The sequence below is a fragment of the Poecilia mexicana genome, unplaced genomic scaffold, assembly GCF_051168715.1.
Source record: "Poecilia mexicana isolate PSO_F unplaced genomic scaffold, ASM5116871v1 scaffold_10, whole genome shotgun sequence".
Classification (NCBI taxonomy): Eukaryota; Metazoa; Chordata; class Actinopteri; order Cyprinodontiformes; family Poeciliidae; genus Poecilia; species Poecilia mexicana.
In genome coordinates, this window is record NW_028263379.1 from 12,783,946 (window position 1) to 13,786,494 (window position 1,002,549).

The 1,002,549-nt window shown below is 38.6% G+C and overlaps 11 protein-coding genes, 3 long non-coding RNA genes and 1 other non-coding gene across 31 annotated transcripts; 8 read left to right on the forward strand and 7 right to left on the reverse strand.

The window, feature by feature from the left end:
• Positions 1-10,243: 10,243 nt before the first annotated feature.
• On the forward strand, positions 10,244-90,118 carry pcdh19 (protocadherin 19). 2 transcript variants are annotated; one of them, XM_014982370.2, is made up of 5 exons: positions 10,244-13,732; positions 19,219-19,564; positions 51,616-51,674; positions 56,791-56,963; positions 87,461-90,118. In XM_014982370.2, exons 1-5 carry the CDS (start codon positions 11,601-11,603, stop codon positions 88,018-88,020), a joined length of 3,270 nt encoding a protein of 1,089 aa, XP_014837856.2. In that variant the 5' UTR covers positions 10,244-11,600; the 3' UTR covers positions 88,021-90,118. The 2 variants fall into 2 exon arrangements, with proteins under 2 accessions (XP_014837856.2, XP_014837859.2); XM_014982373.2 differs by having other exon boundaries at positions 19,237-19,564.
• Positions 90,119-118,175: 28,057 nt separating this feature from the next.
• On the forward strand, positions 118,176-270,735 carry LOC106915056 (uncharacterized). Of its 2 annotated transcripts, none has more exons than XR_015764464.1 (4): positions 118,176-118,534; positions 264,197-264,303; positions 270,476-270,561; positions 270,647-270,735. It is a non-coding gene; the product is annotated as an uncharacterized LOC106915056 (long non-coding RNA). The 2 variants fall into 2 exon arrangements; XR_015764465.1 differs by having other exon boundaries at positions 270,476-270,555; positions 270,647-270,733.
• diaph2 (diaphanous-related formin 2) lies at positions 266,173-707,018 on the reverse strand. 6 transcript variants are annotated; one of them, XM_088009430.1, is made up of 31 exons: positions 706,931-707,018; positions 705,999-706,369; positions 688,377-688,409; positions 686,425-686,601; positions 674,583-674,687; positions 668,127-668,147; positions 585,345-585,484; positions 572,901-572,975; positions 572,729-572,798; positions 571,526-571,662; positions 565,941-566,049; positions 561,521-561,631; positions 559,738-559,850; positions 555,942-556,058; positions 549,577-549,695; positions 546,260-546,324; positions 544,411-544,515; positions 536,101-536,460; positions 528,465-528,579; positions 465,841-465,942; positions 462,315-462,409; positions 440,413-440,514; positions 437,582-437,821; positions 430,867-430,996; positions 400,872-400,996; positions 361,046-361,210; positions 353,136-353,271; positions 332,593-332,685; positions 330,900-330,965; positions 275,427-275,448; positions 266,173-271,265 (listed from the first exon to the last, which is right to left on the reverse strand). In XM_088009430.1, exons 2-31 carry the CDS (start codon positions 706,080-706,082, stop codon positions 271,148-271,150), a joined length of 3,450 nt encoding a protein of 1,149 aa, XP_087865556.1. In that variant the 5' UTR covers positions 706,083-706,369; positions 706,931-707,018; the 3' UTR covers positions 266,173-271,147. The 6 variants fall into 6 exon arrangements, with proteins under 6 accessions (XP_087865556.1, XP_087865552.1, XP_087865551.1 ...); XM_088009426.1 differs by lacking the exon at positions 275,427-275,448 and having other exon boundaries at positions 330,915-330,965; XM_088009425.1 differs by lacking the exon at positions 275,427-275,448.
• An 87,050-nt stretch (positions 707,019-794,068) lies between these two features.
• Positions 794,069-847,081, forward strand: glra4a (glycine receptor, alpha 4a). The gene is made up of 10 exons (XM_014990794.2): positions 794,069-794,139; positions 825,450-825,580; positions 827,726-827,793; positions 829,632-829,855; positions 833,008-833,090; positions 838,116-838,253; positions 838,498-838,712; positions 840,031-840,180; positions 842,238-842,348; positions 846,151-847,081. Exons 1-10 carry the CDS (start codon positions 794,072-794,074, stop codon positions 846,439-846,441), a joined length of 1,479 nt encoding a protein of 492 aa, XP_014846280.2. The 5' UTR covers positions 794,069-794,071; the 3' UTR covers positions 846,442-847,081.
• Positions 847,082-857,256: 10,175 nt separating this feature from the next.
• LOC148156929 (uncharacterized) lies at positions 857,257-858,674 on the reverse strand. Its single transcript, XR_015764466.1, has 2 exons — positions 857,883-858,674; positions 857,257-857,659 (listed from the first exon to the last, which is right to left on the reverse strand). It is a non-coding gene; the product is annotated as an uncharacterized LOC148156929 (long non-coding RNA).
• A 150-nt stretch (positions 858,675-858,824) lies between these two features.
• Positions 858,825-859,735, reverse strand: LOC148156930 (uncharacterized). Its single transcript, XR_015764467.1, has 2 exons — positions 859,451-859,735; positions 858,825-859,227 (listed from the first exon to the last, which is right to left on the reverse strand). It is a non-coding gene; the product is annotated as an uncharacterized LOC148156930 (long non-coding RNA).
• Positions 859,736-880,237: 20,502 nt separating this feature from the next.
• Positions 880,238-885,879, forward strand: gla (galactosidase, alpha). The gene is made up of 7 exons (XM_014990796.2): positions 880,238-880,492; positions 882,971-883,145; positions 883,842-884,016; positions 884,170-884,261; positions 884,332-884,493; positions 884,867-885,064; positions 885,153-885,879. Exons 1-7 carry the CDS (start codon positions 880,332-880,334, stop codon positions 885,447-885,449), a joined length of 1,260 nt encoding a protein of 419 aa, XP_014846282.1. The 5' UTR covers positions 880,238-880,331; the 3' UTR covers positions 885,450-885,879.
• Positions 885,880-886,048: 169 nt separating this feature from the next.
• Positions 886,049-888,691, reverse strand: rpl36a (ribosomal protein L36A). The gene is made up of 5 exons (XM_014990798.2): positions 888,592-888,691; positions 887,932-888,037; positions 887,043-887,110; positions 886,830-886,952; positions 886,049-886,129 (listed from the first exon to the last, which is right to left on the reverse strand). Exons 1-5 carry the CDS (start codon positions 888,592-888,594, stop codon positions 886,109-886,111), a joined length of 321 nt encoding a protein of 106 aa, XP_014846284.1. The 5' UTR covers positions 888,595-888,691; the 3' UTR covers positions 886,049-886,108.
• Positions 888,692-890,555: 1,864 nt separating this feature from the next.
• Positions 890,556-903,238, forward strand: btk (Bruton tyrosine kinase). Of its 2 annotated transcripts, none has more exons than XM_014990800.2 (18): positions 890,556-890,635; positions 894,102-894,260; positions 894,361-894,465; positions 896,416-896,497; positions 896,657-896,788; positions 896,883-896,944; positions 897,021-897,208; positions 897,475-897,537; positions 897,693-897,747; positions 897,838-897,917; positions 898,229-898,356; positions 899,669-899,740; positions 901,241-901,412; positions 901,510-901,729; positions 901,883-901,947; positions 902,040-902,158; positions 902,537-902,694; positions 902,784-903,238. In XM_014990800.2, the coding sequence occupies exons 2-18, from the start codon at positions 894,120-894,122 to the stop codon at positions 902,853-902,855; spliced, it is 1,914 nt and encodes a 637-aa protein (XP_014846286.2). In that variant the 5' UTR covers positions 890,556-890,635; positions 894,102-894,119; the 3' UTR covers positions 902,856-903,238. The 2 variants fall into 2 exon arrangements, with proteins under 2 accessions (XP_014846286.2, XP_014846285.2); XM_014990799.2 differs by having other exon boundaries at positions 890,590-890,679.
• A 1,289-nt stretch (positions 903,239-904,527) lies between these two features.
• On the forward strand, positions 904,528-908,361 carry timm8a (translocase of inner mitochondrial membrane 8 homolog A (yeast)). Its single transcript, XM_014990807.2, has 2 exons — positions 904,528-904,749; positions 907,730-908,361. Exons 1-2 carry the CDS (start codon positions 904,639-904,641, stop codon positions 907,889-907,891), a joined length of 273 nt encoding a protein of 90 aa, XP_014846293.1. The 5' UTR covers positions 904,528-904,638; the 3' UTR covers positions 907,892-908,361.
• A 614-nt stretch (positions 908,362-908,975) lies between these two features.
• LOC106920038 (magnesium transporter NIPA2) lies at positions 908,976-913,394 on the reverse strand. 2 transcript variants are annotated; one of them, XM_014990805.2, is made up of 6 exons: positions 913,284-913,394; positions 912,900-913,032; positions 912,109-912,165; positions 911,787-911,877; positions 910,992-911,152; positions 908,976-910,266 (listed from the first exon to the last, which is right to left on the reverse strand). In XM_014990805.2, the coding sequence occupies exons 2-6, from the start codon at positions 913,030-913,032 to the stop codon at positions 909,665-909,667; spliced, it is 1,044 nt and encodes a 347-aa protein (XP_014846291.2). In that variant the 5' UTR covers positions 913,284-913,394; the 3' UTR covers positions 908,976-909,664. The 2 variants fall into 2 exon arrangements, with proteins under 2 accessions (XP_014846291.2, XP_087865557.1); XM_088009431.1 differs by having other exon boundaries at positions 913,222-913,323.
• A 499-nt stretch (positions 913,395-913,893) lies between these two features.
• Positions 913,894-917,044, forward strand: mars2 (methionyl-tRNA synthetase 2, mitochondrial). Of its 2 annotated transcripts, XM_088009432.1 has the most exons (4): positions 913,903-913,993; positions 914,072-914,430; positions 915,111-915,445; positions 915,757-917,044. In XM_088009432.1, exons 2-4 carry the CDS (start codon positions 914,154-914,156, stop codon positions 916,927-916,929), a joined length of 1,785 nt encoding a protein of 594 aa, XP_087865558.1. In that variant the 5' UTR covers positions 913,903-913,993; positions 914,072-914,153; the 3' UTR covers positions 916,930-917,044. The 2 variants fall into 2 exon arrangements, with proteins under 2 accessions (XP_014846290.2, XP_087865558.1); XM_014990804.2 differs by having other exon boundaries at positions 913,894-914,430.
• A 2,373-nt stretch (positions 917,045-919,417) lies between these two features.
• On the reverse strand, positions 919,418-948,185 carry med12 (mediator complex subunit 12). 7 transcript variants are annotated; one of them, XM_088009438.1, is made up of 43 exons: positions 948,021-948,185; positions 944,202-944,306; positions 943,922-944,113; positions 942,538-942,697; positions 942,241-942,416; positions 941,995-942,105; positions 941,044-941,316; positions 940,785-940,931; positions 940,032-940,131; positions 939,793-939,929; positions 939,430-939,561; positions 938,399-938,525; positions 937,946-938,175; positions 937,809-937,868; positions 937,551-937,724; positions 936,341-936,485; positions 935,533-935,651; positions 934,429-934,572; positions 934,168-934,331; positions 932,461-932,592; positions 932,111-932,335; positions 931,878-932,022; positions 931,674-931,794; positions 930,886-930,996; positions 930,688-930,801; positions 930,137-930,273; positions 929,789-929,968; positions 929,485-929,556; positions 929,222-929,385; positions 928,383-928,544; positions 928,092-928,293; positions 927,809-927,918; positions 927,589-927,724; positions 927,175-927,324; positions 926,461-926,820; positions 926,232-926,373; positions 925,937-926,106; positions 923,035-923,112; positions 922,729-922,943; positions 921,741-921,921; positions 921,371-921,616; positions 920,427-920,508; positions 919,418-919,793 (listed from the first exon to the last, which is right to left on the reverse strand). In XM_088009438.1, the coding sequence occupies exons 1-43, from the start codon at positions 948,120-948,122 to the stop codon at positions 919,756-919,758; spliced, it is 6,471 nt and encodes a 2,156-aa protein (XP_087865564.1). In that variant the 5' UTR covers positions 948,123-948,185; the 3' UTR covers positions 919,418-919,755. The 7 variants fall into 7 exon arrangements, with proteins under 7 accessions (XP_087865564.1, XP_087865565.1, XP_087865562.1 ...); XM_088009439.1 differs by having other exon boundaries at positions 921,371-921,610; positions 926,202-926,373; XM_088009436.1 differs by having other exon boundaries at positions 926,202-926,373.
• Positions 948,186-954,397: 6,212 nt separating this feature from the next.
• LOC106920040 (ATP-binding cassette sub-family C member 5) lies at positions 954,398-991,981 on the reverse strand. Its single transcript, XM_088009440.1, has 29 exons — positions 991,665-991,981; positions 988,459-988,650; positions 986,298-986,453; positions 978,513-978,660; positions 976,306-976,539; positions 975,953-976,126; positions 974,906-975,053; positions 972,912-973,060; positions 972,601-972,708; positions 970,820-971,170; positions 970,666-970,737; positions 970,434-970,558; positions 970,273-970,345; positions 969,984-970,187; positions 968,843-968,968; positions 968,421-968,532; positions 968,147-968,331; positions 967,024-967,170; positions 966,094-966,223; positions 964,480-964,633; positions 961,965-962,093; positions 961,564-961,750; positions 960,334-960,423; positions 959,096-959,288; positions 958,816-958,975; positions 957,035-957,113; positions 956,842-956,955; positions 956,425-956,589; positions 954,398-955,422 (listed from the first exon to the last, which is right to left on the reverse strand). The coding sequence occupies exons 2-29, from the start codon at positions 988,638-988,640 to the stop codon at positions 955,327-955,329; spliced, it is 4,191 nt and encodes a 1,396-aa protein (XP_087865566.1). The 5' UTR covers positions 988,641-988,650; positions 991,665-991,981; the 3' UTR covers positions 954,398-955,326.
• On the forward strand, positions 984,591-984,663 carry trnav-uac (transfer RNA valine (anticodon UAC)). The gene has a single exon. It is a non-coding gene; the product is annotated as a tRNA-Val (tRNA).
• Positions 991,982-1,002,549: the final 10,568 nt, after the last annotated feature.

The following is a 1,002,549-nucleotide window of genomic DNA, read 5'->3' on the forward strand; positions in this document are numbered from 1 at the left end:
AACAGCTGTAAACACCCCCATGGGGGCCGACGAGATAAGTGCCATTTTGTTCAGATGGTATCAGTTGGCAACAATGTCCCACCCAGACACCAAACTGCGTTTTCAGGTGTCCCATTCACCATGTAGCGCCTATAAATCAGAGCTGACACTGAATAAACACAACTGCACAAAGCTAATTGACCAGACTCCAGGAAAACAGAAACGTGTGTGTTTATAGATCCATTGTATTGTCTGTTCAGTCTTGAGTTTGTTTTTTTTTTTCTCTCTTTCTTTGCATTTTTGGGCTTTTCTGTCTGTCTTCCGCTTCTTTCTCTCTTTGGAACAGGCGCAAGGCGCCTAACAAAGACACCTGATTTTGCACACTAGTGTAATCAGATCAAAATGAAATTGTGAGCACAGCTTTGTGCCTTTGATTACATGCATTGTGCTGCATGCTATAGAAATGTGTAAATGATGTTAAATATCACCAATTTGGCAGTCAAGCATTCAAAAGCATGCAGCTAAAACATTTGCAGTCAACGTATCAAACTTGTTCTAAATTGGGCTGGTTTTATTTTGTTTTTACTTCACCACTGTAACAAGTTTAATTTCCAGTTTGATGGTCGGAAAGTCTTAGGAAGTAATTTGTTTTTAATTCAATAATCTTCAACAGGCCAGAAGAAGAAATATTGCAGAAGTATTTAAACTCTTTCAGGCACAAATATAACTGTATTTTATTGGGATTTTACCTGGAAGACGAACACAAAGCAGCACATAGTTGCTAAGTGGAAGTTGCTTTCAAAATGTAATAAAAATGTAAAAAGCTGGGTTTGCATTTGTGTTCATCCCCTCTACTCTGACACATTTAAATGAAATTCAACAGCCTTCAGAAGACAGAGAGCTGTGACTGATTTAATCTGACTATAAATCCAGCTGTTCTGTGAATGTTTGTTTTTAGAGAACATTAGGGAACAAACAGCATCATGAAGACCAGGTAACATATGAGACATGAACACAGCAGGGTTAAAGCTCTGGAGACATTAAAATTGGTTTTAGGTTGTAAAACAAGCTTTAAGAATTAAACCAACCAAAATATACCCATCCACTGACATCTACTATCAATGCAAGGACACTTTATAATCTAAGCATAATATTAGACCTATGCACTGCAGAACTAGTATCCTGCAGCCGTCAGGTTGACTCAGGTGTGTTGAGTCAACACACCTGAGTCAAATGAATGACTTGTTACCAGACCTCTGCAGAACTGAATGTTTGTTAGGAAATGTAGGCGTGTTGGCAGAGACACGCATCTAAGATTTGCTGAACTTGGACACAAACAATACTACTGTGTTAGAATGGTCTAGTCAAAGTATTAGAAATGAATCCAGTTAAGAATCTTTAGCAAAAGTTGCACTTTTTTCACCCAGTCGGACTGAACTGAAGGAATTATTTACTATCCTGTAACATCCTATCACCACACATTAATGTTTGCATAAATTCAGAGACAAAATGTAGAAAAGCTCAAAAGGTTTGAATACTTGTGCAAGACACTGTTTACAAATGTCCAGCAGGGAAATACAAAATGTTAAAGAAATAAAATGCCATCTTTGTAAAATGTCTTCCAGACATTGTTAATTTCCTGACATTTTGCTGAAGTTAGGTTTGTATTTTATAAATGAAAAGCAATTATTCAACAATTGCTGCTCTTTTTAACCAATAATTAAAAAACAATACAGCGTAAAAGAAAGAAACTCAGACTAATAGGCATTTTGAGCCAATTTATATGAATTCGATGTGAAACTCTTGGCTTTTTTGGCTGTAAATATGAAAGGACTGTACACAAAGTCTGCTAATTGCCACCTAACAACATAAAATGCTAAATCAATTATGCATGAGTAGAACAAGCTTCTCTTAAATATATTTCATTTCAGAAGCAAATGGGTCATTGGGTTACAAATTATTAATTGTTTAAAAATCAACAAACTGCATAATAAATTAGTTCTGCTTTTGATGATCAGCATCCTCACCACCCAGGCAACTTCAAACAGCCACATTCAACAGTTCCTTCATTTGCATCTGTAAGCCACAACGACCACAGCCATTGTGAAAACACGACCGTCTCCAGCCACTTTCTGCCGGAGACGGTCCGGGTAGAAATAAACGGCCAGGCGTGTCGTTTCCCTAAACCTGAGCGAGGCGAATGGAGAAAACGGTTGACATTTCACCAGAAAACATCAGATCAGATATGAGAAAATGAACAGCAGCTCTTGAGGACTGTGGAAACCCACGCATGTGTGATCAGGAGTTATCAGAGACGTTTTGTTCCACGCTGACACTTGAAGCTGCCTGGATGTGTTTATTTTGTGATCTCTGATTGAAATTACTCTGCCTGTGTTTTAATAAAAAAAAAAAAAAAAAAAAAACTAGACTCCTTCATTTGTGCGTTAGTCTTATGTTCGTCTTTGTTTGGTCGCGTTTAATGGACCTCAATCATTTTGTTGCAGCTATACAGAGTACAAGTAAACTTCCGTCAAGTAAAATTTGAGAAAATGTGAAAATATGAGGAAAAAACAAGGATAAAAATACAAATTATGTATTATTTATTCACCTGACGTCACCAGGTTTGTGCATATATATATATATATATATATATGTATATATATATATATATATATATATATATATATATATATATATATATAGATAGATAGATAGATAGATATGTGTGGTGAAGAGAGTCAAAACTCCCAGTTTACCTCTGGGTCGAAGTTCGTATCTCATCTGTGGTCATGGGTTCTGACCAAAAGAACAAAAATATACGAGAAAATGAGTCTCCTCATTTTCATGTGCCAAACTCAAGGTCTGGGGGCCAAATCTGGCCCGCCGTAGCTTTTTATGTGGCCCTCTAGACTCCAGATTACATTAGTGTCACTCGGGTTTTTTTCACAAATCTGCAAAATTCACACAAAATCAGCAGATCCCCACATTTTTTCTGATTTCACTCACATTTTTTCTTACAATTGTCCAAAAACATTCGGCTTAAGTGATTGCTGCCCCAGCCTTACTTGAGGTCTAGTTATAGTCTGTTATAGTCCAATACAGCAATTAATAAAAAGTCACATAAAACATCATAATTTAGCACAAATATCTTAAGAAGTCCTTTTAAATGTTTCTAAATCAGCATTACAAAATCTGTGATTTTTGATAACAAAAACCCCCACAAGAACAATCACAAAATCCTGGATGGACTGATCGGAGTGAAAAGAAGATAAATATTATTTAATTTTAAGAAAAACTTTCAATGATGGAACAAATAGATATTTATTGATATTTTAGCAATTTAATGGGCTTTATCATTACATTCTGGTGCAACCGGCCAGAACATTTAGATTTTTGCTAAAAATGAAAATGAGTTTGACGCTCCTGCTCTACAAGGTGAAGATAACGGATGGATCTCCAATCGCTGATAAATTATATATTTAGTGAATTTTACTGGCTTTACAGAAAAGCCAGACTTGTGGCTCTGAAACACCAGAGGAACTGAATTTTAGAAAACTGTTTTGCAGGATATGGTGTGCAGGCTTCCTCTTAAAAACATAATTTTTTGTTGTTGGAAGCTGTGCTGGGTGTCACCAAAACAAAACAGAGTCTGCAACAATAGGATGGTTTAGTTTTGTGGCTATCTCAAGCAGAAGAGAGGAAAGTGCAGTGATGGTGAGCAGCAGGAACGGTACCGACTCGTAACAATAGAAAGCCGAGCTGTACTCTTCCTTCCTCAGTTCACCCATGGGTCCTGGGCAACTGCTTGGGGAAATTAGGAATAAAAACAGGATTAAATTAAAAGTCACCGGAACCCAAGAAAACAATTGTTGAAAATCACAAAAAGAAACTGTTTTGCGTCTAAATTGCTCCTTTTGCCATTTTGTTGATCCCAACAGACTCTGGATCCTTGCATGGACATTAGGAGCTGATGCTAATTGATGTCTTATGAAATAGCAACATGTAGAAAAGAGCGGAGGACGTATTGTCATTGGCCAGCGCCCCGTAGATTAAGCCTGTCAGTTTCTTTTCCTACGCCTCTGGCAAGGGAGGCTCAGGAGGAATCAATTTTTTAAGAAGAAGAGCTGTACGCGCTAGGACCATAATAATGACATCATCTTCAGCTGCAGCCAAAATAACCATGACCATCTTGCCCATTTAGAATCAGTGCGCCTCAGTCTCTGCTGTTTTACACCAGCTCCTCTAAGTCTGTGTCTTTTGCACGGGCCGAGATCCAGAGCAGCGCAGTAGTCAGAGGTGATAACGCCAGCATCCGTCGGAGGAGCTTGGATATTCCTTTCCAAGTGAGCAGCAGGGACAGACTACAGACGTGTGCCATTCCTTGGCAGAAGAGAGAAAGAGAGCGAGAGGAGAGAAAAAAAGGACTGATATGAAACAGAATCAGTCATTCTCTGTGTACTTTCAGCAGCACTGGTTCAAGCTTCCCACCACAAACGCTTCAAATATGCTCAAAACTGATGTGAAGGTTTTGAAATTCCCATGGACTTCAATAACGCAACTCTGCCTTCTGTCTTCAGGTTTTACAATAAAACCTCTGCAAAGCTCTAAATCACTCTCGCTGCTGTTCTGGACAAACATATGGGGGATATCTTTCATTTTCAATTTTAAAAAATACCCCACAGCACTTGATAGCTTTTAATTTAAACCCAAACACACTGATGAAGAATAGATAGTGACAAGCGATGAAAACGATTGGGTATTTTCTCGGTTTTTAATTTACTGCGCATCACATAAGCGATGTGTGTATTAATAAAAAAACAAAGCTTAACTGAGATTGCAGTTCTTTTCTTTTTCCATTAATTTGACAGGATAGTTTTGTATGTTTGATGCACATTAGTGACAAGTGTGTAATTTGCATTAATTATCACTTTGAAGCTTCAATCAGCACACAGTCATGTTTATAGATTTGTGTTTCTCACATTTGTCACTGAAATATGTTTTCAGTGAAGGAGAACGTTCTGTTTTTGAAAAACAGAAACGAGACAAGTACATATTATGTCCGGCTAAAAGCTTCAGAGCTCTACTGACAGTTTAATGAAATATCCAAACGGCGCCGCTGAGTTGTCAATGACCCATCACTCACTGGGTAAAGTTTAAAGATTTTAACATAGATGCAAAAATCAATAAAGGACACAAAGGAATGCCAGCAGCAGTAAATATATGAGGTGGGTTGTAGCTTAAGAGAAATACAGCGCTTCTGTGAAGGAAAAAAAGTGAAAACATTGAGGCAAAATTACTGCTGTAGTTTATGATGGACCCTGCTGCCCGGGGCAGAGCTGGGGTAAAGAAAACCTGACACATTTTCTAACCCTCCTGGTCCTCCTCATGCACTCTGGCTCTCCAATTTAGAGGCTTAATGGTTAATTTCACAAATATATATTTAAAAAATACACTAACCCAACCCTATATATGCATTTCTAGTCAACAGTTGCGCTTCAGTGCATCTTTTTCCTTCCAAATAGTAAGTCTCTGCAGCATAATTTCAAGCTGAGGGAAACACAAAGTGCGCTATACACATGGCCACCAGAAAGCCCCAAGGAAGGGAAACGTCCCCCGCCGCTGCCTACGGTTGTTTAACTCACCGACATTAAGAATTTATGAGCTTAAAGATTCAACCGGCGCTCTCCATGTGCGACTTGCAACATATCTTGGAAAGTGTTGCAGCAGAGCAAACAAGTTGCTTTGTTGATGCAGGTTTGTCCAGATATGGCTGCGTAATGCAGCGGAAGAATAGACTCGCTTCAAACTATATTTCAATATCTTTGTGAGTAATGTTTGACGGGTTTTGATGAGTTTTGAAAAACTATTCATTGTACTTTTTCCTCATTTTGATTCATTACAACTAAAACTTTCAGTTAATTTTACTGGGATGTTATGTGTTAGACAGAAAAGTATTTCTTTTGTGATACACGGTCCTCCGTTTGTATTCAAACTATTTACTCTGATCTCCCTAAACAAATCCACATGCAGCCAGTTTCCATCAGAAGTCTCTAGTAAGGAGAGTTGAACTGTGAGTGATTTAGTAAATCCAGATGTTTTGTGAAAGCCTCACAGTAAACATGCGTAAACAAACATCACGGTGTTGTTTATCATTTATCGTGATAAATTCCTTGTTATGATAAGTATTCTGATTTATCGTGTTGTCGATAAACTCTTACGAATGATGTTTAAATCTGTCCGTATTGTTAGTTTTACTATTTTCCCCACTGTTTCTTCAATGAGAGAATTAATAAATACTGATATATTCCAAAATATGATTAAATGCAGTTACTGTGTGCCGTTCAGTGATATAAATCACAGTTCTGTATGCGGTTTGAACTGTGGCATATTTCAAATGGTTTTCAAGAGCGGTATTTGTGTCGCGTTATGATTGCTGTGCCATGCTGTCATGGCCAAACAGCTACTCATTAAATAAGTAGTTAATAGCTCTTGATGTGATGTTTTTAAGATGTGAACTGCCTTATTGCTGAAATGTACCATACAAATGAACTTGACTTGCCTTCTTAGTCATACTTTTTTATTGGTACCACAGTAAAACTTTAAGTCCATATCGCTCACGCTCATCGTGATGATGATGATGATGAGGGAACGCAGCTGACAGGTCAGGGATAAAGTAGGTTTAGGTTTGGAGCTGCACAGATCCACAGCTCAGGTGGGATAATATGTTGACAGGAAAGTAGTACAAGTGTTTCTGAAAAGGAGGGGCGAAGGAAAGCTTCTGTTGAAAGAAATAAAAAGACACAGAAAATGTGTAAGCTAACTGCTCTGATCAGACTAGACTAAAACTGACCTGTTGGTTATGGGTGCAGGAAAACTAACCATGAAAAAACCACCTCCACTGTGAAGAGACGACTTTCCTATGTGAAGAAATCTGGTCAAAGTGGATGGGAAAATATGTGGAGCTAAATGCATTAAGGCTGTGTGAGGTTGCACTCGACGTTTAGATCGGAGCAGAGATTTACCTCCCAGAGCAACACCCAGAGCTACAATGTGTTCCCGCCACAAAACTACGGACTTATGGAGAATGTTGGGAATACCTGATGTGTGCAGAGATGGTAGAAGGAAATCCCCATTTCTGCAGTTGCAATTGCAGCAAAAGGTGATTCCACAAATGCATGCCACACATTTCAGATTCATACACAGATATTGCTTCTGCTGTCACTTCAGTGATCTACAATACAGTAAATAAAATAGATTGTGGTGCAGATAGTTTTTAATAAAGATCCATATATTTTAGTAGTGATAAATACTCTCACATTTTTAATGCACTGACTCAATTTAAGCTTCTAAAAATAAAAGAAGTTAAAAACAAACACCTCCATTTTTCCCGAAAAATGATATAATCTTCTTTTAGAGCCCAATCACGATTGATTAGCGATGATTGGATGTGGCTCAGAGCCTAAATTGTCGTCATGGCCGGAATATGAATTCGGGTCTAAATGAAGACTTCTGCTTCACTAGAGGAAGGAGGCTGATGTGCTTCATTATCATTCTCGGGGAGCGCTTTTGTTTTTCTTTGGGGTGAAGGAGTCTGGGGGGCAAAATGGACTAACGGAACCGAGCGGCGGCTGCGGACGCTAGGTGTCACCCTTGTGACTTTGAAATCGGCCTGCCTCCGAACAGGATCGAGCCGGGTGGGTGCGGGGAAAGAGGGAGAGAAAGTGTGTGTGTGTGCGTGTGTGTGTGTGTGCGTGTGTGTGCGTGCGTGGGTTTGTGTGCGCGACAGAGAGAAAGAAGCCAGCTGTTAGCGAGTGTATCTAAAGAGGAGAAGTGAGATTTCAAGGAAAGAGGACGGACTATGTGCAGAACTTCATTTTCAGTTTCTTTTTTTTCTCTCATTGCCTTTGCGGGTTTTTTTCGTGAATGGTCTGGCGTGTGGAGCGCTTGGTGGTTGTTCACATCACAAGGAGCCGCAGCTATAACGTCGGCCTGAATTACACGGAGATAAGAGAGAAGGGTCGCTTTGAATAATGGCCTAATTGATGTGTTGTTCCTTTTATTATGATGATGAGCTGCAGACTGCAGGTCAGCGCTCTCCTCTTTATTAACTTAATAACAAGCGTTTTCGTATACTGACTGAAGCATATTTATTTTTATATGAGAGAAGCTAATTATAGCTTTAATGAAGCAGGTTGTAGGTTGACTGTATATTATCCTAAAGCAGCAAACTATTTGGAGCGGAGCTCAAATGCCTTATTGATTGGAAAATCTTTCAAAATGTAATTTTAAAACCCGCTTTATTGATTTGTCAATATTTCTTTCCAACATGGAAACTCAAGCCATATCTATTATTCAGTCATTATATTGGTAGTTGTCTCATTATTGCAGCTTAAGTTGGGCTGTACATTAAACAACAAGTAACCATATCAGCGTGTAAATGGTGTAAAATGATATAGATGCAGTTGCAATCAACAGGCTTGACTTTGACATTCAGAAGGTCACAGGAAGTTCATTCTGCACTGTCTTTTTCAATCGTGTTTAACTGGAAAAGCCGACGTCAAACACCCTGAGGCCTCAGGCATCCTCAATCAAACATGCAATGAAAAACGTTTGATGAGAGGTGACAAGTCTTTCCCATCAAAGCCAGCATGGCAAACTATTCAGCTGCTTTAGTCCTCCAGACCAGCAGGGGTCCCCCAATTCTGCTTTATCCAGAATATACACATTTACGCTTTCAAATGTGTGGTTATGTTTAAGGAAGAGCCTCCTTCTAAAGGATAATCAGCTAAAGTTTGTAAATAGCCAAATTAAAAAGAATTAATTTGTACAACTTAAAAGAATTTTTTTTAAAAATCTTTGGATAAAAAGGAACCCAAGCCAGAAATATGGAAAATAAATCGACCTTCACGGACTCCCTGCCAGCAGGGGGCGATACCAAACACACGAATTCTCACAGGTTATACATTTCAGAAATTCATAATTGTATTTAATGAACCTGCTTTTGAAGTGTTGTGAAAAGCAAAATTTTATTATATACAATACTTTAAAAATTATTTTATCATAAAATGTAAAAACTAAGAAGTGTAGTAGGTGTAAAATCACAGAGAAAAAATTGTACTTTTTTTATTACCATGTGATGTCACAAACGATAATTGTCTGCTGTGAAAAGTCTTTGAGAACCTAAAAAAAGTTCTGGTGCATTTAATATCCCTGCAGATCCAGCCCAAAGCATAAGCAAACTAAGCTGCTGCTCCAGATGCCAGATGAGGGGCCACAAAATATTCACCTTGCACACCTTAACTTTTATCAGTGAAGAAATAGTGATTTTCTGTAAATTCATCCACTTTAACTGGGATCCTGTTCCTGACACATGACTGCTAAACCACACTTTGCTATAATAAATAATGCAAAGTGTTTAATGTGAGGGCTAAGCAACACACATAACGGGACATGGTGATTTAATTTTTATTTTACTATAAAATTTAGTGCTAATAAGGATTGCATGGGGTTTGGATCATTTAAAATAAACATTTTTGATGCTGCTTCCTGAACTTTAAAGCGTTATTATATGTGTGTTGGATAGGGATTTACTAGAAGTGTCACTAGAAATCTTATTCTATTAAACACTTACTAAAATTTCAGCATGTAAAACATTTGATAGAAATGTAATACTACATAAAAATCAGTAAAATAGTGCTCCCTCTAGCTCCAGTTGAAATATTGCTTTTTAACAATGTACTTTTTCTGTCAGACATTTACTCTTACCAGAAATATTTAACATTTACCGCTTGCTTCCCTCAGGTCAATAGTGCTGCACTGCCTCCAGCGTTTATTTCCAGTGTTAATAATCATTAGTTTCTTGGTAAATATCCATGTGATGCAAACATGACACTGGTGTAAAGCTTCATTATTTTGTTGGAGCTCCATAGTTAGAAGAATAGTTTGGTCTTGTGTTTCTGTCAGCTTTTCCACCTCCAGGTCTAATCTCTGGTTCGGCAAATACCACCAGCTCTACTCAGAGGTCCACAACTTAAAATAAATAAACAAACAAAAGACTAAAACAATGGGCAAACGAAGCTTTAGGGTGAAAAATCTGGCTAGAAGTAGATTCATGGCGCTTGTTGCAGAAGAGAAAACGAGCAACATTCTGGAAAGTTACCCCTCGTAACCTCTCCTCTGCGCCTCTGCTGCATTAAAAACACGATTCCTCTTTTTTTTTCTCTCTACTGTGGGCCCCCGTGAAATCCCTCTCAGAGATCCACTCCCACGGTGATTCCCCCCCTCTCCACGTCCCCACAGAACCATACTTGTGGAAGCAGCCCTAACGACCATCTAATTTCGTGTTTAACGTGTACACCATAATTGCCTGTAGAGTCTTCCATCTGCAGGAGAACAGGTAGTTGGCCGCGTTTCATTGCTCTACTTCGCCCCACCCACCAGCAGCTCCGGCCCTCCTGAGTAACCCCTGATTGGCTGAGGGGATTGCGGGTCCTGAGACTGAGCGCTCAGCTCGGAGCTGCGCGTCTGCCAGTGTGCACCAGCGAAGCGAGAGGAGCGCTTGTTGGAGTCAACTAGACAGCCTACTGGCAACGAGTTGTGATTTCTTTCTCTTTTTTTTCCATCCCTCTCTGCCTCAGTCAGGCTGGATATAGGCTACTGTGCTTCAGTTTCTCTGCAGCCACACATAAGATGCGTTTTGAACGTACAGTAAGCTCTGGCATCGCCTCATCCCAACTGGCTGCATTTTCAGCGGATTTTTTTTGTTTTCTTTTTGTGCGCCTGGACTATTGACTGGGATCTGTTTTAGCCTTTCCAAGCGAGATGCGAGGGAATTAATTAGGAAGTGAAAGCTTGAAGACTTGAGGAGGGGGTTGGAGGAAGGACTAAATCTGCTGGAAATGAAAAGGTAATCGGGAGTTTGAGTGATGTGATGAGACATTCCTTCAACTGCACCCCTTTTACGCAAAAAAGATATCCGGACTGTTGAACATTTCCCTGCTTGAAGATCTTCTTTTTTTTTTTTCATGAGATGCGATTTTCAAGAGGATTTTTTAAAAATTGCTGCTTCTAATTAAAAAGAGTGATTATTTTATCCAAAAAAAGGACGACCTGAATATCGACCCCCTGTCAGGTCGGGGCGGTGAAATTCACACAGACTTTTCAGCCACATCACTCCATCTGCGTGAAAGATAAAGATTTCTGCGGACTTGAGTCTCTGCAGCATTTTTTTCTCCTCCCTTTTGCTCTCTTAAAAAAAATGGACACTTTAACAGATGAATCGTGCGTAAGATCAGTTCTCTGCTCTTTGGGAGCTGCGCGGATTTCCACGGCTAAATCCCAACTGTAAGAAGATTCAGCATGTTTTTACTATTCTGTCGCGCTCAGTGTTTCTCCCGCTGCAGCAGACCGGAAGATGTGCTCTGCCTGAGAAGAATCAAATAGGCACTTGTTAGAATTAGAGCTCATTGACTGCATATAGAAGAGACTTTCAATCAAACTTATTTTTTTTGTTTTTGTTAAAGAGATGATTTATCTGCGCGTTTTTTTCTCCTATTTTTGACGCGCATCCTTGTGCGTAATTCTTCAGAAAAACTCAACAGGTTCAACAGCAAGCCCTGGAGATGGAATTAATACAACTAGCCTCCGTTTTCCTTTTATTCTGGGTCGGAACTGAGGCTGTTATCAACCTGAAATATGGAATAAACGAGGAGATGAAGCCCGGGTCGGTGATTGGGAACGTTACGAGGGACGCGCTCAAGCAGGGATTTCAGATTGCGCCGCAGCCTCCTTACTTGAGGGTTATTTCTAATTCAGAACCGCGATGGGTGGAACTCAGTCCGGCCGGGATTCTTACAACCCAGATGAAGATAGATCGGGATGTAGTTTGCAGACAAAACCCGAAGTGCATTATTTCCCTAGAAGTGATGTCAAACTCCATGGAGATCTGCGTAATCAAAGTTGAAATCGAGGATTTGAACGACAACGCGCCCCGGTTCCCGACGAGCCACATTGACATAGAAATTTCCGAGAACGCATCCCCTGGTACCAGGTTTCCCCTAGAGGGTGCGAGCGATCCGGACTCGGGGATCTTTGGAGTGCAGTCCTATTCCATCACCCCAAACGAGCTTTTCGGTCTAGAAATAAAAACTAGAGGGGACGGATCCAAGATCGCAGAGCTTGTCGTGCAGAAATCTTTAGACAGAGAGACCCAGTCCCACTATACGTATGAAATCAGCGCAGAGGACGGAGGAGACCCTCCGAAGATAGGCGCGGTCCAGTTAAACATTAAAGTGATAGATTCTAATGACAACAACCCCGTTTTTGACGAGCCGGTTTACACGGTGAATGTGATGGAGAACTCCCCCGTCAACACATTAGTCATAGACCTGAACGCCACGGATCCTGACGAGGGCACTAATGGGGAGGTTGTGTACTCGTTCAACAGTTACGTCACCGAGAAAACGAGGGAGGCTTTCAAAATTGACCCCAGGACGGGGATCATCACTGTCAACAGCGTGTTGGATTACGAGACCACGAAGATCTATGAGATCGACGTCCAGGCCAAAGATCTGGGTCCCAACTCCATCCCGGCTCACTGCAAAGTCACAGTGAACGTGATGGACACGAACGACAACCCACCTGTGATCAGCCTGCTCTCGCTGAACACGGAGATGGTGGAAGTGAGTGAGAACGCGCAGCGTGGGTATGTGATTGCGCTGGTGAGGGTGTCAGATAAGGACTCGGGGGCCAACGGGAAAGTGAAGTGCACCCTGCAGGGCAATGTTCCCTTCAGGCTGCAAGAGTATGAGAGCTTCTCCACCATTCTGGTCGATGGGAAACTGGACAGAGAGCAGAAGGACACCTTCAACCTGACCATCCAGGCAGAGGACAGCGGCATCCCTCAGCTACACGCCACCAAATCTCTGGTGGTCAAAGTCACAGATGAGAATGACAATCCGCCACACTTCCTGAAGCCACACTATCAAGAGATGGTAATGGAGAACAACCTCCCAGGTTCCTGTCTGCTGGCTGTGTCAGCAGAGGACCCAGACCTGGGCATGAACGGCACAGTCTCCTACTCCATAGTCCCTGGTGAGATTAAGCACATGGATGTAAACACATACGTGAGCATAAACCCATCAGGCCGCATTTACTCCATGAGGTCATTCGATCATGAATACACCAGGACTTTTGACTTCAAAGTTCTGGCAAGAGACAACGGCAACCCGTCCTTGTCCAGCAACGCCACAGTTCGCATCGTGGTGCTGGACGTCAACGACAACACGCCTGTGATGACAAACCCTCCGCTGGTCAACGGCACAGCGGAGGTCTCCATCCCGAGGAACGCCGTGGTGGGGTACAGGGTGACCCAGGTGAAAGCTGATGACTATGATGAAGGGGAGAACGGGCGGCTGACCTACACCATCTCAGAGGGCGATAGGGCCTTCTTTGAGATCGACCAGGTGAATGGAGAGGTTCGCTCCACCAGGATGTTTGGGGAGAACGCCAAGTCCACCTATGAGATCACAGTGGTGGCCAGGGACCATGGCAAACCCTCCCTCTCTGCCTCGGCCTACATCGTGGTGTACCTCTCTCCGGATCTGAACGCCCAAGAGACCATCGGACCCGTCAACCTGTCTCTCATATTCATCATCGCCCTGGGCTCCATTGCGGCCATCCTCTTCATCACCATGATCTTTGTGGCGGTCAAATGCAAGAGGGACAACAAGGAGATCCGGACATACAACTGCAGGTACTGAATGAACACAGGACATGTGAATGTCAGGGTTCCTACAAATGTTCAGATTTTTTTCTAGACTCAAATTTATAAATAGTTCAGCCAGTGGCGGTTCTGATATGAAAGGGGGCCTGGGCAACTGAGTCCCTTGGGCCCAATATTTATGTTCCTCTCAAACTACATAAGCATTACAAAAGCACTTTTTGTGTGTGTTTTCACAAGTACGACAAAGTTTTTTTTTTAAAATCAGTTTTTAAGAAAATAGTATTTCAGATTTCAGATTTGATTGATCTATTTTATATTTTCAGCTTGTTATAGAAAATAAAATAAATTTACCTTAAAAACTTTAGCTAAGCACAGACTTATCAGAACCTGTGGTCAGATATAAACTTTAGAGTCAATTTGACTCTGATACTGGTTACTATGTATTCGAAAACAGGTGAAGGAAAATGGAAATAGCAATTAAACATATGTTCAGGAAACAAATGGCATAAATATATAAATATAATTTTGATGAATCACTCGTGCCGCCCCTGACAGAAGAACATCCTGGGTGGTGAGCCATATATAAAAGAAACTACAAGTGGTTTCAACAATTCCTGTAACATAAATATGTGGATATTTTGAGTACAAAATGTTCCTCCACATTCCAGAATAACAACCCAATTCACAAACAGAAGATCCAGGTAAAACTGAGACAGAAAAAATTTGGTCAAATGGCTGCTACGAACGTAAAAAGCCCTTTATTTTTCAGAAATTAAGAAAATTTTAGATAATGAAACCAGGGATCTGTTCCTCTCCAAACTTTGTCAATTTTAAAATCAGATTCCAGATTTTTACAGAGTCTGGGAGTTTATCACAACATCTTGTATTTTTGAGCCTAATTGGCTTTTATTTTCTGTAAAATAATACTTCTGAGGGCTGTTTTAGTTTTAATTTTGGCAGATAGACACTTCAAAATGCCAGTACAACTTGTCAAATATGCTCAATATGTTGTCCTTCATTAACTACAGACACTTTAAATCACAGCTGGTGATGTGGACTATCTTTTTGTTAAGAAAAGGTTTCCACACCCATTTAACAAAGATTCAGTATCCAACCCTTATCTAAGAGGCTGTAGTACAAAAAAAGAAGAAAAGAAAAAGAAAGAAAGGCGAAATGTAACAATTTGTCTTAATTTGTAATGAGTGTGCATTAAAAGATGCCCTCTACGAATTAATCAATGAAAAAACTCATCTTTCTTTTATGTTTTTTCTGAAATTGCATTTTTTAAATATTTAGATAAATCAAAATCCTGACTTTTTCCAGACTGCGTAGGAACCCTGGAATGTGTGTGAATGTGATTGTGCCAGTTGACAGTGCATTGCTTTTTTATCATGCAGCATGTAGAGGCCCTGTATGTGAGGACTGCAGATCGTTTCTCGCCCCCTCCTCTCCCTTTTCTCTCTCTCCCTTCTCGGCTCCACATCTGAAGTAGACCTAAATGAACCCGACTGCTTTAAATCAGACACATTCTGCTGAGGCCCACTGTTCTGCATTAAGGCAAACGGTGATTGATGGATTTAATCCTTCCATTGTAACCAATTGACTCATAAATACGACGGTTCGACTGTCATGTTCAATTTGCGGATGTGTTGCCGGACAATTAACGTCCTGCTGCCTCAATGGCAGTCCGGGACATTTATTATTTAACGTCCACCGTGGCTGATTGGCTGTTATCAGCTTTAATCTGCTGTGATTATGGACAGTCCTCCAGGATCACTCCGATTCCCCTCTGTTTTCATCAAGGCACATCAGAAGGAGCTACTCTAAAATAAATGTAGGAGATTAGGCTTGTGCTTTAGAAGATATTATCAGTTACATCAGTGTCATGAACTGTTAGGAGGCAGGTTTATGGGTAAAAGCAGCTGATTATTCCCCCCTCCTTTGATGCATTTCTGCGAACTCTGTTTTCTTCATCAATCTGAGCATCAGCTCTGGCTTTGATTTCCCTGCATGTGCCACATTACGACTGTAAAATTTACATATAGATTGGATTTGAGAATTTAACCTGAAGCTATAGTCGTATTTTGTTCCTGACATAATTTTGTTGATTTGAGGTTCACCTCATTATTTTTAAAAGGAGAAGAAATGCAGAAAAATGAGCATAATAGTGATCAGATTTTTATTTCTACTGTACTGATTTAAAGTTTTCTTTTTTCCCAAATGTTTTCAGCTGACAAGATTAGATATGGAAATTAAGTGTTTCTTGACGGAAAGCATCAGAAATGATTGCTGCTCCACATTTGAGAGTTGACCCGGAGAAGTCATCTTTCCTGTCTGACTAAAAATACTTTTCCAGATGTAATTTTGAATTAGCTTTGATTGAAAATAGAGGGAAAAAATAAATCTGTGAAGTTACAGCTTGATTAAAAACATTTGCTCTTATTTAAATGTCACTCATACATTTTGCGCAGCGAAGACACGGTGACAGACAAACAACAAATTCGAAATTCAAAACTGCTCCCAGTACTTTCCTCTCTCCCATTGTGAGCCCGTCTCCCCGCTGGGAGCTTTAATCAGCGCTGATGTGCTCTGCTTCTCAGTCACCACCTCGAATATGAGGAGCAGTTATCTCCAATTTATTGCTTGTCCTCTGTCAGTCTGTCTCGCTCTGAAGTTCTCTCCTCCAAGATTTCGATTTGGGCATAAGGCGGAGAGAACATGTGAATACGAAGGATGGGGAAAAAAAGAGGAGAGATGTTGTATTTTCTACTAAGTTCTTCCCTCTGCATCACGAAGGAGCTGATTGAGGTTGCGTGCTTGCAACAAGACGCAAATGAAAAGACAAACAAAAAAAAAGCGATAGCCCTGGTGCTGCACTGGGGTGAATACCAAAGACCAGTGTGGCTGAGTAGAGCAGAGAAATTTCAGAAAGTGACAGGAACAGAGATTGCAATTTCACAGATCTCTCTATACTTGTTATGGATCTAATAAAGGACATAAGCCACAGGGATTATCTTATCGAGTTAGATTCTACCTTTCAGAGTTTGACTCAGTAGAGATTGTAAAGTAAAATTTGCAAAAAAAAACAAAAACACCAGACATGATGGTAAATATGTCCTGTGAGGGCTGTAGTCATCACTGGACTACTTAACATCTGTTATTCTGTGGAAAAAAAACTGCAAGGCTCTGCAAAGAGTAGACATTTCCCCCAATGTGAGCATCCTTTGATAAAGCATAGCTCTGCTGCTCATTTGCTCTTATTAAAGTCAAAATGCTCAGCTTCAGTTTGCAGAAGTCACAGAGAGCCGTCGAACAAATTTGAATCTGCAGTTCTCTTGCTTTTCTATATTGCTTGTGGGCCTGCTTGCTAATGAAAGAAAAAACTGGAATCAGTGAGTGTTCTGTGCTTTGAATATGATTGCATATACCGGTGGTGCTTCTCAGGTTCAGTGTGTTCCTTTTTGTCTTGCTTCTGTGGTTTTGGCATGTTTGCATTTTCAGCCTGTTTGTGACATGTTGATTGTTGAGCATGCAAATGCAAACAAACATTTACGACGGCTCCACTGCAGGCCGGGTGTGGTGGGTCACCTCTGTGCGCCGTTCCACACTCGTACAGGGGCTTTGAACAGGGCCGGATTTCAGGAGGAAGTGGGCCAGAGCCAGCCTTGGTGTCCCATCCACACAGGTTGCTTTCACTTCATGATTGGTGCAACAGAGTAATAGGTACACATCGTTTTGGAGGTGCTTAGGGAGTACTAGTAATTTTTCTGCATTGCCATTTTGTGCCTTTGCAGCTTTGCTCATTTTGTACCCGACTACTTCGGGAAAGAAATGGAGCCATCTGCCAACCGCACATAAATTTGTGCCTTCCAGAATGACATTTCTGGCCTATTTTGACAACCAACAATTTAAAGTAATACTGGTGGTCTAGAGTAAGGAAATGAGGTTATATGACTGCAATAAATTATACATGTCAGCAGGAGGTCACTCAGTAACTGGGGTCTGATCAGGCTCAAAATGTGTCATATTTTGTAACTCAAAAAGGAGATCAGAACCAAAGTAAGTAGAAATACAGTAGAAATTCAGAACATCATATTAAATTATGTGAGAGGTTTGAGTGTTTTAATGACCATTTATCTCCAAAACATATAAAGGTTCTAAAACAAAACAAAAAGCTTTACAGGCCCTGGTTTATAAATATTTAACTGTATAGAAGTTGGAGAAAAACAAAAGTCTTCATGCATATTTATGAAGCAGACATACAACGTTACAAAGGTGCACATTGACTTTCTAGGCCTTGTCCACATCTTTGCACTTGTCTCTTCTAAAAGGTTTCTGATAAAGACGGCACATTTTGTAGGATGTCTTCTTCCATGCAAAAACGAACCCAAACTGGTAAAGTATCGAAGCGAGTATCAGTAACTCGGTCCTTAAAGACACCAAAACAAAAGAAGGCGTGCAATGAAAAAGAAATCCAACAAAATTGAAACATTGTCACAGTTCTAATATTGTGCAGCCCTGGAGTATGTATATATTTCTGTGGCTGTGTGGTTTTGGACTTTTGCCTCAGTTTACTTGTACCATCTCAAGTGCCCCTATCATGCTTTTGCAATTCAAGAGCAAAGAAAACACAATGCCTTCGGTAAACAATGCTTCAGCATCAACTTACAAGATATTTAACACTGTAGTGTACATAATTTATTAGATAAAACAAGCTACCATGACACAGTATGCCACAGCCACTCCTCAAAGATTGTAGCATCAAAAAAAAAACAAAAAAATTTTTAATCTTATATAAAGTTGTGCAAACGCTCTGTCTGTGCTGATGAAAATATACCAGCATGGGAAGCTTGACAGTTAAACTGAATCTGATGCTTTGCTATTTATGTTTTCTGATTAATTTGGAAATAAAGTATCTGACTGTCTAGGGATACTCAAAGAGCATTGATTGTATATTCCAAAATAATCAATTCACTGCACTACAAAAACACAAAATCTTATGAAATATTTTCAATCCAGCTTCTAAGGTAAATATCTAAAGACAAAACTAATTTACAAGTAAGTTTTCTGCAAGATGTAGGAGCTTCTTTGAAATCAATAATATAAGCTATTACTTATTAAGCTGTACTTTTTCTATATTGATGAAAAACTACGAGTTCCTTATAATGTGAGAAAAATATCTTGTTTTGCAAGAAAAAGATGAGTATGTAACGCTACAGCTAAAGTAACACACCTGGTCCTGATGCAGCGCCACAGTGAGTTACTCACCCTTGATCCCAATACATGTACACCAATATGGTGGCTCTAAATGACTGTATGCTACACAGAATCTGCTTCATTTCCTCATGTCTACATACACCAACAACAAGCCACGATAGAAAACAGCAGCAGCTTTAAGTCCGGCCCTGGCTATGAGCTTTCATCTGGCACCCCACCCAGCATGACGGGGCCGAGGCTCTTTGACTGTGTGGGCTTGGTTGGGGAAGACAGAGCACTGCTTTATTGAGTCTGTTCAGTTTCTTCTACTTGCGCAGGGTGGCGGAGTACTCCTACGGCAACCAGAAAAAATCCAGCAAGAAGAAGAAGCTGAGCAAGAACGACATCCGCCTGGTGCCGCGAGACGTCGAGGAGACAGACAAGATGAATGTGGTGAGTTGCTCATCTCTCACCTCCTCGCTCAACTACTTCGACTACCACCAGCAGAGCCTGCCACTGGGCTGCAGGCGCTCCGAGAGCACCTTCCTCAACGTGGAGAACCAGAACTCACGCAATGCGGCCCCCAACCACGGCTATCAGCACTCGTTCACAGGGCAGGGTCACCAGCAGCCAGACCTCATCATCAACGGCATGCCACTGCCAGAGGTGAGATACAATCCAATGTGCTATGTCCTTGATCTTTGGCTGGACTGCCTTTGCCTGTCGGGGGAAGGAGAAAATTGATTTAGCGCAATGTAGCGGCAAGAAAATAACTTTGAACGTTTAGTTTTTCATCAAGTGTAATGAGAAGGTCTCCTAGGTCAAACTAGACTCTAAGAAAGCAAACCTCTCTCTCAACTCAGCCTATTGTCTAGACGTATTTGGAGTTCAGTTGCATCAAAGCACATTGTGTCAGGGAAATATTTGTTGCTGATGGAAAAGCTGAGCTATTCAAAATGGCAGTGTGTCAGTGGAGTGGAATCCTTCTAGGCATTTCAAGGTGCCTAAAGGCTGGAGCTGACCTGCGATCAGAACGCTTTGCTAAGCACAATCTGGAGGCCTGACAAAGTGGAATATTTGGCCTCTCTAACTGCACTTGTTTACCTTTTCTGTCTTCTTTTCCTGTCTTTGTTCCTTTGTTTGTCCCTTCTTTCTTTCTCTCTGCCTTTCTCCCTTTCTCTTGCTCTCCATGCTCGGGTGTGTGCTGAGCCTCTGCAAAACGAACAAGAGTTTGTGCACCTGCCAGATGTATTGACTCGGCTAATCAGCTCCTCCACACATCATTTCAGGGGCTAACAGAAAGAGTAATCATTGCTTGAATCTGTATGTCGTCCGATTGGCTGCAGCGTTTGCCGCATGGCCGCTCGAATTGCCCTGACGTACCACAAGCTGCTCCGGCAGAGCAGTGAAAGTCTGGCTATTCAAGCTGACAGGTGTACGCCGAGCTGCTGATCTTTAGTTTATGGATTTTTGCATGTATGAACTCGTCTACTGGATCCTTTTGGCAATCTCCCCCCTTTCTGTTCTTGACCCACTTCTCTCATAGGGGATTGGGACATTTATGTGTGTCTGAGAGAGAGGGAAAGTGCATTAGGCCATGTGTTTTTATGAGTTTATGTGCCATGCTTCCTCATAGAAAAAGCTCCACCGCTCACACACACACACACACACACACACACACACACACACACACACACACACACACACACGTACACATCTTCCTGAAATTGATGAGTCCAATCTCCGCTTGACATTCAGTGTGGGGAGAGTGGGGCGTGTTGGCTTGGGAGTGGGGGTCTTAAAACAAGAAACAGGATGGATATTGATATATTGAGCGGATGATCCAGAGAGATCCAGGCGCTATTGGACACTGAGGGGTCAATGAGACCTACTTACAGGCATGCTGATTTACTGGGCCTGTCGGAGCCACTCTGGGTGAGCGAGTGGGCTGGAATAACACAGGTGGAAGGGATAAGATGCTGTTTTTGGGGTGTTACTTTGTGGTGGTCAGTGGATGTTTTATTCAAACGGTGGGTCAGGGTATCCCACAGTGTCAGAATTGCTTTACAAAAGGAGGGAAATTCCCACCTGTTGTCCAGTTGGCTGTATTGAATAATGGAGAATGTATCTGCCCCAGGAAGCAAATTGGTCAACTATTAAGAGGCAAACAGTGTAGAAAAATAAAAGAGGTAGAGCGGAATAGGCTTTGTTCATCCTACTTAGGTGTTCGTACAATTGTATATCAATTTAGTTTTCTTCTTAAATTAGTTTTTTCTCTTGTCATAAAGCGGTAAAATCTCTCATAACTTTATTCAATCGTGTACTACTTTCAGAAAATGCCCATTTAACCCAGGGCTGAATGATATTGCTGAAAAAAAACTATCATGATATAAGCGTTTCATTTCAGTCTATATCGATAATTGTCGATATCGATAATTATTGGTTCGTTTTTGGTTTTAACCTTCGACAGTTTTCACTCCACGCAGTTGTTTTTTAGTTTTAAACAGATTTGAGGCACAGAAGCAAAACCTTAAACTGCTGCTCTGCAAGTCACTCATCAGGTTGTTGCTAGGTAACCAAAGAGTGAGTTGCTAGGTAACCGAAGAGAGAGTGAGTTAGTTGATTCCACTATCCTAATTTAGCTCCTGTTAAGAAGATAAAGCCCTTTCTCTGCCTATATCTCCCATTGAATATTGAATATTCTATCAGATGAATTATCTGTTGATATTGATCACATGTCTGTCCTGATATATATTATTGATTTACTGTCCAGCCATAATTTCACCACATATCCACTCATTTTGGTTCCAGTTCCTAGTTGAGTCAGCTGACTTGCATAAAATAAGGCAAACTGGGATCTCCTGATCAAACCTTATTAGCTCCTGCTGGTAAATGTTTTATGTGGGGGCAAAATTAACACATTTCCTCACAGTAAACTATCAAAGCAGGAACAAAACGCTTCCCTTTTCCTTCAAAAAGTTGTGTCTGAGACGTACAAAACAACAAAGGAGGAGAAAGTGAGGGGATGCAATGACCAGCACTGAAGTAAACAACAAACAAATCCTAAAGTATTACATCCTGTGTACCTTTTGCAGATCATTTCCACCATTTCACAGCCAACTAACTAAATATTTGATACCAGTGCTCAGAGATAGAAAAAACTGCTTGCAATGTTGCACGTCTGTAGCTGAAGTATCCAATAAAACTGCGTTAGACTCAGGATTAGGACTCCCGTTATTTGTGTCGGGTAATGAAAAAGAGAAGAGGAAGACAAATAGGAGAGGAGATTGATTTTGATGATTCATTATGCAAAGCTTGGAGTTGTCTTGATGGAGCGGCGTGAGGGCAGATAGACAGATAAGGAGGGTGAAGCTGGAGTCTTAGTGCCAGGTGTCCACGTTTTCTCATTTTCTAAGGGCCAGTTGATTGGCTTGATAGAGGCAGGAGCTGCTTAGCATGCAGCCGCCACCTCGCTCCTTCTTACACTTGATGTTGACAAACATCTCTTTGACCCAGTCTGTGCACATTTTATCTGGCCTGAGAAAAGCAGCTATGTGTGTGGGAGATGTGCAGAGTGGCAGCAGGAGCACGCCTCAGCCTCCAGCAGAGCCACCCCGCTCTGCCACTGTTTCCCCTCCTCCCCACTGTGACATTTGCGAGACACAGAAGCATCCGGTATGTACAGATGTGGCTCTTGAATAAAAAATGTGCTTAGTTTAATTACAATACCATTTGTAAACAAACAGCAGCAGCATCAGCGGTGGAAAGGCTGATAATGGTTTTGTTGTTTGGGTTTGAAACCACTTGACCTCACAGGTTCCCGACCCAAATCCCTCTGACTGGTTAGGCCACAAGTGACTATCTGGTTGTGATTAGGCTGCATCCTTTGTACCTCTAAAAGTATAAATTCAACCTGAGGGCAACCTTAAAAATACACATGACTTATTTTTTTAACTACTTTTAACTCATTTTTTATTATAGTTTTCTGAATTGCAGTGCAAATACAACAAGTACAACTAGAGATCCACTTCAGACATCAAGCTGATGAAAACATAATCATAATAAACTGTATTTATGCTATTAATATTAACCCTTTAGGCATGAGTTATGATCCTTTATGTCAGATTTTTTTTCAAATGTTTTTTAATTTTTAAGGCATAAAAAAGTGTGTGGGGGGGAAATTTGTTAAAAAAATTCTAGAATTTTTTTTTCTAGGTGATCAATTGTAATTTTCTCCAAACACAAAGTTATTATTTGTAAAATACAAATAATCTTTAGGGGTTACTTGATATTATTTTTACCTGCAAGGGGATGGATATTCCTGAGTTGCTTTTTTGTCTGTCTGCCATATTGGATTTAACAAAAATATTTTCTTGTACTTGCAGTGGATGGCCAGTAGTTGGCAGTGCATTGTATGATGTACTAATGTCCACTTCAGTGGTCTGTATGCATTTATAACATAAAAATCCACAAGAAAGTGGCTTTTAGATGTCTGTCCCCTGCAGTGACCTCTATGCATGAAACAGTTAAAAGACAGATAAATGTAAGTAATTGACGATTTTACTCCTTGCTGTACATGTGCATGTGCATGTCTTGACATGTAAAAAAAAGGTGCAGTTTCCTTTTAAATTGCTTCTAATATTCAGGTTTTGGAGCAATGCTTCTTCATGCTATCTCTGATCAGGTTCTCTCAGTGAGAGCATCCACACTTTAACTGCATTAACTGGCCTGATTTCTTTAGTATTTGATTTCACTTTGATTATTGTTCCTTTCTTCTCTTGTTCTCTTTTTTAAAAATTAGAGCTTCCCTTCAGCCAATCAGGGTTTATAAAACTGAAAATCAACCATTTCTGGTCACCAACCATATTTTCTGGTTTGCAGGGGCGGTTGTGATTATTCTCATGTAAATAAGGATACAGCTTTTTGTTTATTTTTAATTTATGTGTGTGATTAATTCAGAGTTGTGCTCTGTTGTTAGCTTATGTGGGCCAGCGAGCATCCTGCTTATTTCTGAGCAGCTGGAGTCTGGCTTTTCCTCTTAAAGACACGCAGACGCGGCAGAGTCGGCCAAGATAACAGTGACAGGTCTCCCTGAAGGCTTCCTACCTGCAGCTACATTGTGTGTATTGCATTGTCCCTTGTGACAATGTAAGCCTGTAGATACCTCCTTGAACATGACTATCCATTGTCTTTTAAAGCGTCAGCTGAGATGTTTGTGAGACCCGCCTGTGGTAGCACTAATATGAAAGCTCACAGGAGAATAAAGCTGTCTTCCATGGCTTAATTATAGTGAATCACTTGTTGGGGTGGAAGACAATTATACAGTAAAGGAATGGCCTTTGGCTAGAATCTGTTTTTGAATTTGTAATTCGCAGTAAGGCTTCTCACACCTGTGAATCCTGATGGTGAGCAGAGCAGGAAAATGAGCGATTTTACTATATCAATTAACATAATTCAGGTAAGAGAGTCATGATTTTTCCTTTAGAGGGATGATAAATCAATCTGAAAAAGATGTCAGGTGAATTTATAAAAACGTTGGCTGGAGATCGCCCTGCATGGTGCAGGATGTTCAGTATTCATCTGAGACCGAGTCTCACGAGTAAAAGTTATCTGACAACTGGAGCGTTCTTCCTCCAGATGCTCACTGTGCTGCTCACTTTGGGACCATTTCATGAGTTTTAACGGTTTTTAATCATAATTTTAACTTCAAACAGAAATCAGTAACATATACTACTAAAACCTAAAACCAGTCAAAACCAACTGGAATAGAAAAAAAAACGTGAAACAAATCTGTCAACATGGCAGCGCTCATCGTGTTTTTTTTTTTTTTTGTCTGTGTGAGTATAAGGATGTTTTTGGTGTTTATGTGGGAGGAACAACAGGGAGTGGTTCCGCCGAGGCTGTTGCTTCACATCGGGACAATATGCATACGGGCATTCAAACGTGTCATATTGAGCATGCAAAATAGATGTCATGCTGTCAGTGCATGCTACACATCTGTTAAAGTGCCAATCTCCCCCTACTCACTCACTCATGAATTCACTTATTGCTTTTGTACGCGGATATTTATATGAATAAAGGACGTCAGTGTTTTGCATTAATAAACATGAGCGAAAGCAGGAGAAAAGGTTTCAATATTAATCAAACTTTAGCGCTAATTTTCTTTCTTTTGTTTTTAATGTTTTGTTTTTGTTTCAGCTGTTGCAGAAGGATTCAGACACTTTGAACTTTTTCCACACTTTTCCTGACAGAAGAAAGTCAAAAATGTAGCTTTTCAGCAGAAAAATCAATTCTGTCTATCACAAGGTGGTGGCAGCATCATGCTGAGGGGAAAAGGGTGAGAGCTAAACAGAAGGCAACAGTGAAAAGAAAAACATTTATAGGCTGAAAAAACGTACAGCCAGAATGAACGTTGATATTTATTATTTAGAATGGCCTAGTCAAAGTTCCGATCAATTTCCATTTTGTAGAAAAAGTGTCATTTCATCCTTCCACTTACTGTTACGCACTGCTTTGTGTTGGTGTGTCACAAAAATCCCAATAAAACAGTCAAGTTTGTAATTGTGACACGACAGAGTGTAAAAACACTGAAGAGGAATGAATATTTTATATTCTTATCTCAGCAGATGTTCGATTTTAAAACAAACAAAAAAAAATCATATTAGCTTTGTGAATCTTCTGAGTAGTCGGGATAAGTTATTCCGGCTTCTCTCTCATTTCGTCTATGCAGATTGATTCTTGCAAAATGCTTTAGCTTTGTTTGTTTGTTGTCTTCAGCAAGCTGTGATTGACATAAAGTGGAGGACATCACTGCTGGCTGAAAGTGTAACTGGGAGAAAAACAACACAGATAGCAGAGGAGCAGAAATTGAAAGCAGAGCTTCCTCTTTCTCTCATCTTGTCGCGTCTGTCTTGTTGCGGGTGAATGCTTGCACAGACATCCTTTAAAAATGTATACGTTTATCAGCTTTATATATATATATATATATATATATAAAATACACAAGTCCGTATAAGCCTCTTATCGCTCAACAGTTTGTCAGAGACTAATCATGACAGATATTTTGCAATAAAGGAAGAGCTATAGAAGTCTTTGATCTTCTACGGCGTGTTTTTAATATATATTTTAGCATCTGGAAACCTCGGGAGGTGTATATCGCAGCCTTTAAAGTCTCCTCCTTCTCGAAGCAGTTGGCAAATAATCTTTCATCACCAGCAGCTTCAGATGAGCGCCGATTTAGCGGCAGACGAACCTGTTAATTATTTAGGGAGGTCATTTGTAAGGCAGCGATTTAGGGAAAAAAACGCTCCGCTTTTTAAGTGTCACTGTTTATAAGGTGAAATAAAGCTGTCTGCCACGAGCAAATTAGCCGCGTGACAGTGATGGACTTGGCATCATCCACCGCTGGCTCCTCCTTTCACGTTGAAGGCGAAGTGAGGGTGTGGCCGAGGGTGACTGAGTGACATTACTCAACGAGATGGTTTTCAGCTCCCTGGCAAGCAGTGACGGTTTAACACTTGGTTAGGTTTTTATAGCCCTGACCCCAACCCGCCAACACCCCCCACAATGCCGCATGTCACCCCCGATGTCGCGGAGGTACAACAAGCTGACATAACATCCGCAGGCAGCCAGTCAGGAGCAGCCGGGCCTGCTGGGTTGCCACCCTCTTGTTAGGATCAGAGCATCCAGCCAGAAGAGCTTAACAGTCAAAACACATGAGTGACAGCGCCTGACGTACGCATGTCACCGCGAGTGTCCTTAACTGCATTCGACTCGTACAGATTGTACGGCGGGAGAGCGCGGCAAGGAAAACGCCAAGTCCTGGCAAATTGCAGGGAGAGAAACGTGGAAGACGAGGAGTGGGGAGCGAGATCTATTTATAGAACGGCAATGATTTTTCTCAACCTGTGTTCCTGCTGCCTGAAACGTGTTATTTCTCTCTGCAAAATGCAGTGTTCGGATGAGGGCGAGATCTTTTTCCACAAATCATGGTGACCTTTACGGAAAGCAATCATGTCTTTTCTTTTCGGTTGCATGTGTTGGGTGTTCATTTGTAGTGGCCAAAATTATTCATACATCTGGGAGAATTAGGTTAAAAGTAATATTAAATATACCTATATGTTTTTTCTTATCACTTAAAGTAATATTAAGGTTTCGGAGTGGCCACTGAATCTAATTGAAAACCTGCGGAGGGATTTTAAGATTAGGGCGATGGCTCAGAGACCCTCCTAATTAATCACAAGTGCAGCAGAAACATACAGGAAGCTGGTTGGCAACGATTAGCACAACATATAGACACAAAATCATGCATACACTAGAAACACTAGAGAGACCAGCTAACCTAATGGTCGTATTTTTGCAGTGTGGGAGGAAACCAGAGCACCCAGAGAGAAAACATGTGTGCACCAGGAGAACAGACTCTATCGCTGCAAAAACACAAAATCATACCAAATATTTTCGTCTAGTTTCTAGAGCAAATCTCTTAGTAGACTTGAAATAAAACAAAACTAACCTACAAGTAACTTTTCAGCAAGAAAGGAGATTGTTTTAAGTCAATAATTCCTTAACATTGATTTTAAAAAAGTACTTGTTCCACTGGGAGATTATTTCACTCATAACATGAGAAAAATGTCTTGTTATAAGTGAAATAATGTGCAAGTGGAGCTAGTACTTTAAAAAAAATAAAAATAAGGAACTGTGTACTGAAAACAAACTCCTATATCTTGCTGAAATGTTATTTCTAAGTAAGTTTTGTCTTTTTATAAGTGTAATAAGATATCTGCACTAGAAACAACCAAAAATATTTAATAAGATTTTGTGTTTTTGCAGGGATGAGGAAAGACCCCAGGCTGGGATTCCAACCCAGGACTTTCTTTCTGCAAATTAATTTTTTTGTTCAGAATTTAATTTAGGGTCTAAAAGCATATGCATGCCACACTTTGCATATTTGTATTAATTTTGAATTCCATATACGTATTTTCTTCTGTTTCAGAATAATGTTGTGTTCCTCTGCCTTTTACGTTCCCTCCCTCCATAGAAAATAGAAAGAGGTTTGATTTTGTAACGTGATAAACACTAAATGTACGTCTCCATCTTGACTGTTCTTCCTTAAGGAATTTGAAGTCAGGGACAAAAAAAAACCATCAACTGTTTAAAATTCCTGCAACAGAATCATCAGGAGGCATGTTTTCAGAAAAGTTAAATCCGATCAGCTTTAATCGTCCTCCTTCCTCTTGAGATCATTTTACTTGATTTAAGAAACAACTTTTCAACAAAATGGGGGGAAACACACTTTAAATTACTTCTAAAAGCTCTATCAAAAAGGCAGAATTAGCTTTCTTGTAAACCCATTAAACGTCAAATGAAGGGGGATTTTTGCGCAGCTAAAAATAGCAGCATAATGGCTGCAGCCATCGAGCAATTTATGTTTGCAGGGTCTTTATTGGACGAGAATCTAAATGCAAGAAGGGGTGTAATGGCATTGGGCTTATAGGTTGATGGGTCCACCCGCAAATGAGAAAAGGCTAAATGGAGTGAAGGAAATGGACGAAGTGATGATGTTTATCGCTGGGGAAGGGGGACATCATTACGTACCTTGTTAAGCCCTGCAAGCAATGCTGCGTGGATGTAATTACCCATTTAAATTAGTTTCTCGCAGCGTTGTTTTTTTTTTTTATGTTATTGTTTTTTTTTATTTCTCAAATTAAACTCTCCAACACAAACACACCGCATTTGCTCCTCTTTAATGGAGATACCTCGGTGTTCAAGTCCCAACGCAGAGGAGGGGAAATGCATCATCAACACAGATTTATTGAGGTGTGCCGAAGTGCTCATAAGCAGCTTCTCACACGTTTAGCGGCGACATTTGTCAGTAGTGAACCACAGAGCCAAGGTGGGGGTTAGAACCTGTTTCTGTTGGGATTCTCAGGAAAACCTTTGACAGTGGAGGACTTCAGGAGGACAAAAAACAACATACCCCCATCTTTCACTCATGCAAATGTGGCTGGCTGTGGTGGAAATGCCTGTATTTACATTATTGGAGCATAGAAAAGGTCAGCTTATACATACAGAAACACAAACTTCAAGTCATAACCTGGAGGAGAATCTCATTTCAGCATGAGCTCGGCGCAGCAGCTGCAGTTTTTTTTTTTACCTTTTTACATGAAACGATACAAAATTCGGACTCCTTCATTTATTTTATCCTGAACGTGCATAAAAATATTTTTAAAAAATCCCTCACATTTCATCCTTTGGCTGAAACAAAACATCCAAACTTGAAAAAGAAAGTAAACAAAGTCAGTGGAAAGTAATTACAGTTCACTCGTAATGACAATTACGTTTGCCCAAAACTAATTTTCTCCAAATGTGCAGGGAGAAAAGGTATTAATTAGAATCCATGGATATCAGAATTATAATTGTGTTTCTGTGTCCTGTCTTGCAGCCACATTATTGTTGGGAGATTTCCCAGGGCTTTGTCCCGAGGGCCGCGGCTCTGGCTGTTTGAATGGCAGGGGAAAACGGGGGAGGGAGGCAGTTTAGCTTAACAATACCCCGATACTCGCTGTGAACAGAAACTTTTCCCTTTGCTCCGACACCAGGGAAGAGTGACCTTTCCAAGTGTCCTGTTTTTCTTTTTTGTTGTTGCTTGCTTTGCTTAAAACAAAGCAGAAGCAGGAGCATGTTCGTTAGCATTTCTCCCATCAGATTAAATGTCAACTTCCGCATGCATAATTGCAGAAAAGCAGGATGGGAGATTTAAAGGGAGCTGATGCTGCTGGTGGATAGATGACTCCACATCTCAGGCATTTTTAGCTTTTGCATTAGGAACTGTGTGTTTTTGCTTTGGGTTTCTGTGCCACACGTATCATATCAGACAGAAACATTAACATGAAGACAAATTTGATGAAATGCTTCACCACTCAACCACATGCCGCCTCTGTATGTTTTGGTTCAACTTAATACAATGCAATTTGATTTAATGGGATGTAATTCAATGAATTTAAATGAGCCACATGAAGGAACTGAATTAGAATAAATATTATTTTAAAAACATTTCTTTTATATTACCATCAAAACACAACAGGCCTGTGCAACTGATTTTTTTTTCCATCTATCACTCAGAATCTGAATAGTGACTAGAAAAATGTAGGAATCTCAATCTGTGATCAGCAAGTGGAGTATTATACAACCTGAATGTGAAATCACAATTTATTTAATGCATTAAAACAAAAATCCCCTCCATTTTTTTGTGTATTGACACATTAACCAACTTCAGAGTATTTTGATCACATTAAAAAATGTATAAACAAAAGTCAGGAAAATTATAACTTGATGCTTAAAGAGGATAAAATAATTTCTTCATTTTCTGTTTTATTCAAACCTACACAAGTGATTTCCCTATAGTTGTTAGGAAACACAGTCTACGTTTTACACTTCAAAGAAAAACAGAAATATTAAAAATAAAAAAGTCCACAATAATTGTGTTTCCAAGAAGATTTTTTGTTTTTCACTTTGTGACAATCTAGGCATTTCAGAAAAACAAACAAACAAACAAACAAACAAACAAACAAACAAACAAACAAACAAAAAGACAGTTGTCTGGTCAGATCTCAAATAAAACTAAAAATCAGCTCTGGTCAGCACTAATTGTTGCATCTTCTATAGTTCTGCATATTTTTCTTTAAATGTATGCATGGTAGTCCTTAGAAACTAAGATCTGGACTGATGAAATCCTACAAACTCTTCATGTTGCTTACTTGCTGTAGTTCTCCTCCTAACCAGTAGTGGTCGCCACTGAGAAACTAATAAAGCTCAAACAGAGAGTGACAACAGAAGAAGAGTCTTACAGACGTTCACCGCTGCTGACATCGAGACTTTGTCACAATATTTAGCCACTTTTCAGGTCCCTGAAGTGACTTTTTGTTTTTTCTATATTTGAGTATTTCAGTTAGCTATTTTTGTCATAGATAATTAAATTACTTTCTAACTTTCATTTGTAGTTCTAAATGTATTGAGAGTGCATTGTACTCATTTTTGGTCTCACCAAGTTGATATTTCTCTCTCCTACTGTAGTCTGGATCAGATGACCAAATATGCAAATTAGGTGATGACATCATCTAGTAACTTCTCGCTCCGGAGTTGGAGTACTGCAACGGTTCACACACAGATGAAAGCTTCATCTTTCATTAGAAGGGATCAGATTTTAGGGAAACATCTAGAAACTGGTACATCTGACATTAACTAACCTCGGAGGCTCTACCGATTCACACGCTTTGTATGTTTGGGCTGCTCCTCCGCTTGCAGTAATTATAACACCGGGGGAAGTAAATCCAGCGGGGAAAACAAAAGAATTGTCTCTTTGTCACATGTCTACCTTTTTGAGGAACTTAAGGAGGACAAAGCAGACAAAAGGAGCAAACATCATTGTGTTGCTCTCACAAATGCTGCATTATACCTTTGTTGTGTTCTCTCCAGCGGCACGGCCGTCTCTCCTGTTTCTCCTCTCCTTTCACTGGAGCAAATTCATACAGTTCCTTTGTTTCTTGACATAAACCTGGATTTGCATTAGGGAGTGCATGTATGGGCTGTTTGAAGAGCGGCGGAGGCTCTTGGCAGGCCGACCCGCCGGCCGGCCGGCCGCTGTAGCTGCAACGTCAGGCGCCTCAGAGGCATGCAGCAGTATGGCTCGAGGAGCAGCAGGGTAGCGTAATTGTGCATTGTTCATCCACAGAACTGAGGCAGAGCATGTAATGAGCTGTAGCATTTTCACCCAGGCTGCCTAATGGGCTATGACCGAGTGAAGGCCTCTCAGAGCCCCCTCGCTCCCTCTGCCCTGTGTGGCCAGTGTGTCGGGGCCTCCGCCTTTCTTTTCGCCCATTCTCCCATTCTTCTCCTGCCCGATCAGCGTGAGCCATTCCTTCACCCCTGTTATCCCGCTCCTTTATCTCTGCTCCGTCTCCATTGTCCCCACTGTCTCTGGAGATGGTGGGACCCCTAATGTGTTCAGTGTGTGGCTCCTTTTCTCATTCATGATGTCTGCAAACCTCTCAGCACTAAGTCTGATTCAGCCTGACATAAATCAGAATAGCTCATTGATGGAGCCCCGAATGCGGCGTGATTACATTAAAAACCCAAACACTGAATACAAATAAAAGTTCAGGGGAGAATTTGCTGATGTTAGTTGTAGGGGATTTGTTGCTGGAACTCGACTCATTTTTCCATCAAAGGCTGCTTTGCATTTTGATTATCTAGTTTTCCTGAAAGCAATTCAGGTGGGCCTGATTCACTCAGGTTTGTTTTCTTGGGATTAGGGCTTTTACAAAGTGCCGAGGCGTATTATTTACACCCATATCTAGTTTCCACAGAGGCGGGGAACCAATTCTTTGCTTAAGTAATACCGGGTCGAGTTGCAAAGACAAGAATGTGGGCTAGGCAATAGATTGCATATACTCCAGAGTGGGTGTAGAAGTAGAAAACACTACAAATGATATTAGTGATGATTGCCCTGCGGAGGGATTGATAACAGCCTTACCAGCGTCTTTGTCTTCTTTGTAATCACAAAACAATTTGGGGTCTTTGGTCGTCCAAGGGACACCACTTCCTTACTTTCCTCTTTCATCCGTGTTTTGACATACAAACACAGCCAAGAAAACCAGTGAACTCGGCTTTTGAGTGTGTTTAATGTGTACAAAGGGCATGGCATTCCCCAGAAACCCCCAGATTAGCTGAACCCAGTTCAGACTGGCTGGTAACAGCATGTCTGTACGTGTTTCAGAGAAGATTGCTCAAAATGTCTGCTTTAGTAACGCAGGCTGGCTCCTCCTTTGCAGAAAGGTCTCTAACGAGCAAAGTCCATGATGCTTTCATCTCCATCAGGGGCATCGGAGGAGGCTGGGATGCTCCGACATGTTTGATGCATTCATGAACCTTCAACACGACAACACACACTCTATGAGCCTCATGCTACAGAAAACACACTTATCATTTCAGAGCTGATCAGATCATCGTCAGTCTGCTGCTGTAACTTTGGCCACTTTCCCCGTCAACGCTAAGAAAGCCTCCCCACACCGTGACGCTGCCATCATCTGTAACCGCCTCCCCTTTGATTACATAAACTAATTCTCTCATCTTCCCACAGTTTCACTAATGCCAGTGTTGTGAAGTACTTGGTCGCTGTAAAAACACAAAATCTTACCAAATATTGTTGGTCTTCTAGTGCAAATATCTTAGTACACTTGAAATAACTTAAAAGTAACTTTTTAGTAAGATGTAGAGGCTTGTTTAAAGTAAATTATTCCTTAATATTGATGGAAAAGTTCTAGTTCCACTGACAGATTATTTAATTTATAACAAGACAAGTACTTTTTCATCAATGTTAAGAAGTTATTGACTTTAAACAAGCCTCTATATTTTACTGAAACGTTACTTTTAAGTCGGTTTGCATTATTTTAAGCACTGTAATAAGATATTTGCACTAGAAACTAGACCAAAAAGTACTAATAGTAATACTGTTAACAGATTATCCTATTGCTTCACATATTGTGTGGAATAATGTTATTTCATTTTTAGTTCTCATGTCGCCCTCCAAACTTTATTGCCCTGGGCGTGGAGCCATGACAAGCCTCCACAGACAAAGACTTTGTTTCCTTTGCCATAAAATTGGAATCACGAAAATCAATTTAATGGAAACACCTCAATTAAAAAAAAAAACGTCATGTTTTTAAATGACTTATTGCATTTTATTTTAATTTAGTTTTAATTTTAATGGAAACAGCAATTGCAAAATAGTCAGTATTCCACTAATGTTGAAAAAACACACAGTTTTGCACATAAAGAGACATAAACAATCTTCTGTGTACAGAGGTCAGCATTTAACTTCATAAAATCTAAATTAAAATCTAAACTATAACACTGAATGTTTTCTCTTCAGGTGAGCATTTCCTCGAGGAATGAGGTTCTGAAGTTTTACCAACACAGTTTTTTTATTTAAACAATTAAAGTCTCACCAATAACATTCCTGTCACTTTGTCTCTGCAAAGATGGGATTTATTCTTTATTTAGTTTTCCTTATCCCTGTACTAGCAGCTTTAAATTGAAAACATTTAATATGAAAGTGGGATCAATCTTCTTATTTTTCCAAAATGTCAAACGGTTTCTTTATATTCTAAGTACATATTTTCCTCTTTATGTATTTATTCCAGACGGAGATAATCCTTTTCTAGCTTTATTTTCTATCCGTCTCGAGCCAAAACTCTGTTAATTCTGTTTAAATGTTAATATATGGCTTCCCTCTTTTTGTTTGTCTGAGATAGGACAGCAGGCAAAATACCAGTGGTGCTGGGGGGCTGGTGGGGGCATGGGAGTAGTGTTCTGACTTTTCATTTGTTCACTACCCAGTAATGATTATTTTAGCCTCTAAGCCCCAGATTTGGCCTTGTTTTGCTGTGGGAAGCAGCATCAGCAGGGACAGAGCAGCCTTGCTCTCGCTGAGAAGCTTGTCTGCGGCTAAGCCGGTTGGCAACGGGAGTCAGGTACACAACATGGAGGACAGCAGTCACAGGAGGTCAGCAGGAGACTGGCGGGGTTAGAGAGCGACGGTATGCGCGTGTGTGAGGGAGAGACAGGACGGATCCGGGTTTAGCTACAGTTCCTTTGTGAAATCATGTGGCGGCTGAGTTTGAAGACGTTCTAATTATAGAGCTTCATCGCTCGCCTCGTATGTAGGGCTGGTAACAAGCCAGTTGCCAGCTTGCATGAGCAACTGCAGAAAGCTGACTTTTGGTTTAATTTGGAGGACTAGCTATAATCCAGACTAAATCCCCTAAAGATGAAGGCCCCCCCTCCCCTCCCGTCCCTCTGCCTGCCCCTCCTCCCACCGCGGTTGGATTATGGGAGTGTCTTTAAAAGGATAAGGACATGCTTATCGCTGCTTCCCTCAACACTTGTCCGGGTCCTCAGATGTGGGCCGGACGGGCCATCATCGCCCTGTGTGACCAGGGTGGTTATGAGTCAGAGAGATTAGGCGTCTGACAACTGCAGATCAATGATAATCACAGTTTATGGTTCTTTAAACCCGAACAGTCGCAAAAACATACGGATGGTAGCATATGCCTCAGCTCCCATCCAGTAAATTTTATCAGCAGGCTTCATCTTGTGAACAAAAACACATAAATTAGATGTTAGACGGCTCTCACTGAGTTCGGTTTATGTAAGGTTTAATGATTTTCTGCTTTTTTTATTATTCTTTGATAAAAATGTGAATTTGATGCTGCTCTCATATAAGCAAACCTCTTAGGCAAACAGACAAAACAGCCCCGAAAACTATTTAACTATAATATTATTACTTTACTGTCAAAATACTATGGCTTTATTGTTGTCGTACAAAACAGATGTTCCTCCTCTAAAGGAAATGTCTGGTTTTTCTACAAGTGGTGCAGATGTATGTTCAAGAGTTTTAGAACCGGCCCAAGGCATAAGCAAACACAGTTGCTTGTCTAAGGCCTCCACACCAGCAGGGGGCTCCATGAGTGCTGGACTTGCTACAGAAATTAGGTTTAAGAGTGTCCAGATTTCTTTTTCTATTTTGGTATAATACATTGTTTTTTTTTTTGTTTTTTTGGTGAATTGATGTAATGGACTGTTTTTTTTTTTAATATTCTTTTCTTCCTTTTTTAAACTAAATGATGTCAGAACTGTAAAGTATAAACATCAAAACATGGATGATAATCAGCTGCATCTCAGTAAAGTAGAATATCATAGAAAAGTTTAATTTATTTCAGTATTTCATTTTAAAACTCTCATAATGTTGTTTGTGCAGTTTTTCCATTCACTGAACTTTACATTAATTTGCTTGTTTAATAATTTTCTTTTTAACATTATTTTAGATACTGCAATGAGTTGTGGTAATTGGACAGAACCAATAAAATAGTTAAAGTATTATTATATCTACTAGACCATGGCTGATGGTTTTGAATGATTTTTTTTTTCTGAATTTATTTCCCACACATTAATAGTTTTAGAAATTTGGGCATATTTATTGGCTTTCCACGCAACCCAGATATATGTAGGGACGCTTTAGCTCTTACGGCCAGATCTTGGTCCAAGAAAATATCTGGCACATGCTTCTCCTGAAAACTTGCTCATTTTACACGTTTGTTTGTGCCAAACAGAGAAGAAATATCACATAATTAACTACTTTTATAGTCTCTTATATTCCAGACGGCTGATCTTTTACTCTCTGGTGTCCCCCTCAGCAGCTGATAGCAAGAGATGGCCTTTGTAGCAGGCAAAAATATGTTGAAAAATCCAAAAGCACCGTCATTTTGTCGAGGTAGAGTGAAATCAGCTGGCAGGCTTTGAGCTGTCAAGCTGCTTATGTGGCAGACAGATCAGTTTATATCATTCGGCGCTAAAGAAGTGTTGTTGGGAGTGCTGGGAGTTTGGGCAGGGCTGTTGTGTTGCAGCGCGGAGACCGATCGAGCTCACATATGTGTTGTTTGAGATGCTATATTTAAGTGTGAGGTTGTTGCTTATCTCATCGGGGCGTGATGGTGGGGAGACGGGGGAGCAGAGCGAGCCCCTGGTGGACTCCAGGCTGCGAACCCGGAGCTCCCTGTGCACCAGCTATCTGGGAGCAGCAAGGAGAGGAGGAGAGCGCGAAGCCACATGGGAGACGGATAGAAATAGAAGCACCTCGACGTGCGCGCTTGTTTACCTTCATGTCAACGTTTTTGACTCAGCTCATTAACCCATGCACCTGGGTGGATCAGAGCATCTACCGCTTTCTGTCCCCCCCCCTCAGCCTTCCCCTCCCACCTTTTCTCCCCGTCTTTCAAAATTAATTGCAATGACGAAAGGTAGCCATAAACGCTTTTACATCAGGCTAACAGATGCAACATAAGGAAGGGTGGGCTATCGCACCTCAAAAGCGGCGAATCGATTTTAGCTGATACCAGTTAGCACATAAACCCTGTAGCACTTTCCTCAAATCTAATCACGGATCCATTTAAACTGTGTTAGCTGGGAGTCTGCTTGCCGCTCAGATGGGTTCTCACTTTCTAATATTTTTGAGAGCATTGGTTGAAAACGCGAGGCGAGTGCAGCAGAGGTAAAGCGGCTCTGAATAGGAAGGGGCCGCCTCCCATTACCCATGCAGCCCGCATCCTCGCTAAATTGTTTTGCATGACCTTTGCTACAGTAGCTCTAATTATTACCATCACACAGGCCCTGTAAGGCACACAGCTAATTATACCGGATTTATCTGAAGGGACGTCGCTGCCATTCTTCATAGGCATGTCTTGGCTACCGTCATTCCGGGTGATCTAAACCAGGAATAAGGTTAATTTGGATAATACAGTAATTGTAATTAGAGTCACAATAATTACAAGCGTACTTTAATAGCAGCGAAGACAAGTCCATTAGTAACAGGGATCCTAATGGACTTGTTGCACGTATGCGATACCTTATGTAATTGAGAAGAATGGTTTTGCCAAAAAGCAGCGAGGTTGAGCAACAACGCTGCGCAGCGCGCCTGATGGCCTTGTTACGGAGCCACGTTGTTTCCGTTTCCTCACCGTCGGTGCTTGACATCAGCAACTGCAAGATGTTCAAAGGCACCGACGGATTATCGTTAATGTAGGTAGCAGGACCTTTTCGCCGCCACGTCTCCTAAAAAGTTGCAACTAGAGGAAGCATTTTTTTTTTTCAAAGCTGCCACATGAATGGAGAGGGGCAGTTGGAGCCGTCTTTTGGCTGGCGGGCAACTCGTGTAATGAGCCTAAGAGGGTTCCAATTATTCCACTTGCGATCAAAACGGAAACAGAGATTACTTCTCTTGCCTCTTTTCTTCTTCTGTCTTTGACATTTTACACACTAACATCTTTTGATGGAGGCTGGGGGGAGGAAGAGGAGAGGGAGCGACTGCCAGTGAGAGCCTGATTGTCTTCAACAGGCTCCAGCAGCGCAGACCTTTCTGGAAGTGACAAGGCGATGCTTTTGCTCACATTTTGTCTTAATTTTTTTTTCTAATCAAACTACTTTTTTCCAGTCCATACAGGGTTTACTCAAGGTTTTAAAAAGTCTTAAAAGTAATCCTCTTAGTTTTAAGTCTGAAAAAATCTTGACAATGTCCAAGTTTTCTATAATGGGTCTTAACTTTCATTTTGTTACGACTTAACTCTGTTCATCCACTGATTTTTTTTTCTGCTTTTACATGTTTTTTTGGAATAAATCACTGGCATTGTGTTGAAGCAGAGCCTAGGGAAATCATATGCTGCCACTTTGCAGCAGCAAACACCAGGAGGATTTTATCACTCAGAGCCGTTTCTCCCAAATCTGGTAAAGAAATCTGCTCGCGAAACTGGATTTTCCTTGTTTGTTTGGATAATTAAAATGTTCTTACAACCTCATTGTCCTCCAGCTCCTTGTGAGTGAGGGTATTTTTAATGAGGTCTGGCTTTAAATGCTTGCATTACATTAGCAGGTTGCCACCTGTTGTCAATAATCATTGCAATGCCCACTTAGGAGGTAAAGGATGTTAAAGTTAGATAACTGATATGTAAAAGCAACTGGTTTACCTTCCAGATAAAAAAAAACAAACATACAATGGCTTAAAGAAGTTGTTTCATCTGACAGGAGAGTTAATAGGACAGATATTATTCCTGCGCGCCACAAATCTGGTGTTTTTTGAGAAATAATGAGAAAGAAATCTCTCATTTAAAGTTTGTCACAAGAGTTGTTGAGGTTAGAAAAAAAAAACATCTGACAGGTGCTCTGATTAAATGAGACAGATGGCGCTAAATGCAGAACAATACTGGAAGAAAATGTTTTTGATACTGCAAAAGACTTGAGACTGGAGCAGAGGCACAGAGCCACAAAAAAATGGTTGAGATCAATACATATTCATGTGTTAGAATGGCCTAGTCAAAGCCACTCCAAAGTCCTGCAACCTGAAAATTGATGCTTACCATCTGACTGAGCCTGAACTGTTTTGCAGAGGACAGTTGTCAACTGTTGTCATAGTCTAAACTGAAATGCAACAAATTTATATTTTTCCTTCCACTTTACAATTATTCAATATTTGTGTCGGTTTTCACATGAAATCCCCATAAATTACATTCAAATGTGGGGCTGAAACTTGACAGAATATGGAAAAGCTCAAAGGTTTTGGACACTTTGCATGTTGCCAAAGTTACATCTAGTTTGTTAAAGTTACTAATTAAAACATAAGTTACTCAACATAAGCAACAAAGACTCTGAAATAGTTTTAAAAGTCTTAAATTTTACCAACTGGAACCTGAAGAAAGCAGAGAAACAGGAACACATAGAGGATGTGTTGGTTTCTTACTCACTAACAGCTTAAATTATGTTCTTTAAAGCAACTAAAGGAAGGTTAAATAATCAATTGTTAGTATTTCTTCTTTTTTTCCCTGTGCCTTTACCAGATTACAAGTAGCAGCAGCACGTTTGATGCCTTGGGGTAACTAAAAGGATTTTTCCATTGTAAGACATCAAACTGTATCAGACTTAAATGATGAAAAAGCAGAAGACAAATAATATGTAGCACAGCTCTGAGACAAAGAAAACACCAGCAATCTGCATCTGCGCAGATAAACATCCACCCCCAAGATATGTTCTTGGTAGATAACAGCTTAGTCTGAGTGTTTGCAGCAGACTAGTACACAAAGGCTGTGATAAGCACCAGAAATTACTACATGTTGTTTACGGAGGCAGAACAAAAGGATTCCGGGTTTTCATTTCAAGAAATCAAGCCACGGATAGGTGGATGCCGGATCTAAAATGCATGTCAATTGGATGGATTTGACTCGATAATATAGTCGTAATTAGGCAGAAGCAGGATATCGGCTCGCCTGTTTGTTTGTGTGTAAGTGAGAAGCGACGTGGCCAGGATTTGAGCGCGTCGTGCGTCGCTTTCCCCCGTGGATCCACTGCAGGGGTGCGAGTTAGAGAGCCGCCGTCTGTTGCTGTTTTCCGTGACCCCGTGCATTTCCCCCTGCAGTGAAAAACGGTGTTTGCCCCCAAAGACAACCCTGATACAAATTAAATTAAATGAAGTCTGTGCATAATCCCTGTGTGTTTCAGCTGCTGAATACCCCCCACCCTCTCTCACGAACGTGTGCATCTGGACCCCTATCCGCTGGCCGAGCTCTCAAGCTGCCAGACTCTCAGCCCCTGATGGAGCCAGCAGCCGGCTCCCCCTCAGACTCATGGCCCTGCTGCGACTTTATGCGTGTTTGTGAATGTGAATGAGTGTTTCACTGTAAACTCGACTCACTGAACTTCTTCCCTTTCATTTTCTCCGGCTGCGCGCAAATGCATTTCTTCAAAAATAGTTTTATTTTTGTCTACGTAAGGCTATGATGTCAGAGTGTTTGTTTTAATGTTTTTATTTTTTTGCAGTATACTACACGTTTAGATCTCTCACCGGAAACAAGACACTGATGAATCAAAAAGCGTCAGCTGTCGTTTTGCTCTAACTGTGGCCTTAATGCAGTCTGTCGCCGTCCTGCTAATAAGCCGGATTTACAGATGCGGCAGAGATCTGCGCGCAGCTAATGCTCCGCTGTCAATCCCCACGCTGACAGCAGCCTAAAAGGACCATCCTAAATATCACAACCAGATGTGCTCAAACATGAAGCTCCAACAAACAAACAACAAAAGAAAGGAGAGAGGAGGCAGAAGGAGAATGGGTGGAGGAAAGAAATGCCTTGTGAAAGTGCTGACATGTTTTTTTAATTTGATTGACTAACATGGGGATTTTCTAGCAGCTTTACATTTGTTGCAAAACAGCCGAGGCTTGGTCATTTGGTTTTCCAGTTCTGACATAGATTCTCAGTTGGATTTAGGGTTCTGAACTTTGACTGGGCCATTCTAATGCATATACATGCTTTAGTTCATTCAAACAGTGGAACTGCCTCCTTCATTTTATTCAGGAAAACATGTACAACATGCCAGATTTGACCCCAGAGGACCTACGTTTCATTGCAGCTCTGGCTGTCAGTTTTGGGTTGTTTTGATGAAAGTCTGATGCAGTTTTTGACAGGATTTGTTTCATGGTTGTCCTTTATTTAGCTCCATCAATCTTCCCATCAACTCTCACCAGCTTAACTTTCCCAGCTGGAGAAAAGCATCACCATAGCACCATACGTCCACCGCCATGTTTCAGCAGAGATATTCAGGGTGATAGGGTTCAATGATAGTAATCTTCAACTCATTTTATTTTGCATGTAAATGTTAAATGCTCTTCCATGTTGCATATTGAGACTACATCTGTTTTGTAATTAACCAATTGTTTCCACTGGGTTTGAATTCTGTTTAGTGAATGCATAAGCAAACATGTAAACCATGTTTTACATTCATAATATATGCTATTCTGTGTTGGCTTATCACATAAATCCCAGTAAAATACATTGCAGCTTGTTGTCGTAACGGGGCAAAACTTCAAATTGATAGCAGCTGTTTCCACATGCGTCGTGCTTCGGGGCAAGCATCGAAGGAATCCCTCGCTATGAGTCGAAGTTTGTATGTTAGTGTGGTCACAGTTTGTGTGTGTGAGAGATCCGAGCACCTGCACACATGCCCTTTGAAAAGCTCCATCACCCCCCCATCCAGCCAACATGCAGTGTAAACACGGTTTGTTTGAGCGAGTGGCCTGGGGTTGCTAGATTAATGAGCGCTGATGAAGTTCCACTCGTATCCTAGGTGCTGCCTCCCTGTTTGCCGGAGTGGCTGTGATGTGGTAGTGTGTCTGGAGGCGGTGACTCATTCCCTTTACCCAGTGTCAGATTAAGGCATGTCAATAAACAGACCCACTCAATCCATCTCCGAGTGACTGCATCCGCTCACAGAGCCTCCCAGTCTGTAATGAGCTGCTGCAAATCTCCATCAAACTAAAATGTCTGGAAAGATGCCTTGTCACAGTGAGCGAGAGAAAGAAAAGACAGGGAGGGAGGGCAGGGGAGACAGGGAGACTACAGCTGCGCCGACGTGAGTGGCAGCCACCTTTAAGCTGCCGAGAGAAATTCCTGCACTCCTTTCTCCTCGCCGCAGAAGACGAGTCGATTCGGGTTTCTAGTTTCTGTCGTCCTCGCCGGGTTTATTAAAAATGTGCTCTTTTGCTTACTGATTTCCAAAGTGAGTGAAAGAAGTGCTGTTGATTCAGCCGCTGCTCTCGCGTAAGCGTTTAAGAGAAATGTGTTTACATAATCTGCAGTGTTTCTGAGTGTTTATTTTTAAGGCCCGGCCCAGGGGAGGCGGGAGGAACCTTTGGGAATATTTCTAATTTAACATCCCCTTCAACGCTGTGGCTGATGTAGGCCACAACGCAAAGCAGAAATCGCTATCTAGTGATTCTTTGAGGAAAGAAAGAAATTAAATGACTGCTAAGAAAAGAATATGTTTGTAATGCCTATTCCTGGGGGGGAACGGAAACCACAAATCTACCTGGATTAGACTGGCTCCTTAGTGTTTCCGAAGTCTGTTCAAAAAAATTACCACCTAGCTCTCTTGTGGCGCCATATATGCACATTAACGGATTTTAGGATGAGAGGAGTGTGCAAACTTTTGAGTCTGACATCCAAATTAAAGAAAATCCCTCAAGACTTGCCTGGAGGGGAAGTTCCCTGCTATTTGAATTTGATTGGGCTCCCCAGGCTTTTAGAAAAGTAAGCCGATTTCTTTTAGAAACCAGCGCAGATAGTCGCTTTCCTCCCTCCCTGCTTTTCTCCCTGTTGAACCATGAATTATAATGATGCGGCGGAGCAGAAGTTTTCTGGGTCTGACAGCGAATGCAGCCCTGACCACTGAACAGGTGTTAAGTGAAACTCTATCCTCCCAGATTGAAGCGGTACACCCCTATTCACTCTAATGGACACTGTAACTCCATCTAAACGGCTTAAAAGCACCAGCCTTGTGTCGACACAAAAAGGCAAAACAAAACACCCGTATTATGTGAATTGGAAGGAGGAAGTGGGGCTTTTTCCGTCAAATGAAATCTTGGAACCCAACAACAACCAGATTTGGGTGTAAAACATTCATATCGTGTTTGGCTGCATAAATAACTTAGAAGAATCTAATGGTTCAATTTCAGACGCCTTAAATTATCTCTGAACCTGATCTTTCTTAAATTTCCACCTCTTCCAAACAAACGTCTCCACCGATACACCACAGTCTGCTGATCCGAAGTAAGTCACTGAAGAAAATTTTAGGATTTAATCACTCTGAGCTTCTTTATTGCATTCATTTTTAAATATATTTTTTCATATTCATGCATTTTGCCCTGCGTTGTGACATGTTGAAAGCCACATTTTGAGGAAATGAAGACTTTGCAAGCATGTGACATTCACAGAATTCTGCTGCATCAGAACAGCTTGCATTACTTTAATAAATTAAGGATAAACTGACCACCTTTCAATTTAAGTTCTCTATGAATTACTCTAAGATGTAGTCAGGTAATTATTAAGTGACATCTTTGGTTTCATTTGGTGTGTGGTTTTTATTGCATGTGAGAAAAACTCAAAATAACCTGTAACGTCCTGACTTCTCTGGTGATAACATTTGTGCTGCATTACAAAAGATGTGCAATAAGGCATTGCACCTTCCATACAAAAGACAGTTATTTGTTACTAATTGAGCAAAAACATTTTTCTGCTCATTTACGCATTCCCAGAAACACAGCAGATCGATTAACTAGTTGGATCGTTTCTTTATTTCCAGGAAAACAACAGAGCTGCAGTAAATGTTAGGTAGAAACATCAGCTGATGTGTTGTTGTGCAGGTCTGATTTGGTTGTTCATGGTGTAATTTTCTGACTAGAAAACCTTTGGATTTGATTTCTTGAAATCTTAAAAAAAAAAAAAAAAAGTTTACTGAGACACAATTGTTTTCAAGGTTTGCCAACTCAAAATCGACCCACCCTGCCTGGGAATGTGTAATTCGCACCCTGAACGCCACCAACAGTTTGAAACACGTCGGGGGCCCAAGCGGTGATTCCCTGCTGAGACAGCAGCTCCAACTTTAAGCCTTTTCAGCGTCAGGCGTCTCCGCTGGAATGCAGACGTCTGCAAACGGGTGCTATTATTTAAAATCTTTTCATCATTCTGAGAGGGAGGGAAATAGCTTTGACGTTGAGAAGCTCATGAATAATGAATGCTGTTTCTATCAATGTATGTATAATTAATCACATCTCCTACTAACTGGACTTCTGTGGAGCCTGTGGTCCTGAGAGATGTGGAGACTGGTCTGCACTTTTTGTCTGTGCGCCGCGGTTGAAAGGCAGCCGAGTGATATGCAGATTTGAATGTGGGTGGCTGGTGCACAGGTGGTGCAAAAAAACAACGGCGTCGTGGAACAGCGGCTGATTGTTTTTGGTCTGAATGGGAAAATATTTCCTCCGTTTTCACGGGCGAAGGCGTGAAAAGCGAGGAGGAAACGCAAGCAGGAAGTGCCGTTGTGTTTCAAGCCTCATTGTTTTGCTGAAAGCCTGTTATTTAGCGCGACCACACAATGCCGAGCACTGGTGGTCAGGGCCGAGTGTGACCTCTCGGCCGCTTTTTTGTCATTAACTCGCAAAGAGTGCGGCACAAGCGACGGCGGAGCGACAAAATGTTTTTAAAACCTCTCCACAGAATCACTCACTTCCGTGGCGTGATTGATTTCCCAATGAGCGACGGGGTTTGGGGTGAACTTATGTGTGATGAAGTGAAATGATGCAGAGAATGTGGCAGGTTATTCGTCACACGTGTACCCTTCTGTCACAATTGATTGTGTATAATTTGAGTTTGCAGGGAAGGCAGTTGATATTAAATGGTAACAACTCTCTGTATTCATCATGCTGGGCCTCTTTGAGGAGGCAGAAATAGAAAATGTAATCCCATCCACAGCCATAGCTGCGCCTCAGGCACTCTTTCACCCTTTTTACCACTGATCCTCCCTCTGGGGCTCTGCCCTCTCTAAAGGAAGAGGGGAATCTATAATCTAGCAGATGGCAGAGGTCTATGAGAAATCTTATAATCAAGTTGAAGGTGTTGATGTTGGTCACAGAGGGGGAGGGAGCAAAAGGTCTGCGATAGCCGAGGAGCATTCCTCCTCTCTCGGAAGGTGAGCAAAGCGCAGGTCCGCCGCAAACAGGTGCATTCATCATCTGCGTCTTGTCCGTGGGTGTCACGCCGCCTGAATCGGAGCCGCTTAGAGGCACGGCTGGATGCAGACCCAGAGGCGGGGACGTCAGGCGCCAGCACAGACTTGTGAGTCAGGGATTGTTGGAGTGGTGCTTTTGTTCCAAATAGGAAACGGAGAGCGCGTGTGTGTGTGTGTGTGTGTGTGTGTGTGTGTGTGTGTGTGTGTGTGTGTGTGTGTGTGGAGGAACGCTGACGTGCAGGAGGCTCAAAGTGAAGCATTTCTTTTCACAGACACTGTGTAGGGAATCAAAAAGTTGCCTGCTAGTCCAAGCGCTCACAATGCAGCCTCGATCTGCGCTGCAGAACTACATGAAAAGAGCAAATGCTCGTATGAAATATTCCCGTCTTGCACTCGGCGTGAGCTGCTGGGAGGTTCTCACAGCTTCATAACCTTGAGTTAAAGCAGCTTTAGCAAAACAGGAAATATTCCAGATATCAGAAATAAAATGCAAATTTTGGTTTTGATTAAAGAAAATAAAACCAAAAAGCTCACTGAGCAGCTAACCACTTTTCTCCCTATTTTGGTGCATAGAGTTAAGCAAAAAGTCAATTTGTATGAAACTTTAACTGGTTATTATGACTGTTTTCCCATGCGCCGACTTCTTTTTATTTTTTTTTTACTTTGCACGTGGATAAAGGGCAACACATGTAATATTTCCTTCCTGGGCAGAGAGGAGGCTGAGACACAGCCTGGTGCTGCTTAAATACAAACCGTAGCAGACAAATTTCATCCGACAGTCTTAATAGGTTCAGTCTCATCTGTTGTTCTGTATGTTTAAAGCCTGCGTTTCAGCGAGAACATTAGTTTTTCCACAAACAGCATGGCTGGATGTTCTCTGTCAGCTAAATGGATGACATTAAAGAGTTGCATCCATGGCAGACAGACATGAGGGAATCAGTTTTTCTTCCATATGTGCTCAGTGTTGCTGCCCCTCTATTCCCGCCGCCCTCGATCTATTAAATGCAATTTGTCTCAAATGTTAACTTTAAAGGATTTATTGTTTGCTTTGCGGTTGTGGCGGGGTCAGAACTCTGTAAACAGATAAATGTCAATCCGTTTGGTGTTTTGTTTCCATTTTTAAAACGGAGAAGAAAAAGTGTTTCGCAGCTTGCTTTCCGGTTTAAATCTGGCTTTCAATCAGCTTTGATGGTACAGAGAGTCAACCAGCTGTGTCACATTTTTTCCCCTCCCTTCCCTCTCCTATCGGTGTGACATCTGCTGAACTTGTCGGGTGTTTACTGGTGTAACAACTGGTGCCTTCACCCCTCCTGGCGCCCTCCCTCTTCACACTGATGCTCCCGCCCGAGCCCCCATACAATGAATACACTTGCATCCAGACTGCCGAAGCAATTGTCACGCTGAGAGGAAGGCAAATCAAATCTTATGGCAGCAACTAGGCGAGGAGATTGCTTTTCCTCTCAGTCGCAGGGAAGCGAGTCCAGCGCTCCCTCTGGTTTTGATGGAGGGAAAGAAGAGACGGCTGAAAAGTGGGAAGCTGCCGGGTTGCGCCGACGCTCCTGTTGGGCAGGTTGCACCCATTCACCCTCCTCCCCTCCAATCTCTTTCCACTTCTTCCTTCCGCTCGCCCTGACACTACCCATCAGTCTGCCTCCAGTTGTTTGGATGAAACGGAACAATAATTAGAGGGATAGAGTGACTCTGGCCGCTGAACTGGGGCCGCTCAGAACACAACAACACATTGTCCAACCTGATTAGGCGGCCATTTGTGGCATCCACGCTGTAGTTAAGCAGTCCGCGATCGTCTTGCGTGAAACTTGACCTCCCTGCAAGACGTATTGACGTGTCCTCCAGAGTGAGGTGGGTCTGAAACGTGGGGGAGGACATTGCATTTCTTTACAGGAAGCCCTGACTGAAGCATCTGATTCCTCCCCAGAATAGGCCCTCTTGACTGGCTCATCGGTGCCCAAGGTTATGCCCCCCATGATGATTTATTGTTTATTTCCCTTTGACAATTTAATAAACAGAGGAAAATGGGCCACATTCCTTGATTAATGGGGAACTGGAGTTTGGAGGAATAGCTGAAGTGGAAGTAATGGAGCTTCCTCAATGCACCGGTTGTCAGGGTTCAGACGCCAGGCGGGATTAGTATTGACTTTATGCGTTTTCCAGGTCTGGATAAGTATGACAAAGAAAATAGAAAAATATTTTTCCACTCTTCATTATCTAATCTATTACATACATTTATCTTTCTATGCTTTTTTCTTTCCCTCTTATTTTTAATTTGTTTCTCTTCTCTTTTTTGTTGTGCCCTCTTTCCTTTGCCTCTTTCTGTTTTTCTTCCTTGTTTTATATCTTCATTTTGTCCTTCATCTTTCCTCTTTCCATTCTTTCTTTGCTTCCTACTTTCTTTCCATCTTTCTTTTTTAGTCTTTTATTTCTCTATCTGTCCTTTGTTTCATTACATCCTTTCTTCTGCAGTTCCCCTTTCCTGTCCTTCACCCATCCGTCCTTATTGTCTTTCTATTTGGTCATTTATTGTTCATATTCTTCCATCCTGGCTGTCTTGTTTCCTTCTTCTTTTCTCTTTGTCCTTTATCTTTTTTCTATTTTGCAACTTTCATGTCTTTCTCCTCTTTTTTGCTGTTCTTCCTTTTCTTATTTCTATCCTTTTTGCTATTCCTTCATTCTTGCTGTTGCTTTCGTCTTTCCATACTTTTTTCTTTTTGGTGTTTCATTCTATCCTTCCTTTCTTCTTTCCTTCTTTCTTTTGTTCTTACTTTCTTTCTTTATTACTTTCTTTCCTTCGTTCCTTCTTTATTTCTTTCTTTGTTCTTACTCTCTTTTCCCTCATGGCTGTTTTGTTTCCCTTTCTTTCTCCTTCCCTTCTTTCCTTTCTTCTGTATTGTTATTTCTTCTTTTCTTTCTTTTGATCCAGTTTCCTTTAGCCTTTCATTTTATACTTTCTTCACTCCCTTGCTTCAGTCTTTCTCTGTTTCCTTCCTCTCTTTTGTCCTTCTTTCCCTGAAAACTGTTGATTTGAGTCGGTTCAGGACTTGAACCGGTGAAAAATAACCATTGACCACCCATTTCAGGACAGGGACAGGTTGTGAGAGTGGGGGGTTGGGTGGGTGTTGAGTGGGGGGTTGCCGCCGTCCTCTGCGGGCCGTTCTCACCCAAAACATGCCAACCAAACCAATTACAGGCTGCCACTGAGTGACATTCACAAGATATTTTCTATCTGGTCTTTTAAATGAAGTTTTCCTCTTGTTACTCATGCCTTGCATTTTCATTAGTCTCTCAGTGGATGTGCAGCCACTGTGGCAGATGAGGCAGTTTAATTTTTGTGTGCTGGGATCAAAGCGCCGTGCAAGTGCAACACAAAACATTATGCATAAACTACACAGTGCATAATTTCTGCATTATACAAACTTTAGTCCTCGTGTACTGTGATCCCCATTCATGGCTCTGCCATGGGACACATCTCTGATAAACCTACCCATACAGGTGCATTTGAAAAATTTACCCCTGTTTATGAATTAATTAAAGAATTTGACTTGCATTATTCTGCCACTACTGTTAACTTTGATATTTAATGGAGTCAAGCCGAATGGGAGCAGGAGGAGTCAGGGGTAATACAAATGAACAAACACTGCGTGCCCTAGATTATTTGATACTACTAAAATGTTAATTACATTCCTTCTCATGATTTATCCTCTACAGTAATGACTTAAAGTTTAATTAGGGGTAAATGGTAAAAGGAATTTCAATATGATGCATTGTTATTAAGTAAACATCCTGTGCCTGTGTTAGCTCGTCTCGTGATTTATCAAAGTTTGGTGGACTTTGAAAGATGGACACACCTCAGAAACTCAAGTTTTCCAAAAAGGCCCAAATCCAAATCAGCCAATCGCATGGCAGCAACTCACATTTAGGCTTAGATGTGGTGAAGGCAGCTTGCTGATGTTCCAAACAAGCATCAGAACAGGAAATAAAGGAGATTTAGCGGGCTTTAAATATGGCATGGCTGTTGATGCCATACGGACTGGTCTGAGTATTTCGGAAACCGCTGATCTAAAGGGATTTTCACACAAAACCGTCTCTTGGGTTTGCAGAGAAATGTTTGAAAAAGAGAAAAGAGCCACAAAGCGGCAAGTGTGTGGACAAAATGCTTTGTTAGAGGAGAATGGACAGACTGAATGATATGAAGGGTTGAAGCCACACCAGGTCTGTGAAGATCAGGAAACTGAAGCTACAGTTGATTTTACTTCACCAAAATTAGATGATTATAGATCAAAAAACTTTTCCTGGTCCAATTAGTCTCTTTAGCTGGTAGGGTCAGAATCTGCTGTAAACAACATGAAAGCATGGATCCGTCCTGACTTATGTCGTGCTGTAATAAGTGTTGCTGTAGTTTCCTGGCTTACTTTCTCTCCGCTAGTAGCAACTTAGCATTGCTTAAATATCAGTGTTGTTATCCTCTGATGGATACTTCCTGCAGGGAAATGCACCATGCCACAAAGTTCAAATCATCTCAAACTAATTTCTTGAACATGGGCATGATTTTTCAGTTGTCCAGTAGCTCAGATGTCACCAGATCTCAAGCCATTAAATCACCTCTGTGATGAAATGGATCAGGACTTTTGACTCCTTGACAAATCTGCAGGAACTCTGTGATGCTGTCTTGTTGACGTAGACCAAAATCTCCTGTTGACCTTGTTGAATTTAAGCCATCTAGGCAGTTCTCAAGGCTGAACGGTTCCAACTTCCTCAATTAGTTTGTGCCAAGATGAGTTTAGACATCCTAGTGTGGCACTGGCTTACAAAATGTGTGAAGCACTAGCAATTTATGACGCACTTCCAAACAATGGTGGCTGATGGTGACACCAAATACCACAGTTTATAGTTATTATCTGTCTGATGGTTATCACAGGGTAAAAGTAAAAGATTATTAAAAAAATAAGAGCTTTGTCTTATTTTTTAAGCATTGGGATGTTTTAAAATGATTCGTTTCTAACTTTCGGGAACAGCTAGCTTCAGTGCTAATCCTAGCTTTCACCTAAACAAATAACAAAAAGTGAGATCTTTGTGCGCAGTTGTGCTACTTCTACCAACAGTTTTGGTAGTAAATGTACTAAAGAAACAATATGGCTTTGGAGTGCTGATTGGATAAGTTTAGCTAGCCACCACATATCAGGCTAATGCTAATAGCCAACCAGAATCGGCGTTCTTATTGTTGAAAAGGTAACAAATGACTAGATTTGGCATGAATTGGTCAAAATCTGACCTCACCTGTTAATGATTAGCTTTCTGCTTGTGCTTTTATTTTTTCCTTAAATGACATTTATCTTGGCTGGAACCTAGTAGCAATCCAAATAGTCAAAGTGTTGAAGCCAGTTACCTTCTAACGAGGTCAGCATTTGCACAGTCATACTCCATTTCAGTCCAAATGTGTTTTGTCAATGTGTATGACAGCTGCGCAGGCCCACTGCTGCCTCAACAGCAGGCCTGCGTCAAATAGTTGGTCCACTTGATGATCAGCAACTGTGCTCCAGAGCCGCATTAACCTCTCTTAACATTAGGAAAGAGGGTTTTCTTCTTTCAGCAAGGCTTTGATGCCGGTACGCTACACTTTCCTCGGAAATCAGCCGTTGACTCTGGCTTTATCAGGATACAGTGTCTCCTCTGTGGAATTTTAAGTGAAGACTGTTTTCTTTCTGCAGAAACTCCTGCTTCGTGTCCGACTTTGTCTGAGGAGTCATATCTTGGCCTGGTGCAGAACGGGGAAATTCCTCGGAGAGGTCTTTGATTTGCCACTGCTCTCTGACGTCTCACCTAGAGTCAGTAGATGTTTGGCAGATGTGGAGGGGCTACCTGCACAAAAGTACTCTCATTCCTTTTGTCATAGATTCTACTAACTGAATAAATGTGGGAAAAATTGACCAAAGGATCCATTTTAACTGTTCTTTAATATGGGTCAGAGATCTATTGAATGCATATTCTGAAAGCCTTTTCATCGTGCAATCGCGGAGTTAAGATTCCCCCGGTACTCTCTTAATTTCATCTACTGCTCTTACAGTTATTTATTTATTTAATATTTCAACATTAATGTCTTCTCCAACATGGGAAAAGCAGGGAGTTCAGAGAGAGAGAGTGAGGGAGAAAAGGAGAACCTTTCTGCTTCTTCTCCTATCTGCATGATAGTCTGTCCTCCCTAATGACTCCATTTTAAAGACAGTGGGCTGACCGGCAGGGTGGGGAGGGAGCATGGGATCGAGAGCGGGGAGGGCAACGAGGAGAAGAGCGGCTGCGCTCGCTGCAGCACTCTCCTCTGCTGCTCTCAGCTCTCAGTCAGCCTCTCTACGTGTGTGCTTTGAAAGAGAATAGGAATCAGCCCTTTGAAAGCCGAGGCTGCTCACCAGGGCCTTTGTGTAAAATAACATTTCTACTGAAAGCCAATTACTGCTAACATTATTTTGGTTGCTTCCATTATTAAAAGTACCTCTCTGTGTTGCCCCCATCATCCCTCCCTCCTTCCCTCCCTCTTCATCACTCTCTTGCAGACGGAGAATTATTCCATTGATTCCAGTTATGTGAACAGCAGAGCCCACCTCATTAAAAGGTATGTCTTGATTAGGAATTGTTACCAGCACCTCATTACCATTGTTATCTGTAATTGTTTTATCTTAATGAGAGCACCACTTGGTGCAGCTTGCATGTGTACCTGCATGCTTTTTTTGGTTTTTTACTCAGTGTAATTGAAAAGGGGAGGATGAGATTTTGGGATAAATAATGTTACTCTGTGAAGCAATTAGTGGAAACAAATGTTTAAAAAGGATGTTCAGATTGTTCACTATGAGAAAGATGGTTTCATGTTTTAGAATAAACTTATTCCAGCTCTCTGATTTTACTTATCAGCAGGACATATGGCTTACTGCAGGAAAGTCTGCTCTTATTATCAAAAATTCACAAGATGTGAGAAATTAACTCACTTTACTACATTCGTTTCCGGCTTGCAAGCACAAGAAATGGCACTTTATCCCTAAGTTCAACATTTAATATTTAAGATAAAGTTGATCAACTTAATTACTTCTTATTCCTCAATAGATAAAAAGCATTTGAACACAATGTTACAGAAATACAAATGAAAGCATTTGAGGTAAAACCGGAACTGTCAGGGTTTCCATGCAGCCTGGAAAACCAGGGTACTTGGTTTCAATGTTTTCCAGGTCTGGATAAATATGAACAAGTAAAAAAAAAAAAAAAAAAACAGGTTAAAAATTATTTTTCTGCCTTTCCCTTTGAGCGCACGCTCTTTTTCTACATCGTCAAATTAGAGGATTCCTTTTAAATTGCTCATTATTAGCTCTGACTTTAACTGCATTGTTACATCTTCAATAGCAGGTTTTTTTTGCATAAAAGCATCTGCCAAATGCAGAAATGCAGAAATATAAACATGCTGTGTTCTTTCTTATTTCTGAATCTTCCTTCTGTTTTTATTTCAATTCTTTCTTTTTGTCCCTCGTTTATGTTCTCTCTCCATTTCTTATTTGTGTTCCTCTTTCCATTTTTCTTTATTTTGTTCTACCTTGATTTTGTCTGTCCTTCCTACATTGTGTCCTTTCTCCTTTCCTTGTTTCTGCCCTGGTTTTGGTCCCTTCTTCTCTTGCACCGTTCCTTGTGATCTGCCTCCATTTTTTCTTTCTTATATTTTTTATTCTCCAGTTTTTTACATTCTGTCTTTTCTTTCTTTTTTTTGCCCATATGCAAACCCTGCCCACTGTACACACATCTGCCATAAATTCATCGTGAAGGTTTTAGTTGTATTTATTATTTAAAATGACTACAGAGGACTGGAAAGTTGAGTCTGGAGTAATGTTTAATTTTAGCATGAAAAAATTGCAGGAACCCTGCAGAGTCTGCCTTCAATAAGCTGCCTAATCCCAGAGGCATAGGAAACCCATTTTATTTATTTCCAACTAATTAAAATGAAAATTTCCTCCCCAAAATTCAGCTTAGTTAACACGTTCTATAAGCTTAGAAAAATCATCTATTTATGGTTTTAACGTGTACAATTTCAACAGTTCAAATGAGAAATAACCTACATTTAATGAGATTAATTAGGTTTTTTTATGCTATGTGCACTGAAGTGATATTTCACACTACATTTCATCATTATTATATGGCTAATAATGTTGTTGTTTTTGCTCTAACTCAATATTCTCTGGAGTTTCTGGCCAGTCTTCCTGTATTTTACAAATCTGCTGTAAAGTTTTTCACCTCAAGCTTTGATTTATTTCTGAAAGCACGTCTGATTTGGCACATATCGTTTCCAAAACTCTCTTGTAAATTCACATCTTGCTCTGCTGATGATCTTGACTGGGAGATGCAGGCCAGCGTTAGCCCTCTCTACACCTTGGAGATAATTTGGCTCTGAACATGATCTCTTTGCAGCTTCCACTAATTACGTGGACAAAAAAAAAAAAAAAAATCAAAGTAAGGCTTGTTCTGCTGTTTGATAATTTAAGTACTTTGAGCGTCGTAATTATTAATGATTAGTGCTGCCCTCAGGTCTCTCCCAGATGGAGGGAGAGCTGGGTCTCGACCGAGCGGGCCGCATCGCACAGAGGGAGACAGGCAGAGGCACCGACCCGATTACAGTTCCTGCTTTTCTCCTTCATGTTCAGATTGCAGACTTTTCCAGACTCAACTTTCCAGAGGGTCTCGGTTCTTAACATTGATATTTAAAATGTAAAATAGTAATAGTAAATTCACCATGAATATTTGATAGACATTTCCACAGTGAGCAGGCTGTAAGGATTCAAAAAATCAGAAGGAAAGAGAAAAGATGGGATACAAACAAATAAGGATTGTAGGAAGACAGAAATTAAGGAAATAAGGGTACATGGAAGGAAACTAAGAGGATACAAGTAAGGAAAGAAGGAAAGAAAGAAGGAAGGAAAAAATGGGATAAGTGTAAGAAAAGAAGGAATGGAAAGAAGAGGATACAAGTAAGGAAAGAAGGAAAGGAAGGGAGGAAACAAAGGGGATGGGAGCAAGGAAAGAGAGAACGGAAACAAAAAGGATACAAGCAACAAAAGGAAGTACAGCAAGGAAGGACAGAAGGAAAAAAATAGAAAAGGAATGAAGGAAGGAGAGAAGAGAGGATGACAAAGAAGGAAACAAGGCACTAAAGCCTTCTGTGTTTTGTATTGTGTAGGAAACTTGTTTATGAGACACTTTGTAAAAAACAAAACAAAACTAAGATTTATTAGATTAAATCCACAAAGTACTAAATTCTTCCACATTCTAAGTTTTCCAGAGTTCAGACTTTCACACGGACTAAAGCAGCTCCTCAACGCTATTTAAAGGTTTTCTCTGGAGGTGTTCAAGGCAACACTTTCATGAATAATACACACTTGAGGTCTCCTTGTGTGAAGAATCAAAGAATAAATGTTTTCTTTGTGCATTGTTGCTCAGCCCACTTGATGCGGGACACTTGATAGGGCTGCAGGAATTCAGCGTCACGGTTTTGAAGGGGGTCAAAGTGAAATTCCTTGCAGCCTCCGGAGGGTTTCTAACTGTTCCTGCTGCAGCTCTTGGATTTTTACCTGCGGTAAAACAATCAAGCCTTTCTTTTGTTTGAGGCCGTGCCGCCCTTTTGAAAACCCATTAAGGTAATTCCCCCTCCATACTTCATCCCTCCCGCTTTCAAAAAAAAAAAAAAAAAAAAAAAGATTCCTTGCATTAATATAAACAAAGAGCATTCAAGTGTGGGCCTCTGCAGGATACTACAAAGAAATCCCCCCAGGAGCCGGGGAGCCTATGGTCTGGGACAGGTGCAATTACAGTGATAACATCAGAGCCGGCATTACCTCCGCTGCGGTCCTCTCTCCCAGCTTGGGCCGAGGAATGCAGCTCTACCTTGTACTGTCCTTCACTTCCTCCTGTTCCACCTTTTACTTTACCGTACCTTTTTGTTTACGCCGATTTCTTTCCCCCCCCCTTCCTCACAAACCAACCCTTCTTATTTTCTCTCCCATGCAAGAAACGTGTTCATTCCAGTTTAGTGTTGTTTGTAAAGTAGGATTTGTTCCAGTGGGAAGGGAATCAAACGAGGGGAAATCACGCTGTTACTGTGCAGCTGTTGATTGTGGCCCCCACACCCCACCATCTTTATTGACTGTGAGCCCCAAACAAGACAGATGTCCGTTTGTATGCTTCCAGCGCCTTTCTTCATCCGTCTCCCTTCCAGGAATTCCTGATTACTGCAGTATTTGTTTGATTGTAGTGAGCGAGTGCCTCCTGTTTGTTCGTTGAAATGTCCTTGAAGGCGGCGCATCCATCCACAATGTCCCCGTCTGAATCACCACATACTTGCTTTGTGAGGTTCAGAAATATGTGCTTAATCCATAAAAGCTCTCAAAAGATTTGCACCTCCTTCTTATCTTGTGGAAACTGCAAACAGAAGCCAGACATAGACTTTTCTTTTCACGGCTTAATGGTAACTTATTCTAAAATAAATTACTACTATTCAGGTTTGAATCCCTGGAAATGTTACGTGTTTATGGACACAGCAATCAGAGATTTGTAGGCAAATGCTTCCCTCCAGTAACTATGATACTTTGAACTGATGATAGATTTAAACAGATTAATATTTCTCTTTAAAAAGGTTCAAAATACTTATTTCTAGCTTTCAGGAAAGAAATCACTAGTTATTTTTTTTTATCAGTGGAAGAATTGGTGAATTATTGTAAAACAAGGTTTTACAAAATTTTTTTATTTATTTTTTTTAGAAAAGATAAACGAGTTTTAAATTGTCTTTAGTATTCGATGTTAGTGATTACTCCAGCTCAGATTTTCCTTTGTCACTTTATGACTCCATTTCATATCTGTGCCTTGATATTTCATTCTTTCCTGCTTCCATGCACTTAGATATTAGTTTCATGCTCTTTGTGGTAACATATTTTAGAGATAAATAGCAACAAATTACCCAAATCTTACAAATAACTTAATTCTTTATCATATTAAAATGACAGTAGGTTTGAGTCAATTATAAAAAATTACTTAAATGAAATCTTCTCTTTGAGGTCTCAAACTGGTTGACACAAAATATCCTGCAGCAGATGAATAAAAACTGCAAAAACACAAAATGATGTATCAAAATAACCGTCAACCCATTACTGATTAGTCCAATATCCTCAGGATTTTCTCTGCGTTTCCTAATGAATAGAATCAATTACCTTAAGCTAGAAATTTCCACAATTTTAAATCCTGTATGTTATAAATATACAGGAAACCTTTTTCAACAACAGCCTCAAAATCCAAGAGTGTCTCCAGCCCAGAACATGTTAAAACGTTCTGTTTTCTGCTAAAATCAGCTCTGGGTCCATTTCATTTGGTATTAATTGCTCAAAACATAAGAACCTGAAAAAGTCAGGCTTGACACAACCAAAACTCAAAAACATTGAGTCGTCTTCCTGCAGTAACAACTTCCATACCAAAGAGAGTTTAAATATGGTGTGTTCACTGGTTATAAAAAGATTGGAGAGTGGAGTTTCCAAAAATAGGCCAGCCAGTTTCTCTATGTTCTGTTTGTGGGGGGGGGGGGGGGAGATTAAAAGACAGGCAGCTAGTCAAAATCCATCAGGGACCAAGCGACAATGAGCACCGTGTTAGAAAAGGTGATGTGACAGTTAATCAACATTTCCCTTTTCTCCCTCCTGGCCCCCATGTAGCACATCAACGTTCAAGGACCTGGAGGGCAACAGCCTGAAGGACAGCGGCCACGAGGAGAGCGACCAGACCGACAGCGAACATGACGTCCAGAGAGGACACTATGTTGACACGGCTGTCAATGACATGCTGAACATGACCGTCCCCCCCAATGTTTGCCAGCTGCCAGACCAAGGTAAGGAAGTACTCGCCTGTTGTTATGTGTGCAGGCTGAGCGCGTTAAGAGGTTTGGAGGACGCTGCTTCCACTTTCAAAATAGGGCCCAATATGGATTTGTGTGTTTTTGTGTGTGCTTGAGTCCGTTTTTACTCAACCAGGACATCTTTTAAGATCCATTATGTCCACTGCAGGTATCAGATGTGCATAAATAACATCCCCCCCCCTTTTTTGTCTTTGATGTCCTGCTCTCAGCTAATGTGAGGGATCCCTGACAGATAAGGCCACCCTTTGATTCCAGCTTAGGCAACTTCATTGACTGATAGCAGCCAAGCCGGCTCTCGAAGCGAGGGCGACTTCAGACGTGTTTGAATGGCAGCAATTAGAGCAGAAGGTGGAAATCTACATATCTTCGCTTGTGTCCTCATCCATTATTCAGTGGGAGCGTTTAGCAGGGAATTAATGTTGATGTTTCATTTCTGATCGGCTGTTTTAAAAAAGAAACATTTACTCCTCCGGCAGGGGTCAGGTGACAAGGTCGTGTTGGTTCAGAGAGCGGGGGTCAGCGAGAGGAGAATAGCAGGATGAAACTGTTTCAGGATGCTGCTGGGGGTATTTATGAGCTCAAAGGGAACTGCACACACAGGTGCTGCGGCTCGCCAACACGTGTGAAAATGGTCCAACAATTTGAGATGATCTGAAAATTAGCAGTTTAGCTCGTAATTAGAGTTTGAATGAAAAGCGTTTGTGGAGGAATTCCTTTGCTTGCCCGCATGTCACATTTGCTCCAGTTCCTTCAGCGTGCGCAAGGTTTCTCTTCCTGTTTGACATCAAAACAATTTTGGCTCATTTCACACCAAAAATGCCCCAGAAAACACCGTCTAGTCACTCACTAATTCATTTTCTTGCTTCTTTAGTTCACGTAAGGCAGGAGGTTTGAATGAGCCAAAGACAGGCGGGAAGGAATCCTGCTTTAAAAATATGCATCATGTTCAAGAATGAACACGATGTGATTTATCTGAATTATTTAGCCATCTATTTTTACCAGTAGCCTGTTAAGTTTGTGGGTGTGGCCTGAAATGCAGCAAAAGATGTCTGCAGGCTCATCTTGGCGTATTTACCCAACCAGATGCTTCACTTGGAGCAGTTTTGCCGTTTATGTCGTTTGACGGGGGAACAATAACATCATGCAACCTTCATTTTATGTTCATCGAGAATTGAGCGATACAAATGCATCTGTCTTTCTGGCCGGCAGCTCTCGTTTTTTTATTGTTGATGCTTTTTTTTTGGCTGAGAGATGCAGATGCAGGTGTGCGGGGTCAGAGCGAATGGTGACCATTAGAACCGAATTGTCCCGGGTGTTCGCCCGGCAGCGTCGGCCTTTAATAGGCGCAGAAAAGTGAATTGACTGTCTAGTGGTTGCCAGCTGTAATTACTTCACAACCTGCGAAAAATAAATAAAAAAAATCTTCATGCCTCCAAAGAATGCACACTGACAGGTCTTCTGGTAGTGGGATCTCATTATTGGAGACAATTAGAAATAATGTACATGAAGAATATTACAAGGGGGAGAGCTCTCTGAGGCAGTGCGTTTTTCATTAACACCACCGATGATTGTATCTGTTTCAGCAAAATGGAAGCGTGTCTCCTGAATGTCTAATGCAGCACAACACTGCCGGTAAACAGAACAAGAGGCTATTTCACAGAGCTGTCCATTCTTTTGACCAGAGTAAAATAGATGATAACAGAGTATCTGTGTGGAATTACAATGTGTTTGCTTCTTATTGGCTTTTTCTTTTCTTCCTCTTTCATCTCCACTCGCCGCAGAGTCACTTTTCCCCCAGCGTTTCCCTTTGGTAAAGACGAGGTTCCTCCACGCTGCGGAAAATTATGGAAAAATGTGGAATTAGATTTATTTTTTCTGGCATAGATAAGGCTGGAAAAATTTATTCTTTAATTCCTGGACCCATTGTTCAAAGGTTGTATCCATCTATCTGTCCATCCAAGAGGATCTCTTTTAATCAGTTTAACAATTATTTCATCCGTCCAGTCGTCCTTCCAACTGTCTGTCCATCCATTCATCCGTCTATCCGCCTGTTTGTCTTTCTTTCAAAGCTGGTTAGGGAGATTTTTTTGGTGACACATCAAACTTTACAAAAGAAAAACATGCTCTACTATCTGTCCATCCATCTCTCTTTTATCAATCTTCTCACCATCTGTCTGTCCATCCATTCTCCAGTATTCACCCATTGATGAATCCACCTTTCACTCTGTCCATTCCTTCATTCTCTTGTTTTTGCTGGATCTTAATGGATTGACTGGGAATTATGGAAATGTAAGCCAAGAAATGTCTAAAGCTGCGATACCAGAGACAGAGGAGCTCTGTAAAGACTGTCGGGAAGCTAATGGCTGACTCGGATCTTTCTTTTCCCCATTGTTTTGGATGTCAGTCTGCTACAGTGGTCACACCAGAGGGGCTGTTCATAGTTGTTAAATGATTTGCCCAAAGATGACATGCAGAAATGTAATGACATGGTGGATGAAATTGTCCCCTGTTTCCATCTCACTGGTCTAATTACACAGTTAAAGGGCAGAGAAGGCTGACAGTGATGGGCACATGATGCACAGTTGAATCCGTCTCTCCCGGTCTATGCGAGTTTCACATGATCAGAATATCTCCGGAGCGCCTCGGGAGAACGCCGCGGCTCTGTCGTTTCCCTGCTGCTTGTTTTACCCCTCCGTAGGAACCGACTTGAGCATGAAGGCGGAAAAACAACCTTTGAGGTTTATGGAAGATGAGAGGTACAGTGGTTACACATTATGTGCTGATGCGCATTTTACTTTGAGATCGTCTGTTTTAATTGACAAAAAAAAACAAAAACGGACACTTTTCTGTTGTGTGAATAGGGGGGGATTTTTAGAAAACAAAGCGGCATCTCAGCTAAACGCCCCGCTGTTAAGATGTCTTCTGGGAGTAAATCTGCTGTGTAGTGTGCTGTGCGTCTCCTGCCAGCTAAAGGAGAAAACAAGTTGAGAGACTGCGATTGCCAAAGGACTACAGCAGCACGCTAGCTAAGGATAGCAGCACCTACTTTTTGTGTGTCTGTATTTGACTTTTATTGTTCTTTTCTCTTGTGTTGATAAAAGGAAGTTGTAAGAGGAAAGGGAGGAAGGGTTAAACTCTGGGGCTTTTCACCATGCAAATGTTTACCATTCCCAGTGCCATGCAAAGGCTTTGTTTGCCCAGGAGACAAGCCGCTACCTTTAGACAAAGACCCGGCCTTCCCTTCATTCTGTTAACCTTCATGTGGGAATCTGATTGTGTGACAGCATTGAGCCGCTAACTAGCCACAACACAATGGATTTTTCCCTCCTCTCTGATCAGGAATTAAGGGCGTCTCCAGGAAATGTTTTAAGAGGTGTCCAGATGGGGGCCGCTAATGATATTGGGGTGAGCACAACAAAACCAGAAGCCTAGTGGAGTTCAGGGATTTTAATAAAAAAAAGCATGAACTTAAAAACAGTAGATAAACCAGGATTTAGCCAGTTAGCATATCCTATTCATACTCCACCTTAAAAATTGGTGTCTATGATTTTACACTGCTGTATCTCTCCTAAACTTTGACCTATTTGTGATCTTTCTACTACTTGACAAACATTCAGACACTTGCATCATGAAGGAAAATCAAAAGCTGGTTAATATAAATAAATAGATAAAATAGAGTGAACTAAATTGCTGAATTTGTCACTTTTAAAGCCTCTTTGCTCTTTTGTGCCACTGGTTGGATTTTGTGATTTAGAAAAAAAATGAGCAACTTTGGGCGTTAATGTCTCAAAATAGTAATGAAAAAAAAAAACTTTTCATGCTTTTCATGCACAGCTACTTCCTTATTTTTGGGAGATCGGTGATTGGCCGATTTTTACATGGTCATGTCTGGTGGGCCGGACATGACCACCAGCAACTTTCTTGGTATATTGATCAATATTTCAGACAAAAAGCTTTGGTATCAGCAAAAATTGGAATCGGCAGGATAGGTTTTTAAAAGATCGGTAATCGGCCAGAAAACTGCAATCGGTGCACCCATAATTTTGTCTCAGATGCTGAAGAGGAAGTCTAAGCTACTATGTATAAGATTTCTAAAATCATCACTTCTGATTGGCCTATTTGTTCCTCATGACAGGTCCTCCCCTGGAAGCATTGTCTGCCCAGAAGACATGCTGTGTTAGACAAAGACAGAGGAACCTCAAATTTTTAAAGGTGTCCGTCAACCCCACTTGGTGATCCCAGTGAGGGACAGTCCAGTAACGGTGTTGCGTCCCTGGTGGGTTGGACTTTCCTCTAGCCATTATTTCTCCCCCGGCTTACCGAGGTGACGTTCAGTGAAGTGCTTGTGAAGAGATTTTCGACTTACATCTGAGTGAATAACTCCTTGTTGAATCCCTGCCTAAAGAGGAGTGTGTGCTCCTTTCAGCGAGCTGACCTTAAACATCCCTCAACCCTGTGGATCAGATTTGGAAAGCATCTGAGGACCAAATTATTTTAAATCTCTTAAAATCTATAAACGGAAGGGTATCTTCCGTTTATAGAAGATACCAGTTGAATAAAAGGACGAAGTCGCTGTAGCTGTAAACTGAGGAGAAGAACTACATGTAATGAATTCCTCTTTATCTTTACAGGCATGTCTGTGAAGTTAGGGGGGATTTTGTTGAAATAGGGGACCTGCTAGCTTCGGCTCTGTGGAACCATTAGTGTCAGGGGAGCCGGCTCTGAGGAGGCTGCTGACAAAGGGAGCTTAATCTATTTTTTCCGACTTTCTTTGATTGTTGTAGCTCACATTGTAATTCCTCTTGGATGTGGATGAGCTATGGTTTTCAAGGATTAAGATTCATGTATTGTTAAATCGCTCAACTTACCTCAGCAGGAGTGGAAAAGACGGGGGCGCCGCGTCGTTTGCGGCGTTGCCATTTTCTGGTTTTAGAGGGTTTGCAGCAGGTTTCGGTATTGTTTCCAGGTCACTATATAAGTGCTCATCAAGTAGATTGAGTCCTGCCTGGGCTGCTAGTCTCAAATGGGATGCAGGACTGCTCAATTAGCCAGAGCAGGGAAACGGGCGCCTTTATTTCTGACATATTCCTCGGCCTCCACCTCTGGAGAATATCTCTCATCTATCTGTTAGCTCCCTGTGGGTGTGTGCCTGAAGCTGAAGCCCAGGAATGGAAGCCCCCTTTGTGGGCTGCACATTTCCTCATATTCCCTTTTTCCATCAGTAGATCCGCAGGGTTTCACTGTTCCTAATTGATTTAAGCCCCTCCTCCCCCTCCTTCCACCTTTCTTCTCTCTCTCTCTCTCTCTCTCTTTCTCTCTACTTTCTTCAGACTGCAAACACCTCCAACCCACATCTCCCAAACTTTGTGCCAGTCAAGCACTTCCCTTTCCCCCTGTTGAATTAGAGGAAGAGTAAAGGCACCTCACATGTTTCTGCCACGAACTTGCCCTAAATTCGGCACGGGAACATTTCTAGTTTGCAGTTCTCTGATCTACTAACGAAAAATGCTGACAGGTGTCAGAATCAGGAAGGCAACAGGAACGGGGCTGTGCTGACAACACTACAGGAGGCGGAGAGAGTCTGTGTGCAAGGGAGACGGAGATTGAGAGATGAGCTGAGAGTCTACTAAGCAGTCTTAGTGAGGGAAAATAAAAAGGGAAGAAGAAACAAAATCCCTGACAGGCAGGAGGGATTTTTTTCTCCATTCCTCTTGCTATGAGGTAAATGGGAATTTGCCAGAGGATGTGACTGATTCCCAAACAACATCTGATTGAATTAGGCATCAAAACTGCTGTACAAGACACATGTTGCATTGTGATTCTTTATGATTAGATTAACAAGTGAACTCCACTCTGAGACCATCCATTTTGATTTGGATTTGCCTAATTTAATGTGGGAACCGGTGGAGGTAAAATGGCTGACAGTGACAAAGAGCTGGGTGCAACATTAAGGTAGATAGAGTGCAAACACACTCCATGCTTGCTAGCAGGTGTAGTGGAGTCTGTAATGAACAAGCCGACATGCAGATTTTTGCCTCCGAGTTGTGGAGACGTGAGGATAAAAAAGAGAAGGAAATAAAATGTCATTCCAAGCCGTGTCCATCTGGGCTTATCTTTTTTATGGTGCTTATCAGTGAATGAAATTCTGTTACACTGTGAGGTGCCTGGCTGTGTCATATTGAAATTACACCTAATATAATAAAACAGAGCAGACTGATATTGATTTTGCACCTTGTAAAAAACGACTCATGTGACTAGAGGGAAAGATGTGATTTTTTTTGCTCTTTTTCCTTCCCACTGAGCGATTTGGAAAAGAAAAAAATGTTTCTGTTCAAACGCAGCTTTCATTTCTCCTTTAAGTTTTTTTTTCTTTCTAAATTGCTCACAACCTCCAGGTTAGTTTTTGCCATATTTTCAAAAGCATACTGACAATTTTTTTTTCCAAGAATCGTTTGAAAATGTACTCTTCCTTTTTTCATGACGTTATTGGAGACAAGTGAAAACAAATGTGGCACATTTTGGCTGCCTGACGTCTTTTTGCAAACATCCCCTGTGGCTGCTCTTCTTTAAAGCTGCATCCCGGACTTTTCTGTAACTCACTTCACATGCAGTCCATCAACTATAAAACAACATGCCATGATCAGGTTTTCTGTTCATCTTCCTAGTTTGATGATACTTGTTTAAATATCAATAAACCTCAGAAACTAATTTCCACCCTCTCATGGATGTGGTGGCGTCACCTGAGGCATAAGCTGAGTTATTATGAGGCGACTGCAATTGATTTCTCCTCATTTTTACATATTTTAAATCAAATTACTCATTCAAAAGTTTTTATTTGTTTTCTGATTGACTCCAGCAAAAAGTTTGAGTTGTGTTTTATGAGCCCTGCATGAGTTTTAGGATAATCAGAGATGGAGCAGTTTGCAAGAAGATGTTTGCAGCTGCAGGTTAATTCACTCCTTCGCCAGTCCGTGCCAATACTTCTCCGTCAATACTGTCATTTCTGTTTCATAAAGAAACCATTTTGTACCTCTGGATTTAATAGAAATATTCTTTATTTTCCCCAAAGAGGGGACATTTAGGAAATTAAATCATAGAGTGTGTGTTTGTTGCTTTTGTAATCAAGTTTTTCCATTAATTAGAGATAAATTCCCATTAAATGTTCAAATCTCACATGTAATTTAATTCAGTTAAATATTATTGTATTTTGGAGTAAACTTTTATGAATTAAGACAGCTGAATTTTATGAATTGTGAGAGATTATGTGCCCTGATTATACTAGAATAACTCTAATTCAGTTTACTGGAGTCCCATTGCAACATTTTCCTACAGTAGACTATAATTAGATTAAAAGATTAAAAGAAAGCACTTCTAAGTCCTTAGTTGTCAAAACAGTTAAAAAACATTCTCTGGTAGGTACGAGTTGAGACATGTTGGGCATTAAACCTCCCATCTTACAGAAGAAAGCAACATTTCATAAGCCTGTCTTTATTTTATTTAACTTTTATGTTACCAGTTTAGTCCCACTGAGATCAGAGATCTACAAGGGAGACCTGGCAAAGACAGCAGCAGCATAATTACAGTAAAAACTAACGACACACTCAGAAAACACGCTCATATATACATATATATATATATATATATATATATATATATATATATATATATATATATATATATATATATATATATATATATATATACACCGTATATTTCAGACTATAAGCCGCTACTTTTTTCCCATGCCTTAGAACTGGTGCGGCTTTTCTGTGGATTTTTCTTCAACCACCAGGGGGCTCTTTAACAGGAAGTGAATCATTGGAAGTCAAAATTGGAAATCAAAGAAGAATGCACCAATTTTCATTTAGAACAAGCACATGCTAGCAGCAGGCACAGCGGAGAGATGTTTTCAAACTCAAACCCTCATCATGAAAACCACATGAAGAAGTTCATATGATGCCACTTTTAAGTTGAAGGCCATCGATCTGGTGGTAGAGGAGGGATATAGAGCCGCTGCGTGAACGAATCCATGGTTCGGCTTTGGAGAGGCAGGGCTGCTTAAAAACCGAGAGCGGTGGAGATACCAGCGGCTTATATATGTAAGTTTCCAGTTTAAAAGAATCAAACAAACACACAAAAAAACTTTGTAGATGCGGCTTATAGTAAGGTTCGCTCTATAGTCTGGAAAATACGGTAATCTGCAACAATATCAACATATTTTTAAACTTCTTTAATTTAAAAAGGGGTTGGCGTTATTTTCATTTCTGTCATTTTATGAGCTGGTTAAAAATAGTGAAAATACTAATCCATGTATGTCAAAATCAGTGTAAAGTCGCCACTTTGGTGTTTACCAGCTAATGCAAGTTGATCACCTTCATTCTGGGGTCTTTTATGGTGTCAACAACCTAAACGCATACAGAAATGATCTGTTTTTTTTGTTTTTTTTCCTCTTTGAAATCCTGCAGTGGAAAACCAGACATTATTAACCAGCTCTGTTTTTATTGTCTGTATACATTTGCTGCCACCGGGTAGCGTCTGTAACGGAGCACAGAGACAAGCCGCACACAAAAGGTCTTCATTTCCAGTCGAGACGGAAAACATATAGTAACGTTATAATACCATAATGACTTCGGCTGAACCCGCGTGCTGTCAAAGCTCTTCTGAATGTACTCAGTGTATTTAATCAGCTCAAGAGGGGACTGCTTATCTCTTTGCACTTGTCATGGATAGCGTATTGAACATATCAGAGAGAGAAATGGGAATAGTTCATTATTTTCTAGAGCTCACAATGAGCCTGATGTATCTCGTTGCAGGCCCTCCACTGACAGCTCATTTTTTAGACAATCCTGGCATTCAGTTCACAACGAGACGGGGCAAAGAAAAAAAAGAGAGAGAGGGAGGGAGAGTGAGAGACAGAGACTTGGAGAGAGGGAGGAAACACAGAGGCAGACAGAAAATAGGTCTCCGGATCTCCATTGCTTATTCATGACGCTGTGCCATGCTAGGTGTGTTAATAATCTCCGCAGAAACCAAGAGAATCGCGGTTGTTTGTTGAACACCTTGCCAAGCTGGGTCCCAATCAGCAGCAGATGGGAAAACAGGGGGATCAGGGTGATCCCAGACAGAGGGAAGGAGATTAAGAGCAGGTAATGCGCAGAAGTTGATGGGGGCCGAGTGTGTATTAAAGAGAGAAGGGGAGAGTACCTGAATCTTAAATCCATCTGAGAGTGTGCGTACACAACACACTGAGGAGCCTCTGTGTGCATGCAGGTGTGCGTCTATAAAGGTTAATCAGAAATGGAGTGGAAAAGAGAGAGGCACAGGGAGAAAGATGAATAAAGAAATGCTGCGGGTAGGAAGGGAGGAGAAGAGTGAAATTCAAGAAGCGGCGCTACAGCGTTGTCTCCAGTTTGCTTGCCTTTTGTGGCCCTGATTGATCCTGTTCTCGTCTGAGGAACTAAGGCAGCAGCCATTTTTCTAACCGCACTGCATTGTGTTTAATTCTTTGAGGTCGCAGCGTGGACACAAGCCGCTTCCCACTGTAATTCAAAGCAAGGAGCAACCATGACTGTGGGGTAAAACAAAGCAGTGAGGACTGCAGTAACATTAGTACTGAAATCACAAATGCCTCGTGGGTTTGGCTTGTGTCACTTTCAAATGTACCTTGTTACATTAAAGCAATGCCTACAGAGAAAGACACCTGTTGGTGTGCATTTGCATTTTCCAAACAGGGAACATGCCCTGCACAATTCTACCACACATTATTTATATCGTCCAGAGGCCATGCAACCTTTTGTGTATTTACTATTGAATGCAGCGTATCCTTCTGCACAAGCTGAAGCAATAAAGGTCTCCCTTTCAAAGCTTCCTGCCAGCAGGGATTTAAAACACACATTTTGTAACATGTCAGAAATCCATCCCTGCTTTATTATAAAAATATTTCTTTCATATAAAAAAAAACTCTGTTCCAGGTTATTTCTCAACAAACTGTGTCAGAAAGATGAGCTGCCAACAATGCGAATGTTAGCAAACAGCTATTTCATAGTTTTTTCTTGTGTCCAGACTGCATTTAATTATCTGTGATAAAATATGAAATAACCTACTGTAGAGCAAGTCCTAGAAAAATCTTCTGTCCAGTTAAGTTGTTTATCTAGCAGCATTGCTGAAACAATGCTGGTGGCTAAATGTTAGCGACATGTTAGAGCTTCACAAGCTGAACTAATAAGGATTTATTTAACAGACTGGCTTTAGTCAAGTCTTGCTCAAAATTTGAAATGCTTACATACTGAATCAACCTTTTCTAGAATAAGTTGATTCAGAACATGCCAAACTTCTTACAGTTTCGACTACAATCATCTCGAGTTAAAATCTGAAATACTTCAGAACCAAGAAGACTTTTTTAAAACACAGTTTGAGATGAAGAATTTTTTTATCTGGATTTGTGATTAAACAAAAAGGGAGGATTTATTATTTTTGTTGTTAGGAATAACACAGCAATTAAAACCACAGTAGATAGACAATTGAAACATGAACTGGAATATCTAACAACATTTTTTAAACCGCTTCAAATGTTTAGTACATGAAACCAGACTAGCAGGAATCTTCATTTTTCCGATCTGTCCTTTTTCTTGTGGAAGAACAGTGTTGCGTATCTCAGAAATGGGACGTGTTGCTACTATAAAAATATCAAACACTATTTGCAAGCATGCAGAAAATTGTAAATTCTTCAGAAAATAATATACATGTATATAACAACAAAATATATTCCTAATTTATAATCATATATCTACCTTAAGGTAAATTCAATTTACTTGAAGGTTCTTTCAATTACTGCTTCCATGCTGTTGCATCTTTGCCACCAGACTAAAATGGGCATTCTGCCATTGACAGGCGATCGTAATCTGAACCCAATTTACCCCCCAGAGCGGCTATCTTATCATCATGTGCTGTAAATTTAATACAACGGTGCGTTAACAAAGGATCCTCTCAGAACTGCCATTCTTCATTTACAAACACACCGCAGGTTCATGTAGGCTGCTGCACAAATGCCTGTCATAACAGCAAAAAACGCAAGTTTCTTCAAAGGAACTGCTGTAAGTTGTTATTCACTGTGGCTTTTTTCCTGTGTGTTGAAATTTCACATTTCTCGAGGCATCTATAGAGACGCTCTCCCAAGGACAATGATAACATCAGTCGCACCAAGTGGATGGATGTTGTTTCAGCAAATGCCACTTACATTTAGGTGAATAAGCCCTCCTGTCTCCATGGTAATTTAGCATTGACAAAGAAGCAAGAAAAGTGATGTACTGGGGAAACACAGGGAAAAAGGCAATTAGTTTAGACACATGCAGGTTAAAAACATGCTTAATTTTATATCCCCCAAAGCAGCTCTATATATAAATGGCAGTGACTATTTTATGACCCAAACATGACGTCTTGCTCTGGATATGAATCATTTTAAGGATTAAAACTGGTGTTTATGCCAAGAGTTGTAAAACTTCAGGTTCAAAGGTCATAATTTGACTTCAGTTTAAGATTAAAGGTCTAAAACTACCACTGATGAGCAAATACTATCCATCTGTTCATTCGCTTTCCATGTGGGAGGTTGATGTTCATCTGGACAGACCAGTAAATCAAAGATCTGAGAAAATTCCTTAGGTTAAAACTTTCTTAAATTATTTAAGAAGTGAAAATACATTGTAACAACTAGAGTAAATGTCACACGTACCCCCAGACACAGAGGTATTTAGTATAATATCTTTAATTGTCTATGTTCAATAAGCTGCCCAGGACTAAGGCCATGAGATATATGGTTAACTTTTGTTTCCAAATTTCTGTTTGTTTTCAGAGTTACATATTTTAAAAAATAAGATTCTTTCACCAAAAATGTATCTATTTATATGGTAGGAGTCTAATATTTTTTGCAAAGCTATTAATAAAGACAGTAGCGTAGATCTTTCATACAGAAAGAAAGTAAAGAACTAATCTATTTTCACATGTTTTTCTGATGTCCTGTTTGTAAGATCTGATATTCTCTGTTTGGACAACACTTTATTTAAAACACACGTAGATAAATCGTTTATCATTTATTTAACACAATTACAAAACGGTTACGTCTTGCATATATTAGTATTTGGATCGGGGTAATTTCAGTTTGCTTCCTCTCTGTTTCGATATGACTCGTTGATCATTTGGACCTTAACGTGTTTTCTTTGCGGTTCCAGGATGATTGTGTTCAAGCGAAACCTTCAGGAAGATATTCTGATCATAAATGAAGCGCTGCTGCGTAAAGCAGCGTGCTGCGCGGTGTTCGGATCTGTCCCACTTGGCTCGATGAGCCTCAGGTGTTATTGGTTGAACTGCCATTCAGCTGACTGGAAAAATTACAGCACAACAGGGGAGAATGTATCACCGCCTGATAACCTAAGAAAAACATTGTTGTTTTTTTTTATGTCAGCAATGCAATCTGTGTACATAATTTTTTATTGACCTATTAAAACCACTTCCAGGTCCCAATTCTCTATTATCACTCTGAGCCAATAACATTCCCTTACCAAAGAATCCCCTTCTCCAGCCTTGTTGATGAAAAGGTAGGACTGTAGACTAATACAATGTGGAGTAAACAACTTGATGAGGACATCCTAGACCCATAGACTTCCTCCAAGGAACCTCTGTGTGCGGCTTGAAGTGGGCAAGGTAGTTGCAGAGTGACTGCCAAGGCAAGGCTTGTATTACAGGGATCCCAGGATATCAGACACCAGGCGGCCTGAGCTCCCTCCAGGCAGGACAGAGTCTGGCAGCTGGCCCACAGCCCAGATAGCTATAATCAGCTCCATTACCTGTAGCACTGACGCCTGTTTAGGGGCCGTCATAGTGGAACTGTGGCTGCACAGCGGGGATTAAGGACGCAGCAAAATTTGGGGAAAAGTACAAATAGTATGCAGTTACACCAGTCAATGCTACACCTGCGGGAGCGCATTCATAGCTGCACACAAACAGGCAGTGAATGGGGGGAGATTTTCTGGGCATTATGCGTCTTGGCACAGGGCATTTGTTTTATCGTCTCCTGCTCTATTCCTATGAAAGGAAAGATTAAAAATACTCTGTTTAAATGGGGTGGGGGGAGAATCAGCTGTCTTTTGACAAGTACATTGTAGCCTGCAGTTCTCTGTCCAGAATACAAAGAGACATTTATCACTGCAGCTGTGGTAAGGAAGGAAGAAAGAGAGGGGGGGAGGGCCTCCAGTGCTGCGGCATATAGTGTATCTGTCTTTTTTTTTAACCCTTATTACTTCCTTTCTCTGGGAAAAATACTTTACCTCCCTCGTCTTATATCCATTTGGGATTTCCTTTTGCTTGTTTTTTTTCTTCTTTCATTTCCACCGTCTACCCTAATTCCTTTGTCTTCTCCGTTTTCCTTTTTTCTATCGCAGCTCTCTTCACCTTGCATCTGCTGACAACATTATTACTCAAATGGATTATGAAGCAGAAATATGTAAAGTTATGTCGTCCTCCTCAGTTGTGGCAACAAAAGGTTACTACCTCAGGCATAGAGATGTAATATTTCCATATTTTCCTCTCCTCATGTATATTCAGAGGGAGTGATTTATCCCACCACGTTTTACGGCCGTTTAAATCCCGCGTCTCTTCCTTAGACATACTGTAAATCTAAAGCATGGCAGAATGTGCTTGTTGGATTTGTAGTCTGCAGAAGTTAAACAGAGGTTAAAGAGAAGTCATCCAAACCACCTCTATCATTACTATCTTTCATTCACCAATTAGTGTCAGTGTTCGCCGCTCTGTCCCCCACATGACCTTGCAGAGATGAGCTCAGTGTGCCGTAATTCTGCATTTTGAGTCGGCCTCAGGAGTGGGAGGCACCTTATGGCTGCCAGTGACCCACATTATAAACTATTGATGAGCGATGGAGGGTGCAGTAACAGAGAGAAAAGACCTTCTGGGGTATGTCAGGATCCAGATCCTCCCCGCCCCCCGGTGCCCTTTTCCATCTCCCTCCTCAGCAGTTTACCCTAAAACCTCGTCTGCATTTCGTCTCTCAGCAGACCTTCTCTGTGAAGACCTGGATTTTTTTCCGTCGTCACTCACCTCTTAAAGTAACTCACTAATACAGACTAAATGTGGACCAGTTGCTCTTATCAAGATATATGGAGGTTTAAAAAGGTTTCAGTGTTAAAACCACAAATGTTTGCTGTCATGTTGTAACTTTCTGTAAATGTAACTTTCTGAACTTAGAAGTGTGTTTTTAGCTCTGATGCATCATTTTGGTTCATGAGGACAAATCGGTTTCCCAACGTCGCTGACTTTGTTCAGTGTAGAGCAGGAGTCTCCAGGATTTCGGTTTTTAAGCACAACCTTTCTCCAACATAGCTGAATCAAATGAGCAACTCATTTCCAAACTCTATGGCATCTAGAAGAAGTAATTCAACCATTTCATTCAGGTTTGTTGGAGCAGGGATGCATCTAAAGGTTGCAGGAGAGTAGCTCTTAAAGACTGTAGTTAGAGTAACCCTCACTACAGTTGTTCACTTTTATTTAACTATTAAAATCTTGATTTTCTAGTGAAACATCTTAAAATATTAATTTAATAATGGATAAGGCCTGGTTCCTTTGGATAAATCAAAATTCCTATTTATGCAATTGAGGAAAGAAAACGGAGCGCCAACATAAAAAGCAAAAATTTATTGCATGGCATTTAATTAAATTAGTCAAACTTACTTCATTTACATTTGTGTTAATATGACAACTTAATATATTTACTTGGATAAACTTAATTTGATTACTTTTAATAAATATATATATATATATATATATATATATATATATATTTTTTTTTTTTTTTTTTTTTTTTTTAAGTGGGATCACCTATTTCTTTTTGTACCTGAGTAGATAGTTAATAAGTAACTATCTAGTGGCAGCCTTTCAGTGTTACAACAATCTGTAATTACAGAGAAAAGACTCTGAGAACCTGAAGTTGTTGTGCCTGTGTTTCGTTTAATTCAGTACTGCCCCTCCCCCTCCTGTTGCTGCACACTGGAAGAAAGAAAGCTGCCACACTTTCCCTTCAGTTGCTTATAAATATGACTGGCTAAAAAAAAAAAAAAGACAATTGTGTCGTGGAAACCAACTCTATTAAGATAATGTTTTACATTTGACAAACTACAAGCAGCAGGTTTATTAGGCAGCCAAATGCAGAGCGGCTATTTGAGGAAATAGCCTGACTAATCAGCTAACATGGTGTTAGATTTGTTAGTCCGAGAGAAGTGTAATAATCAGTGCAATAAAGTTAAGTAGAAATGTTAGAGAAGAAGGAATAGCAATTAGATCAGGTTACACGTTTTTGTTTTAAATTTCCCCATAAGCACCAACACCTTTAAGTACCCTGGTAGTTTTACTCAACATTATCATACCATGGGAATCTCACACTGGCCCACGTCTAATGCAGATTAAACAAACACTAATTGCTGCTGAGCTCAGCTGTGTCTTCTTGGTGAATAAAGATCAGGACTGTAATGTGCACAGCCTGAACGCCACAAGTCGGCCTAAATTACCGTGCCGCGGACACGCTGTAATCTGCCTGCTTTGACTCGGTTCATTTCAGAGAAAGGTCAAGAGCAGAACAGGATCTGGAGGGGTGTTTCTCTACGTTGTTGCATAGCTGCCGGTGGTTGATAATCAAATTAGAGAAAATTCATTGCCATTAAATAGAGACGTCCTCAAAGGCCTCTGTTTGTCTGTGGTGCTGCTAATCTGTTTCCTTTAGGCTACCACATATCTGTCTGGGCATTAACCCAATTATTATATCAAATTAGTGTAATATGTAAAAACAGTTTAGCGTTAAACATGTAAATACAGCACTAGCTGCAGCAGCAACTTCTATATTTAGAAATGCCTTCAGGTTTGATTGCATGAGCGACAGAATCCATCATTGTGGGGCTGATGCAACTTTCAAAATCGGAGTTACCCCTTTTTTATAGGGAGGATGAAAGGTAATGAGAGAGGAAGGTTGTTAAGTTTAATGGCAGACAGGAAAACCTCAGAATGGCTCTTCTTAATGATGTGCCTCTTCTCATGCAGCTCTCGTTAAAAGACGAGGCCAGAACGCTCGGAGAGGACAGGGAGGGGACTGTGTCCGTGCGGACTCCGCACATCCCCCCCATCATCTCCAAGATCTGCAGCACGACTCTCACAATCCTCTCCTGAGTTCCCTCTGTGTTCAGCTCCCATTAAAATCAGAATATACTGTAAATAAACCAGGCAATCAGGGGCCGTGACCCCTTATATCCATGGCACGTGCAGACTCCCCTTCCTCTGCCTCCCCTGCTGCACTCTACATAACTTTAACTTGCCGGGATTTGCAACTGAATGTCAAGCGTGGTGTTTGGCTTTAGTGTGGGGCAGGTTGTTCCGCGGCTGTCTCCCGAGAAAAGGAACTGGAGGATCGAGAAGAGCAAGGGAATTGGATCTTTGACACCTGTCACTTCCACTCTGCTGCACCTTGCTCCCTCGCCACACATAAGGACTTTTCATGTCACAGCTCAGCATGTTATCATGAGTGGGCACAGGGCCTGAGAAATCCAATTACTACCTCTGTGTCAGACCCCAGCCACCAACCTTATGTATGCTGTAGTCATGTTCCTCAAATCAGAAAAGATGTGCCTATTAGTTCCTTCTTCTTTTCTTCAGACCACTCTCCCACCTGCGATTTAATCTGAGTGTCTTACCGAACCGGCTGCAGCGTTTTCTCCTGACAAGCGTCTATATATTGTGGTGGCGGCTGGTGGGTGGCTAATGCTGCGGACATAGGTTCTGACTGCGTTATACTAAGTGGCATCATGGTGCCGACCTTGCTGTTGTGGATAATGGAGAAACCTGGGAGAGAATCAGCAAGCCTCCAAAGATGCCAAACAGATCATCCTTCGTGACAGGGAAGCAGGATGTGTGCTGGAGAAAGAGTTAGACCCAGTAGGTGTAAATCTAATGTATCTAGATGCAATGGGGGTGTCTCGCTGTGGCTCTTTATTTCTTTTATCTGCCTCTTATCCCTAAGTGACGCCGTCTGTGTTGTTCAGTGGGAAACAATGGGGCTGTTTGTTCAAGCCATGATCGTTTCCCAAGGTGGCCCACTTCCTCTGTGCAGAACTTTTACCTGCCTGTCCCACTCCGTACCCTCAACGCCGCCGTGTTACAGTGTCCTACTTCCAAGGATCGCTTTATAACGAGACAAGTGCAATTTTTTGAAGAGGGAAAAGAGAACATGAGAGAAAGTAGACACCATGCTTTTGCTGCTTTGATGAGATAAAAAGGAATATAAAACACACAGTCCTGGCGAACGCAAAGTGAATGCGACTCAATGAGAAGCCACATTATATTACTTATGTAAGGTCCCTTTTTTGAAGCAAAACATTGGCTCACAGCAGGAGAGGAAATCCTTAGATATTAGCTTATCAGTGCTGTCATGCCTAGTCGGACACAGTAACAAGTTCTGAAGAAATGAAGTTATTTTAGAAAGCTACATGAACGTTTAAAGTAGAAAAAACTGATGTTGGTCACTTTGCCTTTTCACCGTTTCGGACAGTATTACTTTTAGTTACTTTGTAGCCCAGTTTTTGAGGAACAGAAAGATCCTGATTGCTACAGGATGCTACATTCAACAATTTATAGCCACTGTGGGACGTCTTTGTCTTGCTTTAACAATTGAGGATTTAATAATTATTTTTGTCTGACTCCAGCGAATGTCATCTATCAGCTCGAGTCTGTGTAGAGTTTGATCAGGATGTCGTATTTCCCAAGAACTGGACCAAACAAACATTGAGAAGTTTGTACCTAAATCAGGGGAAATCATGTGTGGGAACAATTTTTTCCATAATTAAAGAAAAACTACAAAGGGTATGTAATAGTTGACTTTGGCAAGGCATGGTACAAAATGGGCGGATGCATAAATTGACTTTAATGCAATAATGTCTCGTGTTATAATAGTTCAAAACTCACAGAATGTGTGTGTTACAAGAACGGAAACTTTTATATTTTTAACTGCAGTTGATCATATGCCATCCCTAAAGTCTCTTAAATAGCCCAATAGTTTAGCACTGATGGGAAGTTTCAAAGCAGATGCTTAAAGTAGCGTCGTTATCGGCTAAGCCAGTGTAGCCAGTTGTGTTATATTTGTCTGCTTCTGGTTTTGGTACACATCTCCAGCTGTTGCTTAAGGATATCCAAGTGCCAAAATTAACCTAGAAGCGAGAAAAGTGATCTGAGTTTTGTCCACATAGGTTTCTCCGAATCTTAAGGAAACTTCAGTGGCGTAAGCGGCTAATGGTTAGCCAGCCACGGTATTCTCACAGTGCGAATGATGTTCAAATATTGTCTGTTTCATTTTTCCCTGTCATTGACCTGAGATACTTTCAGGTTAACAGCTGAGAATTGGTTGTGGCTTATTTAGTGTTTGTATGATCAACTGTCTCTTTGTAGGCTTTGCAAACACAAGAAGAAGAAAAAGTTCCTTCCATCCATTTTTTCCATCTTCGACCCATCTCGTCTATTCTCTTTTTCCATCGCCACTCGTATATCTTTCGTCTTCCCCCCTCAGCCCCATTCATGGATGTAATTTAAATGTCTGTTTCTGCCCCCTCGCTCCTCCCATACTCAAGGGTTTAGGAGCAAATTAGCTCGCCAGCTCGGTCAAGCTTAAACACAGAAATACTGCATTTGTTCCAGTGTATTTAAAGTTGTCCTTTGTCGATGCTTTGCAGAAAGAATGAGCCAGGCAGACAGAAGCAGGCGGTCTGGCTGGCTTGCTTAGCAGAGTGGGCAGGTCTGCCATAGAGATGCTAGCAGGACGCAGGCCTGCATTTTAGGAGCAGACTGTTAACACTCTGTTTTGCATTATTGTTCTTTCAAAACTGAAGGTTGTGAAGGTCAAGACGATAGGAAAACTCAAGGTGTTTCCAAAAATTATCTCCAATTTTCACAGAAAATATATTTTCCAGAACCATATGTTAGCATTTCGTTTAAAGGCAATTTGTCTGGAAATTCACCACAACCAATTATGCCACGCTAGAGCAAACACCTCCTATCAAACAAACCTGTAGTATAATCTAATTTTTCCTCTGATATTTTTAATAGATTCTACCCTGCAAGATATCTCTCCACAAAATCCTATTTTAACTGGAAACAGATCAAATTATGCGAACAAGGTGAGCTGGAGTTTCGGTTTAATTTGAACTATAATTGCATTCTTCCTCTTCCTCCATCTTTCACAAGTTAAAATAATTGTCTCTTTAAAACACTCCAGCCGAAAAGATGAATTTTATCCAATAAAATTCATCACTGAATTACACCAGTGAATAGTTTTTTTTCCACAGCAGTTATATAGACTAACAATATAATTCGGTTTACAAGCATAAACCTGCTGAGCTGATTTCTTGTTTCAGTAAAATCACCTGTATAAAAGGAAAAGTAGATCAAAGCAACTCCAACAATTTGCAGTTAATTACCTTTTCTCTCATTATCATCACATATTTGAAAGAGATTAACACTCATCTTAAGTTTGCTACAGTTTAAAGACTTTTATTGGGATGAATGAAATGTTTTTTTTCAAACTGTATGGACACAGAAAGCTTCCTAAAAAAAAAAGAGTTTTCTGTTGGTTACAAGAAAAACTAATTCAGCTGAAATGAGCACAAATGTATGACGGTTCCCATAGCAACCAGCTAATATCAACTTGTCAAAATAGCACATAGGTTAAATACTCTGAGCCATAAGAACTTTTAAAACTATTAAGAAGATTAGTGGGTGTTTATTCTGTGCTTTTCCTAATGTCTAGCAATTTTATATTATTTTAGCAGTAGGAATAATTGCTCCTTTTCGGAGCCATGAGAATCTCGTACTTTGCCTAACATATGGTTTTCCATTTTGCTAAAAAAAAAAAAAAAATTGTGGTTTGCGTTTGTTTTCATTCCCCTTTTACTCTGATATTCTAAATAAAGTCCTGAACCAGCAATTGCCTTAAGTGGTACAGATTTTCCACAAAGACATTTGAAAGACTTATTCATCTACTTATTGTCGTTTTGTAAAAAAAATGAAATAAAATAACCAGAAAGGTTGTTCTGGTAGTCTATTTAGATTATTTAAACATATAATAATGTCCTAAAGCTTCCTGAAATAAGAAGATATCAGGAAAGCGTCATGTTGATATTCACAACCAGAGAAACAAACACCAACATCTCGATACCTGGACGGCCCAGTGCTGCTGTTGGACCGCCGTGATCCAGTATTTCTGTGCCCAGTAATGGATTCGTGCTGGAAGTGTGTCACTTTCTCTACGATATCTCTGCATGTTGTTGAATTGGCAGCACGGTCGAACAGTTGGGCTCTTTTCAGGTTGAGATGAAACCAGCCATCCCCACAGGCTTTCTGGTGTTCGGTGGCCACATACGGGCATTGTGTCGCTGCCGTAGCCTGTGTTGAGAAAACCTCTCTGCTTCCTCTTTAACACAGTTTAGCCTTGTGCATCCATGCTTATCTGTTTACGCCTTCCTGCCTGGGTTGAATCCAGTTCAGAGTGCCCGTTGAGAGAGTTAAATGGTCACTGGCTCATGTAATGTAGGGAAAAAGGGCATGAATTATAATATTGGCTGGTCTGCACAACAACGGATCACATCAAAGCCAACCTTTCTCCTCCAAGAGTTTTGTAAGCCATGATATGAGTCAAGGGTGAATCTTTTTCAGGCTTAGAAAGTATGACTGGGGCACTGTGACCCTTAGGAGCCAGTAATCATTGCAGAAGGGCATAATAGGGTGAGAGAATCCTCTCAGCAAAATGCTATTTGTTGCCAGGCCACCGAAACCAGCCCACCCACGTATGTCATCATGACAACCCGCTCGCATTGTTTCCACTACATCAAGCAGTCCATTGGCCAGTGGTCCTGCTCCTGAACAGAGCAGTGCTCTACGATGACATAGTGATTTATAAACAGCGGAGCGATTGCTTTTTTTTTTTTTTTTTTCCTTCTTCCCGCTGCTGTTACACAGCTGTTAAGCAGATGCTGTTTGTACCAATTTAGAAGCTAGTGCATTGTTTGTCAACACCAGTTTGGAAATTCATTCTTTATACCAGGAGGCTGTTACACAATGCCCTGGCTCTGCTGTATGGATGAGCAGCAGCAGGAGGGAGGAGCATGCATTGGAAGAAAATATTTTCATAATTTGGCTTGAACTGTTCCTGGCCTGTAATTCTTATTGATATACTAGAAGAAGAAGAAGAAAAAAAATGTTTCTTCAAGATCCTGGATATCCTGAGAATTTGTTTTTGACTCTCTGACTGTTGCTGAGGTCCAGGAATAGAAATAAAAGACGGACCTTACCAGCAAAGCTCACATAACTGGAGATCCACCGATTAGAGATTTTGTGGCCGAATTATAATTTTTTTTTACTTTCTAGAGAAATTGAAAACGTAACTGTTTTCACAAAATGTTTAATATAAAATAAATCAACAAAAACAGGATCAAGTGACAGAACGATACCTCTCTGTAAACCACAGGAAATTTAATAATGCTCTACAGAATGAAGGTTATGGGACGTATTTGTACGAATACAACTCAAATCATATTTATGTCAATATAACTCACAAACGTGTTTTGCACGTCAAAATCACGTTTTTCTGCACGATAGATTAAAAATCAATACTAGTGTTGTCCAGTAATTTACTGTCAGATGTCTCCAGTTATTTATTTTTTATTTATTCCAACCACAAAGGAGTGTGAAGCAGCCTTTTGATGATCAATTTATAATAATCTATAGAACACGGGGGATGTCAAATCCTGTGTGTTAGAGGACAGTTCTGCAGTTAAACAGGATTTCACTGACAGAGATGCACAACGTGATCACTTTCCCTGTGATCAGCTCCAATCAAAATCAACAGGTACACATATTTTCCCCTAACCATCAAGATAGCTTCCAGCATTTCTTGCCAACAAAACAATATACCATAGCGTGTACTTCAACACATTTATTCAGTTAACTAAAACATGCATTTAAAGCTACTGGTACACAAAAAGTGTTCCAAAATGTAAAGGGTCCAGGTTAACAACAGATGTCTTCACAGAAATGAAGCTTCCCTTCTAGTTTTTGTGCTTAGTGATGATACATTCACTTATGGGAAAAAAGTCAGATTTTGACAGCTGATCGCTGTCATCAAGCATTCGATTAGCTGATCACTGTGTGATTTGTCTGCATGTCTGGACCTGACATGATTCTATTACTGATATTGAAAATATCCGAGTCTTCTCTCAGCATCAACTTCCACATCAAAGAGTCTCATCAGCACGACTTGTTGGCTCTGAGGCATAGTTGATCCCATATTTACCAATCAAATTTTGGCTGATCTGGTTCAGGGTGTGATGAGCATAAAATCGTCCCTTTCCAGTCACCAGCTGATACATCGGTGACTCTCTCGATCGCTTCCTGTGTCTGTTATTCTCAGCATTTACTATTTGACTTAAAAAAAAAATAAATGTAAGGAATTCTGGTCAGGTAGGAAAAAAAGCAGAGAGAGTGATTTTCTTTTTATGTGAGGGGTTCATTTAATTACCTCAATATACGTGATCTGGCAGTACTGGTTAGATGGGAGAGGAGGACAGAAGGAGGAGAGGCATAAAAGATGGCCTTGTGCAGGGAGCGGTGAGGGATGAATCTGGGGGTATTTGAGGGGGGCGAGCTTGATGTGGCTGAGCCAGATGCTGTAGGGAGAAGGAAAGGACTCGACGCTGTGCAGAGAATGATGGCTTACGTGGCGCAGTAAGGGTGCCCCTCTACTGTTTGTAAAAACAAGACCATCACACTCCATCTTGCTGCTCCCGAAGGAGCCAAGCCTCCAGGCTGATTTATGGCCTGCAGACTGAATTGGCTGGCTGGGATGACAGCAGAGCTTGGACTCTCCCTCGTGAGTAGTGTAGGAGGCTGCTTGGCCGAGCTTCAGCCTCAGCTGGCCGTAGAACTGTCCTCAGACAGGACAGGCTGGATGTTGAGCTCCGTTCGCGGTGTAAAGATCAGACGGGACCCAGCCTGTTACGTCTCGAGCGCAAACCAGCCACAGAGAGAGTCGCCCTCTGAGCTGCCGTCGCCGCCGCCGCCGCCGCCACCGCCGCCGCCGCCGCCGCCACTGCCGCCGCCGCCGCCGCCGCTGCCGCCGCCACTGCCGCCGCCACTGCCGCCGCCACTGCCGCCGCTGCTATATTATCAGATTTTTCTCCTCCACTCTGAGACTTTCATCAGCATCTGCATCACAGGCTCCATCAAGACACTGTAGCAACAATTTAGATTTAATCAATCTTTGCCATGTGACTGCTAGGATGGAAAATTAATATGGAGAGCAATTAGAAAACAGTCATCTCGGTGTCAGAGACGCTCACGAATACGGTGATGAGAGCAGAAAAGCAGGGAAAGTCTCTGCGGGAAATGGAAACTTATAAACAGCATCGTCAGAGCTTCTACTTTGCTTTTCCTAAGGTGTAACTCTTTTGCATTTAAAATATGCCACATGCTACTATGATGAAAAAAAAAAGGCCAGAGAGCATTGACAGAGTCGCTGTTTGCTCTTTTAGTCAGCAGAGCTTAATAACTGTCTTCCTTGACTATACAGGCTCTGTGTGATGGCTTTGTCACAGCATTTTAATGGGGTTCACTTTCAAAGACAATGTGCAAACAACAGGAAATCAAAGAGAATGTGTAAAGTCTGTGTAGGCCACAGGAATCGTGTATCTGCTTTAAAGTGCTCTAAATTATTTCCTTTTGTAACATCTGCATCACAAGGAGAAACATACTAAAATGTCTGGCTGTCTGTGCACGGATATCTGTTTTCATGACTAACAGAATTGGGACATTTGTTGCTTCAGCATAAATGTCAGCATAAAGAGACAATGCGAAAAAGTAGCGAAGGACAAAAGTTGCTGATATTCTTTGTCAAATAATTTATCATACCAGATAGCTGCTCCACATTCTTTTTGGAGTTCATCGGCTTTAAAGCCGAACTGACTGAATTGTGTCACGCTGCACATACTTGTGGGCTTGTGGTTCATCTAAAATTAAGATTTTGCCACTCGAATCTGACTCCAGGAGAATTCAGTCCTGCCTCCCGTCCTCCACTACTCTTAATTACTCACGGCTACATACTGAGGTGTAGCGAAGCATCCAGCTCCTGATATGATACATAAGATCGAGCTCACAAGACAAGAAAAAATTATAAACCACTTTTTTTGTTTTTATAAGTGGATTTTTAAGGAGTTTATAATAAATGCAGAATAATTCAATCCAAGTTTGACGAGTCAGTCTGCTACAATTTTTATCTTATCTAAGTCTAAGAGGATCCTAATACCAAAAAAGCACAAAAAATAAACCATTTATTGTGTGTTACTGCAAAGAATAGTAAATATTTCATAAATCTCAAACTGGGCTTTGAAGAACCGCTGCTCGGTGTTAAGCAACCAGGTTTAGGTTTACCTCTATAAATATTTTAGACGTTGAAGCTACAGCTACAGTTCAGGTGCCTTTGCTGCCAGTTGTTATTGGCTAAGAGTTAGCCAGCTGCAGCGTTCTTGAAATGCTTTAAAATCATTTGCAATCTATCTTGTATGTTTGTTTTGTTTTTTTTTTACGCTAGAGTACCCAGAATAACAAACTTCATTTTAAAGAATCTGTTACTCATGTAGATTCCTGTCAGGTTTTTATGAATCTGCTTTTTGTAGTTTTTATGCTTGGTCTGAAAAATTTCCTAAAAAGTTTAAAATTTTTCCTTTTTTGTTTTGACTGCTAGAATAAGGTTTTTATGAATTCCAGTTTAAAAATATCTATCTGGACTAAATTACAAGCTGGTTTTTGAAAGCTAGTGCCAGCTGGCTAATGGCTAGCTAGTCATTTGTATTTTTTACAAGTTGTTTATGTTGTCTGTCAACCTGCCACCATTTATTTTACACTTTTACCTTCAGTGTCTAGGTAAATGTGCACTCTTCATCAGACAAGTGTACAAGTCTAGAATTGTATTCTGCCTTCCTTTAAAATAATATTAAACAGGGAATCCAGCTTAAAATGAGTAATTTCAACACTTTGCAACTTTATATCTATAGAATGTAGTTTTGGTCATTTTTTACAAAGCTATTGTAAAATGGTTGGTATCAAACACTTTGTAATTCATACTCACTTTGAGTAGTAAAGTGAAATGAAGGCATTATGACTCCAATGAATAGTATTTAACAGTATAAAGTAGGTAACCATAATTAGGCTTCAAAACTGCAGTCAAAGGACCTTGGTGCACATAAAATTATTCTAAATTATACACATGAATGAATTAAGCATTTTTTATAATTTTAAAAAATTATTTGTGTAATATATAAAAATACTTAACTTCAAAGAAAAATGCACTACTACTACACAATGGGCAAGTTATCTTTAATTGTAAAATGAAAACAAGGAAGGTAAGAAATGACATCAATTGGATAAAAAAAAGGGACAAAATCATCTAGAGCACATTCTTTCAAATCTGGGGCTTGTAATAACGGCCTGGACTAAAGTAGCAACTACACAGTGCTTCACAAGGCACATTGTGATGTTTTAATATTACGAGGTGCTACATACAGGTGGAAGCTGCAACACTTACTTTTGGAGCGATAAGCGCCTGTGTTTTCCAAGAGAGGCTCCATGTGTGAGCCAAAAAGGACGAAAAATAGCTGGCGAAAGATGGAGGAGTTTTACACGGAGCACATCTCTTTGCTTTTGTGTCAGAGGGTTTAAGTTTTTGCTGATTCCTCGTTTTTTGCTACATTAGCAACAAAAAATAGTGCCTGCAGGCATATAATATGAAGGGATCATTATATCTAGTACACCAGAGTAAAGTGAGCAATGAGCTAGTCAGGTTGTGGGATTCCCACAGTGAAGCTAAAGATCTGTAACTTGAAGTTCAGATGCCTTTAACTGATCAAGAGAATGAGTCAGGGCTGAATCTGCCGTCGCAGGCTGCAAATTTAAGATAAAATGACTCAGAATGTGTAGATTTTCTCCCCGTGGTGATGCAAAGGGATGTTTTTCCAGGTAACTGCAAACAGAAAAACAAGGACAGCAGCGCTGCCGGGGGATTTGTCTTGGGCATTTGAAGTGGCATTATTTATTAGATTCCCATGCTGTGGAAGTTCTCCCACGAGCGCAGCGGCCCTTTGACCTGAAATCTGTATTAAAGCATAGTATGCCTGAGTCAAAGGCAGCGGTGAACAGACAAGGATCTTTTTAGGCTGCATTTCCAGTAGAATGCATTGTAGTTTAAGTGCTTCAATCGTGTCAAACAAAAGACAAGCAACCTCCGCCCTTCAGTGAAAGTCACTTAGTAATTAATAGGTATTAAATCTGCAAACGGAAATGTTCCCAACAACATCCTGCTTTGTGCGTCTGCTTTAAATCTGCTCCTTGCACTGATTGGCAACCCTATTTCCTGACTTTTCCTGATGCCTTTGAATACACATTCTCAGCAGGAGGTGCCTTCTCTGCCTCCTATTCTGTACTCGTGCTGCTGTAAGAGCCCCTAATTCATCTCTTTCCATTACAGTCGCCTCGTTTTATTTCAAATAGGAAGAGATTATGCTTTGTCAGAGGTCGATGGCCTGTCACTTTTTTTTTTATTTAAATTTTCTCTCAGTTTTTTGTGGATCTTTCAGAGCAACATCTGCGTTTTATGAAGCTCTGAGCACAGGCAGGATGTGTGAGTGTTAATAGCACTTGGCTTCCATAACAATGTCATTTACAACCCAGTTGCTCTCTGATAGACCCTAAAGGAAAGAGAGAAAATGGCTTTCACTGCATATGCAAGCGCGGCTAAGTAGCAACCATGCAACTTGTGTATATTTCTTTGTGCCTTAAGGCTTTTCATGCCCCAGAGGATGCTTTGGGCTATAGAAATAAGCCAAAGTGTTTAGAGGAAATTGCATTCATTACCAGGATGCTTGTAAATTTTTAATCAGTGGAGAAAAAGATCTGCTTTATCAAACACGTCAAACAAGATTTTACAGGAATTTTCACATTCCTACATGTGTAAAATCGAATTACGTACACGAGTGAGCACCGAAATGGTAACTATATGTTAGTGTAATGATCAAAAATGTGACTTCTTATTGTTCCTCTATTGTCTGTGGATGCATTCAAAAACCTGTCGCTCAGAAAGCCGTAACGAAAGACCTGCAGAAAGCAGAGGGAGTTGAAAATTGCTTAAAAAGGGGCTGTTTTTCTGTACCATATAGCCTTAAGCGATGTGTTTATTTTTCAGTCATCACCATTCATTATGTTTGTGGTACCTTGTAAAGACTTTTTCCTGTGATTGCATTGTTACATACTGATTGCATATCTTATAAAAGAAAGAAAAAAAAAGAAATCCCCGGTTTAATAGCTTTTGTCTGCTTGATTGCTGCCTTTGCAGTTTGTCAGTTCAATCAGTGAGGATTTATAGGAACTTATACACCGGCTATAAAACCAGGAAGAGAAAAATACTCTTTCCTCTTTTGTTATGTTTTGCCGCATAAAATTATTTCCTGTGCTTCCCACAGGTCCTTATGGCAGTATATTAATTAAAGTTAATATTTTCTTCAAACATTTTAAAGTTATCAGTAGATGACGACATTAGGAAAACCAGCATACATTTATGGTATAACGAGTATGATCTAACTGCATTTGTTTAAAAAAACAAAAGGAAAGCAACAATTATTCATTTCTCCTGACAAAGTACTGAAACAGACTTATTATTTATGCTGTAATAATGTTATTTCAACAATATTACTGCAGATTATATGCGGTAATAATACATATAACATCTCATATTTTATCAAATATGACAACCTCAGTCAACATCACAATGTTTTTGCTATAAGATTCTTTTCCTCTAACATGTAAGCAACAGGAAGTTAAAGGAGCCTTCTTTCAGCAAGCTGGTTGTTGGTGCACAGAAACAGGTAGGGGAGGGGCAACTCTAGACTGTGCTCCATAAAGCTGTAAAATGTTTCAGTCAGCCCAGAATATTCTCTGGTGTGTCATTAAAATCTACTTTTTAATGTTAGGAATGGTCAACGGGGGGAAAAACGTCATACAGTTACACAGCTTCACATAGCAACAGGTTGGGGAGGGGCAACGCAGCATTATCAAATGCCACGGAATGATGGAGGAAACTCGAGTCACTTCTGCACTTCATCTGAAACCATTGAAACCAGTCAGTGGATTACATGTTCACCTGAGGGTTTTTTTTCAAAGCCATTAAATGCTCATAAATGATTCCCATTGTCCAAATTTAGGCTAAAATCATCAAAGAAATGTCGTGCCGTTGTATCAGTCACTCGTGACCTGCATTCTTGGTGCCTGTGCTCTTATTTTCGGCCCATAATTCAACTCCCACATATTTGGGCTCAGATAGCCTTTGATCCCTTTACTCACTTCATTCAGGCATTTAGTTTCCGTGTTATCTGTCAGCGCCATCAGATTATACTTTATGAGAGACAGCGCTGACATATCTGCCCCTGAAAAGCCTGTCTCCGATCTTTAAATATCGATCCCCAGGGCCTTAGCAGAGGTGCCTCTCACGAGTGCGGAAAAGAAGGGGGGGTGGAAAAACAGATCATTAGTGATTTTAATTAGGTGATCTTTCAAGCTGGGATTGCCAGATGTAAGCATATGCATTTGGGTCGATCCCAGTCCCTCTCTCACAATTCCTTTTTTTTTTTTTTTTGTCATTTCGTGCTTCTGGAACGGTGGATGGCTGCTGCTTGGAGTGAAACAAGCAGTAGGGAGCACAGAAATATCTCCCGTGTGCTCGTGCAGCAGGTTCATTTTTAGACTTTGAGCTGGAGGAGAAACATGCTACAGCTGCAACGACACATTTTAAAAATTAACTCTAATACTTTAAGTCAAACATTATGAAGCGCTTTTTGATGCTCTGCTTACCTCATGTCAAATATGTTTTTATTTAGATTCTATCAGACAAATTGTTCACTGGTTTTGAGGAAAAACAGCATTTAAATTTAAATGAGTGATCATAGCGTCTTTTTGTCATCACCAATGATGCCAAAATGTTCTTGAAAGTTCTCCCACCAACAACAAAGTGCAGCACAGCCATACAGAGTCAGACTAATCTGCTTTTTTTCCCCCTGCTCCATCGTTAAACATCATTACATATTTATAACTCGGCGCCAGATGACAGAGACAGAGAGGGAGGAAGAGATATGAACCAGGCAGCAACGCCGCAACTCGTCTGGTGTCTTTCTCTGGGATATCTGATTGCACTGTTTAAACCTGCCTTTTATCTATCGTTTGGTAGTGAAAACCCAATTACGCAACAGCTCCAAATGGACTTTTGATTTAACAATACATGATTTAATTGGTACATTAGATGTGCCTCAAACATCTAGCTTATGATTGGGAGGAGTGTGAGAGAGACTGCATCTTGAAGTTGATGTACATGGTCGGAAATTAACAGCCTAAAATCACTGTGGTTATCAATCTTGTTCTTGTATTAAAATATGTTGGGGAAAAAAAAAACATGTTCCAAGCTAAAGTTGAACACAAACAGTGCAGTTAACATTCATGCTGTTGTGTAGTTATGAGCAGAAAGGATGTGTGTCTGTTTTCATCAGCTTTTGCAATGTGCTTTTTAAAAATTATAGCGCCTTATTTTATTGTGAAAGTCTACAGGAAGTTGCATCCCAGTTAAATTGCTTCACTTAAATTAAAAAGCTAGTGGAAATGGCTGAAAGTCTTGTAATAATGTTTTGCCGTTCCTACTGAAAACAAGAAGACTCTTGGCTAGAACATAAAGACCTGAGAGGCTGGTAACCAGTTACACAGATACACAAAACCATTCTGGAGACAGTACATATCCAGTTAAAAGTTAACTTGCCTTAGATTAGCCAGTGGTTGTTGGGAGAGATAGGGGACTAATGTTGTGTCCTGCTGAATGAAGCCAAATCATCTTCAAAAACTCTTCCTATCCTGTTCTTCGCTTTTTCTTTAAGTTGTTTTATGGCTGATTTGACACGAACAATTTGACATCTCCTTTCATTTCACTCGTTTGTTTTTTTTTCCAACTGGTTGTTGCTAGGTAACCAAAGAGTGAGTTGCTAGGTAACCAAAGAGTGAGTTGCTAGGTAACTGAAGAGTGAGTGAGTTAGTTGATGCCACCGACCTTGCTTAGCTGGCCGTGAGAGATTGAGCGGCTAAAGCTTTTCATCGGCCTACATTTCCCAGAATGCTGTTTGGTTATTGATTGGAGTTCAGTGAAATTATTGAATATAGTTGTATTATCTACTGATATTGATCAAGTGTTTATTGCGATGCATGTTGTTGCTGATTTATTTCCCAGCCCAAATGATCACAAATAAAATTTGTGGTTTAAATTTAGACTGATCTAGGAAACTTTTTTTCTTTGTCTGCAGATCCCGGAGAGGGCTTCCACTGCCAGGACGAGTGCCGCATACTGGGCCACTCTGACCGCTGCTGGATGCCTCGGGTTTCGGTCCCAGCACGCGCCAAGTCACCCGAGCACGCTCGCAACGTCATCGCTTTGTCCATCGAGGCCACCACGGTGGACGTGCCGCACTACGAGGACGGCACGATCAAGAGGACTTTTGCCACCTTTGGCAAGGATGGGCCAGAGGATGTTGAACGGGGAGAGTTGAAGGGAAAGCGGACTCAGGAGTCTCAGGTGTGCAGCCCCAAGGCCAACGGAGGGGCAGTTCGCGAAGCTGGCAATGGGCGTGAGGCCGCCAGCCCCATCACCTCCCCCGTGCACCTGAAGAGCCCAATGTCCAAGGCGTCATCTTCCTACAATACACTGAAATGTCGTGACGCAGAGCGGATCGCAAACCACAGCCTGCTGCGGCAGCCTGAGGGGAAGGACAGCGAGCCGGCCGTCAGGGAGATCAACACGCTCCTGCATGACGGCCGAGACAAGGAGTCCCCCAGCAGCAAGCGCCTGAAGGACATTGTACTTTAGCAAGCTTCTTGGCCACACTCCAACATGCACACACATATACAGTGTAAACTCACATATATATATTTACCCCACGGTAGCTGTGTATACACAGCCAGGCTGTGGAAGTGTAGAGACACACCCATTTGCAGAATCCAAAACTCCAGAACCAGCTTGGGCTGCTGATGATGAACTGTAGTCTGCTGCAGCTAGTTGTGTGCTCAAGCCCAGGTAGTGGATGTGGCTTTGTTGTAGTCGCAGTACTTTTTCCTCGTTTGCTTTTGTTCGGTTTTTCTTTCAGTCTGCATTAAGTAAACAGGCAGGTTACTGTTGACTGCATGGACGCGGCCAGTGGAGCTCCTCCAGCCCTCGAGCCAAAGCAGGACACTACATGTTGGGACGCATGAGGTGCCAATTCCTACGTACAGTTATGCCTTTTGAACTACTTTTGTATGACTAAAATGACATTTGCCTTCTTTGGTTTTGCAGTGTGTTTTAGCTGCTAAAATCGCTCCTTGTTCCTTTGTATAGTGAGCTCTGACACTGTAATAAACAACCACAGACACACGCGCAGGATTCACCCAAACACATGTTGCTCATTGGCTCCTTCGTGGTGCATTCAGGAGCAGGATCAAGAGTCCTCTCAGTCTCGTTTGTCTTCTGCCTGGCTGATAAGAGAAAACTTCTGCTTTTATCCCTGAGGACAACCTGGTATCATCAGACTGTGAGGTCTTTAAAGTATTTATATTTTATCACGGAAGGAGCAAAATGAACTCCTGCTATCTGCCAAGCCTCTCTGAACGCTGGAAGTGGGACAGACCGATCTTTGTGTTCAGAACAAGTTGTATGAACAAATTTAAGACTTTAATGCTTTTGAAATCTCCTGTGCCCAACCTTGATTGTAGCCAGTGGAGCACAAATTAGAGCTTTGTGCTTTTGGTCTTGTACTTTTTTTGACTTTTGACTATGGGGCTAGGATAGAAGGGATCGTCACTCATGTCTTGCTATGTGGAACTCTGTATAGGGTTTACTATTATCATTTTTAATAACCTGTTGTTATGTGACAATCCCTTTAATGTTTTGTTTCAAAAGGAAAAAAAAAATCGAATAAACATTGGTGTTCAACTGAAGCTACGGTAGCGTTTGTTACACAAACACGAAAATAACATAAAAAAACATATATGCCAAAATATATTTTATAAATAATTTAAAATGTATAATGAGAATATTTAATGCTGTGTAGTTATTTTATGAGTAAGTTATACTTGAAATTAACTTGCTTTTTGTTCATTTGTCTTTTGCTTTTATATGGATCTTGATTTTTTTTTCTTTTTTATGAAATTTGATTTTTTTTTTGTTTTGTTTTGTTTTGCTTAATGTGTGATCCCTGGCAACCGTTGACTTGCAGTCTACCTTGTTGTAAAGAGTTTCTTATTGGTCAGTTCTTGTGCCATCCAGTTTCTGTGTGGGCTACTAGAAAATGTGGAAAAAAAGACAAAAATAAGAAGAAAAAAAAGCAATCTCAGCACCAACATTAGTGTGTCCGTTCGACGAGCTTAGAGTGAGATAGCAAAAGAAACCAAAAAAAAAAAAAAAAAAAGATGTAAACCCAACTGTGCTGACTGCAGGATGTTGCTTATCCTTAGCATCTCAGGAGGAGAAAGCTGTTGCAGTTTCCCACCTTTAGCTCCAGCTTGTAAGGCTGGACTTGACTTCAAATGAGCTCCTGACATGCAGACTTGCTTTACTCAGCACTGCTGTCACCATGTGCCATCTGTGTTCAGCTGATCTCCAAGATGAGGTAGAGACGGCAGCGAGTGGTAGACACAGGGCTCTTCCCTCCTATGAGCACCACACAACAGACTGGGTGGAATCATGTCTGAACCAGCAAAGGTCCTGGAAGACCCACGCTGCACGCCAGCAGTGTGGCTTTAATGTTTCTTTGCAGTGCACAGTAGTATGTACAATGTGGAAGTCGATGAATGGAAATGGACAGATTGCATACAACACACTAGATCCTGTGGCTGAATGTTTTGCTGGTCTCACCCATGCTTCTGGCAACATAAAAATCGGAATAATCACTGAATGTATACAGCAGCTTATAATTAAACTATTAAATGTGCTCTGCATTGTTTTCTTGTCTTTACTTGACCTGATGAAATGATGCTAGTTAAACTAAAATCATGCATCAAGGTACATGTCAATAAAATTTGAACCTCAAAAAATTGTAGTTTAGTTCAACTTATGTGAAACTTGTATATCAGATTCGTTTCAAACACAGCAGCACATCTGGTCGTCCAGTTTTGTATTTAAATTCAAGCAGTTCAACATGCCCTACGTTGTTTGCGCTGGTTTGGAGCTGGCTTTAATCTCATTGTACATATGTACAGTGACACACAATAAATTCAAATTAGAAGCAGAACGCACTCATTGGTGTGTTGCAAAAGTTCCCACTTGATCGGTGTTTTGCTTCAACTTGTCTTGTCAGTTCATCCCAGTCAGCTCAATGGAGGTAATATTAAGAGATGTTGCTGGTCACACCACGGTGTCAAACTTTTTCTTAAGGAAGCACAAACGTAAGCCATTGGTAATGATCTCAACGTAAAATTAATCTACTGACTAACCAGTTGCATGTCAGGGGTTAACACACCTGATTCAAATGAATGCAGCTCAGCAGAAAGCTTGTTAATTATCCATCAAATGAAATCAGGTGTGTTGAAGCAGGAAAACACTTAAAACATGCGAGGCCTTGAGGACTATTTTTGTAAAAAGTCCTAATCTTTGACAAACTAAAAATTTAAATAATTGAGTCTAAGAGCCATAACACCGTCTTTCCATCGTCAGTAACCCATTGGGTCATGTTTCAGGGTCCAGGAAATCCTTACTGGCTGTAGTAAGTTATGCTTGAAGCTTTTGTCCCATGAGACGCCTTTTTCATAAGTTCTTGGCTCTTCAGGCATCTTCCTGTCAGAGATTCTCTGAGTTTCTGAGTCCCAGTTGTTAAGGAAGGGAACTGTTCTCACTGACACTCTGACTTTCTTCACAATTTCTCTGTCAGAAAAGTCTATTTTTAATTATTATCACACTCTTCCTTTTTTTAGTTATCTTTTTCATCACAGTTTATTGCAGCACTATGTCTTTTGGAGTGCAATACTGCTAAAATAATGCTTTTAGAGGGTGTCCTACAATGGTGTTGTTCCATTCTTTCAGCAGATGTTTCCTGTGAACAAGAGGAAGCTGTCAATAATCAAGATAACATGGGAACCTGTAGGAACAGCTTTTCAAATTTGGATCAACCTAGGTTGTTGTAGAAATGTTTAAACTTGTTCATTTCTAGTTCCTTGAAAAAGAAAATTTTTATCATTCTGAAATGTGCATTATTTATCAGTAAATATGCATTTTCTAAACTCTGGTAGTTCTATATTTACATTAATGGAATAAAAATGGAAAATTGGGAGGTTCTAAAATCTTTGAACAATAGTGAATTTGAAACACAGGAAAGAAAGAAAAGGAAAAGCACAATACTGAATCAGATCAATTTTTAGAAAAGGGTTTTTATTACCAAAATCCCATTTTAGGGGGGTGGACTGTTAACTTGGCAATCTTCCCAATATGTGTAGATGTCATAGCATTGCATTTCTGTATTAAACATATATTTTTCATTGCTCTTATGCAAAATATTTTAATTTCCTAAGAAAATAATTGTTTAGAATTTTGGGTTTTCAAAATATGAAAGCCACTTTCATTTAAACTAAAAAAAAAGTGAGCATTTAAAACACACCAATCTCTGCATAATGAATAAAAAAAGTATGTTCACTCTAAGTTTCACTGCAGCCGAGTTTATGATGATCTACCTACAGTGAAAGATTATTCATATGAAAAAAGTTCATTTTTAGGACAGATTACTGCTTCACAAACAACAAATCGGAGGACACAGTCAAAAAAGAGAATAAACAAAATTACATTTACTTGTTCAACTTGATTTTTATACATTTAAACAAACGAGGAAAATCAAAACCTACAAGGACCCAACAGGATCAACATTTGTGTGTATTGTTTACTGAAACTGAAGATATTTATCTTGAGAAATCAATAAAATAAATGTGGGATGCGAGTATGAGTGTGTCCAGATTATATATAGACTGGAAGCGATATTTTGTACAGTCTAAAATATGAGGTGGGAATTAATGTTTTAAAAAAAAAAAACAGGATGGTAGCTTATTTATTGCTGTCATAAAGAAAAATAAAATAAAAAGGTTCTGCTGAAGCGGCTTCAAGCCGGCCATGAATTTTTCCCTTGGAGAGAGTTTTCTCTCACAGTTTGCTTGGAGTGGGCTGATTGTGGTATTTCCACCGAGGAAGAGGAATGATTAATATCTGAGGCGAACAAAGAGAAAAACTACAGCTTCAACATAATGCTCGTCTTAAAAGCTTACTCACCCTGTAAAACAAAACTGCTAATAAACATATCAAGCCTTTTGTTTTTATCTCTGACATAATTGTTTAAAATGTGATCACACACAATCTTGAGAATAGATGATTAGGAAAGAAAAAAAGATGTTTTATCAGTTTGATGCTCTTTGTGGTTGTAATATGACACAATGCTAAAAATTCAATGTGCTTTATTTAAATTTTATGTATTCAACTAAAAATGTGATGTTCATATAATGCCTCTTTTACTCTGATGCAGAAAATGTTGGTTAAAAAAAAAAGTTGAAAACCACAAAACTGAGATTTTGAGAAAAAACAAAACATTGCAGTTGTTTTTTTTTTCACATGCTAGCCGATTCTATATGCTCCAAATTCAGAATTATGCAATTTTTCTAAGTTAATTCATTCACATGTGGCAGATTTGACTTGGTTTTTCCATTATTAAACTTTGATTGTATGGTAAAAAATGGTAATTAAAAAGACGCCATGGTTATGTTATAGCCTCCAACTCACATGACATAACTTTTGAAGCATTTCTGTTGGTTGAAGAAATTATTTCAAAATACTAATTTAATTTAATGATGAACAATTACTTTTCCACTAAGAAAATGTCACATTTGGGCCAAAACATTTTGCCACAATGCTAAAATTTAATACAAACTCATCAACATGACAGTTTTAGAGCTAAAACCTGAACTAATTAATTAATTTACTTACTGTAAAGATTTATTATAAAGAGTTGATGGACATTTCACATAATTTCTCCACTTTTAAATTCGCATTTTCCGAAACAACAGCATCCTGTTAGAGTTCCCTGATCATCATTAAGATGTATTCAAAAAATAAAACATTGTTTTGAGCCTTGAGTCAAAATGTGGGCAGCTGCTGTTGGCCTAAACCTACACACCGTCCACTGTTTCTCTAATCAAGCACCATAAGGGAAAGAAAAGAGACAGAGAGGGTGGATGAGCAGAAAGCGCCAAGGCAGAGGCAGTTCTCAGGACAATATGAATGACTTCACACCTTCTACTGCACCTTGGGTTCCTGGCAGTAAAACCTACCGAGTGTGAGGATGAACTGTCAAACACTCACAGGAAGATGCTTCTTCCTGCAAGGCTTCAAACAAGAATCTGGCTTTTTAAGCTTTTTTTCTTTTTTTTTTAGTAATTATGAATTGATTTGTAATGTGTTCAGATGATTCGGACACTGATTTATGATTTCTGCATTCTGAATCTTATTGAGCCTCTGCAATCCAAGTCAAAAACTCCTCAAAGTATACAATTGGATTGTATGCGACCAATACAAAGTAATGCCTTATTAAAATGTACCATAAAGGCAAAAAGTGTCACATGCATGACATGGGTCCATCCTAAAACTAAATTTTTCTGCTTTACACATCTAGAAAGAATTATTTTTTTTACCCTTATTCTTTGGGACTCACTTAAATTGGACAAAGAGGGTACTTGAACATCCACAATTAAGCTGATAACAAAATTCTCAATTAAATTTCAGCATTGACCATTCAAACACACATGCCTTGATATAATCATTGTAGCTCTGGCTTTATGTTCAAGGTTTTTGTCCTGTGGGAAGGTGAATCTCCACCCCATTCTCGGGTCATTTGCAGACTTTAATAGGTTTTCTCTCATCCATCCTTTTTACTTTTAGTTTTTTAATTTTTAAATTTTCCTTATCATCAAGGACACTACTAAAATTTCATTATGTTCCAGCAACATAATGACATTTGAAAATCTTTTATGTCTAGGATTGGTCTAGAGACTTCCTGTCCCACTGAAGAAAAGTTTATGCTACCATCATCATGTTTAGCATTAGTGTGTGTGAGCTGCAGGTTGTGGAGGTGGTGTGACGGTATGGGGTCGTGACCCTTTTCACGTGACGTCACCCTCTCCAGAACTCATTCCAGTCCGCCGCGACAGACGACAAACAATCAATGCGCTCCCTTAAAGCAAGCCTAAAACCAAACATCTGTAGCCTAATATCGCTTCTATTTAGTTGATTTCACTTTAAAAATGGCCATAGGTTGCTGCGCGGTCAGTTGCACAAACAGAGAGGGATGCAAACCAGACCTGTCATTTAATTTTATAACCTTTAATAAGGAAAGACATAGCGCCGATGGATAGCAGCCATGCAAATCGCGGATTTGCAGCGAACTCTTTTTACAAGGTAAGAAGACGTTAGTCTTACCTCATATACTTTATAAGTAAGTATTATTACAAAGATATAAAATATCGCATTATAGAGAATGTTTGCTTCTATCAATTGGTAACCATAGGAACAATGCCGCTGACGCAACACCGTCATGTAGCCTAGCATGTATGCATAAGACTGGTTAGCATCTCGGTTTTTTTGTACGTTTTTAATGCTGCTCTGTTTTAAGGGGAAATACCATTTATGACATAGTGATATAAATCATGTCGTTTGAATTCAGGCAAAGACGGTAAGTTGATCAACATCTCAGGAGGGAGGAGGTTTATGTCGGTTTCTAAGCTAGCTACCGCCGTCCATGAGCCCCTGTTCTGTCAGACCATAGACATAATATAAGCATAGACGCCTCATTGACCGCTCCGGCGCAGGAAATACGGCGGCCATCTTGGAGCGGAAAACCCTCCTACTTTGCTCAATCAAAACAGCAGAAGATGCCTCAGCACTGAGGGATATTGTTGTTCGGATCGATGGATTATTGATGTGAGGGCTCCACAGACAACATTTCACAAGTAAGATGGACATATTATTGTGTATATATTGTGATTAGAATATTACTTTACTGTATTTATGTCCACCGGCGAGATACCAGCTAATATTAGCTACAGTGCTTGGTGTAATACGGGTTCAGCCCCGCTATGAAGGCTAACTGAGATTCCGTACATCTAAAAAAATTAATTATTCTCTAACATTGACTTAGATTATCTGACACAAGGGCCTATATTAGAAATGAAACAATATAACACATATTATAAAATATTATATTATGTGTTATAACATTCACCGGCAAAGTTTACACAGGTGGTCAAGACTATTATTTATATTCTTTCACTCTGTCAAAAGTAAGATACATCCTAAATCTTCCGTTTTTGTTTTGAAAATTTCCTAAAGACACGATGTGAGGAAGAAGAGGGAGAAATCTATAAAGAGAGACGGATTCACTGCAGCACGGATGAATCTCGCATCGGATTTTGGACTCGTCGGCTGAAAAACATATATATACACACATATTTACATATATATATATATATATATATATATATATATATATATATATATATATATATATATATATATAATTCAGTATTAATCATTATTTATTTGTGCCATTATTAATCATTATTTATTAGTGTTTGTATAGTTATATAAATATTGCTATTGATATTACTAAATAATTTATTAAATAAATTATGAACGGGTGTGTGCTTTGTAATATGCTCTTCATACATCAATATCAGAATATTCCATTCCTATTCTATTGTTATAGCCACTAAGCATATTTAAATATGATGAACTATGTATTAAAAACATACTTAAAAAATACAATTGTTTATAAATGTTGCTTTGATAGATGTTTGAATATGGTTTACAGTAACAAAAAAGTGTGTTATGATCGATTAAATGCGCTGATACGTCATTGTGCCTGCTAAACACATAATGCTGAGTGGAGGGGTGTACCGCTCCAAGATGGCCGCCCTAAATCTCGTCAGCGACAATAGGCGAGAGCGGTCCATGAGGAGTCTATCCTTATATTATGTCTATGTGTCAGACAGCCATACCCTGTCAGGACAGCATACATGCAGCTAGTACGCATGCCCGCGCATGCGCATTAAGAAGTCCGACCGTCAGTGGAGTTGTCAGTTCAGCATACGCAACAAGTTATGACGAAAATAAGTAATTAAATTGTTTATAATATCATATAATATAACTAGATAAATATACATGCCTTGTCGTGGTTTCAAAGTGTATTTAAAGCAGGTCTGGCTGCAGCTGCAGTCAACTACAACACACGCCCGTGTAACACTCATTAACCTACTTAACCGCTAAGTCAGGATACCATACAGCTGTTAATAACAAAGTGTATGATGATCTACGTCATGATTCTATGTTGCTAATTAAATAAAATCATATGGTAATGACTGCGTATACATGTCTGTCTGAGCTTAGCGTATGACTATCTGACAACACCCCAACCAGATGTGTAAAGTTCACAGACAAATTAGCTTGACTTGAACAAGTAGAAGCCATGGATAAACTGGCAAAAACAACTTTGGCATTAGGCTCCTCGATGCCTAATGAATATCATTTAAATATGGGTCCATACCATGTAAATGCCTGTATTAGCCCTCTGTCTAACGAGGCCTACTTCCAGCAGAGGAAGCTCATCTCACCTTAAACTGAGTTGTTTAACATAACATGACTTGCTCTGGGATGTGCTGGAACAGGAGATCATCCTGGATGTCCTGCTGACAAATCTGCATCAACTTTATGACGCTTTAATGTCAATGTGGGTGAAATTCTCTGAAGAAAGTTTGGAATAACTTTTTGAATCTATGCCATGAAGTTCTGATTTCAATATGCGAAAAAAATAAGAGGGAAATCCAAAGGATTACCCTGGAGGATGGATGTCAAATTCACAATATGATGTAATGCCAACTGGTTAAATATTATCTATGTAAAGAAGCCAATCCAAACACCTATTTTAAGACATATAGCATAATCTTGTATTAGTGAAAGTCAGCCTCCAATATCCAAACTTAATTAGTTTTCATTACAGTGCCACAGGAGAAACGTGTGAATGTTCCTACAAGTGAGCCGACTGTGCACTAGAGTTGTTTTCTGATATAATACTACTTTTATTTGCTGCAGCATGTTAGACCTGCCATATTTCAGACGTCTCTCAAAGTGCCATAATGCTGCTGCTGATCAGAGCCATGTAGCCTGTCACTGAGGCTCTTCATGCACTAGCAGTGATTTGCTTTCACAGTTACCAGTATGATGTCATTAAAACACCAGATTCTACTTGAAGTATTGATTCATCAGTCAACTGTTTTTTTTCATGGAAAGGTCCTACAGCCATGAGACAAGTGGAAAAGCAAGATTTTTTTTCTCAGCGAGCCTATGACACTTTCAGCGATACTTTCACTCGATAAAAGCTCCACTTTTCACCTCCCCCGCAGCCAGCAGGTATCTCTCTTAAGTAAGTTAGTATGGATTGATAAAGAGCAGCAGAGAAACGACACAGAACAGGACGCGTTCTGGCGCTGGAAAGAGAAGGGAGTATACAAGTGGAAGAAAACACACAGCTGCCCTCTATGATAAGAAAAAAAAAACAGGCTGGCTTCATTTCTATAATTAATTTGCCATTCCCTCTATACCCCCTGGTGGAGCCAACATGAAAGCTGGTCTGAAAGCTTACTTGCTAACACATCCATTAGTCTATAAGGAAGATCTTGTTTCCTCCAGCTATGTTTTCTTCTCATGGGCAATACCACTGTTCTGGCCCTGCCCCACTCATATGAATTACTCATGCCCTTTCAGCACTGTTTAGACCCCTGGGTTTCCATAACAAACTACACCAAAGGTACAGTCCTGCCTCCATCTGAAGGGCAAAGTAGGCAGTTTAAACTTCAGATAGAAAACCTAGTTTGATTGTCATTAACCTCAATGCAACATTGCAGGTGTTGTTCATTATACATACATGTGTAACCTCTAGACCTCGTTTTTAATGCAGGAAATTCCCAAACTGCTTCTTGTGCACACATATTTAATTACCCCATATTCTTAGTGGTCACAGAGAGTCTTCGACATCATGCTGAGGTTTATAGCAAAGGTTACCGGGACATACAGCCCATTAAGATCCTATTAATGTTTTAATTATCACGTTGTAAAATGGTGACCGGGGTAAACATGGAACAATTACAGTGATTCATTTCAGTGTATTTGTGCATTGACAAAGAGCAGGAGGAGGGCTTGCAGCTTGACATTCCTTCAATACGAAATAGTTTGTCGTCTGTTCTTTTGAGTGGGATCCACGCTCAGCCAACCCCCCAATCAGACACACTGATAGCTCTTGCTCCAGTGACCTCATTCTATCAAAAGGGCTTGCAGCTGCTGCTGCCTCATTATGACCAACAACTCCATTCACTAACCTCTGGTGGAAGTTCAGGATTGGATTAGGTTGACGGCCAATGTGTTTGACGCTCTGAAGCAGCTCAGACTCAAAACCATAACATTGTACTGGTTTCATCTTAAACGGTAACATTTATGAGCATTTTGAAAGATAAACGTTTTAATTTAAGACATAGAAGAAGGAATTCATTCAATGACAAAAACCTTCAAGACGAAGAAACTGATGTTAGGCAATATGTTTGTGATTTTTTTTTTCCTGGTCTAGATCTCTGATAAATCAGCATTTATTCCTCTCTTACTATTTGTTAAAATTTCTCAGATAACTATTGTGCAATGCATGCTGATTAATTCAGTTTAGAGATTGTGCGGCTGCAGTTCATAACTTAAATATTGGCTTATTCTGACAGTTATTAGTTTAATACAGAAACATGGTTATAATTGAGTAATTTTTTTAAATAGATTTTTAAATTTTGTGGCTTACAATAAAAAAAAAAATCAAAATATTACTCAAACTAAACATTTAGTCTTGGTCTTGGAAGAACTGGGCTTGACTCCATGCCTGGGGAATTCCCAGAGTGTAAATTTCCCATCATATTACTGCTAGTTCAGTGCTTCTCTGTTTTTCTGTCATATCAATCCTGTTAAAGGGGAGTTTTTACCTCCTACAGTTGCCACAAGCATGTTTAGGAAGACTGATTTCTCTTAAGTTAGTGACTCAGTGCAATTAGATTGGCTTCTTAACATAGATAATATTCAACCAGTTGGCATTACATCATATTGTGAATTTGACTGTATTGTAATATAACTGAATCGGTTGGACTGAGATTGGGGGCTGTTGAGGTCATTTCCGTACAGTAAGCTCAGTGTCGTGCTCCAAAAATTACCCTCGCATGTTTTGTGATGCCCATTGTCGCTTCTGCAATAGATAAACAATGGCAACAAGAAAAAGTCTAGATTATGTGAATTTTGTGACATGGTGCATCATAATTGCTACATTATCACTAAAGGATTGGCGTGGTGGAGGATAAGAAATGGAATCGAACACTGTGTGGATTTCCAGTTTGGTTCTTCTGTGCCAATGCTTTCACACTGTGGGGCACACTATGCCTTTTGGAAAAAGACACTTTCCAACACATCCTCTAACTTTAAAAAGTTCAAACTGACATTTCTTCTCTCATTTCCATCACTGAAAAGCAGGTGGGGCGGTCAGGAATCCAGAATCTGAGTCGAGAAGTTGGGTATGGTACAAAAATATATTATATACTTTGACATCTAATCTTTATCACTCACACTCATAATAGACATTTTCAAACTATAAATTATTTTCTCAAGAGATGTGCTATCATTTCATCAGTCTTTGGGCAATTTCCTTTATCGTGTATTTTTACATCTTTTATTGGGTGGAAATTGAATCGGGACAGAGTGTGTATCCCTAAGAAACACCTGCAGAGCTGTCAGTCTGGACCTGGAAGGAGATTTGAGTCCTTGGTGGATTCAGGGGTTTCACTCCGCTTGGGATGACATGTTCAGACTTTGCCACCTTCAAGCTTTTGCTGCAGTCACAGTCATTTGAAAGTTGCGAGTTCCAAGAATAGGATATTAGCTTGGAGACTGGTGTGAGGTCTGAAAAAAAGTTTTTCAGAGAATATTGAAAGTTAAAAGAATGTATTTCTCCTTGCTGAAATGCTCGGCAATCTGAACAAGAATAAGTCTTTTGTTATAGCTTGATATTGTATTGCAGAGGTTAGTCTTTGTCACAGTGGTCATTGCTATCGGTAAGAAGACTGATTACCCTCTCTATCTCCCCACCATGGCTACATATCTAATAGGCCTGGCCAGTATCCACTTCCCTTTGTGGGAGCCACAATAGAACTTTGATCGTCATTGAAATGAGTGGCTCAAACAATAGTCCTCACAGTGAGACGAGCAGCAGTGTCTGCCACATTCCCCAACAAGCTTTAATTGGAAGTGATGCTAGACAGATCATATCATAACCATTAGTGATGCCCCGATAAAGACTGACCTGGGAGCTGCTCTGTGAAGCCTCTTTGTCTGGGAAGGGTCCGATGAGCCTCGGGACTCGTCAGTCAGCCATCTCCAGCAGCAATCACAGCCTGACCTCTGTCACCTCTCCCAGCCCTTAATGCCCAGAATGCTGGCTCTAGGGCTGTGGAACAGGGGTAGTTGACCCTCCCCTTCTCCAGAGGATAAAAACGCTGATGGCAGGGACTAGAAATTAAAGACTGTGGCCTTTGAAAGCCTCCATTATTGTCAGAAGGAGTGCTGCAATGAATCTCACCAGCCCAATCCATGGACATGGATTATCAAAGGGGTGATTATTTGACCCAAAGTCTGTGCTTGTCAACGATTTATATTACCCTTGGCACAGGGACATTTTCTGACCTCGCCGACCTCCAGGAGGAGAAAAACTACAAGGTTTCATTGAATTTTAGCTTCATAAGTGATATAAATATTTTAGAAATTCTTTTAGATGCCTGAAAACTGGCTTCTAGTGTTAGTGAGATCAATACAAAAGAAAAAAAGTACTACTTTAGATGTCACCGCACATGACTGAAACTGCTATCTCGTCTTGCTTCTAGAAGACAAGAGACGCTTCCTCGAATGTGGCACATATTGAAAAAACATTTAAAACAGTTCAAGCTCTTTGTTTTCTCAAGTGTTACTAAACGTTCTGCTTCTCGAGATAATTTGACAATTAAGTTTCTCTTACACAAAATATAATCAGTGCCAGTGTGTTTTCAAGCTTCGTACCATTTGATTTGCATCCGTTTATTATGGTTCAAGTTGTTTTCTTCTTACTGTGTCAAATCCTTTTTTTCCACGAGCAAAATAATTTACACGTTTTCTATGAATAACTGTATAGCCAGTGAACATACACGACTGTATTTGTTTCATATGCTGTAATCAGCAACTAGCTTAGATGAAAGTGTAAAAAAATTTAAAAAGAATTACAGATGCTTTAATTTGGTGGCTACTGCAACCAAAATATGACTTCATATTTTGTATAATATAAGATCCAGTTGTTGAGTCTTTTGTAGCTTGGACATGAACTCTTATTTTAAAGTATTGCTAATGTCATCAGTAAAGTATTTTCCAGCCTTCCTGCTATGAACATTGAGCAATAATCTTAATTAGGAGCAGATGCAATGTCACACTTCTTTTCTGTGTGTGAGTAGTCAATGTAAAATGAGGCTAGACTTTCCTTAGTGTCTTATTGTAGCAATTAGCATGGCTAGCATTACTAAAACAGCTAAATGAGGGAACTTTCTACACGCTATAAATAATGTCAAACTGAAGGCCCACGGGCCAAATCCCACCCAGTTAGAGAAACGTCTGTGGCAATCTGAGGTATGAAAGGCCACAGAAATTGAATTTCCAGATGGTACTACTGTGTTTAAATATCATTTTATCAGCCAAAAGAACTTTTATTTGTATACGGCCAAAATATATGAATGTTAAATTGTATTTAATCTAAAGAAGTACAAGTCAAATGTAGAGAAAGCTATAATATTTTAACTGTTTGTAGTTGATACATTCTGCTACAATTGGCCCCTTTGAGGATATCCACGATCAAACTGGATTGATTAAAATCATTGGATGTAGTTAAACAATGTAATAGAAAGAGCACAGAGAATAAAGTGCTGTAAATGCTAGTTAAATCATACAAACCACTTTATTCTTCAAATACGAACAAAAGTGTGACTTGGAAATCTTTCTTAATGAAAAATATATGCTGTATGCTCATACTGGCAGGGCAATCAGAGCGTGATGAACATATTAGTGAGAAAAGATTAATATAATATATTTACCTGTTTTGTTCTGCGTGTCTTCTAATAAATTTTCCTCTGTGTGTGAAGGATTTTTTTCTCTGCGTTCAAAATGTTGCAAAGCAAGCTTGATACGCAAGTTGCCTCCACTTCATTCTAAAGATTGTTCTTCAGTCTGACCACCTGAATGTGGCCAGGTGTCAATTAGAACTATTGTGTATGGTTCAGTTTATAATTCAAACAGGACATCTTCTACTTATATAAAGCAAATCATAAGGAACTTATGCTGAGTCTAAGATGATTAGGTGGTACATAGTCCTTCTGTTTACATTGGAGTTCTGAATAAATACCATTGGGGATATTTGGCGAGTCAATGACAAGAAAAGGTTGAATGGATTTCAGCTCTCCGCAGAGAAGAATGAGAGATTACTCGGAGCTGAAATTGGAACAGTTTGCAGAGAGCACGCTGCTTACTGTTCCCTGCGTTATTTAAATCTCCGAACAAAAGCTATCAGAGAGCCTGGAGCTTTTGTCTACAGGTGTGTGCAGCTTAAAGTGGTACAGGCAGAGGAAATTGGACACGTTTTTATGTTGGGCCAAACTTGTATAAATTGTTCAAAACAATTTTCTCCTCAGCACAAAGGGACAACATTAAATACTGGCTCAAAAAAAGGGTGCGAGGAAAAAGAAAGTACTCAAGTAGCTGCATCATTACAATGCATCTTCACAGATTTCTTGTGGGTGGTTTATGTAATTTGTTACTCGACACCAGGATAATCAGCCTAGTGTATAAGTCTCCATGCTGTGGTATTGTATTTGCCAGTACTGCATACAAAAGCTGAAGATTTACCAACACTTGTGGCCTTGCCACTGACTTACTATTCCTGGATAACATCCATATCCGTAATATTCTACTGGACATACTTTTGTTGTCAAACACTGAGCTTGCTGCTCCTCAAAGCCTTATTTAAATTTCCAAGCTTTAGTGTTCCTTGTTAAAATTGATTATGGCCCCCTTTTTGTCCTTAGAAAGCTGTATTCTGCCTCCTGTAGCCAAAGCAACTTTGGTCTAACAATGCCAGGCTTTTAGGAGGCAGAGAAAAACCTGCAGAGTTGGTCCCCCGTGGGGAGTAAGGGTCTTTGTATAATGTGACCTCATGAAGAATAAGTTGCCTGGTGTGAGGTTGTCTCCCCCCAAAAACACTCAAACAATGGAAGACCTGGGTTATACCACCATTACAGCTCGAGAGGGAGAGAGGGGGAAAGCTGCAAGGGATTCACTAAAGAAAGTTGTCGGTTTTGGATGTTTGAATCCCCTATCTCTGGGGTTTCTTATGTTGTTCTTCAGCAACTCACATGGGAACCTAATCTCAAATTCAACAGACTGCTTTCTAACCACAATGCTTCTATGTTTCTGAAATAAACCTAGTTATTTTTTTTTAATGCACAACTATTATGAGGGATTCAGAGAATGCTACATTAAAGCTTTAGTGTTGCTCTTAATCCAATCCCTGGACCTGCTGAATATATCCATTTCTGCAGAGCAGAAACTATTCTTGACAATTAAATTAGACTTACAGCTCTTGTGAAACGTTTACTTGATAATGATAAAACATGCTGCGCGTTTTTTGAAACAAAAATTGGGTGCACTAGTACATATTTCCTGTTAATTTTCTCTAAACTACACTAGTTTGAATACATATAAACACCCATGGATATAAATGGATTAAAGAAAGTAAAGGAATCCAATCTACAAAGTTGCTGTTATACTGTTTCCTATCTTTCCATCCACACACTATTTTGGAAAAATATGCTTTACTTGAGTGTGAATGCAATGTAATTAATAGAATTTTATGCAACATAAAGTCCTGCCATATTTTTTAAGTATGTGTGTTTGTGCTTTATAAGTATGCACTTTTAAAAGGCACCTTGAATAGTAAGTGAGCCTTGGAATTAAGTCCGTCGAAATCACAGTTCTGGATCCAGACTGCAGCATAATATAAATATATAAAAGGAAAGTAAAAAAATGTTTTTTGTAAATATGTATATTTATATGTGCATATTCACTTTCTTTCAGATTAATCAGAAAGAAAGTGACTCCCACAGTTTCACCTTCAGTTTCAAGCATCAAGCATCCTGAGGGGAGTGAAGTGTCTGCATAGCATCAAGGTTAGGTGAAGTAACCTTATTATTGGGTCATTGCTACAATCTCTGAATCACAGTTGAACTGTTTACGGTGCTGTGGCACTCATGGTGGAATTTCTTTCAACAAGTCTAAAAAAAATTCAGTGGCAGTCCTGATTATACGGTGATCTAATTGGATATGTCGCAGTGTGTAGCATGCCATTGAAATGAAACTGTTTTGTCCAAGAGCAGGTCAGGGGTATGAAGCAAAACATGGATCATTAAAGAGATGAACATGAGAACCAACAGCAGAAGAGCTTGAGCTGTGAATATAAGGAAAAGGAAGAGAAGAAACATATATACTCTGAGCAGTGATAAAAGCAAATCAAAGAGCAGGTGAGTCTACATAACTGAATAAAGAGTAGTTCCGGCAGAGCATGAACTGTGGATATGAGAGAAAATGACTAGAAATGAGGAAGGGAATATATAACAACTACAAAGAAATACTGGAGAAGATAACAGAACAACTTAAGTATCACAGGAAAAACACGGGGATGAGAGAAATAATCCCTAAACTACACCTGAATAAACACAAGCATAAAAAAATGTCTCAGAACTAAAATCTGCTTGCCCTAATGGGACATATTGAGGTGTCCCATCAGGACCAAGGAAACATTAAAGGGAATCTCTGATGCAAAAAATCACATTTTAACACGTTTGTGTTTCCATTTGGGTTTCTACTACTTCCAAAAACAACCTAAGCACTTGAAAAAAAAACATCCAGCTGTTTTTTTGGCAGTAAGTAAAAGTTTTCAGTGTCTGGAAAATTAATCGTTTAAAAATCCTTCAGAATGTAATGTCACAAATTAACCAGCACTGTCCCTCACCTAGCAGCCCAAGTGGAGCTCCAGTACATGTGGTCAGCTGGTTTTCCGCTGTACAATGGCTGCTGGAAAAGAGAAGTGTTTTGTCATTGACTTACCATCCAGAAACCACTTGCTATATTCTTGTTAGTTATGCAGGAGGCTCGACTTCTGCTTTTCAGAGATGTACAGTTGTCGAATTACTGTTTGCAGCCATGTTCACGTGCAAGTGAAAACAAAAATTAAGAACTTTAATACGGTCACCGTCAGCATAAACGAGACCTTATTGGACTTTCTGAGCCATTCTTTCCAACATGACATGGTCAAATTTATAGGAACTATTTCTAAGGCTGTCCCCAACATCAACAAAATACAACACTTGAGCAGGATAAAAGCCTTTTCTGGTTTGTAGGGCAACAATTTGTCAGTGTGTCTGAAATAGGCGGTTAGAACTGGGAGCCTCAAGAATAAGCAACAAACCGATCATCACACCTGCTGCATAACAAGCACAGAACAATGCGGTTTTACCCAGAAGATTGAGTGCACAAATAAATTACACGGGAGATAAAAGGTCAAGCATAATTTGAGGCAATATTTTTCCTTTATCACACTTCCACAATATATTTCTCACAAACAGACGATGGGCCTTAACAGGACCACTTTGTTCTTTAGACATTGCGAATCAGTGTATATTGCTAAGACCCCTGCTACCGCATAATGCCACCGTAGAAATATGATTATTCTCATGATAGTAAATCAAACAGAGACCACTGTCCTTGTGCTGCAATCATTTAAATGATTGTCTGGATGGGGGAAAAAAACACACAAGAAAAGAATAACATGTCACTCTGAGGATGTTATTTTTCTGTTCCCGTTTTTCTGGGAGCTGGTGGTGTGACAAAGCGATTTGTGTGATCCAGATAGTTTCATTAAAACAAAAAACCCTGCTGTAACAATGCTTCAAATTCATCACAGCCACTCCTCGCTTCCACAGAGGAAAACTATGGATGCAGAATGATTAATTTATCAAGATGTCACACACTGGTTTATAGACAAGTCTGAGAATAAATGTGCTAAATTTCTCTTTACAGCCTCAAGACGGAGCAGAAATGACAGCTGCGCTTTTGCACATGTAATTCCTGCTTTTGTAAGCATACATAGGGGCTTGCAAATGTATCCTGAATCGTTGAGCTTTTTCACATTTTGCCATGTAATAATAACCACAAAAATCGTTGTATTTTATCTGGATTTTCTGTGATAGACAGAAAGTGGTGCCAATCTGTAAAGCGGGATTGAAAGAACATATTGATTTCACAAAACAAGAGTCTGGAAAGTTTGCCATGGATTTTTCTTTTATCCTGTCTGACTTAACACTTTGTAGCACTACTTTTTTGCTACACTTTCAACTGATAGTATTTTGTGCTGGCTCACTTAGAGACTGAAACATTTGTCAAATCTTCTGGAAAATTCCTCAACCTCAGTCAGAGAACATGTCATAGGTCTTGTCACTTCTGAAGCCCTCAGGATTTTCCTGTAGTTAGCATCTTTCTGTCAAATGAACAGCTTCCCTGCTTAAGGAAACGCTCCTACAGCAGGATGCTGCCACCACTATGTTTCACGATGCTGACTGTGGTTTAGGAGTGATTTGCAGGTGCCACATAAAAAAGCAGCTAATTTTAAAAAAAAAATAAAATTTTACTTTATCTTCTTGCATGTTGAATTTTCTTCATAGATGTTTCCAGATGTAAAGGAATCTATTAAGATTTTTCATCTTGCCTCTCCTACATAAAAAGCAGATTTGTGAGTAAAGTAAAGCCTAATTACATACAAGCACAGGGTTTTATTTAGGGGCATCGGGGTAAAGGGAGCTTAGTGCAAAAAGTGTTTCATTCTTTTTTCTTTGTTTTTTCATTTCCTTTTTGGTTTACAGCTAAGCGTTATTTTGTTTGTTGTTCATTTGTTATTATAATGTGACAAAAAATGAAAAAAAAAAATCAAATCAAATAAACAAGGGTATTAATTCTTTGGCAAGCCACTACCCCCATAATAAAGCAGAGTGGGCTGTGTCAGCGCCCCACTATCATTTCACCATGACTGCAGTTAGCTCAGTAAAAGCTTGCTTATGACCATGAAGTACTTCTACATCTTTACCGTAGTAAAAGAATCTCCCTCTCCAGTTTTGCTGTAGCAACAAAGGCTTTTTTTTTTTGCCCGGAAACAAAGAGTGCTGCTGGGTGTATGTGGGCATTCATTAAAAGTGGGATTTGGCATGATTAATGACACTCACAATTTGCAGCCGAGTCTACGGGCTCTGTCGAGGCTCAGGCAGGAAAATTGGATCGCACTGGGTAAAGGGGTGGGTGGTCCTAACTCCTCTCTCTGTGGAGTCCCACTTGCTCCGTCATGTTGTGCTGTGCTGCATCGCCTCAGAGGGATCAACTCTCTGGAACACAATGACTTGATTTCCTTCAACGAGTAGTCTCTTTGTTTATTTATTTATTTTTGGGTTTTTTTTTTTTTCCCTGGCATGATCATCATTTCCTCATTTTGCATTCGTTTCATCAGAGTTAATTTATCTCTGCCTGCTTTAATGAAGTGATAATTCCATGATAATTAACGTAATCCTGCACCAAAGCAAATTTGCCTAATGACTGTTGTTTTGATAGTCGGGAGTTGGTGCACGGGAAAATGTCCACACTGGGAGGAATCGGGGCTCTGTGCCAGGCAGCGGAAACAAGAGACAGCACAACCAGGAGCCCAAAGACGGAGAAAAACCACCTGAAAATTTAACTTTGTGACCTTAATTCTCTGCAATGGGTGCGAAGGATCCTTGCACTTTTCATTCAGCAGTCCAAATAACAAGGTGCTAATGGGTCAGCACAATGAAAGAAAGCCTATTTGGTCTGTCAGATTATGTTCAACTACAAATATGGCTCCTTGGAGGTGATGAGCCAGGTGAGGAAGGGATTTGGGCTCAGGTTTTGTCCCTGAGCTTTCATTTGTGCAGGGGTACCAACTCTGACATTTAGTTTGTTTGATATTTGTCCGACTCAGACTCCAGAAAAGTTTAACCTTTTCAGATCCTGAATTAAGTAGCTAGAAATATCTCGGACGAATCGCAAATTATTATTATTAGATCAACATGAAGGCCGCAAAATATTTGGCAAATACATTGTAAAACGGACTTGCAAACGTGGCTCCAGAAAAATGAAGCACGTGGACTGAACATTTTAAAGTATTAAAAGCCTCAAAAAAGATGTTGCTAAAATGGAAGCTATGCTACCAAGATTATCAATAAATCCAGTTCATCATAACTAACGTGTCAGTATAAATATTGTTTTACCGAAAACTCATGTTTAATGTAACTTTCAAAACTGACATTTTTGCTTTTGGCTACGCAGTTCAGTGCGTAGAGTATCTGTTTTAGTATAACTTTATTTGTAGCTGTTAGCATGACTTCTGTTCCATTGTGGCTTTTGCATTTTGTTGATGCTTCTGGGACTCTGATACAGGAACTAGGCGAGACTTAAATCAGAAAGAGCTTAAACACTAAAGAGTTTTGTTGAGAGTTGACATGGTAATAATTATGTATGGTGTGTCACCTTCTAGGAAAAATGCCGAGTTATCAAGCAGTTCTCACCAGCCAGTTTCTCTGTGCGCTTTTTTTTCTCAGAAAGCTGAGGTGTTAAATTAATGTACTCAAGAGATTTGCATTTGGTTTCTTTTGTTATTTCTTATATTGCGCTTGTTTCGTGTGAGAAGAATCATGTACAATGAACAGCTGATTCACAATAATATTACACAATGCACCTCATTAAAATGTTTACAGGAATAGAACAACCCTGTGTGGGTTCCATTTGATTTTGTCTGAAAGAGAAAATCACTGCTAGAGAATGAAAGCGATTGGGGATTTTTATTTTTTTTTTTTCCTATCACCATTATTGTTTTCTGTCAAACTAACTACAAAACAAAAGCGCATAGACAGGCATGGATTAATGACTTTCAAGTTAAAATGGAGGCGTGAAAATCCAGCTGGCTTGATCTATCAAATGGCTCGCTCTGAATGCGGGTGAGACTGGCAGCCAACAAATCACCGCCATGTTTGTGTGTTTTACATGATTAAGCATATGGAGCGAGCATTAAATCACCGTTTCCCTACTGACACCTATGAGTTTCACCACACCTGTCCGTACGCTCGCCGCAAAGAGAAGGCTTCAGTTTGGAAACGAGATTAATCGTCCTAAACATAAAAAATGACAATCTGCAATGATGATAATGAATTAGCATCTACTTTTAGTGTAGTCCCCTGTTGATTTCTAAATAATACCAAACACACTTAGCTGTTTGCTTTCAGCGGTGGAAAATAATTTGAAATCATGCTGTTAGCTCATTTTTGTCTTTTCGGGTCACGAGCAATTTCTAAGTGCCATATTTTATGTGAGAATATTCCAGGTGAAGTTTTGGATCTTTCAGCAGGCCGACTTTCCTGGCGCTGCCGACATCCCTTATTCAAATGAGACATTTTCACTTCATCCGTGAGGTGAAGTTGATATTTATTGTGTGCAAATTTACACAGAGACACATGTAAATAGACAAATACATGCTCTATTCTGAGCAAGGAAATTAAAAAAGAAGCTGGCATTTTAATGCGGGTTAATATGAGGAGCTCACAAGCTGCTCTGCGCTCAAGTAGAGAAGACTATATTCAACTAATTCTGCTTTGGGAGAATTTATTCAGTGCCCTCCACAATTACTGCCATTCCTGGTGAAGATGAGTAAAAAGCTTTAAAATCAATTATTATTATTGTATTATATTCATTATAGTAGCAAAACCTTTATTTTGAGAACATTTATTAACCAGGGAATAAAATATTATGAATATTTTTAACAGAGTCCCTGGTTTATCATCGCCCGTATCTTTATCCCCGTCTCCTTGGAGGGTCATTGTGGGCGTCGAACCTCAGTCCTTCTTGTTACAAGGCAGCAGTGATACCAAATGCATCGCAGTGCAGCCTCCCTTAGCAATTTCTAGAAAGTTTATGAAATGTATTCCCTTCTTTGTGAGTTTATCTCAAGTTTTGATCCATGAATGAAAGGCTCCCTGCAGCAGTCAGTGGGGAATGTTTGTTCAGGGTGATATTCAGTTTTATGTTTAGCTCACCTGACCAGAGCATGTTCCCACGTTTGCAGTGCCAAACTTGGCTTTTGACATGTGACGTCTGTCAGCTTTTCTTAGACAATAGACATCTTCTAACATGTAGTCCGGATTTCTCTGTTAATTTTAATTGGTTTCCAACCTAAGCTGTGGATCTCTGCAGCTCCTCCATAGTTACAATTAATGTTTTGACAGCTTTATTTTATTTTAGTGCTATCGAAATAAAAGTAGGCTAAATACGAATCCACAACAAATAGTTTCACTTTAACATGATCCATTATTTTGTGTTTGCCTATCAGAAAATACCCCCATAAAATACTTTAAAGTTTGTGGTTTTGACATGACCTCATGTTGAAAACTTCAGGGGTGTGAAGAGTTTAGCAAGCTACTGTATGTTGTTATATAGAAGCCATTTTCCCTCAGGAAGTCTTGGTAATAAAAAAGACAAGAACATTCCAGTAAGCCAGTTGTTAAGATGTGCTTTGATTTTTAATAAATATATGGATAATCTGATTATTGTCTACAGGTGCAGCAGGTGAATAGGGGGAGAAATGAATACTTTCTTCTCTGAACTGAGCAGCACAACAGAAATCCTCTTGATGTTTATTTATGTATTTGTTTATGTCCTTGGGACTGTCCATTGTCAGTTTAATCAGAAACCTTTGACCTGAAGCAAACATCAAATCTCAGAGCCATTAAAATGTCCAATATAAAAATGCTTTCATTTTTGTAGGAAATGTCCGACTCATAACCGCGGTCGAAACTCTCAGCGCAACATGCAGCCTGCAGCTTGGCTTGGATGTAATATTTCTGAGCGATTGTCTCTTTAAAAGAAAGGGTGCCAATTATGTTGTTATGTTATTACCTGCACACCATGGAGCTAACAAATGGCAATTGGCTCATTGTTGTTCCCTGGCCAGAGCTGCCTTAAGTCCTTCCAATGTTTTGCGGTTAGCCTTGGAAGGGAGACAGGGAGTAGGATTACAGAGCAATTTCTTAGGCAAGCATAAGTCACTCATATGTTAATGGTAAGATAAATATTTCACTCGCCCCATTTTGGCTTCTGCACAAGAACCCACTTGCACGCGGGGGACAGCTTTTTCAGAATTGCATGTGATTCTTGATGCAAAAATTTGAAATAAAATGTATTCAAAAATTGCTTGGGTTAATGAATATTTAACTTAACAGAATGCTGCGTGTTTTGATTAGCGGCGTTACACTGGTGCCATTTTGTTGCATGTTTACATCAACGCAGATGTGCTAGAATTCACAAATTCGAACCTGTTTTGATTAATCCGTTTAAATCCGCTGCGCAGACAGTGCAATCAATAACCAACTCTTTTTCCCTTCATAATTAACCTGAATTAAGACCATTTGGTAAAACTGTGCTGGAGACTAACCACGCAAATGATGTGTGACAAGAAGCATCAGCAAAATGGTAATTGGGAAACGATGTCGGACACAAAGAAAATCTTTTACAGTGATTCATCCTATTTACTGAGGCAGCATAATGAATACTCCACCTGCTCCTGAAATCCAGCTGTGGATAGCTGAGCTGCAAACAATGCTACGGAAAACAGGGTGGTCGCTCGTTATAAAGCCTCCAGTTTGCTGAGGGGAGGATGACAATGCGCCCAAAAGGCCTCCACGGCGCTGCTGATCAGCGCACCCTTTCACAGCAGCGAGAGCGTTTGTGTGAGGGCGTATCAATTAAGGAGGCTCGCTGGGTTCCTCTCTTCAAAGCACCTAAATAATTTAACCATCAGGGGTCAGAATCTATTAAGCAGTGTGACATCGGCTCTATAATGTGGCAGTGTTTATAGAGCTACAAATTATCGGGGAGGCTAAACAGAAACAGTGTGACACTGCATGATGCTACATTGCACACTCTGACAGGGAAAGCATGTCACTGTTATAACTACCAGTACCCAATACTCTCACTCTGACTACTTGGAGGGATAGTATAAATTGGATCTGCTGATTGTTTAACTGCTTCCATCACAGTAGATTAGGAAGGTTAGGCAGATGATGGACCCCTGATGGTTAATTGAAGTTTCATTAATTCTGCCGAAATTCAGCTGGAAAAGAAGCCAGTATGACCGCAGGGCTAGTGTGGAGCCAGTGTTCAAACCAATTATAAGTATTTTTCAGTGTCTTTATTCTTACATAGTCGGCAAAGAAACCTATTTTATCTGACCTTGACTGTCCCTGTGTGGGTTTCTGTTCGGAGGATACAGAGCAGCTCCCCAGTGAGGCTTCTATGTATTCTGTGATTAATTATTCATCCGCTCATCACAGACAGATAGCAGTCCAGTGGAGAGACTGACATATTAGTAGTTTGCTCCAGTCTATTCACTCACCCTAAATGAAGTGTTTCTAGTTGATTATGTAACCGATGACAGATTTTGATGTGGGTGATATGGCTGACTGCCCAGGGTGGCATGGTCTGGTGGAGGGATACGAACATAAACAAACTCATCCCTCAACTCCATCAGACGTGTAAAGCTTATCTGGGTGTCTTTGAGCTCTGGTGCTTTGTTGAGAGTGGAAACTACTGAACAAACAAGATGATGTTTAAACCCTTTACACCCTTTTTAGATGTACAATGAGAAATCAGTTTTAAAGTTAAAAACTGAAAGTGGATGTTATTGTTGTCAGGTATCTGTCTCTTTGCTGAATCATTGACCTCAACTGAGGCATGTGAGGCCTGGAGGAGTTTAAATATTGACATGAGTTATTTTCGTGACCTTAGTGACCTCCTGGATGAGTCATTGATGCACTTTGTCAGGGAAAGTTTTGCAACTGTCCCAGATTTTAATTTCTTTACACCTCTCTTACCCCTTAACACGGTTCTCTGTAGTCACAAATCCTTTAAAATTACTTTGTTAGCCTTGCAATGCTTTCAAATGAGAAGATGTCAATGAATTTTTTTGGTCATTTGTTCTTGAATTTATGTAGATTGAGGCATGATATGTTACTTTATTAGATCCTTTAGCCTACTAATGTGGCCAAACAGGCTCTGTTGAAGTGATTTTTGATCCTGCAGGTCTGTGGTGTGGTGGATTTAGCAAGTGAAATTAAAGTTTCCAAAAACTGTGTTTACTCGTAGTTTAACAATTGGGTATTAATGTTTTCACATAGGACCAGGAACATGTTTGATAGACTGAAACATTTAAATGTCACGTTTAATGCACCCTGCACATTTTCAAGGCGTTTGGAGACTCTGCAAACCAGTATATAAAATGTAAGCTATACACCAATGAACCATCCCATCCTGGAAGTTTAGCCCATATCACAAAGGCTCCATTAGAGCCATCCAGACATCAGGGTTAAAGGCCTTTCAGACTTCTGACGCCAATCTATTAGTGCGACTCAGAGACTGTGCTACATTAATATTCATATTCTTGGTTTTAACGAAGCGGGCAAAAACGCATGGGGTTTCCCGCGAGCTCTACATTTAGCATCAATGAAGATCCAGTCAAACATCCAAACACAGAGGGAAGAAGCTGGTTGTCTCCTTCCCCAGGGCCACATATTAATGAGACAATTCCACATTGCAGCCAATTACAGCCACTCCCACACAGATGCCTTTGGTATAAGACAACCTCCCACTGAAGATTCAACTTACCTCCCCCAAAGTCACCATTACTTTACATGAGCCATACATCATTCCCCCTGATAAAAATCCATTCAGAACTTAGATTATGAATGCTTTGCAGATTAATTTGCCAATGACGGCAAAGGAAAAGCTGTAAATATTTGAATAAACATTAAAAGTTTTTGCTAAAATCAGATTCTGTCTTGTACAAAAACTAATTATTCATCCGCCTGCCTGTTACAGTGTTCAGGGTCGTTGAAGACAGGGTGTTCAAACTACAACAAAAGGTTTTGCACGGCATATGTGGGTCACCCATTTCTGATATGAAGATGGATAACCACTCACAGTTGCACCTACAGACATTTGTTACAGTTTCAGTATATTCTCGCCCACCATCTGGAGTCTTTGAGAATTACTGCGAAGCTCAGACGAACAAGGAGAGAACGTACGAGTTTGAAACACAGACGAATAAAAACCTTCCTGACAGCTCTGGGTTTTAAACCATGACCTGCATGCTGTGAGATGACGGCAATCAGTTGTCAATTATATATTCATCAAAACCTTCCCAACAGAGCACCCTATGAAATTTGGATTATGACTTTGTATAAAACTGACAAAGAAACGGCTTCAAACTAAAAAGTATAACATTTCATCCTGCAGGAGGCCAGTCTGCCAGAACAAATAAGACTCTAAATAATGCTCTTGAAAATGTCTCAGAGTTTAAAAGACCTCGTCTAACCTGTGTGAGACGGCTCATTAATTGTGCATTACAAAAAGTGAGGTGGTGGAAATTAGACTACCTGCCTGGCATCACAGCATCCGTTATTGTTGATGGAGCTACTTACACGGCCCTTTGAATAGGGAGAGTCAGTGGTAACAGCAATCTGCAGCACAACGGCAGCGAGGAGCAGATGCTGTTTCCTTATTCATCTATGAGCTGAAACTGGGAGCAGCCCATATTGGCCAAGTACTTTAAGAATTCGACCTGATATCCTGGTGGCAACACATTTGTGCTCAAATGGAAAGTTGAAAACTTTGTGGAAGATTCTATTATTTACAGTGCCTAGCAGTGACCCTTTTTCACGTTTTGTCACATGAAAACCCTATAGATCCATGTACTTGATCTGGATTTTAATACAAGCATGCACTCAATAGAGTAGGTACACAGGATTTGTACACTAATAAATCATTTAACTTCAAAATTAAAGTTGAAAAGCTGAATTAAAACAGTGAGTAAAGTCAGTTTTTAAATGTGAGGTAAAAGAATGTTGACGAGCTGAAAAAAAAACAGGACAAAATTAAATGGCTGTGATATAGACACTTTAAAACTACTAAACTTACATTCTGTATGAAAAACTCACTCAACCGGCATTTAGAAAGAAATAAGTGCATTTAACTTAATAGCGCTGTCAGTTTTTACACTATATGTGCTGGAAAACTAAAACTGTACTGTGTACACAGTCAAACATGGTGGTGGCAACATAATGCTAAGGGACTGCTTTTTGGTTTAAAACAACAAGCAGTAATTTACTTTCACTTTCTCACTTCCCAATTATGTACTTTTCACATGAAATCCCCAAAACCACATTGAAGTTTGTGGTTGTAATGTGATAAAATGTGAAAAACCACACTTTTTTACTGCACTGTACACAATACTGTCAACAAGGCAAACATTTCCAATCTTGTCCAAGACAATGTGAAGCTGTTATATAAGCAAAGACAGCCTCTTTGCTATGACATCATGTCTGAATATGGTAATAAAGGAGGACCGAATCTGCCACAACTTTGACCATTTTGGGACCAGGAGCAGACAGATACCTGTCTGGGGACCGGAAAATCTTTGGGCTTGGCTGATAGTCAGGGTGAATCAAGGCCAGCGGTACAATGCTTAGACCCGATACAACTCAGGGGAGGAGGGGAGGCTGTGGTGGTGGTGTGACTGGAATAAATTTGCTGTGATTGAGGCAATTGCCAAGGTTACTGCAGCGAATCAAACAGTGGAATGTCATTGGAAGTATTGTTTTCAGAGGTACTGGTCACAGCTCATACCAAGAAGATGCTAATGATTGCTTTATCTTGTATCTCTTTGAAAAACATACATAAAGCTTGTCCCCCGAGGCAAAATTCTTTCTGAGGTAAGGACGATCAGATTCTTGCATTCAAAACAGATTTATTCTAATGAGCAGTCTCACATATTTTACATAGCATTTCTTGCCATGGTGAGAAATATCAAAGGCAAGTCACACTAGTTTGAAACTAGCTTGGAAGCCAAACTTTTGGGATAATTTAATTGCTTATTTGTAAAAATTTACAGTTATGGGCAACATTTTTCACATTCCTGCCAGATGTAGGCTTAATAAATTGTTTAAATGAAACTGGGCTTTATTATATTTTATGAAATGCCTCTCTTGTTTCTTATTAGAAACACATCGTGGGTTGAATACATAATTTTAAATGTTTATCTGCACGGGTGTGAATAACTTTGTTCTTACCTGTACTTGTACTTGTTTTCTTTTCTATTTTGAATGTTATATTTCCAAAAGTATTTGTTTACTTCTCCAGATCATTGAATTCAGGTCTTCTAATTATTTTCATGCTACATAAAATCCAGAACTCAACAAACATTTGTGAAACAATTGGTTGCTCTCAGGAGCTCCACGTATTCCAGCATGATACCATGATAGGTTGCCAAGGTTGTTTTCAAGAGACATGGCAACTTTACTTTTTTTTTTCAGCTTTTTATGTTTACACTGTAGTAGCATTTTGAGTTTAAAATACAATCATGTGATATAGAATCTGTTCTTAATTGTTTTTGTGACTTTATCCCTGTGGGGTCCCTGGGATCCAATTAGGTTACTTTAGTCACTTTTAAATTTTTCTCATTTCCCCTCAACAGTGTAAAAAATTACACTTACACTGCACACATAGCAACCTCGGTCCAAATTGGTCCCCATTGACATCCATTTAAACAACATTCTTTTATACATGCTTCAAATTTGGCTTCATATACTTTCAAGCTGAGCCTCTGGGTTGAAATAATTTTTTCCACCTATTATGAAAATATACATTTAATCACTCAGTATAAAAATCTAAATCTAATTTTGGTGCCTCTTTGTTTTGTGTGTGTGTGTATATATATATATATATATATATATATATATATATATATATATATATATATATATATATATATAGCAGTGATATTTTATATATATATATATATATATATATATATATATATATATATATATATATATATAATATATATATAAAATTCCCTCCTCACCCTCCGCGGGTGGTCTCTTTCATCCTCTGAGCTCGGGTCCTCTACCAGAGGCCTGGGAGCTTGAGGGTCCTCCAGTATCTTGGCTGTGCCTTGAACTGCACATTTCTGGACTGAGATGTCTGATGTTGTTCCTGGGATCTGTTTGAGCCACTGCTCCAGTTTGGGGGTGACTGCCCCGAGGGCCCCGATGACCACAGGCACCACTGTGGTCTTCACCTTCCAGGCCTTCTCCAGTTCCTCTCTGAGGCCCTGGTATTTCTCCAGTTTCTCATGCTCCTTTTTCCTGATGTTGTGGTCACTTGGTATTGCTACATCCACCACAACGGCTTTCCTCTGTTCTTTATCCACCACCACAATGTCCGGTTGGTTCGCCATTACCATCTTGTCTGTCTGGATCTGGAAGTCCCACAGGATCTTAGCTCGGTCATTCTCCACCACCTTTGGGGGTGTTTCCCACTTTGACCTCGGGGCTTCCAGTCCATATTCTGCACAGATGTTCCTGTACACTATGCCTGCCACTTGGTTATGTCGTTCCATGTATGCTTATATATCTCACACCGAGCTCGTTGTTTGCCAATAAACATTAAAGAACAAGAAAATTACTTCTTTTCTATTTTTGTGAACTCCGTTATTATTCATGTTTACATTTAAGAAATCTGTCTTAAACTGTGTATTATTCCGAAATATTCTGAATCCCCCTATTTTCTGTCAGGCTAGTTAAAAGGGTTAATAGCTGCATAAATAGACAGTTTGTCTTTACGTTGATCGCTTGATCGTTACACGGGAACATTTATGTTATTATTTTTTCGTCTTGTTTTTTTACGCTGCTGCGGTTGAATGAAGACCAAACCTCAGCTTTTTTTTTTTTTGTGGAAACATAGAAAGCGCATATAGAAGCGACCTGTGAAATTGCCGCAGGTGTTTTCAATCATTTAGCAAGTCTAGAGCGTCACGACTATTGTGCAAAGAATGAGAAGGTGGCTCTGTTCATTAGCATCTGGGAGGAAACTGAACAACAGTTTGAGGAATGAGCTTCTACTTTTTAATTCAAACATCTTCAACTCTCATGAGTTCAGAAGTGGCTTTAATCGTTGCTGAGGAGTTCAACATGAAACGGATCCTTTGAAAACTAAACCTGTGGAGAAACTTTTTCTTAAGGTAAGAGCTTTACTCCATTTACTCTCTGCTTTGTGACGCAGCGTCTTGCTTATGTTGTCGGTGCAGTGCTAAGAGCTTGGGTCTTTTTATGATTGCGCTGTCTGTCATGACTGGCTTTTTTTCTGGTTTGCTTGAGTTGCTTGTGACTGAACATCAGTTCATCTCCATTTGACATTATTCTCACAAGGCTGTCACATTAGCGCGTTGTTGTGCTCAGTGGCTTGTGTGATTGCTCTTTGACACTCTGTTACCTTTGTTGGAGTGAGTGGAGTAGCACTACTTGCCTCTGAAGTGATGGTGGACTGCAGCAGTCACTCAGACGTTTAAATCAGGCAGCAATTACTGTACTTAACGCATGCTCTTCCTCTTTTTGACATTCACTGGTCTGTTGACATTGTGCCCTGGGCTTTGACTATGATATAATTTAAATGTTCAGATTAGACCAAGGCTGTCTACTTTGACAAAATATCTCAAGAATAGTTTCTTACTGTGGATTTGATCTGTATTCTGAAATATCATTAATGCTTAATTTCCTTAATTTTGGGAGATCGGTGATCGGCTGATACTTGCATATGAAGCCGATCTTACCCCAAAGATCTAAAAATCAATCAGTGCTCTTTTGCTCTGTGGTGTTAGACGTATTACTGTTTTACTGACCCACCAGGTCACGTTTGCAGTTAATCCCACTATTGCCAAATCAGTGAGTTCCTTGCTATATTTAGCAATGTTTCAGACAAAAAGAAATAGAATCTGAATTTTTAATTTGAAGATGTTCTTCCCTGGAACAGTTAAAGCTCATTGTTTTTAAGTCTTTTCACTAGAGTTGTATAGGAAGGAAAAATACTATTTAGTGAATGAGGGCCCTGTCAACAAGCTTCCTCCCCTGCTTGTATGTCTACCTGTATACGGTTGTATAAGCTTCTCTCACACTTTTCTGCTATACTCATACTGCGAAGATCAAATAGCAATAAACTGTAGATCATGGCTCCCTTCTCACAGGAAAAACACCATCTGCTAGAACTGACTTCACTTTCACTGAGATGCCTGCAGAGCTGCCCTGGTCTTACTGAGCTGTAAAGCTGCTTGATTATCTGGCTGAGAAATGAGTTAAACTATTTTGGTGAAATTTGAAAATATTACTCGGCGTGTTTGGCAAGCCAGGCCATTTGTTTTATTTTTGGTGTAATTTTAACAGTGTAATGTGGCAAAAAAATATTAACCCTTTCTTTTTTCGTCATTTGTTAGCTGCCAAAAATCTGAATACAAGTTTGATCGATTGCACACTTCTACTAAGCCGCGCATGATAAGAAAGTCACTGTGGTTCTTTTGAGTGTTAACCCTCCTCCCACTAAAGCAGTGAGACACAGAGGCTCTTTTTTAAAGATGGTAGAAAAATTATTAGTTTGAATTGATTATTGCGTTTTATCTTGGTGGCAAGCGAGTACATTTCATTTTGTGGCATCACTGCTATAAAATATCCTGTTGGCTCTGCCATCTTCAAAATAAAAGCCTAACAGAACAAGTTGCTTCCAACTGAATGTCTCTCCAACTGTAGCTCTTCATGTTTTATTTCTTCCTCACTGTTACAGAAAATTAGCTGTCAACTTAATTTCCTCCAGTCATAATTTAAAACCTGCATACTGTACTTTATTTTTTATTTATTTCGAGCCTGTAAATTGTTCTCTGCGGAGTACTTTAGACGCCAGATAAGAAATTTGCAGCTGACGAGAGTAAACTCATTTTTTGGCTTTGAAACTAAAATAATTTGTTTGTTTTGGGGCCAGTCAATGCATCGTAAATAGCAACAGTCTTCAATGTGGATGCTGTTACTGAGTGGTTAGCCATTTTAAGCTGAGGTGTTTAACACTACAGTCAGAGGAAGCACAGAGATCCAAGCTACTTAACGTGAAATAGTTTTTTTTCTACAGCTTGCTAAGACTTGTCTTCAGGCCATTCTGACTTCAAGAGAGGACTGTCTCATCGGATCAAGAAGCACCTCATCAGATTTTTTTATTTATTTATTTTTTTTTTAAGCAAAAGTTAAGTTACAGTGGACCAAGAGAAGCGGCTTTGTTGTCCATCACTGTTTGTGGATGTTGCTTGTGCTTCAGATGTACCTGAAACAGTTTAGGACTTTCATGGGGAGGGAGGAGTAAAGTTGTTATAGTCTACATAATTAATCAAACTTTATGTGTGACTGACCAAATAATTGAGCAACTAATCAATAATTGACAATTCTGACCAGTGCATCTCTAGCTTGATTATCTGCTGAGTCGGTTAAGTTACTGAACAAGAAGATGCATAATGAGCAAAAACTGTTTAAACTCACTCGACTCGCCCCCCCCTCCACTTTAAGTTTCCTCTAAGTTTGTCTTGTTACAACTAAAACAAAATGCCTGCCCTAGCACTAAATGAGTTTATATTTGAATTATGTTCAGTATTTTTCGGAACACTTAGTTGCAAGCTAAAGTGTTTGATGGGCTTTATTAAGATCATTTTCACGTCCAGCCTTTGTAAATTTGCACTTGCTCTACTTGGATACAATTACAGTAGTAGAACTGGGATTTAGTGGTGCTGAGAATATGCTTACAGTGCATTTTGTCATAGGAGAGTAGTGGAACGTTGCCCTCCCTAAGAAATTAATTTGTTTAAGCAAAACGTACAGAGGAGAGATTAGAAATCTGGCACCGAGTGATCAAGGCAACCCCAGGAGGTCTCGGATCTGCATATTTTTCTTATTGTGTCACATAGCTGCTGCAGTAGAGCATACTCTGCAAACAGCAACACACACCATGCTTAGCCATTGTGTTTTAATGTATACTGTGCAGCAGGATTTCAGATGAGGTTTGTGATTAATTTTCTGGACACCAGCCTCCACTGTAGAGCTCCTTTGTACGAGAAATGTGTTCTTATTTGCTATTTTCAACCTGGCACGCATTAATGCATTTTAGCTGCGCAACAATTTAACAGTAATATTTAAAGTGTACAGATGGTAACTTAAAAATGCTGGCAAAAAGACAGTATTTGTGTTTAATATTACTGGAATCAAAGTAGTGGCGGTCACAAACAAGCTATTTAAAAGATCTATGACAGATTAGTATTATAAACCTTTTGGCTTCTGAGTCACAGTGATGAAATTTAATGTTTAATTTTGATTTCTTTTGTGACTACTTTTGTTCCAGCAGAAAGCAAAATAATTCATAGGAGAATACAGACAAGCTAACAGAAACCGTCCTAATATATTCAGAGACGTTGTTCATGATGTGTCCCAAAAATAACATACAGTATAGCCAGGACCCTCCTGTTGGCCATTTTCACACCTTTTATTCACTGAAGGCTGAAAAACAGCTGACATGTTTTCTGCCTGCAGACCATAAAGAGCAGTACTACTGGAATCAACTCAAAACTCCCCATTGGCAATGACTGTCCAACCTTGAAGTGGTCACTTTCGCCTCAGTCCCTGAAACATCTCTTTGCCACTGAGGTGTGTTCCATTGTGACAATTTGCTGTTAGGTCTCAGTAATGCAATGCGGGCAGACAGGGGTGACCTTTGCCCCTCCTTTAGTGCTTCCCACAAGGCAAAGAGAGGCTCCTGTCTTGTCTAGGTCAACTTCCCCTTTCAAGCAGACAGCTCTTCAAACTGCAGGGACTTCGGTAACCTCTGAACCATCAAGGTGCTGCGGAGAGAGGCTCGGTCCTTTTACTTCTTGCAATTACTGCCGGGAACACAACACTGCTGATTCAACTGCAGGAGCAGAGAGGAGAGCAGAAAAGTGAAAACAAAGAGGTGGTGTAGATGTACCATTGACACTTTTAGCCAATTACTCATGTCTGTGGTCTGCAAATGGCCGTCCAGAAGTGGGGAAAATTGGCGTGAAGTGAAACATCGCTGGGTGTCGGTATAATTTTGTTTCACTTTCCGCTCCAAACATTCAATGCCAGGAGAAATATTTAGAAATTTGTTTGAAATAGCTTGGTATTCAGAATTAATATATTCATAAATGTAATATTGTCAAACGTTGCACTGTGGGTAGAGTAGTCGTCTTGTGACCGGAAGGTCGTAGGTTCAATGTTCCCCTGGGCGCTTAACCTCGAGTGCCTGTGATTAAATGTGAGTTTGAGTGTGAATGGGTGACTCTGGTGTAAAACGCTTTTCCAGCCAAAATTATTATAAAAGCGCTATATAACTTCAGTCCATTTACCATTTTAAATTAAGCGGTATGCTTGTATCTGTTGAAGCATGCAAGTTATGTTATTAGAAACTAAAGATTTAGATGCAGTATTATAGTCTTTTGGATAATCTCATATAAAATGTTATTTGTTTTAGTAAATAGAAACTAAGTCTGTGTAGATTAATTAAAGTAAAAATGGATCCTCTTTGGTCTTAATTTAATGATTATCTCTCAAATATAATAACCCATAATTCAGATTGTATCACCTTCTGGAATAAATTGAGACACCATACAAGACCTTGTCCTTTTTCTGACATATTTGGACAGATGGATATTTAAAAAAAATCAAATATTAAAATGAAAAGGTTTTAAAAAAGTTTTTTGTAAAACTTAATATAAAAAAACACTAGCTATTCCTGTTTAGTGTTGCAAAAGTCACAGTTGTATTTCATCAGGTTAACCTTATTACAGCATTGTTGCATGTTTAGGACCCATATGTAAAACTCTGACATTTCTAACTGAAGTAATTACGTTCATTATATATGTTTATAACCAAGTCCATACTGAGTACAGACAGTTGGAAAGACTATTAGACGTTCCCAAGAAAAGCTAAAAAGGGAAGAAACGGTTCCCTAAGAAAAACTTAAAGAACAGTCTGAAATGTGTGTTTTCCCCAGAGAACTTGCTGAGCCTGGTGTTGGGGCCGACAGGCGGCAAAGTGAAGCACCTGAAAATGTTTGTCATGTCTCTCAGCAGACATTATACTTGAGTAGTTCCCATTGCTTTGTATCAAAATGAGCAAAGTTTCCTCATTTGACCTGTTCATGAATACACCAAACCGGGGGCGTCAAACCCATCTTCATTTTGGGCCATATCAAAAATCTGAATGTTCTTAAAGGGCCGGTTGTGCCGGAATATATTGAGAAAACTAATTAAGCTGTTAAAATATCAATAAATATAAATACCCAGGATTTTGATTTAGTGGTTTTTTGCCATGAAAATTACAGATTTTGTGGTGTCAATCTAGAAATGTTTGTAAGGATTTTTTTCAATATTTGCCCTAATGTATGATAAATGATTATTACTCATTTTATCAGTTACTTACTATATAATCAAGTAAGGCTAAGGCAGCAGTCACTTAAACTCAATGTTTTTGACCAATTTTGAGAAATCTGCAGTAAAATCAGAAAAAAAAAAAGTTTTTTGATTTTGTGTGAATTTTGCAAATTTGTGAAAAACTGGAAGGACTTACTGATGTAATTTGGAGTCTAGAGGGCCACATAAAAAGCTACGGTGGAACAGATTTGGCCCCCGGGCCTTGAGTTTGACACCTGTGCACTAAACTGTCTGAATGGAAGAGCAGACTTACCCTTATTGCACTTTTTTATCTCCCTCAGTTTAGATGAAAATTGATCTAAAATAAGAGAAGCTTAAAGTGATCAAAAATATTTGTATTGACGGACTTTTCTTTTATTTTTGTGCTACCTCTATAAATCTGTATATATATATATATATATATATATATATATATATATATATATGAGAGAAACTTCAAATGAATGGCAAAGTAGACTGCAGAAACAAGAAGTAGCCAAAGCAAGAAAACTCATTACTGCTTCTCTTGGCCGTTTCCACCGTACCCCCTATGTTCTTTTGAATTAACTTTCAAGGGCACAGAGTTTCAGCAAATATTTCATTTCCCAAGATGGCCATCACTCAAGCTATCACTTGAACAACTCCAATCCGTCTTTTGTGAAAGAAGGGGAAAGATGGAGGGTATATAGAAAGTGGAAGATGACTGAGATTACTTTGTGCTATTTTTAAGTGTCAATATCTGGAGAAAGAAGTTGGGGAAGTGGAGACGGGTCCCTTCTGAGATTTCTGTGATGTCGATGGACATTTTTAAATACTTTTATGGTATAAAAAGAAAATGGTTTAAAATGCATGTTTGTTTAATTTCAAATTATATTTATGCCTTATTAGTGTAAAAATTTGTTTTACAAAATACTATAAATATATCCATGTTTTAATTAGCAGTCAATCTTGATCATTTCGTCCCTAAATGATTTGACGGTGCTACATGGCAGATATTCTGCCGTGCCAGGGGCCTTCAGAGAGATTTATTTTTAAAATCAGAGAGCCAGCTGTTGTTCAGCTTGATTTATGTACACCGGGCTCGATCAGAAATATTAAAGAACAAACAGCAGCACATAAAATCAATGGACTCCATTTCCTCTGCACATGCTGGATTCTTAGTGCTCAAATGTAACATCATGATGGGCTTTCATCCTGGAGCTTTGAAGAGAAAAGGTACTTCCATAATGGGTATCAGAGGACTAATGAGGGTCTATCTTTTTAGCTGAATGAGATGACAGCCAGACGAATTTAAAACAATGCCTTGAATGCAGTCGGGATGAATCGCAAGCTAGTTTTAATGGATGCCATGATATAATTTCCAACGGTTAGTGTTATCGTTTTACAATGAAATTGCCTTGAAAACTGTGCTTTATTATTGCGCTATTCAGTTTTTTGTACATATCGCTCACCTCTGCTTCTCACTGCCTTTCCATGACAGAAGAGGGAAGAGAATGAAAATAAGGATCATTTCAACCATCATTGACCAGCAGTAGAGAAATGCATATGCATTTTGAACTTTTTACCTATGGAAAGATATTTCAAAACCTTTTTCTTTCCCTCACCAGCCATCTGTGTTGATGCTTTTGGGTGACTGAGTAATAGTACTAGACTTTAGGGAGTTTGAGTTTCTACATTTTCAAAGGGGCAAGTGCAGCAGATAAACTGAGACGTGACCTCAAGCATAAAAGCTACAGCCTTAAGCATAAATGCAGCGCTCAACTACAAACTACACGCATAAAAGCAGCTTGGAGAATACTTTCCATCTCCTTGTGGAAAAGATATTAAATCTTTGAGAAAATATGTCTGAAAACTGGATGCATTCGTTTGTAATGTTAGATGGCAGTCTTTTTTTAAATAACTAAATCTTAATGCTAGGTGCATTGTGACTAATTCTCTGCAGATAGAAATGAGGCTTAGATTCTTATTCGTGTTTAACTTCCTGTAAAGTTCTTCAAACGCAACATGTGAAAAGCTTACATGAACACTTACAAAATCTCAAACTTCTTAAGCACCATTGCAGCTCTGGAAAAAATAAAAGTCCACTTAAAATGATCAGTTTCTCTGATTTTACTTTTTATAGGTATATGTTTGAGTAAAATGAACATATTTCTTTTACTCTATGAGCTATTGACATGTCTCTGAAATTCAAAGCTAAAAATCTCATTTATTTGCAGAAAATAAGAAACGGTCAAAATAACGAAAAAGATGCAGATCTTTCAGATCTCAAATAATGCAAATAAAACAAGTTCACATTCATTTAGAAACAATACTAATATTTTAACTCAGGATGAGTTCAGAAATCAATATTTGGTGGAACAACCATGAAGTTTTCTTTGGGGTTCAGTGCAGTGGACTCTTAATATTTTCCAGAGCTGTATATTTTGTACTTATCCAGGTTGTTTTGCAGAGATCTTGTCTCATTCAGAAGATGTATTATCAGTTAAAAAAGGTTAACAGTACATTAAGATGATTTTTTTTTTTGTGCAAGGTGAATGTCTCATATTTTTAATATACTTCTAAAATGTAAATGTGGAATAATTTTATACTTTTATCATGTTTCGTAAATAATTATGGAACAGTCATAACATTTAGTGATTACTGTTATGTACACACAAATGTTCAAAAATAAACTAATTAAAAAATATTAAAATGAAAAGTGTTAAATATAAATTTTATGACTAGAAATATTTGCAAACTTTTTGTTTTCTTTGTGTTTTTTTAATTTAATTTTTTAAAATCCTACTAGGAGCCATGCTAATCAGCAGTGCGCAGCCACAGGTGGGGGAGTAGTGAAGCTGCTTTTTTATGCTCTAAACACCAGAAGAAGTCTGGCACTTTCTAAATGCACTTCAAAACACAGGGTAGAAAATTGCCGTTTTAAAACCTTGGGTATGTACTGGCCCATGTTTGAGTTGCATATCTAGACTGCATTCTCTATGAATACGTTTCTAGACTTTCAGGAAGTCAAAGTTTTGTGTGCATCTGCTTAAGTCCATGTATTGATTGAGTGGGGGTCTGACCATGGAGGACAAAGGTCCAGAGGTCATTGTCTTACTAGTGATGCTTTCACCATGTTGAAACAAGTGGCAGAAGGTCGGGTTATCCTCAGCTGGGTATGACGAGAGAGAAACGGAGCATTAGCTGCCATTGTTCCTTTAGACTTCTCCCTCTGCTGTTATATTGTTTCCAAAGCCTCAATGGTCACAGGCCTTCTAAGGGTGGGGGATGTTTTCCAAAGGTTGGCGTCTTAGTCTGCCATACCCCTAAGCTATCAATGGCAAACAACTGTTGCTTCTCTATCGCAATACAGGGATATTAAAGCTATTTGTCTAACCGCCTGTCCTCTGCCGAGACAACTCGGAGGAGCTCTGATGCATGTTTAATACACTAATCACACATTCTCTCTTGGACCCCTATTGGCTGCACTAATCGCTTTCCTTCACCGTTTCTCTCCCTTTCCTCATAACTCCGATAACCCATTCCATGCAAACACTAATTGACAAGTAGTCCACTCAGAAAGCCACTGACATCTGGAACACGAATGCAGCAGTGTGTGTGTGTGTGTGTTGTCTTCTACTGTCTTTTAAACAATAACACACTTAGATGAAGCTGACAGTGGTGTGCCCTGAGGGGACTTGTTTTTCTGAGATGCAGACAGCTTCCTATTTTGGTCATGGTCTCATCTTTGCACACTTTTTCAACACATCCTTCTGCGGCTCACGTATCAAATCATAGCCAAGTGTGTGCATGCGGTACAACGGCTGCTAGAGTAATGAGCATAATGCTACGACCCAGGCCTGGGTATATTCAGGCTGTTTTCACTAAAGCTCGCTATTGATGGGGCTCAAACAACAATTATTCTCATTATTGACAAATCTGCTCAATTTATTTTTTACTCTTCTCTTGAATAACTATTTGTTTACTCAATAAAGACTTCCTCCATTAGTGCTTTCTGAAGCCCTGTGGGAAATTAGACATTTTAGTTGAACACCAAACCTGAGAGCAGCGAGACAATACTAGATGTTTGGGGTTTAAAAAATAAAACAATAATTTAACAAATTACTACTATAATTGTAAATAAAGTCTTAATGAGCTAGTGTTTCATTAGTGATTACAATTTTAATATTCAGTTGCCTTTGTTTTACCTAGTAAAAGACCAGTTACTTTTAAACAAACTCTAGACAAAACTGAAACCAAGCATAGCATTTTCTTTTTAAATTATAACCTTTAAATGCCCGCCTAATGTTTAAAAGCAATCGTATCCAGCTTTGAAAATTGGTCCCCCTGTTTTGTGTCCATGTTTTGCCGTTTTTCCTTTCATGCCACCCTTTTGCAGCTCCAGTAAAGCATAAATGAAGCTGCTTAGAAACCCAGGTGGGACAAGGCTGCCCTGGAACAACTCGACTGATGCCTTAACAGTACGTTTTTTATTTTAACCGTTTCAGTCCTATTTGTAACATGAGATATGTGAAGGTTTATTTTAAATCCTAGTGATTAACCTTTTTTTTTTTTAGTCAAGTCAGAAAAGCCATGTGAGATCATAGCTTGTCCCATGTTTGTAATTGTTGGAACTATTTCTATTGGGTAAAATCCCAGTTTTAACCAGAAGAGCTGCTTGAATGCATGTTGACACATAAAACACAGTTGAGTGATAGTAATGGCATGTCAGGATGCACTGTAAAAATCAATACCTTTAATCATCTCTTGATTGAACTGGATTGTATTGATGTAGCAAATGACATGTTGATGGATCAATTCCTGTGATGGCTTTCATTTAAAGCCGTTCAAAGCAGAGATTACATATCGATAACTTTTAACAGCTGAAGTCTTGTTAGGGGAGGAGCTATCTGCACTTTCTGTAGTTAGGGTTGGTTTTGGTGATTCTGACAGTTTTTTTTTTCTTTCTATGAAAGCTGTTTTTGAACTATTGCTCAATGCACTTTCAATTTGCAACCACATGAAGCTAGAAGGTAAATGCGCAGTTCTGATGTCTTCAAAAAGCAGTTATGGATTTTTGCTTCCATGTTTAAATTGAAGCTTTCCGTATTTTGCCACTTTCATACCTCAAGCTTCAGTTTTTATGACTTTTCTCCTGCCAGTAAAATGTAGAAAGATGGGTTCTAATGACTAAATCACGGGACTAGTTGTGAATGACTACACTGACAATATGAAGTATAGTGGACTGTAATACATACAGTAAGAACCGTTAACATTGGTACTTTTTGGAGGCCTCTAAAGTACTTCACGTCTCACATGCGTTTCCATCCTTCTTTCTCTGTAATTTATTATACTTTAATTTAATTTTTTTTGTTTTTTTTTTAGTCATGCATAAAATCATACTGTTTTACACGTGAATGATTTTCCACCGTTTAGATTTTAAAGTACTGCTTCTGGTGGTTTGGTCATGCGTGCAAAGCGGTGCTTCAGTTTTTGGTCAATATCTTGGCTACCTGAAATGCTTTCCAACACATGGAGTGAAAAACCAATATTTTGGTGAGGTTTTAATGAATTTGAAGGAACAGTTAGCTGCTGTTCCTTCAGCTAACTGTTCTAGGTTCTGTTTAAAGACTCCTTTACTTCATTAGTGTTGGCATGGGCCTAGATGCTCGCAGGACCATATAGATTATGATGTAATTAACCAGGCCAAGAATTGTTCTCTCAAAATAAATGGCTATATTGTAGTAATAATAACCTAACATTATTTTAGTAATTATAAATAGAATTTAGCAAAAGTATGAAACAAAAAGCCATTAAATGATGAAAATGTTCAATCACAGATGTCGGAGAGACACTAGTGTCAAAAAATAAAAGCTGCGATTTTCCCCCCCACTTCCTTTTTTTACTCCCTTCTGTCTAACCAGCTGGATTAAATGACTGATTCAATGTCACTCCAATATTTGTGGAAAGGTCTCATTGTAATAACTTTTAAACACATTTGTGGATGAATGGAAAAGGTAACGACAGAAGAGGAAAGTAGAGCGCTCCAATCAGGATTAAAACAACTTCTGCTCTAAAATAGGCCTAAAAATGACTTTTTAAAGTCAGAGCTGGTTTAGAGTGCTGGGATTGCTTTAGTTTCTGTGTAAAAAGAAAATCTCCAAGAAACATTATATAACTTTTTAAAAAATCAATTTGATTCAATAAGGTTAGGGGATTTCTACCTGTGGATTTGAATGTAAACTCTGTAAAACATTGATCATCAGAAATAAATGGCTGAGTTATGCTGAAGAAAAATTACTCCTGTCTCCTGACTGACTTATCCTAACCTACCGGAAAGTTTAACTTAAGACTGGGATATTACTATAACATAATGTTACAAATAAATTCAACCAGTCGGAAATATTAATCCCCATTAAGTCATAACGTAGGCTCCATCCAGAAAGTACTTACTCCTTCCCAGGCCCATTTTCCAAGTTGAATTTTTATCCAACGACTGTGATTTGGTCCTGGTTCATAAAATGCAAATGATGGAAGGTTTTAAAAGAATAATCCCAGAAAACTACTTGTTCTTGAAAAAGTTTACTGGCGTTGAAACAAATCTAAAGTCACACTGTTGGCTGGTTATTCCATTCTGTTTATGTTGCATTAATCCACAGAGATGGATTGCATTTATATTTATGAGAAGATTTCAGCCATTTAAATTGTCAAGTCTACATTCTTTTTTACAGAATAACTCTGGACAGTATGTCCACTTCTGGATTTTGGGGATGTTGCTTGGCCTGTCTCGATCCTTACCCAGCAAATAAACATTTTACTGTGTGCATCTTAAAAGTAAATGAATACGCTTATATTGCCCTTTAACTGCTGACACTGGTGCTGTTGGTGTGTTTGACAGTCTGAGTGTGCAGTGTACCTTTTTATTGACAACATTTCTGCTTGCTACAGTGCTTCCATAAAAGTGTTTTTTTTTAAAATTACATAAGAGCCTAAAGCTGACTCGGGCAGCTCTTCCAACGTTTCTCTGCTATTCACTTTTTAAGCCCTTCTCTTGGCTTTCATGAACACGAATGCTTCTTAGACTAGTGTAATTATTTAGGTCGTTTTATTGAAAAACTTAACATGCAAAGATTTCTTTGACCCTTTAGGTGACAAAGCCGAAAAAAGTAGGGCTCCTCTGGTACCGTGGCCTTACAAATCTAAAAATGCTACACTTTTTAAGATGATACAGATCAACTGCAAAGGCTATTTAAAATGTAATACTTGGTGCTTCAAGAGGGTTTGAATACAACAGAAATACACAGAATCCATTGCATACATGGGATACCCATTAATGTTTGGTTACATACGCCTTAGCAAGGTGCATCTCGATCAGTTTTCGCAGCCATTGAAAAGTTAATAATTGTTTGAACACACATATATTTCTCAAAATTTATTTAGTGTTTGGTTTCTGGGCAAAGATTTTAATTTTTGTACTTTAAAATGTTTCAGTAGATTAGAGTTTGGCATCTTTTGAATTGCTTTACCTGTTCTAAAACTGGCACTTGGAAACAGAAGCAGTAATGATGTTATCTAAAACACATTGCTACAGCATATCATCGCCTTCCTACAATGATTTAGGCTGTTATTTAGGAAGGTAATGATACAAAATGTGGGTATGGACAACAAAATATATGCAAGATACAATTATATTCTTGGTCACTAAGATAACATCCGCTTAAGAGAGTTGACCCTCTAAGGTTCTTAAAATGTGAATTTCCATTGTTGTGGGAAAGATAATTAATTTGTACCACATGTATTTCCAGTTGTGTAGCTGTCTTTGCCTTAAGTGGACTACTTACTATTAGTTGTATGCTTTAAAGCAATGAGATCACTTGTTTTTTTTTCTATCTGTAATAGTGTGAGAAATGGTAGTAATGAAACAAAGCTACCTTAATTAGCCAAACGGATACCAAAAACAAAAATCCAAGCATTAGGGAGAAAACTTGGAGTGCACAATCCCTCTGCAGCTGACTTTGCAACACAATGTCAAAAACCTGTAAGGCTTATGCTTAAATGTTTCTCTCTTTTTTTTTTTTTTTTGGTAAGGGAGGGGTGTTATGCACCACTAGAGAGAGTAACAACAGCATGCCATAAGAAATTGATACAACACAAAAGAAACTGCCTCCAAGAAATGTTCCCTCTGGCTCTTTATGTTGAGGAAATGGCTCTTTTCAAAACACCACTGGGCAAAACGCTTCCAGAATTATTTTACCTCTCTGCTGTTGGAGCCAGCAAATCTGTCAGACATGGCCGATTTCTGCAGGCGGCCACACCTTACGACATGCAGGGGTCATATGTGGAGGTCGGTTCTGATGAAGAGTGATTAGTGTAAACGTACTTGAATGGTTTTAAGCTAATTATATGACACATTTATAACATCTTGACCCTATTTATAATCCAAGTGCATTAAATTTATTATAAGTAAATAAATAACACAACAGCACAACCACATGATCCAGGATATAGCTTTGCAAAATAAAACATAATTTGTAATAAGTACAACCACTAGATGGAATAAAAGTGCGTCCAATGTAATCCTTGGTATGTATTGAGTATGCATCACCAGGTATTGGTGGTATGCATATGCCACATTATCTATGTAGTTATTGCATATTTTTCCAACTAACACATTTATATGATATGCTACATTGGATCTTGAGAAAGTTTAGGAATTATTTTCAGTTTATTGTTAAGATACCGACTGTATGACGATTAGGTAGTTTTGTAATTGACGTCTATTGATCCACTATAAATAAGCAGTTGGTTTGGTTGACATGGCAATTAGATTTGTGAAATACAAGCTTCCCTCTACCAGGTAATGATTAGCTGTACTTGAACATATGCTTTTTGTACAGTGTGTCCCACAAACTGCTGTGCTTTCAGCAAATCTGTGAACTCACCCATTTACTGCGGCACCACAAAGTGATTGCTTGGAGTCTGAACAAAAAATGGTGCAAAGCTGAAATCCTGTCTGCCTACAGCGGTGTTCTTAAATTGGGAACTGCAACACTAGATTTAATAACTTCTTAGACATTGTTGGTGACTGTATCTCTTGAAAGCTGACAGTGACATATTTTTAAGGGAATCTGCTAAAATAAGTTTTGGTTTCTGCCTTCTTAAAGAGCCTCTTAAAGCAGTTCTCAGCCAGTTGCCTGCCAAAAACACGTCTCCAATATAGCCATTAAAAAGCAGCCTGGCTCTTGATCTAAATCTTTTAAACTTACCAATATAACAACTATGGTAAACTCAGAAATAAGTCATGTTTTTAGTGTTATTTGGAAAAATGTGGGTCAGTTTTATTCCATTTCCAGTTGCTGAGTTGTACTTTGAGAAATAAAATCTACATTTAGGACACGGCTCTGTGCTTCTGGTAGATGTTTAATGATGGATACTAAAAATATCCACAGCTCATCCAATGCACTGTTTGAAGTGGAGACAAATTATCTGTAGCTTCTAAGTTGTCAGTAAAGAGCACCAACATGAAAATATTTCATGGATATAGTCATGCGTTACGATGATTTAGAGTGGGCCGTTAATCCCACATGCATGTTTTTGGACTGCAGCCGGAAGGCGGGGTACCTGCAGGACCACACAGCTCTCTTCCATTCTGATGCAACATGTGTGCGCGCCATTCAGCAAAGACTGAGTAAAAGAGGAGTATATCTGCTGTACCACTCCCAGTTTGACAGTCTGGGAGAAGACTTTACAATTTTATATCGCCTAAAAAAATGTTCTGGAGTATTTGAATGGGCTGTCAAATATTTATCGGCTGTCTGCCAAATATTAACATTGTTTTCAGTTTTCTGAGTTCACATCTTTTCCTTTATCACTGATGTGTTATAAATATTTTTCAGTTGTAGTTTGAAATTGGTTTGCTCTCAGTTTGACCCTCCCGTCCGGTTTACTTGGTTCTTTTCCACATTTTCTGGGTTCATCCCTCTGGCAGCTCAAATGCTTCACATCAGTAAATCCATGTGTATGTTTTGTTTTTACAGTACTGGCTAAAATTGTAGAGACATTAGGTAGCGTAATGAGACCCATTTGTCATATTAAAAGTACCTCTTTTGGAAATATTTAAGTTGGCATTAACTACACTTTTCATTAAGATAATATGAATTGAATTTAAAACTACCTTTTCCAGTTAAACCCCTGATCGTCATTAGTGTCTGGATTGAAGGATGTTAATGTTTTTGAGTGTTGCAAACAGATGCCTGACTTTAATTTTGAAGAGAAATTTTGAAATGAGTTAAAGATGAGGGTGATGGCAAAGAGGCCTTCTAACCAGAAAATCTTACAACTCACCATCAACGATATATTTTCAAAAATACCGGCAGAAATATGGCAAAATCTGGTCAGGAATCACAGGAAGAGTATGGAAGCTGTAAAGATTTCTCCAAATGAAAATGGTCGAAGATTTCCACTTGATATTTATGCACATAAACACACAGAGATGGATTTTTTTTGTAAAACACACACTCCTTTTCCATTATTTTGTCTTATCACAGATACCGGTTTCATTGTTTGGAAAACAAACTTCCGAGTTAAAATTATTTGAATCTAGTTTTGCCAGGGGGGGTGAATAGTTTTCAAGTTTGATTTAAATGCAAAAATATCTCTCAAACTGAGACATACCGATGTACGTCGAGTATGACTTTGAATACAAGATGTCTACTGAATGTTTTATAGTATTTATGTGCTATTAGGATTAAACATTTCCAGCCATTGAAGGAAGTAGCAATAATTACGTTTTTGCACTCTGCCTCTTTATATTTTCTTCTGCTCCTTCCTAATGCAAAATGATTTAAGTAACAGTTTAAAACAATATGACATTCCCTTTTCATTTTCTGTTTTTGCTACTCTTGTGGTAATTTTATGAGATCAGTCTGCTGTTCAAACTCTGGAAACTGGGATAATTGTATTTCACTTTGAATTAGTTGCATATTAAAACCACATTTAGTGATTTTACAAAAGTAGCACACAGCCACAAACTAAGCTGAAAGTATTATATACTTATTGATTATTATGCTGCAAATTGTTGAATTGAGAGTTTATAACCTTAATGATTATACTGCTATGAGTTCACTAGACGGATAGTACCAGTCAGTTTTTAAGACCCAAATCCCATCAAGGAACCATTAAGTTTTATGATGACTGGAGGATCATTAAGTGAATGTCTAATTAACTTATTATAAAGCATTTTTGTACTGGTTATCAAATCCTTCCTCTAGGCACCAATGTATCCATCTGACCTGATTTGATTGCACAGTCACATTAATGAGCTCCGTGATGTCCCACATACCGTCTCACACCTTGCTTCCCAGCTGATGCCAACAGAAAACGGGTGTTTGGGGCGGGGGGTTGATTGTGTGTGAGAGGCGGGGAAAAAAGCCATAGATCTTCTAAGCACTCCTAGAACAAAGTGCATGAAGCACTTGAATGCCCCTACCAGTTTTCAAAGGTTAATTTGTTTGTTTTCTGTGATTAAAAGCTTCTCCAATTACGTTTTGCGTCGGCGTTTAGAGAATGTTTGATAAGCCGGCTAATGTTGAATCCTGTCAAGAATGCACGAGTGTTAACCTGCATGGTGCTTTGTGGCATTAAATGGTAAGAAGGAAGAAAAACAGAATCTGGGAATCTCCTGGTAAAAAAATAAAATGAAAAGCTCCTCTGATGGCTCACAGCAGGATTATACTGTGGGATCAAAGCCCATTTCCAGTCCCTGGGTGTCATGTGTCTGTTCTTGTGGGTTGGAAGGGAGGAAAGGGAGAATTTAGTTTCATGCAAAATGAAATAATTTGCATAACATGCGTGAAATTCATTTGCAAGACTCCCCCCAAACTTTGCATTGAAACATAGAAAACAAACGCACAAAAATATTGGAATGAACCTTAAACTGAAACATTGGAATTTTAAACATTACACAGCGCCTTGCAAAAGCATTCCTTCGTCTTCAGTTCTTCCCCATCCTGTCACAGTACGGCACATTTCAATGTATTCCATTTAGATTTATGTGATAGCTGAGGATAAATTTGCACATAATGCAGTGAAATGAAAACGTTTTTTTGGTTTTGAAGATGTTTTGCAACAAAAGATGGGCCCCATTTACACTGACGCCCCCTGAATAAAATCTAGTGCCACCAGTGACGATTCACAGCAAACGCTCTTTGCAAAAGACCATTATGCAGTCACTCCAATAAGATGGGTTCAAAGTTCATACATTCAAATTTGATCCTAGTATGAATTAAACAATGCTGTGAAGTTTGTCATTCAAATTGGTTTTCTGTTCCCGGGACAGAAAAATCATATTTGCCTCCCCGGTTTAGTGACTTCTGAATATGGCTTGTTGCATAGGATATTTTCAAGTTATTGGAGTAAAAAAGGGATGAAAACAAATTCAATTAGCAAAAAAATAAAAATTTTGCTACTTTGTGTTGGTGTATCATTAAAACCAAAATAAAATGCATAAAATTTGTGCTTTTATGATGAGATGTAAGAAGGTCAAAGGCATCTGGATTTTTGCAAAGATCTGTGACTCCACTAGACAACTTTCTGTTAAACTTTTTGATCTGTTGGTTACCTTGCTTGTTTCACACACATCTTACAATAAATAGTATGGGTGTCCAAAAGTCTAACCAAAGGTCACCTACATAAATAGTCTGTAAGAGATGGTGGAATGGAGTTTTATTAGGATTACTGACTCTGTCTGCTTAAGCTCTGGGTTTAAACTTTTGCTTTATCCATCTATTCTCCAAATGAATTCCTCAGCTGGCTGAAGTCTGAGAGGTTTGCAGCACTGCCCCCTCTTACAGGGAAGCAACTATGAATATAAATGGGCGAGTTCCTCAAGGTATTACAACTCATCCACGCTTCGCCGCTGGGTGAGAATGTCAATACCTGCATTATACAGGAAGTGTAATTTCATTCAATTTGTAAAGGTCGTAACGGCTGAAATTTCCAGGTTTGGTTTGAAATACGATCCCACGGTTACCTGCCCTAACAAAGGGATGGGACATAGTTAACCAGCGGTCTAATATATGCGGTAATGCTACTTGCAAATCATGTTAAGATGTTTAGTAATGTATGTATTGTTAGGTATTTATCAGATTTTGAAAAAATATTCTGCTCATCTATATTCATTGCATTAGTTTCATAATAAGCAGGAATTGCAATACATTAAAACACAACGTGCTTTTGCCTCCAAGTAAACCACAAATCTATTTTAGTCTTAACATATAGGGGTTTTTTTTGTCTTTCAAGATTGTGGAAATGGCATAAGAAATTACTCTTATTTTAACATCTGAAAAGTGTTTAGAAAGCATAAAATGAATAAGCTAATGACTAAATACAAAGGGCAATATCAAGCAGCAAACAAAAGGGTGGAAAAAGACAATGTTAAAAATTTAGCAGAATAGACTTATGATTCAGTTTGAGTCATAGCAGTCTGCAGTTGTGGGGGGGGGGAAGAGCAAAGCAGAGTAACACACAGAGCCTGATGCTGGGACTATGTGACTCAATCCTCCCTGGAATTCAAAAATGTTGCTCTTTCCTGTGATCAGTCAGCCTGGGGCAAAGCTGGCACCGCTGGACTGTGCCTGAGCGAGGGAGAAACGGCAGAGAGAGAGAGAGAGAGAGGAGGAGAAGGTGTAGAGGAGAGAGGGAGAGTTGCCGGTGTGTGTGTGTGTGTGTGTGTGTGTGTGTGTGTTGGGCTCCAGGCTATGATACCAAACTTCCTTTGAAGCGAGCAGCTGTGGGCTGCAACACTGATATAATATTTAATGAAATAATTACATATACAGCAGGGAAAAACTGCACCAGTTAGACGGTGTAACTTTTTATGCTGGGGATCTGGAAAAATGCAGCAGCGATGTGCTGGATTTGGCTTGTTGCCTCCTCTCTCCCCGTATAATGCGTCACGCAGCTCGTCTCTATTAAAATTTCTGCATAATGTTAGAATTTTAAAGGTTGATAATGTAAGACTGCATTCATTTTATTTGTTTCTGCAGAGAAGTTTCGTTGTCAGCAGTCCTACAGCAACATCATTAAATTCTGTTTGCGTCTCCCATCTGCTCAGTGGGAGATGCAACAAGATGAGCTTTAAAAGACGGTGCTATAAAGCTGAGAGCAATGCACTTTGTTTTCAAGGTGGAATGACCTTTGAACTCTAATCTCACTTATCATGCTTTTTTTCGCCTGACTAGCTACATTTCATTATTTTTTAGGTGAAATGGACATAATTCAGCCAAACGTTACTTTCCTTCAAACTGTTGAACCTGCAGATACTATTAATTGTAGTAATGCATTAATAAACATTGTAAGAGTCTGTGATGAACAGTCAGAATCTGGAGTAGGTAATTGCCTTTTTACTGCATTTTACATAAGATACCCTTAATGTGCATCACAGCTCTTAGCAGACGGTGTTTGAGTTGCATTCTGAAACATTTCTCTAACATTTCTTTTTCTTTCTGGTTGGATAAGACGATGCAGCTCTCATGTCGCCTGGATGTTTGCTCTGGTTTGTTGACCAGTCCAGCTGACGTGGTCCAGGCAGGAGGGAAAATCCTGCTGCTAAAGTGGTTTTCAGTACAGAAATCCCAGAAATCTTTTGTCAACCAACCCGTTCCTGACTGAGTCAACCAGGTTCTGACACCCTGATGGACTTCAGCTGAGATAATTATTTATTATACAGAAAGTTATCCTTCTGATGTGTACTTATGTCTTAAGGTACGTTTTTTTTCTCTCTAATGCAAACACTTGAATCTCAAAGAACTGCATGGGTGCATTTGGTTGGGTACAGTATTTCAAGTGCCATCCTTTCAAACTGCTTCCTGTTAATATCCTTAGTCAGTTAAGGAGGTCACAGGCCTTTACAGTTGATCCAGATGTTTTAGCTCAGATACTGAATCTCAAGGCGAGTGGTGAGGCCGTAAAAACAAAAAGTAAGAAAAACAGAATATTAAATGACAATATAATCATGGCAGTATTTAACAATATAACAAGTTCATGTTGTTTTTCTTAATTTTGCAGCCCCAAATTTTTTCCAATACTGATTTGATGTTTTGTGTGGCTTATGGTCCAATATGCAAATGCAAGATGTCCAGATGAAAACAACAATGGTAAATTTACACAGTTGAGATTGTGCTGAATAAAGTCACATAAGGCAAAATTGATGTTTATTATTAAATATAAAGGGTAAAATAAAAAATAGCCTAGAATGACCGTGTATAGACCAAAGAGGGTTAAAATGGACTGTTTTATCATCAAAATGTTTAATAGGAATATAATAGAGAACAGTGATCACACCAGAGAGTTTGCTTCTAAAAGAGATGTACTGAAAAATACATAAAATGCATTTCTAAAATGTATGCAATAGCCTTCTTTCCATTGAGTTGGATTTTTTTTTGAAATAATGGAGATAAGGCAGCTATTTAATTTGGAATAGATCCTCTGGGCTGTTACAACTTTCTGTGTGATCTATAACCTGTCAATGCTCTCATCATTTCTGCTTACGCCGCATCCCCTGCCAAGTGGTGCATACATCAAATCCTAACAGAAGCCCATAGCTCATCTTTCCTTGAGCAAACTACAACACACTACACATTCTTACCTGGTGTTTCATATAAGATTAATATCCTAACCCAGGACTGTCAGATAACTTAGAAAGTGCTGATAAATGTGTGTTCTCCTAAAATCTGCTGTTTTTCCATAGTTTTATTTTGTTAGGCCTTTTTTTTTTAATAAAAAAGGAAATATTTTAGTGAATTTCTTAAAGTACAGATTAAAACTCTTTTTCCTCACACAACTGTTTCACCTAATCTGAAGTGCACAGATTACCAGTGATTTATACATATAGGCTAATAGCCATACCAGCAAGACTTGCTCAATAACAGATAGATGGTGTTGCCTAGCAACTGCTGAGTCCCATAACAGTGACTTGTACCTGCTCCTGGAGGCAGACTCCATCTTGTAGGTTTCTCTGTCTTCTAATTGGTCATTTGGGTAAACACGGATACCTCACTCCTCCATCCTCCAATTTTCATCCGTGGTCTTAAGTGACAGATAGCAGCAGCTTCATGCTAGCCCCTCGAACTGCAAGCAGTCGCAGGACAAATGCGCTGCCACTGGCATCGGTTGAGTTCAAGTGAAAAATGGAAGGTGTTTACTTGCCAGCTGAAAAGCTTGTAAATTGAATGCCTAACAGTATGCAATATTTCAGCGACGCTTCACTGTGTGATATCTCTCACTTCCAGACAATTAGAAATCATCCAGGAGCTAAATTGCAAGGAATCAGTCAGTGGCACTTTAACTGCCAATGAGACAACAGGTTGGAGGAATGGGTTGCTAATTATAGACAAAGAAAACAGATTCTATTGATGCGTGCCGTATTGTGGGTTGTACAGGTTGTAGTTTTCAAAGATGGACATTATTTATTCTCACAGGTTATGCATTCATCTAATTTACGCCGGATACTTTTATATAACTGCATCAAAGCAAAAAAAAGGTACTTCAGCATAAGAGCTGCACAATATATCAAATCACAGTTGTCACCGGGATACCAATATGTGGAATATTCTAATCACATTTTCCCACTTGGATGGAATATTTGCTAAGATATTGCATCATATTTTTCACTTGTCCGAGACTTTCTCCTCCCCCGATACCCATACGTGACATAAATTATTTGTGGACATTCTCACAGTGGCCTGGACGTTCTGATAAAGAAATATAAAACTGGGCGGACGTGGGTCAATTATAGTTGATAACGAGCAATAGCTTGGTAATTATATTTTTCAGTTGTAGTGCAGCTCTAGTGAACAGGTAGCGGAAAGTTCTGGCACAAGACTTTCCAAAGGAAGGCCTCAAATGAAAGTCGCTCTCCAGTTGCCGTCAATGTTTTGAACTCTTATTTTGAAGAAAGGAAGGAAATAGACTTGACTAATATTGGTAGTCTCAGTGGAGGTAATTTGGACACTAATTAATGAGACTTGTCTTGTGACTATTTTAAAAAAATCAATTGATAAATGCATCGCTTTCTCTTGTGGTGTTGGACATTTGGAGACTGATGTGAAAACTTTTATATTCATCACACTTACCGAGCAGCGAGTGCTTCTGCTCTTAAAGCAGTTTCCCCAGTTCTCAGCAGCAGATCCTCCACTTTACCAAAAATCAAAAAAGACCTTATGCAACTCTTTTAGATTCCCTTTTCCATCTCATTTGTCAAACTTATTTTCCCCCCAAGACCATATGAATGAACATGATTGCAGTCATTACATTTAAACCCCCCAAAAAATTGACTTAAAAAGTTGATTAGTAAAATTAAACAAGTTTTATTAATTTTTTTTACACTTTTGTCTCAACCATGTTTTTGCTCTTTTCTACAACCTCCATTGAGATTAGATGCATATGGACACTTTTGCCAATTCACATATACGTATTATCTTGCAAGGTTAAGGAGAGCCAATAACTCTCCTTTAGACTGAGCACAGAAAATATGGAGTTTATTGTCATGTCTTCCTGAGCCGAAGTAGACATCTGCCTCAGATTTATATCAGTACATGTCATTCTTTAGGTTACAGCAGGCAAATCCGACCCAAATCAGATTGTTTTTTTCCTCTCATGTGATCATATCCAACTTCTTCATGGCAGTCTAAACGTCCCATTACGATTTTTCACCCTAAAGAAAATCTGATTTGTGCAACTTCCATACGTGTTGCTACATGGGACATGCATTGAATTGCTTTCAAAGTGTCTACTGTATATCACATTTTATCCGACTGTTACGTTATCCAATCCGATTATGCATCCAAACTGACTTCTCTACAGAAATTGGAGTCAATTCTCCACAAAATGCCATTGTTGTTAGTTGTGCTTTAATATTTCAGCCTTTTTTCGTGATATGTTCTTGTGGTAATATCGTCTGTTCTCGTTACGCTAGAACTTTTTAAAATCAATCTGTAGATGGCAGCGTCCATTATTAAGTCAGTAAACGGTGCATTTATTGCTGTGATATCTACGTTCTTCTTCTGCGCATGCGGCTCGGTTTGGGGTCGTAAACTCTTCTCACAGAAGTCTCTGCAATTAATTATGGATGACGACGCAAAAAGAGTAAAAAACAAACAAAAAAAAGATCTGCTGTAGACTTCGATTGCCTCGAACTACTTGTTTTTTTCTTAAGGTGGATTTATGACACATTTTTATTATTTTTGTGTAAAACATTACATTATACTCTTATGCTATTCCCTAGCAATAGCACTTTGTATTACTACAATATTGATTAATGTCCTGCTTGCACTGCTTCCTGGACAGCCGGCTCTTTTGGCATTAAGCTCCTCTTAAATAAATTCATAGCTGGAACATAAAACTGAAATGACATGAGATATATTTAACAAGCTGGAATCGGGACAATGATTTTTCTGAAGAAATGACGAGGTCGGACCCGCTTGAGATGCTCTTTTGATGTTTCCAGCTGCTGGCTTGAAAAGGTGCGTCGTCTTTCATGCTTATCAATACTCACATCAGTGCCTAATTAGCCTCGATTAAGTTTGGACTGAGATACAAACAGGAGGGTCAAAATAGAACACTTAATTATCTTCAAGCTGTTTTCAGCCCTGTAAGGAAAATGCTAATTAGCTGCTCCCTGAAACGGCCTGCATTTTGAAATACCTGGCACCAGAATGAGATGCTGCGCTTCCATCGTCCAAACCAAGACTTGTTTTCAGAGTGTGAGGTTTAGTTTCACCATTTACCGTCTGTGAAGTCTGAGGCCGTGTTCCACCTTCAGCTGGAACCTCCACTACAACTTATTAATGATTTAAAGGATTCACGGAGGAGAGCACGAGTCCCACGCTGAGATGTTCAGTTACTTATTGGTTAAAATTATCATTCGAAAAGTTTACAGGTTTTGCCAAAATGCATATAGATGAGACTGCATTTATAATTGGAATCTAATGAGCGCATTCCCCTCATAAACTTCTATCAGGATTGTATATTAATGTGCAGATGGCTTCAGCATTTTAATGTTTATCTTTGTTTTTTTGTAGATGTGCATACATATATGCAGAGGTGTAATATTTCTTGCTTTGGTATTCTAGATGTATAATCCAGCAAAATGACCCGACTGTAGACTTTGCCGTGATTTAACAACATGTTTGTCCTATGGCAAATACATGACATTTACTGCTAATTAGTATTCCCTCATATCTCTAGCACATGCTGTAATTCAGTCACGTTTCAGGATTTGTCATTGGGCCCCCACGGCATGTATTAGTGCAAGTGAGAAGGACCAAAATAGCGACGTGTCCCTACACAGACAACAAGAGTGGGGTGTGCATCTCAGGAGAGTCTGAGTGTTTAAATTCATTTGCTCGGGTGCAGATAAGGCTGGTCATTTGTACACGCAGTCAGGACCGGCTGGCTCCAGGAGAGCAAAGAGTGAAATATGGGCAGAGTAGGAATACAGCAAACCTTCTTACTTAGATGTGAGCCAAAAAGAAAAAAGCCACAGTTGCTGATAAAAGAGCCATTCAGCTGACATCAAGGACCTAATCACCAAAAACAGCCTTGATATAGAGCCAAATCCCACAGGAGTGCAGAATGGAGAGATGGGGTTTCTGCAGCCCCCTCATTAATAATGTCTATTTACACCCTGCATGAGGTATACCAATAGATTTTTAGATTCAAGTTGTTATAACTAAATTGGGGGAGGAGGGGAAAAAACAAAAAATAAATAAATGGGAGTTTGTGTGAAAGGCGAGGAAAATGGAAAGTCAAAGGAGGACGGAGGGAGAAAGAAAAACCACTTGAGTTGAATATATTCGGGATTACAAAATGCCCCGAGACATGTCATGAGTTGCACAATTCCTGCAATTTCTCTGGTGCAACAAAGTGTGTTTACATTTTAAATCAAATCCAGATGGAAATGGAAGTTTTAGCCCTTGGTGCTTTTAGCCACTTTGAGCGGCTTTTACTCTTCACATTTGACTGCCTCCTGGGCAGCAATATAGAAAAAGCCTTTTACATGTCTTTTACACCTAGCAGGAAATTGCCATTGTGTTGTAGTTGTAGTTGCCGTATATCATTCTCTCGTTTCCATCTCTGTGCACCTTTATTTTGTTGGATCCCACCTGCTTGACATCGACACACACAAACCGTTTTTGGCTCAAAAAAGCAAATAAGGGACTGACTAGAGGTATTTTTACTGGTTATTAATACTTTATTTTTACTGTATGTTTGGTCTTTTATGAGATGGCAAAGCTGCATCTTATCTTACAATTTCGATTGTGTCTTATTGCATTGACGCAGTCTCTCATAAGTCTTTAATTTAATGTTAGAAGTAGGAGTTTTCTCGAAGACGGCACTGACCCAGCTGGACAACACGGTTCTGGTTCTAGCCTTAACGGCTGGATACATGTTATGTATCCAGATAAATTCAGCAATGGGAGCATCATGGTTACTAAAACCAACTCCTTAATGACAGAACGCTAACAAGAAATATCTAATAACTTTAAATATTGTGTAATGAAATGGAGCCTAAAATCTGACTTTGGCAGGAAGTCTACATCATGTCATTGGATTAATCTAAAATATTTATCACGTTATGCCACAGATGAAGGATGTCAAAATGTGTTTTTTTTTTATGAACAAATATGATCGAGAAATGGCTTAGTGAAAACATGCCGTAGTACTTGAAGTGAATCATCTCTCTGCTTGTTTAGAACTCTGTAAGCTTTGGAAATGATTAATTATCTGTTATAGCTTGTCAGATAAACTTTAAATGCATTCCTTTTGCTGTTTAATCCTTCTCAAGCTGTGCGCAGAGAAGGAAAATACAACCGTGTCAAACATATTTGCACGTATCATACGTTCAAATAAAAAAAATAAAAAAAACAGCAAAATTATTATATTGCCAATCAATTTTGGCAATATAAATTAAAGTAATAGGAATGAATGGACGTGCCTATGCTGTCATTTGACACTGGTTTGAAGAAAATAATGTAGTTGTAGAGTGAAGTATTGGGGCCAAAGGAAAATTGACCACAGAGTAAATTTATGCCAAAATACTAAATGGTTAAGAAACTTGCATATTCTCTCGGTTGTAAAGTTGCAAAAAAAAAAAAAAAAGTAAAAATGGTCATAAAGGCATAAATCTAATATATTAACACATTTTTTGACAGCCTTTTTTGTAAAAAGTGGAGATCGTAAAGTCAGACTTATTTGGCAAAAAGCAAAAGAAATCTAAGGTGTAAGAGATAAATTTAGGAGATGGACACTTGGGTGTTTTCCAAAGGGTGAGAGTTGGATCCGTTTTTCTTTTCTTTTTCCTGTATCAGAATGACATGTCCTTTGTACAGACCCGCCTTGAACGGGATCCAGAAAACACGGTGAGGAAAAAAACTGCAGCAGGGCTGCATTGAATCTGGACCTTAGAGATGTTCTGATTAAGAAAAAGGGTTTACATTCAACACTTTCTGGAAAATATCCAGATGAGCATCATCTACATTTACCAAAGTGTGAGAGTCGGATCTTCTGGCTTTTTTTGTTGCAAACGTTGGACTTGATATTGTCACATCTTACGCTGGTTTTAATAATGTAAATGTAGGTCTTTAATCATGAAAAAACATTTTTTTCTTCCAACGTAGACATTCCAACATCAGAAAATAGATATTTTTTTACTTGTAAATATGTTAAATTAATCTCTAAAATATGAGTTTTTTGGGGGAAAGGGGCGATTCTGCCTGTCCGCTTGGTACCCCGCCTCTTGCCCGATGGCCCCTGAAGAGGAGCATCAATCCCCCCTCGCAACCCTGCAAGGATAAGCTTGTTTAAATTACGGGTGGATGGATGTTTACTCCTGCAGATCAATTTTTTAAATATATTTATCAGCAATGGCCTTAGTACTTCTGTCGTAAAACACTGTGCTGTTAAAATCTTGAAATTTATAGAGCAAGTAGTTTATTTACCATTCTGTCTATAACTACAGTAATTTACCACAACGATGAACACACATGATGAGTAGAGGGCATGCCTATTATGGGCTTAAAATCCAATAAATGAAGCTCACAAAATACAAACAGTGGAGGGTATAATGACTGGTGGAGGGCGTGGAAACATGTTGACACTCCCCAATAACATCAACACCTGTTCTGCCACATGGAGCTGGAGCCAACATCTGCAGCAGCATTAAAATCAAACCACGCACACAGATGCACCAACATGAACCATGCACTAATACAAATCAGCATCTTGCTGCAGATAGCATGAGCAACATGGTGCAGAGGGCAAATGGCCGCGTGCAGTAACACACCTGCAGAGTCACATCCACCACTGCGCTCCTTTGCAGGGGGCAGCATAAAATTCACACCTAGTGCTGCAAATAAACAAACGGACCAGCAGAGGATGCAAATGTCTGACTGCACTTTTAAACTTCCTGCTCTCATGGACAGTTTTAGTTGTCAGTGAAGGCACAAGGAGAACTTTGACCAATTTTCTGACATTTTACCTGACACGGATAAGAGTTGGCTTTAATATACTGACTGAACATATTTTATCTTGTAACATGAGTTACTTTTATAATGTAGCGTTTATAAAAAAAAATCCAGTCTCTGCCGATTGTGACTTCCTGACATTATGTTGCATATATTCTGATTGGGCGATTCCAACACATGACTATGCCGTCATCTGACTCCTTTAATTGTAGCATTGATTGGGTTTTTACGGTTTGAGTTTTACAAAACTCCAGTAAAATGTGTGGGAGATTGTGATTGCAATATGACTAGATATGAAAAAAATATTTAATTTTATCTTTATCAAGATAAAGATAAAAGCTCTTTCAAGGAAGTCTTGGCCAAGAGGCAGAAAAGGTTATAAAACAATTTCAATTGAAATGACATAAGTTCAGTTAATTTGTAGTCTTTTTGCAACTTGTTCTGAGTACACGAAGGCCTTTTTCCCCCCCAATTCTCTGAGGGGAAACGGGACAGTTTAAGAAGTATGAATGATTTTCCAAGCCGCTACATCAAACTGTGAAAATAACAACCGTCAAAGTCGATCTCTGGGCAAAACTTCTGATCAACATTTCCTCCTTTGACAGTTTGAAGCAGTGTGTGCCGTTTCTCTTAGTTGAGGTGTGGATGGCGACGCGCAGCTCTGGCTCGGTTCCTGTCCTCTGAGCGCTGCGATGCCGTGAGGGACAGAGGAAGATGAGGGACCAGGTACAATGCTGACAGATCTGGTAACTTCTGTTGCCAGAATTAAGTTGTAAAGAAACCAGGCACACATACTAAATGCGTCTCATAATCCAGTGAACCAGCAGAACAACTGATTATTATTCATTAATTCAGATTTGATGCTGCTGGGATTTTTGTTTTTTTTGTTTTTTTGAAGGCCCATGATTGGGTGAGGTGGAGCCCACCCTTGGCTATTTTTCTCTTGCATTAGTAAAGTTGTGAAAGGTGTGTGTGTGAGTGTGAGATATGTTTGTGAGAGTAACCAATCAGGACTTGTCAAAACAAGCAACCTGGCTTTTCTTTGTTTTATGTTGGTGTCTTAGAAAATTATCACCAAAACCTCAGCCATACAAAATAAATTACTTTTAGTTTATTAGTTTAATGTTTTGTGTCAGTCTTTTAATTATCTTTTAATTATTGTTGAATTTGACATTTAAAGCTCATATCTTCAAACGGTAGAACTGGATTTAATCTCTAATGATTCTGTTTGTCAGAGTTCAAGTAACGGGACATGTGAACTAGTTAAATCGCGTTCTCAGATTTTTGTGCTGAGGTAATTGGTAATGCCTTTGCTTCAGTTTGCTCTTTGACAGTGCTGGGAGTGAGGGAATCCTGTTAGCGTCTTCACTGTCGGCCGCTAACATCATCAGACTCTTCATCAAGTCAAATTTTATGGATTCTTCTCCTCTCAGGTCAGAGATAAAAATTAAACTATTCTCTTCGTTTCATATTGATTTTTTTTTTCTTCCAACTGTCCTTTTTAGCCTTTACAAAGACAATAATAAGATGCAGTTAAACAATATGAGGGATTTGTCTGGATGTGTTTACCAGAGCAATGCTGATTAGTTTTATTATTGATTTATTCTGAGGTTTTTTTTTAGTAACTGGAAAAAATATGTAGTTAAGATTTATTTGAGACACTTTATTAGGTGTTGGTAAAAGCAGAAAGCTTCCTTTCAACACAATGACAATCATGAGTCATTGTGTTGTCAGGTTAATAAGATGATATTTTTAAGAAAATACAGTTGAGCATAACATTTATCCTGGCAGGTTTAATTAAAACTATTTTTATTTAAGTAGTGTGTATTTTCTGAAATGAGTACATAACAATGTACATGAGTTTCTGTTCTTGGGGGGAAAATGTCACAACATAACTTAAAAATGATGCAGACTTCTCTAATGCCCTTTTTTTTTATCCAAATTAGGTGATACTGACAACAATTAGATATTTGGTGTAAAAACCCTGACAGTCCTTCAGATGAGGGAATGGTCTTTCGCATCCACGTATTACATCGTCCTCTATGTGAAAAGATACAGTTGTGTCAACATTTAAAATTGCTGGTAACAAAATTTCAGCATTTAATTTAATATCATGTTACATTCTAACCACCCAAATGGTCCAGCAAACTGTGTTGGTAATACAATACACTTTCAAAAGCGTCATCAGTTGATTGCAAAATTTTCACGACGTTTTAGCCAAAGACGCTGTAATGCACCAAACCTTTGCAAATGTCTAATATTTGAGGTAATTTAGGTTCATTTTAATCCTAAACATAGTTTTTGTTTCCACTTCTCTCATACAGTCATCGTTTAACGTGCAGCAGATGGTGCAACCTTCAGCGGACACTTGTATGTTGCATCTTTTGTCTTGATTAAATGAATGCGGTGTCCTTCAGTTTACATGGCGCTGCCCACAGTTTCGCTTGGCCTTCGCTGTGAAATTTGTGTTTTTAGCTCTGTGGAACAGAGGCATGAATTGTCTCAGGCCTCCGTCTCTCTGGGCTGCGAATGATTTATTTGACTCCCAAATGCCTGCACCATGACAACTTGTCAATTAAAGTCAGGATCATGGCTAGTGACACATGACACTTTTCATTTCGTTCACTGCCATGCTTCCCCTCGCCTTTATTTAATCACACTGGGCTATAAGAACCTTGACTTTTTTTTTATTTCTAGTGCTGTGCTGCTATATAGGGCTGTTTTGTATATCCGTTCAATCATCCTGTGTTAAAGCCCCAGATTGACTGAGTGGTGTGTCCTTCACATTAAACTTTATCTGAATTAGATTGTAGCCGAATCTTCCTGGCCCTTGTACAAAAAGATGTCCTGTTGACTGGAACCGATTGATCAATCAGCTGCTCATAACTCCAGCAGAACGCTTGGGCTGCGGTTTAGACACAACTCCCAAACTGCTTACTCATTTTGAGCGTCGATGTGTAGTTAAGGGAATGATAATGCATCTAGTTTCTGAGAGGACTCTGCACAATATCAAAGCTGGTCTGAGATATAAACGAGAGATGCACATAAATCCCATATAAATATCTGCTAAACACTAAACCATTTTCAATTTTCAGCAATAGTTGTGCAGCCCTGGTTTGCACAAATAGAATAAAGATTTTATAGACTTATTAAAAACCTAAATTACACTTTAGGAAGCCTAGGAAGCCGTGAAGCAAATGTTAACGGTAGCATCATGTTCTCTGTTCGTCACTGTTTTCTACCACGTATCCGATATTTACACTGATTTTAAATGGTAAAGACTTCTTCAGTGCTTTGGCAGCAGTCTAATAACCCAACTCACTCAACACAGTAGAGAAAGTTCTCAAACTACTTACTTTTATACTTTAAAATAAGAGCCTAAAGAATTACAACCATATAGCAATCGTCTTCATCTGTGTTTCATAACGGGCATATTTAGCCAGTCGTGCTCTCGTAGAGAGTTAGATTCTTCATTTTGATGAAACGGTGTGGCCTTTTTATACCCCTGGTTGTCCTTAAATGCCATTGGATGCAGTGAGAAGAGAAGTGGAATTAATGGATGAAATGATTTATCAATTCATTTAGTCGGTTAAAACTGTCCAACTGTCTCCACAAACCAGTAAAAACCGCTACTGTCCCAGTTGACCCACCCAGTTAACACTGTGGCAAAGTTAGTCATTAAGGTTAACTTCTGACCACTGCACCTACATGCATTTTACTGGAAGATGCCCAGGGATCGTTATTCGACATCTGCAGTGCCACCCGAGTTCTGGCAGAATTATAGCCTGCAGTAGTGTGTGATTGGCACCTAATGAGCAAATGTGAGTGACGTTGAGCTTTAGCCGAGGGGCGACAACAGCATGGAGCTGTGCTAGGTCATGAATCTGGAATAATGAAACGGTAAACGGCCTCGATCAGCCATATTGATTTTTCTTAGCTGTAGTCTATGTTTTATGTCCACGACGGTCTAATCTTAACCGCTCGCACACAAAGAAAGCACTCAAAGCCACTACGGATGTCACAGGAAAGCAGCAGCACACTCGGATGGTGATCTATTCTTCTGTGATGGACCCTTTTAGCGCATATTTCATATTAGGCTTAACAGACTTTATTAAATTATGGTTATTTTATGTCTCGCCCCGTCTTTATGCGAGCTAAGGCTTACAAAGTCCTGATAGAGGTCCTCTGTCATCACTTTTGAACAGAGAGGAAAGGATAGGTTCACAGAAATTATGCCCTAGCGGAGGGGTTGCACTTGACTTCTGCTCTGTTGTCTTATCAAGTCTTTCATTAGCATGCTGGTGCTGAAGTGCCTCATAAATGTAGCTGGTGATTCGCAGGAGGCCTTCTCTGCCTGGTCTGCAGCCATTATGCAATTCCTCATGGTTGTCTGACTCTTCTCCACACCCACCTGCTTGCTGGTCTGCTTCTTTTCCTTTCTGCCACTCACATTTTTATCTCCAACCACCCCCTCACCCCGCTGCCACACAGTTTTTGTTTTTTTTGGTTTCATGTCTCCATTTGTCGCCGACTCCAAGCACAAGGATGGATATCAAATGGAACTGGCAAATTTACGCTTTCTGTTTTCTGTTAATTGCATTTCCTTGAGTGCTGGTATCAGAATGACATCATGTCCCAAACGCATGCATTTTATTGAAAATTTAAAAGTTAGTTTCGACATGTTGAGTCATCTGCGTGAAAAACGTTCTGAGAGAGATGGCAGATGGGCCGGTGCAAATTAAAGAAAGCAAGTTTCCAACTGCAGTTATTCCTCGCTGCTCTCATGTAGTGTTAAAAGGAGGAGCACCAAATATCCAGACTTGAGTTAATCGGAGTCAGATTTTGATTTGGAAAAAAACATACATCCTTTCTCATTCACCTCAATATTATGTACTCATTTTTGGTTTTTATGAAGCAAAATTGCATTTCAGTTGGTTTATTTTAATATGGCAATATTAAATTAAAGGGGATATGAATACTTCACTTGGTTATTTAACCAACTGAAAATCACAATGGGGTCCATACACGGCTCTGGAAAAAATTAAGAAACCACTTAAAATGATCCGATTTTACTTTTTATAGGTATGTTTGAGTAGAATGAACATCGGTCTTTTATTCTATGAACTATTGACATTCCTCTGAAATTCCAAGCAAAAATTTAGTATTTATTTGCAGAAAATGAAATGAAAAAGATGCAGTGGTTTCAGACCTAAAATAACGCCAAGAAAACAAGTCCATATTAATTTAGAAACAACAATGCTAATGTTTTAACTCAGAGTTCAGAGATCAGTATTTGGTGGAATAACCATGATGTTTTCAATGGGGTTCAGTGCAGTGGGCTCTTCATTTTTTCCTGAGTTGTGTCTGTGGAAAACGCATTTTAAAAACATTTGTCATACAGAAATGCTGCTGGAGATTCAAGAAAATTAACGACTGAGAAGGCCTTACAGATGATGTGAGGTTAGGATTCGGTGTCTATCGCAGGTTTAATTTGTTTATCTTCTTTCTCATTACTGCTCTTCAGGCTGTCATTAACTCTGCTGATTTTAATTTTCAGCCGTTATTAAAAAATTTAATCTGAGTAGATGCAACATTTATTGGTAATTCAAGGAGGAGCATCTCTAAAACATTACCTTTCACTCCTGTCAACGTGCTTTAATGTCATGCCTTTCTTCATCTTAATGAATTTCCTCAACATTTTGAGTGGTTTGTTATCCAAGAGGGATAAATATTTGGTGTTGGGCCTGAGATGTCTGCGCATTGCAGCGGCGCTTGAATTCCAGAATCAAATCAATTCAGTACAAGCCGCACAGTCGAATGTCGTTTCTGATAACCTGCTGTGTGCTTCAAAACAAAACACATCCTGCTCATACAGAAAATGCTTAACACTAATAGGTTAGTGTGTGTAGCTCGGATCTGTTATTGAAAGCGATTCGGCTGACCAACCAACTGAAAGGCCTCAGTGCCTTTCCTGGAGTCGCAGTTCGAAATAAGACCAAGCTAATTTCTCTGAAAGTTCCTTTATCCGTTTTCCCAGAGCTCGTGGAACAGGGTTTCTCTGCATGACTGCAGCAAAATTAATTCAGGATGAATGAGACCAACCGAACATTGAGTTACAACTCCCACTTTTGATTTGATCAGAATATGCCTTTCCCCAGTATGCTTTTCAGCTGGAACTATGTTTCTCATTCCTCTCTTTGCTATGATTTCCTGGAGTTCGCTGGCGAGTGTAATCACTTGTGCACTCAGTGGAGATAAGCATCCAAGACACCAAATGACTTTCTGTGATTTCACAGTTTTTAATTGGATCCTATGGATAAAACAATTTGTTATTTTAGTTTCGGAGGTGTTTGTGACTCTGGGCAAAAACTGTGAGATCTGACTTGAATAACGGGAGCAGTGAGTTGAGACATTTACCAGTGGATTGCAAAGGATTTATGGTTCAATACACACTACCTCCATTCTCAATGGGAATGAGGATAATAACTGGAGCTAAAACTAATTTGTAGACCAAGAAGACCTGGTCTGTAAAGCATATGAGTGGAAACTGGGGAGAAAAATATATTTTCAGTGTTGAAGAAAACATCTTGATTTCTACGTTGGATTGTTTCACATTGTTTCTCTAATTGATCAAAACTTTCCATGTACTTTATTTGGAGATTTTAATGTGTGCATTTAGGTCTCTATGGGATCGCAAACTGTTCACTCAGAACAGTTTGATTCTGGTCAAATTTAACTTGTAGTTTGAATGACGATACAAAAATAATTAGATTTCAGCAAAAAAAAAAAATCTAAATTAAGCATCAAGACCTGCTGTGCGAACGTCGCCTTACTCGCCACAAAAAGAAAGAACTTCTGTTTTAAGTTTGCTTTGTGTCAGGTCAGGGATGCATTAAACATGCAAAAAAGGGTAATTTGATACCAAAATTAAATTTGATTAGACGTCTTTGAAATAGTTTTTTTTTTTTTTGGAAAGCAAACATCAACATGGAGCTAAGTACAGGGCAGTCCTCTAGGAAGGCCTATTAGAGGCTGTAAAGACTGACAAATGACAACAAACTCCAAACATAGAGCCACAGCTGCTGCAGGAGGGTTTACATCAAAGCTTATTCAAAGCTTATTCAAGCTTTGATGCAGTGCTAAAAAGTGGAGCTTTAACTGGGTTCGAATGACCCGGTTAAAGTTCAGACTTAAATTTTAAACACATAGAAATCAATACTGATGGGGAGACTGGATGGAGAGCATCCGTGCAGCTTACCTATTTTGAGAATGGACAAAAAAAATCTTAACTTTTTCTGTTTCACCACAAACGTTTTGCATTTAAAGGCTGTTCTACAGAGGATTGAATACCAGTCCCCCATTTCTCAGATTTTTATCAGTAAAACATTATTATTCCTTCCCAATTATACAGCTCTTTGTTTTGGTCATTTAGGTTTACGGTCACATATGTGACAAGGTTCAACTAGCATCACTTATGCAATTTAAAATGATTCTTATTGAAAAAGCTTTAAAAAAGCTTTAAAAGCTCTTATTGTATATAAAGTTTGGTGTTTTTAAAGCTTCTCATGGAGCTAAATTTCTATTTTTGTCTTTCAGCCGTCGTCCTCTCGCCACCCTCACAACAAGCTCATTACAAACTGTTCACCAACATTAATCGTTGACTTGGGAGTCTTTATGGCAGATGTTCAATGTTTATGGGATAGCTCAGGGGTACGAGTTGTCACTGCTGAAGGTCTTTCTCTTAATGTGTAAGAAATCTACAGATAGACTTCATCTGAGCTAAAAACAAAACCCTTTGAAATGGCTTATTGATCTTTTACTCCCCCTCTCTTAGTGTTGATGTGGTGTAACCAGATAGTACTCACTTTCTTTTGGTTGGGCAGAGGAGAGTCCCTTCTGCTTGTACACACAAACAGCGATGCAAAAACCTGCTCCTGTTCATATATGGGCCCAAGGAATTGGATCTGAATGCAGCGGGCTGTGAGGACGGGTAATGGAGGACAGTATGTGTCCTGGGATCACGCGTATGGATCCTCCATTGCGAGGGCGATGAGACCTGAAGGGCGACAGGGAGATGGAGGCATTGAGGGGGAGAGCTGCCGTTGCCCAACGCTCTGTTAGGCGCCTAATGGAGAGACAGCAGAAAAGCAGCGAACTCTACAGGGCCCGCTGCTCACAAGGAGCCCTGGAACGCAAACTCACTGGGAGGAGAGAAAAGTCAGGCAGTGGAGGCTGGTGCAAGGCTGGTGCAAGGCTGGAGCCCTCCATGACTTTCTACTGAAGGTTCTGTGTTGGTCCAGCAGCATGGAATTAGGGGTGGACTTAAAGTTTTATAGTTTTAATTACTATTATAAATAGTAATTGTTGGTACTATTATGATAATAAGTGACAATAAGACCTACGGGATTTGTGATTTTCTTAGGACACAAGTCACTTACAGAAACTGCACACATATTTTGAAATGTATTAATATTTATTGATACATTGAACAACCAGCGGAGAGAATACAATAAGGACAGTTCTGGATTTTATTATTTTTTTAATATACATGAACATCATGAATTTGAATTTATTATGACAACAAATCAAAACTCTTATAAGAAATTGAATACAATGAATGAAAAACAATACAATACATTCCCAACCCTAGCTGAATTGAGCTTCTCATCTACAGCACAAAAAAACAGTTTAAGAAATGGTAAAGTTGTTATATATTTGACATATAAAGTAATGAAATGGGTAGCAATTAGATTTTTAGAAGGGGTGTCAAGTGTTTGTGGACTTTAGCTCTTTGCACCATGTCGTTAGGCCACTTAACCTAGCAACATTTAAATATCTGCAGATCTTCTCTGACCCAGAAACCTTTGATTTAAGCATTTAGTGTTGATGGCTTCACACACGGGAGGCGACGTCCATTCACTTCCTAGACGACAATCACTTGTCCACCTCCAGCCAAGCGACTGGTGAAATTTCGACTTCACGAACATGGGCATGTCAGTCACCGTTCATGTTCGCGTTGAATTCTCACAAATTTTAAATGTCTCTTGTAATTTTTGTGACACTGCTATGTCTATGCAATTTAGCTTTTGTTTCAGCCTAAATTTGTAGAGTAAAATAAGTTAAAATGCAGCAACTCAGGACTGTGGAGTCTGAGCCAGTGGACGGATGGATTTCAAGTTCATTAAGTAGGAAGAGATTAATCTTATCTGAACCAAAGTGTTAAAAGATCCAAATCTACCATTTAGCTGTTTTTGAGAGAGAGAATAATTTTTGGGCAAGAAATGTTGGATTTATTTTATTCATGTGACAGCTTTTTACTTTAATGTGCAAAGCAAGTGGTTCCCTTATCACAGTATTTATGTTTATAACATGGAGCATGGGCAGGGATGTATTCAGCCATTGTCACTGCATGCAAATTTGCATTTATTTTGTAGTCTGGGAAATATTCAGATGTTGGGACTTATTTTTAATTTTCTCCAATGAGGACAAATAAAATATTTAGATTTACCCCAACGCTAAATTTGATCAGCCTTTTATTGCAACAAGACTTGCAATCGCTCTGCCAGCAGTGAGACCATTGTAATAATCCTTCTTAAGTCTTTCCTACCTTATCTACATCTTTGCTGTTTACTCTTTACTGGAAAAGCCAAATTTGTTTATCTGTGAAATATAAACATGCACAGGCTGTAGTGATAACACACAAGCATATGTTTATCTGCAAGCTTTTTATTATTTAAGATCACCACTCAACTAAACTCTCATGAGAACCTATACACCTTAGCAAACATTTAAAATCTGTGCCAGAGTCACGAGCATTCATTTTTTAAGACCTTAGCTGTGCTGAACAAGTTACAGGGGAACAATTGACATGAATTATGAAAATAGAAGTACTGCACTCAAACGAGTGGAATATAGCCTACCGGTTATGTAAAGGTCGGTGAGTAGGTTGTTAAAGAGTGAGAAACACAGAAAAGTACCTTTTTCACTATATAGCTACAAAATGTGCACAGATTGGACACTGTAGCTTCACATCATTGATATCTGCACACTTGCTGCCCTGTGAGCTGCATATTTAGCATAACTCTACCTGATGGTTGTTGGAAACTGAAAAGCTCACAAAGCAACAGAATCAAAGCAAGACAGAACAGCTGTCTTTGTTTTACAGTTTGGTAGTTATGCAAATTGTGAAACTACAATCATATTAACACTCATTGTTTCCCAGATGGGGCTGCTGTCATTGATCAGAGGTCTAGTGAAGACAGAAAGCAAACCCATAGTGCAAAATTCCCTTTTTGGACATTTTGGAACTTCCATACGGTCTCTGTTGTGTCTAGAAACAGTCCAAGCATTTAAAAAACCTCCCAGCCGTTTTCTGTTAGTAAGTTGATGTATTTTGGTGCCTGGAAAACTAGCAGTTTGAAAAACCTCCTGATATATATATATATATATATATATATATATATATATATATATATATATATATATATATATATATATATATATATATATGCTCCAACATCCGCAAACGGCAACTGCTATCACAACTTGAGATTGACGAGGTACAACACAAATGCTACGGCATAAGGGAGGAGCCCAAAGGTAAGGTCAGGGGGGAGTTAACTACTCCCCACCCCGAGACTGGGTATGCAGCCCCAGTAATGAACGAACTATCAAAGCTGAACGAGACAGCAACTGACCTGAGAGAGAGAATCGTGGCCCGAATGAACACCAGGCAACCCCGACGCCAATTACAACGGCTGAGTGAAGTACCATCAGAAAGTCTCATTGAAGATGTGAATGCAGCATTGAGAACAATCCCTACCAACACCATAACAGAAACCAATGAGCTGATATACAACTCAGCATCAGTGATCCTTGAAATGCTCGGCTATAAGAGCAACCATGAGACCCAATATCCATCATGGAAAAGACGGTTAGAGGCTAAGATCAAGATAACAAGGAGGGAAGTGAGCCAGCTGTCAGAGCTCCTAAGGGGTGCAATGAAAAGATCAGTACCCAAGAAGTACAGCCAGATGCCCATACCTGAAGCACTCGAAACTGCCAAACAAAGGCTCCAAGCCTTGGCCAGCCGCCTAAAGAGATACACAAGAGAGAATGAAGCCAGGAGGATCAACCGGCTCTTCTCCACCCAACCAGCTAAAGTGTACTCTCAATGGCAGGGTACTAACAACAGAGCAGACCCACCAAGGCTGGAGACTGAACAATACTGGAAAGGCATATGGGAAAGGGAGGCGTCCCACAACAGCAAGGCACAGTGGCTAACCTCTCTACGAGAGGACCACAGCAACCTCCCTGAACAAGCCCCGGTAACCATCACTGTGGCAGATGTCCAAGAAAGAGTCTCGGGTATGAAAAACTGGACAGCACCAGGGCCTGACATGATCCATGCCTACTGGCTAAAGAAACTCACTGCCCTCCATGAGCGACTGGCAGCTCAACTGAACCAGCTGCTACAAAATGGGACTCACCCTGAATGGTTAACTGAAGGGCGCACAATCCTGATCCAGAAGGATCCCTCAAAGGGTTCAGTCCCATCCAACTATCGGCCAATAACCTGTCTCTCTACAACATGGAAGCTCATGTCAGGCATCATAGCGGCTAAGATAAGCGGACACATGGATAAATACATGAGCACAGCACAGAAGGGCATCGGCATAAATAGTAGAGGAGCCAAACACCAACTCCTTGTAGACCACACAGTCGCCCGAGACTGCAAAACCCGACACACCAACCTGTGCACCGCTTGGATTGATTACAAGAAAGCCTATGACTCAATGCCACACACCTGGATCATTGAATGCTTAGAGATGTACAACATCAATAGGACTCTAAGAGCCTTCATTGCAAACTCGATGGGGCTGTGGAAAACCACCCTTGAAGCCAACTGCAAACCACTTGCACAAGTGTCCATCAAATGTGGCATATACCAAGGAGATGCTCTGTCCCCACTGCTGTTCTGCATAGGCCTGAACCCCCTCAGCCAAATCATCAACAAGACTGGCTACGGATACCGACTTAAGAATGGGGCCACAATCAGTCACCTCCTCTACATGGATGACATCAAGCTGTACGCCAAGAGCGAGCGAGACATCGACTCACTGATCCACACCACCAGGATCTACAGCACTGACATTGGGATGTCATTCGGACTAGAGAAGTGTGGCCGGATGGTTACAAAGAGAGGGAAGGTCGTCCGCACAGAAGGGGTCTCACTCCCAGAGGGAACGATAGCAGACATAGAGCACAGCTACAAGTACCTGGGAATACCACAAGCAAATGGCAACCTCGATGAGGTCACAAGGAAAGGAGCCACAGCCAAATACCTCCAACGAATAAGGCAAGTCCTGAGAAGCCAGCTCAATGGCAAGAACAAGATCCGTGCAATAAACAGCTATGCCTTACCAGTAATCAGATACCCTGCTGGAATAATTAGCTGGCCAATGGAAGAGATGAAGGCCACGGATGTTAAGACTCGGAAGCTACTAACCATGCATGGAGGGTTCCACCCCAAATCCAGCACCCTGAGACTGTACACGAGCCGTAAGGAAGGAGGCAGAGGACTAGTGAGTGTGAGAGCCACTGTCCAGGATGAAACATCTAAGATCCATAAATACATCAAGGACAAAGCCTCAACGGACGATGTGCTCAGCGAATGTCTCAGGCAATGGGGAACAGAGGACGAGGTGCTGGAGGAACCATCATGGGAAGACAAGCCCCTACATGGGATGTACCACCGACAAATAACTGAAGTGGCTGATATCAGGAAATCCTACCAATGGCTGGAGAAAGCTGGACTCAAGGACAGCACGGAGGCCCTCATCCTGGCCGCCCAGGAACAGGCCCTAAACACCAGAGCAATAGAAGCTCAGATCTACCACACCAGACAAGACCCAAGGTGTAGGTTGTGCAAGGAGGCCTCTGAGACAGTCCAGCACATAACAGCAGGGTGCAAGATGCTGGCAGGGAAAGCGTACATGGAACGACATAACCAAGTGGCGGGCATAGTGTACAGGAACATCTGTGCAGAATATGGACTGGAAGCCCCGAGGTCAAAATGGGGGACACCCCCAAAGGTGGTGGAGAATGACCGAGCTAAGATCCTGTGGGACTTCCAGATCCAGACAGACAAGATGGTAATGTCGAACCAACCGGACATTGTGGTGGTGGATAAAGAACAGAGGAAAGCCGTTGTGGTGGATGTAGCAATACCAAGTGACCACAACATCAGGAAAAAGGAGCATGAGAAACTGGAGAAATACCAGGGCCTCAGAGAGGAACTGGAGAAGGCCTGGAAGGTGAAGACCACAGTGGTGCCTGTGGTCATCGGGGCCCTTGGGGCAGTCACCCCCAAACTGGAGCAGTGGCTCAAACAGATCCCAGGAACAACATCAGACATCTCAGTCCAGAAATGTGCAGTTCTAGGCACAGCCAAGATACTGCGCAGAACCCTCAAGCTCCCATGCCTCTGGTAGAGGACCCGAGCTCAGAGGATGAAAGAGACCACCCACGGAGGGTGAGAGGGGAATTTTTTTTTTTTATATATATATATATATATTTTTTTTTTTTTTTTTTTTTTACTAATTTACAATCGGAGGGCTGAAGTGGAGTTCCAGGACGTTTGGTTAGTTGGTTTTACCACTTTATTTTACTTTTCATTAGTCCAAAAAGGAAATTAAGTGATGTAATTCATACTGTTTTCTTTAAGGATTTGTTTTTAGACTGTGAAAGGCAGAAAAGGATCTGCAGTAGCTGTCTCTTTTACAGCTACTCTAAAGAAGCTTCTGCCTGAACACATGCTGTAAAGTGGAGGACCAGGTTTGTCTGTAATATCTTGGTTTTATGAAGAATCGTTCCCTTATCAGTCAGAGGTGTACAGAACGAAAAGCAATAGTGAGAGTACTGTCCCCTGTGGTGCTCCTGTTTTGCTGACCACCTGCTGAAACACAATCCTTCAGCTGCACAAACTCTGGTCCGTCAGGTAGTCATTGATCCAGACGGTTGTCTCGGCCTCCAATTGTGTCTTCTGGAGTTTCTGACAAAGCAAATCAAGCTGAATTGTGTTAAATGCACTGGAGAAATCAAAGAACATGATCCCCACAGTGAAGCCAGATGTTTATCAGTGTAGGAAATCACTTTCAATACATCTGTTAAAAATCCTGCAGCTTTAAACTGTAATATTACTTCACTCACAGATCCTGCTGTTCATGTTTTTTTTTTTTCTTCCCACGTCTTATCCAGCTTCTTTTTCTTCATATATGTTTAATTATGCTTTTCCATTTCTTACCGTCTCATTATACGTCATTGTGTTATTTGTCTTGTTTATGTACTCTGAGTCTGCTAATAAACTCAGCAGACTCAATTGAATTGCAGTCTAAACATATTTCTGGTTAGCTATGCAAACCTAGCAAACAAAACAAAGAAACCAACCAACCAGTCTCAGCAGCAGACAGTTTTGATCTCGTAAAATGATGGACATATAGCATTTATATCCATTTGTGATGGGAAAAGCAGGAAGTCACCAGAGCACAAACAGAAAAAAAGAAAAAACATAAATTTCTAAAAAAGTTATTATTTTATTGTATTTTTTCCAGGGGTGAAAGTAAGGGGGTACGGCAGGGTACTGCGTACCCCTAAAAGATTTAGCAGGGGTACGCAGTACCTGCAAGAGAGGGGAGCGGCTGTCTGCTGTAAAAAATCAATGGGTTCACTGGAGCCGTTAGAGCAGCCACTAATCAGCCGTGACCGATTAGTTTTTCAAGAACAATCTAAAAACGACTTAATCAGCTAATAAGTAGCTTTTTTCCCATTTCATGTTGTTTCTGAACTGTTCGTGCTTGGCTAGAGCAGCGGTGCAACAACACGTCGATCGCTGAGACCAGCACGTCCTCCTCTGGCTCCTTATCAAAACGTTTGTACCTTTATTAAAGAACAACAAAACAATCAACAAAACGTGTTCAAATTAATGACCCAACAACAATAATGATCTCAGTGATTATTGTTTCTACAAGGTGTTGCGCAATTCTGTGCGTTTCGGTTCCATTACCAACTAGCAGAGCAGGAGTTTAAAATTAACTAATCAACCACGGCTGTGTTCATGAGAGGCTTATTAATGATCGCAAAATGAATATCAAGCCTGAAAACCTGATATCGTTACAGACCGAATGTTGTTTTTAACGTAATCTCTGGTCGGCTTGTGAAGCGCAGGATGTTGCCATGGCAACGGGTGTGCTTAAACGACAAAGAGAGAGATGGGGAGTAAAAAGGTGCGAGTGGTTTAGAGTTGATCACCTGTTCGGTTTATTTTATCTTTGTTTACCTTTGCTGTGGCTCATTACAGCCGCTGAACGACAAATAAACGACAAACTTGGACTAATTTCCTCGTTCTTTGTGACTATACGTCATTTTCAACAAACATCAAACACGGTAAATATGTTTCATTAAGTATTTAACAAACAAATGGCTTCTACCGCGATAATTATGTGAAATTAAATTGTCTAATATAAAAAATAGTTTGGTGCTGTCGGGCTCAGAGTCTGAGAGGCTTTTCCTTTATCAAACAATTTTTTTTGCCTCTTATTTAGTGGAAATATTGATGTTGATTAGATTTTCTCCAAAATAATATCCTTTTTTCAACCTTAATAGCTCCACTGTTGAAAATGAGGCTGTAACATTCACAAATGACAGTGAAATAAAATCCAGTCCAACATCTGGTTTGAGGTGATTCCTCTGGAACCTGTTGGAGGAAAAATATCCCAACTTCAGAAGATGAGCTTTTAACTTAACAGAGCTCTGTGGTTCCTCCTATCAGTGTGAGAGTCAGGGTGAGGAGGCGCCATGTTAGGAAGAGAAGTGGAAGCTGCAGGATCTTCAGAACAAACAGGTCATGATGCTGAGCTACTGATTATCCCTCTGTCTGGACACAGGATCATTAGAACCAGTTTAAAAGCTAAAATGAATGGTTATATGCCAGACATGGAAAACTGGGATGCACTCTATGCCATGATGTTCAGGATTTAGGTCTCATGGCATCTAAAGGTGTCAACATTGCAGCCAGTGGGCTGAGGGAAATACGGCTTTATTTTGTAGCAATGCAAGAGCTGCCAGCTTTTATCGCTTCGCAAAAAATTAATCAGCACAGAAACTCCAAAGTACACAAAGAAGCAGTTTTATTTATTTATATATATATATATATATTTTTTTTTTTTTTTTTGTCATAGTACCCCCAGGAATTTAAGATTCTGATTTTTTCTTGGGAAAACATACTAGTTATTTATCAGGTTCGGAGGTTTTAAAATGGTAAACTTTGTGTTTGAGTTCAGCTTGTTTACAGAGTCGTTTGAGCCGGCGGCACATTTGACTTTCGGGATGGAGTTACACACAGCTGATTAGCAACCTGGCTGCTGAAATCGCAGGTGCAGTGCCGCTTTCCCTGCTGTCCTCCTGCTGAAAGACGGTTGTTTACCTTTTGTGACACCCTCAACTTTAAAATGTACATCCTAATTTCCTTTGTTTTCCTTTGTCTTTCATTTATTGTTTTTGAGCCGTGGTGATTACTTCCTAAATGGTGCTCATATCGAGCCTCTTCTTCTGGTACTTAAAATAGTCTCCCTGTTCTCATCTGCAAGCAGAGTGTGCCAGCTCTCCATTGGCTGCACATGCTTGAAAGCAATAGAAAACTTAAGGAGCAAGTGATAAAAGTTGTATGGATTTTTTTTTTTAACTTGTGCTTGTGGACTTCTCCTCTCCCTACTTCCACCCTGGGCAACCGCCCAAAACACGCATATCAAAAAGTGACATTTTTTTTTTTTGTTTCAGTCAAAATAGATTTATTTTTTGTTTTATTATAAACACAGCAAAGTTAGTTGAAGAAACTGGATGCCTAAAAAAAGTTTAATTAGTAGTTAATTTGTGTGAATATTTAGATTCACCAATCCTTTTGTTTTAGTTTGTAAAACATCTCACATTTGGAAAAATTGGGTTTATTCATATTATTGTCTGAGGGACTGAATATCAGACTTAATTAATATCTTCCATCATTGGCATTTCTTCTGCTCCTGCGTCGGGAGCACATGTACTTTCAAGAGGGAGTCGGTTCATTGAAAAGACAGGACAGAGTGATGTTAGTGAGCAGAAACCCCAGATGGACTCCACTACACTCCACTCAATAAGAAAAGCCCTAAACGGATTTCAGTGAGGGAATTGCTCAGGGAGAACCGAACAGATTGATGGATACACGTTCTGCATGCTATTGCCGGTGGAACAGCAACACCAAAAGCATCTCATCGACAATTACAGCAGAGGGAGCGGCGAGAAAGCGAGAGAGAGGGTGAGATACAGCCAGGGGAGGCCATGAATTTCTGGGAGATATTAGGTTTGGGGAAGGAAGAAAAAAATGTATCTGCGCAGCCTCATTCAGTCGGTTTCCAGCTCACTGTGACAAGAATCCTTGGCAGCACTTCACAAGTCTATGCAATTCAAATCCTATCATTGTATTTCTGCAGATTCAGTATGTTTCAAGGTCACTTGTAGTCACCTGTAATTGATTATTACAAGCGCACAGCACCAGACTGATAAGCTCATTTCGCAATCTTAACACTGGGCCTATTTGACAAAGCCTGTATTCATTACCACTGTTGGTTGCAGACAAAGCAGGTGTAGTTTATTAATAGCCGAGACCGAAGAATCGTTGCCAGCAGGCTTAAGTTAGATATTAAAAAAAAAAGCTCAGCGATTGTGTAGGCATGTTTGAACTCAGTATGTTAAATTCAGAATTGTATATCATGGAATAGGAGTGATTGTTATGCCAGAGAAAAACTGAATAAAGGACATGCCAGATCAGAAGCTCTTCTGCAATTGTATAAAAACCAGGAGGAAGAAAACTGTTCTATTTTCTTAGCTGTTAATCTGTGTAATCTAACAGTGTAGGACTCAATCTCTGGAGGAGAATAGGTGCGAGACGATCCACCTTCCAATTCAAAAGGACATGAGGCCTCAGCAACACATCACAGGTACTATTCAATGCATGTGGTGCAAAATGGCATCAGCTTCTGGGGGGCTTTGATAAGATATCTCCCTCTTCTTTCTCCTCTTTGCCACTGCTGCCTCACACACAGCGGGGGAAGCGTGTGGCTTGGCACAACTTTTGAAGTCTCACTTGGACGCAGCAAAGAAAAAAGGGTTGCAGGTGTTGATTAGACGTCAGCTTCACTTTAGGAGATAAGTTGCTCCGTGGATAGGCTATTCTTGATTTTTTTTTTTTTTTCAAGGACACGAAATGCGTTTGAGAGACTTCCAAAGGTTTGTATTCATGCTATTGTTAGCGATGAAAACAAGGAGATTTATAAAGCAACATTACTCTTTCTTTCATCGTTTTTTTTCTACTAATGTACAGTCTGCGTAAATGAAGTGAAAATCAAGCATTAAATTAGATGTGCTCATCAAATTAAATGCTTATCATCAGACTAATCCATCTTAATCTTTTAGCGCATATTAATCAATAGCGCTTAAGAGCAGGATGACAAATGGGTGTATAAGCAGAGCAAAAATGTAAGCATTGGTTAAAAAACAACAGGAAACTGGAAAATGAATTTAAAGTCTTATAAAAGTATGTGTACCTCTGGACCCATCTTTTCACAAATCTATAATATTACATTTTGTGTAACTGACCAACACAAAATATTGGATAATTGTGAAGTGGAAGGAAAATAACCACAGTGAAAGGATGAAGTCAGGGGATATTCTTGCTTACAGATATCTCACAAAGCACCGTCTCCTCACAGCAGCCATTAATAAAACAATCTGTGTGGGACAAATCAAAGCTACCAAAACATGGCCGCCCTCCTCCTAAACTGACAAACTGGACCAACAGTTTTTTAGTTGGTCCAAAATGTTAAAACTAAGGTATCAAAGTTCCCACACTGATTAAATGAACTTCCTTCCAGCCAAGGAAACCCTACTTCTTATTTGACAAATAAAAAACTTTAAAAAATTACGTGTAGAAATCCCCAAGAAAAGTTAAATTTTGTGGCCTTCGAGCAAGAATGTAACCTGCAGGAAACTTTTATACTCGGGTGGAGGGTGTCCTCAAAACCAGGAAAACGATCTGAAACACACTGCCACAGCTTGAATTGACTGGTTTAAATCAGTCTAAGAACAGTGTTAAATAAATGTCCTTCATCCAATTTGAGCTTGAGCTTTTTTTTTTTTTTTTGAGGAAGAAAAACGAACACAGATTCTCAAGAAAGGGTTTCTACAAATTTTTGTCTCAGACAGAATAGAAACATATGTGACATTTTTCAGATAAATAAATAAAATAAGATTTCATCATTTTAATTCCACCACCCAATTATTCTCTCGCATAAATTCCAGATCAAACCAGTTTGAGGCTTGAACATGAGGGGGCTGATTACTTTTTAAAAGATGTATACACACATTCATTTAGCTTAATGGCATGAGAAAAAAAAAATTATTTAGCTGCATTTTGTTTCCTATTTACAGCTTTGAAGGTTGTTGCACACACAAAAAAAACAACTTTCACATTCTGGAGGTGCTGTGGGACTCGAGCCAAGAAGTCTGACATTCACCATGTAAAAACAATGCAGGTACTGATGATTCGGTCGCTAGGCAACACTAACTACTTTATTTACTGTAAAAATAAGCATGTTTGTGTATATAGTAGGGAGTCAATTATGAATAAATATGATAGATTTTTTTCATATTCTTTCTCAAGAGGAGGAAGGCCATGCAATAACAGTCTTCCTCCAACATAAAGCACAAGATAGCTGGTAGAGCTCAAGGCCAAAGGAAAGTTGTGACTAAGCTCATGTATTTATCTGTATAGCTGTTAGTCAGTCCCATTCGCTGTGTGGGTGGGTGTCTGTACGATTTAGTTTATCCTCTTTGCAAATAATGTATATAATTAGGTAAAACAATCTTATTTCTGATAAGCCCCTCTTAAATGGTAGCGAAATCTTTCAAAGTGGCATTAATGTTGTTGCAGTTGACCCGAGCAAACTGATAAGAGCCTTTTAATTGTTTTTCTCTCCCATAGCTGCGGTAAATTAGTGCTGACTGAATCCTGCTGCTTTCGTTTCGGAGCGGCAGCATCGCCCATGTTCCGAGTCCGCCGCGCTGCATCCACCTCCGGAGAAATGTAGGTCATGATATAAAAACCCACCTCCAACCCCCTACAGCTCAAATTCAACTGACATCTTTGAGGCAGACGAAGTCTCGGGCTGCACACTAATCCTTCCGGTCACACCGAGTTTCAAATTCAATCTTGGGGTTTTCTCATTATTGGTTTCGCAGATGCTGAGACCTCATATCGGCCAATAGGTAGTTCAGCTAATCTGATAAGATACTGTAGTGAGGCCAGTAGAAACTAATGATTTCTGGATCTGTAGGTTAGATATTTTTAACGGCACACGGGAGGCGGTGAGGAGAGAAAAGACGGGCGGCTGACACCAAGCTTGGAGGCTGAAAACTGAGGGTCATAGTCACCAACTTTGTGAACATACAACCAAGAAAGTGCTGGTACGTAGCTGAACAACGCTACCCTTCATCTAGCTGTTGCTACAAACGCCCATTCAACTGGGTTAAAAACGGTTTGCACATTTCCCTCATTTACATAAAAGCGAATTCAGCTTTTTGTCTTTCAGCAAGCGAAGTATTTCCAGAGTTGTATGGAAAGTAATGCTTTTAAAACTACAGATGGTGGAAGTGCAGAGGCTGTAGTCTTTATAATGGTTATCCTGGGTTTGATTCCCGGTGTCAACAAAGGCCACTAGTGCCACTAATTTATTATTTTAGTCTCCTGCTCATCTCTGTTCCAGCTGCAAACTCATGTAGAGATTCCCAGTCAGTAAAAACACACAAAAAAAATTGTTTAATTCATTAATTTTAAAGGTTAACGGGTGAACCTTCAGTTTATATACAGATATCAGATGAAGACATTGAAGTCAAGTTTAAAGCTGTGAGAGAGTTATAAATCATCGGTTTGGGGTCACCAGGTTCAGGTGTGTTCACACACCTGAACACCTGCATGGTTCAGGTGTGTGTGCAACACCTGAACCATGCAGGTGGTGTGTGTGCACACACAGTACACTTGCAAAAAAGTACAAGTATTCATATGAAACCTTTCCGTACAGGTCCCACATGTGCCTGAACTAAAGTTCTAAAGTATTTTACCATGAAAGTCGAAAAGTGACACCAAACCAAACTACATTTCTTTAAAAGATTCCCTTTTCTCCCTTAGCTGCTTAATGATGATGGAGAAACAAAGGTGGCTCGAATAACAATTAAGTGTTGAACTTACTCACCTGAACTGACTTCAAGTCAAAAATTATTCATCACCGGTAAAGAGAAAACTTGCTAAAGTCCAAATCCAGCTGCTTGTATCCCTCGGCCTGCCCCAGATTACATGAGTCTTCACAGCAGCAGATGTAACCACCTGTCTGTCCGATATGAGGGGTTTCCCCAACTAACATTCAAGAACAATTTATCCACAGTTGGTCTCTATGTCAGACTATATTTTTACTGTTCCAAGTGGTTTTATTGTTGTAAAATTCACCTATCAAAATCAAATTATTCTCAGAAAATTGTAACTTTTTGTTTCATGACAAACAGAAATATTTCTGCATCTTTATGTCTTCATTGAAATGTCCTATGAATATAAATGAGTTTGATTTTTGTGTACTGTTGCACCCCTAATGCACACAGTCACCAGTCTCTCTGTGCAGGTAAATTATTGCATCTGTTTTTAATAAAGATAGAGCATGTTATACATTTTTGTTGCAAATGTTTGAGTCAATATTTTAAGTATTTCCCCTCAAGGTTATTAAATCATGAGTCTACCGCGGCCTAGTCGAGGACAGTAACTATAACTGACCTACTTTCAGATTATTATTTTTTTTTAAATAGACTTATTTTCTTTAGTGGTTAAAAATAATAAATGCACATGTTGCATCCTATTCATAACCTTTCTGCTGTTGTCAGCTCTTTGTCAATCTGATTATGTTCTATTCTTTTTTTTTTTTTTTTAAATCCTGTTTCCTCTTGGATGATATAAGTGTCACATTTTCCCCCTCTTAAAGGTTAAGGCAAAAGTTGCAGTAATTGTGTGTCTGTGTGACAAGACTCTGATTCCATCTCATAATAAACTAAAATCCCCCTCATTGGGGTGAGCAGAAAGATCAATACTGTTGACATGGTAGGAAATGGGCCGCGATGTCTCTGAGCCACAGCAGCAACATATCCAGTTCATACCGCTGTCTTCTGGGAAAATACAGCTGTGGCAGGAAAATGGGCCAGTAATGGTGTTTGGACAAAACTCCAGTATAAAAGAACAAAAAAAAAAAAAAAACAGAGTATAAGGTAGAGCACAAACATCTACCTGCAAAACCTGGGAATATGCTAATTATCTGGTTCGTTTGCAGTATTTTTAAGAGTATTTTTCAGGCAGTGCTTGAGGTTTTCATGCTAAAATTATGTTCTTAGATGAACCTTTTCTCATCTGTGACATGTGTGCACATGTGGGAGTAGTTGAATGCAAACAGAGTGGTGGGAAAGTAATCTTGGAGAAGTGTTTGGTAGTTTTTGTTGCACAACAGCGTTGCAGTCGTATATCATGTCGCAATCGCTCGAACTCACTTGTTTCTGGACTTGGAGAAGATTTGCTTTGGTTGGAATAGCATATGTTTTTAATATTCCACGAGACTATTAGATTGTTGCCAGAATAAATGAAGCACTTCTTCTCAGCCTTCAAGCTGTTGCAACTTCATCTCAAGGGTTGTGACCCATTTTGTAGTGTTTACGCAAGTCAAATTTGAGGGTAGACATGGTGTGCATCAGCAGGATGCGAAGCAAAGGATGACAGGTTGTATTCCACCCAAAACTGAATGATACAGATAAGATGTAGGGTTTTTATAAAGCTCAACTTATCTCCCAAACTGTAAGTAGAGACTTGGGCAGCACAGCTGGCAATGTGGTGCTGCACTAGACCTGAGGACCTGTGTGGGGAGATGTGCTGCTTCGATTTGGCTGAGGGCTCATATTGGTAATCCAGCCTGCAGGGTGGAGATTGAAAATGGAAGCAGATCACAGATCTCCCCCTGAGTAGATTATGGAGATATTGGAGCCCTAGATGCCATGTGATGGCACAGTGAAGTGATCAGATACTGAAAATGAAAATTGAGTTGGAGAATGCCGTTCCTATTTTAGTCGTAGATTTTTGCAGGGATGGATGCTTAAGGACCATTTGATACAGACTGACCATTAAATGTTTCAGTATTTTTATATTAACTTTAATTTTAAGGAACTACTAAACATGGCATTAACCATCTACAAACTGCCACAAAATAAGAGTACAGGCATTCTTTCTGACATTTTTAGATAATTTAGTACAAAGTAGGAAAGCACAACATATTGCCCGTTTGTTGATGCTATATATCTAAAAAAGATGCGTTCATATGTTCATCGGCCAGCTAGAAATTGTGACAGGCAACAAAAAAGAAAACAACCTCTTTTAATTGATGACACATTTACTGGCAAATAATAAGGGCCACATGGCAAAGAAGAAATGTGCCAAGCTTATATGTAATATAATTACCCAACCAAACAGATGTCAGATCAGCTGTCCAATGCGAAGTGCCACGACATGCAATTATTTATAAGCAGAGTCACCCTGTAGATTGGATTTAACTGCACACTTTGCACTGAGTTTATCTCCCTATATGTGATCTCTAAAACTTGAAACATAGGCTAACAGACATCGGGGTAAATAAATGTCTAATATACACAGTTGAATTTTCCAGGTTTACAAAGAATGGAGAGTTCTGTAGGTATCGACTCATCTCAACTGTGAGACAGAATCTGAAAAAGAAATCCAGAAAATCACTTTTTGAAATAATTAAGTATTTGATCACCTACAAAACCAGCATGAACTCTGCCTCTCACGGAGCCGTTAGCTCGCCTTTAGAAGCCCTCCTGTATTAATTGCACCAGTTTGAACTCATTACCTGTATAAAACACACCTGTTCGCACACTTGATCAAACTCTAACTTCTCCACCAAAGATCTAAGGACATCGGGGATGTGATTGTAGATCAGTATAAAGCTGGGATGGGCTGCAGGACAAAAAGCGAATAGTTTGGTGAGAAGGCAACAATGGTTCATGTAATTATTAGAACATGTAAGAAACTTGAGATGGTGTCAATCTCCACAGGAGATTCAACGGAAATGCCACCCTATACCACCAACAGCTGTTTTGCATTTTTCACTGTTTTCTTGGTCACAACTAACTTAACCACATCCTTAAAAGCATTTTCCTCATGAATGTATCACCAGTTAAAGGGAAACCAGCAGGATTTTTAATGGTATTAAACCTATTGCCCACAAGCTGTTTTACAAGCAAAAGTAATTGACTGAACATTAATGTTGTTCTTTTGATGAGTTTTATTTGACCTTGCATCTGTTTAGAGGCCCTTCAGTTTCACTTTGAAATTTTTCAAAATCTTCAGGGAGTGGGGTTATGCTTTCAAAAGGGGGGCTGGTTACACTTTAAAGATTTGCACAGCATTTGTATGACATCCCTGTGAAGTGTATTAGCAGCTAACAGGGTTTCTCTAAATAGTTTGTAATGTCATGCAGGGTACTTTTCCTTTAATGCCGAGCAGCTGGTGTCTAAGCTGACTAGGCCCTTTTCTCTTCCCGTATTTGCTGCAGAGTGAACGTCATAAATAGCTCAGGTTTGGGAAGCCATTGTTCTCTTTATTTCATTGACTTGCAATCGTTCAGGATGATAAAAGCACACAGTGGCAGAGGGGACGTAGCTCTAAGTCATTGTTTAAGGCCAGGTTTCTTCTCTTGAAACAGTAATTTTTGATTATTTTACAATTGGATTAACCAAACTTGTCTTAGTTTGTAAACTTAAAGACACAGATTTACCTTTTTGTTGACATCATCCAAGTCATCATGCAGGAGGCTTGACCTGTTTGTGTGGTTCTAAGGGATGTTAATGTTATCAAAGCCAACTTATCTCCACAAGGATGCATTGCTGATTAAAGGTGACTTTTAAGGGAATCCTATGCTGACATTCACCTTTGCTGAGGGCTAATCCTGCTTATAAGCTGCCGAACTTGACAGCTGGACTTCCTACAGAGGGATGGAGTTTAAAAACCTGGACAAAAACACAGAGATGCAGTATGTATCCGTACTGAGTGTTGGACATTGGGAATAACTCTGCCAGCTTACCACACTTTGCTCAGCAATGGATTAGCGGTTAGCCCAGCAGCAACACCTTGATTATGTGCTTTATGGTGACAACTTGAGCAAGGCTCCATTATAATTGACCCCCATGTTAAACCAAGCAAGCTCGAGCTTTTTCTCATAACTTTGCTGGTGAATAAATCTTTAGGTTCTGGACCCGATGCATGGCCAAGCCGCATGGCATTTCGTTTCGCAATTACCTGACAGAGGCAGACCTCCTGCTCTCCAGACTTTATTATCACTACATGCACTTTGGGTCTCCCAAATGGCAATTACCTCACCATGCTCACAGGTGATTCAGCATGACTTCCATTAGTCTCGTGGTGAAATGTTGCTACGTTAGTTCACGGCTTCTTGTCTCTTGTTAGTTTCCGAGGCACAGTAATGACAAATTGGAGCGCAATTACAGTTGCATAAAAGAAGAAACATTGTGATTTTTATTGGGTTAAAACAGAATGCAAAGTGTCACATCTTTGTGAGATATTGACTAATTGATTTTGAAAACGGGTTGACAAAAGATCAAATAGAACCTAAGTTTTCTCTGTAAAAACGATTTTAACATCACTTTTATCCAAATGGATCTCTGTGTAATTTATATGTTAGATTGAATTAGGAGATGAGACTGACACTTTCTTTGCTATTTACTATAATCAATCAATCAAATTGTATTTGTATAGCACATTTCAGCAGCAAGGCATTTCAAAGTGCTTTACATAATTAAAATAAAAAGAGAATGTTAACTTTAAACACTTTACATTATGGTAAAAATGTCCTCCCATTTACTGGAAACGCTAAAACTAGAACCATCATCACAAATGTAATTTGTTCAGTAAATCAGTTTATTTTTTTGTCCATTTTGGCGATTATGGCTGACAGCTAATTAAAACCCCAAATCCAGTTTCTCAAAAAATTAGGATATTAATTATGAGCATCAGATTACATGTCAACCCAAATCATCACTAACTGTGGAAACTTCACACTGGACAGTCATGCAACCGGGCCTCTCCACTCTTCCACCAGACTCTGACACTTTAACAATTTTTGCTTGACAAAAATAATACCATAATTGTAGCCCAAGTCCTGAAAATGTCTGTGTGATTGTTACTGAAACATCAACTCCAGCTAGAGCCAAACTGTTGAATAGTTTTTGCTCCATTCTTCTTAAAAGCAACATGTATTCCCTGTTTGTGCATTTTTTTTTCCTAACCAAACTTCTTCCTTCCACTCAACATTCCTCTTAGGATTAACAGCCCCTTTTTCATCACTAACTTTACTTGCAGACAATGTCAATATCTTAAGTCTGTATATATAACATTTTAATATCAGAAGTCCGTGTTGTGTACTTGGTATTGTGTTGTCTTTTTGAGTTAAATCCCTAAAACTGTTTTTTATTTAATCAAATTTTAACTCCTTGAGATGCATCTTTATTTGCTGAAATCTGTGTCAGAGGAGCTTGGATCTCCGGGCATCATTGGTGGGAGTTTTCTGTAACGGGTGTTGCTCCTCTTCTCTGTGATTGATGATCGAGCCTTGCTCTCTGTGGTCTCTGACAGGGCCTCAGTGGACTAGTCCAATAGCAACTACTCAAATGTGACAAGTTGGCAGACAGTGGCCAAGGTGAGAGGAGGACAGATGGGGAAACCTCCCTCCAGAGTATCTTCCACAAAGCAGAACCAAACAAACGGCTTTAAGATTCACTTTAGATTGCCTCCATTTCCATCCTGCAGACTTGGGCCTCTTCTGGCTCGTCCAACAGGCTTTTTTCATAACTTTTTTGACACAGGTGTTCTTCACGCTCACTTGCTGCATTGAGCTCCAGGCCTTCAAAGGTAATCAGTTTGGTGCTTGTTTATGCCAGGGTGCATCTGTAATCTTATGGAATTGGCCATATAACATGGCGAATGTTATAGGGGGGAGCAGGTACACAGCCTTGCTTAGTAATAAACTCTGTTAACCTGTAATGGCTTTGAGCAGATGAGCAGACGCGGCTCTCCTGTGATTTGCTGTCAAACTTTCGAAAACATAGCAGGGAGCGAGTGGAAGTCATGTGAGTCACCTGAGGGGGACAGCAGTGTTCACACCTCCAGAAAAACAGGCCCCGCTCCTCCTCTTCACGCCTGAACGGCATCCTAAACATGGCTGCGCTGACCTTGCAAGCAGCCATTAAACACCTGGAGGAATTTACTCGATTTAATTGCATTTGCCATTGCTAGCCCTTCAGCAAAAACAGGGGCCGCTTTCCTGAGGCAGGAAAAAAAAATAAAAAAATCTAACGACTAATTAAGTGGTATTTGCAATTCCGACTTATTGGCTGCGATAAATTGTTGAAATTTCTACTTTTTTCTATTTATTTTAATAACGTTTGTCCTCTACTGCACATTTTGTGCCAAAATTTATAAAATGGACTGTAAAGTTTAAGTTTTTCATCTAATCCAAGTTTAATAAGAAAAACCTTGGTAAACAAAATGGTCAAATTACTAATGTGGTGATTATTTTAATCTTATTGATGCATAGAGATAAAATTAAAAATAACGTTTGAAGTAATCAGTGGTTTTTCATCTTCGTTTGGGTTTTTGTTAATCATGCAGTGATGCAGTCTGAGTTTTAAAGTAATGTATTTGTTCCCCAAATGCATATTTTTTGCATACATATATCATATTTTATGGATAACCCTGAGCATCTTCATGAGTCTGTCTTGAAAAAACAGTCTCTTCGTTCAGAGGCGTCTTCAGATTCACGCATACAGACTGCTACAGGAGGTCTTTCCTGCCAACAGTCATCTCCGTCTTCAGTAACTCTTCAAAGAATCTGAATTAATGAGCTGCAACAACATTTAACTTCCCTTTGGGATTAATAAAGTTGATCTGGTATTTTGTATTTTTATCTTTTTATTATCTTTTTATTATCTTTTATGTTCTTTGATAATCATTATTCTTTTTATTATCTTTTTATTATCTTTTAACTTGTTCTTTGCTTTATAATTTGATATAAAACTTATTCTGCTCAGATTATTGTGCTCATACGGATCACGTGAACAGGGCGTGCTTGGCTCTGGTTGACTTGGGTTGGGCTCTGATTGGTCCGCTGGTTCGCGCTCTCGGCCCATGATTGGCTCATGGTCGGAGAGCGGCTACCTCTGATTGGATGGCTCGCCTGCAAGGATGGAGATGGCCACTCCCCCTTTGCACGCACGCAGACATCCCTTTGTTTAAGAGATAAAATATGAAAAAGCCCGCGGTTTGAGTCAGAGTCTGCTGTGGATCGCGTTCGAATGCCCAGCTACGTTGATGCTACTGCTTGTCTCTAGGCCGAAGGCTCTCCGGCCAAGTTTCACGAGGTAAGCGCTGGTAACTTGAATGAATCGAGCATCACGTGTTTAGTCATAGAGTGTTTTGTACTGTATTCTGTGGGGAATAAATCGAGCATATTTGTTCTAGCAGTAACAGTGTTTGATGCATGTTATTTTGCTGTATTCTGTGGGGAAATAAATCGAGCACATTTAATTCTAGCAGAAACAGCGTTTTGGTTTCGTTATTGCCGCCGATCTCCTTCGACCCTGATTTAAAATTTCATAAAACAAAAGTATTTCTGAATTTGAATAATTTCAGGGTTAAAATTTTTTCTCCAACTAGATTTTTTTCCATTTTGCAGGTCAGTGTAGACCAGACTGGGAAAAGCCAGACTGAGGCCTACAGGAATGCATGTATTGCTTCACAGGCAAACACACGGACTGCACTGTGGATCTTCTCAAATACACAAAGGTTCAATATTCAACATACTGACTTAAATTTATACATCTCTTCAGTTAATTGTACCTCAAATGTGTATTTTGTAGCCATTAACCAGCTTCTGTTATAATCCTGGCTGAATATTTTACCTCTCTGTAAAATCCTCTAAATTTCTCACATTCCTGTTGTAATTGTGGCCAAACAGCCTTGTCACAGTTTCCTCTGACTAAATGACTTTTCAGTGCATTTTGTTCTTGCTTGGCAGCTTCTCAGTCCATGTTTATGCTAAACTGGCTCCATTATGGATGCTGGCACTGGTGTTGCATCATCTGTTTGATGGCTCAAGTTTCGGTGGTTCCAGGGTTTCTGCTGTACAACCTGATCGACTTCTGTCAGAGAGTGATGGATCAGGTGATTGACTTTTCATTTTGGACACAATTGGATGCTCCGAATCAACAGACAATCCCAAATGCACCTCAAAGAACCAGAATTGTGCTGGGATCTTGTTGATTGCTTGAAATAAATGTGTGATTGAAGTGCAACTCTCTAAGGGAAATTCATGCAAATGTTAGTGGAGGTGTATGGATATTTTTGTCTCTATGCTGTAGGTGTCATTTGGAAATCAGCAAATTAAACTTTGGGCTTGCGGTTTTTTCCTCTTTTCTAATGCGTCATTCGTCCAGCTACAGAAAAGACGGTTTAAATGCAGCCACAGATGAATAAAATGATTGTGACATTCATGTTCGTGAGTAAATCTAAATATCTGACAACCTCCTGCATATGTACTGATGGGCACAATCTGTTTCAGAAAATTAAAGTCATTTTTGCTGACAGATTATTTTCCGCAGATGCAGAAACAAAGCTGTTTTACAAGAATGGACTCATCTTTTCCTAAAAGACGCAGTCTCTCTTTTTGGTTCTTTTCGTGGCTTTCTTTGCAAAACAAACTAAAAAAAAAAAAAAAACGAGTCACAAATTAGACAGTCGGTGAACCCACCTGATTGTGTTCTCAGCAGTATGTCTGCAGAACAACATGCAAATAAAATGGCTGTCATAGCAGGTAACATTGGTTTATCTATCAAAATAAAGATTGAAACCAAAGCTCTGCACACCGGCTTCATCTGTGTGCATCTTGTTGAGATGTGCCCTCAGGTTGCTGGGATGCCAGGTTTGCTGTTGATTACAAAGCTTCCAAACAGCTTCATCTCGAGTTTTCACAATTTTGCCATCTGCTGATTAAATTTTGTTTTCTTCTCTCCAAGTAGGGCTTTTTAATTTGCGTGGAGTGCAAATCAGTCTCTCTGGCTGATTGTTGCTGAATTATTTTCTTTGCTCAGCTTAACCTACATTTAAGTTCTGTTTGAAAGCGACTCCAGTCCATGCTGCGGTGAAATCAGCGCCTCGTGAGAGCTGCTAGAGCAGCTTTTTATTGTTATCAAACGTCGACAAATTGGTGGTGTTGAAGTATCTACAAGAGAGTACATCTAAATGAATCCATACCACATTAAACTCAGTTAAATTTGAGATTACTTTGTTTATCCTGGCGGAAAATTAAATGATGTTGCAACTCATGTCGTCCAAGTATCTTCAAAGTGTTGTCGTGGATGGTGATGCTGTTGGGTGAAAAGATTTCAGTGTTGCAACAAATGTATAGAAGCCTCTGAGCTGTTGCTGCATTAGCCTTGTTACAGTCATGATATGCTAACAGCTCCATTTCTGACCAGCAGAGATGATATTCAACCCTGACTCGTCAATAATGACACCATCAGTTTATGACTAATCCATCTCCGTTGCTTTTAGTTGCTCTTTTTTTTCAAATCTGTGTTTGGTTGCATGTTTAGAAAGCCAGGCAGAGAGATGTTGGAGTCGGGGTTGTGATCCCTTCCCATCATGATCGATGGAGGTGGTTTGAACTTCCTCCTCCTCTGTCTGCTGTTTGATGCTGCTCTGCATCCATGAAGCTTCATTTCAACTCCTCTGGGATTCGGGGTCGTAGTTCAGATATGATTTGAGGTTTAGAAATGTTAATCAGCTGCTCCCAGTTGTAAAATGATAACTTGTTGCCACAGCTGCGAGTCATAAGTCTACGAAAGTTAAAAAAAAACCCCATCAAATTTAATGTTTAAATGTTCCAGAAAAAATGTGTATTAAGGTGATATTAATGGCAGTTTTAGGCACATTTAGAGAAACTAAGATTGACAGTTTAGCAGGTATGTTAGCAAACCTTTATAATTAAATACCAAGAAGGGAAATCTGTACAGAAATGATCTCAAAATAATCTTGATGACGCGGTTAAATCTCATTTGTCTAATCAACCTTGTGAAACTTTTATACCAATAAAATGTTTGATTTTGAAGGTGAAAGAAATTGTTAGATTTTAATGTTTAACGCAGAGAAGAGAAAACATTGAATCATTTTTTTTCTGGCCAGTTAGATAAGAAATTTTATTTATAAAATTGATATGAAGCCAGGAATTTGCCAACTGATCCTGGTACTTTAAAGGCGACTTAATGATTGATTTTTATTTTCCACCTATAATTAGATTGACTTTGTTGTTGAGGTACCAGAATGCTGCCCGTTCTAACGGCAACAAATCTCAGCAGCACAGGACAAAGCTTTTTGTCCTACAGTACAATCTTGAGATGCAGTATATCACACTTCATCAAACAAGAAAGATAGCAGGAGTGTACCTTTTCAGTGTCGTCCTTTGTTGACACGTTCTTTGCACTCATCTTTCATCTGGCTGCAAATAGAGACCGGTGTCATATTTTCAGCCTGAAGAATAGTTTTTGCTAGAAAACTTGTTTTCTATCAGGCTGATGTTTTAGATTTGAATCTTGCAGGGTTTCTGCTGTTTGCAGATGTCCACAACATTCCTAATATAGATGGGCATTCATTTTAAATAATGGGCTATTATATAAAATTTACTTTTTTGAGCTTTGCATCATGTTGTAATGGTCCTTCCTTCATCAAAAACGTACCTGGAGTGAGCTTTCAAACTTTCATGCATTTTGAGGAATCCTTTCATCTCCCATGGCAACCATTCAGGGTGCCGAGGCACTTGCTCTCACGATGCGGATCTTCCTCGGAGATCAGTGTCCAGCCGAGCTTCTGCCTCCCACCCCTGTGACTTCTCCCACTCAGTTCCCCCAGACTAGCAGCAGCAGATGGCAAACACCTGGTGGAGCTGCGAGTCTGCTGAGCGTATCTTACAATCTGCTTCTAAGACAATCTTAAAGGCTAAAAGGAGGAGCAGGAGCGTCTTATTTATATGCCTACATATGTGGATGGGAGGATGGTTTACAAGTTGCCCGACAGATTGATTGACTTGTCAACAAGTTGAACAGAAGAGGATTGGAGGATGAACAAACGGTGGACATACAAAGAAACGACAAACTGAAACTCTTTTAAATGGAAGACTAAAATGGATGGATGGACAAGTCAACACACAAATGGACAAAATTGATCGGCTAATCCACAGACAGAAAAACAGATGAATCCATTAACAATTCGATGAACGGGCCAACAAATGGACAGAAAAACAAGCTGGCTGACAAATGATGGATGGACAAACAGTAACTCAACGAACGGACATATAGATGAAAGGACAATTACTTTTAAGCGGCTGCTTAAGCAGAGAGATGGAGAAATTATACACCGACATATTGACAGATGAACACAGTCAGCCTAATGAACAGATGGACAGAAAAATGACAAAGGGACAGACGTACGATGCAAAAACAACTGGATAAATAGACAAATAAGAGTGACTTGACGGTTAAACTGATTGAGTGGCCAGACGGACAAATGAATGGATGGGTAGACAAACGACGCACAAGTGTATGGATGGACAAACCAAAAACACGGCGAGGCGGATGGAGATGCTGATGAACAAACAATGGACAGATGGATGGACAGATAAACAGAGAAATAGACAAGATGGATGTTGATTGAGAATAGTCTGAAAATTCAAACATTTTCTACAGCTTTGCCTTTTTCCATTTTGATCGAAGCCTGAAAAATATCTGTAAAACAGATGGGAACTCTGACCCGAATGAAGCCAACACGCAAAGCTAAATGTCACTGAAGTCAAGTTGGCCAGCTTTGTATGTAGTAATTTAGATGTAGTCTGGTTACAACTCAAGAATACTTACTCTTATGGATGTATAATATATCACCAATGACATCAGTTTTATCAGTAAATATTGGTTATTGGTCAAAACAGCTATGTAAATATCGGCATCGTCTCAAATGTTCAGACCTATGAATCTGTAAATTCCATCTTGTTTAGGGAAAAATGTAATAAAGTCCCAAAGCTACCGTTTCTAATAAATGAGAACAATACATATTTATATTTTATGTTTAACTTTTAACATTTGATTTAATACTGGATTTGAGACTATAAAAAGCTGGAGGCTCACCATCAGCTAAACCTAGCTGTACAAAAAAAAAAAAAAAAAATCCTCCCTGCTTTTACAGATGAGGCAAGTTATTTATATGAACCAAATCAAACGTGATGCTGTTTTGAAAATTGATGCTCATCTAGCCACACTCAATATGTGTCTCTTTGATTACACACCTAAAAAAAGAGGACTTTGTTCATGTGGAACCACGCTGAAAAGATCTGCGGTAGGTCTGACAGTGGTGGAACAATTCCAAATAGGCCTCATGGTTGAGTGAACAAAAGGCGTCGGTAATGGCCCTTCATTGCAGATAGACAAGATGCTGAGAGGAATGATCGGGTTGCATTTTGAGATCCTTCAAAAGCTCAGCCATGATTTCTCATAGCAATTACTATACTGTCATTTTTTTTTGTTATATTGAGATTGGCAAAAAGAAAGCAATTACTCCTAGCCTGATGGGAATGCAAACACTTCTTGTTGGTAATGTAAATTTTGACCTCCGCCTGATGGATTCTTGCGTCCTGTTTCCTAAATGCTCAACAAACCTTTCAGGGTTAAAGTTGTGCTGACAATTATTTCTTAGAAGATGGAATTTGCAGAACATTTCACGCCCTTTGCGCGAATTTAGGGTTTTTGAAACCAAAATAAAGTCAGTTAATTTCATGAAGAGCTCTCTTAAAGAGGTGCACCACAGATCCAAAGTCTAATTCGTTGAACTGGAGTTGTACTTGGGTTGCTTGTTTTTAGCTGAAGCAGAAACTCTGTGGATAGAGTTGCTGCATTATGAGCTGCTAAAAATTCATGGGCACACATAGCAAAAATTTAACATAAATACAAAATATTGGATCTTCCCAATGAAATAACCCTCCCAATAATCAACTGTGTTATGTGGTTTTCATGTTACAAGCACTGTTTTCAATGCATTTCACTGGGATTTTATTTGGCAGACGAACACAGTGTCTAATTTTGAAGTGGAAAGAAAACAATGTATTGTTCAAAGCTCTGAAAAGTCTTTTTATTAGTTCTGTACTTTGTGGAGTCTTCTTTCATTTGAATTACAGATGCCCTTTTGGGGGATGTTTCCAAAGCTTTGCACACCTATGAAATGTTTGCTTATTTTTCTTAATAATAGAAGTTATATTAAGTTATGGAGTTAGGTTGCATGGAGCCATATACATATTAACATCTGTATGGAGGTCAGCTCCTGCCAGAACTGGTAGTAAAAATAGGGTTAAATACACAGCTTGATAAAGTGCCAAATATTTAATAATACATTTAATATGAAATAAATTGTTTAATTTTCAACTTTATTAATTTCCCACTGTCACAATTATTTAACTTTGTTTTATTTCCAATCTTATTGTTTTTGGTTTTCATTACTTTTCACACTTAATTTTTTTTTTAATGGTTTTTACTGTCGCATTGTATTTTTTTCCCCAAGTTTTCATATTTTTTCCTTTTTAATTATTTTTATCGTGCAATTTCTGTTTAGCACACAGAACTTGGATCTTTCTGCTGTCCAATAACAGAGAAGCAGATTTTGTATTAATGCAGAAATCTGTCAGATGATTTCTGACCTACACAGCCTTCACTAATACCAGCTGATCACATCAAACCTTTCTGCCTGCTATCAAGCCTCCTTCATTGTTTGGCTTAGTGTGACGATACTCATTAAAAACAAACAGGATTTTCTCTGGGTGCTCTTTACAAACTTCTCTAGTGGAAATCCATATTTCAAAACGCATGAAGTGCAGCTAAGTGTGCTTTACTCTGGTCAAAAGTTACACACCAGCAAGCTGCACTGCCTCCTAATTAGTCCAACATGCTTATCACAGAATACAGTATGTCCTCTGCCACACTATGCTTTGCTATTTACTGATGGCTCCTAATTTAAAGCACGTTAGCTCAATGTTTTCCTTGAATCCAAAACTGTTGCAGCTTTAACCCAGGCAGTAATGCAATTACAATATTGTATAAGGGGAAAGGAAAATGTCAGTAACAACAATAAATACGGCACATGTGGCCTATCAGCCGCTTTAGGGGTTACCGTTATTTTGGCAAAAGAGGTTCAAGCTGGAGTGAAAACTGGATTTTTTGTTTTTGTTTTTGCTTGTACTGAAACACATTTGCTCTCTGAAGTGATAAATTGGTTATGTACATTTGTATATTTGAGAAAACTTTACTTTGTAATTCATACTAACCGATATTTACGAGATTTAAAAAAAAAAAATCTTTATAGCTTTTAAAAATGTAATCTGTTTTTAAATCAAATCCGAGCAAAAGGCACAGATTCTCTGGGTTAAAATGTGGAGCATCATAAACAGGTTTTCTTTTCTGGTCTTTAAAATGGGTGAGCAGCTGCTCTGTTGTGTAGCAGTTGTTTGTTTCTACTGTCACTGCGTGCTTGCTCAGGGTGAGGTATTGTGAAAAATCAATTAGGAAATGCAGAATTAAGATTAAATTGGACTGAGTTGGGTTGATATAAAATGATTTTGGACCATTTTTTTTATTTTTTTTATTATTTTGTACAGTATCAAAGTAAACTAACTGAATTAATCTCTTTGGTTAAAACGTATAAGCCCAGTTCACAGGCATTGTGCAGTTACTGATGCATTTTCTTAATCATCTCATCATTTTTTCATGAGGCTTTCATCATCCCTCTGTCTGAACAGAGTTAGTTTAATACATGAAGAAGACCTATGCACTTGCTTGTTTTCCTATTATCTCTGCAGTGAGACAATAACTATGGGCTTAGGCTGCTGCAGGACAAACCAACCACTTCTTTCTCTGGTACATTTTTTGCTTCTCTCCATTTCTGTAGCCTTTAAAATTGACTCAGAGCTTCTCTGTTTAGCCGTTTCTCTTTCTCTCCTAGATAAAGCCATTACAGGACCTACGGCTGCCATTAAATCTGTAGTTCTCTCAAACATAGAAAGTACTCCAGGATCAATCATTTTGTTTCCTTTTTTTATGTAAGCTCTGCCTTCTCGAACTCCCCAGACAGTCATGGTAAAGTCACTTGTATTGAGCATGGTTCTGGTTCTGCTGGAGGTTTCTTCCTGTTAAAAGGGAGTTTTTCCTCTCCACTGCCACTTCAGAATGAGGACTTGATGCAATCTGTTGGATTTCCTTAGACATAAAATTTAACCAATTTGAACAATAAAATGAGCCTGATGCACTGATTGAATTATGCTTTTTTTTTGTATATAAATCAACTGAATTGAATTATGACCATTCTTCTGTCGCTGCACCATGTTTTTACTCCAGCTGCCACTCAGCATCATGCTAGGTTATATGCTAGTATGTCAATATAATTGCTGACCCAACAGAACACATCCGTCTAAGCAAACAATATATATGAGAACACTGTTTCCAGTAGTTGCCTAGACAGCTCATACCTCTGATTATTGTCAGATTGTGGTTTGTTGTGCTTGGCTCCTGATAGCGCTAAGAAGATGATACAAGCTTCTCAAGTTCTGTGGATGTAAACACTTCACCGGTTGACATGAGCCGAGTCCTGTGGGATCAAAGTTCAGCTTACAGAGGCTGCCTTCCTGCCAAGCTGCACCACTTTATAGTCTTTCAGCTGGACAAGCTCTCTGATCCTTGAGCTGGCTCCAGAGTTACCCAACTTGTACTGTGTTCTCAAGAAAACAAGGTTGCTCTTTAATTGCTGTCATGATTGTAATCAGTGCACATCTTGACAGCTCGTTGTTTGAGATAAATGTTTGAAGTTAACTGCATGAACAGTGAAGGTTAATTGATCTAAATGAGTGCTAATCTATCAGTAATTAATGCTGCATATATGAGTAAGCTCTAAAATGGATGTTGGTAAAAATTTCTTTTAAAACCTTCAGATTTTCACGGAGCTTGTGAGCAGGAGATACCAGAAGTTTGTGTTTGTTCATTCACTCAAAATCTTGACCTTAATTGAGAATATTGTGATGTGCTGATGGCAACCATGTCCAAATGTGACCTTGGTTTTAGTACATTTTTGCCTTGAAAGCTCAGATTGTTTTGAAAGTCACACGTTTACCTCATGGGGATAGATAGAACAGTTATTAGGAATCTAATCACAGCAAGAAATGATTAGTAGTTTTATGAGGTCCAGTTTCTTGAATTCAGCTTCTTTTTGAAAGCCAAGGCTGATTGCCCTTCCAGGTGCCATAAAGGCTGAATGGACCAGTGGCTTTGTGCAATGACATGGTGGTTATTTCATGGCACTCCCCAATGGTCAATGACTCTGCTTCATCATTGTTCCACGCCATTGTGCAGCTTTTTACGAGTGCAGCTGCCACCTGTCCTCCAAGCAGTGTTATCCTGCATGGGAATGGCATATTTATACCACAAGAAAGGGAAGTGACAAGCATTTGACACGCTGTTTGAAACCCCAGACTCACCCCAGAGCAGATGGACTTGAGTTGGACTCTGTGTGGTGGTAGCAGTTTCGGTGCGTCACATTAGGGGCATGTCTTAAAGAAGTATGACGATAAGAGATTTCAGATTTCTTAGTGTTAATCCCCCGTTATTGCTGACGGCTGGCTTTTAATTTATTGCTGGACAAGCTGGAGTCCTCATGAATGTCTCTGTACAGGCAGATTGTTCATGCATATTAAATGCTTAGTCAAAGCAGACATTTACAGAAAAGGGCAAGACATTTGTGTTAATCACTAATTGACATCGCATTAGCTTTGTGCAGAATATAGCATCCAGACTGTCAATCACATCCCTGCCAGTAGGATCAGAACGGAATGTTTGTTTCAAATACAATTCTTGACTAGTTGGTGTTTTTAAAAATATTGAAATTGATCCATTCATCAACTGGTCTGTGGGATACCAGGTACAGGGAGGAAAACCCAGATCTGTCGGATCCAAAGGCATTCCCATCCCAAAGATGAATTACAGTATGCAGTCCCTGCAGCAGGTTCAATGCCCATTCTAGGATGTTCTTCTAGTGATGTAACTGAAGAACCTGAGGCATCCTGATCAAAACCACTCAAAACTGCACAGTAGTAGCCCTACTCTTAAATCCGTCCACATGACTGAGGTCTTACACTGTCTCTAGGACACAGTCTACAAAGGAAGCTCATTTCAGCCATTTTTATCCAGGGTCTTGTTCTTGTGGTCATTATCAATGTCTCGTGACCTTAGCCAGGACCATTAGGACCAGTTAGCTTAGAGCTTGGCTTTTTGGCTCAGTGCTTTAATCATCATGATGAGCTGGAGAAGTTCTTGCATTTAGGCAGTCAATCCATCTCCTACTCCATCACTCATAAACAAGAAATCATGATGCCTGAACTCCTTTTTCATGAGTAGTAGACTGACCCCTGCCCAGAGGAAACGATCCACCTTTTCCTTTCGAGAACCATTTCTTCAGATCTAAATGAGCCGTTCCTGTCTCTTCAAACTGGAGGTCAGCCAAAGCCACCTGGAAAATCCATGCTGGTCCTCTGTTTTCAAACCCAGACATCTTTTTCTTCACTCTTATATCTTCAGATTCTGATAAGCAGGATTAGTGACTATGTGGTTGAACTGTGTAGACAGGTCTTAATTTTGTTGTACAAAGGCCCAACGGCGTCCCTAGCCTCCCCTACTCTTGCAGGATCTTCCATAATTCTCTTCTTGGTACACAGTCATAAAGTCTCTTCTGGACAAACGATCTCCCATGACCCCATTCTACAATCTCTTGAAGATAAAGCTCTACTCTATTACTCCAAGGCACGGACAGAATCCATGCAGCTCCTCCTAAATCTAAGGTTCGACAGTCTATTCAAAACCCCGTTCCAACACCCTGTAGTACCGTCCCATAGCTTCAGTCATCCAGCTGCAGTGACGAGATGCTTGCAGTGACTCCCTGAATGATTCTGATGCCATCATACTAGCTTTAATACAAACCAATTGCTTTTCCACTCTGACTATTTTGTTGCTGTCAACAGACGATTATATTGAATTCAGTGGTTTTGTTGCTTACTTGAACCTCATTTAGCAGCTGACTGGAAACATGTTACTTTCTGCCTTGATCTTTCCAAAGAGAAATTTACAAGCCAACCTTCACCCAATAAAATTCTTTGTAGTATTAACTTCTTTAAAAAAGATTTTTCTGGTGTTCTTATGGGTTTAATTGGTGTTTTACTTTTATCCTGATGTTGCAGCCCAAACAATACTTTTTCCTGTAAAAGTTGAGGAATTACTAATGGCTCAGAAGGCATGGATGGACCCACCATTCTTTTAATGTAGCATAATTAGCGGAAGCTATTGTCCAACTATGTGGAAACCATTGTAGCATGACCGCAGAAGCTAACATCTTCTGCTTTTTGGGAGTTCAGCCAATCATCATTTGTTCACCGCAATGTCCTGAATGTTCAGAACTGCCTGTCTTTGGTGGTAAAATATTTAAAATGTTGTGTTGAAATGTTATAAAAACTGTCCAGTTCTTATCACAACACTGTGTATTCTCTGTTTTCACTCTGAATGTCAGAAGAGTGCATGGTCAACCACAAGAGGTAGAAACATGCTCTTAAAAGTGGATAAAAAAATAGAGTGCAATCTTCAGCTTGAGTCAGGTTGACATTTCATGCTGCAGCAGTGCAGAGCTCGGTAGGGCTGTTTGCTTGTTTAGAAGACTGGTCCAGTGAAATGACCCAAATTAAGCTGTTGGAAGAATAGCTTTCATGTGCCAAAGTGCCCCCAGTGGGTATGCATGAACAATGTGCGTGCACTGCTTTCAATCTGGGCACGGGAAAGTTTTCCAATAATTCATCTGGTCTGTTAGACATGCTAGAGGCTCAGAAAGGCCTTCATTTCATTGTTGTGTTGCAATGAAGTGTGTGCTGGCATATACTGTGAAACAAGAATATTTAAGCAGGCTGTTTACAGTGTAGACTATTTGTTTAGGAAACCTCCAATCACTGATGGCGACAATGAAGCAAAACTGTCAATTCCACATCTGTTCAATAAAAATCTAAGCAAAATTCCGATATTTTTCAACTATATGTGCTATAACTGCATATCCATAAAAGTATGAGAGGAAAATGAAGTAAAATAGCTTCTGGATTCCATGCAGAGATGTGGTGTTGATATTGTCAGAAACAACACGAGTGTATTTTGACAAATATCCTGGTTCTCCTTTGGTGACCTTTGGATGAAGTTAATTGTGATTTTAAAAAAATCATCATCATTGTTTAAGGTTTAGCAGAAGATTGAAGGTTTGTACTGTGATTATCATCTATTTTGGCTAAAATTTGATGTTGTCTGGTCGCTATCTTGAATTGCTGGTCTGTGATTAGTCAGAATGCAGATTTAAAAATCCCACAACCAATATTTGCAAGTGTCAAGCACTTCTGATGAATTGATCCGATTGTGCTGCACCAACTGTCAAGGATCTTTTGCAGCATACCAGCAGTTACTGTCATGCTGCACTGGCGGTGTAAGTTTTAAATCCTGAAATTCTACAATTGCGTCCAAAGTCGGTCCTTAAGGGTTTAAGTTCTTTACTTGGTTCGACACGGCTGAATCAAATGATGGTTCATTAGCAGACCTCTGCAGCGCATTGGTATGCTGAGAAGGTAGGCGGACAATTTGAATTGGCCGTTTTGAGCAGAGAAACGTCTAAACCTGGCAGGACCCTTGAGGACAGGAGCTGGACATCCATGCTCGTCAGCCTCCAACGTTAATCCTTGAGGCTCAGTGTCCTGCAACTTTTAGATGCATCGCTAGTCCAACATACCTGAACCAAATGGTTGAATTACCTTCTCTGTATGCAGTCATGTCCTCCAGAGTCTTGCTAATAACGTCATCATTTAACTCAAGTGTGTAAAAGCAGAAACGCATCTAAAGGTTGAAGGACTGGAGTTGCAGCCCCCTGTCTGAGATGCCGTGTTTCAGTTAGCTCACCAACAATGCACAATTAATGGTGTGCATTAATGAAAAACTCAATCTGATTTGACAATCGATCCAAGAGAAAACCGAGTCAGATTATGTATGCAGCAATCAGAACAAGTTAGAAGTTGATGCGACCTTGCAGACTGCTGGCGAGGTCGCATCAACTCTCTAGCTCAGATGAGAATGCCATAAGTGAGAGAGTAAAACACATTTGTTTTCAGGGAAAATAAAACCTGAAGCATTTTACTTGCAAACAAAGCACCTTACTTACCCATGGAGTTCAGAAGTACAGAAAAAATTTAAAGGGTAAAATGGCAGCGATTGCAACTTTGAGTTTACTGCCAGACCATCTTGTTGGCAGGATTTCCTGCAGGATTTCACGTTAGTACTTGATCTTGCAAGTCCAATGGTCTGTAGAGGGACAAATGAGTCAGAGCCTTTATGTCAGGAAAAGCATCAGATTGGAGAATGAAGAGCTGGACGCAGGTGGTGTGTCTTGGCACTTAACAGGTGGGAGAGGGACAGTGCTGCGACATATCATGCTCTTAAAGACTAGAGAAAACTCTGGTAACCCTGGTTATGTTGATACTTTGGGGAATTTCATTAAAAAATGTACTTCACTTTGTAGAACCTGCGCATATTTTAAAAGCTTACCATGCTATCCTTTGTTAGCAGTAACTCTTACATAATTTGCTCATTTACTCAAACCCTGCATGTCTGGATGAGAGCCATAAATTATATCTAGAGCTTTCAAAATATATTACCTTTAATTTGGATTAAGACGCCATAAAATCCAACAGGAGTAAGAAACTCTTTCTTTAGCAACAAAACTGACGGCGCATGAATTGTTTACAGCTGCTGTAATTGCATGTGTTGTAAGAATTGTTTTATTCAGAGTGAAATGCTTGTCAGTCATGTCCGCTGTAAAATTATGTTTCTGTAATTTGAAGTAACTTGGTGCTCTGTACATGGTTTGGTGGAGTAATAAGCTTCAAATGCTGACAGTGCATCAGCAGCGGAGCAACCTGGCCCCTCAGAGAGCCATCAAGCAGAAAATGATAATTAATTAATCATGGAGTGTGAGGCAAACTCAGTTCAATTAGACCATTAGTTATTCCTTCCCCTCGGCCTCCACTCTAGCCAAAGAGAGCATGCCTCTCTAATAAGGCTGGTTTTCCTCTGCAGCACTTGGTCACCGCGCTGCTGGCTGGTTGGATTCCTATAATTGGGGGTGGGAATCCTTAGTCGGATAACGATTCGATTCGATTACGATGCGGAGGGCTACGATGCAGTCATATCCTCCGGCAAGACATTTCTCTTCAAAAAACAAATTACCTCCCTTGGACCAAGTTTTATAAATGACAGAATACATAAAAGTAATAAAAACCGTACCACTAGCTCTTAAATACGACAATAAGCTAAAGGTTTCACTTCGTGTTGCTCTGGTCCAAGTGACGTTTGCCGTGATGCAGGTTATGTTTTGTTTTGGCATGAAAAACATATTTTCTCCCACACCTCCTGATCATTGGTAATAGGGATATTTACTCTTGAGCAACTTTTTCTCCTAAAACAAGTCTAATAAGGATTTGTCCATCGGTTCGATAAATAGCTGCCTGCTTTGTGACGTGGTTTCCACCAACTTTTCAGTGATATAATGGAGGATTTGCTTCAGGGTGAAAAAATCCTATAAAGTCCTTGCTTTCATTTTTGTCCTTTCTTCAGGCTATCTTGTGAACACTGTTTATTTATCATCTTCCTCATAATTTGGCTCGGATGTATATAATATAATGGGGAGTGGTAGCTATGTTTTTGTTTGACCTTAATAATTGGCTGTATTATTAAAGATCAACTAACTTTAAAGTTTATATTTACAAGCCACTTGATTAGTTAAAAGTTGATTCTGAGCTTCAACCACGTTCCCAGAAGACTGAGCTTTTTCTAATTTGCCACAGACCGTCTCTCATCCATGCAGGTATGTATATATGGGTATTTTATAGGCTTGCGGTCTGGCAAGGACAGAGGAATTAGCCTTATCCACATTCATTAACCTCATTTTTATTCTCCGGAGCTACAACGCTGTAGAACTATCTGTCACCACAGCACAAAATGATGAATTGGTAATCAGTTGAAAAGCTGTCAGGAAAGCCTCAGGAATGCAAACTTGATGCCCTTGAATTAACCGTTAGTAATCAGATCAGCATTTATTGTTGGTTCAGTTAGGCGTGTTTTATGATCCAATGTTGTCACATATATAAGCACGGAGACATCAGTGACGGTCCTTATTAGAGACGACTCTAACCCCTTCTACCCCCAAAGCTTATGGTGTGTGTTGGTTGTGATTAATTTTTAATCATCCCTTTCAATAATTCATGCTTTCCTTATTGATAATGGAGTGCATACAGCTAATCAATATGTGTAGCTGCTGTGCACATTTTTTAGAAAACTGCAAGATGTGGAAAAATGTTGTAAAGTTTCTCCCCCTTTTTTTTTTGTTGTAGGATTTCCGTTACAGTTGAACTGAAATGTGCAACTTCAACATAAACAAATAAAGTAGCAACTTTTTTTTTTTTTTTTTGCTTCAATGCCCAAGTTGACCGCTGTGTGAAACAAAAGAATCCTGAGGAGAAATCAATACAATGACAGCTGAGCTCCAGAAATTCCAGACTGTACCCTAATTACCGGGTCAGTGTGCACCAGGACTTTCTCTCCCTCACCTAACTGTGCTTTAAAGTTCAGAGACGGTGAGCGGTTGGATAGCAGAGTGCTTGGGAGGCCAGCCGATGGGTAATCTACCAACCTGTTGTTAATGGCTCATGTTTTAAACGTTAATGAGAGCCGGAGTTAAAAGCAGCATTAGCTAAACTCTAGGTGGACTCCAGCTATGTGGATTAACTTTTCATTACCTCCTCATTATGTGAACCTGGGGATTAGAGAGACCTCTGTATGAAATGTAGCATGAAAATATCCAAATGGGTCTGCATAAAGCCAGTTTGCAGATGAGCAAAGTAAGTGATTGAGCTTTTAGCCTCTCGTTCTCATCGCTGAAGATCCCTCCGCAGTTTAGCTGACATCATTTGCTCCCTATTAGCCAATAAGACGACTTGCAGGAGCAGGGAGGCTACCGATTCCTGAGGAGATGACTTTGAAAACTAAAATAGGTCATTAAAAGTAGAGTAGGAAGGCCATTATAATTCTAACACTGAAGTTGCCATTTATTTGCATTACGAAGTCCCTGGTGTAGTAGTTAAATGTCACTTGCCAACTTTAATGAGAGTTAAGTTGTGGGAGTAAGCCCAGAGCTGATTAGTGTTTTTTGCAGCAGTTCCATTCGGTGGTTTAACCAAAGGAATCGGCTCCGCACATTGATCGACCTGTGGATGGTAAAAGTGTCCAGCCTCGACCCCCTGGGGTCAAGCCCTGAGCTGTACCTCCAACTTTTATTTCTTTTGAATGCTAAAACAAAGGTACACCATTATGTAAAGGTATTTAAATTTACTCTGAGTGATCTGCATTGCATCCTGGCAGCTAAAGATGCAATTAAAAAGGATGTGGAGGAGAAAGTTAGCCTGGACAACCTTTACCATCCGCCATGTATGTATTAGTCAAATGGTCGGACAGGAAAATACTCAGCAAGTCTTTACGTTTCACTAAATGTGAGGATTACAGGACTTGTTGAGCGTATGCGGATCAAAAAAATAAAGAAATATTACAATAGTGGCTTTAAAATGCTGGTTCTGCTAATAAAGGTTTTGCTTTGTTTTCTAAAGCTCATTCTGATGAAACAGTTTAAAATTAAAACTGTTTTTAAATTAAAATACCCTTTTGAACTTTTTCCCTTTTTTCATATTGCATGCATCACCTTTTGTGTGCTTTTAGGACATGTGACAGACCAGCAAAAAGTAGTGCATAGCTGAAAGGAAAATGATGATTTTAAATATTTTTTGAGCAAATAAAAAAAGTGATATGTGTTGGTATTCAACTGATATCCCTGAGTCTCTGAAATCCCCTAAAGAAGAGTCACAATAACCACTGATGGAAAGAAGCTGGCCTGATGACATGAGACCAAAGCTTAACTATTTAATCCAAATCAGAAAGTATGTCTGGTGAAGCTAAAGGGCTGTTAATGCCGTCCTTTAGGCATGTAAACCGGTCTAGTTGTTTCTAGGTTTAGGTTAAAGTAAATGATCTTAATTCTGAGTTCGCTTCCAAACTCAGAAACAAGATTCAACAGAAAGCATGTTGACGATGGAGGAAGTCCTGTTCATTTTACATTCTCAGTATAAGAGAGAGATGGTGTGTGGGAAAACGCAGCATGGATGATGATAATGTTCCACAATTTCTGTCATGGTTTTCACTCCTTTCACTAATACTACACTATGCCACACTGCCCATGATTATCGGTGGTGTTGCTCACTCTCTCCCTGATAAGGGACTAAAAAACTAAGTCTGTCACAATAAGCAATAAATCAATTGATTGCATGTTAATTTAAAACGAGCTCTAATATCCATTTGCATGATTGTTTGTCTCGTCTTTCTCTTTTTTGTCAGACTGAATGACAAAACTCTTCAGTCTCAACTGGCCCCTTTTTTGGAGGGCCGTTTTGTTTACTTCAGTATCCAATTTATTTGTTATTTTGGTTGTTTAGTTTATTTAATTTGTTCCATTGCTGAATCTTTGTTAGAAATTAAAGTTTATTGATCTTTGAGAGGGTGTCCTGGCATCGTTTCATTATATTAAAGCATAGTGGTGAAAGTGTGATGCTGTTGGAGATGACGTTGGTTAAATACAGAGCAAATTGAGGATGCAAAACACTCAAGACATGCAGTCAGAGCTAAATTACAATGGTTGCATTAAGTGGTGGAACGGCCCAGTTAAAGTCCAGATCCCACTGGGAATTCGTAGCAAGGTTTTATAAGTTCTGTTGCTGATGTAATAAAATCTGGCCGTGATTGAGTTTTTTTTTGCAAAAAGGAAAATACGCTGGTAGAGACATGTGACATAGAAGGTGGTTTGAAAAATGTACACCACATTTTTCAGACGTTTATATAACGCTTAAATATACATGCATATGTTAGTTTATGCTTGCAGCATGGAAAAAAACGTTATAAAAAAAAGTAATAAAGAAACAAAGCCTTTCACAAGATGTTGCACATGTAGGTGACTTTTGTTTGCTGGTGAGCCATGTGTTGCAGGACATCTTCGGTCCAGCTGGTTATGTGCAGTTGAGATTTGACCCATTTGGATCCACGGGGGCTAGAACTCGTTCTGAACCCGGTCTAATTGCATCAGGCCTAGTTTTATTTCAACATGTCACAGCTCTATGTGTCAACATGTTTATTCCCCCAGTAAATCCCAATGGATGCATACTTAGAACAAACACACAAAACACAGCAGTGCTCCGCGGATGCGCCGCACTCCGAGTCTGTTTCTTATTATGCAAAGGGAAGGATGTTTGATTGTCGGTGAACCAAACGATGGCGGTGTTTAAGACTATATCCGTTTCCACTGGTACATCAATTACTCTAGGATCTTGTTTAATGACCTACCATTTGTTATCGAGCATCATTTCATTTTAATTCGTTCACCATATGGCTGCTGCATTTGTTTTCCTGCTGAAGATGTCAAAATTATGAATTGTTGAGAAACTGGAAATGGAGAACCAACATTGTCTGGAAATATTTTTAATTTGATGCAGATGATCCGTTACAAATGGTACCAGGGAAATGCAACAAATCTTGTGTATCCATTTTATTTTATTTTATTTTATTTGCCTGAACAGGGCTGCAGTTTTTTTTTTTTTTTTTTTTTTTTTTAATCAGTAATGATTGTGTAAGAGAAATAACTAAAGTCTTTTTCCCAGAACTATGCTTAACTCCTGGGTAATTTGACATGCTCTCCTGCAGAGAGCTTCTTTGTCCATTCTCTTGACCTATGAGAAGAAAATGGAAGGCGTGAAAACATCTCGGAGAGGTGTGAATATAATCTGAATTAATGAGGGCACATCTTACGAGGGGAACAGTCTGCAGTGACTGTGGGTGAACTCGTATAATTTGGATAATTAAAGCAACTTACTTTGACATTTACCACACGTTTGTGTGATTCACGCCGAACGATAAGTGACACCGACGATGGCCTCTCTGATTATGGTTGGGATCAAATGATTGTCCTCGTTTGCATCTGCTCTGATACTCTGTTATTGACTAGAAGAGAGAGGCACTAGTGTCATAAGGAGCATTTAAATCACCCATTATACTCAGCTGCTTGTTTCATTATATCCTCGTAGCTTAGGCTGTATTAATTAGACATTAGGCATAGTAATGTGAGCTATTATTTCACCTTCTCTCAGACTACCACTCATTTAACAACACTCAAGTAAAAAAAAAAAAAAAGTTGCTTTGCCAATGTTGGCCCCTGACAAGTTCCTCTAACCATTCGCTCATTGCGATAGCACACTTTCACCGTGACACCATTTTCCTTGATTTCCCTTGCTGGCCAATTAAGGAGCTGAACAAAGTAAGTTAGTTGTTGTCATCCCCCTGTTTTCTTTCCCACAGCAGAGTGAAACGAACACTGCTGAAGTTATGACACAAAATGACCGCATTTTTAAAAGCAGTGCATGTCTGGGACGTTACGAAGCCACCAGCATCCCAATAAATAAAATGCTTTCCACTGCTTAACCAGCATAGAGTGTGGAGCACCAGGCTTTTATGTACAATGATGAAAACGGCAGATTCATAATTGAGTCCATTTTTTTTTTCGTTTTTTTTTTGTGGGTGGGGTGGATTACATATGCAAAGGAAGGTGTACTGGTGGTCTTGGAGCTGATATACCAAACTACCAATTATTGATCCTTCTGAATGTGGATGTTTATTACACTTGCAAATGCCCCCTGGGTAATTAAATGAAATTGCCATGCTTATGATGGCCATTATCAGTTTCTTTGCCACAACGGTCAATCATTCTATTAAAAGCCTTGCAGGAACTCTGCATGCTACAGAGCCGGTGGCAGTAGAGCGCCTCAGGCCAGCAGAACTAATTAGAAAGTTGCCCAGTGGAATTCCTTCACCACCATGTCCAATCCGTCCAGCAGGTTTCCGCTTTTCATCCCAACATTCAACTTAATTTCAACATGCTGTATGTCTCTGTTTCTCTTAATTCCCCTACCTGCCTCTCCAGGGCCATCAATCACGTTTAACTGATGCATACGCTTAGAAAAGGAAAACACACTTACCTATAAATTAACTGGAAGCAAGTTAGGACACATTTTAAAAACACTAAAGATTCCTTGTTCCTCCCTTCTGTTAAAAATAACTGAAATTGCGTGTGAAGTTTGACACTGCAGATTTATTAGCAACACTATTTGGTATTCTGTATCACATTGTATTAGATAGAATAAATTAAATATCTTTATTGTTCCACAAAAAGGAGGAAAATTTCTGTGCAACAGCAGCAAAATGACTCGCATAAGGAAAAACGATTAAAAATATATACAAAAACAGGTTAAAGCATAATGCTGTACAGTAAGGGTAAATTTTCAACATAAATACTGCGTAGTTATAGCTGCAGTAAAATGGGAACTTTAATGTTTTGCCTTAATGTCACTTTTTGTCCTGTTGCTTTCATGGACAGAACTGACTGATGGATGTTGAAGCCGGTACTCTTCAGCATGCAGATTTAATCAGAACAGGGCTATTAAGAGGAAAAAAATACAGAAATGATTTAAAAACACAAAAAGGAGTGAAAATAAATACTATATTTAGATGGTGTGACATGAGTTGTTTCCGTCAGTGTCAAGACATCAGGCATCCTCTGGGGTTTGAGGATGGTTCTATATGCTGCCAAAGATGGATAATTGGCTATTTTGAGTAATTTTTATGAACAAAGCTCAGCTGCTGCAGCTCAACCTCAAGTAAACAACATACCTTGGGAATAGCCTCTGCTCAGGCAGCTTGCGTTTGTACGTTTCTGTCTGGATGCATGTTGTCGTCTGCCAGATGTAAGGAGTAGGCCTAACCCTGTTAGTTCAGATGGAGCTATTTTGATTTCATCTGATCTGAGCAACATAAAAATGCAGATTAGTGGTACAACGATGACATGCATTTTAGGAGATAAGTATTCATAATTTTTAAAGCACCTTCAGATCCTTAGATTTCTCTGTAGGTATGATTACAAGAATTTCTTTGATTGCATAGATCTTATAATATTTTTAAAAGCTGCTGTTAAACACTTAAATCACAATGTTTGATTTAAGTGTGCATTTTCTTTTTGAAAAAATATTTATTGGTATATTTATCTAACCAGCATCTATTTCTTTTAAGGATTGTAACCTTGTATGTATGACAGAAAATAAGAAAAGCAAATCTCTAGAAGTTAAATAATAGCCACATGTGGTTCTAATCAGATGAAACCCGTTTGTCGGGAGTCAAACTTTCATTAGGTTTTCCAAATGATTTCTGTTGGTGACCCAGAGAATGTGTAGCTGCTTTCCTCACAAGTAGGTTTACCCTTAAAAGTTGTGTCTTGGGTCGAAAGTTTAAATGTTTGACGATATGCTCGGTGTCATGGCCAGTTTGGCAGACCTAAGCTTTAACTTAATGCTGAGTGTCTTAATATGTCTGGTGTCATTTTTCTTTTTTTTTGTGAAGTGCACCAGTCCCTCCTGCAGCATCTCACCCTCAATGGCTCACTCTGGCTTGCAGCTTTTTCTTCCTTCCCTCTTTTAATATATGTTCACCTCTGAATTTGAAAATAATAAACAATACAATGAAAAATATCCAGTTATTCTAACATTTAAGAAATGCGTATAATTTTAATTGTAGCTAACACGGAAGAGGTAATGTTTAAATTGGTTTAATTTGAGAAGTTGAACAATGAAAGAAATGTAAGATGGCCTTGAAGTCCTTCATTTACGTAATGATTTTCTCACCATTCAAAAAGTTTTTTCTCGTCTCTTTGAGCCTTGGAAAGTAAAGTGCAAAATGCAGCACACAGTCATTACAGTCGATGGACGAGGCCTTTGTGATTGTTGCATAAGCTAATTATTATTTCAATGAGTAATTAATGAATAATTAAGCTGATTGAATTGATGAAAGTGCAAGAGACAACACTGATTTTGAAGAACAGGCCACGATGATGGAGTAATTATCCTCACATACGAGCAGATTCCCCTCGGTGTTCTTGTTCTGCAACAGCCCTGCATGCGAAACAGAAACCACATGAACATCTGTTATCACAGCTGCTTTAATCATCGAGATCTTTGTATGATATGATCCACACAGGATCGGGGTCTAAAGGGTTGCCTTGTTCTCTGATCTCGCCTTTCCAAAGTTTCCTTCCTGTGAAACCATTATCTCCAGCAATCACAGCCACGATTGTAGTCCTAACAATGATCTCTTTATTTTGTGAAACTGTGGGAAGTGGCAAATATGTAAATCAAGTAATGATAAAACAGCAGAGCCATCAAAAGGCACTCTCTTAGACATAAGAAACAGTTGGTTTGCTCTGGTTTAATGAGATTTTTTTTTTGCGTCTGTGTGGGTTCGTCCCAGTCTTTTAGTGTTTCATTTTAGACATTTAGATGCTTTAATACTTTCTCTTCTCTTTTTGAGTACTTTGACTAACAGAAAATTACTTGAGCAAACTGACATTTAATTTAGACATCTGATAGTTTCAGTTTTATACACAACCACCAGCTTACTAAGCTTTATAATTGGTATCATTTTGACATGAGGCATATGTTATTTCCAAAATCAGGACATTAATCTTCTTTTTAAGCAGCTTATTCCTAACAACACATGTAGGACATTATAACTGATTTATTTCTATGACGCTTCCTTAGGATTTAAGAAAACCTTGACATAGTACTTCTGCTCTTGGGAGGATAAATTAGATGGTTGAAAGCTACGTGAAGAAATCTGGTGGACAATTAAGTTAGATGATGTTTACCTTGGACCTGACCTATGACACCAAAACATAGACAACAAAGTGAGTTTCATAAGGCCATGTGAGTTTGGACCAATCGGCGTCAGAGAATGCTACTGGACCAAACCAGATATTGCTTTTTTACCTTTCAGAAATGTTTCCCAAAGTAAAACTGAATGATGGGCATTTGAGAGAAAGTTATACACAATTTGACTCTTTTTGAACACTTGCACCATCTCCGACTGACATTTCACCTCTTACTCATCGAGACCAACGACCAAATTCTGACATGTTTTCTATGTTGAACTGCTGCTCTAAGTCGCGCTGTACCTGAGCCGTAAGATTTCAAACTGTTTTCCGACCATCTCTATAAGATATGTCACAACATATGTGGCCCTGAACGTCTTTTAGTCTGGTTTTGTTTGGTTGGATGCCATAATGTTTGGTTTCATCCTGTTTGGGCAGAGAGAATGGGATTTGGTCTCAGTTTATCAGGACGGTCTGGATTCTGGTCTCTTGGTTGGGTCTGACTGCGTTGGGTGTTATAATGTTTGGCTGGTTGTTCTGCAGTTTGGTTTAAATTTGTTTGGTCTGATCTTGTAAGTTTTTGCTAAGAACCTAAATTTGAATAGTGAACAGAGTTACCATTAATGGTGTAAAATTAGCTTTTTATGAGGACTCGTTTTCAATATATCGACCTCAAAATCCCTTCCTTTGTTGCAGCGCTGAAACAATGAATTGAATTAATCATGATTAATCAGTTATACAAGTAATAAACTATTTAATTAATCCATTAACTGTTACCTGGAACATATGGCCATTTGCTGGAAGAACAACACTGTACAAAATGTATGTTTTGCTTTGAAGACAAAAAAAAGTCTTTGTCTGTAAATATGTTTTCCCAGAAATCCTCAAATTCTCAAAAAACAATAAAACAAAAAAAATAAAATAAATAAAATGCATTTTTTGTTAAGCACCCATTTATTATTACAAAAAATAAACAAATTTGTACTGTGTGTGTGTGTGTGTGTGTTTTATCTGCAGATGTATCCTTTGGCATAAATTATCAGACAGACACTAAATGAATGAATGAATGAATTAATAAATACTTTATTAATCCAAGAGGGAAATTCACATTTCAAGCAACCAACATTACTGAATGTTATTGAATTTCAAGCAATACATTTTTTATTTTCTTATTAAAAAAGTAATTCATTTATTTGCATATTTTAAAGTATTTCTAATATCGTGTAAAAAAAAAAAAAGAGGCTTATATGATAAACCTCCATGTGCCAGTTTTCCAGTTTTTGTTTTTTTATCTGATCAATTGTTGGAATAATCAATAGAATAATCTGTTACTAAAACAATGTTTGGTTGCAGCCCTACTTTTTGCACACATTCTTGTCCTCACTGACCACAAATTCCTCCATCTCTTATTTTTGGGAAAAATCTGTGTGTCTGTGGCTGGAACTGCTCCAAGGGGAGGCATCCAGGGAAAAACTGCACCAGGTGCTGGAGTCGCTTCTCATTTAGGCTTTTATTGACGTGAGGGAAAAGCTCACTTCGATTTGAATCAAGGGGCATTCTGACTGGTTAGAGATGTCTATTTTCTAAGTTCAGCCAAAAGCTCCTGCAGATGACCATCAAATTCTTCATTTTTTTACATTTGGGTAATAAACTCCTGACTTCAGTGGAGGTTCAGGTCAGAGACTGTTCTGTCACATAAAAATGTTGCTCCATTCCTCGCAGACGGGAGCCGACCAGATCAGTATGTTGATTCTGAGAGAAAACAGAGAACAACAAATTAATTAAAACCAAACATATGACGCACTGCACCATCACAAGGGAATGACGAGTTCCAGGTTTGCGGCTGACTTAATGAAATTTGGGAAAATAAAAACGAGTGCAATTAAAATCATTGGACGTCTGCGTGCGAGTCAGATGGCATGTAAAAATTTAATTATGGAATATTTTTCATTGATTACTATTTTTACATAGTACCGCCATTTCCCTAAATGTAAATTAAAATTGTTCTTTTCCTTCCTCTGCAAGCCTTTCAAGGTGATGCCATTATGCTAATTACAACTGTTAAAATATAAATGGGAATAAGACAATTAAAGACGAAGACAATCAAGCAGCAAAGGAGACAATTTGTCTCAGCCTTCTGACATCATTATATAGGTTATTGTCGCAGTAAAGCGCGACCCTCTCATTAGGCGTCTGTACTGCATTTTATGTCATGAGAAATTAATCCGAGTGTTATTAGTCTAATATGTACCAATTTATGCCTACAGTCCCACATATTCATTTTAATGCTGTAAGTTAATGTGTAAAATATTTAGTGTTTCCAGTAAAATTGACAATAAGACATGAACGTAATTTAAAATTACTAGTAAAGAGAACATAGCCCAGAGGATTAATTCATAAAAATATATTTTAGATGGCAACACAAAAAATATTTTCCACCCCTGATGAGTGCACACATTTCAGAGCCTTTCACAAAGATGAAACATTACCTCTCATTTTCCACCAGGGGAGGAAATCACAGTTCGGTATGTGTTCATTAAGAATGTAATGAAGCTAAACCAGCTTATTGCTTATGGACAGTGTATAATGCAAGGTAAATATTTTGTTATGTACTTTTTTTTCTTTCCCTGCCATATAGGATTGGGTGAGAAACCATATTATTTATGTACAACAGGCTTAAACCATCATATACAGTGCTCAAACACATTATTTTCTATTGTACATATAAGAAACAATTGCCTATTGTTTCTTATATGTACAAAACAATGCAAGACATGACAAACGGCATGGAGGATGAGATTTTAGCATTTTCCTCTATTTTTATTACATATTTTATTATTATAATAAATTCCCACAGAAAAAAGTATTAAAGAAATCTAAGAGTAGAATTATTTACTACTGATTCATGTCATACATTGTCATTTTTATGCTGGGCTTATTTAATGTGCTCATTTTAGCATTTAAATTCACCACTTTTTTTGTTTTTATGAATAAAACTTCATAATTCTCAAACTGCATTCAAGAGCAGATCAGTGTAATGTCGTCAAAACAATCAATTTGTAAACTAATGCTAGCTTTAGCATCGTAGCGGCCATCACTTTTCCAGTTGAGATCTCATCTGTGCTAAAAATCATTCCTAATTGATATTTCGGTTTCATTCTTGTTGCGGCGCTCGTACAGTTTTAGGATGTGTCCGAATTCAGGGGCTGCATCCCGCATCCTTTGAAGGGCCAGGCCTGCCCACCTTTCTCATACCTGTAGCGATGAGTTAGCGATGCTAGCCGAATGGCTGCCTCCATTCTAAGACATGGAGAAAGAAAGCTGCACATTAACGATGAGCATTGATTAATGATCATTGTGTGAGTGACGTCAGATCATTTTAATTAGCTAAATTGTTATTAATAGTTAGATGTTGTTATTGAGCGGTAAAGACAGGCATCCTCAGAATAAGAGCACTTGGGGCATCGAGGATGAAAGGGACTGGTGCTCAAGCCCCCTCCTCCTCCTCCGCTTCTGTCCTTTCGCCAACTGGAAATCTGGCAAGCATAAATGCTGGGAGGGGAGGTAAGGTTACTTGAGATGAAATGTTTTATAAAGCATTGGGTAAACAATTACCCAAAGGAATTAGCATTGTAAATAAAAGCCAATTAAGTTGCCAAAAATATTAGTCATTTTCTTCTAAGATATTTTTAAATCCGTCAGGTCTTCGTGAATCGGTGCAGTTTTCTCCAGCAGTTTTGTCTCGACACTCTGACTGAAGGTCATCGAAGCACCTGGACTCTTTTTCTGTTCTTCTGTTGAAGATTTTCAGTGTTTATAAGAGCGTTTTATTTTTGCTCTTAAAAAGCAAAAGTTGACCCAGTTTGGGTCAATGCTGTTTCACTGATGTCCCTTCATGTGGTTCTGACATCAGGACTGGCTCAAAAAGTTCAAAGTGCCCAGGTCCTGCAGGGGCAGAACAGGTTCATAAGACCTTGTGCTCCTTGCAGTTGCTGAGTCTCGCCTTGAACTTCTCTGTTCGCCAAAGTATCTTTGTGACAATTATGAAACTGTCCATGATTTTTGGTTGATGCAGAGCGAAGCAAAGGAACATCTCCATCTCTTCATCTATTTGGTGCAAGAAATGCCTTTTTTCAGTGCAAATTTCAACTAACGTTTTGAGATTTCACTCGAGTTGCCCACAAACCTCAACCTGGAGGGTGTACAGTTTTTTAACCAGGACTGAAATGCAGAGTTTGACTGAAAATTGTAATTCCTGCTGCTGCTATGCTTAGCATGGGCTGCAGCTGCAGAAGGTGCTACTGGCACTGAGACATGACATGTATGATAGATTGTGTGTCCTTCGAACTCTGACCTTTTTGCCCTCTCCTCCTCCACTTAGGAAGGATACAGCCAGTACCAGTTGCACAGGAGTCCATAAAGAAAACAGCTGAAATATCCTAGAAACCAGCCTCACCCATTTTCTTTATTGTCCTGCGTCAAGGGAAGCAGCTTTTCTGGAACTCCTCTCGGCCATATTATGACAGCTAATTAAGAGGATGACGAGTGCTACTTTGCTCTGATGTGATTTTAAAAGATTAAAGATGAGAGATGAGATTACGTTTCTATTAATATAATTTTATTTGCACATGTTCCACACCTCACTCGTTTCATGCCTGAGACTTTCTGAAAGAAGGAGGCCAGCCACGAATCTGGGCTAAGGGGTAGCTGGTTCTCCTTCAGAAAAAACTGAATAACCTAGGATAATTATTTCATCTTCACATGCAAAGAAATCAAATTACAATATTTTTTCCTCCCTATAAAATATGACTTTTTAAGTAAAAAGACACGACTTACAAATGTATAGCATGTAATTTTTACTATGTGCATTTTTTTCTGATTAATTGATCTGTAATAACTTAATATGGCACAGTTTCACACACATGGGCTAAATAAGCAGCAACGTGAAGGTAAGAAATAAAATAGATTGATTGTATAATCTGAGAAAGTCCTGCATTCTGCGCAGCTAAAGAGTCCAAATTTAACTGACGTTTAAGCTTGTAACATGTAGGTTTTAACATTATTTCAATCATTAAATTCCAAAACTGAAACTTGTATATGTACTCAGTATATTTAAAGTGTTTTATTTGTTTCTGACAATAGGAAAATTAAACTTATGAGGCTGTCTTTGGTTCAGAAATGTGACGCCTGTAAACCTGTATTATGAGGCTCCTGAAGTCACATTTTAATCAGTTTAATTCAGTCCTTCTACATTAAATGTCTGTACATTTTGACAGCAGATTATCAGTAGAGATGGCTTAAAATAAAATAAAATTGTTTGACACACAAAGCAGTAGGTGATGAAAGATTGAGTGTAAATTTAGAAAATTGTGTTTTTAAAGGTTATTGAGAAAAAAAACAATAAATTGACTGCAGGGTAAAGTAGTGAATGTTGACAAATTGAAAAATTTATATCATTAAGAAGCAGTGTAATCCATATTTAAAAAATTAAACTTGATTTAAGCTGTATTAAGAACAGATTTTATAGCATTCCATGTAGCTTATTTTTGCTTGTTTCCATGAAGCAATGATTGGTTCCTCTGTGTTTTTAAAAAGCCCTTCACAGGTCTGCGGCATAAATATGAGCTAAACCTCGAAATATTCACATTATATTGGCACACATCTCCATGGAAGAAAGAACATTAGTGTTTAAGGAGAATCATATGAAAAACAAATCAAGTTAACATGAAACACAGCCTCTGTTTAGCTCCGTGATGAGGTGGAAATATGTTCTTGTATGAGTTTATATGAGCATTATTTGTTTCTACACGGCGTATTGATGTGTGGGAAGTCAAAACTTGTATATAAAACACTTTGTAATTGTGAGAAATTTTCTTTCATGATTACGTAGCACCTGGAGCGTTGTTCTAAATCTTGTATACTTTTATTATTTTTCTTTTTCAATGAGTTTTTACTTCATAACTCGAATAAAAAAAAGTTTACACAGGTTTATAAAGTTCATTTTTGAATTAGTTGGTGCAGCATGATGGAGATTTCTATTCATGTTTGCCTTCATATTGTATTTCTAATTTTAGGCTTAATATAAAAGGTATTTGCCATTTTTACCTCAACTACTGTGGAAACATGTTAAACCCTCAGGAGCCTCTGTTCTCCAACTTTTTGTTTAAAAATGAACTTCATAAATAAATTACCTGTCAGAAAAATGGAACATATGTTTATATTTGAAGTAACTAATTATATTCCTGCTGGTAATTAATTACTCTAATAATAAATGCATCTGTTTCCAGTTTAGCTTCTGCTATCTTTTCTGTTGTTGTCAAAATAACATTTAATAGTTTGATATTAAATAATAGAGTATTATTTGCTGCCATGTTGCAGGATTGATGGATTGACTGAAAATGTGTTGCATTGTCCAGAATATTGAGGCAGATTTTCTTACAATGAAATTCTGACTTTAAAGTTTTGGTCAAAAATTAAGATAACTATTGTCATTTTAGTTTAATAAGGCCATAAGTTGAACATTTGAGATGTTTTATAAAAGTGTGATTCATACGATGTACATCACTCAGGAACTGTGAAGTCAAACTTCCCTGTGCTGCTGCTGATGCGTGACAATATTTACTATGCACATTCTGCTTTGCAAGATGCTTGTATATAATAGTGTAGATGTTTATTTTATTGCTCACTATGAATAGTTTAACCTGTAGCTACATAATCCTCCATTTATGCAGGGAAAAAATCTCTTGAGACTCCATTGTCTCATTTTTAAGAGAGATTTGTTACATTTAATAAAAACAGTGAAACAGTCGCTGTCTCAGGCCTGTTCGCTTCCTTAAAGTTGTTTCACACTTTAGGGCAAATGAAATAAATATTTTAAATATATAACTTTTTAAAATTTCAAAAAGTTGTTTGTATGGTTGAGCACAGTGTCAAAGTTCTGAACATATTATGAAACATTTTATTTGAGCTCAAAATAAGTGCATATTGGTAAAGTGGTTTATCGTTTTCAATTGTTTATTACAAATCTGAAAACTGTGGCATCCGTTTGTATTCAGAGCACTTAATTGAATATCCCCAATGAAATTCAAGGAAGCCAGCTGCCTCAAAAGACGTACTTATGCATTAGAATGGTCTAGTCAAAGTCCAGAGCAAAGAAGTTGATCACTTATGTTCCCAGTCTAGCAGAGTTGGTGCATTATGAAAAGAAAAGGAGATTTTTAGTTTTAACATCAGACCATTAATCAGTTTCCTTTATCTTCATAATTATGAATGTCTTTCAGCTGGTTTCCCACAGAAATAAATTCCTTATTAAACAGTTACATTAGAAGAGCATGAATACTTCTGAAAGGTGCTATATGACTTTTGTTTTTGTGTCCTTTGTTTGGTCCAGTTTGTCACGGCTTTTTTCTCTTCCACATGTCAAACAAACTCTCTCATAGTCATAAACTCAGATGTGGAGAACACACACATAGGCCAGACTGCCTATGTTTCCTTCACTCAATGGTCTGGGTATGCATTTCTTTTTTTAACATCAACAGTTATTTACTTGGTGTGATTTTTTTTTTTTTTTTTTTTTTTTTTACAAGGTGCACCGACAAACGTAAACAGCAAAATAACCGCCTCAGTTACTGTGTACATCAGGATTTGGGTCTGAGGTAAACTTTGAAAGTCACTTTGAGCGAAGGCTACCTCCAAATGTTATTTGAGGCTTGGCAGCAGAGTTCCCTGACAGGTTGTGCCCCCGCTGCCCTAGTTGCTGCTTGGCCCTCTTTGCTCTGTATGTGGAAAGCGGCGCTCGGTACTGGCATGCCTGCAGAGAGGTGGTGTGAGGCGTATCGGATGGCGTTTGTGGTTCTCCATGTTGCAGGTTGGGCCGACTTGGCAAACAACCCAGTAGATGACACTGAGGATTTACTAAGACAGTTTCCTTCATCCTTGATGTCAGAAATTCATTCCGAGGGAAAGGATGCAACTTTGTTTTTTTTTCATTTTTCTGACTAAGTTGTTGCAAACATAGATTTTCAACCCTTGATGGACATTTGTTACCATTCAAACCTTTTAACCTTGAAGGACATTGTGTTGTAATATAGCAAAGTCTCATTTTCAAGCAAAAGGACGAGTACAAATGTTGACTCTCCTATTTTTTTTAACCAGACTTGGATACTGAACTCTATTTTTCACTCTTATAGTATTGGATAGAAAATGTGCATATAAGTTGATCATTAACAGTGTGTAGTTTTTGTGCAAAATCTTTTACATAATATACAAATTTCATAAACCTTAAAAAAATATACAAATTATGCCTACAAAACTATGTTTCATGTTGTTCTGTGTTTGGGTCTCGGAGGATAAAACCAGGTCCTAAGACATAAACACCTTGATATCATCATACATCATTTCCTGTTCCTTTTGAACCCATTCTGCAGCTTTCTAGCCAACTGAGCTACAAGTATATAAGCCTGAAACTTTGTTGTTTGCTTGAATTAAAGAGCTGTCACTTCAGGGGGCGGGCGGCGGGCGGGGGGTGCAGCTTTATAGTCCTCTTCTGACACATAAAATTCCCACCTATGTGTTTGTCATGTGTGGGCGCTTGTTGACAGGTGAGCATGGAAGGCAGCGGGATGCAGGAGACAATGACGCATGTTTTTCTTATCCTTACATTTACTCTGCAGCCGAGATATATTTAAAGAAAAAAAACTTTTGTATTTGTTTTCAATAGGCTGCGTATAACTTTGGAACATTGCACTGTACTTATTGTTTAAACAGCGAGTCTCTGGAGTAAAACGTATTAAAGTATTAAAGATTAATAAGTCTCAGCTTTATGTAGTGAGAATGTTGACTTAAGACTGGAAAGACTCAAAGTTCACTTTTCAACATTTATGTACATATCACACCAGGTTGATAAACATTTCCATATTCACAACCTGATGTGATTTTTTTATTGGGGTTTTGTGGTAAACTGACACAAAGTAGCATTCAATTGTGAAACAGAAAACGATGCAAAGTTCCCACAAATAAACATGTAAAAAAATATGCCATCTGTTTTTATTTAGCCGACCTGAGTGAGTGTTTTGTTTTAACATTTTTCTGTTTTTATTTGCTAAATGGCTCGAGCTCAGTCAGACTGGATGAAGAATATCTGCGAATATCTGCTTTCTAAACTCGCCATGTGTTCTCAGTTGGCTGGAATTTGACTAGGCCACGTCGAAGCTCAGGTTGTGTGTTTTGGTTTGGTTGTTGTGTTGTCACCAGTATTTCCTCAAACTACTTTCCTTGAGGGCCCATGTCCTGCAGACACACCTGAATCAAATACTTCAGGGATGCTTCATGGGCTCTTATGGGAATTGGAAAATCCATTAACTCACTCCCTTACTATGAAACCATGTGCTAAAACTAAAATAGCAGTTCACCCCCCTGTTTCAGTTCTGTTGTACCAGAGATGCTTTCACACCTGATAGTTCAGTAGACTCGGTTTGATTGGGGACCAAAGTTGCAACATTCGTTGCATTTTCACAATCAATACAGAAACTAATTTTAAATCTGGTGAATTTATTAATTCGGCGACTTCAGAAAGCAGTTTAGTTGTTCTGCATTTTACATTGGTTTTCCTTTCATTTCCCAATTATGTTACTTTCTGGTGTTCATGCACATAAATCCCTAAATTAGTTTCTGTTGGATAAACCAACCTGAACAAAAATCCATATTACTGACATCTAGTTCTGGCTGATAAATCGATGCATACTTTAAAAAGACTCTGACTCCTTCTCCCTGAGGAGTGAGCACCTGCTGGGCCTGTCTCTGGGTCTGGATGTGACCCCCGTCAAGAGTCTGAGGAGATTAATTTTCTCTGCCTGTTTTCTTAGATAAAATGTTCGACAGAATTAGAAACGGAAGACACCGGGAGCGAATCTTAAAATGATATACAATCCAAAGGGATTAAATAAATCAGCACATTTCTCACTTCCTTTATATGCCCTTTGTTTCAAGCTGATATCTTTTTAAAGAAAATGGACTGTCCGCCTTGTTAGAATGTATGAAGTCGTTCGCAAGATTATCCAGTGAACACTTCTGATGGAAAATGAAGCTGGGGACTTTATGCAATGGTAATCAGGCCCCCCAAAAAAGCCCTCCGAGTAATTTATCCTCCCAAGTAATTTCAGTATTTATGGGATTCACCTTCAAAATGTAATGTGGCATGCAGGTAGAAAAAACATAGGAAATGAGAAACCCGCTGAGGATGACAGTAAGGGAACGGCAGAGAGAGAGAGAAAGGAGGAAGTGGGAGTCATAAAGTAAGTCATTTCTGCAGCCTGCCACCCAGACAGGTCTCCCATGACCTCCAGCACCACTGCCCTTCACATCTGACATAGTCGGGAGGACAAGCTGGAAATATGAGGCTGCCTCGGCGTCTCCCATATTTGAATGCACTTATTATGTCTCTGTCTGGATAAGAGCATCTGTTAAATGACTGAATAGTAAATTGTGTGCTGAGGACAGCGGAGAAGCAGGGCAGATAAAGGAGCTTTGTCTTAGTTACATTTCAGCAGGTAGCAGCATGGCTTAGACTGCCAACAGGTTTTGCTACTGTGCAGGCCTAATGGTGGATGACTGAGGGGAGGAGAGGGAGTCGCTGGGAGAGGAGATGTGATTTTCCACTTGTCCAAGCAGTTTTCTGTGAAATCACATGAGTTGCCTCCCACTTTTTACCTTGTTTTTATTTATTCATTTTTACTTTTTTCAGGAAGTGTGGTGCCTCCAGTCTGAAATTAGCATCATCTGTCAAATGACAGAAAATAATCAGATGAGAGAAACTGCATGTTTTTGACAGTAAAGGATACAGTCATGCATTGTTTCTGAATTTAAATTTTTATTCAGTTATCAGCTGACATGGACTGGAATGGATGGGTTTGTTGACTTTATAGGAAGCTGAAAACAGAACATGGGTTAAATGTTTGAAAATTCCTTCTGTAGTTGGGGAAAGAAACGGTTTTCAAAAGTACCTGGAGGAAGGAAGTGCAAACATGCCAGATGTGAAGGTAGATTTACAAAATGGTAAATATCAGGGCTGTTTTGCCCTCCATCCAGGACTGGCACAAGTTTTGGGCCAGGAAAAGTGCAGCTAACATTTCTGCAGACCCCACACATCCTGGACACAAACTGTTTTAGCTAAAGAGAGCATCCTGCTACAGCTAGCTGCCACAGAAGAAATTTCTTTTTCCAAACTGTTAATCTGATGCACTCCTAACCGTCAGGTAGCTCAGATCTGATAAATATTTGCACAAATTTAAGGGTCCTCTTTTATGTATATATCTCCATATTTAAAGAGAAAAAAAATATTTTTGTATTCTTTAAACATCTTTGTCAAATTCATTGTTTTTGTCCACAAACTTAAGGCTGATTCTGATTCTAAAATACATATTTCTTTCATACTTAAACTGTTTACCTCAGTTTTTACTCAATTTCTGTTTTTTTTAAGGTTAGGATTCAACAATAGTTTGAATCGCCACATTCAACTTTTTAAAACCTTACCAATTTACTAGGAAATATCTGTGATTTAGTTCAGAGTATTTCATTTTCATTTCATTAGCTGTATTGCTGACGGACTTTAGGAAAACACGACATTGTGATATTTATAATGAACATTGTGATTATTCCTTATTTTTCTCAAATTAACATGCTCACAACTCGCCTTGCAGCTTCATGGTCTCGGCTTCTGCGATGTACAGGTGTGGACGTGAAGTGGAAATCCATCCAACTCAATCAAGTTTGTGTAGCACATTTCAACAACAAGGCAGCTCAAAGAGCGTTACATCATAAAAACACAAAAATACAAGGTCATAAAAGACACCATACGGTCAGTTGATGAGTACCATCACCATGAATATGCTGGTCAGCTCACCAAATATATTATCGGCATGCCAAACTTTAATACATGGTACCTGCAGTATTATGGTCGACCAAATATTGCATCCAAACAATATTTGCAATCATAGCATTGTACACATTGACAATGTGATGCGACATTTAGATGCAAAGCATGATTTTGCATAAGTATTAATGTGTGAATCTTTGTTACCGTGCACCTGCAGATCTAGATAAAGTCTAGTAGGTGAGATACTTCCACATTTGTACCGAGGAGGAAAGTTCTTCCTGTTTTTTTTGGCGGGGGGTTTGTACTTGCGATTGTGTCTTAGTGCTTGAAAACCATCCAGAGCCGTTTTCTTGCAGCTGATCAGAATTCTTGGCTTGACTTTCTCTTCCTTCAAATCTTCTATTTAAGGATTGCACCCCCTCCGAGCTATTGTACCAGTGCCACTGCGCTAATCAATCACAGGCCGCGCTGCGTGCGGCACAGAGCGTGTGTGTGCATGCATCCATGCACATTCTTAAAGGGGTGTTTAGCTAATGCTATTCAAATGATTATGAGTCCTTAAACATCAAGCCTATTGCCAAATTGCCCTTGACACAGAAATATGTTGTTAGCTAAGATAATGTGGTGCCCATTATTTTAGGCTGTAGTGCTCTGCCAGAATGCAGGATTATTTGTTGCTTGCAGGGCGGCGGCAGCTGCACACTCAGAGATACACAGAACAAGGAACAGAGAGCATCTCCACCATTATGCTTCCAGTTATGGCGACAAGAGGGGAAATTGTAGGCTATACCTTTGACCGAATGAAAATGCCTCTTTGCCTCCTAGCATAGGTGGTGTTTAGAAAAGCACCATTTTTACGCTATAAAACAGTATCTTCTGGTAATTCTTACTAAATAAATCTGTGAAATTATTACATTACATTTTAGCTATTATATAAAAATTAGTTTGTCCTGTGCTTTCATCCATTTTATCTGATAGCCTTTCTATCAGATAAATTTATGCTCTATCCAGAGTCCCTGGTTAGTTAAAAATTTGTGAACTAATGCTAACTTTAGCACCATTAGCGGCTAGCAGGTATTTTTTATATTTTCATAATGTACTTGGAAAGCTTTTCTTTGGTTCTTGTGTTGAAAATTTCCCACTGAATTATAGTATTTTTATTTCTTTAAACACACAGCAATCTATTTTATTCAAATATTTTTGGTGGCATCAGCTATCAGAGGCTGTGCTGCGTTCTGATTGTTTTAAGGCTGGAATTTAATTCGTCACATTTAACATTTTGTTCCTAAACGGCTTTGAATCGACGCAGGACTTTAGCACAGGATAGGATATAATCATGGACTGATGACAAAAAAGTGACGCCTGGAAAGCTGCTGGTGGTTGTATCAATTAAACGGGTTTGTGTTTTGTGGGGAAACTACAAATGAGTGTCCAATAGATGACAATAAATAAATGGGAACACAGCAGCTGAGACCGTTTCTGCATCGGAGGCTTTGCACTGGGTGGCAAACCAACTACGAAAAAATGGAAATTGTACAGCACCTGGTTGATGCATTTCACTGAATACAACATTTAATCACTGACCCTTTTGGCTTTAAGAGGGAGAGAGCGGGACGGGGAGAGAGGCCGGGACAGAAATGAATGTCTCAGAATGAATCTATAAGATGTCATGTGAAGCTTTAATTTTAGAATCCTCATGAAGCAAAATGACCAAATGCATTTTGAGCCCCGGCCTAATCCTTTTTAAATAAATCCCTACATTTTCTGCTTAGTCTTGCTGAGAGAGGCCGCGTGTCGCTGCTGGATCCTTACTCTCTTTATTGTTTCCTGAAAAAACATCAAGTGCTACGCTGGGAGAGAGACACAATCTCATCCATCATGATCCATGTCTCCCAGTGACTATCATATCATTTGAAAGCAGAACCCTATTCACCTTATCTGTGCCTCCCAGTGAAGCAGAAAATAAGGGCAAAACTGAGTCTGAACATTACTGAATATAAAAGCGCATTGGAAAGCCAAGTAAAACAATAAACATCAAGTAAATAGACAGTGCATGTAATGGACTGTGCACTACATCCCTTCGGATAATGTCATTCACTCCCTCAGACAGACAGCTTACTGGCTGAAGTGAATTTCTGGTCAAATCTCATTGCTTGTGTATCTATAATCCCATTATACCTCCTCAAACTACCAAAGGTTGATCACGTTTGAGTAAGGCATGGCTTATGGGAGGAACTGGCAAGGAAGACAAAACTAAGATTACCAAAAAAAAACATAAGGAATGGCAGCTAAAAACTCCAATCCTTTATTATGAAATGTTGAATTCAGAGTAAAATTCTCTGGCAGGAAGTTGTGGATAGCTGGAGTCTGAAGAGGATTACTTTAGCTGACAGCTGGCTTGTGAGAATACTTAGCTGGTTAAGCTACTTCTAGGAAGAATAATACGTGGCTCTGTATGTGGCTGTCATGAACATTCATGACTGCATGGAGGGAACTTGAGCTTGGTTTCTTTTAATGTGTTAATTTAGTAGAAAGTTTGACTCCTTGAAATAAGTGAACATTTTCAGTAAGTCGATTATGGAGCAGAAATTTACAACAAATCATCTGATTTCTGTTCAGAAGGGAAACCGGGCCAGTTCATTCCCAGTTCAACCCACTTCAGGTCAGGTAGAATCATATAAAAGTCATGCTAAGAGCTCAGCTACATCCAGTCAAATTCAATAATGGATTCAATACAATACAGTCCAGGTTTAATGATTAACGCTAGTCGGTAAAAAGTGCCTATAAAAAACTTTTCAGATATTTTACCCTTTTGTTGCTTCTACAAATCAATTATGACCAAAAACTGTTGACATTTTTGACAAAAGTTACAAATGTAGACTTTTAATATCAAAGCAAAAGCTGATTTCTTCAAAAATGACGTCTATATAAAAACATGGAACAAAATGAATGAACAATTAAATAAATCAATATTTCACTTAAATTAAATACAATTAAGTAATTGCATATGAGTTTTTCATTAAGCCTATATTTTTGTAAGAACTTTTTTTCTGAGACTTGATAATCTTATAAAAAATTTATTTTTTAACTGTAAACAGATTAAATAATAAAGGTTTAAAGGCATCAGTTTGTGATCTGTGTGTAAATAATGTACAAGCATTATTTACACACATCATTTTTCTTAGTTTTAATTTGAGATGCACCTGTTTTTATGCGACAGTAAAAAGGCTCAAATCTGCTTTAAATTATACAAAAAACATATTTATAATAATACTTTGTTCTGCTTTTATGCTACTTATTCTTTTATGTGCAATATCTACCAGACCCACCAAATCTTACCTTTCTTAATTAAGTATTACAATAAATGTCCATTATTGGAGCATACAAAAAGCAAATACTAGTTTAAGGAGCAGATAAATACTAAAATTATGAAAGATGTTTTTGCCATAATTTCAAAAAGAGGGAATTGGTGCCACACCAAAACTGTGGACTGAACCACAGCAGAACAAAGTGAACTGTTCATATGAGGCCTGACAAAACAATAGTGAATCACACAATAGATTCATATCAAGCTGTGTAGATGGTAGTAATGTTGAGCTTTTACTACTTGGTTTCTATTAGGCAGCCATGTTTAATAAGCAGCTTTCATAATCAGCTTCACATTGAAATATAATATAATTACTTCCGGATGTGTAGTATAAATAACTGATTATATGCAACATGCACTGACAAGTTTGCACTACATTTTTAATATTAATTAGATTATGTTGACTACTGTTGCCAGTTTTCATTGCTGAAGATATCTTTTTGCAAGAAGATAGCTGCTGTATATTTGAGATATTGCAAAGGCAACACCAGGTAAATCTGGAAAATGTTGATTTAAACTCAGTTTAAACAGCCAATTTCTTTGCCTTTTAAAATACCTGAAACCTTATGATGAATCCAGTAATATTGTAAGTTTTATGCATAATCGGTACCATAGTTTGCAGTGAGATGTGAGCTTTTATAATCTTGAGAAGCATTCGGAAAGTTAGAGTCCAATCCAGGGAAAGCCCATGTGGCCCTAAAAGGCCAAAAAGATAAAAGATTGCATCTTTAATCTCACATTTTGGCTCATAATCTCACCATCAGCTGGGTGTGGCGTCTGAATCCTTTCTCCTCTTTTATATTTATATATTTTTCTGTTCCCCGTCGTAGCTGTTAGTCAAATGAGGCCACTGCAATCAGCCCTGACAGATTTGGAGCATGTTACAAGCCCTGTTTGTCACAGGCTGTACCTGCCACTCAAATAGCAACAGAGAGAAAGAGAAGAGAGAACAGGCAAAGTAAAAAAAAAAAAAATAGAAAGCGTTGTCATTTACCTTTTTGATATCCTGAGGTAACCTGAACAGAGGTAATTTTTAGCCCCCCCTCTGGGGCTTAGCAGCATGCCTTGATTATGCTGAAAAGAGCTTCAACCCAAAAACACGGCACTAATTCTATACGTTCCACTAATTGCTGCTCGTAGTTGAAACTACACCAACAGCAGTTCGTGATTGAAATCTCAGTGACGCTGGTGCTGACTGAGTGCAGCAGGTACAGTCAGAGTGTCTGATTATTGTGAGATTTTTTCTGTTCTCTGTGAGTACAGTAGTTGTATCTTCAGGGGGAAAATGTCCTTGGAACGGCTGAATAAAACGGCAGTCAGCTTGGACAATGAGATGCTCGTTTTTCCAAGATAAACGTTGGAAATCTATCTAAATTTAAAGGGGTTTTTTCTGTACTTTAGAAACTGTATTCACATTTAGTTTTCAGCTATTTTAACACAAAGTGATTCAGGCTTTCTTAAGCAACTTGTGTGAAAAAGTAATTGTCCTCTAAACTTTATTCCAGCTTGTGTCAGCCTGGCCAGAAACAATTGCTCTCTAGCCTGTACCTGATGTGTCTTTTGCATCACAGAAATTTTAGCAAAATCGTTTCAGTTCTACTACAGTTGTTGGCTTGTATAAGATCTTGCTAATGCATTTTAATACGATTCAAGTCTTTGGCTAATTCACATTGAACTTTAGGTCTTTCCGATTTAATTATATTTATTTATTTTTGCCAATATGCGACCAGTATTTGACTCTTTCATGGCAATTCTGATCTTTTCACACTTAAAAAACAAGAACACTGATTTCTGTCACTTCCATAAAAAGTACTAACATATCCAGTTTCTTAACGGTCATGTTTCATTTTATCTAACTTTTACATTGTCCAACTATTCGCCACTTCTGATCTTGTGGTGATATTCTCAGCTCCCGTTGCTGAATAACTTTAAAATTGAACCTTTGATGACAGGATCAATTCTTGCTTCCATAAGCCATGAACTTCTCATTCATTCACGCAGAATCTAGATGTGGTCGCATTTAATTAGTAATATGAGTAACCATGTAAAAAAAAACAAAAAAACAAAGTTTTATCTTTTTTATACTAAAAATCACACCTGGATGAAAATAGGGAAGCTTAACCAAATATTGTTGTTAATCAAGGAGGGACACTGGGTAAGATCAGGTAGTTTTAGTGAATTATATTAACACAGTTTATTGCTTTCTGACATTAAACTCGTTTGATCTGAAATATAAAATTCAAACTAATTAGATTGATTTTTATTTGACATGATCCACATATTTTATATTTATTTTTAAAATAATGCTCTTTTCCAGACACAAGTATGTTGCATTTTGAGTGGCTGTTTCACATATTGATAAAAAATAATTCTTTACAGCCAAAGAAAAAAAAAGAATCATGATTGTATTTTCATTTAAAATGTAGATCTGTTTCAGTCATAATTAAAGACATGATCCTCTGAGATTTATTTTTTGCCCAAATCTGCAGCATTTGCAACTTGCAGGGACCCTCTGGTTGCTGTGCTTGCAACTCTTAGCTAGCCTGCTTACTACATGCTAGCTAAGCTCAGTCATTTACAAACCACAGAAATGCAATTTTGAAGCCCACAATCAGCAAATGATGACGGTGCACGAACCAAAAGGCATGACGAACAACTTCTGTCATGTGGAGACGGTGTGTGTAGCTGCATTAGCCATTAATCTGGCTCCGTTTGTTTTATTTGCATAAATGCAGACCGATTTTTACTAAGTATTAAATTCCAACTGAACGCTTGTAGTTTGGCCAAGATTAAGAAGGAAAGAGGGAAATGATTTCTAAATGGGTAGTAAGGGGGAAAAATGCTGCAACAAAAGATTAAGGCATGGCATGGTCTTTTGGTTGGAGACTTGGCGTACCTGGTCCAAATACCAGGGAAGGCCAGCTGGGGCTTTTGGCAAACATATTTAGCACCAAGTGGCAGACCCCGAGCCCCCGAGCTAATCCTGTTGCAGGTGATTATGTGGAGCGAATTTCAGAAATAGGCAGAGGAGTACATCCCCCTGCTCTCCTCTTCCAGACTGCCTGCATGCGCGTGTGGACGCAGCGTTTGAACAAACACGTCTAACTGGCCTCCGTTTAAAGAGAAGCTGGCTTAACGGGGAGGGCTCGACTAAACTTTATATGATTATGGAAAATAATTAAAACTTTAAAACTGCCTGTCCATCAAAGAAAACATAACTTGAGTTTTTTTGGGGTTTTTTTTGACAGACTTGAATTAGTTTTCAGTTTTACTTGTTGACCTTTAATAAGTAGAGTAAAATTACGCTCAATCTGTGAATGTTTAGGGAACAGAAAAAGAATAATTTTAAAAATGTCACCTAACAAAGAGCCTCTTGCTACACAAAACGTGGTTAAAAATATGTCAGAGTGGGTTTGGTAGATGGTCAACTTGTTCTTAGTGAGCTACCCTGTAATCAAAGCGAGCACTGTGCTTCTGTAATCACTTAACGACATTTAAAATGTAAAATCTCAGAATCATGTCCAATATTAGCCAGACGGGTGAGAATAAGAATAAATAAACATTGGTAAAAATCAAACCAGGTTTAAATTTGGGTCCTTGGTGTTGAAGTTCAGCAGTCAGACGGACATATGTTGATCAATGTTAGGTCAAGTGTGAAAGATTAGGATTCACTCACCTTGCAGTCCTATAAATCTGTCTTTGCTCGTTTGGTGTGAAGAAACGTGAGCGTCCTGCTGCTGCTTATCCCTTCCCCGCCTGGCTGCCGCGCTCGTCCGTGGAGGAGGACGCAGGTGGGGACCTGGAACAGTGTCCTCACGAGCGCTCGCTCAGAAACGAAGCCGCTTGGCCCAGGCACCGAGAGCTGGATTTAGGCACGGCGGGAAATGCCGGCCAAATGCCTTTTTGCACCTCTCGCTTCCATACTCTTGTCTCATAACAATATCAGGGGCCTTTCGGTGGGCAGAGTGAAGACTAATATTGAACAGGGAGGCCAGACAAATAAGAGCAGTGTGTACATAGCCACCTGTGAACCAGCTGGAAAGGAGATGGCCATAAGATGGCTTTGGGTCCTGAGAGATTCAGTCTGATGAGCAAAATGAATGAAAACAACAGAAGTGCTCAACCTGCTGCCACACAGAAAATTATACAGAGCCTTTATCAGAATTACAAATGACTGCCACGGAGCGGCCAGGCATCTGTGGCCTGATGAGATGTTGATGAGGATCTATTGGTCAAAATAAACCTGATTAACTCATCCACAACATGCAGCCCGAATAGTGACAGTTACTTCATAATTCGCTAAGGTGGGGCAGCAGGGGAGCTTCTACATCGATCAGCGTTCTTACTCAAGCTAATTGTATTGCTCCGCTTTTTAAGCTCATGTGCTGGCAAATTATTGATAAAGAAATCGGTATCAATAACCAAAGAGTGATGAATTAGAGAACGGTTTTTGGGGAGAAACAACCTGCCTTACATTTTAAATTTCAGCCCTCGGGCGTAGTTTGAATAAAAGAAAATAATTGTTCACAAAGGACAATTAGAGGGATTTGCTGGGTTAAATAGTGGTGAAGTGCAAAGACACTCACGTGAAGGAAAGAACAAATGGGAAGATAAAACAATAAACCTCAACCCAGTTCTGCTATGCATACCAATGGAATGCTATCAATAGCACAAGTGTCATTTTTAAATGGCGTATTCCACCTCTGCTCTAAAGGTTGTTAAATTATCATTAATAATACAAAAACAGTAATTTTGGAAAAAGTGTATTACAACAAAAATGGCACAAGAATATTTGGTCTTTTTATTGCAGTGATTTGGACACTGAGGTTATTTGAAACACAAGTACATTTGTGAGGTATAAAAAAAAACAGCACAGAAAAATACAGAAACCAGAACATCACACTCGCCTGCGCTGGGTGAAACACAGCAGACACTTTTGAAGAAAAAGTACTGGGAATATTACGATTTGAAGAATAGGACCATTTACGAAAACCTCCCACTCTCATCAGACATTATTTTGCAAGTGCAGAGAAGGATCATAGAACAAGACGGGTCTTTCTGAAAGGCTCGAGCGAGCTTTCTGGTCCTTTTTTAGCTCCATGAAGCAGAGTGTGGAGTGCAGTGGTTTCAGAGATTAAGTGCTTGTTCTGTGATCATTAGCTAAGGATGGACAATTCTTTCTTTTCAGTGGGCTGAGCTCCTTATGGCATAGGTGATAATCACCCACTCCATAATGCTCCTAAATCTGAGACGAAGGGGCATAAAATTAACCAGTATCCACACTGTTCAATTTTTCTGATTGCTGGTGTGAGGCTATGAACGTTCTGGGAGCGTGCTGGAGACTTGGAAGGATTGCTGCAGAGCGGCAACGTGGTAAAACACCAGAGGTTGCAGTTAATAATTCAGGGTTGGTAGAGATTTTGAATCGTTTGGTTTTATTTATTTCTTTATGAAATGATAAATCATTTAAATCCGCTAAGATGCTCAATGTAAAATTAAGTCGGAACATGTGTAGATGTTTTGTCTCTTTAATAATATTTTGCAAATGATTTCATCTCAGATGGTGGATTCACATTAAGTCACCATGTTCAATTATCTGATATACAGCGACTCCAGTCTGCCCTGTGCTCGGTATTAGCACTGATCAGTATTAATCTAATCAATTATACAATCATTTGACAAGCCAAAGGCTACACAAATCTGAGACTAACTGAGCTCTTTATGACGCGTCTTGCATAGCAATGAGAGTTCTTGAAAATATCCTTCAGCTGCAGCCGTCCGTGTGACAGCCTGACTAGATTATTTCAAATACTGAGAACCACCAAGGCGTTGTTGCTAATTATACATGTGTGAAAGCATGTGGTTCGGTTGTGCTCCCCAGTGGGCCGACTTTCTCCAGGTCTGATCCGCACACACTCGGAAACGCCATATTCCTTGGTAATGCTGAGCTGTGATTGCATCCTGCCTGGTACTCTGCAGTTCATTAACCTATAGCTAAAAAAGTCCCCAGACAGTTGATCTAATGGAGAGGACAGTGCTCTATCCCCTCCGCTCCAATAACTAAAGAGTAAAGATAATTAGGGCCCAGTTAACAAGAGGAGAAGCTGATTCTCCTTTCCATGATATAGTTCAATTATAATTTTCTCCCTGCGGACTTAATGTTCCTGGGAATCGCCAGCATCTACACCCAAGGGTCACCCATATACATTTCTGTGAGCTTTTATTGCATTGCATTTCCACGGCGACACAGAGGTAAGGCGTAATCCTTTGGTTATTTCACGTCAATAACCACAACTCCTTCATTTAACTCACACCTAGAGCAGCAGCAGGGAAAGTTGGCCCTTCTAATAAGAGGGAGGAGGGAATAAAAAGGAGTATAACAATGCCAATGCATAATGGATTAGCCCAGACTTGCAGGCTGAATACCAAGCAGCTCCTCCAGTACAACACAGGCCACCTGAGCTATGCTACAACAGAGCTGTTAAGGTGTGAATAAGCCACTGGGTGAACGCCCACCATGACACTCACTCCGACACACGATTTAGATAAATGAAGCATGCTTATGAGCTTTCCAGGGGCTTTCCAGGAATGAGAAGGAGTAATCTGCTGGGTCTCGAATTAATTTTTGTCTGAAAGCAGAGTGGGCAGAAAATGCTTCGACAATAAACAAGCCTCAATGTTTCCTTGAGAAATGGGGTCATGGCCGTGTGCGCTGCCTCGCAAATCTACTCGGAACCTTTCAGCTTTATTTTTTTTAATGTTTTGTCACATTATAGCCACAGTCATTAATTTTGTTAGGTTTCTTATGAGACGGTAACACAAAGTACAGCATAAATGTGAAACAGGTGAGAAAGGATAGTTGATTTTAGTGCTGGACAATAAATCGATAACCAATATTGAGATAGAAGTGTGATCAATACGAATAGATGATACCATTCAGAACCGCACAGCATTCTGGGGGATGTAGCCAGATGAAAAAGCTTCAGCCGCTTAAACCTTTCACAGCCAGCTGAGTAAGTTTGGTAACATCAACTAACTCACTCACTCTCTTTGGTAACCTAGCAACTCGCTCACTCTTTGGTTACCTAGCAACAACCTGTTAAGTAGCTTGCACAGCAGCAGTTTTAATGTTACGGCGTTATGCCTCATAGCTGCTTAAAAATAAACAACGGCATGGAGTAAAAACTGGATACAACAGGAAAGGTTGTCACTTGGTTGGCAGAATTTCAAATATTTAAAACGATAATAAAAAACAATAAAAAAACGAATCAGTTATTCAGATCAACTGATATGAAACGCTTTTATAGTCCAGCTCTATGTGATTTTAAGTATTTAACGAACAAATGGCAGTTTGCACTTCAAATGTCTAATTATAACCAGCCGCCTCTACTAGGGCCAGGTGATGAGGCTGAAACACATATCAGCATTTCACATTAGTCAGTATTGCTGGTTATTGATTAGCTTTTTGTTTTAAACATCTGAAATACTGGTTGTCCTGTTTTATCCCAAATTACACATTTTTCTTTAATCCAAAAAAAGGTCCAAATCAAAGTCATCAATTTAAATTAAAATCGGTAAAAAGAACCAAAGGTTGATGTTTTAAGGGTCTCCAGCCAGTCTGATGGCGTTTAAGCTTTTTTCAAAGAAGTCTGAGGAGAGAAAAAGTGCAAAGCTGGAGGAGATGTACCGTATCAGCCTTCCCCGGTGTCACAGCGGCAAAACATGGTTCTGCTAAGTATTAAATCTCAGAGGCTTATTACTAATGCACTCCACGTTTTCAGATTTTATTTCCACTTCACAATTGCGCTCAAGTTTGTGACTGTTAATCATATAAAATTCCAATAAAATAGTAATTTGGTGTTAAGGGATATGAAAATTTAATATTGTTGGATTTTCTTTTTTCTTTTTTTTTTGCGGGTGGAATTAGTCAAACAAAAGTAGGTCTGTGCGGTTGAAGTGGAAAGACGGAATTAGACGGTGTCACAACATTGGTACTCTCGGTGACTGCCGCCAAGATGTTCCCATAAATACACAGATGTTGAATGGGTGGGGGATGTCAGAGTGAAAAGTTGCTGCAGCTGGTGCCAAGGTACACAGTGTTTGGAAAGAGACACAGGTACGCATACCCGGCGCTGCATCCAGGCACTGGCACATGTTGAAGTGGACTTGGCACTCAGGTTTGCGAACAGATGTTAATCCAGGACAGATGATTACATCAGTGAGCGAGCAGACATTTTTCCACTTAATTTCCGTCTTTTAGAAGTGTGACTACTCCCCAGAGAGGGACTCGCTATACAGAGGTGCCTCTGGTAGGGTAGCTGGGAAGACGCCTAAAGCGCCCCACTGAGAGGTCTGATCACCGAGCCTCGGTGTGACCTCGTCCTCAGTGGGAAGCCTGTCAGTGTCTGTGCCACGTTCCACAGATGTGTTGAAGTGTGTGTGTGTGTGTGTGCGTGTGTGTGTGTGTGTGAGATGAGTTAAATCGTCAGCCTATCGCATGTCTTTTGTCATTTATAAATAGCTTCAAAATGCTTGAGCTAATTATGAACTACAAAGCCTTTTACATTGCTGTTGAGCACAAATCTTATTTTTATTGTCAGTTTTATTATTTGGCAGAAACCCATTTACAAATACAAATATTTCAGAAGTGGTCTGAGCAAAAGGCAATTAATTTTGACCTTGATTGCTTTTGCCTCCTTTGTTTTATAGCGAATTGAGGGTTCAACTGCAGCTTCCCACCTCTGTTTCCAAGTGTTTCAACATGTTCCATATTCATATCCATTTTAACAGAACCACTGTGAGCCTGTGGTGTGTTTTGCATACAAGTTGGGCTTGATGGCGTGATAGCAAATGACTTCAGTGTGCTCCACTTCAGCATCAAATGATTCTTCATTATTGTCTATCTGGAAAGCAGTAAGTAGGTTAGATGAGCACAGGGCAATTTATCAGCGACTTTAGTTGTAATTTAGCAACCCAGATCCACCGTGGCACCGAGTTGAGCTGCGGGACAATGGCTCTCCGTTGCCCAGGCCTCAATAAACCTCACTTCAAATTAAGTTAGCATGTTCTGCTACATTGCGTAATGAGCCGCTCTAGTAAACAATATTGTGCTGCTCTCCCTGATTGATTGGCGACAACAGCTTTACTGCTTTCACAAAGGCCTACGAAAGGACACGAGGGGTTCTTGTGGCTGACGCTTTTATCACGTCTGTCTTGCAAACGCATACTGGCGTCGTTTTTGCTCAGCTCCCAATGAAATCTATGAAGTATTCCCTCAAAGGGCAATCTCTGTCATGTTCTGACTCTCTACATAGGGTGAACAAGTTTGATTCTTTTTTTTTTTTACTGTTGCGTGTGCAAATGCATATGTTTGTTGGGTGAGTGTGAAGAAAGGGCGCAGAAGTGCATTAGAGAAATTTATAGCCCATAAGACATTAGGTAATTTATGGTGTGAAACCATGCAATAAATAAAAGCACAAGTGAGGGTAAATAGTCTGCAGCAATGAGCGTCATACATGGAAAAGACCTTCCAAAGACCTTCTTGCCTTTGACAGAGGAAGTGAACGCCAATAAGCCCGCCTGACTGCTTCTTGGCAGAAACACAGAAATAAACCACAAACACTTTCCTCATTCCTCATTTAAAACAGAGAATTTTTTTAACAGGGTTTTTCAAAGTTTCAGGAGGGTAAATCTTGTCTCTTTATATTTCTTTTAACATTTACTTTCAGCTGAAGGTATAAAAAAATTCCACACAGTAATTTGCTGCATTTCTTTTTTTTTTTTTTATCTCGAGGTGACCTTTGTGGACCAATTTAGTCTGGCATCCTCTCAAACGCCAGGGTCATAGCGCTAGCATAGCTATCATATGACATCTTTTGGCATTCCCTTTTTTCCTGTCTGGTTACCTTACATGGAAAATATTGCTGAACATCACTGTTGTTGCCCTTGGTGACTAAAGATTGTTTCTTGTTCTGGATGTACTCGCCATGTTAGCGTTTGAAACTTCCAGCTGCTGATTGTTTTGGTCAGGTGAGGCTGAGGGGAGGAGCTAAGTGTCTGCTAATGCAGCGCTGCTGCCGAAAGAAATGCAGTGAAATGTAATAAAAAAAAATTAATTTTTTCATATTCATTATATTGAAGGTCTCCTTGTTTTGACAACTGTGAAACTGCATGTAATTTAAGATCAACTGTTAAAAATATCTACATAGTTAAGATAATTTTAGGACCTAAAATGGAGATTATGAAACATAAGACTTTTCTAGCTTTTTAAGCTACTTAAAAATATACTTTAGAAATGTTTGAGTTGGCAACGCTACATGTTTAAACTTTGACTTAAAGTTTTTTAAGACCCTCTCAGTCATTGCTTTCTTTCATCTCAGGTAATCGACACATCCACTTTCCTGGTGATGTCTTGTCTTCTTTCCATCGACAGATACTTTTCGTTCCTCTACAGTGTTGCAATTAAACCTGTTCCACAAGGTATAATTAAATGTAGGAGCCTGTTTGGTGTGGGAAATTAAGTGTGTGGTATTGAGCAATGTTGATATCCAAAAAGCCCTTTCCCATCGATTCTGAGGAGAACTTAGTTTAATGTCCTTGGAAAGTGCGGCAGGTAATCTATTGAGTTATTAAAGTGTGAAGGACCGGAGTGAGCTGAGAGAAATTGTGATTCCTTTGGGAGTTATTTTGCACAAAGCGTTTGACACAACCAAACTCCTCTCAATCTATTTTTTTTTTTTTTTTTTTTTTTTGGTTGCTAGATTATTAAGCCATTTCCCTCCTGCATTCAAATATTTAAGTTAGAGAAATGGCTTAGCATCCTGAGGGACTTAATTTGCTGCAGCTCTCCATTGACAGCAGTACATGGCAGAGGGACAAACCACACTGCGAAAACATGGTTAACACATCCAGTCGTCTATGGTGGGAAAAGGAAGTCACCAGGATAACACTTGAGGAGAAACATAATATATATCTTTGCTTGAGGGCTTATCTTCCTGTCACAAAAACAAGCAACAGCTCATGCAGCTCACACAGAATTCAAATTGGACCACATTTGACACATCCGCTCCGATAAAGTTGGGATCGGTGAACTTGAGTGGAGGTAGCACTCAGCTGGGCAGCTTTGGAGCCTGAAGTATGTGACAAATTCATTTTTATGAGCGACTCAGGTGGACTGAGCCGACATCCTCAGACTAGCTGACAGGGTCTCAGTGGGAATGCCAATATGCCCCAGAATGTTTTAATCACTGATCAAGGAGCCAGATCTGACACGTTTTAGTTAGCCGAGACTGTCTCTCTCTGTGCCGCCCAGAAGAACATGAAGTTTATTATTATTGAACAAAGAAAAGAAGAAATTGATAGCTCAGAAAATCAAATATGAAATCAAATTATTTCAGCAATTGAATTTAACAAGACTCATTCGTCACACCCAGCATGTACTTCAGGCAAGTTTTGATTAATATAGCTTATAGCTACTAAAAATACTAAATGTCCTCTGTCTGAAAGGTATAATATCAAGCAAGACAAAATAATTTAACACAAAACTATGTGGTCATTTTATGGCCTTCACAATTATAGGACGAACTTTTGACTTCATAGTCGCTGAAAAGTCATTGCTAGAAAAAACTGGTTGTCTGCTTTGCTGTGCCCAAGCATATCAATAGAAAATTAAATAAAAGGAAAAACAACATAAGCACCCATAAGCATAGACTTACATGGTCGTCACTTTATTTTTGTTAAATCAAGTCGTATTTTCAAATGAACAAGCATATTGCATTTTATTGGTGAATTGGAGAAAATGTGGAGAGGAACTGAATGCAGCTTGGTTAAAGTCCAGTGTAAAGTTTTTTTTTTTTTTATTTGAGGATTTGGGGAGTGATGCTGCTGTTCAACCCTCAAGTGCAAAAGTAGTACTGTGATCAAACGTGATATTTTAGATCACTTTACATTTCTTTTCTTATAAGAGGCTTTGTTGGAGATACCATACCATACCATACCAACTTTATTTATAAAGCACTTTAAAACAACCACAGTTGATACAAAGTGCTGTACAATTTAAAGACACAACATAAATAAAAAAGTAATTTAAAAACAGTTTAAAAACAAAAACATACAATTTAAAACTAGATCCCACTGGTGTTGAAAGCCAAGTAAAATAGATGGGTTTTAAGACGAACTTTAAAAGTGGACAGAGAAGGGGCCTCTCTGACCTGCAAAGGTAAGTCATTCCATAATTTGGGGCCCATAACAGAGAAAGCCCTGTCCCCTCTGAGCTTCCTTTTTGTTCTCGGTACCTCCAAGAGCAGCTGATTTGCTGACCTGAGAGACCGATGAGGTACGTAGGGATGAAGAAGCTCAGAGAGGTAAGCCGGGGCAAGATTATGCAATGATTTAAAAACAAACATAAGAATTTTAAAATGAATCCTAAAATATACAGGCAGCCAGTGAAGTGAGGCCAGGACAGGGGATGCTGATTTTGGCTCCTGCCTACACTGCTGAAAGAACCAATATGGATGTATTTACCATAATATCACTATGCTTGATTGGCTAAAAATGCAGGATTCTCTACGTGGAATATATATATATATATATATATATATATATATATATATATATATATATATGCAGAATATGGACTGGAAGCCCCGAGGTCAAAATGGGGGACACCCCCAAAGGTGGTGGAGAATGACCGAGCTAAGATCCTGTGGGACTTCCAGATCCAGACAGACAAGATGGTAATGTCGAACCAACCGGACATTGTGGTGGTGGATAAAGAACAGAGGAAAGCCGTTGTGGTGGATGTAGCAATACCAAGTGACCACAACATCAGGAAAAAGGAGCATGAGAAACTGGAGAAATACCAGGGCCTCAGAGAGGAACTGGAGAAGGCCTGGAAGGTGAAGACCACAGTGGTGCCTGTGGTCATCGGGGCCCTCGGGGCAGTCACCCCCAAACTGGAGCAGTGGCTCAAACAGATCCCAGGAACAACATCAGACATCTCAGTCCAGAAATGTGCAGTTCTAGGCACAGCCAAGATACTGCGCAGAACCCTCAAGCTCCCAGGCCTCTGGTAGAGGACCCGAGCTCAGAGGATGAAAGAGACCACCCACGGAGGGTGAGAGGGGAATTTTTTTATATATATATATATATATATATATATATATATATATATATATATATATATATATGTGTGTGTGTGTGTACAAATTAATCTTGGAGTCCAAATGTGTATAAGTGTTTAAGTTGGAAAAATCAAATTAATGCAATAGTTTCCAATCTCTTCTTCACCTTCTAAAATACTCTAATTGTGTCCCTATGCACCTCCTATCAGGCTACAAGTGTTGGTCATGTGGCTACATGTGGCTCTTAACGAATTGTTTTAAGGGTGTGCTAATATTTCACATAACTCCCAAACCCCCCATTTGGGACTTTCTTGTGTACAACACTGAGATTTCTTAGTACTAGTAATATGCCTTAGTTATAGGGAACCAATGCTCCCATTATTCTGCAGTAAAATGTAAAGAGGAATAAAAAAATATGTCGTATCTGAGCTCTGGGTGACGAGCAACGATCTGCAGAGCTGGAAGACTACATGGGTGGCTTGGGGTTAAGCCACTGAGCTCATGTTTGAGGACAGGAAACTATCCTCAGGATTGTGTTTACGGTCATTTTGAAGGAAGACACCCAACATGAGTGCTCTCAGGGAAAAAATGATTGAGGAAACATTTCAGTCGTATCTTTGAGTGGCTGAGGAGGTATAGCTGTAATTTTATAGCCCTAGCTGCTTAGATGTTTGGAAATGTACATAAAAGAAAAACACCCACTGAGGCATCATTCAACCTAAATACACACAGGTGCACTTTTAGTACAATAACCCCAACAAATCAGTAGGCTGTTTTTATTGTCGTAAAACACATGTAACATTGCCGACCATATCCAAACTATTTCTTGCAGATAAATGTCACGCGGACCAAACATGTCCCTTAACAGAGAATTGCACCTCCAGATAAGGACGCAATGTAAATTAAACCTGGTGCTGCACAGCACCATAACAGGGCCTGTCATATCCAAGAATTAAATGCAAATCATGCATTATCGCCAAACACACTCCCTATCCAGGAGAGTGATGCCTTTTGTGCAGAAGCAGAAGGTGCTCTGCTTTCTAGGGGGAAAAAAAGACAGAAGAAAAACAGGCCTTTGACAGAAAACTGCACTCATGACTGAAAGGGACTTGTCAATCGCACAAACAATACCCGTCTCTCACCCTGTAATTATGGGTTTCATTACACAACCATGCACCTCTCTCATGCTGTCACTACACCTCTGTATCTTTGTGTACGTATGCATACACCACCGCAGTCTGCCGCACAGAGACGGGCTGCAAACCGAATATATGGCAACGTTTAGCTTTTTTCCCCCCTTCCTTTCGGTAATCCTCTTAGAGAAATGTACAGATGTAAACAACATGTAGAATACCCTCACTTGTCTTTTTAGCTGTTGAAGAAAAATCAACATTTCAGGCTAGAGCAACGCAAAAAAACAAGGATTAATCAAAGAGACCATTAATGCTTGAAACCTGATTGCTATAAGTATAGGTTAAAGCAGAGGCGTGGGAAGCCATCTGGATGAAAATAAAAAACAAAACATGAACACTGTATGCGCTGGGTTTTTACCTTAGAATGGCCAACTCTCTGTTATTCCTATGTCAATTTGATACAGTAGAGGCTTCCACACTTCCCATATTTGTGTCCTCTGTCACTTTTATCAGCAGTTAAAACTGTTTAATCCGTTGTTAACATGTTGTAACCCGTTTTTCGAGCCGCCTTTAAACGCAACATGAGCGCTACGACGCTCGCGCTGGGTTTACACCTGTGAAGGAGACCTGCTGCTGCTGTGCGGAGCTACGTAGGTTTGTGTTAGGATCACGGCAGCAAACCAGCAAAACGCAAAGAACTTTTCAGTTTTTCCCTCCAAACTAACCGACTGAGTTGAGTAAAGCTGTTGGATGCAGGTAATGTTAGCTAAAGATGACTAGCTAATATCAATACAGAACCTTAAGCTTAACAAGTAGCCTGTAGGCTACCGATGTTGGTGTCTATTTTCAGCTACCTATATTCATTTTGCCCCCCAAAAAATCGATCAAACCCAGAAAAGCTCCGTCTACAACCGTACCCTCACCAGATGGTGAAGCCTATTTAATAAAGCAGTAAATCAATAATGAGGAGGGATACCTGCTTAAGTATAAACCTTTAACTAGTTTCATTTTCCTATTTGACCAATAAGATAATTGTGAATAAAGTGTTTTCCCACATTTCAGGAGAACTGACTGACGTCGTGTTGTGATGAAAGAGGAATAAAGTGTTTTGCTGCTAAAACCTCACAGTAATAAAAACAGATGTTTTGGTAAACCATGTATACTAAGGCGGAAAAATTTGTCAATCAAATGCCTAATGGAAATTGTGCAACACTGTGAAAAACCCTTGTTTGGTGTTGCAGATATAAAAGTGTCAGTAAGGCCAGGTGGATGTGCAACGGCGGCGATTGTGGAGGTTTTAATCAAAATGCTATAATGATCTGAAATCACACAAACGGTCGTCTTTTGATAAGACCTCAGCATTTTTACAACCTCCTTCATAAATCATAATAGATGTTAGTGGCATTAGGGCAGTCTATACAGTCTTTCATTCACTCCTTTGTTCTCATATGTATGCGCCATAATGCTTTGGTGAAGGCTATTCAGAGCTAATGAATGAACATAATTGAGAGGCCAGAGTATTACACAATTGAAGTCTTTCACGGGTTTTATGGATCTGGGGCTAATTAATGAAAAATAGAGGCCGCATTGTCTCCCATCAAATCCAATCCTTAATTCACCAGAGTCCCAATCACCCCTTCACTGGAGCCTAACATTTTAATCATCCTACCTCTAGAGCACAAGGCCAGTCCCCTAGTCGATTATTGCAATTCAATTTAGCATATTAATTATAGCCACTGCCACAGGATATGTACTTTCTCCCATCTGGAGGTGGACCTGGCTCATGTTTTCCCACTTTAAACGAGTTTGCTTATCTCTGGCCTTGTTGAGGGTGTGTATATATCACTACTGGAGTATAGTATGGTAATTTCCTCCCGTGCACCCTCACCTATCGGTGTGAGCGAGCAACTCTTCGGTGGAACTCCCATTGTTAATCCTTCAGTAAAGGATAATAAAATCAATAACGCCACCCATGGGAGGTTATTGAGTTCAGAGTGTACTTGATGGTGCTGCAGATGGCCTTGAACTTTCTGAAAAAAGTCTATTGTATGGGTTGGAGAGAAGAAGTGCGCTGGCGGCAATCTGAGGTCGGTCGTTTTGTCCTATGTAGACCGAGAGCCTCAAGTGGAGAGGCTGTGATTGAACGAGAGGATGTTCCAGAATAAAGATGGACTGATTTTGTGACCAATTTCATTTGTCTTGTTTTTGTAAAGCTTCGACCCACTGGTAGATTTTCAAACATTTTTTGATTTTTCTTTAAGAAATATAGTTAAATGTTCAGTTGGTATTCGTCTATCCTTCTTTTATTTATACTAATTGAATGGAAGCAAACATCAGACCCAAATTACAGAAAAATATATTTATAATAAACTGATTTTAACATCTATTAGCGATCAGCAATTTTAGTGCAACTTGAATTGCAAAACAAAAAAAAAATTGTTTATTCTGGAATATGATGACACATAGCTCTTATTTCCAAAATGTTTATATTTTCTAATTTTGAAAGCTCAAAAGAATAAAGAACTGCTATACTATATTTAGCTTTCCTGCTGTTGAGTAAAAGATGTGCTCTCTCTCGCTCTCTCACAGTCTGAATGGACCCTGCACAGATATCAACATGTCATAGAAAATAGTTACCTTTCAAATGACCAAATATAGATTTTTGTTTGTCCTAATGTCAAAACAACATTGACATTTTTTTATGTCTTTCCACCATTTTAGGAATAGGTTTCAAGTTTATTTAATAGTACAACATCTTCCTCTAGTTTAGACTGATCTAGTTTAGGTCTAACAAGTAAAAAGTGTTTTGAATTTACCTGAAAGCTACGAATCTGATGCCGAATTCAGGGTCATTAGCAAATGCAATACAATAGACCAGAGACCTGCAGCAAGTGGCTCTTAATAATTTGGTGAAGAGAATGTAACAATTTTATCAAAGACATGAATATAAAAACAGAAAATCAGAATCTAGCCGTTTTTGTACAGAATAAATCCTGCATTAGATTTCCACAGCAGAATGAGACGGGCATCAGCAGTACTTTTTTCTCAACTTTGGAAACTTTTGTTGTTTAAATGATTTTCCAGAAACATCAACAACCCATTGATGAAAATGTATCAACTCCCGTTTTGTAAATGTTTTATGTTTTTCTAAAAACAGAAATAAAATGGTTAAACATTTGCGGCTCCGACCAGGCATGCACCAATCAGGGCAGCGACGCTACTGCTCTCTGATCTTTGAATAATCTGTAGATAAAATATGAAAATCTTGTCCATTATGAGGTACTGTAAAAAAAATATATATATATCCCTCCAAATTCAGAGCCTAAAATAATTCCATTAGCCTTAAGCTGATGAGTTAAGAAAACACAGTTAAAGCTGTTCTCTGTTAGTAGTTGATAGCCTGATTTGTATACACTGCAGCAAGACGAACATGCCTAAAGGCGAGCCGACACCATCCACATTGTGATGCTGCGGAGTCTGCATGATGTGAGGAGATGATAAAGTAAGTCCCCTCACTGTGGGCCTCTCCTTGCTTGTTGCAGAGGACTGCCTCCCCCCTCCTGACACCCTTGCCTCATCTTTGCCCGGCTCTCCCTCGGCTCCTGGCATTCCATCCCAGACCCCTGTCAAATCCCTGAGAAGAGGCAGATGGGCCTGTTTTTTCTATGTACTAATCAAGGAGGAATTTGCTCCCTCGCAGACACGTCACCTCTGACCCGTGTGTCTCGTCACATTCATTATTCATTCTCACTGAGGTGAGCTTATGCGCAGGGTGGAGAGCAGAGTGGAGGATGTGCAGGCTGAGTTGAAGTGGATGCAGGGTGGGGTGAGGAGAGCTTGTTGTGCTCTGCCCCCGCCGCCACCTTATCCCCATATTCAAGTGTCCCTTAGTCCTTCATGCCAGACAGAGGACCTCGTGGGACATTTCAATCAAAACATTGGAGTTATTTTTGTGCCTTTCCTGTTTGTACTCGCACGCTCGACACCTTCCTCATGTCCTGTTTTCTTGGGTTGCAGCAAGGGACTAACCTGGGAAAGATCAGAAGGATTAGGAAGATTTATTTTGAAAACAAAGACTACCTTTATTGCTTTTTTCTTACTTTAAATCTTTTTGGTCCCCTGTTCAGTTCGCAGGGGTTTTATTTCCAACCCTAACTGGGGTCAACTGAGTTTTTTTTATTATTTTAGTTGGTGTAAACTCTTTAAATCTGTTGTTAACTGAGTGTTGAGGTTTTATAGCCTTTTTATTATATTACTTGACGTTTTGAATGAAGCGCTGACCTGCTATTGTTGCTCTACTTTGTGCTGGTCTACAACAGTCCTCACAAAATACTTTGAAGTTTGAGGTTTGAGGTGCTAAAATGTTCAAATTTAAAGGGGGTATGACCATATTTACAAGGCAATATAACCATCTAATTGTGCGTATACAGTGTATGAGCAGGAAATTGTAATAATTTTAATTAAACGCCACCGTAGACCAGCAGAGGATTTTTGCTATCGTTCACCCACAGTGGAAATACGTGTTTTAATGGAAAAAGCAGGAAATGTATGAGACAATAGTGTGACCTGCAGTAAACGGAGTAACTCTCACTGATGGATGGCTGCTAAAGCCAAACGGGATGAATGCATAAAGGAAGTAATTGGTATTTAAATAAAATAAAATAATAGAAATAGATGGCTGTGTTTAGATAGTGGGCTAATGGGATCTCAAAAGCAGACAGGAAAACAAAAATACAGTAATTATAATAAAATTATTTCATTATAAGACAGGAAATAACCGTGGCATTAATAAAAACAAGCAGAAACCACAGGTCAAGACATTTTAATTGAGTCGACACATTTAAAGTAAAACGATGCTGCAATTCTTACTCCCACTATTAATGTTTAATGAAATTAAAGTTTAACTCAAACTCTTTTAAAACGGCACTATAATAAAGTAAAACATTTTACATAAAAGTACATTGTAGGTTAAGGAACAACCATAACCTAAATAATAATACAAGATCATTCCTGAGTTTTTTTTCTATAGTTTCCTCTAACTTTTTATTTCACAGTGACGTTGGCAGGATTACATATTTGATTCGGTTGTTTTGATTCGATTTCACCGTTGGCATCGCAGAAACTACACAAAGCTAACGCACTGATTAAGTCTGTTTTATTCAGCTCTATATTTGGATTTAAACAAGTTATGCCAACTCTAGAACATTAAGCATGTTATCATATTTAATGTAATGCACTGATTTAATTACGTTGATTCGAAACTACTTATGTCGGTTAATTAATGTGTAAATTTCATCACTGCTTGGTTATAAACGGCACCTACATGTGTGTACAACAATATTTTTAAAACTTCACACACATCTCAAATTATTTCCGCTGTCGGTTTTGCCTTTCTAAGACTGAGTTCTTTAAGAAAATAACCTTCACATTTACACCAGCCACAGAGGCACCTTACACCTTCTAATGTTTTGTTTGCACCACTTTCAGATTATGTTAGATTTGAGGTTTAAGCGCCTGTAAGAACATCAATGTGTTTTTTAATCATCGCAGCGAAGGGGAAGATGAAATAGGCGTGGAGTATGCATACAGTAAAAATCAATAACTGGAATGCAATAAGGGCAGCCAAGTACTAGGGGGAAAAATGTGATCACACTTCTCAAAGGCTAATTCCATATTACATTCATGTTACCACACTAATCAATTTAGATTCACCCATCAAGCTCAGTCAGATCATTAGGAAGCAATTTTCATTTTGCCCGAGACTCCATTAGTTGCTCGAGTAACATTGGACTCTAAATTGGTGCACTCAGAATGCATCTGCACTGATTTCTGAACAATAACAGGCACGCAGAATTGCATGCAAATGCATCATTAGATCTAAAAACACATTGCCAGTCGCAGCCACGAGTGACGAAGACACATCAAGCAAACATCTTCACATTAGCACCAAGTTTGCTCGTCGTCCCAATTGCTTCCTTTATTGATGTGTTTATGCCGGGTTTGAGCCTCCTTTGCTCCTTCACATCTTAATAGATGGAAATAGCAGCGTGTACGCTCCACTGAGCATTACAGGAAGTGACTTTCAGCTACCTTACACAAGGTGGGCAAATCAGTGGGGAGCAAGCCATTATGGCAATGTTGTGGTTCATTTGAGTGCCATGCACTGTGCAAGAAAACATGATCTTTCAAAATGGCCAGGGGATTCTGCACAGCAGGGTCGCTGGGGAGGAGTTGCCCCGTAAATTACAACTAATTACAGCTTCGATTGAGCTGAAATCCAGCCTGCTCATGCCCACATTTCCACCAAGACACAGGAGCGATTTCATGCTTTTCCACTTAAAACTCAGTTTCCATGGGCAGCAGCGAGACACTCTGCAGCATTCAAATGAGCCTTCCAACATGTTTTTAAATGTGCTGTGTTGCACATGAGGGGGCTTATTTGCAGAAAAAGATGTTAAAATATACTCCATGAAATTACAGTTGGACTATTACTATTCATCTCAATGTCCCATTTCTTTTTATATGAACTTCACCCTTAGGTTTTCACTGATGGAAATCGTATAAGTTGGTGTTGAACGGGCCCCGACCAAGCTATTTTGCACTTCGTATTTTACCATCTCAATTAAAAGATACTTGCACAGCTTGCCAGTTTTTTGTCATATTATGGACACAAGAACCACCAAAGTGAATAAAAACATCGAAGGAGCCCTGAGTGGCTCAGATGGTAGGACACACCATGTGCAGAGGCTGCAGTCGTCGACACGCTTGTCCTGGGTTTGATATCCAGAAGGGTACATGTCTTCCCCTTCTCTCCTCCCTTTGTCATGTACTTTTACTGTTAAATACAGGCTGCTAGAGCCGTAAACATCAACATAAAACCAATAAAAAATCTGGTAAAACTCACAAATAACAGTTCAGTAACAGTAAGAAGGCACTACATAAATGACTTACTGGGATTCAAACTGAACTTGAATTAAGTAAAAAAAAAACTGACTTTTAAACACGAACAAAAACCCTTAAAGATTTCCATGCTTCAGCATAGCAACTTTCAAATCCAGGCTTCAACGGCCGCTGTCCTGCAAACTTTTGATGTGTCCCTGGTCCAACGCACCTGAGTCACATCACTGAATTACCTCCTCAGGATGCAGTCAGAGTTTCCTGCTGATGACCTGATTACTTGACTTATTGGAAGCAGAAACGGATCTAAAAGTGCAGGACATGCCCCGTACAGTAAACTCTGCTCCAGGGTTTACCATTGCAAAAACCTGATCTCTTCTGTGCTTCAGTTCTGGCTGCATTAGAGCATCTGGCTTCAGTGCTCTGTTGGCATTACACAGGTGGAACAATCAGGTTATAAAACTGAGGGCCAATCCATTTAAAACTTTAAACATGTGCAAAATAACCTTTTTGAAAGGTTTATGAAAACAGCAAATGCAAATCTGTAAAATCTCGAGAGTTTCTACAGTCATTCCTGTCTTATTTTCATTCATTGTTAGAAAGTTCTGCGTTAACTAACCCCTCCTTAGCATCGTGTAGTCAGTAAAGCAAATGCTACAGTACAGAAGGGAACATTAAGTTTAAAAAGAAAATAAATTTAGACGTCAACGTAACAATGAAAGGACATTAGACATTTCTTGAATATTGGACCCTAAGTCATTAATAACAGAGGAGGAACTGAAATGGAGCCAAGAAATGGGGGGTGATAAAGACCGTTCCTCCATGGATCCAGAATATGACCTCAGAGTGAAAGTGATTTAAACCATAATAAAACTACATGTTCAAGTCTTGACAAAAGAATTTTATGATCAACTATATTCAACACAGAACGCACACCCAAGCAGCGTGAATTAACTGTTAAAAGACGATCGTTAAAAACTTGCAAGTGCTCTTATCATTTAAGTGTACTGCATTAAACTTTGACAATTTGATGTTTGAAAAACATACATTTAATAAATGTCAGCTTTCCTTTGGCAATTGTTGTCTCCGTTTCAAAAGTGACTTCTTATATCGTTCAGTTTTTCCAATGAAGTTCTTTTACTTTGCAAGAAAACGATGCATGATAAACACGACGCAAGCTGTGACCCACAGGATGTTAGCATTGTGTGTTGTGTTTATAAGGGTCTTCTAGTAATAAAAAAAAGCCCAGAAGCAATAAACACTTGGAGAGATAAAAATAGATGGGTTTTAGTTGAAAACGACACGATAAAAGATCTGCAGTATTTCGGTTGAGAGGCTAATAAAAGACAATTTGCAATTATCACAAGATGCTCTTGCTTTTTTTTTTTTTAAGTGGAAAGAATGTATTATAACTTCAGATGAAAATGAAGATTATATGTTTGTCTTATTTTAAAGCCCCTAATCAAAACCTCACCGGCGCCATCGGTGACCATAAATCCGCCCAGCCCACCTCTGCTTTGTTAGGGATGATCTCCAAGGAATCATGCATTTCACTTTTACTATGGGCACAAGAACAAATCTCTTCCCTCCCTTTTTGTCGCATGTTTTTGCTCTTGTCTCTTCTCTTTTTTACTTGCCAAACTACTATTATTAAAAACAACAAAACAAAAGAAACAACAAAAAAAAAAAAAAAACAGCAAATTGCATAGCACCACACTCACTCGACATGACAAAGGAATGATTTTCACTCGCTTCCTCTGCCGCGCCTGTCACTGCTATGAGGATATTGCTCTCACATCACCTGAAAAGTGGTTTGGCGTGCTTGGAGGTGGGAACTTTTGTGCCAGCTGCTGGGTTTTTAAAAGTGATTGAGGTGTTCAGGTTTCTCAGTGAGGGTGGCAGACAGAGTGCACATTAACACCTGCGACACTGGTAAGCCACAGCTTTGGCAACGCTTCTTTGCACATGGTCTGTTTCATCCATTTTATATTGCTCTGGCAGAGCCGCAGTTTCACTCTGTAGACCCTTGGTGATAAAATTCTGTTAATGTCTTGTCCCTGGTTGGTCTTAATGTTAGCCCTATTTTAGGATTGTGTGGTATAACGCTGTTGAATCGTGAAGAATTTGAATGTTTTTACGGTCAAAGTGATGAGATTGTTTTTGGGTTTTTTTGGGGTTTCTTCTATGCTCAGCAGTTCTGTGATCTTCCTCGGATTCATCGGTTTAATTTTCTCTTTTTTTCCTTCAGCTTGACAAATAAATATGAAACGGTCACTGCTTCTATTGAGTACCCTGGTAAAATCTCATGAGTGTTTTTAAAAACTGCAAGTTATTTATTTTTATTTTTCCAAATCTCTAGCTGAGCAGAATGCACTGCAAGTTCATTAGAAATTTTACCACCAAAGAGCAACAAATGTGTAACTCTGCAACAAAGGATTCTGTGGACGTTTTTGCCCTCACAACGTGCAAAAGAAACTGACTCGACTTTTTCACTTTCAGCCTTCACTGGCTGCCTAGCAGCTAAAGCTAACTCGAGTCAAGTTTATTTGCGTAGCACATTTCAGTAACGAGATATATCAGAGCAGAACCAGAAAAGCTGAGGAGTCAGGAAGCTTGATATAACATGTCTTTACTATGTTTTGGTGCTAAGACATTCAGTAATTTATAGACTAGCAACAGCATTTTATAGTCTGTTCCCTACAGGTGGAAGCACTTTAGAACTGGGCTGATGTATTTTCCTAGTTTTAGATTTAACGTGAACAGCAGCGTTTTGGATCAACTGTAGTTGTCTGATTGACCTGTGAAGATACTGTTGCAGTAATCAATGCAATAAGGATCTCTCACTCAGCACATTAAAATCAAAACGTTTAAAAAAAATTAATAATTTCCCGTCACTAAAGACTTGAGGAGTCAAGGTTATAACCTTGGTTCCTTCTCTTTTATTGTATTAACTTCTGTCAAACTTTCCCTTCTACTGACTTACGATTCATCTTTTTTCACCTGAGAATACATTTTGGTTTACCCAAAGCTTCCTCAAAGCAAATTGTGATTAAAAGTAAGGTTGTTCTGATCTAGACACAGTCTATCGCTCAAATATTTTTTTTTTCTCAAGTAGAAGGTAGCTGGAAAATCGGAAGAAGCTCTTAAGCCGTAGCTTAACAACTTCTCTGGGGTCTTCCTCTTTTCCTCCTCAATATCCAGCATCTTCTTTCCAATATATCTAACATTTTCTCTCAGAACAGAACATGCCCAAACCATCTCAACTTTGCCTCTCTGAATTTATCTTCACAGTTTAATGCTGTCTATTCTGGGCACTGCTGTCTTTTTGACAGTGGCATTGTCTTCACACCATATATCATCGCAGGGCTCGTTGCTGTTTCATAAACGTCCATTTTGAATCTCTGAGCTGCCTTCTGTCACACATCACTCCTGACTCTTGTCTCCATCCACTCCACCCTTCCTCACTCTTCCTCATCCTGGTCCACTGAGGACTGGCATTTTTGAAAAGGTCCACAGCCAGAGGACAGAGGTGAATATTGGATGAAAGGGAACACGAGTAAGCAACTGGCAGAGACGGTTTGAAATATTTTGAGGAGATTGTGTCAGCAGAGGAGGATGGATCGGAGCGACTTTAACACCAGCTACAACTTCATGTAGTCTTTGGATCGGGTCAAAGCGTGAGATCCCTCCCCTTGATACTGGTGTATCAAGGAGTAAAGGCAGGTTGTAATTATTCCTGCTCATCTTGGGATAAAGGGATCAGAAAAAAAAATCATCTTAATTTTCTGCTCAGTGTTTTGCTGCAACATCAACCAATATATCCTGGAAGATCCTTCAGCTACTGGCAAATCTAATCTGCCTGCCAAACCCCTGAGGCTTGGCATGGCAGCTCTTCACTGACTGTCATGTTAATATGGAAAACTTTCTCCTCTGGACACATGTACTGATGTGGCACAAAATATGGGATCATGGAGAAAGTGAAATTTTTATATCGTCAAACTTTGCAACTTTTCTGGATGACTTTTATCCAAGTGGTGTCTGAACAATATATTCATGTAATTAAATTTTAATTTCTTTTTCAGATTTGCCCAGTAGGGTACAGAATGCATGAAGCAGGAAACCGTTCCTGGAGAGCATTAATGTGAATTACATTAATATTGTATTTTTCCTTTATGTATCTTTTGGTTGACATTAATCACTGGCTTCTTTGCTGTGCTGTGCCAAGCATGTCAGACATGCATGTAATGGTGCATTAATTTTAATGAGGTTCTCAAATAAACATCAATAACAAATGTCTGTAAGTTGTTAAATTCCCATCTTTTTCTTTCCTGCTCCACCAGCAGCATTTTGTTAAAACAATAAGACAGAGGTTCATTCTGCACAAGCCCACTTGTTTTGTTTTTAGGGATTTTTTTCTACAAACCTAAGGGGACTCTAGGCAAATATCACCAATTATGTTTAGCTTGTTAGCTGAAAATGATTGTAGAAACTGCAATGCAGGGTAACAAAACAATACAGAAGCATGTGTGAGAGAGAGAGCAGTGAAATGAAAGTTGCCAAAAGGTTTGACGTTGCATAATACGATGCACATCTGAGAGGAAAGCAGCAATAGGAAAATCTACAGCTCAAATGTGAGTTCAAACAGTTTAAAAGGTCTCAGTTGGGAGACCTATTTCACCACAGTGACAAGAAACATTTATTATAAATACCAAATTTTTGGTAGCGTACAAGTAAGCAATGCAATTTCCAGCGTGGCTTCAACTAGTCTTGTCACTCTGATGTCTGACAGAAAACCCAAAAATAACTTCAGATAATAAATGAAATAATTTTTCTTCTTCTGGAAACATTATGAACCGTGTTGTTTCTCCCTAAATTTAAAATTCCAGTACAGCTAATTACTCACCATCCTACTAAACAACCAGATATGAAGCAACAGAATCATCATTCATTAACCATAATTGTGCCTTCCTGTTTTAGAGGGTTGGCTTAAACGCCCCACTTTCTTGTAATAAAATGGTCTGTTTTAGGGGGGAAAAACAAATCCTGAATGGTGTTTACTTTGCACTTTCAAGAGTTTTCAGTTATCTTTTTCGGTGATATATATTGCACAATATATTGTGCAATATATTTGCACAATATATTGTGCAAATAAATGCACAATATATTTTGTGCATATTTTGTCATGCACAAAATATTGTGTGTGTGTGTTTTTTTTTCAATGTAAATAATGTTGGGGTAAAAAAAAGATTGTCTGAAAAATTGTATTTTGTTTCTGACAGATCATCAGTGGAATACAAATTAGATAACATTTTGGCATCAAGAAATGTGTTTATGCTGTGTTGTCTGACCTGCAGGTTTAAAATATGGCTGATTAATACATATGAAACTTTTTTTTTTTTAACCTTGAAAGTGCGTTTTATACTTACTCTTTGTCACTTTAAGTACTTTGGCTTGACATAAAGCTGAGCGTTGTCACCGCTGTTCTGACAGCGCCCCAAATATATGGGGGTGGAGAAACGGTTGCAAGGAAGTGAAGGGAGACACTGAGAGGACAGATAAAAGATGATGGGGGGAGTACGGTGGGCACATCTGTGTTGTAGGATGCTTCAACATGGAGACACACAAATAGTCTGCTGTGATAGGCTCCTAGCTTAATCTACATCCCTGTAGTGTGGTTGCAAGTAGGTGTGGAGGCTAAAAAATGATCATTACAATCGTTAAATCATTCTGACAGGTGACAGCAGTCAGGTAGGTGCTGAATTCTGTCCAGTGTCTGTGGGATTAAGGTGCGACGCGGATTCTCTGTCGGTAATTCTTCAAGACAAATAGCAGGGCTCCCCAGACGCCGCCCCCTTCAAGGCAGCAGGCAGCCTGCACTAATTAGCAAGGGAGGTGTGAAGGAGAAATCATTACTTTATCTACACACTGTGCCCTACATACTCTCTCTTCCCCCACAGACGCTGTTCTGGCCACCTCCCATCCATCGTCTCTCCACCATCTGTACCAAGGTGTAATGCATGTGCTTGTTCAGGTGCTCACACGGATTCAGGAGGAAAAAGTTTGCGCCCGGCAACAGTGATCGCATGACGTGACTTCGAAATGAAGGGCAAAGTGATGGACACATGCAAAAAGAAATTACATTTGGTTGAATTGTTAACAAGTAAAAATCTGAAAAGTAGTCAGCCTCCTTTACTCTGACACCCCTACATATTATCTTGTTTAAAGAATCACTTTCAAGTGACTAAATTAGTATGTATTAGTACAAATATTTCTAAATTGCTTCCACAAATCAGTGTTTTTTATTGGAGATGTTCAATATTATTTAATTCCAAGAAGTGCTTATGGAATACAGGTAGTTATTAATTCTTTAACAGTTTATTGGGTTTTATCAATATATTCTGGCACGACTGGCTCTTCGAGAACATTCATGATCTTGACATGGCCCAGAATGGGAATGAGTTTAATAAACCTGTTCTAATGGGACAAAATGTGGAAAAGTTGCAGGGAGAGTACGGATGCTTTTGGAAAAGTGTGGCCAAGGCACAAGTGGAAGAACAGGAAAATGGTTGTAGATTTAGGAGGGAACAGAAATGACGTCAGATGGAGGGAAAAACTTGAGCAATGGAAAGAAGTGCCATCTGCTGCAAGGTGTGGACAGCTCAGTGCTATGACTCCATGGGTGTAATTACAGTAGAATGTTCTCTGATTGATTGTTTGAGCCGGCAGGACCTTTACTGCACCTCTGGTCCCTGTATGAGGCCTTTGTAGCAACGCTCAGCCGCCCCCCTCCTGTGGACCTTCGCTGGGCTCCGATTCCCAGCAGCATGATTCATGAGCACTTGAGCTCTTGTCTGACCCAGGCGCGCTTGCAGTCCAAACCATCAGGTAGCACACAAAACAGTTGCCCTCTGCACAATTAATTAGCCTGTAAAGCCAGAGGTCAATCATCACTGGCACAACCTGTGCTCTTTCACTCTCCAATTTCAAAGCATACATTCAGAGCTCAGAAGAAGTTCAGCAAGAAGGAGGGGCACACTCTGTAGGTTGATCCTACTAAAAGCTGTGGTGTGTGTATATATATTTATATATACATGTACACAAACAAAATCCGCCACAGGCTTAACAGGACAAGTGCATTGACGAACCAGCCTGATTTAAGGCTAGACGCCACAAGTAAAGTGCTGCACTTAGTACACCCTGGCCACTATCTCTTCAAGAACATCCTGAATATTTAACGACGACTCAATTTTACATACAAGCTTTTAAAAGATGTGATATTTATTTCATGGGGACAGAATGCATAAAAGCGGCAAAAAAATTTGAAACCTGTTACTTCTTCCCCATCCTTTCAGAAATCCACTTTTATCGAGCAGGGGTTAGGCGCTCGCTCCAAAAAAAACAAAAAAATAACGGGAACGTATTGGTAAAGGGAGGGAAGTGGGGACAGCAGATTGTCGACGAAGGCCGTCAATTCGACAAAGGTTTTCTTTATTTTTGAAATACAGGTTTACATGCGCAGAAGAGGAGGTAAAGAAATCTGTTCAAGCACTTCTCTAAAATGCAGCCATTACAGCTAGCATCTCTAAAAAGGAAGGGCAAAGAATAAATAAAACAGTGCTCGAAAGTGGTGCACAGAAATCTAACATTCATGGGTGGCTTGCAAGAGCATCTAAGGCAAATGATAGCATTCCACATAAATCCCCCTGAAGAACCCTCCCACTCAGTCCCCACCCATGAAAAGGGGGTGAAAAAAAAACGTCCTTTCAGCACATATTCATAAAGGTTCTTTAATGGCTTCCAGAGGGACGTGGGGGCCTTCTCCTCAGACGGAGACATTTCACAGGCCCACAGGCAGAGTCGAGAAGAGCCTAGAGAAAAATATCAAGTCTGAGGGAGAGAGAGAGAGAAACACGGTGAGAGGGGAAGTTGGGGGGGGAGTCAAAGCAAGAGAAAGGGAGGGGATGTCTTCATCATGAGTGGAATAGGAATGATGCCCCACTGGGGTCTATTAGTGAGTCTTTACATACAATGGCAGCCTCACCAATTTACAAGTGAGGCAACAATGCAAAGCCACCAGTTAACCGAGGTAAATATACAAAAATGAGCCAAAACCAGTCAAAATGCCCTCACCTTAAAGTGGACAAATGCTTCCTTTTCAAATTTAAATCAGTCTTTAAACCAAGGCTGCCTCCAGGTAGCAGACCATTCTACTCCACCCTGCTCTGCTGTCATCTGTTCCCCAACATAAATAATGCTAAGCTGTCTATACTTTCAGTAGGGTTATTTCTTCGGGAAGCTAAAAGCTAGCACACAGTGAACATAAGCAGAAGGCATCGTGCTACTGCTACCAAAACTATGGTCAGGACGTCATGTCAGCACACAAAGAATTGATGTTTAAAAAAAAGAAGTTAGTCATTTTAACGTTATTTGCAGCTTTCCATTTTCTGTGTCCATCGTATCCATTGACAGAAGAAACTGATGGATCAATCAGATGAAGCCTTTCTACAAATCTTTCTAGAAACGGCACTGGTTGCTGAAGCAGAGGGACTTTCTCCTCAGATGTGGAAACCAAATTTAAGCAGGCACTTCGAAAAGATTCTGATCCTGAGGGACGGAATAATTAACTGTAAGGGTTAATTCACCCAACAGCCAAACAGTTTGACTTATCCGCTTGTAGCTTCATCTTCCTTGAACTCTGACTACAAAGTCACTGCGAAAAATAAAAATGGTAGATTTACAGAATGGGTTAGCCAGAAGTCCGTGACATTGTTTAGCAGTTCTGCTGCAAATACTGTGGTGATATTGTTCAAAAAAACTTTAAAAGTAAAAGAGAAAACTGAACGTATTGAAAAATATGACCCAAACAAAATACGAAGAGATAGGGAAAGATTAAATTAAACATTTCTGCACTTTTACAGGGTCAAAGTACACAATAAAATGTATTTAAGAGGTGGAAAAGTGGATTTTGCATGATATATCCCCTTTAACATGAGCGCTGCCCCTTTTGGTTTCAGATAGTATAGTCATGCAAGACATTTTGAAGCAATACAATTTAAAATGAGATTACTCCTCAGTAAGATTACTGAGTATTTAAAAAGACTTGAAAGACTTGTTATAAATTGAGTGGTTAACAACCAAAGATGTGTTTCCCATACAGTTTTAGGAGGAGGACTGCAGGGATTTTAGTTCTGTCCTGCTCTTTGAGACAAAACTGATCCAAACAAGTTCACATTAGCTGGTTAATTACCCAGACAATTGGCTCAGCTAGCTAACCCATACTCTGCTGCTTAACACATCTGCTGCTCCAGCCTCTTCACATGCCGAGCGCATTTTCTTAAAAAGCAGCGAAGCTCCTTTAGTTTTCACACCAGGACTTTTCAAACTACTGACTTACAAATGAGAGAAACCCACAGAGAACTAGCAATGTGCTGAAACACAAGAGGGGCAGCAGTAAGAGGAAGCTCCACGTTCTCTTATTAAACTTTTTAACCCACAGGGATTTTTATGACAGAACATCTTAGTGGTTTTAAAACCTAAACTTTTAAAGTCGTAGCGTAACAACCCATGCTAAGTACATTCTAGTGTGTACACAAAAATTGGAAACACGCAACAACAAGGACTCAGAAATTAGATGTTATTGTGTAAACAAGATTTGTAATGTAGCAGAAGTTGGTTTGTTTAGTGAAAGGATAGTTTTATGTAGAAAAGGTAGCACTGAAAGATTTCTGTTGCGATCTGAAGCCTTTTCTTCTTTTGTTTTGCTACATCACTACTTGAGTTTTTATCACCCAATATTTTGATTCACTGAAAATCCAGACAAGTACAAACTCATTGAAAAAATGAAATAAAGAGTGGTTTAGCTCATTTTTAGGTCTCTAAGGTTGTTTTCACACCTGAGGTGTTTAGTCCACTTCATGCTACTCTGGTTCATGCAACGTTGAGGACATCTCAGAACCATTCGATATACATTATATTCTGTTTTCTACTTTCTGTATTTACGTTTGGTTCTCCTGCCCTGGACGCATCCATCCAATTGGATTTAACATTCTCACCTGGTTTGTTAAGACAGATTCAGGTTTCTGTGTTTTTAAATCAAAGATAATTCATTATTTTTGGTATTTTTAAGTGGTGATTTTTTGTTGTAGGGCTAACAGTGTGATCAGTGAGGGAAAAACGCTGATGTCGTACAGGAACAAGTCGCCGACGATGAAGGACATTACTTGCTATTCTTGGAAAGGAGTAAGGTGGGCAACACAAACAACTTGGATGCTGATTTTAAAATTTGCGGTTTTATGATCTGCAAGTTTCTTAAAACTTGCACATCTTTAAGAAACTTGATCTTGTAGCTCTTGGTGTACAGAGCCACATTAAGTTGTGTAGCTCTGTAATTCTCCTTACGTCTTCATTGAAGTCAGCAGAGTTTCCTCTAGTATTGGTCAACCAAGCAGTATCAATCATAAGTTTACAGGCATCTGCAGACCGTCTCCCATTATACTGAAAATATTCTGTGTCTGTTTCATTTATTGATGAATTGCTGAAGGAAATTCTCCTGATGAAAGTGCAGAAGTTGGACGCGCCGTTGCCAAAAAGTTTGACTGACATTGAGAGATGATAATTAATCCTGGTTCAACTATGAACCCAATTATGCTGAGCCTTTGGTTCAAGTGCGTTTACCAATTTCCTTCCTCAGTACTGGGAATCTGAAGCAGCCCATTAACAATTCTTCATGAACAGGGTCCTGTTCTCAACATGGAGCTCATTAAAATTGCATTGGGAAGGTGCCATTTTCACTTATTAGCTTAATTGTCAGGTCATGTAGATTGGAAGATGACAGTGAAGGTGTCTGTGCCAAAGGACATGCTAGTTTCATTCAGCCACTGCTGCTGCAGAGTATAGGTCATTAATTGTTGAATGTGCCACATATATGGGCCACATTAAGCCACAGACAAATTAAACAAGCCTGCTCATAAATTATGAGACAGAGACTGGGGCGCTCCATATATCACAGCCATAATAATCATCTATCATTGCGAGGCTGGAACTCCTTCACTTCAGCTCTTCTGGGTAAACGTGAGGCTTATTCTCTCAGCCGCTCTTCCATTGTCCCTTCATCGTGTGATGAAAGTGAGACATCACAGTTGATTTGACTACTTACCTCTGCCTTAACATCCTCAGACTTGCTTCATTATCCACCTAATTTATGGTAATGTGTTTGAACTAAGTGTTTGGTTCCAATAAGCCTGTTAGTAGAGGGAGTAATAAAATATTTTAAAGAGCAAAGCATGAACCACAATGACCTTGAGAGCTTCTGCAGAGGAAGAAAAGAAACAAAACCCTTGTATATCTTTGGATTTTTCAACAGGTATCATTTCTTTGTGTCTCTATAAACTAATATTCTCATTCATGGGCGTCAACTTGTGTCTGAGGCATAGCAAGGATACGGTTTTCAAGACGCAGTCTGCAGCTCCACTCCTCCAAGGCTGGTGTCCAGCAATTTTTAGATGAATCTCTGCTTCAACACTTCATGATGAGGCTTTTGGAAAATGTCAGTCTTTTCAGATGTTCCTGCCAGGTGTATTTTTTTCAGTTTAAATATGAAAATGTTTGTCATTCCAGAAATTACAATAGCTTATATTGTTTTTAAAGACTAGACCAGGACAGTCAGAATAATGAGACATCAGAGCCGAATGCCCCAACCTTCTCCAAAGAAGGGCTAAAATGCACAGGGGTGATGTGGTGAATATTAAAGGGGATATGTTTTGCAATTTTCTTTCTTTTCTTTTCTACTTTTTGTGCTTCCAGTTGAGTAGTCAGTGCTTAAAAACCACCCAGTTAGTTTTTGGCTACAAGTTAAAGACACGCTTATTGTATTGAGACATTTGAGAGAAAATCAGACAAATATGTTAAAAGGTATTTTTAATCATTTACACCGGTATCTGAAGCCATGCACAGCAATCACATAAAAAAAAAAATACAGAACTTATACTGTATTAGTAAATTTAGATCTTTTTTTGTTTCGAGAAGTATAAATAACAAAAGACTCAACGTAAGAAAGTAGGAAGCCAACTTTGTGGCTCTGGCAGGAACAACAAAGCGGTTACAGGTGTTGTACTGCATGCTCTCTTAAACCCTCCACTATGGCTCTCCAGCAAAATATGAAAGAAAGGAAGTGAGAGGGCTGTGCACCATGCTGCTCAGGTGAACAGCTGGACTGTGGAATATTTGGCGGGCAGAAAGTATGAGGCACAGCTGGCTTTTAAGAGGAAGAGCTCCCCAGGAGCCTCTGGGAGGTCACAGCCTGCTAGGCCGTGAAGCGCTGCTCGGCAGGAGCCGTGTGTAAAGGCAGAAGGCCTGTGCCACTGCGTGCAGATGTTCCTCCCGCTCTGCTGGCTGCCTCAAAACACACACACACCCACGCGCGCACACACACTGCACACAATGCACAACCCTTGGTGCGAGGATGATTTAACACATAGAGCCGACGCTATACAACAGCACCAAGACACATTCAGACATGTGCGCACTGTCTGCACCACCACGTCACTTTCTTAAGCCCTCCATAGCAACAACCACCACCTCTCTACTTGTGAGTGCTATTGCTGAGAAGCAGTAAAAAGGGACTAAATGAGCTCTCCAAGGTCTAAAACATGCAACCAAATAGGAAGGTGCCCCTCAAGTGCTTCATAACAGAGAAGCCTCTATTCATTACCCAGAGGAAAAGAAGCGTTACAGGACAAAGTAAAGATAAAAAAACAGAGAGGAGGGGAAAAAAAAACTCAAGGCTGCAACCTTCACATCCCTCAGTATTATACCTTGTTATGCATGTCTCTCACACTGTGCCACATTTGAATAGCACAAACAATCAATAGAGGGGGGGAAAAAAAGTCTTTAATTCCTAAGCTGTTTGCTTTTATCGACCTGAGCGCTCCTCAGGGATAAATCCGCAAGGGATGAACAATGCAGTTGGTGGAAAACATATCCAATGCCTGCGGTATCATTACAAAATACCTCATCGAATCATGTCAGTCAAAGCCGTGGAAGATTGAGGGCTATTCATTTCAGGTGGGGCTTGTAGCCGGGGAGATGTTGCCACTGGGACAGGTATAGTCATCAGCGGCCCTCCTGGCGGTGATGAATAGAGAAAAAGACAGAATGACTGGCAGGACTCAGTGAAGGACAACACTTCGCCGCGCAATCTCCTCTGTCTGTCCACCCCGACAAACCCTTTCTAACCCGGGAGACAAATCCTCCCGCTGACACCTATGGACAAGCACATCTGGCAACTAAGGTGCACCGAGGTCCACATTGACAGCCCCAATCAGCCACTTGGTATTCACCGTGCTGTCTCCCCCTATTCTCTGGCTCTGACACCGGAGCTGGAGAGGAGGAGAGCGAGAAGCTGGGGGTGTGTGGGGTTTTTAAAGAGGAAATCAAATATTAATCAGCTCAATCACAGGCACATCACCACAACTGCAGTCTGACATTGATGTTCAATCAATCAAAGGGTCTAATTATGGAGATCACAATGAGGACAACAGAAGAATAGAAAGTTTGGAGTGAAGGATGACAACAGGGTCGTAAATATTGAAGCCTCATAGCAGAGCTAATAACTTCTGCATGAATCTTGTCTAAAGGAGCACATTACTGAGCCCTTCGTTAAGAGATTACTGTGTTTTTTTTGTTTTGCGGTTTTAAACCCTCCACAGATTGTATATGGTTTCAGCAGCGGTTGTTTTATATGTATTGTTGGTTCTTTTGGGCCAACGTTAATTATGCACTACAAACTGGCCACAGGCTATATTACTGTCTACAGTGAAAATTAAATATTGATAAAGCTCCAGCTTTCACCCCAGATTTCATTGTGTTAACAAATATGTTTTGTTTGCGAAACAATTTGAATTTAATAATTCATCAAAAAAAAAATTGGTGGAGGCCATTATGATTCAGCGTGAGCGCCGCGCGGGCTGCAGATGTCAGGGATCATGTCTTCGCACTGACAATACATGGAAAGCCGGCGCCCTCTTTTATGCATTATTTAAAGCGGTTCTGGAGGTGGGTGTGGGCGGGGCGGGGGGGTGACATGGGCAGGGGGACTGATACCCAACATGTATAGAGGTGACCTGAGGCGGTCTGTCAAGAAAACCCACCGTGACGGAAATACAAAGAGGTATTTACACCCAAGTTATGTCCGGTTATTGTACTCGATGCTGGTTCAGGCACTCACCGGCCACTTTAATAGGTACACCAAGCTAGTAGTGGTTGATTCAGAACTGCCCTAATTGTTCATGGCACAGAATCACTGAGATGAATTGAGATTCTGGTCCATTTTGACATAATATCGTGACGCAATGACTTCAGATATGGCAGACGGACATGCATGACGCAAGCGTGTCGTCCCACCACATCCCAAAGGTGGATGGAGATCTATTGGAGCGCAGCAGACTTTGATGTATTTTAAACTGATGTCTGACTCTACCATCTGAATGACACAGCCGACATCAGATGCAGCGTTTGTGGGGAAAAATTAATGATTAAAAATGCAAATTACCGTGGCTATTAGCACATAGCTGTATGATTTAATGATACAAAAATCCCTAAATCCTTGTATCCATGTGTTGTCTGTACCTGCTTATCCTTGCTGGAGCACATGGGGGCTGGCTCCTTTCTCCAGCAGTGATTGGCTGAGAGGCGGAGTTCTTCCTGGGTAGGTCGGCATGTCGACAGAATCAACAACGATGCAACAACTTACTCATACCAACTAAAGGCTTCCACATACTTCGGCATGCTCTGTGAACCGGGCAGTTTGTACACACTGTCTGCGGACAGTTAGAGTTTTCCTAGTGGAGCATACCGATTCCCTACATTTCTCTTGACAAATTCCTTTATTTTCCTGTATTTGATGAGCTAGTTGCACCACTAGCCTCGCTGTGTCTCCACCAGGACAGTTTGTTTGAACCAGGGAGCTTCTGGCTGTAAGGCAACAGGGCTACCAACTTTGTCTCTGTGCAGCCCAATCGCTAAATCATACAATCTTTGTAACATGAGGGGGAGATGAGCAGAGTTTAAGCACTGTGTGAACCCCACAGTCTGAAGTGGAAAGTGTCACTGCATTACTCGAGACAGTGCACATTTAACATGCATGTGATGCGATGGGCTCTACTTATCTCATCGCTAAAAGATGAACAGGAACACAGGAAACTACTGGTTGAGAAGTTTTTGTAATAAATGTGAGAAAGTGTTTACTAAACCACACAGTTGGAAATGTTTGGCTTTTAAAGAGGCTTTGTTAGAACGACTCTTTGGTCTTGGCCAGCCACTTTTAGCAGCTACCTGATCAAATTTTGTCCTTCTCATTTTTTTTTTTTTTTGTTGTTGTTCTTTTTGCAGTGCTTTAACTTTTCCTGCTTTGTTTGCATGTGAAAATTCTGGCCTTGGCTTCCTTTTCTTAGGTGCTATGCCATCACTGATTCAATGTCTGATGTGCATTCATGACACTATACATCATAATGAGGGTCTGACTGTTGAAGCTCAGCTCAATTTTCCCAGACAACAATGCATTTTTGTGCAATTGAAGAGGGGTACCTAATAAAGCGGTCAGTGCGTGCTTTGGCCTTTTCTGCAAACGGCTGTCCTTTGTAACCCTGAGCTATTTAATGTATGTGGGGGGGGAAATGGTTTTCTAAGTGCATTTTGCTTCTTTTTAAGGCTTAAACTTATAGATCCCAAATTAATTCAACATGAATACTGGCAGTTTAAAGGTTAAAACCCACAGGGCCACAAATCCAGGCTACAGAGAGATCATGACATCCCAGCGGGCTGGAACATTAGTCACCAGCTTCATGCTGGTCATAAATCTAACGTGGCTGAATCCTTTCTTGGCCTCGTACCATAAATGTATTCCACAAAACTGAAATTATTCGTTATTTGTCATCGCTCCGGTGAAAAGCGGGTGTAAACACTGGAGAATAAAAGGCAAACTCGGAGCATCAAAACCTTGTTGACCCGACTGTTGACTTCTGGAGGAAAGTCTTGGCTTGGCATTCCGGTAGCAGCTGCGTTGGGGTTTCTGAATAGACGGGAAGCAGCGGCTGATGAGCGTGACGGCAAAGAGAGAGAGAGGGAGAGAGACAAGGGGAGCCGGTTGTGTTACACTTCCACAGGTCAGCCGTTCTAACTGGACTCCATTAATACGCCAGTCCACCTTGTGGCACACTTTACGCTTCAGTGCTCCGACCGCTTTGGGGACAACTTCACTGCCACTTAAGTCTGGAAAAGTGTAGGAAGGGCAGGAAGCCTAGGGCCCAAGAAGGAGATTTGTTCTTAAAATAGAAGAGAGGTAACATAAAAGTCACAAAGTTTTCAGGCTTTTCGTGCTTTTGTTTAAATCTCTTTAGATGCTCCATGTTTATTTATATATATATATATATATATATATATATATATAATTTTTTTTTAATAATGGAGAACAAAAAAAAACAAAATACACAGAAGTCGGAGCACTATTTTGTAGTTTAGTGATATTAAAAAAAACACAGTATTACAAAGTGTTACATATAATTATGCCATACATACAGCAGTACAGCCAGCTGACCAAATGCCCTGGAATTGGGTTGCTAGGTGATAGGCTGGATTTTCCCTCGGTTGCTAGGTAACAAGCTGAGCTTCTGATTAGTGACGTTACATTCTGAAGGTTTTTTTCAAACGGCTCCTTTTCAGACATCAAAAACCAACTTATTCCTGTTTTTTGAATAAGTTCATGTTCAAAAAACATGAACTTGTTGCCAAAGCCTGGCTTGGTGTTTTTAGAAGCAGTATAAAGTACAAAAACATAACTTACCATATTGGATCTCCTTTAATATACGACGTGTTTCTGCATCCCCTAATGTAGTTCAGGCGCTTTGAGTCTTATTTTGTGAAGTTTGTAATATTTTCTGACTCGTGCTCCTGATGCATCAGGATGCTCCCTCTTTTTGGGCCCGTGTCCTGAAGCGGGCTTTAGGGACCGGCAGGGGCATCATGGTGTAAATGCGTTTTATGGCCAGGCAGCTGCCGGGGGCAGGCTGTTTTTATCCTTTCTGGCAAAGTAGAACACGGCCACCTGCTTGGCGTTAAAAACCCTCAATGCTATGCTGGGCTTTATGGGCGCTCGCTCCATTCAAACAAAGATATACAAGGACGTGTGCGAGCGGGGCTGCCTGCTGCATATGGTGTGCACTTAAGCCATTCACTGGTGCCACAAGCATCGTTGGGAGCAAATCCTCGGCATCCTCCAGAGCTCCATGGGAACTGGAGGATGCTGCTTGGTCCGTGAACCCACTGATGAATTATTTTTCCTCCTCAAGTCCGTGTTTCCCTCAGGCATGGCTGTATGTGTCACTCCTCTGACAACTCTGTTTGCCTAAGCTGGAGAAATCCCGCTGATTATCACGAGACACTGGATGGAAGCAGTGCGACCTGCTGGGGATTCACAGACGATCACCTCCAGGATTCGCAGAAGTGAATGTGTTTTTGGGGCTGTGGAGGAGAGGGTAAGTAGCACTCAACCACCTGGCCCTCTGATAAACAAGTTCATGTATGAGGAAGAGCCAAACTGATTATTACAGGTATTTCTGAGAGCTTTCTGTCCCTCTCTCCCACTATCTCGCTCTCGCTGCGAGCAGCCGAACAAAATTACTCCCCACCAGTGAATAATAAGGAAGTTTATGAAACGTGACGAATGCGACGGGGCTTTACATGAAATACCAATGAGGGAGGCGCCACAGCGTAACAAATGCTACATCCTAATATCAACAGTCACCTTGTGTTACTCCCTCTGCTCCTCGGAAGGACACATCACAGACGGGGGATGAACACACAGCATGATGTGGTGACACTGACGATCGCAGTGTTGGCATGCAGGCGTAGGCAGGTGAGCAGGCACATGCAGCCAACATGCGCAGGATGGCGGTGGGCGGGCGATACGCGGCGGCGGTGGGCTGGGGAGGCTGTTGTCAGTGTCACCTGAGGGCCGACACGCTGTGTGCATATTTAGTCACAGAAGGGGGGCAGAGGACGTGTGCAAACTACTCAGACACAGTTTGTGATTGTGTGTCAACTTTGACACCAACAGGCTGATGCCTGTTACAGTTGCTGGGGATAATTCAGAATCATCAGCAAGGTTCTGTTGATTAGTTACTGCAGAAAACACAAAATCTTAGCAGGTGTTTTTGGTCCGGTTTCTTTGTGTGTTTGAAATGAGACTAAAATAACTTAGATGTAACTTTTCAGCAAGACATAACATCTTAGTTTAAGTAAATAATTCCCCAATATTGATGAAAAAGTATTGGTTCTATTGGCAGATTATTTCAATTGCAACATGGGAAAAATGTCGTATAATAAGTGAAATAATCTGCCAGTAGAACTGCTGCTTTTTCATCAATATTAAGAAATAGTTGACTCAAAACAGGCTCCTATATCTTTCTGAAAAGTTACAGTTAAGTTAGTTTTCTTCTTTCAAGTGGACTAAGGTATTCACACTATAAACTAAACCAAAAATACTTGATAACATTTTGTATTTTTGTAGTATATGAGAAGTTTGTCTCACCTGCAGTAGATAACACCCTCCTTATCTAGCATCTCTATAAACATAATTGTAAAAAAAAAAAAAGTTATTGCACCATTTCAGTTTTATGAGTAATATTCACTACACAGAGTGTTTATCTCTGTTAAATTTAATTATTTTAAGCTTTTCTGTCCGTCTCTGTTACGGATTATGGCTCTGCACACTAAACACACGAAACTGCTGCCAAATTCTTTGTTTGTGCTCACAATAACCTTTACCATTACAAATATGTGCAAAACTTTGTCAATAGTCCGTTACTGTCGAGAAAATAAAATTTCCATTAAAATGACACATAAATACGTTTGTTCGCACCAAATCATTAAAAAACGTGTTGTGCCATCATCCTCTTATCTCTTCCTGTCATCGTCTTTGTCGATTCCACCAGTAGTAACATCTGATTGTTGATCACATGACTTGATGTGAAAAAAGTGTTTCCATTGCAGTAGGAGGATCTTAAAGAGACAGAGGACAATTTCAAGGTTTGACGTCGCATCTATGATGCGACATCAAACTAAAGTTTTAGTACAACTAAAGGTAACATAGTTACTTAATTGCGCCATTAAATTTTACTATGTACCTTTTATAGTACATAATACTCCCCGTTTAAGAAGAATCAAGTCTGCTCTGGTACGACCTGGACTAGCCATTAGCTTTAGGCTCCGGGTTCAATTAGTCAGGATTCATGCTAAATAAAGACACCAAGAGTTCAGAACCTTTTAGACCATTTCTCACTAAATGTCAGATTCACTGTGAAGTATATTTAGTAAAGAAACTTCTTATGGCTGATTCAAGATGGTTATGAAATATAAAGAAGCCCACATTTTCTTTTTTCCGTTACCTCAGCAGCGTAATAGCAGTGCAAACTGAATTCCTCTGAGTGGTGCTCAGCATTAATTACATTCTTCTGCTGCAATCATTGTGTAACCAGGGTTTAAACTGGGACAGGGCTGTCTGGGGCTCAGCCCACTGTCCAGTGTAGTTGGGATTCAGCCATCATCAGAAGACGTATCTCTGGATCTAAAGATATTGCGACAATCTGTGACTCAGTCATGGTAGGGAGCTGCGGAGCTGTTTGACTCTGAGAAGCCAGCAGGCTCCGTCATGCAGGACATATGGAAATATTTAGAGTAGTTTTCTCATCACGAAGCAGTCACATAAAGCTAACAGGCGTCCTGGTTTCAGTTCGACAGGGGCACTTAATATTGTCGATACATTAACAGACAGAAAATAGGCTCCCTCTGTAACTCCAATTAATTGCATTTGATGGTGAACATAACTGCTTGGCTTGGAATGTAGAGATTGCCATATTTTTAATAATTTAGCCAACTTGTCCTGATCAAAAGCCAAGAATATCCCTCAGTGATTTATGATTTGACTGCTTCTCAGACTAAGCTACAGACGCCCTGCAACCACAAACTTCAACGTATTTTGAGTTTCAAAGTGATAAACAGAAAGTTGTGCGTAATAGTGAGGAGGAAAGACGGTAATGTAGCGTTTTCTTTTTCATATGAATCAAAATCATAATAGTGTGGTGTGCCTTTGTAGTAAGCTGCATTGTTTTGTAGAACCACCTTTTGCTGCCAATTACTGCTGCAAGTCTTCGTCATGTTGTTGAAACATGAAAATGATCTAAACCCGTCAGTGTTTTAGCTCCTCCTCTATGGTTGGAGGTAAATTAGTTTTCTTTCAGGATTTCACTGCATTCATCTGATCTATCTTCACAGCTTGCCTGATCAGCTTTCATGTGTCCACAGTATGATGCTGCCACCTCCGTGTTTAGTGTATGGATGGTGCAATGTTAGATTTCTGCAGCAAATAACATTGGGCACAAATGCCTTAATCTTCATTTATCTGTTGGTTTTAGAAGACAGCAGAAACATAGTCTTGACTAAACAATCGATGGAAAAATTTAATGGGTGGGAATTTTTTTCAAGGCATTGCATGTTATTGGGTTACATCCATCAGGAAATCTTCTGGGCTGTCCCTAAGTTGTTGCAGTGTAGCTGCAGTCAGGGCGGGGCGGCTTTGGTTCATTGAAGAGCTGAAAACATGGTGCAGAAAAACCCAACCCTGCAAACGGTTTGTCGGTAACATGCTGTTTAACAAGATGGAAGCTTTTTAGAGGAAAATGTGTTTCATAAGGCAGCTGACCGTCTTCATTTGAACCGTCAATCTGGTTGGAGTAAAATGTCAGAGCAGCTGGTGAAACTTTTTATCATTTCCTAACCAGCCACCGCGCATTGCTGAAACATCTGCTGTTTTTGTCTCTTTACCTAAACAAGCAGGTATGACCATTAATTATTTTTAATGGGTAGAAATGAATAAGTCTCCGTTTTTCTTGTTTGTATGTTTAGTGAATTTCTCCAAAATTTTAATCCTCAAAAGCTTAGCTTCAAATGAAACATTCAATATATATATATATATATATATATATATATATAAAAACAATTTTTAACTGGAAGAGTAACAAACTGCACACATTAATATTATTCAATTGATTTAGTTGACTTTGAAATAAAATTTTAAATTCAAGCTAATGTCTTTATATATGTAACACAGTTGTTTTTTTTTAAACCTGGATAAAAACCTCATGTTTCCTCGGCAGAACAAGATGGAAAAACAAGACAATTTCAACATTTAGATGTTTTAAATCATATAAAACTTCTACAACCAAACATCGCTGCCTCCTTGTTCTATAGGCCTTTAAAACGGTTTTAAAATCTGATAGAGAAATAAAATAAAAAGTAATTGGTCCAAATATTGTATTGCTTTAGCTCTATTTGTAAAATAATAGATGTAGATTTTTTCTTTCCTAAAGTCTAGAGAAAAAAAAAAGCACGTAATGTTGGGGATATTTCTTATTAGGCAAAGTTTTCATCTACATTGATGGAAAATGAAAGTAGTTTCTATGTAACGCAGTCATCTATAATGTTGTATTTATATTTATTTGAAGTCCTAAATCAGCATTTTTAAAAAGGGCAATATAAATAAGCTCATTTATTTGTAAAATAAAACTTATTTGCCAAATATCCATGGACTGGGCACCAGTGTCTTCAACACCAATTTTTCAAAAAATTACTTTTAATATTGCAAAAAATATTTATTTTTGTGGTTTAAAGCCTTTTAACTAAGACAGCATAGCCCATGTAAGCCCCTCCTCCACCTGTTGCTACAAACTCTCTACAAACTGAAAGAATGAGAGCAATTTTACAAGAAAGAAAAATCAGGTTGTTTTTATTTAACTATTTCCGGTTGGGATAAAATCAATCCTGTATTATTTTCTACACATATGAATATGTCTAGAAAAGTATCGTTTGTGTTTTTTAAACAAGAGCAGCCAGACATTTCAGAAATCCAACTTTTGCACATTGAAAACCATGAAACTGCTTTTATTTTACCTGTGGTCATCATGCAGTGAGAGCATCAGATTGGCCGTAGTTTTCTGTGTTATACAATAGTGAGTTTTTCCTTCTGGGGCTGTTTATGTAGCTGAGCAGGTTTCTCTCTGTGGGTTACAGAACCTCGTGCTCATCCTGTTCCCTCTCACTCTCCTGAACAGCTGAGTGACAAAAGCCTCCGCTGAGCAAAGTCATGTGTTCCCCTCTCTTCTTTATCTCCGGCCGCCAGTCCTTCCGCATGCTGCTCGTTATTTGCTGCTGCGTCCAACACAGATGAAAAACCCTCATATTTTTCTGCTAACTTGCACATTCTAAACCTCTCGGTATAAGAAAGCAGTTGTGTTTCAACCGGGGCATTATAACGATCTCGGGGTAAGACGGAGAGCTGGAAACAGGAAGTCCGAGGCCTGCATGGAGCACCCTCCATTTTTTATGAGTGTTTTTTGTTTTTTTTTGTTGCTGTGTCGTGTGTGTTGGTGCGCGCGCCTTGTGTTTGTGAGGTCGCCCCTTTTATCCTCGTCTTTCAGGATGGAGGAGAGTGAGAGTGTTTGTTTGTTTTTTCCGCATTCTCCGCAGGGACTATTTCAGCTGAGGGCAAAGAACACAGAGAAACTTTGAAAGAGCTTTTATGTACTTTTGAGTGAAATGATCCTAAGAAAGGCTTTTTATATATATAAAAAAAGAAATACTTTTTATTCAAGCTTCCACATCCAGAAGGGCACTTATTCAATTACCAAGCTCCCTTCCTCGCTTTTTACATCCATCAATCCGGCCTCTATTCTTAGGCCGGCTTCTGTAGTGTGTGTGTGCGTGTGTGTGTGTGTGTAGGAAATGCTGTGGGCAAAGAGCATGAGCTTAGTTGTAAGCAATGTAGGGCATGTCAGTGAGTATGCAGTGAGTCAGTGATTTGTAACCACTTTTTGGCCATATTGTAGCTTCAAATGATCGCCCAGCCAGAATAAAAGAAAACATGCAGTCTTACTAATCTTACTCATGTTGAAAGTTTCTTTAAAAAAAAAAAAGAAAGAAAAGTTTTCCACCTTGTTCTTTTTCCTTCTTTTTTCTTGCTTTTTAAACCCTTATGTCTCATTTTGTCACGTTACAACCACAGATCTTGATGTAGTTTTAGGAGATTTTCACAGAATCTAGTGCGTTGCTGTGAAGTGGAAGGAAAGTGATACATTATCAGCTCTCCAGAGTCAAAACACCTTCCTCTGCAATTCTTCTGAGTTTTGTTTCTGCCAGTTTTATGCAGTCACAGACTTGCATTACTGCCCAATCTTCTTTGCAGAATACCTCAAGAGTGTGTCTTTGAAGAGCAGTTTTCAACTCTTGCCACAGATTCTCAATTTAGATGGAAGTCTTGACTTGGACTAGGCCGTTCTGAGTCTCTGCTTGGCTGTTTAGGTTTGTTCTACTGGGATCTTCTAAATGTTTTTTTTTTTTTTTTTTCAGGATTATTCAGTTCATTTTTTCTTTTGTAATAGAAGATGCTCCATCTATTCTTAAACAATTAGTTTGACAGCATTGTGAGTTTCCAATAGGAATGATGAATGGCAACAGCGTGACAGGCACAATCAGTACGCGCTGCACGTTGTTCAGACGCTAAAGGAAGCAGAAAGCGTCGCCGTAGCAATCGCTGAACGCACGTCTAGGACTACGTTAAGCTACATCACAATCACAGCGCTCCCTGTCAATAGCAACTGGGAAATGGAAAATGTTTTTCTGAAGATGCTGTAAAAGACAAAAGCTTGTGGTAAAATTAGTAAAAAATCAGCATTTTTTTGAGGCATAAATATAATATTTTAACTTTTCTATTTAGTAATATTTAAATCTCATTCTCATGAACTCATCATGTCTCATATTCTGACTTTCAGGTATGGCTGCTCTAGAAAATCATTCTCATTTCTAATGCGTTTCTTTAAGACACCAGTCAAAGAAGCTAAACTGGACATAGCAGCTGCAGTCATATTTTCACATTTATTGATACTTTCATTGAACAGAGAAGACAGTAAAGCAAACATCCTCACAACACTGTTTTAAACATCATTAATTGGAATGTATCAACAATGATAAATCAGAATGAACGATACAATACGATAAACGATACAATAAATACCATGAGATGCCTGGAATATTTTACAACCTAACCAGCTTTAAATTTCCTCTGACCCGTCTGCTGTTTGTTCTCTCTCTCCAGCGAACAGCTGGATTTATGCTGAAATATTGCACACAGATGGATTCTTATTAAAAATGCAGGTGGTTGCACATGACTTCATTTCCAGGTGTCGGAGTGAAAGAGACCTGAATACAGATCCATGCCACACTATTTAGATTTTTACTTGTAAGAACGTGCTTAGATAAAACCCTCAACAGTCCCATTGAGGTTTTCTGACGGAGTCGTCAAAATGTGAGAGCCACTTGGTATTAATGTCCTGCATGAGACTGCAGCAAAGTAAAAACAAACTCGTTCTGTCGCCCTCACTTTGGCTTCTCGACTCGCTTTTAACTGCTGCCTCGTCACTCAGTAGCCCAAGAAGCGAAAGGCTCCCACAGGTTTGACAGATAAAAGTCTCTGTGCTTCATTTCTGTTTGACATTTTAGCTCCCAGAGAAAAAAAAAAGTTTCCTCCCTTTCTTTCCCTCCTTCGATCTCATAAACACACACATTCGGCGCTCCTGTTGATGCGGGTCCATCTTCTCTCCTCCTGTCCATCTTCCAGGCAAAATGGGGCCTCAGACAAAGGAGAAGGAGGCTAACTCAGTGATCTGAATCAAATGGCAAGAAGAGGAGGGTAGCGGAGGAAGAGAGGAGTGATGGGTGCCAAGGAGGGAGCACGGGGGAGGCATGAGGGGCTAGATGTGTATTTTTTCTGACAGGTTGAAGCCTCCTCTGAGCTGACCCTCTCCCTGCTGGGAGACATGTCTCCTGGATGTGGGTGGGGTGAAGCAGAATGGAGAATAGGAAGAAACTATGAAAAGGAGCAATGAACTGTTATGATGGGGGGGGAAGCCTGGCTGAACGCGGCAGTAATAATCGGTGAGCCGGCGCGTGTATTCATCTTGCTGACACGCAAACTCTTCCTCCTGCGTATCTTTTATTTTCTCCTTTTTGATTAAACGTCTCGGGTTAGATTAAAACCAAGTAGTTAGTGCACAAATGTTGAGGTGAAGTGACACAGAAGACTCGACTGCTGTCTGGATCATTTTAAAACTTCATGTTCTGCAAAAGAAAGTATTGATTTGTTAGCAGAAACACTCCAGTCAGGCAGACTGGACAAATACGGTGTCGAGTGACTTCCAGTGACCGCTTGGATGAGAAGAACAAACATGGTTACAAAAAAAAAAAAAGAAGAAGCTAGATCACTGCTTTGAGGCGCCAAGGGAGTCTTTAAATGTGCAGCAGAGGAGTAAAAAAAAAATGGTAGATATCCTCAAAAGGTTCTTGGAGGAGTTCAGAACCGATTCGTTATTCATACCGGGGAGAAGATCAGTGGACTCTCGAGTACAGAGAGTTAATTATCTCATCTTTCTGTGCAAAATAAATCTGGTTTTAAAAAGACACATTTTCCTCTTCCCACCCTCCCAATTATAACCAGAAACTAACTAAACTCATAGGCCACTTTATTAGGCACACCTTGTTCTCTTGCTGCTTTAATTCTTCAGGGCGTTGACTGAACAAGATGTCTGAAACATTCCTGAGATTTTGACACAGAAGCTTCATATAGTACAGCGAAGTCATGATGACAAAACCAGTTGGAGATTGTTGTGAAATGATGCATCAGATGATGGGTCATCTTCACAGTTTGGCCGGTGCAGAGTTTTATTTTTATGACTGACACTGTCGTCAAAGTCTCCAATACAGGAAAGGTCGCTAGATTTGTTGCTTTCCTTTTTTAAAAAGAATAAATGTCTGAAAAGTTGTTAAATATAGTGACAAATTGATTAGGTTGGCAACAGCGGGGTGACTACTGTTAACCTGTGACCTGGTGGTCGAGTCGGTCAGTTTGTCCTCTCACTTCGGAGCAAAAGGGGACGGTGGTTGATTTTCGGGTCTTTGCAGAAGCAGATGAGATCGGTGGATAAGACCGGTTTCACATGTAAGAATCGGTTGATCACCAGTTATCCAAAACTCAGGAAATTGGGGCAGATTGAGTTTTAAAACCACTTTAGCATCTCACATGCTAAACCGGTTTTAAAATCATCTTTCTGTATTTAATATATGTGCTAAAATGTAATCTGATGATAAAATAATGATGTTAAACAAACAGCCTTTTCATGTCAGATGTATATGATCAGATCATCAGTTAATGTTTACGGTAAGAGGCTGTAAGCATGCATTATGATTGTCCAGTCATTTATAAAAGAACCAGAGGCGACGTCACATGGTGTGAGAGAACATTCTACTACTCAGCTCTGCAGTTTAATGCATTTTGTGAAAAGTTCAATCAGTGATCAATAATTACTACTGGAGATGCATTGTAATTGTTTTTGTTGGGTTTTATTTGGATTACTGTATTTTCAGCAAGGCAGAGAGATGCAGCTCTATAAACTAGTCCTGTTCTGTTACTTTTAATTATTGTTGACATGATAAAATGTGTCTGTTTTGAATTATTTAAGAAATCTGATCTATTGAAGATTGGTATTGGCGGCTCAGATCCTCTTTGCATCACCTTTTAATTAAGTTGAAGTCATTTTTATCGACACGAGTTTTAAAATGTCTTTTAGATTTTCCTCCTGTTGCCTGACAGTGTTTGGATTCATGTAGTTTGGTGTTTGGCGGCATGTCTGGACGTGTTCAAGGGAAACAATCTGGGATTAGCTTCCTTTAAGAGGGAAGCTTAGCAAACTTTAACTTCACAGATGTTTGGCTCACTTGTGAATAATGTTAGCCTGAGCGCAGTGAGAGATGGATGACTTCCTGTTGGTGGGTCTTCTTGGAGATAAAATGTTTATTGATCAAATGGATCAATTGTGATGCTCATTTTGTGTTCTTCGTAATCAAAGAAACAAATCTTTATGTAGCTGTTACCACGTTTTAATGAGGTTGTGTGACAGGAAATCTTTTTGTGAAGAATGTTGTTTTGGTGTGCATCACGCAGAAGCAGTCAAAAGTTTGACCATAATAAAAAATAAATCGCCTCTGTGTTTTATTTCTCCCTCAGATCTTCAGAACCAGAAATACAGTTTCAAGCAGGAAGAAAACATAAAAGTGCTTCTGATTCCATGAAATGATGCAGATAAAGTCTGAGTGCATCATGGACGTCGGGTGATGGGATGTAAATGCCGTCTTGATGGTTAAAATTAAATTTCAATGAGTGCTGGATGATAGCACCACTAGAGATAAGTAGGGTAATGAATAAGTAACAGAGTCGACATGTATCTAGGTTATATTTAGGTCGTATATTTAGCCTTTAGATTAGCTACAGTAAGAAGTTTTTCTGCTGCCTCATCCCAGGAGTCTGTGCTGGCCTCAAAGTTTTCTTTCATTTAGAAAAGATTTTCTTTGTTTTTATTGCAGACTGAAATGTTCACATTGCACTGAAGCTCTCCTATAAGAGTCATTTTAAACAAAAGCTCTATCTCGTTAAAAATATATATATTTTTCCTCACTGTTTGACATCAAATCAGCGGAAACTTCCTGTTTTAACTCTGTCAGGGTTACCAGTGGCTTTGGTTTGATAAAAGCCAGAAGAATTGATTTTTTTTTCCTTGGCTTTTCTTCCTCAGACTACTCACAATGGTGGATTTTGTTTTACTTTTAGCTTTATTTTTATGGTCCAAAGTATATTGTTCAACTTCCTTGGTGATGTTTTGAAATGAAGCTTCAATATTTCCTCCTGATGCCAAATATTTTGGGAAGTGCACCAGTCCCTCCTGCAGCAAAACACCAACATAACATGATGCACCCCGCCACTGTACTTCACAGTTTGGATAAATCCATTGTTTAGAGAGCCAGAATGCCTGCTGGAGTAGCTTTGCTTCATGTTATAGTTTATTGCTATATTAAATTTGCTCTTATCTACACAGAGTTTTTATGGTGGTAAACCACCGTAATCTTAACAGCCTCTTATCCTACAGGTAATTACGAGGGGAGAAGTGTAATCTTATAAAACAGAGATTGCACAGTTTGACCCGGTTGTGTGCTGACATGTAACTTTTGCACATAAACATTAGACCCAAATGAACTGGCCAAGATACAAATTCACCACATTCATCAAACTGTTGTGTTTAAGAGCAAAGGGCCGACCGAATGTGATTTCTCCTCCGACTGAATTAGCTCAGGTGGAGAGGGAATCGTTATTATCTTCTTTGTCTCATCTCCATAATGTTTGCGTATTTCATTAGGGGGGATGCAGAATGAAACATAATTATGTTGTACCCCAGCTGACAACTGCTCTGTCACTGGGTGCATTAAAAACATGGCCGTGAAGAAAGACCACGCAGCGCCGGCTCATCTCTCACAGTTTGACAAGGCTACTTACTCTGAGTTCGTGAAAGAAGCTAATGCTTGCCTCGTACACACAACCGTAACCTTAAGCTCATTAGAGGAACAAACTTTCTCATTTCGAGCTCCTCCATCCCAGCAAAGACTGAAGAGCAATTAAACCAGAGCAGACAAATAAACTGAGGGGGAATAATCTTTCTGAATCACCTGGAAAGTCAAGTAGATAAAAAAACAAACAAAAAAACTGGGTTTCTCTATAAGGTGCAGTCGGAAAGTCTTGTAAGAAACTAGGTTGGCCTATTTCTGCATGTTTACTTGCAGCCAAGTACAAATTAACCTCCCAAGATCAACAATAAACCTAATTAGAGTCGTGTTCGGCTGCACACATCTCTAAACACAGATCACAGCTTGTTGGGAGATGAATCTCCATCTGTCTGGCTGAACAGTGGGAGGAGGAGAGTCTGAGAAGATCCGTCCCAGGATTCCTCTAGTGGAGCGCGCCGTGTGTGTGTGTGTGAGAGGGGCCAGGGGGTTGCTTCCCCCATGTCAGCTCGTGTTTTATGATGTCACGCTGCAGAGGGGAAGTGGGACATGGCACGTACAGGGAGAACACGCCGCTGGATTTGAGGATGTTATGTGAAGTTGGGGGGAGGGGGAGTCCTGTCACGCTAAGGGGCTCAGACAGGAGCAGCTCTGCCCTGCTACCCGACACTCACCACTGTAGCTCAGGCTGCCAGACGCTCGAGGAACACAAAAGTGTGGGATTGATATTTTGCTATGTTACGGACACAAGCATGATTGGATTTTATATGATGTTCCAACCCTTGATTGTTGATAGTAGATCAAATCTGTTTATGATGGTTTTCCAGGCACGTAGCGCCATTTTACCACACAAAGAACTAAGTTACCTCTAGTTGTTTTAAAAAGGCCATGTAACTTAAGACATTTGATTTTTTTAATTTATTGCCTTGAAGTTGGTCCTCTGTCTTGTCAAACTCCTGCCCTTTCTGAAGCCCCTCCTTCAGGAAGTCATCACAACATGGCTCCTCTATTAACCCTTTAAAAACGCGTTGCACTGAGAAGTAGTTTCACCAGGTGTTTGCTAATTGCTACTGGCTAGTCTAAAGGAGCTAAGAGAATCGCGGGGGAGTTCGACTTTATGAAATGAAAGCTCAGAAGATTATTTCATGCTTATTTGGGAAATGCTTTAATCTCCCATGACAACCATTCAGGGGTGACTAAACATTTGCTCTCTCCGATCGCTGCCTTTTCGACAAAGCTCCTCCTTGGAGCTGCAGTCTCCAGCCGGGTTTCTACTTCACAGAACACCCCTCCCCACATGTTCCCCACTCCGCTCCTCCAGACTAGCAACAGCAGCTATTAGCAAACACCTGGTGGAACTGTGTGTCTGCTGAGCTCGTCATATGAGCTACTTCTCAGTCCGACATTTGCCGAAACTGTTATAAACGTCTTTCCAGAGAAATGTTGTGATGACTTTCTGAAGGTGGAGTGTTGGAAAGAGTAGGAGCTTCTTAAAGAGACAGAAGCCTAATTTGAAGTTACAAAGTAATTTAAAAAAAAGTCTAATTCATGTTTGAGATATAGAGTTTTTTTTAATAACTGAAAGTATCTTGTGCTATGAAATAGCACTATGTGCATGGAAAATGCATAATACTTCTCCTTTAGTCTCCTAGACTTTGACTAAGCCATTTAAATTCTTAAAAATGCCTTGACCCAAACCAGTCTGTTGTCGTCCTGATAGAAGGTGAGGCTCCATCCCAGTCTCAAGTGTTTTTTTCTTTGTTTTCCCAGGATCAATCTGCCTCCACCTGGTTTTTCTTCTTGCCTCTTTGTGGACTAATCATTGTTGGTGGGTAAAGATATTCTCTGACTTGAGCTCTGGATCGCTGCAGGTCTCGGTAAGTTTGCAGTTCAAAAGATACAATAAAAAAGGTTGGGAACTTGTTTTCAAGCCCAACTCTTCTTTAAACCTTTCCATAACTTTCTCTCTTACCTGTCTGCTGTGCTCCTTCATGCTCGTGATGCCGTTTGTTCACTAATATTCTCCAACAAACCTCTGCGGGTTTCACAGAACAGCTGCATTTCGTCTATTGAGTGAGCCATTTCTGCAGGCAGTTGGTTGCACTGCATTTTATTAAAAATGACGAATCATGAAAGCAGTGATATGCTTCTTTTTCTGAGCAATGTGTTTACTTCATTTTTCTCCAAATCCAGCACAGGTTGGTCATTTTTTCCCCCCCACCAAAGACACACAAAACTTGGATCCATTTCATTAATTCATCCGGTATAAAATATTAAACAAGTTATCGATTTCTCCTCTCTGCTTCTTGCTGCTCTTTAGTAAAGGAAGAGAAATTTGAGTCATAAATGTTGAATGATTTTGAAAAAGTCCCCCCTTTTTTTTTCTGGAGGTGTATTTTATTCTTTAAGCCCCTGATTATTTTCCTGAGATGCCACTAGAGCCGTGACAGCGTTTTCACTTTGCCGTTGACACTGGGTAAGATAAAGCAGTGGGAACACCGAGGTCCAAATATGTTGCTTTTATAGGGAGGAGCTGTCCCATTCATCATGTGCTGTAACACCCAGAGCTCTAGGGAAGCCCTGTCCATAAGTCAGCACAGGGCAGGTAGTGTCTGCTCTGCCAGATAATAAAGTGAAGATGGAACCTTTGACTGAAATAAATTGAAAAACAGGTAAAAATAATCAGTCGAAATGGGAAAATGTTGGTTTTTCCCCACTATTTGTTAACTCTGGCTGTAGTTTTGTATTTGAAATTGTTTTCATGATTGGTTTTCTTTGTTCCTCTGTGGAGGTCAAACTGATCAGTTTCACACCTGGGCTTTTTTTTTACTACACAGCTGTGTTGTGGTAATAGATGAGCACTTTGGTTTAAATAGTCTTACAAACAAGCAAGGCAATTCTCTGATGAAGACATCTAAACGATGTGGTGTGTTTGCTGCTGAAGCCATGCAGCTTTTTAAATGTGGAAGAATGAGGAACACATTATGCCTGTGTGAGTTTTGACAATTAGAGGATGCAGCTTGATTTTTATTGATCAAACCAGATGTCAGATTTGAGCATCATTTTTGTCTCCAGCCCAGAGAAAACTGCAGATTGTTTTCATTGTTTATATTTTTCTTAGCATTTGTAACCGGGCTCTTGGCTGCTATTGTGTAAAAACACGTTGGTTTTAAATGGCAAAATATAACAAAAATGAACATCATCCAAATAATGTTTAAACACAAAAGTAAATGTTCAGCTGTAGAAATAACCAACATACCTGTAGCATGGAACAGAAACCCTGTATTTCCACAACAGGAACATAAATTCAGTCAATCTATTCACCTACAATTATTTAACTACCACTGCTAAGAAGCAAAATACAAAAACAAGGATAATTTAAAAGGTTCAGCATATCTTTTATTTGAATTAGTGCTAATTTAGTTTAGACACTAATTTAGTGTCGAGATTGTTCAACCAGCTGAAATTGGATCCGCTAGACCAGACGGCTTCTATAAACACGGTTTCCTGTCACTTGGATGAAACAGAGAAGATACTGACTATTAGAAGCAACTCCAGAGAACCACTCAGAAAAATTCAGAATTTCCCTTTAATCTTAGATTTTTCTCAGGATTTTTTAAATAATTATTACATTTCATTTTTCTTTAATAGGGAAGAATTGTGGTTACATATTTTTCATGCAACCACAAAAAAAAAAAAAAAAAAAATTCTGTTGATAATCTGGATTAAAAAAAATAGAGACACAATTTTAGTTTTCAGAAATCAGTTTTAATAACAAAGTGGTTATTAATTTGTACCATTCTCCATTACATATTCCATGGAAGGACAGTCTTCATAACCATTTTGTTTTTCCCCAAGTTCTAAGCATACAAATAACCTCAAAATGTTAAAAATATAAATGTTTCTTAAGACAATAAAACATACTCGGTGACAAACAAAAGGAAGGTAGGCAGGGATACGGCAGCTTACGCATCGCGGTCAGACAGGGTTAGTCAACAAAAATAAGCTTTGCTTGTTGATTCAGCCGCAGACGAACTTCATCAAATCACCAGCGAAGTCTATCAAAGTGGGAAGAAGTGGATAGAAGTGGATATGTGGCAGCTGGTAACTGTTTACCAGAAGACATGCTTAGCAAATAGTTCACTCTGTTAGCGGCAATGTTGCCTTTACAAATCTTGGAACAAATCTTTCCTTTGTCTGCGCAGAGTATCTTGTAAAGTGCTCGGTCAGTGAGTGACTAGGAGCCTTAGAGTTGACCTTTGCACTTCATACCCCTGCCTCCTCACTTGTATGAGAACCATCAGCATTCAGTGGCGTGTAAAACTGTTCATTCCCCTTGAATTTATTCACAATTCATCACATTAAAACCACAAACTTTCTTGCATTTAATTTGGATTTTATGCGACAGGCCAACATAACATGCTACTGTGTATTTATGAAAGTGGATATTTGGATTTAAACTGGAGTTTCAGCTCTTTTGTGGCTTCTCATGTATTTTCCTTAGAAGAAAAGCATCCCCACAGCATGATGCTGCCACCTATTTGGTGCGTTATATATTAATTGGGTGACTTCTGAAGGCAATTTTTTTTTGCAATGAATTGTATTTAAGAGTGTTTCTGTAAATGCAACACCAATTAGCGTTATTACAGATAACGCCATTACAGATCCGCTTCCAAAAACACGGCATCCTTAAAAAGTCTTAAATTCAAGGTCTTAAAATGTTGTAAATAAATATTTTAAAAAGGCAAGTTTACTTTAAATATGTTAATTGTTAATTATGTTAATTATAGGTCCACATTATGACAGGACTACTTAATTGTATATTGTTTTTTCAAGCGGTACTTTTTTCTGTCAGGCTAAAGTTTGAGTCATGAACATCTTCATTGTGTTTTGACACTCGAGGTAGTTGAAGCTAATGCTAACTAGCTCTGCTAGTTAGCTAACTGGCTATCAAGGTTATTTATGAATTTATCATCTTTTTGAACATTTCTGTTGTGATTTAATTCATGATGGTCTTTAAAAAGTTCTAAAGTTGAGATGGTATAACCTGAGGAAACATCCCTTCTGGTATTTGTAGTTTTATCTTCATTTAGCCAATTGTAAATATTCCTTAGAATCTTTGAATCGGATTATTTTTGGTAACATTTTATTTTTAAATTTTGTCCTTACTGTATCGGTTTTTTTTAAAGTAACAATTCTAATGAAATGCTCTGAAGTTTGTGGTTTTAAATGTGAAACATCTCTGGTGCCATAAATACCCAAAGGTTATCATCATCAGCTGAGGTTTGTTAGTAACGAGCACAAAGATGAAGGTATGATTGACTGCTGTTCATACGACTATAATGGATCAGTTCAGGCTCGTCAACCTGAAAGGCTCCAGCTCTTACTTTCTATTAAAACACGATGGGATGAGGAGACGACAATCACAGCTACGATGAGGGATGTTTTCTTCTAGGAATCTCTTAATTTGACGTTTAGCAAAGTTTTTCTGTCCTGCATGTTGTCAAATTTCTTCAGCTTTCGGTTTGTGAAGCTGTTTTTGGTTGCAGGAACCTATTACAATAACTATTATTTACTCTACTTGTTTAAAAATGTTTTTTTTTTTTAGATGATAAATACATAACTTAAAATCACAACAAATCTACTTTAAAAACTGGTCATCAATATTGACCAAAATGAGACTTTTTATGATGTCTGTACAGCTTAAAGTCTAATTGAAAAGAACTTTCAGGGTTAAATAAGTTTTTTGAGCCAAACTGAATAATCAAAATGCAAAAAAACCTGCGTGGTTTTGCAGATAAACATCCAATATCATGGCAGATCTGTGTTGCTGGAGAACTGATCTAAAAAAAAAAAACAAAACCAGGTCTTATTCGAAGCTTAAAATTGCCCAGGTGTGGTGTTGCGAGGAACAAAGGGTGAGAAGTGATTACAGAGAGGAAATCACTTCTTTTGACAGCGCATCTCTATCACTGCTGTGTACAACACGTCCTCAAAACTGCCGCCACCGCAGAGTCCCTTATCCAGAAAACTCATTCTCAACGCTTTCGCTCTGTGACGGCTCCAACCTGATATTCAGCTCAGAGTTATTGTCTTCTTAAATATGCAGACTGCGCGGAGCGTTGTGGGCGCACCTCGAGCCGAGATGATGTGTAAAATTGCATTTTTTAGATGCGCGCGGGCAGACGGAGGGGAGGCTCCGTGAAACAGACGCCGGCAGATTGTTTAAATGAAAAACCTCCATCTATCCAGCCCAGGAGTCGAGACCACTGCATCCCATTTTCCCTGGGTTCCTGTTCGGATTACTGGGGCGGCATGAGGCGCGCAGGCACACGAAGCCCAAAGCAAAGTTATGCTAAAGTAACTTGTGTCATGGTAAAAGGGTCACTTATGTCATTAGTGCTCAGGAACCGGAAGGCGTTTGGAGACTCGCTCGCTAAGACAAGCATCATCCGGCCTGCTGTGGCCCTCCGTCTGTAATTCTGGTCATGCCCCGTCTCCGTGTGGATTTAATGGTTGTTTTTAGTAGCATCCGCTTACAGTCTAGTGAAGTGAGGGGGACAGAGCCGCCCTTAGCGTGAATATATGAATAAATAGTTTACATTGAAATGTGAAAGTGGGTCCTTGCAAAGAAGTGAACCCACAGACTTTCTGCAAGAGGAGAGCTCAGACGGTGTCGGAGATCCAGCAGAAGTATCCGCGCACCGATTGATTTCTGGAAACCTGTCGATTCTTGTTTCTGTCAGAGACAGAAATGAAACTGTCTTAACATTAAACTATTTCTCAGAAACATCCCTAGTGTTTAAAAAAACAAAGCAGGGAAATTCTCCAGTGTGGCTATTATTTTATAAGAAATAAATCCACTGTTAAATAGCTGCAATAAATGATTATGGAAGACGTTGGTCCCTGTGTTGGAGCACAATTTGATGCCCTACACACAGAAATGTTTTCTATACTTAAGAAATTACAAAAAAAAAAGTTATATTATGCGTTTTGAAAATACAAGTTACCCAGGATATTACTGTAATTATAACAGGCCTGTGATGTATTTGGTGAAAACAAAAGGCGGTGGTGTGAACTCAGGGTTGAGTTTGGTCATGACATCGTTGTTTTTACATCATACAAAATTAGAAAATAAATGCACAAAGTCAAATGTAAAATAATATGATTGTAGATTAACAATAAAGGCTCCCACATACTTGGGTGCACTTCCTGTCGCACAGAGTTCACATCGAACCGTTTCAAATGTGACGGTGAGCCGATAAGGTTGAAAGCCGATGCCAACTTGGGGACAAAATGGAGTCAGAATTTGAAGAGTGTCTGACATAAGAGATAAGAAATATAGTATGCTGCATTAATGAGGGAATATGAAGGAAAGAGTTGCACGTGATGTTTGCCGACAGTACGGCCGAGTATGTGGGAGCCTCAACTCTAGAGGGCCGGTTCTGTTGTGACCACTTGGCGTGGACGATGGTGGTGGCAGGAGTTCGCCCCACAATCTGCATTCGATCCCTGGCAGCCCTCAGCTTGTGGGCAGATGTGGCTACTCTCCAGTAGCTTGCCGCCATCGGTGTGTGTGTGAATGGGTGAATGACTGACTGTAGTGTGAAGCGATTTGGGCCTCTAGACTCGATACAAGGACAAGCCATTTATTATTTGAAATGTTACACACACACAAAAAATAAAAATAAAATGTAGTTCTTTTTAAGTTTCTTCCATGTTCATTTTAAAACACCTCAGAGTTAGTGAAACTGGCTGATTTCAGTAACAACTTCCCGTGTGAAGAGTGTTGTTCTGGTGCGCTCAGAAGATTAGAAGTAGATTCTGCAGGATTATAATTTAGTATCTAAGGGAGCAGTCATAGTTTTCGCACAGCTCAATTTTCAAAACTTAACCCTCCCCCACCCCATAATCCAGCTGTTTCTTTTTAGCCTTGTTGTTGAAAAAGTGCCATAAACACGTAATACATTTTGAACATTGAGGTGTGCCTTGTTGAAACCCTGTGTGACCTAAAGAGAGGTCTGAGTGTTCATGTTTTGTCCCCGACAGAGACCTGGATGCATTTAAAAATGTCAGCCTCTAATGGTAACAGCAAAACTAACCTCAGGACACAAATCGGCACCTGCAGGGTAAAAGTGAGATCACACAACACAACATTAAATCAACTAAAATGTCTTGCAGTTTGAATGTCAGTGAGTCACGTGCTCTGTGTTGGTGCAGGCAGCCGCCAGATCCTGTGGCTTTGTCGGAGTGCGAAGACACGGTTATTTCTGAACAAAGGACCTTAAATGTGATAATATTACCCTGTCCTCTCTTCCTTTAAGACTTGTAGTTTCCCTTTAAAGGACAGCTGTCCGTGTTCCTCCACACAAGCATGCAGTTTTCAGAAGTCCATCTTGGCTGAATGTCTCTCTGCAGCATACTGTTATGTTTCTCCTGTCAAAGCTGTGAGTTAATTGAAGCGTTTGGATTAAAATGTAGGTTCAAACCTGGAAAATTAACAGCTTTTTAAACATGTTTCAGTTCCAAAAAGCAAAATAAATCTTTAAGCAATAAAAAAAAGCATACAATAAATATGTAGAGTGTCCAATAAAGACTATAAATGTCTGGTTATTCCGTTCTGTAGGCAGTTTTCCATACTTGGTGCTGGGTAAGCCACAGTGAGGGAGGTGGTCTATCCCTCCTGATGTCTTCTTCATCATCTTCTCCTCCTCCTCCTCATCATCGCAGGCCTCTTTGGCACTTATCTAGGGTCTTGTAGTAGACGCGGGTAATCATCGAGCTTGGTGATTTGGGTTGTGGCGTGAGCGAGACCTTTCGATGACTGCACGGCGGTTGTCTGTTCAAGAAGAGATGGGGGGGGGGACAAACAGGTGAGACTGGAAAAGAAGAAGGAAGGGCTACACTGATTCATGATTGACAGAGGAGCCGAATTACATGAAAAAACTGTACAGAGAAACTAAAAGAGGGGAGTGGAGAAAAAAGGCTGATTGAGAGCAAAGCAGCAGGGGAGGACGGAGAAGCGAGGAGCTGCAGGAGCGGAGGGTGCTTGTGTCTGGTACCGTAGTAACTCCCTTCATCTCCTGATCCTGGCTTCTTCTTAAGAGACCCTCAGTTGTCCTCGCATCAGATGTGACATATGCACAGCAAATGAAGGAAATGCAGGGAAACATACAAACAAAAGAGCAGGGACAAAGAGGATGACACACGAAGGGTGTTTTTCTGTTAGCATCAGCTTGTTACTGCCAGTGTGGATCCTCTCATCTGACCTAAGACAATGTTGATTTTGCAGTTTTATGGGGCGTTAGAAAAACTTTGGCACCTCAGCTCACTTTCGAAGCTAATTTCTCTCCAGCTGTGAGCACTTTAACAATTGCTTTACAATTGAACTTCACATTTTGTCACATTAAAACCACTGACATCACTCATATGAAAGATCAAAACAAGGCTGTGTGCAACTACAGTGGATGGGAAACAAAGTTGTTGCAAGTCTTTTGGAGTAAATAGCCTGCTTTTCACATCTAGAGACTAAAGTTTCTGTCCTTTCTTCTATGAAGATAGGAGAGAAAATGGAGATGCTTCTATCTAATCAAAGGGTCTGCAGCTCCAGTCGTCCGTTGCCGGTAGCCGTGCTTCCAATATTTTTTCTTGTATCACATTTGAAAACTTTGATGGAAATGGTTAAAATTCAAAACAACTTCCTCAATTTTCCAAAAAAAGTTTTTATGCTCACTTGAGGTGGTTTTAGGCTTTTGTGGAAAAAAAAAGAAGAGAGATGGAAACATATTTGCTAAACAAGTTCTGATGCTGCAAACCTTCCCAGCCACTGGTGGTTCTGCTTCACTGGAGGCAGGAAACTCTGAGAAATATCTAAAGCCAAACCTCCAGCTTTGCGATGTGTGGTCCATGTTAGTTTGCAACCTCTACGTCTTGTTAATTACACCCACTCTCTGTGGAGCCTGTTTGATTTGCTCCAAACCAGTAGATGGAAACACACCTAATTAGTATTTTCCTTCTTTTTTGCAACATTTAAAAGGTTTGCTTAAGATTCACATAATAGAAACACATCCATTTTCTTTCGGATACATCCCTGCTCCCACACACTTGAATCAAAAGGCTGAATTTTCTCCTTAGCAACTTTTGGAAAGTTCATGTAATTCCAGTGTGTTGGAGCAGGGAGACCTTCAAAGGTTGCAGGGCAACGGCACTGGAGGACCGGAGTTGCAGACCCTGATCTAAACCTTTTCCAACCATGAAGGTCAAACAGGTTTTCTAAAGGGGTTTGATGATATTTTTATGTAAGTAAAAAAAAACCCATCAATCTGTCTCATCTGAGAGGGGAACAGATTCAGGATTTCTATTTCTAAACATTAAAGCCTTCGTGTTGATCTAAAACACAAAATCCTGATTTGGAAAAAAAAAAAATCATTGCAATCTGTGGTTGTGCGGAAAATGTTTAAAAGTTAAAGCGTAACAGTTTTGCAGGCACTATAAGCAGCGACAAACATTTTCCTTGGGGTGAGAAATAAGCGACAGTTGCACTCTGGGGATTTTGTGTTGCCAGGTTCATGACAAAGTCATACAAATATTTCCTCCTCTGCTATCCAACCGCGGCTGCCCAGAAATGCCCAGGACATCCTTCGGGCAGCCAGGTGGCAGGTGGGGCTGGACGGAACCAAGAAGCCGAGCCACAAAGACGACCGCAGGCACACCCACGCAGGACTCCTGGTATTTCCAAGCGTGCCGCTGCCAACGCGCCCATTACTCAGTGCTCTGCTGTGAGGTGCCAGGCGTCCGAGGCTGGGCGTTGGTTAATGGCGCTCGTTCCATCCATCATGTCAGGTAATGAGCTGAGAGCGAAAGCGATGGCTGGGAGACGTACACAAACAAGATCCCGCATTCACAGCGGCGAACAGAAAGCAGTCCCTTCTTCAGGGTTGGATACAAAGCATCATGCAGATGGTGCACAGGAGGAGAGAGGAGGAGGGAGGGAGCAGACGGAGGAACAGGAAGACAGTTCAAGATGTAAGAAAATGAATCGAGGTTCGGTTGTCTCTCTGCTTCTTCCAGCCAAACGCACGTTTACGCCGCTGTATGCTAGCGTGAGAGCTAACGTGTTCTGGCAGTGTGTCCAAACACATCACAACTACTTATCCATGCACTCATTTCGTTCTGTCCACAGGTTACGCTTCACTCTGTGAGCACGACTTATGAAACCTTCCTCCATTCAAAACAAGCTTTCACAGCACACAAAAAAGGAGAATTGATGGGGGGGAAAAAATTGGGACAGTTTTAAAGAAAAATAAATAAAAGTAGATCATCCACAATTTATTCCTGCCAATCATTTACGAGTCCAGCTGCTGTAGCCTCATTTCTGGGCGAGCAGTCGCCTTTAACCTCTCAGAGGAGCTCGGAAAACAGAGCCTCGGTCTTTGGAGGCGTTCATCTTGAACTACATTTAATCCAGTAAACAGGATGATGGGAGGGTAGAAAGACCAACTGGGACTTCACAGAGCAGGACAAGTAAAGACAAACTGGATCAATCTGGAATTAAAAATACTAAAGTGGGATTTTGATTATTTTCCCTCTTCATTTCATACCTTGGATGTTTTTTTTTTTTGTTTTTTTTTTTGAAGATTTATGAATTAGTCAAACTAGATGTTGCATATTCTGGGGTTGATCTGGGTCAATAATGTGCCATGTCTTAAATAGAGTTGGCCTCAATGGGGATAAGAACCATAATTCATGGAAATAGGGTGACAAAGAACTCCAGCATCTTAGCATTTGAGACTTTTTGTTTTGTTTTGTCCCACAAACTGAGATGATGACCAGCGTTCTGGACTTCACAAAAATAGATGGCATCATTTTTGGAAAGAATGTTAGATGGGAGTATTACAATTTGGGAGTATAATACTGTTTTAACAGACCTAGAAATGAATTATGCTGGGAGGTATAGGCCAAAATGCCAGCAAACTATTGTGAAAGGTTTGGGGCAGGCAACCCAAAATGCTTGACCCACCGCAGACAGTTTAAAAATAATCCCTAATTTTTTTGCCCTGATAAAAATACATCTGACATTTAACAGAAAAAGTCATTGAATGTCAGATAAAGTCACAAAAATTGGTATTTGTCTTTTTCCTCCAGCGTTTCTAACTCAACTGTTAGCAGTCATTATTATTAAGGGTTGATTCTTTTTAAATAAATGTTTATTACATTTAAGACTTCACCTTGCTGTGGTGGATTTGGCCGCTGCTAGTGTAAAACAAACTCTTTAGAAGGTGACATTAAGCTAAACGTGATTTCAGATTGTTTTTTGTCACCATTTATCTCCACAATTATCTACAAAAAGGAGGCAAAACATCTGCGTGTGGCAACAAACTGACCCACAACTTTCCACGCAACGAATAATTTGTGTCTGGGCTTGGTTGTTTTAGAAGGCGGCCATTTTGCATGCTGTGTAAGCTGAAAACCATTGACCATTAGAGTGACCACTTGCTGAAACCCTTCAGAAGCACTCCCTTACTGTAAGCAGTGGTTGACAAGTGCCCTTTTGGGGTTTTGAAGTCTCTTGCCTAACTGCCTAAATATACTGGAAAGCTTTTGTCAAAGACTTTGCTAAAAGGGAGAAAAACCTTCAGCAAAATGCATCTCCATCAGAGGATTCTTGAATAGCGAGCTTTTAGCTTCTCATAAAGACTTTTCTGTTCCTATCTCCAGGTGCACACAAGCCCATCTTTTCTCACCCCACATCAATCTATCACAACAACTGAACAAACAGCAACCATTTCTACTGGGAGCGAAACATTACTGCTAGCCTCTACTGAATTGAAAGCTTCAAGCACAGACACACATATAAGTACACACGAACTGGTGCAGAGGGAAACAAAGTGAGGCAGGGGAAAAGGAGGACAGATCCACACAAAAGAAAAAAAAAACCTATTTTTTTTTGTGCACTGATTGCAACTCTCTCTACTCGCGTTGGTTTTGATGGCTTCTTTACCTGCGTCTCCCAGAGGCGACATCTTTTCGAGTTACAGCAGAAGCGACACAGAGGAGCACGAGAACAGGAGAAGAAATTGACAAAAGAGGATCAGGTATTCCGTGTTACAGCAGGGGGATGTTGTCATCCCAGCACTTAATTAAGTGCTGGCTTGGCACCGTTTCACAAAATGTAGCTAAACGCACCGTGGAAATCAGCAGGGGTGGGTGGAGGGAGGGCAGAGTCACTGACACGCAGACATGCACAAATGCATACTATCTCTTTCACTGTCACACACTTGAGGAAATGAATTGTTCCTTAAATTAACTTCAGTGTTAAATCTCTCTCTGTGCGTTGCTTTGAGGAATTCACACTCTGCTTCTAAAAGAGGAGAATCTCTGCATGTACATCATGACGACCCAGACCACACGGGAGAAATATAAAAGACCTTGAAGTCAACCTTTTCCTCACAATTGCCTCCAGTAAGTCTCCGTCTTGTGCTATGATAGATGTTATGAGATTCCTCAACAGATTATGTGTCTTTATGTCCTTTGTGTTCCTGCCATCTTTTGCTAATTGCACTGAATTACATCATGATGGTGTTCAGCGGCGTGCAAAAGGAGGAAATCCAGCCACTCATCTATCAGACGCGTTCAGCTTGAGGTGCTGGAAGGAATTACCTCTCCTTGGTCAGAGCAAACAGGAAGACTTCAGAGGGATTACACCGGGGTGGTTAAATACTGCATGGGCAGCAGGCTCTGGGCTAACATCTAAATACGGCTCACTTATTGATCAAGGTCAAATAATCAAAAGGCTGAAGCAGCTTCAGACGGGAGAGGCTGAGCCGCACGCTGCAGCTGCCGCACAGCTTCCGAGCACTCCGCCGTCTTTTGTGTTAAACAAGTGAGCAGTGACTTCTCTGACAGCATCGCTGTCTTTGTGTGATTTCTCAGAGTCGCTTCATGCTTCACTTTGTGACAAGTTGAAACATAATAAAGGTGATTAAATCTCAGCATGCAGTGTTTGCTCCCTGGCTAAGAAGAAAAGCATCTGTAGCAGTAGCAACAGGAACAGTCACAACCTTCTGTCGTCCCCTTCCTCATCTCCCCCGCCCCTCCCCTCCTGACAAGCAGCCTCTGAGCTACAGAGTAATGCAGTGCCCCTCGCTGGAACAAGATATGTTGGATAAATGGGATGCACATGGAGCGCTGCTACTTCTTCCTTCTAAAACGTATAGACACGGTGTTTTAAAACTTTATCTTGGCAAACACAGCCTGTTGAGTGGTGAGAGGTGTCAGTGAGGCTTTTCTATTTTATGGTACAGGCCAGCCGTAGATTTATCACACAGCACACAGAGCAGCTATGCAGTGGGATTAAGGCTGTGTCCATGGCAAGATTTTATGGTGATGTTTATGTCCTTTCCAACAATCTTAAGGACGCCCCAATTATCAGGATGGGTCTTAAGTTAATCTCATGAGATGTTCATATTTCATGTGTTAATAGTGATCTGGAAAGGTGTTGGGACTGCTCGGATCTAAAATCAGGAACATTAAACACGTTGGATTGTCTTGGCTTGAGCAAGGTGTGTGAATGTGACAGCCAATCAGAGGCTGGGTGACAGAAACACAGAGGGGAGTCTAAGGGAGCGTTCACACTAGCCCCGTTTAGTTTGTTTCAATCAAACTTTACTTTGTTTGCCTAAAAAAAAAAATCCAGTTCGTTTCGGGAAGTGTGAATGCAGAATCAAACTCCGACACGGGCCAAAAAAGTGAACTCTGGCTCGCCTGAAAACATAGTTTGGTGAATGAACCAGTTATTTTAAAAAAAAGATGCTAATTCACAGAAAAATGTCTAAATTGGATATGCAACTCCTCGGTTGCATTTGTCCTAAAATTTCTAAGTAGTACACAGAGTCACCTTCAGTGGTTTTCTTCCATTTGTCACACCAACTTAGGTCATTTGTTGCCACATGAGGTAGTCTCATGTACAGATAAGCTATTTATGTTTTGCTGTAGTATTTGATGTTTGTAAATCCCAAAAGCAGAACAATTGGACGTGTAAATATTGCTGTTTCAATTGTTTTTTTTTTTGGTTTTTTTTACAGTCTGTGTTATGAGAGATTCAATAAATATAAATCAGTTTGAAAATCTGACTAAATCTTATTGTGCTGCTTTACTCTGTCACGTGTCATGAAAATGTGTTTTTTCAGTACCAGAATATTAGTATTCAAGTTATAACGGCTCCTAAAAATACTGTCCAGGACGGTGTTTCCACAGCCCAATCAAATAATTTCTGGAGACGTGTTCAGTCTGACTTTCTGCACCTCAAAGTTGTTTCCTGACGTCTGCGAAGAGAGATGGTCTTCCATTGTTTGCTGCGAGCAAAGGCTGTCATGCGTCTTGTAAAGTGAAAAGTGAATTTGGCTTTTTTGCCGTTTGTCCATAATAAAACAAAGTGAACAAACAAATAGTCAACCTTTGTAGCAGCTGCATTACAGAAACCAATTTTACAAATCTGATTTTTCTCATAAATACTTGAAAAACTCGTGTCGAATCCTTTTCTGTGTTACCAGGCACCAAATTGCATCACTTATCAGCACATCAGGGCTGCTTTCAGAAAGAAGCCTTCTCTCATCCAGCCACAGCAGCCATCACCCCCTACACACACACACACACACACACACACAAAAACAAACAAACAAATGGAGCCACAGCTGAAGTGTTGGCGTTCAATAAATGTGATAGTATGCAAAAAGGCCAAGCCTCTGTCATTAGAATGGATACCACACTTTAATTCAAAATTTACTGAATTCATCAGTAGAGCATTAATTCAGTTTGGTAAAACAGAGTGGGGGAAAAAAGAATAATCTGACAGTCATGTTGGCAGAGACCAAGCTCTCCTAATAATTAGCTACCATATGCCTATAACATTCACTGAAACACTGGGTGGTGAAAATCTAAAAGCTTTATAAAAACACTTGTGATCTTGTTTCAACAAATCCATAAGCTCCTCTCTTCAGCCATCCAGCACTCTGGAAATTGAAATAATTGATAGATACAGAGCAGGAAAAGCAGCAAGAAGACTGCAAAGTTTATTTTCGGCAGCTGTTTCCTCACTTTCTCATGTAAACAAGTTCTTTCTGTTGAACTTCATCTTCTCCGTCTGAAGATGAAGTTCAGACGGAGAAGAAAAATCATAGAATTAGAAGGCAACATAAGCATCCTTATATTCGACTCTAGAGCGGGGGTACCTGCAGCCGCCGTGCAACCAAACCTGCACAGATATTGCTATGATGGAGGGATTATCATTAGTAAATGTTTTCCTGCGTCCACAGGGGCAGATTGATCAAGCTGCCTCATGTTGCAGTCAGTGAAATGAGGAGAGTTTCCCTGTTAAGGAACATAATACATCCAATAAAACGCCAGCACACAGAGCAAAATCTGTTAATAGCTGACAAAACAACAGTGGCTCCTGCAACACCATTACGATCTCAAAACACACACCGACAACATCTTAAGAAATTCATTTTGCCTTCACTCGAGCATGCTTTCAACAACACAGAAAATCTGCCCGTACAGTTTAGGGACTGGAGTACAATCTGACATTTCAATAGAGCTTGAACTCTTATTCTCGGCTAGTAATTTTAGGGCTTTTAGAAGCTGTACTCTACAGTGGTATTTTTCTTTCTGTCAGTTTCAGACTGTAACAAAAGAAATAAAATGGCAATCTTGCTTTAAATAGTGACAAAATTTGCTTCGCCTTTTGGAGCTAACTTTCTTTGCTGTAGTGGCAAACCATCAAGGTCGTGAAGGCACTCAGAGGAGACCCTCGGTGGGTCAAGGTCAGAAACAAGAAACCGACCTAAAGGGAGGCTGCGTTATAATTTCCATCTACAAGATATCTGAAACCAGTTTGAAAAGATACAAGGTCCAAAACAGAAACCCTGACATCCTTCTCCCAAGTGAGACACCAACTCGTTCTGGTCTTCTCGTCTATTCACTGTGAATAAAAGTAGCTTTTAAGCTAGAAGTAAAATTAGCCAACAAACAACTTGTTATATTTGTTGTTTTGCTTATCTTTTTGGGGTATTTAAAATGTCTTCCAGTTCCAATGCACATGTTCGTTAGAAATTAAAGTTTATTGTTCTTTGAGAGAGTGAACTTGCATTTTTATGACATATTATTTGAAAATGGTCTCGAAGCAACAACATAACTTCAGGGAAAATGTATTGTTCAGCAGAATTTGTTATTGTGACAAGCCTACTCTTGTGTACAAATGTTGTTTCTCCTACAATTTTGGCGTATTCTGCATCCTTGTGTCCAACCTTGGCCAGCTGAAATTAATGATGGTGCAACTTCAGACAGATAAATCTGATCTCCCGATCGTATGTAGTGTTTTAGTACCTGGATGTCTCTCCATGTTTTCACAGACTGAGACCTTCAATGATTCTGAAAATGGCAGCAGATTTTTATCCAGTTTAGGAAATTGGGACAAGAACAAGGCAGCCATTGTAAAAAAAAAAAAAACCCTCCAATATATGGAGCTCTTTTGAAGTTGGATTTGTGCAAAAACTGACTTTGGCTAAAGAGAGGGGCTGCTCAAATTGGAGAAATAACAGTTTGGACCGAGAAGGCTGCAGGAATTGGACAGACTTTGACACTCTTAGCTGTTTATCTAAAAATGCATGAAAACACTAAAACACAGGAGTTTATATAAGTACCAATTATTGACAAATTCGTCCAAATGGACAGACGGATAGATTTTGTTTTCAAGTGCCATCTGTGATGAGTAAAACAGTTTATATTCTGGCTGCAGTGGTTTTACAAGCGGGTTCTTCCCACTCTGTTCCCATACACACGTACACTTGTTGCATTATAGTTGAAGGGTTCTCATCAGACTCGTCTGGATGTCCACATTATCCGTTTTATGAGCTGCCGGCACGGAAACAACACCAGGCTGCGATTCTGGGCTGTGACACATAAAGGGTTAAATTGAGAGGATAGTGGGGCGTTGTGCCACTGCAGACAAACTCCAACCAGTCATACATGGTGGAAAACATTGGCCTTCTCTCCACACAAATTTCGTCTTCTTTATAAAACTCCCTGTCTTAGTTTCTCTTTGAGTCCTTTTCGGTTAAATGTGCGATATACCTGTAGCCAGTGATATTTTTAAAGCTGTGTAATTTACATGAGTGGGCTGCAGAATTTCATGGGATCTGAAAGCGAGGAGGCTGCAATCTGTGTTTTTCTATGCAGAATGTCATAGCAGGCAGGGGTGATCAGGCTGAAAGAGGAAAATGTTTAAGACAGGTCTGGATAAACATGCTTAGGCAAGGTACAGAAATTCTCCCACTTGCCATGTTTCTCTCCCCTTCTTCTCTTTTTTAATCCCTCTTATTACTGACATTTCCTCCAGTGTTTACAGCAAAAAAAAAAAAAAAAAAAGAAAAAGCTGTCCGCTTGTGATTTCTACGCTCATGAAGCACAGGAACCATGCAGAATTTCAGCTGAAAACGGACACTACATCCTGTAGCATTATACCATTCAGCGGTTGTGTTTACGAGCTCACATTCAAGTTTGACAGTCTGTATACAGCATTTGGAGGAAAAATATGTTTAAGTGGCAGCATTTTGAGATAAATGGTAACAAGGAGAGTTTAGCAGCGAGCAGGGTGGCCATAACACATGGAATTGGCTTTGACAGCTCAAAGGATTTGCCTCCATCACCACTTTATCTGCTTGAGTTCTGGGATGGTGCATACTTGGCTATAGTGCTGAACCACTCATTATGAATGGAGGTATTCAGGTGAGGTTTACTCTTGTGCATCACAGTCAAAATGTTTATTTGAGCCTAAGATAAACAAAAGGATGAGATGCCAAACTGTTTCATTACAGTGGGCCTCCGGTATTTATGAAGGTCAGGGACCACAGCTGCCTGCAACATATATAACCTACAAATACTTGGGATCCCCTGTAAAATGCTTATAGGTGCCTATTTTTATAGTTCAAACACCACATATACCTTAATATGCATTAATATGCACAGCAAAAGCTGCCTTTGCTCTTCGGGATCCAGCCAATCAGCGCCAAGGAAAATAAATGGAACTCCTGGATTGGTTGCCAGCCAATAGCGCGTCAACTAGCAACTAGTTATCAGTTTTAGAGTACGTTTACTGAAAAAGCTTGAATTTCTCAGTTAATGATGAGCCCGACTTGCCACGTTGATCTGTGTCACTGATCTGTGAATGACACTCTAGTAGAAAAGCTCTGAATGGTCAGTGTGGCTTGAACACGCTATAGAAACCCCTTTATTGGTCACCAGTCAATGTCTAGGCACGTCTCAATGAAGGACTGCTTCGTACTTGAGAGAAAAAGAGGATATTGATCATTTTGCCTTCCACAGGAATAAGTAGTAATCATGCACTGCTAATAAAAAGCATTTGGTTTTAGCAGCCTTTTGATCCAGAGCTTTCAGAATTGTATAAAATTAAACAAAGATAGCAGAAAACCACATTTAATCCAATGGGAAGCAAAGAAAAGCTGACTTTGGATTTACCCAGTTATGGTGGGTAAAGAGTAGGATATTAAATTTTGGATAGCTACATCTGAAGGTAACAACATGAAACATCTGGAAACTGAAAAAGGATGTTGGTATTTTTTATCATCAAAGTTCCAGGCAACCCATGTACAAAATATGACCCACTTTCACCGATTAAAAAAAAGTTGCGGGCCTCAGATTTTTTCTTTTCCATTTCACCAGCAACGCTTAGCTTCTCTTACCTTTTTATTACCTCAACCCTGCATGGAGTGCTCCTATTGTCAGACATACTGTGCATTAATGCAGTCCTTTCACTGACACGCTTTCATATGCACACACACACACACACAGCATTTAATGCACACTCCGTGGCTTACAATACCCCACACTGTTCCTTTCACACCTAGTGGAACGAGCTCGGTCTGAGAGTAATGCTTCCTGACTGCTCGACACTAAATATGTTTCGGCAGAGGGCAAAATCGCTGCACATGTTCCTACACAAATGCTTATTTTTTTTTTCCAGCGGGATGAAAAGTACTACTTTGCCTACTCAGTGGTGACTCTTTGACAGGTCTCACTGGGGACAACACAGCAAGACCCGAAACGTGTCTGCACCACATGCACTTATCCACTGTGTGACAGTCGCAGGAAAGAAAGAAAGAAAATAAAAATCATTTCTCTTGAAGCTTAGCTAACTTTTGTTAGAGTTTTGATGGAAAACAATGAGCCTGACAGTCTATGGGTACAGGAGGCTTCTTTTTTGGCGTCCCTGGCTCAAAAATCTCCTTAAAATATCGCTGCTAGACTTGATTCCTCAGTCACGGAACAATGCCTTTTGGCATTCAGGGATGCAGCGGAGGCACACACAGCCCAAATGAACAGTTATATGAAAACGCTTTTGCAATCGATCAGTGCCTGAGGCAGAACTCTCATTCATGATTGTCCTCTCAGCAGTCGAGTTTCAGGAGGCAGGCTTCAACCCAGGAATAACCATGAAAGACAACCAATATCCTCAGGAGTAAATTCTTTGAACTACTAAGCATTGCCCACCTGTTTCCCAACTGTTTGAATTTAGTTAACACTTTGACATTATCTCTCTGCTTGGGCTCAAACACTGGATCATACACTTTGCAATTCTAGTGATAGTAGGAAATGCAGAGCGTTATGCAAGAGCCGAGTGCTGCTGCAGGGAAACATTATTCTTGGAACAGCTAATACAGGGCCTGTACGTATAACAATGAACCTCAATATGTTCCCAAGGGATTTTATATTATAGAGCAACAATTATAACAATATTAAAGAATTGTGTTGTTAAACATTTGAACTCATTGGGTCTTAACTTGATTGGTGCCAAAGAGTCTTGGTTGTCCTTAAACCGGAGCATTAAGCTTATCAACCATATTGACACCTGCTCATAACAACTTGTGAGGACATGCTGCAGAAGGAGCATGAAAGAAGGTTTTTAAAGAGATAGAGACTAATTTCACAGTGTCATATATGGCTATGATGGAAAGTCACATTTCCCTTAAATTGTTTTTGTTCAACAACTATTTTCATAACAACTGAGGGTAACACAGTGTCATTTCATAGCACAATCAAGTAATTATGTGCCTGGAAAATACACAACCTCCCTTTAAAGATGGCTTTCTTTTTGCTCCCCTCCAATAAAGGTCGGTTTTTCTGAATCCCTTCAACTAGCAGTTGTCCTGCCAACAAACTGTTCCATCTGAGCTGTGCATCTCTGCAGCTCTTTCAGAGTCAGCATTAACCTTTTGGTTTCTCCTCATTAAGTTTAGGTGGAGAGTTATGATGTTTTTGGATGATGGCTTGTTTGTTCACTGATATTCTCTAAGAAACTTGAGGCCTTTTCACAGCTGTGTCTGTACTGAAGTTCTGCCTTTGTTTTCTCAATAAGAAAATGTTACTCATTAGAGTATGTCTGAGTGAAACCTGACATCCCAGGATTTCAAAATCATCAACAATTACTCAATACTTTCAAATAATCTATTTAACAATTATTTAGTGGCCAGTCCCATAATTTACCGAATTCTCTTTAGAGGCAAACATTGTTGTCAAATATACACATTGGATTAAAGCTCTTGACTTTGGCCTTGACCAGCAGCCTGAGACCATGACCACAGGGTGTGCAGGAGCCATGGAGAGCACAGATGGGGCCTGTGGCTCAGCCCTGAGTTTCACAGGCCTATGCCAGGAGAGAGAGAAGTAATCCATCAGTCCAAGGCATTCTGGTGCCTAGGGGTGTCAGTCACTGATCCTGTAAGACTGATTAGGCCTCTGCGGGAGGCCAGGCCCCCCGACAGCATGGACATCAGTGCCCGGCTTGCTCCACAGAGGCTTGATCTGAACCGGTCGGAGCCAAGGCAGTGACCTGCTTCCATTTGGATTGAGCAGAGGCAGCTATGTAGATCAAAGATGTCTATGTAGAGCTAAAGTGATGTGGGGAAAGTACTTTTCAAACTTTGATCTTTTGCAGCAAAATGAGGAAAAAAGGCATTTTAGATATAAACGATGAATGTCCGTATAAACCTGTTCATTGGCTACGGCATAAACCTGTGGCTTGTATCACGAGGTGCAGCATAAAACCCGAGATGAAGTGATAAGAAGTTAATTACATTATCCGGCTGTCTGATGAGCAGCTGAGGTCAGAGATGGCATCAGTCAAACAAGCAGCTGGAACCAGCAGCAACCAAGGCAAGCTGCGTGATTGACAGGTGAACGAGCAGACGGAGAGAGATAGTTAGACAAATGGAAGCTAAGATATAGTTTGACAGACAGATGGGAGCGTAAATGGATGGTTTGGCAGCATGATAAGGTAAATAGGCTGATGGATCACCAAACAAATGCAGGAGGAGGAAGGAAGAAAATAAAAAGAGAGAAGAAGAGAAAAGAATGCCTGCCTGCAGACAACAAAAGATAGGAAGGCAGATAGCCTGATAAACACAGATGGATTGTGTTGATACACAGGGAGGTGGGGCAAGATCGATAGATTGTTTTATTCTATTTGCTTGGCAAACTGGAGATTTGATGTGGCTGCTATCAAGCCGATCTGTTTCCGGCGACGCCAGCCGTGACTGTTACAGATGGTGAGATAGCGACACATCTCAATCTTTGGCTAGCCTCGCTGACGTCTATCTTGGCTGTCCTGGCAGCATCAGTTTCAGGAATGTCATCACTTCTGTGTTATTAACAAAAATATCAGGGTCTCTAAGGGATTACGTTAGGGTCGGTGAGTGGATTACAAAATTGCAGATGAGAATACAGAAAAGGATTCCTCTGCTTGGTTCCGAGCAAAACAAAATGGACGCCCTGGTAACCTCGATGCCTCATTACTGTTGCTTACGTTTATCATGTCAAAATAAGAAGACAAGGGTGTCCAAAGTTTACAGGGAAGGGTTCTCCTAGTTAGAAAGGTGGCTTCTGTGTGCGGCTGTTTGAGGGACATGGGGGTGCACTGCAACAGCGTTGATGAGTGATTCCAGGGCTTATAATAGACAGGAAAGGCCTAGAAAGTATGCCCTTTAGAGGTGCAGCATCTCTCACTGTCTGACAGCTTACAGGGTCTAGGCTTCACAATGACACCTTCACGGCACGCTCAAGATGACACACAAAAACACATGCTCACAGGTGCAGAAAAGTCTCGACAACACAAACAAGTTTGGCAGCACGGACCCACAATTACACAGGCGTGCACCTGCGCACACACCAACACACCTGTGACGCTGTGATATTAGGTGACAAGTGGCATCTCAGCATCATGGTGACGGTATTAAAACGTATAAAACAAAACCAGGCTTGGAAAAGAGCAGCCAGGAATGGGCCTCTGGGAACATACATCTGTTTGTGCCATGTTGTGGAAGGAGTGCAACTCTCTGTGAATAATCACAGGGCTAAAGCCTCCAAGGTGAGGTACTGCGGGTTCGGTGCCGATTCTTTCAGAACCGAGCAGAAGGTGAAGCAGGCATGTAACCAGATGTGCTCTCTTTTTACTAGAGACCGGAAATCTACTGGTTAATTTTGCCAGCTGAATATTTCAAGGAGTTTGGTTAAACTGATTGTTTTAAATATCTGTTTCCACTAAATTCATAATTTTAGTTGGGGGCTAAATTGATTTGTAAAACGACGGCGAGGATTTTGGCCTAAAAATATGTATTTTTAACATTTATTTTTGTTCACATTTATTTGTACAGCACCAATTCCCTACAAGCCGCTGTCATCTCGGCATGTTTTCATTTTATGCCCAATTAGAAAAAATCTGTTTGTCCAAATGTAATTCAAATTAATACAATTCAAATCCAAAAGCACACAAGGCATGACAAAAGTATCCATGAGCCTTATCTTTTCTTTTACAACTGATCTGAATGAAATGAGTGGTTCATGACTTTGCCTCTGTAGAACATGATGACATGCAGAAGACATGAGGTCATTTAAAACATGCAGGGCAACCATCATAACATACTGAAGTGCTAGAATGGCCCAGTCAAAGTTCAGACTCAGTCATTCTCCATCTAATCTGACTGAGAATTAAATATTTTGCAACGACAGAACAAAAATATACATAGATGTGAAAAGCTGGAAAAGGCAAACCACAACGGATTTGTAGCAAAAGGTGACTATAAAGTATTAATTAAAGGCAGCTGAATATGCCTGGCCACATTTTTAAAAAATTGAAATTGTACAATAGAACAGCCTGGAAAGAATTAGCCCTCTTCATTCCTATTCACAACAATGGGCAAGTTGCAACATGAGGAAGCAGCAATCCCTCCCTCACTCTTTGCGTTTCAGACGCTCAAACCTTTTCACAGAGGAGGTGCAACTGAGTACTGTAATGTTATTACCTCATGGATTTCCCTGACGAATGCAGTGACACACGTTACGTAGCCTGCTTGGCTTGGGTTTTCTCTACATTTGGTCGAACAGCTCAGGCAGATTAGCACAAACCTACGTTTCAGTCCTTGATTGTTTTACACGCAAACATGGAGAAGCAACTGGTCTGACAGCTGCTGAGTTTTCCCAACAACTTGAACTTCTATCGAATCCTAGGATTCTTCAGCACTGTTGTCTAACCCAGCTTAATAAAACATAACCCAGCTTAATAAAACATGGTGTTGGGTGTTATTTATTTATTATTCCTCCTTTTGATGTGTCCCAGCACACACAGTCAGAGTGAGTGATGGAGATCACAGAAGGCTTCGCCATGCTCTTTCCTCCCCGCGATCACCGTCGGACCCATTTGGCCATGTGAAGATGCTCCCCTCTGTTCACATGGGGGATGCAGGTTGGTGTGCTTCCAGAAACACTTTTCACTTCCTCTTTCAATATAAATGATTCATGGCGAGAGATGGTCCCTCATGTACACAAAACACCACAACCCCTCCTGCGATGGGGTGCACTTTGCTACCTTCATGTTCTTGCTCGTGCATCGCCTGCGTCGATGTCAGTTCAAGTTTTTTGTATAAAAAAACCCCTCCAAAGTAGAGGTGGCAGATGAAAAACAGACAAACTGGTTTGCAAATGATGCAACGTCTTCACAGCCATCAGACTAATTATTTTAGATTACTTTTCCTTGTCTTGATCTTTCTAGGAACTGTTATGTGAAGTGAGAATTTAAATCTACCTGCATCAGATAAATATTCTATGTAACTTGAATAGATGTACACACCCTATAAAAACTTCACATTTTATAACTTTAAATCGACAAACTTCCATGGATTTTTTTTTTTTTTTTTAAACAGATTGTCACAAAATAGCAAATAACGTAAAAGATTTAGAAGCATCTTTGGGTGAAATTACGCCTGCGGATATTTTCAGGTTTGTCTCCATCAGCTTTGAACATCTAAAAACAGATTTTTTTCCTTCTTTTTACCCATTTCTTTAGGCAAAAAAAAAAAGGACAAGTTCAGTCACACTGGAATGGAGCGCATCTGTGAATATGCAATTTTAGGTTTTGCTATAAATTCTCAATTGGACTTTGACTAGTCCATCTTCCCACTGCATCTATGTTTATTGTCGTTCATGAATGTAAAACTCCCCTGAAGAATTTTGCAGCTTCTAACAGATTTTCCTTCCTGTTGCATCCATCTTCCAATTAACTCCAATAACTTTCTCAGTCCTTGCTGAAGAAAAGCATCCCCACAGCATGACACTGCCACACAACATTTTGCAAGTTGGCCATTAAGTTCAAATTTGATCTCATTTGATCAGAACGCATTTCTCCATCCAATTACAACATTTCCTCACCTAAAACAAATGTGAAAAAAATTTAAGAGGTATGAATACTTTTGCAAGTCACTGCATTGCACGCACACTTCACTCATCCCATGTGTGCAGCTGCAGGTCCAGAACACATACTCTAACGCCAGACATCTCGCCAACAAGGGATTCAGTGTGGATGAAAAATTCATCCATTCCTTCACTTATTTATCAAGAAGGAAGATATTTCTGCAGGGATGCCCTCCAGAGATGCGATGCTCACATGCCAGGCGGCCTGCCGCCACTTTACCCACAAGGTTTTCAATAAAACAAGCAAACAACACAATTCCAACGCCTATAAATAAGTGATTGTTCCTGAATAAAGTGCTGTACACAAACCCCCCTCGCTGAGGCCACTCATCACACTTTAATGGGAACCCAGCGCCGGTCAAAGTTATGCCTCTCCCCTTCTTTTAGTTTTTACCTTTGAACAAAGTGAGAGACTGAAAATCTGTGGAGGCAAAGCAGAGGCAGCGATGCATTCACGTCATCTCTGTGCCATCACCTGCTGGTTAAGGTGCAGCGCCATCTCTGTTTTATGATTGATTAAGCTATCAAAAGGTGTTGCCCCTTCTCCTCCTAGATCATTTCTTCCACACTCAAACTCTGGGTTACTTCCCCAGTTATCTCTCTTTCTGAAGGCAGGTTGTTCACAGCGGTTTGAACGTTCAGCGCTGGTTCGCCAGATGCTTGGGCGTCTGTCAACACGCTGTGATTGTTAGTTAGTTTTTGATGAGATTTACATGGCAGGAAAGTCATCAAATAAGACGTACCACTGAGAATATGAGGGGGGGGGATCACGTCTAATCCGTGCACCTGCATGCTGGCAGCGCAAAGCCCCTGTTCCAGCCAGACCAACGTATGCACAGGAAACACAAGCAGATACCTGGAGCCTCCCACACACCCAACCAGGACTGTAAACTTGCGCAGCGGCTCGACTCTGATTTAGGTGCAGGTTTTCCTGGGGCTCAAAGGATCATAATTACCACACTTGTTCAAAAAACTCAACACACACATCCTAAATAAGGATTTGGAAAGAGATGGGAACATTTAAGTAAGTTTTTCTCAGACAAGCATTTTAAAAACATGACTAAATACTTTCAGGAATTCATGCTGTTTATTTTCATCTTGTGAACAGACGCTGTTTTCAGTACTTTAAGTTTTGTAGAAGCATTTGCTTGTTAACTTTATTGCATTTTACTTGGGTTTTATGGGATAGATGAGCTCAATGTAGTGCAAAACTAACAGATTATTACAAATAAAAATCAGACAGACCCTAACAAAATCCACTGCAAACATCGACCTGAAAAATCACCTACTTAGTAAAATGAGTCGACCTTTGGGTGATTTAATCTTTTTGTAGATACAGATCTCTTGTGAAAAACATCAAGGTTTGTTGGGGAACATTGCTAATATCAGTAACAACCCATAAAAGATCACAGCAGACAGGTCAGACATGAGGTTTTTGAGGTGCTTGAACATCTCATAGAGCCCTGTTTTTACACATTTTTATTAACAGTTCTGCTGTTATTGCACATCTATTTTTATGCACATAAATACTGTATTGTAAATAGTCTGCTGTGTTTTTTTAGGTTCAATACTCCTGCTCATTATGCCTATTTAAAAAAAAAAGTCATCCCACTCAGTTACACATCCCTTGGATATTGAGTACATTATCTATATTCTAATAACTAGCCAGTGTCCTTGTGTTGTAATCTTGTACCGTATATTATTGTAACTAATATTATAGCTATGTTCTTTTTAATATGCTTTTTAAACACTTTTGGAACTTTTTTGTGTGAACCTGTATGCTGCTGTTGCACCTGAATCCCCCCTCTGTGGGACAATAAAGGCTATTTATATTCTATTTTATTCCATATCAACATGAAATCCAGACAAGAAATGACCATCAACATAAACTGAACAGTCCAGGCAAGAAGAGTGGTAGCATTATACTGTGGGGACGTTTTTCTTCAGCAGGAAAGTTGATCAGAGTTGATTAGGAAATTGCCGTGCAGGATAATTCTGTAAAAAAAAGTCTAGACTAAACATGCAGCCTGTACATTATTGGCTAAGAGTGGCTAAAAAAATATGCATGCTACACTTTTCATACCCATTCATAAATAAAAGTTTAAATCAGTGAATTATTTTCCTTCAGCTTTGCAATAACTTTACATTGTGTTGGTCTGCCACATAAAATCCCTTAAAAACACTGGCGGTTGTGGTTGTAATGCGAAAAAGCAGAGGAGTATTAGTAGTTTTTAAAAGTTTCACTCTGGCCATGTGTGTGCTGAATTAACTTTACAAGGTTTAGTTTCCAGAGCTTGTACTTTCTGGGATTATGTGGTCTATTACACATTTTTCTCCTCTAACACAGTGATGTGTGCGCGGACACACAAACACAAACTGAGCACATCAAACCTGCGCTGATTAAAAAAGAACTGGGTCACGAGTGTCCTGGCTGGTGGCACTGTCTGCTCTGGCTCAATAAGCCCCACAGTTACCCAGAATCCCTTGGCATCCGTGTCAGAGCCAGGCCCTGAGGCAACACACCTGTGTCCACACTTCTTCTCTGGGATCAATTAGCATTAAAGTTTCAGAGCTGTTCTCCCGCAGTGTGGACATAGTGTACACTGGAGGGGTACAGCCTGAGAGCAGCCGCAGAAACAGACCGAGCCGCGGAGTAAGAAATAGATTTGTAGACACAATAGAACAACTGACAGAAAAAACCCCCCAAAAACTCCAGTTTGTTCACCCTGCTACGCCTCTCTGAGTACAATTCATTCCAACTCAGTGTCTCACATTTAATCAGCTGCAAAAATGGGTTTCACATGTGTTGACTATGTTTGACCAGGTCATCATTGCTTTAATATATCAGCAACTATCTAACTAGATTGCTCTGAGCGTATAAATACTAATTCAGGCTTAGTATTTCTGCAGAAACCCAAACTAATTTGTGATTCACAGTAACTTATTCGATGTGACTGAAAACTGTCTGTTTTTGTATCATTTTGCCATCCAATTTTAATAAGTTTTAGCAAACTGATGGGGAAACAACCAGCATCTGTCGATAGAGGATGAATCCAACTGGAAGTGGAATTTGTTCACCAGCTCGACCAGCACAAACCTGGCAACGAAGCCTTTGACAGCAGTTCGCTGACCTTTATCAACTGATCACCAGTTAAATTAGGTCAAGACAACTGACTTAGCTGAAAGAAAACAACTATATGGTTTGCAGAAATTAAGCATAATACAGATATTTTCTTTTAAATTTCTGCTTTCCTCACACAAAAAAAATGATTAAAAATTCAAGTTGGGTCAGGTCTTAATGTGACAATCTGGGCAGTCTTTGCCCTCCTGTTGAACTAACATGCAAACTTGAGATCAGAAAATTAGAAGCAGCACAAAAACCAGATACTGCTCTCCCACAAATACATCAACCAAGATGCACCAATTACAAATTTGTAACCAATTTCTGATCTGTGTAAATTTTTGATTGTACATTTTACTTTTTATTTATAAAGCAAGAGATATTAACTGCATCAGTGCAACTTGATAACTTGTACTCACCGATTGAAAAAAATCAGATTTTTGACCATCTAGTCACTAGTTTCATAAAAAAACTATCACTTCTATGACCTGTTATGCTAATATCAACAGGTATGTTTTTTGGTTTAGAAAGAAAACATGTCAAATAGTAGAAGGGGTTCTGATCTCTGGACTCCGTATTGATATAAATCTAACTTTCATTTGGCCTGAAATTGAACCTGAAAGGAGCACAAGTGATCAGCACTACGGACATTACTTGACATGGACACCAAGACGTGCCAGATCAGAAAGATGGGAAGGCGAGAGAGGCACAAAGCGTGTGCTGCGGCTGCATTTCAGTTCTAACAGAGGACCGTATTTGATCCGCTTTCTGTCACACGCTGTTCAAAGTAAACGTACTGAAGCAAGCTGCAGGGTGTCTGCTGCTTTGACTGAAGACAGTTTCACCATGGTTAGTGCAGACGCAGGTGACTGTTAAAGCAACACTAAAGAGTTTGACTATTTTCACCCTCCACAGGGCTCTTCATATCTACATCTAATTGTTTTGTGTCCATTATGCTGAAAGTGCCTTTTTCCTTTCAACTTCATCTAAACAACTTTAAAAGCAAACAACAAAGCATGAAAGTTTTATATATATATATATATATTTTTTTTTTTTTTTTTTTTTTTTTTTTTTTCCCCTAAACCTTGCTGTTTCCAAGGTACTGTAAAACAAAACAGGGTATTGGTGAGATGTTATAGAGCCGAGAAAGAAAGTTATGAAGTGCAGTTTCTCAGTCCCTTGGGGGCTTCTGGGCAGTCTCGGCCTTAGAATGTGCATAATGAATGTCAGTGTGCCATTAAAATGAGTCACAAGCACAAAGTGTTAAGGTCACACACTTGCTAGATTGCAGCAATAAATTATAGTCAGGAACTTTACTTTCTTGCTGTTGTAGTGCAGCAATGTCTGAACTTTTATCATTCGAATTTGTAAGATTTGAGTAACTTGGAACAGAAATAGGTTCATGTGGCCATTATGTGTAGTGTGTGTCAACAGGACTCAATTTAATAGCTGCAATATACCCTTTTAGAGCTGTGAGCTCAATTATAGTGATGGTAATCATGGCTTTTATGACACTTATGCCCTTTTATGGCATAAAAAACTATTGTAAAACTATGGCATAAATGCCATAAAAGGACCAAGAAAACAAAAGTATTTTTAAAACTTATTAGAAATATAATTTCCTTATATTCTTAGTTAGTTCATTCCTGCACACATCCCTATACGCCCTGATGTTTTACATGCTGACCACTGTATGTTGTAACAGAGCTTACAATCAAATTCTTAGTATGTGTTGAATACACATCAACAGGCATCTTGGCTGCATTAAGAGTGGAAGCAGCTTCAACAATGGCCTAAAAGCAGTTAAATTGATCCAACAGCTGTACAGCAGGACATACTTCAAGAAATGACATGGTATGTAATACTATGAGACCATTACACCCCTAATGGACCTGAGTTTTGTGCCAGGCTCCTTTTATACCAACAAACATAATCATAGGCTTTTCCTAGTTAGTATTAATTGATCACTTAATTGGCCATCTTGGTCAACATTCAAGAGTTTTCCACCCACTTCTTCCAAGATCAGCATGTGGTGATGCACATGTTCTGAACTAGCCCCTCTAAGCCACACTCTGCCATCGCCGCCCATCCTTCCACCAAGGCGAAGCGTCACGGAGCTCATCCCAAGCAAACAGTCAGTCAACAAGTAGGCGTTGGTGTTTGTTTTGAAGAGACTCCACAATCCTGGAGCGCTCACCTCAGGGGGTTTTCCCACCGACGTGCGTCATTTTACAGAGAACATGGATGTGTTTGCCTGTATTCTCATCTGCGTGTGTGTGTATGTGTGGTTGCCACAGACGAAAGGGAGCACCGAGGGCAGCTGTACCTGCGCTGCCTCGTGGTTGTCTCTTGACAGTGCCCTTCACATCACAGCATGGGCCTGGATATGGGATCTGACAGAAGTGACCTCCATGCCACATCAACCTTACAAGACACACAACTAGACCAGTATGCAGCACAGACGGATCAGCACACACACGCACACACGCCTCATAACAAGCTGGCATGTATGGAGATTTAGGGCCATAAATTCTAAATCAAAAAGCATTTTGACACGCATGACAGAAAATATGTCTGAAGATGAAAAATAAAGGTTGCTTCCTCCTCCATTCCAGATCTCTGCAGCCACAAACTGCACACTATGCTACCCCCCCTGGGCTAGTTAGCCACCCAGGCCCCCTGTCAGACAGCTATCAATAGGGATTCCAGCAGAGCGTCTGCTAGACAGCATGGGTAAACAAAGAAGGGATGGAAAAAAAGCCTGAATCAAAGGGAGAGTAGAGACCCTGTTATTCTCTGTGAACAGGAAATCATTTGCTGGCAAATTGTGACTCATTTCAAAGCATTTTGTGTGTGTGTGTCATGTATGCAGAGATGAGTTGCTCAAGACCTGAATTGTGTTAAAACTATTACTTTTATGAATGCAATCTGTCAATAAGTGTGTTCCTTCATTGTGTTCCTTCTTCTTTGTGAACATTGTGACCTGATCATAATTTAGAGCACGTGTTAGTCACGAGGCTCCAATTGATCCGAGTCGGTGGCAGCACAATTCAGTGTGATTGATAGAGAGGTGAGGAAGTGTCGACTTCTTTTTCTCTCTCCACTTCAAGTTATAAACAATTTCCACTTACAGACCACTTTATTAGGTATACCAGTTTGATTTCTTAACACAAATAATAAATCAGCCAATCACGTATTGGAAAGGCATTTATGCATCCAGATGTGGTAAAGATTACTTGCTAAAGTTCAAACTCTTCATTACATGTGAAGAGCTTGAATGGTCCATGATGGCTCAAATTGATAGAAAGGTGATTTAATAGAAATCCTCTACCACCAAAGTGTGCAGAATACCAACTATGAATATACAACATGTCAAATCCTGAAGCAGGTGGACTACACCAGCAGAACGCCACGCCAGATGCTACTCGTGCCACCAAAGACCAGGAAACCAAGAACACAGTTTGTACAAGCTCACAAATTTGGACAGTTTCAGGATGGAAAAACAATGCCTGGCCTAATGAGTCTCGATTTTCAGCTGTAACAGTAAGATGGTAGAGTCAGATTTGATGTGAATAACACAAAAGCTATGATCGATCCAACCTTAGATCAATGATTTCAGACTGCTAGTTGTGGTGTAATGGTGTGAAGGCCATCTTCTTGACACTTTGGGACCTTGTTAATTCATTTATGGACATAGTTTACCCAAGTAGCAGGATAATAATGCACCATGTCACAAAGCTCAGATCTTCTCAAACTGTACAGTGAACCACCGGTATTCATGGGGGTTAGAAACCACAATAACTCACAAATAGCTGAAGTCCACAAATACTTGATATTCCCTCTAAAATGCCTATAACTGCCTATTTTAATACTTCAAACACCAAATGTGCACTTTTGGGATGAATCGGAATGACAGATCCTCTTCACGGGTATATACTCAACAAATATGTCAGAAGTTTGATGTATTGTGTCTATATATAAAGCCATAAGCTCTGAGGAACCTCCCTGAACCCTTCCTGAATGTATGGCACAGAGCTTTCAGGTAGTTCTTAAGGATTTCCAACTGGGTACCTAATAAAGTGGCCAGCCACTGTACATCCACAGATGTGTTTCCTGTTTTTCCGAGCAAAAGTTACCTCCACTGCCAGCTTGTTTATAGAATAGTCTCATCTCAATCCCTATAAACATGCCATCATTGCAAGTAAAGCCCTTCCCTCACCACCCGCTTTCTGCAGTGACATATGTTACGAGTCTCCCCAAGGCCTAATTGAAATTAAGTTAGGTGACCTTTGGGGTGTCTATAGGGACCAGATTGTTCCACCAGGCCCCTTCTATATTTCATTTGCTCAAACCTCATAAATCAGCCTGTTGAACTTGACCGGGATGATGTTCCCGACCTTTCTTATGACATTTCCAAATGGCCACATCCTCTACCTAGGATCATAGCACCATGAAAGCCATCCAACCATAATATATGAAGATGAGAATGAGTCCACTGCAATGAGAGCGCTGGAAAAATAAAAAATAGCAAAGCCATTGGAATATGGCATTGATTGCTACAAGTGGTGTTCTGTGTGCACAGTTTCACTGAAAACGTTCGTCATTGACATGTCTCAGATATTTTGAGTGTCTGGGGAAAGCTTTTGACGTTGACAATAGACAGATGAATTGTTGATAGATACTCGAATTTTTGAAGAAATGTTTCACCAAGGAAAGAAGGCCTTGTCATTCAAGCCAGGTTGTTTTATGTTCCTTACCCGAGCTGTGTCTGATGAAGGTCTTCCATGTAATCTGTCTATTCAACTCTTCAGAGGCACCAGCATGCAGGTTTTTTTTTTTTTTTTAGCAGGAACTGGACTGTATTATGAATAGTCTATTGAGGAAAAGGTGTGTATTTTTTGTGTGTTCTGCAGGGAGAGAACTAAAGGTCCACTTGTGACAAGCCTAGAGGGAATAGGAACATCTGGTGGACCGGCTGGTCCTCTGGTTAACATGCTCCTCCTCAGTGGCCCCCATCGACACACACACACACACACGCACACGCACACACACACACACACACACACACACACACACACACACACACACACACACACACACACACACACACACACACACACACACAGGTAACCATGTGTGCGCAAAAACATACAATTTTATATACACACTCATGGAAATATAAAATTAAGTCTATGCACATGCATATGGATAAGTGCATTCCAAAATCATTTAAAATTAATTTACTTCAGTAAATTCAACTCAAAATGTGAACCTATAAATTCAAACCATGAGACGTATGTAAAATGTTTATTTCTGTAAATTTTGTCTTACAGCTGATGGTTTTTAAGTATCACCTGAGCTCAATTTAAATTAAATGGTCGACACAATCATGACTCGACAGTTGGCAGTCCAGCAGATTGCACTGAGACCAAAATGGTAATTGCTAAAGATGCTGCTTGTTTAGAGAGTGCTGTATGCACATACTGGAAAGGTAAGTGGAAGGAAAAGTGTGGTAGAAAACAATTTGAAATTCAGTGACGATTTGTGGAGTTTTGTCATCTGCTGCTGTGTCATTGTGTTTCATCAATTTCAACATCTCGGCAGATAGCATCTGCCAGGATATTTTAAAGCGGTTCACACTTTTTTCCCCTGACGGTGATGCTGATTTCATTTTTAGTAAATCTTGACAAAGTGCAGCAAGTACCAATGTCTGGTTTAATGACTACAGTCTTATTTTGTTAACAGCAATCTCACCTGAACTAAAGTCCACAGGGAATCTGTGCTGTGTCGTTATGAGGAAGATAAAGATTAAATTAACCTGGGCTTCCTAAACAACTACAGCTTCAATGCAAAGACACATTGATGGAATTATTAATGGAAAATGAATAACAGCTCATGGAGTATTAATTTGGCTAATATTTCAGCATTAACTACCATACTTTTTCCTTCCACTCAACTTTCCACTCACATTCTTAAATACAGAACAGACGTTTTGTAGATTCTGAATCTAATAATCAAATTAACAGAAATACTTAAAAAAATATGTCCCGTTTTTATAATAAAATGAGCTAATATCTTTAAACAGCTTCCTTTATTAGATTTCACTGCTACATACTTATCACAGTAAATTCACATTTAAATAATGGTTCTTTACTGTAACAGATTTAAAGCCAGCAGTATAAATAATAGCAGTATAAATAGAAAGCCTGTCGTTCACGCAGTGATACTGAAGAGCAACTATGTCCAATTTGCACCAGATGCTCCTCAGAGCCGAATTAAGCCTGCATTATCGCTTGTGGAAAATGTCATGTTATTGGCAAGGTGAAGCCTCTCTGCTCCAGCCCCTGCTCTTCTTGTTGCTATGCCTGGATATGCGCTGGCTCGCCTCCCATGTTCACCCCGTAATCGACTAAATGCAGAGCAGTGCCTTTTTTTAAAAAAAACATAAAAAAATCTTCCTCAGACCATCGTTTATAGATATACGTGTTGTTTTCAGGTCTGTGCTCACACCTCTGATCTCACATATGCCAGCTGAGTTTCCCTACATGTGTTAAGTTTGTAACTTTAGATGCAGAGGTTGTTTTTCCGTCTGGTGTATGGTTCTGTAACAAATGGCAACGGGAAGAATGGGTTACTAGTCCCCCATGAAAGGTTCAGTCACTTGATAGAAGTGGCAGCAGTCTGACTAGAATGATTGCTCACTGCCCCCGGGGCTGGCATTTGGCGCCCTAGGCAAGATATTGGACTAATAACTCCTCACTCCCTCCCTCCTCCTCCGTCTGCCACACACTGTGGAGTCGGTAACCATAAATACACACCCTAAAATTTGCTTCATTTGAGGGTTTCAGGGGTGTCTTGACACCTTGCCCCAAGTCCACTGATTGGCGAGTGGTTTGTATTTTATTTTCTGGCCTCTACTGTCATCATGAGGGTTTTGTGCCCTCCCAGTAATAGTGAGAGAACATGAGCTCACACATTCAAGTCTCCAATCTTCAGGTTTTTCTTTAGGCTTCAGCCAGGTCGTTCTGCAGAAATGCACTTTCTGAACCTCGCTGCCAAACCTGAGCAACACTGAGCTGGTCTCCTGCCAGCGTCTCAGCATCCCTCCTTCACCAATCTATGTAATGGACGTGCTAATGATGGTAAAGCAGCCTGTACCTCAGAGAACAGTAATTTAAACACGGCTAACGCTGTTGCCACTGCAGTTACTCCATTGCGCTGCTATAGGCTCCTGATATCAGTCTCTGCAGAGCCGTGAGTTTTTTTTTTCCTGTTCCAATGTGACAAAAGGTGGATAATTAAACAAACATCATATGGGAACACATCCACTAACTTCTACTGGATCTGTACGGCAAGTTCCTCTCTCGCCTGGTTGTAAATGTTTGCTTTCTCAGCTGCTCCTCGCTGCTGAAAAGGGGGTATTGATTTTCCTTTTTAGAAAAATAAGGCTGAAGAAACCAACATAAACAAAGGCAAGGAAACAAAACAATGTCATGGAGAAGAAGAAGAAGAAGATGAGTTGAAGGTGCAGAGGAAGATGCCGTAAAACACGAAAAGGCTTTTTTAGGTGTCGGTAAAGAGTACAGAGTCAAAACTGAACAAGGAGTTATTTTTACACCCCTACTAAATGTGTTGAGTGATGAAACTGTTGGGTATGCATTGATTTTGCAAATATTGACCAACACACCTACTATCTAAGTATCATGAGCAGCGGCCTCCTGCTGATGACATCACAAACACCCAGTTTCCAAATTGATGAATCGCACCAGGTGTCAGGTGTGTTTATCCGCCTGCCATCATTCATTTCCATCTGCTAATGGTTGGGTTTGGGTATGAACACAGTTTTGCATGTACAGCTCTCCAATCAGGGATTTAAAGAGCAAATATATCATTTATTTCTGTGTGTGTTTGTCAAACAGGAACAAGATAGAGTTTTATTCTCCAGTTTGTCTAAACATAAAATGGCTTTATAGGTAAAAGTTCACTTTTTGTGTGTTTCTGGTCAGTGCAGAATCAGCAGGTTCAGGTTTGACTGCTATAAAAATTGTACATTTTGAACAACAGACAAGAAATATTGACGATTTATTCTTGCAGGATCTTGCGCCTGCAATACGATCCTGCAGGCAACATCTTATCCCGGGATCTCATAACACCGCTAATGTTTAAGGCTAAGATGACACATTTATGACTCTGTTCAGTCTTGAGCTTGAAAGCACCGTCTTGGGCTGGGTGTGAGCAGTGTGCACACAAAGTGATTCACAGCGCTAAGACCTTCCTTTTGGCTTTGATTGGTTGTTTCTGACCAGGAGCGGTGTATTTCTGCAGATGGCAGCAGGACCACAAGGACAATGCTGAGGAGTTTATTTTTTTCCCCCTCCAACAGATTATCTGTCTCATATTATACCGTTAGGTCATAGTGACAGTTTTAACAAGTATGTAAAAAATATGTATATTTTTTTAAAAGTTGCCTATGGCAGCTTTAATCTCTCTGTTCATAAATAAACAAACCCCGTTCTTCACAATCTATGTAATAGCTGTTGTTTTACAATCTGGACCAACACATTATTTTAATTATTAAACATTAGTTTTATTTACAACTGCTGGCATTCAGTATTGAATTAGTTTTTTTTTTTGTTTTTTTTTTACCAAATTGTTGTTATTGCTGCTCTCTGAGGTCCATTTGTACAGAATAAACACGAAAAGCAAACAGAGGTGAGTGCAGAAGAGCCTTGAGGTAAAAGGGTTTAAAATAAAAGTCACATTCCAGTCTATAAATTGCTTTGCAGTTTGTTAAACTTGCCTGAAAATTCAGCCGTTTCGTGTTGCCCTCATCAACAACCTATTCAGTAAAGTCTTTGTCAGCAGCACTGAGGCTGATGCAGTCATCAAAGCTGTATTATGTCTGTGATAAGTGGCCGTTGTATAACATTAGTCCCAATCATGACCTCGGAGATGTCCTGATCCAAAAAATAAAATAAAAATAATAATGAAGTTGGTGGAGAAAATTTAATTACACAGTTTGAAAATCATGACCTCAATCAGACGATTCACTCTATAGGAAGAAATCTCTTTTTTTCTTATCTCTTTTTAATCAAATCATGTTTACTTGGAAGAGATTGGGTCTTTTCATTCAAATACACAGGGACCCTACACATTTTTATGACAAAATCTCTCACTTTTCCAGAAAGATGAGAGGAAAGACGGAAGACTGATTTGCTAACAAAGAAAAATGACAGAATAGAAATAAGGTATATTTTCCATGCTTGTCTTAAACCAGAAAATACTTGAAACAAATTCAAGTCTTTTCTTGTCTTATTAATGCAGAAGATCCCTGACAAATTCTAACAATCTTCACTGATTGAAGGTGCAACTATGGCTGCTGCCAGTGTTCACGCTGAAGTAAAACCAAAGTTGTTCGAGTAGCTTCTCCTAATTTGATTGGGATACATTTTGACAGAAAATCAACATTTAATGAGGAGAAGCGAGGTGGGAGAAATTAGCCATTACCCTACAGAGCAGGCATTAAATGTTCATAAAAGACAAAGATGTTGGCACCGACTGTTTTCAAAGTTCGGAGCTTGGGGAACGTTGCGACGCTCAGACACTCAGTTCACGTCATTTGGGAAGGTACAGAGCGAGAAAAGGAAAGAGGGGAGGACGAGAGACTGCGGTGGTGCGTTGGAGAAAGAGAGACGGTGAGCGACAGGGCGAGAGAGTTTAAAAGGCACGATGTCTGCTGCTTGGCAGGATGGACGGAGGGAGCGAGGGAGGCATGCGACAGCAGAGCGCAGCAAGTACGGCAGAACAAACCGGTGGTGACTCATGGGCTCCTTCATTCACCGCTGTGATCAGATCCAGGAGGACAGCCCACCATATGGGATGGCACAACTTATTCATCCAATCACTTGGACTACACGCAGCAACAGAAGAGGGAAGGAATGGTGCGTGTCAACGTGTGTGTGCACGTGGAGGACAGGTTCTCTGAATATGACAGTAAATGTAAGAACAAAGGGCGTAATTAAATGCCTCGATGCTCTGGGTAAAGACATATATATATATTCCATATTGGATGGAAAGCATCTTTGAAAATCAGTTGGACTAGCATTGAGCGTATTTCAAAGAAAAATAAGATATTTTTTTATTCCATTATATACAGCTTTCTTTACAATCAAACCAAACAACTTTTTTCCTGCTGATTTTCTACAATTAAATGGGGGATTTCTAGTAGCTCTTGTTTGTTTATACTCTGATTTATTTTGGTATCCCTTTTGGGGGGCGGGGGGGAGAACCCTTCACTTATCATCCAGATGGCACGGTGTAGAAATCAAGTACAATTAGAAAATGTATTAATGAATTATTCCAAGCATATGACATTGTGACAATAACTCCTGTCTTTTCTAGGCCTCTGTTAAAAGCAGATTAAAGCTAAGCTCTGAGAGGTGAGGGGCCTGGCAAATTGAGCCCCCAGCACACCAAACGCAGGAATAGAAACAGACATAATCTAACCAAAGCCAGATATTTTTGAGAAGAAAAGAATGTTTCTACCCGGCTGGCAAGAAGCATCATAAACCCTTTTATAAGGTACCTAAACTAGACTGCGCTTCAGAGAAAGCAGAACCAATTTGCTTAACTTCGCAACATGCAGGAGCCCGGCGATAAAAGCGTCTGGCCTATGCTGAGGCTGGCAAACATATTGTTATCCACTTTATTCCTGTGCCACCTTGCCAGCTTACACAAGACAGATAGCAATCGTTTTGGGGGTAATTTAGGGATTAGACTGGAGGTGTGCTGCAATCACAACCTTTTGTTGGAAGCTAGACAATATTTTAGTCTATAGCATAGCATAAGCAGCCAAGTTGTCTCTCTTGTTTCTCGTCCAAAAAAAGACTTCTAAGAAATCTTCCAGCCAGCAGCCAGATTAAGAATTTGTTTTTTTATAGTAGCAGCATGAAAATTAAGGTTTTTTTTTTCTTCCTGAGATAGGTGCAGCATTACTTGAATTTATGTGGCTGTGTTTTTATTTTCTGCATCACTTTGAACTGTCTTTACATTTAGATGATGACTCCAGACAAAATGTAGATTTAGAGTCATCACAGGGTCATGTAATTCATAAAGACTGGTCACGGTTATGATCATTGCTTACAAATGATGAAAAGAAGAAATAATTTAAGACAAATAGAAAGATAACTTTTAACATTACAGAAATGTCACCTTACACGGTAGTGGTAGCATCATGCTGCGGGGAGGAGGAAACAGCAAGCATCAGAAAGAAGTTCATCCATATACTGTGTGGTATATCTACCAAATTTTTAATTTGGGCTTCTTTAGCATAATTACTAGTCTCTTTTAATAGTGTCTCCATTTTTGTGTCTCGGTGAGGCACAAGCTGAAGCTTGTTACTGACTGCAGTAGGTTTACATTAGACTACAAAAAACTTGAGCTTCTCCTTCTTCAGACTTTAATTGGCCCTTTGAATAAAAAATAAATACATAAAACTTTATCTGGAAAGTGTGCCACTGATCAACTGCTCGGTCCTTTTTCTCTTCACACCAGGTAAGATGATTATGATGTTGTGTTTGCTTGATGAGAGGTTTAACACAAAGAATGCAATAATTGTCCACCACTTTCCCATTCTTGGACCTTTTTTCCTTGTCACATTTTTTCCTTCCACTAAACCTTCAGTTAACATGCCTAGAGGTAACACTTTTAGTGGTCTATCTTCTTTGTGGAGATTGTCAGTGACACTCTGGACTGTGGTCATGTCGGTCATAACAGTCCATGATTAGCACACACAAAAAAATACTTTTAATATATCAGTGTAATTAAGCTTTACTTCTTTGAATTAAAATATTGATATAAACTAACTTTTTATTTCCCATTTCTGATATATTGAAACATATCTCTATTTGTTGTATTGATTTCGACTTTATTATTAACTCACAGAAACTACCTTAAGTTGAATCTGGTGTAAGGCATCTTTTATTAATGTTTTTTTTGTGTACATTTTCCCTGTTGAATAAACTAAAACTAACTATTTCACTCTCAATTGTTAGCCTTTACAATGAAACATGGTTTTTCTTGTATAACACTCAGATCTGAAGTCTGCAGACGAGGCTCACAAAAAGCAGTAGCTAAGGTAAAGGAACACATTACACATCCCCAGAGGTTAGTCGCAGCATTATCACTGACAATCAGTCTTATTCACAGACAATCCTCCTGGCTTTTTGTTCCCTTTGCCCTCTGCCACAAGCTCTCTTTCTGTTCTCAGATCCCACTCTTCAAATGATCTACTTTTACCTTTTTGTGCCCACATTACAGACAGTTTAAGGGTAATTCAGCTTGGCAGGTACAACACTGCACATCAAAAAGTGTGCCGTCTGGATGTCTGAATACAATGACATGTTGTATCTTGTCATTATTCTCTGCTGTCAGAGCTGAGTGAAATACATAAAGGTACCCTTTAAACTATCTACTAAAGAGGCTTTGTGTGTCTTTATATGAAATTAGGTCCAGAAATACAGCATTTTGATGCTTAATTTTAATTTTAGATCTTCACTAAAATATATTCAGTTTCCAATAATAAGATGAATATGGGCTTAAAGCGTACAGTGTCATCTTTAATTTGTGGGTTTTCATCTAAACTGGATGAAAGTGCTCAGGATTTTCAGCTCTTAAATATCTTTGAAGCCTCTTTTGCCTGGAACTCTTAAGTAATTGGGCACTTGGTTTAAAGCTGATTTATTAAAACATGTTGGATATTTTTTATTCCTTCTTCATCAAACAAGAATCTCCAGAGTTGATTTCTGTGTTCTGCATAGACTAAGATCTCATGAAGCCACAGCTTGTACTGAAAGCTCTTAAAAGGGATGCGTTTTGTACGTTTTCGTACTTCCATTTGGGTCTATACTGCTTCTAAAAACATCCTAAGTGCTTAAAAAAAGAACCTCCAGCCATTTTTTAAATTATTTTATTTTATTTTTTGGCAATAAGTTCATGTTTTTTGGTGTCAGCTCACTCACAAAGCAACCCCAGCAAAGCTCAGCCCGTTACCTAGCAACCCAAACTGAGCTCAAGCACATTTGGTCAGCTGGTTTTATGCTGTATATACAGTGGTTGTTGGAAAAGACAAGTGTTTTGTTGTTGACTTAACATTCAGCTGCATTCTTGTTGCGCAGGAGGATCTACTTCTGCTTTTCAAAGATGCATGTTTGTAAAACTGCTCATCTGTTTGCACCTATTTTCAGATACGAGTTTAAATGCTGAGTTGGGGGGCGTGGCCAGCAGCAACTTATGATTTAAAGTGACAAGAGGCACTAAAACATCTCATTCTGAAATAAAATCAACAGAATAGAAGAATATTTTTTTGCATTAAATGTAAGGAACATGTTTTGTATAGCCCATAGATTTGTCCTAACCAGTTCAAGAAAGTAAAATAGGTCACCTTTAATGCCTGTGAGACAGGCCTTAGGGTGTGGAAAATATTACAAATTCATCAGAGAGCAAACACTGAGTTCACCACAAAGTTAAGGTGTACAGCAATACAGTACAGCAATTAATTACTTAACAGTATCACAAATGGGAAGGTTACATGAGGTTTAGGGGACCAAGGCTGGAGTAGCACTCTTTAAATCTGCATAAACAAAGTTCAACCTGTAGCGCAGTGTCAGGAAGAAGAATAAATACAGAGAGGACTTAGAATGGCTCACGGTCTGAAGCACAGCCGGCGTCATCTGGACGACAAGGAGCCAGCGCGATGGCATGGCCATGCATGAATCCAGTGGCTTTAGGCTACTGGTGTTTATTGATGTGACAGAAGACAGACACAGACACAAATTCAGATCCATCTGGTCAAATTCTGCCAAATGTATCAGAGCTGATCAGTGGTGTCTCGCAGCACAGATGGACAAACTCCTCAAACATACAAAAGAAACTCATTTTGCAATGACCGGTTCAGTCAGCTCGGAGAGCTTTCAAATTGCACTGCATGTGTGGCACTTAAACTCTACAGAGAGAGGAGGGGGACATGGTGTAGCTTTCAAGATGGCACATTTCAGAGCATATGTTGCTGAGTGACACACTGCGCTTAATTTCTGTTTGAGCCCTCGGAGCTTCTGAAGCTGTGACCCTCGACTCCTCGACAAACTATTGAAGCTGCTCCAAAATCATCAAGTTCATGTAGAAATCAACAACCTTAATCCTAAAAGGTCTAAAATATTCACGCTTTATAGTATTATAGTCTCTATATATGGGAGCTAAATAGTTGGTGTCAGGTAGATGCTTTTGCATTTTGCACAAAGTGCCACCAGGACACCAAAAACATCTATTTTTTTTCCTCCTGTGTTCATTGAATGCATCAAAACTAAGAAATCCCTACATTTCCAGTCTATCAACAAACTTTATGTTGATGCTGTTTTTGAGTTTAATAAACATGAGATAAGGGGGAGAGACCTTAATACATTATTAATTCTCAAAGTTATTTTGGATTCACAATATGTATCTTAAAAGTTAGGGCACAATTTATTTTCCGTCATGTGTCAGGTTCTTAAAAAAAATAAAATAAAACCTGATCGATGCATCGTTGCTTATTATTCTCTCCTGTTCTGTTCCTAAAATGCATCTTTAGTCCACATGAATTTCTTAATGTCATGCTGTAATAATGAGGCGAGGTTCGAAAGATTTGTTGAGACACATTTTTAGAATAGATAAGTGTAATTTAAAGTATATCTGTTTAAGATCAGTCTGCTGATCAGACCACATCCTCATTTCCCAGCGAACATTTCTCCAGCCTCTCGTCTCTTCTGCTTCTCTATTTTTAGTCAAAACTAAGATTACAGAAGTTCACCAACGCTGACTGAGGCCAACTGTATTAAAATACTCAATCAAAAAAAATCAGCTAATAAATTATAACTGTTTGGATGTTCATAGATTCCAGGTTTCTAGTTGCAATCAAATCTAAATAGTTTAGATTTTTCTTCCATCCAATGTGTTGTGTGTATTTTGCTGATTTTAGTCATTAATTTGTAAATAATAGACTGCATATACAAATTCTTTTTCCCCATGTACGCTGGTGTAGATTGTTAGGCATGCATTTTGCAAAAAACATAATGAAAATGAAGAAACAAGAAGTCAAAGAGCTAGAACGTCCGTCACCTTTTAAATAAAGACATTATTTATATCCTTATTGCTTTCTGATTCTTTGTGTTGACTTGCAGATTTAATCAAGTCATATTATTCCACTCTTAAGATAATTATAGAGCAGCTTATAGAAGGAAAACTGGAGTCATCGTCATCATGTGACGATCTGCATCTGAAGGCAAACTGAAGGCTTACAGTTGTATCTGACCTCTGCCTGAAGGCTTTCACTCCACACATTCTGACTGTTGCCCTATCTGGGGCAGCTATATTTGATGAGAGATGACAGTAGTAAAAGACTGTCTGCAGAAAAAGAAAATGCTCACATTCTGACTCTAGATAATAGACGTTGCCATTCTAAGGCGATAATAGTGTCTATAATAAAATCAGTGGAGCAGAAAAAAGCCACTATTTCATTTCCTTATGTGGGGCCATGAGTTTGGTACACCCCATTATTCATCAAGTCCTGGCTGCTGATAACTTTTCTATTTGCATCTGAATAAAGAGTGCCTTACAACCTCTCTGAAAAACCTCCAGCCTTATGCAAATTAAGTGACCTAAAAAAAGTAAGTACTTTAGTTATTTGTAAGCAACTATTGCGTTCTATCACTGTAAAAATAGAGGAACGTATCTGACAACTAGATGTGGAGTAGTCACTTCGAAGAAGGTTTAATTTATTGTTTTGCTGCTGAGCTTGGATGGTTCTTTCACAGGATGTTTATTCAGCATCTTATGATGCCCTTTTCCTCTTGGCATGACCTACTTTGATTAACAAAAGACAGGACAAGCGTACGCTGTAGAAAAGGCGTAGCGTCGTCTCCCAGAGAACGGCTGATTTACTCCAGCAAGGAGCTCTGCAGTTCAAAGGTAAAACACTTCCTATTTTAAAATCTCTGCTGAGAGTCAGGAGCATACTGTGTGATATTTGTGATCAATCATGTCTGCAGAAAAAGATTGCCCTGGCTGAAAATAATAAAAAAGATGCTATCCATAGAGTGGCGATCTTTTGAGGGATGAACTCCTCAGAGGAAAGTCTGGCCGCGCCAGACAGACTGTTCAAAATCTCAGTCGACGGACAGATTAATGAGCTGTGCCTTCACATACAGTACAGCAAACCCAAGATAGATCTGGGTGCAGTCCTCAGCCGTTTCTGCTGCTTTGTAACAGCACATACTGAAACACATGTTGTGTGCCGTGTTGCTATGTAGTGCCTCAAAAATTATTTATAACACTTAAGCTTTTACACTTTTTTATTTGGGGTTTATGTGATAGATAAACACATATTAGGACACATAGTTTTATGCATTTGTATCAAGACACATTCACTGTGATACCAAAAATAAAAACCCTCCTTCTGACAGGACTGGGAGAGAAAAAAAAAAAACATTGCAATTCTGAAGGACCTGAAGATGTTTCAGGTTAGACAATTTGACAACACAACTACTAATTGTGCACTCCACAAATTTGGCCTTTATTGGAAGAGCAGCAAGTAGAACGCCATTATAGAGAGAAACCTGTTTGCAGTTTGACCAGTCTCATCTGACAGGAGGCAAAATGGAAAACCGTTACAGTTTCCCTAACACACCACTGCCACAGTCTACCTATTAAGTTGAAGTTGATATGCGGCTTGTAAAAAAATGTTTGACATTTATCTGTAACATGTCCTTTCCAACTGGTATAAAGAACCTGCTGTTCTGATTTTGAAAAGCTGTAGTGATTGCATAAACTTGTTCGGCTTATACTTTGTGGCCCTGTTACTGACGGGAATCAAAATACTGCTGATGATTTATTTCAGTCTAAATTGTACGTGTTCTTGATTTGTGAATGGAAAGATTAAAAGTGACCAAAAGGGAAGACTAAAATCCTAATATCATACATTAAAGTTAGTGTGCGTAAAGTGACAGAATTTGAAAAAGTTCAAGAGGTGTGCATATTTATGCAAAGAAAGGTAAACCTGATTGCATAAAAGAATTGTCCCTACATATACAGACTCAAAAATAAACTTTTACACACACTATAGTGAACCCCCCCCCTCAACTGTTTCACACATGTAAACAACCAAACACCTCAAAAAGCCAGAGGGCAAATGGATAAAAAAAAAGAGGGTTCCGGGGTCTGGTGTGCACCCTGAGTTCAGGTCTTGGCCATTAAATAAGCTGGCACTGCAGATGTGAGCTGCATTGACAATGATGTATGGGGGAAACACAATTCAGCAGCGTTATGAATTGGTTGGCTCCGGTGTGGACAATGCTCGCTAAAACACACAGATGCACACAAAAAGACAAGTCGTCCTCAGACACACACTCTCACAATCGTGACGCAGGGCTACAGCCAATAATATCCTCCTCTTTTTCCAGACAAATTCAATTTTTATCCAAGACATATGTAAGCTGATTAAAAGAGCCAACAAAGGCTGGAGAAATATGTCACATCCTTCAGGGCTGGACACAATATTGAGTGCTGCTTTACCGATGCCTTGCCTTTCGTTCTCTGTCCTTCCTCGCTTCTGACCTCTCTGCATCACCTGATGGCATCACACATCCATTTCAGCCTTCTCTTTATCTTTTCCTTTCTTTACCACGTGACTTTCCTTCCATGTGTCCTTGGAAAGGCAAACACATTATTCATGATGGGCTATGAAAAGCCTTTTATGACTTCATTCATGTTTTCCCTTTACTATCCATACTTACTGATTGAAACTGTGCATTAGTAATGTCTCCATGATGAAAAGCTGGCAGAGAGCTTTCTGCTCTCACCCTGTTGAGTTTCTCAAATCTTTATCATGAGCTGAGTTTCTCTATATACATGTGAAGTGGTTGCACACACCATTTTCAGCATATATGTTGGTGCATCTAAGGTGAATGTTTTTTGAAGCTTCTTATTTTTACTTGTCTTTGTCAAACAGGTAGGTACATAACTGTTGGGGGGTAAAGGAAAATTTGCATAAACCAGTTTGCAAGATTATCCATATTTTTATTTAATTAAAATAATTTAAAAAAAGAAACAAAGAATAATTGCCAGATATTTTTGTATTAGCGGAATATAAAGCTTCAGCGATTGAACACTGAACCAGATTATCCTGGCACTTTCAATAGTACAAAGACAAACTGTCCTAAACTCGTGCCTGACTACTTAAAATACGCTCGACTAAGACACATTCAAGTTTTGCAAAACAAAGAAGTCAGACAGCAGCTGTTTCCCACTTTGCACTTGTGGCTTTGGTGGAACTTTGCCAATCAAATGTGTGTCACAGAAGAACACACACATACGCACGCATGCACGCACGCACGCACGCACGCACGCACGCACGCACGCACGCACGCACGCACGCACGCACGCACGCACGCACGCACGCACGCACTCACTCACTCACTTTCTTTCTTCCTTGCACTCGGGCCTCAACACTGTCTGTTTAGCCACTGCAGTAATGTCATACCATCAGAAGATGTGTGAATAACACATTTGAATTATGAATGGGGAGAGGTTAATTATGGATGAAACGAGGGCAGCAATAATGCCATAGACATTTCTCTGAAACACATGGCTGGATAAATGGCTATAGACCCAGTGTGCATTTGTTGGCAAGCATTAAGTCAGGAAGAGACTCTTTATTTGGCTAGTTGGTGCTGATATATGTTGGTCCTTGTTGGCGTGATCCATTCAGCATTTTCATCTTCAAGTAGTTGCTTTTAATTAGCACATTGGATGCCTATGCTAACTCACGTTGACAGGCTAAAGTGTTCCATTATTGACAATAAAACTATAATTGTTATATGAAAGGCAATTATTCATCCGTATCAAAGTAGGAAGAGTCGGAAGGAGATGAAAGTAAATTGAAAGGATGTTTGATGCCAACTTTTGTCAAAATATCATTTTAATCCATTATAATGCATCCATTTGACTTTAAATATGTTGACAAGCAAATTTCTTTTTATAAATTAAATTTAGAGATAAGAAAAAAAACATTAATCAGCTGCTATTTTCTCTGCTAATGATTCCTTGAGAGAGAGTTGCACCTGCAGCTCTAAAAGATTGCAGCAGGCTGTCATCCATGAACAAAAGCAGTGGCCTTTTACAAAGAAGGTCAGAGATTTGTTGCGATAGTATGAAACCGGGGTATGCAGACTGGGTTGGTGGCATGGCTTAAAGAGATGCAAAAGGATCAGAGTGGAACTAATACGGAGCGTGCAAATGGCTGGATGAGAAAAAAAGACAATACTATTGAGGAAGAATGATGTTCCTGACCCAAGTGGAGCCCTGGTTTAGGAGCTTGTGACCTCTAAAGTTTTTGTAATGGTATTGTGGGATTAGTAAAATGGCTTCTCCGCTTTAGTTTTTCAATTTTGCATCGTTGCCCTTTGTAATGTGTGGTCATGACTGGATTGTTACGAAAAAAACTAGCAGATTTTTCCTTAAGAGTTCAAGATCAATATACATTTATGTATTCTTTACAAAACTAAGCAGTAACAACATGCAGTGAACGGAACACACTGGATCTGACCTTTCACACACATTTAACTGCTCTTACAAAGACGCTTTAAAATGTCACTTTCTGGTCTCAGATTTAGATTCAATAGTCTCTTATGTTGAAGAGATAAGAGACTGTTATCTCTCATCAGTCTCAACAAAACAGCTTGTTTTGTGTGTGCTCGTTTGTGTTCCAAAACACAGAAAAGCTCATCAAGACACAGTGGCTTTCTTCAAGAACTTTTTTTATTCCGTCTTCATTTGGGTTTTCAGTGATCTAAGGTGAGAAACCATCCAGGTACACAGTATAGTTGCCTGGCCCAGACAAGTCTGTGACAGTGATTTTCAAACTGGTTTAAACTGCATCTATTGTGGGATTTTTTTTACTCGTCAGTCAATATGGGAGTAAAAATCCAGGAACCGGTGATCCAGGCCGGATCACTGAGAGGTGACAAATCAAACTCCGGGCCACGGCAAGGAATTCTGCATCTCCTCTGGTTTTGTCCCCTTCATAATAACATCATCTATGAAAATATATGAAACAATTTCTTTAAACTCTGATTTTGGATAATGTCCCGAATGTTAATTATTCACCCATCAATCACCACCCACCCCTTCTTAGCAGTTGTAGTAGTCTGGATGTTCAGTGGTAACAATTTAATTTGTTTTTCCTTAATTATTTATTAATACCGTCATTCATTTATGTGTAATTCTTCTGAAGAAATACAAAATCTCCTTGCTTCTTTAAATATGTTGGGGCATCGATGGATAGCTAAAGAATGAGTTCAGGTAACTGTAGGTGAATGTCAAACTCCAAAAAATTTAAGTCAGTCGTAATTCAGAATGTCTTTAATATTTAAAAGTGTACTTCTTTGCTGGTTCCAAGGAATTTTGCAACCATCACCTCTGTTGTTTTACAGATCAAACTAAGAGTGTGAAAATTTCTAGTAATGGATGTTTGTTATACGGAGACACTACTGTGCCTGAGAAGTTGAGACATAATTAAAGAACAAAAAAAGCTCTTTCATCAGGTGTCTGCACTTTCCTCAGACTGGCAGCTGGAGCATGGGAACAGCTTCAGCAGTAAAAAGTGACTAACAAGAGGGAACAAAGGCTAATATTTCTGTTCAGTTCAAGGTTTAGGAACATAATATGGGAAGAGACAGAAAATGACTTTGCTCGAGCATCGTGAGGGTCAGAAGACACAAAGCGGTGAGGCAAAGGCCCTGTATGATGTCTCCTTGTTGAAATCCTGAGGACTAGGGGCCTTGGGACATCCACCCGGCCCTACTAAAACATTAAAAGCTTTGGCTCCAAAGAGCAAAACTTTTGTTCTTTCACAAAAGGTCTGACCAGAGGTTCTCCCAAAGAAGGGAGCCCCGTATAAAATCAGATTATTTCCACTGAAATCCCCCTTTCTCCACCTGCCAGTTAACTATGTCACTGCCATTGTGTCCTCTGTGATAAAGCTCTCCGGAGTGGCATAATGGAGGCTGGATGTGCATTATTGCTTTTACTGCCATTTATTCAATGAGGAGAGTGGCACAACCCTCCCCACTCGCTCCTTCCTTTTCGCCTTGTATTTTTTTTCTTTTTTTTTTTTCTTTTAGGAGAAATCTGGGCCACATGCCCAGAGGAACGCAAAGTGCTTTAATTCATTCGCACCTTTTCTCTCTGGCTGCCATGTCCAAGGCCTCTCTTTATGCCCAGAAGTGATTTGCTCAGGCTGGACCATCAAAGCAATTATGGCAGTGGCCTGCTTCCCTATTATGAAGAGAGATGACTGACAACAGGGAGACTGCGCGGGGGTGGAGGGCACTTTGCTTCAATTTATTTGATCTGAAAACATTTTTTTTAAACCCACTTGACTAACAAAACACAGGGGAACTCCTCAGATTACCTCTTTGAAATTTTTGACCAAAAACATTTTATCCTGTTTTCTGTGCAACATTTTTCGATTACCTCGCTCACCTTTTGGGAGCAAAGAGACTATTTGGTCGTAAGTTAGGTGAGGCAGCAGAGGATGCGCACAATGTAACAAAATACCAGGAGGCACGGCAGGGCCTGATGTGTAGCAATTAATGTAATGGACATGAGAAAGCACAATCTTCTGACTAATGAGAATGTCTTATATTACAGCACAAATGCACGGGGTCGCCAAGACTCCTATCATTACTATGGCTCGCTACAAAAAGGGATGCTCCATAAATGGATAATGCGGGCGGAGAGAGCCGGGTACGGCGCCACTGAGCCGATCGTCCATCCAACAGTAATAATTACGCCTGGAGTTACGTGGACTCATTGGGATGAATTGGGACAGGATGCAAGGGGAAATTAGGTATTTTAAGAAAACAGGGCAGTTATGTCCAAGAGTGGAGTAGCAGAGAATGGGCTGAAGTGAGGGAGTAGAAAAGGAGTAGGGAAAAACAAACAAAAATGAATCATGAGAGAAGAGGAATAAGGGAGAGGGCGAGAAACAGACGAGAGAGCAAAGCGTACAAAGCGGCGAAGTGACACATTGGCTAATCAGTCTGCTGTCATTCTCTTTTTAAAGCCGTCATCTTGGCCATCAAAGCATCAAGACCTTGTTCTTCTCCGTCTCTCATTGACTGATTCTCCTGTTCAATTATTCAAGGTTTATAAGCACAGGCCATCAATTCAGCAACCAGCAGAGCCAGTAAAATAATGACAGGGTTGCTTCTTCAGCCACACTGACTGCCATAAAAGTTTTACAGTTGGAAAAAGCAAAAATCGATTTCTTAGACTTCTTGCACTGCCATAAACATATTAATGACGGGATTATAAGTGAAGACAAAGCCCCTACCTTTAATATTGTAGCTTGTAGGTAAGATTTGTGCACTTTGCTATTAATTATTATACATGGCAGTTGAATATTTAAAATGATGAAATGCTATTTTTAGCCATCACAAAATATTTATGCATGTGGTTGCTGTAAACGTGGATTTGCATGTATGTTCCACTACTGCTAGAACATCTGTGGTGTGTGTTTGTGTGCGTGTGTGTGTGTTAAGTGTCACTTTTGCGGTTTTTGGTCTGCTTGTTCTTAAAAAGCCCAACCTGTGTGAGTCACACTGCGAAACTGAAAATCAGGTCAACTGCAGCCCTGCAAGCGAATGCCAGGCCTAACTACACGTAACCACACGCATGCAATCAAACAGGAACTAGCTAGAAAAGCACAGCCTTCCTGAACACGCAACGAACAAACGTATATGAACACATACAGGAACACACTCTGCCTACTTGTTGGAAATCTCAAGTAGCATCCCAGCTCCCATCTGCTGTAATCTGCCCTGGGGCAACAGTGACCTGAGCCAGAGACAGAAACTCGTCTAGAGTAGAAAGAAAAATAATAATAGCAGAGGTAATGCAGTGTGCAGCTTCATCCTTTACTTAGCTGGCGATGCCCTCAGGGCCGGAGATGTTACAAACTCAGAAACCTTATCTGGCTTCAAACCGAAAGTATGGCTCCCGTACTCTTCAGTCACTTGCACATTTTTATGTTAGAGGCCGATGATACAAATCAGACCAGTTTAGACACAGAGAAATCACATTTCCATAGGTAAAACTTTCCATGCACATGCTGTCATCAAATAATAAAATCACCTGTGGCGCAAATAGGTACCTCTGCTGTTAATACTTTGCTGGAACAACTTTTGCCCACAGGATGCCACCTACGTATGCTGCCTCCTTTCCTCTTACTGAGGTTTTTATTCAAACTGTATTTATTACAGGTCTGTACTCTTAGAGGGGTTCCAAAACATTTAAAGGAGAAACAGTTCAACAGCATTATGCATCCTAAATCATATATATGCACTAAAGTTACATTTATTTCAAAAGGGATATTAGGACTAAAAGACAACTGGAAAGTAAATCAATGGTGATTTACTTTAAAATCAATAAAAATCTACATTTTGCTCCACATTTAAGGGTCAGAGATCAGAGGGTTTTTTTTGTATTCATCTCCTTTACTGTCCTTCTAAATATAGGCTCCTCTTACAGCCTTGTGGCCAGTGGCTAAAAGAAATTGACATCTGCTTCATGTTATATTTACTCTACAGGAAAACTAATTCATCGGTTGTTAATTACTCTCATCATCCAGTAAAGCTGCTGCTGGGAACAATTATTTCTCCCCCCACCTGACTGAATGTAGACAAATGGATGGATTTCTTTACATTTCCAATGTGGAATTAGGGTGCAGCAAGGAAAGGGAATTTTTTACACCTCTTTAATAAGGGTGCCAACTAATTTTTCTGTTTTTTACACCCTGATTTAAAGGAACAGTTTCATGCAGGAATACCTACATATGATAAAAACGAGCTCAGACGAACAACAAACGGTTCTTGAGAAATTACAAAAAGGTTACCTAACCAAAGGCAAGCTAAGCTACAGAAACAGTGTGATAGAATAAGAAAGGCTGAATGCAATGTTCACTTTAATCATTTGTTCTAATGTATGCAACTGTTAAAATGGTCACTAACTAGAAAGGCTGTAGGTGTGATCCTAGTGAAGCTTTTTCTGTTCTTCATCCATTCAGAAATACCGTTTCCAATCATTTCAGAGTCCATCTGACAGAGAAAAATATTCACAAGTTCACCATGGAATATGAGACGCAATATTCAGACTTATCTGAAAAAGACAAGAAACATAAACAGTTTGTTCATGTAATGTTTACTTTTAAGCTTTATTGGGTTATTTTGTTCGCATCAAGACAGAGAAATCTTACTCTAAGGAGGAGTACTTACTTTATCCAAACCGCTTTCTTAAAATCCAAATAATAAATCATACTATTTCTGTAAATGTTTACTCAGTCCTAATCCACTGGAAGTGGGGAGCCCATACTGTGGCAAACTGTCTATTTTTAAGGTTCACATATTAGTCATCTCTTTGGGGGGCCTAACATTGTAATTTATGGAATTCATGAATACTAAATACTGTGCTGTGCTCCCTTCTTGTTTACCCCCACCACACCCTCAACCCCACTGCGCCTCCCCTGGTGCTTCTGAGCACAACAATAACTGTTTTGTATGAATCCAGATAAACTCAAAGTGGCTGATGTCAATCCGCTCCAGCTGAGTGTTGTGGAGGTGCTGCGTGGTTACGCATTCCTTCTCGCACCACTTGAGGTGTGTGGTAAAATATTTTAGGATTTTTAAGACACAGTAGAAGGAGATGCGTGTTGGTACAGAGACCAAAAAACAACTGGATTTTTCTCTCTCTCTCCCCCAACAGTGCCTTCCAGGAACATTTGCAACCCAAAACTACAAAAACCTTTGTATTTTGATGGGATTGTATGAGAATAACTAACACAAAGTAGCATACACACAAGTTTTTGAGCTTTTTTTCCAAAAAAAAAAAAAAAAGTAAAGTTTTTTTTTATTCATATCCCTTGAGTCGACACATTGTAGAACCAGTTACAGCTCCAAGTCTTTTGGGATAAACTTTAACCAGCTTTGCAGATCTAGAAATAAAAAGTTTTGCCCATTTTTTTTATTTTTTTTTATCTGCTGAATAATTGATGCAGGTTTTCAGCTTTAGTTCTCAAGGCCTCAAATTTGTCTCCCTTCCAAAACAGCTGATTCAAATGGTCAAACACTTCCCCTACACGTCAAAGTTCTGCAGAAGCCTTGTAATGAATCATAAGTTGATTCAGCTATGTTCAAGCAGTAGATGGAGAACAGTTTTCAAAAGTTCTCCAATGGAGTCTCCATTAAATGTAGGCCCAGACTTGGTGACTGGGGTTCAAAACTCTGCTTGAGCCTCAAAAGAATAATGCCAAATATTTTTTTTCCTGGATGATAAGAATGATTTCTAAGTAAATCTGTTTGATTATGGTAACACATCTTTGAGATTTTATATAAAAATTATTTTACTAAATATATTAAATTTTGACCATCTTTGTATTTCAGAAGCACCTCTGTGCAGAGACGACACCTTGCAACAGCAATGATCTCAAACAGCTCATGAGTTGGTAATTATTACTGCTATTCACTCTACAGATAACAACAACAAATATGTCACTATGTAAATAAACAATTATAGTCATTATGCACTCATTGCGCTATAATTGCATCATCAGAATCACAACTGAGAGGGCATTTTCTACCAGCATGCAGCTATGACAAAACATAAGGCCACGATCCAAAACAATCAAATGATTGAAAATAGCAGGTATTGTGAACAGCGCTTTAAAAGAGAAGATGTCCAACTGAACTGCAGGACAAGGACAGAGGCAATGTGCTGCATGAACCTAATAGGGCTGGGAGTGCTGCTAAAGCTTAGAGAAAGGTAATTTGAACCAACTCAAATTCCTCCATCAAACGCTAACCAAATAGAAGCCTAAAGAGTGAAAAATAGGGAGAAGGAGCTAAACCGCTGGGATTAGCACAAAGTAACTCAATAGGTACGGCAAATTTTCCATTACTTGAACAGCAATAGCGATTTCAGCTGCTGGGATCTAAATAAAAAGCCAAACTCCGTCCTTCCTGTCTTTTGTTCACTCACGTGTGCAGCCTTTCTCTTCCCTAACTGCCCTACATGGACAAATGGATATTTGCCATCTCACAGCATCCTTGAGGCACATCAATAAATAAAGTTGACACAAATAAACAGATAAATAAATAAATATGAGGAGCCTAGCAAATGGGCATCAGTCAGCATTAGTGATGGAAGCATGTCAAGCGAAATCATGCTCGACTGGAGGCAGGCCTGCCTGAGTGTAGGCAGCATTCTTGCTGATTGCACACTCAGTATGGGAACGCATTTGTTTTTGTGCAACAATAAAGGTACATCAGTGTTTCTTTTTTTTTTTTTTTTAGAACATTGTACTTTATTTAACCCTGATGTTCTCTTTTGCTTTCTTTACTGGTATCACTACTTATACATCTCTCCATGAGAACACTATATACACACTCCATTTTACTGATGTCTTTCTATTTTCCACTCCCGCTCTCATGTCTATATTTTCCACATACAAAGAGAGCAGATTTACTTTAAGTCACAGTTTCAAGTACTGCCCCTGCTTCAATCATATTTCTTTTCATCTTTTTTTTTTTTTTTTTTTTTTTGTGGGCCGATAAAGCAAATTGATAACAGGAATACTCACACACCCATTGAAATGTTAGGGAAGTGAAAATGTGCACATAATACTAAGATTCTGGGCTGATTTTTTAAATGTCAACAACATTTTTAAGTATCTACCTCATACATGAGCATAAAGATTGAGATGTCTTTCTCGCCACTTGTGAAATTGCTTAATCTTTTATGGCAGCAGCTTAATCTTCCTTTCAAATAAATATAAAGTAATTTCTAATTCATGCCTCACTTTTTTTCAAGTTGGACAGTTTCTAGCAACTTTTAACTATTAATATTTTAATTATAAAAGTTGGTGGAATTTGACATCAATTTTAAAATAACTCATAAATGGGTCAAATCAGTATAACTGAGGTTCACCAGACACCAAACCAACATCCATCAATGGCGTTTTGGACTCATACCTACATTTTTCTGCCTCGGCTCATGGAAATGAAATACTTTGGGGAACCTAAATGGTTTTTTTTTTTTGGAAACATAGACAGACTTATTCAACTTTACATTTAAAATTGACATATTGAGTGAAATTGGGTTGCTAGACTCCATTAATAATAAATAAATAAATAATAAATTGGTTCCAGAGTGAAAATGTTGTCCTTGTGTCTTCATGTGGACATCAAAAGCGTTTGAAATACTTGCTTAACCTCTAACCTGACCTCTAACCCCAAATGTGTCATAGATATTAACAATGTCAGATTACACGTTCGTTCATATTGAAGCTGATGCAAATAGTTCTACAAAAGACTCCACTCAGCCTTTGTTGTTCACCAATCTTGTTTTCTTGTTGTGTTTATCACTAAACTGGCGAAGAGGCATTACACGTATGTTCCACACTCCATGTTTAGCACCACTTACAGGTGTGGGGCAGTAAAAATGGTGTTTTGGGTTGTTTCCATGTGGATGAAAACATTTCTGGGAACAATCCTGCGTCGACGCAGATGTTTTAGAAACTAATGACTAGTTTTAGACAAAACTCTCTCGTGGACAGGGCCTAAATCAGGCAGAAAGAACTCAGCGGTGAGTTTATAAGAGAGAAAGAATAGTTAAAGTTCTCTTTCTCTGTAAGCTCCAACCTTATGAAATGTTTTGAACGACTAAGTGCTGTCCTGTTAGTAAGAGGGGTAAAAGTGTTGACAGATGGGGCACCAACAACTCTGATCCAGGAGTGTTGCAAAAAGTCTTTTCCCTGTTTATAAATGGGTAAAAAAAAGACTGAATTTCTTCTTTTTTTTCATTGAGAGGTCTGCTACTTTTAATATGCAATTTATTTTAAGTTTTTTTTTTTTTTACACATATTCACTAAAAGGGCCAATAGCTAACACTGTAAATATTGCTACAATAAACAATTTTAAGATTGAAAAACCTCTTATCCTAATTCTGCTAAAAGCTGAACACAAATAAAGAAAGTGACATAATTATAGAGCTCAGAGCAAAGAACAGACACAAGTGATAATTTTATCCACAGTAATTATTAATTTCTTACTTTGGTCGAATATTATTGTAATGGTTAAGGTTCAGAGAGCCTCAGTAAAACCATAAAATCACTTCAACTTTGCAATCTTAACTTTCATGCACTCTGGAAAGTACAGGGGATTTAATAAACCTGCAGTTAAATATGTTTAATTTATTGTGACTGCTTTAAAAAAAAGGAGGCTGTGTGTCACGGTATCCAGCTATTTAAAAGCGAGTGAGTCACATTTACTGAGATTCCTTCTGCTCTAATATATGTTTGACTAATACTACCAGCTGAATAGAACATTAAATAATGTTTCTGCATATCTTGTCTTTGTATTTAAGGGAATTACCTTTATCAGTCACTGCCAGGTACATAGTCCTGTTATGCCTCAATATTACAAATCATCACATCAAGGCTGCCAAGAAAAGAAGTGAAAAAATTAATTCTGTTACTTTCCGTCTGACAGATCGTAAGATTATAGCTGGCACTTCAAATGCAAACATCAGCCCAGACATTATAACTTATATTTTAATAATAGTCACATCATGTTAAGGGAGGGGAGAGATGTAACAGGAGAGAAAAAGGGATTTGATTCTGGCACCGTGTCTTATTGTTGGAGGAATGCATAACCATGCAGGGTGGCATCCTATTCCACTGCACATTATTTTCCCTCTGATCATCAGTTGGCTCCGCTCTATGCCTAATGAGCGATAAATAAGGTTTAATTCAACCGACACAAGTTGCCCATCCTTCAGCACTAAGCATGATAGTTCGGGCGAGATTCCATTGAAATTATATGAGGGTAATTTTTCAGCCGGTGGGACGGTCCTATCGCCTCGCCTATATTTGGCTTTCGCAGGCATTCCTTTGTCTTTAAGCTCTGCAAGTTTATAGGTCTATTAGGGATTCATCAAACAATGAATGGCATCAATCTTATTGTGGGAATGTGCCCTGGGTAAAAATAAGATAAAACCCTCCATTATGGGTCCCTCCAAAGCGCATTTGCCCTCTAAAATGGATCCAGTATTGACAATTTACACTTGGGGTGACCTCTCTTAACTGCCCACATACTTGAAAGCCAATATTGTTTGGAGAGCGAGTAATACGAACTCACAACTCAGTGCTAATGCGGTGAAGTTAGTGAATAGGATGAGGTAGTAAACAGATTTGCTTGGAGGTGGGATGTTCAGTATTGGTCCGCCAGGCGGGCGCTAACCACTTTTTACACCAGTGCAGCTCTGCACCAAGAGAGTGGGAAAATATTGCTCAAATATATGTAAGGAACCTTGAGCTGAATGTTTTATGAAGCCAAGTGTTCATCTCCTCTCTCCCATCAGGCTTGCTCAGGTGGAGGGATTGCTGCAACCTCAATTGATAACTTCTGATCAACTGGTACAATAATTTGAATTAAAATGTCATTAACTGTACGTAGGATCGGGTTGGGCTTTGTGTCATTGAATGTAATCAGTCTTCATGGTTAGATTCTAATGGCCAGTATGGAGTCACATTCCTGCCAACAATCCATAGGAGTTTATTAAGCAATCACAACAGCACTTTTGTTAACTGAGTAAATGCATAGCTCAGATTGTGGGCATTTCAGTTCATGAGAGGGCTCATGAATGCAGCACAGTGACAGTTTTCCCTCTCTGCATTTAGTGGGCGTGTTTGTCAGATGGTGGTGCTAACTTTTCTGATTGATCTGATTGACTGATTTTTTTTTTTGCTGGGATCTGGTGACAGCCTGTACAGGCCCTGGATGTAGAAGAAGAGGATGTAGAGGAGAACAAAGAAGAATAAGAAGATAAGGAAAAAGAAAGACAAAAATAAATAATTTAGAAAAAAAAATCAACAAACTCTCCTTGTTATCTTATTCTTCTTTGTCCTCTTCCACCTCACATTCTTCTGCTATTAGGCAAAGTCCCAAGCTGATTGTCACTTGATTTTAGTTGAAAATCTGGCGACTGGAATATGTTATCGCCCCAGATAAAAACTACACCAACCAAATGCAGAAAGCAAGCGCAGTTCTCCTGTAAGAGCGAACAGATGAGTGAAAAAGGCGTGTTTTACTGCTCACTGTGATGCTTTCATGGACCTTACCTGGTGCTATGTGCTCTATCAATTAATATATACCCTATATTGTGATTACTTTTTGAAATCAATGTGACATCATAGAATAAATGTGATTTCTGTATATTTGTAATCAGGCCTAAAGTGTCTTTGGCTAGACATGACATTTATTACATACTTGCACCATATGAATAAACTGGACTGTATTCAAACTCTTTCTCATCTGCCTTTCTCTTTGGTTGTTGATAAATATCCTTATCTGTAAGAAACAGGTGATAGATTTCCAGCAACACGTCTCTACAGAACGGTTTTCTCATCTACCCTATTGATATCTCGCATCTGCTAAGCCATCTGAGCTGTAGCATGAAACCCTACGGGTCTCTTTGCCCCAAATCACGTTAGCTCCTCTTCCTGTAGGAGCGCCGCGAGGGCAGCCCCAATGAATAACATCTATCAACACCCAGCAGCAGAGGCCAAAAGTTGAGGAGGCAAAGCCTTCGACTCGGAGACACCCTGCAGCAGCAGTATATCTGATATGTGACATCAGCTGGAGTGTGTGTATGAGAACAACTGCCAGGGAGGCTGACAGACAACACGGTAAGATAAAACGATAGGTACAACATATGTGTGAGCAAATTAATTGCTGAGGGAATTACGATCACTATCGCTTCCTGGTATTTAATTTAAGAGACAAAATGCCTGATTTTTCTTGTGATCAAGAGGAAGATGACTAAATAGCTGCCAAGCCGAACGTAGCGTGGTTCATCAGATCAAGGTGAAGCTGATAGCAGAGAGACATAATGAGAATAGGTGTTAAAGACATCACAATTCAGTTGGCATGGGGAAAACACTGGCATATTCCTTATCTCCAGAAGCATATCTTAAAAGACAAATTCTCTACAATAAACTTGAGGCATTTGTCTTGAATTAACTGTTGTTTATTCAAGCAATTAGGCAAGAAAAAAAACTTGAACTTGACGAGCATTATCATTTGTGTAATGTCAGATATGTCCTAAAGCAGCCTGCTATAGTCATTAACATCATGACTGTTTATTAGCCCTTTATGGTGAACTTCTCCCTGAAACTGACAAGGCAGCGCTCACTCTTTAAGATCTTCCTCTCGCAAAAGTCAACGTCCTGCTGCTTTGTTATCTTTTCCAGAAGCGCGAAGAAAGGCTGTAGGCCAACAGGAGTTTTCACTGCTGACTCGATGTGGTTTCCTCTTATTTTATGGCATTGTGTTAGTTTATTCTAATGCAAGGAGAAGTGAAGAGCATCTCTGCCAAGAAAACACGAGCTGTTTCAGTGTGTTGTGCCTGGAGCGATGACTATATTAGGAAATTTGATGCCAGATTGTTAATACGTATAACATGAGTTTTTATTATATTACGGGATACATTTAAATACATTTGCCCCAGTATTTGCAAATGTTTCCACAATTACCATACAGATCAGGTATTGTACAAAACAAAACAAAACAAAACAAAAAAAAAAAAAAACATGCATAAAGTTCGGGGGTCCCCTAATGGGCTCTCTTCGGCTTTGGGAACTTTTGATGGACTGGCTTGTGAAGGTGAAGCAGGATAACACTGGTAACTGGTGCAGAAAGGGAAGGGAAGTGGGACCCTGCTTTGGGATTGTAATGACAATGAAAAGACAGTAAATAAATAAGATTGGCTTGGCTCTCTTTGAAATCTGATTGATGTGTCTTTTGGGATGCCCCCCACCCCCAGTATGAAAGACCTAGTGAGTCTGTGGCTTTCATCCCTGACCGAAAATCAATGAGCCAGGATGTATGAGAGGCGCCTGCTCTCTACCCACCAATCTCCTGCCAGATTCCCAGGTAACTGTCTCACAAGAAAGGGAATAGGAGATAAAATATTGAGGTATCTCACTCACTTAAAAAAAAAAAAAAAAAAAAAAAATCCTGTTTATACGGTTTATTTTTTACAGATAAAAATAAAAACAGCCCCTGTTTTAGCCCCTTGGATTCTAATACCCCTAAATAAAATTTAGAACACACAACTGCTGTTGGAAGTGAACAAATCAGTAAAGTCCACCACTGTGTAATTTAATCAGAGTATAAATTCAACATCCTCAGAGGCTTGTTAGTGAATAGGCAGATTCACAAAGAGCAAAGAACACACCTAAATTACATGTGAAAAAACCTAGCAGAGGCTCCAAAAGATCCGAAACTAGAACAGACATGGTCAGACTATGACTTTAGCCATGTAGATCTAAGCATATTCATCTATTATGATGGGCTAGTCAAAATCCAGGCATAAATCCAATTATGAATTGGTGGAAGGCAACTTGAAAGAGGTTGAGGTATTTGGCAAAGAATGGGGAAAAATGATGAGGAAATATGAATTTCAGATTTATAAACTACACATTCTTGTCTCCCTCTTTCATAACAAAGCAACACTTTGACTTAGTTTATCACATTAAATCAAAATAAAATATATTGAGGTTTGTGGTTGCATCTTGACAAAGTTCAGTAAGTATGAATACTTTTTGAGGGCACTGCAGGCAGTATTTACCAGTATTCAAGATGAAATCATTAGAAAGTATTAACAAAAGACCAAACAGGTATGTGGTTCAGATTTATAGATGTCCCCCAAACTCATTGTCATAATACTATGTACCCATTTCCCAACTAATTTAAGTGAACTGTGTAGCAGTTTCACTGCAGCCCCTGGTCTGAAGAGTTAAGGAGACGCCGTCACCTTCATCCTCCTCACCCCAAAGTCTACTAAGATGGAGGAGAGCAAAGCAAATATCTGATGAGACTTTCTCAGCCAGGGATCAGGGTTGTAGAAAACCCAGATTATGCCTTAGAGCCATATTATAAGCTTCCATCAGAAAGTTTAATTTAGAGAAATGCCTACACCTGGAGTCCACAGCCAAACTAAAACCCAGGTGAAAAGTAAAGTTTGTGGACTTCACTGAAATTCATGCTGCCAAAATATGAAACTTTTTCTTCTATACGTTAAAAAAAATTTCATTTCACGAGTCTGTAAATAAATAAATGAGTATTTAAATGTCAAATTGTTATAAAAACAAAGAGATAATCCACAAATAATCACATTGGAATGAGAATGAACCCACTGCAGAAACACAGCTTTGCTGGTTTCCATCAATCTACCCAAGTTCTGTGTGTTGAATTAGGAATGGCTGGTGTAATTGCATAACACATGACTGGGGCCCTTGGGGTTAGATTTTCCATCTTACACAAAGTGGAGACAAGGAAATGGGAAATGCTTTTGGAATTGGGTGTAATTGTGACTGGCGGGGCCTGGGATTGTGCTCAGCCTGACACTCGAGGTAGACTGGTGAAGTGCAGTATGGCCTAAAGGATGAAGGAGAATGGCATGCTGGCTTTAAATTAGCTCCTTTTTTGACGTTCGCGAAGACTCTTGTTGCGTCTCTTACAGGCTCTCTCTGGTACACGCTGCTCGTTTAAAGATGACAGGAGGTTAATCAAGCTTTAAATGAATGAGATTACAACAGACATGACAGGCGGGATTGAATAGATTTGGCACACTGACTGTTAAAACTGCTACGAGAGTCTTCTTTTTACTAGTAGAAAACATGACATAAAAATGCTGTCAATCCCAGCAGATCAGGGAGGAAACACAAAAATGCTAAATGAAAGTGTATTAATGGCAACCAACACAAAAGCTGGAGCATCTTTCCTTAGATTTCAGTCAAGACCAACCCATCAAAAGCAACTTTAAGTGACATGTTTAGTCATGTAACCATGAATCATGAATGAGTGTCACCACACTTAAAAATCTGCCCTCTAAAGTTTAAAATATGTGGAAATATATCTGCACCCCTTCTCGTAATGAAAAATAACTTACTTATTGTACCTTTAGAAAAGGCAGATGCCAGAAGGATTTTCTCCTCTCATCACTTCAGAGGAGAGCGTTCATGCAGCCCGATATCAGTAAACAGTGATCTTCAGATGCTTAGTACATGCGGGTGGCTTTAAAATTGTTGTTCACGAGGAGGAAACAAAGTTTCCTGGGAAGAATCTGATGCAGTCCCCAACAGGAAATAAAACCACCAAATCTTGTTTGTTGTCTCAAAGAAAAAAACTGGGAAATGGGTCAAAGGAATGCAGAGGTTTAGATAAAATGTCTGCTTCGACTCTGAAGCAAAGACAGGGTAGGCTTGACTTCCTGTATAGCTCATATAGCCAGAGCAGAGGTGCTACACATCTGTCATATATAGATATATTAGTCACATTTAAAGATTTTCAGGGCACAGTAGTCACTAATTCAAGCTGTCGGACATTTCCCAGGTTTCTGCAAAGCACAGTAAATTGCATTAAGGACTTATGATTTAAATAAAAAAAATAGCTATGAACTAACCTAACTATAGTACTTTTAAATCAAAGTTACCTAACTTAAACATCAATCCTGAAAAATATATATATGAAAAAACTCCTTAGCACAAACTATGCTAATTATACAATTTCCCATGAGGAAACAGGTTCCAGTTGATAAGGTTAGAAGAACAGGTTTAATTTAAACATCTGAACAAAGTATAATGAGGCATATTTACAAGCCAGATTCTTTTGCAAAGCTCATTCGAGAAACTAATTATCTGGGAATAAGTTTCTTCCAATAGTTCTGTTTGCTGCATCGTGCAGCTTTATCACAAATTAGCAACACTCAAATTTCTAAGGCAGCGTTACAACACACACAATGAATGAACAAACGTGGAATAATTTTAAGATATGGAAAAAGGTCATTTTGGAGAGCATAAATAAAACCTGAACCTTTTGAGTCATATAAATCAGATGGTTCAGCTTCAAATCATTAAACATTTTTAAAGAGACCCCAATTTCAAAAGGGAAGGGAAAATTCTGGGGGAAAAAATTCAATGATTAAATAAGCTTAAAATTAGTGCAATAAAGATGGCTGTAGTTATTGATGCATGTTTAACCTGTTTGTCGCGAGAGGACCCAAATTTGGGTCCTCTGCGCTTGCCGCAACAAGATCGATTGAAAAAACATGCTATACATTTATCAATATAGGCATATTGCATATCCACAGATCGGGAAAAAGCTCTTCTAAATGATACAAACAATATTTTCTACATCAACAACACCCAGCCTGAACACGAAGTAGCTTGGTAAAACGAAACGTAATTAAATGCTAACGAGGCTAACGAGGCATACGCGGTAAAAAATGCAACAGTGAAAGAGCAACTATTCCCAAAGCCCACAAACTATCAATCAGAGTAAAGCCGAAGCTCTGCCGTTTCCAACAATACCAGAATCACCACGCTACGTGCAAAACTCACTGAACCAGCAGCTGAAGAAGAAAAAAAGAAATAGCTAATTTCACGAAGCGAAAAACATAAATTCAGTCCTACCTTTGCTGTTTCGTGGTCATAATCCTTATTAGACTAAATATTTCCACTTGGTTCGATAATCCATTTTCCCTAAGTCCATCTCATACTGTTTTCGGCTCTGCCCAGAGCCTCTTCCGCCTCCTGGGCTTCCATATAAAAATGTAGAGGCGAACTCCGTCAATGCACGTCACATGCGTTTCCCGTCCTCTAATTGGTGAATGGCTTTAGTTTCCGTATTAATGTCAACGCCCTCGGATTCTATTGGCTCTGACGGTTCGAAAGACGTGTCAATCATCAAAATTGGCCAATGGGATCCCGAGAAACCGCCCCGCGTAAGTTTGCATATCTGTATTGAGAACTGCATGGTTTTACTTGCAGAGCGCAGAGCGCAGACTAGAGACTCCAGGAGGAATTTTTTTTTCAAAGGAACCCCCAAAAACAATTGTTATTAGATGTAATTACTTATCTATGACAAGTAATCATTTATTCTATAAGAATAAATAATTGAAACAGAACCTACAGAAAAAAAACTGAGAAAGTTCAAATGGCACAAATTGTGCCAAAATGGCTAATTTGGAAGGTCCGCCTAGATTTTTATCAAGTAGTACCTCTCTAAAACTCATGTGATTCACTTTCTTTCCATGAAACTTGGCACAGTAAAAGGTCAGATTGTGTACTGTTGTTTACTACATCCAAAACATGTAGTAAACATGCTTTGAAAGGAATCTTCATATATTGAACTGGTTTTTTTTTTGGCGGAAATAGATATTTTGCTTAATTTCTGCTGTGTATCATATTAATTCACTTTCCTCAGTAACAGGCAGGGTGGGTTTTAGAGCTGTAACATATTCTCTAGAGTCTTGCCTTTATTTTGATACCAAAACAATTAAAATAAACTCTGTAGTTCTTGAGATACATTCAATTCATTTTGGGCATGTATTTTCAACCATATTTCTCAAAAAGAGGCCTAGAGATGAAGAGGTTCATGAAAACTTATCTCTTGGACAAATACAGTAGTTACTTTTCTGGCATTTAGATTGGAAAACTAGAGTTTTATAAACTGGTTAAAGTTAATGGGAAGATGAATGCACAGTACCAAAGAGCAGAGAGAGAAAGAGGGAAGTTAAAACCATCTGTTCTGTCAATCGTCATTGGCAAAGGTCAAATTCGTAACTCTGCAATCTCTCTGCCCGGTTTTATTAATCATAAGAACAGACAAGGATTTAAAGAGGAGCAGCAAAACCAAAAGAGGTGGATTAGCAGAGTTTGCCATCAACTAAAGTGGTCATCCTGGACGGTATTTACTTTAGATTTTTTTAATATAGGATATTAAGAAACACTTGTTCTGAGTGTCATGATTCAGACATTAAGCCTTTCCACAGAACCTGCAAAAACTTTCCCTTCTGAATTGGCTTGATGCTTTTAGTCTTTTAGGAAATTAAAATAAAGTTGTTGATAGAAAGGAACATGTCTGCTCCTTTTTCATATATAATATATCTTAAACATAACTGGCTCTGGATGCCATCTTTTCTCAGGAAGCACAAAATTGAAAATGGCACCAAATTTTCCATTAAATTTTGTGGAAACGTCCAAGCTAACTAAAAAAATAACGAACCTAGCCCAAGCCCGACTTTCCCTTTGCGTCAGTTTTACGACTCCTTCTCACGGTGAAACTCTTGAGTTTGAGGATGTTCCCTCTGTAGGAGTCATTTAATCTGCCAAAGATGTCGTCATTTAAAGCCAGGGCATGCCTCATACAACCGCCATAGCCTCTGACAGCCTGAATTGGTTGTGGAACACAGGATGTAACAGCTTTTGTCTGGGGATTTATGAGCAACCACAACACTTTTCACTCAGTATTTCCAATGTAGACAGCTGAGGAATACGTTTTATGACTCCAGTCTAGCTCTTAGAGTTATTTCTCGAAGAAAGAATCCCGCCGCCCCACCAGAGTGCCAATACTTCACATGTTTTAAAGACTTTTTACAGCACAAGGTGTTGTCTTATCAAAGTCCACTTGTTGCTCATTAAATGCATCTGTAAAAGCGTTCCAATTAACATAATCTCTTAATCTGATTAACATCATTTAAAAGTTGCCATAAACTTATCAGAGTCTCATTTTTTTCAGTTTCTTCAACATCACGCTCCTGCCACACACATCTTGTCATGCAGTTGTCAAAGCAGTAAAAACATACATATGGCAATCGAACAGCCAGTAAAGCATAAAAGTTTGCAAGTCTTGAGAAAGCAAACTATCTAGAGTGCTGGTGCATAACATCTACAACAAAAATACGTGGCAAGTCTACTCAAACACATAAAAAACAAACATTTCAAGTGATCTAAACACTACAGCAGAAAAGAAAATGTCCTAAAACTGCTACAAGACAGGAAGTCATATCATTCAGTAACCATGCAGCCCAACAGGACAGACAGTAAAACCATCTGACTACTGGAGCTGATCCACAATGCAGAAAAATGTGCTGAGTGCTTTGACTGCTTTAAGGCTCATGGTAATTTTTGGGATTCACTTTTAACTATGAAAAAGGATTCATAAAATCTCAAAATATACAACATTACTTCAACATTTCTATATGAATTTAACTGAAGATATTGATTAATTCAGCCTTTATTCTCAGTTGATTGTAGTGTTTGTCAGAGAACAGCTGGCGTTTCATGTTGTTTGGGCTTCATTTTTAATGAATATATAAACCTGGTTTATGTTGAGGACTACAATAAATTTTGTGTCTAAAAACATTTGTGCTGGATCAAGGATTTAGGTTTGTTTCCAGCTTTAGTGAGGTTAGCGACTGAGCTAATGCTAATGCATGAGGGGAGTCGCACCCAGTGAAAGACTCATATTATCTGTGGTTGTTGGGGAAAACTTTAGCTGTTTGACCTTGAGAGAGGTCAAAGAGGGAGTCAACAGCCACACCTCAGATGTGACTGCAGCTGTTGTTTATGACCATAAGATGTTTTCTCTTAGTATTTCTTTTTTTTTTTTAACCTTTTTCCCATTTTCTGACAGAAGAAAATGTTTGCCTCTAGATTGGGTTAAATCAATAACCAGGCTCTCCAGACAACCTTTCTAAATGTTTGCCAAAATAAGTAGCCTCAGCTCGTCTGAGTTGTATGAAGGAGAGTTTCACTGCAGCTGCATTTTTCTCTCTTGAAGTTTTAAGAAATTTTGAATTTTGAACATGAAAATTAATGTAAATATTGTGCTCAAGCCGTCTTAATAGAGACGTTAAATTGATCTAACAGGTTAAATTTATCTAATTTCTGTCGTTATTAAACTACTTTTAAGACTTTTCTTAAAATACATTCAAAATAAAATGTTTGCAAATCTTTCAACTAGTTAAACAGTTCGTTTTATCAGAGTGATATCAAAGTGTTTGCCTCCACTGACTGCCATAATGCTATTTATGTGTTATAAAAATTTACTGGGCTTGATATTTGATCTAATCTCTTCACCTAATATACACATAACACCAGCTTGAATGTGATTCTCTGTTTTTTAATCTATTAGGCAAAATAGCTTCCAGGCTAAGATAATAGAGGCGAAACATCAAGTTACACAAAGTTTTCCCCTTTGTCTAGATGGATATTTAATATCTATAAATTTAGGGCCTTTTTAATGATAAAAGAGGACAGTTATCATAAGTGAGTCTAATTTCATATGTTAATTTGTGTTATCCATGTTGCATTTTGATAAATTGAACTTTAAAAAAGCAAAACACATCTCGCACTCCCCAAAATGTCATTTCCGAGTAAAAAAAAAAAAAGTTAGCAACTCAGCACAGGACTCTGCTTTTTCATAGACCAGCTGAAATTACATGTTCTGACAGGAAGGACGTGTGAGTTACGCAGCCAGGAGCAGTGCAGTGTAGGACCAACAATCGTGCTGGGTCTGGGTTAAGAAAGGCAGTGAAATAAAGACACACCTAGAGTTCTGTTACCATAGTTAGCACCCGGCCACCGAGAGGCTGGACTGGAAGGGCTTTGATCACCTGTAACAACGTGGGCAGTCAAAGAAAAAAGGAAAGGAAAAAGGAAGGTGAAAAAGGAAGAGAGAAAAATCCATCAGAGGTGACACATTTGAGGTAGAACAAGTCCCAAAGAAAGAGAAAAAAGAAGAAAAAAATACCCCACATAAATGTCTGACAGAAAGAGACGAATAAGACAAAACAATAAGAGGACAATTTTTTAAGATAACATTAAACATTAGAGTAAATCTAATCTAGTCTTTGGTTTAATTTCAAGTATCAGGTTTTGGCCTCAATAAAAAGTAAAACATTTGATACTCACCAGCACCACAATTTTTTTTTATTATTATTTTGAAAAAGAAATCTGATGCTATTTTACCCCAACATACACTAAAAGTTACTTTAGATGTAAAACTATTGGTTTCTGTTCTATTATATCTGATATGCACATGGAGGGGGAGTTAATATTATTTTAGACAAAAATTGAGTTTTTGTAGCTCATTTAATAGTGTGATGAAGAACAATAATCAGGAACAATATGCACATATATTTGATGGAGCCACTTCTATAAAAACAGCTACTTACTCTCTATTCTCGCTTCATCCCAGTCTTATCTTGTATAATAATTATATCTTAGGCAGTTTCTCCTCCATCAAGGAAATTAATTTAACATCCAGACAGCATCTCTGTGTCATAGTTTGAACTGCATTACTTTTGTTTTTTTATGCTTTGCAATTGTTAAATGTAAATGTTCACAGGACAGGACTAAAAACAGTAGAAAAAATGTCAATCAGAATGTTTTGTCCCCCTCCAAAAGCAAGAATAATCTTACAGACCAATGGAGATGAACAATTAGGACAGGGACATATTTGGGTCTGTTCTTTATAAGCTATAAGGTTAAAGTACTGAATTACAATAAGTCAACCTGCCTAGAAAAGTCAAGTAATAATATTCAGGTTCAAAAGCAAAAAAATGTCTCTAGGTATTAATATTTTGACTGGTATTATTTGAAAAATGTGTCAATCTCTTCTCCTTGGAGAGAGCAAGCTACATGCCCACATATAAATTTTATAAACTGCTCTACGAAATAACTAAAACAGTAGTTTAACATTACGGTGTTTTTAAATGAGATATAAACCTAAAAATTTAAAACCCAAATCCTCCTCTCCATCTCATCGCCCCCATTGGTGTTTATATTCCCTTCCAATACCTTCTGTCATTATTGGCGGTATGGAGATGGCAGCACCTGTGGCTCAGCTGCAGAAATCTCGACTTGCATTTCATTTGACCCTCATGCTGCTGAAAGGTAGGACTCCCCTGAGCACGGCCCATTCGTCGAGGCAGAGAGGAATAACACCGGATTAAACCAAACTGGCTTTGGTCGTGTTTCTGGGAGATTTATGAATACGAAGAGGATCATGGTTCTTCTGTCATTCCCTAGGACACTGATTGTTTATGAACCATTGTTTATGGACTTTGTACTCATGTGGTTAAAAACACCCTTGAAGCAGGCGAAGAATTTGAGATGGTCCAATATTTGCATAGATGCGTAAAGTCAAAAGCCAATCACTTTGCAAGTATAACGTTGAGCTGGACAGGAAACTGAGACTGACAGACAAGAGGAGATCCCACAGAGGATCTACTTTCCTACCATTTCGTGGTGTTCGTTTTCGCCGATCACGGAAAGCTGCTCCAGACTGCAGGGCTTCCATCAGACTGTCCATCACGCCAGTTTCATCCCCTTCTGCAAGAGAACAGAACAAGAGACAAAAAAACATGTTTGTAGTGAAAAACATAATGGAGTCTTTACACATGCAGATAATCACAAATACACTTGTATGACTTGTTTATATGACTCAGATTTAACTTTTTGGCCTAAAAGTAACAAACTATTTGTCTCAGAGAACTAACAGCCTGAATACATTATAGGTCATTATAAAAACATGGTGGTGGCAGCATCATTCTGCGGGGATCCTTAGCAGGAGAGCTGGTCAAAAATGGATGGAGCCAATTACATGGCAAATTCTGGAGGAATACTTGTTACAAACAAAAATGTTTAGCTTGGCAAAACGGGCCTCTAGTGGTCAACCAACTTGGGGGTAAAATGTGACCTAATTTTGACCTAATAGTGACACTATAAAGAACAGACATCTGTGCAACCAAACATTTGAGGAAAAAAAGTCTCAGACACTAAAAACCTCCTTATAGTTCAACAATATAAGCATTATTTAGGTCTAAACCAATCAAAAATTGTGAAAGGCAGCTGTTCCTATAATGCAAACACTTTGCATTTATTTTATTTTTGAGCTGTGAATTTAAACGTTTTAAATCAAAGCATATTACTGTGTTAGAATAGTTTAGATTTTACTCTGTTTTTCTAAGATTTACAAACTGATGTTCTCAGATTCCCTCATCTAATCTGACCGAGTTTGAGTGGAGAAGAACATTTTGCTGCAGCTAGAGCTACAACAAAATGTGGAAATACACACTACACTTTTCAGATTTTTATCTTTAAACCAGTGTTGTGGTCAAGACCACCTAACCCGAGACCAAGACAAGACCAAGACCAGAGCGTATCGAGACCGAGACAAGACCAAGACTTAGGGTCCGAGACCAAGTCGAGACCAAGACCGAGGGAAGTCGAGACCGAGTCAAGACCAAGACCAGCACCCTGCGCTACAGTACACGATAAAATGGTGAAATATGATCAAAATTGCTTCTCAAATTGATCTCAAAGATCCATATTCCCATAAAAACACTTAGATATTAAATATTTAACAAATTTGACTAATATTAAAAGGAGGACAAACTTTGTTCTGCTTTGCTTCCATCTTTGTGCTACAATCCGCGGTGGTCTCGTGCCATCCCTAAAAAGATAATGCCTTGAATGTTTGCCCATATTGCTCATGTCAGAAACCATCACTATCTGCACCATTAAACACAGCAATTGAGGCAATGCCCTGACGGTAAATAATGCTCCACTATGAACACTGACCAAGGAGCAACAAGCAAGAAGTATCCAAGCACAAGGCATTCACGGTGACTGTTTTCACCCTCTCTCCTGCTACATGAAGCCATGTAGTCCAACACCATGGCACACATTACAGCTGCCACTTTGAACGAAAACAATCATAGAGCAATGTGCATCCTCTGTGTGCTCTTTCATTCTTGTGTTTTATTTATTTGTTAATTAAAAAATATCAATGTACATAATTACATAAAATAATGATAGCTACTGCAGTGTACGCAGAGCATTACAAGAACAAAGAACGGCTCTCAGTGACACTCCAGTCCTATTTTCTAAGTAAAGAGCCGTTCAGAAGAATTGGACTATTCCTGAATGCCACATCACAATATTGCGGACTTTTGGACACAGCGTTGTCCCATATATGCGACAAGTCAGTCAACACCTCTCTCCAGGGAGGGAGGAGTAATAGAAACACGGTTATTGCTTGGATTTTAATCGGTGCGTTTTGGATCCAGTGAAAACAAAGATGTTAACAAATAAACTGGACAGTATGCTGTACGTTTAGTAATATTTTCACAGTTGCGGTCTCAACTGATCTTGAAATAAAATACCGAGTCCTCATCGCTTGAGACCGAGACAAGACCGAGACCATCAAAAAATGGTCTCGAGACCAAGACCGATCTCGAGTACTACAACACTGCTTTAAACCATGTATCATTTTTCTTCTGTAATATATGGAATCTATCATAAAACACCCATTACAGTCTAAACCTAGACAGAATGTGAACATTTCAAGGACTGTAAATAATTTTGCAAGACACAGCAACTATTTTCAGAGCGGCTACTCTTGAGTCTTGATGGACAGGCCCGTCACTCACTTTGGTTTGTCTTTTTTTCTTTTCTTTTTTAGTAAACAGTTGTGGTGGAGTAAAACACACTTAGCTTAGGTTAGAGTTTAGCAGAGAGGAGCCTCAGGATGAAAGCATCCAGTGATGGTCATTGACAGATATTCTTTCTGTGGCTAACGCAGGGGGAGCTAAGTGCTCTTTACAAAGATTTAGTGTGGAGCCGCTCAATACCGAGGCTTTCTATCATTGTTCAGTCAATGACACTGGGACTGGGCTCCGAAAAACACTCCCCCTGCCCACCATTTCATCTGCCCTGTGGATCCATGCAACCAGAGAAGTGAAGGCAGTCAGCATTGGAGCATTTAAAGAGCTGCAAGGCCAACGGCAGGATGAGATGTGGCCATACTGCGCGCATGAAGCTCCGCTCAGCAGTTCAAAAATAAGCTTAGGCTTCATATCTGGGTCATCTGTCTTTGTGCCCACATACTAATGAGTTAGAGGGGCAACCTTTTCATCATTCTGGTCTAGAATAGACATTATTTTAAAACTAGGATCATTAGGGTGAGTTATTGTGGACCTGGAGACTTGGCAATCAATTCTTTTGCATGTATGAGTAAACTGGCTCTTCCTGCAGGGTTTTACCGTCGTTTCTTGCAACCCGTTTATTGCTGGAGGGAAAATTTTGTGGAGAAAAATTCTACATTCAGACTCAGCACTTTTACAGGAGTAATCAACTTTTTTCATTTGTGTGTGTGCTCAGTGATACAAGAGTCAGCCAATAGTAGTCAATTAAAACATAGGTATTTCCCAGTGGTGCATCTTTTTTTTTTTTTTTACACTATATATATTGGCAATAAAAACACAACTAGGTAAAGTATGCACTTCCACTGCAAGACACAGCAATGAAAACAAAAATTCAATTAGTCAGAAAATGAGCCAATTACATAACACCAATAAAGGATTTTTTTTAAAAACAGAAGAACAGTTTTGTTTGTTCTTCTGTTTGATCGTAAAAGCAGGTCCTGATACTTTTGACACTCTGGGCATTTCCACAGCCCTGCAGGAAAGTGAAATAAGCACCGATTGGGACACTGATTTCCAAATAAAAACCAAAACTTTCATCCCAAATAAAGACTGTGGACCACTGAGCAACAGGTCAGTCCTCTGTCTCCTTACTGAAGGAACAATCCAAAATGTGGCTTTTCATTAGGTTTTCAGCAGGTGTAACTCCAAATCATCAGAATTAACAGAAATATAAGCATAAAATATATTGCTCTGTTTTTAATAAATATGTATCATTTTATTTATTTTTTTATTTAAATTTGTGATAATAACCAATTGCATATGCTTATTTACAAATTATCCTTAGACTCACATATGGGTAAAATGTTTTACAGCAGCTGTACAGCTCCTTAAAAGAGGAATTTAATTAAAAATATGTGCACATTTTGTGATGTCATCATAAATGTGCATGTGGAAGTTCAGAAGGATTTGATTTAATCTTAAATAAATGCAAATTTACAACAAAATAGCAAAACAAATAGAATGACTTGATCTAAGGGCGACAAACTGTATCTAATATGATTTTATAAATGGTAGCTGGTCGCTTTAATGAAATGACACATTTTTCTATTACTGCTGAAAGTAGCGTCTGCAGATGTTGCTTCTTTCTCCAGCTACAAACCACCCAACCTGCAATCACTCACACAAGTAAGAAAAGACAGTACAACTAAGAATAGAAACATGTCTTATGCAAATTTTAAAAAAGCAACTCTTAAGATGCCCTCACTAATTTTACTCTCTATCTCATTTCCTCCCTTTCTTCCTCAAGTCCCTCCCAAGGGCTACTTTGAAATCAAAGAAGCTGTGTGCTGTGCTTAAAAGCAATCCCGATTAAATCAAGCTTAATTAGACCAGCTTTATCTGAACAAAACCAGAGCCGAGTAAAGTAGTGCTTATCTCAAATTGCAGCACTACACCTCAGATAGCTAGCTCGTTGGTTTAAAAAAAAAAAAAAAACCAGGAGAGCACGGGGTTCGTCTCCTGTGGACTTGAGGAACAATACGGCGAACAGTTTGCACTTCTAGAACTATATCAGCTCCCAAGATCTTCAGTAGGTCGTCCGTATGTAGGCTAGCAACGACAGATTGCATGTTTGACAGAAGGCGGAACCTGTTAAAGCCAGGTAAACATTCATCTGCAACAACTGTGCTACAAGAAACTTCTTGACAGCTCCTTCTTCACGTAGACCCGAACATCACAGGGGGCGCCTGACACTTTGATCAATTTGTCCTACTTCCAGCTTAACTTCAGCACAATTCATCATTCGTAATGGCCGGGACTGTGGAGCCCTGCTAGACTGAGGTTCAGGGGGGAGAAAGTCTGCCGACAAGAAGAGCCAAAATGACTAAAATTGGAAGCTCACTCCCTGGTTACATGTCTGATCTCAATTAACTATTCCCCCAAGTTGTCCAAAGCTTAAACTCAAGAAACTCACAAACGAGCTTCCAGAAGGTAAGAGCACACTCTGACACAGTAGTGTCTTTACAGATTATTCGTGAAATCTATAAAGACAGAATTTACTCAGTGTTTATGGAAATAAAACTCAGTATTATTTGAGTACACTTACTGTGGTAATCCTCAACTCAAGCTTTCCTAATTGCTTATTGTACCGTGCCCACTTCAGCTGACATTTCTGCTTTGTTCAAGCAATTCGCTCGTCTTATTTTGAGCTGGTAAACCTAAGGCAAACAGTCGTCTCCCTCTTATTATCGGCTGTGCTACATTGCGAGATGAGGAATTACAGAAAAGCTAACCTTTTATACCTAGAGATCTTTCTCAAGAGGAGAGATCCCTCTCTGCTCACAGGAAATTGCTTTCTAAATGGGTTAAGATGGGCTAAGACCCAGGACATTGACAAACCCTTCCGGTGATGAAACACCTCGGCGGGGACCCGACGCCAGCAGGCCCGAGGTCCTATAATGATCTTAATAAAGCTTGTGGAAATGTGGAAGATAGTTAATTTCTTAAACACTTAAACCTTCAATAGGAGAAATAAAACTCTGGGAAGCTTTACTGCCCTCAACGGTTCCGTATCTTTCCCCGATGATCCTTTCACTTCCTTCCCATCCCGTACCTGGATGTCTGGTACCTTGACCAAAATCCTGCGTCGAAAGCAACTGTGAGCCCGAGAGATTGGCTCACCGCAGCATATTTACAAGCAGTACCATCACATTTTCTAATTAGGAGCTGTAACAAGAGCAATGTGCTCTCAGCTGGATTGCCATAAAAACTTCACACATCAGATTAGTTTTTCTGAAGTAAAAAAAAAAAAAAAAAAAAAAGCGAGCTGTAAACTAAAACAGAAAAAAAAAAAAGAAAGCAACTGTGATGTACCACCATTCCCAGGAGCGGAGCACTAAGTCAAACCTCGACAGCAGCAAAGGAGGGGAAAGGAAGGGATATGAAAAGAATAAGCACAAGCGCTTTAAGTGTCACCGTCAGGGAGGAAAACTGTAAAGAAGAAAATGAGGCAGGAGGAAGAATGCAGGGGGAGGTTGGCACACGCAGGGCAGAACGGGGAGGAAAGAGCGTTTGCTGGAATGGGTTATTGGGAGGGAATAGCGAGGCAAGACAAGGCACAAGGTCGTAAAACATCTTCCTGCATACTTGAAGGCCCCAGCTCTGTGACATTTAATTATTTCTAAAACATACTCTGCAGCGTGCGATCCACAGACACACATACCTAGAGCTGGAGTTAGACCTGCCATGTATTAAAAGTAATACCAGCCCATGTTATATATTGAAAGAGTGCTGGATCCACTTTATAAACTAAATGTTACAGAGCGGATTTCTCGGCTGACATTTTCACACCGAGTAGATAGATACCTAACGGAGGGGGAGATGAGAACGTATAACACCTCGCAATATTTGAACCTTTTCCACTTTTTGTCACGATGCAATCACTGGGATCTATGCGATACGTGCATACATATTCTGAGTCAATACTTGGTAGAATCACGCTGTGCTACAATTAGAGCTGCCAGTCTTTGGGGAACGTCTCTGCCACCCTATGCAGATCAAGACACTGAAATGTTGCCTGTTTTTCTTGGCAAAATAGCTCAAACTGAATGGAGAGCATCTGTGCACAGCAATTTTTCCTAATCTTGCCAACAAACAACAATTCAGGTTGGGACTTTGGTTGCAATCACCATGTTTCAGAGTGGAGACTGTTTGTTTGGGGTGACTGGAAGTGATAATGATTTTGAACTCATCTGATCAGAGTGGCTTTTTTCCCCATGTTTGCCGACATCCCCTGCATGTTTTATGAAATAAAAAAGCACTTTTATAGCTTCCTCACCAAAGGCTTCCTCATAAAGGCTCCATTTGTTGAGTCCAAAACTAATAGTTGTCATTTCAATAGATTCTCCCACCTGAGCTGTGGAACTCTGCAGCTCCTCCTTGGTTACTTATCTCCTTATAACTGTCCAAGTCTGTCCTGTGAGGTCAGGTGAACGGCCATGTTTTAGTAGGTTTGAACTTAATCCACACTCTATTCTGTTAAGCAGATGATGGATTGAACACTTTTCATGGGATCAGAATAAAAGAAGTTGAGTGTATTTTTGTGTTTGCTTTTTTTTTTTTTTTACATAAAGTACCAATAAAATACAAAGCACAATTCAAGCTTTTTTCTTTTGCCATGATAGATTGTCTATTTAAAAAATAGCCAATCATTCAAAATTGTCATTAAAAAAATCCCCTCTACAAAACTTCCATGTTAGAAAATGAAATGCAAAAACTGCAGCTCTAAAAATACTTAAAAACATAAATAAACTCTGGGAATGCTGCCCACTCTTAAACACCAGAAACCGTTCCTTTGATTAAGTGTCAACAAAGCCTGTTCATAACTTCAATTTGCTGTCCGGAACATCCTGCTTTGTTTTGCTGTGGAAAAACATTTGATCGATAAATGAGAGCTCAATTTCTGATGGTTCACATTCAGCCGTCGTGGTTCACAAAGGAAAAAAAGACAAACTCTCATAAAAAAGCTGCAGCTTTCTAAAACAACAGCAAACTCTCATCCTGCAGCTTAGGCCAATTACATCAGTGAAAACTTTCAAGGATTTAGTCCAAAAGCATTAAAACCACTTGAATTTTGTTGCTTTAGAACAAACTTTTTGTGCTGGAACACAAAGTGGTGCAAAAGTCAAGATCAAGACAAATGGTGTTCCTGCAATTTGTTTTACCAGTAAAAATCATACAAAACATGCTATGTACAGAAAACCTAGGAGTTTAGTGCATAAACAGGATCATCATGGCCAAGGAAGAAAGCATTTACTCCTCTAATTTAGCACATTTAGTCAGAAGATTGTTACATTTTTAAAATAAAGACAAAACACATTCTCTGCAGTTTTCCCACAAGCCATGCAAGTGAAGATGCAACGGTCGGATGAGATTTAAGATTTTATTTTAGGCCAACATGCAGAGTGAAGAAAACCAATGCAACATGGAAGTGGCAGCATCATGCTGTGGGAATGCCTTCCTTGAGCAATAATGGGGAGTTGGCAGGAAGCTGGAAGGAGCAAGAATAACAAGGTTGAGGCTCAACTTCCCGAAACATAAAGCCACAGCTAAAACAGTTTAAGTCAGGAATCTGCAACCTTTGCAATCCAGAGAGCAAAATAACTTACAATAATAATTTTGATGAACATCTACTGCAAGACATGTACTGTTATTCTTGAAAAAACACTATTTTATTTACATTTTTTGGGGTTTTAAGATACAGAAAAGCATAAAAACTTTCACAAAAAGAGGATGAATAAATTTTTTGAGTGGAAGAAAATATATTAAAGACGCAGATTTCAACCTTATGACAAGAAATCAATTACAATCAAGTTACTGGTACTTTTAGTGACATTCTGTTGTGGAAATTTAATGCATTTATTCCCTGAGCAATACTGCTAAAACCTCTGTTTGCTATGATATTTATATGTACAAATATTAGTTGGTTCATTATTTTTTACCCATGTTATAAAGAGCCATTGTGGAAGCTCCACAGAGCCTCTTGCTGCTCTGGAGCCACAGGTTGCAAAGCATATTGGTGCATTAAAATCCAAATAAAGTACAGTGAAGTTGATGGTTGTAAAGTGAAGAATGCAAATAGACATTTACAGGCTATAAATGGTAACCGTAAAAACGCTTTTTGAGACAGCTGCAGTTTCCTCCTAGCGAATGAAGTCGTTGCGTTTTCCTCCTAATCCAAATCAAAACCCAACATATGAGCAGATTACACACTACTTTCCACAAGCAAATTCTGGAGTCTAATTTGCTCTGTAATGAGATCTAATGAAAGCTTACTGGCCTTGCGCTTGATAAATTAAAGACAGTGTGAGAGAGTAACACAGTGAGATCTTAACCTCACCCCACTCCAGCTTTACGACTCCAGTGGAGAGGATGAGGAAGAAAGGGAGCGACGGAGAGGAGAGGAATAAGAGTTGTTTTTTTCTTCTTCTCCTTCTTCTTGCTGCAGATTGTTTTTGAACACATTTGAGCCCATCTGTTCCCCCACAGACAGTCACCTGTGCAATTAACCTGGACCATTAGCCGTGAAACAAAGGCCTCGGCGGAAGGAGGGGGTAGTTGCTTTATGGCCAGGTGGAGAGGCAGGCATCTACACTTTCTTTTAATCTCAGTCCCTTTCCCCACTCTCGCTCCCATGCACCTGGCTCTGTGTTATTTCCACACCTGAATTCAGCCACCTAGATGTGCACACAGCCACCTGCATTACTTTACAGCCTCCGCTCTGCTTCCTGTTCTCTAACTGTCGAGCTTTGAGCGCCGACATCCTCCACTCGCCCTCCTCCCGTGCTGTCCCAGCAGCTCCAAAGAGCAGGGCAAAAAGACACCATTACTGCCACAGAGAGCACAGACAACACAAGCTCCCCAAGAACAGCAGTCATGCACCTGTTAGATATCCTTCCCTTGTTTTTCCCTTTCCATCTTCTTTCACAATCTCCCCGCTGTCCAACCAACCGATCTCAGCAAAAGCTTTGACATGATGACCTGAGAAACTTCGGCAAGGCTTCAGGCTGTAATTTGAAGGAGTTTGTGTATATGGGAGTGCACAGGCAGCGGCTCGTGTCAAATAAAGCAGCAGGGGAAGGGTAGGATGGCAAATAAAAATGGCGAACTTGATGAGCAAACCCACTCATGTCCTCCCTAACTCGATTATGAATGCTCGCGCTGCACTCCATCCTGGGAGGAATGGCAGCGCGGTTACTACTTTATTCCCTGTTTGGCGCCAGGGTCAGGGGGAGAAAAAAGATAAGGGAGATGTGGTGAGTGGAAAGAATGTCATGAAATTGCCAAAGGTGCCTGGGAGGCAGGAAGGGATCTACAGGAGGGCAAGGGGGGGTAACTGCCCCCCCTGCAGTGGAGCTTTGCCACACCTCTCCCCTCCCACAAACGTTATATTATAATCAGACTTATAAAAACTAAACTTTGTTTGTCCAGAAGCCTCCTATAGCCTTCAAATTAAATATTAATTCAGCAAAAAATACATAATTATTGTTATAATTAGAATTCCAAACACAGTGGGTGCAATGAACCTCCAGGGTCAAACTGACAGAGGTGGGAAGATAGCCCAAAAAATGAACTTGAGTAAAAGTAGCAAGACTTTGACATATTTTTACTCAAGTAAAAATTAGCCGTCCAAGAAGCTAGATGTTGGAATGTTAAAAAGAAATTCCTCAAATAACGAGTAATTGTTCAATCATAACACCTGACTCAATATTTAGAAATGATGTCAGACTGAAAAAAGTAGAAATTTACATAAATTTACATAAATTTTGGTATAATTAAAATTTGAAAAATCATTTGAATAAATATATGCATATGTAAGACTTCTAAGAGACTGAGGTTCAATAATTTGTTCTTTTTTTGTTGGTATTATGTTTGTTTTAGTGACGGTGCTTAGAGCTCTTACCACTCCCTTGCTCCTCCCATAATGTAAAAGTTTCTAGATCTGCCACTGCTTGTAGGTAAAAAAAAGTGCAATTTCAGGACATTTTACCTCCTGAAATAAAGGGGAGGGCTGAAACTGGGTGGGTCCGGTCATCTCACAGAAGAAAGGCGAAATGTCCTGACTTTGGAGAGACTGGAGGAAAAAAATAAAACAAAAAAAAACGTGCAGCCAAGTTGGATGTCGACGAGGGAGAGATGAAAGTGGATTAGCCGCGGCGGCGATTTGCATTCTGTGGTGGAGCAAAAGCCCCAGCGATGCCCCGAATAGCTGGATGCATGAATAAGTAAACAAACAAAAACAAAAATAAACCCTCCATCTGGATGGATGCTGCCAGGCCCCAAGTGTGAAACAGTAGGGAGGGAAGAGTGGGAGACGGGAAGAGGAGGGGAAAGAAAGATACTTGCAACACAGTCGTCGTCGTCACGCTCTTCCCTCCGCTATCATTTACAGCTCCTGCCTTAAGGTCTGTGCAGCTACCATACTGCGATCACCATCCATCCACAGCTCTGGGCTAGTTTGCCCAGTAACAGTACCGGCACACAAGGGAGAGCTCCAACCCAGCACTGACAGATGTTAAGTTGACACACTTTCCCAACGCCACATGGGGTCACAATGCCGGGGTGCCAGGAGGGTCACAGGAAGCCGTCATCGCAGCAGAGAGGGTCACTAGTACCTCTTTTCTATAGGCAAAGTACAGCTAGATTTAGCTCCAATATGGAGGGCCCTGACCTATATTCATTTTCTCTGACCCAGCAGGACCTTCGCTTTAATGGTGTCTCTTTTTATCCAAGCTTTTGCAAAGTGATTGAGCTCTTACGTTCTCGTCAGGGCCGAAGCAGAAAGCAGCGTTTTTAAAAGGACTCTGTGTTCAGCTTTTAGCAGCACTCAAATATGTGCGTTTCAGATACAGTTTTGTTTTTTATTAATTTCGATAACTTCTAGAGGTGTTAGTTTTTGACCTTTTCTTTATTATGCCATGAGATACTGACTAAATGCATCTTCCTTAATTCACATTGAAATAATGTACTGTACATTTGGAGCCATCAGAGGGGCTTATGTTTTACCGTAACACTGATATCTGCTGCAGCGTCTCTCCCTAATGCAACCGCAGGGAGCTCCTTAATCCCACACCTTTAATTGCTCTAATGTAATCCTCATCCTTCCTCCTGCTGCTTTGCATTAAATGCTAATAAATGCAAACTACTAAATGATTTTTATGGCAGAAAAAAAAACTACAGCAAAGGCAGCCCAGGTTTGTGGTTGAGCCACACATTTTTCATATGTTAGTTGCAGGTAGGGTAGGATCTGTATACAGATGTAGATTACATGAAGTCCTCACTGTCATGAAGGTTTAATTGGGTTTTATTTGAGCTAATCTTTTTATTTTAAATCATTTTTACAAACAAGTACTTGTCCATTCATGGTCAAAATGATAAATAGCTGCTTACATATATGCATATATCCCCAGTAAGAGCTGGATAAATGTCGATTTGGAAGTTGCACCTTGACTGCAAGCCTTTGATAATATTCACTGAGCTTCTACTTGTTGCGAGATAGTTGCTTCTCTCCTTGGCAGTATTGGTATTTGTTTGGTTTTCAGGCAACGCTTCTGTGTTGTTTTCCATGTTGACGCTAATTAACCGTTTTTTTGTCATCAGGTTTCAACCCAGCTGATGATATGACGAAACTGAAGCATTTGAAGGTTTACCTTCTAATGCATCCTCACCGCTGGCAGCAAAACAACCCACAGCATGATGCCACTGCCACCATACTTGAAAGTTAGCACATTAGATCTGAGCCTCATCTTGACTCTTTCAGAAATTTGTTTCATTACTGTTAACAGCTGTCTTTGTCCATTTGATCTGTGTCAGAGGACTTAATAGTGAAGTTCACATTGTGATCTGGGATGGCTAACAAATAATTTCAGCGAATTAAAAAAATAAAAAAATCCCAAGCAATCTATCCTGGCTCTCATAGAGCTCCGTTTTTAAACAGTGGCACGTAGCGGATACATAGTTTTGTAATGCAGATCAAGATCGCATCTGAACCAAACCCCACATGGGCTGTTTGCCTCAGCGTAAGGCGGCCCTGTCTGGGGAAGCTAAATGGATTTGACAATGGGATTTGATGGTCTTTGTAGTGAGGGTAATTAGGTTTGATTGACTGTAAAGTGACTGGTGGGGTCCAGATCTGGGAGGGGAAATGATCAGACACTTGAACCACCCACAAATTAATGAGATTCAACTGTGCCTGCGCTTACTGCGCTGAGGAAGAAAAGAGCAGTCGACAGAGTGATGAGAGAGAGGAAGGGATGAGGAAGCATGAGAGTGTGGTGTGAAATAAAGAGATCTATGGAGGAAGAGACAAAATAAAGGGAGCAGAGACATCTGAAACCTGTCTCACTACCTGAACTTAGAAGGGTGAAACTTTAAGATGCTAAGTATTATGTTTTTAATGCAAGACATTCTTGAAGAAAAGGTTGCTTCACACGTCGACAGTAGTTTGCTGAGAATAATACATGTCTGGACAGCAGTGGATGACTTTTTTTTTTTTTTTTTACTCTGCCAATTTTTGTTTTAGAGAGCACACAGAATATTTACTCCGTTTGTGGAACTTGTTTTTGAATAAATCTAATTTTCTACATGTCTCAGTTCACGCTGCCTGGTCTTGTGGGACTAAGCTGAGATGCAGCCGCCTAGAAGCTCTGTGCCGTCATTGCCTTCGGGCAGATACCGATTCTTTCTGGAGATAGAGCACAATCTAATATGCTGTTATTTATTACGACGAGTGCATGACGGCAGATAATCCTGGCGCCCTTGTTCCCGTCTTTTAAGGTAATTATGGAGTTCAACAATCCATACGAAGCAGTTGCAAAGAATAGCTTGTACTGCTTGCACTCCAAATTGAGGGCAAAGAAAAAGTGGCTTGCTAAAAGTTTGGTGCCACACTGAAGTGACATCAATATGCACATGAAGTAAAAGATGCTTGTTCTTGTGTGCAACGTGTGTAATAAACTACTGTACCTTGTAAAGTTATTCATGCACATTGAACTTTGAGCTTTAATGTAACAGGCCGACACAAAATTGAGCATGATTGAAATGATTATGCGCAACTCATTTGATAAAAAATGATTAATGCCCCTTTTATTACTTCACCTCTAAATAAAACAATACAACCAACTGCCTTAAAAGTCACTTTATTAGTAAATATAGTCAATACTTGTACTAAGAAATCCTTGCCTCAAGTCTTTTTATTCGATTATTTTTATATCTTCTCAGTTCCCACTGATGGAAAGTTTTCCCCCATGATCATAATAACATAACCACTTTTAACCACAGGAATTATTTATTCAGTGGGTTAAGTTTTTGACCATTTAGGCCAAAAAGTTCAATTTTGATCTCATCTGGTGAAACATTTCCACGTGTCACTTGATGCAGACTTGACTTGTATTCGATACTGCAGTCGTTTTGAATTTTATCCAAATTTTGCATCACTGATCTGAGACATGTATCATAATAAGCCAAACAGTAAGTCTAGAGGTAAATCAGAAATCTGATTGAGGTTGCATTTAATTATCAAAAAAAAAAAAGATCAAATTTCAGCAAAAAATTCAGAATTAACCATCACCTGCTGTTTGAATAGAGCCTAATTAGGTGATTTTAGGAGGCAACTGTTGCACTGGATTTTTTATTTTTTTTTGTTTGTTTATTGTTTATTTGAATGGGGACAAAAATTTAGTACGCACAACACTAAACTAATACTTAGCTAATTTGCAATGCATATTCCCAGATGGACTTTTAACCACATAGATATGAGTAAAGAAGGATTGTAGAATAACAAACCAAAAAAAAAAAAAAAAAAAATTAAGAGTTTACTTTTCCAAGACAGTGCATATAATGAATGCATGGAAGATCGCAACTCCTGGAAGCAGAAATTACACATGGGGGAATAAACATGCAGCAAATAGAGGAGCACTGAAACATATATCACAGTTACATTGTTGAAAGGCCTGCCCTTGTTTTTTACGTTCCGTCTCAAACACGAAGGTCGGCTTCGGCTATAATATCCGCTTTCAAGCTAAGCTGAGGCAAAGCGAGAAGCTCAACATTGTTTTTATCTGCTTGTGTCTCTGACCTTCACGTCTCTAAAGCTATCTACCCCGGTAATATTATTTGCAACGTCTGCCGAGCTGTGGGGACACTATGCAAACTTGGAGAGGCAACCTGTCCACCCCGCCGCGGCATGTCAGCTCTCGTCTATGATCACCTGGCTGGCATGGCTGCTACGCAGGTATGTGCTGGCCTACTGGCAGCTGTCAGTGTCACACAGAGCCATCAATCTGCAGCTCCAGCACCGTCAGGCCTGACAGGGCTCTGCCAGCCACAAGCAGTCAGCCGGCTGCACATAAATATGTCACTTTAGTTTAGCATGCCACAATAATGGAAACATAAATTAAAAAAATGTTTTCTGTGTTTAAAAATACACAAGAAGGGGAAGAAAAAGAAGCTGCAGCCAACTTTGAGAGAAAACGCGCAGATGTGGACGGGCTATCAGGTACAGAGTCAAAACGTGAACTGAATGTCAACATGTAGCGGTTTCTGAACACCTTCAGGTTTTTTTTTTGGTTTTTTTTCTATGAGGTCTGAAAAATTATACAATGTTTGGAATTTATTCAGGTTTGGATGCATGTGGGAAAAAAAAACAGAATATGGAAAATATTCATCCTCAGGACCTTTGAGCACATTTTATATGCATTTTTCAATTTATTTTCAACTCTATCAGTCCATACATCCATCTGTTTATCCAACTTACCATCCATCCACCCAACAAAAAGTAATCCAAAGCTAATTAAAAGTATTAACTTTTGAAGTAAGAGTGTTTTCCAACATGACTGACATTAAAGAGTCACAAATTCAACTCTTCCCTCTTTGACACCCGGCTTGTGTAGTTGGATGTAAACTTCTACGGAAATAAAAAAACATAGGGAATGCAAACCGTGCAGTCTGCTGTCAAGGCCTAACCTAACTAACCTCACCGACTTATTTTTCCCTCGTATTTATAAAATATACGCCTCTCCCAGAGAAGCCCACTTTTTTTTATTTGTGTAAACATACACCATTTGATCCACAGCGAGTGAAAGTTTGACAAGAAGGATGCATAAATAGAAGCTGCAGGCCCATCATTGTCAACATGCCAACTGCTCTCTGCAGAGAATCATACAGACACGGAGACCTCATTTTAGCAGGCCTGGCTGAGAGGGAAGAATGCCTAAAAAACTTAGCAGCTCAAAAAAAAAAAAAAAAAAAAAGACACACACACTGAGCTTTGGAAGAGGAAAGGAGGACACACATTTCTGCGATAAAAATCAACTGTGGCGACACCATCTTGAGCTGAACTCCATGTCCGTTATTACCAGCACATTAATTCACTCACCTTTAAGCTTTATGATTTGTAAGTGCAAATATAGATTTTAAGTTGTTTTTATCCAGCTACCAGATGCTGAATGAACAAAGATAACAGTATAAAAGATGATTATATTGTCCGTTCAGTGGCTATGTTGGAACATATGTCTCCTGCCAAAACACATTTATCAAACTGTATTCTGTTAAAGCAAACCAATGTATGGATTTGCATTTTTCTCGTGTCTGCAAGCTGTTGCAGTGGTTTGAGGCAGCTGGGTGGCCATCCATTCAGCAAAAAAAAAAAAAAATGATGCAATGAAGACAGAATAAAAAAGATAAGTGCATGTTTAGAGCTTTTGTATGTTTAAGGTTTTAGTGAAACAGCTGACTATATTCAGGGGGTTAAAAACGTCAGCTGTGTAATGTCTTCCTTTCCGAAAGTCTTTTTTTTTTTTTTCTTTTACACTTTGTCACATGACCACCGCAGAAATCCATGTATTTTATAGGAACATAACACAAGAAATGACTCGTAGTAAATATTTATCAAAAATCAAAGTTGTCTTTTTCAGTACATCATCTGATATTTGAGGCTCGGTTACAGACCTCTGGTTTAGATCACAGCATATTTATGAATAAGAAAGGCCCAATCAAAGTTCAGCTCTGTTTGTAATTGGAAACTGGAAACAAGACTTAGAAACTGGTGCTTACAGACACACTGCATGGCTCAGCTTTAGCTATTTCACAACTGAGCTACAAGCCGACTAGCTGTTCAAAACTGTTAGAGGCAGCAAAACATTAATCTACAGGATATAATTTGTAAAGAAATGCAAAGCAATGCTTAAATTTTTATCTCTAATAATAAACTATGTACCATTTTTTTCAGTTTTTCATTTGTCTAATACACAAAATAACAATAAAATCTGCATTTTTTGTGCCTACATTTCTCAGAAAAAGGTCTTCCTGGTACCTGGCTGAAACATAACGGTCTACTGGCATCTACTTATTTGCTGTGTTTTTTTTTGTTCATATGTGCTTCATGCCAAACCACATCGTGCTCAAAAAGCGAACAGGCTTTCCGGGTCTTTTGAGAGCTTAGTGAATTTGACTGGGAATACGCAGATGACATGCGGGTTCAGACACTCGCCCCAGACGGGGGGGCTGACCCCGGTGATGCCAGCGACCAGAGGGGCCCTGCTTCTCCTCACTCTGATGCCTTTAGCGAAGGAAAGTTCAAGTCCTCCACCACGCTGCAGCTCTGTGCAGAGCCCAGCTTTCTGCTGCTGACATTGTTTCATTTCCTTGCAGTAAAAATATCCTGCTCTTAGCCTGTAATAGACACAGGCATTAGCTTGAGTTCATATTCTGCAGAGCTCAACAGTCACTTGCACTGATCTAAAGTGGTTCTGTAAATGTTGAACAGCTGGTCAGTTCAAGAGAATCCACTTAGAGCAAATTAAAACAAATTGAGTGACTGGGTAATGATTTTATAAGATATTTCATACATTAAGATTTCAAATACTTAACTGAGAGGAGTGTTTAGTGATACACTTCTCTTATCTGTCTGTCACTTTGTTGGAAAAGTGATACAAAGAGAGGACATCATTTCAAGGGGTTATTTTGTTTTTTTTATATTACCACTTTCCTAAAAGCGTTTATCTGCTCTCCCTCTCCTCTTTCCTCCATCCTGGTGCCATCATGGCAAAAAGCTAAATGAATTAAACTCTCATTAAAAATGCATTTCATTGTTAATCATTTGCGAGCAAAGAGGATTAGGTTGCAATTTGTGAAATGACATAAAATCTATCCCTCCTCAAAAATAGACTCTTGAAATTGCGTTAAACAAAATACTATTATCCATCAAGCAGTCCTTTAAGCCACAAAATGAGCAAACCAGTAAATCCCTAAAATAGATAAGACACTGACCTGTGCTTAATTCTCATAGCACAATAGGCATATGTTTACCCCATCTGCTCAGCTTATGCATCCAAATACACAGAAAACATAGCTGGCTCTACTCAATTTCTATCAGTCTGATCTCTAAGAGCAGGTGTCTGAACTATCTATTTCAGGATTTCATTTAGCCTTTTAACCCCCAGAATTTAAAATTAATGTCAAAAATGCTCAGCCATCATTAATTAATGGCGAGAGGAATTACACGAGTCTCTTTGTGTTGCCCACTTCTGTGTTTTCCCAAGCCACCGCAGAAAACAAGAGTGATGCTCCGCATGAAATATTGATAGGAAAATCACCTCAAATAACCAACTCTTCGAATATGTGAAGCACATGTAGAATTTTAGAGCAGGCAGGGAGACAAGAGCCGAGAGTCTCAAGCCAAGGCTGTCAAACAGGGAGGAGAGGAGGCGCAGAGAAGAAAGATGCGCAACAAGAAAACACTGAATTTCCTGCTATATATTTTCCAACCAAACAGCTTAAAAGGAAACCGAGACGCGGGGCGCGAGCGCAAACCACCGAGCTGCTTTACCCTCCACCCTTCTTCTGGCTGGAGCTTACATTCCCATTCATCAGACGCATTAACGGAGCCCTGCATGCGTTTGTCCTTCCTTAGATTGCTTTCCGCAAAGAAAAACAACTGAAGGAGCAGAAAAAAATGTCAAGGTTAAAAAAATATATAATAATGCTGGTAACGACCTTGACAGGAAAAGCTGGCAGCGCTGAGCACCTCCTGCATTAGGAAAGTGGATATTCCACATTTTCAAGTCCACCGTCATTAAGACCGGCCAGTACTCTGTGTCGGTGCACAACGCAATCCCTGAAATTGTCTGAGGCTGCAGGCAAGGTAGAATTTAGATCTTTGGCCCGCGCAGGGTCGGGCTGAAATTATTTGCTTGATGATCGGGTCTGTTTGGACTTCTGTGGCTCATTTAGTAAGCCTACAATACATTCAGCGCAGAGAAGGCCAAACAAGACTCCACAATATAAAGATATATCTACATCAAGGCATAAATAGCTTAGCTTGTTTAGTAAGATAGAAAAAGTTAATTAAACTGCCACAAGCGCTACGCACAACTAAATGTGTACACGGCCCCGCCCTGACGCACTCCTATCAATCACACGTCCCGGATGACTTGCACTTTACTCAACCTGTGGTAAAAAACAAGATGCAGGGTGAGAGTATCCAAAAACTTACGCTGATAATAAGTCATCGTATATCTCAACCCAGAATTAGTCCAAAGATGCAGTTCCTTCACAACCAGGTCGCTGCACCTCATTTCAGTTTTTTATATCTCCCCCCCCTCCTCACAGATATTTTGGTATTTCAGTTTCAAGGCAAAGGATATGTGATAAATTAACATTGGAAAAAGCTCATTTTTCCTCCTTGTTGCGTTGTTATTGCATCTCATAAACCTGGCCTCATAAATCTGGTCTTTCTACAGGGGTGTGTACACCTAGGAGAGCCACTGTTTACATCTTCCAAACAAAAAGGAAACCGAGGGCGTGAGGACAAACAAATAAGTTGAACACACTCCCACCCGTTTCTGGTTGGAGCTTAAATTCCTACTCCTTTTGTTAGATTGCTTTCCGCATAGAAACAAGTAAAAATACATGAAATTATTCTAGGTTTAATGAAAACAATATGCAGGTAAGAACCTTGACAGCAGAAAAGCTTTTCATGCCAAGTGCATCTTGGATTAAGAAAGCGAGTTTTCCATAATTTTCCAAGGTCACCGTCATCGAGACAGTCCAGTAATCTAGGTGTCGGTGCGCAGCACAATCCCCCACTATCTCGGAGGCTGCAGGCAACGCTGCCCATGTCATCCTCATGTTTTATTCATTCTGAATGTCATATTATGGCATTCAGAAACCAAGATCAAAATCTGCTCTGGCAGAAATATTTAATATCGCACCACTTCTCCATCCTTCTCCATCTGGTTTGCCAGACACAGAGGGAGAGGGGGTAGACAGCCTCCTTCAGCTCAGCCATGTTGGATTATTGAAAGTAGAGCTTTCAGAGAGGTCTCTGCTCGGGGAACAAAAAAAAAAAAAAGAAAAGAGCGAGAGAAGAACTGTTGCATGCATCAATTATCTTGGAGAGTCTGTGGCGTGCTGGAGACTGTCTTGTCATATTTCCCAATGAGGCTGGGCGATGGAGAGGTCCTTGGCAAGTTCTGACATTTAGAAACTGGTGTGGAAATCCCAGTCTGTTAGTCAAAAAATATGAATAAATAATGGACAAAAGAGTGCACTGACTGCCTGTAAGGCCTCCCAGGCTTGAAATTCCTTCAGTGTCATTGTCATAACTAGACACAAGCATCAGCCTCTGTCACTGTGTTTTTTCCTCCACGTGCGAAACAATGGCAGCTCACACTGATCAATACACGACTGGCTGCCGTTGCTGCAGGACAGAGGAGTCATTACAGCGGTTCTGGAAACTGTTATACTATTGTTTTTCCTTGCATTGCTTCCATGTAATGAATGCTAAACTACCAGAGCCATAATGATCATGTTGAGATTGCCATCTACACAGCAATCTCCGGTTTAGTCGATAAAGCGGGCCTTAATTTCCTATCTTTACATGCAGCCCGTATTTTCCAGCATGCGTCTCTGTAAGCAAACAAAATATTTGAGTTTATTTGTGACTACTTTCCAATAACTGGAAGCATGACTGAATAAAATGTGTTCAATTTTTAGATGCAGCAGGGGGAGAATGTTTTTTGTCTACAGAATGTGGATAAGTAGAAAATACCAATTCTAGCATAACCTCTCTTTTGTCTGGAAGCACTGACTGAGCTATGGAAGCACTGTAAACATGAGAGTTGAAAATAAACTAAAATAAAGGACTCCCTCCCCCTGCTTCTCTGCATTAGTATCAGCGGCTGAGTTCAAATCCGTGTGCAGCAAATTTCCATGAAACCCTCTCTCCACCCTTGTGCTTCTTGTCCCCATGAACTCCCCGTCTCCGTCTCGGCAGCGGCATGGGGAGAAGCAGCGTACCTTTGTTCATGTCAATCAGCTGCTTCTTCTTCTGCTGACGCTCCTGCTTCTCTCGCTCAGCTTTCTCCTTCGCCAGCTTGGCTCTCTTGATCTTCTCCTCCATCTCCCTCTTCTTGTGGTTCTCCTTCACGGCTTCCTGATGAGGCGGGCGCACGCGCGCACACACACACACACACACACACACACGCACACACACAAACAGATAAAATCAGAATGTTGCTCTGCCACCTTCACTCTTTTATCACCTTCTACACTGTATAGTGCACAAGAGCAGCAGAATACCATCAGCAAAGTCTTATTCAGCAACTGGCTTGATAGAGATAAGCGTCTGGAATAAACAATGTATCTGTTGCTGTGTATAGGCCTGTTTTTATTATAAGCCCATCTATCAGTGAGGTTTCTGTACATGATTTCAGTCCCACAGCTGATTTAATGCCAAACCTACATGAATGAGGACATTCACACATAATCAGTGCTTTCAAAAATAGTTCATAGCCTTTGACTTTTACACATTTTATCACATAAAAAAAAACTCCAAAGTATTTCATAGATATCTTATGTGATATTAAAAATAAGTAAATTTTAAAAAAAATTCAATATTTCCATGTCAAGTTTTCATGAAAGAATGTTGCTCGTCTTATCTGCTATTTTAGCAGGATAGCTTGGTTATTTAATACATTTACCAGCAAAAGTTCTACAGCTTTTCTTGTAAGAATTGTAAAAAGTGTCACTATACAGACACAGAGCATCAAAAACCTTGGTACTCACAATAATTAACTAACATTTAAGCATAGTGCATAAAGTGGCCCAGAAGACCCCCGCCTGTTCACAGCAGATTCTTCGGCTGAATATGGATAATTCACCTATTCAAGGATTTTTTTGTAAAGAATATCTAACATGTTATAAAGAAAATGCAGCTTTGGAAGCTAAAACACCAGGCGCCATGCTACTCGCCGTGCTATTGGCACCATTCTCATTTTTCTCGACGCCAATAGGCTGCACCCCAAAACCAGAGATAAAAACAAAAAAACAGGTATTAACTTGATAATTATGCTCACTCAGTTGGTCAATAACATAAAATCCAATTAAAATACATTGAATTGTGTGGCTCTAATGAGACAAAACGTGAAAAGGTTCAAATTGGACGCTTTTGAAAATCTCTGCACGACATAATGCAGGGCATAATTCTTCAGACAACACTGGAAAGACATTTAATTGAGAAAGCAACATGTGGCAGTCGTGTAGCGAGCCCAGCATTCAGAAAGCATCCGTCTCCTCCGCGGTCACCAGCTGAAATGCCAGACAGGAACCCGGGATAGAGAGATAATAAACCGTATGTCTTCAGCACTGTACAAATCTGTCAGTTTGTTCTGCTGCAAGGAGAGAATAAGATGCAACTGTGTGACCTTTGGAGACAACAAAATGCTGTTGCATGCTACGCCTGTGGTGCAGCAGAGGTTCCACGTGTGGGAGGTCATACTTCATGTTAGTAAATCCATACGATTATGTGCGCCAAGGTTGGAGTCCATTTACATCTTTATGCTTCAGCTCATCTGCGGTGTTCCCTCTCCCGTATGCATCCATGTGGGCAGCTTTAAGCGAAGGCATAACCCTCTCTGAGCGGTGATATAATATGTGGCGACAGCAGGCCCCCCATCCACCGCCCCTGTGGTCCTGATGAGTGCGCCGTGTTGGCAGGTAAGACAGAGGGATTATGGGGATTGCGGGAAAGGAACAAGGAAAGAGCGGCTCATCATGCCAGTCAATAGCAGGGCTTTTCTACATGTCCAAGGACACGGGCCCTCGTTGTCACCGCCTCCTTGATGGATGACAAGGGCAGCGATGGCGGCAGAGACAGAGAGAGAAGAGCGAGGTGGAGTAATTGTGATAAAAAAAAATATCAAGTTTAAATCGTGGAAATAAACAAAATGATAGTGAAGAAAGAGCAAGTATTAATATTGTGTGTGTTGTGAAATTGTGATTACTTGTCTCAAACTACTGCAAGTCAGCGACGTCTCTCATACCAACCTGTATTTAATCACCACATCAAGGCTGTGTAAATTAGACCACTGCCCCCTGCACAGGATATTGATTGCATCCACTCTACTGCTGCTTTCAACAGGATGAGAGCTGTGCCTTGTATTGGCAACAAAACGTTTACCTCCCATATTTTCTCCAAATGATGAGCAGCTCTGACAGCCAACCACCAGCAGGGTTCAGCTCATTTCCAAATGAACGTTGCTGAAGTGCTTCAGGATAAAATCGGGGTAGAAATTATGTAGATTGCGTACATAAGTCCTGTCGGCGAAACTTATTCTAAACAAACAATTAATTCTGACTGTAAACATGATTACGATACATAATTTAGCGGCTCTAATCAAACAACACCTCTAATTATCAAAGCCCTGCATCTGTGGTTTATTTTGTGTCCCTCTCCCAGTTCTCTGCGACAGGCTGAAATTTCCTTCGGGCGAAGATCGATTGTATCGCGCTCAGTTTCCCTGACAGCTCCGTTTATTGTGGGAGGACGTCCAAGATTAAAATATTCTAATGAAATGTGACTTGATAAATAAACTGGTTGATTTGACATCTTGCTCAGATATTTCTCAATGGACTCTATTAATGTCCAGTTAGTTCTCTAATGCATTCTGGACTAAACCAAACCATGCGATGTGATTTTAAGAGAAAACATGAAAGGTTTTTCTCTTTGGTATTTGTATTTTGTTGTTTGTCCCTCTAAGAATCTGTTGTGCCAAAGAAAACAGGATGCATGCAGAAAATGGTTCCTCTGGTGAGATCAGGAAAAAATATTGAACTCTGGTTGAGATGCAGAGCTTTGTTGGTGCAAATAAAAAAAAGTTAAGATCAAGAGCTACAATAAGCATGTTAGAACGACCCAGTCAAAGTCCAGATTGAAATTCAATTGAGAATCTGTGGTAGTACTTGACAACTTATGTTCCCAAATTCTTTCCATCCAATCATTATCAACTATTTTGCAAAGACGATTAGGCAAATATCTTTCTATAGATGTATCTTTTTGGAGTACGTAGAAACATTAGATATTTTCAGACAGTCAGGAAGTCCATTTAGAGTTTGAGGTGGTTTGGGCTTTGGGTCAGGATGTCTCTTTGTTCCCTCCCTTTTTTCCAGCCGTAGTCCATTTTAGCGTATGCAGAACTTTCTATGCACACCTTGTGACCTGGAAACCTGGATTTGTGTGAGTGAACGCTACAAAACGTATGACTGCATCCGGCAAAAATGTATTTCCAAGTCCTTCTGGTTATTAGAAAAATGTGTTTATGCCTGCGTCACGATCAAATATTGGCTATGCAAATTTTAACAAATGAGAAATTTAAAATTTTGTAAGAACAAAATGTGTTCCATTTGGCATTCAGCTGTCAGTAATGCTGTCCAAATACTAATATGGCAGTTCTTTACTAAGGCCATGATACCCAGTCTGGCTCTGTTGTCTTTATAATTTCTAAAATGTGTGTATTGTTCCTCCTTGACCTGTGCAACACAACACATCTCCCACAGCATGGTTCCCTTCCCATGCAAATGAGTTTGCCGGTCCAGTGAGGGCGTAATAAGTATTTCCAACTGCTCGGTTGCACCAATGATCTCACACAGAGAGGGTGCCATCGCTATATCTCATTTGAATTTTACAAACACTACAACGCCTGGGCTTTAAGTAGCAAATGTGTTTATTAGCCATCTGCTGCACCGTGTGCCAGGATGTGGGGTGAAATGGCTTCAAGAAGTTATAGGTTACAGACTGAGAGGCTTCTGCTGCTGTATACATGTACTCACATATTGATGGGTGACCTCCAAAGTCGCTGTACAGTAAGTAAATATATTGCATAAACATGATGATGAATCAGCCGAGTCTAAAAGCAGCGATCACTTTTTATATTTTGAAGGAATAAATGAGGATTATATCAAATAAGGTGAATAATGGCACCTACAAATATTAAAAACCTTCTCAGAAACGTTCTATCCTGTTACTCTATGGACCCGCTGAGTGATTTGGTCACATTAGAAAGTCACTCCATTAACAAGGAAAACTGTTGGCTCATCCCAGCCCATCTGCTGTGCTTTGATAACTCATTAATGAAAAAGAAGAACTCCCCATCCTCATGCTCCTGGTCAGGATTACATATAACACTCCCTGCTATTGCATTTCACCCATACTCTATTTCAAAGTATGGCAGTAGCATTAAATTAACAAATTGTTGAACTCCTCAAATCCTGGCTCAAATGATATTTTATTGGGCTCAAAAAAAAAAAAAAAAAGAAAAAAACGAGGTGAGGGTGAGGGAGAGACGGAGAATGAAACAGAAGGAAAATAGAGTTAATGGATTCTCTTATCAGTTACATTCAGTTCTGTGAGAACTGTCTGTCAATGCGTTTGCTCAAATGCCTTATGTCGGTCGGGTGCATTAAGCTTCCGCTTTTTAGTAAAAGCAATTTAGGGTGACTGTACTGCAAGGGAATTCTTTAATACAGCAGATGCTTTGTGCTGTGAATGCGTTACAAAGGGCGGCGCGACAGAGAAGGAACTTGGCGAGGATGTTTTGTCCGAGTCAAACAACTTCATATCTCCGCATTTTAAAAAGAATAATAAACAAATGTCAGCGGCGCACCAGGCGTTCCAAGAGGCTAAATCCAGCTAGCATGTTCACTGACAACAAGTCATCACGTTTATTTGATTTGCCATTTGTCACAATCAAGAAGGAGTCGACGCGAGTCAAAGATGAATAAAGCATAAGACCTTTTTTTGGAGGAAGAAATGAGTTAGCCTAGTTGTTTCACAGGGTAAGAAAAATAAAAACAACATTCAAATAGGAACAACCATTGATTCCTTGTGCTCTGGAAGCAGATGGGATTAGCCTTTCTGTCAGTAAAGCTGAAGCGCCAAAAACTATAAATAATATCTGAGGAATGTGGTGATTAAAGGATTGTTTTTGTATGAATATATTAACTACACTATATCCCACTTACTTCTATCCCCTTAACCATAGCAGGAAATCGGTAATAAAATATTCATATCCAGCTATTTGCTTGAGAGAATAATTTATTTTCTTGGGTGGATGCCTCTTTTACAGATATGCAACTCTGGAATCCTTCAGGGAGTGCTGCGCTGCGCGCTCGTGCACTTTGATCAGAGAGAATGGGAAGCGGGTTTCACACGAGGATCAGAGTCAGAAAACGAGAGGGATTCAGACAAGGGGACCCTTCCATTTACATTAACGGGCTGCGAAGAGGAAAAGAGAACACCGTCTGGACAGGATGTCATCATCCTGTCACCTGGAGCTTTAGGGGAGGTGCCAGGTGGGAAAGAGAGATGGCAGAGAGGCAAAGACAGGTAAATACATGTTTAGAAGACTGCTGAGAAAAACAGGGGATTTTTGCTTTACTTTTCATATGGCTTCTATCATTACTGATTCAATTTGCACCTGGTTGATGCGTCAACGAACTATTAATTTTTCTCCATGTTCAAATGAATGCATCTGAATGAACTTGTTTAAAGCCAATTTTAACAAAATGTCTAATGTTGAGCAAAGGAACATATAACATGCAATAATGCACCACTGACACCTCCAGTTATAACTTTTAGCAAATGAACAAATATCAACTTAACTTTCATGCGATTTTGGGATAATTATCCAGTTTAAACGGCTGGTTTTGTCCAAGTTTCATTTCAGGAACAACCCAAGAATCACCATCGCTGATTGAACACAAATATCACTGTCCACAGCGAAGAAACTTCAACATGAACTTGAACTGAGAAAGTGCTGAAAGGAGTTAAATAAATATTCTTGTGCCCGTTTTTTTTTATTATCAGCTCAAAAATAAACTGCATGTGCAAGATTTTATTCAGATGAATGAAACAGACATTTTTAGAAGGAGATTGTAGATCAAAAGCATGTCAAGGGTCTTTTATGAGTGTGTTATTAAAAGACAGGCAAAGCATTTTCTATTTTTTGGGGGTTATTGTGGGATGGCTTTTTAATCGTTTTTAGTCTAAGTTCAAGAACAACAGTGGGATTTGGGTCATTCTGTCTTCTGAAGTACTTGCTGGATGACTCAAAGGGGGCAGCCGAGTTGTTTGATGTTTGTGGTTCAATTTAAATTGAGATTAACACAGAAAGCAGTTTAATAAATGAGGAATATTTTCTGGTGCACCTAACTTTTTGTTATTTTAACTCTGTCGAAAATCTCGCCGTAAAAGATTTTTTAAAAAGTATCTACCTGCATCAGCCAGAGAAAGGCCAGATTTGTTTTGTTGCAGAACTGTTGTCGAGGGCAGCAGAAAATCATTCACAGGGCCGGAAGTGGCCCCAAGACCGCACTCTGGTCAACATCAGAGTCTGTCTGGAATGCTTCACTTCTAGAGTAAATGTGTTCTTAATTCAAATTTTAAGCGAATTTGAAACAATTATAAAGCTTTTTCCCAGCCATAAAAGCAGTTTTTTTTTCCTTGATATCAGGAAAATCATTAAATTTAACATTAGCTTAAATGTTTTAATATAACAAATCTGTGCTAGAGCCAACAACAGCAAACGCTTCTCCAATTGGTTAGCTTTGCGTACATCTCTGAATCCATTGTGAACATTAATAAAATCTTAAACAAATTCAAAGTCTTTAGAATTTTTGCTATTTAAAAGATCAGCACATAAAATAATCTTTGAAATGTTCGGGACACTTCTGTGAGAGAAGAATAGATTAATGAAAAATGACCCAATTTGACTGAATCAAAAGTATATAAAATGCAAAAGAAAAAAAACACAAAAAGACTGAAGTTGCTTTTGTGTCCGCCGGCACCTGAACATTAGTCGGCTTTTACAAGAAACAGAAAAGTGACACTATTCAAAACCTCACAGTCTGTTATAGCACTGGAAAACTATCTGCAAACAAAAAGGTATCTGATACAGGAAAAATGGCATATGGAAGGAAATGACAGCAGGTGGGCCTTGTTACATTCTTCCTGAGCACATTCAGAGAACTTACAAGAACCATATTGGAAATATAAAGTCTGAATACAAAGTGTGGCACTGTTTTGGACTGAAAACCTTCCTGTATTTTGAAGTTGGCAAGCTGAAATGATTGTTTCTCAAGTGAAAGAAAAAAAACAAACAAACAAACATTGATGACTTCTGGAATTGCAGTGGGACAAAATCACCTTCAACGCTCTATTTCAGACTTAAGTTATGGTCTGTCAAGTATGACAAAAATAACAAAGGAGATGAAATGTTGATGCCTTAAAGTAATCTTAATTCGTAAGAAAAGGTCTTAGTTATTACACCAGGGTCAGGACATTTTGAGATGGAAGGCTTTACTACAAACGAGAGGTGAACACTACTGACAAAAAAAGTGAAATCTTCAATCTGTCTTAGCTATGCCATTTGTTTTCAGCATTTCCTTAATAAAAATCATAAAAAGAGGCCATAATATGAGAACGAATGCTAATTTATTTCAGTAGTTTAGTTCAGAAGAAGATTCCCTACACATGCAGTGACACTTCAAGTTTTTATTTCTGCAGTTCACACCCTTCAGTCTGGGATTTATATATCAGAGTGTGTTTATGAGAGTCACATCCTGAAATGAATTAGAGACAAAAAAATTAAGCTCTCCATCCTATTCTAATTTACTGGGATGCTCCTCTAATTGTAATCCCAATTTAACATTCAGTTTCAATGAGAACATTGTAATTTTTCACCATCTGTGGGGTCCTGCTGCAAAGTTTGATGAAAATGTGAGCATGTGCAACCAGCTCTCATTTCACTAACACCCAATGTGTGCAAGCAAGCGAGTGCAAAGGCATGTGCATGTGTGGGTGGTGGCCGCTGCTAGGCGCCGTGTGTCTGCTTTCTAGGAACAGAGTACATGTGCCGTCGTTTTAAACTCACCATGAAGAGGAAGCGGAAGTTGGCCAGCTCTCCGAAGAAATCCTCCACGCTGACTGAGTGGGGGTCGAATGCGAAGTAGCTGCCGATGCTCTCGTACAGCTTCTGCATGTTCTTGTGCATGGTGGACAGCTTCTCGTACTGCTCCCGAGAATGTTTGGAGAAGCCGTGAAAAAAGGGGGAGTCAAGGAAAACGGAAAACGCAGCGCCTCAAACACAGACATTAAAATGCTACGGTAACCAGCAATAGCAGGGAAATGTCACACATATGTTGCCGTACAGTATTTTTAAGACCCACCTAAGTCAAGGTCAGCAGAAGAAAGAAAAAAAAAATGGATAAAGGAGGGTCTTCATCTCACTTTGGAGTCAATGACAAGGAGAGCTAATAGCAGCAGCCCTGAAGTAATGGAAAGGTGTTTTGTAGGCAGCAGCATGACACAGATGGTTGCTGGAAAAGCTGATTGCAGTCATTGTTCTATTGTTTCGCACAACAACAGTGGGGTCAGGTTGTTTTGAACCTCACAGCTCACGTTGCACTGTGTAATTTACTGAACAGGCGGAGGACTTTTCTCCCGGTGAATGAGTATTGACAGCCGGCATCAGTTAAACATTATCACAGCAGCCATTGACCTCATGGAGACTGCACTGGGGCACTACAAGACTCCCACCCTGAGCGGGATGAGAGCGATGCGGTGCAGATTTACGTGAACACACATGTAGAGGACACAAACGTGGAAAAAAGGAGACCTTGAGCAGGAATTTCATTAACACACTCTGGTCATCTTGAAATTACAGCTTTTTACTCATTTTAGGCCGATAGTTGTTATTGGTGCTGGCTATATTTGTCGTGAAGGATGAATATGAAACTCACGCACACGCAAGGACGGAAAAAAAAAAAAAAAGACAGCATAACTTCATAAACAACCACTTGCATCAAGAGCAAAACTCATCCTGCCTCCACAATCATCAAACCTAAGTGAGGTGAACAGCTAAGAGCACTTATAACCATAGAGTGCACACGTACAGTAGCACAGTGCAGCTCAGCTGGTGGACAGTCTGCAGGCACACGATGCTAAAGACAGCAAAGTGTGATGATAAAATATTTTTATTTCTTTTTTGCTGACACATAGATCAGTACGATATTCAGGTGTTTTATAAAAACACGACCGATAGACCAGGGGACGAAATAAGAACGTGGGGAGCAACACGGGATATTTATGGCACCTTTGTTCTCCCACAAAGAAACTCATCTACCAGCCATGTATCGCTACGATGAGCTGAGCCACTCGTTTGTTCAGACCGGGATGATATTAAATTTATTGTGCGGTTCTTCCGTAAAGCTACACTTATACTGTAACCATCAACTACTCCGCCGCCCGCCGTGTTCAGTCTATCTGCTCACCTGTATAAATACTCCTGCAGCGCTTCCAACCAGCAGCTCCTGGAGGAGAAAGGCTGCCGTACTCCAGGCATCGCGCCAGTCATTTTAAGGATCCTTATTGGTCCCCCAAAAACGATGAAAACCTGGGCATCATCATCAATCAATAACATCCCCACGGGCCGAACTTGAAAATTGGACGTTATGTCCGTGCAACGCAAATAATCTTCCGGCTGGAAGTGTGTGTTACCGTGAGTCAAACAATGACTGGGGCAGCCTACTATATAATATACTCGGGAAACACTTCTTTATTATTACATATTTGTAGAATACGGAACAAATCGCGTCCCGTATTGGTTCAGTATGGGACGGCTGGCAACCCTCAGTTACAGGTTATTTCTAAGGCTTCTCTGAAACGATTTAGCTGTGAAAGTTGTTATCCACAGAATAAGAAGACAATATTAGAGTGGTGAACTAACAGGATTAACCAATCAACCAAAATTACTCCAACTCTTCAATATCAGATGAGAATTTGAGAAAAGTGAAGTTTATGAATGAGATGTAATCCATACGATTTTAAAGTGTATTTTTAGTATTACATTACTGGTGGAGTATTTTTCCTCTCAGTTGTCTCGTTTTTTTCCTTAAAACAGAAAAAAAAAAACATGTAATTTATATCAAAGCGATAAGAAGCTTTTGGTTCTGCTTACAATTTCAATCTATTATGTGTGTAACTACTGAATTTAATTTATACTAATTTAAATTGTCCTATACATTGGAATACAGATGGAAAATATCTATAAGGCAAAACAAGGTTTCAATTGGGGCAGGTAAAGTGCAATACCTGCAGCGCCACCTGATGACAGGAAGTACAAAATCAGTCTCTGTATTTGTCTATTTGGAGTGTTAGTGTTCATGCCAGAGGAATTGCTGGATGCACATGCAAAATAAAAGACTGCAAAGTAAAGAGCAACAATGGAAATTAAAGATTAATAATACAAAATTCATCTAATTAAATGTGTTTGTCTTTCTTATGTGTTTCCCACTGCAATCCACTCTAAATTGATGCTGTTGCAGTCAACCGATTATTAAAGGCCATCATTTGACAACACTTCACTGCTTGCTTGTGTTACTCCTACGAAGGTCCCAGCATCTGAGTCTGGGTGCAGTTATAGGCAATTAGTGTTCTTTTACAGTCGCCTTGGCAACATCCATGGTCAGGTGGGACAGCATGTGGCCTGCGATTACCAGGGCCAAACAGTTATCAAGACATTGTTCTTTTTGAACAGTCTGCTATTATTGTGTGGAGGCCACGCAGCTTTCCAACATGTCCTGCTTTGCTAGTTTATAATCAATGCTGTATTTGGGATTTTTCTGTTTCCCCAGCTAAAAACTCACCAATGATGTCATGAGCAAAGCATATTACATTGATCCAAAACCACACAATTGCAGGGGTGTTTTTTGGAGTTTTGCGCATGTGGAGGAGGAGGAGGTGTAGATTTGTTGAATTTTTTTTTGTAAGGTCACACTGGGACAGTCAGAACATTGGGCAGCGAATGGACTTATTCTTCCGTCTCTCTGTATCCATGTCTGCCTGGACGCGATTTACCCCCATTGCTCCTGTCAGACCTCTGTTATCTCTTCCTTTGTACACCTCCCTCAATCTCCCCTTCTTTTCTAGAGAGCCCCAGCGGATGGATGTGAAAGTAAAACTTTGCCAAAGTAACATATCTTTTCAACATCAAAAGGACTCTTGAGTTTTGCAGTACTGGAGTTGTGATTTTTTTTATGGGTAAGTGGAAAAATAACTTTTTAGAATCTAAAATGCAGCTAGCACATCATAGAAATATACGGCTTTTTAAAAAAAAAACTTTGCTAAATTAGGTTAGAATGAAAAAAATAAATACGAATTGTTTAAAATCATATGAAAAAGGGGGTGCAGAAAATGATCATCATAATCATGTCAAGGAATCAAAGGAATAAAAAAAGCACACCACTATAATGTTTCCATTACATGTTTACAATATGTTTATCACTCCTTTAGTTCTGGGGGCGGGGGGAGTAAATGTAAAAAAAAAAAAATCACTTCGAGAACTTACAATTTATCAAACGGACGCTATTCTGTAGTCACAAGTCACAAGTCACAAATCACAAGTAATACTCCACTCCACTACGGTGAACCTCAAGGTTCTGCATAAGAGCCCCTGTTGTTTCTGTGTATGGTGTACAACCCCACACTGCTTATGGTAGTAATAATAGACGCAGCCATCTGTGAATTGAAATAACAATTCAAGACTATCATAATCATTTCTGATTTAGTACCACATATGATTATGGCACAAATCAGATTTTTTTTTTTTGTTTTTTTAATTTTTTGGTGAAAATATTGGAAATGGGTCAGTCAGACTGTTATGAAAAAGTCAGATATCCACATCAGCAAACAAAGAAGAAGAAAAAAAAACGGATCTGAGTCACATGTCTGTGCTCCTTGAACATAAAACCTACATCCTGGTTCCAAGTCACAGGGCTCTGCATCGTCACCGAGGTCCTGTGATCAATAGCCTTTAGCATTGCCACATACAAGGCTTCAGGATTTTATGATTGCAATCTTGTATTGTGTGTGTTTTTTTTTTTCAGGGAATGTGCTATCAAACTTAAATTTTACTTAATTACTTGCGGTGCCTGATGTAGCTTGTGGCTCTCTGGATGTTTTATTTTCCCCGATTTACTCCCCTTCCCATCTCACTCCCTGAAATGCCCACGTATGCACTGTGGTAGATGTGTCCCGCTGGGGACTGGACTGAAGCTGGCTGGGCTTTTGCTCTTCATATTTCCACATCAAAGACATGTCATATTGATGGAGCCTGACGCACACTATCCTGCAGCAACACAACCTGCACGCTGGAGCCGCCATCCAGCATGCATACAAAAACAGAATGAGAAGGCAAACATACTCACACACATTTTATATATATATATATATATATATATATATATATATATATATATATACTGAAAATGTACGGTCTTACTGTCATGCTACCATTCTTTCACTGTCCAGCTGTCAATTACACTTTTCTTTCTTTTCACTGTAGGACACTTTGTTTTCTTTCTGTTTCTTTTACTTCCCTGTTTTTACACCCTGTCTCAGTCAAAGGAAAAAAACTCATTATAATTCTCTTTCTACACCCTCACTTGATATTCTCTCCATTCAATTCTCGCTCTCAGACAACAAATCCCCTCTTTCCTGCTCAGAGTGGACTTTCACAAGTATTCTGTCTGAACCAGGTCTCGTATTCACACCACTTGGGCTTGGAGTGGGCACGCCGGGTCACAAGGTAAGGCATTAGGCAGTCTTTGGTTGCTCCCCAACTCTGTCAGTCTTCGCTCTTCTCTTCAGGCTGTCCTCACAGGAGGACAGCTTGCCCTGCATTAAACCCTACCAAGGCAGAGAAGGACAACAGCCCTGAGGCTGAAGGGGCTCCATACAGCAAACACTGACGAGGATTTAAAGCTGCGACTCTGCTTTAAAAACATTTCCATTTTCTATTGTATGTAACAGACGGAAAGTAGCACTTAGCTGTGAAACGGAAAATGATGCATGGTTCAAAAATTAAAATGATATAATGTGTGACAAGCATTTTGCATTCAAACCCCCTTTACTCTGATTCCTCTATATAAAATCCAGCTCAATCAAATTACCTACAGAAGTCAAAGAGGAGGTGACTCTGGAGAGTCTGCAGTCTGCAGAGACCCACAGCTCAAGTGACTTTGTTAAAGTTTTTGCCAACCACAAATTTGATCTTTACAAAGAGTTGACAAAAAACAAAAACAAAAAAAAATAAAAAAAAAAACATTGCCAAAAGAGAAGTGGTAAGAATTATAGTTTGAAGTAAGGCAGCAGTTCTCAAAGAGGGATGGGAGCCCAACTGTTGCAATAAGTCAACACGGTTGGGGTCCTAAGATCCTCTTTAGAAATTAAACAAAAACAATTATGAAAAGTTATTTTTATTCTTATTATTTTAAACATTTCAAAATCCTTGAAAAAAAATGTCACTTCCCATTTATGTTCTACTTTATGTTGATCTGTCTAATTAAATTCCCAAGAAATCCCAAAGAAATGCATTAATAAGAGCATTGAGCAATCTGAATGAGAAATAGTCAGGAAATAAAATATTTTTTCAGATTCTGGGCTCTGCTCTGCCTTTCTTCCTACTCGCTATAAACTGCAGTTACTTTCTGTCCTTGTAAAATCCAGATTTAGGTTTTTGTCCTGCCCCAGAGTCCTCATTACTGCAATTTAATCAGTCACTATTTATCTTTTTGACATGCCAGAAAAGGGTATGTTGAAATTACTAAGCTGCGATTAGGCACACTCATTTTTAACATCACAAACTGACATCAAAACTGGATCCAAATCAGATTTGTAGTCTCCTTTTTGGAGCCACACGCTATTCATTCACATGATGAAACACAGAGAAGAATCAATTTATGGACCACAGCAAAGTAAAAACTGTGTTCACATTGGCCACCTATGAGGATGGCAATAAATTACCTGGTTTGTTTACCTGTGTGCATGAGAGAGTTATTAAAGTGCGACATAAAACCCTACAGTGGGGGCCCAAAAAGCCTTCCTAATAAGTCTCCTGTAACCTAGTTCCATTAATGTTTATTTAATGCTTTTCCTATGTGCTCATTGGCCACTGCATCCAAGGCCCCACACTAAGCCTGCTTTTCTCCAAACCCCACTATGCCTGCTCCCTTTATCCCCCCACCTACTGCCAGCAGCCCCTCTGGGCCAAATTACACCAAGACTGCCCACTGACTGGACACAAGCCATCATGCTGACTAAGAAGAGGATGAAGGAATGGAGTACAGAGTCATGACAGAGACTTAGCACTGCATGTCTGATGGAACATATCATTTTACTGAAGTTCATTGCTTGTCTTAAAATAAACACAAGAGAGCTTGAAATAGATACCAAACTCTTTTGTTTTGGTGTTCTTCTGGTGTTTTCGGTGTTCTAGCGAATGAAAGTCAAAAGTGAGCGTAGGGAAGGAATCACACTGAGAAATGACCTCACGTAATGGATTAAAGTGACGGCGATTATTAATACAAATTCATTGATCTGAATCAATGAATTTGCTGTGAATGTTTCGACCAAGCAAGCTTGCTTTGCAAGAAAACAAATAACTTCAGCTTTAAATTAATTCAGGAGTCATAAAAAACAAAGCAATCATCCTGCAATTTAATACGCGCTAAACCAACATTTACACAGAAAATTAGAGCTAGCCTGAGGCTAAATTTCTGGCAAGGAAATGGAAGACGTTTTCTCCTACAACTGAAAATCTTCCCCTTTCTCTCCTGCTGTTGGTCCGTATAATGTCACAAGAGCAGAAAAATCACAACAATTCAATCCGTGGGAAAACTCGGCGTATGAACTCAATACCACTACAATGCATCCAATATTTTACAAAGTATTGCACTTTGAGCCAGAGCTTGATGCACTGAACAACCGAGGAAGATTGTTCCTTAAGGCAGAAACGATAGTGGACATTACAATAGAAGACTCTGCAGCCTTGGAGTAACAATGATTTAGGCAGAAATTTAACAAAAACTTCAGAAGTCCTTTTCTCTTTTTTTTTTTTTTTACATAACAATGCAAGCTACGCCCACAATTTCATGTTGGATCTAAATCAAACAGTTTTGCTAATTAATTTCCCAATGGAGAATGTTTCTGCTGATCGTTGTAAGATACTCATGTTGCCTGGTGTCACAGAAAAGACACAGATCAGAAGGAATTTTTTCTATCATAATTTCAGCATTTCAAATGCTTAGTATTCTTGTATAATCCTACAGTTGGATTGAGAACTTCATTCGACAACTACTTTCGATATTGAAGTGCAGCTTAGTGAAGGAAATACACCACTGCCCATTGCTTCAATGCAATGTCAATGTAAATTAGCATTAGAGAGGATATATATATATATATATATATATATATATATATATATATATATATATATATATATATATATATATATATATATATATACACACACACATTGGGGGAAATAAGTATTTGATAAACTGCCAATTTGTTGAGTTTTACTCAGATTAAACTGAATTGAGACGTATGAAAATATAATTACAACAATACAATGACAGACATAAACTAAGAAAAATCCAGAAAATCATGTTTTATGCTTTTTACATGATACGTAATTTGGATTTTATCACAATAAATAGTAACCCAATAGATTTTCACATCCACTGCTGCATCATGTGAAAACCTGATCAACGACTATTTCTGTTGTATCCAATACTTATTTCTTTCTAATTAACTATTTAAAATAACACAATGTTATTTCCCATTTGAGGTGTACATACGGTGAAAATTACAGAACTCCCCAATTTTTGTATGTCGCAAAGCCTGGAAAATCAGCCCTGTATCAAAAACTTATTTTCCCCACAGTAAAAACAACTTGGTTCTAACAGTTAATCTTCATAATTTTGAAAATATCCTCAGGTAAAAAAAACAACAACTTCTAAGCCAAAATGCATCCAATCTGGATCAACTTGTCATCCTCCGTTGATGTGTGGTTCATTGTTAAAATTCAGTCATGGGAGAAGGTTATAGACAGGTGGTTTATCCGATAACCTGCCAAGCACTCTTTGAAAGTACCTGTCCTTTACCGCTTTCCTCAAACGACTTCCCAGATGGCTCTGCGCAACAAACCATATGGCACTTCAGGTTAGGTATATGCACGGTGTTACAGTCGTGGTGACAGTACGCCTTACTGATGTTGTTCAATGTTTGGAAGCCTAAACTTTAGGAAACACAGCAGAAGAACCTGCAGAGCTGTGTGCAAATAAAATTAAGAACATATTTTCCACACCTGACAGGTTCAGCAAGTTATATTTCCTGCTTTGACAGAGGAGCTTAGATTTTTATCCCCTCGTAAGTCCTCATCATCTTCTCACCTACAGCCTCTACCTCTTCTTTCTCTGGAAATTAGAAGGGAGATTTAATGTCAATTTTACTGTCAATTTATTCTGCCCATCTGTCCCTGAAATATTTATACGTGCAGAGAGGAAGGTTGCTTCTGCTTAGGCATTCAAAGCTCTTCACTAAAGCACCCAGCTGGTGTTTTAACAACTCAGTGAGGGGGAAACTGGTGGATGTAATGACTACATCTCATAAAGGAAAAGACAGTATATAAATTAGGAATGAGAGGATTAGGACCGTGGGGATGACCTGTTGAATCATGGATAGGCTGTTTAAAATAGGCAGTCAGGAAAATTATTTTCTGTCAGTTCTGACATGATATTGTGAAGCGCGTGCACACACACATGCACGTTTTTCTTGATAACCATTTATGATTACTTCCTTTTCTTGAGCTTGGAACAAAGTGATCTAATGCCACAACAATAAGCTTGTGCCTGTTTTATAATTTCCGCACAGCAGCTTCAGGACGGGGCAAATCCTCTGTGTTTACAACATTCACACTTGTCAAATTTTAAAAGGTCAAGTCTCTTGTTCCCCTTGATGTGATCGGTAAACATCAATTCCTACCTAACATTACAATGACTTCCAAGAGATGGTGTTTTATGGACAGCTTGTAGACAGTTTTTTTTTTGTTTTTTTACAGATTTTCAACATGCCTATTTGAAGCAGCATGCACATATGTCAGTTTTAATGTGTATATAAAACATCCATAAGTAGTTTTTATGTTTTCCAATAAATACCTCTATCAGCCTTGTTGAATACGGTGGGAGAATGAGTGGAATCCTATAATAAAGAAAACAAATAGTTCTACATATGGCTTTAAATGATATATTATGTCTAATTTGACCTGGGTCTTCCTCTTCTCATGGTTAACAGTAAGGCAAACAGGTTGTTCTTTGCAGCCCCATCAATTTAAAATACTTGTTCTGTCATGTTGCTCAGGGATTATATAGATATTTCTTTGAGTATTGCATATGGTATTTACTTCTTTTCTGGCACATCCCAGCGCCTGTGTAGCTGGATGCAACAGTGACGGAGATGAATCACAGTGACTGGCCTGCATTTTTTTTTTGTTTTTTGTCTTTCCTGCTTTGTTTCTGAATATTTGTGCTTCATTGTTCAAAATGTCTGAATTTAAATTTAACAAGCCTTCATCAAACCTTTGCAAGCAGCTGACTGCAGCTAAAGCGGACATCTCACAACCATGATGATCTATGGATTAGTCACTATTTAGAGGTTTACTCTCGTTATTTACCATTGGCTGTAATTACAGTTTGCAAAGAGGAACAACAAATAATCTCAAAATGTTCTAAAAATGAAGCGGCTGACACGTTTTGATATTATTTTGGATTGTTTTCTACATACATGGCAAACATTATAATTAGAGGCTCAAACATATACAAATGCTCTATGAATATTTAGCCAAACACAGCTAAAATATTAAACTGATTGCTATATGATTATTTTACTCTGAACATTAATAGTTCAAACACAGCATTAAAAGAATTTGACATTAATTGCCATTCTGAGTATTTACAAGCTTTTCATCAAGTTATACATCTGTAAAAGCACATGAGCAAAGGTCAAACTATAAAAGCCTATAAATAAGCTTTTCAAATCACATTAGTAAAGAAGGCTTGCAACAAAATAACACATTTAAATTAATGTATTGCAGTGTATCTAACCTTAAAAATGAAGTCAAGTGGATAAAGCCGCCTTTGATAAGAACATAAAAACTCCAGCCTTCTCGCTCGTCTGATTCAACCTTGTGATCAAAACACGAACCATTGTTGAATATCTTCATTTAATGTAAATTATATTTTTAGATTTTAAATACTGTGACCCGGCAATAAAATGAAGAGATTGCATGTGGGAATGAGAGCAAAGGCCAGATGCTACAGATGCATAAAATTAATTCACAAAACATAAAGACTGATGAATCCAAGTCACTTGTTGGTGAAAAGAGGAGGCATTTGACATCTACCGAGGCCTGTGTCGGTACTTTGTGCATAAATTGGTAAGATGAGATAAAATTCCATATTGATTTATTTATTTGTTCCATAACATCTCTTCTTATAACCAAGGCAAAAGGAACCAGATTGTTCTCACTGACTGATAATAATGACCTAAACTTTATCTCCAAGTACAACTAGTTAATTATAGGATAAGACCTTTTTTACCCCCCCAGCTTGTGAACAGAGAAAGGATTGCACCAGGAGTGATAAAAGATGGCCTGCAAACGAAACAAAGGAGAAAGAGGGAGAGAAGCAATATTGATCAGATTCCTTCAGTCAGACCACTGCCCCAGCAGCTACCGTGACAGAGTACAGCTCCATTCAATAGCCTTATCATTACCACAGCACAAACCCATTCAGCAGGTCAGCCTGTTTGGCCCCCGGTTCCCTCTGCGTGTGTGTGTGTGTGTGTGTGCGCGTGCGTGCCTCTGCAGAGGGGGGGCGGTGAGGAGGAGGGGGTAAATTTCGATTCTTTAAGCCAATGAATCCCATTATAAGACCACTTACAGCACATTTCTTTGTTCACAACACTGTCAGCCTAATGAAGTGTCCTGAGAGTAAAGGAGGGGGAGGTAAAAAGATTTCTTTCACTCCAGAATATCACAACAAACATGCCGAGTCAGTAATGTGCTCTAACTGAAATATGGAAACAAGCGCGGCTAAAAGGAGGATCGGCAAGCGACAATGACTGTTATTAAGCAGTTAGATTCTGGGGTACAAAAATGTCTGGAAAATTTATTTCCATTATTGACACTAAGATATTAACACAAATTGACCATTAATTTCTTTTGACATTTTAATATGCCCTCTGTAGGTATCTAATGAGGTCAGTATATGTAATATTAGTGTTATAAGCTCTGAGAGATCTAGGCTTTACACCCTGAATGTTCAGGACTCTTATTTTGAAGTACAAAAGGAAGTAGAGTTTGAGCAGCCATCTTGCATTAACAGAGTGAGCTAAACACTAAAAATAGGATTTGATTTGGAGTGTCCTCTTTGTTTTCTTAAGGACTCTAACCTGAATTTGATCATTTCTAGTTCAAAAACACATAATGATAAAACCTGAAACTGGTAATTCTATACTACAGTAGGCTAAATTAAAAACTGTTTAACAATGAAATATTTATACTGTTAACTGTCATGTAAAGGTGGTTATTCTTTGTTTTTGCAAAAACGTCACTTACTTCCTGTTTTATGAAACCTCTTCTCATGACAACGCATCATTTTACGTCTACTGACAACGTATTAGGATGTTAAATCCAGTGCATTATAAACAGTAGTGGCCTAACAGGGTTGACCAGGAATATTTGTGCCACATTTCTCAATACCAGACAAATATGCGAATAAATAAAGGTTTTTAATATATGATTTCATATATTAAGGAGGGAAAAGTCTACAACGCAGCTTTGTGTGAAAAGTATAATTGCCCTCTTGCTGAATTATGAACTAACCGACATTTACAGCCTTTTTGGGACGAATGAGTTAAGTTTCTGTAGTCATACCCAGGCTGATTACTGCCAGACCTGTACAAAAAAGTAGCTGCTTTAATAGAACCCAGCAGGAAGTTGCTGAGAGGGTCAGAATCCACTATTTAATAGGCGCCAACTGGCCTAAAAACGGATCAGAACCGAAACCAATGAATATAAGTAATAAAAAAAGAACAGTGGACCCTTGGTATTTGTGGGGTTTAGGGATCACAACCACCTGCGAATAGCTGAAATCAGCAAATACATGAGACACCCTCTAAAAACACTCATAACTGCCTATTTTAATATACCTTAATGTGCTTTAATACGCACTGTGGAAACCGTCTAGAGACTGCTGTCAGCTTCCCAAGCTGCATTTTTCTTAGAATATTTTCAATATGCTCTACGGGGAAAAAAAAGAAAAGTGAATTTGCAAATTTTCTTCGAATAATTTGGAGTCACAGAAAAATCCAAGGATAGTGAGCCACAAATTGTCCACTGAAAAATCTGTGGATGGAGAACCTGAGGTGGTTGTTGGAAACTAAAATGCAATTCAGTACATCATCGCTGTCCCTCAGTGACAGGGTGCAACTGCATCCAATTCCCAGGTGAAGCCATGGTGGAGATAACAATGATAATGTCACACAATCTGAGCATGGCCTCTCAAAAAAACCGCTTCCCATTTAAATACAATTGAACAACCCTGTTCTTTATTAGATTACAGTCTGACACGAGTTGCATGAGTAGCTGTCAAAGTCTCGGAGTGAAGAACGGAGAGATGCAGACTGGGGAGAAAGGAATAATGGAGCCGTCTCCACTGGCAGCACAGAGGCACAGAGACTATTTTTAGCAAATTAATTTAAGGCTCTAAATAATTAACTGATAATTATCTGGCAATCAAGAGTAAGATAAAATGATCTTCCCAAGAGGTTTTTTTTTTGTGTCATGTGGCTCAGCGGGTGGACAGAGGAGCTTTGAGGAAGTCACCATTCAAAAAAAAAAAGAAAAAGAAAGAGAAACCGGAACATGATGCAGAAAGAGAGAAATATAATTGACAGGGAATACAGTGCGACGCGCTCGCTAGAAGGCAAGTAGATTTGCCAATGATTAGTGCCTAATGAGTGACAGAACACAGACACCGAAAATGCATTCCTGTCGGGAATAATGGATGCTTGCGCCAGCTGTCTTCCATGTGTTTCTCACACATGTTTTTACAAGCAAACATTCATTAATATGAATATGTCCCCTGACCAAATGATGGTAAAATTCAGACGTTTCCTGGAATTAACACCACAAAGATCGAGACTGTAAATCTTGGCAACTGTGTTTAAGGATGCATAGACATTCACACCTGAGCCACGGAGAAGACGGATTCAGAAAGCAGACTGCTGGTGACACACTTTTTCCTGCGATGTGAGAATTAAATTAACTCCATCACCAGTTCATCTCCCTGCTACGTCTTTCTTCTTCTTTCCTTTAGTAATCCCTCAAAGCTTCACTTCTTCAGTCTTCCAGTTTTACAAAAAAAAAAAAAAAAATTACACATGGGTTCCATTTGTAAAAACTGTCACAGCACAGAGATCTTCCTCCAAGGTACATAAATTTAGCATGGCGCTTTCTTCACTTGAACCTTTTGCGGTGTGCTTTAATTTATCCAAATATTCTCAAGGATGTTAGAAAGAGAGACGTATCTGAGTGAAACACGATTGCTGCCTTCCTGCCGTTCAAATCTTGAAAAGTTAAAACGTGATCAGGAAAATATTTAATGAACATGGAAAAACGGTTATTCCCAGTGAAATCTCATTTTCTTGTGAGGAAAAAGAAAAGAAAAGACAGACGCAGTTAAAGGTGAAGATGCTACAGCATATCCCTGCATATTGTCTTTTTTTTTTTTTTCCAGGGATTTGGGATTACAAAAAGGTGCAATTAGTTTGACGGTGTGACGCGCTTTGGTGAAACTTAAATCTGACAGGGCTACCAAGCCCCCCCACTGTGCAACCTTTTATAAAATCAATGCCACCACTAAACACAACTCTCCCCTGTGGAGCTGGTCCCTGTTACAGTCTCCTTCCCCTTCTTGTGTCGGGGAGGAAAACACAGACAAACAGATAAATTAGCGACTCCCCTGCTGCCCTTCTCTCATCCTCTAGTCTGTCAACTATTGTGAAGTGACAACAGCTCCGCCAATATTATTCACAAAGAAAAAGCAATGAAAAAGAAATTCTGCATTTGAAACGGGAACACCTGCATTTTAAACTTCCCCATCTTCAGACAAAATCCATTTTATTTTAACCGTACAGAAACACGGCTGTGTTTGCGAGAAATCATCGGTTCCGACATAACTTGCCGTCGGAAAACGGTTTTCGTGTTTCGGTGCGCGTTCAGCGGGATCTCAGAGGTGACTGGGTGGCTAAAGGAGATATTTGCTCACATCATTTCTTCCAACAAATGGAAATTACCGTCCTTGAAGAAATGCTACAAGGTGAGGAAAAGCAAGAAAATATAAACAAAGACGGTGTTGTTTTTGTCCCGCAATCTCTTGGAAGGAGCCTTGACAATCTCTTATCCAAGTCCATGGCAACATTTTGACAGGTGAATCCCCGCTGCTGAATAACTTCAACACTTTGAAAGATAAGAAGGCAAATTCATACCTCAGTTTCATATCATGAAGGCAATGTGGCTTAATGCGCAGGGTGCATAAACTATAGGTGTGACATGCCATTAGAGATATTTTATGTTGCTTTTGTTTCCCATCAACAAAGACTTTGGAGAGCTGACTCAGTGTCAGATTTTTCGCTGTCTTTAGGATTTTGGACTATATGTGATCATTTTAGGTGGAAATCTAAAAAGAATTATGACTGGTCAAATCACTAATGAACCAATTTTTTAAAAGAAACAAATTGATCTGTTAACATGTTCTGACAGTCATGAGAATGTCATACATGTTTTGCTAGAAACTTTGTATCACAAGCTATTTTAAAAAAATTTTCTCTCCAATTTGTACGAGGCAACTTCAAAAAATCTTCAGCTTTTGATGCCTGATTGAACCAAAACAACTGGAAATATCTTTCAACTAGCAGATAAATTAATAAATATTTAGTCAATGCCCCAATAACAAGGTACACAAAGTTTTAGTGGCTTTCTAAACTACTAAACTAATATTTCAAATCAGAACAAAAAGTGCCGTAGCGAACAAATACAGCGTTACCACTCCAGAGCCGTTAGCTATATGATTCTAATTAGCAGCTTTAAAGGTAAACATTTTTGCTGTTGCTTTTCTCTGCAGGAAAGACAAAAACGTAAGGATCGTCACACAAAAGACAACTTATTATCTTGCCAGTTGACGAAAGAAATTACAGCCCTTATTTGTTTCAACCTGTGATCTAAAGTAAATCTGTTGATAACACACACAATTTGTGTAAATTGGAAATAAACATAGAAAGAACAAGTGAATGGAAAGCCTGTTTAAATTGGTAATATCCTTTGGTTCAAATGTACAACAAGTATGTAGTTGGTTAGGAAACACATTAAAATGATGATATGAAACACTGATTCCTATGTGATAAAACAACAAATCTAGCTTTTTTGTTTAGTTAAAAAAGGACAGCAGATGAAGTTAAACGGTAACAATACAGCAGTACTACACAAAAATCAACACACACTTTTCCAGCCATGGTGCTTTTATGCACGTTTTCATCTCTGAAACTCTAAATTCTTGCTAGAAAACCCAACAAGCATCATTTAAGATCAATGTGATCAGTGCTTCCTCAAAACAAATAAAAAAAAAAAAAACAACAACATACATTCTGGAGATAAAATACCCCCCGCCCCACAAAACAGTGGTGCTCTACAGTAGGTACAGTAGGTTGGCCGAGTTACCTGCTTCAGCAGCTCCATGGCAGAGCCACTGCAGTCACTTGGCAGTCTGTTGCTCTAATTTGCATCAGATTACATGCCCACAGAGGCAAAGTCTCCTTAATGAGAAGCATCATCCTCTGCAGGTGGCAGGGAAGAAAACATGAGTTGGGGACACTGAAATGATCTGCCTCCTCAAACTATCACTTGTCATCGGCAGACTGCTGTTCTGATGACATCCATTTGGGTTCTGAGATATTTTCAACTGCTCGGTGTCTCTGCATTAACATCACCCCACCGTTGCAAAATGCGAATAAATTAACCCAGTTATTAAGCTAATTATGGTATTAGGACTGTCAGCAGAGCTGATAGGCCATGATACTGGTACTTCAAAATAAATCAGCCCTCTATGATTCTGGGTACCACATCTGCATTCTAATTGTCACCTACTGTAGTTTCTATGAGGTTGTGTCACGTTGTAGGAGGTTTAAACTCGACTGGAAGCAGCCCACCTCTAATCAAAGTGGCTCGGGGCGGGCTGCGGGTAGCTGGCGGTATTGAGCTGGAGAACAATCTATATCAGTCATTAAAATGCAAATGTGTTTACCAAGTCTGGCTTTGATGCTGCAATAATAACAAGCAGTGTGGAACAATCGTGAATCAAACTTGTGTAGCGCCCTATTGAACACACGCCGACGCCATGTAATGAAACAAGAGCTGAGGTAAGAGCAGTTTCGGCAGTCAATGCGAAATCCTGTCATTATCTGAGAAGGTGAAACAGAGAATTAAGCAGCGCAAGATGAAGCTGGCAAAACTCCAAAAGCTGCATTTCAAAGCAGAGTCAGATTCTGTGCCCGAAATTAGAGACTGTTGCAAGTGAGAGGGATCGGCGAGGCTTCAGTGCTTCATAAACAGACGGGGGTAGAAGAAGTGCACCTGTTAGAAACTGCAATCCAGTGCAGCTGGGAAAACTCACAGGAACATCACATCAATATTTTTTCACAATAATTCGATTTGAAAGAAAGGATCAAGGTATTTTTGTCAACCAATATCAATTAGAGTCATTTTAGATCAAGTATTTTCTGCTACGGACGTCTCCATTTGACATCTTCATTTTTTTTAAGCGCAGACGGAAAACGCAGCAACTAGATCACCATGACAAGAACACTGTTTAGTGTGAATACTTGTGTTAATCATGATGAATTAATAAAAAGGACAGAGAAACATTTACCTCTGAAAGTCAGAAAATAAGTTTTAAATGGTACTATATTATAATTACTAAAGACGAAGATGGAATCAAAACTCGACTACAAACGTAAACCAGAACGCAAGTTCTGGTTTACGTTCAACTGTAATAACTAACTAATTATTAATTTAAAAATTTCTGGGGGGAAAAAAAAATCACCATTTGATTGAATAATTTAATTTAAGGGAAACACAATTTCTGAGTGCTAAGTTAATTTCCTTGACCCAGAACCCGACATGCAGAATCAAGAAGTCTTTGAAACAGAACCTGTCTGACAACACAGAGTAGGCTACAATATCTTAAAATGCATCACATCACGGCAGACCAGAAACAAAGTCTATCGTACATCAATCGGTCTGGAAAAGGGTACAAAGTCTCCAACAAACAACAGTGAGAGCAGTTATGAACACATGGACAGAAAGAACAGTTTTGGACCTCCAGAAAACTGGTTGACCCTCTAAAATCACTGCAGGATTGAATCCACAACTCATCCAGGAAGTCACAAAACAACCCAGAACATCTGCAGCGCTGCAGGCCTCACATCAGGTCAGTGTTCACAATTCAACAGTGAGAGGGAGAGCTGGCAAAAAATGGCCCCCAGGAAAAACTTCCAAAATGAAAACCACTGTTTAACAAAAAGAACACCAAGGTCTGTTTCATGTTCGCCAAAATAAAATAAAATAATAATAATAATAAAAAAAAAAACATTTTGATGATTCATAAGATCTTTAGGGAAAAAGTCTTTGGACTTTTTGAGACAAACAAATGTCGTGCTTTACTACTCTGGGAATTGGACAACTTGCTGTAATTGAATATTACTCAAAAGAAAGGAAAAAAAAAAAAAGCTGAATTAAAAGTATCGAACTGGGCTGGTTTAGGAGCAATTGCTGTTTCACAGTGGACAAGGCCGATTTGAATCACTTGTTTTTCTCGTAAAGTAAAATAACTTGAAAACTCTCTGATAAAACACTGATCAAACCTAGAAGCTAAAAGGTCAGAACATTTTAATTGTGTTTTTACCACTGTTCAACTGTAACACCAAGTAACATCTCGTAAAAAGCTTCAAGGGAATCTCCTTCAAAAAAGAAAATTACTTCAATTCCTGAGAGGTACCCCATTAAGCAACTAATTGAGCATGACATCACATCTCTCATAGTGACTTTATGGAAGGGTATGGCTGTTGAGAAGCACATCCACGCTAAATTAAATGAACCCGAAAGAATGATGAGTGCAACAGAAGAACACACAGCGCGTCATTCTCGCACACCAATTAGATGAACAGGAGTTTTGATTAAAAAGCAGACATCATAAAAACAAAAGAAGTACTGAGAAATATTCAAGCAGTAGACGAAGAGTTCTCATTTCTTAATCTTTGTCTGGATATATAACAATTTTAGGAGAGGATGTAAAACTCATTGATAATACAGGGACATTTTATATTGCATAAAGTAAAGTTTTATAAAGGAAGGCAAGGCTCTGGTCAATAATGCACATCTCTCAAAAAGATTGAAGTTATTCATTTAAGTCTTTAGGGTTAGGGGGGAAAACTTCAAATAAATGGCCGCCTTTTCTTTCCTTCATTGTCAATAAGTATGACGGATAATAGCATTACAACTCGGTTAAAACTCATTGGAGGAATTTCACTCTGACTAATGTTACGGAAAATAATAGGCTCCCAAAACCATGTGTGTGGGGGCAACAAAAACCCGCAGGGGGATTTCTCCAAAATATCTGTTCATTCCTACAATCCCCTGGAATCCTGGAAGAGTTTAGGAACCGTTTTTAGAGCTTACTCATCCCGAGTGGAGGGGATAAAGAGAAGAAAAGAGATGGATAACATGAAGGAGTGAGCACAAGAAAGTGATGGATGAGTGAGGGAGACTAACTGATGAGGAGGGTGGGGGGAGCTAGTGGAGAGGACTCATCTTTTGAAAATCATCTAATCTCTGTGAAAGCAGACAACGATAGAGATGAGCATTAGTACTAATCTCTGATCTGCACCTTGAAAAGATGTCAGACTTTCATTTGCTACTTACAAGCTCTTTTGTGATCACTCTGAATGACAAAAGCGCCATTCGGCAAACAGATTACAGTGTATTTACTGTCTTACCGTATTGTAAGAAATCTACTAGCCTGATTGAAATTAACTTAATTCCAGATATGTAATTATCCATCTTAAAAAAAAAAAAAAAAAGAAATAATGAAATTTCTTACATTAAGTCATGGCAATCAGTAGACCGTTAAATTAAAACTAATCTCAGAAAGGATTATTATCTCTGATCAGTCTTGCGTCGGGACAAATACTTGATACTGCACTGTTTGAGATCAAATCTAATAAGCTTAAAGGTAAGCATAAGGCTTAGTATTCATTTGTGGATAGAAAAGCCCATTCTGAACATAGTTCACTTGTAATATGATAAGAAGATATTGTTAGCGGATTAGGATTTCTCTCCGGAGATCTATTAGTGGATAAGTCCTACTGACTTTCTCATGAACCATTACCTTACTAGTTACAATCTTATCAGCACGTTCTCTAACGATGTCCATGGATATGGAGCCTGGATGCAAAACAGATGCTGCATCGGCTGTATGAGATTCACTAAAGGCTAAAAAGTCACTGAGCACAACAGGAGAAAATCGTTATCACAGGGAACTCAATAGCCATGTGTTGGACTCAGTAGCTTTAACAGAGATTTTTGTCCATTTCAACATCTTAGCAACACATGGATATATTGGCAACAGGTCAATAAAGTAAATATGCAGTTCCCAAAGATGCTTGCTGAGAGGTGCAGTGAACTCGGTTTCAGATTTAGCAAATCACTTTGAGATGATTTGAGCTCCTGTTCAAGGTCTTCATGAAAAGATGGATACTTTGGTCATAAAAGAATGGATGCGGTTAGCAGCAACTCTTAGGTGGGCCGTGGAGTTAAAATGAAGCTCAGGTGACACTACAGGGCCCAAAGTGTAACAAGAAAATATTCCCCCTCTCATTATACGACCACAGCCAGTTCACCATTGGTAAAAGGCAGGAAGGATCTTTGTTCTTCCTGTCAAGTTTTGACCCTCTGACCTGAAGGGCAAAGCTGAAATCGAGACTCAGAGGACCAGACACACAACACACAGATGAACAGGTTCGCCTGAAAAGTAGCTTGAATGTCTTTATAATATGGTACTTTTAAAACATTCCTTCCAAATGATTAAAGTTAAAATCCAATAACTAACAATGTTGTTTTCCAAAATGACAATGTATGTCAATCTATGTTAAATGACCATTCATGTAAAAAGGAAAGAGGAAAGTGTTTCAATTGGCTGCCATATTTTTTCTTACTCTCCCTTTTCCTGTCTTATATCAATCAGAAATATTGCAAATGAAAATGCTTTCTTTAAATGATCATTTATTAAGGGAAAGTATTTTATCCAAAATCAAGCAACCAGCTTTGTGAAAAGGTAAAAGGCCAAAGTCTAATACCTTTTTGTTTACATTACATTAAACCCCTTAACCCCCCCCCCCCCCGCCCCCCCGGAAAATACAATGGGAAAATTGCACACGGCCGTTCTGCTGCATCATGTTCAGGGGTTTTAACAGTAAAGGAGACTTTTACATCTGCATCAAAGAATTTCCATCCCATTATTTTTGTAGAGTTGTTTTAATTAAGCCAGACTGCATGACTTTCTATCATATATCATAAATAACCTGCTTAAAGTCACACCACAGCATCTGAACCTGAAGTTTCAAATTATCACACTTCCACCACCGTGTTTGATGTTGTCATGTTTTCTTTCTTTTTTCTGATCTTAGCTTTTAGTTTCAATCTAAGTGCTTTCTTAATTTGATCAAATTGGCATCAATCAAGCCTGGATGTAGCTGCAGAAATCAATCAAACCTTTACGAGTAGTAGATCTAGTCACAGTCCTTCACCTTGTCACAGGAATATATTTTAAAAACTGCCCTTTGTATTGATTCAGGACATCTGTCTGTTATTAAAATTGGTTTAATGATCTGAAATGTCTGCAAAAAGCTAGAACAATCTTCAAGGGGCAAATACAAGGCAATACTTGACTTTATATATATATACACATGTATATATATTATCTCTTGCTATACAATGTGCCACAGAAATGACAACGGTTTCTCCCAAGGAGTTAAAAAAAATCCGCTGACAAAGTGAACAGTGTTCCTGCTCAGAGCCGACACAGAGAGAGGGGTGAAATTCAATCCTCCTCTTTTTTGCCAACTGTTAGAAATCTATTAGAGGCCAATAAGGATTTTGAGCGAAGGAGTTTCAAGACATTTCGGGTCAGCCTTTGAGGTTAATTGTGGCGTCGTCTGCCTGGTCAGTGAGGGGATCACTGTGCGAAACCAATCCTAAAGGCAGGGGATGGACAGTGAGTGTGGATGGCATTCACAAGATTACAACAGCTGATGGAAAGGGCAAGGAGAATCAAAGCGGAGAGCAGAGCGGGGATACTGGAGCCCACAGACCTCAAATCAACACTTTCACAAAGCTGCCGATGTTAAGTGGATTTAGGAATACACAAAATGTGCTTAAGAGTGGTTGTGTTTAGCCAACAAGCCCACTGTGACTGAGTCTGCTTGGATTTAAAGTACACAGTGTGGTTTAACCTTTGCACGGAGAAGAAAGAACAAAAATGTTAGTATAAAAATACCTCCCCTGCCCGCCCATTTGATAGCACAAGGTGAAACGACTAAAACACACACAGGACAATCACCGTCAGCCAGCCTCTCCCCTCGCTGAAGTAATTAAAGAGAATCTGCTGAACACAGGAGACACAGTGATTAAAGTCCAGCTTAATCACATCCACAGAAAGGTGAAAAACTTCAACTCAACTAATGTCCCTTCTTTTTTTTTCTTTACAAAACAGAAAATAAAGCAAAACAGACACTCAGGGGACCATTTATTTTCCTCTGATGAAGGTTAAATTAAAAGACAGGACGAGGGCGGGGGCGGGGCGGCAGAAAGACGGCGTCCTCCTGTGGGCATCGCTCCACATCTCTCCGGCCGCGTCCATGCCAGGCCCAGTTCACAGCTTGCTCTATATATGTGACAACACTCACACTCTCTGCTACATATACATAAATTCATGGCGGCACGTTCCCCTCACACACACACACACATATACACACACACACACACACCCAGTGTCCCTCATCACCTTGCTCAAAGATGAATGAGTTTGCCGCTGTCCTCAATCATTTTAATCACTTCAGTGGAAAATGCCTCATTCCCAGCGATCATCCTGCATAGCCTGGCAGCTATCTCATGAGTACACATTCCTGCTCTGCCCTGAACGAACACACAGGAACACCACGCGCTTCACTCCCCGATACCACAGGCCCCTATGATACTAGAGATTCTTGTTTATCAGCAATAACAAGATGCCTCTAGATAATTGCCACTGGCGCTCTAAAAATATTTACCCATCGACCTTTTGTGTAATCACGCACATAAATACTAAAACATACTGTACTGCGAAGGTTTTAGACGGCCAAATTAAATCCTCCAAATCTTCTACAGGATTTGCTCCAATATTCAACTGGCAGGTTCATTTATCCGAATCAAACAAAGCACCTGCTAAGGTGAGTTTTGCCTTTCTACCACTCAGAAGAACCAAAACCTTAAAAATCTGTTTTATTAATCCTATTGAATTGTACTGTATACATTTTAATTAACCCTAGTACTAAATAAAGATGAACTATACCGTACCTTGCCAAAGTATCTATTGTGTGATTTCCCCACCGCCATCAGAATCAAACTTTAAACAGCAAAGCAAAGTCATGTGAAATGAAACCTCTTATTTGGTTTACAAAACTTTAAAAAGTACCGAAATGCATACATCAACAGCAACAAGATGGAAATAAACATTGTTTTTTATTATTAGCCTAGTTTTGCTTATGTCTACCAATATGCTGAAAATTAACATTGACCAATATAATAGCTAAATACAAGGTAATCAAGGAAGAAACCACAGTAGACCCTAAACATATAACCCTGACCAGTGTAGATGCCACAATGGCCCATTTAAGTTCAAGGTAAAAAAAAAAAAGTTTCAATTTGGCAAAGCGGATAAAGTTTTCTGGTCAAAAATGGTAATAAAATTATGTTTGAATATGTTAATGGAGGATTCAAACTCAAACATTTTCCCTTCTTTTTCTTTTTTTTGTACTTATCAAAACTTGGAGCAGGGTACAGTTAAATGTCTTTAATTGTTTCACAAATTGTGGCATTTATCTGAACCAAAGACCTGAGTAGCTAAAGGTCAGTGTTTGATTTTTAGAGAGTGCATTTAAAATTAGATTTTTAAAATAGAAGAAGTCATGTGCTGGTAGTACTGTTAATTGTACTGAATTTCGACTTGATTATTTCAAATGTCATGAGATGTATACTTTTCAATCTAATTCCCATCCTCAAAACAGAAGGAAGTTCAATCGATTGTTGTTTGGAGACGCTGTGTTTTAAAAGGAGATTTACTGCCTTTGTTTTCCAGTAAATGAAGTGAATCTACCGGGATTCCCTGTGATGATAGCAGGAAGAGGCTGGATGCTTTGACCAATGTAAAGGAGAAAGGTTTGTTCTGATTATCAACACCAGATGGCACAATCAGGGTAAAGGGGACTGTGTGTAGCTGGAACATCGACCTGCTGGTGGTTGGTCTCTGATCACATTACAAGCCTGAGGAGTTTTCCCACGCCTGTGTTGTTTGTGTTTATGTCCTTTCGAGAGTGCAAGCTGTGGCCATGTCGAAATCTTCAAAAACCGAGGCTTCAAAAACAACACCCAGGAGAAGAGGATTTTGAACAGGTAACATCCGTCTGCACGGAACCACACTGTCAAAAGTTTGTAGCGTCTCCAAATCAGAGGTCAGCCAGCATCTTGGGGGAACGATTGTTTGAAAATCAGCCGTACTATAAGCATGGAAGCTTGTTCTGTTTGTAAATTTTGCACATTGACACTGATATACCTTAGAGCCAGCAGCTATTTCACATGTTATTTACAACTAAATGCTTTATGATGATAAATCAGGACTTCACGTGAACAACACAAAGCAATTAAACATTGGGAAGTGGAAGAAAAATTATACTGAGTATTTTTTTTACATTTTAAAGATGAGTAAAAAATTAACTTTTGGGAGTAGCTTTAATTGAGTGCCGTTTGCCCGTTTCTCCAATTAACGCTCCTATTGCCCCTTTTGTCAGTTTAGGTAGGTAGGCATGATGTGTTAATCTCAGATAGGGAATAATGATGAGCTGTAGAGGATGTCTGTTTTCCTCAAAAACAAACAAAAAGAAAAACTAACTTCTAACTACCTTAAAACTGCTTTAGTGCACTGCTTACATTTAAAATCTGTTCCGTTTTCTCCAAAACAAGTACGGATTACCAGTAATACATGGGGACATAATAATGGCAGAGAAACTGCTTCAAGAAAGGTGACTGTGAAGGTATGAAGTGCATGCATGAGGAAATTCAATGTCTGTCTTAGAGAGGCCAGGCAGGAGCACAAAAGGGAAAGGAAACATAAGCTGCAGAACAACAAGATAAGGGAGGTCTGGGCTGATATGAAAACTATCTCAGGGTGATATAAGACAACCGCACAAAGGAGAGGGAGCCTGTGAAAGCACAACAGCTCAACCCTTTTTGATTAGCAGGTTTGACAGGTGAGCTATATCAGTTCGTGATTGCCAAACCAGCACCACATTCGAGAACTACTCAACACCCCCTCCAGAGCAGCACACACCATCGCCGAAGACCCAGGTGAGCTGAATGCCTAAAGAGGCTTTGACAAAGAGATGCAGGCAGACTGGTCAGGGTTTGTCCAAGGATACTAGAGCCCTGCTAGATGGGGAAGTAAACGAAGCACATACAAAGCTGTGGCACAGAGGAAGGCCCTGAATAGACTGCCGGATATTCTGAACAATACTCAAAAATCAACTGCACAACATGGCCACCAGGCAAAGAAGTGTTTTTGTTTGATTTTTTTTTTCTTTGTAGCGTTTTTTTTTTTTTTTAACCAATCTTGCAACACAAAGAGACTAAGAAACTTTTCTCACTGTGGTCATAAGGCTCTATAACTCATCTCTGCTATATCAGAAGGGAACAAATCAACAGACAAGTAATCTCTGCTCATATTGCATTTCTTTGTTTGCAAGAATTTCTTCTTTTCAATATGAGAGTTTGCTCTACTTGAACAAATACGACATGTTCTTTTCAGTGAAATGTAGTGTTTACATCTTGTTTAAACACTTGCTTTTGATGACAAGTTTAACATTTTTTCTTTCTCTGTTGGAAGGTCTCTATCGTAGTGCTCGCTAAGTGTTGCTACACTGCTGCTGGACCCTTAGCCTGGGAATTAAATACCAAAATTTACAAAGTACTCATGCACTTACTATAAAAGGCCACTTGACGCAATTTTACTGATGTATTCTGGGTTTATAGATAATTGGATGAATATAGTTGGACCTAAGTAATACTGAATATCCTCTTAAAAGTTATTTCAGGAATTAAGCTCTAAATTATACATAAAATAAAAATAAAAAAAATCATGTTTGATTTTAGAGTTTAGCTAATGGAATTTAGATAATAAAAATGAAAAAAAAAAAAAAGGATTTTGTTTCATTTCATGACCTAAACAAACAGGGAAGACTGCTGACTTGACAGTTGTGCAGCAGCAGATGTTGCACAAGTGTCAGCATCAGATGGTCAATGAAATGAGCCATAAATGTTTGTTGCTGGGAAAAAAACTGGCTGCTCAGATTGCTGTTTGCAAGCATATTACTGGAAAGTTAGTGAAAGAAAAAAAGTGTGATTAAAAAATATACAAAAAAGATGATTCCAGCCACAGTCCACATTCCCTAAACTCTTCAATCAGTGGCACACGCAGATTGACATATTCCTTGAGTTGACCCAGTGACAACATCAGTTGCCTTGTTGTCCAAAGTACTGTTTTAGGCAAGCAAATTTTATATTTCATTTGGAAATCAAGGTGCCGGAGTCTAAAGAAAGAAGAGAGGACCACAGTAATCCAAGTGGTTTGAGGTCTTGTGTCAAGTTTGTAAAGTCGGTGATGATTTGGGGAGTTACGCCAGCAGCTGGCATAACTCTTTCTAATAAATGTCATTAGCTTTAAACCATGAACTAAAATAACTGAAATGTGTCACTGCATCTAACAAATCAACAGAGTTTACCTGATTTACTGAAATAAATTACATTCAATGATAAACAAATTGACATGAGTTTCCCTTGTGAAGAAATGGAGTGCACAGGAACAAAGGTGTCCAAGGCGACCTTGCTCTCAGAGGTTTAGGAGTACAGTCACGACAGAAGCCTCATGCATCTTACCCTTGATGTATGATCCACTAAAAATGAGCCTCAAGACCACATTCAGTCCACAAAGTGTGTGAGAACTGCAGTCAGTCATTCAAATTTCCCCATTATTCTCCATTTTTTGACACTGTGTTACAACTTGCCCCGAGAAACAATATGAAAACCTTTCCAACCAGCGTTCAGTCACAATTATGGGTGCCATGATTTGCTCCACTGAACTGGAGAGTTTCTCCCACCATGTTTCCAACACAAAAAAGGTACATATCCAGGGGGCTGATGGTTTGATAATGGCAAATGCACAATGCACTAAAGTGCAGTGCAAAAAAACACCCTGTCACCATTAAACTGTGCAGACAAGAACCAACACATCCTACTAGTTCACTCCCATTTGTACCTGCACCCCTATCGCTTTAACCATCGCTCTTTCTACATGTCAAGTGCCTTGCAAAAGTACTCATTCTTAAATTATTAACTTTTTTTCATATTTTGACCATTTACAAAAAATAAAGCTGGTTCCATTTGAGTGAGACATTATTTTTTAAGACTTTTCACAAAGAAAAATCTGAAAGTGGGACATGAATTTGTTTTTTTCAGCTCTGCTTAATCGATACTTTGTAGAAGCACCTTTTACTCAATTACAGCTACAAATGTTTTGTGGGTATATCCCCAACTTGTTTTACACATAGAGGTATCATTTTGTACATATTCTTTGCAAGGTACTCCATGCTCAAGCAGATCAGATGGAGATCATCTTTAAACCCTATCAGATTTTTCTACAGATTATGATCTTTATATAATCGAGTAGTCTTCCTGCACGTGATTCCAAATGGAACATCACTAAAATGCAATGCAATATTCCCATTACTGTTTTCAGTATTGTGGTTGATGGCAGGTATTTACCATCTCAGCAAGAGTTAAAACAGCAGGTATGAATAATAATTTTTGAAAATATAGAAACAGCTCAGTAAAAAAAGACAACAACCAATTTGGCTCTGTATTCAATTAAAAATATAGGCAAACACTGACAAATGTTCAACATCTCTATGTTGGGCAAAGGGTAAAAAACAAGACACATCATAAAAAGCAAAAAAAGAAACTTTAATGAGAAAAACGAGCAGTATTTTCTGTCAAATGAAATCGCTTAACCAAACAAAGATAACTGTACCAAGTAGAGGGAATGAGGCAGTTCTTGCATTTGGTTTAATTAGATTTCACATACTTAAGTTTGTACTTGGCCCAAGTGACATGCCAAGGTATAAAAATAAAAACTCCCTGTGTTGAAAGTATCTTTGTAAGACAAAATGTTCGGACAAAAGAAGGATCAAGCATTTTTAAACCTCTGTGAATAACCTTGAAGTCCATAAAAAAATAAGGTTGAAAAAAATGTTCTCACACCAAAAAAAAAAAAAAAAAAAAAAAAGGAGACACATGCACTCAGTTTCTTTTCCATGCACTTTAGTTAGAAGGGAAAGCTACTAGATATCAAAGCAAAAAGCCCACAGATCAACCATAAGTCTCTATCAGAGAAAATGAATTCAAGGTCGGTTGCTGGTTCAGGTAGCGCATGTGACGCGCCACGGCAAAAGCAGAACAAGTCACCACAGCACAGAGGAAAGAAAAAACCACCTGAAAACATCAATTTCTGAGAAAATTCTGATTATTGTTTTAGTAGTTTAAAAATAGTAAACGTTCCGTTTGAAATTAGCTTTCTGACTGACTAATTTGATCCGGAAGTGCATTTAAGTGTTAAGGTGGGGAACACCCTCACTGCTGCTGCTGTTGGTTTCAGCCAATAAAACATGGCGATCAAAGCAGATACTTCCTGGTTCGGTTTCTGTTATTCAACACAGATAGACTAAGCTGAATTCTTTACTCATAAACTGAACTATGGCTGCTATAGCATGTTGCTATGATAACTGCAGCCTTAAGGAGGTTGTGAAGGATTGATCATTCAAGGTTCAGAAGGAGAAAGTTAGTGTTTTAAAAAGTAACCAGTGAAAGTTTTATCCAAACCAGGAGTAACAACTGTTGCATACCTTGTGTTAAACCGTTAGAACTGTCCTTATCTGAGCTGTAAAAAGGGACTCTGTTTTTTTTTTTTGTTTTTTTTTTTCAATGGCCGAGAGTCCTTAGATGAAATAAATGTTAAATTTGGAAATGAAAGTGCAACAGTCAGGAGGAGGAGAGCAGAGGAACAGAATCCATGTTGCTTGAAGTCTGTTGGGAAGTTTCCAGAGTGATTTGGGGAGCCATGTTACCTGCCGGTGCTGACCCACTGAATTTATTGAGTCTACCAGGACACTGTAAAGCAATTCATGTTTCAATTCTTTTTTTTTTTCTTTAGTCTAATATTTAGAGAAAATTAACCAAATACTTCAAATATCAGGTGCATATTAAATGTATACAAGTTGAGTTAAATTTTTGGAGCTGAAATTAAGAAAATAAATGACCTACGATTTTATTTTATCCAATGCTCCTGAACGTTGCACTTACTGCAAGAAACTTAAAAGCTTTCATCAGCCATGTGATGCCTGCCTGCATCCTACAAAAAAGGCATCATCAATGCAACCAGCTTCATATCTTGAGGTCACCCTGTCTATCCATGCTGCTAATTAGAGGTTAATATAAACTCACAAAACCCTGTCTTTTGTTTTGACTTGCAGTACATTAGCTCCGCTGATAAGAGCCATAAAGACAGTTGTGAATACTCCATTTTCTGTGACGTGCCTGACATATTACTGATTTAATGCGGTGGAGAGAGGTAATGAGGAAATCAACATGCAATTCCAGCACACATTAGATAAGAGAATAGCCTCGGTGGCAAGTCGGTAATGGCAGCCTGTGCCTTCCCTCCCCCGACCCCCAAAAAAGAAAAAAAAGAGACAAAGTAAGATGTAAAGATGAAGCAGAGATGCAGCACAAAGTAATGGCGACTGAAAATCTCAGCTTGCATGTAACCACACTAGACCACACAAGTGGAATGAAGACAGAGAACAGCTCATTGATTGGTTCAATTGATGAAACAGTCAATCGTTCATTGACCTGTCCGCAAAGAAGGAGGCAGTGCTTCCCGACATGTGTTTGGCCAGCTCAAACATCACACACTACTCACAACAGAAGACGAGGATTTTATCTGTCTTTGTTAGTTCATACTGCAAGTAATAATGTCGATGCTTAACGGTGAGTAAAACAATCAAATATCTAAACTAATTGAGTTTTAACATTTCAAAATGCCAAAAAAAAAAAAAAAAAGATATTTATAAATTAAATTATTGACGTTTCCTGTAGAGAAAACAAACACCACCGGTGCTTCGATGCCAAGAAGCAGTATGGAGTTACAAGCCACTCAGCACATGTCATCAGCGGAGAATATCCTCTAAAAGCTGGAATTCAACAGTGTGTTTTGACAATTCTGTCTCAGCCTTGACTGGCAGAGAATGGCAGCCAATCCCCATTTCAAATGTGACAAGCAAAAACAAAGCCTGTCAGAATGAGTTGGAGAGATGTCTACTGAGAGCCACATGTGGAGAGAAACAGAGTCGGGGGGGGGAACATGGCGGAGGGAGAGGAGGCGGTTTGGAGGAGAAACCGTTACTCCTCCGCACGACTGTCCCTGAGAAGCACGTCATGCTGCTCCCCCCTCAGTGGGGGTCTCTGACAGGATACTGTCTGTGCAGCACTCCCCCCTCCCTGTGTGATTGATGAGTCTCATTTTGCCAATTAATGGAGAATCCCCTGTTGACTACCATCAGATTGTCGTTTGTAACTGTTAGTGTTTCTGACTGTCACTGATTCCTTTTAATTAGTGATCTCTTACTCTTCTGACTTTTCTATAGTTTCTAGGACTTTCAAAGCAAAGTGCACAGTGAAATGCTGGGGCTGTGGTGCTGTAGCCATCGTCCTCATGAATGGACAGAAACCTTTGCACAGCCCAAACAACAGTGGACTTTTTCTGTGAAGAAACAGTGGTAACATAAAAGTTACTCTGTTTATCCTGCCATGCATGTTGGGATATGTCCAAAAAAGCCTTTTATACAAGCACTAAGAAAAAGAAATGAAAATTTTGTGAAACATCAACTCCTGTAAAGCAGGTTAAAAGTTTACTACTAGATATATATAGAGAGGGTAAGGTTTTCTTGCTACTTAAGCCTTCAGCATGCTGAGGTGAGGTCAACATTGCAGACAAACAGTCTACATAGGGTAGCATTAAATTAATTGATTGCCTGGACGTTTGTCAGGACTCAAGTTCAACCCGGAGGCAGGCATGATCACTGCTCAGTTGTCTGAATATGAAATAATAAAGTAGCTTACAGAAACGTCAAAGGTAAGAAGTTCAAAGGGAAAGAAAACTTCCCAAATCAATAAAGAACTGGGGAGAAAAACCACAATTAAAATACAAAAGGAGAGGAACTGACAAGGAGCAAACAAATGCAGGTTCCCCAAATGCTGGGGTGGTGATTACTGGCCGATAAACAGGCAAGTCTCATTAATACCAGCCTGTGTCTGTGGGGACATAAGAGACAAACTATGGTGAATGGCTTGTAAACAGAAAGGGAAAATGACAACAATCTCCAGTATCATGACAGAGATATGTAAAAAGGTTAGAGTGGGATATTATTTTTTAAAAAGTACATCATAAACCCATAGATAGCAACAGTGTGCCAAATGGAGCTTACAATCAGTTAAAAAAAAAAAATCTAACAGTTTACTTGGATAATAAATCACTATGTAATCTAATATTTTAGAAGATATAAAACATGGATAATCAGAGTTAAAAAAACAAAAAAAAACAAGCAAGGTTATACATAAAACAGAAATGTAATCTGAGGAGTTTAAAGAATATTTTGGAAGGTTAAAACAAACAATAAAAATATGAACTAAAATTCAATGACAGAAGCAAGAAGAGCTTTTAACCACCACGTCAGCTGATGATGATGACCTTTCTTTGTAGGAAAAGATCCAACAATTTCTGCAGAAAATCCTACTGGTCTAAAACTAGAAATACAAGTACACAATTTCACAGTATGACCTCTTACTACATTGATGATTATTACTAATATTCTTCTGTGGTTTACAAGAAAAGCTGAATAAAATGATGTATTATTTCTGATTTTCGGGAGCATGATGTTTCCATCTTCAGTGAAATTTCACTCCGACTGTCTTCTATTGTGGATTCACACACAAAATACTGTAAAGCCTTTCAAGGTCTTATTTACTTGACAAATAACTGATCACGTTCCTCCTCCACTTGCATTTGATAGAATAATTTGCCATCAATGGGGCACACCATTCACCTGAGTCTCAGGGATTTCATTAAAACATCAAATGAAAGTGAAATCATGAGCCATGACGGAGGAGAGCCAGTATGGCTAAGCAGAGAAGCATGGCCGGTGTCTACTGCAGGATTAGAGCTCGGCAACAAGTGCTCATGGGGGGCTTTGCATCAAACCCAGGAGCCCATGACAAATGAGGGTGGTTGGGCCTCTGTCTATTACCCTGCACTAAGCCCGGGCCTTTTGGGGAAGTAATGAGGTGCAGATTGGAGCCTCTGCCGCTGGGTTCTTAGCCTGAGTTTCAGTAGAGCAGAAATAATCAGCAGAGACCCGTGTCAAAAGTAGGAAAGCTACACAACTGCTGAGCAACACACAAAAAGACTAAAATAAAGTAAATCAACTAAACAAATCATTCCCAAGACTTATCACATGTTGCCTCCTTGCCACTTAACCTCCCATCCTATGTTTTTGACCTCAGACCAAAGAAGCCATGACACTGAAAGTGTGTCAGACTGTGTTTTATACAGCAGGTTAGCTGGCCTGAACACCTACAGGACATGACACGTCCCAGAGGACTCCCTCCAGGACTGGCAGGGCATGGAGGCTTTATCAGAGGAATGTGACACTTGTTCTGTCTGGAGCCAAAGGTTCAGAGTACATCAAGGGAGCATCTTCTGTGCTCCAGGCCACACCCCCTCTCAGCTCCAGAGAGCAGCAATCTCACTCTACTGGTAAACAGAGCTGCCTCATGGGGCCAAGTGTCACAGTCTAACAAGACACTGATTGGCAAACGGTAAGGAAATTCTCTCTCATGGCATGAGGGCTAAGAAAGCCACTGTCTGGAAGTGACAAAAGTGAGTAGAAGCAAAATATTCTGGACACATTTTGCTCCAAAAAAAAGTTTAATTGTTTTATAGAGATTACCACCCTGATACTTGATGATGCAGTAAAGCATTTTTAATTAGGTGATGAAATAAAACTGAACAGTAGGACATTTAAATGCGTTGTTCCTAAAACCCATGTTTCCTGGATTTTTATTAATGTTCCTGCATCTGACATGAATTATAGCTTTCAATGATTTGTGAGCTACAGTTGAACATTTTTATACGTTAAACATTCTTTTACTGGCTTTTAAAGATTTAAATGTTCTTGATCTAAAGGCAGGTCTTTAATTAATCCCGAGAGTTGGGGGGGCTGGGGGGGAACCCTGCAGGGAAGCATCTTTTACTTATTATGGCTCATGACTGTAGAACAGACTCCCTGAGGACCTGAGGGCAACTTGGAGGGTTCACAGTTTTACAGGAAAAGGCAAGACAGAGGTAAATTCAAAATTATTCATATCCCTGAAAGATTTTAATAAACCTTTTAATTATACCAACATGTCATCTGTCTGGAAAATTTTTTTTTATGTTAGTTCTATTCCATATGGCTACATTTTTCACTTTTCTGTCAGCTTTTTCCCTAATTATGACAAAAAGAAAACAAGATCCAAACATCAAAGGTTTCATGTGACTTTCAAACAGAGCTGCACTCTTCTTCTGCAGACTGTGAAACTGCAGAAACCACACACTAAACTGTGCCACCTATCTGCGTTGTATATTGACGTTATTTGTTTATTTATAACTTTATTATTATTAGTTTCCCAAAGGAACAATACCTGCATTTTTGCAATATTGCTTTGTATGTTGGATTTAATTTTCCCTTTGGAATTCCCTATTTGTAATAAAACAACATCAAGTAAATAATAAATAACAACGTCCTTATTGGAGTTTTATTGAATTTACTTTTTAAAAATGTGCACAGCTGCAAAGTGATGAAATTATAGCCTGTATTGGCATCTTGAAGTTTGTTACATTAGGCCCTTAAGCCATGCTAAGCTTGTAAAGCGCCATGTTGCTGATTAGATAATTTCTCGGTGGCAGCCGCGACTCAGTTAATGTAATAACCGACGTATTCTCGGTGCAGAACGCAGAATATATAAGAGCTAATGCTGCCAAGCACACCTAAAAACACAGCGTCAGTGTTTCTTTTATGAAAACTGTTCTGTCACACATGAATGTTTCTGCTATTACAGTAATGGAAATCAGTTTGATCACATAAGATGACACATTTATGAAAGTACATGTTATAAAATAGTTCTGTTACTTTGTGAGAGGAGCGCGCAAGAGTCATCAGATCCCAAACTTGATTTTAAAAGTGTTCCTCCAGACAACACGTATTAAGAAGTGTTAATTTTCTTCGTTTCAACATTGCATTATTCATTATGAAGCATCGCTAATTATTTCAAGGAGTGCAATATTCTGTGGCTTCATCCTTTGTCTTTACTTGATTTGAATCGTTGAGGTGACAGACGTATTCGCAGAACTCAGGAATGAGATAGGACCGTTTCCAGGCACCTTTACTTATTTAAAGTCATTTCCACAGATTTTTTCTCGTTGTAATTAAAAGCCGACGTGGTTCGGCTGTGCTCTGCTTAATTGGCCAAGCAGTTTACAGTGCATTTCATTAGCGGCGGAAAACACACAGGGTGAATAAAGGGGAGGTTAAAAGAAGGTGGTGATTAGGAGGGAGTGCTAACACACTGCAAAGGATTTAGGAATGAAGGTTGAGCATTTTTTTTTTATTTAATTATATAAATTATTAGGCCTTACCAAAAGTCCCTCTAGTATTAGTTGACCCACTTTTTCAGATACTAAACAGACAAAATAAACCAAATAAATCGGGAACATTAGTGCTTGTTCAAACGCACGAAATGAAATGAAAAAAGTCACTTCTGTGAATTCAAATCTTAAGATGTTGTTGATCACAGTAAAACCGTGATCTACCAACGGTGGAAATGAAATCCTTATGCAATATAAAACAAGCAAGTCTGACACAAGAAGAAAGAAGAAAAAATATATACCAGTGAAAGTGGTTTTCACAGAAATGCAACTTAACGGTCATGTTTACCTGCAAAACAAATGTAGGTGTCTTTCTTCTTACAATCAGCCAGCTGCTAAATAGAGCAACTGGCAGCCTTTTATTTGACAATAAGTGTCTCTTGCAGCACTTCTACACAAACCAACCTCGAAGCCAACAGCATGTCTTAGACAAGAGCCATCAGCAAACATATTTTAGTGAAGCTCTCACTTTGAAGACCGAGCTAAAACAGGGTGAAGACTGCAAGAGAAACATGGAACCTGTGTAAATTTCTCTGTCAATTTTTAAACCATAGCGAAAGTATTACAGGCTTGCCTCAGGGCTGGTAAAAAGTGCATCTGCTCTGACCCCGTGTGGGTGGACTAAGCTGGTTTCAGGAAAGGACTCTTTGAGGATGGCGGGCCCAAATCCAAGGACTACGGGCTTCAGTTCCACCAGTAGGTATCAGTTACAAATGGAGATTTGTACTGTTGCTCAAAGAGCCCTGTCCTGGTATGCAAACAGAGTAAGTAAAGCAATAAGCTGGATTCTCTAAACTATTTTCCTTACATTCAGTATTAGAGCTTCAGGGTAAGTAAACACGAGTCTAGAAATCCAAACTAACTGTGTAAACTCTTGGATATAGAACAGTTCTTTACTAAAGGAAAACCTGAACAACATGTTACCGCTCTGATCTGATCATGACTAATCGGAGGACAAATTGTTAAATGACTGGACAGAGAAACAAGGACTCAACAAGCACAATTACAACAAACTGCTTGACATAGCCCTTAGGGAAACCCAACTGCAGTGTCGCTCATTTCCACAAGCACAAAGTCTAACCAAAGTAATGCAGCTTAATGACACCTTCCTCCTTGTCACTCAGTGTGGAGATAACAAAATACTCTGAGTGTGGTATTCAGGGAAATAAAAGGTTAAGCTGAATATCAATACATTGGGTTAAGTCATTAAGCGCGACACAGTGAGATGTATTAGACATGTCCAAGCATTCATCAGGCTTCTGCTTGGTTTCTCATAGCGCCCCATCGAGCCACCTCACTACATCAATATTCTAGTATGCAGAGTCCCACTCTACTCTGCTGTGTAACAACCAGCAGCAAACACACATTTCTACATCTGTGTGTGTGTGTGTGTGTGTGTGTGTGTGTGCGTGTGTTTGTGTGTGTGATGGTGCATGTGAAAGCAATAGCCTCTGCAGTGAAATAAGGCTCTCTGGGGTCTTGTGCCTCAACTGTAGAGCCTTTCTGGGCCCCCATTACTTCTGACAGATAGAGATCACTAAACTGCTGAACAAACACCCCATTCAGTAATTTGCATACATTACAGTAATGAAAAGAGAAAAATGTATCAATAAAGCCAAATGGAGTGCTTCTGGTACGTCTTTCTCTTTTTCTTTCTTTCATTATTTTCCTTTGCCATCATTTCAGGCAACAACTTTTAACTAAAAGGTAAGAAAGTGATTCGATAACATTCGTATTGACTTTTTACTTGACGATGATCTAATTTCTTAGCCTTAAACAAATTGAAATCAGAAGAAAGGAGAGTAAGCAAACAAAAATGAGATAGATTGCTTTTAAAACATGGTTTATCTCTAGAAAATTATCACTCGCATTAAAAAGTGGCTCCTCTACTTCTAATGAATACAAATACTGACTGCCTCATTCATCACAGCCCACATCAGGCAAGACAACAGAGCTTCGCTGAACTTTTTCAGGGCTACTCAAGCATCAAATGCATGACTTTTAGCTGGTGTTGTTCCTCCATCTCTCATGCTTCAAGGAGCCAACATCCCTTTTTTCCCATCGCCGGATAAAGTTAATGGAAGCATCTTTAATTATTCTACTTCATGTGTATCGATGAAACTGGGGAAAAAAACAATCTTAAATAAACAGAGGTCCTGTTCCAAGAGTCATTGTTTCAACAGTGCATCATTCAAACCTTCTACAAATAAGCAGGTTTTTCGTTGTGGTTTACGTATTTTAGTTTCAATCCACTGATTTGTTTGAAATTATGAAAAACAACCAAACCTGCTGGAGATTCTAAGGCTCTGCGTTCTCATAAATACTCACAAAAATTAAAACTTAGCAATTATCATGTCTTTGCTTAGAAAAGGTAAAAATATTTTACAGCTCCTGCAGCAACACGCAACTCAATGGTGTTATTTTACGTCCTTATGTTACAGTTATAAAAGAAAAGCTGGACTCAGCTAAAACAGGTAGGTTAAAACTTTTAAAGAACCACAGCTGCCATCCTTTCCAGACTTACTGCAAATATACTTACTGCTTGTGTTTTTCTAAGGGAATAAAGGACCAAATAGAAATCACTATCACCAGTAAATGTAAAAATTCCCCAATCAAGATTGTGTCTGTGCTTTTCTCTTAAATGCATTCATTAAAATACTACATTATAACTGGTAAAAAAAAATCAACTTAATCTAGAGCATAATAATTTTGTTGCATTTCTTCCAATAGTAGAGGCAGTAAAAACAGGAAATTACGTTATCTATGTGAAATACCATGAGGGAAGATACATGGTCATGTTAAAGCAGAGAAATATTCATAGGCTAACATTCTGGAGATTACAATTTCAATCTGTTTCATCTCTGCTCAGCTATATTCTCAGTTGGCTGAACCACCAATAAAGATATATAAAGCCAGTGCTTGACAGAAGTACCTGTCTGACTTCAGAGAGTTATCACCAAACAGAGAGGAAATGATGAGAGGTATTTCTGTCAGTTAAACTTGTTTTGAAATTAACCTGCAATCATGTTTTTTTTTTTTTTTTCTCCACTGAAATGGACACAAAACTGCTAAAGATGGCAGATGTAGCCCACTTTAATTAGCTAAAATTATGTCTAAGAGACACTGGAGCGTAATGAGTTTTGGAATCGTGCCAACAGTCGCAGAGAGGCAAAAATTAAACCTTTTACTTTTCCACAGCAGAAGCAGAAGCAGCATCTAAAAAAAGCTACATATTAAGCTACGTTTCATCCAGAAGAGCATGGTTACATCTAATCAACTTATAAAACTAGGTATTTCTATCCATTGTTAGTGATTTAAAAAATGAAATATCATTTATGATACAGTATACACCTTAATTTTCAATGCATTAGAATAAACGTCCCAATGAGTCTCGTCTGTAAGAATAAAAGCACCTTTTGAAAATAACTTTTTTTTTTTAAGTCCCCATTTCTGTTTGTAAAAGCTTTTTTGGTCTGAGGCAATATTCTAATTTTAAATGACATGTTTTCAAGAGATGTAAGTGAAAAATCATCATAATTAACAGCAAAATGGCTTTCAAACATCCATCTGTGTGCAATTAATCTATATAATGTGTTTCACTTGGTGATAACGTTCCATAAATAAATGGGGTTTTCAATAATATTCTAAATTATTGAATGGGTCTGAATACGTTATGAAAATCACGTTTCTTTTGCTTATTCAGATATTAACTGATATGAAAAAACAAAATTAAGTAGTTCTGAAAAAAAGTATTTTGTTGCTTCCTCATTGTCATACTCATTCTCAACTTTTGTCATTCAGCATACTTACAGCAATTAAAAGTAAGCAAGGAAAAGAATAAAGTAAATGTCAAAAATGCGCTGTAAAACATCCCGTTCAAAGCTTTCCTCAAGCTTCGTAAGAGTCCCAGTAAATGCGGAAAAAAGGTGATCAGATTACAGCAAAACAACATTAAACATTTGGCTAACACATTTTGAAAAACTAAGTAGACTAACGGCAGTACCATGCTATGGACGTCTTTATCTTCTGCAGAAATTTGAGGGAATTGAGCTAAACTGAAGATAATTCTGAAAAAAACAGGTTTCAAAAGTCTTGAGACTGGGTCAGAACTGCACTTGAGTGGTTTAGATCACCGTATATTTATGTGTTACCGTGGCCTAGTCCAAGTAGAGGCTGAAATGCGAATTAGACTCCTGTTTACAAAAGCTCTCCATCATGTCTGACAGTTCAATCAGTGCCTTTTCCAAAGAAGAATGGCCAAAAATTAAGCAGATTTAAGTTTGCGGCTGCATTGTGCCCAAGTAATAATAAATAAGGGCTTTTTTCGACCCATAATTATGACACTAGAATCTGTGATAGTCTTTGTTTAAGAAAAGAAAGAGTAAGGAAAAGACAAGAACCAAAAATATCAGAGACTTTTAAAGTTTTCTTAGCTTTTAACACCGAAACATTCAGGTGAGATTGGGAGAAGAAGGGGAGCGAGGTTTTCTCAGGTCATGGCCAGTCGGCTTCTCACTGCTAACCTCCAGGGAGGAGCTCCAGACAGTGAAAGAGAGCCATACTGCAGTAAATCTACACTTCCCCATTTCCTCTCGCTCTAGCCCTCCAGTTCTCCAAGGATTCAGGGAATCAATACTGGCATCAGGGGGCAGAGCAGCTTTCCTGCCTGCTAGCTCCTGAAGCCACGTGAAAGCCTCGGGTTTGCTCATTCATTTTAATTTCATCACGTTAAGCGCTTTTTGGGGATTTAAAGCAGGTTATTTGTGATCTTAGACTATCACTCTCATAGCACTCAGTATCTAAATAAATGCCAGATTAAAGGCAGAAAGTATCGGGTTATGTGTTACCACACCAGACAATTTTTCAACTACTCAAGAGGTTGCTTTTTTTTTTTTTTATCATTTTTTATTATGTTAGAAGCCACAAAACGGATCCTGGAGAGTGTTTTAATGTTTTTACTCTTTCTAATGTAAGGGAATCTAACCTCGGGGTGTTGACATGAGATTTGATTTTCACCACTGATCAAACTTGCAGGTTGAGGACCTTTTTTCTCAGAGAGGTTGCTGAAAAAAAAAAAAAAAAAAAAAAAAAAAAGCCAGGGACAAGGCTAATTTAATTTTTGGGGGGAGCAGAGATGCTCAGGTTAGAGTGAAGCACTCTGTTATCGAAACGGGAGCGGTGCCACGAGGAAAGTTGGTTCTGTGGAGAGGCTTGTGTGGCCCGGTCAAGAGATGAAATCAGGGATAGGCGATAAGATGGTGTGAGGGGGCTAGAAGCCCCTATTAGAGGCCCTCAGGGGACAGGCAGCAGTGGCAGAGTGCAGTAAAAATAGCTATGGGCACGACTTCACTCTTGGGACACAGGGAGGAATGAAGAGGGAGATCTGATCAACATTTCGGAGCAAGGCAGTCGGATCCATTCCCACCACACTCCCCTGGGTGTCACCTATCAAACCAAGTGACTTAAACTGCTCGCCGCTGCCGGGCAGAACACAAACACGCACGTTTACGAGCAACACCGACAGTATTCAGTGTGGAGGAAAACAAGCATGCAGGGGTGTGAGAATCACCAGACTAAAAAGGATATGGACATCTTTTCCACAAACTTATCTTGGGGGTCGTCGGTTTTGGGGAAGTTCTCGATATCGTTCTCCAGTCGCTCAATCTGCTTCTCCATTGTGGTCAGACTGCCCTTCAGGATTTCAGCAGACACTAAAAAAAAACCCCAGAAAAGATAACAATAGATCATTATCAACATTTGGATTTACTGGAAATGATAATGATAATATAAAAAAGTCCTTCCTCCTCCTAACAAAATCAACACAAACGTCGCATTCAAAGAAAAACCAGCTGCGACCGAGGCAGACTGTGTGTTGCGACAAACTGACTACAGTAAACTCAATTTGTGTGTGGCCTAGAAAGCCTGCATGCGTGTGTGTGTGTGTGTGTGTGTGTGTGCGTGTGTGTGTGTGTGCGTGCGGGCGTGTGCGTGCGTGTGTGTGTGTGTACAGTGTGTAGTTGTGTCTGCTCTGGCTCATTAATCAGTCTGTAATCACTGTTTGCAGAGTAGCTGTGAAATCCACAGTATTCAGATTAGGCCTTTCAAGTAGAAACTTCAAACAGCAAGCAGCGTCTAATGGGATCAGACGGGACAGGAGCATGGATGCAGTCCCAAGTTTAGGTTGCACTTTTAGTTTTATTGATGCACGCAGAAGCAATATAAATAACTTTAGAGGCTTTGTCAATGAATTGCGGTTCCGGCTAAATTTGGCTCACAGAGTAGTGGATCGAAAACCTTTTGGTTGATTTTTTATAGCCGTGAAAGCAAAATAAACTCCTAAATGGATTCATATGTTAGATGAGTAGTTAACAAGAAGCTTGGGCTGATGATGAGAGTGTACGTGAACGATGAAAACACTGATAAAACTCAGTCTTCAGTCAAACAAAACTGGTTGAAGGGAATGGTTAGGGTTTCCCAGAATACACGGGTTTGTGTTTTTTCTTAAAAAAAAACAAGAAAAAAAAAAGACCAACATTTTTCTGAAGCTCAGGGTCTGGAACCTAAATAAGGGCAAGAGTTCAGAAGTTTTACAAAATGGTTCACATGAAACGCAAAATGCAGTTTTTCCATTTGTATTTCAGAAAAAAACTGACAGCCTCATTCCAAGAATATAATTCGGATAAGCCTAAAACCAACAAATGTGCCCGATTGTGTCAAAGAATATTAGAAAATGTGACTAAATTTAAAAAATGCTGTGCTACTCTCCTTGACCTTCTTTACACTTTATCAAGATATAACCCCTAAAGCACTGTTTGTGTTAGATTAACGCAATAATTTATGAACAACAAAAATAGCACATGGTTTAGACATATGGAGATTATTTTCTTTATTATAAATTAGTGAGAAAAATTAAGAATTTTTAATTTTTTTAAAGCAAAGATAAATCTGCGAAATGCCAGTTGATATGAAAAAAAGCTTGTCAGCCATTATAAAGGACTTTGTTATGCCAAATAAGATTTTTTCCATTTTAATACTGTTCTTTGTTTCATCATCTTTTGACAAATGACTTACTCACAAAGGGGAGTGGATAATTTTGAGATGAACTGGATGTAAAATGATCAAATGCACTTAGATGTAAATGCAGTGGTATTGAGATAAGGGTAAAGAGCCCATCAGACCATTCCTTATTTTATTTATCTATTTTTCTTTATCTAGGTTTCAAAGTTCAGATTTAGTCTCAGTTTGTTTTCAGACAGTTAGCTGACAACTGGATCTCAAACCACCTCCAACCAGTCAACTAAACTTCATCCACACACACATTTCTACCAGATCCACATACAGTTCAGCTGTAATTCAGCGTGAGTGAAGCCTGAGCTCTCTGTCATTATTTGGACCTTACAGCGAGCTGCCTGGATAGACAGACTGGGAGATTCCCAGCCCCTCCTCCCCAATTCCCGTAGACTCCACTCCTGGGAATGACACTGAGCAAAACACAGTATCACATCGCTCGTTTCTCCACTGATGGGGCCTCTGAGATCCCTACGCTTTGCCACTGTGATCTTAGCTTCACTAATGGTGAAAAGGGGGAAGCGAACGAGCAAGAGAGGTGGGCTGATGATGCAAGAAAAGAGACAATTGCGTTCACACTGAGCTGCTGGGAGGTCTTTGTCAGGCACTGTGCCTTCTGATAGTAGTATTATAGTAGCTTGAGGCCTGACTGATAGTACTGAGTAATGGTTTGGCTGAAATACTGATTATAGTAACTACTGTAGCCAAGAAATAGTGGCTGAAGCAAAGTACGCCGGGGTTTCAGGGGAGCTGTTAACAGGATCAGAGCACAGCCATGGGACTTCTGCACAGACTATTGTTTACATGGGAGCTGCCCGCCGCTGAGACACACTGACACAAATATAGAACATGAACTGCTTACCCTGAACAAATCTGTTTCTTATACACCACAATGTATATGCTCATGGGCTAGTTAATGTTCTTTTTAGAGCTACACGCAGCACGTAGTATCGGTTCATTGTTGAGATAATCACTTGTTTACAAAATCTAGCACCAATTCCTTTAGGATATAATTAGTAAATCTGCAAAAAAAGAAAATCCTACTCCAATATCCAAGGAGAAAAATAAAATACATAGCAACACCAGAGTCCCGTGAATGCATATGAGGTGGATCAGAGGAGAAACGGAGGACGGGAGGGGTTGGACATTCTGGTAATGGCTGTGAGGAAGAGCAGCACGGGTCTTTTAACAGGCACACTTTACGGAAATAACCGCCAGGCTGCATGATGTATGGGGGACAAGAAAGAGAGCAGGGAAGACAAAAGGCAATTTGAAAGACAAGATTCTAACTTAACATATTTATTGATATGAGGTCTGTAACACTAGCTGTTGGCACATTCCTCCTTCCTACAGGGGAGAGGGAAAAAGGGAAAAACGAGATAAAGACAGAGCACATTATGTTTGCCGTGTACCGCTCAAATAAAGTGTCAGAGAAACACACTGCGCAGCTCACAATACCAAATCAACCACAATAATGTGAACATGTCAACGTTCGGTTCTGTAATTTGTGAAAGGGGCAATTTTCTTGTTATTTATAGACAAATAGTCCAAGTTTGCCAAGGAAAGTTCTCTTTCAGTGCTTCTTTAGGTTACAAAGAAAAATTAAGACTTTTTTTTTTTTTTTTTTACACATGTAGACAAAGTCAAATGCTACAAAACTGAAGGTCTTTCATAAGTGCATCTAGAACCTTGGAGAAGTGAACACATGAGGTAAGTTTGAGTCGCTATTTGCATAAAAATATACCAACATTTCTAAAAGCTACTACTTCAAGATAAGTAGTCGGGGTATCCAGAGTGCGGTCCGGGGGCTATTTGTGGCCCTCAGAATGATTCTGTGTGATACTTTGGATATCTCATATCTTGGTCCCGGTAACGATTCAAGTTTATTTTAATTATACAGGAAGTTGAACCTCAAACATCAGCAGACTTTTACTCCAAAATGCACTCAGATCGACGAATCATTATCTTTCTCCTTTACAAGCATTTTCAAACAAAAGAATAATCCATATCATGATCTTAATGCTCAGAGTTTGCTGAAAAAAGTGTCTTTACTTGCAAAACAGAAGGTGGTTCACTCAATAAAGGTTAAAAATTGTACACTTTTCTTTTAATATTGCAAACATGATGGATCCCGTGTTTGTTTCACATTCACAATGATTGTGGGGGGGGAGGGCATTTATTTGAAATAAATATGGCACAATTTGTCAATTTGCAAGTAGTAAAAAATTTTTTTTTTAAATCTGAATTTCACAAATCTATTTCATTTCAACTAAATTTTTCCCAGTACACACAATTTGTTGACACCATTGCCTTCTAGATTTACATGTTCATCATAAGAGCAGCATTAAAGTTATCATACTGAAACAATCTGACACCAGCTCTACCTAAAGTGAATGCACTTCTATTGAATAATCTTCTAACTTATTTGATTTGTGGGAAAAATCATGGAACTAAAAGTGAAAAACTGCACAAGTAATTCACTTCAGCACTTTGACAACATGGTGGATCTTGGTGGAGCTGTTGCACATGAACTCTATTAAGGACAGCTGTGTTGCGCTCTAACTACACAGTGGGCACCGGAGGTGATAGCACCCACTCAAGACAGTGTTTGTGATTCCACCAGATGTACAACAGCAGGTTTCAGAGATGTCCCGTTAAAAAAAAAAAAAAAAAGAAAAAAGACTGGTATATCTTTTTTTTTTTCTGAAAGCGATGTCAACCTCACGGTGGAGGAAGAAACGGTGCAGGGGCTGTAAGAAAACTTTGTCGCAGATGAAACGCTACAGATCTGTGGCCCGGCGGAAACCCCGGGGTTGGAAGCAATCTCGGCCCAGCGTGACGCCTCCCTCCTTAAGCCTCTCACGGCCCTATTCGCATATGCAACACAGCAAAGCGAGGAAGCAACCTGGGAGACTTTTTAGGGTCTGTGCATCAAATGACGTAAAATTGTTGAGACAAATTTTAGCTCACAGGAATACCAGTTTCAGTTCTGTTTCTTTTTTTTCTTTCTTTCTTTCTTTCTTGGTGGCATCTAAAAAATGAACTGGAGATGAAGTGGAAAGCGGATTACTTGGCAGGAGAGGTGGAAAACATGAAGAAAAACAAAAATCTGTGCTCCTCTTCCCCCTCAGCCTCTCAAGTTGCAGCAGCCAGAGTGATATTGTTGCTGTGGCACAGCAGTCACATTGTTCTTTCTGATTATCTCGGATCATGTGACGTTACAAACAGCAGGCAGGAGAAAGTGGCAAATTAGAAAATTTAATGGACAGCATAAACAAAGAGATGGGGGGAGTGCCAGTGTAATCTATAAACATTACGGTTCAGTGTTCAGATATCAGACGACTGGCGTCTTCCTGCTCCGTTATAAATAAGTAAATAGTTTCAGTTATTCATCAAATTCTAAATATTTATGTTACGTTGAATTATTTATTATTACACAGATATTTAAGAGATAGCTATTGCATCTTGATAGAAAATAAACAATTTGCATAAGCACAGCTGCAATCACTGTGAATGTGTTGATAGTTGCGTGAAAGTAACAGTAAATCTTTTATTATTTTTGCTCTATTTTCTTCTTTCATTTATCAAGCTGGACTCTTTAATGTACCACAAATATGAACATCTAGACAGATTTGTGAGTCTGATTAAACTAGTGATAACTCCCCATCCATCCAACAGAGGCCCCAAAGTAGCGATTCATGTAAATCATATGATCTAATGTCAGGACATAAATAATAAAACAAATTTAAAATGATATCTCTTACTGTTAAGTATTTTTCCATGATTGTGTACAACATACTTATTAAGATACATGTAAATGAGGCGGTGCATGGTGTCACAGTACCGTAATTTCCAATTACTTTGTGTTGGGTCTACCTAATAAAATCCAAATAAATCAAACTTTGCAGGTACATCCTGACTCAGTGTGAAAAATATTAATACTTTTGCAAGGGACTCGATTCGAACCCTGTAAAACTAAACAAATTACTTCAGTACCAACTTGATGAGAATAAAACCTGGCATCATTTTGAAATTATATCATGTGAATGGATGTATGGGGAAAACCAAAAGAAAAAGCAAGAAATGAGGGGAAAAAAAAGGTTCCTGTACCTCACCCTCTAGAGGGAGGACTTGTTTACAATGGGGGTCATGTCTGTGAGACTTTATTGCTTTTGGCAGCCATCAAAGCTACACCCCAGTGCCAGATCTCTGGAGGAATTACAAATGGAGTCAATTACAATATATTTTGATGCATGGGAAAGTTTAGACATTGACCTGGGGTGATGACAATTCCCCAGAAAGTGCTGAGGAAATCAGTCAGGATGATGTGCTGGTGCCCAATGCGAGTCTCTGCCCTCTGCAATAAAAAAAAGGGAGCGAGGGACCCACAGAGGTGCGATGGTTTACTTCCTCTCTACTGACAGCCATCCACCCAAAAACCTGTTGTACTCCTGGGCATCGTCATTTCTCTTTGTTAACGCTTCAGCTGTGATATGTTTACATCAAGCGTCACGTAAGAAACAAAATGCAGCTCGAGTTTGGAGTGCGGACTCCTAAAATATCAGGCGTGATAAAGACATTTTTGCAGTAACACTCACACCCCTTTGGATTTTCTTTGCCACATTTTGTCATGTTATAAACATAATCATCCGAGTATTTTATAAGGATTTGTAATTAAATTAAAAAATAAATCATCACAAAGGGAAATGCATGCTTCTGTAACTCATGTAATCATAGTATTTTTTGAGGGTCTTTGTGGATGGTGGACTCTGGTAGCAGTCAGTCTTGTAATGCATCTGAAGAGGCCTCTGACTGAAGACTGTTGCTGTATGATCTCATGACTGTCATGACATGCCAAGATCTCAATTTCTGGGCAGCACATTGATTCCAGACTAATACCGTGCTTAATCTGGATAATAAAATCCCAATAAAATACACAGATTCTTGTGTTTGAAATATAAAAAAAAATGGTAAATATGACTCCCAAACTTACTAGGAAGGTGCAAAGAGTTTCTTTTTAAAAGAACTAAGCTACTGTTAATGTACCTTGAAATTAATCATTCAGAGTCAATATGTTCATCACCAAAAACATTGAATGGTTTCAACATGAATGAAGATGGAAGATGACTGGCTCCTCAGACAGTGGTAACCCGGAAGCACTCTAAATAAAAGACGATGTAAATTCTTCAAGGATTTCTCCACTCAGGAGATCACAGCAGCAGATGAAAACTTGTTTGAGCGTAGCCGACCAGAACGGTTTGTGTGTGAGGGGTGTGGCAGTCGTAATAGACCTCAGTGGTTAACTCCAGCCACTTACTTCATTCGCAGCTTCAAAGTCGTGCCTTATCGCATACGTTTGAGACAATTTCACCTCACGCTTTTATGTTTCACTTGACATTTCTATATCCAACAAGTCCAAAACCTCACTTGGCTTATCGACTCGTCTGACATCTGCAAAGTACCTGGTAAGAAAAAAAAAAAAAAAAGCCTAACAGACGCGCTTTTTACACAGCTACATTCTTTGATTAGGTCTCAGTGTGCTTGAGCTGAAGGCGTCTCTGAAAATTGCCTTATGATTTACCATTATACAAATCCAGCGCGGATCTAACACATTTAACATTTTAAGTATGACAGAACTTCAATTAATATGCGGTACAAGCACGCGGCAGCAATTACCCGGGTGTAAGCCCATGGGTGCTCACACAAAGATGAACGCCCACAATGAGATATCCAAAGTATCACACAAAGAAGTTTTTCCTCATTGTAGGACATGCTCAATTTAATCTGACACACATGAGATTTCCATGTTGGGTATGCATATGAGTTTTATTGATCCCAAAGGTTTCTACCTTAACGTCTCCCTTATCATTAACGTGATGATATATATTTATAGAAACACAAAAAAATGGTGAGCATAAGTAAAAACCACATGAGAAAATGAAGAGGGAGGAACAGCTTTTACATAAAGGGAAAATACTAATTTTTGCATGAAAAGATGAGAAAAAATCTGCAGAATTTTTGTAATTATGGAATATGCAATACAAATGACAAGATGATAAAATTGAGTCTGATTGAAGGGAAAAAGGAGAAGCACTTCAATTTCAGATGTTTACTTGATAAGAGTATGATTTGCACTTTTATACAGTGCTCCCCACACATATTAGCAATAAAATAAATGTATCCAGTAATGAAGTATAATTTCACACTGAAAGTTGTAGAAAAATCCAACTTTTAATTTGAGAAAATACATATCTCAAGGTCAGTTTAACTAAGTGCATTCAATAAAAAAAAGAAAAAAAAAACTCTTTGAAACTCAAATAATGTCCCTTACAGAGCTGTTGTGGATGCTAATCACTGTGGGTAAAAAGGATATCCTGTAGCAGTCTGTACTGCGGCAGTTCTGATTAAGCCTCTGAGACACGCTGTCGTTACATAAATGTCTCAAAGAAAATGCTGTAGCTTTAATTTATATAAAATATAAATACGACTTATATATAACTCAAATTCTATATATCAATTTCAGAGTGAGGAAGTATGGTACTACAATACCAATACCAAGGCATTTCGTAAACATTTACAAGAAGTTCCAATAGGTGTGGAGCAACCTGTAGATTTAATTACATGCTATGTAATTAGGAGGACTATAAAATTAGAGCAGCATTGTTTGTTGCACAATCTTACAATAGCATAGCGTTAGCTAACTATAACAGACACCTTCTATCAAATAAAGTCCTCTGATACTAAACATCTGATGCACCTATTTGCAAGAATGCAAAATAAATGTGTAAATAAGTTATACTCACAAGATTATTATGATTGTATTATTTACTAAATTTGGCACATAGCTGGAAAAATATCTCTGAAGTCTCCTTTATGATTAACAACATGAATTACTAGATTGTAAATAAAGCAAAATGCACTCAGTGATATAGAAACATACATAATAGTGTATACTGTTTTATGTAATGCAATTAAAAACCATTATATAAAACTTTAAAAACTTTTCTTTGAGTATGTGACGTGGATTATTTGTTACATTTTTATTCTGAAAAGATAAAAGTCTAATCTTCAATCAACCTCAAAACCAAGGCCACCTGATTCAGAGCAGGAGAAGAAAAGTGAGTCCTTAAACGTCTCCAAAAGTCTCTGTTTTTGAAATTAGCTCTTTTTAAACAAAGCGACTGCTTTAGATTTCTTTCCTGGTCCTTCATTTTTTGGCTTTCAGGTCCTTTTCACTCAACATTCTTCCTCCTCTTCCTGTCATCTGGCTCTCTCTGTTCCCATTTGCAGCGCAAGAGCTCCCTCTGTAAGTGATTCTACATATCTGTATATTTAAGGGAACCATATTGAAATGCATGCAGCTGTTAAAAGAAACAAACAAACAAAAAAAATCCTGGTCTGAGATTTTTCTGAACGAAAAAAAAAAAATGCTATGGAGTAACGCATCATTGCTCACGTATCAGGTCAACTTTAATTAAAAGCTTGCGTGTCATTCATGATTCACAGACGAATATCAGTGCAGGATATTCTGCGGCTGATAGATCTGCTGACTAAAGACTTACAAATATCCCTGTTGAAATTCTCACATTGCATACTTCAGAAACGGGGCTCTGATGCTCACCGTCTGCACATGTGGTGCTGTATGATTCATAAGGAGAGTGAGAGGGTGGCTGATGACTCACAGACGGTGTTTGTCTCCCTCTTTTCCTTTTCCAGATGAAGCAGCGTGGGGGATTTTTCTTCCATGAATGACCACATGAGGTTCAATTAAAATCAACACTACCTAATACAACATGCTTCTGTGCTAAGAAGCAGTTTGTGGGTTTTATTCTGCATTTGTAATGGAGGCATCTGGGTGAAAGTGTTGCTTTTCCAGTGCAAAAAAAGAGAGAGAACAAACTGCTTAAAGATGTTTATTGTTGTCAAGACAAACAGAGGTTTTGTCAAGCTTGCAGCCTGAAAACGAGGAGCCAAGTTTGAAGCAAAAAAATATCACTTTAAAGGAAGAGACTAAAATCTGACAAGATTCAATGGTCTGAAATAAATGTGGCAATTCCACAAAGCCAAATGAAGTACTGAGATAAAAAATTATGATCAGATATTAAACCAAAGGAAAAAAATCCTTCATAAAATATATTTTTATGAATATTTTCTGTAATATTGCTTCCAGAGATCAAGCTAAGTTCAACACAGAAAGTGTATCAAAACAAACATCATTTTCAAACATGTTGTACTAAATTCAATTCTGTTTACTTAGAGCCAATATAACAGAAGTATCTTCATCAGTTTCTTACAGTAAAACTTTAGTATATCTAAGGATTACCTATTTTTAGATGCCTGTGCAAGTGCAGAAAATACTCTGTGCACATTTCATGTTTGCCATCCACGCACATTTGTAGAGCAAGGTAGCTTATAATAAAGAAAAAAGTCCTTATGCAGTCAAAGTGTTCTCACAGCAGCATCTCATATCACCATAGCAGTTCTTATAAGTGCACCAAGCGTGCAGAGGTTGTGTAGAGGGAGTAGATGAATGCAGCTGAAGATATCAATTTTCTGCAAGTTTAAGCTTATTGAGCAGTCAGTGTTATACTCCTGAGGATTTAATTGCACTTCTGGAACACGGCTGTTTCTTTGAGGAAAATGTAATAGTTTCCTCACCTGAGGAAACCTTTGACACATTGTCACCGTGTGTTTTCCACAAGACGAACTGCATCACATTTTTAACAATTATTTCCGTACTTACATGGCCACATCGTGTTTGCCATTTGGCTAGAAAGATACGTTTTAACCTGAATCAAATGTTGTCATGTGGAAAGAAGTAAATGTAGTTATATATAACCAATTATTGGTTGATCACTTAGCTCAGACACCGATAAAAGAAAAATGCTAATTGTTCTACATGACATAAAAGACCAAATTTGTTTTATTTATGACAAAATTTCTCAAATTTTGCAAAGAATTTGATATACCTTATTATATAAATATACGGTTTTGGCACTGTACCTTATAAAAACATACCAAGCAGATAATAAGGTGAACATAATTTTTCCTTTAAACAAACAAAATGTTCTTGTATAGTTTGGGCATTAATAAAACTGCTGCATTTCACTCATTCAACTTATTATGTCTTGCTACAAATGTCTAAGAAAGGTTATATGTTAAAATATGTAAATCATGTACGAACTAATTAAATACACGAGAATGAAATGAAAGCACTTGTGCTCAGAAATCGCGTTGAGGGCTTCAGCAGTGAGGAATGAGCTACCATACCAATAGTTTCAACCAGTACGAGGCGGCAACGTTTTAAATTCTCAAACTGTTGCTCAGCCCATTTGCTGCCACCACCGTCTCTGATTATTGATGACTTTTTAATGGAAATCACACAGTCCCTGGGGGAGGAAAGACAGCCAGGCTCTTTTTGATTGGTTTCAAGATGAACATTCATACTGAAGTGGCATCTGTCAAACAGTAGGTCATATCCATTTGGCATTCTGGTTTTATCTTTTAGTGTTGATGAGAGTTGTTACCCAACAACGGAGGCAGACAAGAGGATAGCTGAGGTGAAAAATACAGTAACTGGCTGAAGGAGGGGAAGATGGGAACAACGTACTTGGCAACAAGAATACATTTTGAATTATTCAGTTAAGAGTACAGTCCTTAATCAAAATTCAAAGATGTCTGAAGGACGGATTTTCACTTGAACTTAGAAAGCATTCAAGAGGACAGAGTCACTAAACTTTTGGGTCGGACATGTTGGTGCATTAATGAACTCATATTGCTGCACCTTGTTCATAATGTATATTTTTTTTGCTACTGTTTCAGAGGTGATTTCTCGAGTTGTGTTTCTCTTCTAGATGAAGTAATTAGCTACTGCTGCTGCTGCTAATTCTCTCCTTATTGACTAGTGTTTCTGTGCATTTGTGTGTTTGCTCTGTCATCCAATCCATCATGTTCAGACAAAACCTGGCAGAAGAGAGTTGTTTTTTTCCCACTGTTGCAAAATACTTGCTCAGTACAAGAGACTGTAGTAAACTCAGTGACTTGATGCAAAAGGCTGGGGATAATTAAGTAGAAAACGTTTTCTACTAATCAAACTAAGTTTGATGTCATTGTAATGCAATTAGGATAAAGTTGTATGTATGGAGTTTTATGTCAATCTGCCCATATTATCAGATAAATTTGATTTTATATTTATGTATATGAACTGGATCTATCTCTGTAATGTAAACCGCTAAAGCAAAGTAACCGCATTGTATCTCTTAAAGATACAATACAGGGGCAAATAATTGTAGCTATTATTGACACAGATGATGAAAGCAGATATTAATTATAGATTTCCTCTGCAGGATTACACATGACACGGGTTTGAAAAAGTATGGTGAAATAAGCCTGCCAACTCAGCTTTGTAGGTATTTGAGTCAATGACATGATTATGACATGTTGTTATAAACTACATCTAAAGTGATTTTATACAAATAAAAAACAAAAGTTGCTTCTTTTAGTCGACAACATCCAGCAAACTGCAGTTCATCGCTAAGTTTACAAGGAATAATTATCACACAAGTTGGCAGCAGGTACTTAATTGTAAGTTAGTATCCAACCGTTGAGGTCTGTTTTTAGTTTTCTTTAACTAGATAATCCCTTATTTTCATATTTAGTCACGGAAAAAGTCTCAGCAGCAGTCCACTCCGAAAACAATTCATAAAAATGATCTTTCACACATAAAACATGGTTACTTCTTTGCAGTGCTGTCCTCCACTCTTTACTATTGTCACACTTGTTCTATTGCTGCAAGCTGCCATGCATTGACCCACATGCAACCACCCAAATTAAAAAAATCACGTGGCCCTATATCACACTAATATAGTAGATATGAAAAGATTCATATCCCTCGTGTGATGGGAAAGGTCAGATCAATTCCTCCACCAGCCACATATGTCTTCATTTAGCTGCCAGCACACAAAGAGGACATCCCATCCGTTTAGCAGATTAAGCTTAAATAAGTGAACGATCATGAAGTAAGCAGGGATGTGCTCAGTATTCATTTGGCTGGAGCACTGACACATCTTTTGTTTTCCACATAAGATGAGACGCGTGATTGCCAAGCCATAAACACAGCCCCCTTCCACTCCAAGCATCCCTTAAACTCATCAGAGGCGTAATGAGACTTTTGAGCTCGGAGATGAATTAGCTGGCTGATTTTCTTGTTTTGATATCCCTCCCCTAACAGAGCATCTGAATACAACACTGAAAGCAATCCAGGACTGTGATGTATATGCGGACAGACTGAGACACATTTAGAAAAAAAAAACCTGACTGGCATTAGATGAAGCCTGATGAAATAATCAGACTCTGATGTTGGGGACAAACAGTCACATGAAGTCACCGCAGCATCGAACATTTTAATTTAAAGTCTGAAATTGTATATAGAAATGAATAACTGGCAGCGGTGGGCATCGCTAACTAAAACGTGAGTTGCGTTAACTCTAAAGCAATAATTATAAACATTAGTTCAGCAAACGCTAAAGCTTTCCGCAGATGCTAATGCTAAAATGCCAACTTTAATTGAATTTATATCTTCCTCCAACCATTTTTGTTTATATTCTGTCCTCTGCTGCCCATGTTTTATTTTGTGCCTGTATGTTTCTCGTTTGAAATAAAGTTATTTGGGAAAAAGAGAGATGATGAGAGGAAATAGAACTACAGCACAGCTATGACCCCCTTCAAAATAAAAGCATGGATATAAACATCTAAATACTTGAAGAATTTGTAACAGCTGACAAGTAAAGCTTTGAACATAGATGTTGAACTTTATCCAGATGAAAGTTTATCAATAGAGCTAAGTATATTAACACTTTATAATTTATCTAGAAAAAAAGGGATGCTATGAGAGCTAAATGTTTTCAAATTCAGCAAAAGTGCTACAGACTTGCACTATTTGGAACATTTCCATATTAGCAGATTAGTGGATGTTTGCCGAGCCCTGATAACTGGGATGAAAAATATAAAATTAAAATGTAAACAATGGGCAAAATTACTAATCTAGGACATCTCAAGCTGCCTTGTGTTGTGCTGTGGGTGGGAAGTTATAAAGATTATGTTTTCCTTGAAAAAAGACAAAACAACAACAAAAAAACCTCTAATAAGTGACCTTGAAGATTTCAAATATTGGGGTTTTTGAGTGATGAACTTGCAAAAAGCCTGCAAAGTGAGACAACCCCCCCCCCCCAAAACCAAAAACAAAAACAAAAAAAACAAACAAATTTAAAGCATTTGATATCAATTTCTGTCCTGCAGAAAGTATTTTTTTTGTGTTGAATAGAACAGATCTATGCTTCTTCAAACTGAAACATGTGCATGATAAACCTCAAATAAGTACAAAGTTAATATTGTTTCATGGTACATGCCTGAGGTTACATACACAAAACACACAAAAAGTTTTATCAAACGTAACACAACACCAGCACTGAACCGTGCCCCTGTGCTTTCACACCTTTCATGACAATAGCAACAATATCACCTGGTACTCTCTTTTAAATTTGTTGTTTATGACTACCTCAGAAAAAATAATAATAAAAAAGCAGTATTAAGACAAACTTCCAATAGCAGCATGAAAACACACAGTGCAAGGGGTTTTTGTGCTATTACTATGTAGCCTAAGGCAGCTGCATTGTGCACTCCCATTTTCCCTATTACTTGTGGGGGTTTAGCTCCCAGCTAGCTGATGTACTGCAATAACAACCTGCTTCAGGCTTTGCTAAAATCTGCGCTCGGTGTACAGTTCTTGTCCGTGACTATGAGCCACTTATTCTAACACTCAAAGTAGCAGGAATACATTTGCGGTACACGTCCAAAACCAGTCTAAGATGATGGCTGTAACTTCTTTGTGCTTCATTTAGCATGTTTCTAAATGAACTGCTTTGATTTAAAGAGCAGATCAAAGTTGAAATGAGACTATAAGTGCTAATGTTGAAAATGTATATGCAGAAATCCTCGTCTTTCATCCTATTCTAGCAGCCACAGGACATTCAAGTAAGGCTGGTAACCGACTACTTCTCCTCCCTTCATGCACATAAAATGGTAAGCTATGATAAAGGTAGATAAATGGAGTTGTAGGTGCCACTGTATGGTGAGCTTTAAAAGAATTTCAGTGTGAACAAAAGGAGGATATCATTACCTTTACAGAGGATGGAATGAGGTGCGACCAGTACACCCTTTTGAATCCACTGTGAAGAGCAAATGACCTAAAAAGACTGCGTCTGTCTGCATTTTTCATCCACAGAGACTCCACTAATGCAAGGACAATTTTACCAACATCATAAGGAAATGGTGCTTTTCATGATTAACTAAAATGGCTCTGTTCTAAAAGTATATAAGAAGGATGATGAACAGTGAGAACAGAGGATTCCTAGTCTGGCTGCGGCATAACATTATTAGAGGCTCCAGGCTTTTCATGAGGGAACATGGATGGAAGGGAACATAAGTCTTTGTAACCGTTTATAGGGTTCTTTAAGTTGCACTCACATATGTGCCATTTACTGTTGACCGCAGGTACTCCAGTCCTCAAGGAAAAGTAGAGGAAATCGTAAAACACGAAAGTTAACCAGTAGCCAAGGGGGTCTGCAACTCCATTCCGCCCTGCAACTTTTGGATGCATCCCTGCTCCAAAAAAATCTAAATTCAAAGGTTAAATTAGCTCTTTGGGATGGCAGTAGGTTATACAAAGTTAATGTCGTTACACATTAATTTGATTCAGGTGATGCAGGGATGCATCCAAAGGTTACAGGACAGTGGCACTCAAGGACTGTCCAGTACCTTTTGTCTTATAATGCACTTATAAGACACTTGAGTATATATGAAGAAGAGTTCTATAGTTAAAACTACTGCGTTAACTACAGAGCGTTAACTACAGGGGAAAGTTAGCGAGGAGTAGGTTGAAAATGATGCAAGAACTGGTAAAGGGGTCAAATAATCCAGAGCTGTTTTCAGATTAAATAACTAGATAAAAAACATGAAAGGAACATAAGCGCATTTAAGAGAAGAAACCTTTCCATTGGAGAAGACAAGTAAAACAGATCGACAACATCTGAATGTTGAGGAGCAGAGTACTACAAACATCCAACATACAAAGAAAAATGAATCAAGACAAAAAAAAAAAGAATAAAATGCATCAAAAGAAAAAAAAAAAAAACAAGAGGCAGAAGACTCTCCAGGTTGAAAAAAGGTATACGGGCGAAGCTGGAAACAATAATGGGCTGACATGAAACATAATCCCCTCTGTCTGCTATTTTATTGGCAGCCCCTCCAAAGAATGGTGGCTTCCCTATTATGACTTAACACATCAAAATCCCAGCATAGCACACACAGAAAAGGCCACCTGATGATAAACACAGCAGACAGCGTCAGAGCCTTTATCTTGTGGCAGCCTGCAGCTCGACACACGTTCAATTTGGCCTGCAACAATCGATTCTGTCCCTCCTTACCGCTGCTTCAGCTGGTGGAATAAAAACAGACCTTTCGGTAAAGAGCAGGTCTCAGCTGGTATGCCATGTCAAGGCAGAGGCGAGGAAAACCAGCGATAGCAAGACACTTAGCTTGTCTTTGACTATCAAATCCCCTTGCATTTTCTGACAGCAGTATGAATATTATGAAAAAAATATAAGATATATCATTACCTTCACACAGTCAAGCTATAAAACTATTTTTTCTCACTGGCATAAAATTACACTGATCTTTTCCTTCTTTAGGTCAATTATTTATTTTTGCTAAATGCCATATCAGTGAAAGAGGGGGGGTCGTTTTGACTGAACAATTTAGGAAAGTATACAAAATTTTACCAGGAAGAAGCCATATCTTAAGAAGCACCATAAAAAGCCAAATTACAGCTTGCAAATGCACTCAGATTCAAAGAGCATCTATACATTTGGAGGGAAAGTTTCTAAGTTTGAGAAAATGCTCCCAAATGTGAAATATGGAGTTGGCAGCTTTATGGTATGGTTTTTCTGTTCTCTGTGGAAATTAATGGTGCAGTTCGTAAAATATGAGCAAAAAAGTTATTTTTAAAATATTCAAGAAACTGCTCAAGATTTCCAGAGAGTTATAGCTTCAACACAAATTGGTCTTTTCAATAAACAAAGTGATAAAATACACTGACATATTAATTAAAAGACGGCTTCAGAGAGGCTATCAGAAAGCCTTTAATTCAATACCCAGTGGATTTGTAAGCAGCTATAAAATTAGTCAATGTTTCCACAAAACCTTTAGGTTTTCTGCTTAGAAAACTGGAAGATAAAGAAAACGTCATCTTTAGCATGGCTACTCACAGCAGGTGCTGCTTTTACATGATTCTATTTTACAGGTTTTGAGCATTTTTTAAAGAAAAAAACTTGCAAAGATGCACCATATTGACAGAGTCCTACCCAAATAGCCCCCCTAAAACACATGCCTGAAAAGAAGTGCTCATGCAACCATATTATTTTTAGGTTTGTTTTAAAAAAAACAACAACAAAAAAAACACCTTTCAGTTAATTTTTCAATTGATGAGAAGAGGTTAAAGTTACAAAACGATTCATCTTAGTTTCACTTTCTTACATCACAAAGACCTGGCGATTTAAAAGTGGTCTGCAGATCTTTTTTTTTTTAATCCACTATCATGAAAAGCACCAGCAGAGAATGTGACTGTTCCCTAATTCACTTTGCAGCATGACACCAACAACATACAGTCAGAGAAATTTCTTTGGTGACATGAGGTCGTGCAACAGATGGCGCGAACCCCGCAGAGTTTCAGCCTCAAGGTCATGGAGAGAAGCTGGGATTACACGAAGCGACAGGATAACTGACAGCTTCGACACACGGAGGGAAGCATGAGGAGTTGGAAAGATTTTTCAAATATTAAACCACAAATTACTTTTACCAACAATGCAATTCATGAAGTTTTTCCATCTTACTTTTAAAAGCATACATTCTGAAATAATTCGACAGCTCGAATATGTCACAGATAGGCTTTTAAGTGCTCTTCAAGGAGCTGCTCTGAAAGAGTTTGAACTTTATTTTTTTTATTTTCCGAACGCCGCGCTAATTTCCACAAACATCATATTGATTCAATGCGATGTTTGGGTGAAAAAAGGTTTGCTTGAAACTATGCTGGTGTTTGTCCTTCTTCGGGTAATTTACTCCTTAAAATGCAACACCGTGGCTGAATCCTTCTGTTTGAAGAGCGTAATCATTTCTTGAGTTGAAAGCAAAGAGCTTGAGAAATATATGGGCTTCATTACATGGGAGGAAAACACTCCGTCATGGTGGCGCGCAATATAGAACACTCCTTCCATGAAGATTATTAATACCCTGTCCCATTTATTTGCTATATCAAGCCTCCTTCCAATGAAGGTTGTCCCTCTGATCAGTATGCAGGCGACCCGGCTTCAAATCCTCAATTTTTCATGCAAATGTGGCGCTGATTTAAATATCATTTGAATATGGATCACACAGTGTGACTCCATATCAGAGCTATAAAAAACAAAGAGGGTGGAAAATGCAAATCATCAACATGTAAGAGAAAGGTCATAGTCAGGACCTGTTAGATTTGTTTTGGAAATAGAGGGCTGGCTGCTAAATTAAACTTGTTCCACGAAGCCCGGGGACAGAATTAGAGGAGACCAAGCAAATTTACATCATAAAGGCAAACAAACACAATATGGCGTGTACAACACAGGACAGACACATTCAGGTATGAAGGTGGGTAATCAAAGAGACCCGTTTTCCTCCTACATTTCAAGATGCATGGAGCTGGCAACAGAGACGCTTCTGTTTTTCAGCCACGGTAAATACTTGACACTGCAGTACGCAGGTGAAATCATTTGTGCTAGTTTACAACAATATGTCTGAAATAAAATTGCAAGAAAAAGAGTGTGGCATTTTAGCAGGCTTCCAAACAAAAACAACAACCGGAAAATGACAGACACAGCTGAGCGTGGTCTTGGCAGATCCTGCAAAAAGTCTTACAGCAACAAATAAATGTTACAATGCAGTCACTGAAAGCCTATGTGCTGCTATATCTTTGCTCCTATCTGGGATATAAATCATGAGTGATGGTTGAGTCTTCACACATAGTGGCATGCATTAACTGAAACAGGCCCAGGGGAACCAATTTCCCCAGGCCCGCTAAAACTCCCGATGAGCAGCTCTGCCATGTGAGCTGCAGGCCATGCTTTTAAATCAGGTATTGATGACAGCCCATGATAAAAATTACTCAATATAGTATCCAAAATCAATTCCCACCCCCGCAGACACACAGGGAGTCAGTCCGATTCTTATGACAGCATTTCATCCACAGACACGTTTTCTCAAGCCGTGGTCAATAGAGGCAGAGAGTGTGGGAAGGAATAAGAGAAAAACACAGGCACTTAACCGCAATGACCACCTAGTCAGAAAATGATCTGTTGCTTTTCTGGGTAAATAGCAAGCCTGTTGTGATTGGTATTTTTCAAGTCGTGGCATTTGTGTGTATTGAGCGGTAAAGATTAACAGAACTTGGAACTAAAGACTTCAAGTCTTTACAGTCGATTTCAAAAATGCCACAGGCCGAATATTAACTTCTGTTTTGGCAGCCATGGAGAAAATAAATGGAGGTTTGGGGCTTATCTCAATATATACAATTTAAATATTTAACTTTTTAAAGAATTCAGTGGTTTTCCTTGCAGATCAGTCTATAGCTGAAGCTACAAACATCTTTTTTTGTTGCTCCTTTGTTTATGCAGGTTGGTTTAGGACTGAATATCTCAAAAGTGGAAAAAAAAAAAGTTTATTGATTCCTTTTGCTTAATGCGAATTTGCAAATCACATCTGTGCAACAGACGTAAAATAGGCCTATCGATGACCTTAATGCAGGTCTGCCCAAGCAATGCTGATACAAGAGCATGAAGTCTGCGAGGATTTATACAGACACAGAAGTGATTTAACTATTTAACTTTTCACTCACTCCATTCTGTAGACTGAACTTTTTTCAACATTATTAATCAATATTTCTAGGAGTGAGAATTGTTAGTTGTTTGTGATCTGATCATGTTTATGAAACTTAAGCCAAGAAGAGTTTTGTAAAATGCAAGTCTGCTACTGCAGTTGATAACTAGAGATGCACCGATGTGATAATTTAAATTTGTATATTGGTGTTATGGCTGACAACTGTTATTTAGTACTGGAGATTTCAATACCAGTATTGACAATATTATTAGAAAATGACTAACACTGGTTGAAACTAATGTTGATGCCGACATATTGTGCTTCACTTAAAAATATCTATCAGATGTATTTTAAGAGTAAGACTAATTGGTTTAAGAATATTGAAATAATTTAACACAACAAATAGTACAATTAAAAAATAATCAGATATCTGAGATGATTTTTGATTTTGCCTTATTTTATTACTTTTCAATTTTCATATATTGTGTTATGAAATAACTTTCATGTTGAACTGATGCCAATCATTTCATTAAAAGCCTCAACAGCAATTTTTGAATACAAAAGGAAGTGGAATTTAAAAACACTAACTTGACAGAATTTACAAAATCATGTTTGTTTAATAGTGACTATTTTCGAATCTAGCTTAATCGGAAATTTTAATAAAATGAAGAATAAGCAAAATTTTGACAGCAAATTACAGTAATCAAATTAAACCTATAGGGTTTTTAAATAATTGGTTGAGTTGATGCAAAAGTATCTAACAATACCATATAATTCAACCAACGTGTCCTTTTGAATATGAATTCTTGTCGATCATTGACTGTGAAGAGGTTGGCTGTATTCTGATGTTCATGTCAGGGAGGCACCGAAGCCTTGTGAGGTCTCAACGGTGCCTTATCTGGAGGGTGCAGGAATCACTTCAGAGAAACCTCAGTTTCCTGCTCATTTGCTCAGCAGCGATCATAGCCATTATCATACGGATCAGAAGAGCCGGACAGATACAAATATATCAGGTCTCCCCTGTGACAACAACTTCAAGGTTCCTCGGTATTGGATGAGTCGTCCTCTTACTGATTTCTAAGTTCAGCTCTTCAGCCATCGTTGTGACAAGTTTTATTTGGCTCATCCCACTTTATCTGTGCGTAACACGAATCAGAATGTTTGATAACGTTTTGAGAGGGAAAATTTGAAAATCAGCTCTGGAGGGGTTTTAAAATGTTCAATTAGGCTGTTTATGCCAACATAAACATGGATTTTTGTACCTGAAAGGTTTCATATAATTTGATGTCCAAGACTTTCAGATGTAAATATTCATACCAAGACAGAAGTTGTTTTTTAAGTAAAATTTCTGGTCATAAGCAGTGTGTTTATCTCAATCATATTTCCTTCTATCTAAATATTGGAAGAAGGTTTTCCATAAGGCTCTATATTTGGACCAGTACTTTTTATTTGCATTCATGTTGTGGATGTTCTAGAGTGTTTGTGATACATCTCTTCATTATGCAGATGACAAAGTTATTTATTTATTCTTCTTCAAATTGAATAACGATTAACTTATTTTTCAGGTTATAAGTTGAACTTAAACCTCTAAGTTCCATATTGAACATCTGTTTAATAAGTCAAATTAAAACTAGGGTTTATTCGTTTATAGAAAATAATCTGATTTTTTCATTCAAGATGAGAAAATGATCTGAATGTCCACTATTGTTCTTTGTATCCTACGGTTACGTGGTCTTCGTTATCTCCATATAACTTTGAACCGGAAAATTTCCATTTGTAAATCAACATTTGGTTACCTGTCTCTGTAAAGCCTTTTTGAAAAGAACTGCGGCCTCCACTTAGACTTGCATTGAATTTGGTTGTTCCATCAGTACATACAGAACTTGGGAAAACAGCTATTTCCTCCAATGCTCCTTTTGTCCGATAAACATCAAGAAGCTTGGAAGCTTTTTTCACCTTAACAAGTTGAAGCACGTTTTAATGTAATGTCTTAAAACTACAATGTCTTACTTTTCTTTGAACTTTTTCAGTTCATTTATTGTGTACATTGTTTTTTATTGTTGCTTAAAGACGCCAATTTTGAAAGTGAGACTCTTTCTCAAAAAGGGTGTCTCATTATTATAACGATGCTTTTAAAATATCAATATTTTTATTGGGGCTTGATGGGAAATAATTGTCCCCCAAAATGTAATATTGTGGGTCCCAGATTGATCAGTATTGTGGTCTTGACCGCCCAATGATTGTTATTTTATCCAGGTTGTGCAACAACATGGCTTCCTTAAAAAAAGTGTGAAAAAAATATGGGAAGGCAGAGCTGGGCAACAGCCACTGTAAAGCACTTCTTTGTGTGTGAAGTGATGCTGCGAGTGCTGTTGTGAATAAAAAATACATTGTAAAGTACTTTTATTGAATCCTGAGAAGGTTAAAAAGAGCTACAAGTGAAAACCATTCAGAAATCACGCAAACATCCATCCATGATGAATGTGTAAATGAATGAACGATATTTCCAAGAAAAAGTTTTCAGCAAAAAAAAAAAAAAAAAGTTTTTGATCCGATGAAAATACTTTCTTCTCCCCTTCAAGGGCAAAAAAAGTCATTCTTAGAAGTTTACTGTAGAAAAAAAGAGCCACATTTAAAATGGCACTTCCTTCAACACCTCGGTTCATGGAACTCTCTCAGCATGGAAAATGGTCTTCTGTGACAGGCTGAATTTCTAGGCTGGCAAAAAGCATTATTCTCACTCCTGGTCCCATTGTCAACCCTCATTGAAATCCGCTGTCACCGACCGGAGCCTGATGCTAAGCAGCGCTGCTGGCCTCCCTGCATGTGTCTATCTCTGTCTACATTTATATAGGCTCGCTAAAGCGGTGGTGTAGGAAATGAGAGGGGGAGGGAAAGTGAGATGGACAGAAAGAACAAAAAGCGGGAGAAAAAAGGTGGAAAAAAAGGAAGAGAGTAGTTGTTATGCTCTCACAATGAACTACTCATCCACCGTGAAGCAAGCGGAGGGGAAAAAAGTGAAATAGAAAGAAAAACCTCTCCAGAGCTCATCACTCACTCAGCGCTGGTGGAGCTGGACAGGTCTGTTTCCTGTTTCTAATATCCTTCATGTCACACTGTCCATTTACACCACTGGGCCTGCCGATCCTGTACTACTACCTCACCCTATTACACCGCTGTATAAATAAATAGTTTTTTATTGACTGGAACTAAACAATATTTGATTAATGCAGAGAGGAAATTACTTCATACATATTTCCTAGCTCTCCTCTGGTTCCCGACACAGACTTAGAATGGCTAAGCTCACCTCATCCATCAGAACTCGGTTCAGAGTCGGTTGTATTTGGGTAGAAACAATAGTTTAGGGTGAGCAATTTGAGTGTCTATATTGTGTATATTTATCGTGTTTCTGCAGTTTTTGATTTATCCCTTTATTGGCCACTAAGCTAAATAAAATAGCCCGTTTTCTTAAAGCTAACGGCAGCTAAGCTAAATGTGGCTTGTTCCTGCTCATGCAGTTGGCCGGCGCAAACTGCTGATGCTCCTAAATAAAATATTGTTATTCACTGGAGTTAAGAAAAATTAGATTATTTGTGATCATTAATGAATTATGTGGCAATTGATAAATAGTATAAGAATCAATTCTCTACAGATTATATTTTTGTAATTCTGTCAAAACTAATAAAAGTTTCGTCTTTAGATTGTGACGTGGTATTTGGAAATACACACCAAGTGTTAATATTTTCAAAATACTAATCTAGCTTTGAGTCCTAGCTGAAAGTTTGTGACTTTCACTTTAGTTTCTCCTAAGATTTGAATCAAAACTTTAACCAACTTTGAGTGGATCAGTCACGTTATAGTCAAAAATCAAAGTTCACTGATCATTTCCCATAACCGTACAGTTTTCTGTTGTTTGAGGTGCATTCTGTCTTGTTAAAATGTCATCACAGATTACGTGGGTAAGAAAAAGAAAACTTCCTTACTTTCATCTGCTTGCTATTTCTCCTCTAATAAATTGCCATTAAGCTGAAACGATACACTTCCTCAGGCTTCACACGAATAAAAAGCAAATGGATCACTCCCACTGAGATTAATAATAACCACCTGAGTCAGACTGCCATTCAAATACTTCAAAAGGAGAAATACCTTTAGTATGACAAATCTAAGTGACTGCTAAGTGTGGCATTCATCATATTTCTGTCCTGTGTGTAAAAAGAGAAGCGTGTTGGTATTACTGGCTAAGAAATTCTTGGCTATTCCACAGCAAAAATGTTTGTTTTTCAAAATGATGAGATAAAGTGAGGCTGGGTTGTTCTATAGCAGTAAGTTAATACTTTGCACACGATCATCAAATATGAAAAAATAAATAAATTTATAAAAAATCAGTGGTGTAGAGATTGCTTTAGCTTTGTTCATCTACCACTTCAGTCATGACGTGGCATTACTTTACCACACATTTCATGCATACTAATAAGTACTATGCATGTTTAATAAAGAACTGCAAACTAAATCTGCTAACAAAACGACATGTTGTAGCTTTTATACACTTGGAAACCTGTCAGTAGTACAGGGGTATCATTTAGGTACCATGAAGATGACAGCAAAAGAAAAAAATAAACATTAACGGATATCAGTGAAACCCGAGAGCTAGTCCACTGAGATTAAATGTAACAATGTAGATTTTATGGCACTAGTAACAGGAAAAAAAAAGGTAAAGAGAGACAAATACATTTCCCAGGGTTGGGCATTTTACAATAAAGTAAACTTATGAGTGTGACCTGTCCCCATAAAAGAAAAATAAAAGACTATGCAAATAAAACATTAAGCAAGGCGGTTGTAATCCTGGATAAAACATGATTAATCCACTAGATGTGTTTATTATTATTATTATTATTATTATTATTATTATTATTATTATTATTGAAGTCATTTTGCTTTAAATGATTTTGTGATGCAGTAGATTTGCTCAAATCATATAAAAAAGTTAATATTTTCTTAAACCTACGTCTCACCTTGTGTATCCACCTTTTTCATCTTTTTTTAAAAATAATTTGAAATGTTCAAAAACAAAAAATACACCTCAGCAACACCAGCAAAAACCAAACTGCATATTATGATGGTTTTGAGCACATTACCTGTAAAAAAAAAAAAAAAACATGTTTTAGTTTCAGTCATAAGCTGCTTGCTGAGGACTTTTTCTAACAAAAGCAATAGAATAGCTCGACTGATTTTTAAATAAAATAATGTGACTTTTTATTAAAGTTCTACATTCATACAAGAGGCAAGTACTTTCCTTGCATCTTTAGTCTAAGACAGCAAGGTTAAAATAAACAATGCCCAGTGGTACATGCAACAATATTACAACACTGTCCAGGCAGACAATAATATTCATCCCACTGTATAATTTTTTCAAGAAGGTTTAAAAGAATAGATGCAACCCAATCCTACACTTAAGTGCACATGTTTTGACTGCCAAGAAAAAAAGGATGCTTACGCTTGCTGAAAAAAAAAAAAAAAAAAGAGGAAGAAAAGTCAGAGTCATTTTGAAATGAGATGTACAAAATGTAAAAACACAAGCTAGCACCAATAAACTGAAGATTTGGAGTCACATACTATTATGTTCACTGAAAACTCTGTAACACCATGAAGATATGCACTGCTATTCAGGCTAATATCAATGGACAACTTAGATTTTATTCAGCTTAAATGTGAAAACAAGAACATGGAAAATAATGTTAAAGATGGCATTTCATCACTGTTACACGAAAGACAGATTTAAAGGAAAAGGCACACAGAGTAAATTCCCCCTATATTTCATTTAATATTTATAAATCAAGCGACAAAGTTAGTGGTTCAGTTATAAACTTAATAAAGTAACTGAAGAAATATTGTTATAAATAAAATAAATATAATTTTAGAACATTTATTTTTAAATAATTAACTCCATCAACACAAAATGAAATGGTGCTTCTTAACCACCGTGGTATTTATGTGTTTAGTTTTAATAATTCAGAGGGATTCTCAAGCGGCTGCTCCTGATTTCAGTGAAATACTCGCTACCCTCTGCCTGCATGAGGGAATATCTTCTGAACCCCACAGCTCCTTGCAATTCCACGGAGACCAAAAGACAAATGATCCTTTCTGTGTCCCACCCCATCCAGAAAGCCATTTTGTCTACGTAATGCAGAGCCAAGTACTGCTTCAGAGTTTAAATGGGAAATGGGTACTGCTTTATTATGCTGCAGTGCCTTGAAATGAATGTGGATAATAGATATATTCACAGTGGTATTAATATCCTCAGAGTTCATCTTTTTTTTTTTTTTCTCCTCTTTGCTCATTCTCCATTTTCTCTCTCACAAGCTCCAAAGTACTTTGCCCTTGGCTATGCCTTATACTAAATGGATTTATGAGAACATTCGTGTCATATTTCCTTTTTTCCCGGATTGTCAAGACGGATCGTCACTGAGCCACTGATTGAGTGGAATCACCACACAGACTTAGTACCCATTGTCAGTCCCCACATGCTCATCTCTGGGGGAAATTTAACAAGGCAAACTGGCCGATGACACCTCTCTGAAGGCTCAGGGGTTACTATGAAGATGAGGTCAGGGGTATGGAAAGGGAACAGTAGATCCTGTGTTGGTATGAAGCCCATGCCACACAGTTACTGTATATGCAAATTGAATGCATCATACACAAAATTAGCAAGAGCTGTGAACAGCATTCACAGACACAGTACCGCAAAAAACAAGAACAGAATGTTCCTCTTTATTTATGAGCCAATCGGGAAAAAAAAAAATTCCCAAATAAATGTTGACAACCACAACTTGTACTTTCATCAATACAAGCAGCTTTCATACATGGATGGAAGGATATCAAAGAAGCTGCATTTCTGACTGCCAATCTTTAATCAGCACCACTTCACTGGGCAGTAGGTGGGTGTCCCAAGGTCAGCCTGCTTTCTACCACTGATAAATCAACAAGAAATCTTCAAAATCCAAGAAAAAAAAAAAAAACGGCAGCTCCCTGTCTCTTTAGTCTGCTGCACTCACTTTTCATGGCTGACTAGCAGTGTTTTTTAGTCTGTTTCTTTATGCCTCTGCTGAGGAGCTTGGACAGCCCATCTGGAAATACTTGTCTGCAGCACGATTTCTGCCAGGGAGAGAGATAGAGAGAAAGCAGGAGAGAGGGAGAGAGAGAAAGAGACCTTGCTAATGCGGGATGACTGCCTTGTGACTTGTTATGCAAAAATCTGGTCACAGTGCTAGGTTCTCAGAGGAAGCCGTCGCTTCTTTCAGCAACCTCATTTTCCTAATTCTTTTTTTTTTTTAACTGCTCTTTTACTTCATTTCACGAGTTCCTGCTGCAGATAAACTGTACATACACTAAAAGCGCGTCTGCCCTGAGAGTTTAATCACAGGAAGCAACAGCAAAACTAGACTGGAAACTCATCTTCCTATTTACACACAGATGGAGAAGGAAAGTAAACATCACAGACATCCAAAGCACCTAAAACCTTTTGCAAAGGGCTCTACAGTATATGTTTGAAACCGGCAAACGCAGTGGCGTCTGAGCATGAATGGAATACATCATTTTGGGAATGAAAGGGAAGAAAATAAGTGTTTTAAATGTGGGGAATCAAGTCTGCATATGCTGTGAAGTCCCTAATTCTGCAGGTGCATCACAGCAATTGAGAATGTCATCAAATGTTATTTCATGAAATAAAAATAAAAAACTGAAACTCTCAGATTCATTGCACAGAGCTACATATTTTAAGCATTTTATTTCTGTTCAATTTGATGATTACAGCTAATGAAACCTCAAGAGAAAGTTATATCATCCAAGTCCTATAAATAAAGGGTTTCTAATGTACCAGCATGATGATAAACACAGCTAACCCGATAGCTGACCAGCATATAGTGAGTTAAACCCCCACTATATGTTGTCATTCATCAACAATGACAACAAAATGTTATTGCCGAAGAATCCGGGTGAAGTTAAGAACATTGAGGGAAAGTTCAGTGGAAGGAAACAGAGATGGTAAGTGAAAATGAAAACCTCCAACCTTGAGAAAGTTGCAAAGCAAAGCCTTGTAATATTGGTTCATCAGCTGCAAACCATCAAAATGAACAAAAATAATGTATATTCTGTTTTTAACTGACTTACTGAAATTAACTTTTCAATAATATAGTAATTCACTGAGGCACACATAAAAAATATTTACAAATTAGAAACATATTAGTTCTGCTAACCTTTCTAAAGGAATTTGTCCAACTTAACAAATTACATAATTGCTTAAAACAACTGAACTAATTATCCTTGACTCCGTCAGAACTCCACACACCTTAAATCCTGTCATGAGGACGTGATTATTTTATAAAAACTGCCCTTCATACAGGCAGAGCTGAGAGGAGCAGAATCCAGAGAGGAAATGAGTTGTCAAAGGGAACATCTAGAAATGCAGGACTTGCTTCCTTGTTAGACTCCAACTTGCAATCGGACAAGGATGTTCCTCAGTGCAGACAACTCTTGGAGAATGCTGATTTTTGATGGAATAACTAAACAAAAAGCTGATATCCAAAGCTATTTCTTTAGAAAAACTAAAAAGTGGGGGAGCCGTCTGGAGCAATCAATCAAGTTGGACGAAGTACAATTTTCTAAATTATCCCGGGCTGATTGCACATTTAAATCACATGCATTAATTGTTTAATATTTGCGAGGGAAGATGACGCTTTGATTAAATCTGACCGCGACCTTCATAGAAATCGTCCTTTAGATGGAGTTCTCCCACACCAGCTTTTCAGAATCAACAATCACAAAAACAAAACAATAAATGAATCAGACGAGTGGGTGACAGGCTCAACAAAGGTTTATTCAAGGTACAACAATTTCCTTTTTATTGTTTAATCATCCTCTGCTTGTCTGCTTGCCCCATATTACATGTGCAAAGTGGATGCTTTATTGTTTTATAATATTCATGTTGTTAAATGGCGAAAAGAACAATTATAATTACAATGCCATTTTCTTCTAATCAGACTATTTTATCAGCCACCAGTTGTCCAAATAAACAGCAGCTGTGTTTCACAGAATAGATGGATATATTAATGAATAAATGTGAGTTTTTTTGGGGGGGGGTTTGTCAGTTCTAAATAAAAATTGTGTGACAAAGTCAGATGCAACTCACCAGAAATATGTAGTTAAGAAAAGTCACTTAAAATACCAATTAACCTGAAATTGAGAGAGTACAGAGTACTGAATGTATTGAGGGTGAAAATACATCTTATATTGGGGACTCATGAGATTTATCCAAACCTCAGGCGATTCGGAGGCTTGGATAAATAAGTAAAAACATACACAAGCAATCTATAGCAACATTAAAATCTATCAATAGCAATATTCAGACATGACGCGTCTTCTGATCACTGCTGTCATCTGCTCCAAAGTAAATCCAGGAAAATAGATTGTTAAATCATTAAGCTCCAATATTTATCAAAGCTGCTGACAGAAAAAAGATTAAACGGTACTTTTGTAAAACACCTAATTAGACTGAATACTATTGGTCCAGTCAAGGTCATGTAAAGCTGCTGAAGGCATCTCACTGAAAAGCTATATGTGGTCATCGAGACAGAACTTCTTCAAATTTTGTCACATTGCAAACACTTACCGAAACTAATTTTATTTGGATTTTATGTGACGGATCAACACAAAGTAGTACATAGTTCTGAAGAGGAAAGAAAACAACTTGAATTCAGGTTCATTCTTCATTGTAAAACAGCTCCAGCTCAGTCAGGTTGCAAGAAATAGCTTTGGTTTTGAATCTTGCCACCAATTCTCCACTAGATTTAAGCTTGGACTTTAACTGGACCAAGTTAAGACATGATTAGATTTATCAAAGTAACCTAAAACGGCTTTAAACGTGGATGTAGCATGACAAAAAGTACAAAGGTTAAAAAGATGTGAATATTTTTGAATGCAACTGCATGTGTTGTGTGTGCAAGACACTTCCCGTCTCTTTAAATATCTGCCGAGTTGAGGTATTTATTTTCTGGGCTCAGTCAATTAACAGGTTTCTTATCGGACGCCTATATGATTCCAAATGCGATCATACAGACATCCTTCTGCCCAAAATGCTTGAAGACTATTTCATTTGACTAGCACAATGGCTGGCAGCCTCAGTCAAGTGCATAATTAGTTGAATTAGATTAAATGACCAATTAAGAGACTAACAAAGTAAATAAGCCTGAGGGGATTCCTCCGAACGCTGGAGAAAGGAATTAAAGTGGAATTAGATTATTGACGGGGAGAATGACAGCACGGTCCAACTAAACAGCTCTATTTCTGTCACAAACAGAGACGCCTAGCTGTAGTCGAGGGAAATGTGCACGTGGAAGGCCTTAATGTGCTAAAAATATAGTGCAAGAAGAAAATAATGGAAAAAGTGAACTCGCATCTGTATTTTGTTCAGTTTCTGCACAGTGAAGACGTTTTCCTATCCCAGACAGACATGTAGTACCCTGTGGAACACAACTTAGCTCATATAAACAGAGAAGCCTACCTTTGCTGGCACTCTCCACATGCTCCAGTTCATCTGGAAACTTCAAAATCTCTGGGTGATTCTCTTCGCACTTCTCAGCCAGGAAATGGAGAAGTGTTGTGTTGTGACTGATGGATTTAGTGTCTCGTAGCTGGGAGAAAAAAAAAAAAAAAAAGAATATACGTTCAATTGCAGTATTTGCAGGTAAAAAAAAAACCCTAAAAACATTTCATTGATGAATAAATGGAGGAAAATCTATTTCAGTAAAATCCCCCCACTTCACAGTCTGACACATTTCACTTCTACTGTACAAATACTGATTCATGTGACAGAGGGAACATGTTTTAGGCTCCAAGTGATCAGTAATGTGCTTGTAGTCTGCTTTCACAAAAAGAAAAAAAAAATCATCCTGGCGCAAGATGAGTGGGGTGAAGCAGTGGTCAGTGGTAATAATTGTAGGGCTCAATGATGTAATTTAGCACAGCCAGTAGTTGTATATAACATCTCAAACCTGTGAGGAAGTGAAAAGTACACCATCGTATCAGCAGAGCACCTGTTAGTGTGATTCTTCACATCAGCACGTAGAAAACTTGTTCCATATTCATTCCCCACTGTGGCTGCAATGCAGTTCGAATGGCATGCTGGGAAAGCTAATTAGCACAACACACCTCGGCGTTCTTGCACTGATGATATCTGTGCGGTAAACAAGGTGCAGTTGGAGATGCCCACGCATGTGCACACAATGGATGTGCTAATTAACACACATTTCGGTAATACTGAAACAATTACAGGATACACATACTGCAACAGTGAGAGGATCTGACAATTTGTCCTGTCTGATAGCAGTTATTGAGAGAGCCACGAGTTACTTTCATGATAATGAATTTTGGGTTTGTTCATCTTCCGACAGAAACATTGCTTCTCTCGCACGTCTCATAACTATCAGAAGCCATTTGATTTATAAACATTCACAAACACAGCGCTTACTGAAAAGGTAGCGAAGGATGGAGTGTGTAAACAGGTTTTATTGCCCCAAGCTTCACTGATAAAATGTGAATGCGTGAGCTCAGCTGGTGCTCACACCATACTGCGGTTTCATTAAGAGCAGTGGGCGCCCGTGCCCTGGTGTTTTAGGTAATATGGGTTAATTAAAATTAATCAGTGAAACTTAATAAATATAATTAATGTGAGGTGAGTTGGTTCCTAGCAAAAGATTCGAATAATCAAATAAAACATTTGGAAAATGATTGTTTTCTTTTGTTTTCATGGTATTTAGAAACTTTGAAAACAACAACAAAAAATAAGGTTTGATGTTTTAACGTCAATGAAATCGCTCTCATTTCGAAAGGGAAATATTATGATCTGTGCCGATAAATGCTTTATGGTTCACATGATTTGCATGACGACCGAGCCATCTGATAGTCAGAACACTTTAAATAAAAATACATTCAATATTTTGATTATTTGTTTAATAATTTACATCAGTTTCACTGTACAATCTACACAGGGCCTAAAAAGAGTAGCAAATTAAGATAAAGCCAAATAGGCTGATGCTACTGGATGTTCACAGAGCAAGTTGTAGGAATCAAATGTTTTTTTGTTTTTTTTTTGCAAAGACATTCATACTACTGATTAAATGTGATCAGACTTCTTTGTGAACAGTTTAAGACCCCAAAGCAACTCGCATGCGCAGAAGAGGAACGCTGAAGTCACACAGCAGAGCGCTGTTTAGGTAATGACGGATCCCGCCATCTGTAGCTCGATTTTAAAGTTGTAGAGCAATGGGAGACGACAGTAATGCCATAAGATCATAACTATACGAAGAAAGCTAAGAAGAGAAAAGGAAGTTAAACGTCGGCACTGCTTGCCGCAGCCATGGTTTATCTTCAGATTCACCCCGTCTGGCTTCTTCTTCTGGTGCAGAATTATGACGCATGTCTCACATCAATGACTAGAAAGTCAGACAAAATGCCACATGACCGTTCTGACTGCAGACACTTTGAAACGCTTGGATTTAGTTCGCATTTAGTTCCACATATGAAAGTGGCACAAATAAAAATAAAAAAAAATCGGATTTGGGTTGTTCAGACTGCCATGAAAAAGTCAGGTATGGGTTGAATATGAGCAAAAAGAAAATTAGATTTGGGTCAATTTCTCCTGCTAAGTTCACATCTAAAACTATTCACACAGGTCTGGTCTTTGAATAGGCCATTCCAACACCTGAATTTGATTTAATATGAATAAATTTAGTGCAGGTCTGGCTTTATGTTTAGGGTTTTTGTTCTGCCGTAACAAGTTTTCTTTTAAACTATTCCCACTGTTAACTTTGCTGATGTCCCCAATAACTCTCACCAGCATGATTCTGCCATCGCCGTGCTTCATGGCGGATTACATGCGTTGAGGGGAATGGTCAGTGCTCCATTACACAAAGTGTTCATTTTGTTGTCATCTGTCTGCCTGTTGTGTTCTGCACATTTGGCAAAGAATCCATGATTTTTCTTCAACTTTATGATTATGTACTACTTTGTTTTCTTTTGTCAATCACTTAAACGCCTCAATAAAGTACACTGAAGGTCTGTAATTAGAGCTGCACAATATATTGCAAATAATGTCCGAAGATCACTGCAAGCAAAATGCATATCGCTGAGATCTTCCAACAACTCAATTAAAGTTGGATAAATTCATTTAAGTACCACACCTTCAGGCTCTGTATCTTGGTAATATATTCAGTGACACTTATTGTTTAATGCACCATAAAAAGTTTTAGAAGGTAAAAAGACAATAAAGAGTTGAAGTCATTAAGAAACTACTACTAATTTGTTTGAATGCCAAAAAAATCAGACCAGAAGCAACTCTTTCAATAAAACTTTCTTGTCGAGATGGAAATAATGATTTTCTATTTTTTTTTTCCCCACAGAAGCTGGAAAGACTACTCATTATCTGTGGCAGAAACACTTAGAAACTTTTTAACTGGTTATTAATCGGAAATCATTACCCTGACATTCATCAGCATTATTGCTGAATGCTTTGGGAAGGCACCACATGCAGGCCAGCCCAACGACCACGGCTTCTTCAAACTGGCACACTGGATTTTAATTAGGGGTGTCAGAGTAAAGTGGTAGAAGTACGAATGCATACCACACCAGTTTTATGAGTGAACATTAAAGACACTTCATCGTCATTTCAAACATCCGCCCATCAACTTCCAATTTGTTTTGATTTCAAGTTAGCGCTAATTGTGTTAGCTGTAGCTAATATAGCAAACAGTAGATGACGAGCCAATCACAATTTTTGGTTTCACCAAATACCTCATGAGCTTGACTTCTTGTTTTGTTTATAAACTTGAGTTAATGCTTTCAAATAACTGGGGAAAAAAAATTGAGTTTTATTAAATGTTTTTATATGTCATTGATTTTACTACTGTGAGGTCTCTTCCAGCTTCCAGTTATATATGTGCATGTTGCACAGCAACAATGGATCTTTTTTTTTTTTAATTTCGTGCTTTAGTTTATGGAGGTCATTATTTATGTCACATGTTCCGAGCAGCAGCAAGCAGCAACCGCTAACTTCATCCCGAGCGACTTTCTCTGCACCTTTATCAACTTTTTTCATTTGTATACGACATAATAACAGAAAACAAAGGCCACAGTCACAATGTGTCACATCTCATCCTATTTTAATGGAACAACTAGAAGGACTGTGTGAAAAAAATTTCAATTTCAAATAAAGATTTTCATTGGATGTTGACTCAAAAACAATACCCCATTGTTTTGTTTTTGGCAACAAATCACACCAGGGATATGATTCAATTCACAGCATAAACAGCCCGGAGGTAAAATTATTCCAAATCCTTCACTAGTGAGTGCAACACATTAATTTAGAAGATCATTTAGAAAGTTAAGCTACATTACAAGAAAACAAGTCTCCCTATTAGCATATTTACCACTTAAAAATTACAATAAAATAAAGCAGCAATTAATGGCAAAGGAAGACGTGGTAGGAAAGGAAAATCCTCATATTAGCATCATTGTTGATTTGTCAACTTAATTCCTAATGCCAAGGCAGCAGCAGATAACAAATATGTTTTATTGCTGTTTATGAAGCTGTACATAAAGGTGAATAAGTAAAAGGAACATAAGCATTGTGTTTGCATAAATTTACAAATATTGCCACATCGGTTCCGTCTATACGAGAGAGACAGATGTGAAGCCCAGTACAGACGGATTTGCTTTCATTAGGAAGTGTATAATGAGACTGGTAATTGTTGCAGTTATTTAAACTTTAAAGACAGATATTCCTTTAAACACACTGATGCACTAATTCTGGGTGTATGGCTCCCTGTCACACACTCAACAACTAAATTAAATAGACGGCCTGTTTTGCTGAACTTAAACGGAACATGAATCATTGCCATGTGGTGTTCAATTATTGAACGGAGCTGATGAACATTCTCCCCCTTCCCAACTAAAGAAGAAATAAAATGGAAGAGCACAATTACTTCTTCATATCTTTGATACCTTTGAAAAATTGCACTGAATTTTCTTTTTAAACTACTACATTAATGTGAATATCAAAATATATTATTGTTTCCCCTGATCCTCCAACCTAAAGTTGATGTTGCCATTTAGTGTTTTAATGTGTGTAAAATACAGATTTATGGAGATACACCTGTGCACACATGGTCAATTTTTAATAGATAACAATCCCTATGACCCATTCTCAGTTTAATTTCTTTACAGCTCCTTTTCTTTGCATTAGGCTCTGCTCTGCGTTTCTCCTATCCAAGCACCGCTGAGGCATTTTCAATAGTGAGAATGTCTCGCATAGAGGATTTTCGGTTTAGTGCAAGTGTTTTTTAGCGACTGGAAGAGCTTCATTCCAGACATGATTCTGTGGGCATTCTTCCGTGGCCATGAGCGGAGAGGGCTTATGAGAACAAGCTCGCTTTCAGGAAACTTTCCATTCCTCACAAAACCAGAATTAAAGCAGAGGAGCTAAACATCGAAGGCGAAGGTGGGTCAGAAGGGGCCCTTCCCCCCCCTGCACATTCCCATCATCAACCTCCTCGCTGATGAGCGCATTAGGTACCCTAGACCTGACACCCGGGGGGCCATTTACTTGATTGACTAAAGTGAGAAAGCATACTTTTTCTTTCTTGTCCATCAATAATGGCCCAATCAGCCCCCCGAGGCGTTTACCGGCTCTACACCAACACTCCACGCTGATTCACTCGGCTTGCATGAATACTACGCTGCCTTCATCACAGGAGAGCTTTTTCTACATCATCCAAACAGGCTTTAAGTCTCCATTGAATGGAGGGAGTCTTCACAATGCATTTATTGCTCTCTTATCTGGGTTTTCCACCCATAAGTCCAAGCATAGACTGCGAAGAGAACCGTTTATTTCTGTTCAGTCGTTTGGTTAAAAATCGTGCAGTGCAAAAGACAGCCGTGGCTTCTCAGACCTTGAAAAACAAACTTCAATCTGATCTGAGATGCTTGGGGGAAATGAGCCACACCAGGAGAGCAAAGAGAACAGAGTTACTTCTGAGAAAACACAAATGCATGCTGCAGTCAGAAACTAGTTTAATTTTAAAGTAAAAGCATGTACAAGACATGCTGAAGTTCATTTATGTTACGTTTTAGGTTGGTATACTTTAAACTTCTCCGCAACAGGGTAGAGTGAGCAGAAACGGGGCTGAATAAATACACACACATACGTTTTGTTTCATTTTCCCTTCCGCCTGACTACATACTCTACCTTTAATCACATAAAATCAAATTTTTAGGACTTGTAATGACTTTCTGCATGCCAGCATAGTGTGCTCAAATTGGCTTTATGTCACAAAGTGCAACTCTCCTACTTCTGCAACTACTAATTAGATGCTGTACAAATAAGTGTACATTTTTGCAGATTCTGGTACATATTAGGGATGCTTTTAGAGTAATAGGGTAACGTCTCTTGTCTTAGATGAATATCTAGATGAGGGAGTTAAATAATGCTTAAATGTTTTTCTATTTGTAGAAGAATATCATCAATAAAAGTCAAAAACTCTTCGGCACACAAACATTTAGCGATTTAACTGCCTTACTCCACAAGTCAGCTCAAAATTCGCTGGTTTTCTCTGATGACTTCAAAAGTAATTATTTAAGTTTATGTTTTGAAGCAGAGAGAGCAGGTATGTGTAGGTTATTTTACTTTCTCCCTCAACACAATATTTAAACCGTGTTGTGAGTCGTAAAAATGGAGTCGTCAGACGCCTTGCTGCAAGCTAACTCGTTCGATGAACTTAGTTTGAAAGGTATTAGAAACCCTGTCAAGTCTCTGGGTATTGAAGGTAATGACATGCTTTTACAACAAGTGCCGGTGGGGAGCATGTTTTTGTTTATTTCAATATTTTTCTTCTATGCATTTGGATTTGCACACTCACTGAGAGACTGAGTGTGTCTGCCAAATTCAGGACAACTACAATTTTTCCTATTAGGCGACTGGAGATTGCCTCTTGTGATCTGTATAATAAAACCTTAAAACATTGCTGCGTGACACAAATTTTGTCTGATGCACAGTAGTTGTACATTGTATCTAAGTGTGTTTGTATGTATACCATACTGTTTGCTCTTTTACATCATAATAACTTTGTATATTAATTAGCTGCGTCACAGATGCAACATTTGAAACAATCTATTTCAGATGACTTTTCTACAAAGTACTTTCTTCTGTTTTGCCAGAGCCTTACCTTGCAAAGGAAGCTGATGTTGAAGCCAAACGTCTGTGCGTTCCTTGAGCCAGCATTCATGTAATTGCCGACCAGCAACACAAACTCCAGGAGTCTGCGGAAGCCTTCGCTCTTCTTCACCTCCTCGCAGGCGAACGTCACATTCATGATGTCTGGCCGGATGTTGTTCACCTGCTCCTCGAACGTCAGCTTGAACAAAATGCCACTGAGACGTGGCCGCAGCAGCTTTACTGAACTCATCTGCAAAGTTAGAGGAAAATACGTAGTGAGTAATTTCCAGCGGTGGGTTTATCGCCACTAGTTCGCCAATTGCAACGTTTTTGTTTTGCAGTTTAGTATTTGTGCTAACTTTGAAGCAAAACGTTAGCAAAAATAACTTTCCAGATGATCTCCAAGTTGCTAATTTACTTGTTTTGTAAAGATTCAGTGGAATAAAGTCTGTCATTTGTGTTGGGTGGGAGTGAAAGGATAAATTTAAATAGTTTGTCTTAAATCTCCTCTTGGAAATTACAAATTGATGTTCACTTTTTCTTTTATTAATGTAGATATTGATTAATTTATATCATTCACAATGTCAAGTACATGATTGAATAGCTGCAGCTGAGCTACAAGGTGTATCCCATTTACCTTCCCTTCTAATATTTAACTAATGTTTTGCTGATAACTAGAAAATTTAAGTGCATCAACACAAATACTTATGATCTCCCTGCACAAATGTTAGGAGTGCACACTCAAACAGATCAGCACTCGGAGTCCCACCTCACAAGAACTGATTTGTGTACAATGAGCAGGAATCACGCTGAAAGGCGGCGTGTTGGCGACAGCTGAGGAAGAGGAAAGCTGGAACATCTCTTATTTCCCAGGGGAACTACAGATCTCTGCAGTGAGGAGCGACTTGATCAGTGTGGGGGGGGGGTGATCACAACATAGGTGAGATCAAGAGGTAAAGTGCAACCTCTTGCTTCGTTCCATCTTCTAAAAACACAAGAAGAAAGCTTTTGATGTGTGAAAAGAAGAACTATATCTGGATGAAACGCGTCTGCACTCTTCAGGTCTGGCTGAACATATGTTTTGTTAAAGTATACAGTGTACATCTATGATCTTATTGAGAAGAGTACTTTAAAGGTAGCGTCTCTGTTTTTCACTGCAGGGCAGTCATTCAGTAAATGGATGACAAGAGGTGTTAATTAAAAAGTAATTAGAGCTGTAGTTAAGTGGAAAGGTCAGATCAGCTGGAAGATTCACTTCCCTTCACAGATTCCAGTCAATCACATGAGTGTGATGAGCCCAGTAAGACCAGTAGAAGAATATAGCACTTACCTGGGTATGAATGCTGCTCATTTGAGGCTGTTAGTTGTTTTTTTTAACTGTTCTCTTTGTGGCATTGAAAACTAATGTGGATTTCTTTCTGAATCAAACAGGTTCAATCTACATTCAACCACACTATATCAAAACGTCCTTTAGCAAATTGCAACTTTACAAAAACACTTTGTTAGTTTGAAGGATAATTTTGGAAAGATATTTCACCAGCCTTCTTGGCTAGAAATCAATCGGTGTCTGGTTCTTTTTCATCATCTCCAAAACTAGTTTTCATGTTTGTCTAGAATCGGCGTCCTTTCGGAAAACCCAATTCCACCATTTGACCCAAATAGAGTGAATGACTGAGAGTGAAAGAAAAAGCAAAACAAAGAGCAAAAGAAGTAAGAGGGAGAAAACAAAAAGAAATTCATACTTCTAGACTACATGAGAACTCTATATAACTTTTAACTGATGGGTCTCAAATGAGCAAAAGACAGAATGAAAGAGCAGAAAAACAGTGAAAGAGCAAAAGAAAAACTTTAGATACTGGAAAATACATTATTATTTTCAGACTGCACAAGAGCAATATGAAAGTTTGATATTATTCAGTTAAATTAAATGTAAAATGTGCATCTAAATTCAACATTTGTTGCATGTTGAACCTCAGAACCATTCATTGAGGTATGTAAATATCTGACCAGCAACATTCACCACTCCATTGACCTCACCAGGATATGATTCATTGACAAATACAAATTACTTTTTAAAAATTCCTTCTTTCTTTTACCATTACTCTGCAAAAGTTATGAAAAATGTCAATTAACTTGAGATATATAGATAAAATACTGCAGACTGTATCCCAACACATAAATCATTCTTTGTTTAAAAGCTACTTTGAGTAAAAAAAAAAAAAAAGAAACAGGTTACTTTCTGGAGACCATGTGTCAAGAAGAGAATATAACAACAGCAGCGTTATTTATTATGCAAGTGGAGAAGATCGAACTTTTGGATGTTCATTGTAAATTGATAGGAGTTTTGGGATACATCACCAGGCTGGTTGCCTACAGCTGAGCGCTTTTCAAAGGCCTTTAAACAGGCAGGATTCATACACAGCCTGAGGGGGTGATTTTATCACGAGATGACATTGACAGCTGATGTCAAAGAGCCGCATCCACAAAGTTCTTAATGCTGAACGCTCATCAGAACTGATTGAACTGTTCTTTGCTCAAGTCAAAAAGACTTTCAACAAAAGCCGCTGTCATTTGGAGACGGAGCTATCAGTTTTGACGCCGTTTGAGAGCTATTGAAGGTTTTTTTGTTTGATTAAAAATTACTGCTCTCCAGAAAAAAAAAAAAGAAAGAAAAAGAAAAATACTGATTCTGGCTTACTGACCAAACAGAACTTTTGGGGAAAAAAAAAAATAATAATACAATGTTTAACTGTGCATGTCGGAAAGTGTTTGAAGATAAAGTACGAGTGTGACTGGATACAGTGTGCAAAAATCCACTCGGCAAGAGCTAATTATACTTACCACAATGCCGAACTGCTCTGACTCCACAAGCTCCTCGTATTCACCTTTTAGTTCCGCTAGAGCACTCAGTTCTTTCTGCTCAGGCAAGTTCTTTATTAGGTTCTGGAAATGAAAGGGCACATACACAAAAACACAAGAAAATAAGTGTTAATGCAGTTCTCATTTTCTGCTTTCGTCAGGATAGGAACAAAATGCCTGACAGCTTAGCTGAAAACAAAGAAGAAACAAATCCAAAGAGCAAGTGTGCGTTTCGTGTGTTACCTAATTAAACAGTATTTCAATTTAGCCTTTTTGTGGAATGTTTATATTCTTTTCAGACAGTATGTTGTTGTTCTGCTTGTCATATGTTGGGAAGAAAAATAAATAGCATCGATGCAGAGCCCAAAAACTTCAGAGGAAAACTTCCTCAAACAAAATCTGCTTTTTTGTGTTTCAAAATGTCCTTGTTGTACCTTTTCTCCCACACCTGGTGCTGAAAAGAGTCGCCAGTGCTTTTCCTGATAATCCTTAAAGGAAGCAAAATAATTTTTTGTTTGCTACTAAATAAATTCACAGAATCTCCTTGCTACATTGAATGTGAGATAAAATAAACCTATTGGGCTTCGTATTAAACTAAGTGTTGTTAATTTACTAATATTAGGCTGACAACCTGATACAAGATCTGTAATTTTATTATATGCAAACTTCTGAATTTGAAGTAATCCAAAATTCTCTACAAATATTTTCACATGCTGCTCAGTTAACTTTTCACCTCATCTACCAGTCTAGTTCATCCAGTAATGTCAAATGGTTAATTAGTACAAAAGTCTGTTTTTTACAGCTCAGAAATAACCAACGGCATATTTCATTTCTATGAATCATCATATATATTTATTTCTGTTGGAGCAGTGGTCAAAGAGAATATTTTGAAGTTGTCTGGTTATGTGAAAAGTCAGATTAGGTCACAAAATCACTGCTGGTAATTGTTGCTTTTTGATTCCGAGTTGTGGCCTAGAGCCAATTACCGAACATGTCAGCGACCTTCAGAGAGCCGACCTTCTGCTGCATAATGCACATCACCTTGCGATTGTCTATGAAAAGCAAGCAAAGGCTTTGCCATTAATTTGCTGCCGCCTGATAAATTTCTTTTGTACAAGCAGAATAAAAACAACATGCAGTTGGTGGCGGCGAGGTTGAAGATTAAGATGGAGATGAGGAAGATAATGGGAGGGGATGCGTTTTCAGTAAATGTTAATTGTTTGTGTGAAGGTCAGCCAAGTTAATAAAATTGACCACAGCGACTTTTCCCTCCCTTTTCCTCGGAGGTGGAGAAGAGAAAGAGCTGCCCTTTTCCAGGTCTTTGCAGAGCTTCCTTGCTCATTAGCTCCTCAAATTTATTCAGCGGGAGCAGACTGGCACTGGACCACGTGTCCAGATGGGAACCCAGACAGACAGACAGGGAAAATGGACAGTAAAAGCCGTTGCTGGGCCACAGACTTGGCTGACCAAGTTATAGACCTCTGCAGCCATCACAGTCAACACAACCATAGTCTACTGCCCACTAATGATGACATCTCTGTCTTTCCCTCAGGGGATTCAGTGGTATAAAACAGTGAGCCACACTGCAAGCCATGAAACCTTGTTTGGGATGCAGCCATTAAATCAAATGTTGCTTGCTTTTTATCCAAAGCCCCAATTAGAGTCTGCAGTGGCTTACTGCTGCCTTAATAATAAATATTGTTGATTGCATCAGGAGACGCAGATAAAACAAATTTAAATTAAAAAAAAAGGATGGAAATCTAAAAAAAAAAATCAACACTGAAGCGATAATCCATTTCAAGTTTTATGTATTCTCCTGGTTCAGTCAAAATTGCTCTGATGCTCTGCAACAGAATCACATTTACCACATAATCACAAGCTTCAACATATTTTATTGGGATTTTACTTGATACACAAACACCAAGTAGTTCAAGATTGCAAAGCGGAAAGAAATCATTCATGATTTCCATTTTTTTATTTTTTGTTTTTTGTACATATAAAAATTTAAAGTGTATCTTCAGGCAGTCTGCATCAGGACTCTTTGGAAACCTTTTCACTGCGAGTGAAACCACAAATATTTGGAGGTTTGTGTCTACAAGCTTTGCATACAGAAACTGGAGTTTTTGCCTTTCTCTTTTATCAAGACAACTCGAGCTCAGTGAGATTGAATGGCGAGTGTCTGTACATCAATTTCCAGGTACTACCACTTCTGCTCAACTGAACTTCGGTCTGGGTCATTCTAAAAGATGAATTTTCTTTGATAGAAACCATTTCACTGTAGCTCTGTAGTTCTGCACATAAAACCTACCAGGACAGAAAAATATATTGTTTGAGGCAAGCTGGAAAGAACAAAGAAACAATGGCATTTCTGTCCATAATACTTTTTACTACAAAAGAAACTCGACCTCAGAACTCAAGAGAAGTCCCACTTTTTACTTCTGAAAAATTGAGCAGTAGCAGTCGGACATCACAAAAGAAAGAAGTTCTGCCCTGATGATGGAGATTTGCCCTGGAAGACAGAACTACTTACAAAGTATCTACAGTCATCAGCTTCCTCGTTGCAGCTCGAGAACAGGAAAGCTGCCCTCATCAATATTTCACCAAAATGTTCAGGGTGTAAGTTCTCCAAAGCAGCACTGAGACGTAAGCCAAAAAGTTTCATTTTGCTCCACTGGACCTTCCAGGTGGTTGTATTGTGCTCTAAATGGGCAGATTTGCAGAGTCCACAAGTAAAACTAGTAAGTTGGACTTTTCACGGATTCTCCCACCTGAGCTGTGGAAATTTATTGAACGGCTCTCTGTGAGAAGTCCAAAGCTTAGGATACAGTTTTATAACTCAAATCTGCTTTAAACCTCTCTGTATCTCCATCAATGAAGTTTCTGTTGTGTTTGTTGTCCTTCATGATACTGTTTGTTCTCCAATGATCTCCCACAAAACCACCAAGGCCTTCACACAACAGATAAACTATGCGTCACTCTGGATCTACTTCTAAGTCATGCAATAATTTGTACTTATCAATCACTTAACAATCCAAAATGTACTGATGTTTTTGATTTTAAAGTCACAAAACATAAAGTTTGATAGTTTTGTAATAATGCTTCAGACCTGACAGGAAATCATCAAATCACAGGGGGGAACAAAAAAAAAATAAAAATCTTTGTTTTTTGTCAATAAATGCAGGAATAATGTGCAGTTAGGAACTAAATGAGCTAGACTGCATTTATAACAGGCTTTAGGAATTAGATTTCACTCTACACAGGCTGATCCGTTTAAGATGTAAATGAACGTGTAAAAAGTAAAATCCCAAGGGTAAAACAATCTACTGGAAGGGAAAGAGAGGAAAATTAACATCTGGATTAGTAACAAAGTTCCCAGACAATATATCATTGGCTTTGAATAAAACGGCATCAACTGAGAGGCAAATCGTTCATCCGTTTGGAATACTTGCTAATACTAAGGCAAATCCGATTATTCCGACTGTTCGTCTTTGGCAAACAACAAGGGATACGTCTTCAGTCTAAGTCTTTTCCAATCACTTAAGCATGATTTGTCACATTAAAAAGAGAATGAAAGCTTTGCCATTTACTTTGAGTATTAAAAAAAATGCATAGAAGAAGGAGGAGAAATATGATATTCAGTCATATTTTCTACATTTTTATTGCATCTCACTAAAAAAAAAATGCTGCAGCTTACTGCAGCTGAGAGACACAGTAGTGGAAAATCAAATCTACCTTGTGTTCATCGAAACCCCACCGAGTGCAATTGACACAAAGGCTGCACCATATGTCTAGCGATTTAGAAGACTGGGTGATGATTCTGGTCCAGACTCCTCCCGACAGGATACCAGACACATACTGACGCTTAACAAAGAGCACTGAAGGTATGACAACAACAACAACACATCTCAAACGAATACAAGCTAAGTGGCAGCAAAGAAAACCCAAATTCAACCACTTCCTTTTGCAAAGAGAAAATGCGCCTGCATGATGACGCAGATGTTAGCTTGGCTGCCTGGAGGCAACGAGGTCCTGGGTTCAAATCCCACCCAGGGCTTTCCTGTTCAGGGTTTGGATGTTAGTCCTCTTTGTGCGCAGGATTCCCCTGGGTACTCCGGTGTGCCCACACAGCACAAAGTAACGCATGTTAGGTTAATTGGTGACTCTAAATTACCCGTAGGTGTGAGGGTGTGGGTGAGTGATTGTGTTTTGTTTTGTGTGGGCTCCGTGATGGACTGACGACTCAGGTTTTAACACGCCGACTGTTGGAAAGAGGCGGCTGCCCCATCCAACAAGCCTGAACAGGAACAAGCAGAGATCATGTGAGACTATAATAAAGCGAGTATTAAAATACTATTGATACCAGTAAAACATGCCTTGGATACAATATAAACATTCATACTACTTCACTAAAGTAATGATTACAAAACCAAAGCACTTTTCCTTCAAACCTTTATTTTATCTTGGTTATAAACACTGCGACCAGGCAGAGCAGCTAACTCCTCCTGATAAAAATCCATGATTTTCAGCGTTAAATATATATAATATCTATAACTGGCTTCTGTCACAGCGATTATACTTTACAACCACTAAAGAAATTCCACAGAGCAGTAAAAATAAAACTTTTACGAGATTCCAATGATGAACATGTTCTTTTTCTGGCTTTTAAAACAAGAATGGAGGACAGGAGACAGAGAAACCTGGTGTTGTTCGGCCATTACTTCAGGTCGGATAGCAGGACTTGCATCTAAAATAGCAATTTCTGTGAGCACCAGAATCAGTTCATCTTTACCTTAGAAAACACCAGTCCTGTATATGTAAGACTCATTCGCATTGATGTCAGAGAAAGTACAATACTTGCCTGTCTGTCAAATTTTTAATTTGCAGAATAACCCCATCACAAACACAAGTCAGATTGTTTGTGATTGTTATTCCAATTCCAAAACAAAAAGATTTAAACATCATTTTGCAAAAATGCTCAGTCAATTCCATTTGGTTTAATTACAACGGGTCATTTCAAGGACTCAGACGACTCGATGGTGTTTCCTCCTCCTCCCCCCCACAGTCAGCCGCAGCTACGACTCCATATTTAAAATGTGGTGAATGTTAGCTGAGGCACTGTCGAAGCCAAAACTGTGAAAGTCCTTTACTTGTGGAAGGGATGTAGCTGAGAGGGAAAAAGAGTATAAAAGTAATGAGAAACAGGATATGGTTGAGTAAACATTTGTCGAGGATGACAGTATCTGTAGGGCTTTTACTTTCATACTTTGATCTCTGCTGCTGTCAACCAGCTTCCTGTGAATCGAGTTCAGTTTCAAAGCATCTGCAGAGCCATGCCAAGTTAATGCAGGATGGAGCTGGGCACGCATAAGCCCAACACTTTAGAAAACTGTTTACAGGACTGAATAATGTGAAAATAGCAAAACACGCATCACTACTGAGCTGCAACACAGACTGAAATTCCGTGCTGCGTTTTCGATATCAACATAAAAACATTTGGAAGAAACTTAAAACATTTAGAAATGCAAAAATGTGTACCAGATTTTGAATTTTCAATATTAACTGCAAGAGCTCCCCCCCCACCCCCCCAGTTAATGTCTAAATAAATTGTGTTCATTTTAAAGGCTTATTAGAGATCTGCAACAAAGACAGACAAAGAGCCACATCTGCCACATGCTTGACAGATGCGTTTTTCCACTTTTAATTGATTTTCTACTTCGTTTCAGGAGACAGATAAACATGTGGTATTCTGCCCGTGCTTTGTGGCAGAGAACAACCAGCGACTGCCATCTCCCTGCCGTGACACCACAGCGGGATTCCCATGTGGCTCATGGGCAAAATGAGTGAACGATTCGGTTAGAATAAATGACAAAATAATGAGCAGCTGACAAGAGTTTTGAACGCCGTCTAACCCGAACTTTTTAAACCACACATTGACAACTAAAACCCTAAAAAAACTAAACATTTTTAATGAGATTTCGACTTCTTTTCGGTAACTAAAAGAAGTTACCGAAAGTTGCAAAGTTTGGCCTTGTAGACAAACAACATCCATCTCAAACAAAAGACCACCACCTAAAACCCTATTTTTTTTATTTTATAAAAACCTCAGACCTATTTAAAAAAAACAACTGTGTTTTACTGTGGCTATCACATTGCTTTGGTGATGTGCATTGTTATTTCTGCATTGCCAACCCTAATCCAGACATAAAGATACTAAAGAATACTGCTGTCACATGCAGCACAAGTCGTGGAAATACCTGCAGTTCCTTCTGTTTTGCTATCAGTGTCTTTGGCAGTTTTATTTTTTTTTATTTTCATACATTTCCAAAACATTTTTCTTGCATCCCTTTTAATCTACGCTATCCTAAATAACTGGTAACGGCTCTTGCAGTGGCATGGTTCATACAACATATACAATGAAAACGTTCAAATCCCTCATTGTAATTTACACGTTTGACAAAAAAATTATTTTGATTCTTCCACCACCTAAGAAGTGAGTTGCTCTAACGCTAAGGCTCTAATCAAAATCTTTAGTGCCACTAACGCTATGCCAGCACGGTATTTTGCAGAAGCTGAATGTAGAAGTACATTCACTACGTTCAATCATGCCGATATCCACTATGTGTCAATGACAAAAAAATAGCTTCGCTGTTAGCGGTTTAGAGGAAGTGCACCCACCATCGGACCCGTTGCATTTGTAAACCATGTTTTTTTGTTTTACGGATTAAAATTAGTAGCATGTCATCATTTATTTGTGGCTCAGTGACTATGTCATGTTTCTTTTTTTTTTGTTTTCTTTTTACTATGGACCTCTTTTGTGTCTGAAATAAAGATTGATTGATTGATTGATTGAATATCCTACAGAATTTAATTTCAGGTTAGTCAGATTCTTTATAATCTGTGGCAGATGTAATCTCACACAGATTGAACAATGACGCTGAATATAAAGGTGCTTCATTGGAGTATTAAACTGGGAGTGAAAAAAATCTAGCCATCATTCGTTTCGCTGTAATAAATTTGTTTTTCTCTTTAACTGAGCAGGATAAATGTGACAAATTATGGTGTAAAGAGTTTTGTAATGAAGTCAAAATTCTGCATGGATAATGGCATTTTAAGAAGATGATGAAAACAATTTATTCTGCATTTATTTATTTAAAAGCTACAGCTAAAACTACCCTGGTACAGTGTAAGATATTTACTATATACTGAAGGGATATATTTATAACATTCATACTATGAACAATGTGCCATAGTTTCAACTGTATTTTACAAAAAAATGGGACGAGTACAATTGGATTTGTGTGATGAATCCTATATGATAAACTATCAGTGTCATGAAGACAGATGTTAACTGCAACATCCTTCCAAACAAAAGGAGCAAAAATGCTGTCACCATTGATTTAGTCATGCATGCCGGTGTATCCGGCAAATGTTTATTACGTGACAAGTAACTGGGAACACTCGAAGCATCATTATGAAATGCTGCAGCATTCAAAATGCTAAAACAAGTGACTGTCCTCTATTTAAAAGGCAGAAAACAGCTAGCTAATCCAACAGTAGCTACTGCATTTAAAAAATACAAAGTCTACAACAACCGTATCCACCATTTTAAGTACAACATGCACAGAAGCTGATGTTTACTGCAACTGAGCTAAAACAGTGAAGTCTTGGAAAAAAAAAAAAAAAAAAAAAAAGGGCAAATCTTGTCTCAGAGGTAAGTACGGTAAACAATGAACATCAGTCATACATGTTGCAAAGTCTACAGAAATTACAACCCAGCAAAGCACCATGTCACTGTGAGCAAAGCTGCAGTGACAGACTGACAAGCAACAAACTGAGTGTGACAGATTTTAAAACCGTATTAAACTAAAGGAGAATTTCAGCGTAAGAGAAAGACGCAAGAACTGAGCAAGGGGAAAAACATGGTTGAGAGAAGGATGGGGGAGGGATTAATTTGAGTGTTTGGGCAGGAAAACCTGACATACTTAGTGTGACATTAAATTTGTCTTTAGGATATATGTAAAAAAAAAAGAGAAGTTTTTTTTTTTCATGTGTGCACCTGAACTCTTTCATATAAAATAGAAAGTGTGAAGTAGGATTAAGAATGAGGCTAAAAATAAAAAATATGTGGTTTAAACATGAAAACAGGTTCAACAGTTGGAGCCAGATGAGTAAAAAATAGAAAAAAAACAAACAAAAGTACTCTGAAAGAGTAAATGAGTCACTTGAAGGATACTAGATAAAAGCTTTATATATTAATTGAAAGTGAAACTCAACTTTTTATCTTTAGGAATCAATTCTGTATTATGTTGAACTGTTTTTTTTTTTTTTTTTTTACCATTCTATATGAATTTTGCATAAAATCCTGCTAAATGGTCAAAACTAATTTGGAAATAAACTTTTCAAGTTGGAGAAAGGTGGCGGCAGTCGTCTGCGTAATTGTCCCTCATTTGTGCATATTCCTTCTATGCAATACAGTCATCCAAACACAAAGCCAGAACATGAGACTGTCAATCAAATAAGAAGAGAGCAAGCATGCAAAACAGTAATAGAAATTAATTTGTTTGTGGAGTCTTGCTGTATGAGAGTGTCTCTTTGATTGATGTGCCATCTGCCACAGAAACAAAGACACGGGACTGGAAAAATGAAAACAGAAATATTTCTCACTCTTTTTTTTCCCTTTTTTTTCCCTCCATAAAGCACTTATGAAAATACAGCACCAATCATGCCGGAGGAGGAGCAGAGTGGACTCCACAGAATAAAAATTTAACGACTGAGCTGTATTGTGCATTAACCTGCCTGTGTGCATTCCTACGAGTATGAGACTGTGTGTTGTGTGTTTTTAATCAATACTTAACCTGCGGAGGGTGTAACCAGCCTCAACCCTCTGGCTAGAGATGAACAGCTAGGTGGTGATGAGGTACATGTAACACACCTTTGATTCTTGCCATCAATATCTGAAGCGTATTTCATATTACACCAGACTAAGCCTCGTCTTTCGTTAACCTGCATCTACTTTTGCCCTCACTCTGTTTATTCAACGCCTCCACCCCCTCTGCTTTCCCTTTATGTTTCCAGCCCTACCAAATCCGCATAATGCATTTCACATTTCACTGTAAAATTTGCATTTGATGCAGAAGTGCTGTGTAGTGTGTGCCAAAACAAACCACAATTAAGCCCATGGGGGACTTGTGTTTTTCCTGCTTAAGCTCTAATCCAACATGCCCACACTTATCGCCATGTCCCACATGTGCACTTCTGCACTGTGAAAACGATGCCCAACAATGTGCCAGTCGGCCACAATCACCTGTTACAGATGTGAACAAAGGCTGGCATGAGTACCAAGGCCCTGCAGCCAGCGAGCAGGCCACGTGTAATGACGGCGGCCATGCATATGGATGAGCGCGGCGCTGATGTGGGTGATTGACAAGAGAGATAAACAATAATAACAAGGCAAGGCCAGCTAAGAAGACTCCTGTGAGACCTGGTGGAAAGGTTGTTGCCATGGCAGGCCGAAGGCAGAAGATTGCAAAGTCAAAAGTTTACAACACTTGCACTCAGTGAGACAACATACTGAGTGAATGTCTGGCTTTTTTATCAGGTGTTATTAAACAACAACAATTAGACAGCTCGTTTTTATTTTCATAAATGATGAAACAAAGTCCAATTTCCATCTTTTATAAGCATTTGAGATTACAAAGACTTGAATCTGAACCTTTCATGCAAAAACTTAAGTTTCATTATTTAGCAGGAAACCTGATTCAAACATCGTCTTAAGTGATAAGTCAATTTAAAACGTCTCATATGACTCCTATGAAAAGGTTGGCAAGGCATTTTAAGCATCTTAGATGTACACATCTCTGGTTTGAGTATTATTGAAACCAGTTTCTTAAGAGATTTAAAAGCTCACATGTCGCCAATAAAAACCAGATACAGAAATGTCACCCTGCTGAAAAGTAAGTCTATAAACTATGACTACATGACTTTGTTGGGTCCCTTTTGGGATCAGACCAGTATGCTAAACAATCTGGGTGATACCAAGTTTATTATGGCAATTACTGGTACTTTCGGCAGTGGGGACAATTGCCATTTCATCCTCAAATATTACTATTAAACATAAAGCATGTCAGCAGGAGCAGGAGGAAGCAACAAGCGCTCTAAAGTTTCCTGGAAGGCAGACACGCTGAGCCTTGGGCTTGATTAAACTCAGTGGCCCAACGTAAGCAGACGACGTTAATCTGAGGACTTTGGGAAAGACAGCTGTGTGTGGAGGCTGTTGAAGCCACTTCACAAGCACCTCGAGGTTATAGGCATCTCTGGTGATTGTACAACTTTTTCTAGCACATCTTTTCCTTCCACTAAAATTTCCATTAATATTACTCTGTTAAAATCCAGCTTCTTTGGAAACGACTTTTTTGTGGCAAAACCTTAATGGAGGAGAGTGTCAGTGCCACGCATTATCTACCTGCGGGTCATAAAATGGCCATAGAAAACATGCTGTATAAACGTCCTTTTCATTGGTCGCTATGCACAATTAAGCTCATCTGAAAGAATGTTTTATAATTCTAAGGATCTTAAGAATAGCAGCAATAAACACTTTAAATATATCTGAAGAATTAATATACGAGTTTCCCTTTTAAACTAGTTAAAGTAAATATTTGATGATATTCTAATTTAAAATGGATCTAAATTTCTAAGAATGTCAATTAAATGATGGAATATGAAAGGAAATATGTATATTTTTACTTATTTCAACACACACTGAAAACATAATCAGATATATCCTGATTTTGAAGGGTTAGGTGAGGAATTAATTGTGATTACAGGAAGAAAAAGTATAAATACATGCAACCAAAGGAAAACACTACCATTTTTCTCTTATTCCAAAATAAAAATGCATTTTTTAACCTCTGGGCAACTGGCAGAACAGAGGTGTGAAAAAATCAAAGAGAGGAAAGTTATTTTTTACTACTCCTTTAAAAAACTTAAGATTAAGTTTGATGACATGTTGAAACCAGTGTGGGTTTTGAATTTTGTGACCTATAAGGAGCAAAGTAAATCAGGACGTGTCTCTAAAATGTGCATCATTTCATCAGTCGCACTAAATCAGTTACAATCATTACAAATCCCAGCCTCCACCCCAGAAATCATCTCAATAACCCCAACACTGTATATCAACGCATGAGGAAATACGCGATTTAATTAAAAGGGAGACTTGACACTTTTCACTTTGCATTCCTTTAATATATGTATTTGCACACAGCATAGGGCAATACTAATTACAAATGAATAACAGTGGTGCACTGTTACTCATTAGCCTTTCCTTTTGAAAAGAAGACGGGGTAATATAAAATACACTGGCACACATTAAAGATTAAGAAGTCACTCTGATATTCTCCAAAACAAGCCCCAAGGGGAATATCATCCACCGACGAGATTTAGCTTACCACACACGCCAAAAACTGGGTGTGCTGAAACATTTAGTGATGACTCTTTCATTTCAGGCAGTCAAATCGGTAAAAAATAGGTGAATCTGGCCTTTAACTTAAAGATGTGCTTCTTTTATAACACTGCAAAAAAACGACTGATTGTTGATGTACAAGATTAAACTGGTATTTTACACGAATGCAAACATGCATGAAAGGGTAAAAAAAAAGTTTGAATTTTCATAATATGCACCCCTTAAAGATAACTGGAAGCAGAGTTGCATGAAAATTTCAGCAGGCTAAATTTAAATGGATAGCAAGTGACAACATAGTGAAACACCAATATTTGCCAGGGTCCACAAACAGCTTGTCCCTCTAAAAACAATTATAACTACCTATTTCAATAGTTCAAACACTATATTTGCATCTTTCTAGCTCATTTTCCGTCTTATATATTCAGGTCACTCCCAATCACCACTTCCAATCTCGTCCCCATCCTCTTCCTCACCTCCAGTTTCTATTGTCCAATATCGTGAATGGCTGACCTCATAATACTTGGAACTCATCCTTTCCGCCTTGCCCTCATTTACACACATTATTTGTTGTTCAAAACACCTAAGATCTATCTACATCAAATGATCAGCAACATTTATGTGTCATAGTATTATTATACAATCTTAGAATGCTTAGTACTACAATAATCCTGGTGAAAATATGGTAACTATGTGTAGGTAATCAGTTAAATGATAACCAGGCATCCACTTGTTCCGCCATATATTACTTACATTAAATTCTATTATTAATTTTCTTGTGTCTTGTAATCTACTGTCCTGCCAGAGAAAAGAAAGGCACCAAGAAGTGATGTACATATGGGCACGACTACCTTCACTGAGTATATTTCATTTCAGGGGAGAACCCAAGTTGTCAAGACTAAATGCAACCATTTATAAATATGTATTAACTTCAGTCTACTGAGGTTAACGGTGTGATGAGCTTTATTGTGACACTGTTAAATTAGAAATGAAATCTAACTGGACATCACAGAGACCCTGTGAATACTAAACTATGTATAAAGCATGAGGACACGAGGACTTTGTTTGCTTAATGAAACTAGAAAAGCTTATTAGACCTAAAATAGCTTATTTGCCTGAGGGAGCATTAGAAGACAGTACAACATGTACTGCAGACAACTTAACAATTTCTATACTAATCACAAAGAACAGTTTTCTTAGACGTGCCAATTAAGCAACAAGGGAATGCGGAGCAGTCCAGCAGAACTACTGCACAAGAAAAATAGGGAAAATGCTGCAGGAGAAAGAAGAAGAAGAGCTTTGGGAGTATATTTGCAAACCACTAATCTGGACGCCTAAAACCCAATACCACTTAATCCGTTCTACTGTACATAAAAAATCTCTCGAAGATTGCCTTCAGACACAGTAACATTATGAGTGATGCAAAAATAACTCTGTCAAGCCAGCTGAACTTCTTTTTAAAAAGTCTCCCGCAACGATTGTCACAGATAACCGTCTTACGATTCGGACCGGGAAGCCAACTTTTGTTGTACTCTTAAGACTCAAGTTTAAAAGATATTTATGGTAAACAAATAACTTAATATGACATATTTAGCTTATTTTTTTTTTAGATTTTTGTTTGAAAGGAGTGAATAAACCAATGCACAGATTTAAAAACTAGTATATAATAAATTAATACCCAGTACAGAAGATCTGAACATCTAAGAATTTTTAAAGCCTGAAATAAACATCAACTTGGAGTATTGCTGCAGTATTTCTTCCTGCAGATGTAAGTAATGGAGGGACCAAAAAACTCCTTGTTCAGAGACTCTTGCCGACTTCTAATCACTTCATTTGGACAAATTTCCCCTGATTTCAAAACTTTGGCTGAAGTGGCGCTTGAAATCCCAGTGTCCAGTGTAGCAGCAGAGCCTGGATTCAGCCTCCAGAAAAACATCAGAATCTTGAGACATTTGATTGCACTCAAGAGAGTGAACAAATTAGATCCAAATAAGCCAGGAAGAAGGTTTGAGACCGCATATTCAGGCCATAGCAGGAGCATCTTTCATAATTTAAGTTAAATGGTTTAATTTAATTGTTTATATGCAGTAATAGGGACCAAGGTTAGTGATTTCTGTCACTGAGGAGACCAATTAACAGACTTTTGACTGGATTTTTGTACAATTTCAGTCGACAGATCAACATTTCATAAGATGTTGGTTAGTTTCAAACACATTGTTGTACTAAGAGGATTTAATAAATAAAGCAGCCAGTGAGTGCATGTCAATGCAGGAGATTCAGTTATTGAGGTTACTAGTTAAACAAAATTCAGAGGGCCAACTCTAGGATCTCAAAGGATATGCCAGTCCAAAGCTGATAATCTTGTAAATAAGGAACAAATCTTTTACTGTCATCTTAGTGTTGCCGATTTCCGTAACCCTAAGAGTGAGCTAACACAGGCAACTCAGTGCATTTGTATAAGCTGATCACAGGATAAACATAACATATTTGCAAGTGCTTCTTATTAATCTAGACACTGTTTGGCCTCAGAGTGTTTAACTGGCAAGGACTGCAAGAACATGGGGACCAACTAGCATCATCATGCCAGTAGAGGCGTCACCCTGGGGCAAACAGGCTGTGAGGGACTCCTGGAGAAATTCAAACACCAAAGGGGGAGAGCCAGCTTAAATCGATAAAAGCAAGGTCATCTGCGTATAACTGTTGTGATTTAAACAATACAAGAGGGAGGGTGATCCACACAGTCAGGATGCCACTAAAAAAAATACTTGGGGGCAAGCTGTCTTGTAATGCAAAACTACACAATGCTACCAAGGCCCTGAAGCCCAGAGCAAACAAGCTTGACTCTTTTTCTCACATGAACAAGGACCACAGGGCATTTCCCTCGGTTGTTCTGTAGCATACCAAAAAAAAAAAAAAAAAAAGCTTTGTGAAACTGTCAGCTATTAAAAAAAGGACTTCTGACTTTTCTGAGGATCTAAGTGCTTTCACAGAGGCAATGTATGCTGTTGTCTTCCATTGTCTTCTTCATCTCATTGTTATACAGTGAGAATTTGATGAAGCTGACCTGGCATATGCAAGGGACCTCTGTCCATCAGCATCATGAATAAATACTGCAGGCAAATGAGAAACAGAGACAAAGAATGTGAAGGATAGAGGTAGATTAGATGCAAATGTGTTGCTCACATGTTCAAGGAACAAACGCATATTGATTGTTTGCATGACAAATGACTACAGGGACTGAGAGAAAAAGTGGTAACTGATTCCTGAAAGCATTTGCATGTAGCGTATCACTGCCTGTATGCGTGATGAAAAAAAAAAAAAAAGAAGAAAAAACAACAACATGAAACTGCAAGGAATATATGGAGCATGGATGAATGGTGAGAGCCAAGACTGCCTGCAAGCATTCAGGGATGTGTACATCATCCGAGGTGTTGATGGGCCCTAATGCAGAATAAGGAGAGCCAATCAACTTCTATCTATCCACTCTGCCAGGGTGAAGCATCGTAGAGGTACTTCAAGGCCAACACTCTGCCACGTTCTGCTGACAAATCATTACATTAGACATGCCATGAAGAAGGAACATGATAAGATTGAGTTACAGAGTTTCAGACGCATCATGAACACCTCCTGGGTCCTCCATCCTTCCTTTCTATCCATGCTTTCCGTTCATCAAATCCCTGCTGGTCTGTCAAAATTTAAACAGTTGTGAATTTCAGTGGCTTATTTTGCTCAAGTGCTGGAGGAACAGTTAAAACTGACGTACTGATACCAGAGGACTGCCCATGAATCCAAGCAGAGGTGGGCGATACGGACTTTTATCACAACATTTCATGGTACTTCTGTGATAACGATAAAAATGATGATAAACCATTCATCATTTCTTTTTTTTTTAGGTAACTCTGGGGTGGTAAATGCAAATCCAGCATTCATAGCACCACGAACACAAATACTGCTCTTGAAAAACCTTCCCTTTTGAAATGGGCTTCTTCAACATGCCATAAGTTTGATTTATATCACTGAGCTGCACACAGTAACAGGATTTAAGCATATTTATAAACTTACTGACATTTATAGATGCTGTGGAGAAAATAAAAGAAAAGAAATAATGATAATACTGTCAACTTTTTCTTTAAATATCATTCATTGGAATCTATTGAGACAACAATAAATCAAAAATCCTTCTGATTCTGATTGAGCTTTGTGGAATGTAAAATATCCAATATACAATCCAGCTCTGGATCATATGCAGGGGAAAACGAAGCTTAGCTTTCAAACCAAAGTTTGACTGTGATATTTGTTCAACCAAAATACCCAGTCAAAATTTTAAAAACCAAATTATACACTACTGAGCAAAATATTAATCACGGATGAACAGTTTGAACCAGAACTGATCTTTGCTCCAATCATCTTGAATCGACCATCAAAGGCCCACCACCATTGGCATGAAATATGTCTGCATTAAAGAGCCAGTGAAAGAAAGTGGAAAACATCAAACCGTGCTCTTCTAAAGTAGCTCAACCCGGACACGAAAGGCCGTGCTCCGCTTTAGCCTTCCTACCACTCTGATCTTTGACGCCTTATTGCACATTTTTGCTAATGTTTTCAAAGTTGTCTTGGCAGCTTTCTGAACCCTTACTTGGGTATTTGGGTTGAAGCAGGGAACTAACTGGGGGTCAGTTTTATTAATGTGTCTGTCATTCATTTGCATCTGTACTACCATAATGAACAGTGAGAAAAAAACATCTAGAATGATATTTTCTAACATTATAAAATAAAAAATTACCCAGTCGTTCAAACACAGTGAATGCAAATGTTCACCTGATAACAAACAAGCCATATAAAAAACCAACAAAAGCATTCATGGTGTCACATTACAAATGCAAACTCTATGTATTCCACTTGATTTGAGAATCCAACACTAAGCTGCACATAAATGTGAAGTTAAAGGAATATTATATATGGCTTTCTAAATTTACTTAGAAAGCCATGTGGAAATTGCAGCATGCAAATGATTTTGTAAGAACCAGGTTTGTCTCAGTCTTTCTTACCATCAAATCTGACCGCCATCTCTGTTGCTACTGAAGGATGGTGGATTCTGGGGCGGATATTGTGCATTCAAAGTAATGCAAAGTGTTAGTTTCCCCCCCCCATACACAGCCTTTTGGATGTAGGCCATAAAAGTTTGAATTTGGTTAGAACAGCTTTTTATTTTTGTTTTTTTCACATCGTTGCCATTTCTCTTTTATGGCTTGAAAGTAAACCACACAAACATTTTCCTGGCTCTCAAGAATGCCTTGTTTTGCCACTTTACCAAATAGGCTAGAACTGATAGTTGTCTTGTCAGCAGATTCTCCCAGTCGTGCTGTGAATCTATCTCTGCAGCTCCTGCAGAGTTACAATGGACCTCTTGGCTGATTGTCTGATTAAAAAACAACAGTCTGCTGTGTTTCTTGAGCTCTGTGAAGCTGTTTGTTAACTAATGTCCTCTAACAAAAGTTCTGAGGTCTTCATAGAATCGCTGGAGTCCATGTAGGAGTATATGGCTTGGTTTGCCTGGGATTTTATTTAGAGGTACTAAAGTACTTGGACCTACTATGTGCAGGATTTTTAGATTTTTATTTGCGAAAAACAGTTAAAAGTCATGAAACATTGCACGATCAGGCACTGTTTTGTGTATTACATATAATCCAAAATAAACATATTAACGTTAGTTATTGCAATACAACAAAATATGACAAAACTAAGGTGTAGCACACTTTCGCAAGGGAGTACCTAAATAGCAAGAATTAAAAAAAAAATGCAAAAATAAATTCCAAAGTGCCCGCTGCGCCATCTGACCAAGCCAACCGCGACAATATGTCATCCCAGCGCCTTGTCTGTTGAAGGTTTTTTCGTTGTAGACCACTTGGTGTGAAACAAATTATGGAGGGGGAAAAAAACAGAAGAAAGTGCAGATTTGACCTTTAGGGGACCTAGTGTCAGTTTAATTTAGGCTTCTTCTGTAAATCACTTAATATGATGCAAACTAATAAACAATCGGTGCTTTACCATCAGAAGCATACTTTATTGCACGTTATACGTTTTTCAAACTGGATTTCTACTTGTAATTTTAAGTACACACAATCACCCACTCCCTCTAATATTAGCAAGACTGTGAATTTAGTTCCTTTAAATATTTGCCAAGACAAGCATTCACACTCCTGTGTGTGTGTGCGTGTGTGTGTGTGTGTGTGTGTGTGTGCGCGTGTGCGCGTGTGTGTGTGCATCTGTCTATGTGGATAAATGGTGATTGGCGTGTGGCTGAAAGTGGGTGGTGTGGAGTGATTAATCAGCGTAATGAGTGTAGATGAGCACTGTGCAGATGGAGCCCACACTCAGGACTGTGTCACCCAGCAGGGGGTCTCTTTGCTCCCCTTCTGAGCCGCTCTATAGTTTTAACTATGGCTGTAGCTGCATTTTATTGGCATGTGCTGCTTCCTTCCCCTGCCTAATTCGCGAGCTCATTTCAGCGTGATTCACATTTATAATCAGCCAATTCTTCTCTGAAAACCTATGTATACAATTAGTGGTATTTCTATGTAAATATAAATTACTCCTGTTAGCTTGGCTGCTTTCTCCTGCCAAAAATTATATGACAATGCTGTGTGTTGCCACAGATTTCAACCTTCAGGTAAAGCACATGAATGCGTTCAAAAATATCACATAATTCATGCTGTGCCTTTGAATTGCACCATGAAGTTATGGATGCAATATATGTTTGACTCAACTTAAAGCAATTTACAGTGTTCCTCCAGACTGAAACACATAGATGGATGGTATCGTCCAGCCATCACACCGTCTGGAAGGTTCTGTGTCTCAGAGTCGGTATCAGATTTGTACATCCACCCCAGTATAAAGACAAAATACATTTTGAAAAAAATTGCAGGAGCCTGATTAGAACATGTCGTTATCCACACTGATACAAGCCCTAAAATGTCTCCTGATGCGGAAGAACCGATTACTCCAAATTAGGGTAACACTGGACAAAGATCATCAGTAAGGAAATCAGGTCCATCTATCCCTCATTTTGGTTTTAAAAGACATAAACTGAAGGAGCTGGGTTCAGTTAAAACAAGTCCATAATTTGTATGGATATTGCAAATTTGACAATTGAAATAAATTCAGGTTTACCTCTAATGAAACATGTTGTGTCTTCACAAACGTGCCAAAAATGCATTTAGAATGTATTTTATGAAAAATACAAACTATGCAACATAAAATTTGACACGAGTGCAGCTGAATAAGATGATGGAGGCTGACACTGATGTTTGAAAATGTCTTAAATAATACAGCATCATAGTCTAGTTACAATACTAACCATTATGAGAGAACAATGAAGGCCTTTTAGGAGCTAACAGAGCACATATGGCTACGGATTGAAAAAAAAATTAACAAAATTCTTCAGATGGCATCGTTGCCATACATACAAAAAGGCAGATATTTTCCTCATGCCTGGTCCTTCTGCACTGATTAGCGAACTCGTGCGGGCCTCCCACGTCCCTCTGGACTTTGTGACATTAGGTTTTTTCCACATTCTTTTGCTGACTCAATCACTTGCTCTCATAAGTCCCATGGAGCCTTTCGCTTTGTTAGAGGCTTCGCTGCCCTGATTCACATTTATTAAAGAGGGAAATGGGGGATGTGAAGGCAACAATGGAAAGTCTCCCAAAGTGCATGACTAGTGGTTTGAATGTGGAAACAGTTTTTTTGTGTGACAATAGTTAGACACAGGTAATACCGGGGCCGTTTACTTGTTTCTAGACGTAGGATTTAGGTTAAATTACTATTTTACAGTGACTTAAGATCTGCCATGGCATCTTCCCTTTAATGCCGAACATGCTGGTAAAGGTAAAGTTCAGGGACTCATTAGGTTGTGTTCTGGGAAGGTCAATCTTTATACATTCAGCTGGTAGAATAATTCAAACAAATCTTTATTAATGGCTGATTACATACTATTCTCCTACTTCAATCTGTGTCTTATCGTGTGTGTTTCTTTGTAAATTTAAATAATTGTTTTTATCTTAAAACATAAAATATTTTATTTTTCTCAACTGTATTTCTTTAAATTACAATTTCAGCTGCACATGAAGGTTTGTTAATTACAATGTTTTACATGTAAACAATGATTTTTGCTGAATTAGACATTTTTTCACTTAAAATTAAAAAAATAACACTGCAAGGCGTTAATATTTTTCTCATTATTATATAATTTGGAAACATAGCAGGTTAGCATCTATAACAGAAAGACTCCAGAGTGAGTGGTGTTGAATGCTATCAGTAGTCTGATCAGGTCGGTGTAATGGCAGCTGTTTGATGGTGTGAACGTGATGGAGGGGGCTATTTATCTGGTGCTATGTCCAACAAGAGGCCAGGTGGGGATTGACTGGTGACACAGCTCTCCTGCTAGGAGATATAGACCACAGAAAAAAAAAGTTAAAGATGGAAAAAGGTCAACACCTTAACTTCCTTTCTCTTTCACAAAGAGAGGATGGGACCGCTCTGTGCTTTTATGTTGATTACCTATATCCTGAAAATCACCTTTTTAGATCCCCGACAAAATATATTGTTTCTTCAACTTATACTGGTGGGTACAGGATTGGTGCACATTTGACCACATGCCAAAAAAAAACAACTTTTTCTTTCCTAATAAAGGGGTTTTGGAGCTTTTCTGATCCATTTTAGATAATAAATAGAAAGGTTTATGATGGATGAAAGGAATGTAGTAAGGAACTAACGAGGTAGCAAAGAAAAGAACAAAGAAAATAACAGAATGAAGAAAGGAATGAATGAAATAAGGAACAGAGGAAGGAAGCAACTAAGAAAAGAACAAAACAGGAATGAAGAAAGGAACAAAGAAAAAACAAAGGAAGGAAGGACTGGATAAAGGAAGAATGGCATAAGGAATGAATTAGCAACAAAGATAAAAACAAGGAATGAAGCAAAGAAAGGAAGTAAAAAAGCAATGAAGTAAAAAAAAATAAACAGAAAGGAACGAAGTAAGAACAAGGGAGGAAATTCCATTTTATCATCATAGGAGACAATAAATAAGTGCCATTTTTGGTGGGTTGGCAAAGTTACAGTGAAATATAACGTAAAATGAATGTGCAGGTTCCATCTGCACATTACTAAATTACTAAATAACTGGTCATTGTTGTGGTTGAAATGACATGGCTAAAATGTATTTAATAGTTATGACACTTTGGGGTCCTCTGGACTAGATAAAGCACGACATAAATACGGGCCATTTACCATTAAACGACATTTAACTAAAGTCTTAAAAGTGGTGCGGGTTTTAATGTTTTTATCTTTTTTAATCTTTTTCAACATGTCTTTCTCTTTCTCACTGTTTATCCAATGTCACATGCTGTTTTTATTTTAATTATGTAAAGCACTTTGAAATGCCTTGCTGCTGAAATGTGCTATACAAATGAAATGTGATTGATTGATTTACTATGCATGGAGAGATCAATGAACTGATGGGTGGGTGAATGAAGTAGTTTGAAAATACAAGAATTTTCCCAAAGTCTACTTTCTTTACTGCACTCTTTATCCACTAGGAAGTAATCGGTGAGGGGAAAAAAATAAAAGCTGAGTCCTAAAGGTCTGTGTGGGAACAGCTATAGGAAACATTTAGTATTTAAATGATTTTCACTAACTTAAAATCTGAAACATGATCTGAACTCCTATTTGTAAAAAAAAAACATAATAATAAAACTGTAACACACAAAACATGCACATAACACAATACATCACTGCCAGGATTTTAATAAAATCAAATCTCCTATTTTCAACTCGCCCCTGAAATACACACCCCCAACTGATGAAATAAAACACAAACAAATACGGCATGGCTGTTTCAGTCACAAGGACAGTGGAAGAAACGCTGAGGCTTTGTGCTACCCAGTGATGCATCTTCACCTCATATGACCCCGCCCCATTTTCAATTAAGGCCCTCTGAGGCTGGAAAATATTCTCAAATAAAATGGGAACAAAAACAAGTAGCCTTTAGGAAGCTCATCAATCACAGTTTAGAGACAAAAGCAAAAGAGGAGGGTGGAGCTGAGGAGACTTTGCCAAGTCTCGTCCTTCATCATCCATTATGAGAGGATGAACGGAGGGGGGAGGGGGCCTCTGCGGTCCACCAGAGAATGAAAAGGCTGACTGAAGCCAGAAAACAACCCGAAGCAGGTTAAAAATAGGGTCGCAAAGCAGCTCACCAGACACTGAAATTCAAAAATCATCTTCTCATATGAGCACATTTTTCATTTGCGCACACGCACACAGACGTTTACAAAAAAAAAAAAAAAAAGAGAGAATACGTCTGTGAGAGACAGAGAGTGAGAGATTGTGTGAAAAAAAGCTAACACACCACAGTGAGCATCCGTCTTACCTGGATGAGTGATTCACTCAGTCTTTCCTCGTCTACCTCCAGCACAATGTCCCGGATCTCTTCATAAGGCAGGCGGAACGAGCCCAAGAAAATTGCTGTTTTGATGTAGAGAGAAGAGAGTCATTTCCTCACTTTTTTTTATTAGACTGCAGAGTTCACACTGACATTTTGGCACTCATCACTCCTCAGACAAAACGATCACAGACCATCCTTCCCATTTGGAAAAGCTGTGCTACCCTGACAAGAACCGCAAAGGAAAACATCAATATTCACCTGAGAGGAGTCAATTTTTGTTTATTCTTTCTTTTTTTCTTTTCTTTTACATGGGCAATCTAAAACAGAAACCCAATAAAAAATAAGAGCGACAGTTGCAGCTGAGCTGGCCACTCCTGAAAGCAACATGTTTTTGTTTGGGTGGATGCGAACGGGGCGCGATGTATTTGCCTCAAGGGGAAGCCTGGTGGGTGTTTCACACTCCAGGTGGGGAGGGTAGACTGGAAATTGGAGCTGATGGCGTATCCAGGTGGAAGTCACAGGTGGAGCTTTAGTAATGAGTTGGAAGAGAGTCACTCAACAGCTGCCATACAACTGTAGCAGTGGGACCTGATGTCTGTATCTGACAAGAAACTAGAAAAGAAGCATTTTTTTTTTCCTTTCTGTTTTATCCCTCAGTCATTTTTTTTAAACCTACTACTTTCTGTATTTATGAGCTTTTATTAGAACAAAAAATGTGCACGATGTTAACGCCGTGACTCCATGATGCCGTGTTCTGGCTGGTTAGATGCCATGACCGTGTTTGTGGGCTGTCACGTTGCACTTGTTGGACTATTTCCTGGATTCTACACCAATTGTTGCCAGAATGGGGAAAGTTTGTGGTGCAATCATGTTTCCAACACATTTTTGATGCCAAGAAAAACTTACAGTATTTGTATTCCTTTTTAACCATTTTTTAAAAGCATAAAAGATAGAGGATCACTATGAATTTATGGCAGGAATTGCAACCAGCGTTAGACTTTATACATGGAAACTGCAAATTGGAAAAACCAGACAGGATGGAGGAATGGCAACTCAACCGAACAGTGTATTCATCCGTCTGACCATCTTTTCTGGTCTTCTTGTTGCAGGTTTTGTGTGCAAAGGCTTGACCTTGAAAGTATGAAATATGAAAAATGTGAAGAAAACCCTGATTGTGAGATGATGCGCTACGTTCATATCCGGGTTGTTTTTGCATTCATGCTACTGTGAGCATTTGCAAATGTTGTCACTGCACTTGTGTACGTTTTTTGACAGGGCTGATAGGTGTCAGTGCCAGGTCTGATTACCAAGCCGACAGAGGGGTCTCGAGTTTTGGCAGGAAGGAAAAAATAAGCGTTAAAGTTCCCACCTTCACAAAGGAAATGGGCGGGAATCTTGTTGTCGTACACAAACCACACAGCTCTCCCGAGTCGCCTTGACAAACACTACCGCAACATAAATCATTGTCATTGCCTACCGCTGAACCTGGCAAGCTCTCTTCTCAATTCTGATGTGAAGGTTCAGTGACTGGGATGGGTGGTGGGATAACGTGAGTGATTGTCATGTCAGTGCCACTTTATGTATCATGGTAAAATGATTATGCATTCTGCTATCGGGTAAATTGTGTCCATCTGTCTCCAAAAACCTTCCCTCAGCGCTGTCAGCAAGCTGCAGTGTGTGGCTGACTGGTGACAAGGCCCCAAATAGGACAAAATACACACACTGTTAACCATGAGAGTAGTTTACTGTAATCAAAAATCGTTTTCTAAATGCTGAAGTACAGATCATCCCTACATGGTAGTGTTTCTGTCATCTTATAGATCTGTTCAGTTTTTGTGTCATTGTTTGCTCACATTTAAAAAGTTCAGGTCACGAAACACATTTTAATATCCACTAATATAAAACAAACTGATTTTCATCTAGTATTTGCTATAATTAACAGGTAATCTTGTGCATCCGACTCTCCTTCCGGATAAATTTTTTAAAATGTAGAAAACATTTTTAATTACGTCTTTTAATCGGTAGTGTGGACATTAGTGTTGCATTCCTGTAAATTATAAGTTAAGTCAATTTAGTTTTTTTTCTTTAAGCAGTAAGAATATACCAGAATGAAAATAAGCAGTTATTAAATTTTGAAAAGACGAAGCTTGGTGATTTTTAGACTATAATATTTGTTGATTATTTTGTCTACATTTTTGCAAGAAATAAATGACATATCTTTCAAGGAGTCATGTTGGATGTGAGGATTGAAACAAACGATCCGTTTCCACCTACAACCTATTTTTCAGGAGTATTTCTAAGAATCAGATTTAATCCCAAACTTTAAATGGGCTGCATCAACACTCACGGTTTGCTTTTTGTTTGAGTTACTCATCTTCTACAAAACTCCAATGAGCGTAACTACATAAATGTGGTTATAGTTTTCATGAGAGGAAAGGGAATTAATTTCTTTATGCTGGACTCCTCCCCATTTGCAGATGTTTTTGTAGGTCATATCTAACAGTCAAAAGACAATGCTGCTTTGAAAGCTGAAAGATCAAGGGACTATGCTACTTTACACGCTATTGGCTAACATCTGCAAATCAGCCAATCCATGAGCGCCATTTCTTTCCTTGGCACTGATTGGCTGTTCCCTTATTATTTGAAATAAGGGAAACTTTGAATGTTAGCTTGTGGTGTAGTCCTAAGGCAAATTCAACTGTGTGTATTAATGCATATTAGGGATATTTGGTGTTTAAACTCTTAGCAGCTATAAGCATTTTAATAGAGGGCTTGAAGAATTTACGGATTTTGTCTATTCTTAAGAAATAAATAATGACATGCAAAGTGAAGTTTGGCACATGAGGCTCATTAAAAAATTCTACATAAAAATAGTACACCATTTTACACTGCAGGATTTGACATGGAGTTTTTGTGCCTACTTCATTTTTTTAAAATACATTTTTCAACCTTGCTTAATAAATTACATGGTGGGCTGTGTGGTTAGATTAAAATTGATTTATAACATGGTAAAGACCAGATCCTTTACACTTCAAAAGCTAAATTGGGAGGTGTTTTTTTTATTATCTTTCTTTTTTTTTAATATAACTTTATATTAGCATCCAGCATTAACTGAAAGCTTGCAGAAAGAAGTCTGCTTGGGCTTTAAACACCCACATGGAGCTCAAGCAGTCAAATCTGTTAAGAATTGCTTTGCATAATCTGACACACAAGGCTTGGAAAAAAGCTATATGCACTTAGTTTGACTGCTATATTATTGCCAAAAACATCTTCAGGTTCCCAGAAAGGGCTCAATAATTCACTATCCTAACATAGAGGGCGTTATTATAATAGTTTTTTTTATTATTATTATTATTATTATCCCACCAGCAGCTGCCTTTTCCTGCTCGTGGGAATATAAACAGCTGCATTGTGGAAAAAAAAAAGAAAAAAAGAAGCACTGAACTTTCTGAGATGAAAGACGATTGTAAAGAACGCTGCATGAACCAAACAGAAATCCAAGGATACTTACAGAGGTTCTGCGCCGTTTTGGGATCCAGGATACGAAGTTCCTTTGCCTTCTTCTTGAACTGTGGCACTCGGTCATCAGTCTCATCACTCACATCTTTTTTCACTGCAGTACAAAAAAAAGAAAAAAAAAAAGTTTAAAACAACTGGCCAGCTACATGATATGCAGTGGGTTGCAGCAAAGGTAATGTTTTGATGAAGTCTACTTATAGGTAACCTTTATACTAATTGACATATTATCAGTTGAATTGGACTGAATAGTTCCATAATTATGGTCGAATTGAACTGTATGTAATTAATCCATCTACATGTCTGAATAGAATAAACATAAAAATGCTGATCAGACAGACAAGATGAGAGAGATTTCGTCACAAAGTACTTCAACTATCTGTTAGTTTTGATAATTGTCCTGTAGGATTAATGAAAACACAAAGTGCTTTACATGCAAGACCAATTAAAACAAAAACCTTTTTATTACAGAAATGTTTTTGAATTGACAGGTGTCCAGCAGACAGACGCAGCTGAAGATGCTTTTCGCAGGACTATGATGTATCTCAGCGTACGGACTCGACGTTTGGTCGACAGAAAACGTGTGATAGAAAAGAAGTGCACAGGGAACTGGGAGAACCTGCACCCTGACAGGAATGCAAATAAAAGTTCACTCAAAGGTTTGGAGGAGATTTACAAAATGTGGAATGTGGTTACAGTCAGATGCATTTGGGAGATGAGGTACAAATATTTTGTAAAATAAAGTTCTCCACATCGTCACAACGGGATCACTGCCGTAGTGTGGAGTCTGTTTTGAAGAATTACATTTACTTCCAAAGTTTGATGAAAATAACCGTTTACCCCCTTCAAATCCAAGAAAACCGACAAAGTTCACCAAGAATACAGTCCACAAAACTGATTCAAAAATAAATAAACAGACTTGCCACAGAGCCTGTCAGCACAAACTCTTCAGTGTTTACCCTGAAATAACATCAAGTTTATCTAAAAGCCTACTTGTCCATGTAGACAGCGGCAGGACAACGTTTTAAAGCAGAATTACAGAACTGAGGAAAGTTTAATTTCCCACAATAAAGAAGGAGCGATATGAGAAAGAAGACTCCTTAGATCCTCCGTTCTCCCCTGACGGTTTCTGTGAGGAAGCACACTTTGTTGCTAATCATCACAACTGCTCTGTTTAAGCCCAAGGTGGGAGTCTCAGAGGAAATCTAGAACAAACAATCTGCTCCCTCAGTGCTGGCTTGCATATTTGAAGAAAGAATCAAAGAGGCAACATCTCCTGGGCACCTAGAAGAAGGAACGCTTAAGGCAGCTACCTAACTCTGCTGAGCACTGTCAACATATCACATCAGGGATGTAGTTGTTTACAGTGTTAAGCAATGCTAAATTGCAAGTAGGTTTAAAATGATGAAACAGATAGAATCACAGATGATTTTTTATTTATTTTTTTGTCAGAATGCTAAGATGCTCCTTCAGGAGCCCTCAAAACGTCAGGACCCCGACTTTAATCCAGATCTGACTGTAATGCGAGCTGCATGCTTTCCCTCTCTGACAAAAGCTACACAGGGAGAGGAGGGACACGAGAATCGAAATGTGTTTCAAGTAGATGTGGAAATCCAGGTTAATTATTAAATGTAGGAACAATGCAACCCACGTATTGCACGATTCATCGTGACAGATGCGTGTCAAACCGTTTCTGCTGTTGTTGTCAAAGTTTATCAAAGGATCCATCCTTCGACCAAAATGAATCCAAAGTATGGCATTTAAATATAAAAAAAGTTAAGTTAAAGTTGAACAAAAGTTAGCCAGTAAAACATTCTGATTTAGGTAGATTGAAACAACACCGTGACTGAGCGAGCACACTAATCCATTGTGGAGACACTCCCTGCCAGTGGCCTCACCATTCCCTCCTACACAGCCAAACTGCTCAGGAACAGCTTAAGGGAAATGGCAAAGGGCCAAGTGATTATCTGGCCTCTAAACATATCAGATTTCAATCCAAATCAACACCCACAGACTGCGTCAAAACAAGTCCTACCGACGAAAGCTGCATTCTGCGACCTGCAGGACCCAAAGGAGCTGCTGCCTAGGCTTGCTGCCAGATACCAACAGAGGTCCACTAAATCAACGGGGTTCCCCTTTCCTGTTATGTCATTTTGACAGCGTGTTTCAACGCAGAAAACAATCTGCTTGCACAAAGGCACCTCAGAATAACAGGAGACCATTGAAAAATTCAGTTATTTCACTATTTCAACTCCTTAAACCAAAGGATAACAAAAAACCAGATCCTTAGAAACGCTGTGTTCTTGCAACATTAAGACAATTATTTATATATTATACATATTACATTTATAAGCATTTAAGACCATTTTAAATAAAAAAAAGTATTTTTTATGGTTTAAACAATCGTAGGAAGACTACTGACTTCAGAGTTGTCTTAACAGATGATTTCCACCAACCAGCAGGGAAAGTCACAAAATGTAATAGATGAAATTAGTTGTCCATTCACAGAATGTTGTATTCAAGCCGACTCATAGAAAGTTGAGTGGAAGGAAAAAGAGTGCACAAGAAACAGGATTTGTATTAGAGGATCAGTAGATGCATACATGTGAAAGTGCCACCGTTCTCATTTACATTTAAACAGACAATTAATATCCAGCTGCTACATTTGGATTTTTTTTTTTTTTGCGTTGCACCAAGAGGAAACCAAAACTGAGGACAGTTCATTGGTGCTTTAAGTTGCTTAGTTAGTTTTTGTTCAGCTGACCTCAAACTTTGTGATTTTGTAAAAGGTAAATGCTGCTGCGCACTTAATTTCTGTGCAGAGGGTCAAAGCAGGTCTGCAGTCTAACCAGTTGTGCAAGTTCTTTGTTTTTACGGTGTGAAAAACGAAACACTAAAGGAACAGATGTTTTTGGTTTGGTTAATAACTTGGGCAGCAATGCGCTAAGCTTTTCATTTATGTTTGACAGCGTGACAGTGTGCGGTTAAACAAAGTTTGTACTGTTTCATGTGTATTGTTCAATCAAATTAGATTGTAACACAGAAGCTGTATTATGACCTTATAATACCCGACAGTATTAGGTATTTAAAAAAGAAAATATCAGCAGGTTAGGCTTTTTAAAGATCAGCATGAAAACTGCAATTGGTGCACTTCCCTCAGAAACAAGTAAAATATTACAATAACTTTAAATTTCTCAAATTTACTAAATGACTAAGTACTAATAACCCCCTTGATCTGGAATCAAAATAAAACTTCTTTTGTGATTACCCTAAAAAAATCTAAAGTCGAGCCAAAAGGGGGAAATTCAGCTCCTTTTAATAACAAATTATTATCTACATTCTCTATTATCCATTTACTGTACAGCAACTTTAATCCCTCATGATGATACTTTACATTCTCACCAGGGTGCTCTCAGCATTCTGCTGTTCGCCCTTGCCCGAAGGCCCCCATGCTGCACATAGTTAAGGAGCGTGCCTTTAAAACCCATAATGAACCATTATTTATGATGCTAACCTACACATCTCAGAGCTCTCCTGCTGGGAGTTGAACAATTGGCATCAGAAGGCTGGCCGCCGCGAAAGTTTTCTGCCGGTTGACTCAATTATGCCACGAGTCACATGTGTTTCCTCTGAGTGCTGCATGTGGACTGATGGGCCCTGGAGGGCTTGCACACATTTCAAGCTGCCATACTAGTCAGAGTCCCAGGTGTGTGGAGAGGATGAATATAGGTGGCATATACCCAGATGGCTGGCCACAACAAAAAAGCTTTTAAAGTTTTAGAAATGAAAACAAAACACAGAAGTTTGCAGGCAGTTGCTACAAATCCTCTACTCGGGAGAAAGTTTTTCTTTTTAGTAGAAATAGAACTTTGGAAATGCTTTCTTTAAGGCTTCTTCAGTCCTAAAAGGCTTAACCCAAATGACATCGTAGGTCCGCAACAGCTGATTGAAGTCCTTGCCAATATTAAGACGTGTTCTTCTAGTCGTCCAAAGGCTGAAATGTAATACTGTGAAAACAATGCTGTCCCTCATATTTGTTAGCAGAATCTCCCCAGCAGTCACACAATGGAGACACACTTGAGTCTGGAAAAATCTGGGAACCTTGTGTCCAACAAAGCCTTTTAGTATGGATTTATTATTTATCAGACACAAACAAAATGATTGGAAATGCCGATTGAAAAGAAAAGGAAAGCTGACGCATCCAGTTCACAACGCAAACAACACTGGGCTTACATAAAAGACTGAAGCAATATTTGAAACGCGAACACACATTTTTTTGTTTTCACAAATGGATACAAGTGTTTCTATTGGCATGGGTATTTATCGTCGTGTTCATTTCTTGAACTTTATTTTGTCTTGCAATTGTGTAAAGTCTTTAACCAGATCTTTTTATTTCTAAAGACATAAAGTTAAAAATATTTTTGGAAAGAGAAATGCAATAATAAAACAGCAAGTCGTAGTTTTAGAGTCAGGGTGATGCGTTTTAAGAAACGGAAAGAAAAAAGTTCTCTATTGAAAAAAAACAAAAAACTTAAAAATACATGAAGAAAAGCTTCTGGTGAGCATAAATGTTACACATTTTATTATCTGGGGGGGTTAAAGATTGGTATGTGCCAAGGGGAGTCACCAAATTGTTAAATTGTAATGAAAACACAGATGAATGCTTGACAGGGAAAAAAAAAACAATTTTGGCTTATTAAGGACGATTTGGTATTCATCTCTGTGGGCCTTGGATTGAGGTACACCCATGGGAAACTCTATGATAACAAGAGTTCTCCAACACTTGGACATCCAGTCTGTTTGCTGGCCCAGATTCCTTATCCTGGTCGCCTTCCATGAGATATCTCCCTCAAGACGTCCATAAAACCCAGGGCATTAGGAAGCTAAACACTACCACATGTTCACTTCCGGACACAGACTCCTCGGCTGAGCCCCGCCACCAGGCACCAGAAAATGAACAGGCCTTGAAAAGAAATAACAGAAAACTGCAGATGACAGGTCTTCAACTAACATATTTAAAGGCAAAGGAACACAGAGTGGAACAGACAATGTGGAGTCTGGTCTTCTTCGAAGCAATTTATTCCTTCAAATGTGCAATCTGCCTGCAAACATGGGCCCCGTCCTCCATGTCAGGGACTCATGCTGAGGATTTAGCTACTGGAAATATGCCAGGCTGTCTGACGGAGATGGATGCTGAAGAAAAGTCACTGCCCTCTGCCAAGAAAATACCAGTTCCACAGAGCTTGACTTCATTAATATACATGTTTTTATGCATGTAGGCTAAAACACGAACAGCTAAAAAGACAACGCCGATTAAATGCAGAATAAAAATAAATATGTAAAAGCATGAAAGCACTTTGAAGAAGAATCTGGTTGGTAATTTTTTATGTTGAGTTTCTTTAAACAGAGGTTTTTCTCTTAACCTTGAGATCAATCTGATGAATGGATATATAGCTGGTCCACTCCTCCCACTGTCTTGGTTGCTAAACGAACATGCCCACTCGGAAAAAGGGCAACCGTTCCCCTACTGATTCAGACTGGAAATTAATTATTTTCCTGTCATCTTGGCAAACCAGGAGCCCCGAAAGGGAATACCAAACATGGAGAAGCATATGACTTTCTGTATCACCACTTGCTGAATACAAATTTTCACAATAAAAAAAAACCCATATAGCTCCTATTAAAGTAAAAGGCCAAATAAATATTAGAGGACCTATAAACCACATTGAATAAAAAAAGGCCTTTTCATGGAAAGCAGATCAGTAAATTTAAAACAATTTTTAGATGCACCTTCCTTAAAAACAAGGAGTAACTTATGGAGATGCTGACACATGAGATAGATGTGCAGTCGGATATTGTTGTGCATGACTGTGACCACTTACTGGCAACGCAGAAAAGAGATAAAGCAACTACTTTTACTACTAGAATCATCTGTTCAGGAAAAAGGGAAGGGTTAGCGATAACTTGAGAGAGTTACGTAAACGTTGGACCAAAGAGAGGGTTACAGCGGTTTCTTAAGAGCACAAATTTTATCGACTAAGAAAAAAAATGCTAATTTACAGCGGTTTCTAATTTTTGTATAAAGTATGTCAATAAAATCATCTGCTGCTGTGCATAGATCACGCTAAACAGATAGCTCATCTCATTTAGCTGAACTGCTTAGTTTCAGCTGTGACAGATTTTCTTTCTCCAAGTTTCCACGACCAGCTTGAGTGAGATTTTAAGGCCAAAATTTGAGGGTTTCCACAAACAATTTTCTCGTAGTTATACGTCAGAGTGATGAAATACAAACAAGAAGGCCTTGTGATAAACAGGGCTTTTACATTTTTCTCTAGGGTGCCAGTTATTGGGTCTCCAAGTGACTTAAGCAGATCTCCTCACTAATTAAATCATCAAACTCAAATTCAAGCTTGAGTCTATTATTACTTTTGTCAAGAGTGTTATGCAGTGGTTGACCAAGTTTGACATTCAAGATGTAAAATGAACTTTTTGGCTAACTTTTAGTTGCCTCATCTGTGTTTTTCCCTCCACACATTTCCCTCAAAATATGTCTTGACTTTGTTCATGTAGAAAAGTTGTAAAAGTGATGCATGAAGTATACAAGTTGTTCCTTCCCCCTAAAATTTGAATCATACTGCCCCCATGTCGAGGTGAACCATAAAAAAGTGGATGCTGCCAACTATGAAATAATTATCTCGCCTAAAGATAACACAGTGAAGTAGGGCCTAGTGATAATAATAACAATAATCATGACTCAAATTGTCCAGTAAGCTTCAGTCACATGTATCTGTAATCAGATTCCTCTGTACAAGCATCTGGTTCTGTTCATCTATGAATACAAGGTGCGTATACAGGAAGCAGGATGAGTCCCACTGAGTGACACTTTGACCTGTGGCCAGTAATGTCTTCAGTATGCAGGGAGCGGCTCAGCCCACGGTGGAAGGTGCACAGCTGGGCTTGGAGCAGAGCCCAGTGAGAAAAACGCCTCCTCTTCTAATTGAGACAGCACAGATCTCCCTTAGTGACCCTCCCATTTCTATTCCAAGAGTGAAGGGAGAAGGATTCCAGAACACAGCGAGTTTCCTGTAAAAATGATACATTTCTTAGGTAAAAAATTGGAGGAATGTGAGAAGAAATATGAGGGTTATGACCCAATGTGCTTATTTATATTTCAAGTAATTTTTTTTTGGACAGGATGTAACAAATTGATTACAAACTTCACCAAAGTTAATAGATTTAGTTTGTATTGTATGATAGTTCTTTTTTTTTAAGGAGTTCTTGACTCTTTTTGTATTCTTTTGCCAAGAAATTTAGAAATAAAAATAAAAAAATACAGCAAAGAAACTTAGAGAAAGAATGTCAACAATAAACAAATATTTGAGGGGGAAAAAAAAAAGACATAAATCAATAACTGAGGACTGCCAATGACCTGAAGCTTGGCACACCCTTTTAACAACTATGTTTAATCAGCTCACATCGACATACGGCAGTTGTTCTCTCTCTCAAAGGCAAAGGGAGTGTGGGAAGGCTCTGACTCTGCCTCTGCCTCCTAAATTGGTCATGGAGACATGCTCCTGGGGGCAGCGAATGGATTGAGCCTGACAGCCAATCAGTTCTAGGAAACTGTTCTCTGGTTGTACCAAAGCAGCTCATTGTGACCCATTGTGCTGGAGCGCTGGTGGGAAGGCGCTAGTTGTCGGTCCGATCGGCTGCACCTGGTGTCCGTTAAGACCCCCGCCATGCAGCCCAGCCTTGAGCATTCAGGAGGCAGCAGTAAAGGTGGGGCCATGTCAATATGATGAGAATTTCAGCAGAGATTTGAGGGTAAGGTTGCTCCCTAGATAACTGTCGAAATTACTGAGGTCCCTCTGGTCTTTATTACCTCTCCCAAGCCAATGATACGCAAGTTCAAGCCCAAGGAGAGGGTTCAGAGTGTACTTGGTGAGGCTGAAGATATTTTAAAATGTGCATGTGATCTGGCAGTAAACTTTACACAAGATGCAGCAAAAGATATCTGTAGGCGATCTTTTTACGGAGACTTACCCAACTGAGCTCAACACTCAAAGAATTTTAAAGAAAGAGATAGAACTGTGACATACCATACCTACCTCCTACATAACAGCCGTGTAAATTTAATGTCAAAATTTCCTTTCACAATATCTACGCAATGATGCCAATGTAACAAATACGTGACCCAAAGTGCAAACATCATCTTGCTACACTTCACCCCGGTTGGTGTCAGTCGTCTTGCACTCTTTTTCCCAGACACCTCTAAAACTCAGAAGACAAAACAACATCAACAGCATCTTTTATGTGCCACAGTGGTCTAACTGAAAAGGTCTGCCATCATTCAAGGTGCATTTGGGACACAGGTATACACAAAACACATTCCCTACTTCAATCAAGGGACATGTCCGGGTCAAGACATGTCCAGAAGCTATGTTAGTATTTTGAAAGGGGCTTTAATACATTAGGACAGACTACCAGCAGAGTGCAATGTCTGCTCCTTTAATAATGGAAACAAAAACTTTATCACTGCATAAGGAAACAAAAAGGAGTTTACAGAAATTACTTTTTACATTATTTGGACAAGATGCCTTTTCATGTACTTCTCCAATTCTTGTACATTTAATTGATTTAAAGTGACACATATACAACAGTCACTAGTGTTGTAGGAAAACACATTAGCTTGGAAAAATAATAATCTGGCATCAGTCAACACTGCAGCATACACAAGTTGATCACTGGATAAGCAGGAGATATTTTTTATGAGTGCCAAAGGATGAATATGCCTTTTACACTACATATGTGTCACAGTATCAGATGCAGCAAATCAGATATTGCAGCTATGACCAAAAATGGTTCTCATCGTATTTTACCCTTTGATTAGGTATGATTGTAGCTAATATATGTGTGTCTGGTATAGCAGTAAAAAATGTAATAATTAATATGCAAGTTACACTACATGTTTAAATATGCAAAGCAAACTTCCATGACTTTTTGAAAGCCTAATAGAAAAAGTTCTAAAAATACGTCCTTTAAATTATTTGCAAATGATTAAATAAAAGTCTTGTCATTTATACCATCTGTTACAGGAGCAAAAAGCAGCATGAGTTTTGTGTGTTCAGTGCTTGTCCTACTTTTGGATTCATCTGACAGAGCTGCATTTTTTTTTTTTTTTTTTTTTTTTTACAATTGTCAGCTGGCAGAACATAATATGGCCTGCTTTTCTTTTACTGAAGACTGTTATTCCTTACCCCCTGCCTTTCATTTGAAATTAAGCTCTTGTCCCTGTATAGCTTATTTATTATGTTAGTATAAAAATAGCTCAACCAGAAAGAAAGAAAAAAAAAAAAAACAACACAACAACATATTTCTATTTGCATTTTTGTCATTTTGCATCATTGTTTGTTTGGCTATATTTCTGTTTGACAGACAAATTGGTATGCAGCAAGTCGACGAGCCGTAACATGATGGCCACAGACAGGTGATGTGAAAAAAATACAGATTTTCCCATTACAATGACACCTGACAGAGGATGGGAAAGAAAGGGCAGCAGGAGAACATTTTGTCCTTGAAGTTGATGCATTGAAACAGAATAATTGTGCAAGCCAGCAAGGATTTGAGCAACTTGGACCAAATTATGGTTGTATCTTCACAATGGCAGAAGTTGTGCTCAGAACCTCCGAAAGATACAAGTAAAACTGTAGAAGGGCATACTTATGTGCATAAAAAGAAAAGACTAGCCCGCATTTTTGGACCTGATTTGAAGAGCCACTTTAACCAAGGTTTTCAAAAAAAAAAAAAAAAAAAAACACAAGCAATGTTGATGCTAATGGAAAGTTGCACACAAACAGATTGATTTATTGCCCAGTCAGAGTCCATAAAATAGGATTTTAGGCATTCAAACACAAACATGAAGTAACAGAACAGGAGTAATTCCATTTTTTTTCCAGGATCTTAATGGTTGGGTCGGTGGAAGTAGCTTGGAAGAGAACTGGCACCATGAAGTGATTCTTTAACAAATGAAACTGCTGGAGGCAAATAAATGCTGTTGGAAAGTTCTGCTAAATCATCACGTTGATTTTTGACCTGTTCTTCCCTTTCTGACTATTTGAGGGATACTCTGATTATCATGATGGCTATAAATTTATTCTTAAGACATTCTTGTATGTCTACAGTGATCTAGACTCATTGGAAGGACGTCAGGACCACTTTTTATCAAATTGTGGGATGTTCGTCATATTGATTGTCGTCGCCCAATATTCCAGTGTGTGGGATGTTCCCTGATGATGAGCAAGGCCACAATCCGCTGAATACGTTACCAACCCAGGCCTAGACATAACAACCAAGTGAGTTGTTGACTTAGCCAAATATTGTCCTAACTCAACAAATGAAGATCTGCCAAACCAGCAGCTCACATATATAGAACTGGGACCTAAACAGGTTACACAGTTTTTACTGACAAGACTTAATTGAAATCACAGCAGACCATAAGAGCTCCACTGGAGTCCATTCATTGGCACTTCAGGAGATGCTCAGTATGAAGAGAGTCACTGGCTTTTGACTATGTAAGGAATCCTGAAAAATGGATTCATTTATATTTTAACAAATCAAACAAGCAGGTGTGTCTAAGTAAAGTGGTGCATGAAAGGTTGTCAAACAAGGAAAAGACATCCATGCTTATATTTTTTAAGAAATGTGCTCTCAAGTATTATCTCTTCTTCTCGTGAAGGTTAACCGATAGGTTGATCCAATTTGTCTACTGAGGCGTGAAAGGACTTAAGAAATACTTCACATTTCTGTGCTGGAAAATGTCAAGGTTTCCTGAGAGATGAGGACAAGAGGAGGGGGAAATGACTTTTTCTCTTGCTGGCAGCTCGACTTCATGCTTGTTAGCACCAATAGGCTTATCCTTGGCAATCAACACCGGGACGGATATGTACAGTATAATTCCAAGTCCTGAATTGCATTACAGACAGCTGGTAGTACATCTGCCACTAAAATACATGCAGTGTCCCTTCCATATATGTGCAAATACAAACGTGCACCTCGTTTAAAGAGATGGGATTGGTTCCTTGGTGGCTGAGCCAGTAAAAGGTTTCATTGTGTCACCTCCAGACGACTATTCTTTACACAGCTGCAGAGAAGCATGTTCTGGTGACACGAGGGTGTCAAAGCAGACATGACCTGATTAAAGATGCACCATGCAGCATCTACGGATGGAGCTAGAGCACCGAAAGGAGACTAGGAGTGCAAGAAGAGGCACTCTGTTGTGAACTGCATTTAATTCTGAAAACCACAGACGATGAGCTGCTCACCTGCTTGAAAGTTGGAGTGGCCATTTCTCCCTTCATGCATTTTTTTTTGTAGCTACAGCACTCCGTATGTTTGAAGTAGCTGTTTTTCACTTTGACAAAACCAAGTGGGCTCTCTGCTGCAAAGACGATGTGTCTATATCCTCGAGCTACTGACAACTGTGACTTTGGGGCTGACATATTATATGACAGAAGAGCATATTAACTTATGTTCATTTAGTGGTAATGTGGATATGTAACAACTAATATGTTTCAGAAAATAATGGAATGAATTTGCTCAATTTTAATCAAATAGTTCAGTAATAGAGTTGCAACAGAATGTTCTAAGACTTACCTTGCAAAAGAATTCATATTTCTTAGGCTTTCTTTCCATTACAACCTAAAAATTCAAGTTGATTTTATGCACCGGACCAACACAGAATGATGCATAATTGTGAAATAGAAGAAAAAAAATGATGAATGGTTTTGAATATTTTTTAATAGAAAATAAACATTGCTCATTCTTTGCAAAATAGCTCAATCTCAGTCAGGCCAGAGTGCCTGAAAATTGATTTTTACGTCTTTCCACAAATTTTCTACTAGATTTAGGGCTCACTAATGTTCTCCAACAAACCTTGGATGGCTTCACAGAATATCTGGATTTATACTGAGATTAAACTACACACAGCTGAACATCTAAATCGGAGTAAAGGTGGCTGAAACGAATGCGCACCTCACTTTCCACATTTTTATTTCTTTAAACATTTAGAAAAGTATGTGCGATCTTCGTTCCAATTCACAGTAAGGGGTCAATAAACCAAAAAAAAAGAAGAAAAGAAAAAGGGAAAAAGGGAGGAATGCTTTTACAAGACCCTTCAAGTGTGATACACTGAAACATGAGGACAAGAAAAACATACACTTAGGCTGGTGTTTGCAGTGATGTACTAAAACACAAGCTACTCTCTAGTAAATGGTTTTTGTATTAGGTATATATAATATTAGGGTTATTTACCAGGATAATTGTTATATAGTTACAGCTTCTGTAGATCAAGTGCAGTTAAAACTTCATCTGACAACATGTATTATTGCAGGCAGAGCATAAATTCATGTCCTTCGCTATGTAATTATCTACCATGTCTTGCATTCAAGCAGTAATTTGGTATTGTGATATTGCACATACTGGTAATGTGATAACAATTGCAATTAGATAACTGTGTATTCAATAAGAAAAGGAAGTTAAGCTTGATGACATATAACTGCAGGTTTTGCTGTGATGAGTAAAAAACTGGGAGTGTAAAAGAAAGGATTAGCTGGTGACACTGCAGACAACACAGACACTGCATCTGTTTTTTTTTTTTTGTTTTTTTCCATTTATGCTGCTGAGAAATTCTGGGGCTACCTATGGAGTTTCGGGGACAAACCATTAAAGTACAGCCCACCTCCTAGCAGGCTGCCTATGATGTGTTTAAGTCTTGCTGTTCCCTCGCTGTCTGGATGAGTACTACAAGACTCACGGGGGTAAGGGGGGCTTGGTGTCGGGGCACAGAGCGATTTTCTCTGTAATGTCCCCTGTGATGTGAAGTCTACACCATACTGCTGACCTCGAATTTTGGTAATTACCCTCAAATTACACCATCAACTGGGATACTGGTACTACAGCAGGCCATTTTAACTGTACAAAAAGCTGTTGTGAATTGCCTGGAGGTGCGCTTTCTTTTTTGTCACTTAAATATTTTATTTCTTTTCTTCTGCATTTCTAACTCTGGGTCTGGTATGGGTGTCATAGGGGGAAAAAAAATATGCTGAAATACCAACACATGGTTTTACCGCAATGAAATCAGAAAAGCTAATAAAAACACACTTTACTAGTAAGGGCATGGAGAATGCACTATAAATAATGTGCAAGTTATCTTCTGTAACAGTCACATAATATGTTGCAGGGAATACATGGTGATGTTCTCAAACCTCTGAGGCTTTCAAAGGATTTATTATATTTTTGTAGTGATGAGATTACACACAGGTTTTTGCTACGGATATTAGCTAATAGCAACTGGGTTCACGCAAATTTATATAGGAGCAAAAGAGAAAATACAATACGATGCAACACTTGACAGGAGAAATGCAACAAAAGTGATACCGTTCAGTGAACCACCACACTAAGTAAACAGATGGTGCCCTGGTAACACTCATCTGTGTGGAAGTTTCCAATGCAGGAAGAAAATTCAGTATGAGCTAAATTCAGTAACAGTGAGGTGTTCAAGTTGAAGTCAAGGTTGAAGGAAAGTGCATTTTCTATGTTGAGATATGTCTGAAGTTCATTCAGGCTTTCAGAGAGCAAGAGAGCAAAACGTTTATTGGATAACAGGAAGACTGGAAAACTTACAGCAACGTTTGTTTCTTTCAACTTCCATTTGCTGGTCATGGATGCTGGATTTGATCAGGACCTTGAGTGTATAGGATTACACATTTATTTAGGCAATGCTGGCCACACTAACCACCTGCATAAAATACTAAAGAGTAAAGAAAATGTCAGCCTCTTAATCATTTGATCAAGTGCTCCTAATATGAATAGCAGAAAGGCCAACAAAATTATATTTTTCTGAATAAACTTATGAATTGAAACTGGAATCAGCTATATATTGTATCTGCAGGTCAAAACTTTACAAAAACTACCCACAATTGTTACCTGTCTACTTTTATGTTTGGACTTTTATGTCCATGGAAACTTTTATGTTTGCATCCTTTTCGTTGTGCCTCACAATTATGGACCACTCTGTGTTAGTCTGTCGCAAAGAGTTCCAGTAAAATACATTGACGTTTGTAGTTATAATCACAATTTTTTGTACATCTCTACTGAAAAGTGTGCATTTAGATTCAGTCCCCTTTACTGTGATAACCCAAAAATAAGATCCAAAGCAAAATACAGCTTTTAAATCGGTAAAGATTCTGCTAAGGATAAGACTTTATTTCAGTACAATTACAGCCCTCTTGCTAGATTTTCCTTTGTAAGAAAAAAAGTAAACATCTATATATCTTTTTTCAATCTTCACAAACATGTACTACTTTGTGTTGGTATATTAAAAAAAAATCTAAATAAACATTAAGGCTTACAGCATGGTGAAATGTGATAACTCCGAGACAGATCAATATTTTTGCACGTTAGATTCTATAATTTGAAAGCACATACTTTTTTAAATAAAACGGTGCACTGATCAAAACCAAGCCCTCACAGCTATGGTGCTTTAAGCAGCTCAGTATCTCCTAAAGATGAAAGGAAAGAATTCATGAAAAGTGAATACCTGTCCGACAGCATCAGATGATCCCAGGGACTTCTGTTCTTTCATTTACTCGGAAGTGAGCCCTCCTTACCACAATCTCTAACCCTCCCTGAAACATGCATTAATCTTCATCTTAGCCCGTCTGTCTTCAACGCCACAACTCTTTCTTTCTGTCATAGACCAACAGACAGAACGGGAGTACGGAAGCTCTCCGCACACAACCGATTGTGAAATTGAACAAAAAGGCTTCAACCAACAATAAGAAGAATCAATGTGACTTTTAGGAATGTTCCCCAGTTCCATCCCTAATTGTCATAAACAGCAGATAAATACAGATACCTGTAGCAGCAGATGTTTACCTTCGGCAAAGCTTTTTAGTTGTCGGATTTTATAGATGTTCCAATTTCCTTCTGACACGTTCAAGTGTAAGTGCTCACATGCTGACTAAAAACTAGAATCTTACCCAGACATATTGTACAAGATAGGTGGTGGGAAAAAAAAATATAATGACATTTCTCCAGCTGCAAAGAGAACATAAGTAGGTAAAAATGTAAGAAAAAGGGGAAACAGATAAACGTGGACAATAAACGGCAATGGCAACAATCTGTTTATTTCATGGACCTCTCTTAAATGCCTAATAAAGCTTGGAGAACAAAGCTGATGACGTATTCATCATTTTGAAATAAAGACACGGTGATGCCATTTGAGAGGGAAAATGTCCACTCTCACCGAGAACCTGCCAAGCAATTCACGTAGCACACTGTTTAACAGTTTACCGCCTTCTGCTACTTCTAAATAAGTCATATTCTAACAGCAATCATGCTTTTAAGATATCACTATTTTGAAACCACAGCAACTAAAATACTGTCATTACGGCTCTAAAAGGCAAGGTTTGTGGTGCTCAGACATGTAAGTACATCACTTAAGCAATTTGGTGCTCTGAATGGTTCATCCTCTTAAGCGCCGGCCTCTGAACTGATGGGCTCCACTGAAGAAATCTGTCCATGTGCATCAACACGTTCTGCAGCAAAATGCGTGCTTGCAACTATTTCACAGTGTCTGGTTTACATTAAGGTGCACACTTTGCCATAAGACACCCATTTAAAAACCTTGAGGAGGGAAGCAGTGATTTCTGCAGCTGAACAAATAAAAGAAAAAAAAAACATGTTTACACCTTGAAAGGATTCTACAATCTTGCAGAAAAAAACAACATCTCCTATTATTTTTTTCAGTGTGGTCAACATTTGCTTTGTTCGCACAGATTTTTGCAGTAATGCTGGGGCAGTAAGAGAGGAGAGGAGTGCACAATCTGCAGCACAAAATGAGCCAGATGAGTGAAGAAACTGGAGGAATTCTGACTTCAAAAAAACTTTATAAAAGCTTCTAAGTGACTCCATTTGAAAGAATGAATGAAAAATACCAATATTCTGTCACATGCTCAGGATCAAGGAATAAGTGATTTCAACACATCAACACTGCATGCCTGAATAAAAAGAAGCTGAAAGAAACTGAACATTTAAATTATGGTTTGATTACAACATTTACACAACTTTTTATTTTATTTTGAGAAGTTAGAACCAGAAATATCTTGATTCAATACCAGATGTTGGATCAATCGCGTCTTACTGACTCGGTTTGGTATAAGGGCACCAAATGGAAACACAAATCTAGTTGTTCTTTCAATGATGCCTGAGAAAATGCTGAAATTATCCAACATTTTCTTGTATAGAGCATGGTAACCAACCCGTTACTGACAAATGGGTTACTTCACGTTTCCCTCCCTCATAGAAATGTTAAAGAGCGCCATCAACTATGATGGAAATCTAAAGTGTGTTAAGCAACCGAGGAAACTTGAGCAGAGAGTTTGACTAACACTTCATGTGAAGAATACAACATAGGAGTGCATGTAAAGAATATTTAACTTCGTTCTGTGGTAGAAAAGAAGTTCAGCGTTAACTTTGTTCAGAGGCAGGGTCAAATTCTTTCAGCTCAGTGTATTTTCATATTCCAAATCTAAATGGAAAATCAATTTTATTCAAATGCAGAAATAAGCAAAAGAAGAACCTGATTGGATTTCAATTTTCAAATTTCAATATTTGCTGGATTTCTCCAAAAATATAAACTCCTCGACAGAAAATAAACGTGGAACACATCCAAGCTGCACATAAATTATAGGATGCAGATAATTGCATAGCAGTCTTTTTTAGATAACCAGGTGTTTGCACACGAGTTCTCACACCTCCCACAATCAACACCATCCTGTAGGACTTCAATCCCCAACCCGCTCCCGAACCCTCCGGTCCTGGCGCTCCCAGGGGGGGAAAGCAAGCACCTGGCCCAGCAGTTTCAGATTTCATTCAGGTGTACCTCCACAGCACTGCACCAGCCTGATATGCACGCATATTAAGCGCTGTATTGGCATTCTATTTTTCAAATAGCTATTTTACTTTCAAAGTAGGCCACCACTGAAGGACTGAACACTCTTTTTAACTTATTATAAAATTCAGACCAAGCAGTCTTCAGATACTCAAAATTCAGTTTGAGTTTTGGCGTTTTAAAAAATATTTAAGTGCATGTTTATGATTAGGATACCACTATTTTATTCAAAATGATTAACCATGCAGTGTCACTTGGTCAGCCTTAATTATTCCGACAAACTGTCTCTCACTCACTTTCAAACTCATCCTTTGCCCATCCTCTACATCTGTTGGAGATTACTCTCCTCTTATAGTAGCTGCAGGCTCACAGAGCATTCCCAACGGCCACTCGTGGCTGTCTGCCTTATGGGACGGCACAGATTCAAAAGCAGCACAGAAAAACCCAAAGCAACTTAATTTCCCGGGAGAACAAAGTTTAAAGTAGTAGATCGATGTACCTGTGTTCCAGCAACAACGCCAGCCGGAAGTCACACTGTGTCTGACTTAATGGACAGTTTATCGCTGTTGTTTTCAGAGATGTGGACAGGAGAAAAGGCATGAACTACTGATAGTGAGATAACCTCTAGTATTAACAGAAAGATGTCAGAGGAATGCAAGCTAAAATTATCCTTTTTTTTCCCCACTCTGGTTTTCATAAAGGAGGGGTGTCCAAACTTTTTGTCCCATAAGCCAAAATCATCAAGTCAAAAGTATTTGGAGGCCAAAAATAAAAAAAAAATCCAAAAAAAAATCAAGCAAATAAAGTAATCCTGTTTGAGCGATTTTTTTTGGTGTGGTTGAGCAAATTTACAGGATTTGGATAACTTTCTTTCAAAACACTTGCTACATTTAGCCAAGTTTAGTAAATTAGATAAGAGCTTATATGGGTGCAGCAAAGCTGCCTTTTAAGTAAAAGTCTCCGGATAGCCGTGGTTCTACTCGGTATAAAAGCTTGATTATAAGCTTAAGTTTCTGTTGTACTTAACATTTTCCATTGCAAGAAAATTCTTACGGTAATAATTTTCCCTGATTACAAATAAAAAGCCTTCAGATAAAAAGGAAGGACGTGCTTTTGGATGGAATATAGTCAGAACTTAGAAGTGCAGCACAAAACTGTTTTTGAAGTCTTCTTAATCTAAAACGACAAAAAAGAAGGTTTCCATTAGCTTTCTAAAATAAAACTATTTGCCAGTATAAAAGCAGGATATCCCTTTATCACTTGATCAAACTATTTAAAAATAGTCTCTCTCCCTGCGGTTGCTGCTGAAATAACATGCATTTCAAATTTTAAGCATGCTATTATTATAATATTTTTTTTTCTATTTCCAGAAAGTTCCACTGGAAGTTGAGAGTAAGTGAGCTCAAAGGAGAAAAACAATTGCTTGCGTGCCCCCTGGCACTAACAAAAGCATGCTAAAATTGTTCATGCTTCTCATTTAAACAACAGGGCGCCCTTACTTCAGACAGCATTCAGGTATTACTGAAGATATTTCACCTGGGTGTAAAAACTGCTTTGCTACAAACAAAGCGAAAATGGCCTCTATCCCTCTGACCATCGATTGGCCTCATTGACTAGAGAGGCTATAAACATGATAAGCACATTTACTTAATAAATAAAATATACAGACACACAGAAATGATGCAGCTCCGCTCTATTCCGGCACAAATGCCGTAGGAGAAATGATTGCGCTGGTCCAGCTAGTGTAATCCTATCACCCTCTCCCTGAAACGTGTCTGCTCCCACAGATTTCACTTCTTCTGTCCATCACTTGAAACATCTGGATTCATTTTAGAAGGTCAGTGCTAGCGAAGCAGAAACTGTCAGTAGAAGTTGTCTTGATGTATGTCGTGAAATGGAGCAAAGAAATGCCACCCTGAGCCAGACCACAAAATAACACTTCTGTAGATATTAGAAGGTCTGAGGAACCGTCTCACCAGATAAAGGTGCTGGCGAATCTTACTGGCACCCATACACATTAGATGAAGTTCCTTGTGGATGTATTTTTATGCCTTAAAACTTTTCAGCATATTTTCGGGTTAGAACCACAAACATCACTGTATTTCTCCAGAGTCCTATATGTGAAGTGGAGCAAGAAGCAAACATGGTTTCTAACCTGAATTTGGTTAAGAACCCAAATTTGCTATAATAAAAGCTGCGAATGTCGTGGGATGTGTTTCTAGAAGGATGTAGTTATACAGACAAAGACTTTTACTGCTTCTTTGTGTAATAACTGAAGCTTTGACTGGGTCATTCTAACACATGAATAAGCTTTCAATTAATCCATTCTGTTTGGATGTTGTTTGGTACCTTGACCTTCCCTTTGAACATCTGCACAACTTTCTCCCTGATGTGTTTATTGCATTCCTCTGTCTTTATGATGTTTGTTCCCCAATGTTGAGAGTCGTTCACAGAACAGTAGGATTTATTCAGAGATTAAAGTACATGCAGGTGGATTCTTCACCAACATGACCACTGAACATAGTGGTTGTAATTGGATAAAGCTCCTGAAAAGTGTGTTTTTTCTTGCATGACTAAATATTTTGGTGAGGCTTAGCGGGTACGGGAAACAATGCTGATGAAGTGGATTGTTTTGTGTTGTGCACTGCTTTTTGTTACTGGAGAAACAGAAGAAAGCACAACATAAATCCTTAAAATCTAGGAAAACAAATTCCTAAACATGACTAAAAAAAAAGTTTTAAAAAGCTAACTAACCCCGTGCACTCAAGTAAATGAGTGTGAAAATCCAACAAGCCCAACCGCTTTCTCTTCACTTAGAGCTCCTCTAGGTGAGGAGAGCTGTGATTTCAAAGCCTCTCTCCAGAACCATATTTTATAATGAGTATCTTTATTAGGTGTGTGCTTTTGGGTCCTCGCTCATTTCTTCAGGGGCAAACAAAAGTAAGCGAGCCATGCGCTCCAGAGTCCCTCCCACCTGTCTCACGATGCCAGTACCTCCCGCTTCACTCGTCTTTCTTCCCTCACCCCTTCCTCCAATCCCTCCTCCTGGATTAAGAGCTCTTAATTTTCACTAATTACACAAACTCATTTCTTTTTCTTCATGTCTCGGCATTTCTCCCTGTTTTTCACACCATGGGGCTCATAAACACATTGTGAAATGGGGTTTAATAAGGCTGCCTTGTGAGGGTTTAGGGCCTTTAATGGACTCAGGGCTTGTTTGATAAGTCCCCACTTCATCACACACTTTATTAATTAAAGTTTATATTACATTAGAAACAAAGTTAAAGCCATTTACTCCTCAATAATGGTTTCATGTAGCTGCATATCTATAGACAATTAATTGGAGCCTTGCCCTCGCATTTGCATTTTGCTCTCGTTTGAAAAACGGAAGATTTGCAGTCGGGTAAGATGTAGGAAGCAACACTGAACAACAATTCAGCAACTTCAGGTCGTATCTAGTAAGTAACGTGGCCAATGAAACATTGATATAAACCCACCATGGGCATGATTATTTCATTTATTTTTGGTTTGTTAAATGCATTTCTTTTCTTTTAGCAGCATGTGATGATCATATAGCAAACAACTTGAATCGATTTCCAAAACAGCTGCTCCTAATTACACGCAAAGGCATAAATCATCATAATAAAAAACACTAAGATTTACTCATATCGCAATCTTCTGCCATAAACTGACTGAATATTTGACCAAAGTTCCCTACATAACTGGCTGCCTCAATTTAAATCAGCCAATTTCCAGACAATAATTTGGCTTTTATTAACATATAATGATTTCCAATTGATTCCAATGCTTTTTTTGGTAATATATTGTCCCTATTATTAGGAACAGTATAGATAGAAAAAACTCAAAAAGATGAAATAAAAATAATATATTTATATCTTACACATTATGATTGTTTGGTCTGCAAATCTGAATAAATTAAGTTTATTGCATATGGTTCAGTCATTGTAGGTTTGCTGTGTAGAACACAATGTTGAGGTGGAAGCTGAGTGTCAAGTCGCAGCTTCCTGAATGTCACCAGCCAGGATTTCCCAACAGAAAACTCCAGTGGAAAGCACAGATCAGAGGGCTCCACTTTGTCTCTTTCAATATTCCTGCTATCAGTTTATATCAAATTCAATCCAAGAACAGGTAATATATTTTCTGGCCTGCAGTAAGTAAAGGCAATATATTATTACAGCCGATATTCCTTCTGCAGGAAAACAATGAGATTCCGAAAAGGCTTTAGCATGGCGGCCATGAGAGGCGCAAAGCAAACTGACACTCTGCGAGACTTTCTGAGGCTCTGAATAAATGGACACCAGCTCACATCCCCCAGTCTTCTACCCACACACTCATCATGCACATTTTGTGTGTGTTTGCACTGAGAAAGCAGAGGATGTAGGAGGCAATGCACAGGAGACAGGAGGAGAGCACAAGTGGTGTGGCCTGTCAGACATAATGAGTAAGCAACAATACACACAGTAATTGCGCTCAACTCCAGGGACCCCCTCTGTGTGTGTTGGACACTGGTGTTTATGTCTGCAAGAATGCGTGTGTGTGTGTGTGTGTGTGTGTGTGCGTGCGTGCGTGCGTGCGTTGGTGTGGGTTTGCACGCACCAGGCTCAGACACATGCAGAAAGCAATATGTTGAAAGAAAGAGAGGGCACACTCAGGGCAGAAACAGAGAGTGAGACCGATGGGAACAAAGAAAGCTAGAAACACTCTGTTGCATGTTGATTATAGAAAATATTTTAAGGCACAATTTGCAGCATGTGTGCGACTGTGCAATGCTACTTGCACTGTACAGTAATGGCAACAACAACAACAAAAATAAAAGGCTTTAGCAGAAACAAAATTGATTTTTCTGTTTCAGTTTTACTACAAAGATAATTATTTCCATCCCAACAAAAAGATGTTTTTCTTTTGTAGTTTGGTTTTACATTTAATCTACGATTATATGTTATTTGAATTTTGACTTAACGCTTCAAAAGGTGCATCATTCAAAAGTTTCTGCCATGAGCGCTCATTTATTTTTAATGTTAGTAGCAGAGGTGGCATCAAGCTGCTGCATGAGAGAGCACTTGCTGTAATGCTAACTTAAAAAACAACACAAAATTATTACAGATTTGACATTTTTAACTGGATTTAGCATCTTGCATCAACACCTAGCTCAGCTACATTACGAAAATCATCAAAAAAAACACAAATACTTGAATGTATACTCAAGTAAATGTATACATTTAATCCTCCAAAAAAAAAAAAAAAAAAGAATCTACCTTCCTGTTATCTGGTGCAAGTCTTTTCTTTCTGAACGATGCTCTGGCGTTCCACAGGAAGAAGATGGTTGGCTACAGGAAGATGTCTAACTTTGCATGTCTGTCTAATCCTATGTCCTTTGCTGAAGAATTTCCAAAGACAGAACAATAGATTATCTACATAATATCTTTGAATGTTATTTTGCTTAAATCAAAATTCTGAAGATTGTAGGAGAGAAAAAAATGAATAAAATATGGAGAAAACTGTGCTGTAGTAGTTCTTGGAACAGATAAAACTTAAGACAGAAGAAGATATTGAGAACATGTTTTGAATTTCTTTGGCTAGAGAAAGAATGAGATTAATCCTTCACTCTATTAATAAATACAGCAATCTCCTGCACCCAAGCTCTTTCATGAGGTCTAAATAAATATCAGCATGTGGCCTGTGACTGACCAGTCATGGAATAGGACTCCAGTTGCTGTAGATTAAAGGAGCTCAGCACCAACCCAGGGGGAACTGGAGGTCCTGTCACTGTTTACCCAGTGTCAGGACACAAACCCTGGGCCAAGCAAGAGCAAAAATGTCCCTCCATTGTGTCTCTGTCTTCCATTGTGTGCTTGACAAATGAAGAGTATACGGATACGGGGCGGCGGGAGGGAGAGCATGCGACAATGGCAGCAGGTGCACCAGGACAGCTAATATTTGCACAGCAGCTTCAGCGGCAAACAAGCAGCCCCCCCCCCCACAAAGAGCAGGGGCAACAGTCTCCTCATAAATGGCTCTGTTACAGACACATAAATCCAAGGCTGACTCCACAAACATATCCTTGCCCCCGCCTCCGCCACCTCCCCATTCCTCTTCTTCTGCCCACAAATCCCTTCAGTGCAGGACAATTGCCAAGCCAGATCTCGGTAACGAGTGACACTGCAGAGGTCGAGCCGAAGGTTTAAGTGTGAATGCAGCGAGTTCATGCATATGTGATCGTCCACCAGCAGAGTGCCAGACACAAAGCCAGTCGCACTTCAGCTTTCCACGCTTAAATCGTGACACACATGCCGACGGAAGTTTAAACTTTTGAATACCTGAACTAATTTATCATCTAAACAGCGAATGACCAAGTTATTAGTGCGCACGTTCAAGGAACAAACGTCTGAGGAAGCAACACGTAACATTAGCTGCATTGATATTAGGTAAAAATATTGCATCGTAGGTAAATAAAGACTGAATTAATAGATCTTCACAACGACCACCACTTCCCCAGGGCTGTAACTTCTTGGTTGCTCGCATCTAAATTAGGTAATAATACAATTAAAATATATGCAGCTGGCAAATAGATAGTATTGGCAGGCAATGTTTAAATGCATTAGATTTATGTAATTTTTCAGTACATTGTGGTGGTACTATCACACAGAGGTAAATTGCAATACTGACTGCATTGTGCAGCTCTGTCAGCAGCTACCATAACATTTTACCGTATCAAAAACCATCACATTTTTTTAAATTTATTTTTAGTTTAACACTATTTTAAGTCAAAAGAAACTAAAATATCACAACACACATCCTGAAAAAAAACACAAAACAGTTTTTAAAACAAGCTAATCCGTTACAAACCCGTAGAAGGAAAAAGATAGGGCTTGCTTTAGAGGGTTGAGAATTGTCTGAGCTAATTTGAATAGTCAAAGGGCTTTATCTCAAGTTTGCTTCATCCCTAACCCCTTTTTTTGTGATTAGGCATAAGAAATGAAGGCTTAATCCATTAAGATGGAAAAATCCACGGCAGCCGCCCTGGCTGTGTGAGGGTATTAATAAGATGACAATGCCAATTCATCAGTGGGACCAGACTTTAGTTCCATCAGTCCCTGAATGGACCTCACACCAGCTGAAATACTGGATTCTTCAGAGATTATCACTAAAATCTAGAATTAAAATTTACCGGATTTAATAACTTTAGTTGACTGTGAGTTGCATCATTACTGACTCCAGCCAAAAGGATGACAGTGCAACTTGATTTGAGAGTGTTAAACCAGTATAGGCCAGTAATCAACAATATGAAAAGACACAAAACTCTCTCTGAAGAAAGCCGAGATGTAACTGAAAGTTTCTCTTATTTCATTTTTAACAGAATAAAAAAAGCTAAAGGCCGTAGCAAGTTTGTTTCCGGCAGGTTGCGGCATTGCAGAGGTATGATCTTGCTTTCTGTGAAGCAGGCTCGAAGCATATTTTCACCGAAAGCCAAACATCCACTTGAAATCTTTTTGAGGCTCACTCCGAAATCGACTTGAGACCGCTTTGGTGAAGGTTTCAAGAGTGGCGAATTTTCCAAACACTTTTACAATGAAATAAAAGAAAATGCCTCAGACAAAGAATTTGCGGCTGCTCTTTTATTATTTTTTTTCTTTTATTACAGAAAACACTCATCTTCCCTCTACTTATTGATGGGACTGCATTGTTCAAAAAGCAGAGATGAAACTTGTTAAAGAAATGTTTTCCATCAGTGTGCCAGAAGTACAAATGTTTTGTCACATTGCTTGTTGTTCTCCGTCAGATTTTAATTTCAAGTTGGGACTTGAATTAACTTTGTACTTTAGTGTTTGTTAAATTTGGGCACATGATAAATGTTTTAGTTTGTGTAACTCTCAAAACTATTTAGGAAGAACTACTTGCACAATAGTCCAAAACATAGACTATGAAAAAATGCATTTTCACTGCTTGACCTTTCAATATAGTACTTAGTCATCAAATTCTAGTTTGAGTGAGGTCACAAACGTGAAAGCATCAACTCATATTCTTATTTTGAGCCAACTTAGCGGAATGGGTCGGTTTTAAAAGGTAATGGTTTCAGAAATCCTGTCACAATGTTCCGAAAATGGCATTTTCTCCAGATTTATAGAGCAGAGAGTAACGCACTGCTGCTCCTCCTCCTCCACATGCTGCTGCACACTACCAGTCAGCTTGCTGAAAGAAAGCTGCTGCATTTAGTTTTTGGGAAAAACAAACTGTTTATTTTTTGTCACAAAAAACAACTTGTAAGCTTAGTGAGGCCCAAACCGAGCATCAACCACAATATAAAAACTAAAACCAAATTTAGCTGGTGTTCCATCCTTGTTTAAAAATCTATTTTTTTTTTTCTTATATTAGCAGCATTGTAAATTCTAGCTTTCCTATTTAAAGATAATTATCCTTTTACAGTTTGGCTGTCCTCTAAGATGCCTGTTTTCATTTCCTATCAGAAACAAAGTAAAGAAAAGACCTTTCTTCCCTCTGGTTTTGGTTGCTGTGCAGATGGAAACGTTTTTTTGCTCTTAATTTCTTGCATTCAGTTATTATGACTCATAACCGTGGCAACAAGGTATTGTTTTTATTACTGGGAGCAGCTGATTAGCATCTCAAAAGCACAGATACTACCTGAACTACGACCCCAAAACTCAGAGAAAGTAAAAAGGAACTTTCATGAATGCAGAGCAGAACCAAAGGAACAGAGCGAGAAGGAGGAAGTTCAAACCATGTCTTCCATCAATCATAATGGCCAAGGATCATATCCAATGCGTCTCTGTGCAGCTTTCTAACCATACGGCCAGACAGAGACTTAAAGAGGAGCGGCAAAAACAAATGAAGTGGATTAGCACTGATTGCCAATAACTGACGTGCTACAGAGGAATACTTTCTCTGCTGCTTGGAAACTGAGTTGTTAGGATGTCATGGCGGTCATGAGATTGTCATACAGCAGCAGTGTCTTCAGTCAGAGGCCTCATTATTTCACTGCAGGACTGACTGCTACCAGAAAACCTTTCTTGTCACAGCAGTACCATCAACAACAACTCTGTTAAGACACTTTGATTTGAGTTATGAAAAAAAATATATATATTTCTCTGGGATAAATAAACCATTTTACTAAAACTTGGAGCTTACTAGAGAAATCTCAACTAATACTGTGTTGTTTTGTTTTTTAAACAGACATACAGCGTTAAGAGTTAAGCCTTTGTAAAGCCTTGATTACTCGCCTCTAGATACACTAAGCTGGGAAGATAACTGCAATAAACGACTGCTTGTTATCAACACTAATGTCCTGATTTAAAGATCTTGGGATCTTTTACAGACTGCACTTTACCAATTAGAGTAAAGCCCGTAATGCAGCTCTAGTAAATAAAGGTGTCTGCTGTGGTTCTGGTGGAGTAGTTCTGTTACACAAACTCCAGCAACTGTTATTAGTGCTTTCTTTGAACCCAGCCATCTACCAGCACGCCAGCGGTGAGTGTGCTTTGAGAGAAAAGAAAACAGGACAACGATTTCACAGTGGGTGATTGACACACAAACAGTATGTTTTAAAAAGTTCCAGATTGCTTTTGACAGATGTTGACATGTCTATAGTAAAAAGCTCAGTTGGAAGTGACCTTTCCACATCAGTGGTTACAGGATTGACATGGATCTTAACAGAAATAATCACACACTGAGGATCACTGTGATTGGAGACCCAATTTGGTTCTGATGTGAGAGGAGACAAGAGAAACTCAGCCTTGAGAAAACTTAGATCCAAAGCTGAGCACTCTGTGTTAAACTTGAGAAGAGTGCAGCTTCTTGCTGGCTACAAAAGGTGAGCCTTTCAATCAATAACACATGGGATCTCTAAAGACTTGGTTATGGTCCAGGAAAAATCCATGTGAAGGAGGGACTGAGAAGGTTAAGGGTACCAAGTTGGTCAATAAACTGGGCCTCTGCCCCAAGGCAACAAACTGACTCCAGCTGTGAGACAAGACCACGGGCTAGTGTTTAACTTTCATCCTGTCAGCCAATGGCTCTCCCACTGCTCCCCAACCATTTGCCACTCAGCGCGACATTCACCTCCACTGCACACCTCTGCCCCCTCAACAGAAAGGCAATCAGTGAGCCGAACTGGTCTGCATGGTAGCCTGAGGCCAGGCAAAAAAAAAAAAAAAAAAGAAGAAGAAAAAATTACAGTCATGAGTTTTCTGTGTGAGATGGCACTTATGGGTGGAAACTGCAGAGTTGGACAAAGGAAGCAATGCAGCTGTTAGGAGCACGCTGAATCTACAGTTCAAACTTAGCAATGACAAAAATGTGATTCTGTAATAAACATTCAAATAATTTTTAAAGTGGATCTTAGTTGATGATTATTTGAAATATGGGGCCATGGAACAGAGTTTGGACGAGTCTGGTTAAAATGTATGGAAGTGAGAGTGAACGCCGACATCTTTAAAACAGAAACAAGACGACAAATTTGCTTCACTTTTAATTTCTTCCTCACTACATATTTCGCTGAAGGTCAGATTCAAGCAGGCTTAGATGCACAACAGAACAAAACACCCACTCTTTAGTGTCTACAAAAAAACTCCCTGAAGGTCCTTTTCAGGTAAACAGGAGTTTTGATTAACCTTTTATAAAATCCTACAAGCACTTCTCTTGCAGAAGCTCTGGCTGGAACCTGGATCAGGATGAAGCAAGAAAATGAATAAATGAATGAATAATGCCTCAAACTAGTAATAAACACCCTCTAAGATATTTGATGTTCACCGCATCCATTTGTTCCTGGTCTTTTAAAACATGCAACTCTTTTTTGTTAGCAATGTGCTGAATATAGGGCAGTTTGACAAACAACAACAATGGAAAAATAATATATTAGGTGCTGTTCTGTTAATACAATCACTTAGAAATAGATCTTAAATTGCAAGTTGACAAGATCTCTGGAATTTTGTACCGAGGTGTGAAACTAACAGGAAGTATCTACACACACAAACAAAACAAAAAAACGTAAGTAAACACAATTTATAAGATTTATCTAAAGGAAAAACTGTTGACCTCTCAATTGAGCGATTTTTATAACATATGTTTAAGATTTACTTGTATATTTTTCGGAAACAAAGTTTCTTTGGCATCATTCAAAGACAATGACACTTTGAGTAAGATCATAAAAAATAAAAGCTAAATAAACAAAAATAAAGGCAACATGAATAGGGAAAACTAAATAAAGAAGTTTATCTGTCAGTCAATAAGTTTATCCGTCTCTCAGCACTCTGAGGCAGTTAGTGGTTTGCAGCCTAACTGTGACTAACCTTTACGTTAATCTGAAGGGAGATAACAACGCAAAGTTTTCCAACTACCTGAACCCATCAGGTCTCAACACCAGAACCACCATGATAGAACTGAAAGGAACACCTTACAGTGTCAGATGGGCTGTTTACTGTCACGTAACCCACTTGGGTTTCGGCTCAGGCAGTTCTCCAACATCAAACTTTCTCACCTGGAGAGAGAGTCGGCTTTTAAGCTCCAACATTGAATCTGGTTGCAACAAGTAACTTTGAAACTGTAAGGCTGTACTGATCTCTTCTGGTACTGGGATTCTGGATCCCTGCAGGTTCCCCACTTTGGCTGCGGAACCGAGTGGCACTCTTTAAGAAAGTTAGTAAGTGACGTTAAGCACACTTCCGTAGAACTTTGGAAGAAAAAAAAATAGGAATCTCGGACAACTTTGAGTGAAAACAGACAAATGTAGCGATACAAACTTGATTTACCGGAACCAAGTAAGTGTTTTGGCTCTTCTTTGACCCAGTTGGACAATGCTTCTTGATGAGCTTCCAGAGGAGGAGAAGTCAGGAGGGACTCATTAGCCAATCAAAAGTGCACATCGGGTAACACAAAGGCTATGTCACACCGTACAGTCAAAGAAAATTATTCCTGTTCGTATTTTTGGGAATCACCACAAAATTCATCAAACTACCACTTTAGACATAATAATATCCCATGTATGTGGCTGTGTTCACATTCAAACACTTTCACAATATAAATGACAGCTTCCCATTCAAGTTTTAAAACATGAATGATCAAGTATTCATATTATACTATTTAAAGTGTAACAATAAACAAATCATAAAAGCATTAAACGAGTAGCATTTGAGTGAAATTATAGATTATTTGGTTGGTTAGACTTGTTTTCTGAGAAGAAAATTTTAAAGATGATTCAAAAACAGCTGTGGTAAGTAAAAGGTCACACTGAGTTAAGAACATAGCACTGACCAGTATCAATGCGTTTACCTGAAAGGCAATTTTATGCCAAAAGATGTTTTTTCAAAATCTCATTGAATACACAGACAAAGACCCCCCACTGCTTCCTGCATGATAAGGAGTGAAATTAATTACTTAACCATCCTTTCTTGGCCTGAAAGTGACAAAAGACAAATCTACAGTTGCAAATTAACCCCAGAATAATGAATGAGAAATGGAGCCCCGAGGTCTTAATTGAATATTTGCTGGACTCATTTTGTTGACAATGATGGATGTTGGGGGGGAGGGGGGGAAGGCCTCAGCAAACTCATATTTCATCATTCTTACATCGGACTTCAGCTGTACAGATTTATTGATTGGTAAATGATGAGTTTTCATTGTGCAGCTAAGCTGAATGAAGTCTGACATGTTCCGATGAGTTTTGATAAATTGGGGCTATCGGGACTTGAAGAGCAGAAAGTGAGCGCTCCGTTGATCATGCTTAACAATGCAGGCATTCCAAAATTAAAGAGGCTTGGAACCACACAACACACAACTGCATGTTTGTACGCGTCACGAGTATTACTTTGCAAGACAAACTCATCTGTCAGGCTCAACATGGCTGACCAAAAAAAAAGCTAAAAGGTCACACAACCAGACCAGGTGTTGCTAAGTAAGTTGTATGCTTTCATTAAAGCTTCAACAAAGTTCATTTGACTGCTTCAGCTGGATTTGCAGCACTGGCACATTTTGTGGAGACACACAGAGAAAGTAAATTGAATGTGAAAATCACAATGAAATTTCAAGCCCCTGGAAAGAAAAAGACTCATTTTAAGCATTTGGCATCTTTTGCACAGCAGATGTTATATATGTGAGTGAGATACACTTAGTATTCACTAGAGTAAAATGATTCTCATGTAATTTACATAACTGTGGGAAATAAGTCAGAACAAAATGCATATAACACTCAACGCTTTGGGATTTATTTACACTGGAGGAATCATCATACACAAAGGTAAACATTTCTTTTAATTTCTTTAGAATGTGGCTCTACATGACGGATTGGGTTGTCTGCAGCTTTTTGACTTGCAGGATTAAATTGGTTAGAGATGTGCTGAGCTTTCATCAATTTGGCCCCACTTTGAAAGATGGAAAAACTCGGAGGTGAAAACAAATTAAAATCCCAGAAAGACCATTAGTTGATGTCAAACAAATTATTTCAGTGACATTTGGGGGGGTCACTTTTTAAATCTCTAAACGGTTGTTAAGCAGTATAATGTGAAGGGTTTAAATACACTCTTTTTTGCCAAATTACTGACTACAGACTAGGGTCAGGTCTTCAACAAACGATTGAGCTGCTCTCATATCAGGAAGTAGCAGAAAACAACACAATCTCTGTTTCACAGATCTTTCACTTGAGCATCAACATTCAAGGTCAAAAACACCACGTCTTGGTGAAAATCTACAAGGTCACAACAACAAAATAAAGTCTAAATTACTGAAAATGCATGCCGCTCTTGGATTGGCTGGTTTGCAAACGCCAGTCAATATCATGCCAAGTAGCATTGAGCCAAGGCGTTTCAGCTTCCCAAGCTGCACTTTCTTTCAAACACTTTAGATATGCAATAAAAATTTTTAAAAAAATCCGCAAATGGACAAATTTTCCGCAAAACATTTTAAGTCAAGTTAGACAAAAAGAAAAATGTCTGAATTCTGAAGTGCAAAGAGACAGAGGTCCACAGCAATAATGAACAAGGATCACTGAAAAGTAATGGAGCCCCATGTTATTTTTCACTTACTTTTACTTCCACAGTAAAAGTCAGCATTGATACCAAACAGTGTTGGCTTTAGTGGAATTGGTAGCTTGAACAATGAAAATCATGTCACTATTGCAGCAACCACAGACTTCCACTCTAGCATGAATCTGCTTGTTCAAACCATATAGTTCACATTGAGGGGAGACGACTCGGAGAGAAAGTGCAGATAAAAGACAACCTCATCAACACATCCAAGGGAGGTAATAATGACAGAGCATGAATAAATATTTTCCCAGATGATTAAACTGGGAGGAGATGGTAGAATGGTAGAGAAAGGTTCCTGGGAGAACGGCATATGTGTGGGTGTGTGTGTGTGTGCGTGTGTGCGTGTGTGCGTGTGTGTGTGTGTGTGTGTGTGTGTGTGTGAAACTGTGCATGCAGGAGGTTAGATAGGGAATAGAGATAAGACTGGAACGTTCTGGGGCATATGATGTGCTGGGAGGCTCAGAAACAGCCCGGATCCACCCTGCTGCCCTTAACCAACAGATGAAGGCAAAAAAAAAAAAAAAAGTTTCCCATGAGCAGAGGGGCAAACAGAATCTCACTGAGTGTCACAAGGTTCAGCCAAGAAAACATTCCCAGCCAAATAGATAGCAATGTACACCAAATAGGAGGGGCAGAGTTTTTCATAAAGGGAAATTTCCGCATATCCATGAAATGTAGCAGAGGGGAGCTTCTAATCAAAGAGTGCTGCCTCATCTGAGATGAAATGTGAATTTCAAAAGTGGGTTTAATCAACAACTCCTTGTGATGTTAAGCAAAAGATGCGAGTACAAGTTCTGGAGGTCTGCATATTTTTCTGTGCAACGATCCACGTACGTGAAACCCCACGTCCTGGCAGGCACATGAAAACAAAACCGCATACCTTCAGAGGAGCTGCATCTGATTGATCAACCACACGAGCGGCTGCAGTAATTGAGTTTCACGTTACTTCTTGAAATTTTGCAAACTAAGCATCTTTTTAATTTTTTATTTATAAACTGCAAACAAATGAGTTTCCAGCAGCTTTTAACCAAGGATTACAAATGAAAACACTTTATAGTTGGTTCAAGTTGAAAACATGCTTGCCGTAGATTTAACATCTAAAACGCAGAGGGATGCAGAGCGAATATGCAGCAATTTATGGATTGTGGAATGATTTAGCACATACTGTAGGATTTCGAGCATGTTGCTCCAGTATGTAATGTTGTCTGGAGGACTTTTTTGAAAGTTCAGAATTAATCAACATTCCTTCAACATTTCCTGAAATGACAATTAGGGAAGAATTTACTTGAAAGCAGTTTGGAAATGTTGCCGCTTTAAATTCTGCTGCAAACACAGCAGATGGAGCTTCTAAGTGACAACCGCTAAGATTCCCATTTCCTCATTAAAAGTTAAATAAAACATAGACACTATAAATAATTACATGACACAGCTTATACTTGTGTGCAGCTGTGCTTAAAGCAAAAGCAACTTTACTCATGTGCTTGGAAGTTAATGAACTTTAGTAATGCAGAGGTTGCAGAAAAAAGGTGGCAAAATCTGGACTGTGAAAAAAGTTCTTAAAACATCTTCTTACTTTAACTTCAAACCTTAAGCTGACTGGACTTTGACAACCAGATCACAGTTGCACAGAGAAGAAAGAAGGTTTGTTTATTATGCGTTTTCCAGGCACATACAGTCACTTTATTACACAATAAAGTAACTGTATTGTCTTCGGCTGTTCTGTATATATCAAATAATGACTCTGTGTTTTTGTTTTTGCTGCTGAAATGTGCTATACAAATAAAATTTGACTGATTTTAATTGAAATATAACTTAAAACAAACTCGACGCCTTCAAATTGGGTCTCTGTCTCTTTAAGAACCTTCTGTTCTTTCTGACAATCCGCCTGCAGCACATCGTCACAACAATGCTCCTCATTATGACATTTACAACTCTTCATAGAAGTGTTGCCCTAAAACTTTCGTACAAATCGACAGTTTTATTTTTGTCATTCCAAACATTGTTAACTGTGTTGTCCTTGATTAAGTAAATGTGAATTTACAGTATTTACAGTGAACGTAACTTACAGTAGTTTAAGTATTTCTGCGCTTTGGATGGATTGTGATATCTGTTTCTGGAAACAAATTGGTAATAATTTAATCATATATATATATATATATATATATATATATATATATATATATATATATATATATATATATATATATATATATATATGAAGCTTTCAGTTACTTTACTCTGACACATTAATGGTAATCACTAATGTTCAGTAAGTCAGATTGCACTGACGTCAAATCAGTTAATCTAAAATCGGTTAAAAATGGTAAAAGTTGAAATCTGAGAGAGTGTTTATTTTTTTCTCAAAACGTCCTGCTGCCAGAAAAAAAAGTTAATTTAAAATCTTCTCTGCCTTAAATTATTTTAGAAACTTGCACAAACTTTTGCTCATCATTCTGATTTATGTACAGCATGACAAAGCTTGGTTTACAACTGCAACCCTTTGAGTCATTTGTGATCATTAGTTTACATATTGAAGACCAATTAGATCCAATATTTCACAAATAACTTGTAGTTTCCCAAGTTTCTTCATAATTAGGAGGGGGAACATGTAGGAGCAGCAATAATGTTTACTACTCAAAATTATGTGAAAAATAGCTACTTTACTAAAAAGCAGCAAGTAAAAGGAGGAAACTAGTAAAGGCCTCTTTTCCGTTCACAATTCAATGATTTTCTGCACAGATAGTAACGTTCAATCAGTGTCACGCACGTCATTGCTCTACGTTTCTATGTATATTTAACTTTTCTAAAGAAAAGTGGCTTCCTTGATTGCCGTCTCACAGTCCACCTCTGCATTTTACAGGCATTTACAGTGTCTGTGTGTGCAGCGTCACCCAGACAGATGGACTCAGCTAGGGTCTAGAAGGGAGTCAAGAAGAGAGGAGTACACTGAAACTGTCAGGCCCGGTCCCTGGAATCCCACAGCTTTCTGCTACACTGATCCCAATCACCGTACACCTGCTCTTCATCGCCCCCACTTTCCAACTTCACTTGTAGGACAGCCCGATAGATTTGAGTAGGATGTGAAGACTGGAAATTACTCTCCTTAACGGCAAAGCCCCAATTTCAAGCTCACGGTAAAAGCTGATCCAAGAGCACTGTGTCAAAAACCTTCTTCTGGCTCTTACGCTGAATACAGAGACAGTTGATGCAGAAGATCTGGTGAGGTCACAGGAAAACTAGAGGCCATCTGCCTACTCATGCTGCACTGTGATTATGAGCCTTAGGACTCCCTAAGGTAGGGGGGGGAGGAATGAACTCAGTCCTCTCTCTTTCCCAGAAAGAACTTCACATTTTTGCAGATACTTCTTGTAAATTTTTTTCCCGTTTAATTCAGTCCTTCTATTTGGCTCGACTTTAGTCGCTCGACAGAGAAAGCGCTGTCATCATTTTCAGCAATGCTCAGGCTGGAGATTAGAAAAGAATCTGTTACACTACGACTGATTAAAATATGTGAATGGCAGAACAATGAGGGATGTACGTGAAAGGATTAGGCCCACTGATAAAAAAATAAAATAAAAAATCCAACGTTAATACCAGAATTATGACTTTTTCTCTGAATTCTGAGTTTAATCTAAGAATTTATTCGCTCCGTCAGCGCTGTCATCATTTTCACCGATGCACACTGTGGAAATTGGCAAATAATCTGCTTCAGCACAAATGAATAAAAGATGTACATGGCAGAACAATGAACAATGGCAGATTTATGGAAGAAGATTAGGCCCACCGTTAAAAAGACAACTAAAGAAAACAACAACTGACTTTAATAAAAGTATTCTGACTTTTCTCTAAGAATTTAGACTGTTTTTTCAAAGAATGTTTAGCAAGAAACTCGTTTCACCGCAAATTAATAAAAAGTGTAAATGGCAGAAAAGTAAAAGATGTACAGAACGTAATAAAAAGAAAACATTAACTATGTGTTTATATATTTTTAAGCCAATACACTCATATTTAATAAATTAAGACAGGCATTTATTTATCAGAATAAAAAATCTTCTTGAAAATAACCTTGAGGAGGGTATTACACATACATTTCATTAAGACAACATTTCTGTTGTCTTAGTGGATTTTAGTGGTGTGCTAATATATTTTTATGGTAAGCGTTTTTATCTATGAAAGGAAAATCATCACCTTTAGCAGAAATAAATGGTTGAAAACATCCATAACGGAGTTACTGAAATAAAAGAATGTCTCAATAATATTCTAATTTATTGAATATTACTATATTTTACACTCCCCTCTATATTTTACAGGCAGATGATGTTACAACCATCTGTTCACAAACACAAACCATTCTGGTTCAAGGTCTCTTTTTCTGGCAAGTATCTACATCAACAAGAGCATTTGTTTTATAAAATTGAAAAGAAGCATCACTGACTTTATATAGTTGGCAAATTCACAATTATACCTCCCTATTTTGAAATATGTAACAATGAGTTTTGTCTTTTTCACTGGTGGGAAATGGGTGATTGTCTTTTTATAAGTTAAACAACTAAAAACTAATGTCTCAGGTAATCAATTTTCTGAATAAAACTCACTAATTGAATTCAGCAGAGGACAGTTTGTTCAATTTCTTGTAACCAAGAAAGAAAAAAAATGTACGCATGAGCTTCAGACAAGCTACCTGTCAGTTTCTAGGCTTTTCTCCTCATTGCTGTGCACATTTGCATACATATACACGTATCTGTGCTATTTCTCTTCTTGGTTCAAGTCTCAAAGTGTGTTTCTTTTTGTTCGTTTTCACACTGGAGCAAAACAAAGTGGGCAGCTGCTGTTGTGACTGCAATGAAGTGATTGGCAGGGCTTCACACAATTCCCTCGGTTACAAGGACAAGTGCCGCAGCAAAACAAGGCTCCCACTGACTGCTGCATCCCCTGCTGCTTCCATACCTGGAGGCAACCACAGGAGATAGCCTATCGACACTAATAGGAGGGCAGGGGAGGGCTGACATGCTTTTTGCATGCCTGCCAGCACAGTCGATGCACCCTACTGTTGCCGGCATGCAATAAATGCTACCATAGACACATTTTTAAAAGCATACCACAGTTGGTGCTCCAAAATCTGTCCAAAGTAAGTGTGGGGCTATTAATCTTTATATCACACAACTATATATTATTCAGGCCTGTTAATAACTTCCTGCATACCTGCAAGTTAAATCACAATCTACTTTTGTACTCCCTCTCTGCTGCGTTATTTCCCCTACTCATAAGTTCAATGCTTTGGGATCAATTTGGAGGGACTGTAATTGCCTTGAAACTATTCTTGCATCATTAGACCAGAGTCCTAAAATGGCATTTGCAGGGAAAGAAAGGGCATAGCAAACAGCTCCTACATAGTTCTAAAGGTTACTTTTAATCACCCGAAGAGGAATCCTCCCCTGGCTCTCCATTGCTGATTTAAATCTATTCCAAGTTCCACTCAAGGGTCCACATTCACCATGCAACAGGAAGCTGCACTAATTAATTGGTGGGTTGGATTGTTACAGAAAGATTGTAACCTTTGACATGTTGTCTGACAATCGAGGGAAGGCGCTTTCACTTGAACTTGGAAGTGGGAAATGAAATATGAAAACATTAATTACTGGGAGAAGATGCGGCTAAATGTGACTTATTCAGGTGAGAGCTGAGGTGTTATAGAGGGAGCTCAAAACACCCTCAGTTTTAACTATCTAAATCCTGGTGGGAGGAGCGTGGGCAGGCATAGATTTTTTTTTTTTCTTCTTTTGGGGAGGAGGGATGATTACACTAGATTGGGCTCTTCATTCTTTCGCTCTTAGAACAGGCGTCGCTTTGCTAAAGAGATGTTTTTTTGCTCAGGATGGCAACAAAACAAAGTGGCTCGGGGAAAACACCAAACTGCCAAAATGAAACGAAGATAGCTGTAATTCACATCTTACCCTGTCAGTGCATACACCGAGAGATGGCAGGATTGTCAGTGATGAGCTCTCGATTTTTTATTTTTCTTTCCCCTCCTCTGTGCGACTGACTTTTCAGCCTCCTGCTTCTTTAGCTGAAGTAGCTTTTGCAGTCGGCAGGAACGGTGGGGGATTCTTTTCATAAATGCATAAGTGAGGAGCAAATTATTATGCACAGGACTGAATTTTTTGAAGGTGCAGCCACACACGCATTAATCAGTGGGGTCTCTTTCTTCCCCAAGTTCATCATCTCCTTTTAGCAGTGAGTACAGTCTCATGCAGACGAGGCGGAATAAGAGGAATTCTTGCCAGCGCTACATTTCTGCAAAAGCTCCATCAATGGCAAGTGCGTTTCTTCGACTGTAAGACTGACGCACATCAGAAACGCCAGCACGCACATCAAATCTGGGTCAAAGATACATTAAAATTTCAACAAAGTCCTCAGCTTTGCCATGGAGGTGCAACGGGAACAATTCAAATGAGTGCAGAAAGCCCACTGTGCTTTTCCTGTGAGATATTTACAATGGCTACTATAAGAAAGTCTAATTTGGCCTGCAGACAGTGGAGAGGAGGCATTCATACTCCACCACTGGTTAACATTACTTCTTGGCATCATTAAATTCAGTCTCTGCTCTTAAACCAGATTTATATACCTTCAATATCCCCAGAAATCCCAACAATAAACTGCACCAGAAACACTAAGGAGAATCAGAACTACTCTCAGAGAGACAGTTAGAAATACAAACTTGTTTCTACTGAAATACAACCAAAGAGAACAGATACACCAATTTCTCTGTCTGAATGTGTTTGTAGATTCGCTAGAAACTCATACATTTGGTCAAATTAAAACATGCATCTTTAAAAACAAACAAACAAAAAAAACATCTTCCTGGGGTTCTAAGATGTAGCTGCACTAAAAAAGAAAAACATGACATTGGAATATTATTTACTGAATATCTCTCTGTGGCAGTATTCCAACATTTACCTCCCTTTTCACTTACTTTTCAATCATCAACATGTTCCCAAAGCATTCTCAGATGTTTTGTGTTTCAGTGCTGGAATAGTTGGTGTGAAAGTTCACCCAACTATTAGCAAACAAAGTCTGAATGCACAGAATGTCAAAGATATAGAACTGCCTCCAAAATGTGATGAAGACTATAATTTACTTTGGAAAAATAATGCATTATTATAAGGAAAACAAAGAAGGTAAAGGTAAATTTTAAGCTGGCAAATAAAATCAGTAATTTTCCTTTAAACGAGGTAGATGTATAACGAATTTACATCAAAAAAACTTTTAACAAGATTCAGAAAGAAAATCTAATTACTTCACTGTAGAATAAGGCAGCATAATTGGGTTGACTCAAAGGTAAAACACTATACTTAGTGGACCTAAAAAAAAATGTATAGCTCAAAAAATATAATTTAATTCAACAAACTGCCAAAGAAATTGGTTTAGCAAAAAAAAAAAAAAAAAAAAAAAAACACTGTTCAAAATGGCTTAAGGACTGAACACTATATTAAAGGTAATCACATTACCACCGTACCAGGATTTCATAAATATGACTAGTTACTTTAGATTCCAGTGTATGTGAGTAAATCTCTAGTAGGAAACGACACATCTGAGGCTACACACCTGCACAAAACCTGAATATGAGTATCCAGGGCATGACAAAAACAGATAATTTGATTGCAAATCACTAATATTTTCACAAGTAATGTAAAGAAATACAGACAAATGCACACTCTAAACCAACAACAGCTCCTTCTTTGCAGAGGAGGTTAGAAATGTAAAAAGAAAAGTGCCATTGTTGCTGAATCCAGTCAAGAGGCTCTTAAAAGTATAGGCACTTCAACCGGCTCTCAGTTGCGGCTTGTGACATTGAATGTTTAGGCGGAGCCCTTCGTGTTCATAAGTTAACGTAATAACATCATTGTGCAAAGTACAGACTAGTTGTATAGACTTTACAGACTCGAATTCCCTCAACAGCAGCAACATGCGCCTCGAGTGGATGGCCTGTTTCTGTCACTGTCATCACACTCGTCACTGTGGTAACCAAGAAAATGGAGGGTAAAGCTCGTTGCAAGAAAGGGAGACATGTGTCATGAAGTCTAGTCGACTTTGTCAAAAAGTATATTTTTAAAAAACAAACATGTTTTCCTTTATAAAACCAGAATAGTTTGCCGTTTGTTTGCCAATCCTGAACAAAACATTGAAAACAACTCTTATGCCAGGGCTCAGTGGTATTATGTTGTCACAGAATACAGCCACTACCCAAAATGCATCTGGGTTGACAGTTGTCTGATTCACGTTTACAAAAATAAGAACAAATTGCCCTGGTTATTGTTCGGGTCTCATCTCTTTGTTGCTCTGTGAAATGTTTGCTTTTGGGCTTTTGTTCTCTGGCTGTCAAGTTTCTTGCTGACAGGTAATTCAAGAGTTTTTTTTTTTTTAATTCAACATCGTATTACATCCATCATGTGGAACATGGTTAATAAATCAGTTAATTACAATCCTAGTACATGGAAACCAAAGACCAGAAATTAAAAAGGGGGGAAAAAAAGAAAAACACACGATGAGCGTGACACGATCTGAATAATGACTCACATTTCATTCTGAGAAAAGCACTTGACGGTGACATTTGAAAAACAGTGTCAGATTCAGGAGCAATTCTCAGCGGGTGCTGTCGGAGCCTAATTAAACTACCCTCCCTTGGAACTATCTGGGACCAGCATCTCTTGTCTGGAAGATGGAGTCTGTCGTCTCTCTCTGTGTGTGTGTGTGTGTGCGTGTGTGTGTTTGTGTAACCAATAATGAGTGCATGTATAGAGCTTTGAAAAAGTATTTCCCCCTTTGCAATTTCACTGGTTCTGTGTTTGTTTTGTTGTCGTTTCAAAAGGGAACTTGAGCGAGTTTCAAGAGAAAGTGTGTTTATTAAATGCTACTTAAACCAAAAAACCATAATTGCCAACCTTGTGAAATAAATTATAACTTATTACTATACCTTATTACCATATTATTTTGGTGTAACTTCACAAGTTGCATTTAGCCCTGATTATTGCCTGAGAAATTCTGACAGCATGAAGTAGGCTAAAGGATAACTTCTGGCCCCGAATTACAGAGGTTTATAGAAATGATTAAAAAGTAATTTCTGGACATTAGGACTCCACAGAGCCACGATTAGAGCTTAATCCACAAATGGAGAGAACAAAAACCTGCAATGAATATTTCTAGAAGTGGCTGGTTTACCAAAATGACTCCAGGAGGGCACCGTTGGCTCATCCAGGAGGACCCACTGCAGACCTCACTTTCCTCAGTTAAAATCAGTATTCAGGATTCAACAACATAAAAGAAACTGACCTCCATGGGAAAGATCCAAGGCTAAAACCACTGCGGACCAAAAAGAACATGAAGGCCTGTGTGACACTTGCCAAAAATCGTCTCAATGATCTCAAAGACATTTTGGAAAATATTATATGCACTGATGCAACAAAAGAGGAACCTTTTGAACAGTATGGGTCGACTTATGCCTGGTGTAAATCTACATGTATATTTCAGGAAAACATCATCACACTGACAAGCTAAGCATGGTGGTTCCATTGAAAATATCAGACCATCTTTTTCAACTGAAGAACACATGGTGTACAGCAGGTCCATGAGCGACCTAGTCAAAGCCCGAATTTAAACATGAGATGATATCAAACAGCTCATTCGTGCTAAGAGCAAAGGGGACCAAAGCTGCTCATGCAAATGACTCATTACATCTCATCACAAACTCTTGAAAGAATTTGTTGGCAGCAAGAGTGGAACACACAATAATTTAGTTAAAGGGGCGATTACATTTTCACATAAGGTCAGGTTGGTTTGGATAACTTTGAAAGCTGCATATAGTATTTACTCAGACCATCTTTGTTTGATTTTAAGTTTATTTTTGATTGAGTGTGTGGGGAGAAGCAAAAATAGGATAGATCAGTAAGGGGGGTAAATACTTTTTCAAAGCACGGTACCTCAAGGAGTTGCAGGGTTTCTGTGTTTGTTGAATCTGTAAAGGAATCAAACCCAGAAGACGTTGTTAAAATGAGACGTGATTCACACCCACTGGCCTTGAGTAGACTTGTAACAATAGGGTGAATCTTCTTCAGCTCATATGTCTACAAACGTCTTTTCCCTAAAAATGTTTGCAGTGGTTCAAAAAAGGAAAGAAAAAAAAAAGAAAGTCTTCCTCACATGGCTCCAATAATAAAACATTTAAAGTTTTAAAAAGATCTCATTTATTGCAGGAAAACTGGGCTGCTTCCATCCGCCCACATCAACACAGACACCGTATCAAAGCACTGTGTTTGAAGGCTTTAGCCACATTCAGTCAAAAGGCCTGAAAAGGCTAAAAGGAAAATATTACAGGAAAGAGTGAGGGGGAAAAAAAAAAAAAACGTAGCCTTGTCTCCTTCAGCTTGCATTTTAGTTCCAAAACTGTTTCACACTTCTTTTTCTTCTTTTTCATGTCCTAATTGGCTCTATCAAGTAATGAAGGTCATCAATGCTGTGCTCTCACTGGTAGTTTGTGCACCTGATTGGGTACAGCACAGCCCTAATTATCACAGAAGAACACATCAGCTTTGACCCTCAGCGGCACCTCGTAGTGTCGCATGTAGCTACATTTGTGTAAAGTCGAACACACACACACACTATTTTTTTTTCCTTCTTTTTAAGAAAAAAGGGCGAGAGATAAAATGAAATGCTCCAAGGCCACACACTTAGCTGGCATCAACCCATTACATGCCACAATGACAGTAGCCCTCACACATTCCTTATTAACTGCACGACAAGCTGCCCGGGGTTTTAATTGGGAAAGTGAGCAGGTATTGGCAGTGCATCAGATAGGAGGGCTTGATGGTTATTTCGAGTGGTCTGATATGAATTCCAGGGGGTCCCCTATGTGGCTTTGTTGTGCTTATTAGTCCTCTAAACAGATAACAGATTGCATCTTAATTGGAAATCCCTGCAGTAACCTTGGTAACCATACAGTAAATATGATCCACACTTCACATCTCAGGAACCCGTGGTAATGGCAACTGGTTATGAAGGCTGGGACGGTGACTGAGTAAGTTGTTCCTGACTTTAATCTTAGGATTCTGACTCCTGAAGTTCTAAGAAAAAAAGTCAGAATTTTGAGATTAAAATCTGAATTCTAAGATTAAAGAATTTTACAGTTCAAAATGTCAGCGTTCTGAGATTATAGTCTGGATTTAGATATTAAAGACATAATATTTCCTGGTTTCTTCTGAATTTTAAGACAATAAAGGTCTGAAGTTACAGTCTGAAATTTGAGATTGAAATATGAGATATATATATATATATATGTATTTATTTATTTATTTTTCAGTGGTCCTAATCCCCTTCCGCAGGATTGTGTCTAAATGATTGGGCTAAAACAAATCTTTTTTATGTTTAAGGTGGGATTTTTACAAGAATGAATGAAGATTATTTTAAGAACTGTTTGTGATTTTATATCTTGAAAGGTACGTTATGGCCTACACAATCATAGTGAAGACACTGTCAGTTATTGGTACCAATACACTTTACAGGATACGTCACACCGCACCGATGTAGTAATTCATGCAAAAGAAGCCCTTAGCAACCTCAGGCTAACATTTGTGTTAAAATTCCTTTATATTTTGATATTATTCAAATTTTCCAAGTACCAATTTTTGGTTTTCATTAGCTATAACCCATAATTACCACCTGCAAATTGTCAAAACTTTGCAAAGGTAATTAAAGCATTCAAAACTGGAAAAAATAAATAAATAAATAAAAAAATCAAACCCCTCACTCAGTTTGTTTCATGTCCCTGGCTCTTTAGAAGTCTTGTTGAAAAAAAAAAAATCTTTTATGTCGTCCCACAACATCTACTACAGTGTTTTTCTCACATCCTGAACCTGTATAAAAGTTTATGACTGTGAAACGCAAAATGTTCAAACAGACCCCTCAGAGCACTTAGAATAAGCAATTTTACCAACATTTTTTTTTGGGTTAAATTACAAAAAAGGTAAATGATCCTGATCAAATTGTTGAACAGAGAAATAAAACAATGACATGGGGATAGAAACAGTTTGAGGTTTTTGTGCATATTGTGAATACATTGCCGCTGGAGGCACTCGGATTTGGTCTGGTTTTAATTGTTGCCATAACGCAACCTGCACCATTTAACAGAGGATTTCTAAAACGGTTTCAATATGTGCAGCTTGCAAAAGTCAATAAGCAAAGTGCAGTTAACTTATAACACCGCCGTTTTTAAAAACTGAGGTGTAACAATCATTCATGAACATGCGAGAACTGATATTCGACTGAAAGGGAGATCTGGCGTAGCATATTTACAATATCTCAAATGCAGGGCAGACAAGCAAAGGCAAAATATTGATCGTGGATAAAAGATTGTTCCCAGTCATGTAAATTGGGTCACATGATGCATGTCACTGAATTGTAATTGTATTGCAGTGTGCAGTATTGAATGTCCAATTAAGGAAGCAATGAAATCCCATTTTCAACATGTCAAGAACTGTCGATATTTTCTATTTTAAAGGCAGACAGAGCAATTTTACATCTGATCTTATGTCTTTCTTTGACGAAGGCTTTTTAGAAAAAAAGGAAAATCTGGAAAATCACATTACCTCTTCAGAACTCTTTGATGAACATGGTCCACTGTCAGAGCACACCTTTTCCATAAAATAAGCATGTAAGAACTCATAAGGTTGTAAATTTAATTGCGAGTTAAAGAAAGATTCCCTCTGCTTTTTATCTGGAAACTCCACAGAACGTTTGGTTGTTTGACCTTGGGGTTCATATTTGGCATTAGGACCACCTCCACAACAGATTATAAATATGAACTAAATCTACATAAATAAGTTCTTTAGGACATTTTCTCATTTTTGAAACCTTTATTCTAAGTGATGCATTACGGCTGAACACGGAACAAGTTGCTAGAGCAGAAGCAGAGAAAGAACAGCTGAACTGCAGCGGCGGTGCTGAGTGGAATATGACGGTGAGGAGGCAGCGAGCAGTGGTACGCACCACGCTGACTAACTGCATCTTGCAGCTGTAACACCTAAGATAAAATATTTTATGGCAGGCTTTGTTCGGACTGAAAGAAAACATTGTCTAGCATGTTGTATTTATTACTATCTCAATCCAGGGTCAGAGCGCGAGGAAGTGAAGGGACATTCAGAAATAATCCGATTGTGAACAACTCTTTACTCTTTACCTAGGACAACAGGACTGGGTAAAGAGTCCTAACTGACATTGAGCTGATATTTATATAAAAGGTTAATAAATACAATACAAAATGAAAATATATCCCAAGGCTGGCTTGGAAACATAGCTCATTCAGTGTAACCCTAACCCTAAGACACAAAGGTAGTTGATCAGGTTTGGGAACATTTTTTTCTAAAACTTTAAGGGCTGTTGTTCCTAAATATTTGCAGATTGTTATAATTCCAATAGACGTAGCTTCATTTTTTTTTATTTCCATGTGTTTGACATCATTACAAAGCTTACAATCTACACTTTCTGAATCGATAAAAGGCCCCCAGCAAGGCTTGTTCCTAAGTTCCAATATTTGCAAAGCTTTAAATTGTGTTAAAAATAGTCTCGACTCATTTGCTGCAGACATCAGTGCACTCCTATAAGGTTCAGCAATAGCTACAGAGGAAAAAATAAGATCTATGATGAGCAACGCGCCACTGTTTGAGCTGCTTAGCTCAGGGCTGACTGAATTAAACGCATGGGCAGTCTGATAAGGATTTCTGTTACTTCAACTTTTATGGATTGGGTTGTTTCCAGATCTGTTTCTGCAGAAGTGAATACGTCACACACTACCACTGGCAACAATATAAATATCAGCATCCCCGTTCTTCATAGTAAAATGCCAATGCTGAATAAAGACTAATCTGTTGCCATGAGTAAATATTACCTCATAGCCATAAAACATGAATTTAAATTGAGAAAAAAAAAAAAATAATACAACACTACAAAATGATCATGAGAGCGCGGTGCACGCTGCATTATTTAAAGAAAAAATTAGGGCAATTACACCGTGAGGAGAAATGTGTGTTGGCTTATTACGTGCCTGCCTGACTGTAAGGAGCATGAGGAAATACAGTGTTCTCTGGAGAGATAATAATAATAAATCTTGTGCAGCCATAAAAGGGTGTTCCTGTTTCTGAAAACACAGTTTCCTTAACCTAGCTCCATGTATCACATAACCCTTCACTGTTTTAAGACACAAGCACTACATTTTAAGGGACAGTTCAGCTATCCTGCAGCTAACTGTTTTTCTAAGCTGTCTCCACACATAAAGCAAAGGAGCGAACATCCCTTTGCCAAACACATTTCATCTTCTCAATGACACATAGCGCTGAACTCATGGCCATGCAGACGGAGGCTCCTGGAAGAAAAGATTCAACTTGTCCTTACGCAGCCTGACTGGGTGGGAGAAAGAAACAGAAATACAGCACAGGTTGAGTATGGTATCAAATACACATTCACTTCAAAAGAAAAGAAACATGAGAAACTTAATACTCGAGCATCATTTTTGAAAATTACTTCATATAGACGCAGTCGGAGCACGATGTCAAATTGTGCACAATCTGCAGAAGCTATCGGGTTTTTATCTGACGAAATTGTGAGGGTAGATGTGTTATGTTGGTTATAGGTAAAGCTATGATTTACAAAATCCCAATGAGACTGGGAGGGAAAGTGTATTTATTTCCCTCCAACTGCCGACAGATTCATGCCTGTGAGAAGCTTCACTTTATGGCCAGTATCACAGCGCCCCCTACTGACAGGGAATAGTCCACAATCACACCACATCAGGCTGGACTGCTTTTAAAGAGACCAATTAGTAAATGAAATGTTTATGTGTCTGCATTAAAAAAAAAAAAAAAATCTGAAACAAAAAGATACTTAACTCTATATGCAATATTATAACTATTTAGCCACTGTTTAAATGTACCTACAGCAGTTCAAAATAAAAATATGTCTTTTGCATTCCTTGTTCCCGTGTCTGTTTTTATGCTTTTTTTAATGTTCAAAATAAATAGATACAATGAACACAAAGTTTCTAGACTAATAAAACTCGGTGAACTATCAAAAATAAATATTAACAGCTGAAACCTACCTAATGAAACAGGAGATCTAATTTTTAAAATAACTTCCTGTGAATTTTCTCAGTCATAAATTCAAAGTCAGTTTTGATTTTATACATTTTTTCTGATCAACTTTGAATTGAGACAGTGGATATTAGGGGAAAACAATAATCAATCAAAAAACAACTATCAATAAATAGTTCTAGCCATTATCGGATATTGCTAATGTCTTAATTCAATTACAAGTGTAATGTGTGAATATGAATCTGTTTATATAATGTCATCCCAGTAGTTTGATCTCATTCTGTTTTTAGACACGACTTTGCCATTTCTTAACTTCATAACTTAACTTCAATCGTACTAATAAGGATTTTTCTCTTTGATAATGTCTTTTTACCAGAGAAAGAAAGAAAACATCCTTACATGCGACTTCTAGCTCAGACGAGCAAGTGGCTGCTGTGAAACTGCTTAATAACTTTACTCCTCAGCTCTGATCTGCAACTGACTGCCCCAGACACCTTGAATTGTCGTGCTGCAACAAGCTATTCATGTTTTCTGCTGGGAATGTGTCACATTAATTGGAGCCTTATTATCTTAGTGCTGGAGGACACTGACATTCAAGGCAGAAAAACTCAGCACAAAAAAAAAAAAGCTACGTCTGTTGTTGGTTTGACAGCATGTTTTTCTTAATTGCGACCGACAGAGCAATAATACGGCATAGACGGCCTGTCAAGGCCAGTGTGCATGTGTCCACGTCAGCATTTCAGACACCAAAACATGTCAGAAAAGACAAAACTGTACACCGTCCATTTATTCATATTTGAACCATTGCATGAAATGTTTGCACAGAACCCATTTCCTAACCCTGTTCAGAACCATCCTTATGTGTATGATTAACACAGTACCATATAGAAGTCAGTAGACATTGAGAGTGAGGAAAACAGAAATCCATAAGTTGAGCCAGTAGAGTAAACAAGGAAGGCTCCATGTTGTCTCATGACAAGTGATTGAGTATGTACGCTTGTAACCTTCATCTTCACTTTCCCTCGTGTCACTCGTGAATAACAGACACCTTCAGTCACACAGCGCAATGTAAAGGCATTTTTACTGTTCACTGCACACTGAACTGTACTTACAGCTCATGCCGGTATGCTCATGCGCACAAACACCAGACAGGAGGGAAAACTCTTCAGTTATGACAGAGTGTTGAATATTTTAACGCATGTACCCAACAGTGCCAACAAGGACTTACAAATATATGCTTTAACGCTGGAGAATGCAAAGACAAAACCCCAAATTGGACGGTTTTCAGCTTCATCTGCCCTGATTGGCAGCAGTTTGAAATCAGAACTTTTTCTGATCTGTGAATGCATCATACGAATGTGCTAGCATGCCGTGATGACCGCGCCATTTTTGGTGTAGATTCTTGTTACCGACTGAAGAAGAATCAAAGCTTGCAATTTCAGAATCAGTGGGGTGTTTGAAATGAAGTCAGGGAAAAAGCAATCTATTTTCTTTTATATTTTGAGACATTTTAAGGTCATTCAAGTTGTGAGAGAGAGAGAGAGAGCAAGACTTTCAAAAGATCTGGATACTGAACCTAGATGAAAAAGGTTCTGTTATTAATGTCAGTAAAGTGCTTCAAAAATAAAGCCAGAGGAAGAACAGGAAAGCTAGACGTTATTTAGAAAGGAAAATATTTTATTCTATTATTATATTAATATTTTTTTCAGGCAGTGAAAGAGTGAGAGAGAGCAAGACTTTCAGCAGATAACAGGAAGCCTAAAATGAGTGCACTAAGGATCCTTTTTTATTTTAGCTGCTGTCTGACATGAAAACAGATCATTTGTCAGTGTTTGGAGCCTTTTAGAAATCTCTTAGCAATGTTAGCCGTTTTAACCAGGCTAACTGCTAGCATAAAATTCTAAAAAGTCCATATTTATTTTCTCTATGTTTTAAAAAAAAACCTGAAACCCCGTTTTTCAGTGACTGCTTCCTTATATGTGTGAACTCAAAGCTACAAGGCCAGAACCAATTCTTTCTCATATATCTTCCTACATCATTGTATTCAAAGAAAAACTGGCACCAACAGGTCAAAACTTTACAAAAAACAGACTTCAGCTACAATATTCTAAGTGCATATATAATTACAGTATGCATATGGGTAGTGATGAATGAGCTGTCAGAATGATCAGACTGAGAAAATGGTGCTTATTCTTTAGTCCACATCTGAATCATTAAACTGTAAACAACTCTGGTTCCTACTCCTACTTTTTAAGCTACTAAAGAGTCAAAAACAACCAGTAATGTGCCATTAGTGAAAACAGTGTGTTCAGAGCTTTTCCAGACAATGAAATGTCACCGGAGTCTGTTATAGCTTCCATGCTGGTATCAGCACCCACCTGTGTCTAAGTATGTATAAGAACACCCCGAGGGGAACTGCATTGGATTCTACAACATACCACCACGATTGTAGAACAATGGCACACTAGCTGCTCCGCTGTGGGGCCGTTGCTACTTTTCTAATAATCTACCCAGCATGTGTTTATCTTTGTTGGACCAGGTTGTGTGGAGGAGGCAGTCGGGGAAAAAAGGATGCAGACAGAATCCTGCCAGCCTGCGAGTGAAGAGCCCGCAAATCCAGAGGGACAGCTGGCTTTGTGTGCGAGCGTGTTCATGTGTGTATCTGTCTGAGAGACGGAGATGGCTGCAATACAGTTATGCCAACACGAGTTATGGTCTCACTTACACAGACACACACACAAAACATTTAATTGCCAAAACAAAAAAAAAGTCTCTCCCGAGCGTCATTGTGTCTAATGTGTTCAACGTTAATCTTACCCTTTGGGGACATTTGTTACTGTGTTAATTACACACCACCAGGAGCCCTAATTAACACACATACAAATATGTACACGCATCAGGACACACAATACGTACACAATTCACGTGCAAAATGGGCAGCACAGATTAAGTGAGACAGTCCAATATGGGAGAAGCGAAGCTAATGAAGCATTCACAGAGAGTCGGGTCATTCTGGACTTGCTTTGGGGTCAAACAGTATCCCACTCGCTTAATGAACAAACTCGGCACTCAGATGTGTGGAGAGACTCCTGGGCTGGAGTGGCCGGCGTGTCCTGCTCAGTCAACCAACACACCAGCGGCTCATCACATCCCTGCACAGGCATTTTCCTTTCACCGCTGTGACTGCGCTTGGAGAATATTAGAAGAGTGAGGCAAACTGCAATCCTGCAAACGCGCACAACAATTAACGTCAGAGAATTTTCCTGTGCCCTCGTTCCTGCCTGACATCAGTGCTCATTAAGGTCCGCTACTCAGTAAGTCATTAAAACACACAACAAAAGAAAGAAACAAAAGAAAAAGGCCTCAGGATCATTAACAACAACTGCAGGTATCTGTCTCTTCCGTTTTAACTTCGGGGAGTTTAAAAAGAGGAATTTTCTTTCCGCCTTTCTGGAAGGTGGACCACCAGCGTCAGGGGCAGAGTAATAGCCTACAAGGTGACCGATGTGCACCTGTCTTTCCTTTGCCTTCACTAAACAGCAGGGCATCTAATTACATTGCAGGGGCTTTCACACGTTCAATTATAGATACAGTTGTAGCAGATTTGTAACACAAAAATGCTGCTTCCTTGCAAAGAATGTGTCCCGGCTTACTCAGGATAGATAAGCTGGCGAAAATCTACAAGTTCAGGTCATTTCCTGGGCCGTATTGTAGGAACTAATCGCAATGGGAATGACTGTCCAGGTGAGTCTATGGTAAATCTAGGAACGTCCTGCTCTTTCTGGCACTCCCCTGAAACTCCAAGGTCGCTTTTTGGGTAAATAGGCGGCACTTTGTACGAGTAAGCAGCATCAAGACACCCCCGAATGTCTGGCACAGAAGATTCATGGATTCTTTAGACATGAATGAATGAATCAAAGCAACACTAAGGATGTGTGTTTGATGGGAGAATTACATTAAAGCATGATAAACAGCTGAAAAAATTATTTTGCATAATACCCCCATTCAATCTTTTTCTAATTCATTTTAGCAGCCACTGAGAAATGCATTTACTATTTGCTTCGTATTGGTTTAATGTTAACATCATGTTTAGTCGTATAGGTTGGACCAAAAAGGCATCAACAATGTATGTTGAATGATATGCTAATTACCAACATGCTAATTTGTCATGTGTCTCAGTGAGTCATTGAGCTGCTGTTTGTGGTGTGAAGATACTAATGATTGCTATGATGGTTAAATATTTAATGAGAAAAGATTATCCCCCCCTGACATTGACATAACATCTCAAGCCTGTGTGAAAAAGCTGAGAAACATTTCTAAGCAAATGCTGGATAAACCAGAGGTTGCACAGATGCTGAAACATCTTAGGGATTGTGACGCTTCATAATTTAGCCATCAAATCAGTCCCCCTCCACATTAAATGCAAGTAAGATATTTACAGGATATTTAAAGAAGAACATATTTTAAAACTCAAGTCTGAAGTGACTTGTAGAAAACTTCTTCACAAGCTTAACTCTCCATTTCAGTACAGCTCAATTTGATTAAAAAAATTGTAATATAAAACGGCACATTTTCTTTGCTTCAGATATAAAATATTTAATGAATTCCCCCACTTAGTGTAATTAAAATTAAAATCAAGCTGTATCAATCCTCGAAGGTTAATTTATCTTACACGGCGAGTCTGTGACGTCTTTCTATCCTGGGGATGCCTGTGGCCTCATGAAGGTTAATAAGCTGCTTTGCCTCAGTCGTAGCTTGGATTGGGATAGAGTGGAAAAGTTAAAAAGAGAGGCCAGGAGAGCAAAAGCACCTTAATGCAAATCCCCAAACTCAAACTAATCTTGTCAAGTCTTCAAAACCTCTGGTTTCTTATTTAAGCCGTTTCCAGGCTTGCGTGGACCTGTACTCTCTATGGAGCCAAACACTTATACACAAGTTCAACATCAGTCAGCCCTTCTATAGCAGAGAGCACCAGAGGTCAGGGGTCTGGGTATAATGCGGAGATGATGAAACACCTTCTGGAATACATTGTTCGGGTGTCTGCACGCCCACTCTGGATTTTAACGTTAACTGAGCCGGTGTTGCACTTTAATGCACTTGATTTGATGTTACATGCTGGGATATACCCGTATATGTTGTAAAAGCAAACGCTTAATTCCCATGACCCCGCTTCCGTCCTGAAGTGTTACTGATATACTTTCCTTTCACTTGTGTGTGTAGGTGGAGCAAAAGTGCAATAGCAGTGCAACCCCAGCCAAGTACACACAGTTTTACTATTTCTGATGGCTGACTGTAGTAGCACCGAAGCGTCATGCTGTGCAGAATTTATTCATGTTTCTGCATAGTTCCAACCATGTACATGTGTTTACTAAAACATGATAACGAGGGAAAAACAAGTTTGAAAAACATTTTTAAATGGGGAGATTCTGAATAGTTTCCCCCCCTGCTGCTACAACTCCAACTAAAATTCACAACCCGTCAACAGTTTAATCTCTATACGTTCATCCACTGTATCTATATCGCTTATATTCTTAAATTTACTGTACAACGTCCTAGGCTGTAGTGTTTTATCCTAATAAAGTGTTTAATAACAGAAAGTACCATATCTGGGCAATTAAGTTTAAAGCTTCAATTACAGCTACTCTACTGTGATTCTTCAGTTGTCTTTTGTTTGTTTTACTTGTAAAGCAAGGAATATTAGGCATGTTCTGATTACCAGTTGTAGTTGATCATAATGAAAAAAAAAACAGAACAGAATATATACAAAATTATTGTTTTTCACATGGGCAAATGAAAAATACTATTTCTTAACCTTTACAAGAGTGAACTCGCCAAAATACTAAAATATTTAAAAACTTATTCCAAGGTGATGATTGCATATTACCATAAAATAAAAGAGTTCTCTCTATAGCAACAGCAACACTTTTAAGCTAAATTCAATATGGACGAAAGCGATGTCCAGCTGTCACCAAGCTCATCTAGAGCCAAACTCCAGCAGTCTGGTTTTTGGACAATTCCCTTGGAGTGACATTGCTTCGTAGTGTTTTTTTTTTTTTTTTTTTTTTCATTTTGTTTTTTTCTGTTTTGGTTTAAGGCGACTGTGGAGCTCCACCTGTAATCAGACAGCTCTGTCTAACTTACTTCTCAAGCTCTCTCGTCTGCGCAGTAATTTACCTCGCAGTAGTGCGAGAGGTCTTGATTATTTATATTCACGGAGGCACCATCTTGAACACAAGGAATTCAGGTTGTTTACCCATCCTCCAAGTGCCATCACAGGTCCTCTCTTCCCCCTCCGTGCTGCTCTTTTTCTCTGCTCACTTCCTGCCCGGCTGTGGGAATGTCAACCCCCCCGGCCTATTTAAAGACCACAAACCAATTCCACCATGGAGGCTCAAAGACAAATTAAACTTAATGCCATGTAACCAACTCAGCCTGCAACTGTGCACTGTCAGGCACAGTGATGGCCAGCAGAGAAAAGGGGACTTGTGGGCACCTTTTTGATCAGTGTGCAAATCACGAGTCGACATGGAGTCAAATAAAAAGCGCTTCTGGAGATCGGCGTTAGACGACGGAACCAGCAGAGTTTCAGTTCGATCTTGCTTAAAGTGACATAAAAAATGCAGCATGTGGTTGATTTGTAATGGCTTGAAAAACAAATCTTCTGCACTCCTGTAAAAGAAAGAAGAGGACCAACTGCTTAAGTGAAACAATCGCGATCGACCCCATTTCTCTAAGATACATTTTCTTATGAAAACCATTTTAATACTTTAGGCAATTTTTATCAATACTAACTTTTTAAGAAATTAATAAACGAACAAAAGTGCCACAACACTCTAAAGTGACAAAACTTTTTAATTTCCTCCTTATAGCATTTAAAATGTCCAATGAAACGTAGCAAGCCATCCATGAAGAGAAAAGTGAGCCATTACACATCAAGCATTCCCTATAAAACTCTCCGCTCTTGTTCTCTTATTTCTGAGCTTGGATTAGATATGCACTCCATATTCTGCTGCCTGGAATCAGGGGGCTTATTTAATGAAGCTCCATTGGGGCTTTTTCATGCGAAAAGCTCCAGTGACAGTGTTGAAATTGTCCTCGTCTTAAAGGCAAGACCTATTGTTAATAAGCATCCCATCACTCAATTAGGCAGGCTCATATACACTGCCTGTGGATGACGCATAAAATGATGCACTACGAGGGCAAGCAAAGAGAAATGCTTGAAGGTAAACATTTTTTTGTTGAATATATTACGGTGGTATTACACTGATACAGATTCTTATTTATTAGGGCAATGGAAATGTATTATCTGAGACATAAAGTTGCATCAGTAAATGTCAGGGAATGTTAATAGAGGTAGAAGACAGCCAACATTGCTTATTATTAAAACTAGGCATAAATTTGAAGAAAGGGGAACTTTAGCATTGCAATTCAAACTAGATATTCATATATACTGTATAAACAGACACATAACCTCTTTTTAACCTCACTGTCTGACAAATAGGTCAGACTTTTTTATGATTTAGGTCAGTTAGAATTACCTAAAAGGATTTTTAAAAGTTGGATGCCAGAATAATAAGTTCCGTAAAATGCATTTCAACAGTAAGGGAAAGCCAAGATGAAGTCATAGTTTTGTAGGCTTCCAGACAGTTCACAACATTTAAAATACTTAAAATCAACCTTTCAGGAGGAAAGTTTATTCATTTTCTACCAGTATGCCTTGACAACACTATTCATTGTGGAACCTGCTGCTGACTGAAGTTATCAATTTTCAGAATCAGTCAGAGGTTAAAATAAACAAACAGGAAAGAAAAAGGTAATTTCTACAATATGTAGAGATATTCTGCTGTTTATTAAAGGTGAGTGAGAGAGAGAGAGAGAGAGAGAGAGAGAGAATTTCAGCAGAGGAAGTATAGAAGAGTACAGATGCTAAGTTTTCACTTTTGTGGTTCAACCTCTGTCATGAAGCATGCTGAATTTGGAGGAGTGATTGTGAGGATTTAATTAGTGATGAAGTTTCAGTAACATTAGAGCACTAATCCTAAAGTCTGACAACAACATGGTATTTAGAGGAAGCTAAAGTGCTTTTTTCAACCATGTTGATACCCACCATGTGTCAATAACATAACGTGTTATATCAGCCTCCACAAGATCTAATTTGTTGTTGCACATCAACCTGCATTGGTGCTTTTCAGGAAGTGATCCTCTGACACAGACCTTTCACTCATGGTTTCAGTTTTATACGTGTGGAGTTTTGCTAACTCTGTTGCTGATTTTGCCTAAACACAGCAGGGCTTCGATCAGAAACATGCTGGAAATCAGCGGAACTACAGGCTGTTATTGTATGGCGATACATTCTAGCAACAGAATGAATGTAGTGTACTGAACGTGAAGGCAGGAAATGGAACTGCTGTGTTTTTACCCACTTCAAAATAAGAGCATGAATATAAGCATCTAACTACTTGAATAATTCTTAACAGTTGATGAGCAAAACTAATCAATTTGACAGTCAAACTTTATTCAAATGAAAGATTACAAAAGAACCAAGTAGTTAATTTAAGTAAAGCTAAGTGCGCTACATTTTTCAAAGTTAGCAAAACGCTAAAGTGCTAAATGAAAAATGTGCTCTGCTATTACAGTATTAGCAGATTAGTGGAAATGTGGTCGCCACTGGGATCTATATTTGAAGGAAGACACACAGAAAACTAACCACGCTAATCACGGCATACCACACTGAAGAATGTTTAAAATGTCAACAATGTTACCATTTTCAGTCTTTTTAGCACACAGTGTTTTACAGCAAAAGGATGGAAAAAAATACATTGTCAATGTGGTTCCTGTATTCTTATTTATCATGAATCAGAATCGCTTCCAACAGCTATAAGAATGTCAAATTGTTTTTTTTTTTTATAAAAATGACTGTAAATGGGTAAAAAGTAAAGACAAAATGTAATCTTAGCAGTACCTTAGCTCATAAGAGGACTAAAACAATTACAGAAATATTAAAGAGAAACTGGCACGTCTCCATTGTCTGCTTTGCAAAGCCAAAGGGAGCAGACATTAAGTATCAAAACAAAATATTTAGTTTCACAGGCAATATTTATTTTTTTAAGAGACAGATTTCATGAATATTGCACCGTACCTGAAGAGACATAAAAGTTAGCAGGGTGTAGTGTTGGGAGGCTGAAAGCGGCAGGTATCAAAGACAGCTAATATTCAGAGGGCTAAAGTTAAAGTGCACCGCGATAGCCGGAATGGCTCTCATCTGAGAAGAGAAGATTAAAATCAGTGGGACATCGCAGCGAAGCAATATGAAGTGGGAAAGAGAGGAAATTTCTCTCCAACATACACTCCCTCATTCTCACACAGATGGGCGCCCACACACACATAATATAACCTCCTACAATAAACTAATTACTCGTCGTTAATATTTAAGAGCCTAATTTCCATTCATATGTAATATATTAAAAACGTGCAGGGATAAGCAAAGAAAAGGGCTGACCCTGAGATATTCACAGCAAGCTAACTGCTCCAAACAGAGAGAGATGAACATCGGAGTGTTTTCTGTTTTATTGAGACAAATGTCTCCTGCCTGCACTAGCAATTAATGGCCTCCCTTTTAAAATGTGGAAAATGGTACAATTTGAGGCCTTCCCTTTTTTTCAAATTGGATAATAGCCTCTTTGCCTTGTTTTAGGCAGTAATGGACTTTAAATGCAGAATGTGTGACTCGCTGCTTTAGAGACGAAGAAAGGTTATCGGATTTATTTAGTAAAATGTAGCATCTCTTTTTTCAGGCATTGAAGACAGATTGTGAAGAGGTTAAAAGGTAAAATTCAGAGCATTTAGGCGAGACCAAAACTGATAAACAATAACAACAAGAGGGGGAGTCCTTCCCCGAGGCTGGCCTCTAATCCAAACTCTTAAAAGCAATATGGCTGCCCACCCAGGGTGTCATGAAAAGGGATACTTCAATTGTGAACCCGCCTTGAGTCAATATCATCTTTAATTTTCTGCATATCTTCTTTAGTCATGCTGTAGATTAGCAGAAATATTTTTCACATAGCCAAAACTTTACTTTTAGGCTGCGGTAAATATGACAATAGATCTAAAAACTGGAGAAATAGTTTAGCATCGACTTTGCTGAAAGTATGGATGTGTACAATTTTAAATTGTAAGCAATACTTTTTTGGTTGGTTTTATATAAAATCATCATTTATTTAGTTTATACTTTGTCATAAAATATATGATATAATATTTTTTACTTGATGTCTTTTCTCCGGCTACTAATGCAGATTAGTATTACTTTAGCGATTTATGTATTTATTTATATAAGCAGTCCCCTCCAGGTCACAATTAAAGCTAAAGCCATCACTAAGTAGAGGGGCCCTTTCTCAATTAACACAATCAATAATAAACAGCCTTATTCTACTGGGAGAACATGGCAGGCCATCAAGTCTAACTCCCAAACATGTTGACAAAATAAAATACTTAAAGCTCATTAACATACACAGGCGCTAAAGCAAGGCAGACAATCCCAGAGTGGATTGCACTGTCTCTTGAGTTAAGCTTAAACTCATTAAACTGAGACCCCTATTAATCTGCAGCTAAAAAGACAGAGCTTCAATAAAAGTAGTTTTTCAAGAGCGACGAGCTTCTCAAAACATTTTTTTTTTTTCCACCAAGACATGTTGTCGATGAATTAATAAAGCTTAATGGGATTAAAATATTCTGAGAAGCATTCATCTGTGCAACAGTTTGCTTCATTTCTCACTGTTTTTGTGGACCGAACGGGCGCTTCGGGGACCAAGCCGCACATTCTGCTGGTTAGCATCAGCTTTCCCTGACTGAGAGGTGGCAGGGAGTCATGTGAGGTGGCCGACCACGCAAGAGTGTGTTTGATCCAGCGACCAGGTCAGCCCTGATGTTAACAGAGTTATTAGGCGACCTATTAGGGAGAGTCAGGGAGGCGGCTAAACCCCCCACTGATTCCATCATTACTGCCGTTGTTGCAGGGTCATTACCACCCTGCTGCTGGGGCTTTGTAGCAGGGATTGAGAATCTGCTGGTGTCTTCACCACACCGGCTCAGTGGGGAGACTTAGAGTGTGGGGGTTGAGTTGTGGGAACAATGATAAAGGAAAACGGGAGTCGAAGTGAGCAAAACTACTGAAGGATTTGATCATATCCCTTGGTGTGAAGGGGAGGATGATTGCGCAGCCATCACTTAAAGTAAGGCTTTAGCCAAGTTACATTTTCAGAGATGACCTTTAGAGCAGCAACACAGTGGGGTGAGGGAAAGCACGGTGTTGAGGTAAAATCTACAACAAAAAAGCAAGAACAAAGTAGAAACGATTTTTAGAGTTGTAGCAATCAACATGTTTGCTTTTTGTTACAGATTTTCGGTTTTTGGTGTGATCTGACCTGGTGATTCACATTTTAGACTATTACTGTTTCATTTTCTAACAGTCATAACACATAAAAGCAAAACATATTCAATGGTAGAGCAAGTAGTGTGAATTGCAGGACTATCCAAATTTATTTGCAGTATTTGCTACTGATATTTATCTGATTTTTATTAAACTCAAAAAAGCATTTTATAGTTCTGTAAAGAATTATGTACCAGGACTAAGACCACATCCAGACAAAGGCTGAACGACTCAAATTAGTAAATGTTAGGATGTGTGACATGATCAAGGCAATCTTCTAAAGAGACTGGGACCACAAACTCGATTAATGAGAGATTAAACAGTTAAGGAATGGTTCATTTCCATTTGCCGGGGATTGTTTCATCCACTGGACCTTACAGGGGTTAACACTATATGCTTAAAAACTGGTGTGATGATGCCACAGAGCGCGGAAACTCCAGTAGCACACACCATGATCACACAATCCAAAGATCAGGTACATGGAGTAAGGCTCAGAGACGAGAGGAATCTTTGTTTTTTTGTTTGTTTTGTTTTGATGCACCAAATAAATATAAAGAAATAGAGATTTTTTTTAAAAACATTTAGAGCTGATCAAGGGACATATTAACCTTTTCCCATCTGTTTTCAAATAAATATTACATATACTAAGATTTTACACAAAAAATGATAATTATTTTTATTAAAACAAGTAGAAATGTTACAAATTAAAATACTTGCTGAAACAATTAAACATTTTTCAGGTTTACGTTCACAAATCCAGAGTGAGTGTGTACAGAGAGATGCAGCTTGGTTTGCAGCTTTATTTGCCGTCAAGTCCTCCTCCCTCCTGTCCTTGTTATTTGTGCTGAGAAGCCCAGAAATCACCATCACAAAGTGGCACATGCCCTTTGTCCATCAGCAATTGATGTGGGCAATGGAGGAAACATTTTGGAGGAGCGGGTGTGTGAAGTTTGCCAACATCAATCTTGTTTCAAATTGAACCGCAAAGTTACAGCTGAATGGATTGGCTTTCAAATGCAGGAGGCCATGGCTACACGGGATTCAATCCCAGAGTGAATCTGATTTGATCCCGTGAGCCATACAAAGGCACAACCCACTGATTGATAAAGCGAAGTGAGGGGAGATGAGTGAAAGGAGTAAAAAGAGACCCAAGTCAATGCGGGAGGGTGGAGTGAGCGACGGAGAGGATGGTGCGCGGAGAAAAGGAGGAAAACGGATGAGAAAGCAAAAAAAAAAAAAAAAAAGGAGAAGTCTGTGAAAGGAGAATAAAATAACACTTAGCAAGACCAGGTAGTTCTACAGAGCCCATTTAATGGCTTACACACAAATTGTAAAGATGTGAAAAAGCGTGGCACTGACAGAGGGAAAATGGAGATGTCTGTCTACGATAACAGATTTTTTTTTTATCTCTGTGTGTGGGTGATAACAATTTTATGATCACAAAGCACAGAGTCGCACCGGAGGTACGTCTAACCTTGACATCAGCCGCTGAGGCGTTCCTTCGACACATTTTAAAAGTTTCGCAAATATTTTTTGCTCACAGAAAAAGGGCTTTTTTTGTTAGTTACCATAGAAAAATTAAATGAAGCATTTTGTGCTTAAACAGGGCTGATGTTACAGTTTACAGTTAAAAAGAATAGACATACTTTAGATTTGCAGTAAAATATGAAATTTCTTCATAGCTCTGACTTTTTTTCCCCCCCCAATAAATATTCAGAAATTACTCGTATGTGTACTCTTATTATTGTTTTATTATTTTTAGTTTTGTATGAATCTGAATTCTCCCACTTACTGTAACTTACTGAACCTCTGAATTTTGGGCAATTTCGATTTCAATTCTAAATTCGTCTTTTATTGGAATTTTCTGTTATAGACCAGCAAAGTGGAGCGTGTGAAATTGTGCATTTCTTAAAATGTCAGTGTCATATTTTTTTACACAGGTACCCTGGACACTCAAAAACACAAGTGCACATATACACATATTAAGAAGCTTAACAGCAAATTAGACTGTTTGGCATTTATTCACAAATCTTATGAGTCCAGAAAAGGTCCAAACGAGCCGCGGGAGGCAGCACTTTGGAAAACAACCAACAAACGAGCGCAAGCGCCGATAACGGTCGCTGCTTTAAGCTGCTGTTCTGCCAGCTTTTACAGCATTTTCCCACAGAATTACCATCACGATTACACCAAGCACATGTAGCATGGGTATCAACAGAAAATGTTAAAGTTATTGATAGCTAGAGAGCGTCATCCATCACACTAAAGCCATCGATTTCTGTTTGTCAGCCCGCTCGACTCGGCTACCCGAATATCTTAAAGAAGCATTGGCAGCATATTTCCACAGCGTCAGAGTCCCAAAGACGGACACGCTAAAGAAATAAATAAGTGCGCCACTCCTAGAAGACTGAAGCGAAGCCCGAAATCCCTCTTGATTATCATTTCTTTTCTTGGTAAAACTCATTAAACAGCAAGACCTATAAAAGCAGCAGGGGAGATGACAGTCTTGCATTCTCAGTTGTTTTAGAGGCTTCTGAGCGCAATAAGCGTCTGAAAATTGGGGGCTGTTAAAGCGATTCTTTTTTTTTTCTTCTTTTTATTAGTTTCTGTCACTGCCAAAGTGTTGCTTTTCAACAATGCCAGTAACAAGCACGAATCCCAAGGAGGGCGGAGATAACAGAAGCCTTTTTTGCTGCATTTTCTGAGGGCAGCTCTGTAGGGAAGGCATTTACACCTGCTTGCCTCATCTTTCACAATACACTAGGCCCCCAAAGTGTGCTTTACTTATAAATATCCACATCTTCCTGGTGTGTCGTTATTATAAAACTAAATCCTCAGGAGGTAATTCTGAATGGTTTGGTCTTACCAGCTAAATGCCTAAACACATTTTTACCTTCACCAGTTTCAATTGAGAGTTAAAGAAAGACTCCATGCAAACAGTTATGATAACTACCCAGGAGATTTGTTGACAAAACCAACCATAAGTTCAATGCATTTGACTATTCAGCATGAATCATGAAACGCACAGGAGGAAAACAAATGAACTACTCCCTCATTTTAGGTAAACCCGTCTTAGCAGGCTTTCAGAGCGGCACTAGCTACATCAAAGCCCGTCTCGCTGACTTTCAACTCCACAACTCCACTGACGGGGTGATGAGGAGGGAGGGTGTCGGGGTGTTCAAACATTAAACAGCATTTTTCATTCATGAGAAAATCATGTTCTGTTTCAACAATAGAGGGAAAAAGGGCTGATTCAGTCAAGTCGCTGCAGGGGTAATTGATAGGGATCCAGCGGAGGTAACTCCCAGGGGAAATGCTGGATCATGAATTCCTACCATGCCAGCGGGAACACGGACGATCTATTGAGGCTTTTTTTTTTTTTTTTCCACAAACCCCAGTGGGCAAGAAAGTGAAGTTAATAAAGAATATAAAAGGGCATCTGAAGCTGAAGTACAGCCATGTGTTGCAGAACTACAAATATTTCGCTGGCTTTTGAATTCAGAGCCTATCTGAAAAGATTATCTCAGATGTAAAGTAAATACCTGAAACACAACCTCGGTAAATGCAAAGTGTAGTTTTTAAATAATAAGTTCATTTAGGGGGGGAAGGTACCCATGTCGACACGGCCCTATGCAACTTTCCTCCAAACCACAATATTCATTAAAGTGAGTTTTTCATCAGGCAGATTCTGATCTCATTCCAGACTCACAGAAGTCAATCAGAACCTGACAACAACATGAAATAGGCTAAAAAATAACCTAAATAAGAGATAAAAAAAAATGAATATCTTTGGTGTTAAGTTAATGTGTCTATTTAATAATTTAGAGGCAAAAAATGTTTTTTGAACTGAAAATGTTCCTTATTTTTTAAATGCCGTACATAGCTTTTGATGACAATGTAATTATTACAAACTATGGAATTCAATTGATTAAAAGTTTTAATAGAATCCCACCACTAATATCTATATCTGCATAGAGAAAAACGGAGAGACGCATAAACATCTCATAGATATGTTTTTGGTGCGTTTCTGTGAAGAGTATGAAATGTATGACTGCCAGGCCCCGTTCCTGCTCCCACTTCATTAGGCATTGCAACAACTGTTCTTTCCAAGCCACATCCTCTTTCCATCTGTATCACTCTGGAAAATCACCTTGCGGCAGCCCAGGGAAAATTGCTGCTCATTTCACAGTAGCAAAAAAAGGAAATGAGTCTAGTTTGTGGACCTGGAGGCTGTGAAAGAGGCAGAGCAAGAAACTGCTGGCAGGCTGACTGGTGTCCAAACAAACGCTGGGCATAAGAAAAAACTTGCAGGATGCTGTATAGTTATGTCCACACACGCTGACAGAGCTCAGATTTGACTCTTCTGCGCTTGACAGGGTTGACTTTTCCCCTCCCACTGCTGCTAGAATTAGAGGGGTGTACATACTGTCAAAGCAGTGGAAAACAATCAAATTGTCATGGGGGGATACATCAAGTGCTCTCAAACACCCTCTTCTACTATAAAAAAAAACAAAGAAAAGCTCTGCACTGCAACTCTTATCCATAAGCAAGTTGGGTTCCTCGTTGTGTATCTGAGAAACAAACTGGCTGCGACAAGTAAACTCCCAGAGCTTCCTTCAAAGCCTCACATCCACCCTGATAGAAGATTGGCCTACTGGGCTGGAAAAAGGCAAGAGGCAAACCAAGCATAGCTGCCACGTGCAAAAGTTCAAGATTGTGCTCAAAACAAAAGGATGAAAAAAAAAACAGATCTGCAACAGCTCAATGGACACAAAAAAATCTAATGCAACACGGAGCTCAGTGATGATTTATGCTTTCTTTTAAGGAAAACCAGGCTAAATGGGATGTCTGACACAAACAAAAACATTTAAACTCAAAGCATGCAGTGAAGATATAAGAAATAAACGCTTTGATTTAGAATAATTAACATCTAAGTGGGGAAAAAATGTGTTGCCACAAGATCAAAGTATACCTTGGCAACCATCGCCTCAGAGGCCAAATGAAGCATGCGTGAGAAGATTAATTAAGGGCGCGGTGGAGAGAGATGACACCTCTTACCTTTACTCTGTGAGGAGAAGCACAGGGAGAGCTGAGCAAATAGGTCAGGGTTTTCAAACTTCTCTTCTTTGACTTTGATCCAGAAGCAATTCTCTGCCATTTCCTGAGGCACTATCTGCAATGACACAAGGATTCCATTATCGCCACAATCAGAAACCGTCATTCCATCAAGCTGCCACTCAAACTTCTTCTAGCTGGAAGATAGAAGAGGTTTTGTGAGTCTTTTCCTGTGTGTGGATACGCGCGTGACCTTGGGTGGCATGTTGAGCATCTGAGTGGCAAACGGGACTTACAAAAGAAAAAAGCAAACATGAAAATGTGAGGCTTGAAATTGTGAATTATTCGACGATGGTGAAGATAACGATCTTTCAACACTGTCGGGGTGAGCACAGACATGAAAGCTTCTCATTTTTTTTCCATCAGAGACTTGGACGAGAGAAACATTTCTAAAAGTAACCAACCACACAGAGACAATACCTCATCAGCAGAATGGACCCCTGGTATTTGTGGGGCCTAGGGACCACAGCCACCTGAAAGCAGCTAAAATTCACAAATACTTCAGACCCTCTCTAAAAAGTTTTAGAAATCCATATTCTAATATTTCAAATACCAGAAATACTTTTATCTGCTATATTTTTCACAGCAGAAACTGTTTTCGCACTATCGCAGAAGCTAGCATCCACAGTCTTCCTTATGTCTGATGTTGGAGGTACAGCCAATTATTATGAAGGAAAATCAATTGTGCTTCTGGATTCTCTGCAAAAAGCAACCAATAGCATGTTCAAAGAAATTTATTTGTCTTTTAAACTGCAAAGAGCAATCTATGTTCTTTTGTTGTTGTTTTTTCTACTATCTAATAGAATTACAAACAAACTAGATGCAGTTCAAAATGTTATATTTTGCTTATGTTTCATGCATGGTCAGGCCAAAACGCCCACATCGGTACTCACATTGTCAAAATGATGCGATGAAAATCACGTAATTTTGTTCACAGCCTCTTGACGCCTCTGGTGAACTTTTGCCTCCCTCTGTATGCAAAGGTAAACTAATGTGAATCCAGAAAAGCGTTTGGGCAGCGACTGGAATGTGTGTTGGGTGAACTGGTGATCAAAACAGGCAGCGGTCATCTGAACGTAGATGAAGTGCATCTTGTCATTCATCTGGTGCATCTGTTAGACCAAAACACTGAACTCCTCATGCTCGGTTCTGGTCCAATGCAGCCAAAGGACGCCTCTCTGATGCCTTCTGCTCATTTTTTTGAGCTTCCAGTAACATGGAAAACAAAATGAAATGTTGCAGCTCGCCGGTCATTAGTTCCTCATCCGAAGAACTTGTGAACTAGTTCTCCTCCCTGCCATGATCTCTGAGTTTACTGCAGGCCTCTGTTGTAGACCACAGCTAGAGACGCCAAAACATCATGATGTAAACTGCAGGCCAACTTTTAACAACTTTGCACAAAATATTTAATTGTAATCAATATTTCTGGCCCTCCCAGTTTCAATTTTATTGCCCACTGTCCTACATAGATTCCCTTTTACTTATGGGACTGACTCTGGCATTTAAGGGGTTTAACATTCAGAATGTGTGCCACGCATGGTGAGAAGTGAAGTTTTATTCATTAAAGAAAGGCAATTGTTGATCTTTAAAAGAGCATGTATTGTGTTCAAGGGACGCTGAAAGAGAACCTTATTAATACTTGACCAGAACAAAATTTAATTGATCTGGTTCAATTTCGCGTTGATTTTTTAAATGCTCTTAAAAAAAAACGACATTACTAAATTTTAGGGGTTTAAAATTTCTGAAAATTGTTGGCAATCATAAAAAGAAATTGAATTTTTGATTCATATTATTCCTACTGCAAACTTTAAGAGAGCATTTTTTTTTGTTTCCGAGTGACTCAGGTTGAGAACAAATCATTAAAGGGACCTCTAAGGGCAAAAGATAAATACCCCCAGTAAGTTACAGTTATTACCACCTAATAATACATGTGACACTACTCCTTTTCTACTACACATTCTGTTGCGAGCTCCAGAAATATTTCTATTTGTAGCCTTTTATTGTGGCCCCAGCCTTGCATTTCACTTATTGCACTGCCACCACCATCATCATCAAACCAGAGTAATTATGTAAAGAAAGAGTTGTAAAAACAGCACTTATGCAACGCAGACAGAGTTGCAGCTGGTACTCAACAATCGTCCTCAAGGCTGCAGAGTAATGGTGATAAATGCAAACGTGTTTGAGAGTCGCTGGCTGCGTTAATGGAGGTTTATGAAACTTCCAACACAGGCTTGGTTTCAGTGAAGCACAGATAAAGGAACACTGCACTCTGTTACCCAATGCGGTAACACTTTATTTGAAGGGGGGTGAATAAGACTGTCATGACACTTTCATAAACATGACATAACACATGTCATGAACATGAATAAGTCTTCATGAATATTTATGCTTGTTTGGTTGGAAAGTCTGGTTAATTTGAATGCACAAACTGATGCAGACTGAAACTCTGGTTTGCCTAAAAACCTAAGCCTCGGTTCAGTTGAAGTGAACTTTGATGCGGTTCGAATGCATATGTGAATGCCAAGTGGACTAGAGTCCCCTCCCAAATCAGAAAGCGGACTAAAGTGAAGGGCGCTTGTATGAAAAACAACATTTTCCCTGAACTGCCTCGTCTTCCAGTGTTTGTTTGAAACATCTACCAAAGACAAAAAAATAGAAATAAAAATCCTACACCCACTAAAATCTGACGCCAGTCCACTTTTTTTTTTTTTTTTTTTTTTTTTTACATTTCCTGAATAAGTAAGTTGCACACTCAGTCTCTTGGGACAGGTTGCTCAAAGTGTTTGTTTGGTTTGTTTGACAGTGCAGTGTGAAAGCAAACTGCAGTAGCTAAAAACGTAACAAATGTTGTAATGTTTGTCTCCAGTCGAACCAAGTGCACCGGACTATCAGGTGTGAAATCAACCTCAGCAGTCGTATGGACTGTGCTAAGTAGCTGGAGCACCAGAGAGCACCTATACGTGCAAACACAAAAACACAAAACGCCTAACCCCCGACTCACTGCTCAACTAAAACTTGAAAACTTGAAGAAACAAAATAACAGGGACTCGTCTCAAACAGGGTAGTCATCCAATCCCGCTACCACTGCTGCCTAATTAAGAAAACTTTAAGGGTAAATCAATATTCGCCATACGGCAAAAATCATTATGAAGGGCTCCTTGTATGATCTCAGATGGGACTTTTCAGAGTAGAGTGTGCAGATTTTCCATGACAGTGACTTTTCTTTGGGCAGTCCAACTGTCCACACAGAGTGCATGTTAGGTTAATTGGTAATTCCATCTAAACTGACTCGCAGAGTCAGTGTGTGTGTGTGTGTGGGAGAGAGTTTGGCTCTTTTTCTCAAGAGCTTCCCAGTTGGCCCTTTGATAGACTTGCAACCTGTCCAGGGTGTGCTCCGCCTCTCACCAGATGATACCAGGAAAGGCTCCAATCCCCTGTAGCCCTGAAGGGGATGAAGTGGGTGTGGAAAATAAATGAATATTATTGCTGTGACTGCTGCTGCTCCCACAGCCGCTTTTACTGCCACTCCTGCAACCAATAACACTAACAATAATGCTGTCTTATTTAGAAAAATGTGACTCTACTAAAGCAGAAAGAACATTTTGTACTCAAATTGTAATTGAAGAGACCTCAGTGTAAATAACTCAGTTGATGTGAGAAAGCCGTAAAACCCGACAAGACGTTTTAGTAACGATTTCTACATTGTATCCAGGCCTATTTTAGAGCTAGAAAACCAGAAAATGTTTTAAGTGTAAAACACAAATTACAACAAGACATCAATTGCTTTTCAAAGCACATAGTTAAAAAGAACACTTTTGTCTCCTAGAAGACAGAGCCCTTTCTATATAGAAAAGATGACCTGGTGTCTGGTAAGGCTTCACCTTGAAGTTAGTCACTCTCAATGACTGTAGGCAGAAAACTTACTCCTTTTTTTTGGATGAATACATTTCTACCAACAACATATTGGCAGGATGTGTGGCTACTTATTGAAAATCCAGAAAAAAGTAAGAAATTACTTGCCTTGTAATGATTTGTACTCAATATGTGACCTCTGTCAGTACAACTGTAAGTGGATATCCACACATCAAATTTAATCAGCTATTGCTTTCTCTAAAGATCCCTTCAGTTTGACAAATAGCTTCAGTAGAGACATGTTTGTTTTTGTGTCTGAGCTAAATGAAGGAGAGATTTTTTTATTTTTTTCGATCATCAAAAATATAACATTTCTATTTATTGACATATACCTAGACAGATATAGTGACAGGTTTTAGATTTTTATTAATAAAGGTTTTTACTCCTGCTTCATTTCCATTGCAAAATGTTTGATGTTGTTCTATCACATAAGATGGCATGGCAAAAATATGAATAATTTAGTGTAGTATGAATGCTTTTGAATGTGTACTACAGTTTTAAACTGTCTAACATGTTTTTAATTCACAAAGTAAACAAACAAAGTAAAATTATGCTTTGCAGTTTCTTCTGGTTATTTTTGGCCTTTAATATCTGACACTGGTCTTTTTCTGTCTAGTAATTTTGTTAATATTTTGTTGTTGAACTCTTGGTCCACTAAGTGGCTGTGGGATTTTCCTGCAGAGCCTGAGCAGAATAAAGATAGCCTCTGTGTGTTTAAGGGAAGGCATTTATTACAACTTGAGCTAATGAGCCAATGTCGAGCTTAAATATGAGCCTGTCTCGTGGCACTTTGTGCAGCTGTGGTTATTTTCTTCCTCCCAGTGTATTCATGTTTCATTTGTAAAGTCATTTTCATATGCTCATAGATATTTGTAATCAAGATCTTAATATTATGCTAAAATCTAATATTGTAAATAGTAATAGGCTAAAGTTTCTTAGCTGAAATGGAAGCTAGAGAATAATTTCATTTTTGTACAATGGCCTACTTAATCTTAATTTTCTCTGGGACTAATACACCAAAAAGAACGTGAATGCAGGACATAACTCTTTAAAAGCGATTAGCAATTAAAAGCTGACATTTCCCTTTGTAAGCCTGTGTTAGACCTGTCCCATGTGCATGTGTTGTAGCGTTGCTTTAGGCTAATAATGCACAGCTGTCGCAACCTAATGCTTAACAGGAAATGGCTGCAGCAAATTGAAGTGTAGTGAGCAGCTGTATGATGCAAAGGAAGCATGAATACATAGTGTGCCATCCATTAAATTCAATTTGTTTACATTTGTGATGGTAGGATAGAAGTAACTTTTTCAAGGAGTACTTCCCACATGCATACAGTTATCATCTAGGGGCTGCTATGCTTTGTTGCCAGAAAGATGTTGCTCTTTGCTCTTATTTCTGGAAGTTTTCCTCTCATGCCAAGCTACTCTGGTACATGGCAGCAAGATAAACATAAATCCTCATCCAGGTTCACATATGATTTTAATTGTTCTTTTAAACATATTTCCAACATAGGTAGCAGTGCTAAGAGTTGTGCATCATCTGCTGTAAAAAGGACATGTCAACGTGAAACAGTGAAGTTGAATTAGCACACTTCTTTTTGTTGAGTATGTGAACCGTGCTGATTTTGGAGACGTATACGGCAGGAAAACATAGTGGATCTATAAAAATGTTTTGTTATTCTCCTCCTCTCTTTTATACAACTGAGTAGAAGTCAAGCCTGGCACTTGTGTACTTCCATCTGCTCCATATAGAGGAGACAGATGACTGATGTTTCACTTCACTGACACAAGAGAAGCAGATTGTTTTTCTTCAGGTGGTTATGAATTTAATTTGCATCATGAAACCAAATTCCCTGCAGAGGCAAGGTTAATCCTCTTCCACTTTAACCTGTTTACGTACACTCCTGCAGACATTGGTCATTTGTCCTCTTGCACATGCACACAAATCATGTATGCAAAACCACATCAACCCATAAAAATGAGCGATGATGCCGATGATACCAGATCAAGGTGCAAACAAACACAGCCACCCTGGGAATTGGTAATCAGAAATTGCATTGTTGTTTCCCCTGTTTTGTAAAACAGAGAAAGGATGAGCTCAGGGAAACTTACAACTCGGGAAATAAGTAGTATTATGAAACTGCACATCGAGAAGCTGCGAGAAAGACTTCAATTCAGTTACGACTGACCTGATTTTCCCTCCTTTTGTGTCATTTAGAACCAGGTTCCTTTTGATATAACATTTCACCAGAAATTGGCCAGTTTTCTCAGCACTGCTTAGGCGGAATCGATTTTATTCACACACTTAACGGTAAGGAAATATAAGAACACCGGTTCTGCGGGAATCTGTACAAGTCGGCATAAAAGGTCAATGTAACAGGTGTTAGATGTGTGATTCATCAAAGGATTCATCTTTGGTTTGATCGTTACTCTCCAAACTCTGGCCAACTCAGTTATGAATTTTTCAAGCTGGCTGACTACAGATTCTACTCGTGTAGTTTCAAGACATCCTCAAAGAACTAATATATTTCCTGGCTTATTTAAAACAATGTTTAACCTCAACCAAGATGAGTGGCTGGTCGGAAAATCAAAAATGTGTGTATGCTTCCAGCCAGTTTACTTTTCTTGCTGCCAAACCAAATCTGGTGAAGAGAACTAATGTTACTTTCCTTCCTTTTAGCATTGCAGACTTAATTTCTCAAAAGAGGCGTCTTTTTGGGTCCTTGTTTTCCTGAAGAAGTCTTAAAACATTAAGATCTTCACAACCGCTTCTGCCTGTGATCTTTTTGAAGCTGTTCATTTATTTCAAGTTTAGAAAAAAGCAGCGCTTTCGAGCAGCGATTGCTCGTAAGCGACACCAGGTCAGCTGACCTTTTGTCAGAAAACATCAGATCATTTAAAGTTTAATTAGTTTGCGATATGATGTAAAATCAGAGAAGAGTTTTATCCATCAGGACTACAAAACAAATGAGAATGGCTTTCCTCTAAACCTGGATCATTTTTCTGAATAAATATGCATAAGATACGCAGTGAGTCTACAAAAACACATTAAAATACATAAAAGACGACCTGAATCCACTAAAACCACCAAACATAATTTGCACTATGAGCATGACTGCAGAAGAACAAACATGGCATTTTGTTTGCAGTGTGTAACCAAAGGCAGAAGCACCAGGATGCACAAGTGGTGTGAAAAACCATCAAATCGACTCTAAAATTTACTGAGACGATGGATAAAACATTCATAAAATACAACCCAGGTGGAAGAGAATGCATCGTTGAAATTGTTTTTAAATGTGACGGAACATTACACAACACATTCTTTCTCCAAAATATGCTAAGATGGTGCAAATCCAATGGCATCTGAGCAATAAAAATGGTTTACCATCAAATCCTTTGAAATAGGTGTTGTGAGAGGAAGAGTGTGGCATGTGGTAGAACGGCAGTTTGAAAAGACTAAAGCTGCATTTGGGTAAATCTCCTTCTGGTTTAGACTTAACGTTATACTGTGGAGGCCTAAAAGATCAAAAAAGTTACTAAAAAAAGGTGCAAATTGACGGTCTGTGTGCAGATTGCACAGATTTCCTCTGCAAGGGGAGAAGTAAGATTTGCATTACAGCCTTAAATCAGAACACAGGTCTGCATGAGATCAATGCACAGATTACCATACCTTGGACCAGTTGACCCTCTTCATCACAGTTTCAGGCTTGTAAGTCTTCTTTGGCTCCAGTCCATAAGGCAGCTTGACAACGGGTAACCCGGGGGGAGGAGGAGGACCACCAAAGCCCCCAAACGGAGGAGGAGGCGGGACCCCACAACCTGGGGGCGGTGGGGGTGGTGGAGGTCCTCCCCCTGGGGGTGGAGGAGGTGGAGGGGGGACAGACGCGTGGCCAGGCAGAGGAGGCGGCGGAGGCGGAGGGGGTGGACAGCCACCAGGCGGGGGTGGAGGAGGAGGAGGAGGTGGAGGCGCTGCGCCTCCAGGCAGCGGTGGAGGAGGTGGCGCTCCAGGCGCAGCTGGGCCTGCAGCAATCTGCAAAAACCAAACAGAGAAGTCTGTGGTGGAATCCATCCTGAGGGAGGCTCTTTTCACCTGATTTAAACCTGAACCTGATTTGATGAGGAAAAGTCATAATAGCAAATGGAGAAGAAAAACCTGAATGGCGTCAAAAGTTTTCTAACAGTTCATCTCTGCATTTCATTTCTGTAAATCACAAAATCAGGCCAAAATCGGGCTTTAGCGCCTTTCACTGGACGCTTGTAAATTACAACTGAGGAGCTTCCCTCCCTTTTTCTGTGCAATACGTGAACATTTTAATCTATAAGTTTAGGAATTTGTCCCCCGAGTGACTTTTCTGTGCATCTTTCGAGATGAAAAACTCTGTCGAATGTCAATAAAATGAGGCAGCGAGTAAAACAGAAAAAGCTTTCCCAATCCTCTTTTTAATGCAGCACAAAGATCCGTTATGATCTTGTCTAGGGATGTAGTTTATGAGGCAGGAACATTTGAGCTTTCTACAGGATAATTAATCATATACTTAAAGACTTAAGCGTCATATTTATGCTGTCTCAAATTGGAGGTAAAACTATAGGATAAAGAAAGTTTTTTTCCTGGTAGTCGGAAGTGTAAGTGTTTGTACATATTGGACTTTCAGCACATTGTGAACATGTGTTGACATGAGTTCATACAGTTCAAATATCGGTTCCATATCTTTTAATTATCGTATTTACCGTTACGTACAAAAACAAACAGTTCCTCAACATTTACTTGGCAATAGACTCTGATCTCAACTGTATTCAGAAAATGTAATTTCCAACCAAAACTCTCTGCATTATGTTATATGTTGACCACTATGCCAACACATTTACAAAAGTTTATTTGGTGGTTTAAACCTCAGCTATATTCTGGCAACTTGTGACCTTAGAGCATTTCATTACTTCTCTTTGGAATTATTTAAACGTTGCGCAAAATGTGAAATAACACAGAAAAATGTAAACCACTTTAATTTACAATAGATAAGAATGTTGCTCATTATGAATGCTTACAATAGTGCACTATTAAACAGTCAACAGGGATGTAATTATGACGCGAGACATGTCAGGACTATCAAACATTTCAAATTACCAAGAAGCCGGTGAAAGTCCACTGCATGGCCAAAAGAAAAGAAATGTTTATAGAAATAAAATTTATGCCAATTCCAAAATTACAGACACTGTTGCTCCAGTTAGGCGCTGATTAGATGTCTCCTCTAACCGAAAAGCATTTCCACTTCTCATTTCCAAAAACCAATTCCACCACAATGTACATTTCCCCCACTCACTTGATTGTGTGCGTAAAAATGTAATTGGTTTCATATTTAAAGACGGTACATGGCGTTTCATTACATAATGGCACTGACTGATTTCTTATTAGAGGCAAAAATTAAAAAAGGCGTTCTTCAAGGAGCCCCTCGCTCAGATTGCTCAGAGCCCTTCGCCTTAAAAAAAAAAAAAAAAAAAAAACACGCAGTGATTACACGTCTGTCAATCTTAAAAGGCTAATAGGAGAGAATGGATTCAAATTAGCTGCTGAATTAGAGCAGATTTGTTTTCATAGTGAGGGGCCTCCATCTCCATCTTCCTCTGATCCATCAGCTGCAATACTAGATTAAGGAAAAAAATACTGAATAATTGGCTATTTTCCTCAGTTTTAGTTTCTACATTTTCAATAGAATGAATCTGCATTGGGCAATTTGTAGGGAAAAAAGTTCAAATATTTCCTCTTTTGACCTTCCCAACGGTTTGTATATCTGTTCAGAACACCCACTCTTAAAAACATGTTAAGTAAATGTTTGTTTCCAGGTTCAGTGGACGCGGCATGTGATTAAATGTTTGCCTCAAGTGTTTAAGTATGAAGATTAAGGACAAACAGTCGACTCTGATTGCAAACAGTGTTTAACTCATCTTTAGATTGATCAAATGTCTTGAAAATACAGAGAGATCTAATATGTGCTAATTTGTTTACTGAAACGTTATCTTGCAGATTAGTGATTTCCGGAGGAGTCATTTCTATGTGCAACTAATAAAGAAATAAATGTAGTATTCCAATAAGAAACACTTACTTACCTTCACCGTTATTTTAATGAAACCGGTGTTTTATTACAAAGTACCTTGGGGGTCCGTTGACATCTGGCAGTAACATGCATCTTAAGTGATTCAAATATCCCGTATGTTTTTGGTGACCTGGATCTATAGCTGCACTCATAGCAATCATATAACCGATCTTCAGCTACGTTTCCAGTGCCGACTCACTTTTACACAGGTTTTTCTTCACAGTAAAGGTGTGTATACAAGCTGATTGTGTTTTATTGCTGTGGAGCCCTTAGGGATTAAAATCTTTACTGTCTCAGAACTGATGGTACGTGAAGTCAAAATTTACTGCATTTATTCTCATTTACTTAACCCATATCATATCTGTTAAGCTACTTAATAAAAATAGAGCTGGTAGCCAAAACAACGAAGCAAAAATGCAGCTGTGTCGCATCTTAGAAATGTTAATGTCTGAATAACATCTGCTTTTTTGTGTTTAGCTGACAGTTCACTGACTTTCGCGACTTGCCTGTAATGCGGATTACTGAGAATTATCGCTCAGCACAGATTTTGATCCCAGCTGTGAATGGCCGGGGCTTGCAAGGTCTGCTTTTATCCAATTTAGGCAGGATGCATGTTAATACCAGGCCTGAACGGGGCCTGAGGGCGCAGAGCAAGCATGCAAAAAGGACTAAAGATCAATCTCATAATCAATTTGACAATTTAAAGCACCGCGATCCTTCATTCCTTTACTGGATACTTGGATTGGAAGGTGATTAAATGTAGGATTTATGTGTCAAGGGCCAAACATGCAACAAAGACACCCACCTTGGCTTCAGATTCCCTGATGAGTCTCTGAGCCTCTTTGAGCCTGTCATTTTCTATAGTTAACTGTGCAGAAAACACACACACACACCAGAGATGCACACCACAAGATCAGGCATGAAACAGCACACAGCAGACAGGGCAACAGAAAAGCACAAATGGAGGGTGGGTTAGATAGACAATGAACTGAACACTAGGGAACTTCAACAGGTAAAAAAGATTCACACCAAACACGATAAAGACGAGAGAAGTTTAGAGGACAGAGAGAGGAGGGGCAGGGAGTTGCTTACACAGTTAATGACAATGTTAGTAACAGGCTCTATTCCCATTATATCGGAATGAGGCATTCTTGTGCAAAAGGCAGAATGTGATGTACTTTTACACCTAAAACAAGATGTAACCCATCTTCAAAGGAACATCGGTGGAGAGCAACGACTGTATAAAAGGAACACGGCTGACAGTTGGTGCTCCTTCAAAAACCTTCTTCCATTTCCATTTTTTTTTTCCCCAGCTCCTGGCATCATGAAAATACATTTCAACTCCACACCCTCAGATGTGTGATGGGCATTGATTTCACTGTGCCGTCTTTGTTTTAGAAATGTACCCATTGTGCTTTGATAATTCACTCTCTGCAACCTTGCCAAAAGTAAGAGAATGGGAACATTTTCTGCAGAGACTAAAATATTTTCCGTGCAGCCGATCTTACAAAAGCTCTCGCTATGGACTGTAGAAACATAAATATTTGATGTGCACACTTGAATAAAAAGAGATGGAAACTTTCAGCTGTGTGGCTTAAAAGGATCTTTTTATTTTATAAAAATCTTTAAAAATTAACGTGCAACATTGAAAGCTAAAAATTTGTATTTTACAATTCAGGAGGTTCAATAAAATAAGACTCAGGTAGAAAAAGAACAATATGATGCTTAGCAAGGACATCCTGATTTCTGAACCAAATTTAGTTGAGTCAACATCGGTAAAACAGAATATACCTGAAAAGTTAACTTCCGTTTTTTAATTCAAAAAGTGAAACTTCAATTTCAGTTTCTCCTAAAACTTGAAAAACCCTGCACAACTAGTAAAATGAAAGGTTCTGTGACTTTTTGCTCTTCATTTAAGTTCTGATTTTGATTCTGATTTCCAAAAAGAGCCTGGAAAAACTCTGGATCTTCTGATTCTGATCACTGAGCCCAGGTACGACGTTTCTGATGAGTTCGCGCCAGAACTGGCTTAGGACAAGAAATCTAAAAGACGTAACTAACGGAGAAGTCGGTGCCCAGTGGCTCAGGAAGCACCGACTACAGCTGCAGACCAAAAACCCCTTTAAAAGGGTTGAATATTTTAACGGCACATAAAGCCACTTTATATCTGAATCAAGTAACTATCTTAACTTCAATAATACAAATTCTGTATATATCAAACATACCTTGAAAGAATTCGACATTACAATTTGATGCTTTGATATTGGGCCGCTGTCTCTTTAAGAAGCTCCAACTCATCATCACAACAATGCTTCTCATTTTGCTGTTTACAACTGTTCTTAGGAGAATTGGATTGAGAAGTAATTTGAATTTCAGGCCCAGCAGAGCCATCGGGTGTTTGGTAATTGCTGCTGCTGCTAGTCTGGAGGAGCTGACTGGGGGGATTTAGGAGGAAGGCGTGCTCTCTGAAGCAACGGTTCAGCTGGAGATTGCAGCTTGAAGAAGGAGTTGTCTGGAAAGAGGCGACGCTGTGTGGAAGCAAGTGTTTTACGCACCCTGGCTGCCATGGAAGATTCAAGGTTTTCTCAAACTTGCACGGAAGAGTCAAAGCAAAACTCCAGGTATGTTTTCAATGACGGGATAGCATTGTAAGATGATAGATTAAAAAAGTCAATTATTCATAATGCCTCCCCTTTGTTGGCGTTTGTCGCAAGGCTGTAATTTCCCCTGTTGCTTGTGGACCGTCTTTAACTACGTTTTTCCTTCCACTAAACTTTTTCAGCGAGAAGCTTTTGTGGAATCTGCCTGCTGCTTAACTGTTGACTCATCAGTCTTCCCCTGTGGTTGTGTAGGTCAGCAGATTCATCTAAAATACAACAAATTATGTTCCTAAATGAGCTGACTAATTTTGGGACTTTTTATTGGCTGTAAGCCACAATCAGTCAAAAAATATTATAAACACTTGACATTTATCGTCACATCTGTATGGAATATATCCTTTTCTGACATACACCAACTTTACAGCCATCCCAACAACAACAACAACGAAGCTCACAGAGCAACCTCTTCCTCGTGAGCTCTGCTACCTTTGTCAGTTAAGTCAAACTTCGTAATGCATCAGGTTAGACGGCAGTCTGGCGTAAAAAGACAGCGAGAAAGGTCTACTACACCTCCAGCTCCTCTGGGGGCCATGCTGGGTCAGCTACAAGCTGGCCAGGTTGTTAAAACCTATTAATGGGATGGCGCAGTGTGTTCCAACGAACCACTGCAGTGCTGCATTATTCATCACCTCCAGAGCCGATTCAGTGAATAGCTTTCCCCTCCTGCCTTGAATGGTTGCAAGCGAAAGGTTCGGGGAGTGGTGGATGAGTTCTATTTTCTTGTGATTTCGATGTCCTTTGTTGATGTTTACTCCACTCAACTCAACTGGGAGATAATCAAACAGACACATCAAACATGCTGCTTGTTACAATGCCAAAGTTCTGGAGACAGACTCTCATTAAACTTGTTGGTTCACAAACAAGGTGAAGAGAGGCAACTCAGACATGCAAGTGTTTTAACGTCTGACAGGAATTCTGTCGAGGAGACAGATGAAAGGTTGGGGTTATCTCGAACGACATTCATATTCAGCAAAAAAAAAAAAAAAAAAAAAAACACCAGCGATCCCACAGAGGCTTTGATGGACAAACTGAATGCGTGTCCTCACGCTGATCTGAAGGTTCGGCGCTCTGATGGGTAATAACTTCTCTAAAGCAGCGTGTCAAACGTGGAGTGGGTTCCAAAACACACCCTGAAGCAGAAATATGTCTGTCTATGAGAAAGAGGCTGATGTTCAGTGCTTTCTGTAGCACCTCAAGTGTCTCTGATGCCCAAAATCAGCTGGATGATTATTACAGGCCCCCAACAAACACCAATAAATCCCTGTAATTTTATATGCGTGCATCTTCCTCGGGTGAAGGGTCAAGATGAAGTTGAATAAAAGTTTTAGTTATCCTTGGTCTTCTGCTCATCTGAAATCAAATCACTCCTAGACATCCCTCCCTCTAGCAAAATTTATAAGCTCATTCTGGTGGATCCCTAAGGCTATGTTCACATAGCAGGCAAATAACACCCAAGTCTGATTTTTTTTTTTTTTTTTGCCCAAACCCGGGCCATGTCCAACGTTTTCACAGCAGTCCAAATGGCCCAACTCCAATCCTTTCAAAAAAAAATTTGTATTTCGCCACTTTCATATGTGGTACTAAATTGGATACGTATGCGATAATTTTGAAAGAATCTGCATGGCCATGCCGCTGCTGTATAATTCTGCCCCAGAAGAAGCCAGACGCAGTAAACAATGGCTGAAAATTATGATTATGAAATTATGAAAGATGTCTGTCAGAGAAGCACGTCACATCAAGATCACAGCCTTCTCTACAAAAGTTGCTTTCAATGCTCCAAAAAAAAAAAAAAAAAAGCCACTGACGTTTTAAACAGCTCTCTTCGTGGTGGTGATTTTGTGACAATCCTCCACTGCTGAATAACTTCAAAATTGATTAATAGATGGCTCTGTCCTTTTCTTTACTTCTGTAAATTTTTAGGTTTAGTGTGGCGTCAACGTTCTTCCTCTGCAGATGGGGGTCACTTTGTGGTTGTAAATTGCTCACACGTAAATGATCTGCTGTGTGAACGTAGCTAAAGAGTTCCCGAGCTGAGAGGCTCATAAAATCTCATCAGCATATTCTGGGGGTTTATCCAACTATCTCCCCCAAGTTGAATATGTTTGGAAACTTCTGAGGAAAACTCAACCGTAATCATGTTTTCATAGAAATGAGGTGCTCAGGTTACTGTGACCAGCAGTGAACAAGAGCCAAAGTTAGCAATTTTCAGCATCTGATGTGCCGTCAGATGCATATTGTGATGCTGCTTCTGCTCCAAATGAAAAACAGATGAGAGGAAGTATTTTGGGCTGCTCTTACATCTTAAATATAGCTCTCAAAGTGAAATCTGAAATATTTAGAAGCCATATTGAACGCTCAAAACTTCACAAAATCCAAAGTCGCGATTGGTGCATCTCAGATGTTTGCCAGAGTTGTTAAAACGAATCATTCTTTCCAAGTAAAGTTTGACTTTCCAGGTTTTTCCTTTCACATTACACATTCATCTGCAGTTGGAGCTGACAGGCAGATTTTGAAAAAGGTTAAGTTGAGGAAGAGCACTGATTGCATGACTAGTCAAGAGACCAGCTAAAAGAAAACCCTGAACTGTGAAGAGTAAGGATGAATGTTTTAGAAACTGCTTCAAGTAGAAACTAAGGCTCACTTGTTCAATCGTTATTAGCAACAATAAATGAAAATTTGAGATAAAAAGCAATCTAAGAAACAAATGAAGCAATACCATCCCTCCATGCTGGTTGAGATTAAATTCTCAAAGAAGAGAGGCAAACTGCCCTTTTATCCCAAGGCAGTCCTAAAAAGGGTTTCAAATTGGGTTAAGGGGGAAATAGCAGTCATTTTCTGTACTCAGAACGGGGGGGCTTTGCCTGGGAAGAAACGGAAAAGAAACGCAATCCATCTCTGCGATGATAGAATTTCATAGGAAAAGCTTCAATAGAGCAATTCTCGCTTACAAAGAGCTACAACTTAGGAAGAAGATTGACCCTTTATTAAATCAAGCCGTCTTGCATGGATGATAACTCCCACTTACAGCACCTTCACATCTTTAAGTGGGGTGAAAAGGTATCCTTCTGACCCAATCAAAGTGTTTCTCAAGGTCTCATTACTCCTTGATGCTATGATTTTTCAGACACATTTTCATTTGTGTGAATGTTTGAAAAGTATTTAATATCTTTCATCTCAACTTGATCAAAATAACTTTTTGGGGGCACCGTTTTCTAGAGTAGTGAGATTTACCTGCGTCTCCAGAGTTTGGAGTTTTGACTCCAGCTCCTTGATCTTCTCCTCCTTTTTTTGGGACTCGGCCTGGGCCTCCTGCCGTGCGCTGAACTCCTCATCAAACTGCAAGAGAAGAGAAACAAGAATGTCTGCGTGCAGATAACAAACACGTGTAGAGGGAGGTAAAAGGTAAAGCGTGGGGTTGTCTCCGGAGAGCGACCAGAGGGCGCTTCAACGGGAAGAGAAAGCACGCCACTTCACACTCTGAGGCCCGTTTCCATCCATAGCCCTTACATCCCCGGAGTCCTGTCACCCTTTGTCTCTTGTTTGGATCTTGGTTTTCACGTATGTTGATGGCTCTAACCTTTGCAGAAACCAAGGCATGTCGCAACAATGATTTCACCAGCCCAGCAGGGAGCAGAGTGGATCGCCGCGACACGAGTCTTAAGAAAAAACATTCAGGACCCCTGCTGTTGTCAGATTGAAGTTGAGACTGTGTTTCTTGCCTTACTACAGTGCAGTGAAAAAGTATTTGTTCGATTGCAGATTTCTCTCTCTCTCTTTTTTATGATTTACTGTCACACCAACACCTTTAAAATCATCAAACAAAAATAATCTGAGTATAAAAAAACATATTTCCAAGGGATTATTTAATTTGTGAAGGGAAACCTTGCTTTGAGTAACAAGTTGATTAACAAGCTCAACGAACTACAAGATGACTGATTAACCAAAAATATTTGGAAAACTTTGTTCAATTTCATTGACATCTATCAGTCAAAAGTAGGTTACGAAATCATTTCTTAGGCTTTGGGACCTCCAGCGAACCACAGTGACTAACTATTGAAAACTAGTAAACCGGCCTTGCAGTGATCCGCCTACCAAAATGACTCCAGGATTGAAACGAAAGCTTGTCCTGGAGGGCACAGAAAAACCCAGACCAGCATCTAAAGCACAGAAGGTCTCGCATCATTTCACTAACTGAGTTCATATCTCAATAATTAGAAAGAAACTGGGCAAACAATGCATCCATTTGAGAGTTTCACAGCCAATAAAAGAAGAAAAAACACCTCTGATCTAAAATAATGATTTACCAAAAGACATTTTTTTATGATCCCCATGTTTACCAATGGACCGCTAAATATTTTGTGAACCGAGGAGACAAAAGTTGAACCTTATGACCCTTACATGCACTGCAAGACTACCAGCATTTATCAAGCAGGGAAGGGAGTACCTCTGGACTGGCCTTAGTAGATGGAAACATTCATTCTGATCAGGGAGAATGTCCAGCCATTAGTTAGTGACCTTAAGCTAAAGTCCACTTAGGAAATGCAGCAAGAAAATGATAATTACACCAGCAACAGCAAATGACTGTTTCAGAATGGCCTAGTCAAAGGACAACTAAAATTCAATGCCATTTGTGTTCAGATGACATGCAGTCATCTTTAGGGGCTAATTATTTTTGCCTGATATTTCTGTGACATTCTGACAATTCACAGTGTGACAAAAGAAAAAAAAACAAACAAACAGGAAATCTGAGGTTTTAAAACACTATTTCACAGAACCGCCGGTAACTGAATCTGTTTAAACCTTTAAGTGAGGTCTGGCCTTAAATACGGAATCACATCAAGGCTTTTCCACATAACTTAACTCTCCCCAACCTTGTGCACAAATAAGTATACATCAGAACATCACAATCGATTCTTGTAATGCTGATACGGATCATGTAGCGTCACAGCCAGGTATTGATTGGGGCATGCTAAATCAATAGCTTGTCTGGGAGCTCTGGGGAAGAAAAAACTTTGCTGATGGGAGCTGGCCAACCAAAAGGGAGGGGAGGGGGGGGTTATTTGAGTGATTAATGTCTCACCTTTTTGGAGTACTCTACAGCCTTCTGTTCACTCTCTTCAACTTTGGCTTTATCCACACACTGATCTGCAAGACAAGAAGGGCGTGAGATACTTCAAAGGCATCTCAGGGTGCAGCATGCATCTTTAACTCATTGTGAGGCTTCGAAGTTAACTGGTGTCTTCTTTTTAAAGTATATCCAAATCCAATTTGGGTCATTCATCTGGGCTGTGAGCGTTCCTTAGGAACCTTTTTCATTTAGAGTGCCAAAATGTAGTCTAGGAAAGCTAGCAAGCACCTCATTATTTCCAAAAGGAATCATTTCAAACAGCAATTGAAGGTTCCTAAGAATACACTGAACATGGCAATTTGATCAGATTTCTATAAAAGAAAATTAAGCATCATCTGTATGAGAAAACATTGCGTGGAATAGAAACATGATCATTACAGGCCAGGTAAGGTTTAAAGTAGCAAATGAAAAATCAATGAGAACTATAGGTGTACAGTAGATTTGTAAACCACTTATTTTGTTTAATGTCGATTATGTGCTTCACTCTACAAGACTCCAAAAAGAGTCTGAAACTGCACAGGTAAACTGTGACTTTTTATCTTTTATAGATTTTCTTTATAGATTTGTCGTTTTTTTATATACAAAATGCTTGCAAATCTAAATATATGGACTCTTATATTTACATCTCAAAAAAATCTGCAAAATATGGTATGCTTTTTTTTTAATTCAAGCCCTTGTACTCCGACACCCATAAATAAAATCTGGGGCAACCTATTGCTTTGAAAAGCCGACAAAGCAGTAAATGGAGCCTTCCAGAGTGATTTAATGTAAGTCTAAGTTCAGCTCTTCTGTGAAGGTTTTAAAGGCTTGTCAGAGAACACTGGTGAGCAAACCAACAGAATGAAGACCAGGAAACGCACCAGACAGCGTCAGTGGGAGAACATGCTCGCACCATAACTAACAGAGTTGGTGTGAACATAGATGAAGCTATATATATATGTAAAAAAACAAACTATATTTAGGCTGGAAAAGACCTTTCACCTTGCAGCAGCCAGAACCATCATGCCTAGATCAAAGTCTAACAGTGTATCAGTGCTAGAATGGCTCAGTGAAGCTCCAGGCCCAAGTCTGAGGTAAGAGATGAAACCTGATGTTGAAAGATGCCATCCATACAATCACCCTGAGCTGGAGGAATTTTGCAAAGAAAAAACAAACCTGTCTATCTCTACATGTGGAAAAGCTGATAGGTACCCCAACAGACCTGCAGCTGTAATTGCAGCAAAAGGGGGTTCGACAACAATTTGGCTCAGTCTGAATGCTGAAGTAGGACTTACAAAATGGTAGAAAAACACATTTCCCACTTGTGCGTTTCATTTTGCTTCAGCAAAGTGGGACAGAAAGCCTCAACCAGCAGAGGGTTGAATACAAATGACTGTCACGATTTTCCAATTTCTATTTAGATAAATAAAAATACACACTTCCTTCTCATTTCAATTCACTGTTATGTATGACTTTGTATTGGTGCATCAAGTAAAATCCCAATAACATACAATTAACTTTGGTATTATGATGCAGCAAATTGAGAAAAATGTTCAAGGGGTTGGAATATTTTTGTGTTGAAGCGACAGAGAGAGCCTGTTTGGTGGAGAAATGAGAGGAAGTGCACATGATTCATGACCTACAAGAACCGTTTGGATCTGAAAAAATGCATTTTAAATAAAATGCCTCAAGTTTTAATGTGAGTGGATCAAGGCATTTTGTCCGCAGCCTGCCATCATTACTACAGCTTAAGATGACAACTCGCTTTAAAAGAGGAAACTAAAATACTAAAAATAGGTCTAAAAAGGGCAGAAAAGACACATTTCATCCCTCCATGTGTTTTTTTATTAAACTTCAGCAAAGTGTGAGAGGAAGCTCCATGCAGCATCTGTTCTCAAGGGATAAGTTTAGAAACTTTTAATGACCCTTTGTTGGCAAGTCACAAGCTAGCGACACGACTGTGAGAGACAAAGTCAATTTATTTTTATTTTTCAGCGGGAAAAAAAAAAAAAAAATCTCCTTTGGCAATGCAGCTCAAATTAACATTGTCTGCTTGACTCCACCAACACAAATAACTGAATTAAAGCAAATGCTTCTCCATTTTATGATTCATTTGGCCAAATCAAACACACTTTACTGTTAAATTTATTCTCATTTTGTGCATGCTGATAGACTGGAAATCTTGGATTTTTTTTCCCACCAGCCAATGAGTTTAGCTAGTAAAGCTGTTGATTTTTGAAAAGCTAAAAAAAATAACTAGTCCAACAACACCAACCAGATAAAGTGCAGTCTGTGGTTGAATTATGTTTTTACGTGCAGTTAGATGTAGTGTAGTAATACAAATCAACAGGATTTTTATATATCTGACTCGGTTTAACATTTGCAACATCAACTGAATGTTGTTGTGAATTGAAAGTGCTTCAACAGTGTGGAGTTCAATCTGTAAAGGCCATTCTGCTGTGAACGAACAGATGTTATTTAAGGAGTCAGCAAATGCTGGTTGTAGAGCATTCCTCTAACAGAATCTGAGCAAAATGGGTCAATGGACACATTGTTTAGAGGAACAAGGCATCTTAGTGCTCTGACATCACTGAGATGTCAGATGGGAGGTCTCTGTAAACCTGTCGAGATTAAACATGAGTTCATAGTAAACAAACTTGGCCGACCAGGAAGAAGCAACACCAGTAGTTTGGGTATGATGAAGTGCCCAGCAGAATTTTCCGACCTTGGTCCACTTGAAACATGACAAGGGACATAAAAGTGATGCTTCTGAGGCAAAACGGAGGAATGCAGAGAGATTGTGGAAAGTATTTTGATCATCCTGGGCTGAAATGCCCATTTATAGGAGCCAGAGGTCAGTTGACTCCATGCAACACAGACAGGAAGCAGCTCTCTGGTTATACAGGTAATTATTAGTTCAGTGAGTCACATGAAAGCTGGATCTTCAAACAATTTTCAATTTAAACTGCAAACGTTTGAGTTTGTGAAGAAAAACACATGAAGTGCTATTGGTTGTAGAGGCTAGTTTTCCTTTTTTTTTCTCATTTTTTGTAGACTGAATTTAAGTAAGTTAAACTTAACTAAATGTTTTAATTGAAAGTACAAAATGTAGACTTCCTATTGCATTTACATGTGTAAAAATAACACTATAGTTAAACACTGCTATAGTAATAGCACCTTGTCAAAAAGTAAGAATACAACACAAGTACCAAAAAATATTAGCATTAGCATTTGCCAACAATAGGTGGCACATAAACAACATTTGCAGTATGAAGCAGTTGAAAAGTTACCGATAAGCTGAGTGAAGTCCACATCCAATCGTTTACTGTAGCCAAAGTCAGGGTCCGTCCCACTGCGGTGCAGAACCACCTGAGACACGCATTCCTCGATCACCTTGTAGTACTGAGGTCTGAGAGAGGTCACGAGACAAAGCAGAACAATTACACATGAAAGATATGAGTGACACAAACCCCACGAGGCTAATTAACCACAAATGATTCCCTTATCCAAGTAGAGGTCACAAAATGCCATGTCGAAAAGGCTGCTGCTGGAGAAAATAGGTGCACCATTAAATTTGATCACTTGCTTCACCCTTATCTTAAATTTAGCAGATTAATGGCTACACAGAAACCAACCACGCGATCGTCTGTCCATTTCAAGGTGACTGACGGCCGCCAACGCTACGCCTGCCCCCTCGCGTAATTTGCAATCTTCTTTGCCAATTAGGGCGACCGTAAAAACTGAAATGTAAATCTAATCAGTGTAATGTGTGTAATTAAAGGCACAATGGGCAGGAAAACATGCCAGGCAGTGGGGAGTGTGACTGGGAGCGTGGCGTCGTCAAACACGGACTGTGAATCAGCCTGAAAGTCCGTCGCCACCGCGCAGGTTGCTATGTGACCTTTTCTGTGTAACATTATCAACTTTAATTGCAAGTGACATTTAGCAAATACAATGCCATCTTAAGCCAGGCTCCAAACTGAGAAGTAATTATTTTTTAACCCTGACACAGGCCAGCGTTTGATGTTTAAATCTGAAAACCAGTCTTGTTTTTTTTTTGTTTTTTTAATTCTTCAAGTAGGTAAACATTATCTACTTTGCAAGTTAAATTTTAATCTTGGGTAGCAGATGTTTGAAAAACTGTCTGCCAAGGCACCCTGACAACAGCCTAATATACTAAAACTAAACTTCACTGTTCAAGTGCATGAAAGGGTTCTGAGACATCAAACTGATGTCTCCTGCTGGGCCTCTTCAAAACATGAAAAACACTTGAACATATAAAAATAAAAGCCTTCGACAGCAAATTTCTACAATCACCACATGCAAGAAAAATAATTACCTTTACAGTCCAAATCACACGAGTCTATATTTTAATAAATCCAATCAAACCAAAACAGAAATGGGATTAATTCAACTTTTTATAGTCAAAAAAATGGTTAAAAAAAGTCTGTTTATTGTTTTAATGTGTGGCTTTCTATGAATGAAACCTTTGAAATAAATACATATTTTGTTGTAGTGGCGTGACCTCACACTTGGAGAAAAAATGTGGAAAACTTTCAGAAATTGACTAAATCATCAATGTAATATCTACAGACACATATGAATATTAAATGATATAAAGTAATATATAAGTATAATGTGAAGCTGGCCAAGGTGGATATGACACATGACTGCTCGTTTCCCACTGGTGTAACCATGAACTGACAAGGAAGCATTATCCTCTCGATCACTTCACGAAAACGGTAAGACAAGGAAACATGCTGATTAAGCCATACATACAAAATGGCAACCTTTAGGTACAAGATGAAAGTAGAGAAAGACAATATGGCAACATTCATGTGTATAATTGAAGTAGAAAAGGGGGAAAGAAAGGGACAAAATGGTAAAAAAAAAAAAAAATGTGGTTGAAAATTAGTGAAAGAGTGAATTGGGCCTTTCTGTACATGTTTATCATGGGCGACATTAAATATTAACTTTAACCTCAATGGTAAGACAAAATTGTCCTTGCATTCAACAACCAGAGTGATAATTAAGTTCTGACAGAATCGACATATAATACATCCTCGCCATGCTTCATATCTTTCCAGAGGCTAACAGATGATTTGGTGAGCGATACTAAGCTACTTAAGTAATTTGTGTGAATGTTTGGGCAGACAAATCTGAAGTGAATCATTCTTCAATAATTACTAACAGAGAAATCCATTAGCATCTGGAAAACAGCGATCTGATTGAATAATCACAGGAAATTAGTCAGTTTGTTGTTGGTAAAGGCACAGAAATAAATTCAAAGTACAGTCGTCGATTAAGTCTCTCTGATCGCCATTAAATTCCTAATTGAAAAAACAACTACACTTTAGTGTGTTTTGTTATGCTGCGACAGTGGATGACAGTGAAAGATCCACCTTCGTACACAAATATGCTGGAGTTTAATATTTTTAGCTTCCTCTAGATTGTCCAATTGATTCATAACCGCAGACGTCTAAAAGCCTGAGGTTTTAAGACGACTTAGATTAGATAAGGACTTCAGTCTGATCAAAGGCTTGGCTGTCTGTTGGTTCTGCGTGAAAAAACATTGAGCGAGAGGGAGGGGAAGCATTACAGCTGCTAAAATGTGATAATTGATTACAGCAGGCAGAACTGTGAACAAAGTGTCTGCTGCCAGGTGGGTTAATTTTGTCCAAAAACACCAAAAACTGCACATAAACAAAATATGTCAGCGAGAAAATAAAAAGGAACATCAGAGCATTTTGTTGCCATCAAACACTAAATGAAACAGAGTTAATATCTGCCCTTTTAAGTTTAACAGCTAATTTCAAAGTCTATTTTTTCCACTGCGATACCTTGTGGGTGGGCAGGACACGCGAATGTTGTTTTAGAAAAGACGAAGAAAAAAAAAAAACAAGAAATTTTCAGCCAAAGTAAATAAGAATAAACCAGCATTTATTTAGGTGTGCTGTTTTGAAAGCATGAAATGCCACACGTTAATCTTGAGCTGGTGGATTCACCCACTCATGACTGGCACAAGCTGGTGAAAGCTCACACGTCGCCCCGCATGGCTTAAGCACCGTGGGGACTCGGCTTACAACTGTCATGAATGCACACCACATTATTATCTCAATAAGCCACACTATTTTCCCCTTCGTCCTCCATCCTCCACCGCCGCCGAGCAGATAGAGACTGGGTGGAGATAACTAGAGACGGAGAGAGTGACCCAGAACTGTCAGGGCCCTTCCACAGTGGGCAGGCCTGGGCTCCCGAAGCGAGCACACGTCCCCAGTATCATCCTCAACTTCTCCTTTTTCTGTGGCACCTTCATTTCTTCTAGTGATAACTTGTGGTTCACAGCCACTTGATCCAGCCCTGCTCCACATAACCAGTGTAATCCCCGTATCACCAGGCTCCAAAAGAGCAGATCTGCTCTATTATTGCTGGGTGGGTTCGATGCGTTCCAATTCATTACACTTGCAAGGAAAGATTAATTATCAAAAATAAACCCAGGCCTGAAGGGGGGGAAAAAAAAAAACATACAACTTATGTTTTGTTTGGAGACTTTATAGTAGACAGAGCGGGTTCACTCATAATTAGAAGACTGCAATGTTTAAAAAACAAATGCTTAATGATTTGAAAATAATAAGTGGCAGCACATGGAAAGTTGAGTGAGATGAAAAAGAAAATAGGAAATACACTTCCTTGTAAAAGTTCTGGATTTTGTCACGTTAAAACCACAAACATCTGTACATTTCATTTGGATTTTATGCAACAGATCAACACAAACATGTGAATAACTGGGTAAGAGAAGGCATACAAAAAGATATACAGCTTTCAAAACATGCTAAAAATCTGAGACGCGTGCCGAGAAATGTAAGAGTATAATACTAAATAAATAAAATATAAGGCAACAAACTGCCTTGAGATGACACAGCAGACACCTGCTGTGTTTAATTTAATCCCAGTATAAATGCAGCTGCTCTGCAAACGCCTAAGAGGTTTGTTAGAGAAAATTACAAAACAAAACTCATCAGGAAAATTATATTAAAAGTCATATTTATGGAAATGACAAAACCTAACATTACAACTACAAGAGGGTGAAAAGTGATAGTTTCGATCGAAGGACGTTTATGTGAAAAATGGCTCAGTCAAAGTCCAACTGGGCTGAAAATGTCCATCTCTAGAAATGCAGAGCTGGCAGACGCACTCAACAAGCTGTACTTGTATAGGTCGTTTGTCGAGAATTAAGCCACTCTAAGCTTTAGTATACAACATCTTAAAACTCCATTCAATTTTGTAGCTGCAACATGAGAACACATAAATAAGTTTGTAGGGTGGGACTACTTTGAAAAAGCCCAGCATAGTGGACACAAATAATATACACAAGCTCATGTTTCTCGTAAATTGGTCTGGATTCGGAGTTCTTCTCCCTCACACTCACCCCATCCAACCTTAAATCGAAATACAGTATTTATTTAAAAACCCGCTCGGACTGCATTAGTTCTCCATCTTCCCTAATCTGCAGCTGTGATGTACAGGGAATTAAATGTCTCACTCATGATGCGTTTCTACTCGTAATGTCTGTGTTCTGAGTTCATACTTGCATTAGTTTGGACGGTTGAAGGAAAAAGAAACTCAAAACATATCTTTTGAAAGAACTTTAGATTATTTTTCATGAGCAGTTCAGCTGATCCCTTCATGCTTCTGCCTGAAGGAGCTGAACGTGGACAACGAAGCAGAGGTAGACATGGATGGTTAATGTGAATTCCATTTCTCACTTCCTCCGAATAGATGAGGAATGCATTATTCATGACTCCAAGGGGACAGCAACTTGTCTTTAGTAAATTCATCCACCTCCTCTCATCCTCAAGTTATCTTCCAACTTTCTCTTTGTAAGCCGCAGTTCTGCAAAAAAGTTCTGACGCAGCATGAAATTAATCAGAGCCTCTCTATTAAAATAAGTCACACTCTCGTTTTACAGTCACTGACTAATCTGCTTTTTCAAACATTAGGCAGCTTTCAGAGTGGCTTAATTCTCGACAAAACAAAACGATGTCCTGACTGAAACGGCTCCCCTGATAACGATCACCCGGACAGTGCAAACAAATAAGAACCACCAACTGTTAAACGACTGCTTTCTCCTGTGCAACACAGCCAACACTCATCCAATTAAGGGTGTTGGCTGGAGTTCTTCAAACTTGCAGAATTTAACATACAGATATCAGTGATGTAGCACGTCTGTCCTAGATAATGATTCGAGCTGCAGCAGGTGGAAATCTGGAGGAAGTGACTGAAAAAAGGACAAAATACAAACAATATTTTGGTTTGTAACTTTCAGGCTACCATTGAGTAAAGTTAACGGAAAAACGGTACAGAGGAAGAGAAAGTATCATCTGAGGGTTTACAGTTAAAACCCATGAAGGAGTGTGAGAGACACCTGGCGGGAAAAAGGAGAGGCAGAAGCAAGTGATGTGGATTAGCAGTGCTTGGCAACACCTGATGTCATCCAGGACATGTTCCTGTATGATATTGTCTCTGCTGCACAGAAATTGAGTAGTTAGCATATCGTGACAGTCGGGTCATATGGCGACAGTCTTCAGTCAGAGGCCGACACAGACTATTCGTCACGACTCCGAAGAAACTTGGATGGTATGAACATTTAATTTCATTTTGGGAGAACCAGAGCAATTTTGAACTTGAAAAACAAAGAAAAAGCTGTGAAAAAGTATGCGAATAATTTGGTTGACACAATGCTGCCTTGTGTAAATAAGCAACTATCGTTACAGTTCAGAATAAGATTTATTAAAGAAGTTCTATTTCTATTTCTTCTATAAGACATAGGATTACCAGATAAGCCTTTTCTCACAGAGATCATCTTGTACTTCATTCTCAACATTTTCCGTTTGTTATAAAACGGATAAAAATCAACCTTTTTACCAGGCCAAACTTCATAAGTTTGGTAAGTTGTGTAAATACAACAAATTAGGTGTTCCATTTTAAAGTTTTCAGATTTCAACTGGAGGTTTCTCAGCCACAAAGCTCTCATATTCTAATGTCAATAAAAAAAACAAAAAAAAAAAACTGTTTATTTGATCTTTTGTAGATTTATGTTATAAACAAACAGCACAGTGCAGCCTCCTTTACTGAACATTTTGCTGCAACATCTAAAACATAAAATACAGAAAACGGCAGTGTTATCAGACTGCACGCTAATAATAGTTAGCAGTGCCGCTGTCCTGCAACCTTGAGACACATCTCTGCCCCAGCACACCCGAATCTAATCAATGGGTAATGACAAGGCATTTACAAAAATTGCTGACATGCCGAAGAGGCGATTCAGCCTTTTGATTCAGGTGTTTAGGAGCAGAGAGGCATCAGAACGTTGCAGACCACTGATTAGGCCGATGTCCGGGCCTGCTGTGATTGACAATGCAGCTAATAGCTCAAAATTTCCTTTACGTTTTTGAAATGGCAGATGTAAGCCCAGAGAGGACATTTTATGGACATCCGGGCGTCCGTTAAGGAAAAGTGCCTGCGTGAGAGTGAAATGAGAACGATGGGTTTGTGGGTATTGTATCTGCAGTCATACAGGCAGAGTGAGAGCTCGCCTCACCAGGTCATCAGTCAATACAAGGCCAGCAGTGTGTAAAAGCCAAACAGAACTTACCTGATGTAATAGTCATTCCTGATAAGCAATAGGTGCTGAAGGATTGACAGAAAGTAGGTCTCCGAGGCGGTGTCTTTCACCATATTTGACAGGAGATGGTACACTTCATTCATATCAGTGAGGGAGCAAGGTTAAGGGAAAAACAACTTTTTTTTTTCTTAAATCAGATAGCTATAAAAGCATCCATTCTGACAAACTTATTCAACTCCGGTGAACACTTAAAGGTTATTACAGTTTGTTTTCATTAGAAGCGTTTATGTTTTTTTATTTTTTTATTTTTTTGTAGATTGCAGCTCAGCTTCTCTGACAGGCATCATCGCACAAAAGTCAACAGAGATATAATTTCTCTTTTCCGCTGTCTCTCAGGGGAGCTGTGACAGAGTAAACTGCTAAGTTGAGAAGGGGGGACTGGCATTGAAGAAGGCTCCCACAGGTTCACCTGTCACTCCAGACCTTTCAAGACATACAAAACTAATTACATGAAAAAGTCGCACAATGCTTCACTTTTCTACACCAACTAAATCTCGAGGATCTGATCTTTTGCAGGGTAGATGCATATGTGAGGCTAAACCTTTATATTGAAACTGGCACGCACGCAGAAGAAAAAATGTCAGGCGATTAAATTTGCAAAAGCTATTGATTGTGTGTCTTAGCTTTGCTTTGCTTTTAAAGGAGAATCCAGTGACGGCTTGACATCTGAAGCAGCCAGTAAATCTAACGGGCCTTTTAATGCTTTCAGTTTAAGCCTAATGAACATTACATCCTGATTGAAAGCATTTGTTTTGATCTTTCACTGCTACTCATACAGCTGTATTGTATAAAGTGGAGAGAACATTTAGAAGAAAGGCTACCTTCAAAGGTTTACATTTCCCCAGATATCAACAGCAAGAAAATTGAAACCTGAGCACAATTAGGTGTTCAGGGTTGAACCAAATGATAAAAAAACAAAACAAAAAATAAATAAATAAATCTACTTAACTTATGTCTAAAAGGTGGATTCAAGTCAGCAAGCAGACAAATTTTGATTTGCAATAATTTCATAAAAAGAGAGGTGGATTATCCAACCAGAATTATGCCAGGTCCTAATCATCTTGCTAAGTGACATTTTCTGTTACTAGGGTTGGGCAGGTTTTATTATCAATGATCAAGCTTCGTTCATATAAATGAATCAAAGCCTCAAATAATGACGACAGTCATGCTCATGATGGGTGTATGTACACTTCTGAGTGAAGACGATTAAAATCTAAACGCAAATCGTAGCTCTTCACAATCTGCATTAAAACATTTAAACCCACAGTGTCATCAACCGCCACAGAAAACAGCCGCCGGAGAAACGTGTTCGTGATCTATGGGTTGCTCCGCTTGCCAGATCCCTCACTGCGTTTGGAAAAGATCAATGCTTTTAAATGCTGTTTCACCGCTCTCCAAATCAATGTTAACAGTGTCTGTAATTAAAATGCTTTAAATATATATTTTTTTTCTTCTTTTAGAAACAGAGGGGGGAATTAAAGCTCTTCTGAAGTATCGTTTCTCTCCTCTGCACTACCTGGGAGAATTACCAGCCCTGGGAGATTCAATTATAACCTCAACAGAGCAGCATTTCAGAAGACGGGGGGGTGGGGAGGGAAGGAGCTCACCCTGGGAGAGAGCCGAGGTTCGTTCATCTATCACTAACCTTCGGACGTAACCCTGCTGTAAAACGCTGAGCTCCTCCATGCCCCCCCTCATCCACGCAATCGAAGCTCTTTTCTCCTCACTCTCAGTTTCTCTCTCCGTCTCTTTACGCTCTCTCTCCAAATAATGAATAAACATGAGTGGCAGTCAAGTGTGATGTAGGCCAGTCAGTGGTGGGGTCAATCAATCACCATTCCACAGTTCATTAATATTTATTAGAGCCTGGAGTCATCTCCTCAGCACCTGGACCCAGAGCTGGACAGAGGAGACGAGTCTCTTCAGGTTAATATTTATGAAACCGCTGGGAGAAACAAGACACATGTGCAGAGCTCAGGTGGTAGAGGTTCTGCTGGTGTGTGTGTGTGTGTGTGTGTGTGTGTGTGTGTGTGTGGGTGTGTGTGTGTGTGCGTGTGTGTGCGTGTGTGCTCCATGCAGACAAAAGGACAAAGGGTAACCTGGGTTTTCCAATCAGGGCCATACCTCACAGATCGATACCACATTGTCCTTGGAAACAAACATTAGGCCTTCTCATTTGTGAACCTGCTCAAGCACATCATTAATCCAGCTGCACCTCCCCACCTCCACCCGCCCATCTCCATGCACACATTCACAACTCCTCCTCCCCTCGCAAGTGTCACACCAAACTGTCACTCACGGTGGCACTTTTACGCCCTTACAAGAGCAGTGGAAGAAAATGGTAGCAGGAACGAACATCTACATAATGTCAGAGTCTGGTTCGTCTGCTCACAATGTCAGCTATTCATACATGGCCTGGGAGAAGATTTCTGAATTATTAAAGAGCTCTTCTCTCGGATGCCAGGAGAAGTTTGCCACTCAGGACTAAATTTGTGCTCCTCTTATTACTTACACGCCAGGATTTCAGAGCCAAAAGGTGGAGAAACGAGTAGTGCGTCTACAGGTGCATCTCAGAGAATTAGAATATAGTTGACAGGTTTTTTTTTTTTTGTATCATTATTATTTCAGGATTTTAATTCAAAAAGTGAAACGTGAGGCATATATTTTAAGACATTGTGATGGTTATGACTTTCATCTAATGAAAAATCTCAAATTTAGCTTGTCAGAAATGAGAAAAGACCAAGGAAAACATTGTGTTCTGGTCTGTATACCCAGAGTCCATTTTCCAAGTAAACTAATGGAAAGTGTAGTGGAAGGAAAAATATGGTAGAAGCAGCAATAAAAATGTCAGCTTCTTGAAACATAATGAAAATGCTTGGTTAAGGGTTCTTTTGCATGAATTGTTGAAGCTGTGAGCCTGAGGGACTGTTGAAGTGATAATGGAGCCCAGGTTACTTTAATATTCCCATTCAGCTTGTCGGCTTTAAGTGTCTAATCTTTCACTTGAAAATACGGCATAGAAATACTAAAAAGGTTAGAGTCAGCACAGTGATATCATGGTCATTAAACTGGATTATCGGTACTTTTGGCATTGTGGGCAAGGTGTAACGTCTTTCTAGTATGTATTTTAGCACACTGTTTCCTTCCACTAAACTTTCTGTCGATATGCTTTAATACAGCACTTCCTTTTTTGAACTGAATCATGGCCGTAACATAAGAGTTGTGCATTAAAAGACCCTTTAATTAATACTAATTTATTTCAATTGCTCTGAAAACTGAACTGTTACTAAATGTAAGCCAGTAATCAAAGCCAGTAAACCACTGATGTCTCATGAATCCATCATGCAGTATGAGTTTCCCTTTTTGAATTGAATTATTGAAATAAATTACCTTGTTAAGATGCTAGAAATATTAAATTCATACTTTGTTTCTTGTGTTTCATGAATGTCTTTCACAATTAAAGGCTAACAAAAAAAGACAAAAAACAAACTAAAGAGAAGAGGGAAAGGACTGAAGGAGAAGAGCAAATAAAGGAGCAAAGAGGTCAAAGGTTAAGATGACTAGGTTATTTACCGAGTATACCTGTCTGGGGATAGAGCGGCATATTGTGCTTTGACTCATCTAATCCTCCTCTAATGAACAGAGCCATGGGGAGGATTTAGTCTGCAAAGCTGGACCAAAACCAACGAAACACACCGGCACACGGCTAGTTCTGCAGGAATATACATCAATCCTCCATGTGGCAACGCAAAAGACCAAAGGATATTCCATCTCAGCACGGATGTCGTCCAGGCGATGGGAGAGTTCGATGGCGTCTTCATCTTTGTTCTCGTTGAACACCTTCAGCTGAATGTCCAGCTCCTCTGTCTTTTTTATCTCCTGGAAATTAGTGGAAGTGTTAAGAGTCAAAAGTGTTTTTTAGACAGTGTAATATAAAACGCACGGCTAATGTAGCTATTACATTATCTTCCAACCAAAATGCCTTGCAAAAGTATTTACACCTCCCTAAAAGTCTTCACATTCTGTCACGTTGCAACTGAAAACCACAAAGGCGCATTTTGGGATATCGTCTTTTGGTGATGGCAGCATCATACTGTGGGAAAGCCTTTGAATGGTGCCAAATACAGAAATCCTAAACATAGCCGAGTGGTTAAGATGAAAGCATAATAATGTTTGAATGGCCCAGTCAAAGTCCAGACCTAAATCATATGCAATCAATATATGTATACAGATTATTTTCATCAAATCAGACCAAAATTGAGCTAATTTGCACAAATCTGCAGCTGTTTTTCATTGAAAACTGGCTCTACAAATCATTTGATACAAATATTGCAATCCTCCGGTCTTGTCGTGTTTTATCACAAAACTTCCAATTAAATATGCTGAAGTTTGTGGATATAGCGTGACAGAATGTGAAAAACTTTTGCAATAGCAGTCTTGGAATAAAAAAAAAAAAAAGAAAACTAAGATGGCATCGACCCTCTCGCCAACAGCTCCAGACAGAACCAATTCCTGCACACCTGTACCAGCCACAAGGGGACACAGAGTTGCTCTTTACCACTTCCCTATGAATCATCAGCAGTGGGGTTTATGCGCCGAGACACAGCCAAATGTAACCCAATTTCTGTAGGTATCAATCACCTTGCACATTGTTGGGGTGCACCATCTGTCTCCAGCAACCAACACTGGTTTGCAGGGAGATGCACAATGACACACAAAAGTAAAGGAGGGAGAAGGAGAAGGGAGGCAAACACAGGCGGCCAAGGACCATCAGAACAAAACAAATTGCGCTTTCTTTTTCGGCGGGCTTCACCGTTTCTTGGCCAACAGACACACACCTTCCTGAGCATAACTCATAATTAGATGAAGGAGTGTCACGCTGAATGTGGGCAATAAAAGTGGCAAATGTGGGATTCATAAACGACTGTACGCAGAGGCTCTTTCATATCAGGGGGCAGAAATGGAGATAATTAAAGTAATGACCGTAAAAATCAACAGGAGCAGCTGGGATGACTTATTAACAACTGGCTCCGTGACACGTTCACCCCACTTGCAACAAATGAGAGTTTGAGCGATGAGCCGGAGCTCGCTCGCCTTCGGCTCGTGTGAAGCCGTGTACGGTGAGGTTGCCGATAATGACGGCGCGGTGCAGAGGTGCGAGCTCCGCACCGCGCTCTCTGCAAGCCCTTGCTACCATTAATCACACCAATTGTTTTGAAGCTTTCCTGTGCAGTCACTCCCACTTTTTTCTTCCCAAAAATCATTAAAGAAAAATAATTAAATCTAGTTTAATTACATTTAACATTCAAAATGCACATCAGTGAGTAGATTTCGCCAAAAGGCAAAAGCAGGAAAAAGACTTGCTTCATCGAAGCAAAGTAATAAATAATTGGTTTGATGAGGTAAAGTTTAGCCGAACTGACTTAAACTTCTTCATTGATCTCGTTTGGCAGATGAAGAATACGCTGAATATTTAGGTCACTTCATGCCTCTTCAATAAAGTCAGGACTGATCTAAGTCTGACTGCCAGTTGTTCTCCGTCGACTCACAGGAAGGATCTTCTTTAAGCCGCATCTGAGGAACTCGTTGCGTAGATGTATCCGGAAGTCCAGGTCGTCAGGCGAAGTGACCAGGGCGTTGATCAGCTGCATACAGGCGACCTGGAGAAAGTAAAAATAATAAAACAATAAACATATGAGCAAAACAGAACCTGAAAGTTTGGCTTTCCAGGCTGAATTGCAGATTTTTACGTTTTTTTTTTTTCCTTCTCTTTTTAGAGACTAAACCGGATGAAAGAGAAAAGCCACTGAATATTCTTTGACAGAGGTAGTAGTTTTAAATTAAACTGTAAAAAACAAATCACAAGAATATCCCTATGTGCATCACATCACTTGTGACCTTTATGTGATCTATATTAAATATTAAGAAAGTGAATGCTGTTGTCAGATGTGCTGATAAACAGGAAACGGGAGCAAAGAATGATTTTATGAGCATCTGATCCCAGATCAAAATTGGAATTGGTCCATCTCAGATCTCTTTCCAATTGACTGGTGCATGTCTAAATATATCAAGCATAAAAAGTAAGAACACTTGATGTTTAGTCAGTTATTACTTGGCAGCAAATCCCCATACTGTAGGAAAGCCTGTTTGTTTCTCTTTGAATAGTAATTATTTGTAAGAATAATGCATTTGCAGGCTGAGCAGCAAAGTTAAACGTGTGACTTGTTAAATCTTCTCTGCCAACACCCAACGGATTAATCTACTATTGACTACAGTTTTGTGTCATTTATTATATGGGATTAATGGAGTTTGAAGAAACAATGTATATTTGGCCATTTAACTTTAATTCCTTCATTTAAAAAACAAAAAAAACAAAAAAACAACAACAGAGCCTTCAGTAGAACAACATAACATCGCGAGACTAGGAATGACCTCGTTGGCTGCACACTTCTATGTGATAGGCAGCATTTCTCACAATTTAGGCAGCTGTAGTGGGCACACTTCTACTAATCTGCTAGGGTTCTAATAAAAGAGCTGATTTTTTTTTTTTTTTTAAGTTTATTCAACTATTTTATGAACAGTTAAATAAACTTCAAAATTTGCGGTAAAGTTTTGGTTAACTTCATGTAGTTAGCTGCTTATATTCGTGTTCTTATTTTGAAGTGGGCGAAGACTTTTCCTCAGCAGGTCTGTTTCCTCTTCTCACATTCTACAAATGAGTTATACAGAAAATTACAACACATAAACAAAAAGGGGTGGCAACTAAACAAATGCATGCAGAAATTCACAAACATGAATTGGTTCTTGTCTGTAATCTTCATATTCTTCAGCTACGAAGGTGATACGGCTTAATGGTGCATTTTGCTAGTCAGTACTTGCTTCACTATTGCTCTTCAGAGCCTTGACTGCAGCACTGAGGACAAAAGTAAAGAAAGAATCAGGTAAAATGAGGAACACAGTCCAGTTCTGTGAGGCTATTGACTAGACGTGCATTATTAATGGATTTATTGGAAGAAGAAAGAGTGAAAAAAAGAGTTTGTGTGCATGGTGGGAGGGTGGATGGATGAGCGTGGGTTAGGAGGAGGAAATAGCAGATGAAATATAATGAGAAGTAAGGTGTTTCTAGGGAGCAAGCCACAGATGAGGCACTTTTCCTTTGACAGACAATCGATAAAAGGCTGAAGGATTCCCATGGACAAAATCGGAAATGCTGGCTTCTTAAACCTTGACCCTACACTCAATGTTGTTATGTGTTATTAATAAGAGTCACAGCTGAGCTGATTCTTTGGGGCTGTCATGTCCGTTTTTTGGACTTAAAACCTTGTATTCTGCTGCTGCTTCCTCTCACTGTCAGTTTGAGCATCTCTGGGCCAAAATATGTCTTAGTGTGAAGAACTGGATGAGGAAAACAAGAATAACTGATGAAGCTATAGAAAGAATATACTCGGATATGGTCAAGCTTTTCATGGAAAAATTAAAGACTTCTCCAGATTGAACTTTCTAAAGTTCACAGTCCTTTGAGTTAGACTTAAAATACGAATGTCATAACACATTATACATTTATGGGAAACATTTCTACAGCAGACAGGCTTTAAATTTGTAATCTGCAAAAAGAAGAAAGTTAAGGCTAGGATGGAGGGAGGAAGAAAATTACTGGTTGCAAAACATCTCCAAACAATAGGGAAGAGAAAGAAGTCTGGAAATACAAATGCTTTCCATTCTCCTATTTGATTTTTCTATACAAAAATACTGTTGGACACCTTTTCCATATTACATAGAAATAGAACAATAGAGTAGAAAGACTTTTTTATTTAAACATCTAAATTTCTAGGATAGTCTATATGTTGCTTTGCTTCTTTCACTTGATGCAAATTTTGTTTTTTAACCTTTAAATTGAATTTGCCGCATTTTTTGTAGATTTCCCTACTTAGAACCACCACCAAAAAAACTTCCCTGCTGTTTCAGCACATCTCAAAAGTTATCAGTTAAAATGTTAGGTGAAAAAAATTACACTTTCAGATCATTTTAAAACCGTTGCCGGCTTTCATGTGACACTTGCCCTCTATAATTTGACCTGAAAAGCTAAACAACAGTATAAAAACGTAAAGGTGAAATAAATTGGTAACCCTTGAACAAACTCTTTGCTGAACCACCTTTCAGTGTTGTTTGAGTTAAATCCATCACTATATTTGGATCTGGGTATATTTGCCTATTGTACTCTACAGAAATTATCTTTGTCATAAATATGTATATATAAATATTTATATAGGAAAGCATTTTGATCCTTTGTTGCCTCTCTGTAAATTAACAGTTTAGTTAAAGGATGTAAATCTCAGCAACAAGGCAGCTTAAAGTGGTTTATATGATAAAAACATAACACACTGAATACATCTAAAAAGAAACAATACATTAGAGTAGCAGGATAAAGGAAAGTAGTGGAAAGTCACAATCCAGACTAAAACTAATCTATTTTCCAGTTATTAATCAAAGGGAGCTCTAAGCAATGGGATGTTTGAAATGAATTGTTTTCTGGATGTTTGTTCCAGATTAGATGGGAATTGAATGCTGCTTCTTCATGTTTGGTTCTGGTTCTTTATGTGTCTCTGAAGGTTCTGGTCTGAGTGCATCACATCACTAGAATCAGCCGGATCAACCCGGATCACTAGTTTCACTCACGTAACCTAGTGTTTATTTATTTTTATCAAAATCTGGGGAATTTTCAGTTTATTTGTTCATGATGTTACATTAAAAGTGACATAAAAATTTTAAGTCCTTGATTAGAAATCATAATTGTAATTAAACTACTAATAGCTGGAAAATGTAAGAAATTTGAAACGGGGAGTTCCCTTCCTGCTCAGCTGTAGCCTGAACTACACTAAAACACATTTTAATCACATTAGCCAAGTCTAGCTGTGCAGAACATCACGGCCTTTGGATTTAAAGTCTATTAATTTCCCCAAAACCCCTGTATCAGCAAAGCATTTTAATTTACTCCACAATTAGCAGAGCTTCATTTCATTAATGGCAAAAATTAAAGGAAAAACAACAGGCTACTAATAAAAGAATATCTTGTTTCTCCTCCGCCGCCCGCCTCATCAATTTCTTTCATGACTTTTTTTTCATGACTTCTCATGCCCTGCAGCTAATCTAATTCCTTAAGTAATTCCTTGCTCTGGACTCTTAAGGACAAAAAAAAAAAAAGAGCTTTGAGTGGTGTTGTTGTTGCTGTTAGATAGTTGTTTTCCTGTTTCTAAAGAACACTGGTGAAAATGAGGAGAGGTGCGCTGCTCTGCTGGCCTCTCACAGAGTCCTCCGAGATTCAACTTGACAGCAACATAGAAAAAAGCAAGAGGAAGTATTTGTGGGATGTGAGAAAAAAAAAAAAAAAAAGATGAGCAGAAACAGCGAGAGGAAGGGGAAATATGACAAAAAAAGACAAACTCAATATCTTTCTTTAACTTCATCTTTTTTATGGGTTTGCTAAAAGAGAGGAGCCATTCAGTGGAGGTGCTCAATGAGGCAGGTGTTTTCTTTTAACAAAGAAGTGGCAATGGAGCATTGAGTTGATTATAATAGCCCCCTGATCATATCTTGTCATGTCCTAGGGGGAGCTTGATGTGGACGAGTCGACATGAAGACAGAAGCAATGAAAGATGTGGTAATACAGCCGAGGTGGAGGTATAAATGGACCAAACACAGCACAGAGTGGCAAAACTGTCAATTTGAGTCATGTCTGCTCCCATTAGGATCTTGAAGAAATGACACGTTCTGTACACTGGGCCCGCTCTGCGTCCACCGTGCATAACATAAACCAGGAGTTTTCCTACAATACTTCTTTTAATCTCAGTTTTGGGTTTCCAATCAATTATTTTCCACTGCATCACATCACAGCAGAGCAGTGTTGAGGTATTTGGATCATCGCGCTGCTTGTTGTTTTTGTTTGTGCTGTGTGCGTGCCTAATTACTCACCTGCAGCTGCTGGGCCTCGTGGTTCTCCAGTCCCTCCACAATTGGAGCAAATCTCTCTTTATTGTTCCTCTCTGCAGCAATCGTCATGGCAGCCAGAATCTTATCCAGGCTGGGGAAAAAGCAGGCAAACAAACACTTTTAAAACCTCCAACGACAGGACATTTCTTCACAATTTAAAGCTCAAACAAAACCCGTCTCTTCTCGTGTGTTGGTCAGTGCAGCTGATTGTTTTTTTCACTCATGTTAAATCCCATTTGGACTCGATCTCGCTGTTGTTAAGGGAAGCTTGAACAAAACGATAGGCTTTTGCTGCAAATGCGGCCTATTAAAGCGTTTGTAATAAATGTATTTGGTAATGTGAAAGCAAAGCTATTGAAAGGTCCAAGTAAATTTGTGTTCAAAAGGGCTCAAGGCAGCTCATTTTAGATTACTTAATCATTTAAGACTAAACTGAGAACATGTTCGTTGTCACAAACACACACACTAAACCAGAAGTAAACTAATGTCCTTTCAGCAATTCTCTGAATGTTCAGATAAAATTCACATCCATATTAGGTAAATAATGAGCCAGAAAAATTGGCATAAATGGTTTTGAGAAACATCTTCCCCTTGGTTTTCCAGAAAAGAAAACTGAGGTGATGCACCAGGTTCCTACAAAAGTATTCATACCCTTTGAACTTTGCACATTTTGTGCTGTTACAAATTTCACTGATTTGAAGCAGATTCAATGAGAAACAACGATCTGCAGTACTTGATGCCATGCAGAGGAGGTCATTTGGTCATGTGAATCAGGAATGCTGGAATAGAGACATGTCTAATACGTGCAGGGAAGTGGGAACCACTGGGTTAGCTAATCGAATGATATTATTTCTTGAAGATGTTTTGCCTTTGATCTAAACTGTCAGATCGCTGTCTGTCTGTCTTCAAACAAATTTTCCTTGTTCTTGAGATGTAAATACACTACAGACCTTGACAGGATAATTTTACTCTTATACTCTTATAATGTACAAGAATATTATGCATGGAAAAAAAACACTTGGGTTTAGTTTCTCAGATACCGAATCCCCATATGGAATGACGACGTTCGTCTTCTTTCCTCCTTCGGTGGACAGAATTGAGTTTTCTTGAAATTCTGGATGCCTCAACATAGGTCCAGTCAGAGGTACCCACAGGGTTGAAGTGATTTCTTAGTTTGTGTTCCTTGTCATCAATAATTCAAAGGATTAATCTGACAGAAAGGTGTTTCTCCAAAGATTTGTCTCGGGGTGCTAAATACAAACCTACAGGAGTTGAAAAATGTTACTGCTCCCCAAAAGAAAAGAGCATTTTGTCTTTCAGCCAAAATGTACAACACAATACGTTCAAATTCCAGGTTGTAACATGCTAAAATGTGACAAAGTTCAAAAGGTATGAAGACTTTTGCAATGCACATCTTTAATCAAACATACCAGACACAGTTGCTGTTGCATCCTCCACTACCTTTGAGATTAGCAGACATCATGTCTGACCAATAGGACCGCATGTGCAGAGTAAGGCTTACATGGAGATAAATGGAAGAACCCTGTGATAGACATTACAAAGTCACTGAAAACATGACGAGCTGCATACTGAGCAGCTTTAAAGCCAGTTCAGACGTAGCTACAAAACAGGCGAGATAGATCTGCTTAACTTGTCGTGTTCTCTTTTGATGCTGTCAGCCAAAAACGGTGCCTAACATGAGTCAGATTCTCAGCACCGGTTGGCAGAGAAGTTTCGGAGAAGAAGGAAAAAAAAAAAGAAAAAAGACGACACCTCAGCTCCTTCGGCTGTCACTTCCACAAGATCCGGACATTTTATAGCACGGATATCACCGTGGCAAAGATCTTGTTGTTCAACCTATTTTTAAATTATCTGAGTGACTGGTGTGAGTGAATAAAGTATCATGAGACACAGAGAGGTACATACCACCACTATAAGATTAGAAGAGCAGTGATGCATGTGTGTTTATACCCCACCTATGTGGTGACTGAACTGAACACAACTAATTTACTCATTAACTGCATCAGCGCACTCATTAATGACTCGAGCGCATCTACCTGCGAAAGTTGTTGTAAGTTGAACACAAGTTCACTTGAGTTGTGATCTGTAATATGTCAACATTTTGCTCACTTCAGCAGATAACTTCTTTATCTTGGTTGGCCTGAGAAACCTTGATTTTGTGTTGTTAAACTCCTACAGACTGAAATTCAGAGGAACTGTCCATTATGTAGCAATGTTCATTCTTGTACAATTCTTTATTATTATTTCCTTTAAGAGACATTCTTAGCGTGACTGCAACATTTGGGGATAAAGTCACTGAAACATGACCTGATGCTAGTTAGGAGAGGAGACTGACACAAAGCTCTGGCACCTTAGCTTTGAATTAGCTAGGCAATCTTAGCCATTTTTATTCAGGTTTGTAAGAACATTAAAATATCTGTAGTTGGATCTAAAAGACAAAAGTTTGAGACCGCCTCTTTAATAAACCTGAACCTTTAATGAACCTTTAATAAATATGAAGTTAACACTCAAGTCTCAATTGATAGATTGTAAATTGATCTCACTGTACACAACATCAATATTGCAAAGTATATTAGTTAATTATGCAAGTACTCCTCATTCAGGCTTTCTATGCGCGTAATAGATTTAGTGATTCTAGAGCTGCAGAAAATGTTATTAACTGCATTGCCAAGCAGCAAAGTTGTTTCAAAGCCAAATCAACACACGTTGGTTTGGCTTTGAAACAACAACAACAACAACAACATCATTAAGTTTTTGTTCCCAGAGGAACAAAAACTTTGAAGAAGTTTAGGACTTTTCAGTCATTTTGTTTTAGAATTAAAACAGAAAAATAAATAAAGAATTTGGAGAAATAAAACGGTTTTGCTGAGCACAGGGAAAGGTTGGGAATTAAATAGATGTACATAAGTTGGCAAAGGCCAAACTGAAAATGCTGAACATGGAACAGCAACATGATCTACTTTGTCTTAAACTATATTTCATAAAAATATGATGAATAAAAGAGAATTGGATCATTTTGGGGATTGTTAATTTAGTCCACAATGTTTAGGTGATGAACTATGGTTAAGGCTTATGTTGCATGAACCAAACGTAGAACTAGGTTCTTGTTCAGGGTGAACTTGTGCAGCTCCGATGTCACAGAACAGAAAGGTTCAGACATAATGGGAGGAAAAACAGTTATAATAGCAACAACACTGCAATTAAGATTCTGTCACTTTCACTGTTACCATCAGACCTGAATCTAACCAGTCAAGATTCTGTCCCATATTTTTGCCCTGAACAATGTAAACAAAAGAAACATGTTTAGTGATGTTAAATTCAGAGATTTATGTCTAAATAACCTTAATTTGTTGATTTTAAGACTGAGGAAACTGTAAATAAATTCCCAATAGGTTGACCAATTAACTAAAAATCAAGCAAATTGTGTTTTATTTTAGATCACAAACTCAGAAAATAATTGCTACGTGCGACACTAAAATGTCCTTCACTGTCCTAAGCCAAAGTTTGAAAGCTTTACATATTGTAGGAGAAGTTCATGAAATTTAATTTTTGAAACCAGCAACTGTGAAGACAAAGTTAAACTCTCTGGAATTAAAAAAAAAAAAAAAAAAAAAAAAAAAAAAACTAATTTATTCTCTGCAACATGAAACCTGTTCTGGAAATTGTTTAGTCAGCATGAAAATGACGAGCTCAGAGCTCCATTTCAGATGGTCAGAAATGTAGGACGCATTTGCTAAACTCAGCTGTTTTCTTAACGGAAAATGTGGGTTTGTTTACTTCCTTGACTACATAAAGACTTGACTTTGAGCTGTTGTTATTCTAGTCCGGCCCAGTGGGAAACAACAAACGCTCGCAAAACTCCAATTTAAAGGCTGTCAAGCAAGTCGTGTCCACAGTAAACGGACAATGCTGCACCAAACAGTGTGGTTTTTACACTGGGGTTATCTGTAGATATATGATGATTCACAGTGGATAAACACAGCATGGATATTAACAGTGGTGTGTAATCTCTCTAAAACATATAAATAAACTTAGAGGAAAAGAACAGCGACAGCAGTATTTTCCACCCTTTCTGTTCAATATTAGAGGTGTAAGCAGAGTAAAGATGCACAATGACTTCCTATTTTTGTCCTCAGCACAGATTCCAAACAGTTTGGCTCAGCTTACACACCAGCTAAGATTTACTGAGAAATGATATGGCAACACAAGCAATTAAAGGGCTGTACCACTAAAATATATCCTGCTGTTTAGACAAAGTGCATCCCTTACTGTCAGACTACAACAGAAAGCACTAAACCACACACACGTATTGATTTGACCAGCCTGGAATTAGTTCTTTAACAATTAATATAGATTTACTTTTAAAAGGATGCATACTCAAAGCTTATTCGTTCTTTAAGAAAGGAAAAAGAAAGGCTTTGAAGAATGCCCATCAGCAGAGCGGTGGTGAACACACATGATTTTGCAGGTAGACAAATGGAGCGTAATAACCTAAAACACACAACCGAACAGCACGAATCCTCGCTCCTGCACGAAAACACAAATAGTCGCTTTATATTAGTAATATATTAATTTAAAAGAGGCACATTTTAGCAACGCTTTTACAGGTTCTGAGCAATACCCACATAGTTTAAAGCCTGTTTTTATCATTTCCTTCTAAAGTTTGATGGGGGGTTTTGTTTCTTTCCACACCTGAAAATAATGATGACAGTCTCTCATTAACCATAAAACTGACTATTTTATGCAGCAGGTATTATTCAACTTTATTAGAAAATTTGTTTAAGATGTGTCATGTAGGTTTTGCAGCTCAAGACCAAAGCAAGACGAGCTCTGGCTTGTAGATGTTGATCATCCCTGGTATAGAGTTTCTCATACATTTTGGAATAAAGATGCTAAAATGATAGGAAAAAAAGGACACCTTATGCAGAGCATTGTAGTGGAAACCACAAGTATATGCACTCACAAAAAATGAACAAAAGATTCTTGAGAAACTTATGTAACTAGTGCTCATTACTAAATAAACTAATACAATTTTCTAATAAAGTAGTGAAGCCTTTGAGAAGTTGGGGTCTCATCAGGCAGAATTTAAAAAAAAAAAAGTGGAGCAACTGATTAAATAGGCTTTTAAATTCAGAAATGCTACCTTGGGCCACACACCATACACTATAAAAAATAAAAAAAAATCAGAAGGGCATTTTTTGTGCTGATGAAAAAGGGTCAAGCACCACCTAGTATCTGTCTGTGAACTTCCCTGGAGTAAGGATATCTTCTAGCGAAGTCTCTCTAGATCATTCAAACTTATTAGACCCTGCATCAATGTACTTTTTAGTGCCTTTTTTTCCCTCTACACTGTAGATCGTACAAGTCAGATTTTATTAACATCCTTTTATTAATGGAACTCTGCAGACCTACAAATAAAACCAATGCTTCTGACCTTTAAAACTGCGACAATCTCATTATCTGACAAGACTCTCTGTGGAGAAGAGAGTGGCTGGCTTCTGCCAGATTACTGAAAGAACTGATCAGATTCAGCACAATCAACTTACATGTTTTCTTCACCAATAATGCAGATAGCGGAGAGAATTTTGACGATCTCCGTCATCATGCTGGTCTGTTTGGGGTCGATTGCTCTTGCCAACAGCAACAAGCTCCGCTCGTCTCCCAGGATCCTTTGCAGTCCATACTGTAAAACACAGAAGAGATGAGCCAAGATAGAGAGCAGCTCCATTGGGTGTAAGTTAATGAGAGCATTTACATTCATGGAGAACTTTCACTTTGAGTAAAATATAAATTACACAAAAAGCTGTAATGTATGAAGTCATACTTAGACTTAATCTTCTTTTAAAGAGGTACACTTTAAGGCTGTGGGAGAAAACGGCAAGGATGATAAATTGATTTAATTCAGGACAGGACTGCAGGGACGAATACTTATAGTCTCCTGCACCTTTTAGTCTCAGCACAATTGGAGGACTGGGTTCCGATGACCATGTGTGGGGGATTAGCTCCACAAGCAGCAATATCAATAGTGCATCTAACCTTGAAATGTGGGCCACTTCAAGAAAGGAGGAAGACTTTCCCAAAAAGGGGATAATTAAAAGTTCAGAAACTTTAAATGGTGAAATTAGCTCCACTTTACTGCTTCATTATCCCCAGCCGGTAAACAACAAGATGCAAATAAGGTTGGAAACCTTACCACCTGTGCTAATTTTACACATTTACCGAAGTTGCACAAACGTTTCTCCAGATTCAGCTTTGCAGAGCTCCATGTCCGCTGCATTCACCTCAAAATATGAAATGCTAAAGTCCACTGCAAACTAATGGTATATATTTTTTACAATAGGCGGACTTAAAATACGTAGTCAAATGAACAGGAAAGACAGAAAGACAAACAGAAAGAAAGACAAGAAGAGAAGGATGCAAGGATATAGTGAAGAAATGAAGGAAGGAAGGAATTCAAAGGAAACAGAGGACACAAAGGAAAGAAAGAAAGAAAGAAAGAACAAAAGAAAGAGAAACAAAGAAAGAAAGAAAGAAACAAAGAACGAAAGAAAAAGAAAGAAAGAGAAACAAAGGAACAAAGAAAGAAAGAGAAACAAAGGAACAAAGAAAGAAAGAGAAACAAAGGAACAAAGAAAGAAAGAGAAACAAAGGAACAAAGAAAGAAAGAGAAACAAAGAAACAAAGAAAGAAAGAAAGAAAGAATGAATGAAAGAATAAGTTAAGGGTATCTAATGTTAAGTCATACAAACCTTGTTGTTCATGAAAGCCTTTAAGCACTGGATTAGCTTATGCTGGATGCGTTTATCAATTTGCTCTTGCCTACAAAAAAAAAAAAAGTAAAAAATTAGTAAGTTTTGATATGGCATCCTAGTTAGGGTCTGGTTAGGGACACAGAGGTTAGAAGGTGGACTGTGAACTTACTGCTTCTTGTCCAGAAGCTTCTCCAGATTTTCCAGAAGAAGGCCGAGACCTTCATGGCCAAAGTTGTTGACCCAACTAGAATAACAAAAAGAGAAAAGAGAAAAACATCAGACTAAATCAGTATTCAATCTTAATAGGTTCCCTGTTGAAGTTCACTTCATAAAGGTGGCTCCTTGGGTAAGATGCAGGTAGAACATTATAGCAATTTTCTAAAACCCACTTTAACCTTCAGAGGAGATCCAAAATAATCAGAGCTTCAAGTCTACATTGGAAGATGTATTTTGGATTATTATACCACTGAATTGTTGAAATTGTAAACAAGAGCTGTTTTTTTCTATATAAAATAATCTGTTTGCTTTATAAAATGTGGAATTATGAAAACAGAAAAGACGGAACAAAGAAAGAAAAATCAAGCATTGTTCATCAAGACTCAGATCTCAGAAGCTTACTGAAAGCAGTAAGTTGCATGTTGGGAGAAAACTTCATAAAAAATATTTGCTCTCAAGGCTTTTCATCTTATCTAGAAATCAGATTTAGACTTTTGAAAATCAAGTTAGAGAACCCTTGGACTACACTCTGCTTTTCCCCAGCTTTAACCTGGAACAATAACACATATAGTCAACCATGCCCTCTGCTTGACACTGAATATATTCTGCATCAGTCTGACGTTAAACTGCAACCATTTACACACAAATGAGCATCCATCCATCCTAACCAATGTTCTCGGCGCTAAGCAGTTTGCACCGAGGCCCGACGTGAGCAACTATTATACTGTGCCAAAAGATTAAGCAATGCAAGTAAGATAACACTGTAATCGATAATGGATCGAGAGAGATAATTGCCTATGAACTGCAGCGTATCAGGAGACGGCAAATGATCCAGTGCAGATGAGCCTGTTTGTCTAAGCCGGGAGCAGAGTCGAGAGGCGGCGTTGAGGAACAGAGTGGTCGCAGCCAGATTACGCCATTAGCTTCACTTGTTTTCGGGCCCTTAACTGTCAGTGACGCAAAATGCATGAAGCAATTTTCCAGCATTAACGGGGCATAAGTCAATGATTTATCCCGCCTTTTTGACAATGATTTGAAATAATAATGGTTTGAGTATTAAAGCCGTGTGTATTGACTCAGCGAGTCGTAAGAGGCCCTCAATTAGAGATGAGATGCATTTGCCTGAGGAAGCAAACAAATTCGAGGTGAGGTATTTCTTTAATCTGTTACTAAATAAGAACCAACCAGACTCCTTGTGCCACATTTCTCAGATTTGTCTTATAAGCAAGCGGAGTCAATTCATAAGCTGCTATCAAATTGTATCAGCTGATATCAAATTGTAATGAGATGTGCGTTCTTAAACGTAAAACAGTACAACATTCAGAAATCCCCTTATCAAAAGCATTTGACCCAGAGTTTTCTAATCTGATTGTTCCATTCAAGCGTGTGCTGTGCAAAATCTAACAATTTTCAGGAGAAATACTGACATGTAAAGCAGCCGGATGTGTTTGGGATACAAAAGTAAGACACCATTATTGAGAGCCTTTTAGACTGAGCGACAAATTCAACTGCATTGCAGCAAAAGCATGGTGGCAACTATGTGTTTTTGGGTGAAAAACAGAATGATCAGAGATTGTCCACTCAATTTTTCCCCTCCACCATAAGTCTTACTACAAGTTGCAACATAATATAGTTCCCCTCAAGGTTCTTAATGCACTAAATGTTTTGGGCCCTCTCTCCATCCCAGACAGCCCATCATTCTCTGTCCCCTCCTGCATGACTTCGGGTCATTTGCGGCCTGCCTTCTGCATTCCCCAAAAGTTTACAAAGAAGAAATAGCTATAAAAATACTAGATGGTGCACATATAGAGCTTGTCCTGAAGCTGTGAAAGAAAAACATACCTCATTAAAGAAACTGTCCAAATCCACAATAAATCTCTACAAACACCAATAACTAGAATCTACATTTACAAAAAGATCCTGTTTACTGTCACATCAGAAGCTTCAGATTACCTTTGATCAATTTTTATTGTCCAGAACATCGAAGTAATGAACATTACTGCGTGACCCATAACCACTGAAAGAGATCAAATCCTTTCAGACCCAGATGTAATGTGACGGTGTACTCAATGATTACATTAACTTTGAGGAGGACGTATTCATATAATATTTATGGCTGTAATCCTCTGGTTAAGAACCACTGAAATGCATTACTTTCAATCATGTATAATCTCCAGGGAACATGAAAAATAAATATGTTCAAGAGAAGCAATTTTCTTTCAATTTTATTTTAGGTCATTTCTGCTCACTTAACTTGATTGCATTGTTATCCTTACTGGGATATGCACAAACAAGATATGCTTACGTCAAATGTCCATTATATTACAGATTTCTCAGAACATTTTCTGTTAATTTACAATATTGTAAAGCAGAGATGTGCTGCTATTCTATCTGAACTTATTTGTTCGCCTTGAGTGCTATCCATTATTCAGTCTGGACATCGCAAAGTTCATCACTGATATGACCTGCAAAGTGAGAACAAGTCGAAAATGTGCAAAGAAAATATTAGTACATGGCTCCACGGGGACCGAATCAGACTCTGTCCAACCTCATGTTTTGACTGATCACTTCTGTTGTGTTTTGGAAAGCTCGTCTCAGGATTGATTTCAGCATATAAACCACTTTTATCATTTTATGAGGGCTCAGTGAGCAGCTTTGTTCCTGAAAGCTTCGGAGCACGCACAATGTGCTTCATATTGCATTACAGAGCAGGCTATATAACTGTCCCTCGGTGGGTTTCAGGACCCGTTTGGTGCTACAAAATTTCTGTGCTATGCAACAAATGGATCTCAACTAAACAGCTTGAAACAAAGCTACACCGGTGTTAGCTTAGTGATTCTGTCAAACCTCAGTGTGGAGGAGGACCCATGAGTGGACTTTCTGACAGGAGGCAAGGAGGCGAAGAATAAAGTAAACTTCTTTTTATCAACAAAAACAAATCACTGCAGGGCAGGACGATAAATATTCAGCCAACACTGCAAACTTAAACAAAAAGGGGCAAGCAGAGCAGATGTAGGATCACACTGACAAGGTGGGATTGCAAAGCAAATTGGGTTTCGGGCAGCACAATCACTAAGGGGGAGATAATGAATAACAGAGATCAGGTGAGGCGCAATAAGCAAAGGCCAGGTGTGTGACAAGAGCAAGTCTACAACAAAACAGGCTTTCTAAATAAAACTCAAAGAACCAGAACAAAGAACCCAGAATCTGGGCCCAAACAGACGAGAAGAGAAATCCAAAATAAATCAACACAGAAAAAAATAAGATAAGGGATAACTAAACTCCAAAGTCATGGTTAGTACGCTTGATTATTATCATTGAACAACTGATTGTTTAAAACAGCCCTGATTAATAATATAACTCCTACTTGTTATCTTGTAGAAAAGCTCCAAACAGAAAGGTGTGTACATTTATATTACAATCCAGAGTCTGAAATTAGATTGTTGGGGTGAAAAGCGGTAAAAGACGTGATAAATGCAACGTCTACATACATAACATGAACTGTTAGAATCGAAAGAGCATTTTAAGTTGCTATGAAAAACTCTTAAGGATGATGTTAAAGACTTTGGCTGGAGGTTGAAATACCTTTTAAAAAAAATCTAACCAAGACCTTTCTACTTAGACATAATGATCATCAAATGCTACTGATTTATAAATGGCAATTTGCCCAAGACATCCCAAAGGGAAACACAGAAATAATCACACCACTGCTAATTCTTATTTGATGCCCTAATAAGGCAAAATATTAAATTTAGTATTAGTGCCCTATTTCCTGTTGATTAAACACAAAATAGCAATATATCCCCAAGTTAGGGACCACAGCCGCATGTAAATAGTTAAATTGGCAAATACTTAGGCTCTCTCTAAAACACTCATAAATGCATATTTTGTTAGTTCGCACACTAAATATTCCTTAATATGCATTAATACACACATTAAAAACAGTCCTAGCAGCACCACAAGATCTGCCGTCTTCTGTATTTCCATACTTGGCGGTTCAGCTAATCAGCACCAACAAAAGTAAACGTATAATAAATAGCTCCGGAATTGAATACTTTGCAAACGCCAGACAATAGATTGTGAAGCACCATAGTGCCTAGGTATTTCAGCTGCTCGAGGTACATTTTCTTTAGCATAAATTGGATTACACATAAAATCACCACGTGTGTAACAGAGGGATTTAGAAAACTGTTGATTAAAGCAAGCAAAGTGAGATAAACTCCCAGGAAACCACCAAGACGTATTATGTATCCAACATTTTAAAACGGATATAAATGAGTGATTAGTGGATAAAATTCAGACAAACAAACTCTCCACTCATGGCTTCACGTTGCCTGGCTCTAATAATATCCGGCCTCTGCTGGCTGGCGCTCGTGTTTAACATAACATATCCTCCGAAACGTTTTCTTCATAAAGTGGTCAAACGCGGAGTTTGATGCCTCTACCTATGCAGCCTCAGGACTCTATAGCACTCCACAATCGTGATGTCGAGCAAGCAGCGGAACAGCAGCGGTACTCACAAAGAGCTCTCTGAGGTGAGAATCTGCAACATGAATTAATGTGCTGCTGAATATCCACGTGTGTGTGTACACGTACGTTTCCGTCTGTGCATGAAGCCACTGTGAGACAGTGGAAAGAGCAGAATCAAAAGTTAGGTGTGCAGTCAGCTGACAGCTCGCCGTGATCCCTGGATGCTTTGAAATGTCTCCCCACAGAGCAGAAAACACCAGAAATTGTTATTCCTCCTCCACTGAACGCCGAGGATTCAGTCCTGCACAACAATGTGCTCTTCTTACAACCAGCTGAATTTCAAAGGATCCAGTGAAACGAGATGACCGGAGCTTTTCTTTTCTTTTTTTTTTTACATTTTAAAGTGCCATCAAAAACTTTGAGCTGTTTATGACTGGAGAACGTGCTTCTTTCAGGACCTGGCAAAGATAAGTTTAAGTGTTTCAATGAGGAAAACACAATGCTGAGCATATCTCAGGGTCAATGTTTCTATTTTGTTGCAGGCAAATTTTATATTGCGTGAACTTCAGAAGTATTTTACCGGATGTGCAGTAGTATTTTTGTAAAACACTCTATAATATGTCTATCATCTGTCTTTGAAGAGGCTTTCCTTCATAGAAATAACAGCAGAACTGAGAGTGGACATATTTTAACGACTGAAGTGACTTCTTATTTACTCAGAAATGATTTTGAAGAAGCACTTTAAATTACATTTTTGTTTAATTTTATTTCTGATGATATTATGACACCATAACATGAAGGTATTTGTATTGAGAATTATTAAGCTGTTCTATTTGAGCATCACCTGGTAAAGGGGATCTATTTAATCTCAGAGCTTGGGTAAAATCAGACACCGAGATTGACTAACTTCAATTTTTTCATGGCAGTCTTTACAGCCCAGTTCAGATCTATTGATGATCTCCCCCCCCCACACACCCCCAAAAAAACCTGATTTACATGACATTTATTTCTTTTTTATTTCCACCATGGAAATATTTCCATTTTAAGTCCCAATAAAATACCAAAATAGTTATTTCTCAGTTATTTATGCATAAGTCTGGGTGTAAAAGATAAGGTTGTGTTGGAGGTTAACAGATGGTGTCATAAAAAGGAAACGAGAGCGCCCCTTAAAGTACGCTCAAGACGCCGAGGCTCGAAGGAACAAGGGCAAACTTCAACTGTGAAGAAAGCCGCGAGGGGGAAAAACTAGTTAACCTGCTCGTTTCTGATTGCTTGTCACGTCCATTGTAGACATGACATAACAGTCATGCCAAATTTAACCATCAAATCAAACTCTCTGCGACGGCAGCCTGGAAAGTTAAACACCGAAATGGATTTACAGATTTTATTTTTTTTTTCCCCCCCATCCTCAAATAACGGTGAAGCATTCGCCTACAAACCTCTGCGAAACAATTATGTCCTGTAATGTTGGAATCCTTCCAGGTTCAATTCTCCTTGACAAGTGGAAAAGGAAAAACCTTTCCGGAGGGGAATTTGACGTCGAGGGGTTTGTAATAAGAAATTGTAAGAAGAGCGCTTCACAAAAAAAACTGTTCTCTGGTTTCTTACATGCTTTGGTTTGGCTACCTGAATGCATTCATCACTGCAAGTTTGTCTATTAATAAAAACATGATCATCATGACAGGGAATTAAACCTCTTTCTTTTTTAAATTTTATAAGATATAAGCTATTTATTTACTCTCCAACGCGTCCTGAGGTCGTACTTAAGTATAACAAAAGCTAACTTCATCTATTTTAAAGTCCTCCATCTAAATAAATTTATCTGACATGGCTTCTGATTAAGCTCCTCTGCTTCAAAATGAATACACAAGATGATTCGCTTTGATTTACCAACATCAAAAATGACAGATTTGAAACAGTATCATTCATTCATAAAGTGACGACTCATTGTAGATTCACTGAGAGCCACTAATCACGCTTTGTTTCTGTGCCAGACAAGATTTCAGGCCTGAGCTGTCGAGAGAGCAGACCCGGGAGACGTTTAGAAGCTCATACTGGTTTCAGCGCTCACAACAGCAGAAGGACAGATGGATATGCGCCTTTGTGCTGGTGTTAATTGCCTGCTGTACTCACAGCAGACAGACAAGGGCCAAAGGAGGAAGAGCGAGAGACGTAAGAGCCCTAGTTAGAGCTGCTACTTTTAAAAATTTGATGTCAAGAGAGCAGCTTTTCCTCCATCTTATAATTGTCTTTTATTTTACTGTGTGACCTTTGGCAAGATGTACAAAAGCTATGCAATCAAGTACAGCAAAATAACTTAGGTTTGCTTTTGTTTCCAAGGTAACCTTTAATTTTAACCTTTCATCTACAAGGGCTATTTAGGTTTCTGCAGACTGCAGATAACCAGCTGAATTATATTCTGTTGCAGTTTAGACAAAAAGAAGAACAAATTGCATATTTTAAAAATATTTGGAACTGCTATTGAATCGTTGACGTTATATGAAGCTGTGCGCTGCTCTTAAGATTCTTACAAGAGACAGAATCATTTCATTCACTTTTACTGGAAGACTTTTTAGATTTAGCTTACTTGGTAAAAAACAGATATATGTTTAAAACATATTGAATATAAAAAACATTTAAGAGAAAATGTTGAAGAAAAAGCTGTGGGTAGAACAATATGATATTGAAGGCTCTCTGTTGTCACAGAGGGAGGAGTTTGATAATTGGCCGTCTTAACACTCCAACAGTAACTTATTGGCTGCATGATGTCATGACTTTTTGAAGATAAGTTATGACAACTTTTAATTTTCATTAAGTCTAACTAAAGTGCAGATAGTACAAAATAAGACACAAACAAAAATACAATATCTGAGGGCATTATAAAACATGTTAATTATGGTTTCACAATTAAATTGGTGCAGATATAATTTTAATTGAGGTTAGAATTAGCTTCTGCTAAGTGTCATAATAGTGTATGCTTTCATGTTAGCAAACCTAATGTTTATAATTATTGCTTTAGGGTTTCTGCAACAAATGTTTTAGTTAGCAGGGCCCACAATTGGTACCTTGGTATTCCAGCTTCTTAAGCTCCAACTTCTTTTCAAAATTTTAGGTATGCTCTACAAAAAAAAAAACAAAGAAAAAAAAAAAAACAAACATGACTATGTGGATTTTCTGCAAAGAGTTTGGAGTTGCATCATCAGAAAAATGTGTGAATGCATGAATGTGCATCAGTGCTTCTACTGTACACATTTTTTATGACAAACTTAAGATTTACACAAAAACGACTATTAGCATAAATTTAGCTGTGTTCAAATGAAGCTACATATTTGAACAGAGATTGTGCAAAAAACAGCAAAATAGAAGAATAGTGGCAATCATCTTATTGTGGTTTGTGAGCTTGAACAACAGTTTCACAATACTTGTTTAAGGTCACTAACACAATAATACACTAATTTTAAAAGGACAGACTCAGCAGGATACACAACTTTGCACCTTTGTTACACAGCTTGCTGCAAAAGCAACTCATGAGAAACCCCATAATAGTTCAGTGAAACCATCCGCACTAAGCTAATGACTAAGCTAACCTATTCAACAAGCACACCAGGAGTGGGCATTTCCAAATCTCAGTCTCGTGTCCTGCATGTTTTCAAATGTTTCCCTGTTGAATACAACTGATTTAAATAAACAGGTCATTAGCAGGCTCCTGCAGAAATAAGTGACAGGCTGATAATTCAACTATCTGAAGCAGGTGTTTGGAGAAGGGGCATATTTAAAACATGCAGGGCACGAAACCTTGAGAGTGATGGGTGGCTTACTCACACCTTAAGACTGCCCGATATGAAAAGGAACATGAATGTCTTCTGGCCCCTCAAGACCTCTACAAAGAAGCTGATTTATATATATAAAGTATATATATTTAAACCTGTTATAAATGTTCAAACTGATTTTAGCTCCAAACGGTGCAAACATTAAGCATGCAAGAAAACAAGAGGCTCTCGCTGAAACAAGACAAATTCTTCCTTCTAACCGAGAAACTAAGATGACTTAATTTTCTATAACTTGACATCTCACTTTGTTAGAATGGATTAGGAAATTAATAAAAGGACGCTTGTAAATCTGACAGTTCTAAATTAAGCAGCGAGTATCCAAATTACAAAATTAAAAGTGGGGAAATGAAGCCGAGGATAAATAATTGGCTGGGGAAATTTGAATGGAAAAAAAGTAGTGGGAAAACTCGGCAGCCGAGGAAAACCAAAAGCGGAAACAGAGAAGGCAGCGGACACTCCGGGCGATGCCATCTGTGGGTGGATCAGTGAAGGCTGCGTGCCACACACCTGTGTGGGACTGCCCTGGAGATAAGGCCCACAGCAGAATGGCCACACGGCCACCTGTGCTGCCAAACAGGTGCGCAGCCCAGCCAATTAAACTATTAGACAAACACAGGCCTGTGGGAACAAATTAGCAGGCAGTGCAAACATCTGAGGGAAGACAAAAAGCAGCGGTAAGCACTCACAGTGAGGAACAAGACTTTGCTAGCAAGACTTTGAGGTACGGCACACAGTTTTAGCCGCTATCATCACCAAAACAAATCATCAGAGCAATTTAAGGTAAAATCTTGATTCTTTTTCAGTGTTTTTTGTGACACAGGACAGATTTAACTCCCATACATCTAAAAGAGAGATCAGATTATCCACTTAATATAGACAGAGAGGCTGGACTTCATGTAAGAGGACACACTGCTTCCGACTGCAAGACGGGTCAAGAGCATTATTCATGAAAGCTTTTACTTCAGGATCGACGGGGCAGCGTCATTAAGTCAGTGTGGGATTACACAAAGAGCTGAAAGCAACTGAGACAATCATAAATACAAGAAAGAAATGAGGATGTAAGCGGAGATGGTTAGAACAATGTACCTGCAGAGCACAAAGGCAATCGGAGCTACGCTGCTAGAAAAATGCTCAGCTTTAAGGAAAAACATGTATAATTTAAATATATAAAGACGAATATGAAAAATCATCAAATTAAAACGCCTTACTCTCCAGTAATTTCAGAAATTTATTTTCTTCACTTTTTTTAAGAATAGCTTTAGTAAACTTGTTTTAACTTTTGTTTCATAAACTGCTGGAAGTGAACTATACTAGAGCAATAAGTAAAACGTGGGGGGAAAAAAAATTAAGTGTTTGAAAGTGAATTATATTTTAAGTGAGAACTAAGTTGGAAAAAAATGCAAGGATTTGCCAATTATTTTACCCTCACGTTTAGTTAAAATAAAAGACCAAATGTTGACATAACACCGCCGCCCCCTCACACGAAGGAATCCAGCGTGAGCTGCTCCAGTAAGTATATAATGACAGTGCACAAAGGTTACATTAACATAGCGCAGTCAAATGCAGACTTTTTGTGCGTTGTGATCCATGACAACAAAATGCATTCACATTAATTAGCGGTAACCTTCTCCATGCTGCTGGAAAGTGAGTCGCTTTTCCCCGGAGATAAATAAGTGGCATAAAGATAACTAAATGACCTGAGTGAGTCAACACCCACACAGTCCCCCCCCTCTGCTTACACACCTAAAGGTTGATCTCTGGCTGAACCTCACCATCTGCTGAATTTAACTCTTTCCTACAGAGGTTTAAAGAGGTAAAGCCTTTTATACACATCTGCAGGGCGACCCCAAGCTCGGTGAAACACCCTTGTTACAAGACCGTTAGACATAAAACAAACTAAAAAGTAAATAAACACGGAAAAAATTAAATAAAAATCACCTAAATCTCCATATTATGCTAAAGATACACAGCTTCAAAAAGACTGAAAATAACCTGTCTACCTATTATGCACACTTATGTAAAGAGTGTTGTTTCCTATGCACATTTTAATGAAGGTTAAACTGCACCAATTAAAAAGAAGAAGTCAGTTTAGCCACTTCAGGAAGTTAACCGGTAGGGATGCCCCAGTTTAATCTCAAGTATTGGGTTGACATTTGAATTAAGACATTATTAAATGATCAGTATCGGACACCCTGGCTAAACCCAGATGAAAAATCCCAGGTGTTTGTATACTGTTTTTGATTTCACCTCAGCTCATCTTCAACCACTGAGTTTTACAGCAGCGTTTAGGGCAGCCAACTTTTAAAACCATATTTTCGTGTGGTCGCTTAAAAAAAACCGGGTTAAAATATTAAATACATGTGTTTTTCACTATTCACCTGTTTTGTCGCACTGCAAAAACACAAAATCTTACAAAGTATTTTTGGCTTAGCTTATAGAGCAAATATGAAATAAAACAAAACTAAATTACAAGTAAGTAAATCAGCATGATGTTGGAGATTGTTTCAAGTCAATAAGTCCTTAATATTAATTAAAAAGTATTAGTTATAAGTGAAATGGTCTGCCTTAAAACCAATACTTTTTCGTCAAAGCTATGTCTGTCACAGGGAACAAAATGTCAAAACATTACAAAAATATTTAAACTTAAAGTGAGTAAACCCCACTGCAGAAACTCAATCTATGCTGTTGAGCCAAACGTATCAGACACACTGCAGCATCAAATTTACATTTAGTACCTTGGAGTAACTCAGAGCTGTATCATGAACACAAGGTCTTTATTTAAAGAGCTAATTTCCAATAAAAGCTAATTAAGAACATTATTCTTAAGTTTTAAAAGTTTAGTGTGTTGTTTTAGCTCTGTACAGAAGTAATTAAACAGCTGTCTTCTCATTATGCAGTTTTTTTTTTTAATCATCTTTCCGTTAATACAGTCACCAAATAGAGATATCAGCTTTTTGAAAACTGGTAATAAATCTACTTTAAACAATCAAAAACCGGTGCACATTTTCTCAGTTTATGAAGATTACTATGTCCAGATGCTCCATAAAAAGAAGCATCCCATCAGGGAGGAGAATGGTCTGAAACAATCCAATATGAAAGAGGAGAAAATTGGGACAAACAAAAGAGCTGAAACTGATCCGAGAGAAAAGGGAAAAAAGAAGAAAAAAAAAAAAAAATCATACTTAATAGGAAAGTGCCTTCCTGAGAGAGAATATCATTAAATGAGTTTCACAGAAATGGATAGGGTATCTACAGCTATAAGACATGTCTAATTTGCAGCAGCGGTCTTGCTTAAGGATACCTCTTGTTCCCAAGTCTTATGAGAGACAAGTTGCTGGAAGAAGAAAGTGGTGTGAACATGAGTAAGAGCAGAAAGAGGAACCCAGTGAAGTGGGTGTAACATTAGATGGCTGGACTGCAGAAAATCTGGTGTTTAAGCTAAATAAATAATACCTCGCAGCACTTCACAAGGCTTTCACTGAACACCTTTGGAGGACTGGGATAGACTGAATTTGTGTTTAGAGCAACAAATGGGAAGAAAAAACAAAAAAACAACACATTTATGCTCCTTTGAGACGAGCGCGTTTGACCATTTTAATTGGGGTGACCGCTGCCAGTCAAACAGGAGGAGGAGGAGAGGCCTGCTGCACAAAGCGCGGGAGTAATTTTATTAAGTCGAGTTATTTCGTGGGTCAAACCTCGGTACGCACTAAAGCACGGTGGTGGCGAAAACAAGCAATTTCACTTTTACATGGATAACTGCCTTGTGGATTACACCGGAGTCATTTCACTGCTCAGTACCAGACTAATAACATAATATTTTTTTTCCCCAACTCGCAGAACAAAATAGAAAATCTGGTCCCAGTCGGTGTGTAGCAGCATTTTTCAGCCGTGCAGGTTATTTCCAGCTTTGTTTCTCCTCCCGAAATCGCTCATTTCTCTGGTTAAACAACCCAAACAAAGTGATTTATTCAAGGAGCTGAAATATCTATGGTGCCAGAGGCGTACTGATCAATTTAAATCGATCAAAATTTCCCAGCGATCACGATGAGGGAAGGAACAAGTATCCTCTGGCGATAAAACCTCTGGTTACCAACCTGACAGGGTTACTGGTGAGAGACACTCTGAGGGACTCCAGGCAGTTGAGCAGCTTGTCGTCCATGATGCCGGATCGCAGCTCATGGACGTATTCCTGGGACGAAAGGGTGCACTCATGCTTGCTGTTACGTAGCCCACCCTGCAAAGAAAAACACAGCACGATTAGATTAAAACTTTCAACCAGAATATTATCAATATTTCATAAAACCTGCGCTTATCTGCTGTCAGGCGCTACAATCTAACATCAAGGACAGTCTCCATTACACAGAGAGGCTGAAGCATTGCTACCTAAACAATAATCATGGTGCAACTATGATGTTTTGTAAAAATATTCATAACCGATGTGATTTCTTCCCATTTTATAGGAATGTATTGTATTATGCTTTTATGCAACAGACCTGGGTAGTGCATAATTCTGACACACGGTTTTGTTTTCAAATTGCGAGCATGTTCCTTTATCCTGTCATCACCTTTAATAAGGGTTTGTGCTGCAGAACAGCTTATGCACAGTATGATGCTGCCACCGTCAAGTTTCACCATGTGGACGGAGAAAGGCATTTTGGGTGACATTAAGGGGCAGATTGTGGAAGAATGCATCAATAAAACCTTTTAACAAGCTGTTAAAAATATTAAAACAGCATTCGATGAGTAGTTTTAAAAATTAAATATTGAACATCTTTTCATGTTGATGTAATTTGGCAGTATACAGATAAACACTATTTGACCGATAAAATAATATTTAAGCACACAAATGTTATCTTGAAGGTTCAATTTATGTGGCCAGCTGAAATGTAAAGGGCCACATAAAAAGTGATGGCTGGTCGGATCTGGCCTCCGGGCCTTTAGTTTGACACGTGTGCCCTAAGGGGACACGGGTAAAGAGAAAAGAAGAAAAGTTGGTGCATGTGTGCACAGGTGAAAATTTTAAAAAATAGACGAGCGATATAATTTGCCATGTTTTCCTTGAGTTTTTGGATGACACTGTCGGATATATTTAGTGTTTTCAATTCTCCAACAACCATACTCCTTTAGTAGTCTGAGTTTTTGTTTTGGCTTCCCAGAGTAGCTTGTGTGCAGGAGGAATCAACTTTTCTTTTTTATTTATTTACCCCCTTAGGGGTTCTGTAAAATGATGGTTGCTTTTCATTTGAAAAAGTTTATTTGCTAAGCATTTTCACAGACAAAACTATCACAAAATGATGTACTGAAAGCCAATAAAATAAAACTACTAAAATTAAGTGCCAATAAAAAAAAAGAACACAGAATAAAACACACACCAAAAACTTGCTTTAAAAAGAAAGTTGTTTTTTAAAGAGTTAAAACTAAATGCTGTGAGGGTCAGCTGTGAGGTTTGCCCTTCATGAAGAAATTCATATTTTTTTTCCCAATTGTTCAAAAACCTCTGAGGCATTTACAGAACAGTACTGAGATTAAATGACATGTTGACTATTTTCTAATTACATGACTCCTGAAGGCAACTTGATATCCTGGATTTTCTTCAGGGGTGTCAGAGTAAAGGGCACACCTAAAATATCTATTTAATCAAATACAACAAGACAAATTACTGAATATGCTGACTATTTTCCTCCTTTTAATGTTAATCAGCAAAGACTAACCCTGGCCTCCACCACCAGAGCCAAAGACAGGCTCCACAGGCAATCTGCAGCAGCTTCCGCTTCAAGTAAATGGATTCTTGTGTTTAATATCCACTGGGACGTGTTTCTACACTGATGTTTACACAATGAGACCAGTGGTGGCACCACACACATCCAACTCAAACACATAAACACCGACTCCCCGAGCACACAATGAAGCCCACTTTAGACTATACATTGATAAATGGATCGACTCCAACGTCACTAAGTGATTGAATCGATTGTTGGCCCCAGAATTACTTCCAGGCACTTAAACAGGCCTCAAAATGGAAAAAAAGAGAAGCTTTTCATGGAAATACTTTACATTTTTGCCCCTCCACAAACATCTCAGGAAATTTGATAATTACTGGATGATTTCGCTAAAATTACCTAGCTAGGCGGAAGTCGGGTCTCGGTACCAAACAAAACACACGAGGAAACTCACTACTGAGACTCCATCACATTATCCTGACCCAGACTCCCTGACATAAGGAACGCGGCTGTATTCATTCTCGTATTGCTGGTTCCCTACAAAGTGAGCTGTGCTAATAGGCAGTTTGGGAGGTAATAAGCTAGCTCATTTATCTGGAGAAAAGAGAGACCTGCTGTTCTGCTGCAATACACAGTCAACATGAATGAGTCCTTTTTGTGTGCGTGTGTGTGTGTGCGTGCATGAAAAACCGGAGGGATTCGAACAGCAAGCCACAAATTTTGTTCTTTTCATGCAAGCTGAGCTTGGCCATTGACTAAATGATATAAGAAATATATTTCTTTGAAAATGGTAATGTAAAATCATATTTTTAAAATGATCACCAAAGCATGATTCATACACTCAGGAGAAACTGCAGCATGCGGCTTAGCAGCTTATTGCTGCGGCTATATTAGTTCTCAAGTACTAAGATGAATATTATGCAGAGGAATAAACAAGAAACTAATTTCAGATTTCACAACAGATTTCTGTCAACAACAGGAAATCTGCTGCATATTTACACCATATAAAATTCAAGTAGTTTTGGTATTTACAGCTCAGAATAGCTGAGTATAATAGAGTCAATTAGAGCAAAAGGAAATAGGCAAAAGGTAAAGCTACACAATCTCTAGAAAACTTTTAATTGTGATGCTATTGCTGAATATTGCAATGGTGATATTGATTTCAAGTAATCCACATTTTTCTGACATTTTCTTTTCCTCCATCCCAATGACCCCCCAACTTTCAATTTCAACATCTCAGCTACTAAAAAAACAAAAAATAACAAACAAAAAAAAAAAAAAAACTGAAAACTTTTTCTGTTTTGGGTTTTTCACACATAGACCCCGTGACAGTTCCCTTTGCTATTTACTGAGGCTGCAGAGTCGATCATCAACGCACCATGTTTGCAGTATCAATGTTGAGATAACAGTTCAGAATGCTCCATGTATTCTTGCTTTGGAAGCTGATAACATATTTGGTGATGCATTTTGCTTAGAGAATAATAAAATGGCAAACTATGTTGCTATGTGCGTGTGCCGTTTCATTCCTGAAACAGCAGATGTGGGTATAGTTTTAACAAGTTTTAACAAAATAACTTATGTTGTTTGAGTAGATTCATTAAAGAGCTATATAAAGTGTTCATTAACACAGGAAATTGCTTGTGTCATATTCAATAATACTACAAACTGGGAAAAATACCGCTTAAGTAAAAGTTATTTATCCTTAACAACAAAGTGAAACACATCTGAAATGAGCTGTAATTTTATAGTAAGTAATTTCTTTTATCATACTGTCATTGTTTTTGTTTCACTTTAAGGAGGCTCAATACCAAAGCAGAGAACAGAGGAGGAGAAACGTACCAGAGCTTTATTTTTAAAGATAAAAAGAGCAAAAGTACATAAAGAACTAAAGAGAAGTTTTGCAGCCCTTGAGATTATTTTTATATGGATGTCATAGTATTACGTTTGTGTGTAAAGAGCAATACCCTTCACATTGTTTTGGTAATTTTCCTCATACTTAATATTATCTGATGTCTTAAAAACAGACAAGTTATAAGTCTGGAGGGAACGTAGAAACTGTTTTATAGGGAGTCATAAAACATTGTGGGTATTGATTTGCAGGATGAACTTGAGACAAAATCGAAAGTTTCTTAAAATCCTACATTATTGATTTAAACATTTTGTCAAGACGCCAAAGGCCCAGTAATCTATTTTACATAAAGATTTTTCTCTGTAGTGCAGACTCTGTGTGCACAAGTTTTTATTCTAAAATATCCGAGTGCTTCACCAACTCAACACGAGAACCTCAAGTTAACAGAAATGTCCGACTTAATGTTTGATTAAATTTGAGGCAGAGTTATAGAATTAGTTTTCATTTTGTGACTGGACTAACTGATTATATTAAACCCATTCCTTTAATTTATATTATTTTTTTTCTGAAACTCCTGCTCCTGACAAAACTTGATTCTATAAACCTAACAATAAAAGCTTTCCACTTTGCAGTACTAAGGAAAACAAATAAATGTTGGTATAAAATGCAGGTGAACAAATTAATAAAAAAGCCAAAAGTTTCAAACTTTTCATTCCTGAATGTGAAGGTTTTTTTCTAACCATACATTCACAGTAATGGGCCGTTAAAGGCGAATGCGTTTCTAAACAAATACATTTATCTTCCTACTTCTCCACAGTTCCCAGCAAACGTTCCACGATGTCCAGAAAAGCTTGAGATCTGGTTTCAGCACACGATCTGACCTCTGGAAACCGAAGACTTTGGCAATAAACTGCTTTTTTATGCTCCGAGCTCAAATCAATGGACTCCATTGGGGTAATATCAACATTACACCACCATACTGGCAGCGGAGAAACTATCTGAGGAGCAGGAGGGGAAGTGGAGCAGTCGCTGGCTGGCCTCTAAGTAATAAAAGGTTTTTCCTCTGACTGGTTCTGAAATAATGGTCAACCTGGAGAAAAAGTGCAAGACTAAATCAAGAGGAGAATCGTGTGAGTGGGTATTGATGCATGAGTAAGAAAAGCCAAAGAATAAAGGGCAAGGAGATATAGAAAAGGTAAAAAAATAAAAATAAAAGATAACTTTGGGAATAAAGGGCAGGGCAAAGACCATCAGGAGACTCTGCAACCTCAACGGCGGAGGGACGACTTGAGCCTCATCTCCTGCAGCTTATTGAATCCCCTGTTTGTCGATAACAGTATTTCCTGCCAAAGAAAATGGTGTTGGGAGCAATTACTTCAGTGAGCCTGTCAATTTCATTTTGGGGGGGGGGTTAGAGGTGCATCACGGACCCTTTCCTCCACCGCTTCCACCTCTGTGCCCCCGCCCCCACGTTCTCCGTACGCCGTGGGGAGAGACGGAGTGTCTCGCCATCTATCGAGGGAGGAGCAGGGAGACGATGCCAAGTCGGCTGCTCCTCAACATGTCATCTTCACCTGTAATGAGCCTGTAACAGGCTTCCTCACTGCCCAGTGCTCGGCCCACTCAGGCTGACTGATACATTATTCAGGTTCTTTGTCAGCTTAGTGGAAAAGCTCATAAACAGTAACAAGTTTGGGCCGGATGCTCATGCAGAGATCCAGCAGATGTTGCTTTCCATAGCGGTCGGCTCTCTTTCTGCTGCTGACAATTGTCAAAATATTGTTCTTGCAGCTCTTTTTGTATCATGATTTGTAGTTTAATTATTCTATTTACCATTTTGATATATTCTGTTTGGATATTTTGTAACAACTTAGCACATAATTATAAAGTGGAAGGAAAATACAAGGTTTTGAAATTTACTTTGAAAGAAAAATGTGAAAGTGCTCAGCTGCCTTTAGACTTAAACTCCGGAGGAAAATATATTTTTAAATCAATTATCCAAAAATGTGACGAGAATGTCACAACTGCAAACCCACCAAGACACAGCCGTCCATCTAAACTCAAAACCTCGGAGTGGAGAGCTTCAATCAGAGAAGCACAAGGCCCAAGGCACCTCATGAGAGACTGCAGAGATTTACAGTCGGGTGAGAAAATCTGATGACACGACAACAACTCTCAGTCTTCCTCTCTTCGAATATGACTTTCATGGAGGTGTGGCAAGAAGAAAGCATGCGCTGAACAAAAACCTAAGAAGTTAAGCTTACCACATGGCATGTGAGTGAAATTTAAAATTTAAAATAAAAATTTATTTCCCTTGATAAATACAGACCGCAGCAGTGAAACACTGAGTCTAGACCTAATCGAGTCTGCTGCATCATAAAACACGTGTTCGCCATCCTCCAGACCGAGAAAGTCAAATGAAAAAGTTTTAAATTACTGGAGAAAGATGATTATCGCCTCTTTGTGTGTAATTAATGAAAATTACAAGAGCACCCACAGCTCGGTGTAAAAATAATACAGATAGAATCTTGGCAATTAGAGGATATCAAGCTGCATGATTGCCACGTTACAACTTAATTTCCTGTTCATTAGCGACTGATGGATAAGTTGATAGAAAAGATAGCACAAGAACAGAAAACAGACATGAGACAGGTAGAGCGGTGTGTCACATGACTCGCCCTTTAGGAAGGCATAAGGAAAGTAGCCAAAGTGACTGAATAAGGAAACAGGCATTACATAGGATCCTCAAGAGACCAAAGTTAGAGGCGTTGCGGTGTAAAAATGAGTATTCCTGCGTTTAACACAATCTAAAGTCTGGCGTGTGAGTGTGACAGCATTGACGGTAAAGGTCAACGGGAACACGGATCAGTTGAGATGCTGCTTGGCTGGACAATGAGTTTTGCTAAGCCCCCCTTAAAGGACAGAGTTCTGCTGCTGGCAGATAAGACATTTCATCTCGCCACCAGGCTGTGGGGCTCCCAGCACAGTGGGGGATTTCCCAGCAGACCATGTGGCAAAGCATTTCATCTCTTTCTGTCATCATCCATCTACAATTCAGTCCTTTTACTTCTTTCTTAATTTTTTTTCCCCCTTTCTGTCTCTCGTTATATCCATAGTGTGGTGTTTTTGAACCTTGGATGACAGCTACAAAGGAAGACGCGTTTATCTGCTCACACCAGGGGCCTTTTTCTTCCACTTTTCTCCTATTTATTTATTTTTTCCCATCTTCTTATTCTTTCGGTCAGGAAACAGAATCAACAGCTAGAGCCATTCTTCTACGTCTGTGAAACTAGTAGTTGCAGACATCAGGGACAATTAGGCCTCCAACACGCACCAAATAAACACGTTGGTACCATTAAACCCTGTGACTTGACAACTTCACAGCAAAATGGCAATCAAACTAGAGAGCAAACAAAAGAAAACAAAAGGCAGGAATAGTCAGGGCATTGTGGTATCTGTTTGGGAGCAAGCATAAAGTAACGACGACAACTACTAAGGACATATTACCAATAGCTTGTAAGGGCAATGCAATCATTCACTGATATTTACATGTTGTAGGGGTGTGCATGCATGAAAGGTCAGGCTAAATACAAAGCTTCAACAAATAACACTGTACTAGAGATATTTGTTCAAAACAGTTCAAACAAGGGTGGAATAACCGTGAATGAAATGCGCAAAGTCTAAAGCCTTAAAACAAACAAACAAAAAAAGAGATGACTTATTATGTTGCTGAAAAATTAATAAGAAAAATAAAAAAAAATAAAAAAACGTTCAAAGTAATCACAAGAAACAAAACAACATTTGTATTCTTTCAGCCGCAGTAGTTGAGAGCAGATCTGGACATCTAAAGCAAAAGGTAAATTACTGCCAGGGGCTGGATCACACCTTTAAAAAGGCAATTTCTTATTACAGGTTTCCCAATAAGCATCACTTTCACAAATCAGACGACTGAACCTGTAGTACAAAATATATTTTGGTTCAAAGAAGTTGTGCTAAAAGGTAGCAATTTGGCCAATTTTGCAATACCCCATCTGAACCCGGACTGAAACGGCAGTACAGTGGCCCCGTAACTCACATGGGTCATGGACCTCCACCGTCAGACAGCTAAAAATCATACATGTTCTAAAAATGCTTATAACTGCCTATTTAATCACCAAATACACCCCAACATGCACTAATACACACACTGCACCCCAACAGAAGCCAACATCGACAGTCTTCCTTACATCCTCTCATGGGGAAACAGGTAATCACGGCCAAAGAAAACATACTGTGATCCTGGATTGGCTGCTTTCTGATCACCAGTAGCATTGCACCCAGGTATTTAAGATTATAAAGCTGCTTTTTGTTTTTTAATGTTTTTAATTCACATATGCTCTATTAAAAATCCTGAAATAGGCAGATTTCCTGTGAATAATTTGGAGTTGTTTTCCACAGAAAAATTCACAAATACTGAACCATGAATAAGTGGGAGACCACTTAAAAACTTTAGAGTCTATGAGGGTCAATGTTAAACCCTATGCTTAAATTAGTTGAGGTGTCACTGTTTTTTCCAAGGTTTTCCATCACACAAGTGATTAAAAGCCGCGTGCAAAACGTAGCAGATACTCACAACATGTTACATTTTAGTGTGAGCTCCACTGCATGTTTAGTTTCATGTTTGTATTTATAAGTTAGTGTATGGTTAAATACAAACATCAGCTGGAAGTCTGTTTACGTAACCACAGCAGAAAAAATGGTAGTTCTCGACCTATAATTAACATATTTTGTTTTAATTCTTTTATCTTTCAAGCTTCTACTTTTTAGCTTGACTCAAGTTCAAACTGTTGACCGCGAACATCTGTTCACATTTTGACATTCCCTCCAAAAATGTGGATATATAGTGAGATTAAAGCTACGGACACCGTCAAAAGAAAAAGTCCTGAGACTTCAAATCCAAATGAGGGTTGACTCCCAGTGTCATCATCACTACACTGGATAGAGGGGAAATATTTTTTCTTTTTACATAAGTGGTCACGACTCCCTGTTATCAAGACTGCAGGGGTCTAAAGAACATCATCATCAAAGATGAAGTATGGAAATCAAGGGAAAAGTGGTGGATGGAATAAATGTTTCCAGGTGAAAATGAAAATATATACAACTCATCCATCCATCAATCGTCTATACTCCATCAGTCATTGACCCTGGACAGGTCAGCAGTTCATCACAAGGCAAACAGACGTGTATGCACACTCACAACTAAAAACCATTTTCAGGAGAACAATGGACCTAGTATTTATGTGTTTTTTGTGGGAGGAAGCCAGAGTACCTGGAAAGAATCCACAAATTCATGGGAAGAACATGAAAACTCAATGCAGACAGTCTTAAAGCTGGGATTCAAACACAGATCGATGTCTTTAGCTCTTACCATTAAATGTCCTGCTCTCTAATTCACTGTGACTTGTTAATGCCGCATCTGCTGAATAAGTCTCAGTCAGGTAACGCGTGTTAATATGAGTTTTGGTTCATACTTGCATGCGCCTTGCAAATCCAAAAACTATTTTTCAGTGTTGTCGTTTATGTATCAGTGAATACACAGCCCTACTGTTCTGTTTGCCAAGTCCAAGGAACCAGCTCATGGCCATGGAAATGGATCTGGTTTGGGTGTTTCGACATGATCTCTTAAACCCTAATGACTGAAACCACTTGGGTCAGAACTCTGGCCTTGCTTTATCGATTTCCTTAAGCAGTACTGTAGCAATACGTGCATCCCAAAGTAAAAAAAAAAAAACAACAAAATAAAAAAAAAAAACACTGCCATATGTACAGTGGGTGTCAGACAAGGTTTCAAAATGCATCCAGTTCTTACTTCATTTGTTTTTCTGGAAACTATGGTTCATTATTCTAATATGCATTAAATTTAAAGCCCCTAACAGCAGGCTTCATTAATGCCCGACAAGTGGGAATACTGTGAAAGCTTCAGTCAAAAGTTTTCTGCAATTTGTGTGTGTGCGTGCAGGCGTGTGTGTGTGTGCGCGCGCGCGTGTGTGTGTATGTGTGTGTCCACACTTATTAGAGCGGTTCTGAGCGCCGGTGTTGGTGTGTACACACTTTTCTCAGGTTCTGTTTGTATGTGGTGTAGAATATTCCCTGAAGCGCCTCTCCCTGTGCTTTGCAGGACTCATGAATGCACTGAATTTCAATGACACTTCCATGAAGGCAGGAGCAGATGTCAGCAAGCTTACAGAAAAGCAGGTAGAACACAGCGAAAAAAGTTGAGTTGATAAGCTGACTACAAACAACCTGCAGAAGGAACTCTTAAGTCATGCATCTATTTGCATAAGTATAATAAGGGAAACGGTTACAATTCTAGTGTCAATGCAACAGAAAAGAGCGTACTGAATTTTACAGAGTAATTAGTTTAAGGTGAGATTTCAAATTAAGACCCTAAAAATTAAGACCTTGCAGTGACTTACTTGCACATATTTCAAGAAATTAAACCCAATTTTGGACGAAACTCAAATTAATGATCAATTATCAAGTACTCGCAAAACTTAAATGAGGTTTTACAAGAAACAAAAAGAAAGTTTTCAGTGTATATCAGGATAAAATATGGTTACATTGCAAAGTTTCATGAAGTGACAAATTATGATGAATCAAAAAGTTATGATGAGACTTCTTGGCACATTCCTCTCCTTCAAATACTCCCTGTGATGTGACAGAAAGGATTAGCAAGTTAGCTGTTAGGAAGTTAAAGTCACACAGGATCTAATTTAGGTTTTCACAGAGGAGTGTTGCAGTGATTGCGCTGTGAAGGCCTAACGAACTATGTTCTGTCTTTGCTTGTGTTTCCAGCTCTGGGAGCTTGAGCAGAAAAGTCAGAAACCACCAACTAAAAGATTTTGGAACGACAAAGAAAAAGACTGAAGACAGGTAAAACAGAAGAAAAGCTCATCTGATTGAAATTTTTAAACATTTCAAATGTCACAAGCTCATTTGTCCTTCATATGGGACAAAACGAAAACAAGTCACTACTGAAGGTAAAGGTTCAGGTAAGCTAGACTTTCTTTTAAAGCTACTTAATTGAGGTAAACAGCAAGTCTATATGAAACAGAATAAACATATTACAGTATTTAAGTTAAGTAGATAACTCCTAAATGACTAAATCTGTATCCAGTGTTTTAAAATCTGTGTGCTGGGAACCAAACACTAAATCTTTTAGAGAATCCTAATTTGAATATTGTAAGAATAATTAGTACAAATTTAGGTATGAAGTGAATTGGGAACATTAAGCACAAAAATATGTTTCTGTACAATTATTATTATTATTTTTTTCCATTGCTTGAAATGCAAATAAATATTGAAAAAATACTTTCATGCACAGCCCCTCTTGGCTCCATTCAAGTATTTGCAATAAGAAAAAAGGTTAAACACCTAAATTTTTTCTTATCTAAAGTATCTGTTTAATTGAGGTACTTAAAATATCCCCACATGATTTCCAGCTTGTACATTTCTACCAAAATATCTCACTGCATCTCTAAGCAGAGAATATCTAGCTGTAAGAAAGAAGTCACACAAGTCACAGAATATATCAAGTCAGAACGCATGTCATAGTTGATTGATTGTACTTTAGAAGAGGTAGACATAAACTGAGTGTGTGTTTGTTTTAAAACAGCACACTGAACTGGGTCTGTCTGGTCAGAATAATCCCACTGTTCCAATATTGTAAACAAGCTTTTGCTCTAAAGCAACAAAGACTTTCTGATGCAATAATGCCATGCTCCAAGGAAGGCAACAATTTTAGCCCAGCACTCAAATTGCTTAAATCAAAGTGCTTCAGCATTTCAGGATTGTGTTTATCAAAGGAAAAACACCTCACTAAAATTCACTGTTCTCTCTTTTTTTCCTAGTACAATCAATTCTTGACAAAAAAACAAAAACAAAAAACAAACAAAAAAACATCTGTAAAATCAGCCGCTTTCTATTTTAGAAAAACAAAAAGCCAACTGGCTTGATCATCCTCTTTTTGATACAGCTGCTTTAACAGCACCCAACACCACCATGATTGTTTATCACGGGTCTTGTCACTTTTTTTGCCCTCAAAGAACAAGAAAAGGCTCATTTCTTCTTCTGTCTGTTCCATTCTCTGACACTGACAGCTCTCTCTATTTGTCGCCCAACTCCACAAGGTCAGAACAATACATCACCCACATAATGCAACAATGTCTAATCTATGAGTTAGACAGCAATACTGCAGTCAGGTTTTAGCTTTAGCTATGGTTTGCCCTCCCTTTTTTGCCACTTGCTGCTAGCCTTTGGTAGGAACCCTGATCAGACTAGGATCGAATTTTTCTAATTCATAAGGTCAGTTATTAGACTAAAGTAAAAATTGCTGGCTCAATTTGAAATCATTGACCGTTATCAAGGGTATACACAAAACCAACAAACTGCCATTCCTATTATCATCCGTTTTATCCTGAGGACAGGCTGCAGAGAATGTGCAATAAATAAGAGGCAGGATGATTGAGGGCAAAAACTGGGCTCAGGTAAAGATGATTTGGCAGAGACATTGATGATGTCCAATCTGTACACAAGTTCTGTGGGCAGGGGATGATGGAGGGGACAAGCATGATTTATGACAGTCCTGGGAGGGATAGGGCTCGCCAGAAAGAAGAACAGAATGAGTGCATGTTTGTTTGTATCTGGGTATCTGCAGTGCTCACCAAAGAATGAGAGGTAATAAATGGAGTTCTAATAGGCTAAACACTTTTTTTTAAAAACTTACACGGAAATCCTAACTCACTGCAAGAAAAAAATATATTTCTTGAACTTTGAAGCAGAAGAGTTGGATACATAGGATTCAGTTATTATTTCCAGAGCAGTCAGCTTTGATCTCCGTCTCATGTCTGCATTGGGGTTGTCTCGTCTCCAATAACCACAGATACATTTCCGTTCCTCTTCCCTGTTAGCAAGATAAATAGGATTTCAAATTGTCTGGTGCTAGCCCATCAGAAGAAAAAAAAACTGAACTATAAAATATCTTGCATGAAAAAGGGCGCTTGGAGATTATCCTCTCATCACACACACAGTGGATCTAACAGAGACGGGTGAGAGAGGCGAGTGGTGGAGAAATAATGCAAGTATGCGTGAAGAAGCCAGACACGTCAAGAAACAAACTTTTGAACAGTTAGCTAAAAGTTTAAATTTGCCAAGAAGTCAATGATCCAGCAGTATTTATAGTCTAGAATCAATAAGTACCTTTACTATTGTACAAAAGATTGCTTTGTAACTAGAGACTGTTTGTATTAGTGTATGTGGCGCCTTGGAAACACATTGAAGTTTCCACATTTTGTAAAAGATGCATTCTGTGTATTTTATTGGGAATTTATTTTTAAATCAACACAAAAAAAAAAAAAACATCTGAAAAGTGTGGCACGCATTTGTGTCCAGGCGCCTGGAGTCGAGACTTCCTATAAGCACCTTTTGCAGCCTTTACAGCTCTAAATCCTTAGGGGATATGGTCTCTACTAGCTTTGCACATTAAGAGAGTAAAACTTTTTTTATTTTAATTTCTCAAGTTCATACAGATTAGATGGAGAATACCATCTTTATGGCGTTCAAACAATTTTTCACTTTTGACTAGGCACATAGTCTAGCTCACAAATGTGGTACAGTCTAAAGTTAACTTGGTAAAGAACGACATTCTCACAGCATTATTCTGCCACTACCATGTTTCAGCTAAAGAACAGTGTGTTTAAAGTAAACTCCAATGTTGGTTTTCCATTGGACATAGTGATATGCATGTAAGCCATACGGTTACATATTTAAACAAAGCAAAAAAAGTGCCTTGGTTCACATCTCTACAGTTTCTTCTGCATGAACCTAACCCTAACCCATTTAAAAATAAAGGAAAAAAAAGTATAAATTAGCAGCAATTTAAAGATTAAATGTTTCAACTTACTTTACAAAATCGGTTTTGTTTCTTCTCACTTTAACACAATCACTGTGTCTCCACTCTGAGGGCCAAGACCCATTCAAAGTCTGTAGAAATACCTATTCATCAACACTTCTGTGTCCAGGCTCTGTCTAATAACAGATGGGGAGATCTTTAACAGTCCATAAATAAAGGCTGCAAACTCGAGAAAGCACTTACATCAGCAGAGCAACAGCTAAACGAACTCTCTCCTAGGTTGGGCTTCACTACTTCAACAAAGCAAGATTAATTTGACTGCTGAATTGAGGCCGAAGCCCGAGCCATGGCATGCTGCCTAACTGATGGCAAGGTGCAGCGTGGCTCCATTCCACCAGGAGCATTGCTAAATGTCAAAAGTGCAGAATTGCATGTAAGTGGCTTAAGTAAGAGGAACATGCAATTCTTTACCTGGCAGAGAGAATATTAGACCCCTACCACAAGTCGGACACAATTAATGAAAAACTAAATGACCAGTCAGTGTAATAGCAGGCCAAAAAGATAACATCAGTGTCTCCAAACTCATTCGAGGAGACGATATCGAACCAACAACTGGCTTTAATAAGAACAAGGACAATCACAGCCCTGCTCCGCTTTTATGCACAGGGGCAATTTAGATTGTAAAATATGAAATAATAATATTAGTGAGTGAATTTATTAGGGAAAGATTAATTAAAGAGATACTGGAAATACCATATCTTTGAACTATATCAATAATACCATTAACAATAGCAGAGGAGGACTGTTCAACACAATGGAAATCAGGCATACAAAGAACAAAATGAGTGACTTTGGGTGACTTAATTAAATCCATCATATGTGGGGAAAAATTTAGATTAAAATGCACCCAGTGTGTTTGAGCTCTGAACTGGGAGTGTTGGTCCGCAAGGATGTAATGAGAAATATAATTACCTTATCAAAAGGTCGATATTATGCATGTTACAGGAATATAGTATTATTTTACAGCACAATCAATAACTGTTACAATCAGTTGTTTTAAAGATGCTATATATATATATATAAAAAAAAATTCCCCTCTCACCCTCCGTGGGTGGTCTCTTTCATCCTCTGAGCTCGGGTCCTCTACCAGAGGCCTGGGAGCTTGAGGGTTCTGCGCAGTATCTTGGCTGTGCCTAGAACTGCACATTTCTGGACTGAGATGTCTGATGTTGTTCCTGGGATCTGTTTGAGCCACTGCTCCAGTTTGGGGGTGACTGCCCCGAGGGCCCCGATGACCACAGGCACCACTGTGGTCTTCACCTTCCAGGCCTTCTCCAGTTCCTCTCTGAGGCCCTGGTATTTCTCCAGTTTCTCATGCTCCTTTTTCCTGATGTTGTGGTCACTTGGTATTGCTACATCCACCACAACGGCTTTCCTCTGTTCTTTATCCACCACCACAATGTCCGGTTGGTTCGCCATTACCATCTTGTCTGTCTGGATCTGGAAGTCCCACAGGATCTTAGCTCGGTCATTCTCCACCACCTTTGGGGGTGTCCCCCATTTTGACCTCGGGGCTTCCAGTCCATATTCTGCACAGATGTTCCTGTACACTATGCCCGCCACTTGGTTATGTCGTTCCATGTACGCTTTCCCTGCCAGCATCTTGCACCCTGCTGTTATGTGCTGGACTGTCTCAGAGGCCTCCTTGCACAACCTACACCTTGGGTCTTGTCTGGTGTGGTAGATCTGAGCCTCTATTGCTCTGGTGTTTAGAGCAATAGAGGCTTAGAGTGTTTAGAGCATATATATATATATATATATATATATATATATATATATATATATATATATATATTATTACTTGAATTGAAATTCGCACTTCAGCATTAGCTTTATCTAAACAGAATATTGGTGTAGCACTTTCACAATAGCAGAACTAATTTTTATGATCAGTGCTTTAGAGTTGACTTTTTTTTTTACTTTTATTGCTAATTAGCATAAAAGTAAATCTTGATCTGGATTAAAGGACGACCTCTGACCACTATGAATGCTCATACTTTCAGATGCTAAGCCTCAATTTGTTTGTGGAAACACCTTATCTGTCTGCCAGTCAGTGTACTCTGTCTAAAAAGTTAAACTTTCCAGACATCAAAAACCTGTTCCTTTTAAGCAGCGGCAACCAGAGAGTTGGTTTCCTTTTTTTGTCCACACACACACACACACACACACACACACACACACACACACACACACGCAGGCACGCACACACAAACACACCCATAACCATCATTGACAGGTGTGACCTTTCAGCTATGCTGGTAGCAGCAGCCACTCTCGCCCCAAGACAGTAGGCCTGGATTAGTCACTCTCTCAGAGGATTGTGGCGCCCTGCATGAATGCGCATGTGAGGCCCAAACTCTCTCCAGCATGGCCGAAGGGCCTGCTATGAAAAATAGAACACCTAATGCCTGGAGATAGAGACATTCATCAAAGACCAGGGCCCCCGCCTGCCTGCTTTGTGGGCTGCCTCCCCTCCCTATTCTCTATTCAGCACCAAGATACTGAAGCCACTCACTTATTTCAGTCATAAAAGAGGGATGGAAAGTTTTATTATTATTGCTTTGGGAATGTTTATTATTTCTACCCCTTTTCCCTCAGTTTTCTCTCTCGCTCATACATTTTTTTATTTTTTATTTTTGCAACCATTTACATGCTCCAAGTGATCTTTCTTGTTTAGCGCGAGAATAAGGATATCAGAGCGTCATGAGCCATCAGCAGAAGGATAAGTATGAAACTACTTCAACACTCCATTCAGCATATTCAACACAGCGGGTTGCATTTTGAATGACAATTGCCGGAAGCCCACTGAGAATACTGAGAGGAGACCAAAAATAACCCAAGAAATGGTAGCCATGCCAACTAATGCTAAGCAGATCGAGCAGTTAACCTCTGCAGTGAACTACTAAACCCTGGGGTATAGCTGCGTTATGACATCTCTTCTTCACTCCGTCTCTACATTCCTCTGGCACATCAACGAAGAATATTGAGGTTTAGGATTCCTACTAAAGTTTCTGAGAAATGTAAATATCAGAGACGAAAGTATTTAAAATATACAAATAGTATGCCAACCTTGTTATCCTCCACTTAGTCATGACTAAGTCTGTTGACTTGATTGCTGTTGAGCAAACAACCATTGATGCTCTCAACAAAAACGGTAAGTCAGAAAATACCCTTAATTAAAAAGCCTAGTGCTGTATCAAAGCATGTTATTGGAAAGTTTAGTGGATGGAAAAGGTGTGGCAAACTGAAACAAGCTAATTCAGGAATCCGGCTGGAGTCAGAAGAACCACCACACTGATGAATCCAGGACACAACGACAGGATTGCAGTAATAGTAATTCACACAATAGTTGTGCAGACCATGTATTTACTGCATTTACATTACAGGACATTAACATTTTTTAAAAAAATCAGTCCTACACAGTACTCCAAATTTCTGAGAAACAAATTATTTGGCTTTCATTTGTCATGTGCCATAATTATCAACATTATAAGTTTTCCATTTTAAATGAATTATTATATACTTTTTCATGATATTGTCATTTATTGAAATGCACCTTTTGCATTTAAGTTACACTCCACCATTATGAGACAAGCATCACAATGAAGGGAGGTTCTGCTGGCAATGCTAGTCTATGAATTTATTTTGCTGCAATTGTTCTGCTTTGGATTAAGACAAAAATAATTCAAGCAAACCTGAATGTACACAGTTCAGATTAAACTCATGCACTATAGCCTTCAAATCTCTTATGACAACCTTTATTTTATCTGTTTATTTTGGTTCAAAAAGATTAGTTGACACGGCCTTCCCTTTCATGAGTGAATGCGATTTTCCCTCCACACAGACTCCATATGCAACAAACCAACCATAGCAGACCATGCCAAAGGCTTGCCAGCAGGATTCATAGCTGCACAGTCGCACCGCAGCACGCAACTTCAGGTTCCTCATGGGGTCACTGCCTTCCTTCATACTTTCATTTATCCTTCCGTAGCTCCACATAACTCACCCTCATTGTTTTCAGTCAAAATCTTAAGCCTCGACGGGTCTTCAGCTATAAGAGCTTCTCTTTTAATTTCACGATGTAACCCAGTCTAGCTTGTTCAAACATACTTCTCTTCATTTCAAAGTATTCAGGTGTAGTTTCAGTAAATAGGAGCAAATGCTGTTTCATGTACCCCAATGTGTTCGTTTGCTCAACTGACTGAACATTGCATCAGGCATGCAGAATGTGTTTGTCTATGTGCCTATTGTGTGCGCCGGTGTGTGTTTTCTGCCAGCGCCAAGGGCCTCTCAGACGTGGGGGGTATAACACTCCTCAAGAATAGGATTTAGTAACACACAGGCAGGCCTGGCAGTGCAGCTTCAAAGCAGAAGCAGGGGGAAAAAATCCCTTCTGTACATTTATATTTCTTTAACCATCTGCACATGTCTGTTGTGTACATTTTGTCAGGGATAAACCAATTGTCTTTTTAAAGGGGCATTCATTTGAAGGGGCTTCATATAATAGAGCCCTCAAGCATGTGATGAAGAAAAGAAAAAAAACATGATTAAACAATGTCTTACATCATCAGTGTGTCCAAAGATTGTGGAAAGGGGGATGAACATGAAAGGTATTATGGGATGCCTCAAAGAGGAGGATGCAGCATAGCTTCTCCATCATAAAACTGGAGATTTACTCATCAATTATCCAGAGATCGGAATGGTTTTTTTTTTTGGTTTTTTTTTTGTTTTCACTGTTGTTCCTTAAATGCATAAAAAACTAAAAATGCTATCATTTTTGAGGGGCTGCATTCAGAAACAACTTCTTACATAGAAAACAAATGCAGCTTATAGTGCAGCAGCAGATGCCTCATTCAATTTGTTTAGAGATCACAATAGTTTGTTTTGTTTTGATTGGCCAAACTGAAAAATCTAATTTTTGTCCAATTCATTGCATACATTATAAATGAAAGCTTCCACCAATTTTAGCTCAGAAACATGCACGAAGCTGTTGCTGAACTGGAGAGCTCCTTCAACGAAAGACTGCTGCATCCTAAGTGCACAAAGCAGCGTTATAAGAGATCCTTCGTCCCAGCAGCTGATGGACTCTATAACCATCACTGCTCTCAAGAAAACCAATGAGTGTTTACATCTCTGCTGGTACTGGAGTTTCACTGTTTTTCTGGACTGATTTTATTATTCATAAAATCCAACAAAGACCAGTGACAGATACATAAATGCATGATTCCTTTGTTTTCTGTTGGATTCAAAACTAAGAAAAGAACAAATCAATTGGAATTGGCCAATTTTGGTTTGACTGGGTCCAATAAATATAATTATTTGTGAAAAATATGTACTATGCTGCTCTTTTATTTGGTTAAATACAACAGTCTCCATCACAAAAACCACTCACTGTTTCTCCTCAGCCCTTAATTTCTTCAAGAAAATTAATTGACAGACCTCAGTGAACACAGAAAATTGGTATTGGTCAGGAAAAGTCTCATCGGTGCATCTCTTCTAAAATCCTAGCCGTTTCACTCCTCTTTACTAAATGTGAAATAAAGTATGGAAAATGTGCGTTTCTGTGCATACAACAAAGCAACAACCATGACAAAATACTGGTTTATTAAATCACAAACTATAAAATTGGGCATGATTTATTCATGTGGACATCTTCAAGGTATCTGTTGCTTTTTATGTTTCACACAGTTTTGCTTTTATAGTACTACAGGCTACTTGTAATTGATTCACAGTCATGCCAGTTCGTAATAAAACGTGAACATATTTCTTGCCCCAGAATCACTCAGCATTTCGTCTTATCCCATTTGGTCTAGTTGACCGTAAGTCTGTCTGGCTTTTGCAGCTCCGCCAGCAACCGCAGAATGATACACCTTCTCCAAGGAATGATGAGTAGGAAAAGATTGCTGAAAATGCTCAGTTGGCAACTTTGTGCCAGCCAGAGAGTCAGCCAGCCAGCCAGCCAGCAGGCTAGCCAAGTTAAAGATTTATAATTTGAATCTGAAAATTAGTTATCTAAATTTTCTTGGTGAAAAGGACATGATTTTACAGTTTTTTTCTGTCTAGATAGCATTCTTGGTTGCTGGCGACAAGACAAGGATGAAATGAAGGAGTCTGCCAAGAAGCCAGCTATAAAATTCGATCAGCAAAATAAAACTCTACCGCTCTGGGTTCTTGCCCAATGGGCAGCAAGGGGAAGAGAGGAAGAAAGGTACGGGAAAAACAGATGGGAAAAGAACAAGGGTGTACAATAGGTGATGGTCTCCTTTTAACCCCAATATTTGCTGAGAGGAAAAGAGATGGGGAAATTGCATTACAGTGGCTGCGATCAATAACCACCCATACCAAGCAGTCCTACCCAGACACACGGTTTCATGTCGAACATTTAGAGACGACTTTACCTGCTTATTCCTGAGGCAATCATGACCTACTTAGCAACAGCTTTCCCTTCACTTCAAATATGTATAGATTACCGGTAAGCCACTATAAAACTAAAGCGCGGAATCAATAATAATAAGACACGACGTATTCCAAGTGCAGCTGGTGACAGCGAGTGTGTCAGCACCCATTCCTAGCACCGGTTGCCTTTCAGTGGGTGAGCAAGGCCATGCTGGAGATTAGGTTTCAAGAGAAATGTGGTGAGTGAGTATGACTTGCCTGTCACTGCATCTACAAACACCTCAGAGAGCTGTCACAATAATGGATTTTTTTTTGTTTGTTTGTTTTGTTTTGAGGAACGGTGGAAGCAGAGCACAAAGATAAACAAGAATATAGGCTATGTTGTCGGAGGAGATGTGAACAGGGACACCGGATTATCAAATCTAATTCTACATCAGTGGAAAAACATCAGTACTGCAGTTTGTGAGGGTACCGTGATCAGTAGATTATAATGCAACCTTAATATTAAAAGGTGTTTGGGCTACAACCTAACATTTCACACATTTCTTTTTAAATTCACTCCAGATATGTCTGCTGTGAAGCTAAAAGGAACTTGTCACCATTCAACTTTTGCAAGCACTGGTAAAGGGCTCAAAGCAGTTATTTTTACAACTCTGCTACATTTATGCATTCACGTCTCCACGTTTAGTCTGAAAATAAGAAATTTTACACTATTTTTGACCATATACTGGTTATTAAACTCATCCTCAAAAACTCATCTTCTGCACAGAACCATTGCACACAGAGTTGCATTTCAATGTCTGCAGACTGGACCATAAGCATCTTTTGGTTTGTGCCTTTCCACACTTCCTGCAGACGCTGAGATCTTCATGAAACCAGCGAATATAAGTGCCATTTCTATTCCTTCGTAACCCAGAGAAGATACTTCTGTTTCTCGTTCAGGTGAGGAGAAAAATCCTCATCCTCACATCCAAGAGACGTTTTAACCCCTGTCTCTTGGATGTGTCTGTGTGTGGTGGCTCCTGTAGCCCTGAGTCAAGATCCTTTTGAATCTACCTAAAACTCTTGAATGAGTTTTGTTTCACAATACTCAAGGCTTCAGTGATTCTATAAAATGTTTTCCCTAGAAATATGACTAGACTTTCCTGAAATATGCTGGGATACAGCACAGGTGTCAATGATATAACATTTCCGTACTAAAATCTATTTTGTGGTCAATCGGTTCTCGTTTTCATTAGCTAAACTATTATAATTATTTAAATATCAGTACTTAAATGAAAATTACAAAAAAAAATGTTTCCAAATATCAACATATTTTCAAAACATTTAATCTGAAATATTTACTGACTAAATCATAAAAAATGACATTGAACCAGAACTTTGTCATTTTTTTTTCTTTTTTTTTTTTCTTACAGTCAACTTTGTGTTGGACTTTCAGGTTTTTCAGCTGAGGTTTTCTTCCCGAGATGTGAAAATGAAAGACTTGATGATTAACATGCAATAAGTTGCTTTCAACTTGATATGCAACGCTGCCGGCAATAAAGTCGAATGCTAAATCCCTGGGGTTTAATCACCTAAACACACAGTCTTTAAAAGGAAGACAGCATCCTCATTCTGAGTAACATTAGCTCAGTCAAGCTAAGACAAGCATCACATTCACGGACAAACAATGGAAGCAAGTGCTGTGGTAAATTGGCCCTGTATAAGCACCATAAACCATTTCAGATAATGCACTATTGGTTAGTGGGCTGAAATAATGAGGTTTATCACATTGCAAAGTCCACACAATTGGCCCCGTTTGGTAAAATGCAACAAATGCAGACAGGCACTGAGGTGTAACCTGTTTCTGAGCATCTCCAAGAATTGTGAGGTTTATGTGTGCTTTTGCTAAAAAGCTATGATTATCCAACAAGTGAGAGGATTTTAAAAGCTAAAGTATTTTATCATCAAGTGCATACCTTAACCAAATGTCAAGTAGCCTGTCATCCTTTCCCTGGTCTTTGTAATTCGACAACATTTGGCATTTTTAATGGAGACTCTGTGAATCCCCAGGATCTGAGAGAGCTTTACTCTATTTCCCAGGGTGAGGGCTCGGTGCCGACATGAGTTGAATGCTGCTTCCCAAGCGGCTCCCTGAGAAAGCACCTGGACTACTTAATGAAGACGCCCACACACAAACAACCAATTGACGACAATACTTTGGAGCGTTTCAGCTAGGGCTCTGTCTGCCTGCAATGACAATAATAACCAGAAACAGAGGCACAAAGGGGGAGAAAAAAAAGACAAAAGTGTGAATATTAATGCTACGCTTTGCAAAGATATACGTCCTGGCAACAATATCAGAAACATCCAAGCCAATTAATTAGGGAACAAGACTTGACCTTCAAGGTGAATGTGTTGCAGTTTTGTTCAAAGGAAACAAGGACAGATTTTCTCATGTGAGATTACGAGAACAACTGTGAGAATTAATGGCTTTTTAAAAACGGATGACAGCAGAAAACAAGTATATAAAGGTGGGAAAAAGCAGTGGACCAAAACTTTTAAGTGGAACATGTGGAGGACATACCTGAAAGCTGTTAAAACAAATAAGGTCTTAGGGCCTCTAAGGGGCACCTTTATGAATTTCCCGGACATCTAGTGCCACTTTATAGCACAATCAAGTACCTATGCTACCTTCAGAAGTTATAAAAATACTGTATATATTAAATATGACTTGAAAGAAATCCAACGTCGCAGTTTAACGCTTTGAAATTGAACCTCTGTCACTTTAAGAAGCTCCTGCTCTTTCCGACATTCTAACCCTAACCCTCCATTAAGCCTTTAACCAAATGTTTTCAGGAGCGATTCCATTGAGAAGTAGTTTACACGATGAGTTCAGGAGATGCGTAGTTCCACCAGGTATTTGCAAATCGCTTCTGTTGGAGACTAAAGGATTTCTCAAACATTCATGAAAGAATCAAACAACACTTCAGGTATATTTTTGATGAAGGAATAACATAACATAAAGTCGATTTTAAATAACACTGAACCTTTAACTCACTCACAGACCAAGGCTGTTGTAATTCGCCTCATCAACTAGTGCACAAATATAAAAATTTGGGCTGATATCGATATTAATATTGTCATCATGACCATTATGTCATTATTGGTTTTAAACATTTCCCTACACATTCACCACTATGAAAAGAAAAAAATCACACAGTTGAGATTGTTTCTCTACTTCATTTAAACTCCCCACAATCCTGAATCACTATGACATGACCAAAGAAAAATCACATGGCCAACCCTCTCCTGAAACACACAGACAGAAGGCAACAAGGTGGACATAAATACTGGCCCAGCTTTACTTATCAGGCATTCCCGATGTCAATGCCTGTACATCATGCATCCCTATTGTAAATGTCATCAGTGTGTATCACTGACTGATATGACAGACTGCTTGGTTTACGTTCTGCAGACAAACGTAAACCAAGCAAGTCACTCAGAGCATGTGGGCTTGTTTGTGGATATAATTTGCAGTATGTGTGCAATGTATTTTATATGAATAGTAAATACAGACAGCAATAAATAAAACAATGAATAACTCCTAAGTAAAAATCTCAATCCTTATGCTGTGTGTGAAACTAAGTCTATTTAAAAACCAAGTCATGGCTCTTCTCCTGATTTAAAATCAGTTAAAGAAGCAGCTAACATTAGCTTCCGCACTTTTCCTCGACACCAAGGTGACAAAACAAGGTAACAGTAGAGGGAAAAACAGAGACGTTGACATTTTCTATCAGGAGAGATGTCACTCCATCTCTTGCTGCTATTTTGTCATCGTTGCACAGATGCTCAGATTGTTTTTCTTTTCAACATGAATAATGCATATTTCTATATATGTTTATAGAAACAGAAAGGCCTAGACACTTCACTTTTTCTTTGTATGGGCTTTGCATGTAGCATTGTTTACTTTATATTTTGTTACTCAGAGGCCAAACCTGCCAAAAATACTGATCGTCAAAATAATAATAATAATAAAAAAAAGTATACCATTTCTAATTCTTTTACTTTAATAAGTGTCACCCCCAAATCATGTGCATGTAAGTCAATGGGTCCATGAGGTCATCGGTGCCTTCATGACAGGTAAGGGGTAAATTAATACATAAAAATTTGTTAAATCTAAGTAAATGACATGTGCTTATTTCAGAATTAACTTCTTTTTTTCATTTTCTGCATGAAATGCTCATTTTACATCTATTTCAGAACAATCATTTTAACTTAGCCGTGCCCTGTCCCATATTTATTTAGGGCGCTTAGTGGTAAATTGGGGTAGATTTACCACAATGACAAAAATTGATAATTAGGAAACTTGTAAGAATCTCATTCACATATCCACTTCAAGCGCTTTGAATCATTTACATTTTGAGTTATATAAAGAAATCAATTAAATAATAAATGCATCAATTAATTAATGATGCGTAGCCATACTTATTTCTATTTCTATGTAAAGATAACAATTCAAAGTTTGAAAAGAAACAAGAATATTACCGAAGTCTTCTATCAACTTACCGTTACTTCTTTGCTGACATTTATGAGGAGCAAAGAAACAAAAGATTTTACAGTTAAATTGTGAGATGTCGGTTTGAGGCTTTTAGATTTCAAACTGATGTTTTCATGCATCTTTATGAAACCTGACAGAACTTAAAAACTAATTTTGTAAGCTATTGATTTTTATGCCAGTATAGAGTTATAATGAAACCCTCAAAACGCCTGCACATTAACAAGAGAGATCAATCAGGTGCATTGGCCATGCTCAGCTATAATGTATGTTTGAACAAAAATCAATACTTCCAGACATGTAAAAGGATGTAGTAGTTTTCTGCTTTTACTCATCACCATTTATCACACAAACACACACAAACTACCCACACCACTAAACGCATCATGAAGGGACCGGTTCTGCAAACAGGCAGCAGCAGCCGCTCTGCCGCCGCTTTTATTATACGGCACCACGTCTCCGTATGTGACAACTGCAAATGTGTCGGTACATTTGCGCATCTAATTTCACGTGTTTTGCACTTGAGGAGATGTAGATTTAAATGAGCGTGCATGATGGCGCCCATTGTGTACTGTAACGCAGATGAAAAGATGACAGGTGGTGGGAGGGCGCTGGATCTTTTGAGACTTGTCACGTTGTTCCGGTTTACGAGCCAATGACAGGAGACACACACGCATCCACATCAAAGTTTATTACAGTTCATCACCTCCCCACCTGCAGTGTAATGACATTTAGCCAATCCTATAAAAATCCCAGGAAACCTGTGGGTATAAATCAATGCCTTCCCACCTTTCCAACTGCTGTGCACATTTATTATTAAAGCCTCCACATGATTTTTTGATCGAGCGCGCCTGCTCTTATGACACGTATGTGTATGTTTGTTTTCTGTTTAATTTGGCTTGGAGGCAGAAAACGAGCAGACATACAGGGACAGTCCTCACATAAACACAGACAAGCATCAGGCAGTGCAGTAACAACCTCCATCCCAGCTTCACGGAAAAAGGGATCAGTGTGTATCTGTGCTGACAAGCAGTTTAGCTAAAATCCCATTCGTTTCATCTAAACAACTCGGCTAAAGAGTAGGGTCTGCTGCAACCTAGAAGAGGGGCTACAGAAGCTCCACCTGTCTGGGACTATGGTTTGCAATGTCTTTTTTTTCCCCACATCTGGCAATCTCATGTTTCCATTGCTCCCACAAGGCAGCTTCCAGTCTAATCTTATACAGGTGCACAGTTAAAATAGCGTCCAATATATGGTGTAATCACAGAGGCAGATTTGCTTCTGTGTCATGGCGAGTGTGGAAGCTTGCATGCGTGCCTATTGTGGGAATTGAAGACTCTGCTGTGTGCTTGTTAATGCAGTCAGTGACTACCCTCTGCAGGCAGTTGGAGTGAATGCCACAATGGAGTGGAGAGAGCAGCAAACGTGGAGTCGAAATGAGTCGAGATTTCAACAGGAAATGATGCTGGAGGTCTAAATGCTGCAGAAAAATTGCATCCCAAATAAAGACGTAAATAAATAAATTTATGCATGATTGTTTTCGGTTCATTTTAACTATTAATGTTTTAAATTTCGGTGCTGAGTGGGTACACATTTCATTTTAGAACCAATGATGATGCCACTGATGAGCTCCATGCTGCTTTTTGACAACTTACCAAAAGTCATTATTGATAATGAGCCATCACGAGGCGCAAAAACATTATCAAAGGGGAAATGTGTTTTTTATTGTGGCAATGCTGCACATGTTTATGCTGATAAGCAGAAAATTGTTTTCATGTGTAAATTCAGACCGTTTTCCACTTACTGTAGATTCTAATGTACAGTAAACATTACATCTTTTAGTGCTTGCACACATTCTAAATTTCTATGACCCACTAAAGAGTTCACTGCTGTGATTGCAGGTTGCTCAATATGATCATTAAAGAAGCAAACATTTGACAGAATGAAGGAAAGACTGCACAATAAAACCGTCAACAAACACAGAAAGCAAACATATCAATACCATTATGGATGTGTGGAAACGACATGCATTTCCATCTCTGAAGACCGGAGGTACATCAAGCTCTATTCCCAGTAGGTCAAACTGAAACAACTGAAGTACTTCATTGCTGCACATCAAAAGCAATCCACCATAAATTAGCTGCTGAAAGACAACAGACAGTTTCCTATTGAGGTAAATGTGCTCATGTTAACATTTCCTGCACTACAATCCTGCAGAGGCATCACCACTCACTGGACTTTTTTTTTTCTGTTCTATTTCTTGCCAATCACAATGATGTAACTCAATGCCTTCAGGTGCCGACTGCAGACGTTGTAAGGATCCCCTGCTGAGGTGTAGACTGAGTATTAGAATAAAGAAAAAAGGGAATTCAAGTGACTGAATGTGGGCCTGATTCAAATCAAAAGTATGTTATCCATAGCAACGCCTCAGCCAAAAGAATGATGAAGAAAAGTTTATCAAAAGGACAAATCAGAACTAGTGCAGCAGAACTACACCAACATGCTGCAGCCATGAGCAGCGATATTTTAAGTGGCTGGTGCCAGATAATTGTTTTGTAAAAATTTCAGATCTACTGGAATTTTCCCACACAACTAACTCAGATTTACAGAGGGCTGTTTGAAAACATCCAGTTATGTTAACAACAATACCTTGTTGATGTCAGAGGTCATACGAGCAAAGGCACGCTGGTTGAGGATGACAGATGAACACTGAGCAAGTGAAACCCTAAAGATGGGCTACAGGAGCAGAAGGCAACACAACATACAACTAAAAATAGGGGGGGAAAAAATCTGTGATTGAACAACAAAAGAGTCTCTCATCAGTCAGATGGTCAGAATTTTAAACAAAAACAAAATCATTGATTCCTCCCGCCGTGCAACAACACCCCGGGTTGGTGGTGGCAGTGTGATGGCATGGAGGGAATTTTCTTATCACACTTTGAGCATTTTTTTCAGACACCACAGCCTTTATAAGTATCAGCACCAACCATTTTGCCTTCTTTGTGACCACAGCGTACACATCTTCTGATGGCTACTTTCAGTAGGATGAAGTCAACACAATGAGTTCTCAGATGTCAAGCATGAGGACCTTTGAGCAAAGATTGATAAAATGGGTGAGCAGAAGACAAATTTGCATTCTGTTGAATCTATGTCAAAATGTTAAGGCAGTTCTGAAGGCAGAAGAAGGTTCACCCTCGTACTAAAAGAGGTTTTACTATATACTATATTTTTCTTTAGAAGCTCAGTTTGTGTTAAGAAACACTTCCAAACACGGAATATACTTTATTTTCTTCTCCCTGATAAAACTACACACACTCGTCCGTCTCACAGCCGGATTTGTCCACAGCCCTGCATCTGAACACATGTTAAGTACGGAGGTCAGCTGGATGCTGTGGGTCTCTCTGCTCTGTTAAAAAGAAGAATCAGCTTATTAAAAAGTGAACTCAAGAAGAGGCATTCATGCTCCACCCCCCACTGCACACCAACATTTCACTAAACTAATTAGCAACTTGGGCCAGAAGTCGTTGTCAATGAGGGGAAACAACATATTTCACCCCGTCAGCTTCTACCAGTGGCCTCGGCTGACCTTTTGATACTCCATTAGAGCGTACACCCAAAGGTGTCAAAGTGAGACGTTTTCCAGCCTCCCGGTGACAAGATCTGCAGCCGCTTGTTTTCGACTGTGGAACGCACCGCTCAGACGGCTTTCATCTTGCCAATTTTATGATCACACCTTAGCGCTGATGAGTACAATCATTTGACATGCAAATAGCAATTACTATAGATTCACTTCAGCCGACACTCGACGGCACTCGCTTTTCATCCTCCTAGTTTTCTGTAATCACAACCGAGGATGGCGCTTCTGCTAGACCATGAAGTTGTGATGCAAAAAAAAAAAAAAAGAAAGAAAGAAAGAAAAAACGAAGATGGGGTGGGAAAGACTCCGAAGGTTACCGGATATTTTTTGGTGCATCTCCTTAAAAATGCAACTTACTGATTACTAACCCTGCACCGTCGTCTGACTTGGCAGGCTAGACCTTTGATTGGAAGAGAGACTGCCATAATCACAAGTGTATGATTATGGCATTAGGCCGGATTCTTCACATCAGAATTTGCAATCAAGAAATTGGTGTCGGGGATCGATACGGCGCAGCACCTCATCTGATGGCGGAGGGAGACACGGAGATGCGTGCAGGAGAAGGAGTCTTGCGATCAATTAGGAAGCGGCTGGCACATACAGACATTACTTTTAATCTTCTAATGCATCTGCACAAAGACCTGGGGCTGAGCGTTTGTTGGCTTCTAAGAGGAAGGAATCGATCCTTTTTGCACGTCTCGACGCCAGTTTGTCCTGGGCCGTTTCAGCAGCGTTTAAAACATAATGAAAGGAGGGAGTCTAAATCCGCTTACCTTCACCTAAGTGAAGAAACTGTATTTGCTGTCACACTTTGGGTGAGACTGAAACATTTTAATCCTTTGAAATAGTTTCTAATACATCTGAATTCCTAGTTAATCTCTCCGATGTGCTGTGGTCTACTGCAGAGCTGGAAGCTCACCTGCTGTGATGACATCCTGTTTTATCAGGCTGATATTTCAGGCACACAAAGGAAGGAAGACTCGACTGTTTCATAATCAGATGTAGGGGTGATAGAAATTTGAAATACGTGCAAAGACATTATTTGCTGACAAACTGCAGCAGAGTGGGTGCGATCGTTTAACTTTAAAATCCAAACTGCTGTGACTAGATTCCTGCTGCAACTGTGGTGAAAATGTGAGTCTGTGTGTTGCATACAGTCCTTATCAGTGTAGTCCATGTGGAGTGTGTGGCTCATCCAATTAATCAGACATCATTTAAACCAGCCGGCCTGGTGACAGGGGACCCAATCACTGGTGAAAAAAGTCATTCCCAACATTCCTACTCCAAGTCCGCCGCTCTAATGTGCTGTGGCAACCTCCTAACTATTCAATTCCAGACCCAGACCCCCACAGTTTACACAGTCCCCTAGCTTCTTCCCAGTCCCCCACACTTCACATTCATTAGACCCCACACCTCTATCAAAGGCAGAACGGAGCAAAACTGCTGCTCCATCTCATGTCTGAAACTTGCCTCGAAGGGAGAGGAAAGTGGGAGAGGGAGTGCAGACTGTCTGCAGAGAGAAAAGGGGAAAACGAGCCAGTGATGAGCGAGTGGAGGAAAAACTCAACGTCTTCCTGAGTTTAGCCTGAAAGGGGAGGCTGAAAATGAACATTTGATCTGAGCAAATGCTTCGTCTCTACGACTTCACTCACCTCCTGTTCTCCTACCTGCAAAGAACCGTTTGGACATTGTAGCCGAATAACTAGAGATGCACCAAGTTTAACATCTCTGACAGCTGGAAGCTCATCAATATGATCTACATCTGATAAATGAATGAAGCTCATCAAAAACAGCATTTGCAGTGCTGGCTGAGTTTACTGACTGAAGAAGCCTCGAAGGGAGTCGTTTATATTGTCAGTGATCCATTTAAAATTAAGTTAGAGACATAAGAAACTACAACACAACTATTCTTTGACGTAATGAAATGGGTTATTTAGGGTGCATTCACACCAGCCCTGTTTAGTGGCTTTAATCAAACTCTAGTTCGCTTGCCTAGAAAGTCCAGTTTGTTTGAGGAGGTGTGAATGCTCTATTGAACTCTGATGTGGACCAAAAACAGCTAACTCTGGTCCACCTAAAAACCTACTAGCTCTCGGCGTGGTTCAAATGCACATGTAAAGGCCAAGTGGAACGGACACTGCCCCAAAAGGGTTTCTGGGTAGAATGCCCAGGAAATATAACCATAATAAATGTGAGTCTAGCACTAGCGAGAGAAATAGCTGGTTGCTATGCAATTCAGGTTAAAGTGTTACATAAATCAGGGTTGAAAATTGGCCATAATTGCTCTTATTACTACTGAACACAAAGCAAATCACTGCATCTTCATTGCTGTATGCAACTTTTTATGCTTTCTACTAGTGAAAAGTTTTGTATTTGGAGAAAACAACTTATGAATCAACAATCACAGGTTCTTTTCAGAACAGTACAAGAAGGGCACAACTACAAATCCGCAGTTCAAGGGAAAGGGGTTTGTTTGGCAAAGCTGTAGCCATCCTCCACTGCGAACTGAATGTAAAGTAACTTGCATAAAAGGAGTTCAAGGTTAAGGGTCTGGCAGGAACATAAAATCCACTTAATGATAAAAAAAACTTAAGGCATTTGGCAGATAATTTGATGAATTTGTCTTCTACTAGAAAAAGAGAGAAAAACAAAGTGTCGCGCCATAAGTTTGCCTTGACTTCAGTCCACAAAACAGCTCAAGAAGTAAATAAAGCGTTACAAGAAAAACTTCTCTGAAGATATAGCTATACATATTCTCATACAGCTGTAGTTTATAGAGTGGGTATGTGCGTGCAGCAGACAGTGAAAGAAAAACTAATCCCACTGACAGACTCTAAACCTGACCTGAACAGTGACCCCAAACAGCAGCAGACCATGTAGAGAGAGATGGACAAGCTGGCAGGAAGCCTGAGCTCGCCAACATCGTCTCCTTTTCCAAGCATTCTCAAAGGCTGACAAAGCTTTCGAGATGCTGCGGAGATTTTGAGACCAGCAGCGCAGAATCGCCACCCCCGCACATTGCTAAGAAGTACGGAAAAATGTTCTGTCCTGCAGCAAGAGAAAGTTTTTAACTTTGAGGATTCTGAACAATGCGACGACCGAAAAGTTAGGAGCAGAACAGAAAAATGAGTCGAGGAAACAGGTTGATGGAGACAGTAGATTTTAATATATTGAGATGTTATATAACTGAACCATCATGAAACAGAGGACTGCAACAAACCTTTACAACTCAAAAAATATATACATTTTCAATTCTAATTGGTATTAAACAAGACCATTCTCCAATCATCTGGATTATTTCCATTTGAAAATGTGATAATTCCCTAACTTAGTGCACATTTATGAACTTGTAAATTTGCACCAAGTTGGAAAAATCAACTTGAACGCCTTCTGAATTTGGGCTTCCCATTCAGAAAGTTTGAAAATGTTTCTAATGCCAGCTTTCAGAGGCAATATGGCTGCTTCTCGCATAGTAGTAGCAGCAGGTTTATTGTACAAGACACACTTGTAAGAGTGTGTCCAAAACTAATGTTTCATTTATAACCTGCCATTCATGTTTGCTTTTGGAAATTAAAGCTTAAAACGATGTTCATAAGTGGTATTGTGTGAATAATGGATACTCCGGCGTTGCCACATTGGAATCCCAACGTTTCCGACTATGTTAGCTTGAATGCTATTAACTTGAGGTTGATGTCATTCTCAACTCAGAGTTTCGATTTGAAGGTAAATTGAATGAAGTATTTAAGTGGCTCCATATTTACAGCAGTATGAATATGTTTGAAGAAAGTAGAGGAGATGGAGATTTACTGTGTTTGAGTCGTGATCATTAACTTCCAAACTAACAGTGTGCAGTGAAAGAACGTAAAGAGTTTCTGTGAGTTACTCGAGTTTCAACCACAGTATCCCAATTAAGAGCTGCAAGACAGAGGAGGTTACATGGGTTGGAAAAAAAAATTATGAACCCTGATGATATAAACGGAAAGATGTGAATAAATATAGTTTCAACAGAAAAAAGCAAATGCATGATTTAACTTTTATATTGACATTTCATCCATTATGCTGCAGCTGCCTCATTGACTAATATGTAGTACTGTTTGGTTAGAAATTGTTTAATGTAGAAGCAAAAATATTGTATTCAAATAAATTTACAGAAATTTCAACATACAAGACGCACAAATCAGTTTTCCTGCATACAATTCATAATTGAATATATATACATTTTCTTTTTTTACATGAATTGACAGACAAATATTCAGACGGATAGAAAGTCTGCTGGAAGGATGAAAACAAATGAATGGATGTTTGAATGGGCAAATGTTTGGATGACAATCAGACGACCAGACAGACATTTGGTTGACTGGATAATGGACAGACCAAGATTTACGATAGATAAACAAACATATAGATGAACAAATATATGGATGGCTGGATGAATTGATTGTTGAACAAAAACACTGAAACATACAGAAAAAACAACAACTTTAAACTTTACAAATGAAGACAAAAAGACAAAGCCAGAAAAATCAACTACAACCTAGAGGGATGTTTTTTTTTCTGACTGCAGGGAAACAATGTAATTTTTTTATGGACAAAGTGTCATAAAAGAGCATAATTTTTCATAGTGATGAGACGACTGAAGTTATATATTAGGTGCAAATGCATTAATAATATAAAAAGCAGACTAGATGTAACTACATGTGTCATCTTCAACAAATTGTTTAATGTCCCCTTAGACTTGCATGTCAACTTGTTTTGATTTGCAGTTCTTGTACTGTTCCATTTCTGCTGTTTTAATTTATTAACACTGCAATGCACATAGTCACATATTTGATAGAGCACAAATCTCCAGCTTCTTAAGGAAAATAAATAAAACCCTTGTTTTCAGTTGTGCATTTAGGCTCCTACAAAAGATTATAAAACTTGAAAGTTGTCAGTACCAGAGGCAGATTATATTCCCACAGAGGTCGTTGGATCGACAGGTCGTCCTTCCTAATTATCAACACAAACTTAGAATACATGCCAAGTGATGCGACTCAATCACACGCCAGCTTTAGCAGCTAATTTATTGCCCTTCAAGCAGCAGGCAAACCGTACCAGCACACTGACGCAGGTGAACGTTCACACAGATGTGCATGGAACATGCTTATCTGTCAACCTACATCAGTGCAAAAGAAAGTGCAGTCTGTCGAGTGAAAGAGTTACCAGCTGAAAGATGTGTACCTGCCTGACTTGATTTTCACCTACCATCTAGAGGGGGAAGTTAATGAGGTTATTCAATGGTTCTGTTGCTGGTCTCCTCCAGCCTCTGTGCACATTCTTATTTCCTACAAAGTCAACAGGAAATATCTGGGGCATCCTTTCTTTATAAACAAAGTCATCGAGGAACCAAATGGACAGAAGCAACGCAGCGTGAAGTCACAATGACATAGCACACAATAACAAGCCATTTCTCATACATTAAACTACAAGAATATCAGAAATAGGGGGCATAAATGCTGGCAATAATAATAAAAAAAAGAAACAAGGCAAGGCAAAGTCAGCATGTGAGCTGTCAGAAATCAGGAACTAGGCTGAATCATTGGGTCTGACACTGAGGGACTAAAAGCCCATGTTCACAACAAGGTCACACTGAGGACACGAGATGGAGTGAACCCACAACAAGGGCTTCAAGCTATTAGCCGAGTTCCATGTAAACTCACTTTAGATATAGTTTGTTACAGAACATGGCAAGGTCAGTTTTTTTTTTTTTTTTTACTAATTTAATGTAAAACATTTTTAATCAAGATAAAATCCACCCTACCCAATAATGCCTTCATGAGCATAGGTCTCTGGTGACATGACAGGAGGCATAAAATCTGAGTTTTGTTGACAACGTCCATCTGCATTTTTCATTTTTTCATGTTTTTTTATTATTATTTATTTTTATTTGCAAAATTTCATTGAAATTTGTCCTTCAAAAGATGAATACTGTTGGGTTGCAGAAAAAAGTTTGACTTAAGAGAAACAAGAGGCATTCGGTGATGAAGGCCATGAAATATCATTAAAGTGGAGCAGTTTGTAGCACTGTCGACTTGCAGCAAGAAGGTCCTGGATGTCACATGGTCACATCTCCGAGGTTTTAGTACCACTAAAACCCCTGTTACCAACATAGTGACTGTCTGGATATTTAGCGACTTCTCAGACGAAATCAGAATTAGCAAGTGATGCTTTTTAAAGATCAGTGATTGGTCGGAAAACTGCAATCGCTGCGTCGCAAGTATTTTCGGTTTTAGTGGGAAAAAGTGTTTCCCAGCAGTGTCTAGTTCTACCTGCTGAACCAGAGCGACCTTAAGATGTTGCGACCATCAGCTTATAACCGGAAATCATTGCGTAAGACTTTTCAGCACACACGTTTACAAATGTGAAGGGGGCTACAAAAAAATGCTAACCTTCCCTATGCAATTATTACTGTAGTAATACAATCTCTGAATTATTAAGTTGGTGTTACAATGGCCTAACCTCATCCAATCATACTGGTGTGATCTATAATTCAACAAGGGCTGCTGAGGTTCCCTTATTATTACCAACACACTAGAATGCCAAATGAGCTCAGTACTCAACCTCACTTTTTGTCACTCTATCAGTCCATCTCTTTCACTCTCTCGCTCTCCGTCTGTCTGTCTGTTTTTGTGATCATCTATTTCTGAGCTTAACAGCACATATTCATTCAACATTCCCTTTTTACGACCATTTTCCGTTAAATATATCCTGACCCGATAAAAACATCATTAGAAGTCACATTTTATTCTTAGGATATTCTGCAATCACATCAATGATGAGTCTAAACAGCGCGATAGAGAGCAAAGGGAGAGTACGTCATGGCAAAGTCTGTTTGATCATCCTCCAAATTACGTCTATGACAATACCCAAGTTGTTTTGCAAAGAATCAGCAAGAGAATATGCAAATAGGGACTGCCGCACTGCTCCTGTATGTACAGCCTAGGCAGAGGGAGGGAAAAAAAAAATTGCATTGTGGTGCTTTCTTGTTTTGAATTTCAAAGGGAAAGCAAAAATGGCCAAGGCTTCTCTTTATAACCCCAGGCATTAATTCTGCATATTACAATCAATTATAGAGATCTGAATCGCAGATTTATCTATGGAGAGAACATCTGGAGAGGAGCACTTCAATGAGACTATTGTATTAAAACAGGAACTCCGCTGTAGGAGGAAAAAAAAAAAAAAGAAAAAAAAAGAAAATATACACCACAAGTAAAGTCAGCAAGAAACGACTCCTGGAAAAAGAGAGGCAAGGTTCGGGGTGCAATTAGGACAGAGGAGACAGCCGACAACTCCCTGATTGATTGCGTTGCACAGTCAGTAACAAGCTGCCAACACATGAGCGCAGAGAGCCAAAGAAAGCATCGCATACCTCTATATTAAGATTTAAAAACGGGAAAATATACTCAGACATGTAGTCTCATAGAACATTGTCTAAGCACAACATAAATTAAGCGTTAGCAGCTACAACTTTCTAATAAGGTTTCTTCCATATGCAGAAGCAGAAGAACTCGACACAAAAATAAATGTTACAAACACAAACCTCGGTGTATGTCGTTAAAATGTTATGTCGCACGCCAAAACATAATCCTGTCATAGACAGAGTCCAGTCAGTTATCTGAAAAGTGTGGTGTACCCTCGTTGTTATTTGTAGAATCAACTTTTCTTTGCAAAGTAACTCAGGCTCCATCAAACTGGAAGGACAACATCTGCACAGCAATTTTTAGATTCATTTCTGAACTTTAACTAGGCCAAAAAAGAGAAAAGAATTAGCATTTCTACATTTGTTTTGTATAAATGCACAATAGAAATGTATTTAGGCTAGCTTAGGTTATCATTTCAAAACCTAAACCAGCTTCAAACATTTCAGATCGATATCCAGACCTGTCTGTCATATTTATGATTCTTCACATAAAATTCAAATACGTTTTTTAAATGCAACCAAATATCCTACAAAACATAAAACCACATAGAGCTGTACGCTACATGTGCTCCTCCATAAGTGAGTTCTTTGTGCTCCAAGTTTTAATAATTAAACCGACAGAGTTCAGTCAGCTACCAGGTGGGGCACATCTCTCATCTATCCACATTCCTACAAAGATCTACAGAGACAAAGTAGCATTAATAAAAGCTTTTAACAGGACAAGGCCAGAGTGAGAGCAGAACCTTTGCCCAAAACAGGAGACCAGAGGCCTGAACATACTCCCCATTCATTGTTCTGCAAAGATCTGGCAAGGCTGCAGCCACAGGCCAGGGAAATGTGACAGTTCCCCCCCTCACACATCAGCTCTCCAAGGGTGTAGAAGCTGGATTGTACACCAAGTTCAAAGAGATGTGATGGAGTGCTTATGAAATTCTGGGGCAGCGGCAAGGGACAGGGAGAGAGAGAGAGAACGAAAGCCTCTGATCCACAAAGGCAATTCTCAGTATATGAACATGCAACACAAATGTGTGCCAGCGCATCGATTGGCAGGATGTACGTCAAAGAGCTGCCCAGCTCCTCTTCACAGATTCAAATGTGGATCTGTATTTCGCTTGGGACTTAAATGTCTGGACTTACTCTGGGTGTCCAGGTTCTTTCCTCAGTGATTTATGGATACATCACATTTTGATACAAGATGGAAGTCTCCCATAGAACAGCTTTACCAAAATTAATGCTTTTTTGTTGTTGTTTTTATCAAAAACTCTTTCATATAAGTCCTAAAACACAAACTTTGGGGGGGGGGATAGAGAAAAAATCCATAAAAATTGCTCTTAATGTAGCATGATTTCATAAAAATTTATTATAATGGCTTTTGCTAGAAGTGGTGATATTTGAAGTGGCTCACTGCCTATGTCACCCTTCCACTAGGGGGCACCGAAAGAGCTAAAATAAAAAAAAGTGCTTTGTCAGCTGCCCCATTAGTGCATTTTTGTATTGTATATTTATATGTGTCCACTCAACAAGTATTCAGCCAAGATCTAGTCTAAGGAATTTGATTTTTAACTAATAAGACCTGAATTGGGTAATTGCAGTTTGTGATGTAGAAACAATATTTTATTTTTGGACATACAAAAAAGATGAATAGAAAAATTAGGTACAGTTCTTAGACCATTTGAGGCATCACCTCTTAAACTGTGATGCATCTGTGCTAAGCAGACGATTATGTAGTTACAACCATCACAAATTTGCCAGCGCATCTATCAGCGCCAAATGACTTTTGGTGTAGGAAGTGTGATGATATGGGGCAGCGTTTCCTTCCTGGACATGAAAGGCTCGTCATCACTCCATTAAATCTCAGTGGAAAGAGGCATTGTGATGAGATTATGCAACAAGTGGCTAATTTCTCCACTTTAAGGGACCAAAACCCTGATATGGAGGTCTGACCCTCCCAAAAATGTCAATTAAATGACTTGATGAAGTAAATAATGTGCCATTATATTTTTTTATTGCAGCCAACAAATAAAAGATACAACGTTCCCATCTCAAATTAATATTTGTTTTTATTTTCAACAGTATTCATTAAACATTACCATTACTTAATTTCCCGTTTGGTTCCTTTTCTATTTATTACTTTTTTCTAATTTTTTCATGTTTTGTATTCTGTTTAATACATGTATTGTCACATTTTATTTCATTTCTTTCCATATTCTGTATTTAATTAATTAATTTATTTTTTTACTTAGTCACTTTTTATTACACATTGATTTATCTTACAATGTCTTCTGCATTTTCTCCCCTCCCGTTTTCAAAAGTGGTTCCCAGCAAACTCAATTTTCATTCATGTATAAAGGCAAATAATCAAACTTCTTAATGGTATGAAACACATTTTAGGAAGCATTGGACAACAAGAAATAAATTTGCAAACTATGTTTGGTAACGACTACAGTGTTTTAGCTTGCTAGTCGCTAAAAAGTAATTTTAAGCTCCCTAAACTCAGCAAATTGAGTTTTTCAGTGCTCCGTTAAAAATATAAAAAACCCAAAGCCACCCATTCGGTGTGTTAAGTGCTTCAGTCTTGAAAGGAAAACAAAAGACACAGACAATCACCAGCACACCCTGAGAAACAAAAAAAACAAAACAAAAAAAAAAACAAATGAACGCACACGCTCTCACACAACCATGCGGGAACAAACGAACACACATAAGCCAGCTTACCATCTCTCTGCGGACAGGAGGAACACTCCCGCCACATCATTTCAGAGTGCTTTTCATCACAGTGTGACAACGTGTCAGCTCCAGTCCCTGTCACTACGCCACACTGCATTGATATTCGCCAACTGTGCAGCAGCCTGGGACACAACACAGCCATGCCAAAAATATGACACCGAGGGAATAACTTTCCTGCATTTACTTGCCTACAAACACACCCACGTGCTCATACTGATACTGTTACATCTGTGCACAATGATGTGCATGCACTTCAATTAGAACCCTTGCATGACGTGCACAAGCTACATACCAGCTGTAACTAGCTGGTTCAACGACAGTTTGAAGGACTTGTTTGCTCTCAGTCACCTGAAATGACGATATCACTGCCTTGATGCGTTAAATCAGGGATTCTTCCTTAAACACCTGTCAATTAGACTTATGAACCGATGTATTGATCGCCTGACCTGGTGCCAGCTCTGCATATTTATCACATAAACAACACACAAAATTTGCTATTTAGCACCCACTGACATTTACACCGCCAGAGGCAAAGAACAGGAGACCTGGGGCAGAGCAGGGACAACAGAGAACTGTAGTCTGTGTGTATGTTTTTGGCAGGAGCACCATAATGTGATTTAATTGCAGTTATTTTTTTTTATTTTTTTTTTTTATCTACGATTGGAAAACGCTGCAATGAAACAATGATCTGTGGTTCCAAACAAAAAGATAACAGAGGCTGGTAAATATTTTTTTATTGCATCGCCCCATCGTGTGGATATTAGGAGTTCCACTAATGCATTTCTATAGCACTCGGCTGCAGTCTAAAGTATGAATCATTGATGATCTCCCTTGATGTGGAGGAGGCTATGAAATTGATGAGGAATCCAACGGGCAGCAGAGTAAATCTGCTCTACAAATATTGCCTGCACTGGAACACCAGGTAAGCATGTAATGAAATTTCTAGTGCGGTATAGCTCTGCACAAGAGTGTGATTATGCGCCCTCTCTTTTGGCTTGCTCTGTATCTCCCGCACAAACATAGCCTTGAGTGTGAATACAAACACGCCGGCTGGGGAGATGCATTCAGCGAAGCAATTAAACATCCCTGCGCGTCTGCATACAAACTATCAGCCAAATCTCACTCCACAGGTACCCACTGTTGAGAGCCGGTGGTGTGGATTAATCCATCCCTGTGTGTCCGAGCTGCATGGCTGCTCCAGTGGCCCGGACTACTGGGCTTGTTAAAGTTGATTTATTAGGCCTCTGTTTACTTTGGCTTTCCCAGGCAAGGCAAGGTCAACAATAATGGTCCTCTGAATGGGAATAAATTCTGACCTGGATATATATGGCCAGCACTGCTTCTCTCCAGCAACCTTTCATAGCATGCAAGATCAAATCACAGTCCCCACCCTCCTCCCCACTCGTGCGTACACACCCACACAGTTTCTGTCCCTTAATAACTGAGGCATCACTCAGAAACATTTTAAATTGGTGTCCCTTCTGCGGCTGCTTTTTATTTGCTCTGTAGGCTTCCTTCCTCTCCCCCCGTTTTCTAACACAGATATTACATCTGTAGTGAACGGCCATTGCATCAATTAAGGGCTTAATTTTTTTTTACTTAGCCAGAGGAAGGAAGATGCAATATGGATAAAAATATTCAGCATACAGAAGCTGCTGTAGCTTGCTAATAAGGCGCAACAGCACACCTGCCTGCTGATAAAACACTGCAACAGAAGTTGAAAATCTCACCCTAGATCCAAGGCTGACAAAGCAATAAATTCTGAGCAGCTCCTGAGTTTTTATACAACGGTAGGAGAGGGAAACAGCTTTGTCTCTTTATTCATTATTAACTGTGAGGCAGGATATATACAAGAAATGTTTTCCGATGAGATGCTGCATGAATTGAGTTGCTTCCCACGTTATGCAGGTTACTGTGATACAAACAATAGTTACATTGTAAACTTTTTGTTTCCTGCTGATCCATCTCACTTCACGTTGCAAAGCAATAGAGAACAGGCTAAGGGATTCCCTCATTTTTTAAACATGAAAAGAAGCAATGTATGTTTGGAAAAAACAAAAAAAAAAAGAAAAGAAAAAAGTTATTAAAGAAAAACAGATGGTCACAGAAATATTTTATTTTACAGGTAAAACCTCTGCAGAGACTTTCGTGATAATTTTACCGCAGCACCCACTCTGCTTACCTGTGGACAAGCATAATGCGGGTATTAAAAATCCCCATAACCATGCTTTATGAGGCCAGCGCTGAATCTTTGGTGGACTGTGAAAGAAAATTGTTTGCTTTTCAAAGAATGAAATGAGGATGTAAATAAAAGAACAGGGAAAATCAACAAGTACCGATGTAACTTTAGTCTGCGTTTGCTCCCCTTATTACAGGGTAGCTCACCTCAAATGAGTCACTGCTGCCTTGAGGAAAATCTAATATGAATAAATAAGGACCATCAAGTAAGCTTTCTCACAAAAAAGGGGCTTTGACTAGGCATCGCTATCCAGTGCAAGTTTCTTACTTTTAATGACTTAAATTACTTTTAATTTAAATGCATGGAGACTCTGAAAAGAAAAAAAAACAATTAATATTTCAGTAATAATGACAAAATCCCTATTCTGAACTTTTAATGTGTAGAAAAGCACCACTCAGAATGTTGTGGTTCATTTCAGGATGTCCAGTTTTCATCAGTGGTGAGGAAAAGTAAGTAAAAGTGTATAACTGACCAACATCTAGTAAAAGTACCACGTTAACATTTTTACTTGAGTAAAAGTAAGTACTATTTTCAGTTAGAGTACTTGTTAAATGTATTCCCTATTAGTCTGAAATTTCACCAAGTGTGCCTAATGTAAGCATAGGCAAAGGTGACACCTGAGTCTCCATGAGTCGTCATTGAACCAGTTCAAAATTTATAACAGCTTAAGTTACATCTATTTTATAGGAATTGCTTATTTTAGGGAACATTCTTATGACTCCTCTCTCTCTTTTTTTTTAACAGATCATGCTGCTGTGAAAAGCCTTTTACACATTTTTATAAACATGGAGGGAGAAATGCATATATAAATGAAAAAAATGGGGGGAAAAAAAAACATCACACTGTTTTGTACTCATAAAATCAAATAAGGCAAAGAGGACGTAAAAAAAACCCCACCAATTTGGCTGTGAGTAGTTTCTACCTTATCAAATGTCAAAATTTTTGCTGTGTCTAATGAAGTAGACAACATTGGGGGGGGAAAAAGGGCACATGTGTATCCGAGGTGATTTGTCATGATTGTGACGTGTTGGTGAGAAGCTCAGCTCAGAGCTCTTTGATTCAGTCATTAGCCCATCTGTGAGGCTGATGGCATAAACTTAAAGTGGAACCCCAACTCCTCCAAATCCTCCCTGTGTTCCTTCATCACAGAGCAAAGTAATCCAGTAGTAACCAAACAAGAAGCTATTTAATATTCTCCACAGCATTGAAAATGTTTTATAATGCCTCAGAGACACATCGGTCAGATTACCATAAACCTCTGTACCAATATGCTTAGTTTAATTTTAAGAAATTAACTCTTGCCTGGAGTGCACCTCCAAGCTCAGACGGGCTGCATGTTGACGCCACCAGAGCTTGCTCATCAATAGCAGCACGCTGCGCCGATTTGTAAGAGTTCCTTGTGCATTTAATGTCCCTCTGAGAAGATTGCTACACATGTAATATTGTAGTCTGTAATAATTTAATTTCCCCCTGTGAAATATTTAGATGTAAAACAGATAGCTTTTGGAGTAAATTAATAACTTTAAACAACTGTTCTATAACAGGAAAAATGCTAATAGGTACAAATGCATTTTCACAGCCTGAAGGGATTTCAGTCTCAGTCTGCAGTTTGACTGGAAAGCCACCCACTGACTGGATTTAGTACGTCGGTGCCATTAATAAAACATATAGAGTTCTACTCGGCGTACCTTTACCTAAAGAACAGAAAACTGAAAAGTATGACTTTCACAGTGCTATAATTAATTACCATGTCCTCACTGTGACGAGGCCATTACAAACCGCTGCAAGGCTTTGTTCTTTTAAAGTCTGACCTATGGGCATATCTGCAGCAACAGCAGCTCTTCAAAGTTTTACTCACAAGTTCTGCACGAGCATTAAACATTCAGCCCTTTAATTGCCTTTCCACGTACAACCAAGCACTACATATGCACCCCTATCTGCCTCATTTAGAACAGTCTTCCGCATGAATCAACCATTTTTGCTCCAACAACTAATGTGATGTGTTTTCTCCAACTTGAGAGGCTGGGATGATTGTAAGTGAGCCTCCCTCCAGTCATTAGATCATGCTAAACCAGAACTCTTGAAGCGGAGAGCTTTAACACCCCATAAATACTCCACTCAGTCAACGCCTTTGATGAGCCTTTTGATATGCCTTCACTCCATTAGGTAGTCAGGACGAATACTGAAGCACATAAAAAAAAAAAGAAATAAAGTCGACTCAATCTAACCTGTACAATATCCTCCAATCAAAGAAAGTCTTTAGAAGTACTTGCCTGCTTCGATGCAGAGTACGCAGCACCGTCACATGAAATTGTTAGTTTACTTTTGATAAAAAGTGGTGAAAATTTTAAAAGGTTTGATCACTTGGAATGCTTTTTATCGCTTATTATGGATGTCTAAGTTAATCTGTGATTGTGGGGCAGTAATCTGCCATCACTGTTCTGTTGTTGACGATCTGCCTCAGAACTGACTGCTCAGATTACCGAACCCGAAGGAACAGATGTCTGACGTTTAAGTGACTGAAATTAAGTGTATGAGGACTAACTGGTGCTTTTATGAGGTCTGTCTGCTCAAGTTATTTTATCAGAGCTCTGATTGAGAACCTATAACGTATTTACACAGACAGTCCTGTTTTATATGACATTATAACTACTACTTTACTTATGAAGTACTTTAAAACAACAACAGCTGCAGCTGTACACATAGAATCAATTCAACATTCAAAATATGGAATGAATAAAGGAAAACATACAGTAAAAAAATCAAAACACTGAAACGGAAGTAAGAGCAAATGCCTCAAAGTGTGTCAAAGGCCAAGAAATCAAACAGTGTTTTAAGAAGCATTTTAGAAGTGGACAATAAAGGAGCAACACCAAAACTATTACTGATAACTAAAAACAGCTAAGCTGCAACTAGAGGATATTCCTGTGTGAGCCACTGACATATTAAGAGGAAGTTTTATTCAACACACAATTTACTGGAATCGCATTAAAATAAGTCATCAAGTCACATCAGAACAGAGTGTTATTTATTTGATACATTACGTGATTGTTGCGAGCAGTGATGTTTCTTGTGACGCCAGTAGCTCCACCCAAACTGTACTGCAGCATTGTCCTATGGAGCTACAACTGAACGGTGCCAGGAATGGTGTGCCGACTCGACCCACATCACTCAGTGAAAATGAGGCATTAGTTAACCTGTTGGAGCTGCTGTCCTCGAGGACATAAGGAATAACAGGTATTCTGCCAAGAAAAGCAAATAGCTAAACTGCAATGTTTAGTATTTTGGAGAGCGAATGAAGTGGGCCACAATCACACCACTGAAGCACAAAAAGGCTAATGAAATGTACTATTATTTTAATGCATTTTAAAGCTAAGTAGCCTTCAAGCACTTACACTGGACTGATTTTATTTATTTTATCATAGCACCACATTGGAACTTGGTAATGCCAAATGGCTAATCTTTAGTTATTACAGTTAAACGCACTACAATAATATCCGATAACGGCCTGGACAGACGTATACTGGGTTAATGTTCGACTTCAATGCTGCTTAGACCAATATAATGACAGCCAAGGCAGTTTTTCATCAGCTACCTCGACCCTCAAGCATCCTTTTTATATCCCACACTAATTCTCTCACACTTGTCTAATAGGATTGGCTCTGGCCACTTTAATTGTATTGGAGGATACATGAGGCACTTCAATTCCTCTCCTTATCGTGTTCTCCACTCCAAAGGTTTGTCAAAGCTTGTAGACTGTTTAATCAAATTCAAGTTGGCACTCAGGCCTTCTAATGAGACCAACATTGATGGATATGTGAGGGGAAAAATAGCAGGAATTAAAGTGGCTTTGGTGAAAATACAGATTATGTCACGTATCCCAATTGTAGTCAAAAGAAAAATTGCATCAAGTCTGGAAAAGCTCCAAATGCAAGTGCTACAAAGACAAATTTAATGGAAGTAAACCAAACCCCGTAATCTTCCCTTATTCCGATTTGAAACTGCTGAGCTGTTATGACTCTTGCTTCTATCAAGCTTTATTATCCTGCTTTATGAGACAAGCAAGATGCATCGGGTTCCAGGACATCTGACCGTCTGCCAATGCCTTTACAGCTAGTACTTTTCTAAAAAAAAAAAAAAAAAAAAAAAAAAAAAAAAAAGTTAGTCAGACCTGTTCCCCCGAGGAGTCAAACTGTTGGGGGGCTGTAAGAAGCAATCAAACAAGGTACTAAAACAAGAGCGCCTCATAATTACTGCATTTATTTTTCTAGATGTGTTTTGCAGTAACAGACAGTTGGCAAATATAACGCATCCCAATAGAGATATTCACCATTTATAGTTAAATTAAACCGTGCTCTGACAGAAGAGGGACCCATCAGTAAAAACTTCTTGCCCGCGTCAATTTGCTGACTGATGGAAAACACAGTTGTCTCAGCTCATTTCCAATACTACATCACAAAAAAAAAAAAAAAAAGATATTAGCAATGCAAGATCTTATTTGTAACTCCAGCAGTTCAGAGTCCCGTCATCTTAGGGGTTAGTTGGATAACAGCAGATTTAAAGGGTGTTTTCATATGTAATCATCCTGCAGCCTCCATTTAATAGAAAACCAAAATTGCAACATTTGTTACATTTTGTGAATCCATTCCATTTTCTTTACACCCTTGTCCCTTAGTGGGGTCGGGAGGGGTGCTGTTGCCAATCTCCAGCTAACGTTCCGGGCGAGAGGCGGGGTCACCTGGACAGGTCGCTAGTCTGTCACAGGGCAACACAGAGACACACAACCATGCACACACACACTCACACCTTGGGACAATTTGGAGAGGCCAATTAACCTGACAATCATGTTCACTGTATAGTGTGAAATAAAAAAAAAAAGTCCTTTGGAAAAGCTGTTTACCCTTCGCCTATGGTGGCGCTGCACCAAGAATCACTGAAGGAAATGAAAAGAAAACCTCTGAACAAGACACTGAGCACAGCCTACTTCTTCACAAAATGTAACAAAACAAAAAAGGGAATAAAATCAGATTTTAGCAGTTGGAGGATTTCTCTTTTGTCTTTAGCAAAAGACCACAAGGCTTTTCTCCCTCTAGCACTGGAGTCACACGTTTGATTTGGTTGTACTGACCCAGAATGCCCTGCGCTACGTAGTCTGCTTCCTGCTTTTGAAGTGGTCTCTACTCTAGTCTAGCATTCACATATGCATTCGAATCACGGCAGTTAACTTCAACCAAACCGAGAGCTATGTTTTTAGGACTGGATTAGCGTTTGGTTGCGCATTGGATTAACACTATCTGCCTAAGAATGTGAACATTCAAGTGTTTAACTTGGCACCTTGATGTAAAGGGGCATCTGAAAGCAAGGTTGCAAGAGAGACTCAACCAGTTGCATTTCTAATGGACATAATACACTTTTGCTAAAGGACACTATATTAGTGCCAGTTGTCAGAAAGGTACGTTTCTAAATGAGTTGATCGAACATCAATCAACTTTAGGTATGTAAAGATTTTTTTGTGAAGATTTTTTTGCATAAAACCAAGAAAGGTTAATGAAAACATACTTCCTCTCTGCGATGTCTCTTCATTATTGTGTCTGCACACAATCTACAGGAGGTTGAATCAAAGAAGACAGTCATGCCACCGAATCAAATGAAACCAGCCTATATCTGAATACAACTAACGCTTGGATTTTAATTAGTTATTTAACATAACTTTTAAAGGTCATATTAAGACGATTATAAACAACCTACATTTTAGTAAAAGGAAAACAAACAAATGTGTAAAGAACTTACAACTAAAGTAAAACAGAACCACTTCAGTCAGTGCAGTTTTAGAAACTAATTTAGAGATACAACCAAAAGCCCATTCCACATTAAATTCAAATGCAATAAAAAAAAAATCTCTTCAGGTTCTCTGTAAATAATTAGTGCACTTTTTCTTGCCTCATGAATTTTCTCACTCTGATCTGAAGTTAGAACCAAGGGGCGTTTCATCCTTGAAACCATCAAGTCATAATCATTTGCTTAAAAAAAAGATGAAGATACGTTATTCTTATTATCCAATTTCTCCTGTCTACGCCATAAGGTTATTTAATTTGATAAAAAGACAAGTAAAAAGCCCAAATCCAGTTCAGAAAATAATGGGGATCATTTGCTCAGAAATTAGGATGGAAGGTGATAAATAAGAACAAGTGATCTCTGGGCCTACAGACATGCCTAGCTATTTGCAAATGTAGGCAAATGCTATTAAAATCTGTGGAAATTTAATACATCTGACAGTAGAAAACTGTTTACTCACTGTGCCCAGATGCCATCCCATAAACAAAGAAACAAAGCAATAACTTGTCATATGGAAATGATGTTTATTTAAGTGACTCACTTCTGAAGAAGAGAAAACCGGTTTTTGTTCAAGAGCTTGATGTGACAATTATGACAAAAAGAGAGAGACAAACTCGGCAAACTGAGATTAAGGGTGTTCCAAAGCTTGGCTCGTCATTACAGCACATGAAAGGACAACCAAAATCTATCAGTGACAGATTAACAAGGAAAATGAAGTGTTTCAAGAAGAGCACAGTTTAGAAATGAGTTCAACTGCACTGGTGGGAATCAAGGAAATGACAATGAGTGACAAAAGCACTAATGTGCAAAGTGATGGCACATCGAATCACCTCATTTCAGGATGTGCCGTTTTATTCAAAGTACTCTGAATCTAAATTGTGAGAAGACTCTGTGAATCCATTACAAAGATAGAAGAGATTACCCAATTCAGAAACTTATATTGCCTAAAAACTTCACATCAGATTTCAGAGACAAAATCTCTGCCCTAAATTACGTTTTATGACACCCTCAATATTCAACAGCAAGGGAGGAGAGGAGCTTGGTCACTGAACATTAAACAGCATCAATTTTCATGATTTTTGCATTTTGTGCATGTAGATCAAAAAGCCAAGTTTTTATCTCAACTGAGAAGAGCTCTAAAGACTTGACAAGCTACAAAAATTATATTCCTCTGACTTTCTTTCACCAATGGCTCTCCTTTTGTTGCATAGTAAATCTACAACACAAAATGAGGAGTGGTGGGAACCACTAACTAAAAAGTTAGTTCCACAAACAATAAAGCGCTACATTAACATGGTATTATGGTATTTAGTTGAAGCCAAAGCTAAAGCAATTAGCATAAGTGTATGCACCACTTCTCTGGAGTTATCACGGGCCTTTTAGCTGCCTTATGATTTACCTGCTTTTACATTCATAATGAAAACAATACTAAACCATATAAAATATTATTTCATCCCAACAAAGCCATTCTACTATTCAAGTCTATTGCTTTTACATTGAGACAGACTCAAATGGTGTCAAGTTGAGCTCATTTCTTATCAAACACTTACTCTTGCTCTGTTGCAACCATTTTTTTTAAATATAGGTCAGAGTTGTTAAAAATATGTCTGTCCATTATTGCTGCATATTCACATATATGTACACATCCATAGCAACACTGACACCAGAGAGTCTGATCCACCACCTACATGAAAAATCCCAAATTAACCCCTGCTTTCAACCATCTTCTCAATATCCATCATATTGAGCCGCCGTGGCAACCAAAAGGCAGAAAAATGTGTTTTCTTATAAATCAATCTCTGGCTTCAATTATCTCTTTGGTTTCTGAAACCAGCAGCAGATCAATAATAACTAGACACTACTTGAAGAATGTCAAAGATAACAGCAAGATGATTTTAAATATTAAGCTTTGCTTAATCTGCAAAGGCCATTCTAACTGCAACTACCATCAATATTCCTAAACCAGCCAAGTGGCAAGAATAGTGTTTTCTAATAACAGAGCGATTCCCCTGGCCTGGTCTGGTCTGGCTTGATGCCCTCGAATAATGTAAAGGAAGTGTTTATTGAACCCAGAGAAAGATGGCACTATGCCATTGTCTGCAGAACAAAAACCAATACACAACAATCCTAAAAAGAAAACCCAAAAACACAACACAAGCACTTCCTTCTCGTCTGAGGAATCTCTAGATTCACAGAGGCAGAAAATCCCCAGCCAGATTCAGAGCTGCTTTGCTTACTCCTCTGTGTCTACTTCCTCCAAAGCTCAAATGGCCGCTGCAGCATTTCTGACCAGCATATTAAAAGGGAAATGTGTCATTTAATGTCAGTTTTGCTCCAAGGAATAATAAATTCACATGATAATGAAGCTAAACTTTCCAAAATTGAATGTCGCAGTATCATGCCATAACTTTCCCCTTCCTCTCTATCCTTCTTCACTTCCACGACTAGCCGAAATCCTTTTGTGTCTGTGTGCGCTGAGCACATACTGATCTCAGCGTGGCACGAACTGCATTCCTAGGGCTTTCTTTAGCTTTGAGCAAAAAAAAAAAAAACCTAATAAATCTAAAATGCCTCCTCTCCCCATGCTGGGGATTAGGCCTCGATAGAAGCTGTGGTTTTACATGGGGAGAGGATAATACCATAGAAATGGAACCCTGCTTCTGCTACATTGTGACTGCCTACAAAGAAAATATTGCCAAAAGACCACTGTTGCCTATGATGTCTCTTTAGGTGAGCGCTGGAAAATAAAACTTGGAAGAAAAACTGTTGTGAGGAACTTTTGGTGACTTAACCTGTTCCTGCCATGAGCTGGTATAACAATGAGCTGATAATGCAGAGATTTCCCCCCTGGCTAACTCTGCCATTAAACAGGAGAGCACAAGCAAGTGGAAACAGTTTATATCCCTAAGGATATATCTGCCAAGACATGCAGGATGCAAATCTAAACTTGAGTTATCTCCTTCAAGAGGTTTTATAGCTTTGCATAAGAAGGTACAGAAAAACAACATAAAGAGAAAAATCTTGACTGCTGAAAAGTCAAAAGGCTTCAAGTTTATGAGAAAATTTTAGCTTTTGAAAACTTGGACACTCAAACTACTTGCAGTGTCCTTAAATATGTAAAAAACAAACAAAAAAAAAAAAACAATCTAATCTTTAATGGAAAACAATTCATATAAGAAGTACGCCATGTTTCACCACTAATCATTGCAGGGTAATGAAAGTGCTGGTGCCCATCTCCAGGTGCAACATGGACAGGTCGCCAGTTCATCACAGGAAAACACAAACACATTCACACCTAAAGGTGAGCCACGACTTCTTGTTTGCCTGGGGTATAAACATGGCATAGATCAATTTCCTTTAGCTACTGGCCACTGCACTGAACAAGGAAACTAGATTATGTTTATAGGGTACCGTCTTGAGGTAACTAGGCCTCCATAAAAACTATTACACCCCCACTTCTGGCCTTTCATGTCTTGCCTTCACAAACAAATGTATAGTGTTTACTAAACTCAACTAAGACCCCAACTTGAGCTGTGTTCCTTCTCTGGTCACCATCTGTCAAAAAAACTAAAAATAGGAAATAATTGAGTCCCTTACTAGGGTAACGGTCCAACACATATGGCCAAAATTAACAGAGCAATGGTTCACTGGGCAGAAAATTAACCTCCCTCCTTTCAGGTCATCTCAGAGCCCAGATCTAAATCATTTGAAAAAAAAAAAAAAATGAAAACCCAGGATTCTGGATGAGCTAGAGAAGTCCATGACACCACTGGGCGTCAAGAATCAAAGTCTTGATATTCTTGGTAGAAATCAAACTAAAAAATATTTTGGCTATATTAACAAAAGATTGTTAATAATTATAAAACTGGTAATTTGGTTAAAAGAAATTCTTACTATTGTGAAAAATTTACTCAAATTAAAATTTTTGTTCATTTTTCAGTGAGAAATGATACTACTGCAATAAAAAAAATAAACTTGAAGACTTCTTATTCAACTTTACCGGAGGAGCCAGAAAAATTGGCTTTGCTATGGTTTCTCAGAAACTCAGAAAATCCAAACACACTATGTACACTAGCGCGCATACCAAAATATGCGCAACAAAAAAAATAAAAAAAAAAACCTTCTAGCTCTGATTCTCTATGACAGATATGCTGTTATTATCAAGCAAAGAAAACCCACATACAAGCAAACACATCACAGGCCTCGCAACACCAACATGCCGACAACTGAATAAATTTTTCAGAGCCAGAGACCACCTCCAGACATTCTGGGGTAGGTAACCAATCCCTCTGAGCCTGAGCCAAGTTGCTTCTAAACAGGCATGCGGGAGTCAACACAGCTCAGCCCACACGGCCTGTGTTTACACAGCGACACACAATCTCACTGCAGTTCAGGCAGGGAAAAATATTTTATTAATTAGTGTACTTAGGTATAGTTAACCTAACATGTTCGGCACAGTTCTCCTGATGTTTTCTTTGTCTCTCTCTCTCTATTGTTGGTGTAAATGTTTCAGAAAATAATTTCAAGTGATCGTACAATATCAGAAGAACTACCCTTGATGTGCGCTTCGTACATTAATATATAAAGAGACAGAGATTTGCAACACACTGTAAAAAACTGAGAAAGGGGAAACTTAAGACCCTAACCCTCCACCTCTTCCTACAGTCTGATGTTGAAAGTTGAAAAGAATCTCAAGTACAAAGGTGAAACGGTTACTTCTCTCCACCCTTCTTTGGTGTGACGTCTGTCTGCTCACCAAGCTACACCAACGCAGAATTTTTCAGAGCTCTTCTCCCTTTAAACACTAAAGATCGGTCTCTCCACTCAGTACCACTTACCAACTTCAAGGTGATGCAAACACCAAGGCGTTAACTCTACAAAGTACATAAGTTTCCGACAGAGACGCATGCTCTCGATAGAGAGCTTGGAAGAAAGTGTTAGTGGAGGAGGGGAGAGGTGACAGGCATGTGAGGAACACCTTCTGAAGTGTCAAAAGATGGGCTCAGCTGATGAAAGAGGGTAGGAAAGGGGAAGGGAGAGGGGGAAGGAGGGAAGGGAGAGCAAGAGACAGAACGAGCTGATGTCACATCTGAGGCGGCGGCGATGCTTTCAAGTTGGAAAGCAGGAGCTTCTCTGGTTGAATTTCAAGGCTTGTGTATGTGCACATTTGTATCTGCATGTAAGTTTGTGTGTGTTTAATAAAAGATTAAAATGTTAAGACGCATAAATGTGTAACAGTTGGTTTTGCCGGCGCACACTGAACAAGAAAGACCAAGAGGGGATGAAGACCCAGGTAGGTTCCTCCTCACTCTCCATCACCTAAACCTTATTCCATTTTAAGCAAAATCAATATTTCCATGATAACATGACACAAAATTGTAATATTACTGCAGAAAATTGCAATGATGATACAGAATGTAATTAACCCTAATTTTTTTCATTGTTATTTTCCAAATTTGTGATGTCCCTACCACTCTACTTGAACTTGATGTGCTTGGTCATGTATTTCTAAATCTGGTGAGAACTAAAAACCCAGTGCAAATCCATCCAGCTGACCAAGTGTGTTTGTGTTTTATTGGCAAGACGAATTTCAAATATTAGATGGTACAAAATACCATATCACTGGTGTCCTTTATGATTGCAATATTGCACACAGTTATAGCAATTCCATATAATGTGTAGCTCTAATAATGTGCAACATTCTATACACACAACTCTGATGATGCGTCATTAAAAAAAAGTGGTCGGCACCACTAACAAAAAAAAGTTACTTGCGCTGAGTTCAAAGCAATAACCATGAATATTGGTCCCAGTAAAGCACTACACCAACACAGTATTTAGTGGAAGTTAATGCTAAAGCACTAACTTCAATTCAAATTACGTCTGCCCGCGAAAGACAACCCTTAAGCACCAATTTAAATTTGACTTTGTAATTTACATGTTCAATAATTGCATTTATGTTCATATTTTGTTTTCTGCTGTCCATGTTTGGGAAAAAGATCACAGGAAACAGAACTGCTGTTTAAATAGTCTTCACCCACTTCAGAATAAGAGCATGAGCATCTGACTCAATAACCAACATTTCAACAAAGGCAGTGAACTTTATTAACCTGAAAGTTTACAAAACAGTAAATTAGAATTTAGCTGGACAGTTATTTAGTTTACATATCTTTCATTGCTTTCTGAAAAGAGGACAGGGAAGTGGTGCTGCACAACAATATAAGCATAAGACCACCCCTCCTGAAACCTAAAGGACCGATGCCCTGGCTCGGGTTTGCATAGAAAATTACAGCTGAACAATCAATCCCTCTTGAGTTTTGTGAGTCTAGTCGGGTAGCTTAGCCTCAAGGAGACTAGACAGGGGCACGGGAGAGAGCAGGGAAGACAAAGCCTTGTCGATAGTACTTCGTTTTCTATCAACTCTGGTCCTTAATCACCCTGGTCTTAATGCGCCTTTCTATCCAACAAGCCCACTCCAATTCCAATATATCCAACATGATCTAGATCTAAACAAACATCTACCTGCCTCCTGCTCACTCGCTCTCAGAGAGCTGCCCTCATCCATCTAAGCCAATAGCAAAGGTCTTCATTACTAGAGTGTGGCGAGAGGGTTGAGGAAAGTTTGTCTATATTGATGGTGCCTCTATTGTCTTTTCTTTCATGGGGGGGAAAAATTACTCTTTTCAGTAATTACATCCTCTGCCTCCTCACTTTGAGCTCAGGTAACATCAGCTAACATCAGGTAACATTTAGGTCTTTACAAAGACAATCAGCTCAGATGAAAAAAAAAAAAAAAAAAAATCCCAGGGTAAGTTCCGGTAAAAATATATAACAATGCAATCGCAGAAATGCCAGAGAAATTTCTCAAAGTGGTAAAAACAATCAAACATTTGGGAGAATAGAAATTATTTCTTACTTACTGTTTGAATTTCAGCAACATTATTTAAATAAATGAACACAGAATACAGCAGCCTGGATTCTATAGCGTAATCGGAACTAAAAGACGATAAATTGGAGGCAAGACAAAAGCCAAACTGGCTTTGAGCCTGGGAGTATTGCATGCACACCTGAGCATTGTTTAAGACAACTGTGGCAGAAACCTCCTCTTCATTGAGTTAATTAGCAGTACCCCACAGTCAGCGTCTCAGGGTGTGGAAAGGAGGACCTCAGGGAGCGCAGGCTGTCTTAGTGTCGATTGGAGTAAATGGTTGGCCTCCCTGATGAGCTCCCATCAGCCCTTGGAGCTTCCTGCTATCACGTCCCACTTAATGGTAATTATTTGGAAGGCAGACAGGCTCTGCAAATTTCATTATTTAGATCTGGAGGTCGACTCACTGAGCCTGCCACTAATTACAAGCATAGACATAAAATCCAATGAAAAACTTCATATTTTTGAGACATCTAGAAATGTAAGTAAAACAGAAATAGAATACAAATAACACCAACTTAGTGTCACAAATTTAAACTTCATATTGAGCTGTATAGCACATTTGCAGTGCAAACTTGCCAATACGCAAACATAACAGCCTTTTGGAAATCTACCGCTTTGTAAAAATGAATAAATATTAGACTATGCAGAAAGAACATGAGATCTAGTAGGTATAGAAACAACATCTTGTTTTGGGAAATGGAAGAAAAAAAAAGTGTAAACAAGTGTAAAGCAGCTGTTGCACGTCGTCGTGGTAACAGAAAGTTTTGCCCTATTTCAAATCTAAAACATATTCAGAAAAATAACAAATATTCACACTTATCCCGTAAAACCAGTCATCTACTATTCAGCAGCTCTCCCTTAGCCGACTGCTGGAAGGTGTTGGCTGCTATGTGAGCTGTGTTGCTGCTCTGCAAAAATGTGAAGTTACACAACATGTTTGTGAGTAACATTTATCTGGATGCCAGGATGCAAGTTTTGCCCACATTGAAAATAAAGTCAGCCTGTTGGTGCTCACAATGTCTGGCTAGCTGTATAAATCTTAATTTATTTCACGTGCAACAATTCTGTCTTCAGATTTTCTCAAGCTGACTTTAGTGCTCTGCAGGATGATCAGAAGGTTTCTGTGTGTTGCATATCTTAAGTTTCATTGCCAGGTCCTCTCAGAGCTTCTCGCCTCATACGAAAGTGGAGGTAAAGGAGTAATTATGGATAAAGAACACCAATTAGTGTCACCATCAGTAAAGTATAAGTTGCTTAAACTACAGAAATATAATCACAAACACAAAATAAATTGTTATTCTGCCTTCTAAATGTTTTTGCTCAGTCTCGCTGATAGCTATGCAAGTAAATCACTTGCTTGATCCTATTAGAAAGCCCTTTGAAACTATAGTAACACAGAAGAAGAGCAAATTAAACATGTTTTAGATTTTTTTTTTTTTTTTTTATTTGTTTATTGGTTTTTTCACTATATACACACATCAACAAAAGCAAACAAAAACAACCCACCCCAAACAAACAAGAAGCACAACAGTGTCAACACAGAATAAAATTAAAGAGAAAAAAAAAAAAAAAAAAAAAAAAAAACCTATACAGACAGCCCATATACACAAAGTACAGACAGACAATCCCAGGTAACATCTTAAATAGTCAAAGCTTCCAGACAACCAAGTGAACGATATATAGAATGTAAAGAAATAAAAAGAGAAAAAAGAAAAAACAAGTAAATTAATAAAATAAATAAAGATTACAGTCTCTGTAAGAAAGATTGTATTGGGTCCCAAATCCTCCAGAATCTGTCTGACCTTTGATGGAGATCATGAGTCAGCTTTTCAACTAAAACAATATCAGAGATTTGTGAAATCCACATATCAACAGTAGGGGCCTGCGGTGCTAACCATCTCAGTAAAATGCATTTTTTGGCCAGAAATAAGAGGGTTACAAGCAAATGTTTAGTATCTGCGTTATATAAAATTTCCGAAGTATGATTAAAAAGACAGAAAGAGGGAGTTAGTGGGAACCGTTTACCAAAGATCTCCTGTATCATCAGATGAACTGCTTTCCAGAAAACCTGAATACGGTTACAAGACCAAAACAGATGAATAAATGTGCCCCTATGTGTTTTACATTTACAACAAAGATCCGAAGTATCTGGAAACATCCTCCGAAGGCGAACAGGTGTATAATAAGTTCGGTAGAAAAATTTAAAGTTCTGCTCATGTATAGAAATTGAGGTGCAGCTGGGAAAAATCCCAATACAAATTTCCTCCCAATCTGCTAGATCAAATTTCAGCCCTAGATCATGTTCCCACACCAGCTTCATAGCATCGTAAGCTGAGGAGTCAGAGCCAGATAATAAACTATATATCTTGGAGATAAGTCCCTTGGGAGATTTGGTCATGACAATTATATTCTCTAACTCTGACAATCTTGTGCGTAAGGCTCCTGTTCTCCTGAGAGAGTTCACAAAATGACGGATCTGTAGGTATTTATAAAAATCTCTATTAGAAATATTGAAATCGGCCTTAATTTGTTCAAAGGATTTAACAGAGTCAGAATCCAGTATGTCCATAATAATTGACAGACCCCTAGATGACCATTCAGACAGGCCAATATTTCTAATCTCCGCTGGTAAATCTGGGTTCAAGGTTAGCGATGACCAAGAAGAGAGGGTGGGAGAGATATTAAGATATTTCTTCACATCTCGCCAAGCCAGCAAGGTATTATAAACAATAAAGTTGCTTCTGAGATGGGGTATTTGGTCAATGCCACTTATAAAGAAGAGAGAATTAAGTTTGCTGGGGAGACAAGATTGGGATTCCAGATCTAACCATAAAGAGTTACTTCTATTCATAAACCAATTTGAAATTATTTTAAGTTGTGCTGCCCAATAATAAAGTTGCAGGGATGGTAATGACAATCCTCCAAGATGTTTTGGCTTAGTTAGTGTAGAAAACTTAACTCTTGGGTGTTTGTAGTTCCAAACAAAGCGAGATAGATGAGAATTCAGTGACTTGAAGTGTGCAGGAGATAAATAGCAGGGAAGATTTTGATATAAATAGTTAAGTCGTGGGAGAATATTCATTTTTATAATATTGATTCTCCCTAAAAAAGAGGACGGCAAAGGAGCCCATTTTATTAAGTCGTGTTTTATCTTCTGAATTAGAGGTGAATAATTAGCTCCAAAAAGATTATTCAGATCAGGTGGAACAAAAATACCCAGATACTTGAAGCCTCTCATAGACAATTGAAAGGGAGATTGCGTGAGGTTTTCTGAAGGGATGCCGAAAGGAGTGGCGACAGACTTTCCCAAGTTGATTTTGTATCCTGACAAAGCGCTGAACGTGGCCATAGATTCCAAGATGGCTGGAATTGATTTCTCGGGATTGCACATATATAGAAGTACATCATCTGCGAATAGTGAAATTACATGATTCCTACCGCCTATATTGATTCCAGATACATCTGGATTAGTCCTGATAATCTCGGCCAGAGGTTCTATAAACAATGTAAACAGTAAGGGTGAGAGGGGGCACCCCTGCCTACAACCCCTATGAATCTTAAAGGGCTCAGACATCAAGCCATTTGTGTTAACTGAGGCTGTTGGGTCTGAATAAAAGCTTTTAACCAGGTTGATGAAATTTGGGCCCAGGCCGAATTTATGTAACACCTGAAAAAGAAACTGCCATTCAACTCGGTCAAAGGCCTTCTCGGCATCAAGGGAAACAATTACTGCAGGCTTTTTGTGAGTGTTAAGGTACTGAACAACATTAAGAACGCGTCGTATATTGTCTGTGCCATATCTCATTTTTATAAAACCTGCCTGATCTGGGTTTATTATTTTAGGGAGGATATTTTCCAATCTCCGGGCCAATACTTTTGCTACAATTTTATAATCAACGTTAAGCAAACTAATAGGTCTGAAGGAGGAACAATCCAGGGGACTTTTACCTTCTTTTAAAAGAAGACTGATGGAAGCGTGTCTCCACGAGGGGGGGATGCCGTTCCTCAAAATGTCATTAACAGCGGGCATTAATATTGGTTGAATCTCTGGCCAAAATGATTTAAAAAATTCCAATGGAAACCCGTCAGGTCCAGGACACTTTCCGTTTGGCATAGATTTAATTGCAGCCCAAACTTCCTCCGGGGTGATTGCAGCATCTAAAAAGGCCCGATCCTCTCCCGTGACAGAGGGTAGAGATATATTGCTCAAATAGGAGGTGATATCTTCCGGGTCAGCCATGTCTGTATTGTATAGAGATGTGTAAAAATCCCGGAAAGTGCTGTTAATGATTTTAGGGTCATATGAAACGTCTTCGTTTTGCGTTCTTATCATATTGATTAAGCGACTATTGTTTTGGTTTTTCAATAAGTGAGAAAGCATGCGACTGGGCTTATTACCAAATTCATAGTATTTCTGTTTAGTATAAAGTAGTAGTTTCTGAACTTGGCGGGTGTAGTCTATATTAAGCTCAGATTTAACAGCCATTAGTGCCTTTAAATTTGATAATATTGGTGATTGTTTGTGTATTTGTTCTAGTCGAATCACCTCTTTTTCAAGGTTATTTCTTCTCTCCGCTCGAGCCGCTTTTTGGTGAGAGCAGTAAGAGATAAGATAGCCGCGCAAAGTAGCTTTTGCTGCATCCCAGATCATAGCAGAAGATACAGGAGATTCTTTGTTGTCAAGCCAGAACTGCAATAAGTTATTCCGGACAAAGTTGCGAAAGGGTTCATTATCTAAAAAGGAGGTATTGAATTTCCAAGTAAAAGTTCTAGACATACGTAATACTGGATCAACACTTAAAAATACTGGTGCATGATCTGACAAGACTATGGGGTCTAAGTTACAACTTTGAACTAAATGTAAAAGCGACTTGGGGATAAAAAAATAATCCAGTCTAGAATAGGAGTTATGGGGATGTGAATAAAATGTATAGTCCCTTGTTTTAGGATGTAGATGTTGCCAAATATCTATCAAACCAGTATCTGTGCATAAGTTTTTCAGGACAGCTGAAGCTTTCGGGTTCGGCAATTTCGCAGCGGAGGACCTATCCAGAGATGCGTTCATTACGCAATTAAAGTCACCAGCCAGAAAGCCAATTCCTTTGCAATGATGGTTAAACAATAAGATCATTCGTGATATAAACTGGGGCGAGTCATCATTAGGAGCATATACATTGAGAATAGTTATATGTTGTCCATGGATCGACCCTGTAATTAGAATAAATCTCCCCTCTGAATCCTTCTCCTCATGCTCCAGAATAAAAGGAAGATTCTTATGTATGAGAATGGCCGTACCCTTCTTGTTTTGTGAATGGGCGGAAAAATATACATTACCTACCCAGTCCCTTTTAAGTTTCAAATGTTCTGTAGCAGATAACCTAGTTTCTTGTAATAATGCTATGTCGAGTGTATTTTTTTTCAAAAAAGTCAAAACCTTTTTCTTTTTGATCACATGACCCAGTCCCTGTACATTCCAGGTAACAATCCTAAGAGAGCCAGACATACAAACTATAAGGACAGAGAACAGTTCTTAAACACTGGGTGTCATATTTGAATAGGTTGGGCTGTGCATAGACATTTGTATATAAAAAAAAGAAAAGAAAAAAAACACATCTAAGTTCCTGACATTTAACATAAAAACAAATAAAATAAATGAAATACTGAATCTGCAAACAGCAGCGTTCACCCTCCCCTATCCTGTCCCCAAACGACAGAAAAGAACAACCCAAAAAGATGTCACTAACGTTTCCAAACAGCATACAACTCCCGGTTCTAGGTTCGAACATAGCGACAACCAGATGCTCAAAACACCATCCGTGGTCCAGGCAAAAAAGAATAATAAAAAGAAAATAAATAAAATGAAATAAAATCTAGCCACGCTGAGAGGCCTCCCAACATAATAAGTTCAAAAAGAAGAAAAAACGAGAATGTTTTTAGGTCACAGCGCGGGTATAAAGTCCATCTTCCTCCAAATTTCCTGAATAAAGCAGGAAAAAAGAAACAATAATAAACAGAATACCTCATTTAAGCGAGTCCAGAAATGCAGCGGCAGCCTCAGATGTATCGAAAAAACGGATTCGCCCCTCATGAAGACATCTGAGGCGAGCGGGATAAGCGAATCCACGGTATTTGTCGCGGCGGATCAGCTCCTTCACCACAGCACCAAATTCTCGCCTTCTCCTCAGGACCTCCGCCGACAGGTCGGGGTAGAATCTCAGTTGGGAGCCGCCATGGAATATGTCACGCTTCTTCTTTGCTGCATTAAGCACAGCCTCTCTATGCGAATATCTCAAGAAACGGACCAGGATACTTCGAGGTGGTTTATTCGGGGCCGGAGCAGGAGCCAAAGCCCTGTGGGCCCGTTCGATCTCCAATGCTGGGTGCTCAGCTGGTAAACCGACCAAGGTCGGTAGCATTTCTTGGAGAAAGTCCACAAGCGGAGTGTTGCCCTCTACTTTCTCTGGTAAATTAATGATTTTTAAATTTTTACGCCGACCACGGTTCTCCAGGTCATCTATTTTTAGCTGTAGCTGTTCCACTATCTTCTCCATGGTGGCTATGCTTGTCCCATAGGCGCCGAGGCTGTCCTCTGTCCCGGAGATTCTCCCCTCGGCCTCCTCCATGCGCTTTTCCAAGTCCGCCGTTCTGCTAGAAAGCAGCGACAGGGAGCTCTCGACCGAACCGACAGAAGTCTTTAAATCGCCCAATGCGACATCAATAGTATCGAGTCGGGTGCCTATGGATGCATCCATATCTTTCATCCGGGAGGCCAACGACTTTACCTCAGATAATATCAGCTCCATTGTAGTTTGGTCGGCTAGCTCCGAGACATTAGCACTGACCTCACCCTGACTTGAATCTTTCGGAACGGTTTTCTTCCTGGTGGAGGAGCCCGACGGGGAAAAAATAGGGAAATCTTTTTCACGTTGTGTTCGAGGCATCCCCGGAATGTTTCAAAGTAGATAAGAACGAGTTTAACTGGAGGTAGATGTAAAATTATTTTTAGCCTGGAGCGGAGAAGAGCCTCAAGCGTCCATCTTGGTCCGTACCCACGTGATCTCCAAACATGTTTTAGATTAAGGATGTATACACAGCAATAGGTTGGCGTTAGTATACTGTCATATAACTAAACACTGCTTGTAGTTTTAAAGTAGTGCTACAAAAACTTAGCTCCACTGACATCTTAACATCTATGAAATCCTCAGTCATTGATAACAATTAACAATTATGTCTTAAAAACATTGATGGTTGAAATGTGCTATACAAATAAAGTTGACTATTGCAACTCTTATTTTGTAAGCTCTACGGCAAGGTTACTAGGTCAAAATTATTTTAGAAGCACCAAGTTGAACCGAGTTTGGAGGTAGTTTGAAATCATAAGTGTAACAGCACTGTGGAGGAAGTGTAACTGGATCAGCATTGACATAATGCTTTAAACTTAGATTTTATTCAGGAGTATAAAGCACTGACTCTTCTAATATTATCCAAGTTTATTTAGTTGGTATCAGATAAATACCCTACATTTAATTCAAAACATCAATGTGCTTTCCTTAGACTTGACCAATCATCTTCCACCTATTTTAGAATAATGAATATGTTCAGCTTTCATAAAAATGGCAGATTGCCTTCTGACCAAGTGGAGACTAAAAATAGCAGCTATTCTTTGGAGAATTAAAATATATATATGTCAAGTAAAACAGAATAACTGAATAAGAAAAAGTCTGTTCTGTTTAGACATCAGTATCTGTATCAGCATGTTGTTCAGGTATACAACCCCTGACTATATGGAATGTCAAGCTGTCAAGTGTCAAGTCAAGAGTTGCAGAAACTTCATGCAGCACTTGGATATATCTGGGTTTTTATAGATTTGGTTATTTTTACTGTAATTCTGAGTCAAAATCATTGTCTGCCTTCAACAGTCACACACTGCAATGACATTCAGCTGAAGCTGCCAAAAAAGCCCAAACCTGCTTTTTACTAAGATCAGTGCAGCCTGCAAACAGCAAGGGAAGTCAATTTAAGGCAGAAAAAAAACTAAACTGTTTGGATCCTTGAAGTGTCCATATTGGATGGATTTTTTTTTAAGCATAGGTAAAAACCACAAAAGAAAACTGACAATTTCCATGCTGCAGAAAAACTCTGCAAGACTAAACATTCTAGGAAAACAAGATGATCATGTATGTTCTGGACACAAATAATGATGTGAAAAACCACTAAACATTTTTCAAATTTAACATTTTTTTGATGGCTTCAGAGTCAAGACTTGCTTCAAAGTGAGAGCATGATTTTCCGCAGATAACAGGAAGGCTGAACAGAGTACCGAAAGGTTGTCCCTATTTTATCTGCCGAGCTTCCAACTTCTGAACAAGAACTTTTTGCAAATGTTGGCAGTTGTATGATATCATCATGTAAATACAGCTCTATATTTGCAAAGGCATACACATGGAGGTTTCAGTAGCTGTTACGTTTATAACCGTCATGCTAATCACTAATGTCACCTCTACAATTATAAATAAGTAATGACTGGTCATATGACAAATGCAAAAAAAAATGTTTTTAATGTTGATCTGTTTTAAAAAAAAGATAAACATTTGCATCGACAATCAATTAAAAATTAATCATGCTCTAGTGTTGTGATTAGTCACAATTAATTTTGCAAGCTTGAAAAGTAAAAATGCATGTTTTCCAAAACTGCTTAAGAAAATTTATTTATTTATTTATTTATTTATTTATTTTTTAATCAAACCAAACATCTCAGTTTTCAAATTCAGGAATTTTTAAAAGAGGCAATTTTGTTTCAACCGTAATTTAGAAATACTAACCATTACCTGGTTGTGCTTCAGTGGAAGGATAATTCACCACTGGAGTAAGTAGGCTAAATACTATCCTGCTTTTATTCAAATGTCCATTGCAATGTTTTTTTTTTTAAACAGTCATCTTTTCACTCGTGTTTCTGACTTTGCATTGTTGAACACGGTATAAGACTCTGCAACGGTCTGCTTTGAACTGTGTAGCACGCTCTCTCCACTGGAGACAGTCTTTTAGGTCAAAGTAGGTCATGCATTATCTAATATTAACAAGTTGAACTTTTTAGATAAATTGCATGTGTTAACATTGACAGTTGTAATAAAAATCTAACTTTTACAGAACCAGAGGATCTGAAATTGGCCACGAAATGTGGATTGAGCATTAGGTTTTCTTCACAGTACTGAAAAATAGACCCGCTATTCATTATCCCAAAACAGCTGGAATCACAGGATTTACATCGTTTGAGACACGTATTTAAATAGAACAGCCAATGAAATACCAGTTTGAGAACACCAGTAAGAATGGAGTGAGCTAAGAGGCTTAGTACCACAAGCAGATTCACCTAACTGGGCCCTGCCGGCTGCCCCTGGGCCCACCCCATGCCCTCATTATCCACCTGACTCCCTCAACTCATCCTCCTCCAGCACTGGTGCTAATCCAGCCTGAGGGGATAGGACGTAAACCTGCCAGGGGAGTTTCTACTAAGGAGAGAAACCTCTTCTGAGCACTAACACTGTGGTGTTGTAATCACTCAGAAAATAAAACTGAAAATGTCGGTCGACCCTGAAGATGTGAGCAGGTGAAACCCGAGTGACTTTTAGAAAGCTTCCGTTCATTCAGTTAACCAGAAATCAAACGCAGAGAGGCAGATTATGTTCTCAACAAAAGTCCCAACTTCAACTTTCTCGTTTCAATAATGCATTCCCAGGCCTTTCAATATGCAACAGCGCAGAGTATTTATGCAGCCATTATTGAGTTCTATCAACTAGTAGACCAAGATAAAAATCAATAAATGATGGCCGTTGTGAAAAATGTAAATTGATTTTGCTTTGATATTTTATGTTTTCCCCTCATTAATGAAACATTAGGTCTGGGAACGGACTTGTTCTGGGAAGACTACGGTTCCTCAGGCCCGTAATGACCAGCGAGCCTTCTCCTCTTGTATAGAGCTTGTATAGCTCTCATATAAAAAATGAAGCTGCAGGCTATTCCTCAGTGTATCAATCAATGTGACTAAGATCTGAAGATGCATGAAACAAACCGATAGGCTGGGGAGCGGCTCAGTGTTTGTGTTTGTGTCCAGTTGCCAGCATGTAAAGCCATGTTTGCGCTGAGTGTTGAGGATGGTTGGAAGGCACTGTCAGTTTTTTTTATATATAGATATGAGGCGTAGGGTCAGCAGAAATGCTGTACTATTCTCTTACCTTGTTACCATGCATGAAGCTTCTGTCAACAGACCTGGACCATCTGTCTTATTATCCACCATCCTTGTTTTTGGTCCCCTCACCCCCCATAATCCAAAACTTCATTTTGTGCTTTCCGTCAGGAGTTACATTTATGTAAAAGATACAGACACCAGCTGTAATTAAGAGCCACAGTTTAAATGACTATGCAAAGTAATGCTTTTGAAGCATTTTGGACTTAAACCAATTTGCATTTTTCTGCTTGAATAAATAAAGTCTACTTTAATACTTTAGCTGGGGAAGAAGTTGAAAAGAAGACGTGTCAATTTGCAGAACTAAGAAAAAAAAAAGCAATTCATCACAAAACAAAAACAAGCTCAACTTTTCCCAACAATTTAGCCATGCATATTTTTCACAGCATCTTGCAGAGTTCTCATCTGTATCGTTTAAGATAATGTGGGTTGTTATACAAAGAACAAACTCTACTGTATATTTTCTTCACCTGGGAAAAAGAAAATTGTGTTGAAAGACTACGCATGTCGCTGTTTTGCCATGAAGCGCTGCCATGCTTACGACAGAATTACAAACCAAGCCTTTAATTAGTCCAGCAAAGATGCATTTTTTTCTTGGCACTTTGAAAAATAACTTTAAAAACGAGACTATTGGCTGTTAAAACCATTTTAAAAACTACATCTGACCAAAGTGTCATGCAACAGTAGCTTAAAGTATTCACAAATTGTCTTTGTTTATACGTTGCGATTTTACAATACCTGTTTTGTTCAGCCATACTTAGACCTACAACAGATTTCTACAAACTAAAATGCATGTAAATGAAATGAGAGAAGTGATTAGGTGAGAGGCTGCAAGTGCAGGGTATGTAATAATATAATAATGGACACTAACTCAAAAAGGGTACCACTTTACACCAGGTACATATCATGGAAAGAAGGATGGATGAAAATAAAGTTGAACATTTTTCTTAGCGTCATTCTATGGCATCACAATCAATAAATAAAATCATTTTAATAACTGAATTAAGGTCTCTATGCAAATGCCTAAACCAGAGGCGTCAAACTTCAGTTCTCCCTGGCCATTGACTTGCAAGTTTTAGATGCGTCCCTGCTTCAGCACAGGGACGCATCTAAAACTTCAATCAGGTGTGCCGACTTAATAAGAGGGCTTGAATTACCTCTTCAGCATGTCAACATGTCCTCCAGGTGCCTGTTAATGGCTCAATTTAAATCAGAGGTGCTGAAGCAGGGACAAATCTGAAACTTGCAGGAGATTGGCCCTAAAGGAGCAGAGCTTAAAACCACTGCACTAAGCAGAAGTCCAGAAACCAGTCCAATGTCTCAGATAAAACAGCATTCGTAACTCCAAAGGCTCATTCTTGGGACAGTCTGTATTTTTAGACCTCATGTAGAGACACAGACTCTGTAAATCATGTAAAGGCCCCTGTCCGTGCCGAAAGCGAAATCTTTTTGAACTAATCATGAAACGTTTATGCCGTGTGCAGCTGTCAGGGACGAGTCAGAATGGAGCTGAAGGGAGCAAATTAAATAAAAAATAATAATTCATGCTAAAGACTAGCACATATACATGATTTATATCAGCCAGCAATAGCAAATGGCCTTTCCATCAAATGTGAGGGCATTGTCTTTAATCAGAGGGTAATTTATTAACTCCCCATTTACAAAGCCATAAAAGTAGCAATCAAGTTCTTCAACCAGAAAATGCTGTAAACCGGAGGAGTGTTTTGTGAACAAAGACACCCAACATCATCATGCTAATCTTAATATCCCATTAAAACAAGTCAGCCTGGTTAATATACTAAACACTCATGTAGCTAACAGTCATGTTTGAATACACAACCTCTATATAAATTTGTTGCATCGTGTCACACCCCAAAAAAACTCCATATACTAATGTGGCTATGAGTAAAAACAAAAACACATGAGGCGTCTGGTTGTCTGCATGCAGAGTGCACAGCAGCAAACTGTGAATGTCTCCAAGACGCAGCTCTTTGGGACAAGTTATTTCTCATCCACACAGCCACAAATTCTTGTCCTTTTGGGAGCACAAAGCCCTGTAATTGCCTACTTCCCCATTTGAGCCTCGTATAGCAAAATGTTAATAACAAACTGATGAGAAATTCATTAAGGCCCCCAAATAAAAAATCTCTCTACGATAACGGGCGAGTACATTATAATTAAACTGATGCCTCACGGTTTTCATTAGGCCGTGGAGCCCGGCAACTTGAACCTTTGAGATGAATGCAATTGAGCGCTATTGTTTTACTACTCGTTAGATGCTAAAGTATGAAACAGATTAATACAATAATTATACAACTCCAAGGTCTCTTTTCGCTGCAGCCTTCCGGCAATACGAGACCTACGAGTTATATAAGAAAATTAGCTGACAAGAGAAATGCACTGTGGCAGGTTTACGCTAGTCTCCAGAAACTAGTTCAGTCAGAAATAGTTACGGTGCTGACCACTGAGAGAAAGGGACAGACTGGACAGTGCAATTAGGCTTTTTTCCTCCTCCCTGTCTCGTACTATATTCGCGTCATTTACGTGACGTGTGCTACTTTCCCTCTCCTGTGGTGTCCACCTCCTTCTGAGCTGAACCTTTCCACCTATTCTTTTGTCCATTTGACTTGCCAGCTCAATTTTATCTCATGTTGCCAATTATTAAAATACCCTAAGAAAGGCCGTCTCAAAAAAAGAAACAGAACAGAATGTTGTGTGATAATTTGCATATTTTATTGAGAAAACTTGCATTTTTAAATTATTCTGCAGTGTCTTAAAAGGTCTTCACAACCCTTGATATTTACCATGTTTGGTGTTGCTGCAACTAGAAACTTGACTGTATTTTAATGAGATGTGACAGAACAAAACAAAGTAATATGTAAATAAGCAATATGTATATTTTTTTGCAATAAAAAAAATCTAAAACATTTGTATTCAGCCTTCCCAACTAGAAACTTCTTAGTATCTCCTTTAATTGTACACTACTGATTTGCCCACTGAGATTTTGTTCATTCTTTGTAAAATAGCTTATACTCAGTCAGTTTAAAAATATATGCATCAGTTATCAAATTTTTTTTTTTTTTTTTACAGATTACAAAATATCTTCAGGTCTAGACTTATTCTGACACAAAAACATGTTGTAATCCAAACCAGGGGTCTGTAACTGCAGTTCTCCAGTGTTACTGTCCTGCAACTTCTGGACACATCCTGCTAAATCACCTCTGAATCAAAAGGTTGAATTACCTCCTTGGCGTGTCAGTAGGTTTTGCAAACAAATCATTAACCACTCATTTGATTCAGGTGTGTTGAAGCAGGGATGCATCCAAACATTGCAGAACAGTTGCAGGCCCTGATTATGAACCATTTCTTTGCAGCTCTGGCTGCATGTTTAGAACCATTGTCCTACTGGAAGGTGAGCCTCTGCCCAGTCCAAACTCTTTGGCAGCCTATATTAGGTTTTCTTCCAGGATTGGCTTAATTTGGCTTCGTCCAACTTGCTTTCATCCCAACAACTTCCTAATGCCACCACCATGTTTCACTGTTCAGATGCATTGGATTTCAATGTCATTCAACCAGAGCAGCTTCGGAAATGTTTGCTCCGTCTCCTACGTATCTTGTAGCGAAATGGATATGGAAGCCTTCATGGCCAGCTTTGGAAAGTGTATGACTTGTGGCTGTAACAACAAATACATTATTCGGTATGAAATGTGGATCGCTGCTACTACTCTAGACGAATCATGGCCTCTTGACCATTTCTAAGCTGTCATTTCAGGTAGACGGCAATGTCTTGATGAATTTGCAGTTGGACTATCCTCTTGCCATTTCCGAACGATGGATTAATCAGTGTTTTGTGATTGTTTTATAACCTAACCGTACTTTAAACTCCCCTACAACTTACTCTCTGACCTGCCTGCTGTTGTTTGTTCACTAATGTTCTCTAAAACATCTCTGAGTCCTTCAGAGAAAAGCTGGCCTGACACTGAGATGAAATTATACACAGGAGGATTGTAATTCTAATTAGGTGATATGTGCTCTGGGTATATATATGTAAGCCTCATTTTTAAGGTTTTCATCTACAAAAACCTGTGTGTACTTTTTCTTTCTACTTCACAACTAAGCTATAATTTGAGTTAGTCTAACACATAAAATGTGATTACAGTGAGACAACGAGTGCTTTTCCAGTGGATGTCAACAGCCTTGCAACCTGCAAGAGGTTTCTGCCAACAGGTTAGGTCCATGGCCAAATTGTGAAGACAACCTCAATCATGTCACTAATAAAAAAAAAAAACCCAGCTAACCAAACAATTCACACATGGCAACGGGCAAAAAGCCTTTCGTGAGGCAGGATTTGTTTCCAATAGCCCTGAATAACAAAGTCTGTAGATCTTGCCGTTTTAATGCAAACAAACAAAAACATTCCTCTATTACACATAAGGTCACCTTTTTGTAAACTGACTAATAAAAAACACAAAATTATTCAACAAAAACCACGCAAGGATGTCAATCACAGCTGAAACACTAAAACCTATACCGGTATTAAAACATTGGCCACTTGAAAACAAGCAGGTTGGACTATAACTTGGAGGATGCCAAGGATGGTGCCATATTTAACCGTCAGCTCCACATATGAATTAATGAAGCTATTGTCATTTGACCTCAGGGAAGTGGGGAGGCAAGCAGGTCACACTAATGTAGACCAATAATCTCTCCCAGAGTCATTAGGATGATCAATGCCATTCTAATGAGATAACATCTGGAACAAAGAAACCTAATAGCAGACAGCTGCTGGGCAAAGTGAGGCAATTAGGGGAACATTCAGTGATACCAACTAATTCTGGAGCCATTGTGGCCCGATTTTGGACCCACATCATGTTAACATCCAAAAAAACATGTTGAATATTTCACACCTCATCTCATAAATAATCATGATACTGTAATATCAGTGATAACGCGCAGGAAGGGATAGGAATCGAGAGGAACAAATACCTCAAACAAGCTCAGTTTAACATGAATGCTTATCGAGCGGCACTAAATTGGTCAATTACGGAGAAAATCTGTTTTGAGGTAACCTTTCAGCTTATTAAATAAGCTATAAATCAATCTTTAGAGCAGAATGAGTGGCTGGCTTTTAATGAGCAGACGTGTCCAATCCCTGTTTTTTCTCTCTGCTTTCTTCCAGCCTGTGTAAGTGAATATGGAAAATAGCTACACACAGCAAGATCAGGCAAAAATGTTAACAATTTCACACTCTGGAGAAGTTGCAGAAACTTCTAAGGGTGCAACTTGAAGGAGCATGGAGGCTGGACATAAGTAACCTTGGTGGAAGACAAAAATCTGAAAAGATGTGAACAAAAAAAACCATCTACCTCCAGAAAGTAGCGAGCAAAGGAGCTGGATCCAATTAGCCCAATGCACGGAAAAAAGAGCAGCATCGAAAAAGGCATTTCTTAATAGACTCCATTCAAAAAACTCTTTAGTGATCATGAATACGTATAATTACTACTAACAAATAAATGCTCAAAAAGTGGTTTAAAGGATACTCCTCTGTTAGACCCCAAAGCATTAATTATATATAATAAAGAAAAAGAGAGGATGAAAAACCTTTCAGAAATGTCAGTCAGCCTTGGCCCTGAATTGTATTCAAATGCTTTTATGTTATTCATGGTCTGTTAATATGAATTTCAATAAACGCACAGATAATTATTAGTCCAATATGAAACTAAATTCTTCGTTGGCCATCCTTTTCCGACCTTGTTTTAACAATCAACTGTGCTAAGGGGTGGGTGGGTTATGAAACTGATTGTTATTTTCTCAGTTATCTCCATTCTTCTATGTCTATTACAAGGTTCTGGACGTTTTGCTGACGTTTTCTAACCAACTCAGTTGAAATCTCTCTAAAATACAAAGAAACAGCAATTATAATTATTTTCCATTTGATGCTCAGTATCAATTCAGTTCAATTGAAAAAAAATCCCAAAAAGAAAATTGACCAAGACTCTACAGAAAGAGTAATTGTGGATGGTGATGCTGTGGGCAGGAAGGATCTCCAGTAGCAGTCAGTCTTGCAATCAGTCTGAAGAAGCCTCTGACTGAAGACCTTTGCTGTATGAGAGTCTCGTGACTGTCAAAACATTCTAATAGCGCAATTTCCTATTCAGCAAATGGGACATTGTACAGCAAAATGCCCTGGATGGATGAAACCTTCAGTCATCGGCAAGCAATGCTAATCAACCTCATTTACTTTCCAGAAAGCAGCAACCAAAGAAACAATATGTTTGGCTGCATGGACAGAAAGCTGTGAAGAAATGGTTTGAACTTCCTTCTTCTCTCTCTGCTCTTTGGTGCTTTTCAGATCCTCTGGGACTTGAGGTCATAGTTCAGGTAGTCTGTGTTAACTACTGATGCTAATCACATGCTCCTTGTTTTAAGAACAATACTGTATTGCCATGGTTACTCGTCATACCAACTGTCCGAAAGTAATAGTCAGTGATGAGCTTCAAGTGGAAACCATCCTATCCATCACCTTAATCTTTTGTTCCCTTTACAGATTCTTCAACCAACTGAAGTTGTGTCTCCCTGAGCTAAATTTGCCAGGGTTACTCATGGTTTTAGTTTTACACTATATCATTCTAAAGTAAAACAAACAAACAAAAACAAAAAAACTGTTCATGCTCCATTTTCATAAAATGCCATGACAAAACCTTTATACCCCCCATTAAAAAAAAAAATTGTTAAAGAAGGCACTGATTTCTACAGTTTACATACAAAGATGTCAGTCAAATGTGCTGTGTGCAGAGATTAGATACAGTACATACTAGAAGAACACATTAGTATGGGTGGTTGGGGAAAAGGGAAGAAATGTATCAGAGTTTGAGAGCAGTCGACACTACAGCAGCACTGCTCCTCAGAGGGAACGGTGGCAGCGGTAAAAAAGCTCCCAACTAACAGTAATTGGTTTTAAAATAATAGAATTCATTACAGTTATGCCGCTTGTTCAGAAATGCAAACAGGGGGAGAAAAAAAAAAAAAAAAAACTCACTAGAGACTTGGGCTGAACTGCTTCACTAAAAACCACGGGGAGATGAAAGGCATAATTTAAGTGACAATTTTAGAACCTTTAGTTCATTTATATCAGAAACTCTGAAGATGTTGCAGAGATAATAACATCAAGATAGTCTTTCTGCCTATTCTTTTGTTCTACTTGAAGGGCTTTGGAAGGAAGTTTTCCCCTTCTCAGTTTCATTCTTTTGTGGTGGCAAGTTCCTCCTCCTTCTCCTCACACAGAGACATGCGAGGTGACACACAAACAACCCGGCAAACAACACCCGTCGGCGGCACAGCCAGCCGGCTGAAAGCTAACATGGGAAATCATGACAGCGAAGAAGAAAAACACCTCACACATGACACAGAACTGCCTGCACGTCTTATTAAATGACTGGGTGATTACACCACATCAGGACGGAGCCTCATAAGGTTTTTAATCCTGGTCCGGCTGTGTGACTCAAGGCCGGCGTACCCGCCCAAATCAGCATTAAAAGACCGTTCCTCACATCCGCTCAGGACATAAAGAGACAGGTCAGCCATCGCGGCGTGATTGGATGTCCCCCCCTCATGCTGTGCCCATGGCCAACATCAAGCACATCGCCGTTTGGAGCACTATACATCTGCCATCAAATGAGCCTCGGGCCAATATCAAGTAATTGGCCCCATTCAAACAGAGTGCTTGATTTACTCCGACCACCAGTCGATGGAGGCAGACGTCTTTACAACATATGTGGAAATAACAGCAGGGGGTGAACATTGCTGCTCTGCTATTATATGCTTTATTTTACCTCATATTCATCTGCAAAAGCAACAATACCATATGGCTGCGTGTTAAAAATTGATTCAGCACCTCAGAGACAAAAATGACGAGGCGGAAAGAGGTGAAACACAGAACGTGCGAGCCGCAGCATCGCCGCTCCTTCAGCCAGTCTCGGTGAAAGTTGCAGATAACCGAGACCGTCTCCATCGCTGTTAAACCCACGAACCGGCATCATGTAAAGAGCTCGGGGTGTCTATAAACAAATATGACTCACGTGTATAAATAAGTGGGCTCAGATGAGCAATGGGGCTTGAAGTTCATCTTTCTGAAGGAAAACATATTACAGAACGCAGTAAGATGCCAACCTGGCGTCGGTCTGTGGGTGTTATGCATTAAAGGTTTTGTATAAAGACAACAGAGAAGAAAGAAAAGTATGAAATGACGTGGCTTTGTAAAAATAGATACAGAAAATCAGTGAAATGCATCAAATATGTTAAATTGAAGAACAACATATGCATCAGTCTGATCAGCACAGACAGTGGTATAAAGGAAAGGAAAGATATCTTCCATGCTAGAGACAACGTTCATATAGGATATGTAAAAAAAACAAAAACAAAGAAACTAAACATCCAGACTCATTCCTTCTTGTTTACAGTAGCAAACTAATGATAAAAAAAGGCAGACTAATTGCAACTGAAGCATTTTACAATTCTTCCACCCTTTAAACCTCAGATGTCTAGGAAACGGTATTAATGGCACACCTAGCTGGCTCAAAGGAACCCAGTAAGACAACTGCATACCAACAATACAGCTCTGTGCATCCAGAGAACCTGACAATTTAGTAGCCATCCACTGCCACCAAGTGCTTAACTTTGGTACTACGGCTCTGGTCAGACACCTGCAGCAGCCCCACACCCTGAGTCAGACCATGATTATGGATAATCACCTTTATTTAAAGACCTAACTACACCCAAACTGTTTGAAGTGCCGTCTCTCTGTTATCACTTTTAAGCCTTGGCAGAGAGCAACTGAAGATAAAGAATGAAATGTCCAATTTTGAAAAAAAAAAAGCTAAAGCCACTTCGGGACCCCGGCAGTGTGTGGCATGCAGAGAGCATCCAGCAAGGATCAAGAGCGAGTATTTCTGACTCGCCCCTTATCGTGTGCCGCAGCTGAACCATTTCACCAACAAACCTCAAAGCAAGTCTCAGAATCATCCATCTTTATATCTAACACAAGATGACTAATTCGTCATTTATTTATTTTTTTCCTGCGCTCATTTACTCGCAAGAGACAGAAGCCCGTCCAACCAACCACATGGTGCCGGTTAACGGCTTAAAAGTTGCCAATTTAACACTATAGTCATTCTCTTAAGCGGGAGACGATAAAGAAACCACAAGCCAGACAAAAACACAGCTAGCACGGTTGCTTGATCATGTCACCGATCTTCAGAGGAGAGATCTGTCTGAGGAATAAGGGAGGAAACTGGCCGCTGATGAGGCGATTATGTGGCTTTATTCTTGTGCGTCCAAGTACAACCGCTCTGTTAGGGAGCTCAAGCTGATGGGCAGAGAGAACACCTTGTTAGCACACTGCTGCAGAGAGTGGACTACCAACCTGAGCTGCAAGGTGCTGTGAAAGTTCCTGGTAGAAGTCAGAGCAAACTTTGCATGTGGTATAAACAGACATGCATGAAAAAGAGGTTTAAGAACTGAAGTATTTTATCAACTCCCCAAATGCAAAACATCCTCCAAGCAAATCTCAACGTACACAGAGCCGGCATTGAGATGAAGATGACATCTAGTTCAAAAAAAAAAAAAAAGAAAGAAAAAAAGAAAAGACGCACCATCAAACAAAGCAAATAGCTTACTAAATATACACAGATGTAGAGGATATCTAAAAGCTAAAGAAGCAAATAAAGAAATCGGGAATGACTAAAGGAGCAAGCAACCATAAAACATGGGGATACACAGAATTTCACAGCTGTGTGAACAGTTAAAGCAGATGCGGTGGCTTGTGATGGTAGATGCATACTGAGAGTAGGGTTGTAAAAATATGCTATAAAGTTTATGGAGCCTAATGCGGCCCCACAGGAGCCCCCCACTGAGCCGAGCATGCCAACAGAGCTGCTGAGTGTGTGACAGAGCTGTGGGGGAGAGATGTACAACTGAGCAAAGCTAGTTTCCACAAGGTCCATCAGTCGTGTGGGGATGTGCATACAGTAGAGAAAAATTCAAAGATAGGCAATCAACAGAACTAGGAATCCTTTTTCTTCTTCTTCTTTCCTCCTGCCCCTCTCTGGAAATAGTCGGTGTGTATTTCTCCGTGCCGAGTCTAAACCCGTGCTGCAGCATCCAAGTCTGCCAGAACAGCATAGAGAAAGTTGGTACTTATCACAAGTACGGCTACACACAGCAGTGTGTGCACACACCAACACAAGCACGGCATCTATAAAGCTCTGCCATAGCCTCTGCTCAATCCAATATCAGCATACTGTGACCACTTCAGCCTTTCATGTTCCCTTCAAAATAACGAGATCCAGCTCTGCTCCTCTGATTGAAGGGGAATGATTGTTTCTGGCTTTGAAAAGACGATGTTTTTTAAAAAGTTGCGTCAAAGGAAATAGAAATATAGAAACAAGGAGATATGGGCCAGTATGAGATTCACAGGGTATGATAATCTCAGGTAAAGTAACTCTTTCACTGTGGAAACACAAAAATGTCTAGTCGCTTTTACTTGAAACAGAAAGGCAACAACTACACCTGCAACCGCTGCTTAAATTATACAAGAAGGGTCTGATAATGTTATGACATTTGTTGATCAGCGTTTTTTTTTTTTTTTTTTTTACAAATCAAACAAAGGTGCATATAATAAACATGTAAACATAGTAAAAAAAAAAGTTTCTTTTTTGTCAGTCATTTCAGAATCTAAAACCCATTATATAGATTTGTTCCAGTCATATTGGCCACTAAAAGTGTTTTTTTTTTTTTTTGTTTTTTTACTACAGACATATTTACCGATTCGCACATGTAATAAGAGAAAGCGTGAGTGTGAACAGCCAGTTTGTTTAGCAAAGTCTCTTTTGGGGCGTATCCACTTTGTGTCAGATGTCCATGACTCTTTTCTGGACATCTGTCAAGTCAGCAGTCTTCCCCATGATTGTTCAGACCATAATATGGCAATTAATTTATGCATTAAAATATTGATATAGTATATACTGTTAGATTTTGTTATAAGGACATATTGAAGAACATTGTTTATTTTGTTTGTATAATTCTTGTTTTTTGTTTATTAATTTGTTTGAAGGGGTGAGGATTGGAGTCCCCCTCTTTTTTTTTTTTTTTTTTTTTGATGGCGTACCCATAAGGGCAGAACTTCGACTCGGCAGAAAATTTTATGTTTTTTGATTGTTGATTCAATGTTGCATGACTGTTTTTTTGTGTAAAATGATGTAAAGCACTTTGAAATGCCTTGCTGCTGAAATGTATACAAATAAAATTTGATTGATTGAAATTTTGATTGAAGTAAACAATTTAACAAATTAAATTCTAACCTTGTGCTTTGTAATATATTCCACTTTTTTTTTAGACAGAATTTTGACGATTACGGCTTACAGATGATGAAAACCAAAAATTCAAAGAAAAAAAGAAAAGCTTGAACTATGTCACTTCCACAAATGAGTGAAAAAATATTGTACTTTTCAACTATTTTCTGAAAGATTTAGAAATGTAGACACAGACAGCTTGAAATACTGATGAACTAGAACTCAAAGAATAACTGCTCATGGCAGAGTAACCTCGTTTCCCAGGACCCCAAACAGGAGCTGAAGTTGACCTAATCCCTCCCACGCAGCCCACCTGCCGTCGCAGCTGAACTCCAGCTCTTCCACAGCATGTAAAGGTCAAACCCAACCATGAATGCCTGAAGTCGAGCCATTCACAAAATGACAGGCAAAAATAAATTTAGAAGTCATCATGAAAAACGTTGAGTTCAACATCACACAGCACAGGCCAGCCTGCTAGTTAATAGTAATTGGACAGTTGCCTACAGTGTTTTTTTTGTTGTTTTTGTTTCGTTTCAATGTTATTTCTTACAGAGGAGCACGTACAGCTGAGACTTCCTACCGAGATAAAAAAAAATAATAAAAAATTAGATGACGATACAAGAAGACAACCATGCAGTTTGGATTACATTTTGAGATGAGTGAAAATGCTTTTGAAAGAAGAGCTTTTCAATAACTCACTTTCAGGAGTTTTCTGTAAATTTAGAAAAATCTGATTTTACGAAAACTAATACAGTCTACTACTACTCGCATGCCAACTATTTGCTTTGTTGGAGGGAAACCGCTGCAATTACAGCTCTATTTTACAGTTCTGTTTTGATTTGTCCTGACCTTCCATTACTTAGGAAAAAAAAAGAAGTTACCTGCAATGCTCCAGCCAGGCACTATGACTGTATTTCTCTTTTTTTTTTTTTTTTTTTTTTTGTTAGACTTTGCTACATGGATGACGATGAAGACGAAGTATTTGTCGTAGAAAATATCCTAAATTATAGAGTACTGACTATAAGCTGCTTGCAGATCCAAAAAAAATGTTACAATCATGTAATTACTTTTACTAAAAATGTGTAACCTGAGCCATACCTGTAATCCATTTGTCGAAGTACTATACAAAAAAATTCAACTCTACTAAAAGAATGTAATATGCAATTCAAAAGTATTCATTTTGAAAAGCAACGACTGCTTACATCCGTCTTGAATATTGAACATTTAGTTTGCCAGAAGAGAACGGCGTCATGACTGATTGTCCTTGCTTTATGATGTGTTGCTTGTTTTCAAACAGCAATTCAATGAAAAGCCAACATATGTCTTTGTAGGGCTCTGCTGAACTTTACCCTCGACCTTTAAAAATCACATTGTGATCGGCGCGTCCATAACGTCCGTTTCAGATTTAATGCAGACTCTCTCCCGAGATCCTGAATTCACAGGAAAAAGTCACGGTGACCTTGACAAAAAGCATACAGAAGTTTTATTCAATTAAAACCTGAAAAATATCCGAAATAGAAAAAAAAACTTTATTGAATAGATTTGATTTAAATAAAGCTTTTATACTCCTAGGTGGAAAAAAAACAACATTTTTACAACCTTAGAGAATCAGTTTGGAACACATTTTAAAGCTGATGCAACATGCAAACAGTGTGCAGGAGGTATCTGATAGTTATATGCTTTTATCATTCTGAAATGTTTAATTTAACTGCAGGCTTGCTGTATTATAGAAATATGTGGTAATTTGTAAAGCAAGTCTTGGAACATTTTTTTTAAAATTGAGGCAGTGCTGCAGAGATCTGGACTCATCTTTTAAGGCAGAGGGGACTTCTGCTGCATCGCCTTCTGCATTTGAATATAGACATCAAAGAAAAAAAAAAAAAAAACCTTTCAGTAAAGCAGACTGGAAGTAAAAAAATCCTAAAACTATTAAAGAATTAGAGAAGCAGTAAATATTCATACGCATTAAAACGGGAAAAATCCTGACCCTGCGTCCCCATTTACCAGAGGATTGTCAGATAAATCCTCCATCCGAGAACTCTAAGACACATTTTTATGTCAGAAAGATGAACTCTAAAATAAGCTTTCAGCCAATCAAAGAACAATCTCATTCAGTCCTCTGCAGATCCTGCTTCCTTGATCTTAATTTATAATAGAATGGTGAATGGCAAACACTGGCTTAGGGCATGAGAGGCACACGCTATTTATTAATTTTTCATTGCCGTCCTTTTAAAGCATCAAGGACATGTGCCACATCAAATTTCCTCAACCTAAAGCCCCCAGTTTAATAGCTCGCTTGAAACAAAAACACTGCAGAAAGAATAAAATATTCGAGGGAAACCTGGATTTCTGAACATTTTCACTTAATATTATTCATATCTAATATTTAGTGACGTTAAAGTGATCGGAGTTTTCAGCTTTTGCTCCAGTTGGGGGCTTTGCAAACCTCCATTCTCCAACGAGTTAAACTGAAAACACAAAGGTTATTTAACAGGGGAATATTTATCTTTTTAAAATGTGTTGAATTAAAGTCAGTTTTGTAAATTGTTCATCTGGGAATTACAGAAAAAAAATCACTTCTAAAGACAATAACTTCATAATTACTGACCCTAATTAAGATGAAGATGAATTGGTTTAAGTGAGAAAGTTAAACAGCACTTTGAAATTAAAAGAAATTAACAAATTAGGTGTCTTATATCACAAAGAAATGCCAGATTTCTTATTACATTGCACTCCGTCAAAAAAATAACATTTGTGGTACAATTAAATGCAATTCAATATGTACTTGAGCTTGTTTGAAAGATATAAAAAGTGGATGTTATTAATCTTGGACATTCTCAAAATAAAAATGCAATTGCGAAGTTAAAGATCCTTAAAATGATCAATTCAATGAAACCAACATATACCGAGTTTCCTGATGTCTCAGGGGTTTGTTCTGCTTTTATTAAAAGATTATGTTTTTTGTGTTATTTTAATGCAAAGTTGAGGTAAATATTGTCAAGTGGAAAATGGCAGAGAACACATTTAATAAAAGCAGGTTTTAGGACGCTGGTAATTTGTCATGATTTATTTGTTTCTAAGTCTCTTAACTTGGCAACAGCTCCTCTCACTGAACCACTGCATCCTTGTGTTACAGCTCGTATTCATCAGGTCAGCAGATCAGATGCTGTTAAAGGTACCTAAGGTTTTCTGTAAATCCAGAGGTGAGGGAGGTTTTTGCAGTGGCGGCTCCAACACTGTGGAACGGTTTGCCTCTACAAATCAGCCAGGCTCCATCAATAACTGTTTTTAAATCTTGTTAGAAAAAAAACACACACACACACACAGAGAGACACATTTCTACACCCTGCTTGCTGTGCAGGACTTTGGTCAAGCTCATTATTTTTAGGGTGCTTTATACACAAATTTGATTTGATCTGTAAATAAACTATGTACTTCATCAATGAATAAAGTGTTATTTCCCCTAGTAAATTATGGCAGTAAATATAAAAATGCTCAGCTGCTGTAATTAATCTAACTGTATGAATGTTTATTTTCATTGGTCGTGGTTCTGATCCCAGTTTGAATCAGTTATAAAATATGACTGTATGGTGGCACAAACAAAACTGTGCAGTCTCGTATTGGCTTGTTCAGATACATTCTATTATTCAATTCAATGTAAGTGGTTGAAACCTTAAAGTGTCAACATTCTGTCATTGTGTAAAATAATGAACTTATGTTATTGAGCTGTTTCGTGCTTCTTCTCTCCAACGTTCACGTATCTCACACATCGCCGGTATCACTCAAATATCTGGTTATGGCAGAAAGTTTTGTTTATTTATGATCTTTTAAGGTGTTATTTTGTTGCTGGCTGTGGTGACCCTTCAGTGCCCTGAACACACCAGCAGGCATAGAGACAAGATGGCGACCTCAGTGGATATTGTTCAGATCAGTGTCCAGACAAGGTATATTGATAATGAAGTGTGTCAGTGGAGTATATATTGAGAACACCCACCAATTAAGTCATTATGTACCAGTGATGTATCTAGTTAAGACAGGAAATAACACTAAACGTATTGCATCATTCTAAGCTATGTAACCAAGACCAGAGTGTTAAAACTTTCCCTTTTCCAGCCTGGAACTGGTCATTGTTTGAACATGATCCGATCTTCAAGATAAAAGCCCGGAAAGGAATCCTCCACCTGGCATCTCCATAATCAGAACCAACAAGCAAAGTTTTTAAATTTCTCACAAAACAAAACTAGTTGTTATTATTTTTTTTTTCTCTGGTACTCCATCTTCCTCCAACAGCCAAGAAAACATGCATTTCATGTCTATTGGTCTCTAAACTGCCCTGAGGTGTTTAATGTGCGTGGTTGGTTCTTAAGTTTGTCTCTGAATCAACATGAGATGCTACTTTCTAGATTAGAACAGAAACCCTGGGTCACAGTGATTCTATTTCAAAACTGTGGCGTGAATGGAAAGAAGATGTATGATATTATTAGAAATAGGTTTTAAACTGTTGATATGTCAGAGTAACATACTTCTACTTTACAACTGGCAAAAAGATTTTGAGTATACACCTTTAGCCCTAAAATCACACCCAGTTTTACTCAGAAAACAAGAACATGCCAGTAAATTAGATCCGCTACGGTGCAGCCAGTACTGACCTTTTCTCTCTGGTATAAGGCTTTTTAGACTCTTTCGTCAAATCTGCACACTGACAACAACATACAGAGAGCAGTTGTTTACACAACCCTATTTACCATCGCGCAACCTGACATTTCAGAGCCGGCCGGCATCCAAGCAGTCATCTGTCCAGTCGTACAGGTATTGATCATTTCCTGTGGCCTGGAGATTTTCCGCTGCAGTTTCTTCAATGAATGCATCACACGCCCTCTCACGCCAAGTCTCAGCAGCCCCCTGAGCTGCAGAGTCTGTCATTGGACGAGACAAGATAGAAGTCTACTTTCTAAAGCAACGCACCAGCAGATGCTGACGGATAGACCTGGACTAGGCCAGTGGTTATGGACTAATGTGAAACCGCTGTAGAGGTCAGCAGACGGGAGCAGGTGTCCAGTGTAATGCATTCATCCCAGTCTATCTGGAAAACTGTAATTACCTGAATGTGTTGCTTACATCTTTCCTACTTTTTGGATGGAGCTTGAAAGAGAAAGCGAGACTAGTGCTGTGGAGCTGCGTCGCACACTTCCACAATGGTCAGAGTGATGAAAGTCAATTCACAGCGTTCTATTCCTGGCTCATTCCTTACTAGCGGAGGAGAAAGTGCCAGAGAGATTTCATGCCTGAGACAGAGGAGTTACACTTGTGTTTTCCCAATGGACCATCAGAACCAACACTTTCCTTCTAGCACATCTGAGAGCCCTCATCGCCGCATGCTGACAGCGTGAAAATGGGAATCTGCCAGGAATATGGGGGGGAGAGGGGTCCTCGACTAGACCACGATTGGCTAACCAGGCTAAATACTGTTTCTTCTATCCTCTCTTTCAATGGGGCCTTCACGAATGAGAGCTCATGGCTTTCAGTACACAGAGTCTATTTGGATTCTCACAAAGGTTAAAAATCCCAGGTCAAACACTTCTTGGGAGCTTTTGAAATGAAAGAAAGTTATTGATAACCAGGACTTGTCGCATCCTTTCAAACGGTCTGCAGAGGTTCTGAAAGAAGGTCTTCATATCTTAGATGAGTGGTCATGATCCAAAATGAGGTAATTTTGTCCTTTTCTATTTACCGAACACAGGGTAGCCATTATTGCTGATTGAAACCTACTATGTGGGCCATCCAAACAGTCCACGCTGATAAATCCATTGCTGCCATAGAAATAACCAAGCACAAAAAGACAGTTTCTGAAAGGCTTAAAAATGCCTCAAAGAGCAAGGTATGTATGAGAGCATGGAGGGGGCAGGGGCCAGGACACAGTGCACTGTTTGACCTTGCCTGTGCTTCTCTTAGGTCTTACAGTCTTAATCCTTATAAAGTCCTTGAAAAGGCAATGAAAGAGCACTTTAATCGACGCTACTTAAAGTCACAATTTCACATTTCAAAAGACGTTACTGTGTGAGAAGGTTTTTTTTTTTATTTTATTCTCCATTTTTCACTGAAATAATTTTTTTAAAAGACTTTCGCAGACAATTAGAACCATACGATTAAACAGCTACTTAATGTCCATAACTCAACTAAGCTCCCTGGTCAACAAAATTAAATAATAATGTTAAAATAACTTGCTGAATTAATTTTATTTTAAACATAAATTCCACTTTTGCTTAGAATGCTGAACAAAAGTAACTCTTCTAGGAAGTTGAAAAAAATCATGGAAAACTGTTCCCTACAGGGAATTCTGCTTGTGGACATCGCCGCTTGTGGTTGCAGTGAAGTCCTCTACTCTTGGTTTTGATGTTTGAAGGTTCTTTGCTTTAGATTCACAAATGGGTTGAAGAAGCAAAGAGTCCACAGCCAGAAAAAAAAGTTTCTGAAAGCTTAAACATCTGAGATGGCTTAAGAATGCTAAAAGGGAGACTGTAAATCCATGTGCAAAAATAAACAGCTTAGCATGGTGCACAAGTATTTAGCCAATGATGCCAATCGCTGTCCGTCAGGGTGTTAAAGTCTTTTTTTCCACTTCAGTGAACCCCATTTAAGTGGCAACTAACACCTGACCCAGACTACATCAGTCAGGAACAATCTACCAGTCAATAATAAGCATGTTATTTGAGCAGCACTGGAGTTCTGCAATCATACTCCACAAACAAGTTTGCAGTTCAAGTTTGAAGCACAAATCAGTAAATAAGTAAGTTGGCTGAGAGTTAAACATACTTCAATATGCGTAACCATGTTATGCAATAAAATCAGCTGTGTTGAATTCTCAGGTAATAAACATTTACCATTGAATTCCATGATGAGTAATTGTGGATTATTTCAAATAAAAGGAAATGAAGTGCTCAACCTTCATGATTTGTTGTTTTTTTTTCCTCTTGCAAACGTTACCTGCAGCGGCAAATGGTTTTATATAAACAAAGACCCACCTTGGAACCTCAGAAAGATTTTTTTTTTTGTTTGTTTGTTTTTCTTGTAATATTTCTCTTTTTCTTTTCATCAACTTATTTTATTATCGGTTTTGTACAGCACGTTGGTGCAGTTTTAACCCTGTTTTTAAAGTGCTATATAAATAAATTTGACATTGAAAGACGAGCGTAATGTTTCGAGCTAGACGCAGGTTTTTATTTAGACGACGCTCATTTTGCTTACAGAATCCAGCAGGACAACAGAGTCTCTTTGCAGATGAAAAGGCAATAATTGATTATGGTCTACGCTTCTGTTTTTGCCAGTACGCTGACAAACAGAAATGATACTAATTCAGATGATACACATATTTCACCACAACCAAGATTTGGTTATTGAGCTCCCTCCTTATCTCCGTCAAACCAGCTGCAGTGAAAACAAATTCAGAAATAAATGTCTCAAATAAATCTAGTGACGTTTGGTGGAACAAAAAAAAACAAAACAAAAAAGAAAACAGTACGCTCACTGTGGTTTGGTCCGCAAGTGCATTTTAGTTCAACTTCCAACAAGTCTGTTGTGCTGCATTAAAATAAATTATCAGTAAACACTGAGGTTTATATTAACCTGAACCATCTGAATTATTTCTCTAAGCAGTGGGTGAAAGATCCAGCAGATTTATGCATTTGTAAAAATCACTGAAGTTGTATTATTCACAGGCAAAGAGTTTTTTCAGAGCATTCTATGAAAAACACTGCAGAAACCAAGTCAAGACAGTACAATTTTTTTTTTTTTTCAATTAACACATTAACATGCATCTTTAAACACAAAGCTAAGCAATGACCTTATATGCACAGTTCAAAATATGCTCCCAACCAGCTTCACGACTGAAGATGCTGTGGTGGTTGTGTGTGTGCAAGTCTGTGTGTGTATGCATGGGTTCATAGGAATGAAGACAGATACAAAGAAGTAACAAGATTTGGGAGCCAAATAAATAATAGGCTACTTACCGCAACTTTGCTCCCAGTTATCTGCATGCAGCGATCGGCGGAGAAGGTTAATGTGCAAAAAGACACAAACGGCACAATCGTTAGTAGGCCAGAGAATTATCCATTACAAGTTGAGGCATTAGCGTATCTGTTGTGACAACACAAAAATCCTTCACACATTTATAGCTCACTCGGTTTCACTAAAAATTTACAAAAGCAAACAAGATAACTCTCACAGCTATTACTGCATACTGAAGATTATGTCTGTTGTTGGCAGCTGCAGGTCATCTATTGTTAAATTATGGGCAGACTGAGATATAAATTATGAGATGTAAATACCAAGGCAAAATTTCCTGCACTTCTGCAATAATTTGACAATGTGGACAGTAAGACAAGTGAGAGGGTAAATGTCTTTGATTGGTCGATGCAGATTTTGGATTCTTACCTAAACATGAACACTTGCTACTGCGGGTACAGAATGTGAAGAAGGTCCCTTTGGTGTAAAAATCAATCTTCTGCCATTAACAGTGGTCTTCAGATGTCACATTTGTGTGGCAGAACTACCTTGAACCCATGCAGTCAGCACAATTCCCAGGGTTTAACCTTGTTATCTGTCAATAGTGGCAGGTAGCAGAAGCGATTTTCATTACTGCAACTGTGGGACTTGTTTCACAGTGGGAAGGTGTCTGTTAGAGTAAATGTATTCTAATCTGAGGCTGAGCTCCTCTCGCTCTACAACATGCTTCTAGGGAATTGCATTCTGATTGCAAGAAGTTATAGGACACACTGAGCCATTTCCCCCCTTCCTTTCTACGGTTTTTATAGGAGGCAAAGAAAAAAAAAAAATCTAACTTTCATTTTCTTTTACCGTCATTCTCAAACTGTCCAGGTCTGCATCCATTTATTGCAACAGTTACCCTTTCCTTCACCCTACTAAATGTTCAGAACAGCCATAGAAGCAGTTTAATGCAACAATTTCTCTATGTTTTTAGCAACTATTGCATGCCTTTAAAATGGTCCAGAATACAATTGCTGCAGAACGTACATCTATTTAACTTTAAAACACATTTACAGCAGCTCTACCAAACAGACATTATCTTTAGTGCGCCAGAACACAACACTGGAAGGAGCTTGAAGGTGAGAGGCACCGGTTCAAATTAAATGTGCGTTTTGGAAAAAAAAAAAAAAAAAAAAAAAAAAAAAAGGACAAGTCATTGGGTACAGTGGATGTTACAAGGTCTGCACAGCTTGTTATAGTGACAGGTTTTTTGAAATATCACAAATAACAGAACGCCAAAATCATTAAAGAAGTTTTTCCACCTTTCGTCTGAGCTAGCTCTTGAACAGCTCCTTTCAAAAAACTATTTCTTTGAGTTAGAAAAATATTTGAGCAATACTGTTGCATAATTCTCAACACACACACACACACACAAATTGTGTTTAAGCACATTTTTAAAATTAACCTCTAAGGTATGATTTTATCATTATTGGCACATTTTGCCCACATATTTGCTCCTTTTTATTTACCACAATGCCCTAAATTTGGCCGATATTCTGTGTGCATCTCTCTTCAGATCGCAAAACAGATTCAGGTCTGGGCTGAGAACCAATCTTCTTCTGGTGAAGCTATTCTTTTGAAGAGTATTTCTTTACATTTCCAGCACAAGCTGGAAGGATTTGTGCCGACTTGAACTGTTGTTTTGACCCCAATTTCGTCCAAAGTTTTCAACCTAATTTTAGTAGTTTCTACATCTCTTTAGACATTTTCTCTACTTGATGCCAAAGATTTGATCCTTCTTAAACAGACTGAGATATGTTCCACAATCACAGGATGTGTCTTTCCACATGGTTGTTTAAGAAATCAGAAGATGCCATCGGGTAACAATTTGCTGCCAATAGGAAGCCACTGCAAGCTAATGGTCTAGTTAAATCCAAGTGGTGATTTTTTTTGTGTGTGTGCGTTTTTGGTCAAGCTGTGCATTTCACTATTATTTCTTTTTATTGCCATTTACCCCAAAAAAAGATTTCAGTGTTTTCAATTTTATAGGCCACTTTCAAGGTGGAAAAAGTTCTGGAACACAAAAACCTGCCATCTTAAACAAGGAAATGTAGGCTTTTAATATCCACAATAGATGCTGTACTTAATGACTTGCACGTTTTCCTCTCAGGACATCACTATGTACCACAAATTGTAAGAGTACTGCAAATTAATAATCATTAGTGGTCTGGACTTTCTCTGAAAACTGTACAGGCCACTCGTAGAGGAAGGCTGAAAATTGATGGTCACATAAAAAAAAAAAAAAAAAAACGTAGTAAGAAAAGAATGCAATAATGAGCAATCCCCACTTACAAGACCTTACATCACATCCTTCCAACATTAAACAAAGCATGTTCATAATTTAACACAAGACTCAAAGTATGTATTAGTAGCATTAGTAAAATTTGTGAAATTAGCATTTTTGATTAAATTTGCACAAATGTAAAGAGAAGGGCTGTAAAAAAAAAAAAAAAAAAAGAAAGGTGGCGAAAAAGAAAGGCAGCAGTTCATGCAAAGCTAATAGTTAAAGACATTTAAACATGACTCATGCAGAAGCAGAGTTGGATTACACGGTAATCAGTTCATATTTAAATGAGCCAGGTCTTTGCAGAAGTTTTTTTTTTTTTTTTTTTTTCTTCTTTTTGGCAATACTCCATTTGTATTGGGAGTAATTTGCCAGACCCCTGCTGGGGTAAACCTTGTAGAATATGAGTCTGTATTCAATGTTGCATGGCTTGAGAGAGAGAATAGTTTTAAATTTTCTTCAAAATACATATTTTGCAAGAGTAAGAATTGTACTTATTATTTCAGGCAAGCAAAGTTTAAAAGCAAATGTGATGTGTCAGTATGCATCAGTGATGGATAGTCACCTAGGACATTATGAAAATCTTTTGCATATTAAGTTTCCTTTTGCTACAAAGGCAACAATAAACCAAGGAGGCGTTGAGCAGCATAAATCTGGCACCAACAACTAAGTATTGATTTTGCAAATCCTGTAAACTGGCGTCTTACAGATGTTTCACTAGTTTGGGATTCAGATAATTTGGAGACCAAATCAAATCCTCCACTTTGCTATTTTGTTGCTGAAATAGTTTCTGAGCAATTCCAGCAGCAGAAGGGCTCATTATCCTGCTCTCACAAAGCACAGTTTCAGATCAGGTAAATAGTTTATTGCAACATCTAAATCAACAGCAACAGCCAAGGTTTTCCAACAAAGCATCAATCAAAGCCTTTCATTGCCACTGCTGGATGGCTCTCTGCTCATTGTGCATTTTGGTGTTCCTCAGGTAAAAAGTACATGAAAACTTGATACAAAAAAACTGATTTCGGTCTTAAAAAAAAAATAAAATGTTTGTTTGGCTCGTTTCATCTGTACAACTTTTAATTACATCAGCCACTTTAGCTGCTACCGGGCGAGTTTTAAGACTGGCCTTTATTTAAGTCATCAGTGGACCTTCACCAGTTTCCTTTCGTTAGACCACTCTCCGAAGGACCAGAGAACTAGGAACACAGTAAGCCTTTCAGAAATGACAGACACTGGAGACACCACAGCCAAACTGAAAACCCCACAGCAAGATAGAAAAAGCCCAGAATGTTAAAAAGCCAAACCACCTATCTAGACTCTGTGCAACATTTTATATTTAGCCCATTACCAGCTACACATAACTACACTGCTGAAATGCAATTCCTTCTTTCAACTGTTGCAAGTTTCAAACTTTCCAATGGATCATTAATTCAACAATGCTGATCAGAACTCTCCAAGCCGTGTGATTATGGTTTCGTAATGTTTTAAGAATTAGATAAAAGATGGAGATTTGCTTACAATTTAACACAGCCTAAACATTTTTTCACAAACAAGTCTAGCAATATGCTACAACCTGTCACAATTGTTACATTTTCACAGTAATTGCTGCAAACCGTTACAACTATTGCAAATTGTTCAATAGAAATCCTCAGTCTACCTCTGGATGGTATGATAAAATATTCCAAAAAACTATTTGAAAAGCCCACCTAAACAATCAAATTGATGCAACCTCCGGTGGCGTTAGCAGATATTACACATTGTTGGGGATCTACAGTAGTCCTGTACTGTAACTGCACATTTGCATGAGCCTGCATGAACAGCTATTTCATCCCTGACACCGAGTCCCCCCTCCCCTTCTCCATCAGCCCTATTAAATGTGATAGCAGGGTGCAGACAGACATCACATTTTGTCCTCTGTCCTTTCACTACACAGATTATGTTATTCATTTGAATAAAATATCTCTGCTCACAAAGCATAATGGGCCCTGTGAGGAATTCAATCATCTCGGATAATCATCATTATCAATAATGCCAGTTAATTACCATAACAATGAGCAAGGTAATAAATGACTATGTCAAGGCAGAGCTACCAGGTTCAGGAAACAATGAAGAAAGAAAGCACTTCTTCTCTTCAGAAGTGCTATGAATATCACCTCAGTAAGGTTCTCCAAAATCTCTAGGAAAGAAGTCATTTCAATATACTGCCACATAAAAAAAGATATAAAAATTGCAAATCATACTGTTACTCATCTAAAATATTAAGAAACTGGTGGTAAATATTGAAGCCAGATACTTAAGACAATTTATCCAAGCATGGTTTGTGTACAGTGGCAGAAACGGTGAGTAAATGGCAAAAGAAAAAAAAAAAAAAAAAAAAGGTTTTAGCTGCATTCCTATACCATATCTGTTGGTGTTAACTTGAGAAATTGTGATTGTTTACTTCATCTCCATCACTCCATGGTCAAAGTTTTGTTAGACTTCATGTCCATACGTTTGCTCTAACAAGCACTACTTAAAATGAAAAGAATGGGAGCAAATAAAATCGAGAGTGATGCAATCTGTTAATTTTGTCTGCACCGCTAACAAGACGGTCAAAGAATGGGCCCATGCAAGCTTAAGGCGTCTTCAAAGTGGTCTGTGTTTGAACAAAGACCTGACCCCAGTCAGCTTTCCGTCACAAAGCACTTTAGAAAAGCATGACACCCACATGTTTACTTCCTGTCAGACTACTGGAATGCAGTGTTGTGCGTGAAAGGGGTTTATGCTATCGTTTCGGTGCCAGCAAACATGAGTTGCGTCACGTTATTTTAAAGACGACATTTAGGTGTTTTAGAAATCCAAAGGACACAGACTTCCGTTTTCTGCTCTTGCCAGATCCAACCATGTGGTGTTTTGAGCAGCAGAAATCCTACGTACCTAATCAGGTCTGCCTTGTTGTCTCCAAAAGCAACAAATGTTTTCAGTGGGCGACAGATTGCAATTTTATATTATTCTTCAACTGTTACCCTTGAGTCTTTAAGAGAAATAAATCCTTTCATAAGACTCTCTGAAATCCACTATTTTTTTTTTAAACAAGCAGGGTTTTTTTAAATAAGATAAAAACACTAATCAAGTTTAATACTTAATATCTGAACTTTTTACAATTTATTGTGAACAATATCTTACAACTCTGAGTTTATGTATATTTTAAGTAATAACGTAGCTGGTCAAAGGTTAGACACCACCACCACCATCAATGGACAAAAGAAAAGTAAGACTGGACAAACACGAATCATCCACCAATCACCAACTAGGTAAGCAGCTCCAAGTTACAGGTGCATCTCAGTTAATATGAATAGTATCAGAAAATGTGTTTATTATAGAAATTTATATATATATTTAAAAAACTAGGTTACATGATACCTACTGAATGGATATCCAATACAGACATGTCAGCCTAAAAAGTATATTCATGTACTGTATGGTTTATGCAATCAGTTCTCTTTTGCATGAATTATTCCACAAATGCTGCATGGTTAGTTTTGCTTAGCTATTTAAAAAAAAGCCCAGTTTGCTAAACAGTCTGCTGTAAGCCGCAGTTAACCTTGTTGCACCTTTTCCTTCCACTCAGTTTTCCAGTTGTAGCAACCCTGTTTGGACACCAGTATCTGGTGTATCAGGGTGTTATTTTAATCTTAATTCAGCATCACAAGTAGTTTTTTCACATGAGCATCCAGCTACATTAATTTCTGACAAGCTAGATTTTTGGGCTTTTATGAGCTATACCCTTAAAACAACAAAAATAACAAATACGCCATTAAAATAAATCACTTGGTGTGAAATAAACCTATGAGTTTCACTTTTTTAATCACATGATGGAAATTAAATCAAGTTTTCAATAACATTATTGAGATGTTCCTGTAGATCCAAGGAGCAAACAAGAAAGAAAAAAAAAAAAAAATCAAAGACAAATAAGTCGATCAAAACTGCAATCAAAGAGGTGGGCCTCAAGCATGAAGAGTGAGGAAAGGTGGTGGAGTGGTGAGTGTGCAATAAGGGATGACAAAGCAGAGTATGAAACGGAGCATCAGGTTATTTGACCTCGTTTTCACAAATGAAACACACTTTTGAAACACTCATTTATTGTGACACTTACAGATTTGGCAGTGGCCGAGATGTACTGGACCACCATCTCACGCTTGATGGCCAGTTCCTTCCCACGCAGAGGGGCTTTACGATCCTCATTGAGGTTCATGTCCTCCTATTATAAAAAGAAAAGAAAAACAGAGAAGTGAAGCTGATTAAACTCTCCAAACTTTTTCAAGGTTGCATTTAAAGGGCACAAACACCAACAGGAAAAAAAAAACAAAAAAAAAAAAAAAAAAAACATGTTCCGTCGATTGTAGCATTTGCTAGAATTTTTTTTTTACTGCACAACATCAAATTAGCCCGGCAAAGAAAAAAACATGAAGAAATCATATGCAGCTGTAGTTGATCCCAATAAACACATAACCAAAAAAAAAAAAAAAAGTAAATTTCTGCATTTGAAAACCTTAAACTCTGTGAACTGGATCATTTACAGTATAATGGGTCCATCAGGAAGTAGAAACCTTTCAGGCGCAGAAAATTATTTTTCCATTTCCACTAGTACCCCTTTATATCAGATCTTGTCCCATGCTTAAATTAATTCCCTACCATGTTTCTTTGTTGAAGTCGCAAGCTGTGGCAGCAGAGTATAATGGCAGGAATAATTAGTCCCTGAAATAAAAGTAGAAAAAGGCAGCAGCAATATAAAAAAAAAAAGAAAAAAAAAACGCACACTGCAACCCAACTCTGAACAGAAGAACAAAATCAAACAACATGGCTTCTATTGAGGCCATGCAATCACAGCTGATAGGCTGGATAGGCAGTATCTACGTGTTATTGGGAGTATTATCTTCATGCTACTTTAATTCGGCATCACAAAGAGTTCTTTCATGTGAGAGACATCAGAGGATAGAGTGAAGGCCGGACAGAGCACTAAAAGCTAGGGAATGACATGATGATTAGAATGGAGGAGAATGTTTATCAGAAGCACTCTCTCACAAAGAGATGGCTAGAATGAACAGAGAGGAGAAAAACATCCTCCAGTGGGGATTCCACAAAGATGCGGAGGCATGCTGCCCTCTAGTGGGAAGAAAGGAAAAGATCTTTAACCATCACAGCTCTGATTTCACACCGATTTCTCTACATCTGATCAAATGTCTAATTCACCTTGTAAATTAGGTGCATCATCAAGTAAGAGCAGTGTATTATAATTGGCTTTATTATCTTACCACAAGTAATCAGATTGAAGTTGTTCAGCCTCATTTGTCTGCGAGACATGGGCAGGAATCCCAACCACGGGCACTGTGACCTAAATTCCTTTAACTACATCTCCTCCAGTAAATACCCTCTGAGCTAAAAAGAAAACCATTAACATCTCTTGTGGAACTGGAAGAGGGGGAGGAAAAAAAAAATGCAGCCGAAACTTTTTCATCACCCAGGGAAACCAGCAGGTTTTTTAATTAATCTTTGAACCCTGCTAATTTATCTGCTTAATTGGCATTCAATAAAGGAGGCAGAATGTGGCGGGGTGAGTACATTGCAGGCACACAGAGGGGGGGCGGCGGGTTGCATGAGTAGTGAGCCTGCGGGACGTTTGTCAAGGGGCAAACTGGAGGAATGAGCCCTCCATGTTCAGCCTGCAAAATGATTAATGCTCTTTTATTAATTATACCCTCACAGGCAACATAAAAAGAGTCTCGATATATCAGGATTATTCTGCTGGTGTAACTGAAATGCCGTGATTTGAGCTTCTAGCGATGCCAGTAGACCAGACAAGCACTCCAGCTCGCTATCTGAACGCCAGTCTGACAAACTCCGGGAAGAATTTATTAATACTGATCAGGGTGCTGTGCTCATACCAAACATTATTATACTGGTGTATTCAGGAAATCCTCCTTCACCATAGTGCTGTGACACAGTATTTTTCCCCCTTAAAGGTTTCTCTAGTTTTCACCTGTTTAATCACACTTAAATGTATCAGATCATACAAAAGGCATCTTTTAAATTATGTAATCTTTTAAAGGAAGATAGCTAACCAAATGACTGAACATATAATTGCTCTCTCATCTCAAATGATGAATTATCTGTGCATGCCAATGTTGTTTCTTTGGTTACACTTCCCTGACCAGGTCAGATAACTGCCAGAAATCACTTCAGTAGAACCGTTCTGACGACATAAAGTAAGCAACGCACCATATCCCAATATAAAGAAATTCAAGGCAAAGAAATCCACTGTCATCTATTAGTCCGGAAATGTTTATAAACATATTTTAACCACCGTGAAAGAAAGTCTCCACCAATGGAGAGTTTCAAGGGGAAATTAGATCAATAGAACACAAAGGCCCATGTTTCTGTGTTTCTGGGTGAATGGTGTGCTTCCCTCTGCATATGGTGCAAAACTAAAAGCCTTTGGAAAAAAATTTATTTTTGTATTTACTCAGGTTATCCTTGCAATGGGTTTGATAATATGAAATATTTCAGTTAGACAAAAAAAAAAGAAAGCAGAAGAAATTTCTAGGGGGAAAAAACGTTTCGACAGTGCTCTCCATCCAAGTAAAGAAATGTTTAATTTAGAAAAACAAAGCCATTATGTGTTTGACTAAATTCCTGAGTCCTCAATCACTGTAACCCAAGTAAGCAGGTGTTTCCCCCTCACCAAACCATATTCCCCCAACCAAGCAATAAGTTAAAATGGCTGCACTCTAGGCATGGCAGATCTTCACTGGGGATGAGGCTTAGCAGCTGTCTGATTATTTGGATCAGAGGTTTCAGGCAGCCATTAACTTTAACAGATTAAGACTTTGCAACAAATTTTAGCTTATAAACCAACTTTGTTCCTCTATTTTTCTAAGTTGCACAACATTTTTTTATGGAGAACTTTATCCTGAAGTTAAACTGCTAGGATGGAGTTTCATCTTGGACCGTATTGCATCAAACCAGACAAAGAGTTTCAAGTTTGACTTGGACTTGTGCTCTAAAGACTTGAGGTATTGGCCTCACTCTCATGCAAGTCAATATTTACTATTTAAAGATGTGACTATTAATCTCCTCTATTCTTCTCTTACCCTAATTCCCATCATAGTCTTCTATTGCATCTCCAGTGAACAAAGAAGCATCATCAGAGATCCTTCCTCCCAGCAGCTGTCGGACTCTATAACCATCAGTGCTGCCAACAAACTCAGAAAGTGTTTACGTCCCTGCTCTTCTTTGCAGTTTTCCTGGTGTCAAATAACACTTCTGCTGGTATTTGCACATCAATGTTTGCAGTTTTCTTTTCATATATTGCAAATAGTCTGTTTTTAAATACACGTTTTGTATCTTTTATATATATATAGTTGTGCTACTCTCCTTTGGATCAGGGTATGCAATGTTTAATAATTGCACTGTATGTTATGATGCAATTCTTCCCTTATGGTACAGTATAATATTCTTAATTTTGTTATTTGCATTTATCCATGAGGACAGTAAGGTCTGTAGATTCACAGTTACTTTTTGCAGTTGTTACAGGTGAATTTCCCCAATGTGGGACAATAAAGTGAATTTCTATTCTATTCTAAAAGGAATGCAGTGGGCTATTGGATTTCAGTTACGTTCATATAGAGATGAATCACAACACACCTTCCCAAAGCACTTTGCAAAATGCCATATTCTTTACAGAAGTATACAGTTAATTTGGTCAGATCATATAGACAGATTCGATTACATACATTTCACTAAAAAAAAGGCTACTAACAGCTTTGCTGTGTGTTGTATAAATGGCATCACCTCTGTCTTCTAAAAATGAACTATGTTTTAATGAATTTGTATAATTTCAGTACAAATAAAGTTAACATACACCAACATCTTATAGTCTGACCTTCAATCTTTCTGGAACCAAAATAAAAAGGCTAAACATTAACCTGTTTAGCCTATTTTAAATGTCTTATTTGAACATGAATGCCTACCAATATGTTTTATGTGATAATATTTCTTACCGATTTTCAAATGTATCGATTTATTGCATGTTAAATTCAAACTAGTAAAAAGAAATATAAATGTGCCAATTGTCCATGTATGAAATTATGCTTCAGGAAAAGGATTTTAATTCATAACCTACGACGATTTGGTGCTTCAAGCAAAATAGATGGCATGCATCCAATGTGAAAAAGTATATTTCAGCACTTAAGACTTTACTTGGACTTGTGTGAGCATCTCTGAATAAAATCCCTAAAAGAAATCGTCAAATAAGTTTGGCAAAATCGCTTGGCTTATAACTTGTTGGGGTTTTGAATTAGACTTGATAATTAACGTACATCCTCAAATGCACCCGAGGCTTGAAAATCTATGAGGAGACTGCCCTAGAGAGAAATGTGGATCTGAGAAAAGTAAGTAGTAAAAAAAAAAGACATGTTTTGCTTCAACTGTGACAAATCAATTATTTTGTCCACTACCCTCAAGTTTGATCCATGAGAGGCATAAGGGCATATGCCGTAATTCTCCTGTGGGCTGGTTTTAATGTCTTGGTGCAGAGTGGAAGTGCTGAGGGATCACAAAGGAGCTTATTACCCAGAGTGTTCATCCTAACAATGACACACCATAAAACACACATCTTGAAACGAGCCACAGTAGCACTGCAGTCCTACATTGTCACTGTGCTTCCATAAGCATCCCAACATGTTTTCACAAATTCTTGAAATGAATTGCATTTGTTCTCGCATTCAAAACAACAAACTTGAATGAGTTGTGCTGTAGTTTTATGTGACCGATCAAATCAAAGTAGCATAATTGTGCAGTGGAAAGACACCGAGACTGAACCTTCGAAGGCCCAAGTCTACTCAATCAGCATAGACTCAGTTATCCATTGACCATGAAGACTGGAAGTGAGCGACTGTGAAATCTGAAGGTCTGATCTTTACATTTATTTCTGACCTTAACTCAGTGCATGCCCCGTCACCAAGCAACCATGACGGCACTAAGCATAAACTGTACAAAGTGGAGTTTGAAGACCTGGTGAGTTTTATTTTTATTTATTTAATCATAAATAATTTAATGAATTATATACATTTTCACATAACTATATAAAAATGTTAATGCAATTGATAAAAGTCTACCTACCAACACAACTTCACCATTGTTTCGAGAACAAAAATCTCCTTTAGCAGCACACCCTGCCCACCGACTCTGGGGATAGGGTGGACTACTATGAATACACCAGACCCGTCCTGCAAATCCTGGAAAAAGGAGGACGCAATTTGCAGCAGCCTTCGAATTCGGACAGCCTTTGTCGCTTTGCGGTGACGTAATCGGCCTTCAAATGCTGCCTTCAAAGGACGCAGCTCCTGAATTTGAACACACACTTTCTGTACCTCTAAAAAAAAAGTCATAAGATCCGAATAACACAGCCTTCATTGACTGACAAAATGCTAAAAAGTTTAAGGGGTACAAAACATTTTGAAATTAAATAAGATTAAGAGCACATTTCATCCCTTTATGAAGGATTTAATTACAAACACACACAAGAAGAATTTGAAGGAAAACGACTGAATCGGGATTAGCTGTAGTTACAGGTCCCCTACAAAACACTACATTTTATATAATTATGAAACTGCACATATTATATTGTTTCAATCATAGAGAAGTGTCACACATCATGCATTCGTGGTTTAGAGAAAAGCTTTACCCTCACTAGGAGCTGATTGGAGCTACGCCGTTCCTAAGATGAATATCTTTGATTGAAGCCCACTTCTTCCACACAGTTTTCTCCTCGGTGCGATAAAAATACTGGACATTTTTAACAGCTGATTTACTGCTGTGCATTGTGATGAGAGGCTCAGAATTCAAGCTGTGCATATCTAGCTAAATCCTGTGACAAATTGCATAACTACGCACTACACAATTACCGAGACAGCACATTGAAAGTTATTTGGATGCAATTTAAATCTCTGCACTTTCATGAATGCAGTCCTGCTCTCAATGATTAACTTCAAAAACTCTATATAAAGTATTCATTTGCATTTCTTTACCACTGACTGAGAATTTATTCCTATATTTTGTCAGTTTTGCTTTGATGGCTGTTCAGTAATGGCTTATGGGCTATTCCAGCATAGATATACACACCACAGAGGAGGGGGAGAAAAAAAAAAAAAAAAAAACATTTTATCGTGGTCATTAATGCACAGCTGGAGGTTTCGCTAATATGGCAAGGGTCAGCCCTTCAATTGCAGACAGCAAGGCTAAAACATGCGAGAACAATCAATAGTGAAATGTGGGTAAAGTTAATAAAAAGTGTGTGAAACATAAAAGGAAAACTGTGAAAATATCTGAGATGACAAATGCATACCAAAGTTGGTGATTATTAGCATAAAATATAGAAAAATCTACCCACCAGCTATTTTCTGGGTACAACATCAAAGCAGGAGAGTTTTCAGTTTATAGGTGGAAGCAGGATTGGAATTGACGGTACATAAGTAAATAACCTTTTCTTCCCCCCCTTTTCGATTGCATTACCGTAATTATAACTCCCAACCCCAAGTGTCAAGACCTGTCAAATGTCAGACCAGCAAACATGCCTTTTGTGTCATCTGTCACTGAGCAAATTGAAGCCTGGGTGTAATGTCACGCTGCTGTGAGCACAAACATAGTAATTGAGAGGTGAAGTGAGTGACAGGGATGAGCGCCCGGGCAAGAAAACAGTGAACACAGGCCTGATGAAAACTCTGAGCTCTGATCGCATTTCTCAGGCCCTGGCGATGGAGAGCATTGTACGAGAAATACGGAAAAGGTAAGCACAACACACACACACACAGAGAGAGAGAGCAAGTCACTCAGGTGCATTATAGACAATAGAGCACACAACCTATGAAATAAAGGTAGAGTAATTCAGCTTCTCACTTCAAAGAGATGGGGTGAAAGCTTTTCACATTTCAGTCCTGCAGCACACAAGGCCAGAAATGCACAAAAGTGACATCTGACCCCAGGGACGAGGGAGAAGTAAGTCTGATATTTAGCATTTTAAATCTGCCCAAATGAAAGCCAGATTTAAAATGACTTATACTAAATCTGTCAACAAATGGCATAAAAACAAACTAACAAAAAAAAGTCATGTTAAATCCAAATCCTTGTGCCAAAGCTCCTTTTGTTCCCAAGAACAATGGTAACACAAACATGACGGTGTCAAATGATTGCATTTGGTGCTGTGAGACATTACTGCTGTAAGAAAATATGGGCCCTGCACACAGTCTATTTGAAACTCTCAATGCAGAATGAGATTAGCAATCGCTTGCAGTCTTTGGAGAGTTGTTTTACTGCAGTGCTCATGCAGATATGCAACTGAGTTCGTACAGCTCTGCAGTTGTGTTAGGCTGCATATCATAACTTGTTGACTGTGTTCCAAAGCTCCTCTGGATATTCACACATGAATGTGAGCGCCTTTCAAGAGGTATTTTAAGAAAAATGAGGTGGAATTGTTCCAGTTCTTTCTCTGATTGAAACCAACTTCAGTTTATTAAGAAATAGTTACAAAAAACAAAAACTCAATCTTACACCTTACAAGTGCCTATCGTAATAACTCAAACATCAAATGTACCTAAATGTGAATTAATATGTACAGTGTGGGTTTTTTGCTCTACTGCAGAAGCTAGCATCTACAGACTTCATCTCCTTTCTCAAAAGTATAGCCAATCAGCAGAAAGAAAAATAAATGGCACATCTGGACTGACTACTTTGCAAACACCAGCCAATAACGTGTCATGTAGAAATCCTAAGCTTAATTTTCTGTCAAATAATTTAAATATGCTCTACAAAAAAAATGGCAAATAATTTGGATTCAAGTTAAACACAAATATACTGGTTCACTGTAACTCAAACTCAATCAATAAGGAAGGAGAGCATCGAATTTAGGGCATCAAAGTTAATGCATGCCATCCATTTTGATTATTTTCTATTTGTCACAAAAGTGGAAAAACTATGCATCATTTTCCTGAGGTCCCATTTTTGGTTTGCCTATCACATAAAAAAAAAATACTTCCAATAAAATACACTGAAGTTTGTTTCTGCAACTCAACAAAATGTGAAAAAGTTCAAGGGGTTGTAACACTTTAGCAAGGCGATGCATGTCAGACAACCCAAACGATAAAACCTGACTCAATTTTGGGGACATTACTGGTTGGAGTTCAAGCACCGAGACGAGGAAGCACAAAAGAGACGATGGTGAAAGCCTGAGGACAAGAGCTGACAGTAGCAACACTCAGGCTTCTACAGCTATGATGAAAGAAGAGAATGTGGATGGCAGCCTGAATGCCACACTCTGGAGGCAGCATTGTAGGGGCTGCACAATGGCAGACAAGTGAATGGATAGCTTCATGATGCATAAAAGCACAGAAGATCCTCTTTTTATGCTGGGCACAGACAGACAGAACAACAGGATCAAATGTAGAAGTGAGCAGGTGATTGTATTACAATCAGATAAAGAGCATGTCAGTGATGCATCAAAACACTGGTATGACTATTTTGAAATGTGCATCAGTAGCAACCCTAGAATTGTCTTCAATACATTAAAAATACATCTGGACGTTACAAAAGCATGTTTGCTTCCATTCATGATTTAATAACTAAAAGAAAAAAAACTACTTTAAAAGCGCTGAAGTGGTTTGGGTTTAAAACAACCCAACAAAGTATAACAAACAGTTTCTAAAAGGATTGCAGTTCAAGGTGGAAGTACAGAAACTGGACTTTCTGTACTTCCAGAAACTGTAAAGCAAAAGTCTACCCCGTGAAGGACAACCATGCATTGTGGGAAGAGAAGCAACTGATTACGTGATGGTCAAAGGTTAAAACATGACTCAGTCCAATTGTACTTTGTATTAAAGAAAGTGTACAAGCTGTAAAAGGAGTCACTGGTGTCATTTCATTTTTTTTGGACCAAGGACGTTGCGACGCCGAAAGAGAAACAGAAAGTCTTTGCCTTTTGACAACAAGTTGTCAAAATGATTGCAATTTGTAGCTGTACTAAAAAGAAAAAAAGAAATCCATTTTTATGAAGTGTTATTCAGGTTCCTGGAAGCATTCAGAGGTTAGGTGTTGTTAAGCAGCGTTAGGTTGGTTTGGTGTAAATGTAGACACTGCTTAGGTGCACATGTTTTATGTGATGAATTTTTAAAAGTAATTTTGAATAACGAGAAAACGGGTCTCATCAAGGGGCCCCAGCCAGAAGTATAAAAGTATAAAGGCTCCACATAACCAATTCAGATAAATGTAGCATATTTTCTATGAGTTTTGTGGTAGCTTTAAGGTATTATACTGCAAAATACTTCTGTGGTGAGAAATAAAAGCCTAAACCAGACATTTCTTGACCCCGGTCTAGCTAAATAAAACTTTAGAGCGACAAATATTACATGAACTTTTGAAATTAGTGTTTCACAGATGGCATCAATAATTATTGACTTGTTTTTTTTTTTTGTTGTTGTTGTTGTTTTAAATATCTGAGTCATTGCCAAACTGGAGGCTTGACTTTTCCTGTTTTATCCACAAGGTTCACTCCACGTTGTTTATTTTTAAACAGTTATGTGACACACTGGCAAAACCTTAACCTGCTACTGATCAAGTTACTCACCAGATTGTTGGTGGTAACCTTAGAGTGAGTGAGTTGCTAGGTAACCAAAGTGTGGGTTGGTTGATGCCACCCACCTTGCTTAGCTGGCTGTGAGGGGTTGAGTGGCTAAAGGCTTTAATCTGCCTACATCCCCCACAATACTGTGCATTTCTGGATCAGAGTTCAGTTACTGATTAATTGTCGATCTCTTACATATAACAACAATAATTTCTAATAAATAACTATGGACAATTTGCTTTAAATGAATGAAAATGATACAAGACGGCAGAGAAGGGGAAAGTCATTTCAGTGTTCTGAGGAATGTGTAAAAATACAAAGACACTTGTCAGAGGCTCTCAAAAACAGAGGAAAGCAAGGGCTTGACTTCACTATTTAGGGAAAAATGTTCAGAAAAGAGTTTCTAAGGGGAAAAAGATCATTTCAGACCATGTGACTGTCTTGCCTGATTTAACATCAATCCATCCACTACTATCTTCCACTCAATCCAGGGTTAAGTTGTGGGGTCAGCTCCAGACTTCCACAAGTCACAAATTAATAGTCATTTAACTCCTTGATGACACATGCATCAATCTCTGTTTTGGAGAGCAAAAAAGAATGGAAAATACAATACAGCTTTCTGAAAAACAGAACAGAGTTACTGCTCTGTCCCGCCTCCTGAGGAATCTCCTGCCTTTTAATGTTTGGGTGAAGGGGTTGAAAAAAAAAAAAAAAAAACAACACGGACTGCCGGCATTGCATGAATCCGTCTTGCCCTGTGCCATTTACCACACCAAGGACTACTGGGAAAACAGCCTGAGGGCGTACAACACCAACAGACTCCAGAAATTGATTAAGCTGGCTCAGACCTGGGTGGAGGCGAACCATCTGTATGCAGTGAAGGATATTTTCAAAACTTCTCTCTCCATCACTGACGATGTCTCCTGCCCACTAAATAGCATCATGGCATGCCTGGAAACTCACACTGACTAATTCCCCAAACTGGAAACCATACAGGAAAAATGGAATTAGTTAGTTAATCTGTGTTCACGTGTTTAACCACATTTATCTCAACTTGCATCACACTTTGATTTATATTTTTTAATGAACTTTTCAATCATCTGAGCTTTAGCCTTTTGGTAATATATGCACTCTTAAACTTTATGGTAAATTTAACCTGCAAGCAGATTTAGTAGTCTGACATTTTTTGTTTTGTTTTGTTTTTTTTTTTTAGGCCAACATTTTTACAGAAAAATAAAGTCTTAATATATGTAAAATGTTATCAGAATATGTTTAATTTGCCAAGTTTATGTGCATAAATAAGGAATTTGACTTTAAATCGACATCTAATATAATATATACAAACTTTGAGGAGCATAAAAATAATACAATACTATGTATATATAATTATATATGCACTGCTAATTTTTATGTTAAAATATAGTGCAAATATGCATATCTTGTTTTACACACAGTAGCTAACTGCTCTGGCTGTACGGTGTTCATTGTGTCAATTGGATTAACAGCCTGAGGGAAGAAACTGTCTCTGTGGCAGCTGGTTTTTGGATATTTGGGGTCTGCAGTGGTATCATCTGCTGGTTAGGTAAGACATAAATTATTACTCATCCATTAACCAGGCTACTGCATTCATCTTAGTTTGATAGTAAATAGAAAGCACAAACATCAACAACTTGTACTCACTCGCATAATAAGAAATCACAAAACTCAGGCAGTTATGCTGACCTAAGTCTTGCATTGTTATTTTGTTATTGAGCAAAGAAAAAAAAAGAAAAAAAAAAAAAACACACAAAAAAAAAATCTTTTTTCTATTTTGAATAAAAAATATATACATATTTTTGTGGTTTACATGAGCTTTTAACAAGACAATTTTGGCCGTCGTGGCAAAAAGTTTGGGCAGCCGCTTTAAGGTCAAGGATTATAATCAAGATCTGAAAGTTTTCTGATCCTCTGTAATATTGATTTTACATTAAATGGGTTGGGGTTGACTATGTAAATCTACTATTTTCAGAAACACACAATGATACTTTTCAGCATCAGTTTAACCTTGATCGATCATTAGGGAGACCTCTAGGCCACATTTTCACTTTTGCCTCTAAGCAGTCGGAAAAAGCTATGCCAACTCAAAAAGGTCAATCATGTTCATATTAAAACTGTTTTACAAACCAAATGTCCTCTGCAGTAAAACAAGGAACCATGAATACTAAGACACTAATATATCTTTTCAAAATGAACTTCTACATATTGTTTGTATGAAGCATTCTAAATTGGATTCTATTATTGAGTGAACTTGGGTTAAATGAAGGAGAAGAAAGAAAACAAAGCTTACCATCATCTTCTCAAAGAGGTCAACTATTTCTTTTTCCGAGAGGTTCATGGATCTCTCGTCAAAGAAAGGCTGCGGCTGAGGAAGTTCGGCTTGGGTAGAGATGGGATCAGTCGGGTGCTGAATAAGAGGCTTCTCCTTCTTTGTCCCAGTTTTCCTGAAACTTGTTATACGATCACGCTGAAAGAAAACCACATTTGAGAAATGAAAATATTTCAACAACAGTCTGTGCAATGGGACAAAAAAAAATGGTCTAGGCCGCCTGGAATAAAATCTTCGTGTGCTTTAGCAAGTTGGAAAATGTCCTGCTCGCAGGACTTGGTTGTGCACAATTTACTGTAAATATAAAACACCCCTATTGTCAGGACAGCTAAGAGATGTAGTTGAAAAGTGAAGGGAAAAATCAAAAACATTAAAACCTGACAAAACTGTCCAATTTGTAATTCTTAACATTGAAAAGAAATGCAAAGCAAGTTTCAAATATAATAAGACTCCATTAAACATCTTAGGACTTTACTTACCGTCACATTTGTTATAATTACCTGTTTTGTACTGATGGTATTTTAATAAGACAAGGACAAAATATCAAATACAATTTGTGTGCGATTAAAAACATTCCTTATTGAATTCATCAGTTGATTAAATTAATAAATCTGGGAAAGTTTAGCTCCGAGTAGAAAACATACATGGGACGCATGCAGGGAGGATGATCGTTAGGTTTACTTAGTAACGGGTAAGTAGGGGTGGGGGCTGTCATGCAAATGAGATGAGAATCAAGTATGACTCAATGGATCAAATGTACTGCATGTTGATAGTATTTGTTAAACACTGACGGATAATAAATCAGTTAAATTCTAGCGACATCACAGTAAGAAATCAAGGAGGTTTTTGACGATAGTTTCCTCACCGCTGGTAAACATTTGAACGTGAGCCTCAATGTGTGTCACTATGCTGCCAAGTTTCGTCTTGTTGTTACAGGTTTTCTCCAGCGAGCTTTTTTTTTTTTTTTTCACCTCCTCTTCACTGAGCATGGTGGGAGGTAAACTTTATTTTTCGAGCTCAGATTATATGAAATATTTTATTTATTAATTGTGGTAATGACAATTCAAAATACTAGTCTGCAACCCCCCTTTTTTTCAAACTCCTGAGTGAGCGGTAAATGGTTGATTGAAGTTAGATTTGCACATTCAGTTTTAAAGCCATCTTTAGGTTCTTTTTTTATTTAATCAAATCATTAGTAAACTGATCCTAATTTGACTCAAAATAATTCTCAAACTCAATATTTACAAATTTTGTTGATATTGAGAAATATAAAGAAATTAATCCTTTAAGGTAATTTATTGGGGGGGGAGAAATCCTTCTTCAGTCTAATAATGGATACAATTAGACTAATCAGTATAGTTTATGCACACTAAACTCACTTGAACAGCATGTTTCCTTACAGTTTTTTTTTCCATGTTGAAGAAAATAAAACAGCCCTTAAGAAAGTCCTATTTATAGCCCAAAAATATTATACTGTAGGTTGATATTATTCTTCTTTATAAAGTTAATATTTGATCCCTACTGAATAAAGTATTCAAATCAAAGTTATAATTTTCCTATTTTATGTGTGGGATTATACTACTGCAACAAATGAAATTAATTTTAAGCCTTCTTACACATTTTTTTTTTTCCCCACATCTGTCGATAAGAGTATTTTAACAACCGAACACTGCAGTTTGCTTTGTTAACCTAGTCTTTAAAATAATCTTGGTAATGTACTATGAAAATAATACAGCTACCAGGAAATAAACTATAGTTGTTTAATAGTAAAAGGCTTTTACTATTCTAGTTGGAGTTGGGCACATTTGATCCATCCACAGGTGTATATTAAAAGTTTCATGCAATCACGGAAAAACAAGTGAAACATGTGTGAAACAAAGCGAGTCACAGCAAAATGAAACCAAGCACCTTACCATATCATCAGCCAGTGTTTTTATGTGTATGTTCTGTTGGAGGGAGGGCACAGTATGAAAAACAATATCTAACAGAAAATAAAAACGCTGCCAAACCCACAGAACGTGTCGCACCTTCAGTTTTTTGTTTTTTTTCTTTTTCAGAATTTGCCCCTTGAAGCACAAATGCTAAATGTCTTAGACTCACAGCAAGGAGTTGTGTCTCCTTTTATGTTTTAGACATGTGAGCAAATTCTGAGTACTGTACATGTGAATTAGACACCTAATAATAATCTGTGTATATTTTTTCTGCTTTCCATTTTTAACTGACAACCAAAATAAAATAAAAAATTGTCATCTGGAGGAAGAAAGGGGGAAAAAGAAAAAAGAAAAAAAATGATGAATTCAGAAATTTCCTGAACACTACAGGAGATCAACATCCTACCGTGCTCGAAAATTAGCATCAGAAGATTGTGAGTTCTGGGTGAAATATGGTGAAAAAGACATTTGTTAAATGTGGAATTTTGTCAAATGTTTTGGTTGCAGATTTTTACAATTAGAGATCATTTAAGCTGCTTTTTATTTATTCACCTGCATAATGGCTAAAATTGTGCATTCGAAGCACTTTTGACTTACTATATGTTTGTGAAGGTAAGGTAAGGTAATTTTATTTATATAGCACATTTTCAGCAACAAGGCAATTCAAAGGAAGGATATGGTGGACTTTTAACTTCTATTTCAATGCTTTGGGAGCCAAAATATTTAGTATTTGCTCTATTTCATGTCAAATATGTAACATAACACCTGATGTTGATAACACACTTTTTGACAAAGTGCAATTTCCAAGTCTTGGGAAAACAAGCATTGACCTATTGAAATAAAATTTGTTCCTGTAACCCGTTTTTCATTTTAGATTTTTTTTTTTTTTTTAAGCCAAAACTAAAATTTAAAAGATGAAAAACAAGATCTTTTTTTTGTTTTTTGGGGTGATTCTTGAATCTGATTTAAAAACCTTTTTATTGATGTTTGGTTGTCAATTGAAAAAGAAAAGAATGAATGATTCACAGATTCTCAATAATCCTAAATAATAAAGTGAATTAAAAAGTAATGTGTATGACCCCCAGGGATACACAATTGAGACACAAGACCCACATATGCAGACATGGGCCAGTTATCAAAGCAAACCAAAGCTTTTAACATGATGCACCAGATAATGATTTTTTTTTTTACTAAAAAAAAGTAGCTTGATCATGTTTTAAATAAATTATCTTATTTAATGTTGTTAAATTCTGGTATTTCCATCATCAAAATCTCATAATGGCCCATGCCTACATACAAATATAAATGAATAAAAGAAAAACCACCTGACACCCAACACCCAGATTGGTTTTTCCACTTGAAACATGCAAGTTAGTTTTGCTTAAACGAAGATGTGTGTGAAACAAATAATTTTTTTTTTAAAAAGCAGCACACACTGCCAAGGCACAAAGATGAATTTCTTCGCAGTGGTTCTGAAGAGCATCTTTTGTGGTGACAGGGACCAAAAAGATTTACACCAAAACTTCAGTTGGAACAGATGTTTATTTTCTCCTCAAACACAATAAGAAAGCGCGCTGCCACAGGGTTGTGGCTCAGCAAGGGACGGCCGTTTGAAACACACCTCAAATGGGAATCGGTAACAACTCTGCCATATGTTGTGGTGCTGGGCTGTAAAGTACTAATGAGTCGGGAGATGTGGGGCTGTGATGGTCATAAAGCCTGCCTCCAGCCGTGGATTTCTCCACTATTCTAATCAGGAAAATACAGATACTGGGGCGAGGAAACAAATTGGCTTTAACCTGCACCTCCCTCTGCGAGTCTCCATCAGCTGTCGCTCTGGGCAACTCCGTGCAGACACACAAAGTGCCCTATCTGTCACCGGCTTCGTCTGCAACAGCTGATCAACAGTTGGAAGATGAAGCTATTAAACAACAAAACGCGTCAATCTTGCGCAGGTTTCAGACGTTCCCTGAAGTTCTATTCCACTTCCAGGTATCAGACATGTCGTCTTCCCCATGCATCATATCCAGATGATTCCTTCTTCCCTGTGGGAGCCAGGTAACCACCTGGGCCTCGCTAATCCAGACAAACATCAGTTCCACCAAGGCACAATTAGATGCATTTAATAAAAGCTGCATCGCTACTCACAACAGCAACCTGACCTGAGCGACAACTTTTCCCATTACTAACTCAGAGCGTATGTGTCATTAAGCCCAGCATTCTCTGGCAGTCACAAACTGCGTGAAACAATAGCTAATTTACAGATAGAGTACTTAAACATTTTCTAATCAATTTAACAACAATCAAACCACTGTTTGGTTAATTGCCTTGACTTGAGGGCCTTTCCTTGCCCATTATCTTGGCAGCATCGCAACATTGCAATTAAACACCTAACAATTAAGCTTCCATGTCCTCTGGGCTTTGCGTGCTTATTAAAGTAAACTTTTTCACCGTAATAAATGTTTATTACCAAACACATATTTCCACTAAATAATCTAATCAAATTAGCTCTGGGTCCCTCCTTAATCAAATCTGATCATGGGTCCGTGCAGATCCTCAAAAATGAAAACACAAAGCAATATCCCACAACTTGAAAGGCAATTTGGGGCAAACGAAACTGTACCAGTATGCATATTTCACAAAACAACTTCTAATATCGCCATAGCAAAACTGCGGTTGAATGCGAAACATATCGTTGAATAGCTCCGTTTTATTGGAAACTCATACCAGGTGGCGCATGTAATAATCTGACTTCTGAGACGGAGAGAAGATAAATGTTGCTTCAGAGTGACTATAACTCCACCGCTTTTAAAAAGCAGAGCTGCCTGCACTCAGCTAATTTAACTTGAGCATCTGTATGGTGTATTTAACTCACTCACTGGAACTATCACCATAAAAATCAGAGACCACGATGCCTTTGTAAAACAACTTGAAGGAAATTAGGTCTTACTTTAATTAGCTACAGCCATATGAAGGGATTGTCTGGAAATAAAATTTGCTCCATTACGGATTTATCCCGTTTTTATTTTTTATTGTCACCGTTAAATATTCCAGATCAAACGAAGTTTTATATTAGAAGATAGCCAGAGTAAATACAAAATGCGCATACATATTAAAGAGAATTAAAAAAAAAACTATTCAAGCCAATCTGGCCGAAGTAAAACAGTAACCATCCCCCTAAACCCAATAACTGGTTGTCCCACCCTTTGCAGCAACAAATCCAACATTAGTGGGGAGAAAATCCTTTCAATAGTCATGATTCACACATCGTGTGTGTTTTTTAAGCAGGAACAGTCATAGCACAGCATATCAATCTGGACTTTGACTAGGCCACTTCATCGGCATGCATTATTTTCTCTTTATTCCAACTGGTGGATAACAACTCTCACTGTAATGTCCCAAATGTATTAATCTCAAATCATCAGTTGTTACTTTTTGATATAATTTAGCCAACTTCATGCTGTCAAACAGGCTCTATTTTAAGTTTTTTATTTTATTTTATTTTATTTTGTTGGTCTGGCAGAAATCGGGTCTGGATGTGGTCAGTGGAAATGAGAATAACTTTTAAAAATGCAGTCGATCATAGTCATTTTGTAATGGAACTATAGGACCTGGTTGGTCTAGCTAACTTTTTGGCACTAAAGCAAAATCATCACATGAAAGACTTTTTTTTTTTTTCTACCAACTCTGGTCGTCTTGTCCAGAATTAAAGTCTGTTTAATGTTCTGAAATGTTTGAGTGTGACAAAAAACTACAGAAAACTGCAGTGGATGATATACTTCACAGCACTGTAACAAGTGTTGACGCAACCACAGCTGTCAGGGTTTGCCAGTCACTACACAGTTAACAGATCAACTTTATTCACAGACTGAACATTATAATTTCACAACACATTTCCTGAGAATCTGCTAATTTCACCTCAGCAACACAAATGGAGTACATCTCAACATTGTAAACCATAAACGAGAAGTTCGTAAATTGCTATTTAAGGGGTCTCGGGCTTAATTTACTCAAGCATTTAACCAAAACAGCACCTACTGTAGGTGTTTATGAAAAAAAGGCACTTTGCATCAATATATTTACTATAATTTATGGAAAGTTACTATATTGATTCCATTAAGTGTAGAAGAAACATGAAGCTTTCATTTAACTAAATACACCAAAGGTCAATCTAGTTCAGGAATTAGAGGGCTTCTTTTTCCAATTACCCAAATTATCTTTGTGTAATCAAATAAAATTAACAGTATTCCTTCTAATATGAGCAATTTGAGGGAGTGGCATCAAGCTGCACAGAGTCCCCCCTGTATAACCAAATCAGATCAGAATAAACTCATTAAAGTGTCTAGTAAATGCTGTTAACATGTAGTGACAGCCTCCAAATGTGCTCCACATGTGAACAAACATCAGACATTTTGGGCGTGAATACAGACAACTGTAAGTGCCAAAGGGAGTCTTTCTGGTTTGAATTGCACTTTTTACACTGTCAGACCCTGATTTAACCTGTTGAATAGGAATTAGAGCTGTCCATTAAACATTCACTCTTATTAGCTGTTTGGAAAAGCAAATTAGAAAGGAGTTAGTCTTCAGGCTCTAAATGAACATGTCAAAAACAGTTTCTTATCATTTGGTGTGTTTAGGTCTTCAAAAGAACTCAAGAAAGATGTGACAGACTAACTTGGAGATCAGCTTTTTATCTCCGATACCTAATGAAAAATAATTTACTCAGTCTACAGGCAGGAAATGTGATACAGCAAGTCCAATAAATATCTACCAGCATCGCCTGGTTTCTTTTGCCATTGTATACTAAAGTCTCTGGAAAACAACAACATTAAATCAGACACCATATCTTCACATTTGTGTTCATCTCCTAATTCATCTAAACAATGAACGATTTAAAGAAATAATTGAATATGCAGGCTGCACAGTGGCGCAGTTGGTAGAGCTGTCGCCTTGCAGCAAGAAGGTTCTGGGTTCGATTCCCGGCCCCGGTCTTTCTGCATGTTCTCCCTGTGCATGCGTGGGTTTTCTCCGGGTTCTCCGGTTTCCTCCCACAGTCCAAAAACATGACTGTCAGGTTAATTGGCCTTTCCAAATTGCCCCTAGGTGTGAGTGTGTGTGTGCATGGTTGTTTGTCCTGTGTGTCTCTGTGTTGCCCTGCGACAGACTGGCGACCTGTCCAGGGTGTACCCCGCCTCTCGCCCAGAATGTGAGCTGGAGATAGGCACCAGCACCCCTCCCGACCCCACTGAGGGACAAGGGTGACGGAAAATGGATGGATGGATTGAATATGCAAAGGTTAAGTTCATGGACACAAAGCATGGTTTTGTCTACAGTTTGCTTCTTTGCCAATTTGTATTGTATTGTCATGGATTAGAGGTAAATGGTTATAAAAATGCCAAAATGTCCCTTTTAATGAAAATTCATTTGCTGCATTTTACTTTCAATGTAATCCTCATTTGGATCAGCCAATTCTGAAACAATTAATCTAACCAAAAAAAAAAAAAGACCGTCTAATGGATATTGTATATTAGTGTTTCAAAATACGCATAGATTTTAGCTTTTCTTGGGCAGCTTTGGTCCCCAACCTTCACAAATACCAGCAGTTTGATCTACAGGAAATGGATCTGAATAACATAAAGAGTAAAGAAAGGCTATACATATATTGGAGCACAATAAAAAGTAGCAGATACAGTAACATAACAGTCACAGAGAATCAGTATAAAAAAACCCCCCACCAAAAATCAAACTAATTTGCTGAAAAAAGCAGAGACCTAAGGATTTTCCCATTAGAAACAAAACATCACAAAATCAGATAATACTGTCTAAAACTTTGTAGTCATCAGCAAATTACTAACAACAACTGCCCTACAGTTTTTATTACCAGCCAATACTTTAAAAGGTTACGGGTCGCTGAGTCTTGTTGTTCAGAAAAGGCACAGACATTGTTTACGGCTTCTTTAAATGGCAACTTCTGAAAAGAGGAAGGATATAGAAGCCAGAGCAGCTAAAATCTGAATGACTTCACACTGGATGACCCAACCATGTGCTGCATGACAAACGAGAAAGCACAGAAGTGCCTTCGGGTCATCTTCGTTTCTGATGAAAGAAACGTCCTAATGGTGCGTTACTCTCAGTAGAGCCGATATGGAGCCATTAAATGCAGCAGAGGTTTCTGAAAGTCTTTCTAAACTGGTCAACATTAAACACAGAGTGATTTGCACTTGACAGACTGATGAAACTAATGTATTGCCAATTAACTTTTACAAATCACTGACAAGTAAAACCCTGCAAACTGACTGACCGGTTCCTGTGATATACCTACATTACAACGGTTTCAGTCAAGGAGGTTCTAGAGATCATCCCAGGTATTTGAGATGCATGTGACATTACCAATGAAAGTTAACGTTCTAGTAAAGTTGATCACCATTACAAGATTTTAAAACATGGTTACTTATTAAAGGTCTGTGACAAGTTTTCCTTCGGCATGGATCAAGCATGGAGTTCAGCAACTTTTTAAAGACTGAGGCGTTGGTTTTAAAGGGCTCTTGAAGAACAAGAGCCGGAGAGGATTTATGATATATGTTTAACTAGAATCAAACGTCGTATTTAAAATGTCTAAAGGTGGAAAGCGTCTTGTATTGTTGCTGTATAGCCCAGGGCACTCTTGTAAAGGAGATTTTTAATCTAAATGAGTATTTCTTCCTGGGTAAATAAATAAAATAATCATGTTTAAAACTTAATAGTTTTCACTATCTCAAAAGAAAATAAAAGTATCAAAAAGTTGATTTCAGGAATTCAATTCAAAGATTCAGATTCAATGATGATAACAAAACCCTCATTACTCTGTCTGCCTTTCCTTAGCAATGCCATGGCTCTCCAAAACATCACTGGTTGTGGAAGCCTCACACCGGGCTTCACTTCTGAGCCACTTCACTCTTCCTAAAGAGTCTAGAGACTCTGTGATCTTGATACTCAAATGAAATGCAAACATTGCTTTAATCTAAAGTCTAAAAAGAGGACTTTGGACCACTGAGCAACAGTCCACTCCTTTTTCTTTTTCTTGTAGCTAAGACACTTCTGATGCCGTCTCTGGTTTAGCAGAAGCCTAACATGAGGAATGTGACAGCTGCACCCCTTGTGCTGGACACGTCTGTGTGAGGACACAGACGTGTCCAGCTGCAGTTTCTCTGAGACTTTCATGGCTATACATTTTGTCGTTTACCCTTCTTGACTGACCAGCACACAACTGAAAAGCCAGAAGTCTTCCCCTTGGTTAATAGGCCCATAGCATAATTTCTCTGTAATAAAAAAAAAAATAATTTTTATTGCTCTGAGAGACTCTATTTGAGTCGTTATCTGTCGTAATCATTAGGATAAACAGAAATAAATGCTTTAAATACATCACGCCATGTGTTCAAATTGAATAACTGAAAAGAAGTCGCTTCTTGATTATATTGTAATTTACTGAGAAGCAGCTGTATTAGTCCATAAGCATGTCACACTGTGTGACTCAGATCTGCAATTTCAAAACTAGGGGGGAAAAACCGAACCACAACCATCAAGAAAGCTGTTTTTGATCATAGATGTTTAAGTAAAGCTCATGACTATTAAAAAACAGAATTATTTTAGGAGTGGAAAAATGTCCCCTGCAGCACTCGATATAAGTGACAGAAGGGAAAACGCGTTCATCCTGGTGTGCATCTGACTGCAGCAACTCAGTCAAAACATCCTTCAGTCATTAATCATCAAACCGCTGAGTGGAACTATAGCCACGATGAAAGTATGATTCATTTCCTGCGACATAAAAACAGACATTTCTGTTCTGATGTACAGCTATTATCTTCAGCAGATTATTAAATGTCCTGTCTTATGTCCCACCCAGTGATCTATAAAAACTATAGGCTTATTCCAGGGTTACATTAATCCAGTGAATTTGAGGGTTTCCTCTGCTGTGCTACTGAAGCATTCTGAGCCACTTCCTGTCTCCCACTTCCTGAATGCCATTACAGCACTGAAATGTGGTCAACTTCCTGCTGGTTTTCACACGTCGGCCTAGCACTATTGTCTTTGTGTTTACCGACCAGCACAAAATAAAACACAAAACTACTGCATGGAAAGCTTCATCTTCGTCTTAACTGCATCACAAGACCGACAAAACAGGAGTGAAGCAAGAAAGAGCAGCATGAAATCTTCAACAAGCTGAGAACTAGTGCTACCCCGCATGCTAGCAAAACTTAAAATAATTCCCTTAGGCTTCTGTCAAATTCAGAAATCAAAGTGCTAAATATCTTCAAATGCCACATGAACATGATTCACAATGTGATGCTGTCAAAACTGTCCCAAGCTTTAAAGATGACTCCCTGCCTTGTTCACTTTATTCCAACTTAAAAATGAGTTTCATATTTTTGATTTTATCTCAACTGCAGTCTTTGCTTGGTGAAACAGGTTTGGGTATGTCTTAAAAGAGCCATCTGTTTAACTTTCTGTTCTTCAAAACGGGAACAATGATTTCCAAATATTTGATAAATCAGATAAAGCTGCTGAACTGAGCAGAACGTTCCCAGAGTTTAAAGCTTTTAACTTAAATTGCTGCACAAAACTGAACTATTCTAAAACGTGCCAATCATATCATTAATAGCTTAAGAATTTAAAGGTTCTCTGTGGCTCACATGGATTTCTAGCTCCCCCGCAGAGCAATGACAAAGACCTATGTTTAGTTTTTACGCTACGAGACATGTTTATTTTGGCGTCGTTTACAGAGATTTCTTTTGTTTTTATTTTACAGAATGTGTTTTTTTTAAAGAGCATACTGTATATTTTTATACCATTGAACCAGAAAAGGTTTTTCATTGAAAAAATGAAATGTGAAATGCAATAATCTTTCCATCTTCAATGGGTTTTAACAAAATAAAAAAAACAAACAAAGGAGAGATCATTTGGAAAAAAAATGTTCAAACAAAAAGACTAACTGAGTCACAGTCACTTAAAAAAAAAGAATCCATAAACGTGCTATCCTGAAGATTATTCTGTAGTTGTAGGGGGATGATTTTTTTAATTATTATTATTTGATGTGGTTGCTTATTGGTCTTTCCATTAGAAACACTTTATTCAACTCAGATTATGTGGTATAAACATTCATTTTTAAGGGAAGATTCAACCCAAAACTGAGGAAAGAAAACATAACAGATCACGCTTCTGTTACACAGAAAGCTTTAGCATTTTCTCTTCATGTCTAGCTATAGGTGTTTTTTGAGTATTTTTACCTCCCTCCCAACCATAACGTCCAGCATTAAGCTTGTTGAAAAGAAGTAAGAAATGCAAAATCATGCGCTTCCTATAACCGGTGCCAGTGTGTTAGGTCTCCAAGCAACAGAACTAAACTTCTTTTTTTTCCCCCTCTTTTTCCATATTTCTCAAGTTCAGACATAGAAGCTAATGACTGTGGTGAGCTCCAAGTCTGAATGTAACTGAAGAGGAAAATATTTATGCCCTTTAAAGCAGCACAAACTGACTAAAACATCAGACTGTGCTGTGTTTCAGAGAGGCAAATTGAAGGGAGTATTTCTGCAGAAAAGAAAGATTTACTGTACCAATTCCTGCTTGTCCCATCTGATCGATGCAAAGTTTTTTTTGTTTTTTTGTCATTACTCTGCTTGAATTTCTTGCCCGATTTATTTGAAAATCAGAATGCATCAATTTAATTGCTCAATAAATCCTGAACTAAAGTTCTTCTCCATCTCATTTCATTTTGGAAAATGTGATCAAATCTACATGTCTGTTCAAAAAGGCCATGCATCCCTACAAGGGGAACATATCAGCTTTTTTTTTATACTTGTACTTTTGATTGGACTAATAATGTGCCCTTTGACATGTTCTATTAGACTATAATGCTACATATAATACTAATGCAGGAGTTCAAAGGATTTCAAATACCTAAAACAAATCGTTCATGTTCTGTGCACTAACTTTCTTTTCTCAGACGCCTACTGAAACTTTCTGTTCCAGCATTCTGTAGCTGCTCCTCAGAGCCCACTGCCCTGCATGTTTTAAAGCCGACCTGCTTCATCACACCTGATATTAGCTGATGGCTAATTAGCAGCTTACTGCTGAACTTGATGACATGCTGAGGAGCTGATTCAATCACTGAAGTCAGCTGCGTTGGAGCAGAGACACATCTGAATCAAGCAGGGCAGAGGGGTCCAGGGCACAGGGGTTTAAAAAAAAAAAAACACAAGCTTCGAGTTTACTGAAGCACTTTTGTTCACAACTTATCACTAATAAAAACACAGAACGGTTATATCACCGCTCCTGATGGCACAGCTTTGTCAATACAGCTTGCATTTCTGTAACAAATCTCCTATTTGCCTATTTTTCCCTCAAATAGCGAGATGCGTTTTTGCTCTTCTTTTATGGATCTCATCTTCCAAAGTTAAATTTCTGCAGCCACATCCCCCCAGCACGTTTTTCCAGTCATTTGAAGGCATTCAAGCAGAAACCCATATGCTTTTCTGGAGTTCTAGATGTAGCTTGAATAGCCATCAGTTTGCTTGCTAGCCGCAAGGTTTTCTTATCGTTTCACATTTAGAATGTTAAGTTGAGTCCAAAGTTACAAACAAGTATGACCTGACTTTAAGTAAAGTTTGGAATATGTGTAGGTTCAGCAACAGAGAACTACAGACATTTTTAAACCAATCGGATAAAACTTTAGGCTTCTCATTTGAACATTCCTTAAATACTCTTCAATATCACAGGAAGATAATTTATGGAAGAGGATTACGGCTACTGAACCAAAAATAAACCACATTAAAAAAAAAAAAAAAAAAAAAGAGAGATCACTTAAATCCAACAAGTTCCTCAGAAAGTTAGTTCACCTCCTGCTCAACTCGCATCGCAGTCAGTAAAGTTGTCTGCTCCTTCATGTCAATCTGCATGAATGTCAAAAGAAATGTCAGAATTCTGAGGTGGAAAAAAGTCAACTGAGAAAAAAAGTGTCAAAATTCTGAGAATAAATTCCAAATTCTAAGAAAAACATGTCAGAATACTGGAGAAAAAAAAAATAAAAAATTCTGAGAATAAATTCTAAGAAAAACATGTCAGAATACTGGAGAAAAAAAAAAAAAAAATTCTGAGAATAAATTCTAAGAAAAACATGTCAGAATACTGGAGAAAAAAAAAAATAAAAAATTCTGAGAATAAATTCTAAGAAAAACATGTCAGAATACTGGAGAAAAAAATTGTCAAAATTCTGAGAATAAATTCCAAATTCTAAGAAAAACAAAGTCAGAATTCCCAGATTGAAGTCGAGTTAGAACTCAAACTCTCCAAATTCTGGGAAAAACACCTCAGAGTTCTGCCTTCGTCTCAGAATTTTTGTAAGTAGTTTTTAGTTCCCGTAGTCCTTTTCCTATGGTGAAGAAAAAAAAAAAAAGAATGAAAATGTGCGTATGTCAACTTTCAGTGCAAAGTAATTTAATCTTCTAGTTTTTGGATCCCACATCAACAGGTTGTTCAATTTTCACAAGCATGACTCCAAAAAGCACCACTGACCAACTATCCCATTAATTCTCAACATATTTAAACTTTATTCAAAAGCTCTACAGTGGAAAAGATTGACTAATCAGTGTTGATGGGATACAAACTGTTGAAATATGTACTTGTCACAGATGGCTGCCACAAACTATCCACAGACAGTTTTACCGCAAGGCTTGTAACATGATAGAGTATGTCAGGAATTTCTCAGTTGTGCTTGCACCTTTCCCTAGTCAGCATGCTCTGCCAGATGGAAAGCTCCACATGATTCATCATGAGCAAACTGATCACATGGCTAATTTGCATATCAAAAACATTGCTTTAAAGTGCAATTCTGCATTTCTTATGTCGAAACCTGCAGTGGCTTGCAAAAATAGTCATCACCAAAGCTTTTCCATGTCTTGTAACATTGTATCCGTTTATCAGTGAGGTTTGTATGTTAGCTTACTAACCGTTGTGTGTCACCACTATTTAAGTTTCCCCTCATATTTTGTTCATCAGTTCAGTTTATGCTGGAGTTTTCTGTGTTACAACACAAGTTTAAGTCTGTTATGTTGACTCTGTCTTGGGCCAAACTAATATTTTTTTTTGGACATTTTTTGCAAATAAATTAGGAATTTTCAGTGTTTCTTCTCTCTGGCTGGTCTGTGCAAATCCCTGACACACCTACAGACTGAAAGTTCCCCAAGTCTTCTATGTAAAATAGCTGGAGTTTGGTAAGATTGGATGGAGAATGACTAAATTTAAAGTCTGGACTTGAAAATAACTATTTAGATGACTTCTGAAGCTAGTTGCACCGAGCATCAAAGTTGATCGATCACATAAGGTTCCAATCAGATACATTGAAGTTAGTTTTACTGTTACAAAATATGGGAATGCTTAAGGGACTTTTACTGTGTACAATCCAAAATGCACAGCTGCATGCAAAACAGGTTAATTTTATTTATGTGAAAACTGAGATTTAATAAATGTTTTAAAGTGTGTTCACATAAATGATATTTATCAGTTTAATTAATAAATGATTTTTTGGCAGATAAATGCATTTTTATAAGAGAGCATTTCTGAATATACTAATGCTCTTTATGACAACACAGAAAATTAATTCATGCCTAAGCAGAGACAGAAGGTGTGAGATTCGAGACCAGATTTGACAAGCTGTGAAAAGTCATCATCATTGTTTTATCTAAAACTAATAAGAATGGATCCAATGCCTGTTTTCTTCACTGATGTTGCAGGTTAAAAGTATGCATGATCCAACACAGTGAAAAATATACAGCCCAATTGTTTTTTGGTTGTTGTTTTTTTTTTTTAAGAGAGTGGGAGGTATCCGTTTCTCAATTTGCACTCTGAGGTCATCTTTTACTCTGGTATGCACAGAGGACATATTTCTCCCTTCTTGCCAAACAAGCACAACTAAACTCCTTTTAAAGATCTCATTCCATCTTCCTGCTCCAATGAATGGCACGGCGCCATGTTATCGCTGCAATAACAGTATGGAAACAAACGGCTCCAGAAAACGGGCAGGTTTTGAGGCGAGTTTCTCTCAAAACACTGAAGAGTTATGCGATTGTCCTTGGCTGAGTCTCTGCAACGTGGGGCCTCGTAATCCAAATGATGTAATCCTGCACAGAAACCTGTTGAATAAACACTCAGTTCCCGAAGCTTCTCCCTTGAAGCCCGACTTTAACTTTGCTTTAGGCAGAAATGAGTGTGTGATGATGGACATTAGCTTATTCTTGAATCTGCATGGCATTTTAAGTATTTAACCCCAAATCTTTTGGTAACTTCTTGAGTTGTTTTATCAGACTAAACTACTCATCTGTGTTACGACATGTGAAACCATCAAAATCTGTTACATTTAAATGTTTTGTTTCATGAGTTTTACATGTTTACAACCAAACTATGGTGCAAAAAACAGGCGACTTGTAGTGGGAATAAGCAGAGGAGAACAAATCAAGGCTCCTCCCAGGGATGAATGATCACTTCCTCCTTCAATTCAGAGCTCTGCTGAGGTTTCTGCAAACAGCTATACTTTAGACTAGAGGAAGATTGAGCAACAGGGAACATGCCTGGCCATGAGACTGCCTTCAGAAACCAAAACTGCTCGTCTTACACAAGCTCCTCAGAAGTGATATAGGTGGTGAAGTCATCACACTTTCTTGAAACACCACCCTAGCTCTGGGAGAATATGCAACTTCAGCCCAGTCTGGGATTTCCTGTCTGGCACATCTTATCGCCAAACTTTGTCTCGACTTTGCGCCTGTAAACCATTTACTGCAAGCTGAAAACACCACATTAGAGGAGTAGAAGTTAACAGTCAAGATGTTCATAAATTCCCAGACTGAGTCATGTGGTAGCGCTGCCCTTTTCACTGTGGTCTTATCACACATATGGGGTGATCCGTTTACAAATGGGTACTCTGAGCGTTTCCACACATGGTGCGTAAATGCATCTCCACAAGAATCCTGGCCACTTTCAATCAGTTAGTCGCTCTGCAGGCCTGTTCAGACCTTGCATTGACATGAATCCTGGCTGATTCTAGTGCAAGTAGACAGATTTAAGCACGACTGGTCCGACCTGAATGACCAGATCCAGCTATTGTACATGCAAAAATAAAATATGTAGAAAGGTCTTTAAAAATCAGAAATACATTAAGACACTAAGAGTAAGATTAATCTATTCTCCGTAGTTGTTCTTTTTGGAGTTACTTAGGCCACAACACTTAAAGAAGAGGAACAAAACAATTTTGTGACTGACTGTAAAGGATTATCAAGGAACAATTACAATAGCGTGACTATATCGGGTGCAGTCAACTCCAAAGCTAAAACAAGCACCGCCCTGTAATCCTCAGATTAATATAATCCTGGAAAATGCATTGTTTTCTGGTTTGTTTGTTTTTTATTGTGAAGGAGTCAAACAAGGATTTTTATAGCAGCAGGACAATCTCACTGTTAAGACAACTCCAGCAAAGAGCATCTTGGGAACACTAGGTACAGCAAACTCCCCCTATTTGTGGTTCAGTATTCATGGATTTTTTTCTGTGGAATTATCATCCATTTGCAGATGGAGCGTTGCTATTTAACACAGCCAATCCAGGAGCATCATTCTTTTTCCTTCATGCCGATTGGCCGAGTCCTAAGAGAGGAAATAAGGAAGACTGTGGGTGTCAGCTTCTGTGGTACTACAAAGAGCGTATACATTACTGCATGTTAAGGTATATTTGGTGTTTGACCTATGAAAACAAGCCGTTATAAGTGTTTAGTATTGGGACTCAGATTTTCTGACATATTAAAATCAGAAGTGCATATGAATTAAGCAAATCTCCTACATTTACTACTTAAAGCTTAGAGGACTTAACATTTTTACCACAAATTTTTTGATAAATTCAGAGTTTTTGTCTAATAAATTGAAGTGTTTTTTCCCCTCACAGATCGTTGGCTTAATGCTAATTTTTCCTTGCTTATCTACAACATTTCACAAATTTATTCACCTGATTTAGCAAGTGTCACTGAGTCACAAACACATACTTTTGACTTGAAAGGGGAACAAAGAGAAGAAAACTCTTGAACAAACTAGCCCCTCTTTGAATAATAACAAAATAAAGTTCATAGCTGTATACATTATATTAGAAAATATCCTATTTTTTTCTTGCAAATATGTGAAATTAATCCAGAAATGTATTTGTTTTGACAGAAATTTACTCTTCCTCTAAGACCACGTTATTTTTGTCTTGAATCTATAACGGCCTTTATGCTCTGATGTACTTATAAACTGTCAAATTTCAAAGAAATCCATGTCAAAACACTGAAAATGACCTCAGTTGACCCACTGCATCCTCAAATGAACTCAGTGAAGGCGTGGATCCAGACTGGGTGTTTGTGCATGAATCAAAGGAGACTGCAGCATAAGCAAGTGCCATTAGATTTTGCTTAATTGACTCCTTCAGTCGACTTCTGAGATGATTATAATTTTGCTATAGAAGTTGCTCTGCTCTGCTTCCACAGTGGAGACTTTAGCATTAGTCCACACACTGTAGTGCAGTCCACAGCGTGCTATCAGCAGACAGCGAAATGCATTGGGATCAGCATCTGACGTGGAGTTGATACAAAGGAACTTTCCCACATAAATAAAGGCTCAATGCAGTCATAAGCAATAATTATTGCTAGCTAAACAGACAGATTACTTCAAAGTTGACAAAGGATTCCTATCCGATGGTCTGAATGTAAAATTGTCGATAAAATTGTAGCAAATCACATCAAGAGGTGGTGCTTCTCAGAACTGATAGAAAGCTATGCAGTTTGTTCGCTATTTAGAAAACAAAAGTTACTAAACGCAGGAAAATACTCAGGGAAATAAAAACTCATGTATAAGCAAATCTATTTTAAGATGTACTGAAACAGAAAACGTTATTTTAGCACATGCTTCTGCTTTGCCATCTAAGAACTGATGTCACTCAGCTGCAGTCAGATTTTCCTCAATAACTTCACGCTCCAACTCCTAGTGAGAAGAGCAGAACACTATGGGAAGCTTTTAGTATATTAACCGTGCAATTACTCACATCTACAGCTTTGACATCTACAAAGAGCACAGCTGAACAGTGTGCTTAACACTGTCTTTAATGTGGTAACAGTTGGTTTTAGATCATCCTGACACCAACTAACTCCAATTACAATGCCTTGCAAAAGTATTCATACGCCTTGAACTTTTTCCACATTAACAGCATTAAGAAGACCAAGTCAACTCAAAGATGGATATTGCTGTGGAGAAGTTTGAAAACATTTGGAAGAAGTTGATTTAATCAGTTGAGAAAACAAAAATAAATTATATTGGCCACTATGGATGTTTGGTGGAAAGCTAACGGTGCACAGCACCCCAAAAATAACATTCCTCACAGTGAAATGTTTTGGGGTGGCAGCATTATGGTGTGGGAATTTTATGGGTTAGAATGGCCCAGTCAAACTCCAGACAAATTAAGAATATGTGGCAAGTTTTAAAATCTTATGTTCAGAATTGCTTTTCATCCAGTTTTTCTGATTTTTGCAATTAAGGGGTCTTCAACTCCACCGGTGTAATACAACTTTTAGATGCGTCCCTGGTTGAAATGGCCGAATTATCTCCTCAGTTTGCAGTCAAGTTCTCCAAATTTGTACTAATGACCCAATAATTTGACTTGGCTGTGTTGAAGTAGAGACACCTGTAAAAGTTGCTGGACACCAGCCGTCCTACCTCACAAGAATTCACTACTTTGCATTAGTCTTTTAAACAGTATAAGAATAAAACCCATTGACATTTCTGGCTGTAAAGTGACATGCAAGTGGAATGTATTCCATTTCTACTTTCGTTGTTAATGTCCTGCTTCGTTATCATATTGGAAAATACAAACTTTGCAAAGTACCGATAACAAAACCCTCAACTGTAACCACATCTACTGACAGAAAGGAACTGCTTGATAAAGTCAGTGAACCACTAAGTCAGACTCAGGTTGGGCTCCTTTTCAAATATGCACACTTCTCTATTTATCTAGATTTCTTCACTAGGCCGAGCAGATGTGGAAGCCAGAAATGAACCAATGCCAACCGAAGTTTACAGTTATCTGACAGACACTGCCCTCAAGCTGACTAAGGTCACCCTTTATCAATCACACACACTCACAGGGTTAATAAAAGCCCCACAATAACCACGCGAGTTGCACCGTGCAATAAGTAATCCAGTAACAAGGTATGCATGAACACGTGATGCATACAGGTCTAGCTGTCACAACAAGAGCACTCTTCAGAAGAAAAAAAAAAAAAAAACTTTCAGGAAAAGCATTGATAAGATGATCACATGATCCACTTAATGCCTTGAAAATTGAAGCACTCAGCATAACAGCATCTGATTTGCTAAACTCTGACTGCTATTACAGCCACTCTGTAGGAGATACATTAAATAATAATAATAACACATCGATACCTTTAGCCTAATGTTGTGTGTTGACAGAGTGTTCTGTACCTCTATAGATGCTTTAACTTTCTACAAATGGCTCTTTTAAATTTAAATTTCATGCAACAAATGTTATCTGCTTAGAATACCCACCAGCTTTTTGTTTTTCCCCTCATCCTCACTGGACTTCTTTTTAGAGGGCTTGTTGGGATCCTCCCCACCGCTGGCTTGGTCCATTTTAGCTCTTGAAGTCAGTTCCCTTCCAGAAGCAAGCTTCAAACTTGATTAACTCCACTTAAGGGAAAAAAAAAAATCCCAACAGCAAAAATACAAAACGTTTATCCAAAGTTATGTGTTCTCAAAATCCATCCCGTTTAAAAATGCCAAAAGTAAAAAGTTCTCCGCTTCCACATAGTGTCCAAAACCATCCGGTAGAGAAGTCTGCTTGTACAAGAGGTGTGGTTGTGTGTGGTCTCCTCTGATCGGCAGTTAAGTCACCTCAAACAGCAGGGTGTATTGGCACTCTGAAAGTAGCACAACATTGTGCAAACAACAGATAATTACTCTCTCAGACTGTGCTGGACGTTAAGTTTCTGCTCACACGTGTTTCTTCCTTGTCAGCATGCTGAGAGCCACCAACAACGGGCTAAAACATATGTAAACAAACCTGTCAGAGTTAGCTATATTAATCTAAACAATAGAAAAATAAAAGCAGCTTGTTATAATACACTGACCAACAAAGCAAATGTCTATTTCTAATATAAACTTACGAGTGAACTTGTTTATATAGGTGATAATGCAGACACAGCTGCTTTTATACGTTTCAACATTTTTAGATGTGATACAGCCATTGATCAGAATCAATAAACGGTTGTCATAGTTGAAAAATCACCGTTGTTCTCTATGCTTGAGATACTTTGCAGCGCTTCACCGATCAAGCTCTGAGCGACTGTTACCCGACAAACACACTTTATTTTAACTGAAACAACATCACCCAGCCGCATATAACGATAGTCTACACAAACACGCAATGGGGAATAAAAATATTGTGAAAGAAAAGTCAGAAATTTCAAACGGGAGCTTACCTCAGCAACCAAACCTGAAAACCAGGCCCACAACGCGCCCGCCTCTTACGACACGTGATTGGGCAATGAGGTGTGCCTTAAATGGGAAGCTGAATTATCATTGGCCAGATGTGCTGACAGTTGTAAGGTCGGCGTGGCGTCGAATGGGCGGAGACTGTGATGGAAGAGAGGTCAGTGTGTGATTTCACACAGCAGGAGGATGGGAATCAGTTGTAAGAATAGATCAGGGACGAAAGAAAAGGCTTGTATGGCTTACTGTTCACCTGTGTTATGATAATACACATGTAAATCGCTTTTCTGTGGAAGCGACACCAGTAGAACTATTACAAACTGTGTCCACATCATTTACAGAAGAAATTAGCCCTTTAATATATTAATAATTGTTTTGGTTATCTGGTGCCAAATTACACCCACTGTGTTGTATATGTTGAGAAATCTCTCAACATTTACAGCTGAAAAAAAATGACAATTTTATTTAAAATCAGGTTTGGCAATAATAATTTATTCCCTTCTAGATTTATTTTTTATTTAGATTTTCTTTTTTGAAAGGTTCTTGTCCCATATAGAAAAATTAAGTAAGTGCCTAATAAATTGTATTAATGATAATTAGTCAACTAATGAAATAATCATCAACTAATTAAGCATTCAAATAAGCATTAACTGAATTATATAGACTGAAAAAAAAGCATTAAAAAAGTCATGTACTGAACAATATACTCAGTGCAATAATTAAGGCAAAACTGAACAAAGACTATTTACATTTGGCAATTAAGATTAAAAAACATGTCTGTAAATATATTCTATACATGATACTTTAAGATGCATAGTTTTAGCTTCACCAGGTTCAAGTTATGTAGAAAAGAATTTCCATAAGCACCTTTTTCCATTCAATTATTCATTGCTTTTTCAAAAAAATAACAAATAACCAGATGAACCTTACACTGTATTGATGTTAAGTCAAGCAGAAAGAGCTGAGTATTTTTTTAGCTGCAGGTGCATCCTTTACAAGCAATGAAGTGTACATTAAGGGAATCATATAATACTGCATTTCAGGCAATAACATCTGTATTTTCACAATTCAAACAGGAATTGAAATAGTTTTCCATGTAATTGTTAACTGCAGCCCTCTTATGATCTTTTGAAATTTTTTTTTTTTTTGCACCAGTTTAACTAGTCATTTTGTTACTGTTGAATTGTGAAAGCTGACTTTAATTAAGTCAAGTAAGATCCGCAGTGCTTTATAAACTACAGGGCTCTTTTGTGACCTCTTGAATCTTGGCACTCCTAAGAAGGTTCACCTTATCCATTTGTGATAAGAGCTCTCACTGTGAACTGTGAGCCATAGAAATGTCTTGCTAAGCCTTTCAACACTGATCAGTCTCAATGACTGTTTGTCAACTTCATGATATGATTGATTTTCAAGCCTTTTCAACCTGCTTCATGTCATCAAACAGGCACTATCTATGATATGTAGCTCCAAGGTTCCTCTTTGTATACTATCCAGTAGAAATACCACAAACTTTTCATGACTGAAATAGACATATTAATGCAAATAACTGTAAACGGAGCCTCTCTGTAGCCTACAAGAACTGATATTCTGCATAAGACTGGCAACAGTTCTAATCATCTCTCTCTAACATTCTGTTGATGTGCCAAATTTCTGAAATGTGAGAAGAAATAGGATTTTTTAAATTCATTTTCTCCATTCCCATGATCATCCATCATATTGATAGATCTTAAGATAAAACAGTCTTTCTGTCCTAGTTGGATTGCCCCAACTTTTCTACATTCTCATCCTTTAGTTAAAGTCGTCCATGGAGATGTTACAAATGATCAGAACAATCTCATTATAGATTAAGGTGCAACAAAGGAAAAGGACATAAAAAGTTCCCATACCATTATTTATACATCATGGTACATTGAAGTTAGTCATCAATAATTAGAGAAAATGTGGGACAAAGTCCTCATCATTTATTTCAAGGTGATCCACAAGGTAATTTTATAAGTAATATGCTCAGTTCTTCAGTTCATGATCTTTTACAGCACTTTCTCTTCCGTTAATCAGGTTCACCTATTTAATGTTCCACTAATCATCTGACTTGTTTATTTGTCTGAATCTATAACCCACCTCATGTTTTGCTGTTTAGTTTATCTGTTTTTCCTCGGGTTATTCATTAAAATCCTCTGCAGTATTATGTGCCTAGCTCCTATGTTTGGGTACTCTAACAAAAAAAAAAAACTTTCCTTATGTAACTGTGTTTTATGTTCAGTGCTTATGGTTACTGGCTCATTCTGCTTTTGAGCATCCTTAATTGGCTCTAAGCCAACCCCTCCCATTGGCTCTGGTAGTCCAGTTTAGGTGTATATTGAAATGAACAGCACTAGACTTTACTTAAGAACATACTATTATTTAATGGTATTTGTTTGGTTTGCTCAAGATGGTTGATGAGAACATTTTGTTTGTACTCTTTTCACTTAATCCTGAAAAAACACCTAGAGCTAAAATACTTTATCTTCGCTGCTGCACCCTGTTGTTGAGGTTTCTCTTGGCAAAGAAAGAAACCACAAACTCAGCAAGAGGAAAATACAAATTTGTTCCTTGATCTTACAACCAGCAGTCCACGATTTATTCTGCAAGCTAAGGAAAGGTTGTGTCCCCCAAAGGCCATAGAACATTTCTGGTTTGGAAATGTGTAGCCTTTTGTTGTCTTTTCTTTAAATTTTTTGACATTCTTCTTCTATGACACAAATACTTTTAGTTAACATGTTCATTGTATTTCATCTTTTCAGGAAGCCTGTCTGAACATCGAGGCTGTCCTTCCCACTGATGTTCTTCCAGACATTCATAAAATACGGAAGTTTGGAATCTGTTGCATTTCTAACATGCTGTAAAATTAACCAGGACTGCCTTATAAAAGGTTATCTTACCTTCCACATAGCAACCTTTCATTACATTGCTCACACCAAAGTTAAAGATGTACACATTTCTTCTGAGAATATAGACCAGCAAAAGTAGGCACAAAATTAACTAACTAAAAAATCAGAGTCTAGATTTTTAATCATCTTGTAACATGATTAACAGAAATGGCATAAATAAAAAAACAAGAAGAAACTCTCAATAAAAACAAATAAAGTTTTAATCAACAAAACTAAAGTTTAAAAACATGCATAAAAATCTTTAATCGAATGAGTTACAACAACCTTTAATTTCACTTTGGGATCAGTAAAATATTTTTGAGTTGAATTTTAATATAAAATTACTTGTAAGATTATTACATCATTCCCAGAAAAATCTGAGGCAAAAGTTATTTTTTATCGCTAACTGGCTAGGGGTAAATCCTACAAAATACATTCATAATTGTATTTTCAAATATTGATATTGAATTAGGAGCAAGAATTTGGCTCATATGAAAACAGTGATTAGGTTCAACAAGTATGAAATTAAAAAAAAAAAGTTTTTATCAAATATTACTCAAAAAATAACATGATATAAAACTAATTTAGATAATAATTTCTACTGAGAAATATTTAGTGGCAATACTAAAACATCAGCTTAACTTACAAAAAAGAAAGAGAGAATAAATCCTAGTGAATCACCTGCTTGTTTAGGGAGAAAGTGAATCTTCTTCCCACACTCAGAGCACAATACCCTCATTGAGAGTTATCGTGTGAACCTGGGTGTTGTGTTCCTATCAATGCTAAAAGGAGCATATAAATACCCACACCTCCTGCAAGATAATTTAATGTCGGACTGAATTAAACACTTTCCAAAGCTATATTAATTGTGCAAGATATTTGATCAATAACCTGAACCAGCGCTACCCATGACCAAAAGCTCATTCATGATAATGTCTTACTTGTATAGCGCAAACCAGATATTTGTTTGTGTCGTATAAAAAGACATTTATTTCCTCTCTGTCTGACATTGAATCACACTAAATTTTGCATGATTCTGGGGTGTTTGTGTTTCTTCTGTGAGAGTGTGTCAACCTTTTCCAGAGGTGGGCGTTCCCTCCTGACCAGTGGCAGTGGCATCACTTACCTCATTAGGATTTAAGAAGCTGCATGACAATGTCTCTTCACCTGATGATTAACCTTGTTGAGTAGATTTAACCACTCTGTTACTCCTGTGCATACTCTAGTGAAATTATCTCGTGTCAACTCGTCTACACTAAATTTTCTTGTTCGAAGCTTCCATCTGCAAGCCTCCAGCGTCAAGACCTCTTCCAGGGCATATCTCTCCACGATTGTTCTCTGAACCTCCAGCGTCCTCCTGATTTCCACCTGCCTGTCTACTCTCAGCCACCCACTCCATCTTCCAAGCCATAAGCTACCAACTTTCTGCCTCCTCCCACGTAATTCAAATCCTTGTTAAGATTCTCATGTTCTTCTCTTCAAGATGCCACTTCTTGGTGAACCTGAAGAAACCTCCTCAGTCACACATTTCACATATCGTGTGAAATAAACTGTACTTACCTCTTTGTTCTTTTCCCATAGACTAAATGTGCATGTGGGTCAGAAAACTACTGAAAACATTTGACAAAGCTTTTCCCTTTTGGGCCCACTGGGATTGCCAAAAATATATTCATTATTCTATCTGCCAAAATAACGAGATAAATTTTAATTGTTTCCAGTTGCTATTTAGCAAAATTACCCTTTAAACTTCATGACTTGATTCAATTGTTTTGGATATCATTCCATTAGTTTTGGCTACAGTCAGGGTCTTCGCCCTATTGGCTTTGACACACGTGTTCAGCTCTGAACAAGAAACTTTTTATGTGACTCAGGGCTTTTTATGATGGCCACAACAAAATATTGACTTTGTTATTCTTAAACTGCTTTGTCACTAATTTGACTGTCTACTTGCAGACAGTGTCAATTTGGAAGTCCTACTTTTGCCTAAGATTCAAGTTCCTGGCTGATGTCTTGAGACATTGTGTTAGAATCTTCAAATTATCTTCTTTCCTCATCATGCTTATCATCTACTTTGGGAAGGCAAATCAAAATGTAAAAGTCTTCATGCTTATTAAGAACCCAAATTTTAATTTCATCAGATAAATTAAAAATTTTAATCAGAATGTTATTGTTGTTCCTCAAATAATGGCTTAAGAGCATAGGAATAAACTCAGGAGTTTGAGACCCCTGTACAGCAGGGGTCTCAAACTCAATTTACCCTGGGGCAGCTGGACGCAGAGTCTGGGTGCGGCTGGGCCGCATAAAGAATTCCACAAAAAACATTTTAAAAATATCCTCAAATGTCATCAATATGTAATTATTTATCCAATACATGAACTGCAGGCTTTGGCTTGACAAAGACATGATGAGGGTGTGACAAAATTTAGGGTGCGTTCACACTGCAGCCTGAAGTGACCCAATTCCGATTTTTTTGTCAAATCGGATTTTTTTTTTTTTTTTTTTGCCGGGCCGTTCATACTGCCACACATATGCGACCTGTATATGTTCTGCAGTCTCAACGGGCTAACGACCTGAAAGTGTCCCGCATGAGCAGTAGAGGGCGCAATAGCGTCAGTGTTCTCAGTGTTCTGCCAGCCCCCATAAAAAGAAGTGCTCAGTGTTTGCGGAAGTAAACATGGAGGCTAACGGTGGAGCTTAGCTTACATATTTGAAGTTGTTGTCCAACCAGAGCAGCATATTAACAATTTAATCCTCATTATAGTCCGTCATGGTTGTTTTTCTTCCCACTTGTGCGTATCAGGAAGCAGAATTTGTTGAGTATCAGTGACATTCAGTTCGGATGAATGCGGCCTGAACATTAGGTCGCATTTGAATCGGATACGTATCGGATATGGGTCGCATTCGAAAAGAATCCAACCTGTGCTGTTTATACTGTCATGAAAAGATCAGATACAGATCGCATTACGTCAAAAAAAAAAAAAAAAAGTCACTTTAGGCTGCAGTATGAACGCACTCCAAGTTTATTCCACTTAGCGTCGCTCTTGTTCTACGTTTTATAGAAGCCTTTAGCCATAGACATAATATAATATTATAATAATATATACTTATATTATGTCTATGCCTTTAGCCAGCTAGCAACGTATGGAGAACGTCTCGACGCGTGACGTCACTGCCGCTTCTGCTTGTCACAACAGCGCGGCGGATGACGAGCAGCCCGGTAGCAGTCACCTTTCTCTGCGTTTGATCGTGGCATTTGTTAATGGGAGAAAGTACCGGAATGGCGACTGCAGGGAAAGGCAACTGGTACGGGATTGGTCCATCATCCGCCACACTATTGTTACAAGCGTAGTATGCATGAAGTCAGTGTAGCTTAGCCTAACACCGAATGTCAGCCACGACGAGGAACGAGGAACGGCGGGCGGGACTTCCTTCAGAGGTCCGCTCAACGTGTGGGCCGCATTAATATTATACTTTCCATAGACATGAACACGTATACGTGTCAATGACACTTTCATATCACGGTGGAGGCCACAAGACATCCGCGAGAATGAGACCTCTGCTGTACAGTATGGGCAAATTTGCAACTTCAGAAAAATAATACTGTATAGTAATTAGAAACAGCATACTCAGATTAAAAGAAATGTTCAACCGAGTAGGATTATGAAAAGCATTTTCAAGATGTTCATGCAATTTTATCCCCTGTAATTAAATAAATACAAGTTTGTAGCATGCCAGTAATTGTCAACTTTGTCTCAAAAATGTCCACGCAGCTGAAAGTTTTTGTGAACACCGAATTAGTAAGACACTGTATCCTAACACTTAGTGACTAAGAGTACTGGTTACAGTCACACATTTCTTCACATATCCCACTTCTGAACAAATTACACTTTTAAAACAAACACAGTGTTGATCCAAACCCAACATAACCACAACATCAGTGGTGCAATTTTTGGTCAATAGACGACACTTCTCACACTTGCTCAGATGAGATTTTGTGGGATTTGTACACCATGTGCAGTCAGCCAACTTTAAACTAGCCACTTTATCTCTTCTTGGCCCACTGCCCTATTGTGGATAAGGATACGGGAGCCAAACATGTGGTGGGAGAAAGAACCTCAAAGATCAGGGCTCCACTTTAACATGACAAACAGTGTCTCTAGTGTGATTTCCATACAAAACAGATGTGTTGGCCTGAAACTTGTGGGGAGAGTCGTTGGCAAACCAATCAGCATTACAATGTGAAACTAGCTTGGTTCTGTTATGTAACCAAAGACAGAAAGTGTACACTCATTTAAAGAGCGAGCGAGAACAGAAATCCCTTCTGCAACAACTCTGGTTCTGTGAGAAGCTCTTTGGTATTCCTGTAAAGAAACAGTCCCTTGTGTTGTATTCAAGCACTATATCTGTTGTTTTTCCTTTAACAACAAAAAAATCTGGAGTTATTTCTCAATAGTCTCTTATCTAATTAACATGGTATTAACTATTGAACATTCATATTTACTTAAATCAGTAAAAAGATAGTTGGTTACTTAAAAAAGATTACCCCTAAATGTATGTCCTTCTATCTTCTAACCAACTCAAACAAGCTTCCTTGTTCATCCATGTCTTTTGCCATTCTTTAATGACCTAGCAAATTCAAATAGAAAAAAGAGACTATTTTTTTATGCAAGTTTTGTATTAACTCTTCAGTTGGATGTAATTTTAAATTACTTCTCCAATAGTGAAACAAGGAGTGTTTTGGGATTCTGCAGTGGGCCACCAAATCTTGATAAAAGCCTTTTCACTAAAGTAAGTTTATTCTAGATTGTTGCAATTATTCCTACATTTAATATAACTCTTATGGGCCATCACAGGCTTTCCTCTACAGCTCTGTATTTAATTATAATCAGATCCTCTGTATTGGGGCCAGTGCTATCCCAAGAGTCACTCATCCAATCCAGTAGGTTGGCCATCTGCTGGATCAAAACACTGATTAAAATTTGTAATTGAAAGCTAGAGGACTTAAGCCATTAGGCGAAAGCCACGCGTGTGACTTCTTTCTAAGATACAAAAACATGGGAGAAATTTTGTGAAAGGAAGTGAAAGAAGCCACTCGTGGTTGTGAGTGATTCTGAAAGTTATCTTACAAATTTTATTTCAGATCATTCAGGGCAGAAACACAGCAAAGAAACCATGCAAGATCATTTTAACTGACTTTCAGATAACATTCCAAATAAAACAGGCTTTCAACCCTTGCAGTTTTTTTGTATTTGGCTTACATTGTGAGGGTTGCTTTAAAGATTTCTCAAGGATGCATGACTGAGCTGTTTGAAGGGAACTTAGAAGCTCAGGTGACGACATAAGAATCAAGGACAAAGATATTTAACGGAGAAGAGTCACCGGCCACTGCTCTGCTGTACAAACACACTAAAACAGCACAGGGTGTACTTTCACATCATTCATGTGGTTTGTGGCAAAGCAGCTGAAATGGCAGCACCCTATTTGAGCAGTGTTTCAATTCACTTAAACTTATTAATGACATCAAGTTCTCTGATATTCATCATATTATGATGAGAATAAAATGCTGAGGTAAATAATACATAAGCCTCAGTCATAACGCATTAAGCCTTAAATAGATTTTTGAACACTTACCTGAAAAAACATACATTTTTACTTAAGTGCTAGTCAGCTTTAGGAATTGTTTTCTGAGCAAGACCTTTTTTCTGAGCAATATTAACAAATACTGGCATCAGTTAAACAGACAAACTAATTATTTAACGTTTTGGAGGTGTCTGTTTAAAGTTGCTCAGTCTGTCTTGTGGTGCTCTTTTCACAGGTGCCACAGTTTTAACCACTATTGACATTGCAAAACTCTGCCTTTATCTTGATTTTAACCACACATATAAAGTTTTGGTGAGACGTTTAGACCTTAAAATGGGCAGTGGTATGGCATCAAGTTTTGGGGAAAAAAATATTAATTTGAATTGAATTTTTCCAGATTAGAATCGTTTTATTTTATTTATGTTTTTTTACAATAAACCTTTGTGTAAAGTGTGGAAACTCCACGGACAGGCTCAAGTAAGTACATAAACCTGTACTAATATTTGTTTAAATGCTCCCTTTTAGCTCAACTGGATGCTTTTTGTAGCCATTAACAAGATAAAAGTGAATAAAGTATGGCAAAGTAGCCATACTTTATGAAATGCATTCATCTTTTCATTCTACTTCATAATTATCCTGTGTACTGACCTTTGTACTTGTTACGTGACAACATGGAGAAAAGCTCAAGAGCTATGAATACTTTTGCAAAGCACGCTAAACACAAATATATGCTTAGATATAATGACAGCAATACCAAATTTGCTCCTGTGGTTTGCAAAACATTCGCCTGCACCTCTAAAGGACTGAAACCAAACTTCATGCTTCTGTTTATAGACTTTTGCTCGCAGAATACACAAGCATAAGTGGGCGGAAATCAGTGTGAACAAACTATGAGTAAACATCTTGACTTTTCATCTAGGACACGTTCACCCCCAGACAGGCCTATTGCTCAGGGCATGGCAGCAAATGACACAAGATACCCTCCCAAGTCTTCCTGTCAATTGATTGCCATCATAGGATCAAGACACAAGATGCTCAATGTAAATTTAGGATGACAAACAGATCTAACCCACTGTTTATGCAAACCCCACACTTCTGCTGCTTCTAGCATGGAGTCTTGTTGCTCAGAGGCGACAGAGCTGACCACCACCAAAACAGCAGCAAGGAAGAAAAACAGGAAGAACATCTAAAACAAAGAGGGGCTCAAATAATGTTTTCAAAGTGGAAAAGTGAATAGGCTAGAGAGCAATGACAAATATGAATCAGAGTCCTAAAATGCTTTCTACTGGTCATGTTGACGTTTCTCAATTTTTACAACTTTTAAAGTATGAGACTTAGGAAAACAAAACAAAACAAAACAAAAAAAAATGCTTATTACATCAAGTATTTAGATAATCAATTTAGGGGATCAATTAAATCAGGATTAAACATTTTTAAACATTTAAATCACCAAGAAGATGAGACGAGACAAATAAATATGGTGGGAACCTAAGTTTTATTGGAATTATCAAGGTGTGAAATACTAAATAAATGTATCCAGTCATATTAAATAAATTATCATATTATTGAAAAGTTAGCAATTCAAGTCACTAAGTAAAACATGGTATAGATGAAGAACCCAGACTCATGTTTTCAAGCCTTTATTTCTGTTAGTTATGATGATATTACACATACAGCCAATAAAAACACAAGATTAGAATTTAGATTAGAAAACATTAGGATAAAAAAAGTTTTAATTGAATTTAGGTTTATTTTAAAGGTTATTTTCAAAAGCGTTCTTTTAGTCACGTGTTTCATCATTACACATACAGTAGAGCTCTGGTATTTGCGGGGGTTTGGAACCATAGTCGCCAGTGAATAGCTCAATACTTGAGACCTCCCCTAAAAATATTAATAGCTACCTATTTCCATAGTTCAAACACCAAATAAACCTCTAAATGCATAAGGATGCACAGTGGAAACCAATGTAGAAGTACAGTAGAAGCTACAGTTTTTCTTATTTCCCCTCTTGAAGGTACAGCCACTTAGTGCCAAAAAAAATAAAAAAAATGATGGTGCACCTTGATTGGCTGCTTTGCAAACACCAGCCAATAGTGTGTAAAATAGAATTGCACTGAGGTTCTTCAGCAAAAGTTTGTATGATAACTATTATTAAACATTTTCATACATTGGTTTAAAATTAGACATTGAACTTGTTGTTAAAAGATTCATAGGACACTTCTTTTCTTCAAGCTGCCCAGCTGAGATTTCTTATGTTGTTTTTAAGAGTTCAGCTCCTATTTCTTTTTATCAGGGTGACCCATGATGAAGATGCTGTCTGTGGAAAGACATAAAGGAAAGATGCATTTCAAAGAGTGTCTCTCCGTCCAGATGAAAGGCATGTGTTCATTTTTCTCTCTATCAGTAGAGGAGCCCGAAAACATCTTGATAGCTTCCTGCAATCCCAGATTTCTGACAGCTGTGACTCTGTGCACAGCACATCACTTCTGCTCACTCTTTGTGCATAAAAGGTGAAATCAGCCATGAGCTCATATGACAGTCTCTGACAACTAATGAAAACATTTGATCTAAGATTAGGATATAACGTCAGACAGAAATGTGGACTTATTGAAAAATATGTTTGATTCTGGTACAAGGATTGATATTTTGATATTTTGATATTTTTAAATGACTGTGAATAAAGCTGCAAAACAGTACAGAAACAGCAGAAATCCAGAAATATCCAGAAAGTCAACAAGCACACATGTAGCGTAACATGTCAAACAGCTTGTGATACCTACTTATATGTAACCTACTGCAAGCATTAATATTGATTCTTCTCAATTTGTTTCCTCGCTGTGGTCTGTACAATGTTGCACGACGGCACTCTGCCCACAGAAAGTCAGCGGCTGTGTGACCTTGACTGAGGCCTTTAGCCTGCAATGCTCAACAGGCCAAAGGTGCAAGACAGTGTTGTGGATTCAGAGGCGAGACATGAATATAAAATCTATGAGCTAATAAAAACAGAATTCTTCCCATAGACTAAATCTTGTTTTGCTGTTAAACTATTTCAAAACTGTATGACCTACAACCTTTCGGTAGCCTAATGATCTTAATGAAAAAATGCCAAAAATAATAACATATATTTTTGTCAGTTACTTGTCTGGACCAAGTAACTTTGTGTTCTGCACATCCCGCTGCTAATTTGCATAGTTTTCAGCTTGTGTGTGGACAACAGTTCAGACATCCCACATATGATCTTGTAATTTGGAAAGTAAATATAAAAATAGATTTTTCACAGTAAAATGTATAAAGAAAACCGCATGGATGAAATGTTATTTAAACATTTAAACAAAAGTAGAAGATTTTAGCGTAAGTAAGAAGATTATTTTGGAACAAATACAGCGAGAAGCTGGAACTGTTGAACTATTTAACACAAACTAACACAACAATAATGTGCAATCATTTTATTTTGTACATTAAAATAAATTGTGTGTCAAAACAAGTATTTACACTGCATTTTTACAGTGTAAACAAGAAACTGGTTGAGTATCTTTGATAAATTGTAATAGAAAATTATAAAATCTGATTTTAATTTCTCTTATTGAACTGTATTCCCATTAATATTGGTTCTGATCCAAATATAGACTTGTTGACTGCAGATAAATAAGAAATCCTGATCTCAGATCAATCCACAATTTCTAGAGGTGACATCTTGCAAGCAAACAGTTTTCAAGAGTCTTATAACCATATTTCTTTTCAGCAGAAAATGGAAAATTACATTAAACCATCAGTTGGCAAAGTAAAATTTCATTGCATATAAAACAACTGAAATGACACGTTTTTGTGCTGCACTTGTTTTGTAGCTTTATTGTTTCTTTTTAGTTTTTTTTTTTTTAAGAAGGACCACCAATGATGGCTTCAAGAAAGGTCTCAATAATCAGCCATTGCTGCTTAAAAGTTACACCCAGCTGTAGGAATGCAAAGATTATGACAAAGTAATTTTTTCAGCTTAAGTCCAAAATTATTGTGTTTTGTCTTCAGTTATCAGAAGAACAGCTGTAGCTTTCACCAGGGACTCCAGGCCTTCAGATAGAGGAACAGAGCTGTGGGATTTGGTCTTATGATTTCTAGCTACCAGCAAACAATGTGATTTTTTTTTCTGGTCAAGTCATGGCTGGAATTCACAGGGTCAGAAAATTTAGAGGTCAGCTAGGATTGACAAGAATAAAAGCAAGAAAAACTTGCTGGGAAAATTTCCCAGTTTATCTTCTAGTACTTTATCTAAGCCCTCTTAAACTACTTCCAAACTTTTACTTTCCCTTTCTGCCAATATATCTGTTAAATTTACCCACGTTCTGGTGATAATTTTTTTGTCTGTTTGTGTAAAAAGGAATCGAGGAAAACCACTTTCTACCCATGTGGTGTCAAATTCAACAGATTAGGTAGGATACTGTGGCCTATTTTTGGATGTTCTAACAGAGCCCTGCTGAACTCCACCTCTGCTCCTCTGGTGCAGAGGAAAGAAACACAGCCAGTGGGTTTTCAGCAAGGAAGGAAGAGGGCAGCTCTGGGACAGGAAACGCAAGCAGATTTCCCTTGTGGGAAACCCTATTAGTCTGTCATGGATTTACAGTGGAAAACAGAATGCAGTCCGCAAACACAACACAGCACAACTCCCTCCAGTTGACGGGTAATAATCTCATTACTTTAAACAGCATCCATGTGCATTTACTTCAAGCTACCTGAAATGTGAATTCTCATGGGTTATGTCTGGCTTTGTATTGTTTAATTTGAGGATAGAAAAAAACAAATTTATTGCATCATACGACAGACACGAAAAACAGAATTTTATCTGCAAAAATATCTCTCCAAAATATTTTGTCAATTTCAGTTATTCTAAACCCTTTGGGCATATTTCAGATTCACAATTTCAGCTTAAAAAATATGACCAATGTCTTTTTATAGGTACTTCTCAAATAATTTGAATATTGTCAACAAGTTCAGTATTTTTTCCCCCCGCTCATTTCTGAGTGAAATTCATAATGTTCCATTACACGTGGAATATTTCAAGCCTTATTTCTTGTAATTGTGATGATTATGGCTTACAAATAATAGAAAACACTAAATTTAATGTATTACAAAATTAAAATATTATACAATATCAATAAAATATATACATTAAACAGAAATGTCAGGCTTCTGGAAATCATGTTAATTTCTATTCACACAGTAATTCATTCTTTTTGCATGAATTGTAATACTTCTAGTTATCAAGAGGAAATGAAGCTCTGGTATTTCCCCACTTCTCACACTAATGACTGAAAATAAGAATAAAGACCCATAAAAACAAAATGTCTTGGCAAATTTTGATGATGAACAGAAATTATACTTAAAGGAAAACCTTATAATCTTGATTTTTAGATGGTCAGTAAGTGGAGATTGTTAAAGTATTATCACACAGACAAGTTTAATAAAATACGTTTAAAGTGTTTGTATTTTGTACACAAAAAGTACAGACTGAATAATAAAATGTTTTACATTTTAAACTTATTTTTGCTAACCAGTACAAGAACAAGAAAGTCATAAACCAGTCAACAACCAACAATGCACCAGGAAAACCCCCTAATGTCCAGCTCTCCCTTGCATTTTCCATCATATCATCATTGTCAGTTTCCACCCTATTTTACCACATTTCCTGTGTGCACACAGCACACTTTCATGCAAGCTTATCTGCATCTTCCAGTGGGACGCATGTGTGTAGTACAAGACTCGATTTTCAACAGACATCATTGCCGTGACTATCTAATCTTGTGTCTGCAGTCATTTAGTGCTCCTTTTCAATTATACAGTGCTGATTGGCTTTGCTAACATACTGAGGTCCCAGGGGCTCCATATGAGCAAATAAACCACGGCTACAGAATAATCTGAATCTGACTCTCGATGGGCTGAACCTCATAAGGAAGAAACTATGACTCACTCTTATAAATTCATACATAATATGATGTCATTAAGTAAAGAGCACTTTCCTAACACTTTCAACATATGCAGTGTTGTGAAAAAAAATATTTCTATCCCTTTCAGGTTGGATCTGTTTTTTTCGTCGGTCGTAAATGTTTCTGTCAGGCTTCTGACCCACATGCACGATACTCCCAGGAGTCGGTGAAAAGGCTTTAAAGGTTTATTACAAAGACAAAAGGGGCAAACAGTCCACACTTTGATTCGGGGAGGGGTTTATTGGTGTGGCGAGGTGAAGAATAAGGCTTTGAAGAAAGTGCGGTTGCTGATGCTGGAGATGTGGAGGAATGAGAAAAGCTTGGAGTTGCTGGTTTAGGTGGTGATCATGTCTTGGAGCTGGAGCTGTAGTTGTTGCAGTTTGGAGGAGTTGAGGAAACGTGGAGATGTTGGAGGGCATAAAGGTTGAAGTGAATGATTTGTGGTAAGGGGAGCCTGAAGTATAGACAATAAATCAATAACAATATGTCATGACAGACACATATCAATAGACAATATTCAATAATTTCACTAAACTCCAATTCAGAAGCACACAGGATTGTCGGGGATGTAGGCAGAGGAAAGACTTTGGCTTCTCAACCTCTTATGGCCGTCTAAGCAAGGTGGGTGACATCAACTCACTCACTCAGTCTTTGGTTACCTAGCAACAACCTGTTGAGCAACATGTGGTTACTTAGCAACAGTCTGTTAAGTAACTTGCACAGCATTAGTTTGAGGTTTGGCCAATAATAATAATAATAAAATAATAATAACAATAATAATAATAATAATAATAATAATAATAATAATAATAATAATAATAATAATAATAATAATAATAATAATAAAATAATAATAATAATAATAATAATAATAATAATAATAATAATAATAATAATAATAATAAAACAATAACATGGACTGAAAATTGTGGATAAAACAAGAAAGATCATGCCACCAGTCTGACAGTATTTCAGATATTTAAAACAAATAACAAAAAATCTATTACTACCAGTAATGACTGACATGAAACACTTTTACTGTCATAGGTTTTTCAGCCATGTTGTCCAGTACTAACCTGATGATTAGATTAGATTAGATTAGATTAGATTTATTGTCATTGTACAATAAGCAGTACAACAAAATTAACAGTACAACTCTTATAACTATTATTGAGGTTGCTGGTTGTGGCAATATGATCCGAATAGAGATTCATAAGCTCTGTTTATGGAGATATAGATGGCGGACGACAGAAAGACACATATAGGTAAGAATCTAAGAGCAAATGAAGAGGTACCTCTGGAGAGGAGATCATAAGGAGACACTTAACATGAAGGCACAAGGAGAAACAACAAAGTGCCAGAGATATCGCAGAGGATAACACTCAGGCATTGAAGGACCAACATTCAGCTCTTCTTATCCAGCAGCTTGATGATTAGCAGAAGTGAGGAAGGGCCCCCCACCCCCTCCAGAGAAAACCTACAATTCCACTCAAACACAAACAACCCCAAACTCTGGGTTTCTGGTCATAAAAAAAAATATATATATATATCACAGACAAAGTAAACATTGCATGTTTTCATTTTGTCATTTTATTTATTAAGGCAAAATAAAAAAAAAATAAAAACTTATTGAAAATAATCCATCTAAGCTTCCCTTGTTAAATTATGAATTAACTACAATTAACTATATTGTTTAGAAACAATCATTCAGTTTCATAGGCACACTCATGCCTTGTTAAAAAAATCTTTACAAGGCTAAAATAGCTCATAAACCAACACATCATAACCTGATCTAAAACAGATAAAAAATAAAGTTATCACACTGGAGTGGGTTATAAAGGCTTTCCCTCTCAAATAAACCACAATTAGAGCCATTATCTACAAATTGAGAAAACTAACCCAAGACAGCATCTAAAACATTGTACGCTTCATTTACCTCAGTTACAGTCTGTGTTAATCAATGGCAGAGCAAGACTTTTATATAGGGGTGGTCAGAGTGTTGACAAAGGTTTATTAGGGGGTCCATACTAATGAAATAAGATATTCTGTTTCTCTAACCTGGTATGTGAAGAACATGTTTTCTTTACAATGATCTTTCTATATTTTCCATTAACGTGTGCATTTAGTCTTCTCTCAGTTACAGGGGTCATGCTTTGCAATTCTTTCCCCCCCAAAAATCACCCTTATTGTTAGTGATTTGTGATTCTCAAATATCATTATTCATTCCAGGCATACATGGCATTTATGTGTTTTTGTCTCCATGTTTTGGGTATATGTCTGAACCTCTCCAGATTAAAACCTTCCTGTAAGTCCATTCCCAATACTTCTCTAGCTACACTGACCACAAGTACAGAAAATCCTGAGTAGGAAACTTTTTTTTTGTAGTGGTGATAGTGATTAAATCATAACATAGTGTTGTAAGTTTATAAAAATGGTCTTTGAAAAGTGAAAACAATTGCAACTTACAATACAACAAATAAGCAAATTTTGAATAAAAAGTACATATAAACAGAAAAAAACATGGTGATGATATAGTTAGACTGTCTGGATTTACTTATTCAGCACCTGGACAACTTGTCGTACCTGATGATGGAACAATGAATTCTGCCCTTTACCAGAAAGTTGTGAAGAATTGCACCTGGTTATCAGATTATAACCTTAAACTCAAGGGCACTTCCTGCAGCAGGAAAACGATCCAAAGCAAATCAGCCACCCCAGCTCTATATTATAATAATAATAAAAAAATACAACAAAAGGTTGTGTTGTAGCTTAGTCAAAGTCTAGACTTCAATATGATTGAGATTATGTGGCATATCCTGAAGCAGATCACAAAGTGGACTTGCTAAAACTCTTGATGGCAAATCTGCTCACATCCAGTAATTAGTATTAGAGGGCAATTACTTTAACACTTAGGCCCAGATTAGCTCTGGGCCTAAAAGTCCTGTTAATAACTGAAATCTTGAGTTGAAAATGTACTTAGATTATCTTTGTTTGATGTTAAAATTGTTTTATAATCTATAACATTTAGCTGAGGAGAAAATACACAAAAAAGAAATCAGCGAAGAGGAAAACACTTTTAACAGCACAGTTTATAAAGCTAAAGGAATAAAAGCCAGAATTTAGATTCCCTGTCTGCAGTTTTCAGTAAGATAAAAACGGATACAATATCTCAAAGCTGTGACAGCACATTGTTGTGTTACAGTATGCACCCCCACAGATCATTGCTGTGTGTTGTTTCTAAGAAGTTCTGATCAAAAACTGAAAACCGAGCTCTCTGGTTTATGGGATGACATGGGATACGCCATTATGGTGAAGTGCTTTCCTCGGTTAAAGCCTAATTGTCTTGCCAGAAGATGAAGAGAAAATAATCATACATACAAAATACATGAAGAGGCTTTTGAAGAAACACAGGTGAGGGAAAATAGGCACTTCTGGTTGTTTGTTGTTATGTCACTCTCAAGGGCAGAAACATAACACCACACATCCCAACTGTTTTAGCTTAATGGCGGGTTCTGACTGGCAACCGGGTTCTTACATCTTATTTCCCGTAATTAGGAATAATTGCATTGAGCCAGCATGAACTGTCATTCGCGATACTTATTTTTCTAAAGGGGGATGTTTTATGAGAAATAATGAAAAAAAAAAAAAAAACAAAAAACAGAGATGAGGATCAGGACCATCTGATGTTATACAAGTTGCCTCATCTGTTTAAATTGACTAGTGGATCATTTCAGAGCAGCGGTTAAACAACAGTGACATCTAGAGGTTAAATTGAACGGAGTCCATTCCGTTCCTCAAAATAATGCATTGTGGAATAAAAAAAAAAAGTTCAACTAACAGTGCAACACAGCAGAAAGCTTGTTTTTTTTTTTATTTATTTATGTTTTTAAATCGCCTGTATACCAAGCTGCAAGCTACATACTCTGCAACACAGACCAATCCCGCAAAATTTATTCAGCTTCAGGCTATAGCTGCCCAATTAGTCATGCACCACTGTAATTTGGTGATCAGCAGGAGCTCGAAGGCAAGACAAAGCAGCGTAGATGGCTTCATGAGGCATGGCAGCCCAAATGACAACCATTTACCATCACGGAACATTTGCACTGCAAGGTCAACAGCTCTGTTGTGGGGAGCTTTGGGAAAGCAAATTGCCAAAGCCATTGTGTAATTGCACGAAAGCAGCAGCGAATTGCACTAATATAATGGTAAGTGATCGTTATCTATACCACATAATGGTCAGTTGCTGTTGTCAATTGTTAAATGGAGGAAGAAATATTCCCCCGGGGCGGAAAAAAAGAGGGTGAAATTACTAAATTAGACGTATGCCACATGGCATGAAAATATAAACAAACTGTGCTTCGTGGTCATTTTGAGTTCGGCAGCTGTCACAAATATCTCACTGAATAATACATAGCTGCAGTAAATATTCACAGCTCACAGTAATTACACATACTTACTTTTTGATGAGTGACTTAACTTTGACAAAAAAATATATAACAGTACCAAAAGATCAACTTGCACTCTTTAATCATTTTATCATTTTTATTCCACTTTACAATTTGTAATACTTTGTGTCATTCAATCATAAAATCACAATAAAGAACATTTAGAATATTTGTGGTTCAAGGAATCCTGCAAAGCCCTGCAGGTACATTTAAAAGAGAAAAATAGAAACAAACCCTTAAAATTGAATACTATTACCCTTCATAAATAATACTCTTTTGTCCTCACCTCCATGAAAATGTTGAATCAGGATTTTAAATCGATAATACGTAGAGGCCTGGAAGTTGAGCAACAACCTTGCTGTTCTGTTTTGTTTTTTTATTTTAACTTTTGTGTATTAGTCTACATTTCTAGATGTTTATATGCACTGCATGTGTATTTATTGTCTGTTTGGGCAGCTGCTTCAATGCAGTTTACAACCTTGAGTCCTTGTTAAATAAAGTATATTCTATTCTACTCTTTAGTTCCCTATACATAGCGAAATAAAACGGAAACCCTTTAAATAGCTTCAGCTGCTTCTTAAAGTATAGAAGCGGGTTTTCTCTACTGTATGCCTGACCTATAATCTCTTTGCCCAGAGGACAAGTACTCAACATGTTATCCCTTTTGTGGAGATTTAGGCTGAGTGAGATTGGTAAATTATGCTGGTCGAGAGTAATTCTAGCAGACAGAGTGGCACAGTTCAAGAAGCACACACTGCCCCCAGCAACCCATTAGGATTAGACTGTGGACGAAAATACATTCCTAAAGAAAGTGGAGAAGTAGGCCCTGAAGTGTGATACCTTGTTTTCTGAGACGCACACTGGGTCCTGCCGTGCCCATCTATGCCTCCCCCAACTCACGAGTTCCTCTTTTATCTCCTGCCACTAACAAAACACCGTGTCTACTATGGTGCCATTCTCACTCCTCATCCTATATAGCATTTTACTGCTCCACTGGGGGAAGCAAGAGAGAGGTCCTCGGTGTGAAATGGAGGTGCAATCACACCCCTTCTCCTTCAAGGTTATTACCGGCACTTCTTGGCTTTTCTTCACAGCCGCCATGAAGCCGATGGAGGAAAATGACAATGGTCAGGTTTGTTGAGTCAGAGCATTAAGCTGCAAGCAGGAGAAATAGCTTTGACTCCACAGGCTCTTCAAATCACCACACTGAGCCAACTAAATGCCACAGCAATAAGCAAAGAGACAGGCAGCATTTTTCATCACAGAAGGGGAGCTCATTTCGGAGCGGAGGAGACCGGCGCATCTTGTTTGGTTCTTTTCCTGGAGAGGCGGATGTGAAGTGTTGTCAAGGAACAGCATCACAGCGGTGGGACGGAGCTTTCATTAAGGCCTCAATTGAGAGGCATCAATACAGCCCAGCACATCTGGGGAGCTTTTTAGTTCAGGTAAAGTAATGGTGAAGACAAATGGGCCAACTGAACGATCATTACGTTTCCAAAACTCACAGCAGCCTACAACCATGGAAGCAATTAAATAAAAAACTAAGATAATTCTGGCTCATTATCCACTTTGCTTGACACAAATCTACTCAAAAAATAATAATAACAAAAAAATATATTTATACTAAAGTCAGCTTTTATAACTTTCCCCAGCTTTATTCAGATTCCTTAATTTTCAGCTATTAGAGAAGAAGAAAAAAGAGCAACCTTGACCTCCATTTAAAGATACATTTTGCAGAACACAACTGTTATTAGCCAAACACTTGTCTTTGTCTAAATAAAACAGCAGTGTTTGTAAAATTAACCAAACCTCCTGACTACAAAGTTTCCAACGTCTGTCTATTACAGGAAAACAAAATTATCTGCTGCATTCTTTCCCCCCTTCTGCAGTAGGACTTGCTGTCTCATGAATATAAGTGAACAAATGGAAATGATGAACTTCATCATTTCAGGACTGTCTAGACGGATACACATCACGCATACTGGAAGGGTGGAAGCTGCAGATCATCAACTGATTTTACTTTTCATTTTTACTTAGACAAACGCAAGACACAATAAAAGACTGCAGCTGAAATATGAGAGCAACTTTGTTGAAAAATTGATGAGGGGGCTGAGGTTGTAAACACGGATTTACAGACGCAACCGTCTGTAAATCTGGGTTTTAGTACTCTCTTGGAATGTCTAAAATTATTTCCTGTAAGCTGAATGCTGCTTGGTTTTCTCCCCTTGATTTCCCCTTTGCTGACCTATTGTTGCGGTAGAGTTTCAAGAGCAAGTGTTGCTTTCTCTGATAACTTTTCATCAATAACCTATAAAACCCTATTGGCATTTTGTTGAGCTGTTAGATTTTTACTGTTGCAAACAAATGTCAAGGCTGAGGCTGTTACGGGAAGCAGAGCGTTCCCAAGGCGTAAGCAAACGAAAAGGCCGTTTGGAGTATGCAACCTGGAGTATTTCACAAGCTTCTACTTCAGCCCAGGCCGCTAAGTTGTGTAGGTTTCCGATAGGGCTGGAATGATTCTTCAAATTAGCTGAGATTAATTGATTTTTTTAAAATAACCGTCAACTAATTTTGTTGTTGATTAATCGTTAACTGGAGTATGCAGATGTGAAAAGGGTCATTTGCTAAAAGAGCAACCCAGTCAGAGCAGTAATTAAGTCAAAACATACACACATTTTGTAATTAAGATAAAACCATATTTATCTGTAAATATGTTCTACCCAGAACTCCTCAAGTGGCATTTTTAGTGTCATCTGGTTCAAACTTTATAACAACAACAAAAAAATCCTATATTTAAATAAATAAATAAATAAATAAATAAATAAATAAATAAATAAATAAATAAATAAATAAATAAGATAAAATAGATTAGTCGAAATATGTTTTTGCTACAAATGATCATTTTAGGCCATTTTAAAATTTTTATGTAAAAAAAGGAATCTAACTTTTTGCTTATTTCCATTTTTAATGTATTTCTAATATTGAGTAAAAAAAAAAAAAGACTTAAGTGGTTAAATGAAAAATCTGCAGAATGTGCCAATTTTTTTCTTTATCCGATTAATCAAATAATTGCCATAAAAATCAGTAGAATGATCAATTCTTTAAAAAATCATTAGATGCTTCATTTGTGATTTTTCTTGTAGATCTGGGGACACATATCTGCAAATTAAAATTACAAGTAATAAAATCAGTCCAATATTTTCTAATGTATTTTCTGCAGATAATGGCTCCAAAGCTAATTAAAGTTACTTGAAACTTTGTAGTAAAAAGTGACTAGAGTGGGCAAAGCAGAAAGATTATTAGTTCCAGTTTCAAAAATAAAAAGTTTGGATTTTCAGTAATAAAATATAATTTTATCACAGTTGTCACACTTTCTGACTTTTGGTAAGTTTTCCTGAACTCCAGAGAAAATATAACAAATTTCAAGAAAATGTTGGTAATGCACATTCTGGAAGAAATTAAACAAAATCAAGCTCAGTTTTTTAAAAGACTGTTGCAAATCTTAAGCAGTATTGAATTCTTACAACATTTAGTTTGCCTCATGAGGTGATTTTCAGGCTAACCAGTGCTGGTGGTTCAGTTGAATTACGTGCAGTAGACTGACCAGCAGAACAAAGTCAAATTGAGGTGAACTCTGATATTTTTCACCATAAAATCCTCTATAAACTGCAGTTAAAGTGAGAATCTTCACAGACCAGTCAAGTTGTTCCAAGCTGCACAGGAGAGGGAAGAAATCCGCATGCGGTTTGAGAACTGCACATTAGCCACTCCCCGCCTTAGCACTTTGATTTGGTCCTGATTACAAGCAGTTTGGAAAAGCACAGATTTGTTGGTTTATGTGCTAAACTGAAAGTGAGTTGAACAATTGAAATCCATCTTAGGGCCTGATAAAAACACTTGGACCAGCCTGGTGCAGAAAACTTAATCGCTCCTTTGGTAGCAACATTCAAAACACACTCAAAGTAATCTGACTGGACAACACGGATCATGTTTCTATAGAACAAAGCATAAAGAGAGACATAAACTTCAGAAGGAAAACATTATTAAATCATCCTCGCAGTCTGCTAAATCCATCTCTGCTATGAGCACTATGGCCACTTGGCTCTGAGTTACCAAGCCCCAGCGCCTCCCTTTGATCTGGAAACTTATTATGAGGCATCATGTTTTCATTATCATGAAGATGACATCTTGATTTATTCTGCCTCATTCAGTTCTCTTAAGAACACTGGAGGGAAAGTGGTGGAAACACACACATGTACACACGCGCGGTGCAGCGGGGGAGTGAGTGAATATGTTGTAGGAGTATAACACATTCATTTTGGGGACAGAATCCATTAAACTCTCCTGTCTGCCCTTCACTTCACTCTTGATTGTTTTACCCACTAATCCATTTACGAAAAAGATTACATTTTCTGTGAGACAAAAACCCGAGCAATTATGTCGTCCTGAAATCTATCACTTTGCTACATTTGGGTTCAATCTGGGAGCTGATTGGTTTTATTGTTTATGACTGGAAACAAGTGGAAAAGAGGTGATCAAAGTCTTACATCTAATACCTGGAAATAAACTGTCTCTGAAAAATCCCTGAAATAATTTTACAGGTATGAATTCCGAATTATGGAGAGTGTCCATTAAATATATGAGGTAAACATTGCTACAACTAAATACAGCAATTGCAAAAAAAAAACAAAACAAGTGCACCCTGTTAGTTTTAAGGTTTTGCATCTCATAACAAAAAGAAAGTAAGTTTGACTTTTACATGGATCAAGCTTTCATGATTTTATACTTGCTCCTGTTTTTGTATTGGTGCCATTTTTCCATTTTGCTTCCATGTCCTGTGGTTGCAGTATTTTTTGTTGGCAACATTTTTCTGTTGAATCTGTTTTTTTTTGCCTGTGTTTGTTTTGGAGTTTGCATCATTCAGGTATCTACAGCAAGTTTAGCGGTTCGGAGGGCGCTTGCACCCGACGGCCTCTGTAATTTTGGCATTATGTTAACACACACCTAATGGTTATAAAGCAACACATTGCCTCCACTGTTGTTTTTATAAAGGTGGTCACATCTGATAAGCATCATGTAATGAAATTCATTTGATTATCAGTAGCTAAGTGCTACTTTTCCTCTTGATCCCTACTGAAACTGCAAGGGTGCACTTAATTTTTCACAGACAGCTTTTCAACCTTGGATTAGTTCACTGATTTTATAATTGAAAAAAATCTATTAGTTTTAAACTGACTGCAATTAGGAGTGAAAGAGCTGTTTGCTAGTCATCAAGATAAAAAAAATAAAAAAAGATTGTTCACGTGAGGTATGGCAGTAAGACATGGAACAGTGATGAAAAATAGCCCTGAGATATAAATTAAAAATGATCATACCAGTGTGACTTCTAATTTCCTGGAACAATCAATCACTCGCTTTTACTCCAGTGGCTCTACAAAAGCCCAGTGTCTGAAAAGATCTAGATGTTATTGGATTCATTTGATTATATATTTATATGTACAGGTCTGATATGTTTGTTGTATAAAATACCATAAGATGATGGTAAACTGAACTGAAACTGAAAAAAAAATTCCATGTTTATCCTCTTATGTAGTTGTTGGAATAGATGAACATGAACACTTCAGGAGTCTAGTAGTGGTACCCAAGGAGGAACCAGACTGGATGTCCATAAGTTTTATGGGATTTCTTAAATGGAAATAATGTTGTTGATCCTAAATGACCTAAAACAGGAAAAGTTTAGTTTGATTTAATTTTTGACAGCCAAGAAAAAAATGGGTCTTTTCACACTCTGTATGAGTGACTATTTGGTTTGTTACCAGATTTAATAAGTTTTCTCTTTGAAGCCTTTGTGCTGTTAAATGATTCCTGCCCTTGAAATCCCACAGTTATGTGTGGCATTGTTAACATTTGATCCTCTGAAATGATTGCTACAAAAGGTTGCATTAGTTAGGGTCACACACACAACTATAAACGTAGAAATTTTATAAGATTTTTGCAAGGATTAAAGAAGTACACCAAATGTTTGGCATTCTCACATTTTTTGCTAAATGATCTCTATTTATTTATTTATTTATTTATTTATTTTTTCTTTTTATTTAATAACCTCATTTAACCGATTTGACACAAACGGAGTCTTAAAAACGATATTCTTTTGTGGAGTCAGTCTGTGAAGGTCAAGGAATTGGCGCTTTAGAGGGAACAGAGGCAGAGCTCATTTCTTGGATCACAATGCCATCCAGTGGTAGATCTGCTTCCTGGTTTACTCAGTCTGACAAGGTAATTTTTCATCATTTAACAGTAGGACGTCCTTTTGATATCAACTCTAAATGTCTCCATACTAAACTGTGAAGAAAAGCTAAATGATGGCATAAAAGACACCATAAATTTCTTTAATTATGAAGGTTGTCTCGCTCAACAGTGGAGGAAAAAGATGTTTCTTCCCACACAGACCTATTTCTCTGACACTGCCCTTTTAATATTAATCCACTGCAGATGGAGACAAGAACATCAAACTTAGGAAGAAGAAAAATAACTTAAAAGGTGGCAGCTTGCATGATGCAGCCAATCCTGGGATCCTCGCTGCATGTCTTCCCCACTTCACTCTCTGCCCGTTTATTTTCTGTCAGATGTACTGAATAAAAAGGGTTAGTGCCAGATAAAAGCTTAAACAAAATACATAGCTAAATTGCATTCTAGTTAAAAGTATATTAATTTTCCATGTTTGGGTTTATTGTCAGAGGATCTTGGGTGGATTTTTATATAACTGTGATTAGAATTTGGAAAAAAAAAACCCCACAAGAATTAATGTTCAGTTTTTCAGTCAACTTTGGTTGTCTTCAGTTACTTGTAAATGTTACTTACTTACTTTCAAAGTCTATATTTTGACGTATGCATGAATACCTACTTATTTAATGTTTTCTGCAAAGCACACCTAATCTGTCTATCTGCCCTTCTCTGTCTTGCAACATCCAGTGTAGTTAAATGTTTAAGTAAAAACATAAATTGCTCTGTTGCTTTCATGTAATTTTCAGTAAAATCTCTTGGCTTCAATAAAATTGGAAACATATTTGCTAAAGTTAAAATGTAATTATTTTAAAGGACTGAGAAGCACTTGCAAAAAAAAACAAGAACAAAAAAAACAAAAACAATGGCATTCCGTTTTCATCATTTGATGCAAAATAAAAAGAAAGAAATTGCAGCTGTAGTAGAAAAAAGAAACAGCAGAACAAGACATACTAGTGCAGCAAGAAAGAGTCTACAAGAATATCCATTGTGCCTGTTGCAGATAGATACATTTAAATATGCGCACAACGGCAAATACGCAACTCTTTATAACTGAGATTATGAGATTGTGACAAAGGATGTCAGCGTGGCAGACTGTTACTTGTTCTTTGGAGGAATAAAAGAGTCAGACTTTTTTATTCATGAAATAAGCTTTTTCTCAGTTTTGGGGTTTCATCCTCAGCTGAGGGCATGAGTGTGAACGGACTGTACTCAGGATAGGTGGGTTCATAGATAAGAAGAGCTACTCTCTGGGGATATGTGGCCTCCAGGGGGTGCTGTTGCTCGATGTAGAATCGTGGACTTCAAATTGGCTCCTTTCAGCCTCTCTAAACTGACTGGCAGCCTAAAATCACAGCTGATGTATATCCCCAGGTTTTCTCCAAATATCTGTTAAAGCTCAGATTTTTAAAGGCGCTCTAACATGCTGCTGATCAGGTTTTAAAGCACTTTAATAGGCAACAGCATTGTGCTACAACCTAATCATAGGTTGCAGGCAGGGTGCAAAAAACACCTATAATTATCCGTCAATGTAGATTTCAAACTGCAAGAAAACCAAATTTTCAACATACAAATAGAGCTCACCTGTTTTATTTACTTAATCTAAAAAGCATAAACAAAAAGACAAAGACATGCTACTGCTGAAATATTAAAAAAGCATGGTCTAATAATTTATTCTGTAACATATTTATTTTTATTTTTGAATATTAACATGAGAAAATAAACTGTTGGAGAATTTAACAAAAGTAAGAAAGAAAACATAAGCTGTATGTAAGCACATTGAGCTGCAACGGGGAGATTACAAATAGAAACCAGATGCTGGACTGAAACAGGAACAGAAACCACAAATAGGAAACTGTTATCAAAATAAAATAGGAAGTTGATATTTCTCACACATCACAGCTGCAACAAAAAGAAACCAAGTTAGAGCAAAGAAAAGTCACAGTACCATTTCAGGGGAAAACATGGCATTGAAGTTAGCATCTGATTCAAAGCTTTCAAATTACAAGACAGTTCTTTAAACAGCTCTTTCAGAAGTTATAGGTCATATCCTAACTTCAGGTTCAGCAGAACATATTCATATTCATGTGTTAGAATGTCCTAGTCAAAGTCCAAACCTTAATCCAACAGAGAAGCTGTGTCTAGTCTTGAAAACAGATGTTCATAGATGTTCTCTGTCAATTGTGCAGAGAAGAATTGGAAAAATTATCAGTGTCCAAATATATAAAACAGGGGTAACATGCACCTCCAGACAGTTATTGCAACAATCAGACAAAGGTTGAAAATGCTTTTACAAGAAACAATATGCTTCAGCAATGATGGAATATAAAAACAATCAGGATTTTCAGAAGCTGATGTAACTGTCCTTGATTCAGTAAATCTTTTCATGATCATCCATCCATCCATCCATCCATCCATCCATCCATCCATCCATCCATCCATCCATCCATCCATCCATCCATCCATCCATCCATCCATCCATCCATCCAGCCAGCCAGCCAGCCAGCCAGCCAGCCAGCCAGCCATCCATCCATCCATCCATCCATCCATCCATCCATCCATCCATCCATCCATCCATCGTGGATTCGGGAGGGGTGCTGGTGCCTTTCTCCAGCGAGAGGCGGTGTACACCCTGGACAGGCCGCCAGTCCATCGCAGGGCAACACTCTTTTCGTGACCAGAATCCATTTATCAGAATTCTAACAGTGTTGGTCTCACCAGTTCTATTCTCTTAAAGATTGGAGCTTGTGATTAATGGACTGGAAAATTATCGGAACATAAACAGATGCAGTCGGTGCACAGTCCTTAGGGCTCTGGCAGAGTGACAAATATGACTAATTAACCCAATGAACTGACCCATGCCCCTGGAGCTCCACGGCTCCAAGGGAAGGACACCAATAAGAACACAACAAACCTCTCCACCTCCTGCTAGGTCATGGTAAAGTCACACTAATCTCTGAAATGAATCACACAAAAAACATCATGAATAATTAGAGAAAAAAAAGTCACTAAAGTTTGAAAAATGTATCCATTCCCACTGTTGGCTCTTTGATGGGTAAAGATTGGTGACCCTTGCCCTGACATTATGTCTCTTTCCCAGAAGGGCAAGGAAAAATGTGAAGAAGAGAACAGCTGGAGGTTGTTTTGTAAGATTATTTTAAAATTCAGATAATTAATATTCACAGCCTGGAAGTCACCTCTTGCAGTAGATCTTTGCCCGAACTTCTCCTACAATTATTTTTCTTTGAAACAGATTAGAAGCAACATGCACAGCATATTGAGAGAGCCAAGAAAAGAAACAGGTGCTGTCTCAAATTTAACCTTTTCAGTTCCTTCGAGCTCATGCTTGATAAATAGGTTGCTTTACAAAATGATTTAAATAAATACCTGAATAAAAAAGGTTAAAAAAAGAGAGGAATTTCAATGTCAAAGTGGTGCCTCCTCTGATGGGAATTGTTTTCCAACAAATCCCAGAGAGGGTGATCTCCTTCTGATGTAGGGAGGACAAATATTCTTTTTTAAGTATATTTTCCAAATTAAGAAATTTCAGGATACATATCCGAAATAGGGCACTGCCATTGGGGAATGTTGTTGCCGTGAAACAGTTTCATTTGACCTGTTTAAAGTCATATTCATTCCCACGTAAATGCCATAATTTCCCAGCTGAACATTGACAAGAGGATCACTTCCTCCAGTGATCTGAATATCTTTTAAGAAGCTGTGTTATCTGCTCCCCAGGTGCACTCGCCTGTCTAAACGATGTAAGAGAAATCTCCACTAATTAGACCGGAGGCCATTCTCAGCTGCTCCTGGGTCCATTTCACATGCTCACTGCTGCAACTTTAGGCGGTAGACATTCATTCTGGGCTTGTCAGCCTTATGAAGCTGATGTTTGATTTCCACAATTAGGCTGCTGTCAGAAACAGACTCTCATGTTTGACCATTTTTGCTGTTTCTGTGCTGCCTAAATGGAGATATGCATATTAAAAAATATATAATATCTATTTTTTTAATTATTATTATTAAAAATGTGTTGTTTTTTTTGGCAGACTCAAAATTGACAAAACTGCAATGGAAACATTTTTTTTCGCATCACACGAGTCATAACTGGATGTTTCCATTGGCACAAATCACGAAGAAGAGGACAGGAAGTAGTTGGGGAATCATGGCGCGGCATGTTCTTTTACTGACTTATCGCGTGAACAAACCTACTCACGTTTTTCTCGACGTCAGCGGAATATTGACAAAGTTTTGCGCATATTTGTAATGGAAACTTAGGTATTATAACCGGAATGATTATCACATGCAATATAATTTATTATTTAAACTCATACATTTCTTGAAAGAATGAATATCAATTTAAATACTTAAAAGTTAGACAAATAATGTAACTTTCATCATTATATATATTCCAGTTTCTGTTTAGGTTTATGTCAGAAAAATGTATCGCTATTTTTATTGATAATTTTTAATAGATGCAGAATCATGTTGGACTAGTAGTTGTAGAAAAATACGACAGCGAAATGCCTGCTTCTTTAGTTTCTGGGGAAAATGCATTAATTTTGCTCGCCAGTAGGTGGCAGACTAAGGCTTCAAATATCTTTCCTCAACTTTGAAAGAGAGGGATGAAACTATAAAACTTGAGCTTGGGTTCACAGAGCACACTTTGATAACTTGAGGACTTTCTATGAAAGCAAATAAGCTTCATTAGAAATCAAATATATAGGAATTATTTCTGGATTTTGCTGAATAAGAAGAAACCATGAAAGAAAACTGTTCTTGCAGGGATGAATACATCAGTTACAACCAGAAATTAAAATACTGCAGTTGAAAGGAAGCTATGTTTCTCTATTGAAACTGCAGAACTCCAAAAAATGTAAGTATATGTGTAGGAAATACATACAACTGACATTTGGCAGTGTTGCAATGCATTCCTTTATACTGTAAGCCTTGTAATATTGAAATTTACTTATCAAAGAGTGAGCCACAGTCAACGAAGTGAACACGAGCCTGTAATGAATGTTATTTGTTCAAAAGGAAGAAAAATAATCCTGAACAGTTTTATAAAAGTTTTTACTGGAACTAATGGCCTTTAATCATTAATAGGTAAAACAGAGAGAAAAGCAGAGATAGACTGCAAATATGGTCCACATCAGAAGCCACTATTGAGCTAAAATAATGTATTTCATTTATGTTGATTCCAGCTGGCAGGGCTTCAATTGTATTTGGGTCTATCTAAATGTGAAATGCTTCTCTTGCACCTTTCTAATTGGTAAAAATATAAATACATCAGGGTTTGTAAAACACCTGCGATGATAAATTTTAAAGTAGATTCACCAAAGTGGTTAAGGTGACCTCTGATGAAAGACGTGTCAGCAATCCCTTCATGATACACACAAAAAAATAAAATAAAATTAAACACATACAGATGATCATATAAGGGAAGCCAGTAAGATTACGGTCGGAACGACACGTCTCATGGCTGATATAACCTTCTACGCACAAGGACAAACACAAAGCTGGAACACAGGAGGCTATTAGGGTGTTTTAGGGCACCTCTACTTAAAGTGAACATATGCCTTTCATCTGGACAGAGAGACACTCGTTGAAATGCCTCCATCCTTTATCTGCTTCTGCAGAACTGCAGCATCTTCATCATGGGTCACCCTGATAAAAAGAAATTGGAACAGAACTGTTAAGGGCCTGATAAGAAATCTTAGTTGGGGATCTTCAAGAAAAGAAGTGTCCCAAGAATCCCTTTGCAACAAGTTTAAAGCTGCAGCATGTAACTTTTTTTTTTAAATCAGTTTTTATATGTTTGTTACAACTGTCATTATGCTGTAGCAGCGTAATGCAAAACTGATAATCTGTGAAAAAATAAAAGATCTTCCTTGAGCAACTATTGCCGTTTGAATTGCATCAACCAAAAACAACCAATCAGAGACAGGAGGGAGATCTTAATGCTGTTACTGTACTAATGGCGGAGAAACAACTTACCACTACAGGGAAAATATTTATCCGCGGTCATAGTGCCAACTAGTCTGAGCATTCACACAGGCTCTGCTGTCAGGAAAAAGCTTTAAAGTAGCAAAGCGCAAGGGGCAGAGTTTAAGCAGCGTGAACATTTACCTGATTGACGACACTAAGACCCTCCTCCTTGCTGTGATTGGTTGTTTCTGACCGAGCTTCTGTTTCTGTAAATAACACTGGGAGCAGTGGGAGAAGACAGAGATTATCTATGTAAATATGTAAAAAACACTTTTTCAAATAAAAGGAGAGGAGGGGTTGTGGTTTTGAGAATCAGTTAACATCCTGTAAGTCAGAATTAAACGTGTAGGATCGAGCCTATTTGTCTTTAGGTTTTAAAACCTAAAGACAAGTTAGCTCTTTACTCGTTCTGATACCAGTTTCTGTCTGAAATCTCTTTTTCTCTCTGTAGTTCTCACACGCAGAGCTCCACATGGATGCTTCTCCACAAGGTGAAGGAATTTTCATCAGGCTGCCTTTACTTTTAATTACCATTGTCCCATTTTCACCGTTGTATAATAATGGAGGCTTTGGGGAGGGAACATCAGAGTAAAACAACAACAGCAGCAAAATAAAAAAACATCGTATCACTGACCTAGAAATTCAGTCCTGGAACAACAAGAAAGTAGCTACATTATTACAACAGGAAGTCAGATGGGAGTCATGCTGCATTAGGTGAAGATAAAACCATAATTCCTGCTCAGAGCACTTCAGATAAAATAGTGGTCAGATTATGCTGGAAATTAATTTCTACATGCGATTATCTGGTTCATATTGGCAATCAACAGAAGACAATCCAGCAAAAACATTTGCCTAGTTTTAAAGTCATATGCTTGTTTAACATCTTCTACCTAATAGAAGCTGTTTCAGACCTACCAATATGGAAGAGTACTCCGTGTTCCCAGTGGGAATTGGATTTTTATAGCAGATGATCATTGTCTGCAGGTATAAGACATTAGCATCACATTTACACTCTGCTCCAGTGCTATAGCTGTGTTGTGAAGAAACAAATAAAAAAAATCCTCAACTTGCCATTAATATCCATGTTGACCTTAAAAGTGTTGACATCAAAGTGTTAAATTCACAGTTTTTAATCCGTACAAGTGTTAAAACATGTTTTCATGCAAAATGATATAAATATAAAGTGGTCTTGAAAATTATTTGAACTGCATTTACAAAACTTGTTTGACTCAGAGAAGACTATTTAATTAGATGAACTCTTCTTTAATGTGCCAGTGTCCACATTTGTTTTAGTGTATCCATCGATATGTATTTTTTGCTGGCTAAGAAATGTGTTGTAAAATGATGGAAAGATTTGAGAAGACTTGATATATAATAAGATACTCACTTCTTATGCATTTTCTTTTTAGATTTATTAATTGATAGTTACAAAATTTTGGAAGCAGAAAGTTGAGCTAATTTGACTTAACTTAAGGAATACAATACAGCACTACACATGTATTCTGCTGCGCTCCTCCCCTTGTGCCTGTTCTCTGTCTCGCTTAGTGAGGTAACAAAGGTGGATATTTTTTTAAAGAATATTACAGCTGTGTTAATTATCTGGCCACACAGTCATCATGTGTTAAAAATCTGTGAGCATAAAGCAAAATCCCCACAACTTTTGAAGCATCGGATCAGAATAACCCCAACCCTTTATCAGCCAGGTGTGTAAATGTTTATTTGTACAGGATTAACAAATAAAAATTTGGCTTCAGATGCTATTTTTGTTTTCTTCCTCTAAGTAATACATGCATGCAAAACAATGCTGGGAGTCATTGTTTTGCATTTGAGGCAATGTCTTAAAGGGTTAAATTGATCCTTTTCTTATGTCCTGTTTCAACTAGTTGTGTTTTTGGTAGCCACAGGAAGTGGATATCTATTTTAATTTGCTCTTTTTTTTGAAACAGTAAAAAATCCAAAATATCTTGTCATGTCTCCCTGTGAAAATAAATAAATAAATAAATAAATAAATAAATAAATAAATAAATAAAAATCAAATCTGATGTTTGTTGCCATTTGCTCAAAACATTGTTCTGTCCTTTAGTCGCCACACAGGGAGAAAACCAGAGACAGAGACCACTGAGGTTCCTGTGATTTTTCCTTTCAGTTTAATACCAAGACACTTTATGGGGACGTAAGCTTTTCACTTTGTTGCACCTATTTTCTAACTTGAACGGATGTGGAAAATCCCTCAAGGAAAGTGCAAATCATGCACTCAGTTGCTCGAATAACTGAATTAACCAGATGTGGTTTTTTTGTACCGGGTTAGTTATGCCCTCCCTGCACAAAGAAGGTTCTGGGTTCAAATAACCACAACTGTTCTGTATATAGTTTGCATGCCTTCCCTGTGCATTTATTAATATTTTTGCTTCCAAATTGCAAAAGTGTAGTTGCTAGAGTAAATTGAAAATTTAAATTGTATCCAAGTATGAGTGTCCATACATGGCTGAGTGTAATTTGTCATTTTGAGTTGACCTGTGATGGATTTGTGACCATCAGATGCCAGATGCTTCCAACTTCTGACCTCTGAAGACAGAAACTGGACACCCTAAACAGGATTACCCAAGCAGAGTTACGGTGGATTTTCTAGAACAACAAATATGAAACAAAATCAGTTTGAAAAACTTTACATTCCCACATGGTACCTTTGACTGAAACAACCCCAAAATATGAACTGCAAGGTGAAAGTTATATTTAGAGAGTCTCATATCACAAGGTGTCAGCATTTGCGCTTGCCAAGAACAGTCTGAGATCCCTTTTTGGCAAAAAAAGAAGCTCAGAGACATGAGAGTCAACAAGCCCCTGAGAACACTATGTTTAATCCTGAAAAGTAGCTACATACTGTACTTCTGCATCTTGCTGCTGGAGAATTTCCACTCAGCACTTGAGTAACAGACAACAGGATAAATGAAGATGAGGTGCACTGCACTCAAATGGGGTTTGTGAAGTGCAGGTGACTTATCTCCATCTCCCTGCCCTCTCTTCCAAGGAATTGTTGCATAATAAAGACAGATGCCAACTGTATGCTTGTATCTTCCTGAAAATATCCATGCAGTCTTTCTGACTAAAAATCCTGCTTTCAGTGGTCAACACAGCTGGAAGTGGACACAGAAGAATTAGGCGAAAAAAGTGGCAAATGATAAAAAATGGGAAATAAAAAGTGGAATGGAAGGAAAAGGTTCTTCCTTTAGTGATCTGAACAGTTTCCGTATTTATGTCTCAGGGTTTAACAGGTGTGAGCATTTTTATTGGACTCAATAGCAGCTATGCTGATCTTCAATTCTGTTTTTGGAAGATTTTCTGCATTTTTCAACATTTAGTACTGAAATACTAAACCTACTCTCCAAATTAGCATTTCACCCTTGCTGCTTAAGAGTTTAGGACCTCTATCTAGTCTTTAGTGAATACCTTGAGGCTTCTAAAATTTTGACCTGACCTGTTCTGTGGTTGCCTCCCTGTTTTGGGAGGCATTTAATGAGTATGTGTTTGCCACTAGGGATGGGTAGAGAAAAAAGCTGAGCTGATGCTTTTAAAGCGGGGTAACGTTGACGGGTCTCTAATGCATTCCAAGGGGATTGTTGACTTGGCTTATTTTGAACTCAGGGATATACACCTTTACCTTGAAAGTATTGCTGTTGTCCTCACAAAATATGGCTTGTACAGAACAATCAAAGGGCAACAAATCCCCACTGGGTCAATAAATAAAATTTGATAATTAAAGAGTCACATTTTGAAGAAGCTGAGATAAGCTTTTCGCTGTCCTGTTGAGTCCTTATCTCATGTACTGCATATGTATTTTTATCTTTATTGCCCTGATTTGGCTTACTCACCAGCATCCTGGAGTAGTATTTAAATGCAAGCAGAACAAATGACTGCGATCCACAGGAAAATAACAATTCTCATTGATTAGTGGCATGTCAGTCCCAAAATGGAGCAGGCAATACGTTCTCTGTTAGATAGTTCAATACATTTTCAGTCTTAAAGGAACCAAAGAGAATTATGAAGAAAAAGAGAAAATAAACACATAAAACTAGCAATGAAAACCGAAATTGAGTTTAGAAAAATAGATGAGACAATGAAATGCCCCCTGGTGGACAACAGATGAAATGCCCACAAAACAGGATAACTGCGATACGTAGTATTTTAATGGGGCGTTCCCTCCTGACGTCACTGTCCATATATGGTATGTGTGAGCGGCGTTTTCAACTTTCAGCTCACAAAGCAGAAGAGAAAAAGTGATATTTTCTGTTCTGAAAACCGCAGAACAACACATTTAGATAAACAGTAAGCTATACCTTTTCGGTTTCTTTCACAGTGTGGAGACTTCATTATAAACAAACATTGAAATTTGCTTGAACCAATGAGAAAACAAGTTTGACTAAGTAGAGTCAAAATTAGTTTTGACCAGGAGTCTGTCTGACTCATTTCAGTTTAATGAGGAACAAAATATCACACTTTCTTGCAATCAAATTGGTGATTTTACAGAAGTTCAAAAAGCAAAACGAAACAAGCAAAAATATAGTATATAATATAGTTTTCCTCAAATCCCTTCCAGATAAGAGATGCCTCTAGTGGGGATTAAATTAACTTTAGATTTTAACATTTCAGGACTATTTGCTGCGGTTCCAGAGAACAGGGTAACAAAGCGATTTGGCTCATTGTTTTTGGTATGAAAAACAACAAACCCTCTCCAGTTTGTGAAAAAGGCTCAAAAAGAAATGCATAAAATTGCCAAAAGCCTCCACCTGCTCCAGCAAAGAAAGGCAATTACACTGTGGGTGGTGACTGTTCAACATTCTGCTGAAAACTATTTTTAATCTAGCCAGTCTCACCCAAACTTATAACATTTTACAGCTTTTAATTTTATAGTATATTTTGAATTACATGAGACAACACGAAGAGGAAACTATGTCTTATTTCTCGTTCAGTGGCGGCTGGACAACTGAGAAAACTAGTGCAGGTTTCACTCACAATCTTTAAAAGATTAGTTTTGACTGATGATTTTCTGACTTATTTGTGTTAAATAAAAAGACAAATCAAAAAAAGCTATGCAGTCAATCAGTAAATCAAACTAATAATGGATAGGGGGTTTTACAGGACATAAAAGAAGAAACAAGCTTGCAAATAGCCATCATTTTAATAAAAATACTCATCTTAACATTGCAGAGGAGACAAAATCTGGAAGTAAATACAGCCACTGCAGCTGCAAGTGATTTTTCTCCTTATGCATATTTAACCTCATTGTGGTTCTTTACAAACAGCTACTTATTTTTATCGTCTTTCTTCATGTGGCAACTATTCTGCAGAGCCCTGGCTATAATGGAAAAACTGTCTTCATTAAACATGACACTCTGGAATAAACTAGACTGTCATCTACAGAATGGAGTGAAGTTTTATGATGAGAGGAGGAGAGGGAAACAGAACGCAGCATATGAACTGTGATTATCACCCACAATCTGTGTTTATCTGTGCTGTGCATCTTTTAACACAAGCAGAAATTGCATAATTTCAAGAGTGCATAGACTTTTGTTTGTATAAAAAATTGCATGTCCAACATTAATGAGCTAAGAAATATCCATTTTGTTCAATCTCATCTCTGGTAATTCACTCTCAGGACTGTGTAATGTGCAAACTATTTGCAGATGTCGTCATAAGAAAGACATAAATACAATGAATGAGTTCGGTTATGCAATCGAGAGAACACTGCATGCCGCTGACTGCAACTATGATCATTTATTATTTACATAAATATTTTAAACAGTTATGCATGTAATCAATTTCCAGGCCTGATGTAAAGCCACGGATGTGTATCGACAGCATTCACGGGCTATTTCACCCCAAGTGCATGACTATTGATGTTGTAGTCAGAAAACTGAATGGAAACCAAGAAACAAACACCGTCTGTCACAATGAGCAAGAAGACAAATTCACAACTTCATCTACGCCGATGCTGTAGCCTACATTTAAATGGAAGTCTGGGAACAATACGGAGAAGTGTAATTTCAAACCTCACCTAATGTGTTTGGCGATACCTAGATGTTTACAGGCAAATGTCTGCAGTGCATGCGCTGATGAAGCAGAAAACAGTGAAACAGTGGAAGAATGGACCAACAGATTTAGATGTGAAGGGAAAATCCCTCCCCAGCAGAGTGTAAAACCCCTGAGGAGGCGGAGAAGGACGGAGAGGCACATGAGCGGTTAGAGGGTCATTAAAGCAGTTTGCACGAGTGACCATGAAGTCATTGCTGATATACAAGGCTGAGCACACAATGAGTCTGAAAGACACCAGAGGGGAGCTCCACTGTACAAATGTCTTTATACAGTGGGAGGTCTTCAGTATTTAAAGCTAGCTGGAGCTAACTTTTCGTTTAGTGCATCAATGCTAACTTTGAAAATTGTTTTGTGGAGCCTTGACTGCAACTTCTTTAAAGAAGTCTGTTTGGATGTGTAGTAAGAACCAGGAGTGGTGGGATTATGATGTGAGGAGTCTCAGTTTTACAAATTTCTTTCATAATGTCATAACTATGATTTTCATACTTTCTTTACGTCTCGATTTACAGAATCTGGCTTCTACTGCTGCAGAATCATGATGGATGTCTCATGTCAATGATGTACATTTTGGTTGAAATGCAACATGAACAGCAGCCACTTTGAAAACTATTGGATTATCACCAGAACCACATGTGAAAGTGGCACAAATTGGATGTTTTAGGGAGATGACAAGATCCAAATTGGGCCGTTCAGACTGCCATGAAAAAGTCAAATTTGTTTCACATATGGGTGAAAAAAAAAAAAAAAAAATCAGATCTAGATTTTTTGGTAACCAAATTCAATGAAAACTCATTTTAATTTGTAAATATTTAACAAAGCATCTTTAAGGTATTTAGTAAGATAATGAGATTTTATTAGAATCCAGTCTTAATCCATGCACACAGGCTGTAGCCAGTGTTTAAGTTTGTGGGTCTATTTCAACGTGGTCTGCTAATATTTTACATCAGCCTGCTAATCCCGCCTATTTAACTCCACTTCCCGCTGCAGCAGAAAGCTAATAACCAGATTTTCACTGCCTAACATGGTCTATCCCTCCTGCTCTGTGGAGTTTATCTGTTTAATGTGTTGAAAGTAACAGGAAATGGAAGCTGCTTCCAGAAACAACTCTGAGCAACAAAAAGAAGCCAGGAAGTAAAACTTAAAGACCTGATTACTCCCAGCAGATGAGTGGTTTCATTATTATAATATCGGTGTCGCCATCAAGTGTTTGGGATACCGGCTTTATTACATCCTGGGGGACGGAGTATACTCCAATCACAGTGCTTTTAATTAACGGCTTGGCAATTAATGCCACATGGAGAATTAGGTTGTATAATCGCCTTACCCCTCGGCGATTTATAAAACAAATATCAGGCAAAGCAGTGACGTGAAACAAACAACTGATTGGCCCTCGTGGCTTTGCTGCATTATTGCTCAGCGCAGACTTTGACTGGGGAATGAAACGGCTCCCGGCATCTTCCAAGTCAAAACTGGTCCACTTAAAGTTCTGTTTCTAAATAAATCAAAATTATTCAAAGCTACGGGCAGAGCAGATGGTGGAAGTTTTAAGAAATAAGGAAAGGTTTATCTCAAATTGCATGCTCACATTGCAGTTTATTTACTTACCCTCTTCTTTAGGGTGTATTTGCTTTGTATTTAAATAAGAAACAGCTAAAGAAAAGTCCTTCTAACATCACCGACTCGCTTTACCTTTTCCTGCTGGCTTCCAATTTGCTTTGTGCGGTGGAGTGGAAATTAAGAACGATAGACCCTGTAAGTGTCGGGCTTCCGAACGCTTTTTCTAAACTGCTCTCTCCACAAACTGTGCCACTTATTTAAAGACGATGGGTACGGTGGATTAACAAGAATCCCCAACACTGCCGTCTGGAGAAATGACTTTAAGGGCTTTTTGGCAGAGTCCAGCCGTTCATTTTCCAGCACAAAACCCAGCTGAGCCTTTTGGCTGGAGGAGGAGAAATCACGTTCAGTAATTACACACAACAGCCTGATGCTGTTTAAATGCACTTGTAGTTACAGTAACAATGCTTTAGGTTTTGTGTATTTGCCCCCAGTATTTTTATACATTGATGTTTCACGTATAAACAGAAAAAAATCTGCTTTTTGATCGTTTTAGGATGTTTTTAGTGTACTTTTTTGTTTCTTTGATCTTTAGGTTTGAAATTAGGTTTTTCACACTGGGTGTTAATAAGTAAAATGATCCAATGGCCTGGCTTGTCCGTGCTGGATTATTTCTGGGTGGAAGCTTCGCACCTTCAGAGAAGAAAAAAATTTTTTTTACATCTTTGCAAATTAGCTCAAGCTCGCAATATCTGTCGGCATTGATTTTCAAGTTTTCCTATGGATTCTAGGTTGGATTTAAGTCTGTACTTTGATTGGACCATTTTAACACATGGTTTTAACATCTGCCCCAGATTCAAGCCTTTCACAGTCTAACAGGTTTGCCTTGAATTAACTTTCATCCATCTTTCTTTTCCTGTTACTGATGAAGTAAAATATGCACACAGCATGATGCTGCCACCATTATGCTTACTGTGTATTTTACTGATGATTTTGATGCTGGGATTTGACAATACGTAATGTTTATCATTTGATGACAACATTTTTTTGGATGGAAAGCACTCTGAACTGCCTTATTGTTGAAATATGTTATAGAAATAAACTTGACATGACAGGACTGCTTGCTTAGTCTTTTGCACATAGATCAAAATCTCTGTTTTGGTTTCAGTATGGCTGCTGGCAGAGCCAGCCAAAGACATAAGCAAACTAAGCAGCTCCTTATTTTCCCAAAGCCTTCAGCTCCCTCCAAAAATGCTTGTACGTTAACACAGGTCATAGATCTAGAATTTTAACTTTTGTTTATTGAGAATACTATTAAAATAGATTTAACAGTTTTAGCATAGACAAATTAAAAGATTTGAAGTTGCTATGGGACAGTGAATAATCTTCAAAGTTTCTGTTGGTCACCTAAAATGTCAGTAAATGTTGTAAGTTTGTTTTAAGTTGTTTTTAATGTTTTTACAAGGTACTGTACCATAGCCAAGCTTCGGGTCTTTGTGCATGTTGGCTAATGCACAGACTTTCTCTGGCACCATTTGGCACAAACTGCACAGCATCAGTCCCCTGAAGCGTCTACATCTCCACTTCTCTACAGTTTAATTTGACAGTACTAAAGGTTCAAACAACATTACGACCGCCTCCTCCGCTCTTCTTGCCTTTCGTGTTGATAAGCAGAGTTAGAGTTGCCCTCCCCTGATGGTACACATCCTTTCACTTACAGACATTCAAGGTGCAGCCATGCAGAGCAACCAGCCTCTTTCAGGTAGACGGGGGATATTTTATATTTTATACCACTCCAAATAAAGTGCAGTCCTTGCTATATGCTCACAAGAAGCAGCCACATAAACCCTTTCGGAACAAATCTGAAGATATTTACATAACAGAAAGCTTCCCCCCCTGTATTTTATTATTTTCTTCTAGCTTAAAGACATTTTCAGTGTCGGAAGATGTAAAGAACGGAGAGTGAAAATAAAAAAAGCATACAGAATTCATTTAGATTAATAGTAGGGACTCAAAAGCCTGCACCTCTTCATTGTCAGGATGATTCTTCATATTTTCTGAATATGTATGAAAGCAGGACTATTAAATCCTCACAATGCATGTTCTCAGCACTACTGGCCTGCTTTCCAGCCTATATGGACCTACAGCTTCTTACCTGCCAATTTGATAAATAAAGAGGCATTTAGGAGCTAAAACGTTTCTGTCCCTCTTGATTTGCATTGTTCAGCTCCTCATTGGAGGATTGGTTCATTCTGGCAGAATATAATTAAACTCACAACAGGGAATGTTGTATGGCAGAATAAAATACAATGTAATTCAGACATTTTTACCTGAGATCCTTCACGGTAATTTTGAATATGTTTTTGTGTGCTTTTGTATTAGTTTATCGGAGAGGCTTACTGTCAGATTTGGTCGTTTCATAGGCGATACGATCCACGTGTCAATTTTTAACCACTTGTGGAAAATTTCTCTGCTTTGATAAGTAATTTTTCAGCGATCATCTGTTCAAAAAGCCAGTGTTAAGTGAGTCCAGGTTAATATTTCAGAACCATGAACCGACCGCCAAGCGGACTCAGGAAATATTTAGAGAATAAGTATCTTTATCTGATAAAAGCGAAATAACTTGAGGCTTTTTGGCTACAGAAAATATATAACGCCCCCCTTTAAAACAAAGATACGTTAAAGTTCACATGTAGTTCATCAGCCCAAGCCTCCGAGTCACGACCTTCCTAACAGAACGTGTCTTTAATGTCCAATAGCTTGTACTCCCCGAGGTAGATTCAACTACTGCGCTCCTCCTATGGAAAATACAACTACGTAATTTTATGAATTATGTAGTTGCTTGGCTACGGATAGAGGAAATCAGACACTGTTTTTCTGCAGAGTCTTAAGGGTTTTTGGTTGAATCTTTTTAAAGAAGGTCAGTTGTTTGGATTTCTTCCACCAAAAATATTATTTGTTTCAACGCATCAGTGCCCGGCATTGACATTTTATGTCAGGTAAGTAATACAATCAAGTATATTTGATATCTCCACTGTACACTTTCATTGTTATTTGAACGTTTAGCATTCTGGCTGCATGGACCTTAAATTTTGCAATCTGCATTGTGAGTCTATGCATTCTTGTAGAGGTTTTCAGAGACCTCTTTTGTTTATAGTACAGTGGCCAGTCCAGTTTACAGATGCTTTGTTTTTATATTTCTCTTGTGTATAAAGTACGTGTATGCCAAGCATAAAATCTGTGGTGGCAGGTTGAGTTAGCAGATGTGGCTTCCACAGTAATGGATTTAGGGCAACGGCTCTGGACACCCAGGGATAACAACACCAAGGTGTTTCAGACACATGTCCTATAGGGGATTCTTATCAGGTCCTCCACATTGCCTGCACTGGATGGTAGATGGATTTAGACTTAGTGTGTTTGTTGTGTGCTTGAGTCAGTTCTGAGACTCTCTGTTTTACTTAACACCTCACAAAACGGTGGTGTGTTTAGATCCACTGGTATTTCCAAATTAAGATTGGTGAAAGAGCACCGACCTCACAGCTGTTTTAATGTTGCTTTTTGCAGTTTGGGTGAAGAAACCTGTGGAGGTTCAGACCTCTAAAAAATAGAATAAGAACATGATTTTCTTCAATATTTCACTTACGCTACTTGTACATTTAGGAAATAGAAGTGGGGCTTGTTCTTCCTCCCTTTGACCCAGAACAGTTAGTGTTAAAGATTACCAAACTCTAAGTTTGCTTCCCCATTCTACACATTTTCTTTTGAATAAAGGAGGCATGTTGCTCTGGAGGGGATTGAGGAAAGCTTAACCAACCTTCTTACAAATTTGCCCACTGCATTAATGAGGAGAGTCTAACAAAGATGTAATAAGGCCAGGCTGCAGCAATAGTAATTTGTTTGTCATTAATTATTCAGCGTCGCCACTAGCTGTGAGTTGCATTAAGGCACTTCTGGAGCTCTAAATGATGGACCCTGTTAATGTTTTGGTATATATTTAAAGTGGACAACAAGATATGTGTTAGAATAGCTCATTATTTGCAGACTTCAGCCATAACATGGAAAAAATCCCATGTAATACTGGCAAGAACAGGGTGTACTTTTCCCAGCCAATTTAAATGACATCTCTAAAAGTAAAAAAAAAAAAAAAAGAAAGAAACTTAGCGGGTGCAGATTCTTAAACAGAAAATGATCCTCCAGTTAAAGGGTTTTCAGTGCATCCTATTCTGCTGTAAGCGAGACTCCAGCTGTGTTTATGAGCTTTAACAAAGTGAGAGTTTTTCTACAGAGTGGGTCATTTCAGCACTTCCTGTTTTGGGAAAATAACAGCTTTAACAACATAATCCCTCTGTCAAGGCTATCAACCTGTTATCTACTTCAGGGGCTTGCAAAAGTTTCACACCTGCGAATCTTTACATTTTGTCACATTACACATTTTAAACTTTAATGTATTTTACTCATATATAAGACAGATCAAAAGAAGGTGGTGAATAATTGTGATGAAGAATAATTCTTCTGTACTAACAAGCTCAGGCTCAATCAGTTTGGATAGAGAGCATTTACAAGTATTGCCACAATACTTTGACTTGACCATTTTAACACAAGAATATACCTAGATGTAGGCCATTCCATTACAACTCTGGTTATACATTTAGTGGGTTTTTTTCCTACTTGAATTGTGCCACTGATGGTGGCAGCATATTGCAGTAGCTCTGTTGTGTTTGTTGTTTTTCCAGACACAGATTTAAGGAGGAGCGGCAAAAGCAAATGAGGCGGATTAGCAGTGCTTGCCAGAAACGGATGGTGTTACCCAGACAAACTACTGTGAAATATTGTCTCTCCTGCCTGGTGCTATGATAGTCATGAGACTCTCAAACAACAGCAATCTTTAGGTAGAGGACTCTTAAAACTCCTTGAAGGTGCAGTATGTAACTTTTATGAAAAAAAGTTTAACATTTTTTAAAACTGTCACTATGTTGTGACAGTATAATATGAGACAGAAGCTGTGAGAAAAAAACAAAACAGAGTTCCTCTGCCTTCACGTTCAGAAGTACACTACTCTGTCAGAAACAACCAGAGCCAGGAAGAGGGTCTTGGTGCTGTCAATCATGCTTGTGTATACTCTACTCACATCTTCGCACTTTCTCTCTGCTATGTCAGAGAGAAAGTGCTATGCTATGTCATGCCACCATGACATAGCATGCTATGAATGATCAAGCTAGTTAAGCATGGCCTCTGATGACTGCGAATTAGAAGATTTCCTGCAAGTTTTTCTTCCTCTATTCTGGCTTCAATCAACCTAAAGCTTCTAAGGTCGACTGCAGCATCTATTAGGATCAAGCCTTGGTGGACTTACCCTTGTGTCATACCTGAAAGTTTAAAGATTATTAATACATCTGGAAGGCACTGTACTTCCTAAACATTACGATAATCTTCTGTGCTCTTTTTGAGTTAACCGAGGCCTCCAGTCAAACCGTTTGAGAAGGACAGGGAGTGAATTTACTGTTATATATCTTTCACAATGACATTTGGCTACAGGCAAGGGGAAGTCACATCAGAGAGTTGCAGGGTTTCATGCAACAAGCTTGCTGACTCTATGCACAGTAAGATCTATTGACAAGGACACCAGCACCCATGATTTAAACAAACAGACATCATACCACAGGGCCTAATTTAGCGGCAGGCGTTTAAATGTTCTCTTCACAGAGCTGTGCAGCTGCAGCCTTGTTGCACCTTGGTAGCAGGCGGGAGGTTTTGGCTTCAATTCAGACGACAGCAGTTCCAGAAAACGGCTTCATACTCACACTGTGAGATAAGGCGAAGTTACCACTTCAGCTGCCATGAATGTGCCAAACACAACCCAGTCCTCCCTGCTGCTCCTCTTTATACAATGCCCTCTGGTTCAGACTCTGTTAAAATGTTCTTTACACAAGCAATTCCCCCTTCTTTGCAGCACTAACGTCCTAAGATGGGTTTTGAATTTTTTTGGGAAGCGGAGTGAGAAATTAAGTTACACTAGCATGCAAATGTTGGCACACCACCAGATAGGAGTTTGCAAAGAACTCAGTGAGAAAAATAAGAGGAAATTCCCAAAAGGTTAAAAGTTTAGAGATGGAACTGTATTTATACTAACACAGTAGCATTTATTTTATATTTCACAGCCTCTAGAGTACAGAAACAGGAACCAAAGAAGTGATGCTTTAGATGTTTCTGACCTGCCAAAAGAAAGACAGAAACTGGAAAACTTGTTCAAAACTTGCATAAAATATGAATTTGGCAGGCTGATCTGTATGCTGTTAGCTGAGTAAAAGCACCCTCATAAAATCTTCCAGGACCAGGAAATGTCACCTCAAGCTAAAAAAGGTAACGTTGCTGCAGAATGAGAAGTTTCAACAACACATGGATCCAAGTATTTATTCATTGAAGTCAAATTTATGGTGGAACACCATGAATTTATAATGAGATAAGAGACCTGGATCAGTTCTCTTTAGCAATTGTTTCTGTATAAGTAATTAGGTTGAAGTTTAAGTAAACACAAAATTTAAGTATGATTGGTTGCAATCTCTAATGATCCATGGAGACGATAAACAAAAATATTATAGTTTATTAGAAAATACAAGTCCAAGCTTTTTTATACCCCTGCCATAGATTTAAAAGTATTAACAAAGCCAACTGCCTGTCATAATTCCTATCAGAAACAACCTTCTGGGTTCAAAGAAAATACATCTGCATATTTATAATATATGGCAGTGGTCGGCACACTTCTGCTGAGAAGTGGAGCCAAGTTTTGTTCAGCGATTTAGCAGTTTTGCGAACTTTGGAAATTATTAGTACACATAGTTTCCCCTAATTTAAAGTTTTCCAGATACATTTTCAAGCTCTAATTTACGTTGATGATTTGTAAACCTTCAGATGAAGTTTGACTTCTGTGTTGAAGTTCTGATTATTGACTGTTATTTTGAAGAGGAAGAAGACACAGCAGTTCCGTTTCCTCTCATGTTCTTTCAAACAACATACGAACAAAACAAAACATGATCAGGAGATCATGTTTTGATCTACTGATCTACTGATCTAAGGGCATCACGTGTTCTGTGATGCCCTTAGATATTGTATTTATATTTTATTGTATTTAAAATATACAGTAAATACAATATCTAAGGGCATCACAGAACATGTAAATTATGTACAAATTAAATTGGCACGAGAGGGTTGTAGTCTTTTAATGACATTTATCATTTGAATTGAAATTAGCGCTTTAGCATTAGCTTCTGCCAAATACCCTGTCGATGTAGTGCCTTAGCTTTGTGGAGTTAAAGTTTATAATTAGTGCTTTGAGATTTGCGTAATTAACTTTTTAGTTAGAATGTTAGTTAAAACTTCCTTAATTTCATCAGACCAAAGGAAAACAAACATTTTCATGCACCAAGCTACATGACAAGATAAAAAGCAACATACGACCAGCTTTGAAATTCACTCTGGTTGAAGTTTACAACAAACCAAGCTATTGCATCTTGATGGATCTAAACATCAGTTCTTCCTTTTTAAAATTCTTTCACAAAGACTAGATTACGGCTAGTAATTTGACAAGCACACAAACGAGGCTAAATGCAGAACAATTTGCAATGCAAAGTGCAAACAAAACTATCCCTGCTAATACGATGTTGTTGTGCATGAAGAGGGAAGCTAATAAAGTCATTTAATGTGGCGAGCACTGCATCCTGAAAGCATAATGCAAATATTTACCTTTCCTCTACAGCAAAGCACCGTTAACCAAATTTGCACCACATTTACATACAAAAAACTTTGGGAGATAACGTTTAAGCTGGAGAAAGAAGAGGAGAAAATAAGGTCACCTAATTCAAACCCCTGAGAGATTTTTATTTTTTCTTGTTTCTTAAGGAAGAGAAGCTTGAGCATTAAACACATTTTGCTTGCTGTGCTTACACCTGTTTATTCCTTATCTTTACAGGAAAAAAAAAAGTAAAAATCAGGATTTCATTCAACATCTACAGGGATTTTACAACACTACTGATTTCTACTTACTATGGCTTCAGGCAACAACAAATATCTCCCGGTTTTGCCAGAGGCTGCATTTATGAAATTGCCTGCTGGCCACTAGCTCTTTTTGCAAATGTGCTCTGTGGATGTTCAGCAGTTTCATTACCATTTGCATATTTGTCAGCCTTTTAACTAAGTAAAGCTCAAACAAATGCACATTTAATGGCTAAAACCCTTAATGAGGAGTTGAAAAATTCATGACAAAGATGACCATTAAGGTTGAGGCCTTGCCGAGGTTATCCCTCCAGTGTGCCTCTCCAATCGCTTATTAATATACCCTTTGCATGTTTTTGACACCGGCTGTCAAAGGTACCATTTGTTCTCCTAATGAAAGGGGGATTTTACATTCTGCCAGTTCTGCAGAAAAGACAGAAGAGCGCAGGGACATTGGAGCATTTCTTGATATTAATCTATCTCTGAGTGAAAAGGGACACGGAGACCATGACTAAAAAGCTGCAGGCAAACAAGTTGATTAATTCATCCTAACTGATATAATCACCAAAGAGTCTCACCGCTTTTGGAGATATACATCACCATCTGTGATTTTATCCCGGTTGATTGTTTTGGATTTTATTTTGTTCTAAATTAACATTGCATTTGAATGTAAGACTTTAAAATTTAATTCCAGTAATTAAATAAAGTCATTGTGAAAGGCAGCTCTTTATTCAACTAAACAAGGTAAATAGCAAAATGGGCCTCAAAAAGGGTTCTCTATAGGTTTTCCTCTTTTGGATACGTTTTGATTTGAATTTGTAAGGTTGAAGTTTACAAAATTATATTGGTTGGAAAAATGACAAATGGTTGCCATTTTTTTTAAGAAAAGCAAGGCTTGCATTTTTTTCCCCCGATTACTTTGATACCCGCAAATAAAACCTGCTGACATCGGCTGCCTTTCGGAGTCAACTTATAAGCCAAATACGAGTGTCGCAGTAATAGCCTTTTCAGAGGAGGTCTCAAGTATTTGTGGATTCATCTATTCACAGAGGAATGTGGTGCTCGTTGTTAAATCTGACCACTCCTGAGTTATTTTGCACCAAAAACAGCAAAACTTTACCTCAAAGCGGGAAACGCTTGCGGCCATTATTGCGCAATCCCCCCTACCCCCCTCTATATGTTGCCTTGACTTTTCTCCTTACAATTATGCATTACTCTGTTTTAATCTACCACATGAAACACCAAAAATCCGTGGCTGTAATGTGACAAAGTATGGAGAAGTACAATGGTTAGGAACACTTTTTGAAAAACACTGTATGCTGTGAATAAAAATAGGATTAGGAATGAGAACCTTGGAGGAGGATTTCTTTACCCAGCATGTGACAGGTATTCTGCCAGCATTAAGCACCCTTTATCTGCTGCTCTCATTCGTCCTCTCGCTCCTGTTCTTCCCCTTATTTTCACCCAGAGTCGACCTCTATGCAGGAAGCACAGAAACTCGATGTGACAATCTTGGCGCCGTTGCAGGCTCAGAAGTCATTTAGAGCAAAACTCGTATTTAGCACAAAGTCACCGGGAGATGAAACCCGGCCCATGTTTGTTCTATCCCAAACTAAAGAGCCTCTTCAAAGTCTTTTCGTATTTGCTTCCACCTGCTTTCCCAAACATTACCCTCAGAGGGATTCAAGCTGTCAGGCCTACAGTAGCGCAGCCTTAACGGGGCAACGTCTTCTCGCAGAAATTAAACTGGAAAGCAAACAACCAGAGCTCTCCTTCCCTGTTTAATTCAAAAGCAACTCACACCTCATGTTTTTTTTATTTCTCTCCCGCATCTTTCATAGAGAGGTGAATGGGTTGTTCCGCACGGTGTCGGCAAAACCATAAACATGCGCAAACACGTGCATATACTTATAAATACTTAAACATGTTTGCACGCCTCCAGGGGTGAGTGGCAGGGCGATCAGGCCGAGGCGACACTCAGCTGAGCTTCTTATTTTTGCACGGACGCACATCCACGGAGTTCCCGTCTCCCTCCAAGAACATTAAGAGCTTTCGCCACACCGAGGCCTTTTCCCTCCGCCACGCTCATAATCTCCCCCTCATCTCGCTCTCGCTGCATTTGTCAGCTTTGTTTTGCTGGTGAGCTGCGGCGACGGGTCCGAGCCGGGCTCATCTGTTCGCCAGATTATCGGAGCGAGGAGAAATCTCGCATCTCACCTTTATTTGTCTCCCACTCCTACTCCGGCTTTCTCATCTCTTATCTCGGGGTCCAATTGACTCCGTTAATAACTGCGTGGCTTTGCTGGAGGATTTTTTTTTTTAACTCTACTTTTGGTTGAATAAAATCATCAAGGGCAGAATATGCCAGAGGCTTTAAAATACAGTATCAGTGCTCCAGTTTTTACTGCATGAAATGTTGACATGAGCCTTCCAGGCTCATTTTACATACTTTCTCATGATAGTTTTTATTTTTGCATTTAAACTGCAAAGATTTAAATGCAAATCTTTGCATTTAAATCTGACCCGTCAGAGAGGACCCGTCAGTCCTCTCTGACGGGTCAGAGAGGACCTTGATTTATGAGCAGATCAATCTCTAGAGGTTATGGTTATCCCTCAAACCTTAAGATTTAAAGTGGCATTCACATTCTGTTGAGACAAAAACAAAAATCTTGGTAATATGGAGGAACTTAGGATGTTAGCGCTTCTAATTTTCACTGCAGAGTGTGTATTCTATTCTGAGCTACAGTCTGTTGTTCTCACACTGAAACCATGACCCATGCCTCTTTCTTCTAAGGCCTCTGAGAGATAATAAGCTTTGAAGTGTAAAAAAGGATTACTCTGCTTGCTGCCGCTGTTAAGATTCATATATAGTCCTGCTTTTCTTGCAAACACATTCATTATGTTCCAGAAACTAAAACAAGTATCCTAAAGACACAATAAGCCCATTTCATTCGGAAATAAATAAATTTAGACACAAATAAATAATTTTGAGGGGGGGATTTTACTCATCCACTGAATATGATGCACAGGCAAAGCTTCCCACCGTATACATACACTTACTGGCCACTTTATTAAGTACTCCTGACTGCTTTAGATCTACCTTATGATGTAGATTCAACAAGGTGTGGAAAATGTACCTCAGAGATCTTGACTTGTATGGTGGAGTGATGCAATTGCTGCAGATTGATCCCTGCATGGTCGGACGGCCGTGCTGAAATCGGCTCGCGTGATGAAAATCACCTCATTTTGTTGTCCACCTCTTCTTGTCACAAACTTTTTGCCCCCTCTGCATGTAAAACAACACTGGAAAAAAAAAAGAGAATAGGGTATCCAAATTAAAGATATTGCTTAATTAATCACAAATAATCCAATTAAGTTATTAAGTTAAAGAAAGATAAATAATTACTTGCGGTGGGGCAGCAGGGCAGGTTTAACATCGGTGACCTCTGGAAGCGTTTTCTTTTTTAATTTCGAAAATAATTGTGACACACCATATTTCACTTGCCTTTGTAAATATGGGGGCGGGAGGGCACTGATGATTTCTGGAAACATTTATTAGTATCTTTAAAATAATAGTCACAAGCAAAAAAACGTTGCTGCACAAACTAGCCCAAACATAGCACCCACTTCTGACTCCAACTTTGTTGAATTTGTAGGCGGTTGGAGGATGGCGGGGTAACTTCACTCAGCTGGACAACACTCCTGTTTTGGTAAAATGACCACAAAGCCCATACAAGCAACCCAAACTCACTGCACTGTACCCAATATTCTTCAGAAATGTAGGATCTGAAAGTTGACAAATGTAACGTTCCTATCAGGAATACATGCAGATGAAAAAGTAGCCCATATTAGACAGGAGAGCTCATTTCAGACAGAGGAATGATGCAGCTCAAGTTCTAATGGCGTTTCAAATGGGAATAATCATGTAAGACTGATGGCAGATCGCGGTTAATGCTGTGCTGCCACATCAGCTTCAGCTCACCATGAGACGGGATACGAGACCGCTGAGAATGAAGGTGACTGAGAAGTACAGCTCACCAGAAAGTCGAGCACTAAGTCTTTGTTTCTAATTTAAAAGGGATTTTTTTTTTACTTCTTCCTTGATTCATCTTCCCTCTTCAGCACCAGCTTTTCTGGCACCTTATATTTGAAGGGTTATTTAGTATCTACAGTCAGAAATGATGAACACCAGCTAAAGCGCTGATATTAGTTCTCCTTCACCTAAAACTCTGGTAAAACTCTCCTCTCTAACTTTGCTGTGGCAAACTTTACAGTACTATAAAAACACTACAATTCTTCTTGATAGTAGATAACCCGGCAGCATCTGTTTTCTAGTGCTTCGTCCCATTTCGCAATTTATTCAATATCTCTCTGTTGACATTTTTCCAGTCCTTTATAAGTCTATAATGCTGTTTGTGTATATTTGGATTTTGGAATATTGAAAAATAATAAAGAAGCTGGTCCTAGACCAGGTACTATCAGCCCCAAGCCATCGATTACCAATAACCTTTAGTTTCCAAACCAGATTTCTAATCCAAGTTTGAATGTTGTATGAAAGATATCTGCAGAGGGAGCGTGCAATAGTTTTTAATCCCATTACAAGAGTTACAGCTAAAAGAAACGAGAGGTGCTGGAGATAGTTTTGCATGTTTAAAAACAATGCCTCAGTGGTAACAGAGCCTACTGGAGAGAAGCAAAGCTAATTTAAACAAAAAAAAAAATAAGTGTAATATTAGGGAATGTTGCTGGATTCATAGGGCTCTCCCTGCTTTCACCCCCAGTAAAATAACAACGCTACAGATGCCAATTAGCTTCAGTTCCACAGGTAGTCAGCCTAATCTCTTGTAACGCTGTTAAACATGAGTGTTTGCAATTTGCTTTTTGGATTGTAAATGGACCCCCCATTTAGGATAGGAAGGAACAAATGTTTGTGCCAATACATATGTTTATTTCTGTTGGTTGTTCTGTCACAACTGGTCCCGATTAGCGATTGTTACACCTGCTCTCTTCTCTGTTCTGGTTGTTTTCAGTAATCGCTCTCTTACCTGTTGCACATAGATGAACACAATGATATATTTGCAGATATTAAGAAGAGATGGTTGGAAATACTAAAATACCAAAACTCCTTCAGTGTTTCGCATGTTCAACACCTCATCCCTCTTCACTATCTTCACAACAGCATTTGAGAAATAAAAACATCTACAAGGTTATTTGTCCTGTGTGGTCCTGGATAAAAAAAACATTTGCAGTTGAACCATATTTAAAACCAAGCAGCAAATATGTTGGAGAAAATCACTGTAAATTAACACATTATCTAGTTATTAAGTTCAAATAAAAAACGAAAATTGCAGGTATATTATTCCAACTCTGAGAAAAGTTGCTGCCCCTTATTAAAATTGCAATAACTGGCTAGGTCCGGTGGTAGCCAATTGAGTTCCCTAATCACAAATGCTTTGCAGTGTCCCAAAGCAAATTTGACTAAAAAAAAAATCAAAAATCTGAAATTGTCAGGAAAAAAAAATGCTTGGAAATTTCAAAGTTTTTAAAGATAATTTCTGAGATCAGAATATAAGAAATTTTTCTAGCAAATTGTCAAATTTTTTAAATGTAGAAATGCCCTTGTTTTATCTAGAACATTTCTAAAATTAATCTAAAACTTTAAGTATTTTTGGAAGATTTATTTATTTATTTAATCTACTGTGTCCCTAACATGCTATTGTATCATTCTTTTATGATGAAAATGTTAAAGCAAAAAAAAAATAAAATGGAAACAGGGAGGAAAAAAACTAATATTAGACAATTTTGTATCAAGGATTTTTTTCTATTATGTTATTCTCATTTTTGTTTGTTTATGCAACAGTAATTGTTAATACTAACCTCAAAATTATGAAGTAGTGATGCCTTTAAGTGGTGTTTGAAATGCAAAAACACGTCGGCCTCCATCTTCTTCTGATTCCTCAGTAGGGAGCTTGATAGAGTGAATAAATGAATATTTTCAAAAAATGTTAAACATAAAAAGACTTTATATTTTAAGCTATCTTAGTACACTTACATTTTTAACATCACCTTGTATTTAGGATTGTAAAAAAATGAACCTTTTGTTTTTCAGCTTGTGCAGAGTTGGGGATTAGCAATCAAATGGGTCTGATAGATGCAGCAGACAGATATGCTGGTTAGATTTCTGCTCAATATGTCCAATCGACATAAACAAAAGATAAGCTGCAGAGCAGCGTGCAAATTTTATCTGCTCGTTCCCTCCGTTTCCTGCGATCTGAGCAGACCGAGACTGACAGAAACTGTCAGAAGATAACTAATATGTCATCAGCCCCAAACTGCCAGCTGAGGAAACAAGACGATGGAGACGGGAGACGTTTGGGTGTTGGAACGCTGTCTGACAGCCTCCCAGTGAGACTTGGCTCCACTGCGGCACGGTCACCTCTTTCTCCTCTCTTTTTACTGATGGTTATCTGCTTGTCAGGAGGAGGACACAGCAGAGAGCGCGGGGAGGGCAGAGATACCTGTCTCTGATGTTCTGGGACTCCTCACTTGATTAATGAAACAATTTGACTCTGTGATTAACACCTGAGCATCAAGTTACTAAAAAAAGCCCAAAGAGACCAGAAACGGCGAGCTATTGATTCTCTCCATTCCCTGAGCTCGACACCTGTCTTCTTCTCTTCTGCCCCGTGGCCATGAGAAACTAAACTCACTACAGTCTTGCCAATTAACCGACTCATTAACATACTCACTGGAGCAACTGCTGCATGCGAGTTCAGGCTTACAACTGTGTGAGTGTTCATCTCTAATGCAAAAGAGGAAACTGCTCCCTAAACAGTGAACATTTGAGTTGTTAAATGACAGGAGGGAGTGATAAATAAATTATGAACTCAAGATAATGAGCGGTTTAAATGTCCCGCCATTAAATATCACATTTAATAATTCCAAACTCAGCAGATAAAGTTTAATACTGTATTATTATTTTATAGCATCACAACATAGCCGTCGTCAGGCCTCTTACACTGTGACACATGCCTTTTCAGAAACCTGCAAGTAAAAAGCTTTTTGCCTTTGTACAGATTTCTTAAGTTTTTTTTTTTCTCTTTTTTTGTTTCACTTGGATGTTTCTCTGCATGTTCTGGCTCCATTTCACATTCATAAAGAACCACAAAAAGTAAATATGTCTCATAGTGAGTCAAGAAAAAACCCACTAAAATCACCTCATTCTCACAAAAAATGCAAAAGATATGTATGTTTTAGATTAAACTAGCAATGTTATACGAAAATGACAGAACTGAAAGTGAATCATCATCTTGAGAAAGTTGCATCAAAACTAGTAATTACAAACAATATTCTGTCTAGACGTCTAGACAAACTATTCATCGCTAGATAATTTTTCCTGGAAAAAAAGGCAAGTGAACGTGATTGAAAACGCTTTGAGAGCATCATTAAACGATAATACATGAAAATAGTGTGAATACTGGCAGCTGATGAGATAGTAAATTTACCCTTTTGAGTAATCCGATCACACTCTTGTTTCTTTGGTCAAAATGAAGTCAGCACTTCAATGCGGAGAAGCTTTCCAAGAATTAATTTTCTCCAAACGCCACAGCATTTGGAAATATCTTTTCACGCGCAGAGCAATCCATTTTCAACCCTCAAGAGTAAGCAGCAATACAAACACTTCACAACATTCTGAGACAATTACATTTAATTATCTTTGGTGTGTTTAATCCAACCATTCAGAGAGAGAAAAGAGGGAGGTGTTGCTGAGGAAACCACATCCACACGAGACAAATTAACTTTAAATATTGGCAGGAAATTAAATACGAGCAATTTCAGTTCAGTTTGGTTGTAGTTTTCTTAGGGTGTTAGTTCAAGTACGGAGCAATAAAAATAACAGACAAATTTGATTTTTTATTGGCTTTCCATGATGTTTGCATGAACATGTGAGGCTTGCTGAGAGTTTATTACATCCAGGATTAGGGGTAAGATCATTTGGAGCTCATTCTCTGTGGATCAGGCATGTTTCTGAGCCAAAGTCTTAAATCTATATCTTTGATTGGTGCTTGATACAATCATCTCCCATTTGGTTAAAAACTCCTTACTTTTGCAGTGGTTTTCTAGACTGTTTATTCTTGTCTGACTCTTAAAAAACAGTTTGCACTGTTTATTTTACGAATGCCTAAAAGCTAAATACTGTGTTTAAGGTCAGGCTACAAAACTGTCACAGGAAATGAAAACTCAATTCAAGGAGACAGAAAGCAGACAGATGATGGGCAAACAGTCAAAACCCAGTTGTCTGAATGTCAAACATATAAGATGAGAAAAGGCAAAAAATAAGAAAGAAATAAAGAAAGGGAAGGATTTTATAAACCAAAAGGACGGAAAGAGAAATCAGACTTGATGCAACACTGGTCTCGTTATGCACAGAACATCTGATACAAATGTCCAATGCAGAAATTGAATGTTTTATCAAAATGGATGTGAAGGAGTGGGCAAACACAAAATTGGTGCAGAAGATTAAAGAGAAAGTAAAAGACTGGTAGCAATTTTCAAAGAGAATATATCTGAGAGTCAAAAGGGGCAGAGATCCATAAAGAGTCAGGAAAAAGGTGAAGATGTGTTACTTTTGTTCACATACCCAAACATAGCAAGCTTTGCTGGCATGTTAAATGTTGATTTGACATATTAGTTGTATTTGCAGTTAGTTCTCTCGTTTCTGTTCTACTTTGTGAAATGCTTTTCCTTATTTTGCTGGTGCTCAGGGGTTTCCTATGGACTTTAAAGGGTGATTAGTGTGAAATGTATGGTTGCTCTTTGGCACTCAGTGTTCCTACATGTAGGAATTATGGTAAGAAAATATCAACAGGATGACAGAATGACCACTTACGCAAAATGTTATTAATTTGTTAGATGTATGACTTATTGTTTTACGTGAAGTCATGGCCGCTTATGAGTAGCTTCAATAGATTGTGAGCAAGGTTTAAGTTTAATTTGTCTTATTTTGAACTTTCTGATTATTCTGTTCCCCTCAGTATCTAAGCTGTGGTTTAAGTTAGTTTGTTCTGTTCATTGGTTTTAGTTTGTGGTTACTTGTTTGACTCATTTGACCTCGTTTTAGGGCTCTGTAACATTTGACTTGTATGGTTTTAGAAACTTTGGGATCAAGTCATCTTTATTTGAAAGTACAAGTGTCTTCATGACTTGCTTGATTGGCCCACTGCAACACAATTTAAACAATTTTGCTTGTTTCATTGACATGTAAATTTCTATTATGACAGCAGAACTTTTGAAGTCTACATGTAATTCTTAAAAAATGGAAACAAATGTTTTATTTTAAAACACTTTACATGCAGAAGTTCATTTCAATCTGATCCCACATGGCTTCTGCAAAAAAAATGTGTCAGATCATTGAAAACTAATTTAAGTTTACTTAATTTACCTTGATGCATATTAATGACTGTTCTGAATAGAAGTAAATTATATTTTTCAGTGCATTTAAAGTTCAAACTGTAGAAATCTCATAAATAAACAAAGTGAACTTAGAGAAGCTTTTGAGTAAAATAGCTATCCAGGTGTGTCTCCGTATCAAAATACTTGAACTGAGAGACCCAATTTGAATATTTGGAACATAGAATCCAAAAGTTTGATATTTGATGATGAGCAACAAGGCTTTACAGCGGCCATCATGACAGCTGGACTTTGAGCTGACCATGGTTCTCGTACCAGCAGACAGAGGACAGCCAGCTGCCCAGACGTGCCCTCGCTGTTAGCCTCAGATGGAGCAATTCCTGCTGCTCACCCCCTGCTATCCACCTCCACTGAGCAATGAGCCGCTCACTGCGGGACGGCGGTACATTTTCAGACAGATTTCACTGTTCAATTCATCAAACTGTGCGGATTCGCATCGACTGACCCGCGGCTCATTGACCAGCTGACTAGAGTATGTGGATGTGTGTACTCTGCATCTTCTCCCCGACCCCAGGAGATCACGCACCGGAGACATTTCACATGATTGCTTGACCACATACGCTTAACCTGATGTTGTCGATGCTCAGTGAAGTGAGGAAAGTACTTGCTCAACATACAGTCTGTTTTCTGCTTGATCTCAGGTGATGTATTCTTAATGTGGGGTTTGGACTGCACTGCGTGAAAACACCCGGACCCAGAAGACTTTTGGCACCGAGGACAAAATATGATCAATGAGGCTGATGGGAGAAATGATTTTGTGATTTTGTAAACACTGATCCCAATGTGCTCGTCACTGTGTGAGCTTGTATAGGATGCACATGTTTGATAAAAGACATATTTAGTGGGAGAGATAAGAAACATGTTGTAAAACCAAGATAAGATTCAAAGAATGGGCAATTTATCCTCTAAAATTATCTGTGTTGTGCTTTATCATTGCAAGCTATTCATACCCTTTGAACTTTTTTATATTTCCTCACACAGCAACCACAGACGTCAAGGCATTTATTGCAATATTGTTAACAAATTCACAACAAAGTAGAGCAAAATGAAAAGGTGAAAGAAAATGGCACAAATCTCATCCATAAATCCATGTGAAGTAATACCCCAAGCTCTGGGTTTAGGCTGCTGGACGACAATCTGACCACCTTTTCCCCACTTTCTTCTTTTACTACTCGCCAGTTTGTAATATTCAACAGTAAACCTGATGTTTTCTCTCAGTTTTTCTCTCTCCGTAGAATCTACGTCTTGTTTGGCGATCTGTTTGGCTGCGATACCTTCCTGGAGAAAATGTTAAACGTTCTCCCTTTTCTGCAATTAACTTTTTACTCTTCATTAACATAGAAAGTAATCCTACATCAGTTTGTCTGTTTCTTTTTTTTTTTTTTTTCCGTGTATCTGCTCTGTCTTCTCAAACACCCAGTCGGTCCTGGCCTGACCCAGGTTCTGGTTCTGCTGTTAAAAGAGAGTTTTTCCTCTCTACTGTTGCTACATGTTTATCCAGGAGGGGCAAATACTGCAAGCCAATAACTCGATGCAATCTGCTGGTTTTCTTGCAATATTTGACAACTTGGATCAATTGGATGTATGTATAATTGAACTGAAATTACTCTTTTTGTAAAGTGCCTTGAGAAGACAATTGCTGTGAATTAGCATTATAAAAATGAACTGCATTGGACTGAAAGAAAACTTGTTTGAGGCTGTCTTACTTTATTTTGGCCTAATACAAAAACACAGATTGTACTAAGTTTGAGTGGTAGTTTGTCTTTTCAGTGGGAATTAAACAAGAGAAAAGTTGGCAACGTTTTCAATAACTACATTATCTTTACATGATATCCCCAAACATTTGAGTCACTAGTTTAACAGTTTGTCATTTTACTATCAGCACAGTTACTTGCTCAGTCCATAAAGGATGTAAAACACAATATAGTTATGATGCACGTTCTCAAAGGTGCCAGTCGTCAACATGACGGGTGTTTCTGTAACGCTCTGTGCCATTTTTCACAGTCAGAGCCCACCATGAGAACTCTGCTGAAGACAAACACAACAGATGGTAATAAAACGGTACCGAAATGACAAATAATTTTATTAGCTTTGCAGGAAGCCTTGAGGCATCAGAGTGATATATATGTGCTGTCATGATTTTTTTATTTTTTATACACTGTGAGTTCTGGATTGATTTTTTTTGTCTTTGGCATGGAAACATAACTGTCAGTTGTGTGTTTATCTGCTATGCAAAAGCAAAACAAGGCATTTGCTTTTGCAAAGCTTGCTTTGCTTTCGAGCAAAAACGTGTTTTTAAAAAGTTTAGTATTTAAAAAAAACTAACCACTTTTGGTATTAAACATATATGGAAAAAAGAGCAAAGTCGTTGTCTTCTCAAGTGGGAAAAATAATCAAGTGAGACGAGAATGTTCATTCATGTGCAGGTTTTGCCAAGCAGCCTTGGAACAAACAACCCATGGCTTCCAGCGTCATCTGTATTTGCACTAGAAAATATTTATATTTTTTTATTCACTGTGTCCTTAAGTCTTGTCTCGAGTTGGGAGTCAAAACTTTTGAGATTTGGTAACAGCCCCAGGAACATTATCACAACACAATAAATAATATATATTTTAAAAAAATGTTTCTTTCAAATCTATATTTGCTCTGAAATGCAAACGCTTATATTTTTTCTTTGCTTTCAGCTAAAAACTCGGTTTAGTCCAAGTTTGTGTTCTCAGATCACATTAGTTATTACTCTATAAGCTGCATATTAAGGGGCTGTACAGTGGCGTAGTTGAACCCTGGCTTGCCATCTTTCTGCATGGAGCCTGCAAGGTTGAGCAAGTTAATAGGATGGATGGATTGATGGTTGGTTGGATGTTAAGTTAGTTTGCCTAAACATATTACATTGTCATTACTGATTATTGAATCAGGGACACAGATTGGAGAACAAAAAGGAATGAAAATGCAGTAATCAGAAAATCACATAAGCTCATTTCTTTTCAATTCAAACAATAACTCTCCCACTTATTTCTTTCAGTGACTGAGCAATTCTCCGATAGACTTCATTCTTCTCCTTCTCAGAAGACAGAGGAGCATAAAGGCGTGTGTTTACTGCAGACATGACGCTGTGATTGCAGAACTCATTAAACGTTGCTACGCTGACAGCTGTTCGGGGTCATTCATCAAATGATCGAGTGAGAGCGAAAGTTGGAAAGATGAGGCGAACAGGAGGGGATGTAAATCTGCTGATGAAGGGAGCGAACGACTTGATGAACATTCCTTGGACAATTACCTCCAGGTTCAGACGGTCTGTTTATTTATTTTTTTTCCAGCAGAACTCAGATGTTTCTTACTTTTTCCTTACTCAAAAATTACAGTAGGTTGTGTTTCAGTTTGGATGAGAACTCCACCATGTGTGACTTTTTTTTAACATGAAACAACTAATGTAACTTTTCCCCTTTAAAGAGAACACGTCCACAGTTCAGGAAGCAGTGAATGAATTTTTTTTAAGTGTTGCATCAAAAAACAGACCTTTTTATTTTTTAAATAATCAGTTCTGTAGTTGCTTGGATTTTAGGATTTTAGGTACATTTCAAACACACAGTTATTTAATGTGCCGTCATAAAAAACAAAAATCAGACAAAATGTAAGGAAGGTAACTGTACACCTCCATGAGTCCAGTTTAATTTCAAATACTTAAAGTTGCCATGCTCATCTGTCAAAACAAATGGGAATGTCATTATGCATGATGACATGAGTCCTGTACCAACATTTGCTTAAGAACCACCCAGTTGGGAAGAATCTATTTTTCCAAAAGCAACATAAAAGATTTCCAAGACTCAATAAAAGGGATCAGTCTCTAATTTTGTGTAAAAAAAAAAAAAAAAAAAACCCCACAGAATAAAAGTCAACATTTGGGTTAAACACAAAAACAAAACACAAAAACATCTAACATGTAACATTATCAGATGCATTTCAGGTCTGCTGCTGTGAGGATCTGAACTGGTCAACCAGTGGAGATCTGTGCTGCACACCACACTATACAAACACACCCCGACTCCCACTGGCACGCACTACAGCCCCCGTGTCTCCATGACAAAGACTGTGGGGGGGCATCATCTCAAGCTGTTTGCTCTTTATTCCCCACTCAAGGACATGGAGCTTTATCGGGGCTGACCAGTGCCATCTATCCCACCTCCAATAGGCCTTTGAGTTATGGAGCCCCAGCTGATTTCCGTTAAAGGCCAGCCGGATGAAGGCAGTGGGAGAGATGCACCGTATGCTTAACACTAAGCCCACGGCTCCAGACACTCCCCCATCCATCACTGTCAGGCCCTGAGCGACCTCTTTTTGCCTGCCAGTCTGCCGCTGAATTGCAGGCCATCCCTGCAGTACTTACATTTTGTTGAATTATGTTGACCAGACGTCAAAAAAGTGCAGCCGCTCAGAGGATTTCTGGTTAAAAGCGGGGAAATATTTCAAACGTTGAAACGGTTTCAGCTACGAACGAAAAAGAGTGATGAGCGAAAACATCTCTGTTGCTTTAGGCATGAGCATCGAACACTCGGGAGGGCAGTAAAGAAAAAAAACAAGATGTATCCTTTTTGAATAATATTAAACCCTTTTCATGGTGTAAGCCCTTTGTTTTCTCATGTGTGGGCCTTCTACAACAAAAAGCCTTTCATCTAAAAATATAAGGAAGCTTTTTTATTGTGTTCTTTTAAGAAACTGGCCCACTGCTCTAGATTTAGCGTGTAATTACATAACCAAGCTAAGTATGCAAGTCCTATTTCGTTTTTCCTTTAAAGACAGTTTTACAATTAAAAAAGCAGCAGACTTTTAGGAGATAGGCACAGAGGCGAAAAATTTTGAGGTCACACTTGGTGATGACGCAAATTTCTATTCACTTAATGACTGTTAGGGAGAACTGGGGCGTTTCAATCTCAGTGGTTTACGTTTCATGGTGCCTGGATACGGGCTAAGAAGATTATGAGCCAGTCTAACTGCAGGCTTGTTGTCAATCTTCCTGTTTTCTGCGACTTTGACTTTTCTGATGTTCCCAGTGAGGCTGCTGAACTTTGTTGGGAGCTCCTTGGAATCACTATGATTCAGAATAAGATGGAATTAGCAAAGTTACTCAATTAGTGGATATTTATTCACAGCTGCACGCTGCCCAGTGAGGCGGTTAAGCCATCAAGCCAGAGCATGAGTCACGGAGGCCCAAAAGATCCAAATAATTGCCATTAATGAATGACAAGTCGTGCATGTGTCTTACAAAGAGGAGATCTTTTAACTCCCTGCGATGAATAAGTTGTGGCTGGTAATTAAAGTTCAAGGATTTTGAGTTTTTAGCTGTTCATTTTTATTGATTAGTTCCCGTTTGAGTCGCATCTCATCAGTGGATTGTCAACATCCTTTTCTCTCTGCTTTTTTGTTTAATAGCATTTTGTGAGGCTTTATAGCTGCTCCTCATTTTGCAGTCTGGAGTATCTATGTGTTTTTTCAGGTGATAATTAAAGTGACATTAAGTGGATCGCTCACTGCCTGCTCGTCCGTGAGAGCAAAGTGCTGAGTTAATGGGCGGCAGGAAATGGGAAACTTTGCTTTGCCAAAGTGATGTTAGCTGTTTGTTTTAGGTTTATGTTAATTGGGATGCAGCACACATGTAACTGCTTTCACGTTTAATCCCTTTTGTCACCAGTGTCGCTTTTAATAGTATTTGGCATAAAAGCCTTGTCTTCCAGAGCAAGGGTCTCCAGCTGCAGTCTTCGATGTCCTGCAGCGTTTATTTGCATTCCTGCTCCAACACACTTGAATCAAATGGTTGAATTAACTCCTCAGCATGGCTTCTAGTTTTACAGAGACCAGGCAATGGACCGTTCATTTGATTGGTTAATTTGTGTGCTGGAGCAACGATTTATCAGAAAGTTGCACAGGAGAAGGATCTCTGCAGTCATTCCAGTGTTGGAAGGGAACACCTGTGAGGTGCTTTCTTTCCTTATTTTTACTCTCCTTTCCCATCCCACATTAGAGTCCATTCATACACAGTCTTGTTTGGTCTGCTTCAATCAAACTCTAGTTTGTTACGAGGAAAGTACCACTCCAAAAGCAGTAAACGGACTACAGCACAAGGCATTCTGGGTAAATACAACCATGACAAACACAGTCTTGCAATAGAAGGAGAATGGGTCAAAGTCATTTGCCAAAGATAAAAGCAAAATCCTAGAACCACCAGAGTCTGATGCCATTCCATTCTTGCTTACATTTTGAGAAGAAGGAAGTTGCGACCATTGTCTTCTTCAGATGATTTTGTATTGCTTCCTTCAGTGGCTCTTGGTGCAGCACCACCACAGGCAAGGAGGTGAACATGTTTTTCTTTTTCTTTTCTTTTTTTTTGACGGTGTGAACGTGAACCACATCAGTTGCTAAAGTAACAAATGTTGCAATTTTTGGTCACAATCAAACCGAATCAACTGGACAGCTAGGTGTAAAAACATTCTTAAGGCTCCTTATCCATTTATGGGAATGGTAACCCATGCAGTGCTCTTTGCTAAAATGTAACTTCAAGAGGAAGTTATTTTCTTGCAGTCAAATGGTTATTGTCTCAGCCTGAAGTTTGGCACACACTGGTTTGATTAAGAAACCACCCTGTGCATTCCCAACATGACAGTAACTCCTGTCACACTGGATTAGGGAGGATACCTAACTGGACAAGTTGTTGCTGCGAGAGAGTTTTATCAAAAACACAATTTAACAGGGTGACCTTTGTTACTTTACAGCTTTTCCATTTTTTAAAAATAGCTTTAAAATAGCAGTAGAAGATTTAGAAGCTAGATGTGCTTAACAGAGTATAAGAAAACTGATAGTAGAAAAATGTGCAACACCATAGCAAGTATTATGAAACATGAAAATACAGGGAAAATTGTTTTCTACTTTATCATCTACACTTTTCGATTTATCCCCATACCCCGTCCCTTTAGAGCAGTGTGGTTACTAAACTACACATGCATTCACGTATATCATATTTAGAGCCCAACCAGCCCAGATGAAAGAGATGAAGATGTGGACATTTGCATCCGGAAGCCAGTCTCATCACACATCCTCTCTGAAATGTATTAGTAGCTCATATAGTGACAAACTGCAGGTCTCCGTGGGAGTTCACACATTTTCATTTCCAGCCAGGCAGAAGGTTTGGTGAACATCCTTGTAGTTAGTTTCCATTATTCTCGTTTCCCACACACCTCTCTCTGTAATTCTTCAGAATATTTGAAGTGGACTTCACATTCTTCTGCATTTAAATTCTGCATTGATTTACACAAGATACCCTAGTCTAAAATTTAGTCTTATATTTGCTAATGTAGCTAATAAATATTTCTTTAAAAGTTTAGAATTACTTGAAAGTTTTTATTTGGAAAAATATTAGACAAGATACATTTGAGTTTAGTGGAAGATGCTAGTCTGCGTATCAAGAAAGGACAATTACAGTTTTGTAATAAAAACAAATATGTATATAATAATTCCCTTCTCACCCTCCGCGGGTGGTCTCTTTCATCCTCTGAGCTCGGGTATATATATATATATATATATATATATATATATATATATATATATATATATATATATATATATATATATATATATATATATATATATATATATATATATATATATATATATATATATATATATAGCTGACTGTATAGCTCAGTGGGTAAGACACCAGTCTACCACCTGGGAGACCGGGGTTCGAATCCAGGTTGGGGCAAGTTACAACAGTGCAATTGAGCTATGCAGTGTGGGTCCCTAGGCAAGACCCTTGGAGCTATATAGCCTACCTCATACAATGAGAGACACTGATAAGCATGACATGCCGGCTCAGACGTCGCCCGGCCAAACAAGGTCTGCGTCAGGTGCTGGGGAACCAGAGCACCTTGATGAAAAATGGGCTACTGGAACAAGACGGAAATGGGCGAGAGACGAAAACATGGATCTGTTGGAATGCTACTACTCAAGTAACCCTAGTCAGAGGGGTTACATGCAAAGACTGAGGGTGGAATGGTTACTTCGACACCCACAGTCTACAATGACTGCCAAACAACTAGTAGCTCAGTGCTCCAACATCCGCAAACGGCAACTGCTATCACAACTTGAGATTGACGAGGTACAACACAAATGCTACGGCATAAGGGAGGAGCCCAAAGGTAAGGTCAGGGGGGAGTTAACTACTCCCCACCCCGAGACTAAGTATGCAGCCCCAGTAATGAACGAACTATCAAAGCTGAACGAGACAGCAACTGACCTGAGAGAGAGAATCGTGGCCCGAATGAACACCAGCCAATTACAACGGCTGAGTGAAGTACCATCAGAAAGTCTCATTGAATGCAGTGAATGCAGCATTGAGAACAATCCCTACCAACACCATAACAGAAACCAATGAGCTGATATACAACTCAGCATCAGTGATCCTTGAAATGCTCGGCAACCATGAGACCCAATATCCATCATGGAAAAGACGGTTAGAGGCTAAGATCAAGATAACAAGGAGGGAAGTGAGCCAGCTGTCAGAGCTCCTAAGGGGTGCAATGAAAAGATCAGTACCCAAGAAGTACAGCCAGATGCCCATACCTGAAGCACTCGAAACTGCCAAACAAAGGCTCCAAGCCTTGGCCAGCCGCCTAAAGAGATACACAAGAGAGAATGAAGCCAGGAGGATCAACCGGCTCTTCTCCACCCAACCAGCTAAAGTGTACTCTCAATGGCAGGGTACTAACAACAGAACAGACCCACCAAGGCTGGAGACTGAACAATACTGGAAAGGCATATGGGAAAGGGAGGCGTCCCACAACAGCAAGGCACAGTGGCTAACCTCTCTACGAGAGGACCACAGCAACCTCCCTGAACAAGCCCCGGTAACCATCACTGTGGCAGATGTCCAAGAAAGAGTCTCGGGTATGAAAAACTGGACAGCACCAGGGCCTGACATGATCCATGCCTACTGGCTAAAGAAACTCACTGCCCTCCTGAACCAGCTGCTACAGAATGGGACTCACCCTGAATGGTTAACTGAAGGGCGCACAATCCTGATCCAGAAGGATCCCTCAAAGGGTTCAGTCCCATCCAACTATCGGCCAATAACCTGTCTCTCTACAACATGGAAGCTCATGTCAGGCATCATAGTGGCTAAGATAAGCGGACACATGGATAAATACATGAGCACGGCACAGAAGGGCATCGGCATAAATAGTAGAGGAGCCAAACACCAACTCCTTGTAGACCACACAGTCGCCCGAGACTGCAAAACCCGACACACCAACCTGTGCACCGCTTGGATTGATTACAAGAAAGCCTATGACTCAATGCCACACACCTGGATCATTGAATGCTTAGAGATGTACAACATCAATAGGACTCTAAGAGCCTTCATTGCAAACTCGATGGGGCTGTGGAAAACCACCCTTGAAGCCAACTGCAAACCACTTGCACAAGTGTCCATCAAATGTGGCATATACCAAGGAGATGCTCTGTCCCCACTGCTGTTCTGCATAGGCCTGAACCCCCTCAGCCAAATCATCAACAAGACTGGCTACGGATACCGACTTAAGAATGGGGCCACAATCAGTCACCTCCTCTACATGGATGACATCAAGCTGTACGCCAAGAGCGAGCGAGACATCGACTCACTGATCCACACCACCAGGATCTACAGCACTGACATTGGGATGTCATTCGGACTAGAGAAGTGTGGCCGGATGGTTACAAAGAGAGGGAAGGTCGTCCGCACAGAAGGGGTCTCACTCCCAGAGGGAACGATAGCAGACATAGAGCACAGCTACAAGTACCTGGGAATACCACAAGCAAATGGCAACCTCGATGAGGTCACAAGGAAAGGAGCCACAGCCAAATACCTCCAACGAATAAGGCAAGTCCTGAGAAGCCAGCTCAATGGCAAGAACAAGATCCGTGCAATAAACAGCTATGCCTTACCAGTAATCAGATACCCTGCCGGAATAATTAGCTGGCCAATGGAAGAGATGAAGGCCACGGATGTTAAGACTCGGAAGCTACTAACCATGCATGGAGGGTTCCACCCCAAATCCAGCACCCTGAGACTGTACACGAGCCGTAAGGAAGGAGGCAGAGGACTAGTGAGTGTGAGAGCCACTGTCCAGGATGAAACATCTAAGATCCATAAATACATCAAGGACAAAGCCTCAACGGACGATGTGCTCAGCGAATGTCTCAGGCAATGGGGAACAGAGGACGAGGTGCTGGAGGAACCATCATGGGAAGACAAGCCCCTACATGGGATGTACCACCGACAAATAACTGAAGTGGCTGATATCAGGAAATCCTACCAATGGCTGGAGAAAGCTGGACTCAAGGACAGCACGGAGGCCCTCATCCTGGCCGCCCAGGAACAGGCCCTAAACACCAGAGCAATAGAAGCTCAGATCTACCACACCAGACAAGACCCAAGGTGTAGGTTGTGCAAGGAGGCCTCTGAGACAGTCCAGCACATAACAGCAGGGTGCAAGATGCTGGCAGGGAAAGCGTACATGGAACGACATAACCAAGTGGCGGGCATAGTGTACAGGAACATCTGTGCAGAATATGGACTGGAAGCCCCGAGGTCAAAATGGGGGACACCCCCAAAGGTGGTGGAGAATGACCGAGCTAAGATCCTGTGGGACTTCCAGATCCAGACAGACAAGATGGTAATGTCGAACCAACCGGACATTGTGGTGGTGGATAAAGAACAGAGGAAAGCCGTTGTGGTGGATGTAGCAATACCAAGTGACCACAACATCAGGAAAAAGGAGCATGAGAAACTGGAGAAATACCAGGGCCTCAGAGAGGAACTGGAGAAGGCCTGGAAGGTGAAGACCACAGTGGTGCCTGTGGTCATCGGGGCCCTCGGGGCAGTCACCCCCAAACTGGAGCAGTGGCTCAAACCGTTCCCAGGAACAACATCAGACATCTCAGTCCAGAAATGTGCAGTTCTAGGCACAGCCAAGATACTGCGCAGAACCCTCAAGCTCCCAGGCCTCTGGTAGAGGACCCGAGCTCAGAGGATGAAAGAGACCACCCACGGAGGGTGAGAGGGGAATTTTTATATATATATATATATATATATATATATATATATATATATATATACTTACATACATGAAAAGAGAGGAAACAATGTTCTTATGCTCTTTCTTCCAACTATTTAATGATATTCTGTAATCTCTTTTGATACCTGTGTTTTACTTTAATATGTTTTATTTATAAAACAATCTATTTTGTTTCATGATTACTTGGATTGTTCCGAACATTTTGTGTGAATTTTAAAGCAAATTACTCTATTGTAGATATAAACATTGCTGTATTGAGTACTTTTTTTCTCCATGAAAAAAAATTTAAAACTAAAACTCCTACTTATATACAAAACAGCTCTAGTCGATGCATTTCCACTTAGTATTTTTTGTCTGTGCTAGGTTTGTTGTGAAACCCGTGGTTGCCATAGAGACCAGGAGGAGTTAAACATGAGCGCTGGGGGAAACATCACTTGTGTTTGTGCAGTTATTGCTCCCTCCGTTGTTATCTGCTTGTTCAAACATCCTTGGAGTCACGTCCTAGTGAGAGCCAACACCTTTCACCAATTCCTCTGTTTTATGGATGGACACACAGCTCTGTGTTGTGTGCGCACACAGCTCCAACCTGTGCGCCCATTAACCATATTTTATTGGTGCAATTCCTCACTGGTGTCACGGGAGGAGCAGTATTGCAATCCCCTGGTGTCATTTGCCATCATTCCATTAGTGTCTCAAGCTCTCATTGTATTGCAACAAGCAAACATGAAACTCATTATGTAACTTTTCCTCTCAACACCCTGAAGGTCTGGAGGGTGTAGTGATTAGGTAAAAAGATTCAAAACGTCATAGCATTTATGGGAAACTTATAAAGCGTAATAATTAAAAAGAGAAATACAAATGTTTTCCCTACAGGCCACAAATAACATAATCCAAATGCAATAGACCATACTAATAAATACAAATTGACTGCTTTGATAATCAGCTAGATTTTTTTTATTTTTTATTTAGAAACAATAAACCAGCAAACACGTTTGTCAAAGTCAATTAAAAACCTCTCCATACATCAATGTCTCACACACATATTGAACATGCAGGTCTAATAAAGGGATTTAATACAGTTGAGGAAAGCCTCATTTGTTTTCTCTCATTGACTTTTGTGTTTGTTTTATTTAATTTTACTTAAGGGTTTGTATTCATTACAGGTCAAACAGAGTCAGTGCAAAGCAATCCCATTCAGACTACAAGTACCTCAGTCGGACTATTGATCGGATGTATTATGTGCATTACAGTCTAAGTGATATTGACTGTTCCTCTTTCAGACAGGACAGTAAGACATTGTTCATACAGCTTGCAGAAACAGTTGTATTATTCTTGATTATTGATTTCTTTGCTTCTGAAGGTTGCTTGATGCTTTTTAGTCATTATGATGCAGGTTATTCTGGAAATTTGTGCCAATTCTGTTTGCATAGCAAAATAAAATACTGTTAAATCTAACATGCCATTTGCAAAACGTCCAACAGCAACATGGGTTTTTGTTCATGTAATAGAAAACTTAATTTATCACTTACGTGTTATGTGTTTAGATTTAGACAGCTCTATAAATCCTAAGAATCACTTCTATGTTCACATATCTGTTTATGTGAATTAAAGTAGTTAAAGCATTCTTTACTGCAGAACTAAGAACTAAATGAACAAAGATAATCTAAAGAAAAAAATGTAGTTTGGCTGTTTTATGAGAATCTTTGCTGTCATTTTGTCAAGATATTCTTTGGTAAACTCACAACTTATTTATGATGATGTGTTGCATTAAGTCAGCATTTGCTAATGCTAACCTTTGCCTATCTCTATAATGTTTAGATGTGAGTTTGTATTATTTTATTATGTGGGGTATACAAAAATTACAGGAAAGAAAGCCTTTAAATGATTCTCTCTATGTATAACAAATCTTTACCATTTTGGATTTCAAAGTTTTTCCACATTATTTTTAAGATATGTTACGATAGATTGGTAAATCCATTATATACTATGTGCTCCATAAGGATAGGATCCTTTTCATCATGTTACTGGTAAGGAAGAGGAGGCTGTCAGTCAGCTCCATAGGCATGCCAGCATATCGCAGCGGGGAGGCCAGAACCAATCCGTGGAGGCAGTTTTTTCAGGATCCATACTGCACTGGGCTTTTGTTTCTCTCAGACTCCCTGGAGAGGTAGCCATGAGCCTGAGAGACACGACTGAATGTCAGCTTCTCTGAAAAAGACGATCCAGTGGCTGTCTCAGCAGGATTCTGTTAAAAGAAGGCCTCTAAGACATTGAAGCACGAAGCAGCAGAAAACCAAATCTGGATAGGAACACCATGCATGTTTGGGGCCTAGAAAGATGATGTTGGGTTTTTGTGACTATGAAGTTAAAATTAGAGGGTTTTTTTTTTTTATAAATCACTCTAAGCTCAATGAATTTCTGTCTCCAGCTGAGACAAAGACTTCTTGGATCTTCAAAAGCAGGAAGTGTTTTGCAAATTTGATGAAGAGTATGAGACAAATCCCAGAGGGTGGCTGTCATATATAAAAAACACAAAGCAGGTTTGGATGCGAAAAACTTTATAATAAGATACTTTAAAGTAGGACAGAGTTCACTGTAAAGAGGATACAAGTATAGCTTCTAGGAGGGTTTGATTGTCATTAATGTAAAAAAAATATGCTAGAAAGGAAAAGTACAAGTGAGAATGCTTTTGAATTCAACTAAACTGTAAAAAAAAAAAAAAAAAGAAGAGTGAAGCAAAATGTTCCCATTTTTTGTTGTCCCTCTCGAGTGGGTGGTGCGTCTTTCAATAGAGATGGTGGCTGCAGGGCACTGAAAGCGTCCTAACTAAAGAGGGGCTGACCTAAATGTTCACGTACAGAGTCAGTGATTAAAAGGATTCATACTGAGCATCTTTTCTGTAAGTAAATACCAAAAGAAAAAGACCCTTCATGTTTGAAATGCATCTTTCACAACAGGCTAGAGCAGCCACAGAAGTTTGAAAAGAAAATAAGAATGTGTTGATTTGGAGATTCACTAAAAAAAAAAAACACATGTCATTTCCAGACATTGCTCTATATTTAGATTCTCTTCCTATTAATTTCCACAACAGCATGTTGTGCTGTCTGTGTGTCATAAACCTAATTACCCGTGATGGATGTTGGACAAGTTTCTGACAACTACTATTAGTTGATCTTTCCCCAAGACTTTATTGCTTCCCCCCCCCTTCATCCTCAAACCTTTCCCTTCATTCTGTCTTTGGATGCTTTGACAAAATAAACCCACAACATACTGATGAATTATTTAAATTTGACTCTGTGATGTGTGCAGGCTGAGTTGCAAGGGAGCGATGCAGTTATTACTACCGGCAAACCCTCTTCCTCCAGATGACTGAACCTCCAATCCAACCAATTACCATCCACAGCCCTGCAGCTCCTCGGCACCAAGTGGGAGAAGAAATAGGAGCTTCTGCCTACATTATTCCAAAGATGCTGCAGTCAAAACTGCTGCAGTGCAAAGATGGAGGTGATGGGGGGTTTATCAGCTCATAGCATAACGAATAGCTGGTTATCATTGTTCAGGCTGTCGAGGTCCATCACAGTCTGCTGACTGGAGCTAAGAACCAGGATTTTGTGGTTTTCCTGCTGGATAATTAGTTTCCAAATTTCATTAGATTTCCAGCTGAAATTTTCCATAATATCATTTGAGTGTCCATGAAATGTTTTTTAGCCCAGCCTACAGATGACTGGCTGAGTTAAGACATGGAGAGCGTAGAGGCCAATTATCCTCAGAGCATTATTCATCATCTTTAACAGTTCAGCAGAGTGGCAGCCAGGGAATACAGTCTCCATGAAGAGCTGTACCATGTACCACCGTTTAGCGCTTTAATTTTTCATTTAGCGTTTTTGGTAACTTTGAAAACATTCAGTGCGCTTAATTTTTCCTAAATATTCCTTCCTGAATAAATTCTAACTTTAAGCTGAATAAAGTTCAACGTCTATGTTGAAGTTTTGTTTATTGACAGTTAATTCTTTAAGTAGTTAGCTATAGTTATATCCATACTCTTATTTTGAAATAATGATGAAGACAGTTTATGCAGCAGTTCTGTCTCCTCTCCTCTTGGTCTCTTTTTTAAAAGAAGCTTTATTAACTTTATTATTGAACAAATAGCAAAAAACGAATGATTGACGTGCACAGACAAATACAACACTTACATGGTCAAACAACAAGGGATTGAACAAATAAATGCAACAATTCGCATAAATGAACGTTTTCAACCTCTCTGAAGAAGACTGTCTCCACAAATAGACTGATCTGTTTCCCAGTAAAAAATTGACAATAAAAAATAAAAAAATAAGGTATTTTATTGTTCTGGCGCAGATTTACTCATTGGCAATACCTGAACATTTGCATTAAAATAAAAGATCAGATTATGTTGTAGGGCTGTTTGAAGCGAAAGACTCTAAAAGCATGTTTGGGAGCAGCTGGTCAGCAGTGTGTCGAGTTTCTGCATCTGGGTGACCTATTGAACCAGTTTACATCCTCTCGAGAACATGTCATATCTGCCTCCTATTGCCCTATGCCAACAAAAGAATGTGGCCATCGACCCAAATATTACCACCCAAATGTGTCACTTCCTTTAAATTCAATTCGTCCTTGGTTCTAGTAACCTTTGATTTCACGTCCGTTCTCTTGCTCTCTTTCGCTTTGCAGTTTGCTCCCGGTTGCTGATCTGAACCGGTTTTAAATATTAACCAGAGATGGGGAAAAACAAAACATTGAAGAGGAGAGCAAATAATCCCACATGCTTAAAAAAAATAAACCAGAATCGCAAAGTGTGCAGTACAAGGACAGAAAACTCAGAAATATTAACCATAGCTCTGTTTGCTAAATAAAATATGCTGTTAGGGCTGAGCAGTAAGGCCTCAAAGCATTTGTACAGACTCTCAGTTAGACCTAATGAACTCAAAAGAAATAAAAATAGACAAATTAGTCCAAATTAGCCTGGGGTTCAGCTTCTCGATAGGGAAGAAATTAATGCCCTAACTGTTGATATGGAAGGGATTTTTAATAAACTTCTGCTGGCAGCCTTGAAACTGGTTGCAGAAAACTTTAAATCTTTCAGAATCAGTTTTAAAAGCCCTTCATTGCAGCTATACCTGGATGGAAAAACCCAATCTTTAATAAATGCTAGAATTTTTGATATCAGGAAAAATGTACTTATTTATGACATATCAAATAAAATTGAGCCCATTTTAATTTGTGACAGATTTAAGAGTGAATTGAGTTCCTAACTCAAGAAAGTAGAGTTTCTCATGATCATCTTCAATTAATCTTAAGAGTTTGGGTTTGTAAGAAAACATTATGTTGTGAACAGGAAGAATTTACTTTGCAAAGATTACAATTTTCACAACTTTTAACACATGACTCTTTTTTTCTGTTGCCTTCAGGCTGATAGCTCACCGTCATGAAGTGGATGGATTGTTGGTGAGGATTTAGGCACGGTAGACCTAGATAGTAATGAAAATGATGGCTTAATGGAGACTAAAGAAATCCAGGCAGCACAGGTGAGCGATGAGGCAAGGTAGCACCAGTGTCTGAGTGGTCATAGACATACAACAAACGACTCGGATCGGACAGCAAGCAGGTGACACAGGTGAGGTAAAATACACAGAGGGTAATCAGGGGAAACGAGGGACAGCAGGAAACAATCAAGACTCACAGACACAGGCCTAAATTAACCAAAAAACAACACAGAAAACTAAATCCTCACACTCACCATAGTTTTATTTGTTTCCATGTCAGAAGATGCAAAAACGGAGAATAACAAATGAAAGTCAAGAATGCAGTGCAAAGATACAGGTGACAATCACTTTTTTTAAAACTGTAAATTAGAAAGGTTTTTAGTACTCTGCTTATGATTCAACAACATGTGAATCATACTTGACAAACTCTAATTTGCTCAGAAGAATAATAAATTATAGACACAACAAAACTTAACCATCTAAGAATGAATCATACAAAAGAATTTGCTATTTTAGTCCTCTCTATGTGCTAAACACGGGGGCAATAAATCACTGAGAAGTGCTTGGTATTGCTCACATAAAAAAAAAAAGAAAAATCTTATCTTGTCCAAAGTCCAAGACAATAAACTAAGGTTTTGTTTTCGCTTTTTACTCCACAGATTTCTTATCTTTGAAGAAAGATCCAATTTGGGATTGTGTATTGCTTAACTTCAAACTTTATCACAGTAAGAAAAGTAAACACCATAACAAGAAAGTGCATCTGGTGTGTTGACTGAGCACTTTGATCTGCAGATATCTGAAGTTTGGGATAAAGAAATGATTAAAACTTCCAATGTTTACGCAACAGCGTGTCGGACTGACCCCACGGACAGCCAAGTGAAACATGATTAATCATCTTAGCGCGCGCGTACGTATAAATCATACTTTCAGTATTTCAGCAACCTTCAATGAGGGTCTGGTGGCTCCCATAACGCCAAGCGTAAGCAGATTCTTGGTGCTGCATCTCTTCTGATTCACCATCCTCCGTTTCCTCTCTGTCTACGCACACAATTGGAAGTAGTGACCTCATTTACAAGACTATTTAGCAGCAAAGAAGTAGATGTAGGCAGACACCACAATGACAGGAAAAAATGTTTTAGAAAACTAAATCTCTACAGTATGCTTGTGAGACAACAATGGCAAACTTTTCCACTGCATAAAACCTAGAAAATAAATAAAAAAGATAAGATGCTCTTGCTCCTGATTGCATCAGAATGTATGTCTGACAAATCTCTTGTTGAACCCTGAAGGTTCTACACCGCCTGCAAACCTCCTGCAGCTCTAGAAGGAACTTTTTTTTTCTTTCTTTGGAGTAACCCTAAACTTTTAATGACAGCTTATGCGTTTTGGCATGCTCTCCCTCAGTAAAGTAACTGGGAGCTTCTGCTATGTTTGATGGCAACAATCTTCCATCTTCTCACACTCCAGATATTTTCAGTGGGCTCATATCGGCCTGCCCATGACGAGGTATTGATTTGATGATGTTTCAGCGACAGCTTGACTGACCTAGCTGCATCAGGCGTCGTCCTGCTGCGGGGAAAGTACGATCCCCAGGACGAAGAAACATTGTCAGAGCATGAAGGAAGCAGGATTTTTTTTTTTCTTGTTTTTTCAAAGTGTGTGCAGTTTCAACGATCATGTCACATTTCATCTGACTTTTATGTCATTGATGTGAGACATGCGTAATGTTTGGCATCAGAAGAAGCCAAACACGTAAACCATGAGTGGAAATAATAAGTATGCAATTATAAAAGAATCTGCCACAACAGTCTGATTGCGGTCGCGTCATTCAGTATTAAGAATTTGTCTTTTGAAAAAATGTACTATAAGTATATTTTCTGATTTCCTTTCATCTGAAGTTAGCTTTAAAGCATTTTCAGTTCTCTTTTAAACCCTTCTTATGCTTGTCCAAAAGTTTTCAACTCTTGAATAGGAATCATTTTGATTCCTCTTCCTTTCTAGGTTATACTAGCACTGCATTAGCATCAAGCTGGACCTGCTATAAAAGCTGTGATTTAATGCTTTTCCTCAGTAAATAAGGTTTGGTTCAGATGATCACTTAATTATGTTGCAATTTGACAGAAACTGGAATAAAATGGCTGTCATACCCGTAGAGCACCTGATTTCTGAGAAAATTGCTGCGACCTCTTATTTCTCTCTCCAGAGCTGCACCAGTAAGAACTGAGTGAAAGACAAATCATCTGTTTCTGGTTCACAGTGACTGACCAGCAAGCCTTCACTCAACTGCATCCTAACTTATTCTATTTTCAACCTGGACGGGTTTCATCCTGATATGTATTACAACAAAAAAAACCAGTGATCAATTATGAAATTGTTTTTAGAAAGCATGCACTCACAATTAATTAATTACAATTAATGGTTCACAAATAAATAGACAAGCTAATTTCAAACATCCCTGTTGTTTCATTGTGCTCTGGTGACTGGAAAAGAAAGCAATGAGCCAGATTTAATACATTTATTTTGCTCATCAGTCTGAAGCGAGAGGATGGGGCTAAACCAATTTCAGGTGCATTTGGTCTGGTGGTGCTTACTGCAGCATCGGTGCAGGTTTGCATGGCCAAACAGAACCATTATTCATCGCCAAGCACCACAGCCCACTTCCCATCCGAGGCCGCCTCTCAATCAGACCGTGCCAGATTATTCTCTGTATTAATACAGACACAAACACACACACACACACACACACACACACGCACACACACACATAATGGCCCTCCTAGCCAAGCGAAATGCGTGTGCTCTGCAGGTGGCCTCCCAGAATCTCCAAAATATGAATAGGTTTATGATCTCAACAAGTTTGTGCTCAAAAGAAAACTTGTCAACATAATGTTAAAGTTCTTCAAATATCAATGACCTTATCGTTAATTATATAATTAGTCATAACTTTAAATGTTACTTAAAGTCATAAACTCTGAATGTGAAGTCTTTTATAAAAGGTTTTAATTGGTAAAGGTCAGATATTTTCAAGCATTTATGATGATGATGACTCACTGATTTGCAGGTTGAATAGAGAAGACACGTTGCAGCAGCAGAAGCTTCATGTATGTTTGTGGTTACTGTCCCTATGGGATGCATCTCACAGACCTTAATAATTAAAGAGCGGTGAATTTTTGCACACTTATTCTGAGTCAAACTATTTTTTTAAAAAATTGTATAGTATCCTACTATAGTGGCACACAATTTGGAGTGGTATTTTTTTATAAACCTTTGACTTTAAGGGGAGATGTGTGTTCCCAGATTGAAGCAGCTCGCCTGCAGAAAGAGGAGGCGTTCAGTCAGAGGAGGTCAGGGAGAGCAATCGGTGAAAACAAACAAAAACAGCCAAGATAGCAGAACTAACCCATAATGGAATCAGGCTTTAAGATTTAACCAGTTGGATTTTTCACTACCCAGATTTGATTGCAACAAATGTGTTTATTGCACCATAAGCTTCTGACTTTGTTTATTTGTAGTGTAAAGTTCCAGTGAGGTTATTTTTTTTATTTCTCTTCAGCATGCAGGATGTTATCAGCTCATAACGTCTTTTAAGTACAGTAGTGTTTTCCTTCCTATTCAAGCTGGTTTTTAATCCAGACTGAAGAACTGCCTCCAATGGCCTGAGTCAGAATTGACAGCTGTCAGTCTTACCTTACAGCTAAAGTCCAAGTTAACTCTCTGAGGAAGATAGCAGCCTGATTTCAGACGGCTGAAGCACTCAGTTCCTTCTTTAGTGGTGGTTCTGGTAGTGAAATTCTTTGAATTTGTCCTTCTAATCCCTCCTGGAATTAGAGTAGACATGCTTAGTCAAAGCTAGACTGCAGACTGTTTTCTTAGACTCCTAAGAGACTAATTAACCACTTGATAAATTTTTAATCTTTACTTTTCTTTTTGTGTGGTAGTTTGTAGACTCAAATTTGTGTATTATCTGTAGTTTTGTGTTGGATTAAGGATAAAATAAAATTTTACCTTCATTAAAACTATTATTATATTATATATATAATAAATATATATATTACTATATTATAATAAATAAAATTAAGGTTTAAAAATGTACAAAAATCCCCTCTAAATATTTGAAGACAAATATTAAATGGATTGTTAAAGGTATATATATAACACATGGACAACTTGCACTACAATTACAACATTCTTGTGTCTAAAACTGGTTATTGAAGACAGATTTTACAAACTAGTGGGAAAGCTTCTGTAAGGCCACGGTCGTAATTACACTTCAGAGACTAAATATATATTTAGTGCATCCACCATTAATTATACACAAATCAAGTAAGCAGCTTTAAAAACACAAATCTTCAAGATGTTTGCAGAAAATGAATGTACTAAACTCCAGAAGATCCCCTGCTGCTTCTGTTGGCTAATTAAAATTTTATGCTTTACCACATTGCTCAGTATTCCTTTCATTCCCACCACAAAACTCACAACAGCAACATAAAAGAGGCCACGGGGCATCTCTCACCGTTTCCACCACTGCATGTCCCAGGCGCTGCGTGGAAAATAGGACAGCGGTTGAACGCTCCTTCAAATTCCTCTCAATCTGCAATGAGTCACAGAAAAGGCTGCTCTCCTCAAACGTCTCTTTTATTAAACAAAAACATGAGATGCAAGCATAATTCTTGGCCAATTAAAAACAGTTTTCCACTGCGTGAGTTATAGGAAGCAAATACAACACAGAAGCACCTTATTTATGGGCGCCGCATGCTCCTGAGACATAAAGACGCCATGCAGCTGCACATTCAAATCAGCACAGCCGGAGTTACATTTCATCATTATAATTCCTTGATACTTTGGCTTATATCATGAGGATGCAGCAATTAAAACCCAGCGCGATGTGGCTGTGACACGACTCAAAGCGTACCAATTCTAATCTAGTCAGTAAACAAATCAGTACAATTGATCTCTGGAGATTCAGGATGAATCTCTGAGTTTGTATAACAACAATAAACAGAAGTGTGAGCATCAGCTGAAAGACTCAGTACTTTGATTGTTTTTGCAAATTCGGAGGAAACCTACAGCTTTGGTCAGACGTCTATGAATATTTTCGTAATATTTTCCAGGGTGGAACAATCAACACACAAATTCAATGATTCGTAGAAACAAAAACCCACCTAAATCTTTTAATAACTCTACTATTGATTCAATAATGTCTTTGAACTTGACAAAGTAAATAATCGTGACCGAGTGCAGCTGGTAGTTTCTGTTTTCTGCTTGCTTGACACCCGTCACTGAACTTAGCAATATTCACAGCAATGTTTGAAAATGAAAACGCAGAAAAGCAGTGCTGCTGTGCTCAGAGGGCATCTCTGCTGAGATATGTAACAGCAAGACTGAATTATTTGGCAATTACAACACAATCATTTGTTTGCTTCCAAACCTAAGAACAATGTAGTAGCTGTCAATCGTGGTGGTGGCAACATTAATGGTACTCTGGATGAACTTTCTTCCTTTGGAAACAAATTTACAAATCAAAACCAAGTTTGAAAGAATCTGTTAATAACAAAGCAAATCAGTTCAAGTTTTATCACCCTATGAGTTGTTTTTAGGGTTTTTAATCTAAGTTTATGCTGAAGTTTTTCATTTTAACAGGTATTATGTCTTGTTACGAGGGAATTTCTCATTTTATATTTCATAAGGAGAAAGTTTCTCATCTTAACAGGTTTCACTTCTTGTTATAGTGGGAGTTTCTCATTTCAGTGGGAGAAAGTTTCTTGCTTTAATGGGTTTTATATGTTGGTATATTGATAACGTTTCTAATTTTTATGGGTTTTATCTCCTGTTTCAATGAGAAACCTTGTTTTAGTTAGTTTTATATCTCGCTATTAAAAGAAAGTACATCTAACAGATTTTTATGTCTCATATCAACATATCTCATATCTACAAAAGTCTTGTATTTATTTCCCAGTTCTTTCAGTTAAATGCTCAATACAGTCCCACATAGTATGACAGCTTATATCAGTTCTTGCTTTAAAAATTAAACAAAGTTGGATATTGTGGAATTATCAAACACTAAAAGTAAGGGTCCATTTTGGTATAAAGAAAAATTACATTTACAAAATTATATTGTTTTGAATAATATGCAATCAAGGATATTTTGAAACCATTTATTCTTTTTAGAATAGACTCAATCCAGACCCATTTTCAGGTCGCATTGCTCTTTTCAAAAAGGATGCAAGATGAGGTTAACAGAAGTTGCCATTTTGAAGAAGGTACACGGTGTCCAGTAGTGTAATTCAGCTCTGCCCCATGTGTGGTTGTGCTATCTGAGGCTAGACAGACTCTTCATTGTGGAAGTCAGAGCACAGCTGTGTCTGAATCGACAGCGGAGCGTCTGCTCAGGGCTGAAGCTCTTATCTTTACTCCACTACTGAGTGTAAAACTACAGTATCAGTGTCTGCTTGAATCAAGGTGCTGCAGCGTTAGAATAAGTGGCTTCACATGGCCTGGAAAACCAACAGCACAGACAGGTGATGTATAATCTTTTCAATCAAGCTGGCAGGACATCCATCAGATTCACATCACAATCTCACCTTTTCTTCACAAACCAGACGCCACCCAGGCTTTATCCAGCCTCTGTTTAGCTCTGGGCCTTGGCTCACCAAAATCAGGACATTTGGGCCCTTTGTTAGGAGTCAAATATAAGCCTTATGTTGTTGACTGTCTGCTTAATCTATGTTGTGTTCTCTTCTCTCAACCTTTGGTTGCTTCTTCCCTAAAATCCAAAATTTCATGATCAGCCCAGTAAAAAGACTGATTTTGGTTGGTGTCTCTCTAATCTACTGGTATTAATTAATACATTTTCTGTATTAAATTGTGGGTTGCCGATAATCAACTACACATCAATTTAGCATAATTTAAACATTGTTTGTTGTTGTTGTTGTTGTTGTTTATTTTTATCCAAAAGTACATTCTGTTCTGTGATTACTGTAAGATTTCCAGATGGCGAGGTTCTGAACAAACACACACTCATCCAAATATCAGCCTTTCCTTGCAAAAAGGAAAGACTGATGATGGTTTATTTATGCTTCAAACTTTTCAGGTTTGTAGGCTTTGTGGCCCTAAGACAAGGTTTCTGCCCTATAATATCGCAGGCTCAGATAAGAGAGTGGAAAGCAGACGGTTTGCCAAGGGTAAATCTTAAAGGGGACCTATTGTGCAAAATGTACATTTTGCATGATTTTATACATCCATTTGGATCTCAACTGCTTCCAAAAACCACCCAGCCATTTTTTGTCAATGTTTTTGGTGTCTTGAAAATAAGCTGTTGAGTGTCACAGTGCCGTTACCTAGCAACCCCAGCTGAGTCCATCCCGTTGCCTAGCAACCCAAGCAGAATTCCAGCACATTTCAGCTGGTTTTATGGCTGTATGCCTGTACAATGGCTGCTGGAAAAGATAAGTGTTTTGTTGTTGGAAATCACTTGCTGCATTCTTGTTATTTGTACAGGAGGTTCTACTTCTGTTTTTCAAAGATGTAAGTTTGTATAATCATTTGTTTGCAGCTATTTTCACATGTGAGTGTAAACATTAAGTTGGGGAGGGGGCATGGTCAACAGCAGCTTATTTGGATTTAAAGTGACAAGAGGCTGTAAAAAAGCTTATTCAAAATTGCAGAACTGACTAAAATCTCATTATATAAGAATGATTTTCTACAAAAAAAATGAGCTGAACATGTTTTGTATAGCCTATAGGCCTATTCTAACCTTTTAAAGGAAGCACCTTTAATCTTCTTATATGAGACATCAAATGGCATATTATTTAAATTTAAACTGTCTGTTAAGGTAGACTACGTTTAAACACTCGGCTGAAGAGAAATATGTGATTGGGATTCATAAAAGAACCTTTGACTACGACTTCTATGAATAAATGAAGAGTCCATATTGTGTTAAACTTGGTTTGACATCATAATCTTCCAATAATTTGCCTGACTGATTCTCACTGACTCAGTATTGCCTTGTCATTTACGCTGTGGTGGCCGTGTCTGTCTGTCGGAGTCAATCAGCTCTCTTCCTTCTGGTTTGACTGTCTGGTTCTTGGTGGTAGTTTGAACTGAATCAACACTCCACTCGTACAGACAGACGGTCATGTCTGTCAGGATTTTTCCTCCACTTTTTAAATCTCTACATACTTGGAGGAAATGGTATCTTTTGTCCCGCAATTGCATTTAAGAAATACGACTTAACACTTTGCTCTTAAAGTTTGAGATCAGGGTTTTAGAGCAACATGTCTGCCTAAGTAAACAGTGAAGGCCAAAAGGATTAGGTTTAAATGGGTTTAGGGAGATATTTATGTATGAGAAGGGGTAAGATATGACCAAGCACGCTCCTCATTTAATGGTGGATAGTTCTTGAAAAGGTTCATTCTGAAACCTGAGAAATCCAAATCAAAAATACCTCAATTTATTCATTTGTACTTCATACAATGATACTCCTGTGAATAAAAATATCCGCATTTACAGTTCCTAAGATGCTTAAATGCATTCACATGAATGTTGTATAAATCAGGGGCTTGTAAAAACGCATTTTTACCATTTTTTTATTTGAGAGTTAAGTGATGACGGAAACATCTTCAAATTTGAAAATGGAAACACTTGCATGTAAGTGTTTACATCCATAGCTGCATGATTTTTAATGATTTATGGCACGTATAGACTTTCTGACGTGACTTTAGTTGCATTTCGTATTTAATGGGAACAACACAATTTCAGAATTTTGTTTTTTTCAACACTGGCAGAATATTGAAAAAGCTTTGTATACATTTGTATTGAAAACAGAGCGACAGATTTTTAACACATATTAAAAACTGGCCACTATTATGCCAAAAGTTTGTTGATTCCCACAAATGGCATTAAGTTGCACAACAACTTGGTAAAGTATCTTTAATCAAATGTTAGTTGGGGTGGATGGATAATTTGAATGCATATTTTTTTACTATATATATATATATATATATATATATATATATATATATATATATATATATATATATATATATATATATATATATAAATATATACTTACTTATATACAAACTTATCAAAAGCCTAAAATTTAAATGTCATTCAAGCCCATCGTGTGTGTGTCAACTGAACATGTTCAACTACTGGGTAAAAACACAGTATTGTTCTTTACTTTTTATGAACTCAGAAGACAGAAACCTTGACCTTGTGAATATAAAGACAAAAATAATTCATCTTTACACAAACTGCTGTGAACTGAATTTCACAAATAAATAGGGCATGACTGCTGGGAACAAAAGAGGAAAAGATTTAAAATTCAGACAGCAGCACCTTAACTCGTGTCTCTATGTAAGTTGCTCACAACATTTTTAGTATAATCACCTCTTTAGGCTATTAACAGCATGGACCACTGCACATAGCTTTTTGTATTCCCTCTAAACCAACAGCTGTGCAGGATGTGTCTTTACTGTGCAGCTGGGGGTAAAGACGAGGTTAGGGCCAGAAACTGTGTACTCTAACCACAGATCTGTCCCTAAGGGAGAGAATTAGAGATTTTGTGCTGGGCTAAGCAGCCATTTTTCAGGGACTAAGGGTGTAAAAACCCTTGGAGGTGCAGCCTACAATGTTGTGCTTGTTCGCAAACAATGGCTGGAAATATTGGCAGCTTGATATAAAAAAAGGATTCATAGAATATTTTGTAATAGCTTATCAGCTCCTTGGTCTTTCAAACTTCTGCTTCATTTATGCTCAACTTTCTCAGGGTTTCATCATTGTCCTACCTGCCACTGAAACCTTGATTCTTTTCTTTTTCGGCCATCCTGTGGCATATTTGTTGCTTTGTTTGGCATCTATTGTCCTGTTGATGACTCAGTTTGAGTCACACTTTGGTATACAGAGGAGTTCCTGGGTGAATCTCTTTCTGCAATGTGTCCTGGTGCTGTGGTTGAAAAACAAATGACCTCAGTCGCATTACTGTTGGTAAAAGGTGCTGATAAACTTCACTTCGATCTCATCCATCTAATGGATATTGTTCCACAAGTATTGTGGTTCATTTTGATGCAACTTTTACAAGCATGTCAGAATACTCTGGTAAAAGACATCTTTGATTTCAAGGAGTTTTATCCTAGTTAAATAAAGGCTGTACGATAATCCTTTTCCTGGCAGCACTGCCAAACTAGCAATACCTGTTCACTCTCAGTATCAGTTAAAATAAATGATTTTTGGCCTTTTTTGGCAACTGCTTCTCTACTTACTGATGTCTTTTCTTTTTGGCACACATTTTTCTATGTTTTAGCGAAGCAAAATACCAGAAGAACAACTTTTACTCTGCAAAAACACAAAATCTTACCAAATATTTTCATCATCTAGTTTCTATAGCATCTTGAAATGAGACAAAACTAGCTGGCAACTAACTTTCCAGGAATAATTCCTTAATATTGATTTTTAAAAGAATTACTAGTTCCACTGGCAGAATGTTTCACTTTTAAAAAGACATTTCTTTCCATTGTATAAGTCGAAAACTGTGCCAGTGGAACTAGTTCTTCGTTTTTATGAAAAGAAATGTTAATGTTCAGAAAATATTGACCTAAGTCAAGCTCCTATATATTTCTGAAAATTTACTTAAAGATTGTTTTGTCTTATTTCAAGTGCCCTAAGACATTTGCCCTTGAACATAGACAACAATGCTAAGAAACCCATTAAAAAAATGTGTTTTAGGAATGCAGAGACTTGCTAAAGATGAAATAATGAGGCAGAATTGATTACTTCAGCCTGGCAGCTAATTTCCATCTAAAATCCTACGGAAGCAGTAACTGTATCAAAACTTGTTTTTCTAATGACTGTAATTACATAAAATCCATAAATAGTTTTAATTAGCAACTTCAAAATGAGGTAAATAGAATGAACAAGAACGCATAAGATGCACTCCAAGAGCTCTCAGCCTTAGCAGGTACCGTCTCCTCTTAACCCTGCAGTAAAGAGCATCACTGCTGTGACTCCAGTCCAGTTTATTGTTCAGGTGGATACTCAGGTATTTATATTATACTAGTTCACCATTTCAGTGTCAGTTCCCTGGATGACAGCCAGCAGACCACTTGCCACAGACGGCAGTCCCGGTTTGAAAGATCTAGAGAGAATTTCCATGGAGGAGTTACACAGAAGCACAAATTTGTGTCTCTGACATCAATTTACTATTTAGCTGCTCTGAATCACACTTCTCTTCATAAACAATCAACCAAAAATTGTACAACTAAGTGATTTTTCTCAGTAGGATTTTATAGCCAGAACAATATATGTGTGAGACGGAGACTATATGTGTTTGAAGGAGCAGAAAAAGCTCTTGGTTGACTCAGCTGATCAGCTCCGGGACAATCTGAGCGTTCACTGTAATCACAGCGACCTGAAGCAACTTGAGTGCTCCTTGCTTGAGAAAATGACGGGAAAAGTTATGCGGCGGTGGGTGATGGGGTGAGAAAGATGTAAACCTACAGCTTGTCAGCACAAAATCAACGCTGCAAAACATGTGCTGCAACGTACGGTTCCGATAAATTAACAAATTGTCTTGTTTTTTTGTCAAAGGCAAGAACTAGACCATCCATCCCTCTTTACCTCCATACATAGTGGTGACAAAAGACAAATCAGATCACTGATATGGCCTTTAGTCATATTGTACTTGGTTTATCACACACTGCTTCAGTTTGTGTTCATCATTTTAAAACCTTGGGATCAGATTGCATTTTTTTTTTTACTATTTTATTTCTTTTTAACTTGTTAAGCATTTTTAAATGTACCATTGCTGGAAAAGTGCTACATAAATAAAATCAAAGCTCAGTTTAGGCTATTTTCTGGTTGTCACTAAAAGTAGTTTCTTTAAATAGCTGGTATGATTACATGCAGTTCAGACATGTGCATGCTGAAACCTAAATATTACAAGATTAAAAAATATAATTGCACTTGCAACTCTACAGAATGGTGACTGGAGACATGAAGCAGAAATGCTTGGGCACCCTCAGAGTAATGAAAAGGGGTTTAATAGTCATTTCCACATTGTCGGCGCTGCTGTCCTTCATGAAAACCTTGTGGGTGACAGCAGCCTGCTGTAAGCAACATACTTTCTGGCTCCAGATACCATATTTCATATATGCAGCCTAAATTCTCTCTGTTGAAAAGAAAGAACAGTAGATAAACCTCTCATTTTTTTTCTTTTTGCATTTAATTTTGTGTCAGATCAACATTATGAATGTCCTAAAAGAACTGGTTATGGCAGAGCATATTGATAAAACCACTCATCAACAAACTGCTAAGATTAAGAAATATCTCTCTCCTTTCATTCTAGAAATTAAATAATATTGAGCCTCTTTTCACATTGATGCATTTTGGCCCCATGCAAATAAAATCTTCTTTGATTTGATTGATAAAATCACATGTAAGCACTCAACTGTTAGCTTGAAGGTGCTGGTTACTAGCCCCCGATGAGTCTAAAGGGCCACATGAAAACTTATGGCGGCCGGATTTGGCCCGTGGGCCTTGAGTTTGACTGATGTGCTCTGGACTAAAATCTTGCTTCTTGTCCCATTTTGCTGGCACAGTTCATTTTCCCATTTCTGGTATCATTTAAAAGACGCTGAAGATAGAAAAAAACAACAAAGTAGTCAAAGAAATTGTATCTAAGGAGGAATTACATTAAAAACTTTTAAAACAGCTCCCTCATTCATGGCCCAGTAGTAATAAGCTTTAGTTGAAGAAGTGTCGACTTCTGAACTTTTACTAAGATGTCCTCCTTAAAATCTGTCATTTTTCAACATTTTATTACAAATAAAATCTATAAAGTTTAGTTGTAAGCTGGGGAAGGTCAGAGCATAGTTGATTGGTGTTTGAAAACCTAACAGAGGACATAGAAGTCTATTTGTTAATTTAATAAGTGACTTTTTGTTGCTTTGAAAATTGCAGCATTTTTATGAAGCTTTGAACTTCGATAATACTGTGTATTATATTTTTTTAAAATTTGATGCCTGACTGTTTCTACCATTCCTGCAGTTTAAGAGTTAAATGTCTGCAACATCCGGTACATATAAGAAACAAAAAATTGTTCACTTTAAACCTGAAATTTGTTGGTACAAATGTCCTCTGTCTGGGTCGGTCGTCAGGCTGGAAAAAGCTTCACATGTATAATTTTAACTAATCACACCAGAATGAGAGGTCCTGACAAAAATGATGTGATTTTAGGAGCAGCTTTTGTTGAGATGGATGTAATTTTAAGGTTACTTTTTCATTTCACCAGAATGCTGAAACAAAATTTGACACAAAAAAGAATCAGTAAATCTTTTATAGTGAGATTCATTTAAAAGGTTACAAACAGTTAACTGCATCAGCATGTTTGCATGAATTCAGATTAGTCAGACCGGAAGGCTATAGCTAGGACAAAAGTGGGCTGCCATCCTCTCAAAACAATTACATCCATCCATTGTCTACACACTTAACAATGCAGAATCACCTGAGAACTGATGGACGGGCTTTGTACCTAATAAAGTGGCCAGTGGATGTCTATTCTTTTTTTTAACGGGATATCCTTCAAAAGTCATTATCTACTTAAGCAGTTCAAGCAAGTGTTGATTCACAAACACAAATTTTAACATAATCTCCATTCACTACTGTATTTTTAATGTTTATTATTATTATTATTATTATTATTATTATTATTATTATTATTATTATTATTATTATTATTATTATTATTATTATTATCTTAGATTCAAATTAAGTACAGAAAATGATCTCACCCCAACTATTCCTTGGTATTAAAGGTAATTAAAAACGAGTCAGGCTTCACAAAAAAGGGGGGAGAGAAAAATATGGGTCTGTTCCTTTAAATCTTCCCCACTTTTAATTTTTTTGGAGCGAGGGAGGGAAATACGGAGACAAGGGAAACCAAGCAATGTTAAAACACATTCATACAGACAGTGGCGAGCCGACATCAGCAGCAACACGCTAACAGACTGACCAGCTCCCGTTCAGCCGCCACAAGCACAGTTCCCGCTGCGTGGATGCGTGGAAGACCCCCCTGGTCTGGGTGGAAGGGGGAGAAGTTTCCCCAAAGACGAGTCTGGATCCAGCTGAGAGACGATGCCTTCTTCCTTTAGACGGGTCTCACAGGTGGCTCTGTGGATTTGCTGATTTTTATTTCTTATTTTTCCAAGTTATTCAGCGGGGACAGGAAGAGATTCTGAGCCAGAGGATGCTCCCACAAGTCATTCGGATTTTGTATGTCTTGTCTTTTTGCGTCTTCCAAGGAGGTTTCATCAGGTAAGAAGATTTAAAAAAAAAAAATAAATAATAATAATAATAATAATAATTAAGCGATGCGAGTTTTCTTTCTTTTTTTGGTATTTGATTGGCACAAACTTTTTTTCGAAATTGGACATTAACTGTGCGCTATAATAATTTGTATTACTTACAAACAGTTCATTTAATCTCTCTCAGAAATCACATATGGATTCAATAATATACCAAGAGGGAAAACTGAATTTATGTTTAATATTTTGATAACCTGGAACCATGTTGAGCGCGTTCTTTTTCTTCTTCCAGGTTTTTACGCACACAGAAATCACACAACTCCGAAAATACACCTCTTCAATGACTTAAGGAAGCGTAGTCGCTTAAAGAAACTTTAGATATAACTTATTGTGGTTGAGCAATATCCTCACTGGCAAAACAATTACTTCCCTACTAAGCCGCAAATCCTTGTCTTGTTAATTATATTTTCTTTTCAGAAACTAGAATAAAATGAAATTTAAAAAGTGCTGTTTTGTTTAAAAATGCAAACATGATTTTTTTTGTGTGTGTGTAAAAAACGGATAAACACAAACTTTAATATAATTACATTTTCTTTTATCAAAAAAGAGAGAAAAATAAACAAAAATAACATCAGTCTACTAGCAAAGTGTATGCTTCAATAACGGGTGACGTCACTGCCCATATATGGGGGGCGGTGTTTGACATGCCTTGAATTAAAAAGACGCTTTTTTTAATTATCTAACTCTTCAAAAATATTTATTTATTTTTATGTAGCTTTCACTATGCTCTTATTCAGGGCTGCACTGTGCTGCTGCTGCTTTGCAGCCAGAAAGTCCTGGGTTTGAATCCGATCCTGCGTGTGGTATTTCTGCATAGATTTTCTCCCTGTGCATGCCTGGGTTCTCTTCGGGTACTCTGGCTTCCTTGCACAGTCCATAATGTTACAGTAACTCTGTCCAATGTTACCATTAGGAGTGCATGATTATGTTCCATGTGATGGGCGTGGGGTGAGAATAAGGTGGTATAAACAATGGGTGGATAATTATGCCTATATATGCACTTTTTTGTGGTTAAAAAAAGTGGTTTGACACTTTTAGGGTGCACAGAAGAAACAGTGCCTCCTACAGTCTCAATATATAATGGTTGCAGAATCAGGTGCCTGCTTAGTAATATAAAAATCAATTTTTCTCTATGCCTGTGGTCTTATACTTTATCGATTTGAAACATGAAAAGAAATTCAGTCTTTTCATGTTTCTTACCTGCCTTTGACTTTTTAAAAAAGTAAAGATATCTTGTATTTCAATATAATATTTTCACTTTTTAAAACAGAAATCACACTACCACTTCTTTGTTTTTGTTTCTCATGAGAACATCCAATTACCAAAACATGCACAGACCCAAAATATTGGGATACATAAAGAGCATTGCGAGACGGAAAGTCATCCTGGGGTACAAGACCTGACAATTAATGAACTTCAAACCCAAATTTACATTGAACTTGTCTCGATAATTGCGGCTCAATAATTTAAATAAAAAAGACAATTTTATTTGATGAATTCAATTTGAAAATTGAAGCCCATACCATTTATCAACCAATCAAGTTTAATTGCACAGCACATTTCAGCAACAAGGTAGTTCAACGTGCTTTACATCACAAAAACATAAAAATAAGTCATAAAAACATGTTACAATCAACAATTAAGAAACAAACATTACATTTTGTTGATGTCATCATCAAAATCATCAATACACATCAAATATATTGATCGATATTTGAGTGATTATGGCTCGAAAGCAACTCTGAACAAGTGGGGTTTTAGCCTTGATTTAAAGGAACTCTGTGTTTCAGCTCTTTTGCAGTTTTCTGGAAGTTTGTTTCAGATTTGTGGTGCATAGAAGTTGGATGTACCAGTGTTCGCAAAGACTTATTAGCTGAAACATTTTAGCTACGCTTGCCAAACTGGGAGACGTGGGGGTGTCTCAGGCAGGACATTTCTGAATCACTGAGCAGAATTTTCTCTCATGTCTCAGATTTGAATCTCTTTAGTGGGCATAACAGTAACTTCTGTACGTTGTGCTTTAAGCATGGTAGATGGGATATTTTTATGGATACAATAAATTACAGCTGCTGGTGTAGCTGCAGCTTCTGAAGAGGGCAATGGCATGCCTGACAGTAATGATTCTGATGATGATTGTTAGAGCTTTGATGAATGGGACTTTGAGATCAGCTAAGGGGGGACTGCACGTCTGGTTTGAGAGTAAAGCTTTACAGTAACTTGCTGCATCTGTGGATATTTTCACAGCTTCACAATCTGATCATGTACACATTGGAAAAGCACTGAATAAACTAAATAAGACATTGATCAGCAGAATGTTATGCAAATAATGCAGTGAGGATGTTGCACAACACTTCTACACAGGATCTGTGGATAGATTTGCAAAAATACATTTGCAAACAAACCAATGATGGGGGCCTTTGTGGTTCTGTGTTTATTGCGGATCGGTTATAATACAGTGGGCTAAGAGGTTTTAGCACAAAAATCTGCTAGTCAAAGAGAGCTGCGTCCAAGTATAGTAATAGAAGGTTTAGTGGAAGGAAAAAGTGTATGGTTTAAAAGGTGGACAAACAGTGATGACTGTTGCATTGGAAGATTGTGAAGAGATTTACAAGGGAACAGCTAGAGACCAGGCTTCAAAAATGGCTTAAGATCAATATCTCCTTCTAGCTAAACTAGTCGAAGAGGTTTTGTCAGCTGACTGTCTTATTGCAGCAAAGTGCTTTACTTCCTTTCAGACAAACTAATATAATTAGCAGTACTTCTTTTTGCCAGAAAATCCTGCAGATAAGAGTTGAACTTTGGCCATTTAGGTTTTTCTCTATATGTGTGCAACTGGTGCATTTATCAACCTGTTGTGTTTGGATTTAATTTTGTTACACAGCTGCCAGCCTTGCTTACAGGTTGGGGTCATTGTGGCTTTGCTTCTGCAGGCAATAAGGGAAAGCATCAGTCAAGGTTGTGTTCAGTATTTCTGGTTCCAGAAGCAGAAATACATCTTGATTTTTCTGTTCATCATTAATTTCCACTTGTCTTAGCCTATTCTCCTTTCCTGCTTTCCAAACTTCCTTAGCTTCTTTCTTTTCCCCACTCAGTGCCAAAAAACTTTTTTTGTTCACACTGAACACTTTCCTTATTTCATGCCCTGCCACCCTCAGGTGTGAACGGAAGGGAATTAAGATCTGCATAATCCCGGAGCGGAACAGAGCCGTGACTCTGTGAACCCAGGGGCGAGGAGAGCAACTCTCAGCCTGGAGAGGCAGTCAACTGACAGCACCTCCTCTGAGAAATTATATGCTCTCCTGCTGGCCTTCCTGCTCACTACATGACGGGGGGGAGGGAGCCACAGGGAGGCAAGAAGGAAAAGGGGAAAGATTAAGGAACGAGGGCAGGTGTAAAAGACAGGCGGAATCAGACGGAGGTGGGGAACGCGAAAACGTTGAGAAAGAACCGTGCCGAGATGTATGCGAAGACGAAGCTGAGAGTTTGGCATGTTTAGCTGCAGGCAGCAGTTAGGATGGGGCTTGGAGACGGAGAAATGTGGCACAGGCTGGGAAACGGAGACAATGTGAGCAACTGGAGGCGGAAGAAGAGATCCGAAATAAGAAGCTCTCTGCCATTTTTGAACCTACAAAGCAGAGCTCGCAGACTGGAAGGACGTAGAAGTGTTGGTTGCCTGTCAACAGGAGGAAAAACGGGGACAAAGAATGCAATGAATATTACAGGTCACATCAAAGTTAAAGTATGCAGTCTGAGAGGGTTGCGAATGTAGACTGCATGCATCAATCTGTGTGTGTGTGTGTGTGTGTGTGTACAAAGAGACAGTGTTGCACCTTGCACTTCATGTCAGTTTAAATTCAGTGCCAGCTGAAAGGGAAAACCTGAATCTGTCTGACTTCCTTAGTTTTGTCAGCCACTCGGTTGATTTGTTGGAGGAGAATCTAAGCTTGAATCAAAAGAAAAAAATAAGGCACTTTAGGAATATTTTTGAATTATTTTAGAGCAGAACAGTGTTAATACATTAAATTATCTGTAATTTCCTGGTATAGTCACTTTTTTCTCACTCAACATTAAATATCGTGGCTTTCAGCCATGAAAATATGATTATACCAATAGTGTATTTTTACATGACGTATAAATACACCTGAACATAAACACATGCACATCTTGCTGCAGTTTGGGTTGCTTAATAAAAAGTAGTACCAGTCTAAAACTTTCCTTTTTAATCATTTCATAAGTATTTGAACTTCACAACAGCTGAAGGATAAATTGTGGAAATGCTTCCACGCTTCCTGGTTATCAGATATCTATCTGTTCATTGGTGAATTGCAGAGTGAAGCAGTGGTTTGCCTTGGAACGAGAGACAGATAATCTCAACAGGCACGCTGTCCTTGCCTCTAGCCAGAGAGAGATCACGATTCACATCAGAAATGGGTTTATCATCCCATTGAGCTGGGAACTCCTGAGCCTGAAGCTTCCTTCAGAGAAACCTTGTCCTGGGGGAGGCTTTTCCTCTTAACTGTAAATGTTTTAAATGCTTCTCCACTGATTATAAACCCAACGTCATCATATTTTCATGAAATACAGCCTCGGACAGAATTGCTTCAGTTACAGTATATTGCAGAGATCTTTAGAGATAATCAGTAACACAAATAGGCTAAACGAGCAAAGGACTTGTTCTTTTTAGAGTTTATCTGAATTTCAGACACATAACATTTGTCATTTTTTGGACTGCAGAGATGTTTTTCTGTGCTGCTTCCCCGCCTGCTGTACTAATAGCCTTCAGGTTTGAAATTGGTGCCTCTCTTATTTAGAGCAAACATTCATTCAAATAAATTCAAGTTGTGAATAGCTTTGTTTACAATAGAAAAATAATAAAATATCACATTACTTATAACTGTCATGATTTAAAACAGCTGAAATAAGCTTGATTTAAATAGTGCTTATATTTTGACGATATACAATAAATTCTAACCCTACTTCACTCATGATAGTATGGGTTTTTTTTCCAACCCATATCATATATTAAAGACCTCAAAGAAAAATCTGATTATTAATATTGTTAATATTGAAAATACGAGCAGGTCAAAGCTTCACAAAAACTGGAGATCAGAAATCAGTGCATCTGTAGCTCTTCTTGTGAAAGAGCCAGAAAATCATTTTGCCAGCAGCTTTCACTTAAAGATTGAAGAAGACTTCTTCCTCCCTCCTTATATAATGAAGCTTTTGTATTGTGAGAGAAAAACATTCTTGTTTTATCCAGTTTTAATGAGCGAAATATTGTTTGCTTGCTGAAACTTAAATTCCTTCTGGACTCGGCACATCAAAATAAGGCTGTTCGTAAATTAAAAATGGCGCATGTGCCTGAAATGTTCAATCTATACACTGCGTAGTCCATGGCTGTACATTCCCGTGAAGAGCCTCTGAAGCACCTGTTAAGCCGCAGAGAAAAAAAAACAGTTTCTCACAGCAAACATACTGGATGGAAGTAAACACAATTCAGCCAATGTATAAACATCCAGTTACGAGACACAATCTTTTTGAAATGGGTTTAATTAAATTTAGATGGTTGTCCCAGCTGGTGTAGTAGCATCTGCTCTCTAACGTGATATCTGGAGGCAAATAAACATGAAAAGGAGCCGCTTTGCAGAATATTCGTTTTGAACTACTCATCTAAAAAAGAAAAAGAAAAAAAAAAGGCCACTGGCTTGTTTGTTTTTTTTAATACATTTAATTTCAACGTGCAAACTTTTGCATATCTAAAACAACTAAAGCTTTAAACACGATGTCTTATTTTGTTGTTTTTGTCAGGGAAGACAGGAATACCGCTCAGTGATTTCTCCTTGAGTTGCACTCAGACATTTTTTGCTAAAATGCAGGAAACTCCCCACACACTCTGTTGATACGCAGCAAGGACTGCGTGAACAAGGAAAAGTGCAGAAGAGGAGCAGATGGGATGTTTACGTGAGTTAATGACTAAAAAATGAGCCAAGTAGGACGAGGGGAGTCGAACAGACGGTTTGCTCTCCACAGCCAGCACAGCTCTGAGCAGCCCTGGTGTACTTATCAATGAACTATGACGATGAGAGACACGAAGAAGATTCATCAAAAGATAAAGAACAACTCGGTCTGTTTCTGCTTCTTAGCTTTAAAATCCACTGAGGATACGTGCAAGATCTAATTGTCTCCACTTCCTTAAAAAACAGTTAACCTTATCATGCCGTCTGCTCATTCCTTTAGGAAAGTCTTTTTATATTCATCAAAAGTCCTTTAATTTTGCATTGTAAGAGTTTGTAGTGCTCAAAATAAGTCATTGCATCTTTCATTAAAACTAACCTCCATTCTTGGTTTCGTAGCAAACAGGATTTAGTAAAAAGGAAGCTGTAGCCACACATATTTACTCTAAGAATCTCTTAATGATCAAAGCGCCTGACACAGATCGGCCCTTTGCTTCAATGTACATTATATTAGTGATTGGGTTTATAGTGGAGATGACAGGTTGCTGATGGGGTTTGGTGTTAGGCTGACATCTCAGGCTAAGAACCGTGAGTGATTACTTTCTGCCCAATATGATTTTCCTTTGTTTTTCGTACATGAACATACGTTTTTGTGGGCCTACAGTTGATGTTAACACACAGCAGCTGACTTAGATCATGTTAGTATCCAAAAACACAAAGAACATTGAAATAAATAATCGTCTCAAGTGTCAAATACCAGCAAATTGACTTTATTTACTCATATCCAAGGATGAAATAATGCACCAGCTCATAATTTGACAAGACAAAATATTACAAATATTTTACAGAAAACAAAGAATCTAATTTTTCTTCACAAATAGACGGAGCAGTTTTACAAATCACAAACTGCATTTTAAATAAGCTGTACGCAGTGTGGAGTATTTTAGTAAAGATTTGATTTCTCTAAATATTGCTGTTTCAAGTTGGACCCCATTAAAGGGTGGAACAAATCCACGAAAAGCAATTTGAACATCTCAAACTGTGATTTCTCTCAATTCAGTGTAAAATAATCCAGCTCAGGTTGTTCCTTTCAGGTATTTTAGACCCATATTCCTTGAAAAAGGTAAAATAGTCACTTAGCACCTAATCCGTCACCCAGTTCTGCTATTTTGTGTGGAAAAATTTTCTGGTACTTCCATCACACTGTTTCTCTTTTCCTTCAACGACCTAAAAACATTAAACATCATTGGAAAAATGATTCTCCAATATTGTCTCCCTGTAACATTTGCAAAAGTGATGTTCCCAATCCTGATGCAGCGGAACACTGTGAATTTCACACCACTAACCCTACAACACACACACTAATCAGAAAAGCATCACACTTGCTTCCAAGACATGTCAGGAGTTGTTGTTTCACACAATTCCCTTTTTGTCTATACACTAAGTGTTCACTGGAAGACAACAAATAGCGTAACAGCAGCTTCACAGTACGTATGAAACATTCTTATCCTGCTTTTTGCCATTTGCTGCTTCTACCGAGTACCTAAAGATGACTGACAATGTGTTAAACTTCTTCAATGTAGCCAAAGAAAGTTATTCTGAAAGCAGCAAGGTAACTCTTCGCAAAACAGATTCGAGCAACATTGTCACGTTTAAATGAAACCACAATCACAACTTGAGGCGATCTTGTAGAATGTGTTAAACGTCAAGCTGGATATCGAGTCTTTTATAACTGCCTTCACATTATGGCCTGTGTGCTTTAATTTCAGGGTATTTTCTTACTTATCTTTCAACTTGATTCATGTTCTGCATTTATGTGGTTTTTCTTTTTCTTTTTCTTCTCTTCATTCTGCTCTCTGCAACCTCCTGCACACCTGTTCCCAAGCTGCTGTAATCACTACACCTGCTCAGTGATTATCTTTCTTCTATATAAATACTTTCTGGTTTCCTTAATACTGTTTGTCAGTCCATAGTTTCTGATTCGGTCAACTGAAGGGAGTTGTTTCTCACCGTTTGATTTTCTAAATATTAGTTATCATCCTTAGGTTTGAAAGATAGATTTTATAGTCTATATTTGTTCTTTCCACAGTGTTATTTTAATAAAAACAAGCTGCTTCCATCATAACTGAAAGCTATGACCCGCTGAATAACAGTTTCATGCATGACGTGCATTTGCTTGGAGATCACATCGACACATATTAAAACAAAGTAATGAGCACAAAACGGAGAATTAGTGCAAAGATGCCGACAAAAACCCAAGTTAAAATGGTAAAAATATAAAACTCTTAATGTTGAAAAGAATTTCTTGTTGCCTGAATCTGTTTAAGAAGATCACTGAATTTTACAGTTCTCCTTTGGGAGGATTAAACTTCATTGTTTTGGTTTAATCTCAGATCTCAATTAGAGTTAAAGAGCTCTGATAAAACCCACATTAGATCTGCTATCTCCCCAGCGCTAATGGGAAATTAGACCAAGATGGTTAGTATGACGAGAAGGATTAGGATGCCTTCTCTCGTGATAAGATAAAGAGATAAAAAGAAACAAGGAACTGCATACATTTAATTTTGATATATCCAGCAGACAAAAGCTGCCTTAACACTTTGAATTGGCCTCCTCTCACTTTATTTAGCCCATTTCACATTATTTTTGGTCATGGATGTTGGTCTCTTTCTCTCATGAGGCTCAGCTTTTTCCAGTCACAGAGAATAAATCGAGCTACAAGAAGGAAATGTGTCTTTCATGTTGGATAAAGTTGTTTTAGAACATGTTGTAAAATAGTTTTCTCTTTGCGCTGTCTCTGCGTCTTTGACGGTAGGGTCGTGTTCAGACCTTTTCGCAACAATGCATTCAGTTTTTGTCAGGAAAAGTTGAAACAAAGGCCAAGTTCCAACATAAGCAACATTAGCCAGAATTACTTGCCATTATTTACAAATAGTATAGCAATCTGGTAGGTGATAAATTATAGAGAATCATTTATTTACCTTAAAATGAAGCCAATACTTTTTATCTTTCTTGACCGGAGGCATTAAAAGCATAAAAGATAACTGTGCTACCTGGATTTATGGTGGTCAGGGCAGCTGTGGCTACAATGTAGTAGCTCACTACCATCACTGGGTTACCGTGTGCTTGAATGGGTTAATGATTCAAAGTAGTGTAAAGCAGTTTGGAGTCCTCTGGATTAAAGTGCTGTAGAAGCACAAGCCATTTATTGTTTCTGCTTGTTTTTGAATGTAATTGAACTTTTTACTCCTGGTCAGAATGTAGGAATGTTTCAATGAATGAAGGAGGAACAGAACTGTGCATGGCTTACATGTTCAAACAGAGCACTTGACTTAAAGAGTTTCTAAATACAATCACATTTTGTACATTTTCAAAATTATTCTCCTCAAACGCACATTTCTTTGAATATGCTATTTTTTAATCTGTGCAGCGATTTTTTATCTTGTAAACTTTCCTTTACTGTACAATCTCTTCTAATTTTCTATTTGAATATTTTACCTTGTGTAAATCTGCATTCTTCCATTTGCTTTTCATTTTGCTGTTGGCACACCTGAATTTTTCCACTAAGAGACAATAAAGGATATTTCTACTCTATTTGTGACGCCACTGCTGTGATGTGGAGTATTTTAATTAAACTGTGCAGACTACATTTCTCATGATTAATTTTTGTGCAAGTTGTGCAAACCCAAAAAAATATTAAAAGGAAAAAAATATATAGAAAGCCAGGGGTTGGCAGTTCTTGTGGTGATTACGCATGACGCATTTATGCAGAAGTACGACTTTGTGTAAAAAAACAAAACAATGTATCACTTGGTAAACCTCCTTGGTATCCAGGATACAAAGTATGTGACACAGTGGAAAGGTAATGCAATTAAGTTGACCTCTCCACTCCTGTTCTCTGGCGTTTGCAGATTAAAATGGCCACTTATTGACTAGAGCAGCACTTTCGCTCTGAGGTTCACAACCTACAATTAGAGGGCAGAAGTGGGGAACCATTATGAAACTCTCCATCATGTCATTATTTCTCCCCAAAGGGCCCATGTTGATGAAACTTCACTTCCAGCAGGCAGAAAAAATGTTCTCTCTGAAAGCCAATACACAGTTGGATGAGAATAAATATATGTAGTCAACGGGAGGTCTGCTCTGACTGGATAAAAACACCGTCAACTGAGCCAATGAATGACTGTTCAGTAATCAGTAAGTAATTTTCTATCTCTGTGGTTTATTTGCCAAATGTTGGAGGCAAGAGCTGAAAGAAAAGTAGCAGTTTGAACTTGCGTAACAAATTAAAATTACTTTAAAGCTCAACTATTCCAGCTGCTTATCAAACACCAAGTAAAATCTATTACTTTACTAAAAGATAAAGGTCAAGATCAAAGCTAATATTGATCAATGTGTACCTGCTATTTTAAAAGAAATTTGACTTTGCATTATAGTTTTATATGATGCCTCTAATACATAATAGTCATTTTAAATGGTCTTAAATGCTAAATGTACATATTGTTTTGCAGTTTTTGCTTCATTACGTCTCAGCATATTGTTGGTTCAGCAAATGATTAATCAAAACGAAATTAGTTGACGACTACTTCAGCAATCAATTCATCGTGATTAATCAAATATTTGTTTAAGCCCATCACTCCAAGTTTGTTTTTGATGAGGGAATAACATAATATAAAGCTCTTTTTTTTCCTGTAACACTTTATTTGCACTAAATGTTGCATTAAATGTCCATTATTAGGGTAAACTTTGCATTATTCGGTCGATAAAGACCCTTTTTAATGCAAAGTTCTATTAAAATTTGCATTAAAGTGTCATTATTTACCAAATGACACTACATGACAACAGTTGTAAACATTTATAAAGACTTCATGTTGATGACAGATGTTATGTCTTGTTTATGACAGTGTCATGTCAGCCTAATGCTGACATGGTAAATAAAGTGTTAGCGATTTTCCTTTGTGAATCAAATACTGTGTGGTAAGAGCTGAGTTGAAAGAGAAAGAGGTGATGAACATCAGCATTAGAAGCTTTGAATGTCAGGAAAATGCAGACTAGCTTGAGTTAGGTTTAGTTTACTTTTATTATTTTGTTAAATCCAAATTATATTTGTAAAAAACTTCTTGGCTCTTTGGTAAAAAAAAAAAAATTGATATGTGCTATTGATATTAAATTATGACAGAACTTGCAGTCTAGTAAACCCAGTGAGAGCTATAAAAAAAAAGCCTCTGTGGCTCATGTAAAAACCGTGATCCGCTCAAACATGCCACTTTTCAGCATTCTGCTCACTCGCACAGAGGAAACAGAGGACTTGCTGCTGTCAGAAAATAAAATCCTAAACAACAAATTGTTCCACATCCTGTATTTTACCTCAGCCGAAGTCACACATGAGCAGCGGAGCAGAATCCATCGGGCGGTAAAAGGGGGCCGGGAGCGGCGTTGAAGGGGGATTATAGCTGTGTTTGTCCGATAACATGTTGGTCAAGAGGGTTTCTCCTCCTTCAGTGGCGTCAAAGGAGGGCGGTCAAAATGTGCAAGTCCTCTCTACACAAAGAATTACATTTTACATTCACCTTAAATCTTCACAGAAGTGCATAGAAAGAAAGCATAAAGCTTTGAGACGCTTCATGAGTGCTCTGCTGATTGCTGGTTGGACATCCTGTAGGTGGGCATTATCTGAGACTCTTTTGTATAAGTGGTGGATATGTCACTCTTTCTATGGAGTGCCAAGCTGCTTCAAGGGTAAAACACTGCAGATCATGTATTTCCACAAATCCCTGCTCTGACCTCTGCATTACTGGCACACTCTTTTCTCCCCACATTAGCGGGATGACTTGTTGTCCTTGACTGGTGAAGCAGTATCAAACTATAATATGCTTAAGTTTAAAAAAAGTTTGCTGAAGGAGAACACATCAGTGTGAACTTGTAGAAGTGCTGCTGCTAATCCCTAAGGATGCTCTAAGTTGAAGTGAAGGATTTTTTATTTTATTTTTTTAAATAACCCAGCTTTCACCGAGTGTGGTTTCTTAAAATAATTCCCGCAGAAGTCTTGTGGAGTAATTTTGGTGAAATGTTTAGGCATTTGGTATTCTCTCTCATTTTTAGCACACTGCTCATCATTTGAGCAAGAAAAATATGGGATCTGCTCTCAAAGAATCTCGGAACGCAACGTTGGCTGAGTATTACTTATTGCAGCATACCCTTAATGCACACAGTGTCTTATTAAATTATTTCTTACAGCCTTTGAGCTTTTTCACAGTTGATCATGTTGCAACCAGAAATGATACATTTATAAACCCTGGAGGTTTGCTATTGTCTCCGATGAAGCTATCCAGGCTTCAATTCCCGACCCCAGGACATTCAATGCATACATTTCCTCTCTCTCTGCCCTTCTTCACATGTTAACCTAATGTTGATAGACATCAGCACTTCCACTTCTCTAACTGCGTCATCACCAGCGTAATCTGCTTGATAATATGACAGTGAAACTCCTGCTATTTTCAACATCATCTGTTTTACTCATTTTGATTTTAATACGCTAAATAAATGTAGGTGTTTTCTTTCTTTATTACCTTCTTTCGTCTTGTGATCTTTCGACAATACTGTCTGTTTCCATTGCTCAACTTTAAAATATGTCCGTAGATAGCCATTATTTATTTTTAGGGGGTGTAAACTACTTTATTAGTAATATGAACAACGATGCAAAAACATTGGATTTCAGCAAAAAAAATTGGATTTGAGTACCAAGACCTGCTCAAAATGTTACTCCAAAGTCACAGTCTCACTACTCAAACTGTGAATTTCATCTTCATTTCCCCCCAAAATGTAATTTTGTCTCCAAGTAGTCACCTAAATCTAATTGTACCCATGTTGTGGATAAAAGGAAAGTTAAGATTCTCAGATGGGAGCTCCAGTAATGTTTTCTCCCCTTAATTTGGCTCTGAAACACCTGGAAAGTAAAGGTTATCGGTGTTGCTAATTATCTTTGCAGGAAGAATTGCAGAAAATGGATAATCTTTTATTTAATAAGGTGAGTCACACATCAATTGATGTTTTGCACTGACTCATAAAAATGAAATACAATTGGAAAAAGTATTCTCTTACCTGGGGAAATGCATAGTACAAAAAAAAAACATTCTCAAGCAACCTTTAATTTGTCCTCTCGCTTCACTTTTGTGTTATTCCCTCCATTAAAGCAAAATTCCTCTTTGTTTCATCATTCTGGGGCAATAGACTGTTTCTCTTTGTAGCAAAAGCACTTGCTATTAGCCTTTTTCTGCATTGCCAGTCAGCCTGTACACATCCATTTGATTCATTTCTGGTTTAAAAAAAGCGATCCATTCTTTAATTTACTAGAGATTTCCTAATGGAGATGCTATGTTGTCATGAGGATGTGGGTCTTTGTATTAGAACAGTACATTTTAAAAGACGTAGCCAATGTGGATTTAAGCCTTTAACTCAATCCATTTGGGATGCATCATGTTACGACCAATTTTGGACATCTAGAAAGTCAAATAAAGGAAACTTCACAAGCACAACAAGCCTTAGTGGTCGCAAACAAAATCACCTTGAGACGGCAGTAAAATTTAATTATGTGCTTTGCTCAGTGGTGATTTCAAGGTCAGACAGTCAATAATTTGAAGCTTTCATGACGTCACATTGAGAGGGCATATTGAGATGTGGGGGTTTGTCGCAGTTGAGGAACAGATATTTTGGTAATATATGGCTTCTTACGGGGGGCATAGCTTTCAAGGTTGGCTTGGTTTTGAAAGCATGACTTCATGCACACTTTACTGGTGATGCATGATCTCTTCGCTATGTTCTCCCAGGTAACGGCCTCATCTCAAGATCAGGATGATGGCTGGAAATGCCCTTTTTATTGTGCTAAGCTGTCAATTTGTGAGCACAGGCATTGATTCATGAAATATCTTTTTTTTTTTTAAATGGAGGTAAACTCAAAAAACGTTACGAATGAACAATGTTGAAGCATTACCAGGGTGACACTTTAAATAAATGCAATTGTTTTCATTATATTTTTCAGATTGGAGTGTGTATGATTCAGAATATAAATTATTTTTTGGGGGGGATTTGCTTTTCTCTCTATAATTGTTGAGAAAAAGTGGGAAAAAAAGGACGAGAGTGTATGTCAAACAGGATTAGTTTGTAGTCCCCCTGCACTTGTTTTTTCCCCTAACAGGCTAAAGAATTACCATAGCCGTCTGCCTTTGTTCTTTGGAAAAACTGCAAGACATGCAATGCGTGTCCAGCACCCCAAGAGGCTCTTGTGAATAAGACATCACCCTGGAAAAAAAAAAAAAAAAGTGCACAAAGCAAATGGAGCGGTGCCTGAGTTGTCTCCTGGGCTCAGGCCTCGTAGGAAATCTCAGCCAGCCAGTCTGTCTCGCCTGCGGGTTTTCCACATCTCCGAGGATGAAAACATCAGGCCGTTTTTTACCTGCCATCAGCTTTGTGCTGTCACAGACTTGTTTACTGGGACATAATCTGTGATTTGGGGGTTGACACTATCCAAACCGTTGTCAGCTCAGGATGCATTGAAAGGCGTCAGCACTGCATGAGTCTCACTATAAACAAACTTGGCGAGTCTTTTCACTGACGCACATTAAATGTTTTACTTTCAAAAAGATATACAATCTCAGGCCGTTTTTATTGATTTTTAACTAGTGAGTGGCACAGAGTTTTCAGGCTTAATGAAAGTTTATATTACATGAAATTCTCTGATTCACAAAGTAATGAACCTTGAGATTACTTTCTTGACTCCCGTTTTTTCCACTTTAAATAGTAAACTTTAAATCTCCCTGCAGTCTGCCGCTTTCAAAACTTTTTAAATTATTCCTCTTTCTTACATTTCCTTCATTCTCAGCTTTTTTGGGGTTTGCTGCTATAACGATTTAATGACATTTATCTTAAATAAATTGAAAAAATATGTCTAAGCCCTGAATTAAATTTAAATTGGGTTATTATTTTAAGGGCTTAGTTTTCTTTGTGCTTTTAAAAGGGAATTATATGATCCTGTAAAGCTTTTCCAGTCCTTCAATGAAACTCAACTGTGCTAATTGAGTCGATTATAATTTTGGATAATCTCAATTGAATCTGCACGGGTTTCTCTAATAGGACTCTGGCAGTGATATGGATCTCATTGCTGGTGGTTATGTTTGTTCATTTTAATGTTTCGTGAATAACAGTGCTAACAGGCAGTGAACTCCACACCTATTAAAGTGTGAAAAAACCTTGGGAAAATTATATTTTATTGCAGGTGGAAAAATCTCGCAGTAGAGCAGAAACCCTTTCATTTTAATACAGATATTGAGTCATGAAATCTATTTTTTTATTTTTACAAATCCAGATGCCACAAATATTGGCACTTTTAACAGATAATATAAAATTAAGGTACAATCTTCATTTTACCTTTTTAATTCAATTAGTATAACTAGAAGCTTTTAATGTGCAATCCATCATTTCCTGTTTCCCTGAAGTATAATTATGAATTTTACACAGAGGGTCATTTTTAGTCAGTCTTCAAAATGAGAGACAAAAAGCATGCCCTTCAAGTAAAGCAGCTGCGTGTTTTTGCCTTCACAATAACATTTTGAGCTGCAATTAAATACTCGAAACAACTGAAAATGTGTCAAATCAGGCTGGAGAATCGACTCTTTCTATATAAATAGTTTTTATTTAGCAATACGTTGTCAGTTACTTAAAGTATTGTATTTTAGGTTTGATTTAGAGGTTTAGTATTTAGTTTTTCTGTCTTGGATATTAGTTTGTCTTTTATTTTGGTAGTCTGGTTTCTTTTTCCCGCTTTCCTGACGATTTTCATCCCTTCACTTTCTTCACATTTACATCCTCTAAAATTACCCGCCATTACTTTGGTCACTTCTGATTGGGCAACTCACAATATCTGAGTTAAATGGAAGCACAAATATTGGTATATATCATGGCAACACCACAAATGTATTACTTTCTTGTGTAATATAATCAGAAAGTTATAGAAAACGAGACTATAGCAGAGAATTGTAGACCTCCACAAATTTGTTTAATCTTTAGGTACAACTTCTGGATGCTTGAGGAGAATGTCGAATATAATCAGCAGGAATGGGCTGAAATTTAAGGGAACTGTTGTTAAAAACTAGAGGACATTTTATCCAAGTCATACAGTTTAAAAGGCAGTTTTAACAAATACTAAAATGAAAAAGTTCTCTCTTCCTATTTGTCAGTTCTGATATTAGTCAAATATATTAAGACAATATAAATTGCAATCTGCAAATGACCAAAGTTTAGTCTGATTTAATGTCAAAGGTATGCTTGCAGAAGTGAAAACAAATTAAAAAAAACCCAGAAATTAACATTTCAAATTTAGCCACCTTTTCTCAAAAGCAGAAAAAAGTGCCAAAAGGAGTCTTTGTGAAAGCAGTGGCAGGGTGTCTCTTTAACGGGTCTGTCTCAGAAACCCCCTGGAAGAACCGACTCCATGGTGGCTCTGTGATGATGCTGCTGGTTGGTGCCAGCAGCTTGATCGAGCGAAACAGGCCAGTGGTTATGCCTGCAACCTCCTTCCTCTTTGTACCATGTCCAAAATATAGGTCATGTAGAGTGCAGATGCTCCATGTGGGGGTGTGGGTGTTTGAGCTGTGCTTTGATACACCAAGACTTGTGTTATCACAATCCATTATTCGCATTCTGTCCACGATAGTATCTAACTGCACTCTATACCAGCCCAAGAGAAATTATGTGATAAATAAGATAAATTACGTCAATCGAATGTTTTTCTTTCTTTTTTAGGAAAAAATATTGAATTGGCTATTGGAAATCGAAGCTACTATTGAATTTATATTAAAGTTAATTTAAGCTAAAGATGGGAAAATTCATGCACAAACTGCCAAAGCAGCAAGATTGCTGCATTGTCTATGCATTACAGTTCTACGCCCTCGCTCAGACACATCGGCTTCATTTTCTTTCTCTTTCTTCGGCTTCATCAATTAACTTTGATGTTGCAGGGGTGAAATGGCTTGTGGCATTCTCCTCCAAATGAAGGATGACAGCTTACTGATTAATTTTTAGGCTTAATTTCAATAAACTCTCAATTTTATTGTAAGGGCTGCAGACATGTACACACACAATAAAAAACAAAAGTACTGCACGCTGAAGACTGGTAATGCTAAGTAAGTAACCATTGAACTGGACTGTTTGCCCTCTTCAGAACTGTCTGGTTTCTTTGTTCAGCTTGATAACAGCTTGTCAGACTTATTGGACTAATTTCATTATCAAAACTACTTGAATCCAAGGTTTGTTTTTCTTTGCTTTTTAGTGTCAATAGGGCAAACCTGTACAATAAGAGCCTTGAATATGTGAAACTTGATTAACTTTAAATGGCCTAGTTGGGTATATTTATGCTGAAGGCATGCCAGTGTATTTGTACAATCTCGGCTGCTTAACACAGGTTTCCAAAACTATCCAAATTGGGTAAAATACAGTAATATCCAATAAATTTGATTATTTGTTGCAATGTACAAGCAGGAATTAAACACACTTTTCACTAAGCCATAGTTTTGTATTAAGATATTTTATTAACCCGATATATTATAATCTTAAAGGTTTTGGCTAACTAAGTGGAATATCATCAAAATGAACAGAACTAAACTTGAAAACATCAGTTGTCAAGTTTTTTTTACACATCTGTATATTGTTTCAATTAGTAAATAGTTATTGAAATAAATAAACTTCTCAATAATTTTTAATAATATAACTGAACGCAGTCCACTTCAACTAAAACTCAGTTTTTTCTTTATGAATTCAAGCTTAATCCGTACAAAAAGAAAATCCTTCAGCTCCCCCAAAACTACAGTACAGATGTCAAAATAAGATTGACTCTTTAACTTCTACAAAAGCTCTAAGCCAGAACATTTTTTATTTTCTTTTACTCACTGTGAAGCTTTAGATTGAACTTAGAGTTCTCAGTATTTGTTTGATGTTGTAAAATAAAAATAAAAAACACAACACTAAAAACTATGTGAAACGCAAGTAAAGCTGCCAACTCTGTGAGCAATTTGAAGCATTTTGCATAAGTCAGGTTCAAGTAGATCTTCCCACATTGCTGAGGAGGTACTTGGTGAGGGAATGGAGGTTCTTGGCCAAGTACTTCAAACTTCACTCTTTAAAGCTGAGGATGAAAAATAGCAAAGCAGTATTACTTTTTAAAAGGATGCACAAAAGGACAGTTGTCTTTTGCAGCTTTTTAATACGTAGTCGTAGGAAATATGATCAATTACAAATTATACAAAATGGCTGTGTCTCCCATTTAAGTGCCTTGGACATTCTCTGTCAGTTTTTGTTAGAGTTGAATAAATGGCTCCAAATGTCTCTAAGGGAGACATGTAAATGGATTTTTTTCTTTAAAGGTGACCTACCATGCTTCCTTGAACAGGTTAGGATAGGTACGAAATATATTTATCACATTTTTTGCACAAAATCATGCTGCAGCTGGCCATGCCCCCCAACTCAACGTTCACACAAGCTGTAAACAGATGTGCATCTGTACAACCGCATATCTTTAAAAAGCACTAGTAGAGACTCCTGCACAACCAACAAGAAAGCAGCAAGTGGTTTCTGGACAGGAAGTCCACAACAAAACACTTGTCTTTTCCAGCAGTCATTGTACACAGCAGTAAAACCAGCTGACCAAATGTGCTGGAGCTCTGCATGGGTTGTTGGGTGACAGGCTGGGCTCACCTGGGGTTGCTGAGCAATGGCACATTGCCCATTAAATGTGACTTACCAAGTCAACATTTTTGAAATGGCTCATTTCCAGACACCAAAATACTGCCAAAAAACATCTGGGTGGGTTTTTTAAATGCTTGGGCTGTCTTTAGAAGCAGTTAAGACCCCCCATAAAGTATGACAATTTACAAAATGTAAATGTTGCATAGTAGGTCCCCTTTAAAAGGACTGAACACAACAGGTGTAAAAACAACCTCTGAGATTTCTTTGTGAAATCTCAGAGGTTTCACAAACCTCTGAGTTTGTGAACTCAGAGGTTCACAAACTCTGAGTTCCTAACCTAAATAAATAACCTATTTATTTAGGTTATCTAATGTAAGGGGCCTTTTAACGTCACTGTACATCAGATAGATTACTTGATTTATATGGTGAGTAAAAGGAGCAAACATTCCCTATATGTGCTTGTAGAAAATTGAAAACATAAATCATCATCTCCCCTAACCTTCTAATTACATTTTCAGAGTATAGTGTTGGACAGTAGTCTAACTCGGTAAGAAGCCAGATGCAGAGATTTCCCTGCGGCCTTTTGTATCTGGAGGAAGATCGGTGGGGTGTGAGGTAATGCTGAGAAAACCATGTGGTGCCACAACGAGCTGACGAAACGTTTGACACACGAAAAATGTGCACACACTTCCCTGGGCTACACCAAAACAACCCTAATGCACTGAAAAGCTGCTGCTTTTTGAATTAATACTTGTACCAACTACAAGTACAGCTGTCCAGCAAATACTGTACTTCTGCTATATTTGTAAAAGTTTTCAGTTGCCTTTGTTTGAGAATAAAGCTGCAGTCCAGTTCAAGCAGCCACATTAAAGCAATCTTTTGCTGTCAGTATCTTCTCTCCTCTATCGGAAAGCCTGCTGGCTCTGTTTCACAGAGACTGACAGGCGGCAGTCAGTGCTGATACCAGATCTTAGAAATGAAAACGATGGCCTGAATACAGAGCGGCTTCAAGTGAAGTCTGAGAGGATGGCTAGGTCAGAGGAGGCTCTGTTAGATTCATCTCCCATGGGGGGGTAAAGGTCAGTCCCTCGGGGTGATCACAGACTACCGCTGCAGCTTCCTCTGTCGGAAAGCTTCAGTTAGTGATCCATCGCTTTCCAGAGAGCAAGTAGAAAAAAGGCTTTATATAAAATTATGTTAAATTTCAATGCTAATCAGTCTTTGAATAACAGTGGAATGAAATATCTATCTACCTTTCAGAAACTGAAACTGCTGCAAAACAAAGTTCTGAGAATGAATGAAAAGCACTTACTTCCCTCCACTTTACACACACAGATTGAAGGATTGTTGAGGACTTAATGTGTTTACAGTCTTTTTCTCATAACATTTATTTCACTTTAGCATATTTTCAGGCATGCACAATCAAATTTACAAGTTATTTTCTCTTACAAATTGACAAAGAAGCCTTTAATTTAAGTCATAATCAGTAAAGGTGGCAAATACAACTTATGATGCATAAAATATATTGTGTTGGAGCATGAAAGTTTACTTAAACTCAGTCAGAAATTGTTTTAAGCAATTTTGAGTTCCTCCAAAATAGCATCTTATGTTTAGCTACATAAAAACAATTGGCTATGAAAAATAAAGGATCCTAGCATTTGAACTGGTATTGCTGATCTTCACACTGCTCAAAGATATATTTGCTGAAAAATGGGCAAAATGTGTATTGATAAAGTGCGATACTTTAATTCCTTGGGAAGCCAATTATATATCTGTCAACCTTTGTCAGAGGTGCCTTATGGGAGATTCACTGCACAAATTTTGCTATATATATATATATATATATATATATATATATGTATATTCTGGAAAAACACCAAATTAAGTATAGAAGTACTTTGAAGAATAAGATTTCTTCTTTGCTTTGACTGACAGTATATTTTTGAGAATGGGAACTGAAAAAGTTAAAGAACAAACAAAAATGGTGCCCTCTTTAAATGTCTCCATGAGCAACAAGAAAGAAAAAACTATTGCACAAAAGAGAATGATTAAAAAGATGTTGCATCACAAGAATTATGGAAGACAACATTGCCTTAAAATATCAGCAATTGATCACTTTTATTGACTTTAAGAGAAAAACCTGTACCTTCATCACCTTGCTTACTTTTTAAGAGATAGTTTCTACTTAATGGAGTTATTAGTTTGTTGCTTTACCGGATCAGAGTACATCTAAAAATGTATGATTTAGTGTCATCAAGAAGTTTGGTCTAAGATTGGCGCATTTGAACCTGACTGCTTGACATTTATACTCGTCCATAGAGGAGATTCAGTTTCTCAAATCAAAAGCAAGAACTTTTATTCTGAGATAAACTCAAAGCACGAAACTTTGCAAAGTGTGTGGGTGGAAGATTTTATTCTGCTGTGACATTGTGACAGCGACGAGAGGTTGGAGAAACTGCTGATCCACTTTCTTCAGATTTAACACAGCGGGATGCGGACAGATAAATGAATTAAATCATAAACAGAAGGATATTATATTTCACACAAATATGGATTTCAGCTCACTAGGCCAGAATTGATGAGAGTGCTAAAGATTAGTTAAGGCTGCATTGGAACAGCCTGGGGTGGTAGTTGGAGTTCAGAGTCACAGAAACATGAGCATAATTCTGTCATCAAGCCACAGCGCGCTGTGCCCCGGTTATCACCGTGGCACAAGCCTGGAAACATCCGTTTGTTAAGTTCTCTGCAGATGTCAAAGCTCGGTCACAAGATTATAGATTGCAGTGCAAATTAGTTCACATGAGCGATGGCACGGAGTTGTTATTTACACTGGATTAATAAAAATCGTGACACTCGAGTGTTCAAAATAGTGTTTTGATAAGAGTTGTGCTACGAGGTCAGCGAAAGTTCATGGGTGGAGTAATTATTATTTAGTGCAAATAATATTAAACATAATGAGAACGGGGAAAATGGTTCTGCAGCTGAGGTTAAGCCTCTGTGTTTCATGTTCCAGTTCTTATGTTCATTGTTGGTTTGTTCAGCAGTGGACACAGGTCAGCGTGACACCTCACTAATGTGAGCTGAGCTCATTTTCTGTTTTACTTTTGATGCACTTAACTTCTTCTAAATTAGATAAATTCTTATTTACTTGGTTGTTTTGTAAACTTTCAGTTTAATATAATTCAACAACTCTGTTGATGTGTTTTGGTTATCGACTAAGAATTCATCAAGTAGTTGGATGTTTATACATATGCTTTTATTTTGAAGTGGCTGCTTAGATTCTAGATTTTTTTGCTGCAAGCTATTGAATTTAACCTATTAAACCATCCATATAAAATGTATCTGCTTTGGTCATTTTAATAAAAAATAAATAAAATAATATTCCAAATGAAATATTTTCAAATTTTGGTCAAGTCAACTTCTTTCATAAAGGTGATGAAAAAATTGCCTGTAAAACTTTCCTTCTTTCATATTGGAGTTTAAGCACAACCACAGTCCACACAATACTCCCTTGTGGCTCTGCCATTACATAAAAGTTAGAAGTAAATCAATCTTTGCACATAATTTGACCCTGAAAAAAGAAAAGTAACTTTAAAGGCTATTGAATTGCATAATCGCTAAGGGCAAGTATTAAAATTGAAAAGTAAGCTATCTTTCCCCACTTCTACGTATCTGTAAAATTCAAGGGCAAACTACAAGATGTGATAAACTCACTGAAACTGTTGGAAAAGCCCCCTAGTTTTTGTTTGCTTGTTTCAGTTTTTTTTTTTTCACTATTTTAGTTACTAGTTTACTTTTCATTGTGGGTTTGTCTTTTTTCTCTATGTATAATCTTGTTTAGTCTTGTTTAGTTTGGAAGTAGCTTATGCTGGCTTTCTTAAAGTTCAAAGATATCTGATATCGATGCCATATTTGTTGTTAATGTTAACACATTAAGAAAACCAAATAACTCAAACATACATGGACAGTACAGAACAAGGCACAGATACAATATCTGGAGGCATTATAGATCATGTAAATTGTAATGCCAAAATTAAATTGGGGCTTGAGGGTTGTAGTCTTTCAAGGGGAGATATAATTTGAACTGAAGTCAGCGCTTTAGCATTAGGTTTGGCTAAATATATTGGAGTAGTATTATAGCGATAGCAAAACTAATGTTTATAATTAGAACTTTGAAGGTTAGCACAAATAACTCTTTAGTAAGCAGGACCCACCACTTCTTTCAGTCAGAACCAGCATCAATTCTGATGTATTTTTTAGCAATTTGAGCTACACCTCCAGCAGTGGGAATATGAGCATCAGAACTGAATTACAAAGCAATGAAAGAAGGTAGTACAGTCTTACGAATCACTTTTCTTTTACATCACTTGGAGGGCTGCAAGAGGAATTATGATTTCTGCTGAGAAACATTAAGGTCATGTCCTCCAGGTGGCCTCTTTTGGCTGAATAAAGGAGGTGAAGGGAAGCAAAAATGGTTCAGGAATGGTGCACAGCTAGTTTTAGGCATTATCTTTGCCTCTAGATCTTAAAAATTTCAGTCCAGTCAGGCATCTATAGGATGTGCTGAAGAAATAAGTTATAAGATGCATAAAATCCCCACCTAGCAGCTTGCAGGTCTTAAAGAATCTACTGCCGACATCTTGGTGGCAGATGCAACAAAACTTTAAATGTGTAGGTTGAGTCAGTGTCTCAACAGGCCAGCAGGCCGCTGGCAGAAAACAGGGACCAAAACACTATCATAGGTTATAGTGTTACTGAGCCATGTATTTAAAATGGTATTTTACTTAAAAATTATGATTTTACACATGGTGTATGTCAGTGGTTCCCAAACTTTTTCTTCTGCGCCCCCCCAATGGTTTCCAAACATTTTCTGCGCCCCCCCCTATGGATTACAAATTGTACTTGTTAAGCTTAAGGTGCTGCATTGATATTAGCTAGTCATCTTTTAGCTAACATTACCTGCATCCAACAGCTTTACTCAACTCAGTCGGTTAGTTTGGAGGGAAAAACTGTGAAAAGTTCTTGGCGTTTTGCTGGTTTGCTGCCGTGATTCTAACACAAACCTACGTAGCTCCGCACAGCAGCAGCAGGTCTCCTTCACAGGTGTAAACCCAGCGCGAGCGTCGTAGCGCTCATGTTGCGTTTAAAGGCGGCTCGGAAAAACAGGTTACAACATGTTAACAACGGATTAAACAGTTTTAACTGCTGATAAAAGTGACAGAGGACACAAATATGGGAAGTGTGGAAGCCTCTACTGTATCAAATTGACATAGGAATAACAGAGAGCTGGCCATTAAAAACCCAGCGCAGACAGTGTTCATGTTTTGTTTTCTTTTTTCATCCAGACGGCTTCCCGCGCCCCCCCCTGCAATGACCCCCCCCAGGGGGTGCGCCCCACAGTTTGGGAACCTCTGGTGTATGTAATGATTTTTTTGCACTGCTGCATACCTCGGATTTACGTATGACATTGTGAATCGAACCTGGTTTCATATAAACCACCTTGCATGAGTATGAAAGGTTTGTCGTCATAGTTTTGCATTTCACCTTAATTTGATTGAATTTTGGCTTTTGCAGCCATGAAGAGATTACATTAGTTCTTGTTTTATCAGTAAGCTGATTCTAAATCTGTTCCGATTTGTTTCTGTTGTCATAGTATCTTCTTTGCTACGTTTACCCTCATGTGCTTCACATATGAAAACTCAGATTAAGTCAGATGCCTGTCTGCATTAAGTTAGTATAGGGTGTCACAGTAGCAGTGGTCATGTCATTGAAAATGAATGCGTAAGGTTAAATTGCAGTGTGCTCCGAATCTCATTCACCTACCAGCCCATTGATCAAAAGAGGCGATCAGCAGCCGTAGGGCACCGCATAGAGAAGTGTGAAGACAAGGGTTACACAGGTCATTAAAGACAAAAATGACATCATTTTAAAACCATGAATCACAGCTTGGCAAGATATGTTAAAAGAAAGGCCTGTGTCTGTCCAAAAAAATAGTGGTGGGACTTGATTTGGAGCTTTAATCAATTAATTCCAGGAACTGTAATTAATTAATTGCATTTTAATCAAAAGCTAATAAGTTTAAACAAAATTCCAAATTACTGATCTAGTAATTTATTGGTTTTCTTTTTTCACTCAAAGTATGGCTAAACAGACATACATAAACTTACAGATAAAACCAAGTGTTTGATTTCACCTCTCTAATCCTTTTTACTCTATTCAGTCCATGCTTGATTACCACTATAAGTATTACAAAATAAGTTTTCATTGTTTTCTTTTAATTTGTGTGTGATTGAGTCTATAAATAGTAAATATGGCATGAAGCAGATGTCGTATTGCGTCTGATTCTGTTTAAAAGTACAAATTTTCACAACTTTAGTACTGTATAAAATCATAAAGGTTTGAGCACCTCTAAACTGTATTATTTAAATGTAATTTAATTGCATTGTGGGGCAGAGGGTCTCTGAAGGTGTGTGTGTATGTGTGTGTGTAGGCATCACATTAGTCACAAAGCGTAATTTTAAGTCTTCAAGAAGAAAAGAGTCAAGTTTCCCCTCAACGAAAAAAGTTTGAGCCCTCTAACCATGGTGTTTTTAAAGAACAAAATATTTTTCCAGGCTCATATTGAAACAGTCAACCATGGTACTGTGTTGAAAGTAGAAATTTTCTTGCATCCGTATGCAGTTGTATTTCACCTTTGATCCAGCTTTGCTTTTGTAACCCGGTAAATTCGCTCGCTAACGAGGCTGTGACAGTTTTAAACTTGCCATAAAATGGATGGAAAGAAATTAGTTGCACATTCTAGCCGGCAGTCGGGTGTCGACACTCGAATAAAAAGGAATGCAGGGGAAGCAAAAGGTCAGGCTAATTAAATGTTAGCAGAGAACATCTTACTAAATGAATCCTTCAAACAAAGGACCAATAAACGTACTTATGGAGTGCATTTACAATCCTATTGCAGGTAACTTTGTAGCTAAACATTGGGAATCACTGCGTTTCATAAGTGTACCTTATATCAGGTCACCTTATCCACTGAATATAATCTGCTACTGAGTTGGATCTGGTGGCTGCTTTGTATAAAGGAGCTGAGGCCTAAAGTCCATTGGTATCTGCCACTCCAGCTGTTAATGAAGCAGCAATCGAGTTAAAGACGTTTTTAAGGCTTGGTTGTTCCTGATGATTCCTTAAGCAGCAGAGACATCTGCTTTTGGCTAAAAGGAAGGCAACATCCTTCCAGGAAGTTCTCCTAAACTACCTAGTTTGTTCAAGGAAGTTTAGAAAAAAATTGTCAACAACTCGGAGAGGGAAGGCAGAAACCACCCCAGGTTGTGTATACTTTTTGGGGGGCTTAGGATGGCTTCTGACACAGACTGACGATATAGTCAAGAGGTAAAAAGGTGAACTTTAAGGGTCTGACGACTCAGCAGAAGGCAAGTATCTAAGGTAGCTGAAAGCTCACTAGCAGAGACGACAGGACATTATTAGGCAGTCATGGTTGATAGGCCTCTAGATTGTGCTACTCCAGTACAATGAGGTGAAGAAGCCAAGCTCTCCACTTACCAGTTCAACTACATTTATACCCTTTTCTGTGGTCATGAGATATTTATCTTGACTGAAAGAATGAGATCCTGGATATTAGATGCTACATTCAGCCGTAGAGTGACAGTGAGGGATTTGATTCAGAGTAAATTTGCGCTACGACCACTGTTGGTTGGATTGGGCCGCTTCTCTTCAGAGATTTTCCAGGCATGTACCACTATGAGGAAACTCCAGAGCCCACCTAGAATCTGTTGTAGGGACCATAACATGTCTTGGAATGAACTGGAGAGTTTTGCTACAGAGAAGAAAGAGTAGACAGAAGATATTCTTACCATGTAACCAACATTAAAGCAGTTATATTAGAAATGCAAGATGCTGTTTGGAGAGTTGAAGCGGTCGTAGTGAGAAAGCAAAGAAAAAAGGAAATCTTATTCCTGCTGGGGGTGAGAAGTTCAGCTGTTGAACTCAACAGGGAAGAGTTTAGCATCATTAATCTCTGAATAGTTTTGAAAAAAAAAAATAGTCTTTATTGCTTCTTAAAGGTAGAAATCATTCACTGTAGTCTTGCCTATCTCCTGCACTAACTGGTCAGTCCATCACAGAACAACACAAAGAGAAACAGGACAAACAACCAGGCACATGCACACTGATATTTAAGGTGTATGTGGGGTTGTGTTTTTGGTCTGCTGGAGTACATGGAGACAACTCATACGTTCAACAAGCAAACTCCATGCAGAAAGAAACAGGCCAGGTTTCCAAGCCAAACTTTCTTGTGCCACCCACGCCTCCACCATGGAGCCCAGAGTGACATTTTTACAAATCCATTATGACGTCCATGGTCACCGAATTCTGTTACATTTTGCAACACATTTTCTCTGCTATTTGACAGTCACGTTTCAAGCTGATGTTCACATAAGTCTGCTTTTACACTGCAGCTCACACATTTCTAACTTGTTAATACAGGCTGGCAGTCTCTCCATTAACAAAAGATCAGAAGGGATTTTTTAGAGAAGTGGAGAGCCAACAAAATGCTTTAAGATTCACTATTTTTCAGTCCAGAAGAGTTTAATAAATGGCAAACTGCCACTGAACATTTCCATATCACTCTGTCTCCCTGTGCAACTTTGTTTGTACTAGAGCATGTGTGAGAAATAAAAGCATAAATAAAAGGCTGTGCATTCAGTATCATCAGTTTAACTACAAATTAGACACGTAGCAGATTAAAGTTAGTAGCAGATAGTCTGATATTTACAATTTCTTTTAGTGTTTGAATTTACAGACATAACTTAATAGTATACAATAAGACACCTTTCAGTTAAAGGGATTTTGCATCAGGGGATAATAAAAAAGTAGTAGGCAGCTCCTGTTGATAAAATGCATTGATTAATTGATGGTGATTAATGTGAGCAGCTCCATAAAATCATTTTGTTGCTGTGATATATACACAGGTGTGTTAACACAAAAAGACTAAAAAACATCATGTTTCAGATAATCAAACTATTCCAAACTATTAGATGTTCATCATTTTACCGTGAATGAAGGGGACAGAACATTTTTTATCATGTTTAGTAAAACCCTAAAACTGAAAAATTGTATTTTCTTTAACATGAGCCTTTTTAAATTTGTTTGTGGATGTTTTCCATGCACAAAACTGAAGCAGTTTTTCCTCAAAGATCAAGAAATGTACTTTAATCACTTGGTACATGTGCTAAATACTGACAATAAAGACTGGTGAAAGAGACTGGAAAGTGTTTTGTAACCAACTGTGGATTTGTAAAACATGACTGGATAAAGAATGCAAAATGACTGGTCAACAGAAAACTTCATTTACGAAAGGTAGTAACTAGATGTCAAATGTGATAAATTGCCTCCTCATGTCAGAAAGAAGGTAAAATAATGAGCCATGACCAGCATTAGGTTCCCATAGGTACAAAACACAACACTGAGTCTACAAACAGAACAAAAGAGCTGATTAGTGTAACAAAAAAGACAGCAGAGACAAAATATCATCAGTACTGATGCAATTTTCATGAATTTGCAATTTTCATGAATTCACATCAGATATCACTGAACGTTGTCCAACTGCAACATTTGCAACTTTTTTTCAAGGATGAAGAATTACGATCAAAACTCAATGGATCTCTGCAGTCGTGGTATTACTTCAGATAGAGAAATAGAATAAACCTGAATATAAAATGAATGATCTGCTCTCTCCATGTCTCAGCTTGTAAAATACTATCTGGTCCTGTGTCAGAGATGATAAAGTGTATCCAGAATTGAAGCTCTTGCCGAGGGTGTGCTTGAATGACCTGTGTGGAAATCTGGTATGTCCTTTTTGGAAATTTCAGGCTGTTTGAAAGGAGAAGAAGATGGCAGCTGGATGCCTGAAATCGTGCTGCTGTACAATCGATAAGCGGGTTATTGGAATTGAAATATGGGCTAGTGATGAAGTTTGTAATATTAATTTACAGCACCTTGCAAATAGCTTAAAACTCTTTAAACAATTTCACATTTCACTAATTACAAATTCAGTGAATTTTATTGCCTTTTATGCAACAGAACAACAAAGGAGAGCATTTAACCATAAAACGTCAGAAAAACTGAGTATTCAAAAATGTTCACTAAAAGCTGAGAAGTTTTGTCTGGTTTGCTCAATTTTCCAAGCTTTATTCATCTCAGAAAGCAATCAATACATTGTTTAAAAATGGAAAGAGTATAATCTGAATGCAAACCTACAAAGACTGAAGTCTCCAGCTAAACTGGCAGCGAGGGCAGAGAAAGCATTAATCAAAGTAACAAATAAGAGGCCTCTGGTAACTCTGGAGGAGCTGCAGAGATCCACAACTCAAGTGGGAGAATCTCTAGGACTACCTTTAGTTTTGTACCCATCTAACCTCTATCAAAGAGCCTCAAACAGGAAATCAAGATGCCCTGATCATAGTTGGCAACACACCACGCCAATTTCCTTGTTCTGTTCTGAGTCACCATCCTCCCGAATTCATTTTCACTGTATTTGGATTCTTAGCAACTTTCATTATGACAAAGAAAGAAATTATTGCACTTTTTTCTTGTATAGCATAAAATATCAATAAAATTAACTGAAGTTTGTGGTTGTAATGTGGGGAAATGTGAAAGAGTTTCAGGGATATTAACATTTTGGCAAGAGGCTGTAAAGTTGGTTTGTTAGAAAACAACAAAAACCTATCTGAAAGAAATTAAAAATATATTGAATGCTGCTTTTTTTCCCAGTACATCTGAAAACATCTCTAGTGTTCTTGAAATTGAGCTTGTATAATTATCCCAATTTAAAGAAAATGGGGGGATAATGAGTTGTTTTGCTGTCTGCAACGTCTAAGACTTGTTCTTTGACTGTTAATTGCAGTGTTTTTGTTGTAAAACTGTTTGCTATTTACACACAAATATCTGCATTGTCTTTTTTTTTTTTGTTTTTGTTTTTTTCAAATTAAAGTACTGGGAGCTTCACTTGCGGTGGAATTGGCATTTTTTGTATTTCCTGCATAGTGACAGTAAATCCTCACCAATAATGTGTGCAGCTATATAAACAAGCCTCTTAGGAATGTTGAGGTAATGAGACACGTCTTGAGTTTGAATTTCTATTTGCAGCCTAAACTACAAGGCACAAATATATCATGATGTCAATCCAGCGTCTTTGTGACCTGATATATTCTCCACAAAGACCTCCAGCCTGTACTCCCTGACTGTGCAGTTCATGTGACTGTAGATAGAGCTAAGAGGTCCTAAGATTGATGGATCAGAAACTGGCTCCACACACACACACTCCCAGGAATACAGTACATCAGCAAAGCTGCCTTGGGATTGAACCTGCCATCTCCACTACGGAGCTTCAGATCAAGACGGATCGTGCACTATTTACAGTTGTATCAAAATCACGCGGTGCAACATGCTGAGCTATAGCAGGGGCCAAACTGAAATCTAATCCATTATGATCCAGGATTTCGTTCTTTATCTTTACCTTTTAAAAAAATGTTTCCACTTCCTTCCTCTTCTCATTTTGACTCCTGCATGTTGGTAATTCCTGTCAGTGGTTGTCTAAGCCTCTCTGGAGCTCCAATCAACTCGTTCCTCTCCCCTGTGTGACGTTCATAGCATTACAATTGAGCCATCATTCTGTCAGACTTACCCCTGCTAAGGCAGCAGCAGAGGGAATCACAGGAAAGGGACACGTTTACCTCAGCTTCTCTGTTCCTTCTCTGTATTTGTAGCCTAACAAGTGCAATGAGACACAGACATCATGCAACAGAGTTAAATTGTTCTTTACCAACTTATTTGATCTAATTTTCATCCTCAATTCTCTGCAGCTGGACTATTTTATTAGCAGATTTGCTGATTGTCATTTTGTTGGATTCTCATATTTTCTCTCCACTTAATGCTACATCAGAACCAGGGGTGGAAACTATTAATTGACTTTTGATTAATTGTCGATTAATGGTTAATTACATTAAAATGAGTTCCAATCGATTAACTAATAACCTCCGCTTATAAATTGTTGTAGGATGGCTTCCATCCAGAAGAGGGCGCTGCTGCATCCTTAAGCAGAGCCTTGATACAGAAACAAAGATGGCGGAGCTATTTTTGAACTAAACAGAGTCCGGTGTGGGATGCAAAAAGCACTTTTTGAGGTTCTGCTTATTCAGTAAAAATCGCTGTCAAACAGAAATTTTATACCTAAAAAAAGTGACTTTACAGTAAAAAAAATATAAAAATATGTCTTCAATGAAAACTCATGTCATTTGATCAAAATCAAAGTAAAACCACAGACAAATGTGAAAGTAAAAACACATCAGAAAAAAATAAAGAAAATGACCAAAAATAGGCTTTTGCCTGACAGTGACAACATAGTGACCTAGTCAAAGTTTAGAAGCTTGTGCCAGAACCCTGACAAAAAAAAAAGTTAAAAGAGTGTAAATACTTTTACAACACACTTAAAACACTTACTCTGTAAAAATTTTAAATAACTCACTCTTTGCTTGTTCCTTGTCTTTTTGTCTTTCAGATTGAGCTCCTGTAAGGAGGAGACAAAGGCCCCCAGCCGGGCCGGACCACAGCTTTCACCTTCTGACTTCCTGGACAAGCTCATGGGGAGAACGTCGGGATACGATGCACGCATCAGGCCCAACTTCAAAGGTGCGGCGTATGACCCGGCATATTATCACAGCAGTCATCCATAAAATCCAAAAAGAGACACATGAAAACAAGATAAACATCTGCAAACACTCTGCATTGAAAGCACATCTTTTTTTTCACAATATTTTCCATCAACAGTGATCATAAATATGACGATGCAGTTTTGGAGCAACTTTCTGTCAATGTTCTGAAAGCTATTTGGCTTTAATCCAGTCTGTCTCTATGCTACTCCCATTAGGCTTGCTTTTTTTTTTTTTTTTGTCCATAGAGTAAAATTAATTTGCTCATTTTTAGGTACCAATATCTATTTTGAAAGGTAACTATATATCTGTCTCCATACAAGCTCATTGTTTTAAGTAGAAATGCACCAATCTGACAAAATTATTTGTGTTTCTGATTTTCATTTGAAGCACTATTCTCCATCTCAAGTGTGTGAAGTTTATTTAAATTGAAAAATTTAAGGTGACAAACATTGACCATATATCAATTTAGTACAGTTTTTTTTTCATAAAGGCAAGAGTTTTGAATTCACCAGAAAGCATTGCTATTTATCCATCAAAGAAGTCCCTAAACTCCTATCACAGAAAATGTGGTTTGTGGATGTATTTAAACGCTGAAAAAAAGAGGTACCATATTTTTCGGATTATAAGCCGCTACTTTTTCCCCACTCTTTGAACCATCCGGTTTATAGCCTGGTGCGACTTTTCTGTGGTTTTTCCATCAACCGCCAGGGGGCTCTTTAGCAGGAAATGAATCATTGGTAGTCAAAATTTAAAATCAGAGAAGAATGTGCTGATTTTCATGTAGAACACGCACATGCTAGCAGCAGGCACGACTGAGAAATGTTTTTAAACTCATACCCCCACCTCATCATGGAAACAACACGAAGAAGTTCATATGATGCCGCTTTTAAGTTGAGGGCTATTGATCTGACAGTACACATCGATCGATAGCCGCTGCATGTAAGCTCGGCGTGAGCGAATCCATAGTTCGGCTTTGGAGCGTCCTTGTGGAAAACCGAGAGCGGTGGAGTTACCAGTGGCTTATATATGTATGTTTCCAGTTGTTTTTTTTACTTTGTGGGTGCGGCTTCCATAGGCTTATAGTGAGGTGCGCTCTATAGTCCAGGAAATACGGTAAAAGTCAGTTTTGGGTGCGTTCACACTGCAGCCTGAAGTGACCCAATTCCGATTTTTTTGATGTAATGCGACCTGTATCCAATCTTTTCATGAACAGCACAGGTTGGATTCTTTTTCGAATGCGACCCATATCTGCTACGTATCCAATTCAAATGTCCAGGTCGCATTCATTCGAACTGAACGTCACTGATTCTCAACAAATCTCACTATTCTGCGTCCTGATGAGCGCAAGCGAGAAGAAAAACAACAACCATGACGGACAATATGAGGATTAAGTTAATATGTTTCTCTGGCCGGGCAACAACTTCAAATATGTAAGCTAAGCTCCACCGTTAGCCTCCATGTTTACTTCCGCAAACACTGAGCACTTCTTCTTTTTATGGCGGTTGGCAGAACACTGAGAACGCTGATGCTATTGCGCCCTCTAGTGCGCATGCAGGACACTTTCAGGTCGTTTGCCCGTTCACATTGCAGAACGTATACAGGTCGGATTTACTGGCAGTGTGAACGGCCCAGCAAAAAAATCAAAATTGCCAAAAAATCGGAATTGGGTCACTTCAGGCTGCAGTGTGAACGCACCCTTTGATGGGTTTCAAAAACAGGAAAAAATCTGATTTTTTATTATCTTACCTGCTGATGACCAGTCAGAGTCAAAGTTTAGCAACTTCAGTCACCGGCCGATTGATTAGCACTTTAGTTGTTTTAACGGTCCCAACATTTCTATTTGTGGATTTCTAATTCAACACTCTGCTTATTTTTGCACTCGGACATAGAGGTCAGAAATAAAGTTCCAGTTTCCTCCAAATCAAAGGTAAATTTCCTGTAACATTCTCAGCTGCAATCAATACAAGAAGATGAAAAGTAATGAAGAAACTGCTGACATTTTTCAGAAGCCTCAGGAGAGGTACAGTATAATGGGTAGCTTTAACGTGGGCACCAGTTTAATCTCATAAATCCCGACTTAAGGGAGCGATGTGTACATTCAGTCTGTTGTTTCTTCCCCCAGGCCCTCCTGTGAATGTCACCTGCAATATTTTCATCAACAGCTTTGGGTCTATTACAGAAACTACCATGGTAAGTCATCAACTTTTACCTTCTAAGAATAAAACTTTGTTGAAATACATTCCTATATATCACTTGTGGTAACATATCGGTATTAACCATCGCTCTATCATCTCCCTTGATGAGGGAGATGATAGAGCGGGAGATGAACCAGTTCTTTTCTCTTCCTCGATCATCTTCGTTATTAATCCCCATACTGCAGAAGCCTCTCATTTCTGTTTCCTGGAGCACAGCAGCGCAACCTTCAGAGACCAACGGGTCACTGACATGCTGATAATGAACTGTCCACTCAGCAATTAAAATGAAAAATTGAAAAACTGAAACGAAAGAGAGAGGGGAGTGAAGAGGTCTGCATTGATAGTGTTATTGCTGCTGGGTCAGCGCAATACAGTCGTGAACTGTTTAAGGGGATCTGAGGGAGCTCCAGAGGAGCAGTCCTCCCCGGTTACAACCAGGACGACAGCACTCCTGATTACAATGTGCTGCTGAAACAAAGTCAGTAAAAACCTGCAGAAAGCTTAAAGAAATAACAATGAAGACTGGTTTGAAATATTAGAATATACCGTATAAAATAGAGGATTTATCAAAACTTTTGAACAGTTCTTTATATTTTAATATTCTAATGAGCCATGGATGCAGTGTTCTTAATATTACGTACTGCAACACGTACAATACTTTGAAAATATTCCTTCTGTCTTATTAATTTAGACCCTCCTCAGTTATCAATAGAAAAAATAACTATTGCAACCCCTCTTGTAATTGCTGATCTGCTTTTTGCATATATTTTGACCATTTCTCTTTGATGAATGGCTCCTATTTGAGGTTGGAAGACCTACTGGCAATCACCCACATTTTGTTTTTTAGCTCCTTTCACAGATTTTCTGTCAAATTCAAGTCATACTGCAGAAGCCTCTCAGATAATAAATAAGTTCTTCCCTGTCTAATCCAAGCGAATTACCCATAACCTCTGGTTCCAAATCCAGATTGCTAATCCAACATTAGCTGCTTTACAGCCCTTCACTATTTTGTAAAAGATCTCTGCAGAGGAGAAAAATCACACATGAGAGTGTCTGAAAAATGCAAAACTTCACATCCATTTACAGGAATTACTGCATATATAAATAATGACAAACATTTCTCAAATGGAAGATTGGTTTACAATCTAGTAGCAAATCTCAAACAGCTGTATGTCAGATAATTCACCTTGGAGAGTCACAGTCTATTGATTTTCCAACATCAAAGAGATTAGGCTGACCACCTGAGGAATCAAAGACAATGGCCGTCTGCAGCGTTACCATTTGGCTGTGGGGTTTAAACAGGATGGGCCGTATGAACGAAACAAAACAATATTCCCTAATACTACAGGGGCTCCAAATTATTGATATTACTGCCCATTCTAAATCTCCCAGGAGTATGAACAATTTTGGACTAGACTGTCTAGCGACCTGATTTGTTTTGGATTAAAAAGGGGAATATCTTATAAATTGATATGTTTTTCATTTAGCTCTGCCACATTTTCACATGATACCTGTTCAGTTTATAATGTTCCTGCATCGTAGAATTAAATGAAAGTCAGAAACCCTTTGATACAAGTGACGTTTACAACTGCTGCAATTTGTTCATTGGGTTCAGTGTTTATACAATATTATTTGTAAAATAGTGTTTTAAATTATTTCAAGTTTTTGCCAGACATATTTTACATTTTTAAAATAATTTTAACCAATAATTATGTCTAATATCCTTATAGCAATTAATATAGTATTTGTCATCCTCGCATCTTTAAAATTAGCAGAAAAATCCATCTCTGCTTGTCGTATGTTTTCCATAAACTACGGCGAGTTCTTCCACAGGACTACAGACTCAACGTGTTTCTACGGCAAAATTGGAACGACCCTCGGCTGGCGTACAGCGAATACCCAGACAACTCCCTGGACCTGGATCCTTCCATGCTGGACTCGATCTGGAAACCTGATCTGTTCTTCGCAAATGAGAAGGGAGCCAATTTCCACGAGGTCACGACGGATAACAAGCTGCTGCGGATTTTCCAAGATGGCAGCGTTCTTTACAGCATCAGGTGAGTGAAGTCGAATCATAGACAGCAAAACTAAACCACTGGATGTGGATTTGTAATTAGAGACCAAATTAACTTTTAGTTGTCTAAAAATCTAATGTAGGTTCTTTATTAGTCCTTTTTTGATTTCGCATTCCAGTTGGACTACCGTAGTCGTATCCTTTCCCTTCACGAAAATTTACTAAGTAACCAAAATCAACTGAGTTGATTGCGGTCCCACTCAGTGTCGCGTGAGAAACTGTTCACATCAAAAATGCCACTCAGTGCGGTCCAAAGCAGGCAGACAGCAAAGAAATCCCATCATGCAGAACATCTCGACTTCTGTGGATTGCCAAATTTCCAAAGACAAGCACCCTCTGCATCTGTCCACTCATCAAAAGGGATGGAGGGAGCATGGTGAAAAAGATTTAATGAAAATGCCAAACAGAAAGCATGTGACAGGCTTTGATGGAAGTTTTTAAATGACACTCTGCACTGGGGAGAGGAAATCTTACCGATTTAAGCGTAGCACCAGAGAAGAGGATCTTATTTCTAGTCATGACATGGATGTCACAGTTAAATCTTTTTATCTATTTTCCGTAACCATTTTGTTCTGTTTAATGTTGAGTGGCAGATGGATATTGTTCTGGTTCTTACTGGGCAAAAAAGCAACGCACACTCCTGACAAGTCACCAGCATCACATTTCAGATTTAAAACATTATGGCTTCCTTGTTTTCAAAAGGTAAAGATTATTGGCTAAATATAACAATTTCCAAGGGGCTAAGCCACACATTGAAGTACAAGACGGAATGTGAAGTATACATTAAATATCTTTATGCATTGCGAATTTTACCACTATTCTTCTAATTTTTCACCTACAAACATTGTGGCAGTACTGCAAATGAAAAGTAGGTGAAGTTAGCTGAGAATACTATTACCATTGGGCAAAAAACAATAAAACTTCATGGTTGTCAGAGAAACTTGTTCACAATCAAGGAGACCAGACACTTCCTATAGTCCTTGACCAGGTTTTCACACACTGCATCAGGCATTTTAGACCTCTCCAGATTTTTCAGGTTTCAGGGCTGTTGCTAGGAAACAGAGTTTCAGCTTCCTCCAAACTGGCTTGGCTACATCAGGACCTTCAAATGCTTCTTATGGAGTCACTCCTTAGATGCCCGGGGTGTTTGTTTTGCCTCATTGTCCTGCTGGAAGACCCAACATTGACCCATATTCAGTTCACTTACTGGCGGAAGAAAGAAATCTCCCAATACCATGGCTCCATGTATTCTCTCTTCAATATGGAGAAAAGCGCTATAATGCTTACCCCAATGTTTTACGGTTTGGGATTGTAGTCATTCTTCTTCCTCACTTCAAACATGGAGAGTTTGTACCAAAAGTTCAGTTCCGGTCTCATCTGACATGACCTGCTTTAATGCCTCCTCTGGATCATACAGGTAGTCACTGGCAAACTTCAGAAGGGCCTGGACATGTGTTGCCATGACAGTGTAGTGTGTTGCTATGGTAACCTTTAGCCCCTTCTAAATGGGAGTGGCTTAAACAGTTTCTTCCACAGTCAGTCCCAGCCAGATTTGTCAAGAGATTTGACTGGCTGAGCAGCATGTAGAAAACATAAAAACACATCTACAAAGTATTAATGGTAATTTAAGTAGAGTTATGTAACAATAAAGTCTTTTTTTAAATGAAGTACAGTTTTAAATAATGTATAAACTCTAGACCTGCTTTTACCAAGTGCAAAAAGTAATTCCAAAGTTACCAGAGAGAAAACTGATCTCTACTGGTCTGATATTTAGGAATATTATTTTATTTTTTTTATTTCTATACGATAATCCTAGAGGAATTGAGTCATCTTGAGTTTCTTCCATTTTCTAGCGCCAACAGCTGTTGCCCTCTCACCAACTTGTTTGCTTATCCCAGCCTTGCTCAGCTCTACAGTTTTGTCCCTGATGTCCTTTGACAACTGGAGCGATTGGAGTCTGATTACGTATGTGGACAGGTGATTTTTTACACAGGTAACAAATTTAAACAGTTTCACTTAATACATGTACTTAGTGGAGGATAGAAGAGCTTCTTAAAGATGAACAAACAGGTCTGTGAGAGCCAGGATTTTTGCTGGTTGGTAGGTGATCAAAGACTTATCTTGTACAATAAATTGCTAATTAATTATTTAAAAATCAAACAATTTGATTTGGATATTTTCTCACATTTGTGGACAAAAATCACAAAGGTTTTCACTCTTTTTTAAGGGAGAAACTCAAAAAAATATCTTCCCCACTGTAAATAAGTCTTTCAGTTTAAAGCAGCTGGTTATTCCTGGATAAAAGACCACTTAACATCACCAAAATGAGCCATTCTCAATTTAGGCATACCAGGTTTAAGCATAATCCAGGGTTTAGAAATAACGACATTCACAAATGCACTGATTCGAAGGCTGAAGAGAGACGAAACATTTGTGTCAGCATCACTCAGATCAACGTCTCCAATCCACTGAGCGACTGAGCCGTCACGTATCTGATTTGCTTCCTAGCTGTGTTTGGTAATTATGAATCAAATCAACCTGAAATAAATGACACTATTTAAGCCGTGTGTGAGAATTCAATCAGTAGGGTATTTGTAGTTTGTTCTTCTTCTGTAGGAAATGATATTGTATCATCATAGCACATTATCAGATGGATGCGAGTGTGTTTATTGCTGGAGGCTCTTGTCTCGCCTCTGGGCAATGCATTACAGCGGGTAATTACACAGCTTTCCTTCAGTCAGACTCCTAAATAGCTTTCTCTGTCTTTCCTCTCTGAGAATCCTCGAAGCCACAAAGCTTCAACTGCACAACAAATGAAGTCAGGATGCCTACAACAATTACTTCTCATTTACTTGTGGTGCAATGACTGAACAAATGGTAACTCAAGATGTTTTCCAATCTTCTGTCATTGAGGGATGTTTACCTCTTGTCCCCTTTCTTTATTAAGACTTTATAGACATTTGCATTCCGTAAAGTGGTAAGCAAAGTACATTTGTGCTTATAAAATTGACTGTTATTTCAATCTGTAATCTTACTATGTCTCCTTATGTCTGGAAACATTTCCCTGAGCTCTTTAAGGCCTTCTGATATTCCCTATGGCTCCCGTTCTTTTTTCCCAATCTGTTTCTGTCTCAGGTTGACTCTAACCCTGTCCTGCCCTATGGACTTGAAGAATTTCCCAATGGACATTCAGACCTGCACCATGCAGCTTGAAAGCTGTGAGTTTTCATTTCTTCCTCTTCCTTTATTCTCTTACATCTCTTTTTTTTATCTCTTTGGTGTTCCAGCCTTTGCCTTGCTTTACATGGCTGTAATCCAAGGAATACTAACTCTGTATGACATTTTAAGTTTATTCCAGTGTACCTCGTTTCACAAGTTACAATAGTATAAATTTGATTACAAAAATAAAAGATCATGGTAATATTTACACATATTCTTGGAAAGAAGCCCCATGTCTAAAGGGGTTCACTGTTTCTTAAAGAATGATACATGTAACAAATCTGTCCAAAAGAAGGAGAGTAGCAGAGTGTTTAGCTACATGAGTCCCATGCAGTCTGGAAAAATATTTGTTTCCAGACTTTAATACTAATCCCATTGTCTAAATGTTTGTTCTCCCTCCTTCCTCTATCATTTTTTCTTTCTCTGCCACCTTCCTTTCTTTTTCCGTTCGTGTCCTTCTTTCCTCCATAGCTTCTCTGTATTCTTTTTTCCTGATGTACTTCTGTTCCTGTTGCACTTTCTTTCTACATTGTAATTTTTTACTTTGTGTACTTTCTTCGTTTACCTTTTGTTCTTTCTTCTTCCCATCTTGCATCCCTCCTTCCTTTTGTAATTCCTTATGTCCTTCCCTTTTTGTTTCTTTCCTCTCTTCTTTTGTTCTGTAATTTCTTACTTTTGTCTTTTCTTCCTTCCTTCCTTCTTTGTAATATGTTTTTTACAAGGAAAAAACATGTAAAAAAAAACTTGAGTTAACTATAAAGATTAACTCAAATCATCAATGCAATGAAGGGTGAGAAGAACCAGTCAACTTGTTATAAATGTAAGAGTCGTGTTACTTCAAAGTTATATTAAGTTATATATTCAGTTAGAAATAAAAAGTAAGGTCCTACAAAAATTATTGAAAGTTCTTTCTTTAAGTTACTCAATTAAATGTATGTAGTTACTAAAATCCTCTGTGATTAGGCCTGGTTTTTCTCATTTAAAATCTCATAAGACGAAGAAAGAGATTGAGGAGCATAAATGTTATTATTATTATTATTATTATTATATATTAAAGACATGTTACAAAAGAAAGATACATTAGTCTCCTACTTTGATCTCCACACTTACAGTTCTGAAACTCTTTACAGTTCAAATCAAAGAAACTGAAGATGAGTTCTGGATTAAAAATATGGCGGGACACGCAAACCCATTTCTTTCAGTCATTCTTCAAAATAGAAAACATCAGAAAATGCACCATTCAAATAAGACAGATACATGTTAACTTAGCAAATGGCAGCAGGAAATTAGCTAATATATTAAAGTTATTTATGTTTTTGATAATTAAAAGTTTAAAACAGCTGAAACTGTTACAAACATGGTTAGACAAGGGAAAAATGAATGATTAATGACGTTTTCTTACTATTTTACACACAACTCGAATGCTTAAATGCTGGGATAATTTATACGTTTGAAACATTTTATAAGGTTACCGGACTGAATAAAATGGAATAAATGATATTCTCTCTTTTCAGTGTCTCCTTACCTTTAGCAGAGATAAGATCTGCCCTTATGAAACCAATTTCCAGGATATAAATAATAAAACTTTATTTCAGTGTCCCTTTTATTATTATGTGACTCACCGCAATGCCTAGAGGTGATTTAGTTCTTTATCACAGGGAATTTAAGCTTAGCAAAGGGTGAAACGGACAAAGAACCTGTGTCATAAAGTAATCTCTGCAGAAGGATGTTCCACAAATAAGGAGAGCTGGTGGTGTTTCTTATATCTTTATCTGATCCAACAACAATTTGTTTCGGTGTTTGTGGAACTGTCCTCCACAGTCTCCAATAAGCAACGTGATTTATTTCTGTAATTAACACAAGGACAAACAATTTGAAACAAAAATAGCACAACAGATGTGAACTTTACCCTGTATAGCTGTCATTATGACTTGGTCAAATTAAACTCTTTTATAAGACGCCTCTAATTTTCTGGTCTGACTCCCATTTCATCCATTTCTCAGCTTGACTTTGTAAAGGTTGTGCTGTTCTAGTTCTGGGAAACTGAGATATTTTAATGCCTCTATTAAAAATCAAGAGCTGCTGATCTATCAGTTTCAAATATTTTACAAATATTAGCATTTGATTGTACAGTTCGGAAAATTTTGAAAAACTGTGATGTATAATTTATCTATTCTTGTGTTTTACCATAATAATGTACCAACTATAGAAAATTTGTATACTACAGTGTTATTTGTTTGAAAGTATTAGTTTAATGAAGCTTGCTATTTTAGAAGTATATTTTCATTAGTATAGCAATTGCAGGACATGATAAAAAAATTATTGTATTTTTAAAGTATGTTTAATTTTTGTTCTTTAATAATCATAATTTTTCTGCTGGATCTCTATTTATACAACATTATTTTATTTCAAGGTTAATATTTGAGCATAATGAGGGAAACTATTGATCGATCAGCTTCTTGAAGGAGAGTTTCACTTCTTAGCCTTTTTATATTTAAGTAAAATTCTATAAAATCCAGATAAGCTCATAGTTGCACTTTTACTTACTTGTATTTATTTACAACAGTGTGAGTATTTAGTGTTGTTTTCCTAATGATCAGTTGTTTCTCTTTAATCAATGCTTTGTAAATTAGAATCGGTTATTGTTTTACTTTAGTTGCTTATCTTAATTTTGTCCCTTTGGTTTTAGTTAATCAGTAGTGACAATTTACTGATTAACTGGTATTTGAGTCCCAATATTAATGACTCCAAGTTCTTGATTTTTATGGTAATTAAAGCTGATATTAACTTAAATCTGAATTGTTCTGAATATACCAATATCTCCTTGTGGTTGTTTTAGTTTTAGAGCAAGAATGTTTTACGCTTGAAACAGATTTAAATAGATTGATGAAAATGGAAATAAAGAATTATATTATATTATATTACATATTATTATATATTTTATTCTCCAAGTGTATAAACTAAAGGGAGCATTGTGGACTTTAAAGGTGTGTGAGTGTGTTTTGGTTTGAGTTACTGTATCACTTTCTGCTGCCATTAGAGGAGAGGTAATCATTTTTGATTAAAGGCCCAGTGAGAATACTTGGCCTTGTGTTGACAAGTGCTAGTATACCACCCATGGGTGCAATCACCTTGGCTGGAGCCTAACATTGAGAGGACATTATAGGTTTTACTGTCACTACTGAAAATGTGCCTACACCATCTGTTAGAGGGGAAAAAACAGGTGTAATTGTCCAGATTTTAGGAAGCCAAGGCCAATCTTCTGCCTGGCTTTTTGACGCCACTGGCTTATAGAGATGTATAAAAAGCTCCAAGCATCGGATTTTTTTCCTATTCTGGCACTTCAAAGCTCCAAATACGCATCTTATAAGATGTTCTTCTGCCTTGAGTTGTTAGTGTTCAGTAACCTTAAGCCTACTTTCTATCTTCAACGATCGATGAAAAGGATGGAAGAGAGACTGAGACTGTGGCTGTGAAGCGTTTCACTTGACAAATGGCTTTTAAACATACGAAAGTGGATGACATGCGACGAATGGACCGCGCTTCACTATCCCAGACATTCTGGCTCAGGAATTTCTTAGTCTGCTACGTGACTCGGTCATGTCTGCCAAACCTTACGGTTATAATTGACAGAAGCAAAGCAGACCGTTGTATTGTTTTAGGAAGGCATTGGCATTCTCCTCGGTTGTTGTGGGAGGATGTGTGAATGACAGTTCTTCTCAAGAACAAAATAAGTGTGTTTTTGTGGAAGTGTTTCTCAGACGTGAGGTACAGCGTTGGGTGTAGCATCTTGAATAATTGATGTCTTTGCAGCTCAGGCCCTGAAGGTTCCCAGTAGATGTAAGTATTGTTCAGATGCTCAAGGAAGTCTGCGGTGTTTCATGCTGCATGTATTTTTGCTACAACAAAAACTACACAGTTCTGAAAACACATAAAACCTTAAATAAATGCATATCAACAAGTACCGTATAGCCTTGCGTTTTGCAGTTTGTTAGCAAAATGCAGGATTTTTTTTTTTTGCCAGTGTTCTGCATAAGAACCTCAAAATTAATAATTTTATGGTATTCATACTTCTGGCAAATTTTGGTTTGAAGTAGTGTGATTTATCAACAAGTTTATTGTTATTGGAAGTAATAAGATTTTTAATGTGCTAGTAGCTTAGCTAATTTTTTTATTTAGCACTTTAGCTAAGTTTGAAAATGTTTAACACACTTAGCCTTTCCTAAATTAATGCTTCCAGATAAATTCTGAAGCACTAATTTACTTAGCAGTTAGTTTTAAAGGGAATCTGAAGAGGCTTCTGGCTGAAGTTTGTTACTGTGTGTCAGTCTTATTAAGGTCATGACATGCTAACAGCTCAATTTCAATAATATTTCATAGGAACCACTTTTATATTAAGTCTACTAGTTCTCTTAGATGTACATTTCTTTGTAAATCAGTGCAGTTCTTCTTGTAGATCATTTTAACCTATTTTGTAGTCTTAGAACAATGGTGCTCAACACCCCTGAATCAAATGACGGTTCATTAGTGGACCTCTGCAGCTATGCTGCCCATGTAGCAACAGGGTCATTAATGGTAGTTGGGGAGGATTTCTGCAGCTAATTAAAAGAGATATAAACTGTCAGAAATGCAGATAAAGAGGTAGTTATTGCAGCCATCTCTTCTTTTAGCATTGGTACCAGACTTAAAGGTCAAACCTGGTGAGAGACCTTAAATTTTCAATGTCAGAGGGTTTCCAGTTGCCTCTCCAGACCTTGGAAAATTCAGTAATAATGACAAATCATGGGGCAACACAGTCTGCAAGACAGCATCCCTTCTCTTGTCTGTCTTCTCTGTTTGCTGAGTTGTGTCCGGTTAGATAACCAGTACTGTCAGAAGAAGGATGGATAATGGTGAGCTATGCTATTTTAGTAGGTGCACTTACTTAAAAAACATGGATATATTTATTTCCTCATAAAGAGAAAAACAGTTCTCTCTGGACTGAATGTCGTCTGTGTCTGCTTTATGTCCTTCCTCTTTCACAGTTGGTTACACCATGAATGACCTGATCTTTGAGTGGCTGTCTGACAACCCTGTTCAAGTGGCTGATGATCTTACACTCCCACAGTTTGTGCTGAAAGAAGAAAAGGACTTGGGTTACTGCACTAAGCACTACAACACAGGTGAATGAATTAATTCCACTTAAAGTCTTAAAAAAGCAACGACCCAGTCAAAGCTGGTACAGAGTGTGCATCTCCTTTAATACATTCTGCACTGATATGGTTACACTGACTGAAGCGGATTTATTTTGCTTACCATTTTTAGCTTTTTTGATGTAGCAACTTCAGTGTATTTTGCGTAAAAAAAGAAAGTGAACACAAAGAAGAGCCATAAGCCTGAGTTTAATATTTCATGCTGTTCCCTCAGGTAAATTCACCTGCATTGAGGTGAAGTTCCACCTGGAACGGCAGATGGGTTACTACTTGATCCAGATGTACATCCCTTCGCTCCTCATCGTTATCCTGTCCTGGGTGTCCTTTTGGATAAACATGGACGCTGCGCCGGCCAGAGTTGGTCTGGGTATCACCACAGTGCTGACGATGACCACGCAGAGCTCTGGTTCTAGAGCTTCTCTGCCGAAGGTAAGTCTGCAAGACTGGCCATATTTCTACTGGTTTCTGATTAAAATACATGAAGTTAGCGTGAGATATCAAGACAAACATGGATGGAATCACAGTAATGCAGACAAAAGCAGCAGATCTCTGTCGCAGTAGTTTAAAATTTTATCCACAGAAATCAGTGAAATGTTTTTGAGCTGAGCATGTACTGAGGGGAAAATGGTGGCACTAACTTCAATTAAAATTATATCTTGCCTTGAACAACCATAGAAGACCAATGTAATTATGACATTTTAATTTACATATTACATAATGCCCTTTTCTTCTTTTTCTTCTTTGCTACTATCCATGTTTTATTTTGTTTCTGTATTCTGGTTTGAAATAAAGATTTTTTTTGGGGGGGGACAAAAAAGGAGAGAGAGAGAGAGAGGGAGAGAATGTGAGGAGAGGAGAGAGGAAATAGCACTTCTGCCAGTTCTTCAAAATAAGAGCATGAATACCATCGTCTATCCACTTGATAAAATCCTCCATAAAATCCTCTTTGTTGAAGTTTTGGTTGATCTTCTTTCAACTGAATGTTTACAAAACATGCAAGTAAATTTGTGCTTCAGATTTTATCTGTAAAAATTAAAGTAGGGGTAGGTAAAAAGTTAGCAGAAACACTAAAGGAAAAATTAGCTCCACTATTAGCAGATGAACTGGTTGTGAGTGTATCTTAAAGCAAGTTCATCTATTTTGTGTAGCCTTTGGTTTATTTGGTTCTATTTCCTGATTATACCAGAATCCGTTCAGAAAGAAGGCAGCAGAAACTTAATCTCAGCTCCATACATGTAAAAGTAGGTCTACTTTTGATTTATGGAACAAAAGTATGTTGTTTCTTAAATCATTCAGAGAAAGATTTACTTTGGCGTGGCAAACTTTGAAGGATTTAGACATAATTTTGCATGATTTAGATCCTGTTAAGAGATGATGACAGAAAACCATAATGGATGAAGAATTTCCTTCTTCTCTGTTCCAGTGCTTGCTTCTTTAACAGCCAGTAAATTGCTGCCTAATTAAGTGAAGCCACTATGCATTGCTCCAGTATTGCTGATGTGCTTTGGCATGTCGTCTTTTATGAATGACACAGCTGGGGCACTCCCCGAGTCTTGGCCGTGACCTGTCCGATCGCTACGTTTCAGCTGCCCACAACTCACCGACTCATTTTAATTCTAGGTCATCCCAGACACGAGGGTCGGTGCAACCCACCGCTGACAAACGGGTGGACTGTGAACCACCCACAAATTTTCCTGCAGCCTTATTGATTGACTCTTGATTACCCTGTGGTGTTTGCTGTTCTCAGGTGTCCTATGTGAAGGCCATTGACATATGGATGGCAGTGTGCCTTCTGTTTGTGTTCGCCGCCTTGCTGGAGTATGCAGCTGTCAACTTTGTCTCGAGGCAACACAAGGAGTTCATCAGGCTGAGGAAAAAGCAACGGCAGCAGAGAATAGTAAGTGTAAATTGTGCAGGAACACAGACAACTGAAGGATGTCTCCAGGAAATAAAACATTCGAGCCATCACAAGATGCAGCTGATTCCTAAAAAGTAGGCACAAGATAAACCGCACCCATTCAGCAGCACAACACCTTGTCAGCTCCTATAATGTTGACTTATGCCTCTTGTTATTGTGGGGTGCTATGTATCCTGGACCTGACAACATCAACACGCTACAGCTGGTTGTCATATTACATGAGGAAGATCTGCTCATCTCAGCGCGGCTCATTTTCATGTTGAGCACTGACCTGTGAGGAGCTTCGAGAATCTTTATTTCTGTCACGCCATTTGATACAGAGAAACAACCTCTCCATGATTCACAGTTTTATACATTTAAATGTTAAACGTTCATAAGCAGTTAATATCTTATTTGCCTATTTAATTTCAGACTTTTGTTACTCTTTTTGTATCAAGAAGCACAAACAAGACATTAAAACAGGGTAGGAAAACCCTGTTTTAAAGGTTTCCACTTATTTGTAACATTCATAACTTAATGGCCACAAAAGATTGAAAAACAGCTTTTAGACTCGTTTGAAAACTGATTTATATTGATTGATGGTTCAATGTAAAAGAAAAAAAAACATAAATCAGCCATAAACCTCCAATTGGTGCGTCTGTAACCACTTCATAAATTTGTTGCAACTTAAGATTTGAGTATGTTTTCATCATCTTTGTTTCTTACTTTTGTATTGTTGCTGTGTTGCTGTCATCCCGTTTTATTTAGATTAGATTAGTTTCTTCATGCTCTTAGTTTATGCCTTAAATGTTGGTGAAACACCAATCAGTTGCAGTTGTAGATATTAGGTGTTTTGTTGTAGCATTTCCATTAAATGTTTGCTTAGTTTTGATTAAAGTCTCATTTTTCACACAACAATACGCCTACCATAGTGGATCCAGCTTAAAGACAGATAAGTAAGAAACACTTATTTTTCCATAGACAAGACATCTTGACAATCCCATTAAATGCCTTAGAGAGTGGGCAGCCTCAGACGTGTTCTCTGTAAATGTAGAAGAGCTTACCGGGCAGTCTGCCATCCACCATCAATACAGAGGAGAGAAAGTAATGGTCTTTCAGGGAAAAAGATGTCTGATGGCACAATTACTCCCCCAGAGATGTTTGAGGTCACAAACTATCCATCCGAGAGGTATTGACACGTGACCCGATTAGTTTTACTGAAGGGAAGTTGTGAATTAAGTGCAGTGGTACAAATCCCAGACAAACAAGGTTAACTAAAGATTCTGTCTTGCCTTGTTCTTTAGAAATAAATCAAATATTTAATCTTTACTTCCATTTACAGTCTTTCTTAAAACGGTTTGCATTTGCTGCATTAAGAGTATTCATCTCTCACAAATCCATTTTCATGGGCTTTGCCTTTCATCCACATCAAAATTGCATTTAATACTTAAAAACAATTATTTATAAAAAAAATTCAGACCAAAGCGGAGATTTGTGAAAAATGTATTTGGGGTCCTGCGACAAATAATGCATCAGTATTTCCACATAGTTACTTTGACATCATTCCCAGTCAATATAGGCTTGTGTTTTATTAATTATATATTCTAATACGCTATTTAAAAGTAGTTCAACCCATATGTGTATCAACATAAAATTAACTTCCTGGAGCCATGTCTAATTCCTAACAGGAAGTCCTGTTTTTTTTAAGCAATCTGATTGGCTGACATAGGTTTTAGCATTGCGCTACACTGCCCCCTATGGGTTTGGCATGTTTAAAACAACACTCAGAACCCAAATTTATGCAGGTTCATGTGGATGAAAATTTTATATATTTTTTTAACAATGTGGCGGAAATATTAGTTTTTATAAATACCTGGTTAGGTGGTGTACAAGGCCTCAGATATTAGACTGGATCATTGCCTCTTTTGTATCTGCTGTTTTGATTTGAAATTTGCAAACCAGAAGCCACTTAAACTGAATAACTAAATGAAAGTTCAAGTCAAAGCAGTAACGTTGTTTCCCTCCTCTTATGTTGTTATTTTCCTTTTTCAATGGAGGCGACAGGCAGTCGGGCTGCAAGCGTTGAGTCTTTGCGGAAACCCAATGACATTCCTGGTAACAACTCAGCCTACAGAAATCTGAGTCAGCATTGCAGCGCCTGTGCAAGGGTAAAAAAAAAAACCCAATGAAGCCCGTGTCAACCCTGACCTTCCAACCCAATTTCTGTCCATGCCTCCAGCCACCCAAATTGATTGTGTTGTGAAAGTTTTACCTCAAATGTGAATTTATCCTGCCGTATTCCTCACAGCCAAACCCACGTCTGTTTTCGTGAACTCTCTGCTGCTCACCTTCTGATCCTGCATACCAGTATTTCACCAACTTCAAATTTCTGCCCTTTATTGTCCCTGTTGTGTTTCTTGTTAAAGTAGAATAGGTTAGACTTCTTCTTGCTCTCTTTCCTATTTTTCTTAAAGCTTTCAAAGAATTGTGGCATTAATTGAGACGGCTGTTTCTCTTGCTTTTTTGCTGTTTTTGTTTTATCTCTGTACTGAAAACATAGAAAGATTAAATTAATATTGTATTTCAGATGCTTTATGGAAAGTAATTATAACACTACAATATATTACAGTAGCGTTAGATACTTTATCTTGGGAAAGCCCAGATGATGATGTCATGGTTTTAGATGTTCAGAATAGGTTAATTCACATCTGACTTAAATAGAGGCAAACCCATGGATACATAAAGGTTTTTTCATTTTAATTGCAAAATGTATGTAATTTGTATACAGTTTAAGTTTAATTACTGCTCTGATTGTGTTGTGCTTGTAAACTCCAGGTAATGATTAATTGATCACTAAATTATTTCAATAATCAATTAATCCATGTCAGCCCTAAAAACACTTATTTCCTGTGTGACATAGCAAAAACTGCAAAAGAAATCAGCCAGGATATTGGGGGAGGGGAGTTGTGGACCTCCAGAAGTCTGTTTCATCCTTCAGTGTAATTTCCAGGAGCCTAAAGGTGCCACCTGCACTTTTCCAATAGTTATGTCTAATATTATGTTGAGGAAAGAAATAGCATCTGGTTCCCAGAGAGGAAAATATTTTGGTGTTCTTGCTGCTGTGAGAACGGAGCTCAGATTACGAGCAATAATTATCTTTGGAGGACTGTACTCTTAGATCCTAGCACATGACATACTGTATCATTTACGAAAGAGTAGGAGGAATAATTAAGCTGTGCTAGAGGAGCAACAACTCCCTATAGCTTGGCTGCGTGGTGCAATTTGTCTTTTGGACATCATACAGTAACCATAAAGTAATTCACAACCAGGCTGCTGTGATAGAATCAACTTTATATGAAGTTAAATTAGCAGATTTGTCTAAACTCTAAAGATCAGAGCGGTCAGTTATAGGCAAATTGACTTAAAGACAAATGTATCTCTTTAAACAGAGTAGAGTCAGTTCTCGTACACATTAGTAGCATAATATCTGACGGGAGATTTCAGTGTCTGTTCCGAGTACGTCCAGAATTTGGCAGCTGTCAGTGTTGGTGAGAGAGAAATGAAGAGTTGAAACGGTCGGATCAGAGCTTTCAGAGGTCTTCACACTGACTGCTAATCATCCAATTTAGATCACACATCTTCACTTCCTCCGGTTAAACTGAATCTCCGCAAGTGTCAGAGAGACTGTCAGAGTTAAGCTGCGTGTCTATAAATATTCACTTCAAAGGGTAGAAACAATGTCTCATTCAATGTAAAAATAGCTGTCTTTATTTTTTTAAAAAGCATGAAGGCAAAAGTGGAATCATTGCTTTGTGCTTTCTAAAACATTTATAAGATCAGTCATTAGAAGACTTTGTAAACATCTGCACAGGATATTAAAGATGAGCTTTGAATATTGCGTTTCTAATTAAAGTTTCAGATCTCAAATGTTTTTGTTGGCAGTTTTTTCCTCTGGCATATATAAAAACAAGCTATCAATTAATACACTTAATCACATAACCAAACAAATCCAATAAAATAGATGTGCTGAAATAAAAACATGCCACAGATTAGCTGGTCAAACTGAATTCAAATAAAAAAAAACTATTGTTTGACTAAATGGACCCAGTTTTATCAAATGACCTTTTGTAGTACAAACAGGAGATTACCACTGCAAAGACCACTCTGGCAAATGCGATCCATATCCGACTTTTTTATGGCAATCTCAATGGCCCAATTCTGATCCTCTCGCCTCCAAAAAATATCCGACCTGCGCCACTCCCACATGTGGCATTCGATAGTATTCCAAGTATTTGCAGTCAGAACGGTCGTGTCACATTTTATTTGACTTTTACGTCATTGATGTTAGACATCCGTCGTAATGGTGCATTCACACCAGATGCGTTTCTTGCGTCCAATGCTTCATGCCTGCTTGACATTTTGCTCGACACCTAGTGTTTTGCGCGCCTGATTTACATCCAAAGTCTATATTGAGGCCAGTGTTCCCTCTAAGCTGCTTGCCTGTGCAATCGCGCACTGCTCGTACATTTTCAGCGCACAATAAAATCTATGCAGCACATAAAATAAAATCCAAATAAACTGAACATTGAGCTCAGACATCAGTTTTGACTATGGACCAATAACACATAACGATCTAACTCAGTGGGTCACAAGTGTTCAGTCAATGATACGATACGGTTCATTTTCGCTACGCAGCCAATCATCGCCTGCTATTGTGTCTATGTGCCTTGGTCATATGCGCTGTGGCACCGTGCAGATTTGCTAGGTAGGAACAGTGCGACGGAGTTAAGAGACGCGAAAGCTAACACCCTATCATGGCTAAGTGAACGGGCAGTGGGACATCCACTCATCAACCAAAGTAAAAAAGAAATGTGCTTTTTTTAAGATGGAATGGCTGCTGGAGGAGGAATACTGGTGAGATTACTCTTTTTATTAGTAAGCTCAGTGGTCACATGGATGCTCGTTTTCCAGATGATGAATTAAAGGAGTGTCAGCATTTGACATTGAAGCACTGAGCTCAGACATCAGTTTTGACTATGGATCAGCAGACATTTCTACACTGGACAAAGTGTACAGCCATTGGAGAAGTGAGAAAGACAGATGTGAAAAAACTGCATAATTAAATATTTTACAGACAAGAATTTATACAGTATCACAAGCTAGAGCACACAGTTCATTGTGCAGAATGTGAATGTTTTAATGTGAACAAAAAGTTATGTCTGAAAGGTGTAATGTCTCTTTTCTCACCATGGCCAAAGCAGGACTCTTACATATAACATACTATGCATCAAATCACTTATATTAAAAGCAAACTAATGGAAGTTGCTGCTGTAATCTGATTCTTTTAATAAGCCATGTAACTTGCTGAAGAATTAGAGGGAACGTTGATTGAGGCACATCGAGGGCACTTAAGATGCGTTAAAATCGCTCTAGCTGCTGTTTCTATTGCCGGCCTATTTGTCAGACGTGCTTTGTGCATCAAACGGTCAAAATACTCCAAACACTTTAAAATCGCACCGCGCTAGATGCAAGAAACACACCGCGGCGTACATCCACATAGACTTTGAATGTAAACTAGACACGTAAATCTCGTTTGGTGTGAACGCACCATAATTCTGCACAGGAAGAAGCCAGACATGGTCAGTTCAAACGTAAACAATGGGGGAAGAAAGCAACTTTTATTTTTTCGTAGCTTCCTTTGCAACAATAGCGTCTACTCTCCGTCAACAACTTTAAAATTGCTGGTGACATCTGCGTTTTTCTTTTGCGCATTCGAGTTGCTAAACATTTGTCACCTTTCAGAGTTTTTTTTTTTTTTTTTTCTTATTTTCAGAAAATGCTTTCACACCAATTTTTACTGCTACAGTTTTGAGCAACTTGTCTCCAGATATATGTGGTAATCTCCCTGAGTTAAAAATATGGAGAGAAAAACCACTAAAAATGCTTTTTCTCCTGTGTTTGCTCCGACAGGAGGAGGAACTCATGCGGGAGAGCCGAGGATTTTACTTCCGTGGTTATGGACTCGGTCACTGCCTGCAAGCCAAAGACGGGACCACCGTGGAAGGGCCCACTGTGTTCTCCCCTCTGCCCCCGGTCACTATGTACGACGGCGAAGTCCTTCACAAGCGTTTCGTTGACCGGGCCAAACGGATCGACACCATATCCAGAGCCGTCTTTCCCTTGAGCTTTCTCATCTTCAACATCTTCTACTGGGTCACCTACAAAGTGCTGCGACACGAGGACATCCATGCAAACTTGTAAAACGCTTTCTGCTGACATTATGTTAATGTTTTTCTCAGAACCAAAACTGCCTGTTTGACCCATTACAGTGAGTAAAAAAAAAAATCAAAACAAAAAAAAAAGAAGTATGAAGAAGCATCCACGCTTCTCAAAGCCAGAACTAGAAATGACAAAAACTTTGTGCTCAGGTGCGTCTTCAGGATCTCGGACGTGAAAAGGAAGGAGTGGCTTCTCGCTGGTGTTACCGGTCACCTTTTCGTACGCGTGTTTGTTCGAGTCGCTTGGATCAATCAGAATGGCGCTAACAGCTGTGGGTTTTATTTCAGATGATGGTTCAAGAATTTAGAAAAGTTGATCCTGGCTGAATGAGACATGCTGACTTGAATTTTGACACTACGCAGCTTTAAATGAATGTTTTTGACAATTAAAAAGTTAAAGGAACATTTTTTACAACTTTAGATTATCACATTGGTATATGGGTGATGGGGACTTTGATATTTATGAATATTCAGTACGTGATGATAATTCGATTTTAAGTATGTGATCAGTAGATTATGTATGTAGGTATGTAAACAGTGTATTAAAATGTATATAAACAAAGCTGTTCAACTGCTCAAAGCACAAATATGTATTTCCTTTTGTCAAAATTTAAATAAATTGTTATTCTGCCAGGAAACAAGATAAGATTTCACTTCTCTTTAATCAAAATATTCAGGCGATTACTTAAAAAAAGAAGAGTGTATTAGAAACTCAGTCACATCCCGACTGCGTGACGCACAATTACTTTCCTATTTCAGCCCACTAATAGCTCCCATCAGCTCAAAATTCCCAAGAGGGCACATAGCTTAAAGTAAAAGTAGAAACTAAATCCTGAAATGCAAATATTACAGAAAACAGGTAGTCTGCTCAAATCTGCAGCTCAGAAATTTGTGTGTACAGTCTATATGCAACGGAGCTTCTTGTTACATGGGATGGATGGGAGCTGCTCGTTTATTTTACAGTGTCGGGGGAGGACTTGAAGGTGTGGGAATGCAGGGGTGAGGTGGGGAGGGCAGGGAGGGAGGACCAATGGGTTTTTTAATGGGAAATCAGAGGGTTGTTTTATCAACTAATGAGTTTGAAAAGGGCTTGGTGTTCCACTGCTAATGACAATGAATTGAGAGAGGCAGCTGGAGCCGACTGTCCTTTTCTCTGCAGCCCTAATCAACTCCTCTGTATTGTTTGGCTCCCCTGTCAATGAGAGAGAGTGTGTTTAAATCTGTCACTCCACATGTATATGTTTGGTGTGCGTGTGTGTGTGTGTGTGAGCTCAAACTTTATTTTTACATTCTACTAAAATCCCTGATTCTGCTAGTGCAATTGTGAACGCTCTCTCTCATAATTAATTTGGGATTTTATGTGATGGGTCAAAACAAATCAGACCATTTGGAAGCTTAATGAAAACTACATGTGGATTTTACAAACAAAAAGGTCTGTGAATGCCTCAGAGGACTTTTAAAGAACATTAGTGTACAGAAAGGATCACGAAGTTCAAGCAATACACCAGACCGGTCAGGAATGAGCTTTAAAGGGGCATTTGAGTTTCTACTGCTACTAAAAACAACCCATCTGTTTTTATTTAGTTTTTGGTGTCTGGAAAATGAGCCGTTTCAAAAATCTCTTGATTTTATTGAGTCACATTCAATGGGCACTGCACGGTTACCTAGCAACCAGCTGATTTCCAGTTCACCTGGTCAGCTTTACAATGGCTACTGGAAAAGACAAGTGCTACCACTCAGAAACCACTTGCTGCATTTTTGTTGGTTGTGCAGGAGGCTCTACTTCTGTTTTTCAAAGATGTATAGTTGCATAATTGCTACTGCAACTGTTGAGTATGGGGGCTATTTTGGATTTAAAGTAACAAGAGGCCCTAAAAACAGCTCATACTGAAATGAGCAAACTAAAATCTCATTATCAAAGAGTAATTTTGTCTAAAAAAAATTTAATAAACATGTTTTAACTTGTAAACCTGTCCTAGCCTATTCAAGGAGCATAATAAACAATTCACGGAGAATATCTCAATCGACAATGTGAAAATGGACTCTGTCTGGCAAGACTTAGGAATTGATGCTCTTTATCTAATCTGACTTAGTTTGTGCTACTTTCCAAAAATGAATATTTTTTTATCGATGTACAAAGACCTTTTAGGTACAGACATATCTGAAAGGCCATTTAGATTTCTGTTTGTTGACAAATATTAAAAGTTGTGGAGCCTTGTTCTGCCACTTCACGATTATATCATACTTTGTTTCTATCACAAACTCAGAGTAAAATACGTCGCATTAGAAGTAGAAGGATCTATCTTATCGCCTATGATGATATATATGATAGAAATATCCCTGATGTTCGTCCTTTACAGCTTAAGTAGATTTCTCAAACAGAATGTGTGTGAAGGGATGGAAATACTTAAAATATTGACTGCAGCACATCACTGGCACTGGTTCCCCCACATTTTAATCCCCAACTTGAGGCAGTAGATCAAAGTTAGGAGAAAAGGCTTAATTTCTTACCTTTTAGGTACCAGAGAGCCACAGTAGTGTTATCATCTTGGCTGTTTTGAAAACTGCCTTCTAGCACCTCTGATGCTCATTAATTTACACTTTCCATCTAACTTATTCATGCCAAACAACAATAAAACATATACATAACTAATACCTCTGTAACTGTTTGGGAAAACCTTTGATTCCTACCAGGGAGCTGAGCTGAATGTTGGCCAAGGTGGGGCCAAGTCAAAAGAAGATTTCCTCTGGATTTTGTAGTGTCAGAAATTGCAAACTAGTTAAATGAAATATTTCTAACAAACATGTACATTACATCAGTATTACATCTGGTGCTCAGCTTGAAGTGTTTTCTCCCCTTTTGCACCAGCTAAACTCTCCAAATCAATTTGTAAAAAAGAAAAAAAATATCTCCCTAAGTTTTTTTGTTGTTGTTTTTATTTCTTATTGTCAAAGTCTTCTCTCCTTTGATAAGCAGACTCTGTGTAAACATCAGTAAAACTGGACTCAGAAAGCATGCTGCAAACTTTTGTGTGCAGATGCATGAAAATACCTGACACAAATCCCAAGAGGGAAGTAACTGGAACAGACATATATTGACCACCATTATGAGTTAAGACTTGTAAAGGAGGACATCAAAATGAAAACAGAGCTATCAGTGATTTATAAACTGGTCCCTGCAGAAGCACTGGGCAAAATGAAGACATGAAATATTCATTGTTCCAGCCGGTCTTAGATGCCTCCAGTGTTCCTTTGTTTGTAGCTGCTTGTTTGAAGACAACCTCAAAGGAACGCACAACCATGATGATGACTCAGATGTATTTTTAAGACAAACAATTGGGTAAAAAAAAAAAAAAAGCTCCTTCAATGAGCCATAGGGAGCTTTCATTGAACAACTAACCATTATATCCCAAGACATTTCCTTCCTGTCTGACTCAGGAATAACCGTCATGCTCTCCAGCTTCTGCTGAATCCCAATGATTTCATTTTTGTTTGCTTTGCAGGAGATGCTTCTTTGACTGTTATTTGGACTTCTCTGCAGCAACTTCAATTTGACAGGTACAGAAATATAAGCACTGTACCAGAAGCTCCTGAGTGAAAAACCTGTCCTGTTACTGTAAATGTCAAGCTGCTCGACAAACGTTATGAGTAGAGGTAAAAAAAAACAAAAAAGAAGAAGAAAGTATTGGCTTCTCTTGACAGTGATTTATTGAGGGACAATGCAGCACATGTCACCTTTAAATGTAAGTGTAAACACAGGAAATTACTTGCCCCGAGTGGTTTATGCACCTTGTGAATGTCACCCAGAACATTGAAAAGCATGGCTGTGTACAGGATGTGCTCCTTTTACCCTGGTTTCTAAAGACGTTTCATCTGTGTGGGTGGTGCAGGGGTTTGATTCAACATCCTGTCCTTCCAGAGCTAAATCTGATTCCATAATGGAGTAAAACACATGCTGCTGTGCACGGTTCTCACTGAGTTTATTGTAAAAGGTTTCTGTAAGACGAATAAATCAGAACTTATTTCAATTAGAGTCACAAATATGATTTTATCTCTGTCTTTTGGACAAAGTTGTGTGAAATATTACAAGTTTGTTATACTTTGACAGTAGCTGGGCATACAGAAGGACAATTTGTTGACAGGTCCGCAGCTAGTAGTGCACTACACAAATCCTTCTGCTACGGACAAGAGGTAAAGAAAAAAAACAGTATTAAAGGAATTCCTTTTCTATTTTGCCACAAAACTGCAAATATGTGGAAGAAAATGGTCTGACCAGCTCAAAAGAGAATTAAATGCTTAAACATTTATTATTATGCAATAATAGAAAGAAAGTTGTATTTTCTAAGAAACTCAAAAATGTTTTCTTTTTTTGACTCTCCTGGTTAAGCTTAATTGTAAAATCAGGCCTCACTACGGGCCTATAATTTTTTTAAAAAGTATTTTTCAAGCATCCTGTCCACTCAATCTCATTTTCCACTTTGGCTCAGATAAAATGCTTTAAAAGCTCTCAGTCAGTCATATCCCACCTGCACACTGACATATAAATAGGAGACAGAGTGTCACTGCCTCCACTTTCCCTCTCTTTCTGCAGTTTCAGTGAACTGAGGATTTTCTCTACATTTTTCAGGCCCATCCATCAGACACAGTCGTCGTTATCACAATTACCCCGGAGACAAGTCGTAACTTTATTTTACTGGTTGTTTTAGTGTTGCAGGTTGACCACAGGAAGAGATATTTTCCAAGAAGACAATGCATACATGCCCAAACGCTACGGAGTTTTCTCTTTTATGGAAAGACATGTAAATTTCTTTGCTCAAGGGGAAGATAAAAAAAAAAAAAACATGGTGTGTAAACTCTGCTGACAGCATCTCAGTTTACTTTTATACTTGGATCCGGCTTGGTAACATTTCTAATTCATTCTTTTTGCATGAAGCAGAAGAAGTCTAGGACATTCCTGCAGAACTGCTTTGCTGACATCAGTTTTCTGCTTGCCTTTCAAATGTTTTGGTGAAATTTCTTTGAAATAACTTCCTATTTTTTCAGGAAAACAAGCATAAAATTTAACCTTGAGGTCTCTCAGATCATTTTATTAAACTAACTCCAGGAAACAACTGAACTCTGACAAACAAGTGGGACTTCTTCCCTCGGATCATGCCGCGTCAGAAGTTTTTTCAGCGCAAACAAAATTCTGAAAACATGAGAACTTTGCAGTCAGATGACTATGGTTACCTTTAAATAGAAGACTTTGCACAAACTGAGCTTAATGCACTGTTTTTATAACTATGATCAGCTGGATGTGTGTATGTGTGATTGAACTGAGTTGACTTTCTTTAGGAAAGTGCCCAGAAATGTTGGGTTGTGACTGTTGTATAAATCAACTGAATTGAATTGAACAAAACATCTTGAATGGCCTCTACTACCAAATAGAAACACTAAGTTTGATTCATGAAACCAGACACAAATTGCTCTTCTTATTTTTATCTTTCCCTTTTAGATATTTACTCTACCCAAGATATGTGTTCCCATCCTTAAAAAACACCCTAATCTTTCACAAGTTAAGTGGACAGCTGATTTTTGTCTGGAGTTCAGTTTCTCCCTTAAAAAGATCTGAGCACTTCTGACTGAGCTGAACTGCATGAACCACTTTGTTCAACATGTGTTTGGGTCTTTTATCCTTGGAGTGAGTAACTTTTCTGTCTGAGTCTGTTGTTGGATTTGAAGTGCAGCAGGATGTGATGTTTGGAGAACATCTTTTCAAGTTTCTGAAGCGCTACTACACACATCACCCAACAGTATGTCTGTCTTTGTTCTTCTTTTTCTTTCAGAATACAGCTTTAAAATCTTTTTCTCCTTTCTGAAGATCTGTTGCCTGGGCAGAGTTCTTCACAAACCCTTCTTCTATATCAGTACAAACAGCCATGCAGAAGAAAGAGGGTTAGTTTTGTTTTATCAGTTTAATGCACCATTTATGTCCATTGCTCTGTCGTCCACTTCTGATACAGGTCTTCACTGATGGCTTTTCAAGGGGAGAAAGAGTTTGACGTTGCTTCACACAGACTTGCTTGAAAAAGAGAAAATCTCCAGTGAGGAAAATGAGACTGAGATTACAAAAAGGTAGCAGAAGCTCCAACAATGACTTAGTACAACCAAGGTGTGAATGCAGAACAAGTCCAAACCTTGAAGCAGATGGAATAAATGAGCACAAAACAACTCCAGATGTCACTCTAGTTAGTTATGAACAATAAACACATCTTGCAATTCATCAAAATTGGCAAATCAGATTTTAAGAATGAGTTCTTGCCCTCTGAGCCATAAAATGTCCAAACATTGCTTATAGGTGGCCTCTTATGCCTCTTTGAACAAATTAAGACTAAGACTAAGACTGACTCATTATCTAAGTCAGCCTTAGATAATAAGATTTTAGTCTGGGCAGTTCTGCCTATTTTGATAGCAGATAAGCTGCTGCTGATCACACCCCCCAACTCAACATCTACACTGCATGTGAAAATGGCTGCAAAAACAGATGCACAATTATACAACCAATTTTGAAAACTGAACATGTCCTTTCTCAGTGGTAAGTCAATAACAAAACAGTTGTCTTTTGCTGCAGCCATTTCACAGCGCATACAGCAGTAAAACCAGATGACTAAATGTGTTGGAGATCTGCTTGGGTTGCTAGGTGATGGGCTGAGCTCGGCTGGGGTTGCTTGGTAACGGCTCAGTGCCAGTTTGATTGTGACTTAAAATTGGGAGGTTTTAGAAACGGCTCATTTGCACCATTTAGTATGGACACAACATGTCAAATTTATGCCACAAAGAATAAAAGACTTTCTGAAGGAAAAAGGAGATACAAATTTAGCTGGCAAGTGTGAATCAGAATCAGCAATATGTGTTGCAATAACTCTTGAATGAGTTCAGAATTGCTTTTGGATTGTTTCACCTCTTGGAGAGTACAGTAAGTAACCCACCATTCTTTCCTCGTTTTAGAAGATTTCTGTTGTCTCTGAATCTATTCAATATGATCTTGTAAGTTATAGAAATTTTTAAAAACCTACAGTTTGATTTGAAAACTTAGTGCTTTCAAAGAGGGAGAAATGTGCGCATAAACGTCTTACTGAGACTAACCTGCAGCAAAACAGATTTTTCATTCCACTTTCGCATTCCTGATGATCCTTCCTGTTTTTGCCCTGTTTTCTTCAGCCAAGTTTCAGCATTAGGGGCTGTTGTGAGAAACATCTAAAGCCTCCTGAGCTTCTCCTGTGTTGATCCGGTTTCAGCACTAACCTTCACAAAACCTCCCGACAGCCATTGTAATGAGATCATCTGTGTTTCCCACTTAATCTGTCTGTGATGTCGATGTTTTGGCTGTTCAGCGTGTGATCACGCAGAATAATAATGCCAAGGCATTTCATGTTTAAGCACTCTGGGTGTTTAATATTGATCATGTGTCATTACCAGAGAATATATTAAAATTTTAGAGTAGTTGGCTTATTTTCTATTGCAGAGCCTTACTATGTTTTGCATTGGATGAATTTATGAAGAAACTACAGACCAGCAGGACTGAGATCAGGATTTTTATGATTAGGGTTACTTTAATTATGTCTTATTTGGATGTTGCAGCTATACTGTTTACATAGATATTGTCTGTTGTTGCTGTTTTAGTACTTCTCTGTCTTTTTAGCTGAGTCTCTGGTACTGCTATCCTCACAATTCAGACTCATCAGATTTAAATGTCATTGTCCAGCCTGGAAATGCTCATTATAAACTGGAGAGAAAAGCTGTTTTCTCTGCAAAATCATCAGGGCAAATTTGCATATCTTTAATACAGATGTCATTTGCATCTTTTTGCAGTGCTCTTAACACCAGTTACAATAATTTCTATTTTGGGCAGGGCTTTCAATTTTGCTCCAGATTATTTCATAATTTTGCTGAGCTGTTCTTTTAGCCCTGGACTGCAGTATAGTGACTTACAGTTGCAGACAGCAAAACAACCAGCGTAGAGGTTTCGTGGTTATCTCTTTGGTTTTGGTTTTAAAGTGGTGCCTTATTTGTTCTGTGAAAGAGATTCTCAGATTGGTTTTGTAGCGTGAATGCTGCTGAAATGTGTATCTGTATTTTCTGTTGTTGGCCAAAATAAAATGGAGGAATTACACGTTAGTGTAAATTCTGAGTGTTATTGCAGACCCCTGGTACACAGGATGCTTGAAAAAGCTTTAGTTTTGCACTATACCATGCATGACATTAATATCATGGTTATGGTACGTTTACATTTGCACGCAGTTCAAGCTGCAAGATTGACAACCACAAGTAGCTTATTTGTTTATTGTAATGCAGCTAATTGCTACTAGCAACAAGAGGCACAACAATGCACCCAATTTCTTCACTAAAAATGTTTATGAATATATGGATATGTATGTGTTGCTTTTTTAATGAGATAAAAACCAACCAAAGGACAATTGAACTTTTTGTTTCATTAACGTTCAATATTTTTTATGTGTGTAGCAGCCACTTGGAGGCATAGTAACATTAGAATAAGTTTATGATTTTGGTTCCCAAATAATAAGCATAATGTAAGCCGCACTTCCTTTTACTATTGACTTCCCTTCCACTTTGTGGTTTGAAATAATCTCAAACTATTGCTATAATATCACTGTCTAAAGCTACGTTGAAAACAAGAAGTCAAGCTACAGGTTGTATGGATATTTTCTTCTAAAACTAATATTTTTCAATTTTGACTGAAAACATGTTTTTTTTAAAGCAGTAAAATGAAACTAAGTATTATCAGTACTTCAGTAGATTTGATTCTAAGATCCAAAGCCCCAATAAAACAGCTATAGGTATAAATGCATATAGCATATCCAAAAATAAATCTGCTCCCATCTCCTCTGAAAGGTGACACTGGCCCTGACAATTTGGAAAGGTTATTTTTTCTAGGCTCATTAGACGCTGGCAAATAAAAGTCCCATTGTTAAATATCACCAGGGAATGCTATGGAGAATGATAATGAATGTTTGTGATGTTCCTTCAGGCTGCCCTTTCCGTTTTAACGGTACTCGCTTTCAGAGCCGGGCCCAACCAGTGCTGAGTCTTCAGGACGTTGTCAGTCTGTAGACTCTTCCAAGTATACACGACGGAAACACATTAATGCTCCAGATCATAAGGGAGATGCATTTGTTGTTTGATTCAGTTTTCAGAATAATACAACAACACAGCTAAACCTCTATTATTGTGACCTACATTTTCTCATTATGCTGAACCTAAAAAACTTTCCAACTCCTCCCAATCTAAAAGGCACAAAGAAATAAACTCTCTCACCACATTAAACACTGCTATCCATGCTGAAAAAAAAACCCCTCCGGCAATGCTTTTATTCCATCTGTGCTGATCCGCACTAAGGTGACAGAAACACTTGAAGCATTTTAGAAGTCTGAACCCCTGCAGTCATGAGATTATTGAGTGAATGTCCCTCAAGGGTTGGCCTGTTGCTCTAATGTCTAATTTGTCACTGTTAGCATGTCTCCTTAGTGCTGAGGTGGGGATTCAGATGCTGATAGAAAAAACCAAGATCAGCACCATCCTTCTTTGTCTGCCGAATCCAAGTGATAGACCCTTGACTTATGCTTTGTGTGCCTAGGGAGTTAATACCTGAAAAAAAAGTGTTGCAGGCAATGGATTCAATCGCAAAAACAAAAACACAACCCAGTTTTGTATTCATGTGCTCTGAAAATACAGCACCTGTGGTTTCTTTGTAGGAAAAATAAATAAATAAAAAGCCCTTCAGCTGCTACTCACTTTCTCAAACTCGACTTGGACACGGTGTTTATGAAAACTGCTGCATCGAGGTTAAAATAGGTCTTCCACTATAATGGAAGTTATCTTTTTGAAATAAAAGTGCGTAAGCAGCATGTGCTAAAGTTACTATGTGTGCACCTGGATTCAACTCATCATGTGGTGTATTTACTCAGACATCAGAAGCAGTTTAGGGCGCAGCAGAGCGATTACAGGTTTGGCACGGCCTGGCCGACTGTACTAGAAACACACAGCTGGCTTACTGGACTGCAGACTAAGCCAAACCCTTCAGAGAATGTTGTTTGGAGGAAACTGGACACTGAAATGCTCACCAAGCAGAGAATATTTTGTTTCTAATTCTCACTTGCTTTGAACCTAATGTGGACACATATGAAGTTTGGGGATAAAATAAAGGAAAGATGTGACTCTCAGATAATCCAAATTATTAAACCTGGATCCTCTGAGAAGAGAAACCATTTCTTTGTCTATGATCTGTGGCACGCTTATGCATTAACCCCCATTCACACCAATATGCAAAATCCAGCAGCACCAATCAAATCAGTTTTCTTCAGAAATCACCTAAAGTCTATTAGCTATTCAGAAATCTGGATGTTATGACAGGGACACAAAATAGCAAACAGAATGGTTTAGATCAAATTCAGACGTGAATATTATGTAGCATAATTCAAAAATTGTTGTTTACAGATGCTTTCCATTTAACTTGGTTGATCTTGAGCTATTTTTCTAAGTCAAATTGGCAAAACCATCAGTCCTAAAGACTATTTTGAAATCACTCAGAAAGGGCTTGAATAAAAATGCACACCACACTTTTCAGATTTTTACCAGCAAAAACACTAAGAATCATGTTTTTTTTTTTTTTCTTACACCATTATGTGTTAGTCTGTGTAGCACTATTTAAAGTGTAAAAGGACTGGATGGAAAAAATCAGAAGACTAGAATTCATCTGCTGGAGCTGTTGTCAGTAATCAATAAAACAATACAAAAGAACTACTTTCAATACCATGTATTAGACAAAAATTAAAGTTGACAATGCAAGACAAACATACATAGGACCAAAAAATAAAAAACAAACAAAAAAATATACACAGTACTGCGGCCGTCCTTCATTGATTTGTGCACAACTGGTATTGATTTCCCCGCTGGTCAGTCCAAAACCTGACCGACACACATTCAGAAGTCCATGGTTGAATTATCCGGATATTTAAGTTGATAATGTCCCAGCGCAAGTTCTTTCGGATGAAAAGATGAGTAATGGAGTGTGTGCCTGAGTGGTGAGATGGAGGGGGAATTGATACAGACCAGACCAGGATGAAGTGATTCTTGGGGCTCTCCTGGCTCCAGCCAGTTTTCAGAAGCTCGCCATCTTTTACCCTAAAAAGGGATCACCTGGCCTGTATTAAAATAAACAGGACCAGTAAATTTCCAGCCGGCTAGTTAACTAGAGTTTTCAGTTTCACTCAGAAATAAATGCAATATATCTAATCTATCAGACCAAATGAAGAAACATTTATCTCATCATCTTAAAGAAGTTAGATTACAACAATTGATGATCACAATTAGCATTGGCTACCAACCAACATGCTGAAACAACAAAACATTGTGCTCACTACTCACCAATTTCAATAATAGTTGGGAGCATGGCAGCTTCAAGGCTCCAAACTCACTGGATTTTATGGATCTACATGATTTTTATATTGTGAGGTTAAAAAGTGCATTACAAACAAAGAGATAACTGATTGTTTGAGAACACCAACCTGTAGCTCCTTTGTCTCCAGCTCTCCCCCTCACACCTGACTGGGGAAAGCTGGAGCAAGCCTAAATAATTACATCAGGTGTGTCAATTGGCTGCATGCATTGTGTGACTGACTGTCACTCGAACCAATGGGGCAATAAGGCGGGACTAAGAGCAGTTTTTCCACCCTGGGTTACACCCTCCCCCCCTTAAATCATGCACGTCCCGTGACATGTAAACATTAAACAATGTGAACATTACTGGAAGTGGTGGGTGTCAAAACTAAAGCATCAGACAAACTGTGCAATAAAGTTTGAACAACTGAGACGAGCGGATTGCCTAAAGTAGTATATTGAAGCCGTTTAGGCGCCACTCTGTGACGTGTTGAGCGTCTTGGAGAGATGTCATTAATTTGATTTATGCCATCAAGGTTTGGGGATCTGTTTAAAGAAATTTCAAAATCAGGAACAGTTTCACCAACTGGGTTGCCTGGATCAGGTAGATCTTCAGGATGAGGTGGAACTTGTTCTGCAGAAACATCAGGTTGCTCTTCGACACTAGATTCTGGTTCAATTGATTCCACTTCAACAACTGACTTCAAACTCTCAGAATCTGAAAGAATTTCAACAGGTTGTTTTTCCACTGGAGAAACTATTGGGACAACAGAATTTTCTACATCAGAAGATTCTAGGTTTGACTCCTGGCTAGCTCGCCAATAATGTAGCACTATTTAAAGTGTAAAAGGACTGGATGGAAAAAATCAGAAGACTAGAATTCATCTGCTGGAGCTGTTGTCAGTAATCAATAAAACAATACAAAAGAACTACTTTCAATACCATGTATTAGACAAAAATTAAAGTTGACAATGCAAGACAAACATACATAGGACCAAAAAATAAAAAACAAACAAAAAAATATACACAGTACTGCGGCCGTCCTTCATTGATTTGTGCACAACTGGTATTGATTTCCCCGCTGGTCAGTCCAAAACCTGACCGACACACATTCAGAAGTCCATGGTTGAATTATCCGGATATTTAAGTTGATAATGTCCCAGCGCAAGTTCTTTCGGATGAAAAGATGAGTAATGGAGTGTGTGCCTGAGTGGTGAGATGGAGGGGGAATTGATACAGACCAGACCAGGATGAAGTGATTCTTGGGGCTCTCCTGGCTCCAGCCAGTTTTCAGAAGCTCGCCATCTTTTACCCTAAAAAGGGATCACCTGGCCTGTATTAAAATAAACAGGACCAGTAAATTTCCAGCCGGCTAGTTAACTAGAGTTTTCAGTTTCACTCAGAAATAAATGCAATATATCTAATCTATCAGACCAAATGAAGAAACATTTATCTCATCATCTTAAAGAAGTTAGATTACAACAATTGATGATCACAATTAGCATTGGCTACCAACCAACATGCTGAAACAACAAAACATTGTGCTCACTACTCACCAATTTCAATAATAGTTGGGAGCATGGCAGCTTCAAGGCTCCAAACTCACTGGATTTTATGGATCTACATGATTTTTATATTGTGAGGTTAAAAAGTGCATTACAAACAAAGAGATAACTGATTGTTTGAGAACACCAACCTGTAGCTCCTTTGTCTCCAGCTCTCCCCCTCACACCTGACTGGGGAAAGCTGGAGCAAGCCTAAATAATTACATCAGGTGTGTCAATTGGCTGCATGCATTGTGTGACTGACTGTCACTCGAACCAATGGGGCAATAAGGCGGGACTAAGAGCAGTTTTTCCACCCTGGGTTACATCTGCCATGTATGACCTACACTCATATCACATTAAAGGTCTGTGGTTGTAATGTGACACAATGTGAAGCAGTGTTGTGGTACTCGAAGTTGGTCTTGGTCTTAAGACCGGTCTTAAGACCATTTTTTGATGGTCTCGGTCTCGTCTCGGACTCGACCGCATTTGGTCTCGGTCTTGTCTCGGTCTCGGGCGCTGAGGACTCGGCATTTTATTTCAAGACCAGTCAAGACCGCAACTGTGAAAATATCACTAAACGTACAGCATTCTGTCCACTTTATTTGTTAACATCTTTGTTTTCAGTGGATGCAAAACGCACCGATTAAAATCCAAGCAACTACGTGTTTCTGTTACTCCCCCCACCCTCCCCACCTTTCACTCACGCGCGGCGCTCCAGGACATGCGCAGTGGTTTCCTTTCAGCGGCAGAAAATGTTTGTCTAATCGTCAGTAATGGAATATCGCTGCATAAATAGTAAGAAATCCGATGGCCACAGCTAACTCAGCAGCGCTTCGCTTTCACAGACGGTGGGGACAACGTCTAACTATTTTCGTCACTTAGAAAAGTAGCTCAAAGAAGGTAAGCTCCGTTGACGTGATGTTAGCAAAGCTAGCTGTACAGAGACACATAAGCATTGTGATGAAAAATGTTATCACTCACTGTGCTGAATTATTGTGCGGAGGTGTTGACTGACTTGTCGCATATATGGGACAACGCTATGTCCAAAAGTCTGCAATATAGTTAGGTGACATTCAGAAACAGTCGATTCTTCTCCACGGCTCTTTACTTATTAGATAGGACTGGAGTGTCACTCACTGAGAGCCGTTGTTCTATCAGATTACCATACACTGTCAGAATAGCATACATGCATTAAGCACTAAGAAATCCGACCGTCAGAGGAGTTGTCAGTTCACCATACGCAGCAAGTTATGATGAACATAAGTAATTAAATTGTTTTCAATGATAACTATATAGATATACATGTGTTGTCATGGTTTCAAAGTGTATTTAAAGCAGGTCTGGCTGCAGCTGGAGTCAGCTACAACACACGCCCGTGTGAAACTCACTTAACCGCTAAGTCAGGATGCCATACAACTGTTAATAACAAAGTGTATGACGATCTACGTCATGATTCTATGTTGTTGATTAAATGAAATCTTATGGTAATGACGTGTCTGACAGATATAGCCGGTGTTCTATCACATAGCCATACGCTGTCAGAATAGCATACATGAAGTGAGTACCATGCCAGCGCATGCGCATTAAGTCTGACCGTCAGTGTAGTTGTCAGTATACGCAACAAGTTATGACGAAAATAAGTAATTAAATTGTTTATAATATGACATAATGTGATAACTAGATGGATATACATGCGTTGTCATGGTTTCAAAGTGTGTTTAAAGCAGGTCTGGCTGCAGCTGGATGCCATACAACTGTTAATAACCAAGTGTATGATGATCTACGTCATGATTCTATGTTGCTGATTAAATAAAATCATATGGTAATGACAGCGTATACATATCTGAGCTAAGCGTACGACGATCTGACAACGTATGCTGATCTGACAGAACACCGTGATCTGACCTGACAGAACACCCGTTCTTTGTTCTTGTAATGCTCTGTGTACACTGCATCATTATTTTATTGTATTATGTACGTTAAAATTTAAATTAACAAATAACTAAAACACAAGAACGAAAGAGCACGCAGAGCATGCACATTGCTCTTTGATTGTTTTTGTTCAAAGTGGCAGCTGTAATGTCTGCCATGGTGTCAGACTACCTGGCTTCATGTACTGAGAGTGAAAACAGTCACGATGAGCGCCTTCTGTTTGGTTACTTCTTGCTTGTTGCTCCTTGGTCAGTGTTCATGGTTGAGCATTATTTACCGTCAGGGCATTGCCTCAATTGCTATGTTTAATGGTGCAACAGTGGTGGTTTCTTATATGAGCAATATGGGCAAATGCCCAGGGCGTTATGTTTTTAGGGATGGCACGAGACCATCACACTTTTTAGCACATAAATGGAATATTTAATATTGGTAAAATGTATTAAGTATTTAATATCTAGGTGTTTTATGGTAATATGGATCTTTCAGATTATTTTGAGAAGCAATTTCGATGATATTTTACATTTTATTGTGTCATGTAGCGCGGGCCGCTGGTCTTGGTCTTGACTCGGTCTCGACTCCCCTCGGTCTTGATCTTGACTTGGTTTCGGACCCCAAAAGTCTTGGTCTTGTCTCGGTCTCAATACACTCTGGTCTTGGTCTTGTCTTGGTCTCGGGTTAGGTGGTCTTGAACACAACACTGATGTGAAGTATAAACCCTTTTTGCAAGGCAGTGCATTGTCTGTATTGTTTGAGAAAAGTTCATGTTCTCAATGGGATTCAACCCAGATGAGAAAGATGGGAGATCGTTTTCATTTACCTCTGGCTGGAAAAGCAGCATAAAGGTCATGGTATTTATGATCACTGTGGACTTCTTTTTCTCCCTGTCTTCAAAGGATGGGTTTTTATAAAATAAATAAATAAATAAAAAACTGACAGTGAGTTTTATTTTTGAGTTAACCACATCCTAAAAATATCTATAAAAAGCAGAACAGAGTAACACTGGATAACATTAACAATGCATATATTTAATAATGTGCGTTATTCAAGGACTAAATATGTGAAAATAACACTGAAGCAAAACACTCCATATCCTCTGATGTTTTCAGGCCTGAATCTGCAAGCTCAAGAAATCTGTTCACAGCATTGAAAAAGACAAATTACATAAAAAAGCTAATCGGAGAAATATTCCTGCTGACGCATATTACATAAGAGAACAAGGATGATAATTTGTTTGGATTAATTGTATTTAATTCAGAGAAGGGGTGGGATGTGGCTGAATTCATGTTACTCTTCAATCTTATATTTGTTTTTAATTTTCTAATAAAAATAGTATGCTAACAGCAATTTTTGCTAACTTTTTTAGTTTCTCCTAAGTTTATTTCTAACACACTAACTTACTTGGCTGTCACTACTAGAACTATGCAACAAAATAGGCTTTACTGGTCTTACACAGTAAGTCATGATCAAGTTAGAGAAACTTCTATCATTATGTGTGTATCACATAAAAGTGAACAGATCGGTAAGTGAATCTTATTTATGCAGTTTTGAATTGTGCTCATAAATGATGAACAAAACAATTCCAGGTGGCAGTAAACACCTTCAAGACTGTGACATGTTTGGTAAGTTTTTCTTTTTCTTTTTTTTTTTCTTGGATTGAATCCACACCTCAGTTTCTTGTCTCCGGTGTTGTAACACCAGACGTCAGGGATAAGCAGACAGGATGTGTTGGTGGGAGTCTGCCACTTAGGTGCCACCTGAAATCCACATGAGGGATGCAGAGGACAGCATCAGGGGGCGAACCATCCTCATTCGACATCGTAGTTGACAGAGTCGTGGAAAGTAAAGCTCTGAAAGTTTCCCCTCACACTGGACAGCCGAGGAACAATTCTGAGTCTGTAACAGAGTTACAGAGTTCCTGAGCAATGCTTCACAGAAAAGACTCAAGCTGAGTCCGCCATTATCAGTAATAAAATAGCCAGGTTCTCAGAAAATGGAGGAATGATGTGTCATTTTTTTTCCCTGCCCCGTCTTCTCATTTAGATGAGTCACATTAATCAAGGCTTTTTATGGAGAAGAGTCGCTTTGGTCCCAGTACTTATTACTGCCATGTGCATGAAAGGTGCACAGCAGCAAATAATGTGCATAGAGAGGGCTTTTCACCCATAGCAGTGCTGTGTTGTCATGATCCGTGTTTCTGTGTATTTATTTTAAGGTTTTTCTGTGTTCAGTTTCTGTCCTGAGTCTCTGTTGTTTCTGCGACTTCCCCGTTGATTGCTTCCCAGGTGTGTCTCACCTGCTGTTTTTGTCTCTTGTCGGATCCTTGTTATATGTTGTGTTTATGTCATTCATTGTTGGTCTGCTTACAGACCATGCAAGCTGTGTTGGTCTAGCTCTTGTTTTCAGTCTTCAGGTTTTCAGTTGCTACCGTTATTTAGTTGTGTGCTAATCTTTCTGCCGTGCTGCCTGATCTGGACTGTTTTTGAGCATCTTCATTAAATTCATCATTTTCTTCTACAACCTGGGTCTCTGCGTTCATTCTCACCACCACCAACCACCACCTCATGACATACGTGAAGCAATTAAGAAGATTTTATCCTTATTACTGGGAGATAATGCACTTTTCTTGTCCACCTACTCAGAAAATAACTACAATGTCTTGGAGGTTAAAATATAAAGCGTTTCTTTTTCGTAAAATTGTTCACAACGTTTAATTCCAGGTTAGTGAGTTCAGTGTTATTTTTTTTCCCCTGAGAACCAGACTGAGAATGAATGCTTCAAAAGAGTCTAGACTATATTTAAAGCTTTAATAATGTGGTCAATACAAAGGAAGAATGCCTCAAAAAAGAAATAAACATGATTTTTTTATATATAATGAGCTGATTTACAGGTATTTCATCAGTTCCCACACGAGAAATCTGAAATGCCAGGAAATTACTGCTGTGACCCATGATTAATTTAATTTAAGTTTAGTAATTTAAGTCTAGTTGTCATTTTTGATTAATCAAGGACAGTTTGCCCCTCTGCAAACAAAACGATGCAGGGCTGTTTCAAGAAATAAAGCGCAACAGAAAGAAAGCTGGATCTTAGGTGGTGACGATATTCTGCTTGGAGCATTAAACTTTGGTATCGATACATGAGATGGTTTTTAACTTTAAGATTTGTGTTGCGTTGCACTACTTTTTTCATCTTAAGAATAAAAAAATATATTGCCTTAAAGAAAAGCACCACTTTGCAGCCAAGAATACATGACAAGTTTGCAACATTTTGTTTTCTGTAGGAATTGTCTTTGACATCCCAAATCAAAGTAATCGATAAATGTTCAGAGAAAAACAGAGTAAAAATTAGTTATGGTAAAAGGATGGTTCTCAAAAAAATATGGATTTTTTTTTTTTTTATCTTTTTGGGTCTGTCTCCTTTCTTATTTCCAGGTATGTCATCATTTATCAATTATCAGTTATCAGCCTTCGGAATGAAAAAACTATCAGTATCTGCTTCTTAAAAAGTTATTGTACATCCTTAATGCAACAACTTTCAGATTTTATTTGCAGTGAATTTCTATTCCTCTTAGCACTTATGTGTCACTTTCTGTTTGTCTATCACACAAAATCGCAGTAAAATACGCTGAAGTTGGAGATTGTAATATGACACATGCAGCATAATTTCTGATCTCCGATCTGTGTCTGTATTTCTAACCCTAAAGTTTTGTTTTCTGTTAACATGACTGCTGCAGGCATTCACTGTTGGAGTGTCAAAAATAAACCCAGCCATCACTCTGCATCACCCCAGTGTGAAGCTTTGCATCGCAGCACATCCCACTCTAAAATGAAACTCGGTGATACTCAGGGGAGAACATTCAGCAGGTTCTTCAACATCCCTTTTATTTACTGTCCTATTTCTGTTGAGTAATGGTCTGCAGCAGCCAGAAACCTCCAGCAACACACACACACCTACACACACACACACACGCAGACACACTCTAAATCCAGTGTGTCACCTTAAAAAAATGCTGTGTGTATTACACTTTTTTTGCAACTGCGAAGGTCTATGATAGAAGTCGTGGATAATAAATGAGTTGCTAAATCTCATTAAAAAAATCCTCTTCTAAGACATTTTTTAGGTGTTCAAGCATTTTGAGATCTGTTTAAGAACCGAAGGAAGTCGTCAGCTTAAATGGGAGAAGGAAGACACAATCACTTCCAAAAATACAAACATAAACTAACTGTGATTTAACTAAATGAGAATAACTACAGAGCAGATGTAGGATAGTAACTTGTCTGTTTTAGTTCACCTGCAGTGCTTTCAGCTGCAGCAAGAGGCTGTTTTTTTATTATTATTTTGAAGAGCAAGACCTAAAGTAGATCTAAAAACAGTAATACAGTTATGATCACCAGGTGGCCATGAAAACAACAGTACATATATTAATAATGTCAAGCAAGAAAATACATGCAAACACACATTGGCGCTATTAAAGGAAACATACTTTTCAGAAAGCAAAAACAGCAACAACTTTTAATCCCACAGTCGGATGATTAAAGAGCTGCAAAAAGGCTTTGCTGAAACCCAACAATTACACATTTACTACACATTTACACTTCAGCTCTCCATCCATCAGAGAGATTTTGGGAGGCTTCAATAATAAAACCAAAATTAATTCTAAAATACCTGCGATATTTTGTATACTGCTGTATTTTTATTACTGATATTTACATGATTTGTTTGACGGACATGAACCAGTGACTATATGCTTTTGAAGGCCTTTATGTTCAGGAATTGCAATATTTTATTTGTAATTAAAGAAAATGTACTCAATGTAAAGATAAGTAATCATTTTAAGCTCATTGTACAGAAAAACACACATATTGGGTTGGATATTTGCAGCAGAATGGCTTGAAGATAAAGGTGCTTTATAATATGGAACATTTTTGACAATGTATTTGTGCTGATTAACATAACAAATAAACAGGACATGAACTTACATGAATACAAACCTTCCAGCCATTAAATCTGCCTCATTTCTTACTCTGATTACATCTTTGGTTCCTGAAAACCATTTCAAATTGAAAGTAATCACACAAATAAATTTCTTCTGTCTTGATCCATAAACCTTGTCTCAACTTGAATAATTCAAGTTATAAAAGAAAACTGTAAGCTTTTTATTTAAAGGCCTTGTGACTAACTAGATGAATAAAACTGAATTATTAGAGTGTTTAAAGAAGTGTTATTAAAATTGTGTTGCTGGAATGATTCAAGCTCAGGACATCTGCTTTGTTTTATTACTTCAGATGAATTGTAGCCTTCAATCAACCGAACGTTTAACAGAAAACTTTTAAAGAAGGTTCAGAAACTCAGAAATGCAAACACAACTAAAATAAGCTGCAACCTTTAATCTCAATGTCAGATAATTAAGGTGCTGTGAAAAGGCTTTGCAGTAACACACTAATTCCTCATTAACGCTTAGTATATTAACAGGCCCATTAAAATTTTAGCACCTTTCAATACACGGAAATCCATTCCATCAGGTTAAAAATTCATTTCAACCCAATTATGCCTTTGCCATTTGATTCAAGTGTTGCAGAGTTTTCCAGTCGAGTGTAATGAAGGAACATAGGAAGCCTATCAAAATGTCCCCAGCAATTTTTCAAACCGCAGTTTTTAAACGCTACATCACCCAACATTAAATGGATACTGGTCAAGTACTACAAACGGAAAACGGACACTCAAGCTGGAGCCTGTTTCCCTTCAGACCACTTCAGATTTACAGTATCTGTCACCAGTTACAGTTAACTAAAACTAACAAAATAACAAAACATGAAATTCAGCAAACATTTTCATTAACTGAAACAAATAAAAACATTAATTAATGAGGAAGAACTATAACTATCTGGAGCTATATTGCACTTTTCTAAAACTTGATGTAATATCCTTCGCGATTATTTTTATGAATCTATTTATTACTTTTCCACAGTATTTATAAATGTCCTGTGGTGCTTTAGAAATAACAAGAAGGCATCAGCTGTTGCTATTTTAATTCATTCTCATTACTTTGATTACTTTCTTGATGACCAGGGTTGAATAAAACCCAATTGTTAAGCTTTTCCTTTGGTACGGAATGATGTGCGTGACAATATTTATTTTTCTTTCTGAAGCAAAGAGAATAAGAAATGTGGTCTGGGGCTCCAAACTAACCCAGAGAAATCAATTTGCAGGTTCATGGTAACCTGAGACTTTTGGAAATCCAGCAGCTGCAGAATAATTTCTCAGGTAATACAAAAGCTGGGTCTCCAAGAAGACACAGGCTGAATTTTTTAACAACAAATGAAAAATTGAGGAGAAATTTCAGCTCAAAGAAACTAAAGCCACATTTTAAGAATCTGTGAATGTGAAGGTATGAATGGTTGCTTTTTAAATTCTATTATATTCTGGCTTTTCTCAGGCTGAGAGTGCTACTCTGGTTTATATTAAATAATAAGATAATACCAGTACTTCCTGCATTGCAAAGATGTTGCATGTAATGCACCAAAAATTAGCTTAAACTGATAAAAAAAGGTTGTTTCATTCACATTTCATCCACCAAAAGGTTTTTGTGTTTTCAGACTACTGTTGTTTTGCTCTCCCTTTCAATCTTAAATATCCTGCAGATGTTTTTTTTTTCATAAACAAAAAAGGTCACTCTGTCTGAAAAAAAAGCACAACGAGTGGCACAGATGGAGGTCTGAAAAACGTCTTTTGGCTGCTAGTGCTGCTGTGCAGGAAGATGATTGATCTACACTAAATCCCTCTGAGGTCTTCAAGCAAATCTAAAAAAAAAAAAAAAAACACGCTGCACGTATTACACCAAAAGTAAAACAATTGAGTCATTATAAGAGTACCACAAGATTTATCATCCAAGTCAGATTTATCCTCCACGTAGAGCTCACTGAAAATGAAAACATTTTTTTCTTAACAGTTGAAATAACTGCATATCTCCTCCCATCCAGTTCTACTTTAATTAAAAACGTGAAGACACAAAGAAAACCTACAAAACAATGACGTGTCAGAGCAAATGAAATGCTCATTTATTTCAGGTTATTAGATGTTAGATGATTTCTGTCAGAGCTTTTTATTGATCTCACTGAATTGATTTTGCTGAACGGGTCATGTTCACATAAATGAGTCCATCTTTACCTCACATTAAGCATCTTTGAAGCACAAATCGAGACGGAGTGGGGACCGTTTGTACCTTGACACCTTTAATCTATTACTGATGTAGCATTCTGGATGTTTTGTTTTATATGTATCCATTTACATAAATGTATAAAAGCAACCTGTTAGCAAATGTGAGACTCCATAGGGCAGTTTGTATTTTTTCAGAAGTAATCTCTGGTTTTAGAACAAACTTGTAAATAAAAGCTTATTATTTATTCAACCCTCTGACCTGAATTTAATCAAACTCTCTGTGCACAGGTGCACATCTCTACTTTGCCATGTCATACTGTTTTTAGTTTTGTACAAAATGCTATGAAATGGGGGCTTCACGGTGGGGATTTGGTAGCTCTGTTGCTTTGCAGCAAGTAGCATGTGTGGGTTCTCTCTGGACACTCCGACTTCCTCCCACTCCCCAAAAACATGACTGTTAGAGTAAATGATCTCTTTAAATTGCAGTGAAGCATGAGTGTGTGCATGGTTGTCAGTTCTGTGTATCTTTGTGTTGTTTTGTGATCAATTGGTTCAGGATGTATCCTGCCTCTCGCCCGCTGACCACTGGAGATAGGTACCATTTTATAGTCAAAGTTGTACCAAATTTTTATAGCTTCAATTGAAAATGCATACATTTATATTTGTCTACAGTGCTCAAGTTGACCACTTAGTGTCTTATTTACAGCAAAAGTACAAATAATTTATATTTCTTAAATAATTGCACATAAATTCAGACAGTAAGTGGTTAAAGTTGCTCCTGATACATGTAGTCAGTAGTCAGAAAGCTCAACAAAGTGTTAAAAAGAACGCTTCACCAGAGACTGTATATTTTATTTTTGTTTACAGTTCTTTCAAATATAAAACTGACAGCAGAGCTTTCAGCTGCCAAGCTAGTTTTGGGTTTAGGCTGAAAAGCCAAGCACCCAGATTTATTATAAAGACGAGTCCAAGATAAAAGGACTGAGTTCAAATGTTGGTTGTTAACATTATTAGTTTTTTTGTTGCTTTAAATTAAGAGCATCATTTTAAGAATATTTTCCATGTGAAATTTAATGCACTTTTAAATAGCTCCATAAAAATGGCATTACTAACAATACTGGATAAAATATTGACATCACTTCTCCTCTTCTGGATAAGGGAAATATTCTCTAAATCATTGGAAATGATAAACATCTGAGACCTTCTTTATGGTTATCTGTTGGATCTCAGAGAGAGTTAAAAACCAAATTAAATTAAATTAAATTAAGTAACCTAATCCAAACATGGAGAACTACTTCCTGCTCAGACACCTTTTACTGATTCTGCCAGAGTCCTTCATACACAAACTGGATGAATGTCACAGATCTATACAAGGTAAGCCTGAACAAATCGGTGATTTTGACAGAAACACACATAGTCTCTTTGCCAGTTATAGATTTTTTTCAGAGCACTTTGTTCGCCAGCTACATAACACACCAGACAGCTCCATCTAATTACTGTAAAAACGAGCATCATCGAGGCTCCTTAAGTCCTGGGTTAGTCCTGGCAGATCGTCGGTGCCCCGGCCAAACCAGACAGCTTAAAGGTCAGTGGCTGTGTACTCTTGAAGTTTTTAAGGACTTCAGACTGAATCATTTATTGATTTTGGTATTAAAATAGATTTTCTCAAAATGTACTGTAGCAGCCTGCGCTGAGTCGGCTGCTGTGCCTGCCTCTAACATCATTGTAAATAACATTTAAGATGTAATCACAACGAGATTATTGTTGTGCACCTTTTTGCATGCATTTGCAAAAGAGTAATCAGACAATTGTTAGTTATGGTCTGACACTGACAGGAGATATTTGAGGTTTTCTGAAAAAACAAAAACCCCAAAGAAAGAAAATCTCAATATATTTGAACAGCAAAAAAAAGGAGCTTCTTCTGATAAAACCCTTCAGCTATGAGGTAGTAAATAATGTATTTGGTAAATAATTTATTACAAAGGTCTAATGATAAGAAAAACTTGCCCCCAGAACTGTGTCTAAAACTCTGCAGGGGAACTGAAGGAAATATACAGAAATAATGATCACGCTTCCCACTGTAATGCTTAAAAATAACTGAATAACATTATAATTTTATTACAGTATGTAGAAATTTTAAGAACCTAAATAATCAACTACACTCTAAAAAGTGTTTTTGGCTGTAGTTCATCTTATGGACTTATTTACATTAATTTAACTTAATTCTTTTGCTTTTGCTATGACAACTTACTTTTTTGTGTTCATTTAACTCAAAACTTACAAATCTTTAACCTGAAGGAACTTTTCACTTTGACTTTACTTAAAACAATTGAGTTCAACGCCAGTTTTGTATCCTAAGTCTGACCAACTCAATTTATTATGATCATCCAACTCAATTCACTAAGTTCTTCCAACTCAATTTGCTAAGTTTTTATAACTTAATTCATAAGGGGGTTTAACATGACAAATTTAAGTCATTCTTACTCAAATCATTTATTTTGTTCTAATAAACATTTAAAATCTCTTTGATTTAATTCTACAGAAAGTCAACTCAAACTTTTAAGAAGTTCCAAACTAAATTTAAATAATCTTTTTACAGTGTCATCTAAATACACAAATCTTTTCCTTAAATAACCTTTTTCACTTTGACTTTACTTAAAATAATTCAGTCCCACGTCTGACACCATGACTCTTACGCTTACAGGGACACATTCCCAGTAAGCGACTGTGGCTCTGTGGATAGAGCAGTCGCCTTGTAATCGGAAGGTTGACGGTTCGACTCCAGCTTCCTCCTGCCGTATGTTAATGTGTCCCCTGGGTACTTAATCGCAAGTTGCCAACCAATCTGAGCATTAAATAAATGTGTTAATATGTGCTTTCAGTGGTCAAAAGTGTTATTTAAGTTTATTTACCATTTTTGAAGTAAACTAAATGATTTGAGTAAGACTGACTTAACAAATTGAGTTGGGTGATTATAATATATTGAATTGGTTAAACTTTAATAAATTTAGTTGGATAAACTTAATTGAATTGCTTGTTACCTACAGAAGCAATTCAATTAAGTTGGTTCAACTTTTTTCTTTTTAGAGTGTACAGGTTATAAATTAATAAAGTGAAAAAAGTCAAACATTTGCATTCATTGACTTTGCATATTTTAATCTTACACAGACATGTAGAGATCTTTAATGAACAAATATCAAGCAAAAGACTAAGTCTGCTCACATGCATGAATCCATCCATCTGTCCTTTTTTCTGCACGTTTACAGCTTACAAGATCGCAGGGGGCAGGTGACTATCTCTAGCAGCTCCACAACGGCAATCGACTCGATGAAAATATGCCTACTCGCAGATTTCTTTTATGGAGCATATCTAAAATATTCAAAAGAAAATGCAGCTTGGGAAGCTGAAATACCTAGACGCAATGCTAGGTGTTTATTTTCTATTCCACTAATTGGCTGTACCCTCATGAGTGGAGATAAGGAAAACTGTAGATATCAGATTTTGAGGTGGTGCTAAGAAAGTTTCCACTTAGTCGTGGAGGGGATGGGAGAGTCAGAACAAATCTTTCTCCAGCTCGTCTCGATCACTGTGTTCAGGCAGCAGGCAAATGCAACCGAGTTTTTCACGGCGGCCTGAACGACCCAATTCCAATCTTTTCATCCACTGAAAATAGGATCCGTACCACATCTACACGTGGAACTAAATTGGATACATACCTAATAGTTTTCAAAACGTTTGCAGTATAGACGGCCGTGTCGCATTTTATCAGATTTTTGTGTCATTAACTTGACACATGCATCATAATTCTGCACCAGAAGAAGCCAGATGCACTAAATCAGGATGACTGAAAATTCTAATTATAAAAATTACGAACTTATGAAAGACGTCTGTGTCACTGAAGCGCATCACATCACTGGTTTGGACTTTCCTACTGAAGTTGCTGTCATTGGTCCACAAAAGACCAATCTATTAGTTTTTGCTTTCTTTTTTCTTGATTTGTTTTGTCTTATTATGATCTTGTGACAACGCTGTCAGCTCCCATTGTTGAATAACTTTAAAATTGATCCACAGATGGCTGCATCCACTGTTACATCTGTAAACCAGTGTGTGACATGTTCTCCTGTGCATGGCGGTCGCTTTGCATTCGTAAACGGTTGACACAAAAGTCTGACATTTAGTGAGCAGTATGAATGACCGCACACAAAAAAATAAAAAATAAAAAATATCAACAAAAAATTGTAATTGATCAAGACCTGCTGTGAGAATGTAGCCAAAGATTCTCTGGACTTTGAGGCGGCATCCCAATTTCACTCTTCTGTAACAGATTAACTCCTTTTTCACCAGCACTGGGTTTGTCCTCCAACATAGTTGTTTAAGAAATGAGAAGCTTTTCGTTGCATCCGTCCAGGCGAATATTTGCTATATTTTGTCTGTATTTTGTTTCTTCCTTTCTTCATTTTTATGGGTTTTTTAAGGGAGCTTTACTGACATTTGTCCTGGTGCGGCCCTGTGAAGGCTCTGCCAAAGGATTTCAGTTCTGTTGATGTTTGGACTTTGAATGGTCCACTGCTGGTCCTTTTGCTTTTCAGCCATTCTCTCATAGATTTACTGCTGTGCTTTGGATTGTTGTCCCTATGACCCAGTTTTGGTCTGGCCTCAGCTTCAATCGGACAGATGGGCTCACATTTAAGAGTTTGGTGTACAGCAGAGCTCAGAGTCGACACACTGACTGCATGGAGTCCAGCTCCTATGGCTGCAGAACAAGCCCAAATAATCATCTCTCCTCAAAACTTGGCTTTTTTGACGTGCGTGTTTTGCATTTTGGCCAAACATCCCTACTTTTTGTCTCGTTTTGTCACAGCACATTATTCCACAGGTATTGTTGTTTCTTCAGAAACAACTTTAAAACTCGTACAAACAATACACAGCTGTTTAATTTGTCTTTCTCCTGTCTTAACAGTAGACTTGCTAACTGAGGCCTGAAGAGTCTGAATCTCAGCTCTAGATTTTATTTTTAATTTCGCTAAGCCACTGGAGTCTCAAAATTGTCAAGCTGAGAGCACTTGAGGGCCACAATCTTTCTTTCTCAATTAAAACAGGAAAATTTTATTTCTTAAAACATTTGTTTTTTATGTGCAATATTTTAAAAATAATAAAGTAACTTTTTTTTTTTTTTTTTTACAAAATGACTAAATCATTGCTGATAAAAATGTAAACAAATATGGCACAGTTACTGAAATAAATGACAAGTAAATATTTTTCCAAAACACTGAGCTAATTTTCCTCCTTTATTATTATTATTATTATTATTATTATTATTATTATTATTATTATTATTATTATTATTATTAAGTTGGGCAAAAAAATTGTTGGAAAGCACTTGCTGTGTTTAGCAAAGTGCAATCAATGAAAACATACACATTTTTAATAAAAGAAGCACCTACAGTAAAAGAAATACCTCAAATTCTTTTAAGAAGATTAAAATAGGTTATTTTTCAAATGCTTGCTGAGCTCAAAACTAGCAGAATAAATTTGCTGACTTTTAGTTGCAATATGTTATGTAACTATACATTTTCTTAGTCATAAACATTGCATATTTTGACATTGCATATTTGAAACACGAAAAGAAAAAATAGCATTTTGGCTCAATCTGTCATAACGAAGAACTTCTGCAAAGCCCAGGGTTATAAGAGTAAAAAGTATGTGAAAGGACAGATTACTAATGGTTTGCAATGATGAATAGATTTCTTTTTATTAACAATAAAACTTGGGAATTAAAGGAGGTTGTGCTCGTGTTTTACTGTGAATGTGTTTTTAAGATGTTACATCTGCTGCATGAGTTTTAATTACACTTTCTCCTAGAAGAAAAAAGCACCACCAAGCTAATTAAAATATCTACTGCACAGTTTGGAGACTCATATAAAGCACTGAGTCTTTCCTTCTAATCACAATATAATTAGGGGACCTATTTAATTAAAAAGTCACTGAATCTTGAATAAAAATTGTAGCTATATATTATATGATGAAAATTTAGGTAATGTTAACCCAACTTTAGAATTCAACTCTTTTCAAGTAGTGTTTTAAAAAGGTCTCAAAAATGTATAATATAATGATATTGTACATATTTGAAAACGAAATCATGGTGGAGATTTTGCAGAGTATTCTTATAAATACTTTTTAACTTTTTACAGAATGCTGCTATTTTGAATGATTGGTTTAAAGTAGTATGAACTTTGGCAATGTGCTAAATACTTAATCACCTGCAAACTTTAAAGGAGGCCAGCTTTTTGTACATGCATTTTTACAAACAATAATATAAAAGTGTCTACTGTAATCTATTTATAAGTATGCTGTATATATTCAAACCCAGTTAAAGATATAACTAGTAGATGAAGTTGCTACATGCCATAGCAGTAAAGTTGCCTATATGGCAAAAGATAGGGTGTGATTAAAAATAAAATACAATTCTAATTATGTTAGATTTTAAACATTTATTCATTTATATTTATCTATTTTTTAAAATAACCTAACTAGGAAGAAAAGTAAGCAGTGATGAAAGAGTAAAGTAACCCTGGGAAAATTTTACCTGCGTGACTCACTACAGTAGAAACGTTCATTATGGTAGCTGATAATTGGCAACAAGAAAGCAATATCCCCAGCAACATCATCTAATGAACATACACACTGTAATAATTATTTCCCGAAATGGTCGTCACCTGTCAAAACTAAGTAGAGTGAGAAATAGAGAAGCATTAAGACGCACGCCAGATGTGTAAGAGTTTGCAAACAAGCTTTTAATTTGGCTGTTGTAAATTGCCAGTATAAACAACGCAAACACTGAAAACTAGAAATCACACTTTACAAAACGTACTGTTTTCTTCCAGCAAAAAAGCTACCTGCGCTAAAATGGTAAGGATATTAATGTGAAAGAAGGAACAGCAAGTAATCTAGTTTATTTCTGAACACTTTTAGAGCTAAAATATGTTTGATAGCATATCCACCTAGTAAAATGTCAGGGTTTTTTTTTTCTGAAGTTACTGCTGGGTTAGCAGATCCCACATCCTTTAGGAAGCTCCATTCCCAAGTCTGAAGATGTCCGTGTAAGCCCCAGTCTGAAATTAAACAATTTCAAGTAAAACGGACATAACAATGCCTACATTTGATATTAAAACACAACCAAAAATTGAAGTAGAAAACTATTGTGTGCAATGAGGACTCCTCAAATTGCCTCTAAAGATTTGTCAAGCCAACAGCGGCCTAATTAAAGTGGCAGCGTCAGTAAATGTGGGTTCCCTCCCCTGAGATGCTCAAATAAACAATTTAAGCAGCTAATTACATGACAATAAATGATTTTCCCACCGAGATTACGTGAGCCATGAAGTGGGGATTAAATTCACGGAGGCATAACTTTTTGATGACATTTACTCGCACTGCTACCTGTCTCTATAGATCAATACAATAATGAAACTTCTTGGCAAGAAAAGCACACAACAACAACAACGCTCTCCCTTTTACTTCACCCAACTACACTTCATAACAGAGATGCCCACATAAGTCAGCCATGACAGTCTCTTCAATTATGTGACAGTGGAGAAGAAAGAAGCATGATGGACTGGTGTCAAATCCCCAGGGAGCCGTATAAGCAAGACGGCGCGCCGGGGCTGCCCATCTGTCAACAATCTCAATTAACTGCTGTAAAGATACAGGCACCCGCTCCTTTATACAACAAGAACAAGGGTGTCTGTCTCAACAGTGGGCAGCATTTTATTTTTACAAGAAGAAAACAGTGTATTTAGATGAGCCGTATTGGCCCATCCATCAGCGAAGGGGGGCAGAGTCAAATTGAAATCTGACATTTAGAGCCGCAAAGGCTTCTCTCACCGGCTCTGGTGTGAACTGCAGCATGTGACAAATTGTTTGTATCAGGCTTGTCCCTAGGTGAAGCCTCTGATAGTGTTTAGAGATGAAATGGGCACCCTTGACATTTTGAGGAAAGGTCATGTTTTGTGTTCATTACTGCCCTCTTTTACATACATCCAGCTGTGGGGATTGAGAAGTGCTGTCATGATCTTGCATCAGTTTAATGAACACCTAATTTTTTATTTATTTTTTTTTAATTAAAAACATGCAAAACCTTGTAAAGATTCAAAAGGCAAGGTGTAAATTTTCAGCTTATGTGTCTACTTCATTATTTGATTTTTCTAATAATTAAGGGGAAAAGCATTGCTTCATCCTACACGTTTTTCGTTGTGTTTTATGTTTCATAATTATTGTGGAAAAATGGCAAATTACCAAATAAAATTAAATAAAATGGCTTTTTTTTTTTACTGAAAGAGGCACACTGTAAATGTTGAAATTATGATAAATAATCAGCAGCCAAGGTTGTCAGGAATGTACCATAAAAAAAAAACAAATCAATATAGATTCCAGAACAGTACATTGGTTTGGTAGCCTTAAATTGTACTGTAGAAAACATATTTTGTCACTGAAAATTATTGTACAAACAAAATGCTTTCTTATTAAATCATAATATTTTTAAATAATTTTTAATAACTTATTAAAAATAATAAATTTTTAATAATAAAAATTTGTAAAAATATTTATGGTAACTAAGTTACTTAAACTGTAGCTTCCTGTAAAATATAACACTTTCTGTTGTTTTTTGCTGTAAAAAAAGGTGTAATATATTCCTTTTATGGTAATTTGTTGTTAATTGAACAGTAAAGGGTTATATAACTTATAAACCAACAGAAACATGACAAACCTTATTAAAATCTATGTTAAATAAAAACAGTAAAAACATTTTATTTTGAATGGCTACATTTCACAGTAAATTCCTGACAACAATGCCTGCTGCCAATATTGTGCTGCTAATAACACAACAGAATAACTAGAACATGTGTTTTGCTGTAAATTTTACATTTAGCAACCAGTGAGTCATTCTTAGCAATAATAGGCTGTCAAGTTGATCCGAGGATTGATTAAAACATTGCAACCTTTTTGCTTCAGCTCGTTTGTGAAGGTGGCAAAACCCCCAAAATTTGATCTGCAGATAAAATGTCAGCAGCTTTCCTCGTAAAAAGAGCAAGGTAGAGCAATAACTGCAAAGCTCATCACTCTCCCTGCGTGAGAAGATCTGTGACAACTTCACAAATGGAAACGTCCAGGATTAATTTCATTCAGTAGCAGGGTGTCCATTTTACTGCTGAATTAAGAAACAGATCTATAATTCTTTTAACATCAGTGCAGGAAAATGTATTGCTTCGCATTGCCAGCTATTAAACAGTCCGAAGCAGCTTCAATATGTATGTTATTACAAACGGTGTGTGTGGCAGTTTTATTAGCCGGGCTCCTCGGGGACCAGCGGGATAAATTGGGCCATTTTCAGTCAGTCCTGCTGCCTGCTGTAAGACAAACACAAATAAACGCCCAGGGTGTCAACTTACACTTGTGGATCGCAGGAAAAAGTCATTTTGTTTGGGTGCAATGTGATGGCTGACTGCTTACATGAAAAACGCTGTGAATCCAACTAAAAAACGAACTAAAACAGAGTTTTCAACAACACTGGATTACCAGACTGACCCCAAACACTGAAGATTAAAAGAAATGTGGCCTTTAAGGAAGAGTGGGAAAAGTAGAAAAGTAAAAATCTCGATTCTAAACACCTCCACATGGAAATATGTTGGTGGCAGCATCATGCTTTAGGGATGGTTGTCAATGTAAAAGTTAAAATCTACAAAAGACTTGAGAGTTTGGCAGATGATAACTAAACATAAAGCCAGACCTACTACAGAACAGTTTATTGAAGGTCCAGATTTGAATTCAGTTCAGGAATAAATGGCGAAAGTTAAAAACTTCTATTCACAGATGCTCTTCATTCAGACTGAAAGAATTTGAGCTATTTAGCAAAGAAAATTGGGTAAACATCTAAGTTTCTAATTGGCAAAGCTGGAGGTCAATAACGGTGTGGAGGGTTTGGTTTTAACATTACAAATATTTGTAAAGAACCTTTGCAAGATCAAAGCAATTTTCAATTAAAATAAAGCATAAAGCACTGAGTCAGACCATTATTTTACTCCCAATAAACCAGGTTTGTGAAGGAGTTCAGAGAAATTACTCCAATGGCTTCTGAAGGTCTTTTAGAGATATATATTTTAAAAAATTCAATCTAATTTCAGTCCATCTCTTTGATCAGACAATTCCCTGCAACTGGTTTCTGTTTGTCAGGTTTCTAGGAATCGTCCATCCAGCTGTCTTCGCTTCAGACCTGTGTTGTTTTTCAGAGATCTGTGCAGGGTCAGGGAAAGACATTCAAAGCAGCACAAAGTTTGTTTTATGATTAAGACTAATTTAATAATTGTCCTTCACTTTACACATAGACTTTTATCTGGTTCTGTTATTATTATTATTATTATTATTATTTTTACTATGTCTCAAATTAGTTAGGGTAAAATAAATAAAGAGCAGGAATAAAGGCTCTTTCATCCAATAGTAAAAGACTGAAATACAGTGAGCTCCCAAAATCTCTTAAGAAAGGAAAGTTGAAGCACAAATCTTCAGGAAAAATGCATGTTTTAAATATTTGCTTAAAAGTTTCTTCCTTTTCGAAATATAGTTTGTAAGACACAACAAATATGTTTCGTTTTCTTTTAACTCTGGAGCTGCTAAATGACAGGAGTGGAGAGGGAATTATGAAGAAAAACCATCCTGAGTAAGTCTGGGGTGTGTTTGACTGAGACTTTTATGCTTTAGTAACCGGTTTGATGCAAAAACACAAATCAGAGGACAAGGCGCTTCCCTAAAGGATGAAACTCTGCTTCTCCATGAAAGTGCTCATATAAAAGACTATGCAAGTAGTCAAGTGTGGGCAATATGAACTTTTACCACAAAACCTTGTAGTATTACTGTGATAATGATGAGAAAGAGTGACTGTAAGAGCTACGCATATTTTAGGTAAATATATGGAAAGGCACAGCAATCGTAGCACCACTAATACAAATACTGCTCTTTAAAAACATTCCCATTCATAATACACTTCTTCAGGGCATCACATAACAAAGTGTGATCTGTTTCACTAAAATGCGCACAGTACCTGCATTTAACCATGTTTTCATGTTTACTGATACACTTTAATTGAATAAACAGTGGATAAAATAGTAAAAATAACAATGATGACAGTTTCAGGGGTTTTTTTAAACATCATTAATTGGAATATATTGTGTTAGCGATCAATCAAAATCTTATCACAATAAGAAATTCATCATGATAAATGATAAAGGAAGTGATAAAGCCAACAGAATCACATCATCTGCAAAAAGCACATACCAAAGTCAAGTAGTCAACCTAATCATATACATTTATTCATATATAGTTTTATCTGATGATATTAATTCAACTTTACCTACGGTAAAGTTCTTTTTAAATGTGATTTTGTGTCTTGTGAGTATAAAGCTAGAATCTGAAAATACCCCAGATAGTTATTGCTGATTTACCTCAGTTACAACTGATTCTGTCCTTTTTGTTATTTTTATTATTCATAGTGATCATAAGACCTGTCACCTGACCTCTCACATACCTTTCCTGACTTTAACAGCGATCTCTTCCTCGTTTGTTGTTGGGAGACTTTTAGCGAAACGCCATTGGCCAGCTGAAGGCGCATTTTGATCCTATTGGTCCGTCTGATTATCAATCAGGAAGAGGGGGCGGGACAACTGCGTTCCGTATGAGGAAATAGCTGCGAGAAATAACAAAAGCACCTTCCAGTCAGCAGTGTCGCTACTAAAAGCGGCCTTTGTGGGTGAAAATGAGCAAAATGCTGCTGCTCCTCGTACTTTTGAGTTTACTGAATCCCGCAGTTGAAGCGCTGGACAACGGGCTGGCTCTGAAACCCACCATGGGCTGGTTGCACTGGGAGAGGTTCATGTGTAACACGGACTGTGACACAGACCCCGACAACTGCATCAGGTAGGAAAGAGGAGGCAACAACCTGTTCCTTGAATGATTCAAACTTAATATAGCCTCCACATGGTGGTTATATTTCTCCACACTGGTTTAATTGCAGCAACAGAATGGTTGACATTTAAAGTGTAAATATTTACAGGCTAAAAGTTTCTGAAAAAAACGTTTTGATTTTTATAAAAAGCAGTTATTTGGCTTTCTTACTGTTGCAAGTAACACAAAGGTTAATTTCTTACTTCACTCCTGTGAAGCAGAACAAAATAAGTATGAAAAGCCTCAGAAGAGGATATCAGAGAAAAATACAATGTAGTGATTTAAAATATGCAAATTTAAAGCATAAATTCCTTGTCAACATGCTGGTTTGTAAAACCTTTTTAAAACTTTGTAGATGCATTACTGTCTAGTCAGGTTTTGCTAAACTGAGATAACAGTTCAGTGTGGTTTTGAAAAAGAAATGTTTCCTCATTTCTACATCTTAGCTTGATGGGCTTCTCAATGGGTTTTGCTTTCAATTCAATTCATTTCAGTTTATTTATATAGCACCATTTCACAAGTGTCATTTCAAGACTTTAAAATAAATCAAACACTTTCTGAAGTGTCAAATGAAGCAACATTTCCAAAATGTAGGCTAGACATGTGCCTTGTAAAAATGTTCAAAAGTGCTCCTTGATCTTGTACTTTTAGACAACCACAAACTTCAATATTTTTATTGCCATTTTTTGTGACACAACATAGTGTAGCTGCTAAGTGGCAAGACAGTGAAATTCATTTGTTTTCAACTCATGTTTTCAACACTTGACATTAACCAAGAAATCATTACTGATATAAATTTGTTATAAAAGTATTACTGGTTGCACTTTAAAAATTAGGTAACTTTATGTTATTAAAGGTAAAGTTTGAACAGTAATGATTTCCTGGTTAATGTCAAGTTGTCATAACAAAGACATTTTGAATAATGTCAACTTTGTATTAAAAGTGTCATAATTTACCGAATGACGCTTTATGACAACAGTCATAAATATTCATGAAGGCTTATTCATGTTCATGACAGATGTTATGTCATGTTTATGACAGTGTCATGACAATCTTATTCACCCCCCTTCAAATAAAGTGTTACCAAAATGTTCTACTGGAAAGTGAACCTCAAGTCTTTTGCAGCAACTAACATTTTTTTAGGTATTCCACTGTATTCCATCCATCTTCCCTGTTGAAGAAAAGCATCACATCATGACCACTATAGCACCCACCGCTCATTAAGACAATCAGGCTATTCCTGGCTAAGCTATTGACCAATTCAGGTTTTTTTTCATAGGCTGTAAAATACAGAAGAAAAAGAAATGTGCTGAAGGTTTGTGCTCTGGTGTAGATGATCAGGATTGTCATTTCCTGGAAGTGCTAAAGTAGAAACAACTTCTCTTGTTTCTTGAAGATGCTTCACCTCTCATCCAGAAAGGCCTTTTCAGTTCTGAAAATGGTTGAAAGCATCAGCCTTGAAAGCTGCAGTCAGAATAATCTCACTAATAGAGCTACTAAAGTCACTAATGGGGCAATTAGGACAAGTGAGTCCTGTTTCATTGATAAAGGTAGCCATTTTAAATCCAAAATAAATTGAATGGATTTTAAATGAATGAACTCATCAAAACATGTCCCCATTCTTTATCTCATCAACTCTCCTGAGCCAAAATACAGGCTCTCAGTATTACAGGCAGAATGTTTAATTAAATGTATCTTTTTTTGGTTTCATTTTGAATTAATCTACAGGTTTGCGAGTTCTCACTGCTCAGTTCTGTAATGCAGCGTTTCCCAGCCCTGGTCCTTAAGGCACACAGGCCTGCATGCTTTAGATCTTAAGAGGCTTTTACTGAACTGTAGTCGTCTGAGTCAGGTGTGTAAAAGCAGGGAAACATTTAAAACATGCACAGCAGTGTGTCCTAAGGACCAGGGTTGGGAAACACTGCTGTAATGGACCCTTATAGGTGCAGAATACATTGTGTCAATAATGTTCATTTGGGGTTTTTCACATTCAAGTTTCAGCTGGATTTTGAACATAGAAACCATCTGAGCGCACTACTTTTAATTCATGTATATCATTTTATTCATTAAATTATCTAATCTATCAAACACATTGTCTTCTCTGCATTTTGTCATGACTATCGGATAAAATTCTATTTCATTGAATATATTTACTCATCTTTCCTTTTTGTAGCTCGAATATAAATAAATATTTGCTGATGCGCCCTACCATGCGACTAATTCTTACCTCGTATTCCACCCAGGTCACAGTTTTATTCAGCCAGCAAAGCCCTAAATGTCAGTGCCTTGGTTGAATCTTGATAACTGTATTACTTCATATGAGGCAGCATCCAATTGCACTGTTATACAAAGTTTTTTTTGTGTTTTTTGAGACATGTTTTCATCCCAATAACTCTCAGCACCTGCATCCTAACTGACAGCCCTGCCTATTTCCTCCTGTTGCCTTGGCAGCGAGCGTCTGTACATGCAGATGGCGGACATGATGGTGAAGGATGGCTGGAGAGAGGCCGGTTACGAGTACGTTTGCATCGACGACTGTTGGCCGTCCCACGAGCGTGACGCTCAAGGCCGCCTGCAGGCGGACCCAAAAAGATTCCCGGGAGGCATCAAAAAGTTAGCCGACTATGTGAGTTGCTGCTATAATAAATAAACCACAAAGTGAAAATAACGGGATGTTTTATAGATTTGGGGTGCAGAATGAGCAGCATGTAAGTTTATGAGTGTGAAGCATGTCACAATCCTTTGGAAAAGTATTTATATGTTTTGAATATTTCTACATTTCATGCTACCATAAATTTTTGTTAATTTCATTAGAGTTTTTGTAACATAGTCATATATTCATAGTTTAACATTTTCTATGAATAAAGGCCTCCTGAGTCAATACTTTGTAGTATCATTCTTTGATTTAAGTACAACTGCACGTGTTATACATCATCTTTTTCTCTTGGTTTTCCCCATTCCTCTCAGCAAATGTCAGTTTGGATATAGCTCTGGCCTTTGCATGGGGCATTTTAGTTCATAAATATGTGTTGATCTGTACTGAGCTTAATACTTTTAAATAGTAAGTTCAGTTTAAGTTTAGTATGTCTAGTGTTGTTGTGCTTTGGGAGGTGAATCTTTGCCTCAGTCTCAAAATTTGTGCTTTTCTTACAGTATTGTCCCAATTTTAGATCCATTCACCTTCAACTGAGCTCTGATCAGCTTTCGTATCCCTTCACTCTTCATTTAACTGGAAGGGACAACAAAGGAATTTTGAGTTTTAAGCTGTGCAACACTGCCACCTGCTGGTTTGAACATCTTTTCTTTTTTTCCCTTCCTTCAGGTCCACTCTAAAGGCCTGAAGTTGGGTATCTATGCAGATGTGGGAGAGAAAACCTGCGCTGGATACCCTGGCAGTCTGGGTTATTATGAGACTGATGCTCAGACGTTCGCAGACTGGGACGTGGACCTGCTTAAGTTCGATGGCTGTAACTTGAAGTGGACTTTGCTCGGAGATGGTAGGAATTAATCTCAGAATTTTAATTAATGTTCAATTAAACACTAAGCTGTGTTGCCAAAGCATGCATGCCCATTCACTCCATTATCTAAAAATGTAAGGAGCATGTGTCTATTTCTATTATATCATTCTGTTCTCCTACTGCCTGGTTTAGGCTACATAAAGATGTCAAAAGCTTTGAACAAAACTGGAAGAAGTATCCTGTACTCCTGTGAGTGGCCTTTGTATGAATGGCCTTTCCAAACGGTGAGGAAAATTCATCTTTTATTTTCTTTTTAAGGTGTTTTTAAACTTACCAGTTTTTCTCTGCCTCCAGCCAAACTACACCGCTATCCGTGAGACCTGCAACCACTGGCGCAACTTCAACGACGTGTTTGACTCGTGGATTTCGATCAAATCTATTCTGGACTGGACTGCTTCTCACCAGGACAGCATTGTCCCCTCAGCTGGGCCTGGTGGCTGGAATGACCCCGATATGGTACTCGCCACATCTTTCAAAACATTCAAATACCAGGAAGTTTATCCTGTATCAGAACTTTTCTACTTCTATCCGTTGTTCAAAATTAACTTTTTGCACATTTTGTACAAAAACAGCTCATGCTGAAAGGGGCTTAAAATAGGCAGACGTGAGCAAACTAAAATCTCATTATCTAAGAATGACTGTGCAAAAATGTTATATACATGTTATATACATGTTTTGTATAACCCATAGACCTGTCCTAATTTGTTCACAATAGGTCACCTTTAAAGCAACATCAATGCAAACAATGTTGGGCTTGTTTATACCAGAGAATTAGCTTGTCTGTGCTTTTATACGTTTGCATATTTATGATACTGATCCATTCCTCCAGCTTGTAATTGGGAACTTTGGCCTGAGTCATGACCAGCAGGAGTCTCAGATGGCGTTATGGGCCATCATGGCCGCCCCTCTGCTCATGTCTAATGATCTGCGAGACATCTGTCCCCGATCCAAGGAGCTGCTGCAGAACAGACGAATCATAGAAATCAGCCAGGATCCGCTGGGCAAGCAGGGATATCGCTCTGCCAAGGTGGGAGTAAAAGTGGCAGAAAGCAGATTTCAGCTTCATCTATTGATTCTGTCAACAGTTTTAGACGTGAATGTGGCTTGTTTTGCAGGGGAATAATTTCGAAGTTTGGGAGAGACCTCTATCTAAAAACCGCCTGGCTGTCGCCGTGCTCAACCTGCAGGAGATCGGTGGTCCTCGGGGGTTCGCCATCAGCGGCGTCGCTGGGTGGAAGGTCTGTGACCCCCAGTGCAACGTCACTCTGATCCTCCCCCAATACAAAGAGATGGGAGTTCAGACTAAAGAGAGCAAACTCATCTTAAAAGTAAACCCTTCAGGAACGGCTCTGTTGACCGTCACACCAATCAGCAAAGACTTTGGCAGGATTCACTGGAAGGACACCGACTAAAGAACATCAAGTTGTTACTCTAAATCTCAGGTTCAATCAAGTTTCTAAAAACATTTTTTCTAGATTTTTGTTCTACAGGTTTTAAAACAATCCGGTTTGTGATTCACCATATTGGTAAAGGGCTTTTTCCAGCATCCAGATCAACTTAAATTAGCTCAGTTTCATTGTTTTTTACACTCAAAAGGTTATTTGAAACCAATTTTTGTTTTTTGTTTTTGTTTTCTAGAGACCGACAAAGTTTTGCAATGAGCTTTACTTGTTAAAAATCATGGTGGATCTTTCTGCAGATTCTCAACTAGCAACTTTTAAAACTAAAAGTAATTATGGGTAAACTTTTAAACTGTTTGTGATGCATAATGTAATTTTTAAAAGGGAAAAAAGCTGTTTAACAAATTCTATTTCATAAAATAGAATAAATGTGATACTCAAAGGTGTGTCCATATTTTTTTTGCATCAGACTGCACGAAGATCTCCATATACAGAAAACTGAACCAATTTTAAAAGATCTTATGAAATGCTTCAACTTTTTTACGTTTATACAAAAATTGAATTCTTCACATCTATAGTCCTCCATGCATGAAAAAAGCACAAAATAAAAGTATGTTTCAACACATTTATTGAAAATAGTGACAACTTCATCCAGAGGAACGGGCCGCAGCTTAGAACTGGATGACCTGGCCCTGTAAGAGGAAACGGAGGGAAATCTGGGTGAAAATGATGCTTCAAGATAAACACTCTGGTTAATAGCTACAGAAAATTCAATCCACTAAGGGTTTAAGCCCCACACACTTCCATCAGTAAGATTACACTTCACCCATTAATACAAAGTCAACACTTAAGACATTTTCAGGCTTTATAATGTTTTAAGCAATCTGCAACCACAACTTTTTGACCAGATAGTCGCTGCAATTTGAGACAGTGAAAGCTAAATGCAGCATTCAAGCCTTGTAAATTATTTTTTTTACCAACATTCACATGTTATTTAAATACCATAAGTGTTTTTTTTATACCTAGTCAAAATAAATTATGCTCAATAACCAAGAAATTAGTGTTAAGTATGTCACTGTAGTATTATGACTAACAGAATGGCATGTCTAACTGGAGTAATTCAAATTTAAAGTTAGTTTCTCCACAAACTGTTCTTTAGTAATTGTTTTCTTAAATATTCACATATTTAAGTTGAGCAGTGCACCACAAATTTAATAATCTATGATACTAAGACTTCTGACATTTGTTCAAGATTTTTAAATTTTCTTGCAGTTTGTGCTTAATACTCTTATCCCCAGAGACACGGTGTTGAGGAACAGTTACTGACCAACTCTTATGTCTTGCATTGAATTCTAGCAAAAAAGAAAAAAGTAAATGATAGTTGCTTCGTACCTTTCTCTTCTTGTCACCACCCAACTCGAAGTGCTTGCATCTCTTGATGGCCAGCATTCTCTTGGATCTGCAGTTGGGCTCCACACACTCAAGCCTCAATACGATCTTCTTTGTCGTTTTAGCCTGAAAGAGATATTTTAGTTGAGTCAAAGCTATCAAACATGTATTTAACCCTTTAAATAAAACTCATCTACAAGGGAAGGTAGGCGTTACCTTTTTACGGAAAATCGGCTTTGTTTGCCCACCGTACCCGCTCTGCTTTCTGTCGTATCTCCTCTTACCTGCAGAACAGTTTGAGAGTTCAGTGAAAGCACAACAGCTACAATATAAAATAATCTATAAAAGTATTCACACAGCTTAAACTTTTTCACATTTGTATTCGGTCAATTTGTAGAACCTCATTTTCCTGGAATTGCAGTCTTAAATAAATCTACAAGCGCTCTACTTTCAAATCTTCCCACAGAGGCTCAATTGAATTTAATTTTCTGTGGACCGTCCTAATCTACAAAGATACTATCAGATATTCCACTATAGATCTGGTTGTTTGTTTTAGGTTGTTGTTCTGTAGGAAAGTGAAGATCCATCCCAGTCAAAGTCTTTTCCAATCTTAGCTACGACTGTTTGCATGTAGTTCACCCAGTTTTGGTCTTATCTGACCAGAGTATTTTCCAAGTTCCCACAGGTAAATTCTTCTTCTGAATCTCTGCAGCTCTATAGTTACTGTTCACAAATAGTGCTGCATCTTCACATAGAAATATGTTTTACATTATTGCCTGTTTTATGTTTAAAAATGAATCTAGGGGAGTAAAAGCTTATGTAAGACTTTTCTTCCATAGCAAGTGACATGTTAATTTTTAAACTAAAACAAAATAATATGGTAACTTGTGAACCAAAATTGTTTTTAATTTTACTCAGGAACATCAAAATAAACTAGTCAAATACAAATGAACAAGACTTGTGTTTTGCCCATCTATTTACTTTTATAATCCACCAGTTATTGATTATATGTACTTCCAGCAAAATACAAAACATGAAAAGGTTCAAGTAGTGTGAATAATATATACAAAGTACTGCATCAGATCTATATGGAGAAATGATTTACCCTGTGCATAGAGGGAATCCTTTCCCTTCTTGTACTGGGTCACCTTGTGGGGTTGGTGCTTTTTGCACTTTTTGCAGTAAGTCCTGCGGGTCTTCGGGACGTTCACCTAAACAACAGAAAGCATAAATTAGGTAATATTCTTCAGGTTTGAGACAAATTATAGCCTTTGAATCAACGTAGTTGGCCTTGAGATTAATTGACAACCGAATAATGATACAATTGCGCAAAGAACGTGAAACTAAAAACCTAAAAAAAACACTTTCCTTGTTAGACAGATTGTGCTAATCAAGCTAGCTGCTAGCACTGATAGCATGGTGGCTTTTGGATATTAAAACATCGCAAACATGTACGGTTCAGTTTCTGTAAAAGTGGCATAATGCTGTTTTGAATGGATATTTAAGTTACACTATGTTCCCCCACACTAAATTCAAAATTTGAGCAGAATGGAAGAAGCAAACAGCGGCTCTTCATTGCTAACATTAGCATTCGTATTTATCTCAATATAACTACAAAAAACCGAAACAAACCTTCTAATACATCCATTATAACATTCATCGAAAAACTATAACCACATTTGAACTAAAGAAAGTAACACTTAATGCTTTAAATATCAGGATTGATGTTGATTTGATTAAATGTATTGGTGTAGTCGTTTCATACCATGGTTGCGACCCGGTGAGGAGGAAAAAGAGGAAGGACGAGGCCGGAAGCGGTTGTTGAAGAAGACCTCAGCGGTGAGTAGTGGGGTGTTCTGCCCCCTAGCGGTGGGGTGTGTCAGGAAGACGAAAACGCTACTGATTGTCATTGATCTGTATTGTAATTCGGACTCAATGTGACCCTAGTATATGAATCGGACAAATTACAGCAAAATTACATTTTGCTGTAATTTGGTATTACATAGATAACTGAACTGAATTGGATTTAATGTTATTGATTAAATCTGACTTGTTTTTGAAAAATACTAGTTTTTGAAGTTTTTGAGCTGCAAATATGCAGCTCAATTTGTATATGTCAAATTGAGCTGCATATTTGAAATGATAATGATTATAATCAAGGAATGTTTTAGTTCTTGAGTATTTCTCAGTATTAGGAATTAGTAATAATTTATCTTAATAAACTACATAATAATTTAAAACTTAGGACTTTCTTGCTGTGAGACATCGACTTTGCAGTTTTGTGAAATTGAGCTAGCTGTTTAATAGTAAAGAAAAATTTAAAAACGTTATTAAATCGGCAAATCGGCAAAGAAATTACAATAACGAGAAACAATATTGTAATTTTATACAATATTTTATATATATTTTTATGTAATGATTATTTGTAGAAATTAGTTTTCACTTTGTGCTCATACTTTTATACAGTATGAGCATGTACAAAAGGAGAACATAGGCCATGTCACTAAAACCATAGCTAATGGCAAAGAAACGCAGGAACGTTTTCTTTTGCTGGGGAGTTATGAAACCAATGAAAGGTTAAATAAGTCGTTTTTCTCAGGGAGGTTAAAAGGAGATTTCTGGGGTAAGAATACAGGGACTATTAGCAGTAAGTGAAGTAATAGTCTATCTATAGTCATAATGACTATGTTAAGCAGTGTGTTACATTTTAGTGCAGGAAGTAAACTAATGATTTAGTCTCTCCCATCTCTGCTGCTGAATCCGGTAACTCCATCAGCGTATAGTCTCCTTCTTGCATACACACACACACCCCCACACACACACCCCCACACACACACACACACACACACACACACATATATATATATCATTTTGCTTCCATTTTTTGATGATGGATTTACCTGAACTCTAGCGGATGTTCAGGGCTTTAGAAACTGACTTTTGTGTCCATCTCCTGACTTTTACTTTTCAATAACCTTTTCTCTAATTTGCCTGAAGTGATCTTCAGTCTTCATTCTGTAGCCAGTAATACTGATTAACCACTGAGTAAACCTTTCAGACACAGGTGTCTTTAAAATAGAATCACTTGAAATACAGTCATTGTGCTCAGATAGTTTCTAGGCCACTCCCTGCTGAATTAGGTCAGACAATTTAAAGCAGTTAGGGTTATTTGTTTATTTTTTATATATATTTTTATGTAATGATTATTTGTAGAAATTAGTTTTCACTTTGACATTTAAGGATTTTTTTGTCAAAATAAGCCACATTTTGTTGAATATAATTGATTTGTGAAAGCAACAAAAAGGGTAAAACATCCAAGAGGGTGAATAATTGTTATAGCCACCGTACTTTAACCAGTTTGTTGTTAACTTTTATGAATATCTTTCCAGGCAAACTGTTCCTTATACTGAAATGGTTTTGCTCCATCCTCTTAATTTAACACAAGTAAACAACATGCTTGCTTGTTTCCCTAAAGACCGCACTCTCTGTGGCCAGTAAAAGTGATCATTATTACGTTTTTATTTCTTCCTCTCTAAACAGTTTCAAATTGTCATCGGACCAAACAAGAAAAATTGTCAGCCAAAAGTGCTTCTACATGCTGCAGCTAAATATGGGGCTCTGAATAATGTTTAACCCGCCTCAAACTTATCACCAAAACTGTCCAGAAGGCTGATATGAAAATGAGCAGGAAGAAAAAGAGGAAGTAAGCCGAGCCGATTCCTCTCTGTGGGTGTGTTTTAACTTCTTGCATCACAGACTATCACACATTTTATGAAGAGCAAGCAGAAGCTTCATGTCACAGTTTTTAGGTGCGTTGTGTTTGTCTGATGCTTTGCTGTTTTCAGGTGCAGGGGTAAGTGACCATGCTGATTAAAACGCTGCGCTGTGGGGTCAGCCTGTATTTTCATTTCTGCTTTGAAAAGGTGTGAATTCTCAAGAGGTGTGAAGAGACAGCTGATCGTGTATTTAACTAGCCCTGAAACTCGTACGTTTATATGCAAATTTTAAAATAGCTTGCACCAAAACTGCTGAAGCGCATTCTAGATTAATTATTTGGGTGTCTTATGTTTGTGAAATGCATGTTCATACAGCTTCATCTGCTGATGAATAAAGAGATTAAGCTGATCAGATAGTTTCATGTGGTTAGAGACTTAAGTTCATTTCTGCCAAGAGAGACATTTCTAGAAGAAGATATTTCACAGATCAACTCCAGGTTAAACTGGTGACTGAGAGCATTTTTGTCTCTTCTATATTTGCTCACTGGGGATTTTTTTTTCTAATGTACTTATCTGTAAGGAAACAACAGGGAAGAGGGCATCTTGGGACATTCCTGTTTAACAATGTGTATTAAGCTTTGGCTCTGTTTCCTGGCATTTATTATTATTTATTTCAAACTGATTGTTTCCTACGGGTTAATTCCTTGTGACCACGTAAAAAAAAAAACTTGGTAGAAATTGAGCTAAAACTGCCAATGCAATGTGTTTTATTTGAAAAGAATGTGAGCATGTATAGGTATTTATTTACTTTGACAAGGTCTACAGACTCAGAGAGTGTATTTAAAGTGTGCAAATTACCGTTTTTTGATAGCAATGTCAGGTAGAAGTGCTGCAGGGTATCGGGTTTCTTCTCCCTTCATGTTTCAGTGTAACCCTGATGCAACTTCCCTCTTTAGTTTGCCTGTGTCAGCCACCGTGAGTCAACTCTCTGTTAAAAAAAAAAAGACAAAAATAAGTACATTTTATTTGGTAGCCATGGTGTATATCAAATTGTAATTTATAGTTTGAAATGTTAAAATGCTACAGCGCAAAAAAAATGGACCAGAATCAGATTATCTGAGCTGCCGGGTAAGTGATGTGAAAAAACAATGGTGGTGGCGAATGAGGAATGGGTAAACAATGTTTCTCAGAATGGGGAACATCACTCTCCGACTATGACGGCGCAAACAAGGCTAACGAGTGTTGTCGCTGCTGTGTTAAGAAATGTCACCGTCCTGGTGATAGCAGGGAGTGACTGAAGCTTCTTGTAGAGTTACTGTTCCAGTTCAGATGATAAAAGGAAGTGCTCACAGGCCCAAAATAGGTTTAGACTGAACTGCAAACACATCTGACAGAGACTCACTCACTGTGAGCTTTCAGCTGTGTGATGAAAACCTGAGGCTGACACTGTTGAACCGAACTTCCACCATGAGACGCTTACTGTGTTTCAAGAGAAAAAGGGGGTGGGGGGGGGGGTCTGTGGATGCGGCACCACCTCTGGTTCTGCAACGGTTTCATCCAAAGCAGTCGTTACAACACACAGACTACATTTAGACAAATTATCGAGTCACAATTTCGTTTTTTCTACAATTTTATAACGAGTAACCCAAATTTAGGTTACGTGAAACAATATTTTATATTTTTTCTGTAATATAAAAGTGTTATTTCTATAAGCTCTTCTTACAAAGTACATATCAGGAGCTTGCCTTTCAACCTAACAAGTTGGCATTTCTAGTTTTGGAGGTGAAACTTTCAGTTTCTGTGTTACAAGGTGGCAAAAACACACACACAAAAAAACCAGAAACAATACTGCTGCCATAAACTGAAATGACACCCTGCTTAATTTGCCTGTGTACCTTTAATCTGTATATTATACGTTGCAATAAATGTGTGTCAAAGAAAGGTCGCTTTGTGATATTTTATACGAGGTAATCCAGGTGAACCCGTTTCATGTTTCCTTTGTGAGATAAAGTTCTGGATCTCTGAATCTGATGTTCCTAATTTGAAGTATGAGCTCATTTGGTTTTCTTCTTGTGAAAAACAGATAAGCAGACATTTAAATTTGGTTTGATTTTCTTATCACTTTTAGGATAACACGGAAACATACGGGAAGTTTACTTATAAAACACAATTCGTACTCGGGGTAATTCAAAATACTTAACAGGAAAACAAAGGACCAGCGGTGAGAAGCAAACAAATAAAAAAGATTGTATACAAATAAGAAAAGTACAAAATGTCCCATCTTTTATTGTATTCCTAGCAACCATTGCCTTTGGTGACTGTAGGAGGCATTTTTTCCGCTGTCCTATTTGTTTATCCCATTCTATCAATAACTCTCAACTTTGTGCAAACTGAACGGTGGATGGTGGCAGAAAATGAGAAAACAGGCCAGTTTTTTGTGTCTATTAGTTATAAAATGCTTGTATTACTTTAAATTTGAAATACAACTTTCTCTTTGTCCAGTCCATCACAGAGACAAACAGGACAGACAACCACACTAATACTCATACCTAAGGGCAATTTAGAAAGACAAATTAACCTAACAGACATGTTTTTTAGAGGAAGATAAGGAGAAAACCCAGGCATGTATGAGGAAAATATGCAAGCTTCATGCAGAAAGACCATAAAACCCAAGACCTTCTTGGTGCAAGACAACAGTGCTTTGTATTACTGCTTTCTAGTGAGAAAATCTGATCACAAAACGTTCTTTCATTCCTTCTATGGACCTCAAACATGCTGTCTCACGTAGGTTTTTACCACAAAATCAACATACGTGAACAAGAACATTTCTAAAATCATGATGACTTCAAATTAAAAAAACCCAAACCCTTCCTCCCTATTATTAATGGGCATTGACGTCACGGCGGGAAGTATATGGTTCATGTTATCTGGAAGGTACCAAGACAATTTAAAAACTGGTCAATTTTTTGTCTTCTGCATGGAATTTTAGTTTTTTCTATCATAAACAGTATGAAAATAAATAAGGAAAATCGAACAAACACTTCTTTTTTTGTTTGATTTTCATCACTAGTTTCTGATTTGCAAATCAAATTACTAAAGCAACCACGGGTTATTTATTTTGGGGCGGCTAAATTACAAATTCCCAAAGCAAGTCATATTTTACATCTCTCCCATATTGTCGCAGCTGAGGAAAACAGATATGCCAAAGGGGGAAATGCTGGAAACAAAGGGAGTTGCTTGCACGAAATGCAGAGTTCATGCAAACCAACTGTTAATCAGTCACTGATATGCACTCATGATGCAAGTCTCTTCCTTGCTTTGCAGATCTACGGTCTCTCATCTGTTACAGCAGCATTGCTGTGACTCTATGAAAAGCGAGTAGGCACTCAAAAATTCAGTGAAAGGAACTGGAAGAGCTGAATTAGAAACATAAGACCCAGTGGTGAAGGCGGGTGTGACTACAACACAAAAAGAGACCGCAGTCATAGTGTGAAGTTGCTGTTTTACTCCATTCTGCTACCATAAACCGATTAACTATCGATCACGTGTTTCTTTGCAGATTAAGCGAAACTGAATCATGTCAGACAATCTAATGGAAGAAATCTTCATCAAACGATCTCAGCAGAAGAAGAAGACCTCTCCTCTAAACTACAAGGAGAGGTGGTTCATTCTCACCCAGGAAAAAATAGCCTACTATGATTTTGACTCTGAGAAAGGGGTGCGTGCCTGAAGACAAACTGAGCCACACTTGACATTATTTTGGGTGGTAACCTTAAACCTGCATTCTGTTTTTTTTTCTTCTGCCATTTGTTGAGCAGAAGCGGAAAGGTCTAAAAGGGGCAGTGGACCTAGAGAAGATTAAGTGTGTGGAGATGGTCCAACCAGAACCCAACGCCCCACAGGAGCGCATGTATGCATTCCAGGTAGATCGTTTCTCAACATACTCTTCAGAAATAAACTAAAATATAAAGTTCACTTGGTTTAATTTTTAACTCCTTCAAGCTTAAAACTGCTGAATTATCATCAAGTTATAATCAGCTGCTTTCAAGATGCATCACAACGAACAATTTTAACTTGCCTTTGTCTTTTCAAACTAAAACTGCAAGTGTCTGATTTTGTGAAAGTTCATTCTTAAGAAGTGAAACTGTTTCAGATAACAAGGGGCTTTCAGAAGCAGTCCAGGTGCCACTGTTTGTTAAGTAATGAAAGTAAGAAAGGTACCATGAGCCTTCAGGGAAGTCAGAAAGTTTATCTCGTCAATATCCCACATGAGAAGTAAAGTAAATTAGAAAAATTCTCTAATTTAAAGCAACATAATATTTTAAATATATTTTTAAATGTCCTATTCTTATCTCCTTTTAGTTTAATTTAACTGACAATTTGTATTTATTAAGAAAAAAGTGAAAAATGTAAGAATTTCTGTATAACTTTGCAATGCCATGTTTAAAATGTCCCAAGTTTCAATAAACTATTTCGAAAGAAAAACAAAAACATTTAAAATCACAATTTAGAAGATAAATTGTGACTTGTGAAAGTTTCTTCAAACTGTGGGATTCCTCAAGGATCAGAGCAGAAATATTTTCATTTTCTGTACTTCTAGCAGGCATCACTCAGATTTTAACTGCCTAAAATAAATAAAGTCTGGCTGATAATAATAATTTTTTTAAGTTTAAGTAAAATAGAAACAATGATTGTTAGCCTAAAATATACTTGAACATCAGCCAAGCAATTGATTTCTTTAATACATCTACAAAGTCCAGCGTTCAATATTTAAAACCGATTAAACTCTGAACTTCAAATTCAAATGCTTCTTTTAGTTGTGAGTTGTTGAATCCACTGAACTTGAAACGGCTGTTAATTGTATAATCCCATTTATTCGACTTGCTGGAATAGACGAAGCTTTTCTTTTTATTTCAAGTCATAAAAAAACAGCAGCTATTTCTTGTGACAGTCTGTCATATTTGATAATACATATCCAGTTTTATCTAGCCAACCTTCTAAACTCTAAATTCATATTGAAATATTATCTTCAGTCTCTTTTTTTCTGTTTACAAAACCAAATTTTTATAGGTGTTTCCAGCATATCTTATTTTGCACTGTACTTTATAACTATGTCTGCAAAAGGCACTGCCAAAATGAAACATTTATTCATTGTTTATTTTATTTCCTAATGCAACAGTTTTAATAAGTATGTAAAGATAGTTTTACTTGAAGAACAAAACATTGCAGGAGGAGACATTCAGGTTCCTGTATGTCTCAACAATAAAGAGAGAGAGAGCAAGAGAAAGAGAGGGAGAGAGAGAGAGAAATAGATGTTGATTTTATGATTTTCATCGCAATGTCAAAACATGCTCAAATCAAACACCTTATCAAATTGAGTAAATAATAATTACATCTATTAAGTGAAGCAGTTATCCAAAACAACCTGATCGTATGTGAAAATATAATTGTTCCCCTTGTTAGATTAGGAATAAAACTGTGATTGGCAACCTGCTTGAAGAGCTGGGATCAAATTCACAAGCCACATTTAGACATGATTACTGTTCACTTAACAGGAATCTCTCTGACAAAAGGAAGTGGGTCAAAAAGCAACATCCTACCTAAAAAACAGCTGAGAAACAAAGATTATGACACATATCAGTCTGGAAAGGGTCACACTACTGGTTTTTGAACTTGGCCCTGGAAGATAATTAGAATGATGTCAGATGTAAATGGTACCCAGTACAAATAGCTGCCAGCATATTTATCCAATGATGTCCAATACAGTTTCAATATTATGAATATCCTGTTAAAAACATCCCAAAGTTCTGCTAATGGTACTGGAAGCAGAGTTTGAGAACAGTGGTTTTAGTTGATTCTGGGTTTTTCCACAGATCATTTATGATGAAGGCCCGTTGTACATCTTCGCAAAAACTGACGACATCCGAGCATCGTGGATAAAGAAGCTAAAAGAATGTGAGTAACAGATTTAGACTTCAGCGCTGTGTTTATCTGATAAGCTTTGGTGTCTTTATCTCAACATCTTGTGTGACAGAGGAGTTGGATGCTCATGCAAATGCTGATTTTATGTAAATGTGCTGTGCATGAATTCACGCGTGCTAATGTTGCTCATAGTGGTCCGCTTCAACAAAGATCTGATGCAGAAGTACCATCCCTGTTTCTGGGTGGATGGGGTGTGGCTTTGCTGCCAGCAGGAAGTTAAACAAGCTATGGGCTGCAAAGTTCTGGAAGGTTCTGCTAAAAATGGTAAGAACGAGACTTCTGTCAGGGTTGAATTTGAAGCTGAATGAAAACATGAATTTTCGAAGTTTTAAATCACTGATGCATTCATTAACAACAGGTTTTAAATCTTCACCGAGTCGACGAATGTCCAGGAAACCACTTCCCCCAACCCCAACAGAGGTATTCCCAGTTCATTTAGATTCATATTGCAGACCAGTTTGTTCTGAATTTACTCAACAACCTAAAATTGTTTCAGGAAAAGCCTGGTCGCCCTTTGCCTCCAGGACCACCTGAGCCTCCAGCACAGCCTGCAAGCATTACTGTAGTAGCTGAGTACGATTACGCACCAATGACCCCCCAGGACCTGGAGCTGAGGAAGGACGAGGAGTACACCATCCTGGAGAGGTCCGACCCCAACTGGTGGAAAGCCAGAGACAAATACGGGTGAGGCAGCTTTAACACAGCAAAGCAAAACAACACAGATTTGCAGTCCTGCATTTACACAAAAATACATCAATCCTAAGCCTCTCCATCCTTTGGGGCATAAGAATGTGAAATAGGAACCCTTTGCACCACGATGAGTAAAAAAGAAAAAGGAACAACCTCAGAATATCTGAATACTTTGAACTTTAAAAATAAAATGCATTATGCTTCCAAAAGACATATTTTTTGATGATTTGACACTTTTGTGGACATTTTTTTTTCTGCAGGAAAGAAGGCTACATACCAAGTAATTATGTGGTGGAAGCAGAAAAGGGGCTTGAAAGATTTGAGTGAGTACAAAAATACTGTTCTGCCCACAAATTGGTGTTTGATATTGTACATGTCTGTTTTATTTGAGAGTAAGCTTAATTGTTTCAATCATCTGAATTTTATTGTGTAACCCCATAGTACATTCTTAAAGTGATTATGACGTTTATTTTCACAGCTGGTACTGCAAAAACATGAATCGGAGTCAAGCAGAGCAGCTTTTAAAATCTGAGGTAAACATAATAACTGCTTGATTTATCTGTTCGTCCTCATATTAACTGTGAGAAGTTTTAAAATGATGAAATGCGGGTTTCCCTTCTCAGAACAAAGACGGAGGTTTCCTGATACGAGACTCAAGCAAAGCCGGGAAATACACGGTGTCTCTGCTCACCAAAGGTGGCGTGTAAGTAACCTCACTGGGTTGAAACACTACTGCCATTTATATAGTTCATCCCCTGGCTCCACTCATGCATGAACCTATGAAAAGAAGAACTGTGCGTACTGAAAGCGGAAACTGCAGACCACAGAGGGACGGAGATGTAAATTATTCATGCAAAACTTGGGTTAATCTGTCTGCAGAACCATTTTTTATTTTTTATTTTTTTTATTCATCTCAGTCTGAAGCCAACTTGGGGTAACAGTGATGAGATATTAGCTGCACAGCCATAATTAAAATCATACTGGCTTCATGTGATATTCTCATTTTCTCTACAGGGAAACAGGTGGAAGCTGCAGACATTATAACATCTGCACGACCCCGCAGGGCCAGTTTTACCTGGCAGAAAAGCATCATTTCAACACTATCCCAGAGCTGATCAACTATCACCAGCACAACGCAGCAGGTCAATGCTACATCCGTGACAGCCAAAATAACTCTTTTTACAAGCTGCAACTATCTTTACCTGACATCTATTGCAAAAGAAACTAGAAATAATGAGCTTTTCCTGATTGATTTCAGGGTGGCTTTGTGGCCTTACCCGTTGGTTCTGACTTTTACTCATTACAATCAAACAATCATAGTTTTAAAAATGTGCTGCAAAAGTCTGAATGTGGTAGCAGTTTTGATTCTAACAGCAAGTGGAGGAATTACAAGAAATTCCTCAATTACGCAACACATTGCATGCGTTTAATGCCATAATTCCAAAAAAGTGCAACATTATATGGTCTTGGTTGGTTTATCTATAAACAAAATTCACAGGATTGTCTAGAAATTAGACCCACTAACCTACAATTATGAAGTCAATGAGGAGAAAATTGGTCAATTCTACTCCAGTATGTTTTGACAGAAAGAACTCTAGAACTGGTTTGGCTCACTTGCCTCCAAACATTTGTTGAGAACTGCAACACCCATTTCCATCTGTCTTGAGAATCAATCATCTAGTAGTTTTATGCATCTCTAAATTTAATTCTTGTTAAGTTTTTTACATTTCTTATTTTTATTTTTCTTCTAAGGCTCAAGGTCATATAATGTGTTACTATGACATTTTCTTGTCAGGATGTACTTGAACCTAAAAGTGTCTAAAGTAGACAAACAGGATATGCGAGGTTGTGTCATACCACTTCAAAACTCATTAGATGGCTTATTTATACCTAAAACTGTTTGTTTCTTGAAATTAATTGACAAGAAAACCATCAGTTTTGGCAGCATTATACATTAATGTAGGTCAAGATGTTGTTGAGGGAGCTGTATACCAGTAAAAGAATCATTGCAGAAATTATAAGTAAGTTTTAAATTTGCTATAAATCTAAAATATAGTCAGTACTACCGAGACTAGAACTGGGCAGCAGAATCATGAAGCTTACATGACTATAAATCATGTTTCTCCTTCAATTCTGCATGTTCATACAAACATGTTTGTTTACTTTGATAACTTGGTTCCAGAGTCCCTCAAGGTGCAGCAGCACCTACTGACACACATAGCATGATGTTAAATTAAACTCTTTACATCAGTTAAATTTATTTATATAGGTCACGGCCAACATAAAGCTGTCTTCAGGTGCTATAATGGGGATGGTTTCCTAGTCATAAGATACAGAAAATAAAAAATGCTGATTCAAGCTAAACTGCACAGGAAAATCAGCAGACTTTAGGCTCACTAATATGCACCTCTTTTTAACTTGCCTATGTGGTTTTGTTTTTTTTCCAATCACCAGGTATGGTCAGCAGGCTGAAGTACATTGTATCCAATCGGGCACGACCTCCATCCACAGCAGGACTGGGTTACGGTAAGAGCGTATTTGAACTACAATTAGTCAAACTTTCAAGTAATTCACCTGGCATGACTGGCTCTATCATTGTTCTCTATCAAAACATAGCAGTTCCAGTTATTAATGTTTTAAAGCTGAAGGTACACATGACAACACATTTTTTTTCTTATTAAAAAGTGTTGACCCTAAATCTGCTTTGTACTCTAAAAATAAAAATAACCACTTTTGAAGCACTTTTATAAGACACAATTTAGTCTCTCATATTTAGGAGCTTTATAATAGAGTTTCCTAAATTGCTCTTGTGTGAAAACAGCTGATGCCGCTGGTGCACTATGTGATATGAGAGACTTTTGCTCTAGACCTCCTTCTCTTTGTGCTGCACTTAAAAAGCTTGTATTGTGCGCAACTTCAAGTATAGGATTGTCTTAAAAAACTGAAGCCAAAGATAAACTGGTCAATCTGAAATAACCAGAAAACAGTAGATGTCTAAACTTTAAGGAAACATTCTACACCTTCCACATTTGCTTAATTTATTCTCTGCAGAATAATTTGTTTCAAGATAAGTCCTAATTGCCTCACAGTGTATCCACATTTTATTCAGAATTTGGATTTTCCGTGTTCACAGGCAGAAAAATGAGAAGTCCTTACGTCAAAATTTTTGAGCTCACCAAGCAACTATAAATTTAATATCCAATATGGCTGCAAACCCAAAGAAAGTAGGGAACATTAAATTGACAGTTTGTGACTCATTAAACCAAGCTGTAAAATGTCTACATGTGAACATGTACCAGTCGATTTTGAACACACAAAACAGAGATAAATATATTGTTACATACTCCAATTGCTAACAATGGTTAGCACTAGAAAAACTAGATAATCCAACTGTTTTCTGAGTTGGAATCAGAACATTTTCACTCAGGTGAGATGCCTCAAAAACTGGAAGTATTTACAGTCAGAGCTGGAGTAATTTTTGGCAGTGTATAAAAACATAATTAGTGCTAAAATCAAAAACCACTGAAATGTTTTAGTTGTCAGCTAGCCTCTCCAAAGCTAATGCTATTTAAAATATATATGTACACGTTTAAATTCATTTTCAGGTATTACATCTTCTATTTCTATTCTCTGTAACAGCAAAACATTGAAATATGATTGCTAGCTTCCCCACTAATGACTAAAATATGATGTTTTATGCTGCTGTTTGTCTCAGTTTGTGGTTGAGTTACGTTTCTTAGTAGTTTAGGTACCTGCAAATGTATTTAATGATAGTAAACTAATACTGTTTAATATTACAGTGTTAGTTTGTCATGGAATAAGAAGATAAAAAATATGAAAATATTTTAAATGGAGTTATTGTTACTGTCTTTATACAAATTAGCTATTTAATCTTATATCTTTTGGTCAAGCTGACGCACTGTTTTCACACATCTCTGCAAGGGAGCTAAAAATAAAGCTTGTCAGTTTTACTTCTTAGCTTGTGCTGCCAAGTTTCAAGCTCTGAAATGCATCTACTTTCTTCAGGTGTGTGGGAGATCGACCCTCGTGATCTAACATTCATCAAAGAGCTGGGAAATGGCCAGTTTGGAGTGGTGAAGTATGGAAAGTGGCAGGGCCAGCATGATGTGGCCATTAAGATGATTAAAGAGGGCTCCATGTCCGAGGATGATTTCATAGAAGAAGCCAAAATCATGATGTAAGGTTTCAGAACTTATGTGTCAAATGAGGAAAGCTATACCACATAAATGCTTTGAAAAAAAGCTTAAACTTTCTTCTAATTTTGCTCAAACAAGGAAGCTACGCCATGAGAATTTGGTGCAGCTGTACGGCGTCTGCACCAAACAAAGACCTATTTATATTGTGACTGAGTTCCTTGCAAATGGCTGCCTTCTGACATACCTAAAAGAAGGCCTGAAGCAGCACCCAACAACCGTCCAGCTTCTAGAGATGTGTAAAGACGTTTCAGAGGGCATGGCCTATCTGGAAGCACAGCAGTACATCCACAGAGACCTGGTGAGCGACAAGGACGTTCTGTTAATAAACAGTAGCAAAACCTCTGTCAGTTCCAATTAGGGACAGGATAACCTGTGGTTTGGTATTGCATGATAAGGCTAGAAGTTTAATGATTATGCTCGATCCACAATGTGTTGTTTGTTTTATCTTTAGGCTGCCAGGAACTGTCTAGTAGATGCTAATGGCACAGTGAAAGTGACTGACTTTGGTCTGTCAAGGTAAAGCGTTTAATGTGTAACAAAATGGAAAAAACAAAATGAAATAGGCATGTGAGTGTACAATGTGGTGTGAAAAATCCTTTTCCTCCTAGATATGTTTTGGATGATGAGTACACGAGCTCAGCAGGCTCAAAGTTCCCAGTTCGCTGGTCACCTCCAGAAGTACTGCTTTACTGCAAATTCAGCAGCAAGTCTGACATCTGGGCCTACGGTGAGAAGTCGCAGCTGTTCATTTTTTCTTATTGACTGCCAGTGAAATTACAAGTGTGGTGGTTTTAAATGTTAAAATGTGAACTTTATCATCTGTTTATACAATTTGCAAATTTTATCCATGGACTTTGTGTCTGATTATGACAGTATCTGGTGCAGTGTTTGCATAAAACATTGAGGCCTTTATGATAGTTTTCTATCTGAAACCACAGACAAAAAATGTCTGAAAACTGTCAGGTACTAAGCAGACAACAAACTTTAGTGGACATTCAGAAAGCCTGGAAAGAGGTGACAAATGATAATGAATCGAAACTTTGGTAAAGCTTTGTTTCTGAATGGTTTAGACTCTTTAAATACCTCTTTGTTTGTTCTTTATCAGGCGTTTTAATGTGGGAGGTGTACACTCTGGGGAAGCTTCCATATGAACGCCTCAACAACACGGAGATAGTGGATCAGGTGTCCCGAGGCCTGCGGCTTTTCCGTCCACAGCTGGCCAATGAGAAGGTCTACAGCATCATGACAAGCTGTTGGTCTGATGTAAGCTATTTTCCTCTCACACTCTGAGCCTAAGAAAACACTGAAATAAAAAAAAAGGTTAACAATCAATATTTGCCTTTGTTTTACAGAAAGCAGATGAGAGACCCACCTTTCAGGAGCTGGCACTGAATGTTCAGGATTTGCTGTATGAACTCCAATAGACCTGAGAATAATTTATGTAACACAGAAAACCTCTCTGATCCCCAGAGAAAAGCTCCTCATGGATCCCTGAAGACAAAGCATCGTTAATACAATTGAAACCGTGAATGTGGGGAGTGAGCAGCATTTTAAGGCTTATCTAGAATGTGAATAGTTTTAATGCAAATGTCACTTTTAGTCACTAGCTTTCTCATCACATTAATAAAAATGCAGTCCTATGAATCATATTTAGATTTTTTTATATATATTATACTGAAGGTTGCTCAATTAAAACATGATATTTTTGTTTCTTGTACTCTGTGAAATCATTGCAAACACCTTTGTATGTGAAAATAAGCTTTGTAAGCTAATATGTGTTGCACAAATAAACACCAAGTAAGAAGGGCTTGCAAATGTATGAGATACAAATATCAACAGTTTTTAGTTTATAGTTTATTTGCACAAGCATTTTTAAACAAAGCAGATGGTAGTTATTTTTTTTAAAAAGCATAGAAAAATATCTGGAAGCATTACTGAACTTAAAAAAAATTCTCCTTTACCCATCCGTTGCTTTCCCCCAACAAAACTAATAAAATACCACAAAAAGCATAAACATTAAAATACTATATAATAAATAGGATAATTAATACATATTTTGTGTTTCTTAAACAAAGACAGACTTTATATATACCAAGTCTCCCCCAACTCATTTTTATAGCATTATCATGTTCAATATTTTATATATTAATCTAATAGATAGCTTGTAAAATATAAGTAATTATGTGACTTATATTTTGAAAAATTCATGCAAAGTACAAGTTAGATGAACATAAACATTACATGAAATGCAGGTCTGATGTATGCAGCAAGGCTGTCTTACATTTCATAACAGTTTGTTTTTAGAGGTATGAGTGGACAGGTGTGGTGGATGAGACATTTTTATTGGAGAGTTTCATCAAGCTTTAAAATTTTTGTGTCAATTTAAAAAAAACATTAAACAGTCAGAGGTGGACAGAGTCACCAAAAATTGTAATTCAATAGGAGCAGCACTACTTTGAATATCTTTACTCAAGTAAAAGTCAAAAGTAGCTGTCCAAGAAATTACTCAAGAAAGAGTAAAACAATATTCTGTAAAAGGTTACTCATTTACTGAGTAACTGATCATAACATCATAACTAATATAAAATAATGTCATCAGACAAACAGAAAAATATAAAGCTATAAAGCTAAAGTAAAAGATGGAAACACTTTCTAAATCAATTTATTTCAAAACAGAACATATGAAATTAATACTCACAGTATTAAGTTAGTATTAACACAATGTTCTATTTTACCCTGTTAGGATAAAGTAAAGTGAAAGTAAAAAAAAACAATGCATTAAAACTACTCCTTTTTTTAAAAAAAAATTATTCAAGCAAATGAAGCAAATTACTATCCACACGTGGTTGCAATTTCAGGCAAATAAAGACTAATAAAAATGTGCCAAACGTCCTTTTTAGAAATATAATATAATATAATATAATATAATATAATATAATATAATATAATATAATATAATATAATATAATATAGTATTATATTATATAATATTATATAATAGAATATAATATAATATGGGGAAAAAATTGTCAATTTTTCATGAAGTTACGCATACGTGACCTTCTGTTACACAAACGCGCTTCGTGATTGGCTGAATGACTTCCGGCTTCCTGTTGTTCATTCCCACACGTGAAGGTCAGCAAAAAAACAGCCTTCTCGCGTTTATAATTAGAATAAATATCGGAACTTCGACGTTTTATAGCAGATATGGACGGCCAAGGAGCTTCAGCGGACCCTCAGCTTCAACATTTCATCGAAATCGAGTCTCAGAAACAGAGATTTCAGCAGCTGGTGCATCAAATGACTGAGGTTTGCTGGGTAAGAGACGAGCACAGTCCAGCATGTTGATTTTTTTTATCAATTTCTTTACGACAGGGACTTGTGCAGTTGGAGCAGCTATAGACAGATTACATGTTGTGCTTGTTGTAAACATCCAATAATTTCCTAAAGTAAATGCTGCTTCCTAATAAACTGATGGCTGAACATATTGTTCATTATAGACATACAGGAAACTTAGACGCCGCTTCTCAGCTTAGTTATATCTTCACATATTTACTTTCCGTCTGCGCTGAATGGACTTTACTTAAAGAGAATGGTTATATTTATCTTCCCACTGTAAAATAAAAATAGGATAATAACTTGGCTGAGTAAGAACAAGAAAAACAGCGTAAATACAAAACTTTTGAATTTAATTTTTTATTTGTTGCTGGGTACCTTTTCAGCATAATATAAAATATTTTGCATACAAATCACAACATGGGGTTTTGTTGGCACAGGCTGCAGGTACAATAAAAGGAGTATAAAACGCCGCTGGACCTAAACGCTTATTTCAAACGTCACATTACGTCACTCACAACCAATGCCACGTGCTGTTTCAACAGTTAAGCTTCAATTCAACTCAGAAATACTTATTAATACCAAAGGGAAATTAAATGTTGAAACTCATATCATCCAAGGTTTCTTAAAGCGTTTTAGAGACTGATGTCTGTGGTTAGGAAGGATCTCCTGTAGCAAGCTGTGTTACAGCGTATCTAAAGAAGCCTCTGACTGATGACACTGTGCTGTTGTTGCCCAAAATTTTCTTGATTTTATAAATAATCGATCTTTGAGACACTTTTATAAGATATAATTTAGTATCTTATGTTTATGAGGCTTTTAATGGAGTTTCTGCATTTTGTTGTTGTGTGAAAACTGTTGATGCAGCCAGCCAGGTCTATGTGACATGAGACTTGTTTTGTTTGTAATTTTGTGTATAAAATTATTTAAGCAATATTTAGAAAAAATACTAATACCATAGAAATCTTGATACTAACTTACAAACGCATAAGAGACAGTTTTTTTTATTGATCGTTTTGCTGCACATTTTCACCCTCTAATTGATTTATTTTATTATTGCCACTCAGTATTGTTACCTCCTACATAATAGCCACATTATTCAGATATTATTACCCAGATTTATCACGGTGGTCTGAAGGGTAAAACACCACTAATAATATCTACCCAAACTTAAAAAAAACAAAAAAAAAAACACTTAATTTATGCTCTTTTAACAATCTCTCTCACTGATGAGGACCACAAACTCATCTAAAACCTTGTGCATTGTACTCGGGATTATCAGAGGATAAGGAAAGTGAACAGCATTATTGGCTTTCCTTTAAGCATCTTAAGCTGGGACTTTCACTGTCCTGACTGATAGGTTTTTACACCAACAGACTGGTGTTTGTTTTACAATTAAAAAACTGGGGATCAACTGAACCTGCTGCGAGATTAGAGACTACAGGATTTATCAACTAAAGCCAATTTAGCGCGTCAAGCTCTCATGGAAACTTGTGAGGGCGACAGCATTCTTAGTATCCAGACAGGCTATATTTCTGTTCCACTTTAGCAGTGACTTTTAATGTTGTTCTTAATCTACAAATATTCCTGTCTTGACAGATGTTTGATTGAGACTACAAATAAACATTGAATTTTTGATTAATTTTTTCTGTGGAAAATATTCTTTAAAAATTCTTTAAATTAGGTCAGATTTTTATTTTTATAGAATAAATTCATGAATTTCTTGGTTTATTTCAAAAAGGCCTTTAATTTTTTTTATACTGTATTTCAGTGTTAAATATCCTAGTATCTCTCTGTTTTTTTTATTACTGTGTGTTTGTTATTCAGTAATAGCATTATACTCAGTGCATTTGTGCTCATGAAGTTGTGTAGTCCTTGTCCTAAACTTGTTTGCGGTTATTTTACGTACTGGACTGCGTCCACATCCGCCTCAAAACATTCAATGAATGAGGTCGAGTCGGTTTCCCTCACAAACTACAGACTCTAGTCTTCACACTAACTGAATTTAGTGCAGACTGGCCGCAACAAGTTTACTTCTCACTGAGATGTGTTGTAATTACACCTGTAGGCCTCTGGGTGGCAGTGCAAAGAATAAGAAGTTTCATCTGGACCATTTTTTGTTTTTCTGTTTCTGTGCTTTTAAAATATTGAGCTAAATTGTCTTAAACTCCAGAAATATTTTTTATTCACACTAAAATAGTTCTGCTGTTGTAATAGAATCAAATATCGGTGAAGGACAAATATTTTCATTGCATTCTTTTTTCTGTGTACAAGTATTAATATTTGAGTTTTAGTTTATTTTTAGTAATCATCTGGATCTGGAATGTAATTTAACATGCATTGTTGCAATTTTGTAGTAGTGCACATGTTCATATAAAACTGATCAAATCTTTTGCAGTTTATCAAACTAATGTAGGTGCAAAAGCTTTTGAATATGTGACAATTTATTGCTCATTACACTGTTTTGTGTTTGTACTTAAATTATAAAAAAAAATCTATTCATAAACATGACTCTGACACCACAAGTGGCTCTTTAGACTATCAGTATCAGTAATGTTTTTTTGGACTGTTTTTCTTACCAAGTTGGAACCTTTGTGCTTTTTCTAAATATGTATCCTTCCACTTTTTGTGAATGTTTCATTTTTTTCTCTCTTTCAGAAATAGAATAGAAGTAAAATAACATTCTGTACAAATGACAACACATTAGATACTTATCAAAGATTACAAGCTATTTTTTCATGGAAGGTCTTGTAACATTTGCAGCTACAAAAGTCTATTTTTGCTAAACTGAGGGCTTTACAGGGGAGATCCCTGGCTTAACCAGTGTGTGCATGCATCCTGTCTCTTTAATCTAAAGTAGGCTTTCCTGCAGAAGAATATAGTAGAGTGAAGGATTTTCCTCTGTTTGACGTGGATCGGTCTCGAAAATGTTTCTTCTAATAGTTTATGTCTGTGTCTTTAGGAGAAATGCATGGATAAACCGGGACCCAAGCTGGATTCCAGGACTGAAATCTGTTTCGTTAACTGTGTGGAGCGATTTATAGACACCAGCCAGTTCATCCTGAACAGACTGGAACAGACTCAGAAGAGCAAGGGAGGATTCTCTGAGACAATGTTGGACTAAAAACTGTAACTGGAAGTTTGATAGAAAAAAAAAGTAAAAAAATAAATAAAAAGGACCCATTTTCTGCACTGACTGGGAACCCTGTTTGGTCCCGACTCAGCTGTCTGTACAGTAAGCTGAAGAAGAGTCCAGTCAGCTGGGAAACAGAACCACAACAAGTGTTACCTTGGAAACAAGTGCCTGACATCTAAACCATGTACAGACCTGGGTAAAAGTTTAGGGTTGTGTTTTGTGACTACAGGAAGACGAGCGTTGCAAAATATTGAGATGGTGGTTTGTTGCTGACTCTGTCAGCTTTTTGAATTCATGTAAGTGGAAAGTTCAGACTGTGAAGTTTGATTATGAGGAGATGTTTTTCAGATACATGGACCAAAAATCAATGTCGGTAAAATCACCCTGCAACCTCTTGACTGAAGATCAGTGTTCAACAGACTGGACTGTAAATATGCAATAAACAAAATGCCAAATAAGTATGTGCATCCTTTTTAAAATGCTTGTGCATTTGCACAAACATTTGTAGCTGCACACTCTTTCTAAATTCCCTGACTTTTGTGATGTAGAAAGAGAGATCATATCAAAGCTAGTCTTCGTCTGGTAAAGCCATGTTTTTGTTGATTTGTCTTTAGGCGATTTAAAAAAAAAAATGATGCTAAAAGATGAAGTTCCTCTTCCATCTTCCACTTTTTACTGAAGCCTGAAGATTTTGTCAACACCAGATATTTGAAACTACTTATTTTCTGCTAGTTCCACTCCCAAAGAATGATGCTGCCATCACCATGCTTCACTGTGGGTTTTGGTAATGTGCAACAAACCCATTTGTTGGACCAACTTTATCTTACTATAACATATTTTCTCACTTGCTTTCTTGGGAATTTTTTTGTAACAATGAGTATTTTGTAAAAGTGTGCGAGATGTCTTTTTGGTTTTAGATATTTATCTTTATTCAAAAAGGGTTTTGTCTTGCCACCCAGTCACATGGAAAACAGTGATTACCAGAAATTTCTACAACCTGTTAAATGTTGCTTCTGACCAGTTTTCTTCTTGATGTCATTGTTTCACATAATTAATGAAATGTGAGAGAGAGTTGTGAAATAATTCATTTATTTTTTTTTTACATCAAAAAACTTCTTACATCCACGGTAAGCTCTTTGTTTTAATGAGATGTTACATTAAAATTAAATATACACCTTGGCACATATTACAGTCTTTGGTTTAGATTTTGAACATAATGCTGAGGTAATACTGTAGCTCACTAATAGTTTTAAGGGCAAACATTTGCTCCACTAAGTCTTAATTTTCTAATTACAGTAAAAAGTGCTAAACTATGTACCGTGCATAAAACAAGTATTGAACACATCACAATAACTTGTTTTGGTTTCTATGTATGGATTACTTGGGTTGCTACCAACATATGGTGAAAATTACATGTCAATAGCATCTTCAGAAATATGCTTACTATGAAAAATTGTGATGTGTTCAATGTTTTACCTTCTGTATGTTGAAGCTTTCATTAGCAAAACAAACACTTAACTTAAAAAAAAAAAAAAAAACAGAAATATCAAAGACAGCAGTGAACAAAAATAAATTATGGTAAGAATATTTTGTCCCAAAGTAAATGTGTGTAATGATATCCATTACGGAGATGGCAATGCTAAGGTAAAAAAAGCAAATGTCCTCATCCAGTGGATGCTTTGCTTGAAAAAAAAAAATGTAAAAGTTTGAGAGGTAAGGGTGAGTTTACTGGTGCTTTTTTTTTATTCATGAGGCTCCGTTCTAGTCACCGCCTCTGGCTGACAACTTTCTGTCATTATCTGCTTGCAAGTCATCATCAGGAAGAGCCATGTAAGGCTGCTGGCCTCCAACGAACCAATAAGGGCTTTTCCTCAGGTACAAAGGGAGGGAGTCCACACTAAACGTAATGTCCTTAAAGGCATGAAGGAGAAAAATCCCTAAAATGATGGTGAGGAAGCCGCTGATTGTCCCCACTATACCATCAACGGTCATTTTTAACCACTCCTTGAATAAGATGGCTGAGCAAGCCATGACGGACGTGGTGAAGAAGACATAGTAAATCGGCGTGACAATGGAGGTGTTGTAGATGTCGAGCGCTTTGTTCAGGTAGCTGATCTGAATGGTGACGCAGATCGCCAGGCAGACGAGCAAGGCCCAGAACAGGGGGTTCTTCAGCACCGCCGTCCCTGAAAACAGCTCTTTGATGCCGATGCCCAGACCCTTGACACAAGAGACGGAGAGGGAGCCAATCACAGAGCAGATCAGGATGTAGACCAGGACGTTCTTCTGTCCGAAGCGAGGAGCCACGGCAAAAATCAGGACCAGGCTACTTCCAACAACGCACACGGCAAACACGATGAAACCTGGTGGGAATGTTTCAGAGGGAACGTTAGAAAAAAGATACAGAGACAAAGATCCTCTCATGGCTAATGTCTGCTTGTCAAGCAGATCCAAAATGAGGTACTTGGGTAATTTGATTACAGATCAAAAAACATAAATTTTTAGGTAAGCCTGTCGCAATAAGTATTAAATCAATCACATGATAAATTAAAACAAGCTTGATCATTTCTATTTGCAAGATTGTATTTCTTGTGTGGGGGGGTTTCTACCTCACTGAATGATAAAAGCCTTCAGTCTGGTGCTTCGGTCTCTTTTGTTGCAATTTTGTGTACAGAGATTTCAGTGTCCATTTTATTTGTTGTCATTATTTTGCGTATTTAAAATGTCTTCCACTTACAATGTTAAATGGTCGTTACAAATTAAAGTTTATTTATCTTTGAGAGGATGTGCTTGCATTACTATTATATTACTTGAAAATTGTATCAAAACAATAATATCATTTATGGCAATAATCTCTGGGACAATTTATTAAAATTTGTTATCGTGACATTTAGCTATTGAGTATGGAAAGTAGCATATTTAGGCCCAACTTGAAGTAACTGGTCCCTAGTTGGCATCAAAGTGCAAATCAACCGGTATTTGTGGTAAATGTACAACACCTTAGCTGTGTGGTGATTTGAGGCCAATTTGCAAAAGAGTCACAAGTTGTTACAAAATTCCACAGTCACAGATAAAGACATGAGGCTACCTGGGTCCTTCAGTTTCTCAGCCATGGCACTGAGCGAGGCAACTTCCTCTTCTTGCGGCGCATGGATCACCATGACCGTGGAGCCCAAGATGGAAAGCAGGCAACCAATCTTCCCGTGAATATTCAGCCGCTCATTTAGAAAGTACGACGAGAGCACAGCACTGGGAAAGTTATGGTGTTGTTAGTGAAATTTTTGCACAAATATTTCAAAGCATTTTTTATGAAATACAAAATAAAATGAACAAATATTCTATTAGTTTTTCTCAGGTTCAGGTAAAGGTCAGGAGGTAAATTTTTAATCATCTGCTCATATTCCTTTTACAGATGTATGGAGGGCTGATCCTGCAAAAACTGTCAATAAATAAGTGGAAAACTAAACTGTAAAACAAAGAGAGAAAATAAATATTTATATTCATGAGGATAAATATATGATTTAATAAAATGTAAAATAAATAAATATATTTGCAAATAATTGCAATTATTCATTTCTGCATTTTTTTTTATTTTCTGTTTGGTTTCCTCATTTATTTATTTACGAATTTATAGATATTGCCAATTTTGGCAGGATCAGTTCTCCATATGGAAATAGTTAGACCATTTGAACTGACAGACACACAAAAAAAGTTGCAGATAACTATAAAATGGAAGAGCATGATTTATGGTTTTCAAACTGCTCTACAAATACAAATCTGAAAAGTTTGGCAGGAATCTTTTTAAGCCCCCTTTACCTTGATAATTCTAAATAAAACCAACCAAAAACATAACCTAACTTTGAGTAATTTGAGAGATGAATACCTGACAAGTACGCTGAGCGCTCCGAGTGGGGTTACCAGTGTGGCAGGTGCAAACGCATATGCAGCGAAGTTGGCACCCTCTCCTACTCCCACTACAACACATCAGATTGTCAGCTTAAATTCTGAGAAATTATAATTCCTTCAACCCACATGTGTAAATGTGCTATTTAGGGGAATATGAATACCAGTAAGAAAAAAAAACATAAAAACAAAACCACAATATTTCACAATGATGACATTGTTTCTAGTCGTAGCTGATCAGCAATACAACACACACACAGAGTGGAGAAACATAGCTGTACCACAGTAAATCATCGTCTTACTTGAAATGAGCCCAGCCCACCAGAGCCATTCTTTCAGATAAGCGTAGCCCCCCTGACCTGTAACATAAAAGCAGCAGTGTCATGGTACTGGTTGAAACATTCTTCATTTCAATAATAAAAAGTTGTAGTGGCAATTTATATAATGAAGTGAGAAGCAGTGGTGCACTAGAACACACCTAATCCACAGTGGGTGGATATTCTCACACATTCTCACACGTGGCTTGTAATTTTGTCTTGTATAGAAAAATGTGAAAATGTATCAAAACAAAGCTTAAAATCTTAAATCAATACATGGTACCCTTAACTATTGTTGTCTACTAAATAAAATCTAAAATCTTGTATTTCGTTGGAAACTTTTGTTAATGTACATGTATAGAAATGAACAAATAAAATTGGTACGTTAGCATTATTATATTATTAATACCCATTGGGCATTAAAAAAATTAACTAACATTTGGACCAAAAGCTCTTAATAAAACAAACATTTTTTTCTCCTTCTCTCAGAAATCAGACATTTTGTTGGAAATTCTGAATTGTTTTTCTTAGAATTCATATCCCCTCCCTTTTTTCTTAGAATTATTAGACTTTAATGGGCCACATAAAAAATAATTTAAATCCGACATGTTTCTCTAGAAGGTTTGTTCTCCTGGAGGAGCATTAAAGTTAGAAGTCTTATTTTAACCAGTGGTCATAATCCTCTTCCGAGGTAAATTGTATCTCAGTTATAGTACATTTTAAGGATTTGTTTAATTATTTAAAGCACTTCGGCCTTTATCATGGACTGTCACTACCTGCTCGCGTTGAGCCCTTGCTGGCCAATCGCAGCAGGCCTTTCTTTTTCAAGATGAAACTGGACCCGATAAAAACACTGGAGCTCACAGCCAGAGAGAGACCGATGTAGAAGTCCAAACGGTTCACTTCCATCTGTAAAACCCCCAAAAATGCGAGTTACAACCGGATTAAAAACAAACAAACAGAAAAAAAACGAGTATGAAAGTCAAGCAGCAGATATCATGTGTGGATATCACATGATTAGATGACATCCCCCGAATAGTTTAACCAAATTTTATAACAAATTAAAGTCACTGTGCGATGAAAAAAACGGTTTCTTACCACATTACATTGAAAACAGTATTGTCCAACCGAAGAGAGAAACTGTTATTAAAATGTTTTACCTCGATTGTCGACTTGGCCTCATTTAGATGACAACAGGAAGTGGAGCACCCGATTGGCCGAGAAAGGTTGGGCGTCACCTCGCTACTTCCTGGTGTTTGCTTTGGAAACGAAAAGGCAAGTAACCTGTGTGCGCAGCATTTCCAAGCTGGCGAAGCAAGCAGCGCACGCAATAAATAAAATTGGCACTGACTAAATTATTAAATAAATAAATAAATAAATAAATAAATAAATAAATTCAAAGACATTTATATATTTAGAGTTTAATGTAATCATTTATTTACATATCCTCATAATTTTTATTATTAATTAAATTTATTTTTTATTTATTTTCAAATAATTTGAAAATAAAAAAAAACATAATATTGGCAATATGAATATTATAACAAAAGCCTACTACGAGTTTCTAAACTTCAAGCTTAACTTCTAATTAACATTAAAAGGTTTAACAAAAATTTTAATAGTGTAAAAATAAAATATAACTTTATACTAAACAACAGAGATATTTTCTAAATATATTTTACAAAGTATTTTCTTTATTTTGCCAATAAAGGTATTGAAAAAAAAAATGTCAATAGGAATCCCGTAATCTGATTGGTGGTGCCGTCTTTTCAGCGTTCTGATTGGATGGCGGATTTTCGTCGACAGATACCGGAAGAAGCGCTAACCTTGAGCAGCAGGCTAAACACATGCACAGTACACTTATGCAAAGGTATTTTTTTAATGACTAAAATCTCTTTAACTGAAGCATTTCTCCACGAATGCCACATCTGTCACACCTGCCATGTAGGCTTCTTGTTCTTAGCCGCTTTCAGCTCTTCACTCCCTGGGTTGAGTTTCCTCGTCTTGCTGGAGCCGTCTGAGATACAACGATGAAGTTTCCTTTTCATACAGTGGCCAGAGGCTGGAAGACTTTTCATAGATTTCAGCAAAAAGGAGTTTTATCAGAAGACCAGAGACTGTGGAGCTCAGCTTTGAAATGCAGTAGGAGCAGCAGTCAGTTGTGCAAAGAAAAGTGTTTCTACATAACAACCCCGATCTTCTATGTAAATGCTGCTCCTCATCTGGGCCACCTTTACTCAGCCGTGATTGCTGACTGCCTACACAGGTGGAAACTCCTGCAGGGATTTGAGTCAAGATTTGCCACAGGTAAACCCTACATCCTCAAAAAGTCAAAGTATTTGACTCAGATTGAATGCGATAAACCAGCACAAAGTAGTTGGGGATTGAAAAAAACATGACACACGACACAAGTTTCAAACTTACTTATAAAAATCTGAAAAATGCTGTATAAAAGCTTTTCGTAGAATCAGCTTCTACTGTAATTACATCTGCAGCTTTTCATAGAACATATCTGCTTTGTTGCATCCAAAGTGTTATCATTAGTCTCCCGACTGATTTTCATTATTTTTTATGAAAAAGTTAAAAGCCCTATTTGACACATAAGACAAATCGTATGAGTTTCTTTATATAGAGGACTGATCCTGCCAAAATTGAAAATTAAATTTAAAATAAGGAAATAAAATATTGGATAAATTAGAGGAAATATAACTAAATAAATGAGGAAATTAAATAGAAAATACATGAGAAAAATTCTGAAGATGTATGTGAGGAAATTTAAAATAAATAAGGAAAAGTCTAAATATGAGGAAATAAAATTTAAAATTAACATATTTGCAAATGTTATTTATTTACACATTTTATTTTCAATCTGATTCCCTGTATTTGCTGTTTTATTTCTTCATAGTCAGTATTAGCTCTCCATATTTTGTTACACTGCAGATTTAATGATTAATATAATAAAACCAATGTATATTTTTAAATCACAGGAACAGATGAGCATGGCCTGAAAATCCAGCAAGCGGCTGAAGCTGCAGGGAAAGATCCTCTGACTTTCTGTACTGAAGTGTCTCAGCGTTTCGAAACTCTCTTCAGCAGCTGCAGCGTGTCCTTCACCGACTACATCAGAACCACAGAGCAGAGACACCGTCGGGCCGTGGAGCATTTCTGGTCAGTGCTCTGGAACAAAGGGCTCATCTACAAAGGAAGCTATGAGGGCTGGTACTCCACACAAGATGAAAGCTTCCTCACGCCATCGCAGGTCAGCGATGCTCTGGACCCATCGGGGAAGGAGGTCAAAGTGTCACTCGAGAGTGGACATAAGGTAAATGGAAATGTGAATGTGGGGGGCTCGTGCTGCCAAAATTAACAAATAAATAAATATGAAAATAAAATTGTAAATTATATTAAAAGAAATTAAATTGAAAATAAATTTGGGAATATGTTGGAATTACCTATTTACACTTTTTGTTCAACTTTATTTATTTACAGTTTTACTTATTAATTTCCTCAATTATTTACCAATTTTTTTATTAATTTATTTCCTCATTTATTCATTGCCAATTTTGACAAGGTCAGTTTTCTATACTAGTAATCCATTACTGAGGTTTTATAAATTATATCACTGCTTTCCAGGTGGAGTGGATGAAAGAGGAGAACTATATGTTCCGTCTATCCTCGTTTCGATCTCTCCTCCTCGACTGGCTGGTGAAAAATCCCAGTGCCGTCCAGCCGGAGCGCTTCCATCAGGCCGTTCTGCAGTGGCTGCAGGAAGACCTTCCCGACCTCTCCGTGTCCCGCCAGAGGAGCCGTCTTCAGTGGGGCATACCGGTCCCAGGAGATCCCGAACAAACCATCTACGTATGGCTGGACGCTCTGGTGAATTACCTCACGGTTGTCGGTTACCCCGAGGAACACGAGCGGTGGTGGCACGTTGCCCACCACGTTATAGGAAAGGACATCCTGAAGTTCCACGCCATCTACTGGCCTGCTTTCCTTCTGGGAGCGGGGCTGCCTCTGCCGCAGGTCATCCACGTTCACTCGCACTGGACTGTGGGAGGGAAGAAGATGTCGAAAAGTTTGGGTAACGTTGTGGATCCTTTTGAGCACTCTCAGATGTTTACAAATGACGGCATGAGGTACTTCCTGTTGCGTCAGGGCGTCCCAGACACAGACTGCGACTACACTCACGACAAAGTGCTAAAACTTCTCAATGCGGAGCTTGCAGACTCTTTAGGTGGTCTGCTGAACCGCTGCACAGCTCCAGCCCTCAACCCAGCTCAGGTCTATCCTGCTTTCTGCAGTCATTCCTTCCCCAGAGACCGGCGTGGCAGAGCAGTGGAGGAAGATTATCACATGGTGGAAACTGTAAGAAGTCTGTCCACTGTGGTAGAGAAGCACTACGAGAGCATGCAGGTGTATAAAGCTTTGGAAGCCATCAGCGCATGTGTGAGACAGACTAACGGTTTTATTCAGCGTCACACACCTTGGAAACTGGACAGGAGGGACAGCAAAGATGGCCGCTGGTTAGACACAATCATCCACTTGACTCTCGAATGCTTGAGGGTTTATGGGACTCTCCTCCAGCCGGTGGTGCCGGAGATTTCCGACAGGCTGCTAACTAGACTCGGTGTGCAGTCACAAGAGAGAAGCTGGAAAGATCTGGATTTTTTGGGGAGATATTTTGGAACGGCCTGTTCGTTTGAAGGGAGGCCATTGGGGTCAAACTGTGGGTTGCTTTTTAGCAGACTGGAAACTCAGAGTGGAGATAAACAAAAAACAATGAAAAGTAAAAAACCTGCACAGTAGAGGTGACTGATCTCAGGCAGTATTTTCATTTTAGCTGATATCAAATAACCTTGGAACACAAAAAATATATGTTCAAGCTGTCTGTTACAATAAAATATCCTGACTTAAACTACAACATTGTCGGAACCTTTTTCTGCTTTACATGTTAAACTATTTGTTATGGCAATATAAAAGGTATAGTACAAGGTGAATCTCAAAATTAGTGGCAGCAAAAAAGTATATAAATTACAGAGTGAAATGTATCTCAAGAGCTGAGAGCATTCACCCTCTTGAGTTCCTCCACTATTTTCCATACACTTTATACCACTTAACTACTTCTACATATTCTGTGTTATTTCAACTATTCAACTTTGAAAATATTCTGTTCATTCAGGACATTACAGCTATGTCTTTTGCTATTGATATCTTCTGTTTAGGGCTGAAACGATTCCTCGAATGATTCGAGTACCTCGATTACTAAAATTCCTCGAGGAAAATTTACCTGCCTCGAAGCTTCGTTAATTTATGTTTTATTAGTTAGCGCACCGTGTTCCGGCCGGGACTTCATTTGCGTTGCGCGGAGCTCTCACTTCCGCCTCTGAGTTGTTGACAAAAGCTAAGTCTCAGCGGCATAAAGTCCAATCTTCAAGATTGGCCCGTGGGGATTTTATTGATTGATGATAATGCCCAACTTTTTATCGTTTTTGGGGAACCAATAAGCATCCTTGAATGCCTGGAGTACGGCAGCATTTCTCCTCCGGGGCTGCTGGTTGAAAGCGAACGGCGGGAAGAGCGCTGAGGTGAGCGGATAGACTGAACAGGGCGGGCGGCTGAGTAGCTGATGCTTACCGTGTAAATGTAGCTTTACCGACGAACCGCACAATAAATTTCATATCCCGGTCAGAAGAAACGGGTGGCGGAGCGCATCGTACATGGCTGGTAGATGAGTTTCTGAGTGTGACCAGTGAAGGTGTCGTAAATATCCCGTATTGCTTCCCCCCGTGTTCGTCCCCCGGTCTAACGGTTCGTCAGTCCGCTGGTCTATTTCCTCCCCTCCACCCCATCTTATGTTCGTCCATTCGCCCTCTCCTCCCACTCCAGGCGACATTTCCCGTATTTTCAAACCCAAAGCGTGACAGGTTAGGTGGCAAGGTGAGTTTAATTAATCTATTAAACTCACTGAAGATGAATACATAAACTAAAAGCTGGATTGTAGACATTTTTTATAAGCATATTTGTGAGCCTGCCTCTTTGTTATTAAATTCAATATAATTTCAGATTTTTCTATAACTTTTCTTCTGGTTAACTTAGAAAGTGAGCTATTATCCTTACAGGTTAGTTTTCTAAACTACAAAAAAGCAACTGTTAGGGATGCTCAAATATGAAAAATTGGACTGATATTGATATCTGATAGTAACACCGGTATTATGCCAGATTTACCAATATTTCATTTTATAATTTTTTTATCCGATTACTCGATTAATCGTAAGAATAATCGATAGATTACTCGATTACTAAAATATTCGTTTACAACAGCCCTACTTCTGTTTATAAAATTTTCAGCGTTCTGTGATCATCTTGGGCCCCATTGAAATTAATGGAACATCCTACTAAAAACATAACTTTTTCACAGCTAAATACTTTACACACATACTTTCATCTACAAACACCATTCAGACTTTAAATTGTATACTTCAACTACACTTGTTTATTTAAGCGTTGTCTTATTTTACAGATTTCATAAAATTCCTCAAGTTTTGGTTGCGTTATTCGTCTTCAGAAAAAAAGTGTTGGGGTTGAGGGTTTGGGATCTAACCCTAAATGCAACCATAATTCAAACCTTAATGAGGGTTTTCAGCAATTTTCATCAAAAACATTCTGCTTATTCACACTTCATTTTCTTCAGAAAACTAATTGATAGTTTACAACAAATGAAAATCTGAATACAACATTCCTAAAACAGAAATGGCCTAATGTCCATGCATTGTACAGTATAAGCATTTGTTTTACAATCGTATAAGGGTTTTTTTTTTTTATCCCACTTTTTCCTTCTACTAAACTTCCTATTAGTGGAAGCCATCTTGGAAACAGCACTCAAAAGAATGCAGCTCATTCTGTCTGGGGGACAGTTCTTTTCTCCAATGACTGTCCGCTGGACTCCAAGTCTTATATTGGTGCATAGGTCATAAAATTAACATTTTCAGAAACAATTTTGGGTTTTTCAATGATAAATCATCTAAATTAATAAACACTTAAATGTGTCTTGCTGTGTGTAGTGAATTTTTACAAGCTTCATTGAATTACTGTAATAAATAAGCTTTTTAACTCTATTTTTATTTCTGTAGATAAAATGCTTAAATTCTGTTTATGTATTTCAGGATTTTTATAAGATTTTAAAATGGTAAGAAGGTCTCCTACTTTAATAATGTTTGTCATTGTGCATCCTCTAGGACTGATCTCCTCCCCCTGAAAAAAGATGCTCTTTGACAGCCAACACAAGTACAAGACATAAAAACTGACATGATTTTTTTAATGAGAAATACACAAAACTGGAAATGAAAATTGTACAAATTGAAATAAAAAAAAAGAAGCATTATTTTAATTGTATTTTTTTTACATAGGCTCTTAATCATTAAACATGTTATATCAGGTTCCCTCTTTTGAAAATTCATAATTTTACAACTGAAATCTTGCAGCCGGGGGTTTGGTTCATCATGATCATTTAATGGTCCTTCCCAATCTTCACTTCCTGATTCTTTCAATTGACTAACTTACAGAACAGATATTTGTTCAAACAACAAGAATTTACCCCCCCCCCCACCCCAACAAGACTATAGACGAGCATGATCAATAGTAGGAACTGGTGCTTTGTCCTGGCTGTGTATCTGAAACGAGAGAAAAACATTAGCCAAATGTTTGAAGTTCAGGAACTATGGAGGAGGATTAGGGTCACTGAGTTTTTTTGTTGTTTTTTTTTCCTACCGTTGCTGAAATGACGAGAGAAAAAAAACGATGTAATTGTGACACAAGTTATTTTGCTCTTTCTCTAGACTTCAGTTCATTTTTCTGGTTGAGACGCTGCATGTTTGGCCAATTATTCCCTCTGGTTTTGAAGGCTGTACAGCTGGAAGAATTTCTGCTCCTACTTTTTTTTTTTTAATTAACTTCTGGACTCTTAAGACTCGTAACCATAGAAACAAGGTATTGTTTTTGCAACTGGGTGCGTCCGATTAGCATCTCAAAAGCTCAAATGCTTAAACTATGACCACAAATAGTTAAAAAGGAGTGAAAAAGTGGAAAAAAGCAACAATGAAGTCAAAAAGACTATTTTAAAATGCTTTTGGGATAAAAACATGCTTTGGCGTATATTTTATTCTCAAAATTTAAACTGAATTTTGACTTCTAACTTTATTCTGTGAAAGAAAGAAAGACTGTAGCTGTTTTTCTCCTACAGACCCTGATGCTCTTTCATAAACAGGGAAGAAAAACAATCACGGTGTCAGACGGTTTTGACTTACTTGAGAGTTGCTGCTGCAGCTGCCGGACCAGCGCTGCAGTCTGCTGCTGCTGTTGGGTCTGCTGCATCCCCGGTCGAGGAAACTGCAACAGATGTGCACAGGTTTATCCGTCAAGCTGTTTGTTTTGCACATTTCATACTGCAAACACAGCTGGACGACAGTGGATAATTGCAAACAAAACACTGCAAAAATGACTCCAAAACTCTCATTGTGTAATCAATCAAACTTATTTTAAATAATTCAAGAATAATAGTCTACATTTACGGTTTCAATTGATCATAGCTTAAGAACTAAACCTAAAGTTGTTGCTTTTAGGATGCATCAGATTCAAATGAAAAAGTATCTCTGACAACAGGAACTGCTTTTAATAAAATCAAATAAAAAGTTTTATTTCACACTGAATGAAAACACCCAAGTGGAAAAAAAGACGAAAAATGCATCAACGTTTTCAAAAAAAAAAAAAAAAAAAAAAAAATTTCACCCATTTTTTAAAAAAGATTTTATGGTCTGAAAAATCATCAAATCATGAAATACATACATAAATCCACCATTTTATCAACAGTAAAATGTTTTTGTAGCTTTTCTATAGACAGGCATAATTATGGTGATCATGATTTATGTGGTGGTTTGGGTCATTAATCCTGCTGCCATCCCATAAAGAAAAAAGCCAAAGAGAAAGCTAAACAAATGAAAAAACAGTTTTAGGATTGCTTATTTGGCAGAGTCAGTAAGTGTGGGCTCCATATTATCCAGAGAATGCTTTATGGACCAATTTATTTTGTATTTAATCATTTTTAAAGCAAACTCAAGCTGTTTAGGTAATTAATTTATAGAGATTCAAATTTAGTAAATCGGATACAGGAAATTAAATGTGAGAAACCATAAAATGTCCACACTTCTCCAGCTTTTTAAAGACTGGACAGAAACCCTCTGTCTGGTCTTACCATGGGCTGCTGAGGGGGCAGCGGCTGCATGCCCAGGCCCTGGTTTTGCGTCTGGCCAGGAGGGGGAACAGCCGACACCTGCTGCTGTTGCTGCTGAGGCACCTGCTGCTGCTGCTGCTGAACCTGCTGAGGCTGAACCTGCTGCTGCTGCTGCGGTTGCTGCTGCTGCTGCTGTTGTTGTTGCTGCTGCTGCTGCTGTTGTTGTTGTTGTTGTTGTTGTTGTTGTTGTTGCTGCTGCTGCTGTTGCTTGAAACACAGTAAGACGAATGAGTCAGAAGGACTGTTTTCCACTCCATAAGTACACATTTAAACCTGCAGGTTAAATGTGCATGAGGATATTGCTTGTATAAAAGCCAGGTCTGTGACATACTCTGAGTGCTTGCTGTCTGAGGAATGAATGCTGTTGCTGCTGTGCTGCTTGCTGCTGCTGTACTGCTTGTTGCTGTTCTGTCAGCATCTGATTGGCCCGAGGGTTTGTATACATCCCCTGCACTCCCAACTGACCCAGGCCGTGCATGACAGAACCCTGTTGGATGGGCTGGTGTGGAAACCTGATGATTACAAGAAGAAAGAAGACACAGGTAGTGATGAATATAAATGTTCTGACTGGAAAACCGGCCAAATACAAAGAATAATCATCTTTACTTGCAGATTAAGTCATGAAATATAGTTTTTGAGCAGACAGCTTTTCTTTAGCAATAATATTTTAATACTTTGTGCTTCAGAACCACTGTAGAGTGTTGTTGGGCCACATTTTCCCACAGCAGATTGATTGAACTGCAGCCATAAGCCTGGAAGCTATCATCACAAACTTTATAAATAAGACTGACTCTCAAACTGATCATCTCACTTTATTGTTATTCATCATCTTTGGACTATATAGTTACCAAATAGACCAGATAGTTCCAGGACATGGTCTATTGGCTGAACATTTTGATCCTTTTTTAATAAACTTTCATACATTGGAGAGACGTTTGTGCTTATTTTAATATACTTTTTACTGACTAGTCTTGAACTATGAGGCTGACGTGTTTCACTAATGATTCCTGATCAATGAGTGGTGTCCTGACTTTTTTTTTTATCTTAAAAGTAACTTAAACTGTTAATTTTGTCAAATATATATTACGAATCATAAGTATTGATAGCTGCTTTGATCCAATCCCCACGGCGCAACAGAGTTAATGTTTGATATTAGCAGTTATTAGAGAAGTAGATCAATGTGTATTGAGATCTTTTTGAAAGCCATCACTGTCCAAAATTGTTTAATGCCTGAAACAATATAATAAAAATATATATTTACTTTGTTATTTGGATATTCTGGTCTTACTGATACTCTAATAAAGCGGCGTGATACCAACCTGGGCGTGTTCTGCATATTGTGTGGATACCCTGGCGCCTGCTGGTGAACGTAACCGCTAGACCTCTGCTGCATCTGCCTCAGTGGCTCCACCACACCCGGGTTGGCTCCTGGATGAGCGCCTGGGAAGTTCTGGGCTACGTAGGAGGAGGGAGCTATACCGCCACCTTGAGTAGGATGCTGCATGCCCATGTGCGATCCATATGTGGTATAGCCCTGACAACATATAAATATAAAGCAAATTGTGACTCTGCAGATAATTCCAACAAATGGGAACCAAAAAAGAAAAGCCACCAATCAGACGCACCTGTGATGGCTGCATTTGAGGATACGGTTGGTTCGGTGCCATCTGCCTCATTTGCGGCCCCATTGCATTTTGATTTTGCTAAGAGAAATGATGAGACGAATTAAAACATGAAAAGTCCAAAAGTATGTATCGAGTTTGACAAAACCCAGAAATAGGCCTGAGCTGGTTACAGCATCAAGGTATTAAAATGATTCAAACAGGATTTAAAAAAAATAAAATAAAATTCTGCCACACTATTCCTGTGGTCTCTCTTTTTAATAACCGATTCAAGAGTAAAGCTGGTGTGAAATATCTTTGGCTTGCTTGATATAATAGGATTCAGTAGTAATACTTAAAATAAAATCACTGCTTTGTAAAAATATTTCTGGTTTTCTAGTTTCTAGACAGAGCACTAGAGATTGTTTTCCATTTTATTAAACATTTATTTTTGTTGATCAAACATGATCCACGTCCCCGTTACAAAGGGATTTACCATTGTATACACACTTTACTGTTATCACGACGTGTTGGATACACTGTGTATGTTAACGCAGATCAACAACAAGCCTAACTTAATTTTCATGAGCCAGGAAACCGAGCATCTTGCTCCTTTATTACGGTGTTCTTGACAACTTACAATTCTTTACAAATGTTGTTTGAAAGGCTCAATGAAAGGGTTGAGTGAAACTACAAAAAATAAAACAGAAAATAAAATATGCATCAGCTCTTTATGTGAAATAAAAGCACCACATAAAACTGCTAGTGCCAGACAACATGGATAAGAGTAAACCTTAGCTGTTACTAATGATAAACAGTCGTTTTAGAGATATTTTCATATGTTAATTCATTGGATCATTAGCAGGATTTACTATGCAAAGATTTCTCAATATGCGTTCTTGTCTGTAGTTGTGAAACGTTATCAACAGCGGCCCAAGTACACATCCAGGCAAGAACGCTCAAAGTACCCGGATGTGTTCTTGCTCCGCCCATTTTATCAAGGATGCGTCGATGCATCTTTCTGCGGATTTGAACCAGCAAGATATCCCACAATGCAATGCGCCATTGCGCTTTTACCACTACTAATTTGAAAAGTAATTTTATCCCTCTATGCATGGCGTTGTCCTCGGGCAACAAACCACATTTCTGTACCTCACGTTGCTCCTTTATTTTATTTTTTGCGGGGAATGATTTAATTTGTTTTTAGGCGAGAAAGTAGACCTCTTAGCTTTATCTATGAAGCGGCCTTTAGCACAAGGTTGATCCGATTTTTGAACGCTAATTTCGGCCAGCCGTTCTCTAGCTCCCTCCTCAAGCGCTGGACTGTCAACAAATTTCCGAACCAAACACTCCTGTCACACAAATGTAAATAAATGCCTTGCCTTGTGACCAACTGATACAAAAAAAATAATAATAATGTTTTTACATGAGACACACCAACTATCCTCTATCAAAATTTTAAGTCATATTCAATATTTTAAATCATTTTAATATTAAATATGTTTTCTTCAATAGCTTCCAAATCGTGTGCCCCATTGACTAAAAATCAATGTGAAATTGTTCTACTAGACTGGAGAGTTGAAGTAAACTAATTTTCCCCCATTTTAGATAGAATGATCAGAGAGAAAAAAAAGCACGTCCCTAAGATTGGCATTTCATGTATGACAGTGAATTCTTATTTTTTATTGTTTTATGGAGGCAGCCCTTCAGGTGCCTGGATGTAAACCTGGAACCTACAGTTCCAGGTTTACATCCAGCTTCTCAAAAGCTCCCAAAGATTCTCTGCATTCCCGTCTCCTGCCATTATCCTCTTCAATGTCTCCTCATCGTCTTGACATCACCAAGAACGTCTTGTTCCAATCGTTGAACAAGCGTACTGCGTCCTTGTGAACTCGCTAAGAAAAGACTTTCAACTGTTCTTGTCGGTATGAAGTTGCTTACTTTAGAAACGGTCCTTGGGATAAGGCTAATCCCTGGGACAAACGCATTCACAAAACGATCTCTAAATAAGTTATTGTAAAACATATAATTTCAAACAGAACAAAGAATAGACTTACATCCATTGATTTCGAATGTGTAAGTAAAGATGTAGGCCACAGAAGGCGAAGTTTTTACATGGATAAGCAGGTTTTCTCTGTAAAAAGTTTTCTCAACTGACTAATGCTTCTGCTACCCATAATGCATTGCGACCTCAGAGTTCTCCTTCAAAATAAAATACAGATAAATCAATACTAACTTATAGAAGTATTTAAACGCAATGATAATCTTTTTAACATGAATTATTACAGATCAATATGAACTATTTTTTAACTTTTAGCCCTGGGTAGAACATATACATATAAATAACAGTTAATAGTCTGTTTTTAATAAATTGCACTGTTTGCTTTGTTTGATTTGTAATAAAGTAAGAACATCCCATTAGCTATCAAAACAGTAAAAACACAACACTTATTGAAATAAATAGAAAAATTTCTTTCACTAGTTTTGCTTGACCCATATGTGACTGAAATGAGTTGCTGGTAGGCATTTATTGCATTTATTACAATACATTTTGTTCTCGTGATAAATTCCAATTGATGTTTAAAAAAATATAGCTGTCCATATTAACGGGATTGTTAGGTTTACTATTTTCGCCGCTGTTTGTTCAATAAAAGTATCAATAAATACAAATAAATTTGAAAATATGACCAGACTTCTTTATATGATTGGTGTCCTAAAAAAGCAAATTACAAATTGAAATGTTTTTCAAGAGCAATATTTGTGTTTACGGGGCTATTATTGCTGTGTCATGCAGTCACAAACATACAGTTACCCAAAAAAGAAACAATAAATAGTTCTTATTGTCACTTTTCTCAATAGTACCACAAAATAGCGTAATAAACCTTTAAGTCAATGATACTGGATCTGGCTAACAGGACTGACTCACCAGTCGGACCACTAACTGCTGCCGTAGGTTACTCTGAGGCATGCTAGGTTGAGGCTTGTAAGACATTGGGTAGAGCTTGTCCATGGGTGGGTAGTTGGGTCGAGTGGTTATCATCTTGGGCATCTGTGTGTTGCGGTTTGGCCTGTATGGGGGCTCCAAACCTGGACCTCCTGTATGAAACAAAGGGCAGAGATGTCAGAGGATGTTGAGTGTGTTGCGGTTTCAGAGGGGGAGGATTGCTGCCGAGAGCCAGAACAGGACGTACGATTGGGATGAAAGTATTCTGTGGGCTGACCTGGAGGCAGGGGCTGATTCTGGGGGAAAACGCCCATGGGCTGCTGACCGTAGGGAATCCGATTATACAGGTTGGTCTGCACAGTCTCTGTTGGCACGTTGTGGACGTAGGCCATGTTGGCCTGTGTGCGGTTCATAAACTCCTAAAAAAGGAAAATAAAACAGTTATATTTAGAAATCATAGCATCAAAATCATCCAGAAGTACATTTAAGCTTCAGAGATCACTGACTTCTCCCTTGGTTGAAGTCTTCTTCTTCTTCGGTTTCTTCTTGCTGGACTCCGAGGCGACGGCAGCTACGCTCTTGTCCGCTTTCACAACCTCCATCATCTTCTTCTCCGGCTCCTGGGAGATGGGCGTCAGAGGCTCCTCCTCCTCGGGGGGAAGGGGAAGCGGCTCCAGGTAGTAGCTGCGCGGCTTGGGCTTCAGGTGGGTGTGATAGAGCAGGAAGCGCTGCTGCTCTTCGAACTTGGCGATCTTGCGGTCCACGCGCACCGTTCCGAACCATCCCCAGGAGAGCGGCGCCGAGTGCTTCAGACCCTCGAACACGTCCCATGGAGAAATCTTCTGCTTGGTTGAGACTTGAAGACCCTGAGTCAATCAGAGAACGGCTTCAATAAATAAGAAATGTGCCTTTAAGATATTCAGTTACATGGGTTTAAGCAAAGCACAAGACAGAAAGAAAGAACTCAGAACATAAAAAAGGAAAGAAACAATAACCCAAGAGAGGAAGGATTGGCTTAAGGAAGGGAGGGAAGGAGCAAAAGAGTTGGGAAGGAAGAACAACATGGAGAGAATTTGAAAGGGAATAAAATCTGAAAAATACAAATATTTTCCCGATACTCTTCTCTCTCTAAATATGGGTTTTCCATATTTATCCTGACCCAGAAAACACTGACCTCGAGTCCCACACTGTGGTCAGACCGGGCCAGAACCCTGGGTTACCTCTTTCTCGAAGCCTGCGATCTTATTGCCCTTGGTGTCGATCAGCGAGCCCTGAGGCTCACAGGTGATGACATCACGGGTTTGCTTCGGCAGCGGCAGCAGCTGGCGAACCTTCTCCAGACTCTCTGACTGCCGGTCTCCAAGCTCTTTCTGCAAGAATAAAAAAAGAAACAGAAAGACAGAAGGTTAAAACAGTCACTTAGACAGGATAAAGTCACGTTTTCTAGCCAGTTTCTACTAATTATTATTATTTAAACTTGTTGTTTTAGTTGTCTTCAAAAAGCCATAAAACCTTATAAAAGTATTTTAATATTTTCTCAATTTGATTTAGGCCTGTGGTAAATTTATCTCCATATAGGGAGAATCTGAGAATCTTTAAAACCAGCATAGGAGACACGGATGTGTCCGTCTTACCCTGAGCTTCTTAACCAGGTTCATGTACGCCCTCTTGTTCTCCTCCATGCCGCCCTGAGAGATGCTGGACATGTCAGCAGCCAGCGTGCCGTTTATCAGCACGCTCAGCATGTCCAGCACAGTGGTGAAGAGCTCACTGGGACAGGAAGACCAAAGTAAGAACCAGGCAGCCTGAGAAGCTGCAAAAAAATGTGCAGCTAAATAAATCGTACAAACTCACTTATTGGACTGCATGTCCACGGTGCCGCTGCTGATGATGTCGAGCAGCAGAACCGCCCACTCGGTGGTCTGCTGGGTGCTCCGCTGCACTGTGTCAAACATGCCACCAACCTTTTTCAAGACAGGAAAAACACAGCTTATATGAATGCTGTTCTGAGCAAAGCAATCAAAACGGAGCGTTTTACCTCGGACGTTATGTTTTTGGAAGGCTGTGTTTATATGTGCATGAGTAGGCATATTCATTTGCTCTTGTAAAGTGATTTAAAAAAAAAAAAGATGCTTACGAGATTCAGCCGTAACTTAAGTGCTTCATGCATCATCTGCTTGGCCTTGCAGTCGTCCTGGTACTGGTCTTCCCTCCAGTTGGTGACGATCTGCTGGACCTGGTTGTACAGGGAGGTGAGGAGGCCTTCCCTCTGCTCGTCCTGTCCCTTTAAGCAGGTCAGGACCAAAGACAGGAAGGGCTGCTGGCTCAGCAGAGACATGCTGCAGGCGGAGAAACGTGGAGCTTAAGTACCAGTAAATATTATAAACACAAGCGTTCTGAGCTGAAAGACATTAAGTCTGCGGCCTACCTTTTCTGTTTCTGCCGGTCTCGCTCTTTGCGGGAGGAGGAGCCGAGGTGCTGACCTTTCTCCAGCTCCTCTCCAGCTGCCTTCAGGACGTGACCCTGAACTGAAGTGGGCAGCTTGGCGATCAGCGGGGCGACCAGCCAAACGCCCGACCTTTCTGATGAGCTGGTGGAAATAACGAACATGTCAGCTTTGATTAAAATCGGCACTTCATCACCGTGAGAATTAAAGCTACAAGTGCAATGATTGCAGTTTTCTGGCCGATTACCAATATTTAAAAAGCCTGACCACCGACTGCCATTTTGGGTGATAATGATTTTGTTTGTTGCTTTATATAATCATTAGTCATTAAGTTGGCAACAGTGAGGTGACTATTGTGACCTGGTGAGCCGGTCATGCAGTTCTCTGTCAGACCAGAGACGGTGGCTGATTTTCTGATGTTTGCTGAAGTAGATTCTGTCGTGAACAAGCTTGTTCAAGTGATAAGTAATTAAAAATCATCAAAAATAAGCCAGTGTGAGATTTCCTCAGTGGGTTTGTTTAAAAGGCTGAATGTTACACAATAATTTCCTGAGGTCAATCTACTTCCTGGTTCAGAACAACAACACACAAAATTAATGCTTGCTGCCAGCAGATAAAAAAGAAAAATGGAAGAAGTTGTTCCCTTCTATACTTAGGAGATTTAATGCCTATGATGAAAAATGTGGACACAGTTAGATCTTTAAGAGCCGATATTAAGATGTAATCAATTTTGAAACCTTTTTGTCACAATACTTAGAACAAATTTGTTAGAAAACTTTATAAAAGAAGGTAAAAAAATTAAATAAAACCGACAGACATACCTTAAGATAGGTTTCATCTTGCTTGTAGTGCTGTTGCTATTGGTTGCAGAGCCTCCTTGGACTGTGGCTCCATTTCCTGAGGGGTTACTGGAGTTCATCTCCGCTGATTTCTGGAAAACCTCAATTGTTGCCTTTGCTATGTTCTCCAGGAGAGAGCAAAGCTCCTACATCACAAAAAGGAAAATATTGTCGTATCTTGCATCATAAAACACTGCAACCTTTTTTTCTTTAAATACCGATATTTTCTCTGAAGTTGGGTTTACATTGTTTGTGCTCTGCTTGATCATGAGCTGCAGCTCCAGAGACGACTGTCTCATTGTCCATTGGTCCATATTCTGCAAAAGAGACAGAGTTATTGTTAATTTTCTTCATAGTTTAAACTTAGGCTGCTACGGGCTTAAGCTGCAAGAATTAATACAATTAGCCAGCAGAGGGCAGCAAAACTTCACTTTTGCAACTAACCATGGTCCAAACTAAATTTATTTAAGTAAAAACAACTAAATAGATTGAAAATACATATGGGTTTGACTTGGAATGAATATATTTGTCTTTCTTTTTCTCCTGTACCTGAAGGATGCGTTTGATTCGCTGCCTCTGAGGGTTGTCGCCATCGTCGCTGTCCAGCTGGCGGTGAGGGTAGCAGATGAGCTGCAGGAGCCGCTGGGCTTGAATGTTTACCAGCACCGGGTCCTGGAGGGCACTGCTGTCCTCGGAGAGAGACTTAAGGCAGCGTTCTCCGACCCATTCCTACAAGAACCCGACAAGGCAGGCAACCAGGAAAGAAGGAAAAACATGAAACAGCAATTTGGGAAACGCAAGAAAAGTTAACAAGTTTCACAGGATTAAAAGTTTAGTTTTTCCCGCACATTCTCACGCAGATTCAACCACTGGGAGCTCACAGTTTCATGTTCTCACCTGCTGGCAGATCGTCTTCAGGACGTACTTTGCGTACACATCCAAGCTGGCCGTTTCTATGGAAACATTGCGCCCGTCGGATATGTCGTCGAGGCCGGCGGGATGCGACAGACCCGAACCTCTCAGCTCTGCATCGCCTGGGGAAACATTAGAAACAAGTAAGAAGCAGCAGAAGCAGCAACACTGATCAATAATCTACTTCAAATATAACATTAGATGCAAAAAAGAAACTTCACAATTTCAGGATTTTCAACCATGACTTACTTCCAGAGTTTTCACTACTTTACAGCAAGTTTTATAAAAATAAACAAATATATTTATTTAAACACAAAGCTGGCAGTGAGGTTAAGGCATTTCTACAGTGGACAGACGATTAATTGATGGGTGGATGGGCAAACAAGGATGCACAAACAAACTGATGGACAGATGGATGAATAGACGGGCAGATGATGGATGCACGCAGATGTATGTATGGATGGACGGCGGTGTAGAAAGAGGGAAGAACAGAACTAAGCTACAGAACTAGACAGGAGTACTGCAGAGATTCCTACCCAGCATGAAAACAGCTTTAAGAACGGCAAAAACCGCTCCGACGACGATGCTGTTCTGCGAAGCGGCGAGAAGGTGGCGATCACAAGACGACCGGATGCCAACTGAAGATTTGTCTGCAAAGTTAAACGATTGCACCAATCCATTAATGAATAATCGCAGCTGAAAAACAAGAATGTGTTTGTGTTTGAGTCGGGTACCTGACTTGACGCCATCTTGGGGGACAGGGTTACGCTGTGGCGTCTTGAACAAGTGCAGCAGGATCCTGCATGTGAGCCGAGCTCCTGGCTCAGAGTCTTGCTCGCTGCACGCTGGGGTAGAGATTAGAACTGAGTTTCCTTTAGAGTATATGTAGATTGGCTGCACAATGAACTAACTTAAAGTTTATCCTGATAACTTTAAACCTTCTCCTCCAAGAAAGCATGTTGCATTCACTGGGGTTGATTTAAAAGCAGCGAGAAGAAAATATTTACAAAAAGTGAATATTTTTGTAAATATATTACTACACCTTAGCATTTACAAGGTGTAGTAACAATATAACAACAAAACAGCATGGCTGAATGAGGCTCCCTCTCTCTATAGTGGAGGAAACAAAAAGGATAAACTACAGAAAGACAGAGCCAACAACAAAATACATTTATTATTAGCCTATAGAGGTAGCGCAGCTATGCTCAGCATATGGCATGCTTCCTGTCCATCTGCCTGACAAGGGAAGTATCTCTCAACAACATTGTTGTGTTTGCCTGTCAGCTAAAAAGGGTCACATGTTTTTTTTTTTGTTTTTTTTTCTGGCTGTACTTCCAGCAGCTCTTTTATTGCAGTACTGACGATGGAGGAAGTGCCAGAATTTGGACAAATAAGAATGGGTCAGATTTTGACATAAATGTATCCCTTTCAAATGTTTTGGTATTGATTTTGTCGAAGGATGGATTATTTTGACATCCCTAATCAGCGAAAAAACCCTTTCATGGTGAGTATGTGTATTTACCTGCATTAAGGAGGGAAGGGATGGCCACACAGCGGACCAGGTCCTCTAAGAGCAAACACTGCCTAGCAATCAGAATAGCCACGAAGGTCGCCAGCGAGTCATGGAAGGACAAATCACTAACCTGAGGGAAAAAAGAGCAACAATCAAGGACACAGTGATGCATCGGGTAACATGCAGAGGCATAAAGAGGTACGCAGGACTCACGTCAACGTTACAAAGCAAATCGTTGAAGCCGCAGTTGCCGTTGTTGGAGGAGCAGCAAAGAGCTTTGAGAATGCCAAGCCACTCTGCGCTCAGAGAGCGACAATAAGCTGTCAGCTCTGCACACAGGATCCCAATATCATTCACCCTGAAATCACAAAAGCAACCGATGAAAAAAAAAACAAAAAAAAAACATCCCAGTAAACAAGGATGTGCAGAATATAACCACCACTCACCTCTCCGGGTCTCTGTGGTCCACACAGACCTCCATGAGCACGTTGCACACGAAGCTGTAGCGGTTAGCCGGGCTGTCGTTGAGGATTTTGCCCACCATGGAGTGGTTGTTGTTAGCTGAAGGGTTGCTGATTGTCTCCATCATGAACCCAGGATCCCATAGCATGTTGGAGTCTGACGGGTCAATGTTGCAGTAGATGGAGTTTTTCACCTTGGAGCAGAACTCGCTGTAAAAGTGCGGAGGGGATGTTCAGAAATGACCTGGCTCAAAAAGGAAATAACTGCTGAAATGACGCTCCACCGCCAAGACAAATGCAACTTTTCGGAGGCTACAGGAAATTGTCTGACTTGCCTGAATATCTCTCCAAATTTGTTCTTGAGGTGACTGCAGGAGGTGTAGAGGTCGTACAAGTAGGCCAGGATGCAGCGCTCCGCAGAGGAACAGTCTGCCGGGTTCACACCTGACTTCACCACGATCCGCAGCCTAGTCAAAGGTTTACAGAAAGGAATCAGCACAGATTCTTTATCCAAATAAATAAAACACTGTTGTTTGGACCAAAGCCTCATGTGAACATTCTCAGAAATCTAACTACAGTAGAATTGAAGATACTGAATTTAAACAAATGTTAAAAAAGGTAAATTCTGTATCTTGTCTGGATTTAAATTTCTACATTATTAAAACTTTTCACAAATCATACAACAACAAAAGTCTGAAGTTAGTTTTCCATTCTCATATCTTGTTTCCTATCGGGAACAAATGTCTCGGTTGAATTAATATAGTTTTCAATAAAAATGTCAGAATGTGAATCATTTTGGACTCAAACAAATACTTGGTGGGTGATTTAATGGTACAAACTAACGCGGAATGCAGAATTTTAGTTTGATGAAAACCCTGAAAATGTAAAATATGCATCAATAAAACAGCTTTATTTTACATAAACGCACTAAAGAAGTTCACAACTTTTGCAAAGATAAACCCGTTTGAAGGAATAGACAGCGTACCTTACTAAAGAAAGAATGTAATGAGTTCATTAGACTGTAACAAGTGCAGTGCGCTACACAACTAAATGCAGACGGGTCAATCATCCCAGAAGATTTGCAATTGACTTATCCTGCATTAGAACAAGCGACAAAATGGAGATGGAAGATGTCAAATGAAATCTGGGAGAAGTTGCACCGCTTACTCAAATGGTGCTCTGAAAAACGAAAGCAGTAAAATAATATTTTGGGTTTACTTCAGGCTCGAGCCTCTAATTAAAATTAATTAGTTGGGTTGGATCAGGCTCAGACACTATGCCTATGGACTCGGTCCAGGTCGGGTTGGATTTTTTCGGTCTCATCTAAACTTTAGCGCAGATTTCTCCTCCAGATTGGAACCAGGAGGAAGTTGTGACGTTTCAGATCCCAGCAGGTGAAGCTGTCATAATTAAGCGGAGTCATTTAATTTCATGGTTCTGTCAGCGGGTTTTTTTATCCGCAGAGAAAAAGCTGTGTTCATCTGCTTGATGATGTGTGACATGATCTGGATTCTCTGGTCAAGTTGTTGAGTATGAATTAAATCGCATAAAAATTAAGTGTGACATAATAGTCCATGTCAATATTATTTAACAAATGATGTTAGAATGACGGAATATTTTTGAAGCCGTCAGTCAAAATGGCCGAGAACAAAAAAGTCTACTCTAAAGGTAATAGTTTCTACCATCCACCACTTCTGAAGCTAACTAATGAAAATACGAGAAAAAACAATTTTCTGCTTATTTTCGTTCTTCTATTTCAGCAATTCAGGAAAAATTAATTATCTACACTTGCCAACATTATAAAAAAAGATTAAAGTTGTCAGAATGTGTTTGTGCAGGAGTAACTATTTATTAGTACCCGGCTGCAACTCTAAACATCATTTTAGCTACTTTTTAAAGTTTAATAGCAGCTCTAATCCTCACTAATAACCATGTAAAAAACACATTATTTCTACTTGAATGTAAACGTTTAAAAACGTCAAATAAAATCAAAGCCAGTCTTAAAAATAAATGGAAAAGTTTGAGACTTGTGAGTGACGCACCCATCAAAAACCTGAGCCGTCTGCTCCGGGTTGAGGATGAGACAGGAGTGGTATCTCCTCAGCACAGCTACGATGCAGAGACACAGGCTGGTGGTGTAGCTGCCCACCAGGCTGGACGACTTCAGCAGCAGCTCAGCCTCCACCAGACTTAACTCGTTCAGAAGCTGCAAACACCAAGAAGTCACAAAAGTTTCAAAAACAAAAACAAGGAGGACCTTTTCTGGATTTCATCAAATTCGCCTTTACAAATGTTGTTGCTACCTGAATAGCAAAGTCGATGAGGCCACTGATGTTGAGGGAATACTCCATGAGGTCAAAGATGAACTGAATGTGCTGGACGAGGGGCAGGTGATAGGACATCCCTAAGGCAAAGCTGGTGATCTGCTCCAGAACGTTTCTGGACACCTACGCACAAACCAGACAGAAAAAAAAAAAATTGTTTAACAACAGAATAATAATTTGATAAAACAGTTCGATAAGTAAAAAATACATTTTTAAAAATTCTTGAAATTGATTTGTCAAGTAGGAAGCTGAATGATTAAAGAACCAGAAAACCTGCCTGCTGGAAAATTGCTGTGAAGCTTAAAACAAAAAACAACAAAAGAAACAATAAAATTCATCAACTTCTTGCACATTCTGCAAGAAAACAAACAGCTAAGCATCCAGAAAAAGCAAAATATGCATTTAATATAAAAAGAGCCAGGAGCTCAGCTGCACCCAGAAGGTTATTAACCGAATTTTGAACCCAAAACGGCAAAGAAGCAGCTTTTGGCCACAAGAGATGTCATGATTCTGGGATCACTGCCACCTTTACATCCACAACCTTTTTATTGTTCATGGGCTTGTATTAATCACATTGTCTTCACTTTAACAAGCTGAATGTATAAAACTATTTATACCCCTTTTTCTTTGCCACATTTCGTCAGGTTGCAATTTCAAGTCAAAATCCTAAAGTATTTCATCTATTCTCAAAAGAAATTAGATCTCGTAACTCATATCATCCAAGAGTCGTCGTGGTTTGTGATACTGTGAGCAAAACGGATCACCAAAAGCATATAGTCTTGCAAAAAATCTGAAGAGGCCTCTGACTGAAAACTCAGACACCCCTAAATAAAATGTTTGGCCACCAGTTTCCTTCAAAATTCATTTAATTAGCAAACTCCTGCTCTGAGAAATCCAACAAGGCTCTACTGCACAGTCAGCCTCCCTGACTGCAACGTAGAGCCACCTTTTGCTGTCAATTTCCATAAAGCATAGGTCACACAGAACTGTTTACACGCCCAGAATTAGTTTGGTGTTTTTCATAGTATTTCTATTTAAAATTTTTATAGCATGTTGTGACAAACTCAGCTCTGTTTTTCCTACCTGGGAGGTGACCTGATGTTGGTCAAAGTGGGAGAGGTGCTGGAATTTGGAAAATATATCTTCAGCAGTCGGAAAGGCTTCGGGCTTACTCCTCTTCCTCTTTTGTCCTTCCTCCCCACCTGTACTCACAGTAAAAAAAAAAAAAAAAGAACAAGATGAGCTAAAAGAGGCCAGCGGTGTTAGTTTCAATCCGCAAAACACACCAGTTGTAAAATCCACTCAAGCGTTTGGTCATCGTGGTTTTGATTTGAAGTTTCACAGGAAAAAAAACAAAAAACAATTAGAATAAAGATCACCAAAAAAAACAAAAGAAAGTCACACTTTTCATATAAAAAACACTGACATTTTAACTCTGAAAATAAATTGCCTTTAAAATGGTCTCTTCTATCTAAGATGATGTGGCCAAGAATGAAAATAGTTCGGGTGGGATGAAAAAACAAAGACACAATCCCTCTTCCTCTGATGATGAACAATAGGCCAGAAAACTGCAAATGGAGCAATATCGTGACAAACTAGCTTGAATTTTTGCACAGTCTGCAAACATTAAAATATAACATGTGCTTTTCCTCAGTATATTTTGCTTGGACAATTTGTCTTAAAAACAAATTAGTCTGCGAACCAAAATAATCCACACTGTTAAAGGAGACTAAGCCTTAATGTTCTCATTAAATCTGTTTTGATCCTTGAAAAGTAAATAAAATATTGCTAAAACATATTCCTAAAAGAAGATGTACAAGCTGCAAAAACACTAGTGAAGTGGAAACAGGCACATCCGTCAAACGCAAACAGACCCGGGGTTCGCCGTTACCTGTTTCTGCTGTGCTTTTGCGGTTGAGCACCTTCAAGATGTCTTTGGTAATTTTCTTGATGGTGTGTCGCGCCTCATCTCTCAGTTTGCCCACACCGTAGAGGACGACTAAACGCTGGTTGCATTCATGACTGGCACTTTCCTCCTACAGACATAAACAAAACAAAGACTCAACCGCACTGGACGCATCAGTAGCTCAGCAGCAGCACAGACAGAAACATTGTCTTTCAAAGAAAACAGAGCTGGCAGGGTGCAGGAGATAACTTTACAAATGTTTTACGTTTATATTGTTTTACAAATAAGAGCTTTTTTTTCCTGCTTTAAATGCACTGCCTAAATCTACTTCAAAAGAGTAACTAAATCCCAAATCAACTCTTTTTTTTTTTTTTTGGAGTTAAACTGAATAAATTGGTTCTTAGTGGTGCCGTCTTTGTTTCTGCACAAATTTTTGTGTAAACTTTTTGAATTCTGAAATATCTGTCTCAGTGCTGCCCTCTTTGGGTTAAACTGTGGTTACTGCAGTCAATTTTTTCCACAACGGTTCAACTTGATCGTTTTCTACATCACAATCCCGCTTTCAGGTATCAAACAAGCAACTAATGCTTCATGTGTTATCGTTAAGGTCTCCAATAATAAAGAAAAAAGACGCTGGATACTTTTTTGAAAAAATTTTACTAGAGTCTGAAAAGTCACACGATATAGCAATAAAGTTGCTAAGTTGCCTACAATGCTTTCCCTCATCCTGACCACACCCCTGCTTTAACCCACTGCTCAGACTTGGCCACACCCCTCTATGTTTCTTGGCTCCACCCACTGGTAGAAATGTTCATAATTTGTCTGGTTGGGTTTTTTACACTTTAACAAAAACACAACTTATACCAAGAATGCATCAAACAGAGTTGATATGTTTCTTAATTGCAGTTTTCTATGATGACTGAGAAGTTTAACGTTTGGGAAGATTTTACCTGCTTTTATTTTGAAGATGATCTAAAGAAGAAAGATGAATCATGTTGCTCTTGTTCCATTTTCTATTATTAAGGCGTGAAGCTCACTTTTCTGCTTAATATCTTTAATTTTTACAACTACACTAGTAGTTTAAAAAATTAAAGTTGCTACATATTTGTAATGAAATGTCCAACATCAAGTTCAGGAATCTTTTTCCTTCTGTTTTGTTTTTTTTTTTTAAAGTACAGACAGCGAGTGTCCTCACCTGTGGAATGGGGAAGTGGGTGGCGTACTGAATGTGGCGCGGTTGCTCGTACAGCTGAGGGAAGGCCGGGTCCAGGCCTTTGTCCTTGCAGCTGCTCTTACCGTCCTGCTCCTGCGGAGGTTTCTCAGGGGACGGACTCCCCTTGGACTCACAATGCATCGGAGGCGAGAACATCTACGGGAGACAAGAACCTAAAATTACCCAACTCAATCTCATCCAGCGAGGTTTGCTGATTATGGTGAAATACACATCACTTACCTCATCAAAGTTTGCACTGGAGTTGTGATCCGTCTCCATGGACTCGGACAGACCCGTATCCTGAAGGACAAACGCGGCCTGGTTACCTTTCTGCATAAATCAGCAGCTTCCTGACACAACAGATGCATGTAACTCACCTCCATCTTAACACTGCTACCCGCATCCTGCTCTTTGCGCTCTGAATCATCGGAGGGCTCGTCGCTAGGGGAACGGGGGCGCGGCAGGTGGGAGTCGGACGCCAGGTCGCCGCGGGAAATCAGCGTGCACATGTAGATGTTGTGGGAGAAGACGTCGTGTCGGATGAGCTCACAGAACAGAAGGACCAGGTTGGAAAACTCCACTCGCTCGCTCTCGTTCCCCGGCTCCGCTGTGAACGGAGAGAAGAGTGTTTGAATAATTTAATATTGACTCTCCCCTTCTGAAGCATTACGTATAAATACTCTGCAGTTTATGAAATCCTTAAAACAGGCAAAAAGGGATATTGCGTTTCTTCAAATCTTATGCAAGGATCAAATGTGATGTAACGCAGACTAAAAGCAGTCGGAGGCAATCGGAACAGCAGGGAGTAATGTGAATAAAAAGAGACTCACTAAGCGTGGGGGCCTGCGTGTCGAGGAACTGCAGCAGCACGTCCTGAAAGACGGGGAGGGTGGCGGCTGAGAGCGAGCCGGACGACACAGAGCCTTTCTCATCCACCACCTCCGACTCACCACACCTCTGCAAAACAACACAGCAGCATGATTTTAGAGTCAAAAAAAAGAATAAAACATCCCTCTGCTCACATTCCCTGCATGGGCTCACAATTATTTTAAAATCATTGGAAGTTTAAATCCACTTTAGACTTAATGACCTTGTATATATCCTCCCAAAAAGCTCGGAAATCCAAGCCAATCAGAAGAAATGATCCATTTAAATCTCCCTTTTTCCTAAACTAATTTTAATCTGAGAACAAACATATTTTCTTATCCAATTTGGGAAGATTTTCAACTTAGAGTTATGCTCATTTCATCCCTTATACAGTTAGATTCAAAATCCCCAGAAAAGCATTTGTCTACTACCAGCAGGAGAAATGGGTCAAAATGACAAAAGAGAAATCCCATTTACATTTTTGTTTTGTTTTTGTTTAGTGAAGAAGAAAGTTGTGCTCAGTTTCTTCTTTTTTGTGTCGTTTCCTTCCGTCGTTCTTGCTGCAGCGCCACCACCAGGGTTTGGTTCGCTTGACACAGTGCAGTGCGAAAGCGAACCACACCAGCTGAATACGCAACAAGTGTTGCAATTTTGGTCTCCAATCGAACAGTCAATCTCATTAGATTTACGAAAGGTTGTCTTGCAGAATCGCTCTGTATTTATTTGATGTGTATATATACTGCTCAAAAAAATAAAGGGAACATTTCACCTTAATTTTGTGTGTGGCTCCAAATCCAGGCCTCCATTGGTTAATAAATTTGATTTCCATTGATGATTTTTGTGTGATTTTGTTGTCAGCACATTCAACTTTGTACAGAACAAAGTATTCAATGAGAATATTTCATTCATTCAGATCTAGGATGTGTTATTTGAGTGTTCCCTTTATTTTTTTGAGCAGTGTATTTAGCTTTGTGGAGGACGCTGTGCCTCATACCTCTGCCTCTATCTCAGCCTGCCTCTTCTCCAGCAGCTTGGCGACCACCATGGCTCTGTGTCTGCCTGAGCGCTTGCAGCACACTGCCCATTCACACAGCAAGGTCACTACGGCGTCGTCATCAGGCGACATCTGGACACAATCGGGAGTTAAAGGCAAGGACAGACGAGAATATTTTCACTTAGTTACTCCGTCACAGGATCTAGCCGGAAAACTCATTGAATTGCTTTTGAGTTCATTCAGAAATAATGAAGTGGGCTTTAACACTGGCCATATATTTCCCATTAGTCTAAACCCCTCTGAAGAGATTTCTAGTTTTATTGCATGCATAATGAGATGCTCATGAAGGGAATCTGTTCGCACCTCGTGGCCATCTTTACTTTGGCCGGAACCAAATATCCTGTTGTACAGCGAATCCAGGGAGTTGTTAAAGTCTGATTTCTCAAAGCTGTGGTTATCCAAAACCTCCAGGGTGTGGAGAACTCTCCCAATAGTAAAACCTGGGAAAAAAAAAAAAAAGAAAAAAAGGATGACATCAGCCTGTTCTCACATGTAGAGAGATAAAACAGGTCTGCGAGGGTAAAGGAGTGCATCCGACTTACCTGCTGTTGTCTCCTGACATTTATCAAACGACCACCTGAACTCCACGGCCTGGCCGCGCTCCTTTACTTGCTCCTCGATTTCTCGCAGCTTTGCTCGAACCTGCAAAGTGGATGCAGATTAAAACATGCCAGAGGCGAGCAGACATGCAGAACATTTCTTTCTGTGAGAAATGTTGAGAATGAGAGGTTGTCATTTTTTTTCTCAAATGCTACATTATTTCTCTCTCTTTTGCTCCATCAATCCATTGTACGTTGTTTTTTTCTGCTGGTTTTAACCATTTATTTGACAACTTCATGTACATGAGTGCTATAAACTAGTAATGAAGCAATTGGATTAATCGATTATTGAAATAATCATCTAATTTAATAATCAGGTTAGTGTTAAATGGAGAATTCAGATTCAGAAAAATGTTGAAAAGACAACACAGTAATAGAAGTTATTAAGTCAAAACTGTACAAAAAATACACACTTCACATTTAAGATCAACCAAAAACACCTTTGTTGGTAAATATGTTTTACCCAAGAGGAATTTTTAGCTTCACTTCATAATAATTTTGTAAAAAAATACTTCTAAAAACCTTTTGCTATCAATTAACATAAAAAGTAATTAACAGATTAGCTCTTTACTGTACTGTACTTCACTGCAAAGTTAAATGAGTGGTTAAATGAGAAATCTACAAAATGTGCCAACTGTTTAATCCAATTAATCGTCAGAATAACTAATTACGAAAATAGTCGTTATAAATAAGTACCTGTTGTGTGAAGGCAGTGTTTCCTCCTGGCATTGGCAGACTGGAGGGGGCGATAGGCAGCAGGTCCAGCGGCGATCCGGTTTTATTTCTGCTGTCTGTTAATGAGTAATGCCACACCAAAGCACTGGGGCAGCACAGAACGATGCTCTGAAGAGACAAACACAGAGGTGGAAAGGAAAATGTAGTTACAAACAAACCAACAGACGTAAAATCTGACATAATATTGCAGCGAAATAGCAGGTGACGTGAGATGAAGCACCTGCAACATGCAGCTGAGACCAAAGACCAGCGGCCGGTGCTGCGGGCAAACGTAGAAATCTGTGAACGGCGTCTGGGCCTGGTTTCCTCCGGCCGGCTGGGAGGTCGGGGTGGTGGGCAGAGCGTTGCCTTGCTGCGTGAGGATGCCGTGCGCCGCGTGACCAGCTGCGCCGGGGCCCAGGCTGCCGTCGCTTAGCAACAGGTTGAGGCGACGTGTGCAGAAGTAAGCCAGTCTTCGTGATAAATAAGCAGACTGCACAAATTCTCCTGAGTACTGAGGCGCAGAGGAGAGATTTGCAGCATTAGCCATGGCCTCTCGGTGTCCATTAACACCAGTAAGCTTTCAAAGAAACACAAAGGGTTGCTGTGGCCCCCAGAGGGCGCTACAGCAGGGGTAAAAACCAGAACATACAGGCAAAAGTGCTGGTTCCAGTGGAAGATTGTTTCACTTACAACAAGACATTTATGCCATGCTATAAATAAATCATTTGCAACTGGAACTAGTACTTTATCACCTATATTAAGAAATTATTGACCTAAAATAATCTTGCTAAAGTTACTTATAAGTTAGCTTTGTCTTATACTTTAAAACAAAGTATGCTCATGTACAAGGATGACCAAGTCAAGGTCCAGGCTGAAATATAATTGAGAATCTGCAGCAAGAACACAATGCCTCTCCAACAATCAGACACAACCTGAAAATAATGAGGCAAAGCTGCTAGAAACCCAAACAAGAGACTGGAACTGCAGCCAATAAACATGTTTATCGTTATTTGGAATCCTTGAATCTTTTTTGTTTGAATTCAAAATCATGCAATACTTTGATTTGGTTCATTACAAAATTACCAATTAAATGCACTCAAGTATAAAAAACGTTTAAAAAAAATCTGAACATGTTTAAGGGGCACTGTGTGCCTCCTACATGTGTGGATGCGACTGCAGGTGTTTTTACCTGTAGTAAGAGGGGCAGCAGAAGTCTGAGAAGCTCGTCTTCACCTGGACGAACTTTCTCGAAACACTCCAGCACCCAGGTCAGGAACTCATGCCTGTCCAGCATGCCATCCTGCACAAAGAAACAAAACACATCAGCATTTTCTGCCAGGTTGTAAGTGTAAATGAAGTACATTTTTGTTGACTTTAGCATTACAAATAATTTAATTCAATGTGCTAAAAAGTAGCACAGAGTGTTTCGGCTCACCTGAAACATAAACATGGCGAGCTTCTCGTTGTATTCCCACTGCTTCATGGCGGTCTCCACGTCCGCGGGCATGGCTGGAAGGGGGGAGCTGCAGCCCTGACTGGGACACTGGCGGTAAAACTCGGCGATCTTCTGAAGCTGCTCCAACAGGTATTTAGTGATGATCTGGGTCCACTCTACAAACACAAGAACAAGAACAGTTTCTTCAAAGCCACAAACGTTAGATCAAATGTCATAAAATCAATTGAAAGGTAAAAAAAAAAAACAACAACAAAAAAACATAATTTTATCTCTTACCAATACAAGGATCGATAACATGCCTCTTCTTGACTTTCGTTTCTGTTATAGCTGCATGATATGCACATGTCATTTTTATCATCCACGCTGAACGCATGACAGGGACAGAGTACTTTGCAAGAAATCCAAAAACTTCCTCCTTTTTGCTAAAGATTGGTACCTGGAACAGAGACGTTACATGTGTATTAGCAACAGAGAAAATAATAAACGTTTAACATTACAAAGCAGAAAATCCTGAATCCATAAATGATTTTGCTTGCTTTCAAACGATTGTGTTATCATTTTTCCATGCAACCGGTTGGTTTAATCAGAAAATCAGAAAAACGTTTTATTTGTTATTATTCATTGTTAAAGCTTAATGTATTGTACTATAAACAAACAAACATGTTTGCACAGCTCGAGTGAAGCAAAGACAAGAGAAAGAAAACAATCCATGTTAGCAAAAACTAAACATCTACTATTTGTGAAAACACATAATGGAAAGATAATCTGGTGTGAGAAAAGACATCAAAAAGTAATAATAAAAAAAAAACAATAAAAGCTGTTGCCTTCAACAAACAATGACAGTTATTATGTCTTGAGAACATACAACAAAAATAGGCCAAAGATTTGCCTTGTAAACAAAACTGAATAAAAACAAAGCATTACTTAGATTTCTGTTTTTGTTCAGTGATATAAAAATTAAGGAAAATCCAGCTCAGCTTAAGGCATTTTTTCTTGAATCACATTCAAGAAAATGTGATTCACTGCTGGCAAAGCATTTGTCAGAGTAGCAATAAAATATTTTCTTCTAATAGAAATGTAAACATCTGGATGCAGCTGTTCAGTATAAAACTGTGACTGCTGTAATAAATTGTGAATGAGTTGCAAACCATTGTAATGTGGCTTTACTTACAATCTATAACATATTTAACATTTTAGGAAACTCGGTTGTGCTGCACCAGGACTAATTCAGCATCCAATTCAATATTCATGGCAAAGAAAGACTGGAAATGTTTCTATTTAGTAATTTTATTGCTTACAGGATAAAAGAGAAAGGAGGATTTTTAAAAATATAACCGTATTAACAAACGGGTCAAATACATAAAACTTTAAATTTACTCTGTAAAGCAGGTCAAATTACGCAGCCATGAGACTGCTCTGTCAGACTTCATTAGCTTTTCTTTTCCATCTCATCCTGCTCTGTCAAACTATTTTATCTATATTTAGACTCTGGCTTAATTAGCTTAAAAGTAGAATCGCTTGAGAGCATTCTGGGTTGTCCAGTTTAGATAAATGTCATGCACAAAGGACAAAAAAAAGAAGACGCTTAACTTTGCTACAAATACTTCTTATAAAAGCCAATAAATAAAACCAGTAAAGAAGCTTTTCTTCAGCCTCTCACCTTCTTAGCCAGCTGTGTGAGCGGTTTAGTTCCAGCTAAATCTGTGAACCAGTTGTTGATGGAGCTCTGTGACCTCGCTGTGACGAGCCAGAAATTGTCCTTCTGGTTGACCTGTGGTTTGCGTTTGCCTGTATCTGCAAACGTGTTGCAGCGCAGCTTCTCTGCGATGATGCTGCTGAAGTTTGAGCTGATCTGTGGAGCGGTGGAGAAATGGCATCATCATCAACAAATCATTAAATCACTCAGGTGCATGATTTTGACTGAACTGGCTCATAATCACCTTTGAGGGGTTGAAGTTGACATTTCTGGCGCTGCCGTGTTCGTCTCCCGACACAGCAGGCTGGTTGTTAAAGCCTTGCTTTACATTCAGAGCAGTCAACTCATCCTGAAACACAGAAACAGGTGCACATGTAAATAAACAGAAGATGTAAAAATATGTGTAAATGTGTGTCAACTGCATAAAAATCCAAACATCAGAATGGAATACCCACTTTTACAATACTTTAACTTGTAGCAAACACAAATAAAGTCTGGAAATAAGATTAAATGAGTATTCTGGTTTTGTAAAATACCCGATGAACTACTAAACGACACTGTGTTATTGTCTTAGACGGTGTTGAGGAAGAAGAAACATGGCGGCACACTAAACTCAAAATTTCTAAAACAAATTCACGCACACACAAAGCCACGTAAATGAGTCTCCAGATTAAAGAGAACGCTTTCAGTCCTTTACGAGCTATTGCACCCAACCGAGTGACAGGAAACAGCCGCAACAAGACATCTGTCAGGTGAAACGGAAAGGATTACAAATGTTCTCTAAAAAGGTAAACTGGAGTGCGGCAAAACATGGCTCTTGGAGGAACTCCCAACAAAATGAGAAGGTCGTGAAAGGGAAAACCACAAAGGAGACGACGAAAACTCAAAGCAGGTTGCTATGAAAACAGAAAATGGAAAGCAAAAATAATGCAAGCATACACTGGGTCAATAAGACTGAAAGAGAGAGTCTTGTCACAGTTTTTGCAGGACGATAAATTGTGTGAGTAATTATTGCGATTAACGATAAAGTTGTTGTTTTGAGACCATTTCCAAATACTATGAAAATTTGAAGAATTGGAAGATATTTTAAATATCCAAAGTAAAACATTACAACCCTAAAGAATAAATAAGACAGAAATAAAAACCATTTCTAACCGAAACCATAAATAAAACGGATTTTGATGTCTCTGTAAACATAGTTGCCTTTCCAAAAATACTAATCACAGAAATACTGTTTCTGTCTTAAGAGCTCGTTTTAATTCATCGTGCAATCAACTACTTAAAAATAATTCATTATAAACTCCTAAACCCTAGCGCAAACTAGCCCTTCAGTGTGGTTGTGGTTTACCCAGAAATTTGATTAAAATTGAAAGATGCAAAACGGTTTTGTAGGCTAGCAGGTCGGATCACCGGACAGACAGACAGACGGACGGATGATTAGGGCAGAAGAAAGGAAAGTTAAATCCCATGGAGAAGTAGGTCACAGTGACCTGAAATGTCAATAAACTAAAAAGCTTTACGGGTCCCGATAAGTGAATTTTACATTGATAGAAACCAGATTTTAACACAAAGACGGGTTCAGACTGAAATGTTCCATCTTCTCCTTTTGTTAGTCTCAATGGTGAAACAAAGCAAAAATAACTATGATTAATTGTGATGATTCTGGTTCATAGTTGCAGAGCTTTTCCTCCGCTTGGTTTGAAAAATTATAGATGTCATTTGTTGTAGTTATTGTTTGATTCAGTTTCCCTTTTACTGAAACTTTAAAAGGCTATTAAAGGTTGCAATGTCTGGACTACATTCAATCATAAGTTCAAAATCTAAAATACAGATAAAACCTAAACTGGATTGCTTTATATACCCAATATTTGATATATGAAACTTTTGTTTTGTTTGTAAAAACACAAAAACAGCATTCCCCATATTGTTTTAGCAATTAAGCACATCAAAGACAGAGAGATGCCTAAAACTGAAACAAAAACTTAAAAGCCTTTCATTTATGGTTTCATTTATTAAGGAATACTAACCTTCCTTTATGTAAAAAGTAGTTGGCCCATTTATTAAAATATAATATGACAATAACCCACAAATGTATTTGTTTCACTTTCCAGTTTCTGAGGGTGAACCAGGCTGTCTGTCTGTAAAAACCACCGCTGCCCAAGACACAATGCCAAAAACTATTGGGAGGCTTTAAACTCAGAACAAGAAGGAGATGTGCTTTGCTAAACCCACGAATCAATAATTGCATAAACACCAGAAAGTCGGTAAATTGTTAAAGTAGAAATCCGTAAACACAGGGAAGTTTCTCAGTCTACACGCACATATGGATTCTTGTAGTGACGGCATCTACAACGAGGAATGTAGATGCCGTCACAACGCTCAGGTATGTCAGTATGCAGCAGAAGGCTACATATCTCAAGTCTGTTGTTGAGAAAGTCATCTCTTCTGTTGGGGTAGCAGCATCAGAGCCAGGGATTTAAAAAGCAACCCGATAAAGAAAGCTGGTTCTGTTCTGTGGACGACTATGTGGACGAAGAAGACGAATCCTTCTTCGTCTTCTTATGACGAAGAAGGATTCGTCATAAAAATCAAGTAAATTATAGAGTATTCTCTTCATGAGACTGTTATACAACAACAAAGTGTCTTTCATCAGAGGCTTCTTCAAAGTCGCTGCAACACGGACCGCTACAGGAAATCCTTCCTTCACACAGCCAACAGCATTGACAACAACTCTATGAAGAACCTTAGATAATATAAGTTAAAACCAGAGATTAATAGTACATTCACATGAGTAACTTTATTTTTATTATTATTATTACTCTTAGGAGTATTTTAATAAACCATACTTTTTACTTTTACTTAAGGAATATTGTCACAAAGTATCGTTTCTCCCACTTAAGTAAAATTTCCAGACACTCAGCCCATTGGTAGAAACTTCACTAAATAAAGCAAAAATGTTTAAAATAAAAATACACCAGAGGCAGACACACGCCTACAGTGTACATTAATTTGGGAGCCATTGTTTGTTTAAAACCTTTTATGTTCTAATGTTTTTTTATACTGAACTTTTTGCACCATTCGCAGGCCGAGAAGTTATAACAAACAGTATACTGTCACTGGAAATGGGTTCCAACATACACACAACACCTACAAGAAAGTATGAATTTAGTAGGTTTTATATTTTAAAATGTTGATTTAGAAAAACGTCCCTTCTGTCTGAATCAGTTATTCTGTAACTACATTATTTGTCATTATTAGTCATTTTGACATTTAAAATACCAGAATCTGTAAATAACTTTATATTTTTGACTGATGCCATTATGAAGTATTGAGTCATATGTTCTGATCAGTTACTCAGTACTTGAGTGTCATATTTTAAAAAATACGTGTTTACTTCTGAGTAATGTCTTTAACGGGATTTTTCTTTAATTTTTACTTGAGTAAAATATGTTTAAGTAGCGCTACTCTTAACTTGAGTACAATTTCTGTATACTCTCTTGTTGACTCTCTCGAACATTTCCAGTTCCCTTTGGTATTAGTAAAGTATTTTGGAGTTGAATTGTATCAGCTTAATATCAGATTAATAGACTGTACTTATCATCCCAGGGAATAAATTAAACTTGACCACTTATTTTAAACATGCTCTGAATATTTTAAAAGGATTAGATTAGCAAGTTCAGCTAACGTCATTGTGTAGCAACCAGTTAAATAACCCAAACAAACAAGTCAGACAGAATTTAAATAGCCGACGTTTTCCGTTTTGTTCCACGAAACAGAAGAAATGTAGCAGTTTATACCCATATCTGTTAGCTGAGGAGCTAGCCCAGCTGGACTAGTCGTGACAGCAGCGGGTTGTTTTTCCCAACTTAAGCCGGACAGAGCTGGTTAACAAGCTGCCAACCAGAAGCTGCTGCTGCTCATTGTTACTGCGAGGCCCGAAACGTCTGCAGGGCTGCTAAACAGGCTAGCAGCTGCTAGCTAGCTCCGCTGCTCTGTTAGGGCATTTTATTTCACTAAAACATTGATCCTGGGCTTTTATATCCCACAAAGCAGCGGTCCTTACCTCTTTTTGTTTTGGATCCTGGGGATAGACGTCTGGAGGGCCGAGGCGGGGCCGCTTTAAAGGCCGGTGTTCGTAACTTAAGATCCCGAACGCAGCCATCATCCAGCGGCATCACAGCCAGGGCTTTCCACCTCCCCAGCAGCAGCAGCCTGAGCACCGGGCGACAACAAGCAAACGAGCTTCCGGGATGCTTTCAAACGCCAACTTCAAAATAATAGCACATAAACATGCACTTACTGCATGTTTATGTGCTATAAGTGCACACAAACATGCTCTTATAGACCAGTTATTTGCGTTATGTTAGACGCAAATAACTGCGTCTAACGTAATGATATTTTCCAGATTTGTTTACGTCGATAGGCTATTAATCTGAGATTAAGTTGATACAGATTAATTAAAAAATACTTTCATTTTTTTATATAATTTTTAAGTATTTTAAGTATTGATGTAAATTAAATGTTGAGTATACATAAATTGTACCCAAGTAAGAGTAGCACTACTTAAACACATTTTTACGCAAGTAAAAGTAAAAATAAAAAAAGTAGTCATTCAAGAAATTACTCAAGTAAGAGTAAACAAGGATTTCTTAAAAAAAACTACTTGAGTACTGTAACAAATTTTACTGATAACTTCAGACATCACAAAATAACAGATTCAGGTAGAAGGAACACTTCACAAAAATTAACATTTTAAAACATAAAACTTACTAAACTAAGTACATAGAGTACAGTAGGTATGGATACAGGATGTAGTCCTTCCAGAGAAAACATACTGCTTACTGTATCTTCTTGACCTGTAAATGGCAAAATACTCAGCAGATATATAAAAAAAATAGAAGAACAACAATATTTGTAAACAAACAAGAGGTCCCACCTGTTTGTGTCTGCTTCTGGTGAATTTTTGGTTTAATCAAGTTAGTTATTTGCTTAGTGAAGTTACTCAGAGGTTAGGCTGTCCAGAAGGTTTACTCAAGTAAGTTTAGAGATGCTCCATATATTAACCAACAAAAAGCAATGTATAAATTAAGGAAATGCAAGAAGAATATTGTTTGGGTTTCAAAATATACAAAAATGTGCATTCATCCTTCTCCCAACGCCCCTAAATACAACCCAGTGCACCCACTTGCCTTCAGAAAACATCTCATTAGCAAATAAAGTGCATATGTGTCTCATTAAATTCTATTCTAAATGTAGGTGTTCTGTGAAGGCACTGTATAGATTTGTTAGAGAAATCTAGTGAACAAACAGCACCATCAGGATCAAGGAACAGCAGACTGGTCAGGGATAGAGCTGTGGGCACTTTATCCCTGAGCAGAATCGGATTATAAAACAATATGCTTCTCCTTTGAACACATCATGGATCAGCCCTCAATCCATCATCTGTAAAAGCAAAGAGCACCTTAACTGCAAACCAACAAGATAAGACATTGCTCCCTGGAAGAAACTGACAAGCTGACCAAATAGATCAGTAATCAGAGAAGTGGCCTAGAGGCCCATAGCAATCCAGTAGGAGAGAGAAGAGAGTCTTTTGACAGGATCATTATTGGTTATGCATTCTACCAATAAAAACACAGTATGAGGAAAGCTGTTGTTGAAGGAAGGAACTACAAAAGTCTCATTTTGTCACAAGCCACAGTGATTTGTGGAGCGCATGATTCATAATTCTCTTCCACCCAGTTTGTGGATGTCTGCAGGCGATCCAGAATTACCTTTGGCTTCTTGGCTGCTTCTTTGATTGATGCTGGTCATGTTTTGGTAGGTTTGCAACAATTTTTCCATTTTCAGATGACAGACTAGTAGTTAGTGTTCTTATGATTAAGAACTGCGATTTTGTTTTATAACCTTTTTTTGCAACAATTTGTTCCCTGCCTTGTCTGCTGCTTCTTGGTCTTCATGTTGATGTTTGTTCACGCAAGTTCTCCAACAAATCTTTGAAGCCTTTACAGAACTGATGTAAATTACACACAAATAGACTCCATTTACTAATAAGGCACCACTGGATTTCATTTATTTCAGAAAGCTTTTGAAAACTATGGTTTTGTTTTCCTTTCACTTCATAATTGCACTCCATTTTGTGTTTATCTATCTTGAGTTATCAGATAAAATCTTAAATCAAATGTATTGAATTGTGGTTGTAATTTCACAAAATGCAAAGAGAAAAAGGTATCCGGTGAATGAATACTCATATATTTATGCAGTATATTTATGCATCGAACAGTTACATTGTTTTTTCCAAATTTTGTAGTTTAAAATTTTGTAGTTTATATCTTGTCCTTCATAAAGTTTAACTCCAATGTATTTCTGTGTGCTCTAAACCTTTGACTATTTGCAAGAGGGAAAATGAGAAAGGAAATGCAAATTCAGTTATGTAAAATGTGTAAAAACTATTCCCGTTGTAGGACACGAACAGAAACTATAAGGGGAACATGTTGTCTTTAGAGAGCCCACTTACACTGTTGCGAGTGATTCCAGTTTTTATAACCAGTGTAGTTACAGGGAATCCCACGTTTATCCCTTACTGCACTGTGGAGAAGCCATAAAAAACGTTCCCTTGTGTGTATTCTGTGAAACATTTAGAGGACCTTCAGGCAAATTTGCCAAGGTTCCTGAAAGATAATTTTTAAAAACCCTGAAACACCCAGAGGGAATTGTTCAAGGATTGGCCTCAAAAAGGAATCTTTCCTGAAGGGTACAAGAAGGTTTGAAGATTATTCAGAGTAACAGAAGAAACTCTGGGTCCCCAGTTCTGGTGTTATTTTGCTTTAAATGTTTACAAATCAGTGTGGTTATTCCAAAGAGAATTATATTTAGTCACAGTGGATGATTCTTGGTGACAGCTTGGTCTGTTTCCACCCTCTTTAGCTTTGAGTAAGCCTGAACTGTTTAACAAGATGTATGTGTAAGCTGTGGACAGTCCCAGTAAAACCACAGCAGTTTCTCTGGAAACTGCATTGTGTTTCTGATTTGCACCTGATGTCTTGAACATCTGCAGCAGTTTCACTTACGATACAAAGAAGAGACTTTTGCATGTAAAATTTGGCAGGAAATTAGAAATAAAGTTCAAAAACGTACTCTTACCTAAGGCAAATGTACTTTTTTCATGTCATATTTTGCTGTCATCAGTAAGGCTTCAGTGTGCTGCACTTTGTCTTTTAAACACACACAGGAAAGCAAGAGTACCTCTTTCCTATACATTTTCCACTTCACTGGTTCTGTTTGCTTGTGTTGGTTTTTATCACATAACTGATCCCTACAACACGGAGGCTCCTATCACCTTGTTTATTCTTCGAGCCTTACGTGCTCAGGCTGCCAGATTACATAAAGTGCTTTACAAAACCATTGACTCCTCTTTAATGCAACCGCAGAGTTTCATGTATTTTTTATGGTTTTATGCAAAGGACTGACAGAAAGTATTGCTCGGTGCTGAGATCCAAAACTTCTTTTTTAAGAAGAGAGAATAAACATCTCAGAGGTTAAGCATGAGGTCTAGGCAGGCACACAGGTACCAACGCTGTTGCTGAACTGCAGAGTTCCTTCAGTGATAGACTGCTGCATCCTAAGTGCAAAAAGGAGTCTTAGAGGAGACCCTTCCTCCCAGCAGCTGTCAGACTGCAACCATCACTGCTCCCAACAAAACCAATATGTATTTTAAAGAACATTTCTGCTATTATTGTACACCTGTATTTCTGCATCAATAAACTGTATTGTAAATTGTAAATAGTCTGTCATTTTCGATATTCAATACACATGCACAATATGAACATTGTTGGAAAAGTGATCTGACTCAGTTGCACGTCCAACGGATCACAAGTCCAATATTTTTATTTCTAACAAATGCACAGTATTTTCAGTATGTTATTGTTATTACTATTATCATTGATATTGCGTTTCAAACGTTATGTGAACCTTTATATCTGATGATGCTGTAACACCAGAAGTTCCCCTTTGCAGGACAATAAAGGCAGTTTCAGTTTTATTCTTATATCGACAGGTTAGTTCAGCAACATTTGTTTTTAAATGCACCATGCAAATGAACCCTACGTGACTTGTGTTCACATTTCCTGCTTTTGCTTGCAATGCCAGGAGTAGGTGGTTCACTAAACAATGAATTAAATGATCTGTGAGGTTAAAGAGCTTCAGGAAATTCTGGATTTTGACCATTTTCTAAACCTATTCAAAAGCCACTGATGCTTTAAATCACAATGTTGGAAGTTTTCTGCTGCAGGAAAGGACTTCCAGTCAGACAGGTCATGCAGTGCAGATGTTATTACTCCTGGTGTTGATCTCAAGGACTGAACAAGTGGATTTCTTGGTTTAGCGGTACTGAGGAGGGTGTGAGCAGATCCTTGTCAGTCAGAGTCTCCTGGAGATAAGGGTTTTGCACTGTTAGACTTGATTGCTACAAGTTTCTGATCGTGTTGCTCTTGTTAGTGTTAGCTCTACCCTTGCACTCAGACTGTGAAGTTTCTGTTTATTCCTTCAGTTATCTTCCTCGTTAAAAGGTGGTGTCTGAGTGTAGGTTACCTATTGAGATGAATGTGAGCTCTTCACGCATTTATCTTTTCTTACCCACAGGTACAACCGTATCATATCATTAAACAAAACAATAAAAAAATCACAATAAAATCACAAAAAGCCAATGTATTTACTGTATAATTGTGAAGGGGAAAGAAAATGATACATGGTCTCCTTTTTTCATCCATCCATCCATCCATGTTCTTCCGCTTATCCGGGGTCGGGTCGTGGGGGCAGCAGCTTCAGAAGGGAGGCCCAGACTTCCCTCTCCCCAGCCACTTCTTCCAGCTCCTCCGGGGGAACCCCAAGGCGTTCCCAGGCCAGCTGAGAGACATAGTCCCTCCAGCATGTCCTGGGTCTTCCCCGGGGCCTCCTCCCGGTGGGACGTGCCCGGAACACCTCACCAGGGAGGCGTCCAGGAGGCATCCTGACCAGATGCCCAAGCCACCTCAACTGGCTCCTCTCGACGTGGAGGAGCAGCGGCTCTACTCTGAGTCCCTCCCGGATGATCGAGCTTCTCACCCTATCTCGAAGGGAGAGCCCAGCCACCCTGCGGAGGAAACCCATTTTGGCCACTTGTATCCGTGATCTCGTCCTTTCGGTCATGACCCAAAGCTCATGACCATAGATGAGGGTAGGAACGTAGATTGACCTGTAAATCGAGAGCTTCGCTTTTTGACTCAGCTCTCTCTTCACCACGACGGACCGGTACAGTGCCCGCTTCACAGCAGAAGCTGCTCCCAACCTGTCGATCTCCCGCTCCCTTCTTCCCTCATTCGTGAACAAGATCCCCAGATACTTAAACTCCTCCACTTGAGGCAGGACAGGACGACCCCCCTGACCCAGAGAAGGTACTCTACCCTTTTCCGGCTCAAGACCATGGCCTCGGATTTGGAGGCACTGAGCCGCTTCACACTTGGCCGCGAATCGCTCCAGCAAGAGCTGCAGATCACGTTCTGATGAAGCCAACAGGATCACATCATCCGCAAAAAGCAGAGATGCAATCCTAAGGCCACCAAAACGGATACCCTCAACATCTCGGCTGCGCCTAGAAATTCTGTCCATGAAAGTAATGAACAGAATCGGTGACAAAGGACAGCCTTGGCGGAGTCCAACTCTCACCGGAAATGGGCCCGACTTACTGCCGGCAATGCAGACCAGACTCCGACACCAGTCATACAGGGACCTGACAACCTGTATCAAAGGGCCTGGTACCCCATACTCCCGTAGAATCCCCCACAAATCCCCCCTAGGGACACAGTCGAATGCCTTCTCCAAGTCCACAAAACACATGTAGACTGGTTGGGGAACTCCCATGCACCCTCCAGAACCCTGCTGAGGGTGTAGAGCTGGTCCAGTGTTCCACAACCAGGATGAAAGCCACACTCCTCTTCCTGAATCTGAGGTTCAACTATCCGACAGACCCTCCTCTCCAGGATCCCTGAATAGACCTTACCAGGGAGGTTTAAGAGTGTGACCCCCCTGTAATTGGAGCACACCCTCCGGTCCCCCTTTTTGAACAGGGGGACCACCACCCCAGTCTGCCAATCCAGGGGAACTGCCCCCAATGTCCATGCGATATTGCAGTCGCGTGAGCCAACACAACCCTACAACATCCAGAGCCTTAGCTCCGTATCACAGAGGACTCTGCTAGATGTTCCCAGCAGACCCTCACTACACGTTTGGGCCTGCCAGGTCTAACCGGCTTCCTCCCCCACCACTGGAGCCAACTCACCACCAGGTAGTGGTCAGTGGACAGCTCCGCACCTCTCTTCAAAATGTTTTTGTACAGACATTAAATTACACCCAAGATTATCATACTGTAAAAAAAAACAAAAAAAAAAAAAAAACAGTGGACACTCATTTATGTAAACATTTTATTTAAAAAAGCATTATATTAAAAATCTGACATTTAACAAAATTATTGCAGCATTACAATCTCAAGTGTATAAAGGCAATCTTGAAAAAGTATTATTGCACTTTTCCTGATTGTTCAGCACATACTTTACTATAAGGCAAATGTCTAAAATCCTCCGGCTTGTGAAAACATTACGTACGGTACCTCCAGCCTACAACAAACGCAATAAAAAGGTGCAGATTTTAAACTCCAGCATTTGGAAACATTAGCTCAGTTCAAATCACAGTACTGTACATGAAAGTAGTCATAAAAAGCATGCCGACATGGCTGACTCCTTCATAAAACCTGAAAGTGTTAACAGTACAAGGCTAAAAAAAACAAACAAAAAACTAAAATTACACCAAAAAAGATTCCTATTTTTATCAAACAGTACCTGATGGGAATGAAAAACAGGTGATTTTCGCTGAAACATGGTCTCAAATATTTAACAAACTAATACATTCCTGGAAAACATACGGATGAAACATGAGATATTACTTTTTTCTCTGGTCAATGTGTACATTCCTGCTCTCTGAGGTTTGAGTAACAAAACAAAACAGTAAAACTCTGATTAACCGACCTCCAAAGAAAAAGGAAGCACCACATCAAACATAAAGTGCTATTGTCTGAGTTAATTATTTGGCCTTGACAGCAACAAACAGCCAGAGTTAGCTGAATCCTAATTTGTATACTGATACTTGATGAGCTTAAGGTTTAAATATAGTCCTTGGGTCTTTAATGTGGCAAATAACAGACAGTGTTACTCAGAGAACTGATATCAACCCATTATTTTCCTTCACATTATGATTGTGTGTGTGTGTGCATTTGCCATGTAAATGATGTATTTGCATATATTTTCAGGATCACGGCTGCCGTCTTCAGAGTGTATTTTATTTTATCTGCTTTGGCTGCTTTCTGACGCCTCTATCATGGCTCGAAATCTTGAGTTTTCATTTGCGAGCAAGGCTGCCGGCGAGTCGAACTCCAGAATCTGTGGGCAGGGAACAGATAAGACACGATCAGTGTCAGTGAATTACATCTAGACTCACTCGGTATTGAAACCTTGTAAGAAGTGGAGTAATAAAAAGAATGAATATGTCGAAATTATTCCTTGGTTTTGTTGAATTTCTTTTAGTGTATATAACATATTTTTGGATTTTCCTTTGAGACTCAGACAGGGAGAGTTGATACAGCTCAGTTTCTAATAATGATTTTCTGGACAAAGGTTTGCATGCACACATCATCATCGGCAGGAGTCCCTGACAATTTGGGGCTTTTAATTGCTTGAACTATTCTTTAATATGAGTATTATAAACAAGAACTCTGTGAATATAAAATATATCCATTATATTTTATTTTATTCAATTCAACTCAAATGTACTTAATATTTATTCCAAGCGTAACTCATATTATCCAAGTATCAAAGAGTTTTGGATGTTGATGTTGTGGCATCACCATCCACAACTCTGGCAGCAGAATCTTTGGTAGCAGTCAGTGTTGCAACAAATCTGAAAAGGCCTCTTACTGAACATTGTTTTTGTATGACAGTCTTCTGACTATCATGACATGCTAATAGCTCAAAATCCAGGCAGGGCAGTAGCATGGCCTAGATGACTCTATGAGTTGTTGGAAAGCTCAGCTGATCGCCTCATTTATTTTTGCTGCTCCTCTTTAAAGAGTGACTAAACTCCCAAAGAATTTTTTTGCAAATACAGTCTAAATTGGTTCTTAAGGTTTCTATCTGTATGTTTCTGTGAAAATTTCGACTAGTTAATCATTAAAAGCTGTCTAGAAACAGTAAAATATCAAAAACATATTCTAGTTTGTACCAAAAATTATGTTCTCAATAAACCAGTAATCACATTTGGACGTTTCATGTTCTCTAAACGCTTCACAGGTTGTTTTCAAGCAGAAAAAGAAACAACTTTCTACGCATCAGGTCTAAGCCACAGCGCTGCTTCAGTTTGTAAATGCGCTTCGCTTTTCTACCCACCTGGCCGCTGTCCAGGACCATGACCCTGTTGCAGCTCAGCACTGTGTTGAGACGATGTGCGATGATGAGAGTTGTGCAGCTGTTGAACGCGGTGCGAATCGTCTCCTGGATCAGACGATCTGTCTCCGTGTCGATGGCCGCCGTAGCCTCGTCCAGAATAAGAATCTGAAAACAGTTTCAGAGCGAGAGAGAAACAATGAAAGCTGCAGCTTTAAACAGCTATTCGTCACCTGTGCCTTTATACATTGATAATGATGCAGTTAAGGTGGCCAACACTAGGTGGCACTGGTATCCCATTGAAAACGAGATGAAAGGAGGCTCTTATTTTCTCATTAACTGAACCTGAGGAGATATTTGCTCATCCAGAGAAAAAGTTGAGGATGTAAATAAAAGATGGCAGCACAATGCAATCGGCACCTTGCTGTTCCTCAGGAGGGCCCTGGCTACACAGAGGAGCTGCCGTTCTCCCACCGAGAAGTTCTCCCCGTTCTCCGTCACCTCCGAGTGGAGGGAATGAGGCAGCTGGCAGACCTGTGGAGGGTCACACAGCAGCCAAACTGTGAGGACAGGCTTTGCGTGCAATCTGCAACCTGTTGATCAAATAACTTACCATTTCTTTAATGTGGGTTTTCTCAAGAGCTTCCCAGATCTGCTCATCAGTGTATTGATCCCACGGGTCTAAATTGCTCCTGGGGGGGGGAGAGAAATCATAACAGAGATGAAATAACTTCACATTAATGCATCAAATTCTTTCAGGAAACCTTTCGGTATCTAAAATTGACATTACAAGTAAACAGAAAGATGTTTACGCATAATAATGATCCTGCATTTTGTATATAAAGGAGATCGAAGTTTATTGCTTCCTGTTTGCAAAGGCATTTTTAAGTGACATGAATCTCCACCCAGTTTATCAGCTTAATTGGATTCTCTTTGCACCAGTTTTAATGAATATTTTTCTAAGTTGCCGCTGACATACATTTTGCAGTGTAATTATCCACAGGCTGTAAATTCTGAAGCGTTAGGAGGCCTATAAACAACAGCAAGCAGATCTTATGTCTGCCATTACCTGAAATAGTTTTTACTCCTCCCATCTGCCCTCCCAAATGTTTACTCAGCCAGAAACATACAAACACGCTGCAGGTTTCTGTTCTTGCGTTGCTCTTTCCTCTCTGGTTAAACTGCCGTTTTAACCAATTTTCAGCTTAAAGGTCAGACTCTGCAAGTATTACAAATGATCAATCATGTTTATATACTGCATATTGAGGTGCTTCTCAATAAATTAGAATCATTTTTAAAATGCAATTTATTTCAGTAAATCAACTTGGGATGTGAGACGCATATTTTATAAATGGTTTCATTACATTCAGAGTAAAATATGTCAAGCACTTATTTCTGTTTGTTTTGATTGTTTTCACTTCAAGGCAAATAAAAAAAAACATAAATAATAAATAAATTAGTTCCTGAAAAATGTTAGTCATGTTAAAGTCTAGAGTGGCGATGGTCATCTCTGGTCCTCACTTCGTCCTGGATGTTTTAGTTGCTTCCCTGCTGCCACACCTGACTTTAATTAATCTGCAGCACTTGAGGAGATGATGCAATCATTAAAATCTAATGTACTGGAGCACAGACGCACCGAAAACAATGCTACAAAATTTGTAAATAAACATGTTTTTTTTTCCTCACTTTTATTCAATATTCAATTATTATTACATACTAGAATAAATGCTGCTTTCTTTTTCTAGCTGGCCTTGAATTCTTAGGATTTTCTGCAGTAATGTCCTCCACTTCAATCTTTTTCTGTCAGAAACTTTCCTATTTTGCGCTTGCTACACTAGCTTGAGAAGCAAAGTTTCTTGATAAATTTGACTGACAGCCAATCAGAAAGATGAGCACAGAAAATAACATTTCATTAAAAGTTATGGGCAACATGTGAAAAGCTCCGCCTTTCTGGTTGACTTAAAATTAATACAGTTTAGGGATGATGTGTAGATTAATTTTGGATGAACCGAATAATTATTTGATAGCACACTCCAGCCTCCTGAGAAGTTGTGGGTAAAACATTCTTACGAACAAAGGTTGTTTTTTTCTTTTTTACCAGAATATATATATTTTTTGTACAGTTTTGGTTTAATTATAAATCTGAGGATGTTGTTCCTTCAGCAATTGACATTTTTTTGAGTCTGTATGCGCCAGCTAAGAATTAATCGATTACTAAATTAATTGACTATTAATTCAATAACAGACTCATCACAATTAATCTGATTCATCGCTTCAGACGTAATCGGAAGTAATTGTTTTTTTGTAGGGTATTTTTGATCAAAACCCATTTTACAGCCCAGAACGGAGCAGGAGTCCCACCCACTGGTGATAAAGTAATAGTAACTGGATTACCTGACGGTCCCAATAAAGAGTACTGGCTCCTGGGGAATGATGGCCAGCTTGCTCCGCAGGTCATCCAGGCCAATCTGTGCAATATTGATCCCATCAATGACTATGGAGCCTGCGCTGAGCTCCACGAGCCTGAACAAAGCCACAGCCAGAGAGGACTTCCCTGCAAACACACACACGAAAAAAGATGCTATGCCGACAAATGTGGACATGTTGAAACAGAGACAGTAAACGTGAGCTGGAAACGCTGCTGGCCGAGGAACAAAGAAGGGGTCAGCTGTACCTGATCCTGTGCGGCCTACGATGCCGACGGTCTCTTCGGGGAGAACGGTAAACGACAGGCTCTTAAGTACCAGTGGCAGATGATCCCGATAGCGCATGTCCACGTCCTGGAAGCTGATCTTTCCCTGCTGAGGCCAGGAGGGGGCAGGAGCGGCTGCCTCAGGACTCTGTCTGGGCGCCTCACTGTCAAGACTCTGAGATAAGGAGAGGCGATGGTATCTGCTATGAATCACTGAGTTCCTGAAGAGGAGCGGGGCCCCCCCCACTGATCTGTACTGATTTTTGCTCTATAAGCTTTTTTCCCCCTCTTTGCACTAAAGGGGAAGAAGTTGTGGTTTGCGTGACAAGCTCTGTCATGTGCTACGGAGTGTGTGCAGATCACATGCACACAATACAAAAACATGGACAAAACTCGGCAGCTGCCCTGATAAAATCTGCTACGTCATTCTGGTTACCTGCTGTCAGCGCTGGACGATAAATCGATTTCATCGATTAATCAAGTTTTTGGTTTCTGAAGATATAACTTTTGGAAAACGTGGATTTTTTTTTCACCAATGTACTCCTTTGTCCATAGTTCAGAGTCATGTCAGTTCATTTGGACTTTGAATTCAACTCAACTCTGCGACAAAGTCTTAGAGCCAGGCTAAGATTTTTTTTTTTATTGCAAGGCTAAAGTCATAATAGTAGAAGAATGCAGTCGTAATATTTGGGGAAAAAAGTTGTAATTTTATAAGAAATCCAACATGGAAAATAAAACATTAAAATGTAAAATGTTGAATTATACTTTGGTATGAGTTTTATAGATAATATTTCATATTTTAAAATATCAGCAACAAATTATTATTATTATTATTATTATTATTATTATTATTATTATTATTATTATTATTATTATTATTATATTAGTATTATTATTTAAAACAACAGATCCTAATAACTCTAGAAGCATTTTTATAATTGAAAAGCTTCTAAGATGTTTTTCTGGTAAAACTGCGTCTTTTTTCTGCTACTATTATGATTACATTCTTGTCATGAAGCAAAAATGTTTGTAGATTGGCCCTGTAAGTTATGTAGTAGAACTTCCAGAAAGGATGATTAAAATAAAAGCCACTTTTTGAAAATATTTTCTGTCATTTGTAATTTCCGTTTTCATAAAAGAAATCAAGCAAAGAGATTCTATTTTTAAGCCATATCGCCCAGCCCTCCCTGCTGTCATCCCGCAGACCAAAGCTCCTTTACCTTGATGTAATGATTTATCCTTTCAACCGATGTGAAGCGAGCTTCGGTCTCGGACAGCAGCCGCACGGTGAACTGAAACAGGCCGGTCAGCTGGAGGTGAAACACAAACAGGGAGTGAAAAGGTTAATAATTATCACTGTCACACCAATTACCTTAAAGCTCTGCCTGCTTAGGCAGCAGAGATTCGCTGGCATGCCTCCTTCACAGCCTCGCTAATTGATCTCAATTATCTGCAGTGATCGTGTTGATCGCGATAAAATGCTGCAAAATAAAACTTAAACCAGCTCTTCTACACACACACACGCACACGCACATATATAAAGAAATTCATGCCTATAGCAAACCTCTGTGTCTTATTTTGGTATTTTATGTCATACGTAAATGTAGCTCGACTTGTAAATTAAGAGCTACACCTTTCAAAAAGACTTTAAGTCACTTTCTGACAGGATAACGACCATAAACACAGCGCCATGGATGTTTTAGATCAAAGTATACTCACGGTTTAAAGTCCAGACCTAAATCCAACTAAGAATCTGTGATAAGAATCTAAAGCTGATGTTCAGAGACACCCTCTTTCTGAAGAATGGAGCTTGAGCTAGTTGGCAAAGAAAAATGCTTAAAATTTTCATTTTCTAGATGTATAAAGCTGATAAAAACACCCTAAAAAAGATCTGCAGCTGCAATTGTAGCACAGGACATTTCTGCAAAGTATCAGGCTTTTTGCAGGTCTCACCAACTCAAATTTAAGACCTTTGAAGACCATTATGAGAAAATGTTTATAAGCTTGGAAAACTATGAAGAAAGTCATGGTGCTTCTTATGAGATTCCCTGCAGCTACATCTTCCAGCCAACCGGCGATAAATTGCTCTTACCCATGACAGACGAAAAAAAGCTAGCTAGCATGGGTATACTAGCAGCTAGTTAGCGGTTGCATCAACCACCTCGAGTCACAGAATGTTAACTTTTGTCTGACAAAAAGGTCCTTTATAATGAATTGGATATCAACACTTTACACTTGAGTGGGTGAATGCAAATGCACAACACACTTAGTTTTTTTATGTAAAATGTCAAAAAAACATTTATGAGTTTCCTTCTTCAAATCTTATCAAAAAAAGATCAATTTAAAGTTTGTGGTTGCAAAAATGTTGAAATTCTGTCATCTAATAGATACTTTTGCAAGGCCCTGCTGACACATTAGAGGCTTATGTTTCTCCATATTTGTTCACCGACCTGCACTACATATGAGATAGCCAGGCCTGCGTAGGCTGGAGGTATCTGATTCTGCATGAAGACAATCAGAAGTGCCACAGCAGTGATAAGGCTGATGCTGATGAGGTCCAGGCGAACAGCCAGCCAGCGCATAGCACAGCTAAAGAGGTAGTTGGTGGCCTGGTTGGTGTCCAGCAGCTCCTGGTATCTGAAGAGAGCGAAAAAAAAAAAAAAAAAGACAGTGATTGTAAATCTATTTCAGCAAGCATGGCTCTGCACTGCAGTGCTTGCTCAGGGCAAAACGTCCGGCATGCGGTTTAATATATTTATAGGGAGAAGAGCAAAGAGAGAAACTACACGAGGAGATAACGTGAACTTAAAGTTTAATGACGGCTGTCGAGGACAAATAGCCTTGACTTCACCTGTCGAGGAAGCTGCGCCCTCTTCCATACGCATGTATGGTGGAAAGTCCCTGCAGGCTGCTGGTTATATGAGAGGTGAACGGTGACTGGCTGATGTTCTCCAGGCGCTTCAGCTCGCGAATGAAAACTCTGAGAACAGACAAGGACGCTGTTTTAATTTCAACTTGAAACAAGCTAATCAGTTTTTGGTAAAGCACGTAGCTGAAATCATGCTGATTAAAACTCCGGAGGAGCATGAAATCGTTATTCCGCTTGGATTTGTTTCCCTGAATTCCCATGAAAATTCACTTCAGTCATCATCAAGTCCGAAAACACACCAGAACCGCTGCTATCGTTTGGAGGGATAACATCTGATTAATGTGTAAATAATTAGATTAAAGCTTTAAACTTTCCCAAACTTGAATGTAATTTATTTGCATTTTAAGTGACAAAGTAACACAAAGAAGCACGAAAACAGCTAAAAGAAAATACAGCGTTATTATTGAATTTTGAGAGGTTTTTTTTGCCAGGAAATAATCTGTTAGAGGAAACAGATCTTATAAACACTCCAACTTTTATATTAGTTGGAGAATTGATATCCAGGTTTTAGCACAGATTTTCTCTGGACTTGGACTAGGCCATTTCAAAACATGAATATGCTTTGATCTAAACGATTCCACCATAGCTCTGGCTGGATGTTTAAGGTTTAGGGTCCAGCTGTAAGGTGAACCTCTTGTCCAGGATAACGCTTTTGTAGCATGTAGCACATTTTCTTCCCCAATATTGACTTCCATTCATCTTTCCATCAACTTTGACCATCATTTCTCCCAGTGCCGACTGACGAAAGGACAGCAAGAGGGATTGTTCCAACTCATACGGTTTAAAAGACAATTATCCCTGATACAGAACAACTCTGTGTAAACTTCTGAATTTAAATACAGTTACAAAAAAAAATCTCCAAAACTACAGGTTTTCTTGCATTTAGCAAATAGAAATAATTTTGATATTTCTAACTCGTCTTAAACAAGAGAAGTTTGGCTTCGTTTAACTTCAGACAGTGGGAAAAAAGTATTTTTATTCAGTGTATGTAAATATTTACTTCTTTGTGTGGTTCCATACTGTGGTTTTAGTGTAGGACAAGGAAGGTCCTACACTAAAACCCAATAAAATTTGTAGTGGGAATGTGAAAAGGGTTAAAAATACCCTAAAAAATAAGAAGAATCATGGAAACCAAAGCGCAGAGAGAAGCTTGAAACCTGAATGAAACATGAAGGTTTGCGACGGTGAGTCAAACCACTTTAAAAACTAATGCATGATTCATTTCCATTGAACTGGTATGGGAAGTTTTCTAAAAACCCCAAAAGGCGCGTTGTCATATTAACACAGAAATGCAGCTGAGGAGGGAGGCGAAGGAAAACTGGTGAATAAAGGAGAGGAAAATGCTTAAGCTCTAATGATGCTGCAGCAGACAGGTAATGATGAGACGCGACGCGTCCCACAACACAGCATTTGTGTTCCTGATTGGTTCTTTCTCGCCGCTGACGATTGCGAGGTACGCAAAGGTGCGGCACGCTCTTTGTAGACGAGAGAGTTTTTGACGCAGAAGTGCGGGGAGAAGAGGCTTACTGACAAATGTAGAGTTCTGTCTACTACTTTTGGCTGCCAAGACAGAAAAGGAGAGTTTGGGAATTACAAGTCTCGCATGAATCATTTGGCTTCCTCATAAAAGCTTCTGAGGAGACGAGGAAAGAACATGACACTTGCTCCCTTCCAGGCAGCCACGCACACAAACTTGTTTATGCCCTGGGCAGTCTAACTTCAGAAATCCCAGAAATAAAGCATTTTTTAAAAGTGGGTAATTTCAATGGGAGATCCACTTTTACGTAACAGCCATCTATATCCTGCCAGGGATGTGGCGACTGGGTAAGATGGTCCATTTTCAACGGCGCTGCCGAGGGTTATCGCTACTTTCTATTGACCGCCGGGAATCAGCTCAAGTCTGCTGTTTATTACAGCTTATGTTTAATTCCTCTTGCATTTTACACCAATTAAGTGTCTCCAAATGAAGATGTTTTTTTAATTAAAGTGATTTCTGAAGAGGCCAGCTGGAGTCAGACCTGATTAAAGAAATACTAAAGTTCAGGTATTAAATGAAACATATGGAAAGAAGAGAAGATGCAGTGCCTTATAGTTGTTTTCATTTTTGCCAGCTGAAACCAGAAGTTTACATACACAGAATAAAAAGACACACACACACACGCACACGCACGCACACACACACACACACATGCACACACACACACACACACACACACGCACACACACATTTTTTCCTCACTATTTGAAGACAAAGCTGACCAAACTTCATGTGAAAAATAAAACATATATCTCTCAGTTATGGCAAAATGTTTGCGTTTTAAATGTTTTTCTGTCCCTCACAGTGTAACCACTGCCATCAGCTTCATGTGGAATAAAAAAAAACACTCAGCTGCCAGTGGGGAAAATTCCCAGACAACCGGAGAGATGAGAGTCTGACCTGGAGATACGATTGATGACACAGAGGAAGACACTCAGGGGTAAGATGGAGATCAAGAACCAGGGGAAGACCATGCCCACCATCCCCAGGCAGAACAGCACCAGAGTCAGGTTCTGCAGCAGCATTTCGGCTTGCAAGGTCAGACGCACATCCACTGTGAAGATGAGAAAGGAACCACATCAGAGGCCCAGTGTGGTGCCAGATGTTTAGAGGCATTCTGTGCAACTGAAGACCAGTTTGGTTCTTAGTCATGAATATGTTTTGAGGCACTTTGACCAGGATTAACAAAGTTAAGTCATGGGAAAAGGAAAGCTCCTCTGTTAAATAATGCATGATTTGTGCTTATAAGAGCTTTTTAAAACTTTTTCAGGCAGTTATAGGTCTCTTGAAAATGACTTTATGTTTTCTTACGTGCCATGTAGTCTGAATACATTCATTTAATTTGACTGAAAAACATTTAGAATCAATTTAAGCAGCAACAGAAGCAGCTTCAGTAAAGTTATTGTTTTCTTCATGGCAGTAGTCGTCAGATTGTTGTAGATTAATTTTGCCGCCATTTTTTCTTTTTACCATTGCACCAGTGGATAAAATTATGTGGACATTGTTGATGCAGTTTTCTCTTAAATGGCCGTCACATATATTTGTTTGTGCTGAGGTGTGAACCTTAATAGGACCATTATAATACTTTTATTCTTTTTCTTTTCCAGTCATTCTGCTTACGAGTCAGCTGGCAAGCCCAGATCATCGTCCCTCCACCAACGTGCTTGACTGATGACATGAAGGGTTTGTCCAAATCTGTTGGGTTCTATAACCAAACATGGCATTTTACAGTCTTTTTGGAGAATGAACTTCAATATTTAACATGCCAGCTGAGGGTTACAGAGTCTGAGACGAACTCTTTTGGAGTTTCCTTCTAGTTTTCTAACTTCATTTTGCTCAGAAATGACCAAATGTTCATCTCAGACTGTGTAGGCCTCAGCTGATATGTTAAATATCGAAGTTCATTCTCTATATAAAATGCCACGTTTGTCCCAGGTTGATGCTGATGCCTTCGCTCCTTTGGCATTCTGTCAAATACACAACTGGATGTTCTAGACTTGCACGCTGACAAAAGTCCTGCTTTTTCCAGTAGTGGACAGACTGGTGTTGACCATTTAATCAAATGCATTTGCTCTACACATTTAAGTATACTGATGTTTAAATATGGGTGGAAAAGTTGCTGGCGACGATCAAGCAACCTGACTAAAACTAAAAAAGTTAGACTTTCCAAATATTTTTTACTAAAAAATGCCCTTGGAGTTCCAGTGTTAAAAGGTCTGCATGCACTTTTACGGAATTTTACATGAAGCCAAAATGCTCTTATATATAAACTTTTTCAATAAAAATGTGAAAGAATGAAGTGGGTTTTGAACAAAAGTCAAAAATGCAAACAAAAAAAACTTGACGCACGAAGAAAAGACAAGTGGAGTGGATAACAGAGAGCAACTCGCAAGGGAAACACACTCTGCCAAATCACACTGTGTCTCTGCACAACACCTTGTCAACCACGGTGACTTCGCTGACTGAGAGCCCTCCTGGGGGAGAGGATCTCAGTCAAGGCAAATCAAGCCTCACCCTCGTCCATGTCCCTGGAGAAGCGGGTCAGGATGCGACCCAGAGGCGTCGTGTCGAAGAACCGCATCGGACTGAGAAGGAGGCTTTGGAACAGCTTGTCATGGAGAGCAGAGGCGGCCTTCACGGTGCACTGTCAACGCAGACGACAAATCATGTTTGAACATGAGACCTGACATGTAAACAAACAACTTGAACAAGCAGACGGCAGCAATCATAGGCTGAGGAGGGTCAGGGGAGAATCACTCAGCGATCGAGTCGCTCAATCCATCGGCAGCCACATGTTACCAACACCAGCACTCCATATGCTGAGCATGTGTGAGGAGCTGGGTGGCTGTTTTCCTTCGGCTGTCAAATCCCAATTCATAATGAGTTTCTGGGAGGCCTACATAAAGGTTGCGACCCAGTTCGCAAAAGACATTTCACCGATTGGACAGAAATTACATGTGGCAGCAAAGAACAAATTAATTCTATTAATGGAATATTTAACACTCACAAAGATCTCATCGCAGCTAGAGGTAAAAAAAGATCATCCATCTTTGAAAAATTAGCAATTTCAAGTGGCACACATTCACGTCGGGGGGGACTAACCTCCACGATGTCGTGTCAGAACGGGTTAGCGTGAAAAAGCGGACGTGCACCCGAGGGGGGCGCTGACATAAGCACAAACTCTTTTGTTGATTTCTGGTTTTTTTAATTCAACCCCAGACAGACACGCACTGCCTTCGCAAAGCTGTGAAAAGCAGCAGCGGACAAATGCTAAATGGATTTAGCCTGCAGCTACTTTCCATTACGGCGCTGCACCCATGCGAGCGTGAAAAATCACAATTACAAGAGGAGCATTAAACTGTAAAACACTAATAATGTGAAGATTTTAAATTAAAGTTCATCTTTGGTGTTTAAAAAGAAAGAGAATGATTTAAAGATGCTTACCTTGATAAACACCAACCCCCTCACAGTCTTCAGAAATAGCGCTGCTCCCATGGAGGCGACGTAAACAGTGGAGTAATACTGAATATGGGGGTTGAGCCTCATGCTGTTGCTCTCCGTCGTTTCATTTGCAGAGATTAATGATGTGTTCTGAGGGCAGATGGAGCAACAAATTACAAACACAGAAAGAAAAAAGGAAAATTCCCCATTTGGCTCCCTAATGAAATTGAGAAAAGAACAGTTTGGCTTTCAAAAAAGAACATCAAATCCAGCCGGCCTGGTGACGTTCACTATTCGGAGCACATCCCTTCCGCGGCGTTGACTCCTTGCTTTGCTGCACATCTGTTTCTCGACTGCTTGTGCTTGTTTTTAATTAAGTTTACCGAGGTGCCGTTACTTTTTTAATCACCCGCATTCAGATTAATTCTCAGCCTGTTGCCGCAACTCACTGAAGCAAAGTAGTTAGTTTTCCTCTGGGAGCCAAAACGCACGCTAAAGAGAGGTGTCCGCTATCCCTCTGCAAAAGTATTCCCACCCCTTAAACCAGCAGAGGCCAAGTTCAGTCCTGCAGATCAACTATCCCTTCTCTATTATGAAGGGATAACTCTCTATAACTATTCCCTTCTCAAACACACCTGTGTGTGATTGGCTCGTCAAAGAGAGTTGGAGGTTAATATCTCTTGGTTAAACATTTGTTATGACACAAACACAAACTTCAATGTATTTTAATGTGATTTGTTTGTGACACAGCAATGCAAAGCTGAGCGAACTCTAAAAAGTGCGGGCTACATTTTTATTCAGTGCCTTCTACTGCAATACCCCTGGATAGATGCAGTGAAATCAATTAACCAATTAATTTTATTATGAAAATTTATTATCTATTGTTGTCTTGATCAACTTTAATCAATGCTGTTAAAAATCAAAACAGAACTGACATTATCGGGAGCTCGCCTGGGGACTAAATCGACGTCGCTTTGTATGAGGCGTCCCAAAATTCAAGGATTACTCAAACATGCATGAATGAGCCAAAACACTCCAGGAATGTTTTTGATGAGAAAATAAATTATAACATATACGGGATATAAAACTAAATTTTTGTTTTATGAAAAGCGGCCTCCTAACTTACCCCGCTGCCCTGCCTGATCCAGTGGCTCAGCCACCAGTTGCTAAAGGCTATGCTGCCGGTTGTGGACAGGAAGAAGACGATGTTGATGATAAAGACCAGTGGCCCTCCTGCAGCTTTAATGTATGCTCCATAAACCGACCAGGCGACTGCACCAGAGCCTTTTTCTTCTGCTTTCATCAGGCGCTCTGAAACAAAAGGCCAAGAATAAAAGAATTATTAATATCAACATTCAGCTTTAACCTCAGATGTAACAGGAATAGACAGCGTCTTTCACCTCCGCTCTTGCTTTCCACCTTTGGCTCAACCTTGGCAACTTCAGCAACGCCGTCAGCTGTTTTCACTTCTTCCGTCCTCAGTTTATTCTTTAAGTTCTCTTTCACAACATTCTGGAAGACAAATATGAAAATAAAAGCTTAGATTTGAAAAAAACAAAAAAACAATCAGCTTAGTGCCATAATACCACCCTGAATTTAAACAGAGATATAAGTGACACGGTCGTTTTGCAGCTCACCAGTGAAACGATTCAACATAAATAATGAAAGACCTTGTATACATTAACATTTCTCTGCTGTCGGGCCCGACTATCTGTACTCATGCATTATTCAGCTTGTAATGTTTTGTATTGATGTGCATCGAGGGGCAAAGATCCTTTATTCAAAGGAGCAGGCTTTGTCCCGCGCGTGGCCCTGGCCTTACCTCCTGTTGCATGCTGTTGAATAAGGTAGCGTAGTCACGCTCTTTACTCATTAGCTGCGCATGGCTGCCGTGCTCAACAATTTGCCCGTCCTTCATCAGGATGACATCATCACATTCGGGCAGATACTGAGAAAGAAAGAAACAAAAAGGTAAAAGTTGTTTATAGACATGTAAAACAGACATAAAAACGGGAAGACTTAAAATCAAATGGTTCATGGTCGTTTTAGTATGATTGGAAAAACGGGTTGTAAAAGAACATTTCAAAGCCACTGGGCCAGACTTTTCTGTAAAATCAATGGCGCTGACTTTAGATGCCATTCATCTTATCAAAGAACAACAAGTCATGGTCAGTTTTTCTATTTCTCTAGCTGTTTTGTTATAAGTCGATATTTAATCAAGACAAAATCTGCCCATCGAAAAACAGACTTTGCCGCACACATACAACTGATGACATCACGTAAGGCTCAAACTGATCAGTTATTTTGACACTGATCGTTTTTGTTTCCTGTAAGTGTTTAATTGAATTAAACACTTAGTTTTATTCTGCAGGATTGCTGCAAAATGCATGTGAGAACACTTATAGAATTTGGCAGCAATGATAAATAAATAATTGCTGTAAAATAAAAGAAATACATTCATTTAATTAATTAAATAATCAAATATAAGTAAATAAGCTAAAATGTAGCATTATGTAAAATATGTTTATGCACATAGATACAAAGTTAATAAAATGCTGAAATAATGAAATGTTAAATTTCATATTTTCTGGATGACAGTCCAGTCGGATATTATTTAAACTGTCAGGTAGACTAAAAATGAGCCAAATCCTATCAGACTCCAGTCATGCACCTGGAGTCCAGCCTTTACCTTCACCATCATTTCAGTAAATGCCGGAGGAAGGAGAAGGAGGAGAAAGAAAAAAAAAAACCTCGCTTGGCAGCCAGAAAGACAGACTTCTGGCAAAAGCTAAGGTAATAAAGGTTCAGACTGCCACTGTTCTGGCAAATCACATAACTAAAAATGGAGAATTGGATATCAGTTGTGTAGCGGATATGGACGTAGATCTCAGACTTTTCTCTAAGTGTAATGGAAGTCTGTACTATATCACAAATATGCACTGAGGTTGACAGATGGTTCTGACCTGCAGCTGGTGTGTTACAAACAGAACCGTTTTCCCTTTGGCCGCCCTGCGAATGGCCCTGCTGAAGATGTGTGACCCCACGCAGGCATCGACTGCACTGAGTGGGTCGTCCAGGAGGAGTACGGGTCTCTCACTGTAGAGAGCACGAGCCAGGCTCAACCTCTGACGCTGCCCACCACTCAGGTTAGCGCCTTGTTCCCCAATCTGCATGACAAGTATCAAACTAAGCAGCCTGTGATATTTAGTGAATAAAATACGAGGCGTCCCGTAAGAGAGAAAACACACAAACCTCAGTCATATCTCCATATGGAAGCTCAGCGAGATCTGGGAGAAGACAGCATGCTTCCAGCACGGCATTGTATCTGAAGAGGAAACAAATGCAAAATCCTTCAGATGCCACAAATTTAATCTTAAGATTTGTTTTACTGTAACTCAAAATGAGATTTTTACCTGACCGAGTCAAACTCATTTCCAAACAAGATGTTCTCCTTTAGAGACTCGTTGAGGATCCAGGCATGCTGGGAAACGTAAGCGAAGCCACCGCTTGCGGCAACTCTACCTTCTACCAGAGTCATCTGTTGTACAAAATTAGAAAAATAGAAGCAATGAAAACACTAAATGTTACATTTTCAGATTTTTCTGGGATTACTGTGTTTAATTAAACGAAGCCACTGAATCAAACCTGTCCAAGTAAAGCCGACAGTAGTGAGCTCTTCCCACTTCCGACACTTCCACAGATTCCAACCAGGGATCCCTTCGATTAGAAAACTTAAGATTAGGGTTTGTTGAGCTGCTGCAAAACTCTACAAACACCCTAGGCTTATTTGTGGAGTTACCGTTTTGACTTGCAGGTTAATGCGGTGCAGGGTCTTGTGCAGCGGCGGCCGTATGCTCTGGGTGGAGGAGATGGTGCTTTGCGGGCTCTCCTGCTCCATGTTTGTGAGGAGACTTTGCGCATTGGGAGCATCTTGACTTGCCTTGGTGTTGTCTGTGGAAATGTAGAGGCTGAGCTTCTCCCTGCGCAGCACTCGCTGTATCCCACTGCGCTTCTTGGGAGGCGGATTTGGCTTTTTAACAGGGGGCCGTGCCTTCTCCCAGGCCAGAGTGGCGTCCACAAACTCCACTGCGTTGTTTGGATCCTCCGTTTTGGCTAAAATCATCTCTCTGTCCTCCATCATGAAGAGCCTCTGTGAGGTTAAACAAAACTAGAATTTATCGCATGGTTGGCTTAAAGTTTTTTTCACATGAGATTTATCATTATTTCTGTTACATAATGATGGACTTGCACCGCACTGGTGACTGCATTACAGAGCCTAATGCTTTTAAGTACAGTCTGGCCTGTCATTAAGCTCTTCAGTACTTTATAATTCATGCTTTGGAGTGAATTTAGAAAGGAGCTTGGACCCTCTGATGCATCTTTGGCAGAAATGTCTGCTTACTTAACCCCAGCTGGCTCTGGGAAACCTCTCTCACCAACATGTGACTTTCACCGTGTGTTGGGAAACATGATATCAAAGCATCAGTATGGGGGTCAGGTGGAAAGGTCTGTAGCAACAAGATCACCTTTTCATTTGTTCTAGGTAGAGGCCACTTGCCGATTCTCACACAGTACCAACATTCTACGTTTATTTTAGATTTTCAACCCCCAAAAAAGGCTTTTACATTTTTAGACGTACCACGACATTTTAAAATGCTTTGCAAAATTAGTCACATTGTTTGAACATTTCCCCATTTAACCAACTTTGGTGTGTTTTATAGGGTTTTAATGTGACAGATTGACAAAATAGTGGATATTTGTAAAGCAAATCAAAATCATGGATTTCTTTTTTTTTTCTATAAAAATCTGTCAAGAAAAAACAGTGGTATGTTTCAGTGCTTCACCAAGGGGATGTTTGTGGTAAACTGGAAACATGACTACTTATGGGTTTCTTTTAACAATACCACTCTCATATAAAGACCTGATTTGTAGGGTCTGTAGTTAGTAAGCCATGTGTTCTCCATCTCTGAAATCAACTGTAAGGTCCAGATAGAGAACAGACAATCGGAAATTAGTCATCCTGAATCCCTGATCCACCTGCGGAGCTGGATGACACAATGTAACACAGGGATATAATACACAATATTATTACCACAGGCTTCTGTGGTTAGTGCAGCAAGAGCAGGCACACCGCTTCAATTACTAGAGTCCATCTGATTAGAAAAAGTTTGCTTGGCAGAACAGGATGCAGATAAAAACACGTTGCAGATGGCACACGACTGTGCTGGCATTAAAAGCATTGCATAGATTTGAAAAGGTCCCCCACACTTCTTACGCAATTCTTAAGTGAATATTTTATATCTGGAATCAAATAAAATGCTGTGTAAGCATTTTTTTTGGAGAATCAAATCATGTTTGGTCCTCCAACAGAATCCTATCCTGTCCTGTCAATAGATTCTCCCACCTGAGCTGTGTCTGTATCTTAACTCTGATTTAAACTTCTCCATCACGTTGTCTCAGATCTGTCTGGTGTGCTCCATTAGTTGTGCTTGATTTTATTTAGATGAAATATTAGTCTACCACAAAAATCCCCATGTACAGGCATCGTATATTTTCTGTAGACGTTTCCGTCTTTCTCACCTGAAATCTACTGACTGCGACAGCCCCCTCCGACAGGGATCTCACAGCCAGAGGTGTGACTTTCAGGGCAAAGGTCATGGAGTTGAAAACAGCAACTACAGTGAAAGCCTTATGAATAACAGAAAAAAAACAAAAAACAAAAGTGACTTGCAGGATGTTTTTCTCAGTTATGACTTTAAAACAAACACAACAAAGCAATTTGAATGGATTCATTAGGCAAGTGACAGAGATGTTGTTTAAAAACAATTAAAAAAACAAACGACGTGCAAAGCTGACAATGTACAGTTATGTTCATGACTTGGCATGAATACCTCAGCGGCAGTGAGGTCATAGCCCAAGGCCATATGCAGGGTGAAAGTGCACACACTCGCTATCACGACGACTATTGGAGCCACTCCGACTGTGAGACTCTGGACGACCCCGGCTCTCTCCAGTATCCCCCTCTCTTCTGACCGCACCTCTGTGGGACAGACATGAAAAAGAGAGATGACTAAGAGGACAGGGAAAAACAAAGTAAAGTAGGAGTTGAGTGACTCCCAAAGGGTCCGCCAATGAACATTTAATCAACAGCACCCCTAGAGTCACTAACCAGCACAACATGCATGGAAAAACAGATCCAAGAGGGACTACAAGAACCTCTCTCTTGCAGGAGCTTAAAAACCTGCTGAGGCTTGATAACGCTCTGGGCCTGAAGCCCAAAAACTGACCCCTTCCTCCATGCTTGTATCTACTCAATGCATACGCTGGCTGCTTTGTTACCCGGGCGCACTGGGCGCCAACGCAGGAACAAAAAGCTTCAGCATCTTAGGCTCCAGCAGTACAGTGTGTGAAATATGAGAATTCCCTCCTCCGAGTCCTCCCGGAACGTCTTATTCCCCGTTTGGATTCCCTTTAGATGAATTTCTGTGTGAGCAGCAGAGAATGAGTCACACACCCAGGCCAAACACCCTGATCATCCATGTAATGGTGATACTAATTGAAAGGAATGGCTCTGTAACCCGTAAGGCTCATAGGTAATTAAACTGAACACCAATTATTTATCACTGTAATAGGTCATCACAGAACAGCAGTAAAACTGAGCCCCACTTGATTAATTTGGAGAACGATTAAAAAGGGAGGAAAAGATCCTTATCTGTAAACATATCACAACATGGAGAGAAAGGCTGCGCAAAATTGTTTAAACATAACCTCTCGGATGTTTTCTTTAGACCAAACTCGATTTCCGATTTTAACCATTTTTTTTTTTTCTCACTTTGTCCTTAAAGGTGCTCTACTGTGCTTCCTTGAACAGGTTAGGATAGATTTATGGGCTATTCAGAACATGTTTATTACATGTTTTTTGAACAAAATTATTCTTAAATAAAGACATTTTAGTCTGCTCTTTGAGTTCCTTTCAGAATGAGCCATTTTAGGGCCTCTTGTCATTTTTAACCCAAATAAGCTGCTGTTGGCCACGCCTCCCACTCAACATTTACACTCGCATGTGAAAATGGGTACAAACATATGCACAATTGTACAACCGTATTTCTCTGGAAAGAAGAAGTGGGGTCTCCTGCTCAATCAACAATAATTTAGCAAGTGGTTTCTGAATGGTAAATCAACAACCAAACGTTTGTCTTTCAATCAGCCATTATACAGAACATATAGCCATAAAACCAGCTGACCAACTGTGCTGGAGGTCCCCTTGTGTTGCTAGGTGACAGCCAGGGCTTGGATGCGGTTGCTAGGTAGCAGCTCAGTGTGACTCGTTAGTTGGGAAGTTTATGAAATGGCTCATTTTTCAGACACTAAAAAATGGCTGGGTGGTTTTCTTCATGTGTTCAAGCTGTTTTTAGAAGCTGTGGGACCCAAACTTGAAGTATAAAAATATGCAAAAAAGAGATTTTTTTCATGACAGATGATTCAATCATTCTTCCTGTGAGTTGACTTGAATTCAAAGCTGAAATAAAAAGAATCAGCAAAGCACACTTGTCAAAGAAAGAGGGTAATGCTAAAATCAGTCTGAACTATGGAAAAACCAGAAGTGCATTAGTGAAAAAAAAAACAAAAAAAAAAACAATCCAGATTTTCCAAACATTAGCACCTACATAGAGGTAGAAAACATTGAGAAGCACTCAAAGGAAAACGGATTTGGGGTGATGGAGTAATCTCCTGTCATTTGCATGTGACTGATATTAAAAATAAAGTGAGCATGAGCCCACAGAAGAACAAAGCAGCTCTGGATTCTTCAGAGAGGCACAGAAAACAGGAAACAGGCCCATTGCATGTAAACGCTGAGTCATGTAGGAAGTCTCCAGGCACTCACTCTGAACGTTCTGAGAGAACGCGTCTTCCCAGCAGTACATCTTGATGAACTTTATGCAGCCCAGGATCTCGTTCATGAGCCTCACCCGGCGGTCAGTGACCGCCACGCACTTCCTGCGGAAATACGCAGTCAGCCTCGACGCGAGCATCTGTCCAGACGGCGATGGGGAGGGGGAAAAAACGATGACAGAATAAGTGGCAGGAGAGGAAATGAAAGCAGACGCACTTGTATTAGCTGAGCTGTGGAGCCTCTCCGGGAGACTAGAGTGATAAACGTCCTTCACATGAACACCAAAGTCTCCGGCTGTGCCTGAGGTGTAATTGGTGTAATTTGACGTTAACAGCTCAAAAGGTGATGGGAGATTTATGGTCACATAGTTATGATGCGATTAAGAGTGCTGGTGGGGTTCTTGAAAAGTCTGTAGAAACTATTGCAAAAAAGATTTAGTCAGCAGCAGAGTTTGTTGTTTTTCTTCTTCAGTCTTTTGAAATTTCCTCTTTGTTCCCTATAAACTGTTTAACATTTTCTCACATTACAAGTAGAAATTTAAATGCAATTTACAGGAATTGTATGTGACAGATCAACACAAAGTAGTCTATAAATAAGTGGTGAAAGGAAAGCAATACATGGTTTTTGTCAAGGTCTCTCAGACTTTCGATTTGCTTTATTTTGGTATTTATATTCTGCTCCTGTGTGTTTTTTCAGCTACTTATCCCATTTGCTCAGAGATATCTCTGTCTGCCCTTCATTTGGGTCTGGCTCTAAGCCATTACATGACAGCTTTTCAACTTTTTTACAAATAAAATGTGTAAAATATCTGCATGCATCTGTTGTCCAGTCCCCTTTACTCTGAGGCCATTAAAGAAGAATAAGTGCAACCAAAGCATTCAGAAATCAGCTAATAAGTCAACAGTGTTAAAGTTTGAAGCTTAACACAAAACATGACAGGATTTAAGGAGCATACAGATTTTTCTAAGGCACTCTGATGGACACAGTGACTGACACACAAAGCATCACATTCTCCATTGCCTCAACAAGAAATCATACCATTACTGGGTAGAAGACGATGAAAATGGCTGATCCCAGCAGAGCTGTGGGGCCCAGGAAGTAGGCAGTGTAAGAAAGGCCGAGTATTCCCACCAATGGCCCTCCAGCCAGCAGGCAGCCCACTGACACCGCTTCATACAGCCGCTGGCCATCACTGGAGCAGATATTGATCAGCTGGGCAGGAAAAGCAAAGACAACTCCTTGTGTTTATTGATTTAAGCCGTGTGACTAATTTTAGTCAATCTCGCCCTAAAAATGTGAGATTTGTAAGGAAATGATCAGGACTGGTGCACTGGTCAACCATCTCAACCATCAAGATGCAACTCTATTCCCTCTCCACTGATGCCGCCTACCTCGCCTGGGGTGATGTCTTTAGTGTTGCGCAGGCGGAGGATCTTCTGGAAAGCAAACGTGAGCGCTGCCCCACGGAGGCGCGCGGCGGTGCGGTAGTTCACAGCCCACATGAGCGCCAAAGACCAGGAGCGCATCAGCTCCATGAGGAAGATCCCGGCTACCAGAGCCAGGCCGTACAGCACGGAAATCTGGGAGCTCTGGGAATATTCCAGGAGAGCTCGGACCAGCAGAGCCTAAGTGTGGACAGAAACGAGGAGGGAAAATGTAGCAGCAAAAAAAAGAAAGACGTGAAAGAAAAACTGTTCAGTTTAGAAAATCTGATAGAGTGTAGAGTGTATTATTGAAAGGGAAATAAAATGAGAAATAGTAGCTCCAAGGTAAAATAGTTCATTCAATACCAGCTACACTTAGGCTACATAGTCACAGAACAGCCAAATGGGACCCAAATCTGATTTTTTTCCCCATAAGAACCCATATTTGACTTTTTAACCCATTTCCAGTTTACTTCTCATTAGATTTCTCATTTAAAACATCAATGATGCCACGACACACTGTAACAAGGTTCTCTATGGGTTTTGGAAGTCAAATAGGTCCACAGCCTCCCAAGTCCCGCAGAGTGCTCAACAGTGAGTACAAGGTGTGCTTTCATTTCACACCTGATGCGCCTGGAGTGTTTTTTACCCAACAGTTTGACCCGGAGGTGCTGGGTTTGATTCCAGGCCCGCTCTCAGCCCCCTAGCGTTTGTAGGTGCAGTCAAGTGATGATAGGATCCGTTTTGTTAACCTTAGAATCAGGTGTCTGTTTCTGCAGATGCCTGTGTGAAGTGGTCTGGATGAAAATCAGCACCTCCAAATTCGAGACCATGGTCGTGAACCAGAAAAGGATAGAGTGTCCTTTCCGGGTCAGGTACGAGGTCCTACTCCAAGTGTCTGGGGAGAGGGAAGCCTGCGTCTCTCTGCTTAGGCTCTTGTCCCTGTGACCCAACCCTAGTATAATGATGGATGGATCTATAAAACCACTAAAGCCATGAAAAAACTAGCCCTATTCTCATCTGATCAAAGAACACAACTGCAATCAAAATCCTAGTAGAGCTTAACAAACTCCACATGTTTAAATTTGTCAGGCACACTCAGAAAAGCCTTTTCTGTCCAAAAAACACAAACAACTGGTTGGCATGTAGATGGTGTCTAATGCCTATTACGAAAACCATTGTCAACCCCCAAAATGCTACAATGCAGCACTTTTCTAACAGGAGTCATGTATTTGATCTGCAACCCTTACTACCCTGCTCACAAATATGTCAATACAAATATGGATCCTCATTCAGCCTAGTGGCCAGGGGCTAAAAGAACCGGACTCAGTGTCATGTTACATTTATTACCCAGGGAACGCCACGGGTTACTGATTAGAAGTGAACCAGAAACCTCTAGAAACTTTGGTCAACTAAAGAAAAGGAAAATATAACATTTAAACAAATGGTTCAATATTCAGTAAGACAATATAAGTCCTCTGTCAGGTATTCACAGTTTGCATGAATGCATTTACATTTTTAATTTAAAGACTTTCTGCATACCTTTAGAAGTGGGTGCAAATAAATGTGGCCAGTGATGCATATGAAATCCAAGACCACTTAAATATCTTTATCACATCTTAAACTGCAGGAAAAACTCCACACAATGCTGCTGTGCGATCATGTGCAGCAAGCAGTTTAGAAAGCAATGGTAGAGAAATGCGTCACTGACCAAAAACTAAATCCAGTTAATGCTATTAAACCTTGGCAGCACTGATGAAACAAGGCAAACATACTGCAGCATTAAAAATAAACTGCTAAGGATACAAAGGAACAATGCAAGAGAATTTAGATAAGAAGTAAATTTGAACTTTAAACAAGGCTGTGAAGTTATTTCAAATATCTGATATGGAAAGACTAGAAATATGCACCTATTGAATATTTTCTCTGAGGGCAAATAGGTAAAAAAACAAAACAAAACAAAAAAAAAAACAAGCAGAGACATAAAAAAAGAACTACACATTTCTGACCACAAATTATTTTGAGTTTCTCCATCACCATCAAAGGCTTTGTTTTGCTTTAAAATAGCAAGTCTAGCAAGAAAGTGAATGAAGAGATTTAAAGTGCAAACAAGAACCCTGAGGGTTTAATTCTCAAAGGAGCATGAACAGAAAGAGGATTTGAATGGTACTCACAGGTCCAACGAAGCCTGCCACCATTGTGAGGAGGAGAGAGAAGATCGCCACCAGCATCCGGGTTTGGCAGAACCTCCAGAAAACTCTTGTCAGTGATACTCCCTCTCGTCCACGCATTTTCAGCTCACTGTGCCACAAAAACTCGAGTCTGAAATAATAATAAAAAAGAGAAAGATTCACTGCTAGTTTGGCCTTTACAGAAGTCGAGATTGTATTAAGTAAAAGAGAGTATTCTATATATTGCTCTTTTGTCTTAAATTATGTACAGGCAGTGTATCAGAATGCCAAGAATCCACCGGGGGTCGGGGGGATAAACAACCTGGCAGGCAATAATTCTATGTAAAAACCACAAGAGACGTGCAGCTAGTGGTGATAATAAAGAAGGTGACCTACAATATAGAATCATGAATGATGCATCACGTAATTAGTCTAAGAAAGGAAGGTAACATGTTGAAGATGCTCTAAAGTACCTCAATGGCTGCAGAATGTGGCTTGAAGTGGATAAATATCTTGTTGGCCAAATGCTTCACGGCTAATGAGTCTATAAAGCAGCAGCGGAGCAGCTGCAGAAAGTAATTTACGCCCCAAACGACTTTATTAAAAACGTATCAGAGATAGACGGAGCATTAAGGCAGCTACACGTTCACGCTGCCTGATAATTACTATTCTAAGTCAAATGGTGCTGAATGTAGGAAATTACAATTAAACAGCAGCCAAAAGCAGCACACACCCAACTTGAATTAGCTGAGTGTGTGAGAGAGAATTAGAGATGCAATGCCTCATATTCTATTAAAAAACAGGCAGAAATGTCATCAGCAGGAGGAAATATTGAGAATCTAGTTGAGCTCAATTTAAACAAATGAGTGACGAAAAAGTTTATGAAACAAAAAAAAAACTTTGAAATGAAAAAAATCAATACCTACTGTAGCACTTTGAAAAAATAGATGACAAAATATGATTTCACTTAATAACATGGCCACTATTCGAGCTTTACTTTCATGTGAAGACTTTGCCATACAGTGCCACACTATTTAAGCTTGACACAGAGTGGAATAAAAAGTAAAAATGTTAAATGCATTCATATTTAATTCTTTGTGTAATTGTTTATAAAATATGTTTCATAAAACACTTATATCAAGACATTTTTCCACATTATAAGTGGAAAAATTTGCCGGTGGAAGTGGAACTTTTTAAAATAAGCACAAAGGAATTATTGACTTCAAAATAAGTTCATATATTTAGCTGAAAAGTTACTTGTAAATTAATTTTGTTTTGTTTCAAGTGTGCCAAGATGTTTGCACCAAAAACTAGACAGAGATACTGGATAAAATTTTGTGTATTTGGATTATGGCTTGAAAAGCCTTCTGGGAAATCTCGGGCTGCTGTTTGGCAACCTGAGAATGATTTTATGTTCTGTACAACTTCGTCCCTGACCTCTGTGGTCTGTTCACTGTTGTTCATGATGATGTTTTGTTAGGGAACAAATGTCTTTATTGACCAAAATTGAGTGCACAAACAAAGACCTGATTATAAGACCAGAGAATACACAGATGTTTTTAATTCAATCACTGAACCGTTGAAATATTTCTAAATACAACAAACAGCCAACATTTTTTTAGTAAAAATCTGGCACAATAAAAACCCTAACATGAACATAACAATTAAAAGACGTCTGCGTTGCAACACAAGCTCTCGTGCGTCCGCAGACTCCAACTGAAATGTAAATGAGAGCACAGGGGCAACAATGTGTGCTCCGCAAGCGGGACTGTTTGCTTTTTAAGCAGGAATGAAATGTTCCTAGCAGCCACCAGCCAGATGGCAAGCAACGCTGATGTTTCAAGGAAGTGCTGGCCGGGACATTGCGACCAAGGTTTGCACCTCACCGAGCACCAACAAGTGTCAACTCTCCCAGGGTTCCCTTTCTTTTTTTTTCCCCTCCAAATTCTCCATCATCTCTGCAATGATTGCACAACCATTCCCGCTGTGTATGACATAACGTAAAGCATTCAAACACAGCACAGAGGCAGGATAGTGGTTCACAAATGCTCCTTTTGAGTAGTCACAGAAGAAGTAGAAATGCACCGCCAGACACTGAACCACAAATCTTGCTGTAGAGCAAGTCACGCAGTTGTCACCAGATTCAGAAGAACTTCCTCAAAAGTCACCCTCCTCTCTATTGCCAAGTCATGCCATGGCGATGTGACGGCACAAGAGCAATGAAGAAAAAGGCGTTTCGTTTTCAGTGAGGGTCTAAATGCCCTCTAATGCGCTTATTTCTGGTCTTGATGGTTCATTCAGTAAATTTGAGCATCACTATTTCTTAAGCCGTGCTTTGGCAGCCAAACAGAGACAGTCAGTGACAGCTAATTATAGTGACAGTCAGGGAGTCAGTCTGAGACTCAGGTGGAGGAGTGACATAAGCGCACAAGTCAGGCAACAACTCTCACTGTAATCTCTAATCCCTGCTATACTTAGACGCCCCATCCCGACCCCAACACAGTGTTCCTGCGTCAGTGTAAAGAACAGGCAGGCTGATCGTCACTTAGGTCTCATGGAGCAGACTGAGCACATCTCACAAAGAACAACAACAACACCAAACAAAAGTACAGCACCTTAAGCTGAAAGTTAAAGGTGGCCATCTTTCCCAGAAGAAATTTAAGTTAAGGGTGATGTGTAAGACTTACCATCACACTGTGTTTTATATATTATTGTCTAAAATAATTGGAAAAAGGTTCAACAATTTCTGGTCCACACAAACTTCTGTGTATTTTGTTGGGATATTACGTGTTCGAACGACACAAACTAGTGCGCATGTGCAAATGAAATGAAAAATTATGCTATGCATTAGTTTTTAGTAGCTCTGCCATAACTTTGTAAAATCCCCTTTTTGCTGCAATAATAGCTGCAAGACTTTTGGGGTAAATTTTCAAGACTTTGCACAACTAAACACTGAAGTTTTTGTCCATTCTTCTTTGTAAAACAGCTCACAGTCAGATTGCTGTTTTGGATAATTATTCCTTCTGGTAATACACAGGCTTAGTTTTATCCACATGCAGTAATTTGCATGCACACCAAAAAGTTGAATATTCTTTTCATCTCAGAAGAGCGTCTCATTTCACATATTTGCTGTGGTCTGAGATTCAGACTGATTTGTGCGACTATTTTGGTCATGTCAAGACCTTCAGCTTGAGCCAATCCATTGAGATTCAAAATCTATCATGATCAAACTCATTAGCCTGCTCTTTTCCCTCAAAGCTTGCTTTCCGTGCTACCAGCACGTTGGTGTTTTTGCTTTCAGTATTTTATTGAGTCAATTCTTTTATCAAAAAGTGAAAAGCTACCTGAGCCACCGACTGCACCATTAGCTCAAAGCACAATCAATCCACCCTCTTACCTGACAGTTCAAGAGTGGCCATTTCTTTATTTTAATCTTTTGCTAAAAAACATGCCTTTGTACATCCTGTTGATGGAAAAACTATTTTAAATTTCTTGTTACCAAAAGAACAACTCTCTCCTGTCAGAGACTTTGGTTGTGTGGAAATCCTCTAAACCCGGTTTGACCAGGATTGGGAAAATCTGACTCTGTACTGCATCACCTGAACCTTCCTTGCAGATTGATACCAAATAAGCTTTCTAAGAGAATAATGTACTGATCTTCTGAACACTTGAGAAAATTATTCTAATGTTGCAACAGCTTAGTTTTTGCTTTATAATCGTTGAAAACATGATTTATCCACTACCAAATGATAAAACTGTATAAAACTATTTACATGATAATAGAAATACAGTGCCTTTCATTAACAGAAGTGGTTATTGGAAAAAATCCTTCAGTTGCTCCATTGACATATAGACTAACTTAGATCAGCTCTATGCCTGAATCTATCGAACTTAAATTTGGTGAATCTGGGCTGGACCACAATAAGCTAAAAATAAATTCCTCTATCACATGTTCATGTCATTTGGTAAAATAAATAAAAACCTGAAATACCTATGCATTTACTGGCATCTAAACCACAGCCAGTTAAAAAAAAAAACATAGCACGTATCACACACTTTTATCTAAGAGGGTCTACAGCACATGTGTCAAACTCAAGGCCCGCGGGTCATTTTATGTGCCCCCCCCCAGCGTTTTATAGGCTGATGATTGACTTAAAATTGGTTTTGAGCACGAATTGATTACAAACTACTTCTCCCATAATGCATTCCGATTGTTACCAGCCAACATTACGGCTTCTCGCCACTAGAGAGCAGCAGAGTCACCTCAAGCTGCTTATTGATTTTCCCAGCGAATAAAACTGAGACACCGACAAGCTAACATCAAAACGTCCAAGAAAAGAAACATCGATTTACAAGTAAGACTGTGAATGAAGATGTGTGTGAGTTGGTGTCAGGGCGGCAGGTCGCGCTAGACGTTATCTTGACCGACAACATAAAAAAAAAATCGGTCATGTACTATTTTTATCCGTGAAATTACAATCATATTAACATCGGCTATTTAGTCGCATTTTATGCGGTTTAGTTAATATTCACCGTGAATCCAGATCCCGTCACAGATTAAGCAGATAAATGCATCTACATTTTTCTCGTAGTGACAAAAACCACTGACTGAGGCCCAATAACTTTTAATAAATTAAATTAAGCGACTTCACTTAAATTAGCATCACTTCACCCGCTGGGGTATGAACGCACTTCCTCCTGGTTCCCATCTGCAGAAAAATCTGCGCTAATTCATCAGTCAGTTGGATCTGTCTGATCCAAACGGATCAACTGAACTCTGTGAGTGTTTTACCCTGTCCGGTGTGAGCTTTTACCAGGATTATTATTTATTTGTTTATTTTTGCGTGGTTTCGCTTCTCCGAAACGGACAGATGTTACGTCTGCTGCTGCTCCAGAGCGCCGCTCTCCTGGGTAACGTGAACCCAGAAGGCTCCATTTGTTAAATCCACTGGATGAGTTACTTCCAGCAGATTTTAATTCTTCGCAGTAGGGAGCCTCGTCCGCAGTGGTTGAGCAGCGGACTGCGCATGTTACAGTCTGCGTCGTCATTTATTTCTCAAGATATTTCTAAGAGAATAATGTACTGATCTTCTGAACACTTGAGAAAATTATTCTAATGTTTCAACAGCTTAGTTTTTGCTTTATAATCGTTGAAAACATGATTTATCCACTACCAAATGATAAAACTGTATAAAACTATACAGTTTTATCATGGTTGTGTTAATCCTCAAATGGATTAACACAACCAGGGGCGCAACTACATATTATTCAGGTGGATGGGAAAACATAAATGAACCATTTTTAATTTTGAACCCTTATTTATTGTAAAGTGTTGATTTTATCTTTGAAACCTTATTTAGTTTGAAGTGTTGATTTTATTTTTGAACCCTTATTTATTTTGAAGTATTGATTTTATTTTTGAACCCTTATTTATTTTGAAGTATTGATTGTCTGAAAGACCTTAGACATGAATTGCCCCATATGGGGTTTGAACTGATGACCTCAGGATTACCAGCATGGTGCTCTAACCTGCTGAGCTAACTCACCTACCTTACAAACTGATGAGTTTCCATGGATTTAAGAAGAACTTACATGATCTTACCACAATGAAGATTTGATAAAAGTGCTTATATGAAATGTTTTTCAAAACATCATACATAATATTTTATTTTCCAGAGATTTTGTATTTTGAAGTGTTGATATTATTTTTTAACCATTTTTAATTTTCAAGTGTTGATTGTATTTCAGATATATTTTTTTATTTTAATGTGTTAATTTTATTTTTGAACCATTTTTTATTTGTAAGTGTTGATTTTATTTTTTAGCCATTTAACCAAGTCTCTGTAGAACCATTTGTCTCTGCTAATGACATCTTCAATACAATTTTTTGATCCTACGCTTAGTTTATGGACTGTAATGTGAAATTAGGCATAAGTATAAGTTTGACAGTTTGTTCACCAAGTTACTGTGCTCTCTGAGAGGATCTGTGGTATAAGTATTTGACATTGTTCCATGCCCATCATTGACATTAGTCTCTAACAAAATGTGGCTCATCTACCAGGAACACTGCAAAGAGCATGAGTTTCTGTAGTGTAGTGGTTATCACGTTTGCTTTACACGCAAAAGGTCTCTGGTTCAAAACCAGACAGAAACAGATTTTGTATGTTCTATTCATCACAGGTGTTTACTAAAGGTCAACAAGGGTTCTGTGGTGTCAGGGTCTGTACTCTGATTCCAGGCATCAGAGTACAAGCCTCAGTTGAAATTTTCATGCGTTGCATCTCACATCATCAACTTTGGAACCTCAAACTGAAACAAAGCAGAGGAGTTCAGTTCCTGTAGTGTAGTGGTTATCACGTTTGCTTTACACGCAAAAGGTCTCTGGTTCGAAACCAGACAGAAATGGTTTTTGTAGGTTATGCATCTCTTGGGGTGCAGTGAGACAACAAGAGCCTTCCTCTTTCGTGATGGTTCATTTGCCAGTTGGCTTCTTTGAAATCGAAGCTACTTTACTTCAATTGCCAATTGGCAGTTCTGTGGCGTAATGCACATGTGTCAAACTCAAGGCCTGCGGGCCACATGTGGCCCCCCAGCATCTTATAGGCCGATGATTGACTTAAAATAGGTTTTGAGCACAAATTGACTACAAACTACATTTCAACCAAAGGTTTGTAATGCGCTTCCTAACCTTTCGCTCCAAAGCGTCCGGTCCATAACTCTTCAACACGCTGTCAGCTCCCGGTCAGAAAGACGCATTTAGTTCAGAGACCATGAGATGATATTCAGAAAGGATTTTTTTTATTAAGTGATTTCAGTTGCCTCTGAGACTAAATCTCTGTGTAAAGTCTATCATGTCTACCCATGTGACTTTTTATTTTTTGTTTGTTTTAAACACTGATTTAAATATTGTAATTTTAAAACTGAGCAGTAATTTTACATCCATGGAAACTCAAATGTAATATTTAAAACTTCAACACATGAAATCAGTTATTTAACTATATGAGGTGGTGTTTAATTTATTTTTAACATTGTATTTTTAAACATTTATGCTAGGGCTGCCCGAGTCTAGTTTTCCAGAGCTACTAACTGCAACTTCAGATGCATTCCTTCTCTAACACACCTGGACCATTGACTCATTATAAGCCTCTACAGAACTGAATGAGGGAAGTCAACCTTTTGTCTGGGGTGTTTTAGCAGGGATGCACTTCTGATTTGTACCGTCAAGGTGGCCCGTTGAGGGGGGCCAATATGCTGAAGTGGCCCTCGGTGAAATTGAGTTTGATACCCCTGGTCTACAGGCTCTAAAAGGAGGCAAATTACCTTTTTTTATTTCTTTGACTCTGTAGGTTTTCTGCCACTAACTGAAAAATCAGAATGTTTAGTTGAACAACTGTGAAGTGGAAAATCTAAGATAAAGGATTTTATCAATATATAAATTAATGTAAAACCTCCTCAATTTGATATACCATTTTTTTCTTAAATAATAAAAGGAAACTTGATTTTTTTCCTCTTGCTATTTTTTTCTTTTTCTCCTCATGACAGGACAGCCACTCAAAATAGAAAAGTCCCAGTAGGTTTGGGTCTTTTGGGAAATAAAGCAAATATTGAGGTTAAAGTCTAAAACTAAATTAGATGGGATCAGTCCTTGTAGTACTTTCTATAGCAAAAGAAAACTGAACAACTTTCACATTTCTTCAGTTCCATCTTTGAACTTGTTCAAAGTCTCCAGTATTTCCGGAACAATCTGCCTTTTCACACCTCCGGTCGCTTTCAAGAGGACAGTCTCACCTTTGAGAGTTGACCCCTGATTCTTCGTGGCAAGACAATCCCCACACATCATCTAAAGACAAGCTGGACTGCTTGTAGGCCTTCAGTGCCAGCGGGGAGAGCCATTGCAGAGTCATAAAAGAGAAGAGGCCGGCGTTATCAACTGGGTGCTGATGCCTGGAATAGAGCAGAAGATGTGGAAATTTGTGAGAGCCCTAAAAGTGCAGCGCTGACACGGAGATGCTATGTTATTTCTCATGGAAGAGGTGACTTTGATGGCCAGAGTCAGCAACGGGAGAACCCTGCCTGCAGTGTTTGGACAGCAATTTGCACATTCTTCACAGAAATCTGAGAAAGGAGTGAAAAACAGCAGGGCAGGAGGGGTTTATCAGGTGAGACATGCTCAAACATGGTGCTGTGTGTCACCGAGGGATAAGTTCCCACCGAGGGATAAGTGTAGCAGGAGGCCCTTATCAGGGCCTCCTGCTACACCCCAACAGTCAGCAGAAAACCACTGAGTGAAATGCACACACAATGTATGTCATATGCATTTAGTAATGTCACAGAGAGAAGCATTAACATTAAATGTTTGAGTTTAGTCTTGTTTCTTTTAAATCCACAGGATCAAAAGTTTAAACACTCAGCTTGCCCATCAATATTTGGTTCGATCAATCAATCAATTATGCGTATTTGTATAGCACATTCAGGAACAAGGCAGTTCAAAGTGCTTTACATTATAAAATTACAATATACAGTCACAGATTGAGAAGCCAATAACGAACGTTACATTTTGTCCAGTGCCATCATGAAAATAATCATAGCAGGGGGTTTAAATCCCACAAGAAAGCCACATTTCTTTATAAGCTTTGTTCCAGCCACCAGCAGTCAGCATTATACTGGAGGTCAAGACTTATAAAGCTTCATGTTTGTTGCTTTATGCATTCCAAATCCAGCCTGCTGGTGTGTTTGGGTTCATTGTCCTGTTGGAACACAGTTGTGTCAAATTTTAAACCACAAAGCTGATACTTTAAAGTAATATTGACACATTTAGAGACAGTCTTCCATTTCCACAAACCCACAGCATGATGCTGCCACCAGTATGGCCGGCCGTTGCTAAGAGTTTTCTAGGGTTTGAAAACGTTCCTTTGACTTTACCAAACACTATACTTTCTATTGAGGAACAAATTAATTAGTTTTTAGCTGGTCTGAACTTAAACCCTTCACTAGAAAGTATTGGGCTTGTCTATGCAGGCAGTTTTTATATATTAGTGGAGTTTTAAACTGGAACAAAGCCTGTCACAATAAGCAATAAATCTCCTAAACGCATGACAAATTAAAATTAGCTCTATGATTTCTGTTCTAATAATTAAAATTTTTTTGGGAGGGCAGTTTTGTTAACTTTATAATCCATTTCATTTATGCTTTCAGTCGTGTGTGGTTCTTATTTCTGCTTTACTTATTGTTTTTTGTCACTTTGTTTATGTGTTAATTATTTTGGATATTAAGAATGTCCGAAATAATTATTTACAAAATTCAAATTTACTATTCATTAAGAGGGCAAGCTTGCATTCTTATGCCATTAAAATACTTATATTGGTTGGATATGCTCTCAAAGCAGCAATGTTATTGTTTATCACAATAATTTCTTGGGTAACTTATCATCCAGTAAAACTTGTAATTGTGACTGAAACTTCTTTCTTGGGTTTTATGTTTTCAGTCCCTGTTGGTGCAGAAGTTATTAACTGGAAACTGTGACACTGACGTTCAAATATCTTTCAGCTCATGACAAATTGAACATCGCTGAACACTTGAACATCGCTGTTCCTTTGATTCTTTCTGGACATTATAACCAGTTCTATTCAATCCGAGCATCACAATTTGGGTGAGACTGTTGAAATTCAGGCGGTATTCGGTGTTCCAGCAGAACAGTAAGCCTCAAATATTCAGAGAATCTGGGGTACTACGCTTCAAAGCTGGGTCAATGCCAGGTCACAAAACAATTTAAATAAATTGCTGCGATTCTGCCAAGAAGAGTGGTCAAATTTGTGGTCCAAAATATGCCAGAAGCTTGGCAGCAACAACATTAATGTGAAATTGATGCTCATGATTCATGCATGTACATTTCTGTTTCAGTCTTCTGTCGCTTATGTTAAAAGACATAAACATTAAATAAATGACTGACTTGTGTGTTATCCTGAAGGGCTTTAAAAGCTGCAGGCTTTTGCGGTAGCGGCCTCGTCTCTTCGGCCCCCTCTCTACCGATGTTTCGCTGTCCTCCTCCTCATCCAGGTGGGGCAGCGGCTGTGGAGAGGATAGTGGAAGGCCTTCCACCCGGCCGGCTGCATCCAGGGCATCAGGGAACATGGCGGGGCCGCTGCAGATTTAAAAAAAAAAAAAAGAAGACTGATTAAAAATAAATAAATTAAATGCTTTATATCAGCATCAGCTACTGACATAAAACAACAACTACCACCGCTACTTAAGATACTAGTCAATTTTCAAAACTGATTGCGCTGGATCATGGCAGGAGCTTTGTGTGTAGATTGATATGTTTTTATTAAAATTCTTCAATAAGTCAACATTTATACACTGCATGCCACAGAGCAAACAGTTATTGATATGTGTAAGCTGGAAACTCGTCGTTCAGTCCTGAAGTATACATCTGTGTTCATGAAAGAGGAGATTTAAGATGGATTTTTTTTTTTTATTTGATACAAACAAAACTAAGATGATAGAAATGGGAGATAGTTGGTTAAAAGCTGAATATTTTAAAAGTACGAGAAGGAAAGAACGTAGTGCAGAACTCTATTTAAAGTTAAGTTATTTTAACTTTAAGAGATTTCTAAAGTTATTTAAAAGCTACTTTATATAACAAAATGATTGAACTGGGAGATTTCAAATATTTCCATTTTCATAATGAGGCAGCCATGAAAATAACCCTCGCAAAAGTTTTTTCTAGAGACTATGCTGCTCATGATGGCAGCATAATTTGCTGCTGATTTCTTATTTTTGTAGACTTCTGTTCATCATTTTTGGGTTGTTTGGACAATTATTTCCCCTGTTTTACGGTGCAGCTGCAATAATTTTTTTTGCTTAATAAAACTGTCATAATCAAATTTGCACTGCCTTTACAAAAATTGAAAGCTATTCAGTAAAAATAACAATAAGGAAAAACCTCTGATCATCTTTTAAACATAAAACGTTATGTTCGCCTCAGAAGACAGAGTTACAATGAGGGTGCAAATCAAATACAAATATATTAAGAGGATATTAATAATATTTGGAACAACTTCAGTTGCAGCTTAAATGCCTTGACTTACAAATCTGACTTGCTGTAAGGGATCTTTTGAGAATCTTTAGGATGTACTGACACAAACTATGATGATGTGGTCCAACTCTCTCATCACTGACATAAGATTGCGTAACCTTATACTGCAGCAATAATGCCAAAGTGCTTCTATGCCAAATGAAAAACCCAGCCTTAAAGGATTTGCTTTGCCTGTAGACATTTTAACATATGATGAGCTGAAAGCTGTGAAAGCTTCACTGTTCTCCACATTCCTGTCAGCTGACTTATTAATCTTCACAGAAATGCACAAATCTAACGGACTGATGTACTTTCTAACAGGCAACAGGTTATCTTGGTGTGAAATGCTATGGTATGCGCTTTTTTTTTTTTAAATCACTCCTAAGCTGACATTTTCAGCCAAACTCTCAGTGGGAATAGATAAAACACAGTAATCCACCTGCTCTGTCTTCCTTTAACCCCAAGAGCTATTACAGAAGAGCAGTGTTTTGCTGAATCACCCTCTGCGATGCAGATAGTCTTTTATAAAAAAAAACACCACCTTGCTCGCAGGTCAGCACCTCTCTCTAGCATACAGCGCTTATCTATTTAAAGACGGCTTGCCAGCCGCTGCGAGTGCTCAGAAGCAGGTGTCTGAGCTGTGCCAGCGCGTCCCGTACACCGTTACTGATCCCTTCTGTAGAAAAGCTCCATTACAAGGTCAGCCTGGCCTGGTGTGGGCCACAATACTGTCCTGGGAAAGCAGTCGGTGAGGGGATTCAATACTGACAGCTCAGCTGGGGCAAAACAGAAACTGATACCAGAAGTAGTGTTGGGAAATATGCAGAAATACAGTCACTGTTGATGCAGCAAAAACCAAAGTTTAGAGGTTAGGGGAAAACACAAATCCACAGCCCTCGTGTGTGAAGTTTCTCTAATGGCTGTGACTCAGCGCGGCGGCGACTTAATGTGCGCTTAAGGCAGCCAAAGTTTGCTTTCATGCAATGACAGTGTTTTAAGCAATGCAAATGATCTAAAAAATGATCATACCTGTTAGTCAAGTTTGGTCAGAAACCAGACAGTGGAGGTTTCTGACACACTGTACTAACTTGAGTACTGACTTGTAGACATTGTGTCAACAAAACAAACATTCCAGCTGAAAAATGGAAAGGGAAAAACACTTAAGAATTTTGAACAGAATTCCTGCATGTTAACAATGTTAGTTGAGTTAAATTAGTTGTCTGATCCGATCTTAAAGTAATTTCTTATGTCTTTATATCTTGATTTTAATCAGTCAGGTTTTTAAAGTTGTTCTATTTTATGTTGCTTTTTGCAAGTTTTTGAAGTTTGACTGCTTTATAACTCAACTTCTGTCCAGCTAACACAGATACTCAGCTAAAGAAGCAGGTATCTCCAAGGCCCTTTGTTAGGTCCTGGATGGATTGTGTTCAGTAAAAAAAAAAGTATTTTATGTACTGTTTACCTGAGAAGTGCACACTGAACATTGAGTTCCTGTACAGTCTGGAAACAACTATAGAACCCATCAAACCAATAAAACTGATTTGGGTGTATTATAAATCTATTAAAATGGCTTGACATCCATCCATCCATCCATTAAAATAACTTGTTTGTTCATCCATCCATCCTATAAAACTGCTTGACCATCCACCCCTTCATTCATTAAAACTACTTGTCCCTCCATCCATCCAAGCTGTAGCTTGATAGAACTATGTACAGTAAACTCATATTAAGCTATTTTATTGACACTGGGCCAGGCAAAAAGCACTAAAAACTCTAGAAACTTGTATCGGAGTGTCAAATTTAAACATGAATCTGTGTAGAAACCTTGTCAACAGGTTTCTACACAGAAACCTGTTGACAGGTTTATGTGTAGAAACCTACATATACCTGCCAGGTCAGGTATAACCTGACTGCCAGGTATAACCAAGGCAGTCAAAAGGTCCAACTTAAAAACTTCAGAAGGCTTCCAGAGATCACTTCATCAACAACACTTTTACAATGAGCTCTTTATGATATCGAGAATGTATAACTGGCTTAACAGTTATTTTGAGTACTGTACATTCCCACTTGTTATCACTTACGTTTGGTTCCGCCAGTCGCGGGTCGCTTTGGTAGCAGTTCAAATGTGAAGCGTGCTGAAAATCAAAAAGAGCAGCTGAAGATGGTCATGACGCCTCCTCTTTTAGCTTTTTAAACTTTTCCGACGTCGTGCGGACACATCTCCCTGCAGAGCCGCTGCGGTGCTCAGATGGAAACACTGGCTCTGAACATGGCAAACTTTCCGCCTCACGTGTACGTAGTGCGTGCTGCTTCCTCCCAGCGGTGTCCACGGCTCTGCTCCTCCGTCACATAACGACCTAAGGCGGTCACACAGCCCGGCAGGGGGAGAGGAAATCCCGGCTTCACTCTGATGTAACAGCGGCTCCGCCAACCGGTAACTCGGCTGAGCGGTCACCTTGGTAACGGAAAGAAAAACAATGGGCGGAGCAGAAAACGTGACAAGGAATCTGATTGGCTATTCCCTGACGTAGTTAAGGAAAACAATAGATGCGATTGGCTATCCTCTGAATTAATAAATCGTTGTGTGTCTTTGTAGGAAGATCAGACAAAATGAAAAGGATAATACTTTGCATAAACCCTTTGGTTTTATAGGTTTTTTTCCCCCTCTGAAAACCCATTAAATGCAAATATTGAAAAAAGCTATAAGTACTGAATAAATTAACCATTCAAACGAATTTGAAGAATGCTTTAGAAGTAATGCTTCAATGCATTTGTTTGAATATGAAGGATTTAGGCCAAGTAGAGTTTCTAGTAATTTTTCAAAGTTCAAGAAATGTTTGCTGATTTCACTGGAATTCACACACACACACACACGCACACACACACACACACACACACACACACACACACACACACACACACACACACACACACAATAAACTCCCATTGACTACAAATTATTGTATTCAGAAAATCTGAATTGCTCTCAAAAATAAAATTAACACTGTGGAAGAACAATACAGCTGCACAGTGGTGCAGTTGGTAGAGCTGTTGCCTTGCAGCAAGAAGGTTTTGGTTTAATTCCCGGCCCTGGCCTTTCTGCATGGAGTTTGCATGTTCTCCCTGTGCATGCGTGGGTTTTCTCCGGGTACTCTGGTTTCCTCCGACAGTCCAAAAACATGTCAGGTTAATTGGCCTCTCCAAATTGCCCCTAGGTGTGAGTGTGTGTATGCATGGTTGTTTGTCTCTGTGTTGCCCTGCGACAGACTGGCGATCTGTCCAGGTGACCCCGCCTCTCGTCCGGAACGTTAGCTGGAGATAGGCACCAGCAACCCTCCCGACCCCATTAAGGGACAAGGGTGTAAAGAAAATGGATGGATGGAAGAACAATACATCTCTTTGAATAGTGTTTGTAGGCTGCAATTACAGTCTCAACCAAATGTTATTGTGAACAATAAAGCAAAACATATCCGACAGATCTTAAAGGTAGGAAGGGCAGACTTTAAAATCATAACTGAATGTTTTTAAAGGTTACAAATTTTACTCAGCTGCCATTTTGTTCCTTACTTATCTAAAATTAGAGAACTTGTATGTATTCTAAAAACAGAGAAGCATATTTGTGCTTTTAGGTGTAAGGAAAGATTCTTTGAAAAATACATTTGTTTTCTGATGTTTCCTAGCAAACATCTGAGGCTTTCACTGAACAGCCAAACAGACAATTAGCTGATGTCTGAAGCACAGCTGGTTCCTCTTTTTATTTAGGGGTATCAAATTGATGGGGACGAAAATACAAATACAAGGCACATTTTTCAAATTCATTGTAACATAAATCTAAAGTTTTTGTGGGTAATGCAATGTAATTTTAAAATAAGTTTGAGATCATCTTGGCCTTACTTCAGTTTCACAGCTTTACTGTTTGGTAAATTATTTGCTGCAAAAAACAACCAGGATTAAGATGTTTGTTGTTTTTATGCTGCTCTGTACAAACTCACAAAGCAGTGTTTTGGGCGCATAGCTAAAATTCATACCATACAATGAGCATTACATTAATAATTTTTTAAAAGTCTAAGGACAGGATATGTCAAAGAAAAACACATCACAAAGAAATCTGAAAAGCATGAGGACTGAAACATTTCAAGGCTCAAAACAAAAAAGGAATCAGCAACTCCAAACCCTGCAGAGAGCCTTTTGATGTTCAAGGAACATAAAAATATTAAATATATAAACATGCTGTTCCTTTTCAATTTGGGTGGTATACTGAGATATTTCTTCTGCAAATGACTTTAACCTCTTCCCTCTTTTTCAAATAAATCAGTAAACCCTGATATTTAAATTAATAAATTTAAACTATTAAATTTAAATATCTGAGTTTTTATTGAGACAAAATATACATGTGGACGCTCATGAATTAGCAGTTGTCTTGCGAACTGAAGGTGTTGGGTGTGATTCTAGCTTCTTCTTGCTATTTGTCAAGGTCAGTTTTAATTCCTGTGAATTGCAGAAAGTTGATATTAAAGGACTATGACTAGCTCCAAATCTTCATTGTCTCAGCTCAACAGCTAGATTTCTGAATCTTTGAGACAGATAGGTTTTACAACTGGACAATAAACCCCAAAGCACATCAAAACTGGTTTGAGAATGGATAAAAACAGGATAAAATTAACTATATGGAATAACCATAAGCCCACTGAAAATGTCTAGCATGAAACCAACCAATTCAAGTGGACTTTAATATTTCTGATGAGAGTAGGAGTCAAATATCTTGCTTGAATTATACCAGAATTTTGATGATGCACACAAAAAGCACATGAATTGGTCCAACATCAAAAAGAAATGAATTCAAATAAAGAAAGATCACAACAAATTCAAACTTGTTTTTAAGATTCACTTTAGTTGTATGTTGTACAGCCATTCCATTGAACTAACAAAATATTTAGTGAAAGATCAAAATAATTTGACTTAGATGTTAATGACGAGGTTATGCTGACCAAATTTAGCTCTTCTTCTTTATATGTAGACCACCACTACATCAAAACACAGGGATTTCAAAGTAAAAATGATGGAAATCTTTAAATAATATTTAAATAATCTGTCATTTTCATTCATGGAAGTTTTAAAAAAAAAAAACGTGCAAAGAAAAAAAAAACTTAGTTTTTTCATTCTTGGAAGGATGAAGGTATAGATTTTTTCCTCTTCTGTTGCCCAGTAATATGCAGAAGATACCTCTTAAGTAAAGAACTACCAGTAGAAGGAACTTCTCAGACAGCAGACACAGCTGAGGGAATAGACGTGTTGGTCAGATAATCTATTATCATTAAAAAGAACATGACGCCTTTCTGGTGATGAGATTGGAAATATAATTTGTCTAGCAGTTTTTAATGGCCATGTCTGGACTGCTGCTGTAACCGCAGATACAGTAACCATAGATCCTGATGAGTCCATCTGGGGAACGGACAATAACATCTTCCAGGAAGCTGCATTGATCTGCCTACTTTATATGACGAGATCTACCATAAACATTTTAGAGTATTTATACGGCTACTGTAATTGAAGGCATCTCACATTAATAATACATGTAAAGGCAGGAGTTTCACCACATGGACAAGGGATACATTGACACAGGGAAGTACCCTGTAAGTACCGGGATATCTGCTGAAGGTTTTGTGAAAATACTGAATAAGTACTGGACCTACAAGATGTAGAAAAGTACAGTTCAGCATCCAGGAAAGTACACTGTGAAAACATTTAAGGTGTCCTGTAAACTCTGAGAAGGTATGATTTGTGTTCTGAAAGACTGAACTTATCATGAAAGAAAGTACTTTGTATGATCCAGCAAGTACCTCGTAAGAGCTGTGAAAGTTACAAGTAAGTACTTGAAAGTACCATGTATGTTTCAAAAAGGTCATCCATGTGAGGAAAGCATCCTACACGATTCAGGAAAGTACCTGAATGTTCTGAAAAGGTTCCCTGTAAGTGTGTTTAAGATCAAGAAAAGGACCCTACAAGATCTAAGAAAGCACACAGAAAGTAGAAAGCAAAAGTGCAAAACAAAACGTTAGCTCCACTATTTGGAAAAGTGTGCCCACCATTGTTGAATCACAAGAAAGATGAAAATGTTGGCTGAACCTTGAACTGAAGAGGGCCAAATATATCTTCTGTTAATAAGCACATCAAACAATCCAAAACTTATATAAGAAGATGTTTATTCAGTGAGCACAGAAGGTCATCAGGCCCAAAACTTTTGACATTTCGAAGAAATTTTATGATGCAGTTTGTGTGGAGACCTTTGTGTGCACAGAAAATAAACACTCTACTTTTGTCCTCACATTGGCCTGAAATTGACACAGGGAAAAAGTGCAACTTTCTTTTTCTCAACAAAGAGACCAATTAATTTTAAGCTGTCGGACTAAATATCAAAGTGTGGAAAAAAAAAAAAGTACATACGTCATAAAGGGAACCCTTTTGTTCCATCTGTGAGGAAAAAGAATTAAGTTACATATAATAAAATTAGTGTAACAACATAAACCGTTTTTAGAACTCGTTTCTTCATCCTTCAACATCTCTAAGGTGTAATGTGGCACTGCAAACTTGCTGCCAGCAGTCCCTGCATGACCAGCAGACAGAAAAAAAGCAATAGTTGGAATTGCGAAGAAAACCATCGATAGGGTCTCACTTTACTGAGCTGGGAAATTTGCAGAACTTCTGCAATCAATGCTCTGAATGCGGACTGTGTTATCAACCCCCTGAGACACTTAAGATAAAAGCTAAGCCACGGTTCAGGCGAGAGCACAGCACAAGTCCCTCTATTTCTGCTTTTCTGCCTCTGCTTCGTGATTTAGGGGAGAACTGGGCTGTGGCTGATGGATATGTTCGGTGAATGAAGGGTACTGAATCTTTTATAAGTGGATTTAAGGTGTATAACGTTTTTCTATCCAAGTCTACTAAAAGTTATTAAACTTTCTCTTCTGATATGGCCTTTCCTTTCAGTGCAACATCTAAAAATGAGAACGTCCCGTGCTTTAAACATCGCTGTATGTCTGATGTTTTTGACAATGACAAGGTACAGGTGGATGCAGAACTGAAGAAGAAGAAGAAGAAAAAAACATGAACATTTTTTAACAGTATTTGAAAAGAGAGCAGAGAGGGTTTTCCCTCACAATACTATCATGTTCTGAGTGGATAAATACATAAGACAGCTCGATTTGTTGAATTGCCGATATGCATTAATATTAAAACTCACGTTCAAGCTGCAGCACTGAACATTTCAATTACTCGACCTTGGTGTGTTTACGTTGTGCAGCTGGTGCAAGCGTTGCCATCTTAGGTGCAAGGAAACATACATTTAATTAGGGAGGGATTTTACTAATTCAGCCTACAATCTGAAGGTTGAGAATCAGTTTTTTTTATTCTGTGTCTGTTTCACCTGAGCACAGACTTCTTTTGCTCAAGGTCTGAAAAAAAAAGAAGCATTTTTGCTATAAATGCATGATTTCCTAGCTATTGAGTTTCATTGTGTGTAGCTGGAAGTGCGGGTGGATTTTGCGAAACCTCTGATGGTAACTTTAGAAGTAGCTTGCAAGTTCAATAAAGGCTCAGAGTGAAAGCTCTCCTCTTAAACTCTTTGATTTTTTTTGCTAAAATGTGTTCATGAGATCCTGATCAAGCTGACCGACGACTGACAGAAAACTGAGGGAGTTTTAATGACAACAAAGCTCTAGTTGAAATAAATGTGTTAAATTTCTGAAAATGCTGAAGTAGCTCCATGTTACCTGATAGTAATCAGTATTTTTGCATAGTGGTAAGAGACAGATGTATGCAAATTATGCTATAATAGTATTCCTTCTGAAGGATTTGTCTGGTTTTTCAGGATTTTTGAATGTGCACGTAGATTAAATGTTGCATTAGAAACAGTTAATAGTTGACTTCTTCAATTAGTCAAACACAGAGTTTTAGCTGGTCAAACACTGAGAATTTTGCAACATCTGGCTTGGAGATAATAGCACTTCAACCAAAGAAATTATCATCCAGTCAAACAAAGTGGTATGACGGTTGGAGGCTCTTTGGTTCATTCAAGACCAGGAAGACTTGAGAGACTTCTCCTCTCTATTTCAAAAATCCTGAAGAAGAAAGTTTGGCTATCGGTTGGTGAGCTTAAGAACATTAGCATTTTGCTGCTGGACAGTGATCAATTCAAAACAATAGTAATATCCATTTGCAATAATGTGGCATGATCTTAAAGAGACAATACATTTCTTCAAATGGGGCAGGAACAAACAATTCTACAAAAATGAGTGGGCCAAAATTCATCCACAGTGACATAAAAGAGTTATTGACTGTGATTGCAATGCTTCTTCTCACCAATGGAGGCACAACTACTCATTTGGCCAATTAGTTTTTCACATAAAGTCAGTTTGGATTGTGTTGTTTACCTGCATTTAGGTTACCTTTGTCGGATACTAAAAGTTACAACTTAACGGCGACGGAAGGAAAAATATTAGGAATATGTATGGGAGCAAATGGTATGCGACGATAACGAGAGTTATCTATCGCAGCTTTGATATTACTTGTTTCAAACATCCTGAAATGTTCCTTAAAGTTTGCCTGGCAGTTGAATGGAAAGTACATTTAGTTGGCACATTGGTTAATGCAAGACAAAGCAAAGCTAATATTGAGAAAAGGCAGATGGGAACCAGTTCTGCTGGTGGTTGTAAAACAATATGTTAGAGAAACTCAAATATTTGAAGTTGTTTGAAACGTAAAAGGCCACTAGTCCGGCGCACTGACAAGATTCACATGTTACCTGGCAACTATAAATGTCTGTAGCAACCATAAAAAAATCAAATAAAGCAGCTTATAGTTTTCAAAGAAAAAATTCAGCACACATGGCTATAAATAAACCCACTAGAAGTGGGTCTTTCATCTCTCTCATAAAAGAGATCACACTGGAAAAAGAACCTAAAATTAACATGTTAATGAATCTGCTGCTGATACCTGAACATTCAGCAGAACTTTTATGAAGGTACTTATAGTAAAAATAGCTCGGTTTTAAAATTGTCTGGGTCACTGTGCTTTTCACAAAGACAGAAATAGAAACAATGTGCTCTGTAAAGCCTCCGCTCAAATTTATGATGCGCATTTGGAGGGGATTGTTACTTATAAATTAGGAGTAACAAATTTACCGCTGTCCTCCTAGTCAGGATTTCCTTAATCCAGAACCATTAATGATAAAAATGATTTTTAAAAAAACATGTTTTTTTTTTTTTTTTTTTTTTTTTTACAAAATCCTACAGGACTTCTCACATGGTGACATTGTGTTATTACAGTAACCTCTGTCTCATTGTGGACAAGAAGAGGTCAGACAGGATGATTTACTGCTGCAGTTGAATCATGTCATGAGAAATACCAGCGAATTGTTCCCTTTATAATCACTAGAGTCAGACTCAGACGGAGATGAGGGGATGGAGGAAAAAGAGACAGCTGTGAAAGTATCTCAGGCTGGTCAAAAGAGGACAGTCGGCTGTCTCTTGCAGCAGTAGTCACTTTGCACAAATTTCCCAGAAAATGTCAGACAGCTTCATTTTTGCAAAAGGTCATTTTTGGTGGTGAAAGTGGCAAATTGGCTTCCAGTGAGTGTCAAACCTTACATCCACTGGCCACCGATTAGAGGTTCACAACCAAAGAATGTCTTACCATTCCCTCACAGCATGAGTTCATGTTTACAATTGCAAATGATGCCAGAGCCAGAATGAAGGTTAACACCCGATTATTTAACATATAACTGTTGAAGAATCAAACAAAAGGAGTATCTACCCAGCTATCTATCTAGCTAGCCAGAAAGTCTGGCTCTCTAAAATAATTAGCATAGCCTGAAGTCTTTTCCCCTCTAATTCTGGTTTTGCCTAAATGCGACTCTAAAAATGTACCAAAAAAAGAGTTTTAATTTATGAGCTGCTGTTTGACGGATTCTTGCATTTTTCCAATCTAAAGTAACAGAAAATTAGTAAATCAGCATGAAATCTATAGTGTTAGCATATCTTGAGCGACCACGGTGGCTAACGTCATGCTAAATTATGTTTACCCATCATTCTCAATAATATATAATTCATTTTAAATTTTAAGTTCTCTTAATTTTAAGTTGTATTTATTGTCTATTTCATAAACATTAACGGCAAAACGAGTTCTTTCTTTTTTTTTTAATTACTAGGCAACAAAAGTACAGCTTTTTTTTTTTAAACTTTATTCACATCATTCCCTCAAGCCTGTTTGAATACTTACTGAGATTTTCTTTATATTAAACACAAATATCCACTTAATACCAAGGATTATCTGATTAAATCTGGATGTTTAAAAAGGTCACGAAAACAAATAAATCAATTTAGACACAAGAGTATAAAAAAAATAGAATAATTAGGAAATGACATTTCATATCTCAGAACAGACCTTGCTGATTTGAGGAGGTGTGCAGCAGCATGACTGCAATGTGATTCTGAATGTGACACTGAACAGCAGAAAAAAACAAATGCGGACAGCAGCTGCAGCTCAGCTGGCAATCTGGGACGTGCTTTAAAAAACATCCTGCATGAGATTCAAATTAACTGATTCAAAAGGGCATAATATGGTAATTCCACATTTAATATTGGGTAATTCTGTCAGCCACTCCAGTGGAGAGAAACTTTCTGAAAAAAAGATTAATGATTTATGATTAACTTTAAAATGAGAATCACAGGGAAACAATTTACACATAATAAATTTAATCTCCTTTTCCCTAACAAAGAAACTCGGTGCATTTGGCGTTTTTCCGAACTCCCTCGCTAAAAATGACGACTCCTCAGCTAAATAATATTTGAAATACATTATTTATATCCCAGACAGGATTCCTGATGTATTGATTAATTCAGTCTACAGCCTTCACTGCCTGACAGGTGTTTGCAGCTACTTTCGGAGTCAAAACGAAAACACCTTCATATTTACAATAAAAGATAATTAGATCCTTACAGAGGCTTAATGTATGATAAATGCAACGACGCCTTAATACATCTCAATAAGTTTGACTGACAAAGGCACTTATACATCACAGATATGATGTAATTAATCCAAACAGCGGGGAGAAAAGTGCTTCTCCTCCGGCGTGTTTCACTTGTCATTTTTAGTGTCATCCAGACGTGCCTAACCTGCTTCTCACCCCCAGGAATCATCAGCGCGGCTGGGAAGAGATTTAGGCTCTCAAATATCCTTCATATCCTCAAAAAGAGAGAGAGAATACCGAACACACCAAGCATGACACGATGTCTTAAAGAAGAGGTCTCACAGGCTAATGGTCAGTCTTTATTTCTGCATACTTTATTTAAACATATAAAATAATACAAACATTTGATAGTCGTGTTCAATTCTTATGGAAATGCATCTTTTTTTATCTTGCCATCTACAAAAGATTAACAGACAACAGTGCTAAAGGTCTCACATCAGCTTGTAAAATCTTTGAAACTTGCTTAGCAAAAGTAGTCGTTCCCATTTACGTTTTCAGATTTTGGATATATCTGGAAAGTGTGGCATGCATTTGTATTCTGCTTCCTGGAGACAAAACTTCCTTGAAGCATCTTTTATTGCAATTGCAGAAGCAAATATTTAAATGTATGCCTCTTCCAAATTTGGACATCTAGACACTGAATGGTCTTTTGAATTTTGACATCATCATGACATATTTGAATTGTTTGGAGAAATGTGAAATGTTTAAATGTTGCTTTGAACTTCTCCAGAAGTTTATCATCTGATCTGTCTGCTACGTTTCTTGTCCTCCAACAAACCTACATCCTTCACAGAGCAGATGTTCACTGTGGTTATAAAGTGTGGAAAGCACATGAGGGTACTATATTCACTAATTAGGTGAATGCTGAAAGAAAATAAATATATTGATTTTATTTTAGGTTCCCAGAGTAAACGGGGATGAATAGAAATATCCACCACAATAGATTTTTATGTCTAAAATATATTAAAAACCATCATTCTTCAACTTCGGTCTGCCACATAAAATACCAAAAACAGAGATTACAGTGGTTGCAACAGGCGGAAATTTGTAAAGTTGTCTTTGCAAGACACACTGAGATTTATCTGCATGTATCTGGAAGGCATAACCTGCTTTTATAAGACTGAATGCTTAATCACAACTAAAATCTACCAGCTGCTCTTTGCTGCCATCAACCTAAACACACCTGGTGAAACTGAAAGCTGCCACTTGTTTGCAGTTAAACAAGCTTGATGAAAATCTCACAACCACTTCACCCCATCAGAGTATTTTATTCTGGCTAAACGGAAGATGCTTCCTGCATGTCAGTAGAAATGTCAAAGGAGCAAGATAACTGCATCTGATTTCTACATTTAAATGTTTCTCAGGTTAGGGCAGTTCTTCTTCTTCAGCTATGTCAAAGTACCAAACTGTCCACACCCGGTTGATTGGCAAATTTAGACACACAAATATAAATGAACTTTTACCTGTGCAGATAATTGGTGTCAGTTCCTTTCTGCTGAAGGTCCCCTCCGTTCACAACAGCGTGACACTCGTTAGGAGCGACGGCCCCTTCCCCACCTATGCTGGCTTGAGTCACACTGCGTTGACATTCAGATCAAGCACCAATCAAACCCGCCGGCTTCAGTAAGTGAAGGACCTCGCTGTTTAAATCATACACCGTTTCTGGAGGAATTCAATGAAAGTATTGATGTATAATGGAAGATTTTCTGGCAAATGTTACTTAACTCATACAATTCTTCTCACCTGCAGGGAGGCATTTAATGTTACAGGGAGCCTGCTAAGCGGGTGCAAATACCTTATGGGCATTCACGGCGTGCTTTCAGCTCCTGCCTGCTTTGTATGGGGATCCATTTAGGTTACAGTGGGAGGAAAGGAAGGAGGCAGACAGAGAAATGAAGGATGCACAGCACGACATGCTCCACTGAAATCTGCAGCTTAAA

What these genes read in the sequence shown, in the direction of transcription:
- pcdh19 (XM_014982370.2), top strand. Translation starts at nt 11,601, where the DNA reads ATGGAATTAATACAACTAGCCTCCGTTTTCCTTTTATTCTGGGTCGGA. An exon ending in ATCCGGACATACAACTGCAG is followed by an intron (nt 13,733 to 19,218) that starts GTACTGAATGAA and finishes GAGTCTGTTCAG; the next exon opens with TTTCTTCTACTTGCGCAGGG. An exon ending in TTGCCAGCTGCCAGACCAAG is followed by an intron (nt 56,964 to 87,460) that starts GTAAGGAAGTAC and finishes CTTTGTCTGCAG; the next exon opens with ATCCCGGAGAGGGCTTCCAC.
- diaph2 (XM_088009430.1), bottom strand. Translation starts at nt 706,082, where the DNA reads ATGGACCAAGCCAGCGGTGGGGAGGATCCCAACAAGCCCTCTAAAAAG. An exon ending in ACGAGGCCCAGCAGCTGCAG is followed by an intron (nt 561,632 to 565,940) that starts GTGAGTAATTAG and finishes TACTTTCTCCAG; the next exon opens with GTCGCCTGTATGCAGCTGAT. An exon ending in GACATCCGTGCTGAGATGGA is followed by an intron (nt 556,059 to 559,737) that starts ATATCCTTTGGT and finishes TTGCTCCCTCAC; the next exon opens with TGATATGAATGAAGTGTACC.
- glra4a (XM_014990794.2), top strand. Translation starts at nt 794,072, where the DNA reads ATGCTCCCACAAGTCATTCGGATTTTGTATGTCTTGTCTTTTTGCGTC. An exon ending in CTATTACAGAAACTACCATG is followed by an intron (nt 827,794 to 829,631) that starts GTAAGTCATCAA and finishes GTTCTTCCACAG; the next exon opens with GACTACAGACTCAACGTGTT. An exon ending in AGCAACGGCAGCAGAGAATA is followed by an intron (nt 840,181 to 842,237) that starts GTAAGTGTAAAT and finishes TTTTCAATGGAG; the next exon opens with GCGACAGGCAGTCGGGCTGC.
- gla (XM_014990796.2), top strand. Translation starts at nt 880,332, where the DNA reads ATGAGCAAAATGCTGCTGCTCCTCGTACTTTTGAGTTTACTGAATCCC. An exon ending in GCTGGAATGACCCCGATATG is followed by an intron (nt 884,494 to 884,866) that starts GTACTCGCCACA and finishes CCATTCCTCCAG; the next exon opens with CTTGTAATTGGGAACTTTGG. An exon ending in AGGGATATCGCTCTGCCAAG is followed by an intron (nt 885,065 to 885,152) that starts GTGGGAGTAAAA and finishes CTTGTTTTGCAG; the next exon opens with GGGAATAATTTCGAAGTTTG.
- rpl36a (XM_014990798.2), bottom strand. An exon ending in GGATTCCCTCTATGCACAGG is followed by an intron (nt 887,111 to 887,931) that starts GTAAATCATTTC and finishes ACTGTTCTGCAG; the next exon opens with GTAAGAGGAGATACGACAGA. An exon ending in GTGGTGACAAGAAGAGAAAG is followed by an intron (nt 886,130 to 886,829) that starts GTACGAAGCAAC and finishes TTCCTCTTACAG; the next exon opens with GGCCAGGTCATCCAGTTCTA.
- btk (XM_014990800.2), top strand. Translation starts at nt 894,120, where the DNA reads ATGTCAGACAATCTAATGGAAGAAATCTTCATCAAACGATCTCAGCAG. An exon ending in AGCAGCTTTTAAAATCTGAG is followed by an intron (nt 897,748 to 897,837) that starts GTAAACATAATA and finishes TTCCCTTCTCAG; the next exon opens with AACAAAGACGGAGGTTTCCT. An exon ending in TGACAAGCTGTTGGTCTGAT is followed by an intron (nt 902,695 to 902,783) that starts GTAAGCTATTTT and finishes TTTGTTTTACAG; the next exon opens with AAAGCAGATGAGAGACCCAC.
- timm8a (XM_014990807.2), top strand. Translation starts at nt 904,639, where the DNA reads ATGGACGGCCAAGGAGCTTCAGCGGACCCTCAGCTTCAACATTTCATC. An exon ending in AAATGACTGAGGTTTGCTGG is followed by an intron (nt 904,750 to 907,729) that starts GTAAGAGACGAG and finishes CTGTGTCTTTAG; the next exon opens with GAGAAATGCATGGATAAACC.
- LOC106920038 (XM_014990805.2), bottom strand. Translation starts at nt 913,032, where the DNA reads ATGGAAGTGAACCGTTTGGACTTCTACATCGGTCTCTCTCTGGCTGTG. An exon ending in CAAGGGCTCAACGCGAGCAG is followed by an intron (nt 912,166 to 912,899) that starts GTAGTGACAGTC and finishes TTTATGTTACAG; the next exon opens with GTCAGGGGGGCTACGCTTAT. An exon ending in GTGGGCTGGGCTCATTTCAA is followed by an intron (nt 911,878 to 912,108) that starts GTAAGACGATGA and finishes GATGTGTTGTAG; the next exon opens with TGGGAGTAGGAGAGGGTGCC.
- mars2 (XM_014990804.2), top strand. Translation starts at nt 914,154, where the DNA reads ATGAAGTTTCCTTTTCATACAGTGGCCAGAGGCTGGAAGACTTTTCAT. An exon ending in TGAGTCAAGATTTGCCACAG is followed by an intron (nt 914,431 to 915,110) that starts GTAAACCCTACA and finishes TTTAAATCACAG; the next exon opens with GAACAGATGAGCATGGCCTG. An exon ending in CACTCGAGAGTGGACATAAG is followed by an intron (nt 915,446 to 915,756) that starts GTAAATGGAAAT and finishes ACTGCTTTCCAG; the next exon opens with GTGGAGTGGATGAAAGAGGA.
- med12 (XM_088009433.1), bottom strand. Translation starts at nt 948,122, where the DNA reads ATGATGGCTGCGTTCGGGATCTTAAGTTACGAACACCGGCCTTTAAAG. An exon ending in GTCTCAGCTGCATGTTGCAG is followed by an intron (nt 940,932 to 941,043) that starts GTGCTTCATCTC and finishes TTGTCTCTTCAG; the next exon opens with AGCATCGTTCTGTGCTGCCC. An exon ending in TGAAGACGATCTGCCAGCAG is followed by an intron (nt 929,969 to 930,136) that starts GTGAGAACATGA and finishes GGGTTCTTGTAG; the next exon opens with GAATGGGTCGGAGAACGCTG.
- LOC106920040 (XM_088009440.1), bottom strand. Translation starts at nt 988,640, where the DNA reads ATGTTCCCTGATGCCCTGGATGCAGCCGGCCGGGTGGAAGGCCTTCCA. An exon ending in ATGACCTCACTGCCGCTGAG is followed by an intron (nt 972,709 to 972,911) that starts GTATTCATGCCA and finishes GTTATTCATAAG; the next exon opens with GCTTTCACTGTAGTTGCTGT. An exon ending in CTCCAGGGACATGGACGAGG is followed by an intron (nt 964,634 to 966,093) that starts GTGAGGCTTGAT and finishes TCATCTTCACAG; the next exon opens with TGGATGTGCGTCTGACCTTG.